The sequence below is a fragment of the Cnephaeus nilssonii genome (genome assembly GCF_951640355.1).
Source record: "Cnephaeus nilssonii genome assembly, chromosome: 1".
In the NCBI taxonomy this organism is placed as follows: domain Eukaryota; kingdom Metazoa; phylum Chordata; class Mammalia; order Chiroptera; family Vespertilionidae; genus Cnephaeus; species Cnephaeus nilssonii.
The window spans coordinates 106,258,609-107,273,315 of record NC_137072.1 but is presented as its reverse complement, the minus strand read 5'-3'; the positions used below and the strand labels follow the sequence as shown (position 1 = coordinate 107,273,315).

At 40.1% G+C, this 1,014,707-nt stretch overlaps 2 protein-coding genes and 3 pseudogenes across 17 annotated transcripts; 3 read left to right on the top strand and 2 right to left on the bottom strand.

The window, feature by feature from the left end:
* Nucleotides 1–41,384: 41,384 nt before the first annotated feature.
* PACRGL (parkin coregulated like) lies at nt 41,385–56,897 on the top strand. Of its 8 annotated transcripts, none has more exons than XM_079768593.1 (11): nt 41,385–41,848; nt 43,005–43,050; nt 43,874–43,940; nt 44,085–44,245; nt 46,290–46,357; nt 47,948–48,038; nt 49,130–49,264; nt 49,727–49,834; nt 52,376–52,456; nt 54,733–54,953; nt 55,563–56,897. In XM_079768593.1, exons 3-10 carry the CDS (start codon nt 43,889–43,891, stop codon nt 54,787–54,789), a joined length of 753 nt encoding a protein of 250 aa, XP_079624719.1. In that variant the 5' UTR covers nt 41,385–41,848; nt 43,005–43,050; nt 43,874–43,888; the 3' UTR covers nt 54,790–54,953; nt 55,563–56,897. The 8 variants fall into 8 exon arrangements, with proteins under 8 accessions (XP_079624719.1, XP_079624722.1, XP_079624721.1 ...); XM_079768599.1 differs by having other exon boundaries at nt 41,833–41,852; XM_079768596.1 differs by lacking the exon at nt 43,005–43,050 and having other exon boundaries at nt 41,385–41,695.
* A 632-nt stretch (nt 56,898–57,529) lies between these two features.
* Nucleotides 57,530–1,001,770, bottom strand: KCNIP4 (potassium voltage-gated channel interacting protein 4; the record flags this gene model as incomplete). Of its 6 annotated transcripts, none has more annotated exons than XM_079777238.1 (9): nt 57,530–57,577; nt 62,170–62,232; nt 63,094–63,198; nt 65,132–65,239; nt 89,962–90,032; nt 97,990–98,059; nt 145,272–145,392; nt 171,898–172,003; nt 1,001,710–1,001,770. In XM_079777238.1, 9 exons carry the CDS (start codon nt 1,001,768–1,001,770, stop codon nt 57,530–57,532), a joined length of 753 nt encoding a protein of 250 aa, XP_079633364.1. The 6 variants fall into 6 exon arrangements, with proteins under 6 accessions (XP_079633364.1, XP_079633363.1, XP_079633362.1 ...); XM_079777237.1 differs by lacking the exon at nt 1,001,710–1,001,770 and adding an exon at nt 242,532–242,643; XM_079777236.1 differs by lacking the exon at nt 171,898–172,003 and having other exon boundaries at nt 145,272–145,396.
* LOC307102306 (metallophosphoesterase 1-like) lies at nt 70,669–71,986 on the bottom strand (annotated as a pseudogene). The gene is made up of 2 exons: nt 71,144–71,986; nt 70,669–70,906 (listed from the first exon to the last, which is right to left on the bottom strand). The product of its transcript is annotated as a metallophosphoesterase 1-like (transcript).
* On the top strand, nt 184,185–184,802 carry LOC307098355 (high mobility group protein B1-like; annotated as a pseudogene). The gene has a single exon. The product of its transcript is annotated as a high mobility group protein B1-like (transcript).
* On the top strand, nt 270,832–271,549 carry LOC307102289 (small ribosomal subunit protein eS6-like; annotated as a pseudogene). Its single transcript has one exon. The product of its transcript is annotated as a small ribosomal subunit protein eS6-like (transcript).
* Nucleotides 1,001,771–1,014,707: the final 12,937 nt, after the last annotated feature.

Below are 1,014,707 nucleotides of genomic sequence, written 5' to 3'. Positions count from 1 at the left end.
TGTGTTTATGGGTATATAGCTACTGTTTTTTCTATGCCAGGCACTATGCCAAGGGCTTTCTCTGAGATACCTCATTGAACGCTCACTGCAAACCTCCGTATGGGGTTGTCATGCTCCCTACTTTACACAGGCATAAACAGCCAGAACAGAGAAGCTGCAATCCTGTGTCCATGTTCAAGAGATGCAGGCAGCAGCTCAGTAACTACAACCCTCCACTGAGGTTCTTTTAACCCTTTGAGCCTCATTTCCAAAGCTCAATTTTTCTCTCTCTTGATCATGTTGATTTAAGTAATCTAGATTAGAGACGTTGGTTTTGTTTTTGGTTTTTTTTAAAGGAAAAACAAGAGAAGTCTTAGTAGTTTCCAAATGGTATTCTTTCCTCTTTCCTGCCTATAAAAGCACAAAATAGAATTATGCTTGCCTGAGATTTGGGCTGAGTTAGCAAGTTTCCTAGGGGATTGTTTGCCCCATGATGGCACTACTTTCTCCACAGGAGCCCTTCTTTGAGAAAAGTCAATAGCCAAATAATTCCCAGCAAATGAGACAAATTAAGGGCAATTGTTCATAGGCTGGCTCCTCACTTTTAAAGCCTTGACCATAAGATTACTTTAAGAAGGAAACTAACTATTCTAGAGAATTCCCAGACTGCAATCATTAAAAAACATTTTGCATATTTCAGAATCAAAGCTACCACACAAAATAATGTACATTTGTAATTTGCAAAGATAGAGCGATTAAACATCTTTAATGTGTTTACTTTTAAATTCTCACACTAGTGAGGCACCATCAGGAAATGCCATGGATATTTGACATGTGTTCAATTTAAAATATGTTTATTAAATAACTATTTCAATCTTTTCAGATTTCCTGAAATTATTTCTAAGCAAGAATGGACTAACCCTGGTTTTAAAATTGCTCTGAGCATTTTTTTTTTTTTGAAGGCTTGCTTAGTTAGCAATTCTTTCTGGAGAAATGGTTGAAAGAATTTGAAATTGATTCAGGACTTAAAGGTTTTAAGCCTTACAGTATCATCTGCCTCGTAGTGTGACCATTATTTCAAAATGAATATTTGTGAAAATATATAGACTATAAAAAGTATATGAATCTTTATATAAAGTATATGAATCTATGTAAATTACATAAGCTATTTTCATCTTAATCATGTCTGTGTCCTCAAATTTCATTTAAAAACACATTTTTATTTTCTATCTTCGATCACATGCAAGAAACTATGCTAAACTTTGATACATAGTGTCAGATAAAGCACACCTCTTCTGCCATTTTATTTATTTTTTTGTTAATCCTCACCTGAGGATATTTTTCCATTGCTCTTCAGAGAGAATAGAAGGAAGGAAGGGAGGAAGAGAGGTGGGAGAGAAAACATTGATGTGAGAGAGGCATATTGACTGGTTGCCTCCCGCATGCACCCCAACCAGGGATGGCGAATGAAACCGCAATGGAGGTACACGCCCTTGACCTGGAATTGAACCCAAGACCCTTGGGTGCACAGGCTGATGCGCTAATCACTGAACAACGCTGGCCAGTGCTCTTCTGCCATTTTAGAGCAAACACTCTATGCAGGTGGAGTAGAGATTAGAGTAGGTAATAGATTTTATACAAATGACCATACTGATATTATTTTTAGATTAGGGCCTTCAAAGGAATTATGATATAGAACATAGTGTAACAGTGGATTCATATTGAGAGGTCAGGGACTGCCTCTGTGGAGAGGTGACATGTAAGCTGAGTCATAAAGAATAACGTAGGATCTAGGACGGAGGCGGATGGAAGTATATGTGGGGGCCAAGGGTGGGGTCCATGCAGAGAAAGCAGCCTGTGAGCAGGCCTGAGTGGCGAAAGAACTCTGCTGTGGTCCAGGAAACAAAAGAAGTAAGTCTGGCCAGGGTGAGGCAGATGTTTATTTCACGTGTGCAATACAGTGGCTACTTCCTGCCTTTATAAACTCACTCCATAGAGCCCACATTTTTCTTTTGAGCATCTGTTTGCAGTGAACTTTTAAAATGTCAACAAAAAATGGATTTCCATTTTAAAATAACAACTAGTTAGTTGTGTTTAATGAAGTTCCCCCAACTGCCAAATTAAATACCTCTGAAGATACAGAAAATATAAACGCTTACAATAGCACTAAAAAATAAGAATAATACATCTTGAGTTTAGAGGAATTTTCCCCAACTCAAAATGAAGCTGGGTTGAAATAAGTCACGGCTGGCCAACGCATGCTTTGAAACTGAAGTGCATTCCTTTCTCTGGATCCCAAGGCCAGAGGCTCAGGAAGTGCGTCAGAAGGAAAACATCAAATATCTGTGCATTAAGGTGTGACCGTGTGAGGATATTAGAAAGCTGTGCCTCCAACTGGCAAGGTAAAATCTTTCTCCATCTACTGGGATGTTCCAGTCTCATCAATGGTACCAAAACTGCAAGAAATACTAGGGAAGAGCAATAGTGTTTCTCTGAATCTCAAGAGATGTGGTCTATAAATAAACTATTGGAGATGTGGATTAAGCCTAGAAGAGCCATGATAGCAATGCATGCCTAGAATGATGGAAAGAGGGAAGTGCTTGGTCAATACAGAAAATCAAAGAACAATTGCAGCATATTGACTCCCTATTGAGCTAATGAAATGATTTAAGCAAAAGCATGTGGTGGAAATAATACAAGTTATATTTAGGGTGAGGGCTCAGTAGTGCAGAGTTCTTTGGTCGGCCTATAAGTCTACTAAGATTATCTGAGTAGGAGAATGGTTTCTCCAGACCTACAGTATGGAATTTTGAGATGGCTGCAGAATTTAAAATGAATTGATCAGGTGATTATTTCTTAAGTTTAAAAAAAGGTAAGGGCCAGGATTGAAAAGGGAAAAATATGGCAAATGAATTTGAAGTGACAACACAGACTGTACTGTGACAGTGGGAGAATTAGTAATTCACCATGACATTGAATATGTTTGGGAGGGAAGAAGAGGAAATCAAGTCTGACTCCTTGTTTTGAGCTTGACTATTTGCTTCTGCTTTTCTGATGCACAAGACTTGAAGATTTGGTTGCAGTATGGTGACTGCATAGGGCTGGAATCAGCTTGAGGACCAGAGTTCCTAACCAGGGAAGCCCAGCTTTCTGCCCTCAAGCCATCCTCCAACCAACTGTTGAATGAAAATGATAAATTCCACTAGATCATGTTTTTAATATCTTTACTTAAATATCTTCAATCAACTCTCTGTAGGATAAAAATTCAAACTCTTTAGTATGGTATTCCAAATCCCTCCTAATGCAACCTTCTCAAGCCTTCCATGTGTGCTGTTGGATTGACAAATAGTAGGAAAGACTATTTTAAAACAAATTGTGGGATGAGCTACCTAAAACCATAGATATAAGATTCACCCACATAGACGTGGTAGTTGAAGCCAAGAAAATGAGTGAGTTAATTTAAAGACACAATTGAATGGACATGATCAGAGGACTAGGACTCAACTTTAGTGGATGCTCACATTTCTGGAATGGAGTGATTCCAGAATGGAGCTGAAGAAAGAACAAGTTGAATAGAGTCATGAAGAAGTAGCTGGATAGTCATGGGTGAGGAGTAGAGGTTGTGAGAGAAAACGACCCTCTCCAAAAGTCTAAAAGCTAAGGAAGAGGAGAGTCAGGATGGCAACTGGAAGAGTTGGTGAGGTCTCTAGGCTCTCATTCAGTGAGTCAGTAAGAATTGGTTAACCCCCTATAAGTCACAGCCTTCAAAGGTATGGGGCAAACACTAGAGGTATGTCCTAGAAGGAATAGACGAATCTGGAAGAGCAAGACCAAACTGGGTCATCAATGACATGGGCTAGTGGAACAAAGGGAGACAAAATGTAGGGCCCAGACACAGTGAGGTTGAGGGAAGAGGATGCCGGAGAGTGAGAAGCCACCAGATCACCCCAATGAAGTGAAGAGAATAACATGTAGGCAAGAATTTTTTTCCAAGTGGATTTCTCTTTTGCCTTCCTCTTCCTCCCACAAAGGGGAAATGGAGGACCCTTATGAGTGCACACGGTGTGCAGAGATATAAAATTCAGCCGAGGGCAGCCATTGCCATCCTGCGTTTGGAAGTAGCTTTGTCTTTGTGTCAATATGCGGGTGGCTGAATTTGGATTCTAAAGAAAATCAAACACTGAAAAAAGCACACATACACACAACAGAGGGAGTGGGAGAAACTGCCACAGAGACAATTGTCTAAACGTCTTGCTACCATTAATCTTACTCTCCTTCCTTGAAGTGGCTGGAATTATTTTCAGTTTGTTCACACAGACTGTGGCAGAGAGATTAAGTGACTCGCCCAAGGTCACACAATCCAACTCCTCTACCTCCAACCTTAATGCAGTATTGATTTCACGGAATGGGTAGGCAGCGTCTGTGAAGGGCCGCATGCAGTGAATGCTAGAGAAATGTGTTTCTCAGGCGGAGTTATTTTGGCTTTGTAAGAAAAATGCCCATTAAGAGCACTCATTTTCCCAATAAAAACACATTAAAATCTTCTTTTATCTCTCATTTGGTGAAGGAAAATAAATAGCGCTTTTCGGTGGAATGTGCTTCCAGGAACTGAGACTAGAGAGGTGGGATGAGTTCTCTGAGGCTGCTGCAGGGTTCCAGCTCACCGTTCCGGTCAGGTGCGCCTCTTGGAGTGAGCGGACAGGAAGCAATTCATTCTTTTGCTGAGATAGTCACAAGGGCAGGATCAAACATGCCCTAGTTGCAAAGTCATTTCAGGTGTCATTGCATCCTTTGTAACAAAAACAAAAACATGGAATAAACTAAACTGAGAGTCCCTTTGAATGAGCATGCCCCATAACCTCTGTCCGCAATCTCAGAGGCGTGCATATCCCAGAAAGGGAAATATGCGTGTCTGTAAACTGCCTAATCTTGCAATTACTTGATCCTACTTGGTTTCTGCTCACAATATTACCATTCAATTACCTCGAACATCCGTTCTTACTTTCAATTACATCTCCACATTGATTTTCTCATTTCTATTATTCCTACATTAGCTGCCATTCTTCTCTTCTGATGCCTGTCAGCTCCTTTTTGGAGCTGTGAAATTAGCAGGAACACATTCCTGAATGACACGCACAATGCTCCGTTTGATTAGAAATGTCTCGTATCATTTGGCAGGAAAAGCATGGTGATCTTACAATGCAGGAAATGAAATAGAATCCCTATATCTCTGTCTCCTCGTTTAATCTTATTTGCCTTTCTTTCCCCTTTCTTCTAAAAGCCTCCATATTTTAGAGAATTAACATCCGATTGTACCAATAAAATAGTCTGAAAATGAAGGGCTGTCGTATAGCAATTCCCATCACAGCTGTGATCACAACACAGCACACACTATCACTCCTATAGCATTCAGAACAGGCTCAGCTCTGATTCAGCCTAGAAGGACACTACACAAGGGAATGAACACTAGGGGTGATGGTGACTGGGGCAATCTTGAAGCTTGACTTCCAGACACAGTGTCTACGACAAGAGTTAGTCATTTGCATGGGAGAATGCCAAAGGAAGTGCTGGCCAGCGAATAACTCTGGGCCAATCTCTAAAGTAAAGAAATCTACGTCTGATATCTTCCCTAAAACATAGAGCTCCAGACCATTACCACTTCACCCAAGTGCTTTTCTGGTTCTAAACTCTCAAATACTAGTCTTCCTGGTAGACCGTGTGCTACTTGATATCTATGGACCTTCGCATCCGAAAATGTAGTTGTTTAGTACATTTTGAATGATTGCACGTGCTAGGTGCTGGGTAGAAAATACTGAACAACAGAGAGGGGCCCTCTGTCCTGTGGGACTTATGCTCTAGTTGGGAAGCCAAGAAATCAACTAAACCAACAAATAATTATATAATTCAAAATTGTAATAAGTTTTGTGAGGGCTCTTGAAATAGAAAAGAACAGGAAGGAGCCTATTTTGATGTAAGGTGGTCAGAAAAGATTTCAGTGTGGAGGTGATCTTTGAGCGAGACCTCACATCGGATAAGGAGCTCCACCAATAAAGAGAAGCATCCTAGGAAGAAAGAGAATCAGCCCGCAGAGGCCTGTGGTGAGAAGTGTGTTGGAGAACCAGAAAGGATGGATGAAGCTATGGCACCCAGAGGGGAGATGTGACATTAACTGGCACTGGAAAGGGAAGCTAAGGCTACCTGCTTGGTCAAGAAGCACTTTGTAAGGGACAGAATTTAAAAATGTAGTCAGCGTCAGATATGAAGTCACTGAATATTCTTAAAAACATATTTGATATTAACTAAAAAGTGTAAGCTCTTCCCAAATACTCCATCTAAGAGAGACCATTGAACTCCTTTCCACTCCTCCCTCCCTCCCTCTTCAACAGCCTTGCTCTTCATGCCCCTTCCCTTCCACTCCCCTGTGCTTTCAGCTGTGTTTTCTCCCCTGGGCAGCTAGCATTCAGGGATGAGGCACAGTCTCCCTGCTCTTCTGGAATAACATGGAGATGGTGACAGAATGAAGCTAATCTTTCTCGGGAAAAAGAAGCCAGACCCGGGTCTTAGTACAGTGTTTCCTGTTCCTCAGGAGAGACCCCACTAATGCCACCAACTACAGGGCATCCAAAAGGTAAAGCTCATTCATCTCAATATTGTGAAGGATTTTTACCTCCTTTCTTCTCCAAGCCAAGACTTCTCCTGCCCCTGAAGTCAGTGCCAGCATAATTTGCTCAAAAAATGTCTATGTGCTAGATCAGGGGTCTGCGGATTTTTCCTGTAAATAGCAAGGTAGTAAATACTTTTAGCCTCGTGGCCATATGGTCTCTTTTGCAACCACTCAACTCTGCCACAGGTAATCTGTAAACTTCATTTATAGACACTGAATTTTATATTTTGTATAATTTTCATATTCATGTGTCATGAAATATTATTCTTCTTTTGATTTTTTTTTTCAAACATTTAAAAATGTCAAAGCCATTCTTAGCTCACAGGCCATAGAAAAATAGGCATCAAGCCAAATTAGGCCCACAGGCCATGGTTTGCTGACCCCTGTGCTAGATAATTGCAATACAATATAGGGAAGCTGTTATTCTCTGTTCTGGAAAAACTAATAGTCACATTCAAGACATGGTCACATGATCAAATAATTGCCCCATAAAGTGCTAAGTACCATAACCACAACATGGACAAAGAGCTGTGGAAGATTAAAGAAAGAATGACTGGGAAACCCATTGGGAAGGAGCTGGGTCGCTGAATGACCACATAGAGCAGAGCCAACCCAACCAGCCGGGACCCCTTGCCTCAGCACTAATTACAGGATAAATACGTTTCTGTGGCTTTCAAGTCATTATATTCTGGGGCCCTTTCTTTTTTTATATATATATTTTATTGATTTTTTACAGAGAGGAAGGGAAAGGGATAGAGAGTTAGAAACATCGATGAGAGAGAAACATCGACCAGCTGCCTCCTGCACACCCCCCACAGGGGATGTGCCCGCAACCAAGGTACATGCCCTTGACCGGAATCGAACCCGGGACCCTTCAGTCCGCAGACCGACGCTCTATCCACTGAGCCAAACCGGTTTCGGCTATTCTGGGGCCCTTTCTAACAGCACCTTTCTTTACCTTCACCAGTGCACCAGGGGGTCATTGTGGATAACAAATGAGACCATCCATGAAAAGTGCTTAGATCATTGTTTGACACCTGGTAAATAATAATTTATTATTATTATTATTCTTTCTAAGGTACAATCTTCTTGGCATGATCTGAAGCCCGCCACCCCCCCTCCAAAAAAAAATCAGAGATGTTGATATAAGAATTACAGGAATTGGATTCAATCATAAGAACTTGATTCTGGACAGATCAAAACACCAAATCATGGCATATAATAATGATAACAATGCTTACTATGATTGAGGGCCTACTGTGTGCCAGGCCCTGCACTAGGAGATTCATTCTTACAGCATTCTTTTGGATATGTATTCATATCTTGTTATTTTCCTGTTCAGAAACAAAGACCATGGAAATAACGGAACATTAATCTTAAAGGCAATCATCATTTGAGTCGAAGAAAAAAGCAACCCTACCTCAATCAAGATTCTCACTAAACTTTTAGATAGCTGGAAATGTAGCTGACATTTAGGAGGATATAACAAATGACCCACATGCAGGGAGTTTCTGAGCCATCTGAGGGAATGTTAAGTAACATGCAACGTTTTAATTCCATTTGTCTGGCTCCTCCAGAGCTCGCTCTTAAGGGACTCTAATCATTAATCACCCAAAGACTTTGTGTCTGCATTCAGGCTGCCTTTTCTGGGAAAATGATATATCTTGAATTTTAAAGTCACAGTCATGATCCCCAAACGAGGCCGGAGTACTAACTTTTACTATTACCCTCACCATCAGGGTCTCTAGACCTACAGGACAGTAGCAGTTTTCTCTCTGGGGTTATGACTTTGTATAAATATGCATGCAAATATAATAGTACTTTGTACGGGAAAAGTTTCTACAAATTACTGCACAGACTCTGTATTTTCATTAAGAAGATATTCTGGGACCATAAAAGCAGTTTTCGACTCTGTGGAGTAAATTCCCTGACATTTAGAACTCAGGAAGTGTTTTCCCAGAAAAAAAAAAAAAAAAAGAAGAAGAAAAGAAAAGAAAAAGAAAATTTACACCACATGAATAAATTCCCAGCTAATCCTCCCCTCTCCCCAGCCGCCATCAACCATCCCCAACCCCACTCTTCTTCTCCCTGGCCTTGGACCAGCCCAGGACAAACAGAGCAGCTGCCAAAGGAAGTGATCACTCCAGGTTGCAAACGTCTTAGTTTCCAAGACAGACAAAGGGATATGAAAAAGGAAAAAAAAAAGTCACAATCTCAGTTGTAGAGAAACAAGGGGAGTCCAGGGGCTACTTGAACCTCATGGGCAGTGGTTATGGCAAGGACTCCTTTCTTAGCCAAACTTTCATCAGGCTCCTTGGAGTCCTCTTCCTGACTAGGTCTTGTCCTTTGCCTGCTGAGCTCGGTTTTAGCAAAAAATCTTACTAAGTCAGTTTATCAAGAATCTTTCCCACACTGGATAGCCAATAGAGCTTCTCTAACCTCCTTCTTGGTCTTTAATTAAGTTCTTCTTATCCTCCCACTAGTTAATGCCTAACAAAGGTTTTCTTGGTAATTTTCCATCTAGTCCCTCACCCTGCCCACTGCCTGTAAATCACTACATTTTCTAATTGTATTCAGGGTTGAGTTCAATCTCACTCCCCTATTGCAGTAGTCTTGCGTAAAGACTTCCTTGCCATTTTTAGTAAGTGTCCAGGCACAATGTTTCTTTTACAACCATGAAACTAGGGCTGGAATTATCTATGTATTTTGTGTGACTATAGTGAGCTGTAGATTTTGTGTAGACTCTCAATATGTATCCTGCATAGACACTCTCATAACCAGGTTTTCAAACAAATTGATGGCATAACCTGAGCTTGCTTGTTATTTCTTATTGACCTTCTATTATCCTTTAGCAAGTTGTTTAACCTGGACAGGTGTTAATACTTCATTAAATTAACATTTGTTAAGTGGAACACAGGGTGGATGGTGAGCAGAATTTAACAATAGACCAAAGGGAAATTGAAATAAATAAGTTTTATTACTCATAGGTCCTGGAGGAAGTAAATGGTGTTCCTCAAGAGGTCAACGGGGAGGTCAAGGCCAGGGTTCAGGCTGAGAGAGAGGTAAGACCTGAGGCATATGCCTTTATTAGGGTTTTTGGGTAAAATGATTTGAGACTTCTGTGCTAAGTCTAGTTTAGACAATTCAAACCAAAAAGGACCTGGGAGACAGGGGAAACTGTTGCTCACAAAGACTGTTGGGGAAGTCATATCAGGAACTTGGCTATAACTATGCAGGCTGTTATTTAGCATATGCACTTACATGAGATGGCTAGTATCAATTTAAGGCCCCTGCAGGTTGTTTGGCCAAATAAAATGGATACTAAGACAGCAATACCATGGTATAGCCTAGATAGATTGTTGACAACAGGCTGTGATTTCTTCATCGGTTAGACTAGGTAAGAATAGCTGTTCCTCCCAAGTCAAAGAGGTTGTCCTGAAGTTCAGTGAGGAAACCAAGTAAGGATGTTAGTGGCAAAACAACACCAGACTGTTACCAGACCTTGGTTCAGCAATCCCAGTTCTTGAGTTTGGCTGAGAAAGAATTCAGAGACAAGGAAGTCAAATTACAGGAGAAAGTTTGTTTAGAAAGTCAGAGGTAGAAAAAGTGAGCCAGCTGGGCTGTGTGGGCTTAGGAAACTAGTTACAGAGGCAAAGAAGGCCCCTTGGAGCTTAGGACAAAGAGAGGCAGAGAGAATGTGTCTGGGGGAAGGAGAGGGGGAAAGGCATGGGCATGCTCCAGAGAGAGAAAGAATGCTCTGGGTCCTTCTTCCTAAGGGTTTTAAAGCCAGGGATTTTAGTAGAAGTCTTAGAGGAGGATCTCAATAGAATATTTATCAGCTTTCCAGGTGTGTCCACTCAGAGTTGTGGTCTCCATGGATTGGTCAGGGGGGCATTAGTCACTGCAGCTGGTCTAATAACTAATGACTAATGGCTTTGCCTCTTTTGCTGCTTTTCTGGGCCTGGAGCTGAAACACAACCGAGGCCTATGTATTATTGACCAAAACTCTGTCTCTGTGGTCAACAGACCCCATGCTTTGTTCCTAAGATTATTGATGCTGGTCAGAACCTCATTGTACTGAAGGCTTGATACTTAAGGGAGTAGACATGCAGGGGAGTCATATGAGGCTATTCCCTGGTCCCCTGTTCCTCCTTTAAAAGGGCCATGACTAATGTCATGCCAGGGGAGGAAAGGTGAGGGGAGGGTTGAGCTGCATGACCAGCGATATGCTAGGGGAGTAAAGATCACCCTGGAGTGAGGACCCACCCTACAATTGTCCCTTACCTGGCTTATAGCTCCTACTCTGCTCATGTCTGTCAACTGCCTACTATATTAAGGACGCTTTGTGAAAGGCCAAGATATATCAAGGGAAGCTGTCATGTTTACTCTGAGGGAGCAAATATTCAGATGATACTAATACATTTTCGGAAATGCTCACAACATATTAACTGAAAAAAGCAGGCAACAGAATAGCATAAGCAATATTCTCCTAATTGTGAACTACATCATGCAAATTGTTAAAGAGAAAACCACAAATGGTGTCACCTGTATTAAAGCCCATGATACCAAGCCTAGATTTAATTTTTGACCTAATTGCTATTTCAGCCTCTCCCAGAAATATAATCTTAATCAACCAGTCTGGAATTTTCTGGTCAACACCAAAGAGATATTGTGTCCTTGGGCCCTCTCCATTTCCCCATAGATAGAAGAGGCAATCTGCATGATAAAAACCTTTGTCCTTCCCTTCCCTCCAAAAAGATGTCCCAGCCTAAAAATAAACCTCTCTTTTCTATTGTTAATAGTGCCCTTGCTTCACCTTTTTTCCTATAAAACCCTTCTATTTTATACAGCCCTTGGGTGCATCCTTTTAGTTGTTGGATTGGATGCTGCCAGATTCAAGAATTGCTTAATAAACCAATTAGGTCTTCAAATTTGCTTATTTGAATTTTGTTCTTCAACAGAAAATTCAGATAAGAAGGAAAACAGTAAAATGTAAACAGTTGTGGGGTGTTTTTTTTTGTTTGTTTGTTTTTGTTTTTTTGTGTTTTTTTTTTGCTAATGGGCCTGTTTTATACCAGCACAAATTTTCCATGTGATTGAAAATTGGAGTGAGTAGGTGGTTGGAAAACCTGTTGAAGGGACACTTGGCAACAGATACTGAGGCTTCCCCAGGTTCACCAGGAAGTTACCTTATAGAACTGGCCTTTAGTTATCTCCCACACCCCTCCCCTAGGGTTTCTACCTTTTCTCTCTTCCTCTGCCTGGCCTCCCTCTCTCTCTCTTGCTCTCTTTCAAGAGGGGAACCAAATTGTTTCCTCCACACCCAGGCCCTTTGTCTGGCTCATCTTCTAAATGTCTCTTGCCTTCACAAAATGAAAACCAAGAGAGGAATTGTGTTGAATAAATTTTTCTCCATCCATCTCATTGTCTCTACCTCACTGTTATTATTTTGTATGTGAATATAAAATGGATACTGCAGCCCTAGCCAGTTTGGCTCAGTGGATAGAGCGTCGGCCTGCGGACTGAGGGTCCCAGGTTCTCTTCTGGCCAAGGGCACATGCCCGGGTTGCGGGCTAGATCCCCAGTGGGGGGGCCTGCAGGAGATAGCCAATCAATGATTCTCTCTCATCACTGATGTTTCTATCTCTCTCTACCTCTTCCTTCCTCTCTGAAATCAATAAAGAAACATATTTTATAATAAATAAATAAATAAAATGGATATTGCATGTAAAAACCCTATGAACTGCAGATCACTATGGATATAAAAATTGGCCATTTCTTATCATTCTTGGTTACTCTTATTGTAGTACTTGTGATACTGTTAGTTGAATTAGAACTGAAAGTGTGGTTGTCTTTCTCCTACTCCATACCACAAGTTCTGTGCAGGCAAGGGAATCTTCTCTGTGATATGCTCAATGCATGGCCTGTGATAGCTGTTAAACATATTTAGGGGATTGTATGAGTCAATATGTTTGATAAAAAATACAAATTTAATCAGAGGATTGGTTCCTTAGTAACAAATGAGATTGTGGAGCAGGGCAGAAGCTACCTAGCCAGGGTTTAAATCCCAGCTGTTAGTAGGAAGTTAGACATGAGTGGCTGGGGTGGGGCCTGTTTTGGGGTCCTGACAGGGGTCAGACCAACAATGCCTTCATACCGCCTCTCCATGGGCAGCCCAGCAGTCAACACAGCACACATGTGCAGATTTGGAACAAGCCAGTTCTTGGAGCAAGCTGAGAAAAAAATGACATGGCCCTGGAATAATTATGATAAAATTTGCATTGTGGTTTTGACACCCCACCCCACCCCAGCCCACCCCACTTCACCCCGCCCCCCACCTTGGGTTTTCTGTATGCATTATGAATAAGGGCACGCACGGAAGATGTATCCTATATAATAAAAGGGTAATATGCAAATCAACCCAAAGGCGAAACAACTGGTCGCTATGATGCGCACTGACCACCAGGGGGAAGATGCTCAGGAGCTGCCCCCTGGTGGTCAGTGCGCTCCCACAGGGGGCATGCTGCTCAGCCACAAGCCTGGCTGACGGCTGGCGAGCACAGCAGTGGTGGCGGCAGCACTAAGGTTGTCCGACTGTGGCTTAGGCCCACTCCCCCTGGGACATCCCCTGAGGGCTCCCAGACTGCTAAAGGGTGCAGGCCAGGCTGAGGGACACCCCCCTCCTCTGAGTGCACAAATGTCGTGCACCAGGCCTCTAGTAGTTATATGTAATCCTTTTCTGTCAATCATACCAGAATGCAAATGAAATTCTCTACCCAGAAAATCCTTCATTTAAACCATATAACCCAGGAGTTCCAGTCCATTATCTCTCTCAACTGGCCCACTCCTCACTGGGAATGTATCTTCAATAAGTCTCACTTTGCTTTACTTTCATTTTTGTTGACCTTAAAATCTATTCTGAGTCAATGAGAAGAACCAAGGTCTTAGCTGGTAACCCCAATTGGAAATGCATAAATTGTGACCTTGGCAAGTTATTTAAGCTCTCTGCACTTCATTTTTCTCATTTGCAAACTGAAGATCAAGATATCAGCTGCCATCCAAGTCCTTGTAAGGTTATTGATTAAAACACCTGAAGTACTTGAAACAGTTCCTGGGACCCAAATAAGTTTTTGTTAAGTGGTGGATTTTATTTTATGACTAGAGGCCCGGTGCACGAAATCCATGCATGGGGGTGTGTGTCCCTCAGCCCAGCCTGCACCTTCTCCAATCTGGCATCCATCTCACAATCCAGGACTGCTGGCTCCCAACTGCTTGCCTGCCTGCCTGCCTGATTACTCCTAACTGCTTCGGCCTGCCAGCCTGATCACCCCCTAACCACTCCCCTGACAGCCTGATCGATGCCTAAATGCTCCCCTACTGGCCCAATTGCCCCTAACTGCCCTCCCATGCAGGCATGGTTGCCCCCAACTGCCCTCCCCTGAAGGCCTGGTCCCCCCAACTGCCCTCCCCTACAAGCCTGGTCCCCCCCAACTGCCCACCCCTGCAGGCCTGGTCCCCCCCCAACTGCCCTCCCCTGCAGGCCTGGTACCCCCAACTGCCCTCCCCTGCAGGTCTGGTCCCCCCAATTGCCCTCCCCTGCAGGCCTGGTCCCCCCCAACTGCCCTCCCCTGCAGGCCTGGTCTCCTCCCCCCCCCCCAACTGCTCTCCCCTGCAGGCCTGGTCCCCCTAACTGCATTCCCCTGCAGGCCTAGTCTTCCCCCCCCAAATGCCCTCCCCTGCAGGCCTGGTACCCCCAACTGCCCTCCCCTGCAGGTCTGGTCCCCCCCAACTGCCCTCCCCTACAGGCCTGATACCCACCAACTGCCCTCCCCTGCAGGCCTGGTACCCCCAACTGCCCTCCCCTGCAGGCCTGGTACCCCCCAACTTCCCTCCCCTGCAGGCCTGATACCCACCAACTGCCCTCCCCTGCAGGCCTGCTTGCCCCTAACTGCCCTCCTCTGCAGGCCTGCTTGCCCCTAACTGCCCTCCTCTGCAGGCCTGATCCCCTGCAACTGCCCTCCCCTGCAGGCCTGGTCCCCCCCAACTGCCCTCCCCTGCAGGCCTGGTCCCCCCCAACTGCCCTCCCTTTCAGGCCTGGTCCCTCCCAACTGCCCTCCCCTGCTGGCCTGATCGCCCACAATTGCCCTCCCCTGCTGGCCATCTTGTGGCGGCCATCTTGTGTGTTGGAGTGACAGTCAATTTGCATATTACCCTTTTATTAGATGGGATTATATTTCAGATTGTGTTACTTTCCCATGTCAGAGACACAGAGACTCAGACATGTCCTTGTTATCAGTGCTGGGCCCTCTATATCCCCACCAGTGGAAGTGGGCAAGCAATGTCACGAGAAAAGGAATTTTCTGAGACTCACATGGGAGAATGAGTAGCATTTATTTGTATGGAATTAAACTCCTGAGTTTCCAAAGTCCCCTCTCCTTCCATCCCACTGTATCCAGCTGTGTCCTTAGCAGAGCTAGGATTAAAGCCATTGCCCAGAGATTCCATTCCATAGTTGCACTGTTCAATCCAGTAACAGGCTAGCTTAGTTTGCTCCCAACTGTAGTCCATTGCCTGTTGGAGTCCACATGGCATGGCCTCTAGGGCCACATGGCTATGGAGGGAACATGGACAAGTGCAAGGAAGCAGGAGCAAAACCAGAGGAACAGGAGAGCCAAGAATTTGTTGTTGCGACCCACAGGTTGAGAACCGCTAGCAGGGTCGCCTAAGGCCATTGGAAAACACAGATATTTACATTATGATTCATAACAGTAGCAAAATTACAGTTATGAAGTAGCAACGAAAATAATTTCATGGTTAGGGGTCACCACAACATGAGGAACTGTATTAAAGGGTCGTGGCATTAGAAAGGTTGAGAACCACTGTACTAGAGGATCAATGTTTATAAATATACAATGCACGGGAAGTCCCCTGAAACCCCCAAATATGTCTGGTACATAGGACAAGCTCAATAAATAGCAGGTCTTCTGATGTCACTTGCCTAATAAGATAAATGAATGAGATAAGGTGAAATGAGGCTTGACTACTAACAAGAGAGAGTCAAAACATTTACCATGTGACTATCTTAAAGCTTTGAGAAATGGAGAAGGGCTGGAGCATTAAAATCTGAGAAACTCGTGGCCAAAACAGTGAGAAACATGATCCCAGCCCATGTCCAGAACATGAGAATGGATCAGTTGTCTGGAGAAACACAGAGTTTACTGACACTGAAGCTAGAGACAAAGTTTAGGAAAGGGACAGTGGTTTAGGAAGTGAATCACATTCTCAACCAAGTCCTCAAATGAATAACAAATGTTCTAGAAGCATACCTTGTAATTTAATTCAGGGGCATTTTACCAAAACCAAATTTTGGGGGAAATACACCCAATTCTATAAGAATCAACAGAAGAAAATCTAAGTTAACAGCATTCTGATTATTTAACTTTAACAACATTCAAAGATTTACAGAAATGAATGAACATTTCCTTTATACCTTTGCTCTTCCAAAGAGGGTGGGGTTCACTCCAAGATGTGTGCAAAACAATCGAAGGGGCCAAGGGAGAAAATATTGCAACCTTCAGCTACATGCATTTTTATCCCATCCTATTCTGCTTCTATCTGTTTCAATGTATATACTTTTCCCAGTACTACAGAGGTACCATCCTATCTAATAAAAGAGTAATATGCAAATTAACCATCACTCTGCTACACCCACAAGCCATGCCCACAAGCCCATCAGGAGCGAATATGCAAATAAACCCAACCAAGATGGCTACGGCTACAGAGAGCAGGAGGGAGGCTTGGGTTTCCCCGGGAATGGAGGAAGCTAAGCTTTCCGCACACCCTGGCCGGCCTAGGCCTCCACTCAAGGCTACAAAGTTTCAATGATAGAATATACATAAATCCAACAAAAATGGCTGCCACCACGGAGCAAGCAGAAGGCTTGGCTCTGCTCCAAGCTACAAAGTTTCAATTGTAGAAGATAAATAAACCCCAGATACCAGGGCCTCCGCTTGGATCACCGGGGGGCATGGCCAGCTTGCAAACCACCACAGGCCCCTCACCCAGGCCGCCCCATGCCCCAAGGGAACCCCCACCCTGATCTGGGACATTCTTCAGGGCAAACCAGCCAGCCCCCACCCATGCACCAGGCCTCTATCCTATCTAATAAAAGAGTAATATGCAGATTGATCATCACTCCAACACACAAGTTGGCTGCCCCCATGTGGTCAAAGATCCTGCCCCCATGTGGACACAAGATGGCCACCACAAGATGGCCAGCAGGGGAGGGCAGTTGGGAGGGATCAAGCCTGCAGGGGAGGGCAGTTAGGGGCAGGGGAGTGGTTAGGGGGTGGTCAGGCTCCCAGGCTGGCAGGGGAGTGGTTAGGGGGTGGTCAGGCTGGCAGGCAGAAGCGGTTAGGGGCAATCAGGAAGGCAGGCAGGTGAGCAGTTGGGAGCCAGCAGTCCTGGATTGTGAGAGGGATGTCCGACTGCCCATTTAGGCCCGATCCCCTTGAGGGGTCCCAGATTGGAAAGGGTGCAGGCTGGGCTGAGGGACCCACCCCACCCCCCAGTGCACAAATTTCATGCACCGGGCCTCTAGTAATTGTATAAATTACAGCGTTTGTGTTCAAATACCACCAAGGTCAAATACAGCTGAGTTTCCACTAGAGGGAATGATTCTGCCATCCCATTCTTTTTGACTCAGGGAGTGGATGACATTTATATGAATGTCATTAGGGCCCTAACCTGGTACTTGATGCACAGTAGATGCTCAGGTAGGTTACCTACCTGTCCTTAGGGGCTCTCCTTAAGAGCTGGGCTGCTTTGTCCCCAAACACTTGGCTTCCAGTTTATTCACTCCTGGGGCAGCTTCTCCCCAAGGAGACCTAATGTTTGGTCAAATGCCCTTAAGATAATCAAATAATAGTAAGACTATGCTAACATATTTAAATTGAAAGTTTTAGAAAAAAATGGACACCAGTTAGAAATGAAATACTATGATAAGGGAATATTCAATTCCCTCCCTCACCCTGGAGTGAAATCCCCTTAACCCCCTGGAAGGAACACTGATTAAACAAGTGTCTGAATGCATCCTGCTCTCAAATGCACTGTAAGCCATCGTATCAAGCTGGCTAGCAGGTGACGTGAGGCCCCATGTCTGACTTTCAACCCCCAACTCCAGCATGTATCCACTGTATGACCTTGGGCTAGTCACTTTACTCCTCAGCACCTCAGTTTCCCCATCTGTAAATAGCACCTACCTTACAGGGTTGTTGTGAGGGTAAATGACATACTATATGGCATACTTAACAAAAGCACTTACTAAACATTCAATAAATAGTAGCTACTATTATCAGTGATGCTGTCTCATTCCCTATGTAGAGTGTTTATGCTGAAAAAGTGGAGTGGTTTTTGATTTTTGTTTTATTTTTTGTGATAGCTGCTCTATTTTCAGAAGGGAGATTCCAAACCCAGAACATGTGAGAGCATCCTCGTCCAGTGCTTTGGCTACTATATTGGAACCACCGCCACTCACTGGTTTCCTCCTGGATCGTAAATCTCAGCCACCCTCCTGTTTTGTAGAACATCTGGTCAGTTCAGTTGCCCTGTTGACCACATAGACATCTGCTTCTCTTAGTCCCCTCAATGCTTCTAGCCCTAGTCACTAACCACATATGCTCTTAGGGTGACTCAAGGCAGGGCGGCTCTTGCCCTATCCAACTCTCTGGACCACCATCCCCAGGACCCATAGCCATGCTCACTCTCTTCCTTCCCAAACTTTCCACTTAGCTTCCCACGATGATGGTGGCTCAGCTCTGCCCAGAGAGACTACTTATATTGCCAGTTTCTTGACTCTTCTTGGAATTGGACTGAAAACCCCTTTTCCTTTGCTCTTTTGTAATTTTTCCTTTGCTAAGTTTGACAGTAGTTAGAGCCAGTGATTTGAAAAAGCTTCTAAATAACCCTTTATCTTTCTCTATTGGGAACCGCAGCAGGACATACTTCCAATATGAGAGAAGAATGAAACTTAACAGCCCATTAAGGGAGTTGGTGCTGGCTTCACGGAGCTTCATGTGCTGGAAAGCCACTGGGTGTTCACCTCCAGGTCAAGGGCTCGACCAGCATGATTCAGTGAGTCTCTGCATCGTACAGAACTCTTCTGGAAGAACCTTTTAAGAATATCACTCTTTAATGCTGTAGTAGTAGTTCCTATATCAACACTTCCCCATCTGGATTCTCAACCAGTGTTCTGACAAGATAATTAGTCAAGTTCAAAAGCCATGTGAGAGGGACTTGACTTTCAAAATCTAGTTACTAGCAAAGAGAGACTAAGGAAGCCTTTCTCCTGATTGAGCCTGGGTTCTGTGTCTGTGGGTTGGGGAGAGTAATGTCTATTTCACATTTTAATCCTGGGAAGGATTAATGACAGGTGAGTGAGGTGCCCAGGACTGCAACTGGCATAGGAGAGGTGCTTAATAAAGAGTTATGATTAATTTCAATCGTTTAGAGCAGTGTAATTTATTTTCCTACGATGAGTCTGCACTTTCCTCTATTTTGTTTGGGAGTGTATGAGCGCAGGGTCCTAACACTGGTTAGCTCATGCTGACCAAACGCTATGATCAGCAGTTATAGATGTCTGAACTGGAAATCAAGGAAATAAATTATGTTGGGGCGTATGGTGGAACAAATCTTTCACATGATAGAGCCCTTGGGTGAAAAATTACACAAGTGAGTGATGGTAAGTGCCTGGTATTAAAGAACTGGGGTTCTGCAGCCTCTGTCTGATGCTGAGCAAGCCTTTGAACAGCTCAGAGACTTGGGTTCATCTTCTGAGAACGTGGATAGTCTATTGTGCCTTAGCAGGGTTATTGTGACGGTGAGTGTTGAGATAATACATCAAGTTCCCAGCACTGGCCCCAGACACAGTAGGCTTCCTACAAATGCTCATTTTCAACTCTTCCTTTAGTGGCAGGATGGTGGGAAGCATCGTTCTATTCCCGCCTCCACTCACCGACGCACACATGCCTGGGAAGGAGTTTTATTCCTGAGGATGACAGCATCGTAGATCACTAATAGCAGGCGATTAGGTTAGACTGCGATCCTGAGTCCAGGAGATGTACTGCCTGCTTTCGTAGATCTAATTAATCTCACGGTGATGTCCAGATTTCCGAAACAGGAGGCTACTCTCGGAATGCCTTCGGAGAGTGCCTTTTATTCTTTTCCTCCCACCCACAGTTTCAACTTTTAAGACGGACTTTGTTCCAGCTGCGTTTAGCCCGCCAGCTTCAGCTGGCCACCACTGCGCCTCTTATCCTGATGGGCTCCTTAAATCCCCAGGAAGCTTTCTTTGTGTCCATCAACATCCAATCCCCCCTCCCCCACTTTTTGTCCTTGAGAGAAAAGTGCTTCTAAGAGCTGGGGGAGGAGTGTGCTGGGGGAAAGCCTTAGAATGATTCTGGCTGAATATGGTATTTGCTTCCATCTTTGATCTCGGATGCAGTAAAGTGTCAGCCAGACCAAAGTCGTTTTATAGATAGGCCTGCATAAACGAAGTGGAGGGACTTCATGGTTAATTGATTAAATCGTTCCAAAGAAGGTGTGAGATCAAAGGGCTGCCTACTGGGTTTATGTTTTTCTGGGGTCCCACAGGCCATGGGGGTGACACTAATGACCTTGGGCGTGAGAGTATTCAAAGGCTGATGTTTGTTTGTTTTATTCCAAAATGCGATTTGTGTTTCCCAGGGCTGCCTGGTGACAGGTTGTATTGTGGGCTCCCCACGGCCCCAGTCTGTACTGGGAGGGGGGCACTCAATGGGAACAAGAACCGTGGGCAGGAGGGCATGACCCTGTCATGTTGCCACCAGCACCTCTTTCTGCCAAACCCCAAGGAAACAGACTCCATTATATTACTGGAAGGCAAAGACCACAGCTCTCCACTCTCTCGTTTTTTCTTACTTCCAGTAACAGTCAAGGAGAGGTTCACAAAGTGCAGGATCAGCCTCTGGAACCGAGACAAAAGGGAGACCAGAAAACTTGTCATTGTCCCCAACCGTCCTGATAACAGGGCAGGAATCTGCTGGGCCAGCACTTCGGTGAGGGTTCTCCAGTTACAGGAAACTTAGCAGGGAGGCTGTGGGAGAGGATGTGCCCTCTGAGAAGCATCATGGCTGTGCTGGTGACACTGAGCATGAGCAGTGGCGTAGCAGCTGCCATTTGTCAGCCAGCTGCTCTGTGCCAAGCACTGGCTCTAAGTGCAGCACCCCTCCCTTGCAAAGTCTCATTCATCCTCCTTCATAATGGACATAACTGAGGCCAGAGCGTGGAGGTGGCTCCCTGAGATCACGTGGTGGGAGCTGCGCTCTGAGCCCATGTTGGTCCGGCTCTGAAGTCCATACCTACCTCCTCCATCACCCTGTGATGGGCTGAATTGTGCCCACTCAGAATTCGTATGTTGAAGTCCTAACCCCCAATATTTCAGAATATGACTGTATTTGGGGATAGGGTCTTTAAAGAGGTAATTGCATTGAAATGAGGTCATTAGGGTGGGCCTTAGCCTGAGATAAATGGTGTCCTTATATAAAGGAGAAATTTGAACACAGACTGTTACAGAGCAAAGTCCATATGAAGGCAGGGGTAACCTTATGACGAAGGGGTAGGAGGAGAAATGTGCACAGTGAGTGAAGAAGCTCAATAAGAGGGAGTCCTGTCAAGAAAGAAGGATGCTCAGATTAGGGACTGGAGGAAGATGACATAAAAAAAAAATTAGAGCAGCAGATTGAATGGTTTCCCCTCCCCCCGAGTTTATGTGTACCTGGACCTCAGAGTGTGACCTAATTCAGAAATAGAGTCTTGGTAGACTGAATTAGTTCAGATGAGGTCATTAAGATGAAACCTTAATCTAACGAGTGGTGTCCTTATACAAAAAGGAGAGGACACACAGAGAGACACAGGGACATAGGCCATGTAGAGACTGAGGCAGCAATTGAGTGCTGGGTCGACAAGGCAAGGAAGGGTAAGGACTGCAGGGACCCGCCAAAATCGAGAAAGAGGCAAGGAAATATTCTTCCTTAGAGCCTTCAGAGTGAACATGGTCCCCTGACACTTTAATTCTAGCCTCCAGAACTTTGACAATAAATTCCTTTAGTCTTAAGCTACCAGTTTATGGTCATTTGTTAGAGCAACCCAAGAAACTAATCCAGTTAGATTAGCACCCATTAAGATTCTCACCGTGGAGTCAAGAATGCCAGTACAAGGGTTCTGGGGCTTCCTAGCTAGGAGCCTTTCAGCAGGACAATTTTATTTTTCCAAGTTTTATTTCTTAGCTATAATATGGTAAGGTAATAATACTACCACATATAATACAGACAATATAGACTGGCCAGTGTAGCTCAGTGGTTGACCTATGAACCAGGAGGTCACGGTTCCATTCCCTGTCAGGGCACATGCCTGGGTTTCGGGCTCCATCCCCAATAGGGGGCATGCAGGAGATGGCCAAACAATGGTTCTCTCTCATCATCAATGTTTCTATCTCTCTCCTTCTCCCTTCCTCTCTGAAATCAATTAAATATATATATATATATATATATATATATATATATATATATATATGTATATATATATATATATATATATATATGTGTGTGTGTGTATATATATATATATGTATATATGTATGTATATATGTATGTGTATATATATATATGTATATATATATATTTTTTTTTTTAAAATACAGACAATATAAAATTAAAAGGTATTTCTTACTCTTAAGCTACAGTCTTAGCTTAAGCTGCTAAAACAAAAATACTACAGATTTGGTAGCTTAAACAACAGACATTTATTTTTCACAGTTCTGGAGCCTGAAAATTCAAGATCAAGGTGCCAGCAGATTAGTCCCTGGTGAGGGCCTGTTTCCTGGTTTGTAGGTAGCCACCTTCTCACTGTGCACTCATAAGACCATTCCCTTGTGTGTGCATGTGGAAAGGGAGAAGGTGGGAAGGGGGAGAGGGAGAGATCTTTCTTCCTCTTCTTATAAGGCCACTAATTGCATTGTGAGGGCCCCATCCTCATGATCTCATTTAATCCTAATTACCTCACAAAGGCCTCATTTCCCAATACCACCACACTGTGGTCTAGGCTTCAGCATAGGAATTTGCAGGGGGGCACAAACATTCAGCCCATAATACTTACTAAAACTAAAAAGAGTTATATCATCCACACCTACACTGAGTTATACAGTGAAAACCTCAATCCACTGTTATCTATCGATCAGCAAATGTCTACAGACACATGAGAGACCTATTGTCTTGGAAAATGCAGGATTATTTGTCTATAAGACTAGTTACACTGGCAAAGCGACGGCAAGGGGACACGTAGCAACTCAGGTGAATAAAACACATGTCCGGCAGGCCAGCGCTACCCATACCGGCTTCTATTTTGATCTGTGTCCTGGGATAATTGTTCAACTCTTTCCAGACGGTGTCTCTTGTGGGTAAAGTCTTAAACTGAATGTTTTAACAAGTGGTTAAGAGGCTGAACTTTCAAATCTGTGAAGTCATTGCCTGTTCCCAACCGGGAGAGAATTGGAGGCAGCTCTCCCGTCAAAGTCTCACTGGTGAATTCCTCAGGGTTGATCTTACTGCTCTCAGAGCTATTCATCATTTTAGCGAGCATCCTTAGAGGGGGCCCCCGGTGATTTACATGCTCCAGATAAATTATGATGCCTCTTATGATGTTATCATCATTTCGGCTCACGGATTCAAACAATTTCTGGAAGAGACTTTTTTTTCACCCTTTCTAAAATGATGAACAACTCGCAGACAGATTATATTGTAGTTGTCAAGGAAAATGATATAGGTGTGTTTTCTTAAAGATAAACAACTCAGCCACCACAGCCAGTCTGCCGAGCAACCGGAAAAGATTGTCCACTGAGAGTTCACTGCGTCTCCCACCTGGAAAAGACCATCAAACTGGCTTGGTCTTTTATTCTTACTCTATTTAATAGTGAATTGTCTCCTCTAGTTTTACCAAGCTACTCCATCTTTGATAGGGGATAACCTAAATAAAACAAAAACGTCTTCTTCTCTATTCCAATAAATATACAAGGTCTCAATGCTCAGCATTGACCTCATCCGATGAGTGGAATGGGCCTGTCCTTCATGTTCTGGTCTTTTCCTCAAATCAAGCCTATCTTGTCAGACTCACGTGGCTTCTATGGGTGGTGCACCCTGTGAGAGTTTCTTGGTGCTGGACCATAAACTTCTAAAATGAGGGTGGCTGGCAGAATAATGCCTCCCCTGCGAAGTTGTCCAGGTCCTAATTCCTGGACCTGTGAATGTGCTGTTACATGGCAAGGTGACTTATGGTTGCAGACAGAAATGTTTGCTCATCAGCTGACCATGAGGTGGGAAGAATATCCTGTAATGCCCAAGTTGGCCACTGTAATCCAGGCATCCTTAAAAGTGGAAGAGGGAGATGGATTGTCTGTTCAGAATGATGTGATGTGAGAAAGATCTGACTGGACATTTTGCTGGCTTTGAAGAAGGACAAGGAGGCTACAAGCCAAGGAAAGCAGGTAGCTTCTGGAGCTGCAAATGGCAAGAAAACAAGCTTTTCCCTAAGACCCTTCAGAAGAGAATGCAGCCCAGCCAACACCTCAACTGTAGCCCAGTGAGATGCATTTGGACTTCTGATCTCCAAGACAGTGAGATAATAAATTTGTGTTGTTTTAAGTCACCACTTGTGGGAATTTGCTAAAGCAGCACTAGGAAAGTAATAAAAGGAGACACAGTCTTTTAATTGTCTTCCACTTTGAACATCCAGCCCAGTGCTCACATAACAGCTCCTTAATCAATGTTTGATGAATGAATGAATGCTGTCCATATGTCAGAAAGCAAGCTTCCTCTAGCCTTCAAATTCACTGATGCCTCTCTGTAGATGCTTCTACTTCTCTTTTCCCTTGAACAACAGTTGACTACCAGACCTTGAGTTCCCATGAGTCAATCTGCCCCCTTTGAAAGCCCCTAGATTTTCTTAGGTGACTCATCATTACTTCAAAGGGCATGCTAATGCCCTTCTCATTTTTGTAGCCTTATTCCTACTCTTCACTTCAAACTTGGTGTTCAAAGCTCCTAAAATGCCAGGAGTTCCCAAGCACACCGTTTCATACCATGCCCCCATGACACACGCTATTTCAGCGGGAGTTGGAGGGGGGTTTGTTTTTTGTGATGGATATATACTTGTTCTCTTGGTTTAGGTGACAAACTCATATTTGTTCTTCAAATCATACAGTGCTTTCAGGAGACTTCTTTGACTTCTTAGATATAAGTAATTATTCAAATCTTCCTATTGGCTCTACTTGTTAAATTTTATTGATTGATTGACTGATTTTAGAGAGAGAGAAAGAGAGAGAGAGAAACATCAATTTATTGTTTCACTTATTTATGTATTCATTGTTGATACTTTTATATGCCCTGATGGGGGTTCAAACCCGCAACCTTGCCATATCGGGGCGACACTCTAACCAACTGACCTACTCGGCCAGGGCAGCTCTACATGTAAAACTTCCTCACTGTAGCTTTTGACGCATTTGGTGCTCACTGTAAAACTTTGCTTCCTTTCCCTTCCCTCCCTCATATTAGTGTCTAGTAGCCAGGAACAGTATCTTTTATACAGCAGGCTTTCAAACACTATGTAATGAGCTCATAAATAAGTGGTATTTAGGAATCTGGTCTTTGAAAATTTAAAGTGAGAAGATATTTGCATCTATAGGAGGAACAGACATAATTTTCACCCAGGAGAGAAGAAACTTCTGTTATCATACCTGCAAATATAGGAAGGCAAACATGTAACTTCATTTTTTAATAGTATATTGTTTTCACTGATACAAATCACCAATATATTAGTAGAAGGAATTTTAACTATTTTGTGTTGCGAAGTTGGGACTGAATTAGTGTATGGTATTCAATTCAAAGTAGATGTTTTATGAAGTTAAGATTTCTTAGTGTGTGTTCTCATTTAAGTTAAAAGAATGTAAGAAGAAAAACAAAAAGATCCCTAATGCTAGTAAATTGTGTTTAATGGAATTAGTTAAAATTATTGGCTTTTTAGACAGCAGATTCTGAGAAAAACATTATCTCCCCAACTTTTTTTCCCCCCTCTCATATCTGTTGAAACCTCTTTGAAATGAGCATGGGTTGAGAGGAGGAGGTTAAGGTCAAGTTTACAGAACTGATTCAACCGAGTCGATGATTATTTTGTCTGTCCTCATGATTGATTTCTCTGTGTCATTCAGAATTAATCAGGAGAAAACTCAGGTAATCAAATCAGCTGAGCCCAAGTCTGGCTCGAGGACCATATGTGACATGGCTCAGGAGTTACTTTCTTCACATGCCATGTCCACTGATCATCAACCAAAAGGGGAGCCTTGGGTTTTCCCCATGGAACTGTGATTACGGGGGGTGAGGGGCACTGAGTTGTAGTCTCATTAGAGCATGAAGGAAGCAGCAACTATGCACTTTACAGATGGTCGATGTCACAGAGCCTGTTTTCAGGATATTGTGGGTCTATAATTAGAAACTAGAGTTTATGACTGCATTGTTTTCAGTGTCGTAAACGTACATATGGATTTTCATTATTTTGCAAGCAACTCTTCCTTTAAGAGAGAAGAGTCCCCAGATCCCAAAAAAAGAAAGTATGCTTACTAACATCACTTAAAATCAATTCTGCATTACAGGAGTTTACAAAAACAGCCCTGCCGGTGAGGCTCAGTGGTTGAGCATAGACACATGAACCAAGAGTTCATGGTTCCATTCCTAGTCAGGGCATATGCCTGGGGTTGGGGATTCAATCCCTAGTAGGGGGCATGCAGGAGGCAGCCGATCAATAATTCTTTCTCATCATTGATGTTTCTATCCCTTTCACCTCTCTTTTCCTTTCACTTAAATCAATAAAAACATTTTTAAAAATAGGTGTGAGCTCTTTGCATGATAGTCTAAGGCTCTTGTTGCCTTGTTCTGTTAAAAAAAAAATGAAGGCCCTTGGAAGACAGGCATTAGGATCATTGGATTTAACAAATAAAATACAAGGCATTTAGTTAAACTTGAATTTCAGATGAACAACAAAATATTTTTAGTACAATTATGTCCCACATATTACATGGGCAACACTTATGTCAAAAATAACTGTGATAGTGATATCAAGTACAGCATGGAAAATATAGTCAATAATATTGTCATAGCTATGGATGGTGGGTAAAAGAATTATCAGGGGGATCACTTTTTAAATTGTGTAATTGTCTAACCACTATGCTGTACACCTGAAACTAAATAAAATAATATTAAATGTGAACCTTAATTGAAAAATAAAATTAAAAAAATAAAAATACATCTGTTTTATAACCTTTGAAAATGAAAAAAGAAAGTATTGCTTATTTGATATTTAAGTTTAACTGAACATTTCTATTTGATCTGACAAATCTCACAGGTACCTTTTGGGATATGCAATTTTTAATGCCTTTGAACAACTGCATTTTAGCAGCAAGTATGTGAACCCAACTAAATGTCCTTTTAATGACCATCTTTAATTATCTGATTAGTGGAGTTATAATTTAAAGGATGATAAATAAGGATGAAGGTTCACATGGGTTTACTAAAAAGCTAGTAAGTACCGTTTGGGAAGAGGATGACACTAAGTAATGACTCTGGGAATTGTGCTGGAAAATTTATGACAGTCGCACAGTACTTTGTATTCCATTTGATATATGAAATGGGATTACTGCCATACACTTAGAAGAAAAATATATCTCTTGGATATTGTGGTGGCTAACATGATAGAGTGAACTTATTCAAGGAAGTGTGGGAGTAGAGGAAGAAGCTTGGGGTCGGAGTTCATCAGAATAGCAATTACCCAAGTGGGTCAATTTTTTTTTTTAAGAAAATAGATTTTGATAATTGAGGTCTAGGAGGAAACCACCTGGTTCATCCAAAAATGACCTTCAAAATGCAAATACCCAAGTGATTTATGTCATTTTTTAAACTTTGTATCTCTACTTAATGGCTATACTCTGGCTTATTTGGGAGGTGGGAAACAGCTGGCTCTTATAATTACTATTATGGGATTTGAATTGATAAAAAGAAGACACTCTGTTCTTTTAAACATTTCTTATGCACCTTCATAAACAACCTATTGCCCAGCCCCCGCCCCCACCCCCAGCCCTCCAGCTATTATATCACTGTGCTACTTTTAATTATGGGCTCTGTCTACATAACTCTAAAAAGAGTTCTGCCAAAGCCCAACATTCAGCCAGTCATCTGGATATTCTGTCTACAAGATTCCAAATAACAGTTTAAAGAAAAACACAAAAACATCTGGGTCTTTGGCCATGATCAAGCGAGCTGTATCTTTTTTTTCATTGAGAATGCTTGGCCTTCTACAGACAAAGAAGCAAATTTGCAGGACCAAAAGGTGCATCCCTTGCTTCTAAACAGGTTAATGTCTAAACCAGGGTTTTTAAATAATGACATTTGGACCAAATAATTGTCTTTTTTGGGGGGATGTCCTGCACATTGTTCAATGTTTAGCATTGTCCTTGGCCTCTACCCATTAAACGCCAGAAGGCTCTTCACCTCCCTGTCGTGACAACCTAAAAGGTCTCCAGACATTGTCACATGTCCCCTGGAGGGACATTGGAGGATCACTGACTAAACTATCCAATATTGATAGTTTTATCCCTGTATCAACTAGCATAGGAGGTGACAGTAAAAGCTAAGTTTAGGCTAGGGAAAGTAAAAGAGTGACAAGAATGGAAATAGGATAGGATAGTGGGGAGTAGAAAGAGAAGAGCAGTAGATCTGTAATAGCCCTAACTATTACATTCACTCACTCATTCATTCATTCAATCATCATTCTTTATTCATTCCTATGTTCATCCAACAAGTATGAGCTAAGGGCATACTAAGTAGAAGGAAGTGTTCCCAGAACTATGGACTCGGTAGGGAAGCAAACACCAATTCTCTGCCCTGAAGGAGCTTATGTTCAATAGAGTGTGGGAGACAATGAGTAAGAAGATAACTCATGCATCGGGTGTTAACAAATGCAATGAGGGAAGTGGCATAGGAGAAGGAGAGTGATGGGGAGGCTCTTAGTCAGGGTCTGGTTAGGAAAACAGAAAACATCAGCAATTTTTAACAGCTAGAATGTCATATAAAGAGTGGGTTGACAAGGTATTAGAAGATGGCGAAGCCTGCACAAGTGAGAAGAGGGCACTGCGGCCACCTGAGGTAGTAACTACAGGAAACTCCTGCTGCTAACACAAGGGCTGGGGAACACAGGGAGCAGGATAGAGTGAATAGAACCTGGAAACGTGGAAAGGGTCATTCCTGGAGGGAGGATCCAGACCACTGAGGAGGAGGTGGCCTTGCTGGCTGCTGTTGGGGCCTGTGGGGGTGGGATTAAGTTTGGGGAGACTTGGGGATGACTGGCCAAGTGGGGGTAGTGTCGCCTAGGGACCTGTTAAGGCTGCTTCTGAAAGATAGCACACGTCTGTCCATTGAAAGGAGCCGCTGAACTGGCCTGACACTGTCACTGTGGGGTACAGCAAGCCAACAGACATGGGCAAGTCTCCTCCCCACTTCGACTGCCTTCCAGTTTTCCTCTAGCGCCCCCTGTAGGAGAATTTAATAGGGAGCCCTCTGGCATCGGGAAATGTAGTCCAGTCCGCAGAGATGCAACCCTGGCAAGGCAAAGGAGAATGGAATGGGGAGAGGGGAGGGAGATGTTAATATTGAGAGACAGAGCCTCGGAAGCAGTGCATGGAGGTATTTTATACAGGAGGTCCTTGGGACCTACTCAGCCCTGCTTCAGAGATGTCTTGGTCATGGTTCTCTGTGCATGGCTGTGCTTCAGAATCATCCACTGCACTATAAACCCCTTCAAGGGACAGGCAGACTGTTACCTATCTGATCACAAAGTATTAAGTGAGTGAAAGAATGAAGGAATGAATGATCCCTTTAACATAATGCTGTTGTTATTTTCTTGAATTGCTTTATTTAATATTGAAATCTAGTTTTATATGGTTAAATTTAAAGTAGAACATAAATGTCCTGGAAATTAAGCAACCATAGCTGAAATATTGTTTGTCCACGCCTGATATAACTGTAGCATTCGTAACTTTTTTAGCTGTGTGTGTGTATACTTGTACAATATTCAGTCTGACTCAGTAAATATCAACGAGGCACCCACAGAAGCTACGTGCAACCTGAAAGAATTACACCCCATTCCCAAAGGACTCAGAATATTGATTTCTGTGTGTGCCATCTGGCGCACATGACTATTTTTAAAAGGCCTTTTCTTTGATTTATGGAGGTCTCTTGAATCCTATTCTCTTCTGTTTTTACAGATATTAACAATACCCATCAGCCCCCACCTCACTTCAGCCTCTCGCTTCACATCTTCAAAAAATAGATTTCCTCTCAGAAGTAACCCTTTTGTAGTAATTGTCTAAAGAGAGACATTAGCTCCTTCAGACTCCCAGGGCATCATTGCTAAGTATTCTGTAAAACTCTTTCCTAATTACTACCTGGAGAGGGATAGGGATGGGGCGTCTGGAAAATAGCATCCCACATGTATGCATTTATTCCCTCCATTGTTATCTCAACGGGGGACACGAGTTCATCACACTTAAGAGAAAGAAGCCTCACAGAAGCTTAGTCATGAGTCAGAACAGGATGAGGCTAAAGACTGGGGAGGATAGCCCCCCAACACATTTAGAAAGTTTGACTGCTTAACTAACCTGAGCATGGACTGGGCCACTGAAAGGAGGCGAGGGGGGGGGGAGGGGAAGGGGGAAGGCTGAGGGGTGGGGCCTGCCTGGGCTAGGGCTACTATGCCAGCTTTGGCTGTTCAAGGTGACCTTCCTTAAAGGTCTTCAAAACTACCTCAGATGCTGTTAAATGTAACCAGTGTCTTGTCTCTTTTCCTCCGGAGAAGCACATTACTACTTCCTTGCCCTGTTTCTTAAACATGTTTTTAGGGCCCATGAATACCTTGCTCAACAGTTAATGGTTTTTAATACTCCCTCACCTTGACTTTTAGGGAGGAATGCCTACAGTGTTTTTTGGATTGCTCCATTATTGAAATTCCCAAGATCTTCTCCTCTTATCAAAGATCCTGTTGCATTTTAACTTCAGAATTTTGCCTCTAAGAAGGATATTTAAAATAACGGCACCATATTATTCATGTCTCCCATGATTCCTAATTATAGCTCTACCTTGCAATCAGGCCATTGCTGAAAGACCATTATAGACCACACTGAATGTTTTATACAGGTTAGACAAGTTTCATGTTAAATAAATGTAACCCAAACTGACAACCCATGATAAAGTTTAAGTCCTGGGCCCCAAGCAAATTTTCTTACAGGGACCCTTTTTTCTTCACGTTTGGGTGAAAGTCTCCAGCAGAAAGCATTTCCCTTGGCATTTGCAAGCCCTATGAGTGTCCTTTGGTGCAGTAATCATGAAAATGCAAATGGTCTGTTATATGTGGTCAAAAACAATTTTTCAAAGTAGCTCAGCAGATGTGGTACGTTATAGTCATTCCCCTGCACTTATTATTTGATCAAGATAAACATTCCCAGTCAATGCTGATTGCATTTAGCCTGGCCATATCCTTTGTACATGTTTCAATGCTGATCTTATTTTCTGCTTTTAACGGTACAGATATATGACAATAAAAATAATAATTTTGCTAGCAATCGAATTACAAAATGTGTTTGGTTCTATATTAATAAAACCTCTGCGTTGTTCAACATCATCAGTAAATAGCCTTGGTATTTTTCCTCTCTTCAATTTGCCAGTTGACAATACAAAATATTAGCTGGGGTTGAAGGCTGAGAAGCAAAAAGAGAGATAGTGAGTCAGCGCCACCTAGTGGTCAATCCTTAACATTTGACTACAGTTTTGGGGTCTTTTTCTCTTACAGACTAGAGAAATAAATAACTGCTGGTGGTATCTTATCTATTTTGAAATGTTTTTATTTCTTTAAAATTTAAATGAAAATCCTAATATAAAATGATACGTTAAATTTATTTCATCTCCGCTATTCATATATCAACAATAATAAGTCAAGTAAGATGATCTGTGTGGAGTGAATAGTGAAAGCAAGAATTGACCATTGTCTGGTCATCTTTCCAGTAAAGATAGCTAATCAAGAATGTTTCATTCTAACTTTTTTGACATTAATTATAAACTATATAGACATCACTGATGAAGCTACCTTGAACATATACTTCCACTCTGCTCTTTAGACCTACTCAGTTTATTGCCAGCCCCCACTGATCTCTTTCTGTAACTCAATGTGGGAGCCAGAGACCAAATTCAGCCAGTGCCTTTCAACACAGAATACGTATTTGAGAAGTTCTGGGCTGAGATTTGGAAGCTGAGAACACAGATTATCCTTTTTATCAAGCTTTGATATGCCTTTTCAAATCTGCTCAGTGGGACAACTGGAATTGACTCCACAGCATGGAGGAATTGGGTGTATTACTTTCCAGAGAAACTAAACAATAGGATGTGTTAATATGTAGAAGTATTTATTTTAAGGAATTAGCTTATACAACTATGGAGGCTGGCAAGTCTAAAATCTGCAAAGTGGACCGGCAGCTGGAGACCCAGGGGAGAGCTGATATTGCCGTTCAAATCCAAAGGCTGTCTACTAAAGAATTTCCTCTGGATCAGGAGAAGTTATTCTTCCATTCTACTTGGAACTTCAACTGATCGGATGAGGCCCACCCACATTACAGAGGGCAATCTGCTTTACTCCAAGTCCACAATATAAATATTAATTTCATTCAAAAACTTCCTTACAGAAACATCTAGAATATTGTTTGGCCACATATCTAGACTTTGTGGTCCAGCCAAGTGGACACACATCAGGTGAAGTATGCAGAGGGAAAAATGAAGGATATGGGAGAATTTGGGAAAAGTTTTAAAACTGCTTATCATCCACCTCAATAGCTTGGTTGCTTTATGTCAGAGGTTCTAAACAGCATCTCTATGTGCCACTTCAGCACCATTGGAACTGCTGGCTCATATGGCCAAGGTGACAGAATGGCTTGCATGGCAGCCTGGACCTGTGCAGTGCCTTCTTTTGTTCTGGGCCCCACTTAAAACTAGAAGCTTTTCGGCTCACTCAGTCAATGGGTCAGAGTAACACACTCAAATGACAAAGATGTCGCCTTCAAAATCTAAAGACATCATAAGCATTGCGTCTTTTTTATTCATTGTAGGAGGGGTCAGATGCAACAACTTATCCTTCACCTTAGAAGTAGTAACTCAATATTCCCCACACCACTGAACCCCTGGACATTTCCCTGAGATGGAGGTGCAGATTTTGGTTAGATTTATTCCCCACAATCTGACAAACAAATGTCTTACCAGTAAGTCTCGAATAGTTGCTACTTCTTGTTCATTAGATCCAGTCAGCACAATGTCACCAATGTAATGGACCAGTATGATATCTTGTGGGAGGGAAAGGTGACTAAGGTCCTTATAGACTAAATCATGGCATGGGAATGAAGGCTTGATATACTTCTGTGATGTAGGACAGTGAAGGTGTATTTCTGGCTTTGCAAGAGCTTCAATAGGAGTCACCCCCTGTTCAGCACATGGTAATCCACTGTCATTCTCCAAGATCCATCTGTTTTCTGCGCAGGCCGAATAGGTGAACTGAATGAGGATGTGGTGGGAATCATTACCCCTACATAGCTTAAGTCTTTGATGGTGACAATAATCTTTGACATTCCTCCAAGAATGAGGTATTACTTTCGATTTACTATTTTTTTAGGTAAAGGCAGTTTCTACTGGCTCCTACGTGACCTTTTCTACTATAATAACCTTCACCCCACAGGCCAGGGAATCCATGCAGAAAATTTGCCAGTTGCTGAATGTGTCTATTCCAATTATGTATTCCAGAACTGGGGAAATAACCAACGATAGCTTTGGGGACTCCTGGGACCACCGTGGGACGTACTTGAGGTAAAAGAACATTGACCACCTGCTCTCCATTAGCCGCTCCTCTGATTGGTGGCCCCAGTGACCTGTGAATCTCCTGGAATCAGTGTCAGTTCAGAGCTTGTGTCTGAAAGTCTTTGGAAAGTAGTCTTTTTTTTTTTTTCACAATATATAGTCACCCTGAAAAAAGGTCATAGGTCTCTTTCAGGGACAACTTGGAGAACGAGTAACAGTTTAGATTTGGGGGAGTATGGAGGGGGTCCTTCTTCAAGAAAACTCATCCTTCCTTTCATTCAAGGGGTCCAGGGTCTGTAAACCGACTCAAGTCTGGGAATTGATTGAGGAGATGTTCCTCTTGGTATTGGTGATTCAAATTAGACTTCTGTTCACTTGACCTATAAACTCTTCCACTAAAAAAATATCAGGTAAAATTTAGTAAGCTGCCTATCTACTTCTCTGCTAGAGACATGATTATGATCAATGGTCAGTCACTACCATACGTCTCTGTGAGCCAGACTATTCTGATTATTGCTTTGACTCCACTGTCCAATTTGCTAACCACATCCACCTTGTGTTTGGTGATTAAGTGTGGCCATATGGTCCCTGCCACCCTGACATCCAATTATCCCCACTGTATTTAGGGATCCAAGTTTAGGGGCAGCAGTTTCCACTATAATTTCTGACGTATAAAGAATAACCACACAGCTCTTCAACGATGCTGGGGCTCCTTTTACACATTCATTTCTCCCAGTCATAGTGAAAAGCACATTCCACTTGGGCTAGTGGCTTTCATCACCCTCCCAGGCTGAGTATGTAGATCTCACATGATGAATCCACTCTAACATTCTGGTGTCCCTAAGTTGTTGGCTACCTTCTTGTACAGTGTAATAAGGCTGCTCTGGCATTTCAAGTGCCACCTTTTGGTTCTTGTTTCAACCAACCAACCAACCAGAGTCTTTTTTATCCCCTCAAGCTACAAGATTCAAGAAATAACTCCACAGTTAAGTGAGCGATGTTTTTATTTTCTTTCCCAATAAAACTATTAATTAGTTAGTAGAATAATCTTTTATTGGATAGTAAAATGAGTGCTTTGAATACACAGTCTTCTTTTAGGAAGAAATAGTAAAACCTAGTCTGTGCTTTCTGTGTATTTTGTATGAATAATAAGATTTTTATATCACATAACATTTTTACTCAGGATCCTGTTATCTTTGCACATTTTTTCATAATCTCTAATCTATTTCAGTAAAAGGATTATTTTTGAAATGTTTAGAGTTCTTAATAATTATTATTCGTTGCAGTGTTGATTTTAAATGCTATCACTCTGATCCAAGCCTACCATTAGTTTTTCTATTTATATTCTTCCTAGGGGCCCAGTGCATGAATTCGTGCACATTGAAAGGAACTGTGGGCCACAAGGCTGCAGTAGGCAATGTGGCGGGTCTCAGCCCATCCTCCAAGACCGCACCTGGCCTCTCCCACCATGGCCCCCAGTACCCTGTCTGCCAGCAGCACTGCTCTCGCCACCACCACCGCTCCCATGCGCTGACAGCGCCAGCCCTGCTCGCACCCACTGATGGCATGGAGCTATTGGAGCCAGCACCGGCAGCGGGTGTGAGCAGGGCCGGCAGCATCAGTGGGTGTGAGTGGCGGCTGCTGCCCTTATCGCTCCTCAGCAGCAGGTGGAGAAGCTCTCAGAGGCTATCAGGGCCGGAAGCTGCCGCTCTCACCCACTGATGGCGCCGAGCAATTGGGACTGGCTCCGGGCACTGGCAGCAGGTGCGAGTACCAGGCAGGACTGCAGCGTGTGGGAGCAAAGAATTTTCAGTAACCACCAGAGGCTCGCCCCCATGACAGCCACCGGTGCCCCATCTTGGTCTGGTGCCCCTGCTCACCTGCTCCACCATCCCACCACGGCCAACGTCCATCATGTTCTGCACACGCCCCCTGGTGGTCAGCGCACATCATAGCAACTGATTGTTCAGTTCGGTAGTTCTGTTGTTCCAGTTGTTCCGCCGTTCCGTCTATTTGCATATTAGCCTTTTATTATATAGGATAAATTTTGCTTGCATCTTGTTACTTTTTGGCAATTCTTTTTAACACTTCCCTTGCCAAGCTTAGGCCCTAGATTCACCATAATAAAACACTTGGTATGGATTTTGTACCTAACTATTTTGAGGGTTTTCTGGACTGCTCTGGGAAACACCAAATATTTGCTCCCTTAAGTTAATAAGGAAGAATGCTTGAAAAAGGAGCAACTCTAGATTTTTAATTAGCTTAATACTATAGTGAGAACTGCCTGCCCTTTTTATGAATCCCACCATATGAGAAAAATTAACAAAACAGGAGACTCTCAACTCCTCCTGGGTTACTCATGCACATGTAACTCCAAAATGTTGCCAATATGAGTATGTTTCAGCAATTGTGTGAGTCTAGGATCGCATTGAAACCTACTGAAGCTCATATGTCCAATTTTGTCAACAAACTGATTTGTTTTTTACCAAAGAAATATTTTGTTTCTAGGTTTAATATAACTTTTCAACAGATGACAATGACAGCACACATAATGGGAGGAATTAGGGGGCCCTGAAGGTTTTTCAGGGCTGTTATGTTAGCTTGGTAGGGCTGCCATGGCAAACTCGGGGGCTGATGCACGAGAAATGTATTGTCTCCTGATTCTGAGAGCTAGAAGTCTGAGATCATGGTGTGAGCAGTATTGGGTCCTTCTGAGCTGGAGAGAGAGTCTCTCCCGTGCCCCTTCCTTAGCTGTTGATGCATTGCTGGCCATCTTTGGTGTTCCTTGTCTTCTGCCTTCACCTTCACGTGGTGTTTCCCCGAGTGTGTTTCTGTGTCCAATTTTTCTCTTTTTTATAAGGCTAGCAGCCACCTCATCTTAACTACTTACACCCTCAATGACCCTATTTCCAAATAAGGTCACATTTTTAATTAATGCAGGTTAGGACTCCAATGTATGACTTTTGGGGAGATAAATTCAACCCAAAACAGCCCTCATGGTTATAATATATTCTTACTCTCAGTGTAATCATTGACTAAATTCCTATAAAAGTATTGTTTATGATACCTCAAGAGAAAATTACATTCACCTTCATTCTGATATGGTGACATTTTATAATAATTTAACAGGAAATGCTTACTGTTTATCATCCAGGGGTAGTCTCTGCTTCTCCCTCACAAATGCCTAAATGAGTGCCTCTCTGTGATGCACGTTTCCGCACGTGGAAGATCTTGGTAAAATGCAGAGTTGGGTTCAGTAGACCTGGTGTGCAGACTGAGACTCTGTATTTCTAACAAGCTCCCAGATGATGATGATGTCTGAGAACCACGTTATGAGTAGAATGACATAAAGGTTCCTGTATAAGCCATGGATCAGAAATAAAGCCATCTGGAAATACAAATTTAAAAAACAAATAAATGAAAACATTTCCACAGCAAAAGACTATACCTAGTACTCGTTAATATATATATATTTGATTTCAGAGAGGAAAGGAGAGGGAGAGAGAGACAGAAATATCAATGATGAGAGAGAATCATTGATCGGCTGCCTCCTGCATGCTCCACACTGGGGATCAAACCTGCAACTCAGGCCTGTGCTCTGACCGGGAATGGAACCTTGACCTCCTGGTGCATAGGTCGATGCTCAACCACTGAGCCACTCCGGCTGGGCATATACCTGGTACTTTTAACTGTTGCTGTTATTTATAGAGAATGAAATTATGTGACCAGGTTTTTCATTATAACCTGACAATATCACCATGGACAGCTGCCAGATGTACAGAGAAACAAAGTCAAGGCTTTCCATTTATTTTAGCCCTGTAGTAAATGACTTTGTGAAAGAGGACTCATTAGCCCAAGATCAGCAGAACAAGGATTAATTGTCTAGGACTTAATGAACTGTTTTAATTGTGGTTAATGTTCTACTTTCTAACAGACATATGAGAAACCCATTCCTTTGTTGTCTACCTTTAACCCTCAACTTAAAAGGTTATACTTGTACTACGTGAAATAAAACACTCTTTAAATAGTACATTATTTTAACAACTTAGACTTTAAAAAATCATATAAAAATACCTCCAAAGTTATAAACTAAATATACAACTATTTCTGTAAAAATAATATTTCCTGCACTTCTTCCAGCTGCACTATATTATGCTTATCGACTCAGAGCATATGTTACATTGTCATCATAAAGTATTGATAACTATAGAAAATTCTTGGCTTTGAAGTTTCAAAAGTCAACTTCAAGGAATAGTCGTTACTTGAAAGAATTGAAAGAATATACCATCTTTCAGAGTCCAGGGCCAGATCTGAATGCAAAGGGACAGTGTGCCCTGCCCTCCCCACCCTGCATCCTGATCCCAAGGCAATGTCCCAGAACTAATAAGGGTCTCTGAACCTAGCAGGGTGCAGGATCAGAAGAAATGCCCACATGGAGTGTCTAGGCAAAAGATTCAAAGACAGTCTTACAGGTTCCCATTATCTCCACAGTGTGTAACCCAACAGGTGGGCTTCTCTCACTTCAGATGGGAAGAATGGAATACTTCCTGAGAGTTTAAGGGAAGCTTAAAATTCACCACCAATGAGAATCTGTGATGAGGGACATGCATGAACAAGCTATATGGATCGAGGACACATGGATGAGGAGAACAAATGTCCAAGTGCATCTCAGCAGCTGACAGCAGAGGCAGGTGACAACAGAGGACCAGATTTCTCACCCCTCCAGGCTTCACCACCACTCCCTCCCCAACACATTTCCAAGGAGAAGAAGCTTAAGTTTCTTCATAGACCAGAAGGCAATTTGTAAAAGAAAGCAAATTCAACTATGAAACATAAAAGAAGTTATTACTTGCACTAAATCCATAGTCAGAGATTATAGCCAATTCATTTAATTAGTTTCCCTTTACATTTTGCATTGATCTCCCAACACCTAATGGCATGTTCCACATATAGTGTGTACTCTGTAACTATTTAACACAATACATTGATTCATGTGGTTTTATGTTTGTACAACTGTCTGAGGACATGTCTCTCTCTTCACACACTCCAGTGCTACTAGCCACACATGGCGGTTGAAGACATGAAATGTGGCTAGTCTGAATTGAGATGTGCTGTATAATGCACACATGAAATTTTGAGGACTTAGCATAATAACAAGAAAGTAAAATATCACACTGATATTTCTTTAATTATTGCACATTGATGGTATTTTAGACATATTGAGTTAAATAAAAGTATATTATTAAACTGCATTTTACTTGTTTCTTTTTACTTTTAAAAATGTGCCTACTAGGAAATTAAAATTTTCCAATGTGACTCACATTTTATTTCTATTGGACAATACTGCTCTCTATGCTCATTCATGTTGATCTCATTTACTTTTACCAGAGTAATCACCATCACTGCTTAATTTTTTCCATGTGGAAAATAATCAAAATTAGAATTTAATTTTTCCATTTGGACACTCAGTGATTATATGTCTAGCATTTCCTGACAGGGTGTACTGAAAATTACATAGAAAAAAAGAGATGTCTTACATCTCATTTCCTGATAATTGGGAATGATCAGTCAGTCTGTAATTTGTACAAAAAAGGAACAGATTTTCTTTTTAAAGTAATTAATACCTCTGATATTTACTTTAAAATGCTTGATGATTAATTGGATATAATTAAGGAATTTTCACAAGTGAAATCGGCATCATAACAATAAGAACAAAATTGATTTTTCAAATTTCACTAGATTTAATTATCTAGTTCATAACTTTATATATGTAGTGATATAAAAATAGAACAATTTTATTTGCCAAGGGGCTATTATTAAAGTATAAGGAAACTACAGGAACAGTGCATTAATCGAGGGTTAATATAGCACCTGAGATGCTACACTTTAGTCCTGAAGTTGGCCATTAACAAAGGAACTGTGACCTTCATTTTGATCAGTGTCAACTGGATGTCTCACAGGCTTCTCAAACTAGTATATCCAATAAAGTATCCAACAGTATCACATGCTGTCCAGACAAAGTCACAATGCCAAGAACCCGTTTATTTATTTTTAAAATGAAGATAAGCTAGGTGCTGCTAAGGCTGACATGGGTGATGCTAGGAGTGAGGAAGAGAAAGTAGATATAATAAATATCGAAGAAGCTGGACAAGAGGATAATAAGGTGAAAGTAGCTAAAAATAGGATCGTTTATTCTTTTCTTTTGGTTTTTAAAAAGCATTGTTAAGTTAAACATGCATTGTGCTAAATATTGGGGATAGAAAAGTGAAGGAAACAATTTCTGTCTGGTGGGGAAGATAGGTAATACATTATAATGAATTTTAAAAGTTAAGATAGCCCAGCAGGAGTGGCTCAGTGGTTTAGTGTCAACCTATGAACCAGGAGGTCACCGTCCCATTCCACGTCAGGGCACATGTCCTGGTTGCGGGCTCCATCAGTGGGGTGCCTGCAGGATGCAGCCAATCAATGATTCTCTCTCATCATTGATGTTTCTCTCTCTCTCTCTCTCTCTCTCTCTCTCTCTCTCTCTCCCTCCCTCCCTCCCTCCCTCTCTCTCCCTCTCCCCTTCCTCTCTGAAACCAATATATATATAACTTGTCACAGATAGATTTGTTGCAAGGTTCGCAGAACATTAGAGAAAATATAGAATCCTTTCATTTATTAAAGAGCATTTCTTGAGTCCTCACTACATTGTGCGAGAAGCATTCTAGTGAAGGTGCTTCTGGGGTAGAAATCCAGGTAGCAAGGATGGAGCTACCCGGGTGTTCAGAAAACGCCAGTTGTATAGTTAGCTGTTACCTGAGCAAAAAATTAAGGTTGGCTACAGCAGAGGACTCTAGAAAGAAATGCAGTGGACAGGTCAGGAAGGGCGTGGGCTCTTTACTATGACTCCCCCAATTGCTTTTGGTGGAATCGCAAGGGGAATGCAGCGTCAATTTTATTAAAATTATCTGTAGTACAAAACCACACGCTTTTCATTATTAAAATACTAGTAGCCCTGCACACGAATCCGTGCGCCAGTAGCTTGCTGCTGCCCTTCAGTAGCCCTCCAGGAGCTCTTCTCCCTCTGCCCCGCCCTCCTGTAGCCCCCCAGCAAGTCCCCTCGTCCCCCTTCCACCCCCCCCCCCCACCTCCATAGCTTGCTGCCCTGCACCCTCCTGTAGCTCTCCCCTGCCAGCTCGTAGCTCTCTGCCCCACCCTCCTGCTGATCCCTGATCCTGTCCTAACGCTTCACGGCGTAGGGACCATTTGCATAGTACATCTTTATTCTGCAGGATGGATGCATTGTGCAGTTGATGCAACAGCATATTAATTAGTAAGATACGACGAAACGGAATCCCACAGCTGGGCAGGGAGACGGCGTGGGCTTTCTCCCCAGAAGACGCTGGAGTTCATGGTCCTGGGCTCTCAGACGACCTAGGTCAAGGCACCTGGAGAACACGGACCATTTAAAGCTGCCAGAGGAGTGTGAGAGGTAAGTTCACGGACTGGGGGGAGGCTGCAATGCAGGGATCCGGGAGCCTGTGCTCGGTTCCGCTCCGGATCCCCCAAACACCCCCCAGCTGGCGCCTTGTCGGTCCACAGGCAGCGAGCGCCTCAAGCTCAGGAACTGCCCTTTCCACTTCCGGCGCCTAGCTGCCAGGCCGACCCTCTTCCGCCCGCGCGTCCGCGGCCTCCCTGCTATTGGCTGAGAGGGCGGAACGTGCGTCTGACGTCAATGCGCGGCGCCGCCGGACCCGGAGACCCCCCCCTCGAAGCCTCGTTTTCCGCACGCTCGGGCAGCGGGCCGCGGAAACCGTGGCTGTTGGCCGAGCGGGCGCGGGTCCAAAGCCCCAGCCGGGGCGGCGGCGGGTGTGCGGGTCGCAGCGGGAGAGACGTGCGGTAGGAACGAGTCCCCGGAGCCCGCGACGCCGCCCGTGCTCTCCGGGCCTAACCGGCTTCCTCGCTGGCCTGTTGCTAGGGCCGCCGGGCCGCGTTGCGAAGGACCCTGGCGACGCTGTGAGCCTGGAGCGCGCCCTGACTCTTCCGGGTCGGACTTTAGCCCGTAATAGCCTGCGTTCGTCTTACTGGAACGCTGCCTTGCCCTTCACCCCCCTTTCAAAAAATCTGTTTCTCTCCCCTCTTCTCCCCAACACACGTCTTCATTTTCCAACTGGGACGACACCCTGGCCCTGAATTGGTCGTAGGTATTAATAGATGTGTGGTATTGGAGGAGGAGAGGCTAAGAAATTGGGGGAAAGCGAATTTTAAGACCCTTAATACTGGCTCATTAGTTTACCTTGTGGTAAAAGGGGGTCGAGAAAGATGGAGATTGGGCTCTGTCGCTGTAGCGTGGAATTTAAGGAACCTCAGAGGTGGAACATGGCATCTTCTTTAGTTGGGGTGCCTATTACACTTTTGGGACTTTCTAAACATGAGGGAATAGGAAATAATGTGGCGTCTGCCCCTGAGAATTCAGCAAGCAGTTTCGTGCAGTGGTCTCAAAGCGGGGTGTCGAAGAAAGTGCATGTAGGGAAAGAGATAGGATTTATGAGCTGTCCCTAAACAATGGGGGGAAAGGTATGCTTTCCTTGCGTTGACACAGATGCCTGCAGCCTCTGGAAATCACCTGCAGCAGCTAAGGAAACCTAAGGGAAAAGTGAGGGTCCTACAGTGGAGCCCTAATTCTTTGATATTGTGACATAGTTTAGGTGTTCTGGTGAAGTGGATTTGTGGATTCTAGAATCTATTTAGAATCTTTATATTGTTTTATAAAAGAAAGAAGATCTTGCCCAGCCGGGTGTAGCTCAGCGCTTGAGCGTCGACCCAGGAATCAAGAGGTCACCCGTTCGATTCCTGGTCAGGGCATATGCCCAGGTTGCGGGCTCAATCCCCATTTGGGGGGGCGGGGGGAGCATGCAGGAGGCAGCTAATCAATGATTCTCTCTCATCATTGATGTTTCTACCCCTCCCTCTCCCTGTCTGAAATCAATAAAAATATATTTAAGAAAAAGAATGAAGATCTTGTACCATTTATAAAACAAAGCAATTATTTTTCACTTCCTTCCAATATTACTCCTTTACACCGCCCTCTTCATATTATTTAATGAAAAAGCACTCAAAAGGGTGGTTGAGCATAAGATGAATTAAGCATAATTGGAGAGTCATGCAAGGAAGGAGAGTAATCAAGTAGAAATAGGAAGGATCTTGAGATTCAAGCTGGGCCTAGAAATACTAGCAGGCAGTTGGGTATGAGTCGGTGTGTGTGGTGGAGGATTCCTTTGTAGAGATTTAAATTTAGAAATCATTTGATGAATCGGGAAATCATGGGCTATGAACTAGACATCTTTCATTAACAGAAAAGAAGGAAATACAGAAGAGAGAGAGGTGAACCACCCTTCGCTGGTGAGCAACTTGATATCTGATCATGTTTATTCAACAACAGCCTTGATCAGCTTGATTTGATTTTCCCTTTTAGGAGATTAGGAAACCAAGCTTAGGGAGGTTAAATACTCTGCCTGAATTCATAAACCTCATAATCGGTAGAGATGAGATGCAAACCGAGATCTGAGCCCAGAACTCTACCTCATTACACCATGTTGAACACATCTGTAGGGCTGAGTGTAGGAAGCAAAGGAAAACGAAGCAGCAACCATCTGAATTTTTCTGCCTGAAGGACCAGAAAACTGGTGGTACCTTGAATTAACAAGGGATTCATAGTTAAATGTGTGTGGTAACCTCTGGTTTGGTTATGTTCAGCATAAGGAGCTTGTGGTGCATTGAGTAGGAGAGTTCATTACGTCATTGGGAAAGTAGGACTTGATGTGCAGGTGTTGATATTTGGAACTTTGGAAATTTAGGAGCCAGAGAAGATGGAGACAGAGGGGATGTGCCAACCACTCCTTTCAAAAATCTAGCCCATGTTTTCTACATATAACTAGAAGATTGTGACTGAGTATCTAACAATGTATTCTGATAATTTGAATGAAAAAAACATGTTTGCTTTTATACATTATGTTTTATAGCTTGTTTTTAATTTGCTGTTATTGATATTATTGAAATTTATATAATATTTTTCTCATTAGTCTTTCCAGGCATTTTGCTCCTTACCATAACTTTTCTGTATGTCTTTTACTGTATTTTCTACTCTATTCTGCTTTAGTCTGTATATTGTGAGTGAATTTCCCTCCTTAAAAATTTGTGACATCAAGTTTCCTGTAACTTGCAGGAGTGACGGGAAGCAATGCAGAAATCAGAGTGCCATGGAGACACACAGTTGAGAAACAGAGTGACAGGTACCCAGCTTGGCTTTTTAAAGGAAGAGGTGAACTTTATATTAATTAATGACACATTCTGTTACACACAGGAATGTGGGGTGACCTTTACAGTTTTCACCTTTTGTTGTTGTTGTTGGTTTTCTGTTTTTTGTTTTTCTCTAGGTAATGATGATCAAAGGACATCCTCAAATCCACAGAGAAAGCCTAGGACTACAGTTCAACAAAGCAAATCTTCATCCTCATCGTCAGCCAGTTCTCCAGATGCTTCAATAAAAGTCCATCCTCGACCAAGTGATAAACTTAACCCTAAAACGATTAACCCAGTAAGTACAAAAGAAATTTCTGACTCAGTAAGTTTTTCTAAGTAGTATGTACTTAGCACACTATTGAACCATTTGAATTCTGTCTTAAGTCTCTTTTGTTAGTTTTGAGGAAGTGCTGAAGGAAGGGCATATGATAATGATGGTGAAGAATGGAGAGGATGTGGGAGTGGAGGTGAGAAGGTGTAAAGTTGTTATTAACCAGTTTTGGTCTCTTCTGTCATTCGTGGATGATTTTTTAGAATATAAACTAAATTGCTTTATTTTTCATTTGCTATGGTTATTTGACTTCCTAATGCCAATGAATAAACTTGTACTTAATTGCCACAGGATGAATTATATGCTTCCATAGTTGTGTAAAGGTCTCTAACCATTTTTCTGTGGTCTGTAAATTTGCTCCAGCAGAAATCCTAACTATAATACTAGCCTCCTTTTGCCTTTTCACAGCAATTTAACAAACATGAGATTTAGGCACATAAAAGTACATAATTGTGTATAGATTAATGAATTATCCAAAAATGAACACACCTGTGCAGCACCCCCAGGTGTTTGGCCCAACCTTGCATAGGGTACTCTGATGTGGTTTCAGCCCTTGAAAGGGATTATGAGGATAGCTGATACTCTGATTTTGACAGCAGGTAAAACATAGCAAATACCTAAGCAAGGATATAATGGAAGTATGCAAGGGCACAGGACATTATCTGACTTAGAAAAGAAAAACAAAAAATAGTTCGAGTATCTGTCTTCCTTTGCTTCTTTCTATAGCCTATACAGTGGCCCGGAAATTGAAACCCTGAAGAATTCTCTGATATCTTCTTGCTGTTGCTTCCTTTCCCCCATATTTAATTGAGGGAATTTGCAGCCCTAATTTGTCTTAATTTTTTTCCCAATGTAAGCAACATTTTTCCAGTTAATTTCCTTATCTGATATGATTCTTACTTGAAAACAATCTTTAAAACATATTTCTCTTAGCAGGAATTGTAACTTGATGAATGAAATATTATTATTGCTGTGAATTACTATACAGAATTACTACTATGGATTGAGCTTTGCAAATGAATCTTTTATTGTGACATTTTATTTTAATGAAATTTCATATATGTATTTTTACTGAAAACATGTTTTACTAGAGGGAAAAGGACTAATTCTAAACTTAAGCTTGTATATTTCTGAATTACTGCATATTATTAAAAATGTTTGTAGCTATTTATCTGTAATAAGTTTCTATTTTGTAATTTAAACAACTGTTTCTTTTGATTATAATGAAAGTACCGTATTGTAAAATATTTACTTTTGGTGCCTTTAAGTCTCTGATCAATTATATTGAAACTATGTTTGCTGTGATTGTTTAACTGTTATGAATGATCATCGCTTAAATTGCCTTTGCCAGTAGGTCCAGAATTAACCTATTCTTAAGATAATAATGTAGCAAAACTAAAAGTAATGAAGTTATATATCTAAGCATACATATCTGGTCCTATGTTTGTGAGAGTTTCGCTCAGTCTCCAGCTCTCACTCCTGTCCAATGGAAGCCTTTAATTTTTATGGATACATAAAGCCTGTTTGGGAAATGACAAGTTCTCTGACCATCCAGACCATGTATAATTAGCTGGAGGACAAGTAGGAAATGTGCTGAGGACTAAAAACAAATATACTTTCCCTCACTTAACACCTTCTCCATCTGCTTCTCATTTTAGACAGTTACAGTAGGGAGGGGATGGAAAGATGTTATCTTATTATATTTATGATATTTATATTTGTCTATGTTTTATTTATTATATGTATGGTTTCAGGAATCTTCATGCCTTCTGAAACAAGTTAGGGGTGAAAGAAAATACAGAAAGTGTGTTTGTGTGTTCAGTCCTGAGAACTGATAAATTTTCTCAGTTGTGCTGAGTAGAATGATGCACTGGAAAGTTGGAAGTGGCTTGAAAGTCAGGGTGTTCGTTTGCCTCTGACCTGAGCAGGATTAAAATTGATTAGATATCACAAAGTGGAGGTGATCATAATGTAATATTTACTGTGTTTGTGTCACATTTTATTTCAGTTTGGTGAACAGTCACGAGCCCCTTCTGCATTTGCAGCTGTTTATTCTAAAGGTGGTATTCCTTGCAGGTAAAATCAATACAGGTTATAACTCACCATGTTATTCCAAATAATTGAGTAAGATCAATACGGTATTCAGTTTAAATTTATTGCAAGTTTTATTTACAAGGGAGGTTGAACTAAAGGTGACTTATACTTTGGGGCTGTTGGATTGGTATCCTGGGACATTGTTGAAGAAAATAATTTTAATTCCAAAATAGAATTACCCATAGATATAATAGGTTTGAAGTCATGGTTTCCTACATATTATAAAATAATACTAATATGATTATATTCCAAAAAGAGTATGTATGTGTTAGATAATCACTGCTTATTATATAACTACTAGAGGCCCAGTGCATTAATTCTTGCATGGGTGGGGTTGGGCTGGGCTGGTCGGGGGAAGGGGACTCGGGAGGTCGGCCGGCCCTACCTCCCTGGTCGAACTCCCGGTGGAGGGGGAAATTTGCATATTAGGTTTATATATATACTAGAGGCCCGGTCCATGAAATTCGTGCACGGGGGTGTCTGTCCCTTAGCCCAGCCTGCACCCTCTCCAATCTGGGACCCCTTAATCGGGCCTAAACGGGCAGTCGGACTGCTGGCTCCCAACTGCTCGCCTGCCTGCCTTCCTGATTGCCCCTAACCACTTCTGCCTGCCAGCCTGATCACCCCTTAACGACTCCCATGCCAGCCTGATTGATGCCTAACTGCTCCCCTGCCAGCCTGATTGCCCCTAACTGCCCTCCCCTGCAGGCCTGGTCACCCCTAACTGCCCTCCCCTGCAGGCCTGGTCACCCCTAACTGCCCTCCCCTGCAGGACTGATCCCCCCCAAGTGCTCTCCCCTGCATGCCTGGGTCCCCCCCAACTGCTCTTCCCTGCAGGCCCGGTTGCTCCCAACTTCCCTCTTCTGCCGGCCTGGTCACCACTAACTGCCCTCCCCTACAGGCTTGATCGCCCCCAACTGCCCTCCCTTGCAGGCCTGGTCCCTCCCAGCTGCCCTCCCCTGCTGGCCTGATCGCCCACAACTGCCCTCCCTTACAGGCCTGGTCCCTCCCAACTGCCCTCCCCTGCTGGCCATCTTGTTGCAGCCATCTTGTGTCCACGTGGGGGCAGCCAACTTGTGTGTTGGAGTGATGGTCAATTTGCATATTACTCTTTTATTAGTTAGGATAGAGGCCTGGTGAACGGGTGGGGGCTGGCTGGTTTGCCCTGAAGGGTGTCCTGGATTAGGGTGGGGGTTCCCTTGGGGCATGGGGTGGCCTGGGCAAGGGGCCTGTGGTGGTTTGCAGGTCGGCCACGTCCCCCAGCAACCCAAGTGGAGGCCCTGGTATCTAGGATTTATTTATCTTCTATAATTGAAACTTTGTAGCCTTGAGTGGAGGCCAGGGCTGGCCAGGGTGGGCGGGAAGCTTGGCTTCCTCCATTGCTGGGGAAACCCAAGCCTCCTGCTCGCTCTGTGGCTGCAGCCATCTTGGTTGGGTTAATTTGCATACTCGCTCCTGAGTGGCTGGTGGGTGTGGCTTGTGGGCATAATGGAGGTAGTCAATTTGCATGTTTCTCTTTTATTAGTGTAGATAAATAGTGTTCTTGTTACATTCACTGGTTTTATATTTTAGGTTGGTCCATGGTTCAGTAAAACACAGATTACAGTGGGACTCTCCTCCTGAAAATCTTTCCTTTGATCCTCTTCTTATTACTTTAGCTGAGGTAAATCAATACTCCATCTCCTGAGTGTTTATGGGGGAAAATCTCTTACAATTGCAATAAAAGTTATTTTATAACTCATCAGTAAATCTCATTTTTTTACTTTTGAAATCAGAGCCAAACAATAACTAAATATAATTGGCATATGATTATTTGAAACTAATCAGATTTATAAACATGAGATTAGTCTACAGGGATTTGTAGGTAAGTGGTTGAAATATTCATACTTAACTCCAAGTATATAAATACTTAGAATCATAACGTGGAGGAAGATTTTTGTTGAATTAGTCAAATTAGGAGAACATCATCGGTTTAAAAATAACTACATCAGATAACAATGAATAGTTGGTCTCTTGTACAACCAGTCCTATTTTACACTGTATTTCTTAGGAAACTCATATTAACTACTTAATGTTAGTTGTAGAATTCTCCAGGATTTTGCCTACTTGTACATCTTAAGTAACACATCATGGAGATGTTTTTATAGATTTTCTAAAAAAAACTTCAGATAGGTTCCTTTATATTATTTAACATTTGTGTCCGGAAAACAAATTGTAAAATCACGGTAAAGGGTCCACTAATTATGCATTCATAGAGTGGTGTTTATAAATACACATTGTAGACTAACTCATGCTTTCAGGCAGTGTTTAGCAGTTTGTACAAAATGCCTTTAGAATCCTAGTCAGTTTTTCTCTTCCCTTTTTATTTATTTTTGTTTACATTTCCTCTCCCTCCCTGGCCCTTTTCTCTCTTTTCTCCCTGCCTTTCTTTCCTTTTTTAAAATTCCCTATATATATTTTTTGCCTCTTTTTTTCCCTTATTTTTCTTTTTTTCATTTTTTCTTATTGTTTTTCTTTTTCCCCCTTCCTCCCTCCCTTTCTTCTTTCCTGTAGATAAAGATCCTTTCTGTCTTATATATGTCTTTTATTCCACAATTTATCTGTTTAATTAAAAATACAATTACTGAAATTCTATATCATGATTAGGAAAACAATAATAATAAACTTGATTTTCATTTACATGAGTAAGGATTCAGTTTTTCTTATTAGCATAAATCATGTGGGTTTTTTGTTTGTTTGTTTTGTCTTTGGCAGGGTCTGAGAGAGACTAAACATCCATACACCTTTGTTTCAAAGGAGGGTTTTAGAGAATTACTCTTGGTCCGCGATGCTCCTGAAAAAGCTGTGCCTTTGCTTCCTAGACTGAGTCCTGTGCTAAAGGCGGCTCTGGTATGTGCTTTATAATTTGGACTTTCTCTGGTCCATTTAAGATATTTTATGTCTTCCAAATTATATGCAAATTAGCTTCTTACCTGTGATTTTGATGTGTATGCAGAATTAGGTCACTGTTCTTCAGGGACAGATGATTACTTACTTGCAAACACTGTTAAGAGGATGTACTAAAAGTAAAATGGGGCATTTTGAGTAATTAGAGACAGTAATGAACCTCAAAGCAGTCTTTCTGCAGGCTGCGATATATCTTAGTTAATGTTTCAGGCAAGCTGAAAATTTGTGTATTGCTTCTACAAGTCCTGCATTAAAGGCTATTTTTAAAATTCTGGGTTTGGTTGATTATCTTCTAATGCGAATATTCCCTCTCTTGTTTCTCCCCCGGCTTCTCCTTTCTCCTGATGTCTCCTTCCTTTTTCTCTTCTTTCCCTTTCTATCCCTATACTCCTGAACACTCCACAGGCCCATTCGGATGATGAAGTGTTTGAAAGAGGATTGAATGCTCTGGTGCAGTTGAGTGTCGTCGTGGGTCCTTCTCTAAATGACCACCTGAAACATCTGCTTACCAGTGTGAGTACTGAAAAGATTAGAGGGCAGCTGTGAATGTGTATCGTCCACTGTCTGTATCTCTTCATAATGTAATGGCATCAAATGATTCAAAACCTCAGAAAAAGAAAACCAAAAAACTCATCATCCTAACCAAAATCATTGTAGTGGTGCATAAAACATTTTACTAAGGAGAGTGTACTCTTTAAACATTTTCAGTGGAAAGCACCTACATAAGCAGAATTTAGGGATGCAATGCACCCAAATTAATGAGCAATGTAATGGGATCATGCCCATGTTGATCAGCTATGAAGTATAAGCAGAGTTTATCCACCCTCTTGTGTAAAATACAGGTTTTTTAACTTTTTGTTTTGTAAGCATTTTGGTGAGTATAGCACTCAGGATGAGACATTTTCCTGTTGCATGTAGTTCAGTTCTTACCACAGTTATACACTGGGACACTGTGCCGTTCAGGAAGCCCCAGGACCACCCTTAGGTTGAACAGTTTACAGATAGGACTCATGTTGCTCAGAAAATCTGTTACTCACTGTTAGTTTATTACTGAGAGGACACAGATTGACATCAACAAAGGGAGGAGCCGTGAAGAGCAGTGTCCAGGCCAGGCCGGGTGGAGCTTCCTCTCAGTGAAGTCGTGCAGACAGTGCTGACTATTTCAGCAAGGGCGAGTGGCAGCGCGCATGCAGTATGCCAGTTGGGAAAGCTCCCCTGAGCCTTGGCATCCAGGGTTCTCTTGGGGGTCTGTCCACAGGCATGGTGGACTCCCTGCGTGGGTGACCTTAGTCTCCAGTCTCTCCCTAATTTAAGCTGACGCCCTGTGGCCTACAGTCCTCACCCAGATCACATTGCATGCACAGACTCTCTGATGTGATAGTCTGTGCCTATGTCTTACCTGGCAGGACATTCCAAGGGCTTAGGGGTTACCATTCAGGAGCCAGGGCAAGGCCAAACCTTTCCTTAGGCAGGCAGTCCGTCACTGCATGCACTGATACAGAGATTCGAGTCCTGTCCGGGCTAACCCACAGCTAGGATGTCTGCGTGCATCTCTCTAGTTCAGAGCTGAGGCGTGCGTGTGGATTATGTTCCATTGTTTTTCCTTGGACCCACCTACCTGGGAGATCCTAGAATTCAGGTAAATTCAATACAGGTTATAACTCACTATGTTACTCAAAATAATTGACTAAAATCAATACAGTATTCAGTTGAAATGTATTGAAAATTTTATTTACTGGGGAGGTTGAAATAAAGGGTTCAGGCTCTGCATGAGTACTGCAGGCATTGTGGGGAGCACAGTTACAGGTTTGCATTGTGTGATTTCCCTCTTTGCTCTGTGATTCTCTCTCACTTGGACTCTCTCCTGTAGTCATTCCCACCTGCAGTCAGAGGCCCATTCTGGACACACCTAGGGACACATGCTCTTGTGGTTTCTAGTCTGACTGCCCTCTCATTGTTACACAGTTACTCATGTAGATGCTCTCTTTGTTGTTTCTTCCCATTTTTACTATTGGAAGCACATGTGTTTAGAGGCTTAGCTTTCCATCATAGTTCTCCAAATGCTCTTGCAAATTACCAAATGGAAAAATACGCAATTTCATAGAAAACTTACTCTGGATACCACATTGTAGCATATTTTGTAGTATTGATATTATTTGAAATAATTAAATGAATTGATTTATTGCCCCAGCAAATAGAGTGGCATCTATTTCAATGATATTTCCTGAAAGAAGCCTAAAACAAGTGGTGTTTGTATTGTTTGTACTTATTATACAACTAGAGGCCCGGTGCATGAAATTCATGCATGGTGGTGGGGAGGGGTGTCCCTCAGCCCGGCCTGCACCCTCTCCAATCTGGGACCCCTCGGGGGATGTCCGACTGCTGATTTAGGCCCGATCCCCTAAATCGGCAGTCGGACATCCCTCTTACAATCCGGGACCACTGGCTCCTAACCACTCGCCTGCCTGCCTGATCGCCCCTAACCACTCTGCCTGCTGGCCTTCTCGCTCCCAACTGCCCCCCCTTGCCAGCCTGATCTCCCCCAACTGTACCCCCCACCGGCCTGATCGCCCCCACCTGCCGCCCCCGCCAGCCTGCTCGCCCCCAACTGCCCCCCCTGCTGGCCTGCTCACCCCCAACTGCCCGTCCCCCCCGCCAGCCTGATCGCCCCCACCTGCTGCCCCCGCCAGCCTGCTCGCCCCCAACTGCCCCCCCTGCTGGCCTGCTCACCCCCAACTGCCCGCCCCCCCCGCCAGCCTGATCTCCCCCAACTGCCCCCCTCCCCCCACCAGCCTGATCACCCCCAACTGCCCTCCCATCCTGGCCTGATCGCCCCTGACCACCTCTGCCTTGGCCCCGCCACCATGGCTTTGTCCGGAAGGTCTCCTGGAAGGTCTCCCGGTCTAATTAGCATATTATCCTTTTATTAGTATAGATAAAGACTCAGTGACATTATTTCTAGTTGGCATACTATTTAGTGAAGCTTTACTTATGCTTAAGGTGAATATTACTACCTTTTAAAATCATTTCATTCCCCCAATCTTATTTTTAAAGCTATTCAAGAGACTAAGGGACAAGAGGTTCAAAGAGCCGATCACGAATGCATTGCAGAAGCTCGAGCAGCATGGTGGAAGTGTAAGTAGGACAGTCTTCCCTCAGTCCTGATTGTGTTCTTACCTTTAGTCATATTGCAAATTGGACTGTATAATGTATTACCTCTTCATTGGCAAGTAACCATGAGGAGCTGATAGTACTATCCATGTGAGGGCCCTGAGTTTCTGTCTTCCTGGGTCACAGGTTTCTGAGCACTAGGATTCCGCCCCGGGTTGTCTGAACACAGGGCCTGTATGCCTCCGCTGTGCTTACTGTGTGGCATTTGTGTGGGGCAGCTTTACAGCTTGTTTTCTTTATTTGGGGTGTTTTTGCTTTGACCATTTGAAAGTTGGATTAATGGAGAGAGCTCATTGAAGAAAGAGTACTTTTCCTTTCATTTGCCATCTTTTCTGTCTAAAAAAATTATAATTTGCCCATAAGCAAAGATTGAAATGAGATTTTCAGATTGCTCTGATATTATGTCTGCAAGCGCACGCTTGCTGGAACATGAGCACGTGTGTGCACAGCACACAGGGCTGACTTGGTTAATTATTTTAACTGGCAAGAAGGTGCGGAAATGTAGGGGATTTCATTATCTGTGTGCTATCAAATAACTAGTTTGAGTTTTCATCTTTTGAAAGAAGTGTTCAGATAATCTAGTCTTGGAAATATTTCCATAAAGCAGTGTTCCCATTTGATTTGGAGCTTACATTTAATCAGAGCTTAATGAATATAGTTGCATGTGATTATCTTAACATTGCACAACTTAGATTCATTCTAGGTATGTTCAAAAGAAATTATAAAGAAATTTGTCTGATCATATAGTTTAAAATGGCAGATGTTTTAGTTTAGCTTTGCCTAAATTACTCAATTTGACCAACTTCAGTGTCTTTTTAAATTGAAGATATTCTTTGCATGATGAATGCCTCAAATAAAGTTTGTGGGGAACACCTGGGGTGTAGTTGACCAATCCGGGTCTCAGAGATAGCTAGCAAGGGAGTAACTATTTTGCTACTCAGTCTCATTGTTTTGAATCATGCTAATACAGAATAAACAAAGATTTTGAAGTCATAATATCTTACATAATATTTTAACAGTAATTGATGTACTTGCAATGTCCTTTTACAATTCCATCAATTATTACATAGCATATGATCACATATCAAAGAGTGTCCCTGGACTTGATGACTGTTGTACTTGCTTCGGATACTTTGTAGTTCTTCATGAAAGTAATGAATGCTCTTCTTTCCCTTCTAAAACGTAAAGGTTTATTTTTCTTCCTCTTTATTTAAATATTTAGAGATGAGTCTTTAAAAAAGAATTTTCTCAGTATGGTAGTTTCTCACTTCTTAGAGCCTGCAAATATCACAATAATGGAAAGACTCAACTTCGGGGGGGGGGGGAAATAACAGCTACAGGTAGTCACAGTGTCATTTTCTTATAACTAATCCATTTACAACCCACCTTAAATGGAGATTGGTTCATTCTGAGCTTGATTTGTGTTTTTTTCTAGTTGATATGCACATTTGTCTTAGGTACATACTTCACACACACATCTATCTTTATTGAATACTAGTAGCCCATTTGCAGGAAAAATCCTCATTGCGGCCACCGCGCCTGCACCCACGCACCGCTGCCACCCGCCCCACTCCGCCCTGCCCCGCCCCGCCCGGGCTTTCCCTCTGGCAGCCATCTTGTTTTCCGCTTTTCCTCCATCTTCCTTCTAAGTTGTCTTCAGTCTTCATTCCTCCCTCCCTCAGCGTATGTAAATTAACCGCCATCTTTGTTGGGTAATTTGCATACTTGCCCTGATTGGCTGGTAGGCGTGGCTTTGGATGGTGGGTGTGGCTTGGGCGTAGCAAAGGTACGGTCAATTTGCATATTACTATTTTATTAGGTAGGCTGTGGGAACATATAACATGCCGGGTATTTTATTGAGTACTTTTTAGACATTAAAATCATTTAATCCTTACTACACCCCTCAGAGGAAGGTTTGGCTGTTATCCCCCTCAAAAGATCTAGAATCTGAGGCACAGAGATATAACTACCCCGGATTTGACAGGAAGTGATTGAATTCATGCTGGTGGTCTGATTCCTAACTACTATGGTTACATATTTTTTAAAAACAGTAAGAGATAACCTACAGTTTATTTAACTCAGAAAAAAAGTTTCACTTCTCATTTCATCATCCTATTCTTATCCCGTTTTGTTTGAGTTTTGGATACTTTTTGAGGCATGCTTTTGGAAATGTAATACTATTAGGGGGAGCCTACATGATACTAACGGGGCTTTTTTTTTTTTTTTTTTTCTGTTGACAGGGAAGCCTTATCATCATCAAAGCTAAAATTCCAACATACTGCTCCATATGTTGTTGAAGAAGAGAGCAACAGATCTTACTGCCTGGTGACAGGTGTTACACGCTGGCCGTGGGTACCTGTGGGGCCGTCTCAGTTCACTGCAGGCTCTTCTTTTGTAAATCACAGCCACCATTCATCATTTACTAGTTTCAGATGAATATGCACAATTCCACTGAATCACAGTAAGTTATTCCACAACAAAAAAGTATGTTTAATAATGGAAAGGGATTTAAAAGGTTCTATAATAGGACAGTTTTGTGGGGTTTATTTTTCATATTTGTATGGTTTGTGTCAACAACCATTATTGGGTTTATGGTATGAGCATTTGTATTTATTTTCTAGTGCCTTTTGTTTATAACAGCCCTTTTGCAATCAGTTTGTACCTATATATTTACTTCTAGACATTTTACCATTTCTGGATTTAATATTTATCAAGGCTATGGAAATTTAAAATAGTGGACATTTGTGAATTCACTATTAATTATTGTTTGTAAATATGTCTTTTATAATGTAGAATGCTTAGGAAAATTTCTTTCCAGAGTATTCTGGTTTAACAATTTTTTTTAATGTGTAAATTCTCTTACAAGTATGTTGTTTATTACAACTCATGAAAACTACCTAAACTTTAGGTGTCAATTGTATTTAAGCAAATGTTATTTTTGTATTTCATAGTCTGAATTCAGTACATGAAGAGATTCAGAAAGTAAAATGTTCAATTTATGTAGTCAGTGATTTTGTTGTGCTTGCTTATGTTGAATTAATTGAATTTAAAAGGCTTTTGAAATTTACAGGCGTCGTCCTGGGTGTTGATGTGGTAGAAGCTGACTCTGGATCATCTACGAGAGGAAGGAGTAGAAGAGAAATAGATCACGAGAGGAAGACCTTCCACCTCCAGGGCAAGAAGGGAGCCCGTAGAAAGGGGTCGTCGCACCAAATCCAAGGGACATGAGGGGTCACTCTTACATAGGGGCGGCGGCGAATCATATTCCAGAAGCATCAGAGGAAACCAATACCTGGAGTGACCTCTTTGCGTCTCACTTTAGTCTCCAGCTGTAACTGAAAAGGATGCAAATAATTTCTGAAGCATCATAGTTGCAGAAGTGCTCATCTTACTTCAGATCTTCCTGGGTCCCTGCCTGGTACACTCTTCCCTCAGGTCTCACTTGTCACATTCTCAGGTCATATTAGCTACAACATCTGCCTGCCCTGGTCTCTCTAACTCTCCCTCATTGCACTCAGCGCCACCCAAGCTAAAGATACCTGCAATCTAGAAAATACCATAAGCAAAAATATTGTTACTCTAGTAATTATAAAATTTGTTGGAATAAAGACCTTTGAGATACCGTAGAGTTATAAACATTTTATTTGCTTTATTTTTTCTTTTTGAAATACAAAATGTGCACATTGAGTTTACACAAACACGCGATGGCGAGTTTCAGTGTACATGTATTGTACTACTCTTAATTCTACACTGGTGATAGCAGGGCAGCTTTCCACATCCTATCTCTACACCAGAATAGATACCTGATTTATTGTTGCAAAGACAGTTGCAAGTTTCCTCCTACAGTAACCTCTTGGTCTTTGTGATATTTCTGCAAAACAGGGAAGGTGTGTATATCTTAATCATGTTATGGCAACTTTACAATTTTGGTTTGAGAGTGTTAAAAAGAATCTGAATTATTGGAGTTGTATGAGAAGCTAAATCATAACACCTTCCAGATGAGTTGCTTAGCACTTGATATTCATTTTCAACTTAAATTTTGGAATTGGAGTTCTGGCTATAATGGAATCACTGGTGCTTTCAAAGTGACTTCTGCTTGCTGTTTCTTCCTAGCACGCGTTGGAGTAGTCAGGTTTCTTTGCCCTGATGGCATGTGACATAAAGGTGCCATGAGGGAGTCCAGGGAGGAGATGCAATAGGCTTTTAGTGCTATTAAAATTACTCCTCATTAAGCATTACCGGGGACTGGAGGACAGATGTTCTGACCCTTCGCATGTACCTATAAACACCCTCACTGTGTCTCCCACCTTCTTGGGCTTTCACTTAGTGACAATAGAATAAACAGTCAACCTGTCAAATTGAACAAACCCAAAATTATAAACATCATATGGGCCTTGTCTTAATATGTATTTATGAAAAATTAAGAAATGCTTATTAAATAAGCTATTAGGCATATGTGGACATCTGGTGATCAACTAATTTGTTTCATATTATTTAGAAAATCGCCAGATAAATGAATGTCTTTAACAGAAGGCAGCCAATTCATAGGAACTGAGACTGTTGCTTTCTTAGTGTGGTAGTCTTGTTCACTTAAGTACATAGTGGAATTACAGCACACAAACATGAAAATTATTATCTGTAAATTAAATGCAGATGCCAACATTTTAGAAAACCATTTAAAATCCTGGGGTTGAATACATACAAAGGAGTAGCAGAAAACATTTTAAAGTCACTGATAATGTGAAAGCCTCAATAATCTCATGGCTAAAGTATCAGTAAAACTATATGCCAGATTCTATTACTTTTGAATATCCACAGGGTGTGAAATGACTTAGACCATCCCATGAAATTTGCATTATGAAAAGGATGCAAATTGAAAAGTGGAGAACTCAAATCTTTTGGGGACTGCTTCATATGAAAACAAAGCTGGTTTGCATAATATGCCTCAGTGTCAAGCTGAGCAGTCTATGCTAAAAGTGGCAGCTCCCACTTGTGTGGTAGGATCATTCACATTTGTCTGAGGATGTATTTGACAAGTTAAATCACATTTTCAAAGAGCTGCATGGAGCGCATTATGTTTTCATCCTGTAAGGGAGAAACAGCGGGATTAAATTCAGCATATTTGCAAGGCAAGTACAGCAAACCCTCGACATCACCGATAGCTCCTGTGACAAAGTGAAATGATGTACAGGAAACCAATTCTACCATGAGCTAATTGATATAAACGAGTTAAGTCCCTATGGCATATCAACATTATAACAAAATGAATGAACATGAACAACACTGTCTGAAATTATGTTATTTGAGGACCTGCTGCACACCATTTTCCCTCTAAGTACTGCCGTTTTCCAACTATCTGTGCTCCATATAGAAAACTGGAGAGCCCATTTTAGGTTTTGTTGAGTCTACCAGACTAAATAGTTCATTTAAATCACACTTGGTGTTGCCCTTGCCAGTTTGGCTCAGTGGGTAGAGTGTCAGCCTGCAGACGGAAGGGTCTTGGGTTCAAGTCCCGTCAAGGGCATGTACCTGGGTTGCAGGCTTCTGGCCCTGGTCAGGAGCATGTGGGAGGCAACCAACCAATGTGTCTCTCTCACATTGGTGTTTCTCTCTGTTTCTCCCTCTTCCTTCCACTCTCTAAAAAATCAATGGAAAAAATATCCTCGGGTGAGGATTAAATCACACTTGGTATTCATAGAGGATATTTCTCAAATCAGATGCCAGAATGAAGAGTCAGGGGGGTAAAAAAAAAAAGTAAAGAAATGCAAATTTTGTCATTCCAGGTGGATCACAGACTTCAACATATAGAAGGAAACAGGGTTTGTGTGAGTTAAGAGCCAACTTCGTGAGGACTGAAGGTTGAAGCTTTGGGATGTGTTTACACCTGTTTCTGGATGTGTTAGAGCTAATTCTGTGTGGCCTTTAGGAGCCTTTAAAAATGAATGGCCTTGCCCTGGCTGGTGTGGCTCAGTTGCTGGTTTGATTCCCAGTCAAGGGCACATACCTAGTTGTTAGGGGCCATGTGGGAGGCAGTCTATTGATGTTTCTCTCTATCCCTCTCTTCCTTCTCTAAAAAATCAACCAACTGGAGAAACCAAAATGGCGGCATAAGGTATACACCTGTATGTGCTGCCTCTCACAACCACACCAAAACTACAACTAAAAGACAGAATGACTATCATCCAGAACACGGGAAAGCTGGCTGAGGAGAAGTTCTACAACTAGAAGGAAAGAAAAAATTGCATAGAGACTGGGTAGGACCTGCAGAGGCGCGGAAAAGCAGAGGTACGAAGGCGTGCGAATCGGGCTGGCGACTGGGTGAGCTGTTTTTTTTCAATCAGGAAGGAGATACAAGCTCCCTACTGCTCTGAACTCCAGTTTCCGGTGAGACTCTGGGGACCCAGACTCATACGGGGAGAAGCTGGACTGTCTGTCATCGGGTCAGAAAGTGAGGGTGGCTTTCTTGCAGAGGTGTGCGCAGGAATCATTGTTAACTGTGCTGGGGCGTGGGATGCGGGGACGCGGAAATGCGGAGATGCAGAGACAGCTGACTGGCAGCCATTGCTGTTTGCCACGCCCTAGTGATTCCCTGAGACCCTGCCCCACCCAACTTACAAACCCACCCAAACTGTGCGCAGCGGCTTTTGCATATGAATGGCCTACCCTTTTGCAGCTTAGCCTAACAAACTGCAGCTGGGTCAGACAACTCCAAAACTTCCAAACCCCAAACAAAGAGGAGAAAAAGAGGAGAGATCTGCAGATCTCGCTATAGCTCTAGCTGGGTGGCCTCAGGCAGTAGCTGACTTGCACCATCTTGGAGATCCAGGAGCTAGTGTAACTAGTGGTCAGTATGAGACGATACCAGATTTCAACTCCTCACATCCATAAGTGACTCACTCAAGAGGCAGACTCAGTGAGCACCAAAGCCCCACTGAAGCAAGTTCTGCCCCATAAGGGTATCTCCAGCACAGCAGTTCTTCCATTATAGACACAGCGGGTCCTCATAGCCAATTGGCCTGGAGGTCAATTCCTCCCAGTGTGCCAACAGCAATCAAGGCTTAACTACAACAAGACTGTGCACCCAGCCCACAAAAGGGTACACCAAGAGTGTCCACCTCAGGTGATTGGGGAGGCTGATCCACTGGGCCATATAGATCACCTACCACACAAAGTCACTCCATCAACACAAGGAAGCAGCCAAAATGTGGAGACAAAGAAATGTCATGAATGAAAGAAATGGAGGAAAGCAAACTACTGGATATAGAGTTCAAAACCACAGTTACAAGATTACTCAAGAATCATCTAGAAACCTCTGAGGAACTTAGTGAGACCTTCAAGGATCTTAATGAGAATGCCAAAAATAAATGGAAAAGGACCAGTCAGAAATTAAGCATACACAGACTGAAATAAAGAATAATATACAGAAATCCAACATTAGAGGACCCCAAGAATCAAACCAAAGATTTGAAATATGAGAAGCAAAGAACACCCAACCAGAAAAACAAAAAGAAAAAAGAATCCAAAAATATGAAGATAGTGTATGGAGACTCTGGGATAACTTCAAGCGTAAGAACATCTGAATTATGGGGGTGCCACAAGAAGAGAGAGAGCAAAATATTGAAAACCTATTAGAAGCAATAATAACAGAAAACTTTCCCTACCTGGTGAAAGAAATAGACTTACAAGTCCAGGAAGCGCAGAGAACCCCAAACAAGAGGAATCCAAAGAGGACCACACCAAGACACATCATAATTAAAATGCCATGGGCAAAAGACAAAGAGAGAATCTTGAAAGCAGCAAGAGAAAAACAGTTAGTTACCTACAAGGGCATACCCATACGACTGTCAGCTGATTTCTCAACAGAAACTATGCAGGCCAGAAGGGAATGGCAAGAAATATTCAAAGTGATGAACAGCAAGAACCTACAACCAAGATTACCCAGCAAAGCTATCATTTAGAATTGAAGGTCAGATAAAGAGCTTCACAGACAAGAAAAAGCTAAAGGAGTTCATCACCGCCAAACCAGTATTATATGAAATGCTGAAGGATATTCTTTAAGAAGAGGAAGAAGAAGAAAAAGGTAAAGATGAAAATTATGAACAACAAATACATATCTATCAACAAGTGAATCTAAAAATCAAGTGAATAAAAAATCTGATGAACAGAATAAACTGTTGAATATAATAGAATCAAGGGCATAGAAAGGGAGTGGACTGACAATTCACGGGGAGAAGGGGGTGTGAGGGGTGTGGGAAGAGATTGGACAAAAATCTTACACCTATGGATGAGGACAGTGGCGGGGGGTAAGGGTATGGAGTGGGGGGGGGAATCGGGTGGAGGGGAGCTATGGGGAGAAAAAAAAGGAACATCTGTAATAATCTGAACAATAAATATTTATCTTTAAAAAAAGTAAAAAAATCAATCAACTGTTCTTTTTTTTTTTTTTTTTTTTTTTTTTTTTTTTTAATGGTCTCTCAACACCAGAGAAAGAATTGTTTGGGAAAAACCATTACCCGGTGGCTGTGTTTGGTTTAGCACCATGGTCGGCAAACTGTGGCTCACGAGCCACATGTGGCTCTGGCCCCTTGAGTGTGGCTCTTCCACAAAATACCACGGCCTGGGCGAGTCTATTTTGAAGAAGTGGTGTTAGAAGAAGTTTAAGTTTAAAAAATTTGGCTCTCAAAAGAAATTTCAATCGTACTGTTGATATTTGGCTCTGTTGACTAATGAGTTTGCTGACCACTGGTTTAGCATATTCCTTAGAAACTAAGGGTCAGACTTTGGGCATCACAGGGGCACTTGGAGACTGTATGTGAATGGTGGTCAGTGAGCTTGTTCTTGTAGGGTAAATGGTAGTTGAACTAATGCTGACTTGCACTCCTAGAAGCCAGGCCACAACAGCAGCACTAAGCAGGTCAGTTCTCCCCAAGTCCACCAGCTTAAATATGATTTTAGAAACAAGCAGGCACCAGGAAAGGGAAAGTATATCAATTCATAAATAGAAAAGCTAAAGCACTTTAAAGGTCTTTGTCTATATTTATTTTTTAAATTGTGAATTGTGGTTCTAGCCACACATGGAGCCAGAGGATGCTAGGTAAGCTGAAACTGGCCTCCCGCCAGGTGAGCTAGTCACCTGATTTTCCCTCTGAATTTACGGCTCTTTATTTTTTTGTGACTGAAGACCATTACTGCTTCAATCCAAAGCCATTTCTTCCCCACACATATTAACGCAATGATGTTTCTCTGAGAAACTGGCTGTAAGACTGGCCTGTGTTGAATACTTAGCTGTCCTGGAATTCTAAAGCTGTGGAAATATGATTGACAATATACATGCTATAGGCTAAGTCTAGGCAAAGAGCAATGTAAATCTCCCGTGTGTTTTATTCTCAATGATGAATACTCTCTAAAGTATTTAGGGAACAAAACTCAGTCTATGTGTGACTTTCACATCTCCAGGGCTTACCTACACAGCAGCTGTGGGCACTCTACAAATGCCGATCAATTCAACGTAGAAACTGGTGATTGTTTAGAGAGCGTGGGCTTACCTCAGCTGTAAAAGTCATAAACTTAGGCCTGTGATCTTTATATTTTTCTCACTTCATGGTGGCTAGTTGGCAATACTCAGTCTAGCTGTTACAAAAGCAAAAATGGATGGTTCCTTTACTACCATTACTTACTTTTTGGCAACTTTCGATGAACTCATCTATAGTAACAACTCCATCTTTATTTTTGTCCATTTTCTGTTCAGGAAGAAAAGAACAAAAAACTTTATTCAGACTTTCCCCATGATACCCTCACACCTTAACCAAATGAGCTGAAGCTGATAAACAACAAAAACAAGCCCTAGCTGGTTTGGCTCAGTGGATAGAGAGTTGGCCTATGAACTGAAGGGTCCCAGGTTCAATTCTGGTCAAGGGCACATGCCTGGGGTGTGGGCTTGACCCCCAGTAGGAGGCATGCAGGAGGCAGCTGGTCAATGATTCTCTCTCATCATTGATGTTTATCTCTCTCCTTCTCCCTTCCTCTCTGAAATCAATAACAATATATTAAACAACAACAACAACAACAACAAAAAACAAAACCCACTGTTTATTTATTGGGAGGAACTGCCTCAGAACAAACGAGTAATTTCCTAGCCATAGGAATCATCTGGCTGACTTCTTCTAGGCTCTTCTTTGTCAACAGAATATGGTGAAGATCTAGTCACTGACCTAGGTGAAACCCTGCCTTCCAGCCCTGCCAGAGCTCCGGCGATTTGCTGTAATTTTCAAAGTCTTAGTCTTCTCACCTGTCAAATGGGGCTAATAAGGATTTATAACCTCATAGGGTTCTCATGAGAACTGAACTAAGAAAAACAACATGTGAAACATGGCAATTGCTTAGTATTCTATCTAGGATATTGTGAATGTTCTGTAGTTATCAGTATTATAATTATTCAAAACCAAAATTATTAAATTGTTAGGATGGTAAATATCCTATCATTTTAACCCTTTCAGGAAACGCTCTTTTACTTTACATTCTTTTGAATCATCATGACACTTTGAAAACAGAAAATGTTTTCTTAATTTCTGTTTCTCTCTGGCTTCCATATGCATCCCTACCTGAAAAAATGTCTCCACATGTTGTCTGGGAGCGTCTTCTTTGAGGACAGGATATGTGCATTTACCCATCATGTCGTATATCGCCTTCATGATATCAAGCATCTCCTGAAAAGCCAAAGGCACGCTCATGAGGCTGCAAGCAATATGCGAGGAAACCACCCAGAAAGTCTAACAGGGTATTTCTACTCAATTTCAAATTTCCGATTCTTCTTTGATTCTTCATTAAATGCCTTTCAGTTGTGAGGAAAAGGCAACAGCTTTGTGCTTTAAAAGCAGCAGAATGAGAATGTAAGAATTATTTCTGACCTTGGTTTCAACATGAAGTAAATTCCGACATACCGAACATGATCAGCAAAACTCTGGCTTAGTGTTTGGGTCTCTGTAGACTTCACACAGACTACTTTCGTTTTATTGGGTTATTATAGATCTTATATATTTATTACCAATGTGTTAATTGAGAATAAAATATAACTCCACATCACGAGAATTATACTAAAAAAATCAAAGCTCATTAGGATTTCCGTTGTGTGTTTTTTTTTCTTTTCCTTCCACTATCGCTTTAACTGAGAAAATCACACACATAAATTAATCAAAATATTATGACTCTGGGACACATCTTAAAATATCATCATTATTTTTTAATAATTTTATTAAAAATTAGTTTTCAACTTATTTTCAATCTTAGTGAAAATAATATCTAATTATCTAGACATTCAGGTTTATTATTTAATGTTTCCTTCATATTGAATTTTTCACATAAAAGGATCTGGATTAGGGTGATATAACATTTACTTTTGAGAGTATTCCATTCTATTATAAATGATAAATAGTCTGTAGTTTATAAATCATAGGTGTAACTTTTAAAGGTATTCTGAGTTTAGAGAAGTAGTAAGAAGTTTGTTTGCCACAGGCAGAATTCATGAGATATGTCACGTATAAGGGGCAAGAACAGCATGTTTGTGTTAAACAAAAACAGGGATAGAAAGGGATTGGAGGACCAAGAGATACCTAATATTCCTGAGTCATTTGAGTACTAAATGCTTATTGGATACCAAATATACAAGAGGCACTAACTATCTAGGATATGCTCAGTATACACAAAAGATTAAATTTCGTGAGTTCTTAATTCAGCCACCCATTGATGAGAAACATTCTGGTTCCATGAGTCCTCTGCTCAAGAAACACAAATAAAAACTATGGCCACTGACCAGGCTAATTTTGTTGCTCTAAGTGTGGTCAGGTGCACTTGACCCTTTGTCTCTGGTAGAGCAAGTTCATGTCACTGACCCAGGACACCTTTTATTTGAGGGGCCTCTTGCTCAAATCTCACCTCTGGGGAAAAGCCAGTGAGCCAGAGAAAAAGACAGGGCATAAGAATATTGAGCCGTCCCAGGATTCAAGTAATGTGATCCTTCTAACTTACTTGCACCTTATCCTAAATTAGTTAACTTACCATTCCTTTTCTCTTGCTTCTCACTGTACTTTAAATTATTTTTAAATTCGAACCATTTGATTTGAATATCTTATTTGGTCTTTGGACCTGAAGAATTTGGGAGGTCCCACTATTCCATGAGGTCATTTACCACACCATAAAGGTCATCCAGGTCATCACACACACAATCTATGTGACTTGAAATTACACCTGTTTCCATGTGGAGCATATTATATGGGGGGTTGGAGGGGGGGGAGGACGGGTGGGAGAGAGGTAACCGGCCAAATATTCTAACATGATTTGGATACATTGTCTTCCTATCTGATTCCAACTAGAGTCTATATTTCATTCATAGTGTTTATTGAAATGCCATTAGGAAACAAGCAAATAATTCTTACATGTTTTAAATCTACTTTGCAGATTCACCATCAACTATTCCTATCCATTCCAGATTTTCTATTAGAATATTTCTCTACCACTACATGAAATATTTTAGATTTCCTGAAAGGGCTATTTTCAAATTAAAGATTGCAAATGTGTAATTAATATTTTGAAGTTAAAAATGAAAATATCCCAAAGGATAGCTGTTGGTGAGATATTTCTTACTTCTTTAGTAATGTAGCCATCTTTGTTTATGTCATACAAATTAAATGCCCAGTTGAGTTTTTCTTGTACTGTCCCCCGGAGCAAAATGGAAAGACCCCTGATGAAATCCTAAAAAGAAATAAAAAATGCAATTTGATATGACATTTCTAAAAAAGCCAAATACAAACTCATATACAATTCTCCCTTATATGATGGAAGCAAGGGTTACAACCCACTGGATTTTGAACCATTTATTTAGCAACATTATCTCTGTGTTCTTGGTTATTTCCTCTTTGTGAACATAATCCACTCCTTAGAGATAACATTCCCATCATCTAATTGAAAATTGTGAATTAAATCAATCTTGAAATTGAAAATTGTATCAGAACAGACATCCACAAACAGCAAGATACATGCTAGAAGTGGTATTGGCTTTTCCCTGCAAGGGCATTCAATTCTTTTACTGAACAAAACAAAACAAAACAAAACAAAACAAAACAAAACAAAACACTAATAACACTGTATGTTTCAAAATACAAACACGTGCATAACACCTTTCCCATGAAAAAGACCTGTTAACAAGATATGAGGACTGTCCTTAGGATGTGGGCCAATTGTAACCTGTATATAAAAATCAAGTTATAATGTACATGTGGGCAGTGGTTATGAGCATGGAGCCGGAAGCCAGACTGCCTGAATTCAAATGGCAGCTATGTCACTGGATAGCTTTGTGTTCTCAGACAATATCCTGTTGTCTCAATTTTCGTATCTGTAGAATGAAGATGATAGCATCTACCTCTTAAAGTTGGGGGTATATCTAGGGGTTGAGGCACATTTTCAGATCAACTTTGTCAGTTTTGTTATCAGGAAAGTTGGAGTTACTCTTTCCTACTAAGTGCTGGAGGTGAGGCCATACCCATTCTGGCCAATGACCTCTGCCCCCAGCTGTGACTGACAGACAAGTACCTTTGCTAGTTCCCCCAACTTTACTGGGCATGCATTTGTCTATCTCCCCTCCGTCAAACCCCTGGGGAGTGTAAAGCTTCAACTTCCTGGCAAAGCTGCCAAAATGACATGCCTATAATATTTGGCCTTCCTTTTGCTCCTTTGCTGTTATTAATAACTAGCTAATTATAATGGCATCAATTTGACAAGTACTTGAGATGAGCTCAAGCACTTACCTCAGGACTGTAAAATACCTTTCCCTTGTTCATGTCATTTTTGTCATTGAGACTGTTGGTTTCCTGTTGCTGCTGTAACAAACTACCACACTCAGTGGTATAAAATAATAGGTGTTTAATTCTCATACAGTACTGGAGGTCCAAAATCTAAAATGGGTTTCACTGGGCTGAAGTCCAGATGGAGGCAGAGCTACCTCCCTCCAGGGAATCTAAAGAGAGAATATGCCCCCTTACCTTCTTAGCTTCCAGAGGCTACCTACATTGATTAGCTGTGGCCCCTTCCTCCATATTTAAAGCACATACTCCAACCTCTGCTCCCGTTGTCATAGCTTCTCTTTCCTACCCTAATCTTTCTGTCTCCTTCTTATAAGGATCCTTGTCATTGCAGTGGGCCCATCCAGATCATCCGGAATGAACTCCCCATCTCAAGAACCTTAGTCAGACATGCAAACCTTCTTTTCCCATGTAAGGTAACATAGCCGCACGTTCCAGGAATAAGGATGTGGATGTCTTTGGTGGGCCATTATTCAGCACATCAAACTCTGGCATGATCTAGAGCTTTCTCTTTTTTTCCAAAGTGTTTGGTCATATTTCTTAATCATATTTATTTCTAGATACTTTAGTCCTGCTGCTGCTGTTATAAATGAGCTATTTTCTTTTATTATATATTCTAAAGTTTGTTTATACAGTATATGGGAAAGCTATTGATTTCTGTATAATAATTTTGCATGCTGCCAACTTAGTGTTCCTATTGTGTCTGATAGTTTTTCAATTGCTTCTCCTGGGTTTTTCATGTCTGCAATCATATTAACTACAAATAGAGTTATAATTTTACCTCTTCTTTCTAATTTTCATATTTTTAATTACTCTTTTGTAAATGTATTGAATAATACTTCCTGAACAACATTACATAATTGCAATCATAGTAGACATTCTTATTTAGTTACTGAATTTAATGAGGTTATTTCTAATGTTTTTACAATGAGCATGCTACTGACTTTTATTATGTTAAGGAAATATACAATTCTTACTTTATTAAAAAATTTATCAAGAAAGACCATTGACCTCTTTTGCAAAAATGGAAAAGCTGATCTTAAAATTCATATGGAATTGCAAAGGGCCCCAAATAGTCAAAACAATATTGAAAAAGAAAAACAATGTAGTGTGGCACTGACATAAAGATACATATACAAATCAATGCAATAAACTTAAAAATCCAGAATAAACTGACACATCTATGGCCATTGATTTTCACAAGGATACCAAGACCATGCAATGGGGAAAGAATGTATTTTCAACAAATGGTGCTTCAACAATTAGGTCACTATACCTCCTTTACTTCCCAATCTTTATTCTGTGTAAAATGGAGAGTCAGAGAAAAATAGGACTCAAGAAAAGGCCATGAAGAATTCCAATACTTAGTACGAAAAGAGGAGAAGCCAGCAAAGAATCTTGAAAAGAAGTGGGAGAAGAGAGAATTCCAGGAAGAAGGGATTATTTGTGTTGGTACAAGATTCTGCTGAGGAATGAGAAGAGTTCATTGGGTCAGCAACAGAGAGGTCACCAGTGGCCAATGGGAGAAGCTTTAGTGGAGTTGTGGGAGGGAAGAGCAATGACACCCTTTGGATTTGTGTAGTATACAACTTGCAAACTATAAGTTTTGTCTTTTTAAGAAGCTATAAAATAGTCATGGCAGAGCATGGGCAGGTAAGCTCATCAGAGAAAGATGGCTGGACCATTTGAAAAGCCAGCTGAGGTTGCTGGTTATCAATATAAACCAAAGCAGTTGCTTCAAATCACAAAGTATAGTGATATGTCCTTAGTCAAAAGGGGATGGTGCTGGATGCAAGGTCTTTGAAAACATGCCTATGGCATTGATTCTCAAAATTCAGTTTGCAACAGAATCACCTGGAGGGCTTGCTAAAATATAGATTGCTTGGTCCAACCCCAGAGTTCCTTTTTTGCAACAAATGTATTTTATTTCATTACTAGGGGTCCCTCAGCCCAGCCTGCCCCCTCTCACAGATTGGGGGCCCTCAGGGGATGTCCTACTGATGTCTCCTCTGTGGGAGGCGACCGGGCTGATCAGGGGAAGGCGCCAGCCCCATCACCCTGCTGCTGCAGCCACTGCCAGCCACTGCAGCCGCCAAGGTGTTTTTATCAACATGGACTCCAGTCTCTTCACCATGAAAAAGTGACAACTTTCTTTAGGCATTTTCAAGATGTGTCTTTCATGGATATGACATTTCTTTCTTTCTTTCTTTCTTTTTTTTTTTTATCCTCACCTGAGGATATGTTTCCATTGATTTTTAGAGAGTGTGGAAGAGAGAGGGAAAGACAGAGAGAAACATCAATGTGAGAGGGACATTTTGATTGGTTGCCTCCTGCATGAGCCCTGACCTGGGCCCTGGCCAGGGAGGAGCCTGCAACCTAGGTACATGCCCTTGATCTGAATCGAACCTGGACCTTGCGGTCGGCAGGCTGAGGCATTATCCACTAAGCCAAACCCGCTAGGGCAGGATATGACATTTCTTAGCCCTCCAGCAATGGACCTTCATTTATTCCTACAGGAGTGTGGTGGAAAAGCCCTAGATCACCTTTTTGGATTCTTATTACCCAAGTTACCAAGAACACTGCAAGTGGCAGTGTACAGGGAGCTTAGCCAATGAGCGGTCAGAAAAGGTGTTTCCTCTGCAGCCCCCAGCTCTGCTCTGGCCCTGCTCAAGAGTCTGCCATGGCTTGGGCATGGTCCCCGTCCCCGGGTCCGCTCAGGCCCTGCTCAAGCCTCCCCTGTGACTTGGGCAGGGTCCCCCGGCTCCAATCAAGCCTATGCCTCGGCTTGGGCAGGGTCCCCCCCAGCTCCGCTCCAGCCCTGCTCAAGCCTCTGCCGCCCTGCCCCCAGCCGCTCGGCGCCAAGGCCCATGGGCCAGGAATGGCTGGGGGCATTCTGGGACTCCGGCAGCTCAGGGCCTACATGCAGATCTACAGACTCAGAGCGGCCTGGGTCCCGAGGATGTTCCCGAGGATGTCCCAGGATGCTGGGCGCCTGTGTATGCAAATTAACCCACCATCTTTGCCGGGTTAATTTGCATACTCACTCATCAGTGGCTGGTGGGTGTTGCAGAGGTACGGTCAATTTGCATCTTTCTCTTTTATTAGTGTAGATAATTGAATTCCTGCTCCTCTCATCCTTAACTATTTGATAAAACTCTCAGTTGAGTTGAGACATATAAAGCAGAACTTATTTTCAGTTTTCATTGCAGTTTCAAAGTAAAGCATGAAGAAAAACTGATACACCCCCCCACACATTCACACACACACACACACACACACACACACACACACACACACACATAAAGTCTCATATTGTTACCTGCATTATTACTCAACCATTCTCTTATAACTAACTTTTAAAAGTTTGATTGAGGAAAAAACAAGTCTCTTAGAAAAATGACAAAAATAATATATTTTGTCTGGCTTAAAATGATCAGATATTTATTTTTAAAAACCAAAAGCCACTTCCTAGTTCATTTTTCATGTTTATCTTGATTGTTGACCAGTATTAAAGTCAGATTTAACAATGCAGTCTGCTGGAGAGAAAATTACACTTATCTAACAATCTGATTCCATTGGTATCACAGAAGTACAAAAGTCTGTGTAAACAATATATTCCTGCTGCAGCATCTGTACATTTATTTTCTGTGTACAGCTTTATAATATACAGGACTTTGAGAACAACTTGGTAGGAGGACAGAAGCAAACCCAATGTTTGGTTTGTGCACACCTTACCTCAAGTGTACTCCAGGGCTGCTGGCTCTGTCTCTGGGAAGGAAGGACTGTCCAGTGCATCCAAGTGGTGACATTAATAGCATTCACTTATTGTACAGATACAATCTTTGGTTATACATATATTTGATAAAATAAGAAAACAGACTTATGGTAGAGTACGCGTTCCATTTAAAAAATATATATATTTTTATTGATTTTAGAGAGGAAGGGAGAGGGAGAGAGAGATAGAAACATCCATGATGAGAGAGAATCATTGATTGGCTACCTCCTGGATGCCCCACTCTGGGGATCAAGCCCACAACCTAGGCATGTGCCCTGACCAGGAATCTAACTGTGAATCCAACCACGACCTCCTGGTTCATAGGTCAATACTGAACCACTGAGCCACGCCAAGCAGGCACACATTCCATTTTTATAGCATGAGCACAGCACAATCAACTATTTATTCTGTGGTCATTGGCATCGATGATGTAGAATTTCGGTGATGTGCATACAGTCTACTTGGGTCTCATCCCATATGAGTACTGCCTGAATTTCAGTGTCTTTGGCTTTGACATTTATTCCTAAATGCACAAAGTCTCCCCCTCTTCACACGATCTTCAGCTTTCCTAGCAGCTCACAAACAACACGAAAAGGTGAGGCTAGAAGTCCAAGGTGAGCTACTATGAGGACCACAAGGAACCAGCTGCTCGGCAGTACACGATCAGAACCATGTTCTCAAAGGGAAGGGTGCACTTGGCCAGGGCACAATCTGTGGGTGTCATGCTGCCCAGGATGAAACTGGGGTTGTTTCTGTTCCTCCGACTAAAAGAGGGCCCGCTGAGCCCTAGCTGGTTTGGCTCAGTGGATAGAGCCTCAGCCTGTGGACTGAAGGGTCCCAGGTTTGATTCTGGTCACAGGCATATGCCTAGGTTGTGGGCTCGATCCTAAGTGTGGGGCATGCAGGAAGCAGCTGATCAATGATTCTCTCTCATCATTGACGTTTCTATCTCTCTCTCCCTCTCCCTTCCTCTCTGAAATCAATAAAATATAAAAATAAATAAATAAATAAAAGAGGGCCCACTGAGCTCCGGGATTCCTGCCCCATGGAGCACCTCGCAGGTGCTGTGCCTGGGGCCCCACAGGACCAGGCAGGCTGGAGCCACCACAGCAGCTTCTGGGAGGCCTCCTGAGAAAGCACATCCCGTCTTTCCTTAAAGGGGATGCCCCTCTCTTCTGCAGGTGCGGTGTCCTCCCCAGAACAGTTAGCGTCACTTCTCAGGTAAAGTGGGAAATCCTGCAGGATGACTGGGTCTGAGGCCACATGGCTCCTGCTCTAGGGAGCAATTCAGTCAGTGAGCCACTTCGGTGAGTTTGGCTTCTGTGTTAGAGTGAATATTGCAGCCATCCCCTTCCAAAGCAACACCATTGACCGTCACAAAATTCATTCTTTTCCATGCAAACAGCCTTTCAAGGCTTGAACACTTTCTCAAGTCATTTTATTCTGTATGTGCTCATCTGACAGTGGAAGCCAATGTCATGGCTGCCAGCAACTGCCTGCAGCTGCATGTGACACAGGTGTATGAACATTTTCTGAAACTTTTGCACATCGTCTGCCCAGGTGTGGGTGGAGCTCCAAGTCCCCAAATGAAGACGACTTCCGGCTGCAGCAGCCACAGAGCCTGGAAGGCTGTCTCCATTTCCCATTTCCCATTCCCTTGGTAACTTGTCCAGCCAGTGACCTCTTCCTACCCCAAGCAAGTGCATATCAGCCAGAAACATGGCTCTCAGGACTGGGTCAGGAGCCTCTTATTTGCCATCACAGGCTGGAGTTTTCACCTCGGGCCAATTACACTAAGTAATAGATTAGAAATGCACAAAATAGAAGCATCGCAAAGTTAACACCTGTGAAACCCGGCTGGCGCATCTACCCATTAACCAGGAGGTCACAGTTAGATTCCCTATCAGGGCACATGCCCGGGTTGGGGCTCGGTCCCCAGTAGGGGGCATGTAGGAGGCAGCCGATCAATGATTCTCATCTTTGATGTTTCTATCTCCCTCTCCCTCTCCCTTCCTCTCTGAAATCAATAAAAAAATATATTTTTTAAAAAGATAACAGCTGTGAGTTTCAATGGGAAGAAGCGCCTCCTCTTTAACAGATGAAAATTCAGCCTTCCAAACCCAAATCTGAGGGCAGCATTTCCCCTGCCCAGGAGCTGCCAGCAACCAAGAGTCAGATCCATCAAGAATTCACCACCATGAGGAAACCCTAGAATCCTGGGTAAGGCATAGACGGTGTCCAGGTCATAGCCATGCACCTGTCCTCTGAGCCCTGGCCCAGCATCCTCAGCTTCTCTGGCTCCACCCCCCGACCACAGTCAGGCAGAGAAACCTTATTGGTCTGAGGGCCAACCCTGTCCCACAGGCTCCCAGGTTCTGGAATATGGGCTCAGGGGCGTGCAGGTGGGGGGCCCTAGCTGCACAGACAGAGCCTATGGGCCTGTGACCACAAAAAGAGACCCCCACACAGGGCTCCTTTGGCAACTCCAAACAACGGGTCCAAACACATAGATGAGGCTACATCATCCTCAACAACTCAGTCCTTTGGGCCATCCTAAAATGTCTTCTAGACTTTTCTACGTGCTTAAGTCCTGAGTACTGTTGCTCATCACAACCCCTGGGAAGTCACTGCAAAGGTGGGGGGTAAGGCCTGGAACAAGAACCCCAGAAAGGCAAGGGGAGCACATGGAAGAAAAGTCACTTGGACGCAGAAGGGCCCTTAGGATGTTAGCACGCAAGGTTGCCTCCCTCTGACTAGGCCAGGGGCTGCCAAGCATTTGGTTCCCAGCTGTCCCCCTCACCGCTCCTCCCCACTTCTTACAAGGCAGCAGCTGCACTGGCCTAAGAGGTCGTTTCTTTAATAATGCAGAGTTTCTGATTCATTAGGTCTGGGGTGGAGCCCAAGAATTTCCTTTTTTTATTTTACCCAGCAGTGGTATATATTTTTTTAAAAATATAAATATAATTTTATATTTTTAACTAGAGGCCCAGTGCACGAAATTCGTGCACTTGGGGGGGCGGTGTCCCTCAGCCTGGCCTATGCCCTCTCACAGTCTGGGAGCCCTCAGGGGATGTCCAACTGATGGCTTAGGCCCACTCACTGCGGGCCTATGCCATCAGTCAGACATTCTTAGCACTGCCGTGGAGGCAGGAGAGGCTCCTGCCACCCCCACTCCACTTGCCAGCCATAAACCTGGCTCAGGGCTTCTGGCTGAGCGGCGCTCCCCCTGTGAGAGCACACTGACCACCAGGGGGCAGCTCCTGCATTGAATGTCTGCCCCCCGATAGTCAGTGTGCTTCATAGTGACCAGTCATTCTGCCATTCGGTCGATTTGCATATTAAGCTTTTATTATATAGGATTTTCTTATGAATGGATTTTTTTCATATACAATACAGTTATTAACTATAGTTGTCATGCTTTACATTACATCCCCATACTTATTTAATTTATAACTGGAAGTTTGGCAAAAGGCATAAAGAATTTACATTTCTAACACATTACTGGTCCTGGAATCACATTTGGAGAACCACTGGCCTACAAGAATCAGCATCAGTACTGACCCTGTCACTAACCACAGCAGACCCCAGCAATGAGGAAAGATTTAAAGACAGCACTTTACATATATACATCTTACCTAGTAATAGAGAAACATGTAAATTGACCGTTCCTCTGCTATGCCCACAGCCAATCAGAGTGAGTATGCAAATTAACCCAACAAAGATGGAGGTTAATTTGCATACATACCTGGGTCCCGGGAACCTCCTCGGCACCCAGGTCACTCCCAGCCGGCCATCAGAGGGGCCGAGCCTGCGATTGGACAGGTGGGGTGGGGGCCCACTTCCCAAGCCTAAAGCCTGGGGCTTGGAAAAGGGCCAAGCCTGTGACCAAACACAGACCATCTGGAAGTCAGCACTGGGTTGCCCAGCTGCAGCCTGTTGACCCAACACTGACTGCACAGGTGGCTGAGACCCAGAAAGTGAGTCAGGGTCTGATCTGCAGCCTCAGTGGAAGCTGTTGATCAGTGTACTTACCTCTCTCTCTCCATCTCATCTTTCTTTCTGATCTTCACCAGCAGCCAGGCTTTTCTTTCTCTCTTGGCCTCTGCAGAAGCTGCTGTTAAGCCCTGCCTCTTTGATCAGGCCCAGAGATAGGCCTGGAGATGCTGACTGGCATAGGAACCAACCAATCAGAACTAAAGGTGGGTGCTGTGGGGAACCAATGGCTGCCTAGGAGGCGGAGCTTCTGACACTGACTAGCATAGGAACTGACCAATGAGAACCAAAGGTGGATGCTGTGGGGAGCCAATGGCTGCCTAGAAGGCTGAGCTTTGGACGCTGACTGGCATAGGAACTGAACAATGAGAACCAAATCTGGGTGCTGTGGGGCGCCAATGGCTGCCTAGGAGGTGAAGCTTTTGACGCTGGCATAGGAACTGACCAATCAGAACCAAATTGGCCAACAGAGGAGGGCAGTTGGGATGACATCAGGCCTGCAGGAGAAGGCAGTTAGGGGTGATCAGGCAGGCAGGCAGGTGAGCAGTTAGGAGCCAGTGGTCCTAGATTGTGAGAGGGATGTCTGACTGCCGGTTTAGGCCTGATCCCTGTGATCAGGCCTAAAATGTCAGTCAGACATCCTGGAAGGGGTCCCCAATTGGAGAGAGTGCAGGCTGAGTTGAGGGAATCCCCCCTCAGTGCACTAATTTCATGCACCAGGCCTCTAGTGTGTGTGTGTGTGTGTGTGTGTGTGTGTGTGTGTGTATTTGATTTCAGAGAGGAAGGGAAAGGGAGAGAGATAGGAACATCAATGATGAGAGAGAATAATTGACTGGCTGCCTCCTGCACACCACCCACAGGGGATTGAGCCTGTAACCCCAACTATGCATGTGTCCTGACTGGGAATCAAACTGTGCCCTCCTGGTTCATGGGTTTATGCTGAACCATTGAGCCACATTGGCTGAGCAAAGACAGTACTTTTAAAGTCACCTGTGGGTTTTTATTGTTTGCCTTCCTAATAGGTCCTTCATTTCCTCAACCAGTTCTGCAGAATCACTTTAATTTTGGCTCTAGTGATGGGTAAAGTCAGGAAGTGGTTTATCCATTTGGTCAAGGCACTTGGATCTGCACTTGGCATGTGGCTGACCCCAGTCCACATCTGAGTGGTTCTCAGGACTCCCGCTAGGAATGGTGGGATGGAGATGTGCCCCTTCTCTGCTCCACAGGAACAATCAAGGTGGGAGCCCAGGAACTGCTGGCATATTCTTGTAACCCTTAGGCTATAGCCAGAACTACCTTTGGACTTTTTGTCCCTGGGAGCCAATAGAGCCATCACACTGTTTTTGTTAGTGTATAGTTTTCTATTATTTGTGACCAAAGTATCCTGATTCATAAGCTGACTTCTAAATCACATCTTCTTAAATACTGTGTAATCAGAAACTACTACCATTAAAAAATAGCTATGGACCTTGAGTACTCCTCTCTCTTATAATGTGCCATCTTTCAGGATAATATCAATAATGATTATTTCAAAAAGGAATGATCCCTGATTTGTGATAAAGAAAATGAGAAAGTCAATGTGTCCTACATGGTTTTTGCTCCATGCTTTTCTGAATGATTGAAATCTGTCAAGGATGAGTTGCAAGATTAAACACACACACACACACACACACACACACACACACACACACCTCTCAAGAGTACTTTACACAATTATCCTACTTTTATCTGCGAAAAAAATGTTGCACCTATTCCCTAATGTATAAAAATGATAAGAGGATGGGTACTGAGTTCTGGTTTCTCTTCTCTTATGATCAAGCAAAAGAAAGAAAAGGGCATAGAGACTTACTTTATGATAACCTGGTCTTATTTAGTACAAACTCTATTGATCTATAAGCCTTTACGTGGTGCCTTAGTGCTGGTTACTATGCCAAGAATGTTAGTCCTCTTTTATCCCACCTGCATTTGTAGGCATTTGCCAGAAAAAGTCCTATTTACAGATGGAAAACAACATTAAATAACCTGCCCAAGGTTCAAAAGGTTAACTTAGCTAGGCAGAGGCAGACTCAATAGGGAGAGTTACACATGTGTTTAGTATATTCCTTTTTTTTATGCTTGTTTACATAGTTTCATAAACTACTTTAAGGTTGTTAATTTTCTCTGGTGTGACCTCCCTCTGTTTGGGGGTTGAACTTCCACAGTAATTGAGCTACTCTTTAAAGTATTTGAGATATACAATTTGGGGCACTACCTAAAGTTTCCATTTGTTTGGAACAAATAAAAGGCATCAGTGTGTCTAAAAAATAATAAGAAGTATATTTTCCAAGATTCGTAGCTTGATTTTATCACGTAAAAGACATAATGTACTTATCATGATTGATATGCAATACAGTCTATTGGGGTAATTTAGTGTCTTGATAAATGATTGTAGCCCTATTACAATTAAATTAAAAGAGAGTTCTTTGGTTTGATTTCACTGGAGGCCATTAAAATTAATGAGTTTTTAAACTAAATCATAAATACAAATGATAATAAATCTATATATCCCATCTAATAATAGAGTAGTATGCAAATTAACCATCACTCCGCGACAAAAATGGCGGCGCCCATAGACACAAGATGGCGGCGCCCAGGCCCGCAGGAGTCCCCCAGTCCCAGGGAAGGCTGCCGCTGAGAGAAGGCAGCCAGCAGCCCAGCCTGTTGGCCTAGGAGGCGGCTTTGCCCTCCAGCCAGATCCTCTTCTAGCCCTGAAACTGGCCGTGGGTCCGGGAGGCGCCCGCCCACGGCCGCCTCCATCGGCTGCCTTCCCGGACCCGGGCCGTGGGTCCGGGAGGAGCCCGCGCACGGCCGCCTCCATCGGCTGCCCTCCCGGACCCGGGCCGTGGGTCCTGGAGGAGCCCGCCCACGGCCGCCTCCATCGGCTGACCTCCCGGACCCGGGCCCTGGGTCTGGGAGGAGCCCGTGCACGGCCGCCAACATCGGATGCCCTCCGCGACCCGGGCCCTGGGTCTGGGAGGAGCCCGCCCACGGCCGCCTCGATCGGCTGCCTTCCCGGACCCGGGCCGTCGGTCCGGGAGGCGCCCGCCCACGGCCGCCTCCGTCGGCTGCCCTCCCGGACCCGGGCCGTGGGTCCGGGAGGAGCCCGCGCACGGCCGCCTCCGTCGGCTGCCCTCCCGGACCCGGGCCGTGGGTCCGGGAGGCGCCCGCGCACGGCCGCCTCCGCCGCCTCCATCGGCTGCCCTCCCGGACCCGGGCCGTGGGTCCGGGAGGCGCCCGCACACGGCCGCCTCGATCGGCTGCCCTCCCGGACCCGGGCCGTGGGTCCGGGAGGAGCCCGCCCACGGCCGCCTCCATTGGCTGCCCTCCCGGACCCGGGACCTGGGTCTGGGAGGAGCCCGTGCACGGCCGCCTCGATCGGCTGACCTCCGCGACCCGGGCCCTGGGTCCGGGAGGAGCCCGCGCACGGCCGCCTCCATAGGCTGCCCTCCGGGACCCGGGCCGTGGGTCTGGGAGGAGCCCGCGCACGGCCGCCTCCGTCGGCTGCCCTCCCGGACCCGGGCCGTGGGTCCGGGAGGCGCCCGCGCACGGCAGCCTCGATCGGCTGCCCTCCCGGACCCGGGCCCTGGGTCCGGGAGGCGCCCGCGCACGGCCGCCTCCGCCGCCTCCATCGGCTGCCTTCCCGGACACGGACCGTGGGTCCGGGAGGCGCCCGCCCATGGCCGCCTCGATCGGCTGACCTCCGCGACCCGGGCCGTGGGTCCGGGAGGCGCCCGCCCACGGCCGCCTCGATCGGCTGCCTTCCCGGACCCGAGACGTCGGTCCGGGAGGCGCCCGCCCACGGCCGCCTCCATCGGCTGCCTTCCCGGACCCGGGCCGTGGGTCCGGGAGGAGCCCGCGCACGGCCGCCTCCATCGGCTGCCCTCCCGGACCCGGGCCGTGGGTCCGGGAGGAGCCCGCCCACGGCCGCCTCCATCGGCTGACCTCCGCGACCCGGGCCGTGGGTCCGGGAGGAGCCCGCGCAAGGCCGCCTCCATCGGCTGCTCTCCCGGACCCGGGCCGTGGGTTCGGGAGGCGCCCGCCCACGGCCGCCTCGATCGGCTGCCTTCCCGGACCCGAGCCGTCGGTCCGGGAGGCGCCCGCCCACGGCCGCCTCCATCGGCTGACCTCCCGGACCCGGGCCGTGGGTCCGGGAGGAGCCCGCGCAAGGCCGCCTCGATCGGCTGACCTCCGCGACCCGGGCCGTGGGTCCGGGAGGCGCCCGCGCACGGCCGCCTCCATCGGCTGCCCTCCCGGACCCGGGCCGTGGGTCCGGGAGGAGCCCGCGCAGGGCTGCCTAGATCGGCTGACCTCCGCGACCCGGGCCCTGGGTCCGGGAGGAGCCCGCGCACGGCCGCCTCCATAGGCTGCCCTCCGGGACCCGGGCCGTGGGTCTGGGAGGAGCCCGCGCACGGCAGCCTCCATCAGCTGCCCTCTGAGACAGGCTGCCTGGATCAGCTGCCCTCCGTGACCCAGGCCGTGGGTCTGGGAGGCGCCCGCGCACGGCCGCCTCCATCGGCTGCCTGCCCAGACCTGGGCCGTGGGTCTGGTAGGCGCCTGCGCTGGGCCGCCTCCATAGGCTGCCCTCCGAGACCGGCTGCCTCCATCATCTGCCCTCTGAGACCAGCTGCCTTGATCAGCTGCCCTCCGCGACCCGGGCCGTGGGTCTGGGAGGCGACTGCACAAGGCCGGCGCCATCAGCTGCCCACAGTGGCCTGGGCATTGGGCCTGCGAGGTTCCAGTGCATGGCAGGAGCCGTCTGCTGCCTGTCCCAGCCTGGGCTGTGGGCCTGGGAGACCCAGGCTGCCTATACACCTCCCTCCCACCCCCCCACCCTGCCCCCTCTGAGATCAGCTCCCATCTGCAGCTGGGTGGTGTAGGCCTGGGAGGCAGCCGTGCCCCCCAGAGCTGTTCCCTCCAAGAGGCAGCCTGGGGTGTCAGGGTGCACCCCCATGGAGTGATCCCCCACACACACTATAGCCTTGGAACTTCCCTTGCCGCCAGCCGAGTGATTGGAGAGGGAGGGGGTTAGTAATCTGGGCGATGCTGCCCAGCAAACCTCTCCCATTGGGTAGAAAGTTCTGACCAGGTTAGGGAGGTAAATGGGTTTTGTGTAAAATCTTTAGGAACCACATGGAAATGTCTGAGATAGGGTTTCACATCAGAAGTAACTTACAACTAATTTCTGAAGGCAAACCTGGAGATTGCAGTTACATTACTGGAGAGTACCCCGAGGTCCGGAGGTTGGCTCTGCAGCGGCGGTGCAGAGTGCTCCCCACCCTGGTTCCTCAGCACCTTGGGCAGGGCTTGAGCCCACCCAGGAAGGCCTTTTCCCCTACAGTTTTCACCAAGGCAGGGAGGTTTTGTAGACATGAATAAGAAGTGCCCATGCACAAGTCCTGAAGATGCCGGGGCCGGCAGAAATGACAATCAAACCGGGAAAAGAGCAAAACCAGAAACACCACCGATCCCATCATAGATCATCTTTTTCTTCAGATGACTGTGTGTTTCCCTCTTCTTTGTCTTCTGGAAGCAAGACAGATTCAAGTACTGACAATTCTACCAACGGAAAAGTTAAGAGAAAGAGAGGACAGAAAAGGAATAAAAGGAAAAAAGAAAGAAAGGACAAAAGTTGAAACATCAAGAAAAAGAAAGAAAGAAAAAAGAAAGAAACAACCACATCATATCACCTTTCTAAGGTCTCATGAAATTCCTGTTTAAGTTTATTTTATGACACTTTTAGTTTGGGTTTACATTTTTTACTGGTTTGTGAAGACCACGGCAGGTACACAGTCCAATATGTTAAAGAAAAAATCCCTATCTACTAAAGAGGTAATAGGAGGGGAGAGCATTTGGGGGTGACCGGGCTGTCAGGGGAAGGCAGTTGGGGATGACTGGGCTGGCAGGGGAACAGTTAGGCATTGATCAGGCTGGCAGGAGAGTGGTTAGGGGGTGATCAGGCTGGCAGGCAGGCAAGCAGTTCGGAGCCAGCAATCCTGGATTGTGAGAGGGATGTCCGACTGCCCGCAGTCGGACATCCCTTGAGGGGTCCCAGATTGGAGAGGGTGCAGGCTGGGCTGAGGGACACCCCAACCCCATGCACGAATTTCGTGCACCGGGCCTCTAGTATATATATAAAAGCCTAAGTGACTGAATAACAGGAATGACTGGAACAACTGGTCGACCAGTCGCTATGATGTGCACTGACCACCAGGGGGCAAATGCTCAACACAGGAGCTGCACCCTGGTGGTCAGTGCACTCCCATAGCCAACCTCCCTCAGCCTCTCCCCCCACCCCAACTGGCCAACCTCCTGTGGTCCCTTCCCCTTGATCACTGGTCAGGCCGAGGGACCCCACCCATGCACAAATTCATGCACTGGGCTTCTAGTATATACATAAATATAATGATTGGCTTATGTAAAAAATACAGAAAACTGTACTAAAGAAAATTTCAATAACAAATAATTATATTAGCTATCACATTTAACATTTCCATTCTTTTTGATGTCTATCTTAGCATATATTTATAGTAATGGTCATACGGCATATATATAAAATTCTGTTTATTTCACTTATAATGGTAAGCATTTCCCTACTTCTCTGAAATTTTCTTTTGACATAATTTAAATAACTACATATTAGATTGAACCATATGAAGTTGCTGATCTTTTTTACCTTATTTGTCAAGAATAATAATTTCATATGGTTTAATCTAATAAAACTAGAGGCCCAGTGCATCACATTCATGCACTGGGGGTGGGGGGTTCCTCAGCCCGGCCTGTGCCCTCTTGCAGTCTGGGACCCCTGGGGGATGTCCGACTGCTGGCTTAGGCCTGCTCTCCTGATGGCTTAGGCCTGCTCCCTGAGGGGTCCTTAGTGCTGCCTCGGAGGCAGGAGATGCCGCTGCACTCGCCATCAGTGAGCCTGCCTTCTGACTGAGCGGCGCTCCTCCTGTGGGAGCGCACTGACCACCAGAGGGTAGCTCCTGCATTGAGCGTCTGCCCCTGGTGGTCAGTGCACGTCATAGTTACTGGTTGTTCTGCTGTTTGGTCAATTTGAATATTAGGGGTTTATTATATAGGATACTATCACAGTGGCTTTTGAACATTTGAACATTTTGGACCCAAAACCACACTAAGAATTACATTTAAATGGCAGCCTTGTATGAGTACACACACAGAGGTACATGCATTCAAAATTATACACCAGAAACTATAGTGATGATTCTATTTCCATTTTTCTTCTATTAATTTTTAAATATTCTTGTCATTCATCTCTACATTTATTTTGCCACCTACTAATGCTTGCAATCTGGAGTTTGAAAAATGTCTTTGTCATAAAATATATTGTAATTTATTTAACTACACTCCCTATTTCTGGATATGAAAATGAATTAAAAATTTTATTCATTATAAATGATGCTGTGAAAAACATTTTTCTCTATTTCCCATTATTTTGACTTACTTCTTTAGGAAAGAAGTGGAATTCTTGGGTTAAAGAGCCCTGGGAACTTGGAAATTTAACAGTAATAATGACTACAGTTTAGCAATGTGTGTGGGACCTATGCTAGGCAATTTCCATGTATTATTTCATGTCAGTCTCAGGCAACCATAGGGAACAGGCATTGGTGTCTTTATATTATAGATGGAGGCTCAGGGAAAATATGTGACTGAGCCAAGGGGTGTGGCCAGTGAGCAGGGGAACCAGAAACTGAACCCAGACCTCTGACTCAAAGCACATGCTCTGATTTTTGTGGATGGCATGGATTCCTGAGTAGTAAATGTAATGGTTGGTGATAACACTCGGTAAGTACATTATAGAAGTTTGCCTTAGACATCATTTGGCAAACATTATAGCTCAATCTCTCCCTTGTTAGTGGCGAGTTTGTTGTGTTGATTAAAATGGGGCTGTGAGCAGTGTGGTGGTTGCCAGAGGGAAGGGGTGGGGGGGAAGGGGGTTCTATAAAAGGGTATAGGAGAAGATTTGACTTAGGGTGGAGGGCCCGCAGTACAATATACAGATCTTGTAACATAGAAACCCACACATTAAACCTATTTGTTCATGTGAAGCAATGTCAACTCAATCAATTTAATAAAGAACATAAAATAAAAATAATAACAATTTAAAAAAGAATGGGGCTGTGAATCTATGGCCCTGGGGTCAAATATGTTTTTGTAAATAAAGTTTTATTGGGTCACAGCTATGACATTTACTTAGAATTTGTCTGTGGTTGCTTTTGTGCTACAACAGCAGAGTGGATTAGATAAAATAGAGAATGTATGTCTTGCAAAGTTAAAAATATTTACTATTTGGCCTTTTACAGAAATTTGCTGAGCCCTGGTTAGAACCATAGGATTTTAGGGACACAGGCAGAGCTGGGTTCAATCCTGGTTCTGCCATTTATTAACTGAATGGCTTTGAACAAGTCACTTTACCTCCCAAGCTTGGGATTCCTCATCAATAACATGTGGCTAGTAATACAGGCCCTTCACTTTCTATCTGCAATTTACCGCCGCCCTCTATAATTCTTTTACAAACTAAGAAAACCACAAAACCCCTACATTTTATTGTGAAGATAGAGGGAGGTGGTAAATTTTGGTACTAAACTTATTTGGTGTCAAAACCTGAAGTGAACAAACATGAAACTACTTCTTTAAAAAATATTTATTGATTTCAGAGAGGAAGGAAGAGGGAGAGAGAGATGGAAACATCAATGATGAGAAAGAATCATTGATTGCCTGCCACCTGCATGCCCCCTACTGGATATCAAGCCTGCAACCCTGGCATGTGCCCTGACCAGGAAATCGAACCATGACCTCCTGGTTCATAGGTCAACGTTCAACCACTGAGCCACGCCAGCCAGGCTAAAGGCTAAACTGTATCTCCCTATTATCGATCTTATTTTGTCTATCTATCTATCTATCTATCTATCTATCTATCTATCTATCTATCTATCATCTATCTGTAACCTATATTTATTGCCAATCAGAGAACATTAACAGTTATATCAATACTTGTAAATCTTCTTGGCTTAGCACAATATAAGCTTATTTGTCACTCATAAACAGTGCAACACGAGCGGGGAGGAGCTCTATTCCATGCAGTCAGAGATCCAGACTCCTCCTATTTTGTGGTGAGCCTAACTGAAATCTGGGACTTCACACTCACCACAGATGGAAAGAGACAGGGAGATGTGGTCACTTACACCCACAGCCCATGGGTTCAAACTTAATCATAGCATAGCTAACTGCAGGGCAGGCTGGGATTATGGCCTTGTCATGTGATCTCAAAGTGGAGCACATGGACATTGATGATCAGCAGCAGTCTCTGCCACATTTATCATTTGTCATATTTTTGCTGCACAAAGCTCACACGTCTGTAGCATGCTGCAGACCCTGCTGGAGACATTAAACATAGAGAGCATGTGCGCAGCTTTACCTTTCTGAATCCGCAAGACTGAATGTCAAAACTCAGCTGGCCCTGGGGATCTTGGATCAAGCTGGAGGTCCAGGTACACCTCACAGGCAGGATGCACAGGTACTAAGAGGTGCATTCTGGGGCCAGACTGCCCGAGTTTGAATCTTGGTTCTCTTACTAGCTGTGTGACCTTGAGCAGGTTGCTCAACCTCTCTGTGATTCATTTCCTAAAAAGTAGATGATAATAGTACCTATGAAGATTACTAAGTTAGTATATGTAATTCCCTCAGCACAAGGCCGGGCTCATAATTACTGCTGAAGAAGGGTCAGTTAGTATTATTGTGTGTGGCTGTTATTATTGTTAGTTATTTTTAAACACGTAGTATAGTGACTGGCACACAATAAATGCTTGTTATATGATTAGATGCAGAACTACCTTCTACAGCATCACAGACAGAGCAATCCCCTGGCTTTTGCTTGAATACATTCAATGATATGAGATTGCTGTTTAATAAGATCACCCATATCATTATTCACTGGCTTTGTTAGAAAAATCTCCCATGTAATAAGTGCTGTGTTTAATGTCTAAAAATATTGAGCACGTATTTTTACGTGCCCTTGGCGGACAGTCTTATTCGCTCATTCTTACATGCCTCTGTGAAGTAGCTTTGCCTGCTGACGGTTTACAGACCTGAATGCTGAGGCCCAGAGGGTTCACACACTCAGCCCGGGGTCTCACGGCCACTTGGGAGCAGAGTGGGGTTTCGATCCAGTCATATCTGGATCCAGGCCCCTCCTGTTTCATTCCCTCTGCCTTCAGGCTTTAAGTAAATGAAGCAGAAAAGTCCATTTCTCTTTACTATTGCTACTCAAAATATGTTCATTGCCTAATCACATCTGTTTTCTAGAGACCTTCCAGGATGCTATTGCTACTCAAAATATGTTCATTGACTAATCACATCTGTTTTCTTGAGACCTTCCAGGTAGCTAATCAATTTAGAAAAAGAACTATAAGAGCCTAGAGCTAAATTTGATTTTAATATAGCATTTATTAATCCAGCCATTCGGTTGCCTTCAAAAAAAAGGCATTTACCAGCATGCTTATAGTATATAGCCATTACAACTAATTTTCCAAGTAACAATCAACATTCATCATAATTACCGGAATTTTCCATAAATCTTACAGCAGCAGTGCTATGCATGGGCCCGTATCATTAACACCAGACTAAATTTACATGTGAAATTAGATACAATGTGCTATAGGTAATTGAGGTTTCATTTCTGACACAGAAGTCATTTCAAGGAAATGAAACTACTCGTAGTTTGTGCCTTACTCATTCTCTGTAAACTAGCTATGAATGATTCCATTAGGTCAGTGGTCGGCAAACTCATTGGTCAACAGAGCCAAATATCAACAGTACAAAGATTGAAATTTCTTTTGAGAGCCAAATTTTTTAAAATTAAACTTCTTCTAATGCCACTTCTTCAAAATAGACTCGCCCAGGCCATGGTATTTTGTGGAAGAGCCACACTCAAGGGGCCAAAGAGCCACATGTGGCTCGCAAGCTGCGGTTTGCTGACCACTGCATTAGGTGAACTGGAAACGTTGACTTCTATAGTAGAGCAACACTAAGGCTGTGCTGGAACTCATCTTGTAGGTTAAGTGCAGTAAACACTAATGCAAACGTTATCATGGGGTGATTGTAAGCTGCCATCAGTGGGGCCCTGGTACCTATGACACTCTCACATGTCCCCTCTGCCCCCCACCCCCACCCGGTACCTGCTGCTGCTGCCACATTCGAGATAAAGCCCACTGCCCTGGCCTTGATGCCTGCAGTCTTCTTAGTCCACACCTCCTACAGAGCCACTGCCAGCTTCTACTCTTCTCTTCTCCTCGGTATGATTGGTTAAGGTATGTGAGGGGACACGAAGTTCCTGGCCCAGATTCTTCATTTCAGCAGCATTCAATCTGCATGAGACCCTCGCACCTGTGAGGAGGCACTTGGCTATCCTGGTGCCTCTGCCCCCGCGGCCACTGACTGAGTGACATCTCAGAGGGCTGTGCCTTTCTCCTTTCACCCTGACCTCACAAAGCCCCCGCTTCCAGGCAGCTGGCCGGGAATGAATGAACTTCACCTCGCAAACATAAACCTCACCTCCCAAATATAATTCTACTAAGTTTCATGTCTCTTGATCTTGTCTCCTCCTTTTCATCTCCAGTGACCCCAATTGTAGTTCAGGTTTGCATCAGCTCTTGTCTGGACTCGGAATAAATAGTTGCTAAAGCAGTCCCCCCCTATCCATAACTTTTGCTTTCTTTGGTTTCAGTTACCCATGGTCAATCAACCACAGTCCAAAATTATTCAATGAAAATTTCCAGAAATAAACTATTTTTTAATTTCATAAAAATTAATTAAATACATTTCATAAAATTAAATACAAATCTTTTAATGTACACAATTTGAAAAGGGATTTGCTTGTAAAATTGTCAGGCCGGTGAATATAGCATTCTGTTATATTTCATTTCTTTCTTGTCTCCCCCACTTTCTGAGCCTTGGAAGGCAGGGTTTTGACTATAACTCCCCAGAGTTATAGACCCATAGTAGATGTTCTAAAGGTTAAATTGTTTGTCTTCTGGGGTTGTTGTCATGTAATTTGGAAAATGTACTTTTCTTGTACAAACAGATATATAATATTAGACAGCAAACTAAATGTGTGTTGTAATTTGCACTTCTTTTAAAAGATAAGGATAGTTTTGTGACAATACAATGATGGGAAGAATAAATTCTTGGGCTTTTGTGTGTGTGTGTGTGTGTGCTTAAAAATTATCAAGAAGTACTAGGAGGGAAGTTTATAGAAATAAATGCCAACATGAAAAAGGAAGATATATCTCAAATAAATAATATAACTGTACACTTCAAGGAGGTAGCCAAAGGATAAACTAAGCTTAAAATTAGCAGACGAAAGAAAATAAAGATCAGAGCAGAAATAAATGAAATAGACAATAGAAAAAAAAATCAATGAAACTTATTTTTACTTTATATTTTGAAAAGATAAACTAAATTGACAAACCCTTAGCTAGACTAAGAGGAAAAAAAAAGATTAAAGACTTGCCCGGCCAGTGTGGCTCAGTGGTTGAGCATTGACCCATGAACAAAGAGGTCACCAGTTTGATTCCAGGTCAGGGCATATGCCAGAATTGTGGGCTCCATCCCCAGTAGGGGGCGTGCAGGAGGCAGCCAATGAATGTTTCTCTCTCATTTATGTTTCTATCTCTCTATCCCTCTCCCCTTCTCTCTCTCTGAGATCAATAAAAACATAGTAAAAAAGACGATAGAATACTCAAATAAATAAATAAATCAGAAATGAAAGAGGAGACATTACAACTGATGCTGCAGAAATAAAAAGAATTATAAGAAACTACTAAAAACAACTCTATGCCAACAGACTGGAGAACTTAGAAAAATTAGGTAAATTTCTAGAGACATACAATGTACCAAGACTAAATTATGTAAGAAAAAAGGAAGTCTGCACAGACCTATAACGGGGAGATTGAATCAGTAATCCAAAACCTCCCAACAAAGAAAAGCCCAGGACCAGATGGCTGCACTGGTGATTTCTGCCAAACATTTAAAGCATCAACCTCTTCCAAAAAATTGATGAATAAGAAATACTTCCAAATTCATTTATGAGGCCAGCATTAACCTGACACTAAAGCCAGACAAAGACATCACAAGAAAAGAAGATGCAGGCCAATATGCCTGAAAATATAGATGCAAAATCTTCAACCAAATATAAGCAAATCAAACAATAGCACATTAAAAGGACCATATACAAAGACCAAGTATGATTAATCACTGGATGCAAAGATGGTTCAACATATGAAAATTAATAGACATGACATAACACACTAACAGAGTAAAGGATAAAAACCACCTGATCATGCCAATATATGCAGAAAAAGCTTTTGATAAAGTTCAACACACATCCATGATAAAAATTCACAACAAACTAGCAATAGAAGGAAATTATCTGAAGATCATAAAGACCATATATAAAAAGCCTACAGCTAAGATCATGCTGAATAATAATAAATTGAACACTTTCCCTCTAAGATCAGGAGCAAGACAAGGAAAGCCACTTTTGCCACTTCTTTTCAACATAGTACTGGGAGTCCTAGCCAGAGAAATTAGTGAGGAAAAAGAAATCAGATGACATAATCTTATATGCAGAAAATCATAGAGTCTACTGAAGAACTGCTAGAATTAATAAACAAATTCAGTAAAGCTGCAAATAAAATCAATACACAAAAAGTAGTTGCATTTCCATAACAATGAACTATCCAAAATGAAATTGCAATAGCACCAAAAATAAAAAAAAATAGAATAAAATACTTAGATATAAATGTAACTAAGGAGATGAAAGATTTGTATATCAAAAACTACAAAACATTGCTGAAAGAAATTAAATGGAGAGTTCATGGACTAAAAGGTTTAATACTGCTAAAATGTCCATACTATCTAAAGCTATCTGCAGATTAATGCAATGTCTATCAAAATCCCAATGGTGTTTTTGATAAAACACCATTCTACACTTCATATGGAGCCACAAAAGACCAAAAACATCCAATTAAATACTGAAAAAGGAAACAAAGTTGGAGGCATCACACTTCCTGATTTTAAAATGTATTACAAAGTTATAGTAATCAAAACAGTATGGTACTTGCGTAAAGACAGACATATAGGTCAATGGTACAGAATAGGAGTGCAGAAATATATCCTTGCATATACAGTCAACTGACCTTTGACAAGGGTGCCAACAATACACAATGGGGAAAAGAAAAGGATAGTCTCTTCAACAAATCATGTTAGAAAAAAGGGATACACACATCCAAAATAATAAAATTTGATCCTGACTTTATACTATGCACAATTATTACTTAAAATAGATTAAGACCTGAAACCATAAAATTCTAAGAAGTCAAGTTGAGGGAAAACTTCATGACAATGGTCTTGGCAATGATTTTATGGATAGGACACCAAAAGCACAGGTAACAACAACAATAAATAAATAAATTGAATTACATCAAACTAAAAAGGCTTCTGTACAGCAAAGGGCACAACAAAGTGAAAAGGGATCCTATAGAATAGGAGAAAATATTTATAAACCATATATCTGATAAGGGGTTATCTCTAAAATATATGAGAAATTCCTATAACTCAATATTAAAAAAAATTCTAGTAACCCAATTTTAAAAATGAGCTGAGGACGTGAACATTTATTTCTCTGAAGAAGATATACAAATGGCCAACAGGTATATTAAAAATATCCAGCATCGCTAATCATCAGTGAAATTCAAATCAAAACCACAATAATATATCACCTCACATGTATCAGGATGAAAAAACTGAAAGATGATGTGTTGAGGAGAACATGGAGGATTTGGAAAGTTTGCACACTGTTGATAGGAGTGCAAAATGGTGCAGCCACTATGGAAAATAGTATGAAGTTTCTTCAAAATAATTAAAAATAGAACTGCCATATGATTCAGCAATCCCACTTCCGAATATTTATCCAAAAGAATTGCAGCCAGGATCTCAAAGACAAATTAGCCCTCTCATGTTCATTGCAGCTCTAATCACATTAGCCAAGATAGAGAAACAACTAAATGGCCATGGATGGATGAACAGATAAAGAAAATGTGGCATATGCATACAATGGAAAACTATTCATCCTTAAAAAGAAAAAGCAAATTCTGCAATATACAACAATGGCAAAATGAAATAAGCCATCATAGAAATGGAAACACTGCACGAATCCACTTATATGAAGTATCTAAAACAGTCAAATTTATAGAATCAAAGAGTGGAATGATGCTGCCAGGGGCTGGGGGGAGGAGGAATGGGGAGTTTCTAGTCAACAGGCATAAAAAGTTTCAGTCAAGCAAGATCACTAAGCTCTAGAGATCTGCTGTACAACATTGTACTTGTAGTCAACAGTAATGTATTGCACACTTAAATATTTGTTAAAAGGGTGGACCTCATGTTGAGCATTCTTACCATAATAATAAAAAAAGAATAAAAGGGGTTGGTGAGTGGGAAGAGATCAACCAAAGAACTTGTATGCATATATTCATAACCCATGGACACCGACAATAGGGTGGTAGAGGCCTGGGGTTGGGGGAAAGGTGGATAATAAGGGGCCAATGGGAGAAAAAAGGGGACATATGTAATACTATCAACAATTGATAAAAAGATGAAGAAAAAAAAAACCCAGTGACTAAAAGGCTCAAAACAAAAAATTAAAAATCAAGCTCAAATTTTCCAACTATAAAGATTAAATCCCATTCAGTGTCTGAAGTCAAGTCACATTAAAGGAAAAGTCTAAGACTTACCTCAAAACTCACAGCTCCATTGTGGTCTGTGTCAAACGCATTGAACAGAAAATGTGCATACGTTGTAGAGTCTGAAATGTTGAAAAGGGAATATTATTAAGTCAGCGTTTCAATATCCGACGTAAGAATTATATAACATGCCAAAGTCCTAGTCCAAGTCAGGAAAATTTACTCGTCTCCTTTAACTGGTGCTTTCTTCCCAGTTGCCCACTTCCTTTCAGTAGAGGATTGTAATTTGAGATTCACAGGAGTGAGCTACCTACATAGAGGCCATGCATGGCAGACATCTCTGTAACTTTCTGGCTAGAAATGACCTAAACACTTGGGTGTCTTGGATGATGTTACTGGCTCCGGGAGGAGTCATAGTACCATAGGTGGGTGGGAGGATTAAGTGAGACCCATCTAGAAATTGCTTAGTGCTTGGCAGGGGCTATCTCTAAAAGTAAAAGAATAAAAATACTATTAATGAGACACAGACGAATTGCTATTATTAGTGTCGTTCCTCAATTTTACAATTTAGGTAAGCTATTGAGACTCAGAGGTTGAGAAACTTGCCCAAAGTCACACAGTCAATAAGGAGTAGAGTGGCACATAACTTGGATCTTTCTCACTAAAAATCCAGGCTAGCCCATAGCCAGTAAATTTGAGCCAGCAAGACTTGGCAAGTGTCTGTCCCCTTATTGGAAGGGGATTGTGTGGCCTTAAAGGTTCCCATGGCAAGCAGCAGGGAGTCCCTGCCCTGCCTGAGTCCTGGGTGGGATTTGGGGCTCTGAATCAGTTTTGGAAGGCTCTGTGTCCCCAATGTCTTATCACTCTGCCTAAAGACAATAAACTACTCTAAAATCCACCTCTTCTCCTTAGTAGGTTTTTTTCCCCCTGTAACCCTTCCTTTTTCTTCCATTTCTCCTTTGTCTCCCTAATCTCTGAGCTTTGTGCTTTTCTATTTTTAAAAGTACATACTTTTTCTTACTGTTTTCTTTTCTTAGTGCACAGTTTTCATTTTTAAGTGCTTGTGTGCTTGACTCTTGATCAAATCTACTTGATTATTTTAAATGTTTCATCTCATGGGTTTTAGCCTTTTACCTTAACCTTTTTTTATATTAACAAAACTTGTAACCTTTTAGCTCATTGGCTCTACCTTTCATCTTCCGTTAAAAATCCATTTCTGCTTTAGAACTTGTAACCTTTATTTTTATTGGGATTTTAACAAAACTTCTATTCCCCTTTTACTTTATGAATTGCTTTTCAAAGGTTGTCAAAACACTAAGTCATAGTAGCTGAAATGGATAATTGTCCTCCCCAAATAAGGGAGGTCAGAGGTCATGCAAACTTCCTTCCCTGCTCTCAAGTGCCCATGGCTACTTATGGATTATTTTTCCTGAATGTTTTACCCCAGTGGTTAACGATATTGAAGGCCATATATTTCATGAGGTGGATTGTACACTCAGTTTCTCAATATGAAGGTGGGATTTTCTTTCATCTCTGAGCTTTAAATATGATACAAGAAATTGCTTATTTTTAAACATGAATTAACGCTTTTCAATGAACTAAACAGTTACTATAATTGGGTCTAAATAATATGTAAAGACACCATATGTAGAGTGGATGTCCATAAGGTATGGATGGGTTGCAGGAAGAAATCTTTGAATATGGGACCAGGAGTTAATTCAACCAACTCAGTATAATTGTTGGGAAGTTCTGTTACAGAGTTATCGAGAACTGGCAGTCTTATTTTATTCGCAAAGTCGTTTTGGTCTCAACAGTACTCTTACACAGAATTCTGGAACAAATTAGTGCCCTGTGGAGATATGACAAGTCGTATATTTAATTTATTTTCAAGGATAAAAGAAAGATTTTGCATATTTTATAATGAGCTTTATTAAGCAGGTCTCTTGTTACCTTATTTATACAACCAGAGTGAATGCCTTTACCTTAGCCAGTGGAATTCACCATGAATAATGGCTCAGAACAAACGGTGCTGAAAATTTTTTAAATTTAGCAAACAGGGGCATAAATAATTGCCTTTCTTCTCAAATGCTCTAGCTTTAAAGTTTGACATGTGGGACATACACTCTCAAGGTCTGCCCTAATGTGGTCCAGGGGACTTCCTGTTCTTCTAAATGTACCTTTGCAATTCTCTGGGAAGTGAAGCCATTTAACAGCCTGGGCACACTGTGCAGAGAGCAGTTGTTAATAGTGCAGTGAAGTCAGACTGCCTGAACTTGAATCTCAGCTCTACCAAATAGTAACTGTGTGACCTTGGACAAGTTGTTTCATCTCTCTGTGACTCCATTTCCTGTAAAACTGTAACTATATGTACTTCATAGAGTCATTACGAAAAGATTAGATGAAATACTATATGCAAAGTGCTTAGAACAGTCCTAGGTATATATTAAATGTTCCATAAATATTAGGTATTCTTTCATAGACAAGACACTTTTATTTTAACTCCCTTAAAGACATGTGATCAATTATTTTTACAAATGTAATATATTTTCACCCAAAAAGCTTCCTATTTTTTTTTGGTAAACTCTGTTGTAAGTTTAAGTGACTGGCGTTCTAATTAGATACAACTTCATGCTCGATGGACTAGTAGATTTGTGTCTGGAAAGGCATTGAAGATTCAGGTGAACTCTGGACTGCTGGCTGGCCTTTGGAGATACTGCAAGCTTTTAAAGAAGGAGAGTGAAGCTACTTGCTTTGCCTGGGCAAGAGGAAGGAGCTGAGGCACTGAAGAATCTGGCTGGGCATAGAGGTGGGTGAAGAAAAGAAAAACTGTCCACAAAACTCCTGTGGTCTGGTTCCACCTGACTGCATTCTTCATGGATAGTAGTAAATATTTGCTATAATGGTGAATAAGTAGAATCCTAAGTTCTAGATTACAATACAGTTCAAGGCTCAAAAGATATGAGTAATCTCTGTTCCCCCATATCACCTGATAGTTCACATTTCCTTACATGTAACAAAAACAGCTACTGAATTTGATATGCCAAGATTGCGCCGAAACCGGTTTGGCTCAGTGGATAGAGCGTCAGCCTGCGGACTCAAGGGTCCCAGGTTCGATTCCGATCAAGGGCATGTACCTTGGTTGCGGGCACATCCCCAGTAGGGAGTGTGCAGGAGGCAGCTGATTGATGTTTCTAACTTTCTATCCCTCTCTCTTCCTCTCTGTAAAAAAAAAAAAAAAAAAAAAAAAAAAAAAGATTGCCTCAGTTTTTTATAATTTTACTTGGGAAATTGAAATCTTACAGGTGGGGGAAACTGTTTGGGTTCTTAGGATAGAAGGGGATCTTGGATATCACTTAACTATTTATGTATGTTTAACAATAAGTGCAGGTACTTTCAGTGGCTTAGCTAAGGTCACCTAGTTAGTTAATGGTAGAGTCAGTAATAAAATCAAGACATCTCAATACCAACTCTTAGAAATAAAGATTATTGGAGCAGAAAGAAAACTGAGGATACTTTGTTCCACATTTTATAGATATTATAAAAATGTTGTCCCCCATTTCACAGAGAAACAACCTGAGGCCCAGAGAAGTAAACCACTTGAGTAACACACCTTGGTGTTGGTATAGTCTAGCCACAAACTCACGACTCTTGACTTAGTCCAGTGACCTTAACCCAATTATTTCCAGACCACAATGATGATACATACCAATTAGCCCTTTCATTAAAAAACCATTGATACACATTCATTTCAGAATATTAGATTATCATGTTTCAGATCTGAGTATTGAAACCAATCTAGTTTATTTCTTTCTTCCCACCACAAATCCCTACTCCCTACCTGAATTGAAGCACAATGTATGGAATTGGCTTTTGAATATAGAGCATTTGAATAGAGAGTTCATGGCACCGATGCTATGGTAAGGCAGGTTCATATACATAAATAGTAGTTTCTGGTCAACAAGCCCTTTACAAATCACTCTGAGAATTTTTACAAATATCATCCTAGATATTCAGTGATAGAGTTATTTGAAAAATTAAAAGAAAAATCTTTATGTCCATCAAACCCATCTAAGTGCCTCAAGTGCCTTAAACACAGTGGCTGATCAATAAATGTTTGTTGACTTAGAATTTTGTAACTGTAGCTCATTCATTCATTCCTTCAATAGCTGTTTATCGGCTGCCCAGTATAGTCAAAGTAAGTGCAAAATTCTTACACCGTAAGCAGGAGTAGCCCAGGAAATGGCAACTTTATGATCTTTAAAAATGCTTAGTAGGCTCAGAGCATCGTGCTAAAGCTTCCACTGTATGTGAAGTTGAAAAAGTAATGATCTAGGTAAAGGCATCAATATACAGCATCCACGCGGCTTGTTTTACAGCAGGCAGACTCTATCCCTTGCAAATAAGAAGCTTCTGTTGAATCTAGCTGTGCTGACATCCAGAACACCAAACGAGCTGTGCGTGGTAAACCACCTCGCTAAGCAACAGAGAAAACGAAGAGCCTGACACAATACAAATTGCAGGAGGTTCTGTCGATGAGACAAGGCATCTTCCTGGCGGAAATGGTGAGACATTGTGATGGATGGAGACATCATTGTTACTGCTCAGAATGAGATAAGCCTGTTGCTTGCAGATCAGCAACTTAAGTAAATGGATTCACAGGAGCGTGAAGATGGCCAGAGTATGAATTTTCCTGCCATTGGAGATGCTGTTCTTCCTTAGGTCTTTTCCCTTTAGTAGGAGTGCTGCAAGATCCAATTTGCATGCATGATAGTAATTTTTTAAATGGCAAGTCATTATTCTTGAAAATATTTCATTTCCTTTATTTATGCCTGGTACTTTTAGATTTATGCATTCAATTAGCGTGAATAATCAAAGAATTTTTAAGAGTACAAAAGTAATTTTTCTCCAAATCCCTTCGGGTTTTGTAACAAGAATCCTTTGCAAAGAATTGTGCTTAAGTGAATGTTCTTTAATGCCAAAATGTTATTTTTCAAGTGAAAATTAATTTTTAATGTGGAAGTGTATCTAATTTTGTATCATGTAATAACTTTCACTGGAGATAATAAAAAAGAAAGATTTCCATTTGTGCTAGGTACTTTGATATTATTGCCTATCAATATGTTGGCAGACACTTAAATATATAGTAAGCATGATTTTTCTTTAAAAATTGCATGGTTTTTAATAATCTAGAAAAACAAGAGTTAATAAGATAATATTCCAAATTCTTTATTAATACTGACACTGGAACCATTACAATCTGGCAGTGGTCTCCATGACCAATCAGTACCTGTCTGTGGGCCTGTTAAGTCATGAGATGGGGGAGGGGAGTTGTCTCACATGGCACGTCTAAATTCCTATAATAATGGGCCACACTGTGTTTTCTCAGAATTGAATTCTAATTAACTTCTCTTGAAAGGCCATCTTAAATGAAAATTTCTATTTTGACAATCCATGTACGAAATCACTTTCAACCCACTGAAATTGCTAACACCAACTGTATTGAAATCTACAAGAGAATCTAATTTTTGTAGGAAATAACTAATATTTAGGTGCTGTAAACTTTCAAAATGCCTGTTATAGCAATGACTCCATTGTATGGCGATAGCCACCAGGCGAGGTGATGTCACTCAGTCATTCACCGGTTCACTCATGTAAGCTGGGAGTGCTTATCCAGTTCTGCTACTTGTCAGCCACTGTTCCACAACCTGGGGATACAGCAGTGAGCAAAACAGGCAAAACCCTCTGCTCCCCTGGAGGTGACATTCCAGTGGGGAAAGGGACAATAAACCATAACAAAAAGAGGTTAAATTGTATATAACATTAGGCGCTCTTGAGTTCTAAAAGCATAAAGCAGGGAACGGGGAAGGGGAATGTTTAAGGGTTGCAGTTTAAGGGAGGGTGGTATTTGAATAAAAGCAAAGGTGGTGAGATGCTGAATGGATATTTGAGAGAAGAGAGTTCCAGGCAGAAGGAACAGTAAGTTCAAAGGCCCCAGGAGCAGCAATATGATGGCCATGTTGGGGGAACGAAGGGTAAGGAGGCCAGTGTAACTGGAACTTAGTGAGTCCACAGGGAGAATGATGAAGGATGAGTCAGAGAGGGAGCAGGACACCAGTAAGCTCAACGTTAGGTCCTATGTAGGTTGTGGCCTCTGCCCTGATGGGACAAAGATAGAGCAGAGGGGTGACATGATCTGGCAGGATCACTCAGTTTGTGTTGAGAATTGATCATGATAGGTAAGCAGGGAGGACAGTCAGAATCAGGGAGATGAATTTAGAGATATTGAGTTATTTTGGCATGAGATGATAGTGAATTTTTTTCAGTGGACAGCAGTAAAAAAAAGTTATTGAAAAGGAAATGGATGAACCTCTCTGTACCTTAGTTTCTGCATTTATTAAAAAGGGAGAATCATTTCTAGGGTTGTTGGAAGGTGAAGGGTAATGCATGACAGAATCCGACACATGTCAGATGCCTGATAAATGGTGCTGATATCAGCCCAGATTAAATTTGTCTGGATGGCCTCGTTTTCATTTCCCCCCTTTCCTTCAGCTGCTCCAATTGTCCTACCTTATGCTTCCACAATGGTATTTTTTATCTCTCTATCCTCACACACTTTATTTTGACATGGCCCACCTGCTACAGTAGACTAGAACATTCTTTGGGGGCAGGTACCACATATCATTACTTTTACATTACCAGCACCTAACACATAGATGGCCACGCAGGAGACTGGTTGTGTGACAAATCTGAGCTGGGCATCCTGATGGGCGATTGAAGGACAAACAGAAAGGTCCAGTGGCCTTCATTCATCTCTAACACATATGCATTATCATTTTGCGCTCCTGTTTCCTTCCCAATTAAAATAATATCTAGAGTGGTATTCATTTTTCTCAGATAGGGGGAGGGTGGTCATAGTAGGGTCACCTAAAAATAGAAAAACAGCAGAAAGGACCCTAGGTGAGGCTTCAAAGGAATCTAGTTTCTAACCCAGATCTGCCACTTAATGGATGTGTGGCCCCCAGCAAGCCGTTTAATTTCTCTAAGCCCCAGATTTCACATCTGTAAATTGAGGATAATTACATTTGTCCTAATTTTGAGAGTTGGGAGAATCAAATGACACCGATAATGCATGGGAGAGCTTGGAGGCATGGGACCAGGCTGTCATAGTCAGAAAGTGCTGTGCAAAGGGGTCCATGGGGGGGCGGGGGGGGGAAAGGGGATATCTGTAATAATTTCAACAATAAAGATAAATTTAAAAAATAACAACAACAGCAAAAGTACTGTGCATTTGAGAGCCACAGTACTAGGCACCAATCATACCACTTGTGTTAAACTAAAGACAAAGCTCGTGGATAAATGCTAATTTGTAAGTAGTTTGTTTTTAGGATATAGTGAAACTCAAGTGCCCTTGCATGCTATATATTAATTTTTCTACATCATGATTAAAAATATAGTCATGCGCTGAAACCGGTTTGGCTCAGTGGATAGAGCATTGGCCTGCAGACTCAAGGGTCCCAGGTTTGATTCCGGTCAAGGGCATGTACCTTGGTTGCGGGCACATCCCCGGTAGGGGATGTGCAAGAGGCAGCTGATCGATACTTCTCTCTCATCGATGTTTCTAACTCTATCCCTCTCTCTTCCTCTCTGTAAAAAATCAATAAAACATGTTTAAAAAAAATGTAGTCATGCCGTGAAAGATGAACCAAACTAAAGATTGCAAGCATAAGTAGTCAGCAAGGGATTAGGATACAAGATCAACGCCCAAAGAGAATTGACCTCACCAAATGGCCATGTAGGTCAATGCCTGCTTCACTCCCCCTCACAGGAAGAACAATGAACAATTACTCATGAGCAAACACCACAGAGAAAGTTCTAGAACATGGGGTTGAAGCTGAAGCTCAGCCTGCCCCACAGAGACCAAGAAAGAGTGTGTACGAAGGGTCAGAGAGACAGCTACATGATTACCACATTGCCCCTCCCCAAGGCCAAAGCAGCACCAAGTGGAAAAAGAAAAAGAAAAAGTGATTGCAAGCATAATTCTAACCGACAGTACATTAACAAGTCCTCACTCGTACTCACCTCCCTGTGGAAAGAACTGTGAGTAAATCTCTTTGAAGGTTTCTTCGTTAACAACACCGCTGGGGCACTCCTGGAAAAAGTGGTAGAGAAGCAATATGAACAAAGTGTTCATAAAATTAATTTTTTGTGTGCATTTTTAAAAAACAGAGTTGTCTACCTTGGAAAGCTGCACCAAGAAAGCTAACCATCCAGCCATTATTACAACGAGAATAAAAGCACACTATAAAGTTTTCTTGTCTCAGTTCTCACAGGAAGACAAAAAGAATTGCAGATGTAAAAATTTTTGCATATAAAACTACACTGCTGCTTATAAGAATACATTCTTATTATCAAAGAAACAAGAGGAAATGACATTGCTTTTCATAAACCAAGCATATTGCAAGGTGCCTATGATATGGGATTTGCTAGATCTTGGTGCTGTGTTCTCTGAAGAGTTGCTGACCCAGAAAACCTTTAGTTCAATGAGAAAATGGGTGCTCCATTTGGGTCAAAGGTGGCCTGGCCTAAGAAGTTTCTACCGGGAGTCATTACTAATGTCTGTTAACAGTTTGTAACAGTTTGACCTTGAATGAGGCAGGACCACAGAATTTTTTTAATTTCTGGAGGAGAGGGTCTGAAAAGAAACAGGCCTGAAGTAAATAAATTTTCACCTTTGTCCCATGAGTAGAATTGTCTATGACTCATGAATATTGATCTTGGGAACTCCACTGATGTTGGACTATTGCCTGGTGGGAACCTGGGCTCCCTTGGGTCAGTTGTCACAGGACCTCCAAACTACCTGGCATTCCCCCAGGATTCACTGGCGAAAACTCAGGGGTGTGTTAACGTCCTTGAATTTAGGGTGGAATATTCTGTGTACTTTAACTTTGACACTGTTCCGGGGCTCTTCAATAATCATCTGTTGTGGTTTTCAAAGCTTCTTTACCTTAAAAATCATTGTTCACTCACTCTAAAGTTAATTTATTAATTTGGTCTCTCTTTATTCAAATAAGCCAGTTACTTATAACTAGTGTGCTTCACATGAAAAATTTTCTGTTTAATCATTCATTTGTTTGAAAGGTGGAAACTCTGATCCATAAACACAATTTTAAATAATTTCAACATATACTTGTGGTTAGAGGGCTTGTCAGTGTATTTTTCTCCCACTTAATTTTTACAATAAACCTATGACTTAGGTATCTCCATTCACACAGGCAGAAATGGAGGCTTTGTAGTAAAGCACCATTATTAGCTAGCCCCTGAGAGAGCTGGTGTGTGAGTTTGGGACATACCAGGTCACCACAAGTTTTGGATTAGATGAACCCTGTGGAAATAATGACCCCCAAGGACCAAAAATAAATAAATTATTTAATTTAAAAAATGAGCAAAAAAGCAAGCAAGCAAATTGTGAAGATTAATTTTATGTGCCAACTTAAAAATGGTACAAATGGACTACTCTCTACCTTTTATCATGGAGTGGTTCATCCACAAAAGTGGTATCTCCACCTCTTCATCAAGAATGAATTTGGCCAGGCCATGTATACAGCTAAGTGTACATGATAAACAATGTGGCTGTATTAGGTAGGTTATCTCTTGCTGCTACAAATAGGCCCTTCAATATGTAATAGATTAAACAGAATGTAGTCTATTTCTTGCTCATCTAACAGAGTTGGGTGGGTGTACAGATTAACTGATGGTTCTTCTCCTGAGAGTCATTAAGGGAGAGAGGCTAATAAAAGCTTGGCTACGTTCAACACGTGCCTTCTAAAGTCTCTATGATTGTCTTATCCAGACAGAGGAAAAGACTTTGAGAAATGTGCATGGAAGGTGTTTATGGGCCAGGTCTTGAAGTGGCACACATCATTTATATTCTCACTTTATGTTAGAAATCATTGAATATGTCCACCCCAAACAACAAAAGAAGTCTCATGTGTCCAAGACGAAGATAGAACACAGACTTGGTAAACTGTTCGCAATGTCTGTCTTCGAGGCTTATCTGAAATATACTTCAAATGTCTGGAATAGATCTCCCACTGATGCTTCAGTATCACCATCATGAAATCATTTAGCAGTATGAAGTCTTCTCCCCTGGTGTCATGTTACAGTTATGACATTTTCAAGCTAACATGTCCAATAAGACTTCAACATCTGAGGATATATTTTTTCATCAGGACTACTTCACTCTCACAGGAAGGACCCAAGAAGCAGTAGAGCTGCCAAATTTCGGGAAAGCGAGAAATCCTCACTCATCTTTACTTTGAGAAGATACTATCACTTTCTATAAGCCCCCATGATTTATATATTATATGTTCTAATGACATTTTGTCTGATTATTAACAAACTAGAGGCCCGGTGCACAGGTTTGTGCACCAGTGGGGTCCCTCAGCCCAGTCTCCGGGGATCTGGATGAAACTGGCTCTCTGTCATCCCCTGAGGGGTCCCGGATTGTGAGAGGATGCAGGCCAGGCAGAGGGACCCCACTGGTGCACTATTGGGGCTGGGGGGGGGGGGTGGGGGTGCGCAGGAGAGCTCCAGGGCGTGCCTGGCCCGTCTCACCCAATCCTGATCGGCTGGACTCCAGCAGCAAGCTAACCTACCAGTCAGAGCGTCTGCCCCCTGGTGGCCAGTGCATGTCATAGCGACTGGTCAAATGGTCAAACAATCGGAGGGACAATTAGCATATGAGGCTTTTATATATATATAGATGATTGTTCTGTGAAAAATATGCTGTCTACAGAAAAAAATTAAAGTAAATAAAAATTGCCCATAATTTTAATACTGTAAGATATTTTGGTCACATATATAAGTGTATATTAATATGCTTTATGAATAAAATTTGGAAAATACAAGAATATGGTATTGTATCTTATTAATTTTTAACTTTACAAAATATCCTGAACATTTCCATATCATGATTTTTAATGGCTGCATAATAATGTACCCATTGAATTTATCACACTGTTGGATATTAAGGGGATTGCAGCATTTTTTACTACATAGGAATAATGATGTCATTAATATTCTAGTGACTGCACCTGGGGTACATTCTTTCTGACTCATCCCAGTAGAAGAATCCTAACACCAAAGGGTTTAAGCTCTTCCTATGCACAGTCACATTGCTTCCTGCAAAGACTGTACCAATATATGCTACCTCCACTGGTTTGTGAGAAATTTTTACATCTAAAGGAGCTGCTGACCAGAATCCCATGGGGATTTGACACGCACCAAATCCCATGAGTAAACAGCAATAATTTGCTTCCCTCATGAATCTAATTGTCATTCTGAAAATTTCCAGAGGATATCAAGGCATTTGTACAGATCTCTCCACGGGATAAAGTGATGTTTTCATGAAGACAAGGATGCTTTGGGAGCAGTCTGTACAGCCATATTATCACATTAACAACTGTTAACTGAGCCCGTATTCGATGCCTGCTTATCAACATCATGTCTTTAGTCATTTTCTACTGACCTCAAAAGGTAGGACTTATTTAGAAATGAAAAAAATGAAGCTCAGAGAGATTAAAATTAAGTAAAATGTGGGATGACACAGAGCCATCCATTTATTCTTTCAACAAATAATTATTCAGTGACTTCCATGTATTAAACACTGTTCTGCTCATTCTTCTGCCTTCATTAATTGCAATGTTATCCAGTGTCTGGATTATCATCTGTTTTCCATTAAAACTGAAAAGGTGACCTCCTGGTAAACCATCAGTGGAAATACTTCCTTTGGAAAGACACAATGTTTGTTTGCTCCCAGAGCCAAATGAAACCATTTCAATTAAAACTGGGGATATTGATTAAAAAATACATATCTCATGAGTTGTAGTTTGAGAATTTGTGGAAAATGTTTTTAAATTTTTTTTTGGAGAAATTATTGTCTTTAGTCCAGCAAGGACCTCTGTACCTTCCTCCCTACTACATACACTTTAATTATGAATGGCTAGACACTAAAGTGCTATGGAAAAAGTGACACTTTTTAGGTCAGGTTAAAATGAACTACTCCATCAAATGGTAGAGTGTCTTGGGGCTTTGCCTGCTGGTACATTAATCTATTATGGCCAGAGAGTGATTTTTTTTATTGCTTCTTAAACACTTCACCATGATACGATCAGGATGCAATAAATGTGGAATGAGATTTTCTTGGCCCAAAGCTGCCACTCATCTGTCAGTTGCTGAAGAGACATTTGCCTTTTGGGGCCTTACAGAGGTGTTCCCTAATGATCCTTTTCGTTCCCTTCAGGTAGTGTCCTGACATCAAGTGAAGGTCAAAATCAGTTTTAAATGTACATTGAATACTTTGGTATTTATTACTAATGTCTGTATTAATAAAGTAGTGATTTTTATAATAATAACATGATGATGATGGTGATGATAATGATGATGATGACAAGCGGATACATAGGAGTACTTTCTATGTTGCAAGCATCGTTTTAATTGCTTTACATGGATTATGTCATGTGAATAAAGAGATGCTAGCCTTACCTCCACTTTACAGATGTGCAAACTGCCTTAGAGAGAAACTGCCCATGTTCTTATAATGAGAAAATGGCAGAGTGCTGTCTATTGATCACAAAATCAAGGAACTTGAGTGTTTAAGCAACTTTAGAGATAACTCTATTTAATGGCTTCATTTTCAAAGTGAAGAGATTGAGGTTGCGGTTAGAAGAATTGTCCATTAGCCACACGGTGGGTTGCTGAGCCTTATCTTGGGTCTGGGTTTCCGGGGGTTAGGCTGATGCGTGGATACCACAAATGCCTTCATGTCCGTGCAATAGCTGGTATGTTCTGCTAAGCAGCATTTACAGTAATGCAGTGGAATGCTTATGCTCCTGGGCTCTGGCATTAAGGAGAAGAACTGGCTTGAACCCCTGCTCTACCACTTAAAAGCTGTGTAGCTTCAGACTAATTGCTTAATATAAGAATCTAAGTCTCATTGTTTTCCCCTGTAACATGGAGATAACTATTGACATCAGAGGAATGTTACAAAAATTAATTAAGATAACGCATGTTATGTTATCTTAACCCTCTTGTTTGCACATCATATTGCTCATTAAATATTAGCTATTAGAGCCATAGTATTAACCAAGAATTTGGTAAGCAGAACTCCTTTATACAGAGTCATTATAACATCAATGTGGCTATACCAGGGTTAACTGGTATTCAGCAAAGCAGTTGAACCCGGTAGAGTGCAGGTCTGATATAATGCAATGAGCCTGTAAAGCAGATATGAGTTATGCCTCCTACTCTAGCATTATAAATTGAATTTACTCTATCGAATACTGTCAGAGCTTACCCTCAAAGGCACGGGAATACAGCAATTGTAAATGACATCTGAGAAGGATAAAGGCCACCACTGGAAATAAATGTCAGTAGAAACCCAGGAGTCTTTTATCCATTATTTTAAAGGAGAGTTTTCCCTAATAATGCTTAGATGAGTACATTCAAAATGCAGTAGTCCATATAAAGTGCTTTAAAGAGAGATCCATGTATCCATAGAAAATTGCTAAAGGTATTATTGTCTTGAGGTCTATCATGAATGCTTATCCTTCCACTACATAAGAAAGATTTTGAGCAGTAGGACTGGGATTTGAACCTGAGTTTGACTAAAAAGCCTTTACCATATAGCTTACTAAGTTCCCTCCAGAAAGGCAAATGTAACTATAGAAAAGAAATAATACACTGATGGAGAACTATTATCCCAGTATTTCTCAACCGCATTAAGTTCACCAAAAAAATTTACAGCGGAACCTCGATCCTGAACTTAATTCGTTTCAGAACACTGTTGGAGAAGTGATTTGTTAAAAAAGAAATCATTTTTTTTCCATTAGAAATAATATAAATTGAATTAATCCATTCCAGACCCACAAATGATTCCCTGCTTTAACCTTTCTTATATACAGTACATAAATAAATCTTAAATTTATCGAATCCCCTACTAGCCTTAAGCGAATCATTTTCAGGACTCATTCCAGGGCTATCTTTTAGGAGGTCAGTATGCAGCATCTTCACTTTTTCACATATCCCTGCCTCCGAATTGCTGTCACTGGCTCACTGCTTTCGTTTATCCAAATCCACAACAGTTTTTCTACCTCTTCAATTGCTTATGATAATTGTTTCTTTCACACCTGAGCAACATTAGCATCCTTGATGACCTCTTTATGTCTTACAATAGTGAAAGGGTTATCAGGTCAAACACTGAAGGTTTGTTCCACAATCGAGACATTGTTTCCATAAAAACTTGCTCGAGAACAGAATCTTTCGAGATGGGAGATGTTCGAGAACCGAGGTTTGACTGTGATTTATTCAACAAATATTCTTAGACCGACAAGTATGATACCCACCCATTTGGAGTTATAGTCTATGGGGGAGACAAACTTTATTTACATATTCACACAAATAAATGATCATAAGAAAGTCCATCAGGGCAAAATAGCATGGGAAATCTAACTACTTTTACAAATAATTCAAATGTCACAGGTGAGGAGATAAGGAGGGAAGAATCTCAACTCCTCAGGTTATTTGCTTTCCTAAGGAAGGTGCAGGGCAAGGTCAAATCCAGCTCTAACACATCTTATCACATATTCCTTTACTTCCGTTTTATTACCAATTCTGGGAAAAGAATACTTTGTCCCTCCCTCAGGTATTTGCCTCTCAGCAAACTACAATTTCAGGAGTAGCCCTGAGCCTCTGAAGCTTGGCTGTAAGTGGAAGGATTGTTTATTCTGTTTAATTAAATTCTGTTTGTTGCAAATACTTGAGAAGTCTCAGCCCTTTTTGCCTCAGAGCGATTCTTCAGAGGTTTTTCTCTAACTGGCAAGGGTCACAAAAGCTGCCCCAGAGGACAGCTGTGCGTGGACTCACAGTGCTTCCTGGCTTTTGCTCAAAAGGGCACCCTGAGCCTGGGCTGGGGGAGAGACTTCAAAGGGGTCTCTGGAGCTCAGAGGATGCACCCGTGTAAGGAATGAGGCAGCCTCCAACGTGCCGAGTGTTTTATTACAACATCGAGACACAAGGGGGCAGCAGTGCCCTCCATGAGAGCCAGAAGCTGGATTTCCAGTTCACACACCTGGGCAGTTCTTTCCCGAAGCTTTGTGCGAGTCCGACTAGATTTCCTTCCAGAAATCTATTTTCCCTTTATGAAAGGTGACTGTGAGCTCCTGCTCCCCAATTAGGTATATAGAAAAGTTAACCATTTCAGGGAAAGGAACCCAGATATTATTCTATCTTCTACCCTAGAAATTATAGTTGGAGTAAATCAGCCTAAAATTATAACCTCTCTTTTTTTGGCAGTTGGTAATTTTTGATCATTTTAGTTACCAAAAATCTGTAGATTGTATGTGTAAGGAAACAAGTAAATAAACAAGACAACAAAAACTGAAAAGTTTTAACCTAAGAGTCTTATAAATTTCTTCTTAAGTTCATGTGGGCTCTGGAGTCAAACTTCTTGGGTTTGCTTGACTATATTGCTGGGGAAAAATTTAAATCTTTAAAATAGGAATAATAATAATATCTAAGAGTTATTATGAGGTTTGAATAAAGACAACCCATATGCAATGTTTACTGCAATACCTGGCAGTAACTATGATGGGGGTTGCTTCTATAATGGTGGGGGCATCATTTTGAACCTGTTTAGTTTATTGTCATTTAAAGGAGGGTATTTTCCCTTGTTAAATGTCATCTGCTTATTTAAACTTAGAGGGCTTTTATAATCCTAAACCAACTTACTCCATACACAAGAATAAACTCAAAATGGATAAAAGACTTAAATGTAAGTCATAAAACCATAAAAATCTTAGAAGAAACCATAGGCAGGAAAATCTCAGACATCTCTTGTAGCAATATATTTGTGAACACATCTCCTAGGGCAAGGGAAACTAAGGAGAAAATAAACAAATGGAACTAAATCAAAATAAAAAAGTTTCTGCACAGTAAAAAGAACTAAAACAACCATCAACAAAATGAAAAGGGAGCCCACTGTATGGGAGAACATATTTGGCAATGATACATCTGATAAAGGGTTAATAGCCAAAATATATAAGGAACTCATACAACTTAACAAAAAGGAAGACAGACAATCTAATTTAAAAAAGGGCAATGGACCTAAATAGACATTTCTCCAAAGTGGACATACAGATGGCCAAGAGACCTATGAAAAAAGTGCTCAAACTCACTGATCATCAGAGAGATGCAAATTAAAACAACAATGAGATAACACATCTCATCTGTCAGAATGGCTATCATCACCAAATCAATAAATGACAAGTGCTGGCGAGGATGTGGAGAAAAGGGAATGTTGTTACACTGCTGGTAAGAATGCAGACTGGTGCAGCCATTATGAAAAAACAGTATGGAATTTCCTCAAAAAATTAAATATGGAACTGCCATTTGACCCAGTGATCCCATGTCTAGGAATATATCCTAAGAAATCCGAAACGCCAAGCAGAAAGAATATATGCACCTCTATGTTCATAGCAGCACAATTTACAATAGCTAAGATCTGGAACAGCCCAAGTGTCCATAAGTACATGAGTGGATAAAATAGCTGCAGTACATTTACGCCATGGAATACTATACTGCAACAACAACAACAATAATAATAATAATAATAATAATAATAAAAGGGTAGCTTACCCTTTGAGACAGCATGGAGGGAGCTGGAGAGTATTATGCTAAGTGTAATAAGCCAGTCACAGAAAGACAAGTAAAAACAGAACAAAACAAACAATCAAAAAAACCCACAAAGAAATAAGTGTAGACTTCTGTTTCTCTTGGTACATTTTAGTGCTCCAGGAGATAACAGATGGATGAGGGAGAGTTCATATTTTTCTTAGTTATTATTCCAAAATCTCACCCCCGGCCCAAGAAATGATATATTAGTTTATTTTATGAACTATATTTTCCCAAGCAAAGGCTTTGAGCTTTAGAAAGTTATTTCAAAGACCAGCAAGAACCTGAGATGATGCAAAAAAAAATACATATATAACAAAACAAATTAATCTGGAAGAACATTTGAAATTTCAATTTCACACTTCTTCTTATTTATTCAAATCAATTCTATTCAACAAATCTCTATTAAAACACTGGTATAAGCCAGGCAGATGTAAATGAATAAGATGGACAATTCAAATTGACAGTATTTTCTGCAGGTTTTCCCCTTTCCAATGGGGATATATATCATTAGAAAGAGAGATGTTTGGTAGAGAGGAAACACCATTGGATGACTTTTAACATTTGCTTCTCGACTGTAAGGCAGGGTTAGCAACCATCCCTCATCAAAAGAGGATTAGAATGGGGGAAGAGGTAGATGAATGAGTGAGGCTAGTCTCAGTTCATGAAGTTGGAGACTTTGGTAGGACCAACGCTTAGCTTTGTAAGTGCACATGGCTTCCTCTGCAGGTTAACCACTAACCGTTTCCTTCTTTGCTTTTTCTGATACGGTGCTTCTTTAACCACTGCTGCCAGTCTTGGGGATGGATTTCTGAGCCACGTGCTTCTCAAACAGCTATGTAATGCACTTAGGAAGCTATATTAGTGTCCCGGATGGAGGAGCAATCCTGTCCAAAACCAGCGATAAGGGATGATCTCTGCTGGTAGATCTGACAATGAACTCAGATCACTGAAAGTACATTTGATAGCATATACAATTCTCAAGACACCTTGGATGTAACTTGAGTGAGACAATTTCAGAACACAATGAAGGTAATATATTTTATTTATTTAATGTGACTTTTGGATGAGTTTGATAAAAATTTCAAGACTTTGACTGGTCTTTCAAAACCTATCATCAATAAAGAATAGCATGTAATTAGTGATTTTAAATTTTTTATTATAGTCTTCTATATTTTCCATCTTTCTGTAATAAACATAAATTAGTTTTGTAATTAGAAACAAATAAAAAATTTATTATAGAAAGAATAAAATCATTACCACCATCAACAAACTTGCCTTGGTCATTTTCCATCATGTTCCTTTATGAAAATTGCAAAAATAAAAATGACTATCTCTTGCTCATCTAAAACATACACTGTGGGTTTCTGATATGTCTGGTCACTGGCAATTTCTTATAAGTGTTTCCATCAGCCTGGCGGTGTAGTACGTAGGATGCAAGGAGAGGTACCATGCGGTGAAGAGGAACAACGTTTGGACTTGAAGTCACAGGACCTAGATTTATCTTTCTTTGTCTATTTTTAATGGCCTTGGACCACTCCTTTATAATTGTAGCATCTGTTTTCTCAATTGAGGTGGGCCTAATAATACATCCCTATCTACCAAACAGGGTCTCTGAAAAGAAGTATGAAATATTTTGCAAGCTGTAAGATGTTATAGCCATGTCAGTTACTTTAAAGGACAATTATAGTCATAAATCCTGCTCAGTGACTGAAGGTAAGGGGTCTTGTTTTAGAGATTTGTTTATTGTGCAATTGGGAAAGAGGCCCTTTTGAAATGTTAACATATAGATAAGCATTTGGACACATATAACTGGAAATAGTCAAATTGTAATAGCTATCTTTCCCCATGTTTTATATCCGGAAAGGCAGTTTTCATGTTTCATAATAAGAATGGTATTTACATCTATAAATTCCCTTTCAAATGCTCACATCTCCCAAATGATTTGCTACCAGCAATTTATTTTTTAGACAGTTTTATTCTGATGACAATGGTTTAGTTGAGCACTTTGGAGTTGCTGTCTGAGAATGATATAGAAGAGTATTAAACACTGTATTGTACTTCTGATGCTTTTTAAAGATTTTGTTTTCTGCCTGCAATTCAATTTTTCATTTTAGACATTTATTTCCTGCTCTTCTCATATTGATTGCATTTTGTAGCACCATTAAAGAAGTGTTCAATGGAAAGCCTTTTATATAATGAAAGTAGATAAGTATATATATATTTATACATCTATGCATTTTTTTTCCAGTGCACTTACTTTTAGTGTAAGGCAATTATATAATGATTAATTTGCGACTCAAATTGTAATTTCGGCTAAATCAATAGGCACATTTTATTGATTTTTGAGCATTTAGGTCATTAGTAGTTCCATGAATGTTAGCTATAATTCACCTTTAAGTTTATAATGTTAAAATTATTTAAATTTATTTTCCATATAATATTTATAATAGAAATTCTCACTTGGGATATTCTTTTTTCTTTTAAAAGCAACTTTGAGATAATTGTCTGGGTGTGCAATTACATTTTTGCACTGAAGAAGGTTTTAATGTCTGGCTATATCTTAAAATAGGTTACTTTGGTAAAAAGATACCTTCCCTCTTTATTTGTAGAAATTTTACTTCATATTTCCTTCCACTGCAGTATTTTATTCTTTCCTAAACACTCTTCACCTGGTATTGTGCTAGCTAATTTATATATATATATAAATATATATATTAGAGGCCCAGTGCACGAATTTGTGCACAGGTGGGATCCTTTTGCCTGCCCGGTGATCGAGGCCTATGAGGGGGCTGTCGGACATCTCTTGAGGGGTCCCAGATTGGAGAGGGTGCAGGCTGGGCTGAGGGATACCCTCCTCCCCAATGCATAAATTTCATGCACTGGGCCTCTAGTCTATATATATATATATATATATATATATATATATATATATATATATGTCTAACATGCAAAGTGTCCCCTCGGGAGTTCCACCGGAAGACCGGGAGTTCGATCGCTCACTATGATGTGTGCTGACCACCAGGGGGTGGCATGGAACATAGGAAGGCCCCAGCCGGCAGCTGGCAACCAGGGAAGGAAGGCCCCAGCTGGCAGCCTGAAGCTGGGGAAGGGAGGCCCTGGCCGGCATCCGGAAGGCCCTGATTGGCCCTGATCGTCGGCCAGGCCTAGGGACCCTACCTGTGCACACATTTCGTGCACTGGGCCTCTAGTAAACTATAAGAGACAAGGGAAGGAATGTACATATAAATACATGAAAATTTAATCCAAATGACTTTGCAAATGTTATGTTAAAAAATAAAACCCTGAAGTGCATTGGAGAAAATATTTGTAAATATTGTCCAGACCATGCCATGATTGCTGTTTTACTATGTAAGAAGGAACACCTTGATTCCCATTCAAAAACTAGTCTTTCCACTGAAAGTAGCAAAATTTAGCCCCTCCTGTCATGGTGGTGCGCAGAGAAAGAGACAGAGAACACATAGGGCTCAAGTCCTCTGAGGGAAACCCAGCTCCAAGAAAACAGACAGGGGAAGCAGCCCCCGCATGGTCCCAGTGAGGAGGCTGAAGGAGAGCAGAGCCTCCAAAATAGCATATTTATAGTCTCTGCTCACAGAGAATAAGTGCCTAAGCAAAGACAATGAATCACCCACAAATAGTTATAAGGCTCTGATTAAGTTTAAGAAAGGAATAGCCTAGTGTATTTATCAAGAAGAGGAGGAAGAAATACCCATAAGATAGTTCAGTAAGTAGTTGGTGAATTAAGAGCAAACAAATGGATAAACATACTTTTAGGGCATGCATTAACCCTTTGCACTCACTTGCTTTTTTCTCGATTCCTTTATTCTAATGCTAACCGTGTCTGTTGAGTCACACTCGACATCCGAGTGCAAAAGGTTAAGGCCTCCTTCCATATTTCCACAGTGTGTATTTAATCCTCCTTTAAAATAATCCATTCATGTGGAGAAGGTGGGGCAGGAGATGGGATTGAGGGGGAGCAAGCAAAGAGGAGGAAATGGGAGACATCTGTAATAGTGCAACAATAAAAAATACAAAAAATAAATAAAATGAGCATACAGCAAAATAATAAAAATAAACAATAAAATCATTCATTTTCATGTTAAATCCCCAAATTAAACAAGTAAATACAACTTCTACATGTGTTATTATAGTCCTTTATCTACACTAGGTAAACAGATCCTGTCCGTCTATTACAATTGGTCAAACATGATTCTAGATGTTTCTCAGAAGGTTTTTTAAAATGGAATTGCATTCAAGTCAGTAAACTTTGAGTAAAGCAGACTGCCTTCCATAATGTGAGAGAGGTTCATCCAATCAATTAAAGGTATTTAGAAAAAGACTGATTGCCCTTGAGAAAAAGGGCATTCTGCTAGCAAACTACCTTTGGACTTGAACTTGGGCTCTTTACCGGATCTCCACCCTGCAGCCTACCCTGCAGATTTTGGACTTGCCTCCACAGTTGTGGAAACCAATTCCTTGAAATAAATGTGTCTCTTTCTCTCTAACTAATATAACTAATAAGGAGAGAGAGAGAGAGAGAGAGAGAGAGAGAGAGAGAGAGAGAGAGAGAGAGAGGAGAAGAGATTAAAAATTACTAAATTAACACAAAAGAATCATAAAAAGAGAGTTCCTTTTATCTCTTGTGAAATGGGCATCAATAATTACTCATAGTGTGGCTATGAAAATCAAGTGGGTACAGATCTGCCAAAATATGATTAAACCCCTTAAGCACTAAATAATGGAACAGTTCTTAAAATTATTTTTTTCATTACTATTAGTAACTATGTTCTAGTTTCCATTCTATTTTTTAAATGTATTCATTTCCTATTATTACTCTCAGTAATATAGTCCTTCTCTGAGTCATAGCCATAATATTCTTGACAGAGTGACTCAAGACAGCATGTCTAATTTCTCAAACTTGAGAGAAGCTTTTGATACAGAGTAAACAAGAAACACGGAAATCAGTAAGAAATAAAAACACCAAGTTTTAGGGCCCCAAATAAAAAATGGTTTTAAGCGAATAGATATGAATGCATAAAACAGATACAGTGAATAGTAATACGTGGAAGTAATGTATGTTGCATTATAGGTTGTTTTTCCAAATATCAAACTTTTCAATAAATAGCTATTTTAATAACCTCTGTGTTCAAAGAATCCAGCGCCCTGTGAAATGAAAATTCTGAAATAAGCAACCATTCTATATTTTCTGTTTCTCTTGAGAACGTCATGAGCTGACGTCTGTTGCTCTAATGTAGAGGATATGAGGGCAGGCCCTCTCACCCCAGCCAGCTAGCTCTGTTGTGTAATGGATTCCCCCTTGGCCAACCCTTACAATGAATATAAAAACTCAATTTTAGTGCTACGAGCTAAAAAGGACTCTAGTGTCACTAGAGTTTTCTTTTTCCACAGAGCTTAGAATATATCTAAGGGGATATTTTCTGGTTTTGTCTGCATTTGTATTCTGCTCATTTAATGGAGCGAGGTAATAGGATTTTTCTATCTTCTATAGAAGCTGTTACAAAAGTACAAAAGATGCAAGGTTAAAAATATATTTAAAAAAAAAAAACACAAAAAGGGAAAACAAAATGGTCTATTGGTTTTTCACCCTAAGGACTTCCAACATAAAAATCAAGCATGCCTCGGAAGTTCAAATTGTGCCTTCAGAGAAGTGCAGTGGTGTGCCCTGGAGTTGACTGTGGCAGAGTCTCCCGTGGCAGAGTTGAACGATTTCTAGGATGGCCCCCAAATTTCCTGCCTCCTTGAGCACACACCCTGCATGAACTTGATGGACTGTACTCTGTGAGGCGGTAATGTTATATGGCATGGTTGACCAGTTAACTGTAAAATAGAAAGATTATATGGGTGGGCCTGGCCTGGTCACAGAAGCTCTTTAAAAACAGATGGCTTTCTCTGGCCGAATGAAGAAGGATAAGCCAGTAATGAGAAGCAGGGAAAGTTTGAATCATATTTTCTGGCAAAACAATGGAGGGGGCTAGATGGCAACGAAGGGATGTCATCTTCTAGTAGTGAGAGCAGCCCCTGCCTGTCAGGCAGCAAGGAGAGAGGAAACTCATTAAAATAGCCATGAACACCTGACATCTGCCAACAGCAAGACTGAGCTTGGAAGTCATTTTCCACAGAACCCCCAGAAAATTACTCAGCCTGGCTGATACCTGGATTTTGGCTTTGTGAGTCCCTCATTGGAGAAGCCAGACATACGGTGTTGGACTTCTAAGCCACACAACTGTCCCTTAATAGCTGTGTGTTGCTTTTAGCCCTTAAATCTGTGATGATTTGCTATGCAGTAATAGAAAAACTAATACACATGGCTTGGATCCCCCAAAAGAGTTTTTATTCCTTCTTTTACATACATTAATTCATGTGTGCACATATTCATTCATTTCGAATGCATTCACTAAATGTCTACTATGTGCCAGGTTTTAGGCTTTATCAGGAGTTTTTAACTTATAGGGTAATTTCATGGCCCAAATCCTGAAGACACTATGTCATTAGGATCCTAGAATGTAAATTGTCTACTCCCTCTGAATATTATCAAACACAGATAATGTAGACACTCTGCAATTTGGGAGACCTTAAAACAATTCAATATGTAGTTTTGTGGCTCATTTAGAAAGCATGGCGGGCCAGATGAAAAGCTGTAGGTATCTCCCATACTTGAAAATGAAGGCAGTAGATGACAGCATTTCAGCCTAATTGTTTTGGCTGTCTTACAGCCTTATTGAACTACCCTCTTAGTTTGCCATATATCAATGACTATCATGCCTGGAAATGTCAAATACAGTGTCCCAGGAAAATGTCATCAAATTTCCTTCTCAGAGGTGGGGAACAAACAGGAACCTGCCTAGGGGTTTGCTGTCAGATCATTCTCCTCAGGTGTGTGTGTGTGTGTGTGTGTGTGTGTGTGTGTGTGTGTGTGTGTGTGCGCGCTGATGTCCACCTGATCAGTTATACAAATCACATGTCTGGGAAAATGAAATCCATGATGTCCTCTGAATTTTGCTTATTAGACTGAGAGGCAGCAAATAAACACACAAAACGCAACATAATGTTATTCTTTAGCAAGAGAAAAAATCAGATGGCCCAAAGCCAGACATTTTATGGCACCTGCAGGTAGCTGATAGGACAAGATGTGAACTTATTCCTGCACAGATACATTAATCAGCCTTTACCCAGCTCTTCAGGGAAAGCTGGAAGGCCTCCTCTCTCTTTCCTTCTCTTTCTCCCTGTCCCCCTCTTCCCTTTCTCTCTTTTACATTCTTTCCTCTCTCCCTCCCTCCTTCCCTTTGTTAGTGGTACCTATAGTCCCATTCTGAGCTTTCATTTCTTCTAATTTTCACATTCTTTCTCTTACCCATCTGACTTTAGTCTCTTATGTAATAACTAGAAGCCTGGTGCACAAAATTTGTGCACAGGCAGGGTCCCTAGGCCTGGCTGGTGATCAAGGCCGATCTGGGCCTTCTGGCTGCCAGCTGGGGCCTCCCTTCCCCAGCCACTGGCTGCCAGATGGAACCTTCCTTCATTCCACGCCACACACTGGTCATCAGTGCATGTCATAGCAAGCAATTGAACTCACGGTCTCCCGGTCGAACTCCCGAGGGGACACTTTGCATATTAACCTTTTATATATATCTTATCTAATAAAAGAGTAATATGCAAATTGACAGTACCTCTGCTACACCCACAAGCCATGCCCACCAGCCAATCAGGAGCGATTATGCAAATTAACCCAATCAAGATGGCTGTGGCCACAGAGCGAACAGGAGGCTTGGGTTTCCCTGGCAATGGAGGAAGCCAAGCTTCCTGCACACCCTGGCCGGCCCAGGCCTCTGCTCAGGGCTACAAAGTTTCAATTATAGAAGATAAATAAATCCCAACAAAAATGGCTGCAGCCACAGAGCAAGCAGGAGGCTTGGGTTTACCCGGTGATGGAGGAAGCCAAGTTCCTGGCCTGTCCTGGCCTCCACTCAAGGCTACAAAGTTTCAATTATAGAAGATAAATAAATCCCAATACCAGGGCCTCTGCTTGGGTCGCCGGGGGGCGTGACCAGCCTGAAAACCACCACAGGCCCCTCGCCCAGGCTGCCCCATGCCCCAAGGGAACCCCCACCCTGATCCAGGACACACTTCAGGGCAAACCAGCTGGCCCCCACCCGTGTACCAGGCCTCTAGCCTATCTAATAAAAGAGTAATATGCAAATTGACCATCACTCCAACACACAAGATGGCTGTCCCCATGTGGTCAAAGATGGTTGCCCCCATGTGGACACAAGATGGCTGCCACAAAGATGGCCAGCAGGGGAGGGCAGTTGGGAGGGACCAGGCCTGCAAGGGAGGGCAGTTGTAGGCAATAAAGCCTGCACAGGAGGGCAGTTAGGGGTGACCAGGCCAGCAGAGGAGGGAAGATGGGGACAACCGGGCATGCAAGGAAGGGCAGTTGGGGGGGTGACCAGGCCTGCAGGGGAGGACAATTAGGGGCAATCAGGCTGGCAGGGGAGCAGTTAGGCATCAATCAGGCTGGCAGGGTAGTGGTTAAGGGGTGATCAGGCTGGCAGGCAGAAGTGGTTAGGGGCAATCAGGAAGGCAGGCAGGTGAGCAGTTGGGAGCCAGCAGTCCTGGATTGTGAGAGAGATCCAGATTGGAAAGGGTGCAGGCTGGGCTGAGGGACACCCCCCCACACACCCTTGTCCCCGTGTACGAATTTCGTGCACCGGGCCTCTAGTGTGTGTGTGTGTGTGTGTGTGTGTGTGTGTGTGTGTGTGTGTGTATAAAATATATATATATATTTGTCTTTAATTTTATGATAGTCTAGACAGCTCTTCTCACCTACAAACACAATTATCTGCCTTCCCTGGAATTCCCCCTTCATGCATCATAATCATCCCATAACCAACAGTTCCCAAGGCAGCATGACTTTGTCTTTGGCAAGCACTCCTCTTCCTTGGTTCCCTGACTCAGTTACTGTATGTTACAGGCAGATATGACACTCAGCACTGACTGCTCCCATTCCATTCATCTCCTCTTGCTTCATCTATTTGGCATCCAAACCTGCTTTTTGTTTTCTACCATTGCTCTAACCCAATGTGGCTCAAAGTGTGGTCCCTGGGTCAGTAGCATCCACATCCCCTGAAACTTTTTAGAAATACAAATCCTCAGGCTTCATACCAGATCCCAAGAGTCAGAAACTCTAGAGGTGGGGCTTGTGATTCATGGCCACATCATATATCATCACTTAGCACTCACATCCTGCAAAAGGCTCTAAACTGATCCCTCAGCCTCTGGAGTTTACCTTCTCCATTTGTAGTCCTAATTGTCTCATTCTCCTGCTGAAAATTCTATGTTGGCAGTCCAGTGTCTTTTGGATAAAATAAAAAAAAGCATAAATTCAAAATGACCAGGAATCTGTCTCTTGCCTCCTTCTCTGGCTTTATTGTATCTTGCCTTTGCTTTCTCCCACCCTTCGGAACACAAGCTCATTTAACACTTGGGCAGTAAGTAAAGATATGTCCTTCTGGAGTGCCTACACTCTCTTGAATCTCTGGGAGCCTTGTGGGAAATAATTCTCTATCTCTCCCCTTTCCTAGTCCCTACATCAAACTTGGGTTTCTTCTCAGCATTCTCTATCCCTCTGTGTCACTTCAATAATTGCTGCATTTTTAAATAACCCCATTTGTTTCTTGAAAGATGTAAGCAATTTTGAATGCAAAATATAGTATTTTTGCACTGGAGAAAAATGCAATGCTTTCTGGAAGCAATCACAAGAAAATATTCATAGTTGTTCTCTCTAGTGGGATTAGGATGGGAAGATCTATCTGCACTCTTGATTTGTTACCATAAGCATGCTTTATTTTTATTACCTAAAAGTAAATTTAAAAATGAAAACACACCAGTTACAGGGCATGTGGATGTGTGTGTAGGGAAAAGACAGAGATGTTAAAGGACCAAAAACTGTACAAAAATAAGAAAAACAAGGCTTGAAATAAATAAGAACTGGGAAAAGAAGATAAAATGCATACCTTTAGTTTTTACAAAACTACTCTAGTTTTTCTCAACCTTAAGAAATGTATGGAAGCCTTTTAAACATACAATTTTCTCTTGATCTCCTTCCTTAAATATGAATAAATGAACAAGGTGTATGAGGTGGTGACATGATCCAGTCTAATGAATCATATATAAATTTCATTAATCTTAAGTAACTTACTAGTACATGTGGGTACCTACATAGGGAATGGCAGAACTGGGTTTTGAACCAAGGAGTAGGGTTGCAGGATCTGCATTATTCTTACACAGCTAACAAGTTAAACATAAACACAATTACAAAGCCAACTGATTTCTAACTAACCCTAATCATGTAATACTAGAGGGCCGGTGCACAAATTCATGCACGAATGGGGTCTCTCAGCATGGCCTGTGGGGATTGGGCTGAAACCAGCAGTCCAATGCTGTCTGCCGCTCCTGCCCGACACTCCCGCTCACCCCGGCCTAGCTGCACCTGCCACAGGCTTGCGCCCAGTCAGTCCTGATCTGGAGAGGCTCGTGCATTCATTTAATATGACACATGTCAATGCTTTGCTGGAACAAAATTGCCTTTTACAATGTGAATACAGAACAGAACTCCACTCCATATGGAACAAACTCACATTAATGTGAGCTGGCTTGGTTCTGCCATGGCTGTGGGCTGTGGGCTGACTCCAATTCTCTCACCACCTTCTCAATGACTTGAAATCTTCATTTGTAGAGTTGTTTTAACACATTTGGCCTTCACGTAAATCAAAAATGTCATTTACAGTTAATGTTAGCCTTCTTTATTTTCTCACTACCTCATGTCAGTAGGACATAGCGCCAATACAAACAGTACAAACAGACCCTGCAATCACAGGACATTTTTCAAAAGAAGATGTCATCTAGTGATCCTCCAGTAGGGGTCAGTAATGATGGCCTGTGGGCCAAATCTGTTAGACACCTATTTTTAGAAGGTCCATACGTTAAAAATGTTTTTCACAATTTTAAATGGTTGAAAGAAAGTAAAAAGAATATGCGACAGAGATGTATGTGGCCCACAAACTCTAAAATATTTACTCTCTAGCCCTTTTATAAATAAAGTATACCAATTCCTGTCCTAGAATATACTTATATCATTTAAAAAATATGACCACGAAAAGAAAAGACAAAATGAAAAAGATCTTTTAGAAAGCTTCAGAACCCTTGGGGATGCATTTCCAGACAGCAGGAAGGAAAACACATTTCTAGCTACAGCAAAATGTGGTCCGTTACTCATCGTCCAATATTTGTGAAATAAAAGCACAAATAGACCATTGCCCAGGAGAAGCACAACCACTCTCGGTGCTAAGACAAGAAAGAAATTACTCCCAGTGTTGTCATAAAGAGGACACTACAGAATATAACACGTTCCTCTTTGGTTGGCATGCCAACAACAGATGTAAAACCAAGCCTCAGAAGCCTATGTACTAGTATAGTCTGATGACATCATACCAAACGTGATCCAGTAAAGGCAATGCTCAAAGGGTCTAGGGGTGTGGGTCAGGCATTTGGCTTTCTATTTATCTGGCTTGATGTAGATGTAAGAAGTCTGGGAGCCTGGAGGCCCTTTGGGCAAATCTCCCTCAATATCCTTCTCTTAGGGGAGCCGTCACATGAGTAATCATGTTGGCACACAATGGAAAATCAGCTCGTCCCTGTTGCCAGCTGAATTCATACCCATTTTATGTTATTACTATGCAAGAACATGGCATATAACTGGGAGCATTGCTATGCAAATGCAATAAGGTCAAATATATCAATACAACACTTAATGAGGCCATGAAAGCAATAGATCTGCTCCTTGAGATAGCTCCTCTAGTCACATAAAGCACACATGACAGATGACACATCAGAGAACTCTGCCAATAGGTGCTGAGATGATATATCTGCCTTGATTTTGTTAGAGGCAACTGTTGTGGCTTTCTCTCTCTCTCTCTCTCTCTCTCTCTCTCTCTCTCTCTCTCTCTGTCATCATAATTTTCATTAATCCTTATATTTTAAAAGAACATGATCACATTTATTTACAAACACAATTATTTATATTTTATTAGTGACCTGAATTGCCCAGCTTGTCACACTTTATGCTCCTTCAGCCCATCATGATGATATCAGAGTGTCCAGAGCCCAATTGCTCCTCTTGGAAAGTGTCCTGAGAAAGCAACACCCTTTTTTGTTAGAGGAGTAGCAGTTATAGATGCTGAACGGGTTTACGATTTTGCTGTTATCGACTAAACGTCAAATATAATCTGAGTTCTGTGTGTGTGGGTTTCCTGGAAATTATTCAGCTTAGATTTTAAAATCAGGTGTCAATGATTTATCTGCCATCAGCTGTTTCCTGCCTTGTTCTTTCTGACGCTCAGCAACACTGATGAGCTCTTTAGAGTCAGGGCTATTGTTTGTATTTCCATGCAGCCCAGAGTTGAGTGAAGAGGAATGTGTCACCCCACACTTTCTACACGTGCCACACCTTGAGCTAAAACTACTTATATCTCTATCATATGTATCAAAGCACCAAATCCTTGGGAGGTGGCAAAGGCACATTTCCTTTTTTGGTTATTTAATGTCTCCAATGACAGGAAGAAGCTATAGTCTGCAAATCACTGGGAACTGGGAACCACTTAGACAGACTGTGGTCAATGAGTTTTGTTAAGGAGAAGAAAACCAGAACCAGAAAACACATACATGACCTCCTTCATTCAGTGGGTGAATTGTGAGGTTAGAGGGACTAGGGTTGGGATGGGAAAACATTTGGAGTCTTCAAAGAATATGCTTTTGTTGTGTGGCCTACTAAAATCCCTTCTCACTCTGAAAGGCCACAGTACAAGTTATGAAGTGACAGGTTAACACTAGAAGAACTTGCATTCTGGAACTTCTCTGCTTAGATGTGAATTTCAGGCTCTCTCTCTCATTTCTCTCTCTCTCTCTCTCTCTCTCTCTCTCTCTCTCTCTCTCATCTCACTCCTAAAATAAACTCATAAATTCCCAGTGACCTGGATATATATTTTCTACCTTTCCTGGCCATCAATTGCATTATCAGGATGAGTTTCAATGGCTGTCATTCTGAAAGTCGTAGACTGCAATATCCTGCTTTCCTGTGATCAGGAATGTGAGATAAACTTACTCTCTTGCAATTTCATATGCAATTTTCTTTCAACGTTAGACATCAAAAGTGTGGGATTTTACAAATGTAGGGTTGCTCCATGGGGGTGGCATGCAGCTGCCGCTCATCTCAGGGGTCCTCTCCCGTACACACTCTTTGTTCTCACCTCCCTGCTCTGCAGCTGGCTGATACTCAGCCCTCACCCCTGAACAAGGTTCCCAGAGCCTGCTGCCTCTTGGAGATCTGACAAGCACGCTGTGCAGGGAAGATGCTCAGAAGCAAAGCTGGAGAAATCTGGTTTCTTCAGCCGTGCTCCTCTGGACATGAACCTGTGTGAACTTGGCCTGACTCACTTAAGTGAAGGTGCTTGGGTGTTTGACCAACTGCAGCACTCAAGAATATTCTCCCTGCCTGGGCAACTGCCTCTTTCTCACTCCTAGCAAGGACAGTTCATCACTTGAAGCAATTTTCCTCATTGCTGGTGTTATTGGAAAACAAAGACCTCGAGAGCAAACCATTGTTCAAGCTGGAAGTCATTTTGTGGAGAAAATGAGATGATTGGACCATTCACTTTGTTCTTTATTTTATCATCCCCTCTGGCATCCGCTTATGGATCTGATTTGATTTCTATTTTCATTTTGACTCTTTTTCTCTGTGACCTTGGGTCAGAGACAATATCAAAAGCAATGTGTGTTGGTGGGTTTATTTGTCTGAGTCAGTGAAAAAAGAGAGAAGTAACAGAAATGGAAGTGGGGCAAGGGAGGGGAGGAGGGAAGGCGAGAAAGTGGGAAGAAAGGAGGAAGAGAGCAAAACTATGCCTGTATGAAAAGGAAAACTCACTACAGTTGCAATGTATTGATCAGCTTCAATCTTTAATATGGCTACAGATATTGTGTCACAATCCAGCATTATTTAATCCCATACACGTGGTCATCAGGATGAATGGAAAAGGTTGGAGCTGGGAGCTGAGGATGGGGAGGCAGCCAGCAGCAACATAAACAAGATAGATTGTTTTTTGCTTTTGAAATAGAAAATTACCATACTAAAAATTTGAGACAGCAATTTTTTTTTTTGCAAAGCTTCTGGACTTGCCTTTTGCAAAACATCATAAAACTTTTAAATCCAATTTCAACTGGAACTTTTTCATTAAATGCAGATGTGTGCTCGTTAAGTCCTACAGCATTTGGTGTTTCCAGGCACATGGGAAGGCAGCAGGCTGGCACCCGCCATCGGCAAAGAAATGGGTGAAGAAAATGAACTTGGCACATCTGGGGAGTACACCAAGTAACCACTTGTGGCTGGTGTCACCAAGGATGTCACCAGGCAACTTGTGAGGATGGAACCTTCCCTTAATTTACAGAGAAAAAGTAAATCACAGGCCATACATTCTTCTCAAGGGTTAGGTACTCAAACATTATCATTTCCGAAATATCCAAGTGGGAAAGCAAATGATGCAGTGTGCTTTGTTTAGGGATAGTCAGAACTCTCCTTCTGATGAGTTGAGTTGTTAATAGGGAGACTTTTTAATAAGCTTGTTGGCCAGTTCTCAGCTTTACCTTAGAGACATCCTTATCACATCCCCACAGAGAAAAAAAAAAAGATGCAATTATTAAATGGATATAATAAGTGCTTAGGAAAAATTTTAAGTGGGGGTAGTCATACCTAACTGAATCAGTTTTTGCTTATTAAGTACGATATAAGGCCATGGCTTCAGACTCAATATGCATTTAGGATTGACTAGGATGCATATAAAAAATATACACCAACACAGGCCAAGCCTAATGATTCTGATTAAGGTGGTCTTGGGTGGTCTTGCTTAATTTTAAGCAAGTCTGCCAAGTGATTCTGATGAAGGTGGTGCATGGACCATTCTTTGAGGAGCAGTATCTTACAATATGTGCTTGGTGTGTGTGTGTGTGTGTGTGTGTGTGTGTGTGTGTGTTGTGTGTGTGTGTGTGTGTGTGTGTGTGTGTGTGTGTGTGTGTGTACCAAAAGTCAAAGGGATAGGGTATCCATGGGGGTGGAGGGCTGTGTGGAAATATTTCATGAAGGAGTCAAATCAGCATCAGACAGTGCTTGGTTACCTCATGTAATACATTTTGGCCTCAGTTTCATCATCTCGAAAATGATAAGAAAAACAGCACCTAGCTCTTAGGGTAGCATATTTTAAGCACCTGATAAATATGAGGTGGGAATTAGGCCTCGGGCTCCTGTCAGGAAGGAAAGCACCACACATCTTAGAAATATTGTCAGATAATGATTTCTATGTGCACTAGACTTATTTTTTTAATCAGCAAGATGTATCAAAATTCCATTCTCCAAAAAAAATTTTTTTTCCACTCACCACACATATTAGTAAGTTTTTCTAAAGTTGAATTAAGGAAAATTCTGGCACAACATAGTCTGTGTATCCTAATAAGACAAACTCCAAACACACTGGCTGCCAGCAACACTCACTGATTATTTGCCAACAATTCTTTAGCCAGCGCATGCTTTTTCTTTAGCGGGGCCAGCATGCCACCCAGCATGTGGGTGTAGTTACTCATCTTGTCACCGGACTGGGTGGAGATGCCACAGAGGAGTGAGCCTTCAAGGAACCAGCTCTCCATGCAGCCGTGGGTTAGGTTCAGGCAGCTGCAAATTTCTTGCTGCTTCAGTTTCCCTGGTTCTTTTCTCTAAAACCTCCTCCACATAGTGTAGTCCTGGGACAGGACCAACAGCTACAGCATCACTTGGGAATTTGCTAAACATTCTGACTTCCAGGCCCCATCCTAGGAGAACGGAAGCAGGAGCTGCCTTTTAATAAGACCTCCGGTGATTTGTGTGCACAATGGATGTCTGAGAAGCAATGATCTTAAGGACTTGTCTGAAGCCACCTCATGTCACAGGCAAAGAATCCTGTTTCCCCCAAAGGCCCTCTCACATCCTTGCCATCTTTTCATGAAGCTGGATGTGGGTGCTCAGCTGAGGCCCAGCTTCACAAAGTCCCTCACTATTGGGTCCCACTGAAGCCAAGGCTGAGTCTCCAGTGAGCACTGCTTTAGACCACTCTGACTGAAGAGCAGCAAAGGAAATAGTATGAACTTGGGGGCTAGACAGGCCTGGAAAAACCAGGCTCTGCCTCCTATTAGTTCATTGGCCTGGGACAAATGAACTCAACTCTGATTGTGCCTCCCTCACTCCAATTCACAAGCAAGAGACTCTGCAGCCCTATTTGTAATCATTAACTCTTTCCTGGTGGCCAAGGATGACTGGAATAGATGGGGTGCACTGGAGGGCATCAGGAGAGGACACCTAAAACAGATTGGCCACTTGCCTTTGCTCACTGGATTATCAAGATTGGGAAATCAGAGACACGAGTTGTCTCTTTCGGTGTTTGAACAAAGAGGAGCTGTAGGAACACCTGGGGAAATTATTTCTCAGCTATGGACTCAGAGATGCAGAAAAGCAAAGACATTATGGCTCTAGAAATATGAATATTAATTCCTGGTAGGTTTCCAATTTTGGATCCTAATCTCTACTCAAATTCATTTGTACTTTTTGCTTTTGGGTTCCTTCAAATATCTTTTATATAGTCAGTAATCAACAAACCAATATCTATCTATCTATGCTCTCTCTCTCTCTCCCTCTCTCTCTCTCTTTCCCTCCCCCCCACTCTCTCTATGCCTACACTAGCTTAAATACCTAAATCTACAGTCCTGACCAAAGAATAAATTTTAAATGAATGACAGTTACAATTATTATTGCTACTATTATATTATCAAATTTATTGTTTTGTAATATCATCTACATTAGCTTATGCTTTCATTCAAACTTGGTTATCATTAATCCTTAAAGCTATAAAAAAGCAAATTATCTGAATCATGAGGAAAAATAAGGAAATACTATATTCATATATGTTTATGTGTTCACTGATGGACTGATTTAAAAAAATAATGATGCCTACCATTACTGAGCATGATGGCAGCTGACGTTTAAGAGCAGGTTTTAATGTGTCAACCACTGGGCCAAGGAGGGAAGCGACGGTTTCAGCTCTCAGAACTGTAATGTGCCATATTATTGCTCAGATTTTACAGGAGCCCTAACTGAAGTCAGAAAGGTAAACTCGGTGACCTCGGTAACAAAATTAGAAAGTTATAAAATGATGGTGAGAATTCTAGGTCCCACTTGCTACCATGGTGCTCTTGTAATATAGTCTAGGTCCAAGCCTGCAGAGCCTCTCAGCTGGCCACCAACACCAGAAACTTAAATGTTACACTAACCTGAATCCCTTCCGGAGATACTGACATCTTGACAACCTCAAACTCTTCATTACAAGATTGACCATCAAATGTATAAAATGTTCTACATTGTCCAGCAGAAGATATGTACTATCATCAATGTTAATGACAAGGAATCATAACCAACGTTTGGATGGCAAGCTTTACCAAGCCCCTTTAAAAATTATATAATAGGCCCTGGCCAGTTTGGCTCAGTGGATAGAGCATCGGCCTGTGGACCCAAGGGTTCCAAGTTTGATTACGGTCAAGGGCATGTACTTTGGTTGCAGGCTCAATCCCTGGTCCTGGGATTGACACAACCATAGATATTTCTCTCTGTCTTCCCTTCCCTCTTCCTCTCTAAAAATCAATGGAAAAATATCCTCAGATGAGGATTAAAAAACAATATACATATATATATTTGAGTGAGGCATCATTTTCTGCATTTTAATATTGAGATGCATGAGGCTTTGAGAGGTGAAATAACTTTCCCAAGATTTCCAGCTCGCCTTCTAAAATCCCCAAATATAGATAGTTCTAATCAGTGAATACACTTGAAAATGCTCTTAGAAATCTTTGAGCAGAAGATTGAGCCTTTATCAAGATGCTGTCCAATGAAATTTCACATGCTCTTTTCTTAGAAGGTGGGAAGGACACTTTGGGGAGAAACTGCCTCTTCTTCAGAGCTATGGCAGGCAAAAGGGTGAAGGACACAGGGGACACTTCCCAACAAAGCAAGCTCCGTAAGAAGCAGATCCAGGGCAAGGGGAAAGACCTCTCCAGTTGCCATGGAATACTAAATCAGATTCCTCATCCCTGGCAGGTGCTGGGCGGCAAAGCTTACCTCAGCGTCATTATGCTTTTCTAGTACCTGGAGCTGGACAAAATGTTTTCAGAGGAGACAGACTAGTTCTCAGATAAAGAGTTAAAGGCCCTTTAGCAGTTATCTCATCTTGAGGACTTATTAACTTCGTACTCTTGTTCCCCAGGAAAGGAAGATTTGCCTTTTGAAAATAACTGGAGTTTTCTCTACTTGAAAGCTTTAGGCGAAACTGGAAGAACTCGGGAAGTTGTGTAAACCCTTGGATTTTTCACCAGTTGCATAGACTTACTAATAGGAACTCTAGAATGGACTTCCTATCTTCTTATGAAAAGGTCCTTACTGGGGCTCAGTTAGCCACTCTCTGTTTATTTTGGAAATTGAATTTGTGTTGGCTGGGGAGACTTAGACATTGGATTGTCTACATAATTCTATGCAGAAACAAAAATTCATGCCTTGACTTTCAGGCCAGTTTCACAGAGGGTAGTAATTTAGAGATACTCAAAACAGTTTTCGTGGACAAGGAAACAAGTCAATATTTTATTCATTCCAAACACGAACTGACACCATTAGGTAAGGAAATCTTTCTACAGAGAAAATTACATCTGGAAACTTCAACCAATCACTAGGAGAGAAAGGAGGGATCCTAGGAGACGACACAGCTTACATGTGTCGGTCAGAACTTTAACAGCTGTAATTCCTGGGCCACCAGCGTTGGGCCTGTGGAATTAGCCCTAGTCTTATCTTTGTATGAAGCATCTTTACCTCAAGCCAGTTTTCCAGGCAGATTTCAAATTTTGCCTTTAGTACAAATTCCTAAACTTTTATCCTGGATATCAATCCCGTCACATTCTGGCTCCAGTATCCTCCTCAGCTGCTCATCAAGCACTTTTCCCAGGAGCTCTGCACCTGATGCAGAGCCAGCTCCATGCTGCCCCCACTGTGCCATCCTGGTCACTCCAGTGGCTGCCATGCCCTCCCTCTAGGGGGAATATTCCATGACCTATTAAGTCCTGATTCCAATAGCACCTTCCTCAGGTCCCCCTTTCATCCTCTCAACCTTAAGCTTAATTATTCTCATGTCTCCCTTCTTCCTTTACTATTGCCTTGTCGTAATTCCTCATGGTTGCTCATTTTGACATTCCTCTCTTCCTCTCTGATAACAAGCTTTGTCTGGGCCTCTATGAGTCTGCCTGGCCTGTGTCCAGTATTTACTAAGTGCCCGCATAAGCATATCAATATGATAATGCAATTATTGAGGATTTTAAAATCTAAAACCAAATAATTAGATTTGCAATATAATCAGATATTTGAAAAGTGTTTTTTTTCCTCCAGCCAGTGGCTATTTTGAGGGTTGATGCCAGACAATTTGGAGGATGAGCAGTAATTAAAGGAATAGCTAGCTGAGTCCCCCAAATACTCAGAAAACCAATCATCTGAATTGTGAAAAACACCAAACCAAAAACAAATTATTCTTTAGATCTATGCATTCATGATGAGTGGATATTCATAAGATTAACTGAAAATTAATGACATTTATTGCTATTGAGCAGCATGGACCAGGCACAAATTATAAGATTTTTACTGTACAAGATGTGTTCTGAATGTGATTTCTAATGGTTGCAATGTGACACATAACTTGCCCAGTTTTAGAGATGGGAAATCTTAGGTTCAAAGCTGTCCAAATAATGTTTCTAATGTCAAATAGCTAAAGAAATGGTGAAACTAAAAGGGGGAGTGGTCCCTTAAAAAAATGGGTTGCCTATATCTTAGTCAGTTCAGCCTGCTAACACAGAATATCATAGACTGGGTGGCCTAAACATCAGAAATTTATTTCTCACAAATCTGGAGGCTGGGAAGTCTGAGATCAAGGTGCCAATAAACATGGTGTCTGGTAGGGACCTGCTTTCTGCTTTTCATGCAGTCTGCTTATCATAGCCTCAGCAGAAAGAGGAAGCAAATCTCATGTCACTTTTGATAAGGGCAGTGATCCCACCATGAGGGCTCCACCTCCATGACCTCATTACCTCTGAGAGACAGCACTACCTAATCTCATTGCATTGGAGGTTGGGGCTTCAATATATAAAATTTTTTTTGTGGGGGACACCAACATCCAATCCATAACATTCTATTAATAGTAATGTCAGAAGACTAGGCTGCTGGGCTAATAGACATAGTACGAATTCCAGTGTTTTCAACTGAATATGCAAGTCTATGAGAAAAAGGCAGCCAGACTAGTTTAGTACACAAATATGATGAAAGCCCCACTCCAAGTTATCAGAGGAAGTCCGGTCCTCTTCAGACGCAGCGAAGCTATCCTCTGCTGTGGCTTGTCAGTGGGTTGGCTCAGCTCTCCTGATTGTGCCATCCCTTGGAGGCACACTTCGTGGAGTCTCAAATCCTCTTGACATAAGTAGCCTAGTGAGAGCCCAGCTTTTCCGAGTGCTAAGGCCTGTGTTTTGAGTGTCGCCAGCCTACAGTTCGAGCAGAAGGACATCTGTAGTGCCGCAGGGAGGAACTAGCAGCTGCTCCCACTGGAAACACTCTACCGGTTTTTCTGCCAATTATAACGTTAATCCAACAGGCTTGAGTCCACTGATTGGGAAATTAAATCCAATGCACTATAAGTACAAAGTGGGGTGCAAATGTAGATCCAGAATAAAGAACGTACCACTATTCATGGAACTTTCATGAACACTATAATCCTACATAATAAAATGGTAATATGTAAATTACCATCACTCCGCTACGCCCACGATTGGGCCAGCAGGAGGCGCAGGGGGCGGGACTCAGGGTGGCCGGGGTAGCTGATTGGGCCAGAAGGACGCTGAGCTCGCGGCGCCTCTGGCGCCGCGAGCTCAGCGTCTGTACCATGGCTGCCGGAGGCTTTCGGAAGGCCTGGGGCGCCTGCGGACAGCCAGCCAGACAGGTCCCCCGCGATCAAAGGCCAAAGCGGGGGACCTGGCCGCCTGTCTGCTCCGGCGCAAGGCCTTTCGAAAGCCTCCGCAGCGCCGGAGGCTTTCGGAAGGCCTGGGGCGCCTGCGGACAGCCAGCCGGACAGGTCCCCCGCGATCAAAGGCCAAAGCGGGGGACCTGGCCGCCTGTCTGCTCCGGCGCAAGGCCTTTCGAAAGCCTCCGCAGCGCCGGAGGCTTTCGGAAGGCCTGGGGCGCCGGCGGACAGCCAGCCGGACAGGTCCCCCGCGATCAAAGGCCAAAGCGGGGGACCTGGCCGCCTGTCTGCTCCGGCGCAAGGCCTTTCGAAAGCCTCCGCAGCGCCGGAGGCTTTCGGAAGGCCTGGGGCGCCGGCGGACAGCCAGCCGGACAGGTCCCCCGCGATCAAAGGCCAAAGCGGGGGACCTGGCCGCCTGTCTGCTCCGGCGCAAGGCCTTTCGAAAGCCTCCGCAGCGCCGGAGGCTTTCGGAAGGCCTGGGGCGCCGGCGGACAGCCAGCCGGACAGGTCCCCCGCGATCAAAGGCCAAAGCGGGGGACCTGGCCGGCTCTCTGCTCCAGCGCAAGGCCTTTCGAAAGCCTCCGCAGCACCGGAGGCTTTCGGAAGGCCTGGGGCGCCGGCGGACAGCCAGCCGGACAGGTCCCCCGCGATCAAAGGCCAAAGCGGGGGACCTGGCCGCCTGTCTGCTCCGGCGCAAGGCCTTTCGAAAGCCTCCGCAGCGCCGGAGGCTTTCGGAAGGCCTGGGGCGCCGGCGGACAGCCAGCCGGACAGGTCCCCCGCGATCAAAGGCCAAAGCGGGGGACCTGGCCGCCTGTCTGCTCCGGCGCAAGGCCTTTCGAAAGCCTCCGCAGCGCCGGAGGCTTTCGGAAGGCCTGGGGCGCCTGCGGACAGCCAGCCGGACAGGTCCCCCGCGATCAAAGGCCAAAGCGGGGGACCTGGCCGCCTGTCTGCTCCGGCGCAAGGCCTTTCGAAAGCCTCCGCAGCGCCGGAGGCTTTCGGAAGGCCTGGGGCACCGGCGGACAGCCCGCTGGTGCACCAGGTGCATGATTAAATCATGCACTGGGCCTCTAGTGTTAAATAATCCAGAATAATAGTTGGAAAATAATTAATATTTTGGGGTGTTTAGCAGGTATCAGAAATTGTGCTAACCATTCTATCGGTCTATCTATCTATCTATCTATCATCTATCTATCTACCATCTATCTATCAATCTATCTATCTATATCTTCTACCTATCATCTATTGATCAGTAGATAAATAATCTCATTTGTTCTCACAAGGAGCTTATGATATACTAGAGGCCTGATGCATGAAATTCATGCAAGGGGCTTGGCCCTCTCAGCCCTGGCTTCGTCCAGAAGGTCATTCGGACAGTTGTTCTGCTGTTCGGCTTTCTGGTCTAATTAGCATATTATGCTTTTATTACTATAGAAGATGTAGGTGTTATCATTATCTCATTTTGCAGATGAGACAACAAAGTTACAAATAACTGACAGAGTTAGCATTCAAACTACACGATCATTTATCACTTTAAAGTCATTGAGGATTGAAGACCGCCCCCTCCCCCCCAACAAAAAGGAAGTTAGCACTTACACTCACAGTATGGTAGGGAAATGGGAAAATAAACTAACTACAGAGTATAACCATGTTGTAAGAGAGGTGCAAAGAATGATCTGGGAGGTTTGGGGAGGGCAGAGACTTGGAGTAATAAATGCAATGTCTGAGTTAGAAGACTTAAATTACAAAGTTGGCAAGAGAATGTATCACATGCTCTAGAAAGGATGGGTACCTAGTCCTGTAGGATTAGAACATAAAACATGAAGCAGAGAGTGACAGGAATTGAGGACAGAAATATGGGAAAAGACCAAACCTTGAAGGGCCTTGAATGTCATGCAAAGTAATTTAAATTTTATTTAAATACAAGTATAGAGAGTTATTGAAGAATTTAAGCAGAGTTGGTGCCAATAGATTTTTTATTTACAAAGCCCCTTTGACAAAAGAGTGGTGGGTGGGCTGGGGATGATGAGAGTAAAGTAAGGAAGTTAATTAAGATTTTGCAATAAAGCATTGAAATTGAGTAGGGGGAGTGGAAATGGGAATCAGGTAACAAATTTGAGAGTATAGAAAGCATGGCTAGTGGTTAAGAGCATCTATTCTGGGCTGACTTCTAAAACTTGAGTCCCAGCTCTGCCACTTCCTTACTTATATGTTCTTAGGCAACCTCATAATCTCTGTGCTTGAGTTTCCTCATCTATAAAATTGAAATAATAATGGTATGCATTTCACAGTGTTCTGTATATTAAAATAAACACTTTGTATTTAATATGACACATTATTGTTGAACATTATTGTGCAATATTATTGTAAAGTTGATGCAAAGTGCTTAAAACCATACCTAGTACAAAGAAAGAATTATGCTAGAGACATTTGGAAAGTGAAAACAATCCATATACACATTTTGATGATCCTCAAAATAGACACACACAGTTATTTTTTCCTTTTGTAAAATTGCATCATAAAGCAAATGTAATGTACTTGAAACAAAATTCAGACTAAGAAAGAATAATTAGCCTGGCTTAGAACTGAAAATCTATATAGAAAGTGAAAATGTGATACTTCAATATGTATATGTCTGTGTCCTTTTGAGGTCTTGTAGTTGCACGGTGTAAGGACTTTGGAGACAACGTGTTCTGCGATAGGTGGTATCAAAGGATTGTCATCTCTAAAACACTGGGAAATTTGTCTTTTCTGATTTGTTAAGATGAGAGTCCAGTCTTCCCTTGTGGGCCAGTGGCAGAAATTCCAAGAGACAAACTAATCTCTGCCTTCTTTGTTTTCACATCACAAAAATAAGAAGAGGGGCCTGGCCCTCATAGCATTTCTGCTATATTTTTAATGTATCTGGTATTGTATTCACTTTTTAAATTATAATTGCATTACATCATGATTCATTTTTGTTATTACCGTGGTTACTGCTGTTGTCTATCATCCTTGCTAATCAGGCTTGAGCTTGAACCAGTTGCAGGAGGTTTCAAGCTGGTCTAATAGCCTCCACTCTCATTCCTCTGACTCTGCTCTGTCAGAGTGAGATTTATAAACCATGAATCTGACCATAGCTGTGCTTATTCCCTTGATGATCTCATCTTGTCTCATGGAGATAAATATAATTTAGGTATGGAGGTCACCAGTATTTATTTCCCAGCTTGGATAGCTCCCCTTGAACTCTAGGCATAAGTATGCTACTACCAACTCCATAATTCTCCTTGGATGTCAACAAGGCATCCTAAATCCCCAAACAAGATGGGGCTTGTGATCTTCCTCTCCATATGTGGTCCTCCTTCAGTCTTTCAGAATGTCAATCCATTTCTCTGATTGCTTAGATGAGAAGGTCAGAGTCATCTTTGTACAGAAACTGAGATACAGAGAAGTGAAGTGGCATCTTCAAGTTTACAAGTAAGAAAGTCACAGAATCAGGATGTGAACCCAGGCAGTGTGACTCCAGAGTCTATGCCCTTTATCCTTATGTTAGGCTGCTTCTCTAACTTATAACCCCCTTTGTACATAATCTGGAACGTCATATGGCACCTGCATGACAAATATTAACTGTTCACCTCAGGGCAGGCATGCTACATCAAATTAGAACCATGAATTCTGGTTCTACCTAGTTGTCATATTAAAGAGCTAAAAACTCCATGTGTTTAGGACCAAGATTTTATTAAAATTTATTTTCATTGTTATTATTATTTTTGTAACATTCTGTGTGTTCTCATTGGAATACCAGACTGGGATTTTGAAATGGGAGCTTAGATGTATCTGTTATATTTATGTCACATCTACTAATTAGCTAAATGACCTTGAGAAGTTTCTAAACCTCTTGATGTTAAGATGACTCTGCCAAAAATAAATTGCCAATAAATGGTCCAGGTTTTATAATAATAATGTAGGAAAATAGATACCAAGTTATATGGTCCATTCTCTTCTTGAGGGCAGGACTCCCCTCTATCTGCTTGCTACCCATTTTCCAAGTGTTTATTGCATTTCCACATTCTGCACGAACTCAGTACATATGTGGGAATTGCTGATGAAGATTTCATGATTTGGTATGTGGGAGGGAAAAGGTGACTTAGAATTCCAGAGGCAGTTTGATATAAGAGAGAGAATCCTGAAGCAAGAGGCAGAAGACAGGGTCTGCAGGTAAAGAAGGCAGAGATTTCAAAATCTCATTGGCTATTTCATTGATTATTTGACTTTAGGACAAATAATCATCACATAGGTCAAGTCTTCAATATTTGTCTCTGCAAAATTTTGAGAAGGTGGCTTTCATTGTTCTCAAAGGTGTATTAACAGAGCTCTGAATGTATAATTTACCTTCACCACAAAACCCAAAGAGTGTCAGCACAGGCCATTTTTGTTTATGTTGGACCAATGAAATGTAAAGGCTCAGCAACTCCACAACAGTATCTGCCACATTAAGCCGCTCCACTCACTTACTGATTATTTCTTTAAGACTCCTCACCACTATTATTCCCACTACAAATAAGGAAGATGAGGTTAAGGGAGGTTTCCAGGGTAAAGTGACTAGTAAGTGTCAGAGTTGGGATTGGAATCCAGGATTAGGTGGGTCTCAACACTCCATCTATGCACTGAAACACACATCCTCCCTAAGTCAGAGGGAAGGCCGGGCAGGGTGGGTGGATGGGAAGAGATCAACCAAAGAACTTGTATGCATATATGCATAACCTATAGACACAGACAGTAGAGTGGTGAAGGCCTGGGGTCAGGGTGGAGGCGGGCTAGAAGAAGTCAATTGGGGGGCGGGGGGACATATGTAACACTTTAAACAATAAAGATTTAAAAAGTAAATAAATAAAATAAAATAAATGAATCTGCAGTACTAGTGATGCACAGAAGAGGGCAGTGCAAGGTGTTGCTGGAGATGGCCTCCCTTCAACACCCATTCATCGGACTCTAACAGAAAGCACTATGATCAACTGAAGAATATTCTAGTCACATAAAACACTAATTAAATAGAGAAAGCTGGTAATTAACTGCATGCTCCCATTCTGTTTTCAATAAATGTAATCTATCCAATAAATCAGTAGCACTTATTAATGATAATACAAAGTGTGTTCAGTAAAAGGCTTGCCTTCCATTAGGGAACTAATACTGGGTTTTATGTGGAGTTTCAGAAGAAACCGAGTAGGCATTATTAGCAGTCACTTCAATGCACAGATATATGGTGCCTTAATTCTGCTGCTGACAAGCAGTAATTGCTGAGTTGTGTATGGTATATTAAAACGTGTTTAATCTACTATTAGTTCCATGAAAAACTTACTCCCCACTCCACTTCCAATCACCATGGATAACAGGGGAAATCAGAGTCCTAAAATAATTACAGACCACAGGTTGTAACAATACACTGCAAAGGGACAAATCATGACTTTTCCTGGAATTTGGTTATTTCAAAGAAGTTTTACTTTTCACAAAGAACTCTGTATTAGACCACATTTCTGGTAGAAAGATTTAAGTTGGATTTTTAATGGCAGAAATTATGCTATATGCTTTCTTGGTGATAAGGCGCTATAATACTGGTTGGAATGTTTTTTGTTCTTCCTTTCTACACACATTTCTGCAAACATTTTAAAATAATCTCCTTTTGCAAGAAGAAATGGCATAATGTTTAGAAAGTTAGATAGACTAAATAACTAGCTAACTGCCTCATGATGAGTGACCTAACCAGGAACTATGCTGAGAGAACCTAAAAAGAAAAAAAGAGAGAGAGCATCATTGGTCCATTTATGCAAAACCAGTGCAAAAAACGCCTAAAAACAACAAAAACCAAGCTGAAAACTTGCCTTCTGAGAAGTTAAGGGCTAAATATGATGCCCAATAGCAGTAAGTTTCTTGGCCTACATTTTTGAAAAATTAAAATTTCTCCTTTCTTCACTGTTGTGGAAACTATAATGTATATTATATTGGTCATATTATATGTGTGTTTATGAAAGTTTCCTTCAGAATATTTTGAAGATCAATAGATGATATATTGAAAATAGAAATAAAGTTGTACATTGGCCTATGTACAGTGGTTGAAAATTCACATTGGAAAAAAATGGTTTGGCCCTGGCCAGTGTGACTCTATTGGTTGGAACCTGGATCCTTGAATGTCCATACACCAAAAGGTTGCTAGTTTGATTCTCAGGCAGGGCACATACCCAGATTGTGGGTTCAATTACTTGTTCAGGTGCATTCAGGAGGCAACCAATCAATGTTTCTCTCCCACATTGATGTTTCTCTCTCTCTAATATATATATTTTAAAAATGGTTTGGTTTATTACCTTATTGACCTGGAAACATTCTTATTTGAATGTTTATAAAATAACGTTCATCAGCCTGAAAGATTTGGTAGGTATAATATTTTAGCTCACTTTAAACATTTATTTTTGTTAACTAAGTTGTCTATGAACAACCAAAAGAAGCCTTTTAGAAGATAATGAAGCAACATCTACTCTATTGATATGGTCCTTTGAAGTTCCCCAATAGTTTTAAAGGCATTTTAAACAATTCTTTCTGGATTATATTGATTCAAGTTTTCTGCATGGTGAGTAGATATTGCTATGACAAAATAGAACTATACAAAGAGACAAAACTATGTCTGAGTTAACCCTTTCTTTCCTTTTTTACTAATTTCACACTTCCTACACTAGACTCTAATTAGTCTGTGAGTAGAAGACAATTCTCTTTTACTCATTAATGTGTGTTAATACTAGCAAAGTCCCTGACATGCAGTTAGCATTTAATAAAGGATTGGTTCATATTTGCTTGTGGAAAGGATTAACAACCAGGAGGAACTTAGGATAAGAAGTTTTGACTTAATCTAAATTCTACGGGAGTTGGGATGTCATATATTAAGCATAATTTATATGTTAGCATAATATGCATAAAGAAATTACTGATTCTATCTCATTTTCCTTTTACCTTTCTTTATATTTTCCCCAAATTAAATTAATCAACACAGATTTAAGATAATTTATAGTCTAACACACTCAACTCAAAAGTAATATTGAAAGACTTCTAAAGTTTTGGCAACTTACTTTATTGTAATTAAGATTTGAATCCCTGCCAGAATTAAAGGAGTAATTGCCAGTTAGGCTTATATTAATAAACCCATTTAAGTGGGAATTGTAAAAAAAAAGAAAAATAATCTGACTTTATGGGGTAGGTTCACTGCCAGCAGCTTGCAGTGATGAATGGTGTCCCAGATTTATTTTTGGTTTTAACCAAGTTTCATGTCAGGCTCGTTAAAAAATATGTGCTGAATTTGAAAAATTATTTATTGGGCTCCCAGTGATACATTTGTGTGAACCAATTAGTTCTTCCAAAAAGAATAAGAAGGAGTAATGCTGTTAAAATTGATGGGCATAGCAGTCTAACTACCTCCTGTGCTTGGGTTCTGTGCTGTGAAGACTGTGTTTGATATAACACAAATAGTACTAACAAACCCTCTTGGATAAAGCTGCTCTTTACTTGTTACGTACTATTTAGTTCTGATGTATAGTGCTAAGGGAAGCAGGAAACCTTGAAGCAGTCAGAAGACAGAAACTTACTATTATTATTTTAAAAGTCTTGATGCGTTAATGGCTATATGATTTTGAAGAATAAATGGACACCTTGCTTCCAAGACTTAAAAGAATTAAATTGTCTTAGGAGGATTAGCTGGACTGACTTAGGAAACCTTAAGTATATTCTCTAGAAAATTCAATAGAAGAGATGTTTATTGACTTTTGCAAAGTGCTAGTTGTTTCCCCAATCTAGTTTCTCCTTCTATCTAATCCACTGCTGTCTAGCTAGAGAATACATTTCCTAGCTTTCCCTGGAGCCCATTGGTCCATGTGACTAATGAATGCTTGGGATGTTAGTGAAAGTGATATATATAACATTTGTGTTATCTCTAAATTAAGGGAAGTTGCCTGCTGCTGTTCTACGGCTCTTTCACCTTTCCTCTAGATATGACCATGAAAATGACCTAGTTTACACAATGCAGATGGGGCAAGAAGCCCAGCCAAGGAGAGCAGGGAAATATATTATAAGGAACCTGGATCCCTGAATGTCCTACTGGAGTAGAACTTCCCCATTAGCTGGGACCAATTCACCTATGACTTGAGGAAGAAATAACACGTGAACTTCTTTACAGGATTGTTGTGGAAAAAATGAATAGAAATTTTGAAGATTTTAGAAATGCTACTAGTGAATAGTACAGTATATGATTGCTTCTATATATGTTGTGTGTTTTTTAAAAATGTCTGCATCTCTAGGTTGCATTATATGTTGAAAACATCACCAATTATGTTATCTGTTTTGAGTTTTACAAAATCCTTGTGAGGAGTCATTATGGAAAAGACTATTTCAGTTTCTCCAAGAAGTCAAAGGACAAAGTAAAATCAAATCAAATAAAGTGCAGTGTTTCCAAATTTGTCCTTAGGCAAGAGTGTGGAACAAAGACATTTTAAGAAAGAGCTTCTGGATAGTACACAATTCATAGAAGCAGCATGGTAACAATGGTGTTAATGATGATAATAATAATGATGATAAAAAGAAGAAGAATAGCTACATTTTGAGTGTTATAACGAGTCCGGTTTTGTATTCTGTGCTTTACATTCCCTATCTTTGCAAAGCATCTATGAGATGTTATTTCTCCAGTTTTGCAGGTGAGATAAGTGAAGCACAGAGAGGTCAAGTATATTGCCAAATGGAGCCAGAACTTGAATCTAATTGCATTATCATTTTTACTTCAAGATGACATCATGGAGTCTTTATGAAATTTAGTTATTTTTTTTACTTGGAAGAATCAGAGGAGGGAACTAAAGGGCTCTAATGTCTATTGACCATACTCAAAATAAAAGGGATCATACAAAACATTTCCCATCACCTCAGATAAATGGGTGTTGATATTCTGAATTTTCAAAGAAGAACTTAATATCCAAAGATGCTAAACGAACTGCCCAAGGTAGGAAATGGCAATGGAAAGGTTAAACCCAGGAGAGCACTTGGACTGAGCCAGTCCTTGGAAGCCAGAGAGGCAGCCACATTTATCTGCTCATACCTGTCAACAGCCTTCTCCTCAGAACAGAAAGCTCTGCTAGGGCCTAGGAAATAACATTTTAACTCTGTACTTATACTTTGACTCTGAAGTACATGAGTAATACTTTGCCCTAAAGGAAGATCTTTTATCTGAGTCCTTCAGGAGCTGAACAAAACTCATTATTACCCACCTCCCTTCTGATTGGAAAGGAAGATCTCTTAATCCCTAATTTGCTGACAGGGAGACAGAAGCTGCCAGGGAAGAAGTGATTTACTAAAGGTCACACAATGGTCTATGAAAGTCTTAAGGATGCCTCTGAGAGCTCATGACAAAAGAGTAATTGCCTTATACAATTAGCAGGTTAGTTCTCTATCCTAACCAACATATCCCACTCTTTCCCATTCAGGTGCTAAACTCTCCTTCACTCCCTCTCCACCATAAGTAAGATTTCACGCTTGTTATGTAAATGTACTTTGTCAAAAATGTGGATCCCTATAATTTCCCATCAGCTATTTTTAAAGATCTTAGTGCAATGAGTTCTCAAACACTTCCAGTGGGGTGAGAAATCCCATCAAAGAACTCTCATCTCCTGCTGGTTCCTTTGGCCACAGTATAATAACTCTTCCAGAAACCAAGGAGCCCTGGCTGGGTAGCTCAGCTGGTTAGAGTGTCCTGATATACCAAGGTTTTGGGTTTGATCCCTGGTCAGAATCAACCAATAAATTCATAAACAAGTGGAACAACAAATGGACCTCTCTCTCTCTCTCTCTCTCTCTCTCTCTCTCTCTCTCTCTCTCTCTCTCTCTCCTCCCTCTCTCTTTCAAATTAATTAATCAAGGAAAAGTTTGGTGCCACTTTTGGTAAATTCTCCAAGGAAATGTCTGAATGCAGGAACAATACTGAGCATGCGGATTAACTGAACTTGAATGTAACATCAGACCAAATTCAGCAGCTTCAATCCACAGGGGTTGCTGTCTCCTCACAAACACCACTGTGATGGACACCATAGGGTGACTCCCAATAAATCACACTCTTTTTAATCTCCTGGCCTTGAGTGATAGATTAGCAAAGGTGCTGGTCTGAGATGTCAGACCCATAGTTATGTTACATTATACAAGACTCTGCTTTAGTGGACTAGAAAGACTCTCTCTTGCTAGCTTTTTATTTATTTATTTATTAAATTTATTGGGGTGACATTGGTCAACATGATCATATAGGTTTCAGGTGTGAGTTTCTATGTCACAAGATCTGCATATCGCACCGTGTGCCCACTACCCAGAGTCAAATCTTCTCTTGTCACCATATATTAGGACATCCTTCTGCTCCTACCCACTTCCCTCTGGCAACCACCACACTGCTGTTTGTGTTTATGAGTTTCAGTTTTACATCCCACATATAAGTGGAATCATATGGTTCTTAGCTTTTTCTGATTGACTTATTCACTTAGCATAATATTCTAACAAGGTATATCACGTTGTTGCAAATGACAGTATTTCATCCTTTCTTATGCCTGAGTAGTATTCCATTGGATATATGTACCACATCTTCTTTATCCAGTCCTCTATCTCAGGACACTTTGGTTGTCTCCATGTCTTGGCCACCATGATTAATGCTGAAATGAACATAGGGGTGCATATAACTTTGTGGATACATGATTTTGAGTTTTTCAGGTAAATATCCAGGAAAGGGGTTGCTGGGTTGTATGCTACAGAGCTATGATGATCAAAACAGCATGATATTGGCAGAGAAACAGACACACAGATCAATGGAACAAAACAAAGAGCCAAGATATAACACCACATTCATATCGACAGATAATTTTTAACAAAGAAACACACAGTGGAGTGAAGATAGTATCCTCAATAAATGGTGCTGGGAAAACTGGAAAGTCACATGCAAATGAATGAAACTGGATAACAGTTTGTCTCCATATACAAAAATTAATTCAAAATAGATCAAAGACCTAAATATAAGACCTGAAACAATAAGTTAAATAGAAGGAAATATAGGTACCAAACTTATGGACCTTGGTCGTAGAGAACATTTTATGAACTTGACCCCAAAAGGAAGGAAATTAAAGGCAAAAATAAAATAATGACACTATATCAAACTAAAAAGCTTCTGCACAGCAAAAGAAACCAATAATAAAACAAAGAGGCAGCCAACTAGATGGGAGATGATATTTGCAAACAGTAGCTCCAACAAAGGTTTAATTTCCAAAATATATAAAGAACTCATAAAACTCAACATCAAACCAACAAATAGCCCAATCAAAAACTGGGCAGAGGACCTGAAAATACACCTCTCCCAAGAAGACATAGGAGCAGCCAATAGATATATGAAAAGATGTTTAACCTCACTGGCAATTAGGGAACTGCAAATCAAAACTACAATGAGATACCACTTCACACCTGTTAGAGTGGCCATAATCAATAAGACAAGCAATAGCAACTGTTGGAGAGGTTGTGGAAAAAAGGGAACCCTCATTCACTGCTGGGAATGTGGATTGGTACAACCACTATGAAAAGCAGTCTGGCAATTCCTCAAAAAATTAAGAGTGGAACTACCTTGCTAGTTTTGAAGACATGAGCTACTATGTCAGGAGAGAACTTGTGAGTGGTCCATTGGCAAGAGACTATGGGAAGCCTAGGAGCTCTGTTGTCCCCAGGTTGACACCCACAGTGGGGATCTTGGAAATACAACCACAATGAAATGTTTTTTTTTGCCAGCAACCATGAACCCCAGGATCCAGAAACTAATGCAGCCTAACCAATATTGTCATTGTAGCTTAGTGAGAGCCCAAGCAGAGAATCCAGCTAAATCACTGCTGGACTCCTGACCCTCAAGACTGTAAGGTAATAAATGGGTGTGCTTTTAAAGCCACTAATATGTGGCAATTTGTTATACACAATAGAAAACTAATGCAAACCTTTTTAGGTAAAAAAGATATTAACACTTAGCAGTTTTAGGGGAAAAGGACATTAATGGAAGGAACCAAAGTTTTGCCACCATGAAGCTGTCTTTTTGGGATATTGATTTTAAGCTGTTAATTAGAAAACAAGACTCAGAAAGAACCTTTGACCTTCTCCCTATCTGCCTAAGATATTCAGATGGAAAGGACATTTGGGGGATGTTGCCTTTAGTCTAATTAGAATTAAGTATGGTAAATAGAAGGGCTTTAGGCAGGGGCCTGTTAGATAGATAACCTCAGTGTCCCATTGCTTCTGAGTCTCCCAGCAAGGATTTTCCTGTTATGTGTGTTCTTCCTCAATTACCTGTAAATCACCCATTTTCACTTCTAAAATCTAAGACCCTGTTCCTGCCTTTGATATATATATATATATCTCCAATGTTGTCCCATTCTCTTTGGAATATTTCATGCTTATGTGAATTCCTCATGCACATGTATTATAATTTGATTTTTATCTTGTTAATCTGTCTCTGTTAATTTGATTATTAGACCGTCTGGAAGAACTTAGAAGGTGGGAGGAAAAGTATTAATTTTTTTAGCCCCCAAATTAACAAGTATTCAAGTGATGCCTTAAAGATATATTTGAATATTTAACCTAATGTAATTAAAAGTAGAGAAGGGAACTAAAACAGGCAAAGATTTGGGACAGAAAAGAGCCAGATGTCCAAAGCATATAGGTTTAACTACTGGGTGGGGCAAAACTAAGTTTATAGTTGTTTGTATGGAAAATAATACAATATATAATAATAAAAGCATAATATGCTAATTAGACCAGACGTCCTTCCAGATGAAGCCAGGGCTGTGAGAGAAGCCCGGATCCCGGGTACCAGAGGGAGGCTGGTGCTGGCAGCCAGGGGAAGGAAGGCCTACTCTTGCATGAAATTCATGCATTGGGTCTCTAATAATTAATAAATAATTAATAAATAATAATACAAAAACTCTGTGTTTTGTGTACTCACAACTGTAAACCTACTTTTGTCCCACTTTGCATTTGTGCCTGTCTTTCATCATGTGCCTTAAAAGATGGGAAGAATTTGCCACAAATTATTAATCAATGAGAGGAAAGATGCATAGTCGTATTACCAGTAAAACTGCATGCCCCAGTAGACCATTCACGATCACTTAAAATTGAACTAAACTTATGCTTGATTTTGAAAGGGAGCAGCAAAGCTAGTTTATGAATCATATATATCAATACCTGCATGACCTTCTGGGTCAGTGGTTCTCAAACATGGCCTTCTATTAGCTATGAAAATAAAATTTTATTTTATTAAGAAGTTTTTTTGTTTGTTTGTTTTTAAAAAGGATTCTTGAGCATCACCCCAGAGTTAACTGAATCAGAATCACTAGAGGTAAAACCTGTTACTCCCATGCCCCACACCTCTCACACACACCCAACTATCCCACCCACCAAGGACTTTATAAGGTTCCAACATAACCATTGGTATTTGACATTATAGGACTCATTACAATTAGATCCATTAGTGAGTGTGTGTGTGTGTGTGTGTGTATGATAGAATCACCTTACACCTTATATATCCAGTTCAATGCTTCACAGTCTAGGCTGAACATTATAATTACCTGGAGAGCTTTATAAATCTTGTTGCTCAAGCTTCTTATCAGAGCAATTACATCAGAATCACCAAGCATGATACCAACTATTTGTAATTTTTAAAGCTCCCCAATTGATTGCAGCATGCAGTTAAATTTGAGACTGTCAGTATATAGATAATACCTTATATTTTTCTGCATCCTTTCTAATACATAGTTACATAGCTCAAAACCCAGATCACTGCCTGGGAGGTATGTAGGCCAACCACAAATGCTCCCTTCGATGGAACACAAAAGTGAGGTTGACTATTTGGGGTCACCCTACAATAACTCTTTTTTGTTTTAACTCCTTGATTGCTATGCTTATATCTCAAAAACAAAAGATAAAAGAAACAAACATACCCAAATCTGTGCAATGTACATGTCATTATTCAAATTTGTAAAGACAAGATCATACAGGCCACTGATTCAGAAGGAGCTACCTAAACAAGTAACATGTGGAACCAAGTCTGAGTGACATCAGAGCTTATGATGTCTGCACTATACCAGTCATTCCCAGAGTGTGGTCCCCAGACCAGCAGCATCAGCAGACCTGAGAACTTACAAAAAGGGTAAATTCTCTGGCTCAGTCTCAGACCTACTAAATCATAATCTTTTGGGCTGGGACCCAGACATCTGTGCTTATCAAGTCCACCAGATGATTCAGAGTCACACTAATGGTTAAGAAAAAATGGTATTATATTCTCCATTTCTATCAGCTGCCTACTTTTGGAGGCCCAGTTCAGCCTATGGTAAGAGAAATAAAAATACGGGGGTGACTCAGTACATGAGATGGGTTGAGGAGCTGAGAAATCCTCCATCACTATTTTTCTTTTCTCCAAGACCCCATTTATATATCCTATATAATAAAAGGGTAATATGCAAATCAACCAAACAGCAGAATGACCGGAATGCTCGCTCCCCTTGCCCTGGCTGGCTCCACCCCCCAGGCAGGCCCTCCCCCCTGATCAAGGGAAGGGCCAATTGGCAAACTGCCTGTGGCTCCTCGTCTAGGCCAGCCATGCCCCCGATAGGCCCCATCGGGGCAGGCCGGCTGGATCCCACCAGTGCACGAATTTGTGCACTGGGCCTATATATATATATATATATATATATATATATATATATATATATATATAAATAATTGATTTCAGAGAGTAAGGTAGAGGGAGAGAGAGATAGAAGCATCAATGGTGAGATAGCATCACTGATTGGCACACCCCCACTGGGGATCGAGCCTGCAACCCGGGCATGTGCCATGACTGGGAATTGAACCGTGATCTCCTGGTTCATAGGTAGACACTCAACCACTGAGCCATGCTGGCCAGGCCCAGACCTCATTTATATTAATAATCTATGTTAGAGTTGAGGGAATGCTATAAGAGATGCAGTGCTGAAAAAAGACTGAAGAACCCTGGGGACCTTTACCCAAGGTGCCTTGCTGTGGTAAGCCATTTCCGTGTGACTATTTTAAGATGTTGATGACTAGTTTATCCTTTTAATCAAAATATGGAGAGTTTTAAAAGGTTTCATTAAAAGTGAATACCTTAATTGGTTACAGGAAATGATTTTTTTATCTTAAGGGCTTGAGATAATTAGTGTTCAGGAAACCAAGGGTAGGTGGTTTGCTTTCTGTGATGGCAAGCTGGTTCTGATGCTGCCATCCTGTAAAACATGAGTGCTGCTGATCTGCTTTAGTGCCTTTCTTCCTAGATTTTAGGGCTATTTTAAAATTAAGTTGTACATTTGACTAAGGGAAAATAAACAAACATTAAAAGAACACTCTCATTGAATTTATCAGAGATACCAGTTAATATTTTCTGAGCAAACTGTGAAATTGTTTGTTTTAAAGAAGTATGTAAAATATGCTTTAGGCATATAAAGGTCTGATGGAAATTTTCTCATGGGATGGGGGAGGGCAGAAAACAATGAAGAAAGAGAACAGGAAAAAATAGAGAAAAAGGAAGAGAAAGAGTAAAAGAAAGGAGACAAGAATTGACAAGAGGAAGAGACAACGGAAGGGGGGAAAAAGAAGAGAATGAAGAAACGAAGAAAGAGAAGAGATCTGAAGGGTAGGAAACGGGGGGGAAAAGTTGGGATAAGAGGTTGGGAGGGGAGAAAAGGAAAAACAGAGTGCAAGTAGGCAAAGAAAACATTAAAGAAATAAAAGAATACAGCCTTTGGAGCCTGGGAAATATTTTGTGAAGTGTGACTTGGATATGACTTGTGCAGACTTGGCTCCTGAGGTCAATGAAAGCAGTAATCATGATTCCAGTTTGCAACAAGTAGGGTGAAAGGCATCAGACCCCACATGGAGAGACCTACAGTGACAGCAGTGGGGTAATAATGTAGCAGCCATCAAGAATACAGGGATGCTGGGAGGCTGGATTACATTGTCCTTTATTCAGCAACCATTTTTTTTTTTAATCTGATGCACAATCCAATGTTAAAAAGAAATGTGTTTTCTTATTATAAGATCTGTGAACTAGAGCAGAGATACTTAGATATTCACAGGAATGCATTTGAAGTTCTAATCTATAATAATAAAAGTGTAATATGCAAATTGACTGAATGGCCGAACACCTGAACAACCATCCGGATATCCTTCTGGACAACCTTCTGGATGAAGCCAGGACTGCAGCTGCGGGATCAAGTCAGCCACAGTGGCTGTGAGGGAGGGATTGAGGCAGCCACTGTGGCTGAAAAGGCCTACTCTTGTGCAAATTTCATGCATTGGGCCTATAGTATATTATATTAGTTTGTCCTTAGGATTTACTTAGGGCCAGGACTTGGTCTTTCTCACCTCCTTTCTTTCCCCATCCTTGCCACTCACTCAGTGGTTTGCTGCGGCCAGTGGTCAGTGCAGCTGTTTCATTGTAAGTCTTACTCTCTCTGAAGTCTACATTCTAGCAGCATAGGCATAACTCTAAAGCTCCTTTCTCTTCATACATGTTTATGTATGTGTCATCTAGATACATTACACATCAAGACCCCTGTTAATGAGAGACCTGTATTTATGCAGTGAACAGATTTATTATAGCTCCTCCCTCACCACCCAGTGTACCCCAACAAAGGCTTGGGTGTTAGCAGAGAACCATGTTTTTGAAGAGTAACGCGGAAAAAAATTTCGAAAGTCCAAGCAAGGAGAGTGGTAAGGAGCAGACATGGGATAGTGACAGATGCCCTGGAGTCAGAGGGATGGTGGAAGGTTGTTTGTAATATGCATGAAGGAACCTAAAAATATATTCTGAAAGCTCAATTAGAGTTACCATAGTCACACCTGGATCACAGAGACTGGATGCAGGGGCTACCTACAGACACTTGTGGTCCAGTCAGTGGCATCATGGTCTTTTAGGAACTATTGAATTTAAGGTGACTTTTCCCCAGTGCAAGTGAGGCACTTCCTTGATGGGCCCGATTTATAGCCAAGTTTCAAGTCAAACACCAGACTATAGTTTAAAAATGAAGAGATAATTGGGGCTTATTGAAATTATGTTATTATAGCTGAAAAAGAAAAAAAACACACTAAGAATTGAATTGAGTAAACCTTTCTCCTTTGCTCATTCTTGCTTTATGTGTACCTACAATGTATGAGCATTGGTGTGCCCAAGTGAGTCATAGTCCAAATGGCTACAACAATGGTCACATCTAGGAAAGACTGGTATGAAATGTGCAGATGGGGGGGGGGAGCTCTCCCAGAACTGTATATTTCCCTCTTTCCCTCTCTCTTCTCTATGCTCCTCTGAGAAGGGGGTGAAGGTAAAATTGAAAAGGAAGTTCTTACATTCTTAAATCCTCGGTAAAGAATCTGGAGCTCCTTCTTGGTGAACTTGCTCTGGGCTTCCAGCAGCTCAAGGGCCTCAGGCCGATGCCTGACGGTGGCCATCTCCAGCTCATCCTCCACGCTGTCTGCGGAGGGAAACCAAGAAGAGTCTTAGAACAGCCACGGCTCCCCAATGCTTTTTCAGGAAAACAAAGGAGCGTTTACTAGATGCCTATTATTTTCCCAGAGGGATGATTCTCACACTGCCAATCAATATGCATATTTCCCAGAGTTTAGACTATGAAGCCAAGCTAATACTACATAATATGTTTTCACAGTTTCTAGTTATTAGACATTACATACTAACATTTCCCAGTACAGTTTGAAAAGTGAAAAAAAAATAATGGAAAACTTAAAACCTTAGATTTGTATATATATATAACAAGTACTAGTTATAAAAACAGGATTTTAGTTTAATAACAACATCACCTTTGTATCAATGAGTTAGGCCTTTGCTAATACTCAACAAGGATTCTTCTGAAATAAAGTATTTCTCCAGGGGCTGCAAATAAAGTAGTCAGATCAAGCGAGAAAAATCAGCGGCCAGTATGTCTGGCATAAACCCAGTCTCCATGGGTGCACGCTGGATGGACCGGGGCCTATGGGAACTTCTGGCCAAACCTTATTTTGCAGACAAGGAAATCCACAGCTACAGATAAATTATAGAATATCACACTTTACTTTGTGAATTATATATTTACTACATTTCTCTAAGGTGCTCTATGCAAACTAATTTTCAGTCTATATAAATATGGGAAATGTAAACATTTTCAGAGTTTGGGAGCAAAACACAGGACTATATGGTTTAGAGAGAACCTGCAGCAAATAATTCTGTTTAGCTTTGCTTAACCCAATTAACCCCAAAGGGTATTTGTCCATAGAACCCTTCTTCCCCACAAGTAACATCTGGTAAATCTGCATATTTGCATTAGGATCATTGGGAGGTGTTGGGATATAGTAGGATCTGGGTATTTGGGTCTCAAAAAGTACAACATCCTTAATGAGGTCCAGCTCTTTGCAATGGGGCCCAATGGAGGCCTAAGGAATTCTTCCTGCCATAGTTCAGCTCAAACATCAGCTAAGAAACTCATCAGGGACAGAAGCATCCAGGCCCAGTACTGAGACCATGGCTTCCCTCCATCATATTCCTTCCTCTTGGCTACAGATTCCCAACTCCAAGGGGTGAAGCTCAAGAAAATAGCTTCTTCTCATCAACTCTGGACTCAGGGCCACCAGTACTCCCAATTCCAAACACAGCAAGGCATGTGTCATTTGGAAATGTAGTCCTTGTTGATTACAAAAGTCACATCATGTTTTATACTTAGTAATGCTGCCTCTCTGGTGATTACCAGAGGGAGAGGGGTGGGGGGAGCTAGAAAAGGGTAAAGGAAGAAGACTTGACTTGGGGTGGTGGTGAAGACAAGTACAAATAAACAGATGATGTATCATAGAATTGTGCACCTGAAACATATGTAATTGTATTAACCAATGTCACCCCAATAAAATTAGCCAAAAAGAAATTATAATTCTGCCTTTCACTAACATGTGCACCTACTTACTGTCCTGTCTCACTGAAGTAGAGTTCCGGGCCAGAACTCTCACTTAGCAGGAACATGAAGGTCAGGGGAAGTCTGATCTCCACATGTCCTCATCACTACCCTCAAGGGGTTTACGAAAGACCAATAATGGCGATGAAACAAATATGAAACAAATACTCGGAATGGTTATGCTTGTCAACATGAAAAAGAGGATGTGAAAGCAAATATTTGCTTTGTACTTTTCGTATCAAAATAATTCATTTTGCAACAGTGATCTGGAAAAGCTGTAGAATAGTGATTGATGGGTAAGAATAAGAAGAGGGACATGAAAAAATGGCAGGACCAAGAGTCACTCTGAGCTGACAAGGATAAAATTGATGAGAATTTTGGTGGTTTGCCTCTAATGGATGTGAAAATAAAGTAGCCAATGAAAGGCAGCTAGGCATTAACAGCTTGACCTCAGGCTGGGCTTTATGAGGCAAGAAAAAAATGCCAGAATGGGCTCCTTCAATTTTCTCCGTTGTTCATTGGCGCGAATAAGTTGATTCTACTCCATGGGTGCTGAGCAGAGAGAATGAAGGAAGATGGTATTCCCTACGACTGCTGTGAATCCAATGACATGAGCTGCCTGGTAGTTATTGTCGGTGCCAATGGAGAAATAAGTTTCATAGAACGCATCAAATGTAAACAAACAATAACAAATAGGAAGACTCTGCTTTCTCTAAAAATGTCCTGGTATAAGCTCCTTATGAACCATTTAGAGTGTCATTTCCTCAGCTTAAAATATCCCTCTGTCCTTTTCTCACCTGGTGAAATGTGTGTATCTTTTATGACCAATTCTAATATTACTGCCTCCTCTCTAAAGCTTTCCCGATTGCTCCAGCATGCAGACTGGTGTCTCCCAGGTCAGAGGTCTACAACCTACCTCCCTCTCATCCAGCATGTAAAGCAAAACATTGTGATCAGTTTCTGCCTGTCTTCTCTATTGTGAGTTCCTTGAAGACAGAAGTAATGTCTTACAGATCTGAACGTCCTCTGGACTTGATATAGAGTTTCATATCCCATCGTGGCTCAAGAATTATTTGGTGAACGAATGAATGAGTCAATAAACAAATGATGTTGCTGCTAGAGTTTCCATTCCTCTGGAGTCCCTGGAACCTTAGCTGCCCTCCAGAAAATTATTTCTCAGACTGAGGTTTGTGGACCACTGGTGGCCCTTAAATGCCTTCTTTGGAATCACGGTGTTGACTGTGCATTGTTCTGAGAAACACAGCAAGGCAGAAGTCCAGGAAATTTTAATCAGATTTTCTGAGTAGCCTTTGAATCATAGCATAACCTCCTCTAGACCTAATGGCCCTTGCACTAGAAAGAAACAAAACAGCGCATTAACTTTTTGGCCTTTGTAACCACACAGCAGTCTGAACCACACACCCAACACAGTTGCTTCCACAGCTGTCGCAGACTTGCAGATGCCAAGACTGAGATGACAGACCCGGCGCCAGAGGTTAGTGCAATTGAGTTAACTGTGTGTGATAGGATGAGCAGCACATGCAATATTCAAAGCAGCACATGCAATATTCAAAGCAGCACATTTGAAGTGCCTGCCTGCAGGCTCTCTTGTTTTCCCGGCTCACTGGTACCTCACTTCGTAATGACTCCTACCTGCCAAAGGGCTGTTTCTATTTCCAGGAGGCTGACAGGCTCTAAACACACACCTGGAATCATCAGCAATCACCAGCTTATGATAAATTAAAAATGCAACACCATCTAACCCAATCCAAACTCTGATTCCCGGAGGCAAACTCTGTGGAGAGCACAGTGTGATTCTGCTGCGAAATACATGATGTGACGCAGCCACCACTGAAGTCATGCATTTGGGGGGGATTTTAATACAGTGCTTAGCATTTACTGAGCTCCCATTATATGTCAGGAGATGGGCTCTATTGATATTATGGTAGTCCTTGCAGTAACTCCAAGATGAGCTATAATTGTCCATTCTTTACACAGGTGAGTACTGAGTCTCATAGAAGTGGGGGGAAAAAATGAGTGGTGAGGTGTCACACAGGAGAAAAAAAGAGAGAAAAGATTTACATCCAAGTCTTTAATGACAAAACATGTTCTTCCTGCTTTGCCACTTGCTCTCTTAACAATGATAAAATCAATGACAACCTCTCTCCTTTCCTGCATTGTCAAATGTCTCAGAGAACTTGACTTTCTCCACTGGGTTCATGTCCTACTTCCTGCTTTCTCCTTAATCCACCGCTGTCTGATTTCTGGCCCTTCTGTGGGTTGAATTGTGTAATTTGAATGTTGAAGGTCTAACCCCTCAATATGCCTATATTTGAAGATATGCCCTTTAAGGAGGTAAAGTTAAATGAGGGCATAAAGCTAGGACCCTAGTCCAATGCAACTTGTGTCTTTATAAAGATGAGAGAGAGAGAAAGAGAGAGACCTGGGATACACACGCATAGGGAAAAGCCACGAAGACACAGCAAGAAGGCAGCCATCTGCAAGCCACTGGGAGAGGTCTCGGGAAAAGAAACCTGTGGGCTCCTTGATTTTGGACTTCATGTCGTCAGAACCATGAGAAAATAACTTTCTCTTGTTTAAGCCACCAGTCTATGGCATGTTGTTATGGCAGCCTGAGCAAACTCGGAACTGTATTCAAATGACACACGCTAAGAATAAAAGCAGGTCTTGTTATTCACCAAGTTTGCCCAGTGAGTGCTGGGCAATTTGTTAGTCAATCATATTATTTATTCTTTACCTTGACCATCAAAGAAGTGATTATCATCCCCAATCTATAGATGAGAAAACTGAGGCTTGGGGATTCTAAGTGGCTTGCTCAAGGTCAGGTGGCTGGTTAGTAATGAAGCAGACAAGGGTCTTTAGGAACCTAAAGCCCAACTTTCTAAGCACTTTGCTGAGATTGTTAATAAAAACCACCATCCTATGGAGAGCTTTTGCTCCAAGCCTGGCTGTATGTTATCTCATTCTGATACTGACAAAAATTCTGTGATTTGTTATTGCCCTTATTTTACAAAGAATAAACTGGGACGCAATGAACTTGAACAACTTACTCAAGGTCACACAGCTAGTAAGCGACAGAGCTGGGATTTAATCCCTGTTTTGTTTTGTTTTGGTTTGTTTTGACACCAAAGATTGTGAGTTTAGTCAACCTGCTATTTGAGATAGTAACAGTTATATATTTTGGTCTAAAAGCCTAGGGAATAAAAGAATCAAAACCATAAACCAGGTGGCCACTGAACCCCAACTCCTCAGGGGAAACATGCCCAGCCACCTGGAGGGGATCACTATGATGGTGGTCGATGATGTGCTGATCAGTAAAAGTGATGAAATCTCAGAACTGGAAAAAACCTGAAAGGTTGCTCTTCCTCATTTTATCACTGAGAAATGTTAAGTTCCAGGAGGCTGAGGGGTTTGTCTGGAATGAAAACTAGCACCATGTGGGACTCTGGTCTCTTGAATTATCTCCAGGCCTCGGTTAACACATACCTTAATGCATTGCTAATTCCAGTGCTGCCTTTGCATCCTGAGATAATCTGAATACAAATAGTATTTTAATTCATGCATCTTCTAAGAGATTTCATTTTAATCAGACAATAAATTCCCAAACCCAGACCTTGAGCTTCCTGGCTGTCTTTTTTTTATTCTTTGCACCTTAGATTAAAGTCTCTATGTCTGAGTCAACAGTTCTCTTAGGCCATGACACAGTTGGGCTAGAAATTGGAATTCAAATCACTTGGGAACAACATAATGAGTTTCAAAAATAGTAATCTTTCTCCCCTTTCTCACAACTTCTCTTAAAATAGAAAAGAAAAAAAAAATACAGTAGAATCTTATTACAGCCCAACTCATAATTATGCACACTTGTCTCTATCCGAGGTCAAGCCATTCCCTCCAGAACACAACCACAGATCACCTTTCTTTATAAACAAACATGAATGTGAGGCCTGTGGTCCTAATACACATGTTTATAAGCAAGGCCTGTAATGCTGAAATAAAACCATTTTATGAAAAAAAAATCACATTTTTAAAATGAAAGTGGTTCAGTACACAGGTCAGGCACACAGAATCGAGTCCTTGCCTTATCACGTCCTAACACTGTTAGGCCATTGCCTCCATGGCTTCTCCTAGGATCTGACAGACCACTGGCTCCACTGGTCCAACAGCATCTAAAAGTGCTCAATAAAAAACGTGAAACAAATGCATAACTATTTGAAGCACCACAACCAGGCCACTTGTATCTATAAGGAGGTCCATTTCTCAATAAAACATGACCCTTCTTAAAAACAATCTATTTTTCATTATAAAAAAGATTCTAGATAGTATAACTTTAAATTCTATTTGAGCTAAAATTGATTTGTCTGAGCCAAAGATTCAGCCAGCTTGACTTATATTGCTTTATCTCATTTATAAAAACATCCTCTGAGTCTTTACTCCTACTGTTGACCCTTTGTTAAATTTCTTTAATAGTGACTTGATAAGAATGACAATAACATCATGATGAGAACAATTACCTTCTAATGATGCATTACATGTTATTATTTAGAAGCGGGGTCTAGTGGCAGGTATTGGAGAAGAGTTTGACAAATTTCACTCCAGACTTTAGCTTCACACTAAACAATACTGTAGGATTCTTGATTACAGCACTGGAAACTACGCCTGAGAAATCCTATATAATAAAAGGGTAATATGCAAATTGACCGAATGGTAGAACGACTGGTCGATATGATGCACACTGACCACCAGGGGGCAGACACTCAATGCAGGAGCTGTCCCCTTGTGGTCAGTGCGCTCCCACAGGGGAGCGCCTCTCAGCCACAAGCCAGGCTCACGGCCGGTGAGCACAGTGGCAGTGGCAGGAGTCTCCCCCACCTCAATGGCAGCACTAAGGATGTCTGACTGCGGATGTCATGCACCAGGCCTCTAGTTCTGGAATAAGAAGATGTTTAATGTTCAGTATGACACATCAGGACAAGATGAAGTTGCCTGGAGGAAGATTTCCAAAGCAATTTTACATGACATGCAATTTCCCCCCTCCCTTTCTACATCAAAATCTTGTACAGCCATCCACTCAGAGTATCCCATTTCTTAGTCCCACCCCCAATGATGCTCAAATGGTTTGGCATTATAATCAATTGAGGAAAGAGATTTTTGAGGGTTAAATAATTTGCTCAAGTCTGCCCAACTATATAGCTGATAAGTGGGGGAGCTGGGATTGGACACAAACATGTCTTTCCTCTTCCTGTTCTTATATTTGACTTCTCTGGATGGAGAGTTTAGACCTGGGACAGGCTCTGGCATATGTGTGTGTGTGTGTGTGTGTGTGTGTGTGTGTGTGTGTGTGTGTGTGTGTTTATTGATTACAGACAGAGGAAGGGAGAGGGAGAGAGGTATAGGAACATCAATGATGAGCCATGCTGGCCATCATGGAAGCAACTTTTTAAACTTTGCCAACTTCAAATGTTTTACTATCAACTCTTCTTGTCTTCACAACCATTCACCTATCCACCCACCAGGAGCTATTTTCAGGCACATGGAAGGTGTACGAGCAGTTAACTCCAAGTTGTTTGTGCACAGATCACGAGTAGAAAGCAACCCATCCATCAAAACACTGTGGAGTCCTACCACTTCCCAGACCACCCAGACCAATTGGAACCCCTCCAATTTCTGTCACTTAATCATGTGTTTCTTCAACTCTGATCCTAAAGTATGTTAGGACCAAAAAAGCCCTTTATCATTGTACTTTATCCTATTTAATATTCATATATCACATGGAAAATGAAAAGTACTTTGAAAACAGCCAATTATTTTGAATGTGTTCTGTTAGAGGTGTTTGTTGGCAATGACATTGCAATTTCTATTCCAGGAGAACCTATTATTTTACAATTTTGTGATTTAATTCAATCAGTTATAAAATATAACTACTCAGAAGAAAATTGCTCACAGCACATATGAATGCATTGTCTCTACCTTATTTATAAACATTAATTACTATTTACACAGCTTAGATTTTAAAATATAATAACCTATTGGAATGCTTACTATTATCATTATCCATATTATTATTACAAGTCATGAAGGGTCCCTTATAAAAGAGATATTATTTTATAGGTGATAGGGTCCTATTCACTTTTTGGTAAGTGAGGGAAATAAACATTATTTTTGCCAGTCATTAAACACAGAGAGAAAATCTACAGTAAACATGCTGGGGTGAGGGCAGAAGGAAACTAGAAATGTGATTGAACTTGCACACAGAGGCAGACTAAAATGATTGATACTCTAAGATATTCTTGTTGTCGGGAAAGGCAGCAGCTATGAGGAACTATGATCAAAGAGAAAAATTTAGAAAGTAGTGAAACATGAAGCGAGGTAAAGAAAGATAGCCCATGATACTACACTAAAGGAACAATGCCCTAACAGTAGAGCTTCTCTTGAATTTTGATAGACTTTCTCCTGTTTGTCCTAAAAATGTAATATTAGTAAACCACTCTTCATAGCATTTGATCTGTATAAGCATTTTACATACATTTACTCATAAAATTCCCATGAGCACACTATTATGTTCTAAAGATGAAGACACTGGCACAGAGAGTGTAAGAAACCTGCCCATGTTCACACAGTACCACAGTCAGAGTCTAAAGTCTCGTTCCAGGGTTCACAGGCTTGTTCATGGCTGCAACCTCACCACTAAGATTAATGTCTCCCGTGTGGCAGGTATTGATAAAAATGTGTCAACTGAGCCCCAGCTGGTTTGCTCAATGGATAGAGCATCGGCCTGTGGACTGAAGGGTCCCAGGTTCTATTCTGGTCAAGGGCATATGCCCAGGTTGTGGGCTCGATCCCCAGTGGGGGGCATTCAGGAGGCAGGCAATCAATGATTCTCTCTCATCATTGATGTTTCTATCTCTCTCCCCTTCTCCCTTCTTCTCTGAAATCAATAAAAACATTAAAAAAAATAAAATAGAAGAAACCAAGATGGTGGCATAGGGAAGCACCTAAACTGCTTCCTCGCACAACAATTTCAAAACTACAACTAAAAGACAGAACGGACATCATCCAGAACCACAGGAAAGCTGGCTGAGTGGAAATTCTACAACTAGAAGGAAAGAAAAAAGCTCACGGAGAATCAGAGGAGCTGCAAAGGGCTGAGGTATGGAGACACACGTGCAGAGAGGAAGGGCGGCTGAGTACATGGCTGGCTTTCTCTGGCGGGAGGGGAAAGGAAGCCCCTGACTACACTGAACCCCAGTTCCTACTGCACTGAACCCCAGTTCCTGGAGAAACCCCGTGGACCCAGGCTCATACGGGGGTAGTCTGGACTGTCAGGCAGAGAGAAAGGCACATGGAGACTCAGATACTGGGGGGAGCCACGGCAGGCAGGGGTCTGGAGGCGCACGTGTGTGAGTGCGCGCAGAGAAGACTGACTGCGGAGGTTGCCGCAGTGTTTCCTTAGCAGAAGGGAGTTGGAAGCTCCTGACTGCACTGAACCCCAGTTCCGACTGCACTGAACCCCAGTTCCGGGCGAGCCCCTGAGGACTCACGCTCTTACAGGGGGAATCAGGACTGTCAGGCGGAAACTCAGGGGAGCCACGGAAGGCAGAGGTCTGGAGGCACACGCACAAGGGCAGGGCTGACAGGAAGCTAAGACTCTCTGCTTAGCCCTGAGACTCCACCCCATTCAAGCTGAGCACAGAGGCTTTTGAAATTTTGCAAGTCTGCAAGTCTGGTCCTATAAGGCTGTCTCCAGCACAGAAGGTCTCCCGGCGTAGACACAGCTGATACAGCCAATTGGCTTGGAGGTCAATTCCTCCCAGTGATACCAACAACAATCAAGCCTTAACTACAACAAGGCTGTACACACAGACCACAAAGGGGTGCACCAAGAGTGTCCATCTCAGGTAACTGGGGAGGCCGACCCACTGGGCCATATAGGTAACCTAGCACACAAAGCTACCCTATGAACTCAGGTAAGCAGCAAAAATGCGGAGACAAAGAAAGAGATTACAAACAAAAGAAATAGAAGAAAACAAATGCCTGGATATAGAATTCAAAACCACGGTTATAAGGTTTTTCAAGAATTTCCTAGAAAAGGCCAATAAATTTAGTGAGACCCTCAAGGATATGAAAAAGGCCAACTAGAAATTAAACATACACTGACTGAAATAAAAAATATTAAACAGAGACCCAACAGCAGACTAGAGGAACGCAAGAATCAAGTCAAAGATTTGAAATACAAAGAAGCAAAAAACACTCAACCTGAAAAGCAAAAAGAAAAAAAGGATCCAAAATGTTGAAGATAGTGTAAGAAGCCTCTGGGACAACTTCAAGCATACCAACATTTGAATTATGGGGGTGCCAGAAGAAGGGAGAGAGCAAGATACTGAAAACCTATTTGAAGAAATAGTGACTGAAAACTTCCCCCACCTGGTGAAAGAAATATACTTACAAGTACAGGAAGCTCACAGAACCCCAAACAAAAGGAATCCAAAGAGGACCACACCAAGACACATCATAATTAAAATACCAAGAGCAAAAGACAAAAAGAGAATATTAAAAGCAGCAAGAGAAAAGCAGTTAGTTACCTACAAGGGAGCACCCATACGATTGTCAGCTGATTTCTCAACCGAAACTATGCAGGCCAGACGGGAGTGGAAAGAAATATTCAAAGTGATGAATAGCAAGAACCTACAACCAAGATTACTCTACCCAGCAAAGTTATCATTCAGAATTGAAGGTCAGATAAAGAGCTTCACAGACAGAAAAAGCTAAAGGAGTTCATCACCACCAAACCAGTATTATATGAAATGCTGAAAGGTATTCTTTAAGAAAAGGAAGAAAAAAGGAAAGATAAAAATTATGAACAACAAATACATATCTTTCAACAAGTGAACCTAAAAATCAAGTGAATTAGAAATCTGAGGAACAGAATAAACTGGTGAATATAATAGAATCAGGGGCATAGAAAGGGAGTGGACTGATAATTATCAGGGGGAAAGGGGTATGGGGGTGCAGGAAAAGACTGGACAAAAATTGTACACCTATGGATGAGAACACTGGGGGGTAGATAAGGGCAGAGGGTGGGGTGGGAACCGGGTGGAGGGGAGCTATGGGGGGAAAAAGGAGAAACAATTGTAATAATCTGAACAATAAAGATTTATTAAATTAAAAAAAAAAGAACTGGAAAAAAAATAAATTTTAAAAAAATGTGTCAAATGACTAAATGACCTGGGCTTGAGTTTCAGCGCTACCACTTAGTAGCCTTATAATGTGGGACAAGTCACTTAAAACCTCAAATCTTTATACTCCTCAGTTGTTAAATGGTGATCATAATAGCACCTGAATAATTCTGAAGATTAAATAGAATCTGTATGTAAAGGATTTTGCATAGTGTATGGTGCACCATCGGAATCCATACTCATACCTTTTGCTATTATTATCGTGCTTTTGCCCCCTCTGCTCACCTAAAGCACTGATTGACTTTACCCTGTCACTGAGCTCAATTAAACATGGTTTTCATTACCTCCAGAACACTCACTGGAGAATTTGCCCACCTCTAAGCAGATTCAGAGAACACAAAATGTACTGTGGAGCTGTTTTTCTACCCAAAGTCTCCAATGAAAATGCTTTGCTAAAAGGTGAATAGGCTTTCTTCTGTCAGTTCATCTCCAGAGCTTGCTGTTTTGTTCTTTTTTTTTTTTTTTCTGAAAGTTTATAAGCAAAGATGGGCCTGTGTTCCCCGAAAGGGCTTCTGCCCATCACACTTGCAGCTCTAGATCTCCTGGCAGGAAAAGCAATTTGGAAGTAAGGAGGTTAAACTTTAACCCTGCAATCTAAGCGGACAACAGAGCAATTTTATAGACCTGGTGGGGTGTAAAATTGAGTCTGTTTAAAGTGTTAGGCTCCTATGTCAGTGTATAAAGGACACCAGCAGAAACTGGCATTGCTACTGTTAATGTTTAGCCCAAATATTACTCTTCAGGTCAATGCAAGTGGACAAGAGGTATTTATGACTCCTACTGGAAATTGCACAAGTGACCAATTATGAAATCATCAATAAAAGAGACAAAAAACAGAGAAAGCTTTTTAAATCTAAACTTCTAGCCCTAGCTGGTTTGGCCTGTGGACTGAAGGGTCCCAGGTTCAATTCTGGTCAAGAGTACATGCCCAGGTTGTGGGCTTGTTCCCCAGTAGGGGTCATGCAGGAGGCAGCCAATCAATGATTCTCATCATTGATATTTCTATCTCTCTCTTCCTCTCTCTTCCTCTCTGAAATCAATAAAAATATATTTTAAAAAACACACACTAATCTTCATTATGAAAAATAAAATAAAATAAATCTAAACCTCTATGTAGCTTTTTATAAGTAGTCATCACTCCATCCCTTTTGGTCCAAATTAGCAATTAAAACAAAACATAGTGAAAAAAATCAAGTGGGAAGAAAAAAGATTTCATCACACAGGTAACCTGAACAAAAAAGACACAACAATTGACAATAAAGCTTGCTTCTGGGAATGGCTTGTGCTCTTCAGACACTTTAAACCATGTCTAAAATCAAATGATCACCCCTTCTTAACTTTCATGGCCTTCTCTGTTCCTCGTCTTGCTGAATGCACCAGTATCCGTCTGGTGGAATCACTTTGTACGTTTTCCATCTTTCACTCAGTATTTCCAGTTGCACCTTCACCACGCATTTCAAGTCCTTCTTCTCCCTTCGATAACCACCTCCTTATATTGAGGCATTTGTCCTCTTCTCTAGACAGGGAAGTCTATGGTGAAGACCCAATGCTCTGGCATTACACTGAGGTGAAACCCCTCCTTCGACAGAGAGTAATTGTGAGGTCTTGGGTTAGTGATTTCATTTCATTGTTTATTTCTCTCACTTAAGTGGAGATTTTATGATTTATTATCGTGTCATGTTCTCATGCTGAGTTTCAGTTGGTTCCTTGATTCAGAAATCAATACCCAGCTAGGTTTTGCTGACAGTTTTGACACCCTGTTCATGTCTTGTATTAAACGTTACTCTTGATTCTTTGCTAGTCTTTTCTCTGACTTCAAGTTCACCATCAACTCTTCTAAGGTAGGACTTGTGTCCAGCTCCCTTGACTCTTGGCTAACTCTAGCCATCTCAAAACCCAAACAGAAAAGGATACATTCCCCATTTTGAACCAGTAATCAAACTTCTGGGCATACATATATTCAAAGGAAATAACAGTATATCAAAATGATATCTGCACTCCCTTGCTCATTGCAGAAATATTCACAAAAGCTAAGATATAGACATAACCTAAGTGTCCATCAACAGATTATGTGATAAAGAAAACTTGGTATAGATATACAATGGAATGTTATTCAGCGAGAGAAAGAAGGAAATCTGGCTGTTTGTGGCAATATACATGGAACTTGAGGGCATTATGCTAAGTTAAGTAAGACAGACAGAGAAATACAAATACTTTATGATATCACTTATATATGGAATTTTTAAAAATAAATAAACAAACAAACAAACAAATAAATAAATAAATAATAAAATAAAAAAGTCAAATTAATAGAAACAGAGAATGAAAAAGGGGTTTCCAAGGACTGGAGGTGGACGGAGGTGGGGGGAGGGAGGGAATAGGGCAAGATTGGACAAACTTTTAGCTATCCTAATATATAAAAGGCCAGGGTTGTAACAACCGATCACCACTGTAGGCTGACCAACCCAGAAGTCCTTCAGTCAGCGCTGGGTTGCTGTGGTGACCAAGCACTGACTGCCCCACTACAGTCTGGTGACCCAGCACTGACTGCCCAGGGGGCTGAGACCCAGAGAGAGAGGCAAAGTCTGATCTGCAGCCTCAGTGGCAGCTGTTGATCAGTACTTGCCTCTCTCTTTCTCTCCCTGTTTCTTTCTGAACTTCGCAGCAGCCTGACTTTTCTTTCTCTCCAGCCTCTGCAGGGGCTGCTGTTCAGCCCCGCCTCTCTGATCAGGCCCAGAGATAGGCCCGGAGATGCTGACTGGCATAGGAACTGACCAATCAGGACCAAATCTGGGTGCTGTGAATAACCAATGGCTGCCTAGGAGGCGGAGCTTCTGACACTGACTGGTATAGACACCGACCAATCAGAATCAAATCTGGGTGCTGTGGGGAGCCAATGACTGCCTAGGAGGTAGAGCTTTTGACGCTGACTGGCATAGACACCGACCAATCAGAACCAAATCTGGGTGCTGTGGGGAGCCAATGACTGTCTAGGAGGTAGAGCTTTTGACGCTGACTGGCATAGACACCGACCAATCAGAACCAAATCTGGGTGCTGTGGAGAGCCAATGGCTGCCTAGGAGGTGGAGCTTTTGACACTGGCATAGAAACTGACCAATCATAACCAAATTGGCCAGAAGAGGAGGGCAGTTGGGGGTGAGATCAGGCCAGCAGGGGAGGGCAGTTGGAGGCACCAGGCTGGGAGAGGAGGGAAGTTGGGGGCAAGATCAGGCTGGCAGGGGAGGGCAGTTAGGGGTGATCAGGCTGGCAGGCAGGTGAGCAGTTAGGAGCCAGCGGTCTCACAGGGATCAGGCCTAAACCGGCAGTCAGACATCCCCCACAGGTCCCCAATTGGAGAGGGTGCAGACTGGGCTAAGGGAACCGCCCCCTCTGTGCACGAATTTCATGTACCGGGCCTCTAGGAAGATAAGGGTTGAGGAGCTAATGTAGAACATGGTGACTGTATTTGATAATACTGTGTTGTATAATTGAAATTTTCTAAGATAGTAAAACTTAAATATCTTACCCCCTCTATAAAAAAAAAAAAACAACAAAAAACCTCACACTAAATAAACGTGAAGTGATGAATGTGTTAAGTAACTAAATGATAGGAATCTTTTCACAATGTATAAAGTATCACATCACCATGGTGTACATTTTTAATATCTTACAATTTTATATGCCAAATAACTCAATAAAGCTGAAATAGAAGTAAATAAGTACACGTGTTGGATAACTCCCCATTACCTCGGCCTTTACTGCAGAGAAAGGTCCAGACTGATGTTGGCACCAAGGACCTACAAATTCTGGTCCCAGAGCACCTTTTCAGCTTTCTCCCTATTTCTCATTCTTTCTATCTTAAGCTTTATCTTTTCAGGTACCTAGAATATTCCCCCTGCTTTTTCTGTCTCAAAGAGCACTGCTGAAATATTCTCTCTTTGTGAAATGCACTGAGGAGAGATTCAGTCTCACATCTATGGCTATAGGAGTCATGATCATCATAGGATAGAATAACAGCATTGGCAGCGAACATTTAGGGGCCACTTACTAGCCAGTCACTGTTGTAAACACTTCGCATGCTCATTTGAACTTTTGAGTGAACATATAATATTGCTACTATTATTTCCACTGTACACAGAAGGCAATTAAACTCAGAAAGGGTAAGAAACTTACCTGAGGTTTCTATAGCTAGTCACAGAACTGGGGTTTGAACCAAATAGGCTATTCCCAGCATTATCGCTCTTAACCTTGTAGCTCTTTACCTCTCTAGCATTGCCTCTCACAGCATTTTTCTTGAATTTGTTGTATCTGAGTGATCTTTATATATGTCTGTTTTTTTCAGTACCAGGTCAGCCTTCAGACGTCATGATCTACGTGTTCCCCTGTTCCGGGCACTATTACTTTTCCCATAGTTAGTGCTCCATAAATGTCTTCTTTATCTACGTGAAATCTACTAAACCTGCCAACAGGAAATGGCTGTCCTGGGGTTCCTGCCTCTGGCTTTCCTATACCAAGACTCATTCATGATATAATGAAGATTCCTGGTAGATACATGATAGTCCAGGAATTTAAAAAAAAAAAAGCCCATCTTCCTATTTGTCTCTAAACAGCTATGCAACTTTGAACAAGCCACTTAATCTCTCCATTTTTCAGTGTGTTAAAAGAAGGCTATAATTCCTGCGATGTGTTATTCTCCCAGAAGCTTTATGAGGATGATATAAGAGAATCAAGAGAGAGAATTTTAAAACCTGTAAAATCCCATACAAAGGGAAGGGGCAGTTATTCTAATTATTACAACACACAGTTTACAATAAGTAAGTGACAGGTTGGTTGGTATTAAAACGGGATTAAGTAGAGTTTCCAATTTTCCCACTTGCTGCCTTTCATGAGCAGTGAAGTACCAGGAACAAGAGAAATTAAATGCTAGCTTTGGAACATCCACTGCCCCAGCCAGAAATAAGTAATGCCATCTCAGTGTTCCTGCAAGGTTAGATCTAGGAGATGAGGCACAGTCTGCACTTTTCATTTGAACATGATCAGACTGAGGTCAGGAGAATACAATCTCTCTGGACAACATGGGCGTTGCAAAGGTGCCCTATGTTGAGTAGGTAAGTGGGAAAAAATATATATATATGTGTGTATATATATATGTGTGTGTGTGTGTGTGTGTGTGTGTGTGTGTGTGTGTGTGTATATATATATATATATATATATATATATATATATATATATATATTTTTTTTTTTTTTTTTTTGTAAAACTGACCAACACAGTGAATGTAACTAGAGAACTGGTAAAGTACACATACTCTGTCCCTGCCCCCACACCTCTTACTGATGAGGTGATTCAGGCAAGCAAATTAGCCTCTCATCCCTCAGTTGCCTATTTTGTAAAATGTGAATAATAAAGTGTCCATTTTATAGGACTGGTTTTAGGACAAAATAAATTAAACTGTGCAAAGCACTTCTTTTTTATTTAGTTTTTAAAGATTTTTGAAATTGATTTTTTTTTTTTTTAGAGAGAGAGAAGGGAGAGGGAGGGAGAGAGAAACATTGATAAGAGAGCAGAACATCCATCAGCTACCTCCTATACGTCTTCTATTGGGGATTGAGCCTTCCCTGACCAGGAATCAAACCAGCAACCTTTTGGTGCACCAGATGATGCCCAACCACTGAGCCACACTGTCCAGGGCATATGCAAAGCACTTAGAACTGTACCAACCACATAGTAAGTGTTAGGTGCTTATTAAATAAGTAAAAATAACATCTGAAAATTCTATCACAAAATTTTTTAGCTCATACAGATGATAAAGTTGAAGGACCTTGTTTCATATATGCAAATTAAGTTTACAAACCCTCAAGGGTTATGTTTCTGTTCCTCCAAAATTTTTCCTGACTATGCCCAGGTCAGAGCTTTTAGCTAAAGTCACCGAGGAGTTAGAATGAGATTAATTAATTGTCAGAAGGCTAAATATTTTTTTAAAAAACTTCCTGGAGATTACTGTTGTATTTTTAATTGGCAGCATGTTGGCAGTTCAAGTCATTTTTTTTGAAAATAAATCCAACAGCCACATGCTGATGGTTTCTCAGCCAAGAGAGGCATCTAAAACTTTCATGATCAATAAGCTGCCAGGAAACAAAACACTGAAATGTTATGCTGGGTTTGACACCAAAAACCTGAAGTAGAGTTAGGAAATTATGTTTTGCAATTATCCAAGGCAATTTGATGATGGTGGCTTATGGGTTATGAGTAGTCTAGCTTTATAATAACCTTGTTGCATTTGCTCTTCTGTGTCTGCTCAAATCAACAACAAAAACCCCTGGAATAAGGCTTTAATTTGGTGAATCAAGTATTTTGATTCAATGAGGGCACTGAGATTCTACTGGGTAAATCCTATATAATAAAAGCCTAATAGGCTAAGTGTCTGGTCGACCCATTGGCCATTCAATCAATCAAAGCATAATATGCGAATGATATGCTAAGGCTGCTCAACTGCTCACTATGATGCTCACTGACCACCAGGGCGCAGACGCTCCAACCGGTAGGTTAGCTTGCTGCTGGGGTCCCACCGATTGGTACTGAGTGAGATGGCCGGACACACCCTGGAGCCCTCCCATTGTCCCTTTCCACTGGCCAACCTACTGTGTCTCTCCCTGGCCCCGATCATGCACTGGAAGGGTCCCTTGGCCTGGCCTGCGCCCTCTCGCAATCTGGGACCCCTCAGGGGATGTCAGAGAACTGGTTTCGGCCCAATCCCCAAGCCAGGCTGAGGGACCCCACTGGTGCATGAATTTGTGTACCAGGCCTCTAGTGTTACTATAGAGCAAATTTAAATTAAAACACACACACACACACACACACACACACAAAATCAACTGTTTATTTTATTTTTTTGCATTTATTCCTTACCATTATCTAGTGAGTAACCTTTGGTCACCATCATGTCCTTTGGATAAATAGGGAAAGAACTAGGCATGGAGAAAAAAGTGAATTACTCAGTCAATGGGGAGATATAGCCACAGATTTGACAGCGCTTATTTTTAAAGAAAAAGCATTTGTGCTCACATAGAGAAGAGTAGCTAGGAATTTCTTGATTCTAAGCCATTCATGAAATAGCTAAATTCCTTAATCCTATATTTATCTACTCAATGTCAACATGTACGTGTGAGCCAGCTGTCAGCCTCCAAGATGTCATGAAATTGGGAACAAATCTTACAAGAAGAAGAGCAGTGTGACTGGCTCTGAGAATTGTCACTGGTCCTATAGATCCCCAACTTCTGGTTCATAAGACAACAGAATGTGATGCTGATCTCTATGGGTGTAACCTACATTCCTATCCATTGGGTTTGGCCAATGGGAAATACTAACAGAAGATCAAGAAGGAAGAAAATAAAGAGTTTGTGGTATTGATTCTTTGGGCTCCCTCCTTGGTGGCATGAGTTGATAGTAGCTATATTGCTCTTCCAAAGGCCAGAGTCCCTGTTGGGGAGAAGTCTATGATAGTTATAACTATAACTATGGTTTTCTTCATCTTCTGGTAAGTGACAGTCTAGAAATGATAACATTCACTTCAGCCAGTTGCAAATAATCCCTTCATTAATTTACCCTCCATTGCCCCAACTAAGTGTGCCTTATGCTTCCTGCCTGGACCCTGACTGATAGCAAATCATAGAATTTTAGTTTTGAAAAGTACTGGACTCGGAGTTCAATTTCTCATCCTAGATATTTTTATTATTTTATTTTGAGAATCTAAATCTGGGCACAGTGAAATCAGGAAGGGCTGAGGATAAAAGGAGCAACAGGAGAGACTAGGTGTGGCTGCTTTAAGTCACTGGTAAGTCAGAGAAAAGGGGGTCTTGGAGACAGGTTCAGAGTGTTAGCCTAAGAGGAATTGCCACTGCCCATTGCTCCCCTGGTTGCAAGCTGTGTGGGGTCCCTTAGAGTTTAGGAGATGTGTGCTTGTGAGGGAGGAAGAGCCTAGATTTTTTTTTTTAATAGCTCTGTGAATTTGAGCAAATTATTTCCCCTCTCTGGGTCTCCATTTTCTCATATATAAAATAGGCTATCCTATATAATAAAAGCCTAATATGCAAATTGTCCCTTTTGGTGGTGGTTCAACTGGGAGACTAGGAGTTTGACTGCTCGCTATGACATGCACTGACCAACAGGGGGCGGTGCGGAACATGGTGGGCATTGGTGACATGCTGCAATCTCTCACCTGCTACCTGGGGGCAGGGATAACGGGGACAGAGATGCCGTGAGAATGCAGGGTATCCACGGAGCTCACTCTCACTCCCCTTGTTACTCTCCCCCAAGACATCAGGGCTCGCGTGCTAGGAAAGCCCCTGCGCCCTGGTGCTGGGCGCCCATGAGGAGCCTCTTCCGCACCCACGCTCATCTTCTGGGTGAGCAGGGCTGCAGCCGCTGGGACAACAGGGGCCGTTTTGGCTCCCTGTGGGTTCACGCAGGAGCTGGTCTGCGAGGCCAACTGGGAGAGAGCACACTGCCTGCCTGGCTTCCGTGCAGTGCCACTGGGTGGCCCAGAGGCCCACGCTGCACCCCAGCCTGCGGCACCCATCTAGCTGTGCTCACTGCATCTCCATGTGGGGACTTGGGAGCTAGCTGTGAATCAGGTAGAGGCGGGTGGAGGGATGTGTGTGGGGGCCCAGGGGCCCAGGTGTTGCCAAGGGCCCAGAGGTCAGTTGGGACCTGCCCTTCCACACCAAATACTTGTGCTTTGATCTCTGGCCAGGCCTAGTGACCATACCTGTGCACGAATTTTGTGCACCGGGCCTCTAGTATTCTTTATAATAGGCTGTTATTGTTGTTGTTGTTATACTAGGAATGATACTCATAGCATGTAAAATATGATGACTTTTTGCTTAGAAGTATCTAATCCAATAGACCCCTCTAGGTGGCAACCCCATGAAACTGGCCTTCACTCTCTTTTGAAAATTTTTCAGTAAGGATTATTCTATTGATATGACAACCCCATATCTTGCAGCTTTTCAATAAGAGTATCTGTATCATAAGACTAAGGGGGCTTGTATGGGTTTTATTCCAATTTCTAGTTGTGTAATTCTGCACAAATCATTGCAGCATCTTGAGGCCAAAGTTACCTCACGTGTGAAATGGATGTAAGCCTTACCTTCCCTGAGGCAGAGGGCCAAACCTATGCTTTTCCACAATCCTTCCCAATGTGAAGATCTGTGATTCACATTATGAAAAAGAGCTACAATTAGATGTCCAAAGGTATATGTTGAGTAGATAAACATAAGATTAAGGATTTTAACTGGTTATTTCAGGAATGGTTTTATTACCAAGAAATCCCTAGCTACTCTACTCTCTGTGAGCACACAGACTTTTTCTTTAAAAAAATAAATGTTGTTAAGCCGTGTTAAGGCTATATCTCCTCACTGAATAACTGAGTAGCTCACTTTATCTTCCCATGCCCCAGCTCAGCCTGATAAAATGGTGCAGACAGCAGGCTCTGGTGTCAGAATCCCAGCTCTGATCATGGGAAAGTTGTCTGACTTATCTGTGCCTGTTTTCTGAGCTGTTGTGTGGGGAAGACAATATGCCTTCCTCAGGAGGGAATATCAATTTGACTGAGTCAAAACTTGTCGTATGTTCATACTCATGCTGTTTCATGTGCCAAATGCTTTGCATAAATGATCTTGTTCAGTCCCCACAATAACCCGTTTTTCTGATGACCACAATGGTCTTTCCTTCTGCACTGTGAATAAACTATGTGGCTTTCCTCCTTAGAAACTTGTCACTTGCTGTTTCCTCTTCCTTGGAACTCTCTCTCCAGACTCTCACATTACTGACCTCCTCTTGTTTTAGGGTCTCAAAAGTCACCCTATCAATGAGGCAAAGCAGTTCCTCTACCCACATTCAGTGCATTACCACAGGTTTACCTTTTTATAACATTCATCAACTCCTGGGGTTATCTTTATTTTCAATTTTATCATCTCTCTTTCCATAAAAGCTCCATGAGGACAGTGAACTGATATGTTCTATTCTCTGCTCAAAAGCCAGTGCCTACAATCATGCTTGCCACACATGGTCTCTCAAAATAATATTATGGGATGAATGATTCAGTCAGGAGAAACTATGGGGCCAGAGAATTTAACTAAGTAACTTCAGGCACTTTGTTTAGTAAGAGGCATGAGAGGAATTCAGATCATGCAGAGATCACACTAAAGCCCATGCTACCTCCATTTTTCTTCCTCCGTTTTTCTTTGCTCAGTACTTGTTAGAAGAGATAATGAGGGTCTGAGCAAGAGCCCTACCACAAGAGATGAAAAGAAGTTAATTTAAAAGATATTTCAGATAAAATTGACCCGAGTGTGGTGATGGTGGGTGGGTGAGCATAAAACAAAGGAAAGATGATTCTAATTTCAGCAACTATTAGCTTATGGTGCCAATGAATGATATAAGCAACCTGGGACTGGGACTGAGGGATGGTGATCAGGCTACTGCATCAGGCTGGTGCTCATGTTTGCATCCTGGCCTAGGGTTGCACAGAGCAGTGAGCAATTGGCTGCACAGGGGGCAGGGCCAAACACTTGAAGGAGCTAATCCTTCACTCATGGCCTAGGTGTTGTGTTGGCAGACTCAGTAGCTATCCTATTCCTATTCTTGTTGGCGGTTCTTAGTGTCAGAAGGAAGACATGCTAACACTCACATTAACTCAGCAGATCATATCCACCACTCCTGCTCCACTGGAGGCCATTGCAAAGAACTGTTAGCTCCTTCTCCAAGCCATGTCTGTTGTTCCTCAAACCTTTCCACAGCAGTTGGACTTCAGTTATTTGTCTGACTATCTTCGCAGACATGGAAGTCAAGATTTGTGGTTTAACAGGAATCTGGGCTTATCATTTCTTGCTGTTTGTTATAGATGAGTAATACATTTGATTTTCAAAAATTTAAGAATAGTCTATGGTTTTCATGCTAAAAATCATTGTCATGTGCTACTTCTTTTAATGCTTTCATTTGGGGTACAAACAGCAGTACTAATGTTTAAGTCTGTATTTAGCAAGTGACTATAAAATACATATAATTTCCAAATATTGAGCATATTAAGTCCATACAACAAAAAAGTTCAGGAGGCAATATGTATGTGTTTAAATATTTGAAAAGCCAACTAAAATTTTTTTTTCTTTTCTGATATACATTGGGAAACTTGTATTCACATAATTTATTTTTTTTCATCTAATAATTCAAATTTGGGAGTTAATAATCTAAAAGACATATATAGCTATATGTATATAGATATATGCACAGATACGTTTATCCCAGTGTTATTTATATTAGGGGAGGGGGAGGATTCAAAAGGGAAGAAAATCTAAATATTCCCAAACCAGGTAATATGGTCAAATATAATTTATAATAACTATACAATGTAATATTATGTTTGCCACTGAAAATGACTTTTCAGATTCTTTTAACAACAAGGCTAATATTGATGAAAGTATGCAATGTAATAAAGGATAAAAACTAGGTATAGCCTGGTCGGTGTGGCTCAGTGGTTGAGTATCGATCTATGAACCAGGAGGTCACAGTTTGATTTCCATTCAAGGCATATGCCTGGATTGCAGGCTGGATCCCCAATGTGGGGCATGCAGGAGGCAGCTGATCAATGATTCCCTCTCATCATTGGTGTTTCTATCTCTCTACTTCTCCCTTCCTCTCTGAAATCAATAAAAATATATTTTAAAAAAACAACTTGGTATAGATGAGATCTCATTAATACACACAGAAATGAAAAAGATGTTCATACTTATTTATTGATACTTCAAGGGAAAGGGGTATAGCAGGACTATGAGTGTGTTGTGTGCTGTGAGTGTGGTGTGTGTGTGTGTGTGTGTGTGTGTGTGTGTGTGTGATTTCTCATCTATTTTGTGCTTTCCAAATTTTCTGCCATGAACTTGAATAACTTTTGTAAATAAACCATTCATCTTCCCAACCCCCAAGGGGAAGGAGGAGGAGCGGGGAGAGGAGGAGGAGCGGGGAGAGGAGGAGGAAGACGATTCTATGGAAGAAAGTGTTGACATGAAGAATACTCTCAGGGGCCGGAGTATGGTGGAAGTGAGAAGGAAGGCTTATTTGAGTTCACTGTGAGGAAGGATGCCCCTTCAGGGTGGCTTCCTGAAGAAGCCAGGCTGCTCCCTGGTGAAGCAAGAATCTGTCTGGGAACTAAACATGGCTACATGTCTTTCCTATGCTTCCTCCAAACTCTCGGGTTCTTGATTGTGAGAATCTAAGTGCTCCATAGTTTAGGGGAGTGTAGGATTTTCTGCAGGAAATATTTGTTGTTGTTGTTGTTGTTATTTGCGTAATATTGACAAATCTCTCATTTCCTGCCAAGAGGAACGAGAGATCTTTTTTTCAATCTGCCTTCCTGGAATAAGAAAATGAAATTTAGGGTAAGTATTGGTCCTATATGAAACTCACTTTCAGCCCCTAGCTTTGAAGCTGCGTGGGATCTGGTTTAGAATATTTCCTCAGCCACCCTGCAGGTCATTCAAGCCTGGAACTAGTCCAGTCAGGCCTCCCCTCCCCTAGGGTTCTCTGTGTGTGGTCTAGCATGCAGACATGTGGGCCCATGCTGTTCCTCCTGCCACTCCGGTACCACCTGCCTTGTGCCTCATGTTCTCATGTCATCTTTTGAGTTTGTGTCCAATCTCTTAGGGCCCAGATCATAAATAGGGATCTAATGAAATCACTATTGTAAAGTAACATAACAATGGAATTCATGTGGTCTCTCTTCCAAATAACTTACTTCCACATGCTGGGGTTTTCTTGTGATGGGTAGCTAATGGGGAAAGTGGTGGCTACTGAAGGCAGGAGTTTTATATCTGCAGACCATTTGGAGTTCACACATTGGCGGCCATGTCTAGTGTTGGTTCACTATCAGCCAGTTTTATGAACTCCCATTTTTATAAAAATAGTTTTTGGAGTCCTTCTGCTCATTTTTTTTAGAATCTTTTTTTTTTTTCTTCAAGAAATGTTCTGACATCTTCCTCATATCTGCTTGGAAATTGCAGTGTACCCACTTATTTGTGTGCTTTACTAAATATTGGAACAGGAGGTATGCTCAAGAGGACTGGGCGATTTTGTTCTTCCCTAAGTAAATATAGCGATCCATTTGAAAGTTACATTTCACCTGCCTGCTTTGTACAAATGACCGTATTTTGGTAACTATCTGGTCCATTGGCAATTTTGACTCCAGCTTGAAAGGATAAAAGCAATGGCTCTAACAGCCCACATTTGCTGAAAATTGTGGCAAGAAAAAGTTCTGCAGCGTCAGTGTCATGCAGGACTAGGTTTCGGCGTAATTCTTCATGATGGCCCTCCAGGTTGTTGATGACATGTCATGTTTTGTTTTTGAGATGGTGTGCATGTGTTCAATGAAGGAAAAATGTCAAAGCAATGTTTCTCAACCATAGTTCTATTTTTTTTTGTCTATATGGTTATTACTCATAAAAGTAATTTTGCCCTGTCCCCTCTCTCCACAGAATGTCCTAACAGGACAGATCTTTTTCAAAGCTGTTTTATGTACTGTTCTCTCTCCCAGCACAAGGACAAGGCCTGGCATATAATAAATATATGTTGAATGACTAAGTGAATTAATTAAATCTTATTATTATGATATATTACCTTTGGTCAGTGCCACTGAAATGATTTACCATTTTTTCTAGGACTTTTGACTGGAACGTATTGGGTTGTTTGAAGTACTTTACATATTTTCTCCATTTTTGTTGTGGAGATTAGTGAAATTTCAGGGCATTTACATTTTCAAATCATGAATTGAGTCCATCAGTTCCTACAACACTGTGTGGCAGTATATAAAGAGAGTAGGCGAAGACATGGGTTATTCTCATTTTTAGGTTTTTCTTTTCAAATCTTTTCCTTATGTTGCATTAAAGATAATGATTAGCAAGTAAAAACAGAATCATGCAAGTAAATCTTTCGAATGACAAAAGTAAAATTTGATGGCTTTTTTAAACCTTAGAAAGAGAATAAAATAAATATCATTGCAAGAGTTAATTGATTAAAATTTCAATATTCAAACCAGAAATTTAGCCCCGCACCTACAATGTTTCTCCTAACTTCTTAGTTATTTGTTTCCTAACTGGGGAAGAACAACACATCTCTGTGTCTGACTCCCACTGTTCTTTGATGCTTGAAAAAAAATGTGTATGAAAGAATGTTTGTATACATAGAATATCTGTAAATGTTCATTATGTACAGCATTTTTAAATTTTATTTTAACTTTATTAATCCTCACCCAAGGATATTTTTTGCATTGATTTTTAGGGAGAATGGAAGAGAGAGGGAAAGACAGAGAGAAACACCGATGTGAGATAAACACATTGCTTGGTTGCCTCCTGCATGAGCCCCGACCAGGGCCCGGGCTGGGGAGGAGCCTGCAACCAAGGTACGTGCCTTTGGCCGGAATCGAACCTGGGACCCTTTGATACTCAGGCTGACACTCTATTCACTGAGCCAAACTGGCTAGGACTGTATAGCATCTTTTAAAAAAATAAAGGTTTTCCCTTTAGATCCTCATTTTCTGCTCCTTAAGAATGGCATGAAATTGGAGAAAGAGAAAATGGAGAGTATGCTGGTTAGTCTATGTGTCTCACATTGTTTAGGCCAGGGGTCCTCAAACTTTTTAAACAGGGGGCCAGTTCACTGTCCCTCAGACCGTTGGAGGGCCGGACTATAGTTTAAAAAAAAAACTATGAACAAATTCCTATGCACACTGCTAAGTCGGCTGCTAAGCAGGACAGGCAGCGGCGGCAAAAACACCCGGCGGGCCAGATAAATGTCCTCGGCGGGCCACATGTGGCCCACAGGCGGTAGTTTGAGGACCCCTGGTCTAGGCTATAGAACCCATTTATTTAATCAATACTAATCTAAGTGTTACTGTCTAGATATTTTGTGGATGTGATTAACATCTATAATCCATTGGCTTTCAGAAAATGAGAATACCCTGGATCATGTGGGTGGATCTCATCCAATCAGTTGGAAAGACTTAGGCAAAAACAGAAGTTTCCTGTAGAAGGAATTCTGTTCAAAGTTACAGCACCAAATCCTGTCTGAGTTTCCAGCCTGTCAGGCTGACCTATGAACTTCAGACATGCCTGGTCCTACAGTAGTGTGAACCAATCCCTAAAATAAATCTCTTTATATGTATGTACGTATATCAGTATATGTGTATATACATGTACTAGTATATGTATATGTAAATGTATATATATTCATATGTATGCATTGGTTCTGTTTTCTAGAGAACCCTGATTGATACAAGTAGAGAGTGGGCAAAGAAAAAAAAAAGTCACATCTGTGTAGTAAATGTTTTTCATTTTATAGTAGTTTTTTGAACCTAATCATATTTCTGAAGTTTGGCAGTATCTAAATTATAGCACCAAGTGCATGTAGAGGAGTCAAGACATTTACAAGGTAAATACACTTTAAAGGGTACATTGCTCTGAACCCAAGAGTTATCTGAGCCTCAGATCAAACAAAAACTTCCAAATGTTTTGAAGCCCAAACTCCTGTCACCAACACCAAGCTGTCCATCTGCCAATCAGGAAGCACCTTGAAATTGCACAAAAGTTCCCCTGGGTATTTAGGTAAACACGTGCACATCAATAGAGTTGGTCTTGCGGAATAAAATGTATTGATTCTCTTTAGAAGTAGAGAACTGCAATGCATGCAGACCTAAACAAACAACGCAAACATTTTTGGGGAAACAAACGAGAACAAACAAACTTGCTTTGAACAGCAGGAGACGATGTTTTGGCAGCTGAACAGGGCAAGAGCTTCATGAGCCGCTCTTTGATGCTGCGCTTGGTGCTGTTCTGAGCGTAGAGGAAACCTAGAAGATACCGACAGGTTCCGTTAACTCTGTCTTCCAAGGGAAACTAGGGCGGGCTGCATGGTTATCAGAGGAAGCCAGCAGGCAGGACCTATACTCAGCCAGCAGCTCAGGCAATCACAGGCAGTAGGTTGGGACTCCAGGAGGGAAAAAATAAATTCTTTCCCCTTTCTGTTATTCTTATGTTTTAGGTTTTTCTTTCCAAACCTTTTCCTTATGTTACATTAAACATAATGATTAGCAAGTGAAAACAGAATCATGAAAGCATATCTTCTGAGTGACAAGAATTTGGTGGCTTCTTTTTGACCTTAGATCGGAAATAACGCCAGTATCATTGAAAGAGTTAACTGGATTGAAATTTCAACATTCAAACCAGCATTAAGGGCCCCATGGCAGTTTTCTGTTCTCATTGCTCCTCATCTCTGATTACCAAGGAGAGAGATGCTTTGCATAAATCATTCACACTGCAATCACCCGTTAGTACCTTTGCCTTCCCTGAAAGTGAGAGAATAGATGTCCTTGATATGCAGCGTCATTAGCATAAGATGACAAGCCCAGAGGGAGACAGTCCTTTACGTGTCGACATTACTGGATGGAATTATTCAAGCAGAGTAACTCCAAAACAAGCAAGGTGTGTCTGAAACTGTTAACCAGGAATAGACGTAGGGTATCTGTGACTTCAGGAGATAGTTTGGGAGAACTCAAGAAAAATCATGAGTCATCCCGTGGGCAAGGTCCCCAACACTTGACTGTCCAACTCAGATTCAGCCTGCCTACTCTGCATGCCCAGAAGCCTGAATTTGCAGGTGGATAGATATATTACCTCCCCCATATCAGTTTGTAAAGTATTGAATATAAAGTGACAGCAAAAGAAGCTATTTAATTAAGGTTAGACCATCTTTATAATATGGGCCTTGCAAATGTATTGCTTGTTGCTTTTGTACTTTATAATAATTTTGATCTCATAAGAAGTTCTGACCAAAAGGCTACTGATCTCTTTCCCTTTGGGGCTGGTTCCCCCCCCACATTAGTGTCTATTGGCTACAAAACCTGATAGATCTCTTGAATGGGGCATGACAATAAATTAGTAGATTCATAAATCAAATCAGATCAGACTTCCTTCTTAAAAGCCCTTTAAAGCCTTCATGTTGTCCTTTGGAGAAAAACCTCACTTGCCACCATATACCCCTACCCCCTTCCTCTGACAGCATTTCTCACCACACTCCCCAGTGCTCCTAATGGGGCATCCATCAGCCATTGGCCACACCAAGTGTCTTGCCTTTGTTGGCCTCTCTGCTCTTGACACTAATTTGGTGTGAAATGTCTTATTCACTCAATATCCCAGGTGCTGGTTGAGGGTCTGGTACATAGGAGGAGATCAATAAATGTCTGGCAAACGAGTGAATAAATTCACTTTTGATAACAAAAGAAGACCTGATTTCATTTTCTAGATTAGTATCTAGGTAACCTTTTAAACTTGTAAAACAAAGTAAATCTGATTCACATATCACAGATTCTTTTTTTAAAACATTATATATATATATATATATATATATATATATATATATATATATAATTTTTTTTTTCCCAGAGAGGAAGGAAGAGGGAGAGAGAGATAGAGAACATCCACATCTGGGATTGAGCCCATGACCCGGGCATGTGCCCTGACTGGGAATTAAACCATGACCTCCTGGTTCATAGGTTGATGCTCAACCACTGAGCCACCCACCCGGGCTAACATGGACTCTTTAGTTGTTTTTTTTTTCTACTACATTTGTGCAGGGCACATCCATCTAAGAGCCACCTCCTTCTTAGGACATTGGGTTTTGCTTTACTCCCCAAGCATGATGCAGCTTCTTCCCTTCAGGTCACTGTAAGCTTCCATCCCACTGTATGGGGAATCTGGTGGGTCCTCCAATTACCAATTTCTAAATGCCAATGCAGACTTTCAAACTCAATTCAAATACACTTGCCTTTGGCAAGCTATCCCTATTGTTTCCTGACAACTTCCAGAGGAAAGAGAGACCTCCCTCCTCCTCTGCTCTACCTTCTCTATTGTTCCCCAATCATACCCTATTGTTCTGGATATCACACCCTATTGCAGAGTGAACCCTATTCTGACAAAGAATTAGACTGAAGATTCAGCCAGTGTATCAGGAGAGAGCCTTTAGGTTTTTTGTGTTTTTTTTTTTTACTCTTACCCAGCTCCTTTGCTTCAGGTTTGACAATCATCCCTGAGACTGGCACACGGCAGACACTCAAGAAATATTTGCCAGTTGTTTGATTTCCTCCTTTCCCCTCAAATTCTGATACCTGCCAAGCTTACTCTCTCTACAACCACTTCCTGGACCCCCAGACCTGGCTATGGGGAAGGAGCTTCCTACTTCCCTAGCACTGCTGGGTGTTAAGGTGACACTCCCTGCCAGCACCCCCTGCTGGGTAACTAAAGATGTTCTTCTCTGGAGGATCTTTTGAACTGCTCTTTTTGTGGGGAAGGGAGGGCCCTTAGAATTTAGGGAGAAAACCACCCCTATGAAAGAAAGGGGGAAGAAAGGTGGGTGTGCTCCAGAGGGAGCCCTCTGAACTGCCCTGGAGACTACCAGGTAGGCTGCTGTTTTTAATCACAATTTAGAAGTCCCGGATTTTGGTCCCTGTTTTTCTACCTCAAGCTGAGTGACCTTGGACAGGTTATTAAACTTCCTTGGTTCTCTGACTTTTCTTTATAAAACAAAAGGGTCTATTAATAGCAAAGGATCTTTGTTGCCAAAACACAATTTAAAGTCCATTTTAGGAGTACACAGGATGGGAAAAAAGAAGGTTTACTGTTGCTCATATGGAAAATAATACAATAATTAATAAGTAATAATACAAGAATAAACTGCTTCAAATACTCACAATTGTAACCCTATTTTTGCCCCACCCTGTATTTAAATAGAAATTGTATATGGTTACTACCTGATTTTTATAGTTTTTCTCTTCAGTGAGACCTTTAACTCCTGGAAGGCTAGATGTGAACATATATAATTTCCTCTCCCTCTCTCTCTCTGTGCTATCAGATTATTGTGTGTGTGTTTTTAAATTTGTTTGTTTTCCTTAAAGTGTAGTAGTTGAGTGTTCACGCACTGTAGTAAAACAACCTAGATTCAGTTCTCAGCACTTTATTACCTTAGGTAAGGTTATTTAATCTCTCTTAATCTTTCCTCATTAACAAAGTAAATTAGAAATAGTAGCTAAAGTTGTTAGAATGAGAGTCTAATGAGATAATATATAAAGCATGTTGGATGACAACTGTTCATAATACACTGTCAATAAGTGGTAGGTAATAGCTTTTTTCAGTTGCGTATATCACATTTCCTCTTACCTCATGCTATGACCTCTAACTGAAGTGTTGCTTTATCTCCATGTGACCTACTTCATCTTTGAGATGTCAGTTTGGTAGTCACTTTCTAAGGAAAACCTTACATGACAGGCCAAACTAGTTTATGAACAGCTCTAATGTATGCTTATAGTTTCCTCCATCTCTCCTTTATCACAAATCTAAATCTCCTTTATCTTTATTATCACAAATATAATTAAAACAATTAATAATACAATCATGGATTTGACATATGTCTTCCCTACTGCAATGTAAGATTGAAAATTTCTACTTGCAGACTTTAGAGAATTAATGTTACTAGATGTGCTATCCTGCTCTAGGCAACTGTATAATTGGACCAGCTATGTGAGAAAATTGTTTTCAAGCATTGAACAACAAAAAATTTATTCTTGCTTTAATTAATCTTACATTATAGTCAGGAAAGAAAAATAATAAACAAAAATCAATTGAAAAATATAAAGTTGGGTAGGAATGAGGTCTAGAAACTTCTGTTGGTGGATGGGTAGGGAGGTGTGGTGGGGAAGACTTGTAATTTTAAATATTGTGGCCAGGGAAGGTGTCATTGGAGTTATATTTGAGCAAAAATATCTAGTGAGATGAGAAAGCTCATTACCTTATTTTGATTATTAGCAAGCAGTACAGAGTATTACATATATTAGTGATAACATATATTTGTGGAATAATTAATGACTCCTTTATTAAGTTATTCAATTAACATTTTTGGTGCTTACCATGGACAAAGTAATACCGTAATTATTTGGCTATATAAACTACTGAGTTTAATAATCTATTCACAAATTTATTGCCTTAGAAATTAAAATGACATCAACTCCCTTATCTCTGCGTGTAGAAGTTAAACCAGTCTTCTAGTATACTAGCACTTCAAAAATCATGAAATAGAGCAATACAAAAAAAAAATAAAAAGAATAAAAAGTAAATGTGTCAATTAATAGGCCACTTTAAATTGTGATGGAAATGACTGAAAATTCAATCATTTTTTTCCACTGGGAAAGGTTTTATCTTACAAAGTCTGAGCTTACTGAAAACATATCAGCCATCAGTATCTCAGTGGCTCTATATTTCTGACCCTCTGCAACTCAATAGTGGTATTGCAAGGGGTCATTTTTCACTGACTGCTTTTCCTGTTACACACAAAAAAATGCTGGTTACATGTCAGTGTCAGGTTTCAGTGGTGGGTGATGGGCTATGAATTATGAATTCAAGAAGTAATGCCGATGGTGATAGACGTGGCAATTTCTCCATAACGAGAATCATGCTTATCTTCCTTCTTTTTTGCAGTAGAGCTGATAGCAAAACCAAATATTCTCTGTGGCTTTGCATGGGAATAAAGGCTCTGCTCCGTTATTCACAGCCCTGTTCAGCTTCTATCTTGTGCTTTTGAATTATGGACAATGTTTTGCTTCCTAGACCCTAAGCCTGTGGTGTAGGAAAATGGCTAGTAATGTTTCCATGTCCTTCCACGAATAAACAACTATGATAAAATCATTAGGAGTTTCAATGGCCCTGTGATCCCATCTGCGTCTCCTCTGGATCCCTGACAAGGTAATTCATGAGCAGTGACTTCATGCCTGGGCTGGGAAGTACATTCTTCATTGGTTGCAAATGTGAACTTATTTGCCAGCATGTCTGTTTTTTCAATGGGCTTACAGCTCATAAATATGCAGAGGAATTGAAGTGGAATACTGAAAATACTTAATTAGCCCCCAATTAGTCAGGGCAGAGGAATAGATAAGTAAAGAGAATACATAATAGGGTAGTAGACTTTGATGAAAACAGATCAGAGTTCATTTTGTATTTTCAAATTTATTCCTGAAGAAACAGGGTCCCATATAATTTGGAGTTCATACTCTGGGGATAATGCTTGCTGAAAATTGCTGCCACACTATACTGATTGTTATTGGACCCTGCAGTCACCCCTTTAAGAAAGATAGCAGCAGTGTTGGTCACTGGAAACCATGGGAAAATACTTAATTGTGTCACTATGAATTTTGGAGGCAGAACTCTGACCCTTGCTAATGGACCTGTTTCATTTTGCCTGATTATAAAATTACCTCTTCTTATCTATCAATTAATTAAGAAGGAGGAAACCGAAAGGTGCTTGAGTGCTTGAATTTGCTCCAAATGATCTACAAAATCTAAATGCAAATAGAGTAAATTCAACTCTTCTTACAACTGCCACTTGAAGACGTGTTTGTCATAAAATAAGTGCTGATCTGTCTGTCAGCCTCTCAGTCTTGCTCCTCTGTCTTTCTCTCTGTCTCTAGCTCTGTGCACCCCACTCCCTTCCTTAGTCTTTGTCATTTCCTCATCTCTCTGTCTCCCTTGCCCTCTCTCTGCATGCCTCTGTCTGTCTTTGTCCTTCTATGTGTCTGTGTGTCTCTCTCTTTCACCTTTCTCTGTCCTCTATCTTTGTCTGGCTGTCTGTCTCTGCCTCTGACTCAATCAAGGGTGGGTCCCATTTCATCTGCTTTACTTTTGTGTTGATTGCATGCCTCATGAAACATTTAGAGAGAGCCTTAGTCTGCTGAGGACAGGATGGTTATTAGCTGAACAACTGCATGACCAAAAGCCACAGTGCTTTCCAGATCAGGACTAAGTGCTTGCCATTGTCCACGAGATTGCCCCGCTCTATTGGTAGAACTAGCCAGAGAATACAGCAGAAAACAACAAGATAAAAGCATCAGTTTTCTTTGGGAACCTTTAAGAGCCATCATGGAAGCCCAATTTTCTTTTGTTCCTCTGCAAAAATTACCAAAAGTGCTTACTTATATGGTGACTAGAGGCCCAGTGCATGAATTCGTGCACCGGTGGGGTCCCTTGGCCTGGCTGGCAATCAGGGCCAATCAGGGTCCTCTCACCCAGTCCAGATCAGGGCCAATGGGGGCCAGCAGGCTAGGGAGGGACCAAGGGAGGGCTCCAGGGCATGTCCAGCTCTCTCGCCCAGTCCCGATTGACCAGACCCCAGCAGCAAGCTGACCTACTGGTCAAAGCGCCTGGCCCCTGGTGGTTAGTGCGCATCATAGCGACTGGTCGAGCAGTTGACTGAATGGTCGACTGATCGGTTGGACACTTAGCATATTACGCTTTTATTATATAGGATACCTTTTGTGTGGGACTTGGGAGATTGTCTGGAGGTCCCTTTAAGTATGGTGACAAGACCTCCCGGTTTGCCCAAGGAGAGTGCTGGTTTTTGATAGTTGTCCTTACATCCTATGTGTTAGCCCCACTTTGTGTGTTCAAAAACGTTCTGGTGTAGATGGTAAATTATATGGTCATGCTATATTAACAACCAGAGTGGTCTGCTCCCACTGAGGAACGTACATTCATTTACTAAATGCCAACTTCATCACACTATAAATAATGTAAATTGTGCAACATCATAACAATGGTATTTTAAAAATAGCTGTAATTAATAGGAAAGACACAATAGGAAGCCAATGTGTAAGCATTTGCATACAATTCAATATGATTTTAATATTTTTCAGCTTTAATAAAGAAGGACCTCCTAGGATATGTGTCAACCTGGGTGAACATTGAGGGCATTAGGCCAAGTCAAATAAGCCAGTCACTGAAGGATAAATACTGCACGATTCCACTTATACAAGGTATCTAAAATAACCAAAATCCACCCCGGCTGGTGTGGCTCAGTGATTGAGCATGGACCCATGAACCAAGAGTTCATTGGTTCGATTCCCAGTCAGAGCACATGCCCAAGTTTTGGGCTCGATCCCCAGTACAGGGCATGCAGGAGGCATCTAATAGATGTTTCTATTTCTCTATCCCTATCCTTTCCTGTCTAAAAAACCAAAAACAGAAACAAAAAACATACCATTAAAAAATAAAATAAGCAAATTTCTAGATGTAGAGATTAGAATGGTGGTTGCCTGGGGCTGGGCGCAGCGGGAAAGGGGAGATGTTGTTCGCTGGGTATAAATTTTCAGTTTTGCAGGATGAGTAAGTGCTAGAGATCTGCTCTACCATGTGGTGCCTGTAGTTAACCAAACTGCACTGTGCATTTAAAAATGTGTTGAGAATAGATCTCATGTTAAATATTCTTACAAGCATGAAACAATGTAAGTAATTTGGGGCACATTAATTGTGACATGTAGTGGAAAGACTTGCAGCTTTGTAGTCAGAAAAAAACACACACAAGAAAAAAACAAAAACTGGTTTGAATCTGAGCTCTGCCACTTTCTATGATACTTGTAAAAGTGACCTCACCTCACTGAGCCTCTTTGGCCTCGCCTGAATCACAGCATCACTAATAATGCCAGACCTGGCGGCTCCCAGGGTGGTTAGAAGGTTCAAACGAGGTTACCTATATGCAGCCTTGGCTAGTAATATTCTCTTCCCCTACACAGGAGATGCTGGGAGAAATGTATAAGGCTTGGCACCCAAAGCAAAGAGGAACATTTCCAAAGTGACAGCAGTACCTTTTATAATAGAGCAGCAATTAAAGCATCCCCCATACCCCAATGTCTATCTTGAGTGTTGCCTCTTTAATAATAATTTTTTATAAATATGAATTAAACCTAAACCCTACTGCACTATTTCTTGGCTACAAGCTAACACAAATAACCCATAATATGTAAAATTTAATTCCCAAAAGACTCATGTTCACTGATCTTTACATATACATATACAGTATATGCTCAAGCAATATAACTTCAAATTTTCCTTTGGGGTAAGTAAAAAATCAGAAAGCTAGGTAAATTTGAGTGGAGTTGACTCTTCTGATGACAGAAAACACAAATATAATTTGTGAATTGAGTTTTAAAATGATGTGGGATTATAAAATTCATTTTCTTATCCAATAGAGTGTTCCTTTATTATATTATGAACCTTTCTCCACTCCCCTCCCCCATCCACATTAATTTTCATATACCTTAGGCTACCCTGTTCATTTTATGATAGGCCAGTTACCTGATTTCTGCCCTTTGAAAACATGCTTAAAAGAATTTTTAAAATATTTGTTTTCTTTCATTCTATTCCGCTTCTTTTAGTATCAAAACCCTGAAGAGCCTCATAGTTCATTATAAGCACTTTGGCTTTTACTTAGAGTGAAATAGGGAGAAAATAAAGGACATTTGAGAATAGAAGTGCAGTAATCTAGCTTATGTTTTATTCAAGAAATATTCACGGTGCATTGGCAAAAATGAACCTCATCCCTGCTCCCATGAAACTTAGACTCTAATGGGGAAGATAAATTCAGCAGCAACACAAGAAAATCTTCTAAACTTCACTTGAACATGATCTTCCCCTAAGGAAAGACACAGATAAATAATGCTAAAATACAGTACTCTAGCCACAATCAGAAGATGAACTGTCCGTATGGCAAGTGTTTCACAAGCATTGTGTCACTTAACCTTCACAAGAACTCCATGTGGCAGAGAATATTATGATGGACAAGTAACAGGCGAGGAAGTTAAGGGTAGAGAGATGCTTGCAGCTTATAAGTGGCAGTGACAAGACATGATGAGCACATGTCCATTTGTCTAACTCCTGTATGATAGTCTGACATCTATATTACCCTATTATTACACTATAACAGCTCTAATAAATAATTAGACTATGTCACTTATTGGGTGTCCAACTGTGTAACCTTCAGCTACAGAATATGTTTTACTTTGTGCAGTGGTTTTTATTTCTGCCCCTCCACCCCAGTTAGGCTTCTTAAATCATTCTATCTTGAATATGGTACAAAATCTTGGTGACCTGTGCTCCTTTGCTAGAAATGCTGCCTCTAATTCCATTTTCTATAGGACATCCATCAAGTTCTTGGTGGTATTAAAAAATAATGCAATTGAAGAAAAAGCTGCGCTAAGAGATCCAATTTCTTCATCTGAAAAATGGGGGTAATAATATGTGACACTTACTAATCTCAAGGAAGTTAGGAGATGAATGAAGTAATTGTTTCTGCAAAATCCTTCAAATGCTAGAAGAAATAACACATCATCCATTATAACTTCCAATACGAAAAATACTTTCCTACCCTTTGGGGTTATTATATTCAATCCTTATCTTTCAACAATGTATTTATTCTGTAAATTGATTTGTTCATTAATTTACCCAATAAATATTTATTGAGTATATATGAGGTAGACACTGTGTCAGACACTTCGGATGAAAATCAAATAAGATGAGTGATAAAGCTCACATGCTTTCAATTTTGTGAATTCCAATTACTTGGCCCTGGCTGTTCATTTGAATCACCAGGTAGCTTTAAAGATAGCCATGCTGGTCACTCCGGACCAACTGAATTGAGTAAGTCAAATGTGAAACCAAACTCGAGCAACATTGTTCTGTTCTGGGCCAATCCATGTCAGGTAGATTTTCCTAAGAACTGCACCTTACAATTTTGATATTGCAAACTGACCTCTATTTGTTTTTACATAAACACTGGACTGAGTTGAATAGTCTCTCAAAAATCCAAGTTCACAATGAACCTCAGAATTGACTTATCTGGAAATAAGATGCAATTAGTTAGTTCAGATGAAGTCATGCTGGATTAGATGGGCCCTAAGTCCTTGTAAGAGAGAGGAGACACACACACACACACACACACACACACACACACACACACACACACGGAGAAGAAGTCCATGTGATGATGGAAGCAGATACTGGAGTAATGCAGCTACAAGCCAAGGAATGCCAGTGATTGCCAGCAACCACCAGAAACCAAGAGACAGGCATAAAACTGATTGTCCCTCAGAACCTGAAGAAGGAGCCATCCATTCTGTCACCCTAATTTCAGGCTTCTGGTCTCTTAAACTGTAAGAGAATAAATTTCTGTTGTTTTAAGCTATTCAATTTGCCACAACTTATTATAGAAGCCATAGGAAACTAACAGACATCAATTCACAGATTTTCAAGAACATCAGAAAAAGTCAAATTAGACCATGGGTAAATAGTTACCCTCTACTTTATACAGAACATTCTTTTATTTTTTAAATATATTTTTATTGATTTCAGAGAGGAAGGAAGAGGGGGAGAGAGATAGAAACATCAATGATAAGAGAGAATCATTGATTGGCTGCCTCCTGCACGCCCCCTACTGGGGATCGAGCCTGCAATCCAAACATGTGCCCTTGACCAGAATCAAACCTGGGACCTTCTAGCCCATAGTCCAACTCTCTATCCACTGAGCCAAACTAGCGAGGGCAGAACATTCTTTTAATATAGAGAGTCGGTGTTGTACTTATGGTAGCTTCTTAATAGAACTGGAAATTTTTTATAAATTGCTACCCAGTATATTCCTCCTGGGCAAATTAGTCACTATACACTACAACTGAGTGGATTTCTACCCCTGTAGAGTTACCATGTTCTATATTTGGCAGTAAATCTCTATTGAGTCAAAGCATTCACAAATAACAAAACCAGAAGTGAGGATCTTCCCATCTTGGTTTCAAATTAATGATTTAATGACTCCGATATTTATTGAACACCAATAAATTGACTTTTGGTGTTGACTTTTCATATTACTGAGGCTAACAGCCAAATTCCCTACAATGGCCCACAAAACGTGCACAATCCTCCCACCAACACTTATCTGTCTGTCTTACATTCTACTTCCACTTCTCATTCTGTCTTTGTCACCAGCTGGTCTCTGCCTGATATGTCTCCTAAGCAAGGAGAGAGGCCTCAGGGGAAACCAATCCTGAGGGCACCTTGATCTTGGACTTCCAGCCTCCAGAACTGTGAGAAAACGGACTGCGGTTGTCTAAGCCACCCAGCCTTTTGTTATAGTGGCCCTAGCAAATGAATACAGCGGATCACAAAATTTATTGCCCAACTTGGATCACCACTGACGATGAAAAAAGGCACTACTAATAATGACCGGGACAACTGGCATAAACTGTGACTTCCCAGGTACAGCGGGGTCTTTGGTAGTCCTACCCATAGTCCTGTCACTATTAAAGTGACGTGTACTTAATTTACTTTTATGATTATTGCCTGCTGGTCTGCACCAGATAGTACATTCTTTGAGGGGAAAGTATTTCTGTGTTTTCACTGCTCGATACCCAGTGCCTAAATGTCTGGCACACAGTAGCTTCTCCATAAAAATATGTGGCATAAATAAATGTGAACTGTGGGAGTGGCTCTTTATATAAAGATGTCAGTGTTCACTGGTCTTTATAAAAAAGCAGCTCTCTCAGTGTGACTACTGACTATTTTGCACCTGCTATATGCTAGGCAGAGGATAAGGCATTTTACATACGTTATCATTCATTCTTATAACTCTGCAAGCTGGGTATGATCCTTAGTTTACACTCACAGAACTGAAATATCTCAGAGGGTGTAAGGTCACGTCTCCTTTATCCCTCAGCAAGTACCTAAGGATTCAAACTCAGGTCTGCATCTCTGTTTGTAAAATTAAGTTAATTGGGGTGACATTGGATAATAAGATTACACAGGCTTCAAGTGTACATTTCTAGGATAGATGATCTATATATTGCATTGTGTGCCGACCATCCAAAGTCAGATCATCTTCCATCATCATCACCATATATTTGACCCCTTTGACCCTTTACTACCCCTCAACCCCCTTCCCTCTGGTAGTACCATACTGCTTTCTGTGTCTATGAGTTTCCGTTTGCTTGTTTTTGTTGTTTGTCCACTTGTTGCTTTGCATCTCTTAAAGCAGAAAAGATGTTTGCACAGACCTGCAGTACATTGAGCTCCATAGGGACAGTGCTGGGGCAAGTGTGAGCCGGCTGGGCACTGGGTGACTGTGTGCTTGCTGAGGGAAGGTAATTAAACACGGGCCAAGGCGCTCCTAAAAAGCCGAGAGGCAAAATGTCATCCTATGCCTTCTTTGTGCAAACTTGCCGGGAGGAGCACAAGGAGAAGCACCTGGATGCTGCAGTTACCTTCTCAGAGTTGCCTAAGAAGTGCTCAGACGTGGAAGACCATGTCTGCTAAAGAGAATGGAAAAACTGAAGACATGGCAAAGCTGGACTAGGCCCATTTATGAGAGAGAAATGAAAAATTATATCCCTCCTTAAGGGGAAACAAAAAAGAAATTCAAGGATCCCAATGCACCCAAGAGGCCTCCTTTGGCCTTTTTCTTGTTTTGTTCTGAGTATCGCCCAAACATCACAGGAGAATATCCCAGCCCATCCATGGGTGGGGATGTTGCAAAGAAGCTGGGAGAGATGTAAAATCACACTGCTGGTGACAGCAGCCTATGAAAAGAAGATGCTAAGCTGAAGGAGAAATACAAAAAGGATATTGCTACACACTGAATTAAGGAGAGCTGGTGAGGCCAACAAGGGAGTTGTCAGGGCTGAAAAAGCAAGAAAAAGAAGGAAGAGGAGGAAGATGACAAAGATAAAGAGGAGGAGGAAGAGGAGAAGGAGGAGGAGGAGGAAAGATGATGAAGAAGATAATGATGAATAAGTTGGTTCTAGTGCAGTTTTTTTTTCTTGTCTATAAAGTATATATCTCCCCTGTATACAACTCACTCCTTTTAAAGAAAAAAAAAATGAAATGTAAGGCTGTGTAAGGTTTGTTTGTAAACTGTACATTTTTATTTGTTTGTTTGTTTTTGTATAGTTAACACACTACCAAATGTATCTTTTGATAGCCCTGTCCTGGTGGTATTTTTAATAGCCACTAACTTTGCCTGGTACAATATGGGGGTTGTAAATTGGCATGGAAATTTAAAACAGGTTCATGTTGGTGCCCAGCACAAATTAGTTATATATGGGGATGGTATTTTTTTTTCATCTTCAGTTGTTCTAATGTAGCTTATACAAAATAATTGTTGTTCTATTAAATGAATACCACTCTGTAATTACAAAAAAAAAAGTTGCAGCTGTTTTGTTGACATTCTGAATGCTTCTAAGTAAATACAAATTTTTATTGGAAAAAAGATGTTTGCACATTCTCAGCAGTTAGAAAGGAACATAAATTCAGATTTACGACTCATTAAGTCCATCAAAATGATCAATAGTTACTAGTCACAATATTGTACATGTCGATGTACAAATGATATCCACAGATTATGTCAATGTGAGTTCAGAGTTAGTCAAATTCAATGAAACAGTGTAGGTGGAAAGATCCCTAATGCTTCAATCTTAAATTCTCCATCAGCTCAACAGAGAAATCAAGGACCACAAATCAATGTTCCTAAATGGGTCTGAGTAGCTCTTCCTTCTAATTTGATTTTTAGTAACTAATTTAGACTGACACCCAATGTGAAATATTGTCCTTGAAAACACAATATTTTTTCTGCTGCTTAACATTTTATTTATTAGAAACTGAGCCAGGAAAATCCATTGTGAAACTATATCACAGCTGCTGAGGGACTATGTCCTGAAGAAAAAAATTAATTTCAAGCCAATCAAGTAGACACTCTGTGATATCTTTTTATAAGTAACTAGTATCTTGACCACATCAAAACGTGCCTATGAAAATTCTTTGGAATTACATAAAGTGAAGTCACACTTTGCATGCAAAATTGAAATAGTGCCATGAAAATGGTAAAGTCTCACACTATGAGAAAATGTGCAAGTAGTGTGATCCTCACATTTTTGTCATATTTTTAAAGAAATTCATAACTTCAAAGCTGGCAGACTGACTAAATGGTGGTGACCTGCTTTGGATATTGCTTTAAGACAATCCACTGTCCCTTAAAGCTTGCAACAAAAATTCTGGCCATCCTTGTTAGCCTTATCAAAACCTTAAATTACTTGACATCAACATGAACACATTCTTCAAATAAAACACGACCTTTATAGTTCACACCTACCAGGCTTTATTTAAAACACAGTGGAACTAAAATTTTAATCCTGAAAATCCTAGCATCACTCAATTTAGTTATACAAATGTCTGTTGATTACATAGACTCATTAAATGATCCTTGATCAGTTCTATTCCCAGGGATCTTCATGCTTTCTTGAAAAGAAGGTGAATTTTTGAGACATAAAAGTGAAAACATGTAGAAAAAGATCACTTCACTCAGAGGCTAATTCTGTGTCCATCTCTATCAATCAGAACTCCCTCCACTGTATTGGATCTATCAGACTCTCTGGCTCCTCCAGATCATGACATGGGATAGAGGGTTGCTTATTGGTTAAGACTATAGATTCTGAAACCAAAAGCCATGCTTTAGAAATCTGCTATGACTAAACATTGTAAAAGGCACATTATAAATACAGGCATGCCTTGGGGATATTATGAGTTGGGTTCCAGACCATCACAATAAACTGGGTCGTGATCTTTTTGCGGTGGTGAGTCTTGCCTTCAATTTGTAAAAAGCACATTGTCCGTGAAGTGCCATAAAATGAAGCATAAAAAACTAGTTCTGCCTGCTCTGTCCTATAAGAATCATTTATCAAGGGAGACACTTAACTCAGGGATGCTTTAGTTTGCCTAAGATCAGATGTCTAAGAACTAATGGAATGTGTCTAGGAAGCTGGTCTGTCTGAACACTAAGGCCACACATACACTATTCATGTTTCATTCATCTCTGTCTCCCAGGATCATGCCTAGCCTAGCATTGACTGTTCAATGCACATTTGTTAAATGAATGAATCGATGTTGGTGGAATTCCAAAGCAGAAAGAGAGGCTCCTTTTATATGAATAAGTTATGACTTTTTCAAGGTTTCTAAAAACGATTAGCATTTCATGGGGACGATCTGAAATGCCAGACCCTAGCAAACCTATCTGTCACTCAAAAAGCTGAGCCTTGAAAGCTTGCAGAGCCAGCCCTTACTTGGTGGCCTTTAATGGTAGGCTCTGCTGGTTAGTGGAAGTCGGCAGGGCAGGGGAAAGGGTGGTAGTAGGGACCCCAGCATTGTCAACAAACTCTAATAGTCTGAGAAAACAGTACTGATAAAAAAAACTTAGATCATAATAAGGAACAGGCCAGAGTTATGAAATTGAGATAAGATATCCTTATTGAAAGAAAGCCAATATTGTGCTTTCAGTCTAAAATATCATGGGAAGCCTGTAAAAATGGCTTTCTGGGTAAGGAAAGTTATGGATCCTACCTTACTCTCTGGATATCTAAAGCCATTAAATTGAGTATGACCTCAGGATTGTGCATGCATAGAATCAAGCAGAACAATTTGTCTGACAAATATTTTTATAGGCAAGATAGATCTGAGGTTCATATACACTTTGGTGGGCTATTTCATTGAACAAATTTGAGCTTCATGCTAATGATGATAAGTAACAAATGCTATTTTTGTTTGAGCACTTTACAAAGCACTATCTAATTTGATAATCAAAACAGTCCCATGAGATAAGCATGTGTGGTATTACAGTCCCATATTTTATAAATGAGAAAATTTATGAAGCTTAGAAATGCACAGCTCAACTGTTGTCTAGCTGAAACTTTATTCCAGGTCTTTCCCTTTATTGAAAAAGGCACATTTTAAATACATGCATAAGGTGGAGATATTATGGGTTGGGCTCAAGACCATCACATTTCTTGCTACTCTTCACAAGGTGCTACTCAGACCATCAGCCTCAGCTGGGAGCTTGTTAGAAAGGCAGAATCTTTAGACTCACCCTTGAGCTACTGAATCTGAATTTGCATTTTTTAATATATTTTATTGAATTTTTACAGAGAGGAAGGGAGAGGGATAGTTAGAAACATTAATGAGAAACATCGATTCAGCTGCCTCCTACACACCCCCTACTGGGGATGTGCCTGCAACCAAGGTACATGCCCTTAACTGGAATCAAATCCGGGATCCTTGAGTCCACAGGCTGACGCTCTATCCACTGAGCTAAACTGGCTAGGGCTGAATTTGCATTTTGATAAAATCCTCAGGTAATCTGTATGCACATTACATTGTAGAAAGCTTCTTAGAGACCACAGCTGGACCAGTCACCTGGAAGGCCTCTGCTTTGGGAATCGTATCTCAATTCCCTGTGAATGATGGTAAGTAGAGGGCACTAAGTAAGAATAAGCTGCCAATTCACTAATCTTCTCAAAATATAATCAGATTTAAATGTTGATGGCACCAGTGATATCAGCATAGTATTGGTTAAGATTATAGACTCTGAATCCTGGCTTTCCCACATCCTGCGTGGCTTTGGGAGCACGCATTAACTCTTCAAACTTCAGTTCCTCATCTGCAAATGATAAGGATACCAACCACATGAGGTTGCTGTGAAGGTCAAATGAAATGAGGATTCAGAACTGGCATATGGTGAGTATGCAGTAATGCTCACTCTCTCAAGCATGATACTCAATGCAGATAACTAGCTGTCTACTAGTATTTCACCAAGAAAGAAAAGTAGAACTTTTAAAGAGGTTCTCTTGGTTCTTCATTAATTCCATCCTTTGAACACAATCTCTGAGACTCACTTCACATTAACACTGATCTATGGAGTTCTTCCAAGCAGTGCTAGCTCATTGTGTATTTCCACAGGGCAAATATTAACAGAGGCGACGAGTTTCATGGCTTAGATTTAAAACTGTTCTCCTCAGTAAATTATCCCAGAGCAAACCCTTGCTACATTTTTCTAGACTTTTCATCTCAGGTATTATTCATTTTTGTCCACACCCAGATTCTAAAGGCCAACATTTTTGGGAACTCTGGCCCTTCTAGGGTTCGATAAACTTTAAAAAAATTATTCTTAAAAGTCACAGAGCTACTGAGAAGAAGTTCAGATAACTTCTCTTCTCTTGAGAAGAGGATAGAGGAGGGTGTGCTGAGGTGCGGGAAGCCACAAGGAAGTTGTGGGTATTGAGTTCCAGGGAAAGGAACCAATCCCAGGAGGGTTAGCAGAAAATAAGCAACTGTGGGGTCCTCAATTCAGTCCCTTGGCCCCATCCTGCTGGTGCATTGGGTTATTTTTAAAAAAGGGATTGAGAATAAATTAACTGGCTGTGTTGTCTCTGGTATGTGCAGAGGCGGTATGAAGACTTGATTTTATCCTGAATGAGACAAGGAACATGAACAATGCTTTATTACAATGTGCTAACAAGGATGAGTTATTAGTAGTTAATGTTGTGCTCATTTCTTATATGGAAAGAATTTCTTAGCCTCAATATGTGCGGTGTGCAATTTTAAATAAGATATCATAAACCACTAGTGTAAAGGTATATGAGGCTAACACCAGTATGCTGCTCTCGATGCAGAATCATTATTCTTTACAGAGCTAGCAAACCCTTAAAAGCCAGGTTGAGGCTAAGGATCTGAAAACACTGCAAACTGTCAAAAGCATACAATGAACTTAACAATGCAAAATGAAATTTAAGTGGAGTATCTTAATTATTCTTCTTGCTTTTCTTACTAAATAGCAATCTAATATCTTTCTGTTGATCTTTATTTTGCACTGTTTGATTTGATAGTTTAATTGTCTGCTGTATTTCCACAGGGCAAATATTAACAGAGGTGATGAGTTTCATGGCTTAGATTTAAAACTGTTCTCCTCAGCCAGGTCCTCCTTCTACACTGCCCAGTGCCTCCCTCTTAACCTAAAAGCTCAGGCTTTAACTAGCCAAACAAAAGGAAGCAACCTTTTTTTTTCATTATGAATTTTAAAGATGCAAATCAAAAATTATAGGCCACAGATGTTTTCTAAGTCTCCCAAGATAAAATTTCTATTTTCAAGTGGAAAACAGTTATTTCTTACTAAGAAAATACTTTAATAATCATTAATAAAAAAGAACTCATACCATTTGCAACAGCATGGATGGACCTGGAGAGTATTATGCTGAGTGAAATAAACCAGTCAGAGATAGATAAGTATCACATGATCTCAGTCATATGTGGAATATAATGAACCAGATAAACTGATGATCAAAAAGAGACCCAGAGACAAAGAAGCATGAACAGACTATTGAACCTCAGAGGGAAGGCAGGGGAGGGTAGGTGGGAAGAGATCAACCAATGAACTTGTATGCATATATGCATAACCTGTGAACACAGACAATGGGGTGGTGAGGGCCTGGGGGTGTGTTGGGGGGAGATGGGAGTAGTCTGGAAGAGGTTAATGGGGGAAAACGTGCACCTATGTAATTGGTTCAACAATAAAGTTTAAAAAAATAAGTAATACTGGATCAATCTTTAAATATGATTTCATGTGTTTAAAGAGCTGAGAGTCATCTTTAAATTATGGTAAATTAATTGATGTATATTTTCACCTACCTGCTCTTTACTTGCTAATTCTTTCTTATATAACTTTTAAAATATCTGCTTCTGACATGAAGGAACCTGGACAGTATCATGCTAAGTGAAATAAATCAGTCAGAGAAAGACAAATATCACATGATCATATTCATTTGTGGAATCTAAGTAACAAAATAAATTATGAATGGAGTGGATCCAGAGACATGGAAGCATGGAAAAGAGTGTGGAATCTCAGAGGGAAGGCAGGGGCGGGCGGGTGGGTGAGAGGTAATCAACCAAAGACCTTGTATGCATATATGCATAACCCTGGGACACAGACAATAGGATTCTGAAGGCCTGGGGCAGGTGGGAGGGGGCTGGAGAGGGTCAATGGGGGAAAAGAGGGGACATATGTGATACTTTCAACAATAAAGAATTATAAAATAAAAAATATATATATCTGCCTCTGTTTCTTTTAATCTTTGAAAATTCATTTCTATCTTAAATCTCATTGAGATTTTATTTTTTGTGTTTTGTCTTTAGGTTGTTTACTTTTTACTGATAAATCACTGTGCTATTATATCATTCTGAGTTTTATTTTGTCCTTTTATTGCCTTAATTTGCATTGTGTTTCTCATAATTTTTTCAGCACATTTCATTGTATTTTTAAAGTTTTATCACATTCTTTTATTCTTTTCAGTTTTTATAGCTTTATATTTTATCATTATTTATCATTTATATTTACTCTTCCTGTCAAGACCAGGCTTTTAGCCACTTAAATTGCTCTCAGTTTAATTTAGATTTGGCTTGTTTCTTGTCTTAACTCAATTTTTTATTACCTTTGAAACACTTCTTAAGCTAATTTTGTTTTGTTGACTGTTTTTAAATTTACTTTTAACTCTTAATTTTTAATGGTTGGCAGAGAGAGTGGTCATAAAAGTGGTGCTTGGGAGTAGAAACTCAATCTAAGCAAGGGAACTGGTTCTGGGACCAGACTCCCTCTCCTTTTTGTGTCTTTCTTTTTCAAAATAAAAGCTCCATGAGAGCGGTGGCCCATGCCTGCTTTTGCTCTTGTATCTCTTGTCTGGCTCTTGTATCTCTGTTGTCTGGCTAATAATTTTATTAGGCACCTAATAAAATTGTTGAAGTGTAATAATGATGATGGATAAGGGTTCCTAGAGTTACATGAGTCTATTAACAATTTATTATCACCATGTGTTAGACATCCTTCTGAGGACTTTCCATGCAGTAACTAACTTAATCTTCACAACAACGCTATGCAGAAGGCATTACTATCACCCCCTCTAAACATGAGGACACTGAGACTCTGAGAGATATAAAGCAGCTTGTTGGGGTCACTCAGTAAGTAGCAGAGACAAGATTTGAACCCCAGTCATGTATCTCTGGGTTCAGGGCTCTTAATCACTTGTCCAGTATCCGCCATATCACATAATTAATAACTGATCAATAAGAGGCAGGTACTCTGAGGAAGCGATGCCTTTAAAGAGACCTTTATGAAATCACTACGTGAGACACCACAAAGATACATGGCCGCTCATATATCAATGTAGGCTTCCTACATAAGGAGCCTGTAACTTCATGATCAGCTATTCCTTCAACTGGCCGAGACTACTTTTTTTTTTTTAAATATATATTTTATTGATTTTTTACAGAGAGGAAGGGAGAGGGATAGAGAGCTAGAAACATCGATGAGAGAGAATCATCGACCAGCTGCCTCCTGCACACCCCCTACCAGGGATGTGCCCGCAGCCAATGTACATGCCCTTGACCGGAATCGAACCTGGGACCTTTCAGTCCGCAGACCGACGCTCTATCCACTGAGCCAAACCGGTTTCGGCTGAGCCTACTTCTTTGAGCAGACTTCCATCACCCCCTCTCTGCTCCGGGGCAGCCCTTGAAGTCCCGCTCTGTTAAATTATCAATTTTAAATCAAACATAGCAGGTGGTGCCTGGCTCTCCTAGGTGGGCACCTCCCAGTTGGCCAATGATTTATAAAAGCAGTATTTTTTAAAAATTGCATTTACCCAATGGGCTAATTTTCTTCTCAGTTTGAATTCCATCACTCTTTAGCCCAGGGAATAAAAAGTGAACGAACTGAATCCAATAAATATAGAGCTCTCCACATTTCTGTATGTGACATGTTACTCTTCTCCAGTAGAATAACTCTCTGCTCCCAGAGTCAAGCTGTTCATCCAGAGTTGAGATTCAAGAATCCAGAGAAAGTTTTTATATATGCATTTTCAAAAATAGGGTGTTACTGATTTAAGCATTGCTTTAAAATGACACAAAACTTAATTTACCCAGCAACGAGTTGTGACAATGTATTGAATTATTGTTATTAAAGGCAATATCTAAGGTTTCTATTGGGGGCAGGTCACATAGACACTCTCTGCCTAGGATGTACCAAGATTTCACACTCCCACAAGGAAGTCAGGAATCCACTATAAACCATATTTTCTGTACAAACAAGTTAGAAAAATGAGCCACTCTCATCAGTAGGGAATAATGTGAAGCCTCCCCAAATGCAAGTTCTCAAAAGCCAGACGAGGGTCAAACTTGCAGGCAGGACATACAGATAGTGGTCTCAGGCCTGTGTGATGTTTCCTACCCTATGCCTGAGGGCCTTTGGATGCGAAAGATTCCTGGCTTTTGAGGGGTCTTTGCAATGAATGCTTGACTGGAGGAAAGCTTGACAGGTGAGGGGTGCTGACAGTAAAGCAGGGATACAGTGGGGCTCTGTCTCCCCTTCCTCTTCTGGACAAAGGAGACAAAAGCTTGAACAATGTATGGATTGTTTATATAATCTGCTTATTTGCCTTTCTTTTTTTGATTCAAGATTATTTAAAATATATTAATATAGTAGGTAAGCAAAACAGATACCTTTGGAAGATAAGTGGAGGATCATGTGAATTCCCCATTAAAAATTATTTCTTAAAATGTACCTTTATTGTTGAAAGTATTATAGATGTTTTCTTCCTCCTCCTCCCCGCACTGATCTGGCTCCTTCCACTCTCATCCCCTTCCCAGGCCTTCACACCACTATTGTCTGTGTCCATGGGTTATGCATAGATGCATATAAGTTCTTTGTTTTATCTCTTCCCACCCACCCCCCATTCCCTCTGAGATCCTCAGTCTGTTGCATGCTTCCATGTCTCTGGATCTATTTTGTTTGTCAGTTTATTTTGTTCATTAGATGCTACATATAAGTGAGATCATGTGAAATAAGTTAGTCAGAGAAAGACAGGTATCACATGAGTTCAGTTATATGTGGAATCTTCTTTCTTTTTTATTTTACTGTTCATCACAGTATTCATCAGAAGCAACAGAGGTGATTTTAAACCTGTTGTACATCTCAAGGCAATGTGAGCTGCGTTCCTGAAAAGCACCTCACATAATGTGCTTCTGTGTTTTACAGGTATTAGAGCTAGAAATTTGAAGTCAACCTCTGCAGAGCCCTTTGGAAATGTGAGAAATCCATTCATAAAGCTCACTTCATAAGTCATTCATCCTGTAAATCGGAGTTCAGTATTCTGAGACTATGCCCCCCATTGTGGCGCACATGAAGTTTCCCTAGCAGAGTTTCTACAGGAATCCCCCCACATACTGATCTTCCTGGAAAGCACTGAACTCAGAAAAGCTTCTCTTGGATTTCTTGGTACCAGCTGGCATTTGTGCTATCAGCTGAGTTGCTCCTGATCAAATAATTGAGCTTTGGGGCACTGGGAATAATTACCAAGCCAAAAATAAATGGTTATACCCCTCTAAACAAAGCAAGAAATTATAAAATCAACCATTAGTATCAACATGCAGCCTTATTGTACCTCTAAAAAGATATTCTTGCTGGTTTTATTTTGGGACCATGGCTAGATGGCCTTTATCCAAGAAAGTAAGTAATTATTTTCATGAGCAGAAGAGGAGAAAGAAGTGTGTAGGGATAAAATATTTAAATTGCTGTTTTCTTTGAAGTTATACTAGTAATTGTAGCTTGTGGGTTCTCATTATTATGAATGTAATTTATCCCTATTTTAAACTATTTTGAGGACCATAATGTTTTTTTTTTGTTTGCAGTTCTTTGAAATATAATAAAAAATAAAAAGTTAAAAGGGTTGTCCTTGATGTAATATTAATCCTTTCGTGGAGTAACATTACTAAGGAAAGAAAAAAGAAGAAGGCAAAAATATTAATTTCCTGCTAGCATTTTCACTTCTGGAGGAGGATTTAAGGCTGAATTCTAGTTGTTTTCAGTATTTAGTATAGTTTAAACTGAAATGTGTGAGATTTAGTCATAATGTTCTAATACTATTAAGGTTATATACAACTGAGCAGTTTCAGTACCATAGAAAATACCACTTTTATCTATATTTTTAAAAGAGTGTTTTTAAAGCTATAAAATAACACCACAGCATATATTTTTTAAACTACTATTTGTCTAAGCAGTGCTATATTAAAATGTCTATTGTTCTAGGGCTTGTTAATAATTGAAGACAGGATTTATTTCTAGGGGACTAACTCAATTTTAAGAGGAACAATAGAAAGAAATACATTAGGACAAAACCTAAGAACTCTGTGTGTGTGTGTGTGTGTGTGTGTGTGTGTGTGCGTGTGTGTGTGTGAATGGCAAAATATGTTGAAAGTTAAAAAATGAATTTTTTGGTGTATGCTCTAATATGTGGCAGTTTGTTGTCACTTTTTAACTATGTAAAAGTATAGATTACATTATCTTATGATTAGAAAATATGGATTTTCTAAGATAGTTTTAATTTCATCACTTTTTTTTCTTTTCTGTTTTTTACTAAAGTCGACAAGATAAAGCATGCTGAAGTACAGATTTAATGTTCAGACTTTTACTAAGATTTTTATATGAATTAAAATTATTTTCTATGACATAAATATAAATTAAAAAATCAGAAGAAAATTGCCACAGGTATGTGTGTATGTGTGTGTGTGTGTGTGTGTATATATGTATATATATATATATATATATATATATATATATATATATACTAATTACATACTTATGCTATATATAATATGTATATTTATTACTTTTTAATTTTATTTTAAAATATTTTTTTATTGAGTTTTAAAGAGAGGGGAAGGGAAAGGGAGAGAGAGAAACATTGGTATGAAAGTGAAGCATGATGGGCTGCCTTTCACATGCCCCGCTACTGGGGATCGAGCTGCAACCCAGGCATGTGCCCCTACTAGCAACGGAACCAGCAACTAGTTAAATTATAATTTAACTCATAATTACCCACAATTCATGATATTTTAATAACAATTAAAGGTAATCAAGGTAAGATCTGGTGGACCCAACTTTAGTTAATGTTCCAAATGTTAACCCAAAGAACTGTTGCTTTAGACTAGAAGTATATTAATTTCAACTCACCAATCTTTTCTTTCCCCATAACTGTAGATACTATGTTGAGGTAAAAAGATAGAAAAACAGAAAGAAATTTAGCCAGCTCCTTAGTCCCAGGACAATTGAATGGTTGGTGTCCCTGATCATGGGTTCTTCCCAATCAATGGGAAAACATGTCAACCTTACTATTCCCATGTGTGCTGTGCATTGAGGTAGAAAAGATTTAGTAAAGTTCAATGTCATCTAAGGGATCAGAAACATACACTTGATTAAAATAAGTGTGGAAGACATACACAAAAAGAGACACTTCCTAAATAAATGCTGAAATTGTTAGAAGACAAATCTAAGAAGTTAAGATATAAATGTAGTAGAAATTGAAGCTGGAATCCTTAAGATAGAGCTACTTCTATGTAACTATTTTGTACATGGAATTTTAAATTTAATAAGAACCCGAATGAAGTATTTGATTTCCATATTACAAATTAGAACACAGGAATTTAAATTTCTTGCCTACAAGGTCCTTGATCAGACACAAGTTACAACCTTCTTACCAATTAATTGGTGTTAATCATTTTCACCTCATGGAACTGTCATTTTAAGGATTAACTTCACTTAAGAAGATATCTAGTACAGACACTGGATCCTAGTAGGTCTTCAAGCAATGATAATAATGATAACAAGGATAATCACATTGTATAACCTTCTGATAGAAGAGATAGAGGTGCTGAAGGGAAAAGTTCTGGCCCAGATAAAGTCAGTCCTGAGCCTATGACAGTATTTATTGAAGAGATGCTCTTTCATCCAGACAGGTATTTACCCCTTAGACTCTGGTAAGGTTATCTAACACAACCATAGTCTAGGAATAGATCTGGGGTAGGTTGTTCCAATCATTCATGCATTTAAAACTCATTCCTCCAGGATCTTTTATGTGCCAGATTCTGAGATTACATAGATTTAAAAAACAAAAATAAAAACAAAACTAACAACAAAGTAATGTTCTAAATATCTTATCATTCATCTATATAAATCTGATTATTTTCATTCCAAATAATATTTATGGAACACTTACTCCATGTCCAGAGCTCTAATACATATGAACAAAAATCCCAATGTTTTAGTCTGCAAGATCAAGATTTACAATATCTATTCCTAGACTCATTCAATATTCCCCATGTCCCACCTATATCTACTCATCTTTTTATTCTCCCATTTTTTTGCATATGTTTGTATCCTGAACTAGTCCATAAGCAATTGGAGGAAAATGTGTGCCTCTTGTTTATTTTTCAAACCCTCACCACTTCTCGCCCAGTGCAAACATAACAGTTAAAACAAAATTTAGCCCAAGGCTGGTACCTGAAAAATGGCTAGTAATAAAACCACAGTTATTAAAGACATAGTGCAAGTCACAAATATGCCTGGGAGCTTTCCCTGTAGCTCCTCCCGGACCTCAGCACTGTCTTAGGGTATGATCGCAGGCAGGCATATCAGTGGATGAATCTGTTGCCTAAAGGAAAATGACATATTTTCTTGGTGTCTGTTCTACCCTCCCCTAGAGCTTTGCTGCCATGAAAGAAGGTGGCAGGGAGCCTTCTGGGGGCAAAGGCTGGCTTGGTGCTGAAACACGAGCCTGGAGAGTGTAGCCACGTACATGACCACACATATTTCATGAAGCCAATCCAAGTTCTTCACTCCATGCTGGATCATTTCATAAGGACATGCCGAGTGCACTGGCAAAGGTGACTCCAAAGAGGTTTGAAAGATTTTGATATTTGAAATTGGAAAAAACAACCATAATGACAAACACATAATTATCATAGGAAAATCAGAATGCCTTTACTTTATCATTTAGAAGTGATTTTCAGTACAAATGGAGGAAATAGCAGAGCCTTTTTCATTTTTAGGACTTTAGAAAGTTTCGCATGGCCCCGACTTGGAGTAAATTTAGGATGTCTCTTGGATGAGGCTACTGCTACTCACACAGTGAGACTCTTGCCTGTTAGCAGTCTAGCTTCCAATCTGTCCAGGGTATTTTACAGATAAATATTTAGGTCACATTTATTTATGTAAATTAATAAAGGCAAGCCATAGGTTTAATCTCTCTTCAATTCACAGTCTTAACCATCATGATTTTTAAGATAAATAATTCTTTTTTATTCTCAAAGATATCACAGAAAGATTTTTAAAAAAGCTAGAATAGAATAGGTAACTGTATCCTGTTTACTGTTTTTCAATTTTAAAGCACAATAAAAGAAAAGCTAACCAAGCATGACTAGGCTTTCACATCTTTAAGTTCCAAAGAGACGGAGCTCGTGCAAATGTCTGCTGGAATGTTAAAGGGAATTTAAATGTGCTCACATCAAATCTTACCTAGCCCTGGCTTGTTTGGCTCAGTGGATAGAGCGTCAGCCTGTGGGCCAAAGGGTCCCAGGTTTGATTCCTGTCAAGGGCACATACCTGGGTTGCAGGCTCGGTCCAACGTGCAGGAGGCAACCAATCAATGATTCTCTCTCACCATTGATGTTTCTATCTCTCTCTTTCTCTCCCTTTCTCTCTGAAATAAATAAAAACATATAAAAAAAACTTACCTAGTTTTTTCTCATACGAAAGGTTTTACTGGTGCATTTTTTTTTTCAGTATCAGTTCACTGTTCAGCTAAAGGTTGGTGCTGAATCAGAAGAAACAATACAAGGAGGAGCCAGTGAAAGTGTTTACCTTTTCTATTGATGATTGGCACAGAGATTAGTCATATTTCATGAAGCCAATCCAACCTGGCCAGTGTTCCAATACTGTGTTTGTCACCACTTAATAACTGAGGAGTTATGAGAACTTTAATATCATAACTCTTGGCCCGAGATTTTTACTTTTGCAATTTCAACTGTGAGGCTGCTTTACAGTCTCATGACTCTGCTCCTTGGACCTGGAAACTGCCTGCAGAGAAAATAGTCTCTCTGTGCTGTTTGATTTTTATAGATCAGTAACCCTGAAGCTTTTGTTCTACAAGCCTGAACCAGAGCTAGGATGTTGACAAATGCCCAATCACACGTCACCCATTGTTCTCATCTCCTAACCCCACTTGCCAACCACTGAGTTAGTCAACTATTGAAAAGTCCAGTTGCCCCTACTAATCAGAAAATGAATGAGGTAAGTTTGTGATCTTGTTTTCCCAGCAACTGATAATCAGCTTTTGCCTTACAATTGTTGCCTTTAAAAACTTTGCTCCATTCCCTCCATTTTGAAAGGTGCCTTTGTTTCCTACCAGGGCTATGTAGGCCCTTGACTTGCAAATTGTATATGAATAAAATTCTCTTTTAATTTATTTTGGAATTTTGTTAACATTATGAAAGTCATCATGGATCCTTTTTACGTTTTATCCATCTTGGCCTTTGCCACTGTTCTGTGATGACTAGTGTCCTCAATCAGCTAAGGCACCAATATGATGAGGCTTTAGTTCCTCTTCCCTAGTGTCCCTGGTCACTAAGTACAACACTAGCCCCTCCCACTCTTTAATCCCACAATCCCTTCTAAACTCTAGTCCAGAATGAACTCCTTACAGTTTAATCAACTATTCCAAATTGCCTCCCCACCTATCCCTTTCCATTGAGATATCTAGGATCCATACTTTATCATAGGAACAAAATAAAACAAAGAAGCAAAATCCCCTTTCCATATTCCAGTTTTGTAGAACATTCTGTCTGTCTTTACTGAAACTTGGTTTAGTCCAGTCCCCCAAAAATAAAGGACACCATGCCTCTGATGAGCTGAAATTCAATCTCTTCCTAATCTTTATGTGAACATGTTTTGAAATATTGTTTTATGATTATTTCTCCAAAGTATCATTGCCCATTCACTATTTGATCTACTAGAAGCGAAATGCCCACTTACCCCTCTAGAAAAAATTCTTGACACACTCATTTACTATCACCTAATCTTCAAATTCAAGAAATCATTTTAAGATCATTTATTAAACTTTCCTGTTGCATTTGACACTGTGGAAAGTCTGAAATTTCTAAGGTTTTCTGGTAAATCACTCTAAATCTGTCACCATTCCTTCTTACCTTTCCTCATCCTACCTAATAATAGACAAATATGCAAATTGACCATACCTCTGACACACCCACAAGCCACACCCACCATCCAATCAGAGAGAGTATGCAAATTAACCCAACCAAGATGGCTACAGCCACAGAGAGCAAGGTTTCCTAGGTAACAGAGGAAGCCAAGCTTTCTGCCTGTCCTTGCCAGGCCTAAGCCTCCACTCAAGCTACAAAGTTTCAATTATAGAAGGTAAACAAATTCAAACAGAAATGGCAGCAGAATGGAGCTTGAGAGAGCAGGCCAGGGTTGCCCCAGCAACAGGGGAAACAAAGCTTTCCACACACCCTGGCCGGGCCCACCCGCTTAAGGCAACAAAGTTTCAATTATAACCCCAACACAAATGGCTGCCGGCCTCAGAGGGAGCCTCAGGCTTGGCTCCGCTCCACGCTACAAAGTTTCAATTGTAGAAGGAAAATAAATTCCAGATACCAGGGCCTCTGCTTGGGTTGCCAGGGGGCGTGGCCGGCCTGCAAACCACCACAAGCCCCTCGCTCAGGCCGCCCCACACCCCAAGGGAACCCCCACCTGATCCGGGACACCCTTCAGGGCAAACCAGCTGGCCCCCATCCCTGTACCAGGCCTCTATCCTATCTAATAAAAGAGTAATATGCAGATTGATCATCACTGCAACACACAATATAGCTGCCCCCATGTGATCAAAGATCCTGCCCCCATGTGGACACAAGATGGCCACCACAAGATGGCCAGCATAAGAGGGCAGTTGGGAGGCACCCGGCCTGCAAGGGAGGGCAGTTGAGAACGACCAGGCCGGCAAGGGAGGGCAGTTGGAGGTGATCAACCCTGCAGGAGAGGGCAGTTAGGGGTGACCAGGCTGGCAAAGGAGGGAAGTTGGGGGCAAACAGGCTGGCAGCAGAGTGGTTAGGGGGTGATCAGGCTGGCAGGCAGAAGCGGTTAGGGGCAATCAGGAAGGCAGGCAGGCAAGCAGTTGGGAGCCAGCAGACCTGGATTGTGAGATGGATGTCCGACTGCCCGTTTAGGCCCGAGCCCACCGGACATCCCTCGAGGGGTCCCAGATTGGAGAGGGTACAGGCTGGGCTGAGGGACAACCCTCCTCCGTACACGAATTTTGTGCACCGAGCCTCTAGTCCTTAAATATTGCTGTAATGTATTGTATTATTCTTGTCCTCACTCTATCTGTTTTCTTGAGAGATCACTTCTGTGAACAAACAAATGGTGCTGTAATAAATCATAATTCCTCACTGGCTACATCATGGTGGGTAGTCATACCCCAGACCTATAACTTCTTTAGTGAAAGGTTTTTAAGCAAGCCCTGTCCATTGTTTTGTGCATCTAGGTTAACACACTTTTGAAATGCTGGAAGTAACACCCTTTAAAGGCAAAACCACTCCCCAGAGAGCACGTAATCTTAACTATCCTGTAATCCAATTCCTGCCTTGTTTTCTCCTACCTCAATGTAATCTTCCTTATTTTCCCTTTTTAATTTCAAATGTATAAAAGAAATACACAATATTTTCTGGAGCATTTGAGATCTTGCTTCCTGGCAATTGTCATCAGTTTTGACTCAAATAAACTCATAAAAGTTCTCTACAGGTTTAGACGTTTCTTATGTTGACACTTCTAACCTCTGTCCTCATTTGCCATCTCCATGATAAGACTTGATCATCTAAGAGCCTGTGAGATAGATTCTCCTAGAATTCTCATACTTCCCACATTGCTAGGTATTAAAATTTAAAAACCTATAATCTCCATTAAACAGCACACATGGCTTTTCTTCTTATCTGAATTGAAGGTACCACCCTCTCAACCAGTCACCCTTACTGCAAATCTGGAGTCATCTTTGTCCATCCTCAACATCACTTTCAACTAACCACAAAATGATACTAATTTTAGCTCTGATATGTTTATAGAATCTATTGTTTACTCTTCCCATCTGTTCTTTACACCCCATGACTACTGCTCTGGTTCTGGCTATTATCAATGTTTGAACTCCTGCTCTAGCACCCTAACTTACCTCCTTACCCAGAGCTTTATTCTCTCCATATGTAAACCCTGAGCAATGCTCCGTGAAGATGCCAGTGTGAGTATGTCATTCCACTTCCAGACATTTCTTAAAATTGCCTGACTGGCACTTTATATAGATCCCTGCTTCCACCAAGTATTTCATGACTGTGTGTCTCTGGTTTTACAGTGTTCTTCCCTACCCGAGAAACCTCTAGTTCTGCTTCCAATCACCTGATTTTCACGTGTCCATTAAAACACAGCTCAGTAATCATTGCCTCTAGGAAGCCACCTTGTCCATCCCAGGTTGAATGTGATGGGTATCTCTGTAGTTCTATGGTGGCCAATTATTACAGTTATCACTTAACTATTTTGTATTTATCTGTTCTTATGACTGTCTCCGAACAGCCTGTGAGCTATTTGAAAAAAGTGGCCATATCTCATTTAGCTAGGTGCTCCCAGAAGCTTGTAAGGTGACAGCCACAAAATAGACATTTAAAACTTAAATCTACAATTGAGGGAGTGATTCACATTCCATTTCTTTTTCCCCATGAAGAGCAGAGAGAGCATGTGACTTACATGTTCAGAGACAGATGGAATTAATAGGATGAATACTTTCTCCAGACCTTTATTTTTAAGTATCCAGGTTATAGAACTCATGAAATAAATGTCTTATGTAGCCATTTCCTATCCAGGACAAACAGATTGTTGCTCATTTCTTAGGAAAATAAAATTCCTAGAAAATAACTTCTTCAAATGATCATCTAGAGGAGACATCCCTTTAACCAAGAATTTTATCCAGGCCAAAACTATTTATCCAGAGGGTTGTTCTAATGATTATTTCTTTCATCAGTCTTTATCCTACCTGTGCCTATACTGTTCTGCTAATACCCACGACTAATCATTGGAAGAGAACATGGACATTGACTGAGTCCCTGAAGAAGGAAAGGCAGGGCAGGATTGTGGAAAGAACATGGACTTAGCGAATAGACACTACATTCCACTGCCAACCATTTAACAACTACGTCGTATTGAGCAAATTTCTCAAACATTCTGGGACTCAATTCACATCTTTTTAAAAAAAGGAATAACAACACTATTATATAGGATTATTTTGCAATTACATGAGCTGATGCCTTAATAACACCTGGCCTAATAATGTGGTTTCCCCTTTCTCAATTTAAGAGTTGTTGTGTGAGGACTATATAGAAAAGCCTAGAAGAACTAAATAAGTATTTGTAAATTTGAATTGTTTGCATGTTCCCTAAATCATGTTGACATGCATAATGAAAACAGGGCTTCTTAAAGGTAAGAGCTTCAGTAAAATAAAATAAAAATATGATATGAAGTTTTGTTTTTCTGTCTTGGTAATGAACTTATTTCTGCTTTGCTTGACTGGTTGCAAAGCTTTATCCTTGACTATTTAAAAGTAGAAATTGGATAAACTTTTCTTAATTGGCAAGAAAAAATACAAACAAATAAATAAAATTACTTCAAAGCAAAACTAATAACAAATAGATATTAATAGAAAGCCTAGTACAGACAGAAAGTTGCAAATGAAACATTCTGGTGGCAAAGGAATAAAGAGAGAAGGACAAAAGAAGAGAAACTTGTAAACATAGAAATTCCCCCATTATAAAGATTGATGCTTTAAGCAAGGTTAGTTTTTGAGGCTTATGGACCTGCTATGTTTAAGATGACAAACAACAAAATGCTATTGCTAATTAGACATCCAATAAAATGTCACATGGAAAGGTTAACTCTCTTAAAGAATGGTAGGTATTCTTGTATTTAAAATGTCATTGTTATTAGTTTTGAAACAGAGCTCACTGATAAAACAGGAGCAAACATGTGTTCCAGAGAAGAAGGTAAGATTATTTCATCACTTAACGAGTATACAAAAATATGAGAGAAAAAATCTTAGTGAACTTTCCTTCTTCATTTGAAACATTGCTTTTGACCATTTCTATGGTGACACTGACCAATAATTATTTTGGTATATGCAGATTTGAAAACAACAACAAAATATACATATAGAATGCTAAACACTAGATGTTCTCTGTGTATTATCTCCTTTGGTCCCCACAATACCTCTTTGCAGGGTTATTATTATCCACAGTGCTCAGGTTGAAGCAACAATAACAAACAAACAAACAAAAAAAGGAAAAGAAAAGAAAACTGTGGATAGGGAGATTTAAATAACTTGTTCAAAGTGATGGTAGATCTATAATAAAAGCTAATGCCTGCTATTTCATTCTTTCTAAAAAGCTTATGTATTTTGCCTGAGGTTTTTTTATTTCAACCATAAATGGGTATATTGTATACACCCATGGAGAATATATAATATAGACATTGCATTTATTTTTGGATTCAACTTATAATTATTTATTCTATCATTTTATGCTGACATTTATTATTACAATTCCTTTAAAATAGAACCAACCACATATAATTGATGAGAAATATGATATGTTGAGGTTTCTGTTCTCCAGGAGGTAAGAATCTGCCAGGACCTTGGTTTGTGGAGCCTCAGCTACAAACACTCTTAGACAGCAGCCAACCAGGTCACATGCTATAATGCCTTAGCCTTTCTTTTGGGTGTTAAGTATCCTATATAATAAAAGGCTAATATGCAAATCGACCAAGTGGTGGAATGATCAGTCACTATGACATGCACTGACCACCAGGGGGCAGACACTCAACACAGGAGCTGCCCCCCTGGTGGTCAGTGCGCTCCTACAGAGGGAGTGCTGCTCAGCCAGAAGCCAGGCTCACGTCTGGCAAGCACAGCGGTGGTGGCGGGAGCCTCTCCCACCTCTGTGGCAGCGCTAAGGACCCCTCGGGGGATGTCCGACTGCCAGTCGGACATCCCCCGAGGGGTCCCAGACTGCGAGAGCGCAGGCCGGGCTGCAGGGACCCTCCCCCCCAACAGTGCACGAATGTCGTGCACCAGACCTCTAGTCTATTAATAGCCAAAGCTACCATTTGTGGCAGAGGCAATATTTTAGCAATTAAGAGCTGAGGTTCAAATCCCTGCTCTGCAATTTACTACAACTCGTTTGCAGCCTACTGCAGCTTCTCTGTTAAATGCTCATCGTGCTGCTGAATGCTCAATGTGGGCCAGGGACTATTCCACACACTTTACATTTAACCCCCCTAATAATCCCAAGTTGGATTATTAACCCAATTTAATGGAGGAGAAAACTGAGCTCAGAGAGGAAAAAATAAATTGATAATGTCCATACAATTAATAAGCTGCAAGGCTGGTGTCAGAACCCCACATGTCTCTAATTTAACAGCCCGTGTTTCCCTCAGTGCATGACACAGCAGGACTCAAGAGGGGGGACAATGGGAAAGAAACAGCATAAGCTTTGTAACAAGGGCTTGGCTTACAGAATCCATGCAAGCTCAACAAGGCACTTTTACCTCAGCTCTGGCAATTGATACGTTATTTTCATTAGGGCCCAGTCTAGGAGCAAATGTGCAAGGGACATATTCTTGGGAATGTTAGAAGAGTAGAGATGTCAGAGGATGGAAAAGTTGATTCTGAGAGCTGCAATAAGGAATCAAGTAGCAAGGTGAATATAACTAATCGCAGGATGCCTTGGCCAGTTGCTTCCCCTGAGACTATTCCCTCCCTGGTGCAGCCAACTCATTGGGTGATTACGATCAGATGTGTGAAAAAAGGCACCCAACTCCATTCCTGTGCACATAGATACTCACCATGCTCCCCAATGCAACCCTACATGCAACACTCTGTCCCTCTCAGGGGCAGCGGCCCTGCAGGGGGCTCTCTGGCCACCCTGTGCAATCTAGAGAAACAGTTCAATGTCTTTGTTGAGCATGACAGTCATCCAGGCTGTGGTCTTGCAGAGGCCAACAGACACACCTTGAACATGACTGCAGCTGCATTTCCATAGACCAAAGACAAGTCTGCCCTATGCATTTCACTCACTGTGATTAGTGGCCAATCAGAGAGGACTATACATTCCTCAATGACTGAGGATTCAGGTCCTGATAAGGCACAATGGAAAATCTGCTTGTGCTTCTCTAGATGATGAAAAGACTAAAACACAATGATTTATGTTCTCTTCATCAGCCCAGACATTTTCTTCTGAATTCAAATCCACAGAGGCTTGCCCATTGGGACAGTGCTTTGCACTTACCCTGGCAGAGACAAAGAAAGCTGTGGGTCAGTCTGGGCATTTATCCCAGGCTTTGCAAGGCTCCAGGAAATCCAGGAGCCTGTCTAAGCCTCAGGCTACTCATCTACAGCCAGATAATTCTTCCTCTAAACTTCATCCCAAGATAGAAGGTATGGGGACAATATTTAGTCACTTACTCCTATGTAAAAATGTTACTACATTTGGGGAACTCAACTTTCTGTTTTCAATGTCTTGCTTGCCAAATACCTCCTTTCTTATGAAACTTAAATTATATATCATTGCTCTCTGAGATATAATTAGATTTCCATGAACCAGCTCAATCAGACTAAGTGATTTCCCCAAATATCACAACTGTAGGTCATTAGAGCAGAGCTGCTCCAATTCTACCATGTGCCCGTGAACCCCAGGGATCTTTATCTATCATGTCCACTTAATTCTCATGCCTCACTCTTTGAAGTAGTTGGGCATCAGTGGGGAATTGTAAATAATCGTTTAAAATGCAGAGTAGTGAGCCCTATTCAGACCTACTGAATCATCACTGCAATTAATCAAGAACCCCAGATGATCTGTTGACCCATTGAAGTTTGAGAAGTACTGCCTTGGAGATCATTCAACTCCCTCATTTTCCAAAGAGGGACACTGAGGCTCAATCAAGTAGCTTTCCAGAACATCCCAAAACAGCAGAATTCAGTTTAGATTCCAGGATTCCAATTCAGTAACCTTTGACACTATCATAAACCTCCCTGGCCCTTCATTTCCACATCAGTAAAATGGGGATACTCCCAACTGCCTATGTGAAAATATCTGTGAAAGTATTTTATTAATGTCAAAGCTTTATGCAAACAAATGTGTGTGCCATTATTTCAAATCAAATAACCTGAATCCTCAAATACTGCATGGTTGTGTGTGCATGAGTCTAGGTACAGAACTGGGCCCTATGTGAAAAATTTTGCCCTACTTAATTTAGGTTGTAACCTAATTCTCAGACTAGTTGCCAAAAAAAGAATCCTCTCTCCTCTAAACCTCAGAAGGTCTCTTAAAATGGATGGGCTCTCTGGGACTCACTGACATGTTTCCACTGCCAGAGTCAAGATAGCCTGAGATCATGGGCCTTTATATCAGATGGTGTTAGATGGGGGTCATGAACTTAGGTAGAAGATGAAAGGGGAGAGCAGCTGGGCAACTTCTTTTTCTTTCTTTCTTTCTTTCTTTCTTTCTTTTTTTTCAAATTCCTGACAGCCACTGAAATAAAGTGTGGTTTAGAGAAAGAGATAGAAAAATAAAAATATTGGGGAAAGAAGAAGGTGAGAGGAGGCTTGATAGTACCTATCTATTAGTTTAACAAATATTTATTGAGACATTTTTATATTCAGGCACCAGTCTAGGTATTATGGACATAGCCATGAACAAGGTCAACAAGAATCTACCCTTAGGTGTCTTAGCATCCAGTGGTGCTGATAGAGAGGGAGACACATTAAAAAGCAAACTAAGACCAGAAAAATAGGGGTCGTTAAAAAGTGCTCTGAGGGACATAGTGACTGAGGGGTTCTGCTTTTGATTTGATCACTAGGATGGCTCCCCTAAGATGGAAATTCAATTTAGGACAAGGGAAAGGGTGTCCCAGGCAATGCCAGTTCTCGGAGGTGAAGGCGAACTTGGGAGTTTGGAGGAACAGAGAGAAGGGTGGTGAGTAGAGAAGGCAGGAGGTGAGGTAGGAAAGGCTGTTCTAACTTTTCATATAGGGCTTTGTGGGTCATGGTCAGGAGTGTGGATATCAGTCTGAATGCAGTAGAATACCACTGTCAGTCCAACTAGTGATCTACCTAAGAGTAGAAATTACAATCTTGGAATCGCAACACAGCGGCACAGGGTAGTAGACTTAAGGTGGGGAATACTTTTCTTTCTACCTGTCTTTCGTCCTTTTAGATGTTAGCTCACCTATTATATGTCAGCTACTATGTTTCTGTAAGCATACACATTTGACCAACCTTCTTAAGTTCATCTCTGTGAATTAGTACCAGATACCTAATCAGAAGCAATCAGTGGTCCCCCACTGCCAAGAGCAACTTCAGTTTGTTTTTACCAAAGAACTTGTTACATGTAAAACTAGGATTCCATCCAGCTGTACTGAATAAGAATTTTTAGAGGTGGGCCTGCCTGTGTCTATTTTTAGACACAAGTGATGCTGAGAGCACACAACCTCCTCTCTGAGCATCTTCCTAAAGTACCCAACATCTCTTCTGTGCTTCCCTAAGCTTCCCTAAGTCTTTAGGGATCAGTTCAAAGTCCCTATCTTCTGTTATCAAGTTTTCATGAACATCTCTAACTCATGCTACTGAGTGCTCCTCCTGGACATTAAGTCATCAATGGTCACCCCTTCCAGCTGGAAAATAGTGCCTTGAGAACTTAAGCTGATCCTTTATCATTTCATCCTCCCAGTACCTAGCCTCCCACTCCGTATGCAATAGAAACTCAAGACATGGTGATTGCTGAGGATAAAAATAACCTCAACACAGAGATGTCTCAATAGGCAAAGCTATCTTTTAACTTTATTCTGGTTCCCTCCGAGACGGGGAGAAATAATTACAACAACAATAATCAACCAATGACATTGATAATTGCTAGTTTGTGCTGAACACTTATTGCATGCCAGATACTAGGCCAACTACATGCAGCATCTCATAATCTAATTTGTTCCTTATCAAATCCTTCTTCTGAGTTTGATCCGTAAGGGGCTTAGCCCATGGGAAATGCTTTCAATTAACTTGGATCCCAGTTTCAACTCAAACAATGGTTAATAGAGTGGTCCTTTTCAATGTCCTTGAGCCTCAGTTTGAATATTTGAAAAAAAATGAGATGATAAACCCTTGATTTTTCTCTTTTCCACAGTTGTTGTGAGGATCAAAAAAGGAAACATAGTAAGCACCATGCAAACAGGTGTTAAAGAAGCACAGACATAAAGAAAAAAACATAACTCTCATCTGTGGGGCAACACCACAATTCCAAAAGTAGCAGGAAGTTCACTTCCCTGCTTCAGAATTGAACCTTATTTATTCTCAACATTGCCAGGTTACTGGTTAAATCACAACTTATTTCAGAAACAGGTCATACGTGAAAGAGTTGGACTCAATGTAATATTGGAAAGCTGAAAAGCTCAAGAAAGCAAAATTCAATAAATATTGACCAGGGTCCTTCATTTCTAGTTTGCTTTGACAATAATCTTTATTTTTTAATTAATTAAGTCAGTGTTTCCTTGAGTGAAATAAAAGACTGGACTTAGCAGGGCCCAGTGCCCAGGTATCTTATCACTGCCCTCCTCCATGCTTGTTCTGTTGAGCTCTTTTATTTTGCAGAGGGCACATTCCCTCCCAACACCCCACCCCCCACCCCCAGCTGGCTGAAGAATCTTCAAGGAAGGAAATTATAGTGGATGGGAAACACTGCTTAGACACACCATTCAGAATGTGGCTCTTCAGGAGCTAAGCCTAGGGTTCCCCCAAGGAGAAGTGGGTGCATATAATTTGAGTAGAGTCAGGAAAACACTTTTATTTCCTCCTCAACAACATCAGCATCATTGTTGTTTGAAATTCCATTATTGGAGATGATTCACTTTATTTTTTCCTGAGGGTTATTTTTTAAATAATGGTAATATTTCTGAAAATGCTAATATAAAGTAACTAGAGGCCCAGTGCATGAAATTCGTGCACGGAGGGGGGTTGTCCCTCAGCCCAGCTTGTACCCTCTCCAATATGGGACCCCTCAAGGGATGTCCGACTGCCCATTTAGGCCCGGGTGGGATCAGGCCTAAACGGGCAGTCTGACATCCCTCTCACAATCCAGGACTGCTGGCTCCCAACTGCTTGCCTGCCTGCCTTCCTGATTGCCTCTAACCACTTCTGCTTGCCAGCCTGATCACCCCCTAACCACTCCGCTGCCAGCCTGTTTGCCCCCAACTTCCCTCCTCTGCCAGCCTGGTCACCCCTAACTGCCCTCTCCTGCAGGGTTGATCACCTCCAACTGCCCTCCCTTGCAGGCCAGGTGCCTCCCAACTGTCCTCTCCTGCTGGCCATCTTGTGGTGGCCATCTTGTGTCCACATGGGGGCAGGATCTTTGACCACATGGGGGCAGCTATATTGTGTGTTGCAGTGATGATCAATCTGCATATTACTCTTTTATTAGATAGGATAGAGGCCTGGTGCACGGGTGGGGGCCAGCTGGTTTGCCCTGAAGGGTGTTCCAGATCAGGTGGGGGTTCCCTTGGGGCATGGGGCGGCCTGAGCGAGGGGCTTGTGGTGGTTTGCAGGCCGGCCACGCCCCCTGGCAACCCAAGCAGAGGCCCTGGTATCTGGAATTTATTTTCCTTCTACAATTGAAACTTTGTAGCTTGGAGTGGAGCCAAGCCTGAGGTTCCCTCCGAGGCCGGCAGCCATTTGTGTTGGGGTTATAATTGAAACTTTGTTGCCTTAAGCGGGTGGGCCAGGCCAGGGTGTGTGGAAAGCTTTGCTTCCCCTGTTGCCGGCGGCAACCCTGGCCTGCTCCCTCAAGCTCCATTCTGCCGCCATTTCTGTTTGAATTTGTTTACCTTCTATAATTGAAACTTTGTAGCTTGAGTGGAGGCTTAGGCCTGGCAAGGGCAGGCGGAAAGCTTGGCTTCCTCTGTTACCTAGGAAACCTTGCTCTCTGTGGCTGTAGCCATCTTGATTTGGGTTAATTTCCATGCTCGCTCTGATTGGACGGTGGGCTTGGCTTGTGGGCGTGGCTTGTGGGTGTGTCGGAGGTATGGTCAATTTGCATATTTGTCTATTATTAGGTAGGGTATGCCTTAGTGTCAATTTGTCTCTTGGATCCCTTTGCTAACAGGAATGAAGTTAAGGATCTTACAGAATATATTTCAGGCAACATGTAAGGCCCGTTAAGGGTATCGTGTTTTTGAATTCCCATAACACCTCTGTATGGTGAGAACTGAAGTTCAGAGGGCGAGAGTAACTCCCAAGAAGAACACAGTTGATAAGTGGCAGTGATGTTTTGAGCACATATATTTGTATAAGTATAGCCTTTTTCTACTATCCCATACAACCCTACTGAATAAAGGGTATGATTACACAAATTTTATGGAAAAGAGACAGGCTAAGATTTGGGTTACATTGGAGAAAAAATTCTTTGTGAATACTGAACACCAGTCACACTGCTTTTGTAGAACTTTAAAAGTCCAGAATGGGAAGTATTATATTTGTACTGGTTTAAAAAATTACATCCAATACCCCTCCATGCTATCTAACAGATTCTTTGTGGGAGAGCTGATTGGGGGTGGGGGATGGGGGGTGGGGAAGAGGGTCTTCCCTTTGCACTTCCTGCCCACGTGGATTTCCTCTGCCTCCAGTGGAAATACGCATGCTTTCTAAGGAGTTTTCAAGGGAAATAAATGCCCTCTTGATTTGGAAGATCTATAGCCATTAACTAAGTGTGATGCCCTATCATCTCAGCTCTTAGCTCTTCTTACCTTTTGACCTTTTTCATGACTTTGAGTTGAGATGTTGTGTGGAAAGTGAAAAACTTGTCAAAGGTCCCATTTGCTTCCACTGCTGTGGATATTTCATTCTGTCCATATTCCTTGGCTAGAATGAATAAGCCTGAGTTGCTTTTAATCTCCATTGCTATTCTTTGAAATTGGAAAAACATTCCACTCACAGCCATTCTGTAATCAAAACCTCCAAGCCACTGAGGAGAGATCTAACTAGATTCTTGGTGGCAATTTAATTCTAAGTTGATGCAATCAATACTCTGTACAGGCCAGTGTGATGCCATTAGAGGCTTTAACCCCTTTGTAGGCTCACAGATTTTGCTTTTCTAAGCAGTAAAGAGACATGTGATGTTGAAGCCAAGGAGATTATAGCCTCTGAATCAAATTCTGCAGTTATTAATGCAATCATAGTCCTTTTCTCTAGGAATCCTACAAAACCAACTTGACTTTCCCCAAACAATTTGACTCTGGAATGCACCAAGGAGAAAAATAACATTAAGTGCAGAATGCATGTTTTGGCTTTGGTGCTATTGTTTTGGCTCAGCTTCTTTTTCATTTTCCATTAAAAAAAAATCCTCACACTCTCTGTGGAATACAATTCTAAAGTAATATGGGGATCTATTTGCTATGGGCTGAATATCTGTATCCCCCCAAAGTCCTATGTTGAAGCTCTCTAACCCCAGTGTGACTGTATTTGGAGAGGGGGCCTCAAAGGAAGTAATTAAGGTTAAATGAGGTCATCAGAATGGGGCTCTGATCTGATAGGATTAGTGTCCTTATGAGAAGAGACACCAGCAAGCTCTCTCCCTTTCTCCTTGCATGCACAGAGAACATAGTGTGAAGGCAGCCATCTACAAGCCAGAAGAGAGACCTCACTAGAACCCGACCATACTGGCTCCCTGATCTTGGACGTTCATCCTCCAGAAATGTGAGAAACTAAACATCTGTTGTTTAATCCACCCAGTCTTTGGTATTTTGTTATAGTGGCTCAAGCTGACTAATAAATAATCTGGGAAAGTCTAAATATTTGAGTCAATTTGGTAGAAGTGTAAAATGACTTATTTTAAAATCCTTGCAAATGTGATTAGAATTAATAATGAGGAGAAAACTTTTGATCATCTAGAAATGATTAACCATATGATCTTTTTTAAAAATGTCAAATGAAAAAAAAAAAAAAAACAAAACCCAAGATGGTGGCATAAGGTATACACCTGTACATGCTGCCTCTCACAACCACACCAAAACTACAACTAAAAGACAAAACGACTATCACCCAGAACCATGGGAATGCTGACGGAGTAGAAGTTCTACAACTAGAAGGAAAGAAAGAAGCTCATTGAGCCTTTGTAGGCGATGCAGAGGCTTGAAAAGGCAGAGGTATGGAGGCACGTGCAAATCGGGCTGGCGACTGGGTGCGCTGTTTTTTTCAATCGGGAAGGAGGTACAAGCTCCCAACTGTTCTGAAATCCAGTTTCCGGCGAGACTCTGGGGGCCCAGACTCCTACGGGGAGAAACTGGACTGTCTGGCATCATCTGGCATCGGGTCGGAAAGTGAGGGTGGCTTTCTCACAGAGGTTTGCATAGGAATCGTTATTTACTGCGCTAGGGCGCAGGACACGGGGACACGGAAACGCAGAGACACAGAGACAGCTGACTGGCGGCCATAGTTGGTTGCCATGCCCTAGTGATTCCCTGAGACCCTGCCCCACCCAATTAACAAACCCGCCCAAACTGTGCAGCGGCTTTTGCATATGAATGGCCTTCCCTTTCATAGCTTAACCTAATAAATTGCAACTGGATCAGACAGCTCCAAAACTTCCAAACCCCAAGCAAAGAGGAGAAATCTGCAGATCTTGCTGTAGCTCCTGCCAGGTGGCCTCAGACAGTAGATGACTTGCAACTCCTTGGAGATCCAGGAACCAGTGTACCTAGAGGTCAGTGTGAGACGATACCAGATTTCAACTCCTCACATCCATAAGTGACACACTCAAGAGGCAGACTCAGTGAGCACCAAAGCCCCACTGAAGCAAGTCCTGCCCCATAAGGGTATCTCCAACACAGCAGTTCTTCCATTATAGACACAGTGGGTCCTCACAGCCATTGGCCTGGAGGTCAATTCCTCCCAGTGTACCAACAGCAATCAAGGCTTACCTACAACAAGACAGTGCACCCAGCCCACAAAGGGGTGGACCAAGAGTGTCCACCTCAGGTGATTGGGGAGGCTGAGCCACTGGGCCCCACAGGTCACCTACCACACAAAGCCACTCCATCAACACAGGGAAGCAGCCAAAATGCGGAGACAAAGAAACATGTCACAAATGAAAGAAATGGAGGAAAGCAAACTACTGGATATAGAGTTCAAAACCACAGGTTACTCAAGAATCTTCTAGAAACTGCAGAGAAACTTAGTGAGACCTCTGAGGAACTTAGGGAGACCTTCAAGGATCTTAATGAGAATGCCAAAAAAATGGAAAAAGACCAATCAGAAATTAAGCATACACTGACTGAAATAAAGAATAATATATAGAAATCCAATAGTAGTCTAGAGGATCCCAAGAATCAAACCAAATATTTGAAATATGAGGAAGCAAAAAACACCCAACCAGAAAAACAAAAAGGAAAAAGAATACAAAAATATCAAGATAGAGTAAGGAGCCTCTAGGACAACTTCAAGCATACCAACATCCAAATTATGGGGGTGCCAAAAGAAGAGAGAGAGCAAAATATTGAAAACCTATTAGAAGAAATAATGACAGAAAACTTTCCCTACCTGGTGAAAGAAATAGACTTACAAATCCAAGAAGCACAGAGAACCCCAAAACAAAAGGAATCCAAAGAGGACCACTCCAAGACACATCATAATTAAAAAGCCAAGGGCAAAAGACAAAGAGAGAATCTTGAAAGCAGCAAGGGAAAAACAGTTAGTTACCTACAAGGGAGTACCCATATGACTGTCAGCTGATTTCTCAACAGAAACTATGCAGGCCAGAAGGGAGTGGCAAGAAATATTCAAAGTGATGAACAGCAAGAACCTACAACCAAGATTACTCTACCCAGCAAAGCTATCATTTAGAATTGAAGGTCAGATAAAGAGCTTCACAGACAAGAAAAAGCTAAAGGAGTTCATCACCATCAAACCAGGATTATACGAAATGCTAAAGGGTATTCTTTAAGAAGAGGAAGAAGAAGAAAAAGGTAAAGATAAAAATTATGAACAACAAAGTGACAACAAATACATATCTATCAACATGTGAATCTAAAAATCAAGTGAATAAAAAATCTGATTAACAGAATACACTGGTGAATATAATAGAATCAGGGGCATAGAAAGGGAATGGACTGACAGTTCTCGGGGGTAAGGGGGGTGAGGGGTACGGGAAGAGATTGGACAAAAATCTTACACCTATGGATGAGGACAGTGGTAGGGGGTAAGGGCTTGGGGTGGGGGTGGGGGAATCAGGTGGAAAGGAGCTATGGGGGGGAATAAAGAGGAACATCTGTAATAATCTGAACAATATTTATTTAAAAAAATAAAAATAAAAATGTCAAATGATAAGTAGCAGCTTCTAGATATGTAGTTTCCTTCCTAATAGAAGATTAAATTCAAATTCCCACCTCTCTCCCTCCCCACCAAAACACTCATACATCTTTTTAAAAAAAGGCATCATCTATTTCTGCTTAACCCGACCAGACCTGAGGCCCTGAATCTAACTGTCCCCTATACCTGGGCTCCTGAGCATTAAAGAGAAAAAATCAACATGATATAGAAAAATGTCAGTTACATGCAAGTGGTTAGAATAAGATGGAACTTGGAGACATTGTACAAAATAGGTCTAGGCAAAGTACCGAAAATTAGGAGTCACCAGAGATTCGGAAATTACCGAAAAATCGGTACAGCAGTCTGGTAGGGTTAAAGGTAGTAAATTTTCAATATAATTGAGAGCAGACTAACAGTCTATTCTATTCATTTGAGTGCTGGGCCTGCAATACTGTGTTTTACTGAACCACTGAATTCATTTTTCTGATGGACGAAAGAAAAACTCTGGGCTTATATAGCAGTTGAAGATGATACAGTGAGTTTGGGAATGGAGCAGTCAACAAGCATTTGCTCTGAAGGTCCCAGATTTGTTCATTTCTTTCCTTCTTCTTAAAAAATACAGGGTGATGCAAAAGTGGTTCTACAGTTAGTTGTTTCTATGGAAAATAATACAGTAATTAATACTCACAACTGTAAACCTACTTTTGCACATCCTGTATAGAGTATTTTTGTTAAAAAGCAAACTTATCCCTCCTCCAGCTATAATAATAAACATATATTTTGTTTACAGTTATATCCCTCTAGGTGACATGGTGTCTGGTACATAGTGGGCACTTTCTAAATAGGTACAAATGAATGACTATTAATAATGTGCACCTAAAAACACATTTCCTAATAATAAGAAAGAAAAACTGTAACTTCTGCTTTTATTTTTATCTATGACAAACTTTATAGGAGAAGAGATTGAAATCATATTAAGTATTTCAGGCATAATCTATCTCTAGGTATTTTTTTCTGCAAAAAGTGACAGTGTTTTATTGCCATTGTTAAACTGTGTAGTGTGAATTTGAATCACTGTCTATTTGAGTCAACAGTCTTTGTTTTCAGCAGTGAAGCATGAGCTACCTTCTCCTCCTCTGTCATCCACCTCAAGGACTGAGTCTCTCCTCAGAGACGGTCATAATAGCTTGTGCAGAGTATCCACCTTTTCATAGTATCTCTCCCTTCATCCCCTAATAACCAGACACAGCTCCAGACTTCCATATCACAGGAACCTAGCACAGCATATAAGCACAGAAATAAGCCTATATAATAAAGATGTAATATGCAAATGGTCGTTAAACTGTGAAGTGTAAAGACTGACTGCATAACGACCAGATCACGGATCAGCAGGAGGGTCGGGCAGTGAGCTACAAGCAGGTGGCGGAGAGCTACAGGAGCGGGCAGCGCAGCAAGTCATGAGGGTTGAGGGGAGTTACAGGAGGGCAGGGCAGCGGGCAGAGAGCTTACTGGAGGATGGCAGGGAGCTACTGGCGAGATACTGGCTCACGGATTTGTGTACAGGGCTACTAGTATAATGTAAAAATAAATACACTGTGATCTACTGCAGGAATTGATGGTGTTAATGAGATCCATCTTTGTATTCCATAGCCACACATGCTCATTCTAACCTCACCAATGTTCCCCCAAATTGGTCTTCTCCAGGAAGAGTTATCAAAAGAGAGTCATTATCAATCACCAAAAAATGAGTCAGCTACAAAGGGATAATTATCAGAAGGGAGGGGGTGTTGGGTTGAGTGAATAGCAAAAAAGATATATTATTGACTATATTGTCAACAATATTGTGATAAGCTTATAAGATGACAGATGATTACTAGAATTAGTGGGGTGATCACATTATCTATAATAATAAAGGTGTAATATGCTAATTAGACCGGACGTCCTTCCAGATGACCTTCCAGACAAAGCCAGGGCTGCGAGAGAAGCCGGGGTCCCGGGTGCCTGCCAGCAGCCAGAGGGAAGCAGCCTGTGTCCCAGGTCCCAGAGGGAAGCTGGTGCCGGCAGCTGGGGGAAGGAAGGCCTACTCTTGCACAAATTTCATGCATTGGGCTTCTAGTAAGGTATAAAAGTGTTGAACCACTATATTATACACCTGAGACTAATATAAAAAATATAAGATTATATACCAACTATACTTAAATAAAAATTAATTTAAAAACAAATTGAAAGAATATACTTGAACTTTCAAAAACCTGGGTCAACTAGATTCTTCCTCTTCTCCAAGAAATGTAGTTAAGTCTGTACACTGAGAGTAGTCTAAACAGGTTAGCAAGTAGAGTCATGTGGAATACCTTTGTGTGTTTTCCTCAAGAAGTAGAGCTTCTTTGTGCAGGATGTAAGAAAAACTTTGTGCAGAAATCATAAATCAACATCCCCATTTCAAAGCTCTAAATGCATCCATTCTATGTGACGTATACCTGTTTCCCCTTATAGCAAAACTATTTTTACGAACAAAGTATCAGCTCAAGTGAGCACATGAGTTTAAGTGATGATGAGAACGTGAACACTGGATGGGCTCAAAGTAATACATTGAGTCTATGATCCATGAACAAGTACACCTTCTGAGTTGTTTCAAATGAACTGTTTAGGATTCTGTAAACAGGGACAAAATATGTTCTTTATGTTCTTTTTTAAAGGAGACTTAGGGAGATCCCTTAAAAACTAAGCCTGATACAATGCTATATGATAGCATTTTGTGCAAAGTGAACTTTTTTTGATGGAATGATTGAGACTTTAAAAATCAGATTAATATATATCAAGTACTACGCAGGGTGTAGAGATGATAAATTCATCAAATAAATTATAATTTGCTTTATCTGATAAAGAATAATCATCATGATAATGTGAAGAAGTCAATCAAGATGTAATTAAACAACATCAATATTCCACAAGGCATTATGAAAACGTCTGCCAACCAAGATGGTCAGGCAGCAACTGACTTGTGGGAAATAGTGGCATTTATACAACTCTGATCGCTTCATGCTCTTGCTTCTGGCAGACATCACTAATGAGTCCCTGGGCTTTATCCTGCTGGGCCCAGATGCATCTCTCAAATTTTCCTCAAGTCTCTGTTCTTGGAAGCCAATTAGCTAGAGCTGGCTGGCAAATTAGAACCTATTTGTTATCCTGTTTTATATTGTTCCTCATATGATGTGATTTGGGTCCCCTAACCCTACTACTTACCACTTTCTTGGATTCTTGGCTGATGGTCTCAATTGTCTCAATATCTATTTCAACCTCCTCCTTGAGCCACCCTTTGTTGTAGACTAGGAAATTAAACCCTGTCTTATCCAGACTCCCTTGCAGCTAGTGTTCCATATTTCACTTGAATTTGAAATGGAAGGAAGAGAGGCAAGTCTGGGGCAGAGGCAGCCTAGTTCTGTGATTGCAGCTTTGAATACAGTGTCTCATGTTGCAGGAGTCAGCTTTCTGATCATGGCAGAGGTGGGGTGAGTCTGGAGCTGGGAGTTGTTTCTACAAGTTTTCCCTAGAGCTTGTTTCTCCAGCCTTTGCAATTAGTTTGTTAAGCCACCTAACACCTGGTAATAAAAGCCTTTCTTTATAAATATGATAGAATGCTCTTGTTGCTGTAACTGAACTCTAATCTACACAGCCTTTCTTCCATAAACAGCTCTTGATACGAAGTCTGTGCAGCACCTAGAACAGAATACATTTCTACCACCCATTCATCTAGAAATTAGATTTCTGTGAATGGACACTGAAATCATGATAAGTATTAGGAGTCTTCAGCCACTAGCCCTGCAGCTAAGAGTCTAAGTTTGTACAATTCTCTCAATCCCTCTGAGGCTCAGGTTCCTCATCTGTAAAATGAGAGGATTGTCCTGATTCATGCCGGGGCTACTTCCATCTCTAGCATTCTTTACTCTTGATAAAATAATTTTCCAACATGTCCCTTTAAATAGCTAATTATACAAGACATTTGAAGAATCTACTTATCATCAATACTGTACTTTCTTGCATAAAGTGATTTAAAAAAATACAATGATCACTTCAGAGAGAGATGACTTGAAGCTACTTTGAGATAGGGATCCCAATTTCATATTACAGATATGGAAACTGAGATCCACTAAGGAGAAATTCCTTCTTAAATTCATACAACTACTGAGTGTCGCTCATTTCTTCTTATCCTAAATGCAATAACAGCCTCCTTTCATTTTTCCAATTGAATAAGAGAAAAACAGGGAAGAATAAGGTGTGAACTTGGGTGCTTATGATTTGACTGGAATAAAGAAGGTAAACTGTGGGTTCACATTTTTATTTCTCAGACTGATGTTACACAACCCATCTCTTTGTGTATTACTGATACTAAATCAACTTCTAACATCTAACACTTCATGTCTGTGCATGAATTTCTAAACTGGACTGTAAATCTTTTGTTAAGGATCTGCTTTTCCATTTTCAGTGAATCCCAGTATGTCTTGCTTTACATTGGCATTCAATAAATGCCTGCTATTATTTAATTAATTTATACTTATGAGCAAATAAACTTTTACTTCCATTAAAAGTGAGATGGATTGAAATTCAGAGTACTTTTTAAAAAAAGTTTTCTCTGACTTTATCATTATTATTATGTAGTCATTGTTTTGTTATTTTTTTCACCTCATTTGAGGTGGTGTTCAGAAATGTATATCCACTGCAGCAAAATAAGACAATAGATTAAAACGTAAGATGAGTGAAAAAATAAAATAAAGCCAGGTTAAAGGAATATGCTATACTGCTTTTAATAATCAATAAATTTGACACTGAGTTTTCTAGTAGCCAAAACAAGAAGTGAAACATAACCTTTCCCCCAAAAAACAAAAACAAACAAACAAACCCAGCACTATATATAAATGTATAAGGTGCTTGAAAGAACAGTTTTTGCTAGAACTGAGTAGAACGAATGATATGGTAAAAACCGCACTGAATGTAAGTCAGAATAACACAAATAATTACTAATATTTGCATAGCATGTAAAATATAGAGTATTAAAAATACATTGAAGTTCACCTAAGCCTTACAAGTCCAATTATGTTTATTAGCAATAGTCATGTTTCAAATTTAAAAGAAATATGAGAAAGAGAGAGAGAGGAAGAGAGAGAGAGAGAGAGAGAGAGAGAGAGAGAGAGAGAGAGAATGATTAGAATGATTAAGTTTGTCTAAATTCAAAATCCATGTCCTTCTGCTAGTCAGGCAGCCTCCGCCTCACTAACCAACAATATGACGTGGAACAGGTTGCTTACACCTATGTACTTCAGTGCCCATGAACTTCAGATATGGGATCTGTGCCTTTTCTAGCACAAAGGTTTATGGAGCAAATAATGAGATGCATGTGGCAGCTCTCTGGAGTACCAATACAGTCATTGTAAATACACTAATTGCCGGGTGTATTATATCATTATAATTTAACCAACAAACTGAGAAATTATAAAATTATATAAAAGTAATGGTTTAATTTGCATATGTTCTAGAAAATATTGATGGCTATTCTCAAACTTCCATGGTGTTCTCTGATTTCTGGCTTCAAATTCCTGCATAGGTGTAGCCCACACTAGATGAAAAAGCAAGGCAGGCAGGTGTCTGACCAGTGACCCTCTTTAAAGAACACTTGCAAAATGCGTGTCCGCTGCCTCTTCTGAGAAAATTAGAAGTCAAATCCTTGAGCCAGGCAAGGATTACATTTGCTCATTTTAACCTTAGCACAAATTGCTACTACCTGGGCCTCTGGTTTCCTTAGTAACCTTGGTCAATAAGCATTTGTGGGAAAGTGTCCTAATGTTAGTGTCATAGAATGCAAAATTCTCTGGACTGTGGCTTCACTTCTATGGTCCAGAAGATGTGGTAGCTTAGGTTCCTAATGGCCAATGAACTGCCTCTTCAGGAGAACACAGATCCAATGTGACATCTACAATACCAACGACTGTGCTAATTTCTTCAGCCAGAAAATAGGGAGCTTAATGGGGAATGCATGGGAAAGGAACACTTCCACTGAAGCCAAAGGGCAATAGAACCTTTGTACTTTCTAACACATTCACACTGTTGAGTAAGCCAGGAAAGTTCCTGATTACCCTGGAAGGCAAGAAAATGTACAGACTTTTCCCTTTCACTGTATAATAAAAACTGAGGAAAAGGAACACAGGGAGTGTAGTTTCTCCCTAGGCAGATTTCAATAGACGTGTTGTTATACAAAGAACGACCTTCAATTAAACTGAGAGAGAGTGAAAAACTGAACTCCCTACATGCCACTCATTTTGCAGAGCGACAGCATCTTTCTCAGAGGTGTAGTAAAGGACTTCTTCCATAGAGCTTGACTATTTGGGGGACATGCACACTTCTAAAAATAACCTATGCTAAAGTTGCAAATATATTTAGCTGACAAGAAGCATCCAAGTATTCCATCCTGCTCTGTGTCATGGACATCCTACAGTACCTGGAGGAGGTGTGTTGATTTTCACCAGCAAGAATACTAGCACTTACAGGTGCCCTCTTACTAGGGTAGGAAAGTGATGGACATGAAAAAAATTGACATTGCTGGCCAGTGCTGGGAATTAATCCTTCAGAGCTGTGGGATGCCAAGCAAAATTGAAATCCAACAGAACATGTTGAAATCAGTAGGTGTATGTAAATCTCTAAATGATTACTTCAGACAGGTGGGAAAAGGTTCTATTTACTGCTTGCTGGATGAAGTTTAGTGGATGACCTGAGGAGGGAAGAAATGTTTAAAATGAGGTATTTTTATGTGCATTAACATTGTTATCCAAAAATAGCATGTGAGAGGATAGTCACAGGTCCAAAAGAATGACATGGTCTAACTCTCAGCTCCTGACAATAGGTGGCCAAAATAAGTGACTGTCCTTTTAAATAATTAGTATGTGTTCACAGTCTTCTATGATTTCAAATGCTATCTTATCATGATATGCACATAGACAGCATTTCACATGTCATGGTTTCAGACAGTGGCCTACATGTTTATTTACAAATGAACACAAGTTAAAGTTTGGTTTCAAAATATTCAAACTATATGTGCAAGGAAGGAAGAGTGTGGGTGGGAATTACTGAAAACTAGTATAATAAGCTAATCATAAAGGCGACTGATTATGAAAATGCTCCCTACTTTTATCCTCAGTCTTTGTCCCCTTCCCCCACCTAGAAAACTGCTAATCATCCCTCAAAGCCCACTATATCACCTCTCTCTGAAGATTTCCCAGCTCCAGTAAACAGAGTTTGATGTCTTTTCTTTCTAACATACTACTTTCATCACATTTCATGACATTTATATATCTTTCTTCCCACCTGAGCCCTTTCAGAATGAAACTCTATCATTAATAGAGTTGGTATGTGTTTGTTAAAAATAAGATCTGCAACCAGACTACCAAACCCTGCTTCCAAGGCTGTGCAACCTTGGGTACAATCCTTAGTATCATCTGTAAAATGAGGAAAATGGAAATATCTACTTTTTAAGATATTGCAAAGATTAAATGATATCATAACAAAGTGCTTTGAATATCACCAGGCTTCAGTTAAGTGTTTGCCATTATGTCTTTTTTTTTAATTTACTTCAGAGAGAGATAGGAAGAAAGAAAGAGATAGAAATGAATGATGAGAGAAAATCATTAATGAGCTGCCTTCTGCACACCCCCTACTGGGGTTCGAGCCTGTAACCAGGGCATGTGCTGGGAATTGAACTGTCACCTCCTGGTTCATGGGTTGACACTCAATCACTGAGCCACACCAGCCAGGCCGTATATAATTTTTAATATCACCATTGTCTTCCTTAACATCAGGCATAGTGTAGACATACTAATATTGTGTACACAAAGGAGGGAGAAATTCCATAACAAATATGCACTTCTAAGGTGTTTCTTTATCAGTTCTCCAAACTATTACAATTGAACAAAGATCGTATATAATGAAAGTAGGTGTTCAGGGACTCAGCTTGAATGTCCCCTAATCCCAAATTATCCTCCACTTATTTCCAAAAATATTTTACAAGAAATCAAGAGTATTTGTAAACATACTTACACCCTGCAGAGTTCTAAAACAATTCAGGCAAGAATTGTGGATGTGGTTGGCCAGGTTTGTAGTGAATGACTTTCTTCAGAAACACTTTGACAAAATTAGGTACAACCCGTGAAGCAAGAGAGAATCTGTTCCTTCTCATTCAATGAAAACCTCATCAATGACCTCCTTGTGTTCAAGTCATGGACATGTGGTGCTTGCTCCTGCTCTGCCTCTTATGTGCACCTGCCGCAAATGCCTGAGGAAAGACACATGCACAGGGAGCAGGTACCCCAGTACATGTATAAGGAATGGGGTTCCCTCATACTGAGACAGATTCCAGGTAGCAGAGGCTATAATCCATTGAAATTCTAACAGAAATGCAGTCATTCATTCAACTAATATTGAAAAAAGCTATGAAGTTCCCATGCTATTTTAGGAGCTAGGAATCCAACAGTGAACCACCCAGAAGCAAACAACAACAACAAAACAACCAAAGCAGCCCTGCAACAAAATAAAGTCTATTAGGAGGTAATAATGTGCTATGGGGACAAAGGAAACAGGAAAGGTGCTCAGATGGTCCCAGAAGAAAGGGCAGGAGGTGTGCAGTTTTCAATGGGAGAATGAGACAATGGCCCATAGAGACTTCTGAGATTTTTGATCAAGTGTACAATAGACTGAATGTTTGTGTCCCTTCCAAATTCATACATTGAAACCCTAACCCCAATATGATGGTGTTTAGAGGTGTGGCCTTTGGGAAGTAATTTGGTCATGAGGGTGGAGCTCCCAGGAATGGGATTAGTGCCCTTGTAAGAATTGGCCACAGAGCTAGGTCTTTTCCCACCATGCAAGGATACAGTGAGAAGCTGACTGTCTGAAACCTGGAAGAGGGCTCTCACTAGAACCCCATGCTGGCACCTGATCTAAGACTTCTAGCCTCCACAACTATGAGAAATAAATGTCTGATGTTTATGCCACCCAATTTATGGTAATTTTTTTATAGCAGCTTGAATGGACTAAGACGATGTATGTGAAACACATGTATAAAAGTCTTTATATTTTTAAAAATAGATTTTGTTCTCCTTTTGTATAACTCATTTCATGGAAAGGAACTTTGAAACATTTGTCTATTGAAAACACTTTGAAAATCAAGAAATATTTTCCATTACTTTTCTACTTTATAAATAGACATGAAATCCTCTGACATAAAAGACTTCAAGAAAAATGTAAAATAGAACTTAAAAATTCACCAAAATTTAAGTGTATATTTATTAGCTTTTCAAGGATAATTCCCAACAAAAATTTAAAACATGTGAAATAACAAATTATTTTTATGTCTAGGACTATTGAATAAACAAAAGGGAATGTTTTGTTTTGTGGTGTTTTTTTTAATCTCTGGTAAGATTTCCTTCTTTAACCTATTTTGAGTTTACAGATGGCTGGACCTGGACAGTACTATGCTAAGTAATATAACCCAGTTAGAGAAAAAGAAGTACCATATGATGTCACTCATATGTGGACTTTAATGAACAAAATAAACTAACATACAAAATAGAAATAGACTCATAGATAGAGAGAACAGAATAACAGCTGTCAGATGGAAGGAGAACTGGGGGACTGGATGAAAAAAAATGAAGGGATTAAGCAAGGGAAAAAAAATCCTCATAGACACAGATAACAGTATGGTGATTATCAGAGTGAAAGGGGGGTGGGAGGAGGTAGAAGAGGGTAAAGGGGAATAAATGATGATGGGAGAAGACTTAAATTGGGTTGGTGAGCATATAATACAATATATAGATGATGTATTATAGAACTGAACCCCTGAAATCTATATAATTTTATTAACCAATGTCACACTAATAATTTAAAAAAAACCTCTGATAGCTCAAGTAAAGAAAACATCCTAAACTAAAAAGCTATTCAACTTCATCACTATCTCCATAGGCTATTACAGATTGCTCAAAGTCCGCTGTGTGAATAAAAAGGCCCAATTTAGGAGAGTTTGAAAGACACTAATGGTTTTGAGATATGAATATACTGATTTCTGATGAAAAAAGGAAGTCCCAAAACTCATCAGATGCAACAATTCAAACTATTACAGGAAATGAACAAATAGTATACATTTGGAACATAAAGAGTTTTTAAAAAATGAAAATTGGTTTCGATAACTCTGATTTCCATTATTGTTTCATAAACTTAAATTGCCTTACAATCACCTGGGTGTTTATTAAAAATGCCAAGTGCTGGTTCCAACCCCAAGATGTAAATTTGAAAATAGAAACAGGGAATATGCATGATAATCAAGTACCCTAGAGATTCAAGTCTCCGGGCTCCCCAGATAGCAAACTGTGGTCCCTAAAATGCAATGAAAACAAACAAATAAAAAATCCACTTCTATATAAGGAAACACTAATGCATTGCACACAAAATCTGTGAATATTTCCACACATTCGATTATAAGTGGCTTTTAAAATTAACAATCCATGTCTACTTTAACTCGTAAAACTAACACTTTTTATTTGTAGATTATTAACAGGTCAGTGTTAGGAAAGACACATCTTCCCCATCCTTTGGTTTCCATGACAACACATCTTCTCTAAACCATCCTGGCATCTTTTGACCCTCACTCCCTTCCTCCTTGTAGAGAAATGACTTATCTGATTGGTAAGATAAAGTTTCTGCCATGCTTAATTTCTCCATTTTGTCCTTCTGGGAGCCAAATGACCACACAGAGCAGGATTCTCCTTTGCTCCTCCAATCTTAGTCTCTCCTGAGCAGCACAGCTCTTCCCAGACTGTGGGCTGAGAGGTCCAATCCGGGCAGCATTGCCTGTAACTGAGGTCAGTCCACCTAATTCTAAATGCATCAGCAGGTCCACATGGCTCTCATACTGGGTTACAGCCTCTGACCTGGTTTCTATCATCAGCAGACCCCATTTTGTCTTTCATCTCCTTTGCCTTAGTTCTTATTCACTCAGAACAAGGTGCAGTAAAAGGCAATGCTGTTTATCTGGCTTCCTTCAAAACCCAGGTAGTCAGAACAAAGGCTATTGCCAGATACACATGCAGATATCAGAATAGCAAGGTTGGTCATCACTACTAACACTGAAACCAACAAGCTAAGTTTGTCCCCTTTTGTTTAAAAACAAGCCTAAAAGTTGTATTTCTTTTATTCATTCAATAGAAAACAAAAAAGGACGAAAAGTAAAAATTCATACTATCCAAATCACATGGTGAAATGCTGAAAATACATAAAGAAATATAGACAGCAATCATGATTTACAACTATCTTGCAATTTTAGCTTTAAGACACTTACTCAAACCTCTAAAATATCATTCAACTCATTCATTATCCATCTGATTTGGACTCATAATAAGGTATAAACATTTAGTAAGAATATTTTTGGCAGAACATTACTAGGAAGTCATTTATTTCTCTAACCTTCAGTTTATGTAACTATAAAATGGGTATACAAAATTATTTCTCTCCCTGTAAAGTTGGGGCAAAAATGAAATGGGAGTACATATCATAGTGATCTACACTAATAAAAGAGAAATATGCAAATTGACCACTTCATTATGCCCACCAGCCAATCAGGAGTGAGTATGCAAATTAACCCAACAAAGATGGCGGTGGCCCCACCCCCCAGCTGGTCCTGGCCTCTGGGCAGCACACATGCAGGCACGGAGTGGCCGGGTGGGGCACGACGCCTGCTATGACGGGGAGGGAGGGGGGTGGAGGGAGCTACAGGAGCAGTGCTCCAGCCGGAGTGAAGACTGAAGGCTCCAGCCCGAGTGAAGACTCCGGCCAAAGCGAAGACAGAAGATGGTGGCCAGAGCGAAGGCCTGGGTCCTGGGTGCCGGAGGAAAACCAGTGCCAGCAGCCAGGGGAAGGAAGGCCTATTGCACGAATCTTTGTGCAATGGGCTTCTAGTTTACACGTAATAAAATAATACACCATTATAAATTATTACTGCATTTATTTTATGAATTAGTATTTCCATTATGAAGGAAACTTTTTTTCACTCAGGAATCATATAACTATTATATATATATATATATCTTCAGATTAAATAATAATGATTTATTGATGAAATCCTACATGTACCAGGAACCTGCTAAATGTCCTATGGATGATAAAGAAATACTAGTGCATATCTCCTATGCTCAAGAAGCTTCTACTGAAGAGAAGAGATACAACAAACACAATGGGCCAAAAAGTAAAAGATGAATAGGACAGATGGTTTTGTGCAGTAAAAACCATTAGGAAAGAGGAGGTTAAGAAATATAAGCGGAATAGGCTTACTTCTAAAGAGAGTTTAGACCCAGATGGATGGAGGAGAGCAGGCAGGTAACATCAGGGGAGAAAAACACATGGACAGAATTAGACAGAAATGAGCATGGTGTGAATGCCGGATCGGGCAAGTTGATTTCCTGCCCTTGGGTCAACAGTTTACTAAGCATTGTTCTGTTTCTTCAAGGTAAAGAAGGGTGTATATGCTAATCTCTCAATTATATATGTTTTTAAATATATTTTTATTGATTTCAGAGAAGAAGGGAGAGGGAGAGAGAGACAGAAACATCAATGATGAGAAAGAATCATTAATTGGCTGCCTCCTGCACACCCACACTTGGGATCAAGCCTGCAACCTAGGCATATGCCCTGACCGGGAATCTAATGGGGACCTCCTGGTTCATAAGTCAACACTCAACCACAAGCCATGCTGGTCAGGCTCAATTATAGTTTTTGTTAAGAATGTGGCAAAGGTATGGTTTTAAAAAGTCTTTGTAAAAACATCTCTAGATTTTTTTAAAGCAATTTTCCAATTTGTTATACTTAGTCTAAAAATAGTTGAGTATGCATTATTGTACACTATACAGAATTGTCATTATATTAAAGTACATGTATATTACAGAGCCTTTCAGAACTAAGAGAAATTAATGTCTGTTTTTAAACCACCCAGTTTATGGTAATTATTTTTAGCAGCTTGAATAGACTAAGACAATGTATATTAAGCACATATATCAAAGAGGGTTTTTTTTTTTAAATTTTGAAAATAGATTCTACTCTTCTTTGGTATAACTTATTTTATGGAAAGGGAATATCCTTAAACATTTGCTCAATTAATAAATTTTGAATATAAAGGAATAATTTTACTTGAGTCTATGTTTTTGCATATATATATATATATATATATATATATATATATATATATATATACACACACACACACACACACATATCTATATATACATACACAAGGTCCTCAGCCTGTAAATTTTACAAGAACCCAATAACAGTCTGTTGTAACTTTATATGAGAAGTTTGAATCTTTGAAACTGAAACGATTTGTCCAAAATCACACAGCTTGTAGATGGCGCCATAAGAATTCAAACTTACTTCAACTTTCCACTCTTGACCACTATGCATAGTCTACCTCTGGCACACTGCCCATTGATGGGGTAAAAATTAGATTTTACTAGGAAGTTTAAGAAGTATATCCCAGCAATGGCTAAATATGTGATTCAAATATTTCATCATCTGATATCATCATCCTTTATAATGTATATAATCACTAGTGAAAATTTTACTGCTCTATCAACGTTCAAAGAAAGAACACTTCACACTGATTTTGAGCAAGGTCACCATTTCCTTCAACAATCATTAACTGAGTGCTCTGGTTTTCATCCCTTTTTTCTGGTAATTTCCTCCAGCTACTCAGGGTTCAGATTCTGTCACAAAAATTATCCTGAGCCATTTTGATGCTTATTACATTATTTCTCCATGAGTAGCAATGTTCTGAATATTAAGTGTACTTAAAGTGCTTATTTGATACCATAAAAATAAATATTTTTGCCTTATTCAAAATACCCAATTTTCCTAGCCTTTGAAGGAAAAACAGAGCTAATAGGGAGTGATTGGTGGTTAGACAGAATAGGGTCAAATCCAATGTCAAGGATCTTAATTCTCACAGAGTAAGACATTTATCATTATGTTAGAAAATGATTAGGGAAGATTATCTTAATTAGGAGGCACATTGCATAAATATTTCCTAGTAGAAGATAAATTAGGAAGGGAATGGAAATACCTTAATCTTTTACTTTATTTCAAGACAAAGTTTAAATAATTCTATTTAACCAAAGAGAAGGTGGAGAGAAGGAAAGTTAACTTTTAACCCTCTACTTGGGATTTGCCTCTGCTATTTCCCACTACAGATAAGTGTGAATCTAGTCAGCATTGTTCCATATTCAGGAGAAGGCATGTGAAGTAGCAAAACAATAAGAGGAAAGCCAGAGTTAGTAAATTGCTGACCTGTATTCCTGACTATTCCTGGGATTGGCCTCAGACCAATACTCTTGTTATCTCAGAATTTATAGTGTGCTTAATATATTAGCAGACTTTTGGTGGCTTACTATGAAACACATAAGCCAAGTCCAAGAGCGAAGAACATAGCACTACAAGGAAAAACCATGCCTGACACCAGTTATAATGAAATGAGTGAAAGAGGTGATCATAGTATAGATGTCCTGGCATAAGGTCTCAAGCTACCCATATCCACTTGAAAAACTCCCTTCCATTTCCAGCCTGAGAAAATTTATTTAAAGGAGCTGAGAGACTTTCCTTAAGTAATTATTCTAGAATTAAGCTGTTCTGTAAAGAACAGGCATATTCAGGTCCCCCCGGGAGTGTGGAGTGATGAAATTTGCCTTTGTAGAGAAGTTTCTCCACTCACCTTAGTCAGCCATTGGCAAGAATAGTTCCTATTACTGTAAAATGTACGTATATAAAATATATTAGCTAGGCAGATAAACTTTACAAAGATTTTGCAACTACAGAATTGCTTTGCTGCTCTTGCATTTCCCCCTCAAATACACCTATAAAATGCTAAGCTATATGTTAGTTTTATTGTTGATGCATTGTAGAAGAGTTATACAACAATATTGAGGCCAGCTTACTATTTTAAGCATTGTAATTTTAGTCTAAAACCTTGTTAGGGAACCAGAGCTATTGTGCAGATTTTTAATGAGGTACCTTTTCAAAAAGAGTTTTAGCTGTGCAACCTCTATTGTCATGAAGGAATGCATTTGACTAATTCCTTCTGCATCCCCTTGAACATTTGCAATGACAGGATGAAGCTAATCCTGCTTTCACTTCTCAGTCAATGCTTAGAAGCCTCCCCCAATTTCTTCTCCAATGCACCAGTGATATATAGGAATGGCTGAATGGAGTGAAGACAGATGTGGAATTTGGGTATTTGTTCAGGTGCCTTAGTCTTCCAATTATTTTATTATTATCCATTTTCCCCTTTGATTTGCTTTAATTTGGGATCATGTTGCCAATTTACCTCATTGCTGCCAGGTCTTCAATCTTCTGTTTATTCATTAGAGTGTTTCTGTGACGAGGTCATCAATAACCACAAGTTTACTGACATATAAAGTCACTCAGGTACTTTATTCTACTCAAATAGACTTGGGAAAAACTACTTCACCCCAAATGTACTATCTTGATTTTACTAACCCAGGGACCTTAGAGTATTTCTTCACCTATCATAGAAATTTAGGGGTAAAAATTAGCACTTACACTGAAGGTTAGAGTGGAAAAAAACACTCTAACCTTCTAAGTGGATGTAAACAATACTGAGGGACTACCTTAGATGTGGCAGAACACAACCTAGTCTCCGCTGCAATATAAAATATTCAGAATCAGGATAAAGAAAATTAAGTTTTTGGCAGCTTTGTTCACATAGATATGTAAGGAGAGATGAAACTGATGTCTTTTATTAGAAAATTTAAGTTACAATATGGTGTGTGCCTTGTCTTTAAATTATTCTATGTCTCAGTTTCACTCTACAAATTGGAAGAGCTATGAACCTCTATTAAGTTGGCATTATGATGATCTCCATCTTATGGGGGAGGAAATTGAGGTTCAGAGAGGTTTAGTGACTTGCAAGGACCCACAGCCAGCATGTTTCAGGGGAAGATTTGACATTTGTCTGTATACTCTCAAGGCTCAGTATCTCCTAACCTCAGTGTTGTTTTATCTCTACAGCCAAACTCTACCATTAATTAATGAAGGGACTTTAGGTAACTCATTCCTTAACATGACCTGTAATATGAGAGTTTGAGTAGATGGAGTTTTATATCTTCCTACTCAAAATATCTATAATTGTTGGTTCCAGCCTTTGTCACATGAGCAAAATACACCAGACTTTGACTTGATATGCACATGGACATGCCTCTAAAAAGAGCCATTACTCTCCCTTCCTGCTATTTCAATTCATCTAAGTAAAATGCATCTATTAGTAAGGCTCATGAAATATTTAAATATTTACAGAAATGGTTTTAGGCATGACAATTTCCTCCTAAATCCACAAAGACTCAGCAATTACTTCATCTAGTGCAAGACTATGTCATTGATTCTCTTTTAATAAATAATCCAATACCTACTAAGCATAATTCTCAATGGTTGAGATGGGCTTGATGATCGATAAAAGGTTGAGACCATTTGCTAACAGGGGTATGTCCTGATAGACAATCGCACAGAACAGAAAGAGCATATACAAACTATAATTTGAATTTCATGTGTGTGTAAATTAAGATTCCTAGTGTCTGTTTAAAAGACATTAGTAGTCCAGCCCTAACACATGATTTCTTAACATTGAGCTTGCTAACAAGGTCTTTAGTGTCGCTCTTCAAAATGTCGCCTAATAGCACATTGTGACAGTGCAATAAGCACAAACCACTGGACTCTCCTACCTTCCAGTGGGGCAGGCAAATGTGTGCAACCCCTGTGGAAAACAATATGATCTAACATATGTCAAGAGACTTGAAAGCATTAATTCTCATATTCCATTAATTATTTGTCTAAGACCCTGTCTTAAGAACATAATTCTAAATATATAAGCAACTTCACACACAGATTTTATTACAAAATTTTTCAAGTACTGAAAAAAAAATCAAATAACTTATATGCCCTAAAATCAGGATAACTAAATTTAGTACAAAATTTATTGAATTATATATAGTCACTAACATATTTATGAAGGATCTGAAATCTAATATAAAATACTTATTCTCTAATATTGAACTTAAAGCAAAATAAAATTTTATGATACAGATAGTATTATTAAGTTTAAAGGAACAAATCTGCATGTAGAAAGAAAACCTAAAAATATTTATTTAAGTAAAGATATTACCAGTGGTTATTCTTTGAATGGTGAAACTCGGGACACTTTCTGCATATTTATTTTTCTATATTTATAAACTTTCCAGGATTATTTATTACTTTTGTCAAAATATAAAAACAAAAAACATATCTATTCTCAACACTCAGTTTGGGTTTTTAATGATTTCCAATAAAGCTAGGTTGTTTTCACACTTAAATTTAATTTAAGGTTTTATGAATATATATATTCACATGAAAAGGCTTACAAATTGTATTTGACCACGCCTCAATATATTGGTTCTCAATGGGGGAGGGGGGTGTGATTTTGTCTGCTCTCCTACCCATTGGGATATTCAGCAGTGCCTAAAGACACTTTGGGTTGTCACAGTTTGGGTAAAAGTGCTACTGGCATTTAGTAGGTAAAATCCCAGGATACTGACAGTCACTCTATAATGCAGAGGACAGCATTCTCCAAAAACAATTATCTGACCCAATAGTACTGAGAAACTGCCATGGAAACTCTGAGAAGTTTACTACCAGGACCTCTTAATAGACTTGCCTATCAATTATCTATCCATCTATCCTCTTCCTCCAACAAGATACAGGAGATATCGAGATAAGTATTCTATGTGGTTCAGTGAAAGGAATAGACATAGAAATTAAGAATTTAATGTAGTTTGAAGTGCTAAGAGTGAGTGCTTTGGGATAACAGAAATGGGCACTTAATTCAAGGAGGCAGTTCAAGGGAGGCTTTCTGGAACAGATGGACCCTGAGCTGAGCTTAAAAGATAAGAAGGACTTAATCAGGTGAAGACCAATGGGACTGGTATTTTAGAAAAAGGGACATTCATAATACAAGTAAAGGCATGAGCATGAAAGAGCATGGAGTGCTTGGGAAAGGAGGAGTGTGATTGTGCTGGAGCATAAAATGGCACAAAAGAGCATGGGAGAAGAGGCAGAGAAGCCTTAGGGACAGAATATATTTTTCTGTGTGAGAAAGTCCAGAAATGCTTCTCAAAGAAAAAAATATAAGGTAATAGTTGACAGTTGAAAATACGTTTCCAGAAATATAAGGAGGGGAAGCAATTCTGGGAGAGAGAACAGTATGTGCAAAAGAATGGCAGTTGGATGCAGCAAGAGATGCTTAGGGACCTTCACTGGAGTTGGGCAGAGAACAAGGATGGAGTCGTGGCCAGAGATGAATTGGACAGGTAGGCACTGGTCTGATCTTCATCCCTGGTATCAAATGCAGAGACATGAAGGTTTCATTTTGTGGGTAATATAGAAGAAGATTAAGCATGAGTCAGTCCTTACATTCTAAAAAATTTCTCTTGTAACTGTATCCAGTCAGACTGGATGGGGATGGGATTAAAATGAGACACATACATTGATGCAAAGGGATAATCCATCAAAGATGCAGCTGACAAACCCATAAGTATTTGTTGAGCCTCTGTGATACACTTTTTTTCTGTTCTGGACACTGGAAAGACAAGGGAAACTTACTCAGTATGGAGGCAGAGAAGAAAATGAACACAAATGATTTGACTTGGGAAACAATCCATAAAGGTTTATTATTATCAAGTGTTATGTTATTGTACAACAAACATTAGGACTCGTTGAATTCAGATTAGAAAGGATAGATTATATTATATGAGGGTCGGTTTTGATCTGAGATCTGAGATGGAATGGGAACATATAGATGGCATTTGGTTAAGAAAAGATATTGTGGGAGAAAATAAAATAATGTGATCCAGGAGTTAGAAACTGGGATCTACATGATGTGTCCTTGAAAATGTGAAACTAGGTTTCATCAACCTTTAGTATTTCCCATGAATAGGTGATGCTGGGTGCTAAAAGTATCACTGAGATTCAGCTCAAAGGTCACCTCTATGAGTTTTTGTCTAATGCTCTCCCTGCTGCCCCAATAGAACTGGTCGGTCTCTGCTTTATGTCCCCTTAATCCTTGCACAGATATGAGATCAGGACAATTTACTAAACCGATTTGTTTGTATGTTAATTTGTATGTAAGCTCCTCTTAGCCAGAACTACGCATTTAAATTCTCAATTAGCAGCACAGAGCCTGCTACCCAGATCACAGTTAACAACATTTTTTCTTGAATGATTGAATGAATGAGCATGCTTAGTAATAGGTATAGATGTGAAAAACAAAGATAGCAATGAAACTAATTCGATTATAAGTAATTTCGAATATTTGTTGAACTTGTGAGCCAGCCACTATGCTAAGCATGATTTTAACAAACAGCATTTAATTTACTTCTCATAATAATCCTGAGGTAGACACTATTATTGTCCCCATTTTGCTTTTGAGAGAAATGAAGTTCAGGGTGGTTATATACTTTGCTCAAGACCATGTGGCCTGTAAAAAGCAGGACTGTTAACGTCAAAGGACATGAACTTCCCACTATTGATATAACTTTCATTTTTAGGAGAACCCAAAAGGTTCAGTGTAATACAACACTCTGAGGACCAGTTTACTTTGAAAAATTGACATGTGTCTTCAACACACCCACTAGATAAGAGTTTATAACCTCAATGAAAAAGGGATATGATGCCATCTTGTCTGAGAAGCAATGAAACCGAAAATGAAAATCAATAAGACAGGATGACCCAAATCATCCTGTCTAGCCCCAACATTACTCATTGTGTGACCAAATCATGTGGATGACTTAATTTATAGAACAACTCCAAATAGACCTAGAAATGTGGAAATAGGGGAAGGAAATAAATTTTATTGAACAAACTCAAATAACTTGCTGATTTGACAGATAATTTCATCGACCCCCCCAAAGAGGGCTAGACTCATATCTACCCAATGAGACCAAGGGCTCAAAAAATTCAGATAAGTTTCCCAAAAGTAATATCTCACCAACCTAAGGCCTCTTTTCAATGGGTTCCTTTATGGCCAACTCTAGCACAGGGGTTGGCAAATTATAGCAATAGGCCAAATCTAGCCTGCTACCTGGTTTTGAATTATCCTTGAGCTAAGCATTATTTTACATTTGCAATGCTTTAAAAAATAAAAATAAAATAATATTTTGTGACACATAAAAATTGTATGAGATTTACATTTAAGTGTCCATAAATAAAGTACTATCAGAACATAGACACACTTATTCATTTGTGTATCTATTGTGTCACAATAACAAAGTTGAGTAGTGAGAGACTGTATGGCCCACAAAGTCTAAAATATTTAGAACAGAACAAGCTGGATAATCGCTAGTCTAGATTAAAGCTCAGCAGGGGCCAAAGAACTCGGTGAGGAGCACACTGCAAACATCATGGGTTTGGCCTTTTGGATTTATTGCCTAACTTAATGGTTCTTAAAGGGTAGTCCCTGGACCAGCAGCATCAGCCTTAAAGTGGGAAATCACTAGAAATGAAAATTCTCAGAGCCTACCATAGATCTACTGAATCTGAAACTCTTAGGATGGAGCCCAGCAATCTGTGTTCTATCAAGTCTTCTAAGTGATGCTGATATAAGGTAAAGTGCAAGAACTCCTGATATAACTCAAAGAATTTGAACATATTATCCTATCTCAACATAATTATAAGAGATACATGTATTGGCTCCTATATATATTCCAAGCACTGAGCTAGATATTTCACTTATACATTTTTATTCCATTTAACAGTCTGGAATGGTTGGGCTTATTAGCCTCAATTCACAGAAAAAGGAACTCAAGCTCAGGAAGGTTAAGTAACTTGTTTAAAGTGACCGATTAGGATTTATACTCAGATCTGTCTGCTGTATAGCCTATATACCTGCCCCTCACCTCACTCTGCTCTCTTCCTCATCGTGCATGAGGACAAGGAGCTCCTGACATCCTGAGGGAGCTGCCTTGGTCTATCACCTAAGCCTTGGCATTCTCTTATTGAATATAAACAATTTCACAAAATATCAGCATCAGACCAGACTACTCTACTTGTGATTGATCAAGATAAAAAGAAGGTCGCAAACACATAAACTTTGTTTAAATCACAAAAATGACCAAATATCCCCCATCCTAGCAGATATAGTTAACTTCCTTGCCAATTACAGCTTCAGCCTCTGTCTAGTCTTCACTACTTGTAGATGTGATTTTAGATGCCCAATCATAGAATGTTCCTGGCTTCTTGACTTCATCTACTCCAGAGCAAAGCCCTGTTTCTTAAACTGTAATCCCTCAACACAAGCTCAATTTCCATAAATTCTTTTTAACACCCAGTTACTGAGATGCCCCGCAGTTCTCCGTGGTGTGTGTTCTCCCTCTCTGCAAAGAGTAACAGAGACAAATTGTTCAAACACAGGTGTGTCCCTGGTGATCTTTGGCTGGAGGTCATAGAAATGTACAGTCCATTGAAATATACAATCTCTCCTATCGGGGGTAGGGGGGGTGGGGGGGAAGGGGTGTGGTGGTGGTGGTGGGAATGGGTTCCCAAAGTAAGAAAAGCTAAAAAAATAACAGTCCCCAAACCAATCAGTACCAAACACATTGCCAGGTCAGAGCAGATACTTGGTATCTTAAAGGATTACTAGACTCTTTAGGATCAATCAGATTACACACAATGACTTCAAGAAACTGCTTTTTTTTAAAAATTACAGTTGAAATTCCTATTTTTAACTTTCAATCTACCTGTTAAAGTGTTTTGATCCTTCAACTCATCACATTTCCATTGTCACCATCTTTGTGCAACCTTTTCTGTCATCTTCCAACTTGATGGTGGGCTGGCCCTTTTCTTTGAGTGTTTTAAAGGTCTTGCTTCTTCTCACCAGACACTTTAAGTCTTGAATTAGTTATTTATGAGCTGTTTGGTCTCTAACCAATTTGAAACTTCCTAAGGACAGTAAAATACCCTCATGTCCACTATTCCCCTTCATATAGCAGGGGCATAATACATAGTAGTTCCGTTTCAGTTAGAAATCTAAGGTTCTTTTTTCTAGTTATGAAATTGAAAAGGCTACTTTTCCAGCCAAATCAGAGTGCATCTCAGCTGGGCGTTTTCATCTCACTGCTGGATGTCTCATTTGAAATGATTTTCCAGGGCTACGGGGTTCTAATGAACAGCAGCCCCTGATGCCTTTGGAGTGTGGGTATCTGTAATTTTGATGTGAAATCTTACTAGTAGAATAAAAAGAGTAAAAAAAAAATCATAATCAACTAAACAACAGTTCCTGGCCACTGGGGAGGCTTGAAGGAGGCCCAGGAGCCCCTCAATTATGGAGCTTCAGTAGAAGTGCACCTTCTCTCTTAGTGAATGAGAGTAAATGATGCTCATGCCATAATTTTTCTGAGTATCTTCTAAACACCATGCATTGTGCTAGACAACAGGGTTAACTGTTTAGTCAAGGGAAAGAAATAAAGCTTTGTCAATTCCCCTTTGCACTTTATTGGTTATTGTTCCTGGCATTCCACCTGGTGTGCCATGTCCCCATGTGGATCTTGTGCAATTGCCTTTCTGTCATCTGAATTTGATAAACTTCTCTTCATCCATAGAAACCCAGCCTAGAAGTCACCTCCTCCAGGGACTTATTTCTGATCCCTCTGATCTCTTCCTCCTGGACTTAATTACTTTTCATTGTTTCTTTTATATCTTAGACTGACTTGTATCGATCTATCTACCAAAATGCATTTTCTTGGTTTCTATTCCCATCTCCTTATACAACTGAGAGTTCCTTGAGAGTAGTTACTATCTTTAATTCATATCTATATCCTGGGCTACCAGAGTGCCTAGGATATTTTAGATAATAAAGAACTATTTTTAAATGCAAACCATTGATGAAACACAAATGGCAAAGTACTTGGGAATTACTGAAGCTGGATGTTGGGTACATGGAAGTTTATTACGCTCTTCTCTATACTTTTTGTGTATAAAATTTTCCAAAATAAAAAGTTCAGAATAATTGAAGACCTCGTAAGATGTGTGCTATATCCATCAGAATTTTAAAGTTCCCACCATAAATGGAGCTTCTATATTTATAGCTATGACCTCTGGGTGCCCCACATTTCTTTCTTTTCTCATAAGAAATATATGTAAAGTCACACAATGCTGCCCTGGCATAAAACACAGTTATGCCATTTTAGAACAGGTGCAGGCCAAGGATATTATGTTAAACATGAATTTCTGGGGGGACATGGAAACTGCCCCTTTACACTAAGTATTTTATTGAGGAGGGTAATCTATGCATGTTTGCCCTTGTCTCTCACCTGAATTGTCCTAGAAGCATAACTGGATATGCTTTCCACTCACGTACTCTGAACTGGTCTTCACATACTCCCAGGTGGACCCACCTAACACTGGTCTGCCACATTGCATCCTAAGTGAGCCATTCAGCCACATCTCCCATTTCAACAGTCCCATTCCCAGGTGCTACAAGCCACAGCCCTTATCCACAAAAACTCCGGGTCGCAACCCAAGCTCTTTGCTTAGCCTAGCATGCTCTCTCCTCACTGTCCAATTCAGGAAATCGTTCACACACCGTAATGTCCCATACAACTGTTTCTTCTCCATGAAGCTTTCCCTTGAGCCCCTCCCAGTGTGCACCACTCCATCTGTGCCTCTGCAGGCCATTTCTCTGACTTATGCCCAGCACTTACTCCTGTCTTATTTGGTAATTAGTATCCCTCATTAGCATGAAAGCTGATGTAGGGTACATTCCTTTAATATTCATCTTGCAACTCTCTCAGTCAATGCCTAACAGAGAACCCTGTGCATATTTAAAATTCAATAAGACATACAATACATGCTAAACTGTGAAATGAGATTAATCTTGTGAGTATTCTTCCTGTTTCCCTTATGAATACTCCGATATGTGTAAAACCTACAACCATTATACTAAAATCCCATTAGTCATTTTAATCCTTTTTATAAATTGCTTTTGCTTCTTAAACCTTGAATTTCATTTGAAGGAGAATTGTGTTTTAAACAGGGTCTTATCAAAATTGGAATCTAATTTAGGTAAGAGCAGAAATGCTTCTCTTAACTCCTTCTATCCATAGCTAATTCTCACTAGCCATTGCAAACGATAATACTAAGGCAACAGTGCTTCGTCCCAACACTAAGGTGGGCCCTCTCATTCATATAGACTCAGAAGTATTTTCTAAGTTAATCCATGCAAGGAGTCACACTGGGGAAAACACTCTATAGTATTACCAGTGAAAAAGTATTGCTTTCTAAGGAAATACAAGTTCAATGTTGTTTAAAAGAAGCTCAGGTTTCTGCTCTGGGCCACATCTTCTTCACTTCTCCACCGAAAGGAATGGCTGATTCCATGGTCTTATTCTGAGCTGTACTTTGTATGCAGTGTAGTCTCAGTGAAAAGTTGAGCAATCTACATCAAGATGGATCTTATTGGTCACTTTGTCTTTTATAGGTAGAAAGGATGAAGAACCTCATAATCTAATAGTTTGTGGTTTGCTCTTTATCTGCCCTTTTTCTTGTTCCTACACTTGGCTGGTGATCAAAAAGTCTAAGTTCTGTTTCTGATTGGATAAAACACAGACAGGGGCCCAGGCCAGAGTTCTCATATCTTATTAGTCTCATAACTGGATTCTACTTGGACTGGCCATTCATTGCCATTAAATATGAGTCACAGATGGTCAAAATATCAGTGTACTTTAGAGAAAAGGAGGTCAGGAGTCTACTGGCTTACTTTTGTTCTAATCCTCTCTCTGTGATAACAATTGGTGACCTGGTGATCTGGCTTAACTAGCTTACATGCCATGCTTGGCTCCCATACTTGGGTTAGGGTCAAAGATTTGTAGAAATCAAGTGGCTATTATGTGACCTTATTTCCTATGAATTCATTTCCTTCAAATATCTCATAGGGTGTCAGCGGGCAGTTCAGGAATTCAAGACTTCACTAATTTTTCATGTAAGCTCTCATGAATTATCTTTTCAATATTAGGGAAGAGGAATAAACGAAAAGTGTATTGTAGTAGGAAAAGCATATGGGGTTCAGGAGTCCTTGGTTTTGGTTCTGTCTCTGCTCCCAGTTAGTTTGCCTTCTGATAAATCGGTTAACCTGTCTAGGTTGCAATTATCTCCTATGTCAAATGAGAAAGTTGGACTAGACCACCATTTTCCAACATGTACTTCAGAACAAAAAAGTACTCATTTGTCAAGTAAATGTGGGTTATACCTCAAAATATTGTATAACCTGCATCCTTGTATTTTAGCATGATCAAGGCTTATACATTGAATCCAGTTTGCCTAGCTTTCTGGACATTTTACATAATATCTATAAATATGTATGTACATCTACATATATGTGTGTATATAGAACTATAGGTTCACACATGAATATGAATATTATTTAAATATGAATATGAATACCATCCCAATATGGGAAACCTACTTTTCAGATTGTTGGAACTCATACTAGAAGTTTTCATCTAAAAACCTTCAAGTTTAAGTGACATGAAACAGGACTTAAAGAAGAAAAGCTGAGTCAATGGTAGGGTTCTTAAACTTAGGACGTTCACCTTTAAGTTTCTACATCATCAACATTGGCAATGAAGAGCTGTGTGCTCCCCCAAAGTGCTATGAAATTTAACTTCCCCACGTAACTCCATGGTGCTATGGAAGTTACTTTCCTCACAGACCTCCATGGTGGTTCTCATGTCCAGCCCACCTCATCTAGCTCTGAATCCAAGCCACCCTGAGTATAATGCACTAAAGTTGGGGGCTATGCCTCAACGGAGTCCAGAGGACAAAAACTAATACAGTGATAAAGTTAAACAGAAGCAAATTATCCCACTTATAAAAATTAAAGTTATTGGATCTGTATTTTCTTCTGACACCAACATTAGTGCATTAAGGCAGAAATCTCAAAATAATGCAGATTATTGTTTAGCACTTGGATAAGTTAGCTATGCAGTGTTCTCCTTCCAGGGATCAAATAAAATTACTGTGCAATGTGAGTAAAGGAAGAAACTAACTTCGGAGCCTTTTTAAATCCCATTACAATATTATTCTCATGTATGCCTAAACAGAATCTGACAGAGAATTCTTAAAAAAAAAGGTATGAAAATTACATGAGAGCTTATTATATTCTTCTACTGGTCTAAACAGAACCTAATAAAACCACTTTGTAGAAAAAATAAAGGACTTTATGAAGATACATTGATCATTACTAACATATTATCAGAAACATGTGTACTGGATGTGGTTTCGGGATGATGTAATCTTAGAAAGACTATAGCACAGGCAGGCTTAAATACTGCCATCAACTTCCAGCATTACACACAATGTGAGAAGCGAATATTCATAAATAACTTGGCAATAAAAGATCATATCCTTGCTGGGAAGAAATATTAGGACATGTTTAAGAACTCCAATCTTTCACCTGAGAGAAAAGAGAATGTGGACGAAATTGACATCACATGATAGAAGTTGAAATGATTCAAAGTATATTATTTCAGTAGAAAATTATGTCATGTGTATTTCACACACACACTCAAATTGTTAAAGCAAAGTTAACCAACTTTTTTTTTATTTTCTCATCTTTGCATAATAAGGTTGATTTTGGTAGTAATATTAGGTGGATAAAATATTTATTGGTAGCAACAATGCTGTCCTGGGTGTTTTGTTCTCAGACACATAAGCAAAGTGGCTCACTGGGAAATGTTAAAGGAAACACTTTTGCAAATTAAGCATCCAAAACACGTTTTTGCCAGCACCAAGGAACTCAATTTTAATCCAAAAGCTTATGCATTTTATAGCATAATCAACAACCCAGCTCCACCCCCCACCTCCTAACTAATGAAGCACACACAGGTATTTCACTCACAAATCAGGGTATAGGATGGAATTACTAATGACATCAAGGAGTGGTAGCAAACGTGAACTTGACAACCAAAAGCACAACCTGTTTTATCATCCCCAAATAGAATCCTTACTTCTGTTATTTATATTTAACCCACAACATCACCCTAAACGCAAAGAGGTTGCAAAGAGAAAGATAATGGTACCAAACCCCTCCCCTCCCAGTGTCGAATATCTGGGTGAACAGCAATGAATTGCTCAAAGGCAAGCATGCATATTTTAAAACTTTCACACTGGTTATTCAGCCTCAACTTCTGCAGGGTCTGTATCCACTTCTGAACCAGACCTGACCAAGGGCACACACTGGGAGCGACCACTTTACCTTCCGAAAAATCAATCAGTCCCAGCAAATGGAGCAGCTTCAGAGATGCACATATAATCACAACAATACCCACTGTTTGCAGTCCTTCCGACTCCCACTCCAGGGTCAGCATCCTTTGAGAGGGCAGAGCATCCCAGCCTCCGGACGGACCCCTTTGGAGTGGAGGGAGTTAAAGCGAGAATCCCAGCAATGCCTGGCTTGGAACAAAGACTCCTGAGGGGGCAAAGTGAGCAGCTCTTCTCAGATGCACCGGGCCAGGCAGCGGGCCCCCGGGCTGAGCACCGACCTGGGCTGAAGACCAGCCTCTCATGCTGATGCTGGCATTTGCCTGCTGGGGTCCCCCAACCACAGCGCGCGCCGGACTCTGCGCTGCATCCAGCGTGTACTTGGACTTCAGAGCTGCCAAAGAGACATCTGTTGGAAAACGGGAGACTTGGCTGTGTGGGTGGAGAGGAGGGACACTCCCAGGAAACTTGCCCCGGAGAGCACAGCGAGGCCCCACGCTGAATAGCGCCGCGGGGCTGGGCAGGGCTGTCTGCGCTCTAGTTTGCTGCCTGGGAAGCTGGCGGATGTCCCCTTTCTGCCTTATAGCAGCTGCTCTCTCTTCCCAGAGCTCGCACGGCGAGAGAGCTCAGCCCACCTCTTGGGATGCTAGGGAAAATCAGTTTCAGGGGCTGGTGACTAGACCCTTTTCTGAAAGCCCCTGTGGAAGCCCGGAGGCAGTTTTCCTAGGGAGAAAAGTGCAGGAGCCAAAGCATCCAGGATTCAGTGGCTTTGTCAAAGGTGAGCATCCACGACGCCTCCCACCTGCGACTCCACTGGGACTGTTGTGGTCCTCGCTGACACACAGGGAAACTGACTTAGCCCTTGTACTTACACACATGCATGGATGGAGGGGGGTGGTGGGGGGGCGAGGGGAGCCCCGTGAGAACACTGGTGTTCAGTAACTGCCCCCTGGAGAGTGAGTACCACTAGCATCCTTTGAGGTCTTGTCTCCAAAGTTTCACCAACTTCCCCGATGATCAATATCACCGGGTGCTTGGTGAAGACACTGTTTTAGTCTGATGCAGAGGACCATGGAATTTGTGTTCTTAACCTGGAAACTAGGTGATTCTCAGGGAGGCGAGGGCTGTGCTGCCTCAAAGGACCCCACGGCATATTTGATTCCAAACCAGGCAAGCAGCTCAGGCGTGGTCATGGACTCTGGGCTGTGCCAGGACCATACTGGCTTCCTCAGGCTGCCCTGCGGTTCCCTCCACTCTGCTGACGCCCAGCCCCGTTGAAGAGAATCAACAGGGCATCCTGTGTGTGAAGGACTGTAGCCCCTGGAACCGACTGTGAAGCAAAGGGCGTATGAGGAATATCTTAGACCCGGAGGGGCATTGCCTGGTTTTGCTATTTTCTTGCTGTGTAACTTTCTGCAAGACACTTCCCTGAAAGCAGTTTTTTTAAAAATATATTTTATTGATTTTTTACAGAGAGGAAGGGAGAGGAAAGAGAGAGAGATAGAGAGTTAGAAACATCAATGAGAGAGAAATATTGATCAGCTGCCTCCTGCACGCCCCCCACTGGGGATGTGCCCACAACCAACGTACATGCCCTTGACTGGAATCGAACCTGGGACCTTTCAGTCTGCAGGCCGACGCTCTATCCACTGAGCCAAACCGGTTTTGGCTGAAAGCAGTTTTTATTCTGCAAAGTTGCAATTATAATGCGTTAATGTTTTATTTAAATTTCTCCATTTAAAGAGAATTATGGTAATTCAATATTCATAATAATAGTTAATATTTACTGAGCCTTAACTTTGTGCCCATCAATATTAGAACTAACAGCCCTCCAGCTCATTTTTTAAAATTAATTTTTAAAAAATATATTCTTATTGATTTCCAAGAGGTAGGAGAGTGAGATAGAAACATTAATGATGAATGAGAATCATTGATTGGCTGCCTCCTGCATGCCCCACACTGGGGACCGAGCCCACAACTGGGGCATATGCCCTGACTGGGAATTGAACTGTGACCTCCTGGTTCATAGGTCTATGCTCAACCACTGAGCCACACCAGCCAGGCCCCACAGCTCATTTTATAGGAGATATTAACTTACATGCCAAATTTGTGGGCACAGCACTTAGTAGACAATAGGCATGTATTCATTCATTCAGTTCTTCATTAACATTGTTAAGCTACTACTATGAGCTATGAATGGTACATGAATGACAGAATGGCAAATACTGCCCAAACCTATCCTTTGGGGACTTACAGGTTAATAGGGAAGGCAGGTATTCAATTGAATGTGCTCAATAAAGGCACCAGCATTTGAAGGCAAGGCTTTGCAGGGAATTCTGGAAGCACAAGAAGAGAGAACCAGATGCACCTGGAGAAAGGTGGGTGGGGGTAAGAAGGAAAATACTGTACGGAGGAGGCCACCATCACTAATGGTAACTTTTATCATTATTAGAAGTTGTACATCAGACACAAGCTTTGGGGTTCTGTCACTTTACCTAGTTCTGTCACTTGCTTGCTGTGTGAGTTTGGAGAAACCACTCCATTTCTGAGTCTCTGTTTTCTAAGTTCAAGATGAGAATGTGGCTGCCTCCTTCTCATGGTTGATGTGATAGTAACTAAGATGTGGAGAGCTGCGCCCAGCCCCTGGTGTCCGCTTGCTCAGCACATGGTAGTTGTGGGTTTTGTGACAGATTTGCTAGCTCTTTAGAGGCTTGGCTGGGCTGAGATGGATGAAGTGACTTTGCTCTTCCCTGGTCCTGACACTCCTCCCTGGCCCTAGGTCCAGTTCTTGTCTTCTCCCCATGAAGACTTCCCCATCAATCCAGTCTAAAGGCAACACCCCCCCCCCCCCCCCGTCTCCCCCGTCGCCCCTCCCCCCCACACACACACACCAGAAAAACACTTAGACCGCCATGTTGGCTCTTATAATGGTGCTTTTCATTTTGGGTAATTTACTAATGGGAGATATCTTTCTATCAATCTGCCCAACCCCCTGTCCATCTGAATATGTTGTTTACGGTTTAGGGTTATGTCCACAAGCCAGTGAGGCTTCGGGAAGCAGTTCTCAATAGTTGATGGGAAAATACATGTCTTAAGTAACCATTCTCTGAAATTCCTGCCCACATAAAGCTAGAGGAAGTCAAACTTTAATGAGAAAGTAACAGAAATTAATTAGGTCAAGTCAACTCTGTCTCTTTTAATCATACACAATACCACTTTCAAGTTGAAAAAACCCAAAAAACAAAGGTATGGAATTAAGTGACTTGACCAAGGTCACAGAGCTAGAAAGTAATTGTTCCTGAATTCAAACATTCCTTAGTCGGATTCCCGAATTTATTCTTCTTCCTTAATACCCCTCAACAGATTTCAATGACTATTTTTCAATTGATCTCTTGATTTACAGGGTTAGGCAAAGTATTTAAAAATTGCCACATCCATTTTCCAGGAGAGAAATTCTAACCATTCTTGAAACTCACATAAATACCTACAGATATGATTTTGTTGATTCTAGGCAGGACTTCCCTTCAGGACAATGGAATTAGTACAGGATCCACCAGCTGACAGTGTTGGTGCCTCATTCCTTCCCCACCTATTGACTTCCCTTTACCACTGCTTTTCTGAGCTCTTTCTGTTGCCTCCACTTACAGGATCTCCTGGCTCCCAAAGGACACCGCTGGCTCTTTCATATGCTGTCCCCAAAGCAGGATTTTGTAAGGCAATAGTACCCTCAAATAATTTCACACGTCATCTGAGAACTTGAGAGAAATGGCGGAGAACTGGACAGGAGTGTTTTTCTAGCGACATTTTGGGAAATAGTTGCCAGCATATTACTTAACAAAAATAATTTCAGATGGCAGCTTTATCACTTAGTTGCAATAATTTGCAAACTCCACCCTTATTTGTTGTATTAAAATATACCCTGGCTGTCCTCCTTCCCAAGATCACCCTTTTATTCCAAAGGAAAGGAATACCAAAGAGATAAACTAACATTTCCTTCCCATTTATCTCTAAGTCTATTCTGTACTTTCCTTGTATAAACTCATTCAGTCTTACCGCAAAACAGAGTTAGGTGTTATTATCCCTATTTCAAAGAAAAATAAAAACCAAGGATCACTGAGATTAAATTATTTCCACAAAGTCGCATTTAATAAGGGGCACAATCAAGATTTGTATCTGATTTACTCCAAAAATAATAGCTGCTAACATTTGGGGAGAACTTATAAATGCCAAGCACTATTCTAAAATCTTTACTTATATTTCTATATATAAAACCCTAATATGCAAATAGATGGAACGAAGGAAGACCAAACAACTGTCGCTATGATGTGCGCTGACCACCAGGGGGTGCGTGCTGAACATGGCGGGCGTCAGCAATAGGTGGCAGAGCATGGAACATGGCGGGTGTCCGCCATGGAAGGATGGTGGAGCAGGTGAGCGGGGCACCAGACCAAGGCGGGGCATCAGTCACTGTCACCGGGGTGAGCCTCTGGTGGTTACTGAAAATTCTTTGCTCCCACATGCTATGGCCCTGCCCAGAGCTCACACCCGCTGCTGGCCCTGATCGCTCCTGAGGGCTTCTCCACCTTCCCCTGCTCCTGAGGGACCATCAGGGCCAGCAGCCACCACTTGACCCCCTGCCGACAATGGCCCCGCTCACACCCGCTGCCAGTACCGGAGCTGCCACTTGCACCCACTGCCGGGACCCGGCACTGGTTCGATTGCTCGGTGTCGTCAGCAGGTGCGAGCAGTGGCTGCCTGCCCCGATCACCCCTGAGGGCTTCTCCACCTCCCTCTGCTCCTAAGGGGCAATCCCGCTGCTCGCACCCACTGCTGGTGCCGACCCCAATGGCTCCGTGCCATCAGCAGGTGTGAGTGGGTCCAGTGCTGTTAGCATGTGGAAGCGGACAGGGGATCGGGGCTCAGCGGGAGGGGCTGGGCGGGGATGCAGAGGATGCGCCGAGACCTGCCCCTGTGCCCACCGTAGTTTTGTGGCTCACCCTTCCTTTCAAGGTGCACGGATTCGTGCATTGGGCCCCTAGTTCACTAATAAAGTTAAGAGAAAACTGTTAAAGTTAGATAGATTTACCTATCTACATATTGTCTCTAAAAAATATAGATGGAACAACAATGCATGTAGAAACTAGTTAAGTCAAATTTATATTTAAGGTTATTAGTTTATATTTGTATAAATCTTTAGAGGTCATTTAAATATTAAATAATACAATTGTTTTATTTTACAGATGCTTAAAAGAGGTACAGAAAACTGATTTGTCAATCACAGGATTTGGAAAATGAACAATATTAGTTTAGTCCATAGTTCTTCATTGTTTTTGAAATATTAACTACAGGAGAAATCAGGATAACAAATTAAAAAGTTAAAAAATTATTTCTAAAAGAAACATTTTCTACTCTCAGTCACTAGGAGCTAAGAGAAGCAAGACATCAATGTGATTGGCATCATCTAGAAGGCCCCATTGAAAAGAGAAACCTAATCTAGGTTTTGAAAAATAACTGAGAAGAGGATAGAGCAAGTAATGTGGACAAGGTTGGCATGTGACCTTTGGTGTCTCTTCTAGTTTTAGGATTTTTTCGCCTTCTGGTGCCCTCTATTCTACCCCCAACCCTTTCTTGTAACCTAAAGGATAGCACGTCTCTTTACCTTAGGGTTTCTCAAATAATTGGAGAGATCTCTCAGTGTTCTTTTGACAAGCTTTCCACTCAAACACGACAGGATTCAAGCTGTCTCACTTAGCTTCAGGGCTCATTCTGAAAGATTAATAAATGCATCTGGAAAGGATTTCTTTAAAATATGAATATGGTTGCCCATTAAACAATTCAGCATTCACTTTCTGGTGTGAGTGGTCCAATTGAATCAACAATGTGATGGTGATAGTGATGGTGATGGTGGGAGAATGCCTTCCACTTTAGGAAACTTTCTGCAACACTGCACCTAATGTATCTTGAAAAGAGTTATCCTGTATTTTATGATCCAAGCATGTGCAGTATGTGATCTTAATATAAACAAACTAATAGATGATTTGGAAATACAGCTAGAAAATGTCATAAGAATATATTATTTCCCTATGGGTTAAGTTTTTTGTTTGTTTGTTTGTTTTCCTGCTCTAATTTCCTTTTCCTGGACCCTCATGCCTAAACTGAGTGGATTCTTGGGTTCCCCAATTTAATATGTCAGAACATCTGGGCTCACGTATCATGACCTTTTTCATGTGCCCTCTCTATGAAAAGTGTCTGTCACATACCACTCTAATGAGCTGGCCTTAGGGTGGTGATTACAAAATATAATCATAATTATTATTATCTTTATTATATTATAACTAGAGGCCCAGTGCACAAAATTTATGCATGGGGGTGTGTGTCCCTCAGCCCAGCCTGCACCCTCTCCAATCTAGGACCCCTTGAGGGATTTCGACTGCCAATTTAGGCCCGATCCTTTCGGGATCGGGCCTAAATGGGCAGTCAGACATCCCTCTCACAATCCAGGACCACTGGCTCGCAACTGCTCACCTGCCTGCCCTCCTGATTTCCCCTAACCGCTTCTTATTGGCAGCCTGATCACCCCCTAACCACTCACCTGCCAGCCTGATTGATGCCTAACTGCTCCCCTGTTTGCCTGATGTCCCTAACTGCCCGCCCCTGCAGGTCTGGTCACCCCAAACTGCCCTCCCCTGCAGGCCTGATCCCCCTCCCCCCCAACTGCCCTCCCCTGCAGGCCTGGTCACCCCCAACTTCCCTCCCCTGTTGGCCCAGTCACCCCTAACTGCCCTCCCTTGCCAGCCTGGTCCCCTCCCAACTGCCCTCCCCTGCAGGCCTGGTCCCAACGAACTGCCCTCCCCTGCAGGCCTGGGTACCCCCACAACCGTCCTCCCCTGCAGGCCTGGCTGCCCCCAACTGCCCTCCTCTGCTGGCCTGGTCACCGCTAACTGCCTTGTCCTGCTGGCCTGATAGCCCACAACTTCCTTCCCCTGCCGGCCATCTTGTGGCAGCCATCTTGTGTCCACATGGGGGCGGCCATCTTTGACCACATTGGGGCGGCCATCTTATGTGTTGGAGTGATGGTCAATTTGCATATTACCTCTTTATTATATAGGATGAGGATTGCAATAATTTTAAGTCATTACTATGTGATAGATGGTGTATAATATGCATCACATCAATGATGTCACTGAATCATCACAACATCCTGATAGGGTAGGCAGTATTTTTAACCCCCTTTTACAGATGAGGTCACTGAAATATAAAAACTTAAGCGCCTCACCCAACACTCTGAAAGGAAACAGAATAGAACAATCCAAAATATGCCATTTTGGCATAAGAATTGTGTTGAGCTAAAGGTGATTGAAAGTTTGCAGATGCAGGAAGAGTTCTCTGCCCTCTTTTTATCTAACTAAAAGCAGAGCACACATTTCCCTTTGTGAACCTGCCTCCCCACCCCCCACCCTGTGCCAGGAATCAGGGAACAGCTCCTATCACCAGAGATAGAGAGGCAGCACCAAGGTTAAGTCTGCATAAACAACCATAGCTAAAATAACCCTTATCTTCTATTAGTTTCCCCCACATATTTCCTAGTCACTTTTCCAAGTTATCATCCCTTGAAATTCAAACTCCCTTTCTTTGTTGTTAAAATGACATATAAGCTCCAGAGTTTGCTTCTTTGAATTTCACTTCTTTTCTTTGAACTTTCATGCACATAAGTATTAATCAAATTGTATATCTTTTCTCCTGTTCATCTGACTTTTGTTAGTATAAATTGCAGGTCCCAGTTACTGAACATAAGAGGATAGAGGAAAAGTTTTTCCTCCCAGACAATTGGTAGAAGTCAAAGAGTTGAAATTTAACCACAGAAATTCTCACTCAAGAGTTGTTGTTCTTACATCCCTGGGAGGTATTTGTAAAGATCAATATTTTTGTTTTGTTTTGTTTTTATTGTGGCCCCACTAAACAAAGAGAAACAAGATTTAAAATGCAAATGATATCCAGAAAGGTAGCAAGTGGTAGGGTCTTAACCTCTACTGAAATGTAAACGTTTAGTAGCAAGTTCTTTACTGGAGCAAGGTCAAGAAATGAGATGTGGGGAAGGAGGGACTCAGAAGAGAAGTGGGAGAAAGGAGGGAAGTTGAAGTAAAAAGAGAAGAGTGGAAGAAAAGGGGGAGAAAAAAATGAGAGGGAGAAGAGATAAGTGATTCTCTGTGCCAGCCACCTTGACAGATTCAAGCTGAATTTAGCCTGTTTTCTGCCTGTGGGATTCTCAGAAACTGCCAGGGAGAAGAGATCTAAAATATGATTTTAAAAGGCTATTGAAAAGAGATGAGCAAGGAATTATTTCTCCCTGAATTAGTCCCACCTCCTCGGTCCATAGTCTCTGGGTTTCTTTTAACTAGACATGCATAGTAGCTCATCAATTCCACTTTCTCAGCAGTAGCTCCCAATGACCTCAGAAATAGAGCAGGTTTAAAAGTGTGACCAATGGCATTTCCATGAATGTTGCACTAGCTCTAGCCAGGCCAAGGGCCCTGCCTTCAATGTCTGTTCCTAGGCTCTGGTGACTCCTTCCCGCTCACTTGGGGCAGGACCCTGCTGTCCCAGATCATCACTTCCTCAGCTTGTTCTCTCACTTCTTAGGCACAGGATTCCTATAGATTGACCTGGGCATTCTCAGAGTTTGTTGTAATTTTACACGTGTTTGCACTTTTGCAGACTTTGCCTCACTTATTCCCGGTATCAGTTTATTTTAAAAATGAGAGCATTGAGGTTATGAGAGTTTGCCTTATCCAAGGTCATGCCTCATTTCCTGTCACACAGCAGCACTTCAGAAAGAGAGCTCAACAGGTCTAGACTTAAATGCATTCCAGATCTCCAAAGACTCTGAATGATTATCTGGATCATGTCTGTATAAAGTGCTGTAAGGACTGTGGAAAAAAAATATTTGTCGAGTTCTCAAGATCCTTCTCTGAGAACACTTCTAAAGCCCCCTTATTTCTCTCTCTCTCTCTCTCTCTCTCTCTCTCTCTCTCTCTCTCTCTCTCTCTCTCTCTTTCTCAGACACCAAACTCTAGAATTTTGTTTTTTAAGTTTAAATGGTCCATGATTTAAGTATAAGCGCACGCGACACGCACACACAGTTATCACGAAGACCATTTCTTTGATCTCCAAAAAGAGAGCTAGAAAGGGAATGGTTTCTGAGAATTACATATTTCCCAGAACTTGCTGTCAATCAATGTTTTAGCTTGATTGACTCCTGCTAGAAATCACCAGTTTTCTTGAAACGCTATTATTTCAAGAAAATTACTGAAATGCTGTATTAGTTTTTTATTGCTGCTGTAACAAATTACAACAAAGTTGGTGATTAAAACAACACAAAATTTCTTATCTTACTGCTCTGGAGGTCAGAAGTCTGAAGTGGGTCTCTGAGGTGTTGGCAGGACTGTGCTCCATTAGGCGGCTTAGGAAGTAATCTGTTTTGTTTTTTCGCTTTTTGCAGTTCTAGAACCTGTCCACATTCCTTGGCTAGTGGCCACCTCCACCTCCAATGCCAGCAGTGGCCAATTGGGTCTTCCTCAGGCATTATTCTGAACCTGACCCTTGTGCCTCTTTCTTTCAAAGATCCTTGTGATTTATCGTGTCTGCCTGGATAATTCAGGATCATCTCCATATTTTAAGGTAAGCTGGTTGGCAACCTTAATTCCATCTGCAAGTTTAATTACCCTTTCCATGTAAACCAGCATTTCCACAGGTCAGGGGATTAGGACTTGGATGCCTTTGGTGGGGGGGAGGGGGAGCATTAGTCTGCCCTACACACGGTTATCCTATATAATAAAAGGCTAATATGCAAATCAACCAAACAGCAGAATGACTGGTCGCTATGACACGCACTGACCACCAGGGGGCAGACGCTCAGTATAGGAGCTGTCCCCTGGTGGTCAGTGCGCTCCCAGAGGGGGAGCGCCGCACAGCCAGAAGCCGGGCTCATGCCTGGCGAGCGCAGCAGCGATGGTGGGAGCCTCTCCTGCATCCGCAGCAGTGCTAAGGATGTCTGACTGCTGGCTTAGGGAGTGGGCCTAAGCCATCAGTCAGACATCCCCCGAGGGCTCCAAGACTGCAAGAGAGCACAGGCCGGGCTGCAGGACTCCCCCTCCCCGAGTGCACAAATTTTGTGCACTGGACCTCTAGTGACATACAATTTACTTGTAACAGTAGACACTCCTTTAGATAAAAAAAAAAAAAGGCTATTCTAAATTTAACCCAAAAGATAGAATCTAATTTATAGGAGCAAACCACTTGCAATGTATTTGCATGAGTGTAAACGTTTGTGTTTAATATAGGGAAAAAGGACTTTGTCTTTGAAAAGGAAAGGGCAACTTTAATTGGCCCTCTTAGCTCTGAACTTCCAATTTTTTCTAAGAAAGGACTCTGAAGACAGTACATTTTAAAATATTAAAAAGGAACATCAAACATTTTAGAAGATGTAGGCTAATGAGGAGACAGAGGGGCACTGTACTTTCATTTTAGCCGTCGGAAGCAGTTAGATACAGAAGGGGTTTCCTGAACCCAGCACTAAACTTAACAGAAAGTAGAACCCTGGAATGGATGGACTGCGATAATGTTGCTCTTTACAGAATTTCCGGGAGGGTCACAGAAATTAATGGAGCAGGAGGTGCTTCCTAAGCAGAGAAAAGACACTCACAGGCAACATTCTCAGTAGCTGGCCGAGACACTGCAGGATGGGTAAGATTAGGACTGAAGTAAGATCATCAGCTACCAAGGTTTTCATTTTTAGTTAAAGTTGTCAGTGCTCTGAACTGGAGAAAATCACAGATCATGTCTCAGAAAGACTGCTTCATGGCAGTAAAAAGACTGTGGAAAATGAGGGGCTTTCTCCTAAGAACACTGCCTTTAAATGGGCTGGTATCTTACATACTTGAGTTAAAAAAGCAACTCAAACACTTTCCAAATGCCTGCATTTATCCAGGATTTTGTTGTAATTTTACACGTGTTTGCACTTTTGCAGACTTTGCCTCACTTATTCCCTGTATCAGTTTATTTTAAAAATGAGAGCATTGAGGTTATGAGAGTCTGCCTTATCCAAGGTCATGAACAGCAGCAAAACTGGGTTTTAGGACCAGGTGTTCTGGCTCCATATCTGGATTTTTTTTTTCTTCCCTAGGACTTCACAGAATGCGTTTTCTGTGTCGGGTGCTGTGGTAAATGCTTTACATTGGCGATTTATAAAATGAGAATAATAAAAATGTGTACCTACTCTTATTGTCAGGAGCAATAAAGGGGTTAATACACAGTACAGCTAAAGCCTTCAGGGCATTGCAGAGTACAAAGTGAGTGCTTTCTTTGCAAGACTAATTATTATTATTTCTTCACCAGCCATCTCTGAACTATTTCTATTACTACACGCATTTGATAATGGAAGAAAGTGGAATTCAAAATGGTTAAGACACAACTGCTGTTCCTCAGACGTGACCATGAACCTGTCCTCATTCACAAAGCCAGCCTCACATTGTCTCACAGGGCTCAGTTCTTTGACACATAGCCACCCCCAGTCTCTCAATTAGTTCTGGTCTTCCAACCAAGACAGAGCCCAAACTAACGGAGCTGTGACATCATTCAATCTTTGTGGAAAGACCCTCAGACTTCAGATGCTGTAGCTCAGGAACCATTGCTTTATCTGAGGACTGTGACCTTCACATAATTTCCCTCTCACTTCACTCGTGCATTTCTTCATTCATTCTTCAAATGATTTGACACCGAGTATGTGCCATGCAAGATAGGCAAGGAGTGTGGGGGTTCCCTACCATGAAGAAGCTCACAGCCCAGAAGGGGAGTTAAGGAAGGAATGCCCATAAATCACTAAATCCAGGAAGAATACGAGTGTCCGTGAGGAAGTGTGTTTAAGGTGCAGTGGGCGCTCAGAGTAGTGAGAGGATCAGGGACGTAGGAGGGCTGAGGTCCATCAGAAATGCTTCACAGAGTCTGTGTTTGACCATGAGTAGTGGTTCAAGCATTCCTTCAATGAATCTATACCCATGTGTTAAGTGTCTACTATATGTTAAAATACGAGACCCCTCAATTCCATCCAATTCAATGGGCTTCACCTTGAAAATATCACCTCTCTCTGCATAATTCTCACTAACATTCATCTGAACTTCCTGGTTTCACTCTCACATCCCACGGTCTGTGTTGTTTTTTTTTTTTGCACAGCATTAGTCTTTATATTGATCTTCAATTCATTTATATTAATCTTTATAGATGAAAGAGTACATTTTTCATATAACTTCCCTGCTTCTAGATTTCCAGTAGTTGTTTCTTCCTTTGGGGGTAACTTTACCAAGTATTGGCCTTTCTTTGATCTTACTGAAATCAATTTCATCCTGTAACCCTCCTCTCCCCCTCCCCCCCACACAAAATGCCCTCCAAAATCACAGTTCTCTCACCACATGGTCTTTTAGTTTTTTGAATAAACCAAGATTATCCTGCCTAAACCCGTTGTGCTTCTTGATTCTTCCATGTGGAAGGCTCTCTCCCTCAAGGCTGTTTCCTTCTTATGTCTGGCTTACTCTCATCACTCAGTTTTAGGTTCAAATGCTGGCCTCAGAGAGGGCTTCCTTGGTCACCCATTCAGAAATATTCTGTCTCCTATCACCACTGCCCATAACTCTATCAAATTGCTCTTTTATTCTCTTCATAAGACTCACTCCTCTCCCTGAACTTATTTTTCTTTATATCTTTGTTATTGCATTAACTTGCTATTCTTTCCACTTGCATATAACACTTCTGTAAGGCCCATTATGAATCTTATTTGTCATATAATCTCAGCATCTAGAAGAGCGCTGGGCAATTAGAGGCTTTTAATAACTATTTGTTGAATGAATGAATGAATGAATGAATGGCATATGATAAGGTTCTTTTCTTGTGCAGGGATTTGAAATTATATGAATTGGCCCAGCAATGATCATAATCAGAGATTACTAAGTAACTTCAACTTCTAGTACAGTGGGCTCGAGAGAGAAATCATCAGACTGGGAATTGTGGGGAGGGCAGATAATGAAGAGGCACAAAGTATCTGTAAGAGAGTTGAATATAGAGGATCTAATAAGTGTTTCTGGGCAGTGGAGTGACATGATCATAGCAGTGTCCTGTTTGCTTCCTCTGGTAATAATAAGAGCAAAAGCACAATGAAAGAAAAAGGAAAGAGACCAGAGACAGGAAGACCAGTGAGTAGGCTGGTGCAGGAGTTTTTGCCAGAGGTCGTGTCAGTGGGCAGAAAGGGATGGGCACAGACAGTGGTAGAGATGCAGAGGTAAACCTGGCAGGAGAGTGTAAAGCAGAGACCAAGGATAGGAGGCATCCAAGGTGAGCTGATTGTGAAACCTGAGGCTTGATTTGTCAACATTTTACTGTCTCTGACTAGTGAAAAAATAAAAAAAAGTGGTAGGACTGTATTGAAAGGGTGAAAGGATAACGAATGACTTTGATGAACTGAATAATCAAGATGTCAGAAGGACCAGAAAGAAAGCTGCTCTGAGTGACCCACATAGTAGTGTGCGGACCTCTGCTGGAGAGGGCTGCCCTTGAGGTGACTCATCTCTAGGCACTCTTGAGCATGCCATCTATCTATCTGCAAAGTTCAAAATTCAAAAAATGCATTACTGCTTGGCCGGCCCACCTTGAGTCAGGCAAATACCTCTGTTATATCCACCAATTATAGCCAGGAGGCAGGTCACATAAAGAGCATTGGAGAGTCACTTAATGGTCTGTGGTCCTTTTAGGAGAAAGGAAACTCTTGAGGGTCCGGACAGCCACTCCATGTCACCCCTGGATGAAATTGGAAGTAGGAACATGCAGGGAGGTGCAGGTAACTGAACTTTTTATAGAGTTGTGTTTGAGTAACACAAGCAGGGAATGCACAAAGATGCTTAGTTCATGACTTAGAAATTATAAAGTTAGACCTTGGCTGAGAGGCCAGAGCTAGAGATACAAATATTAGATTTATCTAGATTAAGGTGATAGTTGAAGTGATGAAGTGAGTGAAATATTCAGGTAAGAGAATAATCAGAGAGAGAAACGGAGCAAGGAATTCTAGGAGCAAGAGGAGCTAAGTGTGCCAGAGCAAGTGTGATGAGAGATCTAAGGAGACTTTGGAGTGAATTAAAAGAAGAAAGGGCTACAAAGAGAGGATTACCATTGTGTTAAATGTAGAAATCCAGTAATTCTCCAAATTAACCCTAGCACAAATTAGTTTGGGGATATTGAAAGTACATATGTGTGCATATGTGTGTGTATTGTAGTGGTGAAAGGGGAAAGGTAATGCTTGAAGGGATTTTCAACTGTGATTCTATGCTTTTCCATTCAATCCAAGACAAATCTACAAGTATCACTGAGTGTCCAGTATGTGCCCAAAATTGGGGCACATATGTACAGGTGAGCTAGCTCCTGCTCTCTTGGAGCCCACAGTACAATGGAAACTGCAGAGAAGTAAGCAGGCAGTTATTAATTATTTCAGTGAAACCAATGCTGGTTCATCCTGTGGGCTCATTAGATTGGTGGATATTTAACTCACACTTAAATCTGTACAGGTTTGCTAGAAAAATCAATTATCATCTAAGCTGAGAACTTAGGGATGAGCAGGGTGAGACAAAGATGGGGAGAATATATCATTGGAAGAGAGAACAGTAAGTTCAACATCTGAAACATGGCCAAGAGCTCAGTGCCCTGAGGAGAAAGGGACAGGAACAGCATAGAGTGAATGGACTGAACGGCCAAAAATTGTGTTTCAAGATATGCGGCATTTCAGGTAAGTAGGACACAGATGACGCAGGCTCTTTAAACGTACTACAGGAGTTTGTTTAACCTTGAGAGGACTAGGGAACCTGGAAGGATGTAAATAGAACCACAAGAGCATCAAATGTGTTCTTTAGAAAGATCACTGTTATTACTGCGTAGAGAAGTGATTGGGAGGTGAGTGTGGCTGAACTACAGGGAAAGAGACAAATTGAGAGGCTGTTCCAGAAATCCAAGTGAGAGAGAAATTAGGAATGTGGCCTAATAGCTAAAGAGATTTGGAAGGATGTGAGAGATACAGAGGTAATGGAATCTCCACATACTTGGAACTGATTAACAGGAAAGCTAGAGAGGGAAAGAATCCTGGGTGATGTTCAAGCTTCCAGAAAACAAACAAATAGACAAACAAACAAACAAAACCGTTTATCCACTTTAGTTGAAACTTGAGATTATTTGTGAAATTAGTTATAAGAGATGAACAAATCGCTGCATGTACGTTTGCAACAAGAAGCACTAAGTTAAGTGACTGCACAGTACACTAGTCAGAGACAAGGTGGAAACATGGCAGGCACATCACAAGTTGAAATCTGCTAGAATGGGTGACTTAATATCCCCAGAACATTCATCTCTACCTTCAGGACACCCTCATTAGTAAGGAAGGCAGTAAAACAGAACTGAGTATCAGTGGCATGTGAACATTTGTTTATGGCAACGTAAAATCAAATGCTTTTGCTCAGCAGACTCTCCCCACCTCCACCTGACACAGAATGGCAAGTTCTCCAGGTGGGAATATGCCATCTATTCTATAATGCCAAGTGGGCGGCTCTCTCGTTACAGTACAAATCATAGCAAATCCATCTGGCTCTAAGGACTAACCAGAATTTGACCAGTTCTCAGCACATCACTACCACACTCTGATCCAAGCCACTATTGATTTCTCCTTCCTGAATTCTGTCTCTTAAACCATCTCCCAGTTTCTGCCCTCGCCTTCCCATTTTCTATTCTATAGAAAATACAGCCAGAGTAAACCTTTTCAAACATTGGCCCAATCATGTGATTTCTCTGCTTAAAATCTGCCAGCAGCTCTCATTTTTCCAAAAATAAAAAGTAAAAACCCATTTACAATGGGGTATGAGTTGTGTAGGATAAGTTTCTTATCTCATCTCTCATTACTCCTTGCTTACTCACTCGCTCTAGCCATAGCTGCCTGTCTTCTCAATGTGCCTTGATCATACCAGGCATGCTTCTGCCACAGGGCCTTTGCACTTGTGGTTTCCTCTACCTGGATCAGTCTTTACCCAGATTTCCACGTGGCTCACTCCTGTGACAATGTCCGTGTTTTATTATTCTGCCCTTATTGAGCCTGGAAGGCTGCCTTATCCAAAATTACCTTCTTCTACTCCTAATTCTCCCTTACCTCTTCTAAATCCTTTTTTTAATTCTTCTTAGCAATTACAACTATCCTGTAGTGTATATATTTTCTTCATTTATCTTGTTTTCCTCCAAATGCCATTTGGCAGGATTTTTGTCACCTTCATTCACTATCCCCAGCACTGAGGTGACATGAGTGCTGTTGAAATATCTACTTAAAGCAACAAACATTCTCATTCCTAAGCACACATGGTTCTCCCTTTAATTAACACTAATAAATATATACATCACCCTTAAATCTTTTGTATTTAAATGTAACACAATGTAAATAGATATAAAAATTCCAACTGTCCTCTAGGAGAAAGCACTATAAAATTGCTTCATAACTTGCTTATGAGGAAATTAAAAATGTAACAAGGAATTAAAGCTCAAAAACACTGTGAGTGATTAAAACAACGGTAATTAGTCTGCATTTCAAGGTAGGTGGGTCCTTAAATAAAGAGCTCTTAATTTTTTTTTTATTCTGAGATTGATTAGGATATATAAATTTTGGGTTTGAACTGGGAGAGCAGAATTGGACAACGGGATTTTAAAAATAAATTTAAATGATTTAATTTTTTTCAATTAGTTTACATTCAATATTATTTTGTATCCATTTCAGGTGTACAGCATAGTGGTTAGACAGTCATATATTTTACAAAATGTTCCCCCTGATATTTCCAGTATCTACCCGGCACAATACATAGTTATTAAAATATTATTGACTCTATTCCCTGTGCTGTACTCTACACCCTGTGAGTATTTTGTAACTACCAATCTGTACTTCTCAATCCCTTCACTTTTTTCACCAGGGAAAACCATGTGTGCTAAAGTGAAGAGATTGAAGTCAGAGAATTCATGCTCCTTAATAATCAACAACAGTCATTTACTGAGTATCTACTTTCATTCAAGATATGGTAGCAGCAAGTCTTCACATATTATCTCCTTGAACTGTTGCAAGGCCTCTGTGAGGTGTGTATTATCAGCTCTTAGCAGAAAAGGTAGCAGAGATTTAAAGTACTATTATGTTTTGCACATAATTTGTTGGCACTGAAATCAAACCTAATCTGCCACAAGAAACATAGTATTGCAGAGAGGTTTGTTCTTTGAACCACCCTTGCCTTCTAGCCACAAGATGAAGACATTTTTCATATGAAATTATTTTACACATATTAATTTGGTTTCCAGGTAAGTACATTAAAACCTTCTGTATTCCATAATGCAGATCAAAGAGCATGATTGTTTTTATGGGAATATGAGCCAGGAGTGCTAAGCTGCCTGCTTAACAAATGAACATTGAGAATATAATTCAGTTCCTTCTTCTCAGAGGAGATAAATTGGTGGCAAGGATCAATTCCTCAATGCATTTCCTGTGTCATCTTTCCAGCTAGCATTTGGTTGTGCTGTATTTTCTCCCACCACTGAAGTACAAAAGCTGCACAGAAGTAAATGAGGAGCCCAGAGCCAATTTCTCATCCCAGACACTGCAGATTTCAATGTACATCTGCAAGCTCCAAATACGACTATAAACACGCCAGCCAAAACAAACTGCAATTTTTATAAAATCAATCTGGGGAGTATATGTTCCTGAAACCTAATGCTTCTTGTCTAAGAGTGTGGTAGGAAAATGCAAGAATGGAAGGATAGCTCATACTCCATTCATGGATAGTGGTGTGTCCCATATGAAACTTGGTAGGGATAATCAAGCCTTATGGCCTCATCTTTCTCTCTTTGTCACTTCCTGAGAGTGAGATGTATAAGAAAGCCAAGAACTGCTCCTAGCCAATTAAAAACAGAGCAGTGCATCACAGGGCTACTCAAAGCACAGCTTCAGCATTACCTGGGAGAGTATTAAAAAAGCCAATTCTTGGGCATACCTCAGATATGCTAAATCAGAATCTCTGGGGTGGGGTGCAGTGACCTGTACTATATCTGGGTGGCTGTGATGCAAGCTAAAGTTTGAGAAGCACAAACTATAGGGTAGGGATTAAACTTTGATCCAGAGAATGGGGTTCAAGTCTCTGTAGTATCACTTGCTAGAGAATTATATTTAGATAAATCTTTTCACTTCTCTGGATTTTGTGTCCCTTATGTGTAAAAGAGTTGCATTATCCTGAGTTGCTTCTGAACCTAACATTAGAGCATTTTGTGGTTACTTGATGCTGATATAAATGTCCCCCACATAATGAAATATTTAAGTATCATTACCTGACTGATCACTGTCTCCTAGTTAGTGTGATGGTGATGGTGATGATAATGATGATGGTGATGATAACTGAGCACTTTCTCACTTTTCGGGAGTTTGACATGTGCTTGGACTATTGCTGTTCTCTAGTAGTAATTATTTTGAATTTAGTACTGAGGAAAACTAGACAGGTTATGTAACTTATTTAATATCATACACAAAGTAAGTTTTGAATTTGAATCCAGATTTGGCTTCAAAAATCCATGTTCTCTCCCCTCTGCTAAGGTCTGTCTTCCCAGACCAGGTGTCTTTCATCAAGGGAAGGAAAAACTAAAACTAAAACAAAACAAAACAAACAAAACAAACACCCCCGCTGTCCACAGATGGGGCTAGGCTGACCTAATGGTTTGATTCTCTTAAGTATGTAAAGCCGTTACTTTGAACACATTTAACACATATATCGACTTGACTTCGTATAAAAGCCACTTTACCTTAAGAGTGATCAATAAATAAGGCTTGTAGTTGTGCTAAGTGCTGATTTATTGACAACTCTGAGATGCTTTGTCCCTGGTGAAAAAACAATGCAGGAACTGAAAGCTGGAGAGAACTTTGGAAAGCTGCTAGCTTAACAAAGTCATTATAGGCACAAGAAAATTTAGAACAATGGCTTGTCCAAGGTCCCATAACTGGTTAGTAGCAGGGATGGGATCAGAATGTACCTTACTGCCTACTTGAGTTGGTGCTCTTGCCAATATTGTTTTATTACATCAAAGTGAATATTCCTTTTGTGGGAGCAGTTATATATCCATATATCCATGTTCAAGGAAAATTTATAAGAAAGATGTGGTATAACAGTCTTCAATAATAAGCAAGAATTACTCAAGCTAATAAAGTCAGGACAATAATTCTGGGCAGAGGCAACAGTCTAAGAAAAGATAAGGAGTTCTGGAACCAAATGCTATGTTGGGGGACTACCAGAAAATTAGTACTAAAAAGTAAAAAGTGCAGCCCTGGCCAGTGTGGTTCAGTTGGTTGGGTGTCATTCCATCCTGTGCATTGAGGTCTTGCAGGTTCAATTCCTGGTCAGGGCACCTGCCTGGGTTGAGGGCTCGATCCCTGGGGGTGGGGGCATGCAGGAGGCAGCCAATTGATGTTCTGCTCTCACATTGATGTCTCCCTTTCTCTCTACCTCTCCCTTCCTTTCTCCCTAAGAATTCAATAAAACATTTTTTTTAAAAGTCAAAAGTACAATTCAGGGAGCAGTTGGAAATAGAGTGGCCAGTTCATGGAGGGATGAATATGTCATTCCAAGGCATTGGAAATTCATAAAGAGCTGTAAAGAATTTAGGCAGGAGGATGACATGGTCAGATTTTCCTCTGGCTACAGTGTGGAGTATGAAACATCAATTTATGGGGTGGGGGGAAAAGGGAGGTTAGGGGAATCCAAGCCTGAAGATAGTGAGGCCAATTATGCTTAGAATATTCCTGACAAAAGAAGGTAAAGCCTGTTCTAGGTCAATTTTACTAGCAATAAAGTAGAGAGGGAAGAGTGAAATATTTTTGAGAGGTCAAATGACCAGGACTTAGTGATTAATTGAATAAGAAAGAAAAGGGTATAAGCGTAACTCCCCAATGTCTAGCTCAGGTAACTGATGGATAGTGATGAATCAGGGAGAATAAGGAGGAATGCATCTGGCCATGTGGAAATAGTAAACCTAGTATTGAGGTCAATGCAGGATTGGATCATCACTGTGGAAGCATCCTGGAGAGACAGTCAACACATTTGGCCTATAGCCCAAAATATTGTAATGTAGGAGGCTGCCCAAGGCAAGAGGGTAGCAGAGTCAAGCTGAGAGTCCAGGAGAACACAGTAGAAGAGGAAGAACCTCAACAATTGTTAGGAAGAGAAAACAGAGAAGTTGGAAGGGGAGAGGGAAAATCTTATGCCAAAAAGAAAAATGTGAGTGACAATTCCTTGTAAATGCATAGAGTCCCACTGAAGTAAAAACTAACTTCATTTTTGCAATGTGGGTGTAATTGGCTTGGAAGGGGAGGCAGTATGCATGGGAATCTCAAATATAGAAGAAGTGAGAACAAGAGTGTTTCTTTTTTTTTAAATATATTTTATTGATTTTTTACAGAGAGGAAGGAAGAGGGATAGAGAGTTAGAAACACTGATGAGAGAGAAACATCGATCAGCTGCCTCCTGCACACTTCCTACTGGGTATGTGTCCACAACCAAGGTACATGCCCTTGACCGGAATCGAACCTGGGACCCTTGAGTCCGCAGTCCGACGCTCTATCCAGTGAACCAAACCGGTTAGGGCACAAGAGTGTTTCTTACTTTAAGGGTTTAAAACATGTTAAAGAAGGGAGGGACATGGGAATGGAGTGATTTAAGCATAACACATAAACATAGTGAAGAGCCAACAGAGAAAAATAAGTCAAGGTAGAGAGATGGACCAATTAATGGCACATCTCTGAAGTAAAGCGATCAACATGATGTCATTGGCTCTGGCTAAGAAAAATCTCATTTACTGATGTAACTAACAAAGGTATAGACCTTTTCCTATTCAATATGTTACCTTTGTGGGAGTCAATTCTATATCACAGCTGTAGGTTCCTTGTAAAACACCAGAGGTTCCCAGATTAAAATGTGAGCTGCAGATCAGAAGTCCAGAAAGACTTCATGAGTTCCCTGACACCATCTGGTCTCATGGAGTGCTTCATTCATGTACAGGGACAAAGCAGCCACATGTTTTCTGTGATTGTCAAGCTCTCTGGCCATACAGGTATGGCAGATAAAATTAACCAGTAATCCTTGGACTCTTTCCACTTATTCCAAAACAAACATTATATATACCGTATGTGTGTGTGTGTGTGTGTGTGTGTGTGTATAAATGTTTTTCAACATATAACTTGTCTAAGAGCTCAGACCAAATGGGCTCCCAAATTATGCTGAACAGTGGGACAAGTTTGATGAATTTCAGTATGAATATGGTTTGGCACAATTTTATTTGAAAACGGAGTGATCAAATTTGAGGGAGCGGGTATCCAGCATTCTTGCGTGGTTTGAATATAGAGTGACTTTGGACTCAGTGAAAGAGAGAGAACAGATCCTTGCTAGGTGCCTCAGATACCTTCTTATTTAATCAGAGCAGCCAACCTGTCAGGGAAACATTATCCAATTATTGTGAATAATTATTGTCAATTAGTGTGATTCTAAAACATACTATTTCCCCTGACAATTTAATTTTTCTGGAATTTGCATTCAACTTTTGATTGATCTGCTCATTTAATAGAATTTTCCCTCCTTAAAAGTGGTTATATCAAGAGGATAGCAATAAAGAGCATTGGAATGGAGGAAATCAGGGCATAGAGAGGTTATGTATCTTGCTCAGGGATACAAACTGGAATTAATAGAGCCAAGATTTAAGACCAGGTCCCTCTGATTTGAAATCCGAGCAAGACAAATATTTATTTACCGTCTCCTATGTTGATGCAGAATCTATTCTAGGTCCAGTGTGTAAGAAGTGACAGGACAAGAGTGTCATGTGCTCTCAAGAAGTTTGCATTCCAGTCTGGCCAGTATGGGACAGTGGTTGAACATTGACCCATGAACCAGGAGGTCACCATTCGATTCCCAGTCACAGTTCGATTCAGGGCACATACCCGAGATGCAGGCTTAATCACTAGTGTGGGGCATGTAGGAGGAAACTGATAGATGATTTATTGATGTTTCTATCTTTCTTTCCCTCTCCCTTCCTCTCTCTGAAATCAATAAAAACATTTTTTTTAAAGAAGCTTGCATTCCAGAGGAGAGAGATGGACACTAAAGTAAACAAGAAGATAAAGGAAATTTAGATGCTCTATAAATACCAAAAAGAACATTAAGTAGGGCTAGGTGATAGAGACAGATTTGGGAGTTGCTTTTGGCAGGTCTTTCAGTAACACATGAAGGAAGAGCAACTGCAAAGGCCCTAAGACAGATAGTAGCTCGCTCTTGACCAACTTTCAATTCAGATACTCCCTATAGTGAGCCATAAGTGTCTCCCTTCAAGGGCCCATAATCTAATGGTGAAAACAGATATGTCAAGTGATAAATGATAGAGGTATATCAAGAGCTATGAGGGAGATGCAGTGATGATTCTACAGAACCATGGAAAAATGGAAGTGTGCTGTGAACAGAATCAGTGTGCCAGGGAGGGGGCAGCGGTCTCCAAGGAGAAGAAGGAATTTTCCTGGGATATGGGGCAGGTTGTGGGTGAGTGTGTGCTATGCCTGGGAAGGATAGCATGTGAAAATTCATGGAGGTGTGAAGGAGCACAGCATATTCAGTATATTCTCCTGGGTGTGCTAAGCTAGGGTCCAGAATGGGGAGAAGCAGAGGATAGAGGAACGAAAGGCAACACCTGGAAGCAATTGAGCTTGGCAAGGCCTCAAAACAAATTCTCTGTTTTTGAGGACAATGTCACTGAAAATGCTCCAAGTGAATTTCCCAGCAGTGACTGTCTGGCTTTCCAAACTCTCTTGATGTCTGTGGTTCTCAACTTCCATTAGAGTCATCAGAGGAATTTATAATAAACTAGAGGCCCAGTGCATAAAATTCGTGCATGGGGGGCGGTGTCCCTCAGCCCAGCCTGCACCCTCTCCAATCTGGGACCCCTTGAGGGATGTTGACTGCCCGTTAAGGGTTGATCCCACTGGGATCCCACATCCCTCTCACAATTCAGGACTGCTGGCTCCCAACCGCTCACTTCCTGCCTGCCTGATTGTCCCTAACTGCTTCTCCCTGCCAGCCTGATCACCCCCTAACTACTCCCCTGCCAACCTGATTGATGCCTAACTGCTCCCCTGCCGGCCTGATTACCCCTAACTGTCCTCCTCTGCCAGCATGATCACCCCTAACTGCCCTCCCCTGCCAGCCTGGTCACCCCTAACTGTCTTCTTCTGCAGTCCTGGTCGCCCCCAACTGCCCTCCTCTAGAGGCCTGGTCACTCCCAACTACCCTCCCCTGCAGGCCTGATCGCCCCTAACTGCCCTCCCTTTCAGGCCTGGTTCCTCCCAATTGCCCTCCCCTGCTGGCCTGATCGCCCACAACTGCCCTCACCTCCCAGCCATCTTATGGCGGCCATCTTGTGTCCACATGGGGGCGGCCATCTTTGGCCATATGAGGGCGGCTATCTTGTGTGTTGGAGTGATGGTCAATTTGCATATTACCACTTTATTATATAGGATATAAATTTTAAAAAATTCAATCCCACCATGACTTGTGTGGCTCAGTTGGTTGAGCGTCATCCCATGCACCGAAATATTGCTGGTTCGATTCCCAGTCAGGGCACATGTCTGGGTTGCAGGCTTGATCCTGATAGAGGGCTCGAAGGAGGCAGCTGATGAATGTTTTGCTCTCACATCAATGTTTCTCTCCCCTTTCCTCTTTCTAAAAATCAATAAGTATCCTACTTAATAAAAAGGTAATATGTAAATTACCATCACTCCGCTACGCTCACGATTGGGCCGGTGAGAGGCGCAGGGGGCGGGACTCCGGGTGGCCGGGGTAGCCGATTGGCCGGTGGGAGGCAAAGGCCGGGCAGCGGGGACGGAAGGTCCCCGCCCTTGCCTCCCTCCAGACCCAATTGGCGGAGGCAAACGGAGGAAAAGGCCGGGTGGTGGGGATGGAGGGTCCCGGCCCCCCGCCCTTGCCTCCCTCCGGACGCGATCGGGCCCCCGCGGCGCTGAGCGGTGGAGGCAAACGGAGGCAAAGGCCGGGCAGTGGGGACAGAGGGTCCTGGCCCCCCACCCTTGCCTCCCTCTGGACACAATCGCAGCGCCCCCCCCCCCCCCCCCCACCGCTAAGCGGCGAAGGCAAACGGAGGCAAAGGCCGGGCGTGGCCGAATGGGGCTGGCTGGATGCTGAGCTCGCATCGCCAGCTGGGGCACGAGCTCAGTGTCTGCGCCATGGCTGTGCTGGGGCACAGAAGGGGCCTCTGGGGCAGCGAGCCCATGCCCCCGTCCTGGCCAGCCTTGCGGTGGGAGTGAACGGGCCTGTGGGGCCCGGAGCTTAGCATCTGCGGGGCAGAGGAGGAACCAGAAAAATGAATCTTTCCAGTTCCTGATGCTGACAGCCCTATGGGTGCCGGGGTCCTCCACCTGCAGCCCCCAGTTGCAGCCCATCAGCCCAGGTCACAGACTGGAAGCCCCCTGCCAGCAGTCCAGCGGGACCAGTGTTGCGCTGCGGTAGTGGGTGTCAGTGGGCATGCTACAGACATCAAATCACTGCCACTGAGGCCACCCACCCACCCACACACACACACACACACACACACACTCTCGCAAGTAGTACGGTCCAAGGGGGTGACTCCTAAGGCAAGGCTCCCATGGCAGCTGATGCTCACCATGCCAGGTGAGGAAGCCAGACCTGAAAGCCCAAGCCCCCGGGTACCCGAACTGCAGGGCGTCGTGGGCCAGGGCCTTGAGGAGCCCCCAGGACAAGCATCTTCCCAGAGGCTGTGCAGAAGGAGGGGAGGTACCTCTAGCTATAGGCCAGGGTGAGGGATGCTGGTGTATTTGCAGACCAAGACAGGGCTGAGGGACCCCCTCCCCCACACCCCCATGCATGAATTTCGTGCACCGGGCCTCTAGTATTAAAAAAAAAAAAATAAGTCCCTGGACAATTAAAATCAAAAGAGCTGGGAGTTGAGTTTAGTAGTAGTTTTCTACTACTGAAGCAGCCAGTGTTGAGACTCATTCTTTCCAGAAGAATCAGCAGGGAAAGAGTTCTCTTGAAGGCCTGAGGACATCTTACACATGGCAGAGACCCCCCCTCCCCCCCTCCCCCCAGGGAAGAAGCCATCCCCCAAATGACTAGGAGCTGCCAAGGACTGATCCTGGGACTGACAGTATCTATGTTCCTGGGTTTAGCAAAAGTCATTTTGAAAGTAAAGCAAATGGAAGAAATGTAATCATTATGCAACCAGGCTCTGAAATCTAATGGAGAGATCTGAACTTAATGGTGCCCCAAAGGCTCCTCAGGAATTATCTCAGAAGAAAACAATGGTGCCAAAGGGAGGCCTGGATTCTAAAAGGTCCCAAGCTACCTCCTGGCTTTGCTTTTCCATAATGACACCTGAGGCAGGAGTGTTTGTTCTGTAAACCTTAGTTAAACAAAGTTAGCCTCCAAGACACCAGGGCTTTGGCAGAGAACTGTTAGTTTAATTGGAGCTCATCTGTTTTTGTTCCTAATGAGTCTCCAATTTCATAGCCTGCCCCTAGTTTGAAATAAAATGTCCCCCCTGCCTGGGATGATTAAAAACCTGTTTAAGCCTATAATATACGGTAGTTGCCGAAATGTTTCCACCAAACAATACTGCTCAGGACTGAAGCCAGCAGGCAGGATGGGAATAGAGAAAAACTGTTGCTCGCTGGAACTTTAAGAAAAAAAATCACATCCAATTATCCATGTTATACTTGGTTAAGGAAACCACCTTAGAATTGCACGTACTTCTCCAAGTTTGCTACAGTACTTGCTCCTAGCCCCCTTCCCTTAACACCTTTTTTAGTTTTCTAGGAGTTTTCTCATTTGTAGCATGTGATGAACAATTTTAGGGGTCCATAACATTAAGTCTTGTCAGAGTTTCTGGCTGAAATTAGGCTGTCTATCCTGATTGCCAGAGAGCTGCTCTATGCTAGAAAATGTCTTTGCTAAAAATAAACCTCTTATTGACAAAAGTACTAGTACTTGGGTCAGAATAAATGCAACTTCATCTGGTAACTATGGGCATTTTTCTCTGGGAAACTGCGAGGTGCTAATCACTAGGTGTTTCTTTAAGAGAAACAATGAAATAACATAAGTCCAAGCACCTCTGTTCTCAGACTTATACATCCCTTTCACCCTCCTCCAAAGTTTGGGATCTGAGGAGTTCAGCTGTCTGCCTTGTATATTCTGCAAACTAGTGCATCAGAAAAAAAAAGTTCACAAATAATAAAGGAGCAGATGTTTCCTGAATCACAATAATTAAACAGAGTAAGCTAATTTGCCCATTGACCTGTGGTTCTTAGCCTTTTGAAATATCTGATTAAAGGTGTGAAATTTGTTAGAAAAGGCAAACACACATGCCCTGTTACACCATAAACATATGCAGTGGGCTCCATGATGTGTACACACAATAACTGGCTTAGTGAATGGCACATGGTTGATACTCAATAAATATTTTTTTCACTGAGTGAATGCATAAATGAGTGAATGAAATTTCATGGTAAGTTTGGATGGCCATGAAGGATGATTTCAATAAACTCTGTCTTCAGAGCTTCCAGCATCAATGTGAAACATTATGAAATTGAATTCTCCCAATTTATTCTAGCTCTGGAGATGTTCTTCCCATTTCTGTGTTAAGGGTCGACCATCTCCTTTCCTCCCCACACAATTTATATCCAGAGAGGGCAAGCATATTTGATTAGGATTCCATGTAGAGAATTATAATCACTTCCAGCCTCTCTCACAGTGAAATATATATATATTTCAGAGAGGAGGAAGGGAGAGGGAGATAGAAACATCAATGATGAGAGAGACTCATTGATTGGCTGTTTCCTGCACACCCCACAACACTAGGGATCAAGCCCACAACCCAGACATGTGTCCTGACCAGGAATCCAACCGTGACCTTCTGGTTCACAGGTTGTGGCTCAACACTAAGCCACCATAGGTTGATGCTCAACCACTGAGCCATACTGGCTAAGCTAATCTAGATTTTTTGAATGAAATATTTGGTTGTTCCTAAACTCCTCTGTAACACAGTTAATTACCATCTCTTGATTTCTTCCCACATACCTATTGTAATGCACGTTAACTTATCTTCTTTCTCAGGAGACATCATCTGGTCCCTTTATTTCCAAGTCCCAAGGTCATCTTAGTCCATATCCTGCAAAGGCAGCTATAGAACACTGGCTCAGGTTCCTCTCTGTGGCTGACCTGGGCTGCCTGCTCTGAGCCTCTTCAGACATGTGCTCTGAAAAGATGCTTCCACAGGGTCTATTTACAGGAACATATTCTGTCCACTCCCCCATCCACTCAACTGTCCTAACTGTGTCTAAGCCATTTAAAAAAATCTTCTTTGCCTACATCTTAGTCTTCTGGGGCTGCCATACCAAAAACCATAGACTGGCTGGTTTAAGCAACAGAAATTTATTTTTCACAGTCGGCTGAGAAGTCCAAAATCAAGGTGCTGGCTTATCTGGCTCCTGGTGAGAGCTCTCTTCCTGGCTTACAGATGGCTAACTTCTCACTTTGTGCTCACACAGCCTTTAATCAGTATGTTCAGGAAGAGAAAGGGAGAGTGAGCTCTTCTTCTCCTTATAAAGCCACTAATCTCACATAAGGGCCCCACCCTCATGACCTAATCATAATTACCTCCAAAGACACAATCTCCAAATATCATCACATTGGGTTTAGGATGAAACATGTGAATTTTAGAGGGACACAAACATTCAGTCCACAATTCCTACTGACTGGGGAGAGAAACAGTGTTCAAAGAAGAGGAAACAGAAATTCTTTTGAGAGCCTTTTGTTCACCAGATACATCTCATGCATACTTTATTAAATCCTACCACTATGGGGTAGCCATGTAGACTCCTATTTTAGAATGAGGACTCAGAGGGTCAGAGAGGTTAAGTCACTTGTGCATGGTCATATAGTTAGGAAACAGTGACCCAGGGACCCTCACCTACGTCTCACTGCACTACCCTTTCATGGCTGCAAACACTGGTTGGAGGATTGAATGTGTTAGTCTTACTGATGGGGACCTTTAAATAACACCAACATCTAGACCCCACCCCCATTATAAAGATTCATCCAGCTCTTATTTATGGGGCCTCAGAGGTGGTCAGGAGCTTCATGATGAAGCTGAACATCTCTTTTCCAGCCACTGGCTGCCAGGAACTCATTGAAGTGGATGATGAGCGTGAACTTGGTACCTTTTATGAGAAGTGTATGGCCACAGAAGTTGCTGCTGAAGCTCTGGGTGAAGAAGGAAGGGTTATGTGGTATGAATCAGTGGTGGCAATGACACACAAGGATTTCCCCATGAAGCAGGATGTCTTCACCCAGAGCCTTGTACACGTGCTACTGAGTAAGGGATGTTCCTGTTACAGACCAAGGAGGACTGGAGAAACAAAGTGCAAATCTGTTTGGGGTTGCATTGTAAATGCCAATTTCAGTATTCTCAACTTGGTCATTGTAAAAAAGGGGGATAAAGATATTTCTGGTCTCTATGATACTACTGTGCCTCATCACCTGGGCCCCAAAGATCCAGCAGAATCCACAAACTTTTCGCTCTCTCTAGAGAAATGATGTCTGCTGATATGGTGTGGAAAATCCCCTCAATAAAGAGGGTAAGAAACCTCAGATTCAGCGTCTTGTCTTATTACTTCACCTGTTGCTTGGAAGAAACAATGTGCTAAGAAAAATAAAGAAGGGGCTACAGAATCTTCTAAACTTTTGGCTAAGAGAATGAAGGAGGCCACATGAAACACTCCAGGCACAGTTGCCAAAAAAATCTCATAGACTGTCCTCTCTGAGAGTTTCTGCCTCTAAGTCTGAGTCCAGTCAACAATGAGATTTTTCTAAGAGTAACAAATAAATAAGAACAGATATTTAGAGAGCGAGAGGGAGGGAGGGAGGGAGAGAGGAAGGGAGGGAGGGAGGGAGAGAGAGAGAGAGAGAGAGAGAGAGAGAGAGAGAGAGAGAGAGAGAGAGAGAGAGAGAGAGAGAAAGGATTCATGTAGACTGGGGATAAGGCTACCTCCACAGACAGGGGATTCTGACTTGTGACCTGTTTGGAAACCGCTGCATCTAACTCACTGCCTTCCCAAGATTAATAAATACTGAGGTTGCCTTTCAAGTGACAATGATCTCTGATGTGCTAAAACAGGAAAACATCATTTCAAGGCTCATCCCTGGCATCTTAGGAAGTGACAAGCATATACCAACTGTCGACTTTGTCTGAGAGGGGTAATTATACTCACATGCCTACTGCTTCTTAGACATTGATAGGTCACTTATTAAGGACAGAAGGTCTTGAAGATATTAGAAGACACAGGAGACACACACACAGACATCACTCCCAACAACAGCCACGAAAAAGCACCACCAGGCATTTTCTTCGACTCCTTCTGACAGGAATATGTCCACACCTTTTTCCCTTCCCCTGTTCACTAAAATAGTATTAGATGTTACTATAAAGTCATGGGTTTTGATTTTAAGATGAAAATAACAAAGGGACAAAAAGAAACCTTTGGAGGTGATGAATATATTTATTACTTTGATTGTGATGTTGGCAATATAAGTGTATACAAAGGTCCAAATTCACCAAATTGTATACATTAATTATGTGCAGTTTTTAAAATACCAATTACACCTCCCTAGAGCTGGAAATATTTGAAAACCAGCATTTAAACATCTAAATGAAATTTGGGGCCTTCCCAAGAAGCACTCTGGGGAGCCCGCACTGAATTTAATGGTGCTACTGAAGCTCCAGCGCTTGTTGAATTCCCCAGGCGAAATGCCTGCAGAGTTTGTGACACATTCTTTTGAATGTCTGCTGGAAAAATCCCTGACCTTTACATGATGGATGTGAGTTTTTGAAATAACAAAATTGTATTTGGAGACAAGTTCTACAGTTAAGCCAAGTGAACAAAACTAATAATGCCTTCACTACGGTCTTGCAAAACTTGTTTCAAGATCAATTACAATATAGAATTTTCCAAATGATTTTTAGCAATAATAGCATAGTATATTAAGGTCATAGATTAAGGTGAAAAATTTTTAGGATGAGATATATTTGAAAATGTAAGTTATGATTTTTTTTAAGGTTGTCTTTCTTGTATACTTGGGTTTTTGTTTGAAATGAGATCAATTTCAGATGATATTAGGTAATTTCATGCTACCAGGGCAAGGATTGATGAAACAAAACAGTTTCTTTCTTTCTTTTTCTTTTTTCATTAAATTTTTTTTTCCAGTTACGGTTGACAATCAATATTACACTAGGTTCAGGTGTATAGCATAGTGGTTAGATATTTATATAACTTACAAAGTGAATACCTCAATAAGTCTTGCACCCACCTGATACCACATAAAGTTATTACAATATTATTGACTATATCCCTTAGTCTGTAATTTACATCCCTGTGACTATTTTGTAACTGCCAATTTGTAATTCCTAATTCCTTTACATTTTCTACCTGCTCTTATCTGACAACCATCAGTCTGTTCTCTATGAGTCTGTTTCTGTTTTGCTTTTTAAATTTATTTTGTTTTATAGATTCCACATAAAAGTGAAATCATATGGTATTTGTCTTTCTCTGAGTTATTTCACTTAGCATAATACCCTCTAGGTTCATTTATGTTGTTACAAATTGTAAAATATCATTATTTTTTATGGCCAAGTAATATTCCATTGTATATTTGTATCGGTATTCTTTATCCATTTGTCTTTATTGGAGCATTTAACCCATTTACTTTTAAAGTAATTATTGATAGGTATGTACTTATTGCTATTTTATTAATCGTTTTCTGATTGTTTTTGTAGTTCTTCTCTGTTCCTTTCTTACTCTCTTGCTTTCTTGTATGTTGATGACTTTCTGTAGTGTCGTGTTTGGATTCCTTTCACTTTATTTCTTGTATAGCTCTCGTAGATTTTTGGATTTGGTTACCATGTGCTTCATATGTACAAAACTATGTTTATAGCAGTGTATTTTAAGTTGATGGTTGTTTAAGTTCAAACATTCTAAAATACCTACCATTTTTACTCATCCCTTCCATGTTTATTTTTTTTTCATTTTCTTTTACTTCTTTTGTGAGTATGTGTATCCCTTAATTTACTATTGTAAACATGATCTTCTTACTTTTGCCTTTTAACCTTTATACTAGCTTTAGTGTTGGTTGATTCACTGCTTTTATTATGTGTTTGCCTTTGTCAGTGAGAATTATTTTCTTTGTGATATTTTCTTATTCATTTTTTTATTTTTCTTCTTAAAGAGGTCTCTTTAACAGTGTTGTAATACTGGAAACCAAACAGTTTCAAAGGTTACTTTAGGTTGCATTGTCCTGTTCCAAGATCTACCTTTATAAAACATAATGTGCACATATACCTCATTTATTCTACTAAATGTCTCCAGATACTGTTGCAACAAGATATGCATAGTAAGGAAATAATTGGGCAACATATAAATAATAATATTGATAATAATTAGGGGAAGCAAGAGAGAAGAAGTAAAATGCATTCACTTAAAAATAACCTGAAAATAATTGGCATGTTTGCTTTTTTTGTGAAAGTCACTAAGCCAGCATCATGATCTGTCCTCATTAACATTACAAGTGCTGCTTCTACCATATTCACTTCCTGGTTGCATTATAGACCTGTTTGCATTCTGTGTGACTGATGAACTCAAGGCTTCATACAATCTTGGTTTCTGAAACATCTTCTCATCACTGACTGAGTCACAACCTGCCATTATTTTGAAAATCTTGTAAGGGTCTAGGATACTTGGACAAGGTTAATATTTCTCTTAGCACTTTTTCATCTTCTTGTGTGTGGTATTATTTACAGCCAACTTTGGAAAAAAAACAACTTTGCATACTTACATCGCACCTGCTTCTGCATTATACATGACTGTGATTTAGACTTATAGAAAATGTTCACAGTAACCAGATCTCTGGGCATGCATGTGCTTACTGAATAATTTATTTCTTAGTTTCCAACTAGAAAAACACATTTATAACGAAACTCTCTTTCTCACTTTGTCTCCATGTCAACAAGAATTAAGTCTCTTTGATATTGGCTGTACAGGCGAATCTCCCAACTTTGGCCTCAACGAAGCATAACCAATCCCATTAAAATCCTATTCCCAGAGTGCCTTTGAAAAAGTTCCTTGCTGTCACACTATCCCTAGATTCAACAGATATATTTTTGGATGTACTTAATGCTCGTGTTTATTTCTTTCAGAATCTAATTTTATCACTTAGCTTCTGTGGCATAATCGAGACAAGCTGAATGAGTTATCTCCTAACTAGATTATTTAAAAAAGACCCAAACTAGTTTCAAAATACTTTTGATGTTTGGAGTGTTTCAGAAGGAAGGAGGGAAAGAATGATAATCAAACAGAAGCATGATAAGAATGTAATAAGCTAATCTGTCCAGGAAGTAACTATGGCAAAATTGAATGGGGGTTTTGTAGAAACAATATGTTTTTATAATATTCTAACATTTCAATAGGACATGGGCTTATAGAGGGCAAAGATCAAGCCTTGTGGCTTTTGGTGTGCCCAGCACCTAGCATTATTGTGGCATATATATGGTAGGTACTCAATAAATATCTGTTGAATATAATATTATATATGCTTTCCTAGGGAGAAAAAAGTGGTTTGAAATTCAGGGTAAAGAATCTAATTGTTTGACTCTCCAAAAATGTATGTGTTTTGCATTTTCAGCATTTCATGCCATATAAAATGTTCAAGGAGCACCTGGTGAACCAGATTAGTATTATAAAGTAGGGGGCGTTATTTATGACATAGGAAGTAGGACTAAATTATTTCTACCTTCCAGATTGAAAATGAGTCAGTCTTCGAAAATACATCTGTTCTATATCCCTCAAGACCTTTCCTGATGGTGGGATAGTGACCAGCTTTGATACCTGCCATGATGTTAATAGGCAATGACAACTGAATGTGCTGGCCTTTCTAGGTAACACATTTAACTAGAAACCTAATGCTTTAATTCAAAGGTGTGACTCATTCTAAAGCTGTGAATTAAAGCAATTGAGGGGTAGAATATCATGGCCCAAGGCATGAGCACAGAGGAAACTTCTCACTGGGGAGCTGGGAATGAAGTGAGATGAGCAGTAATTGGATGCTTGCAGCCATTTAGTGAATTCAAGGTAGTAAGGTAAACTCCACCTAATTCTGGGCTAGAGCCAACAAGCAAGGGGTCTAAACACAGGATGTAGCACAAATATAGCAGAATCGGGACATACATCCCATTTCAACATCAGCAGAGCTGGGAGGAGGTAAATCTGAGATGATGTGACAGGCACTGGCATCAAATCCAGCCCTGGGGGGAGGGAGGAGGGAAGATTGCAGGAATTAGGTAATGAGGTCAGGACTTTCAGGGAAGGAGAGTGGAAACCAGAAGCCAGCTAGAGGGCTATTAACTATGCTGACCACATGCTGAAAACAGAGGGTCCAACTTGATGCTCATGAAGGTCCTCCAGGGCTACATTTCCTCCAATGAGCCAGTGACCTCCAGACATCAGGCATGGGGTTGGCCAGCTCTCTGAGTTTCCACTCAGTAGCAAAAAAGAAGTCCTGAAAATACTACATGGCCTTTGAGCTCAGAATGAACAATGCCAGAGACCACAGCAGCGCTTGAAACTGTGGAGCTTTTCAGTAATTCCAACCCGTGCCTCCTAGGGGGCGCCCTGTTCCTTTCACACCTGAGGTGACCTCTCTAGGTAGGATGTGTGTCGGTAAAGGGGAACATTGATAGGCCATTATAGTGAATATCAATGTCCATTTTGTGCCTAAAATTGGAATTTGGGTTTAGAACTTAAACAAAAATACAGGGAGTGAGTCAACGGACAGACTTATTTTCTTCGTTTTCATCATTTTATATTCCTTAGCTCCTTGAAGTATCTGGTGACTAAATACACTACTTGCTTCAGAGATGGTGCATATATGATATGCCTTTATAAAAGCAAAGCCGTTTCATAAAGTTGGGAAATTTGGAGGTGAGGTATCGACAGATTCGTCTCTTGACCAAATTTATTCAGGGTCTCCTGAAATTTTCAAGTAGGCCTTGAATTTGAACTCCTGTGTTCATCTCTGCATTGTCCCAGAATTTAGCAAGAATCCTGCTAAGTTGGTTTAGCCAGAATCCCCCATTTGCCATATCTGATCACTCTCTGTATCTAATTGGATATAGAAACTGATAGCTAAGAGGCAAATGTGGCCTGTAGACATGTGTCGTTTCCTTAGTGTGCTTTTAAAAATCAGAATAAACATGTCTTTAAGCACAGTGTGCCTCTCCAGCTTTCCATACATCCTCTTATACCCCCAGCACATGGCTGTGCTACACACGTACAATGCCTTAAAGGTTTTTGAGTTGGCAGACATTGAAGCTCAAACCACAGGCTCCAATGTGCTGCTTCTACTCCTTGATTAATCTCAGAAGAACATACTGTCTACTGTATTCCCTAAATTGACTGGAATTGCCTCTGCATATAGTCCTTTAGGAATGCTCCCATTCATCCAATATCCGTTAGTTCCTCCCGTCATTATCTAAGGGTGCTCCTCGTGTAAGTATTAATTCACAAAGTAAAAAATAGAGCAACCTGCCAGGACTTTTTATCCACATGATTCTTGATTTAAAACATGATGTGTTCCAGATGACAGTCCCTCTTCTGTCTGTAAGCAGGTAAATGCCCTCTGCACCCCAGATTTGCCAGACTGTTAATGACTGGCCCACCCAAAAGGGTGCATGATCTTCAGGCTGCACAGAGAAGTCTTTATCTAGTTACTTGATGGCATTGCCATTCTATCATCCTTCAGATAGATGAGCTTGCTTTAAAAAAGATTACTTCATATCTTGTATCCAAGAAAATTAAGCACTTTTCAAACTTGGAGAGCATTATTTTTATTACTATGACTAGACGGTAACTGAAAATTGAAAACTATTATCATGATTTATCCCTCCAGATGGTTATGAAAAGATGAATTGAATATAGTCAATTAAAAATTAATAAAATGACTAGTATGATGAAGTAGCAAAGCCAAAAAGATCTGGAAGAAAGAGTCCAACTTGTCTTTCTGAAGACTGAGTTATTTGAGTCTGTCAAGAATGGGGAATCACTATAGAAAAGAGCTACTAAGCCTTTTAAATATATTTAAGCTGCTTAATATAAATTGGTATTCCTGTTTTCTCAGTCATTCCACCTTTCCTCAGGACACCTCCAACCACTGGAGAATGGAACATGCTTGCTAAGATTGAACCATATGTGAACATAGCCTATGAACATTCAACCTGTGCAAGCATCTCAAAAATAAATAAACTCAAATCCAATTTTCATATTATGTAGCTTGTAGGCAAATCCAACTACTTCATTTGATGCTATTAAAATAATATTTTGGTTCATATATACGGAGAACAAATCGCTGATTGGCCGGTGGGAGGGGTATTGGGGAGATGGATGGAAAAGGTGAAGAGATTAAGAAGTAGAAATTGCCCAGCTGGTGTGGTTCAGTGGTTGAATGTCGACCTATGAACTTGGAGGTCATGGTTTGATTTCCGGTCAGGGCACATGCCCGGTTTGCAGGCTCAATCCCTAATGTGGGGCATGCTAGGAGGTGGCCGATCAATGATTCTCTCTCATCATTAATGTTTCTATCTTTCCATCCCTCTCCCTTCCTCTCTGAAATTAATAAATATATATATATATATATATATATATATATATATATATATATTATAAAGAAGTAGAAATTGGCCATTATAAAGATAATCACAGGGACATAAAATACAGCCTAGGAGTATTTAGTACCCTATTTAGTATGTATTTAGTCAATAGAATTATAATAACCCCAGAAAGGTACTAGACTTGGAGGGTGATTACCTTATAAGTTATAATAATATAAATATATAATCACTATGTTGTACACCTGCAATGAATATTGTATGTCAATTGCAATTGAAATTAAAAAAAAAAAAACACAGCAAAAACAATCTGTTGGCACAGAATTACAAAGCCATATGCAACTGGGAAAGGAAGTATAAGGGGGTTAATACTTAAAGTATTTTCAAGATAATTTTGGCTATTTTGACTATACATAAAGTGGTCCCTTTGCACTGACTTTAGCACCCCATGAGATGAAAATCCAGAGAAACTTAAACCTGGAATTAGATGACCTAGGTAAGAAAGTTTAATTTTTTTGTGATGCATATCAGAAATAGCACATATACAATAATTCAGTAAAAAACTCAAAAGGTATTTCTCTAATTCCTACTACAGTTATAACAAATGAATTCTAAAGGATTTTTCTTCCTTAAAAAAGTCACAAATTACTGGGTCCAAATGACCCCCACTAGTATTTAATGTTTTACTCTGCTATTCCATACTTTTTAAAAATCATATATTGACCCCCACAAAACGTGAATAAAAATGCATTCCACAGGAAGACAATACTAAAGCAATGGTTAAGATATTATAAAAATATCCAAAGACATAAAGGAAATCACAGTTATAGAAGTAAAGAAAGAAGTAAAGAAAACTATGATAAGAGTATCTCATCCAATGGAGAATATCAATAGAGATGTAGAAATCATTTATAAAAAACCACCAAATGGGAATGAATGCTTGAGTTGTAAAATACTACAACCAAAAGAAACAAAAGTCACTAGTAGAAAATGAAAAGACCACATATAGAATGGGAGAAAATATTTGTTAATCATATATCTGGCAATGAACACATATCTAGAATTTTTAAAAATTCTTACAACTCAACAATCAAAAGATAAATAACCCAATTTTAAAATAAGGAACAGATCCGAATAGACATTTCTTCAAAGAAGATATACAAATGACCAATAGCACATGAAAAGATGCCTAGCATTTTAAACCATTGGTGAGATGCAAATCAAAATCAGGAGAGACTGCCTCACACCCACCAGGATGGCTCTAATAAAAAAGGCAGATAAGAACAAGTGCTGGTGAGGATGTGCAGAAAGTGGAACCTCACACTGGGGGGAGGTAAAATGGTGCAGCCTTTCCGGAAAGCAGATGACAATTCCATCTTTAAACAGAGAGCTACCTCATGATCTAACAAGCAAGTGTGAATTGTACTATTTCATAATGTTTGTATCATGTCCACCTTTAATTCATTTATCTTACTGATAAATTTATTCTACTCATAAAAATCAGACCCTTTTCAATTTAATATGGTTTGGAATCAGGTAAATTAATGCTTTTCCTCTTGCAGCGTCATTAGATAATACAATGAGTTTTTTCGATACCACTTGGTACAACAGCACTTTCATCAACAGAGTCCTCTCTAACAGATTCTCTGGTTCCACTCTGGTTCAAGGTGATTACTGTTGATGAGGCTGACTTGGGAGTCTGGCTTGATTAGGAGGTTCCTTCTTAACTGCTAGTGAAACACTAAATTATACTTAATGCCATGTCTTATTAAGTCATCTTATTCTTGGAAAATTGGCAAATCTTGAATATTATTTATAGTTAGTCTCCAACAACTAAGTTAACTGATTAAGCCTGTCAGACAGTGGAGTTTACAGAAGGATTTTTAAAGCTTACATATTTATCTTCACATATTTCCAAAGAAATTCTTACATGTTAATACCTTTTCTAAAGTTGTCATTAAACACTAAGCAATAAATCCAATATCTGTACTAATTGGCTATATTTAGACTGAGTAGAAATGTTTCCTTAATGATTTCTTCAAAGTTTCAACCTTACCTGCTGGCATTTAGTGAATGCCAAAATACTTAATTCAGGACTGTACTTTTTGCTTTGTGCAATAATATTCTATTGTTACTAACTTTATCCCTGATAAAAAATTCTGTCTCCTATATTAGAAAATGTATTTTTAGATCAAGTAAGTATGTTTTTTTTTCTTTAAGTGCCCAATACTTCATAGAGCTTTTCAATTAAAAAATGTCTGCAAAATGTAAAAAAAAAAAAGAAAACTGACAACTTGAATGAGGATACAAGAGAGGACTAAGTAGAACCCAAGAGGAGAGTGGCTAAAAAAAGCTAAAAGAACTCTTGGGTAGAGTTCAGATTATAAACAATTTCTTAGGGAAAGAAAGGTATGAGAATTTAGGATGTTAAGGTCACATAGTCACCACAAATTAATCTGATGTCAATTGCCATAATTTATCCTTTCTCATATAGGATTTGATTTGTCTGATCCCCATATAGGTGAGGCAGGGAGAGAGAAGAGAGGAGGCAGGTCCCTCTCTGGAGCTTGCTTAAATGGTCAGAGCTTAGGAGGCAAACTAGAACTGGGTGTCTGGAGGACTTAGAAATCTTGTCCTAGGATGGAGCAATATCAAAGCAGATGGAGCTAAATTCTGTTCTTAAGTCCAAATGTTTAGCAAGGGACTTAGAAAGATCAAGACAAATTGCTGTTGAGTGGACACCAGTATGCTGCACAGAGTGAGAGCAACTGACGGAGAGAATACACAGACAACAGTTCGCTCATTGATTGATTTTCTTTCTTTCCAATATTTAATATCTATATATTTAGTGCCCTCACTTTGCTAGGCCTAGGGTAGGATTTGGTGATATAATTGTAAGAAAGGTCAGCACAATTTTTGACATCTCATGGGGTAGATTCTAAAAGAAAGAGAAATATTAATCTAAGAGTCCTGAAAATAAAAACAAATTACAATCCTGAAGCATGTTTATAAAGGAAAAAGTTGCCATGAGAACATATAATGAGGGGACCTGGCTCCTACACACTGCTTCTTTCAGGATCTCTTGCCTTCTGATTTCTGGTGGGATTCAACCTATGGGAGGCATCCACTCTAAAACAGTGGGAGGAGAGGGTCTGGATCTTTCTTCCTCTGTTTCTTGCCAACTTCTGATTTCTAGTTCTCAGAGTGGCTATGTATATTATCATCATCTGCAAGCACAGTTCCTGCCATGTGGTCCCTCCTCCATGGTTCCAGCTTTTGCTGTTGTTAGTTCCTGGGAGCCTCAACGTCCCTGCTGGGTCCATGGCCACCCCTTCATAAATTTCATTCCGAATCCCATTGTAGTATACCTTCCTTTTCCTGCAAAGACAGTGACTGATAAAGTCAATCAGGTCAAGCCTAGGGGAAGGCAGCCTAAGCGGATGAAACACCATGTATAAATGCTGTGAGGTGGGAGGGAGCATGGCCTGTGGGGTCAGTGTATCAGAGACACCGACCACAAACCATTTGGAAGAGGAAGGAGACTTACATAAAGACTGGATAATGTAAAACTTATTGGTCACATTGAGAATTTTGTCTTATAATAAGGACAATTCTGAAGGATGTAAGCCAGGGTGTGATGTAATTAGACTTCTATTTTTAAAAATTATTCCAACTGTCCTGAGAGGAATATATGGGGGAAGTTCAAAAGTGGATATGGGTAGACCAGTTTCTTTCAGTAGTTTGTGAGAGATGATGATAACCAATTAGAGAAAGAGCTGGCAATAGAGATAGACTGAGGAAACTGATTTGGAAGGTTAAATCAGAGGTCAACAAAGTATGGCCTGAGGGTTGGCTGTCTGTTATCCTCTCTAATAAAAGAGTAATATGCAAATTAACCATCACTCAGCTACACAAGCCACGCCCACCAGCCAAGCCACGCCTACCAGCCAATCAGGGCGAGTATGCAAATTAACCCCAGCCAAGATGGCTACCAGAGGGAGGCTTGGGTTTCCCGGGCAACAGAAGAAGCCAAGCTTTCCACACACACTGGCGGGCCCAGGCCTCCACTCAATGATACAAAGTTTCAATTATAGAAGGTAAACAAATCCAAACAGAAGCCACGGATTGAGCAGGAGGCTTGGCTCCGCTCCAGGCTACAAAGTTTCAATTGTAGAAGGTAAATAAATTCCAGATACCAGGGCCTCTGCTTGGGTCGCCAGGGGCATGGCTGGCCTGCAAACCACCACAGGCCCCTCGCCCAGGCCGCTCCACGCCCCAAGGGAACCCCACCCTGATCCAGGACACCCTTCAGGGAAAACCAGCTGGCCCCCACCCCTGCACCAGGCCTCTATCCTCCTATCTAATAAAAGAGTAATATGCAGATTGACCATCAATCCAACACACAAGATAACTGCCCCCATGTGGTCAAAGATCCTGCCCCCATGTGGACACAAGATGGCCACCACAAGATGGCCAGCAGGGGAGGGCAGTTGGAGGCAATCAACCCTGCAGGGGATGGCAGTTAGGGGTGACCAGGCCGGCAGAGGAGGGAAGTTGGCAAACAGGCTGGCAGGGGAGCAGTTAGACATCAATCAGGCTGGCATGGGAGTGGTTAGGGGGGTGATCAGGCTGGCAGGCAGAAGCGATTTAGGGGCAATCAGGAAGGCAGGAAGGCGAGCAGTTGGGAGCCAGCAGTCCTGGATTGTGAGAGGGATCTCAGATTGGAGAGGGTGCAGGCTGGGCTGAGGGACACACACCCCCCCTCCGTGCACGAATTTCGTGCACTGGGCCTCTAGTTATAAATAAAAGTTTAACTGGAACATGGACACACCTATTTATTACACACTAGAGCAGTGGTCAGCAAACTGCGGCTCGCGAGCCACATGCGGCTCTTTGGCCCCTTGAGTGTGGCTCTTCCACAAAATACCACAGCCTGGGCGAGTCTATTTTGAAGAAGTGGCATTAGAAGAAGTTTAAGTTTAAAAAATTTGGCTCTCAAAAGAAATTTCAATCATTGTACTGTTGATATTTGGCTCTGTTGACTAATGAGTTTGCTGACCACTGTACTAGAGGCCCGATGCATGAAATTCGTGCAAGAGTAAGCCCTTGCAGCCCTGGCTGTCTCAGCCCTCGCAGCCCTGGCTTTGTCCAGAAGGTCGTCCAGATGGTCGTCCAGACAGTCGTCCTGATGGTTGTTCTGCTGTTCAGCTGTTGGCTCGATTTGCATGTTATGCTTTTATTATTGTAGACTGTCTGTGGCTACAACAGCAGAGTTGAATAGTTGGGACAGAGATTGTGTGGCCCTCAAAGTTTAAAATATTTACTATCTTTTAAAAAAGTTTGCCATCCCCTAGGTTGCATTTGGCTTTGGATTAATATGGAAATGAAGGGAAGAAGGATGGGTTTTAAAGATGATACCTGGGTTTCTGGCTTATGCAAATGAACCCTGTTAAATGTATTTACTAAAATAGGAAATAAATGGTAGTCTTACAACAAAGACCAGATTTAAGACCAAACTCATGAGTTTAACATTAGATGTATTGTATTAGAGATGCCTTTTATATATCTAAACTGGCAAAAAGTAGATGTTTGAATACATGGGTTTGGTATTCAGAATTGACATTCAAGTGAAAGATAAAAATTTTGGGGTTGTTGTAGGTAGAATAATGATGCCCTATAAATGTCCATGTCTTGAAAGCTTAATCCTTTAAATATGTTACCTTATACAGCAAAGGAGATTTTGCAGATATGATTAAACTGAAGATTGTTATGAACTGAATTGTGTGCTCTACAAATTCATATGTTGAAGCCTTAATCCCCAAGATGACTATTTTTGGAGCTAGGGCCTTTAAAGAGGTAATTAAGTTTAACTGATATCTTATTTATTAATAACAATAGGAAGTTAATACAGCAGTTACTGGCTGGTGGAAGTAACAGGCACCAAGATAGCTTCCAGTAATGAGGATGGAATGCCAATGACCTACTTTTATTGGGATAGAGTTGGACTATAGGGTAGACTTTTATAAATGCTTATGTGTGACATAGTCACATTTACTCAGAGTTGGCTCTGCCAGTTATATTGCTCCTTCAGAAAGGATTCCTTTCAGACTCTGAGAGTGATATCAGTTTAGGTGCACCATTTTGAGCTATACTCTTCATGAATTTGTCATCAAATCATTCCAATGCTGAGTAAGATCTTTTCCAATGATCTTTTGTTTTAATTGCATATAAATATGAAAAATTGTAAAAAAAAACACACACACAAAAAAACCCTCCAGATTTTCCTTTGAAGAAAAACGTGGTAATAACTTGAATTCAAGAGGGAAAGGACCACTATTCTGATTTTTTGCAGTGTCTCAGAGCTCAGTCCTCTTGTTTATATATATTTACTCCTTTTTTATTTTATCCAACCTCATGGATTTAAATAACTTGTTTATCTCAACAACTCACAGCTTATATTTCTAGCCTGAACCTCTCAAACTTCAGATGCATAATTAATTGCCCACTCTGCATCCCCACTTTGATGTTTAATAGAAACCTCACAATCAACATGTGCTAAACTGAACTCCTGACCTCCCCATAGCCAGCTCTACCCATGGCTTCCTCATTTCCATTAATGAAAACACATCCTTCCTGTCATTCAAGTCACCACACTGGACTCCTCCTTCAGGAAACCTGATGCCCACCTTCAGAACACACCCAGAGTCCCACTGCTTCTCACCACCTCCATTCTCCCACCCTGATCAGAGATGCTGCTCCTCTAGCCTGAATTCCTGCAACAGCTTTGTAACAGTCTACTTGCACCTATCCTTGCTCCCCTACATTCTATTTCCAAAGTAGCATGGTAAGTCTTTTAACATGGAAGTCATATCATGCTACTTCTCTGTTCAAAACCCTGCAATAGTACATGATTTCATTTACTCAGGCAAAGTCCTTAAAATTGTCTCAAAGGTATTATATCATCTGGCTTCCACTTAGCCCTTTTACCCCATATGCTCCATTTACTCCATTGCAGCCGTAAGAGCCTCCTTGAATGAACATGTTCCTACTCCAGGTATACTGTAATCAGGAGGGAAAGTAAATGTGCTTCCCAGAGGTGGATTAGTGAGGTGGCTGGAGGTATCTTTTCTCCTTCTTCCTCCCTCCCTTTCTTCCTCCCTTCCTTCCTCCCTCCCTTCCTTCCTTCCTTCTTTCCTCCCTCCCTTCCTTCCTTCCTTCCTTCCTTCCTTCCTTCCTTCCTTCCTTCCTTCCTTCCTTCCTTCCTTCCTTCCTTCCTTCCTGCCATGATTCATTTGGCAAAAGATTTAGTACCTTCTAGTGTGTATTATGTAATTACTCCATGCCAGAGATAGGCAAATCAATAAAACACAAAGGCTCACAATTCAGTGGGGGAAACCAATATGTAAATGAACTGCTGCAAAACAATGTAATTAAGGCAGACTTAGAATGGGGGGATGTAATAAAAGAACACCATGTCAAAGTTGGAAACTGAGATCTTATACCATATAAGATCATCCCAACCAGTGAAGTCTGGAAGGACCCAGGTGTTCTAAGTTATCTAGTGACCTGCAGGTAACTCTACATAATAAGTGTATATCTGCAGAAACCATGCCTTGCTCTAGTGTGGAGCATGGCTTAACTACCAAATTATGTTCCTTATAACACAGCTCTAGAACATTATAAATTTCTTTCATTAGTTTTTCTTTTCCTGGGCTAGTGAAGATGCCTACCAGGGAGGTAAAGGCACTGGAGTGACCGTTGCCCAATAAGAGTACATTGTTATCTTGAAATGAGGCTGAGTCTACAAGTTGGAGAACACTTTTTCTAATCAACACCTCTCTAAAATGATTCACAGAGTAAAAGGTAACTTGGACCCCAACTGTAGTCAAAGCTTGGTGAATTTCTCTAACAAGACAGAAAATGAAATGCATATATCCAGCATATTCCTTCCACTTTAACTTAAGATGTTTTTAATCCTTGACATCCATGATGAAATAGTTAAACATTCTATCTTTACAAAAGATCTAGGTCTAATTTTCAGGCAGAAGAACCTGAACATTTTGTAAATGTCTTCTAAAATAGGCTTCAAACAAATTCTGTGGGTCTATGGTATATTTCAGAGAATATGTTCAAATACTCTTTGCAACAAAATTTATTCCTAAATTACTAGCTTTATATTTACTTCAGGATATTAACTAAGATTTGGTGCAGGCAGACACACAAATACAAAAGTAGACACTTTTGCCCTGGCCAGTGTGGATCTGTTGGTTGGGCATCATCCAGTATCCTCAAAGTTTGCCAGCTCAATTCTCCATCCAGGGCACATGCCTGATTTGTAGGTAGGGGCTGTGCAGGAGGCAGCCGATTGATGTTATACTCTCACATCCCCCCCCCCCCCTCTCTCTTTCCTCTCTCTCTCCATCTCTCTCATCTCTATCTAAAAAACAAACAAACAAAAACCAATGAAAACTATATAAAAACTAGAGGCCCAGTGCATGAAAATTCATGCACTGAAGGGGGGGTCCCTCAGCCTGGCTTGCTCCCTCTCACAGACTGGGAGTCCTCAGGGGCAGGAGGTGACCCAATGATCAGGGAAAGGTGACGCCCCATTACACCTCTGCTGCTGCCACTGCCAGCAGCACAAGTCTAGGCCTGCCCTGGTTACCTGAGCCTCGGGTGGCCCTGGGCAGCTGGGCAGCTGCCATCCAAGGCTTGCCTGTGCCTTGGGCTGGCCCTGGGCGACTGGGGGCTGAGGGGACTGGGGGACTCTGGAGGCAGGCACATGGGGCGGGCCCGGCCCTGCCGCGCACCTGCTGCCCCAGAGGGGCTGAGGGGACTGAGCGCCTCCATCTTGTGGCTGTGGGCGCTGCCATCTTTGAAGGCAGAGCAGTCAATTAGCATATTCCCTCTTTATTAGATAGGATAGATATTTTTATCATTATCAGTGTTACTTAGAATAACATCGGTAATTAGTTACCAAACTTTGATATGACAACCTCTCCAGAAGCTCAGTAAAGTGTATAGTTCATAATTGCTACTAGATTGAAATATCTGTTGATTAGAATTTGCAGAACTGGAACAAAAGTGACTACAGTATCATTTGTTTGGTATAGGAAACACAGTTGATATCTTAGCCATATTCCCATGACTTCCTTGGAAGTCATCTAAGACAGTTCCATTTACACCACTGCTGCCCAAATCCACCTGGGGGTGTTCCCTGAGCTCAGTGAAATGCCTACCAGGGAGGTAAAGGCACCGGAGTGACAGTTGCCCAATAAGAGACATGAATTGTCCCACAGTGACAATTTGAAGGCAGGTTCCACATGGTCTCTAAAAGGATCTCCATGGGACTGTGCCCATATTCCTTTGTTAACTTTCATTTCTTCTTGTCCCTCATTCCCACTCCTTCACACAGCTTCCTGGGATCACATCCAAACAAACTCCTTGCACCTACATCCTTGTCCTGGTATCAGATTTCCTCAGGGATGGGTTGGGCGGGGGGGGGGGGGGGGGGCAACCAAGGCATTTATTTGTTAATTCTTTATAGATATTTATTTAACTCTTACTCTGTACCATACACCTTTCATTCATTATGTCAGAATCCTCAGTAGTTTCTATTATTATAATACCCATTCTACAGATGATAAGTTGATGTTTAGAGAGATAAAAATAATTTATGAATTATAGAAGATGGCAAAGCCTGAAATTAATTTCTACTCCTCTATTGCTATCATATTACTACCCTTTGCCTTTATTCTGTGAATTCTGATTAATAAAATGAACATAAGACCAATGTTGCTACATGGTTACATTCTCTAAAATTCAAATTTGGGCATGGGTTTTGACCTCAAGCATACAAAGGTGTGTTTTTGCTGTGACACATGCAAAGATGTTACTCTTCACAGGACAATTTCCCATTGGTTCTACCACTCACCTGCTCCTGCTCTTGGCTTCAGTTTCCTCAAATAGAAAAAGTCTTGGCCTAAATGCTTAGGATCCATTGAAGAGCCATATACAAACGTGAGTTATTTGTAGTCTAGTCTATCTGGCCAATTCCATGTTGCTGGCCCTTTGTCCTATGTTGAATTATCTTTGAAACTACTTTTAAATCACAAGCCACACCCTGATAGGTTTGGCTCAGTGGATAGAGCGTTGGCCTGTGGACTGAAGAGTCCTAGGTTCGATTCTGGTCAAGGGCATGGACCTTGGTTGTGGGCACATCCCCAGTAGGGGGTGTGCAGGAGGTGGCTGATCAATGTTTCTCTCTCATCGATGTTTCTAACTCTCGATTCCTCTCTCTTCCTCTCTGTAAAAAATCAATAAAATATATTTTAAAAAATAAAGCACAAGCCATTTTGTTCATTAGATTCCACATATAAGAGAAATCATATGGCCCTTGTCTTTCAAGAAAAATAGAGACAGACTCATAGATAGAAAGCTTGCTAACAGCTGTCAGTGGGGTTGGGGTGCTGGGTGGAGGATGGGGGATTGAGCAAAAGAGAAAAAACTCATGGACACAAATAACAGTGTGGTAATTGCCAGTGGAAAGAGAGTGGGGAAGGTGGAGGAGGGTATATGGGGGATAAACGGTGATGGAAGGAGACTTGACTTGGGGTGGTGAACACACAATACAGTGTACAGATGATGTGTTGTGGAATTGTGCACCTGAAACCTGTATAATTTTGGTAACTGGTGTCACCCCAATAAATTCAACAAAAATGAAAAAAAAAAAGCACAGGCCAGCAAACTTTATCTGTAAAATGCCAGAAAGAAATAGTTTGGGCACTGTGCTCTGTAAGGCATTTGCCACAATTACTCAGGTCTGCCATTGTAGTTTGAAAGCAGTAAGGACAATACAGAGATGGATGAGCTTGGCTGTGCTCCAATGGACTATTTACAAAAACAGGTGGCAGAGCCACTGAGCATGCTCAGCACTGCATGCAGAGAGCAGTTCCCGAAGGCACTTGTGTCCTGCCTTAGCAGACGGAAGATGGCAGGAAAAAATCCACACAACGCTTTCATTTGTCTCACTGGCCCTGAAAATTTTGGAGATCTTTCTCCCAGAGCTCCTCAAAGAAACAAAGAAGAAAGCAAGCTTGTGTCTCTCTTATCTGAGCCCCTTTGAGTGGTTTCCCTTTGAAAGGGAGTGTTTTGTATTTGCATTTGTGCTGGGCTTAGAGGCTGAGATGAGTCAATACTTGATGGCCTTGTATCTGCAGAGCTGGAGAATATATAAACATTGCTTTGGCCATGAACTTTCCTTTTGAACCAAGTTTCTGAACAAGTTTGCTTGCTAAGGGTCTATAATTGGCATTTTCATTATAACCCCTCTAATACCGAGCTTTTTCAAAGGACTTAAGACTCAGAAAAACATCTTTTTGAGGTCGAATTTCCCATACTTGATGCTATTCAAGGGATACATTTCTTTGTAGAAACTGCATGTAAAACTCACTAAGCCTATTTCAGGGAAGCCTGCTACAAAAGGGTTTTTACCAAGAAACTGCTGCCTCATGCTTATGCTGGAATGTTTAGTGGGTTTTCCGAGTTGACAACAAATAAACATAGTGGAACCTTACTTCTGATCCCATTTGTATTGAAAATCTCCTGTACTGGTGATTTGTAATGAATGACAATGCAGGAAACCTATGTAAATATCGTAGAGCTGTGGAAAGATTAATAGGCTGCCTTGTGCAACAAGGAATTCCTTGTTATGAGATGTAATCAAAAGCAGAAGTTGAATAACAACCAATGATGCTGTTTAGAGACTTTGCATTAGCTGAGGGTTTGAGCAAATAGGCTCAATAGAGCCCCAGCTGCTCACTTATTGTCTGGACTACACACCCACCCTCTCTCCTTGGACTGTAGAAGCTCCAATTTTACATATTGGATATATAGGATGCTCTCCTTTGAAGAAAATTTTCCACTAGTAATAGTTTTTAAAAATAAAGAAAATGAATTTCAAACCGCTGGGCAACAGAGATTTCAATTTCTTCTAACTCTTGGATTGAAAATTTTCTACAAGTAGATTTTGACACATTCTACATGAGAATGCTTCCCTTTCCAACTCCCTCCCAGTGTCTTCTAGTCTCCACTTAGCAAGGAGGAAGCCTGTTTATTCTTAGTAATTTAAAAGCTGGCTTTCAATAGAAGAGTAAAAAATTCTCCACAGGTATTCAAATCACAAGGAATAGCCATCAGATTTAGGGTATAGGCCATAATCAATAAATAAACTTTTCAAAAGTCAAGTAAAGCTGTGTTTATTGAGAACTCAGCCCACTAGGAACAAAAGGAAATCTTTAGCTGATGTCTTTAACCTACTGCATCTTGGCCCCGGGAGCACATTCTGTGTGCTGTTTCCTTGTGTGACTTTTAGATTTTTCTTCATCTTTATAGCTGAGATCTCCAAAATAGAGTCAGAGAAAAGAATGACGAGCAGGAAGCAATTAGAATACAATACAGAAAAACTCAAAGGCATTAGCACCAAATATATACCAGGTATTGTAGGTATTCATAAAAATGTAGCGAATGAATAAATGATCGAGATCATTATTACAGACATTCTATACTGAATCCTTCTATAAAAAGAAAAACAATTTGTAGAAACTTCTTCTGATTTAAATATTGGGTCAATATGGATTTTAATAGTAACTTGGGAAAACTGTCTCATGGCAAACTTTAAAGCAATAAGCAGGCATTCTTCTTATGTGGAAACAACTAACAGTAGAAAACATTGATTTATATTTACCGTGTGAGCTCTGAAACTGCATATGGTTTCTCTGGGAAAAGCTAGTGAATTTATGTTAAAAAGAAATTTGCTTTGTACAGCAAGTGTCATAAACACATAATTACATGACAAACAAATAGAATTCCTTTTTTTTTCCCCAATATTTGCCGGCAAGGCTCTAGTCAAAGAAGAAATCTGTGTTTTCCATGTTAAACCAAACCAGTTGGCAGGCGAGACGGGGGAGACATTTGTCACTTCTTGTCATTAGGATTCAGTTCATACTAGTAAAGCAGTCCCTTCCCTGAACCCCGGGGTTCTGGCGTGGAAGAGAACCAAACCAAATTACAGAACCAAATCGAATTACTATCACCCCGAAGCTTCATCTACTTGTGTTTGTTTACTTCTCAGTGTTACAGAGAGACCCTCCTGGAGGCTTTCCTGTCCCAGAAGGAGGCAGTGTGCCTCTCTAATAACACAAGCTGTGCTGAGAGTGCTCTCTCTGGGCTCCAGATGCTGTGACTGCTTTGTTCCCACTTTCAAATGCAGAGTGAATCAGCTCAGAAAGGCCTTTCACTTCGCCCAGGTCTCTAAAGCCCTAGGATCAAGGGGCACCCTGGCCCTTTCCCTGGTGTTCCTGAGCACGGTGGCCGGTGATGCTTCCCGAAGACGAGTTCTGGGTGGCTAGGGAGACTGTCACAGTGACGGTTTCCCTCTGCCAGGCACGGTGGAGGGCCACATGGATTGTCAAGGCACAGTGTACACTCCATCTGTTATCCTAAGCGTTTGCGGAGATTATCTGCCAGACAAAAGAGTTACTGAATGAATTAAAAGTAAATGTCACTTCCTCTTCTTGAAACTCAGCTCAGTAAACAGAGCTTGGGGAAATATTGCCTTTCGCCAGAGGTACAGCTATTAGGGTCAGGCAACATGGTGCTTTCAGCCCTGGTTCACATTTGGAGGGCCTCACAGTGGCCCTGCCCCATATGGAGGGGATCACTGGACAGTTCTTTCTCTCCAGCAATTTGTAGATGTGGACAGTTATGGGAAATCCACAAACAGCATGTCACAGTCCAGCGTGATCAATAGGATGACACGATAATGGTCCAAAGCAATTCCCTTCTCGCATCCTTGGCTCTTGATTGCATTTGCTTTTAATGGACATGTGTCTGGGCTGGCATTTGCAATGTTTTGTGTGAGATCATTAAATTTAATTTCTTATCTAAGTTGCTAGTTGGTTCTTGTTCTCACCTATAATACACTTGCCTCTGTGATGTATTTGTCAGAACAGATAGTTTCCAACACACTGAATCATTTACCTTGCCCGCAAATGCCAAAGCTAATTTTAATATGTATCAAAAAATTTTGAGATTAGAGTATGGCATCTTACTAATGATCAAATAAAACAAGCACAGTGGTTGAGATTGCTCTGTGGCAAATACTAACAAGAGATGTGGCTCTGAGACATGCAGCAAACCAGAAATGCATAAGCTTCTTAGTTTCCTAAGTCACGACTCATGTTCCTGTTCCTGTGTGCACAGCAAATTCTCACAGATGGTCACATGCAGCCATTGGAAAGCCAGGAAGTATAGAATCTCTGATATCAAGACTTCACTGACTAGGAGGCTAGTGTGAATGATAGAAGTGGTGAGTGTTTAGGAAAACAAAGGGAAAGGAACTTCCATTTATTAAGACTTTATCGTGCATTGTTGAAGTGAACACCCTCCGTGCTCTGCCTGGATCCCCTTGTTGCCCAGTCACACCAGCTTCTATGTCTCTCACTGCTTCGGTAAGTGTTTGCTTCACCTAATGGCCTGCATTTGTGACTCAGTTTGGGATGATGGCTTTGGGGTTGCTGGAGCCCCTGTGTTCACTGTGGCAGAGAGTGGAAAGTGCCTCAGAGTTACCGGCCACACTGTATCCTGTAGCCAAATTGATAATGAGGGAGGAAGGAAGCCCTGCTCTCTTAAGTCTTGGCTCATTCTGAAGCGTGATTTGCACAACACAGCTCCTCTCTACAGAATCACACTGAAATCACACCCTCGCTTGGCTTCTCTCCTCTTTCCAGTCTTCCTTCCCCCATGCTTTCCCTCCTTTCTCCTGGAGGCACTTCTTTTTGTTGTTGTTTGTTTTTATTAATCCTTACCCGAGGATATTTTTCCATTGACTTTCTTTTCTTTCTTTCTTTCTTTCTTTCTTTCTTTCTTTCTTTCTTTCTTTCTTTCTTTCTTTCTTTCTTTCTTTCCTTCCTTCCTTCCTTCCTTCCTTCCTTCCTTCCTTCCTTCCTTCCTTTCCCTTCCTTTCCCTCCCTTCCTTCCTTCCTTCCTTCCTTCCTTCCTTCCTTCCTTCCTTCCTTCCTTCCTTCCTTCCTTCCTTCCTTCTTCTTCTTCTTCTTTTTCTTTTTCTTTTTTTTTTGGGGGGGGAGAGTGGAAGACAGAGGGAAAGACAGAGAGAAACATTGATGTGACAGAAACACATCAATTGGTTGGCTCCTGCACGCACCCTGACCAGGGTCCAGGCTGGGGAGGAGCCTGCAACCAAGGTACTTGCCCTTGACTGGAATTGAACCTGGGACTCTTTGGTCCACAGGCCAACACTCTATCCATTGAGCCAAACTGGCTAGGGCTGGAAGACTTCTTTAATAAGTCATTTGCCTAGGGATCCTCGTCCTAGTGTCTTCTTGGGACAAGCTGTGTGCTATGCCTCTTGCATATATTATATTACATGTGCCATGCCTTTTACATGGGCTGTATTACATATGATATGCCTTTCATCTATGCTGCATATTTATTCTGTACAACAATTCTAGGAATAAATCAAGGTTCAGAGATTTTAATTAACTTGCACAGTATCACAGAGGTATTAGTCGGTAGTGGTATGTGTCTATCGAATCCTAATCTTGTTCTTTTATTATATTTTATACTCAGCATAGGCAAGGGGTATGAAATGCATAAATTCTACTTTGGGAATAAATGCATTTGAAGATATATGACTTCTATAAACCAGGCCTCATGCAAACGCTAATTTCTTATCAAGAAGACATAATTTGAGAAGGAAAAGATAAGCACAGGTTTGTATTCTATGTTTGCTGAAAAAGTATCAGGCATAGCTTTAAAACAAGTCTTAGAAACTGCTACATGGATCATTTTATGCCTATTTTAAAAATAAAATGTGTTTGTTAGAAGTTACCTGATTCACTATAACATTGTCTTTTTTAGATACAAATCATTGCAAACACTAGATTGATAAAGTCATCCTTGCTGCCTACCAAGGAAGTAAAGAAGCATGGCAGAAAATGATGAAGGTCCTGCAAACTTTCAGCTTGGACTGCTTACAGCAAATTAGTTCAAATTCATGGTTTCAAATGAATAGAATTATAGTTGCATTTAGCTTGATCTTTCTCATTAATAACTTCCATGGTGTTTCTACCACATTTAGTTTTATAAGGTAGCTCTGAAAAACAAACAAAAAATGCTTTCCACAACTTCCACCATAAAACATTTCTCTTAGGTTGTCATTAAATTTACCCCAAAGATCTCATTATCTTTAGTTTTTTTTTCTTTATTGCCTTTAGCGCTCGGGGAACCCAGAAATGCTATAGCTGCAGGACTGTTTATGACTCATACAAGAAGCACTGACAACAGTCTCATGAATATATGACTTCAAGACTGGCCTCCTTCTCCGACTTTCCCAAAGCTTCCTGGTCAGACACACAAATACTGCCCACTTTGCCTGCTGTGGAAAGGCTTTGACTCCCTTGCCCAAATATAAAGTGGCAACAATGTGGGGGGGTAAAAGTGGTAAAGTTCAAGTCCTACCAAACGGTTGGAGGGATGACTTATAATAAATTCAACTTTCAGAAAACAGGATGCTAATCTCTAAACATTAGTTGCACATGTGCAGATTCAACTCATGCACATTAAATGTGAAGCATTTTATAAACATCAACGATGTGAAGAGAGTACTACTACATTCCTGCTTTACAGATGAGTCTGAGAGTCAGAGCAATTGATAATTCACTCCAGTAAGTGAATGAGATGAGATTCAAAGTCATGCTCAAGTTCGGTGCCCTAGTTCCTTTATGATGTATCCTTGGGCTCTGAAGTCCAAAATGGGAAAGCAGCATCATGGGGAGGCAAGCCATAGTGAATTCTCTAGGTCAGCATCCTCATGTCTGCATTGAGACAGTTTATACAATACAGTCACAATATAATCATCCTCTTTTATTGCAATGCCACTTTAGGCAGAACGGCCATAGAAGACTGAGAGGGAAGCTTGACATGATAGTCATAGAACCGATACAGCTGCACATATAAGCTTCAAGAGAGAGAAGCAGGGAACATCCTTTAGTCCTAGAGAGACTTACTAACTTAAGGGCCCTGTAAAAACCTAGTATTTCATTCTGTACTATATCTATTAAACACATTCCTATTGGGTACCTACTATGTGCCAGATCCCTGCCCTCAAAGAAATTATTTTATAGTAGAAGACACAAAATCAACTAGACCATTTCAGGTTATAACTGCTATTAAGAAAATAAAATGAGCCCTGGCCTCTGTGGCTCAGTTGGTTGGAGCATTGTCCCATGCCCCGAAGGGCCAGGGATTTGATTCCCGATAGGGCACATACCCAGGTTGTGAGTTTGATCCCCAGTCAGGGTGCATATGGGAGGCAACCAATCAATGTCTCTTCTCTCTCTCTCCCTTCATCTCTCTCTAAAATTAATAAAAACATATCCTAGGGTGAGAGAAAAAAAGAAAAGACAATGATACAATGAAGAGTGAAATTGTATTCCTTTTATTTATTCACTAGTGGCCCGGTGCATGAAATTCATGCATGGGGGGGTTCCCTCAGTCCAGCCTGCACCCTCTCCAATTGGGAACCCCTTGGGAGATGTCTGACTGCCGGTTTAGGCCCTAAAACAGGGATTGGGCCTAAACCGGCCACCGGACATTCCTCTCGAAATCTGGGACCATTGGCTCCTAACCATTCACCTGCCTACCTGCCTAATTGCCTCTAACTGCCCTCCCCTGCTGGCCTTATCTCGCCCTTAATGGCCTCTGCCTCAGCCCCCACCACCATGGCTTTGTCCAGAAGGAAGTTGGACATCCAGAAGATGGCTGGTCTACCCAGTCTAATTAGCATATTACCCTTTTAGTAGTATAGGTAGATTATATAGAATAGGATTGCTTAAATGGGGGGGGGGGGAGCCTTTTTCATCAGAAGGAGATGATCTTTGCAGACAAAAACACATAATCCCTATATCTGGACTGATAGCCAGCCATATGAACTATACTGCCAAACCGGTCTTTAAAAAATTGCACCATTTTCTTACATCTTACACCAAACAGCTGCTGCCCTTAAAACCCCTCCTCAGCCCCCACCTTAGGTTCTGCCTTCTCAGTTCACCCAGATTAGGTTCTGATTGGTTGGTTTCTATGCCAGTCAGTGTCAAAAGCTCTGCCTCCTAGGCAGCTATTGGCTCCTCACACTTCACCCAGATTTGGTTCTGATTGGTCGGTTTCTATGCAAGTCAGCATCTCCAAGCTTATCAATGGGCCTGCTGATCATTGAGGTGGGGCTGATCAGCAGCCCAAGTGGAGGCCCGAGAGAAAGAGAGGCGTGGCTGCTGGCCAGGCCCGGAGCGAAAGAGAGAGGCAAGTGCTGATCAACAGCTGCCATGGAGGCTACAGATCAGACCTGCTTCTCTCTCCCCAGGCCTCTCTCCAGGCCTGATCCCCAGTCCCCTTGGCAGTCAGTGCTGGTTGCCATGGCAACCCAGCACTGACTTCCGGTCGGTGGAGCCTTTGGTCATTTTGGATGTTATGGACCCTGGGTTTTTATATATTAGGATATGTCTACTTTCTCTAATAGACTGTAAGATCCTAGGAGTGATATATTTACTTTTATTTATCTTTACATGCCTAACATCTAGCATGGTTGTAGATATTCAAGCTACTCAACTGGCATTCATTTAATTAATTAATAGATTTGTGGACATAGGAAGCAGTTGTCAAGGAAGTGCTCTGAAGGGTTGCTAGTGGAGCGGAAATGAGGAGCTCAAAGAGAGGCCTACTTTCTCTATTGATACTGAAACCACACACTTTCAGACTTTCCCTCTTGGACACATTTGGTGTTCCCATAGCAGAAAGCAGACTGTTTATTCTGTCACATTATTCACTAGGGGCCACTTTCCACGAACACTTTAAAGGGAACAAGGTCGCAACCAGCTATTTTCTAGGAAGGATAAAAGATAATAAAAAAGGAAAATAAATTTAGGGCTTCAGGACTTTGGGGACCTGGGTTTCTTAGTTGGATTTAGAAGGCAAGTTCACTCACAATATTGCAGCCGATCCTCTTACAGAAGGGAAAATGGTCACATGTCAAAAGTGCATCTTGATTTTTAACTGCCGTTGCATTTCGTAAATTGTCTCCGACTAAATTCAAAGAACTTTCACAATATAATCATACTCTTCTTAATTGCAATGCTACTTTAGGCAGGATATATATGAAAATCAAGATTTTTTTTTAAAGAAACCATACAACTGACACTTTAGCTTAGCCTTGACTAGATCAATATTAGAAGTTACTAAGGAGTAGTGATGAGATTTCAGGCCCCTGAAGATACACAAACAGGATAGCAAGTGTGCAGATGAAAACAACAAGAGATACTTTCAAATGCCTTATCTAGAAACATATGGTGTTCTTTTTCAAGTAGAAAAAGAATTATTTCCCCTTTCACTTATATTTCGGTTAACTTTCTTCATGTGGTAAGATAAATGCATTTTTTAAAACTTTCAGTGGAACTCAATTTTGAAGAACATAAAAATTACCATATAAAACCAGACCAATCAATACTCTACAATCTTTATTTTCTCAGCTTTTTATCTCCTTTAACCCTAATACTCTTTTGTAGCAAGGATTGTTGATAATATAGATGAATATCTGCTGAGATAAAATAAGATTGATATTGTATAGTGATATAGGGATGATTTCTGATAATATATATGAACATCTGACACATTCTAGATACATCATTGACTCTCAGTGAAATTGAGCCATTTCTTTAGATTCCTCATTGGGCCTGTATATTTCATAAATATCTGGCCCCCTAGAATTATAAGTTATTATGTACACTGTCTCTATTTAATTGCTCTATGAAATATTATTTCAGAGGTTTCTCAGGCAGTCTCAAACTTAAAAATGTAGCTTCACATTAAAAAAAAAAAAAACTAACCATGTAAAGCGATTTCAAAATAACGTAATAGCATTTGGATTCTGGAGCAAGAAAGACAGAAGGAGGGCCTTCTCAAATACAGAATGGGGTCTCAGGTCCCAGAGATACACAAACAGGGTGAGAAGTGTGCAGATAGAAAAGAGATTTTCAAATGCCTTGTCCAGAAACATATGGAGTTCATATTTCAAAAACCCCACATCTGGGAAAGATACAAGTGAAAGCTCACATCCTGGGCTCTGTTTGGTGCTGACCACAATTGCAAGCAGATTGGAACTCATTCTAGGAAAATGCAAAGAAGCTCAAAATGACCTTCTGATGATGACAAAATCTAAGCTTTTCTGTCTGCAGAGTAACTACAGGAAAACAGCTATGGAGATATCATCAAAGCACAAGGAGACAGCACAACTGTAAATATCTGGAGGCAAATACTATTTATCTAAATAAAACATTCTGTGGATTTGGCCGCCGATAACTTCCATGACTGAATCAGCATGAAGTGAAGAAAGTAAGAACCAGAAGTGGGTTTCATGATAGCCCTGATACTTGCTACTATGCCCTTAGCTATAAAATACAGACTATGTTCCTAACCATTTTGGGGGGCTGGTGAAAGTATTGGATTAGATGACCCCTATGCAAATAGCAGGCACTGCTGGGTCAGGCGGGATGCTCACTCAACAGCATTCTCCCTTCCCTGCCTCCCTCCTTTGGACATATCTCATGAATGATCTCAACTAAATCCCATTATTGACCTTGATTAAATGAAGACTGATTCAGTAGGGCTTGGGTGGGGCCTAAGATTCTGCATTTCTAACTTCCAGATCCAGATGATGGGATGATGAAGTTCCATGGACCACACTTTGAGTAGCAAAATCTTAGAATATTTTAACCAGTTAACTGCCACACGTCCAAAACGGAAACCATCTCCACATGCCACGATATTTTGAATTTAAAAAGGTCCACCACTTGTGTCTATAGACGCATATACAAATGGTTAAATGACTCCTAATATTCATGATCTGCTTTGTGTCAAAGTATTTCCTTTCTTCAACTCTTCACTAACTCTGATTCCGCAAGTATAACAAGCCTCAAGCAGTTGAAAGAATCACAACCCCAAACTGCTGACAAGTCTCGGTTTTCTATGCTATTCTCCTCTGGATCCTACTGAGTATAGATTGTACAGAAGTTTAGCTGAAGGGCACATTTAAGAGCTGTCCTTAGATAATAATTTCCAACATGAAGTCATAGCTCGCAAGTGTATATTTTAATTGTTGGGTAAATGGAATCATGGAAAAATGCACAGAGAAACCTGAAGGGGAAAAGATGAATAAAGAATAAAAAACACGATTTGCCTTTCAAATGGAAATAATGTCTGTCATTTATAAAGTACTTGCCATGTGTCAGGCATATCATTTTATGAGTAATGAAATACTCCAGAAATGAGTGATTGATTATCTGAGTAATTTGATAAACTTAGCTATTGCCTTTGTTTGGTGCTATATTGCTAGATTTTCCCCCAGTGACTGTGAAGTGGTAGGCATTTAAATATGAGAACGGAACATTTTAATTTGATATGGTTGACAGGGTTATTTGATGGGGCTGTCACAATGACAGCACATTTCCAATGCATTTATTGGGATTACCTGTGCTGACTGAAATTCAAAAGGCAGTACAATGCAAATGAAAAGAGTGATATGACACAGTATTATCATGCTTTCTAGTGGGAAAACACTACTATTTGTGCTGAGGAATGTGGAAAATCATGAACAGGAGGTGACAGAGTATATTTAAAAAATCCTGAGTAGCCCGGCCGGCATGGCTCAGTGGTTGAGTGTCGACCTATGAACCGGAACGTCATGATTTGATGCCCAGTGAGGGCACATGCCTGGGTTGTGGGCTCCATCCCCAGTGTGGGGACATGTAGGAGGCAGGTGATCAATGACTCTCTCATCATTGATGTTTCTCTCACTCTCTTTCCATTCCTCTCTGAAACCAACAACAACAACAACAGAATATGTATACAGTAGACCAAGTAGAGCAAAGTCACAAAGCCATGGACACGAGCAGAAAGAAGGGCTGAACCACTGGAATATCTTGAGTGCTGGCTATTTTGCTGCAACATCTCATAAAATGTGGGTCATATTCCCTACCCACTTTTGGTCCTGGTCATGTGAAGATGTTAGATGCTTTGTCACTTCTGTTTTAAGCTTCAAAGTCAGAGAGAGAGTAGAAGCAGGGAGGATTTAGACTTGACATCAAGTCAGAAAATATTCTGTTTGAAAAGGAGAGGAAATATTCTGTTTGAAAAGGAGAGGGGGAGAGTAACTAATTTAGTAAAGATCAGTTTTATAGGTATTTTTACTGAAGCCTGTTTCAAGATGAGACCTGCTGCACCCTGTCTCTAGAAGAGGAGGAGCCCTACAGAACAAAACGTAAAAGGCACATTCTTATGACCGCCGCCTTCTCTATCTGTGAAAGTATCAGCATGAGTGAATCAACATGAAATATATAATCATATGTTTCAAACATTAATCACAGAAAGTTCCAATGGTTTTAAACTATATCACCTTCTCAATGACAAATACATATCGTCTCTATTATATTAAAATTTAGTGCATGTGCATCTCTTTTTCTAAGGCTTTTCTTGTCAGCATATTAATTTACCCCTTGATGATGATTTTTTCTTCTTATCATCCTAGCAAGACTTTGAGATAAGAATGAGGACCAAGTCATGGGATTCTTGGAATCACTGTGTCTACCATACAATGATTGGCATAATCTCATGAATGCTGGGAGTGGGAGAGAGAGGGAGGGAGGGAGGGAGGGAGGGAGGGAGGGAGGGAGGGAGAGAGAGAGAGAGAGAGAGAGAGAGAGAGAGAGAGAGAGAGAGAGAGAGAATGTCCAAACAACCGCCTCTCAGCACCTTTTAATTATCTCCACTGAGGTCACAGGCATATGGAAGAGAGACACATTATCCCTGCCCTAATCCTTGAATGACAAAACACAATTGATTCTTGAACAACACGGGTTTGAACTGTGTGGATCCACTTACATGCAAATTTTTTCAATAAATACTGTAAATGTATTTCTCTTCCTTATAATTTTCTTAACTTTTTTTTTTCTCCAGCATACCTTATATAATATATAAAACATACAAAATATGTGTTAATGGACAGTTTATGCTATCAGTAAGCCTTCTGGTCAACAGTAGACTATTAGTAGTTAAGGTCTGAGGGAGTCAAAACTTATACACATATTTTTGACTGTGTGGGGTGTTGGCATTCTAAACCCACTTCATGTTCAAGGGCAATTGTAATATGTAACGATGAATTGCTCTTTTAAGCTACTAAGTTTCTGGTTGATTTGCTATACAGCTATAGATAATTGGGCTACTCCTTCCTGGTGATTAACTCTTGCCTGTCTAACCTCATGTCTATAGACTTAGTCCTAATTCATACATTCTAGGGCACATTGTTTATCCCATGGATTGATGTGCAATGTGCACACTTTATTACTAAACTCCATTCATCTCAAAACTCATCTCTATATACCCACTTATTTAGTATCCAGAGGAGCTAGTAGGTGCTTTTATACATTTATTTGTTTAAAAGAATTTCTGTTCCCATTAGCTACAAAACCCTTTAGGACAGGTACACTGTGTGCTTTATCTCCAAATTGTAGTACCCACCTGAGGTAACCAGCAAATACTAATATGTTTACACAAAAGTAAATAAATGAAAATTAAATTGGCAATATCATATAAACCTGGATATAAATATTAAGGGAGGTGTTCTATATCTTCTTTTACTTTCAAACCATGTGAGGCTACTACACAATCACAATATAATACAAAATGACTGGATTATGGTGACATAGTTTTAGAATCTTCTTTTAATATAAGAAAATATTTGCAGCAGATGGCCATAATCAATTTAATTTAAATTAATATAAAATAATTGAGGAGAAAGTTTCTCCTCCTCATTCCAAAATAATGTCTCTTTGGCTACAAGGCAAACATATGTAAACATTTATCTAATACTAGTAGCCCTGCACAGGAATCCGTGCTCTAGTAGCTCTTTGCTGCCGTCCTGTAGCTCTCTGCCCGCTGCCCCACCCTCCTGTAGCTCTCCCCGCTCATAGCTTGCTACCCTGCCCCCTCCTGTAGCTCTCCGCCTCCTGCTTGCTTGCTGCCCTGCCCTCTCTTGTAGCTCTCCGCCGCCTGCTTGTAGTTCATTGCCCCACCCTCCTGCAGATCTGTGATCCAGTGGTTACCTGGTCGGTCGTTATGCCTCACTGAGTAATGGATAATTAGCATATTCCTCTCTTATTATATAGGATGTTAGAAACCAGCATATCTAAATAAATGTGGGGATATTAAATCAAAGCAAAGTCCTCATAGGAAAGGGCTGAAACAAAAATATCATATCAGGCAAGAAGCATGTATTTCCAGGAATGTTCTCAAAATAGAAATCTGTTTTTACAAACTAAATGAAACCTGCAGTTGTACACTTCCGTAATTCCTTTACAAAAACATGCATTATCACATTAAGAAAAATCTGGTAGTTTATCCAATCAAGTAAACACTGATTAAGAATTAAAAGTGTTCATAGCGATAACCAACATTTTTCTTTGGTTAATCACTCGGATTCAAAAAATACTAAACTTATCTCAAGACATTCTAATTATGCAAAGCTACTTGGTAAATTGAACAGTTGGAGATCAGAAGCATGCATCCAATTAAGAATGTCTTGGGCTGATTTTCTTTTTCTGACCTCTTCTGTTTTCTAGAATTTACTTCTCATGCCGTACCCCATTGAAGAGAGTTGTATCCAAACCCAGCTCATCTTTAAAAAGTTTTTGATCCCAAAACTTAATTTTGCATACAATCTTTAACTTATGAAAGTATTGAGCTTCTACTAAAACTTGACAGTGTGCAGTATGTTGTAAAAAAGGCTTTTTGCTCTTGACATAGTGTTATGATTTGAATGCTTGTGTCTTCCCCAAATTTTCATGTTGAGGCCCTAACTCCCAACATGATGATATGAGAACATGGGGCCTTTGGGATATAATCAGATTGAGAGGAGGGTAGGATCCTCATAATCGGGTTAGTGCCTTTTTAAAAAGAGACCACAGAACTTTCTCTCTCTATCTATCTCTCTCCTCCCCCTCACCCCCATGTAAAAGTACAAGAAGGTAGTCATCTGGAGGCAAGAAAAGGCCTCTCATCAGAGTTTGACCAGATTATTACCCTGATGTCAAACTTTCTGGTCTCTAGAATTATAAGAAATAAATGTTTATGGTTTAAGCTAGCCAGTCGGGGTGTTTGGTTGTACCAGCCCACGCTAAGACATACAATATCTAGAGAGTGGCTTATGCATGGTAGATTTTTAGAAGTACTTATTGTTTGGCTATTTATTTTTACATGTAATGCAATTAGTCATAAATTATTAACTGTATATTTCTGCATTTCACAGTATGGATGCTGCTGCTGTTGCCATTGGGTATCTGTGTGGGGAACCAATTAAGGACCAACAATACTTTGTACACTTTTTGTCTACATTGCCATCCTCCATGTAGAATGTCCTTAGCAATTCAAAAGGAGCCAGTTCTTCTTTGAGGTAGATTTTTCAATCACTTTTTTGTATTTATTTTTAAAAGCACTTGCAATACCTTTCGTAGCTCATCATTCATGAAGAAAGCCTTTGTTAGTGTAAAATGTAGCTGTAACAATTGTTTGCAAAAAAAAAATAAAACCACTCAACACAACACTTTTAAACCTTATTTGATTTCCTCATATTTTTTCCCCAAAGAGTGAATATGACTTAAATCCATTTTTCCTAAGAAAGGAATAATCATTGTTTTTCATAATCATACTCAGTAAGAGTTGAACAATAGCATCTCGGCTTGAAAGAGACTTTTACTACAAGGTTGAAATTAACTTTCACTTCTTTTTAAGTGGTTCCAAAATAACTCATAGCCTAGGGTTATCTTGGATGTGAGAATTATCTGTTTCATTAGCTCTGTTAGGCTATTTTTCACACGAAAATTCTCCTGACTTACTAATGCATTTCAATCCATTGTTTGGAAAGCACTGGATAAGAATTGCAATGATAACAGCTAAAGCATATGAAGACGCTGGAAACTGAAGTTCTCATTATTATAGCATGTTGGTTATCTGTATCTCATTCAATAGCATATTTTAAAAGTGTCACATTGACTTCCAAACAAGAGAAAATTAAAGAGTTTCAGGCAAAACATGCTATTTAAACTTATTGTGATAATATTTTATATTCAGAGATATTGAAAAGATAAGCTAAAGAATGGAAAAGAGATAAAAGTATGCATAAAGACTGTTAATGCTTGGTAGGCATGTGGCTTAGGGCACAATTTTATGATCTCAGGTATAAAGATAAAAACTGATCTAGACCCTCTGTCTTTCTTCTAGCTGACTAATCAGGGTTTAGCAAGGCAGTAAAGAGAAAAGATACAAACTTCTCACTGTTCAATCAGGAAACATGCCTTTGGGCAGTGTGTAATGAGTCTAAAGACTGGTGGTCCAGAATAACAGAGGAAAAGGAGACCTAACTGAACAAGAGGAAAATGTATGGGCATTGTTCCCAACTCCTTCTTTTGCAAGTGATGGACAGTGGGCTGAATCACCTGTGAATGTTCAGAAATTAAATGGGCAGCACAGCAGTGTCAATGGAGTCAAGCTCCAGAGTTGGGCACATATGGGTTCTACAGGTTATTATTTTTGTCCATGAGCATATCACTTACTCCTTTTAAACTTCAGTTTCTTCACTCACCTATAATTCTAAAAATAGTGGTACTGGCCTCATAACACTAAGGATATTAAATGCGATAATTGAAGAGTTGAACACCACAATGCCCAATGCCTGGCAGCTAGGTATTTACCAAGGCCTCATGGAGTCCAATCATCATGCTCAATTATATTAATTATACATACATATATATATATATATATATATATATATATTTGGTTGAAGCCTAGTTACCACACTGTGTGTGTGTGTATATGTGTGTGTGTGTATGTATGTGTGTATGTATGTATATATATATATGTATGTGTGTGTGTGTGTGTATATATATATATATATATATATATATATATATATATATATATATATATATACTAGAAGCCCGGTGCATGAAATTCGTGCACAGAGGGGGGTTGTCTCTCAGCCCAGCCTGTACCCTCTCCAATCTGGGACCCCTCGAGGGATGTCCGACTGCCCGTTTAGGCCCGATCCTGTTGGGATCGGGCCTAAACGGGCAGTCGGACATCCCTCTCACAATCCAGGACTGCTGGCTCCCAACTGCTTGCCTGCCTGCCTTCCTGATTGCCCCTAACCGCTTCTGCCTGCCAGCCTGATCACCCCCTAACCACTCTGCTGCCAGCCTGGTTGATGCTTAACTGCTCCCCTGCCAGCCTGTTTGCCCCCAACTTCCCTCCTCTGCCAGCCTGGTCAGCCCTAACTGCCCTCTCCTGCAGGGTTGATCACCTCCAACTGCCCTCCCTTGCAAGCCTGGTCCCTCGCAACTGCCCTCCCTTGCAAGCCTGGTCCCTCGCAACTGCCCTCCCTTGCAGGCCGGGTGCCTCCCAACTGCCCTCTCCTGCTGGCCATCTTGTGGTGGCCATCTTGTGTCCACATGGGGGCAGGATCTTTGACCACATGGGGGCAGCTATATTGTGTGTTGCAGTGATGATCAATCTGTATATTATTCTTTTATTAGATAGGATAGAGGCCTGGTGCATGGGTGGGGGCCAGCTGGTTTGCCCTGAAGGGTGTCACAGATAAGGGTGGGGGTTCCCTTGGGGTGTGGGGCGGCCTGAGCGAGGGGCCTGTGGTGGTTTGCAGGCCGGCCACACCCCCTGGCAACCCAAAGGGAGGCCCTGGTATCTGGAATTTATTTTCCTTCTACAATTGAAACTTTGTAGCCTGGAGCGGAGCCAAGCCTGGGGCTCCGGCAGCCATTTCTGTGGCAGTTAATTCACCTTCTACAATTGAAACTTTGTTGCCTTAAGCGGGTGGGCCCGGCCAGGGTGTGCGGAAAGCTTTGCTTCCCCTGTTGCCACCAGCAACCCTGGCCTGCTCTCTCAAGCTCCATTCTGCCGCCATTTGTTTGAATTTGTTTACCTTCTATAATTGAAACTTTGTAGCTTGAGTGGAGGCTTAGGCCTGCAACGGCTATGGAAAGCTTGGCTTCCTCTGTTACCTGGGAAACCTTGCTCTCTGTGGCTGTAGCCATATTGGATTGGGGTTAATTTGCATACTCGCCCTGATTGGCTGGTGGGCGTGGCTTGGCTGGTGGGCGTGGTTTATGTAGCGGAGTGATGGTTAATTTGCATATTACCATTTTATAGAGAGGATATATATATGTGTGTGTGTGTATATATATATATATATATATATATATATGTATATATATGTATATATACAGTATAGTAATCTCTGAACACATAGTAATCTGGCCACTCAGGAAATATATATATATATTAGAGGCCTGGTACATGAATTCGTGCATGGGTGGGATCCGGCCAGCCTGGCGGGGGAGGGGACATGGGCAGTTGGCCAGCTTGCCTGCTGGTTGAACTCCTGGTCGAGGAGACAATTTGCATATTAGCCTTTTATTATATAGGATATACACTGAGTGGCCAGATTATTATGTGTTCAGAGATCATAATAATCAGGCCACTCAGTGTATATATGGTGTGGGTGGCTTTATCAATCTTTTGAAAAGCTCAGTTAGCTAAATATTCTCCCCCGCGCCCCCTCCCCCCCCCAATAATAAGCTATTTCCTAACACTGGGTATTTGAATTCCAGTTTCTTAGCGTTCTGTTCAGGTATTATAGGTACATGCAAAAACTTTTACATTAATAAATGAGAACATTGACTGAATGTATTCCCAGAAGCTTTGGGTAACTATTCTAACAATTGGTTTACCCACAGATTTAAGCTGATTGATAACAGGCTTAGAAGAGTTAGATGCATAAAATATATCAACTGAATAATTGACTAAGAAAGATTTTTTAGTAGACAATATTTTGTGGCTCAACTCAGAATTATCTCTCTACACAAAATTAAGAACCCAATTTACTGTTTTATTTTTAGAGACGCCATGTGCATCTGACTGGATGCTGAGAAACAGCTCCAATAAGACAAACAAGGTCAGTGCATTGCTCAATTGAAGGGAATGTTTGTTGCACAGACAATTAGACTTCTACCAAACAAATTGTACTCTCCTGTATAGTGCAGAGTAAAGCTAAGAAGTGGCTGTCCAGTCAAGAACTTCATTGCCTGCACTTCTTACATATAAAAGGTCATGTGAATAGAATTTTCATGAGCATAAGTGGTTATAAAGCATGTAAGTCAGACAAAAGAGGACACAAGTTATATGAGTTTGCTTATATGTGGATTATAAAACAAAAAAAGTAATAAACAAATAAAACAAAAACAAACTCATACAGACACAGGGTAGTGGTTACCAGAGGGGAGTGGGGTGGGAGGAGGGAGAAAAGAGTAAAGGGAGTCAAATATATAGTGATAGATGGTGACTGGACTTTTGGTGGTGAGCACACTATAGAGTATACAGATACCAAGTTATACTGTTGTACACCAGAAATGTATGTAATGTTATTAACCAATGTTATCTGAATTAAAAAAAAATCCTACATAATAAAAGGGTAATATGCAAATTGACCAAATGGAGGAATGACCAGTCGCTATGACACACACTGACCCCCAGGGGGTAGGGTAGACGCTCAACGCAGGAGCTGCCCACAGCTCGCAGGCCCCAATTGCCTGATCAGGGCCTGCCAGCCAATCTCTTAGTCCCTTCCCCCGGTCGGCAGGCTCCAGGTGCCCTATGGGTAACAGGGAACTGAGGATGGGTGGCGGCAGGGGGTGGGGCCAGCAGCCAGGGAAGATGGCCCTGATTGCCAGGCCTAGGGACCATACCCATGCACATATTTTGTGCACCAGGCCTCTAGTAAAGTATAAGCATGGGGAATGTTTTCACTTTCTTTCTCCTCACATACAAAGATTAGTTAAAAACTGAATCCTGAGAGATGGCAAAGCAATAGATAAAAGGAGATTGAGCCCTTAAGCATGGCCTTGAAAGAAAACTGCTCATTAATCAGAAAGCTCTGCTCCGACTTTATAGGATTAAGAAATCTCCTCCTATTTGTATATTTATTTGTTACAGCACCTTAAGTTGGAGTTGAGGGTAAGAATTTCTTATGGAAAGGTGGATAAAAGTCAGTTAATTGTGTCCAATATAATCAGCTATCAAAAGATATACATATTTAAAAATAATTGAATAGAACTTAACATTTCCTCAGAAAGGCAGATTAAATTTATAAAAGATGATACTAGATCTTATGTTGTAAGTGGATGGATGAGTGATGGACACTGTAATTTTGATAATCTAAAAATACATTCAGAGTTTTAAACACATGTTGTGGGATTCTGTCAATAATTATTAAAGGAGAGAGCATCGTATTTATTCAATGTGTTTGAATAGTTCTGGATTCTCCCATTTGAAAAAAAACGGTGAACAAATATTTTATTGACATACTATGTATTCATAATTTTTCTTTTTTATGCTACAGCATTTTAAATATGTTTTTAATTGATTTCAGAAAGAGGAAGGGAGAGAGAGATTGAAACACCAATGATGAGAGAGAATAATTTATCGACTGCTTCTTGTACACCCCCTACCGGGGATCGAGCCTGCAACCCAGGCACATGCCCTGAACAGGAATTGAACTGTGACCTGGTTCAATGCTCAACTACTGAGCACACTGGCCAGGCATATGCCACAGTATTTTAAAAATATTATTATAACTAGAGGCCTGGTGCATGAAATTCATGCACTGGGAGGGGTGTCCCTCAGCTCAGCCTGCACCCTCTCCAATTTGGGACCCCTCAGGGGATGTCTGACTGCCGGTTTAGGCCCTATCCCTCAGGTAATAATTACTTAAAATGAAGTCATATTGGACTAAGGTGGGCCCCTAATCCGATACGAGTGAGTGGTGTCCTTATAAAAAGGAGATATTTGGACACAGAGACAAGCAAGCATAGAGAGAATGTTCCATGAAGACAGAGGGAGAACACCATGTATAAGGAATGCATGAGGCTAGCAGAAGCTGAGAGAGGCATGGAACAGATCCTCCCTCACAGCTCTCAGGAAGAACCAGCCTTCCTGACACCTTGCTATGGGACTTAGGACCTCCAGAGCTGTGAGAGAATACATTTCTGTTGCTTAAGGCACCAGTTTTTGAAACTTTGTTATGGCAGCTTTAGCAAACAAACACATCACCCATTCCACAATAGAGGTTAAATATTTTAAGTTCTGGAATCAGTAAACAAATCCCCTGTTTGATAGTTGGAGCTAGGGAAGTAAGCCACTGTCAATAATTACACTATTTATTTCCCTTTATCTACCATTCACCAATGTACCCCTTATTCTTTCAACCAATGCGTATTGAGTATTTCCATCCATATCTTTACATTATGCTATAGAGATTGTGATTAATACCACCGAGCAAGAGATGCCAATTTCAGATTTCAGTATGATGCAATTCTTAGAGAGACATGGAACAAGGACCTGAGGCTGATTTATTTCCCCAAATTTAAATTGCTTAAATCCCATCAGACAAAGTAGAATAAATTCTGAAGGTAATATCACCTTTAAATCACATTGAGGGAGAAGAAAACCAAAGAGGCCAGATAGGCTATGCTAACTTAAATCACAGAATTAAGCAACTATATCAGTGGGCCACTAGGATCCTCAGAAGAGAAGATTTATAAAGAAAATTCAACTCTTGGTTGAGTAGTGGTAGAATTGTCGAATAAAGTACATGATATTGTTCAGACCTAATTTTACCCCAAATCCAGGATTTTAAGAAAGAATACCTGATTCTGGGAAATAAAGTCTAGGCTACTTAAAAGAGGATGAACAATAAAAGGTTCATATATTTTTAAAAAATAACTTCTAAAACACATAATAATTTTTGGGAAAGGGAGGATAAAATAGCATTATTCATGTATGATGTTCTTAACCAAGTGACCCTTGAGTCTACAGTAATATGAAATATTTGTAATCTTTACAAACTGAACACCTGTATCCAAGTGTCAATATCAAGGCAACCGTTTGTGTTTAAAGTTCTACAAGTTTAAAGATTTATACTGACATAGTGTTAGAAAACTGTGATGTAATGAAAGCTTGGACATAGTTAATTCTTAAGCTGTATACTTCTTCACATTCCTTTACAAGGATTGTCAGTAAAATAGTAATTGTTTTCTCCTCTCGCTATCCAACCATTTCATACTGACAGCCCATCATCATGGGAATTTACTATCACATTTCTGCTTTGCACAGTTGAATACCAACCTTTCCAAGCTGCAATCAGATATGTTGACAGGAAATGTGGCTTTTAGTTAGTGATTTATGTCTCTGCTTTGGAAAAAGAAATGTTATTTTAAATATATTTCAATGACAAGTGACCTCCAGACTTTTTGTTGAGGCACTCAAGAGGGATGCTTTATGATTACTGATCAATAAAATAGTGCTTTGGCATTTTTATGTCCCTCCCTCACCCCAAAAATGCTACAATAGTAGGTTCTAATGATTAATAGCAGTCTGTATATTGGTGTACATATGCCTTAGATCTTCTGTTAACTAGTTCTGTGGATTAGGTAAGTGGTTTGCCTTCTTATGCTAGAGCTGTCTCAGCTACAAAATGGGATCATTAAGAGTATTTGCCTCTGAAGGTGTTTGGAAAACCTGAATAATAAAATCCATGGGATACTTCGATGGAGAGAACATCAAGTTAAGTACTCAATACTTTTATCTGATGTTGTTATAATGAGTACTTGTGGGGCACTACTCAGGCGACAGGCATTGGGGTGAGGACATAAAGATAAGTCACACCTCTCTCACACCTTCACAACCTGTGTTGGGAAGCAAAAAGGAGGTGGCGTAGGTGAAAGTACTTTGAAAGAATAAAAACCTCGATGTAAATAGCAGAGTGATTTGTTAAATAAGTAATTGCCTGTGTCCTCAGAAGTAATTTAATGTGAAAATGTGAGTCGGCATCACTCATTTGAATGTTGCAACTTTTATTTAAAAACTATACTGCCAGTATTTTAATCCTAAATACATTGGCACATAACAAATGTTTACAAGTGTCCACTCTGTCCTGGGAAATCACTTCCCAGATGTTGTAGCTGGCTAATATTTTGTTTCTGAAGCACATAGTTACACATAAATTATTAAGCTATTTATAAATATAAAATGTTATTGTCAGCGCCATAGTTATTACTCAAATAGTTCTGAGTATTCTCTTTTCCCAGCAAAAGGAAAAGCAACAAAAAAAACAACAATTTTTAGGAGAAAAATATCAGCAATCACAGTTGTAGGCTATGAAAACATATCTAATACATTTAAAAGAATATTTGTAAGGCTGTGTTATTATATACACAGGGCATAATAAAGAATTGCATGTAATTACATAAATCAGTTATGAGATTTCTTTTTCTGGAAACTTTCAAAATTTAATTTATTATCCAATGTAGTTTAGAGATACAACATGAAAAATAGAGTCAATTTTAGTTCCCATTTTATTTCAACATGGGACATCTATTCCTATCAGGCCAGTCCCCTAAATATAACCCATGCCTGTCATTCCCCTTCACTCCTCCTACCCATTTTTCAGGATCCTACCAATATTATCACCTCCCCCATGAATTTTCCCTGACAATTCCAGCCCACTCTATGCTCAACTTTTCTGAAATACCATTGCTCTTGTAAGAGCCTGTACCACAAAATTTGGCACTTAATTATATATTGCCTTGTATTGTTTTCTATTTGTGTCATGAATATCTTCTCTCCCATGCTATATTATAACTTCTCAGCAAAGGACCTATTCTCATGCCTTTCTGTTTCTCATTCAGCATTTAGAAAATATAGGCATATGATAGATACTCAATAATTCATTGACTAAATACTTTTCTAGGCTTGTTATAACCTTTAGCTCTATAATATTAAAAAGTTCAGAGAACAAGAAGACCAAAGATGCTTATATTAATTATCCCAAATGATGAAATCATTCAATATACCAGGACTCTGGTAGCTACTGAGATACCTTGATGACAAGGTAAACAGTAATGATGAATGAAAGGTCCATCCTAAATAGCTCACATACATTTTGAGTTTTGGAGTGTTATCACTACCTATGGAGTCTTTGGTTTGATTCCACCCTTTACTTGTGTTGATATCAACTCTTTGGTACCTATTGCCTCAAAGTAAACCAAGGTACTCTGAAACCTAAATTTGTGATAAAGCTTTATTCTGCTTCACACATGTATTGGTTACAGGCAGGGCTAGCATAAGAGACTTTTGTTAGAAAGGTTCTGATTCTTAGAAATTTTTACAAAGTTCTCTTATCTCAATTTAATAAAAAGCAAATATATTTGAGGAAGTTACCACTGGGATCTTGGAAATCATCTAGCCTAGCCTTCTCATCTACAGGCCAGTTATAGAAAAACTAGAGGCCTGGTGCACGCATTCCTGCACTGGTGGGGGGCATGGCCTGTGGGGATTGGCCCGCTGTGGGAGTGCTACTGACCCCAGTCAGCGGAGCGGCTGTGGACCGGTCCTCAGAGCGACTGCTGAATGAGGAAATTAGTCTGAGCTGATATTTCGGGGTGATGTCTTGGGTAAAGTCATGTTCTGTGTCCTGGAGGAACCTGGCAAAGAGCTTTGTACCCCAAAGCCTCTCGGTGAATGTCCTTGATGTGTGATGCCAGGTCAGTGATACCATCGGGGATGTTCAGGGCAGCTGTGCTCCAGGATCCTCAGCCATCAGGATAGCGTCCCCAGGGGGCCACAGTCATGTCCCCTCTTGCCATCCACCTATGCCAGCTCCCCACACTCTTTCTAGAACACACCTTAAAGGGCCTGCATCAGCTGGTGGGGTCTGGCCAGAGTCTGGGTTGTCTCAGGTGTTTGATAGGTGCAGAGACTCTGCCTCACCCTGGGACTGCTAGCGCCTGCTCCCACTATGGGAACCTCTGCTCATCCCAGTCAGCCAAGCGGCGCTCCCACTGTGGGAGCGCACTGACCAACAGGGGGCAGCTCCTGCACTGAGCACCTGCCCCTTGGTGGTCAGTGCACATCATAGCGACTGGTTGACTGGTTGTTCTGGTTGTTCTGCCATTCGGTCGCTGGGCTTATAGATATATAGATGGCTTACTATCACAAGAGTCTCTTTATCAGTTCATAAAATGGTCAAAATATAGTGGTTTTGCTTTTTTGTTGTTTGTTTTTATTACTTTAGTCCTTTATCTTCTAATATTTAGAAAAGCCTCCAAGCCCAAATTCATGTTTTATTGAAGCATCCTAAATTAAAACTCCAGATTTGTTGCTTATTAGTTATGTTCACATATTTAAAATCAGGTGGGAGAATAATTGTATTTCATTTCAAGATAGTTTTAGAGAGATTTAGAGATAATTATTGAACACTTCTTTGGTAATCCATGAAGTGCCCTATTTTCAATTTGGCCAAGCCAGATTGCTTTTCCCTTAATAAAGCCTTGTCTTTCTTCTCACTAAATCTGAACTCATGTTCTATGTGGTAAGCAGAATAATAGATCTCTAATGATGTCCAGGTAGCAGTTCCCAAACCAGTTCAAGTGTCACCTCTTCCATAAAAATGCTTACTTCCTCCCTGCCCTTTCTGGATTGTAAGATTTCTACTCCCTAAATCAACATAGGACCTTTTCTTTACAATTTCTTATTGCACTTAGCACTTAAATATTTATTTTATCACTTTCATCCATGTTGATAATGGTCTCTTCTAAATTATAAGATCTTGTAGAGTTACCATTAGGTGCTTTATTTGTTTCTTTTAATTATTTAATTTATTTTAATCTTATCATTCCTATAGTTTTTGGGTCAATGTTTTGTATATTATAGGTGCTCAATCAATATATTTTGAGTTACCAACGGTGTTTTCCACTTGTGCCAATTTCAAGAAACAAAGTCACCCACATTCAGCAAAGCAACAAACCTAGAAAATATTAACCAAAGCCTAAAGAGTGTCACTAAATTCATAGAAAATATTGTCTGCAAGTGTTCAGTGGGGTTCAGACATATTTTTTTCACTTTCAACTCCAATTTAAATTACCTGACATAGCAAGTATGGTTTGAAAAAATTATTAGTTCATAAAGTCTGTTTTCTACAAGACTCTGAAGGTTGTCTTTTTGATTAGGCAGCATGACACATTGTGGGGACTGAATTTTAAGTCTGTGCAAACACTTGACTAAAGTTTGCATGTCTGAATGTCTCAATTTATAGGACCTCTCCATTAAGATTATAATGTACTAGAGGCCCAGTGCATGAACTTGTGTATAGGTGGGTTCCCTCAGGGTGGCCTATAGGGATCAGGCTGAAACCTGCAGTCTAACGCTGCCTGTAGCTCCTACTTGCCATTCCTGCTCATCCTGGCCCCACTATGCCTGCCACTGGCTTGCGCCCAATCAGTCCCAATCCGAAAAGGCTCACACCACCATAGCAGTGCTCACCAGCTATGAGCCCTGCATGTGGTGCCTTCCCAAGGGGAGTGACCTGTGGGATCAGTACGAAACCGGCTCTCTGACATTCCCTGAGGGGTCCCAGATTGCAAGAGTGAAGGCCAGGCCGAGGGATCCCATCGGTGCACAATTGGTGCACAATCGGGGCTGGGAGGGACCACAGGAGGGGTCCAGGGCATGTGCGGCCCATCTCGCTCAGTCCTGATAGGCTGGACCCCAGCAACAAGCTAACCTACTGGTTGGAGTGTCAGTGCACGTCATAGCGACTGGTCGACTGGTTGACTGTATGCCCCCTGGTGGTCAGTGCATGTCATAGCGAGCAGTTGAGTGGCCTTAGAATATCATTAGCATATTATGCTTTGATTGGTTGAACAGTAGACTGGTCACTGGACAATTAGCATATTAGGCTTTTATTATAAAGGATGGCTATAAAGTTAATTTCACAGTGTTTTCTGATGACAATGGTCAGCTGATTAGTATTTCAGAAATAAAGTGAAAAAAAGTACAAATGTAATTACCATATAATCAATTTTTTTTTTAATTATTGATTAATTTTAGAGAAAGAGAGGAAGGGAAAGAGAAGGAAAGAGAGATGTTTTTTGTTTCACTTATTTATGCATTCATTGGTTGATTCCTGTATATGCTTTGATTGGAGATAGAATCTGTAACCTTGGTGTATTGGGATGACACTCTAACCCAGTGGTCGGCAAACTGCGGCTCGTGAGCCACATGCAGTTCGCGAGCCACGGTTTGCTGCTCTGTTTACTAATGAGTTTGCCGACCACTGGGATAGGGGCTTAATCACAAGGAACAACAACAGCCTGTAATTATTGGAATCGAGAGTCTAGGTCAGTGGTCAGCAAACTCATTAGTCAACAGAGCGGCAAACCGCGGCTCGCGAGCCGCATGTGGCTCACAAGCCGCAGTTTGCCGACCACTGCTCTAACCAATTGAGCTACCTGACCAGGGCCAGGAATCAATATTTTAAGTTCTAAAAATAATATCCTAATAAGGGGTTATGTGCATTTTTTTGGATACATCTGCTGTTAATCTCAAAATATTAATAATTGTTGTGGGTTTAGTATATCCTGGCATGGCAGAAGAAATGAAATCTTATTAAGGTAAACTGACATTAACCTTGGGAGTATTTTTTGAAATTGTTCCCAAATAGACCCAATTTTTGTTAAAATTATGGAAGAAAATTATCTGTATACTAGTATATAAGAGCCAAAGCGACCGGTTGACCAGACTACCAGATGACCGGACAACCGGCTGGTCGCTATGATGCACACTGACCACCAGGGGGCAGACACTCAATGCAGGAGCTGCCCCCTAGTGGTCAGTGTGCTCCCATAGTGGGAGCGCTGCTCAGTTGACCAACAGTTGGTGAGTGCAGCTGCAGCAGCATGAGCCTCTCCCACTTGCATGGCAGTGCTACGGAGCAGCAGCAGTGGTAGGCTCAGTAGGGCAGGCTGCCCCAGCCGCCTGCCACTTTGGGCACTACTATATTTCTTGGGGGATGTTGGAATGCTGGTTTCAGCCTGATCCCCGCAGGCGTGGCGGAAACTGGCAGTCCGACATCCCCCAAGGGGTCCCAGATTGCGAGAGGGCACAGGCAGGCCAGGCTGAGGGACCCCACTGGTGCACGAATCCATGCACTGGGCTTCTGGTTTATTATCAATAAAAGGGCAAGTTAAATCTTGTTTAAAAAGTATAAATTTTTATTTAGTGGCTCTAATAAGCATGTCAATTTACATGGTTTTGCTTATTTGTCATTACTTTGAAATTTCAATGTAATACTTGTAATTTAATTACATGATACAAAAACAAGTCTTTCCGGACCCCATAGGCATGCTAAACTGAGGGAAGAGCAATTGATTCTGCTGAACAATACACTACCTTTTCAGAAGATAATTAGGAAATTTTTTTTTTATGTAAAAACAGAATAACTCAATGGCTCATACATTAAAATGTTGAAGACTCTTTGAAAATAGCATTTTAATGAAGGATCATGTCTTCAAGCTTGCAAACTTTTCAAAGCACTATGTCAAATGAAGACATAAATCTACCCTTCTGATGTCACTAATCACACTGAAAAAGTAATTCTCCTTTGAAAAGCAGATGGCAGATGCTTTCATGGACAAGCAGCCTACTCTTCAGAAGTTGAGAATTGATATGTTAATGCAGAAACTGTCTTTCTCAGATTGGCTCAGCCTTTGGTGTGAGTGAGTTTTTAAAATTTCTTTTTCCTTGTCTTAGAGATAACTGTAATGGTTTTTTCTCATGCTGATTTTTAAGTATTTAAAGGAAAACAACAGTTGATAGCTCATCAAGGCCTCTGAGACGCCCCTAAGAGCTAACATTAGTAAAAAAACACTTCCATTTCCTGTGGAGGGTGTCATTAGGGGCACTTAAGCAATGAAAGCTACTAAGAGCTACAAACACTTGGGAGAATTTCTGTAAGGACTTCGATATACCCTTTGCCCCATACTTTTGAGTGATCTATCACTCAAAGAGCAATCTCATTAACATATCATTTGGGTTATCAAGAGTTTTGATGGACTCAAGCCTCTGTAATAGTCTAACCCAGTGGTCGGCAAACTCATTAGTCAACAGAGCCAAATATCAACAGTACAACGATTGAAATTTCTTTGGAGAGCCAAATTTTTTAAACCTAAACTTCTTCTAACGCCACTTCTTCAAAATAGACTCGCCCAGGCTGTGGTATTTTGTGGAAGAGCCACACTCAAGGGGCCAAAGAGCCGCATGTGGCTCTCAAGCCGCAGTTTGCCGACCACGGGTCTAACCCAACAACTTGCTTTATTATAGCAACAGCACAAACATCTGCCTCACAGAGTAGTCTAATTTCCCCTTCTCCTGTACCCCAGTGGAATTTTCAGTGTTGGGGGCAAAAGGCAGAAGAAATAAAGTCTTACAAGAAAGAAAAAATGTTACAGAAGGCCATTATCAGAAATAAACAAATGATGAGCAATGGGTTAAGCTAATCCTACTAATTCAATTAGAGCTGAAGAGGATGACTTACTTTGGTCTCCCCAGAACAAAAATGTGCTCAGAAGGAGAGGCAGAGAAGGCTGCAGAAGTAGATGTGGTTCAACCTAATATACAGAATACATAGATATAATGTTGTTATTATCTATTTATAAAATGTAGCTGTCATGTAATATAGATGGAACATATTTAATTATATATAATCTATATTTAATTCTGTGGGAGACAAAAAGCCAACAGTGATGAATTTTTCTCATTATTCTCTTCACGTACTCATGTGTTTTAGTAGAGGAGTTACTATTTGGATTGAATTTGCAGAAAGTTTATGTTCAGAATAAACTGCCAGGAACAATTCTATAGGAAGAGGGTTCTCTGGAGAGGCTATTTTGGACTAGAATCCAAACAGGGGCAGAACGTGGAGCCATAACACTGGCAATGGAAAGAAGGAATGTATGTTCTACAAAAAAAATAGATGAAATGAAATGATATTCAAATATTTGACAGCTGGTCCTTCCAGGCACTGACTAATCAGAATGGACATCAACTGAAAAAGCCCGAGAATGACAGAACTGGAGCATTCTGGCTGATTAGCAGCCCGGTGGGAAGGGCCAATACTGAGAACCACCCAATGTATTCTGAGATCTACTAAGACTTCTCCTGACATTCCATCTGACATGGGAGAATAGAATCCTAGTCTTGTGTAATGCCATTTAGAGTTCTGTGTTGCTTTCTTTCACATTTTAAGGATTTCTTGAAAATTCTATTTTTATATTTAAAAAAATGTCTGAATTCACCTTTGATGAAGAAGGCATGATTGACACTGTACCCTGAGAACTCTCCACATTCCCCATTTCATTTCTGACCAATCTATTCTTATCTGGGGGAGTCACATATAAAGTTAAAATCCTCAGGACTCATATTTCTGTCCTCAATATAATCTTACTAGTTCAGTTTTCCAAATGCGATGGCTTAGCTGGCCTCTTCAATCCACCAAGTCTTAAATGTCTATCACTGCACAGATCTTGCTACTGAGTTCCAGAAAGTTTTATTCAAATGTGCACTTAGTTGTCTCACTGGCAACGCAAATCCATAAGACATTGCCACACAAAAATTGGCCTCCAAGGATACAGAAAATGTATTATAATCTATTATATCATTGTCCAAGCACACACACACACACACACACACACACACACACACACACACACACACACACAAAATGGAGTCTTATATGCCTTCTTGTTCTCCCATCTACGATGACCAAACATCATGATTTTTCCTGCAACTGAAGAATTTCCTGGAATTTGGAATTTTCAACACTAAAATTGGAATGATTTTGGTCAAGTCAGGATAGCTGGTTGCCCTCATATATGGCACAAAGTCCTGTGGGCTCCATATCCCTTGTATCTGTCAATTATTTTCATTCTCAGGATTAATACTCTTGTCTCTCTATAGGGCTTGAGGAACCCATTCTCCTCCTCCATTTGCTACCGTCCAATTATTTCTGCACTCTGTGACCACAGACCTTAATGAAAAACAAGATTATTATGTAACCTTCTTCTATCCTTCCCATTGTCTGTAAGATAAGACCCAGGGATACCGGGTCCCACCTATCTCCCAGCCTTATCTTTCATTATTCTTTAATTCTGCCCTGTGTTTTAGCACTACTGACCCTTCTATTACTCAAATGTGTCAGGAAACAGGGTTGGAATGACTTCTATCTCCTACTTCTCCAGATTGAATCCTCATCTTTTAGGTCTCATATTTAATATCATTTCTTAAAGATATTTTTCCTTTTTCCTCAGACAAGACCAGGCACATATTTTCCTCCCATAGCAAGCTACACTCTTCACAGAACTCAACAGCATTTACTATTTGTCCAATATCCATCTTCCAAGAGATAGACATTCTTATTTTATTGCATATTCACCATCATATCTCCCTCAGTGCCTCAATACAATAAATATTTATGAGACAAATACATATTTGAAAATAGATTATTTATTTGTATTATGTGACGCCCTATTGTATGTTCAGATATCTCAGTTAAAAAATGAACCTATGTTAAGGAAAGTAATTAAGGCCATAATCTCTCATAAAATTTTAGAACATTCTACTATATTCCATTGAATCTAAGTAAGATAAAATTGACTGTAACATGTCATTATTTTAAGTACAACCAAAGATGAAAATGAAAATAAACCATAAAATTCTATTTACTAAAAGACACATCCAGTTTTTAGACATTAGAAAGTGAATAAATGGGGAAGGCTACAAGGCAAAAAATACCCCTAAGCATGCGTCAAATTTGCACACTTCTCTCCATACTCCCCACTCCCTCCTTGGTGCAGGGAGCCTCATTTATAGGCTATTGAAGCTGTAGTCTCCCAACTCATATCTTCCCTTATATTCTTGAATGCCCAGTTCATTCTCTACATTGCATCCAAAATGATCTACTTAAATTGTGAGCCTGATCACATCACCCAAACCCTGCATGACCTCATCCCTGCTAAATCTGTGTCACATCATGCACACACATACCCTCTAACTTTCTATCCTTCTGGCATGGTTTATAAAATATGCCTACCTCTTTCATTTACCTGAAATATTCTACAACTCACTGTCCTCACCTCAATCCTTCTCCAACTCATCATCATATACAGGTTAGTATAAAACGTCCCTTCTTTAGAAAGATGTTCTGTGATCCTGCCATTGTCAATTAGCAAACCCCTTCCCCTCATCCCTGCCATTGTTCTTTTTCCAAGACACATCCTGTCTTCTTGCTTCATGGTACTCAATTCAAATTTTCATTGTATTTACTGTGTATTTATGCATGCAAGGCATGTCTCTGTCACTGAACTTGGAGCTCCATAAGGGTAGCTATCAAGGTGATGTCAGTTGGCAACATATACCAGAAAGTGACACAAATTGAGGTGCTAAATGGTTATTTATTGAATGAATTGGGCAATGAAGCTTTACACATGTTGTTGAAACAGGGACAATAGGAAACCTGATGCCTAGTTCTGAGACATATGAATGCTGATAAAAAGCAGCAACATATATCCCCCAAAGTTAGGTAGGTGACAGAGAAAAACATGCTTTCCAAAGGGATTAAGGACAATGCACATGAAGTGAGCAAGTTCAGATATCTAGGACCTTCCACTTTAAAGAAGAAAAGTTGTTTGCTTATTTTTATTGATTTCAGAGAAGAAAGGAGAGAGAGAGAGGTAGAAACATCAATGATGTGAGAAAATCATTGATCAGCTGCCTCCCTCATGCTCGCCACTGGGGATCGAGCCCACAACCTGGGCATATGCCTCTGACCAGGAATTGAACCTTGACCTCTTGGTTCATAGGTCAACGCTCAACCACTGAGCCACTCTGGCCGGGCAGAAGAAAAGTTTTATTTATTGAGTTTTATTTTCCCCTGGTTATTTTCAAATTATTTTTAATCATAGATAGTTTTATAGCAATAACTTTATTTTTTCAATAAAACTATTTTTGAAACCTCAGAATAAATTTTTACATTTATAGACCTTAGTATCATTTGTTGTGTTTTGTGTTTTCATTTTGAAAAGTAACCAGGCTTGAAATAAAATGTGTATTACAAGGTGAAATCATTATAAATGACATTTTTTTCCCTCAATGATGTTTGGAAAAAATTGATAAATGACTAATAAGAAAATATTATTATGCTAAATTTATGAAAATTATAGAGCGAAAACAGACCAATTTTAATAGTCAGTGCCAATTACATCTCACGCTTCAATGCTAGTAAAAGCAAATTTGATTTTGACACTTGTAATTGTGTTAGGAGTAATTTCATGTAGAGAAAAATGCTATTCATCTTTAACATCCTTGGGGACATTTTGTTCAACCAACTTCCAATTTTCTAATGCCTGGGCATAGCTTATGTGAAATGAGGATAGTCAATGTTTCTCTGTCCTTGAATATTGTGAATACATACATCATTCTTACAGAAATACATGTTTCCACCTATGCATGCACTCATTCCTTTACTTACTCACCTTTTATTGAGCAAATTGTATGTCAGACATTGTGCGAGGCTCTATATGTGCAACCATGAACAACTCTGAGAGTTAAAATAGAAAAAAACTAATTAAAATATAATTACTTTTTAATTTGCATTCTGATAATTAGTGACATTGAGCATTTTTTTATATGTCTCTTGGCCTTCTGTATGTCCACTTTGGAGAAGTGTCTATTTAGGTTCTCTGCCCATTTTTTAATTGGATTGTTTGCCTTCCTTTTGTTAAATTGTATGAGTTGCTTATACATTTTTTACATTAACCCCATATTAGAGATATCATTGGCAAATATGTTCTCCCATACAGTGGGCTCCCTTTTCATTTTGCTGATGGTTTATTTTGCTCTGCAGAAGCTTTTTATTTTGATGTAATCCCATTTTTTGTTTTCTTCTTTGTTGCCCGTGCCCTAGAAGATGTATCAGCAAACATATTGTTATGAGAGATATCTGAGATTTTGCTGCCTATGGTTTCTTCTAGGATGTTTTATGGTTTCACAGCTTACATTTAACTCTTTTATCAATTTTGAGTTTATTCTTGTGTATGATATAAGTTGGTGGTCATTTCATTTTTTTTTGCATGTACCTGTCCAATTTTTCCAACACCATTTTTTGAAGAGACTGTCTTGACTCCATTGTATGCTCTTGCCTCCTTTGTCAAATATTAATTGAACATAGTGACCTGGGTTGATTTCTGGGTTCTCTGTTCTGTTCCATTGATCTATATGCCTGTTCTTGTGCCAATAGCAGGCTGTTTTGATTACAGTGGCTTTGTAGTATAACTTGATATCTGGTATTGTGATCTCTCACTTTGCTCTTTCTCAAGATTGCTGAGGCTATTCAGGGCATTTTTTAGTTGCATACAAATTTTTTGAGTGTTTCTTTTAGATCTTTGAAATATGCTGTTGGTATTTTAATAGGGGTTGCATTGAATCTAAATATTATTTTAGGTAGTATGGACATTTTAATGATGTTAATTCTACCAATCCATGAACACAGTATATTCGTCCACTTGTTTATATCTTCCTCTATCTCTTTTTTCAATGTCCTGTAGTTTTCTCAGTACAGATCTTTTACCTCCTTGGTTAAGTTTATTCCTACATATCTTAATTTTTTTTTGTTGCAATGGTAAAATATAAAATATAATTACTTTTTAAAAGATAAGTGCTAATAATAATGAAAAATGTAAGTGATAGAGTATACATATGCACAAATATTGATGCCATTTCACCTCACGAGGAGGCAATACACACTGAAGAGTAAGAAAATAAAGTGATTTCATGAAGATCTCACAGCTAGTAAATGGAAAGGCTGGTGCTGGAATTCAGGTCTCCCAATTCCTATAACAAGAAACTCCCTTTACTGAATGTTCTCAGGTACCTTGCCTTCTATTTTACTCATGGATGTACAATTTACATAAACCTCATTTAATCCCCATAGCCATGAAAAATAACAATTGTTATTCCCATTACACTGTTGAAGAAACTGAGACTCGCACAGTATGAGTAATTTCCCAAGTCACAGTGGTAGTAAACAACAGGGCCAGAATTCAGAATCAGTACCTACACTACCTACTATTCCCAGCTTCCTGTCTATTCCAGTTCACTCAATGGGATCCTTTAATTTAAATTATAAATAACTACCATTTATTGAGCACTTGTCATATACCAGGTACTCTTTAAAGGTATTTTTCATGAATCAACTTGTTTAATCCTCACAAAAACCACAGAAGGAACTACCGTCCCTAAAGCATAATGAACTCTATCTGCTCTCCTGCGGATGGAGAATTCAAGGTCTAATGTCTCTAGCAACCTCATCAGGGATCAGTCTAACAAGGGCAGTCATCTACTTAATTATCTACTGGCCAGAAAATACACCATATTGAAGCTATATACACAATCCATTACAAGTTCCAAACCCAGCAAAGTCAGTATTTCTTTTTTTATCTCCTCTACTTTGAAAAGGTATGTTATGGCTAAAGAATGAACTTGAGTATCTGGAATCAGAGTCATATGTGTCAATTATCAACTTCTGTTATGATTCCTCCCCTCCTCCAACCAACCTCGATCGCATGCAGAGATTTGCAATGCTTGTTGGTAGAAGGAGAGAGAATCAATGAGAAGCAAGCACTATGGTTCCCTTTGCCTCCTTGCAGCACTCCAGGTGGATTATGTAGTGGTAGGAAATATGGTTTCATAATAGAAATAAACAAAGAGGCTCCAGTGGTAATTAGCCAGGTCCCTGGAAACTTCATAAGTAAGTACCAACTTGCAACCTAGTCTAGAAACAATGGCACAAGTGACTAAATGTAATATGACAAAACATATTACAGACATATGGGCTGAAATAATCTGAAAATAACTTTTTATGCAGAAGGTAGAAGTTATAATACATCATTCAAAGACATGCAATCGCCCTGCCACTAGGAAACACCTCACAAATATAAAAGTTTTGAAACAATGTTGTAAGTAAAGATAAATAATGCAAAAGGCTCTAAGTACATATTCACAAAAGTGTGTCGCTGCACAAATAATTTGCTTTCCACCAGGAAGATTTCTTTTGATATTTTTCTCCAATAAAATTTTAAAGTTAAGCAGGCACCATTATTAAAAAATAAAAACACAATTCTGTGCTGTACATGGCACTTCATAAAAGTGCAGATCACTCTACATAATTAATGGGTGATACTATAGTGTCTCCAGATCCAGACATAACTGGCTTCAAGTTTGCAAGAAAATGAGTTACCTTGCTAATAGCCCTTAATTACAATCAGAATGTGACTTAACTTGTATTCCAATAACAAATGCTTTGATGCTCATTTTTTACCTGATTTGAAGGACAACGTAAGCTGAATGCAAAATGCCCTTCAAAATTAGAAAAGCAATTGAACGGATAGCAACACTGCACCCGGGATGACAAGTCAGAAATACCATCACAACTAAAACATCAGTGTATCCAGCAAGCCCCTTTGACTTCAAGATCTGTGGTCTCAGTGAGAGAGATATGGGAAAACAACAAACAAACAAACTAACAAACAACCCTGAACACTCAGTTATTTTGTCAAACTCAACCAAATGCATGTTTATAAACTATAGTTTTTATGTCTGAGGCACAGAATTGGTATGGGCTAATCATAAATAAAATGACAAAGCTTTTACAAAAGATAAGTAATATTCTATTTACACAAAATGGAGACCAGTGGACTTTATGAAATGAAAATAAGGTAGATCTCCCAAAAATTAAAAGAAAAGAAATTTATATAAATTAATGTAGAGCTATACCTCAGAGCAGATGCCAAAACAAATTCCAAATGAATTAAAATTATTTCAAAATAATAAATAATATTCTAGTCAAAAACAGAACTAAATATTATGACCTTGTAGAGGAATAGTACTGTTTCGCATGATAGAAGAAATTGCAACAAAAGTACTGATAGGTTTGACTACAGAAGATTAAAACTTCCTCATACAATGAAAATTCTTGCCTAAAGCAAAACTGCACAATCAGAGAAGATAGGGGCATCTAACATGACAAAAAGGTAATATCAGAATTGTATAAGAGGAGCATTAAAAATCGATAAGGAGATGCTCTGGAATGGCTGGCACTTTGGTGGAGATGTGAGAGATGCAAGCGAAAGCTCAAAGGGGAGCATAATACAAGTGAAAGCTCTGTGAATAAGAATTGTCGCTCGCCTCCAGGATGGCCTCAGGGAGCCTTGCCTCCTGGTCCACACACCCTGTGGGAGAGGTCCAACACTGTCCTGTGTTATCAAAGGGTTATTCCAGAAAGGAAGTTGTCTGACCTCTGAGGCTGGGTTGAAAAAGACCTTGCGGCTCCTGCCTTGTACTTTCTTGGGTCACTTGCTCTAGGGGAAGCCAGCTGCCAAAATGGGAGAAAACTCAAGCAGTCCTACAGGAGGTTCATGTAGAGAAGAGCTGAAACTTCCTGCCAACAGCCAGCATCACTCAGGGTACAGATGCAGAAACTAAGGCACAGATGATGACACACTTGCCCAAGCTTACACCACAAGGAAGTGCCAGGTCCAGGATTAGGAAGCCAGAGTCTGTGTCCTTAACTGCTACATGGGCATGTTCTTCTTGATGGAACAAACAGGATGGAAAAGTACTGGCAACTGTGTGGAACAGAACAACAGCAAAAATGCTAACATTCAGAAATTAATTAGAGGTGGGGGCATGAGGGAAGGCAAGGGGAAGATTAAAAATAGCTCTGCCCTGCCAGTGTAGCTCAGTAGTTGAGCATCAACCTATGAATCAGGAGATCACAGTTCGATTCCCGGTCAGGGCACATGCCCGGGTTGCAGGCTTGATCCTCAGTGGGGTGTGTGCAGGAGGCAGCTGATCAATGATTCTCTTTCACCATTGATGTTTCTATCTCTCTCTTGTCCCTCTCCCTTTCTCTCTGAAATCAATAAAAATATATTTTTAAAAATAGTTCTAATTTTTCAAATATATATAATAGGGAGGATGGTAGGTTTACCATCCTGGGGATCAGACATGAGCAGCTTAGGAAACAGTGTGTGTGTGTGTGTGTGTGTGTGTGTGTGTGTGTGAATGTGTACATGTGTGATCACTCACTGATGTCTAGACAGTAAATACACACACAGGGAACGTGAGGAATAGGCTAGTTTGGAAAACCCTTGATTTGAGTTTTCCCACTCAAGGAGAAACACAGAGGTTTTATTACAGTAACATATGGTTAAAAGATGGTTTCCCTCAGGGGCAGGGGGTGAGTTAATACTATCCTTTTTATGAAGATTAATAAAAGACTAAAATGTCCTTCACTTCACTTAACCTCTTTTTGACCACATCTTATCTTTAGCAGTCAGGTTAAGTGGGGGCTAATCTAAGATTAAAGGAAAATCTGATTCTTTAAAAACAAATATCAATTAAGTAAAAGTAATTAACTGTGTTGCTTTGCAATAATTGGAATACAAACTACTACTTTAAATATGTACCCTATGCATTGTTAGTGTACAAGAAAGATATTCTAGTTTGTTTTATCCATTTCCCCCCAAGTCTAACAACCATCGAGGTAAATGTTTGTTTTGTATCTTGTTTATTCCCTCACAAGTGTATGTGACTTCATTTCATTTTAATCTGTCACTTTGATAAATAAGATGCAGCCTCCGGGGAGCTAGGAGAGGCAGATGCCGCAGGTGTTATTTGTGAGGCGTTCTGTGCGCATGCACAGCTGCTTGGTTGTAATGCCCTGTTGCACGCCATGGCCAAGGAAATTTAGCGCAGATGCTAAAACAAAAATTCCCAAGAAGCCAGCCAGAGTGAAATTGGGTAACTCCTAATACATAATGTATACATGACAATTTCCTACCAAGTGTGTTTACAAATCTGAGCATGCCACTTGGCTTATCTTTGTGTTTTACTAATATAAAATTAACAACCCATGGACTCTCTGGAGAGATTTAACTTTACCATGCACAAAAATGCTCAAAGGAAGGCTACGTTGCTTTTATGATAAAGGGGCAAAATATACTAAACAATGACCAGGACAATGCAATTACCAAACTGTTGGTGATGAGTGGATACTCTTGTTCATCTATCCCCACTTGTTCTCGGCCCATCTCATGACTTACTCCGATTTCTTAGTGCCGTGCCTTTTTAATTTTTTTAATCTCACTTACATAGAAAAAAAATAAGATTCTAAAAATCAATATGTTGCCAAATCCTGAATTTATCTTGTTCAACTCTCAGCTGTCTACCTCTTCTATTTTTGAAAGGACCCTAATATTCACTATGTAGGTAATGGGCTATTTAAGGCTATACTCATTGTAGGCTCTTTCAGCTTTTACACTCTTTGCCACTCTGTGTTGTCTTTGTCACATATCGCCTCATTTGGACACCAAACATAATTAAATTATAGAAACCAACAAGTATAATGATCAAAAGCACTAAAGCTGGTTCTTTGAGAATTAATTTGAAAATAGTTCTTTTGAATGTTGATTGCCTTATATTCTATATTTTAGGTATTCAATATATACATTTGTAAATACCTATTTGGTTCTTTCTTGATATACACTTGTCTCACAATAATTTTAACTTAAAAAGAAGGTACCATTTCTAATGGTTTAATAAAGCCTCTTAGCATTTTCAGTTTGTGCAGTGAAACAAGTAGCTATGGAATCTGATAGAGAGATCTCATGAGCAGGAATGAATGCAAGTCCTGAAAGGATATTCTGCCTGCAGATCCTTTCAGAACTGAAAATATACGGCCAATTCAGAGCTGAATAAACAATGGGACTAAGTGACTCCTTTTCCACAAAGCTTTTGACAATTTCCATTCAGTCATGAAACTCCAAATGCCTCAAAATTAAAACAAAACAACAAGCAATTTTACCAACCCCCCCCCCAACAAATAGCATGTCTTAAAAACTTTAATTTTTTAATAAATGCAGACTTAACATTTATGATCCAACAATTCCACTCCTACGCATCATCCCAAAAGAAATGAAAATACATATCCACAACAAGACTTGTATACAAATCTTCATAGCAACTTTATTTATAATAGCCCCCAAAATGGAAACAACCCAATGCCTAGAAGGTGAATAAACAAAATGTGGTGTATCCATATGAGGAAACATTATTCAACCATAAAAATATAACTGAATTTTGATACATGCTGCAACATGGATGAACCTAAAAAAAATTATGATCAGTGAAAGAAGCCAAATAAACATAAAGATTCCATTCATTATGAAATGTCCAAAATAAGAGCTAATATATATATATATATATATATATATATATATATATATATATATATATATACAGAACATAGATTAATGGTTGCTTTGAGCTGGGAAGGTGAAGAAATAGGTAGCATCTAATTGCACATGAAATTTTCTTTGAAGGTGATAATTTTTCTATTATTAGTTTGTAGTAGATAACTAGGTAAATATGATAAACTAGTAGCCCGGTGCATGAAATTCATACACATTAAAAGGGAATTAATTAGAGGATATATTTTAACATTGCTATTTGCCCTTTCTCTATAATAGAAGTGTCAGAGATGAAAGAAAATGAGTAAAATGTATATAAAAACCTCCCTCCTGTCAGAGTCTGGGGCATGCCGCGGGACCCAGAGTCAAGTCCCCCACCTGTGCATGCTGAGAAATCACTTGAGACCCAGACCCGCCCAGCCCCACCCCCACTCGGCAAGACCCAGACCCTGCGGGCTGCACACCCGTCAAGCCACGTCCCCTCCCCCCTGGAGCATCACATCAGTGCTGGACGGGGATGCATGCAGGCAGTGTCACATCCCAGGCCGGGGACACACACAGGCAGCATCATTTCCCCGATCAGGGACGCAGGCAGGCAGCTTCACACCAGTGCTGGGCGGGGATGCATGCAGGCAACGTCACGTTAGTGCTGGGCAGGCCTATGTGAGCCTCCGTCAGGGGCAGCCTCTACTGGGGGCTGCCCTTGGGCTGGGTGGGGGCCAGGTCTCGAGGGGGCCCTCCTGGTGATAGCAGTCCCCTCCTACCCGCTCCTGTTGTGCATGCCGCCTGCTGAGCAGTGGTAACATGACTGTGTCCTGGATAATTTGCATATTGCTCTATTATTAGTATAGATTATTAGTATAGATTCCATTGAACTAAGTTGGGTAGAAAGATAGGGCCAAGAAAGAAGAGGCCAAGGTCTGGAGGCTCAAATGTACCAAAATCACAAGAGTGAGCCTGGTGATTCATTTGCCATCCATTGTCTTTGTACAACCTTGTGTATAGGAATTAGAGCAACTTCTTCAGGAGGGATGTTGACAGATGACAATGTAATATAATGTAGGTTGTTTGATGTTTGCTTTTTTACAAATAATATGCCCAGCATTCGTAAAATATTAGAAATTTCTACCTGTATATCATTACTGTATATGTTGCATTTGTTGAGGTAGAAATTTCTATCAGCTTTGCTGATTGGCATATAGATGTTCAATAAACGTGTGTTGAATAGAGGAATAAAAGAACTATTGTACTAATTATAAATTGCAATCTTAAATATTAACAATGTATTGTAATTCAAGGACAATGGAGCATGGGCTATGAGAGAAAATTTGGAGGGAAAGCAATATTGGGTATAGGTGGGAGATAATGAGATCAGTCTTAAACATACCTCACCCCATTGACTCAGGTGTCTAGCATGCATCTCAATATATGGTTCCGGATTGAGGATATAAATGTGAAAGTTTAGTGTAGTTTAACTCATGGGTATCTGTGACGTACAAATTGATAACAAATCAATTTCTTTTAAGTGATACACAACATTTTCTCAAGTAATCAGTTCTACTTTGGGCTCTGATTTTAAATCTGGACAAAAGGCTATTCAAGTCTTCAGACAGAATGCTCTTTCTTTGGGAGCAATAGTGGCTGTAAGCAGCACTGCCTTTGTTGGCTCAGAGAACATTGCTGTTCTCTCCGATTACCTTCAACCACACAATCTTCCAACTGAGACAGGGACTAGTCCTGTAGTTATGGACTTCTCTTCCTAGTCTCATTTTGTTACCTTTCTACATTATACTCATTTTGAGACATGCACAGTCTGAAATATGTGAGTAAATCCACAGATTAGATAGATTAAATGTTTATTCTTATTTAATATTAGTCTCCTCAGTCTTGCCGTGTAGTATTTGAATACTACAATTATCTGCAATTTTGCTTTCCACAGTTTTAGTCACCACAGTCCAAAAATATTAAATGGAAAATTCCAGAAAAAAAAACCCACAATTCAATTAACAGTTCATAAGATTTAAGTTGTGAGCCATTTTGAGTAGTGTGACGAAATCTCACGCATCCCGCTCCATCCTCCATAGCTCGTGAATCATCCCTTTGCCCAGCTTTCTTCTTGAAGCAGAAGCTCCCCACCCATTAGCCACTAGTAGCTGACTTGCTTATCAGATCAACTGTCCAGGGATCGTAATACTTGTGTTCCAATAACACTTATTTTACTGACTAATGGACCCAAAACTCAAGAGTAGTGAGGTCAGCAATTTGGACATGGCAAAAGAAACCATAAAGTGCTTCCTTTGAGTGAAAACATGAAAGTTATTCACTCAGTAAGGAAAAAGGATTGTATGCTGAGGTTACTAAGGTTTACAGTGAGGACAAACCTATCCATGAAATGGTGAAGATGGGAAAAGCAGTTTAAGCTAGTTTTGCTGTGGTCCCTCAAACTGTAAAAGTGACAGCCTCAGTGCATGATAAGTCCTTAGTTAAGACAAAAAAGGCTGATCATGTTAACCAATGTCACCCCAATACATTTAATAAAAAAAGAATGAACAGAAAACGTTTTCCAATTGATGACATGTTAGGCCATGTAGCATTGAACTATAGGAAGACTTCAGCAAGAGACCCCTGACCCATAAGACCTATATCCAAAGTCACATAACTTTTTAAAAGTATATTTTTATTGACTTCAGAGAGGAAGAGAGAGATAGAAACATCAGTGATGAGAAAGAATCATTGATCAGCTGCCTCCTGCATGGGAATTGAGCCCGAAACCCAGGCATGGGCCCTGACCAGGAATCGAACTGTGACCTCCTGGTTCATAGGTCGATGTTCAACCACTGAGTGGCACTGGCTAAATGTAATCACATAACTTTTGTTACAGTGTTCATTATAATTGTTCTATTTTATAACTAGTTATTATTGTTAATGTCTTACTGTGCCTAACTTGTAAATTACCTTTATCATAGGTATGTATATTTATAGAAAAGTACATAGTATATATAGAATTTAGTACTATCTTTGGTTTCAGGCATCCACTAAGGGTCTTGGATTGTATGTCCCATGGATGAGGGGGGAACACTATATTCATTTTATTAATAGGACTATTAAATTATTATGAATAGATAGCCTAATTTGAGGAGACAAAACCAGGATTCGACGTCAAGGGAACTTGGATTTAAGTAACATCTTTTTCATTGACTAGTTTTAAGAGCTTGGGTCAATTACAAAATTTCACTGAGATTTGGTTTCTTCATTCATAAAATTAAAATATATTATGTCTCCAGTAGGTCTTTAGTGAAAGTTACATGAGATAATACCATATATATATATATATATATGTGTGTATGTATATATATATATATATATATATATATATATATATATATATAACTAAGTAAATTGGTTGCTGACTTATCCTTATTAAATTATGGACAGGATAATCACGAGGATTTCTTTTAATCATACCATTGTTTTCTACATTGAATGAGATCTTATATCAGAGGAGACATTTTTAAATGTATTCCCACAAAACTTCAATGTAGCCAAAATTTTGGGGGCATCTTGACATGTGGGTTTTTTCTGTGATCTCCCTCTAGTCTTCCCTTCTTCTGATCTTAGCTGCTTTTCGAAACTCACTGCTTGCCTTCTTGAAACTACTCTCTTACAAAAAGTAAACACGAACTGACATTTTTAAAGGAAAAAAAATGTATAAGGAAAACGGATGTGGTGGGCAGAGGCTGGGTGGCTCAGAAAACAGATCTGAAAAGGTGTTGCAGGCAGGTTTGATTAGGAAACCAGAAGAGGGAAGCTTGTTTCCATACTCATTGGGCCCCTGGGGATCACTCTCAATGTCTTTCCTTTTCCTCTAACATCCTTAGAGAACATACAGTTTCATCCCACTGATAGCCACATAGCCTAGCCAATTTGCTACCGTTTTTTGAGATCTGATCACTTGCTTTCTAATTTTTCCCAGATTGTAAACCCTTGGGGAGAATGTCTTCTCTACTGAAGGTACTCCGTACATGCTACCGATACTTAAAACATGAAAATAAGAATTTTGACATGTTTGACAATTTCTATTCCAACAAGTTTAAATTCCAGGGAAATATCTGATACTGTACAGAGAAGCTGCAAATAGAAGGAAACTACGAGAAACTTTGCAAGTGGCACAGTATAGTTCTAGGTAGAACTCCCAAAGACACAGGTTCTTTCAGCAACAATGACAAAGAATATTTCATCAAGTTGGATTTCACACAGACATAGGTCTGTAATTCAGTGGGGCAAACAGCAGGGATCTTTCCTTTCGTTGTGTGCATCAATTGACAAAATGATTTCCCTCCTCTTGTTTATGCTTTGACTTTTCTCTTTTGCTTTTGAAGAATGAATGAAATATACTGGGGAGATTGTACCCATATGTGGGGAAAAGGAAAGATGTACTTCGTGGGTGAGTGTGGAAGAAACACTTCAGTTAGCCCCTCTTGGACCTAACCTAGGCTAAGGGATCCTAACATCACAATTTGCTCCACTACTGAAAGAGATTGTTCGCCATGTTTTGTTCAAGCACTGAAAACAGTTACACAGCCCCAATATGCAACTATTCTGGATTGAATTCAAACATGCATAAGAGACGAGGATTTTCACCAAAGACCAATATTTGAATAGGTAACAAGATTCAGTGGCTGATTTTTTTTTTTTAAGCAAAGAAGGAACCAAAACAAATTCAGCTTCTGAACTATACCAAGAAATAGTTCAGCTTAACTTTCATTTTTTTTTATATTTTATTGATTTTTTTACAGAGAGGAAAAGAGAGGGATAGAGAGTTAGAAACATCGATCAGCTGCCTCTTGCACAACCCCTACTGGGGATGTACCCGCAACCAAGGTACATGCCCTTGACCGGAATCGAACCTGGGACCTTCCAGTCCGCAGGCCAACGCTCTATCCACTGAGCCAAACCGGTTTCGGCCAGCTTAACCCTTTGCACTCGCTTACTTTTTTCTCAATTCCTTTATTCTACTCGGGATTTAATTTTTTAAATACCCCAGATTTTACAAAGCGCGGCAGTAGAATAAAAAACTGGAGTTTCTTTTCATACAAACTTATTTATTTGGATTTTTTTATATTTCAAATTATTGATACATTCAATAACCGTCACACTCGACATCTGAGTGCAAAAGGTTAACTTTCATGTGTCATGACTAGTCTCTTTCTCCATCAATTAATCAAAGTTAGTATATTTTGATCTAAATTTGGAATTGAGATTTTTTTCCTCTTTTCTTTCAGTTGGTCACAAGGATCAGGCTGAAAATGGAAAAGCCAGAGAAATGGATAAAGTCCAGACCCATCTGTAGCCTGTTTCCTATCCTTGATTCAATCTTATCAGAGCCCTTTCCATAACTCCACAGCTTCAGAAGATAATAAAGTATTTGGACAGAAGTGCTCATATCCAAAGCGGAGCCTCCTCCTTGGCCTCTCCCCACATGTATACTACTAAGCCCTGAGCGAATGCAATTATCCAAATGGCTCATTTTAAACAATCATAACTCATCAGTGTTTTCTTAGCAACCAAAAGTGAAAATTGAGACAAAAATGAATCTGCTAATTGTTTTAATTCATTTCCCCTTAATGTGAATACACAATGCACCCAAATCAATAGTATCACAAACTACTCTGCCTTATCCAGGGACTTAACTAGAATAACGTGACCCAAAAATACGCATATTGCTTTTACTGGTAATATTTTACTACATGCTCCATTTTATCTTTTTTTAAAATATTTTCATTTTGTCTTAAACTCAATATATTATAGAAACAAAAACAAAAAAAAATTCACTATTTTCCTGTTTGGGTAATGATCAACATTGAAATACTAACCACACTGGACTATGACTTTGGGAATTATGACAAAAGTTATTATACATTGAGTGTTTACTTTGTCCCCAGATGCCAATACTAAATATTTACTATTCATTACTTTATTAAAAATTCATAATATTACCATGAAACAAGGAAACATTAATACCATCATTTATTTACAGATGATGAAAGTCAGGTTTAAGAAGTTTAAGGAACTTATCCAAAGTTACACAACTGGTAACTTGCAGAGATATTAATCAAACACAAATCTCTTTGACTTGTAAATACAGAGCTATTAAACCCTTCGTAGAACAATAATTCCTTCACTCAAGAATTCTCAATGATTTCATGTCTTATTTCAGGGTAGTAAAAAAATCTTAAGATTTACAGCAACCCGGCTGCTTCTTGTTACCGTATTTTCCGGCGTATAAGACGACCTTTTAACCCAGGAAAATCTTCTCAAAAGTCGGGGGTCTTATACGCCGGAAAATGCAGTAACCCACCCATCATTTGGCAATAATTCACTTTAATTCTAAACTGTAAATAGCGTATTTTCCGGCGTATAAGACCCCCGACTTTTGAGAAGATTTTCCTGGGTTAAAAGGTCATCTTATACGCTGGAAAGTACGGTACTTTAATTCTTTATTTTCACCAGTCCTCTATATAGGTGCTCCCCACTACCAGGCCATTTGACTGAAAGCCCCTGCCATGGCTCAGCAGGCTTCTGTTGCTTTTCTTCACATGGTTTTCCCAACAGTGCTCTTCTCAACTGCATTCCTGCCTCTCCTTCCCAGGATCCCACTGTTACTCTGTTCTCACATTAACCTCCAGGTCATATCTCTAACCATGCACAACTTCATATAGCTGCAATCAGAGTTAGCATCCACACCTTAGCTACTATCTACATAATAAAAGAGTAACATGCTAATTGACCATACCTTCGCAATGTCCACCAGCCAATCAGGAGTATGCAAATTAACACAACAAAGATGGTGGGTTAATTTGCATATGCAGGCACCAAGCAACCAGGGGTGGGGCAGGAGGCTTGCGTCATCGCCATGGCAATGACACAGGCGTTCCGCACCGCCCCAGCAGCTCTGGGCCTCTGGGCAGCGTGGGAAGGTGGAAAGGCAGCTTCGGCCAGAGCAAAGGTGGTGCCGGCAGCCAGGGAAAGGAAGGCCCATTCTTGCATGAATATTCGTGCATCGGGCTTCTAGTAGGTAATAATAGCTGGTCTCATGTAGCCTATATTTATATTTTATTTAAAAGAAACCCTTATTCATTGCAATCCGGGACTATGGATTAATAACTTCTCTTTTTACCTCAAAGCAGAATATTGAGCTCATAGAAGACTCTGAATAAATTCTTACTCTTTAAGTGAATAAATGAGAACAAATTTTAAGCATAGTAAAATATTACCACATGAATTTTATAGACATTTTACATTGTTTTCAGTGACTTCAAAAGAGCAAGATGGATTAAACAGATATTTTTTCAATACATTAAAATGTTTGACAATTCAGCTTCAGTAGGAGTTTAATTATAAAACTAAAATAAGACCAAAAAAGTCAAATCCAAAAATATTTCTGCACTATACTGAAAGACGGGGCAATAATAATAAATTGAATTTTCAGCCTTTGGGAATAAGTGGGTCCCAAAAAGAAAAGAAAACCTTAGTAAATATTTTCTAGTGAGTGAACAGAACTATTTTACAATGAATATTATATATCATTAGGATGAAATAAGATGTATTAGAGCCTCAGCAAGAAAAACAAATGCTCAATGTCCAATAACAACTTTAACAAAAATAAACTTTTAAGGACACATATGTGACCAAAAGTCTTTGAAGAAGGCCCCATCCAATTGCTAAAGTCATAATGTCATTTAGTATGACTGTCAACAAATAACAAGAATTTCCAGTTTCTGCCAGGGTCAGGCCTAGGCAAACTGAAAAAGATGAGTTTGGAAATACTTCACTTTTCCTTTTCATTCTTCTCCCCTCCATTTCATACCAGATGCATCATGTGGCTAGTGAAGCTGAAGTTTTAGGGCTTCCTGTTTACTCAGCCTCAGCTAATTTTATATACTATTTATATATAACAAATAAGATCGTTTCAATTCCTTTTCTTTTTGTAAATATATTTTTATTGATTTTAAAGAGAAGAAGGGTGAAGAATAAACAGTTAGAAACATCGATTGACTACTTCCTGCATGCCCCCTACAGGGGATTGTGCCCTGACCAGAAATTGAATCATGACCTCCTGGTTCATGGGCCAAAGCTCAACCACTGAACCACACCGCGACTGGACTGGGTTAAATTCCTTTTTCTTTTTCTTTTTCTTTTTTTAATATTTTATTGATTTTTTACAGAGAGGAAGGGAGAAGGATAGAGAGGTAGAAACATGGATGAGAGAGAAGAGAGAGAAACATTGATCAGCCGCCTCCTACACACCTCTTACTGGGGATATGCCAGCAATACATGCCCTTGATCGGAATCAAACCTGGGACCTTTCAGTCTGCAGGCCGATGCTCTATCCACTGAGCTAAACCGATTAGAGCTAAATTCCTTTTCTTAAAGAGGCCCCTCCAAAGTTTAAACTTCATGTCCCACAAACCTTGGTTATACCTTAGATTACAAGCATGCACTCACTCCCTTAGAATCCATGAAACTTCTAAGATTCCATTTGGCAAAGATTTTCTTTGTTCTAGTTTTCTTAGGTTCATTCATGCAGTCATTCATTTAATCATCCAAGGAGTAGAGACCCATTCCTGCTGTCTCCTGTCATGTCGGGAGGAGAAACGACAGTTGAGGAAGCATGAAAATAAGCCAGTCAGTCTCAGGCAGTCAGACACCACGAGGCAATGGAACAGCTCTAGACTTTGCAGAGATCAGGACCTCGTTCTGTATTCAAAAGGGTAGCTGCAGGCATCAGGATGTTTCATCTCTTCTTTGGCAAGTTGAAATTATTGACTTTACATTGTTATGATGACTGTCATGTCCTGTCTCTTGTTCTACAGCTTCTGCCTCTAATAACTAACAACATCACACTTTCCTCTGGATATGTTTCCTCTACGTTATGGCCTCTGCTTTCACTTAACTTCTGCAACTTCATGCTCCCTCCATTCATCTTTCCATTCTTGCTACATGCTCTTACTTCATCCTACCTTCCGTTTGCCATTCCCAAGACAGACATGTGGTTGGTTGTAACTAAAGTTATTCTTGATGGGTGGCACACTTGGCAGACTATTTTGCAGACGTAGATTGGCTGCCACAGATAACATGCCCTGTCTTGGTCAAACAGATATCTGAACATGAAGATATATGAACAGAATCAAACTACCTGTGAGAAAATGCTATTGGCAATGACAATTACAACTTCCTTAGCAGGGACTATGGGCAAAATCCTTTAGAAAAGGAACCAGACATGGCAACCTTTGGCCTATCCAGTATCTCTTTTATCCCTATTTACCCAGGAAGATAGGTATACATGGACTTAACCAACTTTTATTTTCTCCTCTGGGATTTTGCCAAAGTGTGATATGTCCCAACGTTTAAATCTATCCTCCTCATCTGCCTCATTCATGCCCACCCCACCAAGAAAAAAATATTAACAAAATTAACAAACAAAACAAACTGAGCAGTTCTTTTGGTTTATTTAAAATAAGATTTTTAGCTAAATTATTAATAAATAAATTTTATTCTTCCTAGCTCAAATTAATAAAAGAAAATACTTGAGACCCAATTAAATTGTTCCTACTTCAGTGATGCCCTCCATAAATTTTCTTTTTCTCATAGCACCATCATTTTATTTGCATAGCTACACAAAATGTAATTCTTCCCAGTATTAAAATTAGTTAAATATTGCCTTATATTTTATTATTTCTTTATTTTTATAGGGAATTATAATATTACAATTGAATGAAATAATAATAAAACCAATATATAACTTACTATGTGTCAGGAACTCTACCAGCATTTTTATATATTATCTCCCCGAATCCTCCCCTAAAGTCCTTTGAGGTAGAGGCAATTCCCATCACCATTTTATAGATGAGGAAAATGAGGGTCAGAGAGGTTAAGTAACTTTCTCAGTTAATAAGCAGAGTTGGGATTTGAACCACGAGGCCTAAGTCTAGATCAGCAACCTTTAACTTTGGCTGGACATTGGACTCAACCTGAGGAGTTTTCAATGGAATGGGTTCATTTCCCAATATTTCTGAGTTATTACTCTGAGGTTCAGTTGGGGCAGGGGATTCTAATATGCAGCCAAGTGTAATAACCATTGCTCTCTAGACTAAGTTATTGACGATTAGGTAACAAATGAGTTAATGGACAATTTAATGCAATAATGTATCATCTTTTCATTTTCTATTTTTTAAAATAAGTAGGTACTAACATTTTAAAAATATGCTTTTATTGATTTTTAGAAAAAAAGGAAGGAGAGGGATCCTATCTAATAATAGAGTAATATGCAAATTAACCATCACTCCGCAACAAAATGGTGGCCCCATAGCCACAAGATGGCGGCACCCAGTCGGCTCAGCTCCACTGCTGGAGTGTCCAGCCTGTCGGCACGAGCAGCGAAACTGGATCCGCCTCTGGAGGGGTTTTTGATCCACCCCCAGACATGGCAGTCAGAGCCCGGACAGCAGGGCATGGCGGCTTCCGCAGCAGCGGGGAAGCCCCAGGCCCTGCAAACAGAGCCTGGACAGCAGGGCATGGCGGCTTCCACGGCAGCGAGGAAGCCCCAGGCCCCGCAAACAGAGCCCGGACAGCAGGGTATGGTGGCTTCAATGGCAGTGAGGAAGCTCCAGGCCCTGCAAACAGAGCCGGGCTGGGACAGCAGGGCATGGAGGTTTCCGCGGCAGTGGGGAAGCCCCAGGCCCTGCAAACAGAGCCTGGACAGCAGGGCATGGGGGCTTCCTTAGTGTGTCAGTGTCCTCAAAGCCCCTAGGCCTGGCAGACAGAGCACACTGCAGGGCATTGGGGCTTCCTTCGCATGGCGCATGGGGAGGCCGGCAGAAAGCGGAGAGCAGGGCATGGGGGCTTCATCTCCATGGCTACAGCGAAACCTCCAGGCCCGCAGAGAGCAGAGAACCATGGAGAGTGGGCCTAAGCCATCAGTAGGACATCCCCTGAGAGCTCCTGGATTGTAGAGGGTGCAGGTTGGGCTGAGGGACCCCCGTGCACAAATTTTGTGCACCGGGCCTCTAGTATATATATAGAGAGATAGAAACATCAATGAGAGAGAAACATTGATCGGCTGCCTCCTGCATGCCCTTTCCTGGGGACCAAGATCACAACCTAGGCATGTGCCCTGACTGGAAATTGAACCAGGACCTTCTGGTTTATAGGTCAACATTCAACCACTGAGGCACACCAGATGGGCAGTACTGACATTTTTATTTACATAAAACTAACAATAATTTTTAATTGGCCACTGAGAGAAACTAATGAAAAGAATTTTGTCAAAATTGATTTACCCTGACCATACCACTTGCCAAAGAGTGAATTTCCCAGAGAGAGGCAGCAACAGAATTCTGAGAATGCCCAATTCAGGCTAACTCACTTCATGATAATAGAGACTACATTGAGGAAGCCACAGAGTGCATCAAACTGCCTTAAGCTGCCCAGATGGGCTCCTTGGTCCATTTCTTTGTTTTATGCTCCCCAATTCCCTCACCCTATTATCCTTAATGTGTTGTTGCTGTCACAGTGCTTTAGGTGCTTAGCACGCGGAGTAGGCCAGGGAGCTTTATCTTCTACACTGAAGCCAGATCTTTCCTATTAGTCACAGTCAACCCAAAGACATAGATAAAAGAACCTAGACAAGACTATAAATGCTAATCAAGCACCGATTTGCAATGTGTTTGTGTGTGTGTCTATCGATGTGTGTAGTTCAATCTGGTCATGCCAAACTTTGAGAACCACTGCCTTATTCAACTAGTGTTACCTATTCTTCATAGAGCTGAGAGACACTATATAAATATTGTGGCCAAACCACATGTAACAATAAAACTCTGACCCACAAACACCTTACTAACCAGTTCAAACAGCCAATTCATAAACTCTGCAGCAATCAAATTAGAACAGGCAGGACTTGAAGAATGAATGCCAGCTTTCCTAACCTTTGTCCCTGCATCCAACTCAGAACCAACCAGAGAAAGCTCAATATGTTTCCCAAACCAATCACAGAAGGTGCCACGCCCCCAGCTTCCTGGGCCAACAACTGCCAACCAGAGCACACCTGAAGCCTTCCTTTTTAGTCACCATAAAGCTTTGCTACTCCTCTGTCTGCTTTTGAGTCTCTGACTCTTTTGCTACAGCAAACTCTGAATAAATATCCTTTATGTGTTCTCATTGAACAGTCTTTGTTCACTTCCATAAATCAAAGGAAGTCTACCCTCTCCTGGTAGCTGAGCCTTCTCATATATGTTTCCCTGAAATGTCCATATCTTCCGCCTTACCATACTTTCAGGGAGGCACTCCATGATCAGGCTCAGCATTAGTCTGAATGTTCCTATAATAGGCCAAGCTCGTTTTAATCTCCAGGCCTTTGCATCTGCTACTCTTTCTATCTAAAATATTCTATATTTGGATCTTCACAAGCCCAAGCCTTCCTCCTCATGCAGGTCTCAACTCAAGAGAATCCTCTCCAAGAGGTCTTCCCTCCACCTGATAGCTGCAAATGCCAGCCTCCTCCCCAGCCTGTCCTCAGTACCCAACTGATAGTCCCCACACAGGGCAACGGTTCTCAGCATCCCACTGCCAGACAGAGAGTGTTCTTTAGTCTCAGCTGGCTTTCTTCATTTTATTATCTCACTTCCCTACTCTCTTATCACACTCATTGAGGTCAACTCTCAAATAAATCACTGGCCTCCAATTCCTTGTCTCAAGGTCTGCTTTTGCATCAACCTCAACATAAAGACAAAGTCATATTTGACCATGTCCCTCATGACTATTTTTTTTCATAGCATTTCTTCCTATCTAACACTATCTTATTCATTAACTTGTACTTGTTTATCTCTACACTGTCATTCTGTCAGACCCCCATCCACCCTCCCTCATCCCCCACAAACCTTCTCCACCCCACCACATACCCCATAGAATATAATCATCATAGTGGCATGACTTTGCTTGTCCTGTTCAATTAAGTATCCCCATACTAGAATATCACCCAGGACATAGTAGCTGCTCAACAGATGTTTATTGAATAAACAAAATGAGTAAACAGAAATTCTGAGGGATCTTGTCAGCATCTATTTGTCAATGTAGAGGGATCTTGCTGAGCAAATCACATTTCTTTTTTAAAGAAATGTTTTTATAGATTTTTTTTAGAGAGAGGAAGGGAGAGGGAAAGACATCAATCAGCTGCCTCCTGCACACCCCCTACTGGGGATAGAACCCACAACCTGAGCATGTGCCCTGACTCCAAATGGAACCTGTGACTTCTTGTTGAGTGCACCGGAGGATGCTCATCCAACTGAGCCACACCGGCCAGGGCGCAAATCACACTCTTGAATGACTAAGTCAGTGGCATTCTCCTTTTGCTTTATTCCCATTTGGATGCTATCGTTCTCCTCTCTATGTTTGTAGCCTCTCCTTGATCAGTCACTATTTTTAAATATATTGTCCTGCACAATCAAAAGTTTACAAAAGTAAATAAAAACCAATCCAAGCTTCAGGGCCAACAACTTCATTATCTGCCTCAATCGATATTTATAAGAGTATATACTGAAGATGTCCCCAGACAGAAGTCTCTGTCCCTCTGGCTCCCATCACATTAGCCTTGCCTAACCATCTACGTTTATTAAAAGAATTCCTGGTCTGTTTCTGTTTAACACTGACCTCCAAGTGCTTGATTTAATAAGCTAGGGGATTCGAATAAATCATATTGGCTTGCTCAGTCATTGGTATTAAAAGGAGTGTCAAGGAGAAGCTAGAACATGAAAACACAGGAGGGCACAAACGAGCTTTCACAGGGATAAAGGGGGAACATCATCAGGGAAATAGCTCGTGCTCTCAGACACTCTCATGGCATGAAGAGAACAGCAACCCACGGCTTTCAAGATAATTTTCCCCTCATTAAAAAAACTTTGTCAAAGCAAAAATCAAAGGAGTGTTTGCTTCTAAAGTAGGTGACACTTCAAAACATGAGATGGAGGTTCTATGTCTACTAATAGTTTATTTAAATAAACAAATGCCACTCCACATAAAAGATCATCTGTAGCAGCCTTTATTCTCTCTCTTCCAAGCCACACAGGAGAGGAGGGTGAGGACACTACTCCCTGAAATCTTTTGCCTACATAAGAGACTAGTGAGTGTGAAGATTTGCCTGCGTTATTTGCCAACCTCTACGCATACACAGTGCCTGGGAAGGACCTGGCATAGAGTAGGTGCTCAACAAATACTTTGTGTAGCAACAGAAGGCATGATTACTTGCATTCTCACATTACAAAATTCTCATTTATAACATGCTCTAATAGGTATAGGCCTCTTGTTTGCTTATATTAGGATCAGTAAGATGCACTACGATTGTGTCTCTTTTTCATGTATCTTACTGCCACCCCAGAAACAGAGAAAATGCTATCTCTTGATATGTTTTGTGTGATAAATAAAAGATCAGGTTTGGAGTTGGTCACCTCTGTTCTAAACTTCCTTTCCCTGGTATGAAAATGGGGTTATCAATGCTAACTATTTCATAGCAATTCAGTCATTGGGGGATTAAATAAGGTTATACTTGTTAAAAGCATCTGTGCGATGCTTGGGATAGAATTTACACTCAATAAAACATTTGTTCCTCTGCCATTTTACAGATGAGACAACCTTGGTTCAGAAGGGCCAAATGACTGTCTCTAGGATCACCCCGCTGGGCATGGATAGAACTGGGGTTTCAGGAAACAGGAATGGAGGTCTGTGGCCACAGAAACCACTATTTTTCTCTACACTCTACTGCTTTTCCTGCAGGGGTATAGTTCAGGTATAGACATCTCTTATTTTCACTCGGGCTTCCCTTGCTCACACAGCAGCTGCTAGCATCCAAAATCCCCACCTCCGAAATGGTGAACTAGCTGGCTGTTGTTGACCTTGGGAATAGTGAATTTACAGAAGTTCTCAACATTGGGGAGTTTTTGTTGTTTTGTTTTTTCTTCACAGTATAGATATACACAGACCTGGGGTCATAATGAATTTAAACTATTTAGAAACAGATTTTCTAAGCTTGCTATTTAAATTGTTTTGTTTGGTATGAGTTGATATTCTTGGGACAAATGTGTCAAAAACTGCGAGATAATATATAACAGGTGTTGAAGCAGAAATGCTAATTAAACCAGTGTGAATGTAAAGGATGTTCTATACCAATGGGTGGCAAATTCATTAGTCAACAGAGCCAAATATCAACAGTACAACGATTGAAATTTCTTTTGAGAGCCAAATTTTTTAAACTTAAACTTCTTCTAATGCCAGTTCTTCAAAATAGACTCACCCAGGCTGAGGTATTTTGTGGAAGAGCCATACTCAAGGGGCCAAATAGCCACATGTGGCTTGCAAGCCGCAGTTTGCCGACCACGGTTCTATACATCCCTGCCTGGGAGACATCTTAAACACCACTCCCTACTTACTATTAACAATGTGTTCACTATATTATAAAAAGTGCCCATGTGATTTTTTAATTTGATGAATCATTCATTCATTCATTCATTCATTCACTAGAAGCCCAGTGCACGACATTCGTGCATCAGGGTGGCGGTTTCCCTCAGCCCAGCCTGCGCATTTTCACAGTCTGGGAGCCCTTGGGGGATGTCTGCCTGCCGGCTTAGGCCTTGGGGGGAGGAGGCCTAAGCCAGCAGGTGGACATCCCTAGCACTGCTGCAGAGGTGGGAGAGGACCCTGCTACTGCCGCTGCACCCACCAGCTGTGAGTCCAGCTTCTGGCTGAGCGGCACTGCTGCAGAGGTGGGAGAGGACCCTGCTACTGCCGCTGCACCCACCAGCTGTGAGTCCAGCTTCTGGCTGAGCGGCACTCCCGCTGTGGCAGCGCACTGACCACCAGGGGGCAGTTCCTGCATTGAGCATCTGCCCCCTGGTGGCCAGTGCGCATCATAGCAACCAGTCATTCTGCTGTACGGTCTATTTGCATATTACTCTTTTATAATATAGGATTTTAGAGAAAAGGAAAGGGGCTGTAGAAAGAGAGAGAGAGAGAGAGAGAGAGAGAGAGAGAGAGAGAGAGAGAGATTTATTGTTCCACTTAATTTTTGTTGTATTGTGATCAGGAATTGAACCCACAATCTTGCTGAATTAGGATGATGCTGTGCTACCTGGCCAGAGCCTTTTTTTTTTTTCTTTACCTGACAAAACCCTTTGACCAAGGTGGAAGCCCTGGATGGTCTGACTGTTAACCTTCCATTCTAGCATTTTTAAAAATTACTCTTTCCTCCCTCCTATCCTATGCATAAACCATATTGAACAATTCAGAGTTTTTAAATCTATTAAACTGGTGATTCTCAACCATGACCTTACTTTAGAATCACCTGGGAAGACTGTAATAATTACAGACACCTAGGTCTTATCTGCATTAATTGGTCATAATTAATAGTTCTGAGGTAGATATCAGATATTAGAACACATTTCTAAAATGTTCTACATGATTCTAATGGGCAGCTGGGTTTCAGAATGACTGCACTCCGTTAGCCTCTGAACTGCTAAACAAGCAAAAATTTCTCTCTATTCCTTTAGTCTGAGTGCAGTTCCTAGCCATTCTCCAAAATGCAATCAGAAGCACCAGTTCAAAGGAGCTACTCCACTGGGCAATGCTGGTCCTCCTCCTTTGCATTAACAATTTATTCTGTGCTCCATCCTAGTCCTCAGTAGATCCCACCCTACTGTAAAGTCCTTGAAAGTGGAGACATGAGGTGGAAGCTGTTAATTATTTATATCCACAATGCCTAGCACTGTTTGTGTAAGAGCTCCGTAAAAATATATTAAAAATGAATGCATGGGTGATAACACGATTATCAGAGTGGGGTTAACAGCTCTGGCTACTTGCCCTGGTTCTGCTATTTACATATTTGCAGTTTATAGAGTTGGGCAAAAGTAGGTTTACAGTTGTGAATATGCTAAATACAGAGTTTATTCTTGTATTATTACTTATTGTTTCATTTTCTATACAAATTTTTATATAACTGTAAACCTACTTTTGTCCCACCTTGTATATCTTGCTGTAAGTAGATTTGAAGTACTATAGTATAGAAAGCTGAACATATCATATGTTATGACCCAGTAATTGCACCCTATTTACATATCCAACATAAATGTACATGCATGTTCACCAAAAGGTATGTGGTAGGTTGTTCATAGCAGCACAGTTTTTAATAGCCACAAATCAGAAAAAACAAAAAAACAAAATTCTAACTAATAGTAAAATTATGGCTTTGTCATACATGAGATACCACACAGAAACATGAATCCTATAGACACATGCAACAGTGTGGATGACAGTGGTAAAGATGATTTTGAGCAAATGAAGCTAACAACAAAGGAGTACATACTCTATGTCATACATTTACACAGAGAACTGAAACCAAATAAGAAATCACAGAGGAAGGGCCTTGTGATTGGAAGGAATGTGAGGGTGGTTTCTAGATGCTGCTTATGTACTTGATCTGGGCAATGGTTATACAAGTGTGTCCGGTTTGTAAAAATTTATCATGATGTAAACTTAAGATATGTCTACTTTCCTGTATGCACATTATCCTATATAATAAAAGGCTAATATGCAAATAGACCAGATGGTGGAACAACTGAACAACGAAACAACCGGTCACTATGATATGCGCTGACCACCAGGGGGCCCACATGGACATGGTGGGTGTCAGTCATGGCAGGATGGTGGAGCACATGAGCAGGGGCGCCAGACCAAGGTGCCTGGGGCGTTGGTCGCTGTCATTGAGGAGAGCCTCTGGTGGTTACTGAAAATTCTTTGCTCCTGTGTGCCATGGTCCTGCCCAGTGCTTGCACCTGCTGCTGGCACCAAAACTGCCACTTGGACCCGATGCCGATGCCAATGCCGATTGCCAATGCCCAGTGCCAGCTCCAATTGCTCAGTGCTGTCAGTAGGTGCGAGCAGTGGCTGCTGGCCCCCATAGCCCCTCAGATCTTCTCCACCTCCACCTGCTCCTAAGGGGCAATTGGGGTAGCAGCTGCCACTCCCCCCCACTGACTGTGCCAGCCCCAATTGCTCTGTGCTGTCAAAGGGTGCGAGCAGGGCCAGTGCCATCAGCACATGGGAGCAGTGGGAGCGGAAAGGGTGCTGCGGCAGACAGGGGACCAGGAAGGCCTCGACAGGAAGGTCCAGGTGGGGGCAGGGAGGATGGGCCGAGACCCGCCACTGTGCCCACAGCAGCTCACAGTTCCTTTTAAGGTGCATGAATTCATGCACTGGGCCCCTGGTGTTTCAATAAAAATGTTAAAAGAACTTTGGTGTTTTTGTAAACAATATAACATACACTTTATCTAACATAATTTCAATCTAAACTTAGACAGAATCTGCCTTTCCAGATCTGGCTGCTCAGATGGAGTCCCTGGATTGGATGGTAGTTGAATACTATTGATTTCCTGATTTGGAAAATGGTTATGAGTCTTTGTAAAATGTCAAAAAACCTTTCCTAGGGAAGGGAATTCACTAATTGCCTCACTGGTGATTATCACATGATCCTACGAATTCTCTGTGGTGATGGCTGGGAGTGGGGCAGAGGAAAGTGTAGTTCAGATATTTCTATTTTAAATGTTTCTAGGTTTTTCCTATTTATTACAAAAGGTGCTTATTTCCTGGCATATTCAACTTTAATACTTTACTTTTAAAATAGCCTGGGTTTAGTAGTGATTACTAATTTATTTAGCAAATATGGGTTGACTATCATCTATGTGCCAACAACTAAAAAGAATCAAGGCCGATTGGGGAAGCAATTGGAAAATGAGGAGGACATCTCCAGTTCTCTGCATCCTGTATTCCTATGGAGACCTATGCAACTCCCACTTTCTCAAACTAGTCCCCAGTTCATCGTGCCCTGCCACTTTTTTTTTTTTGTCTTCTGTTTTGCCCAGATTCCAAGGTCAGACAATGCAACCAACCATCCCTTCCTTGGGTTCCTTGGTCTCCTTCATCTTCCACCATTCTAATCAATGCTACTCAGTAAATATTATGAGTCATTATCTTCTGAATACTGACAGTTTCAGACAATTAAGTAATATTACTACAATTTCTTCTGTTTCTACCACATACAGCACATAGCATGTTATATGATTTCAGCTAAAATCATGGAACTTTACAGCATTCCTTTCATTAAGTTGTATTTCATTTTCTATTTCTGCTCTCAGGCCATGAACACTGCAAATAACAAACACACATACACCAGAAAGTCAAGGCCTTCTGCTTTATTGAGCAGATTGGGGTCATTAATTTCTGTTCCACTGCAAAGTCTCTCTGTGTCATTATTCATACCTTTCTTATTCCATCCTGAATTGGAGCAAAAACTGTCTTTCCTTTTACCCAAGGTGATTTGACATCCACTTTCTTCTGTATACTTCTTTCTTACCCACTTCCCTCCAACCCATGTAATCTAACTGGAGTTCTCAAAATGAGACCAAAGTTGTTCTGAGATCCCCCCCAACCATCTATTTCCAAAGTCAATAACTTTCCCAAGTTCATTTTCATCGTCACCAAGGTGATTTAAAAATTGGACATCTTACTTTTGAAATTCTCTCTTCTTTGGATTCTCCTCACAGGTTCTTTCTTCTCCTTTTTTCTAGGTTCCTGTTCTCTCTCTTCTATCCCTGTTTTCTAAAAATACTTATCCCCCAAACTTATGTCCCCTGTCTACTTCTCTATCAATGTGATCCCTTCCACCATCCGAAAAGGTCCTTAATAGCCCTTTCCACAAGAAGGCCATATTGTGGGTCAACATACAATATCATGCAAGCTCCATGAAGCACCATAACCTATGTCCTTGAACACAACTGGGCAACGATGGCAGAAACCACCATGATGCAGTGGCACTTCTTGACCCAGACAACCGGCCCCTGCCGGCAGCACCAAGAGACAAAGCTGCCAGCTGGGTCCAACACTACCCATGGCACCAGCAGGATAAAAGGTGGGAAGAAGGCCCAGGCCAGCAGCAACAGCCTCATATGCTGATTTCCGGGATCTTTGAACAATGAGCCAGTTAAAGACTGGGGTCACTCAAAACAGAGTTAGTGTAGATCTCACAAAGTGGACCTTTTAGCAAAGTTCACTGGACTTACTCTTATAAAGTATATCATTGCTGCTCTCTGGTGGTCAAAGGCATATTCTCTTCAATCAAGATGTGGAATGGTTCAAAGAGGAAAGATAACAGTGCTTGCAAAGGGTATGTACTGATGCTAGATAATAGCAGTTGTTAAAGTGACTTCATAGGCTATGATAGATATTCTTATACAGAATGACTTATTTTAATGAGGATCTTTGGACCCCTAAAGCAAAGACATGCAATTAATGTGGTAAGAATACTTAACATGAGATTTACACTTTTCACAAATTTCAAGTGCATAACACAGCACTGTTAACTATAGGCACAACATTGTAGAGCAGACCTCTAGAAGTTATTCATCCTGTGTAATTAAAACATTATACCCACTGAAGAGCAGCTCTCCACCTCTCCCTCCCCTTAGTCTGCATTTCATTTCCAGGAATTGACTACCATGTCCTTCCTACGAGTTCTACGATTTTAGATACCTCAGGTAAGTGGAATCATGCATTATTTGCTCTTCTGTGACTACTTAATTTAACTAATTAATCCCCATATTTAAGACCTTTATGTAATAGGACCACTGGGCTGTAGCATATATTTCAGCAAGCAGTAAGTTAGTCATCAGTTTTTGGTGCAGAGTTTTCTATTGGCCATCGCGCTTGCAGTTTTGTAGGAAAACTGACAAATCCAATTGGGGATTATCACCTCGATATAAATCAAAAATTGTTATCAGAATCCTAAAAGAAAATTTAAATTTAATTATGTATATTTATGTGATTTTTTTAATCGAAAACTAACTTTAAATTATTATGTTTTCCAAAACAAAGTTATTTTATCATAGGTTTAAAATTCACTCTGCAGATACCTGGAGACAGTTGTTGTTAGAGCACAGCCCTCACACTGACACTAACTGTGTAATTTAAAATAATGTCTTAAATTTTCCAAGCCTCAAAATGTTTCTGGATGCTTGGCTTACCCTAAGGTCCCAACAAATCCCCATGTTTTTATTTTATTTACAACTGTTTAATGGCCTGTGGTACAAAGTGCTTTGTTTTCTGACCTTCTGTTCCCCACCTAATGACTTGCCTGAAGAATAAACAACCACTGGAGGAAGCTAGAAATCTTTTGGGAGAATTAGTGAAGGATAATTCTTATAAGGAACAATGGCATCAGCAATGTACACAGACACAACAATGCATTCTTCTTTACAAACATTACCCAACCGAAATGTGATTTGACTGTTGTTCCAAGTTTACTGGTTCAGTAAATATGGATTAGGTTGTCACTGGGTCTGTGAGCTGAAAGTTACAGTGTACTGAATGGAGAGGAAACTACCCAATTGGTAGAGATTAGTCCTAACCAGAATGTCCCAGACAGTTCCTCTCCTCTCTTCCACTTCTCCCTGAGAGGACATCTTGGGAGCCTAGACTGATTAAAACTTTAGAGAGATGCAGTTCAGAGACTTATATTATTTGAGACATGTTAGTGGGTTGTCTTTCAATCCAAGCCAACACATCAAGTTCAGCACCAATGCTGGAGGGCCCAACAGATATATTTTGTAGTGTTCAGTCAGACCCCTGAGTCCTGATAACCTCAAGGGAAGGATTGGTTCAGGTCACACTATCAGTGTAACAAAATGTCTTTAATGGTTACTGTCCCTTCTCTTTGAGAACCTTCTCCATTTGTTTATAACTATTCTTCCTGCAACAAGACCTCTCTTACCTTCATACTGTTGATGTTATTCAACCCCAGGTATGTTTGTGCTGTGCCCAGACCTGCTTCCTGAGCCTGCTCCCTGTGAACTTCTAGCCCCTTCTCAAAACTGCCCTCTGCATTCCATCCTTTGCTCACTCCTACTTACTGAGCTCATGATTACAACTGGCCAATGTCCCCTTACTCTGTCCTGACCCGCTGGTGAAATATTTCAACAATAAAGATCAGGGTGAATGTGGTGAAGGATCAACTTTCAAAATTAGTTTTCAAGTACAGAATGAGCTCAGAGGCCTCTCAGAATTTTGGTCCCTGACTACTCATTGGTCCACTAGAGGAGCTTCCCATCAAAGAGGCCTGCAAGTGGTATCTCTCAAATTAAAACAGTTGATTCCTCAAGCCTTTCTAATGCGATTCTTTCTCTCCCCCTCTCCTCCATTTTTTTTCTTTCTTTTTTTATGTATTTAAAATTTGAGTATGGCATATCTTTAGGGGGGAAAACAGGTTTCTTTTGATTATGGACTTTTATAAACTGGCAAACTATTTTAGCTTCTTGAATCTTATAAGAAAGTTGTTTTCAGAGAAATGTCTTAGATCTGCCTTGGTGTAATTTACAGTAATATTTTAATTTGTTGGAACCTCTGTTCCTTGTTTAGTGGGTAAAACAATTCCTAACTCAGCATTTACTACTGTGTTGGCACCTAAGAACTTGATAAAGGATAATTATGGTTAGATTATTTTCATGATAATGGGAAAAAAGTAGTGGAAAATTTAGTAATTAGGAAACTTTTTCTATAGTAATGGAAAACGTTGGATTTTAAGATGAGCATGTTTAGAAATAATGTTTAATGAAAAATTTATCTTTCTAAAATCCTTCTATCCACGAAGCCTCAAATTTGAATCTAGCAGAAACTTTTGATGACCATATGTCCAATATAGGCTTTGCATCCCCTAGGATGGAATCAAAATGAATATACTCAGTGACATCATCTCCATGATGTTGCAGTGGCTATTTCTGCCACCTGAATTCTCTTTCCTTTCAACTCTACTTCCTATAAATCTCATGTAAATTGTTTAAATAGTCTTACTGTCTTAAAACACAGTTCAGATGCCCCATTTTCCAGCTGATTCTCCCATCTAACTTTATCTTATTGTATTCATATCTTGCTTTGAATGACAAACTGTATATTCTTGTATTTCTCCCAACACAAATGTGCTTTCTCATGCTATAGAGTCTGTTCTCATTTTTATTTATCCTGGGAATTACCTAAAAGCTCAAATTCTGAACCCTTTATTCATACAGAGGGGAACTACTTTTCCTGTGTTCTCTCACAAGGGTTTTATATCCCTGTGGTCGGTGGAATATTGGCCTCCTAAAGATGTGCAAGCCCCAATTCCCAGGATCTGTGCACATGTTACCTACATGGAAAAGGGACTGCACATGTGGTTAAATTAAGAATCTCGATGGGAAGATTACCCTGGGTTATTTTGGTGGGTCCAATGCATTCCTTGGGGTCACAAATGAAACAGACAGGGAGGCAGGGGGGTTGGTGTCAGTGATGCGGCCTGAGAAAGACTTGATGCCCTTGCTGATTTGGAAGAGGAAAGGGGGCCATGCATCAAAGAGTGTGAGTGGCCTCAAGATGAAAATGACAAAAACAAAACACAGCATTCTCTCCTGGAGCCTCCAGAGAGGAACACGGCCCTGCCAACACATTAATATTAACGCTGTGAAACTCATTTTGGACTTCTGACCTCCAGAACTGTGATATAATAAGCCATTAAAATAACATGAATTACTTCAAGTGAAATGAAGTTTGTGGTCATTTGTTACAGTAACTATAGAAAACTAATAGAACTCCTGTACTCTAACGCTAACTATGTATTTGGGGACTTGAATTTGCAGTTTGCATTTGTTTCTGATTGTGCTTCAAATAATGTCCCATGTGACCCCAAGATTTGCATTTACTTATGGGTTTTCACTGGGGCAATAATTAGGAAATGGAAAACTGAGTCATGAGTTGATATAAACTCTGTTAGTTTGGTGGGGCTGCCATAATGACAACCACAGACTGGGTGGCTTAAACATTAGGAATTTATTTTACCACAATTCTAAGGGCTAGAAGTCCAAGATCATGGTGTCAGTGAATTTCCTTTCTTCTGAGGTCTCTCTCCCTGGCTTGCAAATGGCCACCTCATATAGTCTTTTCTATGTGGGAGCCCAACCCTGATGTCTGTTTGTGTGTCCAAATATTCTCTTCTTATAAGGACACCAATTGAATTGGATTACAACCCACCTTAACAGCTTAATTTAACTTAATCATCTGTTTAAAGATATTTTCCCCAAATACAGTTTCATTCTGAGTGACTATCCTTCAACATATGAATTTTGAAGGGGGCACAATTCAACCTATAGCAAATTCATTACTTGCTTCAATTACTTGCTTTATGCTCTGAAAAGAAGAAAATGAACAGAAAGAAAAATAAGAAAGAATATTTAAGAAAAGTAAATAAAAGTAACTTACTTTCAGTGTCATTGTACCAGTCAGAAGTATTTTAGGTAAAATAAGAAGAAAAACAATGATTTTTTGAGTACTTGCTTGGTAAAACTTTCATTAGAAAAACTATGAATTAGAATATACTGCCCAGACAGATGTCCCTTCAATGCAGGACATCTTCTCCAGCTTCTAAGAGTGCTGTTTGCAGACCACATGACCTGCCTTTCCCAGGGTCATCCACGTCCAATAGCACAGTAGCTTTCTATCTTGCCCCACCTTGGGACAAGTCTGACAGGCATTCTGGCTTCCGCTCTCCCACTGAGACTGCATCGCTGTTCAGTATCTTCCTCTGCCCACTGACTCCCCTCCCCTCCTTCCATGGGTGCTGATCCCAGGAACATTCCACAGTAAATATTCTGCACACTAAGCATCACTCAGGGCCTACTTCCCAGGGTCACCAAGTTATGACACTATTATTAGAGTGAAGAAACAGAAGTGCAGAAAGGTTCACTCATTTAAATTAGTTAGACAGCCTGTCTTGTTCCAGAGTCCATATACTTTCCAATACCCCATGCTTCTCATATGGGCTTTGTGTCTTTTGTAACAAAAGTTAAAGTCACAGAACAAATGTCTCCCAGAGAGTCAATTTGACTGAAGTACCAGAAATTTAAAACACTATTTTTAGATTTAAAATACCAGATTAGAGGGCAAAATGCAATGCGATTTGAAGTTAAAGCATGCCACTTTAAAATTAACCCCTTACTTAGAGCTGGCTGCTTTACCATAGGCCAAGCGCTGATGGATATTAGATACCTTGGTAGAAGATTGCCTTCTGGAGACCCAATCAGCTTCTGTACTATTTGCTCGGGGAATAGTTAGATCTTCAATGAAAAGAAGTTTGGGTCACATGCAAATCAACAGAGTGGTGATAAATTGGCTAGCTTTAGGAATGATTAGTAATGATTTTTACAACCTGGAAGATGTTAGTTACATATATTCCTGGCATATGGTGTGGTTTATTTCTTTGTTTGTTTGTTGTTGTTGTTTTTTTGGTTTTATCCACCCCATTGGAGACTCAGGAAGAAAGATGATGTCTAATCATCTGCTACTTGCTGCCTCAGAAATGCATTTTCAACCAATGTTCAGAGGGCCCTGCTGGCTCCTGGGTGTGCTAGCTGTACTTAATCAGGGATATCTAAGATCAATGGTGACTTCCTTCTTGTCCATCTCCAAGCCTTGCTTTCTAACATCCCTTTCTTTTGTCATGCTTTCTGAGCAGCTACTGACACAAATGGGATGTGTGGACTCTTTAGAAATGTTCACAGCTATTTAGAGTGGTAATAACCCTAATGCCATGTAATGACTTGAGGATGAAAGGATTACACTGTGAATATTATGGAGGACATAAATGTTTGGGTATTAACAATTGGTGCTATAAATGGAGACTAAAACTGTGGATGAGGAAAAAGCACCTATATGTTCTCACTATGTTTAGTTCACATTTGCCTAAAACACAAAGTGGATCCTAAAATTTAAACCACAGAGAGCAATTTCTTTTTCCTTTTTTTTTTTGGGGGGGGGGTGGTCAAAGGAAAAAGCTACTTATGCTTTTACAAAAAAAACAGAGCTATAGAATGTAAACACCATTTAGTCAGGTAGAACTATAAGGCATTTTTTGCTTCCTTTTCCTACGAGTAGGTAGTTTTATGGAACATTTTCTCATTTTCCTATAGTCTTCCATGTCCAAAGTTGAAGGCAGGCACACATATGTATTTATCTCAGAACTTATGTCTAAAAGAGAGCTGAACGTATACTTAAATTCTCATCAAATCACACCCACCTAAAGATTTCACTGAACCCTTAGCTAAGTGAGGCTAGGCATCAATGTCAGGACCACACCGCAAGTATGTCTATATATTATTTGCAATTGATTACTTATATCTTTGTGCTTAAATAAAAATGTTTAAGTCAGGATGGGCGATCCATTTTAAAGTATGCATTCTGTCGTTCTCAGTTATATGTTGGTTTTCTAAAGTCCATCATTAAAACAATTGTTTCAGATACTGAGAAATAGAAAATACCTTAAATGTGGAACACTGTGGTATGAAGAATTATGATTCTGTCAGCCACAGAGGGAGGATCTGTCACCAGCATTATATTTACACTAGGGGCCCAGTGCACAACATTCATGCACTGGTGGAGTGAGGGGGAGAGGGGGCGGGTCTCGCAATCTGAGGCTCTCACAGTCAGGACCCCTTGCTCCTTTCAGCCTGCCTGCAGTGGAAGCGGGAGAGGTTCCTGCCACTGCACTGTGCTCACCAGCCGTGAGGCTGGCTTCTGGCTGAGCGGCGCTCCCCCTGTGGGAGCACACTGACCATCAGGGGGCAGCTCCTGCATTGAGCATCTGACCCTGGTGGTCAGTGCTCATCACAGTGACTAGTCGTTCTGCCATTTGGTCAATTTGCATATTAGCCTTTTATTATATAGGATTCCCACTAATATGCCCACCCCAAATAAAATGTAGGTAGGAGTGCCTTCTGTATGTCTAAAATGATAAGAATCAATCTTTCTGTCACATTATATCACAGTCTTACAGATCCCAAATAACCACTCATAGATAGAGCCCTCAGCAAATTTCTTATCAGAGGTATATGTTTGCACATGGCGAATCTCTGAGAAATAAATCCAATTATATATATACTAGAGGCCCAGTGTATGACATTCTTGCACTGGGGGAGAGGGGTCCCTCAGCCAGGCCTGAGCCCTCTCGCAGTCTGGGACCCCTTGGGGGATGTCTGACTGATGGCTTAGTCCAGCGTGGGATTAAGCTGGCAGTTGGACATCCCCCTCGGGGTCCTTAGCACTGCCACAGAGGCAGGAGAAGCTCCTACCATCATGGCTGCGCTCACCAGCCCTGAGCCTGGCTTCTGGCTGAGCAGAGCTCCCCCTGTGGGAGCAAACTGATCACCAGGGGGCAGCTCCTGCATTGAGTGTCTGCCCCCTGGTGGTCAGTGCATGTCATAATGACTGTTCATTCCGCTGTTTGGTTGCTTTGCATATTAGCCTTTTACTATACAGGATATTCAGTGAAAATAATGTTTTACATTTTTATATTCAAAACATGCTGGTAATTGATTTAATAATAAGCACAATGAAGGCTGTTGTAAGTAAACATTTTTTGGTCCATTTGCTCCATAAGCATATCCTCCATGGTTTCTCTTGTTTACTGGGTGGTGCATCTCTGTCTGTCCCTCCACACACCTGCTCTCAGTCTTGGGAAGTAAATCAGAGTGTCAAAGACTCTCAAATCACTGGATTCCATTTGGGTTCAGCCCCTGGGTTGCCCTGGTCTGAGTTGAGAGGGAGGAGGAGAGAAAGATGGGATTTATAAAAGTCTTCCCTGAGGCCTGGCTGCAGTTGGGTGCACCCCTTGACCAAAGGTCACAGTTAATCTCTTAGCTCTCTATACATCCCCTACTCCCATCACCTGCCAGGCTCCAGCAGCTCCTCCTCCTTCCTTTCTTCAGGTTTCAGATTGCCCAATTGCCCTGGTTTGAGAGACTGTAGTATTCCTTATGGTTTCTCTATGCCCTTTATTAAACTCTTCTCAAATTACCCAATGTGTGTGTTCCATCTCCTCCCAACCTGGCCCCTGAATGATCTACCAATTGAATATTGCTACCACTGGTAAGTCTATTGATATATGGACTTCCCCAAAGTTGTTTAGCTTCTAATACAAACTTTATCTTACTTTATTATCAAAGTTTCTTAAACATGCACCTATTCCTCATTTGTTTCAAAAATAGACCTATAGCAAGATTTTTTTTTTTGAGGTTACAGATTAAACCATTAAAAGATGATAGGAAAAATCAAGCAATATATCCATATATTTTGGCATTTTAAGTGAGTTTATGCCTATACAAATTATTAGCAACTTTTTCTTCCAAATTATAGACTAAACAGTACTCAATTTGTCTGTTCATAGTATGAAAATCGGAAAAATGTTGGCTAATGACAACATTTTTGCTTTTTGCTGAGTAGATTAAACCTAGGACAATGTTTATGTTTGTTATATTGTATAGTCTATCTTTAGGCTATGAAATAACATGCTTTTAAACATTTATACTTGTTATAAAAGAATAATCTATCCAAAAATAACAACTTTCAAAGAGAAAAACTGAGTCAACAATTGCTAGGATGTTGGACAGGAAGATGAATAATGGAGTTAATAATGTAAAAATATGGAATGTTGACACTACCAAAGCCATATTTGGATGACTAAATGGTGTCACCAAACTGTATAACCTGTATGTATTCAATGATGTCAGTTGTGTTTATCTAATATCAAGGCATGCTTACACCATTCCATCATGTAATATTTTCACCAAATGCCAATTATTTTTCAAAGTTAAGCATCTATACATATAAAGAGGTAATATGCTAATTGTCCATTATGGTGTCCCAGTAACGACCAATTTGCATATTGACAGACCAGCAGGAGGCTGCGCCTGCAACAGGGGGCGGGCTCAGAGCCAAGTTCCTAGGGGTCTGAGGAGAGTGCTTGACAGGAGCCTGGACTGCAAAGAAGGAAGAGGAAGAGGTCACGGGGAGCTCTTCCAATCCCCCTGCACGGACAACCTACCCCAGCCCCCGCACCCCCTGAGGGTCGGGGAGGCTGACCAGACAGGGAGAAGACCCAGCCTCAGGGGTAGCTGCAGCCCACACCTCCGACTCCCAATCTCTTTCCCCGCCACTCCCACCAGGGGTACCCACAACAATAGCACGCCAGCGACCACCTGTCAGCACCCCTGAGGCACCCGGGGCCCACAGCCCTCCACTGCCGGGCCCCTCTGCTGGGGCCGGTCACGCCTCTCCTGCCTACAACTCCAGACCTGGGTGGAGGCAGGCCTGAGTGGCTCCCCAGGGTCAGACCCTTCCCCCGCCGCCAGCAGCAGTGCTATCTCCACAGCGGAAGCATGCTGAACTTCGCTGGGGGTGGGGCTAAACCCACCCTCCTAGCCCACCTGGCTCCAGGAGATTGGAGCCCTGCCCTGAGCAGGTACAGCTGCAAAAGAGCCATGTACAATTTAAAGAATGGCGCCAAGTGGGAAGGTTTGACAGTTACTCCCCCTTCAGCCTTGCTGCCCACAAAGTGCCCCCCTAATGCCCTGCTCCCCACCAGCACCTCCAGAGATGACCACCACTACAGGGCTGTTGGCCAGAGCCCGCCCCTCTGAGGCCTGCAGAACCCTCTGAAAAACTTCCATAGCAACAGTCCCAGGAAACAATCATGCCCTCCTCCCCTAATCAGCACCTGCTACCTGTGAGGGTACCCATGAGCTTAAAAATAACAATCCCTTCCCGTTTAGACATCACTTACTTGCTGAAACATTTCTAGGTTTATTAGCTCAGAACCTCCTCATGACAACCCAGTGAGGTAGGCGGAGAAGAGATTACAATTCCCATGGTATATGCGTTTATATTCAGAAATGAAACTCAGAGAGGAAAAGTTTCAAGCCCAGTGGTTCCCAAGGTGCAGCACACGCCCCATGGCGGGGCAGAGCGGGGGCAATTTGATTTTAAGTGGGGGCAATTCAAGAATGAGTTAACAGTGAATTTTTTGCATTTCTTCTGGTTCTAGGGGGCCTCATCTACAGTGCATCCTACATAATAAAAGGCTAATATGCAAATGACTGAGTGGTAGAATGACTGGTCATTATGATGCACGATGACCACCAGGGGGCAGACACTCAATGCAGGAGCTGGCCCCCTGGTGGTCAGTGTGCTCCCATAGGGAGAGGGCCGCTCAGCCAGAAGCCAGGCTCACGGCTGGTGAGCACAGTGGCAATGGTGGGAGCCTCTTCTGCCTCCTTGGCAATACTAAGGGTGTCCGACTGACGGCTTAGGCCCACTAAGCCGTCAGTTGGACATCCCCCCAGGGCTCTTGGACTACAAGAGGGCACAGGCTAGGCTGAGGGCCCCCCCCCCCTGCAAGTGCACAAATTTCGTGCGCTGGGCCTCTAGTAGTTAAATTAAAACAGTAATCTTCTGCTGTCAAGATGCATTATTATTGGGTTGTTTTTTTTTCAGTTCAAGCAGTGTTGTTCCTAAAAGAGAACTGAACTAAATTCAAAATGTGATACTCCAGAAGAAAAAAAAAAGAAGCAGCTGAAGTAAACAACATTAAGAAAGGCCAAGTAAAGTGAAGAATTATAGCAAATAACAGACCATTTATCCCTACTGAGAAAGACAGCACAATTCAATTTGCTAAATTATTTTATTTATTCTGAGTGGCAATGTGAATAATCTATCTGTTTTGATAAACACTCAAACTTTGCTGAACAGAAAATTGCACTACTTCTAACATGTCAAATTTGGATACAGTAAAAGAAGACGTGAATTAAATTGGCTTTGAGTATGCTGCATTAAAAGATGAATTGTTGGCTTAGAACTGTCTTTCCAGCAGCTTTATTTGAACCAAAATACTTTGCTTAAGAGGAATTACATAAGTGTGGAAACTAAAATCATAATTGATTATGTCTCACTCCCTGCATTTGAAATGTTCTAGAAACTCTAAATGCAGTAAAAGGCTGAGAAGATTATACAAAGAGACAGGTCTCCTTTGATCAAAGACATTGGCAGTGAATTAGAAAGGGTTTTATAGTTTTGGATTGAACAATTTAGCACAACTCTGAATTTCTGTCTCTTTCTTCCTTCATGCATTTATGCATTTTACTATTTCTTGAAATACTCTTATGTACAAACTTTGTCTTAGGAGGTGAGGATTTGATTTATAAACCTCGCTGTCTTCAAGAGAAATAAAGGGGATCAGAGTATTCCATCTGAGTCACCGGAATGACTACGTATATTTGAACGTGCTCTAAGTGGCTGCTCTAGAACCACAGAACTCTACCACGGAGTTATATTCTAGGTGAGACCTGAACGATGAAGAGGAATTATCCAGATGAACAGAGAAAACTCATAACTGAAGTGGATTCCAAGAAGAGGTAGCAACATTTTCAAAATTCTGTAGATGAGAGCACCCTGGGCCATTCCAGAAATCCCAAGTTAACTTTGGCAGAAACAAAGATGTGAAGTTTAGAAAGAGAACATTGTTGATATAAAGGAAGAAAGAATTTTTAGACTGTCAAATAATCTATATTTCATTAGTACTTGGCCCAAGAATCCCCATTAGGAGGGAAATAAGCTTTGTTTAGGAAAGCTGGTAGCAAGCAATGAAATCAAGAAAACAGAAAGCTAGCTGCTGCACTTTGAAAAGAAACTGGATTTTATGGTTTACTAAGGACACAAGAAAAACAATGAGAAGGAGCAGGAAGAAAAAAAGAGCAGGTATAGAAATATGAAGGGCAGGGGATGGGCAAAGAACTTCTGAGAAGATAGATTTTGTTTGTTCAGCTGTGTTGAAAATGCCCTTTATCACCCCATCCCCAAATATTCAGTATCATCTTTCCACACACACACACACAAAAAAAAAAAACCCCCACAAAAAAACCATACATTTTTAGTGTTTTGTTTTTCATTTGTAGAAATCAAAGCAAGTTCCATATCTGTTGTAACATCAGGACAGAGATGAACAGACAGAATTACCTGTTAGGATCCACAGGTGGAGTGAAAAGTAATTGAGTAGAGAGCAGGTTTAGGAGTGAGAGGTACTCTGGAACCTGCAGGGACCTTGGAGAGGGCATGAGACTCTTCACAGGGCAGCAAGCAGAAGGGGGCAAGGGGGGGCGGGAAGCAGGCCTCTAGATTCCAAGAAGTGGGAGCTCCATCCAACACCTAGGATATTAAAAACTCGGGGCAGCTTGGGATTGATTTAAAAATGATGAGGGTGTCCAGCCAGAGTGGCTCAGTGGTTGAGTGTCCACTTATGAACCAGGATGCCACAGTTCAATTCCAGGTCAGGGCACATGCCTGGGTTGTGGGCTCAGTCCCCAGTATGGGGCATGCAGGAGGCAGCCTATCAGTGATTCTCTCTCATCATTGATGCTTCTGTCTCTCTCTCCCTCTCCCTTCCTCTCTGAAATCAATAAAAATATATTAAAAAAATAAAACAAAATAAATGATGGGGGTGTCATTAAGCAGGATAGTGCTTGACCCCATTTGTGCTCTTGAGACACTGTGGAAACAAGTTTGGAGGAAAACAAGACTGAAGAGAGGGAGGCCAGTTAGGGAAGCATCTATGTTGGGTCACTTGCAAAACCACCCTAGACTTTGATGTTCTGGGAAAGCTTTTCTGACTATGATCTCAGTTAGCCTGGTCCCAAGCTGGGGACGAATACCAGGCTGAGACTGTGGTAAAAGACACTACCCTTGTCTTGGAGTGTGTGAGTGAATGTGGGTGTCAGAGAAGGGATGACTGCAAAGGGAGCCAGAAATAAGAGCATGATTCAAGTGGTTCTTATGCTAAGACACCTTGTGAGTATAAAATTGTGTGTGTGTGTTTACCCATTCAATAAGAAAATTACTGAAAGTTCAATTGAATCAAATCAGAAATTTATAAGCCCCGTATTGTGTAATACTACCCTGGTAGAAAAGTAGACCTAAATTTAGAGACTATCAGTCTTAATAAGTAGTTAATAAAGGAGTTTGAAAGAGAGGCAATCTGTTGACTCGGGTGGTTTGACAAGACAAGCTCCAAGCTAGCCATTACTTCTTGTTAATTGACACAGAAGCTAATGAATATAACATTTACATCCCTGTTACTAAAACATATCTCTACACTCATTCCCCATCTTGTCATCACAGAATTATGTTTCAATCTAAATTTTACTCGTGAGCAGGCAAAGAGAGCCTTTCTGTAATATTGAAGAATCTTTTTTAATGCTGCAAGAACTAAAAACTTAAGACTCATAATGTGTGTTAAAGAAAAGTACCTTTGCTAGAGCAATTGCATTGGAAACCTGTCTTCTACAAAAACTTAAATATTGCTAGCTACAGCAGGGTGATTTTAATTATGAATCCTAGTGGCACCGACACCATTGATCAAGCTCTAAGTAACTCAATCTCTGTAAAAGAATTATGAAGATTTCATTAAAATTAGAACTATAACTAATGACTTCCACAGGCTGATACAATCACATCTGGCCCTTAGCTCTCTGTCATATTAAACATTTTAAAGATGTGCAGTTTATTATATGTCAATATACCTTAATTTAAAAATTTAAAAATATAAAACAAAAAGAATTATCATTTAGGATTTTCCTGATTTAAAATATGTTTCAGATTCATTAAATTATTTGTTTCCCATCATTCACTCAAACATTTTCATAAGGGCTAGAGATAAGTTTGGCACGCACAAAAAACTAGTATCCCTCAAATACTATTACTAAAAATTTACCTTTTCTGTTGCTGTGTAGAAATAAAAAGATTATATTCTAAAAGCTTAATTGCTGATATTTTCTTCAACACTGAAATTCAAAGCATTATTGCCTCTTAAAGATTAGTCAATCACTTGTCATCAATAGTCACTTTAAAAAAATGTTTTTATTGATTTTTAGTGAAAGAAGAAGGGAAAGAGAGATAGAAACATCCATGAGAAACATTCATCAACTGTCTCCTACACGCCCCCTATTGGGGATTGAGCCCACACCCCAGGTATGAGCCCTGATTAGGAATTGAACCAGCATCCTCAACCACTGAGTCACACGAGCTGGGCAGTAGTCACTTTTATTTAATGCATATTTACAAAATTATATATTTTTCTCATGCCTAAGAAAAGTTCAAATTATCCCCAAAAGTGCAGAATGTAAAATGAAAGTCCTGCTCACCTACCACTTCTCAATACTTTTTTAAGATTTACAATGAGACTGAGGATCACAAAGCTGATGAACTGTCATTTCTAGTTATTACTGACAATTGCATTCCCATATTTTCTTTTGTGAACAGGAAAGTACATGGACAGAAATTATGCAGTGATTCATGGCCCTGGGGATGACTGCTGGTACTTTGATGAAGCCACCTCAATGTCCTCAAGAAATCAGTATCTTGTCACCCTGTAGCTAGTATCATAAGAAATTTGGACAGCTTTTAATCCACCTTGACTTCCTGGTAGCTAATTACATATATTTTTTTAATAAAGGGTGTTCCTAAAGGGATTCATTTGTCTACTTGCTTGATTAGAAGATCATTTTTCTCTTTAATATAAAAAAGAAAAAAAAGAAAGAGAAAGAAAAGGAAGGAAGGAAGAAAGGAAGGAAGGAGGGAAGGAAGGAAGGAAAAAAGAAGGAAGGAATAAAAAAAGGAGGGACAGGCAGTGGTCTCATTTTCTGTACTAGACCAACCCTATATTATTTTCTTTTAATCATTGCCTTTATCCCAGCCATGTTTGGTGATGGGATGGTACTGACTGGGGATCCTTTATCTCTGGGGGGCAATTTATGACAATACATCTGTTGCTTAGATATCAGCTGAAATACATCTTTATATGTAAAAAGTAAACTTCCCCTTTTACTGATATAAAGTTTGATTTGTCATTCTAATTATTCTTTAATTCCCTGTGTCAGATGTTTCCTATATCTATAACAGCTGCATTTAATCAACACTGGATTTGATTTTTAAGTGGAAAATGGGTTATGATTTAGGAACTTGCTTAATATGCCAACTATTTTGGTTTCCTTAGCTTTAACTCTTATTCTGAGAGATTGTGATACTTTTCAATTCAATTGCCATTAACACCTGAAGTATTGACTTACAAATAAATCTACATAAATGCTTTCATTTTCTCTATTGATTATTTTTGCCAACTTTTAAACATGCGTTCGGGTGGGTAAATGGCCAATCCAATTGCATCCATGGCAAAGTGAGTTTTATTTAAATTGTTGAGATAAAGAAGAAAATCCTATCCATTAAGAAATTGTCAACAATATTTTCCTAAAATAACTGTTAACAAGCTCCTAAACAAATGGTGACTATGTAGACTCAATAAAAGGAGATTCTTCAAAATGAAATGGTACCCTGTACTGATAGACAATTTCTTTTCTTTTTTAAGGATAGAGTACTAAAGCTGTCCTGCTTTTATTTTTATTACTTTTAAAATATCTGTTTTATTAATTTTAGAGAAAGAGGAAGGAGAGAGAGAGAGAGAGAGAGAGTTTGTTGTTCCACTTATTTGTGCATTCAACAGCTAATTCTTGTATGTGCCCTCACCGGGATCATACCCACAACCTTGGCATATCGAGATGATGCTCTAGCCAACTGAGCTACCTGGCCAGGTACAAGCTGTCCTGCTTTTAAATAACTATACACAAAGATGACTCTTCTTCCTTTACAGTTTCCAAACCATTACACTTTCTGAAATAATTGGAATTACCATGTTCCTATATACCACATAAGTGCCAAATGCATTTTTAGAAGGGTTGGGAAGATAAAATTCACTCAGAATCACTTGGTCAGGAGAATCCAAATCTCCCACAGAATTGAGGAGCAGGAATTAAGAACATGGATTTAGGGTCAGAGAGCCTGGATTCAAGTCCCGGCCCTTCTTTCTAGCTTGGGTCCTTGACCATGTCACTAAGCAATCTCTTATTTGTAGATCAGGAATAGTCATCATTAGCTCCATGTTTCCTGGGAGAAATGAATGGGATAATGGGTGTGCAAGGGAATTAGAGTTCTTGGATCTCAGTATGTGCTCGGTTCATGGTAGTTCTCACAAATTTCTAAGACACTGAGCCCTAGGTGACATTTCTACAAGGACATCACTCTACTCTTTGCGCAACTGGGAACTTGTGCTTTGTAAACTCTGATCATTTAATAATTCTATTGACACTTAGCTTAGTTATCTAACTTTCCTAAGAGCCAACATCTGATGAGCACTTACTATGTACCAGACTCTATTCTGAATGCTTCAATTGAATTAACTAATTTAATATTCACATGGCCATATAAGGTAAGAAAAAATATTATTTTAAATATTATTTTACAGAGAAGAATAACAGAGGTATAGGATTGCTATATATTGTAAACTTAGTGGGAGAGCTAAGGGCTTTAAAAGATGGGAATGGACTGCAGATAATCTAACACATGAGCTCAAGTTTATTGCTGCTCCTATTGAGATATAATGTCCTTAAGAGAAAGACAATTATTAATGTTTCTTTAATTCCCTCTAAGCATTGAACATGGGGCCTTGGTACACCATGCATAGTGTTCTTCAAGGAGCTCTCAATTTATTTGAGACCATTCAATGTGCAAAGATAGTAAAACACAATACCATTGTAAAGCCTGACTCTGTTCCATGTATTGGGTTCAGTGCACTACTGACCTTATTTAATCTTCAAACCATCTTTACATGATAGGTATGCTTATCCACATGTAACAGTCAGATATTCCAGTTTTAAATGCAGACCCCACTGTACTGAGTTTGGGCAAAAATAGGATTTATTAAAGAATATTAAGTAGCCCTGAGAATTTCTGAGAGAGCCGGAGAATTATTCTTGGGTTAGTCTTGGTCAGGCTCAATGACCAATCATGTCACTAGGACTATTGGTGTAAAACTTCCACAGCTAACGCTTAAAACCTAAATCCCTAACACTTCTCTGCTTGGAACCTGAGTGACTCTTCCTGTACTCTTGTGGACTCTTAATGGCACTTCCTCACCTTCAAATCAAGTGTTATGATGAGGCATCTGATGGGTGGAGGGTTGGGTCAGGTGTCTGAGGCCTAGCTGCAAGGTAGGATGGAAAAGTGAGTTTGTGGCTTAAATTTGGAGAGGAAGATTCCTAAAATGGGGAATTCTCCAATTATAGGAAAGGAATTTTACAAAGTTCTAGAAAAAAGAAAACACTTGCAAAATATCCACTATACCTCCATTTTATGGACAAGGAAACTGAGGCTCAGAGGGTGGAGCACTTATTCCATATCACACAAGTGGGAAGCAGCAGACTGAGCATATAGGTATAGATCTGCCGGTCTCTGGGTGTTTCCCACCACATCAGGCTGCCTCTCACACAAACAAAGAAGAGGGCAGTGTATCTGAGAGGCTCCAACAGTCAATGGGATGGGAGTTCAGAAAAGGAAGGCTCTCTTCTGGCTGGGGTAATTGCCAAAGTGTCTTGAGAAGAAACATCATTTAGACAGCTCCCTAGAATCCTAATTACAAGACTGTAAGAAACAAATTTTAGAAGTGATTTAGTTTACGTCTTTATATTGAGTAGGAAACTGAGGCTCAGAGGGAAAAAAATTGCTTTGTCCACAGTCATAGCCTCGTAGTGAAAGTAGCTTAACACCCAAGGCAGTTCAGTCCTCTGTGGAGAGCTGCTGACCTCAGCTAGGTGATTTCACCTCCTAAATCACATCTCCAGCAGAACTGTTGAATGGGCTTTCCTTGAATTGATAAGCAGCGGGAGAGAGGAAGTCACATGCTTCAGTCTAAACAAAGAAAAGCTATTATTTTGTAGGTGACTTCTCATAAAATCCTCCTTACCCTGCTGTGCCCAAGGAGGTTAAGTGCTCTTGCTTACAACAGAGAGCTTTTCTTGTCTCTACGCACTCTACTCCTTTCATGCTCACACCAAGTATAGAAGGCAAGGAATAAAAGGTCACCTGCCTGCCACCTAATGGGGCACAGATGTCCTTAAGTGCTCACATGGCCTGTTCCAGAAAATGTCAGATTGCACCCTTATAACTCCTAGTTGGCAGTTGAATAGCTTTATTGTCCAGTCAATGGGTCCACTCAATTTTTGCCACTCATTTCAACACCCACAAAAAACCCCAAAAAACACCAAAAACAACAACAACAAAAAAAAAACAAACCCTAAAATCTTGGGAACAAAACAACAAAAAAAGTTGACCTCTCAGCTTCCAGGACAGGTAACTATAGAGGTGTGTGTTTTCTGGCCTTGGGCAGGATACAATTTCTGATAAAAAGCTTGGCATTTTAGGGGGGGGGGAAAGGTTCGGAGGTTAGCCAGTCCTATGATTGAATCTACCCCTGCTGGTGTATGACCTTGAACCAAAAAAGACTTAACCTTTCTGAGAGTTTGTTTCCTTACAAAAGTAGAATAATTTGTAAGGGATTAGAAATAATGTAAGTACTTGACATTTATTAGGGAGTTGTAAAACATCAGGGATTATTAGTTTTACCCTTTATTTCACTTACTCTTTTTACCGAAGCTGGTTTCATCTGATGAGCTCTAATAGGCTCTTTGTATTTGATATTTCTACGATATAAAGTTCTTTATATAAAAATGCATTATAGCCCTAACTGGTTTGGCTCAGCGGATAGAGCGTCGGCCTGCAGACTGAAGGGTCCCAGGTTCGATTCCGGTCAAGGGCATGTACCTTGGTTGCGGGCACATCCCCAGTTAGAGGGTGTGCAGGAGGCAGCTGATGGATGTTTCTCTCTCATCGATGTTTCAACTCTATATTCTCTCCCTTCCTCTCTATAAAAAAATCACTAAAATAAAAATGCATTATAATATTAACCCATGTAATTTTCAAAAACTTCCTTAAGATATGGTTTTGTTACCTGCTCTTTACAAAGGAGGGCACTGAAATCCCCTCACCTTCACTAAACTTTAGACAAGTTTCTTATTGATGGTAGGCCCCTGACTTCCCTTTTCCTAGAACATTTATGTTAGAAAATGAAGTTATAATTCTTTCCCTGACCCTTTGAGATGTAAATCTTCTAAAACCAAGAAATGTCTTAACCTCCAGGATCTGATTACACACCCCCCTTTGAAATATTATCATCAACAAAGACAGGATCCCTATTTCAAGTTTCTGTGGGAGAGGAGGAGCCTACCTTGGATCAGCATCAATTAGAAAACACAGATGGGCTCGTAACATTGACCAACCAGCCCTGTAAGGCCCGCTAGTACTTTTCTATTAGTTCACCCCAACACTTAAAAATCCTCCCACTTTTTTTTTTTTTTTTTTTACAGAGGAGTTGAGTACAATCTCTCTCTATTGCAATAGAGACCCAGTTTTGCAATAGTCTTGCATAAAGCTTTTCTTGACTGTCTAACTTGTCCATTACAATTTTTTCTTTAACATTGGCCCAATGTAAACAAGACAATTAGGCAAAAACCTAGGATCAGTTGTGCTCCTTTCCTGTGGACGTGAATGGGATTTAAGACCAAGAGAATAGCTTAAATTCTTATCCTATCAAGGTCATTGTCCTGCAAAGGTAATCTAACTCACATGGCCTTGACTCGCTCTTCTGAAAAGTGAGGAAGCTGGAGTAGATTCCTGGTTTCACAGTTGGGTCTGGTGATTCCCCACAAGCTTCCATGGGCAAGGGGACCAAGAGGAGTCTAAGTGGGGGCTGCAAGATCTTCTACACTTAAATAACTGAAATAAATTGGGGTCCTGTTCTCAACCCATTTGAAAGAGGTAGGTACTACCACAGCTGAAAAAAAATCCTACTGAATTGTGACATTTAATGGGCTTTCTAGTTCTCATATTTTAAGGTTCTTTGCAAACCTCAAGCCCCCTCCTACTATATCAAAGTAAATCCAGCATTTCTCTCCTTCCCTTAGGGTCTATTTTCACAACTTCAGCTATCTCATCTATTAATCTAATCATGTGACTGAAAAACAGGCATCCAATGAGGAGATACCTCTCAAATAATACATATTTACATTTTAACAGGCTCTACTCTGAAGATAACTTCCAAATCCGCAACAAAATTTACTTCAGTGGTGAGAATTTCAGATCCCTGGGCCAGCAGGACTGGTGCAATTGGTTTATTTATTGAAATCACTGAGTACCTACTTGTCTACAGACACTGTTTCAGTATAGAGTACAAATAAAGTGAACCTTGACCCCATGGAGTATACAATCTGGTGGAAGATATTTGTTCTTCCTAAGCACTCTCTGAATTCTAAAATTTAAAAAGTAGAGTGGTTGTTTGGGTTCTTTGGAGTTCTAGTTCAAGAAGCATGTTTTAAGCATAAACTAGGTGTGTGATGTCTTATCAGACTGTGCATTATGGGGAACAGATCCCAAGGTCAGGGAAGTTTATGTTCATCATTATATTTCTTCTATCTGATCCTCTACCTTGCATGCACCCTGTACATATTCGAGGTTAAAACATAGCTATTAAATGAATATTTAAAAACTACTTCATGCATTAAAATTATAGCACATCTAAAAATAAAACTGTAAACTAAGTTTCCAATAATTTCCCCAAGCTATTATACGTTTTGAAATTAAATTCAGCATTCAACTGTTAACCGCAGCTTGAACAAGACCTATCTCTTAGCATGCCCCAGGCAGGTTTATCAGAAACATCTTTCCACTATTAAAGCCTCAACCTACTTCAGCTACAAAACCCTATGGACTTTCTTAGCATAAGACACTATCATTTCCATCTTTGTGACAACATATTCTAATTATCTGCTTTAGAAATAAGATCCTACCTCTTAATGAAAGTGTTTATCTGGGGGCTGCAAAGGCCACAAGGCATTTTCAAGGCTTACTTTTGACTATATTTGCAATTATAAGTTAGAAAATATGCTTGAAAGTCAGTGGGCTTCTTTTCTCTACTTCTTTCTCTAGTTGAAAAACATAAATATTAGTAAAAATGAAGATTTTATTGTTTCTTGTCCAGAACAGTGTTTCCCAGATTCGAGCATGGTGATTCCAGGTGCCACTTGATGTCAGTTCCATTGTTGCTAATGCCTTTAACATGATGGCAGTGACTGCACAGGTCTAGAATGATGCTCAGGTATAGTAACCATGTGCCTGTAGTAGTTACTCAAGTTCTATGAGCTTAAATTTCTCATTTGCATTCTTATTTTTCAGAGTTGGCAAAAAAAAATTACATGAAATAAACAACTAATATCCTGAGACTCATTCCTAGCATATGATTGGGAATCAAAAAAGTGTACGTTGGTATTTATGCCACTTTGCATACTTTCCCCTGCAGAAAATGGATTATTCCAAAACTTTACCTCCTCAAGTCCTCAACTGCATTCTTAACTTCCTTTTCATCAGGTGAATTTATTTCCTGTGGCAGTCAGAAGAGGGATTATCAGAAGAGAGCCCCTCTAGCATTCCCTTTCAACACCAAACATCTGTATTTTCTACCATGTTTTCTTTTTCCTTTCTATCTTTGAGGAAGTACATGCCGTATTCTTTTAAAGACTCATTTCTCAGGCTAGGCTATAGCGATTCCATTGACCTTCCACCAGACATGGCTCCATCCTTTACTCTGTTCTTTTGGTGAAGCTTCTAACTTTCTGCTCACTCAACCTTCAATATAGTGTACAGAGGAGGTCACCAAGGTTACAATAATGGTGGCAGTTGAGGAAACTGTTCAGGCAATAAATATTTTTTTTTCCATCAAGGGCTTGTAACAGGCTATTAAGAAACCAAGTACTCTTTCCACTGCATCTAATCACTCAGACACCAAGCCCACAAAATACACTAAAATGTTTATGATGACACCATTTAAAAATAAGTGCCTAAAAACACAATTACTCAAATTCTTATAAATCTGACATCTACATCCTTCCAAAATCCATAAACAAACACTTAAAATGCTGCTAAAGTAGTTCCAGATTAATTACATGAATCAGACTTCTGGTTCCAAAGCTTATGACTAGAATTCCAATAGTACTTTTTCATTTACATTGCATATAAATAAGAAAAAACTAGATTGATTTATAATAAACAGTAGAAATATCTATACATTTAGAGTTCTGCTTTAGAAATATTAATACATAATTTTTGATGAAAAGTAAGATATATATATATGTTTATTAGTGAAAATTTTGTAAAATAAAATAAAAAGCTAATAAAACAAAAAGCACAGATGGTTGAAGGTGAAATGAACTGGGAAGAACTGGAGGTAGATGCTCTAGACTGTGTTTTAAGTAGATGGATAGTTAAGGAAAAAAATAAATGAAGTGTATTGGGAACAGAACACAAGAACAAAACAAAATCATATATATATATCATATTAATATAAAGTAATCATTTTGGAGCATATATCATAGACCTACTTTTACAGATATATTCAAATTAAAATGTTTACTTATTTTTATTATGTAGATTCAATAGAAAGACAAAGAGCAATGCCGGCATGTTGTAATAGCTTTTCTCCTTCAAGTGCCCCCCATATCCCTCCCCCTCTGAATGCTTCTAGGCCAATATATAAAAGAATGACTATATTATATGTTCACATATACTGCCTATTAAAAATTCAGATTCTATCTATTATCTATCTATCTATCTATCTATCTATCTATCATTTTATTAGCTCATCCCAATATCCTGATTACAAGGATAAGGATAGATTTATAGGCTTATCCTAGAAGAAAAGGATCTGTCTCAAGTGTCAAAATCAGGCAGAGGGTGACTTCTCCCACTAAGAGGCGACATTCTTAATAATTTTAGTATATTCTTGCTTTTAAACACTGAGGGTATAGCTTGAAACAATATGACATGTACATATAAATGATGGTATATTTTTGTACAGTAGAGGCACCTGGGATGGGCCCTTAACTTGTCTTGGGGATCAGGAATATATTTCTGAGGGAAGTGACATAAGGACATCTAAACTAAGACCTATACCCAGTCTAGGAGAGGGTCAAGAAAGGATGACAAGTTTTGTCCTCAATTAATATCATTTGATTAAATATCCCTGACTTGCCTGGATTCACCCTTAGAAACAGGAGAGCTAGAAATCAGCTATTCTCTAGACATGAAAGCTTAACCTTCTCCTAAGACTGATTATCAATGATATTTTAGTTTCTGATCTCATGTTACATCACCTGGTTTAACCAACACCAAGGTTTCTTTATAAGCAGGAACATTACCTAGATGGCACTCTGACTCTCAAGACCTTTGAATTCTCTCTCTCTTTTTTTTTTTTTTCTTTTCATCCACCAATTCATCCATGCACCTATCCATCCACCCAACCATCCAAACAGCTATCCATCCACACATCCATCCATCCATCCATCCATCCATCCATCCATTCAAATATATACCTTATACATTACAAAATATTATGATTGTTGTTGTGTAATAAAAAAGTCAAACTTTGATGATGTCTAGGGAATTTTCAATCTAATAGGTAAACTTAAGTCAAGCACATGTGGTAGATACTGTGGAGACTAAGTTCGCAGACTCCGTGTATTTGAAGAGGCATGCTCCCTGCCTCCTTTATGACAACTAGGCAGCTTTCCTTCTGTCCTCACTGTGCCATTACTACAGATACTGTAATTCTTTCCTTTGGCCCTTTCACATTCACGGTGGGAATATTATTCATCAGATAGTTTTATTCAGTTTCAAGATGGTACTAACATAGAAGAGAATCATGACTAACACTGATACAATGGTGCCCTTGGGTCAAACATTTGCTTTACTAAATGCCAAACTGTCTCCAGTTTCTAGTGATAAAACATGATTTCATTTGCTTTCAGCACTTTTGAAATGCCTCTAGTGCAGCCCTTAATCAGAGAAGATGTATTTATGGCTGCACCTTCTCTGATAAGGATGCCGTATGCGGACATTCAGACCAATTAGAAAAAAAGGAATGTCTGGGAAAGAAAAGTCAAGAGAAAGAAGGCTTTCGCCCTTCCAATGAGAGAGCCAGCCATGGACATTTTGGATATTAGATGTAGGTCACCTATGTACCTAGGGAAATATCTTGAGAAGTACTACAGAAGCTGTGAATAGGGGAAAACATTTCAGCAGAAGCAATCTGAAGGATGGAAGGGATCCTATTTCCTTGCTCAAAGCCACCCAGTGATTTCTCATGGAAATTAGAATGGGTCTCTTCAGAGGGACTGGCAGAGTCAGACCACACGTTTTCTTACTCTTCACCTTCACATTTAAGGCTCTGCAGGATCAGGCCCTTGTTCTCTTTCCAACTTCATCTCCACATCCTTGCTCACAGCACTCCAAGGGCAGGAGCCATCTTTCTGCTCCCTGAACCTTCTTGCACATCCCCCTTGCCCTTGCACTTGCTGTTCCTTCTGCCAGGGAGGCTCTTCCCCATTGATCTTCACAGAATGGATTCTCTCTTATTGCTCAGATCCCAGCTCTAGTGTCTCTGGCCAGCCTGGATGGAGATGCCCCCTCTCTCCTCATATCTCTCTCCTCAGACCATGACTCTATCCCTATTATTATATTTGATTTTCCTGATGGCTCATTTGCTAATGTAAGTTATTTTACAAATTATTGTAAATTCTAAAGTAATTATTTGTTCTTGTAAATTACTGTAAATCTGTTTATTAATGTTCTTGTCTATTGTTTGCTTTCTTGTACACTGAAAGGCAGTAGAAAGCACTGGTTAAGAATAGATTCTGGAGTCATCTTGGCTTTGAATCTCATCTCTACCACTGATTGATTTGGTGAGTATGGGTGAGTTACTTGCTTACCTGTGCTCGGTTTCTTCATTAATAAAATTGGGATAAAAATAGTACCTACCTAATAGGGTTGTTGGGAAAATTAAATGAATCAATCAAAATAAATCACTTAGAACTAAGCCTGGCATGAGTAGCACTTATTATTATTATTATTATTAGTAGTAGTAGTAGTAGTAGTAGTAGTAGTAATAGTAGTAATAGAAGTAGTTTCTTCCATTAAAACTATGAGAATATGAATTGAACCCTCTGATTCAATGTTAAACCCCTAGTATCTAGCATTGCATTTGGCAATTGTGGATACTTAATATTGGTTGAATAAATATTTTATAGGGGAGTGCCTAGAGGAAAATAAGAAATTTCAAGGGACTAGATCTAAAAGAGCAATTTAAGCCAGTGATAAAAAGGAAGTCACTATTACATAATGATGGGGGAGAGACTGAAAGTGTTGTTAGCACAATTAGCTCTAACCTGATATTAACGAGGCCAAGGTGATAGGTTTGACACCTTTGTACGTTCCACCTAGGTTTGTTCTCTGCTGTCGTGGTTTACTTGGCATTCCTACCACCAGCCAACTGTCTTATGCATCTATATTTTGGATCCGGGAGGTAGAGAATGAAGAAATAAACTTCTATCAATTATGGCTAAAGAAAATTCACCTGAAAATGCATTCCTAATAAAAGCGGGGTCATTCTTGACATTGGCAACATGACCAGCGCTTGCAGTGGCAACTCTTTGCTGAGCTCAAACCACCTCACACACGTGGCCCCATCCCAATAATGTTTTCAGTGCTTAGCCTCTCCCTCCTGAGACTGCAGTTTGAATCTGAGAAACTGGGAATGTTGTCTTCTCCTTTCCTGAAATATTTTTAGCTGCCACCAGGTGGTACTAGGTAAGCACATCCAAATAGGAAAATGTAATTTTAATACACACACAATTCCAAGAGATATAAAAATAAAAGTTTTCCTTTAGTGTCATTTCTAGAAACACAAATATTGAGCAAGACAGAATGCACGTCACTCTTGGTTTGACTTCTAAAACAAAGCTGGGTTTTTTCTAAAACCCAATGTGCTCAGATTTGGAAGAAAGCTGTCTCTTCCTGTGCCTCAGACTTCAGTTCTCAGGAAGCTTTTGTTGTTCTAAGTCCTGCGGATCTCAGCCCTAGATCCAGAGAAGGTTTGTACGTTTTCCTTGCATATTTACCTGGCACTCTGCCAGGAGCTTTTCTTCTTCTACTTTTCCTCCCAGACTCATAGCTCCATGCTTTTGCCTGCCTCAGTTTGCTCATCTGTGAAATGGGGATAGAAAAGCATGTCTTACGAGTTTCTGCAAATGTGAAAGCAAAGCCTGTCCTGTCTCTGAGTGAAAGGTAACTAGTCCATGATCATCCTCATGGACCATTTCAACTAATCTTTAGGAGCAAATACTACTAGTTCATCCTCTTTTTTTAAAAAAAATATTTTATTGATTTTTTACAGAGAGGAAGGGAGAGGAAGAGAGAGTTAGACACATCGATGAGAGAGAAACATCAGTTAGCTGCCTCCTGCACAGTCACTACTGGGGATGTGCCAGCAACCAAGGTACATGCCCTTGGCCGGAATTGAACCTGGGACCCTTTAGTCTGCAGGCCGACGCTCTATCCACTGAGCCAAACCGGTTAGGGCCAGTTCATCTTCTTTATTTGAGAGGAATTTAACACCCTTTTCACTCATTTCCACAAACAGCAAATGGATCCACACCAGCCATCAGCCATGCCAGCAGACAGTTATGAGAAGCAATAACAGAAAGAAAACTAGCAATTTCCATTGGCTGAGCACAAGCTCTGTCACTTTTCTCCACGGCTACCTTCATTTCAGACCCTTTTACTAGACGAGTACGGCTTCCAGTGACGGCTTCAAACACCGACTCTCTCTTGTCTAGATTACCAAGAGATGCCTTCTGTCCTTGATTTCAACACCAATAGCCCCATTCTTATTTCCAGGTAACTGTGCACCTCTATTTGCTTTCCTGCCCACCTGTCCAAATTTTCAAGCATGTATCCTCAATACCCTTTAAAATATAGTTATGCCCTCTTTCTCTCTGCTATCCTCTTACTCTGAAAAAAAAAATTCTGCTCCAAACTTTTATTATCCTAGAGCAGGGATGGGGAACTTTTGTCTGCCAAGGGCCATTTGGATATTTATAACATCATTCCCGGGCCATACAAATTATCAACTTAAAACTTAGCGTGCTATATTTGGTCAAACATTTACTTAACTCATCTCTAATGCCTGGGCAGGGCCAGACCAAATGATTTCTCAGTACAGCCCAAGGGCCCGAGGTTCCCCACCCCTGTCCTAGAGATTACAACCAAATTGCTATAAGGCATCAATTATTTGATGAGAGACGTGTACACTTTTCTTAGCCTAAATCCCTTGCACTAGACAAGCCTAGAGACACATACAAATCCTTTCCAGCAGAGGCTCCTGCTATGGCCACAGAACTACTGCAAACGTCAGAGGATCTTCAACGTAAGTCCTCTTATTCTGGGGAAGTGTGTCGGGGGCCTCCAGTAGAGGTGGGAGAGGGGAGAGATGATGCTGATAAAATACATTCTTCTGAGTAGTACACATCAGCTTGTCAAGCATTTCTAAGTAAAACTGGTTCAAATTCCTAATCTTACTTAAAAATCCAATAATTAAAGGACTTGGATAATATTCAAACTAGCTCTACTTTATGCCCTTCAATAAAACATACAATGTACCTCCCTGTCCTTCTCAACCCATTTTTTCCCCAGTAGCCCCACTTAAGTTTTGGATTAAAGCAAACAAACAAACAAAAACAAACAAAAATGGCCACCAAACATCATATTTTAGGATAGCATGCGCTTCATATTTTATTTTTTTCTAGATTCCATATGTTTTGCTTAAAGCAATGCGAGTATGTCCTCATTTCATTTTCTTCTGGGAAATATGGCAATAAGTGTTTATTTTGTTAAACCTCTAAGGATAGCTCAGCCAATAAAAGTCAAAGTTATCATTTATATGGGTATATGGTCCATCTCTGACAATCCTCAAGATCATAGCATGATATTTATATTTTAATATAGTTAGCTTATATGTACACTTTAGTTTCTCATTCCACACAGAGCCAATATAAAATTCTAAAGAAGCTAACCATGTGTGACTGTAGACAGTAAAATTAAAATGATTTTTTAAATGGCTGAGGTATTAAATACACAGTCAGCTAATTGATATTTATTAAGGGTAAAGGAACATTTTAGAGACTATGGCAAGTTGCAAAGGGTATAATTTCTAAGGGTGAGACCTGCTCATTCATTCTGAGATGTCTTCTAGCTAATTTAAAAAATATATATATTTTAGAGAGAGGAAACAAGAGAGAGAGAGATTCATTTGTCATTCCACTTATTTATGCATTCATTGGTTGATTCTTGCATATGCCCTGACTGGGCATGGAACCCACAACCTTGGCATATTGGTATGACCCTCTAGTCAACTGAGCTACCCAGCCAGGGACGTCCATCTTGATGTTTTGAAATTCGCTTTTGTTTTGTTGTTTTAAGTATGCATGCCTATCCTATGCTAGGCACAGAGGAAACTTGGTGAGAAATTTAATAGGATTTTGATGATTCAAAAGAACAGAGGAGAACCACTGTCAGGAACACATTGCCTGGAGGTGCGTCTTTACCAGCAATTTGATGACTGGCATTAGGAGTTAGATCCTCCTGACTCATTCTCTAGCGTCTCCTTCCATCTGCAAGTTGTTGCTCTGCCTGCGGGTTGTGAACTTCTATGCTTAATGCGTCCTGACAACATACTGCTCCTGTCCTAATTGGCCTGATGCAGAATGACAACAAATACAGAATAGCCTCCCAGCGAGGGTGGGAGGAACACAGGCTCTGCAGCCCAATAGCCCTGGAACTAAAACCTGACCGTGTACTTTACAGGCCTGTGACTTTAGGAAATACACCCAACTTTTCTGAACCTCAATGTTCCCCTCTGTCAAATGGATCTAGTAATACCAACAACAGTAATTGGCACCAATTCCCAGTTCATCAGGTTGTTGTGACAGACAAATGAGGAAACTTTTACAAACCATGTAGCACCTGGCACATAGCTGGGTTGGAGAAAGGCTTGTCATATTTAATAATTTTGTTAAGCATTAATCTTCACCATGAGTTTTGAGTAGGGATCACATCACTCCAAAGCATTTTTATTGCAAATGCCTACCGATGCCCTTTTATTAAAGGGGGCAGTTTGCACTGAGTTGAAGAATGAGTCAGCAGAGGAAAAGCAAATCTTCAAAGCCAAAACCTCGACTCACCATATCCTGCTTTTACGCACTTAACCCGCTACATCTTCAATAGCAAGCAACCACAACCAGCCAGTCCAAATAAACTCTTGAATCAAATAAGACATTGAATCAAAGTAAGGCTTTTTCTCTCTTCTCGACTAGCATGAAAATATATCAGAAGTGGTAATTAACATTTCTTACATTATTTTTTTTCTAAAATATATGACTAGATTGTCTCCAGAGAATCACTAAGAAATTCAGTTTAGTCCTCAGCAAATTAAACATGCATTATGAAAAGAATATTTTGAATTGATGAATTTTTATATATATTTTTTATTGATTTCAGAGAAGAAGGGAGAGGGAGAGAGAGAGAGAAACATCAATGATGAGAGAGAATCAGAGAATCATTGATTGGCTGCCTCCTGCACGCCCCCTACTGGGGATTGAGCCTGCAACCCGGGCATGTGCCCTGACTGGAAATTGAACCATGACCTCCTTCCAGGTTCATAGGTAGACTCTCAACCACTGAGCCACCATGGTTTGGCTATAAATTAATATCTCAAAGGACAAAATTATAATGTGGCTAGCAGCAGCTTATGTCCATCAGCAATATAAAAATGCTTCTCATAAGACTGTGTGCAACCTACTTATGTTTTAAAAGCCCAATGACAGGACACTAAGGATGGTGCTTTCTTCAATACAAGGCTGTCCTCTGATAGCTATATCACATGATCTCACTCATCTAGGGGAAATAATGAACAACATCAACTGATGAACAAAAACAGACCCGGAGACAGGGAAGCATCGATCAGACTGTCAAACCTCAGAGGGAAGGTAGGGGAGGGTGGGGGTAAGGGGGAGATATCAACCAAAGGACTTGTATGCATGCATATAAGCCTAACCAGTGGTCACGGACAACAGGGGGGTGGGGGCATGCATGGGGAGGGGTTTGGGATGGGAATGGGGGGATGAGGACAAATATGTGATACCTTAATCAATAAAGAAATTTAAATAAATAAATAAAAAGAAAAACAAGACACACAAACACTTGCCATGTGAAATGAAAATGCCCCTCTGAAATACAATTAATTCAACTCCTCCATTCTCTTCGGTTAATTTTTTTTCCACTCAAGAGAGAAAAATTATGTCCATAGAAGTTGTGCTTTTAGTAATTATTCAGGTTTACAAAAACTTTATTCAAAAACCAGAGGCCTGGTAAACCATTACATTCAGGGATGATACTTTCCCCTTCACTTTAATTTTGAAATTTGCATTTCCTTTTTAATTTTATGCCTTTAGTTACACCAATAAGGATTCAAATATGTTTATCATCAGACCACGGATGCTCTGAAACTTGTAGTGCAAGCCCCTTCCTACGGTTAAACGTTGAAGAAAAAAAACCACTAATGTAATCTTTGTGAAGAAACACGATTCTTAATATGAGAAGAGCGTGGCAAAGAGGATTTTAAACTTCCTGTGCCTGTGTTAATGATTTTGACCAGTGCACACTTCCGAATACTAATTTTGTTCATTCTAATACTGCAATTCTCCCAGTAAGAGGACACAAGGGGGGAAGGGTTTGTGCCTTTTTTTTTTTTTTTTTACTATTTTTACATTTTTAGATATGTTTTTATTATTGATTTTAGAGAGAGGAAGGGAGAGGGAGAGACAGAAAGATCAATGTGAGAGGGTAGCATCAATCAACTGCCTTCTGCATGCCCCCTACTGGGGATCGAGCCCAAAACGGGCATGTGCCCTGACCAGGAATCAAACTAGTGACCTGTCAGTATGTGGGACAATGCTCAACGAACTGAGCCACACAGGCCAGGGCATTTTACTATTTTTAATAAGTGATATTGTTATTGTTTCCTTTACTAAGTGCTATTTACTAAATACTCTTGGGATATGCCAATCACAGACTCCCTGCCCTGACTTTGAACCAAGCAGAACACAGGAAGCCTCATCTCTCTCCAGCAGACCTGGGTAGCATGATTTCAGGTCTGGAGTAAGGTGGTGCTAAACAAGCACGCATGCGTGTACAGCTCCTCTAACCAGTTTGAACTTAGTGTCCTTTCTTCTGGTTTTTTTTTTTTTTTGGGGGGGGGAGGGCGGTGTAGGTGGGGGCTGGGCAGGCAACTCCTGTGTTCAGACATGGGATCAGGTGCTGGTGATCCAATGATAAACAGGGAAAGGTGAACAGTAACCAAAAGAGAAAGGTTAGCAAACAGTTATCCACCGATATCCTAAACTCCACAGGCTTTGAAAGTAAACATAGGGACACTGTACTTTACTTGCCATTCCTAAAATATAAAAATAAAATAAAAGACTAGAATAAAGAAACTAATGGTCAATAGAGTTTAAGAATCTATTTACCTATTGTTCCACCTACCCAGGTGCATGCAAATTAAATGTGTAATGACATTTCGATGGCACAGCTGCTCTGCTAGCTTTCCTCGCATTTATTTGTGAGTTTCAAAGGTTTCATTCGGAAACCTTGAAAGAAAGTAAATATTTGGAAAAGGAGTTACAATTTGTCAGCAGTAATCCTTCCCTAGATAGGGAAAGGAAGGCAAATCCTGGTAGATCCGAGAATTATGGCTTTCAGAAATATTAGCGTCACCCTGAGATTCAGCCTGCTAGGATTATGTTGCCAAGCAAACCCTCCATGTATTCCATGTCTGTGTCATTTATTACAGTAAAAGGCAAAATGGTCCAAATGAGAATTGTTTGCAGTAAGCACAGAGACATTCTGAACAAAGGTAGACCTCCATAGCATTCACAAGTGTGGGGCAGCAAATACCACATCGCTTAGCCGCCACTCTGTGTCACCTTCATCTGAGAGCTTTGTGTATTTGGTAGCAGAGGAAGAAGAGGTCATGTTTATTGAAATATATATATATATATATATATATATATATATATATATATATATATATATATATATATATATTTGAGAGAGGGAAAGACAGAGAGAAATATCAATGTAAGAGAAACACATGGATTGGTTGCCTCCTGCCTGCAACCAAGGTACCTGCCCTTGACCAGAATCGAACCCGGGACCCTTTGGTCTGCAGGTCGATGATCTATCCACTGAGTAAACCGGCTAGCGCTGGACATTATATTTTAAAGGAACATGAGACTAGAATCTTAAGCTGCCACATATGGAGCCTGGCAAGAATTCATAAACGACCAATTGCACGCAGCTTAATGATGGAAGGTGGTCTTCTGACGCTTTATACGCGCTGCAGGGAAAGCACTTACCGGGTGCTGCCCTAGGTCAGTTGGTTTCACTGGTGCCATACCATCCCCTCCTGAGCGTGTCAGGGCGGTGATCTCTAGTGCTGAAAGAGGGTGGTCACATGTGCAACAGCACGAGGCTAGTTAACTATGAAATGAGGACCAGGGACCCACTTATGCACCCAATAATGAAACACAGCTGTACCACTGTTGGAAGATGAGCAATCCCTCACAGATGAGGCAGTTTTCCACAGAGCAGTGTCAGCTCTTAAATGATGGATGGAACCAATTTAAGGGTGGCAAGGTTAGTCTCAAATAACTTGGCTTAAAATATTTCAAAGAAAACCAAGTTTTCATTCCTGATTTTTCAGTGTCATTATACCCTTCTCCTGAAATATCTGGGTTTGTGTAAAATCGAGAGTCCACAGCCTGGCACATAGTAGGCATACAATGCATGGTTTGAAATCCTTATTTGTGCTACTCTTCTGATTGTTTTCCTCACTAGAATGGCATGACCTCAACGCATGATTTATTTTTATGCTTCCGCATAGAGATCTTGGGTCATAATTCTCCCTAATAGTCATCCATTTCACATTGTTTTATATTATTCTTAAGGACATGAATTGATTTTGAATCTTTTTCTCTAGACGTATAACTTATAAGCAGCCATCCAATTATACCCAGAGGGCAAATTTATTAGAGTTCAAAAGAGGAATATAATCGTAGAGTATTTCACCAGAATGTAATGTCAGCATTTTGTTATAGGTAAATAGTTTCATTAAATTTTTATGCATCTTTAATTCTATGATGACATCAATTTGGTGGCACATCATGAGAAAAAAGTCCCAACTTTTTTCTCTCCTGAGAAAAACATTCCATTAAATGTATGGATTAATTATGAATCATACCCTGTTTTAGAAACATTCGAAGATAATAAACTCTACGTTTATTTTTACGTTGAGGAGATGGATAGTAACTGTGAACATAAAATAAGTGCACAGAATCTTGCACGCTTTTATGTTCTGTTAATGTGGATTTAAAATTATAATATCAAAAGAAAAAATGAACACAGAGCCTAATTACGCCCACTGTACTAATGCCAGTTCTCATCTCACTCAATTACCACTTCACTCTTGTCCTAGTTGCTCAGGCTACAGCAACAAAATGACATACACTGGGTGCCATAAACTACAAACATTTATTCCTCACACTTCTGGAGCCAGGAAGGTTGGGATCTTGGTGAAGGCCCTCTTCCTAGTTTATAGATGATCATTTTCTCATCTCCTCACATTGCAGAGAGAGAGAAAAGGCTAACTCTCTTCCTCTTCTTACGAGAACACTAATCTCATCATGGGGGCTGCTCCATCTTGACCTAATCACCTCCCCAAAGTTCCAGCTCTCCTGTCACATTAGGGCGTTAACATATGAATTTAGGAGAGGATACAAAAAATTGTACAGGATACCAACATTCAATCCATATCATTCTGGTGGAATTCTGTAGCTCAGATGTTTGTACATCCCCAGTCCCCCAAAACCCATGTCCTTCTCACATTCAAGATATATTCATTCCATTCCAACAACCTTCAAATCTTAACTTGTTCCAGCACCAACTCTAAAGTTTCATTTAAATGTTATCTAAATCAGGTATGGATGAATCTCGAAGTTCAGCTAATCTTAGGCAATCCTAGCTGTGAGCCTCTGCAACCAAACAAGTTATGTATTTCCAAAATGCAATAAGGGGAGAGGCGTAGGATAGAGATTCCCTTCCAAAAGAAAAAAATCAGAGAGAAGGAAGGAGGGACAAGTCCCAGGTAAGTCCAAAACTTTGTAAGGTAGATCCATGCAATGTTAAGGCTCGAGGCTCTACTTTCCAGACTCACTGGGATGGCAATATCACTCACAACCTAGCATGATGCTGTCCATGTTGTGGCTCTCTGCCTGATGGGGATTGTTCCCCTATGTATCTAAGTGGCCCTACCCCTATGGCTTCTGTTGGAGCCTAGGCCATGGCCTTGGAAATCTTTGAAATGCCTTCAGGATCCTTCTTCCCTTTTCTTGGAAGATAGCAGGCATTCCCAGCTTTCCTTTGGTAGGTCCCATCTCCTCCCCCTGAGTTCAAACTGGTGGTTTCCTGCAGGGGCGGCTGATTAGTTCTGTGCTTCACACCCACACTCACCTCCTCACCAACCAGTCTACACCTTTAGTGTTGTCTGCAAACAAAGTTTCTTATTTGTTGTAATGTGGACAGGCTGAGAATGCTCTTCAGTTCTGGTTCCTTTTTGCTTAACCATTGTCTTCAATTCATGTTATCATCTTGCATTTTAGGATAAGCAGTGAGGAGGGGCCAGCTGCTCCTTCAACACTTTGCTGAGAAAAGTCTGAGCTAAACACCTAATTCCATTCCTCCCCAGTTCTCCCCTCCACAAGGAGAGACTTCTGCTTCTCCATAAGCTGTTGTCTTGGACTCTGCACATTTTTTTCTGTAATTGTGAGAGTCTTGAGGGACATATAGGAGCCAAGTATCTCTGTTTCCAGCCTCTGTTTTTCTTCTTTTTCTTTTTTTTTTAATATTGTGGTAAAATATACATGGCATAGAATTTACCATGTTAATTATTTCTGAGTGTGCAATTCAGTGGCGTTAAGTACATTCACAAGAGTGTATAACCATCATCACTACTTTTAGAGACTTTTCATCATCCCAAATAACAATTATACTCATGAAGTAATAATCCCCTTCCTTCCCCTCCCTAGTCCCCAGTAACCACTATTCTACCCTCTGTCTCTGTGAACTTGACTACTCTGGCTCACATGAGAGGAATCATACAATATTTATCTTTTTTAAATGCTTATTTCACTTAGCATAATCTTTTCTAAGTTCATCCATGTTGTAGTATCAGAAGTTCACTCCTCTTTATGGCGGAATGATATCCCATCGTGTATACATCTCATTTTGTTTATCCATTTATCTATTGGAGGACATGGGTTTTTGTCTGCCACCCCCAACCCCGCCCCCCTTTCTGGGCTATTGTGAAGAATGTGTCTGTGAATGTTGGTGTAAAGTATCTGTTTGAGACTCTGCTTTCCATTCTTTTGATTATGACCGAGGAGTGGAATTACTGGATCATATGGTAATTGTATGTTCAACTTTTTGAGGAGCCATCAAACTGTTTTCCTCTCTGCTCCTCTTGGCACTTCCTTTTGGTCTCCATCTTCCTGACTCTTTACACAGCTCTGTCTTTTTCTGCCTTATCTTCTTTGTTTTTCCCCTATCCTGCTCCTTCTATTTCCAAGTAACAACTACAGTATGCAGATTTATCATATTTACATAGATTTATCCTATTACCACAGACTCACATGGAGCTGTTGTTCACTTAAAGGCAGATAAAAGTGAAAGTCCTTTATTAAAAAATGTAAATGTTCTTTTTGCAGTTGTTTTACTTTTTGTTTGTTTTGTGAATGTAGATGATTCTGAACTGATTTTATAGAAAGGTGATTTTACATTCTCAAGTGGTATGTGCTCTATCTCAGAGGTTGGCAAACTCAAAGATTTCACTTAAAATTCAAAGATTAAACAGGCTTTGCAGACCATACAGTCTGTATTGCAACTACTCAGCTCTGCCATTGCTTCATAAAAGTAGATACTGATATGACTAAAAAAGAATGGGCATAGTTATGTCTTTAATTACCAAAACAGTTGGGCTAGATTTGGCCTTTGGGTCACAGTTTATAAACCCCTTGCATTTGAGGGCAGAATAACAGTTTTTTTTTATTTAAACATCTTTGCCAAATAAATACGATTAGGCAAGAGGTAATTTTGGAAATATTCATTCATTAGTTATTCATTTATTCAACAAGTGCTTAGGAGGTATCAAGTGCTGTATTTTCTTTTCCCTTCTGGAATACAGTGGAAACCAAGAGAGACAGCAGTCTTGCCTGATGGAACTTCCATTTTAGAGACAGGAGACAGGAAGTGGAAGTGAAACAAATATAAATTTAAATAATAGTCAGGGCGATAAAATAAACTTAAGTCAATGGAGAGTGCCTGTTGGTAGTTAGTTGCGCTGCAGTGGCCAGAGAGGGCCTTTCTGAGGAAAGAGCATGTGAGTAAAGACCTAGAAGATTTACAGAACCATGTGGCTCTGTTGGAGAAGAGCAAAGCCTATGCAAAGGCTCTGAGGCAGAGATAAAAAGGGCATGTTCAACCGGGAAAGTGTGGCTCCAGAAGAGTGGGCTAGAGAGAGGGAGGTGATATAATCGCAGAAACAGGAGAATCCAGGTCACTAGGTGCTCCTTAGATCATGATATTTAATCCTACAATATCTAATTCCCCCATTTCCTTGAGCTCCTCTCTCCCTGTTCCCTCTTTTGGAACTAAAATTGCAGATGGTCTCCATTGTCTTACACAGTCCTGGGGGCCAACACCCAAGGCACTTGTGTCTGCAGGTAACACAGAGACCAAGTTATGCCGGGTTCTTGCTTTGTGCAGCTCTCACCTCAGAGGGAAGGGCAGCAGCGATCACAGGACAGTGCTATGATCAGGGCTGGCTTCATGGTCACACAGGATCCCATACTCAGAAAGGTTGGTTTAATGTCCTGGTATTGCTGTCTTGACATACTTAGTTTTTTAACACAGGCCCTGAATTTTCATGTTCACTGGGTCATTCAAATTATTCAGCTGGTCCTAACTGTGCAAGGCACACAGAGGGAAGCTATGGCAGCCCAGAACAAGTGTCTAAAGTTTCAGGCGTCCTCAAACTATGGCCCGCGGGCTACATGTGGGTGTTTTTGCTGTTTTGTTTTTTTTTACTTCAAAATAAGATATGTGCAGAGTGCAGAGGAATTTGTTCATAGTTTTTTTTTTTTAAACTATAGTCCGGCCCTCCAATGGTCTGAGGGACAGTGAACTGGCCCCCTGTTTAAAAAGTTTGAGGACCCCTAGAAACAGAGTCTTCAAAAGGCAGAAGAGATGATAAGGGAAGAGTTCCCCTAACACTTAATGGATAACCTGTTACCTGGCCTGGCAGGCGTGGGGAAAGGAACAGGTCCAGATAGATGGAGTGAGGAAAGGGACACAGGTGAGAGACAGCAACTGAAATAAGGTCAAATGTTCAAAGTACCAGTAAAAATTTGTGTCTTGCAAAATTATTTTGTCTGGTTATTTAATAGAGAAGAGTAAAAACGAAGACCCACAAATGATCATAGTCCAGGCTGCCCTACAAAATGGCTGCAATTATGCCGTTGATGTTGTATAAGCTACTCTTTAGGATCAATTAGTTAATTGCTTGTTCTTTTAATTATTCAAGCTCTTTTTAAAGCTTTCTTTATGTGTCACAGCTGAGCCAAGGAGAAAGGAAAGATTGCAGGACAGTTGTTCAAATGTGGATGTAAAGTAAGCTAATGGATTTATTTGCTGATCGGCACGGAGTTTAAACAGGGTCCTGCTCACATTTAGAAACATGTTTTATCAGCCACCCGGCTCCAAATTGTCAAAAATAAGGACAAATCTCACATTTCCCCATGCTTCAGGGATTTCTGGATCCACAAACCCCTCATTAGTAGTCATTCATTATTGATCACATCTTGCAATTTAAAAATGTATTTTAAAACTACAAAGAGGAATGTCAAAGTCATTACATGTTTCTTAACATCTTCCTTGGTGATTAATAAAGCTACTCAATCTCCTGGGTTTCTCAGTGAGTGAAAGGGAGGCTTATGTACAGTAATTTGAATGACTAGGCCTGGGACATCTACAAGCACAGAGCAAAATGCAATAATTGAACTGGAATTGCACTAAAGATACTTTTACAATTTATTTTATCAAGTGTTTTTTTTCCCCCGCAAGAAAAATATAGATTCCCTACTTTCAGACTTTTTCCCTAATTCTACCTGTTCTGTATTGATAAGCATTTAATCACCAATAAGCAATTACATTTTCTCCTTAAATGATTATCAACCATGTGAAATTCATAAAATTTGTCTATGTCACCTAATATTTCCGTTTAGAACCGTGTCCACCCTATTAAGCACCACAGAAAAATGTGGTTTATTGATTATTGACCTAGCACAATGTAGGGACCTGATGGATGTTCAAAGAATAAATGGACAAAGTGTGAAAAAATGAGTAGAGGAATGAGACTATATCTCAACTCAGCTACAAGTGAGGAACTATCTCGGATTCTAATGGTCTCAGTTATAATCTATAAAGTTTCTGGACTTGGAATTATTTCCTTAAAATTTTAATTCCTCCATAGGTTTGGCCATCCTTGATGTCCCTGTTCCTTAGACAGGAAGATTGACATATGTGTAGAAGAGTTATTTATATACCTTTTCCAGACTGGACTCGTAAAATCTCCCCACACTATCCCCATGCTCTTTTCCTTGCCCTTCTGCCTCTGGATTGTCAATGCACAAATGGCCATTGAAAGTCAAGCACTGACGTTGGTGGAACCTCAGTCAGCCAGGGTTTTTGAAAGACTGTGTGATGCCCCCTAATGCCATCTTTGCCTATGGAAGCAAGGGATAAACAGCTGCTGTGTGGGGTGCGGGGTCGAGGGAGTCAATAGGGAAGAAAAAGCGACATAGGTAATACTTTCAACAATAAAGATAAAGTTTAAAAAACAGCTATTGTGTGAAAGCACTGATATTTCAGGGTGTTTTGTTGTGACAGCAGCCACTTTTCTTTAGCATATTTTCCACCCACTGTTCTGATGCTGCCTTGTTAATTACTACACATCCTTTAAATTTCAGCACAAGTGTCTCTTCTTAAAGGGAAACCTCTCCTCCTGATTAATCATATTTTCTCAATATTCTTCTTGGCCTCATATGATTCTCCTCTTTTTTAAAAAAAATATTTTATTGATTTTTTTACAGAGAGGAATGGAAAGGGATAGTGAGTTAGAAACATTGATGAGAGAGAAACATCGATCAGCTGCCTCCTGCACATCCCCTACTGGGGATGTGCCCGCGACCAAGGTTCATGCCCTTGACCGGAATCGAACCTGGGACCCCTCAGTCAGCAGGCCAACGCTCTATCCCCTGAGCCAAACCGGCCAGGGCTGATTCTCCTCTTATCACTCATCCAAAGAATCTTCACTGCTATAGTGTCCCCTTTCATAAGGTCAGTGATGAGGGACAGATTTCAAAATGGCTTCAGGAGCTGTGACTGCCTCCCAGGAGGCCAGGCCAGCAGTGTGGGTGAGCACGTATGAAACACCCCTCAGCACATCCAGATATAATAAAGGAGATGATTGCCAAAGCAATGCAGGTCAGAATTAATTCAAATATTAATGCGAGTAAAGCCTCATTTAGGCCAGCAGCCTTCTGAAGCCTTGAAAAGTTCATGCTACCAATATTTGCTGAATAGAGAGGTACTGACAATATAGCCATCCAGTAAGAAGCTGAAAAATTTTACAGAAAGTCTCAAGGCTCACATTCATTTGTGAACCCGAGCAGCTCAGAGTCAGTGAACATTAATAGAGGGCTTGCTTTATGCCACTGGGTCTGCAAAAGGTCCTTATTGTTTGTAGTAGGAAACAGGCAGTGAAATCAATGGGAACATAAACTGCCCTTCAAGAACCCAAAGAAAGCAACCAATAACAAAGTTACTCTATTTTGTTTTGTTCTGTTTTGCTTTCTTCCCCGAGGTTGATAGTTATTCACCATCCACAGAAAAACTTCCTTCACTCAGATCCCAAGTGGGACCCACCAGGTTGCATTGCCTCATGAAGAACAATGTGACTTTCCCCCCTCCCAAGTAGACACTCATTTGTGTGTCAAACCCTCATCTCCCACTAGGGAGTCTGACTCTCTGAAAGGCAGGTGACTCCCAGATCACACCTGCTGGCTGATTCCTACTTTGTTGGGAGGAAGCATAGCTACTGCAGGCAACAAAGGCAGTGGAGCATCCCCTAGCCTCCCAGGCTCCCTTCGTAGTTCCCAGACTTTGTTCCCATGATCTCTTCATCTCACTCTCTGTGTCAAACACTTCACTCTACAGGCACGGATTTCTTAAAGGATTTTAGTCTATTTAATAACTCAAGTGACATGAAAACAGCATTACAAATTCTCAATCAGAAAAGTAAAAGTTATCACTGATCCATATGCTGCTCTACTCTAGCTTATTAACACTGTACCATTTCAATGTGTCTTTCCTGGCATGTGTTCACTTCATGTTTCCTTTCAATAGAACATATGTTGCTATTTATAACTCTCATGTAAATGTTTTCCTTTTTAATTAAGTAAATCTATCGAATCTTGGTTTTGTTATTTCCCATTATAAGTATGTAGCCTGTTGCCTTTTCAATACAGGGCCTTGGTCATCCAGATCAATAGGACATGACCTCTTTTACTCAAAATTATGCTTTCCTGGCAGAACCAGGAATTTTCGTCATACAGTTTACACCATGGAGATGCCCAGTCCTGGCAAGACTTTCTTACTTTTAAGGATATTTTCTGAGTTATCTCTGTGCAGGACTGGCCTCGTGGGTGTGCAACCTGTGTGGTCACACAGGGCCCAGTGCTTAGAATGTTCCCACACTTGGTCAAATGTTCTGCTGTTGCCATCATGAAATTCTTAATAGTATTTGAACAAGAAGCCTGTATTTTCATTTTACACTGGGCCCTATCTCTGCAAATACTAAGCAAAGCCAAGATCTAGGCCCAATTTCACACAATGCTCATTATTCAGAGAAATAGATATAGTCTTGTCTCTCTATTCAGTTTAATATTGAGATAGATAATAGACATATCCTACATGTACACGTTGACTAGTTTGTACACACACACACACACACACACACACACACACACACACACACAAACTTCAAGATACAGAATGTTTTTAACCATCCTATGACTTCCTCATATCCCTTCCGGTAAGTACCTGCCTATACCAGGTGTAAAATATTCTGACTTATCAGCAAAGATTAGTTTTGTCTGTTTTGGAAATTCATATAAATGGAATCATACTCAATGGGATTTTTAATGCCCATTTCTTTCTTCATTATACTATATGTGAGACTAATCCATGTCTAGCAGTAGACTGTGGTGTCTAATGTCATTTATTTTGCTGCATTGTTTCCCATTACATGACTGCATCACAATTTATCCATTCTACTGTACTGGTCTGTACTAGTTCTTGGGTTGTTTCCATTATTTGGTTAATATGACTAAGCTGTTGTGAACATTTTGCACATGTTGCAGTAGATGTATGCACTCTTCTTTCGGGCTTATACCTAGAATTGGAATTGCTGGTTCATAGGGTATATTACGTCTCTCTTTAGTAGATATCAGTACTGACTTATGAATTCCCATAGTGATAACTTTTTGTAGTGCTATATCCACGCCTTCATCATTTAACACTTATTTTGATTTCAATGCAATGTGTTGAATTCCTTCATATATTTTAGATCTTTAAATCTCACAACCTTTTGAGGTTGAAAAATCTCTTAATTTTCACAGATTTCTTTCCAAGTTGAGATCTAGAGAATATACTACCAAGGTCTCAGAGCTAATACATGGCATTGAATCTAGATCTGATACTTAGTTGCTATTAATATACAACCCAGCTATATTTATTGCTCTTATATATTAAAGAGCAGTTACAGAAGGAAAGTCAAAGAAAAAGCCAGTTCAGCACCAATCCAAATGCCTGGCACATATTACATGCTTATTAAATATTGCATAAACGGATACTGAGCTGTGATTCTTTAAAGTTAGAAACAAAAACTTATATGAACAGTCTATATTTTTCTGAACTTTCTCATTTAAGTTACTTATTTACAATTCTACACTGGGTCCCATCTCTAGTGTAGAATTGAATTAGATTAGAACCATCCTCCTAGGAGCACAGATATGCTGAGTGTTAATAATAAGTAAAGGAAACTAAAAAATTGCCTGGAATCTTAGAATGGGGAGTCACAACTTCAACAACTTAATTTAAGGAGTCAAGAAATTTTTTACAAAACATTTTTAAAAGGAGTATTAACAAATACAGAGTGTCCCCTAAAAAAAGTATACACACTTTAACAACTGATAGGTCAATTTTGAAAATCAAACGCATGTTAAAAACACTGCCTTTATAATTATTCAAACTGTGTGTATACATTTTTGGGGACACCCTGTATTTATGAAACTCTTTGAAGACCTTCTTGTCATTCATATATATATATATATTCAGATAATCCAGGTAAGGATACTAAGCCCCAAATTACTCCATAAAACAGACATTTGGCATTCCAAGTAAAAATTTCCAACCATATTTTCACTTGTCAAAATAACTCCAAATTAGTGTTTCATCAACTCCCCACCCCCGCCCCCGCGAGTCCTTCCTATGGTTAACATTTTCTGAAGGAATGCACCACTAAGAGTTTTGACCTAAAGAGCCATTGCTATCATAAGCCCTCCCTTCTGTCCATAACTGATAATCAGAACACAGAGAAATGACTTAATCAGGAGTATACAGGCACCTGGAATTGGAGAATGATTAAGATATACACTGAGTGGCCAGATTATTATGATCTCTGAATGCATAATCTGTCCACTCAGTATGTATGTATGTATGTATGTGTGTGTGTGTGTGTGTGTGTGTGTGTGTATATATATATATATATATATATATATATATATATATATATATATATTTTTTTTTTTAGAGGCCCGGTGCATGAATTTGTGCATGGGTGGGGTCCTGCCAGCCTGGCCAGGGGGAGGGGACATGGGTGGTTGGCCGGCCTGCCTACTGGTCGAACTCCTGGTTGAGGGGACAATTTGCATATTAGCCTTTTATTATATAAGATATACACTGAGTGGCCAGATTATTATGAATTCAGAGATCATAATAATCTGGCCACTCAGTGTATATGAATGTTTATTTATTTGGGGGACCAGTATTGAGAGCTTAGAGAGTCACTTAACCACTCTTTGAATCAGTTTGTTCTTTTGTGCGGTGGACACAATATACCACCTATTTTTCATAGATGTATTGTGAAGATTAATTGTGAAGACCTACTTCTCATATATATGGGCCATGACAAGAACATCCATGGAATCTCTTGGCCCATGGCCTGGTCTCATTTTCACCCCAAGTTAATTCCTGCACAATGTGTAGCTTTGTGTGCATACAAATGGACACTCCAGGCCTTAAGTCCAGGCTCACTTCAGACCCTCCACAAACCATCAGAACTTGGCTAATCTTCCAAGATCGAATTGCATGAACTTTTGTGCAACCCCCCATTCAGAAGTTGGACTCAGGAAAGTGGCTCAGGCAGTCCATGGAAGCAGACTTGAGCCACTTGGTAAGACATTCTGATAACAAGAGCACTCAGATTGGGAATAGAAGGCAGAGTTTAGTCTCCAGGTGGTCAGATCTTCCTGGCCCTATGGGGAGAGAGAGGCATGGCTGGAAGAAACTCAGAATAAACCCACAACATCATGGTGTCCGTGGGTCTTCAGAAAATGTTTATTGACTGGATGATGACAGGAAAGAGGAACATTACAATAAATGGGATTACTTCAGGAATCAAAGAAAAGAGCCATAATCATAGTTCTTATTTTAGTCCTCAGAGTTGTTAATTATTCATCCTCTACAAGACAACTTGTTTACTTTGATTCCAACTGAGAGCAGCCAAGTGGCAATGCCTCATTAAGATCGTTGTGACTCCTTTCTGCCTGGGCAGGCACACATCTTCTTGCTGAACCTGCATGCCCTAGAAAGAGCTGCTGGCCTGAAAGGCAGGGAACTGCCCTGTTCACACTCCTGCTGGCTCACACTCTGTGGGGAGCAGGCACTTCTGCAGGGAAGCAAGGTAAGTCAGCATGCTTCCTTCCAAGAACCTTATGTCAGACATTATATCTACGAAACTACCTCATATATATTTATTCTGAATTTCTTTACGCATTTTCACATGTTTTAATGATACAAGTGATATGAAGATAGCACAGAAGATGAGAGTGGTATATTAATTAAAATTTGGTAAGAAAAAATATCCAAAGTTCAATTCCCTGGAAGAGCTGCTTCTCTTTTTCCTGTGTTCCATCCCAAGATGGCCCCTAAGTAGAGGGAAATAGTATTTTCCTCATAAATTAAAAAAAGGGGGGGGGGAGTTGTTTTGTGCTCATCCTTGGGTTGGTTTCCATTGCAGAGCTCAGTTGTCCTTGCCCTCAGAATTGTCCAACTGAGATTTAAAGAGAGTACTGAGCAGGCAATCCTTTGTTGTTGTTGTTGTTAATCCTCACCAGAGGATGTTTATTTCTATTGATTTTAAGAGAAAGTGGAAGGGAGAGGAGAGGGGGAGCAAGAGAAAGAGAGGAGAGAGATTGATGTGAGAGAGATGCATCGATTGGTTGCCTACCGCACAAACCACAACCAAGGCCAGGGATCAAACCTGCAACCCAGGTACATGCCCTTGACTTGAAATCAAACCCACAACCCTCCCATCTGCGGGCTGATGCTCTATCTCAAGCATGTCAAACTCATGGCCAGCGAGTTTGGTTAGCCACACCGGCCAAGGCAGTAGGCAATCCTTTTGACTTTGACTATCAACACCTCCTTTGGATATATCTTTAGTTTGCATTTCCTCCACTCTTTTCATTTTTTAAAGATATCTCCATTTTTACATTCATTGGCTTAGTTTGGTCCAATGGATAGAAAAAAGATGAATTAAATCTGAAGACCTGAGTTCCCAGCTTTACTACTCCCCTGATACAGGATGTCCTTGGCTTTCTTTGAGACTTCCTCTCTTTCTGAACCAGAAGAGCATGTTTGTTCTTTCTACAGCATAGATTTTAGGATAAAAAAGCCACAGCTCTTTGTAGGTTGAAGGAGCTTTATACAGAGTAAAGTGTTTGCAGTGGGAATAAGAGTCAAGTGACCCAGCTTCAAGTCCATGCTGTGCTAATGATTGGTTTTGGATTCCCAATATGTAAAATCGCTAGACAATTTTCACTTTCCTTAAGGACTAATAATCCATGAAATCAAAATGTCAAGTATTAAGAAACAATCTAAATGTAACCCTTTAATTGGGAAATGAAACTTGATCTCTTTAGATTTCAAGATTTTAAATATAAGATATATATATATATATATATATATATATATATATATATATATATATATATATCTTTGATGTATAAGATTTATAAGACACATTCTCCAAAAGGGAAACATCATAGGAGATCTCTAATCATTTAATTGATTTGCTCAATAAACACTTGCTGAGCATCTTCTAGGGGCATAGGAATATCACATTTGTAGTCAGGAGATATAAATATGAGTAAGTTAGTAATCCTTTATCCCTTATCTCAAAGGACTTCCCATTCAGTAATAGAGCTAGGCTCAAGAATAAGTACAATAAATGAGGCTTTTCATTTTTACCAAAGAGCTGTTTTTAAAAGTTCCACTGGAATGTAAATAAAAAGTAGTATATTTACTCCATGGAAGATTTAACTATGGATTGTTGGAAGTTTCAGTGAAAAGCTGATGACCATCTGTCAAGGATGCAAGAAAGCATATTACTGTGTGGATTGAACCTCATCATTTTACAATTCTCTGAGCATAATTCCATGCATATCTTGTGTGTTTTAGTGGATGTCCATGTAATTATTTTCTGAAGGCATGTTCTAAGTTTGGGCATGAATGTGTCTGTGCTATATGTATATAGTATATTTTATCTGCAGTTCTATAACTTATTGCTCTTTTTACAAACATTAATGGAGAAAGCTTTGAGGTGGACCCCAAGAGAAACATGACAGAGCCTCTGATTCAGAGCTTCTGTTCTAGGTGGTGGAAAAAAAAACAAGATAATAATAATTTGACTGGTGTATGCCAGGTGCTGCGCATTCACAACTATATAAGCCAGGCACCGTGATAAGACCCATCAGACCCATCTCCCAGAAAAGTCTAAGGCTCAGTAACTCCTTTTGGCAATGAAACAAGGAAGTGGTGGGCCTAGAATGCAGGACTATATTTAACAAATACTGAATATTTAATACTTGCCATATGTTTTACAAATAGATACCCCTTTGCTTAATCTTCCTAACTTTTGCATGACTAAGTATTATCACCAATTTAGAGAAGAGCAAAGTCAGAGACAGAGATGCAGTGACTTGCCTGAGGTCACACAGTAAGTGGTATATAGCAGGTGTTTGGAGACAGGTGGTCTGGCTCCCAGTCCTTGCTTGTACCTAGTCTGCGAGGTGCTTCTCAAGTTCAGCCAGATCTGACTTCAAAGTCCTCACATTTAACCACTGCAGTGAATGCCTGCTTTCTCCTATGCTCCCTTCTGAAGACAAACAACTCTCATGTAAGTTGGTCACCCCAAGAGAGCTACTGATTCAATTGTCTGCATACAGGTTTTGCCTGTGTGCTCACCCAGCCTGCCTCCTTAAGGCACTGACAGCACCATTCTTCCTACCCTGACCTGCCCTTTGCCACTCTTTTCCCAAGGCTTTAATTAAATGTTAACATTCATTTGCCCTTTTCCATTGTGTTAAAGATAACCTTTGCTTCCTGCCGCATCTAGATAAGCCACACTCCCTGACAGGTACCAAACAGGTTCATCTTGATAAAAAGACTGGGGACTCTCTGATCCGCCCTGCTGACATATTTAAAAATGCCAGTTTGAATATTTGTTTTGTTCTAACTTCTTTTACGTAATGTCAGGATAATAAATTATTTCTGGAGATGGCAGGAGCTAAAAGGTTTAAGTCCAAATTAGTCATACTAAGTGGCTGTGACCCTTCCTGAATGTCAGACTATATTGAGAGGTGTTTTCTTTTTGGCTTTAAATAGTTGCAAATACATCATGGACAGATGTCCTGGTTGAGATCTAGAGTTCCACAGTTCATTAATTTGGGGAAATTTGACGGTTTCTGAACGTCTTCTTGCACGCTTTCCCCATCCATTGGTAAGGGAACGGCTTCTTGCTGCAGTGGGAAGAATATTGGGCTAAGAATCAAACCTTGATTCAAGCCTCCTCTTTGCCACTGATGCATCACATGCCCTTTGGTAAATCTCTTTTTTTCTCTGAAGCTCAGTTGCTTTATTGCTTTAAGGGTGATATTGCATCTTGATTCAAACAGAATTGAGAGATGGCATTGTGGCAGGCACTTAAAAATATCATCTGATTTACTCTTCAGAACAAACCCATGAGATGAATATTTGTATTCACATTTTCCAAAAGAGAACACACTGATCCTTACAGAGGTCAAGTTCACACCACAGCTGGTAAGGAAAGTGGAGACAGGACTCTCCCCCATTTCCCCCAAAGCTGTCCAATTGGGGATCTTGTGCCTTTAATGATTACAGAGCTCTTTTTGGTGTCCTTTGGCATTACAGGTCTATAACTGTACTCATTGTTCCTTTAGACTTTGGCATTTTTGGTGTTGCTACTTCTACCCATTCACCTCCTAAAAATGTGACATTGTCATTGTTGTAGGTAACCCATTGCAACTTGAGTGATTACTTCTCTGACAATATTTGCTTTCCTAAAACTGGAAATTAGACATATTCCTAGTTAGCCAGGTGTTCAATGACTGTGTCCGTAAAGGTCTCTTGAATTTTACAGAAAGTAGAGGGATTGACTTTATTTCCATACTGTGGGACTAGGAGATATATTATGATTTTATTTTTATAAGTTATGATGTATTCCAATAAGTGTATTTAAACATAACAGAGAAAACAAGAGTTAAAGATAAGCCAGGGCAAAGAGAGATGGCAGAAAAGAAATTACTCTCAGAAATGCTTCTTACAACAAGTAGATATGTATATGGATCTATAAGACAAAATATTCCAAAATGTTAACAATACTTCTTGTGGGTGGTAGGACTGCAGGATTTATCCTTAATTTTTTTTTAAACTTTGTAAACTTTCCACAATATTATGCATCATTAGTGTACTAACAATCAATACACATGCCCGTAACAAGCAAAGTACAAACCATCAAGCGGTCTTGAGCTAGCTAACAGCCAAGACAGCAAATTACTTTGTGATAAATTTCTAGACCAGGCCAACTCCCCAGGCAATGGCGGGCGGCATCAAAAAATATGTGTTCCTTTGTTAATATCTCTGGTGCCATCCATTATTTTCAGCCTCATTCCATACTAAATCATCAGTGTGACATCTTCCTAAAGTAATTTACCTCTTAAATAACTTTATGACAGGAAATCTTCAGAGAAAGAGCCTTTTCAACCAGTTTCCATTTTTTAAAAGTGTTTACTTTCCATCAATTGCAATGCATTAATTAAAATGCAATTTATGAAATGTATCCTCCTTTATACTTATTGTGTCCTCCATTCTGTGTGCCTGGACCTCTTGTCCCATTCCTAGATTATTACATAGTTTCCTAATGGTCCTCCCTCCTTCTCATGATGCTTAAACAAAGACCCTGTGGCATCATGCTGCTCTCTCTAAGAATCATAGGTTAGGCCAATGCAATTTGTGAGCATCTGGTAATGTCCCTATTACCTATAGATCCTTTCCAAAATAGTTACAAAATAATCTCTTCATAATTCTCTAACTTTTGCATCCACCACATTTCTCTTGGTTCTTAACATGAGTCAATCTTCCCAGCCTTTCTGGCCCATAGTCATGTCTTGCTCAGCCTCTGCTCTTGTGCTTTGATTCTTATTTTTTCTAGTCATGACAGTCCTTTTCTTCTGCTTATCCTTTTTTTACTGGGATCCTCTCCTAAAGCATTCTGCAATTATCATGCATACTGAACTCACTTTTTAAAAAAAATATATATCTATTTTTTATTGATTTCAGAAAGGAAGGGAGAGGGAGAGAAAGATAGAAACATCAATGATGAGAGAATCATTGATTGGCTGCCTCTTGCACGCCCCACACCGGGGATCGAGCCCACAACCTGGGCATGTGCCCCAACTAAGAATCAAACTATGACCTCCTGGTTCATAGGTCAGTGCTCAACCACTGAGCCACACCAGCTGAATTCACTCTTTTTACTTATCTTTCAGTAATGCAAATCCTTACCACATATTTTGTCATTTAATCAAATGAAATTTTATTTTTTTCTAGGAGATATATATATATATTTAGCTCCCCATTAGGAATGTAAGCTTTTGAAAGTCAGGGACGTAATCTGTGTAGTTCCTTTATATCCCTACTAGAGGCCCAATGCACAAAATTCATGCAAAAGTAGGCCTTCCTTCCCCTGGCTGCTGGTACTGGCTTCCCTCTGGCACCCGGGACCCAGGTTTCCCTCGCAGCCCTGGCTTCATCTGGAAGGTCGTCCTGAAGGACCTCTGGTCTAATTAGCATATTATGCTTTTACTAGAGGCCCAGCGCACGATTCAATCGTGCGGGTAGGGTCCCTAGGCCTAGCCTCCTGCGATCAGGGCCATCTTCTGCCTGTTCGCCAGTCCCCAGGCCCAATGCTGCCTCCGCCGCCGCCACTGAGCTGCCAGGCTGTTGGGATCACCAGCTCATCCCCAGCCGCTGCCACTGCTGCTGGGGCTTGAGGCGCTGACGAAGGGGAGCATGGCAGGGGATCCGGGTGCGGACAACCGGCTCCCCGCCTCCGATGGCAGCGGAGCTGGGTGTCCAGGGTGTCCGAGGCAGCCCCCCTCAGCGGCCGCCAATCCAGCCGTTGAGAGGCAGGGGGCGGGGCGGGAGTCCCCCGCCTCTCAATGGCCGGATATGCCACCCCGAGTCCTGCCCCCCAGCCTCCCACCGCCCAATCGTGGGCGTAGCGGAGTGATGGTTATTTGCATATTGCCTTTTTATTATGAAGGATTATTATAGATTAGTCCCTTGTTCAATGTTGGAAATGTAGTAGATGTTTGATAACATTTCACTATATTATATTTCGGTTCACGATAACTAATAAAATATAGTCCTCTAACAAATAAATACAATTCCATCATTTATAGATCAAATTTTAAGTACAGATTCTTCTAAGTAAGAAACTTTAATAATTAATGTTTAATCTATGTTATGCTTTTATCTATAAACAGAGCACTGTTCATGTCCACATTCTTAACCAGTTAAAATAAGCTCTTCTGACAATTTCTTGTCAAATGACTATTTCAAACTCTCCGGGGAATTGCTTTTGGAGACTGACACTTTGGTGATTTAATATGAAATGATGCCTAAATAACGGATGGCAGGAGAGCTATTAATAAAGAAACCTATACTGGGGCGCCCTCAAAGATTTCAGAATCATGGGAAAGTTATCTTAAGTCGACTAGCTAGCTGCCTGGTAGATTTTTGGCTCCTTAAGAATTGTTGCCTCTTTTCTTTTATTGCTCTAAATATTTCTGAGCAGTTTTGTTCTTAGCTGATGCTCTTATTAAACTGCCCAATCCAATATGAAAGGAGGGGCTGTGCTTTGGGGATTTAGTATTCTGTACAGCATTCTCCTGTGGTGATATTTTCTACCATCAAAATAGTGTAGAGAATTACAGTGCAGGTTAAAAGCAATCTTTGAGTGCCATTGAAAGCCAGGAGTCTATTATTTGCATAGATCCAGGCATAGAAAAGAAGACACTTTATATATAATAATTACCAGTTACATTCCAATTACCGCTGTCCTTTAAAATTAAATTATTTATTTTCTTTTAAATATTTATTGTTGAAAGAATTACATATATCCTCCTTTTTCCCTCCATTGGCCCCTTCTAGCCCACCCCCATCCCCTACCCTAGGCCTTTAGCACCCTATTGTCTGTGTCCATGGGTTATGCATATATGCATACAAGTTCTTTGGTTGATCTCTTTCCACCCAGCCTCGCCTTCCCTCTGAGATTCGACATTCTGTTCCATGCTTCTATATCTCTGGGCATTTGCAGAAAATGGCTAGAGGTAAACTTTATCTAATAAGTTAGGTGATAAAAAATCAGTATGATCATTATTGCTTAATAATGCATCATATGTGCAAAACTTTGTATCATTATGAAAAGTTTACTTCAGTATTCCTTTCTAGTACCTGTCAAAAGGTCTACAATTTTCAATCCTTCCACCTTAAGCCCATGAAAAGAGATACTATTTTCTCCAATCCTTCCTTAGATAAAAAATTGTTTAATTTCAAATATTATTCAAAGAACTAATAAGATCTCAGTGAAAGTTAGGGATAGAGATTCCCAATGTAACATGCATAAAATTTAATATTTACCAATGGAGAATTATTAAAATTGAAGGAAATTGAAGCCTATTTATAGATTTGCAAGAATTTTCGACAATTCACTAGATTTTATGCTTGAAAAGTGAGGATTTGCAGGTAATAATAAGCAACAGTGTAGTTTAGCTCTAGATTTAGAATCACTGAAATTGGAGTTCAAGCTACACAATCTCTTACTATGTGTCCTTGGGTTGGCCACATGATACCTGACATTTCTTATACTTTTTTCCCCTCTAAATATGTTTTTACTGATTTTAGAGAGAGGAAGGAGAGGGAGAGAGAAACATTGATCAACTGCCTCCTTCACACCCCCAATTGGGGATAGAGCTCAAAACCTGGGCATGTGCCCTGACCAGGAATTGAACCAGTCACCTTTTGTTACATGGGATGATGCTCAACTAACTGAGCCACACTGGCCCGGGCTAGCATTTCTTACACTTAAATGAGAATAATAATGCCATTTCTACATGTTTCACCAAGTAATATTGTAGAATATGAGTGTAAAATATTTTACATCTATGAAGTAAAATATTTCAAATGTATATTATAATTACCTTCATATGCATTGCTATAAAAAGTGTGCATTTCTTATCTTTTGTGTATATGGAACGATTGGTCTGCCAAGTATTAAATTCTTTCTGTGGTTACTCTGCCTCCTTGCTTCTGTCCTCTCAGACAAGAAAGCAAGTCAGCAGATGAAAAAATGCAGGATAGAGGCTGATCTCAAAAGGAACTATATCACTGTAACAAGAGAAAGTCATATTTTCTAAGTTCCTACTGTCTTTGCTTCTGGGTTATCTCAGTTAATCTGTTAATAAAACCTTCCTAGGTATTTATCTGATCACCATTTTTCATGGAAAAAAATTGTATGCAGGCAGGTGAGGTAACTTGTCTTGGAAGCTAGTTTGATTCCAAATTGTCTGTTTCCATAGTCCTCATTGTCTCTATTACAACAGAATGCAAATTAGGGGATAGGCATAGCATGGGGGCATTCATAATCCTTAAGGGATGTATCAGTTCCAAGGGGTGAAAATTAGTTCTTGGTGAAAGATCTTACTCTTTTTATGGACAAAGAACAGATTTGCATACAATACATGCATGGACATGCAACATATCTGGGGTATAATTTAATTGGTGTTGAATAAAAAAAATTCTAAAAAAGCTTCTTAGGAGAACAATAATGAAAAATGGTTGAGAAACATGGTTACAAGTTCAGAAATGTGTAACAATCATCATTTCCCAGCTGCTTCAGCGATGGAGGGTATCATCCTATATTATCCTAGAATTCATGGGGTAGAGTGGGGATGCTTTTCTGTCCTATGCTGGAGTGCTGAAATGCCATCTAATCCAATGGAAGTCTGGAAGAACCAGCAAGATTGAACCATTGTAATGCTAAACAATCAGAAAATCAGAAGGACTTGGCTCACACAAGAGCAAACCATGTCTCAGACATGCTCAGCTCTTCAGGCAAAATGCCCTACCATTACCCTCTGCCTTTTTGCCTTCCACCCATCTCCCAGGAGCCAGTCCTAGCTCTGGTCTTCCAAGAAATCTTTGACTTATCCAGTTTTCACCTTTCTTCTCCAGGAAGGTCTAATATCCCTATACAGGTATATTTTTCAATTACAACTCAGGCATTGGATTGACAAAGACCTGGATTTGAATCCTGACCTTGTAATATGTGATTGTACACAACTGATATCTCCCCTCCTTGTGCCTCAGTTTTTCCATCTGTATAATGGAAATACATATGTGCACTCACCTTGTAGCCATAAGGAGAAAATATGTAAAACATTTAGCACTGTGCCAGGCTGGTTGTAAGTTTTACTTGGTAAGAATATAATAATAATTTCAAATGCTAACTTATTCTCTCCTTGGACCTGGAACAATACATCATATGTGACCCATTTCTAATCACAAATCCCAGCTCAGATGTCATCTTGTTTGGCAAAATTCCACCTGTCTCTTGCTTCTCTCATTGTGCTGTTCACACTGTAAGCTCACTGAATACTTGCTCACCACCTTTACTATACTGACTTACTTGTGAACAAGGATTTTGTCATATAATTTTTTATTTTCAGTACCCAGAATAAAGATTACTTATGTTTTTGTTAAATGATGAATATAGTTTCTACATGTGTGATTACTTGTATTACATGAATATAGCTCATCATTCCATCATTTTAAAAAGATACATTAATCCCCATATCTTAAAGCTGAGATATACATAGATATACATCCTTACCTTTGTATACAAATTTATCTCCCATTAATTTAAATCTTGACTACCCTGCAAACCTTTATATACATATAAAGGCCAGATTATTATGATCTCTGAATGCATATATATATATTAGAGGCCCAGTACATGAATTCGTGCATGGGTGGGGTCCAGCCAGCCTGCCAGGGGAAGGGCACATGGGTGGTTGGCCAGCCTGCCTGCTGGTCGAACTCCTGGTCGAGGGGACAATTTTCATATTAGCCTTTTATTATATAGGACATTCAGAGATCATAATAATCTGGCCACTCAGTGTTTATATATATGTGCATATATGAATTGTACTGCAAAAATGAAATTCCGCCCTCAGCCCTTGTCTTCCAGTCTACACCTGTTGCGTTTTTTGCACTGTTTTCTCATTTATCATCAGACCTTTCCAGAGACTGTGCTGAACTCTGGGGATAGACAAGCAGGTGGTGATTCATTTACACAGACTTTCAAGGGCTGTGGGGCCAATTTTTAGCAAATGCCCTTGTTGAAGTTTTTGGAAAGATTTATAGTATTTATCTTATAACTTCCCATTATGAGTCCCAAGGGCATCCGCATCCAAATACCAGTGAGAAGAATATATACTGATATCCAAGCAGTGAGCACTGAGGGCCCTTCTCTACAGAACTGTACCTGCACTTAATCCTACAGGTACATACCAACAGCCATGGCATCTAATTACTCACGTTCACAAATTACCTGGGGTGATAACAGAATATATTCTCTTCACTCTGACACGATCTTGGAAGTCTTCAAAAGACCTATTTGATCATTTCAAGGATGAGCTTGAAACAATGGAACTCTGTAGAGTAACTTAAAAGGATCTGATTTATAAAGCTCAACCTTATAAGGTATCTTCATTCCATTGGTGTATAATTTTTTCCATTAATGAGCATACTTCAATTAACAAGTGCTGCGGCTTTTTTGTAATGAAAAATGCGAGCCTTTTCATGGTTAAGCTCAATAGCCAATGTTGTAACCTACATTTCTTTGAGATTTCACTAAAAGACACATGCACTGAAGCAAACAAATGAGGGTTCTTTTCATAGTAACACCGTCTTCTTCCTGTCTCTTGGAACAGGGCATGCATCACTTGTTCCGAAAGAATTCCTGGACTCCTCACCTACGTGGGAGGCTCCTTCCTGCTGCTCACCTGGAACTCCTCGCATGCCAGGGTATGATTATCCTTCATCATGATCATCTATATCCTCAGCTCCCTGAGGACCAAAGCCTGGTACCTGGCTCATGCTTCAGGCTAGGTGCTGTGTCAACCACTAGGGATAGAAGACGAATAAGAGGGGGGCAGGGCTCTCTTTGAGGGAATGACAGTTTTGTATTAAAATATGACAATGTAAACTAATAATTATAATTCAAAGTCTAAGTCTATGGTAGGTATCTTCAAAGTTCAAGGAATACAAAGACTAGTGAGAAATTATTTCACTGCAGAGAGGATTTCACTAAGATGAATTCTCCACACTAGCAGTTTATAAGAGATATTATAAGAGATCACCCCAGGGATAACTCTGATCTGCAGTTATTACATCATCATAAGAAGAAAACATCATAGCAACCATGCATATAGCTACTATCTTTATATCACAATGTGTCCTCACTGTTTATATTGTCAGTGCTATCTCTGGATGTAACAATAATTTAGTTTAATTTGATATATTCTAAGCACCAAATATTTGTAAGACAGTGTGAAAACTGCTATGAAGAATACAAGGCTGAGTAAATTTGTTCTCTTGAGGAGAATGTAAGAGGGTAACTTATTTTGAATTGGACCCTGCCTACGCGGCGGGCGCTGTATGATGTGCTATTCCTTTGCCAGCTTATTTAATTTTCCAGAACACACCAGAAGTCATTATTGTTGCCATTTTAGAGATAAGAAAACTGAGGATCAGAGAGGCTAGGAACTTGCTCAATGTCACACAGCTAAGAAGTGGCAAAGCCAGAATTAAAAATTGGGTCCTGTATCCCAAGCCTTGTTTCTTTCTATCCTAATACCTGGTCTCTCAAAGGAATTATGTACTATCTAATTTAGGAAGATGCAACACATATACAAATATCCCTATGATGTGAAGACTATCCTGGATCAGATATAAACAATAATAATGATATTTATGGAAGGAAAACCAATTAAAGGCTTCGTAAAGAAGGTGCAAAAAACCTGCAAAAATGTTTGGCACGCTCAAATGGGAATGAGACTATCTAACAGGGGAATAGTATGCAGTATCCATCCTTCAGGTAAGTCTCCCACAGAAATAGAGATAATAATTACTACTCTGATGACCTGTTGTGAATTTTAATAATGCTACTAACAATTAACTTTCACTGAGTGATTGCTGTATGCCAGGCAAGGCGAGAAACTACATTATCGTATCCACTCCTCGATAAAACCTACGAGATGGGTGTTGCTGTGTCTCTTTTATTTTAATTTAATTTTTATTTTTTTAGGGTGTTGTTGTGTCTGCTTGCCTATCAGGAAGCAGGTGGAGAATTTAAGTAACTGACCAAGGTTCTCGGTTAAATAGGTTGCAGAGCTGGCATTCAGAGCTCAAATTCTTAGCACTGTTATCAACCTGCCAATCATAATTGCAAAGTACTTAGCCCAGTGGCCCAATAAATGCTCAACAGTAATTATAACAGCTGCCATCACTTATCAGTCATATCACTGCCAAAGGCACAAAAGTGAGACCACAGAACACTTTCAGAGAAGTGCCCTGGCGGGGAGTGGGGCTCAGCTCTGGGAGTGGTTGGAGGTATGTGTGCAAAGGCAAGTTGGGGGCACACAGTGCAGAAACATTAAGGGCCAAAGGAACATAACCTTGGTTTGAGAAGCTATTATGAAACATAAAAGGCTTTTAGCGGTCCAGTCACCTAATTAGAAGCTAACTCTTAAAATGCACATTTAAAATTCACCTTTGGAAGTGAGAGATCATTGAGTGAGACTTGAAAAATGATGGATGTGCACTGGGAGGGGGAAAGAAAGAGTAAAAATGTATGTTTTGAGAAACTGAGCTTAAATGGGTGGAGTGAGGTTTGATGGTGGTCTACATACAAATAGCGCAAAAAGGAATAAAAATGGGCTGGGGCTGGGCTAAGTCAAAGGCATGGAGGGGTCAATGACACGAACATGTGAACCACATTTTGGGAAATCTTGATTTATTGGAGCCAATGTGACATTTACTTGATGATGTCCAGTAGGCTGTTAGAAATGTGTGTGACTGGGCATAGCCCATTAGAAAAAAAAGACAGGGTTAATAATGCAGACTTTGGAATGATCCAGAACTGTGCAATATGAGGTCATCTAATGTTTACTCACAGTATCCAAAGTAAGTTTTGGTTACTAACTCTTTGTATAGATATAAAAGCGAAATGGTTGCCTTGGCTGGTGTGGCTTAGGTGGTTGAGCATCATCGCATGCACCAGGAGATCATGGGTTAGAGTCCCAGTTAGGGAATGCGGGGGTTGCGGGCTTGATCCTGTGCAGGAGGCAACTGATGGATGCTTTGTTCTCACATTGCTCTCTCTCTCCCTCTCCTCTCTCTTTAAAAATCAATAAAAAATATTTAAAAACTAAATGATTGACTAATGGCAGAATTTTTAGTACCAGAAATTATGTATGCCATATACAGTTATCTTTTTTTTATTATCTGTATTCTTCATTCCATGATTATAGAAAATTGGCTCTCAACTTTTTTACTACTGTTTCTAGGTCCTAGCATAATGCTTGGCATATAGAAGGCATTTCGTTGCATATTTCTTATATGAATGAATGAGAAAATAAAGGAATGGGTCTCAGTTTTTACATCTGTAATGAAGGAAGAATTTGTTCTTTACCTCCCATAGGGCATTGACACTTGAAGGAAGATGAGAAAACCTATAAGCTATCTGCTTAGGAAAAGGCACACACACTACAATTTTTCATGTAATTATAGAGGATTCACAGAGGCCCTGAGGTTCATGGAGTAGTCTCCTAGAATGCAGGATAAAAATCTGTGGGTTCAGTGGAGGGTTTCTCTCACTACAAACGTTGAGAAGGACCTGCATTTAGGGTTTTTGTTATATTTTTATAACTAATTTTATAATGTCTCAATAAAATATTTTCTGTATATGTGTATGATAGTTAACTCTATACCCTGGGGGAGGTAATTGGTTGAAGTGCCCAAATTAGATTCCAGAGACGGTGACTACAAATCTTGACAATATTTTTAGGAATTTTGGAAATATTTTCTCATTGATAAGATAAATTAGTTTTTAAAACTGTATGCATTGTTCTACATCATTTCATGTAAGGGATTTGAGCATCTGTGGATTTTGGCATCTGAGGAGGGTTGTGGAACCAATTGGCCTTGGATACCGAGGAACGACTATAGTTTGAGTCTGGGGGAGTCAAAAGTCATAACTCCATGGAGGGTCGGTGCCCTAAATTCCATGTTGTTCAAGTGACAACTCTAGTTGTATTAAGAACACCAAATGCTGGTGAGAATGTGGAGCAACAGGACTTTTCATTCATAGTGGAATGCATCTATCAGATCATTCATTGATGGTGGGAATATAAAATTATGCAGCCACTTTGGAAGACTGGTGGTATCTTACAAAATTAAGTACTTTTTTATCATGTGACTCAGCAATCATGTTCCTTGGAATTTCTACTCACATGAATGCCTGCACACAGATTTTTATAGCAGCTTTATTCATAATTGCCAAAACTTGGAAGCAAGCAAGATGTCCTTCAGTAGGTGAATAAATATAGTGTGGAAAATCCAGATAATGAAATATTATTCAGTTCTGAGAAGAAATGAGCTAAATGGAAATAAGCCCTGCCCAGCTGGTGTGGCTCAGTGGTTGAGTGTTGACCTATGAACCAAGAAGTCAAGGTTTAATTCCAGGTCAGGGCACATGCTTGGGTTGCAGGCTTGATCCCCAGTGTGGGGTGTGCAGGAGGCAGCCGATCAATGATTCTCTCTCTTCATTGATGTTTCTATCTCTCTCTCCCTCTCCTTCCTCTCTGAAATCAATAAAAAATATATAAAATTTGTTTAAAAGAAAGAAGCTCTGAAAAGATATAGAGAGGACTTTAGCTTTAAAATTAGAGAGAACATGGGTCACTTTTAAGAAGAATAAATTCAGTAGAATGATAAAGTGGGCATTTTTAGAATAAGGAACGATAAAGTTTTTGAGTGCTTGTTCTGTACAAAATACAGTGACAGGTTTTGTTGAGAAAATACAATAGAGAAGACAGACTTTCTGAATTTAAAGAGCATTTGAGTTGGGGATTCCTTCTACAGCATAAGAAGATAACGTAAAAAACATTGTCCAGGAATAAAGAGGCTTAAAAACAAAACAAAACAAAAAAAACACACAAAAAACTGAGCCATGTGGCAGGGCAAAACCAAACAATACTTACTTGGTTTTTTAATTAATTCGTTATTTTATTATTTATTTTGCCATCCCGTTTAATTGTCCTTCCTTTGCTGAAATAGTACCAGTTCTCCCTCTAGGTAAGCACTATTCCCCCATATTTGCTATGCAGCTATAGCTGACACCACCACCAACTCTGGAGATAATCCTAAATTGGGTTAAGGCAATAGATATAATTATCCAATGATGACTGGTTCATAACTGGGACTGTGGCTCAATTCAGGGCAATGAGAATAAGGTTGAGGAACTGTGTTAGGCTCCTAGAAAACAGAATTTTTTTGCAATCAGTAGATGGATTTGGGGTCCAGGACTTCCCTTTTGGCCCTTCTTGAATACTCTAGAATAGCCAGGGGTCCTCAACATGGAAGGTATAGAAAAATGAAACCAGGACTCAGGTGTGATATTTAAGTTGCTGGATTAAGCCTCACCTGAAGCTTTACTTTTAGATAATTTCTAAAAGCTTAGAAGTAGTTCTGAACTTTTCAGGCATATCAGTTAATATATTCCCATCATCATTGAACAAACTGATGATTTGAATTTTCTTAAACGTGCCTTTAAAAAATGTCCTATTGGAGAAAATTCTTTAGCAGAATCTGAAAAAGACCAAGAGATGAAAGTTCATGAACCCCAAGAAATTGGCTAAATCTAGAAGGACTGAAACTAAACACAAAGGGCTCTCAGTAGTCTAATTAGCTAGAGGTTAGGCTTTTAAATAATTCATTGTTCATTACATGGTTGCATTAGATTCCAGTGGTCACTGATGTCATCCCATCCAGTGTTAGAACTTATTGTTCAAACATTTCTTTTTTCCTACTGGATTGCAAATGAAAACTCTTTGAGTTTTCTTGAGGGCAGAAACTATTTCTTACTCATGCTGAGAGACTCATGAACCCTAGCACAATGCCTGTCACACAATAACTAGTTGTAGCATTACATTGGCTTTTGGAGCAGGGAGGGATGTGGTGAGAACATCATTTTAGTGGGTTTCTCTGGCAGCAGTGGGTTAAAGACTAGGCCAGGATAGGGTGGACTGGGGAGAGAGGCTGATTAGGTATGCATTTCAGTATTCCAGGGGAGAATGGTTAAGAGCTCAGAGAAATAGATGAATAAAATGTGAAGATCTAAATCTAGGCAGCCAAATGGACATGACCACCTAGATAAATATTCATACATTATTTCTTTTCTCCATTCTCCTTTATTCATATCAAGTTCTTAAAACCATTGTCCATGGGAACATTCAGCGGAAAGCTGACCAGCATTAAGATGCATCTATCAGATCAAACATTGATGAAAGAGGCCTGTTTTTTTTTGTATGTGTGTGTGTGTGTGTGGTGTTTTGTTTTTTTTCTTTTTCTACTAAGCTAGTTCTAAATACAGACTGGATGGGTTTCTTAGAGCAATAGAAGTGACTAGAATTGGATTTCAGTTTAGGCAGTGTCCTTCCCATACACAAAATATAAACAAACTTGAAATTAAAATAGTATAATCAGAAAAAGCTAAATCTTTAAAATAACCCCAAATATTTTACAATTTTTGAGTGCTGACTTCATACTTTCTTTCATGGTAGCATGATATTGAGTATAAAGAGGAATGTAACATCTAAGGAAGCATTGGTTTTTAATGCATTTGAACAAGAAACAGTTTTGAAATAGGCCCAGTATTCACTTTCACGCATGACTGAGGAACTTTTCTACAGATTCTATCTTAAAGAACAACACACAATCCACCCCTTTCACAAAATAAAATTACTTTTATTTTTCTAATTTAAAGGGAATCACTATATAAATTTCAGAAAACTAAGGTTCACAAACCAGAAGATGGAATCATCCATGATTTCATCTCTTAATATAATTACTGTCAGTAAACTTTGTGGAAAAAAATCAGGTATTATTCATATGAAAATAACTGTAAACTTTGTATCGTTTGGATTTTTGCTTAAATTTCACTTCAATTTGAATTTGCAATGTTGTCCTTTCCTTGTCTTCAATATTCTTTTTTAAAATAAATATATTTTTATTGATATCAGAGAGAAATGGAGAGGGAGAGAGAGATAGAAACATCAATGATGACAGAGAATTATTGATTGGCTGCCTCCTGCATGCCCCCTAATGGGAATTGAGCCAACAACCAGAGCATGCGCCCTGACCTGAAATCGAACCGTGACCTCCTGGTTCATAGGTCAATGCTCAACTACTGAGCCACTCTGCCAGGCCATCCAGTATTCTTTTTAATAGCACACTCTTTTTTTGCTTTAAAAGTTAACACATTTTTAAACATTGATTATGTATTTTTTAATGCCAGCATTTCATATGAGAGTAGGCTTATGGTTATTTTCTTCAGTGTTGTGTATTCCACATGAGGCAAGTACATGGCATATAACACACATGAGATACATTATTTATTGAAAAATTTTCAGGCACTGTGTTGCACTGGCTTAAGGCAGCAGGTTCTGCAGCCAGAATTGGGCTTGGACACTGTTGTGGAAGACAGAGACAATATGTTACTTTACTTGACCTATGTAACCACATTAAGTATTTTGACATGAAGAAGTTATTCTATATTATTTAGTGCCCCAATAGAATCACAAAAGTCCTTATAAGAGGGAGGCAGGAGGGTCAAGGTCTTTCAAAGGTGATGACGTGTTAACAGAAGAAGAGGGAGAGGGAGCTTGGAATATGCTATGCTCTGGCTTTGAAGTTGGAGGATAAGACCATGAGCCAAGGAGGTTAGGTGGCCTCTAGAACGTCGAAAAGACTAGGAAACAATTTCTCACCTAGAGCTTCCATAAAGACCAACCCTGCCAACCCATTTTAGATTTCTGACCTCCAGAACAATATATAAAAGGATACATTTGTATTGCTGTAAGTTATTATGTTCCAGAAGGTATGTGAAATTAATCTGCCTGATTTACATATAAAAGGTATCATGGAAACCAAGGCATCATCTACATCACAGCATAGTTTGAATCTGTAAATACATACAAAGCATGTATAACAGTACTTGGCATGATCTATGGTCTCAATACATATTACCAGTTGGTAAAAAGACAAATTACCCAGCAAATGCAATGAGTGACAATGATTCCTTCCTTATTCTTCAATTTTCAAATGCACTATGTCGGTGATACTTTTTCCAAAATTATTTAGTTGACCAATATTGGTTATGAGTGTATGTCTTTCTTTGCATAACAGTCTTCAATTTGACTGGTTAGCATATCTGCTGAGAGGAAAGATAGTCCACATCATTCTTACTCTTTTGTTTACCTTTAGCTGCCCATGTCTACAATGAAGGTCATAGTTCACCCTATAAAATCTGCTGAGGCCACCTACTCACCAGTCAGGGGCTCTTCTCCAAGCAACCCAACAACACATTTAGGATAAAAACCAAGATAATTGTTTTTATTAGCTTATATCTGGATTCCCATTCATTCTCTCTCTCTCTCTCTCTCTCTCTCTCTCTCTCTCTCTCTCTCTCTCTCTCTCTCTCTCTTGCCTCTCACCTATTAATTGCCTTGTCCTCAGCTTTAAGGATCTCCCAACACTTCAAGATTGTGCCTTCATATTGTTATATTGTTCCTGTCTTAGTCAGTTTGGGCTGCTACCACAAAATATCAGACTAGGTGGAATAAACAGAATAATTTATTTATGACAGTTCTGGAGGCTGGGAGTCCAAGATCAAGGTGCCGGCAAATTTGGTGTCAGTTGAAGGCCCTTCTCCTGACTTAGAAAGCCAACTTGTTGCTGTGGCTCACTTGGTTTGTGCTTGGTGCATTTAGAAAGAGAGATAGAGAGATCTCACATCTCCTCATCTTTTCATGAATGCATTAATCCCATCATGAGGGTCTTTTCCTCACAACCTCATCTAAACCCATAAGCTCTACCTCCAAATACTATCACAATGGGGCCTAGGGCATCAACATATGAATCTGGCACAAACAACAGTCAGCCTTTAACAAACAATCCCCTTTATATACCAACTCCAGAGCCTATGGAAATCTTTTCTCCACTTTAGGTCATCAGATTTTCATATTAGTGTCCCAGTTTTCAATTGTATTGGGGCAGTGGTTCTTAGCCCAGTATAATAAAATTATAACAAGAAAGATTTTTTCTACATAATTATAATTAGACACAGGATGCTAGAAATTTTCCTGTGTTTGAATTCTACCACTACAACATTTTTTCATCTACAGGGATAATGATTATATACTCCACATTACATGAGATAGTCCCAATTCATAACTATTGATCCATCATGATCATTAATAGTGCCTCCTTTTACTCTCAAAAGTGTTCTAATTAATACAATAAATTATTTGATCACCCTATGTTGGACTTTGGGTGAATCACTTAATATATATTAGGATTTATTCCTCATCCATGGTCTGCAATGACATTACCCCCTCACAGGATGCTGATTAAGTGACGTGAGCAATGATCATGGTACACAAGATGCTCACTCTGGGTTTGTTTCCTTTGTTTTCAATAAATACCAAGAACTTGACAACCATGAAGAGAAATGCAACGATATTTGAGTCCATTGGTTAATTTGTTTTGGGAGAAGATATTTAAAAGCAGGACTTGGCTGGAGATAAAGACAAAGACTTAGTCAACTTGCCAATGAACTAAACCAGGAAGGACTGCAAGAGTCACAGCATCTCAAATGTAAAAGATACTACTCTATCAAGTCCAATCTCCTCCCTCAAGCAGAACCCCCCCCTGCAACATTCCTGACAGGTCCATCTCCTAATTATTAATACCAGTGGTTAACGTTTATAGAGTGCTTACCATGTCCTGGACATTGTGATAAACACTTGACATGAATTACTTTAAATCATCTTTATAAGAATCCAAGAAGATAGATACTATATGCACCTCACTATGAAGATGAGATGTGCAAGTTCACAGAGCCAGATTCCAGTATCTTGTTTTCTAATGAGCTTTTGGTGGCCACATAGGATTTTAATGAAACAATTAAAAACCTGAAATTTGCATGTGAGAAACAGTTCCAAATGCCCTCAAAACTTATAAATAATGTACAGTCATTTATTTATGGTAAAGTTGCGTTATTTGTATGGATTTTATTATGCAAATGTTAACTCCCATTTGTTTGTAGTACATATCTTAATCATGGAATGCTATAATATATTGAAACACAGAGAGGTCTCCTATAGTTATGAGGTAATGACAAAAATGACACATCAGAATTTTTTTCCAGAATAACCAACTTTTTTTGAGGTCTGGGAGAAGTTTTTTTTTTTTTTTTTTTTTTTTCCTTTCTTTCTGGGAGAAGTTTTTACCTATTGGGAAATCTACATTGCAATGACTGCAGAGTTAACCAAGAAGCATGGAAGTATAGTGGATAGTGTTCAGGGTTTTACAGACAGAAAAAAATCATTATTAATTATCTGAAATAGCTCATAATGTGAACTTCAATTACTTATTTTGCTATACTTAGTGTCTTAGTCACCCTTGGCTAGATTATCCCTAAAATCCTTTCAAGTTTTTCCAGATTTTGATTCTCTACAAAATGACCTAGATTCCTTGCAAATTGTCACTTTGGCAATAAAGCCCAGTGCTTACAAAGAGCTCAGGGCATTCAGAATATTTCAATGTTATATTTTCACAGATGGAAACTAATTAAAATTCTTTAGGTAGATCAAGTGTAACAACAAAAGCTTGCACAGGTTTGTAGCAGACCCTTAGTTCAGAACAGCTTCCATCTGTTAACGTACTGAACATGTTGGAGTAAATCAGTAATCATCTGTCTTTCTTAGGGAAAGTTATCTCCTGGAGCAGAGTTCTGTTGGGTCAAGGACACCAAGTTGCTTATTTTGAGATGGATCACACTCAGGGATCTTGGAAACTGGAAGCACTTTTTCAGTTCTGTGGTAATAGATGTTTAACTTAGTTAGGAACAGAAGCCAACATCCCAGAAGGGACATGTGTCCATCAATGAGACCTCACTGCCCTATGATTTTGAAGATTATTTCTGTTTTAGCCCCTCCTCTGTCCACACCTTGAACCTGTTCTCTAGGAGCTTCTTCTGCAAAGTTTGAAACATACAACTGGTCTATCTATTCTAACTCCTCTTCACTGCTCTTCTCTCTTTTATGGCATCTAATGTGGATTGTCTCTTGTCTGCTTGTGGGCATATGTTTGTGTTTATTCCTGCTTGTGTCTATCCCTAAATTCTGGATCTGTGACTTCTACCCCAAGTGGCCAATCTGAAACTGCTCTCATAACCATAAAAAATTACTGAGTTATCAGGGTCAATTCCATTTTAATTATTTCTTGATCCTGTGTTGTGCTCCCATTCTTGAAACTCCGTGTGCATAAAGATTCAAATACATCTCTCTACTTTCCACACAGAACTGATAAGCTACTAAAGAACTAGACAGATGAACTATACTTGAGTTCCATGATACTGAATGGTTTTACAGAACATATTTTTCAAACTGTCTACAGTGAAAGATAAATTTCATTTTTTTCTTCCCAATTCATTCTACACAGATACTTTTGCAAAGTTCAAAATAGCACTGATGGATGTGATGACAATAAGAAATTGCTGTCATAGCTTCTAAATGCTTATGAACAATTTAGTACTTTTGTCCTTGTGAATGAGTGGCCTGCAGTTTGCAAAACAGCCCCACTCCTGCAGACTACAATTTGAGTAGCGCTCTCTTACAACAACTTAAATCAAATGTTATTAGAACACAAATAAGTGCCCTATTCATCCTGGTTGAGGCACAAGAGGAGTCTCTCAGAGAAACATCAAAACCATTTTTAGTTCTTTTCTTCTCCATCCTGCTCCCTTGAAGGCCAGTAACTATCTCCATCTTACAAGACTGGTTTCCCACTGTTTCCATCAGATTGCACTAGATCTGTCACCTCCTCCTTTCTAATCACACTTCTGTTCTTTGCCTGGCCAGTGTTGCTCAGTGGTTGAGCATTGACCTATGAAACAGGATTCTGGGTTTGATTCCCAGTCAGGGCACATGTCTGCATTGCAGCTTGATCCCTAGTGTGGGGCATGCCGGAGGCAGCCAATCAATGATTCTGTCTCATCACTAATTTATCATCTCTCCCTCCCTCTCCACTTTTGCTTTTTCTCTAAAGTCAATAAAAATATATTTAAAAATAAAAATAGTAAAAAAATAAATAAGTCACCTTTTTATTCTTTTATTTTTTAATATATTTTATTGACTTTTTACAGAGGGGAAGGAAGAGGGAGTTAGAAACATCAATGAGAGAGAAATATCCATCAGCTGCCTCTGCACACCACCTACTGGGGATGTGCCCGCAACCAAGGTACATGTCCTTGACTGGAATCGAACTTGGGACCCTTCAGTCCACAGGCCGATGCTCTATCCACTGAGCCAAACTGGTTAGGGCTTGTTCTTATATTTATATCATTTTCTTTCCTCTTGTGCCTTATCCAGTCAGGGACTGTTCCTCAGCAGTGTGTTATCCTGATGCCCCACATTGACTCCCTGACACATAGAGCCTGTCCAGACTGGGCAGGCAGGGCTCACCATGTAAAGGCAGAGCTCCAAGCACACCTCTCCTCGGTCACACTCCTGTAACGATGTCTCTTTACACGGTCACTCAAGGCTTCTGTGATCTAATGCCCATCTAACTTCCTAGTTGTTTTCATCATAATGATCCAATTATGTCTGCAACCCTGCCTCAAAGCTGAATTAGTTACTATTTTTTTAATGAGTCCTAGACTTATATACCTTCATGCCTTCATGCTATACAGGCATGCTTTTTCTCTTTCTACCTTGAAGTTCTCCCCGATTCACAATTCCCCAGTGCCCCCACCTGCCCCACCAGCCCATCGCTGCCTAAAAAGCTATTTCTCAATGCTTAGCTTGAATGCCATTCTTGTCATAAAGTCACTAGAGGTCATACCACAGTTGGGATCATCACTGCCTCTGCTAATTTCCTAATGTGTTTTATTTTCTCTCTCTCTGGCACTAGAGGCTATGTCCCCAAACATGGTGAATTGTAGGCACATCACCTACCATCCATGCAAGCTCTATGAGATCAGAATCGATATGCTTTATCTTCTAGTAGATACCTAGCATTGGGCCTTCCTCTGACCCTCAATCAATTATTTACTTATTCATTTGCCTACACAGAGTTTTCTGGGTCTATTAAACTCTGGTCATACCTTCCCAGACTCCCAAAACCTTGCAGTCTATTGAGAGAAAGTGATACATTAGCAAGGAGTTATCTAGCTGTTTGGCAAGTGCAAAGGAGTGTTTTGCACTGAGAGATACAGGAGGTGAACAGGGGATACACAGCTCACAGTAGAGGAGGACACAGTGTCCAAGGGAGTCATTTTTTATTAGGTGCCTACTGAGCTGAGAATAAAAAGATAAGCAAGCCCAGGAGAGGCCTCCAGAAACAGGGCCAGAGGGAAGTGTCTAGGCTGAAGGGACTGCCTACACAGAGGCTCCAAAGCCAGACACAGCTGTGTGGTGTATGCGGGAGGTACAGGCTGGTCATATTGCTAGAGAATAAAGGGCACGATGAAACAGGGGTACTCAGGAAGGGGGGGGGGGATATAATTCAGCATGTGTAAAGAAGCAATACTTCTTGCAAACAAATAAAATAATTTCATAAGCAAAGGCAAACACTACATATGTTAAAAAGTAAATGATAAATGATATACAATGCTAATATTCAAAAGGCCAGGCTGACTCACTGGAATATTCCAGCTATCTGATTGCTTTTCCCACTTGATTTTTCTCCCTGGCATAGTCCTGAGACTCTCACTGTGGTTCCCTCTAGACTTCTTCCTATACTTTTAGGCAGCTGTCATCCACTTGTGTTAAGAATAATTTAACCAACCATTATATAAAATAAAGAGTCTTGCAACTGTACTGCATTGTTCCCTTGATGCACTAAAATTGGGTAAATCAACATCATTTTAGTATAAATAAATTTGAGTTTCATCACATTTTTCAAGTACAGAACTTTTACACTCTTTCTATAGATGTATCTTCCTTATATAAAGTAGTTCCAGGTTCCATGCACATTTGTTAAATTTTATCTGAGGTGCTATTTTCCAAATTACAATGCTTCATTCATAAAAAAAATAGTTGCTTCTGTGAAGGAAAGGTGTAATCTATGAATATGTACAGGATGTATTTTAATTGTGTATATTATTTGATAAAGATGAAGTTTCTAAGATTCCAATACTTCTTGGAACTGTGCTTCAATACTGAGCTGACTCTAGTGAAAAACAAATTGTTATTACTCCTCTTTCTGGTAATAATCAGCAGTCATTAAGTTCTGCTCAATGGGTGGACTATGAGTATTTACAGGAAGATTTGAGATGATTACACATCTCTGTAGATGTCACTGCCCACTCTTGAGAATATCACGTTAGCATTCTTTTTTTTCATTTGATAAAGATGGGAAACCATTTGTCAGAAGGTGCCACAGAGAATGGTGTGGCACTTGGAACAGCAATAACATTGATAATTTGTGGAAGTTCAGGTCTGTTTATCTCCTGTGTTCAAACCTTATGATACAGATGACTGACTTTTCCAACTGTAGTCAATGGCAAGACCAGACAAGTACATGCACTCAATCAGAGGAAGAGAGAAAGCTGCCTGATAGCCAAGGGCACACGTAAATAATCTGAGCAGGTTAGTGCTGCTTTCTTTAGTGAGATGAAATCACCTTTTCTTTACCTCAATGCTTGTATTTGACAAAGGTGTCTTGAATCACCATTGCTGATAAATTGCTGGGTGGGAATGCATGCCTCTGTGTTCAAACCCTGCCATCTGTTGGAGATATTGCTTTTGTTCCTTCCCTGTTAAGCACAGGTACAAATACCCTAGTAAAGACTTCAACTTTAGTGGTATCAAGTATCAGTGTCACTTGGAAGAATTAGGCCCTGTGTAGTACACATGGGAGAGAAATATAATTGACCTGTTGAATTACAAAAATGGACTTACATATAATGTTTTAATTAAGACAATATTTTAATCTATTTATCAAGTTCTTTATCAATGACCATATTATAGGTAAAGAAGGAAGAATTTAATAAAAGCAATGTGGAGCAATCAGTTATAACAATTGGCTACTTCAAGTGTGTCTTATAGGAAAAATTTATCCAAATTTCGGAATTATTTCTTATGTATCATTCAATAGTTTTTACTTTTTGAATAAAACATAACTAATTGAATAAATTATTATTGAGAACTATCTTTGTTTTAGGCACTGCCCTAGATCTGGGGTTTAATTCATTGTTGAATTTATAGAAGAATTTAATTCATTCATTCACTCAAAACCATTCTTGGAGCACACATGCTGTGCAATGCATTATTTTAAGAGTTATTTCTTGATTTCAAGGAAATTTCCCAATCTAATACAGAAATTCCCCAATCTAATAAAACATTGATTAGTTAAAATGAAATATTTTATATATATATATATATATATATATATATATATATATATATATATATATATATAATACATGAGGTTTGGTGATAGAGAATGAGGTGAATAGCTATGGAGGAGTGTAACAATAAGTAAAAGGGGCAGGGAAGTTAGAGAGAGGCAACACTAAACCTGGAGTTTGAAAGATGATCAGAAATGTTCTAAAAGAACATCCAAGATTGAAGATGTTCCAGTGATGTGTACAGTGAAAAAGAAAAAGGAAATAGAAAATTGGGTAACTAAGTAGTTTGATATCACTGATAGGAAGGTATGAGCTGAAGAGTTGTGAAAAATAAAAATAAAAGAGATAGGCAAAGATCAAATAAGATCTTTATTTACCCTGCTTTATGTCTCTTTGCAATTTTCATTTACACAGAATTCTATCATAGCTTTAATTGCTTATTTGGTTAATGAATCTGTTAGAAAGCAAGTTCTTTGAGGCAGGGATTTTTTGTTTGTTTGTTTAACAACATCACAGTGACGGGTAAATAGCAAGTGATCAGTTAATATTTATAGACACAGAGCATTTTAACAGTCTATGGTAGGGGCTTAGATGCAGGGCATAGCCAATGTCTGGGGCCTTAGAGAGGAGAAACAGCTCCTAGGAGGATGTTTTGTCTGGGGACAGTCTTGATGTCATCAGACACTGAGAAAAAAGAAGATGAAACACTGTAGTTGGAAATATATTTAGCCTCCAATCTAGATAGTCTACAGTCATGTTTAATGAAAATAAATGGCTTCTTTAGTCATACCCTAATGGTCTTGATTTTGCATTTTCTTTCTACTCTCTAAGCTCTGCATTAATTAAAGATTTTTTAAGAAGCAACTCAAGTAGGCATATATAAATAACACTGATAGCAATGTGAATATGAAATGTAAGAATTCAGAAAGATGAGTTCCATTAACAAAGAACTGGGCAGGTAGGACTAGCAGAGCATTTGTATTGATATAATCACATTACTTTCATATGGTAAATTTGATTTATTTTTTTCCATTTAAATATATTACAACCATTTAAATCCATCAATAGGGAAATGTAACATTTGAGTCTTAACCTACAAATCATTGATTCCATTGACTTTCTTCCTCATTCAAATGGTTTTTCTCCTCATTCAAATTCTTGTATTGACCGCACTTGAGATAAGCATGGTTTTACCCTGATTGAAAGAGTGTTTCTCAATAAAATTTCAGTAAGTCTTATCTCAGAATGCCAGATCCAGAAAGTTAGGTCTGGTGCTAAAATCAGAAATTGACATAATTTTAATTACTTTATTTTCCGGCGTATAAGACGACTTTTTAACTCAGGAAAATCTTCTATATGCCCAGTCGTCTTATATGCCGGAAAATACGGTAGTCTCCAGTTAGTGAACGAATATTTAATAAATAGCCATTAAATTTGCCCTTTAAGATATGCATTTGGTTGGTCGGTGCAATTTTTTCCTCTACATTATGTCTCTCTGTCCTTCAGGAGAAAGCCATAAAACTGTGTAGATGTATATACAAAGAAGATACCCGATGCCATATACAAAACAAAAAAAAAATCTATCAGTACTTAATTTATTACATACCGAAAATGTTGACATTCAAGGGGTCAGAGAAATATAACAATTCTTTCATTCTTTTATCCCAACAATATTATCTGAAATCAAAACATGCTGTATGCTGTGTTAGCAGATGGAGATATAAAGAGAACAAGTTAGGCAATGTACCTATCCCATGAGTTTACCTTCTAACAAGAGAGTAGATAGAGAAAAAGCACATAAATAAATGAAATCAGATATTTACAAGTGTTGCGAAGACAATAAAGTACATTAAAGTAGGACTTAAACAACATAGATCTTCAAAGTCCCTTAGAGTATAAGCAATCTAATTCAATTCCTGGTCTTACCAAGCCCTCATACTTCAAAGTAGCTTCCTGCAAAGAGAATTCTTACATTCCTTCACACATTCAGGCCACTGCAGCAGACAAGCGATCTTATGGAGCATAGTGACTTATTACAGTAAGTCACTCATTACAATAAAATTCTTCACCAGCAGGATTTCTCCTGTCATTTATGCCTTTTTATCTGTTGATATTGCTTCCCAGTTCCTAGCCTCAAACCCTGTTGATTTGTCTGAGAAACCCAAGGTGTAGTACGGGGTATGGTCCCCTAGGAAAGACTTTCTGGCTTCCATGTAAGTCTGGAAGGTGATGGTAGATTAAACTAGAGAATGGGGACAGTGGGAAAAAAAGAGAAACTGGGGAATCAGAGGCAAGAGAGTGAATGAAAAATTACCTCCCAACAGGGTAACCACCTTAAAAATACCTTATCCAATATTCCTCACAGTTTAAGACTGCCATACTATGGAAAATTGTTGAGACACTTTTCCCATAACCATGCACGTTTGCTGTAACAAGTAATTTTTCTTGTCAAAGTCTACAATAAGGAAATAAGAAGAGATGCAATCACATATTTATCCATAAGGATATCCATAGCATTGTTATTTATAGTATTGACAACTTGACAATAAGACTCTAAATAGGTCAAAATAAGGCACTGGTTAAATAAATTAACGTATGTCCTTATATGCTTATCTCTGTGACATTCTACAGAGCTATTACAGTGATGGTGCAGAAGAATAGTTAATGACAGGAGAGTGCATTGATGGTATATAGCATATTGTCAGGTAAAAAAAGCAGTTTACTTACAGTGTGTGCAGTGCACTACAAGCAGTGTGTATGTTCACAGAAATAGTACTATGTTGTTCACAGAAATGTGTAATACCGAAAGTTAATAGTGGTAAATAGGGTAGCTTGAAAGAAAACTTTTTATTCATGCTTTTCTAAAGACTTCTCAAAATTTTCTAAAGCCAACATGAATTACCTTTTATAACCAGGAAAATAAGTTATTTATAAAAGCTTGTCCTTTTGAGTGGTGAGCGCTTCCATCCTTTGACATTTAGGTAGGGGTTAGAGTCAAGTCATAGGCTTGTGGATGAGTCGTCAGATTAAAAAAAAAAAAGTAGACTAAAGAAATATAGAATGGAGTGCCTAACAAACTCTGGTCATTGGGGAGGAATAAGCCAGATGGGGTGCAAGGGGCTGTGAAGAGATGCCATGAATAAATCAGAGAGGCCTTGGGGCTTTTATTTATATTCTGAGGAAATTCCTTTGCCGTTCTTTGTCAAGATTTGTCATTCTCTGGAGAACGCTGGGGTTTTGTGTTTGTTCTGTATTGTCTTGTTTTGTTTAAAGCTCCACAGTTGGTGCCTTCTAGGTACAAAACAGAAATCCAAACACTAGGCTTCTTACCATGGTGCAGAGCACTTAGCCCCCAAAACTACAGGATGCTCATCTCCATTATGGACATAGAAATAGTCTCTCTATCTTCCTCATCAATCAGGGTTGTTGAAAGGGCAAAGACATGGGAAGTGAAACAATGAACAAAACAATCTTGTGTAAGAAAAAGGTTTGCAATCTGTAAACACTACACGTATGTTAGACCTTGAGCAAATACTATACTGTTTTGGGACTCTGCATCTGGGATATCTGTTAAATGGGCATAATAATAGTCACCATCTCACAGATTGTTACAATGACTGAAAGTGTCTGTGTACATAGAACACAGAGTAGAGTGTCCTGCACCACTAACACTAAAATCAGGCTACCAATGACTAAAGATCAAAGCCACCCCTAAAAGAGCTTTCTTATAAATCATTCCATAATTTGAATACTTTTTTCTTTTTGGATAGATAAATGTTTACTAGCCATGACACAATATCACACTGACAGAGAGTCTACATTTACACAACTAGAAAGAAGTAATTTTGGAAGAAGCCATTTACAACTGGCTATGGATCTATTCTATTTATAATACTGAATATAAACACACTAAATATCCCACAGAGAGGAAAATGTCTTTCCAGTTGAATTCTCTTTCAAACTGAGACTTAGCATGTTCATTCTGTGCCAATGTTGATGAGTTCTGATTCTAAAAATATTTCTTTTAATGCATCACAAAATACTTAAGTTTGAGGTTAGTTGAAACTATTAGAATATTTTCAACTTTTAGAACAAATGCTTTATTAAAGTGCACATTTAAATGAGAGGCATCTCTGAGGCCTGATTCTTTAAGTTGCTAAGTCCTCCAAAACAATAATTAAAGCTTCCATCTCATTACTAATAAAATGACAAATTGAATATTGTTTATGTACTACTGAAGTTCAAATTTACTCAAAAAAATTCTCAAATGCTATTGAATCAAAGTCAACAAAGATAGATAATTTGCCCAAATCCATTACACGGAAGTTATATTTCTAAATTAAGGATAAAATAAAAAGAGAAATACATTTCTTTGTATTACATATGAATAACAATCTGGAGCATTGATATTATTGGGATGAAGATCTGGGCTCAAATCTCACATTTATGACTTACAAACTATTTCATCTGTAACTGTTTAATTGACCTCAGTGTTTTTTTTTAAATAAATTTGGTCACTTATATAGTACCTTATTAGATTTCTGTGATGTTGAAATGAGAAAATAGATGTCATTCCCTTGCCCTTTCTAGGCAATATGGAATAAACTGGCTTTCTGAAGGATCACTCTGCCAGGCCTTTACCATGCCCCTGACTATATTACATGCCTCCATTGCACACACTTTATAGCACTTGGATGAATTACAACTGCTCATTTGTTTATATTCATTTTTAATTAGGGTAAGCAGATAGGTATCCCCTATTCATGGAGTTTTGAGTGTAAGCTCCATGAATAAAGTATTTTGCTTTGTTTTTGCCTCGGTTGATTATTTTTGCATATTCCATTTTTAATAATTTTCATATACTAGGCAATTAATAAACACTGGTTCTGTGAAAAAACATGCAAAATCCCTATAGACCAAGTGTGATAAGATTTTAAGGGAGAAATCATGTCTAAAACTGAAAACAGGGGTCAGAGGAGAAGGAGAAGTAGAATATGTCAGACATGGAACTGGGAATTCAAGAGAAGCAATAGGGCCCACACCAAGAAAGAGAGGACCTGAAGGAAACATGGGGCAGGCAGATGCTACAGGTGGCCCTTCATGACCCTCACCTGATGAAAGTTGTGCAACTCTCTTTTCTGAGTTTGGGTGAGATCTGTGACTTGATTCAAACTAAGAGAATATGCAGTGTGCATGATTGCATTATATAAGGCTGTCGTGTCTGTATTGCTAGAGTCTCTCTCTCTCCCTCATTCTCTCTCTCCTCCTCCCTCCTCCTCCCTCCTCCTCCTCCTCCTCCTCCTCCTCCTCCTCCTCCTCCTCCTCCACCTCCTCCTCCTCCTCCTCCTCCTCCTCCTCCTTCTTCTTCTTCTTCTTCTTCTTCTTCTTCTTCTTCTTCTTCTTCTTCTTCCCATCTCTCCCTCTTATTGGGTTTGAAGAAACAAGCTGCTATTAATTCTACAAGTAATTGAATGTGGCCAACAACCATATGACCAGTGAAACATATCCATTCCCAATCAAATCTCCAAATGAGAACTATTGGCTAATATCCAGGGATGTGCAACCACAGAGCATCAGCAAATTCCTTCCCTACACACAGGTGGCATACAGGTCTAGCCTTGGGTTGCTGGAAGTTCTCTTCTTTCAAACATACCCTGAAACGCCCAGAAGACAAACTGCCTGGCAGCCTTGATCTCATCTGCCGCCTCCTTAGTCCAATATGAAAGATACCAACACACCCCTCCAAACACTTCCAAGCCATAAGCCAGTTTTGTTAACAAAAACTTAGTTTTAGAGCAATTGTTATGTGAGGTATCCCGCAAAATACCTATGAGTGATAAAGCAAAACCTTTGAAGACATGGCGTCTGAAATCACTGGAAATCCCTCATCAGTCTAAACCACACAGTTGCCATGGGATATTTACTATTGAAGCTATTCTTGCTTTTCTTCCTTCACTAAAGCAGTAGGCAGCTTCAAAGTGCCTACCCCTTCCCAGGCACTGTGTTGGCCCTTGGGAGATTGAGCGGGAGAAGCATTATTGCAAACCCTTAATTCTCATGAAGAGTGCAGGACCAAAAGATTGATTTCAACAGATACACTGGGTTATAAAGGATTTTATAATGAAAGTTGAAAATAATAAAAAAGGAAAATTACTTCTTCAGGGGAAAAGAAATGTAAAATTAGAACTAATATTTTTTTACAAGCACTAAATAGCCAAAGTTCTGTTCATAAGTGAAACATAGACTCACAACTATTACCATTTAAAATGCAATTCTGAAAATATAGTAAGTAATTTTCCATTTCTTTTCGTATTTCATCTGTCTCACATTATTTATTAATTAGTTCTTGCAGAGATCGCAAGAGATAAGGATTATATTACTAATATCCTGGTTGTGGAGAAAGCTTATCCCAAGTCAGTGAAGTTGAGCTTAAAATAGAAATAAAATGAACAAGGGAAATTAGGCATTTCACTAGCTCCAAGAATTTTAGAGTTGGAAGAGACTTTGTACATCACCTAAGCAAACCTTTACATAATAAATACCATATGGCCTAGAGGATATATGACACGCTTAAAAGTCACACAGCTACACGTCAACAGGTCAAATTTCTAAACCACCCCAAATTCTGTTATATATATGATTCCTTTGGTTAGTTGTTCCATACAAATTATGACCTGACTATTTAAACAATATCGAAATGGAAGTGCAATGACTTATGGAAGCTAAAATAGAGGTGTGATTCTGGTATCATTCTCTAGGAACCAGTCCCAGCATGCATGGATGGGAGAGGTGTGGCCAAAGGGTATTTACAGCAAGATTATATATACATGTACAGCAATCTTAATATACATAAGATTTAAGGTGGCTCAAACACTTGAATGCTTATGGGGGGTGAGCAGGTCATGTAAAAGTGAGTCCTGCTTGGTATGAGCGCACGTGCAGTGTTGTGAGGGGTGAGGACTGTGGTCACCAGAGACTGCACGCCCCATTTAAAATGGGGTGGTCGGACTCAGGCCCACCTCAATATTCATGTGTGTGTGTGTGTGTGAGCCCAGTGCTTCAGATCTTTTTTTCTGTTTTTCCAAGGACACCGACAATGTAGATTTTGTAAACATTTCCTGAAGCTCTTCACTTGGCTGCTGGCCTCAAAGGAGCAGAGCAAGAATAAGTTAAGTCCAGCCAATTAGCCAACACACAATATACAAAGATCATCTTGAAAATGATTTGTGCTTAAGTTCACTTCTTTCCCCAGGGATCTTTGCGTAGACTTGTTAATTGGGTTTCTCTGAATATCCATTTGTTCACTAGTGATCACCTAGACAGCCCACAGCCCCGATAATGGGAGAATTTCTAAATGCTGCATTTTTCAGCCAGGCAAATTGCATGGTAATAATATACATAAACTTATGTCTTTTTCCTTTTATAGAAGTGCCTAAGTATCTAATTTATCTCCTGGGATTAATCTACTCCCATTATAGGTGTTAATGGAGCCCAGTTCCATAAATGGGTGCTCAGCAGTTTTTGACGCCATGTACCATTTTGAAAGGCTTAATGTGGGCCAAGCAGAGTACAAGGGCTTTCCAGACATAATCTCATTTATCCAAATATTCATTCCAGGGAATAGATACTACTATTGTTCAAATTGATATGGAAAATTGAGACTCAAGAGGATAAATAACTCTCAAAGTCAAACATTCATGAAGTGGTTGAGTATGATTGGAACCAGAATATACTAAATTTAAAGTCAAGCTTTTGCTATTATGTCTTTCTATCATGACAACGTAAGTGATTTGCGAGTGAAAAATTTAGCAAGTACCACATGCTTCCTCTGTATAGCAGTGAATAATCTACTGGATAAATTTATCTTCAGTTTAGACTAGACAATCATATTTTCTGTTAAGTCTACAGTAGAGATGGATAGATTATCTGGCATAGATCAATGCCAACTCAATAGAATGAAGGAAGCTGAAATGCTTATTCCTTGGAAGCCAATGATGCTATTATATTGGGTGTCCCTCCAACATGGTAATATACATATTTAAGTAAAGGAGACTTGGGAAACAGAAAGTGACAGGTATAAAAACCTATACTTTGAAAAAAAGTGCCAAAGTTCAAAACTGCCATTCCTTTCATTATGCATTAGTGATGGTATTGAAGATGACATGTGTTGAAGAAGATGAAGCCAATGGTATATATCTCAGTACTGAGTCTTAGTCCTTCCAATCTTGCAGTCAGACTGACTAAGTTTAAATATTTCCTTCAAACCCTGCTAACTTTGTGCATTTTGACAAGTAATAACCGTTTAAGCTTATTTTCTTGACCTTGTAAGAATAGTGAAAAGATTAAATGAAATACTGTACCTAGAAGAGTGGTTTTATCATTTTTTATTTTTTAAAATTCTCATCCAAGGATACTTTTTTATTGATTTTTAGAGAGAGTGGAAGAGAGAGGGAAAGACAGAGAGAAATATCGATGTGAGAGAAACACATCAATTGGTTGCCTCTTGCATGATCTCTGACCAGGGCCTGGACTGAGGAGGAGCCTGCAACCGAGGTATATGCCCTTGACCAGAATTGAACCTGGGACCCTTTAGTCCACAGGCCAACGCTCTATCCACTGAGCCAAAATGGCTAGGGATAGAAGAGTGTTTAGGACAGCATATCCACCCATAAATATTACTTCTTATATCACTTCTTCCCCTTCCTTTTCCCTTTATTCTCTTGTCACAAATGATTTCCAAAGCATGGGGACTGGGAATAGTTATCTGAGGGATAACTAACCACAATGTCCCCAGAGATATGTCCAATTGTTGAGAATGATAATGAATGCTTCCTCTGTATTAGACACTGTGCCAAGTACTTGCATGTCCAATAATAATTAACTGTCTCAGCAACTTGTGAAATAACTGCTACAATTTTAATCATTTCATAGACAATAAAGTTTACAGATATATTACATGTCCAAGATTAACTTGTCTAATAAATTGTGGCATTTGAACATGAACTTGGTTCTCTGCTGGGAGACCTAAACCTGGGCACAGTAGAAGAGAACAACAGTAGCTCGCTGTTTGACGTTAGTCATGGTAACTACAGGCACCCTGAAATTCTTAAATTTGTGTCCTCACTCTTAACAGTAAAATACAAAATAATCTAGAATTTCTTCTCAGGCGACAGCAACTTTCCCCTTCGCACCAATGTACGCCTCCCCACTCCAAACATTTTGTTTTTCTCTGAAATATGTGTACTAATATGATAGAATTATTTGAAAGCGTTCCTTTAGACTATTCACAAATATTTCTATTTAAATTTCATCACTTTTCAAATCAGCATGGTGCTCCACAGTGTAGCAATATTTTGGTAATGAAAAACTGAATATGCCAATAACATTGATTATGTTCAGACTTGTACAATACTTTTTATGAGGTAATTTTCCCCTTGAAATATTCAAAAAGTTCATAGCCAGTGACTTAATTATTCTATGCAAGCACAATAGCTTCCTGATAACCAAAAGCACTGCCTTGTGACAAAGCTGGTGTCTGTGTACTTTTTAATAAGGAAGGGTTCAGAGTGGTGATTTCTTGATATCCCATAAGCCTTTTGAGTTGAGATCTTATCCAAGAAATACATTTTGTTAAAGGAGAAAGGGAGCCGTAAACTATTCAGGAAGGCTGAAGCATCCCTTTTCTTTCTTACATTTTTATTTTCCAAGATTGGTTCTTTGCAAAACCACATATGGTCAAAAAGCACCAAGACAACTATAGTCTTGCTCAAAACCTCAGTACTAATATTAAAGATATTAATATCTGCACAAAATCACTATTCATCATAATGAGAATTAGAAAAAAAATTCTACATACTTGGAAAGTTCTGTGTAGAACAAAACTTCCTCCCTAGAGTTACAGCTCAGTTCTTTGCATTTTCAGCTCGAAACTGCCATATGCAATAATGACGAGGATTCTGCATGAGTGGATGCCTGATACTTCTGACAAGTCACTAAAACTAGTGACTAAGCACTGTCTGTCCCATGAAGCAGAAACCTACTATTTTGCTGAATTTTATTGCTGGTTCTAGGAGCAACATGCAGGACAAACCATTTGATAATGACATCAGTACTATATCAAGAGTAATGTTTATATAAAAATTGATCTGTCTATATGATTTTAAGTTATATTTTTATACAGAATAGAAACTTTGAACAGATGTTTCTGTTTTTTGGCTGGAGATCCAATGGAATGGAGGATGTAAGTGAGCTGTGATTCATAATTAATTGCTTGGCTTAAAAAAAAAGTAATATTTAGCAAACACCCTAGAAGATTCTGATCCAGCAGGTACTTTATGCTGGGCTTTGAAAGGTTATAATTTTTGTTTTAAATCTCCTCAGGAAAAAGTTATAGCAAATATCTAGATTATGTAAAATTATATAACTATATCACATATATAAATATATATTATACTCACATATATCTGTATATATTATAAATATGAATATATTTTAAAATATATCATATTTTTCCATGTATAAGATACCCCCATGTATAAGATGCCCCTCAATTTTCCAACCCAAAATTTATAAATCAATATTTTAAACATTTTGCTGGTTTTCTTCTTAAGGCCTTCTTCTTTTTTTGGCATCTTAAGGAGTTGTTCTTCCTGTTTTCTCCACTGTCTGTTCACACATTCAGTGGAAGGAAGTCCAAATTGTCTCTCTGCAGCTCTATTTCCATGCTCTTTTGCATAGCTGGTTACATTCAGTTTGAATTTTGCAGAGTAAGATAATCAATTACCGGTATTTATCTTTTAATTTTTTGACAGCTTTATGAGCTCAGAATGCGCTGGTCCCTGTTGTATCTGCACACTCTCCACCTCCACCTACAATTACAGCATCAGCTGACCAGTAACAATAAGGCTCATGTTTGGAGGAAGCCTTTTTGACAAGGTATGGGCAGCTATGCACCCATGCTGCTCCCTTCTTGGCTGACTTCCGTGTATAAGACTCCCCTTGATTTTCAGTCTAATGATTTTAGAAAATAATAGCGTCTTATATATGGAAAAATACAGTACATATATAATCTATAGGTATACTTTATTCTAGAAATTCCTTATCTATAACTGTATCCTCTATTTTGATACATAAAATCGAATATACCAGGCTGCTTATTCATTACAGCTATTTTTAATTATTGAAGAACTGCAGGCAACTTAAATTTCCACATCGGGGATTTAATTAAATAAATTATTATATAGCCAAACAATGTTGTGCCTTGTAAGTAAGAAAAAACAAAATTTTAGGTTTATATAGTTGAAATTAATTAAAGAAAAGTTATCCAAGAGATATTGTTAGACTATGATAGATTGTAGCATAGTGCAGAAAATTTTAGGAAAGTGATAGAGAGAAGAAAGTGTTTCCTTTTCATCTTAAATTCTTCTCTATGGGCTCAAATTTATTATTTGGATTTTGCTAGCAGTCATCCCTTTTATAATGTAACAGATAAAATAAATGATAAATACACAACAGTAATTCAGATATTTTGATATTGATCCTATACTCAGAGCACTGTGGGCCTCATATGATGTTGGGGTGCTAAAATAAGGTTTAATGACTAGAGAACTATTCAATCAAACCAACAGTATTAATTAAAAGTTTCATCCAGGGCTGCCTGGTGTGGCTCAGTGGTTGAGCATTGACCCATGCACCAGGAGGTCATGCTTGATTCCCGGTCAGGGCACATGCACGGTTTGCAGCTTGATCCCCAGTCGGGAGCATGTAGGAGGCAGCCAATCGATGTTGATTCTCTCCCATTGATGTCTCTCTCTCTCTCTCTCTCTCTCTCTCTCTCTCTCTCTCTCTCTCTCTTTGTCTCTCTCTCTCTCTCTCTCTCTCTCTCTCTCTCTCTTTCTTTCCTTTCTTCTCTCTCTAAAGTCAATAAAAACATATTATTTTTTAAAAAATTTCATCTAGGGAAAAATGTATTTATCTTGTGCTAAAAAATAATCATACCTCAGTTACCTTTTAAAAGTAGACTATGTGCTCAAGGTTGCTTTATAATACCCTTTCTGTGACAATGAAATTGCATGCATATGAAAGAGTACCATTCCATCCCACCCGCTTAGGATGGCACCTTATGAACAGCTCATCAAATACTGACAATGTTAACACAACTGTGAAATCCAACCAAAATAATAAAAATTAATGTGCAAAAGTCCCCCATGTGGTGAATCAATAATGACATTGTGACCCCGATAGAAAACTCAATTCAGGCAGTTACTAAACTGGAAATATCCATCTTCCATGTCGGCAGATATTTTTTAGTAACTATTATATGTTATTCTTGTGATGAAAGGGCAGGGAGGTGACAGGGCCAACAGTGAGGGCCCTGGGAACCAGGAGCCTTGGATCCTATTCTAAAAGACAGAAAGATAAGCCTTGAACACACTACTTAACCTCCCTGCATTTCTGCTTCCTATCATCTTTGAGATGAGAAGATCACTAACCAGACATCCCACAAAGGGGTTGAAAGAGCTTATGAGCAAAGTCCCTGGAAAATACTTTTAACTCCCCCGAAGCAAGCTTTTACAGAAGTACAAAGCCTCCCATCAAAGGACCTCTATGAGACATCAATGAGTAGTTTGTGGAGAAGATATTGTCTAGGCCTGACACTGAAGGGTCCTTTTCATTAAAATAATTGCCTAGCAATTTCTTTTCTTTTTTCCTGGATCATATGCATCCTGAACAAACCCTGAGCCCCTTCTCAGATCACTGTGAGGCTCATTTTGGGCTCATTCAGCTGCGCTATTCAGCCAACAGGGATAAAATGTTTCCCCCACTGCCTCTGGCTTCAGGCATTGCTAGAAAGCATTCTTATGGGGAGAGAAAAGTAGAATATGTTCAGTAGGTTATTTATGACCTCATGGTCTCTGGCCACATGGGAGGCAGGACTGAGCTAATTCACTCACACCAATTGTTCAACCTGTTCTAGAATCTCAGCTTGTTCTCCAGTTCCCAGCCTGCATTACTGCGTACCACCTGAGCATGGAGCCCCATGGAGAAATGCTCCATCAGTCTCAGAAAAGAATGCCCAACAATCAATGTATGGCTAAACAAAATGTGGTATAAGCATACATTAAATATTATCCTGTATAATAAAAGACTAATATGCAAATTTTCCCCTTGCGAGTTCAACGGCTCACTATGATGTGCGCTGACCACCAGGGGGCGGCACACAATGAAGGAAGCCAGGGAAAGAAAGGCCCCGATCAGCCCTTATCTCCAGCCAGGCCTAGGGACACTACCCATGCATGAATTTCATGCACTGGACCTCTAGTTCAGATATAAATGGGAATGAGTGAAGTATTGATGCATGCTACAACATGGATGAATCTCAAAGACATTATGCAAGACATTGTGCTAAGTGAAAGAAATTAGACACAAAATTTCTTATACTACATGATTCCATTTATATAAAATATCCAGAATATGTAAATGCATAGAGACAGAATGTAGATTGGTTGTTGTTAGGATCAGGGGAGAATGGGAAATGGAAAGCAACTGCTTAGTGGGTACAGGTTTTGGGTGAGGAAAATGTTTTGAAACTAGATAGAAGTAGGGGATATACAACATTGTGAATATAAATGAAAGAACCAATGAATGAACAAATGAATAGTTTTCCAGGTATTTACTGAGTAAGAACCCTGCTCTAGAGGATCAAGCATGGCTATTAGACCATTACCATTGTAACTATAGAGTGCTGGCTCCATACTATGCAACTCCATTAATCACTGCTCCATTTCTCATGGCTCCTCTCACTGTGACTCATCCGCTTAAGAGCATCATTAGAATGTTATCTTACTACAAATGCATATCCCCAGGCCCCACTGCAGACCTACAGACTCAGAATCCCATAGAGGGAGACAGTGCTGGGTTATGCATTTTCCCAAGTGATTCCTACATATTAAATTTTAAAATGATGCCAGAGCGGTGGAAGAACCTCTCTGGACCTTGCTTTACTCTGACTAATCTATTATTTTTCTGAGCTTTTCTCTTTGCTCCAGCTCCTCTGCTAAGTGTTGAGTACACATTCTCTCTTTTAATCTTGACAAATAATAGGAGAGGAAATTACGTGGAGAGGGAGGCAATAACTTGCTCAAGAGTACATATTTAGAAATGGGTGAAACCAGTAACCAAACCCAGGTTTCCTTTTTCTCAAATTTAACACTTTCCTCCCAACACTCACCGTATTCCATTTAGTAATTATCAGGTCCTGGCCCCTCATGGTCGTTCTCTCTATCTTCTAATATGATCCATACTCACCAGATAATCACCTTCACTCATTCCTGACTCATCCATAAATGAGCCACTATTTTCAATGATTTTCTCTTGAAGTTTCCAGGGCTTTCTGACTTCAGGGGAAGCTGACTCCTTACCTGTGCCCCATCACTTCTTCTCAAGTCCAAGTTCAGGTGGATGAGTTCTTCTAATTCTACCCTGTCTACTGCATCATATCCTTGCACCTGCCTATGTCCATCATTCCCACACCTTTGGAAGCAGTGGACACTTTTCCTTAACTTCTAGCCTCTTCTCACTGACTGGGCCACTTTCACTCCCAAACTCACACCCCCATCCTGGACTCTCCTTCTCCACTAGCTCTAATCTTACCTTTGTTTAAATATGTTTAAATTCTATACTGCATTTCCAAGTAATAATAATATCTGACTTTGAAGTGGTTTGTCTTTATGTTCTTAATCTCTCTGATATCTATTCTCTTTATTTTCTCATCACCTCTTCCTGCTTTAACTCCACTCTCCTCCTGATTCAGCTCTCTTCAAATTTATCAAAATCTGTCTTGAGGACAAATCCATTTGTCAATGTTCAGCTTCTCCTCAACATCTGCTCACTGACATTTTATCCTCCTAAACTCTCTGCTCCTCAGCCTCTGGGATGTTCAATCTTCAACCTTTGTTTTTTTTTGTGTTGTTGTTTTTCTTTTTCTTTGTCTTTTTTCTTGTTCTTTGCAAGCTCCTCAAACTTTTTCAACCCTCAGAATCTTTACCTCTAAAAAAGAAAAACTAATATATAATTTAGGATGTTGTCACAGAGGTGTAAGGAAGTGGAATGCTTGTTTTACTTATTTACTCACGTAGAACACATTTGCTGAGCATCAGCTGTATGCAGAGCACTGGGCTAAATGCTGGGTATAAAGATGAAATAAACATGGTCACTGACATTGGGAAACTTCACAGCGACTTGAAGAGACACCTTGACAGTCATAGTGCTTTACTCATCCATTTATTTATTGGGTTAATTTCAAATGGGTGTGTATGCTAAGTTAGGCACTTATCTATGCACTGGAGAGAGAACAATGAACAAGTCTGAGTAAGTCAGTGTCCTCATGAAGCTTACAGTTTACTGGTAATAGTCATATATCCATCTAAATAGTATCAGAGAGCAGCAAATTGCTATGAAGGAAAAAAACAAGTAATAAAACACTGAGTTGGGGCAGTGAAGTGTGTTAGAAATGGGGTCAGAAGCTACTTCTCTGTGGAGGTGACATTTGGTCTAAGACCTAAATGATAACAAGGAAAATCAGATGCTCAGAAAAGAGTGTTACATTAAGGTGGGATAGCAAGTGCAAAGGCCCTGAGGTTTAAATGAATTTAGCATGTCAAAGGGGCAGAAAGAAATCCATAGGAGCTTATCAATGGCAAAGGGATTAAGTAAGACAGTTTGGAGAGGTCTTAGATGCCATGCTAATTAAGGAGACTGGATTAAATACTAAATGCAAAAGAAAGTGACCAAGAGATTTTAGTAGGAGAATGCCGTAATCTGATAAATACTTTTAAGGGTCCTTTGAAAGCTGGATTACTGATTAAATCAGGGAACAGTGGAAGCAGGAGGACGCATTACGAATCCATTTCAGTAGACCAGGCAAGAGATGATGCTGGAATTGGGTGGCAATGGTGATGGCATGAAATGCTCGTATTTTGATTATAGTATATGGTATATGCTATATACTTATTGATTTACTTAGTGTTTTATACTTTATATACAAAAGTTAAGTTCTTTGAGCACTTGGACTTCATTTTGGTCATTTCTCTATCTCCCAGGATCTAGAACAGTTACTGATATACAGTAGGTGCTAAATAATTAAACATTTGCTAAATAAATGGACAAATAGCTTGGGAATTGGTGCTGAGACAAACCCCTAAGTTTTTAATTTGATTATTTGGGTTGAGAGTGTGTTATCAACCCAAGTGGGAAAGACTAGAGGATGAACCAGCTTGTGTACAGAAGGAAGGCAAGAGTTCCATTTTGGCGTGTTAGATTTGCTATGCCTCAGAGAGTCGACACTGACACACTGTGTCTGGAGCTTAAGGCTAGAATGCTTTTTTCATCTATTTCAACTTTGTCTCCTCATTTGCTTTGCAAGCTCGGCAAGAGCAGGGGCTCCCTTAACTTCTCTAAGCATGTTCCCCAGACTTGCGGTATCAGCTTACCCTGAAACTTGTTAGAAATGCCCCACCCCAAACCAACTGAAGGAGAAACTCCAGTGGAGGGTCTAGTCATCTGTGTTTTAACAACTCATGATTCAACACCTCATGATTCTGGTGCACACTAAAGTTGGAAAATAACTGGTCTCAAACACGGTTAGGGTCATCAGAAAGAGGAGAGCAGTAAATGGATGGTTTGGGTGACTTCAAACTCTCAAATTATTCTGATCTTTTTCTTGCCTCTCATCAAATCTCCTTACATCCATTAGCTTTCCTCAGCTGCTTTAATTAGTTTGTCCAAAGAATCAGATTTATTTCTATTATTTTAAATTGCATAGCAATGGTAACAACAGAAGTTTCCAAAAATAGTCTTAGTGTTTCAAAACACTTTCTCACCTGTCATTTAATTTTAGCTCCGGAGCAGCTATGAGAGAGTAGAGATGGGAGTTCTAGCCTCACATCACATATGAACATATTTAGGCAAAGTTCCATTAAGTGGTTTATTTATTGGTAATCACATGAAAATTTAGGCAGGACTGACACAAAAATAATTGTTGGTAAATATGGGATAAATAACTCTCAACCTCAAGTATTTCTCATAAAACTCTGATGTTATCCAATATGTAATAGATGCTCAAATATTGATTTACTAATTCCTGAAATAGGCATTACAGGATCCAAGAATATGCAGACTCACCTTAGCAAGGAAAAGAGAGAAAGACGGAGAAACAGAGAGAGACAAAGACAGAGGGATATAACCCAGCTAATCAGCTGTTCACATCAGGCAACACTACCGAGACCCTCTTGCCAGCAACACGAGGATTTCTTGGGAGGAGATATACATTATAATCCAAAGTTATTAACTATCGGTTTCTTCATCTCTTTAAGAGTGTAATTGATATAATTCTTGATGCCTTGACTATTCTCAATTAATTGCATGCATTTATAAGTGTTACAGTGTTCCTGTATGTTGACTTCTGTTTTGAATTACCTGAACAATGCAAAGAAAAAAATGAAAAATAAAACACTGCAACAAAAAAACTGACAACATCTTCCTTACTCTGAGATTGCCTCTTGCCAATGTTATCTGCCTCACTTATTTAAAACCTAAATAATATCCCTTCCCCTACTGGAATGCTTTTAGGCTATCAGATGCATGATGATAATGAAACATTCCTAGATTTGCATGAAGATGTGGCTTAGTTTAGGAAGTCCTAGACACAGTTGTTTGGTTTTTATCCAAATGGACAGTATAACCTAAGAGGGGCATTATTTTGTTCTGTAGTTAGAGACTGAAACACTAATGACACTGATCATGATAATAATAGCAAGCATATTTTGAGGGCCTACTCTGTTCCCACCACTCAGCTATGATTTCACATGGATGGTACCATTTAACCATCCCATGAGTTAGGTTGGATTTTTTCTGTCCTTATGGTACAGATGGTCCAACTATAGCTCAAAGAGTTAAATAGTCTCCCAAATGACACTCATAGCTAGTAGTAAAACTGGGACTTGAACTCTGAACTGTCAAACTCCCAAACCTGTATATGAACTACTTTTACCATCTTGCCTCTTTCGAACAATTACTCCCTGAATGCCTGTCAGAAGACTTAATGGTTCAGACAATAAGTAAATCCCAACTCCCTTCCATGGCCCCCAAGTTTTTGGATCCTGCATACTTTCTCAGCCTTACAACATTTTCCCTCTCACTTATAATGTTCCCAACATACAGACCCCTTCAGTTCCTTAACCACATGATGCTCTTTCCCATCTCAATGCTTTGCACACAGTTCCTCCTTCTGGAAAACGTCTCCCTGTCCTTCACAAGGCTGAATCCTTCCAGTCTCTCAGGTCCTGGTTTTAACGTCAGCTCACCAGATGACACCCCTATAGCAGCTGCTGTCAGCACTCTGTCCGCATCACCTTGGGTCTCCCTTTCATCTTCCTGAACATGAACTCCCAGTGCCGTTTCACTTCCAAATGCCAGAAAATGTGTCTCTCTGCTCAAGGATGACTTTCAGACAGATGGCTTTGGTTATACATTGAGAGTTGAAGGTGCGTATGGATTTATATCCCCGTCCATCCCAGGGTGCAGCCTTAACCAGTCCCTGATGGATGAAGGGTACGAATGTTTCAACATCCTGGATTCACGATGGGCTCAACTCTGCATTGGAATTCTAATTCCCTGGCAGCTCTCCTGCAGGACTGACCAGTGTTGCCCTCTGAGTCCCTGATTAATACTGCACTCTTGTGTGTCCTCCTTCCTTTCCTGCCCCCCTTCCCCCTTCCCTACCATCTTTCCCTGGGAACACCGTCTAATAAATCACATTGACACAAAATCTTATCTCAGGATCTGCTTCTGGGAAGGCAAGCTAAGCGTACACTCCAACTTTTACCCATTATTCCACAGCAACACACACCGTTTATTGTTTTTTCTAGCATGGGTCAAAGCTGTTATTATTCATTAGGTTGCTTGTTCACTTATTTATTGCCTACATCACCAGGACTGTGAAGAAATTGAGGGCAGGGATTGAATCTTTCTTTTTTGAACCATCCCCAGCATCTAGTAGAGTATTTGGGCAATACTAGTTGCCTAATTAATATTTACTTAAAGAATGATTAAATAACTAGCAAAACATTTCCCAATGTGCCTCTTCATCCAGGCTAAATTACCTGTGCCTTCTCTGGTTTCCAGGGCATCCATCTGTTACAGTAGGCAGCTAGTTAGGTAATAACAAAAGAGAGGGGAGATGGCTGGCTAAGCCTGATTAACTAGGAAGGGGCAGCTTTACAGACACTCCAGGGGACAGACCCATTGCCCTGCCAAGAGGGTTAACATTCCTCCAGACTCTCTTTCCAATGGCAAGCAAAGCAGCCCCTCCCATAAATTAAACAGGTTATGGAGGGGTGGGGGACAGGAGGGCAGTAAAAGGGAAATTCCTATGCCAATGTTTGCACAGTAGAAGCTAAAATAGTGACCAAAAAGGGGAGGAGTCGAGCCTGGGAAAATTTGAGAAAGGGGATTGTTTATGGAGAGAGCCCATCATAAGCCTATGAAAGAGACTGGATAGTTTGAAAGAAAGCTTCCTCCTTCCCAAACCCAAGATAATATAATCAAAGCTGAACAAAGGCCCAAGACGTTCATGTGTTCTCAGTAGCAGCCACATGGGTCTAGATGTGTCAGCTAATCCCAATCTGGGCACCACTGGGCCACGGAGGCAGATGTCCAGATGGGGAAATGAGACACAGAGAAGTTCTGCCAGGTTGCAACCCCAGAGGCTGGTCTTCTTCTGCAGGGAGAGGAAGCTGAGCCACTTAGTGATGGATGAGACATCAGGTACCTGGTTGCATCCTTTGTTTTCACCCCAATAAACCTTTCCACTATTGCTCATATCCTCCTATGCATGAGTTCCCAAGATGTTTTTCTTGCGACTCTGTGGAAGAATTCTACTTCCACCAGCAACACATCAAGTGGCTTCTGATTGGGATCCAGGTTTTCATGGGAGCTTGACTATAAGGATAGCCTATTTGGTCATGTGTACGCTGTCCATGTGACAATTGTACTTGTTACAAAATGTCATTATCCTTTGAGAGTTTACTATGTGCCATGTAGTACTAAGATTGAAATACAATATTTTATTAAATTCCAGAATATATCTTTATGAGGAAATGCATTATCCATGTTTTTGAAAGAAGCAAAATATGATTCTGATTTAAAGAATGTGCCCAAGGTCACTCAGCTTGTACATGGTGAAGACTCTACTAGAACCCAAGTCTGACCACAAAACTCGCATCATGCTGCCTCTGTACTCTGTGAGGTGTGCTTAGCTCGAATCATTCTCTGGGAAATTAATCAAGTGAAAAGAGTAAACTTATGGGTCTTCAAAGCAGACAACGGAGTCCTACAATGCCCTGACTTATTTGAGCCACTACCCAGCTCCAGCTGGTCATGATGTTCAAAATGCCATCACCGCTTTCTGCTCTGGGAAGTCAGTCCTGTAACACAACCTTGTCTGACCCCAAAATCGTAGCTCATGTTCTGCCACGTATAAGGAGTGCTGAGGATCAGGGAATTTCTTTGCTTTCTGTGCCCCAAGAACAATAGTGGAGATGCTTTGATAGGGGCTTAGTACGGGTGGAAGGAAGTTTTAAAAGAGCTCTTCTGTTGCCCAGTGTTTTACAAAATAAATTTTGGTCCAGAAGGCATGAAAAGCCAAGGGAAGGATTTAGAGATCACACTGAATTTTTAATATATTAAACTACTTACATGTAGCCAACATCCACATATAGCAAGTATGCACTTGAGATGAGATAGACACACCAAAATAAGAACCGGAAAATGTCCTTCCAACACCAGTGTGGGGGCAGGGATGGTTTGCATAGTGGTTAAGAACACAGTGTTGAAGTTTTGCTCAGCATCCTCCCTGCTGATTTGGAGTGCTGGCTCAACCTCTTACTTACTAACTGTGTCACTGGATCTCTCTGTGCCTGAGTCTCTTCAGGTATAAAATGATAGTAAAAATACCACACCCAACTCCGAGAGTTGTCCAGAAGATTAATGAGTTATTATTTGTAAAATGCTAAGACAGTGTCTAAAACAGAATGAGAAGTTTGTTCAATAAATAAAAGAGATTGGAGCTAGAATAAAATGGACACAAGATATTACAGGCATGTAGAAAAGGAAGAGTTAATTCAATCTGGTATCAGACTGCGAGGACCAGGAAAAGGATCACAGGAATGTAACATTTGAGGTGAGTCTCCAGAGATGATTTGGACTCCACCCAAGAAGGAAATAAAGGGAAGAAAAAGAGGGAGCTGGGCAGAAGCAAGAGAACAGGCAGAAGCAGGGAGATGAGAAGCTGTTTGTTACATGCCTGGGTATATTTGTAGAAGGAGTGAAAAGAGAACTGGTGAGATAGAAGGCCTTCGGTTAACAGGAGTCAGGCTGTGAGGGGTTTTGTAGGGTAAAAATAAATTCTTACTTTATGTTATCCATGAAGTACGTTTAGAGAATGTCAAGACAGAAAAAATTTCATGACTAGATTTGCAATCTACAGAGATCACTCTAATCACAAGGTAGAGAATGGATTTTATTGAGTGCAGTTGAAAACATGGAAACTACTTACTGCTGCAGGAGTGAGTCAGGCAAGAGGGCAAGAGCCTGAAAGAATGAACTATTACGAGAAAGGAGATTCTGGGAAATAATAGCAGCACACAAACCAATTTTGTTTGGAATGGTCAGATTTGTAGTAGCTTATTTTGAGTGAAAGTATTGACCTCTGCGGCAGAGAGATAGAAGCACAATCAAAAATAACCTTCACAATCAGAAATCCTTGCTCTAAATTGAAAGCCATCAGTCGTCCCTCATTTGATGAGTGGAAGAGCAAATAAATACACACTATTTATTTTTGTCGTTTGAACACATGGAATAATCAATTTTTATGTAGCCTGGGACTGAAGAAACAATAAAATATTAAAGGCCTAAGGAACTGTGTAAATTACCTCTAAATAAAATATTTATTGGGGAATTAACTCAGGAAGATTGTAGTAATAATTAGTTAAAATTTCTTGAGCATTGCTCATTTCTAATATGCTAGCAATTTGTGGGTGTTATCTCATTTAGTCCTCTCAGTAAACCAATGCTTGTCCCATTTCACAGCTGAAAAAATAGGCATTTACAGAGATTTACATACTCATTTCAAGTCACAGGAATATTAAGTGACAGAACAAGAATTCAAGTCTTTCCAAATGTTAGGGAACCCATACTAATTATGCCTGTGGTGTTAGCTCTAATCACATAAGTGTTTGAAGTTAGGCATAATTTTTAGGGAAATAAACATGCCACTTCTCAGAGCTTGCTGTGGACAATAAAGACATTGGTTTTACTAGTCCAGTTTATGTCTAATTATCTGTGGGTTTTTATAGAATGCTGTCTTTATTGAGACCATCATGTGACTTAAACTAACAAAATATTACTTAAAAGCAGAATTCCAAGCAAGCAAAAAGAACAAAACAAACAGTGAGGACAACTGATACCATCTGAGGACAGTTCCTGGATAACAGAAAGGGGTATAATGCAGAGGGGATAACTTGGATGATCTGGTGTCAGTCAGGATGGAATTTGAATCCCAGGTCTGTCACTTACTACTAGTGAGATATTGGGCAAATCACATAACCCCTCCAAGCCTCAATTTCCTTATCTATACAATAGAGACAATAGCTACCATAATATAGGCTACTGATGAGATTAAACGAGATGGTACAGACCAAGTGTCAAATTCAGCTATCACCACTGTAGGATAATCTGGTGATGACAAAAATGATGGATATTGGCGCAAGTTTAGATATATTTTTTCCAAATAGGACTGACTCAAAAAATTTTCTTATTGAATGTGCCTACCTAGGATACTATTCATAATGACAGTTTCCTACTGTTTTAGGTGTACTTTTAATTGAATTTGATTTTCATTGAAGAGTGCATTAAGCTGCTTTTTAATTCTCTCAGGAGGATAATGTCACAGCCCCTATGTTTGAGTAATCTCAGGCCCTGAATAGGAAAGGTAGATATTAAAAATCTCTCTCAGAGTTATTTTTATACCATCTCTCCTGTGTACAACATAACAATCCTGCAGCTAAGTTTTAAAACATATTTTAAAAGGTCACTTTTAATGAGTCGGGCTTCTCACATATCAATCTTTTACATTTACATTTTCTGAGATTTCAACAACAGAGCTTTCTTTAACTGAATAAATATTCAAGTCGCAGAGTGTATTTTGAAAACGACTATTTGCATAATAATGTTTTTGGATGAAAACAAAGTCTCCGACTGCACATAAACAGGTTTTACTGATCTTTAATGGGACCAAGTGAAATACAGAGGCCTTTACCATCCAACACAGTGCTCTCAACATTCAGGAACGTTTGTATAGGGCTGCATTTTCCATTCTAATGTTTTCTTACAGTAACACTAATAGGACATGTTTTCTTTCACTAATTAGCCACTAATGTTCTATAAAATTAATTTGGAAGACAGATCACTGGCAGAGCTCTAATTAATCACTGGCAGAGCTTGACTTTGTCTTGAAGGTGGCAGGAGGGAACAGGGAGTTACAGATGTGTATTGTCTTCTGCTTAAGTCAAGGGGAAGATTTCTTTTGCATGTGGTCTTTGAACCTGAGGGATATTTGATCTAAGGAGCAATTCATTCACCAATGCTTTCTAAACATCTATTTTATGTTAAGCAGTATTTTAGGGATGGAGTGGGGATGGATAGGCAAGAGGTAACAGAATGCCCAAATATAATAGTTCAAGGGCTCAGTAGTCTGGTTGGGGAGTTTGAATAGGAAATAGGTGATTAAAGTCTACTGTGCTAAGGATTGTGATGGAGACAGTTTGAGGTGCCTTAGTTCAAATATCTCACAGGCTCGGGGCATTTGATTTGATATTGAGGAGGATACCCAAGATTCGAAAACTGGGGGAAAGGATGATGCAGGGTGTCTATCAGGCAGGAGGACTAGCATGGCAAATGTCCAAGTACTGGCAGATGTTCTCTTGATCAGGGACCAACAAGTACTTCGGTATGAATGGGAGGCAGAGTTTCAAGAAGATAGGTTAAGAAGTTAAGACTAAACAATGAGCAGGGGCCCATCCACCCTGTTAAAGAGCCTGGCTTAGTTTCATAGGGGAGAGTGGTATAATCATAATTTAGCTATAGTGAGGAAGAAGGGCTAGAGCTGCTAGGAAGATGATGTATTGGATCAGAAGATAATTGGGGTATTTAATAGACAGGGTTTGGTGACTGACTGAGTATATCAAGTAATGGCCATTGGGACTTACTCTATGGGGGCAAATCCAAGAAATCCATCTGGAGGTTTTTCCCTTCCTAATGTATGCTCATTCCGTGTTTAGAGTGGCCTGGGTGAATACTGCAATCAATGACAGGACTCACATCAACTAAATCAGAAATTTGCAAGGAGGGAAGAGAAACCAAATGGCTCAATAGATGAATAGAAAAACAATGAAGACTGCATGGAAAGAACAGGGATTCTGGCAGTCGAAGCTCAACTTAAGGCACCACCTGTAACAGCTGCATGATTTTCAGAATTGTTCTCGGTTGTGTATGTGACCCCCCAAAAACAGATTAAGAATAGATCCTAAATGAAGTGCACCTTAGATTTTCCCTGTATTACTCTTCTGGTTTTGAGCAAAGCTCATTTGTGTTTATCCTGTGGGGCATCTTAATACTTAAATCAGATGAGTTGGGGTGGAATGTAGGTGGTAGATGATAGCTTTTCATACTCCATTTAAATAGATTGGTCACCAGAGAGTCTCAGAATCTCACAGACTCTTCAAGCTTTGAGTGATCTTAAACACTAGGACAGCCCAGACAGTGTGGATCAATGGTTGAGCTTTGACCCATGAACCAAGAGTTTATCAGTTCCATTCCCGGTCAGGGCACATGTTCAATAGTGGACGCGTGGGAGGCAGCCCCCAATCTATGTTTCTCTCTCATCTGATATGTCTATGTCTCTATCCCTGTCCCTTCTTCTTTCTCTAAAATCAATAAAGACATATTAAAAAAACAACAACACTAAGAGAGTGGTTCTCAACCTTTTCTAGTAATTGGCTTTTTTGATCAAATTAGCACTTATGAAAGCCAAAATGCCAAAATGAAAAGGATAAACGTGGAGCTGCTTTGGTTGAAGAAAGCATGAGGCCCCATTAGACCCATTCTCATCTCACAAGGAATAGCAATTCTGCAGAAACCACCTTGCTAATGTGCACACGTACTCGTACTCACAGGCCTGAGAGGTGACTTTTGCTAAGGGGACGACAGCAACTCAAAAATGTTCAGATGACCAAGTATCTAGTAACCATGCTATCGGTAGCATAACAGTTTGAAATAGCTATAGATTTAATTCTACCAAATGGACTAAGGTCAATTCAAATTACAGAAAGTAAGAATATTTTACATGTAATAATTATCTGTACATATTAAGAAATGCAAAGCCATCAAAATATGATCTACTACTCTTTCTTGGTTTTCCTGTCAATAGATAAATATTTGCTATTTGCTCATTCAAGTTATTGCCTTCCAGAATTTTCCAGCAGACAATAATTTAATGTTAGATTATAGAAGAAAACTTGAAATTGCAAAAGCGCTATTTACAATTTTTCCCCTGCAAAAGGAGAAATGCTGCATTATTCAGTTTGGGATAGAGAGAAGCATGCTGGTTCAACTTGAAATACTAGTACTTCTTAATTTTATGGTTTAAGAACGAGTGTTTTATTTCTGGTCAACTGATTTTAATATATAAAATCTGATGCATATAGGAAGTCCTTCTACAAGATCATTAACCAAAATTTTATTTATTATTTATTTAGCAGTTTATTTTTTCTTCAACTTGGTCAGACTCCAAGGACATAGTTTTTAGTCTAGAAGATTCATGGCATAACTCTTACTTCTTGCTTTGATAGATAAGATGAATCAGAAACATAGTGTTGATCTTCCACTTTACTCTAGTTTTGTCTTTCCTGGTGGAATGAAGGCAATCAGATAGAAAAGAATTGCTTCTCATTTCTAAATACTGAGTTTGCCCTCTAGACACAGCAAAAGCTATTGGTAGTCAGTCAAAACAACTGATTCATGCTTTGATACATATAATTTTAGGGAATGTGGCATTACTTATGCAACTTGTGTTCATCTGCATTCTTAACATGTGTTATTTGTGATTCTCAGGGTGTCAGTGCTTATAAATAGTTCTTGGATGTAATTATACTAACGGTGTCCAAAGGATTGATGAAGCCAGAAGGAGAGGCCTACTGGGGGACTTCCAGTCTTTGATCACGAGGGTGGGGGGAGGAGGTATAAACCTGGGGGTGGTCTTGGCCTCATAAACACTTCCTGGTGCTTTTGAGCAGCCTGTCTAGAAGGCTGGGATCCATGGAAGAATTAAAATCTTTCTATAACAGGCAGCAGACTGCTCAAAAGCTCACAGTGAAAGAAAATAGGACAGAAACTCTTGATGAAACAGGCAAGGAAAAGAATTCACAAGTGGTTTGGCAGTAATTTATCAAGAATGGGAAAGCAAATAATTAGTAATCAAAAAAAGGCTCTTGGAGTAGGGCAAGGCAGAGAGGTAAACCTAGGAGAGCTCTCACAAAGTGTAGCACCCATACATATTACTTATTGACTATTTTTTTTAAAGAACCATCATTATCTTGAAACTATAATGTGATCAATGTCTCTTCTTAGTCCAATAGCATTATTATTTGTGGTGACTACATTACTAGCAATGTATCTTGAAGGATTTATCATATAGTGATCAGGCCCAGAGTCAGACTGCTGGATTCCACTCCCCGCTTGATATGTTTTTTTGGATGTTTTTCTTAACCTTTCTGTGCCTTTGTTCATCATCTATTAACAGCAATACCCGTCACATAGGGTTGTTGGAAAAGTAAGTGAGCTACTATATGAAAATCACTGAGGTTAGTATCTGGCATATCATAAATACTACACTGGAATTGGCTATGATTTATTCATATGTAAAAACAACACTAAATTATGACAAAGTTAATATTTATTGAGTGCTTTCTGTGAGCATTCTGTGTGCAAATATATTGTCATGGCAACCTATTCGATGGAATTTTTACTATCTCCATTTTACAGATTAAGACACTGAGCAGCAAAACCCAGGCCAGAAGCTCTTTATCACCATTTTTTACCACCTCCTGAATATGAATTTTTAAATCCCTTTTCCAGTAATTTAAGTATTTTCTTCATCCTATAGAGCAATTAAAGAAATGAATGAACTTTTTAAAAGGCTAAACTGAGTAAAGAAGACTTAAGGCAGGTTATTTATATATAATTCACTCAACAATTCTCACCTCCATAAGCCATGACACCGCTCTCATTGTATTTCTCATTTCTCACATTAATGTCATTATTTTACTAGGTAAGTTATACATATAAATATTTTATACAGACACTTCTTTTTTGCCATTAGGATGATGAAACGTGTATATACTAATGGAATTCTAAGGTCTTCTGATTTTTTCCTTTAGAGCCAATTATCCATTATCTCCAGCACAGTTATAAGACTAAGCAAATCTTGGAATCCACATTTACATAACAATATCACTTTTACTTAGATGAAGCATTTAGTGGCAATAGCTTTATGATTAACGTGGCTGGATTACATATAGTGTCTCATTTCATTGTGTCATTGCCAAAGACAATACAGGCAAATTCTTAAGGTGCTGCTTTGTCAACAATACAGTTACCACTACTTTTTGTTACTCATTATAAATAGTACATCGAAAGTCAAAAAGGATATTGAATAAATATTTTCCATATTAATTTGACCTCTTCTAAGAAGCACATCAATGTAATGTTTACCCACTACACCCCAAGTACCTGCTGAATCAGTCCACTTATAGACCCTCTACTTCTAGAGAAGTTTCTTTCTATTGTGGATTGTTACTAATAAAAGATATGCTGGGTGAAGGCGACATGGTGCAATGGAGAGATTGCTGCTGAGTCATCTCTGGTGGAAAGCCTGACTTCCTACCTATATGACCCAATCTCCATTCCTTCCTTTATTACCCCATCTCAGTGAAAGCCATTTCCACCTAAGCAGTCACTCAACCAGGAATTTCAGCTTTATCTTTCCACAGTGACAGTGAGAAAGAATGCCTACTGGCATCCTCTTCTTTGTATTCTGTGATATTAGGGCAATTAACAGTTCCTTGATTTTACATAAATTTTGTTATAACGTATGTAAGACAAATAATGTAACACCAATTTCTATCCAAATTGCAGAGCTTCTAAGCTCCACATACACTGAATTCTGACACTGTTATGGATACGCCCATATTCCACCCAAACCCTATGGGAATTGATCACATCTTTCTGTATTATACAGCTGGACCTTGTAGATGGTTCTATTGCATTCTCTACACTCTATGTATGCTGCATATGTGTATGTGTGTGTGCATGTGTGTGTGATAAACTGGAGCTCCCCATGAGCAAGGTCTTGTTTGTATCTGAATGTTAAGTGTATAGCACTGTTTCTGGTATGCGATAGGATAGGGTGCACTCCATAAATTCCTACAGAATAAACTGATGATGATTAAACTGAACAAAGGCTTTGTTTACAGGACTATATGACCTTGGAAAAAATCACCTAAGTTCTTTCTGCATAAATTTAATATTTTATTAAAACAAAATTATATATGCCCTATGAAGCAGATGTGTTGTGAAAACCAAACTAGAGAATATAAATAAAAACCTATATGTTGTGAAGCACCATGCCTATGTGTGAAAGATTAAAATATTGTGGAACAAATCAAGGAGGAACAAGGAAAGAAAATTTATCCTTGAAGGCTTTCTCAGGATGAGTGCTTTTTGGACACCACGTCTCAGTTAACAATCAACAATTTAAGGAAGAATTTAAGAATTTAATCACAAAGAGAGAATTGATTTTTCCCTTTGGGATATGACATTTAACAAATTTATTTAGAGTCCTTTAAGACCAACAGAGCTAAAAGGAAATTGAGAACACTTGTAATAATCACGTCCAACTTCAATGTAGAAGGTCATATATCTAAAAGGTTATACAATGGAAAATTTCAATTACAGGGGCTCCTAGTTGGCTTTACTTAAAATAGCACAGGACTATAGTTGATTTTCAATTCCAATGAAAATCACTGTGTTTCCTCAAATATGGTGAATTATTTGGTAAATATATCTATTCATTCTAAGCATAGGTTCCCAACATGGAGGCCAAAGGGCAAATATTCAAACATTGAAGCAAGTTTTAAATTTATTGGCCCTCCCCCCAAATATTCTCTCAGCTGGCATTTGTGTATTTGGTTGTCCCATTTCTGTTTGATTTCTAGAAAAGAAGGGGATAATCTTTCTTCAAAATCACTATAAATATTGTTAATTTGATTTATTTCCTCCCATTAACAAAGGATTATTTTAAAAAATTAAATGTGACAATCTTGATCCAAATAATGCCAAAATTTTTTAAAAATTGATTACTGAATCTCATCAAAACTGGGAAAATTCCTAAAAGATGACTAGTCGGGGCCCTACTGTTAATATTCAGCCTTATTGGTCTAAAACTATATTTAATGGGCACTCACTGATTTTTATATGCTCTCTCATGGATCTGCATTTTGGTCTACAGGTTTCTAATTCAGTATTTTCACTACATACTAGAGGCCCAGTGCACGAAATTCATGCACGGGGGTGGGGTGTGTGTGTGTCCCTCAGCCCAGCCTGCACCCTCTCCAATCTGGGACCCCTTGAGGGATGTTCGACTGCCTGTTTAGGCCCTCTCATAATCCAGAACTGCTGACTCCCAACTGCTTGCCTGCCTGCCCGATTGCCCCTAACTGCCCTCCCCTGCTGGCCTGGTAACTCCTAACTGCCCTCCCTTGCCAGCCTGGTCACCCCCAACTGCCCTCCCCTACAGGCCTAGTCCCCCACCAACTGCTCTCCCCTGCAGGCCTGGTTACCCCCAACTGCCCTCCCCTGCAAGCCTGGTCCCCTTCAACTGCCCTCCCCTGCAGGCCCGGTCACCCCTAACTGCCCTCCCCTTCTAGCCTGATCACCCACAACTGTCCTCCCCTGCAGGCCATCTTGTGGTGGCCATCTTGTATCCACATGGGGGCAGCCATCTTTGACCACATGGGGTAGCCATCTTGTGTGTTGGAGTGATGGTTAATTTGAATATTACCCTTTTATTAGATAGGATATGACAATATTTGCGATCCTTAGAGGAAAAATGTTTTTCCTAGACCCCATGGACTCTCAAAGCTCGCTCATGGCAAAGCCCATGATCATAACCCAAGTCTTCTAACTTCTAGTCCAAGGTTCCTTATGAGATACTGCATTCTAGAAGTTCACAAATCTGGGCATCCATGTTCAACATATACTTTTCTAAGCTCATACTAAATGCAATTGGTCACATTAGATCACAGTGATAAGTAGATGGATAAAAATATAAAATAAGGAACCTGAACTCACAGAATGCAGCCTAGTGTTTTGAGATAAGCACTCAAAGCATGCAAGAGTTGTGAAGTTGTTAACACGACTCCCATTATTAATAATCTTGATGCAGGCCAGGTCTAAATGAAACACAGGGATCCATGCAATCCTCCCAGCAACCCTATGATAAGTCTCTGTATGGTAAACATTAAGAAGAATTCTCCCTCCTCCCTAAAAGCTTCAGGGGAGCCGGTGTTTGTCACTGATCTTTTCTGTCACTTATGGATAATTTTTGAAGACCATGGTGAGCTCTATGTCTGGGTCAGTGAGGTACAGTGCAGTCCACAATGGCCTGGGGTCAGAGGAGCCAGGAGAGCAAAAGTCACAAGGAGTCCACTGGCATCATCTGAGGCTAGGTTTACCAAAGCCAGGAGAGCAATCCCATCTACCTCCCAAAGGCCACTAAGGCACCAGCTGAAGCCTGGCTTGCATATAGTTTTGGTAAACATATTAGCTATGGCCTCATCTAAGTCATGCTTGTTAAACTACTCAGCAATGCCATATTTAATGTGTTTATTCAAATACTTACCAAACACCTACTCTTTGTCAAGCAATATATTAGAGGCTAAATTTACAATGATGAATACATTTCAGCCACTGCACTTAAGGTAATTACAGTTTAGTTATAGAAGAGTTTGCTAACTCTACAGAGAGCTAGGGAGCACGGTGGAACACCTAACAGAGTTTTTCCTGGATAATGCTACTAATAATAATGCTAGTAATAAATGCTAGTAATAATCCTACTATTAGAGCAGGCACATAAATACACTGATGTCCTTTAAGTCAGATTCTTTGTTTTAATTACATTTATTGGGGTGACACTGGTCAATATAATGATATAAGTTTTTAAGTGCACAACTTCACAACACATCATCTGCACATCACACCCTGTGATGACCTCCCAAAGCCAAATTTTCATTCATCATTTGATCCTAAGATAATAATAGTGCAGCCCAACTGGGTGGCTCAGTTGGTTGAGCATTGTCCTGTGCACCAGGAAGGCTATGGGTTTGAATCCCTGTCAGGGAGCATATGGGAAGCAGCCAATCCATGTTTCTCCTGCACGTTATTCTTGATCTCTCTCTCTCTCTCTCTCTCTCTCTCTCTCTCTCTCTCTCTCTCTCTATCTATCTCTGTCTCTGTCTCTGTCTCTGTCTCTATCTCTCATCAATGGAAATATCACTGGGTGAGGATAAGAAAAACAAAAGATAACAATAGTGCACACAATATATTATTTTTGAATCTTTTCAACTCAGCCTTTGGATGATGTGTGTATCTGTTTTATTTCATGTAGCCGGCACTGCTAGCTTTTCTATTCCATATTTTCCCTCTTCTTCCCTTCTTCCTTTCTAATAGAAGCCTGATTTTGTTCAGGTTAACAGTGGCCCAGCTATCAACCCAACTTCTCAGATGCCCTTGCAACTAGAAATAGTTTAATGAAATTGTAAGTTTGCTACAGATTTATGGGATGTTTATTCCTTCATTTATTGTAATATGGGCGCTACCCTTTCCTGCTTCAAGATTCTCCTTCCTGTCTGGAACCTAGACATGAGGTTGGAGGTTGGGGCAACCATATTGACACTGTGAGTGACAAATGTGGGTGTGAAAGCCATATGCTAAGTGTGCTGGTGGATAAAGATGCAACTTGTGCACAACTCCAGCCTTTTTAATGAGAGAGGAGACAACCTGATATGTTGGAGCAACTAAAGTTAGATTCCTATTTCATACAGCCTAATCCAATTTCCACCTGATAAGTGATAGGAAATCAGCTCTGGCCCCAGAGAAAAGACCCAGAGATGGGAGCATTTCAGGACTTTTAATTAAATGGCTGGATTTTTAACTGAGCAGACAAAAAAATAAAAGCCACTAATAAACATGGTCTGCTCAGTCACACAGGTGATGCAATCAGCATGTTATTATCTCACTCTGAAATATTCATGGAGAGCCCAGGATGAAAAGTCAAAGACCAAAATAAGTAATAAAAGGGATTCAGAGGAAATATTCAGTACAGGAAGAAAAAAATAACTAAATTTTTTAAATATATATGAAAGCTTCAGATAAAATTTTTAAAATCTCACAAGAACAAGTAGCCATTATAAGAAAAGAAACAGGGTAATAAGAAACCTTGTAAAATCAGAAAATGTGTTAGCAGACATAAAAAGGAATTCATTTAAAAAGATAGAAAATAAATTTAAGAGATTCTTGTATAAAGAAACATGCTAGGGAATAGGAGAGAAACGGTTAGAAAATTACCAGATCAATGTAGAATGCCCAATATCTGACTAATTGAAGTTACAGAAAGAAAACAGTACAATCAATAGTGGAGAAATAGATTTCAAACAAATAAAGCAAAAATATTTCCCAGAATTAAAGGGTTAAGTTTTCAAATTGCAAAGGCCTACAAAAGGCACAAACAAAAAGGCAAGAACCCCACATTGGCATGTGATTTGGAATTTCAGACCACAGGGAAAATGATAAAGGGAAAACACTAACAGCTTCCAGAGGGGAATAAAGAAACAGTTTAGATTAAAACAATGACAATGGAGTCTTAAACAAGATCCTGGGACACTGAAAAAGCAAAACTTTCAAAATTCTGAGGGAAACTGTCCACCAGCTTGTAATTCCAACACCAACTATAGGTCACATGTAATGACAATTGTTTTTAAATTGAAAATGAAAATCTTAGAAAAAATAACCTTTTGTTCTTAGGAAGTAATGGAAGACAACAATCCATTAATTGCATGGACTAGCAACTGAGAAGGGGCCACGGGATGCTGCCCAAGAGAGAGGCCAAGGGAATTGTAAGAAGGGCCTGGAGGAGGCTTATGCAGCAGAACAACATCTGGCCCTGGGACCACAGGAGAGTGTCAAGGGGGGTTCCCAAGGGGAATAATGGATTGTGGGGATTTTAGGATATGCCCCTCTGCACTGAGAGGAGAATTACAGTCTGAGATTGAGACTGGGATTGGGAAATCATACACGCATAGAAAATTTAGCAAACTAAAGCGAAAAACACCATTATTAATTCAAGGGACAAGAAACTAATCATTGTACACAATCTTAAAGAGCTTTGAACAATATTATGTGTTTGTAATACTGTAAGCTCTTGAATGTTAAGTGAAATATTGTAGGGGACTTGGGTATACAGAAAAGGGTCTTATAAGAGAATGCAATCCTCATTTTCTATACCAAGACAATAGCTAATATCTGAAATTAAAATGTCAAGAACTATAAATAAGGGCACATCTATACTAATAAAAGGGTAATATGCTAATTAGACTGGGAGACCTTCCAGGAGACAATCCAGACATTCTTCAGACAAAGCTATGGTGGCAGGGCCGAGGCAGAGGTGGTTAGGGGCAATCAGACCAGTGTGGGGGGGGCAGTTGGGGGCGAGCAGGCTGGCGGGGGGTGCAGTTGGGTGTGAGAAGGCCAGTGGGGGGCAGTTCGGGGCAAGCAGGCAGGCAGGGAGTGGTTAGGGGTGATCAGGAGGCAGGTAGGCAAGTGAGTGGTTAGGTGACAGCAGTCCCGGGTTGTAGGAGGGATATCCGACTGCCGGTTTAGGTCCGATCCCTGTTGGGATCTCGAGGGATCCCAGATTGGAGAGGGTGCAGACCGGCCTGAGGGGACCCCCCCTTCATGCACGGATTCCGTGCACCAGGCCAGTAGTTTATTATAAAAGTCTATAATAGAAGAAACTGTCTAAAGTTTCAAAAAAAGTTGCATCTGGTTAGAAAAATTTAGAAATAGAGTATCTCAAGTGGCTGTTCTTAATTTCATTTTATTTGTTTTTCTTCTAAGAGGATGTGCTCTAGCTGGTTTGGCTAGTGGGTAGAACGTTGGCATGTGGACTGAAGGGTCCAAGGTTCAATTCCGGTCGAGGTCACATGCTTGGGTTGTGGGTTCAATCCCAAGTAGGGGGCATGCAGTAGCCAGCCAATCAATGATTCTCTCTCATCGTTGATGTTGCTATATCTCTCTCCCTCTCCCTTCCGCTCTGAAATCAATAAAAATATATTTTTTAAAATGTTCTGTGCTAAAGAAAGCATCTCACAAAGCAGCATTGTGCTATTCAAAAAGTTGATTTCACAATTATTTCTAGCACTCACAAATGAGTGAGTAGGGATAAAGCCATCAATAGCAAAAATCTATCACCACATTTCTCCTTAGTGCTATCAGGCAGATTGCCGAATTTTGTATCTAGTCACTCATTTTTTTCTGAATATTGTATAGCTTTTTGATGTTGTTATTAGCAGAACATGCATTTCATGTCCATTCCAGATTTTTCTTTGCCTATGTTTAAAAAATCTAATAAAACTATTAAAAATCAAAACGCATTCAACTGCATAAGATGCAAATGAATGTTTCTGCTGAACACAGCAGCAATATAATACACCCATTCCCTTTGATACTCAGACTATTCTGTAAATATGCAGAGACAAATCTTTTTTTTTTAATTACTGGAAGGTAAAGAGTTTGGGACACACATAATAGGGTGGTGAAGGCCTTGAGTAGCAGGATAGAAGAAGTCAATGGGGGAAAGAGAGGGACATATGTAGTATTTTGAACAATAAAGGTTTAAAATAAAAAAATATATATATAATAATATGAAAGGCAAAAACAGAGTTTGGAAAGCATGGAGGTATAAGTCAGACAGGAATGTGGTATCCTATACTTAGTAAACCCTATATTGGAAGCAGAAATATATAAGGCTGGTTGCAAAGTACAAAACAAGCACCTGTGACCTCTACAACCTCGGTTTATGCCATCACTACTTTTTACCTTGGTAACCACCAAAACCTCCATGCTGGTTTGCCTGCTTCTGCTTTGTCCCCTACCCCATGAAGAAAGACAGAAGCTACTGTGACTCATTGAAAATATAAACGATATCAATACTCTGCCCCAAACGTCCACTGCTTTCTCCAAATGGCCAAACTCTCTGCAATAACCTATAAGAAGTATTTGTTGAATGAAAATCAATTCGTCTATCAAACAGCAATGAGACTTGGGTCATACAATCCTTGCCCTCAATGACTTAAAACTGAAATGAAAAGCAATCTGAACATTGGAAAACCATCTATTCCTGGGACCCAGGACAAATGGTGTGAATAAGGATTTTTGGGGAAGTTAGAAGGAGAAGTTCATGTGGATCATGTGGTTTGGAACCTTCTGTAGCAGAGACTTAAACATAAATACCCTGATAAGTATGTTGTTACCTAGTTTACCACAAGAGAGAAAACACAGCATGGGCATCTATAATCCTAAACTCTTGGCCATTATTTCCCTGATCCTATAAGATAAATTTATACTCTCTCCAGTGGCTTAAACTATCTTTTAAAACATACCAGTTACTTCTGCTGATGTAGTAACTATAGTTACAGTACCCTGATGCAGACATACATTTAGGAGATACACAAAAGATTGAAGTGAGATACTAATGTGCCAAATTTAAAACAGGGACAGGCTCATCTTGAAAGTGGTAGGCACATTTGAGTTGAAGTAAACTTTTATCTGGCATCCAAGATATTGCAAGTGAAGTGGTATCATGGCACATATATGGTATAAATCCAATTTATATTCTCAGTAGTGTTCGATACCCTGAATTTAATTGTGATCAAACAAGGAAATATTAAATCATATACACAACACCAGGAGAATGTGGAGTCTATTTTTATTGCATTCTAATCATTTGAAAATTGGTAGTCTGTGTACAAGTGGCAACTTCTCATTGATGTGAATATTGGATTAAGTGAGACACATAAGTATTTTCATGAGTTAGTTGCATCCTATGAAATAGAGATGTGGAAACTTCTATGTGCCTTCCATCAAAGGCAAAGAAAGAAGAAAAGCATATTTGATCTAAGAGTGGTTTCCAGCCATGCCTCCCCTTTCACCAGCAAACCTTCAGTTCTAGACCATCACATATTGTTTGCTTGGCTATCTTCAAAAATAGACTGGCTGATTCCCAGGCAACAGAATATAATAACCAAAGATACATGAAACGATTCAATTATTTTAATATCAGAGAAGTTCTCATAAATAAAAGACATATCAGCTTAGGTAAAACTTATAATTGTATTTCCAAAATTTCAAATATTCAAAACCATCTTTAATATCTCTATTAAAATCCATGTGTTTAATTCATTTGATTTATAATGAAAGGTGTTATTTTTAAAGGGAATATTTTATCACTCTCTAATTGCAAATAAGTATAATTTGCCATCAAGATGTAACTACAGATTTAAATACAATGAAACAACCTTGTTTTCAAGGTTTAGGTCTGAGCTCAGAACTGTCCTCTTTTCAAAGGAGAGACATAAAATACTGGTTTGATGTGTTACTGACTGGCACCAAGAATAGACAGTCATTTCCATAATCAAAGGATTGAACTAGGATTAGAAAGATTATAAATTACCTCCCTATAATACGATTTGTTTCTTTATAATTCCTATCTTGGAATTCTAGCATGTAACTGTTTCATGCGCATTAACTTAAGTGTGTTCATAGAACACTAGATTCATGAAATATTAATATTTTAGTAAGCAAAAACCATTTCCATGGTTAATTTCTATGTAAGTGAAATGCCAGGTTAATCAAAATCTAGATAAGTTTGAAAATATGTTTTAAAAATTAATATCTTTCCTACAGGATTTTTCAGAACCTTTAAAATGCTAATGAGCATTGATATTCCCCAGAAAGACATATATGATCCAGCGTTTTACAAAAGGTTCTGAATGTGAAATATTTTCTAGGTAGAACATTTGGAAATTTATATTTATCTTAATGTTTATGGACAAATTGTGTTGTTGATTTCATTGTTTCCCATATTTCTCCATGCCTCTCCAATGCTATTTGCTTCTGCTAAATGATAGCCACTTCTTCTTGACCACAACACAAACTTTTCATCTCCATTCCTTACTCATTTCCTTCACTGGCAGCTTATATGCAACGGTTAAAATAGATCTATCCTCCACAAAAAAAATTGCCCACAAAAAAAAAGAAAAAAAGAAACAATCCAAATGTCCCTCAACAAGTGAATGGTTAAAGAAAATGCAGTATATCCATATAATGGACTACTACTCAGCAATAAAAAAAATGTTATTGATATCAGCTGTATCAATGGATCTCAAGTGTTAAATAAAAGTCACATATTGTCTGAACACATTTGTATAAATTTCCCAGAAAAGGAAAACCTATAAAGACAGAGAGTAGATTAGTAATTGCCTGGAGCTATGGGTGGAAGTGGAGATGAACTGAAAATGGGCAGGTGAGAACCCACTGGATAATGGAAATGTTCTAATACTAGATGGGTATGATGTGACTTTATTAAAATTCACTGAATCATACACTTCAGTCTGTAAATTTTGGGAATATAAATTATTCAATAAAGTTATTAAATACTCCAGCCAAGAGGCCAGCTGGCCATACACTCATTTACCCATTCTTCCTTTCTTTACACGTTTTTCTATCATGACTCAATCTGAAGGCAGGCTTTCCTTATCTTGAAATAACACACCATTTCAGTTTTCCATATCTTAGACCCTTGTCATTTGCCTTCTGATCCTTTCTTGTATTATATTCAAGTATTTGTGAAATATCCTTACTAAACTATAAGTTTTCACAGACACAAACTACTCTGGACTATTCCATGTAAAAATAAGTATTGTTGAACTAAGCACAGGGAATAAATTCTGTTTAATAAAGGTTAACCCTAATAAAAACTCTTGTGAAAGTTCCCAGAAATGAGTATCCTTCAATTGGCTGCTCTGAAATTTACCCATTTTTATTTAACTTGTAAATATAGTTTAAGACTTCAAGACATCAGCCACAAATTCAAGGAGTCATAATTGCATCCACAGCAAACGCAGCAACATTTGGAGCAATAACCTTTACTGAACGCTTACTTGGGCTGCTGATGGTGCTGGGTGCCTCTCATTCTGTGGACGCTATTCCTGAAAAAATAACTTGACACAGTGAAATTAAGCCGCTTGTTTTAGGCCAGGTGCCCTGGAGGCAGAGCTTTGGTAGGTTTGCTGTGCACGGGGCTTATGGAGGGAATGCTTTCAAGAGAAACCAGAAACTGGAAATGAGGTGGAGGAAACAAGAATGGGAAAGAGAAGGAGAGAGGAAGTTTCTAGCTTTAGTCTAATCTAGGGTAAGCTCTGGATGATAAATAGGAGAGCAGAGTGTGTTCCAGTCTTGAGGTAAGAGAGTGAGGCTAAAAAATACCTACTGTCCCAGGCAGTGTGTGTGTGTGTGTGTGTGTGTGTGTGTGTGTGTGTGTGTGTGACATCACCCAAGGGTAATCCTTCCCAGGAGGTCACAAGTGTGAGCCATTATCAAGAGCCCATCTGTGGGGAGGAGTGGACACACCCATCAGAAAAAACATTTCCAAGAGACGCGGGCAAACACCAGTGGTTTCTCCTACAGCTCTTGATCCAAGTCACATCCTGAGTAAAAAGAATACCTCAGATTCAAACACCAATGATCTGATCTCTACATTAGTGCTTTTACTCCCTATCTTTTTATTTTGTAATGCTTACCTATGGATATTTTTTTTCCCATTGATTTTTTAGAGATAGTAGAGGTGAGAGAGAAGGTAGGGAGATAGAGAAATATCAAGTGAGAGAGACACAGTGATTGGTTGCCTCCCGCACAAGTACCTTACGGGGCCCTTGACCATGTCTCCAATGGAATGGAGGTATGTGCCCTTAGCTGTGACCCTTCCTTTCTTGGGATGATACTCTAACCAGTGAGCAAAACTGGCAAAGCTTATTTTTATTTTTTTAAATATGTTTTTGTTAATTTTAGAGAGAGAGGAAGGGATAGAGAGAGAGAGACATCCATCAATCAGCTGCCTCCTGCACACTCCCTACTGGGGATCGAGCCTGCAAACCAGGCATGTGCCCTGACCAGGAAATGAATTGGTAACCTCTTTCTTGCTTCATGAGTCAGAGCTCAACCACTGAGCCACCCCAGCTGGGATATCCTATCTTTTTTCTTCAGCATCACATTTTGTTATGTTTTGCCCTTAAAACACATAGGAACACACACAGACACACACAAATGCATACAGAGGCCCTGTGATGGCCTAGGTTGATCCATTAGCATCTATTTTAAAAATAAATATTAATTCAAACTAGGATAACAAAGTCAAGCCTATTTGACACCCTCCTTTAATCTTTCTTTTAATGAATAGATAAAAATAAGTTGTAATTACATGCATTATTTAAACAGCATCTGAGAAATGTGCAGGTTGCTTGAAAACAGTTGACTTTTCCCAGCATTTAAAATATTCCCCTCCCCAATCTCCTTCAGAATAACCCATTTACATTCTCCATGAATAAAGATTTGCTCAGAGCCTCGGTGCAAGCAGTGACCCAATCACTTACACGTTGCAAATGAGTCGGTCTGAATCTCAGAGAAATTACTGTGTATCTTTAACTTCCTTTGTATCAGAGACAAAATCACACAGACAATTGGAATTTCATGTTAGAAACTACAATTTAAAGAAACATAAACAAAGCCTGCCACCCGGCACAGCACAGCGGAGCTGGCTCCTTGCCACGGTGGCTGACTTACCGTGATGATACAAAGGACCATTTATAACAAATGACAAATGCTAAATGAAAACCGCCTGGGCCCCTTGGAGCCTAGCTTTATCCTTGTCAGACCTCCCCCCAAATTCAGCATCCTTTCCATTTAAATGGAGACACACAGGGGGATTTCTGAGCCCTCCACTTATCTTGCAAACCTCCCTTTCCCTCTTATCTCCCTCATTGTACCTAGTTTGAATGCCAGCCTCAGAGCTTTCAACTTTAGAATAAGTAGCCAAGAGGTCACCATATCGGGAGGAAATAGGACGTGGGATTGGATGGCATTGTGTGTGCATGTCACGTAGACAATAAAATGCTGCCCTGGATGCCTGCCTGTGATAAGGCCACCATGCCCCGTACAGTGACACAATAATTGGTTGAGCAGGTGAAAATTAGCATGGCTGAGCATGTGGTGTGATAAATGGCACCCAGGATTGGCTACAGTTTAAGCCCTGGAAGTCACAAACCGGGGAGATAAGGTTTATTGCTTTAAGGTAAAGGAAGTGTGAAGCAGAGACAAGTCTCTGGATGTATTTCTCTGAAAAGGGACCCTCAGAGAGTGAGGCATCTTATATCCCATTTTAAACCATAGCCAGGAATATTTCTGTTCAATGTGCAATTTGCAGGACACTTCCCTAGGGATTCCTGATGTCTGCCAGAAACCCCTCTGTAAGCTCCCTTCTATTCATCGCAGAGAAGGCAAGGGACATAATGTTTGTGACCTATGCTTATGTTTTCCATCGGTGAATTTTCCCAAAGGGCCACTGAGGATAAAATATCCATATGTTGCTGACAAGAAAACAGACAAAGATGGCTTGGTTGCTCAGTTGGTGGGCGTATCATCCAGTACACCAAACACAAGGCTGTGGGTTCAGTTCCCAGTCAGGGCACATACCTAGGTTGCAGGTTCATCCCCAGTTGGGGAGCAAATGGGAGGCAACTGATCAATGTTTTTCTCTCACATTGATGTTTCTCCCTCTCTCTCTCTCTAAAATCAATAAACATATCCTCAGGTAAGGACTTAAAAAAAAGAAAAGAAAACAGACAAAGGAGTTAAACAATACAAAAAGAAAAGAAAAATCATAGCACAGACTCATTAAGGACAGAGCTTGCATTCAAATCCAGACTTTTTGACCCAGATGTGCAGGCTCTTTCCACACGCTCCTGCTGCCGGTAACACGGCGTTTCCCAAATGTGTTCTGCTGGGTGTTAACGGGAGGCAAGTGTTTAGGTTTCAGCCAAAGTAGGCCAGTTTGTCTCATTGCCTGAAATTTTATGAGCCTCCATTAATTTGGGAAGGAAAAACCAAAGTATCATTTATATGACTCAAGATAGCGCTATTACAATAATACTAATAATAACTACATATATTCACTTTTGAATGTGTCTATAAAAATATGAAAATATGTATTAAACAAAGTTCTTATTTTTTATAATCACGATGTAAAGGCGAATAATAATATATTCATGTAATGCCTGATAAGTACTGTAATAATAAAACCAGAAACAGTTATGCAAGGCTGGGCACTGTTCTTAGTGCCTGGTATATATTAATTCAGTTAAGCATCTTAACAACCCTTGAGACAGATATTATTATTTTAAACTTATTTTTCATTAATTTCAGAGAGAGGAAGGTAGAGGGAGAGAGAGATGGAAACATCAATGATGAGAGAGAATCATTGTTCGGCTGCCTCCCGCACCACCCCACCCTGGGGATTGAGCCCACAACCCGGGCATGTGCCCTGACTAGGAATCCAACCGTGACCTCCTGGTTCATAGGTTGACGCTCAACCACTGAGCCATGCTGGCCAGGGGAGATAGGTATTATTACCTTTATGTGACCGATGAGGAACCTGGGGTCCAGGTAAATTAAATTTACATCTGTAAAGTCTTACTGGTGATTTTCCCAAGCATGTGTATGGCAGAACCTGGTACCGAATGGTTTTCCAATAATTCCATACTGCTGATGACCCTCATTTAAACCTATTTTGCAAAACAGTCTAGGTATCTTCGGAGGGTTTCTGTAACCTATAAAGATTAACAAGGGCTCCTGCTATGACATTTCCCTTCCTACCTTTCTACCAGTGTTTGTACTGTGGTTACTGGGAAATCTACTGATTTACTATCAAGAAGGAGCCCTTCAAATTAAATATATCTAGTTAATCTCAAAAGAAGATTTTAGTTATGAATCGCGTAAAATTTGATTTTGCTATATAAAAGTAAAACTTTATAGTCATTTGTCTGGCTCCCTTACGCATGCCCATTTGAGCATCTACTAAGAACGGCTGCAGGGGACGTATGCATAAGCTAGAAACTCTTTCTGCCTGAAATAGATGCTTGGATTTCCTGGGGAGGAAAGGTGTTGGATTGCCAGGGGCTGGGTCTGTTCCATCCGTGGCAGGATCTGTGCTGACTCACACCCAGCTTCTCAGGAGGCCGTCTTTGTTACCCGAGGCACAAGCACATCTATGTGAAGACTGGCCCGGGGGGAGCTGCGAACTTGGCACTGGCTTCTCCCCAAGATGCTGACTGAACCTGTAACCGGCCTGCCTTCCCATGAAGCTTTTACTATGCACAGGTGTGAGCTTAGGCTATAGGCAAAACACATGCAAAATGAAAGAAACAAGCTGAACTAGAAGCCACTATTAGGAAGCATGCTTTTTTATTTGTTATTACTATTATTTTAAAATATATTTTTATTGATTTCAGAGAGGAAGGGAGAGTGAGAGAGATAGAAACATCAATGACGAGAGAGAATCATTGATCGGCTGCCTCCTGCATGCCCCACACTGGGAATCCAGCCCACAACCCGGGCATGTGCCTGGACTGGGAATCGGACCATGACCTCCTGGTTCATAGGTCAATACTCAACCACTGAGCCACCACGCCCAGGCAGGAAACATGCTTATTTTTAAAAGAAAAAGAAAATATAGACTAACCACTTAGACCAGATTTTCAAAAAGATGCTACAATTATTTTAAAAAGTAAGAAGAAATGTTTTCAGAGACCTGACCTTGGGCCAGGCACTGCTGGTGCTTTCTTATCTTAACTCATCCTCAAAACCCTAGGATCAATGCCATGATTATCTTCCTTTTACCAATGAGGACACTGAGGCACCGGGTGGATAAGCAGTTCGTCCAATATTACAAAGCAGGCAATCGCCCAGGCGAGGGTTTAAAGCCAGGCCGCCAGACTCCAGCGTGTGTGTTCTTGGCACTGTGAAGCCACCTGTCATAGTACAACGCGTATCAAGTATTGGTTGAGAGCCTCCTCTCAGCTGGCTGCTGCACTTGACATTGTACATGTATTAGCTCATTATTCTTCACGAGAATTCTGCAACGTGGGTCTCATACCCACGGGTTGGAAAAGGAAAACCAAGATCAGATCCTTGGACAGTGACCGAGTCTGGATGAACCCAAGGCTGTGTTCTTTCCATGATGCGAACATCCTGGGGGAGTTGTTTTAAGAACTGAGTCCTGGCAAAGTGCAGATCATATCTTACTTGGTTTCCCAGATCACAGTCTACAGTCTTAACCTAGGGATTTTCCCTCCCCCAAATTTTTCCACATTCATTATTCAAGAAAAAGAAACAACAATCTAGGAATAAATAAAGGAAAATTATAGGATCATCCCTATAGCCACGTTTTATAAAGTACTTTTAAAGGAAAAAAAAAGTAAGAGAGATATTTAGAATTCCTGGCTAGAGAGCCATTTAATGGACTCTTTGCCTTGGCCTTAAATGCCTTCATACTTCCTGAAGCTTCATCCTATCACTCCATTCCCTTTAATCGGTTTCCCATATAAATAATTCTTACCTAGGTTTTCGCATGAATGGTGCTCACTGGACGCAGCAAGCTGCTGTTCTAGAAAGAAAATGACTGAAGCTCAGAAGTGAGGGAAGCTGAGAATTGCAAAGAAAGCAAACTTCCCCCAGCACTCTCCTCCCCATCCGCCTTGCTCACATACCGCACACCCAGCTCCATTTCCCTTTCAGAGGAAGAGAAGCAAAGCACATCAATGGAGTGAAATGGGTTTTTTCCTAAGAGTCATAAAACTACAGTCCCTCCTAAACCATGCAGAAAATGAGCTCCTCTTTTAGGTGAGTGAGGCTCTTAAGCAAATATCAATATCCTGAGTCTTTAATAACTTCCTTGTCATAGGAATAGTGATAGAGACAGCTCATTTATCAGCCATTGCAGAAGCTGACTTGAAGTTAAAAAATGGCTTCAAGGTATAAAAACTTGTCCCTAGTTCCAGCGTGTTTCTTCTGAATTATCTTAGTTTTAAAGATAAAAGCAAACAGAGACTGCCTCCATTTTAAGGGTGTGTTTTTTTCTAAACAAATAAAGCTTTTCAGTCCTGGCTGGGTAGTTCAGTTGGTTAGAGTAGCTACCCTATGCTCCAAGGTTTGTGTTTGATCCCTGGTGGGGACACATACATGAAGCAACCAATGAATGCATAAAATAGGCGGAACAGTAAATTGATGTTTCTCTCTAAAAGCAATAACAAGTTTTTCATTTTAAATTAATAAATGACTATGTTCCAATTATCACTGAGTTTTTTCAATTAAAAAAACCCCACAATGTGTATTCCATATTGATATTCTTTTCCTTTTAAAAGTATCCTCTAAAAAGTTATATATATGCATGCCAGAATGGACAAGTTAGAAAAGAAATAAAAAATTCCAGTGTTCATTCTCTCCCCTCCTATCTCGTGTGTATTTTTTGAATGGGATCACTATTCTGCATACGGCTTTGAAATGTGTTCTTTTAATTTAAGAAATATATTCTGAACATTTTTTTTTTCAGCACAGTGATACTTGCCGGTCTCATGTGACATATGTTAGGTAAGTGGGGTAATTTATCAACATGCAATTTATCTATAGGGCTCTTGTCCAAACTGAATGAATTCAGAATTGAGGCATGGCCAAGGGAGATGGCAGTGATCAGGTGAGGGAGGGACCGAGCTTAGCCAGGGCATCTGGTTGGGACCGAGAGGAGGCAGCCAGGAAACCACAGGAGACAGCCTTTCCAAACTCAAGGAGGCTCAGGACCTGGTGAGCAAGAACCAGGCAGAGATCAGACCACTTGCCTGGGCACTTACAAGGGACCAGAACTATTATTCTAAGCACTGGGATTCTGTTAAATATGATTCTTTTCTGACATTAGTCTGTGGCAAGATCCAGTGGAGGATCCGGAAGGTTAAATAACTTGCCTAAGATCACACAGCTAGTTAGAGATTGCAGTCAGGGCTTTTTTGTTCCACTTCAACCCAGAGTTATACTTCATTCTCTCTCCAGTGCTCATTGTCTAAGCCCCTCTTCTTTTTTGTACTTGGACATATGATTAAATGCAAATGTATCTCCCAAGCAAGCTTCATAGGTCATGGTACAAAAGAATCAAGAATCAGGTTCTTCAATGGCTTATATCTTATTAACTGACAAACTTCATGGCTTATGATCTCGAAATATGTATGTGTGTGTGTGATATGTGCAGGTGTGCACACCCATGAGTCTAGTAATGTTTACACAAACATATGTTTGTGCACAAGTGTGTATGTGTATATGAACATACAAGATTACATACCTCACTGATTTTGGTAACCGTTGAAAACACATTTTTGAAGGCAGGACATTGGATCTATGACTACTAGATACTATTGAACTTTCTAAAACCTAGTAAGAGACTAGTTTCTAAAAGCTGCAGACATGAGAAACGTACAAATGAGTTGTTTTTAAAAATATATCATGAGTAAGGCTCTATTTTTGAAATTCAAAATTTAAGCCGAAAGTTCCTCTCCGTGTATTTGAAGTCGACTCTATTTATGAAGGCACAGTGCAACACAACTTTAAAGAATTCTTCTGTTGTTTGAAAGAGCAGCCTGAGAGTATTTCCTCAAGTACTGTCACCACGAAGTAATATTTATGGTGACACCACAAACTAGTATTTGTAAACACTTGGTTGGATCCCTCCCTAAGCATTTTTACTAGTTAGTTTGATTTATAGTACAGCATTATGGCCACCCAACACAGAAGAGAAATGTTCAATCACTGGCCTCTGCCTTGTCATGCAATTGGAGGCCACAGTTCCCAGCTGGTTCAATTTTAAGTCTTCTGTAGTTGAGCCTCCAGTCGGAGCCACTATCATTGCATATTTGGATGCTGTAGTAAATACATTCCCTCTAATTTCCTGCTTTTTTTATTCTTCTAGTCTCCCAGCGGTACTCAATTCTGCCCTCCTGTTTGACTATGTCTGGAAAAATGATCTTACAGTAATGTACTTAAGAAAGTGCTCACTTTGTCTGAGTCAGGGAGAGTCCCCTTTTAAAATTACGACCACACATCTCAAATGGGTACTAAGCGCTGCCCGGCAATCTTCTCACATTTGTTCTGTAAATTCACTTCTATGGACTCTGAAAAGACTACACTATACTTTCTCTCTCCTTAAAATATCCATTGCTCCCTTCCCACAAATGCTTTTCACCTCACCCCACTTCATATTAACAGGAGAAGAAAGCAATCAGACAAAGTGTCTCTCAACTTCCCATTATGGATGTACCAATATCTATGCTCATATTCTCTCCCTTCCCTAGCATATAATACAGGGAAGGAGAGTCTATGCTACAAGCAAGGCCAACTCCTCTACAATAGCAAGGACTTCAGTGTTTTTGTCCCTGTTATGTCCGAATCCCCTAGAACACCATCCCCTAGGAGCTTGCTAAATATAGAATGAATGAATGAATGAAAAAAAATGAATACTTATGAATATGAAAGGGTTCATCTGTCCTAAATGAAGAGGACAGTACAAACACAAAGATTTATAGGATGGCATTCCAAATATGTAGCATATAGCTAGATGATTATAAATGAAACAAATACGTTTGCCCTTTTTGTCCTACCTGACTTTTACTAGTACACTGTTTATAACAATTAATGGTCACATTTATAGAGCACATTTACCTCTAGTCATCATAACAATGACTAAGTTATATATGATGAAAGTGAGGCTCATAGAGATTAGGTAAGTTGTCCAAGATCAACTAACAAATGAAGGAGCTAAAATTCAAATCCACATCTGTCTGGTGTGAAAGACCATGCTCTCCCTGGGAGCTTACTGCAGGTCCAAACTCAACTAGTTCCTGAGTCAGTTCTTTGGGGAACAGGACCACATTCCTTTTACAATCAGTAAGAACTGGAAACATTATGTGCCCAAATCATCTCAGCCTCACTTTGTCATTCATGAAGTCTGGGTAGCCATGGAGCTGGGCAAGAGACAAAGGGAACCCCTATTGGGAACTTCATATCCAGTTTCCTGTCTTAGAGGATGGATGTTGCTTTCCATATCTCAAGCCATGAACTTTAATCTTTAACTTTAAAGAAAGCAAGATGTTATAGGTTCTCAAAAGAGACAAATCTTGGTTTTGTGGGGCCTGAATCTTACATAATTTAGAGAAGAGTCTCTAAGAAAATAGTAAGAAATATCACATATACAAAGTTTGGTATGGAAGTTACTATTTATTTAGACTAGAGATAGAAAGGGGCCCACAGACTTGAGGGCCTCCGTAGCTTAAGCTTAATTTACTTCAATGTAATTCTGTCTCTGACCTTGACCTAACCTTCCTGAGAGGCAGGTACATGATGGCGTGAAGGCTGAAGACTCATAATCTCTAAACTGACAGGATGAAATTGAAACCAGCTAAACCACTCCTAGGTGTATGATCTTATGCAAGTGATTGGAACTTTCACAGTATGTACTTTCTCAGTTGTTAAATCTTTGATTATATAACCAGTATATAAAAATTATTGTCAACATGAATAATGCATATAAAGTACCTGGCATATGATATGATCAACAAAGTGCTCATTCAGGTATTATTGGTATTTTTGGCATCTGATGCCACCTTCCTGCTCACCCTCTCTGGGACCATCCTACTATATTCATTCATTTGGTGGCTGCCTGAATGCCTGAGCAGCAGGCATTTGGATTTGACCCTGTGTCTTCACCACTGTGGGTCACACTTTGGCACACCACACAGTTTCCTCAGGAGCTTAGTTTCTGCTTTCACACCAGGAATCCCCCACCCCCCACTTTCCTGGGCATAAACGAATAAAACTAGAAAATAGCAATGTGAGGGGAAAAGGTTCATAATATATCCTTAACTAAATACAGAACCAGAATTCTTATAATTATGGCTAATAAGATTATTCTTACACGGTTTTATTTTGGATACCATAAATATGTAAAATTATTAGCACCTCGCCTAGGATTTATCACTCTACCGTAGATGATGTAATTATTATGTATCTAATGCTACCACTTAGTTTTGTCACTTCTAATAAGTCAATTAACCTCCTTCGGCCTCAATTTACTCATAAAATGAGGAAGTTAGACTACAGTCTCTATGATTCTTGATAGTTCCAAAAAAATGTAATAGTATAAGTATCTTGACTGTAAAGGTATTATTCTCATCTCAATTTGGAATATATCCAATTTGAATATTTATCTTTGAAGCTAATATGTGGGGAAGGAGGTTACTCAGAGGAAAACAACATGATTTTCCTTTTCGTGAAATTTGCTTTTTGTCTCCACTGTCATCATACTCTTTCTATAGCAAGTGTTCAAGGAATATTATTTGGTTTTTTAAAATGCCTACCCAATAAAGACCAATTTAAATTGATCCTACAGATGCAATGACAGGATCTTGAAGAAGTCTGGTAAGGAGATGAAGACTAGACCTGCTCACCCCATAGGACAGGTGAAAAGGCAAAATCTAGCTTAACAAAGAGAAATGAATGTATTATCCTGAACATATGCTCAAGATTGGGCATGAGAATTACAGGCAGTTTTTTTAGACAATGGAGGTCTGACAAAACAGATCCAGAGACATAGAAGCATGGAGCAGATTGTTGAATCTCAGAGGGAAGGCAGGTAGGTGGGAAGAAATTAACCCAAGAACTTGTATGTACATATGCATAACCCATGGACACAGACAACAGTGTGGTGAAGGCCAGGGGTGGGGGAAGGCTAGAAGGAGTCAATGCGGAAAAAAAGGAGACATATGTAATACTTTCAACAATAAAGTTTAAAAATAAAATAAATGAGAGGAAAAAATACAATGAATCAATATCCTGGGAGGTGTCTGGGGCAGAACAAAGAAATGCCTAGAAGTAGACCCCATGATGAGATTGTGGTAGGCAGATACCATGTGAAAACTGATATCATGGCCTATAAAAAAAAGTTGGAATTAAGGACTTACAGAGACTTTCTATCTTAATTTTTCAATGGTTTCCCATTGAAACCATAAACAAAGAATAAAACCCAGTCTTTGCAATGGCCCTGCATGCTGTGACCTTGGCCAATCCTCCACTGCTCCTCTACTACCCTCACTAGCTCACTGCTGCAGTTCCACTAGCCTTCCTGTGCAACTTGGACACAGAAACACACTTTGTGCCAAAAGCTCTTGTACTTGGTTGTCCCTTTGCCTGGAAGACTCTTGTTCCAGACTTTACTGTCTTCCACATTCATTTCTTTCAATTATTGGCAGAAAAATCAGTTCTTCAGACAGGTCTTTTCTTACCAGTCTATTATACATAATACCCCAGTTTCTGTCTCCTTACTATAATTTATGCTTGTCTCTATTAGATATCAGATTGAATATTCCTTTGTTTATCTTTTTATCTTCCCCAATAGTATACATTCTGCATGGACTTGAGTTGTGTTCATTATTGTGCAAAGAACAATGTGTGGAGCACACTAGAGGTACACATAATTACCGAATGAATGCATGAATTAATTCTACTATAACTATCTGTCTCCTGTACATTTTTTGTAGCATTTATAGCTGTATCTCAAAATTTAGCGGATCAATCTGCAAGAACAGACGTTTCTTCTCTGCTGTCAGCTGCCTCCCCAGTGTCTAGAACAGTGGCTGGCACATGAATAAGCTTAAATATTATTCACCAGGAAAATAAAAAAAAGTCCCTGCTCTATAGTTGCAAGAAAGGAAATGAATGATTGTTCTTTGATTATAGCAACAGGTAACACCAGAACCTATTTTAAACCCAACCCAATCAAACAATGGCAACTTTCCATTAATAGTAAGCACACTTTGGAAGGCCCCTATACACACTTGAACAATACATTCTACAAGTACTGCTCTCACTTGCTTAGCAGGCAAATAATTCAGCTTTTGGTTTCAGATATTGAGTGGTGGCCTCCTTTCTTTGGAAAAAAAAAAAGATGATGGTGCTTGGACATAATGGCAAAATATACAAAGCATTTATTATATCCTAGACAGATACTAACTCATATTACCCAAGGCCATACAACTAATATATATTAGAGGTAGCATTTAATTATTATTAAATATAATTATTATGGTTTGAGTCTGTGTTCTCAGCATCTATAGTCTATGGTCGTTGTAAGAAAACGGAAACACACTATTGGTATTGGTTTAGTAGTACGGTTCATCTTGATGATGAGCCTTCTGACCTGCGCAAACGCTTTTCAAAGAGTTGCCTCTGACAGCCTTGGGGTGACTTTCGAGCAGAGATATCAGGTTAGGCCTCTCTGAAATGGTGCAAGTGGTGAGGCTCATGAGAGACTTGCCTTCTTGATTTTAATAATCAGAGTGATGAGCAATTAGAATAGCTGCCCTTGTGATTTATCTATGCATTTATTGAGTACTGAACCTGGGTTTTCTAGAAATTCATCCACTGGGCTCCTGAATGGCTGTCAGGTAGTAATGACTCTCTATTACTAACTTATTCAGACAAGTCATTGAGATGGAAAATACCATGATTTATGCACAAGTATTCTTTGTAGTAACGCCTGTCTCTAAAGATAAAGATAAGCCAGAAAGCATAAAACTTACCATCACCCAAGTCTTAGAATCCTTAGACTTTAGAGTGACTGGTCCACTAGCAGAATAACTAAGGAAAGCTAAAGTTTGGATATATTTTTAATGGAAATTAGATTATGTTTGACGTTTATTTTCTGATGAGACTATTTCATCAGATTTTTTTTTCTTTTTCATAGAAGAGTTCTGTCAAAACAAGTCATTTCATCTTTCTGGGGCTCAGTTTACTTTTCTGTAAAATGGTCAGTTGGGGACCGGTAATGTCTAAAGGATGTTACATTCCACAAAGACTTGATAAATCAGAAATCCAATTATGTTAATTATAGATGTAACTTTTTCTTTTTTCTTCTTCCTCATTTTTTTGGGGACTCATTATCATAGCTGTATTTTTATGTAGACCACCTCTACACATAACTAGAAGTAAAACACAACAGTCAAATTAAAACATATATATATTTTTATAGAGATAGTCTGTAGGAAATGTTTATATTAGACAAAGCTTTTCTTTACTGTGTACACTTTATCCTATTTTTGAATACTTATCTTCTGAATGCCATTTGGATCAGTGCCACTATGAAGATACTAGAACTACTCCAGATTCCTTCACTTATGTCTTCTTGTGATCTTGAGCAAGTTATTAATCTCTCTGAACCTCCCGTTTATCATCTATAAAACTGAAGTGACACCTCTAGTCGTGCATAGCTGATACGATCATTCCAGGGCATGGCACATGCAACACTCCTTTTACCCCATTGGTTCTATAGTAGATTCTCAACTAAGGTAAGTTCTCCTCTCTTTCTGGTGCTCTGTGTCCTTTCTTGCTCTATACCCACTAAAAAGACTGGAGGAAGTATTTTCTGGTGATGACCATCCTGATTAAGCCTAACATCCCATTGAGGCTTCTGTTATGCTTTAAATCAATGCTGAATACTCTTACTCCACAATCCTAATCTAACATTGATCATCGTATTACCTTTGTTCATCCATACTGTAATCAATCATCCCCATTAATCTCAAACCCTTTCACAGTTAAGGTCTTTCCTGGATTCAGCATCTCATCTTCACTCGGTAGTATCTTATGTAGATTTTTTTATTTTTTCCCAAATCACCAGCCCTTCTCTGTCCCATCTATTTCCAGAAGTTCTACCTGTCATCCAGAAGCAAACCAGATACAAACGGGGTACAGTCTTAGTCTACTTTCTTCTCAGTTTTAACCCCGGAGCTCAACTAAAGACTATACTTGATTTGATAAGACTATATTGCAGACTCATTTAGTTTACAAGATTTGCCTATTTACAAGAAGATAGAGGTTTTATGATTTTTATGATGTATTTAGAATAGTACCATTAGTATGTCAGTATGAGCATTTATGCTTATTAAACAACTAGAGGCCCCGTGCATGACATTCATCACTGGGGTGGGGGGTCCCTCAGCCTAGCCTGTGCCCTCTTGCAGTCTGGGACCCCTCAGGGGATGTCAGCCTGTCGGAGTGCCACTCAGCCAGAAGCTGAGCTCGCTGCTCCTTAGCACTGCCTTGGAGGCCGGAAAGGCTCCCGCCACCACCTCTGAGCCCGCTGGTGAGCCCAGCTTCTGGCAGAGAGGTGCTCCCCCTGTGGGAGTGCACTGACCACCAGGGGGCAGCTCCTGCATTGAGCGTCTGCCCCCTGGTGGTCAGTGCGTGTCATAGCGACCAGTCGTTCAGCAGTTCGGTCAATTTGCATATTAACCTTTTATTATATAGGATGTCAGTGATTGAGAGTGTTTCACATATAGAATGTGTCCAGAAAGGATTGTAGAAAGAGTTAATGGAAAATTGACCTAAAACTTTCTCCCCTTTACCAAATTATTTTCTATAGCCACTGTGCTGTTAGGTATAGAAAATTAAAATTACAGGAGAGAATACAAGGTCTGATGGCCTGAGTTTGAATTTAAGCTTTATGATTTACTGGTTGAGTAACTGTGAGCCAAGTTACTTAGCCTGCATAGGTCTAAGCTTTCTCATCTCTAAACTCAGAATGATAGTACCTACTCCAGAGAACCATGAAGGTTAAATAAGATATGGCTATACTAATACTAATGCTGCACTATGTTTAACACTTTAACAGACAGTGTAATAATATACTGTGCTTAATACACCTTATGTAAGGGTTATCTTCAATAAAGCAATACATTAATATTATTTCTTATTATTTCATTTTATGAATTTAAAAATAAGGATTATATAGGCCAAGTATAGCTCCAAATCACATGATTATTAAGAGACAAAGCTGTAATTAGAATCTAAGCAAAATAACTGGATTCTCTGAGTATAATCTCTGAACATAGTAAACCCACTTCTTTCAATAGTCCCTTTGTCCCATTTTAGGCATTAATGTTCTTGAAAGAAAGGAAATGTTAACTATAGAAAACACTAAAGAAATGCAAATCATATAAATATTCTCTTTATTCCATTTCTAGACAATGTAAAAGACAATATACGTACATTTTCTAATAACATAATTATTTTTATATTTCTTAAGCATTACAGTTTAGAAAGACTTTTCAGATGGTTAAATACACATCATATTTCTCATCCCATTGTATTTGGGACAGCAGGGTTATGGGAGAATTAAAAGAGAGTCTACTTCATTAATTTCAGTAAAGCTTTTTGAGATCATATAACAGCTCCCTTCTAGTCATCTCCAGTCCCATAGTACTCCTTAAACATCATGGAATAGGCCTGACTGGTATGGCTCAGTTGGCTGGGTATCACCCCATGCACCAAGAGGTCATAGGTTAGATTCCCTGTCAGGGCACACGCTCAGGTTGCAGGCTCAATCCCCTGTAGGGGTTGTGCAGGAGGCAGCAGATCTATGTTTTTCATTCATCAATGTTTCTATCTCTCTCTCTCTCTTCCCCTCTTTTCCCTCTATCTGTAAAATCAATAAAAACATTTAAAAAATTAAAAATAAGCGTAATGGAATGGACACAGTACTGTTTTCCAGTTGGCCCAATTTATTTACAGACTCAACATGTCCACCTTTATGTCAATGGTACAGGAGAATTAAGAAATTGGGTTCCAAAATCCATCTCTGTGTATATGGATGATACCTTATTTAGAATGCTCCAGGAAGCTTGCATTATAGTATTATAAGATATCGTCTAAATAAAGTGAGCTAAATAAATACAAAGTAACTGTAATGCATAATGTATAAAGGACTTAGATTATCAGTTGATTTTATTTTGTCTTTTTTTATCAAAAGCAAATACCAATAAAAGTGATTATTTTTCAAGTCACATGTATTATTGTACTTTTGTAAATTTTTGCCTTTTACCAAGATTAGTAGTAAGGAGAAGGATGGTTCTTTCTTAATTGAGTAACTATTTCAGCATGATTTAAACCATATTTGGATGAAAAGTAGATATTTTCACAGCCCAGTGTTGCATATAGAAATAATGAAATAGCTTTGCTATTAAAATTTTCATTCAATTTCTCCCTGGAATGCGTTAACCAAACACCACTTTCATTTTTATAGCTGGAAAAGCAGCAATTTACTGTTGCGAGGTTTTAGTATTCCAAACCAGCACAACTCTGAAGCTTCCTACACCCCTCACTAGGCAGAAGGAGCCTGGGAATTCAAAACACAGGCATCACGCATCACCCTCAACACTTTGCTCAAGTTCAAACTGTTATTTGCATTCATATTGACCTGCTAAGATTACTTTTCTTAAAAAGAAAACAGATTGAAGTTTAACTAAATTACAACAAAAATAAACACAAAAAACAACCAAAGAATAAACCACCAAAAATCCAAAACAACTGAACTTTGAAATGTTATTAAACTATAACATGATGTGTTTATTTATTATTGGAGCCCCATTTAAGTTTTGACACACTATAGCACAAGGATGCCTCAAATAGCAGTCCCAAATGTCAAATCCTAGAGCTGTAGGAAAGGACATTTTTCTATTCTCTTGAAATACAATGAAAATCTCTCCAAGATATGATGAATTATCATCCCACAATGGGATAGGAGGAGAGATTAGTCCAATAGCTGCACTGCATATCAATTCCAAAATAGGCCATTGATACCTATTTCATAAGAAAGGGTATGTGTTATGTAAGTCATCAAGCTTTCATTGTCTGATTATTCCTAGACTCTCTTTAAATGGAAAGTTCCATGGAGATTATCAAGTCCAGTTTTCTCATTGTAGACTCTAAAGAAGTACAGTGGTTTACTGAGCTTAGAAAGTAAGAGAGAGGCAGCAGGGAGGTAAGAATCTGTACTCCTACTACTGTTTTTATTTTCTCATGTTTAAGAATGCTCCTTTTTGTTTAGACAGATACGCCACGGATCTGTGTGTAGCATTATGTGTTTAGATCAGACCTAGTCTAGAACTAAAGGAACCTGGACACCCAGGACCCCCTTCTCAGTTTTCTGCCAAGAACGGGAGTTCAGACCTAGCTGGTTTGGCTCAGTGCATTGAGCATTAGCCTGCAGACTGAAGGGTCCCGGGTTTGATTCTGGCCAAGAGCACATACCTCGGTTGCAGACTCTACCCCTGGCCCTGGTGGGGGTGCATGCAGGAGGCAACCAATCAACGTGTCTCTCTCACATCAATGTTCCTCTCTCTCTGTCTCTCCCGTTCCCTTCCACTCTCTCTAAAAATCAATGGAAAAATATCCTTGAGTGAGGATTAATAACAACAACAACAACAACAAAAAGCATGGGAGCTCAAAGTACTCAAAGATAAGCAAACAAAAATCCCAGACTTTAAAGCTATTAATTTATTTTGAAGTGCATTTATTCTATACATGTTTAGATAATAACTACATTTTATAAACATAGTGTTATACATTCGGAATGATAACTACACTGCAAAACCTTTTTAAGTTTAGATGCAAAATGTTTAATTGTTTAAAAAAATTCAAAACCATCCTTATAGGGCTTTAATCTAGGTCCAAATTTTCCTACTTAATAACCAAATTTCTCTACTAGGACACATGGGCAGACAAATAAGTAAGCTGGAAGAAATTATTATTCCCAACTTAGGTATGTACGATGGTGGGGGAGGAAGGGAACGCCTATGGGCAAAGAAATCTGAATAGAATGAGCATCGGAGTTTGTTTTTAAGAAAAGCTTCAGAAAATCTATGAGGCTGCTATTTTGATAGTAAATGTTTATCCTTTTCATTAATTACAATCAGGCCACAACTTGTAGTTGTGCGCATTCTCATTTACAGATTCAAACTATGCACAATGAACTATAACAATTTAGTCTGTTCCTTTGCTTTGTATCCCCAGTAAGCAAAGCACGTGGCCAACTTTAATCTAGTTTGGAAGGTTTTCTGACGCTAGCGTTCACTTTGGAAATGAGTCTTACACAAACTTCAAGACGGAAAGCACTTTGCTCCCTGTCTCTATCACCATTTACACGTTAAACATCATTTCTCCTTAAATTGATTATCAACGTTTTATCCTATAAAAACACTTTCTAAAACACTGGAAATCAGCTATGCATTGATGTTGAAGTCTCTAAGAGAGAACATGCATTATCCCCATAGGATTATTAGTACGGCATTGGCCTGGAAATTGCTGATGTAGTAAACTATAAAACACAAGATAGAAACTGTTCATACAAATGAGTACAGTTTGAAGTACAAGTAATAAGAAAAAGGAAAAAAAAAACATCATAAAGGTTAGTAGCCCTTAGAGGAGAGAAACCTACACACTCTCATTTGGGAGAGTAAATCTTTTAGCTCCTGAAACAAAACCAATACTAGAGTAGATTTCCTCACAAAACCCAGGATAAAAGCCCTCACAAAAGAGTTTAAAGGATGACCACCCGTCATCCATGAAATTAGGTAAATCAACTCCCTCAACATAGCTGGGAAAACTGACTCGACTCCATGTACCTGTCATCTCAGCAAATAAACCCCGGCACATTGACACGGGAGGTCCCACTCCCGTCTGCCAGGTAAAATAACACACACGGATCAACAGACGCCAAACCAAGTTTCAGGTGTCATGACAATGCACGAGATAACATTTTTAAAGAGCAGTCACCACTCCCAGAATTTTTTTTTCTGCTCTTTAGAACTACAAATTATTTTCATCTAACAGGGCTATCAAAAGCATTCTGCAAACTTAGCACTACTTTAACCAACCCTGCCTCCCACCAGCCCTCCCCACAGTGAGCGACAGAGGTAGGTTCCTGCTAACCTACATCGGAGTGGCACACTTACTATAATTTGCCGTTTGCTATGTGTAAATGCAGTCTTATTCACGCCCCATGTGGCAGTCCTCCTCTGCGGGGCTGGATTAGTTGTGGATGTAAAACATTTATAACATATGCATTTGCATTTTTACTCAAGTTTCACATTTAAAGCAAGAAGAATAGGAAAGCATCAGGCCGCCAAACATCACCTAGGGGTGCGTTTAAAAATCGCTCTGACAACTTCAGAGAAACAATCACTGGCTGTATGCAGACGCACTCCCGAGCGTGTTCGGAGCAGTCACAAAGCAAGAATCTAAATTTACTCCGATTTTCCAAGAAGCCTTTAATTCAGGAGCAGATACAGGCAAGCACACATCGTGTGTTTTTAAAGCAAAAGATGATTGTTAAGGAGAAAAAGAGAACGAGCCTGTGACAAACATAAACAGCAACACTAGAAAAACAATTTGCTATTTGGATTCTATGCTAAGGTCAGTCAAATGAGTTGGGGACTCTGCCCCATAAACTCTCCGTGGGGATGTAACGGAGGTAACATTATAAGTACGTCTCAAGACAACCGTATACAAAGCTTGTCATTCTTAGGCTCCGATCTTAAACCACAAGACATTATAATAAATGTATAACCATTTCCATTTGATGAATGCATTTGCATAGCAACAAACAGATGAACCTCAGCATATCCACGCAAAATGTGCTGATACAATAAAGCGGGGGGAGGGGGGGGAATAAAATAATCTAACATCAGTCTGAATTAAATGCCCTCCATATAAGCAGACATACCAGTTAAAAACCTTTCATTTCCTCAGTTTTGGTTCTAACATTTCGATATAAAGTGTTGCTTATAGTTTTAACATTCTTTTGCTGTGAAAACATTGAAACTTACAAAAAGTTTATCTTATTCATCGTTTCTACAATGAACAACTTGCGTCTCTTTAGTCTATCCCAGAGTTACATTTCTCGGATTTCCTTTCAGGTGCCTTAAGAAATTTTTATTGCAAAACAGAAAATGTTTAGAAGTCACTAAAAAGCGCTCCCTTACCTTCTAAACCTGCTTCAATCAGCCCAAATTGTTCCAATAATTTAACAAAAAGCACAATGACGATCAGAACTGCTATCATTTCAAGCCCTTCCAAGTTCATGGTCAGCTAGGTCATGGTCCGATAGCAGCCAGTGAGAAGTGCCTGTCTGCCTGGCTTTCTTTGTAAAGCCATTAAACTACATTAAGAGGCTACTGCCAGAGGAATAGGGGAGGAGGAGAGCCGGAGAGCAGAGAGAGAGCGGAGAGAGAGGAGAGAGAGAGAGAGAGAGAGAGAGAGAGAGAGAGAGAGAGAGAGAGAGAGAGAGAGAGAGAGAGAGAGAGGGAGAAGAGGTGATGAGATGGAGAGGTTGAGAGAAAAGGCGTGAATGAGAGAAAATGCATTCATCCTGTCTACAGTAGCAGAGGCCAGAAGTAGCAGCCGGATAGTCAGCCTGTCGGAATTATTTGCTTGCTGGGGGTTGTCACTCTCACAAAGAGAGACAGCCACGCATGAAGTAACACGCAGATCACCCGAAGACCCGGAGGTCACCAGAAGGTCTCCAGGAAGCATGACGTGTGGCAGTGATGGCTAGGTGGCCCCGGGTCCAGCGAGCCGAGCCCCCTGCCCGTGCTGCTGGTGGCTTTGTTGGGCTGCTCAGTTGCCTTGGAAACGGAAACTAACCAAGGCTGGACTCCTGCTGCAGACAGGGACCAGAGCATGGGTCTTGAAATAAACCTGAAAACGCCGAGGGGCGGAGTATCAGCTTGAATTCAGCTGCTTCAGAAACACTGGTTACTAGTCAGGAAAAGTGAACCTTGTATTTTGTCCCCACTAGGTGAGCACAGAGAGAAATAAATAGGCTTAAGGGAGTCGTGCATACTGACCTTTTTCTTTTCAATGAGTTGCCTTATCCTAGGGCACAGTCATTGCGAACTAATATTCTGGTTTGAAGAGTGACTATCAAACAGTTTCAAAGGACAGATATAATAAACTAGTAAGGATTCATAATATTTGTAAAACTTAGCAGCTACCTTATGCATTAGTTCATTTCCATTCCATACACCAAAATATATACTTTCTTTTTATAGTGTGTACCTCCTATGATTTTTTAAAAAATAATGTTTAAGTAAATTTGGAGCCACAGAAATTTTTGAAGGAAAAAAATAATCAGAAACAAAACTTTGTTAGGAGTTTCTGTCTCTATCTTGCACAATCATTCACTCCTCCACCCCACCCCCCACCCCATTACTGCCCAAATAGATCAGGCCCACCTTAAAATACAGATTTTTTTTTAAAAGTCTTATAAAGCACCTCAGAAAGCCAATTCAAGTGTCTAATTTCATTGATGAGCAAAGCAAGAACCAAGAAAGGGAGAAAAACCAGGCAAAGGCAGCGCAGGCTACAATACAGGCATCCCTAATGTCTGTCTGCTTGGCTTTCGAGATAGGGCAGTGTAATGGTTCTGAGTATGACTCCAGCACTAGGATGCCTGGATTCAGGTCTAGGACTTCTTAGGAGCTGTTTGACCTTGGGAAAGTTACTCATCATCTCCATGCCTGAATGTCCTCATCTGTAAAAGGGGTATGATAATAGCACTTAGCTCATTGGACTGTTGAGGTAATTGAGTAATACTTTCAGAACAGAATGAGTGCTCACTAATAGCTTTTTTTTTCTTCACCTGAGGATATGTTTTATCTATTTTTAAAAATATATATTTTATTGATTTTTTTACAGAGAGGAAGGGAGAGGGATAGAGAGTTAGAAACATCGATGAGAGAGAAACATCGATCAGATGCCTCCTGCACACTCCCTACTGGGGATGTGCCTGCAACCAAGGTACTTGCCCTTGACCGGAATCGAACCTGGGACCCTTCAGTCTGCAGACCGATGCTCTATCCACTGAGCCACACTGGTTAGGGGGTATGTGCCCTGACCAGGAATCAAACCACAACCTTTTGGTATATGAGACGACGCTCCAACCAAGCACCCCGGCCAGGTCTAGCTGTTGTTTTTCTACAAGTCTCTCTGTGCTGTATTGATTCCACACAGGGTTACCAGAGTAATATTCTGAGATGCAGCTCTCATATCATCATTCTCTTAATCAAAAACTTTCCATGGCTCCCTATTTCCCTACTGAATAAAATCAAAGCTCCTTTCAGCAACTATCCTAGTTTCTCCCTCAGCTGATGTCAGCTTGAGGGCTGTGCCTCATCAGCCCTACCTCTGTCCATCCACTCTATCTGACAGCTCAGCTTCCTTTCCACAAACTCATTCTGAGCTTGTGCATCTCCAGGCATTGTTCAACGCACTGTATCTACTTGAAAAATCCTTTCCACACCAAACCTGCCGCATAAGTTTCTAAAAGGTGTCCATGAAACGTCTCCAAGCAGAATTGGAGAAAAATCTCCCCTTTTTTAAAATAGTAATTTTTCCTCTTATGATATATTATGTTAAAACTACTTGGGTGTAATTATTCACACTTAAGGATACTATTCTAGAAGGCAGAAATCATGCCTTCCTTTCTTTTATGTTCCCCACTTGCCTCCATGGAGGGCACATTATACTTCGCAGATCTATGGTATACACACTTGTTGAATAACAAGTCAACGTTAATTAAATAATTACCACATACCAGATGTTTTGCTTTTCCTGTTAGCCTCTCTGAAAGTAGGTATAATTAGGTAAGATTTACAGGGAAACACTAAGCCTCAGAGAGTTTAACAAGTAACCTCAAGGTCCTGCTGCTGGTGAGTGAGTGATGGGATCAAGAATCAAACACTGATCTGTTCAACTCAAAACCCATTCTTCTTCCCATTATTCCACACAGCTTAAATGAAATTAAATCTCCAAACACTGGCATAAATATTTATCAGTCCAGGAATGAAGTTTATGACCAAAATGATCCTCCCAAACTGCTTTGTAACATTCTAATTAATCCATTAACCCCTGTAACTTTGCAACATGAGAAAATTCCAAACTAGTAGTTAATTAAATTCATGGATCTTCCTGTCCACTTATTCACAAGATTATTAATGCTTAAATGCACATCAACCTCTAGTTTCCAGAAGGGATTCTTTTTGTTTTTCTACTCCAAGGGAGTCCTTGAACTTGCCCCATAAATGAAAGTCAATGATCAGGTCCTTTGTATTCACATTTAAAGTTGATGTCATAGCAACCAAAGCAAAAATAAACAAGTTGGACTACATCAAACTAAAAAGCTTCTGCTCAGCTAAGGAAACAGTCAACAAAATAAAACTGCAGTCTATAGAATGAGATAAAATATTTTCAAATCATATGTCTGATTAGAGGTTAATATGCAAAATATATAAGGAACTTATACAAGTCCATAGCACAGAATCAAGTAACTTGATTTAAAAATGGTCAAAGGTCATGAATAAACTTTATTCCAAGATGACAGAAAAAAGGCCAACATGTATATAAAAAGTTGTTCAACATCATTAAACATCAGAGAAATGCAAATCAAAACTACAATGAGATATCGCCTCACACCTATTGGAATTGCTACATGACAGAAGATTATTTGACTTTGGGTGGTGGGCACACAATACAATATGAAGATCATACATCATAGAATTGTATACTTGAATCCTACATAATCTTATTAACCAATGTCATCCCAAAAATTTAATAAAAAAGATAAAAGATAAATGTTGGGGAGATGGTAGATGAGAGGAAACTTTTATGAACTGTCAGTGAGAATCTAAATTAGTGCCATCATTATGGAAACAATGTGAAGTTTCCTCAAAAATTTTTAAGTAGAATTACCTCATAATTCAGCAAACCCTCTTCTGGGTATATATCCAAAAAGGACATGAAATCAGTACTTCGTAGAGATACGTGCCCTTTTATGTTTATTACATCATTACTCACAATAGTAAAGATATGAAAACAACCTGTCGATGGGTGAATGTACACACACACACACACACACACACACACACACACACACACGCACACACACACACTGGAATATTATTCAGCCTTTAAAAAGAAGGTGATCCTGCCCTACCTAGTTTGGCTCAGTGGATATAACATCAGCCTGCAGACTGAAGGGTTTGATTCCAGTCAAGGATACATGCCTGGGTTGTAAGCTCGATCCCCAGTGGGCGGGGGGGGGGGGGGGAGCATGTAGGAGGCAGCTGATCAATGATTCTCTCTCATCATTGATGTTTCTATCTCATTCTCCCTCTCTCTTCCTCTCTGAAATCAATAAAAATACATTTTTTTAAAAAGAAGGTGATCCTGCTACTTGTGACAATATGGATGAACCTGCAGGGCATAATGCTAAGGGAAATAAGCCAGACACAAAAAGAAAAATACTGCATGATCTCACTTATATGTCAAATCTAAAATAAGTTAAATTCATAGATGCAGAGAGTAGAATGGTGGTTACAAAGGGCAGAAAGGTAGAATAAATGGAGAAATTTTGGTCAAAGTCTGCAAAGCTGTGGTTATGTAGGATGAATAAGTTCTAGAGATTTAAAGTAGAGCATGCTGACTGTAGTTAATAATATGATAGCGTATGCTCAAAATTTGCTAAGATAGATTTCTGGTGCTCTCATGACCAAAAAAAAAGGTTAACTATGTGATGCGATGGATATGTTAATTAGCTTGTCTATAGTAAACACTTCACTATGTAAATACAAATAAAATATATTGTGCACCCTAAAATACATAAAATTTTTATTAAAATAAAGTTGATGATGCTGTTTTGAGAACTGGATGTAGGCATGTTGCTAGTGAAAAGCCTAGAGTGAGGTCTTTCCACTGCGTCTGGATGTTACACTATGGGTTCCCTTGGAGCTGAACAGTCCTTCCCAGGGCCTGAGGGGCTTCCTTTCTGATGGTTTACCTACTAAGCTTAGGCCTTTCCCTCATCTTCCCTTTATTGGAAGGCTTATTTCCAGATCACTCCATCAATAAGCGATTTTAGATCAGTCTTGGCTCCAAAATCCCCATTACAGCAAGGCCGTTGCTCACTGCACTGTGTAGAACACCATGGCTTCCCAGGACCCTGGAGTCACCACCCCTCCGAGCAAGTGCCACTCTCCTCCAAAGCACTGTCACCACCAAGCATGTATAATTATTTACTCATTTGCCTGATATCTTCTCCTGTTAGAATATAACCCCCTGCCTGTGAAAACAGAGATGTTTATCTATATTGTTCACTGGGATAGCCTCGAACTTAGAATAGTGCCTGGCACACAAAACGCAGTGACTAGCTGTTACATGGAAGTGAAACTGATACTGTCACCTAGCCTACAAAGCCACCTGCTCTCACTCATCTGCCAGGACCTCGCTCCTTGTTATCTAGAGTGCCAGGTCTGCCTGTGGACCCGGGGATGTCTCGGCCCCCTTTCTTAGGAGGCCCAGGCTGAGGAAGCCAGCACAGCAGCACAAGTGATCCTGACACCTCTCTTTAAGGTGAGCCATGAGCACTCCCCACTGGAATGTGGTGGTCGTATTCTTCTCTTGGAGTTTAATGTGAGTGTAATTTGTAATTGCTGATGATGCCACCAAGAAAAGCAACATAAGGAAGGCATGGGGGGAGGGGGGTGTCTCCCTGTCCAAAATACCTGAACACCACTGGTGAGGAGGATGAGAAGGACCATGGAGAACACCCACACCTATCCTTTGGTTTTCATCGGAAAGACCATTACAGTCTAAATAGGCAGAGTGGCTTTGTCAATAACTCTCAGCTTTCAGCCATAGCTTAGAATAAAAATAAAGCATTAATCTGATGTTTTTCTGTCCTATAGAGCCTGGCATTCCCTTTTAAAAGACAAATACCAGAGTGACTGATAGAAAGAAGAGACCAGATCTTTGACCTCCTTCAGGTTACTTGAACTTCCTAAACCTCAGTTTGCTGGTCTTCAAAATGGGGCCAATATACCTTCCTGAGAGTGTTGTGAGGATTATGTGCTATATATTTGTAAATGATTCCTCGGCTTCCCAAAGTACATACTTTGCCAAGCATTGAGCTAAGGACACCAGCTGTCCTATCATCACAGCCATTCTTTGAAGAAGGTAAAGATCTTCATTCTCATTTTACAGATGAAGAAACAGGGGCTTGGGAAGAGTTAGTAAATTACCCATGTCCCAAAGCATCAGGAGCCAGTTGCTGCACACTGACTGCCAGGAGAATTCCCATGTGAAGGACTTAACAGTGGCCAGATTGCCAGGTGTTACTGTTTAAAAGATGGTCCAGCCTGGCCAGTGTGGCTCAGTGATTGAGCATCCACCTATAAACCAGGAGGTCACAGTTTGATTCCCAGTCTGGACAAATGCCTGAGTTGCAGGCTTGGTTCCCAGTAGAGTGTGTGCAAAAGGCAGCCTATCAATTATTCTCTCTCATCATTGATGTTTCTATCCCTCTCTCCCTCTCCCTTTCTCTCTGAAATTAATCTATACGTATAAAAAAGCCTAAGCAACCGACCGACCATTCTGACTGGCCTACCAGCCAACTGTCCGGTAGCTATGATGCCACTGACCACTAGGGGGCAGACACTCAACACAGGAGCAGAAAACACAGGCATGGAAACAGACTGAAGAATCTCAGAGGGAAGTGGGGGAGGGGGGCAAGCCAGAAGACATTAACCAAAGATCTTATATGCATACTAGAAGCCCATTCCACGGATTCTTGTACGGGTGGGGTCCCTCGGCCTGGCCTGAAGGGATTGGGCTGAAACTGGCTCTTGGCATCCTCTGAGGGGTCCCAGATTGCAAAAAGCCGCAGGCCAGGCCGAAGGACCCCACTGATGCACGAATGCATGCACCGGGCCTCTAGTAAAAATATATATAAAATATAAAATAAAATTAATTAAAGAAGGTCCAACCAAGTAACTTTGGGAATCACCCAGGCTCTGCAGCCACATGAAGTCTTGGCCTGTCTCCAGAAAAATGAACATACCCAATTACAGACACTCTTACTCTTGCACTTCAGAGCTTATTGCTAAAGTGAAAGTTATTCAAAATCACCAGTTACTGGAAGGAGTAAACCCATTTATACTTTGTTTTCAGCATTATGGCTTTTGGAAGAAAAAAACAATGTTTTCTTCTAAAATGAGAGGTGAGGCTGCCCTTTGATGAGCTGAGACGGGGTACAAAGAGATTCTAGTTATTCATGTCTTTTTGATTCCAGATTGGTGATGGCATTAAAGGGGGTGAGGAAGGTAAAGGGGATGGGCTAAAGAGCTCTCTCCTCCGTCAGTCTCAGAGCCTTAATTAGCTGGTCCGGTCTAAAATGAAACCAACTAAAATTTCATTTATTTATTTCTGATTATTTTTCATTTATTCCTTTGTTAAATTTATGGTCCAGGTTCTATACAGTTGGTATGGGTGATAAAAATCCTATCTCAAGTCTTTACAAAGCTTAAAATCTATTAAAACAACATTTTGATGATAACAGCTAATATTTGTAGGATAATTACTGGTTGACAGATTAGTGAACTAAGCACTTTATTTATATTCTTTTATTGCATTCTTCCATAAGCTCTATGAGACAGGCACCATTATCAGTCTCATCAGCCACCTATGTATTGACCAAGGGGAAATTGAAGAACTGAGGGTTAGTGGACTGACTACACCAGAAAATATCCAACCCAAGATGTAAACTTAGGGCTGACTCCATAGGTCTTGATCAGATATTGCTTTAGATATAATTGCAAACCACTACTATCCACAGCAGCATCTGCCAAAAAAGCCTTTGAGGGAGTATGGAAAGTACCATGAGAATGGGAGACCCCACTTGGGCTGAGTGGCAGTGGGAAATATGAGAATGGAACCATACAGGTATTTGGTGGCATTTTTTTTAATAGCAACAGCAGTCTGCATTACATGACCAGTGGAAAATAAGACTAGACTAGACATAGAATTTTCCCAGCACCTGGAAAACACTCAAATCCAGCCATATCACTTGCCCCAAAGCCCCCATGAAGTCTCTTCCCTCCATCTCTCATTCTGACACAAAATGAGCATCAGGTGCTTGCCTCTAACTCATTCCCCTCTTTTGGCAGCCACTCAATCCAAGTAGAAGCCTGGCTACATCCTTTGATTGAGAGAATAGGGAGGATATTTTGGCCCTTCAAAATGAATTTCAAAATAAAACCAAGCAGTAAGGCATCCAGTGAAAAATGTGTTTCGATAATAATGGGAAGAAATAAGGGCCCACATTTATTATGCAAATGGCAGACAATGAAGAGGCTAGGAGCATGCTTGGGTTCAAATCTTCAGTCTTCTATTTCAGAGCTTCATGATTTTGAGCGAATTGCTGAGATGATTCATGCAAAGCACTTAGAACAGAGGCTGTCACATTGTAAATGCTCAATAAATGGTACCTATTATTGTTATTACTTATCGAGCCCTTGCTACACATCACACACTGTTCTAATTGCTTTACATAAATTATATAGCTAAATCTCTGGAACTAGTCCATTAGCTAAATACTACTATTATTCCCAGCCACCTCATGGATAGGAAGGAGTAGGGTATCTTCAATTACATTGGGAATCTGAAGGAAACACATTGCTCACATCCACAAAGTTTACCACCATCTTCACCACAAAGAATATAAGAAAATTCATTCACTTTAATGACTTAATTTTAAATTGCTCTTCTTATGAAAAATGCAGATCTAGGTATCCCTGTTTCAAAGGAAAGAATTTTAAATACCATTGAAATAACTTTCCTGGGCATTGGTTTTGGAGAACATCTTAGTCACATTCCATTCTGGAACATTCACAGGGTAGGCAGACACAATGAGGTGTCAGTGTAGCTTCAGACTATAGACTCTACTTAGGTTCAACTGGTTTTCAGAGTCTCACGTTTAAGGACATATTCCATTGCTCCATCAGTCTCATCAGCCACAACTGAATCACACTCAACCTTCCTTGAGTAGAGTATCCCCTATGGTAAGAAACCAACACTATACCAGGCTTCACCAGGCAACCTTGTCCTCAGGATGAATAGCAAAGGCAGCCTGCTCGGTGGGTAAAGGGAGTAAATGGAGGAACAGTAGACAGCGACTCAGAAACACTTTGAAGCTACTTCAGTGCATCCTTACAGGATTAAAGATAAATAAAAGCAATATCATCCAGCACTGGCAAGAAAGAACAGAGAACTCGAACTTTTTTACATAAATACATATGTAAAATAAGTACATATGTCTTTCCTAGTGGTGTTGAAAATTTAGTGTGCATTAGACTTACCTAGATATTTGAGAAATTAATATTTAGATCTTCCCCAAAGATTCTGATTTAGTAGGTCTTGAGAAGGGCCCATGAAACTCCATTTTTATCAAATATTCCATTGCAGGACCTCTCTGGACCACACCACGAGAAACACTGCATTAATCCGCTCACACACTCTCACCCAGCAGGTAACACAGCCTCCAGGGAGACATGTCCCCAGCTTATTAAAAACTAGCTGAGAGTCTCACATTTTCTAAACTCGACATGGTTAAGACAGACAGGAGCTCCATCCGTTTCTCCAACTTTTCTAGAAAGTTTTTCTTCTCCAAGAAGTAGGATATTTTTTAATTGCTGGTGAATAGATACACGTTTCCATTCTATGTTTTCAAAGTAGTTTGTTTTTTCCTTTTAATTTATTGGGGTGTCACTGGTTAACAAAAATATACAGATTCTAGGCGTATAGCTCTGCAACACATCATCTGTACACTGTATTGTGTTCATCACCCCAAGTCTCCATCCATCACTATTCATACCCACTATGCCCTCCATTTTCCCCCTAGCAATTACCACAGTGTTTTCCATGTCTGTGTTTTTCTTTCTATTTTTTATTTTTTGTTCAATCACTCCACCTCCTCTCCCAGCCCCCACAACAGCTGTCATCCTGTCTCTATTTTGCTTGTTAGTTAATTTCGTTCATTAGAGTCCTCATATAAGTGAGATCCTTTGGTACTTTTCTTTAACTGGCTTATTTCACTTAGCATGATGTTCTCCCGATCCATCTAGGCTGTTGTAAAAGGTAAAATTTCCTTCTTTTTTACAGCTGAGTAGTATTCCATTATGCAAATGTACCACACCATTTTTATCCATTCACCTACTGATGGACACTTGGGTTGCTTCCAAATCTTGGTTATTGTAAATAATGCTGCAGTGAACATAGGGATACACATATTTTTTTGAATTCATGTTTCAGTTTTCTTTGGATAAATTTCCAGAAGAGGAATCACTTGGTCTTAAAGCCATTCCATTTTTAATTTTTTGAAGTAACTCTATACTGCTTTCCACAGTGGCTGCACCAATCTGTATTCTTACGAACAGTACATGTCAAAGTGTTTTCTGATGATTCATTTTTAAATGGAGATAGGACTATGAACATTTCTGCACTTCTCTGCATTGCTCCATGTCCTAGCTCCCACCTTGAATCTATCCCTGGAACATCCTATTTTTGGCTCCAGATGTAATCACTTAGGTGAGGGACAACACTGATACACAGCTATCTTAATAACCAAGCAAAGTAAAATAAATAGCAAATGATGGATGCCAATGTTCAGATGTGTGAAGCTGATTTAGATAAAGTAGATATTTCAGTTTGAGATTCAATAAAAAAAAACAAACAAACAGTGGCCACATGGAGCTCTTTCCCATTAGTCTTCCAGAGATAATCTTTACCTAAATCGATACTATACAAGTAACAGAAGATACAAAGTTGTCTGATGCATAATTCATTTATTATAAAATCATGTTAGGTGATTATTATACCAGGGCAATTTCTAAAGATTTTAGTCCTGCTTAATAGAATTCTTAGTTGCAGATGTATATATTTAACCATATTTATTTCAAATATTTTCCTTCCAACAAATTATACCTCATTACAGTTGACATGTTATACTTCCTCATATACTTCCTCATTATAATAGAGTATAATTTTTTATTTTGTTTTACAAAAGAAATACAAACTATGTAAAGTTATACAGAACAATCTACTTGACAATTATTCATGATACTTATATGTTGTAGCTTAATGACTAACAACTCTAACTTAATCACTTTTTAATAACCTTGCTTTCAAAAGGACTATTTCAAATAGAATGCTATAATATTTATGTCATGCTAGAACCAAATTTTGCATTATAATTAAGCTTATGTTTTATGTGAAACACACACATAAGACTTGCTGCTAAAAGGACCACACTGAAAAGAAAAATTATAATCAACACAATGGAAATGCAACTCATTAAATAACACAAAATGGCCTCAGACAGTTAAAGCTTAACTTTTATAGATAATTGAAGGCATAGTGTATTAAATTTATATAGAGAGTCATGAACAGATCAAAACTATTTTGAAGGGTCTTCAAAATGAGCCAGTTAAGCATGACCTGCTGTGTTTTTTTTTGTTTGTTGTTATTGTTGTTTTTATTGATTTCAGAGAGGAAGCAAGAGGGAGAGAGAGATAGAAACATCAATGAAGAAAGAGAATCATTGATCAGCTGCTTCCTGCACAACCGCTACTGGGGATCAAACCCACAACCCAGGCATATGCCCTTGACTGGAATCAAACCTGAGACCCTTCAGTCTGCAGGCCAGCGTTCTATCTGCTGAGCCAAACTGGCCAGGGCACCTGCTGTTTTGATTACAGAGAATGGCACCTCCCTGGATTGTGGCATTAGTATACATAGTGGTTTTCTACCACTGCATAGCAAACTGAGTAACTTAGAACAACACAAACATAATACTACACACTTTCCATGGATGAAGAGTCTGGTTATAGGTTAGCTGAGTCCTCTACTCAGGCTAAAGTGAAAGTGTAGGATGTGACTATGATCATATCTGAAGTTCTGTGCCCTCTTCCAAAATCTTTGGTTGTTCACAGAACTTATCTTTGTGGTTGTATGACTGCGGTCCCTGTTCTCTTGTTAAATGTTGGACAGGGATCACTCTTATTATCTAGAAGTTGCTCCTAGTGCCTTGCCTTCTGTACAACATGGCACCTTGCTCCTTCAATGTCTGTAGGAAAATCTCTCCTATTTTCCAAGTCTCTGTAAGCTCTTTGCAGGGAGTACATGGTTAAGTCAGTTTCACTTAAATAGTCTCCCTTATGATGAACTCAGTCAGCTGATTAGGGACCTTAATTACAGCTGTAAAATCACTTTTGCCATATATAGTATAGCACCATAATTATAGTAGTTATATCCTATCATAGTTACAAGTTTTACTTATACTCAAAGGAAAGGGGATTTACAGGGTGTATACACCAGGGCATGGAATCTTGGGGCCATCTAAGAATTCGGCCTACCACAACATATTTCTACTTTAACTGCTAAGTAACACAGCAGGTGTCCTCTGATTATAGAATGCTGAAGAACGATTTTATTTTATGATTTCTTTTTGTCAAACTAAGTTTGGGACCTATTAGGCTTCTGAATGCACAAGAGCCAACACACAGATTTGAAGTCCTGGAATGGAATCTGTCCACCAGCCACTTGTAGTATCAAGAGGAAAAAAAACTGGCAAGAAAAAGGCATGCTTGTCAACTCGGCACTTGATTGTACATTGACCAGCTGGCTTCACCCATTAAGTATATAAGGCAGAGAGAACGATCTTACAAAGGATGAAGAGTTGCATGTCTAGGGCACTGACACAAGAGCTTTCAGATTCCAATCATTCTAGCGCAGATTCTCCCTATATATATTTTTTTCTATTTCTTGTAGTTATAGCAACTGTTCTGTTCTCACTAAGGTTGTGACTGACTTAGAAATCTTTTTACTCCTATCATAATAGGTCATAGTGGAATCATCACTTGGGCACAAATACTAATGTGATACTTCACTGGCTATAGAGCTTTGGGAAGATACCATCTCTTAGCCTTATTTACCTCTCCTATAAAACACACACACACACACACACACACACACACACATAATAATAACACCTCGGAGTTATTATTTAAGTTGACTTAAAATAAGTGACGCACCAAGATCAGTACCAAGTGAAAACATGAATCATTCTCATTATTGCTCCCAAGGTGTAGCCAGAATCTAGTGCCGTGTCTGCCCTATAATATCCACTCAATATGTGGCTGCTAAAACACAAAGCCTCTTGTCCTCTCTGACCTACCCTCAGTCTACATTGTTGTCCGAGTGATAGGAACATATTTTCCAGCTTCAGTGTATCTCACTGAAGACAGAATGAATTCCCAAACCATGGCAAGGCAAGGGTCCCTCCCAAAACTCCGAGAAGTTTTCTGGCCTCATCTCCCAATAATCCATCTTCACACCCTTGGTTCCAGTCATGCTGAACTACTGCTATAGTTAATATGCCAGACCGATTTATCTAACTGCTTCTTTTTTCCTTCTGAGGAATTCTTATACATCAGCTTAAATGTTTCACTTGGGTGGGGTCTTCACAAGCCTCTATCTCCAACCAGACAAGACTAACCCCCTTTGTTCTACTTTTTACTTACTTATCTCACCTCTAATTCCTGTGAGATTTATGAGCTAGTTGAGATAACTTCCTTCTTTATGGAACTATGAATTATTGAGAGGAGGGATCATATCTTATTTATCTTTCTGGCCTCAGTATTTATACATGTGCCTGGAATACACTAGTTGATCAGTAAATGTTGCAATAATGAAGAAGGGATGAAAGGCAAGAAGTAAAAAGGGAAGAAACTAATGGTGTGTTATCTATAGGGCACAAAGAGGATTTAAGCCTAATGCATAACTCCCCAACAAAGAATCACCAAGCCTACCATCCCACCATTAATGACTTAATTTTCCACATTAAGCTTTCCAAGTGTCCCAAAAATAACTTAAAGAAAACATTAATCACTAACACCCTGGTATGAAAGAGTTTGTTCATCACTTTTGTGCAAAAAAAAAAAAAAGTGAGACATTGCTAACCTGGTAACTTGATACCTGATGGCACTGATGCATGAAGAAAAAAATATTTGAAGAGTCAGTTTCTTGGGAAGTACAGAAGCTTATCCAATAGAATAGCTAGTTGAACTGGAAAGTCCAGAGTGATTCAAAAGCAATGAGAACATCTAAAATAATCCAGAGGTTATAAGGCAATCACTAATCTGCAATATTGGGACCTCCTTTCTGTTTTCTATTAATTTCTCTCTGTATTAAACATTCAAATTTACTCTATTAAAATAACTTACTACCCACCATACTGATGGATGCAGCCTCCCAAATTATTAAACCAACTTTACAGAAGTTGGCTTCTATGTTGGGAACAACTGGCTCAGGGTTTCATGTATTGCCCTTCTTTAGGGACACAAACTGCCTGGCATAGTATTCTCAAAGGTAACATAAATTTGTTCTTATGAGCTGCTCTGGCCCTCACACTCCTTGGATGGTCAATCATTCAAGAGACACTGGACAGGTGGTTCTGTGTTCTTTTCAAATGCTTGTCATTAACAAGAGAAGAAAACTTGGCATCTGGTCAGGGATATTGAATATTTCATATTGTTTTTACAGTATCTTGGATTTGATCAAACTCTCAATTCACATGCCACCTGTCTCATTCTTAATTTTTAAAGTCTGATGAGTTTAACATAGAAGTAATCAACACATTTTGATTAATGAACATAGAAATCATTTTAATGAATTAACATAAAATTATAAAAATGTATTTGTTATTCAGAGTTCCAAAAACACTATGTCATTTTTTATGACTCATTTTACTTTGGGGAAAAAAATTCTATATATATAAAAGCCTAAGCAATGCTATGACACACACTGACCACCAGGGGGAAGACGCTCAATGCAGGTGCTGTCCCCTGGTGGTCAGTGCAGTCCCATAGCCAACCTCCTGGGTCAGCCAACTTCCCGCGGTCACCCCACCACTCCCCGCTCTGGGCGGCCAGCACTAATCACCCTGATCAGCTCTGATCACCAGCCAGGCTGAGGGACCCCACCCATGCACGGATTCATGCACCGGGCCTCTAGTAGCTCAATAAAATTCATGGAGGAAATCAAATAAGCAAATATGTATTTACATCAACCTTTTTAAAAAATACAAGTAGGTAGTACCAGAAACCTGATAAATAAACAATATGCATCCCTATTGATACCATTGTATTTAGCTAGTTATTAATAATAGGAAGGAGCAAGGGGAAGGCCAGACTTTGGGCAGCTTCACCAGGAAGTTGTAATTCACACTCCCTAGGGAACCTCCAACCCAGTCCCTGTAGAATCACCGGGGGGAGGGGTCCAACAAAGAGGAGAAAAAGGCATGCACAGTGCAGTTGGGGTGATATAGGGAAGCTATTGCCTGTCACTCAAACCTTGGAACAGATCATTGTCCAGAATAGGTGGAGCCAATGCAAGCCTACACAAATTTGGTGATACATACATAATTCCCCAAACCAAGGCATTTTCTCTCTGTGACTCTTGTGATTCTTGGTTCATGGGGCTCTCTTGTTCCTACTTCCTTACATTCAGCTGTGTTTCCTTCATAGCTATGTGGCCCTGAGGACCCCACATGCAATGGACTGAACTGCAACTGGGAACACAAGCTAAGCTAGCCTGATGCTGGACTGGACTCTGCTCCAACATGTAATGGAAACTATGGACACTGGCTCTGATGCTAGCTCTGCTGAAGCCAAAGCTACACTTCTTTCTTGGCAGGACAAGGGGAAATGGGACCTTGGAGACTCAGAGGTATAATTCTACAGAAATAAAGCTTTTTTACAATATTTCATTCCTCTCATCTGAATCTCAGAAAATTCCTTTTTTCAGGATATCACAAGAAGCCCACTCATTCTACCAACAAAGGGAGACAAAGACTTCTCTTCACCTGCAACACTTATACACACACACACACACACACACACACACACACACACACATACATAGTGACAGGGTATGAGTATAAAGAACAGAAAGAAAGTGCATGTATGTGTGACTATTTACTGCCATAACTTGAGCATCCAAATGGCTCTTCTACTCTTCAGTCAAGCAGAATCAAAAAGTTATGCAGTGGTCCCAATGATGCTGTTCTCGCTCAAACATTTTAGAGCTCCCGTTTTGGGAATTCTCTTTAAATTCTTGCTGCCATCATGCTCAAAACTTCTGTTCTTATGCACTAGTGAGAAAGGTAGCAAATGGTATTTTAAAAGCCAAATCCTTATTGGTAAGCTTTTCTGAGAACGGTGGTTGGCTCCAATGGTGGAGGCTCTGTGAACCCTGGAGATGTCATGAGCACTTTGGCAGCTGCCAGAGCTTCACATGGTAGCTTCTCTCTCTCACCTCCCCGGGCATGTCATAGATGGCTAACCAACAACTGTAGGCTCCTGAGGCATGGAGTAAATTGGCCACCACCTGCAGGTTGTTTCCATGTGTATAAAATCATTATAGCCTGGCGTCTACCTGAAGTCCATGTGTCCTCACTGCCATTAGAATAAAAACCAACTCAAATTTTATCCAACTCACAGGAAAGGCCTAGCCCCTTTTCATCATATTTTGAATATGTTATGTCTGATAAACAGCATCACACACAAAGAGAGAGAGAGATGCAAGGGAGTGAGGTAAAATGATGCACAAGAGACTTGACTATTTTTCTTTGGCTTATTTAGTAAAGGTTCGCTAGGGAAAGAGGTTGAAATCCATGGTTAGAATTAGCCTTTTGCATTATCATTGAATTTCAGTTATGTACTATCCTTGCTTATATTATCTGGGATAATCAGAAGTTCACAGTATTATTGTAAGTCAAAGAAATCCTAAACATTTCCTGTTACCCAGGGTAGAAACAAATCTCTACAAATCCACTTGGGAAAGGCATCTTAGATTCACCATTCATTTAAGCTCCTGACTTTGGAAGTTTGAAATGGGATTTTGAAAAGGTCATTTTTCTACATATTTTATCAGTTATTTACTTTCATATTTTTGAGACTTATGCATTGTGTAGCAAAGTACTTTGTTACTGTTGTACCACAAAATAGTGGAAGATAAAATTGTACTCAATTCTGTGTTTTTAAATTTTATTTCTAAAACCCTTTGTCTTTCTAGTGCTCTGTGATATATATTCTTAGTAATTGCAAGTTTATACATGCACTTGAGTTTCATATTGTTACAGAGCCTGGACACAAAGAGAAGTTTCTTTTTCTCTTCATGGACTTTATCCTGTGACTTTACAAAGTTAGTAAAATCCTCCCAGAGCTTTTATTTTTTTCTGGACATAAGAAACACAAGAGTCAGTCAGAAATTATTTACAACAGAACTATAATTAAGTCATCAATAAGCTATGAAGGAAACCCAATATAATTCCTCCTGCTAACAATGAAGTCTGGAATATTACTAATTTGATAATGGCGGTCCGCACCTGGAAAGGATAAAGTATAACTCAAAGCAAATGCCATACCAGGGCAATTTAAAGAGAGATCTTATGAAATAAGTCAGAAAACTGTACACTAAAATTCAGGGAGGTATACATCCTAATGTGGTACTCAGAACTTGCTGTATTCACAAGAGAAGAAGAAGAAGGAGAAGGAGAAGGAGAAGGAGAAGGAGAAGGAGAAGGAGAAGGAGAAGGAGAAGGAGAAGGAGAAGGAGAAGGAGAAGAAGAAGGAGAAGAAGGAGAAGAAGAAGAAGAAGAAGAAGAAGAAGAAGAAGAAGAAGAAGAAGAAGAAGAAGAAGAAGAAGAAGAAGAAGAAGAAGAAGAAGAAATAGAAGAAGAAGAATTAGAAGACGAATTAGAAGAAGAAAAATGCCAAAGGTAAGTCTATCGGCAGCAGAGTCCTGTCAGCTTTCCAAGATCTACCACGTACTGCTCATGCTTTGCACTTCAGACTGATTTTGTTTGCAACTATGATTATCTGGTTGCATCTGTATGTAATTGGGTCAATTGTCTTAAGTAAGAACAGACTTAAGAATCAACAAATCAACAGATGCATGATACACTATGGATGAACCTTTCCTGCAGTTCTACTGTGATCTTAGGATACAGTTCTCTTAAAAATATATTTGTATAATTGATTTTAGAGGGTAAGGGAGAGGGAGAGAGAGATAGAAACATGAATGATGAGAGAGAATAATTGATTGGCTGCCTCCTGCACTTCCCACACCAGGGAGTGAGCTCACAACCCTGGGCATGTGCCCAGACTAAAATTGAACCATGACCTCCTGGTTCATAGGTCAACTCTCAACTAAGCAATGTGGCCTGTCTTAGAATCCAGTTTTTAACTAGTTATTCCCTTATATCTAAATCAATAATTACCTCTAGTACCTGCCTCTCAATTACCAGGATTTTTCTTTTTCTTATGCTGGATGCCCCCCCTGGGTCTCTGAAGACTGCCTTCTTCTCAGTGTCCCACTGTGGGAAACCAGCTATCCACACAATATGAGCCCCACTACCTTGTACAGAATTCTCCAGTTCCTTGGACTGTGTGGTAACCTGCTAAATGCCAGTGCACGCAAGACAGTAATGTCCCCATCAAGGTGGATGCCCTTTATAACTGGTGAAGTCAGTCCAGCATTTTCTTCTATCACCTTACACAGGCATATACAAATATGTACACAAATATGTACACAAGCATCAGTTAAAAATCTGTTCACAGCAGCCAACAAGGTTTCAGCCACGGATCCCTGCATTGAGGATGAGGCACATTCATTTCAAAGAGATGTAGATAAATTGGAAACCATTTAGGAAATGATAAAAAAAAGTGATTAGAGGAAAAAGTCGGTTTGATTTATGAGGCCAGATTAAAGGAGACAAATGCTTATTACTTGGCTAAGTGACAACCGGGGGATCTGATAAAAATCTACAAATATCAGGAGGGTGGAAATATGGGTAATCCATAAGACCTCTAAATGGGCTGTAGGACAGAACTAGCAGGGATGCAATGGGCTAAAATGGGAAACTGTAGATGACAATAAGAGGATAAGGGGATCCATTAAGCTCAGCAGGACAATCAACAAAGTAAATAAAACATAGAAGGAGGAGGACAAAAAGAGAAGAAAGAGCAAGGAGGAAAGAAGGGAAGAAGAATAAAAAGAGCAGAAGTATGAGGAAGAAGAAAAGAGAAAGGAAAATGGAATGGAAGAAAAAGAAATGAGGGAGAAGAAAGGAGAGGGAAGAAGGCAGGAAGGGAGAGTAGAAGGAAGGATGAAAGAAAATTTCAATCCCCTCTTCCCCTGGCATATATTTCTCTATAAAATACACCAGCAAGATTTTGCTTTCTGGATATTTTTTCCAAAATATAAAATATATAACTCATCATTATATTTTAGTAAATAAATGTTCATGAGTGACTTAATAAAAATAGAATCCACAGAATGTAAGGAATGCTTCTATAAAGTGACTCTGGTGACTGAAATTGCAAAAAAAAAAAAAAAAAAAAAGAAGAAGAAGAAGAAAAGGAAATAGGGAACTGTATCATGTTGTACTGGGCCCAACACAGGAATAGAAGAAACAGATTCCTGGCAGTCCTCCGGAAAAATGAAAGTCTCCTCCAGGAACCTGAGCCAGTCACTGAGATGGCATCATCACCCTACCTCTGGGAGGAAGGCTGCCACTAAATCACCAGACGACAGTAATGAGGAGCTGAAGTAGCCATTAATGGTATTAAATCTAAGGCCTGGGCACAAGGTACCTGCCAACCTTTGGCTCGCCTGCTGCACGTAACAGTTACTGTAATTGAAACCGAATTATAAGACTCCAACACATAATAATGCTATTAAAGTAAAGACATCTGGAAACAACCTATAGTCCCATTATCTCTTTGCCGCTGGCACCTGCCTTCTGAAGAGGTCCTTCATGGGTCCTGCCTCTACTATAAATGGTGAAGTGACAGAAAAGATGCTCCTTGTGGTGAATAACAAGGTTATCATTTGTTGAGCACCAACTAGATACAAACACTGTGCCAGCCCTGTCTCCTTTAAAACCTCCCTTGAGGTGAAGATTCATATCCTTCATTTCACACATTAAAAGTCTGAGGTCAAAGAAGAAATTTTTCCTCAAATCCTTTTAGATAGTAAGACAATGAGCCAGGAATGAAGATAATTCCAGTCTGTTTATCTTCAATGTTTTTCCATTTACCTATCACTCAGGAAGTTGCCCAGCTCCTAACACACAGCAAACAATTGATATATGCTAAAGTCCATTGAATGGGGTTGATGGTGTAACTGAGATCTAAAAATAATCTCCAATAACTTTGGCCATGAGTTGAGGTGTTGCTCAATTTTCACCAACTGCTAAATTATGCATAAGCCAGTTATGGCTATATCTATAAAATAGCATCTCTTAAAGACAAAGTACCTTTTGCCTTTTTTGGCATTTATTTTCCCCATAACTATATACTAGATTTCTTTGGTCTCCTATAAACAGAAAATAGAGCTAGTATCTGGATTATTTCAATAAATGATAACTGTATAAAACACACAAATGCTTCATATCATGTATGATGTTATGCTGTTGAGAAAAAAAAGACTGACAAATAGCCCAGCCAGCATGGCTTAGTGTTTGAATGACAATCTATGAACCAGAAGGTCAGGGTTCAATTCCTGGTCAGGGTACATGCCTGGGTTTCAGGATCAATCCCTGGTGTGGGGCATGCAGGAGGCAGCCAATCAATTATTCTCTCTCATCATTGATGTTTCTATTTCTCTCTCCCCCTTCCTGTCTGAAATAAATAAAAATGTTTAAAAAAAGACTGATAATTAATATACATTACTAGTACTTGATTATCTACGATATAAAAAAAAATGCTGTTATGTGCTCCCAAGAAATACAGAGAAATAGGATAGCCAGTCCCTGTATTTACATAGATTGCAATTCCATTGGGAGGCAAGATATCAATGCACAAGAAAGCAAATAAATCAAAGTTTAAATAGCCATTTGAGATTTTCTTTCCAATACATTTCATCCCTCTAATATTTATGTATTGCCTACTCTGACCTGGAGTAATGTTAGGCATTGACATTCAAAAAAATAAAATAAAGTAAGATGAGATCACTGCTTTCTAGAGTCACAGTCTAGTGCAGTGGTTCTCAACCTTTCTAATGCCGCAACCCTTTAATACAGTTCCTCATGTTGTGGTGACCCCCAACCATAAAATTATTTTTGTTGCTACATCGTAACTGTAATTTTGCTACTGTCATGAATTGTAATGTAAATATCTGTGTTTTCCAATGGTCTTAGGCTCTATAGCAGTGGTTCTCAACCTGTGGGTCATAACCCACAGGTTGAGAATCACTAGCAGGGTCGCCTAAGACTATCGGAAAACACAGACATTTACATTACGATTCATAACAGTAGCAAAATTACAGTTATGAAGTAGCAACGGAAATAATTTTATGGTTGGGGTCACCACAGCATGAGGAACTGTATTAAAGGGTTGCGGCATTAGAAAGGTTGAGAACCACTGGTCTAGTGGAAGAGAAAATTTGTCAACACACAATTCCCAAACAACATGATTTGTACTTTAGAGAAAGGCATATGGTTCTATGAACTGCCGATGAGGAAAGGTTTAGTTCTGCTGACAGTGGGCCTGAAGATTTTGTCAAGAAAGACTTCCAAAAAAAGGTGGGTCTTGAAGAATGAGTAGGGGTTGTCCAGGCCAACAAAGAAGAGCACTCCAAGAAGAGGAAATATTATGTTTCAGACCACACAGGTATAAACAAACAGAAGAGTGTAGAAGAAAGTACTTGCAAAATTACTAATATTTGATTGGGAGGATGATATCAATACCTAAAATATCTCAATTCCAGATTTTTTTTTCAGGTCTACAAGATGTCCATAAACACTGAGATGAGTTTAAGATCATCTCAAGTAGGATCTTCATCCCAACCAACATATGGACAAATTTTCTTTCTTCACTATCATTGAAAGCAATAATTAAAAGCAATAATTAAAAGCAATATATTTAGACTATACAAGCTAAAGCATACCTGCCTGTTTAGGTTAGTACAGTAAATATGTGAGGACCATTATCAATATTTTGTAAATCATTATATAATTTAAATGTTCAATAATGTTCACAAGCATATCTACTTTTGGGAAATCAATCATAATGCAGCAGAAGTATCATGAATATCTGATATATAAAACTAAGACTAATATAAATATAAATATGAAACTAAGACATGAGCATCATTCTGTTTAAATATGTAATTGTAATTACAAGAGTACATTGAGTAATTATAAGAGTACAAGAGTAAATTGATCAGCATGGATGCATTACAGAAATTTCTCATTCAATGTAAGTCTTAGAATCACAGGAATACTGCTGCAAAATATTCTTTTGAAGCAATAAAGTTAAGGAACACAGTGGAATCAAAGTTATGAGAACTACAGACAATGACATTTATGGTTACAGAATTCTGATTATATAAATTACTAGAGGCCCGATGCATGAAATTCATGTAAGAGTGGCCTTCCTTCCCCCGGCTGCCAGCACCAGCTTCCCTCTGGCACCCAGGACCCGGGCTTCCCTCACAGCCCCCGCTTCATTCAGAAGGTCGTCCGGAAGGATGTCGGGTCTAATTACATATTATGCTTTCATTATTATAGATAGGAATTAAACAGTTGCATTATCCAATTTAACACAAAAATAAATGAAAACACTGAGTGATGGCATTCATTCTGCCATTTTATAATGTTAGAGAACGCTTTTTGTATTCATTCTCTTAAAGTAAAAACAAGGAATAATTTCACATTTAATCCTGTACAAATATAATTGAAACCTCATTAAATATTCTCCATGAATGGTTTTCAACAAAAATGTGATGTCCTTAAAAAATAACGAGCTCTATAGCTTCCTCTTCAAACATAATCAGTATTATCACTGAACTTGATCACTCCTATCTCAGTGAATAATTACCTTTTGCAAATGAATTCTAGCAGAATCTGCCCACTCCATCCTCAGCAATGTCTTATGTCTCCCCTTCTCTTTTGCTGCTTTTTGAAAAGAGCCCATCTTTTTCTTAGCCATTTCTTGTCCATCACTTCCAGCAATACTCAATTACACCTTTAAGACACTGAGGCGCTGGTTCCAAAAGCTAAGACTTGTACTTCAAAGTCAAACCTGAGTCAGGCACTAAGATTAAATTGGATTAACTCCAAAATTGCTCTGTCCTTATTTTCCTACTGACTTCTCTGTTTCCCTCCACTCCTGATTGTCTAGCTTTGTCCCTCTGTAAAACTGTATCCTGCTTCCCTTGGTTGATGGAGTCTCTCATTTTGACTCCCTATTACTAACTTTGACTATAGTCTATTTCTTGCTTCTTTGGATAAAACCAATATTCAGGTGTGTGTTTTGCCTTCCTGAGTCCAATAGTTCATAGTTTGTACTTCACAGTTTATAACCAAGTGTCATTTTATTGCAATTTTTTTAATGCTCATTTCCCTTCAAGATGCTTTTAAAAATTATTTTTCACTCTCCTTTCCTTCCTTTCTCTCTTTTCCTTCCTTGATCTCTGGCTCTCTCCAAACTCGCAATCATATACACTTTACCACCCTATCAAATAACTGTTTATAATGCCTGTAGGAATTTCATATGCAACTATATGGTTTATATCTCATGCAACTATATAGTTTATATCTCATGCTAATACAGACAATCTATACACATGAAGTCCTTCTCCTATTTCCTTTGCCCAGAAATTGGAGCTCAGAAAATTGAACTGCATATGCAAAATGATTGGGCTCATTCATTCATTCATTCACCAGATATTTACTGAGTAATATGTGATAACCCTACTACGTACCACACTCACTATTTGATTTAGCCACACGATGTCTTTCCCTCTGTGTTTCACCTTCTCTATCTTATTCATACCTGCTTCTTGGAGTACTCTCTCCTATCTTGTCTTCCTAAAAATCTCCATTCATCCTTCATGGTTCAACTTAAATGCCAGGTTTTCTCATAAAATATTTTCTACCTGTTAGAAGTTTATTGATCCCTTGTCTTTACTATCACCCCAGAATATGACATTTAATCCATTTTGTAATAATGATTTGCTCACATGTGTGTCTTCTCCTAGTTCAACTTGCTCTGTGGGAACGGACATGATCTCAGCCTCCTCATACTTGTAACAATGTATGGCACTTAGTAGGTCCTCAATCAGTAATAAAGATGACAGTAAGTGCACTTACTTGTACAGGATATACTATAAAAACAACATCCTGCAGTGTAGTAGTCTTATCCACAAGCAATCCCAAATCAAGTGATTCATTGATCTCTAAACATTTTAAAGCCATATAGTATTAACCCAGAACAGTTTATTTAAATAAAATAATAATTAATACATTTGATTGTCTATTTCCAAAAATGCAAAACCCATTAGGAATTTATATTTCTATACACGGGTACTATAAGCTAATTAATATGATATACTATATGGAGCTGAATCCAAGGAATCTGATTGGTTATTGTTAGAAGAATGGAGCTTTCTTCACCATTTAACTACAGGCATTCAATATTATCACGTTATAGCAATGGCTCCTGCTTTTTATCTCCATCTCCAAAGTTCCTGTATTCTACATTTCTTTTCTATCTCAGTATGAATCATCTCCATTGGAATTTCTCAGAGACATCTCAAACCTGATATGTCCGAAAGAGAACTCTCAAGTCAACCCTCAGTGCCCTGCATCATTGAAAATGGCACCATCCAATATCTCCAGTCAGAAACCCAGCCACAGTAACCTCGATGTGGTCTTGGCTTTGCCTTTTCTCTCTCCACTCTCAACCATCCCTTAACATGCCCTGCTGAGAACTCATCACAATGAACCAAACCCTTCTTTCTATCTCCTGTAATGTATTGCATTAAGAAAGATTCCCTCCAGCTGGTCTGGCTCAGTGGCTGAGTGTTAACTTATGACCAGAAAGTCCTGGTTCAATTCCTGTTTAAGGTACCATGCCTGAGTTGTGGGCTTGATCTCCAGTGGGGGAGGGGGATATGCAGGACTCAGCTGATCAATGATTCTCTCTCATCATTGATGTTTCTCTCTCTCTCTCTCTCTCTCTCTCTCTCTCTCTCTCTCTCCCTCCCTCCCTCCCTCCCTCCCTCCCTCCCTCCCTCCCTCTCTCTGAAATAAAAAACATAAAAAAGATCCCCATTAATTATTTGGTACCAAAACAATTTCCTACCTGTCCTCCTTATTCCTTCTTTTACTCCTTTCAATTCAAAGTGGTTTCTTAAAATATATATTGGGTCACCCTAACCCTTATAGCCATTCAGTGGCTTCACATTTTTATAGAAAAAAACTCCAACTCCTTTTGATGACCTCTCATGTATTGCCTCCCTCTCCAATAGATCCTACAATGTTCCAGCCTTAGTGATCTTTGAGTTCCTGCAACACAAGTTCCTCCCCTGCTCAGAGCCTTTGCACATGTTGTTCCTTCTTCCTGAATGCTCTTCCCCCTTCATCTTTGCATGGTTAGTTCCTTCTTGGCATTCTGGTCTCAGTTCAAATAATATTTCCTCAGAGAGACCTTCCTTGACCACACTATTTAAATACCTGTGCTCTCAACCTGGCAGTAATACATAATTTTTCAGTTTTCTCATCATCTTATTTGATTGATTCCAAACTCTGAACACAATTGGTAACTTTTCTTTAATAACACTTCTCTTTATTTGGATCTTATTTTTCTTCCCTCCTAGATTATAAACATTTTTAGGCAAAGAAGAGTCTCACATGCCATTTTATCCCCAGGGACCAATAAGGAGCAAAGCATTTAAAGCAATATGTATTGAACAACTAATACAATAGAATAATTAAAATAAATAAACTGGACAGGCCCTAATTGAGTTTATATATCCACACATTCATATACTTTTCATATTCACACTAGCACTCTAAAGTGTATAGTATTAATTTCTATTGAAAAGATGAGGAAAGTAAGTTTCTCAAACTGTTAATATCATTTTCAGATTTTAACTTACATTTCTGAATCTAACAATCCCAGTGTTTTACTGTTTTTCCATTCTACATTATCAAAACAATTCTTTAAACTTAGTTTCTACCTCTTGCTGGCATTTCATCATGAGTTTTAAAATCAGGGAATTTTAAAAATAAATATGTCAAGGAAAAACAAACAAACATGACAACACAATGGCATTCTGTCTTTGAAAATAACCAAAAAATGTAATTAATAAAAATCTCTTACATAAACCTGCCAGAGTAAGTTAAAAATGTGTTAGAAAGAATGAATCCTTCTGGCAGTAAGACTAAGTATTTTATGGCTCTGGCCAAAGGGAAAGCACTTGCTTATTCTTTAATAATTCAGTCCAAAAATCCTGAGGTTTTTTTATACCACTACTTTATCATATCACTTTAAAATAATTTCAGGAAATAATAAAAGCTAAATGTACTAAACCTTTGACAAAAAGAGTTCATAATACAAATGGCAAATGTCTGTTGCAAAGCCAGTTCCAGAAGGCAGCCCCCAAAACTCCTCTTCTTTCATCAACAGCCACTCATAGCCATTCATAGAGCACCGGGTAGACAAGCAGTGGCCTGTGGTTGAAACTCAGGATCTGGAAATCAAGGTTCAAGACTCGACTTTGTTCAAGTTTTGCGACATTAAGCAAATCACTGTTTCCTCATCACTAAAATAGGGCGAACAAAGTGTCTAGCTCATACAGTTGTGGTGAGGAATAAAGAGGCAAAATAAACAAAATGCCCACTATGTAGTAAGATATTAAAAAACCAAGTTAGTTTTGCCATAGAATAATGTGTCTGAAGAGATGTAAATTTAAGATATCCTGAGGTTTAAGAATATAAGTTCTGAGGAAGGATAACAGGGTAGCTGCTGGAGTTAATGGAGGCAAATAACCTTAGGTCTTTTAAGAATATACTCTGTCCCTTCCTCATTTTTTAAAACAGCTTTATTAAGGTATAATTTGCAACCAGTTTACATGCATGACTGAATGACGTTTAGCAAACTGACACGGTTGCACAACCATCACTGAAACCCAACATTAGAACATTTTCATCACCCTGAAAAGATCCCTTATGCCCCTGTGCCCCACACAGCCACAGTCTACTTTTTGTCTCTATAGATTTATGTTTCCCATACATTTCATATAAATGAGATTATACAATAGGTTGTCTTTTTGTCTGGCTTCTTTCCCATCATATAATGTGGAGGTCCATCCCTGTGGAAGCATGAATCAGTACTACTTCGTTCCTTTTTATTGCTAAATAGGATTCCATTCCATCAACCTACTATATGTTATTCTTCTACTCACCAGTTGACAGGCATATGAGTCACTATTACAAATAAAGCTGCTGTAAATATTTGCTTGCAAGTCCTTTTCTAGACTCATGTTTCATTTCTTTTGGGGAGATTCCCAACACTCTCCTTTTCTCACTTTAAGGGAGGATCTGCCCCTCACAGACTCTAGTGCAGTGGTTCTCAACCTTTCTAATGCCGTGACCCTTTAATACAGTTCCTCATGTTGTGGTGACCCCCAACCATAAAATTATTTTTGTTGCTACTTCATAACTGTAATTTTGCTACTGTTATGAATTGTAACGTAAATATCTGTGTTTTCCGATGGTCTTAGGCGACCCTGCTAGTGGTTCTCAACGCGAACCACAGGTTGAGAACTGCTGCTGTAAAGCATAAGACCATAGTGCAACTGGATGAAGAGAGAAGTTGAATTCTAATCCAGCTCACCGGTACCTACTAGCAGTCAGCTCATATAATAAAGTGGAAAAATGCACATCAGATTTTGTTTCCACCCCCTTTTTCCCTAAATTTCTTTGTGACCTTGAGAGAAAACTGTACCTCTCAGCACCTAGGTATCTTCATTTGTGAACCAAACACTAGATGTTCTCTGGGGTCCTTTACCTTTAAAATCTCACAATACTTTGAGTTACTAAAGAATTTCAAAACAAAACCAAAAACTCACTCAGTGAATCATCTCCCTTGCCTCAGGCACTCTCTGGGCCTGGGCCTGCGTGGGAGGCTAGTACTAGATACGAGAGAATGACACACACAGTGAATGACACAGGGAATATTTGTACACTCCCCCACCACATAAGGAATCCAAGATATACAAGCTGGCACTCTAAATATGTGTCTTTTGCTTCTGAGATTCTTCTTGCATGTCACAATATTTCTCTGACCATATTTTGCTAAAGCAGTCATTTTATTCAGAGTTAACTGGGCATAAAACGAACATCACTACAACAGAATAGGGTGGTGTTTTGTTGTTGTTGTTTGATTTTAGAGAGAGACAGAGAAAGAGAGAAACATCAATTTATTGTTCTACTTATTCATACATTCATTGGTATATTCTTGTAGGTGCCCTGAATAGGGACCCACCCCCAACCTGGGTGTATCAGGATGATGCTCTAGCCCCGTGGTCAGCAAACTGCGGCTCGCGAGCCACATGTAGCTCTTTGGCCCCTTGAGTGTGGCTCTTCCACAAAATACCACGGCCTGGGTGAGTCTATTTTGAAGAAGTGGCATTAGAAGAAGTTTAAGTTTAAAAAATTTGGCTCTCAAAAGAAATTTCAATCGTTGTACTGTTGATATTTGGCTCTGTTGACTAATGAGTTTGCTGACCACTGCTCTAGCCAATAGAGCTACCCGGCTGAAAGGAATTTTAGAGATACAACAGGTAGGTTTAGGGAGTCTTAGGGAATAAAGGGGGTCCATGGGGGAGGAATGCATATGTGAAGGACAAAGGTATCTCTAGCCTGAGCAATTAAAGCAATTATAAGGTAGATCAAAAGCAGTACCGACCAGAGCAGCTTGGAGACTCCAAAATGCTTACCTTACTTGTACAAAGGATAAAGAAATGCCACAGGATAAGGGAGATAAAGAAAAATCAGAGGATGATGGGGAAAAGGAAACATCTTTTCACAGAGAATAGAGGAACGTTTCATGACAAAGGGAGAGAAAAGGTGGGGAGGCACCATGTGGGCTTTGGCCTTTGAAGCTGATATTCTGCAAAAAGAGTGACCAATTAGAAGAACATAGGATCATACAGTGGGGAAGGGGTCCAATTAGAATGGAGCATAAAGAAACAAAGAACTGCAGCATATATAAACTGGAGGAAAAAGGGACACGAGGCAGGATTTTTTAATTTTTCCAGAGAGAGAGAGAGAGAGAGAGAGAGCAGGCTTTTCCCATTTGGGGCCCCTCCCTAAGGGGTCCCTTTTGGGGACACTTCTGCCCGATGGAGTTTGTATATGCTTCCAATAAACTTCTACATTTTTATTAAAGAAATCTGTTAGTCCACAAATTTATTCTTCATCTTTGTCGGACAAACACGCATGAGAAGAAGTCTGTACCCTACACCCCACGTTTCACAGCTAGGGCAGAATAAGGTGTTTGTTCTTTTATTTTCTTAATCAAACATTCCAAAAGTATAAATCCAAATAGCAACCATCACCTTCAAAATGCCCATCTTAGTGACTGCACTTTTTTTGCCTTTACTCCAAAATTGCTCAGTCCATACCAGGATATTTTAGAGTCTAGTCTGCTCTGTCACCTTATATTTGACCCTCTTAACCCTTTTCACACACCCACCCCCCTTCTCTCTGATAACCCACTCTTCTGTGGTCTGTGTATATGAGTTCATTTATTTATTGTGTTTGTTCTTTTGTTGCCTTTTATTTTATATTCCACATATGAGTGCAATCATATCATTCTTGTCCTTTTCCGTCTGACTTATTTCATTGAGCAAGATCCTCCTGAAATCCTCCATGTTGAAAGCAGGCGAGTGGAGGGAGCTGAGGTAAGAGGTGGGTGTGGCTAGAGTACCAGGAGTGAGGCAAGTTCTGGCGCATGAGGCCAGGAACATTGTGTTTTCCATTATGTCAAAGTGTTCATCATTTTGTGGATGATTTGATTTTTAAATCATCCCCAAAGCAATTTGGGATCAAATCTATAACTAAGACAGATGGTCATTTTATTTTCACTTTAAAATGAAGCAATAAAGCTCGTTTCTGTGGGGCTCATCAACTTGACTAGATAGACGCTTCTCAAATAGCATTGCCCAGGGGGTTGAAAATTGAGAGGAAGCGCTGTTGAAATAAGAATGTAGCCTTCAAAGGTGACTACCTCCCAGGAACATTCTCTTCTGGATTTTTGAATTCTGGTAGGTGGGTTTCAAAGAGTTTATTGTTTTAGTCATACTTGGTATATAGAAATCTCTCAGAACCTGATGGAATCTTAGTCTTCCCAGTCCAATATATATATATATATATATATATATATATATATATATATATATATATATATATATATATATTGATTTCAGAGAGGAGGGAAGAGAGAGAGAGAGAGACATCAATGATGAGAGAGAATCATTGATTGGCTGCCTCCCACACGACCCCCACTGGGGATCGAGCCCACAACCCTGGCATGTGCCCTTGACCAGAATTGAACCTGGGACCCTTCAGTCAGCAGGCCGATGCTCTATCCACCGAGCCTAATCAGCTAGGGCAAGTCCAATATTTTTAGTACAAAAATAAATTTTATTCCTAGGAGGAAAACAAATGCCTTCTAAGAAGCCCCATCATTTTATGCAAGAATAGCTAAGAATTTTGCTTTGAAAAATAGTCTGTCAAATTTTGAATATATTAAATTATTATGGGTTAAAAGCATGGACCTAGCAAGCAAAATACAGAGGTTCAAATCTTGAGTATTCTATTGTCTGGATGTACCACATACTAGGGGACATACCTTCTTGTTGCTTTCAAGTTATGGCAGCTATGAATAAACTTGTTAAAAACATATGTGGAAAGGTATGTAGGTGGACATAAGTTTTTATCTCCTTTGGGTAAATATAAGGAGCTCAATTGCTGGATTGTATGGTAAAAGTAGGTTTAGTTTTATAAGAAACTAGAGGCCCAGTGCATGAATTCATGTACAGGGGTTCCCCAGGGGGTTGGGGCTGGAGGGCTGGGATGTGATCAACCCTCCAGGGGATCTGGATCCATCCCACTGATATTCGCACTGGTTGTCGGGAGCCACCTGATGGCCGCTTTTATATTGTTTCTCCCTTGAGGAGCGTCTAGGGAGGGGAAGTGGCCCTGGTACCTGAGGCCGAATTCCAGGAGGCTGGCAGCACTGTCAGAATCCTGCTCGGTGCTGGTATGTCAGGGCCTGGCCCGTTCTCTGGAGATCAGACCTGCAGGATTACTGAGGGAGTGAGTGGCTGCTGCAGGGATGGGTTAGCTGAGCAGCATTCCCACTGTGGGAGCACACTGACCACCAGGGGGCAGCTCCTGTGTTGAGCGTCTGCCACTGGTGGTCAGTGCGTGTCATAGCGACCCATTGTTCAGGTAGTTCTGGTTGTTCTGGTTGTTCCGTTGTTCAGTCTTTATATATATATATATATATATATATATATATATATATATATATATATATATATATATATATAGATTGCCAACTTTTCTTCCAAAGGGGCTAAACTATTTTGCACTCCCACCAGCAATGTGTAAGAGTTCCTATTATTCCAATATTTGGTATTGTCAGTGTTCCAGATTTTGGCAGTCCAATAGGTGTATAATGGTTGTTTTAATATTCATTTTCCTGATGACATATGAGGTGGACATTCTTTTAAAATTCTTGTTTGCTATCTGTATATCTCCTATTTTTGTGTGTGTGAAAATAAGTTATAGTCTCTTAGCAAATTTCAATTATACAATACAGTATATCAACTATAGTCACTATGTTATATATTAGATCTTCAGACTTCAGTCATCTTTTAATACAAGTTTGTAGCCTTTCATCAACCTTTCCCCACTTCCCTATCACCTGGCAACCACCATTCCATGCTCAATTTCTATGCATTCAACTTTATTTGTTTTAGATTTTATATAAAAGTGATACCAAGCAGTATTTGTTTTTCTCTATATGGCTTATTTTACTTAACATAATGCTCTCTAGGTTTATCCATGTTGTTGCAAAAAGCAGCATTTCCTCTAAGGCTGGATAGTATTTTCTTGTATACCACATTTTCTTTATCCATTCATTTATGTACGTTGGCTATTTTGAATAATGCTACAATGAAAATGGGAGCACAGATATCTCTTTAAGATAATAATTTTTTTATGTATACCCAGAAGTAAGCTTTCTAGATAATATGGCAGTCTTATTTTTAATTTATTGAGGACCCTCTGTACTACTTTCCATAATGGTTGTACCAATTTACATTCCTACCAACATTATACAAGAGTTGTCTTTTCTTTACATCCTCACAGAATTTCTCTTGTCTTTTTTTATGCAGACATCCTGACAGGTGTGAGGTGATAGCTCATTGTGATTTTTATTTACAGTTCCCTCATATTCAGTGATGTTAAATGCCTTTTCATGTACCTATTGGCCATTTGTATGTCTCTTTTTGAAAAAAAAATGTCTATAGCAAATAAATAAGTTTGACTATATCAAACTAAAATGCTTCTTCAGAGTAAAGGAAATCATCACAATAAAAGAATAGATAAAATATTTGTAAAGTACATATCCAATTTGTAAAGTACATATCCAATTCAAAATATACACAGTACAAAGAACTCATTAGGAAAACAAACAAAAAAATGAACAAACAAACTAATTAAAAATGGACAAAGAGCCCTAACTGGTTTGGCTCAGTGGATAGAGTGTCAGCCTGCAAACTCAAGGGTCCCAGGTTCGATTCTGGTCAAGGGCAAATACCCAGTGGGGAGTTTGTATGAGGCAGCTGATCGATGTATCTCTCTCATCTATGTTTCTAATATCCCTCTCCCTTCCTCTCTGTAAAAAATCAATAAAATATATTTTTAAAAAATAAATAAAATAAAAATGAGCAAAGAATTTGAGGGAACACTTTCTACCACTCTTTATATGTATTTTCTGTCCTTGGTTTTAAAATAGCTCTTTATCACTAAACATTGTTTCTGAGTTGATGCAGAAACAAGGAAGAAGAGGTCAAAATAATTCCCTTTGTAGGACTGTGTTTTTATTCAGAAGGAAACTCTGGCCAAAACCTAAAAAAGATGGTGATACTTTGTTGTATGGTAAACTGAAAGATCAAATATTTTTGCTGAGTACATTGTTACCCCACACAAAATCAGGTTCTCTTCACAAGGGAGATGCCAACATAAAAATTTGATAGGTAATTTAGAGTGCCTGCTATATATCATCATTAAAGAGTTACTTTGAAAGTTAAACACAAAATAAATGTAGTAACCATTGAATAACTCTTATTCCAAAATAATTATATTAATATATGATTAATAGTGTTATAGCTATTCCCTCAAGGACATGTTAACCCTTCATGGCCCTGATTAAAAAACACATCTACTAAGATATTTTTCTAATTCTGCTGCTCACATATTTTTTCATTATACTCAATGAAACAAATTAATCTGACAAATAAGCAGAGTTTTGGAGGATACAGAATTATCAAATGAGAAGAGAGCTAGGAAGCTAGCCTTGGTAAAGTGCAGGAACCTAAGGAAGCTTTATGGGAATAAATGCCACCATGGGTGTGTTTTGTGCTGCCTGAGTTACCATAGCCCACGAAGACCCACAAGGACTGTCTATAAAGAGATGAAGTCCTGTCCTAGCTGGTTTGGCTCAGTGGATAGAGTGTTGGCACATGGACTAAAGGGTCTCAGGTTTGATTCAGGTCAAGGGCAGGTACCTCAGTTGCAGGCTCCATCCCTGGCACTGCTTGGAGCTTGTGTGGGAGGCAATCAATTGATGTGTCCTCTCACATCAATGTTTCTCTCTCTCTGTCTCTCCCTCTCCCTTCACTCTCTCCAAAAGCAATGGAAAAATATCCTCTGGTGATGTTGTTTTGCTAGATAATATGGCAGTCTTATTTTTAATTTATTTATTTAATTTAAAACAAAACAAAAGAGGCAAAGTGTTTTGCAGCTAGGTAGATAAAACATGATCATAAGTAGTTGACTTTGGCTAAGTGACAGTATGATAGCTTAGTGTTATCCAATTACAGAAATAGCTATTTCTTCATCTTATACTGATGAGTATCTACAGAAAGAATGAGAGAAACATTATTCCAGAGTAAATGGTGGGAATCAACATAGAAGCAGTACTGCATCGTTGTAATTCATAGAATGACAGGTAGAATGCTTTAGTTAGAATATAGAATATGAAAAGGCAATTACTGGAAGATTAAAAAGCAGAAAACTAAGCAATACAATCAATGAATGGGATTTATTTAAATAGTATCACAACAAAGGCAGAATCATGCTTGTGGAGACTTCATCTGGAATGTTGAATGAAGAGGAAAGCAGAAACAACAATTTCCTGAGTGTGAGTGATAGATCTAAATATGGGCTCTGAAATGGAGATGGAAAGCATGGCAATAGGTGAGAGAATTTGAAAGGCATAGTAAAGAGGAAATGCCAATTGAAGATCTATTTTTAGGAAACAAGGATGGAAGTATTCATGATCCTCTGTGATTTTTGACCTTGGCTATTGCTGCCATGAATGAGATCACGAGGCAACGAGATCACAAAACATAAGATGTTGGATTTTACATATGTTGAGTAGGATATGCCAACGGAATGTCTCTTAGAATATATACAGAATTTGGAATTGCATAACTGGTGCCTAAGAGAGAACAGAACCGATTGTATAGAAAATCCTTTGTCATTTTTATAATATTTCATATTTCCTCTAGTACTTCCATATGCTCATCTTCATCAACTACTCAATTACTTTGCATATGTCTAATTCTGTGAAGTTGTAACATCCTTTTGTATAATGATCTTTCACATGACCTCCTCTAACCAGTAATCACTGTACACTGCAGGCAGTATCTTTCTCATTTTAAAAAGAAAATTGAGTCTAAGGGAGAACTTAAGATCATTCCCTATATTTTTTCTTTACTGATGATTCAAAAGTAAATATTAATCACCTTTTTTTTCTTTCTATTCAGTGAGCTATGGATAATATTTTGGACCTATGAAAAATCATCAAAATTTTTAACTGTAATTTTTCTTTACAGATTTATGACCTGCTAAACCCTTCAAGGTCTAGTATCTCACCTTTTGGCTATTTTTTTAAATGAATTTCTTCTCATTTAAAAACAGTACACTTGCATTTCAAAAATCTTATCATTATTAACCAGATTATTCCTTCTAATTATTCTTGTAGGTCTGATCTCAGAAAACTATTTAAAGCCATCTGTTAGTTAAATTAAAATGTGCTGCACATGAAAGAGCAGAATTTGATTTATATTATCTCTGGTTAGTTCTAGAATGTATACAATAAAACTTGGCAGGCTTTCATAACAACAGCTGTAGGTTGGTTCAAGTCTATGGAGTAACGGCCATTAACATTCATGATCACTCATATCTACAAGGGCATCTAAAGGATACAAACATTTCAGAATTCTGTTTCTAATCAGTACATACCTTGCTGCTTATATGCAACCAGAAAAATATTCTAGTCCAAAATTTTGCATCTCTGTTTTTCATGTGATGTCTCAAATACACAGTGAAGGGTCCAGCTCTGCCCGAGATTCAACAGCCCAGTTTGTGAGACCTGAAGCTTCAGTAGAAAGAAGCATTAATTATATTCATTGGGTTTGACTCAACAGGGCCAGCTCCATATAGCACATTGCCTTCATTATATGCAAATAAATCACATGAAAGTCTATATATTAAGTTGAATAGTATTCCCCAAAGTTCATGTCTATCAGAAACCTAAGAATGTGACCTTATTTGAAAATAGGGTGTTTTCACATCATTAGTTGAGATAAAGATGAAGTTATACTGGATTAGAGAGGGTCCAAAATGACTGGTCCCCAATGACTGGCATCCTTATAAGAAGATCATATGAAGACACACAGGGGAAATCTGACCATATGACAATAGAGCCAAGTTTGGAACAATGTAGCTACAAGACAATGAATGCCATGTATTGCTAGAGGCAAGTAGAAGCTAGGAAGAGGGAAAAATTCTTCCCTAGAGCCATCAGAGAGAACATGATCATGCAAACACCTTAATTTCAGATTTCTAGCCTCCAGAACTGTGGGAGAAGAAATTTCCATTGTTTTAAGCCAATCAATTTGTCAGGGCAATCTGGGAAAGAAAATACAGGCTCTTAATGACACATTGACAACTCTAACTCCATTGGCTTCCCTTAGATAAGCACACACTCTGAGTGGCATCACCTCCAGATTGACTCTCCTCTGATATACTTGAAACTAGCTGTGCAAACACATGCATTTTGATAACTTTAGACAAAAGTGTTTTCAAATAAAAAATAATCTAAGAAAAATGCTAATCAAGTTAAGTTTAAAGTGCCGTTTTTAATGTTTTTTTTAAATTAATGATTCTTATTACACCACGCCCCCCAGATGTGAAATTTATTTGCACTCAGGGGAACAATAAGATTAAGAAGGCATTGTGATTGACAATATTTCCCTTTTGAAATGCTTAATTTAGTTATAATAACGATAATCTTGTGCTTATTGGGAGGAGGTAGAAGGGGAGAGTCAGGGAAGTGACTCATCACATAGTAATGAATACATTGAGAGCTTTACATTTTTATATATAGGGGCAACTATTATTTCAGAATATACAAAACTGTCTTCATATCACTTAATTTAATACTGAACTCAACATGACAAGTAATAATAAGTGTTGGAGAAGTTGTGGAGAAAAAGGAACCCTCATTCATTGCTGATAGGAATGTAACTGGTGCAGCCACTATGGAAAACAGTATGAAGGCTCCTCAAGAAATTAAGAATAGAGTTACCATATGACCCAACAATCCATCTTTTGGGTATCTACCCCCAAAATTTGAAAACATTTATTTGTAAAGATATATGTACAAAGAAGATGTGGTCTATCTATCTATCTATCATCTATCTATCTAAAACCCTAATATGCAAATAGACCGAACAATAGAACAACCAAACAACTGAACAACCAGTTGGTATGATGTGTGCTGACCACCAGAGAGTGCGCGCAGAACATGGCGGGCATTGGTAGCAGGTAGGATGGTGGAGCAGGTGAGTGGTGGTACCAGACCAAGGCAGGGTGCAGGTCGCTGTCATCAGGGCGAGCCTCTGGTGGTTACTGAAAATTCTTTGCTCCTGTGTGCCATGGTCCCATCTGGTGCTCACACCTGCTGCCGGCACTGGCCCCACTCGCACCCGCTACCAGCTCTGGAGCCACTGCTCACACCCACTGCTGACGCAGGCCCCAGTCACTCCACACTGTAAGTGCATGGGAGCGGTGGTGGTGGGAGCGGGGCTGCTGGCAGAGAAAGGACTGGGGGCCATGGTGGGAGGGGCCGGGTGGGGGTGCTGAGGATGGGCAGAGACCCGCCCCTATGCCTACTGCAGCCTCCAGGCCCACAGTTCCTTTCAAGGTGCACGAATTCATGCACTGGGGCCCTAGTATTCATATAAATATGAATATACTCAACCATAAGAAAAGATGAAATAATGCCATTTAGGACAACATGGATGGATCTTAAGAATACCATGCTAAGTGAAATAATTCAAACAGAAAAAGTCAAGAACCATATGATTTCACTCATGAGTGGAATATAAAACTGAAAGCAACAAATTAACAAATAAGAAAAGCAAATGATCAAAACTCATAGACACAGACAACTCTATGGTAGTTACCAAGGTGAAGTAAATGACAAAGGGGGTCAAATATATGGTGATGGAAATATTTGACTTTGGGTGGTGGGCACACAATGCAATAATGCAGATTATGTATCATAGAATTGTAGACTTAAAACATACATATTTTTATTAACCAATGTCACCCCAATAAATTTAATTTAAAAAAAAAAACCACAACCCATGAATAATGTATTGCCACTATTCCTCATTTGAGGTACTTGAAAGCTTAAATAACATGGGCAAGGACGCATACCGCCTGTCAGTGTTAGAACTAAAAACAAATTTCCTCTTATGATAAATCCATTGTTCTCTTTCCAATTTACTCTTGCATATGATCCTTGATTTATTTATTTTTTCTGCCTTCAGAGCACTTGGTGAGCAAAATTAAATATGCCTTACCTAACCTTTCAAATACCTTTTTAATATGATCTAAACATTCTGTTTTCCCTATTCCCTATTAATTTCAAGTACGAAACATCTAATCTTATTGTTAGGGCTCATTTTGCTATGTTCCTTGCAGAACAAAATAAATCCTGGCACATGGTGCATGTATACTTTTGTTTCTCCCTCTGGAATATTCCATGTGTAGTCTAAGTTCTCCCTAATGTCAAGTTTCAAACACATCAGCCTCTGTTCATCTGGGTAGAGCGGAACTATGTCTAGGAAAAGCCTCAAACCAATAAGTGATAGGTGGCATCATAAACTCTAAGTAAAAAAAAAATGTTCATCTTTTCTGAGTCTTAACTTTTTCTCTCCAGGTCTACTTCTTGCCGTCCACCTCCATAAGGCGATGCTTTAGCCTGCTTAGAATCAGCAATAGGTGAATAGAGAAAAACAGGGTTTGTGAAAAATGGACCCAATTATAGCAGTCTGCATTTTCTTATAATACTGGCGGCAGCAAGGAAGTTGAGAAGCTGCTTTTAAGTCTATGACATATAGACTTAAAAGAAAGAGTTCTGCAGGTCCAAAGTCAATAAAAATGTAATGTTCTTGGAGCTAAAGTGGTAAATGAGGTCACAAATGCAGTGAAAGCCAAAGTATTTAAAAAAAATCAAAGGTACATTTAGGTAGATACTCCTAAAAAATAGTGGAAAGAGAGGACAGAGGAAATGCAGATAGAAAAAAATCCATGCATTTGGTAAACCTCTACTTTGGACAGCAAAGGCAGCTCCTTGGAGAGTTGTACATCCCTTCTTCCAAGTGTATTATCTCCCTTCAGTCAGTAAAATAGCTTGTATCATGATGAGCCTATTCTTTATTGTCCCAGGAACAACTAAACCCAGAGAATAAAAAGGCTATTTGTCTATGTGAATCTCTTTGCCAGGACCCAGGAACCCAAGGCATTTTCCTAAAAGCAACAATTCTCAGATTTTATTGTCCATGAGAATCACCCAGGAAGCACAAAATGCACAATATCTAACTCCACCCCTAGAGATTTTTATAGGAGGAGCTTTATACATACCCATTCGAAAAGCCTCCCTCCCCCCCATGCTAATTTTGATTCAGGCCAGTCCTCCATGCCAACCTGAAACTCACTGGAAGAAAAAAAGCTGTTGTTTTTAACTTATTAAATTTTCATAACACTTTGAGGTGAGGTTACGAATTCTATTTTACCAACAGGAATCCTGGTAAAAGTCACAGTTGGTAAGTGACCAGGATTCAGGTCTCTGGCCCATCTATCCCATTGCCCTGTCCTTTCCACTTTCTCACATGGGAGTATGGCTGCCTGAGGAAATAGGTTAGTAAAAGAGGCAAAGAACTGAGGAAATATGCAAATATTTGAGAGTACATATACTGACAGAAGATCAGAAGTTCAGTCAATAAGAATAAGGAGAAAACTTTCCTGTAATCATAGAACCTGATAAGTCTGCAGACAAACCTATAAAGGCAAGTTGGGTGTTAGGAGAGGGATCTAATTATTAGAAGCCATCTAACATGGACTATGAAAGGGACATTAAGTAACCAAAGAGTACAAGGGCTTGATGTGGCTTGTTCACTCTGGAAAATGAAAGGTTAAGGAACTGTGTCAGAGAATAAGGAGCAAATAAGCTCTGGGACCTTCTGTGGATGGAGTATTAGATCCATAAGCACATTGCTTAGTAGGATTTTCATTAATCTAAGGTCTTGGAGACCAAATTGTGGAGATTAGGAGAGGGTTTTTTGGGTTTTTGTTTGTTTGTTTTTGAACAGTGGGATTGTAAAACTATGGAGATAATCATATACACACATCAGTGGATGCCAAGGGAGGAGTGTATGAAACAATAGGCACAGCATAAAGGATGCTTATGGCAGTGAGGAATACTCTGTATGACATCATAACAATGGATATATGTCATTATACATTTCTCCAAAGCCATAGAATGTACAACACCAAGAGTGAATCCTAAGGCAAACAATGGACTTTGGGGGATTACCATGTGTCCACGTAGGTTCATTCTTGGTAACAAATGCAAACTGCATTATGCATGTGTGGGGGTAGGTGACCAATGGGAAATCTCTATATTTTCTTCTTAATTTTGTTAGGAAGCTTAAATTATCCTAAAAGAAATAGAGTCTTTGGGAAAAAAAGAGAGAGAGAGAGAGAGAAAACAAGTATGGGAGAGAGAAGTTTTATTTTTTAAACCTAAAAGGAGTAGCCACTAATCCAAAGGAGAAAACAGTAAATTTACAAAGTGCCTCTAATCTGGACATAGGTAGTTATGATGTAAGAAATAGAGAAGATGGAGTAAACCAACCCCTGCAGTGGTGCTGGCCTGGCATATTTTAAAGTGTTTTCATATCTATTGTCCCATTAGAACCTCACAAATTTTTTTGTTATTTAGGCAGAAAAGGCATCAATATTCCTAATTTTTAGAAAAGGAAATAAAAATATCTCCCTCAACTACAAAAAAAATAGGTAATTCTTAAGGTCATATTGCTAGTAAATGCAAGATCTAGAAGTAGTAACAGGTGTCCTGATTCCTACAGAAGGTCAGTGCTCTTGCCAATACTGACAAACACAGAAGAACAAACACACAAAAAAAAATTTATTCTGAAGGAATTTCTGGTGTCACTACATGCACTTATTATGTAGATGTGTTGGTTTTAAAGATATGTCCACACATTTTTTTAATATCTCCCTCCTTAGGAGGTGGAGCTTAATTCTACTCCCCTTGAATAACTAATATAGTAGGAAACCAATCAAATTTTTACATTACAGGTAATCCTGATTATAAGCATACCATATAGTCAAATCTTTGCCCTGTGCCAGTGGAACCACTGCAGAAAAAAAAGAAAAGAAAAGAAAAGAAAAGAAAAGAAAAGAAAAGAAAAGAAAAGAAAAGAAAAGAAAAGAAAAGAAAAGAAAAGGAAAGGAAAGAAAGAAGGAAGGAAGAAAGGAAGGAAGACAACAAAGTTCCAGAAAAGCAGTTGTGGTGACCTCCAGGGTATGTTCTTGGGGAAAGCTGGCATCCTCACCAAGTCACCTGTGCTCTGCATTGTTGCTTGTTCCCCATTCCATTTATTCCACTGGGTAAAATTCCACAGATTTAATTGAGCTAACAACCACCTCATTATAAATACAAAAATTCTTCCAAGGGTATTTGAATTGCTAGTTATCTACTCATTAGTTTGAATTAAAGGTCATTCCTTCTATAATAACTCCTTGCTAAAATGACAGATGCTGAGAAATGCAGGATTTGGTGACAGCAGCATGGTGTTAGCTCATTTGGGAGCACTTTGGGGAGAGTGGGCCTGAAGAAGAGTCCCCATGGGCTGACACTTGGGAATGGTGAAGTGGCAGGGAGACTCCCTGGGTGGCGTAGCATGATGCCAATTTAACTCTGGGTATGCAAAAAATAGTAATAAGTGCCTAGAACAGGCTTTGTATCTAAGAAAAGAGATCTTTCTTCTACTTTGAAATAATCCTCATACTCATTATACTATGATTTAACCTAAGTTCTAATGGGCTAGTCTGTAAACCTAATCGAGATCCATAACATGATTTTTACTTGGAAATGAGTTTCAAAATTACACTAACAAATAGAATTTGGAAATGACTCATTTGTAAGCTGGGGTAAAGTCAGAAACATAGTGGCTGTTAAATTTGGAACAACATAGACTTAAAACAACTTTTATAATGGTGTTATCCTTTAAATCTTAATGATGTTTTTGCTTTATTCTTTACTCAAATCACATTCTTTTAGCACAGTGTTTCTCCAAGTTCACTGTGTAAACAAATCACCTGAGGAGCTTGTTAAAATGCAGACTGTCCTGAGACCAGGGCTTCTGCATTTCTAAAAAGCTCCCAGGTGATATGAATTCTGTTAGAATTCAGCACTTTGAAGAGCAAAAATTTAACCTGCACAATTTAAGAAAGTGATCGTGGCTTGATGTGAAAGATGACTCAACTCTGCACCTCATGGCTTCAGGGTTTAGCTACAAACTCCATCAAATCAAGATAATATTTATTAGTAAAATCTGCAATCTAGTCATAAAGCTAATTATTATTTTTTAAAAATTTAAGTTACAGGTGATAAATATCATGATTAATAACATAGGTTTGAAGCTTGGAACACATTGATTAGAATTCTAATTTTGCAAAACTCTGTGTGACCTGGAGCATATGAATAAGGTGAGCTCAGTAAAACAACAACAAACAAACACACAAACAAAGAGATTTAATATAGAAGATTTGTTACCCAGGCAATGTTAATGTTTAGAAGCCAAGCTAAACAGTGACCATACCAATAGCTAGGTGGAGAAAGCCCAGATCTCCCCTATGGCTAGAGGGGAAAAAGGAGGAGGCAATGTTACAGTAGGCTGGTAGCAGCTGGCCTGCAGGAAATGGGACTATCCAAGGGACCTGAAGCCACAAGAGAAGATGCCAGACACACTGCTAAGGTCAGAGGGGGATATACTCAGTCTATTCCCTCCTACCTTCTACTTCCCTCCAGTATATTCCAATGCACAGGGTGAACTTAGCCATAGGGCTCTCAGCAAAAGAGACTAAGATGTAGTCCCTTGTGATATAGCTCAGAGCAAGGGAAGAACAGGAAATGAGTCTGAGAACACATGGCAAAGGACCAGCACAGCAAGTTACAGGCACTCTCTAATGCTCAAACACACATCTGTAAAATGGGTGTGATGTTATTTAAACAAGATGCGTTCCATATAAAATCCCGAATAGGGACTTGGTACATGATTTTTATTGTCATCATCACCATTTTCAGCATCTCTTTGTGGTCTGGCAACAAATTCTCTTCACCTCTTTCTCTCCTTTCACCCACTTTTCTGTTGGTATGTGGAGTCTTAGGGAGATTAGAAACAGAATATTAACATAATAAGACATAAAATTATGCTGTGAGAAATTGTTCAAGTGGGAAAATATCTGTTTTATCTACCCGAGAGACAAAAAAAAAAAATCTTAAACTAGGTACATCATAAGACCCCCTGATTATAATAAAGAGATATTTGACTTGAGGTGGTGAACACACAATACAATGTACAGGTGATGTATCATAGAATAAAACAATGAGGTGGACTCAGGTGTGATGCTAGAAGCTGGAGACCTTTTGAGGACCATATTTTTGGATTGTGCTCAATATATGAAGCATGAGGTTGGGGGGAAAGAAGGAGAGAGAGGGAGACAAAAGAGGAAAGGTATTCTCTTCTACTCAAGGCAGTCAACTGTGTGCAGCTGTGGGGTAACCAATGGAATGTGCAGATATAAATGTTATCCTCGTCTAGATTTCATGAGTGTGGATATTGACTAGTAATTTGATCATTTTCTCTCTTGACTTGGACCACACCTGATGCCTCTGCAAGTGTTGTGGCCATAACTGAGAAGTTATGTTATTGTTGAGGCACTAACTCTCCTCAATGAGGAAAAGAACAGTTTTCCTCAGTAGGCTTGTTCCCCAAGTAATATTATGAAATGCTTACAGAGTAGACACAGCTGTCTCCACTAGGCTATGCTGCAAAGAGCTCAGAGTGCCAATATATCGCTCCTCTGTGGGAGAAAACATAACTAAGCCCATTCTGGTCCCACCCTGGTTCATCTTGTTTGGGAGTCAGCAAGCAAAGCCCATAGTGAGCACAGCAGCCTCTCCCTGCAAATGACTTAGCGAATTCATTCCAGCCTTAAACCAGTTCATCGGAATATAGATGTGTTTAAGCAGCAAAGACTGTATGGATAAGAGCATCAAGGCAAATGTAAATGAGGAACTAAAATGAATAGTTCTGGGATAGTTCTGAGCTGCACTGTAATATATTATTTATCCATTACACATTTACTGAGTTAAAAATAATACAGCCCTGGCTGGTTTGGCTTGGTGGCTAGAGTGTTGGCCTGCGGACTGAAGGGTCCCGTGTTTGATACCAGACAAGGGCACATGCCTGGTTTGCATGCTTGATCCCCAGTGTGGGGTGTGTGGGAGGCAGCCGATCAATGATTCTCTTTCATCATTGATGTTTCCATCTCTCTCCCTTTCCCTTCCTCTCTGAAATCAATAAAATATATATTTAAAAATAAAAAAAATACAAACCAAATAATCCTAAGGACTTTACTATCTGGCATATGCAATATTCTTGAATTGTAATTCAATTCAATATTCTTGAATTGGTCAAGAAAATGAGTGTTGTGAGTTCTAGAGCGTGCTAGTTAGCTGTGGGCTGGAGAGAATTAGAGATATTTTCATGGAAGGGTGGAAGCAAAGTTGGGTTTAATAGGCTGTTGGAGCTGGCCATATGGAATGCCTGGAATGGTGTTTCCTGTTGAGGAACGGTTTCAACAAAAGTGTTGTGGTGGGAATGGAGGAGTTGGCAGAGCACCAGGAGTGTAAGTACACATCAGTGTTTGAGATCCTGGCTTAGACACTTCATAACTTAATAAGTAATATTGGCCAACTCACTTAAACTGTTTCCTAAAGTGCAAAATTGAAATAATACTAGAACCTGACTCATGGGCTTATTGCAAATATATATGAAGCAGAAAAACTCAGCCAATACTTAGCTACTATTATTTTATCCTTGAAAGGCAGAGTGCATTTATTGCTCCAATAAACACTTACTGAGTTCCTGCTATATGGAAAGCAGAAGAGTAAACTGAGTCAAAATATGAAATGCTTTGATTGTAGGCCAAGGTCCAGATTCTCCAGCTAAAACAGGGGATTCACTGGAGGCACTGGGGTTGGGCAGGGACATAATGAAGGATAAGGGATATTTTTTAAGGATTAAGGGAGCACAGGGCAGTGCATGCAATGTGTCATTCAGAAACTTTTATAAACCTTTAATGAAGCAGTAGGGAAAACAGATGAAGATCTCTTGGCATCAGAAAATGCATTTAATTACCCAGCAGTAACTCTGGGGGCCCTTACAAGTAATTGAGACTCTCACTGGTGACTGACGGGACCTCATGGAATGGATGGACAGCTACCATGACCATCCACCAGTGTCCTGGGGACTCCTGGGCTCTTATGAGTGCCGGGGCAGGTTACCCACAATGCTCCGCTGACTCAAACTGGGGGGACAACAAATTGCAATGACAAGTAGTTGATGTCACAGGAAATGTTCCTATCAGCTCTCCTGGATCATAGTAAAGTATGAGGGAAACAAACACCAGATAATTTTTAGAGACATTAACCTTGAACTGACAAGCTGGAGCAGCAGTTCTAAAGCTCCTGTTTCTGTGATTTCCATAATGAAAGGGTTTGGAGTATAGGAAATGCTCCCACGGGTATACCAAGCTCATGCGCAATCCCTGGCCAGCTGCCTGTAACTCCACCTCCTTATCTCTCTGCCAATTACATTTATCAAGATGAAAGTGTACAATAGTTAGAGGAACAACTACTCTTTTTAATAGGGTAAATTATTCATCAATTTTGGTACTTTATTATTAGTAAAAACTTATTTGGGAAACCTGAGAAAACAAATATGGAGGCACAAGGTTATCACAAACATTTTAACTAAAAATTGTAAGTGTAGACTCCTTGAGGCATCCTCTATCATTTCCTCTCACTGATCTGCACTTTATTTCTTCCAGACTTGCCCCATGCTCCCAGCTAGTTGTTCATCTGGTAAAAGTGAGAGTAATGAAGCAGACTTTTGAACTCTGCATTCCTTGAACCCTATGAATATAAATGGTGAATGTAATTTAATGTGCCAGGAAAATTCAGAGAATGATTATTTTAACCAGCATACTGATAGATGAGAAAGCTCTAACTTAGTGGTGGAGGCGCAGCATCGCCAGCAGCCTGTAGGACATGCTTGGTCAATTACCTTTCCTGGATGAAGGGATTGACCTCCTGCTCAGGCACCACCAGCCACCATCACACTGAGTTAACGCTCATCTCTAAATGAATTTGCTCTTTGTCAATCTCACTTCCCATATGCCTTTAAGAGTGACAGTATAATACCATATTTTGTATATGTCTAATGTTTAATAATATGCATTTCATACAACATAACCCCACTGAAGAAATGGTGGTATCTTTCAATGGAAGAAAATTTGGCTGTGGTTGAGTTACTAAGAAACAGTATATCTACACTATGTGCTATGGGCGATTTTAAGGGTTTTTTAAAGGTTAATTTCACTATAGGTAAAATAACAATATAATTTATTATATAAATTGGAATGCTTTTCAGTAAGATAGATGATTAATTAAAATTAATGATAATTACACTGAGACAACAGGTATAAATGGAGACTCTTCTGAAAAATCAAAATATAGTGTCATCTTAACTGTTATGGGCTGAATTTTGTCCTTCTCAAATTCATATGATGAAGTTCTGACTCCTAGTACCACTGAATGTAATTATTTAGATATGGGGGTTTTTAAAGTGGTGATTTTTCCTTTATTAAATTAGGTCATATGAGTTGACTTGAGTCCAATATGACTGATATATTTATAAGAAGAACAAATTAGGACAATTGTATCCACAGAGGAAAAAACCATGGGAAGAGACATCAAGAAGGTGGTTGTCTTCAAGCCAAGGAGAGAGGCCTCAGGAGAAACCAAACCTGCCGACACCTTGAGTTTAACTGTCTAGCCTCCAGAATTTTAATAAAATAAAATTATTTAAGCCACCTAGATTACATTTTGTTATGTCAACCCTAGCAAACTAATACACTAGCTATAGTGATTTTCATGTAAACAGCAGCCTTGAACTTAATCCCCTTATACAATGAGGTTCTGTGGTAGGTCAGGAGGCTGCTTGATTGAAGAGTGGACAAACTGTAATAACCCCACCCCTGCACCACAGGGCATAGATATTTTTTTTATCACCTTTTGTTTAGTAGCCCAACTGCAGATAATACAAAGGCCCCCCACACAAAATTAAGACAGGTTTAAGTCCTGTCTCTAACACTTGTTCGTTAAGCTTGTGCTTAATCATGCTTAATCAAATTAATCCTCTGTGCTTGCTTTGATTCATGAATACCAACCATAGAGTAATACTTAGCTTGCTCCACTCAGACAGTTAACTGTGAACATCAAACATGGTCAAAACAGTGACATGCAAAACTGCAAAGCAGTCCATGCTGATAGGTATTATTTTATTAAAAGTAGGCTGCAAGAGGGAAGTCATTCAAATAACTATGTGTCTGAATAAACTGTAGAAGCAAAGTGACATCCTACATAGCACCTTCTGTGATCATCAAGAAAAGTTACTCTTGCTCTCACACATTCATTCATTCTCAACTTCATTATTATTGCTTTGGAGCATTTCTAGAGACATATGCACAACCTTTATATCAACAGCACCTTGATTCAACGATTTAGTTTCAAATAACTCTACTAGGTATTGATTTGGGTTGTTCAACATGATTAACAAATTTTAATATTATTAAAATGGAGCTCAAACTAGAAAAATGTTGTATTCCTTTAATATTCAAGTAAGTTCTACCATATTCAAAGTGAGGCCTAAGCTATTCTCCATTTTGATGGAAAAAGTATTTCATCTAAAATCAAGAGCATGCACTTGACATCAGTTCTCTAATTCCAGGTAATATTCTTACATATGGTGTATAAACTTCTTAAATAGCCTAATTGTTGAAGCCATGCTCTTTCTGGCTTGGTTTCTGTAGCATGTGGGTACCACATATCTAGTGAGGGTTATATTTTGCACAGGGGTGGGGGTGGGTGGGAGGGTTACTCAGCCCAACCTGCACCCTCTTTCAATCTGGAAACCCTCAGGGGGTGTCCGACTGCTGGACTGCTGATAGTTGGACATCCCTCTCACAATCGGGGACCGCTGGCTCCTAACTGCTCACCTGCCTGCCTTCCTGATTGCCCCTAACTCCTCTGCCTGCCTGCCTGATCACCCCTAACTGCTCACCTGCCTGCCTGATGGCTCCTAACCGCCTCTGCCCCAGCCCCCGCCATGGCAGCTTCATCTGGAAACGTGTCCGGAAGGTCGTTCGGCTGTCCAGTCTAATTAGCATATTATGCTTTTATTATTATGGATCATAAATGTTTATTTGTGTGTGTGTGTGCACATGTGTACTTTAAAATATAGTGTATGGTATGCACCTTCTCTGATGGAAGCTAGTAATTGAGATTCTTTTTTCAACTAAAAAATGTCCTCCACATCTCAAACTGACTGATGATGGTACAAGATGACATTTTTCATTTGTGGGAAGGTTACATACCAGACAGGTTTCCATTAATATCCAAGTATAAGAACACACATTTTCCTTCCTTTTCACAATGAGGAAAACCACAGGTAACTTTGCTTTTTTATTTGTTTTAACACATATTTGAGTGTATACTCTACACTGGGCATTATTTTAGGCATTGGAAGCAGAATAGCAAATCAATTTATGAAAAGCCCTGCCCATGTGAGTACATTCTATAAAAGTAGGGTAGGGTGGCCTGGATTTGAATCTTGGCCCCACTACTCACTATTTATTTGATCCCTCTAAACTCCACATTTCTCATTTGTTGAAATGGAGATGACACATACCTCTCTAGGTGGTCAAAGAACTGAGGAAGGTAACATGTAAATGCGGGGCATACAAGAGACACTTTTTTTTCTGTAAAATCCCGAGATATTTCCCTTTTAAGATTGTAATGAGTTGAAATGTGTCATCCCCCAAAAAAAGATAAGTTAGAGTCCTAAACTCTAGTACCCCATAATGTGACCTTATTTGGAGACAGAATCTTAACAGAAATCATCAAGTTAAAATGAGGTCATTAGGGTGAGCTCTAACCCAATATGCCAAAGGTGTCCTTATGGCATCCTTTTAAAACGCCCCCCCCCCCCACATACACATAACACACACAAACAGAGCACCATGTGAAATGAAGGCAGAAATCAGGGTAATGCTTCTGTGAGATACAGAATGCCAAAGATTGCCAGCGATCCACCAGAAGCTAGATCAGAGTCATGAACAGATTCTCCTTCACAGCCCTCAGAAGGAACCACCCCTGCTGACACCTTGATCTTGGACTTCAAGCCTCCAAAAGTGTGAAATAATGAAGTCATAATAAGTGACCCATTTTGTATGACTCTGTTATGGCAGCACTAACAAACTAAAACAAATGGTTTCACCTGGAAGCCTGAGTCTGAAACATATCTTTTATACTATTTTCTCAAAGTTGAGCACACCATTTTCTTAATCACTATATACAATGCACCAAATAAGAATCAGAAAGACTATAAATATTTATAAACATTACAGGATAATTATCACTCTAAACAATATGCCCGGATTCTCTCTTTGGATGTTAAAAATGACCCAAGGAAGCATATGAATAACAATGTAAACATTGAAGACCATTTGAAGTGCTTTCATTGTCTTGAAGGAGATTCACCTTTGAAACACCTGCAGTGACCATGTCCAGTGGTGTGTGTTCCTTGTTGTGACTTTTCACCACTTCATCAGCTTATGACACACCTGTAAACACACTATGAAATAGTGTTCTTGGTGATCAAACTGGGCTAGGGGTCCAAACATTTCCTGAACAGTAGTATGAAAAATCAGATGGGTGAGTCATTTCTATTCCATATTTATTGCAATTTACATTAGATAAAGAGATAAAATTTTAAAAATTTCTCATTCTTCTGCCAATCACCAACAAAATGAAGGAAATGCAATTTATATCTGAAAAGAAGATTGCATACAGAAACACATATTTGAAATAGTTTGCATTTTAGATCAATTCACTCACTCCCTCATTCATTTAAAAATATTTATTGGGCCCAACCCTGGGGAATCTGTGCCTTAAAATTTAAACTGTTTTTTTCCCCCTCAGAATTTAGAATGAAAAGATATCTAATCTCTTAGTGACTAGTGGACATAACCCTACATTTATTTCCATCAACTAGAAAAATGCTAATCAAGATCATCAGGAGTCATCATGAATCACTGGATACACTTACTTGAACAAGAAAAATGATTCTGATAAATTATCCATTACATTCTATTAAAAAATGAAAACAATTTCATAATAAATTTTGTTTACATGTCACCTTGTTACAAAAATAGAATAGGAAGAGACTTGCTAATCTATTCAAGTAAAAGTCATTCAGAGCTTTCAAAGAGAAATTGATTTTGGTTTTTGGATTCTTGATGCCTTCTTTATGAAGAAATGACATGCTGTGAAGAAACCATTTTTATATTTAATTGGTTTTTTTGTTGTTTTGGGGAGGTTTGAATCCATGAAGTATTCCTAGCCAGTGAGTCATTATTTTCAAAAGTACATGAATACAATGTAAATTAATGGATTTCTTTAAACTCACAATGAACCTTCTCCATGTACCTTATTGTGTTTTTGTAACAGTCTTTGAAGAAGAGGATATTGGGTTTCTAAAAATTTCTTATGGTGTGCCACCATTTCTTTGTATGCTAAAAATATATTAAAAAATAATGTTAATTATAAAAATGTAGGTGAAGCAGTCAAAAAAATAAATCAAATTTTTTGGATTGAAATTGTAAGTTTCTACCTATAAGGTCAGGTTTAGATAGAAGAACAATTATCCTCAAATTCTCTTGAGTCAGGAGCCAAGTTCCAATATTCTCAAGAATAACCTAAAGATTCAAGTCCATAAGTTTGTTTAATTTAGCTTTAAATTAGCATGTGTTGCTGGACACCAGCAGCCCTGGGTGGAAACTGGCCCCAAATTGTGTTTTTCTTGGCCAGCAGATATTCCTTCTCTTTCTCCTTTTTCTCCTCCTCCTCCTTCCCCTCTTCCTCCTCTTCCTCCTTCTTCTTCTCCTACCCCTCCATCATCATCATCATCATCATCATCATCATCATCATCATCATCGTGGCCATCACTACCATCATCATCATCATTTTATTGACAAGCTTTAGGTAGATAAATACTCCCCAGTTTCTTCATCCCAAAGTACTTATTACTGTCTTACTTGCGGATACTTTCTACAGTTAGAAGAGCATAATGCTCAGTCTGAAGACACGCGGTCAGATGTCTTAGTTTGTAACCTTGTTCCATCACTTGTTAGCTATTTGATTCACTCTTCAATGCTTCAGTTTCTCCATCTGTGAAATTAGTATAATCATCCTGGCTTCAATTTCATGTAATGAGGACTAAATTCAATACTACTAAAAAGTGCCTCAAACATTATCTGGCACATAGAAAATGCTCAAGAAATGTTAGCCATTGTTGTCTGCTCCCCAAAATGTGCATGTAGGACCCCTGCCACAGTGACTTTACCTAGAGAAGGACATTTTCTGACACAGCTAATACTTCAAAAAATGTAACTGTTATTGTGGTCTGGCTCCTAAAATAACTTGGGTTGCAATTGTTACTGGAAAGGGGAACTGGCCCTGAGCAGGTTTGCTTAGGGTCAGCCGCTGTGTGTGGGTTCTTGACTTCATGCAGGAAAGATTTACAGAATGAGCTTGGGTTATTTTTAGAGGATATTTACTAAAGTTAGGGTCACTGAAACAAGGAAGGGCCTAGGATAACAGCTGAGGGACTAGGTGGGGAAATGAGCCTGGGCTGGGCTGCTTTGGCTCACTAAGGAGTCAGAGAAAAGGGGGCTTTGGGGACAGGTTCAGGGGGTTTGCCTGGGACAAACTGCCACTCCTCATTGCTGCCCTGGTTGTAAGCTTCATGGAGTCCCTTACAGTTTAGGAAATGTATGGCTATAGAGAAAGAAGGGGAGCGGGGCAGGGGGGGAGTGAAAAGACACAGGCATGCTCCCAGGGGAGAGACAGCACATGCTGGGACCTTCATTTTATGGGGTGGAAAGGCTAGAAATTTAGGGGAGATCTTAGGGGATGATCTCAACAGAATATTCATTGGGTTTATGCTGTTGTGTCAAAATAAGATTTATTCCTTTAACTTCATCTTCCTTGGGTGTGGTTGGAAAATGGCACTAATTGGATTTCTGTTATCTATCTCCCTGAGTAAGGTGATTTAAGCTACTTAACTTGTTTGGGCAGAAGTGCAAACCATGTGCTCTTAAGTGTCCTTGGTTTAGGAAGACAGGATTTACTAGATGGCTGAAAACTTCTTGTTTCATTAGCTGTCTCAGTTTCCTTATTCCATTTGCCCAGGAATGTTCCTAGCATCTTACTATCCTGGGAGTTTACCTCACCTGCTGAATAAAGAATTCAGGAGTGTTGGGAATTGCCAAGATAAAACTGGCAGATGTCCTCATGAATTCTGGGAAAGGCCACACAATGTAAAAGGGAGACCTTGAAATCTAGTCTGTTGCCCAAAATATCCTGCAGTGGAACCTTGAAACCTATAGAGGAGAAAAGTATAAAATCCTTGTACCCCCACCAGGCAGGGCACTCAGACTGAGTTGCCCACTTGTGTTTTATGCCAAATATATTCCTAATAAATTTGCTTGCTTTGCTTCAACACTGCTTTCTCACAAGTGTGACAAGAGCCGAGGGGAGAGCCCCCTCCAACTCTGGAAGTTCTTTGGTAACATAATGAGAGAGGAAGCAGCAGAACAGCCAAGGGCTGGCTCAATAGAGACACATCTCATAGTTGAGAAACTAATGAACTTCCTGCCCTCACTCAAAAATTGCAATTCTGGCAACTGCTATTGATAAGAATTAAAGACAAGAAGGGAAAAATATATATATGTTATTTTGCAAAACCAGTGGTATCAGAAGAAGCATGGGCTTAGGAGCCCAACATATGGTATTTGAATTCTGGGTCTGCCAGTTCTGAGCTAGGTGATCCTGGGTAGGTTACTTCATACCTAAGCCTCAGTTTTGCTCTCTGGAAAATAAGATTATTAATATCCACTTTTTAGGATTGAGATAAGTATTATGTAAACAAAAAAATAATTTCAACCCAAAGTAATACAGATTCAGTTTTATTATCATCCACAGCCTCTACCCTTTCCCTCAAAAAGTGATCAACTGCCTCTTGAGCAAAATTTGGTAGACAAGCAGTTCCCTGTGTGGAAGCAATGTAGATGTCCCCATTGCAGGTGAACAGGAAGGCCTGTTCTAATAAATCACTTTACTGATGGGTGTCAAGGGTAGTAAAACGGGCTACCCTCAAATATGCAACTTTGGCATAAGGACTGTTTTGAGCTGAAGGCAACTGAATAGAAGAAACAGATTCAGGGAAGTTTTCTGCCCTCCCCCAATTTGCCAAAAAGCAGGAAATAAAATTTAAAGATGCCCACACTTTTCCCTCCTTACCAGGAAGGACAGGAGTTAATCACTGGAGATAACTCTAAACCCTTATCAGTTCAGACACTAAACCAGAGGCATCTATGTAACTAACCTTGCTAAACTAGCCCTTATATGCCATTAAGTTTCCCCATAGAATTGCCTGCTGGCAATTTGCCACACCTATGAGCTCGAAGTCCCTTTCCTTTGTCTTGCCATTTCTCTATAAAGTTGTTGTTCTTTTATTAAAATGTTATATAAGCCCAAGTCCTGGCCAACCACCCCTTTGAGTTACTCCTCTCTGAGTATTTCCATATGTATGCACATGTTAATAAACATCCGTTCGTTTTTCTCTTGTTAATCTGTCTTTTGCCAGTCTGATTTACAGGGCCCAGCTAATAAACGTAAGATGGGTAGACAAGGAAAAAAAAAGTTTTTTTCTCTTAGGCAGGTGACATTCAAGTTAAAAACCATAGACTAGGTTGATCTTATCCAGTCCTTTATTTGGTTCCCACCTGTCAATGGAATGCATCTTAGGGAACAAATAAAAGATATAAGAAAGTATAAGAAAGAATTTGCCATTCTTATATATGTTACTCAGCCAGATCTCCAGCTAATTTATTTTATTGTAATTAATGACAATAAAATAAGAACATTTATTTAGCTAAAGTGCTAAACACTTTATACATGAAATCTCACTGAATATTCACAGTTGCTTTTTGATGTAGGTTCACTTTTTTACCTTTGTGTAAATAAAGAAACAAAAGCTCAGAGAGTGTAAGTAACTTGCTCAAGACCACAGTAGCCAGTGAAAATTGCTCAAGACCACAGAGCAGCTAGCGGGTGGTGAAGCCATGACTCAGATGCTTGTTCATCTGATTCCGTGTTCTCTCTTCTTGTCCTCATTTTCCAGTCCCTCTGATCCTTGGGTGTTACACTCTGATGACAGTCGCATCCCTCCAGCCCTCCTTCATCCAATTACCCGGTTGGATATGCTTCTCAAATTGTAGCTCCGAGCCCTTCTCTTGAGCATTATTCCAGGCTTGCTTTCTGGTTCCAAGTCCCCACAACTGTGGATAAAAGATGTTTCTCAAACCTCGCCCTAGTCCTGCAGGGCTGACCTTTTAGCATAGATGTACCTTCATTACACAGTGAGCCAGGAATGTCTTCCGAGCTGGGTTTTTTTTGTTTTTTTCCAACTGCACCAATATTAAGAAAATCATCCAGTGCCTACATTTTCCTTTTGTAAAATATTGCATTGATCTGTGGTGTGCTCACAAGTTATATAGCTCTTCTAGAAATGAGAAAGTGATCTTTTCAAATACTTGGGTACAAGCTATGCTGTAAAAATCATTACTGATTTTTCAATATGTATTCTCTGGTCTTTGCAATTTTGACTATCATCACCATCTTTGTGGTAGGAGCACACACAGAGGCCTAAGCTGGGAGTAGTTCCTTTTCTTACCTTAGCACTGAGGTAAAATGTCTTTGGGATTTGAAGAGCATATTTAGGAGTTACCTCCATTTTTAAAAAATTTATTGATTGATTTTCAAGAGAGAGAGGAAGAGAGAGGAGAGAGATAGAGATCAATGTGTTGTTCCACTTGTTTATGCATTTATTGGTTGCTTTTTTTATGAGCCCTGACCTGAGCTCAAACCCACAACCTTGGCATAGCAGGAGGACACTCTAACCAACTGAGCAATGAAGGGTGAACCTCCATTCTTTAACACTTAGGAGCCTGTACATATTTAGACACTAACACTTAGAGCCTGTAAATGCTGGTACACTAATATCCCAAATCAGAAAATACTCATGGTACAGAAAGAGCTCTCCTATTGGCTACTATTTTGAGTCCAGAGACTAAATACCTGATAAAATGGGAGTGTTTCTGGCTGGGAGAACGAAGTGTATCTAAGCTCATAGGGCAAGAGTTACTCATCTTTAGACCAAGAGAACGTGAGCCCCATTAGATGTCCACATCTTAATGATCCTTCTTTTGTAATTCCCAGTGTTAACAATTAATTTAAGTAATATTATAAGCATCATACCCTCAATTGAATTTTTTGCCTCCAAATGCAGTATGCCTACAGCAACCATGTTAAATTTTTTTCTAAATTCATTCATTTTTTCCACCTACCAATTCATCCAACCACAAATGTTTATTGAACAGACATTTATTGAGGGCCTATTGAATATTAGGCACTGAGAGTACAAAACTGAATGGCATGGTTTCTGCCAAGCAGGATGTACTAGAAATTTATGGAAGGCAGAATACTATTATATAATGTGATGAGTTATAATAGTGCTGTATAGACATTGTGCTGAGAAAAGAGATTTGGGCAGAGTACTCATATATAGGAGTCATCAATAATGTGTGCTGGATGAAGGAACATGTAATCCACAGGTTGTAGACAGAAGGATCTTAGTATATATGTTGCCAAAGCAAGCACAGGATGGGTCTTAATTAAGATAGTACCTCAGTATAAAGTACTGTTTTCACCAACAGCATTCAAGTCTTATATATTTGAGGGTGCACTTTATCATTAAGAGATATAGTGAGTGAATTTAACTCCTAGGCCTCAATATTTTTGATGTAAGTGTTTGATTATATCAGAAGAATATATATTTACTAGTGGCCCGGTGCACGAAATTCGTGCCCGGGGGGTCCATCAGCCCAACCTGCACCCTCTACAATCCATATCCTACTGATGGCTTAGGCCTACTCCCCATGGTTCTCTGCTCTCTGCGGGGCCTGGAGGTTTCCCTGCAGCCATGGAGATGAAGCCTGCATGCCCTGCTGTCGCTCTCTGCCTGCTGCCGCCATGCGCCATGTGAAGGAATCCCCAATGCCCTGCAGTGTGCTCTGTCTGCCGGGCCTGGGGGCTTCCTAGACATGGACACACTAAGGAAGCCCCCATGCCCTGTTGTCCAGGCTCTGTCTGCAGGGCCTGGGGGTGTTCCCACCGCCACTGCCCACTAAGGAAGCCCCCAAGCCCTGCTGTCTGGGCTCTGTCTGCCATGTCTGGAGACTTCCCTGCCACTGCCCCACTAAGGAAGCCGCCATGCCCGGCTTTGCAGGGCCTGGCAGCTTCCCGGCTGCAGAGATCAAGAAGCCACCATGCCCTGCTCTGCTGGCACTGGAGTCTTCCCGATCACCTCAGTGACAATCGGGAAGACGCCATGCCCTGCTCCTCCACCGGCTCTGTGTGTGCAGGGCCTGGCATCTTCCCGATCGCCTCGGTGACCATCGGGAAGACGCCATGCCCTGCTCCTCCACTGGCTCCGTGTGCGCAGGGCCTGGCGTCTTCCCAATCGCCGCGGCGACCATCGGGAAGATGCCATGCTCTGCTCCTCTGCCGGCTCTGTGTGGGCAGGGTCTGGCAGCTTCCCACTGCTGCAGCACTAAGGAAGCAACCATGCCCTGCTCTCAGTGCTCTGTTTGCTGGTGGGACAGGCCAGACACTCCAGCAGCGGGGCTGAGGGGACTGGGCGCCGCCATCTTGTGGGTTTGGGGGTCGCCATTTTTGTCGCGGAGTGATACCTAATTTGCATATTACTCTATTATTAGATAGGATGATAGTATTTCAAGCAACCTTTAAGAACATAAACATGGTTAGTTATTTTACAACAGATGAATACCTATTGACATGTAATTTATACAATAGGAATGAATTAATACATGAATGACAAGCAAGTACATCTATGTTATAGAAAGGGTACACAGAGAAAGTTCAAAAGAATTTCAAGAACCATATAAACAAGTGAATCATGAGCAGACACAAACCAAATTAACTGTAATAAAAAATAACATAAGATGAAACAATGAGAAATATATAAATAAAAGGTAGGATGATTTTATAGTATAAAGAATATTATTGGTCAGAGATATCTATCTTGGAAGAAAAAGTATGTAAGTTGGACTTTGAAGAGTGGACAATTTGAAAAGACACAAAGTCAGGAGAGGACATTGCAAGTAAATGGTGAGGAAGGAAAGAAGGTGGGGAATTATGGGATGGAGTCAATTTGGTAGGAGTGCCAGGATGGGAGGGGAGGCTAAAAGGTAGATTTGTACCAAAGGAAAGACATCTTCTCCTAAGGGTTTGGATTTTATGGTGGGCAACAGAAAGATGTTACAGTGGTTCAGGCCAAGGACTACCATGGCTATCTCTAAACTTCAAATATGCAGTTAAGTTCTGTTTTTATATTCCACATTATATTTTAAAAAATTCAAATATGTTTCCATGCTTAAAGCAGTTGTATTTTTTCCATTATATTTTGGTGTGATTGATTTGAAACCACCTGCACTTTGTTTCTTACTCAATTTTATTTTCTCACCCAATAGCTATTTATTCTGTTTCTGTTGTTATTAACCTTGGAAAAGACATTTTCTAACAATATCTTCAGAATGGAAATTATTCACATTAGCAATAATTTGAAGACTGAAATCGGGATGATCTATTTGTGTCCATTAAGAAAACCTTTTTACCTCAGTTGTAACTAGCTCATAGCCATCAACCAAGCTTGAGAATACTCATATTCTGAAATATCTAAAATTACAAATGTTAATTTTTATGCAGATTATTCTATTGTTTTTTTTACATATATGACCACTTGGACTAAGCCTAGATTATAAATAGGTGGTCATCTGTTGTAAAATAACGAACCATGTTTATGTTCTTAAAGTTTGCTTGAAATCCTATCATAAGTAGACATTCTTTTGATATAAGCTTTTTATTTGAGGCCTAGGAGTTAAATGTACTCACTATTTCTCTTCATAATAAAGTGCACCCTCAAATATACAAGACTTGAATGCTGTTGGTGAAAACAGTAAGTTCATCCAGCTAACCCAGGGGTAACAAATAAATAACTATTACAGATGCTCCTGAACTTATGATGGGGTTACATCCTGATAAATCCATCAGAAATTGAAAATGTCACAATTCAAAAATGTATTCAATACACCTAACCTACAATACCTCATAGCGTAGCCTCACCTACCTTAAACATGCTCAGAACACTTATGTTGGCCTACACCTGGGTAAAATAATGGAACACAAAGAAGACCATTGAGAGTATGGGTTGTCCATCCTCCCAATCATGAGGCCAACTGGCTCACGGTCAGGAGAGATTATCCTCATGCATATTGCTAGCCCAGAGGCAGATAAAGATTTGAATAAAGGTTTCTCCTGAATGAGTATCACTTCCACACAATTGTGAAGTCGAAAACTGTAAGTCGAAAACTGTAAGCCGAACCATCCTAAGTCGGGGAACTTTGGTGGAAAAAGAGCCGCCTCTTTTTAATCATTTGAAAACAGTCTAGCCCACAACCTGCCAGGGAAACTGCATTGCAATGCAGGTGTCATGAATCCTCCCAAATTTCCAGCCACTCTAGCAATGTGATTGTGTCTCCCTCATTTGGAATTCCCTCTAGCAGCCTCGTCTACAGAAGAAATAGCAAAGCCAGAGGGGAAGCAAGAAGGCAATTCCTGAGTTTGGGGAGCTCAGGATTCTTGCTTTGGTGCTTCCAGGGCTGCTGCTGGTTAGAAAAGGCAGGGTACTAAGGATGAGGGCACACCAAGAGCTCAAAACATGACCACAGGCATGGCTCACAAGCTTGCCCTGCAGCTGGGACAGGCAGCTTCTGTCTTAAGGTTCAGTAGAAACCCCCTGTCACCCTCCAATATCTCTATGCCTTAGGATTAGGATAGGAGCGGGGTAAATCAGTCTGACCCCGTGGCCTCTGGTCTTTACCCAGTAAAACAAGAATAAAACAATGAGAAAGAAAGAAAGAGAAAGAGGGAGAGACAGAGACAGAGAGATCTCCAGTTTAATGTACCTCAATCACACCTCAAACAAACAAACAAATGTCTTATTTTGGCCATGTTGCTCTAAAGAAAACTGGGAAAGCAGATTCATCATCTGGTTCCTTGTATCTGTTTTGTCTTTCTGGCACCTTCTATCCCCGCTCTATCCTATCCTATCTTGTTTTATTTCACCTGCTTTGTTTATTTGCCTACCTTTGCTTCCTTCTCTTTGTCAGGGCCTTAGCCAAACACTGTTCTGCATGGCAGAGATCCTGCCAAATTGGACTGAGTTATTGCCGTTCAAGACATCAAAAGGTAGCTGTGATCAAAACCAAGCCTGAGCCAGGATGTTCATTCCTGGCAAAGTCACACATTTTATTCTTGGAAGCATTTTAAAACTCGGGGAAAATTTACCATTTCAAAAAGGATGTGATAAGCATCTCTCCCAACCAGTGCAGCTGTGTCAAAACCCAGACACATGGTGGAAGTGCATGGCGCTATGGGGAGCTTGAGGAGTGCGGATGCATCTGTGTAGAAATTCCTATTAAAAGAAGACACACGGCTACATTTTACCTGTCAGGGAATGTTTAAGTCTACATATGCAAAGAAAAGGCTGGTACTAGCTTGTCAACACAGAGTCCACCGGGAGGGAGCGTTCACAATCTGCCATCTTTTCATGTCTGCTGCATTTGATCGGAGGCAGCAAGAATGCAAGCAATTCCCCAGACTCCCTCTACAAGAAGGCTTGGTGCTATTGTTTGTAACTGTCAGATTCTGAAATAAAGCGCACGTATTTTTAACCGTCAGCACCTCCTGCTAGGCTGAGATAAAAATGCCATTTCAAGCAGGTCAGCTTGGGGTTGAGGAAGGAAGGCCAAATTTGGATTCAGATGTATGTGAGTTTGAATCCACACTCCATCACCATCTGGATCCTAGTCCTTAAGGTGCACTTTGACACCTGCAGAGCTTGGTGTGATGCACGGAAACAATGCATAAGAGACCAAAAATCAAACCACTAACCTTTTGGTGCACAGGATGAAACCCAACCAATTGAGCCACCACTGGGCAATAGGGCAGGTTTTTTATTTTTGTTGTTGTTTGATTTTCTTTTCTTTTGGTTTGTTTTGCTTTAATACTAAAGATATGGGGCCACAAAACAGACTGAAATTCCTGCTCATGTGGAGCATGAAGATATTGGAGGGTGACATGATGTTTCTACTGAACCTAAGGACAGAAGCTGCCTGTCCCTGCTGACGGGCGAGCTTGTGAGCCATGCCTGGACTTTATTTATTCTCTTTGAAAAAAGACACCCAAAGTAAAATAAACAAACACACTCACATTCAGGTAAAATAAGAAGTCCTTCGAAAAGTAAAATATAAAATCATTCAGTAAAATATACAACCTATGGTCTAAGCTCTAATGAGAAAAAATGAAGCAAGAAAGAGGTCAGAGTATGTTGAGAAATGAGAAATTTTCTGTTTTAAAATAGACAGTCAGGGAAGGCTTAGCCAAGCAGATGGTATAGGAATCAAGCTCTGAAAGAGGGTGCGAGTGAGCCATTTGAGATATCGTGGGGAAACACTTGCCAGGTAGAGGAGACAGCATCTGCAAAGCCCTGAGAAGGAAGTATGACTCATGACTGAGGAGGAGACCGGAGGTCATTGGATTAAGTGACATGGAGGCCAAGGTGACCTTGATAGCATCACATTAAGGAGATTCATCTGAGCAAAATCCTGATCAGAGAGAGCTCAAGAGAAATACTGGAAAGAAAAACTGGAGACCAGGTACTCAGGTTTACACTTTGGAGGAAGGAGGGAAATAGGGCAGTCAAGTGAGGTTAAGAAAACCTTTTCCAGTTGAACATTAGAAAATAACCTTGGCGATGCAGGGGAGAGAGGGGAGAATTCCAGAGCAGCATCCTTGAGTAGTGGGCGGGGCAGGGATCTAGCTCACCAGTATGGTTGGAGAATCAAATGTGTGCAGGTGGCTTGGTGGGGAGAGTGATGAAGGCCCAATAGGGCCATTCAGCCTCAGGTGCGATTAGAGTTTTGTAGGGACCAAATCATAAAGGGTCTTCCATTCCAGGCTCAGATGTTTGGACTTTGTCCTTTTGTAAATGGGGTCTTTTAGGGTTTTAAGCACAAGAATGAAATGTTCCAGTATCTTCACCAGGAAGGTGAGAGTTGTGCTGAGCTTATAGGCGTTTATGAGATTTGAGTAAATGAGAAGATAAGAAGGAGAGAACATTCTAAGCAAGAAGATCAACAACAGTGATGATCCAGAGTGAGAATGAGTTTGGCATGTGGGGAATCAGTAACAAGCAAGCCCTTCTGACAGAAAGGATACCTCTGGGAAATGAGAATTATATCTGGAAGGTTCTGGAGTTACTCAGCTTACTGGTCTAATCCACCACATACTATTGCTATAATCTTGGGCATGGTACCAAATTTCTTTCTTTTTTTTTTTTTTTGTAATCCTCACCTGATGATATTTTTCCATTGATTTCATAGAGAAATTGGAAGAGAGAGGGAAAGACAAAGAGATATATTGATGTGAGAGAAACACATCAATTGGTTGCATACTACACGTGTTCTAACCAGGGCCCAGGCCAGGGAGGAGTCTGCAGCTGAGGTACATGCCCTTGACTGGAATCGAACCCAGGATCCTTTGGTTCTCAGGCCAATGCTCTATCCATTGAGCCAAACTGGCTAGGGCAGTACCTGATTTCTTTTTATCTAATTTCTCTCTATGAAAAAGAGGGATAGTAATAGTACCTCCCTCATCAAGATAATTAAAATAAATAATGTAGGTAAGGTATTAACTTTGCACCTGGCAGATAGTAAATTCTCATGAAATGTTAGTTGTTATTAGGTGAATTATCTTGGAAGCTGGCAGAGTATATGAGAGATTGACCTCAGGTTTATGGACTGTATTAGAAGGAAACATGATTGAAAGCACTGTGATTTCAGGAGACTACATTATATAAATCTAAATATTAAACCCTAATATCTAAATGAATAATTTAAAATGCCAAGTCTGATAACAGAATTCATCTAGACTAACCCTTGAGATAATACAAAGGTTTCTTAAAATTTCATAATTAGGACTTTTGAGTTCTGGAAATGGAAAGATATTTATGACTAGCTTTTAATACTTGAAAAAAAAAGGTGTCATTTTAAATAAACACAATGCTTATCTCCCTACTGTTGCCAATTTTTCATATTTTATAAATTCAAATGGGCTAGGAACTAAATTCAGCGCTTCAAAAAAGGTATTATGAATGGTCATTTCTCTGTAATGAAAGTTATCTGAATGTGACAGCTGGCATCCACATATTGGAGAATTCAGAAAGAGGAACATAGCGTTACACATTAGCCTATTTCAGAAAGGGTCTTTATATTTACCAAAAACGCATATTATAAATAGAAATTTATTTCACCTATCACAAGAATACATGGCTGCTGTTTCTTAATTTTATCTTAAAATTAATTTTCTTTAATATAGGCTCAATGAATCAAATTGGGTAGAGGGTTCTTTTTCAAGTTTTCTACTTTAAATATATCATGTCCAGGGTTATCATTCAGTTCTATTTCATGCATTAAAAACAACAGCAAGTACTTTTTAAAAATCTATACTAATAATAGAGGAATATGCAAATTGTCTGGGGCACCATCACAGTAACAGTAACAACCGAACAGCATGCTGCATTGGGTCACCAGGCTGGCAGGGGTCAGTTGGGGGTGACCAGGCCAGCTGGGGGGGCAGTTGGGGCTGACCAGGTTGGCAGGCAGAGGTGGTTAGGGGTGATCAGGCTGGCAGGAAGGGGCAGTTAGGAGAGATCAGGCAGGCAGGCAGGTGAGCAGTTAGGAGCCAGCGGTGGATTGTGAGGGGGATGTCCGGGCCTAAACTGGCCTAAACTGGCAGTCGGACATCGGATTGAAGAAGTTGCAGGCTGGGCTGAGGGTACCCCCTGCTCCCTGTGCCTGAATTTCATGCACCACGCCTCTAGTGTAATTATAATGTCCTGCTCTTTGGGCAGGGGAGGGCTACTCAGCTAATATCTATAATGGGAAAAGACACTGATTGGTTTTTTTGATAATATATTTAACTCAGAATTCAAAGCTTTTGTCAAAGGGGTGTTGAATTATATCCAGTAAATTCATGAAATGTAGATCAAGAACTACAAGGAATATGAGCAACAAAAATTAAAAGAGTTCCATCAAAACAACTAGATACTTATCAGGCAGAGACTTTGTGTTCAATTCTCAAAATACAAAACTCCCAAAATTTTAAGGAGTGAACACAGTAATGTTAATCAAGTTTGCAAGACAAATGTCATTCCCAAGTTGACAGGTTCTTGGGTAAAAATGAAACTTAATTTCTGAAAATGTACTTCATACTGTTGAGTCGATAGAATTTGAGTTAAGTGAATGCAACCTACCAGATTATTGGGCAGAAAATATAATTTAAATATAATTTATCCATTAATTGGTGTTAATGGGTTGGATAAAATGGCTCATTAAATAGATTATATTCGAGATCAAGTTTTCTAGTGGCAAATAAGTCTATGAGAACATCCTTAAAGTGCAAAGATGTGATATAAGAATTTTTTGGTGAGAATTTAGAAATTAGAAAGATTAGCCCATTTAATAGAACTGACACTTAAAATGATCTGAGGGACCAAGGGTGTTTACATGATGGACATATAGTGTTTGGTTCTTCTCAGCATCTATTTTCTTTTCTTTTGGTAATAGAACTGGGTTTTCCTTTGGGAAACTACCCTTCCCCCTTTCATATTGTCAGGTTATCTTGGTATCAGTGTGACATAAGAGGAAGATGAAGGGACATAAGGCGACACAAGGCAAGAAGACTGAAGTTCATGGCCAGGTTCTGGCCCAGTGTAACACTGGGCAAGTCATATAGCCACTATGAAGATATGGCTTCTGGTTTTTAGAATAAAACCAATTTTAGTACTAATACAAATGAGACACAAATACAAATACCTTGCAGGGTGATTTTTGAGGATTATGTGAGTAACGTGTGAGAAAGATTTGCTATACAAATGTGAAGAACACGTAGGGAATGCTCGCTAACGCAGACCATCATGACCGGCCGTGAAAGACAAGCTTCATTACAAGTTACAAAAAATGTTGGCAATGATCAGTGGATTGTGTGGTATGTGCATGAGACCTCAACAAATTGTTTTAAAAGATGATGGTACTTCATTTTCACCAGTGGGCGGTCTTTTCATTATTGACATGAGGATAATAAATGTAAATCATATAAAATGAGGGATCAGTTTGGTGCCCATGAACCAGGCAATTAGGGAGACATTGGAAACCCCAGGTATACTGGCCTTGGCTTCCTGGGAGAGGAAGGCAGCCTGGTGAGGGGTTCGGGTGAAGAGCCCAGGGCTGCTCACCATTCAGTGAGCCCTGCCATGGGACACATTTCTTGGAGGTATTTATATCATCAAAACTAATTTTGTTTTCTTTTTTGTAAATGAGACAAGACCACCTGCCCAAAGCATGTTTCTCTCAGGATGGTGCAATGCCCTTATGACAGAAGAAATGTAGCTTATTTTATATTTGTATTTTTTAATCACACACACAGCAGAATAGTACAGAATCTGGAAGTAATGGGGGGCGGGATACTTAGTGTGTTGATTTAAGCAGTATGTGTAAACTTCGTGCAGATTTAAATTTCCCAACAGCTTGCAAATGAGTTACTCAAGTTTTCAAAGCAGAAGTTTCTGGAGATACATTAGTCATAAAGACCATAGAACATAGCTTTTTATGTTTATTGTTTTGTTTTGTTTTATTTTTACATTCTGTCCAACCCTGAGCCATGGAGTCTAACAGGGTGATACAGTACATTCTACTACCCCTAGCAATGTCTGTGGAGGCCGGGTCCCTCCACAGTGGAGTAATAATAATGGCTTTGAATTAAAAACAGCCTGAGTTCAAACACCAAGGTCCCCTCTTCTCATGGTGGCCCATTGATCTTGAACCATTTACTACTATTTTCTGAGCCTCAGTTTCTTCATCTGTAAACTTAGGCAGCAAACTCACAGTGAACACTGGGAATGTATGTAAAATGCTTAGGTCCAGTGTAGTGCATTTTATTAAGAGTGGATGAAATAATTACAATTGTTACCAGCCCTTTCAACCAAGTATGGGGGAGTGAAAAAGTCCCATGTTGAAAGGTTCAAAGAGATACCTGCCACGTCATGATCTCCTCCTGAAAAAGCAGATTACACAAGCAAAGCCATCAGCCAGGTGTCTGATCGGAAATCAGTCTATCCCTTGGCCTCTTGCTTCTAGTTAGGACTTTCTTAAGCCCTAGGTAGCATTTTTATTCTCCCTGAAAGAAAAGTGCAGCTATCCTTTCTGCCCAAGTTATTATTGTGGAGCTTATTATTTTTCTCTTGAAACCTTTGTTGCAGATAAAAACTTGAAGTTAAAAGGAATGTAAAATAATAGCATGAACAAAAACTTGCCAGTTGACAATATTGCTGAAACCAGTATACCCTTTCCCACATGCAGCATGTTATTTTTCCTTACAGCAGAAATGTTTCCCAACCACTGCCTTCAAAATAAAGCTGAGAATCTGAGGACAGAACGCAAGTTCTTTCATGATCTGCCTCCAACTTTGGATGCTAGACCCTGCAAAGCATTTCTCCAGGCCTGACAGCCTATTTGCAGTCTCTCAAACACACACTGGTCTTTCAGCAGTCCGTGTCTTTTCCAAAACCTCTCTCTTCATATGCCATTTGTCCTTCCTATACCTCCTCAAGCTAGCCAGCTACTGCTATCCTTCCAATTTCATCTCAAGGACGCCCTGCTCTGGGAAGTGTGTCCTAGATGTCCCCCAGCAACCCTGGTCTTGCCAAGTTCCTGGCTCTTTGTCTCCTCAATGAAAGCATTTCCTGTGGCCCTAAACAATGAAGTTTACTCGCTGTCAGACTTGCCTCTTTGCCTGTTTGGTTAGATTGTTTTGACTTTTACCTGTGATCACGTCTGTGCTTCTCAGGGGTACCTGTCTCCCCAGTTCATCTGTGCATGCCTTGAGAACAAAATGTGTGTCTTCATCTCCCTTCAGGGGCATGCGCAGAGTGATGACACAGTCATTATTCCTGTTTGGTCCTGTGGATTGTGCCCAATATGAAGTTGTTGTAGGCCACATTAATGCTAAGAGATGCTGGAGTGCCTGAATAAATGTATATATAGCAGATTATTATATCCACAGCAGAAGAGGTTATTTTAAGAACCACCGCTTATTTTGTGTCTGAGTAAAGATGCATTATCAAACGTAATTTCTTTACAATCAAAGGAAGCTTACTTCCAAGATAGGAGGCCCACTTTTTTTTTTTCTTCTTCAAATTAGGAATTAAATTAGGGGAAGCATTTGCATTTTCCCATTCGTCTTCTTTGAATATGCATGGCTGGTTGAATTCTGTCTGACACCTTCACAGAGCTTGCTCAAGTAGGCTTTCCATTACTAAATAAAATACATCCATTCTAATTAAAGACACACAGAGAATACTGTCTGGACAGGAGAAGTAAGGTGGGGAGAAGTAAAGAGCTAGAGCTTCCATGGTAACCCTGCCAGGAAGAATGTAACGGATTCACAAGGTCCCCGCCGCTACGTTTTGATTCCATGCCAACAAGCCTTGAAAACTGTCCATCACTCCACAGAGCTATTTTTAGACCAAGTCCAGCTGTGACAAAGAAATGGCAATGGGACACACAGTGACAATTACTGAGGAGAATAATAAAAGAGACACCTTCTTTATAGTTCGCTTGGCCGTTGGTGATCACATTTTAAATAACTGTACGGTAAACTTATGGGTCATTAACTGAAATAAAATATTCATAAGAGATCTTTTAGTACAAAGGATCCACCGAGGGAGAAATGAATTAAAAACTCAAGTGTCGTGTTACAGGCACCGCATCACGGCACAATATCGGTTCCCTCATTCTGCCTCACTGCTGGTTGTTAGCATCCACGTCTATCAGGCAGTTTGTCAGAATATTAAGCACACATAAAAGAAGGAGATAAATTAATGCCACATGGAAATAAAGATCCGGAAACTGAGACGAAGCTTGGGTAGCACGCTCATTTTTCATGCCCCTTAGAGCGTATTACAACCCCTCCAGCTGGGATACTGGTGAGATAGAGAAGTAAGCTGCACACCCATCCTTTGATTTCTGTAAACCGGACTTGTGAATTGTGGTCCCTCAGAGTCCTGACGTTCAGCTTGATTGCTGAATTTATTAGCAGCATCCACTGCTGACCAGGTGGCTCGCTGGGGGATGTATGTTTGTATGTGGTGGCAGTGATGGTGTTTGCTATTTAGGCAGGAGGCCGTCGCACTAAGCCAATTGCATCAACATCCTGGTTTAACCAGCTTGTCCAAACAACTACTTCACTTCAAGTAATTCACACGCTTTAAATTTGCTCCTGAACTGCTGTCTAGGTTAATTAGATGATTACCAAGTTATCAGGAAATTCTTTTTTTTTTTAATATATTTTATTGATTTTTTACAGAGAGGAAGGGAGAGGGATAGAGAGTTAGAAACATCGATGAGAGAGAATCATTGATTGGCTGCCTCCTGAATGCCCCTTATTGGGGATCGAGCCAGCAACCCAAGCATGTGCCCTTGGTGGGAATTGAACCTGGGGCCCTTCAGTCCACAGGCTGACGCTCTATCCATTGAGCCAAACCAGCTAGGGCTGAGGGATTTTTTATGGTTATTGATAGATTGGCTTCTAGGAATAAATCAATGAAATTCTGAGAAACATAGAACATCTTAAAATTTATTCCAACCCAGGGCCTGTGAGTGAAGAAAGCCAGAGACTTTCAACTTGAATCAATATTCATATTTTGAGGTGTAGATTAACTACTGATTGTTTGCCATATTGGACACATTAGTTAGTTTCATTCATACAATCTCTCACACTCATTTTCCTCTGTGTTTCAATACCTTTCCCCACCACTCATCTACATACGATATTTCTTTCCATCAGTGTCATTCATGCATATATACATTGATTAACTTCAGGGGCATCCCGCTGATTTTCATGACATGGAAGGAGCATGTGGTAAACTTGGTGAAAGGTGCATGTGCTCAGTTAAGCCTGGTAAGCCTGGGATGCAAGGCCCAGTTTGTTTGATTTTTTGCTTTGTAAATCTGAAGGGTCAAAGCCATCATTTACTGCTGGTGAAAGGCAGCTGGGGTGAGATCGGCAATGTCAGTGTCTGCAGATTTGGCAATGGGTTTAAGCAAACAAACATGAGGTGCTCTGAACCTTCATTAATAACGAAATGTCAGCTTGAGGGAAGGTACAAGATGTCATTTCTCCCAGTTCTTTATTGAAAACTCAGCTTTAAACAATAGTTCTGTGCTTTGTCTCTGTCACCCAATTAAGCTTGAAGGTTTATTTTACTTTTTCAAGATTGCTGTCTCTCTCCAGGGGGAAAGTCACATGAAATGGACAGTTTGCACAGCATGGCTGGCAGACTGCACATCTGTAATGATTAGCAATGACACCTGCTATCTGGGGGACTAGGTTTATCATTTATATGCATTTACCCTCCAAGTAGCATTTTTACTTCGCTTTTTAATATACTTGGCATATTTGGGCGATGCAAATACATAGAAATTTAGCATTATTCCCACTAACATCTTTTTAAGTTATGTTGAGTGTTACTGAAATCAATGAAACTGAAAATTTTAATTCCATTCATTTTTTTTTCCTCTCTCCAAGATAAAGAGGTAAAATGTGAACTTTGGGGAAAATCATGTGTCCTATGTAGTAATACAGCTCTATCACAGAATTAATTAGCAAGGGTAAATTTACATTTGAATTCCCCATGATTGATTTATTTTTAGTTTTACAATCTAACTTTGGTTTCATATTCTCTCAAAGATTATCTATTTATAACCATGTCAGAGTGTGCAATGGAATTGGGAGCTTGGGCATTCTATCTCCTCACCACTTTCGAATGACCAACCAGTAAATTAATGTTTCTGTGACTGCCAGCTTTATTTCCTGTCAACAGCTTTTCACTGAGCAACAACTAAGTGTTAAAATAAATACACCCTGGAGGTATACAGCAGTGCTCAAAAGGGGACTCAACTCCCACATGGTGCTGGCAGTAGAGGCATACATTAGTCAAACACATGCACATTTAAGTAAATAATTGAAAGCATCCAAGAGCTGTGAAGGAGGCAGGAGAATCAACAGGAGCTAAGGCAGCCCAGACCAAATGCAACATATCTACCTGTTTGAGGAAAAGGGAAACACCTTAAAATGTTGTCCTAAGGAAATGTTGTGGAACCTTAGCTGAATGTAGGATGAGAAAGGATGGGAGGACAGATTCTTCTACAGAGATGACAGCATATGCTGAGTCTACAACACTTGGGATGATCAAGGGACAGAGAAAAGTTTGCCAAGGCCAGAGTTTATAGGAAGAAAGGGGATGGCAGGCATGAGCCCAATAAGGTAAACAGAGGATGCTGGGTGTCTGACACTGTGGTGAGGACTATAGCTTTCATTCTAAGAGCATAGATGAGTGTTAAGGAGGGCAGTGATCTGACCAGGTTTATGTTAAAAAAAGGTCAGTCAACTGAAAAGTTAGGATAATTAAATCTTGCATTGACAGCTTCAAAGGGTCACTGTAATGTTCTAAGGAGACATAAAAATTTGAAGTATATTAAAATCCCTAAGTATCCAGTTGAGTTAATAAAGGCACTCTTAGGGTATGACTTTAACTATGAGACTATCTGGTTCAATCCATTATCCAAAAACACACACCAATACTCAACCTTTAAAATCCTGCTCTAAAAATGTGGCTTTGCCCAGCCAGCATGGCTCAGTGGTTGAGTGTCAACCTATGAACCAGGAGTTCATGGTTGGATTCCCAGTCAGGGCACATGCCTGGGTTGCAGCCTAGATCCTCAGTGTGGGTGTACAGAAGCAGCTGATCAATGATTCTCTCTCATCATTGATGTTTCTATCTCTCTCTCCCTCTTTCTTCCTCTCTGAAGTCAATAAAAAATATATTTAAATGTGGCATTAATGGAAGATTCCAAGATTGGGTAACATCTTCACTAGCAGTAACATTTTAAACTTGGTAATAAAGAAGCCTTTTGCCATTTAATTGTTTTAATGACACTTAAGGAAGCTAACCCCAAGGCTCAAACCTGGATCATTGAGAAATCAAAATACCTGGAGATATAAATGAAACATCACCACACACCCTTCGATATAATTGTTAAGATAATAATTATGGAAGATAACATTTATCAGCACATACTTACTGAATGCCTACAGTGTTCCAGATACTGCCCATAAAACAGTGACTATTATGGGCTGAATTGTATCTTCCAAAACTCATTACTGAAACCCTAACCCCCAGTATCTCAAAATGTGACTTAATTTGGAGACAGGGCCTTTACAAAATTAATGAATGTAAAATGAGGTTATATGGCTGGACCTTAATCCAACATAACTGATGCCCTTATAAGAGAATGTTCGGGCACACAAAGAGGCACTAGGAATGTATGTGACAGAGGGAAGACCATATGCGGATACAGAGAGAAGGCTGCCACCTGCAAGCCAAGGAGAGAGACCTCAGAGAAAACCAAACCTGCTGACACCTTGATCTGAGACTTCTAGCCTCCAGAACTGTGATGAAATAAATTTCTGTTGTTTAAAATCACATGGTGATCTGTGGTATCTTGTTAGGACAGCAGTAGCCAAGCAATACAGTGACATGGCTATAGATCTTTCTTTCAGCAGTTTGCCATCTAACGGGGAGCAAAAATAAGCAACATGACAAAAAGAGAGAAAATAAGTTTCATGATAACGGGAATGTAGGGTGCAACAACAGCATAACTAATTTTAAATTGGGGCTCAGGAAGGCTCTCTGGAGAAACGAATATCTAAGTTAAAGGTTAAGTAGGAACTGCAAGGCAAAAAAGAGGGTGGAATATTTCGGAGAAAGAATACATGCAAGTATGTCTGCAAAAGCCCAAAGGACAATGTGTCATGTGGGGACCTGGCACAGAGGAATCACTCAGTGCTGATTCTTCTGTAGGCTTATCTAGTATACTGTGGTTAAAATGGCCTCAGATGTCATCTGGATTGATGCAAGTGTCTACATATAGGTTTCTCTGCTTCCATTCTTGCTTTGTACCTCCCTATCTTGTCACAACATCCAGAAAAGTCTTTGAAAAACCTGAACTAGATAATGTCACTATTCTTCTTAAAGAGCCTTGGAAATTTCTCTCACATTACTTTCAAATAAACAAATAAATATATTAATTAATAAATAAATTACCCCTGCAAATCTCAATGTGATCTAACATGCAGACCAAATGTAACATATCTACCTGTTTGAGGAAAAGGGAAACACCTTAAAATGTTGTCCTAAGGGAATGTTGTGGAACCTTAGCTGAATGTAGGATGATAAAGAATGGGAGGACAGATTTTTCTACAGAGATGACAGCATATGCTGAGTCTACAACACTTGGAATGATCAAGGGACAGAGAAAAGTTTGCCAAGGCCAGAGTTTATAGGAAGAAAGGGGATGGCAGGCATGAGCCCAATAAGGTAAATGGAGGATGCATCCCCAGCCACATCACCCCATCCCCAGCCACACTGGCTTCTTGCCACTCCAAAAGAACATGCCAACCTCAGTCCTGCCACAGGGCCTTTGCACTCACTCTTCCCTCTGTCTAGAATACTCTTTTATCAAGTGTTTGCATGTCTATCTCCTTATTGAAATTTCATGTTTCATGTGAGGCATCGCCTCCTCTCTCACTTATCTATCTAAATGTATCTTCCCTCTCCTATGTGGTAATATCTATCATATCACCCTAGTTGTTGTTTTTTTTCTTAGCACTTATTCTAATTTAAACCTTATAATTTAGTTATGCAATTCCCCTCCCCCTATCATCCCTCTTTTTCTCCACACTATAATTTAAGCTCTATGGAAATAGAGGCTCATCTCTTTTCTGCTGCCTTCCCCATCACAGAGATGAGCACAGTATAGATACTAAATACATTATGTGCTGAATGAATAATGCTAGTTATCCAAGCTGACTTTGATTTTAAATTCACATCATCCTTTAACATGAAACAGTGAACAGTAGGATGATTTTGGACCATTCCTGTAGAGAAATATTTAACACTGTAGTACACAAAGGCAAAAGCAGCAGTAAAAGCCCATCCCAGATTGATGTGGAATAACATGTGATGTGTCAAGACTATGCCTATTAGAATGCATTGAACATTTCCTGAGTGTCCATAAATCAAAGTGAATCAAAAGGGGGCAGAAACAATCCAAAGGATTTGCCAACTGGCCTTGTCATTTGACTCTAAGAAAGACACTTAGCCATATGAACTTCTGTGAATTATGGATGACAATCCTGGGCATGTCTCTGCCACCTAGAAATAGTTTGGGAGGTAATGGGATTTTTGTTTTAAGTAGCTGAATTCCCTGGTGTGGCGGGGAGGGGGGGAGGTTGGGAAGGGAGACAAAATAAAATGCAGCCAAACATCACTAACTCTATATTTTTCATGATGTACTGAGTTATTCTTGGCATAGGAGGGGTGCTTTGGCTCCTTCCTGAAGACAATATCCATCCATATATCTTCTATGCTGTAAGGAGTTTCCTGGAACTTCATCAATATATAGACTTTTAAGGTTGAAAGATAGTACTAGGAGCAACTGGATAGAGGTGGGGTAGGAGTTAAGTAGGGAGTGTTACACACAAGTGTCTAGTTCTCCAAAGGGTACTAGGCCCAGCAGGAAATAAGAGCATCAGAATAAAGAGCATATAGTGCAGTGGTTAGGAGTGTGGGCTTCTGTACCAGAATGCCTGCATTTGAATTTTAATTTCCTAGTGGGATGATCTCAAGCAATTGACTGTACTTCTTTGGGACTCAGTTTCTTCATCTCCATTCAGGGCTAACACAGAAAACTATAGGGTGATTGTGAGGATTAAATAGGTCTGATATTTAAAGCATCTAGACAGGCTTCAGCCACAAAATAAGTGCTCAATAAATGTTGGTTTTCAGCAGCACCAGCAGCAGCAGCATTATCACCATTACCATCATCAAAGCTTTGGTCTGACATTGTGAAGCTTAGAGTGGGTGGTTAGATGGGTCACTAGCTAGATGGAGACAAGAAGAAATGTTTCATATCAGATGCCACAACATTTACTTGGGGACTGTCAGACTTATAAACCCACTGGAGAATTTATTTCATCCCAAGTGCCACTAAAGAACCATGCCTAGTTTCCTCATAATTTTGTTGACCAAGTCAAAACTGGCTCAAACAAAGGGAGAGTAGATATGGCTTTGGGAAAAGTGGAACAAATCATGCCATGGGAACTCAATGACCTAATACTAATCAACCAAGGGAAGAATAGCACTGTAATCTCTTTCTAAGACTACATTTGATAGTATAATGAATGGTATGAATTCTGGGAAATGACCTTTTAATAGTAGGTACTCTAGAAACAATTTTAAAAAGTTGACTATTACTTTTTAAAACCTGGTGGTTTATATGAATTACATCTTTCTTTATGTTCTTGTATCTTTGCTCTTTCCTGAAGCTGAAGTGACCCACTCTTAGAGGATAATAGGAAATCAGACAACTGCTGAGACATTGAATTTCCCCCAAGAATAGACGTGAAGCTCCTCAAAGATTTCATGAGATAGATGATCTCTGTTCCCTTGTGTTTGCTCTCAGTCACTTGGCCCCTAAACTTATCTGCTACAATTTAAGTGCTATTCATATTCCAAATAGACATGCATAGATTTATGAGAGATTGTCTTAAAGAATTAGGGAAAGTACTCCCCATATTCTCTATGCCTTCTTTTGGCAAACCACACAATGTCCCCTTGGTGAGATACACCTTCACAAAGACACATTAATTCATTTCTTAATTCATAAAATATTTGTAAGCATTACTATTAGTTTCATACTCTTAGGCTGCCATGAATAGAAATATTTAGTCCCTACCTTCATGAATCCTACTTTTTTTTTTTTTTTTTTGTAGCTTCAGAGCACTGAGTCCCATACGCTTCATCTTTCATCCCTCAGGTGAGGAAGGGAAGATTATCAATTTTTCAGTGGATACTGTGCCAGGCACCATGCTGGATACTCTTCATGAAATCTTTGGAGGGGTAGCTCATCTTTTGACAGGTGCACCCAGGCAACCAGCTCCCCACCATACCTGCCTATCTGGTCTCATTATCTTTAAAAAAGTAATTTCCACAAACTTTAAAAGGAACAGAATGTACCGAAAGCTCATTATCCCCTCTTCTTGCACAGACTAAAGTTTGAATTCTCATTTTAGTGGACAACCTCAAAGAAAAATAACTTTCTCTTGGTATGAGACATAGGAGGTAAAGATGCAAAAGGCATTTTGGAGGCAAGAGCCTGACAATAGATAAATGTCACGCCAAGACTCAGATTATGTTACCTTTAAGCAGAGGAGGCAGAAGAGGAAGGGCAGGAAGGAAATAACATTTGAGGCCACAGCTTTCAAAGTCCGTTATGGACAGCTCAGTAGGAACTAAGTAATTGGTAATGGCTGTGGTGTTTTTCTGTATCACTAAACCAGAAATGAGTGTTCATGGAAATGTCACTCTATAGCCAAGAGAAAAATAGAGAAAAATGATTGGTTTGATATTTTAAATAGAAGACATGTTTCTCTTTGGCTCAATATAAAAGTTTCTATGCAACATGTAATTATATTTTACACCAGATTTCAGGTGTTCTTGATTACTGTATCAATTCTTTTGTTGATGTCTCCTAAATCACATTTGGTTACTATTCTGAGAATGACTTTAGCTTCTCTTCATGATGCTTGGTGATCCAATTAAGAAATAACAATATGTCATCAAAAATAACTTGCAAAATGGGGCAAGAATTAGAAATTATACTTAAAAAATTTATAATTTTGTTCAAACAGTGTACACTGTAAAATTCCTGTTTCAGAAGGTGAGTCAATTTAATCATCTCCTAAAGATGATCAACCATTTCGGTTTGCCTGGGACTAAGGGGGTTCTGGGAACATGGGACTTTCAGTGCTAAAGTGAGAAAGTCCCCAGAAAACCAGGATGAATTGGTCATCTCATTTCTCCCTTTGTAGGTTTGCTGTGATGATTGAATAAAGTAATACTTATTAAAGACATCTCATAGTAATATTTGGTACTTACAAGCATTCAAAAAGCGTCAGCTATTGTTAAAGTCCTTAGTAACAATAGGGACAGGTGTTGTGCTAAGCAGTCATTTTTGCATGAGGCCCCTCTGCTCCGGAGTATCTCAGCTTGCATAACTGATATCAGCTTAAAAGATGGGAAGAGGGTGGACAGCCAGTGGGGGGCATTTACACTGAAAACTGCAATAGCAGGGAAGCTAGAAGGGCCTACTTGCTGCCTGAAAATAGGTTTCTGAGCAAAAATTAGCTACAGATAAATAAACTATCCTTATTATTTTAAAGTATATCATAATAGTATATTATATAAACTGTATATATGATGTTATAGTATGTAAACATGTATCATAAAACTATATTAATATGTACTATAATGTAATGTAGGCTATATGTGATGTTAATATAAGCTGTATGATATATTATAAAATCTTAGTATGTAATATATTAACACTATATTAATATATAGCATATATGATATTGATATATAACATGTGATGTTATAAATATACTAATATTTATCCTATCTAATAAAAGAGAAACATGCAAATTGACCATCACTCCACTACACCCACCAGCCAATCAGAGCAAGTATGCAAATTAACCCAACTAAGATGGTGGTGGCCACAGAGCTGGAGCAAGCAGGAGGCTTGGGTTGTCCCCGGCAATGGAGGAAGCCAAGCTTCCCACCTGCCCTGGCTGGCCCTGGCCTTCACTCAAGGCTACAAAGTTTCAATTATACAAGATAAATAAATCCCAACAAAGATGGCGGCGGCCACAGAGCTACAGGGAGCAGGAGGCTTGGGTTGCCCCGGCGATGGAGGAAGCCAAGCTTCCCACCTGCCCTGGCCTGCCTTGGCCTCTGCTCAAGGAGAGGCTGGGAGCTTGGGTTGTCTGGGGCAATCCAGGCTACCAGCCAGCCCTGGCCTCCACTCAAGGCTAGAAAGTTTCAATTATAGAAGATAAATAAATCCCAGATACCTGCTTCCAGCCAACCCCTACCCATGCACCAGGCCTCTATCTACACTAATAAAAGAGGAAGATGCAAATTGACCATATCTTCATGGCACCCACCATCCAATCAGGAGTATGCAAATTAACCCAACAAAGATGGCAGGTTAATTTGCATACACAGGTGCCAAGTGGCCAGGGGCGGGGCATGATGCTTGCATCGCCATGGCAACAATGCAGGCGTTCCGCACTGCCCCAGCAGCTTCGGGCCTCTGGGCAGTGTGAGAAGGCAGAAAGGAGGCTCCAGACGGAGCAAAGGCAGTGCCAGCAGCCAGGGAAAGGAAGGCCCATTCTTGCACAAATCTTCATGCATTGGGCCTCTAGTATAATATAAATAATAGTTATATGACATGTGATATATATTATATACATCACATATCATAATATGCGATAGAAAATAAATACATATCTGGTGATACATATTTGATTTATACAATACAATTGATAAAACCCCAACTATCCCACTCACTAACTGTACCTCTAAGTCTTGGTTTTCTTGCCTATAAAATGGTGTTAAAAATTTATTAGAGTGGGCTGGAAGAGGTTAATGGGGGAAAAAGGAGGACCTATGTAATACTTTCAACAGTAAAGATTTTAAAAAATTTCCCACTTCAAAGGGAGGGTCGCTTCAATTACTAAATAAGAGCATGTATGAACATCACTTCATATGTTAAGTACTAAATGTATATAACAGTGCTTACCTTTTTACTAGTTTATAACAGCTTTATTAAACTATAGTTTATATACCATACAACTCTCCCTTTAAAGTGAATTGTATCCAGTGAATTCAATGGTGTTTGGTGTATTTACAGTTATTCAATAGTCACCACAGTCAATATTAGATCATCTTCTCTGCACCCCTCCCAAATAATCCTTGTATACTTAGCAGTCACCCTCCATTTCTTCTCAACACCCAGGCCTAGGCATTCACTCTGTAGAATTGCCTATTCTGAATATTTCATATAAATTCCATATGAGTAATATCACACAATATGTGGTCTCTTGTGACTAGCTTAATCACTTAGCATACTATTATTAAGGTTCCTCTATGTTGTAGTAGCGATCAGTAATTCATTTCTCTTTTATTGCTAAATGATGTACTAGCACATTTTATCTATCTATTCACCAGGGCACTTGGATAGTTTTCACACTTTGGCTATTATAAGTAATGTTGCCATAAACATTCTTGTGCAATTTCTGTGTGGACATATGTTTTCATATTCCCAGGAGTGGAATTGTCGGGTCATATGGGAACTCTGTTTCATCTTTTGGAACTGCCAGACATTTTTTCCAAAGTGAATGCACCAATTTTACATTCTTGCAGCAGTCCGGGAGGCTTCTAATTTCTCCACTTCCTTGTAAACATTTGTTTTTGTCTGTGTTTTCTATTATAGCTACCCTAGTGGGTGTGAAGTGGCATCTAAAAGTGGTTTTGATTTTCATTTTTCTGACAGCTAGTGACATTGAGCGTCTTTTCATGTGCATATTGGCCATTGCTATTATTTTTGTTGGAGAAATGTCTATTCAGATCCTTTGCAGTTTTTTCATTAGATTGAATATAAAATATTATTAACATGAATTTATTTCCATAATGTCTCATTATTTAAAGAGCATGTGCTATGTCCCAAGTGTTTTATGTTTATAATTTCTAACATTTAACAAAATAACTCTTCAAATTAGTATTATAATTCCCACTTTTTAGGTAAGGATACTCAAGACCAGAAAATGTAGTCATTTATCTAGCTAAAAAAATGTAGCAGACTTAGATTTAGCTAATCCTGAAGCCTAAAAGACATTTTTTTTTTCTGGTACTAGGTGGTCACCTTAGCAGATTGGAGTACATGAGCTGTTCTTCTGTTCTGCTACCTTTTCTGATTCTTCTACTTTCATCAGGAATGTGCCCTGAATGCACATTTTCTTTATTGTTTAAAGTATTACAAATAGTAACACATATGTCTCCTTTTTTTTCCAAATGACCTTCCCCCAGCCTCCCCTACCCCCAGCACATGCCCTCACCCCCCTCCCAGTGTCTTGCGCCCATTGGTTATGCTTATATGCTTGCATACAAGTCCTTGAATGCACATATTTGATGGATCCTCCAACACAGAGAATAACATTCAAATTCCTCAGACTGCCACTCAAAGCCTTCCAATTCTTGGCACACCCACTGTCCCAGCCTCACCAAATGCCATCCTCTATCCCTGCATATCACACATCTGGGGGGAAAACAAGTTTCTCAGTTTCCTAAAGAGGTTTGCATCTCTGTCACCTGGAAAAATTCTACTGATGCTATGGGCATCCTCTCAAAAGCCATCATTCCCATTGCCTCCTCCAGTCACATTCCTTTCCTTCCTCTGTGCATATACCTCTTCTTACTTCAACCAGCACTGCTTATGCAACTATTATGTTCGTAGTGTGTGCAAAGCACTGGAGACAGAATAGTGAACGTGGTGTAGTCCCTGAAGCTGAAGGGCTTAAATAACTCTAGTCAGTGTCTGTTTTCAAAAGTATCCTGTCATCTAGCTGAGCCCAGTGATTCTATTATTAATCTCACCACCAACATGGTCCCTGGGAAAAAAAGCTGGAATTAAAGAAAAGCAATTCTGATATTTTATAGGAACTACCAATCCTCTTATATTCAATCAGAAGGTAGACTCTTGCTAATAACAATAAAGGGGAAGAGACCCCAGCAATATACTGCTGAAATGGCACATCAGCACTTCCAAGCTGTTTTAGATATGAGTTTTAGGAAAAAAACAATGTAACCCAAAATTTGAAGATGTAAGTAGATAGTGAATATGCAAAGCTGTAAACCAAGTAATCATTTTGTCTTGATTGTGTGAACTATTAAGAAGATTATAATTGAGAGCAGTTCTTATAGTACCAATAAGCATTTTAATCAACCGCATTAACTCCAGTTACCATTAGTTAACTCTGAGGATTCTGTTTGAAATTGCAAGGAGTCATGAATTCATGATGTCAGGTTGGGAGCAAACGTTGGCAGGACCTTACCCTTTTCCTGTGCAGTCACTTAAGGTATGGAGGGGGGCTGTACTGAGACAGAAGTAGTGATGGACTATATGAAAAACTACTCAATTTCACAAATGGCATTTGTACTCAGATGTGAAATACAAAAATTATCCTTAAGAATTTTTAGTAATTATTTGATTGATGAATTTTACTTTATAGCTTTAAAAATAATTTAACTGAATGAATAGACTAAGAAACTCAAAATAAAGACTGGTAAACAGTCCTTTGGAACTCTCTCATTATTAACTTACTTTGCATAAATCTGAGCAAAGATGGATGGCTTTAAATGACTGTCACTAATTAAGAGACTGAAACAAACAAAAGACTAATAAAACATTATGTACAAAGACAGGCACATTAGCATATTCTATCTCAGATCTCCATTGCAATGACATGAAGATAAATATTCCTGATTACACCTGAAGCAATAATGTAACAAAGGCAATAAATCACTTGAAGAAACCTAAGGGGGATTCTTTTTTTATTGAATTTATTGGGGTGACATTAGTTAATAAAAATATTGATTTAGGTATTAGGCCTGTCATTGAAATATAAACAGAAGACGAAATCAAATTTGTTGTGATGATGGATTGTTCAAAGATTTGTCTCTTTCCTAGAAAAATTTAATCAGTAGGTGGACATGTGCCTGTATCCAAGATGAATTTGTTAAAGACTGTCAGATTGTTATTAGAAAACCTTTCAAATGTCCACCATAATAGATAATTTACTGTTAGCAGGGAATATCACAAGATCTAAAGTCAAGTAAAAAGTAGTGATTTCTTTGTTTTGTTTTTGTTAATCCTCACCTGAGGATATTTTTTCCATTGCTTTTTCAGAGAGAGTAGAAAGAAGGGAGGGTAGAAGAGTGAGGGGGAGAGAGAGAGAGATAGATATCACTGTGACAGAGACACATCAACTGATTACCTCCTGCATGCGCACTGACAAGGGGTGGAGAGCAAACCCGCAACCCAGTTCTGTGCCTTTGACAGAGAATCGAATGTGAGACCCTTTGGTGCACAGACCAATGCTCTAACCACTGAAAGACACTGGCCAGGGCAAGTAAAAATTAGTTTTGATACCACTGTAATTAGATAGTTAGTCAAAATAGGAAATGAGCAAAGCAAACAGTAGAGGCACATTCCCTGCAAAACATGGGGAGGGATCCAACAAAGGGGAGATAGACACATGCCCAGTAAAGTTGGGATGACATAAGGAAGATACCTGCCTGTCAATCACACCTGGGGACAGAAGTGGTTGGCCAGAATGTGCATGGCCACTGCAAGGGCACAAAGATTTGGGATATATAATCCCCTGAACAAAGAAGTTCACCCTCTTGGTTCCTCTTGGCATGCTTGGCTCATGGTTTACACTTGGCTTCCTGGAATTCTCCCATTGGCACAAGGCCATGTGGATCCCCTCACACATGGACTAATGGACTGCAGCTAGTCTACTGCTGCTGTATTGGACCCAGCTCCAACGTGGCATGGAAACTCTGGACACCGGCTCTGATTGTAGCTCTACTGAAACCCCAGCTACACTTCTTCTACGATTGGACTAAGGCAGTGGTCGGCAAACTCATTAGTCAACAGAGCCAAATATCAACAGGACAACGATTGAAATTTCCTTTGAGAGCCACATTTTTTAAACTTAAACTTCTTCTAATACCACTTCTTCAAAATAGACTCGCCCAGGCCGTGATATTTTGTGGAAGAGCCACATTCAAGGGGCCAAAGAGCTGCATGTGGCTCGCGAGCCGCAGTTTGCCGACCACTGGACTAAGGGAAATGGGACTTTGGAAATGCATGGGGTGTCATTCCATGGGAGTGAAGCTCTCTATCATATCGCATCCTCCCATGGAAGTCTCAGAAAATTCCTTTTCTAAGGATGTCGCAAGGACTCCACTCCCACTAGCAATGGGGGAAGACGAGGCACGTTTTTCACCAGTAACAGTTTAATGCGTGGGTGTTGGACTTTTCCCTTTCTTTTCTTTTCACATTAAATAAAGATCTAAATGTATTTTCTCAGTTATTTTAACTCTAAATTTTTATGTTTAAGATGTGTAACAAAATTTACATTATGGAAGAAAATTATACTATGACATAGGTGGGGAACCTTTTTCTGCCAAGGACCATTTGGATATTTATAACATCATTTGAGGGCCATAAAAAACTATCAACTTAAAAATTAGCCTGCTATATTTGGTCAAACATTTAATTAACTCATCCCTAATGCCTTGCCAGGGCCAGACCAAATGATTTTGCGCGCTTTATATGGCCCATAGACTGGATGTTCCCCACCCCTGCTATAACTGAAATATAATCTTAGCCGACACTTCTCCTTTAATGTTGTTGAATAAGTTAGTTTGCATACTTTGACATGCTTTTATTAAGTTTACATTTATTAAACATCTACTATATGCCAAGCATTAGGCTCACACACACACACAAAAAAAGCCACATTCCTTATATTTGGGAAGTTCTTACTCTATGTAAAATTTCCACATAAATTAATAACCATGATAAAACTTTTATATTCTATTGAAACTATATACAGTACTGGTATGTGCTCTGTGAACATGGAAAATTCTTTATATTTTTAGTCTGTGAATATGAGAGAAATTGTCTATAAAGAAAATGTCTGTAGATAGTCATATACACATATATTAACATCATCATCACTATCAACTCATCAAAGCACTTCCTCTTAAATGACATGGGGGAAAATTCCCCTTCAAAGGAACTATCATGAATCTTAACTTGACACTTTAAGTCACTTCAAAGTTCTAAACCATCTATTTGGTCTAAATGAAATTTATTTATTTCCACAAACTTTCACTTCAGTTCCATTTTATCCAAGAACCCGTCACAATGGAAACGTGGTTTTTCATTTTGGTATGTTGTTTTACATGGATGGTTGATACATACATCCCACATTCCCTATGTGGAAAGAATTGGTACTAAAGACCACTTATATGTGATCTTTAGTACCAATTTAATTCTTCCCCATACCATACTAGGTACTTATTATTATCCAAATATTACGAATGAGGATTCTGACAATTAGAGTTGATTAAGTAAACTATCAAAAGTTATGTAGACAGTAATGGTTGGAACTAGGTCTTGTCAAAGTCACTGATATCTGTATGGATTATCTCAATGGGCCCAAGATTATCACACTGATTCTTAGAAGAGGAGGGAAGGCAGGTAAAGGTCAGAGCAGGAGCTGGAATGGAGAAAGAAGGTGTGGATTAATGAGGGGCATGTGCTAAGGAATGTGGAGGTCTTTAGAAAGGCAAGGTAACAGATTCTCCCCTGGAGATCACAGAAGGAACTTGATTTTAGCCCAGTAAAACAAATTTGAACTTCTGATGCACAGAACTGTAAAGAATAAATTTGTATTATTTTCTGCTACTCAGTTTGTGGTAATTTATTACTGCTCCTATAGGAAGCTAATACACCTTCACATGTTTTCCTAGGGAAGGAAATAAAATGCAGTATCTACATGGTATCTACCTCTGCCTCTGGGGGTGTTCCCTCAGACCCTTTAGCCAAGGCAAAACTACTTTTTTTGGAAGACAATGCCACATATTCATGTTTAGGCTTCTTAAAAATTAAATATGAAACAAAACGAATTTACAAGTGTTAATAAATTATGTCCAAATAGCTAGGGGACAACTTCTGGAAGACATCAGCCTATTTGGCTCTGCAATACCTGTTTCAATTATAACAAAGGCTCTTGGGAACATCTGGAGTGAAACACTGAGATGCATATCTTTGTCCATGAAATCATGTCACCTTCATCAATAACATCTTAAATCCCAGTTTTTCAACATTATCCCTCAAACCAAGATATTTTAGAGATTTCATAACCAATATTATTAATGAATACTTTAAATATGTTTGAAATAGAACATTGCCTCTGCCTTACCCAATGATCTGGAATTAGCTTAATGAATTTGATGACCTTGTCAAACAGCTAGCTATGGCAGTAGATCAATGATCAGTTCAGCTCTGAAAGAATGGAGGCTGGGTGTTCAAATGGAAGTGTGCTCCTGATTTAATAGCTCTCTGCCCTTGGGCATGTCATTCTTTCCTAAAAGGGGGGAGTGCTTCACACCTATAAATTGAAGAGGGGGATGGACCCCATGATTATCAGTCATAAAAATGGCATGTTATTCTAAGATGGCTGGGTACAGAAAACTCTGTCAGCTTTCACTTAACAGTATTTTCCAAAAAAATTGAAAGCAAACACACCATGGGGTCTGGTCCTGCAGGGATGATTGGGGGAGTTAGCTGGAGGAGGTTGAAAAGCCAGACCTTATGAGTTTATGCAGGCAGCTACGATTTTAACTGATGTCTAGGCCTGTCCTTGTCAACTCAATTTTTTTTTTTTTTGGTCTTTTTTGTCAAGGTTAAGTTTGGCCAAGTCATTTCAGGTCTGTTTTCTCAGAGTTTAAGCCAAAATGATGAAAACTGCCTTTGAACATGAAGTCTCCATGGTAAGAGAACAAACTAAAAGACATCTGAAGGGGAGAAGAAGGGAAATTGACTTTGTTCTTCATTTGAATGTTCAGCACAACCAGTAATTAGATTTGTTATTTAAAAATCTAACTGATTTCCTTTAATCTGGACATTTCAAAGGGCTTTCAAAAGCTCACAAATTACTGTTAATCCCATGGCACAAATAAAATCTGTCATTTTGATGGTATGAAATGTTGAAATAAAAATCATAAGAGTTGGATCAGTCCTCTGAGACTTCGGTTTCTTTTTCTCCTCTAATAAATTAATCTGGAGAGAAAAATCAACTTGGTGTCAGTGACTGAGCAGTAAATTTTAATGCACACACATGTGCAAATCTGCATAGACCAAGTTAAATTTAGCTTTTAAAATAGCCACAAGGAGCCCACAAAAGCAGAGAACAAACTATCAGAGTGAATAGTTAGTATTAATAAAATGCATATTCCATTTATAGTGAGACTATCCTTCTAACAGCAACACTTTGATCCAAAGCACATAAGATGCACTGAATTCCTCTCTCTGTTTCTCCCTGTTACTCATAATCTCCCCCTGCTACCACTCAAAGGACTGGGAAACATTAGACTAGAAAGGGCTTTAGACAGCACCGATTACTTCGCTCTTCCTTTACCCATGTGGAAATTGATGTACAAAGGTAAAGCAATCAGAACAGCTTTGTAGAATAACTATACCCAGAGCTCAATTGCCATCTCTTCTTCCTAAATCTCTTCAAAAATTAACTGGGACTCTTAGAATGTGGCCTTTGCCTAATTTGAATAAAGTATAGTAAATGAGAGGGCTTCAGGCAGGTGCCTGATAGCTAGACATTCCTGTGGGCCCCATTGTTTCTGAGATGCTGAGCAAGGATTTGCCTATCATGTGTATTCCCCTCCTCCTCAACTACCAGGATATTGGTCATTCTCACTTCTGGAGTCTAATATCCCATCACCCCCTTTATCCTTTGTCCAAAATGTCTTATAGACCCAATGTTGCCTCGAGGCCTTTGAAATGTTCATGCCTATGTGAATTCCCCATGTACCTGTATCAAAACTTGGATTTTCTCCTATTAAAAAATAAATTCAATCAACAAACAAACAAAGAGATAAATAAATAAATGTGATATAAGAATCTATAGGAAATGTGGTCAGTGGGTTTTGTTTGTTTGTTTTTCTTTTGCTTCAGTTACCTAGAATCTGTTTTCCTTCTAAGAAAACTGAGGCTCCCCTATTTAATTAGGGAGGAACTACTGCTCTCCGGCCATCAGCCCAGGCACCTCCAGAGGGGTGAAAGGCTGGGGCACTTGGCTCAGGTCTGACCAATCAGAGCATGTGTTGCCCTTGCCAGCGTTCAGGTTCAGCTTGAGCCATGTGGCCTCGAGCAGGCATGAAGCAGCTTCTGTTGATGCTGCCCGCTGGGGAGGAGGTAGGTGCTCTCACCCATTGGGATTGACCCGATCAGGATGTGAGGCAGGTATTGTCTGAAATCACCTGGCACACTGGGAAGCCAGAAGAAAAAGCCATTAGGGTAGAAGCCAGCGCTGAGGGATTAAATGGATTCCTATGGCTACACTAAATTACGTCCCACCTGAAGCCCAGAATGACCACGTGGGCCATTCTTGTTGCTTTTGATTTTGTTGATGTTGTTGTGGTTGAAGCCAATCTGAGCTGAGTCCTATCTAGTGCTGCTAGATAAAACACAAGATGTCTGGTTAAATTTGAATTTCAGATGAACAGCAAATAACTCTTCACTAGAAGTGTGTCCCACTCAATATTGGGGAAGCCTGAGGACTCTAACCCCAAGTCCTATACGAAGCGATTTTTAGATTCAAGCAAGGCCAGTGGAGAAAGGAAATAGACCTGGGAGCACAGCACAGAGACAAGCAAGCAATACCCTGGGAGGTAGTGAGGTGTTTTATTAGTTAGCACACACACTGGAGGAAAGAAAAGGCAAGGTATCCATCAAGCTGATGTCCCAAGTCCATATTCTACATGGGTTTCACACACAAGGTCCTGAAATTCATTTTGAAAAAGATGGAAGTTAACAGTGTCTCTGTTAAGCATGACTTCCTAGGAGATCAGTTTAACTCATTGTATTTCACTGAGCACCTAGGGAAGAGTGTCTATGCCTCACATGATATGAGAGGTAATGCAGAGCATTATGAGCATGGATAAGAAGGTCCCAGTTGCTCCATTTTAAAGGCCTCAATCTGTCTAGGGACAAATATAGGCAGAATCAAGAGAACTATAATGCCTGTGGCATTGATACAGACAAGGAACAAAAGTGCTAGTCCCAGAGAACAGGGCATTTGAGCTGGGCCTTGATGGAGTGGTACCGTTTGTGGGGTGGGCCGCAATCCTCATTAAAAATGCCTTCTTCCCATTCCTTCTCTTTCCCCTTTGCCCATCCATTCTTCCTTCTTCCTCCCTCCTGATTTTCTAATAATGATGATGCTGTTTAGCAAGCTAGCACTGACAAGGTGGGAGTGGCCTCGAGTGGGATTAGTGGTGCTGGCTCATTGGACTCCAGCTCTATTAAATCTGCATTCTGCAAATGTGTAGACATTTTGAGCTGGGAAAGACCCTTACCAACCCCCTGATTTGAAAAGTGACAGAACAAATGGGTGGTCAGGTAACTGATGATCATTGCAGATCTGGGACTAGAACTCAGTGAGGCCGACTCTAGAACTCACGCTCACTCTGCCTTACTTGAGGGCACTGATCCTGCAGGCTATTTATTGCCCAATTCTGTTCCCTCTCAAAGACAACCAGGTGGAAATGTACAGCTGGGTTTTATTTTTATTCTACTTCCCATCAGTCTAGAATGACTTCATTTGGACCTATCACAAATAAAGAAAACATGGACTTTCTCTTTAAGGAATGAAATGGGTGAGGTCTGTCCCATTTTACAAATCTCTTATGCCTGTGCTCAAAGGGAAACCCAAGGGGCTCCCCAAACGCTTCCATTTGTCTTTTTCTGGGGCAGACCTATTCAGGTCTCTACAAAACCTCAGCAGCAAGTGAACTTGCCCGCTGTGGATGTGGGTCTGTCGAACTCGAGGCGAATTGACTTTTCCTATTTTAGATGTGAATGTAGCAAAAGGAATCGCTTTCAGCTTCCTGAAAAACTTGGACTAACGTGCTTAAGGAAGGCTGGCCACAGAGAATTACGGAGCACTGGCTCCCGTCTGCTTTTCCCCGCGGCAATGAGATGCACACTGTAAAATCAGGTTACCAGTGAAAATGAGTCTGATGTGCTAATTCATAGCTCATTCTCTATACTTATGTCATGGCCACATTATATAATTTAGCGAGATTCTGGGGCCTTTCTCCAGGGAGGGCAAGTTCTAGAAAACAGAGGTGCTAGACAACCATGAGAATAGCTCTTTGATAAAGGGAGAATGCAGGTCTCTACTTTTCAGAATCCCATGCTGATTATACCTGGTATTTTCTAATGAAAAAGAGGTGTTGATTTTTACTTTCCCCAGAACTACACACTTCTACATGCATGGAAAGAATTCTTCAGCATGCCATGGATGAAAAGCAAGTAATGCCCTGTTCATTTAAAATGAGACATGAAAGGGTCTTTGATGTGATTTATTTTTTTAAAGCCTGTACCTTATCTACCAGGTGACTTACACTGGACACCTCCTTAGCTGCTTTGAAATGCAGAGTGAGAAAAAAATTATTCTATCTTCTTCAGATTCACAGGGTAAATGGATTCTCTGGACTTACTTCAATTTCCCCAGATCTGAATGCTACATTTTGAAGACAGTCATTCACAAAGATAGACTTCTCATGTTTGCAAATTCAAATTTATTCCATAGACACAAAAATGGCCATTTCTTCCTTGAAGAATTCATGAATCAAATAAAATTTCCATCGACTTGACTGTCTCTTCACATTATCATAATCATGAATATGATATAGTCACAATGAATAGGAACATCCCATCACAGAATTCTGTTCACAGAGAAAGACAAAGTGTTAAGTGGTGATGGGCCTGGTCATTCCCCCAGCGCCTCCTTGTTTGTGATTATGACTCTATCCTTATGCTGGTTTTGGTAAAAAGGGTAGTTGCAGGCATAGACAGAAGTCTTTCCCCCTTCTCCACACCCTGTACTGCTGTTTCTACAAGACCTTCAGAATGGAACACCCACACAGTCCCACCTGCAAAATCTCTCACCTACACCTGCTTACACAGGTGGCTCCCTCCGGTTACAGATGCACAGCCAGGCTCGGATCCTAGGTCTACTCTTCTATTCATCCCTAGGTCCCATTTCCTCTCAAAGGTGTACCTATTATCTCTTAAATCACCATTTTTTTATTCTTCATTGGGTTATTAGCATAAGAGCATTCTATAATAAATTCTACTTTTCATAAAGCCTTTGTTGGGCCTCTCATCTCTCTCTGAACAGAGATTCCCTGTGTCCCTTTTAATTAAACTCCTCTGCTTTGACATCCCCTCTTACTCATTCACAAACTCATACATCCACTACAGTCAGAAATAGTCTATACCAGTCCATTGTCATGGTCATCGATGACACCTCCTTGTAAAACACAGTGGTCTTTTCTGAGTATCTTCTTACTGAACTGATAGCATTTGATACAGTTGGTAACTTTCTCCTCCTTGAAACATTTTCTTCCCTTGGTTTCTGTAAGATGCCCTTGGCTCTCTTTCTACCTCCAGGCTGTTCTTTCTCAGTCTCTATTTTTTATTAACTATCAATTTATCAATATTTATATAGTAGAAAGCTCCAGGGTGCTGTCCTGAAATCCTTGTTATTATTCATCTACACTCACACCAGATTTATTTTGGCTCTGCCTTCAAAGTATTTCCAGAAACTGACTATGAGTCAAGATTTCCACTGCTATCATTTTAGTCTATAGCATCAGCATCATCATTCTCATCCTCATCATCCTCATCATCATCTCACCTATGTACAACTGCAATGACCTTCTAAGAATGACCTTGCTGCAACTTTCACCACCTACTCTGCTCTCCACCCAGTGGTCCCAGCAGCCTGTGCCATCCTTTTAAAATAGAAGTCGAATCATGTCACTCATCTGCTCAAAATGAAAGTTCACTTCTTCACTTTTCATTGGGGAAAAAAATCTTTAAATGTCAGCATGATCCCCTATGTGCCTCATTTCTCTGACCTGATGGAATGATTGCCCTGTCCTTCAATTATGCTCCAGCAGCCACACGGGGCTTCTTACTGTCCCTGAAAGCAACAAGAACACTCCTATATGTGGGCCTTGCTCTTACTAGTACCTATTCTTCTGTTTGATGAGCATTCTCAGCAGTTATCTGTGTGGCTGGCTACTCAGATATCACCCAATAAGTTGGTTCTCCCATCCCCATCACTCTCTATTCCCTTCAACTAGCTCTATTTTCAAAAGTTATTGAAACAGTTTTTTTATTATTCTATGCATAAAGAGAATATAAGATCCATGATAGCAAGGATTGTTTTATTCTCTTCTGTTCCCCAGAGTCTAGTACAGTGCTAGTCACTTAGCAGACACTCAGTAAATACCTATGGTTCAGTGGATCTCTATCTCTGCTATATCACATCTATATCTATCTGACTTATAACCCAAATATACCTCTGAATGTCATGGAGGTTCTGAGTACTTTTTCTATTTCCAAGTACCCTAACCTTATACATACATACTCACATGCATACAAATGTTGGTTTACACACACATATATATGTATACATACATATACATACATAAAATATTAACAATTTTTAAATAAAAACAATATCCACTATGAAAAAGTATTATTTTATAGTATTTTAGATATATTCTGAGAATGCTAGCATAATTTCTAGTTATTGTGCATGAACCAAACTATAAGTAAATTATATAGATTGTTTTAATGAGAATAATTCTAGATTGAGGGTAAAATATTATGATGGGACAGATGACAGTAATTATAGATGATTTATCACACATCAAAGAGACCCCTGGTAACTAAACTATGACATAGCTGTACAATGTCTAAATCTTTTGTAATGATTTCATAACTAAAATAAAAACATCTGACAATATACCCTCTAAATTAAAACCTTTTAAAATATTTTTATTGATTTCAGAGAGGAAGGGAGAGGGAGAGAGAGAGAAACATCAATGATGAGATAGAATCACTGATTGGCTGTCTCCAGCATGCCCCACACTGGGGATCATTGAGCCCACAACCAGGGCATGTATGTCTTCCTGGTTCAGAGATCGATGCTCAACCACTGAACCACACCGGCCAGGCTAAATTAGAACCTTTTAATAAGACACCCAGCAGATACTTCTTTTCTACCATTGGAGCCCAGTATAGTAGGCAAGGGAGTGCTGAGGGTGGTCCAGTGAAGAGCTGTCTCTGAAGTTGCCCACATGTGAATTTGAAACTTGACCCTGCCACCTACAGCTCACACCTTGCAGACCCTTCCTGTGCTTCTAGAGAATGAAATGAAGTAATTTATGTCAAGCACCAAGCACCTAACACATGAAAGGACCCAATAAATGTCAGCCATTAGCACTATTCAGTATCAGCTACAAATACGTAAACTGTTCAGTTTGTTGGGCCAGCATAAGATCATTTCATCTCATCATCAGGGACCTCTCAGTCCATCACAGCTAGTGGCCTATGACCCTTTAAATTTAAAGACAGAGGCCTTGCTCTCCAGGTAAAAGTCAGTATTTCTAAAACTCTCTTGCAGATAAAGGTCTAGTGAACTTTTAAAGTCTCACTGAGGACATGGTAATTTAGAGAAATTTTAAAAAAAAATTTTTTTGGATGGGGGGGGTTCTTTAAAAATATCACTGAGATCCTCTCCTGCCTTTTCCTCTCAATCTGATAGTTCTGAGAACATAAATATTAGCATCAACAAAATAGGCAGAAATGGTTTCTTAATTGTTCTAAATGTCATTTGCTTTTATCAGTGGGTTGATATCACACTGATAGTACAAAATCAGAGGTGAGTGAAACAGGTAGCATCTTAGCTGTGCCATCATGTAGCCACTGTGTTCTTCACCATCACACAGTGGCAGAAAACATGTAGTACAGATTTGGATAAAATAAATGTAGTTAATGAGCGATACATTTGCTAATTTTATTAAGTCTCAACTCTTGAGCACACATCTTATTAATATTCTCTGTGACAAAATAGAAGGCATATAGAAGGTACTTTCAATGTCTACACAATTATGACATTTGTCTCAAGAAATGGCACTTGTGTAATTGTTTGAGTTGTCAGCTGAACTAGTCACATTTTTCAAGGACCAATATTTTTAGTGAGAGTACAACCGACAAAATATAATTATTCAGACTTGCATTTTTGACAGACATTTTCTTGATAAAAAACAATGAGCCTGTTCCTTCAAGAAAATAGCTGACAGCATTTGTAGCTAATGATAAAATGGGAGCTTTCGAACATGAATTAGAATTTTGGAAAACTATCTGCCATCATGAGCCTAGCACTTTGCAATACTTCCAGTCCTTTCTGATGAGAGCAATGGTGATATTAATGTCTGTGATTTTTTGATGCTGTACAATAAATTGTGACATTCAGAAAACATGCCTTGGTGATCAACAAAATAGGCGGAAATGGTTTCTTAATTATACTAAATGTCATTTGCTTTCATCACTGGATTGATATCACACTGATAGTACAAAATCAGAGGTGAGTGAAACAGGTAGCCATTGGAACTATTCAGTATCAGCTACAAATACGTAAACTGTTCAAAGTTTGTTGGGCCAGCATAAGATCATTTCATCTCATCATCAGGGACCTCTCAGTATTTCCCAGATGACCAATTCATGACATTACAATATCATGCATGAGTCACAGATCCATGACTCAAGATGGAGTCAACAGACTTTGAGTAACAGCAATTCTGCATGCTTGTGACAAGTCTCTCCTTTCACCTTCTCATTATTCACTGGCTTCCAACAAGATGGAATTCTTATGTTTTGCTTTGTTTTGGTTAACATGCCTGTGGGCTCTGCTCATGGTATTTCCTCATGGAGAAGAGAGGGTCACACAGTATACTCCCAACTTCATTCAAATCTCTCCACAAATTCCCACTTCATAAAGAAACTCTCTCTCTGAGAGCCCGAACCAAGCAGCTTCCCTCCATATCTTCAGGTTTCCTCTTCAGATTTATAGTTATTGGTCATTCCTTAACAAATTCATTAAGTATTGCTATTCTTCACCAAATGGATGTCCTAAGTTCCATGAAGTAGGGAATTAGTTTATTTTGTCTCCTTTGTTCATGGGTGTTTACCAAAGCCTTGAAGGTACATTATGTACTCAATAAATGTTTGCTGAAAGAAACAAACATTTTAAATTGTAGGAAAATCAGGTTCAGAGGAGTTAAATACCTTGAAAAGACTTACACAGGTCTTTGCTGGCCCAACAAACTTTGAACAGTTCACTTATTTGTAGCTGATACTGAATAGTTCTAATGGCTACCTGTTTCACTCACCTCTGATTTTGTACTATCAGTGTGATATCAATCCAGTGATGAAAGCAAATGACATTTAGTATAATTAAGAAACCATTTCCACCTATTTTGTTGATCACCAAGGCATGTTTTCTGAATATCACAATTTATTGTACAACATCAAAGCTAGAACTGATATCAGGTTAATGCCAGAACCCAAACTCTTCACTAATACATTCTTCTACATGTTGAACTCTCTAAAGTTTTACAAGTACTTATTTACCTGTTTCCCATACCAGCCTTTATTTTAGGCCATATATTATCACTTAATTTAAAACGACTTGTTTATTTTGTTAGACAAATTATTCCTTCTCCATTCCAAATACTTTAAGGAGAAAGACTTTCGGACTACATCAATGTAGGCCGTCAGGAAGCTGTCATAAATTTGTTCAATTGATGCAAATTTGGTCAATATTCACAGGGCAAAAGACAATGAACTTCATAGAACAAAATTTTGAGTTTCATGTATAATTATAGAGTTGTAAATAGCTAAAAAGACACAGACCCCATAGAATCAGAAAACCAAGAGGATTCCTGTAGTCATTGAAGATACATAGTAATCCTTTTGGTTCATTTCAAAATCTTATACAATTTTTAATACAGACTTTTTTAACCAAAGGGCAATGAGAATATTTCAGTCCTAAGAAGAACACAGTTAAGATTTAGTTTACATACTAATATGATAGTATAAAATCATCGGCATTCAGAGACTTCCAAATCCTTTGTCTTAAATTCCCCTCCCACCCCAGAATTCAGAATTGATCTACTTAGGTTTTGGGGGAAAATGTGTGAAGAGACACATTACAAGAATTACATTGCGATTGACTTATAATATAAGCCTTCTGGAGGAAGGGAACAGAGAGAGGAAGGAGGAGTCAGAGGAGTAGAGGCTGAGAAAACAAAGAGGAGGATTTGGGTGAGCTTGCAGAGTATTTGGAGGGTGTTTTACTGTGTTTATTGCAATGTAATTGTTTTGGGCACAACTGTTTCAATTCAGTTGTTTTAATGCAATGCAATTTAATCCTTTAGACCCTTTTTGAGAAATGTTATTAAAGCCAGATTACTTTCTATGCTAGTTTGCACTTTTAATTATATTTATTTTCTTTTAGATATGACGACCAAAGTGTGGATCCCTGCCATATGGAGGCCCAGTATGAATCTTGTTACAGTGATTTGCTAACAACATTTTATTTGTACAGTATTGGTATATGCTATATTTCCACTTTCTCACTTCTAAGCGTTGCTTTTGGTAAAGAGTAGTTTCCAATCCAATGATATCCCACATTTGTTTCTCCTGTGATTTTAGAGTTGTGCTCTCCTATATGGTAGTCACAGGTCCAAAATTGTGATTGAGCATTTTAAATGTGACTGCTAAGATTGCGAAACTTAAGTTTTATGTTATTTCATATCAATTTAAAAATGAATACTCAATGTAGTTATTGGAGAACTTCAAAGTACTTTTGCAATAATATGTATGTGAATATGCATTTTTGAGTTATACATTTTTTGACATGTAAATATCAATAAGTACTGCTGATAAAAAATTAGCATATGAATTAAGATATAGAAAAGATACACCAGATTTTGATAACTTAGTACAAAAAGAATGTAAAGTACATAATAAATAATTTTTATATTGATTATTTGTTGAAATGATAATACTTTGGATAAAGTATTTTAATCTATATTCATTCATTTATTCAACAAATATTTAATGAGTATTTGCTATGAACAGGTATCGTTATATAAATCAAGATGCATAAAATTGTGCTGAACTGAATACAATTAGGTTAAAAAATTAAAATAAAGGGTATGAGTAGTCAGAACCATGCATGGCAAATATATGAATCAACTCTTAATGGAAAGGTGAGGCTTGAACCTGCCTTTCACTGGGTCCAGTGATTAAAAGGCAGAGCAGAAGGAGGAGGAATGGTCAATGAGCACACAAGCACTGGATGAGTGAGGAGACCTGCCTGGCTGAATTGGAATAATTTTCAGAGAGGGAAAAAATAAATGAACAGTTTGTAATAAACACAGTTGGTGCAACTCCTTCTAAAGGAGTATGATAAATATATTACAAAGTATTCAAAAAGCCTGTAACACAGGGAAAATAATATAATTGCTTTGCTTTGTTCAAATTAACAGTGGGGCCTATTTCTTTAAATTAAGAGGTATGTTACCTTAAAAAGGTGCTGAAGATTGAAAAATGTTGCATTAAGCATATTCCTAGAAAATGTAATTAAGGTTATAGTGGTTTTAAAGTAGATTTGCAAATTCTTTGACAGCTCTCCCTTCCAAAGGCCATGGTTAATTTCTCTCCCCAGGAATGTAGGTTGGACTTTATGATTCCTGTCTGGACATAAAATGTAGCAGAAGTGACTTACTGTGTGACTTGCAAGGTCACCAAAAGGACAGAGCTACTGCCTGGCTCTCTCTCCCTCTAGCATCCATCTCTCTCTGGGGGAAGCCAGAGTTCATGTTGTGAAGACACTCAAGCAACCCCACTGAGAGGAACGGAAGCACCTGACAAAAGCCAGCACCACCCTACCAGCTGTTAAGTGAAGCATCTTCAAAGTGGATTACCCAGTGATATTTAAGCCTACAGGTGACAGGGGTCTAGAACAACAATTTTTTTAAAGATATTTTTTTTACTGATTTCAGAGAGGAAGGGAGATGGAGAGAGAGAAAAAAACTTCAATGACGAGAGAGAATCATTGATCGGCTGCCTCCTGCACGCCCCCCACTGGGGATCAAGCACACAACCTGGACATGTGCCCTGACCAGAAATCAAACTGTGACCGCCTGGTTCATAGGTCAATGCTCAACCACTGAACCACACCTACCTGGCTGGAACAATAGTGTGACTGCAACCCCAAGAAAGACTAAGCTAGAACCACCCAACCAAGCTGCTTCTGAACTCTGGACCCACAGAAAATTGTGAATTATACCTAATGTTGATCATTTTAAACTAATGATTTATGTATACAGCAATAAATACCGAATGCAAACATACCATTTAAAAATAAGTGTGTATCCTATACTTGGCCTTTCGGAAACTCTATAGGTATTTGAAATGGGGAATGCCATGATGATGCTGCCACCTTGGCAGTACCAGTATGGCAACATTGACAAAGGGATCAGATGGCTAAGGGACAGACAACACTGAATAGACTGGGTCTATTTTAGTCTCCCAGAATAGAGTGACCTGGAAAAGGGCAATGGCAGAGGAGATAGAGACACAAAAGACAGACACCTATCAGTGTCAGGAATTATTCACTTAAAGATGACAAAACATTTTTGAACTAGAGTATCTTAGTGGTTGATGCTGCCTTAGGTAAAAATCTTCAGATGCCTAGGAGGAGATGTTCAGTGTTGGATAGAGTAAAATGTAAGATAAAAAACGGGTTGAGACTGGAAAAGAGGTAGAGTCGATGTTAGTGAAAAAGTAAACTTTAATGTACTTATTATTTTTTTAACTAAAATAGTAAGGAAGTTAACTTTTGGATAGTGGGGGAAATTTATCAATATTTGGCCAATTATATGGTTCACATATGATACATTAAGATCCATGATGATGGAATATATATCAATGAGCCTTTGGCTCATTATTCTTAACAATTTTACAAACAGTTTATGAAGATTAATATCACTAGTCTTACAATGTACAATTTAGGTGCTATCAAAAAAAAAAAGTCTTTCCTGACTTCTTGTTAATATGAAGTCGAAATATCTTGCCAATTTTTTATTCTTTCTCTGTTTTGTTCTTATTGAGTAATTAAAATCTGGCCTTCTCTTCATTCAGCATCATCATGATTTCTTCCTTCTTATTCTCATCAGAAGAGGAAGGGGAGGAACTAAATGTATCAGTCACAAACTCTCCTATTATGGGGCATTTCACATATTCAAATCTCTTAGCTCTTTAGTGCACTACTGTGTAATAAGTAGATGCTTGTCCTCGTGTACAAATGAGAAAAGTGAGTAGAGGATAAATAATTGAATTATCCATAGCTTGGAATGAAAACACTAAAATCTTTGGTCTTACCATTTGTAGCTCCTTGATGGCTGCTCATTACAGGATTGGCTGCAAAAGTAGGTTTACAGTTGCATTGTGACATTCTTTTGCGTTAATACAGCTATTGTAATCATCATAACCTGTGTGTCTTTTTCCAGATGAACAATTGTAAAACTCCTTTTGCCCTCCCAGGTATATACACACTGAACAGCCACTGTCTTCGCTCCTGTTCATACAATGTTATTATTTAACCTTCTGCTTGAACACATGCCTCTCATGAAGAATGTCTTCTGCTCTTTTCTATTTCTTCCACATGGATTCATCTTTCAATGTTTGTCCAGGTGCCTGCCTCTTCTCAGAAGCTTTTATCTACCTACTGGTTTTCACAGAACTTTATCCGACTTCTAAATTAGACTTAGTGATACATGGCTTGACAATGAAGCACTATGGATTGCTGCTTCCTGATCGTCTCCAGAGCTTTTGGAGAACAGGAACCATAACTTCTGTTTCTGCGAGTTCCTTCATACCTTGCTGATCATTGGCAATCAATTGATTTTATAGGTTTATTTGATTGAAACAGATCCAAAAGTTTAAGTTATTCTAAAAATCATCCTATTTCCTTCTATGATATAGAGAAATAATTTCAAATCGTCTATAGTCACATTGTGCATTTATTTCCAAACAGTCCATCTGCCCCCATGTCCAGAAAAATTTTCCCACAACGATGCATTTATATTTCCATGAATTTTCATATGGTGCTCATTCTACCTCTAAAACTACATTTTTCTGTCATCTCTGTGGAAAGTTCTCACTCACCCTTGAAGATTGTAGGGCTATTAAAGTTGCTATGCCAGCATTTCTCTGTTCATTTGACATTTGTGTAGCTCTTCTGTGGTTGGGAAGGAGTGACTGCCACACATTGATTCAGAGATGGACCTTTATTGCTATAAGCCTGAGAACCTAGTTTCACTCCCCTTGCTCCAATGGTGAGTGTAGGGACAGGCAAGTAACCCAGATGTATACCAGCCAACCCACATTATTTCCTGGTCACAAGAACTGTTTAAAGATTATACAATGGCCTTATTGAGTAATCTCCACCTCCTTTATCCTTTCTTTATTCCATGTGGCCTTAGGTGGTCGAGCTAGATTAACCAATTGCATTTTTATTCAGTAGTTGGGGGAAAACCAACTCTAGATGTGGGTGGTCTGGCAGTAGGGTAGACAGATATGAGATGCGGTACTGATGGAGCCTTTTCCAAGATCTGAGAAACTGGCCTGAGGATGAAGCCACCACACAGAAAAGCCCAGACCTGAGAAACTCACAGAGGGTTTTGATCCCTAGCTCTTAAGTCCTCTCTACCTCTGGGTGTTTTCAGCTCCTCGAGCCAATACATTTCCTTAATTGCTTAAGCCTAATTGAGTTGAGTTTTCCATTACTTATCATTGAAAGTGTCTTAAACAAAAATCCAGATAAAATTTAACTGCCTTTGTAATGCCTTCCCAAAACCCTACAGGCAGGTCAGCTTACTGGCCCTCCTTTTCTTCCCCAGAACTTTGCTTTTGCAGCACACATACCGCTGAAAGTGTTGAATTGGAATGAACTGTTTTATTATCTGTTTTCCCAGCACTCTAGGAGTTTAGTAAGAGTAGAGACTAGATCCTATTTAGTATTATATCCCTCAAGCATTGCACATTGCCCGGTTCCCTTAGAAACCATCAATATATGAATGAATTAATCTCTGGCTCCTTTACTGTGTTCCTTATTTCATCCTCTGACAAGAACCAATATGTTCAATAGCTGAAGAAAGCTAAAGCCAAGTGTTTGGATTAGTATAATTCTGTCTGCAGTGCTTCAACCTATTCACCACATGGTTATTAGTCTCTTTCCCAAGTAACCTTTATACTCAATTTATTTTAAAATTACCCACTTACAGCTTCTGCAGAACACACTACTTTCACATTCATTCATTCATTTATTCAGAAAATATTTATTGTATGTCTACCATGTCTTGGTCACTGGTCGGGGGATGCAACATTAAACAAAACTATTTCCCTTTCAGCCCAGCCAGTGTGGCTCAGTGGTTGTGTGCCACCCTATGAACCAGGAGGCCATGGATTGATTCCAGGTCAGGGCACATGCCTAGGTTGCAGGCTTGATCCCAAGTAGGGGGTGTGCAGGAGGCAGCTGATCAACGATTCTCTCTCATCATTGGTGTTTTTATCTCTCTTTCCCTAGCCCTTCCTCTCTGAAATCAATATAATATATTTTAAAACAAACAAACAATATATTTTTAAAACAAACAAACAATATTTCATTCTAGCAGGGGGAGTCTAACTACAAATATGATGGTTAAGTAAGATGTAGAGACTGTTAGATGATGATAAGTTATATGGAAGGAGATGATGATAAGTTATATGGAAGGAGATGATGATAAGTTATATGGAAGGAGATAGGTCCATGTCTTAGAGAAAAGTGTGCCTGGTTGGGGGAGGGTGGAGGTTATTAAATGCAAAGATTCTTAGGTGGGAGCACCTCATGTGTGAGAGGGAAAAACCAGGAGGCCAGGGAGACTGGAGCCCAGTGACTGATAAGGAGATGAGCAAGGAGGGTCAGTGATGTTAATATGGGAGAAATAACACAGAAAAGTAAGCCATGGCCTTTGTTGTCTGACTTTGGCTTTTTAATCAAAGTAAACTGGGGAGCTTCTGGAAGGACTTAACAGACAACAGGAGTGGCAGTCTCACCATGAAAAGGCAGGACCTCATAGCCACATGCATTATTCCAGGCTAAGAGAAGTATCTGCTTAGTTCCACATAGGGAAGCTTTATTTCATTAGTATTTGAATTTCATAGTAAGAAGCTCTTGTAATGAAGTTCAATGTATTTAATTCTTATTAAATATTTTGGCTAACTTGCCAGTCAAACACTTTTTAATACAAGGTGGCATCATATATGTGGAAATGGGATATATACTGTTTCAAAGTATGTGCAACTTGGCCGAGGGATTAGAAGACATCTTGTAAGGATATGAGTATCTACTGTTTCACTCTGTTTTCCTGAGAGGCCTGTGCAATAGAACCAACTTTTTTATTTTCTCCTCTTGCAGGCCTGCTGCCTGTGATTGATGGCTGTTAAATTAGTTTTTACCTCCCCAGTTTGGTCTAGATTAAATACATTTATAGCACAGCAAGCCACTGAGAGACAAAGGAACAAGTGCAATTTTTTTGTCTATTTTGTCTTCGTTTTAGTTAACCATCACTTAACCATGCAAAAGAAAGTGTTTGGAAGACAGAGAAAAAGAAAAGGAAAATAAGTGCACTGAGAATTAAACACATTTAAAGTCCTCACACCCAATTTACAAATATAAGCTTAGTGCACACATATAGTTTTGATTACAATAACAGATGTGAGAGAGGAATCCTATGGAATATATAAGTCCATTGAGTGATTACTCATGTAGTTCTATTTCCCTCCATGTCAGGGGAATTTATGTCAATTGTATTTGGGAAGAATTGATTTGGGAAACATTTTACTGTCCAGTCCACTCAGACAGAGGACAGAGCACATACATGTTCCTTAAACAGTGATGCCAAAGTTATTACTTTAAAATGAGTAGGGTAAAAATCATGCTAATAGGAAGATTATTTCCCCATGTGAAATAGTGTTACCTTTAGGGGGAAAAAAGAATCATACTTGCTGTAAAAAAATATATTTGCTTTAGTGGTGGTCTCCACTCTTTGGAGGTCTGAACTTGAACAGTAGCACCCATCCTCATTGTCTCCCTCAAGAGATTAGGCTCCCCACTTTCTCTCTCCCTGTGGAGCCAGCAAAGCCTAGACACAGCAAACCCATGGTTAACATGCTGCCTAAACATCAGGGAAGAGCTTTCAAAGCACAAGAAAGGGGAGATTGAAGGCCTGCATTTCCATGTCATGTTAAGAGTTTCTTGATAGGTAGCATGAGGAGGGGACACCAGACTAGAGGCTTGAAAAGGGATTGTGGGGAGATAAAAGAAAAATGGGAAAAAGAGAAACTCCATGTGGGATTCTCTCTAAGTATCTAAAATATGTGATTTTCTTCCCTGCTTTGAGGTATGAAAGATGACATTCCCAAGTCCTTCTCCTCTGTTCTGTTTTGAAAAAGAGGACAGAGAGGAGCTCATGATGTCCTCACAGACTCAATCAGAGCTGTATCAGGTTGGAAGGTCCACGGGCTCATCCCCTGTGACCTACCAATGGGTCTGAACACTCCAGAACAGCAAAATCCTTCTGAAATTTTCTGGGAAGAAAATAGGTTCTTACTACATCTTTACAGACAATAGCAGGGCATTCAGAACAATAAATAATTTCACTTTTACAGTAGATCCTGGGCTATCAGTTAGAGTTGGAGCCATTGGACCAGGGAATATACTTCTGAGCTTTTTTCTCCTTCCCAGAAATATGTTTCTCCATGTGACTTAGGTTAGACATTATAGCAGTTGAATGGAAGTGAGTATTTAAACAGATGGTAGAGACAGTAACTAATACTCTGTAATGGTAGACTCATCTTTTGGGTCTCCATACAGAAACTCAAAGAACAGTAGAACAAAAGAATTACTCTAGAAAGCAGTCATGAGAACATGCTTCTTTATGTGGATAACTGTTGTTTGGAAATGTGAAGGGTATGTAATGTTTTTATCTATATCTACATATATGCACAAGTACACACACACCACACACACACACGCGCGCACACACACACACACACACACACACACACACGGACATAGACTTCCAAATCAGAGATCCAGAAAAGCATTTGCTCACAGAGCAGTTTGCTCAAATGCAGAGAGCCTGACATGCCCTGTGCATACACTGGAGTTTGCACCACAGGAAGGAAACCCTAGAATTATGAAGCTTGGAGCTTGTATAAGATGGTTTTCCCATCTATCTCTCTGCCCCTGTGGAGAATAAAAGGGACTTTTTCCCTGCAATGTAAATCTCATATTTGGGGAGGGAAGAGGATAGGTTTCTACTCCCACATCCTGGGTTATCATCACATATCCCTAGGGGAGCGATCAGAATTTATATCATTCAGGAGCTCTCTGCCTTGAGGGTTACTAGCCAAACCTCCTTTAAGCCAGGTGCCAATGTGCTTTGCTCAGAAACCCCCAATTGTGCAGAAACATGGACATATTCACAGAGAGTTATTTTCCCATAAGATCAGGGATGATAAGAATCCTTTCCTCCAGAATAGGGTTTGAAGCTAGAATGGGATTACTCACAGGTGGAGATGAGAAGGGAACACAAGGGCAAGCCAGAAAGAGGAAGTTGGTGTGCACTCCCATTAGCTCCTAAGGGGGAGAAGCCATGCCCACGTGGGCCTTCCACTTGGATTTTTCACCTGTGATCTGTAACACAGATTCCTGGAATGGAAATTAAGCCTAATGCATCCTTCTGCTTCAGGTGCCAGTATGCTATGTAACTTTTTTAGTATATACATTATGAGACATAAACTTATTCATAATGGTATTCCCAGCTCTAGCAACCAGCACAGATCTGGAAGGTAAAATATGTTGAAAAATTAATTATCTGAAGCATTATCCCTTTCCATCCCAAGCAATAGCTTCTGAGATCATTTCCAGAACGTAGTTCTGATTTTCAGGTTGTGATATATACACTAAGTTGATGGTGATGATGGTGGTGGTGTTGGTGGTGGTGGTGATGATGATGATGATTTTGGTGGAAGAGAATGGAGAGTGTAAGTGTATAACCTCATGGTCATATTGAGTCATAAAGGACTAAGTTTAATACAACCCCCATCATTATATTATTTTATTTTAGAAATTTTTGTTCACCTATATAGTAGAAATAATGATGATACTAATTACCATAATATCTATTATATCTATTAAATAATATCTATTTTGGAATACATAAATAAAATTATGTATGCACTGTAGTTAGGAGGACTCAAAAGTAGTCTTTGTTAGTTATCATTTGATTAAAAAAAAAGATGGTAAAGTATAGGAGAACGAGCAGGCAAAGAAAGGAACAACTTGAGGTTTTGATTTTATTCTATTTGGTTTTACTTCAAGTCAAGCCATTGTCATAACCAATCCACAGAGAGATCGGCCCTGCAGAAGAGATTGAGGGAAAAATCATAGGACTCGATCCTCCAAATGAATTTCAGTCCACGCCGAAATTGCACTGCCTGCAGCTGTTAGAGTTGGGCAGAGATGGATGGATAATTACAAATGAGGGATAACTTAGATCTTCCTTCTGAATTTGCAGAGGGCTCATTCTGACGTCAAAAAGAATTACAAGCAAAGAGATTTCAGTTGTAGCTTTGACATTGCAAGAAGTTGGGTCAGGCCTCTCACAACTGCCATAGTCTCACTTTTCTCCATTTGCAAAAGCTGCCCATTGGCCTCATGGATTAGACAGACACTGTACACCTCATTGTCAATACTGGTGAAGTGCCCCAAGTTCTGCCGAAGGAACCATGCTAATTATTTTCATAATTGGGAATGTGTTACACTAGATATCTGGGGTTTTATTTTTTTAACTCCACTATAAAATATCAAAATTAAAAGGACAAAATATATCTCATTTAAATATCTCTTGTTTCCTACATTTCTCCCCTCCCCCACTGCTATCACTCATCCTTTTTGCAGTAATGGCTGCCCAAGGATTTTCCTAGACTGTCTTCTATTCCTTGCCTCTGGTCACTGTTCTCCAAAACTTTCTGTGTGATATATACATCAGAGTAAGTCAATTTCTGCTGAAAATCCTTAAAATATTCTCCAATGAAGAGGGTCCAAACTCCCTATGACTGCTTATGAGATCTTCTAGTTCCTGGCATGGTTTCTGTCCAGTGTCCTTTTTTGCCCCTGACACTCTACCCTGCAACTATTCTACATACTTTTTATTCTACATCTTCCCCCCCCCCACACACAAGAATATGTAATTTTCTCTAAATAGAATTACTACTACTCAACTTTAAGAATTTAGCTTAAAGCTTAAGATGCTTTTTTCTCTGAGAGACATTCTTTATTTGAAAGAATGTATGACATCCCCAAACTGTCATCCCTCAGATGGAACCTACATGTCCTCCTCATATCACTCTTTATATTTCATTATTTTATGCAGTGTCTGTCTCTGATTGACTGTGTAACAATATCAACTCTTTGTAGTTAACCTCCCCCCAGTTTAATAACATAATTGCCACCTTTTGCTGCATAAAGTGAGAAGAAATGAAAGGAAAAAGGAACTATGTTTAGTGCTTGCCTTTATAAACACTAACTTGAATCTCAGTACCTGAACACAATCACAAAAGCCAAAGTATTGAAATTATAGGAAGGGATGTTTTGAATGATACAATTTTCCAGTCTATCTTTATAATTGTGTTTTATTATAAGCCTTGGGCTGGAGGTAATTGACAGAATTTATGTAAGGGAAGGTCCTATAGAAAAAAAAGAAGAATTGGAGAGATTTTTGCTATTGAAAGACAACGATAAGTGGAAGAGACACAGGAGGTCAGATGTTCACATTTCCCTCTTGTGTGGTTGATGCTTTAAGGGAGAACAATGTAAGCTCATTTCATTGAAATTGAGTTTCCACATTTTCATCTTGTTCTACTTACAGAACCTGTGTCCCCATGGCTCATTGTTGCATGTGTAGCCTGTGCTTTGTAAACTCTTGTTGAAAGACAAAATAAATGAGTAATGCTAATTTTTGAAAGAGAGAAATTAAGAGATGAATTTCTAACATATCCTTAACTGCTTCCAGTAATCACTATTTCTGCACTCCCTTCAATCCGCGAACTCTATAGTCCATGTTGCATTGCTTAACCTAATTGATTTCTATAATTTTGCAGAATTTTTGATACCAAAGGTAATGTGTTTTCACTAAAATCCATGGAGCGAAATTCACACTACTTGTATTTGCACTTCATTTGAACTTCTGGCATCCTGTAGTGGAACCATGTGATTTATGAGGACTGTGTTTTTTTCCATTCAGTGGATCCTTGCTTTGCCATAGATCCGTGGTCGGCAAACTGCGGCTCGCGAGCCACATGCGGCTCTTTGGCCCCTTGAGTGTGGCTCTTCCACAAAATACCATGGCCTGGGCGAATCTATTTTGAAGAAGTGGCGTTAGAAGAAGTTTAAGTTTAAAAAATTTGGCTCTCAAAAGAAATTTCAATTGTTGTATTGTTGATATTTGGCTCTGTTGACTAATGAGTTTGCGGACCACTGCCATAGATGAATGAAAGGCAGGTAAAGATGCATTAAAACATACATACCTTTTGCATCAGTAAAAGGACAAGGTCTCTACATTTGGATTATATAATCTATTACAATATATATTTAGTAAAAGTAGTGAAGGAAATTTCCTTTCTTTAGACCCATCTCACATAATTCCTAATAAATATTTACCCAAGATTCCTAAAAATCTAAAAGACTGGCAAACTCAGGCATTTTTAAAAAAGGAACTTTAGGAGATTACAGAAATTTCTCCCCTATTGTATCATCTTAATTAGTAAATATTAATCAAATGTCTCCCAGCAGACATGCACAGTGCTATATCCTGAGAGATACCAAAGCTGGGTAGAACAGAACCTGCCCCCCCCCAAAAAAAAGTGCATTGGCTGTTTAATTTATTTTTATTTTCCAACCACTTTCCATATATCCCTTGTTCCTCACCACAAAGAAGAAGAAGGAAACATAAAGAAGAAATTTATCCAGGACTGAAATGAGCATATGCAAAATAAAAAATGGAGGAAGAGATATTGGAGAAGAGAGAAATGAAAACTCAGAGAAGATGAAATCATAGAAGGATCCTCAACAATCCTGTTCTGCTTGACCTTTGAAGGACTCTGGTTATATCTGGTCTTTTCTCTATCTTGCTCTGACCCTTTTAAATTATTGATAAAATAGAATGAATAGGCATAAAATGCTAACTTTCTCAACCATAACTTGTTTATTATAGACTTAACAAATAGCCAGTTATCCTACATATAATCTTATCTCAATTAAGCACTTTACATTACATATATCAATTTGTCAAGACAATTAAAACTGTAAATAATAACACTACAGTTTTTTTCTTGATATGAGTCAGTAAAACATTATGTAACCCCTCCTTACCTTTCTACACTTCATATTCGAAGTGAAATATTAAGTATGTATATATGTATATGAATAAAAATGTAAGTAATAACTTAAAAATGAATTATAAATAAAATAAAAAAAAGTCCGAAATACTTCTATATATTCAGATTATATATATATATATATATATATATACACACACACACATATATACACATACATATATATACACACATATATATATGATTATATATCATTAACCTATCAAAAATAAATCTTTCAGAAGTTATGGTTACACAAATTATTAAAAACAAAAGACTCATTGGAGTTTTAAACATGTTTGCCTTTAATATTGCATTGCCTACTAACGTATATGAAATGTGTAGAAATATTATTCATCATGAAAAAGGAACTAACATGCTCCAACATAGATGGACCACAAAAACAGCATGCTAAGTAAAATAAACAAGAACAAAAGGCCATATAATGTGATTAAATTTACGTGAAATCTCTCAAAGGACAAATGCCTAGAGATAAAGTATATTAGTGGTTGCCAGGGTCCGGGAGTGTAAACAGAGAGGCCGCGGATGAGCACTGGGGATCTTTTGGGTGTGATGGAAACATTCTAAAATCAGATAGTTGTAATGGTTGCATGCCTCTGGAAACTTAATGAGAATTTGTTGAATTGTATACTTCAAATGACTTAATTTTATGGCATGTAAATCACACCTTAATAACACTATTACAAAAATCAAACATTTAGACTACGCAGAAAACAAAAGTGTATAACAACGGTCTTTGGAAATCTGGACACTCCTTTGGAACTGCTATGATTTTAGAACACACCCTTTTTCACTTGTTTGCCTGAATTTCCTGTGAGTACTTTAAACATGCAATCCCCCTTGGTTAACAAGTAGAAAAACATATATATCCCTTGATAAAGGGAATAAATCATCATTATAGACTAGAGGCCCAGTGCATGATTTAATCATGCACCTGGTGCACCAGCGGGCTGGCTGTCCGCCGGTGCCCCAGGCCTTCCGAAAGCCTCCGGCTGCTGCGGAGGCTTTCGAAAGGCCTTGCGCCGGAGCAGACAGCCGGCCAGGTCCCCCGCTTTGACCTTTGATCGCGGGGGACCTGGCTGGCTGTCCGCCGGTGCCCCAGGCCTTCCGAAAGCCTCCGGCTGCTGCGGAGGCTTTCGAAAGGCCTTGCGCCGGAGCAGACAGCCCGCCAGGTCCCCCGCTTTGGCCTTTGATCGCGGGGGACCTGGCCGGCTGTCCGCTGGTGCCCCAGGCCTTCCGAAAGCCTCCGGCTGCTGCGGAGGCTTTCGAAAGGCCTTGCGCCGGAGCAGACAGCCGGCCAGGTCCCCCGCTTTGGCCTTTGATTGCGGGGGACCTGGCCGGCTGTCCGCCGGTGTCCCAGGCCTTCCGAAAGCCTCCGGGGCAGCCATGGCACAGACGCTGAGCTTGTGGCGCCAGTGGCGCCGCGAGCTCAGCGTCCTGCTGGCCCAATCAGCTACCCCGGCCACCCTGAGTCCCGCCCCCTGCGCCTCCTGCTGGCCCAATCGTGGGCGTAGTGGAGTGATGGTAATTTACATATTACCATTTTATTATGTAGGATGGCTAAGACATAGATTAGCTTTTTTTTTTCTATAAAATTCAAACTCTTTAAAAAAAGAAACCTTTTAATTAAGCATTTAAATCCCATTTTTGTTTCTTTTTTGCTCAAGATACTTTATATAAAATTATGCCCTCAGTACCTTTCATGTCATATTATCTTCCTCTTCTCACAAATGCATGCTAATTCTATCTGAGGGCAAGACTAACTCTTCTTGTGCGGGAGGAAGTGTTTTTCTAAAGTGAGGTTGACATTTCCAATAGGTGACTAAGACAATGTTCCTAGGAGGAGCCTGAACCAAAAAAAGTGGGACTCACTATAGAAAATTTAGGCTAGGAAATGGGTACATCCATGAAGATAATTTTAGGTAAAGTATATATATATATGTATTTTTTTCCTTAGCACTTGTTTATTTAATGGGTGTTCATTGGGCATCTACTATGGGCTAGGCACTGTTTTAAGTACTAGGGATAAAACCATGAAAAAAAATCAAAATTTAAAGTTTTCATCTTCAACCTATTATTTCCAAACCTTGAGTAAAGCAACGTGGCATGGCTTTTTTAATTGTAGTGGGTACTCACAGCTGTTAGAGGGGCCATTATCATCAAGACAAGCAATAACAAGTATTGGAGAGGTTGAGGGGGAAAGGAACCCTCTTTCATTGCTGGTGGGAATGTAGACTGGTACAACACTATGGAAAGCAGTCTGGCAATTCCTCAAAAAATTAACAATAGAGCTATCTTACAACCCAACAATCTCCCTCCTGGGTATATACTTGAAAAACACGAAATCATGTATTCACAAAGCTATACGCACCCCTATGTTCATTGCAGCATTATTCACTGTGGCCAAGACATGGAAACAACCAAAGTGTCCTGTGATAGAACTGGATAAAGAAGATGTGGTACATATACACAGTGGAATACTGTTCAGCCATAAGAAAGGATAAAATAGTGCCATTTGCAATAACCTGGATATGCTAAGTAAAATAAGTCAATCAGAAAAAGCTAAGAACCATGTGATTTCACTCATATGTGGGATATAAAACTGAAACTCATGAACACAAACAGCAGTGTGGTGGTTTCCAGAGAGAAGTGGGTGGGGGCAGAGTCCTAGTATATGGTAACAGGAGAAGATTTGACTTTGGGTGGTGGGCATACGGTGCAATATAAAGATTTTATAATGCAGAAATCCACACCTGGAACCTATATGATCATGTCAACTAATGTCATACCAATCAATTTAATTTAAAAAAAAATATTGTTGGTAAGTCACAAAGGACTGGTACCCATGCCTGGGAAAAAGGCTAATGAGGCAAAACACAGCCTTCCCTGCATGTGTCTCCTCTATGGTGAACTGAGAAGGAGAAGAGCCTATTAAGTCAGTATGTTGGTCAAGATTTCTAGAGTACTGCTTGCAGGACAATAGGCTTAGTCTTTTCCTGAGTGGTCTGATTGAGGAACAATCTCATATCTCACATCTGAGACACACTGAAATAAAGATTCACAATCCTGAGGCCATGTAGCTGGAGAAATGTTATTTTTGGATTTACCAGGAACTAAGGGAAGGTAAATTCTCTAGGAATGGATGGGGCTAAGTGTTGCTATTGTATGGATAAGAACTATACAGATAGGTCAATCACAGGAGAGGCTTTTTCTGCAAAGAGTTAGCCTATTCTTTTCTTTTTTAAAAATATATTTTTTTATTTATTTCAAAAAGGGAGGGAGAGGGAGAGAGAATCAATGATGAGAGAGAATCATTGATTGGCTGCCTCCTGCATACCCCACACTGGGGATAGAGCCCACAACCCGGGCATGTGCCCTGACCGGGAATTGAACTGAGACCTCCTGGATTTATAGGTCAATGCTCAACCACTGAGCCATGTTGGCTGGGTTAGCCTGTTCTTTCTTAAGGAAACTTACTGCCAGACACTAACTATAGCCAACATGAATTCTTCTTTTAATACAAGCATAGAAAAAACTAAGGCATGAGAAATGATTTACTGTTTTCTTTGTTTTTAGGGAAAATTGGATGACATGCTTGAACAGTAATGGGTATGGTCAACAGGAGGGAGGAGCTGGTCCTGGGACATGTTTGGGGGCTTGCATATGGGTGAGACTCAAGCAGCGATGGCAAACACTATCATTATTATAAGCAAAGGGCCATCTCTTTTGTTTTCTCAAGCTGTTATTGCTAAATGAGAGCATTATATTGTCATTTTTAAAGAAGACACACTGAAGGGTTCCAATTTTAGTGGCATGTATTCCTTTTTAAATGTAATATCCTGTTTTACTAGCAACACAATTGTCCAGTAGGGACATCAGGCCTCTGTCACACAGATAGGAGGCCACCGTAAAAGGCAGTATAAAAGTCACTGAAATAAAAGTTGATCTTTTTCCATAAAAAGAATTCATATAAATTATGCCCACTTTGGTCAGTATTAAGATCAGCCAACAGACTCAAAAACACCAGTGCTGACATGAGCAGATAAAGCCTATATTTATACTTACTGGTAAAAAGGTAGCTATCATGGAATCCATTTTATTTTTTAAGACAATTTACAATTGGTATCCACATAGAAATAATTAAAATAGACAATGTTTCAGTGTCATTTAAGGTAATAGGCTTTCTGCCCAATTGGGCAAGAAAGGTGTGATACCTGTAGTAGAAATGGCAGGAATTAAGGCACATATTTTCTAGTATGAATTTAATCTCAGTTAAGTCTTTAAAATTAGAACAACAGCCTAAAATCATCTTTTTTTTTTGCCATGTATAACTCTTTAAATGTATTTGCTTAATCCCAAAACTTAAAAGTAAAATATTTTTACAAGCCATATTTCTTATTATTTGATCATCCATTCTTAACAAAATAATGTTTGTAACTTTTCTTCCAATCAGGTTACATCCACAGTAACACTAATTAAGCCTTTTCAGTTCCAGTCATCCCTTCATTCAATCCCACATGCACCAAGCACTCATTCTTTATCAGTCACAGTGAGGATTAAGAAAGGAACTTCCATTTCAAGAAGATTCCCCACCAACAAAAATCATTCACAACCTGAAATACTATGGTAGCACTGACAAAACTAAACCAGTATCTTGAAGAATATGTTCTCAGTATTAGAATTAACTTTTCTTTTTTGTTTTTCTCCTTTTCTATAAGCCTTTTTTATTTTTTGTTAATCCTCACCCAAGGATATTTTTTCCATTGATTTTTAGAGAGTAGAAGGGAAGGGGAGAGACAAAGAGAAAAACATCTATGTGAGAGAGACACATGGATTGCTTGCCTCCCACACACGCCACAAGACCGGAACTGGTGATTGAGCCTACAACCACGGTACGTGCCCTTGACCAGAATAGAATCCACAACCCTTCAGTCTGTGGGCTTACACTTTAACCCCTGATCAAAACCAGCTATGGCTAAGCCTTTAAAAAATGCTAGTACAAGTATTTCCCTATTGAAAAATCTTTTATGCTACCAAAAGAAAAGAAAATTGCCTAGTAGTTTACTCCTTCAACATATTACATGCTTACTAGCATATATTTAATGGTTTACACAAATATTTCAAAGTGGCAAAGTTCCTCATGAATGACTTTTCTTTGAAAGTAAATGAAGAGCTTGAGAGGGGAAAGGTTACCAGCAATATTTTATTATGAATATGGAAGAAATCAGCACAATATGCAGGAAGTCATGCAATGACCTTCTGGTAAGCGTGCCTTACACCCATTATCAAGACAGAAAATGTTGCTAAAGAGAGTGAAGGAGCCTCAATGAAATCACTTTATGCCAGAGTCATTCTATGAGTGATAGATCAAAAATACTTACTGAATATTTCTAAAGTAAATGTCAGTGCCATTTTGCCATCATTAATGAAGCATATGCTAAGGATCATATATTTTTCTTTATCTAGCCTCAATATAGCTTGTGAGGGAAACAAAAGACTAATAGCTGAGGGATCTGAAGCTCTGAGAGGTTCCATAACTTCCCCAAGGAAATAAAAGGTAGGTAACTGGCTGACCTAGGATTTTAAAACATTGGGCTACATAAATCCAGCTCTTTCCACTTTACTATACTGCTTCTAAATTGGATCATGAAATGTAAGTGTGGAGCCAAAGATAAAAATAGTCACATTATTCCAAATAGATTCAAAGACCTTCAAAAGAGCAGCACTGATTTAAGACGTTATTTACAAAAGAAAATCAAACAAAGCATCAAAGCAGTGGGAAAAAAATAGAATAAAATGTGCTTTTGAGTGCATTTCTTACAAGAACAACCTCATCAGATAGAAGGAAATATGAGGGGTGAGGCAGATTGCTGTCAACCCTCCATGAGCACTTCTTCAACAAAATATATTGAATTAAAGAATGGAGGAGAAGGACCAGGATACCCAATAAATTCAAAGAAAGAAAGGATAAAGTATATAGAACTGTGTGTAAGATGATATAAAAGAATATCAAAGAGGACCTTGAAATTTCAGGAAAATGTTAAGAGTCTGCAGAACTAAAGGAAATGCTAAATAAATGTAAGAAAGTTCTAGTTCAGAACAATTACAATCAGAAAAAAGTGACACCAGGAACACATAATCAGTATTAAAGGGGCATAAACAAAACACTGATTTTTATTACCCAACTAGAGACCTGATGCATGAAATTTGTGCAAGAGTAGGCCTTCCTTCCCCTGGCTGCCGGCACTGGCTTCCCTCTGGCACCCAGGACCCTGGCTTCCCTCCGGCACCCGAAACCCGGGCTTCCCTCGCACCCCTGGCTTCCTCCGGAAGGACATCTGGTCTAATTAGCATATTACACTTTTATTATTATAGATAATACCAACCACAGTTCTTTGGTTTGCTTTGTCTTTGATTTTTCCCAGACAGAATGCTATGAATATATGAATACATACAACAATAATAAAATGTATTCAAAGAATGTCAGTAAATGATGTTCAAACATGTAAAAATTCAAAAGTGATCCCCAAAGGTAATTTTGTAATAGATGATATGCTGTATGTATCTCAGATACCATCCAGATAAGAGTGATATATCACCAGAGTTATACATATAGAACAGGAATTAACACTAAGATGATGCAAACTAGAAATGTACAAGAAGCTATAGGGGATGCCTCAAATGGGGAACAAATGTCAAGATAGTTAAATACATTGTATGAACATACAGTCATTTGATTAAAATGGATTAAAGACTGAACTATAAGCTTGCAGGTCAGATTTGTGCCCACCAATCACTATATCTCAGATGTAATGAAAACAGGGAAACCTGTACACACAAAAAAAATGTGATTTATGCTTGAAGTCTTGATCATAATGTTTGATATGGTGCACCCAAAGCCACAACCCTTCATCATTTAATTACATCTTATTGATAAACATGTCAGCTACTGGGTATGTACATAAATACCTGCCATATTGTTCCTGTAGCTGCCATATTGTTCTCATAGTCTCATTTTGGAACAGAGATATAAGAATATTCATAATGCATTGAAAATGCTACCATGCAAGCATGGATAAATAATCTCACAGGAGCACAGACCTCAGGAGGCAGGGCGTGTTCTCAACTGGAGTAAGCTGCATTCAGAAGGCTTTATACTAGGTAGACTGCCTAATTCTAAGTTAGGAAACTAGAGTTAGGTTCAAGCAGCTCAATGAATGATCACAGTGATTTCTCCCAAGAGCCTGCACAAGTTCCCAATAAAACCTAGTCTAATGCTTCTCATGCTTTGACCATAAGAAGGCATCTCAACTTAGCAAAGCATAATGACAACTGAAAAGCACTTAAATCAGAATTGACTCCACACCTTGATTTTGGGGAAGATGTGTACTGCAAATGTGTAACAGAAGTTACAGCCCTAAAGAGTGCATCTATTCATGAACACAAAACAAGGAAATGCAATCTTACTGAATCTCACTATCATGATTCAAATTAGTCAGCTGGCACAAAGCCCAGTGCCAATGGTGGCACAACTGATTTTTCTTTAATTGCTTACAAGTGTTGTTTAAGAAATAGAACATAAAACGTTAGACATGAAATTCCTGCAGAAATAAAATTAAGAAGGTAAATGCATGTGTAATCAATAGCTCCATCAATGTGTACCAGCAACCTTGATAAAGGCTCAGCATTTAAGGAGGGCATGTCACAAATAGGTTACGTGGACCAGGTCAAATAATTGAACCACAATCATAATCAGACAGCCTTGTTCTTTTACCAATGCAATTTTCATCTCATTGTCAGAATTGATATATCTCAACCCAAGCCTAAGCTTCAGGTCTAAATTCTACAGTAAGTCCGGGCCCTCTGTAAAGGAGGCAGAAGAATCTCTAGATCAATAGCTAAAAGGTTCTACAATTTGACTGTCACCTCAATTTTAACCTTCATGTGGTAGATTAATTCATTGATCCCAATTCTTCATTCCCCTGTAACACATATTATGTCAATAATAATGTCTGATGATGCGTGGAGTGTAAGTCACTATATGAAGCCATATGATGTGCTTTGGATAACAGGATATCAGAGACCTGATGCAAGCTGAAGCTTGGAATGTGCATGTACAGGGTGGGGCAAAAGTAGGTTTACAGTTGTTTGTATGGAAAATAATAAACTCTGTCTTACATACTCACAACGGTAAAACTACTTTGGCCTCACCATGTGTAATTGAGCTTTCTCTGTTATGACTCGGTGTCTAGAGGCTGGGATCCAGAACAAAAATCTATGGAATTGATCTAAACTGAACCTCCAGCCTTTAGCTAAGTGTAGCTGATCCACAGCCTAAGAAACATAGCTGAGCCCATCTTAGATCAGGCAGAACTATGAAAATCAGCACTCTTGTAGGCACTGTATTTTAGAGCTGTTTTTTTTTTCTTGGCATTATTGTGGTAATAGCTGACTGATACACATGCTTCTGACTGTTAATGATTGCTAGGTTAATTACCTTGCTCTTTTCAATCAAGCCTAGCCTTCTACTCTGTCTTCAAGAACCAGGTTAGTGCTCTACTATACCCAGTTTCCTTTCTGAGTCCCTTGGGTTGGGTTTTTGCTATTGGCTGTCACACTGTCCTCATATCCTGCCTAGTTGAAACCTACCATCTACCTGCTTCCCATATATAAAACTCACCAGATGCTTTACATATGGTGCAATATAAATAAGTACCAACCATTAATACTAGCATTAAAGAAAAAAAAGCTATAAACCAGGAACACTTAAATATATAGTTCAATTTATTCTGAAAATTTCAAAAGATATTGCAAGGCACATTTTATTATCACCATCTTCTGGGTTTAACATATCTATTCTTTATCTCCATCTATATTGCAGATCCTCAGTTCAGAAAAGATAACTTATCTACTCGAGATATCCCTGGCTTTAAATGCTAGAAGCAGGATCTAAACCCAACTATTGTTTTCTAGGCTCTTCCATATTACATATTTAAAATGGATAGAACATAAAATTTTGAAGTAATAAGATAAATGTCCTTGTTATAATTAAATAGTTTCCAAGGAATGAACATTGTTTTCTGTGTAGACCTAGGAATGATGGTAACATTTCTTGGCTCATTTATGTACCATGTCACTTGGCAAGTCTGGTCAGAAAAGAAAAGATGGGTTGGATATAGTGATGCAATTCTCATTAAAAAGTAATATCATTAATTGCAACCATTCTAAGAAAAATTAATGATAATGTTTTGGTGCTTAGACATTTCCTGACTGGGAGATTGTTTTGAATCTGTTCTTAAGTATTTAGAGTTCAGATCTGGGACCATGTGGGACTAAGTTCAAATACTCTAACTTTTTCTAGCTTGATCAATTACTTATATTCTGAAACCCCAGTTTTTGCATCTAACATGGGACTAACAGAAATAACTACCTCCTAGAGTTGTTGAGGGAATTACATGAAAAGTATCTTATGAAATAATGCAGCACAGTATCCAGGATGGATATATTGCTGCTGCCTGAAAATATATGCACTGAACGTCTATAACACCATGGAGACTGGGAATCATTTTCAAAGGTGAATGAACTTTTCTGAGGGCAGAGAAGGGCAAGGGAACATGCACATAGAAGAGGTGGAGGGCAGAGGGAGTGCAGGGAATTTAAACTGTTTGGGTAGCTGGTGTGGAAAAATGTAAACCACAGCATGATGGAGAGAGAATACGTGCACAAGCAAATCTATGTATGAGGGGCACAGAGGGTGAATGAAGGTCTTTGAAAGGTATGCCCATGGATTACATTTCACAGAAGCAACCAGATGCTATTATAGTCAGCGGGACCAGGAAATGCCATTGTTTAAAGGTGAATAGAAACAATTTAAAATGCAGCTACTTCCATTTTGTACTCATGAAATTAATCCATGTTTTGAGCTGCTGTTTTCACCTCTTCATTGTTTATCTGGTTTGAGTCTAAATGGGCTTGATTAGAATTGTGGGAAGCCACTAATTAAAATGATTAACATTATCAATAACAGCAAAGGAACTAGAAAAAGAAGCCTCTTATTTTTAGTGGGCTGAACACCCATTCTGGCTGGCTGAATGAATAGAAGTTAATTGAGGACTGACACTGGATAGCAAATTTCTAAATTTGTTTTCATCCTCTTAATAAGAGGCATATTTTTTTAGAAGCTGGGAGCTGTACCAAAATCACAAACACAGACAAGATTTGTTTTTCTGCTCTACTAGCTCAATTAAAAGCAGTTACTAACCTTAGATGTTTGCAGGCACCTCGTTACTAACTATATCTTTTAGAAATGCTGTGCTTAAAACTGGCTACACTTCAGCTTTGCCATTGACCTGAAAGTTTCTCTAATTTGCCTTTGTTTACAATTAGGTTTGGTAAACAGATGGGCTTTGTTTCTACAGATAGGCTTTAGATAAACACAATAACAGGACCCAATCCAGCCTCAAGCAGAGAAGGGAAAGGCATACGCTTTGAGCATGGCTTTGCATTTATATAATGACAATACCAGTGTGGTGTATTTATGGAATACAAGTGAAATCATTTGATGGTATATGTTCCACTTAAAATGTTTACCCTCTAGCTCAAAGGGGGTTGGTTCATCGCTTCAATCCTGATACCCAACTCCAATTCTTCCTTGGAGCTGATGAACTCAAGGTCATGAAAATAATGTGTCTACATCTGGATCATCCCACTGGCTGCTGAGTATGCAATATACCTAGTGAGAACCTAGGAAATATCTGGTCCTTACTTTCCTTCCAACTCTTATTGAATCCAGAGAGACTCGGAAGGAAAGCACAGGACTATTTTTATAAAGTATTACTATATTCTAGAATCTGGAAGTAATTCCTCTTGACAACTGTTGATGTAAGAAATGTGCAAACCTGTAGAGAATTTTTATGAGTTTATTTGAGCCCAACTGACAACAATTGCCAGGAAGAAAAATCTCAATGGATTGAGAAAATGCTCCAGAGAATGGCAGCTTTACACTTTCCTTTATACATTACAATAAAAGGAGGAGGCCGAAAGGGTTACATGAAGTCCATTGGTAATAGATTAGAGAGGCAGGAGAAAGCAAAGTGAAGTGGGGAAGTCTCTGGGATTGGATTAAGAATAAAAGGAATAGACACGTACTTCTTTTTCACTGGTGAATATAGGATAGTTAACAAGTAACAGGACAATGACAATGACAATGAGGAGTTTTGTGGTCTTCTGCTCTGGTGGGAGATTGTGCCCTGAGGGGTCTGGAAAAAGGAAATTACCCTGACATTCAAAGATATGATGTCTTATGTGCAGAGACAATAGACAGGCTCCTTAAGGTAAAGATTGATCTTTGCCAGGGAAGATACTGACCTAAGACATGACTACTCCCCATGAAAGGCTTTCAGTTAGAAAATTTTAATTTCAAACCATCCTATGTTATTACTTTAGGTCTCTGAGTTTGTAAGGTCCACATGTAGGCCCCCCCTGAGCTTCTCAGGTTTAGTAAGTGTCCCCTTCTACTTGCACACAACTCTATATTTTATTTACATCTTTACATGTTTTTGGACATTTTTCAATTCTGATTTATTTATCTTTCTTTGGTTTAACAATAACTAATTATGGTTCACAGAACACCATTGTCTCTAAAATCCAGTCACAAAACCTCTGCATATTTCCTTCTTGCCATACTCCTCGATTCAGGGGCCTCAATAAATGGTTTAGAGCACAGATTCTGAAATTCTGAGAGTTCAGCTCAGAGACATCTCTGCACTGTCCAGCTATGTGAATTGGGGCAAGTAATTTAACTGACCTGTGCCACAATTCCATACCAATAAAATAGGAACATACATAGTACATACTAATTGGGTTTCTCATGAAGATTAAAATAAAAAAAAAAAATTTTAAAGTACTTAGAACACTGAGTGGCCTGGAAAAATTACCTGATAAATGTTGGCTGGCTTAGTATTCAAATCAGAACCACTATTCTGTGGGTTTTCAGATCCCGGCAGCAGATCACATTGATGAGTGTGGATCCTAGTGCCTGGCGCATAGCAGGTGCTTTACAAGGGACTGTGCTGCCTCTACAAACTGGCAAGTCAATGCTCTGAGAGGACAGTGACGGTGGCCTTCGATCTTTCAGATGGAGTCAGGAAAGGGGAAAAAATCTCATTTGAGTGCAGTGCTCTTCCTACCATAGCTATTTCTCCCCATAAGTTTCTTGCTTTATCTCATCCCCTGAACCTATTCGAGTGCCAGGCAATGGGTTGAATTTTTTTCTTTTGGGTTCGGTCTTTTTGTGTTGCAAAATAAAGCAGTGAAACTACTGTTCCACTATGTCTCTTTACAACACTCTTTCCTTCCTCCCTCCTTCCTTCCCTTCCTTCTTCATTCCTTTCTTCTTTCCTTCCTATTTCTGTCTGTCATTCTTTTTCTTTTTTCATATATCTGTATTCTTGTAACACAATTGTTTTCAACAATAAAAAAACAAAACCTTAAAACAAGACATACTTTCTTCAAACAAACTCTTTTATAGAAGCCAAATGATTTAACAAATAAAAACCAGTTTGAGGATATCTCTAGGGATTTACAAAGCAGAAAGCCTGGAGCCTTCAAGGTACCAGGCAGTAGCTCCTGCCTGTTTTCCACGTCCTTCTCCTAAATCTCCAAGACAGTTTGGCTGAACTTTTAGGATTTCAGGGAATACTATTTTAAATCCGCTGCCTTGGGCCCAATAATTCTGGATGCCCCAAATTCCATTAACCTTACTTCAATCTATTGGTAGAACTGCTTCCAATTTTCAAGGACGATAAGTGGAAATATATAAATAAGGTACTATGGATTTTCCAAATGGCATCAGTAAATACTCAGTAATGGGGTTGCCAAGCAAAATAGCAAAGAAACCCTAAATCCTTTCTTACAAAAAGGGCTGATAAAGCTTTCATTACTTTTAATCTTCTTTTAATTAAAGCTGCCATGGCTGAAGTGATTAGTCAACATGTAGTTAAGGGGACTTAAGCTTTTATGTATTTTTATTTTACAAATGGTTCTGTGGGGTGGGGGTGCGATGTTTGATTGGTTATTGGTCTGTAGAAGAGCTCTAATTTAATTTTATGCTCTTGTTATTTTAGTTTATACTTGTTAATTCAGCTCTCCAGCAATGAAATTTCCTGAGTCTTGTGATGATAAACTATTTTGCTCTTAGAATTATTAGACAGTGCTCCTTGCCAGATATTTTCTAAGTAACACCATTGTAAATAGCTAGTTATTAATAACTAGAGGCCTGGTGCACGAAATTCATGCATGAGGCGGGGGGGGGGTCCCCTCAGCCCAGCCTGCACCCTCTCCAATCCAGAACCCCTCGGGGGATGTCCAACTACAGGTTTAGGCCCTATCTCACAATCCAGGACCGCTGGCTTCTAACTGCTTACCTGCCTGCCTGCCTGGTCACCCCCAACTGTGTCCCCTGCTGGCCTGGTCACCCCCAACTGCCCCCCTCTGCTGGCCTGGTCACCCCTATACCCCCCCCCGCTGACCTGGTCGCACCTTACTGCCCCCCCCCCGCCAGCCTGGTCACCCCCAACTCCCCACTCTACTGGCCTGGTTGCCCCTAACAGCCTCCCCCTCGCCAGCCTGGTTGCCCCCAACTGCCCCCCTTCCGCCAGCCTGGTCTCCCCTGTTTCTCCCACCGGGCTGGTCACCCCTTACTGCCCCCCAGCCTGCCTGGTTGTCTCCAACTGCCCCCCTCTACTGTCCTGGTCACCCCAACTGCCCCCCTGCTGGCCTGGTCGCCCCCAACTGCTCCCTGCTGGCCTGGTCACCCCCAATTGCCCTGCCGGCCTTGTTTCCGCAACTGACCCCCCTGCCAGCCTGGTTGCCCCATGCAGCCTGCTGTTCAGTTGTTTGGTCGTCCCTCACTAACCCCCCTGCCGGCCTGGTCCCCCCACGCAGTCTGCTGTTCAGACATTACTGTTACTGTGATGGCATCCTGGACAATTTGCATATTCCTCTATTATTAGTATAGATAGGAAAGGAGCAAAGGGAAGGCCAAACACTATAGGCATGTCACTTGGGCAGCTTCACCAAGAAGCTGCAACTTTGCACTCCCTAGGGAGAGAAGGCTTCCAACAAAGAGAGTGTAAACACATGACCAGTAAAGTTGGGGTGACATCAGAAAAGTATTTGTTTGTCAGTCACACCTGGGACAGAGATGGTTGGCCAGAATAGGGATAGTCACTGCAAGGCATGAACATTTGGAAATACATAATCCCCTAAACAAAAACTTCACTCTCTTGTGATCTTGAGACTTTTGTTGCTCAGGGCATGCTCTCTTGGTTCTCTTGCATTTGTTTGTATGGCCCACAGCCATGTGGACCCCACATGCAGTGGACTAATGGACTGCAGTTAGCCTGATGCTGGACAGGATCCTGCTCCTACATGGAAATAAAACTCTGGACACTGCCTTTGCTTCTAGCTCTATTAAAACCCCAGCTATACTTCTATGACTGGAATAAGGGAAATGGGACTTTGGAAACCCAGAAATTTAATTCCACATAAATAAAAATCATCCATGCAAGTCTCAGAAAATTCCCATTTTCAGGATATTGCAAGAATACCATGACCAGCAGCAACTGGGGGAGATGAGCCTCAATCCCGTCCATTAATGGAAGTATGTGTTTAGCTAAAACCAAAGTTTCTCAATTTTACACATCTGTTCAGTCCTCTAATTAAAGACATCCTTCCAATAATAGTTTGCTCACACCTCAAAGTTCAAATGAGGCCCAGGAAGGAGACATGATAAGGCCATTTTGGTTTGGTGAAGGTAATATTTCTTTCTAGAGCTCAAGTTCTGTGAGGATTCTAAATGCAATTTTATGCAATTTGCTGCTGCTTAATAAATGTATATAGAGTTAGACAGCTTTATGCAGCATGTTGTGTAGAGATATATTATCCTTTTAAAACTTACCTCAAGACAGAATTGTTGTCATTTCTATAAAACATTTAGTGTAAGAAAAACATATTATAAAAATAATGACTTTTTCTGTGCAAAATATGACTCACATCCTTTTTTGAAGTTATTTTTCTAGAATGGCTAGTTGTCATAAATGCAAGTGAGCTGGTAAATGTACAGTTGTTTTTACTGAAAATACCAGAAGGGGATTTTCATAAAGAACCTAGCTGATTATATGAAAAACATTAGAGAGGTAATCATCATGAACTATTATTGTGGACATATAAATAAATTCAAGATAAAGTTCATTTATATAGTAATCTTATTAATCACAGATGTTTCACGTTTATGCTAACTTAAATATGCATTGAAAACCATTTCTTAGAGACCATTGCTTTAAAAAAATCATGGTTTTAGACAAATTCCAAGGATACAGCTAAGTTGTATTAAATAATACTAGAAATGATCAAAAAGTAGAGAAAGAAGCCAATAAGAGGAAAGTCTGTACCCTGACCTGACCTCAATTTACTGATGCCTCTTGTAATTTGTGGGAGCATATGTGACTATTTCAAGGCCATGTACATATATATTCAATAAAACACTATTCCTGAATATCTGTGTTAGTAAATCCCTTCCCAATTATTAGTGGAATCTTAAACAGAATTACCTATAGCTAAATAAATGAAACCCTGAGTATGGAAACTCTTCCATATCATTTGTTAATTATATGGATGGCTGACTAATAATTGTCATTCTCAACCTCTCTTCCTTGTTTGCCTCCACCAGGAAGACTGTAAAACTACCCATCATCCCAGACTCCCTTGGAAGTTGGAATGGTCATGTGATACAGTCCTGACCAATAAGATATACACAAAAGTCTACCTAATTATGGACAGAGGAAGTGATTTGTGGTCAATGGGAATGACATTCTCAGAGATAACTTTCCCCTCTACCTTCTTCTTGCCTTGAGTATGGGTGTCACACCTGGGATTGAGGCTGCCATTGTATGACCTGAGTGAAAGGCTTACAACAGATGCCAAGCCAGGGCTCTATGATGGTTAACCCACCAAACTGAAATAAGTAATCATCTACTTCCAAACTTCTGAGTATGTGATGAACTTAGAGCTCTACTTATTTAAGGTAATGTTAACTTTGTTTTCTGTAACAGAGGGAGCACTTATCTAATAAACTTGGTGTCAGAGAATTTATTTCATGTTATAAGCAAGTATTTGTGAATACATCTAACTCTAGCATGCCTGACCTTAGAAAGTCATAATCTATGCACAGGTTTCTCAAATACCCAGGTTGGAAAATTCAATGAACTTTCTTATTGCCTAACCCAGTTACAAAGAAAAACGAAAGTATAAAATTCAGAACCCTAGCCAAGAGAACCAGAGTGAAAGAAGAAAATAAAGTATCCAGATTCACTAACATCCAGCATAAAATCATTGCAATAATGTTAATTAGCACAAATAATGCAAGTTCAGATATGGGTAATGCATTTAGACCATAAATGTGAAATACTAACATATGCATATTTTCCAGAACAGCCTTTTATGCATTCACCCTAATGAGAATAACCTTTTCTCAGGTAACCTACAGAATAGAAGTGCAGATCAATACTCTGAATGTAGAAACTATTTCAGGAACTATCAGAAGCTATCAATTGTCAACTAATTGGGAGACTGTTTTCCTAAGTGAATGGCTTTCAAATTCCAACTATTCAAATCACTGTAATCATTTTATTTGCCCTAGTCTCTAGAGAGATTTAAAACAAAGCCTGCAGTGATTGCTTGGTTATTTCAGCTCTGCCTAGTAATTTTCCAGTGTATTAAAAGACATTCAGTGTTGACTGGTAGGAGAAAAATTGGGCATCTGCCTGATGGAACTGCTCATTTTCAATCAACATAATTACTCTGTATTAACACATCTGCTAGTTAAACAGTATCACATATTCATTTTTTTGGCTAATAATTAACTTGACGGGATCATCGCTATTCAACTTGAATAAATATCAGAATCACTTCCATATTGTGAAAATCGTGCTAAGGCGAAATAAATGATTGGGTTGGAACTACTATTTATGTCCGCTGTGTAACTCAATTGTATGATCTCCTGAAATAAAGCAAAACAAATAAGTTGAATTCCTAGAATGTACAGAAATTTATATAATACTGAAAATATACAAATAAAATCAAGGGATATAAAATATTTTTCCCAAGACCTCCAACACTATTTTCTATTATGAACTATCCAATCAGTACCAAAGGGTTTCAAAATAATCTTCCTTGCTCATAGTTTTGACCACATTCTTTTCTTTCTCAAACCTCCAGGGCTGCCTGTCATCTTCTGTGTCCAATTTAAATTATCCTCACTGCTCCAGGGGCTGCCATCTGCCCTTGTTTACAATGCCTTGTTCAATGTCCTTTTCCCCATTGTCCATTCACTAGTTCATACTGCAGTATAATTGATTGGAAGAATGATACACTGAGTCAGAAAGCACAGACCTTGAGCAAATTATATAACCTCCTTGAATTTCTGTTTCTCCCTGCCCCATAGAAAAATAATTAAGGGCTAATAAAATATTTTTTCACCACTGTATCTTTCTGTTATAACCTCTCATCCTTTGATTACTTTCAAACCTACTGTACATGTCTCTTCATTCCCAGTACTTAGTCAGATATACTAGAGACAGTGAATCTGAGAGAGAATGGGAAGGTAGGTTTGGAGGTTATGAAGGAAAAATCTTTTTTAAAAAATATATTTTATTGATTTTTTACAGAGAGGAAGGGAGAGAGATAGAGTTAGAAACATCGATGAGAGAAACATTGATCAGCTGCCTCCTGCACACTCCCTACTGGGTATGTGCCCACAACCAAGGTACATGCCCTTGACCAGAATCAAACCTAGGACCATTGAGTCCACAGGCTGATGCTCTATCCACTGAGCCAAACCAGTCAGGGCGGAAAAATCTTTATTAAACATCCAATCTGACAACTTTACTTAATTCTTTCATTTAAGAAATGCCTACAAATATCTACTGAAGAAGGTAGGATACTCAAGACTCATCCTATTTCTACTGCTTATCAACTTAGATTATATTTTTGTTTTCTTTTGTATTGTATTTTCCCCTTGTTTTTCAACTTTACTCTCCCTTGTTTTATTTTTATATTGTTGGAATTATTGCTGAGATGAGGAAATTGCTCTCAATAATATTGTCTTCCACTCCAGGCCAGACCAGTGAGAGATGATAAATGGAGTTAGAGGCCACACTGGACAACCTCTTCTCTAGAGCCTACAGAGATCGCCAGATGGAAAAAGACTAAGACCCTTAATGATTCTCCCTCCCAGGCACTTGTGGTTTATAATGTCAGCATTGATTCCTGATTGATTTTACCCATGGAGAACATAAAAACCAGTTATGCTTCATATAAAGAGAGAAAGGACCCTCGGTCCCCAGCCTTTGCTTTTCAATAGAGTTGTTTACATTTGTTGTGTCCATTTCCTCTCCTCTTGTTCTCTTTTCACTTTATTCCAATTCAAAGAAGCTTCTTTTAACACGCTCTATAATGACTGCAATATTGTTAGATATTAGAGGTAGTTTTCAGTCCTTTTCTTACTTGGAATATCAGGAATGATGGATCCAGTTGACAACCTCCTTTCCTTAGAAATCTTTGTTTCCTTATTATTCAGGACACAATCACCTAATTTCTTCCATTCTAACAGATAACTTCCATACTACTTCTCCCCCCCCGCCCCCCCGCTCAATTTAACTTATTTTGTTGTACCTCTTTAAGATTTATAAATATAGCTGACAAAAATATTATTTTACTTTCAGTTGTACAAGATAGGGATTGGACATACACAGTTCTTATTATTCTTCTTAGCTGGTTCTTTGTCATTTTCCATCTCTGAATATTGGAGTGCCTCAGTTCAGTTCATATAGCATTCTTTTTCTATCTTTACTTGCCCTCTTGATGACCTCAGCCAGGATTGCAGCCTTAAATCCATCTATATATTAACAACTCCCAACTTAATTTCCATGTCCTAGACATCTCAGGGTTCATATCAAACTACTCTGAAAAATCTACTAGGGTCCCTGCAACTTAACATGACCATTGCCAAATTCTTGATTTTTCCTGTAAATCACTTTCCATTTGATCGTTCCAATCCGATACTTTATTAGGTCAATGGATTTGGATAGTTCCATGGACTTCCTCATATCTGTGCTACCACTTTTAATTTATAAAATGAGTTTAATAATAATATTCCCCTTGCTTACATATAGGAATATTATAAGGATCAACTAAAAGACCGTGAAGACTTTGAAAATTGTAATTGCTTTATAAATTTAAGTTATTTTTCATAAAGTTATCTCACTGAGGTTATACTTTGTGTCAATAACTATTTTTGATTACTTTAAAGTCACAGATAATCTGGTATTTCCAAAAATGAGAGGGAATTCAGGGCATAAAGATGTGTGTGTGTGTGTGTGTGTGTGTGTGTGTGTGTGTGTGTGTGTGTTCTGCTTACAGAGATGAGAACAAATGGGTAGTTTTAAACACAAAGCAAAAATGATATGACATAATAATGAATATTTTTGGAAAATGGAAATTCAGTTTCCTAATCACATGTCATGGGGGAATTTTCTTAGAACTGTGATAAGAGCAACTGGTTCTTTGTTATCTGAAGCTAGTTTTCATTCCATAGTTATTTCTTTTCCTTAGTAATGAGTAACAATAGCGCTTTCCCATCTGGCACTTTGTGGCTGAGAATAGCAGTAGCATAAGGTGAAATGTCAATGGTAAGAAACAGTGATTTAAGCCATTTGTAAAACATGGTCACTGTCTCAAACCTTCATGGTGGCATAATTTCTCAGAAAATATAATGCAAGTGAATTCAACTCCATGGTGCAGTGAAAGAATTTAAAGTCAGAAAAATGGTTTTGAGTCCTGGTTCTGTAAGACCCCCAAAAGGAGACCCTTACTCTGTCCCCCGAATTGACGGCAACCCCAATCAACTGCAGGAGGCGTCACTTGATGCAAACCGCAAGAGGTTTTTATTCCAGCGCGCTGGGGCTCAACTCCTAACTCACGCAGGAGCAGAGGGGTTGAACAGCCCAGTGGGAAATTTTACAAGCTTATATAGGCAAAAACTACACGTTGGGAGGGGTCACACACGGGTGGGAGGAAAAGGGGACCAAAAGCTGCTGGGAAATTCCAAAGGGGAGCTGTTAGTTACATATTAATCTTATATTCTATGTTTCTTTCTCTGTCCGAACAACACCGCTCTGTTTATTCTTTGAGCCGAGACAAGACACACAGCTTGTTCCCATCACTGGGAGAGGGACCTTGAGGAGTCGAGACAAAACACACTCTCAGCCTTACCAGCACAGGGGGAGAGACCCAGGGGGGGCTTTGAGACAAAACAGCTTTTAAAAAAAACTCTTCACTATTCCTTTACTCTCTTCTGGGAACTGAGCCATGCCCGCTCAATCCCAACTATTCCTGCCTCCCAGAACAGCCTCCGGGGCGCCAGCTCTGAGAGTGCACTCCTTCAGTTCCACCATAGACATATGTCACTCAAACCACTTGGTTCTTTATTTTCCTTATTTATATTAAACTAGTGGCCCCGTGCACAAATTTCGTGCATGGGGGAGAGGGTGTTCCTCAGCCTGGCCTGCACCCTCTCTAATCTGGGCCCCTTGCAGGATATCCTACTGCTGGTTTACAGGAATCGGGCCTAAACCAGCAGTCAGACATCCCTCTCACAATCCAGGACTGCTGGCTCCAGCCACTTACCTGCCTGCCTGCCTGCCTGATTGCCCCTAACCACTCCGCCTGCTGGCCTGGTTGCCCCCCAAGGCCCCCCGCTAGCCAGATCACCCCCAACTGCTCCCACTGCTGGCCTGTTCGACCCCACCTTCTCTCCCCACTGGCCTGCTCATCCCCAACTGCCCCCCTTCTGGCCTGCTCACTCCAAACTGCCCCCCCGCTGTCCTGATCACCCCCAACTGCCCCCCTGCTGGGCCTGCTCACCCCCACCATCCCTCCCTACTGGCCTCCTTACCTCCAACTGCTCCCCTGCTGGCCTGCTCACTCCAAACTGCCCCCCCGCTATCCTGATCACCTCAAACTGAGCCCCACTGATGGCCTGCTCACCCCCAACTGGCCCCCCTGCTGGTCTGCTTACCCACAATGGCCCAATCCATCCCATCCTGGCCTGATCACCCTCTGGCGACCCAAGATCCCAGCCCCTCCTTTTTTTCTTTTTCTTTTTTTTCAGCGCCTCCTTGAGTGGAGGCCAGTGCTGGCTGGAAGCAAGTATCTAGGATTTATTTATCTTCTATAATTGAAACTTTGTAGTCTTTTTTTTAAATATATTTTATTGATTTTTTACAGAGAGAAATGGAAAGGGATAGAGAGTTAGAAACATCGATGAAAGAGAAGCATCGATCAGCTGCCTCCTGCACATTCCCTACTGGGTATGTGCCTGCAACCAAGGTACATGCCCTTGACCGGAATCAAACCTGGGACCCTTGAGTCTGCAGGCTGATGCTCTATCCACTGAGCCAAACCGGTCAGGGCAGAAACTTTGTAGTCTTGAGTGGAGGCCAGGGCCAGCCAGGGCGGGAAGACTGGCTTCCTCTATCGCCGGGGGCAACCCAAGCCTCCTGCTCAGCTCCAGCTCCATGGCTGCCACCATTTTTGTTGGGATTTATTTACCTTCTATAATTGAAACTTTGTAGCCTTGAGCAGAGGCCAGGGCCAGCCAGGGTGGGGGAAGTTTGAATTCCTCCATCACCCGGGGCAACCCAAGCCTCCTGCTTGCTCCAACTCTGTGGCCTGCTGCCATCTTGGTTAGGTTAATTTGCATACTTGCTCCTGATTGGCTGATTGGCATGGCTTGTGGGTGTAGCAGAGTTATGGTTAATTTGCATGTTTCTCTTTTATTAGTGTAGATAGAAACAATAATAACTCCTATTTTGTACAGTTTGGAGAATCAAAAGCATGTGAAAGCCCTTTACGTTTTAGTAAGCTACCCAGAAGTTAGTGGTTACTGCTATTTTGTAGCAGGGAAGATAACTAAAAATATCATTTTTCCCTCAATGACAAATGAAAAATTCCTAAGTCACATTGCACAGTCACCAGTGTTATCAAAAATATCAGCGGTGTGGTAACAGTAATGAAGATGATCTTAAGGTCATCTTGGTAATTTTCACCAAAGAACAGGTGAGAAAACATTGTGAAAACAACTTTGCTGGTAAAATGTACTAAATAGGTTTTAAGTCCATTTTTAGGCTCAAAATCAAGTGAGGACTGAAGAAAAAAGAAACTGTACATGAGCAATTCTTTGGGCATCAGAACCTAAACATTCAGGATGGTGGAGGATTATTATTCACCTAAAAGAAAGATAACTATTTCTTATAGAAACGAGTCCAACAGAATAAGAAATTAATATGTTGACAGCTAAATACAAAAGAAGAAGGAGGAGGAGGAGGGGGAGGAGGAGAAGGAGGAGTTAACAAGGAGAATTTGTTCTTTCTACTGGGTTTAACCCATTGGGGAATTAGGCATTGATAGAATCTGTGATCATTGCACATGTTGGAAATAAGCCAGAGAATTTCAAATTTTAACATTTTAAAAGAAGAAAATAAAAAAAGCAGAGTTTTACCAAACAATGGCAGTACATTGAAGAAAATTCTACATTGTAATTCTCTGGTAAGCAGCTAAGAATCCTTATATCCAACATTAGACTACATGGAAGGGAAAGAAGGAAGTTAGAAGCTATCAGGAGAGAATCCTGGTGAGTAAAGGAGTGAAAATACCTGGAAAGGAATGTGTCTTTCTTACCTGAGTTGGACTGCTCTGTGGTTGGGTGTGGGCTCTGTTATCACACTGTCTAGATTCCCATCCTGGCTTCCACATTTACCAACTAAATGGACTTGGGCGACTCACTAAACATAAATGGGGATACTAATACCTCCCTCACATGGTGGTTTTGACAAATACCTGAAGCAATAAAATGCTCAAAACAGCACCTAGCACAACATAAGCACATGATAAATTCCAGTTATCATTACTGTAACTACTACCATGATGTCAACTACTATAATAATTATCACCATTGTCATCATTACTGCTGTTATTGGTCTTACATGTGGAATTTTGTTTCTTTGGAGGAAGGATAAGCAAGGGTAGAAAGCCAAAGCTTCTGCTATCTCTAAAAAAGAAGAAAGAAAAAAATCCATTTTGTAAAGTCTTTTAAAGTAGTTAAGACCATGAGTGTACTAATTCCAGTGTTAAGAGACACTGTGTTCCTCAACAAAGGGAATATACACTTTCATTACATTAATTAATATTAATAAACTAATATCCCTTGGGATATATGTGCTTATTCTAGAGGGAAAAAATCATTTTCATAGATGAGATACTTGGAGATACCCATAGTAACTTTCAACCATCAAAAAATTTTCTACTGCCTTGGGGCAGTCATTTAAGAACTAGATTCAAAGAGGAAAGTCCTCTTGTTACAGGAGGCTGAGGCTCATTTCATGGTAATAATGTGAGTCAACTGTCCTAATAGAATATGCGGGTTGAGGGTGTGACAAGTGGGAGAAAAATGTACAACTTCTAAGATCCTTTCCAATGCTGAGACATCATAATTATTTGAAATAGTATAATGGCTTAAAATTTGGGGTGAAAATGATTCTGATAGGAAAATATAAGTAGTAATCATTTATTGAATCCTTTATATGGAATAGTAGATGGCTTGCTACCTAATAAACATAATCTCATTTAATTACTCCAGCAATCCTAGAAGATGTGTTTAATTCCCCTCACTTTATAGGTGAGGGAACTGAGGCATAATTTGGTGACATCTGTACAGAGGACTCAATGATTAGAAGAAATGAGAGTCCCAGCCAGGCTTCTCAAACTCCAAAGTCCTCACTTAGTCCACGTTGTGACACTTCCTTGAGTCTCTCATCCAGCCAGCCTTGCTCTTGTCCTTGCCCTTTGTCTCAGGCAGCTCATCCAAGCTCCACATCACCACCAAATGTCATAGGGGAGGCTGAAGCCACACAGGATCTCCAGAAAGCATATTTTGCATTCATTATCAGCAACACAAGAAAGGATGCCTTATAGTTTTTGATTTTCGGGGCATGAGGACTGTCTTCCCTAAGTTACTGACTGAATGTGGCTCTCATCTCCTTTTAGTTGGCAAAACTTCTGTTTGCCAAGGAAGCAGTCGCAGTAGCATGTAGGGTGCAGTCAGACCACCCGCCTTTGAAGCAAGACCAAGGGCTCAGTTGCTGGTGAATTTGGGAACTTTCTTTTTTGGAGCCTCCATGACCATATCTGAAAACAATGACCCCTAAGTGTTGACTCATGAAGATTAACTGAGTTAAGTCATGGTAAAGTATTAAAATAATGCCTGGGCCATAATAAGCACTCATGAATATTAACTATTGCTATTGTTATTGTTGACCCAGAATATGCTATTATATGTTTTCCCAACATGTGGTTCTTAGACCACTGTCTCAGAATTTCCCAGGGCAGCCCACCTCAAACATGCTAAATGTGCTAAAAAGCACATTCTGATTTAGTAGTTCTAGGGTGGGGCCTGAGATCTTACTTCTCTTACAAGCTCTTGGTGATACAGATGCTGATATTTTGAGTAGCAAGGATCTAAGGTACTTTATTAACTGCAGATTCTGGGTCCCTGCCTCAGACTCCAGGAAGAAGGCCCAAGAGACTGAATGTTTAACTGGCTCTCAAAGAGATTTGAAAGCACACTAATGCTGGAGAAGGCCGTGAGCGAGGCTTCAGTTGGTTCTATTAACATCATTTGACAGCGCAATTCACTGGAGACACAGCCTGATCGAATTCCTGGTTCATCATCATGACTTCAGGGTAAAACGCTTTTGATACTAAGACACCCTCACCCCTTTCTGTAACAGTGGTAATGAGTCAATTTCCCAAACAGAGTAAGTAGATAATCTTTCTCAATTTACTAACATAATTCACTAAATATTAAGGAGCATTAGAAGAGACATTCTTTTTGCAAGCTCAAATAAGCAGTAGATTTCTAGCACAAACAATTAGGGACAAATACAGAATTTCATTCAAGGGTGACAGCTTGCATTTATTTCTGTTTTATATTGATGTCTTCCCAGTTTCTTCAGTATTTTTTTACACATAGCACTACATTTTTTAAAGTTTCTTTTGGTTTAATTCTGGATAGTTTAAGCTTTAAAACGCAGTTTATTAAAAGATACCAGGATGGGAATCCAAGGGAGACGTGAATAATCAGTCTTTGTGTAGGATAGTGACCAGGGCAGCTCATAGGGTGACCAAATACCCAAGTTTATCCAAGGTTGTCCCAGTTTAGCACTGAGATTCCCAAATTCTGGGGAAGGCCCTCAGTCCCAGGCAAACAGATGCCATTGATTGCCTAGCGGAGACCTTGAAGTAGACTTTCTATCTAGCAATTAATGTGAGTCGATTCAATACTTCCTATACTTTGTCTTTCTCCAAATTGAGTTGGTGCAGGTTAGATGTGTCTACTGCTGTCCCAATCAACTCTAGGCAAAGGACGAATTACACCCCTCAACCCCCAGCTGTTGAGGGCCCACCCCTGTGAAACAAAGACCAATTCCCAGAGAATACAGAATACAGGCAATGACCTGTATCTATTACAATCTCTCAGAAATTGTCTCTGATTATCTTGTAAACTCAATTTTCCTTTGCTTTGCTTTTCTAAATGCACCAGGGAGTCACAATCCACTAAAATCAGCTATGCCTCATTAGATCACAGCAGAGAGCTTGGTTGTGATAGAAAATTATGAAAATGTAACTGACATTCATTAATACTTACTCTATGCAACGGATAGACAGACAGATAGACTGACATTAAAAAATCCCACTGATGTAGCTTTTATTGCATATATATATATATATATATATATATATATATATATATATATATATCCCTCACTTGAGTATATGTTTCCATTGTTCTAGAGTGTAAGGGAGGTGGAGGGAGAAAGAGAGAGAAACATTGATGTGAGAGCAACACATCTAATGGTTGCCTCCCGCTTGTACCCCCACAAGGCATGGGATTGAGCCTACAACACATTGGTGCCTGGCCTGATGCATTAGCCACTGAACCAAACCAGCCAGGGCAGCATCATTTTACAGATAAGGTAACTAAAGCTTCCCTCAAGTTTAAAGACTAGAAATTTAATCAAGATTTTCTGGCTCTAAGCCAACTATCTTTCTTCAATATTCTTTCTTGCTTTTCCTCCCATCATCCCTTTTTCTTTCATTCGCCCTCTGCACTTCTCGCTATATATGGTCATATGTATGTGATAGTCTTTTAGATACTACCTTGTATATATTTACATAATATATTACTATAGTGGTAATTGAGCACTCTTACCATAGGGTTTTCCATATTATGCTAAGAGAGAATAAATTAATTGGCTAAATTACACATTTAGTAAGCAAAAAAATGTTTGACACTATAGATCAAACCTTCAAAATTTGATTCTACATCTTGTCCTGTTTTCCACCCATATCACTCTGTCATATTTTTGAGTGCTTCATTATCTGTTGGCTAACACAAAGAGAAGAACACTGACCTTGGTTTTATATCTGCAGTAATAGTGATAGAATTTCTTCAGAGCCTTCTCTGAGCAAAATGTTTGCTAAGCATTTTCTGCATTACTCTCAAATAAAGAAACTTAGTCACAGGGACACCAAGTAGCTCCCCTAAAGCCATTCATCAAAAAAAAAAAAAAAAAAAAAGAAAGAAAGAAAGAAAGGAAAAAAAAAAAAAAAAAGGTGGGGCCAGAGCCAGCAGTTGAATCTAGATCCATCTTCCCCTAAACACTTTTATCTTCCCAGTTTGAGAAATTACTTCTTTGCAGTTGAATCAGGATTTGCTTACAAATTCCATTAATCTAGGCATGTTTAAACACTGGCATAATATTTCTCCATACTGAGATAACTTTTCTTTGTTATGCTGTTATTCATATTTATGGGTACAATTATAACATTGGCTAAATTTTTTTATCATATCAATCTACTACCTACCTTGATAGTTTTTTTCAACTTTATGTTTCTTTAATCAATTAATTCTTTAAAATTAAGCCATGCCCTAGTAATAATATCTATGAAATCATAGATGTGAGGCACTTGTTACATAATTTCTAAAACACCTTAAAACAAATTTATAAATATTTGAGAATTTTGCTTACTACTAATGGCAAGGTCCAGATAGCCAAACGTTATACAAAAGGATAACTTTTGCATTACAGATTTTCTTTGTCAATTTTGTTAAGGGTAGATTTCTGTTTTTTTTTTTTTTTTTCTAAACTATCATTCTGTACATTCACATAATTTAAAGGAGTTTAGTAGACTCCTGGTATAGGGAAACACTACATTTGATGCTTTCATTTTTTACTCACTCTTTGCATATGTTTGAATCTATTTCCAGAAGAAGCAGATAAAGTCAGTAAACTTTTTTATGGGGTCAGATTCAGCCTCTACAGCTCCTTGTAGATTTGCTACTTTTTGATTATTACCAGGGAGCCCTTATGCCCACATAGCTGGAGTGGTTGTTCTGTGTAGTTGAAAGTAGTTCATTTCATGTGATACATTATACAGTATGATGCTATTCATAAATTTGCTGATTCCCAAAGAGCTCAAGATGGGTTGTTTATGAACTCCAAGGACTACCTCTTCATATTACACTCTTTGCTCACCCAGGGGGCATCCAGGCTGAGCTTTATCCATATCTTGTCTTCTGATGGAACATTTCAAATTAGCAAATTCTGAATGTGGTAATCTCTTGTGGCCTTTGTCCTTGTCCACTTCAGTTGTGCAAAATAGTGTCATGTCAATTATATGTAACTTTACCATTCTCACTCTCTTTCCATTTACCAAGTCTGCTTTATAAAAATCTTTTTTTTTTTCCAGTGGAGTCTAGGCTTCTTCCTTTGCTTCCGTTTTCAATTCCCCCCGAATGAATCAGGTCTCAGCTTGTGATCATTTGTTATTGGCTGCCGCTTCCTGTGGACTGCCCCTCGCAGCCTGCCAGAGCTCTGGGCTGTATTGCATGATCTCTTTTAATTCCTTGGTGGAGGCTTGCTGGCCCTTTCTCTTTACCTTCCTGCCAGGTTTAATGCCTTTTAGCCTGCCAGCTATGTTTTCTGAAGTTTTCCAAAACAAGATAAAAAATCAAATCTCCAGCTCCCAGTTCTCAGTGAGTAATCTTTTCAGATAATCCTTCACCATCATTTACTATCTGAAGTCCTCTTCTTCCAAGCTGCTCCCTCCATAAAAATGAACTCCATAAAACAATCAGAAATGTCTTCATCTTAATAAGAAAGCTCTCCTGGTATCGAAGAGTGATGGGGATAGAAAACAGTGGAATATTAACCACGCAAGACTAGTTCATTCATACAAATAAAAATCACACTAGCTGGCCAACATCCATTTTTCCTGCAAACCAGCCTCTGTAGAGGGTAGAGGAAGACGGGAGATGCTGGAGTATGCAGAGTTGGCATATGGCAGTTCCAGAAAAAGTTTCATCAAAAGCAAATGCCAAAAACATCTGATATAGAGGACTGCTAGTGATGTCCTCCTTTACTCTCTTTCTCTAGGAAAAAGAGAATAACTTCTCAAAATATGACATTCTCTGAGTTACACACACACACACACACACACACACACACACACACACACACACACACACATAAAATAATCTCCACTTATTTACATTGGTTCTTGCCTGACTCACTCAGTAGCCTATTACCTAAGTTCTTGCCCTCCATCTCATTCCCTATGAATCCATCTTACATGTGGATGTCACAGTGACCCTCTTATTCTGTAAATTTGACCATATCGATGTTCTGCCTGAACTCTTCCACCTGTGACCTGGAGCAGTGAGTACTTCTCAAAAAGTTTCAGCTGATTGGAAATAGTGCTGCATGAAAATGGGGAGTGGGCATAAATCGCACAGTCATGTTGACAGGAAGTTCATGATCACTAACCTAAGACAGTCCTCGATACTGCTGGGCCATCAGACCACATTACTACAGGCAACACTCCTAGTCAACTGGTTCATGTCATCTCTCATCTTGGATTAATGATACCTGTTTCATCCTCCATATAAGCTTAAAATCTCATGAGATAAAATAAAAGCAATCAAAAAAGAAATTTCTCTATCTTCCATAACTATAGTACTCACCCAGTTTCATCTATGCTCACATACCTCCCTCTCTTCTAGACCCACTCCTACATAAAATAAATGCCTTCACCACATCCTCTCATTTGCTCAGAGGCTGGTTCCCTCTACATCACAACTTTTTTAAAAAAAATCAAACTCAGGAACATGCAGCTATTATCTTTTCACAACTACCATCATTGTCATCACTACCACCATCATCAAAACCTCACTCTGTGGTAACCTAATCCCAAAATGGATGCCCCTCTCTTAAATCATTTTCTTTACCACAAACATGCACTGACTACCTGGGGTGTGTGAGGATCTATGGTCTCTCTGGTACATATACATCAATATAAATTCTTGTCCATGGAAGTTAACTCTCTAGCAAACACAACATCACCTACTAACTCATTATTCAGAATTTATTTTCTAACAGATTGAGTTATAATTAATGTATTATACAATTAGTTATATAGTACAATTCAATGTTTTTAATGTATTCACACAGTTCTGCAACCATCACCATAATCAGTGTTAGAGAAGTTTCATTATCCCTCCAAGCCCCACCGCTGGGAAACCACCGATCTATTTTCTGTCTCTGTAGATTTGCCAGTTCTGAACATTCCTATAAATCAAAGCCAAAACTGTGGACCTGTTCTTCCAACCTGTTCAACACCTGAAAACAATGGACGGTCTTTTGGGGGTGAGGATAGCTGAGGGTAGAGTGTCCCCTCTTCCTAGTTCTCAGGCTGTCCCTTGGAATTCTGCTGTGGATGAATTGCCACCTGGTCCCACACTGTTGCTAGACATTGCACTCTGCTTCTACAACACAAGCTCACCATGCTCCTTTATATTCTATCCACTCCCCATACTCCCAGCAGGTACTGCTCCCTGAGACCAGGATCAATATTCTGCCAAGTTCTGTTGCTTCCACATGTTTCCATCTCTTCATCATTATCCCCAAACCTCTTAAAACTCAGCCCAAAATATACACAGCCAACACTTAGCTATAGGGTCCTATCCACAGTGCTATTAATATGCAATGGATACATCTGACCTGCATTGAGGCACTTCAGAGGACTTAGAGTGACTCAATGCTGACCCAGACAGTCCCTTAATCTAGGCCAGATGGCAAATTGATCATTAAGCTCATTCTGATGTACTTGTTTTTTTCTAAAATTCACTATTGTAATTAATTATCTGCTCTTTGGCATTTTATAAATAAATACCATCCATTAACTAACATTTTCACTGCCATCTCAATGATAATTAATTATCACAGTGGTAACCTGTGGCACTAAAATATTCTGAGATCATTTCAGAAAACAGAGTGAGAGAAAGTGAGAATGAGAGAATGAGAGACAGTAAAATAGGTCAAATCATGCCCAGCAGAGTTAAGGCATTTAAGGTCTAAACATCATTTCTGCTATCTCCTGGCAACCCCATTCCACATACAGAAATACCCCATATAAACTCCTACTGGGGCTCCCACAGAACATCAAGTAAATCAACATACTTTAGAGTTGTCTGGATTTTTCCAAAAAGCAGGCCCCTATCCCCATCCTAAAGTCATAATGTGGCCCATCCTGGACATTGCTCAGTAGAGGTAGAGCCAACCCATCTAATCCTCCAACAACTAACACATCAGTCACCATCGTCCTATTTACCATCGTGCACTAGAAAAAGAAACAACATCCCTTTTCCTGACCTAAGGCTTTTCAGAATAATTGGAAATCTTTTCTGAAATATATCACGGCAGAGACCTAAATGGGGGGAAAAATTAAAGCAAACATGATCCAATAACCTTTTTTTGGGTTTGACATTACTTTTACTTTTACTATCACTTTTATCACAGGTTATTAATTCCACAGCAGGTTAGTGCCCTATTGGGTTCATGGTAGGCATTCAAGGCATTCTGGCTTGACTAAGAAGCTAAGTGAAGACATGTGATCATGCCTGAATGAAATGTCTTTCCAATTAGAAAACATTCCCCTGCCTTTCTCTGGATTTAGATTTGCTGTGGGAGTTTTATACAGCCTGCTTCTTTTTTTTTAAAATATATTTTATTGATTTTTCACAGAGAGGAAGGGAGAGGGATAGAGAGCTAGAAACATCGATGAGAGAGAGACATCGACCAGCTGCCTCCTGCACACCCCCCACCGGGGGATGTGCCCGCAGCCAATGTACATGCCCTTGACCGGAATCGAACCTGGGACCTTCCAGTCCGCAGACCGACGCTCTATCCACTGAGCCAAACCGATTTCGGCTACAGCCTGCTTCTTTGGTCCTAGGTACTAGGTCTCAATATATGTGGTTTCAGCTGGGAACTGGCACCTCCTTCATAGTGAAGATGAAACCACTGGAGAGTTACTGCTCAGAAAGAAGGGGTTGGTTTCAAAACCAAGGCCATCTCCCTCCCCAAAATCAGAAATGGAGAGGAACAACAAAAAGTGGATCTCTTAGGGACCACACACTTAGGTAGAGCACCTCATAGAATTCACAGGAGACATGCCCAAGAAGGATATATAAATACATAATAAGAAGTTTGCAGCTGGGGATTTGAGACTCCCAGAATCCTGCTATGTCATGTTAAGTGAAACCTAACTCCTAAAAAAGTAAGTCCCATTTTGCCTTTTTGTGTGTGTGCGTTTTTAAATTCTTAAAATATTTTCCTCACTTTGGAAATTTGTATTTTTATACAAGTTTGCTGCCTCAAATTACTCAACATCATTAACTATTTACACACAGCCACAGTCCTCCACAACTATTGTGCTTCTAAATGTATATTGTAAAACGCATGCAAAGAGAATAAAGCATTCTTAAAATAAAATTAACATTAATTTATTATAGCCAAATTCTTTTTTAAAAAATTATTTCGGATTTTTTTCACAAGTTAAAAATCAGTATAAGATAAGTATTTTTACAGAGGAAACAATGCCCTTTATGTATGAAATGTACTAGGAGGTAATATCTTTATTTATATATAAAAAGGCTATTGCACATATCTTTTAAAATAGAATCCTTACTTTCTTTTCAAAGAAAAAGCTTTGTAGAAATAATTTGAGAAAGAAAAATTATTTTCCTGGTCAAGTTGGGATTTTTAGACAGCTCCTCTACTGCCCTCTAAAGGTCAAGAACAACATAACAACTCTACCTTGAAGACAGCAATGTAAGCAATTGAGATACTAGAATGATCCAGATCCCCAAAGAGATCAGACTCATTAGTTCCTGCTATCAATGCAGCTGTGGCCAGGCACATTTGCTTACCTGTAATGTCCACATTTAAGACATGACTCAATACAGAATAAAGAACTTAGAAGGTAGGCGATCGTATCCCCAATGCCAGACTAATTAAATAGGTCCCTATTATTCACATTTTAACACATGATCTTAATCACATGTATTAAACTTTATAGTTTTTAAAATAATCAGTTCTTTTGGAATGTTCATAAGTGGTGGTTTTATGTTACCTATGTCATAATTATGATAGAAATATATTACAAGGAAAAAGTGGAGGACAGTATAGGTAATATTGGGAATGACTATTAAGAAATAGTACAGAAAACTATGTTTCGGAAGCAGTATGTGTTGCTTCATAAGCTCATTTTAATGATGCACACTGGAACAGAGTGAGAACTGGGGGCCTTACATGCAGTCAGGGTTTTAGACCCTGAGGAGGGAGAGAGCTGCTTCAGAGCAGGAAAGCAGATATGGACTGAAAGGAGGTCTTGAGGAACCATCTGGTAGAGGTGGAAAATGGGGAGAGATTCTCTCTCAATTGCTCTCTACATTGGGGTGGGGTAGGGAGTATAGAAAAAATGAAAAAATGAAGGCAGAAAAATGGGAAAGCAAGAAATCAGGGAAGAAGATAAAATACCGAGCATTAACTACGCTCCTACTTTACACCAAGTATTTTCATTTGTTCACATAAACGTTTAAGTGTTATCTCTATTTTAACAGATGAGCAAACTGAACTTCAGAAAAAAAATACATACTTTGGTCTAGTCATATAGGTGGTAAGTAGCACAACCACATGCAGGAAGGAAAGGCAACTGTATCAGATGTTGACCCAGCACCTCCCCTCCCTGTCCCCACCTCCCCCCCCAACACACACACCCATTAAGAATCTCTCGGGGGCAGGACCCAGAAATCTGCCTCTTAGCAAGCTCTGCAGGGGATTCAGCTGCCTGCTCAAGTTTGAGAACTAAGTTTGGCTAAGTCCTTTAATTTGTCTGTTTAGTACACTTTCACTGTCAGATGCATTTCATAAGCCCTGCTTTAAGTATTAGGAGGATGTTTTACCATAGATCCACTTTTTATAAAGTTATTTTCCTCTGTAGCAAGATATAGCAGTTCATATTGATTGACATCTGCCGTACAATTCTTAATGTCTTAGTAGGTTTTATTCCCTAACTCTGGGTGGAATAAGGGAATGGGGCAAGTTAGAGAAGGTAGAGAATTCAGGAGGAATAATGAGCACATTACTAATGATCCTTATTTCTACACTAGAAGCCCGGTGCATGAAAATTTATGCACTGGAGGGAGGGGGTCCCTCAGCCCAGCCTGCCCCCTCTCGCAGTCTGGGAGCCCTCAGGGGTGGGAGGCGACCCAGCAATCAGGGGAAGGTGATGCCACCATCACACCTCTGCTGCTGCCACTGCTGGCAGCACAAGCCTTGGCCGGCCCTGGTTACCTGAGCTTCAGACTGGCCCTTGGCAGCTGGGCAGCCGCCATCCGAGGCTTGCCTACACCTCAGCCGGCTCTGCTTGCCTGAGCCTCAGTCAGTGGGGGGTGCAGGAGGACCCGAGGCCCCTGGCGGTGCTGAGGGGACTCTGGCAGCAGGCACGCGGAGCGGCCAGCCCTGCCTGAGGAATGGAGGATACTCTCAATGACATGGATTATAACTTCCAATTTGTTGGACACCACAGTCAGGCTTCAGCTTCGGGGGAGGGAGGAAGAGAGGGATGGGCAGCTCATTGGAGGAGCCTGGGTGAGCTGTCAGTCAGTAGAGAGTGCAGGAGGACCCGAGGCCTCCGACGGGCCTGAGGGGACTCCGGCGGCAGGTGCGTGGAGCAGCCGGCCCCGCCCTGGCTGTGGGTGCTGCCATCTTGTGATGGTGTGATGGTCAATTTGCATATTACCTCTTTATAATATAGGATTTCCATTCTAGAAGGTGAGCATTTTATATTTTGTCATGATTATATAAATGGAGCTGGATGACTTGCCTTAAATTTTCATCTTGTTCTCAAAAGCCAGACTCAGCCACTATTTGTATGGACTACTAGTTCCTATGGGTTGTAGAAGGAGGAGTAAGACAGTAACATTCAGGCCACCAAACTTGCTTTTCTCACAAGGGCTTTATAACCACCATTTAACTTCCATCCCACATAATATTCTTAAAAAAATTATTTCCATTTCACAGATGAGGACATAGGGTTCTTCAGGTAATTGCTCAGCAGTGAATGTGATTCAAACAGAATTCCTTCTGTCCCTGGATTTAACATTCAAATGGGAGAAGCCCATGGTAAACTTATGATGGCAAACATGTATCATACTTAATTTTATATCCCTAACAATACTAGTAAAGAGTCAGGAAGATCATTTAATAGATTTATTTAGTAAACATGTTGTATTTAATTCTCTTTGCTGAATTTGGAGAAAGGACACAAGAAATAAACATTTCATGAACCAAAATGTATTCACATTTCTTTTGTATGCATCTACTTTATACTTGCATCATCATAAAAATGACAATGTCCTATGTGACAGAGGTGCCTCTAAGTTCACCAAAACTTCATGAACCCTCTTCCAAAATATAGAGTTGCTGCAAGCGGTGACTTCCCAGTGAGGGACTTCACTTGCCAGCCATCCTTCCTTGCACACAGGGTCTTATGACTAGTTCTTGCTAATGGAATGAGATTAGAAGTGATTAGTGTCATGTCTGAGGTGAGGTAAATTATAAGAAAGTATGCTTTCTTCACCTTCTATTTGCCCATCTACTGAATTCAGAGGACTCTGAGATCCTAGGAGATGCTAAAGCAACAAGGTGGATGGAACCTGGGTTTCTGAACCATGAGAGAGAGAAAAGTCTCCAGTCCACCAGGAATGATCACGTTAGAGAGTTACATGAGTGAGAAAACCAATTGAAATTTGGAATTTTGTATATTACTGCAACTATCAATAGCCAAATAAAAGTATTTTATTTCCTCTCTTAGGTGATAACTTATTGAAAAAAATTTCTGTTTGGAAAACTTTGGATTATTGAGTTTCATGAGCTGTGTTCTTTGCATATACATTTTGAGGAGCCTTCTGGGTCTTTCCTCCCTCTTTGTTTCTCTACAAAGAGAATATTAATTACAGTGAGTGCATATTTGAGTACACAGCTCAGACAGGTCTGGATCTAATCATAGGCTCTCCCATTACTAGATGGGTGATTATAGGCAAACTGTTGACTTTTCTCCACTTCTGCAAAATAAGCATTAAAAAACCTTGTAGTCACCCTAGACGGTTTGGCTCAGTGGATAGAGCATCAGCCTGCAGACTGAAGGGTCCAAGGTTCTATTCTGGTCGAGGGCACATGCCTGGGTTGTGGGCTCAATCCCCAGTTGGGGGCATGCAGGAGGCAGCCAATCAGTGATTCTCTGTCATTATTGATGTTTCTATCTCTCTCCCTTTTCCTTTTCTGAAATCAATAAAAATATATTTTAAAAATAAAATAAGTAAATAAAAACACCTTGTAGTCTAGGTTCATCATGAGAATCAGAATTCATATGCTAATGCCCTTTATAGGTTAGCAGTTGGTAGTAGATTTTCAACAATATTCACTGCAACTTCTCAGGGGAGAATTCCACTTTACTGCCCCTTATCATTGGGACTTGCTCTGTTCAATGATGTGTAAGTGGAAAGATGTGTCACTTGTGAGTTAAAGTCTGATCTCTTTTCTTTCTGGCATGATGACTGGCAATATTCCAACTAGAAGTTGCTTCATACCTGCGGATCCTGAAATGAAGATGACATACAGCAAAGCCACAGATGTACCACAATGAAACAAAGGACAAACTTTTGTTGCTGTAAGAAGCAGGGATTTGGGTCCATTTGTTACTGCAGCATAACCCAGCTTTTATGACAAATGCATCAAGTATATATTTCTCAATCAGAGAATACAGGAAATTAAATTGTCTGACTCTCCACCAAGAATTGGAATGTCTAGCCCTTTCTTTTCCTGTCCCTAGCCTCCTGTGAAGGACCACTAATAGAAATCCTGTAGGTCTACCCCACTCCATTTTCAGAAGAGATTGTGAGATTTACAGAGGATGAAGTATTGAAAACAGTTAAAAAAACAAAAATCTGAAGGTGAGATCTGATTTCCATGCTGTCCTCTGGAAGTTCACATTTAATAAACAGAAATCAGGGCTTTACAGAAATTCAATTGACACCATTTTATTAGACTATCTAACTTTGGTGAGCACAAACAAAAGTTTGGATAAGAGCTTCTTACTTTATAGTGAGGCAGAGTCAGTATCTGGAGAGGTCATATAGGGAATAATACAGAAAACTCAGATTCTTAATGAGGCTGTGGAGTAACAGAACTTGATAGAAAGCTGACATCTCTGTAGAATAATTCCAAATTCCTCAGACAATTGTCAGAAGCCTGGGTAAAAACACTGCCTTTAATTACCTTCATTCATGAATTATATTGATAAGAAATATTTAGCTGAATTTCTACTTAAAAGCAGGCAAGATGATAAAAAGTAAGGGATTAAGAATTTTGTCAGTCAATCACTCTCACTTTCCCATTATCATTATTTTTGTGGTGGGGGAGGGGAACAATGTGCTGCCCCACACTCCTATTAACTCTGTCTGTAGATGGAAAAACTAGTGTGTTCATGCTGATTTCACTATAATCACAGTGAAAGAATACAAATTCATTGAACTCCGCGTATGCGGGGCAATGCATGCTGCAGGCTATGTCCTTACTTTACTGGACATTCTTTGTAAAACCAAAGAGTTATTTTAAAACTATATGTTGTGTAATTCCCTCTATCCTCCCCCCCACCATTTCTAAGATTCCTTAAAAAGAATGCCTTTTCTCAATAGCATCATCTACAATGACTATACCTGGGTCAGGTCAGGGTGAAGAAAGGGGCCGGGCAGGAAAGGGGCCAGAGCATTTGTGTGAGCAGGAAGGAAGCTGCCTTCCTTTATTTTCAGTTTTCCTTTCACACTGTATCGCAACATTTTTATTAGAGGCTTAACTGACACCATACCAATCTATTTTATCTAAAAATATCATTAAAGTTCACGCTCTAGAGAAGGCATACATTTCTATTTTTATTTAATGTGCTTCATAATTTGCTAAGTGTGTACACATTAGAACTGTATGTAGCCCTCAAGCAACCCTGCATTCATTTGATCCTTACCCTCATCTTTCAGATGAAAGGAAGCTTAGAGAAGACAGTGCAGAAATGATGTGAAACTCAGCCATGGCGCCCACATGGAAAATGCTGTCATCTACCTATGGAACCAACGCTGAGAGCTCCAGTTTCAACACCATTAACTGCCGATTCCTAACAAACGCAAGGTACAGGGTACAGGTCAAAGTGGGGCTCAAAACCTCGATTTCACTAATTTTCCAACAACCAAGCATCTATTTAATACTGACCACGTTTGGTACATTTTTCAAAGACACTTTTTTGGTGATGTAAAACAAGATCTTAGTTCTAGGGCTTACAAATACTCTGGGACCTTCCTTGAGATACAAATACAACTATATTGCAGCCGCATAGATGAAAGCTTTGTGAAATTCTGATAGCACAGCTAAGGAACTATTCATCACCATTTCACTGGGGATTTCTGATTATGGCACGTAAAAATTATGGTCATATCTTTACTCACTTGTGGAAGGTTAAAAATCTAGGTGGTGCAGCCATGCTATTTCATTTTTAATTTCCACAAACCTCACTTTAAAAATCTATAAACCATTGTATCATGAAAAATCATCTTTCCTGTCAATGCTATGCTATTCAATTCTCATTCCTGAAGAGCTTTCTCACAGACTAGGTTTCTGTAAAAGAAAAACACATATTCTCAGTACTTTTCACATGAAGGGTCCTGCCTTCCAGATTAAAGGAGTTTGGTCCAAATTGGGTACTTAGTAAATAAATATCTCCAGCCCAATAGCAAAAGGAAGGGTATACTTCAGATATTTCTCTCCTCATTTGAGAGTCAACTACATACCATATTTTTTCCAGGTATAAGACACCCCCCACTTTTCCAACCCCAAACTAAGAAGTCAATATTTTAAACATTTTGCTGGTTTTCCTCTTAAGGCCTTCTTCTTTTTTGGCATTTTAAGGAGCTGTTGTTCCTTTTCCCTCTACTGTCTGATTTTACACTCAGTGGGAGGAGGTCCAAATTGTCTCTCTTCAGCTCTAGTTCCATGCTTTTTTGCATAGCTGATTACATTCAGTTTGAATTTTGCAGAGTAAGACAATCGCTTACAGGTATTTATCTTTTAATTTTTTGACAGCTTTATGGGCTCAGAATGCTCAGATCCCTGTTGCATCTGTGCATTCTCCACCTCCACCTCCAATTAGGACATCAGCTGATGTCAGTAACAATAAAGCATGTGATTGAAGGAAGCCTGTTTGACAAGGTATGGCAGCTATGCACCCACGTGGCTCCCTCCTCAGCTGACTTCTGTGTATAAGGCGCCCCTCGATTTTCAGTCTAATGATTTTAGACAAAAAATGGTGTCTTATACATGGAAAAATATGGTACATTCTGTATTTTACAGAAGTAAAGCCAGAAGAAAAGTATTACTTGTTATCCAACCATTCATCCATCCATCCATTATGTATCATCAATCTATCATCTTTCTGAGTTTTTATAACATTATTGAAAGTAGAATTTATTAGTTTTATGTTAAAGAATAAGATTGAAACACAGAGACAAGTTTGTATTTCTTATGTGCTAGAACCTGAAAAGCCTGCAGGTCAAGCTTAAGTTGTCAACCCGACACTCTGATATTCCCGTGTTTTCCACTAGGCCCCAGCGCCTAGTACGTGTGTTTGCCCCACTCTCTGAGTGGGATCTGTCCCTAGAGTGAAGGGCTTTGTCTTATTCCTCCTGGTGCTCTTCCCCACACCCCAACACCCCTCAACAAAGCACTCTGCAGCAGGCACTGCTCGGGGTTCTGAGGGAGCAACAGCGACTGTACCCGGGCCCTGACTCCCAGGGGTGTCCCAGCCCTGTTTCTTATTGGAAAAGTATTAGTTGCATACATTTTATTTATTTTTTAATATTTTTATTGATTTCAGAAGGGAAGGGAGAGGTAGAGAGAGATAGAAACATCAATGCTGAGAGAGAATCATTGATTGGTTGCCTCCTGCATGTCCCCCACTGGGGATCCAGCCCACAACCCAGGCATGTGATCTTGACCGGAATCGAACCTGGGACCCTTTGGTCTGCAGGTCGACACTCTATCCACTGAGCCAAACCGGCTAGGGCTGTTGCATGAATTAAAAGAAAAATAAAACCCACTGCTTCAGCTCTGATCCATGGGCAAGATATAATGAAGGAGAGTCCTATACTTTATTTTGACCATTTTTCTAGAGCCAATTATTCTTCAGTTTGACTATTTGGGTTCTTTTTCTTTTCCAGGCAATTATCTTAACTAAACTTTCTCTGGCTCCCTAGAGTAACTTTGCATTGCCAAGCCATTTCTCAGGATGCTGCCTGACACCCCTAGTGTCTAAAGCAAACCTAATGAGCTCATTTTACAGTCTCTCCTCTAGGTCTTGATGAAAATATTAAATCCAGCCACCAAGACTGAATCCCACTGACTTTTCTTACATTCTGAAGTTAAAAATAGCCACTCTCTGAGTAGAACATTCCAGTCGACAGTATTCCAACCAATCCTTGTATTCCGAGGACTGTGATTCCACAGGTGACTGACACATGTCACAAGACAAGCCAGCAGCATTGCTGTGGACTAACGTGAGCACTTATATGGCTTTCTTTGACACTCAAAACCTGCTCACTTATGCTAAGAAGAAGAGGCTGTGCTATTTGAAAAGTCATTCTATTAGTTCTCACCAGCTTCTATAAAACATATTAGTAAATGCATGTTGTACTTAATTTCCTATACTATGGTGTGTATGAAACGTGTGTACACCCCACTGGGGACTCATTTTCCCGACTCCAAGCCAGTCACACATGTTCCCCCAGTGTCACAATAACAGTGAAAAATTTTAGCCCAAAGAATACAAAACTGGAGGTATTTTCCTGTGCAATTCATTATAATCTTCATTCACATTTTCTTTCCTTACCTTTCCCTTTTGGGAATGTTATTCTAAAACAAACCCATTAAACCAAACATGTCCTTGATGTTCCTTGCCTTTTGGAATAAATCTGACAACTTATCCGCATACCTTTCAACACAAATCCTATTATTATTTCTTAGAAAAACCTTTGCACTCTCCTTTTTTTGTAAGTGGAGTTTGATTTCTTTTTTTCTTTTATTGTTACTTTTTGACGTGTCTTGTTTCTTTCATCCAGTAATCTGGTTAACTTTTTATTTTTGAAACATTTTAAATTAACAGTGGCAGACTCAGGGTCCTAGGTTGTTTTCATTGTTTATTTATTTGGTCTTTTGTTATTGTTGATGGAACACTTGTCTCAGTGGAGAGTCTATGTCCTCTTTCTACCTAGGACTTGACCTTCTGAAATCTGCAAGGATGTTCTCTTCTTGATGTGTCTCAATCTGGCACATATCACTTTGCTTAACCATCCCAGCTAAAATCTGAATAACTACATCCTGTTTGCAGCTACATAATAAATCAGGGGATGAAGGCAGTTTCTCTTGTGCCTAAAAGCACACTTTCTCAGAAAATAGTGCTTTTTAGAATAGAGAATCTTCTGTTTTATTACCACAAAATCTATATTGCATAGAAAAACAATTATCTATAAGATAGTAAGGTTCTCCTTAATGGGGGAAAGTAACAAAGCAAAACACAACAAAACCATGTCCAAGATTTAGCAAGAAAATAATATTTTCCAAGTGTTTGAAGGAGTGAGCATAAAAATCAGGTGGCTCTCCAAATGGCTACCCTTCTGATTGCAAATGCCACAGTTATTTTGGCCCCCATGGACACTGCTTTCCTCTTAAAATCTTGACATGGGAAATAACCTTTAATTTGGTCATCTCTCATTCCCTCTTAGGATAGTAATGACCAAGGGAAAGCAAGACAGTTAATTATATAACTAATTATGTAACACACTTATACTATATCGATAGGTGGGTCTACCATGGAAAGCTGTATAGGTTGTACACTGCGCAGCCTCACTGGGGCGTGGGTTAGGGAGGGGCAGTCATCTACTGACCCTCCAGCATGGTACCACACATAAGCTGTACAATTGTACTCAGTGCTTCTAGAGTTCCTAAACTCATTAAATCTTCCCCACCTGAAGAGCTAACATACAACAGACCCTACAGAAATGCCCTCCCCCATCTACCTCATGAACATGGGGTTAGCACTGAAGATTAATTTCAACCGCCACTTTCTCTTAAAGGTTTTTGCTGACCCAATTCTGGCACATACAACCGAGTAAAACTGACCTCTTCCTTCTCCACCCTCCCATTATTCCTTCTACAAACTGCTCTCAGCACAACTGTGACTCTTCACCCTGCTGATTCGTTTACTCACCTGGTCCCTCCTCCCGCCTGCAACCTGCTTATGGACAAGAACTTTTCGGATTCATTTTTGCATAAATAGTTCCCGCATAGGGTCTGGCACAGACTAAGTAAGGATTTAATAAATATTTCATGAATATATAAATAATAAGGTGCAGAGAGATTTTCTACTGGGTGGCAAACTGCAAGATTTACCGATATTATCAAACATTTACTTCAGGGCAAGTAAAGAAGAATTGAAGGCAGTCTTCCTTGTCTTAGCACACAGTAATTAGCAAGGAGGCAGTTCTCAGCTATAAAATCTTTACAGTTAGCAAAACACCCCCATCAGCAATGACGCTTAAACATTATAGACAAATACTGCAACATTAAGCTTTGTGGCAGAACAAATAAAAGTGTTCACAAGTAAAATAATTACACCATTGTGTTTTTTAAAATGATTAGACACTCACTCTTACTTCCTTTAAACCATTGTTACTCCTCACTGCCTAATGTTCAACATTCTTTTTAAAAAAATATATTTTTATTGATTTCAGACAGAAAGGGAGAGGGAGAGAGATTAATGATAAGAGAATCATTGTTCCGCTGCCTCCTGCATGCCCCCTATCGGGGATCGAGCCTACAACCTGGACAAGTGCCTTGACGGGGAATGAACCATGACCTCCTGGTTCATAGGTCAATGCTCAACCACTAAACCATACTGGCTGGGCTAATGTCCAACATTCCTAATAAGGCCCAGAATGCTACCCATAGGCTGGCTCTAGTCTAAGTTTATCTCCTTCCAGGACCTCCCACACCCTACTCCCAAGTATGTCACACCATACAGGTTTCCTATATTCACACACTTAGCATCTTGAAATTGCAACTTGCAATTGCCCAATGCAATTCCTTACATCAGCTCTCAACTTTATGCTCTGGTAGATTCTGTTACCTCAGCCAAGAGTGTCCTTTCTACTCTTGTAGGACATTGAGCTGTTACTTGTCATTTTAAGCTCAGTGTAAAAGGCACATCAGGTCCTCCGTGAAACCCTTTCTCCCAACCTCAGCAGAATCATGGGCTCCTTGCCATCAGCTTTTGTAGCCCTTGCTGCAAAACCCTATGGTGTCCATCATAATCTTTAATGCCTCATTTTCCATATATCTTTCACCTCTTTGAAAGCAAAGGTTGAGTCTTAATTATTCCTAAATCCCCAGTATCCAAGACAAATAGTGATGGCAGTCACATAATAGCCACTTAACCACTGCGTGATGAGGAAGAAATGAAGGGTAAGTCTGGTTCAGGCCTGCTCCCAACCCCTAGTTTTTTTTGTTGTTGGTTTTAAATATATTTTTATAGATCTCAGAGAGGAAGGGAGAGAGACAGAAACATCAATGATGAGAGAGAGTAATTGATCGGCTGCCTCCTGCATGCCCCCCACTGGGGATGGAGCCTGCAACCCAGGCATGTCCCCTGACCAGAATCCAAATCACGACACTTCAGTCCACAGGCCAATGCTCTATCCACTGAGCCAAAACAGCTAGGGCCCAACACCTAGTTTTGTGAAAAGTTCCCCTTGGAGAAAGCCCACTGCTGCCTTACACAGCTGGGGCAGGCTGGGGGGAGGTTTTCACCTCATTAATTTTTCCTTGTGATACAGGGAGGAAACTCATGGAAAGAACTGCAGGAAAATCAGCCTATTTTCCCCAAGCCTGTGCCTCACAGTCAGCCATCACAGGGCTGCTTTCTGGAAATGGAGCAGCAGAAGCGAGCTACAGCTATTGACTTTTCTTTAGTTTAAATGAGCTTTCAGGCTTCTTGGCCATTACTAAGAATCTACTGGACATTTCAGCAGTGGGAGGACCTCGTGTGCGCCTTCTCTTTTTTATGGTGAATTATTCAGCTCCTCACAATGGTGGCTGAGGGCTACAGGCAGTGTGGAGGCCTGGGAGTATGCTTCAGGCATGAAAGAGGACACAAACTTAATAATTCCACAATTCAAAAGAAACTTCAAAAATAAAAGCTGAATAGCTACATTGAGAGATGCTCAGAACACAGACAATAAGACGTAAGGAATGTATTTTAAGAGTTTTTAGTTTTTTATCTCTCTATCCCTCAAGATAAAAAAAAATAGAATTCATCACAAAATCATATTTGTATTTTGTGTAATTCTAGCTCTACCTAATTTATTAACTGAGTACTAAAAAATTTGAAGACTAATTAGAAAAATGTTTTCTTAAAAACTCTACTTTGCTTTGACAAATACTTCTCAAAGTATCTAAAGAATAAAGGCATTACTTCTCAATTATGTCAGCCAAACTCTCATTCTAGATATTCACCTTAACTTTACTTTCCTCTCATTGTTTTCTATCCACTGTATTATTTATATGTTTTTTTTTCTATCTGGAAACAATTGTATTATTTTTTCATTTTTTTAAATATATTTTTATTGAATTCAGAGAGGAAGGGAGAGGGAGAGAGAGATAGAAATATCAATGATGAGAGAGAATCCTTGATTGGCTGCCTCCTGCATGCCCCCTGCTGGGGATCAAGCCTGCAACCTGGGCACATGCCCTGACCAGAATGGAACCCAGGACCTTTCAGTCCATAGGCCGACACTCTCTCTAATGATCCAAACTGGCTAGGGCTATTTTTCTTTTTTCTTTTTAAAGTTCTTTTCATGTTAGAATAGCTTTATAGTTATATAAAATTGTAAAGATAGTAGTTATAAAAATTCCCATATTCCCCCTTACAATTTACCCTATTATTATTAACACCTTCCTTGGTTTCAAGAATAATACATATCTATTAACTAAAGTCAACACTTGATAAAATCTTTACTTCTTCTGTGAAGTCCTTTCCATTCCAGTGCTCCATACAGGACACCAATTAGATTTTGTTGTCATGTCTATAAAGTTCCTCCTGGCGGTGACTGTTCCTCAGATTTTCCTTTATTTTGGTACCTTTCTGTTTTGAGAAGTTGGAGACAGGTATTTTATACAATGTCTCTTAACTGGGATTTGTTATATATATTTTTTTCTTGAATAGACAGGGGGTCATATAGTTTCCTTTGGAGGAGCACCGCAGAGGTAAAATGCAATTTTTTATCTCATCTAGGATAATAAAAGAATAATATGCTAATTAGACCAGATGTCCTTCCAGACATCCTTCCGGACGACCTACCAGACAAACCCAGGGCTGTGAGGGAAGCCCGGGTCCCAGGTGCCAGAGGGAAGCTGGTGCCAGCAGCTGGAGGAAGGAAGGCCTACTCTTGCACAAATTTCGTGCATAGAGCCTCTAGTATAATATAAAGGGCACATGGTGTATCAACGTGATGTATCTCTGTTGGTGCTAACCTTGATCACCTAGCTGAGGTAGAGTTTGTTAGGTTTCTTCATTGTAATTTTACTCTTTCCCACCCTTTTCATACCGTGCTGTGTGGAAGGAAGCCACCATGTACAGCCCACACTTAAGGAATGAGGGCTATGGTCCATCTCTGTGAGGACAGAGAATCTACAAAAATTTTTTGAAAATTTTCTGCATAAAGATGTGTCTAATTTTTATTAACTTATTCAATCACTTATTTAATTTAGCGTGGAGTTATGGATATGTATTTTATAAGTCCTTGGCTGGTTTGGCTCAGTGGATAGAGCATTGGCCTGTAGCCTGAAGGGTCATGTGTTTGATTCCGTTAAAGGGGAGGTACCTCGGTGCAGGCTTGATCCCATTAGGGCACGTGTGGGAGACAACCAATGGATGTATATATACCACATCCACATCAATGTTTCTCTCTGTCTCTCTCCTTCCCTTTCACTCTCTCTAAAAATCAATGGGAAAATTCCTTGGATGACCATTCACAACAACAAAAAATAGCAAATTATTTTGTTGCTCAAATTATTTCCAGTTTGGCCATTGGAAGATAATTCAGTTGGCTTCTGTGTCTCTGTGGCATCATCTTTGGTATTTTGTTTTTAATTTTGCTTACTTTCTAGCATAAGATGATCCAGGCTCACATTGTATATGTTCTGCCTCTGTCTTAGAATTAACCATTCCTTAAAAGAGCTCTGGTTGCTTTTATTGAAAAATGATATAATAACCAAAATCTAGGAGTACTTGTTGCTACACATGTAACATTAACTTTAGACTGTCTCAGCTCACAAAGCAAAGGATTATGTGCCTATATATTAACCTGTGTATATCCATATTTACAGATATTTCTATATGTGCTTACCTCTACCTGTATTAAGTTGAACAGAAGTTCATACTGATATAGCTGACTCTGATCCATTATCATATGGATTTATCTACCTTCCTCCCTTTGCTTATCTATAACCTCCCACTCAAAAGTGAGAACATTGCTCTTCTATCCACCATCTACTTATGCAATTACTCAATTTCATATGTATATATAGGGATATCAGAACCATTACCCCACACCACCATGAGAAACAGCCCATTTATTTTTCAACTACATTTCATTGCCAACTTTGGATTTTCTTGAACCTGGAAGAAATTGTGTGAGGAAAGAGGAGAGATGAATGTGACTGTTAAGACAAGTTAGATGAGGCAAAATGATAAAGAAACTCTATTAAAGGCAAGTGTAGACCCAAGAAATCTTATAGAAAACATGGAAGATTGTATTTTAACTAATGCTATTTTGATAAGATATATTTTAAGAGTAAAATAAAACCAATAAATCAGCCACAGAGAATCAGGGATTAGGAAATATGCAATGAGCATGAATATTGGTAGTGGGCAAATTAACTCATACCAGGAGAATACACATTCCAGATAGCAGAGAAAAGAAGAAGAAAAAAAAACAAAACAAAAAACCCAATGACCAGCTAAACAGAGGCTAGGAGACACACTAAAAATAAAGATGTAAAGCCAAAGTGTTGGGATCTCAGGATCCAAGAAAAGAATTAATAATATTGGGGCACAGGGTTTGATCAGTACTTTAGCTCAGGAATTTTATGTAAATCCTGTGAGAAGGAATCTAAGTATGAATGAATTAAGAAATTAAATTAAACATTGGGTGGTAGGCACATGGTACAATATACAGATTTTGTAACATAGAAACCTACACCTGAAACCTATATTTTCGTGTTGAACAAAATCACCCATTAAATTTAATTTATAAAAAGAAAAGAAATCAAGAGCATTTGGCTAAATTTAAGCATGGAATAATGTCCTTCAGCATCCACCCCACAGCTGTCTTCCCCAAGAAGCTGTCAGAGGCTCCTAGATAGGAGTTCCTCATCTATAGCTCACAATAGATGTTCATACTCTTAGAGTTCTCATCAAATATTGTAATTATCCTATATAATAATAGACAAATATGCAAATTGACCATACCTCCACTACACCAAGCCACGCCCACCAGCCCAAGCCACGCCCACCAGCCAATCAGGGCGAGTATGCAAATAAACCGAACCAAGATGGCTACAGCCACCGAGAGCAAGGTTTCCTAGGCAACAGAGGGAAACAAGCTTTCCACCTGCCCTTGACAGGCCTAAGCCTCCACTCAAGCTACAAAGTTTCAATTATAGAAGGTAAACAAATTCAAACAGAATGGCGGCAGCCATGGAGCTGGAGAGACCAGGCCAGGGTTGCCCGCGATAACGGAGAAAGCAAAGCTTTCCGCACACCCTGGCCGGGCTCAGGCCTCTGCTTAAGGCTACAAAGTTTTAATTATAGAAGGTGAATTAACTCAAACAGAAATGGCTGCTGGTGGAGCATGCAGGAGGCTTGGCTCCGCTCCAGGCTACAAAGTTTCAATTGTAGAAGGAAAATAAATTCCAGATACCAGTGCCTCCGCTTGGGTTGCCAGGGGGCGTGGCCGGCCTGCAAACCACCACAGGCCCCTTGCTCAGGCTGCCCCATGCCCCAAGGGAACCCCCACCTGATCCGGGACACCCTTCAGGGCAAACCAGCTGGCCCCCACTCCTGCACCAGGCCTCTAACCTATCTAATAAAAGAGTAATATGCAGATTGACCATCAATCCAACACACAATATGTCTGCCCCCATGTGGTCAAAGATCCTGCCCCCATGTGGACACAAGATGGCCACCACAAGATGGCCAGCAGGGGAGGGCAGTTGGGAGGCACCCGGCCTGCAAGGGAGGGAAGTTGGAGGCGATCAACCCTGCAGGGGAGGGCAGTTAGGGGTGACCGGCCGGCAGAGGAGGGAAGTTGGGGGCAAACAGGCTGGCAGGGGAGCAATTAGGCATCAATCAGGCTGGCAGCAGAGTGGTTAGGGGGTGATCAGGCTGGCAGGCAGAAGCGGTTAGGGGCAATCAGGAAGGCAGGCAGGCAAGCAGTTGGGAGCCAACAGTCCTGGATTTTGAGAGGGATAACCAACTGCCCATTTAGGCCCGATCCCAGTGGGATCGGGCCTAAATGGGCAGTCGGACATCCCTCGAGGGGTCCCAGATTGGAGAGGGTACAGGCTGGGCTGAGGGACACCCCCCCCTCCGTGCACGAATTTCGTGCACCGGGCCTCTAGTTTGCTTATAAGTTTGTGAGCTAGAGCATGAATTCTGTACGGCCAAGAACCATGTCTAGGTTCCTTTTGATCATCAGCACTTGGCACTGTGCTTGGCAACAAGCGTTAACTAGGTACATGTTGAATAAACAGAACAAAGAGAAGGAGACAATGCCAGACACTGAGGGGTTATGAAGAGAGATAAAAAAACAACTCTCCCTCCAGCACTAAATCAATGCCTTTCCAGTTGATTAAGAAGGTAGGCCCTTGGCATGTTGATTTTTTCCAATGACTTTTTAAAAAACCGTTATTGCTGCAATCATAGGTAATTCAGTAGCACATTTGCAATGACTAAAATCCAGGATGAAAATAAATCATATTATGGCATTTCATTAATCCTATTATTCCACAGTCCTATTAACTAGTAGCTCACTAGCATCTTACATCTTCATTTTTCAGGAGGGTATAGCTAGGGAATTATATTATTAAGCATTTCAATTGCACTCTAATTTCTCTGTGCATCCCTAATACATTTAACTGCATTACCCTTTTCTGCAGACAATTTCATCTTTGGGAATTGCTTTTGGTGATGCAAAGGAGTGGAGGGTAAATATTTCGAGGTTGTCCTCTAAAGATGTCACTAGATTTCTGTACTCAGAACATGAGCCACTTTTGTCACTGTGAGCTTGAATTCCCAAACTGTCCATAGAATAAGCTGAACTGTATAAACACTGAGATTTTGACACAGCCTTCCAGACTAATTGGGAAAAAAAGTGAACTTCGATAGGTTTAGTGAGACTTTCCATTTCTTGGATCACTACAGTTTATTTTTCAAATACTTAATTTAACTTTTGCATAATCCTATGTGAAATATTAGAGGGTATAAAATACATGGAAATGTTTTTGTTTTGTTTTTAAAAGATATTTTTAGATATATTTTTATTGATTTCAGAGAGGAAGGGAGAGAGCTAAAGAGATAGAAACATCAATGATGAGAGAGAATCATTGATTGGCTGCCTCCTGCACATCCCCTACTGGGGGGGTGGGGGTGGGATCAAGCCCACAACCCAGGCATGTGCCTTTGGCCAGAATCAAACCTGGGACCCTTTAGTCCGCAGGCCAACGCTCTATCCACTGAGCCAAACCGGCTAGGGCTGAAAGATATTTTTAATTTTATTTACGTAGGTAATGCTCTTAACAGAGAACTTTTGAAGTATATTCATTCTGATGAACTTACAGGTTTGGTTTGTAACACTGGGAAAGTCATTACCTCCCTGGGCTTCTGCCAGCTTATTTGTAAGAGGTGCGTAGCATTAACTTGACTGTATTCCTTACTTGATGAAATAAAGATTGAATAGCAGCAGAGATTTCTTCCAGAATGGGAATTTGGTAGGAGAGAAATCAGCTAATGCATCATATTTATTTACTCTGCCTTGACTTTTCCAAACAAATCTGAGCCCCGGGTATTTACTGGAATCTTTATGCTGTCTTCAGATGTCCTTGCTTAAAGGACACTGCAGACGCATGTGTCTTCTCAAGGATGCTTACCCTACTGATAGTATCTAATCGTTAATTTTAGTTCAAGCTGTTGTTACAATAAAAGCCTAAGGAGGCAGGTGAACGGGGCTGTCTGGTTCCTTTAGCCAGGCAGTCCCTCAGCCCTCTCTTTCACAGAAACGTGTGTCAGAGTAATCATTCATCCGTCCCTTGGGGTCTGCTGGTCAGCCCGGGATTTAGGAACTAGAATTTCTAACAAATAAATTCATTTGAAAAGTCATTCTGAAAAACAATAAGAATTCAACAGGAGCCTATTTTATGAAAAGCTCCTTGTAAGAAGATGTTTTTACTTAACCTAAAACATATTTTTAGCATAAATGTCAGCTTACCCTTATAAGCTAATGGAAGAAACTAGCCTTTATTGAGCTTGCCATGTTCTTTAAGCTTTACATATACATTTAGAATGAAGAAAAATTAGGGTGTGTGTTAGTATGTGTCTTAATGGGTGAGGAGTTTGCTCAACTTGGAATTTTAAGAACACGCCTCTGTGAAGAGGTGCCAATTGAGTAGAGACCTAAGGTTACCCAGGAAAATGATTCAAAGCAGAAGAAGAGCAGGTACAAAAGCCTAGAAGTGGGGAGGGGGAATCTTCTTATCACCCTAAGCCCCAATTTAAAGCAGAGTGAGGCTTATAAGAGAAAAGCATGATCATAGGCAGGACAGTTCAAATGCAGATGGCATATGCCAAGTGCGGCAGAGATTGGCAAGCTCTGGACCAATCATCTCTGTTCTTCCTCCTGGGCACACATCAAGACAAGACAACACATCTCAGGGACCCTTGCAGTCAGGTGAGGCCTTGTGAATAAATGGCGACTGTGGACGCTGGTGGAAGTGGCGGAAGCCAGGTCTGGACCATGAAAACTCGCCGGCGTGATGCTCCATGACTTTTCTCCTTTGGTGACTACTTTGCCGAGCCACAGCAGGAAGGAAACTGTACGGACACATAAAAACTCTTCTGGCGCAGCAATCACAGCCTTTATGTCTCCAGGGCCTACTATAATGAGGCACACGGAAGCATCTCAGCAAATAATTCTTGAATTACCACAACCTTTCAGAAAATCCTGGCTTCAAAACTTGAGAGGGAAGGGGACTACCGAGATTTACCGATTTAAAAGTTTAGCAGGAAAGTGAGATTTTGCAGAAAAAATTCACCAGGAATTCACATCAGTAGAAACAATTTTCAACTCTGCAGTTGAAGGTATAGGCCAGTGGTCGGCAAACTCATTAGTCAACAGAGCGGCAAACCGCAGCTCGCAAGCCACATGTGGCTCGCGAGCCGCAGTTTGCCGACCACTGGACGACAGGAGGACGACATGAAGTTAATATCAAAGAATATTCCTTGGATTAAATTTTAGGAATACCTTGTGTTATCCCCAAGGAATTACTACTATTTTTTTTTTTCCTATTGGGCTATGCCTTTGTCTTTGGCTAGCACATATACCGGAGCAAAATGTACACCTCTGCCCTTAGAACAGCTCAAGGACTCGCACTGTGCTGCACACACTGTCACTGTCCTTTTTTTTTGGGGGGGGTGGGGGGGGCGGGTTGGTTAATCCGTACCCAAGGATATTTTCTACTGATTTTTAGAGAGAGGGGAACGGAGGAGGAGAGACACAGAGAGAGAAACATCTATGTGAGAGAGACACATCAATTGATTGCCTCTTGCATGCTCCCTACTGGGGCCAGGGGTCGAGTCTGCATCTGAGATATGTGTCCTTGACAGGAATTGAAACTACAACCCTTCAGTCCACAGGCCGAACCGCTGAGCAAACTGGCTAGACCCGTGGTCGGCAAACTCATTAGTCAACAGAGCCAAATATCAACAGTACGACGATTGAAATTTCTTTTGAGAGCCAAATTTTTTAAACTTAAACTTCTTCTAACGCCACTTCTTCAAAATAGACTCGCCCAGGCCGTGGTATTTTGTGGAAGAGCCACACTCAAGGGGCCAAAGAGCCGCATGTGGCTCGTGAGCCGCAGTGTGCTGACCACGGGGCTAGGCTGTACACACTTTTCTGTTAGTGTTACTTCCCTTTCGAATATTCTCTTGTCCCCCTTTTTCAGGTTATGTTTTATTATAACTTACATTTTTTTCTCATAATTTATCTGACATTTCTATTGAACCAGATATATAAATAACTACATCATTTAAATAAGCAACCAAATAAACCAATGGATTTGTGGATAAATAGGCAAGGTCATGATCAGCAGTGGGATACCCTGATACATTTAACTGATTCATCGGGGGTAACTAGTAAACAGAAAGACAACTGGGCGAGATGTAAATTGATAAGCCCCTGGATGGACTCTATATTTTTCCACTTCTTAGTCTCTTGTTACAACCATTTGAAGGCACAGCCTATGGGCACCAAATCCAGGTGTTGGGAGTTAGCTTCTCAGAAAAACAACGGTGCCGATGAGCAATGGCAGACTTGAATGGTGGGTGTGCTAGGAAAGTAGAGACAGCTCTACCTCACACAATGATGCGCAGGTGTGTCCTGCAATCCATTTTCTTTGCTGCTCGAGCAATAAAATCACTGTGCCCATTGGGGACTGGCTCACTTATAAGGCCACAGGATATTATAATCTTCTTTATTACAATATCATCGCCATATATCATTCCAAAGTTAAAATATTATAGAAGCATTGATAATGATTCACAACTAATGGAACTATGTGATAACATCAATAATATACTCTAAAAAATCAAATCACTGGCCAAAAAACTCGAATAAAATCCATTTTCTCTTCATAGACATTTCAGAATTATATTTGTTTGACAAGTATATGAGATATAAATTTTTTATAGAGTAAGAAATACTTCAGATGAAATAGAAAGACTCATATCTTTGAGGACAAAGAGGGATTCTACAAACATACATACAAAGTAATGGAGCCATTTCATTTCCAGAAATCTTCTCACAACGACGAAAATAGTTATTTTGACATTGAACATTATAATGTATGCAAAGACACTTTGATTTCAGAGTTGATCAATGTAACTATTACTTTAAAAAGCTGATTTATCTCCCAAGTGATATGTTAGCCTGTTTCTCAACTTTTCTCTCTTGTTCTCTTGCTCTCTCTCTCTCCAATGAATATTCACAAAACAGGCTTTTTCCTCAAAAATTTTGTGAAAAAAAAGTATCCAGAAACACAAACAGTAAAATTTACAACTTGGTACAATTTGAGATAATCAGAAATTCAAGTTCATATACAATGTCCCAAATATTGGATTCTTTCATAAACACCAACACAAAGGAAGCAAACCAAAGAGCTACAGCAACTACAACAGCAAATATAACCAACTAAACTGTTCTTAAGCATCAATCACGACGCCACCAACGTTTCTAAAGCGGTTTATGTCTTTGTGTTTATCTTGGAAACATATGCTTCTATGAGACCATCGGAAACTATCGGGGCACAATTTCACTTAACTTTTATCACCTTAACTTTAGGTATGAATGGGTGAAAGAACTGGTCTGGGAGTCAAAAGACCTGGTTGTTCGTTTCTGAAATCTACCATTCATTAGCTTGACATCCAGCAACTTCATCTTAAAAAACCTCCCCAAGCCTTAGTTACTTAGTTATTTTAAAAGAGAGACACACATACCTCCTGAAAGTGGTTCGCCTTGCTGGAGAGTCGGCTCCTTCATGGAATTACTTCTGCTGGGCAGCCTGGACACAGACACAGTTCTTGGTATGCCCTCTAAGTCCCGTGGTTTAAGATATTCAACCCGAACAGCAAAAAGGACCTTCTACCATGGAGGAGTGATGAAGGCCAACACCCCTTCCGTGGCTCAAAGGCAGAGTAGCGCCTGCAGAAATCAATTTAACCAGGAGGCTGCCTTGCAGCTAGTTCTCCAGGAACAAGTCCTCCAGGATCATCAAGACTCACCTGTTGCTAATCTGACCTGAGCTCCTATACATGTTCAAGAAGCTGCCAGAATTTAAAGGCGAAAGGCAACCAGCTCAGTGCACAAAGGGGCTATGAACTGGGATATGATTTACTCATTTTTTGCCAAACTCCCATGATCCTGCAAACTTGTAGTGTAATGTGCAGTTTCAACATGTAAAAGGCAATGAACTCCACATTAAGTATTCACTACACACACACACACACACACACACACACACACACACCACATTAACAAAGATTTTTGCTCCAGAAGGATTACATTTGACAAAACATATGGATTGGATATGAAATCTAATCAATACTTTTTGGTTATTAAAAAAGTATATGCAAGTATAATTGATTGATTTATCTGAGATTTATAAATTTACAATATTTGTAAATCCTGGTTTAATGTTTAGAAAATAAATCTAGAAAATGAAGAGTATATTAATGTTTCTTTTATTTCAAACTCAAATTCTTATAACAAATCCTATGTAAAAGACTTATATGTCTTCATCTGAGCTGATTATTTAGGCTTAAAATTTCACTTGAGATCTTGTCTAATGAAAACCTGTTAAAATCATGGAACCCAGATTAAAACTGTTGACTGTGCAGAGTTCAAATTATATCATGACAGTGACACTGTCATACCTTTTAAATCATTCTCAGTGTGGACCATGATATTTTTTTCACATCTTTTTAACGCTTGTGTTCAAAGTTTTCTTACTACAGATCCAAGCAAGAAAGACAGAAGGAATAATAGCATAAAACTTAGGTAAGACCTCTATCTCCAACTCCTGAAATTCTTATAATTTAATGTATTTTTGCCTTCTTTCATTCTTGCCACACAACCTCATATTCTCTTGCTTTCCCAGGATCTTAGCATTCTATAGTTAATCATGGGACTTTGGCTGCATCAGTGACAATATTTAAACATGAGAAATATTTAGTTTGACAATTGCCTTACTGCCTGAAATCCATTATCAGTGGACTAACTATAGAATATATTCTTAGATCCCTCTCATTTTAGCGTTCTCTCTCTCTCTCTCTCTCTCTCTCTCTCTCTCTCTCTCTCTCTCTCACACACACACACACATACACACACACACACACATTGTCCTAACTTTAGCACAACTTACAGTTTAAAAAATCTTCTAACAAATAACTTTGAATGACTTTGCACATGTCAGAAAAAAGGTTTATAAATCACATTTGGAAAAGAAAATAGTACTATACCCTTACATTTAACTGTCTCTTTAGTTTTATTTGAGTGAAAACAGTCAACATCACATCCACCATCTCATCATTCATGAACTTTATATGCTAATTCCCACTAAATTGCCCATTTAGGAAACAAAGGGGGGTGGGGGGACACAGTTTGCTGAAATGAGCAGGATGGTTTTGGTCCTCTCGAAGGCCTCCAGCAATCTTTCCAGTCCTGGATGGCAACGACCTTCAACTCTGCTTCAATTAAGTGCTGTGATCTTTAAATTCCACATTTCAGAAATGCACGAATGTGTTTTCTAGATGAGGCAGTCTATATACAATAGCATGTCGACCTATTGTCTATAAACATGTAGATTAAATAAGCTTAAATATTGCTTAGCATTTGACATGTGCCTCCTTTCTTATGTTAGGTTCAAATTTTCCCTTGCTGAAAATTTAAAAATAACTGTCTCTCTGTCTCTGTTCCTCTGTCTCTCTAGAATAGATATACAGATAGATGAGAAAGAGGAATTATATATCTACCTATACCAATACCCTTATTTATGTAAATCTATCTGTATAATGTCACATACACACACTGTAGCCTAAGGCAGATGGCTTGCTGAAATTTGTTATCTACCCAATTATCCCTGGATTCCCCAGACTAATGTTTAAAATTATGAGAACATAAAGGAGACATTTTATTTGTGAAAATTATAACATCTGAGTAGCCCAAATCCCTTTACTATCAAAATGAAGCTGAAAACAGGGCACAGTCATCTCTATTTCAGGGTCACGTACATGCTCAAAATGGAAATAGAAAACTGGAAATTAGCATGTTCTCCTAATTAACGGCCTGGTCTAGAATGACAAATTAGAGTGAGGGGGAGTTCTCTTCTTTTATTAAAAAATTAGTAAACCAGACACAAAATAGTTTAGATCTTACCTAAATGAATTAAAACTGCATAATTATCACAAAAATTATCAAATACATTTTTGCCATTGTCAGTATTTTTTGTAAGAATATACATATACCAGGATCTCCAGTGTGAGTGGGAAGATTTTTTTTCCTCAAAATTTACAACTGTTTTTTCTCAGATCGTCTGTTTAACTAAGACCACCTCTTAAATATTCCCGAGTCCACAATACTCCTTCCTTCCTCCAAAACTTGGTCTATGATGTCTTTCTCTGAAATGCCATCACTTCTTTTCTCCAATGTTGTCTCTTTCAGGAATCAATTATAAATTGCAAAATGTGAGTTTTACCTTTAATAAGGTAATTCATTTTCCTACTAAACAGCTTTGAAAGCTGGAATAATTAAACTAAAAGGTAAAAATCCCATTACATTTTGCACATAATGCAGGACTAACTGTAACCATTATTTTCCAAAAATTAGTATGCATTATCAACTATGGAGACCCAAAGAAATCCTGAGCATTCTAATATTTTGTAGGTACTGTACATCCATAGTGAAGGAATCTATATTTAACAGTTCTTCTGGATAAATCACTTCCTTATTGAAAGTGATCTGACAATCCCATATATCAGTTGTCTCATTCTTAGGCATGAAATTAATGTGATCAGAACTGGGTGATAAAATCCCAGCCCACTTAACTTAAATTTGGATTAAGTTGACATTTTTTAAAAAAGTGTACTGCTTCTATATTTCATTTCGTTAAAGAATATTTTATTTGATGGGAAAGAAAATTAAGGCAAAATATAAACTATGCTATAACTTTATACCCATCATTTTATTCAAGAAGTAGCCTTGTCCAGTATTTCCTTGTCTCAAATATGGCTCTTGTACCCATATTCTCCTTAATGTTCCTTTCTCCAAGTATAGAGCAGTCAAACCAGTTAGCTATTGGGGTGTGCATTGGAGGATGGTGACAGTCATTCAAAACAAACACATACCTCATATAAACTACTAGAGGCCCGGTGCACGAAATTCGCGCATGGGGGGGGGTGTCCCTCAGCCCAGCCTGCACCCTTTCCAATCTGGGACGCCTTGAGGGATGTCCAACTGCCCGTTTAGGCCTGATCCTGATAGAATCGGGCCTAAACGGGCAGTCGGACATCCCTCTCACAATCCAGGACTGCTGGCTCCCAACTGCTCACCTGCCTGCCCTCCTGATTGCCCCTAACTGCTTCTGCCAGCCTGATCACCCCCTAACCACTCCCCTGCCAGCCTGATTGATGCCTAACTGCTCCCCTGCCAGTCTGTTTGCCCCTAACTACCCTCCCCTGCAGGCCTGATCACCCCTAACTGCCCTCCCCTGCAGGCCTGGTCCCCCCCAAACAGCTCTTTCCTGCAGGCCCAGTCACCCCCAACTGCCCTCCTCTGCTGGCCTGGTCACCCCTAACTGCCCTCCCCTGCAGGCTTGATTGCCCTCACCTGCCCATCCTTGCAGGCCTGGTCCCTCCCAACTACCCTCCCTTGCTGGCCTGATTGCCCACAACTGCCCTCCCTTGCAGACCTGGTCTCTCCCAACTGCCCTCCCCTGCTGGCCATCTTGTGTCGGCCATCTTGTGTCCACATGGGGGCAGTCATCTTTGACCACATGGGGGCAGCCATCTTGTGTGTTGGAGTGATGGTCATTTTGCATATTATTCTTTTATTAGATAGGATTAGATAGGATAGAGGTCTGGTGGATGGGTGGGGGCCGGCTGGTTTGTCCTGAAGGGTGTCCCGGATCAGGGTGGGCATTCCCTTGGGGTGTGTGGTGACCTGGGTGAGGGGCCTATGGTGGTTTGCAGGCTGGCCACAACCCCTGGCGACCCAAGCAGAGGCCCTGGTATCTGGGATTTATTTATCTTCTGTAATTGAAACTTTGTAGCCTTCAGCAGAACCAAGCCTCCTGCTAGCTCCATGGCTGTAGCCATTTTTGTTGGGATTTATTTATCTTCTATAATTGAAACTTTGTAGCGTTAAGTGGAGGCCAAGGCAGGCCAGGGCAGGCAGAAAGCCTGGCTTCCTCCATTGCTGGGGAAACCCAAGCCTCCTGCTCTCTCCATGGCTGCAGCCATCTTGGTTGGATTAATTTGCATATTCACTCCTGATTGGCTGGTGGGCATGGCCGTGGGTGTAGTGAAGGTACTGTCAATTTGCATATTACTCTTTTATTAGATAGGATAGTTCCTTGAGATAAATATGCAAATAAAACTATAACCATACTCCTCAATCATCCCAATAAATAATAAATTATATAATAGCAATTATATTATAATATGAAACTTAATTTATTTTATCTTATATTAAAAATATAAGGCATGAATAATGGATCCATCTACTTACTGGTCAATCTGAAAGCTTAGATTAGTTATTAGTTATAAATTGTGTATTAAAATTGTTATTTTTTCTTTCAAAAATTGTGATAAATGACAAGAATTTCTCCATGGCAGAACAGAAAGACTTTTCTTCTTCTTCTTCTTCTTTTTTTTATTGAGATACTAGAGGCCCGGTGCATAAAAGGCATGCATGGGGTGGGGGGGCTCAGCCCAGCGTGAACCCCCTCCAATCTGGGACCCCTTGGGGGATGTCCGACTTCTGGTCTAGACCAGCAGTCAGACATCCATCTCATAATCCTGGGCCACTGGCTCCTAATTGCCCACCTGCCCACCTGCCTGGTCACCCTTAACTACCCCCCCTGCCAGGCTGATCGCCCTCAATGCCTCTGTGTGCTGCCATGATCGCCCCTAAATGCCCCCCCACCAGTCTGGTCACGCCCAGCTGCCCCCCACTGCCAGCCAGGTCGCCCCCAACTGTCCCCTCCCTGCCGGCCTGGAAACTCCTAACTGCCTGTTTGTTCAGTCATTTGGTCGTCTCTCACTAACCCCCCTGCCAGCCTGGTCGCTCCACGCAGCCTGCTTGTTCAGTCATTTGGTTGTCCCTCGGGCTGGCCCTCGGTGGCTAGTCAGCCGACATCCGAGGTTTGCCTGCACCTCGGGCCAGCGCTGGGCAGCTGGGGTCCTGAGGCCACTGTGTGCCACCATCTTAGTGAGGGTGTGAGGGTCAATTAGCATATTCCCTCTTTATTAGATAGGATAATTGACATAACTTTTTAAAATTTCAGATATATAATCTAATAGTTCAATGCATGGATGTCTTGTAAAATTATCACCAAGATATGCCTAATTAACATCCATCACCACACTTAGAGGTTTTTTTTTTCTTGTGATGAGAACTTTTATAGTTAATAGTAAGTTCTACTCTCAGCGCATTTTTTTTTTTTTCCTTTTCTTTGTGTCAGGAGTGTGAATGATGCCAGGATTTGTCAGGATGGTCATGGAGCAAGTCATCAGGGAAATGGTCAGGCTGTAATTCCCCAGAGTGCTGAGCTAAGATGAAATCAGCCTGAATAAACAGACCTGACCAAGCTGTGCTTCAAATTTCATGCTGGCTGAGTCTTAGTGTTTGCTAAGGCAGAAGGTATATTAGCAACAGCTCTCAGCTCTTGATTTTTAGAAAAAGTAGTCAGTGAGAATTCCATAGAACAGCGACTGACCCTTCATCACACTATCTATAAGCCAGAATCTGATCCTGAGCCTCTTAAGCTTTAGAATGCATTACAACCATCCAGTGCATTTGCTAAAAACACCAATTTCCATGCCCCAAGCTCTAAGACTCTCACGATCTGGTTCTTCCCGCTCAAAGATATGCAATTAAAACTCACTGGGTGAGTGATCTACCCAGCAACACACATTGCACCAACAGAATTGGAAGACAGAATTGGGGACCTGTCTCTGAGTTGCTGTCTAAATTAGGGGCCTTTCTTTAGGGAGGTTAATTTTTTTATTATTTTTTTTCTTTATTGATTAAGGTATTACATATGTGTCCTTATTCCCTCATTGCCTCCCCACCCCCATTTTTTAAATATATTTAGAGAGGAAGGGAGAGGAGAGAGAGATAGAAACATCAGTGATGAGAATTATTGATAGGCTGCCTCCTACACACCCCCAACTGGGGATTGAGCCCACAACCCGAGCATGTGCCCTGACCTGGAATCGAACCATGATCTCCTGGTTCAGAAGTCAATGCTCAACCACTGAGCAACACCAGCCCAGCAAGAGAAATTAATTTGCCTATAATTCACTTTGAGAGAAAGTTGAGATTAAAATGACTGGGGAGTCCCACATAGGACATTGTTAAGTGATATTTGTAACACTTATTAAGGTCCTTTTAAAAAGTAATAAACAACAGACCAAACTTGATTATTTTTCAATTAGTCTCAGTCTGGGAACAAATATATGCATTTTAATCATTTGACTACTTTTCCTGTTCATGTTCATCAAAATCAATGCACCCTTGTAATAATACAACCAATTCACCATCTTTAAATGTTTACTAAAGTACCAACTAATAAATAAGGCTATCCAAAAGTTTCATTTTAAAAATAGTTGTGCTCCAGACCTTTAAACGACCTGTTTGATTCGGCTACAAGGTGACGATAATGGTAAAACTGACATCCACACGGCACTGGGCTGTTTTCAAAGCGGTGTCATATCATGAATTCATTTGATCTTCATGTGGCCTGCAGAGCACTCAAAGTTTGGAGACACATGTTCTTGAACTATTTCTGTGACTGTTCTTTCATAGATGTCTTTCTCTCAGTCATTCATCTCATCCCACAAAATCACAATACTAAAGCAAAAAAAGGAGGTCAAACCAAGCTCAGAACTGTCATCTCCCGTCCAGATCATTTTCTCTCCCTCAGGGTGGCAGGCTGGCACATTTCCGAGTTCATTCTGGGTAAGAGACCTTTGTGACCACCCCAATAGATTAGTGCCTCTACCTCTCCCCACAACTTGAAACTCAATATTGAATTGTTTCTAGTTTGCTGCATGTGTCATTATTATTATTGACACTATTATTATTATTATTATTATAGTAATAATATCCATTATTCAATCCTCACAGCTGTTTCATGATTATGTCACTTTGCCTAGGGTCCCCTCTGCAGAGGACTTCTGGATTCCTTCTCTTTTCTGCCTGAAAAATCCTACTTTTCCACTTAAATTCTGCTTAAATGCCATATGCCCTTGGGGCCTTCCTTCTGCATACTTCAGCGATATTATTTGTTTATTGATCCAATTTATCCAACTCTGAGTGCCCAGAAGGCAAATCATGTGCCTTACTCACCTTAGGATCTTCATGGTGTCTCCTAATTGCACTGGATGCTAAATAACCAATGGACATTTTGAAACATAGTATTTTACAATGACTATATTACTAACTAAACCTATTTGAATTTTATTGATAAGAATGCAATAGTCCAGCCATGGTGGTGGCTTAGTGGTTGAGCATCGACTTATGAACGGGAGGTCATGGTTCAATTCCCAGTCAGGGCACATGCCCGGGTTGCAGACTGCATTCCCAGGGGGGAGTGTGTAGGAGGCAGCCAATCAATGATTTTTCCTCATCATTGATGTTTCTATCTTTCCCTCTTCCTTCCTCTCTGATATATACTAGTATATATATATATATAATTTTTTAAGAATGCAACAAAAATTTTGTTAACAATTTGTGACTACTTCCTAACATTGGGGTAAATGTTCTTAAAGTGGTTTTCCTATGGCCAGGGTGGCTATTTTTGGCCACATTCTCTCTTCAGTAAGCAGAGAGCAGAGCAGTTAGACAGACAGACAGAGCCAGCATGTCTTCAAATTCTGACTCTATCTCTTCTAGCCATGGGACCTTGGACAGGGCATTGAGCTCTCTGGACCTGTTGTGTGTAAAATTAGGAAAATAACAGTACTTTCTAACAGAATTTTTGTGGGGATTAAGTGAACAAATGCATGTAGAGTTTTTAAAACAATGTCTGCCACCTAGTGAGTTCTTATTACAGGCAATTTAATGGTAAATAAATCTTCTAAAAGTATTAATTTCCTGTGATCAGTGGTATGCATACAAAGGAAACCTGGATATAGTTATCCCTGTATCCTCTACCCATGATCCAATGTGTTCTTTTAGATAGATTCAAAATTTGCACCAGCTTCTTTACCTCCATACTTTTACCAAATGCCCTACCCAGACAAAAATACCTAATTAAGCTTTCAAGTTAGCATTGTCTCATAGCAATATAAATCAAAGTTCACTCACAAATTTTAATATTCTAATTGCCACATTAAAAATGACAAACATATACAGGTGAAATTAATTTTAATAATATAATTCTCTAACCAAATATAATTAAATAATATTTTCACATGCATTTGATATAAAAATTATCAGTGACATCAGTGTGTATTACGCTGTCAGCAAATCTGAACTAGGATTAATCACGTTTCAAGCACACACTAGCTGCACATAGCCAATGACCTGTGCATCAGACAAAGTCTTCTTATGTCTATGGTGCCAGCCCATCTCTTAACATGCAGTTTTTAGATTTGTCACTGGGTGGTGCTAAAGCCAAATCCTGTTCTTGACTGAAGTAAAAGTTTTTAAAATTGTGCAGTTGAGTCTTAGAGTATAGTGTTCCTATGCTATGCTAATTCCAAATTCTATAAAGATAGTTATGATTAACAAATGGGATAGAAATCATCACAAGAAACCAGCAGTATTAAAAATGGAGCAAATCCCAATTCTCCTCCAATACTAGATGTGCTGAAGTTTGCCAGGCCCGTTTTATGTGCGAGGCCAGGAGGTTTTAAAGTTTCTGAGGAACTACTTTCTATATTATGTTTAATTTCATCAAATAGGTTATACCTAATGGAATCTCTTTGTATCCCTATAAGCTCATGGTGTTTAAATCACCTGTTTAGTGTGACAGTTTCTTGAGCCACATTTCTTTTTCAGTTATAATCTTGAATGACACAACAGCCTCTGAACTCTATGATGGCTATCCTGGGTAGATGACATTCATTTTACTGGTTAAAAACTTGGATTAGGAACAATGCTATATTTTCACTTAAGGATGTAGCCCTTGAAAATTACATGTGTTATTTTTTTAATCAATTACAGGATAAACAGTTTACAAGGAAACTGTTCCTTGAAGCAAATTTCTCACTCTATTCCTTTAACTAATTAAAAATTCTCTAAATCTCCATCTATTCTACTATGCTCTTTGCCTCTCAGCCTGAAGATACATAACTTAAGGTTCTAAGCTCACTGGAAATGGCATCATGCTTATGATATTACAGAGTCCCACACCTTTAATCAGGAATGGCCCCCTCTCCACCAGCCTTGAGGACTACACTGTGACAGGCACTGCTACGGTCTTTCATTCCATAGTCCTTGTTCATACAACTCACATGCCTAATTACATATTCATTTTCCCAGTGTCCATTGCAGCCAGGAATAGCCATCTGACATACTCTAGTCTTTGAGAAATATTAGAAGGTCTGCCTGGGGATTCTGGGAAACCTTTTTCCTCTCTTTCTGAACAAAAGATCGGGTTGGTACCATTCTTTTTCCCTTCCCCCCCACCCCACTTTGAACACAATAATAGAGCAGATGCAGCTGTGTGCCCACATGAGGCAGCATGCATGGGGAGTAGAAACTATGAGCAGAGAAATAGACATTTTAGTTCTTTTCTTTTTTTTATATTTTATTGATTTTTTACAGAGAGGAAGAGAGAGGGATAGAGAGTTAGAAACATCAATGAGAGAGAAACATCGATCAGCTGCCTCTTGTACACCCCCTACCGGGAATGTGCCTGCAACCAAGTTACATGCCCTTGACCGGAATCGAACCTGGGACCCTTGAGTCCACAGGCCGACGCTCTATCCACTGAGCCAAACCAGTTTCGGTGACATTTTAGTCCTTGAGTAACATTGTCAAAACAAGTAAACTGGCCTGTCCACGGTGGCTCAGTGTTGAGCATCGACCTATGAACCAGTAGGTCATGGTTCAATTTCCAGTCAGGGCACATGCCTGGGTTGAGGGCTCCATTCTGATCATGCAGCCAATTAATAATTCCCTCTTGTCATTGATATTTCTATCTCTCTCTCTTTTCCTTTCCTCTCTGAAATCAATAAAGATATATTTAAAATAGGCAAACACACAAGTAAACCACCTTCCTCTAAGTCTGTTATATAAGAAAACATGAGCTCATTAACTTAAGTCACTGTTAGTTGAATGAACACTACTACTTGTAGCTAATAGATTCCTGCTATAAGACCTTCCTCACTTCTGTCTCCTCACCCTCATTTTCCTTCCCTCCAATCATCCTGAACTTGCATGTCCTCCCATCAGAGCCCCATGCTATCAGCTGGCTGACCTCAGAGATTTTCCCATATAGCTCAGTTTTCTGAAGTAGAGTTAGAAAAGCAAATTCCTGCTAATGGGCATGTTATTGCTATATTACTAGGATTATATTACCATCAATCTGACCCATGAATGAATTTAAAGATGGAACTTTTATGAAACCGAGGAAGGCATGGAGATAGATAATGGTGACAACCACATCTGAGTAGCTCCTTACATTTCACAAAGGCATTTCACAGACGCTCTTTCATTTGACCCCCAGGACAACTGTGCACAGTAGGTGTGAATCGCCTTTCCCCTTTTCAGGTACAGAAAGGGAACCTTAGCACGTTTAAGCTACTCTCCAAGGTCACACACCCATTATGCTACAAAGCTGCCCCTAGAGGCCTGGTATTGCAATGCCACAGCTGGTGCCAAGTCTCCTTTATCTCACTGCCTATAGGGATGATCATGCAGATTACCATCTATCAAGCAGGTATTATGTGCTAAAGGCCTTCTCAGAAGCAAGAGCATTATGTACATTATTCAATCCTCACAGCTAGCTCGTGGCCTGGGGTCATTATTAGGACTATTGCAGGTGAGGAAGTGAGGTTCTATCCAGGGACAATCCACCAGCCCTGCCCTCTCACCAGGCTGGCCCCACCTCAACAACCTGTATGGCATATGCCCACCTGTGCTCCCAGCAGGCTGGATGTTTGTCTTAAACCTAAACCAGGCTGCTCAATCAGACTCTCCTGCCTTCTTTGTGTTTGTTTCTCCTTTAATGCTGGGCTGTAAACCTCACTTGTACTTAAGGATGGCAGCGAACTGCCTCACATTATGGCAAGATTCGGCATTAAACAGTTTGATTTGATTTTCCCACTGAATTTAATGTTAATGAATCTGGGCTTTGAGAACCTGTACTTCACAAGAACTGGTGGGTTTCCTGACTTTTAAATTAGCTTACACTTTCCTTCCTTCCATCTCCAAGAAGGCTTCACATAAAATGCACTCAATAAAGAAAAAAAAAGTGCAATTCAAAGATAAGCAAATCCATTTTCAGATGGTTTAAAACAAGTGCTTCCTACTTACCCTCCTGATATCATCAATACCCTATAACTCTTAAGAAATCAACTTGGGCAGATTTAGATAATTCACAGTTTCACTTGGATGTGGATATTTAAAAGCTTCCTTTTGGTTCTGGAATTAAAGGTTGTGGCTCTGTGTTTACGCAAACCATTTTGAAACCTTGAACAAGTTGCTTATACTCTCCAAACCTCAGTTTGCTCATCTCTGAAATGGACCTAATACATTGCTCTCCCATTTTTTGGAAATGTTTAAATAAATTAATGGATAAGAATTGTCTGACAGATCCCTGTGCATAATAGGCACTCAATATTAATTCACATTCTTCCCTCCTTTATTCTCCTCTACTCACAGGTATTTTAATTTTGATTCCCAGGTTTGTTAAGCTTTGAAATATATATGGGCATTTCTAGGCTCTTGATACTAGAAAGGAATATATTTTAAAAAAAACACAATAAATAAAAGTCACTTTCAGGAGATAATACCACTTTTGTGACTTATAGGAATAGTACAGGTTGAATATTATACTGGCATCGTATATGCTAGTTGAAGAAAGACTTTATTTACATTCTGTTTTTCAATCCTGGTGGATATCCTTATTCTGAGGTGTTGCTTCTTAGAGATGCTTGAAGATAGATAAATACCAACATCACATAGATGATGAAATGTGTGTACACAAAAAAAGTATATTTCCAAAGAAAGTTGAAAAGATATCTACCTTTCTGGCTAAAGTGCTTTCCATTCATTGGAAATGCATTGATTAAATTATATAGAAAGAGGCTGCTTGATAATATCTTTCCTCAATCCCTGTACGTTCCAACTGCCTTCAACCAAAGATGACAAACAGTTGCTCCATTGTCAGGAGGGTAACAGGAGCTCATGACATTTGCAGAGATTATCTGCCAAGTCACCGGAGGATGCGATTTCTGACTCTCAGAAAAGAAGGTATCAGAACTTGCTGCAAATAATTGAAACTGGCTTTGGAAGTTGTTCTTTAAAGTCCAATGTTATTTTGTGCATAACTCTCTCAGGCCTGCTTTATATTCACATTTTCATTTATCTACCTTTTTTTAAATCACTAGAGCATTCTTGTAGAGATTCAGGGGCATAGGCTACTTTTATTTGGATTTAATAACATTCAGCATAATGTCTAACAAAGGGTAGTAGAGCCTCAAAAAAAAAAAATAGTGAAACAATGAAAGGAAAAAAAAAAGGATGGGAAGAAGAAAAATATCAAGGAAAGGAGGAAGGAAGTCTGTCTCCTCCACACAATGAGAACCAAAAGGGTATATTTGTTTCGCTACACCAGCTGCCTTCCTTAAAGTGACCACATTTTGAACTGAGCTCATTACCCCAGTCAATAAAGCAACTCAATTAATAAGAGTACCTTCGCTCTCTCAATTTGTAGTGACTTCACTTAACATCCTCCTGAGAGCTTTTTACTTAAATGTTATGTGTTTTTAATTGAATTTGAGGCATTGTAAATGACAATTGCTCATTGGTAAAAAGATGATCCAAAAAAAAAAAAAAATCTAAGAAGCCAATGTTTTATTTTATATTTCTCCACAGTGTGGCAGCAGAGGCTTAAATGTTGAAAATGCCATCAGTGCAGGAGGTGAGGGTCTGATTCAGGGAGACCCACACCAGAGATGATCTCACAGGGGTGTGCAAGGGGATCGTATGGCAATCGATATTTCTGTGCTTAAAACTCTGACAACAGAAAATATTGGTTGTTAAGTTTTCCATGTTTACTGTAAGATGCCCACTGACTATGGCAGGCTAAAGTTTCCTCTTAGCTTTTAATAAGCAGGTCAGTTGAAAATGGTCATATTTGAGTAGAAATGAATAAAGGTACACACAGTGGATTTCCATGATATAAATCTATTGAAAGAATGCCCACTTAATTGCAACAATCCTTTATTAAACAATAAAAATTATCTAATGACAGTTCTGAGGAATGAAAATATAAGCAATCTCATACGGTCGTCACAAAGCGTAGATGAGAGAGTTCACTGGGAAGCATGTAGTGGGTGATCTGGCCAGTGGAAAGTGAGCCATAGGAAAAAGCTATTAACATATCACCATTCATTCCACTGCTCCCATCATTGTCCGACCTCCACTATTGTACAGAAGGCAGGCAAAACACTGGAAACAGACCTGAGCTAGCTGTAGATCCTCTCAAAAAAAAGGGGCTTCATAAATCCCAGCAGGTAATAACCCCCCTGAGAGAAAAAATGAAGATAGTAGCCTTGTGTTGTCACCCCAAATTCTAATGTGGGACTGTCAGACCTGTAAAGTCAGAAGAATCTTAACTGTAAGAAGTATCCTGACCCTTTAGAGACAATGTCCTTTCCAAGATACACCCCTAGGAACAAGCCATTGAGTGATTTACATGTACTGACATTGCTTCTAAGTTGTGTTTATGCCTGGCACATGTAATGTCTCCAGTTATATGCCCCAAGGTAAGAACATTTTCAGTTCAGCAGAGAAAAACATGTTGTCCTTAATTCCATGCAGTGGGATCTCCACAAGCCTAATGTTTTTGTACATGGCACACGGAGGAAAAGCGCAGATATTTTAGAAAAGACATCATGGGATTGTTGTTATCCACAGTAAAATAGAAGCACTCTGAGCAGAGTGTGTGTTTCCACCGAGAATGTTGCGCCTACAAAAACAGCCCTAATGGGAAAAACAGTAACTAAATGACTATGGCATTTCTTTCCTCCAAAGAACTAAAATCACATTTATTAATAAGCAAACCCAACCAGCGTACAGTCATTGGAGGGTTAGAGAAGGGATGAGGCACAAAGAAAGAGATAAAGAAATGCCCTGGCCCATGTGGCTCAGTTGGTTGGAGCATCATCCCATGCAGCAAAGGGTCGTGGGTTCAATTCCCAGTCAGAGAACATTCCCAGGTTGTAGGTTTGATCCTGGTCAGGGCACATAGGGAGGCAACCAATCAATGTTTCTCTCTCACATTGATGTTTCTTTCTCTCTTCCCCTCTCCCTTCCTCTCAAACATAAATTTAAAAACCCCACATATCCTCAGGTAAGGGTTTTTAAAAAAGGTTCAGAAAGAGATAAATACCAAAGTAAAAAGAGAGATCAAAATAGAAAGAGACCATTAAATTATAGCTGAGAAAACCCAAGTGAAGGAAAGGGTATCTCCCCATCAGAGCCTTTTCATTTATTTAATCCCAAGTGTCCACCCTCACATCCCACATGGAGAATAGTAGAGAATGTAGGCCGATCATTCCTTCCCACTAGGAGTATCACTGCCTTAGCCGGGCCTATCCATCATACTTTCCAGAGAGACTTGTGCCTAAAAGAAGATTGTTTATTCATTTTCACCTTTTTTCTCTCCCTCCCTCCCTCCCTCCCTCCCTCCCTCCCTCCCTCCCTCCCTCCCTCCCTCCCTTCCTCCCTTTCCTATCTCAAACACACATGCTATTCACTATCTCAGGCACCATCCTCTCTTGTCTGGACTGCTGAAAGGCCTACTAAGTGCTCTCTCCACTTGAATCCTTAACCACCGTCTACCTTTCTCTTCATAGCAGCCAGAGTAATCTCTACTCATGACATGGATGGAAACTGTTTCAAAATGTCTTTTTCAGAAGTTCCAAACAATCTGAAAGCATGTGTGAATTACAAAAATACAAAAAACATATGTGTGGTGAACATTAGAGTAAAACACCGTGGGCAATTTAAATAGCTCTTAGAACCTGCTGACTTTCAAGACACTGAGTCAACACATCTACCTTCTCTAGGGGATGATGGGGAAATGTTGCACAACTTTGAGAGACATTTTAAACACTAATTACTTCAACCTGTATCTGTCATAGCTAATGCTGCACTAATAGAGGCAAATGAGTTGACAGGTGCTTGCAAAACAAAAGACTATTTTAATATAATAAGCATCAGGATATTTTACTTCAGTCTACACATTAACATGCCCCAAACCAAGTAACTGAGGAGTTGCATTTAACTCATTAGAGACTCCTAGAAAGAAATAACAGAAGGTATTGCATTTTTTAAAATCCTCACTTGAGGATATTTTTTCCATTGATTTGTAGAGAGAGTGGAAGGTGGGGAGGACAGAGAGAGAGAGACAGCACTGTGAGAGAGACACACTGATTGGTTGCCTCCCACATGTGCCCTGACCTGACCAGGGATAGAACCTGCAACCCAGGCATATGCCCTTGACAGAGAATCGAACAAGCGTCCCTTCAATCCACAGGCCGACACTCTAACCACTGAACAAACCAGACAGGGCAGGATATTGCATTTTTAAACTTCTATATGGTGCTTTCTAAAATAATATTTTGATACAATGTTTTTAAGCAATTATGTATCAGCAAGATATATTTTCACCTGTCACAGTATATTCTGTTATGACTAGTTCTACCCAAAGCAGTGAAACAAAATGTAAGATGAAAAAAATGCAAACAAGGCCCTAAATTGCCCCACCCCACCCATTTCATGGGCAGCAGAGTGGTAAAACCAAATCCTATCTCTACTAATTATTTCCTGTTTGAATTTAGGCTAAACTCTCTAATCTAATGTTTGAGGTCATGGTAAAGTGAGCATGAAAAAATCGTAATTCCCACTTCATCGGGTTACTAAGGGCATTGAATGAGTTAATATTTTTATTTTAATATATTTTTATTGATTTCAGAGAGGAAGAGAGAGGGAGAGAGAGATAGAAACATCAATGATGAGAGAGAATCATTGATCGGCTGCCTCCTGCAGGCTTCCTACTGGGGTCCAAGCCCTCAACTCAGGCTTGTGCCCTGACAAGGAATAGAATCATGACCTCCTGGTTCATAGGTCAATGCTCAACCATTGAGCAACACTAGCTAGGCATGAGTTAATATTTTTAAATTGCCTAGGACATTGTCTAGCACATAGTAAAAGGTGTTTGCTTTTAATCTTTATTTCAGTGGTCTTTCTTTTTTTTTAAATGTCAATGCTTCTGTGCTAGATTGACTAATGATATAATCCTATAGTTTCCACCATCAAATGCTATATGAAATATGAAATTACATTGATGATTTAGCCCAAAATAATAGTTATGATCTTTCTGTTTTAGATACCTTTCTGTTGTGCCCTTAAAGTGTTCTTTTAACAATATATATTTGAACATCTAAATCTTCCTTAAAACCTTAAAGTAGATTTAGAACAACATCTGAATTGTATAATATTCCTGCCATGTTTCTTTGCCACCATGGCACCTCCTTCCTGTGAAGGACTCAGGTTGGGTGTGAGCCTAGGCCTCCCCTGTTCCTTAATTTGCTCCACCCTGGAGAAGGTGGTGAGACATATGTCTGGCTAGTGTGGTAAGAACCAGTTGGCATTCTGTGCTGTGCTTGGTCCTCATTTGACCAGTTCCTCTGAGACAGGCCTGCCTTAGTCCAGTCCTTGTTATGAACAAGTTGTCTATCATTTTTGGGTTCGGGCGTGGGGCTATTTGACTCTTACACTATGCAGATGTTTTGGCTTCCAGATTTATCCTAGCATTTGTTCACTTTGTCCAGATTCAGGTAGAGATGGGGTGCTATTTATTGAGTAACCCCATGGAGACCCAACAAAAGATGTTTGCATGACTGTAAAATACATCCCGCACCTGACTTTTCCTCAAACTTTGTCTTATGCTCCTGACTTATAGCTACTATGACTTTTTTTTCTTCTTACTCCAAGTCTTTGAACACATCAAGTTCTTTTCCATTCCTGGCTTCTACACCTGCTAGTCTTCTGTCTTCCAATTCTTTACATAGTTCATACATTTTTCATTTTAAATATTAAATCTTCAGAGAAACCTTCTCAGTAACATCTCATGTTTTTATCTCACTTATTGAACTATCTGCTGTCTGTCCCCATCACTGGATTGCAAGCTCAATGAATGCAAAGATTTTGTTGGTTTGCTTGACCACTGATTTTTGGCACCATGGCACAGTGCCTGAGACATAAAGAAGTCAACAGATACTCGTTGAATACATGAATAACTTCTATCTTAATTGAACTAAATAACCATGAATTCATCATGTATTAAATGCAGAGAAGGCACTTTGCTAACTTAGTTATGTGTCCTTGCCCTATGTAAGTTGTACTCCAACACAGCAGGGGCTGTCCAGCTTGAAACTCAGAGATAACCATCTTCTCTTATTAATAGCTTTTTGAATCTCTATGCCCCATTTGACAAATGCCAACCAGCAAAGAGGTTATTAATTCAGAACTACTGTAATGCTATCAACAATTAACTCCAAATGCCTCAGAATAAAACTTCTATGCCGGATTTTTATAATCACATGAAAATTACACAAAGTATATGGAAAAAACTCTCATGCTATTATATTAATTTGTTCTCTGTATCTTGTCTTCCCAAATAATATAGAAAAATTCTGGGAGACAAAAGTAAAAATTTATTTGAAATTCTCGGTAATAGTTGGCTACTTTATAGGTATTCCATAAATATATGCTGAATTAACTGTTTTTACATTATGTATAACATTATCTTAGATACAGGATATAATATAAATAAAGTAAAATATGTGTGTTCTACTATGATGAACTCAGTTGTGAAAGAAGGAGAGACTTAGGTTTCTAATTTCCAGGAAAATACCCAACCACTTCCCAAACCCCCATGAAAATAGAAAAATGAAAGATGCCTCTCAAAATAACAAATATGCAAGAGATACCTAATTTCTCAGAACCAGGAAAATGTTTCCCTTTCAACGATAATAATACAACAGTGTTCATGATATCAAACGATAATAATTATTGTTAAAGTGTGCTCCTATGCTGTGAGTTCCCTACATCAGGGATTTAGAAATATAGCAAGGAATCATAGAACATGATTCTGTGCTTCTTAAGTGAAGAATTAATTAGTTAACAGCAATTCAATCCTCAAATTATTGCAACGTATTTTAATAAACCAGCGTAATTATTTCCTGTCTAATCCTTATAATCATTACTAATCAGGAAAGATTTTTAAAAAAATATATTAAGCTTATAAATGATATTGCTACAAAAATAAAGCAATTTCATATTACTAAATCAAGAAATTAGGCAATTTTTTTTTCATTGCCAGGTTTCTTGGATGGATGGCTGTATGGGTAGATATATGGATGCTTAGAAGGATGGATACATATATGTAAATAAGTATCTAAGAACATTCTAAGTTTTTCCATTTTCCTTGATGTGAACATATCATTTTGGTTCATTTTAACAATCATAAATTGCCTATTATTCCAGGCATCATGCCACATGGGACACAAAGATGACGAAGATTTCTATAGGGTTTAGAGGCTCAAATTCTAGTATAATGAAGGTCATATCTACAGATAGTAAGCTTTCAGCCTGATTTTGAATTCTAGGGTTCTTCACAGATAAAAAGACATTAACGATTTCCAACAGAATATTATTAAAGGATGCAAGGAGGATTCCCAGCTGCCTACAGAATGTTCTATTTATGTTTGCTGCTCCCCGAGGTATCCCCCCTGGTCCAGGTCCCATCAACAGTGGACAACACATTAGCTAAATAAAAACTTTTTCTTAAATTTCTCAAAGAAACTGCTATGGCATCAGCCCTAAATAACACTTAATTTTAATACATTATCATCAAGCACTAACGCTTAATTTTTATACATGATTAATGAATGGCATTCTCTGCTGTCTCCAGCTATTACAGGTCATGGTTGTCTTCCAGAGCAGTGGATCTTTAAACAGTCAACTCTGCCTTTCTGAATTGTTTTAATTCATATCTTCACTTAGAAGTGCATCAGTGACTCAAATATAATAATTTAGATGTGTGTGTGTGTGCACGCACACATGTGTATGTGTGTTTGGAATGATTAAACAGTCCTTGCTAACTACTCAGAATTCATGTTTACTTTCCACCATAGAAACCAAAGCTCAATTTTGGGATGTGGCAAAGATGTCAGTTATATTACATGTTTATCCCAACTCTCCTTGAAAGTGGTCATGACAGTAGTGCTCTGGCCAATGAGAAGAAGAAACTTTCTTAGATTTCTGTACAAGGTGTGCTATCTTTCCACAGGCTTTGCCCTTTCCTCCTGCCTAGAATGTGGAGGGAAGGGACCAGAGCAGAAGCTATCTTAGGATTGTGAGGATGAAAAATGAAGAAGTTGACACAGGATGAAGACTGATTCAGGGGTCCAACTCTTTGTTTGCTGACCACTACTCTAGACCAAGCATGTCAAACATGCGGCCCACAATGAATATTCTTGTGGCCCAGCCAATATAAGAGCGTGCAAGAAACATTTTAATAAAAATTTCATAACTTAAGTTTTACAATATCCTGTTATACATAATAATTAATAACGAACTACAATGTTTGTTAAAATCTGATTACTATAATCGTGTTGCATTCATTTCCCTTATGTGTGTTAAGCTCGGGCGCACCATTTCTTTCCACTAATACTACAGCAAATATTTTAGTCGCCGATTGCCACATCATTAATCTTGTACTGACTTGTTTGGTGTGTGCCACAGGAAATATTTTGCTTTTGGAGAACCAGAAAAATAGGTTTATTTGCGTTACCCTTATTAATTTTTGCAGTTATTCAGTGTCTGGTAAGTTAATGTTTAAGAAAAAATATTAATTTTTATTAAAATGTTCTATTATTTTATGTTAATGATTACTCATTTATTTCAGCCCTTTGTATTCAGCATGTCTCTATCGAAATAAACCTACCTTTCTATGAAAATTGAAGCTTTTTTTTTTTTTTCAGCCCATATAAACTTAAACCTTGTTTATTTGGCCCATGTTAGCCTTTGAATTTGACATGCTTGCTCTAGACAAATGGGCATAATAGTGATCTTGGAATGAGAAGAGAAATGATTATCAAAAACTGTATAAGCACAGTAGAGGGGAAAACGGGGAAACACCCTAAAGCTTTTGAGACCTCCAGTGCCCACAGCTCCCCGAGATGGGCAATAGAGCATCAAGAATGTTTATCAGTTTGAGACAGTGGTTGAGGCACACTTTCTCAAGTGAAGATTAATTCAGGAACGGCAGATGTCTACATCATAGCTGAGAGAGCTCAGTTTTGAGATGAAGTACTGACTAAAAGCCAGAACTAATGGGATGTGCTACATAATTTTACAGGAATCAATATTCCTGGTCTTTTCATCTCCTATTTTCTCTCAGAGAAGGTTTATTACAGTGAAATATTCTCATCTCTCCTTCCAGGCTTGTTACATTCTTTAATGTCACCCTGGGCAGTAGTAAATCCTTAGATTGCTTTGCGGAGTGCTAAATGGAAAGAGTTGGGAACAACTGTCAAGAGAGACATTATCATCAACAGTACAGTCTCTGATGCATGATCCCAGGTGTTTTGAGATAAAAGACAAGAGTGCTATTCCTCTGTGAATCTAAACAATAAATGCACTGTGGCATGTCCTGGAAACTTACCCTTTTATCATGTTCAGTGAGCAGAGATGATGGAGCTTTTGCTCAACTAATCAGTTGCACTTCATGACTGGCAGAAGTCCTTTGTTCTAGCCATCACTGAACTATGCAATAGTTAATAGCTGGCACACATCCATCAATTGCTAGGGATCAGACAGTGTGCAATGCACTCTCTACAGTGGAGCTCAGTTATTGCTCCGAACTCTAATACCAGGTGTCATGACCATCTTCATCTTTCAGACAAACAGAATCTTATGGGGCAGAGGACAAGTTGCTTAACCTCTCCAAGACTCAGTTTGAATGAGGCCCCAATAAATATCTAAGAATATTCTGGAGCTAGCATTTTTCTCACTGTAGTATTTGGTAGAAAAAAAAAATCTGCTGGCAGATGTACAACATACCTTGACCTGAGGTCATGCAGTCTATGTGCATATCTGAGACCTACACAAACCTGAAACTGAAAGTAGGTAAATGTCACAAGTACAGTTACATTATTCTTTAAAATGTTTCATCTACAACTCAGTTTTGATTAGCGACTATTTAAAAAATTTATATTCTTTAGATATATTTTTATTTATATCTGAGATATATTACTATCTTGGGTTAGGTAACTACAGTCTGGATAGATATAGTACAACATCTAAATAATATTTTAAGATATTTAATAATATTTAATGATACTTAAATATCATTATATATTGTTAAATATTACCACATTTGTGACAATGTGGTAAAATAAGTAATAGTATAATAAACATAGGGGAGGGAGTACATGGACCATGAGATTTCTCATCTCATAAATTCATAGGAGCCACATAGGACTTGTGTAGACTAATTCTGGATCATTGAATAAAGTGGTATCAAAAGTATCTAAGGTAATTAAAGTATCAAAATAAAATGAGTAGGTTAATTTTTATTCATTTATTAAATATTTATTGATAATGTTCAAGGACAAGGTTAAACAAGACAGAAACCGATGCTCTGCTTTCTTGGCACCTGCATGTCAGCTGACAGTTGTGTTCATGTTCTGCAAATTAAAGATGGCATATAGGTCGTCAGAGGTAGGCAAACGCAGAAGCTACACTCCCAAGGCGTATTTGGGCTGGGTATAAGCAAAGAACCCAGATACAGTTTCCCAGAGGCTGCAAGGTAGGTGGTACATTCCCTTAGAACTGAAATACTTACAACTATGATTTGAGGACCCATCATTTTAGGGCATACCACTTTCCTTGACAATAAGAGCCATGACTCCTGGTGGAAGAAAAAGGCTGGTCATAGGGTTTGAATGGAATCTGGAGCCTCACTCTGCTCTCTCAGCTTGTTATCTGAGGCTTCCAAGTAAACACCAACCTGCTTATCTTGCCTCATCTACAAATAGAGGGTCAGGTTTGAAAACTGCGGTTCCTTTAATTTGTGATTACTATAAGCTCAGCAGAGGGCAGGAGTCTTGCATTCGAAAACAATGATGACAATGGGCATTTAAAACATAAGAAGACAGTTATTGTGTGGGGTGGGATCTGTGTCTGTGTCATACTATTTTCTAAATGTTGTATTTTTAAAAACATTATTTATAATATATTATTTATTCTATTTTAGATGGAAATGCATAAAGTAGTTAATGGTCAGTAACAATGTATAATAAAAGTACAAGAAATTTCTATTTTTCCAAACCTTGATGTGGAACATGAATACATAAGGTAGGAAACAACATGGATAGGAAATAGCATTGCTATTCTCAGCAACCCTTTCAGTGTTTAGTGTATGATAACTATTTTCTGAATATTTTCAAAAATTTATTTCTAATGGGTGCATATACTTTGAGTCCTGGCACATTCAACCACAATATGAAATCACTGTGATATAGAAATAGAAACAAGCGTATATAAATATCCTATATAATAAAAGCCTAATATGCAAATCAACCAAACACAGAATGACTCGTTGCTATGACATGCACTGACCATCAGGGGGCAGATGCTCAACACAGGAGCTGCCCCTGGTGGTCAATGCGCTCCCACATGGGGAGTGCCACTCAGCCAGAAGCCAGGCTCATGACTGGCGAGCACAGCAGCAGTGGCGGGAGCAGCAAGCAGGAAGGTATCAAGGAGCAAGGGCTCCCAGACTGTGAGAGGGATGTCCACCTGCCAGCTTAGGCCCCCTCCCCCTGGGGAGCGGGCCTAAGCTGGCAGGCAGATATCCCCCAAAGGGTCCCGACTGTGTGAGGGTGCAGGGAGGGCTGAAGGACCCCCCTCCCCCAGTGCATGAATTTTGTTCACCAGGCCTCTAGTAGAGATATAAAGAAATAGATGGACATTTAGAGAAAAATTCAAGTTTTGCACCCTGTAAAATTTTTTGAGTCTAAAATTATTATATAAGACCAATGGCCCAAATATACTTATTTGTTGTAATCACAAAAGTACAAGGTTGTTTTCAACACAATGGTGCTTTCAAAACAAATCCATGTACATAATCACCTAATTTTGTGGTGAGGTTCACAACCATTGATAAATATATGAGCTTATTTCCATAATTAAAGTTCACATACTTCCATTATAATGTTATTTTAATAAAAACACTAAGTTATTTTGAAATGAATGCACTCCTTTGTTGTGAATGCTAAAAGATGAGTGTGGAAGCACACAGGGTGGAGGAGAATATTAGGAATATAAAGTAGATATCAGCAACACTCCATCTGCCAAGTCAGCAGATATTTTTCTCCACTGAAAGCTTATTCCAATACTATATATATATATATATATATATATATATATATATATATATATATAAATTTGAGGATGTTAAAATCAATCTATGTGTATCAGCTTGCTGATGAGTTAACTGAACACTGCATTTACATTTTTATGTGTTTTTTTCCCAGTTGATGGTGGGCAATTAGCAATTTTAAGCCTGCTGACTAATTGAAACATTTCTAAATTATATAGATCTCTGGAGAAGATGCATTCTACTTAACCTTGGCATTTGTTTTAAATTACAGGAATCTACCATATTATATTATCCAAGGTTTAAAAGTCAGCTTTCTTCTCTAATTTGTATCTCAAGGTTTTTAGATTCCCGTTGAAAGTGAATAGGTAGAAGAAGAAGAAATGTATTCTCCTTTACACATTCCAGCTGAAACTAAGAGTTTTCTGTGTAACTATATAGTACCTTCTTCCAAAGGAGTTCAGCTTCCACGGTAGATGACCAATCATTCACATTTAACGTGTCTGTAATCAGGGAGGGGGCAAGGCATCTAAGAATCAAAACTGATGCCATGAAGAGGTGGCGTATTGTAAATGTTGGTTCCCTCCCTTAACCTGACTGCTAGAAGCCCTTTCAGAAGAATTCTGAGCAGCTGCAGCCTACACTGGTGGTGCCAGCTCAGATCCCCTTAGCAGGCTGGTGCACCCACTTTCTCGTGCAGTGCTTCTCTAAACAGTGCACAGCTGAGCCCCTCTTCTAAAAGCTGCCCTTGGTTAGAAATGCCCAATCAGGGTGGCCTGCAGCCTATGGCTGAATGATGTGAGGTACAAATGGCCAGCCCCCTTGTCCCAAAGTGGGGCAACTCTGTGGTACCATTCATAAGCCAGAATTTTCTGTTGGATCAGGCTGAGGCTAAACTTCAGCTGGACCGATATCTTTGCCTAGTCCTATCCTACTCTGCCTTCCTCATTCCTTCATAACCTTACCTGAGCACCTCCACAATAATCCACCTGCACAAGAACCCCCCACTCTGGCTCTGACTCTGTAGAACTTAACCTTAAACCGAGGTAAGTGAAAGCACAAGCTAGACTCACAGGGAAGAACCTGGGGTATTTGAGGTGGGTATAAGCAAAGACCCCAGATAATTCCCATGACCAAAGTCATTAATATAATTGCTTCCAAGCCCAGTTTACAGGCATGTCACATTACCACGACATTAACTCCTCACAACTGTTTTATACGCTCATCAACTGTCCCTGTTTGTCTGTGACTAGAGATTTCCTGGAATGTTAAGACTTTCTGTGTAAAACAAAGTTCCAAGCAAACCAGTCCTCCATGCCTCCCCTCCTCCCTTTCTGGTTAACCAAAGCAAGCAAATGTGGATAACTTGTGCAAAGTCTTAAAACAGCCAAGGAGAGATCCAGGATATCGATCCAAATGTGCCTGACTCCAAAGATTATATACACCAGTGGCTGCCTAATGCCCTGTTTGCTGTTCCAGGTCTTCCTCTTTTATTAAAGTACTACTAATAAGACTAAAAGGAAATTGCTTGGTTTCTTGATGGATTGATTGATTTATAAAAGACTAAACGAGGCAAGTAGAGGATGACATCAAAATGTGGTCCAGGTCCAATGGCCTGTGTAGCCTGCTCACTGGCTAAATGGCTATCTTACTTTAGAACATTTGCTCAGTTAGTTCTAAGCAAAAGTTTAATATCTAATGGGAAGACATCATGATCAATAACGACTTTCCAGAGAAGAACCATGTTGATTTTAAATTCAATAATATTGATTTGGGGTTTAGTAGAGATGGATAATAAAGAAAAGGCAGAATATATGCCTAATATGAACTGTGACGGCTAGATTTTTCTTTTACTTCTTCTCAGTGAATCCTATACAACCCACTTATTAAGAAACTGAGGCTGAACAGGCAGAAGTGATGTAAAAGAAATGAAAGCTAGAGAAATTTCTGCAATGTGTTAGGAAGTTACACGAAAGGAAAATGACGCACAGTAAAACACATGCTCTGAAAAGTCATGGAAGCAGATGTATCCGACACAGGATAGATGGCTTCTAGAGAAAACTTTTTGGAAAAAACAAACAGAAAAAGCCTAAAACTCCTTAAATGATAGCAAATGGTACAGAATAATAGTTGAGTATGATAACTGTGTCAGTACTGCTGACTTGAAACTATGGCTTTACCACACACTAAATATGTGACTCATCTATAAAATGAAAAGGAAATAGGACCTACTGCATAGCATCTATGAAAATGTAATGACAACTAGCATATAAAGCACTTAGCATAGCACTGTGCCTATAGCAATCTTAATATATAAAGAGGTAATATGAAAATTAGTCCGGGACGCCGTAACAGGATGACTGGACAGGAGGAGGTTGCTCGCACAGGTGAGGCTTGGAGCGGAGATGGAGACAGAGACAGGGGCCTGCCTGAGCCGGCGTTTCAGCTCCTGGTGGCCCGGAGTGGACACAGGCAGGGGGTGGGGGGGCCTGGGATGGAAGTCAGGGTCCCAGCCGCCCGCAGCGCCAGTCAGCCCTGGGTCCCGGCCGCCCACAGCAGTGGTCTGGCCTGACTCCCACAGTGGCCCGCGGGGTGCCTCCTCCCACGGTGGGAGGTGGGGCGCAAATCACGCGTGATTTCAATCGCGCACCAGGCCTCAAGTCATGTATAAAATGTTAGATCTAATTATGTGAAGACAAACACATTGATTGCGATTTTGTAATGCAAAGACATATGCAGAGTTCTACTTTGTCTTTAGAATCACCAAAGTACATTGGAATGTCATCTAATTAATATTTTGTCCTCTGAAGAATTACTCACCTTAATTTAGCATTTATCATGAACAGGCTTTACATGGGATTTTATTTTTATTTAATTTTAATGCTATTTTGGTGTAGGTACTTTTATTCCCATTTTGCAGGTAAAGAAATAAAGGAACAGTGAATTTTAACAATTTGCCTGAGTTCACACCCATAGTGTTAGAACCTAAATTGAAAACCAGATTAAGTGATGTTAAGTCCACACTCCTGACAATGACACTTATCAGAAATAATGTGAGAGAGGTACAGAACGGTGACAACTGTAACCACAGCTACGCTTTCCGTTTCTAGCTCTTACAGTGCTTCCTAAAGTGCCCTGACTGAAGCGACTGATTATGACTGCCAGTAGGTGGATCATTTCAGAGCACAGATGAGGAGAACCTTGGGGCCAACTGAGCAGCTCCCCTTCTCAAACCTCAGACACAGCCCAGCACCAGCAGGGATAGTGCTGCAGCTGCAGGTAGGGCTGCAGAAAAATGAGGAAGTCAGGACCCCATCTTTATGGTCCTCAAACATGATGCCATCAATCCATCCAGAGTTGGTCAAAGTCAAAACTCTGACACTTCCAATACTTTGCCTTTCTACTCACTCCACTCCATTCCATTCCATTCCACTCATTTCATCCCTTTTTATTCCACCTACTCTTTTACTTATTTAAATTTAACCCAAGGATATTTTTAATTGATTTTTAGAGAGCGAGGGAGGGAGAAAGAGAGAGAAACATCGATGTGAGAGAGAAACATCAGTTGGTTGATTGCCTCCCCTACATTCCCTGACCAGGGATGCAACCTATTACCTAGGTATATGTGCCATGACCGAAATTGAGCCCACAACCTTTTGGTGCAGGGGACAATGATCCAATCAGCTGAACCACCAGGCCAGAGCTTTATTCCATTCTTCTATATTCCAGTACCTTCCACTTAGTTCATTTCATTCCATTCCCCTCCATATCCCATCCATCCCATCCCTTTCTGTTCGATTCTATTCTCCCATTCCATCCACTCAACTCTACATCAGTCCAATCCATTGATTAATTATCCAAAGGCAGTCTCTGGAAAATAAGCAGTTGATGCTACAAAGATGAAAGTAATTTAGTTTTGCTCCTGAAAAGCTCTCAGGCTGACCAAGCTTCATTCAATAGATAGGTATACAAAGTCAAAAACGAACTCAGTAATTTACAGCATAACTTAAGTTGTAAAATAAAATGCATTATATAATAATTTCAAAATTCCTGGCTCTGAAACCAAATTTGGTCATAATATTCTTCCTATTACGAGACAAGGCTACTCAGAAGATTTCATCCTTGGGAAATTTATATGTGAAGATAAAGTAGGAAATTTCCAAGGTATATTTCCAATGAACCATGAAAACTAGAAAGATATTTTTTCCATACTGGGGAAACTTCAAATTAAGACCAGGGTCTGCAATATCAAATCAGAATGTGTTTTCCCTCTAAAGGTGCTAGATTTTAAAAAAATGGATGATGTTTTTCTATAATTTTTTATAATTCCTTTTCTTCAAAGTACCATGACCTCAGCTAGGACAAATAGAGTGCAAACATCATCATTTTATTTGTAAGCATTCTAGATTCTGTTTTTATGACATGTCCTGTTTAATTTCTGTGGGATCTGAAAAAAACCCTGGTTTCATTACCTCTGCATTTAAAAAACATACTTCCATATGAATTGACATGAGAGACATTTTATGCTGTTACTTTGGGTAGTGTATAGCAATCTTCAAGTTCCTCACCCACTGACCATATTATTTTTCCTAGTGTTCCAGAGTTTTTCAAAGATAGGTCTGTGCATTATATAAATTAGCACTCCCTGGGTGTTTCCTAATTGTCTATTCCTGGATTCTACTTCATCCCTAAGAATTTGAATCTTTGGAGCCCGTACAACAAAGTCTCCAAATAATCTCCCCCAGTAATGCTTACCCTCTATCCTTTGCAATCCACTGGGACAGCGATTAGGTCCAGTGACGGTGCATGGGCTTTCCTGAACCTGCCTGACAGTGATTCCTGGGCACACTCACCCACTACAGCTGTCACACAGATTAGGCTCTGTGAGAGCAAGGAGGGCTCAGATGAGGAGATTCATTGTGTCGTGGATGCTTCATTTAACCTCAAAAAGGCAGAAAGAGACAACCAAGCCAACAGAGCACACATGCTATGTGCCCAGGCGGTGCCTTGCTTAGTCCGGGTATTTGAGATTTTACAGGGTAGGCAATACTGTAAATTCACATGCTATACAGATTCTCATGCCAGGAAGGGAAATTGCCATTCATTGTTCTAGAGCTGCATTTGCTAATTCTCTTTTCTGAGTATTGTTTTATTTGTCCTTGCATTTTAAGTGTCATTTCAGCAAATAACAAGTAACCAAGAGGTGAAAGAGAGGAACACTCTCTATGCATCTCTGTTTACATGTATGACCTCACTTATTCTGTGCCCTGAGAAGAGAATATCGTTATCTCTAGATTAAAAATAAAGCAAACAAAACAAAAAGATAAGTAGTTCATTCAAAGTTAGTGAATATCAGCCCTATATGTTGAGCCCCTTTACACCTATGCAAAAATCTGTATTTCTTGTGCCACACCATATTATTTCCACTTCTTGCCCTCCAATAGTTGTTGTAGGTGTGAGGTCCCTATTTCTAAGTCTCCTCCTGGCTGCTCTCTTCTCTCAGAAGCTCTCATGCATTCCTTCATACAAGGTCTCTCCATTTTCAAACACATAGTCTAGTCTTCCTACCTTAAGATCAACTCTGACAAGTAATATAATATAATATAATATAATATAATATAATATAATATAATATAAATCATAGGAAAGATAACTCATCATATACAAATAATCTACCCACATTCAAAGAGGAAGGGATTATACAAGGTGAAGGATCACTGAGGGCCATTCTACCACAGACAGTCCATTAGGGTTATATAATTTCATATTGCATGTGTACTCTTTGTCAAGGGAAGGCAAAGTTAACTCTTCCTCAGGGAGCTTGAACCCTGGCCCATATAAAGAAGGGAATAAGACAAAGAGATATAATCCAATAGACCAGCCGACAGAAATAGAGAATAAGACTTTCCAAAATACTGAGAATATAATTTTTCTTCTCTTATTTGCTAACATATGCTTTCTAGGAGACATAAAGCATTCTAAAATATTTTGTTTCTCTCAAAAGTTTTTAGCATCTTCTAATTGGTATATCATTTCATAATTACTCACTTCTATTAAAGCAGAAGTTTTGAGTCATTCTTAAGTTTTCCTTCTCTGCTAAGTTGTTTATGTTGTAGAATGTCTGAGTCTATAATTAAATTATTGTCTCAAACAAATTAGCCAATCCATGCATACATTAACATATCATTATAAGTGTGGAAAACATAGATGCATGCCATAGATTTTAAAGCTGTGTAGTGCTGCACAGGTCTAGGCTTGCTTTCCTGATAACTGGCCTCAAGTCTGAGTATGGGAAGAAACAGAGAAATTAATTCTAAGAAAAAGGGCAAATTTACCATTATCTGAAATAAGGGAAAAGTGTGGTAGTTGGAAATATTGTCATACAAATAGTTACTCCAATAATCTTTTCTTGCTCACTATGGGGAAAATATACTTCCTCAGTCCACTGACATATGTCTTGCTTTGGCCAATAGAATGTCCATGAATGCTATGTGAAAAGTGGCCTTAAGTATATTTGTGAGGTTGAACTTAACTCATATACTCTGGTGATCCACTGTGATAAAATGAAGCCCCTTCAAACTGCAGTCTAGGACACACAACTATGAAGCCAAACCAACAAAACTGGCAGTTCAGCTGAGCATCCCAGGTAAACCCTGTCTAGATCAGCTGCAGACCTGGGAGTTTGAAGATAAACACTTGCTGCTGCAAGCCCATTGCATTTGGCAGTTTGTTACACAGCACTCTCACTGTGATAACTGACTAATACAACACCTGGAGATATCAGTACAGTCTGAGGTTTAAATCTGATTCTGCTAAGTAGATACATCCTGGCATACCCTGCTTCCAGACTACTGCACTAAAGTGAGTAACATAATAAAGGGAGTTGTAGTCTTTTTTTGCTGGGGGAGGGCCTTGCCTTCAATTTGTAAAAAAACTCAACATCTATGAATCACAATAAAGTGAAGCGCAGTAAAACAAGGTATGCCTGCACTAAGATCTATTTATTTATACAGCATGTATACATATATGCTGCATTTTAAATGTCATATATAATAGCGCTTGCATTTGTATATGGGTAGTGTTTTCTTAGTGTATCACATAAAATCGGTGTTTTTGGTAGACAGTGTCATGCTAACATTTAAGGAAGTCCTTATATGATAAAATTATTCATAATGAAATGTAGCAGCAGTGAAGCTAGAAGTGTTATTTCTCCTTGTAGGGCTTTCTGCTTCCGTGGCCTCCTGGTTATTCACAATTGTAAAGGGATCTGATAACTCTATAAACAGTCCCATGCAGTAAACTGCTTTTTGAGAAGGCGATAACATTTTAAATGTATTTATTGCATCTCATTTTATGAGATTTTATGTTTCATTTTTATAAATATTAGGAAAATAGTTGCAGATTACATCAAGGTCACAACTGTCCTCTTACATCAATGCAGCATCAAGAGAGAAAGGAACACCGGGGCAGGGAGAAATTTGTGAAGCACTGCTGAAATAAATGAAAATGGTTGCAAAAGCTGTCTTCAATTTCAACAGTTGTAAGAGCACATCCCTGTCTAAAAATACTTCTGACCGTAAGATTTCTTTTCCTCGTCAATATGAAACAAAAAAGAGTGAGTAGCAACACTCCATAATCCAAATGAATACTCAATACCTCTTAGATAGACTGCTAAAATGTATACTTTCTTACAAACATTTATGTTGAACTTAAACGGCTTAACATTGCTGAGATCATAACAATCAGTTGCTGGGGCAGAGTCAGGGCTTGAAGTTGGACTGAGTAAGTAAACCTTACATATGGCCCTAACAAGCAGTATCAGCACAAATACAGTGACAGGATTGAAACTAGGAAACTCTCTCCCATCTATAATTTATTTTAGTATCTTTATTTTTCTTGTCAAAACTCGGTTTTAATTCATATCCTAGGTTCAATACACTATTTTGTTTTGTTTTTCAACCTAGAACAGGGCTTCTCAACCTCAGCACTACGGACATTTTGGGCTGGATAATTCTTTGTTGTGGGAGGCTGAACTGTTTGCTTAAAGACATTCAGGAGCATCCCTCGCTTCTACCCCTTAGGTGCCAGAAGCACCCTCTACTCTGGAGCTGTGACAGCCAACAATGTCTCTATGCCTGGCCAAATGCCCCTTGGGGGCAAAATCACTCCCATAGAGAACCTATGATCTAGAGCAGTGGTTGGCAAACTGCGGCTCGCGAGCCACATGCGGCTCTTTGGCCCCTTGAGTGTGGCTCTTCCACAAAATACCACGGCCTGGGCGAGTCTATTTTGAAGAAGTGGTGTTAGAAGAAGTTTAAGTTTAAAAAAATTGGCTCTCAAAAGAAATTTCAATCGTTGTACTGTTGATATTTGGCTCTGTTGACTAATGAGTTTGCCGACCACTGTTCTAGAGAAATACAATACTATACAATATGCTCTTTATTCTAATACTAGTTGCTAACCATAAGCACCAAAATAGCCACATTTATATGTGTTTATTTGTCAGACACATAATTCATTTTATTCCTCACAAAAGTTAAATGACTTGTGTATTATTATTATCTACTAGGAGCCCGTTGCACGAAGTTTCGTGCAATAGACTTTTCCTTCACCTAGAGCACCTCCCGCCAGCAGGATCGGCCACCTCGAGAGGAACTCCAGCCAGAGGAAAACTGCTGCTGGTGGAAAACTGGTGCTAGCAGCCACACAATCGGCCACCAGCGTCTTCCGCAGAGCAGGCCTCGACCCCAGCTCCTACCGCCAGCCAATCGACCACCCTGAGTCCCGCCCCCCGCGCCTCCAGCCGGCCCAATCGTGGGCGTAGTGGAGTGATGGTAATTTGCATATTACCATTTTATTAGGTATAATTATTAATGAGAAACTGAAGCATAGAGAAGTTAAGTGGCTTGCTCAGCTAGTAAGGAGAAGCTGGATTTGAGCACAGGGCAGTGGGGCTTATGAGGAGGAAGTCCAAAATTAAATGGTCTGCAGGATGTCAGGATTCCAGCGGGACCTTAGACACATGAGCAGTATCCCCTAGAACAGGGGTGGGGAACCTTTTTTCGGCCAAGGGCCATTTGGATATTTATAACATCATTCTCGGGCCATACAAAATTATCAACTTAAAAATTAATCTACTATATTTGGTCAAACATTTAAGTAACTCACCCCTAATGCCTTGGCAGGCCAGACCAAATGATCCCACAGGCTTTATATGGCCTGTGGGCCAGACGTTCCCCATCCCTGCCCTAAGACCCCTCTTTGCTCATCTGTTCAATCTGAGAACTAAACTAGATGGCCTCAGGGATGACCCTTCCACTGCTATCAATCTGTGTGTTCTAAATTATAGTCAAATTTATTTGGCTGGATTTATGTCAATAAGGGCAAGGTGACCACACATCAGATAATGGTCAACTACAGTAGTCCAGTTCCCAGAGGCAGCCATTCATCTTCATTGAATTAGATTCATGTTGTTTTAGTGTATATATTCCCTTAAACCTGACAGCTATGAGTAAATTCTGCAGGGAAGAGATGACATCACAAAACTGTCTTGCAAATTTCTCCATGAATCTCACCACCAGCTCTTCAAAAATCACGCTTAAATGCAGACAAGGTTAGAGAGGATACACATAACTTCCCCCCTCTGGCAAAGCCAATGGGAGAAAGCAGTTAACTGCTGGCCAGATGACCCTAAAAATTAATTTTAAAGTAAGTGCCAGAAAACTTGATCAGCCAAAGAGGGTTAATTCAATTAATAATGAACACTGGAAGTAGGAGCTTGTTTCCTCACCTAAGGTGACTACTGTGACCCCCTAGGCTCATAACAAATTAGAAGATTCCGGTTAGTGAGAATATGCTAAACTCCATTCCATAATCTCATCGAAAATTTCTCTTTGCCAGGTTATCTATCTCTAGCCTTTCTCTCAATAAATCTATCTACTCAGCGACTGCTAAAACCAGCTTTCTGTTATAGTTACTGCTCACTTCACACAGTTTCTTAAAGCTCATAACCACATTTTGACCACTTAACCTCCCTATCCATAGACATGATCCCAGAAATGTATTCTTACAAATTCCAATAGAAAAATAAAGCTGTACCGAGTTTCCTACACGTAGACTACCTTTTCCATAATACAAGATTCTAGGAGAACTATGTCTAGTATTTATTGATTATGATTTTTGACAGATAAATTTTATAAAAGTATACCATAAACACATTTCTTTTAAAAGTTTAAGGTAAAATACAGTTCTCAATTTTTCTGAGCCTACCAAAGCCAGGAACCTCATCACACACTATGGCTAAGAGCAAAGATTCTTCCCTTTGTCACCTTCTACCCACAGAGTCATTGCCATATTTTCAAAGGCTTTAGAGGCTCACTTATGGTTGCTCACTCATATTCATTTAGTTTTGTAACCCAAGAATATTCTTGAATATTAAAAAAAACAGAAACAAAAAAATCATGCAAACATGAGCCATTGTTTTTATCATGTATATGATATATACACACAAATATATGTATTTATGAGTAAACTTCTGCATATAAAATATATCCATTAACTATTATACAAAATTGAAAATAAATGATTTTTTTTATTTTAAACTCTGAACATTTTTATAAGGGCATGATTATATATGGAAAAACATATCAACACACTTAGATTATTCAAGAGGAATATATTGAATTAGAAGAAAATGATGACTTAAGTCTAATTGGAACTCTTTGGTTCTTCCAGCTTTTGTTGATAAAATTTTCCCAGATTGAATAATTGTAATTTCTACCTGTACCAAATCCATAGCCAGTCTCATATCTCACTGCCATTAGGCTACTCACCACTTCCCCTACTGAATTATTAAATGATATTTGGAGTTGGCCGCAGTTCATAGAAATGCGACAGTCCAATGCATGGGAGCGCTGTCAACTGTTAAGAAAAGACTAAATGACCTTGACAGCTGATAAAAATTTCATTATTATCCTTTCCTTGGAAAGGATGCAACTCAGCCCAAAGCTGTTAAGTATGGAGCTTTCAGAGTTCTCAATTTCTCTCCTGGAGAGGGCACACTAGACTTTTTCACGGGGATTAAATGGCATATACAAAATATGCAGCCTGACCAGGCACACTCTGGGTCCTTATCCTTTCGTCCTTTCATTGGCCCTACAGTTTGTTTGTTTTCCTTACCTCCCTACATGCTAATTCGGCCTTAAAGAACAGAGTCAGAAGTGCAAAATGAAAGAATGGAAGAAATGCTAGATCTTGAGAGAAGATACCAGTTAAGAGATACTGACTTCGGATACAGTTAAGATATTCAGATACTCCAGGCAACTTCTTTCCTCAGCTGGGCCTCTGTGTTAAGGGGGTTGAATCCTTCCCAGTTCTATCTGTTCATTGGGTTATTGTGAAGATTAAAAAAATAGGCTAGAGCTACTTTTTAAAGCCCATATATTACAAAATATAAGTACTCTTATTTTTACAGTTAGGAGGTATGTGATAAAATTATATTAGTAAGTTGTGTGATTAGACTGGATCAATTCAATGTTTGGTTACCCAAATTATATTTACTTGTAGAAATACAAATTATAATCTTATTATTTAGTGATAACTACTTCAAACTACAAACACCAGATCCGAACAGTGAAAGTTCTGATTAAGCAAATCAGTAGGATATTACTGGATACAATAGAAATACAGATAAAGGGCTAATTTGCAAATTAATTAATTAATTAATTAATTAAAGAAATTAGTCTTTTTCCTTTAAAATTAACTTAGTGGATTGAAGTAGTTTTCCTACCTTGCATTAGAGGAACTATATGAAGAATCTAAAACTTAATCATCTGAAGTGCAGAGTGAAATTTGCTATTTTCTCCTGTTATGACAAAGCATAAGAAATCCTGACTGAGAGAATATTTCTTGTCCATACTCTTGATCAGAAATAATTCCAGAGTTTGAAAGTCTCCAGGACTGAGAATACTTTTTAATTTTAAAGGGGGTAGAGATTGAGAATGATGTGCAGTACAGGGTGTTATCTGTACTTGCCACAGCAAAGCATATTTTTAAATACCTAGTTTTATAGGCTTCTCTTGGCAGCCTGACCTTTCTTTACAGGAGCTTATCTTGCTGTGGAGTGCTATTCCCAGGTCTCCTGGGGTTCAGCGAGCTATGAAGAAGCAGAGTCAGAAAATAAAGGGGACGTGGGAATCAAATATACAAGCAACATAAAGTTTCTGCTACGTTAGAAGAACTACTGGGACTCCAAACGTGGTTTTACAACTTCCTAGTTCACATCCTACTCAGCTGTTCTGAGAAAAGGAACCATGGAGAAGCTCAGCCTCCTGGGGACAGAAGGGAAAAAATAAAATCTTTCCTATAAGGGCAGAGGTGGAAAAGGCCAGCTAATACAGTATAGTTGCAGAATTCTAGGAGAAAACACCAAAATGCTCAAAATGGGGGCCTAAAAGAGTTGGAGTAGCTTGCAAGCCCAGATGTGCATAGTCTAAAAGTGATTTATTGTGAGAAGATCAGGAACTTTCAAGTCAACCACAGTGGGCTTCAACATGCCACCCATCTCACCCCAGCTTTGTGTTAAATTCCATTTTCATATCTATAAAGTGGACCCAAAGATAGCTACTTTGTAGAGTGTGAAGAGGATTGAATAAGATAATGTGTAAAAAATACCTGCTGCGGTATTTGCATGGCTTACACCCCTGATGGAGGTTTCTTTTTTCCTCTGTTATGATTGCCAATGCTAGAAGGCACAGCTCTCCATGGGGCATGGAGAATGAGCTGGGCCTCACCAGTCTGGAGGCCTTCCACCTGAGACCCATATTCTGCTTGGGATCTCAGGGCATGTCACTGAGATTTTTCTGAGCTTCAATTTAGTCAATGTGAAATTGTGTCATAATAATCCACCATCTCATGTGTTTGTTAGGAGCATTAAAGGAGAAAATGAAAGCAATTTTGTGTGTTAATATTATTCCCATCATCATCATTAGTATAAGGCAAGAGAGTCAAGAAATTTATCTTCTCCCATTCCCTCCTCTTATAAAGACACTCATTATTAGATGTAGGGCCCACCCTAACTCCAGGACGATTTTATCCCAAGACACTAACTTAATTGGGTCTGCAAAGACCACTTTTCCAAATAAGGCCACATTCATCAGTTCCCTGGGGTTAGGAAAGGGTCTATCTTTGGGGGGATCACAATTCAACCTACTACAGGAAGTCAGATGTTAAGAATATAAATTGACATATTATGCAATGGCAAGTAGTGATGATGCTCTAAAGAATAAGGGGAGGGGGTTAAGGGGATGCCTTTTGGAGAGAGCAGTCAGTACAGGTCTTCTGAAGGTGACATGTCAGCCAATAAAGAAATGACACCATGAGAGAGTAAGGCATGCGCATAATTGAGGGAGCAGCAAATGCAAAGGCCTGAAACAGGAAAATCAAGAAAAGTCGGGGTGTCTGGAAACACCGTGAGGGTGCAGGGTGAATGCAGGATAGACATGAGGGGGTGGTTATGGATTAAATGTCTGTGTCCCCTTAAAATTCATATGTTGAAATCCTAACCCCCAAAATAGTAGGGGTGGGACATTGGAAGATAATCAGGTCATGAGGGTAGACCCCTCAGGAATGGGACTATTGTCTCTCTAAGAACAGATATGAGAGCCTCCTCCCTGTCCCTGCTCTCAGCATTGGCAGGCCACAGTGAGAAGCTCATCTGCAACCCAGCAGAGGAACCCACCAGAACCCGCATTGCTGGCACCCAGAGCTGAAACTTCCAGAACTATGGGAAATACATTTCTGTCATTGCAAGACCCCAGACTATGGTATTTGGGACAGCAGCCTGAGAAAGATGGGGCTGCATGGACACCGGGAGGGGGAGGGTTTGAATTTTATTCTTCGTTTGATGAGAAGCCAAGGCAAGCAGAGTTGTCTGCACCTTTAAGGAGGACACTTTATTTTAAACCAAACCCTAAACACATATTCTTTTCTCACATAATTAGCTCTAATAATGTGACACAGCTCCAGGAGCAGTTCTTTGCCCATATTAGACACAAACTCAGCGTTTCCTACCATTTCTGTTCATCGTCTTGTGCTCCACTGAACACATCATGCATCTGCATAAATGATTCCTTCTGCCTGCATGCGTTCCCTGTGTGCATCCTTCCTCCGCTGGCGTCAGTCCCCTGTTTGTGTCACCTCCCAGAAAAGGCCGCTCACCCTTCCTCCCTCCTTGCTCCTGGGCACCTATTGCCCTGAGCACATGCTACCCTGCACGGCCACCGTCTGTGTATAACCCCGCCTCCCCCACTCCACTGCACAGTCTTGTATGGTCACATCTACATCTTTTCATCTTTGTAATCCCAGAAACTAGCCCAGTGCACAATAGGAGTGGAATAACTGTTTGTTAAATGTGTGAGTGAATCTTGGTCTCATTCAGCTTGATTTTGCCTGGGCTTATTTATCCCATCCCACTACTTCGTGAGACATAGACTCTCTTCTGGTATTCAGTGAATCTGTAGAAGGTAAGTGCCAAGTCACACTCTAAACCAGTGGTCGCCAACTGGTGGTCTGTGGACCACTGGTGGTCCATGAGGTCCGAAAGGTTGGCGACCGCTGCTCTACACATTTTTCTTACAGTTTATTACAATCACATTCAAGTACTGGCCTATTGCTCTTGGTTTGCAAATACCCCAAGAAGCAGATGAGTGGCAGCTCTTTTCTCTACAGTGAGTTTGGGATAACTGGAGCAATGGAGCTGCATTAACCTGTCAGGGGCCACACACCAATCCCTGCAACCAAGGAGCCAAATCTGTGATTCAGGTTGTTGTTTTCTTCTGCCCCTGCTGTGCACTGAGCTCATAGAGCCGTGCTGTATTTGTCATGCACCTGAGTTCCGAAAAATCAATAAAATCTGTGAACCACAACACAGTACACACACACACACACACACACACACACACACACACACACACACACACAGTGAAAAGAGACTGTCCCCTTTAATTATAGCAGCATGAATGGATCCAACCGCTATGGCCTTCAGGGACACTCCCAGGACAATGGGGTGTGGAAAATTATTATTTTTTTTGTATAAAATTCTCCTCGTTAGACTTTCTCTAATGGAAAACCCAAAGCTGAGTATGTGTCATTGTGTTAAAGCATTACGATTGTGTGTGGGAAGAAGAACACACCAAAAAAAGATACCTGACCATTTCAGACAACATATGTTCTCAAATATTGGTGGGAATAAGAAACATTTCAGGTGGGCTTCTTTTAAGTAAATACTGAATATGTCCAGTGAGCTCAAGAATCTAAACAGAGAGGCTTCTATTACACATCTAGACAAAAATAGGATCGCTGTGACCAATGTCCCGGGTAGTTCCCACAGTTGTCAGAGTTCATATCTCAACTCCAGATTCAGGTCCAGCTAGCTGGTCTATGGGAGGCTGGGAGCATGCTGAGCCAGGTGTGTTGTGGACACAGCTGCATGCTGTGAAAATGCATGCTCAATGAACCTTGGAATAATTTTTCAGATTCCAAATACTGAGAGAAAGTGTCTTCTGGCTTGCTGTGTCTCAATGTACTATTGAGGTAAATGAATTTTGCTTGGTTAGTTTCTAAAGCCAATGATTTTTTTTAAAAAAGGATGAGGTATAAAAATGGATTTGAGAGCATGAGAAAATATTATAGATCATTGGCTGTAAAGTTGGAGAACCTTAAAAAAATTATTATAAGGATAATGATATAATGGCAATATTTTTTTTTTTACTTAGTTCTTTCATTATTTGAAGTGTTTTGTCAATAAATATGTTAGGGACATGGCTCAGCTATTACTATATCCAATTCATGGGTCAGAACAATCTAGCCTGGAGCAGAGAAATGACTTGCCCCAGTCCTTACAGCTCTGGATGTTACATATAAGACATGGAAATGGACTCAAGTCTCTTGTCTACTGGTTCACATGAGAATAAAAAGTTAAACCTCCTGAGATTGGTTAACATCCCCAAGGATGGGATGTTGTGTTTTCTTTCTTCTAGGCTATTTCAGAAATTTTTTGCCATAACTATTTTTCAAAGTGCCAGTTACCTTGAAATAACTCTAAAGGACAGTTCATTTCCAAGGATCTTCTATGAAACACTAATTCCAAAATATGTCAGCAGACATTACTTAAAACAATGCAAACAAGTTGTCAAAGAAAATGCTGGGTTAAGGTTTGTGAAACATTTCTTTACTGTAGTGCTTATTGCCAGCTTAAATAAAAATATGCAGCCTTTGGCCTGTGTGGTTCAGTTGGTTGAGCATCTTCCTGTGTACCAAGAGGTCATTGGTTCGATTCCTGGTCAGGGCGCATGCCTGGGTTGTAGGCTTGATCCCCAGTAGGGGGCATGTAGGAGGCAGCTAAGAGACAGAGAAACCTATTAAAATATAAAAATGTGCATTCCATTATCTTCCAGTAGTGGGTAGAATACATAGAAATTCCTGAATATGTTGCTAATGGCACTGTTTTTATTATTTTTCACCTAGAAAAATATTTAGAAAAGCTTTGCCAATGGAAATCTTAGTGCTCTATAGTAATGAACCTTCCTAGATTAAATATACTCTCCAGTTAAAGTACACACACAGTAAATTATATTGTGACAACACTTTTGTAATTATCTCAGCTAGTTTCACCATGAATATGACCACAATCACAGTCTTTCACACTCATTAAGGTGGCAGGAAAGCTCAGAAGAGTAAAATACTGTATTGGGGAAAAATAGAAATAATAATGAAAATCGCCTCCAAATATATTTATTCTTTAAAATGGTTATAGAATAATCCTACCTAATAATAGACAAATATGCAAATTGACCGCACCTTCGCCACGCCCAATCCACGCCCACCAGACAAGCCACGCCCACCAACCAATCAGGGCGAGTATGCAAATTACCCCAACAAAGATAGCGGCTAATTTGCATATCAAGACAGCGTAGAAAGAAGCCAAGAGCTGCAGAAGGGAGCAAAGCTGCGGAGAAGCAAGCAAGCCGGGGGGAGGAGATGGGAGGAGCGGAGGCGGGGCCGGGGGAGAAGGAAGGAGAGCGGGGCGGGCTGGTGGAGAAGGCTGGCCAGGGGACAAAGGAGGAGCAGAGGCGGGGCCGGGGGAGAAGGAAGGAGAGCGGGGCGGGCTGGTGGAGAAGGCTGGCCAGGGGACAAGGGAGGAGCGGAGGCGGGGCCGGGGGAGAGTGCAGCAAGAAACCCTATTGCAGGATTTTTCCTGCAACAGGAACGCTAGTATCCTATATAAAGATAAAACTTATGACTCCATTAATATTCCAGTGGTGATTTTATGAAAATCTCTCCTCTTTTGAGCTCCCGGATAATCAAGATTTTTCAGAGAACACTGTGCCCTGGAATGGAGAGTAGGGAACAGGTTGGAAGGGAGCTCAAATCCACCTCTCAGATCCCTTCAGCATCACTCCCTGGTCCCTAGTGCTACTTGGCAATGTTTTGGGGACACCTTGAGATAGTGCAGCATTCTAGGCATCTTCCTTCTATTTTCCAAATTTGAAATCAAAGTCAAACGTTTCCCCAGTGACTTAAATTGACACATTCAGGCCATAGTGAGTCCAGTTTCCTTCTCCTGGGGATGTCATGTACAGCATAGTATATATAGTTAACACTCCTGCATTGTGCTTGAAGGTTGCTAAGACAGTCTTCAAAGTTCTCAAAACAAGAAAGAAAGAACTGTATAACTATGGGAGGGATGGACGTTAACTGAGCTTCTGGTGGCAATCATTTTGCAGTGTATACTTACGTCAAATTATGATGTTGTACACCTTAACTAATACAATGTTATATGTCAATTAACCTATATAATAAAGAGAAAATATGCAAATTGACCATACCTCCACCACAAAGCTGGCTGCGCCCACAGTGGAGGCAGGGTTTCTGTAACACAAGATGGCTGCATCCGCAGTGGAGGCAGAGTTCCTTAACAAGCAATCACCAGGGACCTGAGGCTGTGCCCCCCACCCAGCAGGGCTCAACGGGGGACTTCAGGCCATGCCCCCCACCCAGCGGGGCTTGACAGGGGACCTGAGGCTGCAGCCCCCCTGGCGCTGCGCCAGGGGACCTGAAGCTGTGCCCCCTTCCTGGAGGGGCTTGACAAGGGTGGGACCGGCTGGGTCTGGATCTAGCCCAAAGGGGCAGCCGGGTCTGGGTCTCGTGCAATTTTGAGGCACACGTAGGTGGGCAGGGACTTGACTCTGAGTCCTGTGGTGTGCCCCAGACTCTGACAGGAGGAAAATTTTCATACACATTTTACTAATTTTCTTTCATCTCTGACACTTCTATTATAGAGGAAGGGCAAATAGCAATATTAAAATATTTCCTCTAATTAATCCCCTTTTAATGTGCATGAATTTCGTGCAGTGGGCACTAGTATCTCAATAAAACTGTGGGCTTGGAGGGAAAAATAAGGTATCCGGGAAGGAGTGGGGATTCTTTGATCAGAGGTGGTCAGGGGTGGACCAGCAATGGAGAAATGCACACGGGACATAGGAAGGAGGGCAAAGAGTGCTGATGCTAATGCTGAGTTGCTGGCTGAGAGTCTGAATAGAAGCCCCTAGTGAGGGGGAGGTATTTCTGATTTTAAAAGGTAGGTAGAGAGGCATGCTTGGGTCGGCAGTGTCTGCAGCCAGAAACTGCCCATAAACCAGAGTGCACTGCATCCAAGGGCTGGGCTCCAAATGAGCTTAACTGTGGACATGTGCAGGTAGTGTGTGCCTTTTACCTGAAATAAGATGCAGTCTGCATTTTCCAGAGTTTAAATTTACCAAAGTAACACAAACCATACCTTGCTAGCTTCTAAAAAAGTTCTGTCTTACCATGTGGCATTAGAAAGTCATAGCTAGGTACAAAGACTAAGTATATCAACAACATGTAATTAGATATCAAAGCAAAAACAAAGTGATCTCTTGGTTGCTTATATCCATGCTATCATAATAAATTAATAAGAACGTGAAGCAAACGTTATATAGATCATCAAAAAGTAGCAGTTTTTAAGTGGTATAAGCAGTTCTCACTTGGCCATTTATTCTTTGATGGTGTGACTTCCTAAACCTTTGTCATTTCTGTACAATGTATTTCAGTGAGTCAACACAATTACTTTGAACCCACGTGCATAAGAGGTTCTTTCTCTAAAGAGTTCTTAAATTATTGGTTGAGAACATGGGCTTGGGTATCAGGAGGACTTTAATTTACATTAAGCTCTGCCATCTGCTTTGAGCAAGACAATCACATTTTCTAAGCCTCTGTTTTCTCATCCGTAAAAAGTGGTGATAATAAAAGCTACTTAAATAGGCCTATTTATGGGTAAATGTGATGAATATAAAGCTTTAGAACAGGATGTAGTACATAACCATTATCAAATAAATGGTGAAAAATAATCATAATAATCACTCACTTTTAAGGGTGATAGAAGGGAACTCAAAATTCATTCAATACAAATCTTTCACAATTCGAGTAAAGACTTTGAATTGCTTAGTTCTAAACAGTTTCAAAGTACTTCCTACAATTTATTTGACCATGTATTACAGACCCAGCATTTGTCAAGCCCTGAGCAAGCAATGACAATTCAAAGCATTAACATTCTCTGTGAATGTATATATAATAATTGTTAAAACCCAGATATATTTAAGAAAGCACCTATAAGAGCTGCCCCTTGACTTCAGGATGTACAGTGGGGAAACAACACAGGATGTGTCCTGTGACTTGATGGAGGTCTCAATAAGGTTTATGGGAGAACAGAAGGAACAATGACTCGGTCATGAAAGTCACTTCACAGTAAAGGTGGTGAAGGAAGAGATGGAGCAGGTGGACATGTCCTTCGAGGTCAGCAGAGGAACATAAGCAACATGTCAACCAATGATGAAACCAAGAGGGTGTTGTGCTAAGTGAAACAAGTCAGACAGAGAAAGACAAATGCCAGATGATTTCACTTATATGCAGAATCTAAAAACAAAACAGAAACACATTCATAAGAGCTACAGAGAACCTGTTGATGGTTGCCAGATGGGAGAGAGATTAGTGGGGGGATGAATGAAAAGGGAAATAAATTAAGAAATACAAATTGGTACTTACAGAATAGTCCAGGGGATGTAAAGTACAGCATAAGGAATATAGGCAATAATATTGTGATAACTGTGTAGGGTATCAAATGGGTACTAGATTTATTAGGGTGATCATTTCCTAAATTACATAAATGTTGTACACTTGAAATTAATATAATAGTGTACGTTGACTCTGATTGGAAACTAAAAATAATTATTTAAAAAATAGTTATATCACACACACACAGAGAGAGAGAGAGAGAGAGAGAGAGAGAGAGAGAGAGAGAGAGAATCAAGAACCTGAAAAAATATATCAATTGTTCCTAGTCCCATAGCATATTAGGGGCAGAGTTAGAAATAAAATTAGGTCCCATGAGCCAGCTCTACTAATATTCTATTCTTTAAGTTCCAATATGTTTCTCATTATTCCAAACAAATAATATCTAAGTTTGCAGAAAGAAATGATTTCAGAACTTTAGTTCCCCTGGGGATAACTTTTTACTAATTTTTTTTTTTTTTGTCATGGAATTTGTTTTCTTTTTCTTGATTTAAGCCTTTACTTGCTCTATTTAATTTTACTTTGACTTTTCCTTTTTTTTAAAAATCTCCTTTGAGCATATTTCATTCTCTCTTTATACACAGCAATTTATTTCCCACCCCGAGAACTAATTTATGTATGTTTTAAAATATGCAAATAATGTAAATGTAAATAGGCCCCCAATGACACTTTATGGGATTCTAAATTGAAACTTGTTTCACTTGGTGTTGCCTGATACACAATGTCCTGACCTTCAGGTCATGTCCCATTGGGCTACTCTAACTGTAAAATGAACTCTGTATCTGCTAATCAGATTATTGGATCTTCAAGTTTACCATCACTCTGATTAAAGGCTCTTACAGCAAATGGACTATGGCTACTTCTCAACCGAGCCTTATTAAAATTTAAAGTGTATCCATAAATACGTAAGTGTCTATTATAGATCAAAGTTCTGAAACTTAAATATTCACAATATACAGCTCATTTTACAAAACCACAGATTCAAAATTCCTGAGAGCCAAAGAACCTGACTAGTTAGTACCAAATAATCTATTATTTCTGCAGTGAGTATACTGTGCTCCTGTGAAGGAACTTCTTTTGTAGCCTGAGAACACATTTGATTTTATATGGGGAATTCAGGAAATATATCTTCCTTCACGGAGCACTGTTGTTATGTTAATGTCTAAACAATGGTAAGGCCTCATGTAATATTACAGTATTTAATGCATCAGCAAGGGAATCATTAGGGGCTTACCAATTGACGTGATTCTGGCCCTTTGAAGAGGTTAATAAATTGGGGCATATTACTTATTATGATTGTTCACAGAGTTTAGAAAGCTGTAATTCTATAACACCCCAGGAAGGTTTAGATTGATGCCTCCACAATGACCAAGGAGGCCTGTTCTCACAGATACTGAATAGTCTAGACTACATGATTCAGAGAGCAAAAATCAATGCCGCAAAAAAGGAAACAAGTGATATGATTAGAACTACATTTTGATTTGTTGATTTGTGCTAGAAGCATTTTTTTTGGTATTAAAGTTACTGGTCTATTAAACCCCATGGGGAAAAATAATGGAACTCATTACATGGAGTGTTCCACTTTGCCACATCTGGAGTCTGAATTGCACACTTATTAGTTATGTGCACTGAAGCAAGTTAAGGAAACAGAGATTTGTAATAAAATAACCTTTCCCATCAGGGGAGTTTCAATATCCTCGGGACCTTTTGGAAGTATTAGTAGGTATACAAAGAACAGTGAAGTGTCTGTTTGTCACCCACTGTCCAAAGTGGACAATAAGCACTAGAAAAATATGGGTTTTGTTTCAGCATCATTCCCTGATAGGAAGGAAAGAAAGACAGAGTTAATAGGAGAATCCATTCAAGACTAAAAATAAAGGGCAAAGAACCACAATTTTCTTAGACAACATAGAGACAGGAAAGTCTGTTTAATCATTTCCTGAGACCAAAGACTAAATTGAAATTCAGAAATTTGTTTAATCTCCTCCTATCCCAAAAAACTGATGCCACAAACAACTCACAGGACATGTGATTTTAATTTGGGTCATTTACACTCTGATGAACAGCAACGGTTCTTCCGGTTTCCTCGTTTTGGGGAGTGAGCCAGTTTGAAGTACATGATGTCTTACATCAGAAACACCAGGCCAATTACATTAAAGAAGCAAATGTTTACGCAATTTTATCATTTACTATCATTAATAAGGAAAGGATTATAATAGATGCCATTAATTGAGCATTTACTATGTTCCAGGAGCGGTATGAAGTATTTCACACATTATGTCATTAATCCTTAACATTGGCCTGCCTCAAATCACTACTTTTTATTACAGAACCCATCTTTGCTTTCTGACTTATCACATGGCCCTCCACACTGTTCATTTATGAGAAAGAACCCATCCCTTGACTGGAAGAGTGATCATCTGACCCTAGGCTGGTTAATGAGAACTCTATGGCAATAATTAGTTTAGGAGTGAACATGCAATTACAGCCTGGCCAGTGTGATAGAATCCTGGGATTTTCCTGAAACGATTTAATTAGGTGAAAATTCATCTCATCATCTACTGTGGACATATGACTAAAAAAGTATTTTCCTTTCTATCTCCCTAGATGCCCTTTTCTGACCTTCTTAATAATACTAGTAGCCAGCTCATTCACCATAAAAACAACTGTGGAGGAGTCACTTTTGTATGCAAAGGAAATAAACTGAGGCTTTAATATACTTAGTTCGAAAGTGGCTGAGCCCTGGAATAGAAGACTGTCAAAGTATTATTGAAGCATATCAGCAATTTTGGAGGAGTCAGAATGAATGATTAGAGTTTAAGTGGTTGTCGTTAACATTTAATTAAGAGGTGGATAAGCCATTTACTACTGATATTAAAGAGCCATTACTGGCATGAATGTATCTGAATGGCTCCTCCACCACTCCTTGGATAGTTTGTAGAAACCCCTTCTAATTAAAGTGCTCATTCTTTACCTCCAGTAAACATTCATACTTAAATTCTTCCAATCAAATGAAATGGAGTATTTGGAGATTTAATAATGACTTGTTGACTTTTAATATCAATACCAAATAATAAAATCATGTTTATTATGTATCAAATATAACCAATACAAAGAGAAAGTAAAAGAAAAAAAATCATGTTGTGAACTTTGTATTTTACATAAAGCCAACAATATCAACCCCCTGCTTAATCAGTAATGTGTTTTAAAATTTGAGAATGTATGCACATTCAGATAAGATTACATCAACAAATTTCAGGTTTTAACTCAGCATGAAAAAATGTTTTGGTCTAAAAATTATTCAGGCTCAAGATACCAAAATGAACAAAAATACTTTCACATTTATATTCCACCTCTCAACACACGCAAATACACAGAACCCAAAATATCTTTTGCAATTATTTTAATTACTGTTACCTTTGATTTATCTTACAAGGGTAGTGCATTTGAAATTGTAATTTCTCGTTAATGTCAGCTACACTTTACTGGATTTTAAAACCTTATTTCTTTGTTGGTGAGTCTGATATTTGATCCAATGAATAGAAATAAATAACCAGTTTTAACCTCAAAGGATCAGTTTTTGTGAGGCCATGACTTTGTAATGCTAATGATTATATATATATATATATATATACATATATATATATATATATATATATATATATATATATATATATATATATTTAAATACAGATGCGTTTTCCCACAAGTATGTTAGTATATATTGGTAGAGGAATAAATATATTGAATTTTGATGCAAACAAGATATAACTTCCGTAACTTAATGTTTTGTACTTTTAAGTGTTTAAATTATTTCTCCAGTTAGGACAGGTAGAATAATGGAATGTGCATGAGAAAGAGAAACTGGGAAATCTCATTTATATTTAAGGTCTGTGGATAACTTGCTGTGTGAATTCTGTCATATTGCTTAGCCTCTGTACCTTACCATGTCCAACTTGAGATTCTTTTACTTACATTTCAGATCTCCCCACAGTTACCATAAGAACCAATTGGGCTAATAAATAAAGATAATGAAAACTACAAAATGTTAAATTAAGGATGGCCTTGTCCATCAGTTACTACAGAGAACAGGAAAAATGATTTTGACTAGAAGAGAGGGATAAGAAGAGAGGAACAAAGCGATACTGCTTGAAATGGGTCCTGGGAAATACTGGACCAGGATCTCAGATGAGAAGACGTGGCAGGTGAGGAAGAGCTCATGAATTGAAAGGGACAGGATTATGTATGGCCTATTTTGATCACCCAACATTTATGTCATCTCTTTATTCAACTTAGGGGATCCCCTAAAGCTTTTGAAAAATGAGAAGGAAGGGAAGGAGAAAAATAAGAAATAGAATAATCAAATACCCTTTAGTATAAAGGATAGTAAACTAAGTGTTTCTTTATCTAGTTCCTCAATTTTGTAATATAAATGTAATTGTCACTTTATTCATTTATAGATTAAAAACTAAAAAGTACATCAAGGATTACCTGAATGCAAAACCATGCCTCACCACTACATCCTACCCTCATTATACTCTTTTGCAAGTAGATTGTGGTTCATTTAATTTTCGTGTCTTAAAACATATTTACATAGATGATTTATGTGGCCAGTTTATGAGAGCAGAGATGAGGTTCTTGGTCCTAAATGAGATGTAGCAAGCTGAGCAGAGTGAATTCCCCAGTAGATTATTCAGAAAGCAGGGCTCAGAAATGAGGACTCACCCCTTCATGAAATATTCCTCAAAAGACTTAATATTTAACTTAGATGGAAAAATACTCCCATCTTGGAGGAAGAGGAGCATATGACTCCCCTTCCATGTCCCCTTAGAATCAAAGGTATTGGGGGAGTCCCCCATCTGTTCTTCTCACTCAGGTTCCTGCTCTTTTCCACAATTGGTATCAGAGTGAATTCATTAAGAGCATGAGTTTTAATTCTGACAAATATAGAGGCAAGTCATATTCTACTTACTGGCTTGTGTGACCTAAGGCACATTCTATAAAATGGAGATTAAAAACAATATGGAATAGTTTAGAGCTTTCATAAATATGAATATGTGAACTGCTTAGCCTTCAGCCTGGCATATAAGTGCTCCAAAATGGCAACTATGTGTGTGACATGGCTCTTCATGTTTCCTGTCCATAACAGCATCATCTGCAATAATAAAAGGGTAATATGCTATTAGACTGGACATCTTCTAGATGTCATTCTGAATGTCTTTCCTGATGAAGCCGGGGCTGGAGGGAAGCCAGCCCAGTCCCAGGTGCCTGCGGGTGGCCAGAGGAGGGAAGCCCAGGTCCTGGGTGCTGGAGGAAAGGAAGGAAAGCCTGCTCTTGCACAAATTTCCGTGCATTGGGCCTCTAGTATATATATAAAAGCCTAAGCAACTGGTCGCTATGACATGCACTGACCACCAGGAACAGATGCTCAATGCAGGAGCTACCCCCTGGTGGTCAGTGCACTCCCACAGCCAACCTCCTGCAGCCAGCCAACCTCCCACGGTCCCTTCCCTGGATGGCTGGCCAACCTCCCAAGGTCTCTCCCCCAAGCTGTCAGGCCTCGATCAGCCCTGATTGCCGGCCAGGCCGAGGAACCCCACCATGCACGAATTCGTGCACTGGGCCTCTTGTTTCTTATAATATGTACCTACTGCATTTATTTGTATAACAATAACATTCATTATGGCTTCATAGCTATTCAGTAGTCATTTATAGAGTACCTATGTATTAAGTACTGTATTCGGTACTAGAGAGGAGAAAGGGCATAAAAAGATAAGTAAGATAAAGTTCCTACCCTTGAGAAGCTCACGGGACAGTCAGGAGTGGACAGAACTCTAAAGAAAGTATTGGATACAAAATGGGATAAGAACATGAGGAAACCTTGTGACAAACTCTGAGCAAATTAATGAAAGCTTAAAAAAGGAGTGACATGCCAAGGGAATCTGGATATCTAAGTAATATTGCCCTACCAGCTAGCACAAAGGGGTCAGGATACTCTAGTTAGAGAATAGTACTCAATAAGCAAGGATATGGTAGCAAGCACATAATTTTAAGGACACTAAAAGGCATTAGGAATCATTGAAGTAGCAGCCACATGGAGGGAAGAGTAAAGATATGAGAAGATAGATATAGTTGATCTCTGGGCTGTGAGAGGCCTCTTGTTCCACAATATATAATATAGGCTGGGGGTAGGGAGAAGGGAGGGAGAAGAAATATTTTTAAGTTAATGTTGGCAATGGTGTGAAGGATGGATTGGTCTGAGGATAGACTGGCAGCAAGGAGACCAGTTAGGACACCAATGCCATAGTCTCTGGACAAAAGATGATGGATGTATTGATCCAAGACAGTGGCAGTAAGGAGAAAAAGGAAACACTAAGAGACATTTGGGAATAGAATCAATACGTGTTGGGAACTGGATGTGAGACAAGTAAAGAAACAAATGTCAACATTTCTAGTCTTAGAAAGGGGGCATATGATGAAATTGGGATGGAAACAAGAAATATAAAGAGGAGCTGTTACTATGTCATTATTTGGAGTAGATTAGCCTTCTTTCTACCTTTTTCTGGCCCCTAATCCAGTGGATATTAGTTAAAAATCCTATATAATAAAAGGGTAATATGCAAATTGACCCTAACTGTGGATCAAGGAATGACCAGTCACTATGATGAGCACTGACTACCAGGGGACAGATGCTCAACGCAGGAGCTGCCCCCTGGTGGTCAAAGTACATCCACAGGGGGAGTGCCACTCAGCCAGAAGCTCACTCACAGCTGGCCAGTGCAGTGGTGGTGGCAGGAGCCTCTCCCGCCTCCGTAGCAGCACTAAGGATGTCCGACTAATGGCTTAGGCCCATTCCCTGGGCTGACAGAGGGCTCCCGGGCTGCCAAAGGGGTGTTTGACTGCCAGATTAGGCCCGATTCCCCAGAGAGTAGGCCTAAGCCAGCAGATGGACATCCCCCGAGGGGTCCCAGACTGTGAGAGGGCACAGGACGAGCTGAGGGACAGCCCCCCCACCCCAAAGTGCACAAATTTTTGTGCACTGGGTCTCTAGTAAATAAATAGAAACTCAATTTTTGTTATGAATTTCTTAAATATAAATTATGCCTGTCTGACTGAAACTTGTAGAAATTTAAGTCATGTTAAGATTTAATGTTCCAAAATTAAATAAGTGATAGCTCTTACTATTCAGAACCACATTTAACTAGGCATCCAATTATACTGGTATTAAGCCATGTTTAGCAAGATCTGTATAATATAACTTGTGCAATAATAATCTTGAATAATTGTTTTTCTAATCCTCCAAATAAACCAGAAAGCTGGATAACTAGACTGAGATACCCTATTTTTAGGTAGATTAAGAGATTTAGGTCTGCTTAGAAAACTGGCATATATTGGTTGCTGGGAGAGAATCAGATTTTCTGACTGAAACATCAAGGAGTCCACAAATGCAGCCTTACAGACATATAGAACATGAAGAAAAAATTTAAAATATAATGCATCAAATTATCTCCATATAATGAGACAAGGGGGACAAGGGAGGGAAGCAGGCAGGGCAGGGTAGAGTGCAGGAGGAAACCCTATTGCAGGATTTTTCCTGCAACGGGAACACTAGTATAATGATAAATTTGCACAAATCAACAAGGAACTGCCAGGCTCAACTCCAACTATTTCCTTAATACCATGAGGACTATCAGTATAGATAACTGGCATTCCCTATTATAACTTTTAGAAATAAAATTTTAAAAATTCAATTATAGACAACAAACATGTATTAATGATCTCCTATAGTCACCATGACAGTAGTAGCTAGTTACTTACCCAATATCTATTCTTCCTTCCACTTTAAGAACAGAACTCTGATTTTATTAAGATTAGCAAGGTGCCCAGTCTTTTCCTATTTTCTAATGAAACTATGAATGACCAATGAAATATAAATGAAAGTCATTGGCCGAAACCGGTTTGGCTCAGTGGATAGAGCGTTGGTCTGCAGACTGAAGGGTCCCAGGTTCGATTCCAGTCAAGGGCATGTACATTGGTTGCAGGCACATCCCCGGTAGGGGGTGTGCAGGAGGCAGCTGGTCGATGTTTCTCTCTCATCGATGTTTCTAGCTCTCTATCCCTCTCCCTTCCTCTCTGTAAAAAAATCAATAAAATAAATAAATAAATAAATAAATAAATAAAAGTCATTGGACATCTGGGGAGAATCTGCAAAGGGGTTTTGACCTATGTGGAAGGGGAACCCTTTTTCCCTCCCACTATTTCTGCTTCTTTTATTGAACAGTATCTTTACGGGCCAAAACTCAAGAATAGAAATATGCATTAATCCTTGCAGAGCAAAAAGAAAGGAACTCTGTGTTACCTTGATTCAGCCTATTGCTGATCTTCATATTAGGCTCTACAGCAGCAGTTCTCAACCTGTGAGTCGCGACCCACAGGTTGAGAACTGCTAGCAGGGTTTGGAAAACACAGATATTTACATTACGATTCATAACAGTAGCAAAATTACAGTTATGAAGTAGCAACGAAAATAATTTTATGATTGGGGGTCACCGCAACATGAGGAACTGTATTAAAGGGTCGCGGCATTAGAAAGGTTGAGAACCAATGCTCTAGTCAATACAACTGGTGTCATTGTACAAAGAGAAAATTTACACACACACACACACACACACACACACACACACTAACACACTAACACATACCACACACAGAGATAGAGGTCTGGGTGACACTCTACATGCCATGAAATGTCAAAGATTGCAAGCAAAACACCGGATCTAAGGAAGAGGCATGAACAGATTCTTCCTACAGTCCCCAGAAGGAACAAATCTGCTGACAATTTGATTTTAGACTTCTAGTCTCCAAAACTATGAGGAGACTCAATTCTGTTATTTAGCCCCTCCCTCGCGCCCCCCCCCCCCCCCACACACACACATTGTGGTACTTTGTCATAGCAGTCTTAGCAAACTAGGGCAAACTTCAGTGAAATTTATTAAGTTTCTCAAGACACATTTCTGAGTCCCATGTGATGAGAAAACTGATGTTTAACTGATGAATAAGCCCACTTTGTGTCGGGTATTTCAACACAATGACACCTGAGAGAAATTGGAAAAGAAACTTCACTTTTTAAAGAGGAACTAGCCCTCTTCAAAAATTGCTTTCAATGAGTGCTAGTAAAGAAATTGAGTAGAAAGTATAAGAGTTTTTATAAATAGTATGGTATTATGAATTTGAGAATTAATGTAATTCTGAGGATACATTTTCCCAAACTGAGAAAGCTATTCTGTACAAAGCACAGGGGAACAAGTTCAGTAAGTGATGTAAAAACGGGCACTACTGGAGGTTCAATGAATGGAGTCCAGCTTGGAGTCAGGGAGGGAGGTGGCATTTGAAAAGAATTCCTAAAGGTGTTCTATCAACTGGGGTCCAGTCAGGAAAACAGAAACCATGACAAGTATTCTGGGCAGAGGGGGTTTAACACTGGGCACTGGACACTCAGGTGCTGAGAGACTAAAGAAGGCCATTAGGTCTTCTACTCCATGAAGATGTAACCAAGAGGTCAGCAGCTTTAGGAAGCAGCTACCATCCCCCAGGCTGAAAAAATAAAAGAATTTCGAATGGGTGGCTCCCTGCAGTAGGAGGTCCAACGACTCAGAGGAGAGGGGCCAGGGCCATGCAGGTACTGAAGCCGCCCTGAGGGCGTGGCCAGGTGTTGGAGGAACTACACTGAAGCTGCCTTGTGCTCCTACCTCAGATGGTGTGAAGCCGGGACTGGAAGTTTCCACAGAATTTGGTGGCTGGAGCCATAGTGGTTTGTCTCCAATGGAGAGCGAGGCCCAACCTGGAAGCCACAAGAGTCCTTCTCCTCATCTGTCTCTTTCCAATATCCTGCCAGGAACTCCCATGGGGGAAAAATCAACCCAGAAATTTCCTGGCGATGGGGTCTAGGAAATGTAATTTTTGGAGTCTTAATCCCAGCATCTCAGAAAAGAGTAGATAAGTAGGTAACAGATGAAGGGATGTGAAGGTTTTACTTACAGTAAATAGTGTAAAAGATGTAAGTTGAAATGCCTGGGGACAGTCAAAGAGGCTAGAATAGATGGGAAGGTCAGTCAATGATTTTGATTCCCTGATTATGTGTCAGGAATGGGTCTAGGTGCTGGAGACAGTAAAGTGAGCAAACTAGGTAATACTTACTTGTGAAATACTTAATTTATCTTGAGCTGCATTGGGGAACAATAGGAAATGACACTAAAAAGAGAGGACAGAAGTCCAGAATTGTATTCCAGATAGCTTGTGTCACCAGTAAGAGGGAAATGCAAATAACCCAACAACACATGGGTAATCCTCAGTGGTTCTTGACAATGAATGTCTGCATATCTATCAGTGGATTAGCAGTGTTAATATAGAGAACTTCATCCCTAGCCAGTTTGGCTCAGTGGATAGAGCATCAGCCTGCAGACTGAAGGGTCCCAGGTTCGATTTCAGCCAAGGGCACATGCCTGGGTTGCAGGCACATCCCCAGTAGGGGGTGTGCAGGAGACAGCCCGTCAATGATTCTCTCTCATCATTGATGTTTCTATCTCTCTTTCCTTCTCCTTCCCTCTTTGAAATCAATAAAGAAATAAATTAAAAAAAAAGATTTGTGGTCTTTAAAAAATATATAGAGAGAACTTCATAGAACAGATTTACTAATAGTCAAACTTACTATTTTATTACTAGAGGCCGAGTGCATGCATTTGTGCACCAGTGGGATCCCTCGGCCTGACCTGCACCCTATCGCAATCTGGGATCCCTTGGGGGATGTCAAACTGCCAGTTTCGGCCGGATCGCTGCAGGCCAGGCATAAAGACCCGACCAGTAAATGAATCCATGCAGTGGGCTTTCAGTATGCATATAAGATATTTTATTAATCTCTTCCCGCCCTCCACCCTTCCCTTTGAGATTCATCAGTCTGTTCCATGTTTCCATGCCTGTGGATTGAGCATTTGCCCCCTGGTGGTCAGTGCGGGTCATAGCTACCAGTTGGGAGGTCGAATGGTCGCTTAAGCTTTTATATATACTAGTGCCCCGGTGCACGAAATTCGTGCACAGGAGGGGTGTTCCTCAGCCTGGCCTACACCCTCTCCAATCTGGGACCCCTTGAAGGATGTCCTACTGTCGGTTTACAGGGATCAGGCCTAAACTGGCAGCCGGACATCCCTATTACAATCCGGGATTGCTGGCTCCAGCCGCTCACCTGCCTGCCTGCCTGCCTGCCTGATTGCCCCTAACCACTCTGCCTGCCAGCCTGCTCGCCCCCAACTGCCCCCTGCTGGCCTGCTCACTCAAAACTTACACCCCCGCCGCTGTCCTGATCACCTCCAACCGACCCCCACTGACGGCCTGCTCACCCACTGGCCCCGCTGCTGGTCTGCTTACCCCCAATGGCCCCTGTGGTCCCATCCTGGCTTGATCACCCCTTGGCGACCCAAGGTCCCAGCCCCTCCTTTTTTTCTTCTTCTTCTTCTTCTTTTTTTTTTTTTTTTCAGCACCTCCTTGAGTGGAGGCCAGTGCTGGCTGGAAGAAAGTATCTAGGATTTATTTATCTTCTATAATTGAAACTTTGTAGCCTCGAGTGGAGGCCAGGGCCGGCCAGGGCAGGTGGGAAGCTTGGCTTACTCCATCACCGGGGGCAACCCAAGCCTCCTGCTTGCTCCAGCTCCATGGCCGCCACCATTTTTGTTGAGATTTATTTATCTTCTATAATTGAAACTTTGTAGCCTCGAGTGGAGGCCAGGGCCGGCCAGGGCAGGTGGGAAGCTTGGCTTACTCCATCACCGGGGGCAACCCAAGCCTCCTGTTTGCTCCAGCTCTGTGGCTGACCACCATCTTGGTTGGGTTAATTTGCATACTTGCTCCTGTTTGGCTGGTGGGCATGGCTTGGCATAGCAGAGTGATGGCTAATTTGCATGTTTCTCTTTTATTAGTGTGGATTATTAACATCACTATGAACATCACCATCATCATCATCACCACTGTAATATTTTTTTATCCAGCACTATTATGTGGCAGGAATTGAGCACTTCCCTTATATCAGTCAAACCCTCTAGACAATGCTATGGAGTAGTTATTAGGACCCCTATTTTATATGGGAAGAAAATAAAGATCAGAGATGATAAATTATTTGGTCAAGTTCATGTTGATTATAAGTGTCTGAACCTGAATTCAAACCCAAGTCTAACTCTAAATACCTTTCTCTTAAACATTACTCTCTACTACATGTCAGTAAAGTCATCCAGACTCACATGTTCTTTCAAAATATTCTAGACAGCGAGACCATTTCAAGCCTCAAGTACAACCTGGCAATTTGAGGCATCTTTCCCAGTTAGGAGCTCAGATCATGTATAATCCCTTCTGTGTATTTCCTCCTCTCCTTCTCCCTGTTAAGGTCTGTCACAGCCCTCTGAGATGACAGGCTGAAGGATGGTGATGAGAAGGTGGAGACAGAAAGTTCACAGACAGGAGAAGCTGCCAGGAGTGGACAAGAAGAGGGTCACAGAGGTCACATCTGGGAGATGACAGCCCAGCTGTTTCAGCATATGTGCAACCGGTGTGCCTGCACACCCATGCAGATTGACCCAGTCGCTTAGAAAAAGGAACAGTCTCACTCAGGGATGCAGAAGGATGGGCTGTAGTTGCTCCATATCCTAAGCCTTAATATTTGGCTCTCTCTCATACACATAAATGCAGTAGACAAAACCTCCACATAAACAAGCAGCAGGTGCACTGGAATTTTCTGGCCAAGATATTAATGCAACTATTAAACCTAGCTGATCAGCAGAAGCACATATCCCCTGGTTTCCCTGCAGAATGTGGGAGGAGGAAGGGAGAGTCGAGCAGGCAGGTTAAATTAAAACTCATCTGCCGTACAGAGGGCACTTACTGCCCTGAGTAGGAAGGTGCCTAGGGACACAAGAGTTTTAATTGTGTGGAAGTAAAATCCAGAGCTTGTAAACTCTGGGATGTGTAAGATTTAATCAAAGTGCCCACACAAATGCAAAAGGATTTAGAAAAAGGGAAGCAATTATAACAACCCTGATAACATGTAGCTAGTGCTATGCTGAGTGTTTTGCTTATGTTGATACCTCATTATTACATCAAACTTATAGGATCCTAGAGGCCCGGTGCACGGAATTTGTGCACTGGAGGGGGGTGTCCCTCAGCTCAGCCTGTACCCTCTCCAATCTGGGACCGCTTGGGGGATGTCTGACTGCCGGTTTAGGGGGATTGGGTCTAAACCAGCAGTCGGACATCCCTCTAACAATCCAGGACTGCTGGCTTCCAACTGCTCGCCTGCCTACCTGCCTGCCTGATTGCCCCTAACCGCTTCTGCCTGCCAGCCTAATCACCCCCTAACCACTCCCCTGCAAGTCTGATCAATGCCTATCTTTTCCCCTGCCAGCCCGATCGCCCCCAACTGCCCTCCCCTGCCAGCCCGGTTGCCCCTAACTGTCCTCCTCTTCAGGCCTGGTCCCCCCCAACTTCCCTCCCTCCCCTGCAGGCTGGGTCGCCCCCAACTGCCCTCCCCTGCCAGCCATCTTGTGGTGGCCATCTTGTGACCACATGGGGTGGCCATCTTGTGCCAGGGTGTGATGGTCAATTTGCATATAACCTCTTTATTATATAGGATACTAGATATATGGTGTGCAGAAACTGAGTTTTAGAGAGGTAGAGTAACTTTCCTAAAATGTAAATATTTTAGAGCTATACAAATAAACATACACATATATTATAGATATAGAAAATAAGGTTTAGAAAGAGAATTGGAACCTAGAACTGTCAAAATTAGTAATTACTATCACAAACTGCCATACCTTACATCTTAATTGCTGGAGATGTTTCTATAAGAAATAATCAGATTACTTAAAAGCATATACTTGTATGCTAAAGAAACTCCATCTATTTACAAAAGAGTTTGCTACTTGTCAATAATTCTGGCAAATATGTGTTTTGGCAGTGTGATATGTTATTACTAGTATGAATTTCTTATTTTAACAGAATCTGTTTTTTTGTGTGTGTGTTTTGTTTTGTTTTTTGCTAGATACGTCAGCAAACCTTGATTTGTTCTTGCATTATTTTTCATATTACAGCTTTACAATTGTAAAACTACTTTTGCCCACCCTTATATATATTAATGCTAATACATCAAAGTCTCGTGGGTTAGCATGTACTATCTACACTTCACAACTGAGGGAAAATTAATTTCTTCTTTATCAATGGCTATTTCTCCCTACCTATCATTTCTTATTTTCTGTCTTCATGCTGCCCGCTCTTTTCTCCCCGAAGAATTATCTTCTGCATTTATGTTAGTACTACTGCTTTTATGATTTCTAAGAATTGATTTTTGTTTATTTTTTATATTCAATCCCATTCTTCTCCTTTTCTTATGTTTACTTTCTTTCTTTTTTTTTTCTTTTAATAGTTTGAGCCTAGGTGCTTAATTCATTTAATTTTTCACACTTTATTAATTGAAGTATTTAAGCCCATGAATTTTCCTGCAAGCAATGCCTTATTCGGATCCTGAACTATCTGAATCCATATTTCATTAATTCTCAGGCACAAATATGTACATAGGTCATTTTGTAACACAACTTAAGAGTCCATAGATGCCTTCATCAAAGGGCAGGCATACGCATGTGCTCATTCATTCGTATCTCTTCAATTAGATAACAATGGTTGCCAGGAAGGCTGAAGTCCAGACCTGCTGTCACCTTGGGAGCCTGCACGGCCTCAGCCACGCTGGCCCCACTGCCATCACTAAGGGGGAGTGTGAGCATGATTGATACTACAAGAGCTCAGTTTAGCTGCTGTTTCAAACACTTTCACTTTGTCAATGCAGTTTTCTATGTAAACTTTCTGAGGAGATCAAGAAAGTACCCATCAAAACTTTCAAAATGGGTATCAGTGGCTTAGAATAAACTTCTGGAGATAATAATGGGGCCCATCTCTTATGTAATGTACATCCTAATGCACTTGGTGGCAAGGTGGATGAAAATTCTAAGGAATAATAAAAAGAGCTGAATTTCATATTTTATTGGCAGAAATGTTCCTCTTAATGAATACAAAATATCCATGCATCTCACAACTGATGTTTTCTTAGACTTGGTGAAAAGGTACATTTCGTATCTTTAAAATTATGATTTACTGGAAATGAACAATTGTGTTTTTCTTTCCATTTTGATCTATGCATCTTTAGGAAAGGATATTTTAAAACATCCAGGTTTTACTGGCTTTTCACTTTCCAGATTTGTTTTTAATGTTAAGCTTTATTGTATGAAGATAAAAAAAAAAATGTTGTCTTAGCCGTAGCCAGTTCAGTGGCTGACCTGCAGACTGAAGGGTCTCGGGTTCGATTCTGGTCAAGGGCACGTACCTCAGTTGCAGGCTCAATTCCTGGCCTTGGTCGATGTGTCTCTCTCACATCAATGTTTTTCTCTGTGTGTCTCTCCCCTTTCCTTCCACTCTCCCAATTAAAAAAAACATTGTCTACATTATTTATATATTTAAATAATCTACTGAAGTTTTCCTGTGGTTCTCAAACTGGCCGGTCTTGGCAATGTTTCATGGACATTTGAAAAGATGATGATTTTCCTCTTCTGAATCCTTATGCACATTAAAGAGACTCCTGGTAGCCTTTAATTTAAGTGGGACTATAAATAAGATAAAATTCTGTCATCCTAGCAGGGCTTGAATAATTAGAGGAAGAAGAAAAATATTTGAAGAACACTGTCTTTAGTTGTTGAAGGTGAGACTCACCAGGAGTCTAAGGCAGAATGTGCACTTGAGGGACTGGAGGAAATAAATGGAGAGTTAAACACATGAGATTGTGGAGGAAATCGGAGAGAAGTGTCTCCAAAATAGAATGCGGCCCTAGGTCCTGTCTATCCCTTCTCCTGTTCCTAGGTTTGCCTTACTTCAACAGTTCCAATATTTCTGCCTTCATGTTTGGCTATTTCTGAAAACCTGAGTATTATTTTTACTATTATTAACCCAACCACTTTCTTTAAACATATTTTATATCAATCCACTCTTTACATAGCACTGCTTCAAGGAACAAGAGCCACAAACTAATGGAACAATACAATGGGAGTATGCCATTAAGTATGACTACTAAAAGAAGTTTGTCTGTGTATCTTCTAGAATAGTCTAAAGTATCCTTTGTGCACAACACTTTGGTCAACACTGCATCATCAGGAAACACTTCACACGTAGTCTGGCAACTGCCGTAGAGTTAGTATTGCCCTCAGCTCACTGCGAGAAAGTGGGTCATGGAGTGACAGTTTGGCAGCCATAAGGCTTGAATTAGGAGCCACCAGAAATGTGTACAAATAAGAATGTGAGAAGCTAGGGATACAACACTTGCTGGAGTAGAAGCCCGAGATGATTTTGAAGTTTCAGATAGTTAAGGTTAGTACAAAAATCACTTATTCTGTTTTGAATGAAAATGAATACTTTCTATACTAGGGTCACATTTTCAAGAACATAAGGAGATAAATATATCTCCCTGTAGCTTCTTATACCTAAGGAACAATCTGGCTTTTAAAAGAGAATAATGTCTAATACCTTGTCCCACCCCTTTTTTTTCTGTAGTTCACTAAGCAGTTATCCAGGCACAAGTTTTCCATTGTGTACACAATTTAATTATAATTCCACAGGAACTGCATTCAAAGGACTTCTGGACTTACTGTCCTTGCCTGGTACTCACTGTCAAACATTGAATGCACATTTTATTACAGTTTTTATGTCATAACTTATTACAATCCACATTTACTTCATTAATTAATTATAGCATAGGTACATACACTTTTGATAGCATGAAATATATCACAAATTATACTATTGTAAAGTAAAAAAATAAGTTCTAGATGTCATTGAATATTGAATATGTTCCAGGAAACATGGAAAATAAATATGAATAGTCTAAATTCATCAATAAAAATAGTAAAACTTAGATACTTATTTAATATACACAGTAGGACACAACTAGTCAACAGCAGAGCTGGGGCTGTGGATCAGGAATGTTGGGCTGTCGAACCCATGCTGATACTAAACCTCTGATAGACCTCAAACTGGGTTCTTGTTTTTAAATGTTAAAATAACATTCACAAAACAGGTTCTAGGACTGTTGCCTACATTGTAAGTTTGCAGTGGAAATTAAATAAAGACTTGTCAGCAAACGTGCCTATCAGCCCCACCTGGCACCTGTGGGCTCCATGTACTTCCTCAGAATGAGGAGCTGTTGATGGGAACTGGAGACGGGAGCCCTTTCAGCACCCCTGCCTTTGCTTCCTTCTGTGCCTGGAGCTAGAGTGCACTTACCAGATTTCCGGGAGTGGCCGTGACTGAATTCTGGCCAAGGAATGTGAGTGCCTATGACCTGTGCTGCTTTCAGACAGGCTGGTGAAGTTTCCTCCATGCAACCTTCCAATGCAAATGACCTCTAGAATGGTCTTGATGGTCACTTATAGAATACTAGAGGCCAAATGCATGAAAATTCATGCACTGGAGGGGGGTCCCTCAGCCCGGCATGCCCCCTCTCAGTCCGGGAGCCCTCAGGGGTGGGAGGCAATCTGGCAATCAGGGGAAGGCGACACCCTCATCACACCTCTGCTGCTGCCACTGCTGGCAGCACAAGCCTCAGGTGGCCCTGATTACCTGAGCCTCAGGCAGCTCTGGGCGGCTGGGCAGCCGCCATCCGAGGCTTGCCTGTGCCTCGTGCCTCAGGCTGGCTCTGGACAACTGGGGGCAGAGGGCTTTGCCACATGCCTGCCACCCCAGCAGGGCTGAGGGTTCTGGGTGCCGCCATCTTGTGGATGTGGGCACAGCAATTATTGAAGAAATGGCAGTCAATTAGCATATTCCCTCCTTATTGGCTGTGGGTCACTATCTTTGCAACAGCATGAGGGTCATTTAGCATATTCCCTCTTTATTAGATAGGATGGTGGAGCCATAAGATAGAAGGAGTGTGTGTACTTGAGCCATCACTTGGAGGAGGGCTACTTAACTGGGTATAATGGTACTCTTGTCCTATAGACAAGCAAGAGAATAAATTTTTATTTAGTTAATCCACTAAAATTGTAGAGTTTGTCTCTCACAGAAACTGGCCTATTGTGTTAGTTAATAATCCAAAATACTCCAAGAATTTGGATACCAAAGTTGAAACATTAGACCTGGTTTGCACCTTGACTAAAAACCAAAGTCCTCCAATTGCTTAATGCAGACAGAATTATTTGAAATGATGCCCAAGGCTGTTTCTGGAAATATGTCTTAAAAGTGAAGACATTATAAGTCTCTGATTAGTAAGTTATCAAAATTTTAAAAATTTTAGAGGAATTCAAAGTTATTTCATTTTAATTATTCATTTTACCAAATTATTACTTTATAATACATTTATCTAACCCTTGAATTCATAACATTTCAAATGCTATGATGATAATTATCTTACATTACTATGCTAATTTCTTGAGAGATTATACTCAATCGAAACACTTAAGGTTTTAACAGTGTAGACTTAATTAGGTCAATTGAAATTCTATTGTATTTTCTTTTTACTTTACAATTGTTCCATTTTCATTCAATGATTTGGTAATGCAATAACATTTATTGTTTATGGGGACACTTTTTTTCCTAAAATATTAGTTTTATGGTTAAATTCATTAAAAAGTCAATCAGCCGAACAACCACTGAGGTTTTCCCTATTTTTTCTTTAGTTTAATAAATTCTACCCTATAAATCAATGCAACTTTTCTAGTCATAACATGCATTACATACTAACAAACCTCTTTGGCTAAAGGGAGTTTAAGGAGTTTACTTGTGCTTTGCTGGACGTTCCTCTGGGACTTCGTTAGGCCCAAGCAATTTGCCATGTTGGGAAAACGCTCTGACTGTAACAAGGAGAGTGAAAGTAATCTCTCTCAAATGCCAATCTAAAGAATGTGCACATTTAAAAACCCTTTACTATATAATGTTGCTTAACTCCTCTGCCTCCTATTGCCTGAGAATTGTACTTCCATAAATGACCTCTCTTCCCTGGCGTCTCATACCTTTGCACACACTTCTTCCTCTGCTACAGCTGCCATTCTTTGCCTTGACCGTCTATTTAGTCCCTCAGCCCAGCCTGCACCCTCTTGCAGTCCGGGAGCACTTGGGGATGTGAGGAGCAGGCCTAAGCCATCAGTCAGACATGCGCTTGCCAGCCGTGAGTGAGCCTGGCTTCTGGCTGAGCGGTGCTCCCCCTGTAGGAGTGCACTGACCACCAAGGGGTAGCTCCTGTGTTGAGCGTCTGACCCCTGGTAATCAGTGCACGTCAGAGCAAGCAGTTGAACTGCTTAGCATATCATTAGCATATTACACTTTGATTGGTTGAACGGACTACCGGACGACCGGACACTTAACATATTAGGCTTTTATTATATAGGATTGTTGATAGTATTACAGATGTCTCCCATTTATGCCTCCTTTACTCCCTTCCACTCAGCCCCTACCCCCTACCTGGTCTTCACCACCCTATTGCCTGTGTTCATGAGCTATGAATAGCTATCTATATAAAAGCCTAAGTGACCATCCAACCGTCCGACTGGTAGCTATGATGCGCACTGGCCACCAGGGGGCAGACGCTCAATGCAGGAGCTGCCATGATGCACACTGGCCATTTAAAAAGAAATGGCACCATGGACCTGGCACTGACAAACCAACACCCAGCTTCCCCCAAGTGGGACACAGGCCCTGCCACCACCCCAGAGCGCCAGCCAACCAAATTGCAGCCAATGCTGCTATGACCCCATGTCACAAAATGCTGCCCACAGTCCAGCCTAGCCCAGAAACGGTGGCTGTGGGCACCAGGTAATGATGTCACATAGCAACGCCTGGTTTCCTCTCCCTAGTGACTAGCATCTTGGAGTTCTTCAGCCCAGGAACCCGACTTACTCTATAGCCAGGTGCAAACATGTTACATTTTGTCTGTGAAGCGTTTTCCCATGACTCATCTCATTGGATCCTCATAGAAGTCCTGGATTAGGTAGATAGGAGACTCGGTAGAATCCTATTTTATTTTTATTAGCCGGAAAATGGAGATTTAGAAAGTTTAGAAACTTGACCCAACTGAAAAGAAGTAAGAAATGGTGGAACTTGAAAATGACTTCAGGTTTTTTCACTGCACAGAATATAGTCAAACACTGCTAAAGTTAAATATTTTTTCCTTTGTTTTTCCCTGCATGATCTACAATAATAATCTGCTTCGTGTTGATATTTACTGCTGTGTTGTTGACAATTACCTGAAAGAGAAGTTGGGGTGCTTCACTGGGCTGGAAAAAGTTTAGCTAAATCAGAAAGCAGGTCTAATTAAGCAAGTTTATTCTATATCTATAAAAGGCTAAGTTGACTCACGCATGTGCGATACATATAAAGCTCTCGCTGGTGCCAATCACACGCATGTGTTTTGATCTGTCATTGTCGATCATGAATTTGGTTGACATTTCTATTATAAAGAAAGGGCGAATAGCGATATTAAAATATTTCTAATTAATTTCCTTTCAATGAGCATGAATCTGTGCACAGGGACACTAGTAGGTATATAAGTTCTTTGGTTTATCTCTTCTCATCCCCCCACCCCCACATCAAGGAATGTCAGTCTGTTCCATGCCTCCATGCTTTGGGTCTTAGTGCATCGGTCAATTGATTTTGCTGCCTCTTCTTAATTAATTAATATCTGTAGAATGACTGAATTACTATGTAAATGCTACTGCGCATCAACATTTGTTTCTGCTCATAGATGTATACACTTTTAAGTGTTTCTTCCTTCTCCAACTTAAACAGTTCTGCATTAGAGATTCTAAAGGATCAAATGATTTAAGGCTGCTGCATATAAAGTATTGTTTATGAAGTGGAAACTGAAGAAGCACAAAAATTCAGTGGGTTTTTGTTGTTGTTGTTGCCTATGATGGCTTCCCTAGGCACCAATCCAAAACAGTGTCTTCTATTTTCTGATAATTCAGAAAAACATACTTAAAGCTACAGTGCTGTCTGAATATAACCCAAGTAAAAGATGAGCCTGCTAATGTGTCTCAAAGAAGGAAAATTACTTTGGAGAAAAGTTGACACATTAAATTTTTTTCATGCAAGAAGACTATGTTAAGAATATCATTTGCATCCTTTCTAAGTCTTACTCCCATTCATATTCCTTTGTGCCATGTTAAATATTGATTTAATCTCATTAACTTGTTTCTTACTTGTAAACTGCTTGCCATGCAGCCTATTAATTGTTTCAATTGAATTTAATTAAGTAGAGTAATACTCATTCATGTGTTTGTTCATCCTTCCATTGATTATTTTTTATCACAACTCCACATTCATAATTCTGGATGTAGTTACCTACCAGGATCAACTCCCATTAGCCACCCCACTTTTCATTGCTGAAAACCTTTGAACTATATTAAGGGCAAACTCTATTGATCTCAAAGTCAATGGATAATTCAATACATGTTGAATACAAAGACATTCTAGTTATTATTCTCCATAAACCACCTTTCAGCATAGAGATAAAAACTTAATTTAACTAAATGTTTCCATCTATCCTGACTCATGTAGCAGAACAAGAATATATAGCACAGCGAAAATTACTTTTGAAAAATAAATTTTGTAGCTAAAGTTGGACACCATCCAATAGAGCTCACGGTTTTTGATACAAGAACTCTTACATAAGTTGAGATCCATTATGTTTTACAACAAGAATTATTAACCACTTCAACTACAACTAAATGTTTCATTTCCAATTAGAATAACAATTGCCTAAATCTATGCTGTAATAAAATATCTTTATGCATGCTGTAAAGTGGTAATATTTATTTACCACTGAATTTTACTGGGTAACTTTGACAATACAGGAGTTCTCAATAGATGGGTTCACAATGTTTGGAAAAAACACACAGAAATAAACCATTCCTAAGCCTTGAGCTTGGTCCAGGAACTCTTTTAGGCTCTATTATCTGATTTAATAGCCACAGTACTGTCTTTAAGTATTACTTCCCTATGGCTCAGAAAGTTTAAACACCTCACCCAAGGTTACATCATTAACTGGTGACAGAATTACATTTAACTCTTGAGATGTCTTATTCTAAATCCAGCCTTTTTTAAATAAGAAAATTTTGCTCCAGATTAAAATAGTGTCTTATGAGACGAAGAGTTAAACCTCCATGAGACTGTTTAATATTATCTGGAAACTATTTTTAAAGGTAAACTAGTACATATTATTGAATAAAAACGACTTATACCCTGGGGTGGCATGGAATAGACACTCTCCTCTAAGTGATTATGCAAAATGGTTCATGCAGAGTAAACAAATTCTTCAAAGCAATCATGCTCAGGGTTCTCCCAAACTCATCATCTTACAGTTGCCAAGTCCACATTTAAAGAACATGTTACATTAAGGATGGTGAACTCCCAACCTGCCTTTCCTTTTCTCTTGAAAATCAAGTTGGCTTTTGTGTCGACAAGAACTTTGTACACTGTCAGGAGGAGCGATTAAATATGTGGTACAGAAATCAAATGTCCTTTTCTGGGCATCCCAGCAACGAATGAGAGAGAAGGGCAAGCTGGAAACATCTGTGCTTTTGTCAGGACATGTCAGCCCACTCAGAGAGCAAACGACCAAGTTCAATGTGTGTGCTGAGTGTGTCCATGAGAACTGACACTCAGCCTGAGCTATATTTATAAGCTGTCCTGCACATTCAATTTATTGTGTCTTCCACATCTCCCTCTGTCAGCCTGCACGATGACCTTAAGTATAGACCTACAGCAATAATAATATCTATCTCTGAAATGTTTGCATGAAACACCATTATACTTCTAAACAAACGAAAAAAAAAATAACCACCTTGGTAGCAAAATGGAATAATAATAGAGCTGCAGGAGGTTTATCTTATGATTTTCAAGGGAATTGACAACTTGAGTAATTCAGAATTCTAAATTTAAAATGTCTCTTATGCTAGAAAATTTCCAAGGGCCACTCTCCTGAGAAATCTGGAAGAGACAGCAGACATTTCCTTGGATGTACGTTATTGACTATAACAAACTGTACTGACCTTTGCACAATAAAAGTCATCAATATTTCTGAAAGGAAAAAGTGATGGGAATGGACTGAATGAGAACTTGGGCTCTTGTCGTATAAATCTGGCTTCAAATTCTGGCTTTGCCAATTACAAGCTATATAAACTTGGATAAAGTGTTTCAAAGCCTCCACTCTATATCTCTAAAACAAGGATAATAAATAAGGATAATAAATAATGTCTATGACATGCGTAAAGTTGTTAAAAGCCTAGATGATTAGAATAGACTTGACACTAAGTTTTTCATAGGGTATTCAAAAAGAAAGTTTTCACTAAATGTTGATTCTCATGATTTGTACTAGTTAGTTCAGAGCTTCATTATCTCTCTCAGGGAGCTGCCACCTTCAGTCTGGTCATCCTAAACTTTTGGCCAAACATGTGTGATTGCTTAATTCTCCTTTTTATTCACCTACTAGAGGCCTGGTGCATGAAAATTCGTATACTGGGGGGGGGGCCCTCAGCCCACCCTGCCCCCTCTTGCAGTCTGGGAGCCCTCAGGGGATGTCCTACAGAGGACTTAGGCTGCAGTCTGGCCTCCCTCTGTGGGAGGTGACTGGCCGATCAGGGGAAGGCACCACTCCCATCACCCCGCTGCTGCTGCCATTTCTGGCCGCCTCGGCTGCGAGGCCTGAGCCTCAGGCCTCACAGCCACTGGGGCTCACGGTTGCCTAAGCCCACAGCTGCCTGAGCCCACAGCTGCCTGAGCCCACGGCTGCCTGAGACCCGGGCCTCACAGCCACCACCATGGCTGCCTGCCTTCGGCCCTCACAGCCACTGTAGCTTTGTCGGGAAGAAAGTCTGGAAGGACGTTCAGAAAACATTTGCTCTAATTAGCATATTACCCTTTTATTAGTATAGATTACAATTACCCACTATTTCCACAAAGTGTTTCTCAAACTCTAGGTCATGACCCACGAAGGGGACATCAAACCAATTTAGTAATGAGTCTGGATAAGACTTAAGGAAAGACAAATAGATTGAAATGGAATCAAATTAGAATTAAAATGGCGTTAAATGGAATAGGAAGGAATGGAATAGACCAGGCTATCACATCACATCATATAGCGTAAGGGTAAACATTATTTTTGAAAACTCTTATGACAGTTACTGTGTGAGGGGTTGGGATGGGGAGAGGAAGTGGGGTGGAGGGTGTGCATGCTAGATTGTAATGTAAAATACAAAATCATTTGAGAAGCACTGGGCAGGATGACACCCACATTTTGGAACTCTACTACCCACATGGCCACTAGGCTAGGTCCCTCTATGTTGATGATCCAGTGAATGGGAAGTAAACACCATGCATTTTGCCTCCCTTTTACTTTGGAAGTAGAATAAGTAATTTAGTGTTATGGCAACTGGAGTATAATAAGACTCTGATTGTATAAGTTGGTGAATTTATGACCTAAACTTACTGGTTCATTAATGGACATGTATGTAATTTAGACTTCAAATGGTAAGAGTACCATATCATGCCCCATCCCATACCCAACCCCACCAAAATCAATGAATACATACATACATAAATACTTTAATCATTGCTGAGTACATTATCCACCAGGAATAGCACAAAAATGGTAGCTTAAAAATGTTTGTTGCCTGGAATTTTTCATAAATATTTAGAATAATGATATTGCATTCTTTGGATGAAAATGTTTCTCTATAAAGATGCATTTTCAAAGGAAGACATTTCTAACACAAATCCATACATCCACCTTGTAAATAAAACAGGAACTCATGATACAAAGAATGTAAACAGGGCATCTGGTATAAAAATACAACCTCCCTGAGGAAACTGAGAAATCTCTATTTTAGTTTTAGATAACCATGGTGAGAGGGGTCTTTAGGGAAGGAGGAGAAGAATGAGGATCAAATATGTTAAAATTCATGTGCATGTCCCTCCCCACATCACAGTCTTCTTGGTTTCAAAGATCCTCATTGTCTTTCCTTCTCTGTAATTTCAGAGAAATTGGAGTAGCTTTGAGGATTATTCATAATACAAATTGTCCTAAATCAGGCCCTTAACTAAAAATTGGTAACTGCCTTAATTCTGATTATTAGGAGAGAACTCAGCTGCAAAATCAGACTCACGTAAATGTTTGCAATATTTTCTTTTCCCCTTTGAAGAAAAACTGCACTCAAAACAACAAAAAGTGAATTTGAATGCTTATCCATCACCTTTAAACCTGAGTTTACAAATCAAGTTTACAATCGATAAGCATGTTTATTATAACACTGTACAGCAGTTAAGAGCCAATGATATTAGAAGTAGATATATCTGAAGCCATAAGTCTGAGTTAAATGCCAACTCAACTCTTTTCTTACTTTGTGAGTCTGGGGTATTAGTTAGGCTTTTTGTGCCTCAGTGTCCTCATGGGGAAAATTAGAAAAACAGTATCTACTTTATAGGCTAGAAGTTATGCTTAAATAAGGTAATGTATGTAGAACAGTTATGCTTGAATCTAACATATAATAAGTGTGCAATAATGGGTATCTATTAAGGATGAGAATAGCCATAAACAAGTCCTGGAAACTAGCATGTTGGTAAAATGCCAGGATTATATACTTGGACTTCCATAAAACAAATTATATTAAGGAAACCATTTAAACATTAACATTTAAAATTATAATGTATAATTTTAATGCAATTCCAATATGAGCTTATGTGTAGAGGATAATAATTCATGGCTAAATACTGAACTGAGTCCATTATAAAAATGCTTTTATTTTGCCCATCTCTTCTGAGTTCCAAGTAGGGAAAAAATGAGGAAGAAATAGAATGGGTAGGTAATTTGATTTTATAAATGAGAGAGAGAGAGATTGTGCTATTATGACAATGAAGAGTTTCTTACACAGAAAGAAATAAAACTAGTTCATTGTGTCCTGGTTGGTGTATGTAAGTGTTTAGAACATAGGTCAGCACAACAAAGGGTCCTGTGTTTGATTCCCAGTTAAGGGCATATACCTGGATTAGAGATTTGATCCCTGGACCTGGTCAGGGTATGTGCAGGGGGCAACCAATTGATGTCTCTCTCATATCAATGTTTCTCTCTCGCTCTCTCTCTCTTTCTTCCTCTGTCCCTCCCTCCCCTCCATTCTCTCTAAAAATCAATGGAAAAAAAGATCCTTAACAACAACAACAAGAAAACATACCAAAACAAAAAGTAACCACAAAACAAAACATACAAACAAACAAACAAACAAAAAACAGTTTGTTGAAAAATCCATATTCATATTTCAAGATTATTTTTGTGGGGTTAAATTTCTGTTCTTTTCCTACAACTGTCTATTTACAAACCCAAAATATGTCTCATCATCTCTTTATCGCCAGGGTCTCCATGCAGCCTGGCGGAGGCTGGCACGCATTGCACTTATGATAAATGATATTGATATAGGATTTACACACAAAAATTAAACAAGAGTTTACTGTGTAGCGATCTGCATACCTCATGGTTAGTGAGCAACTAATGGGTAAATTATTGCTCTCATTTTTATTTTATTTCCCCCAATTACCACTTAGACTTTAGTGAGAATAAAGTTTAAATGAGTATGTTTTTCTCCTATCCTGTTTAAATCTTTGACCTAAAAGCCTTTTTACACCTTTAAAAAATAAAATCAATTTTGAAAGATGTAATCAAGTTTTAAATTTTGTTTATTTCATAGAGGGCTACTCATGTCAAACTGAATTATACCATGCATTTAGCAAAACTTATTCTTGTCATGAAAAATTTACATGCAATAATAGAATCTCTCTTCACAAAACTTAAAATCCCAATCAACATACACATAACAAGAAATTTTAGTAAAATGACAAGGTAGAATATGATCAAGTGCCAATTTGGATAATTTAGCTAGCAGATTGCCTTAATTAATAATGAATACTATTTATTAAGCACCTACCATTATTACTGATCCTTAAAATAACCAATTAGCAGACTTCTCCCCAAGTTAGAGAGAGCAGACTCAGGCTCAGAGACTGGGCTTTTAACTTACTTCAGGTCACATAACTAGTGAGAGGCAAATTCTAGATGCAATCCTAGGTTTGTCAGCCTACAAAGCTTGATTTCTTTCTACTACACTACTGGAATGAACTTGAAAAAATAAAGATTGATATTGAAGAGATAGATATAAGTAGGGATTGGTGGGAAAAATAAAGTCATGAATTGAAGGGGTTTGGACTTTTGTAGAAGTCCAAAATACATTACCTTCTCCAAGCAAGCCTGACCATTTCCTATGACTGACTGAGTTTCATTTTATTTCATTTTTAAGAAGAAAAGAAACCAGGCTGGAGAAGATAAATGACCCAAGTGCAGAACTAGCCATCGAACAAAAGCTTAACACAGTGCATCTTTACACTTGGTACAAGACTTGGCACATGTAGGCACTTCATAAACATTCCTGGAATACACAACAGTAGTAACACATACGTTGACACATACTATGTACCAGGCACTGGCTAAATATTCTGCATGTTATTAACTGACAGTTTCTCATGAGAGGCCGATACTGTTTCCATCTCCGTTCTCCCTGAGAGAGGAGGAAGTTGATACTCAGCAGGTGCACGCTGCATGTTCATGTCCCAAGTTCATAGGGAACCTGGCCTGACCCAGGAATTCTAGCTTCAGACCCCCAGATCCTGCTCACGAGGCTTCATTGAAGGAATGGAATAAACAGGGCTTCCTTAACTTATTCCAATTACAGTTGACTTTGGTAGATAGGGGTAATGAACCTCATAGGGATAATACATGAATAACCTATGTCTGCCCTCTTGCATACACGGATTCCCAACCGTGAATTGCAAACACAGTTGGCCCTTGAACAACATCAGTTTGAACTTTGCAAATTCACTTATACATGGATTCCTCTCCCCAGCCAATACGTTAGAAAACTTTTTGGAGGTTTGCAACAATGGGAAACAACTGGTAGATGAACCGTGTAGCCTGGACACATTAAAGCAGAAGAGGCAGCTTCCGCCAGCCAAGAGGCAGCAGATGAGGTCCCAGACCCCGCTCAGCAAATCATTGAGGGGGAAGGACATCTGCCTGAACAGGTGTCTAATCCAGATGAGAGTTCCTAATCTGGAAAGAAAAAGGTAGCAATGTCACGGTGCATAAAACATATGTAGATACTATTGTATCACTTACTTGCATATGGTATGCACCAATCTATTATTAAAAAGTGAAAATTTATCAAAACTGATGCCCACAAACCCTTTCAGATCACACACATTGCCGTTCCCAGTCCAGATAAATGTAAGCAAATGTAAAGATGCAGCATTAAGTCATCAGAGCCTAAAATGACCCGTAGTACATCCTGAGCGAAGTAATTTCGTAGCCACCTCCCATTGCTATTACAGTGAGCTCAAGTGCAGCGACTATCTGCTTAAAATGCCATGCCATGCTAAATATCTCCCCGTGAGCAGTTGCCTTTCTACTAAATCGTGTAGCACAGTAAAAAGTGACTTCACCTGCTTTTAGTGGATTTTTTCACTGTGTCTTATGCAATACCATCAACTGCACATAACACCAGGGGACCCACATAGAGTGCCACTGGGGATGTTGAGGTGCTCCAAGAAGCAGAGGAAAGTCATGGCATGGCAAGACAATGTGGAACTACTTGTTATGTGCAATAGACTGAGGTCAGCAGCTGCAGTCGCCCACCTGATCCAGGTACATGAATGCAGCGGAAGGACCACCTTAAGCAGAGGAAAAGGGAAGCCATGGAGCCCCTGCTGCAGCCACGCCAGCAGGTATGCTAACCTGCACTCGTTGTGAAACACGTTTTCATCTCAGACTGAACGTGCAGCTTTTGTGTGGTTGCAGGATTGCTCTAAGAAAGGCATACCTTTAGACTCTAATGTGATGAGAGAAGAAAAAAAAAAAAAAGCAAAGTCATTGTGTGACAACTTAAAGCCAAAGGAAGGTGAAGGGTCTAAAGCTGGAGAATTTAATGCCAGCAAAAGACGGTTTGATAATTTTAGAAAGAGTTTTGCCTTAAAAAGTGTCAAGATAACAGGAAAAGTAGCCCCGGCCATCCAAGAGGCAGCAGACGAGTTCCCAGACACCATTGAGAAAATCATCGAGGAGAAAATACATCTGCCTGAACAGGCTTTTAATGCAGGCAAAAGTGTTCTGTTCTAGAAAAAAAAAAAAGAGCCACAAAGAACATTTCTTAAAAAGAGAAGCCAGCACCAGGATTTAAGGCTGAAAGGGCCACAGTATTGCTACAGTTTTACGCAAATGCAAGTGGGTTTATGATCAGGACTGCCCTCATCTATGAAGTTGCTAACCCCCAGCCCTGAAGGCAAAAGATAAACACCAGCTGGCAGTCTTCTGACTGTATAACAAAAAGGCCTGGGCCACTGAACCCTTCTTCTGGGTTGGTTCCATCATTGCTTTGTCCCTGATGTCAGGCAGTAGCTTGCCTGTAAGGGACTCCCTTTTAAAATTCTTCTGATACTGGACCATGACCTGGCCAGGTTATCTACTTGCCCCCAAACACAATGTCTCTAAGTCAGCCTCTAGATCAGGCGGTCACAGGAACCTTTAAGGCTCAATACTCAGTGTATCTGTGGAAAGAAACGTCAACACTGTGGAAGAGAATCCCCACAGAGAGAAAGCCATAGAAGTCGGGAAGGATGACACTACTGAAGATGCCATGCCATCATTGTTGTAGAAAAGGCCAGTAAACAATACCTGTCTTCTGGAGAAAATTGTGTCCAGGTGTTGTGCAGAGCCAAGCAAAGACACGGTAAAAGAGATGGTGAATATGGCAAAAAATAAATAAAATAAATGGTGGAGTAAAGGGTTTTAAGGTATGGAACTTGGATAAATTCAGGAGCTAATAGATACCACACCAGAAGAATTTGATGAAGAGTGTTCCCAAACAAGGGCAAATGAAGAGCAAGATGACGTTGAAGAAGCAGAGCCAGAACACAAATCAACATGGGACAATCCGGCAGAAGGGTTCCGGTTACTCCAGACTGCTGTGGACTTCTCTTAGGACATAACCCCTTCCATGATACTGGCACAGAAACTAAAGCAAATGCAGGAAGGAGGACTGGTACTGTGAAGAAACATTTTTAGAGAAAAGAAAAGCCAGACGAAATTACAGTGTCTTTTGTAAAGTTACATTGAGTATGCCTGCCTCTCCTGCCCCCTTCCACGGCTCAACCTCCTCCCTGAGACAGCAAGACCAGTCCTTCCCCTCTCTTCCTCCTCAGCCTGCTCAATGTGAACATGAGGATGAGACTTTTATGATGATCCACTTCCCCTTAATGAATAGTAAAGAATCACCACACTGTAATAAACTTATCTGTTACGTATGTGTGTGTCTTCACCTGAAAATCTAATAACTGTGTGGCAAGAACTGGATGAGACATTTTTGTGTTATCACCACTACTACCACCACCACCACCATCATCATCATCATCATCATCACCATCACGTAAGTATTCATCGTGTAGAACATCATGTGGAAGTGGATGGCCTATCCTCACATAGGTATAGAGTGGGTAATATTTAACATAAAATTATTAATGTGTTCAATTTCTAACTACTTTATAACTTTGTTTTCAAAGAATGACATTGCAGAATGCCTCTCTGTCTCTCCTAATTGGAGAAACTGCTTACCAGTTTATCATCACTGATTAGTATTTTTTAATATAACAATGTTTCAATACACTAGTATGAATATGACTGTAATACTGCCTGCCTTAAAATTACATAATGATTTATTCATTAGTGTGTAGGATAAGCAATTATACCTATTACATTTGGTCAACCTAAAGCAATATATTTCTGTTTCTTAACTTTAATAATGTGTGAATCATTATACCTGTAAATAAAAATAAATTTCATTTCCACCTTAACTTTTCACCTTTGATCTCTAGTGCTAGCAATACATATAACAGATAGTGTTGTAAATAATAGAAGACAATATTGACATAAATACTGACAGACAGACAAGTCATTTTGTAAACAGACAGTGTAATCTCAGTGTCAACAAACACAACACAGTGCTGCAAGTGTATTTTCAGTTCCTTATTATTTTCCTAATGACACTGCCTTTTCTTTAGCTTACTTTTTTTTTAATTTTTAAAATATATTTTTATTGATTTTAGAGAGGGAGAGGGGGAGAGAGAGAGAGAGAGAGAGAGAGAGAGAGAAACATCAATGATGAGAGAGAATCATTGATTGGCTGCCTCCTGCACACCCCTAAGTGGGGATCAAGCCCGCAACCCAGGCATGTGCCCTCGACCGGAATCAAACCTCGGACCCTTCAGTCCACAGTCCGATACTCTATCCACTAAGCCAAACCAGCTGGGGCTCTTTAGCTTACTTTTTATTGTAACAATACAGTATGTGATACATAGAACATTCAAAATAAGTGTTAGTCAACTGTTTATGTTATCAGTAACACTTCTGATCAATAGCAGGCTATCTATAATAATAAAAGTATAATATGCAAATCGACCAAAAGACCAAACAGCAGAATGGCCGTCCAGACAATCTTCCAGATGACCATGCTATGACACCAACTGGTGCCAGGCCAGCCAATGCGGGTGCATTGCAATTGGTCGGGGGCCAGGCCATCGGCCATGATCACCCTGCAGAGGAAGGCCCAGGCCACCGACTGGTGGAGCGGTCAATCAAATGGGGGGCTCCATGATCACCCCAAAGAGGGAGGCCCAGGCCACCGACCAGTGGGCTCTCGTGGGTGGATGGGGCCTCCTCTGCAGGGGCGATCCATCATGGAGCCCAGGCTGGGTGGGAAGGGCCTACCTCTTTGGCGTGATCAACTGTGGGGCTCCCAGACTGTGAGAGGGCACAGCCAGGCTGAGGGAACCCCTCTCCCCCGCAAGTGCATGAATTTCATGCACCGAGCCTCTAGTTAGTAAAAAGTGTTTTGAGAGTCAAACGTTACACCTGGCTTTTTTACTGTGCTGGGTGTCAGTACCCTTATGTCCACATTTTTCAAGAGTCAACTGTACTTATATGACAAATTTTTGCTTTTAAAAATTTATTATCAAGACATAAATGAAGTGGAAACAAAGAAAAGGATTTGACTGAATCATAAGAATGAGAACCACGGATCCTGGCAGACCTGAAGGTTCCTCTTTGCTCTTTAAGCACCATGCTGGGAGGCTGTTAGGAAAAGTGGGAAATAGGCTTCACTCATCAGCACACACATATTACAGGAAGCCTTTCCCATAAAAACAGCTGTGCTGGAACATATAATAAAAATATTACTGTGTAAAGTCCATTTTTCCAGAAATCATAAAAGTGACTTCCAAGAAGCTTAATTTATTGACAGTTATTATTATGTAATGAGGGTGTGAAAGGGAAAGCAAAACTTTGAGTTAATGGAATAGAGACATAAGAAAGAAATACAGGTAACGAGAATCATATCAAAAGAATCCAATGGCCCGAATTATAATTAAATGAAATGATGACCAATTAAATACTCATTAACAAAATTAAGATCTACCTTAAAAGAGGGTCTCCAGTATTTTGGTGAAGAAGACAAACTGCTTTTTAATTTATGAACAATAATATAATTGATTAAATAATAGCATTTGTGACACTGTACTAAGCATTTGTTCACACTGTGTCATTTAATTTTATCAGTTTTGAGGTATCAATGTGTGCATTGTATAAACAATGGGACTAACATAAGGAAATGAAGAATTTGACCTATTCCAGCAGCATCCTATAGTTTTCATTTGTAGTACTTTTCTAATCATTAAGATTTATTTGCATAATTATTTGTTTAAAGTCTTTATTCATTTTTATACTATATGTTCCATGGGAAGAGGACAGGTGAATTTTATTTCTCTCTATATAAACAGTGTCTGGATTATTAGGGTGCTCAGAAAATAGGTATTGATTCACTAAATGAATAAAAGAGGTGAAGCAGGAGTTCCAAAATCTGTAAGCATAAAACATTCAGTAGAACTAAAGCACAAAGGTGATTTATCTCTGACTCTATCTCTATCTTTATCTCTATCTCTATATCACCTCATTTAGGGTTGGGAGGATAAGGAAGTTAGGCAAAGATTGGAGAGACTATAATAGCTGAGCTGAGTCCTGACGGACAAAATAAAATTCATATGAGGTATAGTCTAGACCACAATCTAACTAAGGAAGCAAGAAATAAAATATTAATAAAAAAGGTTGATTTGGATAGCAGACTGTAAATACTGTAAGCGGGCGGGGGGGGGGGGGCGATAAATAACACAAAGCTACTTGTAAGAAGTAGCCTTTCATCTGGGTTTTGAACTATGTATGAGGTTTGACTAGACAGAGGACAGAGGCAAATGATGTTCTCTTTAATTATCTCCTGTAATTCCAATCATCTTCTTTCACCATGCTCTCAATAAGTACATAATTACACATTAAATATCTCTACACCCTCCTGCACTTTAAATGAATGAGAAAAGGGGCCAAGTATGTTTTATTGTCATTCGCATTGTTGCTGTTACCCACATAGCCCTTGTCAAAGTGTGCATGCTTAGTAAATACTTGTGAAATAGTTGAAAGATTACATTAATGAATTGATTTGCTAAAGATGGTAGAAATATAACATGTTTTATAACATACTCATGGTTGGGTGATGTGATAATACTATATAGGTTAAAATAAAATGTGGGGGAGCAGCAGGAATTAAGAAAGGATTAATGAGAAGGGGAGATCAGATTACTGTTTTCAGATGAGGCTAACTTTAGATATTGTTGAGAATTTTTTAGTATGAAAGTGATGTGATTTTTTTTTATAGTTGTATAAAGGGTTTAGTCAGGTCCCTTGCCAAAGGAATGAAAGACGTGAATGTCTTTTTTTTTTTTTAAATATATTCTTGTTGATTTCAGAGAGGAAGGGGGAGGGAAAGAGAGATAGAAGCATCAATAATGAGAGAGAACCACTGATTTGGCTGCCTCCTGCACTCCCCACACTGGGGAATGAGCCAGCAACCTGGGCATGCACCATGATCAGGAATCAAACTGTGACCCCCTGGTTCATAGGTCGATGCTCAACCACTGAGCCATGACTGCGGGCCTGTGAAAGATCTTGATGGCTGTTGTCTCCCTCAGCAGAACTGGAAAGGGAGGAAGCCTATTCTACAGTGTTTGCAGTGAGGGTGGGGAGGGAGGAAAGGAAAGGCTCTCAAGGATCCAACTGTTTGTGAACTGGGTGGCACAGATATGGTTCAGTAAGCAGAGATTGCCGGAACCCTTGTTTAAAAAATATATTAATCATTTCAAGATAGTGTCAGCAGAACATTAAAATAAGTGTGTTCCTTTCTAAGCTTGGGCACGGCTGCCACTCAGGAAGCTGATTCTATTGGCAAATATCCCATGTTAAGGAAAATGGAAAGAAGAAATAAAGGAACAGAGAGAGAGAGAGAGAGAGAGAGAGAGAGAAAGACAAGGTTTAGAGATTTTATTTGACCATATACTCAAATTGTGTGACAAAGATACACATAAATTCAGATTAATTTATGTGATCTGTCATACCTTTCAAGTTCCACTAATACATAATGCTAAGAGGTTAGTTCTGTCTTCTACACACATTAGTTTGTTGTTCTGTTGAGAAGGGAGCTATACAACATGTTTGCACTATTGTATCAGAAGGCTACCTCTATAGCGGCAACTGGCCTCCTTTCTCACTATTGAATATTGCCCAGCTGAGAACCACAGTGGCCATGTATTTAGATATAAAACTGAAAGCAACAAATAACAAGAAAAACAAACTAACAAAAACTCAGAGACACAGAGGACAGTATGGTGGTTACCAGAGGAAACGGGGTCCAGGGGATTGTAACATGTAAAGGGGGTCAAATATATGGTGAGGGAAGGAGATTTGACTTTGGGTGGTAAACACACAATGCAATATACATACAGAACACACAGCAGAGAAGTAAGACATATAATTTCATTAGCCAATGTCACCCCAATAAATTTTATCTTTTAAAGAATTAAAAAAATATTTTAAAACTTACTTACTTGCCTTTAAATTTTCATTTTATCTTAATGATTGATTCATTGATTGATTGAAATTTTAAAAGGCCCAGAAAGAGTTGTTAGGGTTGATAATCACTATTAGGCAAAAAAAGAACTTGGGTATTTTGGCTTATTTTAAATGGAGCTCAATAATTTAGTTCATGGTTGTTTGTATTCTAGGAATTCATAAAGCCAATCTCATCCTTGAATTCAACCTCATTATAAGGCATATGTTTATAAAAAAGCAGCATTTCCAATCTTCCATCTCAATGAAAAAGTAATAATTATAATTCTTCTAGCAAAGCAAGCATTCAGGCCCAATTAATAATTTTTATTTCTGTTCAGGAATTCAGCAAGAAATAAATTATTTAAAGAGCTGGCTAGCACGAAAGAGAGAAATGTTGGTGTTCTGGATGGGATGGAAGAAATAACAATTCATGGTTAGGGAGCCTCTTAGTTTCTCTTCAAAGGGACAATGTCATGGTTGTGTGGGACATCCACTGACATGGGATGGAAAGGAAGGAAGACACATGAGTTTATTGAAATCATCTATACATATAAAAGGCTAAGTGACCGGCCGACCAGCCGGTAGGTATGATGTGCACTGGCCAAGGGACAGCAACTTCACAGAGTGCCCTCTCGAACTCTGGGACCCCTCAGGGGATGTTGGACTGCCAGTTTCGGCCTGATCCCCGCAGGCCAGGCTGAGGGACCCCACCTGCCAGAGGGACCTCGCTCACTCCACCAACGCCCTTTGAGCCCAGCACCACCCCAGGTGTGGCCAGCTGGGGAGGGACAGTGGGAGTTTGGCTCGAGGGTGTGTCCGGCCCATCGCACGCAGTCCTTTCTAATTAATTTCCTTTCAATGTATATGAATACGTGCAATAGGCCTCTAGTCTATATATAAAAAGCCTAAGCGACTGTTACGACACAACAACCAGCACAACCAGAATGCCTGGAATGACTGGTCGCTATGACATGCACTGACCACCAGGGGGCAGACTCTCAGCGCAGGAGATTTCCTCAGCCCGCAGGCCCCAGTACTCGATGGAGCCTGCCAGCCAACGTCCCGGTCCCTCCCCTCGGCCCGCAGGCCTTGATCGCCTGATCAGGGCTCAGCCTCAGGGCTGGGACAGGAACCAGGGGTGGGTGGCGGCAGACACAGGCAGCAAAGGAAGGGGGAGGCGGGGAGGCAGGACACCATGTGGTGGTGGCGCGCAGGTGGCAAGAAAAGGAGGAGATGGGGAGGCAGGGAACCTGATAGGCCCTGATAGCTGGCCAGGCCTAGGGATCCCACCCATGCACCAATTTCGTGCACCAGGCCTCTAGTCATATTATAACCTCCCAGGAGTCCTGAGCCCTAATGTCCAATCACTTTCCAACTCCTTTTGCCCCCCTCAGATGTCTCATGGCATATGCAATTTAAATAAGGTTTGCTGTTTTTAGAAAGTAAAGAAAAAAAAAAAAGTCCTGCTATGCCACAGGCACTGAGGCAAGGAATATGGTGAGTGTTTGTGTAAACATATCTGAACTATAAAATCAAAGATTTTTACTTTCGCTGCAACTACTGGGCAGACTGCCCACTTTGCCCTAAAATTGCAGGAATTAAAAAATGTGATGGATTTACTATCAAAGGGCTAAAACAGAGAGGGAGTCTCTGGTGGTTTTGTGGTCTGGGCACTGGGCTTGTGTGCTGACAACCTGTCAGTGCCCCATTCCTTTCTCAACCTTAATTAGAATTCTCAATGCAGAGGCTGTTGTCTGTGCCACTCTTCATGCTATAGCCTCCAGACCTGGAGAAAACGTGGCTAACAGCATCCTCATGAAATGACTCATTACACCTCCCTGCTGTTAGCTATCAGCACGGCAGTATTCGCACCCATCTCCACGCCAGGTCATATTTCCCACTCTCCCCACTGTCCCACGACACATTGAACCAGATGGTGCAAGTGCCCAAACCTTGCTAAAGAGAACATTTTCTTGACACATCAAGACAGACGCATGCCCTTAAGTGGGACTGTTACGGGATCATAAAGAGCTAGTAGAACTCCAGGGCAGGAGGAATAGGGAAACTGAGACAAGAAAATTAAACAAGGCCAAGCATGCAGCCAGCTTGCTGCAAAGCTTATCTTAAGAACAAATGGCTCTGCTCACTAACCAAAGAAGGCAGGAAAGAAAGGGGAGTTTTGATGCCTCTTCTCCCTAACCAGAGAACACACGCATAGCGTAAGTCACCCTGGAACTGCCAAGGCAGGAAGGGAGTTGGAAAAAGGGACAGTTTCCATCTCACTGTTTAAACAGGAAAGCCAGCAGTCTAGGGGCTTGTCAAGGTAAAGTCGCCGGGTACTTCTCATAAATTCCAGGAAAGCCATAACAAAGTAAAAGGAAGACCTTTAGAGTTAATCTGTTCCCAGATAGTCAGCAGAGGGATTCTGAACCTGTAGACAGAAGGGTGTGTAACCCCTTGAACCCCCACCGCACTCACTTCTCAGGCTAGCCTGGAAGCCCATATGTGCTCTAGGCCGGATGTAGTTGAACAGATTTGCTAGCCTTGATTTAGCACATTTACTTCCTTTACTTTTTAACAATTTTTTTTTTTTTACTACATTGCAATGGTCCAAGTCACTCATTTGGATTCCTTCCCATAAGACCGAGAACCGAAAGGACAGTCCTGTCCCTTCAACTCAGGGGTCTGTCCGAGAACAACCTTTCTGGTGTTTGAGGTGCCTGTAATAGAACTATGCCAAGGCCTGAATCAAGGCGATTTGTTCAGTTCTCCTAGTCCAATTCTCCTAGTGCTGGAGGTTTTGAAAAACCTTGTCCCATAGGAACACTAATGCCATGTCAACAAAAAGAAAGACAGCAAGAAATGTCACTGGCTGAGCCTCTCCTGAGTGTTCTTCCTAGTTAGAGTCTTTGTTTCTAGTGGCCTCAGGGTAAAACAGGGAACACCTGAATTCAAAGTAACTTGAAAATTTACCACCCAACCATTCACTTGGGGCTCATATGTGCTTGCTCTTTTTGAGGACAGAAAATGTGGCTTGGGGACCAGCTGGAAGGGAAACTATACAAGTAACTTAAAAGACTTGATACCAAGCTTCCTACAATCTAAAGTAACTCAACAGGAACAATGTGAAGAAAGGCAGTTGTGTTTGTTCTGAGAATGCATCCATGTTCTGAGCTCCGGGGATACTGCTTCCTGGAATTCTCAGAGCCACATCACGTGTTAGGATGTTATGATACTATTTGAGACATCTGAAAATAAACTATTTACTATCTTTAAATGAGCTATTAGTCAAGGTTGCAAGAAAGCAAATAACAAACAAGGTCCTATAACAAATAACAAACAAGGCAGGCTAGCGTGTGAGGTATGAGCCAAGGCTTTGGGTTGGATAACATATTGTTAATGACTTCATGAGCTTGAGGAAAGGCTTAACCTTTATGAGGACAATCATAATATCAATCTTCAGAGTTGGTGGGTAGACAATATAACATGCACAATGCTTAGGGCAATACCTGCCACAGAATAAGGCTTCTGTAAGTGCAAAGCAGCATTAAATATGATCATGTAAGGGCAGGGGAATGGAGAGAGAGGAGAAAGAGGAAGGGTAAATGCAATAAATAAATAAGGAAATAAATAAAATCAAAGCAGAACAAAATATAGGTGGATATTTAATTGACCTCAGGAAGGAAAAAACAAAAACACTGCCTAAGCTTTAAAATAATGAAAGAAATCACAAAAGACTTTTTAAAAAATAATCAACAGAAGTATCTGTGTAAAAATAAAAAATAATGTCTGCATGTAAAAACAAACCATATACAGAATTAAAAGGCCAATTTCAATTATTGGTACCAATTATTTGGAGAAGAATAAGGGAAAGTGATCAGAACCAGAGAGTGTCCTATTTCTTTTTGTCATGCTCCTTTGCATTTGTTTGGAAATTGGAACCACAGTCATGAAAAATAATTTGCAATTACAGTACAGCATTAATAGGTGCAAATATTGGAGGGAATTAATTATGTATGTAAACCTGACTGGATATTGGTAAAGAATAACAACACCACACCGGGTAGGACAGCGCTGGGTGGTTTCCTAGAGCTAAATGCATCCCATTATGGCATCCAGTAAAGTGGCAGGACTTCTGTAGGTTCTTTGCTGGTTCTTGTAAGTTCTTAATCCATATACACTGCACTCAATTTCTTGTTTGTCCCACCTGACTGGGTTTTATGAAGTCATATCAAGGTCTTATATTTGGAGTTCTTTCTCCTCTCTTTTATTCAGACGTTGATTGCCACTTTCCGAATGTTAGGAAGACAGCCTTACATTTTATGAAGATTGGAGCTTGAAAATGCCTAAGGTCCCAGTCCTATGTTTACACTTGCTCTCTTTTTATCTCACTTAGAGGCTGTAGTGCATTAGAACACAAATGCGCAATCCCACATGTCTCTAGGGCAAATCAATATTTTTTTTACAAGTGGACTGCTTTCATTAATACACTTCAAAAATGCCCCAATGCCTAATCTATCCTTTGTGCTTTTTAAACTAAGTTTCTCAATTTATAGTTTGGTCTACCTGACAGTTCCTCATATATGGTAAATAATAGTCTTTGGGGTCCCTCCTGGAATTATATTAATATTTTGATACTCATGACTTTCCTCTTGCCTAGCTTTGAATTATAAAGCAAGTGCTCATATTTGGACAGATTTTATATTTTTAAAAATATATATCAATGTCTCAGCTTAATGAAGGGAATTTGTTGTTAATCACAGTCAGACTTTGCATTCTGCAGACTGTGAGCTATATGGTTTCCATGGCAGCATTCCTCCCAGTGTGTATACTACAAATACAGTTTCATGACAGGGATGTGCATGATCATGAACCTGCCCTGTGACTGATGTACTTGCTTGAGCTCAGCCTGCGAATGAAGAGACATCATCTTAATCTTGAATTGAAAGCATTAATTATAGTTATAAGATGTTGTCCATAACATAAGGATTGCACTGATAACAAAAAAATTAGAAATTGGAACTACAGTCATGAAAAATTGATAAAACTAATAGTAATGCTTAAAAATCTGGACTAGTGTACAGGTAGATTAGTGGTGTTCAATGTTGGATGCCACTAGCATTTCCTGGGGAATTTTTAAAAATAATACCGATGTCCTGGTTGTATAGAAATTCTAATAGGTGGCTAGTATTGAGAATCATTAACCTGGCATATGAAAGGAAAAGGGACAGTTTAACAAGGTACATGCTGTAGATCCTTCACACTCCGACTGAATCACCACGTACAAAGGGCTATGGCATGAATCATGTGGCAAAACCCATGAAATTATTTTTGACTGAAAGGAAATTACAATGGAAATGGTGAATTTGTTTCTTTGGGAACTGGATGAATTCTGGATCCAAATGGAATACTGGAAAAATCTTTCTATACAGCATTGCCTTGATCACCGTATCAACACTTCATTCCCTGCTGAGCATCCCATATACTCGGAACACGTTTTTCCTCTTAAGAATGAAGGAGCTCACTCTTAACTTCTCTTCAATTTACCTGGCAACAGATTATGGAATCTTTGGGGAACTCAAATTGGTACAGGTTGAGTTTTAGGGAAGATCAAAAGATGCTTCTTGGCTTTCTTCTTCCTCAAAGTAACAATAAATGCTCTCACCTAAAAGTTCTTTCCCTACTCAATTCCTCCCCGGGGTATCTTATCACTGGAACCTCATTGACTCAGAATAATTTGCTATGACATGTTGTGTAATGAGTTGGCCGTTAAGATGATAACCAGGGCATAAATACCTAATGAAATGAGAGCTGACTGTCTCCTTCATCCCCAGCCAGGCTTGTTGCCTCTCAGCCAAGAGAATATCCTAGAGAAAATGTCTTCTTCAAGAGTCCATGTTAATAAAGTTTTAAACTAAGAACTTCTTTTTTCATAGTCTCAAGAATTATGGCAACAGCAAGAATGCTGGTTTTTGTTTGTTGGTTGTTCTCGTGTTCTACCAATGAAATACTCCTTAGCTATTTCCTTCAGGACTTGGCACTCTTAAGACTATCTCTCAAATTGGGCAACTGAAATAACATCAAAGTTTAAATTCAGATAACTATCTATATAGCACATCCCGACAACCGAAAGTGAGGCTTCTCTCAGAAAGCTGAGGAAAGGGCAATGTCAACAAACCCACCATCAAAGAGCACTTCTCTTCCAGCCAGAAACTTTATCAAAGAATAAAAAAGACTTGTCTATTGATTGGTCCCTTTATTATTATTCACACCTCACTTGGGGTCTGTCTGGGTCTGCTGTCTTCATCCAATTAGAGCTGCCTTTCCCCTGGCAGATTGGGGGTGACCAAAAAGAAAAGATTGAGGGAATTTACTTTTAAAAGTATGATCTTGTGCTACTTCTATGCTTCAACAGTAAGGCACCCAGGCATCAGAGGCTTTTATGATACAGTGTCTTTCAGAAGAAAGTGAATAAATTAGGCTCCCTGTGGTTAATGGAAAAATAAAAAGAGGACTTATTTGATTTCTAGGAAAATAAACAATGACCTAAAAAGGAAAGTCAAAGAAGTTTTGTGTGTGTGTGTGTGTTTTTTTTTTTAAAGAAAAAAGAATGCATTTGATTCAGGAGTCATAACTGATTATAAACCATTGGTTCAGTTGGAAAAGTCAATTATTTCTGTACATGTGAACATTTAGAGAGCTGTAAACTCGCCAGTTAGCATGTCACTGACTACTCTAGATTAAGTGGCACCTGCTACTGATTGCTAAAAGGAGAAGAGGAAGAATGATACGCTGTATTTTATCCATGAACCATATTCCATGCACAACAGCTAGACCAGTGGTCGGCAAACTCATTAGTCAACAGAGCCAAATATCAACAGTACAACGATTGAAATTTCTTTTAAGAGCCAAATTTTTTAAACTTAAACTATATAGGTAGGTGCATTGTTCTTAACTTAATTAGGGTACTCCTTCAATCACACTGTATGTGCACGCTCGCACGTGGTATTTTGTGGAAGAGCCACACTCAAGGGGCCAAAGAGCCGCATGTGGCTCATGAGCCTCGGTTGGCCGACCACTGAGCAAGACTGTTTGAGGATTTTGTAAGATTGTTCTCATATGTCTATTTTAGCATGGGGGAAATTGAGTCTCAGGGAGATGAATCAGCTTGCCCATGGTACATTTCCTGAACTCTTACTGTATGCCAGACTGGATACAGGATCCGGGTCAGAGAACTTCTATTATAAAGTGCCAGGGAGTCAACATTTTAAGTTTTGCAAACCATACTGTCTCTGTTCCAACTACTCAACTTCACAGTTATGCTGTAAAAGCAGTCACAGGCAATATGTAAAACAATGAGCATGGTCTTGTGCCAATAAAACTTTATTTACAAAAGCAGGCATCAGGCTGGATTGGCCCTGGGATTTATCAATCCCTGTACTAGGTGATGGGAATGGAATGTTGAAAAAGTCACCTCATTAATATGTCAAAGAGCCTCTCTAATTCTAAAGGGGTTGGTTTTCCTTTATCTGTTTTGGTTAGTCAATGCTTCCTCTCCACCTATTCCCCAAAAAGACAGATCTGAGATTTTTTTTTTAAGTTTTAACTGAGCAAATTAAATATTTGTAAGATCTATCCATTTGCACCCTGGTTTTTAATTCATGCACCAATGGGATCTGTAACTCATCCAATTTATGCCTTTTCACTTTGTTTCTTCCCACAGTTTCTGAATCCAAGAGCAAACATTCTCCTAGCTGATTTTCTATTAAACAGAGCCACATTATTGCTCCTGGAAGGCACATTAGGTTGGGTTTATTAGACTTCTCTTCAGGGGACGGCGATCTCAGAACACACCAGAATTCATGAAGCTGATGTATTTGATTAACTAAATCATCCCTGCAACCCTTTGCCTGGATTATCATTTCACTGTCAACATTCTTCCAATCTTGATTTCAGCATTCTTGTATTTTAATTGCCCCCCTTTTCACTAAGGGACCCTTTGCAGAATATTCTGGTATCTCCTGGGATCTTCTTTGAATATTCATCCCTACTTCACATATTAAAACCAATAATTCATTATGAAACGAATTCACTTTTTTTAAAAAAAAACACGTATGTTTTGGTTCAGTGCAATATTTTATTTATACTTTCTTAAAAAGGGAATAAATAACCCAAAGGGATTTTAAAATATAGTTTCTATTAATAACTATGATTTGTTATTTGTATAATACTTTAATTTCAGAAATAACTTAAAGAAATAGTTTTCTAATTTCACAACTTTCCCTGATAAAAAAAAATTGCACATAATAACAATTAGAAGAAAGAAGAAATGATGTAGCTACCAGGTAGTAAGGACTTAGGTGCCACTGGTGATATTTAGAACCATAAATGTATTGATTTTTTAAATATACAAACAAGAGAGGAAAACTCATGAGCAAAATACAATCACAGGTATCAGCTTGGATGCAGAGCTGTGAGGAGGCACAGAACTGATTGTCTGATAACCTCCCTCCCTCACTTGCTTCTTCTATAAAACTAGAGGCCCGGTGCACAAATTTGTGCATGGGTGGGGTCCCTATGGGTAGCCTGGGATTGGGCCGAAACCTGCAGTCCAATGCTGCCTGCAGCTCCTACCAGCCACTCCCGCTCATCCTGGCCCCACCGTGCCTGCTGCGGCTTGCACCCAATCAGTCCTGATCGGGAGAGGTGTGCACTGCATGAGCCCTGCATCTGGCGCCCTCCCAAGGGAGTGGCCTTCGGGATGGAGCTGAAACTGGCTCTCCAATATCCCCCGAAGTGTCCCGGATTGCGAGAGGGTGCAGGCCAGGCTGAGGGACCCCACCAGTGCACAATCGGGCTGGGGAGGGACTGTGGGAAGGCTCCAGGGCATGTCTGGCCCATCTATTATATAGGATGATATCTAGAATGTGGCTTTCAATAGTAAATCTCTGTATGTGTGTTTTTTTTAATATATATGTTTTTATTGATTTCAGAAAGAAAGGGAGAGGAAGAGATAAAAAAAAAAACATCAATGAGGAGAGAGAATCATTGATCGGCTGCCTTCTGCATGCCCCCACCAGGAATCAAGCCCCCTGATGTGATAAAACCAAATGCCCTTGATCGGAACCGAACCCAGGACTTTTCAGTCCACAGGCTGACACTCTATTCACTGGGCCACACCAGCTAGGGCTATTACTGTTTTTGAAGTTTGAGTTCAGGAATTGTTTTGAGCAGACTTGCTCTGACCAAACTGACTACGGTGTTAACTTACCTTGTTTACCTATCAAAGGTGAATTGTTCCAGGTGCCAAGAGACTTGAAGAAATCAGGATTTTGAGCTAACCTATAAAAATTGGGGGCAAATTCAAAGGAAGTTCGAGAGAGTACTAAATAGATAAAAAGGAGTGATATCCCCATTCTCAGAAATTTTGATTAAATAGATCTTGGTAGGATTCAGAAATACTCATTTTTTAAGCAGAAATTCCTAGTGATTCTGTGTTAAGTGGTCCTGAGAAAACACTTAAAAATATTGATAGAAATGTTGAAACTATATTCATTCCTTTACTCCCTCTGCTAACCAGCTCCTCCCACACAGTCCACTGGGAGGGGCTGGCCTGGGCATGCTCAGATGTTGCTGCCTCCAAAAGCAGCTACACAATACAAAACCTTTCAGGCTGAGCCAAGGTGTGGACTCAATATTAACTTACAATAACCTTTTGTGTTTTGAACCTAGATTCATGATCTAGAACAAGCTAAGTTTTGAGCAATGCTGCCCAAATTTTCTGTGTGGTTGACTTTTAAGGTTTATCTTGTTTTTCAGCCTGGCCTAAATTCTTGATCAAGTACTAGAAAAACACTTAGGCAGTGCATGTCCTTATAATACCTATTTTTACATGGTTGGAAGCTATTCTTCGATTTTTGGCACCTGGATAGACTTCCTCCAGACTACCACATGCTCCATTCTGTTTCTACCATGAGTACTTGTTTCCAGGTTCCTTCTCACATCTATAAATATCCTGTATCCCCGGCCTTGTTTTATGTCTCTTTGCTCATCTACTGACTACGGGATATCTCCCCTTGGAAATTCCACAGAGATCCCAAACTCAGTATATCATCACCTCAAATCTGACCCCCTTTTTCATTTTTTAAATCTAATTTAATTGTGCCATCACTCATCCAAACATTAATGTTAAACAAACAAAAAAGAACCAGAAACTAAGTACCATTGTGGATTCTCTATTTTTCTCTATTATTTTTCCTATATATATCCTATATTATTCTTGACATCCAATCATCCACCAATCTATGTCAATTCTATATTATTTTAGAGTCATCCTTTCCACTTTATGCTTACCAAATGTCCCTTAGAAACTCTCAACATTTCTCATAGGCACCTGTCTAGTGTCATAGGGCTCTGTCTAGCCTCCCTGGATTTAATCTCATTCCTCTCAATTCCTTTTCCACAGTGTAGCCTGAATGATGTGATAAAACCAAAATCTAATCATGCTGTACTTTCTCTCCTTAAGATGCTTTAATGTCTTCATATTGCCAAGAGAATACATTTTAATATCCATCCCATTAAAAAATCATTTATAACCTAAATCCTGCCAACTTTTTCAAACTAATATCCATTCACTTCTCTCTCACTTCTCTCTCTCTCTCTCTCTCTCTCTCTATATATATATATATATATATATATATATATATATATATATATATATATACAAAAATCCAGCTCAAATAAGTATGTATTGTGCCATAAATGAGCTGTTCCACTTTTGGCCTCTACCACTACAACTCAACTCAAACTGTCATTGGTTTTATGGTCCTCTGTAAGATGCTCTTTTTTCCCTTCTTCATCCTCTTTTCTTCCTTTTCATCTCCTAAACATATTCTCCAGCCAATCCCAAAAGTGAATTTTAAAAATACAATTACATCATGCCAGTCCTCTGCTTGGCTTCACATGGAACAAAGATTAAAATCCATACTCCATCCCTTGGACTACTGGTCCAATATGACCGGACTCCTACCTACTCTTTCCCCTAATCTTTATATTCTTCCACTCGTTCAAATCACTCCAACCAAAATGACCTCCTTTGTGATCCTCCAATGAGCCAAGCTGCCATTAGCTATACCACAGTGTAGATAAAACTCTATGACAACTGTGATGGTCAGAGTAATATAGTCCTAAGACTAATAAATAAGCTGAATTTAAAGTCTCTCTTTACTCTCAATATATAGAGGAATACAAACACATGGATAATTCTCAAGTACAGGCAGAGATCATGTATAATTGATCCTTATTACATTATTTAGAATATATATTTTAAATATATTTGATCATTTACTGTTGATTCTTCTATTAATTGTAGCTATAGACACTTATTAATTTTAAAATGCACATATGTTTCTAAATTGATAGGTTTAGGATGAAGTAGGAAGAATAAGAATCAATAAATTATAATACTTAGTCCATAGGATGTGCTTTAAAATGCTTTCTAATTGAATAAACAAATGAAGAGATTTTAAAGGGAACTAATCATTGGATTTGAATTCATCCATTTAAAATTTTATGAATCAAATTAGTAGATAAGAAATAATGTCCATGTTTATATGCATTCCTATAAATGTTAAATGTATGCTTGTATCTGCATATCTATTCTTTCACAAATATATTTTCCTTTTGGTAGTTGCTTTCAGTATATTTATTTTCAGGAATAAACAACTTTAATACTCCTTAAGAGACTCATGATCATATCTCTTCTCTCATGGTACTGCCAAAGGGCTTTAAAACATTCTTTATCACTCCCTCATTACATGGAAGAACAAGCCAATTTGCACATTTATTTACTAACTTATGCAGTTTCTCTAGTTTTCTAAATTCTGTGTTTTTAATCACTCCGCTGTGTCAGCAAAATAACGTTGGAGTGGAATTTATTCAAAAGTTAGATAAAGCCATAGAGGTAAAGAAAATTTATTCAGATATTATTTTGAGTATCTGTAAGAATGTATGATAGAAAGAAAAAAAGAAAGGAAGGGAGGTAGGAAGAAAAATGCACGCGATCAAATACATAGAAAGAAGGCCATGCAAAATCCAATAAAATAATTTACCTGGCTGGGAGCTGAGAACAGAAGGGGAATTACATCATGTGAACTAAGAGGCCAGCTCTGCTTTTAAATTTTGAAGTCCATAATATCTGCAGCTCCTTGCCAGCTGAGCAAAAATCAGTGGGTACAACCTAAGTTACTTAGAAAGGTAATTCGCTGAGAAGACACTCATTGTCCAATCTCCCCCTCCCCACCAAAATAATTAGAAGTAGCAATGACTGAAAATAGTGGAATAACAGGAATGGTAATGGTCTCCCAGAGAAGATATAAAATCAGGAGTAAAAATATTCCACAAAATCAAAATTATAGTATTTAAAACTACAGAAATTATTTCTCGAATGTTAATGGTTTCCCCAGAGAAGATATAAAATCAGGAGTAAAAATATTCCACAAAATCAAAATTACAGTATTTAAAACTACAGAAATGATTTCTCATCTCTAAGAATTTGCACACTTAGGCAATTTGTGTTCCTGAAATGCTGAAAAGAATTGGGTTCATTGGAGCAATAGGCTTATAATTTAAAACGTGAAAGTAAGGAATTGTAGATTTGTGATTTTAGGCTGGAGTTTTAGTAGACCTATGTGCAGTCATAGAAGATGTAAGGGCATTTTTTGTTCATTGATTGTAAATATATAACTTTTTTGTTTTACAATAATTATTTAGTGTACAGGAAAGTTTGGTTAAGACAAATACCTACAAATGAAGTAAAATATATTTCTTTTATCATTTTACTAGAGGCCCAGCGCACAATTAAATTGTGTGTGTGTAGGGTTCCCTAGGCTTAACCTGCCATCAGGGCCATGTCCACCACCCTGCAAAGCCTCACACACTTCATGGACACTGCCAGCGGCCCAGGAAGCTCCAGAAGTCCCACCCGCTGCGGCCTCTGAGGGACCCATCAATGCACCTCCTGGTGAGTCCAGCAGTTGGTCAGGATGCCATGACGGTGTCATGACCACAGGCCTTTGATGATATAGATATATCTTACTAGAGGCCTGGTGCACAACATTCTTGCACTGGGGAGGGTCCCTCAGCCTGGCCTGCACCCTCGCGCAGTCCAGGATTCCTCGGGGGATGTCCGCCTGCCAGGTTAGGCCCACTTCCCGGGTAGCCGTGAATCTGGCTTCTGGCTGAGCGGCACTCCCCCTGTGGGAGTGCACTGACCACCAGGGGGCAGCTCCTGTGTTGAGTGTCTGCCCTGTGGTGGTCAGTGTGCGTCATAGTGACCCATCTTTCAGCTGTTTGGTCAATTTGCATATTAGGGTATTATTATATAGGACAAGAGGCCCAGTGCATGAAATTCATGCACTGGAGGAGGCGGTCTCTCAGTCCAGTAGACCTTAGGGGGATGTCCATAGGCCTAAGTTGGCAGTTGGGCATCCCTCTCGCAGTCTGGGACCCCTCGCTCCTTACCACCTGCCTGCCCGCTGCTCCTTACTGCTTGGCTTGCTGCTCCTTAGTGCTGCTGCAGAGGTGGGAGAGGCTGCTGCCACCACCGCTGCATTCACCAGCCATGATCCTGGCTTTTGGCTGAGTGGCGCTCCCCCTGTGGGAGTGTGCTGACCACCAGGGGGCAGCTCCTGCATTGAACATCTGCCCCCTGGTGGTCAATGCACATCATAGCGACCGGTCATTCTGCCATACCAGTCACTTAGGCTTTATAAATGAAACTTTAGCAAATCAAATTAAATCATAGGTCTATTTGCTATTGGACTTTTGTTTTAAGATTAATGACTCTCATTAACCTTTTTATTTCAATACGGGTTTTTAGATGCTGGCTATATTTAAACTAAACCCAACTTTCACATGGGCTACTTCTGAAAAAGAGAAACTTGGTGCTATTTTGTCTCAAGAAATTAAGGTGGGTTTTGTGATCCCTTTTAAAGCACTGAATTTAGACAAATTCCAGCAATTCCTTTGAAAGTCACTGTGGGGCAGGGATTGAAAGACAAACTCAGAAAAGTAAAGGAGCTGAGTGGAAACAGCTGTCACTTGGATCAATTATTTCAAAAGCCTCCAAGTGGTCAAATTACTTCGCTTTAGATCTCCAATTGTATCCGAACATTTGCAGTGAAATGGATTTTGTAATTGGTTAGCTTAGGCTAAGTGTTGGCCTTTAGCATTCCCTAAAATTTAAAGGACACAAGCATGTTTATGGAGGCAGAATAGCAAGCCTTCTGTGGTGAGCTTTCAGGGGGGGCCAATAATTGGAAGGGAAATGCAGTCCTGATTGAAATGAGGAAGAACTGTCTGCCTAGAGCTCAGAGGATAGAGAGAGAGAGACCAGGCATGTCACAAGCAAGAACACTACCCCTCTAGGAACACCGCCCTCTGGCCGGCTGTAGAAGCATTTGTCAGACAGAGCAGATTTCCTGAGGCGCCCCCTTGCTCCTTTGGTCTGAGCTATTTAAAGTGGCTAATTGGGAGAGGCTAGCTTTCCTTGGAAGCCCCAGGCTCTTCCAAGACTAAATGAGTGCAATGCAGTAAATGAGGGAAGTGAACTTTAGAACTGAGTCCTGATTGAGGATTGCTACATGATTCAGTCCTGTGCCCTCTGCCATGGGCCATGGCAAAAGCTTCCAGGATGTAATCAATAAGTTTGGTCTCAAAACATTCTATTTTTTTTTAATTTTGTTGTTGTTGTTGTTCTTAATCCTCACCCAAGATTTGTTTTCCATTGATTTTTTTTTTTTTTTTTTGCAGAGAGATAGTGGAAGGGAGGAAGGAAAGAGGGGTGCAGAGAGAGAAAGAGAAAGAGAGAGAGAGAGAGAGAGAGAGAGAGAGAGAGAGAGAGAAACATCCATCTGAGAAAGACACATCGATTGGTTGCCTCCTGAACACACCCCAACTAGGGCTGGGGATCAAACCGAACCTGTAACCCAAGTACATGCCCTTGACCAGGAATCGAACCCACAACCCTTCGTTGCACAGACCAAGGCAAAAATATTCTATTTTTAATACTCCCTTATTTTATTGACTTGAAAAACCCATACAAATTAGTTTTCACACAAAAACCAAGATAGTTACCCACTTCCCCCACCAACAAAGCAAGAACTCTGTTTTTGTATATAAACAAAGATCACATTGCAAATACAAGGATGGTAGAAGTATGTGAGACAAAGATTGGTGAAAGCTGTTTGCACAAGGAGGGAAATACATTTGAAGAATGTATGACACCCATTAGAGGCCTTGTCTGAGAGAGTACAGATACTAAAGCACAGTATATTTGTTTGCTTGGGCTGCGGTAACAAAGTACCGAAAATGGAGTGACTTCACCAATAGAAATGTATTTTCTCACAGTTCTTCAGACTAGAATTTCAGGGTCAAGTTGTCAGTAGGGTTAGTTCCTGCTGAGAGCCATGAAAAAGGATTTGTTCTAGGCCTGCCCCTCCTTGGCTTGTAGAAAACCATCATCTCCCCATGTCTTCACATGATCTTCCCTCTGTACATGTCTATGTCGAAATGTCTTCTTCTTATAAGGACATGGATGATATTGGATGAGGGCCAACCCTAATAACCTAATTTTAACGTAATGATCTCTGTGAAAATTAAGTCCAAATATAGTCACATTCTACAGTATTGAGGGTTAGGACTTTAATATACAAGTTTGGGAGGGCACAATTCAACCTATGGCATACAGGGGAAATAATCATGAAATCAAATATATATATATATATATATATATATATATATATATATATATATATATATATTAGGGGTTTTATCTCTATGAAATAATATATATTTCATATATATTATTTCATATATATTATTTCAATAATATATATATATATATACACACACACATACATACATATATATCAGGATATATAAAAATACCAATAGAATATGAAGTCATTTATTTAAATGAACAATCAAGGAATTAAAGGTCCTATTGTGGCCTATTCACATTATTGATAGACAAATACATAGCCACAAATATCAACTCTGTATCTTCATTTGGCTTAAGCTTTTTTTTTAAATCCTCATTCAAGGTTATTTTTCCATTGATTTTTAGAGAAAGTGGAAGAGAGGGGGAAACACAGAGAGAAATATCAATGTGAGAGAAACACATTGATTGGATGCCTCCTGCACAAGCCCTGACCAGGGCCCGGGCCATGGAGGAGCCTGCAACCAAGTTACATGCCCTTGACCGGAATTGAACCAAGGACCCTTTGGTCAGCAGGCCAAACCTCTATCCACTGAGCCAAACCAGCTAGGGCCTGGCTTAAGCTTGTTTTCCTTCTTTCATATCAAGAGGTACTCTACTCATTCTGTAACCACCAAGAACAGCTTTATAGATGTACCAAATATTTTGCGTGGGAGATAATAGTCTTCGATGTTACTTTGGCTTTTATTGGGCTAATTTATGCTCAGTAGTATAGTGAAGAAGAGGAGGATATAACAATGGAAGAATCTAATGCCTCCAACATCACACTTAAGATAAAGATCAGGATTGCTGTTTGCTTTCTTAAAAAAATAAACATAGACAAAACTGCCTGTTTTGCCTTTTCTCAATACTTAACCTTTCCTTGGTCATTGGATAGTTTTTAAAACAGCCAATCATGTATTAGACTGGTGACCTTATTGCTTTTTTAATAACAACTCTTTAAGCCTGTCAACACAGTTAGAAGTGAACATTCCACTTTAATTCTCTTTTTAATGAAAGAAAAGAGATTGCATCTTTTAAAAATAGCATGTTTTCCTTCTTTGTTTTGTTTTAGACTGAAATTGGTTGTCAGGATTGAGCTTAGTTAAAATAGTATGTGCACTGAACAAATAGAACTGGCTTGTACTCCATAGCATGTGAAAACAAAACAACACATTTCTGAACATAAAACTAGCATGCTGACAATCATCCAATGATATAGGCTGAAGCCTCCGAGTCACTGAAACAGAATTTCAAAGCTGGAGGCTGATTTTTGGGGTTGTCTACGGTGGACACTTACATTAAAGAGATAAAATGTATTCAATGGAAATAGCCTGTATTGACATATTTTAGATTGACATCTCCCACACTATGGCCATTTAATGAAAAGTTTAGTATTAAGTTTGACAAATCAATTATTCATTATATACCCGGGGCAGAAAGAGACGTGCAAGCTGATGAACTCAGCAGAGTTCCATAATGCTGTCATTTGCTATGAAAGCTAAGGGCCTCCAGGCGAGTGGTTAGACAGAGAGAAGAGCCATCACAATACAAATCATAATAAATAGTAAGTACAAAGCATAAGATGTACTATATAGAGAGTGTTATGAACAACAGATGTGTTATATCTTCCTTGGTATTATCACAAAAGTCTTTCTCCTAATAGGAGTAATATTATTCTTAGTTTAGTAGATGTCAAGCAAAAACCAAATAAATAGATTGTTTAAAGATACTTTGAAAAAAAAGTGACAATGAAGGTCCATTTTAATATCCCAAATCATTTTCTCAATCTAATTGTGGGGTCCTGTCTGCTCAAGCACAACTCCACCAGGTTGTAAGACTTAATTAATATTTCTCCCTCGATCCAGCATAGCCTTCTCTGTTGTGTATCTGCATCAGTCTTGACCCCCAGTGAGTTGGCCTCCATGTGCCCATGGCTTTGGCTGGCCTCTGCCACACTGAACAGAACTGATGTGTGCAAACCAAAAATATATGCTAGAAATGCATGTGTGGCATAAAAGGCTAGGTCATCCAAGACACTGCAGCTTCTTTACTTGGATCACTCTCTGTGGGTGAAGCCACCCAGCATGCCTGAGGATCTTTGCTGCGAAGAGCTCCACATGGCAACAAAGTGAGGCCTCCTGCCAACAGCCAGCACCACCTCACTGGCTGCATGAATGGTTACTTTGATAGAGGATGCTTCAGACTTTGTCAGGCCTTGAGAGCCCAGGCCAGAAGAATACTGCAAAGCTGCTGGATTCCCAAACAATGAATGCCTTGTTTCATTTTCTTTTCTTTCTTTCTTTCTTTCTTTCTTTCTTTCTTTCTTTCTTTCTTTCTTTCTTTCTTTCTTTCTGCCACTATTTTTAAAAATATGTTTTTACTAGAGGCCCAGTGCATGAAATTTGTGCACGGGAAGGGGGTCTCCTCAGCCCAGCCTGCATCCTCTCCAATCCAGGACCCCTCAGGAGATATCCCACTGCCAGTTTAGGCCCAATCCCAGGGATCTGGCCTAAACTGGCAGTTGGACATCCCTCTCACAATCCAGTATTGCTGGCTCCTAACCGCTCACCTGCCTGCCTGCCTGATCACCCCCACCTGCCCCCCCCCCCCACTGCTGACCTGGTCACTGCCAACTGCCCCCCCTGCCAGCCTGGTCTCCCCTCACTGCCCCCCTGTCAGTCTGGTCACCCCAACTGCCCTCCACTGGCCTGGTCTCCCCCAATTGCCCCACTGCCAGCCTGGCCGTCTCCATCTATCACCCCCGCCCTGCTGGCCTGGTCTCCCCATGCAGCCTGCTGTTCACTAATTTGGTCATCCCTCACTAACCCGCCTGCCAGCCTTGTCACCCCATGGAGCCTGTGTTGGTCGTCCATCCGGTTGTTTCAGTTGTGGTGGCCCCTGGCTTTTTATATATTAGGATTAATTTCAGAGAGGAAAGGAGAGGAAGAGAGAGATAGAAACATCAATGATGAGAAACATAGATCGGCTGCTTCCTGCACACCCTCTACTGAGAATTGAGCCCACAACATGTGCATGTGCCCTTGAATGGAATTGAACTCAGTACTTTTCAGTCCACAGGCCAACCCTCTATTCACTGAGCCAAAATGGCTAGGACTGAGCCACTAAATTTTGAGGTCACTTATAATGTGGTAATAAAAATACTAATAGACTGGTACAATCTACCTTTGAAATAGTCTCCTAAATCCCTCAACATTGCTCAAGTAGGGACATTAAATAAGATATGGGTATTCATAAATGTATGTGGTGAGGATTATTCCATGCATGGATTTAAATTTGTCTCTGGAAGAACATCCATTTTTCAATGGATCAAAGTAGGTTCCATCAACACTTTTATTTCTCCTGCTGTTCAGAGAAAATTAATTCAGCCTCGAGCTGAATAGAATAAATGCAAACTGAAAAGATTATTAGAGTGTGACTTTGTATTCTTGCAGACAACAGTCTCATTGACATAGGGATGCAAGTGGTAAGATATAAGATATGCAACCTACCAGGATATAAAACAGAAAAACACATTCTGGTCAAGCAAGCTCAGCAGATTAAGCTCAGCAACTCTTCTACAGCTGACAGAAAATGAATGGACTCCTGATTTTATTAGTGACTATTTTCTCCTTCCAGCTAGATAGATAAAGAAAAAGAAAAACAAAACAAAACTGGAATATGTGAAATCTAAATGCCTTACAGATATGCACTATTTTTTATTGTTGATACTATTATAGATATAGCCCATTTCCTCCCCCTTAACCTCTCTTTTCCCAGCCCCTACCTCCCCAGGTCTTCACTAAACTATTGCCTGTGTCCATGGGCTATGCTTCTACTATATAATAAAAAGACTAATATGCAAATAGACGGAATGGCAGAACAACTGAACAAACGGTGGCTATGACGTGTGCTGACCACCAGGAACATGGTGGGCATTGGCAGCAGGCGGCAGAGCGTTAAACATGGCAGGAGTCAGATGCAGCAGGATGTTGAAGCAGGTGAGTGGGGTGCCAGTAGCTGTCATCAGGGAGAGCCTCTGGTGGTTACCGAAAATTCTTTGCTCCTGTGCACCGTGGTCCTGCAGGGTGCTCACACCTGCTGCTGGCGCTGACCCCACTCGCACCCGCTGCTGGCGCCACAGCCACTGCTTGCACCCGTGGTCAGTGCCCAGCACCAGCCCCAATTGCTCAGCACCATCAGTAGGTACGAGCAGTGACTGCCAGCCCCGATCGCCCCTCCAGCTTCTCCACCTCCCCCTGCTCTGAGGGGGGATCTGGGCTGGCAGCTGTCACTTGCACTTGCTGCCAGCAATGGCCCCACTTGCACCCACTGCCAGCACCAGAGCTGCCACTTGCACCCACTGTCAGCACTGGTCCTGCTCGCACCCACAGCTGGTGCTGGAGCCACGCTCACACCCACTGCCGGCACCTGGCACCGGTCCCAATCACTTGGTGCCTCCCTGATTGCCCCTGAGTGCTTTTCCATCTCCCTGTGCTCCTGAGGGGCGATCAGTGCAGCAACTGCTGCGCGCACCCGCTGACAGCGCCCACTTCGCTTGCACCCACTGCTGGCACTGGCCCCAATCGCTCTGTGCCATCAGCAGGTGCAAGGGGGGCCAGTGCCATCAGTGCGTGGGAGTGGCATTAGTGGGAGCAGGGCTGCTGGCAGACAGGGGACCAGGAGCCGCAGTGGGAGGGGCCGGGCAGGGGCATGGAGGATGGGCCGAGAACCACCCTTGTGCTCACTGCAGCCTCGTGGCCCACAGTTCCTTTCAAGGTGCACAAATTCATGCACTGGAGCCATAGTCTATATATGTTAAAGCCTAAGCAGCCAGTCACTATGATGCGCACTGACCACCAGGGGAAGACATTCAATGCAGCTTCCCCCTGGTGGTCAGTGCGCTCCCACAGCAGGAGTGCAGCTCAGCTGCCATATGGGTGCCAGACACAGGGCTCATGGCTGGCCGCCACAGCCCAGAGACCAGAGTATAGTGGCAGCAAGCCTACAGAGCGGCAGCAGCAGCAGGCACAGCAGGGCCAGGGTGAGCAGCAGTGGCATGCAGGAGCGGGAGGCGGTGTTGGACTGTGGGTTTCAGCCCGATCCCCACAGGCCATGCTGAGGGACCCCACTGGTGCACGAATTCGTGCACTGGGTCTCTAGTAAGTATATAAGTTCTTTGGTTTATCTCTTCTCGTCCCCCCAACCCCACATCAAGGTATATTAGTCTGTTCCATGCCTCCATGCTTTGGATCTTATTTTGTTGGTCAATTCATTTTGTTCATTAGATTTCACAAATAAGTGAGATCATTTGATATTTGTCTTTCTCAGATTGGCTTATTTCACTTAGCATAATATTTTCCAAGTCCATCTGTGCTGTCCCAAAGGGTAAGAGATCCCTCTTTTTTACAGCTGCATAATATTCCATAGTGTAAATGTCCCACAGCTTTTTTTCCATTCATCTAATAATGCAATCACACCTAATTAATTGGTTAATCTTTTTAATTAATGACCTTATTTTCATACAAAATCACATTTTGAGGTACTGACCATCAGAATGTCAACATATCTTTTTGGGGGGCAAAATTTATCCCATAACAGCACCCCCAAAATCTTTTTTAAATGAATCAATGGAAGTTTGAAAATGACACAGGTACTTAGAAACATTCCTTGGCTGAGGATGATGTTGGAGGTCCCATCCTTAGTTTAATTACAGTTGAATGAATAGACCTGTTAAAAAAGCAAATGTAGATGCCTTGACAGTTATATTTTAGTTTATACCCGTGTATTTTTTAACCACATAATCTTTTTGGATTAACACAAAAAGGTTGCGTACATTCCTTCTTTTCATATGGATTTACATTACAAAACTGAAATAGTGATTTTTAAATATACCCTTCAATTACAATACTGATTATACTTTTACAAATCACACACCACCCTGCATTCCCTATGCTGTGAAAATTACAATGAAGTGGGTCTTGGTTTCAGAAGAAATTTAAGATGACAACAAAAACCATATGTCAGTGAGAAAGCACCAACATGGTATTGTAAATATGGCAATTATTGCTGTATTTTTCATTGGTAGAAATATATTTTCCTTTAATTTCCCTAATGGGCTATAGCTGTATTTCTAAGACACATGATACCATAACGTCTTTTTGGAATTTTAAATAACAGATCACTCTTGTATCAAAAATAAAGAAACTATAGAATAATTATGCTTCTGCAAAGCTCATAATCATTTTCCTGCTTTTCACTTTAATGACTACAATTCCTCCTTAATTCAATATTTATATTTATGACAGGCACCAGTTTTCAGTAAAAAGCAAAGCTTTGTGAAGAGGAGGATGAGGTTAGGGAATATCTCATTCCACCTGCCATAGTCTGAATAAAGGTGTTCAGAAATTGACCTCCTCCTTCTACTGGATCTGGGCTGCTCCCAACCCCTCCAGGGAGGATCTCTCTCTCTCTCTCTCTCTCTCTCTCTCTCTCTCTCTCTCTCTCTCTCTTTCTCTCTCTTTCCTATAACCTTTAACCTTTTTGACGTTAGCAAAGTCACATTGTGAATCCAAAAGTTTCTTTCTTCCTTCAGGCTTCTGTGAGTTTAAATTACCTGAAAACTAATAGGAAGGTACTTCTTCAGAAGGGATAACGTGGCTAGAATTTTCCAAATTGTGATGGATTAGGTGTCACTCATAGCACATAGGATGCTTTTAGGTAGCAATACACTGTTTCAAAGTTGATTTTCATAAGCCTGCATTCATTTTACAGGCAGAATAATTCCTTTTTCTGAGGTAAGTAAATACTCATAATCTGTAGTGCTCCTAGTTTGGATAGGGAATGTCACCAAATTCAATGTGGATGTGTTAGAAGGAGCTCTTTCAGCCAGTGATTTCACACATGCTACTGCTTAAGGGAATGTAACATCAAAAAGAAAAAAAAGTTTATTGATTTAATGTCTATTGGAAGGAATCAGTACTTAGACCTATCATATATTTGAAGATAGTGCCATAAATTAGTGAAGTTTGGGAAGCACTGATTTAGCAGGAGAGCGAACTAGAGAAAGAGGTAAAGCAACTCTTCAACCCAAGTGTTAACTCTCTGGTTGGAGAGTCAATCATTCTTTTTCCTTGATTCTTCCTTTCACTTTTCCATCTCTCCTTATCCCTCTTTCTGTAAACATGTATTTCTATGTTTTCTATATTATTTCCATTTATTTACTTCCTTCCTCTGCTAATCTGTGAGCTACTTGATGATCCTAGTCATGACACCACTTCATTTATCCTGTGGAACCACTAACTGATATGATACCCAGTGGGTGGCAGTGGCTCGATAGATGTTTGTTGAATGACTAAATGACAGATGAGATGAGGCTCAGTCTTCAAGATAGGATTTGCACTTGGAACATTTGAATAGAGACTATTTATAAAACTGCATAATTCTCTATTTTTATTATTTTTTAAGATACCAGTCAAAGCTTCAATAGGAGGCATCAAGTTTAAAAATAGTTTGAAAGTAATTTGTGCCCAGGAAAGAGTGAATATCCCCACTAGAGACTCACTAAGTTATACTGAAATTGCCAGGGCAGGTTCAATTTAGAAAATTCAAATCAATTTCTGAATGTGATTTGTATTTTTTATTTCTGCTGTCATTTTTTTCAGAACTTAATACCTGAGAAAAGTTTCAAATACAATAAAGCTCTCAAATCATTTATATTTTGTACAATATTCAATGACAGGCCTTATACCATGATTTAAGTGGCATTAAGGACGTTTAACCAAATAAAATATTAGGAGTAAATGATTCTTTATGTTCTTTGCCAATACATTTCAGCTCTGTTTGTCCATTGACCATTGAACACACATAATTATAAGCATTTTAAATTATATAGTATTAGTCTCAAGATTTGGATAACATGTTTAGAAATTCTGAGTGGCTCATTGATGAATGAATTATATCACACAGCAAGTCAAGTGTGACAAACAACTACGAACTGGTCAGAGAGTAAATAGCATTATTCTACCTGCCAGGAAAGGTATTGAACATAAGACACATATTACATACAAGAGATTATATCTTGAGTATCAAAATGACCAAAAAAAAAAGTCCAATTTGTCTTTCATATGTGTATCTGACAAAGCACAGCTCTATATATCACACATGGTAAGTACTCCACAGTGTTGAATGGAATGCACTTTAAATTGCTTCTCTAATACAATTCATCTCTCTCTCTCTCTCTCTCTCTCTCTCTCTCTCTCTCTCATTCTCTTGGTCATTCGTGTTTTGTTTTGTTTTGTTTTTATTGATTTCAGAGGAAGGGAGAGGGGGAGAGAAATAGAAACATCAATGATGAGAGAGATCAAGCCCACAACCTGGGTATATGCCCTTGGCTGGAATTGAACCCAGGACCCTTCAATCCACAGACCGATGCTCTATCCACTGAGCCAAACCAGCTAGGGCTCATGTTTGTTTTTTTAACCTGTGAAAGAATGGTTCTCAAACTTTAGCTTTTAGGGTTTTTTAAGCCTCATCCAAAAGTTTAATTTCTACCACCCTATACTCTCAAAATGCTTTTCAATTGCAGCCTATAAACCACATTTGAGAAATGCTGCCTTAGGAGTTACCAACAGTTCTTTGTTGTGGGAGCAAGGTTCAGAACCACCCAGTATGTATTATTTATTGAGTCAGTGTCATTTCAAAAAGAGCCCTCCTTTCTGTGCCATCCCATTGAGGTAGTGGAAGGGATGATTACTTACACCTCCACAGTGTGGCTCCTGGTTCCCTCACTCCAGGCAGCAATCAACCCTTTCTTTTTCCCCCAAAGAGGAGATGCACTGTGGTAGGTAAGACCCTGGCCATTGGCTCAGCCAGATCGAAGGAACATGAAAGCCTACCTCTAACACTTAACAAAAGTGAATTTGGGCAAGTGACTTAAACTCTCAAGTCAGTTTCCTAAGATATAAAACAAGGACATTAATAACTGGCTCATAGGGTTTTTATGAGAATGGAGTAACTTATTTTTCATAATGCCTTTTCATAGCAATGCTTCAGATGTGTAACTATTATTTCTTCTCCATTTACAGACCCTATGTTAAAAAAACACACACAATTGCTATATTATTATTTTTTAATTTGTTTTTATTGATTTTTAGAGAAGACAAGATAGAGATAGAGAGATAGAAACATCAATGAGAGAGAAACATCATCAATAGGCTGCCACCTGCATGCCCCCTATTGGGGATTGAGCCAGCAACCTAGGCTTGTGCCCTGACCAAGAATCAAACCCAGGACCTCTTGGTTCATGGATTGATGCTCAACCACTGAGCACACTGCCAGGCCAAATACTGTATTATTAACCACATCTATGTGTACCTTAGGGGAAAATGTTACTGTGACTCCAAAAAATAAGTATCAAATAGATGACCTTTGACATTTATTCTTAACCTGGGATTTGAAGATTCCATGCTTCACATTGATTTATTTACTGCCATAGATTGAATGTTGGTGTTCCTCCGAAATGTATATGTTGGAACATAACCCCTAATGTGATAGCATGAGGAGGTGGGGCTTTGAAAGATGATTAGGTCATGAGAGTGGGTTAATCCTCATGAATGGAGTAATGCTTTCACTGACATGGTACACAGGGCAAGGGGCCTCTTGTTTATCCTTTCAAAGAACCAGCTCTTGGTTTTGTTGATCTTTTGTATTGTTTCTTTGGTCTCTATGCCGTTTATCTCCACTCTGATCTTTATTATTTCCTTCCTTCTGCTTACACTGGGCTTTTCCTGTTGCTCTATTTCTAACTCTTTGAGTTGAAGGGTTAGGTAATTTATTACCATTGTTTCTTTCTTTTTTTTTTTTTCTTTTTTTTTTGCAGTAGGCTTGTAGAGCTATGAACTTCCCTCTATGGGTTCTCTACAGAGGCCCCTTGCCCTGTGTACCATGTCAGGACACAGTGAGAATTCAGCCCTCTATGTACCAAGAAGCGGTCCCTCAATGCCCACTGAACCTTCTAGTGGTCGTCGACTTCCCAGCCCCTAGAGCTGTGAGAAAGGAATGTTGGTTGTTTAAGCCACTCAGGCTATAGCATTTTTGTTACAACAACTCAAATGAACTAAGACATTTACCTATCAGTACTTTGCTATAGGATTTTGCTAAACATTGGCAATTGAATATAAATCATTATTAATGACCAAAGTTACATTTCAACTTTTAAAAGATTTAAAATTTGATTCTAAAAATGTCAGTACCAAAATCTTTGGAAATGCCATTCATTTTTTATTAGAATCTTAGAAAATAATGAATAGCTTTTTCCCTTTTTACACATAAAAGAGAAAGTATAGAAACCAAAAACAAGCATTATGTTTCAACAGTTGAAGAGAAATACTAAAGTAGAAAAATCTTTGACATTGTAAATTAAATTATTCAACTTATATTCTTCCCACCGTCCCACTCAATATACTCTGCTTTAGGTTTTGAGTGACTCTAACATGCCAATGATTTCATATAAAAATGAATATATTGAAATTCACTAAGATAGAGTTTCTCTTGTGCTTGCTCCCAAGTTGCCTAACTTTGTAGCCAAGTGACTGACAGAATGTGGCAATTAAACCATGCTCACATTAGACTGGGCTCATTATAACTTTCTTAACCAAAATGATTTGAGGTCCTAAATTATTAAGCAGCAGATCAACAGTTTTCTAGGACAAATTGATTTTTTTTTAAATAAATGAGCATGGCTTTGTTGGTTCTCTTTTGCTAAGCACTAAAATAATGATATGATGATGATATGATGATGATGACATAAAATAATTTATATTAAACAATCTCTATGAACCTGCAATACTACTTAACTGCTTTATAACTCTAATTCTACATCTGTACCATTCAGATAATAACAGCACCAATCTCCACAATGTGTGTTGGTGTTAAGTAAGTTAGTAAATCTGCTGAGCATGGCACATAGTAGGTACTCTCAGATTACTATCATAGACAATCTGATTAATAAAATCTAAGGTAGTGGGTGAGCTGCTAGCCCAGCTGGGGAGTTGTGGAAGCTGAAGCATGGCAAGGTGAATAACTCTTCCAAGTCAATGCAGAAAGACATCCTGGAATTTGAATGTAAATCACAGTCCACCAACCTCATGTGCTCTTACCCTAACTCAGAGCCTTCTCTGGGGAAAATGAAAGAAGTGTGCTGAGCCACCTGCAGCATGAATGACCAGTGACCCTGACAGAGAGGTCCTGAACAATGGCTTGGTCTGCTACTCTCCTTAAGTCCGCTTAAGTGCAGGAGAGAGAATAAATTTTGACATGCCTTTCTGTTAACTGTAATTTTAAAAAAAGCCCTAAGACTAAATGAGAGAGGAAACAATGGGCATCATCAATAGTCACTACTTGAAACTGAAAAATGACTCCCTCAGTGACACAGCAAATCATGACAATAACCATTTCATAAATCCAAAGTGATGTGTTCATTTGTTGGTGAGGCCAGCCAAAGCCTTTGACCCACAAATGAGGGACTAGACTCACCAGATTTAGCAAACAAAAATATAGGCTGCCCTGTTAAATTTTAATTTTAGATAATTAGCAAACACCTTTTCAGTATAAGTATGTTCCCAATGTTGTATGGGGCATATTTATACTAAAGCATTATGTGCTATTTACCTGATACTTAAATGTAATTGGGTGACCTGGATTTTACCTGGCAACCCTCCCAGGGGTGCGCTTTAAGAAGTTCCTTTATTGGATTGAATACTTAAGGAAGGAGGTTGTTATTGTGATCCCCCCCCCTCAAATTCATATGTGGAAACTCTTCCGTCCCCCTATATGATGGTATTTGAGGATGAAGCCTTTGGGAGATAATTTGCATTAGGTGAGGTCTTGAGGGTGAGCAATGCATCATGGGATTCATGTCCTTAAGAGGAGAGACACCAAGCATTCACTCTCTTTCTGCAGACACAAAGAGCAGGTCCTGTAACCAGCCTATAAAATGGTATATCATTCCACAAGCAAAGAGAAGAGGATTCAAGGACCTTGTTGGTACCTTAATCTTGAATGGCCAGGCTTCCAGAACTGTGAGAAAAAAGTTTGTTTTCTAAGCCACTCAGTCTATGGTAACTTGTTAAGACAGCCTGAGCAGATGAAGACAGAAGTACCAAGTACTTTGACTTGAGGCAGCATCAATCCTTTTCTCCTTTTAAGCTTTCACCCATGGTGGCACCAAGCTGTGAGCATATCCCTTCTCTGCCTACATTTCTCGGGTCCCCTGAAGGGCCCACTCTTGGGTATCTGTGTAAAGGAAGTCATAGGAATTCCCCTTCCTGTCTCACTTCAAACAGTCTTTCTCCACAGTGGGTTGCCCTCAGCTTCCACGTTTGCTGTGCATTTCCAAAACTGAGTTGCATTTTACTCTTCCCTGCATTACATCCTCCCAGATCCTAGACATGTTGAACAGAGTCTCACTTACCGTCTTCACTTTCAATGGACAGAAATTTCTAACACAAGCCCACCAATAATGGATTTAGATATAGAGAGCCCTTGCCTATCCACTTTCAGCCTTTCTCAGCTGCCCCTTGAGTGCTGTTTTTATGTGACAGGGGTTTAGTGGTTCGGGCAAGACTGAAAGCAATTATCCCTGGCGTGTGATTTAATGCTGAATTCTAATTCTCCTTTCCACTTCCACAAAGGTCTGTTATACAACTGTTAAAAACTCCACCTAGACTTCCATATTCTTCTACAACTTTTGTGTTCAGTCTCCAAAATCTATCTTGTTAAATAAACATTTTCAGTCACTTTAGCATACCTTTTTGATCCAGCCCTCTTTAAGATATCTACACTGCAATCACCACTAGTCCTTTTAGCTCTTGATTATGAACTAAAGTCTCTTTTTTTCTTCTTTCATTCCAGATATGTTTTTCCCCAAAACAAACTCTCTCTGTCTCCCTCTTCCCCTTCCTCATTTTCTTTCTCAAACACATGCGCGCGTACGCGTGCACACCCCCCCCCCCCACACACACACAGAGTTACTGTTAACTCATTGATTTTTCCTTCATTAAGCTTAATTAGAACAGTGCACATCAGCTTTTGGCTGTTTTCTGAAAACATGAACCTGAGTTATGCTCAATTATTTCTGATTTGTGAAATTACTATTGAGTTTTACCTTCTTTTTAACTTTAGAGAAAGATTTTGCTTGGAAGAAATAAAATGACTCTAGAAATTTCTTATAAAAATTGCAAAAACAGCCCTAGCCGGTTTGGCTCCATGGATAGAGCGTCGGCCTGCAGACTGAAGGGTTCCGGGTTCAATTCCTATCAAGGGCACATGCCCGGGTTGTGGAATTGATCCCCACTGAGGGGGTGTACAGAAGGCAGTCAATCAATGATTCTCTCTCATCATTGATGTTTCTATTTCTCTCTCCCTTTTCCTTTCTCTCTGAAATCAATAAAATATATTTAAAAAATAAAAAATTGCAAAAACATAGCATAAAAAGCAGTATGCTTTATGAAGTTTACTTTAGGGCTTCTATTTGTTGATCTTTTCTCTCCAAGGCTGATTTCGTTTTAGCCCTCAGCTTGTAAGCACGGGATAATTTGCTTGCTTGGATCGTCTGTTGAGTCTAATAAGTGCTGGTCGTTAACAAAACCTTTTCAGAACATGATAATGGCTTTGGAAAAGTACATTTATATAGTGAAACTTAAGAGGAAATGATTCTTAAGAGAAAAGGCTTTCAGAATTATGCAAGAACTGAAATTTACTCAACTTTTAAGGATCCAATGGGAGAAAATATGTATGCAGTTATTCTTGTTTAACAGATTTGGGTTGTACTTTTCCACCCAAAATAGATATATTTTACATAAGAATGGTATATATTGGTTCATTATAAGTTACAGGAGCCTGCTTTCCTCTGGTAAGTGCTGCTTACTTTACTTCATTTCAAATTCATTATTGACTTTATGGCTCCTTTGAACTTTTTTAGAATGAGATATTTCCCCAATAGATGCATTTTACTTGCTTTCAGTCTGCGTCTTCCCCTCCTCCAAAATTCTAAATTCTGCCTATCAAACATGATTTAATGAGCTGAGAGTAGGTGTGTTCCCATCAGCGATTACTCAATACCCTGTGCATATCTCTCTCCCTCCGAGTTTAAATCATCACCCTTCAAGGCCTGGTTGGTACTTCTCAATGTGTGAGAGTCCTAGCAGTTGGCTTGACCCTTTATATGTCTCATATGCAAACAAACAGATAAACAGAGGCTTCCCAATGAGCAGATGACCCAAGCATTCCAAATGCTAGAGGCAGTATAGCAAAGTGGCTGAGAGCAATACAATCTCTATAGACAGGGTTCTTGGGCTTAAGTTCCCAGAGAAAACATTGCATTCATCTAAATGAATATCACCTTGAAAAGTTCCAATATCTTCTGGCAGCTCGATATCCTCTTATTCTAACCATAGTTATATTTATCCTTTTTAGTAATAGCCACTGTGCTCCGATGTTTAAGGTAATTTCTATGACAACAGAAACGAATCTCTCTCTACCAATATAATGAGTGACACAGAGTAACACTTTCACGTAAATAGAAAATCCTCCTCTATTATCCAATCACCATTGAACTTGATACTATAATAATTACCCTCTTATATTTGATTAGCACTTGCAAGTTCACAGTGTCTTTTTAATATAAACGGTCTTGCATAAAATGTCACATAGTTGAATTATGAATACAACACACACACACACACACACACACACACACACACACACACACACATATATATATATATTAAATGTCTGAAATATAGAATTATATAAAGTAAGGAGTTAAACTAAACTCACAACTGACCTGAGGTCATAAAATTTCATTTTTCTCAATGCCTCCCCAAGGTGTTATGTGGGTTACAGGTCAGAAAACTATAAGCAAGTGGAGAGAGCTCACTGATGCCACAGAGATTTATCAGTGGGGTTGATCCTCAGAGTGGTGTGGAAGAGAAGCATGGGCTAGAAATAGAGCAATTATTTTGAAGGAAAACATCGTCTGTCAATAGTTATCACAATGAGACATGAGAGTTTAGGCATCCCCAAAGAATAGCACACCAATTATTAGTTCCATCAGATGTTAACTGATTGTATTGGATCACTAATGCTAATATACAAGAAAATTATCTGGGGGAATTAACTAGCCTAATTCCATGGCTCCTTAAAAACACAATAATACTAACTCCTCTCAAAGCAACAAGAAGGCTGTCATCTGTAAGACACTCCAATGTGAAATGTCCTCATTTGATGTCCTACTAGAGTGCAACTGGCCACTAGTGTTCTCAGAGAATGCTAAGATGTGCTCTTATGAGACATTAAAACTGAATGTGAGTGATGACATCATGAGTAACTTTTTGAAAAATTATATTTTTATTGATTTCAGAGAGGCATGGAGATAGAGAGAAAATCATCTATTGGCTGCCTCCTGCACATTTCCTACTGGGGATCAAGCCTGCAACCTGGGCATGTGCCCTGACCAGGAATCAAACTGTGACCTCCTGGTTCATAGGTCGACACTCAACCACAGAGTCACACCGGCCGGGTATGAGTAACTTTTTTAAAGAAATCCTACTTTAAATTTAGAAACAACTGGATACCTAGACAATATTTAGAGGATGTTTCTGCTCCTGGTTCTTTCTGGCACAGCACATATATTATACTCCTGGACAGTTCCTACATGAGAGTTACTAAAGATTTGATGTCAGCAAAATATATTTTAAATAATGTTCAAGCTCACCTCCTCATCTCTATCACCACCATATCCATCCTCATATCACCCAAATCTTCATAACTTACACTAATCTCTAACTCTGAACCCAGCACTGGACTTATACTCATTTCTAACTCTGTTGGGTTAGCTTCAAATCAAGTGTCGGTTTATTGCAATCATTTCCTTATTGCTCCCACAAACCTCCCTCTTCATTGCAGACACAATAATTAAAAAACAAATAAACACAACTGTGAAACTTTTCTTTTTAACCTTCTTTAATTATGCTCTCTTCATTCATCCAATAAACATTTCATACTTAGTAGGCTCCGTGTACCTGCAAAAAAGAACCCAAACTTCTTGGCATGACATGAAGGGTGTTTCTAGGTTTTACCTGATAGATTGAGTATCATCTTCTGCTGTTGTTCTCACATCTACCTTTCAGAAATAATAAATCCCATGATGCCCTGAACACAGCATGCTACTTCACACCCCATGTCCTTTCGCATGAAGCCTACCCATTATGAAACATCTTCAGTCTTTAGTTTTATACTACCTTGTGAAGCCTCCCTGGCTACCTTCAAGCAGGTGAATGTACTACTTCTGTATCTTATTAATTCTTCTCTTAGTGTTCACATCCAAAGCTATGTATTCATTTGTCACGTATGTATTTCCCCCACCAAAACATGGAACTTTCTAAGGCATGATCTCCATCATAGTTCTCTTCATATCTTAAACATCTGGTATAAAACAACCTCATGATAAACACTCTTTAAGCATTTGTAGATTGGATAAATGTACTTGAGTAAAAGCTTAACAATTCAAATATAAGCCATGTTTTTAATTGGATTACTGATGTGGTTGCTCCCCCCACCCCTTATATGAGATTTTGCTTTCTAAGGGTTCCGTTACCAACAGTCAACCGTGGTCTAACAATATTAAGTGGAAAATTCCAGAAATAAACAATCCATAAGTTTTAAATTGTGAACTGCTCTTAGTAGCATGACAAAAACCCACGCTGTCCTGCCCCATCTGTTCAGGACATGAATCAGCTTTTGTCCAGTCTCCATGCTGTGTACACTCACTGCCCTTTAGTCACTTAGTAGCTCTTTAAATGGTCAGATTTACAGGGTATCATAGAGCTTGTTTTCAAGTAAGTCTTATTTTACTTAATAATGACTTCAAAGCAAAAAATAATGATGCTTGTGATTTGGATATGCCAGAGAGAGTGTTTCCTTAAAGTGAAAAGTTTTGGAAAAAAAATATCGTAAATACAGTGTTTGGTACTACCTGCAGTTTAAGCATCCACTGGGGGTCTTAGAACGTGTTCCCCATGAATAAAACTACTGTATTTATTAAGAATGACAAAATGCCACAGGCATGCTTGATCATTCTATATCCATAGGATTTTATAATACTCTTCAATTTTATAAAGTAGAACCTCCTAATTCAGTTTGATTGCACTTCTGAGAATTATATGCCTAAGTCTCTGTTTATTTGAATAGCAAAATTTTACTAAAAATAGAAGACTAGTTATGTAAAAATTAACTTAAGATGACCTATTGAACAGGCACTTTGCAAAGAAATTATTTTCTCCTTAGATTCAAAAGATAAATCAAAATAGTAAGTTAGCGCTGAAGTGCAAACTTGGACATGCCCACACCATCATACCAGTATTCCAGTTGGAAAACTGGATGTAGTTACTCCTATAAGTACTTCATAAGCTGATTTTTTCTACACCCTTAAATTTGATATCTTTTTTAAACAGTATCCACAATTCCACTACTATGCAAAACCCCTAGCTATTTCCTCTCATAATACCTCAACCCAAGTCAGCTCAAGTCCATTCAATTCTATTTCTATGGACCCATCTTCTGGACTAACTGAGTTACATGCCTTTCATGCTTCATTTGGAATAAAGACAACTAAAGTTTCTAACTTTTGATCACTCATTCCTTCAATTTGCTCACCCTAAGTGAAAATTATTTTCCTCTGAAATAATTTGCCTTAAGGGCCAAGTAATAAAATAGATTGAAAGGTAATACTCCATCATTTATACATCTACCCATCATCTGTTCATTTAACAAATATTTGAAATGCCACTTTCAAGCTATAATTCCATCACAATTTCTCAATAAATTCAGATCCTTTAAGATTGATTCCATCTTACATCAGCCTCTTTCCATTTCTGTTTTGTCCCTAGAAACTCCCTCAACAGTTAATGATATTCTACATATATCATTTTCCCTATCTTTCCCATTCTTTCTTACATCCATGGTTAGTTATATGAAATTTTACAGTGATGACTCTTTTAACACGTGGATTCCATGGTCCTTGATATCTTGTATGATTGCTATGCTTTAGTTATCTACTAACCTATACTTAAGCTTCACAATGCTCTTTTATCACAAACTCTTAACTTCCAACCATGTTAAAGACCTTTTTGTCTTATTTCAAACAATTTCTCTTATTGAAGCTAAGTGTGATCCATTCAAAAAATATCTACCCAAGGGCTAACCATGGGCCAGGCATCATCCTAGATTCAAGATACACAAGAAACCTGTTCTCACAGAATAGGAGCTAAAAGCTAATGAGGGTGGCAGATGAGAAAATTTAGCATTGCAGGAAGGTCAGATAAGTGCCAAGCAGAGTATCTAGAGGAAGTGATGACATTCCAAAACAAAGAAATATCAATTAGCTATTTTGGGAACATCCTTCAAGAACTTCCAACTCAAGATATTCCATTAAAGCACAAACTAAAAATTGACCCATCCTTCTGGGTGCCCCCAAATATTTACATAACCTTTGTTAATCATATCACACATAATCTTATTGTTATTACAAGTTTTATATCTATTTATTTCTTTTTTTAATGTATTTTTATTGATTTCAGAGAAGAAGGGAGAGGAGAGAGAGATAGAAACATCAATGATGAGAGAGAATCATTGTTTGGCCACCTCCTGCATGCCCCCTACTGGGGATCAAGCCCACAACTCAGGCATGTGCCCTGACAGGGAACTGAACTGTGACTTCCTGGTTCATAGGTTGATGCTCAACCACTGAGCAACACCTGCCGGACTATATTTTTTAATGTTAAATTATTTTGGAAGACTGATTTAACATTCTTTGGGTTACAGACCTTTAAAAAATCCTACTAATTTTATACATATTCATTTTTAAGCACATTTGCACAAGCACCCTTTAAATTCCTTCTAAAGTTCAAAGTTTATTATGGTAACATGTTCCCATTTCTACTCCTCTGAGACCCTTCCCTTTTCCAGGTGACTGGGATATCACTACTTTCTTGGACACATTTGAAAATCAAGTGTTGAAGATGGCAAAGCCACATACACCATTAGCTTGGGTCCCTGAATTCCTGTGTTAGTGAGTTACCCTGTGAACCTGAAGAGAGAGATACCAATCTGTTTGTGCAAAATTAATAAGATGGCAGACTCTGTTTACCACTACAGATTAACCTAACTTAATGAGGCAGTAGGTCAGCATTTCTTAAAAATTTTAGTCTTGGGAACCCTTGACACTGAAAAATTATTGAGGACTTAAAAAACCATCCAATCCAATAAAGAGGAAATATGCAAATTGACCGTCACCCTGTCACAAAGATGGCAGCTCCCACAGTGGAAGCAGGGGTTTCCATAACACAAGATAGCTTCGCCCACAGCGGAGGTCGAGTTCCCTTAATGAGCCTTAATGAGCAATCAGCAGGGGACCTGAGGCAGTGCCCCCCACCCAGCAAAGCTTGACAGGGGACCTCAGGCCGCGCCCCCTGCCCTGGTGGGGCTTGATGGGGGACCTCAGGCTTCACCCCTTGCCCCAGTGCTGGGCCAGGGGACCTGAGGCTGTGCCCCCACCCAGCGCAGCTTGACAAGGGTGGGGCTGGCTGGGGCTGGATCTTGCGCGATTTTGAGGTTCCACGGGTGGGTGGGGACTTGACTCTGGGTCCCACAGCATGCCCCACACTCTGACAGGAGGAAGATTTTCATATACATTTTACTAATTTTCTTTCATCTCTGACATTTCTATTATAGAGAAAGGGCAAATAGCAATATTAAAATATTTCTTCTAATTAAACCCCTTTTAATGTGCTCAAATTTTGTGCACCGGGCCACTAGTGTATACATAAGGGCTTTCTCTGTTGATATTTAGCACATTGGAATTTAAACTAAGATTTAAATATATATTTACTTGTTGTAAAATAACATTAATAAATTTTGCTACATATTCAAATAAATATATTTTGGTAAAATAATTATATCTTCCAAAACAAACCAAATAATTCATGAGAAGAGTTATATTATTTCGTATTTTTGGAAGTAGTTTTATGTTTAGCTTAATAGAAGATAACTGGATTCTTATATTTATGATGCATTTGATCTGTTATGATATTACACAGCATGGAGCTTCTGGAAAAATGTACTGTGCATTCATTAGTGAGAGGAAATGAAAAGAAAATATGTCATCTTAGTTTTACTAGGAAAATAGATTTCACTTCTTGAACCACCTGCAAGCATCTCAGGGGACTCCTCCCCTTCACTAATTACAGCTTAAGTCCCTGTACTAGATTCCTGACAGAAGTCTACAATTTTATTCATTATGTAGTATTCAAATTTTGATGAAAGCTATGCATTTTCCTCCAAAAAATGAACATAAAATGTGTAACTATCTTACCCACAATTTCAGTGGTTTCATGAATCCCGTGTGCTATAGGCTGAATGTTCGTGTCCCCCAAAGTTAATATGTTGAAACCTATTTCCCCAATGTGATAGTGCTGGGAGATGAGTCTTTAGGAGTTGATTAGTCCATGCAAGTAGAGCCCTCATGGGTGGGATCAGTGACCTTATTAAAGAGACCCTCAGCTGAAACCGGTTTGGCTCAGTGGATAGAGCGTCGGTCTGCGGACTGGAGGGTCCCAGGTTCGATTCCGGTCAAGTGTATGTACATTGGTTGCGGGCACATCCCCCGGTGGGGGGGGTGCAGGAGGCAGCTGGTTGATGTCTCTCTCTTATCGATGTTTCTAGCTCTCTATCCCTCTCCCTTCCTCTCTCTGAAAAATCAATAAAATATAAAAAAAATAAAATAAAATAAAGAGAAGCCCCTCAATCCTTCATCAAGTGAGGACACAGGGAGAAGATAGCTGTCCATGAACCAGGAAGTGGATCTCACCAGGTCCAGAATCTCCCAGCACCTTGGTCTTAGATTTTCAGCCTCCAGAACTATAAGAAATGCATATCTGTTGTTTATAAACCATCCAGTCTATGATGTTTTGTTATAGTAACCTGACTGAACTAAGATGCCCAAGTCTCACTCAATGGAAGTTAAGACCTCTCTTTAGGGAAGATGCCATATCTTTTTCACATGTAACTCCTACAACACTGAAAACTACACATCTTATACCTTATATGATGTTAATAGATATATACTAGTAACAGAAAACTTTAGAACTAGAAGGATCCTAAGGTACAATAGTGTTCAAGTTTCTCATTGTTAAATTTAGATTAAACAAACCTGAGGAAGGTAGGTGACTCCATTAAGACCACAATGAGTATCTTACCTTATAATAGACAAATATGCAAATTGACCGCACCTTCGCTACGCCCAAGCCACGCCCACCAACCGAGCCACGCTACCAACCACGCCCACCAGGAAACCGTTGCAGGGACATTGGGGTGTGGCGGAGCCCAAGGCCGGGAAAGCCTCGGGGCGGAGGCTTTCCCGGCCTTGGGCACCAGCAGGGAGCCTGCACCGATCACAGGAAACCACTGGGGGTGGGCTCCTGAGATCAGTAGCAGGGACGCTGGGTGCGGTGAGCCCAAGGCCAGGAAGCCTGGGGCGGAGGCTTTCCCGGCCTTGGGCACCAGCGGGCAGCCTGCACGGATCGCAGGAAACCACTGGGGTTCGGCTCCTGCGATCAGTAGCAGGGATGTTGGGTGCCGCCGAGCCCAAGGCCACCGCCCGGGGCCAAGCCCCGACCTTGAAAAAGGCAGAAGGCGGTGGCCACATCCAAGGCCTGGGTCCCTGGTGCTGGCAGAAAACTGGTGCAGGCAGCCAGGTGAATGAAGGTCTATTGCACGAATCTTCGTGCAAACGGGCTACTAGTGATAAATAAACAGTGAGGCAAAAAAAATTATAGTCTGAAAGGTTATCACACATCCTTCATTTATGTGGTAGCTATTTAAAAGTTTAAGTAATATCAAGCTACACCGTCAAAGAGACACAATAAGAGCTGTGTGTATAATTTTAGAACTGGAGGAGTCATAGAGGTCATCCACCTAGATTATCTCATTTGTATGAAAAAGTATAGGGTCTCAGAGGAATAAAATTACGTTTCTAAAGTTACAAAATGGTAAAGACCTGGTTTGCCAACACTGAATCAACTATTATCACCAGGTATCATTTTGCCTTTGAAATAGCTCACATTTTTGTAGTAGATTAATAATTCTCATTTCAAAGCAGTTTAGGGAGAGTAGCAATTAGTGTGCTATATCCAAAAACAAAAGCAAAAGCAGAATATATCACTCTAAGTCAGGTTACAAATTTTATTCACTTTTATTCAGCTTCTACAAGCTTAATACCTAAGAGAGCTGAGGCTGGGAAAATTAGTAATCTAAAATTCCATCTTCTTTTGTCCAAACAATATAACACAATATAAAAAGTTATTTTAAAATAAATTGTTCTGATAAATTGGTACCTTGACCCACGAAGGAGGTCAGGAAATTCAGTGCCTCTCCATGCTTTATAAAAAACTTATTCAAATCACTGTAATAGATTTTCTGCTCTTGGGAAATGAGCAAATAAATGGCAGCATCCTTTCTAATGGCAATTCTCGACATTCTCATTAAAGTCCTGTGTTAAGTGCCCAGATACACTGAATCAACCCATTGTTTTCCAGCCCCACTGGCAGCCCAGAGTCTGAAGAATGGAAGCTTCAAGGAAATCAGTCATCAGAATGTGCTTCTTCTAACACCTCATGCTGTTGGCTAATTGGGTTTTTAAATAATCTGATATAAATTTGAAATTGAATTCAAAGTCTTTGACAGAAATATTGCCAAGCAATGAGAAAGTCATATTTTCCAAAAACTATTACTTGAAAATCTTGAAAGAAATAACTTATCCATAGGATTTAATGCTTTTCCTATTTGAAAAGCAGCAAGGACTGAGGCAGCACTTAGAAAATGAATCCTTTATGTTGTATGTTGTACTTAGCTACGTAGTGTGAGATCCACATTTTTTTTCCCTGCTGAGCTGCAGACAATGAGAAGTAATATTAACATTCTCTTTGAAATCCTCCAGGGTCTATGAAAGAACTCCCCCTGTAGAGGTAGAAAGTTCACCTAAGAACACCCAAAAGACATCTAACATCAGTCAAGCGTTCAGATTAGGTGTCACTTTTTCTCTTTGCCACCCAGCAGAGAGAAAATAATTGATGTCTTCATGATGGGTCAATGAGAAAGAATATAATGGAAAAGACATGACCACATGGGTCCAAAGCAAAAGATACAAATTACTGACACAAAGCAATAGCAGCCCAGAAATCTGACACATGTGAATTCATGCCACTGATGCATGGCGTCATTTCACTTCAAAACTATGGTGGGTGACTGTCTTTTACGTAATATATGGTGTCTGTCCCTTGCAAAGCATTTAATAATAGTTGCTGCTATTGTTATTTTGTTGTTACTGGAAATGGCAGTGTAAAGAGAGCAAACCAGTATTATGTAATGATCAAATACTAAATGTCAGAAACTGGGCACTTTATGGGAATTTTCATTTCAATAGTTCTCCAGGTTGGGAGTCATTATCTTCATTTCAAAGATGAGCAAACAAGTGTGAGAGAGTAGTTATTGCTAGAACTGGGATTCTAACAGCACAAATAATTGCTCACATAACAAGCACTGTGTTGAGCAACTTACATGGATGGTCTCATTAAATTTGCCCCATGACTACATAATTGGTCTTGATATTTTACTCATTTAAAACACGAGAAACCAAAAATGTGAAGTAGTTTAGGAACTTGCCTTATTACACAGTAAGTGGTTGAATGATGATTTAAATCTAGACTGATGCCAGAGACCCATGCTTGTAACTATGTTCCATAGACTCTAATTTTAATGTCCATCCTCTGTCCCCTACACAAATCAGGGGGGGGAAAAAACAACATTAAAGTTCATACTTTTCATTTTCTTCTCTACCTCTCAATCAGTTCCCCAAATAGTGAGACTATATAACACACCGATGCCTTCAAAAGTTTGGATGTTAATGATAATTTAGAGGAACTAAAAGAGCCATTTCAATTGCTGAAGGAGATGTTTTCTAGGAGAATAAAAGAGCTTATTGAGAGTGGAACTGCATCCATCTTGATGGATACTCCTGTAATAAATTCCCCAATCAGGATCAAATCAAGACCAATGATAATTCATCAACGACCCAAGAGACAGCATGGAGTCAAAGGCAATTTAAAAGTGACTCCACGTGTCTTCTGGGTTTGGGTCTGTTTCAGATGGCATTCTATGCACAGCCAGGGCTCAAAGATTTTTTCTTCTTCTCGCTGTACTCGGTGCAGGCTGTTCAGTCTATTTTTTATTTTTTTTTAGGCATCCTTTTGAAACATGACCTACAATTGTGTAACCATGAGAAAGAATGCAGCAGCATCCTGCCATTTCTAATGTTCCCTTATTTTTATGACAATAAGTGAAAGCTCAACCTTTACAAGGAAAACGGTAGCATGATCTGGGCAACAGCTCCTGCAAAACAAGCACAGTCCCCCCAAAATGACATTCCCTGCGCACCAAAGATTTCAATTTCCGCACTCTGGTTTTTGGAAACTCTTTCTAGCTTGTTGTAATCGAGGTTCTGACAGCCAAGCAAATCTGCTACAAGGAATGATGCACATTTCATAAAAATACTCTGTCTAAACACACACATTCCCCTGTGAAAGCCCAGGCTGTCTGATTGTGTGAACATGTGAGACAAACAGAGAATTGCGTAAGTCTTCAAAGAATAATCCTCGAGTGATGGTCTTTTGGGCACAAGGAAAATAAGTCACCTGGTAATGTGAAAAGCTAGAGTTTATAAGGAATGCCAAGTATATTCTGATAACATTTTAAAAAAACCTAAAGTCACTGATGTGCTGGTTAATTGTGAGTGAAGAATTATCTTTAATAAAAATAATTATATGAGATTTGTCAGGACACAAATATATATTATTGTGCTGATTAGTTGGGTTTAAAAAGTATGTGATATAAATCTGAATATGGAATTAAAGTCCTTGACCAGAACTACTGCCAGGAAAAGAGAAAGTAAAAAGACTAAGATGCTCAAGATTTTCCAGGACATGAAATGATTGTTTGAATTCTTTCATCAACTGCATTTCCTTCCATTTCTCTACATTGGCAATCATAAGAAGGCTGCAGGAAATGCAATCCATTAGACTTAATCGCATTAAGTTCAAATTACATTTATCTATGCAATTGAAGGAAAATACCAGCAGCACAAATTACAGAGTTGCAAAATAGCAATGGAAAAATTGAAGCACAACAATAGGACAGAAAACTCCTAAGAAAGTAAGAATCAAAAATATATGTAATTGTCAGTGAAAAGAGAAAATCTGTGTCGTTAAGTCATTTTGAGGAAAACTAATTATCTTCCATCAAATGTTTTTATATTGTATCTCAAAACCCTAGATTTCTCCTTCATTAAATTGATAGAACTTTCAATGATGATGTATCAATCTGACAAGAATATTGACAAATTGAAAATAAAAGTTCTTCTTGGTTCAACGGTAACATATGAAAATTTTAGGACATTTTATAACAAATTTGAAAATTAAAAATACTTTAAATATTGTATACCCCATTGTACAAAGATAAAAACATGACTCTCATTCTTTAGATTTTTTGGTTCTTTGAGAGCTAAACAGAGTATCTTACTCAAGGTTGAAAAGTCTGCCAATTGCTAAGCATGTCTATTCCAATTATGAATCTCAGGCCTGGGGGAATAACCACAGGCTGTTTCTGGAACCCACAGGACCCACTGTGAGATGTACCTGAGCAAACACTCTAGTATCCGACCTCCATAGGCCTGTATGCTGTCACAAGGGCCACAGTGACATTTTTCTGGAGTTAGTGCCAGGTCAGTTCAGAGACAGTGTCCAGCAATCTCAATAAGATATAGTCATTCATTTTCCTCAGTTCACAGTCATCATGTTAAAGGCCAGAGATCACTTTGGGAAAGGATGGGAGAAAGAAATGCCTTGGTAGTATAGCAAGGTCCTGTCTCAAGAGGATCCAGCCTCTCTTCATTCAAGGGAACCTGGGTCTGGAAACTGGCTCAAGTCTGAAAGTGACTGAAGGGCCTAGACTAGACTCTCTCTTTTTATGGTTCAAGTTAGACTTTTGTTCACTTGACTGAGAACTCTTCCACTTACACAGATAAAATAAGAACTTAGTAGGCTTCCTTTTTTTTTTTTTTTTTAACTGCTAGGAACAGCACTATGATGAACCATCCATAGGTTTCTGTGAGTTAGACTATTCTGATTGCTGCTTTAACTGAGTTCCATTATGGTAACCACACCCGCCTTGCTTGGGCAATGCTACCACAGGCCTGGCTTCTGTCACTCAGGGATCTGATCACCACCATTGCATCTGATTTCCCATTTCAAAGGCAGTAGTTACCATCGTATTTTCCGGCCTGCAGAGAAAAGTGATCAGAGCCCACCAAGATTAGTGGTGCTCCCCTCACAAATTTTGTTCTAGGTCCTCTCAACCTTCCTAGGGTGAGTAAGCAGATGTTAAATGACAAATCCACTCTAGCATTTTAATATTCCTAAACTTTTGAATTCCTTCCCCTACAGAACACCAGAGAAGGTCTAGCATTTTAAGTTAATTTACTATGGGCTGTCTTTTCCTCCATATTTCAGTCAACCAAACAAACAAACTGTTAGAGCCCTTTCTAAATACCTGAGCTGAAACATTAAATCTAGAGTCTCTGCCTAGCACAGATATGCAACCCTGTGCCCAGCAACACAATAGATATAACACAAGGCAATATGATATGTGACATATTATCCATCCACTTCACTCTCTGTGTTCCCTCCGGCACTATATAGGAAGTTACTTTCACAAGTCACTGATCGTAACTATTATAAATAAATGATCATTCTATTACCTATTGCATAAAACATGAACAACTGTATTCTTTCATCAAATAGCAAACCAGGGAATCATTCTTTAAAAGGCACAGTCTTACATAAAAAGGAAAAGGTTAGATCTACAGTTTTACTTTCTGCCAACATCTTCCCATTTCTATTTGTTGAGAATCAAAAGAGCTAGGAAATTTGGAGGAAAAATAGAACAAAATAAAAAAGAAGGGTGACTTTAAAGATGCTCTAGAATTGTAAAGTATATTCTCACACCAAAAATATATTTCTTTTTTAAATATTCATTTAATAGTAAATCTAAATCTCAATCTCTTTCATTTTTAGCTACTTATTTCATATCTTAAGTATAGATCTTAATCATTATACCATATTTATTAGCCTTAGCAGAATGCATAATATACACACATTGTTTTTTGAAGAACAATAATATACAAACATTTCCAGAATTCTCCAGGTAAACTTTTCCATAATTTACCATTCTAAGAATAAAATTCTCTTAACTTTGAAAACATTTAGTCAGTTTCTCCTATCTTGAACCAAGTATGAAACCAATATGTAAGCATGATTAGGAGGGGTGAGGGTGGACACCTTCCATGGACTTTTACTCCATGCTGACCTTAGACCCCAATCTTCATTTTACTCTACTTCCCCAAAAAGCTCTAATCTTAAAGAAGTGGACAGTGGACTAAACACTGATGAAGAGAGGGACATTGAGTTCACTTTACACATTAAAGATAAAAGGACAGTTAAATTTCTCTTTGAGATCTCAGTTCTAGTGCTCAGTGTCCCTCCTTTTTCTCTAGCACTTCATCTCGATTCCACCTCCCCCTTCGCAGGGTGTACAATAAAAATATCTCTGTTGTTCTCAACATTTAAGCTCTGGCCCTGGATTTGTTTATCCTACTCAGCCAACCAAGATTCACAGAAAAAAGTCACTATTGTTCCTCAAGCCCATCCTTTAGGTAGTATCCTACCACACTAAAATATACTTTCAAGTAAGAGATGAATACATTAATCTCTATCCTCTATCCCTGCAAAATTAAATAAAATAAAACACATAAAAATCACACCAAAGGAGTCATTCTTCAAGCAATTCCTATTTTAAGTCTATTAGGCTGTAATGTCACATTTCTCCAATGCATCAAGTGTCATCATTGGTTATGTAAAATTACAATTTAAATATGCAAAATGGTAAGATCTCATAAGAATATGCTACCTTTCAGAGAGTCAAGTTTATGACACTAAGCGGAGCTCTGTAGAAACAGTCTAGTAATTCCTCTACTGTTGTAAATTAAAGTAAAATATGCTGTACAGCCTGGTTATTCCTTATCTGAAGTGGAAAAACTACCAGGTACACCTTCCATATCCCAGGCTCTGAGACATATGTTCAGCCAGCATTTCACATTGATCTCAAACATGAAGGGCAGCAATGAGAGACAATTCAACTGAAAATAAACACCAGCTGAATAACTGTCAACATATTGGTTTACATGAAGTTTATTTCTTAAATGAAATCATGGTAGCCATGCATTGTCCTAACTCTGCAGTATCAAAGTAAGGTCGTTTAGATGGGGGAGCTCTGTCATATTTATCACATTTATTTTCCATCTATATTAGCGAGGACAGGCCCTGAGTATCACAGAATAGCAAAGATTTATTAGTTTATTATGATGTGATTTTAAAATCCCTTGTGTTTTCTCAATGACAGATACCTCCTCCCTCCTGATTAAACACTTTATAGAACATTACTTTAGTTGTAATTAATATACTGAGGCTTGTGTTCATTATTGACTCGATAATGATTTAACATTTTCAATCAATGTAAGTGGAAGATAAAGGACAGAAGGTTGAAGGCGCTCCTAGCTTTACAGCTTACATTTAAGGCTAAAGCAGGTCTACTTTTAGGTGCCTTAAATCACGTTTATTCCTGATTGGCCATCAGGTGAAATGGAGAAATAATTGTCAAACTATGTATATTGAAATGGCCTGGAGGAAAAGCATCAGAAGAGTAAGATCATACAAAGAATAGTCATATCTAAGCCATGTATATAGGGCTAATTTTTTTTACTATCATAGTTATAGTCATGTGAATAAGTAGGCAGTATCTAGAATTTCCATTATTGGAGTCAAGATTTCACTGAAATTTACATTCAACAAAAATATCCTAAGTGCCTACAGACAGTCAATGTACTATATACTACATACTGAGGATACAAGGAAGAGATGAAGGTCAGAAAGAACTACCACAGAGAATGACAATTGCAATATAATAGTTCATGCTCAAAGTAAGCATCATTCTCTTGGGTGGTAAAGGGATCATGGGAAGAATGAATCTCTTACAGGCTACTTAGTTCCATATCCCAGATGTTTACAAGCAAATGCTGTAAGACTGTTTCTTGATAGTGTGCAAGGGAGTTCCTATATTGTGTAGAAATTAACAAGTCCCTTCTAGGTTAAGAATTTATGATCATATATTGGCACTTTATATATATTTCTTTTTGACAGCGCCTTCTGCAAATGTGTATGTTTCTCTGTGGGTAAGATAAAGTTAGCCCTTTTTTTAAAAAAATATTTTTATTGATTTCAGAGAGGAAGGGAGGGAGAGGGAGAAAGAGATAGAAACATCAATGATGAGAATCATTGATTGGCTGCCTCCTGCATGCCCCACACTGGGGATCAAGCCTGAAATCCGGGTATGTGTCCTTGGCCAGAATCGAACCTGGGACCCTACAGTCCGCAGGTCAATTCTGTATCCACTGAGCCAAACTGGCTAGGGCAAGTTAGTCCTTTTTATGTATACCCTTGTAACATTACATTTTTCTCCAACTGCCCTTTGCAATGTTTGTACCACTCTGAACTATAGAGCTGAATCAATGGCAAGGAATGTGCTGAACCTACATCCATAAAGAGAAACAAGATTAATGAGTTCTAAATGTGAATGAGCAAAAACAATTTACAAGTATGAGTAGGGATCATATTTTATCACAGTTCAGGTGCCCTATTCCAACTTTGCAAACAGTTACCAAAAATGCACAAATTTCTAGCCTTTCCAGCCCCATGAGAAACCACGTGTGTTCTGGACAAATTATGCCTACAATGTGTTAACCCTGAACTCAATCTTCATATGTTAATGAAGGCTGAAATAGATTGCTAGCGTGCTCTTTGAAGCAGAAACCAATGGAAAAAGCACTTTTCTTCCCAAACCACTCCACAGGGTCTGTACTTCACCCAGCAAGATAAGGAGCATCAAATTGTGTTTCTCACTATGTGGAAAACCCTTAGTACATGCTCTACTAATTTCGTATATTTTAAATTTGCTTTCACCTTGGACTTTGTCCTTGTTCCACTGATCTGTGACTTCTAATCAGCGTATTCTATAGGATTTGTTTTTATCTCTTTGGTAATCACAGTAGGGGGTTTTATAAGGCATATGATATGGAAAGACATTGGTAAAATCTTTTTAATACAAATCATAAAATAATAAAAATAAAAACACTATCCCTGATATTGGGTCCCTATTCTTAGCCTTGATGGAATACCTTTAGCATATGTTGGGCCAAGCCCATGCTAGTTCTAACTAAATGATCTAGGTAAAAATGCGTATTTGAGGTGAGGACAGAAGAGTTAGATCAAAGCCAAGGTGTATTATCTATTTATTGCTGCACAACAAACTATCTAAAGCTAGTAGCTTATAAAACCATGATTTTATTATCGCTCAGTTTCTGTGGATCAGGACCCAGGCACAGAATAGTCTCACAGGGCCAAAAGTACAGTGCCAAGCCAGGCTCTCTTTCTATCTATAACTTGGAGACCTTACGCAAGTTCATGTGGTTGGAGCAGAATGTAATTCTTAAGGTTGTAAGACTGAGGTCTCTAATTCTTTGCTGGCTGTCAGCATGGAGCCATCCAGCTCCTTGAGACCATCCACAGTTCCTTGCCATGTGCCCCTTCATAGTCAAAGCCAGCAAAGAAGAATTTCCCTTCCACTGAATCCCTCTCACATTTAAAATCTCTGTTACTAGGAAGAACCTTGCCTCTTTAAGGGCTAGCTTGATTAGGTCAGACCCACTGAACATAATCTCCTTTCTTAAAGTTAACTGTGCCAAATACAAAAACTTAATTACAGGAGTGATATTGTGCTATCACATCATCATCCCAGGTCCCACTCACAGCCGAGCGGAGGCTATTATACAAGGACATGGGTCTTGGGGGATCATCTTAGAATTGTCTACCACATAAGGTATTGAAGGGAGCATCATAAAATCAAGGCCCAAGCCAAAGCAAGTAAGTTTTTACCTCCAGCAGGTCAATCCAGAAAAGGTAGAGAGAGAGCATCTCAGGAAATATGGAGTGATACTGAATCTTAGTTGAGATCAAACGAAGGACTTGTATGCATGCATATAAGCATAAACAATGGACGCAAAACTCTGGGGGGTGAGGGCATGTGTGGGTGTGGGGTGGGGGGGTAATGGTAAGATATGTACACATATAATACCTCAATAAAAAAAAAAAGAATTTAAACAGGGTCTTTTGACCAAGAAATGATATATTAGAAGTATGCTATTTCAAAAAAGTGAATCATTACAACGTAATCATTCCCTAACTGAAATGATTTCAGCACAGTGTCCTTCAATGCAATTGTGCGGCCAAGCTGAAGCCTGTCCATCCTGGGTAAGGCCGACTGATGAAATGTGATATGCTGACTGGGTCAAATAGTTCTATACCCAAAGAAACTACTGGATTTTTTTTTTCAAAACAAAAGAGAATAACCAAACAGCCAAATGGAACTTCCTAAGATTGTCTAGGTTGTTTGATGCCCAGCTCTCTACATTAATAGGTATTAGATCTTGGGAAAGGTATTCACTCCAATTGCCTCACATAACTTGGCTGTAAATTGGGGAATAAAAAGATATCAGATTGAAGATATATTTACACACACATATATATAAATTTTAAATGTATGACATAGTTAATATGCAATGAAATTATTATTACCTCTAGTTGGTCATATTTCTCTTAATATGACCGAGAACTAATGTTTGTATATCTTGGCCCTAGAACTGATATCTCAAAGCTCCATTGGATATGCCTATATTATAGCATTCTGTAGTTATTTGCTTATCCATTCATAATTTTCTGGGTGGTAAGTTTTCTTATGCAAACAGAGTCATGCTCCTCATTGATCTGTACTTATAGGCTATGGTAGACTCTTTATAAATAAGTATGAGTTGCCTGAATGCCACATCTGCCCTAGCAGGCAATCATCATTGCAGTATGAGTTTTCAGTTACAGCTGGCACTGCCTCCTGCCCAATTTTCATTTAGGCTTCTCAATAACAGAATCTGAATTTTGTTTTGGGGGAGTCATGTGCCAGGCTCATTGATCCACTGCTCCTTTTGAAAAGGTGTAGGGGAAACTACCTGGCATTTCCCTACCTGGAATGGGGACGTGAGGTAGGAGGTGGAACAGCCATTTTGTGACTTTGAGGCATAAACTAGAAGGGAAAAGACACAAACTAAGGATGCCTGTGCAGAAAGACATAAGGGGCTTAGGACATTGAGGACTTGAGAATCTGCTGCACTAATATCAGACAGGCTATCCCTGAACTTCCTGGTATATGAGGAAAATAAGTGCCTATTTGGTTGAACTACAATATTTAGATTTCTGCTAAGTGCAGCCACACACAAGATTTAACTGATGCACTAGTTTATTCAGCACTGAAGACCAAAGATCACCAAAGAGCTTGCGAATACAGTTAATCCATATCAATGGCGTCCTCCTGTCACTCAATGGTATGTGATTGGATATGGAGCCATTGTACAGTAACTGCAGTGGAGGTGAGAGGGGTGAACGAGTAGAATGAAGCCTAAGGATATGCTTAAGTGTAACTTCAAGCAATGTGGAGCAATCATCCATTGCTGGGCAACAGAGAGAGGTTTCAATTTGGCCTCTCATTTTGCATATGATGTGCCCTATAATTCAATCAGTCTGCTAAGGAAAAGGGACCCACAAACAGAAAAGTTTAAGTGTGGCTGCAGACCTCAAAGAAGAGATATTTACACAGTCATCATGCATTAGCTCTTTTTTAGGCAGTTACATACACACACACATACAAACACACATACACACACACACTCGTGTACTGCAATGTGTATGTGTTTGTATGTATATATTAACCTGTTTATCATTGAAATTCAGAATATTCTAGCTGTTACAAACACAGAGCTAAAGCAGACTGCCTCGGTGGAAATTCCACCTCTGCAACTTACTAGCTGTTCATTCTCATCCTGTCTTCAGTTTTCTGATCTACAAAATGCTTATAATAGAATCTGCCCACAGGATTATTATTAGATTGCTACGAGTTACTTAATCTGAAATACATAGGGTAAGGCTTGCACAGTCATATATGTGTTAGCCAATATTATTTTTACAATGCCACAGAAGTAAACATGCTCTCAATTTGCATATGTGCAGAATATGGTCTTTATAAACACATCTATTTCTATATAGCTAAATGGGAAACCTGTTGTTCTGATATTTGTAATGCAAGTTTACATGTTGAAGATCTTATGAATTCTAACAAGGGCCAGCAGCTATCAAGGACAAAAGCTATCACATATGGAATACTAACTACAGTGCTGGGGCTGTGCTTAATTAACACTTTATGTGCAGTTTCACCTTTAATCCTCACAATGCACAAATAACGTAGTAGTATTATGAGCCCTCTAAAGGATTACTAACTTGCCCATGGTAACAAAACAAGTAGGCAGAGGAATAAAAATTAGTGTCCAAATCCAATTCTCTCAATCTCAGAGCCTACCTTTTTATACTTGGCTCTGTTATTTTGATCTTTGCACTGTTTATTAAGTTAGATGACATGCCATACATTAAAGAAAGACCTCCTTTAGGAGACTCAAGTAAGTGTCTATGAACACAGGAAAATACTATAAAGCTAATATTTACAAATAAAAATCCTATTTGTCATTAATCTCTTTTATTTGTACCCGAGGACAACAATGTTTGGAAAAAAATCTTAGAACAAAAAATAGCAAGTTTTGAAATGTAAAACCTGAGGTATTTGGTCAATCGAATGCTGGATAAACAACTACTTTCTGCCTGTTCACATAAGAAACAGCCAATTTATAGTTAGAGGGTATAGAACAAAATTTAATAATCTTCAGTATACATATGTCCCCCTCAAGGCCAAGCAACCCTCAGAGCATTATATATAGTTAGCCACTGTTGTCTGCTGAGCATGCTTTTCACTAGTTGTCAATTTAACTGCCTTAATCATGTGCCTTGTCCAAGGGCACTTCATTAAGAGGGTGCAATCTGAAATCCATTCCCCACTCCAGTCATGATGGCGGGTGTCCTGGGACCAAGCTGCACTAGCCCAGAGAACAAGGTGTATTTTTTTAAGTCAATGTTATGATGTCATCTAACAAACACCTTTATGTTCAGGTCTGTGCCATCCTATTCACCATCACCCAAGTACCTGGGGAGACAGCTGGCACACAGTAGGTGCTAGGAATTGTTCAATAAAAAACTGAGCCCTAGTCGGTTTGGCTCAGTGGATAGAGAGTCAGCCTGTGGACTGAAGGGTCCCAGGTTCGATTCCTGTCAAGGCCACATGCCTGGGTTGCAGGCTTGATTTTCAGTTGGGGGCATACAGGAGGCAGCCAATCAATGATTCTCTCTCATCATTGATGTTTCTATCTCTTTCTCCCTCTACCTTCCTCACTGAAATCAATAAAAATATATGTATTTTAAAAAACAACAACAACACTAATTGGTCTGCAGAGGAGAAAGGGAAAAGGACTCCTCACCCTGCCTCCTTTCCTGTATTATGCACAGTTCAGGGCTGACGCTACCTCCTAGGATGTCCTCACTCAGAATATCTATGCAATGTCATAAAATGAAAGGCCCAGGGCCTAATGTGCTATTCCATCCAGAATGCACAAGCAGACGTGGGCAGCATAACAAATAACAAGATTAGACCCCGTGTGAGCTCTCTTTTGCATAATAAGATCCCACGTGTTAAAATGCAGATTTATTTTAAGCCCTGGAAGTGCTGACCATATGCCTCAGTGGCTGAGAAGATGGCTACTTAATAGATAATCTGCAATGCAAGCCAAAGAACTAATCATGGCCATCTGATCATCATGCCCCATTGAAAGCCAGAAATGAAGAGCGAGGGAACAGAGCCAGAAACTGCCAACACATTGTACAGGCAGGGAGAGACCAGGAGCCTACAGGGATGGGATGATAACATCAACATCTTCCCAAAATAACAACAACAATAATAATACATCTCCATTATAGTGTACTTGCTATGAAGCATGAAATCACCAAACATGTTTCCAATGTAATCTTATTTAATCCCCCATCACTGGGGAAGTTGATGAGGACATTGATACCTCAACAGGCCAGAATCTTTTCTGAAGTCTCTTAAAATGTGGGCTTTTAGTCTTAGTTCTGTTGACAGTGCAAGCTTTTCGACTACCCCATAGGACATGGCACATCATAGATGCTAAATATTTATTGAATAACCATAGGACACAGTGAAATCAATTGTTTGCTATTGAGTTTGATAGATCATGGTCCAGAATGTCTACCCCACAATGTGTTCTTTAATATCGTGATCATTACAAATGAAATAGCTCTAAGTTTCTGGGGCATTTCTCTACCATGTCACTGGTTGTTAGAGGATCGTTTGTCCTTTATCAATGACTGAGAGTCATGAGCCTAGTTACTCTCATGTTACCGATCTGTAACATGAGAATAACTAGACCCTGTTAGTTTGCTAGGGTTACCGTGGAGTGGCTTCAACAACAGAAATTTATAGTTTCAAAGTTCTGGAGGCTAGAAGTCCAAGATTAAGGCATCAATAGCACTGATTACTTCTGAGGTCTATGAGGGAGAATCTGTCCCATGCTTCTCCCTTAGCTTCAGTGGTTGACTGGCAATCTTTAGTGTTCCTTGGCTTGTGGATGCATCATCCCTATCTCTGCCTTCATCTTCCCATGGCACACACATCTTCTCCTGGTGTATCTGAATCCAAAGATCCCATTTCTAAAAGCACACCAGTCATATAAGATTAGGGGCCTACGCTACTTAGCAGGACCTCCTCGTAACGAATTACATCTGCAACAACCCTATTTACAAATAAGGTCACATTCAGAGGTACCAGGGGTTATGACTTCAACATAAAAACTTTTATGGGGGGACACAATTCAACCCATAACAGTATCCCATATCTGTGCCTTTGTACAAACTGTTTTCCACACTTACGTCCCACCCCTACCCACCCTGCCACTACCGTCTTCCTGTCTCCCATGCATTTTTCCATTGGTAATTAATCATTCAGGTCACCATTAATATTTCCCTTCCTTCAGGAAGCCTTCCCTGACCCAGCTCAATCAATGCCAGAAAATATTATGAATAATAATGTGAATAATAATGGTGAACAGAAATCACACTGCGCAGTCACAGAGCAATGACAGAAAGCACTGCTGAGTGTTTTCAGCATTCCCCTGAGATGATTTGCTTCTTAGTTCTCCTACAATAGTTGTATCTTTTTCTTTTCTAAATTAAAAATAATTGAGGCTGTTCCATTGTTGTCCCTGTTGGTGCATTCTTTCCTGGAGCATACTTTGTTGTGATAACAGATCTGCAGGTCCAGTGTCAAACCCTTTCCACAATCTAGACTTGGTGAGTGATCTCAGGCAAGGCAAAGCATATCTCACATCATCTCCTCAACTCTGAATCAGAGTACAATTCTCTGGCTGTAGAGTTGATGTGAGGATGAGAGATACACCTGGGATAGTATGTGATTCAGGGCAGGTTGTCAGGTAGTCCTTATTTAAAATGATTATCATTAGGATTATCATTATTGTGTAAAATGAGTATTATTATTGTTTATTTTAGCCTGAAATGCTCCTCTCAGTCTACAGCACCAAAAGTAGGAAAACATATCTGTTAGACAGACCGATCTGTAACATGAGAATAACTAAATTGAATGAGGCTCTTTGAGTCAATATGTGAGCTTTCGTGCACAAGCCTGTGAAATCTACTGAGGTCCTTTGGAAACACTTCAGGCTTGGCTTTGCTCATAATTTGATATTTGATGAAACTGCAACACAGTGTTATTCATGTATCATCAAATACCTTTAAACATAATTTTATGTAAGATACATAGGCACACAAATAAACACTGGAAATTTAAAAAATTCCTAGAACTAGGAAATAAACTTTCTTGAAGCAGATATTCAAGGATCTCATTAAACATGTTGTCATTTTATTTCTTTGGGAAGTAAGCTGACTGCTTATTTAACTGGAAGAATCTACCACTTTATCATAAGTAATGTGACCTGTGCTACAGATTATACGTGAAGACATATTAAAGCTACAGTCCATGCAGAGTATCACATAATATAGATTCTTTCATACAGCATGCTTTGGTCTTGGGGTGGGGACAGCAGTGTCAGGGGGATACATTGATGGTACAGGGCACCAATTCCCTCACTGTATTGTCCCATGACCTCTGTCTTTCTTATGAAATGAGAATTGTCTAAATCTTCTCTTCAGCTTTTGGAAGTTAATGATTCTACCATGTTCTCCAATAAAAGACTGGTAATATCATAGAATTCCACCACTCAGTCTGCATATGTATCCTACTGACTACACTGAATTACTAAATCAGTTCAAAGTCTCTCAAAATAACATGTATAATTTCTATGCAGTTTACAAAGCAGTCCATTGATTGTTAGATTGACCTCACAAATTTCACCTGAAAATTTATTTGAGAAAATTTAAATCTAGCTGCTTGGCAGTCAATTGGGTAGTTTAATATAATGAATAGTGGGTATAGGGAAAGAAAACTACATAGCTAATCTCTTCATTTTCAGGGGAAAACTAAGATATAAAAATGTCTTGGATGCCATATTTTGATATAAATATAAGTTTAAAAGAAATTAATGAGCTAGACATTTTCACTGCTGACATAGAGAGCATTTTACATCTTAAAATAGTTTTAAAAGGCTGGGATTTAAAATTCTTTGAAGCTTAAACATTTATTTCATCAGTATGTTACACTAGAAGCTTATTATAACATTTGAGATAGATAAAAATGTTATTTTTTTAAAATCCATCACTGGGTTTTTCATGAATGCATTTAATTACTTTAGTAACTAAAGAAATATAAATTGCTGGAAAGCATTATGCTAAGCGAAATAAGTCAGTCAGAGAAAGATAAGTATGACATGATCTCACTCATTTGTGGATTATAATGAACAACATAAACTGATGAACAAAAACAGATCCAGAGACAGAGAAACATCAATCAGATGCTCAAACCTCAGAGGGAAAGGAGGGGGTAAGAGAGAGAGATCAACCAAAGGACTTGTATGCATGCATATAAGCATAACCAAAGGACACAGACACCAGGGGGGTGAGGGTATGAATGGGAGTGTGGGGAGGGGGGCAATGGGAGGTTAAGGGCACATATGTAATACCTTAATCAATAAAGGAAAAAAAGAAATATAAATAGGAGTTGTCTAAACTATAATTACAATGAATATGAAAGATAATGACACATTTATGTTCCAAGGTATGATGATAACTCATCTTTGTAAGCTGAAAATACCATGGAGAACAGAACATGGCTATTCTGCAAATGATGATCACTGATTGATTGATGGACTGACTCATTCACTCATTGACTTACCGTATTTTCCAGTGTATAAGAAGACTGGGCATATAGAAGATTTTCCTGGGTTAAAAAGTCGTCTTATATGCCGGAAAATATGGTATTCAACTAACAACTTTTATTGAGATGCTACTATGTCCTGACATAAAGAAGCAGATATCATCAGTCAAGCTTCTGGGAAGGCTGTGATGTCATACCCATAGGAGGGCAGGTATCTTATCACACTTTATACTCAGCAGAGCAATGTGCATGGAATTGGCACTCAAAAACTTGTTATGGAGAAAATAACATACTATATTTTATTTAAAAACCGGTAATCTGTGTATGAGTAGCATTTAAGTGCACATATTTAACCATGTGAGAATATAAAACTAGGTTGTATTTTAATTTAGAACTATGAAAACCTGAATCCTGGAGGCAATTTAGTCCCAAACACTTTCAACCCATCCCTTTTTATTCAAATTTTTAAATGAAAACTTTCAAAGAGTAATTTTAGGTACACAACAAAATTGAGGGGGAAGTACATAATAACATTCAACCAGTGGCAAAAGGCAAAGGAAAAATACCAATTTTGGTGTAAGAAATTAGTGTGAGCCTTCATCTCTCAAGGAAAAAAGAAGAATGCTTTAGGTCTGAACGGAGTAAGGACAGCTTTCTGGCTGCAAAGGAGACTTGTCAGCTGCAGGTACGGGATGTTAATACAACCAAGGAGCCTGCAGGCACTTGAAGAAGGGGGCAGAGAGTCCAGCGCTCCTTTGCAGAAGTGTGTTGGGCTTCCTCTCACCACTTGGCTCGATGGCTATTAGCCTGAGTGTGACTGTTTCCACTATTGCAAACACCCTGTCACCTTCTTCCTGAAGTTAAAAAGGACAAAAAGCAGAGTTTGGAATGCCCTGGAAAAAAAATCTGACTTTCCAGACCTGTAGAGTTTGAGAGATATTGTCATTTGAGTTATTTTGGGAAAAACTTTTCCAATAATGGAAAATAGAGCTTCTCTTTATTTCTACATAATCACATATCTATCTATCTATCTATCTATCTATCTATCTATCTATCTATCTATCTATCTAATTACCTATCTATCTACCTATCTATCTACCTACCTACCTACCTACCTATTTACCTATTTATTTATTTATTTTGGGTCCAAAACAGTTTCTTTCCCAGTTACATAGCTTACTTTCAGAGTACATGTTTCTCTTGTCACAATCCACAAAGGGTACTCTTCCCTGCCCAGCAACACCATCGCATAAAATGAAGATTGCCTGCTGGCCGAAAAGATAGAATACCATAACATCTGCCTGCAAATTGATTCGCTAAACAGCATTGGGAACTTGCCTCCCATTATTAATGCAGCATTATGTAATCCACCCAGAATAATGATAATAGCACACAAAAGCATCTTTAATTAGGCCCCTACTTCATTCTACGTAGGCCTCCTACGTTTAACATTGTCTTCATGTAATTTTGGTTTGTGGTCTAAAATAATTGTGTCTATATAAAAATGATTGTAACAGCTTTGCAGTTATATGTATGCACTCTCAAAAACCACAAATCCCATACTCAGAACTCAGAGAAGGACCAAGGTAAAGATGCAGGCTGGTATTACACATAGAAATGTTACATCTGAGAAAAAGGAGGAGAAATAGGAGAAAGGTTATACTAACATCCTTCAGGCCATGTCTATTTTCCAATAGGAAACTTAAACAGTAGCTCTAATTATTTGGTTCAAAAAAGAAAATCAAACACAAAGTAGATATATTTTACACTGATAATTTAAACTACACAAAAAATAAATATTGACTATTTTTTAAATGTTGCTATAATAACTACCTACCCAGAAATTGTTCCATAAACGATCCTATTTGGGGCAGGCAAAGGGAGGGGGGATTCAGACCCCCAGAGTGAGGGTGATTTTAAAAAGATCAGGGAAAAAGTAAAAGCAGTTCTTTTTAATAAGACTTATAAAATAATTTTTAAATCAGTTTTTAAACAGTTAATATAGTCCTTGTCAGTACTGCTTTCTAACTTACTTTCCTTCTTGAGAAAAGATGCATACATAGATGACGTTAAAATGCATATCAAGGTGACTGTCACCTTGCTTTTTAATCCTTCTTCACAAAGTATATAGATGGAGTTTGATGATGGTCTCCTGACTATAAAAATCTGACCCCAACCCACAATGGGGGAGTGAAGAAGGGGAGTTGTGAGAGTTGGGGAGCATTATGATGGCAGATGCCCCTATCTGTTCAGAGGCCAGCTGGGATTAAATAGAGGCTATTTTACCTTCAATGGCCTAGGATTGGTTTTATAACTAGCTTCTGGGTGTTGCTAATTGACCCATAAAGGCCTGGAACCTGTGATCCTGACCTCGCTTGTGCTAAGGCCTAATGCCTTTGAGGTGAGGCTAACACTGAGTAATTCTGAATGGTCCCTTAGGACCCACTAACCTCCTTTCAGGTACTTCTGCATATTCCCTGGGACCTCCTCTGACCGAATTCATTCCAGAGAAGGTTGACATCTAATAAGCCGAAGTCCCTGTGTTAGAAACATGCACATAGCTTCTGAGCTCTCATTCTCAGGACCCAGCTATTCTGTAGGTATGGAATCCAAGGCACAGAACATCAGAGCTAGCATTCAAACCCAGGTCTTCCGAGGTCACATTCACACTAATTGTAATGTCATCCATAGTAAAATGTAGATAAAAATGAATGTATCAAACTTTATGCAGAAAAGTATACTAGTAGATGTATCAATGTCCAAGCCACCCTGTGGTTCTGTGCACGAGTTACATTCAAAATATCCTGTTATTCTCTTCAGTAGTTATATCTGTCAACAAAAAACAAAGGCAACCAAAAGAAATACCCTCCACTACCTAGTACTTGAATAGGGGCAAGACGGTAGGAAACTGAGACTTACTACCCTGTGTCTAAGTTGCTTCCCAAGATACATACCAGACAAAAAAGAAATGGAATTCATAATGCTAATATAAGTCCTGTTCCTCTACCTAGCCTATATCTATAACACACTATGAATTAATCTTTTATTGACTTTTAGAGAGAGAGAGGAAGAGGGGAGTGAGAGAGAGAGAGCTAGAGAGGGAGAGAGAGAGATATCTATGTGAAAGAGAAACATTGATTGGTTGCCTCCAGTATGCACTCCAACCAGGGAATCGAACCCACAACCTGGGTATGTGCCCTGATCAGGAAACAAACCGGCAAACTTTCTGTGCATACGGCAACACTTAACCAACTGAGCCACACGAGTCAGCGCTACTATAGACTAATTTTTTAAATATACATACTGTGAAGATTTTGTTCATTAGACTACTTTATTGCATTGTTTTTATGTTAAAAATTTTTGTTATATAATATGTTAAATTATCATAATAATTTTGTGTCCTTATTTGGTATTTCTTTGAGTTTTAATATTCCAAGAGCCTGAAAAAAAAGGACATGCCTTAGCCTTGAAGACCTTGGAAGGCCTGACTTGTTTACTAATGCTTCATTTTCTCATCCATATCATGAGCTGGCTACTAACGGCTATCATATAGTATTTTTTGGTAGAGATGAAATAAAATAGCATATAGAAAGGACCAGCACAAGTGGATTCCCAATCAATTACTACTGTTATTTTTCAGAAGAAAAAAATCAATCCTTTTAAGATTTACTGGTCCTCTGATTCACCGGTGTAGCCCCAAAGTTCAGGAGAGGGATGATAAGTGAACGTTTTATCAACTTCTGTAGCACTCTCAACAGTCCAGAGCTGCTCTGGGTAAGATGAAGGATGATTTGTTCTTATTCTTCTCCTCGATAGCTAGGGAGAGTGGGAAGAGGAGCCATAAAAGACAAGAACAGGTGTTTAAAAACAAAATGTGTGTTGCCCTAACCAGTTTGGCTCAGTGGATAGTGCGTTGGCCTGCAGAATCAAGGGTCCCAGGTTCGATTCCAGTCAAGGGCATCTACCTAGGTTGCGGGCACATCCCCAGTAGGGGGTGTGCAGGAGGCAGCTGATTGATGTTTCTCTCTCATCGATGTTTCTAACTGTCTCTCCCTCTCCCTTCCTCTCTGTGAAAAAATCAATAAAATATATTTTAAAAAATAAATAAATAAAAACAAAATATGTAGATTAAAAATACTGTAGCAGGAAGGGACTTGTAAAGACACAATATGTATATGGAAAGCACTGTAGTAAATGGAGCATAGTTACAAACCTAACTCTTAAGTACAACTAAGAACACGGGAAGAAGTCAGGAAAGGTCATCACTGCTTTCTTCATCCATCCTCTGCCCCCATGTCTTAAATGAACATACACACATTCTTCCTAGAAGCTTATAGACATGAATTCCAGCAACATAAGTCATGGATCTAAGAAGGTTTGCAGATGAAAATTTACACTGGAGCCTCCACGTGACAAGCAGGCACACAGCTAGACGGCCCTTCGAACAATGGGATTTCTTATAGTAGCATCATGCAATGCTGTCTGCAATGGGCACGAAGGTGAACCATAAAGGCATGTCAGCCAAACTCTGCTAGAGGCAGAAGACCCTCGAGGCCCAGGTCTTTGTTCCCCACTTGCAGGCTCAGCTATAGCTGGCTGCTTATATTCCTAGACATCTCCTTCATCCTTCCCGTGCCCTTTTATGGAGTGCCTTTTGGTCTTTGGGCATTTTCAATTATAGATCGAGGAGAGCAAAAGATAATTTTAATATGACCCATAGTAAAACAGAGATAAAAATAAATGTGTCAAACTTTATGCAGAAAATCACAGACTTATTAATGTCCCCAAAAATCACTGACTAACAAAGCCTCGTCATTTCTTCTGGCTGCCATCTTGTTCCAAGCATCTCTCTGTTGTACACCCTGCTGTTGCTTCCATCCATAGAAGACTATTACATTTCCTTCCAACATTTTAGTGGTGCCAAAATAAGAAACTACCTCTGAAGGGGAATGCATAACGATAAAATTGGAATGTTTCAGCTTTGATTCTTCTTTAAAGATGAGAGCATAATGCACTTATTGAGGTAACACTGACTCTCTGCTTAAGAAGAGCAGTTTTATGATGAAATATATGGTAGTTTGACTATAATAACTTGTTTTGTTTTGTTTTTGTCCATAACAATTCTTTGTTTCTGTATGTCATCAATTGAGCTGGATCTTTACCTCATTAGAGCCTTTCCGAACACATCATTGCAATAGATCATCTCTCCACATTAGTGTATCCATTATCTATAGAGCAAGTTCATCTCATTTCCCCAGCACTTTATGAGAGAAAACAAAAAAGACCCACTTTCCCATATATTAGCGTGATTTATGCCGATGTTAGAGCCCAAGTATTTGTATTTTCTCCGGCTCTTCTATTTGCCTAACATATGAAGTAGCAAAGTTAATATTCTTCTGAAAAACTCTGCTCTGGTCTCTACTGATTTGAACATAAAGTTCAAAAGGAGATGATATCTTATAAAGACTCTAAGCTTAGTGCATTAAATTAACTATACTAATCTCTGTGTTTCACATGGTACTTACTCGGAGCAGTTTTATAGACGTTAAGTGAAAATGCCAAAGCTGTCTTTTAGATAAAAAGCAATAATGAAAACTCCTTTAGACATCCCTTCTGGTCTTTTTAGAGGATATACTTAAGCTGGTGGTGATGAATAAGGAGGAGAAATGAGAGCCCCACAATAGGCCTTCCTCCTCTCTTTACACTTTCTCAACTCCACAACTTTATAGAACCCATTGACCTAGGGGAAATAAACAGAGAACATGATCAAAGAAGGGAGGGAAATGGACAACCATTTTGTGAAAAACAACAACAAAATGGTCATCTCAGGAATTTTTGGAGGAAAATAAGACAACTACATCTTTAGAAGAGAAAAGGACAAAGCCAACCTCAGGTCCAAACAATTCTACACATGGAATTGGAGAGGGTGGGATATGAAAGGGAAAAGCTACAGAAAGCTTTAATAATTCTATAGATCTGCCTTAGTCCATTTAGACTGCTGTCACAAAATACCACAGACTGGGTGGCTTATAAGCAAGAAACATCTCTTTCCGATAGTGCTGGAGGTTGGGAAGTCCAAGATCATGGTGCCTGCAGATTCTGTGTGGTGGCTAGTGAGGGCTCACATCCTGGCTCCTGGACAATGCCTCACATGAAAGGGGCTAGGGAGCTCTATGAGGTCTCTAAGAGCATTAATCCCATTTATGAGGGCTCCACCCTCATGGCCCAAACACCACCCAAAGGCCCCACCTCAAGACAATCACAATGAGTATCAGCATTTCAACAAGAGTATGTCAGTGAGGGTGGGGCACAAAAACTCAGACCAGCCCTGGCCGGTTTGGCTCAGTGGATAAAGCATAGGCCTGCAGACTGAAGGGTCCCAGGTTTGATTCCGGTCAAGGGCATGTACCTTGGTTGGGGGCACATCCCCAGTAGGGGGTGTGCAAGAGGCAGCTGATTGATGTTTCTCTCTCATCGATGTTTCTAACTCTCTATCCCTCTCCTTTCCTCTCTGTAAAAAAAAAAAAAAAAAAAATCAATAAAATATATATTTTCAAAAAGACTCAGACCATAGAAAGACCTTAATAAAATTCCAGCTCACCTCACTTTAGCTTTCCAATTCTCCTTTCTCTCACTTGTCAATGGGGATATTATATATTTCTTGGCAGGCCCAACCACCTCTATTCTTAGTCTCATATGTTTAATGATTTAAAACCACCTATTGAAAAGTCTACTCTATGCTCTTCCAGGATTGAAGCATTGTCCATAAACAGTGTAATCAGTAACTTTACTGGGCTCCTGGTCTTGGGGTTCGGGTGCATCTGGGAGGACACTGGAGAAATAGGTACAGAGAGAATATCACACAGATAGAATAGCACTAAGATGAGAATTTGCACGGGGTACTGCTGTGTGATTCACTCAATAACAACATGCTCAGACACGATTTCATGTTTTGCATGGAATTTCAAATCCATGATGATTGCCTATGTGCAAAAAGATGAGACAACAATTACCACTTCCTTATTCTACAAATTGGTCATCTCCATAGTGGGTATGGGACAAGGTGTGGAAAGAAAAAGTATAAAATGTTATGACTAATGCTTCCATTCATTTTTAAGAGAGAATTATGTTGCTCTAACTCTTAATGAGCATATTGATTGTATGTCTCTAATGCACAGCCATATCCGATGGAAGGAAAGTTCTGCCCTTGCACAGGCTGTACCTGAGGGACCATTACACAGCAGTTCACACGGTTGTTGAGAATGGTTCACACTCAACACACCACTACATACATCTTCTAGTTTGTGTGTACCTGGTTAGGTAGGTTTGTGGACCACACTACTTAGCATTATTCCACTCTAGCTCACTCTCACTAAAGAGACAACAGAAGTAAATGATTTGTAAAACAAAAACAAAAACACTTGCATTATAAAGAACCCTTGTACTTCATGCCCAGGACAAAAATATGGCAGAGGTGATTCTTCTGCTCCTTGATAGGACCTCGGTTTCAAGTCAGATGGCGGGTAAATGAAGGGATGATATATTCAGATCAAATGTGATTGGGCCCTAATAATTTGAAATTATCCAGCTGCTTTCAGATATCAAAGTTACGTCCTGTAGCTGAAAAATGAACTGCACTCTAAATGTATCATGGATGAGAAAGAAAATACATATTGTGTTTGAGTAAGCAGAAGGTATAATATGCTTCTTTCAATTTGGTATACATGTGTATGTGATAACATTTTCAACCATTAAAAGCCAATAAAAATATACTGAACTTAGAAGTATGAAACTGAAGTAGTACAGAAAAAAATAAATCAAGGTAAAACTATGATTTAAAAAAAGAATTAAGAAGGTACAACCATATTATTCTCACTAAAGTTATAAATATTATGTTAATATTACATACATGAAGAAATAACAATTCAATGTTATTCTAACATTTTAATAAGAGCATAAAGGTTTGTTTAGTTAATTAATAAAACTATTTAAGTATATCTATCCTAATGCTTTACATTTTAATATTTGTATATTTTATCATATGCACAATATCTCAGTAAAGTAGTTATGTGTAAATTCTATCTATCTATCTATCTATCTATCTATCTATCTATCTATCTATCTATCTAAAAGCCAAGCGACCGAACGATGGAATGACCAGAATGATGCACACGGTGACGGCAAACTGGCCTGATCAGGGGCGGGGCTGGCCAGCCAACTGCCAGGGGCCCCTCCCCCTGCCGGCCCTACCTCTCATCGACCCCCACCCCAATCACTGAAGTGTGACCTTCAGTGATTCTAAGTAAGCAAAGCTCTCCAGCCTTAATAGACCAGGAACCTGAATGATGAGTGATCAAGAGGAAAACTGCTCACGGTTTGGACCATCAGTCAGGTGTCCAGGAGAGGTGCCCAGCACAACCACCATCTTCCAGTGTTCTCTTTCCACTGCTTACTACCAAAGAGGGCAGTCAAATCACACCACAACCTCTCTTTAGAGGGTTTGTCAACAGGGAACTAAATTGCATTACCTGTCTAAGGAGAGGCTTAAAAACAGAAGCTGTAAGTGTCCCTGACACTAAAACGCCTTTGAAGCTTCAACTCATCCAAAAGCCAACAGCAAACGTGTATACACCCTGCAAAGATCTTTGACACTAATAATTCCCCCTGGCCGGCCCCGCCCCCCCCAACTTACTCCTCCTCAATTGGGGGCGGAGCCAGCCGGCCAGGGAGAGGGGCCACAGGTGGTGGCTGGCTGGTCCCGCTCCCGATCACCCCCCCACACCCTGATGGGGGTAGGCAGCTGGACCCCACCTGTGCACAAATTTGTGCACTGGGCCTCTAGTTCATAAATAAATAAACAGATATTAAGGAGTACCAGCTATCTATCCATATCTATTTTTCTGTATTTTTTTTTTATTTGTAAGGCAGATAATCAACAGTATGATGACCCCTGTCATTGTCCATAGTTAACCACTCCCAACGGAAGTCAATGCTTATTCTACTGTTTCCATATGGGATAAGAAGAATGAGCCTGGGAAAATATTGTCGTAAATAATCTCTTTGTAAAATACCAGATGGTTTTTCAGTCATCTTGTCAATACATACATAAAGTTAACCAAATGACAATACAACTAAAGAAGATAGTACATTTCAAGCTAAATAGTGCTAGTTCTAAAATATTAAGTACAAGTATGATCTAAAAAACATTAACCTTATCTGAGGAATCTGTCTCAGCTGACTATTATCTAACAGCTGAAAAAGAACTTGTTTGTCTGACTAATACAGCAATCATGAAGGGGGGTTATAAGTCTGTTAATCAGGTTTGACCTAGGAGTTGACATCAAGTCTAGAACTAATGAACTTTTTTTAAACACACACACACACCTACACACCTCTCTCTCTCTCTCTCTCTCTCTCTCTCTCTCTCTCTCTCTCTCCCTCCCTCCCTCCCTCCCTCCCTCTCTCTGTACATACATGTTATTTTCTGTATTAATCATTTAATTCTTATAATAGCACTATGGAATAATGGATAGAGAGATTAAATATCCAAGTTATATAAATATTGGTTACAAAACCAGGTTTTGAATTTAGCAGTCTAGTCCAGGGTCCATATTCTTGCTTATTAAGTTGTTTATTAAGGGATAAACCAAGGCTCAGAGAGGCCAACTTTCATATGTATTCATACCACTTGACTAGTATTTGTCTATATTGATATACTTGTTAGTTTTCTATATTTAATATGCATAATTGATAAGGTTTTAGTTTTTATTGGTAGAAAAATTATTTCTACCAAGTTGAACAAGGCATACATCTGAAAAGGGATGAGAATGCCATCAAGCATGTCATTTAATGATGAAGTATAACATTTCCATTAAATTTGGAGAATAAAACCAATCACATTTAGCTTAAATTGTGTGCCTTGTCCCTAACTTATAAGGTGATAAGTGGACAGAGTTTTATGAATGAACAGTTTTAAAAACTTTTAGTAGCTTGCAATGTTTCCCACTGGTTTAATTGTGTGTTTTTTTTATTTTAATGAAATGAAATAAAAATGCATTACTCAATATCATTTTGTTTCTACTTTGTTTCTTGCAGGTCATATTGAGAGTTGACTAAGCAACGTACGCGTTCAACAGACTGATTTTATTTTTATCGCATGCCTCACAAAACAGATTTAGAAATGTAAATATGTGTCACAAAAATATTAAATTATGAGCAGTCAGAGTTTATTGAATTCCAAAATCTAACAAGAGCGGTTGGCTGTAAAAGTAAAGGAATAGTCTTCCAATGTAGTCAGCCACATTCAAGAAATTCTTATAGTAATCTAGAAGATTCTGAACTGCCATGATTATAGATACCATGTCAATTTTTCAGAAGCCAGTTTTTGGAAGACTCCTTCTTCTGAATGGGTCTCCATATAATTCCCATCACAAAGTGATTTGGATTGACTTTAGAATTGTAATGAGACTGAGTAAGTTTGGAGAACATCTCCATCATTGGCACATGTAGAGATATGTTCTACGTGGACATCATTCCTACATTATCTATGCCTCACAGAACCTTCATCACCTTTCAGCTGTCAGCAGAATCTAGTTTCACTCTTGTCTCTACTTCATCATTTTCTCTTGCTATTAATGGATCTATGTGATGTGTGGATCCCCTCCTGCTACCATCACTCAGAAGCAGGGTGTTAGGATGCTTTGAGCTGTATACCCGAATGCCAACCTGTGCTATAACGCATATGTTGGTGGGAAGAGGGGAACAAAACCCCAATGGCTTACAAGGATAATAATTCATTTTAAAGGTCTCATGATTCCCAGCAAAAAATGTTCGATGCCTAAAAAATGGAATTATACTCCAGCAATGCCCCTCTTACTCAAAGCCAGACTTCAAGCAAACACATTCCCCTGCAGCTTGAGTCCTGAGACTCAAGGTAAATGACAAAAATTCTCCTGGATGTACTAAGGCCCCTGCAGTAAAGCTGGGTACTTTATAGACCTTCTCTTGGAGACTCATTGATGCTTGCTTAACATGCAAACAGGGAAACGGCAGATCTGATGTAAGACACTAGCTCTGTAACACATCTGCTCTGTGCTCGCTCCTTACCCTCTGCCAATTTGCCTTTCCTCCTTTGAGAAGGGGGATAATTACACCTATACCTAGAGTTGCTGGGGACTCTAATTGGCAAAAGAATCTTTTGGTCAAAAGGAACTTACACTTGGGGGGAAAATCAGCATTTTAAATATGTATGTTGTTTTCATCAGTGTAAATATATTTGTTGACAAGTATTTTTTTTTAATCTACTTCTGGCTAGTTTAGATGCCATGAAAGCATCCTAATAAGGGATAGAGGGAGGGGCAGATGACTTTTGGGATAATAACAATATCCTGCTTAACTATTGCTGTGTAATAAATTACCCTCAAATTTAGTAAATTAAAACAGCACACATGTATCCCAGTCTGTTGGGTTAGGATTTTGGAAGTGGATTAGCTGGGAGGCCCTGGTTCACAGTTTTTCATGAGGTGGCAGTCAAGACATAGGGCAAGGCTGCAGCTTTGGAAGGTTTGACAGGACTTCTGAGATGGGGCACTCATATGACCTCATCACACAGCCACTGGCTTCTCTAGAGTGTTTCAATAGAGACTGAGGTAACTACAGTGAAGGCCACAGTATCCTTGATGACCTAATCTTGGGAGTAACATTCCAGTATGTCCTCTGTATTCTAATTCTCGAACTGATCCACCCTGGTACCTGTGAGAGGGCACTTCCCAAGGGTGTGAATACTAGAAGGTCGGGATCATTGGAGGCCAGGAGCTTTTCACAAATAAAACAACATTATGAAGAAAGAAGATAGTACAAATGACTTTCCTAGGGTCACAATTATTATGAAACTGTACTCAAAATGGTAACTGATAAATGCGTGTGATTTCACAATATTTTCTTTACATCCTCTTGGTTCTCTTAGTTGATTAAGATATAATAATTCTATTCTGGCGTTAACCAATTTAAACTTGAGTAAATTAAAACAATTATAGTACTAATTTTTTATAAAAATATAAACAAAATGCAATGCTTAAATACGATGACAGAAAGTTAATTTAAATAGATTATAACAAAGAGAAATTTTATTTAAAAATAGAAGATAAAAAGGTAGAAATTTTATTTAGTGTAACAAATTGGACCATTTTCCAAGTTCTATATTCTAAATATTCAACTCATACCTCTGGCAAAATTTTACAAAATAAATACAAAAACAAGTAGGAGAGAAGTGTTATTTAATTTACTATCTATAAAACTATCATTCAAATCCTGAGTCAGCAATTAGCCTAATACTAATATATCGTGCAGTCTGAACAAGATAATGATAATGGGTAATGAACTATACTCCTAAGTTATTATAAGTGAATAGCAGCTTTAAACAGTTTTTTTAAACAGCTGATTTCAGCATAAGTATTAAGCACTATTTGGTCAATCGTTTCTACTTGACTGAGTTGTAGTCAATGTTACTGAAGAACTAATTAAATTTTACATGGAAGTTAACCAACAAAATATTTTACACATGATTTTTTTATACAAGGTTTTAAAAATCCCAACTCATTTTAAGATTCAAAGGCATTGGCACATCTTATGCCTTGCAGGGAGCATTTGAAAACAGGAATGAAGATAAAACTATGTCATATCAGCAAACTCAATCATGTAAACACATTAGCATTAAAAATTCTAAAAACAAATCGGATTTAGACTGGGGAATATTAATGACTGTGAGCAGAATTAAAATAATACAGCATTTTTCTATATTTACTGACTTAGATCCTCATCTAAATTTGTTCTTAGGCTAGTACCCAGAAACTTTGCCCCAACAGACATCAAAGTTGACAGATCAGGTGAGATTGTGTGTCTGTATACATATGTGTGTGCACACATGCATAACCTTGAACTGTTTTACTTCTACAGGATCATGGATGTGAGTGTTCTCTACATCTAATTCAAATAAATGTTCTGGAGGGTTAAACTGATCTTTATACTTCTGAGGAAAAGTAACCCTTTTACATTTGGGAATATGATGATCATGGTGCAATTTAGTCCTAGTGGTTATAATGAATGGGTCATGTTTCTTAATTTTTTTGAATATGATATTTTGAAGACAGTGTTTTATCACTTATCTTAGAATGCAGAACTGCAGTATGCTTAGATGTTTCCAATTGTAATCTCCCTCATGTACCTTCGAAAAATGAAACTAGGGTTGAGTTTCCTTACCCAACAAATCAAGAACTAGAACTTTCTTTTTGCTCTTATTCCAGGGATTTTCACCCTACACTGTACCACTAGGATGACAGTCCTAGCTGTGCCTACAGAAGTGTCTGAAGCTCATTCAATTGTGGACTCCACTCATGGTGGTGCAGTATCTGTATTCCATGTAGAACCTCCTCCATGAGTTTTACTGTATCTGTGTAACCTCTGCAGTAATGTGTGTGTTTTTTAATTAATTAATTTAGCTAAATAAATGTACACTATGATAAAATAAACATTTCATTCTCATAAAATTACTTTTCTATAAATTGAAATACATGCAAAATAACTTCTAAACAAAATGTGGGTATGTTTTCAAAAGACTTATATTATTTCCTTGCTGAAAACTGAGCTCAGATCTGCTCTCTTGTTAAATATGGAAAGTCCCAGGTTTTTGAGTGGTGACAAAGATATATTTGCAATACCTCATGATATCCACTGAGGCTATCAAAAGACTGAAATCAACCATGAAAAGGGACTTTCTTGTTATGTGATCCAACTCAATGCCAAGTGTGTCATGTAAAATCAGCTTCCTTCTACCAATGTCAGCATCATATACTAAGAAGACTTGGAGTCTAGACTCTAGCAGAAAGAGAAAGAGTTTCTTAGCCAAAGAATAGGGGTCTAACTCGAGCATGGCCCCTAAATCACTAGGTAAATTTGGTCCTGCATCTACACTGAAACAACTATGCCAAGAATCATAGCACTCGATGAACTTGGCCTTCTCTGCAAACTGGTGGGAGTAGATTGAAGAACCACTGCCTTTCATTTCTGACCTCTGGAAGTCCCTGTCTTCACCAGCTCTTTTCATTACCAACATTTGTGACACTTTTGTCTTTTACTTCTCAGAGTTGGGTGACTTTTGAGCCCTAATAAGAACCTCCCTTTTAACAAAGATAAAACAACATATGAAATGAATTTTTTTTATCATCTTCCTAACTCAATTACCTGACAATAAACTTAAGAGTGACATTTCCAAAGTTAAACTATGACCTGGATAAGTCTTCCTCAAATCTTGTCTAGAAACAACTCCTCCCTTGGAAATCCTGGTGAGGATACTCACTGGCCTGATTTTGGTAAAGATTGATTATTTTTAGATGGACAGAAGATCTAATGTACTCTCCTCATGTTAGCAGAGATAGCTCCTGCTTCTTTTAATTATTCCAAATTCAGAATGTAACCATGTCTAAAATACTCTGTTAACAGAAATATATTTATTCAAGGAACATCGTACTCCGTCATAAATGAAAAAATCAGCCTTGGGATTGAGGTCTACTTTATGCTATGCAATTCTTTGTTTCTTAAAAAAGATGTATGAGATTTTTTAGCCCACTCTTTTCTTCTTATATATGGAGTGTTTGTGTTTTAGCCTTATTTATCATCACTTGCCTTTGGAAAGATGGAAATCAATAAAGTTGAAAAATATATGTTATGAAGCAAACTTGCATAACTCTGGATATCACATATGAAATACTATTTCCTTAAATATATCAGCTAAGATGACATAATTTATGTAGCATTCTCACTTTATAACAACAACAGAGGGTTATTTTTAAGGAAGAAGGAGCTTTCTTGTGAAATATATGATTGAGATTATTTAAGGAACACATAAAACTGAATTAAATGTATTTTTACCCATTAATCTTCCAAAATACATATTGGGAGAAAAATGACTCAAATATCTTTGCAAAGATAATGGGTATCTGTAGAAGTACTTTAAAACTAAGGTTGAAGATACAGATTATGAAAATAGCTCATAGAATAAAACAGAGATGTAAAGTTAAAGATTTTTGCTTTTAGCCAACAAATGCACATGAAAATGGCCTAAATTGTAAAAGGTATCCAGCCTGATTTGCTTTGAAGAACTCTATTTTAACTCAAAGGGTATATAATTAGAATACTCGTATTCTAGCACTTCAGGATATTTTTAAAGCTGTTTGAAAACTGCTATATTATCACAGAAGGTGCCTCACAGGCACGGCAAATGGAGAGGCTGCTCAACCTGTTCAGGGTGCTCTTGAATCTACCTTTTCATTGTCCTTGTCTCTCCACGTCCAGGCCATTAGTGCCTCCTGACTTTAGCATTGCAGTCAGTCCGCTGGAGCCATCTGCTGCCATCTGGGCTTCTGAAGACATTGCTACAGTGGTGGCAGCTTGTCCCTGCTCTAAGGCCTGCAGGATAGCCTGTTTCACTGCAATGTACTCACACCCCACCACTTCCCCCAATCCACCATCAATCAGTTCTCCCAAACACTGGGCTTTGCTGGCACTGAGGTCCAACTCACACTACGGCCTCCTGTGGAAGCACACTGACCACCAGAGAGCAGCTCCTGCATTGAGTGACTTCCCCCTGGTGGTTAGTGCGCATCATAGTAACCAGTCGTTCTGCAGTTTGGTCAATTTGCATATTAGCCTTTTATTATATAGGATGTTCCCTTTGTTTCTCTGCTCTACCTGGAAAGTCCAAGCACCAGCTCAGCACCTCCACACCCATAGCTGCTAAAACCCAACTCAAATGCTTCCACCATTAAGAATGTGGCTCGCCGAAACTGGTTTGGCCCAGTGGATAGAGCGTCGGCCTGCAGACTGAAAGGTCCCAGGCTCGATTCCAGTTAAGGGCATGTACCTTGGTTATGGGCACATCCCCAGTAGGGGGTGTGCAGGAGGCAGCTGGTCGATGTTTCTCTCTCATCGATGTTTCTAGATCTCTATCCCTCTCCCTTCCTCTCTGTAAAAAATCAATAAAATATATTTAATAAAAAAAAAAAAAAGAATGTGGCTCTTGCCACCAACATAAAGTGGACTCCCTATGAATTCTACTAATACACTCTCCATACATCTCACCTGGCACATAACACATTCAAGTCTAGTCAGGTTTTTAATATATTTTTAACTCATTTATTAAATGTTAAGCTTCTTTAGGAAGCAGCTGGTGTTTCATGCACCTTGAACATACCCTCTGAGCGTGCCAGAAAAACTATCACAATAAACACTCGAACTTATGAACTTATAAAACATCTTTTACTGGATAAGTGCATTGTCTTACAATGAGACCTTAAATCTTCCCATTATTTGCATGATTCGCAAAAATCTTTATATGGGTGACACTGTCATCATCCCCTTTTATGAGGTCAGTGAGCCTAAGAGAGGTAAAGTAACTGTCCATACTGCTAATGATTGGTGAAGCCGTCTATCAAGCACAGGTATATCATTTTACAGGGGTCATGGCATGGAGTATAAAGTCTCACAAGTAAAAAGAAAAATAATGCTTAATTTTAAATAAAAATTTTAGTATCATGCTAAATGGAACAAAAACAAAAGAAATAATATCATTCACCTAAATTCTTAGAGGCTTGAAGGGGCCAAATTCACATGATCAACAACTGCTTCTCTTGTCCAGAACTCTGAGAGTATATTACTGTGTATTCTTCAAAGTTATACATTAATTCTAAATTAATTATACATTAATTTTTTGAAATTCATATATTTCATAAAATAATTCTCCAGCATGACCTGATTTTATTGGTAATAACTGGTCTTAAAACATATATTAATAAATTATATCAATTAAACTTGGCTTTGCTAATGATATGATTTTAATATCTATGAATACCTCCCATCTCCTTATATTTCATAAAGAATTTAAGAAATCAAGAGGGCCATTCTAATTTTTAATTTTCATTGTTGTGTTTCTTAATATAGTTATTAGTCTTGCTTTTTAATGGAGAAAATATTTATTTAATTACTGATTTGTTAAATGCAAGAACTTTAGACTCACAAATTTTTAGCAAAAATATGTTGCACAAGATATAATATAGAAATTATCTGGCATTTTTAGGTCAGAGAGGATTTTTGATAAGAGTATTAAAGTAAAATCCTTCAAGTATATAGGCTTGAGATTTTATCTGTTTTGAAGGCCTTTGAGCCAGATATTCTATTTCTATTTGAAAGTTTTAAATTGGTATAAATTGAGTATATGTTGACCTTTTCTGAGGACTCCAAAACAACTGGATGGTGTTAGTTCCTGGACCTGGCATTGATTTACTGGTGTCTAAAACCGGGCTTAAGACTGCTTGAATGAGTACTGATCCCAACTACCATCCTTAAAAATGCTGGTTTTAAAAAGTACCTGGTGGCAGCTTAAATTGAGATCACTTAATTTTTCTGATGAGGAAACAGGTATCATAGGGAGAATGTACATTGGCCTAAGGTCATCTGTTAAGATGAAATGGGGTCAAGATTTCAGTTCAGGTCTTCTTGGCTGCCAAGATCAGGTACTGCTATCACCCCAAGCCACCGGCATAGGCACTTATCCCAATGTAAGCTTGTGAGAACGTTGCGCTTCTGGAATGGTGATGTACTGAACCAGTAACCGATCTAGCTCTCAGTGGTTCATAAAACCACTTGAGTAACTCAGGCCCCAATATTCTCTTCGGAAAATAAAGAGTTCAGACCAAATGAGTTTTATGGTCCATTGAGATTTTATATACCTACTAGCGTTCCCGTTGCAGAAAAAATCCTGCAATAGGGTTTCCTGCTGCACTCTACCCCACCCTGCCTGCTCTCCTCCCTTGTCCCCCGCCCCGCAATCTCTGCCAGCCCCCCTGCTTTTCTAACTTCTCCGCCAGCCTGCTCTCCTTCCTTCTTCCCTGGCCCCACCTCCGCTCCTCCCTTCTCCCCCGGCCCGCCTTCTCTGCCAGCCCGGCTGCTTTTCCCTTCTCCCCCGGCCCCGCCTCCGCTCCTCCCTTCTCCCCTGGCCCCGCCTTCGCTCCTCCCTTCTCCCCCAGCCCCGCCTCCGCTATTCCCTTCTCCCCTGGCCCCGCCTCCGCTCCTCCCTTCTCCCCCGGCCCGCCTTCTCTGCCAGCCCGCCTGTTTTTCCCTTCTCCCCCGGCCCGCCTCCTCTCTTCCCTTCTCCCCCGGCCCCGCCTCCACTCTTCCCTTCTCCCCCGGCCCCGCCTCCGCTCCTCCCTTCTCCTCCCCCCCGGCTTGCTTGCTTCTCTGCAGCTTTGCTCCCTTCTGCAGCTCTTGGCTTATTTCTAAGCTGTCGCGATATGCAAATTAGCCGCCATCTTTGTTTTGATAATTTGCATATTCGTCCTGATTGGTTGGTGGGCGTGGTTTGGCTGGTGGGCGTGGCTTGGGCATAGCGAAGGTGCGGTCAATTTGCATATTTGTCTATTATTAGATTAGATAATCTAATAATATATCCCAACTCAACTATTTACGTAAGTACCATGATATACATAATTTTGTCTTTGTTATTGCCACTGTGTTGTGAACTTTCGCTTATTTGAGTTTGGACAAGCTTCTTAACCTTCAGAGATTCCAAACTATGCTTTTTCTGGGAGATTGGCTGGGAGGGCATCGCTGGAAGGCACATTTGCATGTATTTGGGTACATGCCTAGAAGTTGACTCTATAGTTTCCCCCAGGGAACTTTAGTAGACAGAACATAAAACTCATCTTTAAAGTTCTAAAAGCCTTTTATAGAACTAGCTTCATAGCTCTTTGAAGCCTTTTGACTTTTGATTGGCTCGGGGAATTATTTTATGTATAACCCATAATAACACAGGCTCTAGGTGTCTAAATGATGTATTATAAAAGAGGAACATGACTGATTTGCCAGGCTTTAAGGCCCTTAACCTAACCTGGTCATCCTGCAAGATGGAAATCTTTCCATTGTAAAGGTGATACTGAGCAAGGGGGACTTAGAATTTAGTCAAAATTATAAGCAAACTGGAGAAGGAAAATGCAGATGGAAAACAGATTAACTGAAATCCAAATAATATGTATTTTTGATAATTCCTCTAAAACTGCGGTACATCCAAAGTGCTATATTTTTGTTACACCCGAATCTGTTGAATAATACAGGGTTGATGAGTAATTAAATGCAGAACAATAAGGAATTGACAACTCATACTATGAGTGCTCAAAAAAAGAAAAGCAATGAACATCAGAGGGTGAAGACAGGTTCAAGGGGGAAGAAATGAGATCTGAACAGATTTGCTATAGTTAAAGATTGGAAGAATGTACGTATTTCTATTCTATTATTTTAAAACATTAATGTACAATCATTATACACATATATGTTAATTATAGAAAATGTGAAAATACAAATGCATAGACATTTATACACAAATCAACTATAGCATATATGACTTTTGAAACAAATAAGCCAGTATACAGAAGCTACCCCTATTTAAAAATGTGCAGGTGCATCTTCTCTGTGTACAATTCGAGAGAACTCAGACTTCCAGGGCTCTGGATTATCCACAACAGTTTCTATTATGGGAAGAAGTACTGGGTAGAGATAAGAAAGCTGCAGAACCAGAGCAGAGATTAGAATGAGTAGCTGCTGTGGCCAAGATCAGAAGTGATAGAGGCAAACAATCACAGTCCTAGCACTCTGGGAAGGCATATAGAGAAACAGAGGATGGAGATGCTGCAGGCTTGTCCTTTATAAAGCACCGGTGTGCAGCTTAGTCGTAATTCCAAGTATGCAGTAGGCACGGTCTAGGTACTAGATTACAATAATGAAGAAAATAAGCATGATCCTTACAAGGAGTTTACACTCCAGTGTTATAGACACTTGTAAAATAATCTAAATTATTTTAGAAAGTGGTACTTTCTACTGAGAGGATGACCATCTGTCTGGGACAGTCTTGGTTGATGCCTATATTCCTGCTGTGATTATTAAGATTGCCTCATTTAACTCTCATAAATGCCCCAATTTTGGTGAACCCATCTGTAAGAGAAATGTCCCAAAGGTGATGTAAAGAAAAGTGATTATGGGAGGGGCTATTTTGGATTGGATGGTCAGGAAATGGCTAAGATGATATTTGAGTTGAGAACTGAAGCCATCACACAGTTCTTCAAAATAAGTCTGAGTTTGAGGAGGGAGAACTGCATAGTCAAACAAAGATACAGTTTGGATTCTGAGAAATACCCAGTCTGAAAACATGCTTCAGAAAGGAATGCATTAAATTATATAAAGAAAGAAACAGATTCCTTTGTATGATATCCTGCAAATCTATATTTCTGAGCAGCTACTATATACAGTAAACACTGTGATAGGGTAGAGCTGGAGCATTAAATGTTCTTTATGTTCTTTATAAGATCCAGATCTATTTGAGATAGGACTCTAACACCTGAATCTGTTAAATAACACAGGGTTGATGAGTAATTAAATGCAGAACAATAAGGGATAGACAACTCGCACTATGAGTGCTCAAAAAAAAAAAAAAAAGAAAGAAAAGAAAAGAAAAAGGGAAAGCAATAAGCAACAGAGGGTGAAGACAGGTTCAATGGGGGGAAAAATGGGATCTGAGCATGTTGCCTTCACTACCTGATCACTCACTAAGCCACAGAAGTATTTCTCTGGACAAGAAATAGAACCTTCTGGAGGGCTTTGCTGGTAGTTTCTGCAGCAATCTGATAGTCTGGGCTATTGAGCTTTTCAGCAAAACTTCCTCCTCCTAAAATTAATCCCACAGATCCTTTGTTCCAGCTGCTTTCTCACCTTTCCCTTGTGGCTCCCTTTTTCCAGGCTCTCTCCCTCTAATTTTGTCAGAGGAACATATTTTAAAGGTGTATTGCCTCACCTAGGTTACCCACTGTCTTTGCCTCTCCTTGACAAAAAACACAAGAGACGGGTCTGCTCTGCATTTGGAAACCTTAGCGCATGTTGGTGAGTTAACTGTTCCACATTTATTTGCTCTGCTGACAGAGTAACGTGGGGCAAGTGGAGATAGTAAAGGGAAAGGGGTAGCTTCATAAAACCACGGGCTCAGCCCTTAAAAGCGCTTAATAAATCTTAGCTGAATGAATAAAAGGCAATGATAGTTATTGAAAACTAATAAAATGACAAAAGAGTTTCACATTGAAGTCATTTATATAGGTTACTTTCTGTTTATTCCCGGTACCAGGCAGCATAATAATGATTAGATTCCAATTACCTTTGGAGAAGATTTCATTTGAATAATAACAAAAACAGAGCATCCTATAAATACCAGCTCAGTAATAATGACAAAAGTTAGCATTTGTTGAATGTCTGCCAGCAACAGAAATACGAGTAGGAATATCCCCATTGTACAGATGAGTTGCCCCAGCTCAGAGCAGATGGATGACTCTCCCAGTTGTAGGGCTGGGGAGGGAGTTGGCTTTCGGACAGGAGGCTAGCCCCTCAGCCTCCATTTGTGTGGGCTGCTACCTTTGGAAACCTAACTAGGGATTGAACAGAGAACAGCTCTCCCAGGACACATTCTCCGAATTCCTTTTTTGTTTTTAAAGTAATCTTCTTATGTTATGGTCATTAAGATAGTGATGAAAAGGCATTAAGAGGAAGCAAAACAGAGCCAGATGTGAGACACATAAGAAAGCTGTCAAATGACAGAATGCTGTTCATGAGTTGACTCCTCCAACGCGGACTTGGCTAAGTTCTCATCTTCCCACCCCGTCACCATTCAGTTTTTCTCTCTGACTCACCCTCCCTGAAACAATGATTGACTGGCTCTCCTCAGTCATTATTGAATGTTGATCTGGTGCAGAGTCCTACGCATTCCCCTTTAACAGAGTAAAGTGAACTTTTATCCCAAATATGGAACATCTTGAGACAATCTGATGTGACTGCAGTAGCATCAGGAGAAATGGACAGTGTCAAGCATGAAGCCACACTTTGTAGTACTTGAGAAAAACTAATTTGTTTGTCAAATTGTTTGGCATATACTGCACAAAATATATCGATGCTGATTTCTATTATGGCCAGTTGGACTTTGCTTTTTTCTGTAATGAAGGGAAGCTTTTCAGATGGTAGCTCCTCCCCTCCCAACCCACAAATGTATCCCAGTGCTGGCAAAAGGGGCTTGAAGAGCAAATATACTTTACCAAAGAAAAGCCATCATCATACCCAGCAAGCACAAGCCATGACCATATCATACTCAGTTGGAATACCATCTTCCTATAGGACAAACGTTCCGTCTTCATGTGTCATTTAATTAGGCTAATTACAGTGAAATTCCCTCAGAAAACAGAGTCAATTTGTTTGAAGGTGTAGGCTTATTTTACCCATAAAGTTTAAGGAATGTGCAGAGAAATTTTGGACAAAAGTTATGTGGTCAAAGTAAAAGATACACAATGACAGTGGAAGATAAGGTACAATGACCGGAACCTGACACATCACCCAGGGATATGATTAGCTCCCTCATGCCACTTTCCATATGTTTTGAAGGAAGTGTATGTCACCAATGTTAGTAATTTTAAAGGAAGAAATCCTGGTCAGTGGTAACTGTTATGGGTGAATCTAAAATCATAAATATGGCCATGAGAATATTACTACTTATATAAATACTAGAGGACTGGTGCATGAAATTCATGCACAGGTGTGGTCCCTAGGCCTGGCCAGCAATGGAAGCGTGAGCGTCTGGCATGGAAGGGCAGGTTCCAGATGACCTCTGGGCCCTGGGCAGCACCTGTGCCCCTGGACCCCCGTGCGCACACCTCCATTTGAGTCATCAAGATCTGCCTGGCTCCCTCAGTGCCTGGGAGCTGGGTGGCAGCCCCGCCCCCTGCTGCAGCGGCTGGTTGCTGTCTGTCGGGCGATTAGCAGGGCAATTGGGCCCCACTCACACCTGCCTTGGCCTGGCACTGCCCGTTCACCTGCTCCACCATCCCGCCATGGTCCCACTCTCATCAGGGCCCATCAGGGCCAGCAGCCCCTCCACTGCCACCTGCTGCCAGTGCTGCGTTGCAGATGCCTGCCATGTTCCGCACTGGCCCCTGGTGGTCAGCACATATGATAGCGAGCGATCGAACTCCAGTTGAACTCCCAGTCGAGGGGACAATTTGCATATTAGGCTTTTATTAGATAGGATAATATAATATAATATAATATAATATAATATAATATAATATGATATAATATAATATGATATGATATAACTAGAGGCCCAGTGCACAAAATTCGTGCATGGGGTGGTGTCCCTCAGCCCAACCTGCACTGTCTCCAATCTGGGACTCCCCAAGGGATGTCTGACTGCCCGTTCAGGCCCGATCCCGGTAGGATCGGGCCTAAACGGGCAGTCAGACATCCCTCTCACAATCCAGGACTGCTGGCTCCCAACTGCTCACCTGCCTGCCTTCCTGATTGGCCCTAACTGCTTCTGCCTACCAGCCTGATCACCCCCTAACCACACCCATGCCAGCCTGATTGATGCCTAACTGCTCCCCTGCCAGCCAGTTTGCCCCTAACTGCACTCCCCTGCCAGCCTGGTCACCCCTAACTGCCCTCCCCTGCAGGCCTGGTCACTCCTAACTTCCCTCCCCTACAGGCCTGGTCCCTCCTAACTGCCCTTCCCTTCAGGCCTGGTTTCCCCCAAATTCCCTCCTCTGCTGGCCTGATCACCCCTAACTGCCCTCCCCTGCAGGCTTGATCACCCCCAACTGCCTCCCTTGCAGGCCTGGTCCCTTCCCACTGCCCTCCCATGCAGGCCATCTTGTGGTGGCCATCTTGTGTCCACATGGGGGCAGCCATCTTTGAACACATAGGGGTAGCCATTTTGTGTGTTGGAGTGATGGTCAATTTGCATATTACTCTTTTATTAGACAGGATAAAGGCCTGGTGCATGGGTGGGGGCCAGCTGGTTTGCCCTGAAGGATGTCCTGGATCAGGGTGGGCTTCCCTTGGGACATGGGGCAGCCTGGGTGAGGGGCCTGTGGTGGTTTGCAGGCTGGCCACACCCCCGGCAACCCAAGCAGAGGCCCTTGTATCGGGATTTATTTATCTTCTATAATTGAAACTTTGTAGCTTTGAACGGAGGCTAGGGCAGGCCAAGGCAGGTGGAAAGCTTGGCTTCCTCCATTGCCAAGGAAACCCAAGCCTCCTGCTCGCTCAGTGGCCACAGCCATTTTTGTTGGGATTTATTTATCTTCTATAATTGAAACTTCGTAGCCTTGAGCGGAGGCCTGGGCCAGCCAGGGTGTGCAGGAAGCTAGGCTTCCTCCATTACTGGGAAATCCAAGCCTCCTGTTCACTCCGTGGCCACAGCCATTTTTGTTGGGATTTATCTTCTATTTATCTTCTATAATTGAAACACTATAGCCTTGCGTGGAGTCCAGGGCCAGCCAGCGTGTGCAGGAAGCTTGGCTTCCTCCATTGCCAGGAAAACCCAAGCTTCCTGTTCGCACCATGGCCACAGCCATCTTGGTTGGGTTAATTTGCATACTTGCTCCTGATTGGCTGGTGGGCATGGCTTGTGGGTATAGCAGAGGTAAGGTCAATTTGCATATAACTCTTTTATTAGATAGTATCTACACTAATAAAAGAGAAACATGCAAATTGACCATCATTCCACTATGCCCACCAGCCAATCAGGAGGGAATATGCAAATTAGATGGACAAAGATGGTGGCTGCCCAGCTGCTCCAGCTGTTGAGTGTCCAAGCGGGGCAGGGCACCTGCTATGAGAGGGAGGGCAGGGGGCAAAGGGATCTACAGGAGCAGCACTCAGGCTGCAGCAAAGATGATGATGGCAGACTCCGGCCTGAGTCTGCATTGAAGATGGCAGACTCCAGCTGGAGTCTGCGGCATAGACGAAGGCAGCAAACTCTGGCCAGTGCCTGCAGCAAAGGCGAAGAAGGCAGACTCCAGCCGGAGCGAAGGTCTGGGTCCTGGGTGCTGGAGGAAAACCGGTGCTGGAAGCCAAGGGAAGGAAGACTTATTGCACGAATCTCTTCATGCAATGGGCCTCTAGTATAATATAATATAATTAAAATAATAATATAATATAATATAATATAATATAATATAATAAATATGGCCATTAGAATATTACTGCCCTAACTATTACTACTCATATTTAGAGTAGTTTTCCCACTGGCTTTCTAGAATGGAGTCAGCCAATAGGCAAACAGCAAAATCTCTGAGGGTAGGAGGAAGGTGGGACAGCATTTTTTTTCCAAAGCTCTTTTCCAATCAGGTCTCCATGAGTTGGCCGTGTCCCTGGACTAAACCAGCACCCTGCATAGAGGTTCCCTCTCCAGGCTTCACAAAGGGTTTCCCCCCCTGCCCCTCCAGGGGTCTGCTCTTACTAGCTTCAGAGTATACATGCCTCCTGTTAATTTCCTTAAACCCTGACCACATGCATGGCCCCTTAATTACGTTATTTTCCTGAGTGTGAGCTCTCTTTCCTGTCAGGAATATAACTGATACATATCACAGTCAATCTATAATAGCCTCACTCTTTGCCCTGTATTGTGAAACTTGAATATTTCTTCTTCAAATATGGAAATAAAGCACTGATGTATAATTGCTGAGATTTTCAGAAAGAAAACTCGAATTATTTTAACCCATAGGGGCAAAGCAGCTCTTTCTCTGAATATTAGCCCTTCCCTTTAGACTACATGTAATATATTGAGTAATTTGGTCAATCAGCTTACAAATGAGTTTTAAGAGTTGGATATGTCAAAGACTGTGAGATCAGGTGACTTACTACTTTGAAGTTCACACAATGATAAAAAATAAAAAAATAAAAAACTAGGCTTCTCTCTGGAAGAGGTTTTTAAGCCCTAAAAATTTATCTAATATACCACTTACGGGGTAAAGAATATAAAATATAAGGCTACTAACATGCAAATTTCCTTCTGAAGTGTAGGCAACTCGTAATTAGCATAGATAGGTGTTTTATCCATTAAACTCAGGAACCCTTAAACCTAATTTGGCAGCAATTGGGAGACCTTGAGATGATTAGGCAAAATGTTGAGTCCCTCAGAATATACCTTTACTCCTAATTGAAAAGTTAAACTCATTAATAGAAGACAAAATAATTCTTATGATAAAGTTTAAAATGTAAACTCTGCTGGGAGAAGAAAAGCATGCAATGACATATATTCTTTGGTAATTAAGTATACAGGACATCAACCTTCTTTGCTTTCTTCTTACCTGAGGGCAGGTTTCAGTAGAAGAAGCACAAGACTGAGTATAAATGGTGGCATTTTATGTGCATTTCAATAATGCAAATTTTACATAGTGCCGTAAGAAATCTAATTTCACTTTATCAGCAATATATGAATACATTTTTAAAAATTAATCAAGCCTAGCATGATTTCAGAGCTGATACGCCAAGGGACTATAAACTGCTTATTCAACTGTTGCATGTCAGGGCCATAGGAACTGGGAAACAGAAACACCTGTCATCGTTTCCCTGGATTGAACTTGAGTTGTGTAAATTTTTAATTATTTGAGGCCTTCAGAAACACCCTTTTCCTGAGATGCACCTGTCCTGTGTTCAAATGTGGCAGAGAGGGGAGACGGAAGAGGAGGTCACAGGGGCCTGCAAAGGTGATCCTGTGACTTGTAACCTGGAGGGAAAGAAGGGAACAGAAAGGGGAACTGTGACTAGAGACAGGCTTTTTTAGTTACCTGATTTTGCTAAGGGTCACTATTTTCTCTTCACACTTAAAAATGCAAATTAGCCCTGGACAGTGTTGCTCAGTGGTGAGTGTGTGTGCTCCAGGAGGTCTCTGGTTCCATGCCAGGTCAGGGACATATGCTCAGGTTACCAGCTGGATCTCCAGTAGGGGGCGTGGGAGGCAGCCAATTGGTGTTCCTCTCTCATTGATGTTTCTATCTCTCTCTCCCTCTCCCTTCCTCTCTCTGAAATCAATAAAAACACAATTTAAAAATGTATTTTTTAAAAATGCAACAGAGCCCTGGCTGGTGTGGCTCATTTGGTTAAGCGTCAACCCATGCACTGAAAGGTTGCTAGTCAAATTCCCGGTCAGGGTACATGCCTGGGTTGCAGGCTTTATCCACATCCACGAGAGGGGGCATGCAGGAGGCAGCTGACACATGTTTTGCTCTCACATCAATAATTCTCTCTCTCTCTCCCTCCCTTCCTCTCTATCTCTAAAATTCAATTAAAAATCTTTTAATCAACAACTATGTATATATAAATTTAAAAATGCAACACGAACATATCTAAATATTTGTATCATTTCTTTTGTGACTGTCCTGATCCACAGAACAAACCACTCAATGCAAATGTGTGAAACAAATGCTCTCGGGTAAAGAACCCCAGAATCGGTCTCCCTCCTATCTGGTTCCGGGTGCGTCACCTGAGAACCACAGCTGCCAAGTCACCTCAGCTCGGCAGCTCTGGTGTTGAGGGTTTGACCCCTGGTGGTCAGTGCACGTCATATCTACTGGCTGGTGGGCAGGTGGGCAGGTGTTCAGGAAACAATTAGCTCTCTCTTTCAATCTCAAGTTCTCTACTAGATGAAATGATGTACGCTTACCACATGCTTTTAATAGTATAATTACTTTAAATGTGAAATCGTTTAGCTCACTAGTTAAACAGCAACTTAATATTTTGATTAAATTGCTTTTGTTTCACTTAGGAGTTAAACTTCGCCACACCTGATGATCGCAGTCTTGAAGCCAGAAACAGAGCTCCAGGCAGTATCCACCTCAGAACTGCGTTTGGGAACACTTGCCAACAGGAAAATGTGTTCAGGTGTTGATTTTTCATGAAAACGATACATAGAGAACTGATAAATGTCCAAACAACCTCCAAATAAGTACCACAAAACATTCCATTACTAAATTGCACACATAAAGAAGGAAGTCAAAATGTGATATCTGTAATAGCATTCATCCTTTCCTCATGGGTCAGCTTTTAAATTATAAAACATTCTGTGGGTTCTGAAGGTACACAAACTGCCCATTAACAGAATAAGTTTCATATTACTAGCGTCATATTACAATCCTCATAGATTATCTCCACTTATTTAAATGTACAAGAATATACTGGTTACCAGGAATACCACCTAGAACTGAATATAATATGGTACGCGGAACTGCAGGTCTCATTTAGAGAAGGGATTGGGATAACTGATTTCTGTATTGCACCTCACTACACTGAACATGATAGCCATCTATATATATAAAAGCCTAAGTGACCAGGACACCAGCCCAGCTGCCCACCTGCCCACCTGCCCACCAGCCAGTAGCTATGACGTGCACTGACCACCAGGGGTCAGATCCTCAACACAGGAGCTGCAGAGCTGAGGTGACTTGGCAGCTGTGGTTCTCAGGTGACACTCCCTGAACCAGATAGGAGGGAGACCGATTCTGGGATTCGTTACCCGAGAACCACCCTCTCGCAATCTGGGACCCCTTGGGGGATGTCAGAGAGCCAGTTTCAACCCAATACTTGCAGGCCAGGGCGAGGGACCCCACTGGTGCATGAATCCGTGCACTGGGCTTCTAGTTAACTTATATTTGCAAAAGGACTTCTGATATGTATTATCTATAACAAAGGGTCTTAACAATGCTCATATTTTCATGATAAATACAACAAATATATGTGTTTGTAAAACCCACTCTGAAAAGTGCTTTGCCATGGTACACATATGTAAAATGTTTCTGGTAAAATGAAAGTATCTTATTTTATCTGGAAAATCTTTACCATTGAATTATGACTCTCTAGCATAACGATTATTTGGGGGGGGGGGAATCACCAATTAAATTACTGATTGATATGCAATCCTAGTTATTGCCAAAAGTTACATGACAAGCTCTCAGAAAACTGTTTTCCCCTAACTTGTGATAACCTTAATAAGACATATCAAAGGCGATTTTGTGTCCATAAACATTTCTTTGCACTTCAAATTTGTATGTAAAGGCATGGGCATTTGGTATGAAATGAAAGGCAACTGCCAACAATACAGATTATGTATTTCAGAATCAACCTGTTTTCCAATGGAAAACAAAATAAATCACTATTTCCTCGGATCACATCTTTAATTGGAAAAGTGAGGATAAAGGGCTTCTTCATAAAATGAAAAATAAAGTTATCCAAGGCGTATTCATATTGCTTTAAATTTTTGATAACTACAAGACATTTGTTGATTGTTCAGGATACAATTAGCAACTGCCTGCATATCCAACCTTAAAGCAAATTTTTACAACTAATTCAACTCTGCTTCCTACTTTTTCATTAATTACTAGCTAAGGGACCTGAAAGCTCCCTAATGCATTTTACATTAGATTTTGCGATATGAACAGTGCATATTATCACTGCTTCTAGTAAATACATAATTGGCTTTTCCAAGTTGCATTTTGAGAAGTTGTAAAGATTCTGGCTGGATTGTAACAACATTTGGCATTAGAAACGTGGCCGAAAAGAATTTTCACAAAACACAAGTTGCTGTAATCACATTTCCCAGGTTAAAAAATTAACCTTACTACTTTATTATAATCTATCTGTTCTATTTCTCAGAGTTCTTACATTTTTCCTACTGCGGCTCAAAAAGCAGAGAAGGAATCCCATCTTTATTGATTTTTAAATATGCATTCCATAAGGCTTAAAATATTGCTGCCTTACTAGCTTTCTATAAACTTCATCTTCTATATAACTATCCAGTCACTTGACAACCACTTTACTTTGGATTCGATACTTATCGTCTATGACTTCACAACCATTTACGGTCTTCATAAAATTATTTTAAGTCGGGAGTTTAAGAAAACTATACACAGACTGAGCAAAAGAGGCACAGCCCTGCACCTAAATCTAATCAGACTCAGGTAGAAGCTTGACTTGGCTGATCAAAGAGCAAAACACAGACTGCCATGGAAACCTCATGGACAGCTTTCTTTATAAAATATTTCTCTAATTTCATAGCGAGAGAAAAGGTCACATACTGAGTATCGCCCAATGAAACACGACATCACAAATGGCACACCACCCTGAACGGAACACTCAAAGCAAATACCACATGGATATTATTGATCACATTGATACTATAAGCAGAGTCACATGGACGGAAGTTTGTGCAATAGAAATGTAAAGACATTTACATTTGAAAAATACAACTGAGCTCCAAGTTGACAAAAGTCAGGTCCAGACTCTCAATGATTACCCCAAAAGCATCAAAACGCACCTCAATTTGCACTGCTTAAAGATTAGCATCTGATAACAACCCTTTTATATTTATTAATACTTAATAATGCTCTCAGAAATCATTTGATTTTCACAGTTACTGCCTCAAAATTGTTTTTCCTGCTCAGGTTGTCAGTATAATCAGATATGCAATTCTGTTATTAAGCAGAGAGTTTATTTCCTAGAGAAAATGTTGCTCTCATTTGCCTTGCCTGACAGTGTATAGGATTTGTTTCAAACTCTTCCCCATTACTTAAAGAAAACAGATATAAGTTGAAAACATACAATAGTTCTTCCTGAGGAGAATCAAATCAAAATGCAACACATTAGCCAAGCTTTGCCTGTCAGAAGTTTGGTGGTCTATGAAATATATCTATTTCTGTAATAGATTCCAAGTAGTTTTGGTCCCACCTGTCACTATGTTAGTGATGGCATTGCCTAGAAATATCCTCGGCACCAAAACTGGCGCCTATGAGATTAGACTCACGATTTTTGGAACATCTTAAAAATATTTTCTTGCTATAAAAACTTAGATTTAGGTAAGAGTTTCTATTTCAACTATGCAAAATTTTAAACACTGAAATCCCCTGCAATGAAACAAATATCAAACCTCTCTCATGGACCATTTACTCTTCAGCTGTTTTCACATTTTGCTCACATTTTGCAAACCCAAGAGAAACGTCCTCGACTCTCTCACTGCCATGCTCTATGACCAAATACTAGAAATAATCTACGGATTAGAGTGATCAAAGAATTTGAGAATTTCTAAGTACCTGCAGAATTGCTAAATACCTGCAGAATCACCAAACACAGCTATGCGATTCCCCAGTGAACTGCAGCAAGCAGGAGAGAGGGAAAAAACCCCTCACCCAATCAAGCATTTTAAAAAATTTCCCTTCCACACTGAAGACACTGCCTCCTTAGACTGAGGCACATTCAACGGCAGCCCTGCCAGAAACATGAAAAATGCATCCAGAGAATCCAGATCTACACTCACTGAGAGCTGCGCCGCACACATTGCCAGAAACGTGCATCTCAGCAAACACCCACCAACTGTATGTTATTGACAACATTCAGAATACACACAACACAGAAACAGTGAGCCTTTCCTATTCCATTTCAACTTCGTTATCAAGCTCTCCCGGCCTCGATTGAAAAAAAAAAGAGAAAAAGTCATTACCTGTATGAAGAGAACCTGTTAATAGTCTGAGAAGGTACTGGGCAAATTTCAATATTTCACGTTTACACCGTTTTCTACAGCCACTCATCTTAAGCAACAAGGTATTCCTCTGAGGAGAGCCAGAAGTCTTTGCCAATAAAAAAGAGACAGCCTCTGAGGGGAAACTTCTGTCTCAGTTTGTGTCACAGGCTGCCTCACAACTCCTGTGGAATTAGCTGTTAGTGCCTCAGTCGGAAATTCCTGTAAAAAGCTAGAGAAGCCGAGACAGACAGAAGAGTAACGGGGTGCTGAGAAAAGGCTGCTTCTCAGAATGGTCCCCAAGTTCTTCTGTGGCACAGACAGGCTGCCCTTCACACTTGTAGGGACCCACTGTGGCTCAGCTCAGCATCCCCCCTCCTGGAGCAATCACAACCTCACAGACCACTCCGAGGGAGGCGGGGCCTGGATGCCAGCTCATCAATGAATCAGCATGGAAGCCAGGGAGGGGACAGATGACAGGTCACTGGGGCTGCAACCCTTTGGATACTCATAAAAGGAGCCAGCTAATGCAATCAAGCCCGCTGGGGGGTGAATCTGAGGGTCCGAGGCTGTGCAAAATGTTTCCAAAAATAAAAGGGAAGTAGGGAAGCGTGCTGCTCAAGGTCAGACACCAGACAGTTCCCTGACACAGTGTTAATCAGATTCAGAAAGCCTAATTGGGGGGACGGCTTACTGGAGGCGCTGACCCTGACTCTAAAAAGCAGAGTAGAAGGTTTACCTCCCAATGGAGATGAAGCTGTTCAGTCACAGAGAAATACCCTCCACTTCAGAGGCACAGAGGTGGAAAATTAGCTGTTAAATTCGGCTGCTTTCTACACTGTCCAGGCTCAGGTATTTGGAAATCAGGAAAAATCATTATATGCTTTAAAATACAGTAGCCTGGAAACCACAACTTTTAAGCCCCTATGCTTGCCTCCAGGTGACTGAGCTCCGAAACTAATTTGCTGTGTTAGCCTCAGAGGAGAGCCTTCCTCAGTTACTTCATATTTCTAAAAGGCAAAATGTAACTTGCTAGCTCCCCACCAAAGGACTTTTTTGTTTTTTAAAATATACAGTTTTATTGATGCCAGAGAGGCAGGGAGAGGGAGAGAGAGATAGAAACATCAATGATAAGAGAGAATCATTGATTGGCTGCCTCCTGCACGCCCCCTACTGTGGATTGAGCCCCACAACCCGGGCATATGCCCTTGACCGGAATCCAACCCGGGACCCCTCAGTCTGCAGGCCAATGCTCTATGCACTGAGCCAAACTGGCCAGGGCCCAATGGACTTATTTTATTAGTGAGCACCATTGGGAGAGTCTCCAATTTTCACCAAGTACTTTTCTATTAAAAGGCAATGTTACTGAGGCAGGCAGTTGCTTTGAAAGCCTGAGGGCTATAGGCTTGCCTTAGTTAAAGGCAAAGGGGTTTTGTTGGGGTTTTGTTTTTCTTCTCATTCTTAAGTGCCTTGGGCAGGCTGTAGGATTTCTCTACATTCTAATTTATACTCCAGGGATTTGCTCTGTTTATTTTGTTTTTTGCTTGTTTTGTATAAATGTAAGTATTAAAGAGATTTAGTACATATGGATATGCATCCTCCATCTTTTAAATATCCATACAGGCTCTTTTCTTTTTCTTGACAGTTGTGACAATTCTAGTTGGAACTAATATTTCCCAACAATACCATGCATGAAATGGTGTTCTTTTACAATAAAGAAAGAAGCACTCTTAAAATCCTAGAATTAAACAGATTTAACAGTAACTCCTTGTCTTCTATAACCCTTCCCATTCCCACCAGACTCTGTGGAATAATTACTTAAATGAAATCACGAAGCCTGCTCTCCAGAAATTTTCAGAACTTTTGTTGAAAGTGTCTCAGCTAGGAATAGATCTATACACACAGGTTAGCAACATACTTATTGAAATTCTTGCTCTCATACATTTTCCATAAGGGATGGTGTCCCTAGTTTGAAATAGGCAGAAAACATACACTACTGTGGTTATATGTAATTTGTTTGTTGGAGAGTGAACTAGGATAAGATACTAAGCAGAGCACTTTCATGCATTGATGCAGAAATTGTGTATTGAGCCCTTGTTATGTTTCATGTATGGTTCTAGGTGCTAGAGCTAGAACAGTCAGGAAGAAACAGAAGCCCCTGCATCCAAGGAGCTTGCACGTCAGTATAATAAACAACAATTAAACAAGGAGTAAATAAGAAAATATCACTTATGAATAAGTGCCACAGAGACTATTAAAACCAGGCTGGTAAAATAGAAAGTCAATAGGTTGAGTTGTCAGGGAAGACATCTTTTAATTACTCTGGAATATAAATCACAAGGAGGAGCCAACCATCAGCCATGAGATGTTTGGGGGAAAGAGCATGTTAACAGAGGGAGGTAAAAGCTTGTGCAAAGATTGCAAGCAGTGAAGGGGCCAGTCATCCTAAAGGAACAGAAAGAAGGATGCAGCTGGGGAAGCATACCTCCTGAGCCAGGAGGCACTGGCAGATGATTGCATGGAGGAAGACAGGGGCTCTAGTCAGAGCACACTAGTGTGTAGGGCCTTATAGCCAGGGTAAGGAATTTGGATTTCAGTCTTTGTGTGCTGGGATATCGCTCCAAGAACTAGGGAAATTCTGTGATCTGTCTGCTATGAAAATGGTACATCTTAGGAAGCAGGAGTGGAAGAATGAACACCTCGGAGGGCATAACAGTAGTTCAGGTGAGAAATGCTGGTGGCCTGGCCTGGAGTGGAAATGAGAGGAGGTTGGTTGCTAGATATATATTGCTTTCTGGACATATTTTCAAACAATAAATAGGGTTGGGAATAAGGGAAAGAGTTAAATTAAAGATGACTTACTTTGGAGCTTGAAACATTAGATGGATATATTTAATGAGTTGATGAAATAGACACACTGCAGGTAGACTACAGGAGTTAAGAAAATGAAAAATTCTGCTTTAAGGTATCTTAATGTACTCATAATTTAAGATGTATTTTTACAGACATTATTTAACAACTTATGTAAAATGGACCCATTTTTCAAAAAAATTAAAATAATCTACCAATGAAATAATTTGAACAGCCTTATAATTGTTAAGTAAATTTAATTTACATTTTAAAAATTCATCAAAAAATAAAACTTCAGGTCACATGATTTTCCTACCAAATGTGAAGAAGAATTAACACCAATTCTTGACTATCTCTTCCAGAAAATAGAACTTATTTTATGAACTTAGTATTATCCTGATACCAAAATCATAACAGAAAACTATACACAAAAGATCTCTTACTAATATAGATTTAAAAATCCTTAACAAAACATTATCAAAGAGAATTCAGGAATATATAAAAAGTAGTACATATAATAGCCAGGTGGGTTTCATTCGAGAGATATAGGACTAGCTCATTATTGGAAAAAAAAGTAACTCACCATGTTTACAGGCTAAAGAAAAACATAATCATACCAACTGATTTTTTTTAAAAAAGCATATGACAAAATTTGACACCCACTCATGATATTATAAATCTCAGAGAAATAGAGGGCAGCTTCCTCAACTTGATAAGAGCAAATACAAAAACCTATAGGTAACATCCTACTTAATATTGAGCAGAGGAACTGAATGCTTTCACCCTAAGATCAGGAACAAGGCAGGCATAAAAGTCTGCTTCAACCAGTTTTATTCAACATAGTGTTGGAAGTACTAGTCAGAGCAATAAGGTTACAAAAGCAATTAAAGCAAGAAATAAAATTATCTTATTTGCAGAGGACATAATTAACCATGTAACATTTCTCAAGGAATCTACAAAAAAAACAAACAAACCAAAAAAACAAAACACAAAACAAAAAGAACAGAATTAACTAGTGAGTTCAGCCAGGTCACAGAATACTAGCTAAACATTCAGTTGTTTTACTGAGGAATCAACTGTTGTGCTAGCAAGGAACATGTAGACACTAAAATTTAAAATCTGTTTTGTAAAATTTCATTAAGTTCAATTCTTACATTTCTAATTTCTTACAATTACCTCAAAATAAAAAGTTACCTTAAAATTAAATAAAGACAATTTTTAAAATACCTTTTTAGCTCTTCCTATACTTTAAGGTTATAGGTCTGAATATACTAGTACACAAGTGAACCAAACAGACAAATCTAGTGGTTCATGAAGCTTATATTACAACTAGGGGCCCAGTGCACGAATTTGTGCACCTTGAAAGGAACTGTGGGCTGCGAGGCTGCGGTGGGCACAGGGGCAGGTCTTGGCCCATCCTCTGCGCCCCCGCCCAGCCCCTCCCACCACAGCCCCTGGTCTCCTCTCTGCCTGCAGCCTGCTCCCATTGCTGCGGCTCCCACATGCTGACTGTGCCAGCCCTGCTTGCTTGCACTCACTGACAGTGCGGAGTGATTGGGGCTGGCGCCAGCAGCAGGTGAGAGCAGGGCCTGCGTTGGCAGCAGGTGCGAGCGCAGGGCAGGACCACAGCACACGGGAGCAAATAACTTCTAGTAACCACCAGAGGCTTGCCCCAATGACAGCGATTGGTGCCCCGCCTTGGTCTAGAGCCCCTTCTCACCTGCTCCACCATCCCGCCACGGCCAATGCTTACCATGTTCCATGCATTCCCACTGGTGGTCAGTACATGTCATAGCAACCGGTTGTTCAGTTGTTCCCCTGTTCGGTCTATTTGCATACTTTTATTATATAGGATGGTGAAAAAGAGACAACAGAATGAGTCAAGGAGAACTGAATATGCTAAGCAGTGATGCAAGTGACATGGAGTGATCAGAGAAGTCTTCATTGAAATGACAGTTGAGCAAAGAGTTGAAGGAGGAGCAAGAGTGGGCCAGGGGACACATGCAGGAGCAAGAGTGGGCCAGGGGACACTCTGCATCTGCATCTTTCCACAGCCTCTGACAGGCAGTCAATACAAATAATTCTGTTGGGGAACTTTCCTGAAATCAGCTCTCTGTAAAGGCTCATGCTTGATGTCAAAACCCAGAGTAACAATATGGTCAATCTTTTCTCTGGGAAAGCAATTACAAATCACCAGTTTTGTTAGAGAACCCTCTTGCCTGCATCTATTTATTGTTGGAAATTGTTAGGGAAAATATTGTTGCTTAATGTTATCCTGTGGAAAGCACCAAACATAATTAGTAAGATAAATATAAAATGTCAGAGCATTAGAAAATTTAAAAAATGCTCCTTTAATGATCAGCTAATGTGGATTAATATAAACATTATATCCAAAAAGTATCAATAATCAAGGTTGCATGCTCAAAAATAAGAGATGTCTTTAATGTTTCAGAACTGCTTCAGCAAAGCGGCTGTCATCACAGAAAAATGTAAGTGAATTTTACAGGTCACGAGGGCTCAAGGGTTTTCTTGATGAACAAACTAGTTAGCATCTTCAGCATAAGGTACAGAATCTAGTAAAGTTTCTTGCAGTAAATTTATAGCTAAGTTTAATTTAAAGGCAAACTGTAAGGTAAGAACTAAGGCCCTATGATGAGGGATGATTCCACTCATCTTATGTAAGTTACCGAGGAATTTGAAAGTGTGGGCTCATTCCATTTGTATTCTCATTGCATTATGGAGAAATTTATTTTCGATTTATTTTCTGACCAGTTCTTTTTGAGAAGACTAAGTTCCAAGGAAAGTAGACTTTAAATACACTAGGATCATCCTCTGTGCTCCTTACAATGGTCAAAATCAATGTGATTGGCTGATTAAGGGAAGACCGTTTTCCTTTAAGAAAGAAAGAACCCACTGATTCCCAAGAACACCCATGCCAGAGTGGAGTTTTCCCCCAAACCCTGCTAGTGTCAGTGCATCTTGGTGTATTCTGTGTATCTCAGTGGGAATAGACATTGTTATGCTTTTCAAATTGTCACACGTTGCAAAATTAAACATGTGCAGCTTAAAAATAGCTCACCATGGGGCTGCAGAGAGCAGCAGAGCCTGGAGGCAAAGGCACAGGTTTTGAAAATGGGTCTTGATAAAATATCAAACTAGCTCCTGTCCATTAGAGAGGAATGCCCCAATGCCAGGTCCATTATTATTCCAAGAATATCACTGTTCTCTTACTTTAGTGAATAAAGAGTGTGCCAACATTCTAATAATTTTTGCATCAACTTTGGAACCAGCTTTGTGAATACCAGGAAAGTCAAAATCAAACCTTCTGTCTTGAGAAGTTCTTTCTTGGGCCTGTGTCAAAATCAATCCAAACGCATCTAATCATTATTCTAGGTAATACCTAGATGATGCTATCATTCACGTTTCCTATCATCATTTAATATCCTACAAGGAGACCAAAACTACTGATATGAGAATTATGAATCACATTGGCACTAAGGAACTGAGATAATGCAAATAATTGCATGTAAATAGATCCATGTAAGTATCTATTTAATACAAATTACGAGACTGAAAGAAAAAAAACTAAAGGGCTAAAGGAGTACATTTTTTTTCCCATAAGATAAAGTTTTAGCTGCTGTTTTGCTTTATTTTGTTCTCAAGAGGGAGAGCCTCAGATTTTTATTCATGATTATTCAGGGGTTAAAAAGTGTGTGTGATATAACCATTTATTTTAGGGACACAGTCCGTCAGAAAAATGTGTTCCCTAGAGCTGAAGGCTCCTTCAATAAGATTCCACCCATCCTGAGCCCTATCTAAAAGCCTTATTATCATGGAGAAGGGAGCTGGGAAGAGATGCATTTCCCTGATGGAGACCCCGGGGAGTCAAAGTCAGGTGCACGTGCTGTGCTTAAAAGTAAATACTCATTGGAGTGTCCTGACAAGCAGAGATGTGGCTAAGATGGTGGGGGCAGGGCATGGAAACAGGTTTCCACATTGGCATGCAGAACTTCAAAGGAGGGTAGGCTGAAGGCCAGCAGCAGGAAGGTTGTGGCCTCCCAGTCTCATACTTACTCTCAGACTGCAAAAGAGAGGAGCCGACTTGTCCCAAGGCCCATTCTTCCTCAATATAAGGCTGAAAACTATGTCCTGAAAATTATGATGTCAGCTTATTCTGTCTGTGATAGATCCCCCCCTTTCAGATGGGCCTTGTACAGAACTGAGGTTGCAATTTAGCACTGGAATGAACATCAAGCTATTTGCCTTTATGAGGATTCATTTCACTCAGCTATTCAGCAGGCTTATAATCTCCTGTCTTAAAACAAAACAAAACAAAAAAAAACACACTGGTGGTATTAAAGCAATAGTCTACTACTATATAGTAATTTTAACATGTTGATATATAAATATATTTCGATTTATTGAGATCCCTGGAACACATCCACTTCCATATTATCTGCACTCTTGCTTAGTGTTTCTCAAAGTGTGGATTTTGACATATGTATCTTAGAACTGTCCAGAATGCCAATTTAAAATGCAGCTTTCTTGGGTCCTACCTTCAACATACAGACTCAGAAGCTCTGAATATGGGCCAGGGAATCCAACAAATGTATCATCTCCTGAGTTCTCCAAAACACAGAACTTTGGTAATCTAGGCAACCTAAGCCAACTACCATCTTGGAATGAAAGGTCAAAGGAAAGCTAAATTGCAATCTGAAGATGATGAAACTATGGTTCTATGTAAGTTCTATGCATGCTTCAAGAATCTGTCAGATATTCCAGCCAAAAGCCACCTAAGCTGGCTGAGAGGTTGGGATGCCGTCTGGGAAATGCATCCCCGGCTTTCCACTTCCAAACAGATCACAAGTGAGCCAAGGAAGCTTCACTTTCCATTATATCAAAGGCAATACATGGGCAGCTTTAAAGCAATTGGGTTGCTCTTTTGGCTTCAACAAAAGTCATCAACCACAGGCAGTCCTGTGGTGTCTATTCAAATTTAAGGGGCACACATAGGCTTAGCGGCACACATAGGCTTAGTGGCAATGCATTTTGTAAAGCATTCAATTTTTTAAGTGGAGGGAAGGTAACTAGTATAAAGTTTTGTTGTGTCATGAATAGGCATGGCCTTTGGAATCAAAGAATGGTATTTGGTTCCTAGCTATAACTCTTTTTTATTGATTTTTGTTTTTAGAGAGAGAGAAAGATCAGTGTGAGAGAGAAATATTAATCAGTTGTCTCACACACACACCCCAAGTGGGCATTGAACCCATAACCTGGGTAGGTGCCCAAATCTGGAATCGAAGCCACCAACTTTTGGTGTATGGAATGATGCTCCAACTAACTGAGCCAACAGGCCAGGGTGACAATGCATTTTTATAATATTTTTATTAGAACAGCACATATGTTTAGAAACAATTACACCACATGCATGATTTAAACATTAATACCCAACAAGCTAATTCTCTTCCCTTTATTATATTTTCCAAAGATTAGTCATGCTTTTTAAATTTACCTGTTATGTCTGATTTTTCAAGCAATTGTGAGCAAGCTGAATTCCAACCAATGTTTCTTTGACTTTGCTTGTTTTGTTAAAGAGAGACTCAGGACTTTCCACCTCTTCCTCTTGTGAAGTGAGGTTTCAGAAAAGAAAAATTTTGAGTCTGGGGTAACTGTGAAGAGCAGTTTATAATAAAAAATTTGAAAAAAGAAATAAATTAGTTGGTCTCCCTCTTACTCTACCTTAACATATACCCATGAAAAGACGATTTAGGCCATTTTTATTGAGTTTCTACTATTTATCAGGCAGAAGTCAAGAATTAAGTTTTAGATCAGGCGTCCTCAAATTATGGCCCGCGGGCCACATGCAGGTGTTTTTGCCGTTTTGTTTTTTTACTTCAAAATAAGATATGTGCAGTGTGCATAGGAATTTGTTATAGTTATTTTTTAAACTATAGTCCGGCCCTCCAACGGTCTGAGGGAAAGTGAACTGGCCCCCTGTTTAAAAAGTTTGAGGACCCCTGTTTTAGATGATGTTAAGGCATTTAGCAAACATTTGAAAATGCTGATCTAACATTCAGAATAAATGTCAAAATTAAAGGTCACATGTAGAAGTCATCCATGTAGAAGTGACAGTTAAACTGAGTATGGCTGGAATTCCTGAAGAAGCCAGAGGTGACCTACAAGGCTGGTCACATACTCTTAGTTTTAAATGGCCGCGCCCTATTTTTCATTCAAGATAGACCTGCCTTACACTATTTAGTTATCATAAAGCAGATTTTTAAGAAGATACAAATTTTAATAAAAAATTAAAGAGCTTAAAATACAAACCAAGGAAATAAAAAATTGTCTGAAGATTATGCAAAGTACGTGTAATATTGAAATTGAAATATTCTCGATTTTTTCAACAAGGAGGTATTTTTGTACTTCTGTAAATACCTAGAAATATTTGAATCAATGGCATTAGATATTCAAAGAAACATATTTACCCCCTAATATCAGATACCAGGTTATGATTCTCTTTAGTGTGAGTGATCCTTTTTGAAAAGTTTCTGCTCAAGTTCCCATCGATGCTTTTATAACATTAATGCCATGGGCCAAATGCTAATAAAATAAAGTAAGATAAGCTCACACATCCTCATCTTGCCTTTAATAAGTGCCCACATCATGTTATGATAACCATGGGGGCTGCCAGTATATGCAACTTTCAGATGAAACTGGACGGGAGAGCACACACCGGCCTGTCACTATGGAAAACAAAACAATAAAATGACAACACACAACTCCTGCCATCTCCCCAAACTAGGAATCCTTGTTGGACTTCCTTAAAGCAAAATGATGCTGAAAATAAGGATGACTCTGAGACCCCGTGTCACAACTCTACATTCCACTGTGACAAGCTGAAGACAAAGAGTGCCTCCAAACCCCCCGTGTCTTCTGAATGTCCTTGAGTGTGCCCGAAAGGAGTCACTTCCCCCAGCTGTCAGGCCCCTGAACTTGCTGCCAGAGCCCTTCTCATCAGAGCAGCGAGATTAAATATTCAGGAGTCTGCCAGGGCGGTGCAGAGCGCAGTAATGCAGGGCTCTGACCTTCCCCAGGAAATTCAGTCAGGGGACAAATGTGTGACAGCGGGTGACACTGTGCTGTCATGGAAAACCCCTAATGCAGTTTGCATGTTATACACTCTCCAGGACGGCAAATGCACTATTGAACGCTCACTGCACAAGCTTTGCTAAAAGCCTTTTTAATGCATGCTGCCAACTCATATTCAGATCCAGCCACAGCTGACCCTCCGCTCCAGGTGAACTTCGGGGCCCGGGTGCCAGGAGTACGAGGCTGAGAAATGAGAGAGCGCTGCACTGAGCCTGGGGCTTGCATTCAGGATCCCTAAAAGGACCAAAGGTTAGGCAAGCGGCTTTGGATCTCCATTGCCTGGCCTGTCACACGAGGACATTGAATTAAATAACTCTTGCTTTGTTTTCCAACTAAAAAACCATGTCTACACAAGGAGCTCCAGATGTATGTGTTTTAAACAGCCACACGCAATGTTCCATAATGTGAATGTCCTTCGGTCTATCAACCACACTCCCACTGACAATATCCGGCGGTTTTCAGTTGTTCTGCTACCACAAACAACACTGCAGTAAGTTACCTTCCACACACAGCCCTGTGCTATGGAGCTTTTCTTTCCAGAGGTTTGTGACATTTACTTAGACACTTGCCTACTACGTATTATTAAGTGAGAAAAATGTTACAAAAACATCTATAGAATATGCTTCTATTTTTTGTGAACTAAAACTACATTCTCTACACGTGTGCATCTCATTTGCAAAGAATGACAACCTACTTTGTTGGGGGAAAAACAGGTGATATAAAAAAGTGGGGACTGCAACAAGATGGAAGCTCTCATTATATATGCTGACATTTAGAATACAAAACTATAAAGTTTATGAAAATATGAAAAATTAACATCTACATAATAAGGGTATACAGATGGAAGGAAAACATTAATTTCATTAAATGATAAATTGAGACCATTTTTTACTTGAATTCCTTCTGTTACGTTTATATTGTTGTTGTTGTTTTTTGCAGAAAAGTAACGTACACAGAAGGGAAAATAATGAGTCTGTGATATGAAATTCCCTTAGAAGACCTATGCCTGCAAAATACCAATGATATCTATTTATTGAACATTATTTATGGGCAGGGCACTGAGGTGAAAATATTTGCTGAGTTATCTAATCTTTGCAAGAGACATCTGAGGTAGTTCTTATTATCCCCCAAAAAGGATGGAGGGGCTGAGGCTGAGAAATTCTTTGTGGTATCAACTATCACATCTTAAATTTGTTCCACTCTGCCTGACCCCAAAAACCTATGCTCTAAAACATTACAGAATTTCATAGTCCAACTCTCTGCTTCCTGTGAAACCTAAGAAAAACCACATAAATCATTTATAGGGTTACAGTATTAGATCCCCCCCCCTTTTTTTTTTACTATATAACTATTAAAATTATAACAGATAAACCATGTGTTTTAGAAGTACTCAAAGCAAAAGTTAATATGATTGCTTGTAAAAATAATGACAAATATTGACTAATACCATATTTACCATTCTTGAATATTTTAACCCTTGGCACTCGCTTGCTTTTTTTCTCGATTCCTTTATTCTAATGCTAACCGTGTCGAGTCACACTCGACATCCGAGTGCAAAAGGTTAATGGATACAACAATTTTATATAGGGCCCTGGATATGCTAATGCATTTAAGGAATTTTACAAGCTAGAACTTAGCAAACTTAGTGGGGTTTATTTTCAATTGAGTTAAGTCTGCTATTGTTGATCCAATAGAGTAACTCCATGTATGTCAGTAAAACAGGATGCGGGGCGACATTTCTCCTCCAATCTTTCATCTGTTTGAGAAGTACATTTTCCACGTTTTTATAATTTTTCCTTTAGCAAAGCAGTTTATCTCATGGGCATTTTGGCACATTTTGAAGACTCACCCATGGTTATGAGAAGAGATGGATTTTTCTTACATTATGCTTGCTTAGACCTCTCTTATGCAGTCTTCTCTCTAGGTAAACTCTCTCCATCCCTTTCTCCTGATATGAGGCTAAATTCTCCATTTTATTTTGCTGCTGAAACACAGATTCATTTCTGCAAATGTCTGCTCCAGCACTCCCACCATAGACCAATGCCATGGCCAGCTGCTATTGTGTGGGATGTAAGGGCAATTTTTCTATTTAGAGATCTGAGAAAATCTGGACATAGCAGCAATTAGCCAATTTAGTCCCAATTCTTATTTTCTTTTATTGCTTAGCATTATTTATTCAGGAGGAAATTTGCATGGACATTCACTCTGACATTGGACATCTTAGAAAGAGCAAGGACTAAGGACTTGGGCCATCTGCACTTCCTATACCAATCCTTTTACTTACCGTCCATGATTTTTGCCAGATAACTTAAAAATGTCAAAGCCTCAATTAAATCATATGTGAAGCTAACTGATAATGCCTACCTAATAGAGTCAATAAACACCTTATGAGAATTAAATCAGATGCTATATGTAAAACACATTAGAAAATATAGCTGGTATACCAGAGATGATTCATCTATGGATGCTGCCACTGTTATTGTTATTACCTGTGTTATTATTATTAACTAGAGGTCTGGTGCATGAAAATTCATGCACTTGCACTGGAGGGGGTGTCGCTCAGCCCGGCCTGCCCCCTTTCACAGTCCGGGAGCCCTCAGGGGCGGGAGGTGACCTGGCGATCAGGGGAAGGCAACGCCCCATCACCCCTCTGCTGTTGCCACCACCGGCAGTGCAAGCCTCAGCTGGCCCTGGTTACCTGAGCCTCGGGCGGCCCTGGTCAGCAGGGCAGCCACCATCAGAGGCTTGCCTGCACCTCGTGCCAGCCCTGGGTGGCAGGGAGGCTGAGAGGACTGGGGGACTCCAGAGGCAGGCGAGGTTGAGGGGACTGGGCACTGCCATCTTGTGGCTGTGGGTGCCGCCATCTTTGGGGGCGGGGCAGTCAATTAGAATATTCCCTATTTATTGGCTGTGGGCACTGCCATCTTTGAGGGCGGGGCAGTCAATTAGCATGTCCCCTCCTTATTGGCTTTTGGCACTGCCATCTTTGAGGGCAGGACAGTCAATTAGCATATTCCCTTCTTATTGGCTGTGGGCGGCATCATCTTTGCAACAGTGTGAGGGACAATTAGCATACTCCCTATTTATTAGATAGGATGTGATCTGCTTTATTCAAAACTGAGAAGGAAACCTTTCTAAAACAAATAGTTTCTGGGGGAACCATCTAAAGTCCCTCTAAGTAGAGGAATCTTCTTGAATACTTTTAATTATTATTTGAATAGAAGTTAAAGCTATTTATAAACAAACATAAAATATTATCTGCCTTCTTTCTTTTATTATGTATACACTAGAGGCCCAGTTCATGCACTGGGGAGGGGGTCCCTCAGCTTGGCCTGCACCCTCTCACAGTCTGGGAGCCCTCAGGGAATGTCCTACTGATGGCTTAGGCCCGCTTCCCCTAAGCCACAGTCTGGCCTCCCTCTGTGGGAGGTGACCAGGTGGCCTGATCAGGGGATGGCGTCAGCCGGCGCGGCCCCATCCCGTCCCCCCATTGCCCCTCCACTGCCACTGGTTGCTGCTGCCTCTTCTCCCCCCATTGCTGTCCTCCCCCTCTGCCCACTGGCATGCACCTTGGCTGGCCTGGCGCTGCATGCTCCCTGGCCTGGCCCCTTGTCGACTGGTCATTCTGCTGTTCAGTCAATTTGCATATTATGGTTTTCCTATATAATAAAAGATTAATATGCAAATTGACCGTCACTCCAACACACAAGATGGCCACCCCCATGTGGTCAAAGATGGCTGCCCCCATGTGGACACAAGATGGCTACCATAAAATGCCTGCAGGGGATGGCAGTTGTGGGTAATCAGGCCAGCAGGGGAGGGCAGTTGGGAGGGACCAGGCCTGCAAGGGAGGGCAGTTTGGGGGCAATCAAGCCTGCAGGGGAGGGCAGTTAGGGGTGACAGGGCCAGCAGAGGTGGGCAGTTGGGGGAGACCAGGCCTGCAACAGAGGGCAGTTGGGGGTGATCAAGCCTGTAGTGGAGGGAAGTTAGGGGTGACTGGCCCCGCAGAGGAGGGCAGTTGGGGGTGATCAGGCCTGTAGGGGAGGACAGTGAGGGGTGACCAGGCCAGCAGCAGAGGGCATTTAGGGCCAATCGGGCTGGCAGGGGAGCAATTAGGCGTTGATCAGGCTGGCAGGGGAGTGGTTAGGGGGTGATCAGGCTGGCAAGCAGAAGCAGTTAGGGGCAATCAGGCAGGCAGGCAGGCGAATGGTTGGGAGCCATCAGTCCTGGATTGTGAGAGGAATGTCCGACTGCCCATTTAGGCCCGATCCCAGTGGGATCGGGCCTAAATGGGCAGTTGGACATCCCTTGAGGGGTCCCAGATTGGAGAGGGTGCAGGCTGGGCTGAGGGACACACACCTCGCCCCTGCCCCCTTTGCACGAATTTCATGCACCGGGCCTCTAGTATTATATAAGATTTGCTATCCAGTCAATGGGGAAAATTACTACAGTGATTGAACTTCATAGTATAAGAGCATGGAGAGACCCAGGGTGGGCTTCAAAAGATTATGAAATCATATGAAAACAGTATGAGCATGTATGCATTTTTTGACAAAAGAGTTCAGAGCTTTCATCTGATTTTGAAAATTTTCTAATAACTTAGAAATAATACCTTATAATACACTAGATATATTGGGGTAAACAATTTATGTCATCAACTTTTTCTCCTCTAGAAACCTAAAGAATACATCAAACTTATTGCCCTAAAAAATATATTCTAGTGAAGTGTTTTGTCATCTTTTTGAATTGTGTCCCCTTTGATAAATGTACTAAAATTATAAACTTTCTCTTAAGATTGAAAGGGTGTAGTTGCCCTAGCTGGTTTGGTTCAGTGGATAGAGTATTGGACTGCAGACCAAAGGGTCCTAGGTTTGATTCCTGTCAAGGGTATGTACCTCGGCTGCAGGTTCCTCCCAGGCCTGGGCCCTGGTTAGGGTGCATGCAGGGGCAACCAATAGATGTGTTTCTCTCATATCAATATTTATCTCTGTCTTTCCCTCTCTCTTCTACTCTCTCTCTTAAAAAAAAAAAAAGGAAAAATATCCTTTGGTGAGGATTTAAAAAAAATAAAATAAAAGACTATAGTCAATAATGGCTGGACCATCAGTGGTTCCTGGTGGTGATCTCTGGACCATAGAAGCTGAGAGTGGCCAGCCCATCTCTCTCTTTCTGGGCATATGAACCACTTTACAATCTCCACTGGCATTTATCTGTCACACAGTCTCCATTGTCCTTGGTGAAAAGGTCCCAGAAATGAGCCCTTTGTTACTATTGGTCATCTGGGACATGGAAAAGGAAGGAAAGAGAACAGGAAAGGGAGAAAAGGAGGATAGCAGAGAGAGATAACAGAGTCATATACAAGGATGGAAAAGAGAGAGGGAGGAGTGAAGGAGGGAAGAGGGGAGAGGAAAGAGGAAATAGAAAAGAGGGAAGAAGAAAATAAAATAAAAAAGGAAAGGAAAAAGATGGGAGGAAAAAAAGGGGAGGGAGGAAAAGAGGAAGAGAGGGAAAGGGAAGAGAGATTATAACTAGGTACTTCTGGCATGTTGATAGGTAGATTTCTGAGAGAGATCTCTCCCAAACACCTCAACTTGCTTACCCACTCAGCACATTTTCTCTGAGATATCAGGGAGGCAATTGAGGGCATTTGATACACGGCTTTTAAAATTTCCTATAAATTTTATATTCAAAAATCCAAAGAACAATCTTTTAATAATCTGCCTCTTCTATGTTATATTTTTTATCACTATATGCCATATAGCAACGTGTGCTGCTTCTTTACCTATTGCCAAACTATTTTTTGGAGAATGGATGAGAGGACGGCATTCTCCTTAATGAACTGGAACAAAATTCTTGCTCTTCCATATTTGCTCTTCTCTCCTGATTCAGCTTTAGATGGTGTATCTTTGCCATTTCTGCTGCAAGATAAAGTGTTTTCAATTCACTTTAACAAATGTGGGTTGGGTGTCATATGAGTTTCCTTATATCAGGTGCAAGAAGTAGGAGAATTATATCTGCTCTAGAAATTTTACAGTCCTATAAATATCAGGGGTGAGCTGCATCAGTCATAAAAGTACTAATGGGAAAAAGTGATTTTATAAAAATTAATATGCTTCCCTCTTGAAAAGATCTACAGTTTTCGCATTATAGTTTTCAGTTTTTTTTCTCTGTGTTTCTGGTACCATAATTGCAGAATATTTCATTTGACTCTTACATTATTCATTCCCTCCTTCATGGAAACATTTATTAAAGGCACTGTAAAATCAGGTTACTTTGATAAAACTTTGAATTCCTTAAGATCAGCATTAAAGTGGAGACACCAGGGATCTATCTCACTGGAGGGAATTAGAATACAACATTTATTAATATAGCCACATGAAAGCCTCTTCTATCATGATGTCAATTTTAGGGGAAGCAGCAAAGGCCAAGAATAAGCCAAACCATTCTTAGTCAGCTCTGATGGTCAGATAGTTGTCTAGGACACCCCAACGCTATTAAACACAGTGATTCAGTTCACAAATGGGGGAAATACAGAACAGAGTTGAGATTCTGAAGGAGGCAGAAACTTTTGGTCTCTTGAATTCCTATAATAAGGAGTCATGTTAGATAAAATTAGAGAACTTAATTGTAAGATGGTCTGAAGCAATGTTTATCTCAATAAGTGAGTCAGTTGGGGTCACATCCTCTGCCTCCTAGTCTGATGAACCCATTCCAATGTCCTCACCTCCAACGCTGGTCCTGACTCATCCCCGTCATCCCCAAATGGCTTTGTTGATGGGAGCAAAGGGCTGCAATCAGAAATTGCTGTCACTCAATTACTATAGTCATTCCACCTTCTGGGGTGACTGACAATTAAGAGCTCAGTGTAAGTAATTTAGAAACATATTCTAAGAAGCCACATCTCTCCAAATGCAGGTAAATCGAATGAAGCAAGTTATTTTGCTGAGTCAAATAGTCTACTGTCCTTCCAAAGGTGAAACTGCACACTGGAGCTACTTAGTTTCTATCAGCAATAAGTCTTACAGGCCTCAAAGGATGCTTGCACATCCCACTTCCCTCTCTTTTAATCACAGTTTTCCTAACCCTGTGTTTCTCAGTCTTGACACTGATAGTTCTTTGTGGCCAGGGGGCTGCCTTGCACACTGTGGGATCATCCCTGGTCTCTACCTAGTAAATGTCAGAAGTACTCCCCCAGTGTGACAACCAAAAATGTCCCCAGACATTCCCTAATGTCTCCTGGGGAAATCATTACCACCCAGCCCACTGCTGTTTAAGACCATGAACTTGATAAATGAGATCTCTGTGGACTCTTGCTTATAGCTCCAGTGATTCACATTTCACCTGTGGTTTCCACAATGTTCATTACATAATTCATTATATTAACTACACAGCTCCCTAAAATCCAAAGGATTATAAGCAGTGAATCAAATACACTGAGCACTGCACGAACCTCTGTAAGAGCTGAGCTTTTGTATGGATTTGCACGAATTACGCTATGGGAGACCAATGGGACTGTGTTTTCAATTCGCCATGCAAGCCTTTGGGCACCTACACCCAATCAGAGAAGCCTAAGACTGGAACGAAGAGCAACCAATAGCAGTCCCCAATTTTATTTTTGCTAGCTTGCTTGTTTTTCTTAACTGGGTTGAACTGATCAGAATTTGTACATATTAACTCATTAACCTGATTTTTTACTTCCTTTGTTTTCTGACTTTGAGACCATTGATCACTGGTCACCCAAATGAAGTTTCACAACACAAGGGCTAACCAATAAGTGATCAAGAAAGAATAAAGTCATTTGGTGATGGAAGAAGATTTAACTTTGGACGTGGGTACACAGTGCAATATACAGATGATGTATCATAGACTTGTACACTTGAAACACAGGCAATGTTATTAATCAATATCATCCCAATAAATTTATTTGAAGAAAAAAAAGGGGGACCTAAGAAAAAAAGATAAAGTCATCTTTGCTGCAGAAAAAACTTCACTGTTGCCAACCATTGATGGTACCTGACGTTGGAAATAAATGCGATACACATCTTCAGTACATGGGATGGAATATAAGAAAGTCAGAGAGGAGCGGAAAAGGGAGAGAGAGGGAAACCTAATTAGAGTAGATACCCAGGAACTCTGAAATGAGCTCCATTCATCTCAGAGGAACATAAAGAAATATAAGGGAGTCGATTTAAATTTATCATCTGCCTGCTGCGGCTCCAGCTGCTTTTCACAGAAGTTCCACAGGGAACCTGCAGGGAGAAGAGCAGCCTTGTATGTTCTCCTTGTTTGAACCTGGGGTGACAGTATTGAGAATGAATGTAAATGTGAAGATACGGTACTTCATCATGGCCAAGGTTTGTGTTACCAACTCACTGGAGCTAGGGAGAGCACAAGTTCAAGAAACATTTTTTGAACAATTAACTGAATGAGTCTATTTCTAAACCATCTAGAAACCCTCGGGGAGATAGAAAAGAACTGTTTGTGTCAGGTGAAAGAAGAAACAATAGTGGGAGGGCCAGTCACTTGATAACTTTTCTACATTTGTCAATACCAGTCAATCCACCAACTGGTGATGGGAGTTCCTTTGGAATCTACATGTCTCCATGTAAACGGGACTCCTTTTTTCTTTTATGCTCAAGGAATGTGCATCAGGCCAGCTGCATGTAATATCACAGAAAGTATATTCCATAGTAATTACAGTACATAGTTTTTCGATTTTTCAACTTAGAGAAAAAGAATTAACAGAATAAGAGATAAATATGAACTTCCTAAGATAAATGTAATCTTCCTAAGATTATAGCTGATAGAGGTCAAGAAAATTTAAGCTAGACTCTGCCGTCTTGATTTTCACACCCAAATGCTTCCTTTCTTTCTTTCTTTCTCTCTTTCTTTCTTTCTTTCTTTCTTTCTTTCTTTCTTTCTTTCTTTCTTTCTTTCTTTCTTTCTTTCTTCCTCTTCCTCTTCCTCTTCCTCTTCCTCTTCCTCTTCCTCTCTCCCTCCCATTTTCCCTTCCTCTCTCTCTCAATCTCTCTCTCTTTCTTTTTGTTTGGAGAATCTATCCATGATTACAAAGCTGTCTCCACAGATGAATGGACCATGCTTTACAGTAACAGGGAGTGATTCAAAGTTGTTATATAACTTTAGGACCATGATTCAAAGTTTTGTTAAACTGTTTAGTGAGCTAACTCCAATGTTTAGGTATAAAATAATATTTCAGTGAAGGCAGAGAACTGATTTAAAGTACAGATGCCTAGGTTTGCAGCCTATCTCTATCTTTATAGCTGTGTATCACTGGCCAAGTTATTTACCTTCTCTGCACCAAAAGGTTATATACAATTATTTCTGCACTGGGGTTTGGGTCTATGGTAATTTATACTTTTCTCTTTATGTTTTTGTTTCTCAGTTTTATTTTAATATTCCAATAATGACCACGTTTTTAAAAAGAAAGACTCTAAGTGTTGACAAGGCATCAAGTATAAAAGCAATCATTAGGCTAGGTACAGCCTTTACTGTCATGCTATACAAAATTCAATGTCAGTTATAATCAATATAGTTTCCATCTTTTAATCAGTTAATGGAGAATATAAACCACTTTCCATTTTTAAAATGGAAATAAGTTATTTCTGGGGGTAAGTACATTAGTTCTTAATTAAAACTATCTCATAAAAATTCACCCACCCTCTCATTATCAAACACTTTTTTGTTTCTCATCATTATGATGTTGACCTCTTACCTAAACCTAATACTGTAATACATCCAATGACATTTTCGCTCCCACATCAATAAAGCATGGTTGTAAACTCAGCACTTACTATTCACATGGTCTTTCTTTCTTCCATAATAACAAACGAACATAAAGTCACCCTCATGACCATATTAAAGCTAATTTCCTCTAAATTACATGTCATATTTATAAGACATGACTTTGCATTTAGACAGTGCTTATCCTTTAAGGGCTCTAATCACTGCCTCTGTGTTTTACTTAGCAAATACATCATTGGTGGAAACAGAAAAAGAAACAGATTATTCTCTTTCAGAGGTATCCATTTTCTGATTTTCACTGAAAACTTTGAGTCCTTAAGATCATAAATGTCAAATGCAGTCAAATTACTATTCCACTAAGCTCATTAATCTGTGTTTCACCAGGAAAAATAAACCCAGAGTTGTTTAATGAAATACCATTCATTCATTAAATCTCTGGCTAGATGCTAAAGAAAGCTGTCTAAAGGATTCTAAGCCAGCCCTGAATTTGGGGCTCTCATAGCCCCTTTGGAAAGAGATATGAAACCAGTGCATCCCAGGGCATGTGATGGGGGGCCGAGGAGAGGAGGAAAAATGTGTTCAGGGTAGGCATTCCTGAAAAGATCTTGCAGTGAGTTTTAGGAAATGAGTAGGTGTTTTGCAAGTGGCTAGGGGAGAGTGGCCCCTGAGCAACACAGAGGCTTGAAGTGGCATGCAGAGGGAAGGACAAGTGCTTCCCCAGGCCAAACTTTCTCATGTGTATTTTGCATATGCAGATTTAATTCCACAATACCATTTGGGCACCCACAGGAATGTTCAATTGATTCTAGAGAAATCACAAGGCCATTTGAATTATAAGAGCCAACTTGGCAAGATGGCAGGGCTGCTGGCTTGCTGGGCCCCTGACTGGAAAGAACATAGATGTCTGGCTCTCCTGCTGTGTGCTCCCCATGCAGCCTGTGAAGTCTCATAAAACGGGGTGTTGTTGTCCTTACACATACTACATTTTGCTATTTCCACACACTATGGTGATATGTTTGTGCCACTCTGATTAAACAGAATTGTAATTATTGTGACTGCATATACACATTGGCAGGCAGTGTGGCTGTGAAAGGATACCCAATCTGAGCAACATAGTAAGAAAAGTGATATCTTCAGACAAAAAGAACAGATGTTCATTCCATAAGGATTATTACTATCCACACAGCTAGTTATCTATCTACCCACCCACCTACCCAACCACCTACTTACCTACCTATTCATTTGACATACATTTCATGGAATTAAGCTAAACACCATAGACACATCTACTGGATCACTTGCTGCCTTAGCCCCCATTGCCATTTATTGTCCATAGGACAAGATTTCACATCGATGGTATAACTCTTCCAAGCATGGTGACTCAGGCCCCCTTTTTAAAAAAACATACAATAAGAAAAAATTGTGAATCTTTCTGTGCTGCTCAAATTAACCTCTTATCCAAATCTAAAGACCCTCCTCTGAGGTGATAAGATCTCCAGTATCCAAACAAGGGCATGAGTGGCTGGAGGCAGTTGTACTAATGACCTTGGCTACTTCTCTGTTTCTGTGGAGTGACCTCACTTAGGATAAGTTTTCAAACCCATTGCTGGTTAAATTGGAGGTTAGGCTTTCACCTGGTGTACATAGGCACCATCTCTTCCCAGTAATGCATAGCTGACAAGCTGTAGAGAAGAAATATTGAGGTTGGCATAGCTAAAGGAGAAATATTAGGGAATGAAAGAGATGAGGTTAACAAAGCAAAGAACTTACAACAAATGGCTCAGGTGCCACAGGGAGATCCATCACACATGGCTAGAGATACACATGTAAACGTTTGACCAGACATGTAACCCATCCTCTCGGGTCATTAAAGTCTTCCCTAAGATGTAGAAATGAAAGAGTGGGTTTCAGAGTCATGTAAGCTGGGGTTTGAATTACATCTTCCCAATTTACTGATTATTCACTCTCAGAATATTTTCTTGGCTTTTCTCAATATCAGGATCACCGATATATCCCAAAAGTATTGTGAAAAGAGTTATAAATAATTCATGGGAGATATTTGGCACTTGCTTGACATTCAACATGTCTGAATTACCATTGCATAGACAGCATGTAAGAATTTGGGTGAGTTTTAAAGACAAGGTGAAGTGCTGTTTAGTATTTTTGCATTTAGCTGGTGGAGCATCTCATCACTGGATACTGCCTTCTCTACATACATTCATATGTCTTCAGTTACCTTCAAACCTTTAAAGTTCTAGGAAAAACTATCATATCTTCTGTTGGCCTAAGAGCTACTATTGGATTTTGCATATAGGTATATGTTCATTTAGTTAATATATGCAATATATATATTGCATATATATATATATATATATATATATATATATATATATATTGCATATATATATATGCAATATATAATATATGTATATATATTATATACACATATGCAATATATATAATACACACACAGAGACACACACACACACACACACTTTTAGAGTGAGAGGGATGGAGAGGGAGTGAGAGAAACATTGATGTGAGAGTAAAGCATCAATTGTCTGCCTCCTGTGTTCCCCCTACTGGGGATTGAGCCCACAACCTAGGCATATGCCTTGACTGTGAATCAAACTGGTGACCTCTTGGTGTATGGGACCACACTTGACCCACTGAGTCACACTGGCCAGGACCCCATACACATAATTTTTCACAGTATTTTCACTCCAGAGTAAAGAGATGATGGAGATGCTCAATGAAGTAGAGAAGGGCATGCAAGCCTAGTTTAAGAGATCCAAGGAGCCTATGAAATAGCCTTCTCTGGAAGAGACCTCAGCATTCAGGTGGAATGGCAACCACATGGGAACCAGAAGACGGAGGAAGATTTTTGGCCTCATGTTTCTTTCTTACAAAAGATAACTTTTGAGCTTCCTCTACTCACTCCCCATTTCTTCCTTTTGGGGGTTGCTTTGTAAACATTTTAGCCTTGTAGATGTTCCTACAAGATGTCAAAATATTCCCAATCTGTATTTACTCAGCCTGAGATGGTGTTTAAACCTGGTAAATCTTGGGTATCATTTGTTTGACAACTCTGCCTCCCCTATCCTATGATTCCTAATATTATTGTTAAGGACTCACAGGTTTCTTCACAGTCAATAAATCTCCATCAACACACGAAGCCAGAAAATCAGACTTCTTAGTAAATATTTCATAACTGTATTTTTTTAAAAAGGCCTGGCTCTCTTTTTTTCGTAGACTCCCTGTCACAACATTTGCACCCTTAATGAATAATGGCCTGGTGCTGGGTTTCGGCGTATGGCTGAAAAACAGGACACCCCAGATTCACACTGTGAAACCATCCATAAAATGCTCAATGTAAAAAGGTAAGAAAAAAATCCAATACAAAGCTGGTGATCAGGCAAGGACCAGCAGACCCCATGAAGAGAAAGGAGAGATTCCAAGGCACAGCTGCGACCTCTGCCATGTCTCCCTGTGGCAGAGCGACAGACACCAGCCCTCCACCTACTGAGAGGTGTGGAGGCTTACCACTTTGGAAGAGTAATCTTGCGCTATCAGAAGTAAATACACTAAACGTACATCTGAAACAAACAACCTTAATATTTTATCTCACCTTCTCTGTAAATAAAACAAGTTTTTTAGAATATTTATCTTCTTCATAAGGGTCTATTTCTCCTTTAAAACTATTCAATTACACGTCATTAAAGTCAGACAAAGATGGTGTGTTTCCTAACTTGTTGATTTCCAGTTACTAGCAAAGCGCCAGGCATGTAACAGGTACATAATGAATCCTATGACATTGATTTACTAGTGAATTAATGAATCAGGGTTCCTCTGGACTAAAAGGAAGATCGCACTTTAAAGGGAAGAAAATGAATTCTAATTTGAACATTTCTGGAAAGAATAACATGAAAGAAAATCTATCATCCATTTGTAATGCTTTGGCTCTCATAATCTAGAGCAAGCCCATGCTATAGGTAGGTTAGGAGTACAACATGTGAAAATAGCTTTATCCCTATCAAGTCCATTTGCATAAAATCTCCAAACTATACATAGGAAGCCTGTAGATAACAATGTTATGTCTCATAACTTCATTAATTTCAATGCTTACTTCCAAAGCAGATATGTCATCATATACCATTAGCGTGGATGTGTCCATTTCCTTCAAGACTCATCATGCTATGTAACAGAGTGGTGCCACTCAGATGACTTGCTTCTGTGGTTGTCTCCTCAGTAGCCAGACCCAACAGCCCTTACATTCTATCAAAGAAGCATGTCTTTTGCTTAGGAGCAAACTGTATTTTAAGAAACTAAAAAAGCAGCATGTGAAACACTAAACATAGAGGTGTCTAGGTATAAAGATGACTCTCGTGTAGTATAAGACATTGGGTAATATTTTTTGTCAGACTCTGAAATAGCCTAGACCTGTGCTTGGCAAACTGCGGCTCACGAGCCACATGCGGCTCTTTGGCCCCTTGAGTGTGGCTCTTCCACAAAATACCACGGCCTGGGCAAGTCTATTTTGAAGAAGTGGCATTAGAAGAAGTTTCAGTTTAAAAAATTTGGCTCTCAAATGAAATTTCAATCGTTGTACTGTTGATATTTGGCTCTGTTGACTAATGAGTTTGCCGACCACTGGCCTAGACCACAAATTATGAAAATCATCATGGGACAGTAATTCAGAAACCAGGAACATGTGTGCAAACTCCCTGGGAAATTCTGACATTAAATGCCAGTGTCTGAGCCCTGCTGCTGGGCTAAGTTTTTTCTTAGATTTTAAGATTCAATTCCATGTCCCTGATATGAACACCCTTAGTTCCCTTTGCTTTCTCAGATAATTCACATATCACACTGAACTGTGACTGCTGGTCCAATTGTCTTTCTCCTTCCCCAAATGCATTTTCACTGAGAAATTATCCGGTCCACCATTGTTCATATGGTGGCACGCACAGTCCCTGACACAATGCAGAAAATGAATGCATATTCATTCAATCGATGAGAGACTCAGTCCTGATTTGCCTCAATCATACCTTAGAATACTGCTACTAAATTCTAAGTTCCCTTCTGTAAGTTTGGGGAAGGTCCATTCTTTCTTTACCTGGAAGTAAAATTTAATTCCTTCAAGCCATCAGTCTCAATCGGTGTAGGGAAGGGGATCTATAGATTATGTTTGGGGCTACTTGGTGTACAGCAGTACAAACTTGTGGCCTGCAGGCAGCATGCGGCCCACAACAAATATTTTTGCAGCCCAGCCAATATAACAGTATGTAAGAAACATTTTAATAAAAATTTTGTAACTTAATTTTTACAATATCCTGTTATACATAATTATTAATAATGAACTACAATGTTCGCTAATGACTGATTACTATAATCGTGTTGCATTCATTTCCCTTATGCACCTTACACACAGGTGCACCGTTTCTCTCCACTAATACTAGCAGCTAATATTTTAGCAGCCGATGGCCACGTCATTAGTCTTGGATTGACTTGTTTGGTGTGCATCAGGAAAAATAGGTTTATTTGTGTTATACTTATTAATTTGTGCAGTTAGTCAGTATCTGGTAAGTTAATGTTAAAGAAAAATATTTTTATTAAAATGTTCTATTATTTTATGTTAACAATTACTCATTTATTTCAGCCCTTTGTATTCGGCATACCTCTACTGAAATAAGCTTTGAAAGTTGAAGCTTTTGTTTTTTTGCGGCCCACATAAACTTAAAACTTGTTTATTTGGCCCATGTTAGCCTTTGAGTTTGACATACTTAGTGTACAGATTATGGAGAGCTGATGACTGTTATTTCTCAAATTTGTTGTCAGTCATTACCCTCTAATATTGAGCACATACAAATGAGTCATAAGCTATATTAGAAGACGGCCATTTCTCTTTGTTCAGTGTGCTCTGCAGGACACCTGAACCCAACCACATCCTGGAACATGAGGAATGAAGAGCCCAGGATTCCCTTCCCTCGTATTCACACACTGTCTATGATGCTACCTTCTGCTGGGTTTGCTCCTACTCAATGGCCACACGTGCTCTCAGTCTCCTGGGTTCTTGTCCTTCAAAACTCAAATCAGATCTCCAGTTCTATATCTACGCTCACTTTCCAGGTAATGTCATTCCCGGGCAAGGCTGCAAATATAAATTCTAGCCTGAGTCTCTTCCCTGAACTCTACTCATATATCAAATAGCTAACCGGACGTGATAGGCATCTCAAAAGTAACCAAAACCGAATTCCAAATCTCCTCTTCCCTCAAAGCTGTTCACAGGAACCTTTCCCATCCCTGCAAACAGCAACATCATTATCCCAGGTGCTCAGAGTAAAACAAAACAAAACAAAACAAAACTCCTTCCCTCTACTCCACATCTCATCCATCAGCAAATGATGCTGGTTCAATGTTCAAAGTGGAAGAACTTCCTACCACTGCCACCCCTACAACCCAAGTCCAAGCTGCTGTGATTTATTGCCATTTATTGCAATAGCCTCTTAACTGGTGTCCCTGCATCTGCCCTTGACACCTACAGTCTATTCTTAACCCACTAACCAGAGTGACCCTATTAAAACAAAATCCAGATCATGCCACACCTCTGCTCAAGCTTCTCTAACGACTATCCATCGCATTCAGAGTAAATACAAAATCCTAAAACCCTATATATAATTTATTTCTAGTTCCTCTCTGACTCCATCTGGCCTGCGCCCTCTGCTCCCTGCGCTTCACACAGGGGTGATGCTCCTGTAAAAGAGCTAGCTGCCTTGCCTCAAGGATGTTGCCCTTGTTGTTCCCTCTACCTCAAATCTCTTCTTAAGGGCATGTCATTGTCTTCCCTGCCTCAGATCTCTGCTCAGGAGTCAACATTACGAAGCTTTCCCAAACTATTCTCTTAGAAATGAAATGACTCACACTAGACACTTTCTACCCCCTTTGTTGCTTTACTTTATTCTATGATTTATTGCAATATGACAACCCCAACCCCCAACACACACACACACACACACACACACACACACACACACACACACACATTTCTTGCATTTATTTGTTTGTTATCTGTCTCTCCTTCCGAGAACCTAAGCTCTGTGAATTCACAGAGCTATAGACTGAGCATCTCATACAGGGCCTGAACCATATCAGGCCCTCAAGAAATACATAAAAACAAACAAACTTTTAGGTAGATTTCTGTATAGGAATTATTTAGGGCATTGGTTGCCTTTTGCTTGGTCACCTACTTTCAATCAACAACAGAATTTCAAAAAACGCACAATCTTTTTTATTTCATTATTAGATACACTTCAGCATTTAATTCGCCAGGCTTAATCTAAATTAAAAAGGAACAAGGAATACACCAATGACTACTTAGAAGAGATGCAGCTATAAATCTTTTGATCCCAGTACTAATCTAAGGAATGTCAGTTCTTATAGGTAAAATGCCAGTGATAAGAATTTTACAATGCCCCTCACAGCAATGCAGGAAATATTTTTGTTTTGCTCCATGAAGCCACAGTTTAGCTTTATATTAATTATTTAATGAATTATTTCAGTTAATGAATGAACTACATAAATATTAGTACTGCTGTGAATGAAGATAATTAATGGAAATAGTTTTAAAGCAAAGTATGGCTATAGCCCCTTCCCCTGAAAATTGCTTGAAAGTATACAGAGAAATCAGGAGGATTTGCAAACACCAAATTTATGCTTGAATCTTCCAAATGTGGGGGCCATTACTGCTGAGGGAGCCTGTCCCATTGTTAGACATTATTGTAATAAATATTTCTAGTTTAACCCAGCTTCTCCACATATGAAAAAAATGTACACACACACACACACACACACACACACACACACACACAAACACACGAGATTCCACAGACCTCTGTATGTTTAGACATATAGAAATATGCTGTCAACATGTTGGAGGATGTGCGAAGAGGTATAGAAAGGGGATTTAAAAGAGTTGAAAGTAAAATGTTGATATAAAGAATAACTTATTGCTAACCACATTGTATTCAGAAAGGCTAAAGAGTTTAAAGAATATATAACATAAATAATGTGCCACAAATGCCAGGTTCATTCTCATTTCCATGTTATTCTTGAGTCAATACATTTTTGATTACCATCCCAGTCCTTCATCCCTGACATCCTAAAAGCTAGAATGCTTAAAATTTCACTGCTACTCAAAATCCGAAGATGTGCACTATTAGGCCTTTATGGGAACAAGTCTCTACTAGCAACACTTGGCATAATATTATCATATCTAGATCATAAATCATTAATATAATTATTCAACTACCTATATTATACATTATCCTATCAAAAAATGAACATATTATTTTTACAGTCTCCAAAGGTGTTGAAAGAAAATCTTGCTAAATAGATATGATTCTCCATAAAAATAAAAATAGTCCTGTACCAAGACACTTCAGAAGCAGGGCAGACCCTGGAATTCAGTAAGAAACTTCAGAATTAGGAGCTGACCAGTATTCCTTATTTCTTGTACTAGGGGCCTAGTGCATGAATTCGTGAACCTTGAAAGGAACTGTGGACCGCAAGACTGCAGTGGGCACAGGGGTGGGTCTCAGCCCATCCTCTGCGCCCCAACCTGGCCCCTCCAGCCGTGGTCCCCGGACCCCTGTCTGACAGCAACCCCGCTCCTGCCACTGCTGCTCCCATGTGCTGATGGTGCCGGCCCTGCTCACACCCTCTGACAATGCTGAGCAATTGGGGCCAGCGCCAGCAGCAGGTGCGAGCAAGGGCCAGCACTGTCAGCAAGTGTGAGCAGAGTCTGCTGCCCTGATCACCCCTCAGGAGCAGGGGGAGGTGGAGAAGCCCTCAGGGGTAATCAGGGCCAGCACCAGCAGCGGGTGTGAGCAGCGGCTCAGGTGCCGTCAGTGGGTGTGAGCGGGGTCGGTGCCATCTTCTGCCTCCGTGCCCCTCCTTTCACTCAAAGATCTGGGCCTTGAGTTCTTGCCTCAGCAATCACTACCTCAATCGATCCACCTCTGAAGGTAGAGGCAGGGCAAGAAGTGATATTGGAAACTGATAGCTTGTCCATTGGTGACTGCTCAGACTCTGAGGATCAGGGTCTAAATGAGTGACATTAAACGGGAGAAATGGTATGAAAACAAAAAGGTGTAAACCTACTCCTGTCTCAAAATACTGTTCTACATCTATTCTATTTCTATACAATTCCACTTAACCAAAAATACTAAAAAAGTATCTTGACATAAGAGATAACATGATTTAAAAGAAAAATATTAAAAGCTAAAAACAATTGCTGGCATGTTACTTTCAACACCTTGCCCTCTCAGATGAGATCATGATCTCAGTGTTGGGAGGGCAGTCGAGGCTCTCCTGGGGCGCTCTCCACCCTAGGGCTATGTTCCTTGTAGCTTTCTGTATTTCTGTGCCAATCTGATTTTTACTTCCATCCTATTACAAATAATTCTTTAGAGTAAACTTCCCTATTCAAATGGTTTCTGCCTCCTGAGTGGACCCTGAGTGATACACATAGTGAACTGAATTTGGGAAATGGTAGACAATAAGCACACACACACACACACACACACACACACACACACACACACACCATACCCTCCCCACACACAGAGGCATATTTTCACTGGAGGATTTCTCAGAGGCCCTAAAGAGTATTAATAGGTACTACAAATTTCAAACAATTATAAATTATATAGAGAATTTCACAAACTTGTAAATGATAATGAAATTCCTCCCCATCTTACAGGCATAGAACAAGATTAGTGCTCTGTGGGGCATCTATGGGGACCGCTATTTTATTTGATAATACAGCTGAATTCTCCCTGGTAGGAATGTGAAAACAATGCATGTGCATGGGGAATACCAGTACAATCTCTGCAGATCAGTACTTTTTTTCTTTTTATCACTTTAATAAAAGGAGCTATGGGACCATGTTTCCAACATTTTCCCGTCCTTAAGTATAACACCCACTATGAGCAGCCATGGTTTTCAATGCCAGGGAGAGCAGGAATCCTCACTTGAGAGGCGAGAGAACAACTCTCTTAGGGGCTGTGGTAGTATCTTGAGAGAAGGAGGAAAGTGGAAAAGTGTCCCTCCCTAAAAGAGATTCTCTTTCATACTCTCCATTTGATAATTCCCAATCCAGAACATTGGGGCGTTCCCATCAACGTGTATGACATGCATGGGAAGTTGCAGACATAAGCGGATGTTTGACTCTGCAGGTTAAGACAGTATCATCTGGGAAAAGACTTGGCAGGGGCCTCTGCTTTTAGAAATATATGACTTAAGTCAGAAGTGTCAGACACTATCAGAGTCTGGGGCTGTGACACGCTGCAGGACAGAGCACTGGTAGAAGCTATTATTACCTTTTATGAACATTCACCGAAATATTGTCAAGGAAATGTAATTACCAGTGGGGAGGTTCATTTATCCACATTATTCCTGGCTACCAAAGAAACCTGACATGTAAACAATTTAGATAAGGACTCTAATAATCTCGCCATGCCAAGTACCTGCAATTTGTCACGCGGTGCGCCCTTATCCTTACCTGGAACAGTGGGTTGTCCTTGTGCTATTCCAGCTGACTGCACATTGAGAAGACAACGTTAAGTCAGCGTCAAGACACTGAGTTAATCATGCTAAAAAAAAACAACAAAACAGAACAACAGAATCCAATGAGATTTTCACCTACTGGTTCAAGGTAGAATGCAGTGGCATGCCTATAAAAAGATCCAGCCTAACTCATTAAAATGAACAACAGAGAAGATGGATGGGGAGTTTCAGAAAATAGTCTTGGATCTACTTTACCTAGTATTCAAGGTAGAAGTAAAACAGTCAAATCTTAAATGCTTTGATATGACTCAGTGTGCGTTAGATAAAAGGGACATGAATAAAGCATAAGGTACAATTGCTGTCTTGAATAGCAGTGCATTTGGGTGATAAAAAAAATTAAAGTGGGTATATTTAGATTACCTCCATAATAAAATGTAATGATAAAACTCCAAAAGAACAACAGAATTCTCTAATCTAAAATCTAAGCCTTGAATATAATTTACCTGGAAATATTTTCTAGAGAAACTGGCTGACACCCAAGGAGCACAGCTAGGCTCTGGGATATTTTTAAAAAACAGCTGAGTATTTGCAGGTAGGGAGAGTTTAACATAAAAGCAATTGTGTGGAGTGGGCCTTTCTTAATGAAATGGAAGGACTAGGTTCCTCAAAATAAAGATCAATGGAAAGAGAAACCACTAATTTGCTAATATTAGGTCACTTTTTTAATGAGATGAGTTTAGTTTTTTAATATATATTTTTATTGATTTCAGAGAGGAATGGAGAGAGAGAGAGATAGAAACATCAATGAGAGAGAATCACTGATCGGCTGCTTCCTACACACCTCACACTGGACATGGAGCCCACAACCATTGCATATGGCCTGACCAGGAATCGAACTATGACCTCCTGATTCAAAGGTTGATGCTCAACCACTGAACCACGCTGACCGGCCTTCCTAGGTTATTTTTTCAGCCAGTATCTGCTGACTCTCATTGTGCCCCAAGCACTATGGTGAGCACTGAAGCCCTCAGGAGTAAGACAGGGCCCTTTTCCTTGAAGAGTTCATTGTCCAGTAGACAAGATAGATGAGTAAATGAATATTTAAAATAACGTTGATAAAAGCAATCACAGGAACAGGTACAGAGTGTCGTGGGAGTGCAGAGAAAAAGAAGACATGGTGATGTGTGGAGACAGCCTGTAGGAGCCTTTGAAAACTAAATTTCCATGAATTTTGGAAGCCAGTCACTGAATATAGCCATTCTTAAAAAATAAATGAGGCAAAGTTTCAATTAAACAAATTAGATTTAAAACAAAGCTTACAAATGCTTGAAACTCCATCATTTCCTAATTATTGTATTATGTTTTGCTATTATCTATGCACTTGAGGTTATTCAGTTCTGTTGTACATGTATTGTGAACATGTCATGTAAGGGTGTACCATTGTGCGTCTATTACTGACTTTGGCGGCATCACATTGGTAGCTGGATTGGCATGGTGAGGATATTTACACAGACTGTTCAACAAGTGGTACCAAACAGTTGTTGTTTTGTCATGTTTTTTTCACAGACAGCCAGTTGATAAACATATATCAGCATACAACTGAGAAGACCTAACCAAGGAGAGCTTCCTGGAAGAAGAGAAAATAGGGTTAAGTAAAAATTTTTGACAAAGAATGAGAACTGGCCTTCATAAATACAAGTCTAGGCTACAGATATCTAGGCTACAGGTGTCCTAACATCTCTCATTCAGTCTCCTTCACATTCAATTGTTTGCTATCATAGTGATCAGAGCTGTTCACCAATATTCTCAGTTTCACCTTCAGAGCCCACAGGACTGCATTTTGCAGTTCCCTTGAAGTTGAGGCCAAATGACTTGATGTTGCCAATGCAATGTTGCAGAAACGAAATGGGTCATTTCCTAGTTGATGCTTTGAAAGACAGAGTGTGATTTACCCTGTACATTTAACCCTACTGTGGTGACTGGGGAAGCAGTCAACCTAAGTCCCTAAATGACTCTGATGAGAAAAAATTGTCCTCCTAAATTCTTACTTTGGGAAGGTTATATACACTGAGTGGCCAGATCATTATGATCTCTGAACGTATAATAATCTGGCCACTCAGTGTATATATATATAAATATTAGAGGCCCGGTGCATGAATTCATGCATGGGTGGGGTCCAGCCAGCCTGGCCAGGAGGAGGCGTCATGAGCGGTTGGCCGGCCTGCCTGCCTGCTGGTCGAACTCCTGGTGGAGGGCACAATTTGCATATTAGCCTTTTATTATATAGAATATATACTGAGTGGCCAGATTATTATGCATTCAGAGATCATAATAACCTGGCCACTCAGTGTATATTGAGTGAGAAATAAGCCACTAATATTTGGGGGTCATTCATAATTTCAGCATGATCCAAACCATCCTGACTCATCCACTTGCCAAGTATTACAGATTCTTAAAACAGGTTTTGTCTCAGTTCACACCGCTATGGACCTCTCACCTGAACTGCTCCGATAGCCACCTAATTTCCCTTCCTGCTGACAGTCTCACTCCCTTCAATTGGTCCTGTACAGGGTAGAGAGAGTTAGGTGCCTCAAAACCTCTCCTATTTAAACGCCTTAAATTATTCCCATTATCTGCAAGGTAAATCTAAATAACTTAAAATGGTACATTCATTCAATGTTAGGACCTGGATCCTGGATCCTAACATTCATGTTCTAATCACACAGAATAGTGAGTTTCCCAAACACGCTTCCAGACATCAGTACACTCAAACCTTGGGCCTTTATGTTCTCATCCCAATTCCTCCTCAAGCTCAGAGATCAAGCACCTGTTGTTATGCCACTTTACAGGCGAACCCTCAAGCAGCATTGGCGCCTTCTTCCCTTTTCTGTATTTTTCAAAGGCAGGTTGCTCACCTTTCTATGAGAGTAATGATCCCATGACCTACACTTAGTGTTTTGGGATCTATTTTTGAATCCACGGGGCTTGACACATAGTACAGCTCATTAAAAGCCTGCACTAAAAATATCTGAGGACTAATCTGTGATTTACTAAACACGTTAGAGCAGAACTTTCCCTCTGGTTTTATTGATGCTGATTTTAATTAACTCTGTATCTTCGACTTCTGCCAGAGATAGAAAAAAAAAGCTTTAAGCAGTCACTCCAATCCCTTTATCTCAGGGACAGAAATCAAGGTCCACGGATGCATGATTTGTTGCCCATTTAACAACTGAGTCAGATAAAACCCCAGATCCCTTTACCCCCAGGCACTGCAATTTACCTATCTTGAGTGTTATATTATAGTAACCATGTTATCCTAGTGTGTACTCATCAAAAGTTCACATTTTCATCACTCACTCCAAACCATGCCCAATAAAAATAGTATTTTTTCTCTAGTATTTTTCATTTTATTTCAGAAGCTATGTTTAAATACATTGATCTTAACTTTCACATACTCTTTCAATTTTCTTGATTCGCTAAAATGGTTCCTTAAGTGGTCACCCAGTGAAAAGGTAAAACAATTGGAGGAAAAATTTTAAAATTTCTGAACTGGAAGTGACCAGAAATTATCATTCAGTGCAAATTTTAATTTGATAGATTTTTAAAATAAGATCTTAAATGTAACATGATTTAACCAAGATTACATAGCTACACGGTAGCCAATGTAAGAATACACTCAGTGTTCTCAATTCCCAGACAAGGGTTCTTTTCACAAATTACAGGTTTTTATTTTGCTATTTATCTTGGCCATTGTTGCCTTCCAACTTAGGTTCCCAATTTCTGTAGCTTAAGTTAAATAATACAAGTGACATAAGTGAAGTTCCTCATATACTTTTTATGTATAAATACACATAAAGAGGAAGAAAACAACGGAAAAATACTGCATAAACTCTAAGTACTGAAGTTAATGAAACATAAAAAATCAGGTTTAAAAGTGAAATCAAACACATGTATTAATATTTTGGAAGGCATATGTGTTTTAATAAAAGGCAATTAAAGGAATATAAAAAGAAGAGAGGGGAAAACATGTTGTGCTACTTGAAATATGTTTGTGTTTTTATTTCTCCTTCTTTAGCCTACTTGTAGGAATTTAAAAGAAAACCTCACACTATTAAGATCATTAAAGGTGATCAATTCAGAGGAAACATGAGAGACAAAGGAATTTAAGCAAGCTACACGAAATGGATCTACCTAATCATCCACTCCAGGCAACTAGGGAAGGAATTAGAGTAGAGTAGTAGAATTTTACACTTAGTTCCATATTAGACATAAATGAAAAACTCCTGATTTAATAATTTTAGTCAAACCCAAACAAATATCAGTCTTAAAGAATCCCTCAAACAAAATATTTTAATTGCTGAAAAGCACACTGTATGGATTTAGTAACCTTGCTGTGGATTGGTGCTATATTAATATGTGAGCAATTGAGAATGTATTTGTCCTGATGTCCACAGTATCTCTGGACAAAATAAGGTAAGCTTTTACTATAATACCTCTGAAATTTCTTTTTCTAACACCACCCCTTCTTTTTTCAATTGTGTTTTTGTAGACACTCTTCATTATATCAAGAAAATGCTCTTCTGTTATGACTTTGTTACATTTTTTTTAATTCTTACTTTATTGGGGTAAGAAGACAACTGAGATCTACCCTCTTAGCATATTTTATGTGTACAATTCAGTATCATTAACTATAGGCACAATGGTGTATAGTAGATGTCTAGAACTTCATCTAGTGTAATTGAAACTTGAGACCCATTGATTATACCTGTTTTCCTTCCCTGTTTTTCTGAGTTTGACTATTGTAATATCTCATGTAAGTGGAATCATGAGGTGACTGGCTTCTTTCACTCAGTGTAGTTATGTCCCCCTGCTTCATCCATGTTGTCACATCTTGCAATAAAAAAAAAAGAATTAAGGTCTCGATTGCACATTTCTTCAAAGAGGACATACAAATAATCAACAGGTGTATGAAAAGATACTTGATGTCACTAAGGATATATTAATTCACATCTATTAGAATGTCTATTAGCAAAAAATAAAAGACAATGGAACTCTTGTCCTTTCATTCTTTACTAGTGTCCAGGTACACAGATTCATGCACATTGAAATGAAATTAATTAGAAAAAATATTTTAATATCACTATTTGCTCTTTCTCTATAATAGAAGGGTCAACCAAATTCACCATCAACAATGACAGATCAAAACACACGCGAGCAATTGGCGCCAGCAAGAGCTTTATATGTATCGCGCATGCGCAAATCAACTTAGCCTTTGAATATATATATATATATAACTATATAATAAACTTGCTTAATTAGACCTGCTTTCTGATTTAGCTAAACTTTTTCCAGCCCAGTGAAGCACCCCAACTTCTCTTTCAGGTAATTTTCAGCAACACAGCAGTAAATATCAATATGAAGCAGATTATTATTGTAGATCACGCAGGGAGAACAAAGGGTAAAATATTTAACTGCAGCAGCGTTTGACTGTATTCTGCGCAGTGAGAAAATCTGAAGTCATTTTCAAAGTCCACCATTTCTTACTTCTTATCAGTGGGGTCAAGTTTCTAAACTTTCTAAATCACCGTTTTCCAGCTAATAAAAATAAAATAGGATTCTACTGAGTCTCCTATCTACCTTCTCCAGGACTTCTGTAAGGATCAAATGAGATGAGGCATGTGAAAACGCTTCACAGACATTTGCTTAAATTGTAAAATGTTTGCACCTGGCAATAAAGCAAACCAGGTTACTGGGCTAAAGAAACTCCAAGAAGGCTATTTGCTAGGGAGAAGCCAGGCATTGCTACATGATGTAATTACCCAGGGGCCCACAGCAACTGTTTCTGGGCTGGGCTGGGCTGTGGGCTGCATTTTGCACTATGGGGTCTTGGCAGTGTTGGCTGCGATTTGGTGGGGTGTCACTCCAGGGTGGTGGTGGGGCCTCTGTCCCATTTGTGGGAAGCCAGGTCCGTGGTGCCATTTATTTTTAAACTAGAGGCCCGGTGCACAAAATTCATGCAATGGGGTGTTCCCTCAGCCCGGCCTGCACCCTCTCGCAATCCGGGACCACTGGCTCCTAACCGCTTGCCTGCCTGCCTGCCTGCCTGATCGGCCCTAACCACTCTGCCTGCCTGCCTCATCAACCCTAACTGCCTCTGCCTGCCTGCCTGATTACCCCTAACCACTCACCTGCCTGCCTGATCACCCCTAACTGCTCGCCTGCCTGCCTGATCACCCATAACCACTTGCCTGCCTTTCTCATCACCCCTAACTGTTTGTCTGCTTGTCTGATCACCCATAACCACTCGCCTGCCTGCCTCATAACCCCTAACTACTCACCTGCCTGCCTGATTGCCCCTAACCACCTCACCCTTGGCCCCCGCTGAGGCGGCTTCATCTGAAAGGACATCCGCAATGACGTCCAGAAGGTCATTTGGCTGTCTGGTCTAATTAGCATATTACACTTTTATTATTACAGATGGCTAGTGTGCGTCATGGCAGCTCCTGCGTTGTCAGCCCCCTGGTGGTCAGTGCGCATCACTGCTACCGGACGGACTCTTAGCCTTTATATATATGTAGATGGCAAGTCAAAGCCAATACAACTGTCACAACACTTCCGTAAATATCTAGGCTCCCCATTTAGTCTGTTGATTCTCCCTGTCTTCCTGTCTTCCTTCTCAATTTCCACAAAGTTGTAATGCATTCTAAAATTTAAAATATATATCATAATAAAAAATTTATGCATCTGCCTTTAAAGTAAAATATAAACTAGAAGTGATATTCAAGGTTTGAAAATTAAATTGATGTTTCGAAAAGAGCAATTTTTCAAGCTTTCAGCTCTGAGAATGCTTCATCTCTGTTTTTCTCAAAGCAATTTAGGCAGAATTATTTACAGAATAGTTGCAAAATGACTGGTTTTCAAACAAGTATCAAGAACTTTCAAATGAAAAAATATGCTTGCCAAAGACATATGTGACAGCTCATAATTGTTTCAAATGGGTTTCTATGTCATAAAAGAACTATTGTTTTCATAAAATAAATGAATTACATCTGCATAGAAAATCCCCAATGCTACTCATATCATTATGTTCTTGGGGGGGGAAATTACACTTGTTAAAATATAGTTGTGTCCAAAATATTTTCCTGAGTGCTGTGAATAGTTATGTTGAAGTTGATCCTTAATGTCAAAACCAATTTTCTGTATCTCTCATTAAAATCTAACTAACATTACAGCAAAGAAGAAAAAAATGAATAAAAATGCTCAAATAAAGGTATCCAATGGTTGATTCATAGAAAAACAAAAAATGCTATCTACAAGAAAGCAAACATTTGATTTAATTTGCTTTATATTTCTTCAATCATTAATGCAAAGTGTTTTAATATCTGCATGTAGGCTTATTCAAAAATATTTCAAAAATATGGATGACCCCTAAAAACCACAAAACACCAATCAGAAAGAATATATGCACTCCTATGTTCATAGCAGAGTTATTTATAATAGCTAAAGTTTGGAAACAGCCAAAGTGCCCATCAGTAGATGAATGGATAAAAAAGCTGTGGGAGATTTACACTATGAAATACTAAGCAGTTGTAAAAAAGAGGGTTCTCTTACCCTTTGAGACAGCATGAATGGACCTGGAAAATATTATGCTAAGTGAAATAAGCCAATCTGAGAAAGACAAATATCATGTTCTCACTTATTTGTGGAATCTAATGAACAAAATGAAATGACCAACAAAATAAAACTAAAAGCATGGAGGCATGGAACAGACTGACATACCTCAATGTGGGGTTGGGGGAACGAGAAGAGATAAACCAAAGCATACGGAGTGATGCTTTTCAATATTTACATGTATAAAAAAGCCAGTATACAAATTTATTATATTTTATAGAAGACATGACTGAGCTACTTGAAGCAAAGCAGTATTTTAATAAATCTACCATTCTTCCTTCTTTCCTCCTTTCTTCCTTCCCTATCATCTTCCCTCATTCTTTTTTTTTTCCATTTCTTCCTTTTTGTTTCTAAAAAACAGTATTACAATATCACATCTGCTGGAAACTGGTAATCTTAAAAGGTCCAAAGGTAAATAATTACAGGACCCTACCTGCATGGAGCATTAATTTACTTCATGTAAGTTCTGGAAGATGAAAATCATAGGTTATTAAATCAGATGGGCCTTTCTCAGCTGGCGTGGCTCACTGGCTGAGCATCCAGCTATGAACCAGGAGGTCATGGTGGTCATGTTCGATTCCTGGTCAAGGGCACATACCCTGGTAGAATCTGACATATAGTGAATGCGCAATAAATGCTACATATCCACTCTCCACACACACATTCAAATAGCAATTTACTGTTCAATCTGAGCGTCCCTGTTGCAGGTTTGCAGATAGTCAAGAAAAGAACATATGCTCGGTTTTACATTGCTCTAAAATAAAAATTTTACTCAGAAGAAGTGCTTTATAAACACTGATTGAATAATAGGTTACCTATCGTCAGAAAGACAGAGAGAAAAATTTGAGAGGCAATAATACAGAGAGACAGTGTAGGAAAACAAATAAGCCCCCAGGCTGTCAATACAGCAGGTTACAAGGTGACTGGTACATCCTTTCTTGTTCACACAAATAGCATCAGTTTGTAACTCTGAGTAACACTTTCAATCCCAGCTTTACTTTCTCCACTTTTATATAGGAGGGGCAATATTCACTGGGAAAGCAGCTGGGACAGGTAGTCCTCCAACCAAGGTGGGCACTATTCTCTGTTTCCATGAAAGAAGTTGCTACATGGAAAGACAGGGGAGCAGCAGAGGGAAGCAGGACAGCTGCATGCTCACAACGTTATCCTATATAATAAAAGCCTAATATGCAAATTGTCCCCTCCACCGGGAGTTCTGCTGGTAGTTTGACCACTTGCTATGACATGTGCTGACCACCAGGGGGTGGCGCGGAACATGGCGGGCGTTGGTGATGCAGCACTGGCAGCAGGCGGCAGTGGAGGTGCTGCAGGCCTTGATGGGCCCTGAGGAGAGCAGGACCAGGTCAGGATGGTAGAGCAGGTGAGTGGGTGGTGCCAGGCCAAGACCGGTGTGAGCCACTGGTTGCTGGGCAGGGGCCTGATCACCCCGCTGATCGAACTGCACCAGCTGAGCTCCCAGCTGCTGAGGGAGCAGGGCAGGGGCCGATGTCCTGCCTATCCGATCATAGGGCAACCAGCCGCTATGGCAAGGGAGGTGGGGGGGGGGGGGGAATGGGCGGGGCCATCAACTGGCTCCCTAAGTGCCTGGGAGCCAGGTAGGGCAATCAGAGATCAGCGATCAGAGGGTCAGTTGGGCACCTAAAGGCAGCAACCAGCCAGGGCGGCGGGGGGCAGGGCCGCTGCCGAGCTCCCAGGCACTGAGGGAGAAAGGGAGAAAGGGCAAATAGCAATATTAAAATATTTCTCCTAATTATTTTCCTTTCAATGTGCACGAATCCATGCACCAGGCCACTAGTATGAAACATAAAACTCAATTTAAAAAGTGAGGCATAGATGTTCTTCACCTCTTCAGAGAAGGCCACTCAAATCTTTACAGTAATTTTGCAGGTGATATTTTTTACTACTGAGCATTTACATAAGAGACATTGCAGCATAGTGAGATAATTGTATCTCACAAGGAAAAACAGTTTTATATTTTGAAATGAATGACAAATGGTGTCTGCTAGGGATAACCACTTTAATGGACCTGAGAGCAAAACTAAATAAAGTAAGCATAGTGCTATAGAAAGAGATTTCAAAATAAGTTCTAGAAAGATCTTCAAAGGAAAAAAAAATTTAGGAACTTTGGATAATGTGGTTCTTAAAAGAAGACTTTAAATTATTTCTTAGCAAAGGGATCACAAGTGGAAATAAAGAAAAACAGAGGGGGGAGTTCCTTTCATCTTGTAAGACTACATGTACTTCACTTCAAATAAGAGCCCAGTAGAATTTCAAAGACATTTAGCAGACTTCAGGGAGCCCCAGCTATCCTCTACCTTCCGGTTCTTTGTATTTATAACTGTTGATATTAACGAAGTTGAATATTTTAAAAAATGAGGCTATTGTTCCATTTTGACAAAGCGTATTTCAAAAATGAAGTAACAGCCACTGAAAATAACTTAACTTAAATGGGTCGCTGCAAATAAAGATGACTGGGTATTGATCAGGGCATAAAATTCTTAAAGAAAACTTTGCTCTGTAAATTTGAAGTTCACTTACTTTTGCAAGTCTGCATTTTTTTTCAAACATGGAGAATAGTTGTATTATACAGGTCAACATCAAACCACGGAAAAACTAATAAAAAATAGAACTGACAATGTGTCAAATCTCTTAAGGGAAAAGGAGTTTCTAAGCTTTGAAGTGCTGGGGGCGGGGGGGGAAGCACAAAGGCAAAGATGAATAACTGTGGAAAAATAGTATATACACATACACGTAATTAAGAAAATACAAAAATGGCTAGTAATCATGTCGCAACAAAGCACAAAGGAAACTGTTTAACATTTCCTTGTTTGTACAATTTACTAAGACAAGCTTTAAGACCTTAATAAATAAATTGGTAAGGAACACTGCATTATTTTTCTAGAGCTACCATAACAAAATACCACTGACTGCTGGCTTACAGTTCTCTTCCAGTTCCTCGCCGTTCCGAAAGCTCGAAGTCCAAGATCAAGGTGGTGGCAGGTTCGTGTTTTTCTGAGGCTCTCTCCTTTGCTTGCTGATGGCCACCATCTCAGTGTGTCCTCACACGGCTGTCTCTAGGTCTCTGTGCTGTCTCTGTCCTAATCTTCTCTTCTTATAAATTGTACTGGATTAGGGCCTGTTCATACGACCTCATTTTACCTTTTTATCTTCTTAAGCCCTATCACCAAATACAGTCACATTCTGAAGTATTGGGGCTTAGGACATATGAATTCTGGGAAAACACAAGTCAGCCCATAATAGACATAAGCAATTTAAAAATCAAATTGCCTTCAGATACATTAAAATGTCACCAGGCTGGTGTGTCTCATGATTGAGCCTCCACCCATGAAACAGGAGGTTGAGGTTCGATTCCTGGTCAGGGCACATGCCCAAGTTGTAGGGTCAATTCTCTCTCATCATTGACATTTCTGTCTCTCCCTCTCCCTTCCTCTCTCTGAAATCAATTTTAAATAAAAGGAGAATAAATCTCATTTTAAAAACACATACAAATGTTATCTTTGCATTTAAGTAAAATGATGATAATGAAAAGTATTGACCGATTAATGATTTAAAAAACATTTTAATGCTGTTAGCATTTTCATGCTAGCAAAGATTCGGTTCAATGAGTAAACTAAATTCTACCGACAGGAATATAAACTGGCAAGCCATTCTGGAAAGCAAAGTAGCAATACCGATCAGCACTATAAAAAAATATCAAACTCTTAATATAGAGAAATATATTTTTAAAAAGTTAATAAGAACATATCTAGACATAAGGATATTTGCTTCTGGGAGAGATCTTTACTGAAATATTATGCATCTGAGTATTATTTATAATAACAAATATATTTGAAACAATTGAAATGCCCCAATGGGAAAACTCTACTGCAAACTCTACTTTTGATGAGCTGTTATGTAGTCACCAAAATATTTGTAAAGATGATGAAAAACAAAATATCTACAATGTCATTTTTTAAATGAAGCAGGATGCAAAGCTATATGTTAAAAAATAAATAGAATAAAAGAAAGTAGGATATAAAGCTTCAGTCATTAATTTAAAATAATAAAACTGAAGATTTGCTTATTTCTGCTTTCTGGTATTACATATTTTCACTTTATAAAAAGCAGCAGATATTAGTTTTACATTATATTTACTAGTTATATTAGCAATATATATATACAAATATATGTTATATAGAGAGTGGAGCAAAAGTAGGTTTTACAGATATTTGTATAGATAAGCATACAATAAATAATAAGTAATAATGCAACATAAACTCTGTGTTTTGCATACTCACAACTATAAACCTACCTTTGCTCCACCCTGTATATATTAATTTTATGTGAAGTAATTATTTCAACTTAAGTTAACTAGATTGAAACAGCAAGTATTGGTTTTATATTATATTTATTTATAATTATGTTTGTAATATATAGGGTGTCCCCAAAAATGTATACACATATTCTGAATAATAATTATAAAGGCAGTATTTATTAAAATACATTTTCATTTTCAAAATTGAGCTATCAGATTTAAAGTTTCTGTACATTTTTTGAGATACCCTGTATATACTAATATATATTATATTCGTTTTATATAAGACAATTATTTAACTTAAGTAAAATTTAAGTTGCAAAGTTCAGTTTCAATTGTATTAAGCTTAGGTTAACATGTCGGTTGCTGACGTAAATGCTTTGCTTTCATCCTACCCTACCAACTATAATGTTGACATGAGTGATATCTTCACTCAAGACCCAATGCCAACCACACCTTCATTCTGCCCCAGTCACTGCAGACAAAATAAAAATGAAAAGAGATCATTCTACAGGATTCCTAAGATAAGGGTTTGAGAATCAATAGTTGTTCAGCTCACCTCCCAGGTAGCCCTGATGAAATCACTCCTTATTCAGCCTGTCTACCTAAGAATACTCATTGCAGAGGCCTGAAGGCCAGAGCCATGCTTCACAATCCTGGACATCTCAACAACAGGAAACACTAGGTGTCTCCTGTCTTTCTCCATGATCATGAGGAAAATATACAGCAAGTTATCACAAGTGCCAACATACGGGTACCAATTCTTAGTAACTGCAGGCTATAAAATCCCACAGCATCAGAACTGGTGAAATCGTATATCCTCTCTTTGGTAAAATGCAGAGATTTGAAAATCACACAATCCTGGAGTTCATGAAGAGACTCCAATTGTAAATGCTGGGCAATCAATTGCCCATTAAAAATGTCAGGACTCAAACCACATTCATTAATTTGATAGTAATGCTAACCCGCATTCTACTTTTCCTGTTAGAGTAGACATAAGAAAGAAAATTGTAATAGGTTGAATTGTGTCTCCCCAAAATACATGAGAAAATGACCTTATTCGGAAATAGGGTCTTAGCAGATGTAATTAAGGCAAGGATGCAGGTGAGATCATCCTGGTTTAGAGTGGGTCCTAAGTCCAATGGGAGTTCCTTAAAAGAGACAAGAAAGGACAGATAGACTTAGGGAAGAAGCCGTGTGAAGACAGAGGCCGAGATTAGAGTTATGTGACCACAAACCAAAGGAATACAGGAACCCCTAGAAGTAGGAAGAGACAAGAAAGGATTCTCCCTTAGAGCCTTCAGGGGCACCTGAACCCTACGGTCACCTTGATTCTGGACTTCTGGCCCACAGAACTGAAAGAGAATATATTTCTTAGTCACCTAGTTTGTAGTAATTTGTGACGAAAGCCCTGAAAAACTAATTCAGTATAGTTGTTTACAGAAAGAATAAGGCCATGTTTCACAAAAAACAAACAAACAAACAAAAAACAAAAACAAAAAGAAAACACCATATCTTCAAATATTGGAGGTAGAATGGAAAGACAGAAAGATCTGTGGTCAAAGGTTGCTGACACCACTCTGTATCTTTTCCATTGGGAAATCCAGCTGGCCTCTCAAAATATCCATGCAACCATTTCTAGAAGACAGTCCTGAGAACTATAGAAGTCACACAAGATTGTCGACAAGATTAAATGAGATGACATGTATAATAAGCATTTGATAAGCTGTAAAGTGGACAGAATTATTATTTTTATTGTCAATGGTGCAGAATAAATGTAAACATTGCACTAGATATCTATTTCTGAAATATAAAAATTGAAAATATGATGAATCTCAAAGGGAAGGTGGGAGAGGGCAGGAAGAGATTAACTAAAGAACTTATGTGCATTGCCCATAGATATAGAAAATGGGGTGGTGAAGGCCTGCGTCAGGGTGGGAACAGGATGGGGGCAGGCAATGGGAGAAAAAAAAGGAGAACATCTATAATATTCTCAACAATAGAGATTTAAAAAAAGAAAATATGAAAGAAATTGACACAAGTACATGTGCGGTATTCCTTTTAGTTCTTTCTCTATTATAGAATGTTTTTGCCCAAAAGGGAGAAGGTTATATCCTGAAGACTGACATTGACCCTTATATGAATCATTTATAACACAGACAGGTGAATTATTAGAGATGTCTCAGAAGGGGAGTAACCCAGGGATCAGTTATTTTTAGAGTTGTATTGTCATTAATAATCATTTGTTGTCATTTCGGTCATCTGAAATGGGATAGGGAAATAAATAGCTGACCCTGACCATGGTAAGACAGTGTTGCTGATTGAAAAAATAAAAAGTTAGGGACGAAGAAGCTGCTGCTACTGTCCTGGGGTTTTAGGGCATTCTCCTTGTTTGAGAAGAGCAGCAGATGGATAGTATCAAAGGCATAAAAACTGATTGTAGTATTTCAGTAATAACCACAGTTCAATATTGCTTTTAGAAAAGTTTAATAATGTAATAACTCTTAGAATAAATTACTCAATTCTTAAAGTAGCAACTTAGGTGTACCATTCAGAAGATTAAATTTATAACTCTTGATTGTAAATCTCTTTATGCAATAAAAATGTTATCCAGGCAAATGATTTCAAACAGTCTCTCAGAATTAATGTCACCCAAGCATGTTTTCAAAATGAAATGGAAGATATGGTCAAGGCTCCCGGTGTTCCTGTTTTCATTCCTATCAGAGCAAAAAGCAGGACTCACCCCCGTGTGCTCATTCTCAATGTGAAGTTGATGGTAAACCTAATTGATGATGGCAAATCATTGGCATTCCTGTCAAAATAATCAGACAGAAGACAATTTTTCCAAAGTCCAACTCCTCAAAAAACATTTTTTTTTCAAGATTGGAGCCTTAGCCCTGGTCACCATTTCTGTCTTTCTGTGGAAGCACAGCTTGATGGCTGACACTGCTCTCCAGTTCGAGCTTCAAATGAAGGACCAACATGACAAGTGCTAATTCCTCCCTGTCCTAACCTCACTGCCCTTTGCCCACTTCACACCACCCCCAGGCTTGCAAGCAGTAAGTGTGATGAAAAAGAACTTGACCACCCACACAATTAGTTCATCCATCCCTACCCATCAACTCAGACCTTCACCCACTCTTGGATAGGTCATTGCAATATTCACCTAATGAGGGTCCTTCATCAGCTGACCTCTGTTGACCTCTTCATCAACACCTTTGAGTAGAGAGACTAGAAGAGCATGCCTGCTTGGAGCACACGTGGCCTAGATCCTACCGCTCATCACTTCACATTTCAGACTTACACTCTAAGTTTCCCGAGGCTGGGAGTACATCTTCCGCCCTGATAACCACATCTAACATAAAATCAGCACCAAGTCTCTGAAATCGTTTTTATAACTAATGAAATTAAAACCTGAGTTAATTTCCTATCCCTTACCATTCAACAAATTGCTTAAATTATCCATGCTTCAATGTTTATTGGGTGTAAAATTGTTTTTTCAAACAATTGTTTAAGAATTAAATTATATACCAAATGTGAATCCATTTCATAAACTCTAAAGTATCTTATAAATAGAAGGATTAAGATAATCGTTTCCATTTAAAGAAATTCTATAGACTCACCATTGTACAACCGATTTATTGATAGTATATGGAAGTGAACACAGAAAACACCTCACAGGGTGTGCTTTATAAAATGTTGAGGCCTCATACATGTTCCAGTGCTACAGGATCCAATCTCACCAAGGAAACGAGGAAAAGAAGTAGAAATGAAGAGGAATTTTGTTAAAGTGAAGGACTCTTTTCAGAATGATTTCAGAGCCCAAGGATTTTCATCACCATGCCCAGAAATACCTGCATTTCTGGTTCTTTAGGGTGTCCCTCCTTAACTCTGGGTCTGAGAGCTAAGCTGTGCTGGAATCTGTGCAGTGGTTGAGCGAAACGATGGTTTACTATCAAGTGAGATTCTAGCATCTTTTATACTAAAAGGCTAATATGCAAATTTTCCCCTGGACCAGGAGTTCGACCTGGAGTTCGACCAGGGCATGGGGCTGGCCAGCCAACCACCGAGGCCCCTCCCCGCAGCCAACTCTGCCCAATCGGCCCCAATCGGGGTGGGCTGGCTAGAACCCACTAGTGCATGAATTCATGTACAGGGCCTCTAGTCCTTTGAGAAAAAAGGCTAATTATAAACACATTTTAAAAACAAATACTATTAATTATTCAGCATTTCCTAGGACCGTATATGAATAAAGCTATATGTGATATATTCATTGTTCTCACCAAATCTTTTATATCTGTGGGTGCAAGATTGTGGTTACTCTGAGAAGGCTAATAATCTACTACCCTTTCAAACGATATTTTCCAAATGTCCATCACTGATTTACAGTTGAGACTGTTGGCTATACAACAGATGATACAGAAGGCAGCCTGTTGATGGTAGCATGCCATGTCTCCTCTGTGGCCTTAAACAATTCAGCCCTGGCCTCAGATTTCCATGTCATTTAGGCAAATGGCCTCAGTTAAGTGGAGTCAGCCCACCTCCTAGTTACATAAGACTTCAGTCCTCTATTGTAGACCAAGACAGCCCCTTTGAAGAGAGTAGGGGTTCCTGGCCTCCACCTCTACTATTTACTGTGGTAGTTTACAGAGAGCATTTTCCTGGAGGGCAGTTCAGGGGATACACTTGATTGCATTTCCTGACATCTCTATTGCTGCTTGGTTGACTACCCAGGCCTTGCAGAATGAATAGAACCTGACCTAATCAGGCTTGCAGAGGGAGCAGGAGAAACAGAGGGGATGTGAGAGGAGACACCATGAGGAAGCCCTTAGCCAAACCCAAGGTGCAACACATTATACAGAACAAAAGTCTGTTTTCTCAAACAAACCAGTGACCTCAATAAAAAGGAAGGGGAGTGTTACACATTAAAATAAATTTGGAGAACACAACAGCCAAATGCAACCAAAGGACTTGGACTCATATAATCCTATATAATAAAAGCCTAATATGCTAGGTGTTCAGTCGTCTGGTTGGCCGTTCAACCAATCAAAGCATAATATGCTAATGATATGCTAAGGCCACTCAACCACTCGCCATGACGTGTACTGACCACCAGAGGGCAGATGCTCCAACAGGTAGGTTAGCTTGCTGCTGGTGTCTGGCTGATAGGGACTGAGGGAGATGGACTGGACATGCCCTGGAACCCTCCTGAAGTCCCTCCCTGGCTGGCCAACCTTCTGCGCCCCTCCCTGGCCCCGAATGTATACCAGTGGGGTCCCTCAGCCTGGCCTGTACCTTCTTGCAATATGGGACCCCTCAGGGGATATCAGAGAGCTGGTTTCAGCCTAATCCCGCAGGCCAGGCCTAGGGAACCCACTGGTGCATGGATTCGTGCACCAGGCCTCTAGTAAACACTATAAAAAGAATTCTTGAGAAAACTGAGGAAATATGAATATGGAAATATAGACCAAATATTAAATTTTTAAAATAATGATTGTCTCAAGCATGATAATGGTATGAGGTTTATGCATAAATGTGTTCTTATCTGTTGGAGATGTGCACATAAAAATTGCAAGAGGTAAGTATTCTGCCTAACATTTATGTTAAAATATGCCCCCCAATAAATTGATAAATAATACAAAGATTTTTAAGATTGACAAACTGTTGATATTGTTGGAGCTAGGTAAACAGTATACAAGGTTTATTATACTATTCACTTTCTTTTGCTTATGTTTGAAATTTTCATAATAAAATGTTCTTTTAAAAGTAAATAAATTGATTTTTTTTATCTCAAAAAGGGACTTTGCACCTGCCAGATAAAAGGCCAAGTTTTATCAATGTAACTGTAATGCCCAGATTCCTTTAATTCATCTGAAATCATAATTGGGTTGAGCATTTGGACAGAGAAAAACAAATAGAGCCATAAGGATGAAGAGCCCGAGGGAGGAGTATTAACATAACATCAGATGGAACCATCAATAATTATGTGCACAGCCACAAGATGAAAGACGTTAATGAACTCAAGGTGAGAGAAGTTCAAGAAAAGGTGGCAATACTCCTAGTAGAAAACAACTCTCTGGTGGTGAAATCCCCCTCTTCCTTCAAGACCATCTCAAAAGTTACAGCCAGCTCCACAAGGCTGTTAGCTGTCTCCTCATCTAAGATTTCACAAAACTTTATTCAACTTTTCTGTTCTTTTCCCACTAAATCAAAATGAAAGACATATTGACTATCCCAAGCCTTAGACTGTGGTACATGCATATGCTTAGAAAATGTTTGAAGAAGGGATGAATGGATAGATGGATGGATGGATGGATGGATGGATGGGTAGATGGATAGGTAATGGAGAAGGAAGGAAGAAAGGGGAGGAGAGAAGAAAAAAAGTAATATTCTTTCCTGGGAAGAAAAGTTGGGACTTTTCATTTAGACAATCCCAAACCAATCAGAATCAGATACATAACATTCCCCAGTAGTCTCCTACAAGGAATATGTTGTGTTTTATTTTAATTTACTAAATTGACATTCTCTTTGTACAAGCAATTTATCAAAACTCCAAGCTGGAAACAGCTGAGATTTTTTTTCCATCTTTTGATGAGAAAAGAAACTTTGCATTGAGCTATCACATGCAGTTATTTTTATTTGAGTCTCAGTGGAAACACCCCCGCTGCATAGTGTATTGAATACTTTATTGACCATAAAATATCCTGCTGCAAGTAGAGGCTTTTATTTTTTCCAAACATTTTGCCTTTCTGGAGGCATTTGGAGACTCATCTCTGTTTATCAGTTTTTCGAGGATGTTTGCAGTTCAGCAAAAGGGAATCGGAAATTTCGTGTCTGACATCTTTGAATGAGTGCTTCCAAGTTCTGCAATTAAACACTGCAGAGGAAAGCGTGGTGAGGTCCCTCATACCTACACAATCTACAAATGTCTTTCTCACAAGCCAAAATTCTTAAAGAGAAATGTGGACAATGTGTATATCAGAAGCATATCCACTTAAGGGATCGCATCAATAAATCACTCAGCTTTCTTCTAATAGTCTCTGGGTACACAAGGTGCTAGCTATCATCAAGTTATTTAAGAGACAACCACTTTTATTTGGTATCACCAAAGAAAACAGCTCAGACCTGGTGGCAGACATCATAGTTAAACAGCATGAACTTTCAGACCTCATGCCTTAGACACAGCTTTTGGAACTAGGAAATGAGGACACTAAACACTCTAATTTTGCAAGTCAAAGGGCTGGACCCATGAGTTGGTAATAATAATGGACCCAGTAAATAGTAACTGAATGAATAAAAGGAAGGAGGATCCTGTCTCATCTCCAAGGAATATGCCTTTGCTATTTCCAGCAAGCTAACAGCAAAGCAGAATGAAATGCTCGAGTCAGGACAGGAATGAAGCTATGCCTTTTAAATCCCCCACTATAGCCCTGGATGGTATTGCTTAGTAGTTAGAGTGTTGGCCCATGCACCAAAGGGTCGTGGGTTTGATTCCTGGTCAGGGGCACATACCTGGTTTGCAGGTTCAATACCAGGCCTGGTCAGGGTACATGTAGGAGGCAACCAATTAATGTGTCTCACATCGATGTTTCTCTCTCTCTCTCTCCTCGCTCCTTCTCCCCTTCCTTCCACTCTCTCTGACAAAATTAAAGAAAGAGATATCCTTGGGTGAGGATTAACAACAACAGCTAAAATCCCCCATTGTACATTTCATCCTATGTCCCCGACCCAGTGAATAAGGAAGCTGGGACTTGTCTTCAGGTCTCAGGACCTAACCTGTGCTGTTTTCTGTAGATGACATAGTTGCTTTTAAGGAAACTCCTTATTGAACCATCTTGTCTTTGCTGAATCGAGAGTCAAGCTCATGCTCCAAAGCCTCCCCGGACTTCGACATCTCTAATGGCATTTTCCTGGGGTGGAGTGGGTAACTGCTACTGCAGAGCTTCCTAACCCACTCTCAGCCTGTCCCTGCCTCTTTTACCCCCCATCCTGCCACAGTGCTCAGGAAACAGGCAGAGAGCTGCAGCTGGGTTGTCCTGAAAACCTCTCCAGGCCTAGTGCGTACTGGTGGTGCAGCGATGAACAAAACAGAAATGTCCTCTCTTCTCAGGGAGCTCTTATTCCAGTGACTTAAAATGAGCACCAGTTGATATTAAATTTCAGTTCTGCAAGATGAATAAGCTGTAGAAATCTCCTATACAACACAGTGCCTAGAGTTAACAATACTGTGTTGGACACTCAAAATTTATGAAACGGGTAGATCTCGTATTGTGTTCTTATCACAATAAATGGAATGGAATGGAATGGAATGGAATGGAATGGAATGGAATGGAATGGAATAGAATAGAATAGAATAGAATAGAATAGAATAGAATAGAATAGAATAGAATAGAATAGAATAGAATAGAATAGAATAGAATAGATCGAGTAATGAGAGCTTGCATCTTTCTGCAGCAGGCACGTTGCAGATCACTGTAGATGCAAGGTTTTTGTTTTTCTAAATTTCCTCAATAACATTTCTTTCAGGTCTCTGCTCAACTGTCCCATTGGAAGGGAATGCTTCAGTCACCTTATAGAGAGCATTCCTCCTGCCTCACCATTCTTCCACTCCGCCTCCACCCTGCTTTTTCTACGGAGCCCGTACCACTGCCCAACACAAGCTTCTTTATTTATTAGTTTATTCCCTGTTCTCCCTCACTAGAACATAAACTGTTGCAGGGCAGGCAACTTGGTTAACTCACTACTTAGTATCTAACACATTACAAGGACTCAATAAATGTTTGTTGAATGAATGACCATGAGCAGTAGGTAGGGCATTGTCCCAGGTTTACACAGAGGGAAACTGACAGGGATGGATGATCAGAAGTTTGCTCAACATCACCCAGGGCTCAGACCAGGACTCAGAGAACAGAGAATCTATCCTTAAAAGGGCTCTGTTTCACACCATCATTTCCATATCAGGCCCAATAATTGAAGCTTCACAAGCCCTCAGTTTCTTAAGGTGAATGAAAACACTAAGGAGAAGAAAGGCCACTAAACAACATATAGGGGCAATAACAGAACTGAAAATGTAATCCCAAGAAACTTCTGAATAAAGCTGGACAGCCACCTTGTGCTGAGTTAACATGAAAATAAGTTCTGTTGAGGAAAAGTGGAAAAATTTCAGCTTTAAGAGTCAAGGGTGGACATTATTCAAGTCTCTGCCGCTCACTGTCTGTTCACTTTCTCAACCTTGGTTTTCATATCTATAAAGTGGGGATGATGCCCACCTCCCCTCCACTTCCGGGTTATTGGCAGAAGGAGATGAGAGGATGGATGTGGAGTTTCTGGCACAAATTTAAGTACAATGAGGAACTCACTAGTCATGTTAGCCTAATAAATCTTGAGCACATAGACTGAAATGCAATTTGGTTCCAGTTATTCATTTCTTAATGCATCACATACAATGGCAGAGAAGAGCACTGAGCATCTCAGAGGAATGGAGAGCCTTTCTCTGAGCACATGAAACTGAAGGACAAGAACTCATGGCAATCACAGCAGTGCTTCCTAATCCCGTGGAAGTGCTCCCAACTTCAATGTATTTGCTGCTGCTCAGGTGGATCAATTGATCAGGCTGGGGGAGGTGGTATAGCAGCATCCAAATATTTATTTAGATGTAACTCATACACTTCCCAAGCCTGGTTAGGGAAACCACCTAATCACTTACTCGTCAAATATCTGGTTGAAAAATTGGAGTTAATGAATGATCCTTAATAAAAGTATTGGTAACATTCAGTACATGTTCACCAGAAACTTTGCATTTGAATTTCTAAGTAATATAATTCTCAGAAAAACAACAACTTACTCTAGTTTGTTCTGACATGGTCTTAGAAATTTGGCTTCTCACAATTCCTGTAGTTGCTGATAGCAGAGTAATAATGATCTTGTTATGGTTGAATGGATACAGTGCATTGCAGTTTCTTCCTTAGATTGTATTGGAAGCTATAAATGGCTATCTCACTTCTAAAACAGCCTCGGGAATGCAACACATTTTTAATTGCATGGCCTGTCTCCCTTTTTAGAATCAGAATATTTAATTGACAACCTAAAAATTCCAGTCTACCTCAAAGGAATATCAATGGGCAAATATCAACTACAGCTAAAAACATGGATTTTCATTTCTCCTTTTCTTTCCCAATTCCTAGGGAAATGAAGAAACATTCCTCCTTTTTCTAATTAGTTGTTTTGGAATCTTGGACTTACTGATTTTAGTTCATTGTGTGAGATTTTTTTTTTCCTGTTTACTTCTTCTACATGGGTAACATCCTATATAATAAAAGCCTAATATGCAAATAGACTGAACAGCCAAACAACTGCTCGCTATGACATGCACCGACCACCAGGGGGCAGACGCTCAATGCAGGAGCTGCTCCCAGCCCACAGGCCCCAGGTCAGCCAAGGCAGGTGTCAGTGGGGTCCCCCAATCAGCCCACTATTCACCCCACAGATCAGTCCTGATAGCCAGCCAAGGCTAGGGACCCTACCTGTGCACAAATTTCGTGCACCAGGCCTCTAGTCTGAAATAATTGAGCTAAGTATTATAAGGGATATCTTTCAACTACAGCCTTCCCACCCCCCCCAACCCCCCGCTTCATGGGAGAAGTCCAAGGGCATGTCCATTAATTTTCAAACTATCTGATGACTCACAGAGGGGCACAGATCTGCTTTGACATTTCTAAATCACTCCTCAAATTATCCTTTAGACTAAAAACAAATCAATGAGAGGGCCCCAGAAAGGTGTCAACTGCCTGTTAGGGATACTGAAAGGCAAATGTAAAACTGACATTCTGAGAAAGGGAATTACAAAGAGAACCCTCCAAAAATTCTCTTTGTGCAGGTTAGGTCTCTGACAAAAAAGAAAATCGATGCATGTATGGATTTGGATTAAATAACTATCAAGAGTCCCTGTTATCTGCCCCAAGAGAGACTTTAGGATGAAGTCACCATATGGACCAAGACATAACTCTTCCTCTCAATACACCGTTTGAAAATGATGGTAAGGAAATGCATGGCTGGCGATGCCATTTCTCTTTAGTACAAGAGACTCAGCTTTTTTAAAACAGAAAAGCAGGGGACCTGGTATCAGCTACCCTGGGTTTGTATTGTGGCTTCACCCGTTGTTACCAAATCAATATCACATCCCTGAATTTCCCTTTCTTCCTTTGTAAAGATGAATGATGTGTGCCACAAAATCTATGGGTGTGTTCAATAAATTTTAGTTGAATTTAAATTGTATCTACTAAGTTAGTAATGAAAACACATAAATTACTTCTTGGGAGTCATTTAACAGGGAGTAGCTCACATGGTTCAGGACGTTGTTGTCACAGGTGAGGTCAGTATTGAATGGTCTGGCCTCTCTGGGTTGGCTGTTGGCTCTTAATCACTAGATATGTGTGTCCTTTTGCTAGTAATTTGACCTCATATGCCTTAGTTTGCTCATCTGCAAAGCAAGGCTAATAGGACCAACTCCCTAATTTTACTGTTAGAAATAAATTCAGAAAATGTGTACTCAACACAAAACGAGGCACATAGGGAACCAGCCAATAAAAATTTGCTACTATTGATACAAAATTCATTCAATTATATTTTTAGGCTGCTCTTTGTGTCCTATATACATCCTAGGTACTAGTGATACCATTGTAAACAAAACCAGAAGTTCTCTGCTCCCATGTAACTATTTCTTGGTAAAGAACAGATAGGACAAGATCAATAGTGACAAATGATCTGAAGATAATAAAACAAAATAATGTGAACAGAGTCACTGTGTGTGTGGTTGTGTGGGTGAGTGTACACTTTTGAGGTACTTTAAAAATACAACATAGCCCTATCCGGTTTGCTTCAGTGGATAGAGCGTCAGCCTGAGGACTGAAAGGTCCCAGTTTCAATTCTGGTCATGGGCACATGCCTGGGTTGCAGACTTGATCCCCAGTAGGGGGCGTGCAGGAAGGAGCCAATCCATGATTCCATGATTCTCTCTCATCATTAATGCTTCTATGTCTCTCTCCCTCTCCCTTCCTCTCTGAAATCAATAATATAACACAACATAAGGGTGATCACAGAATGTCTCTCTGAAGAAGGCAGGTTTGAACTTGGACCTAAATGATGATTATGAGCAGCTGTATATTGTACAAACACCTGCAGGACTTTGGCACATACCTATCTGCCATGCAATGTATTGTTTCTGTAAATCTGTAGTACTAAGGGTGATCCAAATTCAATATGTCCTTTGTTCACTTTGCTTTAACAAAAGGAAATCCGTGGTTGCATTACAATCTCCGGTAGGGAGGCCTTTAAAGTGGTGACCCATTCTTGTTCTTTGGAATGAGAGGTTCCTACCTATGAGACTTATTCTCTGGGTGACCATGGACTCATTACTGAAGCAACCCGAGCTTCAGTAATCTCATCTATAAAACAGGCCTGAAATAAGATCATGTAAGGGGTGCTTCTGGCAAAGAGCCTGGTGCAGAGTAGACACTCAAATGAGAATCATTATTACTATCAGGTTAAGAGCTCTGCTGCCTACTGGCAATGTGACCTTGGGTAAGTGGTGTAACTTTTCTGTGCCTCAGTTCCCTAATTTCTAAGATAAGCCTGATTAATAAATGACCTGTATTGTGTAAAGCACTTAGTATGGGTCCTAGCACAGAGGAAAACTCATTAAGGCATTATTAGTATTAGACTTCGACATCTGCCATGATAGAATATAATCAGAGGCTCCTAAACTCCTGGGAAAGAAAGGACAGTTGACTTAGAAAATATAACGGACTAAGCTGTCCTCATGCAAAACTTCCCTAAAACAATGAACTTGTGCTATCTTTGCATCTTAATTCTAGAGATTTTGAAATATCAATTAAATTTGTCAACACAACAACGTAGACACTGAGTAAGAACCCTTTGCTTTGATTCATGTTGCCTTTTTGGTTGGAATTACACATTTCCCTAAGACTGTGTCCTAGTATCACCACACAGCTCTTCAATCAACACTGGCTGGGTTTTATGTGCTGTCTACCAAGCACACAAGTCATTTTAATACCTTAACTATTTTTTAAAAATGAGTGTTCAACTGAATCATCTTACATTTAGGTGCGAAGGACACATACAAATCCTCTGCAGTCAAATACTTAAAGCATGCTCGATTCAGAAGATCGTCTGAGATGGTTTTGTGGAAGGAGGGTAATCCTGCTACTTTTCCTAAACATTAGTACTTGATCGGGGTCACTTTTTATCCCTGATCCGACACTGAACACGGCTTTAAACCAAGTTGTTGAAGAGACTTATTAACCATCCCTGACCTGGGCTTAGCCTCTCAAGTTAGTGTTGGTTTCTGAGAGGTCTACAGTCTTCCGAGGTGATTGTAACGTTCCTGAGGTCAGGAATGACAACCTAAATGTCCAGAATCCTCATCTCCATGTTCTTGCTACCACTCCTCATGCTTGCCTGAACAAGGTTGTGCACCTGGGAGGGATGGAAGGAAACACAGATCCAAATCCTCACACCTCATCTCTGCTTGAGTGGAATACACTGCTCCTCAGATTCCCCACTCTTGATCTCTTTGCCCTCCCAGCTGTTTTCACACACGTAAACATCCCGTTACATCTAACCCAAACAGAAATAACTACAGGCTGCACACTAACCTATTCAGCTGCACTCAGACCTGAGAAGAGCATCCTACTAACAGCAATCTTAAATATAAATATGAATGATGATGTCCTCACCCATAACCCTGCTTGCTATCTCAATTACTCCTGGTTGTCCCTGCTGAGAATTTAGCTCACTTGCTCCCCTGCCCGAAGCCCCTTCCTTAATATTTCACTTCCACAGCCCAAACTTCACCACAGTCAGGGACTAGAGTCCAGTGGTTCAGCGGAAGATTGTTCAGTGCTCTACGGATGCTCATAGTAAAGCATGACAGCACCAGAAAAATCCTGGTAGCAACCGTGTTGTTCAAATGGGCAGAAAACCTCATTCATACCAACTCACACACTAATGCTAAAAATGATCAACCATGGAAAAACCAGCTCAAGATCAAGCTTCAATCAAATACATGTCATTATTACATTATATTCTAAATTCATTAAATAGGAAAATAGTGGGCTTTTGGAGATTGACTTTATTAATATATAGCATTCTGGGGGAAGCATGGCAAAATAAAAGAAGAGAACCAGGAGGCATTGGGCCTACTTATTTTAACTGTAAAGACACCCCTATAGCTTTTCAACAATATCACTTCTAAGTGGAAGCATGTGGTCACTAGGATGTGATAAAGTTATTCTTTGTCTACTTTTCCTTAAATGTCCACCGGAGACTTGTTCAGTGAACACATGGAAATCATGTAAAATTTGGAGGGAAAAAGATTCATTATGTGCAATTGTTCAAAATTGGATTCAATGTATAAAGCCAATAGCTGAGGGAAATATTATATTGCATAACCATTACAATGATATTGTTCTCTTTTGATTTATACAATTACATAAGAAAGTGGAAAACATAAAATTATTCTGTTCAAAGAAGAATGGAAATTCAAATTTTGTAAAACAATAAACCAAAACAGCAAAAAATGAACATCTGAAAGGAAGTACACCACAACAGTAAAAGTAAATGTTTCCTGTAATGAGACTATATAAAATTTGATTACTTCTTCTAGACTTATATTTTTCAAATGTACTCCTAGGAGGGGAGAGGGAAAGAGAGGTGGTAATAGTTAAAAGTAAATTCATTTAAAAAATATTTCTTTTTTTTATATTTTATTGATTTTTTTACAGAGAGGAAGGGAAAGGGATAGAGAGTTAGAAACATCAATGAGAGAGAAACATCAATCAGCTGCCTCCTGCACACCTCCTACTGGGGATGTGCTCGTAACCAAGGTACATGCCCTTGACCGGAATCGAACCTGGGACCCTTCAGTCCGCAGGCTGACGCTCTATCCACTGAGCCAAACCAGTTACGGCTAAAAAATATTTCTTACTTTGCCAATTGGAAGTGACCTACTTGGCTGAATGAGAGCAGAACAACTACTGAGGTTATGCACACACTGGCTGTTCATAAGACATATTTTTATGAAGCTATTCAATAGTCATGGTTTGAGAAAAATATTTATGATATCATCTTAAATGTAAACAATGGATTAGAAATATCTATATACAATTATCCCCAAAATGACTGATGGAAATACACGAGAACCACGCTAACAGAGGTATAATAGGCGCCACACAGGGAATTTTCACTCTTCTACGAGACATATTTTGAAAGATAAGAAACAGGTGAAATTAATTTTAATAATGTATTTTATTTAATGCAATGTACCCAGAATATCCTTTTATTATATAATCAATGCCAAACAACTATCAGTGAGCTATTTTACCATTTTTGTATTAAGACTTTGAAATCGGTGTGTACATTTTACATTTACAGCACATCTCAATTCAGACCAATGACATGTCAAGTGCACATTAGCCCCATGGACCCTCCTGGACAGCACCTGATGAGAGTGATGCAGAGATCAGAATTTGTTATCTTTCCTCTTTAAGTTTTCTCCATGGCTCATGCTTTGCCTTTCCTCAAACTCTCATCCATTTTCTCAGTAAGAAACACGCAAATCTTTATCTAAACTAAATTCATACTTACATTTTCTATATTATATAACTATATTGCTTATGTTTTCGATTACCACATGGCCTTGTAATCAGTTGCCCATTTTATATTCACTGTGTTCCTTGTCTTGGTCTCCCCAGACCCTGTTACAGTAAATCTGTATCGGCGTCAATTTATATAATACGAAGTAAAATCAATTTTGAACAGAAATTGGTAAGATGAGCCTCAGAGCAAAGCCAAGTAAACTAGTTTTCAACCACCAAAATAGAACAAGCAAGCAAGGAAACCATCATTTTATTTTACTTTGAAGTGTTAAAGCCTACTACATTTAACAGTTTATTATACCTAAAGATGACATCCATGGGCCAACATTTAAATGTTTTATCCATGGGCAATAACATTCTTTCACCAGTAATCGAACTTTCTCTCAGTGATATAGGAAGGGAGACCTCAGAATATTGGAAGGGGATGTCAAGAGAGATATAATTGGAATGGGAAGATTCCTGTGAGGATTTGAGTATTCCCATGTTCAATGACTATCATCCCTAGATCATAGACTGGGTATAAGTTCTCCCATCTAGAACAGTGCTTAGTACACAGTGAATGCTTAATAATTGCTTCTAGAATGAGTCGATGGCTGCACCATTGATCTAACTGCTTATTTGTCAGGACACTGAGGAATGCATCCCTGACAAGCACAGGTTTTCGAGATAACAATCCCAGCATTATGGTTGAGTTCACACCACTGAAATGAGAACATTGCCCCGATTATCTATCTTTCCCAGTGTCATTTTAACTATTGTTGTTGACTGTGTGTCTTAATAATCAAAGCCCAGGGCTGTGTAGTTCTCTTACATAACAGCCTACGCCATCCGGTGTTTATTATACACAAGTTGCTGCCAATTATGGCTGCACTTAGAGACAAAAAGGACTTCTAGGTCAGCCTTGTTATAACTAACCAATACACCTGGCTTCACTCTCTTCCAACAATGAAGGTTCATCATTCTTTTTTCTCTTTTACTGAATAAAAATAATTGTTTTACATTTTGAACTCCCAGCCATTGAACATTATTCCGTTCAGAATAAGAGCCCATTCAGAAGTGAGAAGCAAAAGTCGTAGCTGGTCTAAAAAGTAAACTCACCACCTTTGAGTGTCTTCTGGGAGCCAGGCATTAGTTGGCAGTGGTAGGTCCAGAGGGCTTGGGTCTGTGCCCTGAGCTGATTAATCTCGGGCAAGTATTTCTTTTCTCCAAGTCTCATTTCTTCTAAGCAGAAGGGGATAATAAAAGCTAACCTTGCACAGTTGGTGATTCTGAAGGTTAAAGAACACAAATAGAGTGTTTTTTCTACATTAGATGCCAAATTTTTTTGTTTCAGCTTCTGTACATACATCCTTCTTTTCATTGAAAATTGAAGGTGGCAAGATGAAGAAAAACAATCTTTGATGTGTCTCAAATTGTAAAAACTCCCAGGTTTGCTTTTTATGGTTTGAAGAAAGAAGCTTGAGCCAGCATTCAGAATTTGGAAGCAGCCTGTGAGTTATAATAGGTTTGCTAGGAAATGGCTCGAGTGCCAGGAACTCCAGCTCAGAAGAATACTTATGCAACTAGATCACTTGGTCTCAATATGATTATACGGTTTAGTAATGAACAGCCTGATTGTTCAGGTACAGCCAGGATGATAGGGAGAAAACAGTAAGAGGAGATTCAATTTATTACAGAAGTTTTACAGACCTGCAGGAATGAAAGGCCTTTATGGATGATAAGCACGCATTTTCCACAGTGGCTGGAGATAACAAGTGCATTATTTCAGACAATTGTGTGGAGAAAAGAGAGGGGGGCAGACTGGCAATTCTAGGAAAGACTATAATGCCATCCAGGGAGACAAACTCCGAAGTTTAGGATTAAAAGCAAAGGATAAAGGTGGCAACACAGAGTAAGTACCCATTAATGAGCTGAGTTGGCAACTGAAAGAGAAAAAGAAAAGTCCAATGAGAAAGTTCATAAATGAGCTAATCTGATTTGGAGAGAAAGTGGAAGAAGGAAGAGCCTCAGGCTATTTAATGACACTAGGGCCTTAATTTTCGGTGATTTTTTTTTTAATATAAAAGTGAAATAAAGTGTGTTGTATGTGTAACCATAGTATGTGGTGATTAATCATGTCTGGCCAGGATCAGAACCGTGAATATATAAACCACTGTCAACCAAGGCCCTGGCTCCCAGAAGACACTGGGAGATGGTGAATTGGCTCCTGAAGATGAGCTGAGGCTTCTGCTCGACCTGGGCCCCACGGGATCCTCCTCAGGCTCAGAACAGAGGAAGATGAGCAACCTGCTGCCCTGCCTTCTTTTGTCTTGCCCAGGCCTCCCCTGAAGAGGAGATGTGGAGAGCATAGGCATTGAAGAGAGTCATTTGTGAGCCTCTGAGAAGGAGAGCTTGTCCTGGAGGTTCAATTTATTTCCCTTGCGTTCCTCTCATTAAAAGCTCTGTATTAAAGCAGTGACGCTCTGAGACCCACATCACAGCCGTGCCTACTTGTGGCAGCGTCTCCCCACAAAATTACAAGTTGAGCTATTATCGGTGACTAATCTGTCACTGTGACAGTTAAACTAGTAACAATATTAATAGCAATTTAGGATGGGCAGGTTGTTGTTTCTCTAGTCATTTTACTATCAAGAGAATCTAATCTTTTTTGTCTTATAAGGTCACTTGAGTGGCCTTATTAATTATGCAAAAGAATGTGCACAGCTCTGGGAGAAGGTAATGATAAAAGATACGCGAGTGTGCACGCACATACACGCTTGTGTTTAGCAAAAGCGATTTCCTCGCCTCCTTATGCAGAGTTGGTTGCTGTGGGGAAGGTGGGCAATTCTGAGTCAGGGACTGCTTGGCAGAGAGGAATTACTTCCAGGAGATGAGTCAGGAGGGGAAGCCTAGCTCAGCGTGGACCTCAGGGGTCATGGAGGAGGGCTCATTCTTCAGCACCAGCTTGTGGTGGATGCTGGAGTACCTCAGGAGCCCCCCAGGGACCTCAGCACCAGGCTGTGGGTAAATGAAGATGAGCCTGTGGGGACAGAGCAGACACCCCAGAGTGTAAGCTGCGCAGTGAACTGCAGGGAGCCGGTTAGGAAAGAAACAAAGTAAAACAGTGGCTGTTTTTATTAGGCCATCTGCAACAGCGACACCATGTGGCGAAAACATGTAATAGAGGCAGTGGAGGAGGATTGTAGTTCTCCACTTGGCTTTGACGTGGAACTAACTCTCTGTGGGTACAGGTTCTGGGATTATACAGGAATGAGAGGAGGAGTGGAATGACGGGACACTCGGGTGTCCTCCTGTCGATATCGCAGGTGGTGATCTGAACAACACATTTTGTAAAAATGAGAGAATGTGATCACTGGGTTCTACAGGGTTTATCCCAGGCCGTCCCACTTGCAATAACACTAAAGCCCTGTGCCTGACAAGCACCAACCTCACTTACCATCTCCACAATAACCCTCGAGGCAGCTTCAGATGCACCACTTTACACAAAGATAACTGAGACCCAGAGCGTCCGAATATTGCCCCAAACCACTTCCGTTGCAAGAAATTGAGCAAAGACTTGCATGCAAGTTCACGTGTCTTCAAAATCCTGGGCTCCCAGATGCACTGTCTCACCCTCCCTCAAGTCTGAAAATAAATGTCCCAGGCTCTCCTTTACTGCCATCTCTGCCCTTCTAAAGCAAACGTGCCCAATGCGTGAACCTAAAATCATCAGATAACAATGACTGTTTTGCTCCATTTCTCACAAGTTAGAGAGATTTTATGAAAATACTAGTGGCACCGTGCACAAAATTCATGCACGGAGTGGGGGTTCCCTCAGCCCAGCCTGCCCCCTCTCTAATCGGGGACCCCTTGGGGGATGTCCGACTGCTGATTTAGATCCAATCCCCATGGGTCTAAACCTGCAGTCGGACATCCCTCTCACAATCTGGGACCACTGGCTCCTAACCGCTCACCTGCCTGACTGTCTGATTGCCCCTAACCCCTCTGACTACCTGCCTGATCGCCTGATATTGCCTTCCCCTGCCGGCCTAATTTCGCCCCCAACTGCCCTCCCCTGCCAGCCTGGTTGCCCCCAACTGCCCTTCGCTGCTGGCCTGATCTGGCCTCCAACTGCTCTCCCCTGCTGGTCTGGTTGCCCCCAACTGCCCTTTTCTGCCAGCCTGGTTGCCCCCAACTGCTCTCCCGTGCCAGCCTAATCTCACCCCCAACGGCCCTCCCCTGCCGGCCTGATCACCCCTAACTGCCTCTGCCTGCCTGATCGCCCCCAATTACCCACCCCAGACAGTCTGATCTCGCCCCCAATGGCCCTCTCTGCCTCAGTCACAACCACCATGTCTCTGTCTGGAAGGAAGTCAGACGTCTGGAAGATGGCTGGTTGACCAGGTCTAATTAGCATATTACCCTTTTATTAGTATAGATCTTCTATTTTGCTCTTTCTACAACTTAATAAAGTAGATAAAGTAAAGGTTATGATGGTCTCATTTACAGAGATTGAGAGAAAAGCAAACAGCTAGCAAGGGCACCAAGTAATGTACCCATTCCCGAGGCTGGCATCACCAAGCAAAGGTCCTAACCCTCACTCCTGGGAAAATGGTCCCATGGAGTAGTGGGCAGGGAGTCAGAAAGGCCGGTTTTCTTTATTCATTCACCCGTTTATGTAAATAAAACTTTACTGAGCATCCACCGCCTACTGGCCATTATTCTAGGCCAAGCATGTCAAAATTGTGGTCCGTGGGCTACATGCCTTGTTTATTTGGCCTATGTTAGCCTTCGAGTTTGACGTGCTTGTTCTAGGCACTTTTATTCCAGGAGGATAGGAAGCCCTGGGAGAGTTGCCTGCAGGCCTCGGGCAGAGCTGGTTTACATTTAAAGCAGAGCACAGGCTCCCTGGGATTAGAGGAGAGCAGTGGGGTTGGAAGAATTTGGGGCCTGAGAGAAATCCAGGAGTTGGGGTGAGGGAGCAGTTCAGGTGAGAGGTTGATGGCTGGGATGAGAGTGGTCACTGCAGCTGGTTTTACTTCCAGTTACAATACTTATAAATTCTGTGACCCAACATGCAATGAGCCCCCTCAGTCTCAGTTTATTTTCTACTGTAAAATACAGTTATTAAAAAAGCTCTCAAGTCTGGGCGGAGAGCAGATTTACAAAATAAAATGATATGCCTTGAAATATATAAAACAGCCATCATTGTTCTCCTGCTCTAGAGAAAATAGATACGGTGGGAGCTTAATAAACAGGATTTGATTCAGAAATTGATCTGAAAAATACTCATGATGTAACAAAAGGATACACCAATGTGTGACAAGTACCAAGGCAAGCCAATTTATCACAAACTTACCTAGTTGAGTACAGAGCTCTAAGTTCAAGTTAAGAAAATCAAAAGTGATCACTGGAAACTTCCATAAATTTGCTCTTGTTGTATGCATCCTTCCTTAAAGGGAACTGAGAGACATAGTGTATTCTAGGAAAATCAGTCTTAGCTATACCACCAGTCACTGCAAACAAACCTCAAAGCAAGAAACCTTCCATTGTCCCCTTCATAAATGCATAATTATTCACCAGATTTGAAATGCAGTATAAAATAATAGTAATTTTACACCAAACTCTGTGTGTGTGTGTTTAGGCCTGGGTTTAAAAAATTATTATGGCCCTAGCCGGTTTGGCTCAGTAGATAGAGTGTCAGCCTGCAGACTGAAGGGTCCCCGGTTCGATTCCGGCCAACAGCACATGTCTGGGTTGTGAGCTTGATTCCCAGTAAGGGGCGTGCAGGGGGCAGCTGATGGATGATTCTCATCATTGATGTTTCTATCTCTCCCTTCTTCTCTGAAATCAATAAAGAAATATATTTCTAAAAAATTATTATGAACTTCTAAATTTAATGATTTTTTTTGAAGCATGTAAAATATAGATTCTGCTTTCCCTCTTAATAGTACTAGAAATCACTCCAAGGGTGTTTTGTTTGACTCTTGATCTCTGAGTATATTTATATTTAAAAATTAATTATGATTTAAACACACGAATGATTACAAACCAAAAGACATCGCCCTGCTGTTATGGTTATGATTCCACATAAGTAGGAAGAAGGTGAGACTTCCAAGTCCGGCGCCTCATTCCTAAAGCACTGCTTGTTTACTACTGCCACCTGCTGGTCAACACCAAAATTTACTTTTATAAAAGGAATCTATACACACCCACTCATTTCCTTCGTTTATTTTATACTAGAGTCCCATGGGTTTTAGGAAAGTTTAGTGCATGTTTGAAATTATTAAGTAATACTTTATCATTATAACAATGTGCATGTAGTCATTAAAATATTAAAAAACATGGATCAGGACTTAATTCCCTGCATTTCCACTTCCCACAATGTTGTAATGTATTTTTTCACCTAAAACATATCCTCAAATTTCATGTCATTTAATACTCTTATAATTGACTACATTACATTTAATCATATGACATGTTATTTTTGAACATTTGAGTTTCTTTAATTTTCATTATGTTAATTTGGCAGGTATAGCAATATCCTGGTTCTAAAAACTGTGGACTCAGCTCTGATTTTTTAATTTAAAAGATTACGAGATATATAGCTTCTTAGTCAAAGATATAAAGGTATCTCATATATTTGGCCAAGGTCACCTCCCAAAGCCTATACCAATTGATACTCCTGTAACAGTACATACTCCTCAACACTTCATTGTATTTACTTTGAAAAGCTACAATCAGAAAATGGGATGCTGTTATTATTTATATTAATGAGTAAAGAACATTTTCTTTTCATATGTCTACTGGCCATTTCTATATCTGCCTTTCTAAAATGCCCTGGGCTTCTATGCCGGGTTTTCTATTTTAGTGTCTGCATCATAATAAAAATGAAATTAAGAAAACTAACACCTTTTTATTTGTCGTAAATATTTGCCCCTGTCCTGTATTATTTCATTTTATCCATGGAATTCTTTATTATGTAGGCATTTAAAAAGTTGTTTAAAACATATTTGTCTATTGATTTCAGAGAGGAAGGGAGAGGGAGAGAGATAGAAACCTCAATGATGAGAATCATTGACTGGCTGCCTCCTGCACGCCCCCCACTGGGGATCGAGCCTGCAACCCAGGCTTGTGCCCTGACCAGGAACCAAACCATGACCTCCTAGTTCATAGGTCAATGCTCAACCACTGAGACATTCTGGCCTGGCCATTTTAAATTTTGATTTAGTCATATATATCAGTCTTCTTCATGTTTTTAGCCCTGTGGTTTAATGCGTAGAAATTACTTCCCTGCTCTTGGTATTAATCATTATGTTGCTATAAGAAAAATTGTTCACATCTCCTTTTCTATGCAAGAAGATTTTGCCTGGAGTTTTTCCCAGGGAAGTTCATGAAGTTACTTGGTGGAGAAGGAAGGTTAATCTATAAATCATTACCCCATCATGCTACCTGTCTTCTCTGTACCTGTCTGAATTATGACACTAGGTGCAAATTATTTTGAGGGCATTATAGGGAATCTCATTATTAATGGGTTAGCTCAGTTCCATGGCATGTCCATATTCCTGCTCATCAACACTGTTCAATTGTCAACATAAAGTAAAAATCATATTTTATATCAAATAGAAACGTATCATAAAATTTTACCAGAAACAAAGGCAGGGTTCTATTGTTGTGAGGTCAATGCAATGCGAAGGGGCGCAAGGCTACTGGCTGGCAGTTGCCAGTAACTTCATACCAAAATTTGATTTGCTTTCACGTGCATTTTGTATTATGAGGTGTGCCTGTGTTCATAACCCAGTAGAAAGTGTAGTGAACAACAACAACAAAAATCACAAAGGGAGCCTCTAGCAACATTGTGGCCTACAGAAAACCATCTAATTTGTTCCTACTTTTGTCTCCTTTTCTTCTGATATACAATAAAGTAATTCAAGTTAACGAGCTCAAAGATGTCTTCAATTTTTAACTCACCATGACTTTATATTTCTCAGACACACTTGGATACTACCTTGTCCAACTCAGTAACAATAATCAATATTAAAATAATCACTGTAATAATTTTGAGGAAACAGAATCAAAAATCAGAAATGTTTATACTAGGTGTAATAGCACATGAATATAATCTACTATTTCTACAGTAAGACCCAATGGTGGACATTCACCTGTATGTAGACACTCATGACCTTACATATATTAAGGTTCATATTATGAACTCTTCCCCTAGAAAATGGCTAATAATTTTCAGGCAAGGGTATATATATATATATATATATATATATATATATATATACTCTGTCACTCAGCTCTCTTAGTGAGCACATTACACACTTAGAACTTTATATTACAGATTGACTCTGCAGTTCAAGTTAAATAATGATATCACATATACTTTTTTGATTATTCCCTTCCATATAGACTGAATGTTCACATCCCTTCAAAATTTACATGTTGAAATCCTCCCCCCAGTATGATGGTATTTGAAGGTAAGACCTTTGGGAGGTGATTAGGTCACAAGGATGGAGCCCTCATGAACTGGGTGAGTGTTCTTATAAGTGAGACCCCAGAGAACTCCCTGTCCCCTCCTACATGTGAGGACCCAGCAAGAAGACAGCCACCTGTGAACCAGGAAGTGGGCTCTCACCAGACACTGAACTTGCTGGTGCCTTGAACTTGGATTTCCAGCCTCCAGAACTGTTAGAAATGAATTGGTATTGTTTATAAGTCACCTAGTCTATGGTGTTTTATTATGGCAGTGTAAATGAACTAAGATACATATAAAACCTGAAATTTTACAAGTGCCCAAACCAGAGGATGATTTGCCTATAAAATTATAGACTGTGATCATGGTTAGACTATATACTCTCAGCCAGGGAAGTAAAAAAGTAGTTTCATTATTTGGAATCACTAGGAAAGGACATAGTCCTTCAAAGATACAGAACATGCCCTGGCTTCCCCAGGTGCCCAGGGGCAACTGTCTGTCCTCCTGAGACTGAGCTGCAGGGGAAAACATAATAATAATAATCCTATATAATAAAAGCCCAGCGACTGATGGTGGAATGACCAGTCGATCAATTGCTATGATGTGCACTGACCTTCAGGGGGCAGATGCTCAACGCAGGAGATGCCCCTGGTGGTCAGTGCGCTACCATAGTGGGAGTGCCACTTGGCTGACCTGGATGAGCGGCTGCTCCCACTGCGAACCCCAGGCCAACAGGCAGAAACCCGGGCTGTGATCCTCACCTCCTCACCCCAGGCTCCTCCTCCTCGCTCCCTGCCATCTCCTCTGGATGCCCGCAGGATACACAGTGCTACCACCAGGCTTGCAGAGCTGACCCCGGAGGCTGGGAGGCAGGTTCGTGGCCACCAAGGGACTGAGGCCTATTCCACCACCTCTCAGTGCTATTGTCCCTGGGCCTGGACCCAACCGGGTCCCCTGGAGAGGCAAGTGCTCCAGCTTCACGGAAGATACCGGACCAGGGAGCAGCTGCTCAGAGGGCAGGTTCACAGCCACTCAGCAGACTGGGAGGAGTGGTGCTCCCACAGTGGGCCAATCCCCGCAGGCCATGCCCCCCACCAGTGCACTAATCCTGTGCACTGGGCCTCTAGTAATGATAATAAAGCACATTCACAACACTTGTGATCAAAATGGAGACCACAAAGCAATTTCTCCAAGGGAGTATATTTCTATTTTACTTTGTATTTGTTTGTCTTCTTTGAACCTAAAGTCTAAAAACAAAAAGTTATGTTCTTGAGTTTCTTTACTAAGGAAATTCTGCAGACTTTAACAAAAAATATTGCAAAAAATCACTTTTTTAGAGCAGATGTAGAAGCACATTACATATCACTCTTATCCTTTGATAAAAATGAAGGTATAATGGCCCTGGCTGTGTGGCCTAATAGGATGACGCATTGTCCTAGACACTGAAAGGTTGCAGGTTTGATTGCCAGTCAGGGTACATACTCAGATTTCGAGTTCAATCCCCAGTTGAGGCGAGCATGAGAGACAAATGATCAATGTTTCTCTCTCACGTTCATGTTTCTCTCTCCCTTTCTCTTTCTCTAAAATCAATAAACATGTCTTCAGGTGAGGATTAAAAAGAAAATGAAGGCATAATATAAAAATAATACAATTTTTGATGGAGCTCAGCCAATATGATCCAAATGTATCTAATGTAATTTTTTAAAGTTATATTTTTACAATGTCAAACAACAATATTGATAATAATATCAACTACATGTATTTAGCCCTGTCTCTGTGCCAGGCTACCATATGCGCTTCCAGTTACGTCATTGACTTGTTATGTGACCTTGGGCCCACTCATGAGCTCTCTCTGACTGGGTTTTCTCATTTGTAAAATCAATAGAATCCTACTACTCTCCCACTTTTAATACTCACTAAAGTATGTGTGTGTGCATTGTGTATGGTGTGTGTGTGTGTGTGTGTGTGTGTGTGTGTGTATGTGTGTGTGAATAGAACCTGCTCTTATTATACAACTAGAGGCCCGGTGCATGAAATTTGTGCATTGGAGGGAGGGTGTCCCTCAGCCCAGGCTGTGCTCTCTCGCAATCCGGGTCCTCTTGGGTAGGGTCCCTATGCCTGGCCATCAATAAGGGCCTATCAGCGCTTTCCTTCCCCCAGCTGCCGGCAGCTGGCCCTGCCCCTGCCCCTGCCACTGCTTGCCATCTGTGCAGCGCTGCACCCACCTCCCTGGCCACTGATTGCCTCCCTCTACAGGCGACAGGCATGGGGTTCAATTGCTTGGCTGACCTGGGCCTCCCTCTGTGGGGCGATCGCTGGCTGGCCCCACACACCCACCACACCATCACTGGCCAGTGGCCTGGGCCTCCCTCTTTGGGGCCATCGATTATGGGGCTCAGCAGAGGGAGGGCCCACCCACCCAGCCCCACCCACCCAGCCCCACCCACCCAGCTGTGGCTCCTCCCTCTGTGAGGCAATAGTGGGGCAATGGCGAGGCCCCCTGACTATTTGCATCACACCCGCCTTGGCTGGCCTGGCACCAGTGCGTGACATAGTGTGGTCGTCCAGACGGTCATTCTGCTGTTTGGTCAGTTGGTTGATTTGCATATTACACTTTTATTATTATAGATTGATACTTTTACAAACCCATCTATTTTCAAGCCCATCATTTTCTCCACAATAATGGTTTCCACCAGAATGACAAACAAACTGCATTGTTCTCACAGGAAGATATTGAAATATACTCAAGCATTCTGTTTCCGTCTTCATTTTTATGGTATTTTGAGGACATTATAAACTTGGAGTGGTGATTTGATGTATACTGTCTATCTGGAATCACAAAACACAGCAAACAGAGGTAGTAACTCAATTAGCATTTGAAAAGAATAAAAATATTTTTGAGCACAGATTTTCCTGCTACAGTAACTGTAAAGCCTGAAGTTAAGAACAGATATAAGCCCAGCCAGTGTGGCTCAGTGATTGAGTATTGACCTATGAACCAGGAGGTCACACACACACACACATACACACACACACATATACATATATATACATATATGTGTATATACATATATATATGTATATAAATGTATGTTTTTTTAAGAATATATATGAAAAAGAAAGGGTAGAAATGAAAAGTGAAATCTGAAGAAGTTGGCAAGAAAGGGGCTGCGACATGTGCTAGAAGATACTGTCATTTCACAAGAAACACAGATGCTTAGTCCATAGGGTGAAAACCTATCTGTGGCTCTAGTTAAAGGTAGTGCACCAAACACATAATTCCTTCCCTAAGAAACACTGAAATGAAAACACAGACATTTTATAAAGGTCTGAGCAGGGAATGACATAGAGTAGGAGCAAAGAATGTGAGGATGTATGGAATCTGATTCTTGTCACCTGAGAAATGGGACCCTAAGCAGACAGATTCTACATCCACTCCTGACAGCAGGGCAACCCATCGTCTCCACCACCCTCATCGGCCAAAGATTGGAGACTTCTATTTTAGAAAAGGTGAAACTGAGGGCTTTCGGACTAGATGAAGCCACACGCATCTGAGGTGAGGGTACCATGATAAATATGGGGGGTGCAGAGAAAGGGTTTGTACTGAATACTAAGACTCTAGCCACCTCAGCTTCAGTTCACAGAAGGCTGGCAGCCAGGCTGGTCATTTGCATGACTGGAAGATGCTTCACTCAGAAACACACACCCTGTCATTTCCCAGGGCTGCTGGAACAAATGACCACCCACGGGGTGGGTTAGAACAACAGAGATTTATTATCTCAGGCTCCTGGAAGCCAGAAGTCCAAAGTCAAGAAATGAGTAGATGAGTTGGTCCCTTCAGAAGGGTCTGAGAGAGAATCCACCCCATGCCTCTCTCCCAGCTTCTGGCTGCTGCTCACACTCCTCAGAGTTTAAAGATAAATTAATTTTTAAAAACCCCACATAAAACTAAAGCAAACACACAAACAAAACAAAAAAAGGAGCTATCATCACCAGGGAAAGAAAAAGACAAAACAAAGGAAATATGATAATTACATGGATCTTCAAATATTAGTGTTTATTAAAGCCATCTATATACTGTATGTACTAGTATACTGTATAAAAAGCCAGCAACTGGAACACCAGAATGACGGGAATGCCAGAATGACCGGAACAACTGGTCACCTTGACATCCACTGTGGCCAGTGAAATGGCCCGATGGGGGGTGGAGCCAGCCAGCCAACCTCCTATGACCCCTCCCCCCCACCGACCCCACCCCTGATTGCCTCCCTACCCCAACTGGGGTGCGGCCAGCCAGCCAACCTCCTGAAGCCCCTCCCCATGCCCAGCCCCACCCCAGATCAACCCCCGCACCTTGATCAGGGGCAGGGATGGCTGGCCAACCACCTGAGGGCCCTCCCCCGAGGCAGCTCCACCCCTGATCGCCCCCCACCCCAATAGGGGGTGGGGCCCACTGGCCAATCACCCTCAGCTCCTCCCCCCAGCCAGCCCAGACCTGATTGGGCCCCGATCAGGGGCCAGGCTGGCCGGGCCCCACTCATGCACAAATTTGTGCACTGGGCCACTAGTAACAATATAAACATGGAAGATTTATATCTACAAAATGATCACATAATTATCGTAGGAAGATGAGACTATTTTAAATGTACGTATTAGAGTTGTGGGTAAAGAGACCTTTCCCTGTCTTCTAAGGTGGTAAGTCTGGAGATAACGCCCAACACAGAAAAGTAGGAAGTAGCAGCATAACTATATTATTGGACCAAGGAAATGGTAAATAGAGTTGAAAGAATTGAGAGAAGGGGCTGATATGTCTCCATAATAAGCTTTGTAGAAATATTTGTCTAGCTGAAACCGGTTTGGCTCAGTGGATAGAGTGTCGGTCTGCGGACTGAAGGGTTCCAGGTTCGATTCTGGTCAAGGGCATGTACCTTGGTTGCGGGCACATCCTCGGTAGGGGGTGTGCAGGAGGCAGCTGGTCAATGTTTCTCTCTCATCGATGTTTCTGGCTCTCTATACCTCTCCCTTCCTCTCTGTGAAAAAATCAATAAAATATATTTAAAAAAAAAAAGAAAAGAAATATTTGTCTAATCAAAGCTATATTTGCATATCTATACTAATAATAGCCTAGGTGGTCCTCACACCCTCACACTGTGATGCCCTCATGCTATCACAATCCCACAATATATCACCAGGAGGCTGCATGCGCAGCGGGCACACACAGGTAGGCAGGGACTTGACATTGCATGCATGGTGCAGAGGCGGGGCCCGGCAGCCGCTTCACATGGCCAGGCCTGGGGGTCCCACGGCCCCACACACCATGGAGAAGGCTGGGCAGGCAGCTCACCAAGTTGTGAAGCCTGGTGCTGCACAGAGGCAGGACTCCCGGTTCCAGCCTACCTTTTTGCGGCAATCCATCGAGGAGCCCTGGATGGGTGGGCAGGGCCTACCTCTTTGGGGCAATTGATCGCGGAGCTCCTACACTGTGAGAGGGCACAGGCCAGGCTGGGGGACCCCTCCTACCCGAGTGCATGAATTTCGTGCACCAGGCCTCTAGTATCAATATAAACATACTAGGACTCCAACAACTTCTGTACCCTACCACTCTGTGAAACAGCAACTTAACAGTCTTTCAAATGACCAAAAACTTTCATGCCCAAGGAAAGAATTCTTAAACCTAGAGAATATAATTTCTCATGTTGAAAAGTAATAGTTTATATTTAAAATAAAAACTTGGAGTATTAAAAATGCTATGGAAGTTAGTAGTTTTATCTTTGGATTATTCATATTCTAAGATATCAACCTGCCAAACACACAAACATGTGCACAAAGATGTCTTCTCAAAATCAGATATAATGATATATTTTGAATGTGAAAACATTATATCAGGGCGCAGGTGGGAGGCAACCAATTAATGTTTCTCTCTCACATAGATGTTTCTCTATCTCCCCGCCCCCCCACTCAAATCAATAAAAAAACATATCCTTGGGTGATGATTCAAAAAAAACTGTTAAAAATTATAAGTAGATGTAAAAAAATCTCAAGAGTGTAACTGTAAAACCAAACACCATATCCCCAAACATATATTTTCATGTGGAACAATCTGATGAAAACCCATTTATGTCAAGTAAATGCGGAATTTATCATCAATGAGTACAACTTCTCGCTCCCTCTCGTGGCATTGCCATTTATCTTACCATGATCATGTCCTAAATTTAGTTTCTTTCTACTCTTTACCAGAGTAAATTTGGTCAACTATCTTTGAGTCAATGCTGAGTTGACATTAACTTAATATTCTCAAAACCTTCATGACCAGTGTTATTTCTTGCATCCAGGTGGTCTTTTAAGCAAAGTCGGGTGATGTAAAACAGGAATGAAATTGTTCATGAGCTATGAAGATAGATTATTGACTGCCCCTACCCACATCCCACCCCTCCCAACCAGCTGGTCTCTTAATGTGTAAGACAGGAGAGATGGGTTAGTTTGGTCCATCTACACTAGTAGTTTTAAACAATTACTGTGACTCAGAATTGCCTGGGGAGCTTTAAAAAAGCCACAGGTGCTCAAGACCCCACCCCCACCATTATTTTGTAACAGCTGTATTGGAATATAATTCACATGCTAGGCAATTTGCTCATTTAAAGTGGTCAATTTAAATCATATTATTATATGCATAGGGCTATGCAGCTATCACCACAATCAATTTTAGATCATTTCTATCACTCAAAACAACCCCCATACCCATTAGCTACCATCCCCAAACCCCTTCAGGAAGTCCCAAGTCAGTACTAATCTGCTTTCTGCCTCTACAGATTTGCCTATTCTGAACATTTCATACAGATGGAAGTATACCGCTTTTATGTAGCATTTGTTTCATCCATGCTGTAGCATGAATCAGTACTTCATTTATTTTTATTGCCAAAGAACATTCAATTTTATGCATTTCACTTGTCCATTCATCAGTTGATGAACATTCGGGTTGTTTCCACTTTGGGCTATCACCCCATATGTCACCTACCTGGCCACAGTCAATGTACAAAGGATGGGTATTGCACCCGAGCCAGACAGGCGAGTATCCTTCCTTAATCTACAGCTACCCAGGACAGTCTGGGTTATGTTATGATAACAACCAGCCAGAAAATCTGAGCACCCCAAAACAGCAAAGTATAGATACACTTTCATCATGAGAAAACAGAGATACTGCTCATTACAGTCCCTCCGAACCCTGATCTGCATATGCTTCCCTAATCCCAGAGATGGGGAGGGGGGAACATGATGAACCACACACTGGCTCTTAAATTTACCTCCCAGTTGCTGAAACCTGGGAGGTTTGGCTCAGTGGATAGAGCGTCGGCCTGCGGACTCAAGGGTCCCAGGTTCGATTCTGGTCAAGGGCATGTACCTTGGTTGCGGGCACATCCCCAGTAGGGGGTGTGCAAGAGGCAGCTGATCGATGTTTCTCTCTCATCGATGTTTCTAACTCTCTATCCCTCTCTCTTCCTCTCTGTAAAAAATCAATAAAATATATTTTTAAAAAAATTTACCTCCCGGTAGAGAAAACTTACCTCTTGGGTCCAAGAAAGTCATGTTCTGGGGCAGAGTTAGAAAGGGAGACTATACATTTCTCTTGCAGGGAGAGGCACCCATTTTTTTTTGGGGGGGGTGAGGTGGGGACTCTCATTTTCCTTTCAACTTGCTAAATTAAGATGATGCAAGCTTAGAGCTATCGGGACCTATGTTCTTCTTCCACTTCTCTCATAAAGGAACCCGTGTGCAGAATGAGGCCAAACTAAAAGGAAAAGCTGAGCGGTGATGTTCAGGGATGCCTCTGAGGTCAGCTATACCCCTGGACTCTCTTGTTGTATGAGACAATAATGTCAATATCTCGTTTTATTCTTCAACTGGTTATAAATGGGCTTCTATTGCTTGTAACCAACAGTGCTCAGACTAAATCATTCTGGGAGGTCAGGACAAGACATACTGTGTGAGCTGAGGTGTCAAAAGATGACAGCAAATACCAAGTGTCTCTGAGCGTGTCCGACTTAATCATTCTAACTTCCACATCTAAGGTAAAGGATATGGCATGTACTTCATACGTTCTTATGAGAATGGAAGGAGTTCATGCATTAAGCAATCTGAGTCATCATCTGTACCCAGCAGGTGTTCATTGAAACCTGTCTCTCTCTTACTCCATTCTTCCCCTCATCCCTTCCTCCTGCCTTCCTCCAGGCTAAAAACTATGCAGTATTTCATCTTCATGTTGTTATCATCCAATAATGTTTACTATTTTAATAAACAGAATGAATAGATGGGGGTGATTAGGACAAGGAGTGGGCTGAGAGCAGAAATATTCTAAGCACAGGGAAAATCCAAATAATGTGAAATCTTGACTTTGACCCCAGAGCTCAGAGCCATAAGCACTGAGGGCCCATCACACAGGGCCTTTCAGCATTCGCCAATGGAGAGTAAGGCACTCCTCTGCTGCGCTTCAGCTGCACCCCAACTCACTGACCACAACAACAGACCCTGGATAAGTTCCTCTCTCTGCAAATACGTCCCCTTCTGTACAGGGCATTACACCACTCAGGCCAAAGCTAGAACATAGCATGGTTTAGGGAATCTAGTGTCAACCTCAGTGTATCACTTTTTAAAAAAAAAACAAAACTATAAATTAACTGGCACATACAGGGTGGGCCAACAGTGGACACAGTTGTTCATTATGAAAAATAAAACAATAAATGACAATACAAGAATAAGCTCTGTGTTTTGCATACTCACAACTGTAAACCTACTTTTGCCACACCCTGCATACAACTCAATTCAACGTAGAAGCTGCACCAGTCGGGACCGCATCCGCCCTTAGTGCCCTGAGATGACGCATCGCCAGGGAAAAGTCACAAGGAACAAAGCACTTGGCCAGCATTTATAACATAAACCAAGAGAACACCCATGTGATTACTTCCTCGACAAAAACAGGTTGAATCTCGCTTCTAAAAGCGTGTAGATGTAAACCGTTACATCCGTTTTGAATCTTCTCGTCGATTCGTAAACTTATTCCCCACTAATTTCAAAAAGGCCACATTCATGGTATGCCTTTTGCCCATCTCAAAGCTAAAGCAAAGAAGGGAGCCCCTTTTATGCATTTGCTTACTTGGTGATTTATTCATGTAGTGAAAGGTAATAGGAGAAATAAGGAATAGGCTTGTTCTATAATACATGTATTTTACGAATATTGCATTGGCTTACGCACTGGCCAGGACTGAATAATAGCTTAATGAATGACCGTATTTCATAATGCTTTGCAAATTTAGAAAGCATTTGTACACAAGCGCTTTATATCCTGTAGAAAGCTTCTGAAGAGGACAGAGCAGGTAAAGTCAATAATTTACAAACGAGGAAACCAAGACCTGGATTGGCAAACAACTTGCAACTTGCCCAGTAACTGTCTAGAACAAGCTTATCAAATTCACAGCCTGTGGGTCTCATAAGGCATGCGGCCCGAAGGCTGCGAGTTTGACATGCTTGGTCTAGAACATACCCCTGCTGAGACTGGTGCTGGGCCACACGTGGTCATCCAGACCCTGCAGACTGCAAAGCCAGCCTGGGCTGCAGTCTCAGCCCCACCTCTCACTGGTCACATGACGTGGCCAGCCCTCTGCTTCCAGCTCCTCCCTCATCTGTGAAGTGAGGAAAGTTAGAGGGTCGCTCAGTGAGCATCCAATGAGCATCTGAACATGGCGAGCTCTGAATCCCTAGTCGCTTTTATACCCACCCAGAACTCTTTTCACTATACCCTACTACTTCATGAGCAAGATGACTTCTTTTCACTTTTTTGTAGGTTCAATAAACAGATAAACCTGGATTTGAATTTTCTCCCAGATGCTTATTACCCTGAGTCGGGGCAGGTCACATAAGCTTCCTGAAGTCCCTGCCGCATCACTAAAACAGAAATAATAGTTGTCACTCCAGATAAATGTTACCTGTATTCAGTAAGGTAATGCCATAAATCATTTAGTAGGTGCTCAGCGTGGTGGAAGCCATTATACATGGGAGGTATTACCTCTCTCATCACAATCATTCCGCAGCTGGAGTTCTCATCTGCTGTTGCAGGGCCTCATGGAATGTCAGCCTCAATGATGCCTGCAAATCCCAAGGGTGATGAATACAAGCTCCCTTATCAACCCCATGGCCTCCGTCTCAGTCTCTCTTCTTCCCCAGTGGTAGGCATTATGGGTAGGAAATGAGCATGGTGATAGACTCACCCCTGGAGGGACAGGGGACAGAGATATTTTACTGGACACTTGGTGGGTCCAACTGACCATGACCATAAGACTCTAAAGAAGGAAAGAAACCTAAGATGATGCCTAACAATGTGACTACAAATATGAATCCTACCACGGAAAACTAACATGACACTAAGAACATCTATTGAGTGACCACTGGTGCCAAGTCCTGTTCTCAGGGAATGAGAACTTTAGATAGCAGGTGAGCAGCTCATTTGCATGAAAGGAGGGACGGGGAGGCCAAGTAGCTTGTGCAAACTGCAGGGAAGCAACGTTAGAAATCAAACCTAGAAAACGTAGTCCTAGTAATAGCAAACTTCCTCACTAACAGCCCTTTCTGCACAACAGCTGACGCTTACATTCTCAACTTCTTTAACAGAATTCCTTAGGCAAGGTGAAAGCTGCATAGGTGTCTGAAACGTAAGCCGCTTATCTCCTGTATGTTTGCAGTGTCTCATATTCCAAAACATGCACAACAGAAACACAAGTCAAAAATACCAAAGGCAGGACTCTCAGAGTTCCGAGCATCCATCTCCCGTAGAATCTGGAAGGAACCAGAGGTAAACCTGAGAGGCCCTAGGGGACTCTGAAGAATGTGCCTTTTAAAGTGACAGAAATGGAATGAGTAATGACAGGTGTCACTGAGGAACAATGTCTCTGCCACCAACACACATGCTGGGTTTCTGCGGGGCCGCCATCATCTACACAAGCTCTAACCATTTTGTATTTAATTTTAGAATAAATAAATGAGCCACTGCAAAAGATAGCGAGGGACTCACCCATCACTGTGCCATGGGAACCTCCTCCAAATCATGTCTCTTTGCTCCAGGCGGGACAGGAAATGAACAAAATAGAAAAAATCAAAACCTGATAATATTTTAAAAATATCTCTTTATTGATTTCAGAGAAGTTGAAGAGGGAGAGAGGGACAAAAATATCAATGATGGGAGCGAATCATCGATTGGCTGCCTCCCACAAGCTCCCTACCAGGGATAGAGCTCATAGTCAACTTTAACCAAGGAGTTGACATTTTATGGGAAATGGAGAATGAAAAAGCACATGAGACCGCTGTCTCATGTACGTTTAAACTGAGACGTCCTTAACTAGCTGCATGACATCAATACTTAGCTGAGTGACGAAGTGGGCAGCTCACAATTTCTAGCACATCAATCAAATATGCCTCACTCATGTGCTGACCAGCTACTCTCAACTCTGTGCTAAGAATTTCAAAGAAGTGCCATCCCAGCCTCTAACCGCAGGAAACCACAGGCTCTAAGGCAAGATGGCAGGAAGTGCCTGCATTCTGCACACACTGACCCCGGGCCAGGCATGTGGCTAGTCTTCTAGGATGCAAGGATGGCTAAGGCAGCTTCTTCCCTCAAGGACTTCACAGCTGACTTGGAGAAGAATCCCTACAAATACTGATGTGGTTTTTGTTGTTGTTGTTTTTAATATATTTTATTGATTTTTTTTACAGAGAAGAAGGGAGAGAGATAGAGAGTTAGAAACATCGATGAGAGAGAAACACTGATCAGCTGCCTCCTGCACACCCCCTACTGGGGATGTGCCCGCAACCAAGGTACATGCCCTTGACCAGAATCGGACCGGAATCGAACCTGGGACCCTTCAGTCCACAGGCCGACGCTCTATCCACTGAGCCAAACCGGCCAGGGCAAAATACTGATGTTTTAGTTCTTTAATAGAGAGACGTGTTCATAAATCCATCTTGGCTTATATAAACTTTCATTTATTTATTTTTAGTGAATTAAGCTTTTAAACTCTCATTTAAAAATAAATTCTATTAGCAATATTTCATCTCAGCTAGCAATTTAGCTGAGAGTTAATGGAAGGAGTTAGTTACTTCTAACTGGATAGTGGAAACATTGTTTTGCTCTTGTCTCCTGAATATGACCACAAGATGGCGACAGTTGCACATTCATTCTGAGGGCAGTCTGCAAATAGTGGCCATTTCAGCAATTTGCATCACAAAAAGTACCTCTTTTAGAAAATCTAACTTTCCACATTATTAGTAGTTACACCAACTGGGTCGCAGAGATATGGTTGTTTAAGACGAGGCAATGTCTTTGCTGTATCCGTGTTAAGATCTGTATGTGCTTTGTGTAGACAGTTCACTTCTTCGCAACTTAAAAAGTTTTATATATACCGTTTCCTAAAATCCCCATAAATAAAAAGATTTAGCTCTCTGTGTGTATGTAACTCCTTTGATGCACAAAAAAAGGCATGGTATGAGTGCTCACTTCTTTTATAAATCAGGTGTGAGGTGGAATCAACTTTATGCTATTCTTATTTAAATAAATATCATTTCTCAGGGAATCTGCCCCAATTGGGCTTTTCAACAATTACTTGTGGAAATGAACATCAGGTTCCATTTGGATTCGGTTTAAATTGATTTGAATGTGGGCCCAGAACTGAAATTTGGTTTCTGCACAATTTCGATATCCATTTGACACTAGAAAAAGCATGGAGATGTTATTGTGGTTATGAACCTGCCATGAGAAGCCGCTCCGCATGCCACTTACCGGAAAGGGCTCCAGGCAAAGCATGATGTTCTGGGGCAAACGAAAGGAGCCGGGAAGAAACCACAGACAGCCTGGTGCGTACTGGGTTTCAGTCACGAGAAGCGAGGATGAGAGGCCAGAACGCAGGATGAAAAGGATCCCAAGTAGAGGGCCTGCTCATTTTCATAAGAAATAACACAGGTCGCCACCCAACCATGTCCTAAGAGCATTCCACCCTGGAAACACTTTCAAAATGATGAGTGGATTAAAAACAGATCTCACCAACGCTGGAAATACTTATAAGCAACAACTATAAAAATGAGATACTCTGTGTGCTCCCACTTTACCCTGTTTTTAGAGCAGATTGCAGACTATGCTCACATTTCAGAGAGGAATTTAGGAGATTTTAGGAGAAAAGTTTTCTCTACCAAAACCTCACACCTTGGTAACTGATGTTCCACTGCTCAGCTTAATATTTTTAAAATCTGATTTCCAGACTAGCTTTGTATATTTCTGTTTAAATATATAATTACTTTTCTTAAAAAAAGTACTTATAGTTGCCAGAAGAGGGCTCTATCCTCAAACCTAAAAATCACACACTCCACTGATAAAGTACCTTGCTATCCTGAATGATACTCCAATGCAATCCAGTGTAATCATTGCATCAGAGTCTCTAAGAGAATCTACCCGTGGTTGGCAAACTCATTAGTCAACAGAGCGACAAACCACGAGCATGTGGCTCACGAGCCGCAGTTTGCCGACCACTGATCAACCGAATCTTTTTTTTTAAAATATATTTTTATTGATTTCAGAGAGGGAAAGAAAGAGAGAGATAGAAACATCAATAATGAGAGAGAATCATTGATCCACTGCCTCTGCACATCCCACACAGGGGATCCAGCCTGCAACCCGGGTATGTGCCCTGACCAGAATCAAACCCTGACCTCCTGGTTCATAGGTTGATGCTCAACCACTGAGCCATGCCGGCCAGGCCTAACTGAATCTTTAAAGGAATGACTGCTTTGCAGGATGTCATCATTTATGTTACTAAGCGTAGCTATTCACATAAGTTCAGGAAAACAGAAGCTAAAAGGACAGCATTGTACAGCATCATAATCTTAATACTTCATAACGTTAATACTCAGTTCTTGCATTCACCCAACAGAAATGTCTGATTCCTTTATCGGCTTGCATATTGCACAGAAATCTCTATTTTAGAATACATCATTTTATGAGAACTGCTATTTTTCTTGGTTAACTGGAAAACAGGCAAGAGAGTAAAAAAGGCAAAAGAATGCAGAGGGTTACAAGTACTTCTTTTAGAAATGTTGGCTTATTTCAGAAAAGGAGACTGTCTTCTGTGCCCCCTTTGGTCTTTTTGATGATGATTCCACTTCTGTAAGAATCTAGGGAACATCTTGAAAATAAAATTTAGCTTAAGGTTTTTGGAAATATACAGTTAGTATAAACGTGAACTTCTAAGCTGTGGGAGGGTTGGATTATGGTTACAGATTCCAAAGGGGAATTTCATTTTTCCCTCTAACCAATGACACGTTTTGAGACAAATACGTTTTCTTGCTGCTCATTCTCTGTACTCCTTGAGGTCCCAGACTTATGCAGGGCCAGGAGGTTTATTTTCATATTCCCTACCTGGCATGGGTTCCAAGCTTTGTTCCCCTTCCTTCACGCCCCTATTGAAATCCAAACAGAAGTTCACAGAGATCCTTGATCAGAAGTCATTGCGGGACAGTTAGTAACTCTAGTACTGTTTTCTTTAATCTCTGGATTTTGGCTTCCTTTTCACTTTTGGCCTCTGAGAATTTCTTACATTTTTACATTCTTGTCATCTCAGCAATGCATTTGAAAAGATGCTTACATATGTTATCCGATTTTTTTGGGAGGGGGGGTTGATGTATGGTAGAAAGTTCTTTATGAAATGTAGTCTATCCTGGTCTTTTCTCCACTCAACTTGAACAAAAATTGTCCTTAAAGATAATCTTATAGAGAGTATAAATTTTTGACAGCTGAACTTATAGAAAACTCCTGAACTTTCTTCAACCTTCTGAATAGAAATGAGGTCCTTCCCCCCAAAATGTTCATTCTATCATTTTGTTAACAAAATTACATCATCGGTGATTAGGGTATTTGAATCAGGAAGGTTACTGTGCTAATTAGTGACCACTAGAAATTTTGACTATGCTATGAAGCTCTGTAAATGGCAGTTTTCATTGTTGGCTATATTGTTTTCAATGAAAATCATGAGAGATGCTGAAGATTTGCTGAAATTCATTACTTATATATAATCTTCATTTTGCCATAATTAGATTTGGTTTAACAATGTTTAGCAAAAGGCCTTTACTACCATTTTCTTTTCTTCTTTGGCCAAAGCAAAAATTACAAAGTGAACCAGATCAGTCAGGTCAATTAATAGCGTAAAGGTATCATCATTTCTAAAGAAAACACACACACACACACACACACACACACACACACACGTTACTCCCAAGGAACAATACTTTAAAATAAAATGAAAGTTGAACAATTAAAAGAAGCAAATGAATTATTTGCCCTGACACAACAACCCACTCCCCAAACATCAGCATTCTCTGTTTTCAATGAATGGTTACTGGGGAAAAAAATGAGTAAGCCAAAAAATAATAAAACAGGGCCTAGAGGAATGGAAGGAAAAATCCAATACTGCTTACTTTAATATAGAACTCCTCATTGAAAAGCCTTCCAAAAATAAATTGCAGATATAGCAGAAGACAATATATTCCCAAACATAGCATGCAGTAGTTGATGAAGAACATAAAACATCCCTAATGCCTCAGGTAATTAATATACGATGGCTTCTACAAGGAATTTTAGCAGTAGCTTTTACCAACAAATCTCTTCTGCTTTGTTTTCTTTTGTTTGTTTGTTGTTTTGTCAACCTGGGTAAGCACTTTTGTTATATTCATTCTCTAAATCAAGAACTTTGCAAAGCACTGTGTAATATTCTTTCCAGGAACCCTCTCATTGATTTCTCAGAAAAATCCAGTGAAGTGTTCTGTCCCATGTCCAGGGAGCTCAGGTTCAGAGAATTTTACTTATCTTCCTCAGACGGATTAACAAGTATGTGAAAGAGATTATAGTCTAACAGATTTTCACAGCTTCCTGTCCAAGGAACTTTCACCATTATGTCACTAATAGACGGTAGTTGACACGTAACTTTTATTAATTTATGAGAAAATAAATATCTTTTCTAAAAAAAAGAAAACCTCTAAAATAGGTAGATAAATGTGAGTGGTAGGTAAATCATAGGTAAGTAATAGGTAATGAGTCTGTAAGACCAGTGGTTTTATGTGAACTGAACAAGGAGAGTAGTGACCACCTAAACTATTCCCCAAAAGAGTTTGTTTTCTATTTTGTACCTGGGGTACTAGAGGGAAGGGACATGGCATTAGATAAGTGGTTATGGAAATTGAGCCATGGAATGGCTTAGGGGCCACTATGAAGAAATGTGTGGCCAAAGCAATAGTAGTTTGGGATATCTGCTGGAACAGTGTTTGGAAATTAGGGACCATTGCCCCCATGAAGGGGATTCTTTGCAGCTGAGTGAGTCCAGGGTATAGATCCCGGGACAATCTTCATCCTAAATCTGATAACCTACACATCTCCACAAAAATTAGACTTACTTAACCTTGTATGTTGGTATGTGGCCAGCTGATATATGCATCCATGAGAAGGATGAGGGGTTGCTGAGTCCAAGGCAGCTTGCCACACAGATCAATAAATCATATTAAGGTCACCTGTTTAGTTAATAGATGTTAAGAGTTACTAATCAATTCACTGACAACTTATTCTTGCAAGTTCTAAAAATGTCTAGGAAATTCCCAGAAAATATGCTAATATGACATGGCTCCAGGTAATGAGAACATTAAAGAATGTGTGACCTCTTTACGATATTTGTTCCATTGCTTCTCCTTTGGCCAATTGGGTTAAAAGTTCATTATTCAATGGTCCACTTAATGGGACAAATTTTCTGACCTTTCTAACACTCATTACACATACAACTAATTGGCTCCTGGTGCCCCCTCAATCAATAACAAATATAACAAATTGATGCCTTGCCTCAACATTGCTTCTGCAACATTGCTTCTGCAGAACTTTCCATAAAATTTAGGAATAAAACTAGAAAGATAAACTATTACATTTCCCTGAAAGCCAGGTTCACATTGAATAGGATTGACCAAAGTGTTTTCATAATGTAAAAAATAAAAATTGTAATACAGTTCACTTATATGTACACATTTAATCACAATAAAAATTATCCCACCCATAATGTATATTTTCAGCATCTATATATCATGGGGTAGAGTATGGTGATCACTAGTTTCATTGTCAAGGATACAGTTTCGACTTGCCTTCATCACTTATCTTCCTTAGGCATAGACAGTTAATATATGAAATGGATGGCTAGTCTTATTGATATATGAGGTTCATTTTAACAAATTTTGGAATTCCTTATAGATATGGCCTCCTTCGTTTCTCTTTTATGAACATGATCCCATGAGCTCCACATCTGTAATTTGGGGGATGGGCCGCTGGCCTGATCTACTGGCTACCCTAGAGGAGTAGAGGAGCCACAAAGCCCTACTAGAACTTCTCCCAGGGAAGAGCTGCTCTTAGGAGAAGCTCTTTCTCTAGAACAGAGAACTCCTGACCCACCCCTCTGGGCTGAACCACCCACAGATTTCAAGAAATATGTTTCCTCAATGGAAACAAATCCCTCTGGGTAAGAAAGCATGGACTCACCTAACATATTTTGAGTTTAGCTTTCTGAACTTCCCCAGCCTCACCGTGCATTCCTGGGCTTTCACTAGTGTATCATACTAGTAGATACAAGAAACTCATGGTGTAATGTTATATCTCTCTGATAGGGTGATAGTGTCTACAGTTTAGTTACATAATTAAACCACCAGAAGTGTTCCTTCCTGCTTATTTTACTTTACATCCTAAGCATTACTCTGAATGCTACTTTAATAATCTGTGTCTGCCATCATGAGTTTACGTAATTTGTAGAGAATCCCTAATGGGTCAAACATTGTATTAGGCTTTTGGGATTTGAAAAGGAATCAATAATGAGACTCGGGCCCTACCTGTTTAGGGCTGGCATCCCAGAGAGAAGTGGGGCATTAATCAAAGCATCATGCAGCATGGAACTGCTCGCTGTGCTTATACCTGGTGTCTAAGCACAGGAGACATGGGAACAAAAGTAAGACAGAAGGTGAGAACTTGGAGATTCCATAATGAAAGCAACAGATTTCAGATTTATAATATTTTAAAAACCTAAGCTTTCATGTGCCATTTAATCCTACATCGAGAAGCTGCCTTAGAGATAGGGAAAGAGAAATAAGAGTGAAACCTAGCATTTGATCATTGCACGAATCCTCCCATCCACTATTCACCATGGGATATATGGTAATCAGTAAGCATTTGGATGGAAGAGAGAAGAAACTTTGTAAGACTTTAATTAAGTCACAGTTCATGTCTTAAAACTTCTAAACTAATGAATAAAGTAATAATAATATGTTATCTAGGTGTTTTTAATAAAAACCTTTCCCTGCATGATCCTGCTTCTGAACTGGTGTAAGCATACCTCTAGCAAACACGGGGGAAGAAGGTAGATTTCACAGGGCATTTCACTATGTGGGAGGGAAGCTACTGCTATCTGCCCAACAAATTCCACAAAGAAAAGCTGCAGAAAGAAGAGCTCAAACAGCCTTCTGAGGGACACAGGCCTAAGTGGTATTCCCACCCCCCCCCCTTTTTTTTCATCCTCTAAGACTGACTAAATGCGGTATGCACGCTTTGACCCAGAAAAGGAGTGTGTGGCATGGCCAGATAAGGATAGAACCAGCATGATGCTCAGAGGAATTTTGAATATGCACATTCAAGGGTATACAAGACAACAGCAGAAGGTGTCTCAGCCAACACAGGCAAGGCCTCAGGGGGAGCCCTTTTCATGCTTGCAAATGAGACTGAATGGCAATCAAATAGTGGAGATTGTCCAGAAACTCTTAATATCCACAAATAGTTTTTGTGTTTCTTATACCAATTTTCCAGTTAAGTAATCATCATAGAACAAAGTTAGGTTGAAATGCTTGCAATGGTGTGCTGGATAAGTGTACAATGATTGGTTCAATAAACTAAAGATCCCTAAGTATCCCATATGACAAATCAGTATTCTTATAACAAAAAATTTGGGGCCTTCTTGGTAGCTATGCTTAGCATAAATGTGGGGCATCTATCCCTATTCAAAATCATTCTTATCCCTTCTTTTCGTTGGGGGAGGGTGGGATGTAAATGCATCTAGCTCTGGAGAAAAAAAACTACTTAATTTTAGATTATTCCCATTCTTAGTTTCTTAAATTTTCCCTTCAAGATGAGTGCTGGTAACTGGTCAGAGTCTTCTGGTTATCCTAGAAAATAAGCATTATATCAATTATGAATATTACTTTTTTCTAATACTATCCAGAACAAGTATAATGGTGAGACTCAAGCATAGATATCTAAAATAATATCTCAGATATTATAGATGCTGCATAGAAATAAATACAAGGTCACTGTACTCACGTCCTTGCTAAAAAAATCAAGACAAACAATAAAAAAAATTAAACTACACTGTAAGACAACACCATGAGTTGTTAGCTGTCAAATGAGTAGGCTTGCTATTCACACAGAACCCATAAGAGTTGTTTAGGTAAACAATGTATTTGGCCACATAAGAAACTGAAGTGAAATTAATCTCAGTCCATAAATTCAATTGCAAAAAATGTCAATGTCTTTATTTTCTTAAATCAGTGGTCGGCAAACCACGGCTCGCGAGCCACGTGCGGCTCTTTGGCCCCTTGAGTGTGGCTCTTCCACAAAATACCACGTGTGGGCGCACACGTACAGTGCGATTAAAACTTCATGGCCCATGCGCAAAAGTCAGTTTTCGGCCTGGGTGAGTCTATTTTGAAGAAGTGGCATTAGAACACTCAAGGGGCCAAAGAGCCGCATGTGGCTCGCAAGCCTCTGTTTGCCGACCACTGTTTTAAATCGATACAAATCCAACACTGCTAAAATCACATCTTGTGCTGGAAAATCAACCACCAGATCACACAAAGATTTCAGGCCCTTACATAATGCTCAAGACCTAAGTACCCTCACTCTTTAGTAAGGCCACTGGTCACATCATTGGGTCATTCTTTGTCTCAGCCAACATAATCCCCTTTCTCAGCTGCAAGCTCTGATGCTTCTGTGTCATGCTTGGGATGCAGGGTTCCTACACCTGGGTCCAGGCACTTGCACCAAACTTGAAAATTGTGCCTGGGTCCAGCCTACAGAGATGCCCCAAGAGGTGACATCATCCAATGTTTTACCACCTCTCCAGATGCTTCCATAATCACAAAGGTTACTGATAATGCAGAACCATAAAACACATCTGAATTATTCCAATCTGGAATGACAAAAAAGTTCCTTCACTTCTCTCTCTCTCTTACATGTTTAGAACAACTCAAATTACAACCACAACCAATCAAAGTCTCTACAGAAAAAAAGCAAGTGTGTCCACCTTCAAGCAGATTTCTTTTCTGCCCTGCCAAACCTCCAAAGTGAGAACCCAGTTACCTGGTTGAAATGGGGAAGAAGACACAGTAGGAAAAACAAATATTGTTAAAAACACAAATTAAAAATTACCATAGCCCTGGCTGGGTTGCTCAGTAGTTGGAGCATCTTCCCATATACCTAAAGGTTGTGGGTTCAATTCCCCTTCAGGGCACATACCTAGTTTGAGAGTTCCATCTCCTATCAGGGTACATTTGGGAGGCAACCAATCGATGTTTCTCACATCGATGTTTCTCTCTCTCTCTCTCTCTCTCTCTTTCTAAAAATCAATAAAAATATATCTGCAGGTGAGGATTCAAAAAATCACTATAGATTTCCTGCTACAAAATAAATATTAACACAGAAATATTATTTATTAATATTAATTTTTACAAGACCTAGAGAAATATAGATCTAAGATAGAATCACTTCTCTCTCAGTAAGAAATCAGTATCATCTGTCTTAGGACAGGCACTATCATAAAATACATAAAATACCATAGCATAAATAACTGATATTTTTCACATACTCCAGGGAGAAAGTCAAATATCAAAGAGCCGGGAGATCCATCTGTTAGTGAAATCATTGCCACCACCTCAAACATCATCACCAGTACCACCATCACTAGAGATCACTAAAGACCTAATAGTGAGGGTCTCAGAGCTCTCAAATAGACCACCATCACTAGAGATCACTAAAGACCTTTAAGTGAGGGTCTCAGAGCTCTCAAATCAAATAAAATGGAAAAGGTGTTTTTTGCATATACATCAGATACACAATGATGAGTGTGAGGAAAACCCCCTTGCCTTGTCACTTCCTAAAATCAACAGGGTGAGTTTACTTACCTTTTCTTTTTCTTTTCTTTTTTGTTAAATTTCTTTATTGATTAAGATGTTACATATGTGTCCTTTCAAAGCATGGCACAGAGCACCCAGAAGGGGAGCTCAGGGCCAGGAGACAGCATGGATGTTTAAAACAAAAAAAGGTGTGGGGGATCCGATCTCCAGCTGTAACATATAGCCTAGTTATGTGAACATGTGTGCATTGAGACAGTGAACAAAACTGCTATTTTATCACTGGATAAAAGCTGGATGCAAATGATCATGTTTCTAAAGCTAGACTCCATTCTCATGAAATTACTGCTTTTGGAAATATTATCACAGAATATATTTTATATGGAAAACAGAGTTCATGAAGTCTCTAATTCAGATCTGTCCGAGCCAATACATTGTTCTCCCCCCATTAAAGAGTCTTGGCCATCTGCCCCATCTAGATGACCAGCTGGTATGATCTCCAGAAATATCTCCTCAGTTGTAGGTACTAATTAGGTTTTTCCATATGAAAAAAATTGTAGATTAACTGTGTTTACAAAACAAACAAAAAAATTAAATCCAGTTCACCTTGTGGCAAGTGACTTGATTTCAGTAATGAAGATGAGTCTCACAGGCAGGTCCTTTGGCTCTTTCTATTAAAGGTATTTGTGGTGGGAATAATGGGGTATTCTTGTTCTCATCCAAAATCAAATGTAGAATTATGATCTCATTTAAAAAAGCAATTGTAGCCCCACCAGCATGGCTCAGTGGTTGAGAGTTGACCTATGAACCAGGAGGTCAGGGTTCAATTCCCGGTCAGGGCATATACCTAGGTTGCTGGCTTCATTGGATCATGCAGGAGGCAGCTGATCAATGATTCTCTCTCATCATTGATGTTTCTAACTCTCTGTCCCTTTTCCTTCCTCTCTGAAATATATATATATATATATATATATATATTAATAAAAGGAATTGTAATGGAAACTAACTGGGATTCACAAGAAGTTACAGTGAAATCACCTGATGAATGGACACTATAAAGATGAACCATAACATTGTGTGTATGATGATGTTATACAAAACACATAGCCTCTCCACCTTACAATTTATTATTTCTAGTTAGTATTGAACAGAACTGAATATGCATGGACATTTGACCAAACCTCAGATATTCAGCAACTAAATGATAACACAACTCATCAATGTAAAGGAAACTGTCAAAAAGAAAAGGAATTTGGAAACTGAAAATGTCAAAGGACCACATCCCATTAAAATCAATGTCTATTTGAAAAAGACTGAGGACAGAGAGAATGTTCAAAACCCAACTCAAAGAGCTTTAGACTTTTATAGTCTACTGACCATATCTCCTCCATGACACGCTCCCTACGCTATCTCCCAATACACCATGTCTTCTTTATTCTCCCTTCACCCCTCTCCCCGGAAGTCCCTTCTCATTTTCTCATCCTCCTGCCTTCCTCTCAGTGTGGGATTTCCCATGAGGACCTGCATCTGCCTGTCTTCTCTCCACATCCTATCCCGTCAGTTATTACTTGACCCCATCAGGAGCCCTCTGTGACTGATGCCCAACTTTCCCGAGTTCACATCTTAGCTCTGTCCCAACCGGTTTGACCTCCTCATCCCGTTTTCTTACATATAAATTGAGGATAATGACAATGACATTTAACCTTAGAAAACTGCTGTGAGAATTCATTAAGATATGCATGTAAAACTCTTTAAAAATGCCTCCTCGTAAGCACTTACTAGATGGTGGTGATGATGAATCCATGTCTCTAATGCTGACCCTTTGCTCTCCTCTCCTAATGGCACCTTCACTCATAGTGCCCTTCATTCCAACTCCACATGCTAACAGCCTTGCCCATCCTTCGAAACCCAGGATCACTGCCATCCTTTCATCATCTGCCTCTCAGTTTCTCACCCAAAACTATCAGTCTCTCTTCTGAAACCCCTACTGGTTAACCCAGACTCTGCCATGTGCGTCTCACTTTCTAATAATAACATATTTCAGAGATGTGTATGTATTTTTTTATAATTCAATATTTGTTTGTTAACCTGTCTATTGTCTGTCTCCTGCAATAGGCATTAAGTATGGTGAATGCCAGGGTGACATTGTTTTATTTCTCACTATTTATCTAGAATCTCATGTTGTGACAGCTAGATACGTAACAACTATTTATCACATAAAGGAAAGAACAGTCTCAGATTCTATTTAAATATGTTGAAGGAGACAATGTGATGATTTTACTTTAAATAAAATAATTTAAACGAACCTATTTTTGTGATTGTCTTTATGTATGAGAGACAGGTTTAAATAAAAAAATATCATATAAAATTACAAAATCTTTGTTCAAACATCTCAGGTCTGAGAGATGCTTATAATTAGAGAGGAATTATGAGGTAGTCATTGTTGATGAGCAATATCAGAACTGGTTACTTTTGTGAACACTGTGAACTAGGATTTAATCTTTAATGCTCATTATATTTAGTGGCTTAAAATACTGAAGCAACTTCCAGATGGAAGGTGGCAAGATAATTAAGTGACATAGCTAACTAAATGCCCCTTGAATAATAAAAAAAGAAGGCTTTCTATTACAAGTAATGAATTCTTTCATTCTATTGGTCTGGGTGGATTAAAAAGTTAAAAAAATAAAATAAGAAGGCAGATATGCTAAGAAAATATCAGATGATCAGAAAAATTAGACACCCCTTTGGACTTAGTTTTTCTCTTGAGCAGTTTACCTCAGATGTCTGTAGAATAAATAATGTACGGTACAAGAAGTCATTTAAAATGTCACTAAATTGTAAGACATGCATATATACACAGCATTGTAACCTTGATTTTCCTATACATGTTGACCCACACACAGAAGTGGTTGATCTATAGCCAGACAACAGGTTTTGAAAATGAGCTACTTGGGTCTATACACATTGAAAGAAGCATTGAGGCCATATAAAATCATCAGAATATGGGCTTAAATTCCACTGATAAGAGAAACAAATCACTAACAGAAAGACAACTAATTCTACTATCTTTCTCTTTCACTGTAATTCATCAAGTTGTGACCTTTATCTAACACAATTTCAGAAGTGGAGTGCACTGTGGGAAGTTTCAGATGCTTTGTTTATTTGGCTGTGCTAATCATTTCTCATTCGCATCATAATTGGATTTCCCTAAATTCACTGACATTTCAGTTGATTTCAGTAATCATTAAAGGCTTTTGTTCTTTCATCTAAATTTGGCTTATGCTCTAGGGCTGCTCATAGGCAAACAAACCCATCAGAAAACGGCTGATTTCCATGTGATAGAGCCAATCTATTTTGAGACACCCAAGTTGCAAATTCGTTGTCACTGTTAGCTGAATATCACTGGCATCACTGATGAGTGAATGTAAGGTATATCCACTGTGAGAAAAGACACTGGAATATATTTTCAGCTGTATTATGTGATTCATACTAAGAACCATGTTGCCATTTGAAGAAAAACAGCTTTTATATCTCCTAGTCAGAAAATGTAGGTGCAAGTGTTAGCCATTACTAGTGTGCGAAATCCCTTACTCTTAATTTTGGTGTAGCATGATGGGAAGTCACTATAATTCAGTTGGCCAGATAGCCCAGGTAGATGACCTGGCCTTTTGCAATTGTCTCGTGTGTCCAGACCCACCAGTGAAGCACAAGTTCAAGACAATATTTTTCGAGGCCCATTTCAGCTCTAATCTCTGATTATAAGAAAGATATTAGGATCCTCCTGCAGGTACCATGGAAGCCTAAATAACTCCCATGAACTATATTTTAAAGGTCACTGAATTTTCTACCAGATAATATTAAAGGTGATATGTTTCCAGGGGGAAATAGAAGCCAGAGAAATTCCATTTACAAGGAAATAAAACCTTTTAAAATATTTTTTCCGGATAGCTGAATTGAGCAGGATAATTTTAAAACATTAAATAGTGGATGAAACCTACTATGAAATGGGATTTTGAAATTATGTAGAGAAATTAGCAAACAGGAGGATCAACATTATAAAAAGATTTCAATGGTCTGAATAAACTCTTAAATGTAGAGTGGAAAATGTCATCATTTCAGGATTTCTTGTGATTCATAATAGCCCCACTATTACCTAGCACATAATAGGTTTTCAATAATGATGAGGTGGATGAATGAATGCATGAGTGAATAGGTACTTAAAGTCTCAGCAGTAACTCACATTGCTTTATATTATAGACTAGAGGCCCAGTGCACAAAATTCGTGCACTCAGGGGTGTCCCCCAGCCTGCGCCCTCTCCCAGTCCAGGACCCCTCGGGGGATGTCCAACGAACAGATTGGGGAGTGGGCCTAAGCCATTAGTCGGACATTCCTAGCACTGCCACAGAGGCAGGAAAGGATCCCGCCACTGGGCTGGCCAGCCATGAGCCAGCTTCTGGCTAAGCAGTGCTCCCCCTGTGGAAGCACACTGACCACCAGGAGGCAGCTCCTGTGTTGACCATCTGCCCCCTGATGGTCAGTGCATGTCATAGTGACCTGTCGTTCCTGGTTGTTCTGAAGTTAGGGTCAATTTGCATATTACCCTTTTGTTATATAAGTATAATATATAAGGCAATTAATTTTAAACCATATTTATTAAACCTCTTATTTTAAAATGTCACAATGAGAGAATTTTATTTAAATAGGGATGACTGGTATTTTTTACTTGGACTCAGAATTACCTCTTAGCTAACAAATAAGAAAAGTGCTTAATCACATCTTTCATTCATATCTTTACAATGATTATCCTGAAGGAAAGAGAGCACAGTTGACATAAGCATTTAGAAATTTAAAGTAGCTCAAGATGCACCTCTAAGAAACAATACTTATAGAATATAACCTAAGGGAAAAGAAGAAGTAAAATCTATAATCAGTGAAATAAAGTAGGCATTAACTTTGAATCAGGATTACAAATGAGTTCATGAAATTTCTACCTGGCATCTAAGCACATGATTTACCAAGAGATACATGGCACATTGATATTGTCTCCATAGGACATAGGTAAAACAAATAACACATTTTTCATTATGCTTTCAGAAACAGAAATGGCAAACAGCATGCTGGGAATCTTTTATTAGGTGATAATAAAACTATTTAATTAATCAGTCTCCAGAGACCGAATTATTCTCCAGATGACTTCAACTTACATATAATTTTCCTGATTTATTATTTATAAATAGCACATATACCTGTTGGGGAAAATATCTAATTTGCGATTTTCCTATTTCAGCTGTTCCCTTTTATTAAATGTACAATATTCAAAATCAATGAGAAATATCTTTGTAGATAAACATTTCATATAAGAGCTGGATTCAGCAAGGTGTGTTGTCAATTATTAACAACATTCTGCACTTCTATAATATATACTTTAATAATCTTTTTCATATTATTTAACTTTATTTTCACAAAGGAACATATCATATGGGTAAAGGGAAATTTAACTTATTGAAGTTGAACCTGAGTTTTTGCTAGAGGTCAAAGAAAACTGTATTGTAAGATTCATTTTATTCAGATAAAACATGAATTTCAAAGAAATAAAAACTTTCAACAAATTGCCTCATATTTCTTGTGTAGACATACACATGCATATCATTTCCTATTCTGTATTCAGAAAAATACAGTCCTTTAGCTCTCCTACATCACTGTACATTGGTAGGTTAACAAAAATAAGGGCCCCACCCTAAACAGACTGAATCAGAAAAGGGGAGAGGAAGGATGCTAGAAGCTGCATATCAATGGACATATAAAACCTTCCTACACACATCAAAATGTGAGAACTACTACTTAGCTGGGAATTCTTCTAAGTTAGAAAAGCACTTACTCAGTGATTAACTTTAAAATGTCTTTCCTACCTGAGCTTTTTATTCTAAAAGACGAACCCATTCTAGTAAATCACAAAAAATGACCACGTTCCTCCAATTCCTATATGTACACCCTTCAAAAATACGACCTGTAGAGGTGGGATGTATAGTTCTACCTCTTGGTATCTGGTCTTGGCCCTGTGACAGACCAGCCAATAAGACGTTAGCAAACATGACAGAAGCAGAGACTTGATGAGTGCTTGGGCAAGGGGGCTTTGCCTGTCTTGCGGTTACCACGTGAAGAAGCCTGGGCTAGTCTGCTGGATGCTGGAGATACATGGCACAGTTGCCCCCATCCCTGCCATGATCAGCCAAACATGTGAAGGAGTCCATCCAGTACCAACCTTCCCAACCAATCTGCTAGCTGACTGCAGCTATGAAAGTGAGTCCAGGACATACCTGGAGAAGAATAGCCCAACTGGGTCCAGCCATATGGTCAACTCACAGTATTGCAAGCTAACAAATGATGGTGGATGGAAGCCACTAAGTGGGTGGCTTATTATATAGAAAAATCTAAGTGATAAACCCCTTCTGATAAAAAGAAAAACTAATAGAAGAGGAAGTTTTTGAAGTCAATTTTGGTAATGCTCAAACTTGACCACACTTGGATTATTTTTACATTTTTCATGTCAGGGCATATGTGGTAAAGATATCCATAGAGGGCCAACTTGATTCGAGAAGTTTTGTCCCCGCTAATCAAGTGCCACTGAAAGATGTAACACGTTCAGGAAGAAAAAAATTAAAAATAATCGAAATATTTTATATTTTATTGAAATAAACATGAAAAACAAACATGCAACTGGAAAAAAAAAGCCATGACATTTAGTTTAGACTTTTAGTAAGGAATTTTACTTGCATTATTGAAAAATCTAAGTTTACCATGGTAACTGCTTCTTCACACTTCACTTTTTTTTTGAATCCTCACCTGAGTATATATTTTTTCCCATTTATTTTAGGGATAGTGGAATAGAGGGAGGGCAGGGTGAGAGAGGAGAGAGAGAGAGAGAGAAGAGAGAGAGAGAGAGAGAGAGAGAGAGAGAGAGAGAGAGAGAGAGAGAGAGAGAAGCATTAATGTGAGAGAGATACATTCATTGGTTGCCTCCTGGGGCCGGGGGTCAAACCTTCAAACCAGGTATGTGCCCTTGAGAGGGAATTGAACCATGACACATGACACTTTGGTCCAAGGGTTGGAACAACAGCAGACAGGGCCACACTTCACTTTGATTCCCAATGAAGGTATTTGTAGAGGATGAAACAATCTATACTGAAAATGCAATTTCTCTTCATAATGTTAGTGCATGATAAAGTTTTGTATCATCCAGCTGCTTTTATATAAACATTTCTTTAGTACACTTATGATAATTCAAATTATTCCCACATGACTGAAGATGACATAAAGTTTGTGAATATACTTTAAAAACTAAGACTATAAAACATTATACATCATTTTTCTAAAAACAATAATATTACATTGAAGAGAATTCCATTATCTAGACTCATGTATTTAACGTAAGTGTGCAGACTATGTGCAGGCTTATAGTCAAGTACTAGGGATTCTAAAGCTGTTAAGATAGACAATGCTCTCTGCTCTTATGGAAACTACATTTTAGCAGGAAGAATAAGATCATTTCCAGTATTTACCGGTTCTGTGAATAAAACAAAGCAGGTAAAGTTGAACCATCATGGCAGATAAATGAGAAGTGGGGAATCTGGGATCTTTAAGATGAGATTTGATCAAAAAGAAGAAACCTGTCATGCAACTATTAAATTGGAAATAAAATTGGCATTTTCAGATTAGAAAAGATGGCTAGCATAGCTATTACCTAGTGAGCCAAAAGGTAAGATTAGAAAGGTCTAGAGTGGGCAGAATAGAGTCTCATAAACCATTAGAATTTATTCAAATTTTATCCTGAATGTGTACATGTAGCTGAAAACTATATAGATCATTGTTGCCAATAGAACTATTTGACTTTGAAAATCCACCATACGCATACAAGAAGTGTGTACTGTTAAGTAAAGCAACACAGTGATTCCATGATGACTAATAAATGAGTAAGACTATAGAAATGTTTAGAAAGGCAGAATATTTTCATAAAAGGTTTACCATCCTATTTAAAATATTTTAATATTTCCTAGACTCTTCTACCCCAGCAATCTTGGTCTTAGCATATTCATGTACTAACAACAAAAAGTACAGAACTTATCAATGGAGAGTTTTTTTTTTGTTGTTTTTTTTAAAGAACTTAGACTTGCCTAGGAGAAAAGCTACAGTACTTATTGAAATGAACAGAATGGTCACTGAAAGAGGACTGTTTTAGCAATTGGTGTTCAGGCATATTAGAATGAATAAAAAGTTGTAAGTAATCTAAGGCCCAATGATTCTACAGAAAACCAAGTAATTGTAAATTGGAGGAAACTCTTTGCTATAAATAATGAAATAATTTATTTCTTCTAAACTAGTTACATGTTATATCACTTCCATACGATGAAAACTGAGTAAACAAGGAGAAATTGTTGAAAAAAGTTAACTTGTTTGATATTTAAATACTGAAAACTAAAAGTGACAACAGAAGGCTTAAAAGAATTTTTGAGTCTGTTTGCTCAATAGAAAAAAAAGTGTTTCAAATATACAGAACTGAACAATATAGAACATAAATGTGAATAAACTAGTTTGTAGCATTATTGCTAGTTTACATGGAATATTTTGATGATGTAATGGGTTCTCTCATAAAGTAAACTTAGGGCTATATTTCAAAATAATAACCAAATTGGTCAATAACATGAATGTCTATAAGCAATACAATTTAAAAACATAAAATAAGTTCCACTTGTGTTTAAATATTTCACACTAAATAGGTGTTGAATAAAATCTTCAGTGTGCTATAAAAAAAATAAAATGGTTACAATTTGTGCATCTGAAATTCCTTTCTAGAAAAAATAATAAACTACAGTTAACTCACATAACCAACTAGTCTAGTGAGAAAAACAAAAATAAGAAGAAAGCAACATAGGAGGCAAGAACAAAGCAAAGAAAATAGTCCTTGTGGGACCTTATGTCTAACAGTATACAAAAAAAATCATAATGCATAATAAAATATTGAAAAAATTATAATGCACAGATGAGTTTAAACAAAGAAATAATTTCAAAGAGGTCACAAAGTTAACGCAAACATTAGTATATAATCAAGCACCAAAGTTTTCTTTCCCACAGAAGATTCTGAAAATTTTGTTTCAAGGTTCTTCTTTGAAAGATGACCAGAGTACAGAGGACGAGAAAATATCTGCATAGAAGGAAAAAACCCAACAAGTTGAAGGAGAAATAATCCTGCCACACAAAAATAGATAATAAGAAAACTTGCCTGTTCTAAATTTGTCCCTGAGTTGCAGGAAAATAAATAAATAGGCTCTCCTGAGAATACATGACCACAAGCTGGACCTCATGGGTTCGCAGTCTAAATTTACACTGTTGTGTCATAAAGCACAGCCAGCCAGAGGTTTAATTTAAAGTGTTCCAAGTGCGGTGGTGCTCCCTGATATCCGAAATAAATGAAAGCTCTCTCTAGAGGAACACTCCTGCCACCCAGGCTCGAAATGATTCCCATGTATAGTTTTAAATAAAATGAGCCTCTCTAAGTTAAAAACAAAGAAAAAGCACAATTAATGAGAGTCAGGGAAAAACAAAACAGTAGAATCAAATCCCAAAAGATTTCACTTATTCGAACTACCCCACAGCATGCTAAATGCATACATTAATACTGCCAAAAATAAAATATTGAAAATATGGCTTAGGAGTGGATAGCTCTGGCCAGGTGGCTCCCTTGGTGGGAGTGTCGTCCAGGGTGGAGTGTCCTCCCATACACTGAAAGTTTAGGGGTTCAATTCCCAGTCAGGGCACATAGCTAGATTGTGGATTAGATCCCCAATAGGGGCATGTACAAAAGGCAATTAATCCATGTTTCTCTCTCACATCGATGTTTCTCTTTCTCCTTTCCGCTCTCTCTAAAAAAATAAAATAAAATACATCAATGAAAAACATATTCTCGTGTGAGGATTAAAAAGTAATAATAATAACTAGGTATATTTTAAAATCTAATGGAATTTCTATAAATAATATATGATAATTAAAATCAATGCTCAATGAAATGAATAAAGAGATTACACACAGAATATCAGAATTGGTAAACTGGGAAGCAGTTTCAAATAATTAATTCTAATTAAAATACAGAAAAATGCAATATAAGAAAAACAGTTAATATATAGCAAGGAAGCCTAACATCTAACACACACATAAATGCATTTCCAGAAGGTAATAGTGAGAATGGGAAACAGCAATATTCAAAGAGATAAAAGAAATTTCCAAAATTGATGAAAGGCATGAATTCATAAAATATATAAATTAAGAATAATATACATTTTAAAACATTCTTTTCCAGATACATATAATAAGCCTATGGAATACTGAAAACAATGATAAAATCTTAAAGCAGAAAATAAAAGATAAAACAAAAAGATCACTTAGGCTTGTATAGAAATTAGAATGATGACTGCCTTCTAAATAACAATGAAGGTAGAGAAAAAAATAGATAAAAATATAACTATATACTCAATTCTATTGTCCAAAACTAACAGTGAGTCAATGAAATTTCAGACAAAAACCAAAACAGTGTTTACCACAAATATATACTATCTAAAATAATCATAGATAGAGTTAAGACTGAAGGAAACTGATACTAGATGGGGTCATAAGAAATGATGAGAAATATGTTGGTTAATATTTTGTTAGCTTTGCAAGATGGAATGAAAATAGAAGAAAACATAGCTCTGCCATTGCCAAGGGGTGATAGCCATTAAAGTATCCTTCTACCCTTATGTAGGTCAATAAGATGGGTACATATATTGATTAATCTTAGATTTTATTAATTAGGAATGGTAAAGCGTAAAACTAACTAATAGAAAAATAGAAATTGAGCGTGAAACTTCCAAGTAACCTGAAGGAAAAAGTAAAATATATATTAAAAAAAGAAAGAAATTCTTAAAGAAAGCAATAAAGGAAAGAAATATGAATAAAAGACTAATAAATAAATAAATACAAATATTTCAGCAAAATCAATGAAAATGGATAAAAATTTTAAAAAAGCCCAGCTATATGCTGCTTATACCAGACACACCTAAACTATATCACTGAATGGTTGAAAGTAAAGATTTGGGGGAAAATATATTAAGCAAAACACATCCCATAAGAATAAACAAAATAGACTTTAAGGGGTGGAAATTACTATTAGAAATAAAGAGGACAGTGTAATAATGAAATTTTCCATTAACCTGGAAAATAGAACAATTTTGAACATGCATATATACTCATAATATATAAAGCAAAAATTAATGGAATTACATGGTAACACTGAAAAAAGTCCACGGTGCCCCAGAGATATCAAGCAGACAGGAATTACTAAAGCTTTGGAAAATTTAAAAAATACAAGAAAAAGCTTGCTGAAATATATGTAGACTAGAGGCCCAGTGCATGAAAATTCATGCACTGGAGGAGGGGGGGGGGTCCCTCAGCCCGGCCTACCCCCTCTCACAGTCCAGGAGCCCTCAGGGGTGGGAGGCAACCCAGTGATCAGGGGAAGGTGACGCCCCCATCACACCTCTGCTGCTGCCACTGCTGGCAGTGCAAGCCTCGGCCAACCCTGGTTACCTGAGCCTCGGGCGGCCCTAGGCAGTTGGGCAGCTGCCATCCGAGGCTTGTCTGTGCCTGGGGCCAGCCCTAGGTGGCTTGGGGGCTGAGGGGACTGGGGGACTCCGGAGGCAGGTGCAAGGAGCAGCCAGATCCTCTTGGGGGCAGACCCGGATGTGCTGCAGGCCTGCCGCCCTGGTGGGACAGAAGGAACTGGGCACTGCCATCTTGTGGCTGTGGGCACTGCCATCTTTGAGGGCATGACAGTCAATTAGCATATTCCTTCTTTATTAGATAGGATTGAACAACACATTTAATAGTAAGAGATTATATTTCACATGAAACATGACATGTACACAAACATACAATATTCTCAAGTTTTGAAGTATTGGTATCATAGAGTATATACCATCCTACATAATAAAGGGCTAATATGCAAATAGACCACACAGTGGCACAACCAGAACAACCACACAACCAGTCGCTATGACATGCGCTGACCACCAGGGGGCATGTGTGGAACATGGTGGGCGTTGGCCATGGCAGCAGGTGAGCAGGGGCATCAGAACAAGGTGGGGTGCTGGTCGCTGCCATCGGGGCAAGCCTCTAGTTGTTACTGAAAATTCTTTGTTCCCACGCACCGTGGTTCCTCCTGGCACTTGCACCTGCTGCTGGCTCTGGTCCCGCTCGCAATCGCAGCCAGTGTTGGAGCCACCGCTCGCACCCGCTGCCAGCCCTGATCGCCCCTGAGGGCTTCTCCACCTCCTCCTGCTCCTGAGGGGTGATTGGGGCAGTAGTTGCCGCTTGCACCCGCTGATGGCACTGGCCCCACTCGCAACCGCTGCTGGCACTGGACCCAATCGCTCCACGCCATCAGTGGGTGCAAGTGGAGCTGGCACCATCAAACAGGGGACTATGGACTGCAGCGGGAGGGGCTGCACAGGAGCATGGAGGATGGGCCGAGACCAGCTCCTATGTCTACCGCAGCCTCGTAGCCCACAGTTCCTTTTTCAAGGTGCACAAATTCGTGCAGTGGGCCCCTAGTATTCTATAATCACAAAATAATAACTAAAAATTACATCATTTATGTGTTATATATATTTGGAAAATTTTAAACACTAGCAAATCACTCATTGGTCAAAGAAAACATTAAGGAATTTAGATTACATCGAAAACTTAACATTTGATATCAAAACATGGTAGAAGCAACTAAAATGGGATATAGAAAAGTTTGGGGAAAGTTCAAAATTAATGAGTTAAACATCAATTTATTAGAAAACTAGGGGCCCAATGCATGAATCCGTGCACCTTGAAAGGAACTGTGGGCCACAACGCTGAGGTGGGCACAGGGGCGGGTCTTGGCCCATCCTCCATGCCCCCACCTAGCCCCTTCCACCGCTGCCCCCAGTCCCCTGTCTGCTGGCAGCCCTGCTCCCTCCACCATTGCTCCCATGTGCTGATAGCACCGGCCCCACTCACACCCGCTGACAGCGCAGAGCGATTGGGGCCGGCACCAGTAGTGGGTACAAGTGGGGCCGGAGCTGCCCCAATTGCCCCTCAGGAACAGGGAATGTGAAGAAGCCCTCAGGGGTGATCCAGGCCAGCAGCCGCCGCTCACACCCACTGATGGCGCTGAGCAATCGGGACTGGCTGTGGGTGCAAGCTGGGCAGGTGCCGGCAGTGGGTGTGAGTGGGGCTATCATCAACAGCAGGTGCGAGAGGCTGCTGCTGGCCCCGATGGCCCCTCAGGAGCAGGAGGAGGTAGAGAAGCCCTGAAGGACCATCAGGGCTGGCAGCTGCTGCTCGTACCCACTGACAGCGCCGAGCAATCGAGGCCAGCACCAGGCGCTGGCAGCGGGTGTGAGCAGGGCTGGCACCGGCAGCAGGTGCAAGCACTGAGTGGGACTGCGGCACACGGAGCAGAGAATGTTCAGTAACCACCAGAGGCTCATCCTGATGACAGCAACTTGTGCCCCACCTTGGTCTGGCGCCCCCACTCACCTGCTCCACCATCCTGCCACAGCCGACGCCCACCATGTTCCATGCTCTGCCACCTGCTGCTGACGCCTGCCATGCTCTGCACACACCCCCTGGTGGTCAGCGCACGTTATAGTGACTGGTTGTTATGCCATTTGGTGTATTTGCTTATTAGGGTTTTATATAGATAGATAGGACAACAGACTATGCATAAAGAAAGCAGAAGGTAGGAAAGAGAAGGAAAGAATGAAGAGGAGAAATAAAAAAAAAATGGAAACACACCACTGAGAAGATCAAAGAAGCAGCAAAATGTCTTAGCAGACTAAAAATAGAAGCAGCTTTTTTTCCTACATGTCTTTTCCCCCCAGCTTTATTGAGAAATAACTGACAAATAAACTTGTATGTATGTATGTAAAGCATATAACATGATAAGTTGATATACATAGTATTACAGATGAATTTTAACATTCTCTAAAGAAACCAGGAACTCTTCTGTAAAGAAATGTTTACACATGTGCATCAGAGAACATGCATGAGAATGATCTTTACTGTTTATATAAAAAAAAAAAAAAGGCCTGAGGCAAATCAAGTTTTAACCAAAAATTGAATAGATAAAAGAATAAAGGAAAGGGACATGCTGAATGAGAAGGAAAAACGGGAAGTTCCTTGTCACTTTCTTAGAAAAACACAAAGCTTCTTCCAAGAAGAAACTAAAACATGTTATCTGGGTTGACTAGTTCCAAGACCCTGAAAACAAGCCTGTGGTCAGAGCCTGGGGTGTGCTGGTGACTCGAATCCAGAGCTGAGTAGATTCACCTTTGCCCAAAATGCAGAGGTTTTGTGGGGAAAATTTGGAAGGTCAAACACAAGCAAGAGGAAGAGGCAAAGATACCAAATAGATTTTAAAAAGTAACAATCATCCACTTTGATGGTTTCCATTGTTTTTTCCCTTCCTCCCCCGCAGCTCACAGGCATAATGAAATAATTAAATTATGATACGTCCATAGAAGTTGTTCAAAATTAGTTTGCTCCCAAAACTCACATTCTTTTTATTGAGATGGCACTGAGACAGGAAGAAAATTTTATAAATTGGATTTCTGGACCTTGAATAACCCAAAGTTGATTATCTGCCATTGCTAGCGAGTAGGCTTTTCTTAGAAATTCCATCATTATTTCTACCAAAAGAATGTCTCAAATTTTGGGGGGCAGCACTGGGCCAATTATCTCCAAGCACAGTTTTCTCCCTATGCCTGTCATTTTGTGGAATTACATTAAATTTTGTTAAAAGCACTCCATTAATAATGAATTAGGATGGAAACAATTCATTAATCACTTAAGTACCATAAAATATTACATACAAACTTTAAGGATGAAAAAGCAATTTCTAATTCATATACTTTTCACCAAATAATAAAGCCTGCATTGTTTGCTGGACTGTGGGAAAGGAAATGTTCCACCTGATTATCTCCTTTGGGCTCCAAAGGGCAGAAAGAGGAGGGGAAATTCTTTTATTCTCAACTCCACTGGACCGGCAGTAACTAATAGGAACCCATGAAAGGGACATGAAGAAATGAGGAGACCGGGGTGCCATACCCACACCGCCAACCCCTACCCCATGAGGAAGTTCATGTTGGCTATAGCTCTCTGCAGAATCCTACATTCTGCATCAGTGGGGCTCCTCTGTTTCTTCTTTTCACTGCCATTTATAGTCCTCTCTGTACCTCAGTTTTCTCATCTGTAAGTGAAGATAGTCATGGCACCAACTTTGTTGGGTTGTTGTGAAAATTTAATTCACTGTCAAGTACTTAGAACAGGCCCTGGCATGGAATTAGTGCTCAATAAAAATTAATGTTTCATATCCATGTCTGAAGAGTAAGAAAAAAAATTTTACCCCAAAATATAATTTTTTTTTATTCCTAAGTGGATATTAGTAGAATCTTCAAAAAGGAAGCTAAATGCCCCTAATTTCTACAAAATAAGTTATTATATTTTGCACAAGTGACTCTGAATTTCCAAATGCCTTTCATCTTCTACACAGAACAATGTGTCGCCTTCATATTGTGCCGTGTTCTTCCAGAGCATGCATTTTAAAGAGGGAGGGAGGTGATGAGGAGGCTGAAAGGGGTTAAAAATTTATGTCTGGAACCAAAGTGGCTCATTATGGTGCACAGCCATGTTTTCCCCTGTCCAGGTTATTTTTCTCATAATGGCACCTCAGTTTTGCTTTGAGAAGCTATCCCCCATACCCCTGCTACTGAATATTATGTTTGTAGGATTGCTAATCAAGTTTTTCTTTTCCAGGCCAAGGAGTGAGCATACAACCCAACCTAGGCTTCGAAATTATATTATTTTAACACCTTTTCACCAGAATTTGAATATTGGTCAGTGACACAAAGTATTAGTTCCTTTTTAAATATATATTGATTTCAGAGAGGGAGAGAAAGAGATAAAAACATCAGTGATGAGAGAGAATTACTGATAGGCTGTCTTCTGCATGCTCCCTATTGGGGATCAAGCCCGCAACCCCGGTATGTGCCCAGACCTGACTGGGAATCAAACCAGGACCTCCTGGTTCATAGGTGGAAGCTCAACCACTGCACCACACCTACTGGATAGTTCTTGATGCTTTGATCTTCATAGAGGCTCTGGTTCGTACCTTTCAAGAGCCAGTGTCTCAGAATTTTTTTCAATTCAGTGAACTACCATGTCTCATCAATAAATTCTTCTATTATTTGTGGCATGCACCACCAGTTTCTATCCCATACAACCAAATCACACTAATATCATTGAGATATTTGCCTGATAGAGATCTATTTGCTCTTAAATTAATTGTTACTCCCTGATATGTAAAAGAAATTACTATAAATGATCTTTTACTCACCTTCCAAATACTTGTTTTATAAAATTTACTTTTAAAATAATGACAAGTATTTTTTTCTGCTTAAGCTACCCTCAAAAACTTTTATAGAGAGCTCTGAGGTATGTTCTTTACTTCTTATAATGTTCATGAACTAAGGCAGCTATCCTCAATCCTCAATATTTTTAAAGTTGGAACAATCCATCACTCTACTTTCTTAGATCATTGCATTTAAAGGGTTCATACAGATCATTTAACCTAAACTCAGCAAACCAAAAGAAATTACTTCCATGCCATTTTTAACAGATGGTCAATTGGTCTCTTTTAATGCACTCATTAATTTCTTTAATCAACCCATTCCAATTTTATGGGACCTTATCATGAGAACATTCTTCCTTATATTGAGACAGAATTTGATTTGTCCCCTTATTCCTCCTCCCATGTCTTTCTCCCTTCACACACATCGAGAAATTTCTGCCTATAGATTGTATTTCTGCCTGAGCTGTGACTTCCATCTGGTCATTCTTCAATGATTTCAAGATGGCTATCCAATTTTATGGAACATATCCCTGGGCTTCTAAAAGCATTCTGCGCTCACAACTGAACCATCTGAAATCTATAGGTCAAACTGTTGTTTTGAAATATTCTGAAAAGTCCTTAAAATAAATGGATATCCTCATTGTCAAAAGTACAGGACTGAGATTTTTAAAACTAAGCACTAAGGTAAATAAGATTGTATATCAAATTATGGTGGTTTCCATTTAAAAGGAGTCCATTGCTATTGTGCTTAAGATAATCTGTAAACAAAGTATTGTTATAACTTCTGGCTGCTAAAAAAGTTATTCTTTTCATCCAGCAGTAGATTAAAGATGGCTCCTTTCAACAGCAAAATGTGTGTGGTTGGAGAGTGTTGGCATTTTCCTCCTTTTTAGGAATTTCTCTCTTGGGAGTTGCCAGTGATCACAATAAACCAAATACACTGGCAGAATCAGTATATACTGAAAAAGTTAAAAGCTTTGAAAACTTGCTGGGATAAATTATTCATCAAAAAAATCACTTACTCAATCATTCAGAACCCAAATATTTTTTCATGTCTTGAAAGCTTTTAAAAAATAACAATAATATGTAGTATTCTAATTCAGAGTTAACTAAGAATTTCTAAAATGCCTACCAGTATATGTGCTGACAAAAATTTTCTCATACATTATCTCGATACAAATTTTAAGTATATTTTAAAAGTACACACGCATTTATATCAGATTTTTGGAGTCCCAGGGAAATGTTTTTACTTTTTATAAACACTCTATGTTGTAATTTCCATCTGCATATATTTTCACCTAATACAGATTTCTGACAAGTAATATTTGCCTCTAAATAGGACTTGTTCTCCAAATATAACTCTCCCTAATATCAAAGTGGCATTAGATGATAGTAAGTGCAGGGTTAAGAGTAAAAAGGCATGGGCTTCTACACAGGCTCTGCCATTTCTAGTCCTCTCTGTACCTCAATTTTCTCATCTGTGAATGAAGACGGTCAGGGTAACAACTTTGCTGGGTTTTTGTGGAGATTTAGAGTTAATTGACTATAAAGTACTTAGAACAACCCTAGCACATAAGTAGTGCTCAATAAAAAGTAGTCTTTCAGCCCAGCCAGCATGGCTCAGTGGTTGAGCATAGACCTATGAACCAGGAGGTCACAGTTCAGTTCCCAGGCAGGACAGCACATAAGTCTGGGTGGTGAGCTCGATCCCCAGTGTGGGATGTGCAGGAGGCAGCTGATCAACGATTCTCTCTCATCATTGATGTTTCTAGCTCTCTCTCCCTCTCCCTTCTTCTCTGAAGTCAATAAAAATATATTTTAAAAAATTAGTGTTTTATATTCATATCTCAATATTAAGAAACACTTTGTATCTAAAAAGAATGAATTTTTGTTTTTATATTATTTCAAAGTGGACGTAAATTCAAATCCTCATAAAAGGAAGTTAAAAGCCCCCAAATTGTACAAAATATGGTCTTTCTTATCTCATAATTCATACAATCAGGCCAATTAATTGTATAAAATATTAGAGGCCCGGTTCATGAAATTTGTGCAAGAGTAGGCCTTCCTTCCCCTGTCTGTCGGCAATGGCATCCCTCTGGCACCGGGGACCGGGGCTGGCTTCCCTCCAGCCATAGGCAGGCACCCAGGACCCAGGCTTCGTCCAGAAGGATGTCTGGTCTAATTAGCATAGTATGTTTTTATTATTATAGATTATTCACCTTATCAATTAGCATCTTTTAAAAAATACATCACCACTTTATATTTATTATGCAAATGGGAAAAATAACCTACTGCTAATATTAACTACTACTTCTTAAACACCTTCTATATAGGTTTAACAGTTTAGTTCCTTTAATCTTTCCATACATTATGAGACTGATATTCCTATTTTACAGATGAGGAAGCCAAGGGTTAAAAAACACAACTAAGAAGCAACACAGCCAGGACTTGAACCTGATCTATGTAATGTTAAAATCCATGTTCTATAACTAAAAGGTATAAATCCAAACTATACAATAATCTGAACTTCATTATAGAGGCACCAATGTGTTTTGATGACATTAATCTACCAATAAACTATCTTCAAAATTATCTTCCAAATAATACATTCTCCATATCAAATGCGTAATTATGCACACTACTTGTTTAACTGAACTATTTACATATTACCTTCAGTTTAAGTGGACTGGCTCCCCAATGAATTTTGTGTACATATTATGTCTGGTAATACCTAATATCCTAATACCTAGATCCTTCAGAATCACTTTTCATTTTTCTAAAAACCTAATTTCTACTTAGTTCTGCATTCAAAATTACTTAGGTTCAAGTGAGAACTTCAAGAAGCTGCTTCACATCATAGGTAAAGTGGTTTATGATGAAACATTTGATGGAAATGTTTTTTTTCAGCAGGACAAGGTCATTTATAACTGAATCAATCCTTACGTTTTCTGTACTCAGTCATTTATTTGGTCTTGAAAATAACATGTTCTTGAGTAACAATCTAATGGTAAAGATAGCATAACACAATAATATTTATATTCCAGCCATATTTCCTGTTTAGAACAAATAGAAACTAGAACTTAAAATATTAGCCTCTTAAACGAGCACTGGCAAAAGATCAGTAGAGATGAGCAGGTCAAATATTCATGGTTTGAAGTGAACTGCCACTTTGGGAGGAAAGGTATTATCGCCGGCTGGTAAAGCCAAAGCAATAAGTGTAGAAGTGTCATAAGAAGGACAGGGGAAAGATTTTTTATAGTTGGGGAGAGTAGAGTAGAAAAAAAAGACAAGACCAGCCTACAGCTAAGGCACCTACAGACATGAGCTGTAGGGATACTTTCAAACATGTACTGAGAACAGCGAAATGAAGACCAACTTGACATGACTAACAGAAAGAGCTCAAAGGAGAAAGAACATGACAATTCTTAATAAATGGAGAAGGTAGCCATGAACATCTTAATAAGCTTACAGGTTCCTACTATATTATATCTTTGGCCAAATGTACCAACAATTTATCACACAGCATAGCACCTGTGCACAGACATTCAGAGATGCACCTGAATGGAACAGCAGGACTTTTCACTCAATCCAATCCATCATTTGTTTATTGCCTAATCTAGGCCCCTAAGTCTAGTAACTATAAGAAACAGAAATAAAACATTTATTTCCCCAGAGAGCTTGCAGTACATTCATTTCTCCTTTCTACATGCCTTTTTAAAATACATACTTTGTTGAAGGTAATGTCCTTTATCTTATGGGGCAGCAAAGAAGAATAAGTCAAGGATGCTGCCTGGAAGAAACTCGGTATTTCAGAGGAATACAGGACACATAAACACCAGCTGTTATAATAGAAGAGAGAAAAAGTACTGCCTAAGACCACAGAGGAAAAAGTGACAGAGGTAATAGGTGGGTGCACAGAGAAATTTATTATCATTCTTCAAACTGCACAGCTAGATACACATTTTATTTATATTGTATGCTTCAAATATTATTAAAGAAATAAAATGTTTTAAAGAAATAAAGCACACAGGTAGAAATTACAAATACAGGGATAAGAAAAACGAGCTGGTTAGTAATTATGGACAAACAGCAGAAGCATAATAATTTCTGGCAACTAACTCCAAGTGTGGACTTATTGAGCCTTTTTGCTTGTTCTTTTCCTTGTTTATCATGGGTCTATACCATCCTAACTGTGATTTCTATATTGCAATACCACAAACCCAGGAATCATAACCTTTCTGCTGGCTAATATGCCTTATTTATCCTACTTCCCTTACCAAAGCCATTGATAAGGTGAAAGAAACCCAAGACTTAATCATTTCACAAATTAACTTAGGCATTTTAAGAAAATCTCATTCCCAGACTCAAATGTGTTCTTTCTTTATATTCAAGAGACTACAGATTTCAACAGGACACAGTTTCCTAAAGTCCTTCTAGCTATATAATAGAAACCTAAGCGACCGTTACAGCGGAAGGACCAGTCGCTATGATGCACACTGACCACCAGGGGTTAGACGCTCAACACAGGAGCTGCTCCCTGGTGGTCAGTGCACTCCCACAGGGGAAGCGCCCCTCAGCCAGAAGCTGGGCTCATGGCTGGCGAGCACAGCGTTGTTGGTGGGAGCCTCTCCGACCTCTGCGGCAGCTCTAAGGAGTAGCGAGCTGAGCGATAAGGAGTAGTGAGCAGGCAGGCAGTAAGGAGCGAAGGGTCCCGGACTGCGGGAGGGCGCAGGCCAGGCTGAGGGACTCCCCTGTGCACAAATTTCATGCACTGGGCCTCTGGTTTTAAATAAAATATGAGTGTTTATATTATAATGAAATTGATAGCCACTGCATTGCTTATCAGAGGATTGTATAAAATTGTCACACCAAAAAATTTCTGAAAAGACATTGCATATTTTGATTCAACCATGATTTATGATTTTAATCCAAGAAGTAATAAAATGACAGGCAGGATGGTTAAATCACTCACACACATACACATTTATTTTTTTATTTATTGGTTTGTTTGTTCATTTGTAGGCACTAACTCTGCTTTCTTAAGCATTTCAAGTGCTTCCCAGTATCACTGCTTTATTATCCTAAGACAGGGTGAACAAACTGGGTAAAGGGGAGATAGTAAGCATTTTAGGCTTTGCAGGCCCTCCGATCTCCATCACAATTACTCCACTCTGCTAACATACACACAAAAAATGGAGACAGTATGTAACATAATGATTGCAGCTGTATTCCAATACACTATATTTATGGACCAAAACTGGAATTTTTGTGAGTCCCTGAATATTCTTCTTTTGATTTTTCAACCATTTAAAAATATTAAAAAAAACATTCTCAATATACCAGCTATATAAGAACAGGTGGGGGCAGGATTTGGCCCATTGCCAGCCCCTGTACTAACAGACAACCATGATTCAAAGACAATCATTTTCTAAAAGCCGAAAAAATTTTAAAACACTGTTTGCCTATATTTTTGAATTTGTTTACATGATACAAATAGGAAGTTGTAGGAACTCAAAGTGTTCTAAAATAACAAAATTAAATTTTTTGTGGTAGCCTGTAACAGAGGCACCTGGTGACAGAGTTAACCCTTTCAATTTTGCATACATCTTGGCACGGGATTCACTGACTATAACTTAGACTTGGGAATCCCTGCAACATAGACTCAGGTTTATCTACTTGTAGGAGGCCTGGGACTTGATGGTGGTTTGAGATTTTTTTTTAATATCTGGATAAACTGTTCCATAGTTTCCCTAAATCAGCAGTTGTCCCCTATCTTTATGACACCATCGTTAATTTTTCAATGTTCTGGTACTTGGCTTGGTTAATATGCCAGCTCACAAATATTTTAACTTTCATTAAGTATCTCTTCAGAGAGTCCTCCCCACTGTGATTGGTCCCTCAATGATAATCATATAAGATGTACTCCAGGGCCTACACCTGAAAAACATTTGACAGGTAGCTAGCTGCTCTTTCAGAGACTCGATGTCATATAATGTGGATGCTTCAGTATTACACTCATTCATTTTAATGTTCCTATTTAGACCCCTTAAAAACACTCATAGACCTATAGTTTATTTTTCAGTTCTAGTAGTCATTTCTGTTCTTATCCATGACACTTGGATAAAATTTAAGAGACTCATTTCCATGCACATAACCAACATTAATCTCTTAGCTTGTAAAATTCATCCCATTCTTATTGAAAATTTTCACATTACAGAGAGGTAAAGTGTATATATAAAGATAAAGTGCATATGTGTACATATGTATGTAAACATACACACATACAAACACACACATACAGACAAAAACAGAGACTGAGACCCAGAGAATGAATAGAGTTCACGGAATACAACTAGAATGCCTGGGTTCAAATCCTGCCTCTGCCTCTTCCTATTCCTGTGATGAGAGGGCAAGATGTCTAACCTCTCTTGGCCTTAGTTTCTTCATCTGTAGCATGGAAATAACGAAGGTGTATACTTCATAGGGTGTTGTGAGGATTAAATGAGTAATGCTTGAAAATTCTTAGAAGAATGCCTCACAGTATAGCACGCCTCAGTAAGTATTGGCTATTATCACTATGCACCATCCACCTGTATTTGTATGTAACTGATTTACAACCTGGCCACATCTCAGCTCACTTATTTTTTACCTCAAGTGGGAAGTTCAAGGATGCAGCTGATTCAATCTTCTGGAGGCTCAGAGAGTGGGGCTGGGAGCTCTGACTGCTCTGAGCTTTCTGTCAGCCCCTTCTATGAGGTGGATAATACAGCAGCCACTCCAAACCCACACCCGCCTGATCAATGCCTGTGCAAAGCGAGTCTTTTATACCTCCTCTGGCATAAAGTGACTAAGTCAGGCAATAACCGGCCCAGGGAGAGGCATATACCAGTGGCTGTTGCTTGAGGGTGGAGAAGGGGTGACAGGTCTGTTCCACCTCATGTCTTCAGAACAGGCAGATGGAGAGCTAAGGAGATCCTGGCTTAATAGGAAGGACAGATGACCACTGCAGTTCACACTCCTTTTATAAATGCTGCGGGCGGGGTTGGTTTGGCCACCTGCTTCTATTGCAAAGGCCACTGGCCCCCGAGCTTTTGGCTCATCGCCCTCTATGACCACCCAAGTTGAACAGGAGCGTGACCTGTGACACATCTGACCTCTATTCTATTATAAATACACCCTGACTAGCTCTGGTTAGTACTATGCAACAGGTGAAATATGCTCGGTACTCTCATCTTTACATACCTTTGTACCCTGAGACTATTTTAAATTAAGCCCAGACTAGCCTAGTAACTAAATGTCCCAACCATATCGGGCAAATCCATCCTATGATTCATGTACTTTCAACATTATACAATGATGCCCAGCAGCCCATCATGAACGTGAACTCGACGGGGCCAGAACATACATTCTTGTTTCAGCTCCGGCACTTATTCAAGAAGGCAGACATGTCCCCTAGCCTCTCAGACACCAGGTTTCCACATTTCTAAAGCAGAAATGGGAGCATCCACTAAACCTACTGCACAAAACTGTTGTGAGGATTAAAAGAAATAGCATATGTGGAAGTGATTAGTAAATATAATAAAAGGAGTTCAAACGTTATCTTTAAAAATTAGATTGTTCTTTGCACCGTAATTCTTCTTTTAAACACAGAAATGACTTTTCCCCCTGAGTTTTAGATTTCTTTTCTGCTCTCAGAATAGCTGATACTTGACACCCAGTTGTCACTCCTTATACAGAGTACTTGACCTTCTCTTATCTTTTCTGACCCAGCCATCCACTTATCTTCTCTGCTATTTGTCATGCCCCCTCCATCTTTTTTTCTCTCTGAATTTTCTGCTTTCCTTTGTCTTTCTCTGTTCATTTTTTTAAACTTGGTCATTATCCCTTCACTGGAGATAAAAGCCCACCTTTCCCTTTTACCTGCAGTAGAATCATGGCAGCCTGCTGGTTGGAATGCTCAGAGCCTGACTTCATCTTCGTTATTTTACTTGATTCTGTCTAATCACAACCACCACACAGAAGCTTTCTTTTTGTGTCCAACTCTGAGGTTGGCACAACCCGAAGGTTTAACATTGTGGGAAGTCTCACTCCAGATAATTTACGTGCTTAAAAAAAAAAAAATCTTGAACTGTCCCAGTAGCCAGGTATTTGAGCAGACTCTAAAATTCCACTTACTGGATTAATTCTCTGTGATTCTTGAAACATAAGGCACACCCTGAATAAAAGCCCATGGTGCCACCTGACTCCAGTGCAAGGATTCACAGGGCTGGGTGTTTGGAAAACTTGAGGGATTGACATTGGAACCGGAAATAATTGGTGGCAGCACAAAGCCCAGAAAACAAAGGTAATTAGATAGTGCCCAGTGCACTCTGTGGCTCCCCCACTTACCAGCCATGTGACCTCCAGCAAGTTATTCCTTGTTCTTTGGTCAGTTCACTCTTTCATAAAACGAGCATATTAACTCCTTTTTTCACTGAAATTTGTGAAGACAGTGACTACTCCACAAGCAGATTAAATCACAGTCCTTGTTGTCATTTATTACTAGCAAAAAACTCTTAAAATTGCTCTAAAGTACCCAGTAGGACTTGAGTCCTCCAACTGAGGTACCTGAAAATTGGTGAAGTTAAATGCCATGTGTTGGATCTCAGAAGGTATCCACCACAGGAGTGCCCTTACTGGACTCAGCTGGACCAGGGATTGAAGCTGCAACCAAGGTACATGCCCTCGATTGGGAATCTAACCTTCAACCCTTCAGTGCATGGGCTAACTCTCTAACCACTGAGCAACACCAAACAGGGCCCTTTGTTGAGTTTTTACCATCCGTTGGAATCAGCCCTTCTGGAAGAAACAAAGAAGCAGTTCAAGCTGCTGGGGGGACCTATAACCTGATAGACAGAGCACCTGAATTAATCTGAAAAATAATCATATTATTTTAAATCTTAGGACACATATACTTATGTGAATGGGGGGTTAAGTTTTGCTTAAGTTTCCTTTTCAAGGCCTGTGGGAAGGGATTGAGGAGGTGACTCAGCTGTGAATCCAGCAGGCAGAACCGATAAGCATGGTCAGGCCAACCCACCAGGAGTCAAAACATCATCTCATCGCCTGATGACTAAAGACAATAGTGGACCCTAGGGCTGCACCGAGCACCCTATCCCCTTCCCCTATATAGTCCTGTCCCCTGCACCTTGCTGGAAGATGGAATTTGATACTTGTAAGCACCCTGTCTTCTTGGTTGGCTAGCCTTTTCAATAAATACCTAATATGATTCAACCCTGTCTTTGTTATTGGACACATGGACAGGCATCCCGAGCCCAACTGGGTTTTCCTGGTAACGAGCCTACCTACCTATCTCAATGAATGAAATATTTTATGAAATTGAACAGGATTAATTCTGTTGTACAATTGTAGGCCTATATTCTGCATTCTAATCTGCCCCGCTGTCTTAGCTGTGCAAAAAAAAAAAAAAATGCTTACAGAAATATCAATTACTCACATCTTAAAAAGGGTGCATTGTTAAGAGAGAACACATTGTTAGCACATACTTCCTGCTGTAATTTTTTTTCCTAATCTAACTATATTTCTTTCTTTTATTTTGAAGAGTGTACATATCTTCAAATTCTATCTGCAAATCAATTTGGATGCACATCAAAACGTAACAATTATTGAAATTGCGCTTCATAGTCTGATCAGCAATAAACATCAGCATCATCCCAGGAGGAAAAATCAATCAGAGACATTGATCACCATGTTTTATTTTGCTGTCAGAGACAAATTAATCAACATCACACATAACGGTACTTATCGAAAATGAAAGCAATGCTTACTTACCTAAATTTATATGCATTTAGATCATTAATAAATTATTTTAACAGTATAGTAAAGGATATTAGATGTGAAAAGTGCCAAGAAGGTAGATTGTACGCTTCTATAATTTTTATGAACAACAAGCAAAATTCAATATCCCCAAAGTACCGAATCAATCATATATTATCACATTTATGATAATGTGTGTGTGTGCTTGTGCATGTGTTTTGGAAGAAGTTATGATTAGACAAGGTTCTGTGCTCACTACATAAGTTAAACTTAAGTTCAGAGAGGATAAGCATGTTAGCTACAATGACAAATCTCATTGGTTCTGAAAACCCATCTATTCTGAATCCTAACCCAGTACACCTACACCTCATTGAAAATGGCAAAATAGGAAATCCAAGACAGAGCCACTAACATAGTGTCAGTTTGTGAGATAAACAGCAAAACCGAAAAACCTCAAGTATCTTTTAAACCAAATTTAAAAATTATCTTAAAGGTATTTTGGAAATTGTTGTATTTGGCTGCTATTGAATGTAGCTCTTTAGGACTTACAAAATAATATCTCCCCAACCAACAATAACAAACTCCAAAGTCTCAGGCAGAGTCCTCTTACCCTAGCAACTCAGAGAACACTATTGAAAATTCTTAAATTGATTACTAACCTGGGTGATATAAGGCCTTGTTGTAAGGTTCATTTAATTTCAACTCTATGGTTTTTCCATTATAAACTTTAAAAATAAGATTGTTTCATTTCAGTTTGATCCAGATAAGACAATCTTGAAACTGAGGGTGGTCTCATTCACCTCAGCTTATAGACTCCAAAGTCAGGCATTCTCTGGCTCTCATGATTTTTAGCCCAAACATTACATATTTCTTCATTAATAGTGCACTCAACATCTGTGCAAGATTCATCACTGATTGTTACACATGCATGAATTAGGGAGATAAAACCTCCCGTCATCATGAAGCTTATAGTCTTGTGAAGTTTATAGCCTCAGAGGGAAAACTAACACCTATACTAATAAAAGGTTAATATGCAAATGGCCGGGACGCCCTCATGCGTAATGACCAATCAGCAGGCTGTGTGCACAGCAGGCATGGGTGGGCGGGGACTTGCAGCGTAGGGGACTTACATCACACCGTCACAATCCATCACCAGGTGGCCTGGGGCCTGGTGGAGGCCTCCATGTGTCCACGCTGGGGGTCCAGAGGCCTATGTGTGGCCCGGCCCATGGACGGGGCCCGGTGGAGGCCTCCACATGCCTGTGCCGGGGGACCGGAGGCCTCTGCATGGCCCAGCCTGGGGGTGCAGCCCGGCTTGGGGGCAGGGCCCGGTGGAGGCCTCCGGGAAGCCTGGCAGAGGCCTCTGTGCAGTGAGACCTGGGGGTCCCTCAGCTCCGCATGGTGAGGCCTGGGGGTCCTGCGGCTCCACACACACACACACACACACACACACACACACACACACACACACAGGAGTGCTGTCAAAGTAAAGAACAGGGTAACCTAGCGTTGGTGAAAGGAGGACCAATGGAAACCCACATTTAGAGAATAAAAAAGCAAGAAGGTAGAAATTAGTGTGAAACGTGCTGATTTTTTTAACTTCTGATCCTTCCGGAAGAGGGCGGCTTAGGCTCTACAGCAGCGGTTCTCAACCTATCAGTTGCGTCCCACAGGTTGAGAACCGCTAACAGGGTCGCCTAAGACCATCAGAAAACACAGATATTTACATTATGATTCATAACAGTAGCAAAATTACAGTTATGAAGTAGCAACGAAAATAATTTTACGGTTGGGGGTCACCACAACATGAGGAACTATATTAAAGGGTCACGGCATTAGAAAGGTTGAGAACCACTGGGCTAGACATTTAAAAAAAAAACAGTTCTACATTTCAATGAATACACTAGACTTGGTTTGTGCACGTGTGTGTGTGTGTGTGTGTGTGTGTGTGTGTGTGTTAAATAGACTTCTGCAAAGTATATTGACTTTGGAAATTTCACTGAGAACATGGCCCTCCTGAGTTTCTATTGCAACCAACAGACCCATGTATGTACTTTGATTGCTTTATCTGCCATGATGATATCATGTATTATTACAGCCTGGGAGATTGGCCTTGTTTTCCTTTTAAAATGAGAGTCTTACTTTAAGAAATACTTTGTTCTAAAGATGCAAAATAAATTTTTATGTATTCAACTAATACCCTGTCCAAGGTCAGGCTGGAAAATACTACTAGGAAACGAAATGAATCTATTTACATATATTTTCTTTAATAAACAAACATGTACTCAGTTCTTAAAGGCTGGTGGAAGCAAGAAAGAAGTTAACTCACAATTCAAGTGTGACAAGTGTGATAGTAAAGACACCTTGAAACACAAGGGGGCACCTCTCAGTTAGTTACAGATGCTTCCTTCAACACCAGGATGAGGCTGATGATAGTAATATTAGTCCTTGCTAACTGCTGTTCTCCACTTGCTATGGGCTGCAGACTGTTTTAAATGTTTTGCATGCATTATTTATTTAAGCGGAAAGGAAGTATGGAATAGCAGTTAAGATGCCAGGCCTGGGAGTAATCCTTCCTATATGCAAATCCTGCAAGGAAGCCTTCCATCTGGCTAAGGAAGCCCAGAGAGTCCCTGCCAGGATTTCAAACTATAAGGCACTGCTTTAGTCAGCTGGGCATTACTGGTTCCCAACATAAGCCTCACCCCTATTACAAAGCATAATCCCTGCCTTCGATTACGCAACTCACAATCCCAATGAGCAGCAAGAGAAGAGCTGCTGGGCTACAATCGAGGGAAGATTCTGGAAGAACTGGAAAGTGTTTGCCTCTTCTCACATTTAATTTAATCAGAAAGAGTCTCAATCGAACTTCAACAGAGCAAAGCAACAAAACAACCCAGGAAACTTTATTTGCTAATTGAGTTGATTTAGGTCAATGTTTTCTAGCACAGTAAACATAAGCCTAAAAGCTCCCTAATTAGAAAGAGTGTAAAGCTGGCAGGAAATGCCAAGTTCCCCTTGAAGTCCTGTGGGGACTGCACTGCGATGCCCTCCAAGGAGTCACATCAGTAATTCAGCATCACACCTGGGGCGTGCAGGCTCATTCTGTATGCAGTCAATTTGTAGACTTTCCTTTTCTGCATTTTTCTGTTTATATCTTTAATTAGAATTCGGAAAGCTTTATCATATACCACTGCCTTAACCCTCTCAGTACACGATTCAAAATTTTTCACCTTTCTAGCTAAAATAAGGAAGAGCCACAATTTCCTTGGTGTAAGCATTCCCTACAAGACTAAAAGTAAATCAGGATGGTGTTACTTGGGTGGAAAGTAACTTGGAGAAAGCTGTTTAACATAAAATCTCAAGTCCTTCCTTGGGAACATCTTTGTTAACAGAGCTTTGCCTTCCTGGATAACAAAAATTAATATATATATATATATATATATATATATATATATATATATATATATATCTTTTGAGGGAAGTATGAAAATTGAACAGGTTTTCTTTTGTTCTCAGCATTTGAGGAAGTTGAACCACTTCGATCCCAAGTGTCTTAAATTCTGGGTTTTGATTCCATAATTTGTAAGAGTCCAGCCACTGAGCCAGCTTCATGCGTTGTAGCAGAGCAATTAGAAAACTACAAGAAAAAGTATAAATCATTATAATGTCACTTTACACTTGAGGCCAATAATATTTTGCAGTGGAGTGTAGTAGGTCTGGTCTGAAAAGCCTTAGGAGAATTGTGTTTTAGTTTGGATTTATCCTTAACTAGATGATGACCTTAAAACAAGTCTTTAATGCTTTCTGAGTTTCATTCTTCCTATTTATGAGAGGACCTGACTATAAGTCTCTAAAGATAAGAATTAGCTTTCTGATAATCAAGTGTTATTTCAATTAACATTTGCTGAGCATCTAACCTACTCAACACCGTATTAGTCACTGTGGATCAGCGATAAAAAAGGCAGAAACAAATGACATGAAATCTAATCAAGGAGTCAAGACAACATTATTAATCAACAAGGCAATAAGCCCATGGCCATACCTGAGAAAGGATACCAGCCTGGAAGATCAGTAAGAAAAGAAGATTAGTCATGAAAAGAACAGACCTGCTAGGTAGAACTAGCTGTGTTGCACATGCAAGTCACATTACCTCTCTGCACCTCAGTTGCCTCATTTATAAAATGAAGAGTTTGGGGTCACATAATGACATCTATAGTCCTTTCAATGGCATCCCATGCAATCACAGAATGCTACGCTGTGCAAGGCCTAGAGGAGCTAAAAGAACCATATCGTCCATTTGGGAAAGTAAGTCTGGTGATCACACAGCTCAGGACAATCCCCAATTGTGCCTGTTGTATCTCAGTGATTATTAATAGCACCAATAGCACTCTTTCCCAGTTTCACTCCTCAAGGGCTCCAGTTTTATAACCATCATCCTAGAAATCAGGCATATACACATCACTGAGAAGGCAAGATTGTAAGAGTACATTTCTGGGAAGGAACAGACATACTGGTAAGCTTTCTAGGCCCTCAGAAGTGGAAGAATTAACAACCAGTTTGCCTGATTTGCTAAGGCTCCATGGAGACATGCAAACAGGATTTAAACCTGGAAAGTGAGATGGCAGAGGGGAGGGGGTTCAACGCAATCTATTTACTTATGCTGAACTGCTGATTGTTTCTCAGGTCATCCCCCATTTAAATGACAGAGCAATGTCTGGACCTCCTTTGACCTCAATATCATATTTAATGCACTAGTCATCCCCAAATCTATATTGGCCTTCTCTTCTTTCAAAGGTCTATGAACCCAGTTGCTTATCTGCCCTCAATGTACAGGTCTGTTAATCAAAGGTATTGCCTGTCCTGGGTGGATCTAGTAAATCCCTTCCAGAATGTTTCTCTGGGCTCTACTCTTAGCACACCATTCTTTTTGCTTTACGCTTTCTCTTTGGAAGATGTCAGTCCTAACCTTTGCTAGACTTGACTCCCAAGCCACATTTTGAGCCATGACAACTCTTTTGGAAATCAAGTCCTTCTTTCTAGAAGCTGAATATTGACACCTGGATCTCTATCCGTGGACACTGAAGCTCAATCTCTCTAAAAGAGTCAATACAATATTTGTTCTATTCTATTGGTATCTGGTCTACTAAATGTTATTTAAATAGTTATCTCCCTTGAGAGCTTACTGGTAGACTACACCTTAATCAATATTGGATCATCAGGTCCTTGTCTTCTACTTGATAGTACCCAATAAATACAGCTGAACTGACATTGCTGTTGCTTTTTATTCCCTATTCTAACATATGCCCCCACCTACTCTTCTTATTTTTGTCTCTGAATAGAGATGATAGATACCTCTAGGATTTCAAAGATAATTTAAACTTGTCTTCATGCAATAGACAGAGCACTCACGCTACAGAGCACTCAACAGCGAACCAACCATTTTTCAATTTTCAGTATCCAGCTAACTGAGAATGGGGAAATTCACAGCTGTGCGCCCCTTTCCTGTGTTACTAGCATCATAGTCTAGATGACAGATTTTAGTTCCTGACTTTGCCTCTCCTGCTTCTCACCCACCAGTGACTGTGGAGTGACCTCCATTCACTCTGCCCCATCTGTTTTATGAAATCATTCTGCTTCTATTTTCATCTTTGCTTTCCAGCATCTAAAACACGGAAGCCATGACCTTTTGAGCAAATGCAGCACTGATATCGGCGCATCCTCTGATTGAAAAATCAAAGCTGGGCTCATACATGGCATAATTACTGTGTGTGCAGGAGTGGTGTCTGCACTGGCAGAAGACAGATAATTGGATTTCAGATGACTGATAAAAAACGTCACATTCCACCTGAGCCCCAGCGGATTTTTCGTTGTTGTTTCCCGCCCTGCCCACTCCCCGCAAGGTCTCAGAGAAACTTGAAACTCCAATCCTTCTGAGGCTCTTATGCCCACCCAGTTGGCTTCTAGGTCCTGCCTATTCCACCTGCTGAAGGTCTCCAGCCCACCTCTTTATGTTCTCTCCAGAGCTCCTTGCACTGCTCCAATACTGGCCACCATTTTCATTCATCTGGCCCCTTGGCCCTTAAACACTTTCCTGCCTCCAAACTTGCCCTCTTCCCTCCATCTCTCACACCGTTATGAGTTACCATCAAACTAGTCAGATTTTATCCTCAACATTCTCAATGAGGTTTCCTAGCTCAAATAAATGAGTGGCCAACATTAAAAAAAACTCATTTCCAGGAAAATGAGATTTCTGTCTTAACAGATCTGGCAACACATTTCCATGTGTCCCCAATCTGTGGATTCATAGCAGTGGCTGCCCCATTAGGAAAGGAGAGCATCTGTTTTATGTGCCACAGTCTTCTCCATTCATGACTGATGTCACCTGAGGTGGGGCTATTTGTTGTGTGCTGATATAGCTCAAGAGATACTTCATTCATTGACACTGCCTGGCTGATTCTTGATTCCTGGGGACAGTGGTCATTTGCACTTTCCATACTGATTCTCACCAAATGTAGGGATGCCAGGATAATAATTCACATATACTTGGAGTTACATTTTAAGGGGTGATCCCAAACAGGGCTTAGATTCACTCAGGGATTCTTTATAAAGGATATAAAGTTATGAGAGGCAATCTTTACAAACATTTTAGTTAAATCTTATCATGATTTATTATCATGGTGTCACATCTATAACTGGATATTTAGAGTGTAAAGGCAAAACAAAAAATAAAAATGGCTGGGAAAAAGTTTAATTTCTTGATAACTCTGAGGAGTACTTTTCTGGTCATTTTTCTGTACTGATCACTAGCACGAGGGGGAAAAATGATAGTGTCTCAGATTTCTCTGAAATGGAATTTAACTTAAAACTCTAGTGGCTCAGTTTCTGCCTCGTTTCATTCTCTAACTCTCAAAGTCACATAATGCAGAAGAAAGATTCTGGAATTCATTGCTCCTAGAAAAGGGTACCTTATCAAGCATCTGATAAAAAAAATGTGTGAGTAACAAACTCTATACAAACATAAATAACCTTCTGACAAATAGCTTCTGAAATTGGCATCCCCATGCATATTTGGCAAAGGAGGGGAATTTTCTCTCTTTTCTGGGCAAGCAGGCCAATTGGTCAAGAGGGAGGATGATCAGTGCCCTGCCATTATTTTTGATGTCTAGATGAGGAGGGAGACTGTCACTTTTTCTCTGAACCAGGAAGAAAGGAATGAGATATACTTAAGAGGGTTAAATTCATTTACTCAGAATGTAGATGGGACAAGGTCATTCCCAAAGCAAAGTCACAGCATGCAGGGATGAGAGCAAGGAAAATGAAAGGGAGAGAAGGACAGGACAAGGGGAAAAGGAGAGAAAAGAACCCTCACAATTTTGTTTGAGCTGCTAGACCCAGCCATACCTGAAAGTTTACCCACATTTCCACTTGTTGAAGGTGAAATTGGTCTCAGAGATTTGGGACTAAAGCAGGCCTTTACAAGACAAAGGACTTATCTATTCCCTGTCTTAGTTTTGCTTATTAAATATTTTTTTTAAATTAGAATTATTTTGTGCTTTAAACACAAAAGCAATCAATCTTTGATCTTGCTATAATGTACTTAAAGTAGTATATAATTTTTCCACAGTTAGAAATGTGATAATTATTTTTGTCTTTGACTAAGTGAGCTTGTTACATAATTCACATCCGATGAATATTTACATACTAGAGGCCTGGTGCACAAATTCCTGCATGGGTGGGGTCCGGCCGGCCCACCCCAATCAGGGTGGATCAGGCAGGGCTGGCTGTGGGGAGGGGATGCAGGAGGTTGGCCGGCCAGCCCCACCCCCTGTTCGAACTCCTGGTCAAACTCCCAGTAGAGGGGACAATTTGCATACTAGCCTTTTATTATATAGGATTCCCATGGATTGTCATCTTCAGCACACTTCCTCACTAAAGTATGGCTAAGCTGGTTGGAGCCCATTTATACTGCTTCTGATTTAGGTTTCAGGCATAATACTGCAATCAATCCTACACAAAACCAAAATGCTCTCATATGTTTGTAATCAAGGCACACAGAATATATAATTAAATTATTTTATTTATTATCAAGAATATTCAACATGATGATTCCATTTTATATCTGGCACCTAGTGATGCAAATCTGCTTTTCCCTAATCACATTTTCTAGGGAAATCTTATTTTTCAATGTGTGCTTTAAGAAAGAGTACCAGGATCATGATAATGCTCTATGAACAAGCAATGAGGAAATTTTCATTTCTGTGTCCTGTATCCACACTGGCAGAGTGGAAATCCAGAATTTCTTCAGTAACTGACACTTGTCACACATGCTCATGGCTGGGTTGAGAAAATAGAAGTATTAGAAACAGAGGTATGTATTTCAGTAGGTGAGTGACTAGGAAGCTTCCTTCCCACTCTTATATATTTACTTTTATCCACATATATGATTATTGGGCAATGAAAGTCATGCCTAGACTTCAGATTTATCAAAGGGAAGGAGCTTCTAGAATTGCTCAGGCTGAGCACCAAGTCCTTACAGCCTTGATCCCAAACCCCAAGAAGTAAGTTCACAAAGCAACGTAATTGATCTGGTAAGAGGAAACAGAGGAAGAAGGCTGGTTAGTGGACATAAATTCAGACTTTCATGTCCCTACTAGATGCATGCAGGTGCCATGAGCATCTCAGTTTAACACATCCCACACGCTGTTGGTTTGGACTTGGACAAAGTGATGCAGAAGGAAACTGGATGATTGACATAAAGTTTTAAAAAATCTGCACGGGGTGATGGAACCACATGTGTTATCCATGGAGCTATAAATGAAAATCACCTCTCTCTTTTTTTTTTCTGAAGCCTATATTTTAACAGTTTAAGTCATACATGAAAGAAGAAGTACTCATTCCTGAGAAGAGGAAAACATCTTAAATAAATAATAAATTTGTTTTCAGGATGATGATTCACTGTTGGACTTCCAAAAGGTGGATCCTCACAGGAACAATGAATGATTCAATTATGTATTAACCTATGAGACACAATCACTCACTATTCTTGTTGGCTTCTGTTGTCAACAAAAATGAAGGGGGGGGCTGGCAAGAAGGGGGGGAGAAGAACCCCAAGATAAAAGAGATGAACCTCAAACTTGTAACTTGATGCATGGATTTCTGCATTTCACATCAAAATATGACAAATGAGACTATTAAAGCTACCAGAAAGGTTTCAATCACACACTCACCCAAAAAGCCATTACTAAGCATCTATCTGTAAAGTGAATTTGACTAACTTAATAAAAAATGAATTCCAATATAAAAAGAAATTCCAGGAGACTAGAAGAATTGTTTCAGAAATTATTACCACAGCTGTGTTGTGGTTAAATAAAGCTTGCAGAGTTACATTCCGGAGGCTTAGTAATTGAAATAATTTGCTTTTCTACATGTATAAATACATACTGTTAATCAGCAGCTTAAAATGAAATTGGTACAAATACCATGAACTGAGACTTTGTTTGCAAATCATCTCTGGATCCAGGCAATTCACAGCAAGTCTTCTCCATTAGCACCACTAATTGAAATTTGTTATGTACAGTTGCCTCCTCCCGAATCCCCTCTGGAGGACCAGGGTCAAGCCATATGCTGTGTGTTTGTTCAGGGGAAGAAGCAGCAAGCAGTTCCACTACCATAAACAGGACTGTTGTCCTTTGTCATCATGTGGGTGTGGAGCTGCTGCTCCCATCCAAGCACAGACATCCCCAGTTGGAGGCATGTCTTGTCCACGGGAGGCCAAAGGTGCTAAGGAAGCTATTAACCTCCTCTGTTTTACAGGCCCAACATTAAAGAGTAAGAATGACTATATACATAATACATACAGGATACCTAAAAGGAAGGCTCAGAGAAATGGAAAAGGAAAATAAGGTATAGGATATGCTATCTTTATCCATGTGTAACAACAATCACAACAAAAGTACATTATCTAGAAATACAGGCCAAACAGTATTTCTGTTTCAGAAAATTAGTAAATCTAATTCCACCACCATCTGTAGCTCAGCCTGGAATCCTTTATTATAGTTTTGACCTGTATTAGAATTATTTTCATATGTTTCTTTCTTCCCAATTAGATGATATTAAAAAACCATAAAATACAGTCTGCCATAATATAGTGCAAACAATAAAGATATACTGAATTACTGAATTAAGTAATGAATTTAATGCCACATATTAGGAAAGAGGATCATTAACTCAACCAATGTGGAAGCAGATATGGGTCTCACCTTCTTAACGATCTTTTCTACCAGGAGTGGGGATGGTAGAGAGCAGGCCTACTACTACCTTTGACCTCATAAATGCTTGATATAAATCACTAGAATCAGAGCTAATGTGCAAATTACCTACCACCATTTTCTCTAGAATCCTAAATGTGCACATTAGGGCCATACAGCTTCTATAGAAGACCAACACTGCTCCTCCAATCGCTCCGGCAGACCATGCCACTGCGTCCGGACGGGCCACTCCAGGGCAATGATGCTGATGAAGCCAGCAGCTGAACTTGCTTCAGACAGAGAAACCAAGAGTGCTTAAGGATCCATTCTGCACATGCCACGTGCAAGCCAAGGTGGCCCACATTGAAAAACGGCACTCACCACATCAACTGAATAAGTGAAAATTCCCCAAACAGCAGAAACCATAGTTTTAGGAACCACTCCAATGTGATGACACTGTCATTTTTTTTAAAAAAAAATTGATTTTAGAGAGGGAGAGAGAGATAGAAACGTCAATGATGAGAAAGAGTCATTGACTGGCTGTCTCCTGCATGCCCCACACTGGGGATGGAGCCCGCAATATGGGCATATGCCCTGGCCGGGAATCGAATCATGACCTCTTGGTTCATAGGTTGATGCTCAACCACTGAGCCATGCCAGCTGGGCTGACACAATCATTCCAAAATGAATCTTCTCACCCAAATTAATACTCTTATTTTTTAGAGCCGTGTTTTGGAAAGGAGTTTTAGGGATAAAATAGGCAGCTTTAGGGAGATTTAGGAATAAAGAGGGTCCACGGGGGAGGAAGGCATAGGTGAGGGCTTGGAGCTGCCAAAGGCATACATTCACAGAGCGAGGAAAAGTGCCATAGGATAAGGGGAGAGGAAGACATCCATTCACAGAAGACAGGGAAAAGCCACAGGGTATGGGGAGGAAAGGAAACAAACTTTCCAGAGGATAGAGAAATGCCAACAAATAGGAGAAAGAGGAAAACAGATTTTCATAGGAGACAGAGAATTCTACCACTGAAGGTAGAGAGAAAGAGGGGAAGCACCACATGGGGTTTGGGCTTTGAAACTGATATTCTACATAAGAGTGACCAATAAGAAGGGAGCATCGAGAAACAAAGAACTGCAGCCTTTATACCTTAGGCAAAAAGGAGCTTGGTGGGTTACCCCTTGGGCCCCCTACCTACGTGGGAGTCCATAATTGCTTCCAATAAATGTCCACCCTTTTCATCCACCACCTTATGTTCGTGGATTCATTCTTCGAATCCGTCTGGACAAGGACCAGGAAAGAAATCACCTTTGCATCCTGCTCAGGAAAATACCCCAACTCATTTTCTTCACCATGAGTGAAGGAAAGAAAAGCATTGGTACCTTCTAATTGACACAGATGATCAATGGTTTTAAGCGTCCAAATGATCTTTAGGAATCCTTCTAGGGCCATACTCCTTAATAGTTCACCAAAAATTGCCTTCCTATATTTTTTGTCTGTTACCTTAGTTTTTAAGTCATCTTTTACCCTTAGTAGAAAATAAGCATGAGAATCCAGCATCTAGCCAAAAAAAAGAATAAAGAGCTTTTCTACTTTGACGCTTAGGATTGCTCTAGGGATAATCTAGGGGGAAGGAAGAGTGAACTTTTCCAGACCTCAAATTCCTTTATATAATTTATACTCATGCGTATTTAGCAACTTAATTTCCAAAAAGGCTGACATTTGAACGCATTCATTCTTGACTGCCACCTGGCAGACTAGCAAGCTTTCTTAACAGTGTAGGGGTTGAGATCAATAAAGAGGATTATCAAAACTGTACTATTTTTATGAAGCAAAATACATTTTATCAAGAGACTGTGTAGGCTTGGAGTGCCATCTGATTGCCTGAGTTTATGTCCTGCATCTGCCACTGACCACTACTAAGATGCCCTGGTCCAATGAATTCACAGCTAACACCCCTCTGTTGATCTTAGGGTTCTTGAGAAGATTTGATAGGTAACTACCAAGGCACTTGGAACTATATCTTGCTCACAGGCACCCAGTAAGTGCTAACCGTTATTACTGATTTCCTCAAAGAAGCAAAAATGTTCTGGCAGTTGATTGGAAAATAATGAGCTAGCCTGGTTTGAAATATACCTTCAAAAGCAAAGTGGTATAGAGCACAAGGTGATCCCATATCTTGCCCAGAGAACACAGTGCCATAAAGAAGAATGATCAAAGCCTATTGAAATCGATCTTTCTTTGTCTAGACATTTATACAATAGGCTGACAGTGAAAGCAATATTTGTTAAAATGTTCTTACTGAGGGAACAAGCCAGGGTTCCAAAGACATCTGAAGAGAAGCAACCGTCCACTTCCTCAAAGCCCCAAGCCCCAAAACCCGGTGAAAGAAGAGCCCCATATATTCTAGTCCCAGCAGCTGAGGTCAGGACTTTTTTTTAATATCTAAGCAACAGGACTTCAGTCCCTCTCCTGTTTGCTTGTGGAAGTCCATAGTACTGCTGTTATTTCTGAGTGTCCCTGGGGGAGGTAGCTTACATTTGCTTGTCACTGCTAACCCCAGATTTCTTCTCCCAGCTAGATCCTCACTGACTGACCCTGTCCATCATCCTCTGTCCTGTGGCCACTCAGCTTAGTCCAGCACGGAGGTTCCTCTTCATCCTCCACTGCACATCACACCTCCAGCAGTCCCAGGAAAGCTGGCACAACTGGGGTAAACCCAAATCAAAGAACGTATATACTTATTTGCATAGCCCATGGACACGGGTAATAGGGTAGTGAAAACATGGGGGATGGGAGTAAGACCTGGGAGGAGGGGGGAAAGAGGGGGGAAATAGGAGAAGTCTGTACTACTATCAACAATAGAAATATATTAAAAAATAAAAATACAATGGAAATTGTATTCTTTGACATTCATGTTTTTAGACCTTCCATCCTCTGAAGAATCTTCTCTGACTGCTTATTTTCTTCCTTAAATAGCAGCTTGCTGCCTTGGGCCATTAAACTGCTAAGGATCCTCAGATCTTCTATTCCCTCCCTGATTCCAGATCCTGAACTTTTCTTGAACTGCCTGCCAGAGGTCAGTCTAAATCGATGCTCACTTTATGATGCAAATCAATTCAGCTCCTTCCCTCTTATCCCCCTTAGACTAGCCCTTGGGATTTACCTTTGTATAATCTGAGGGTCCTTGAAGACATTTCACAAACAAATGGGGGTTGAGATCAATAAAGAGGATTATCAAAAGCAAAGAACAGTTCTCTCCAGGAACAAATGATGTTTTCTTGTAAGGCAGGAGGAACCACAAACTCAAAGGCCTATGAGTTCAATGTGGGCATTTCTCGCTCTCTAAATAGAAATATAGATATACTCATTGATATAGATCACAGATCACACACACACACTCGTGATACTTGGTTTGAAACAATAGGGATTTTTCCAGAGAGAACCAGGTAGTCTAAAGGTGTTTATATTTAAAAAGATAACATGCCTAAATATACCATCATCATAAGTATGTAGACTTTTTCCATGCACCAGCTGTGTGTCTTTGGACAAGTCAAGATATTTTGAACCTTTCTAGAACTCATTTCCTTGTCTGTAAGGGAGGTAAGTAACCACATTTCAAAACTGTTGGCAGGAATAAATGAGATGATGCATATAAAGCAGTTAGTATACTGCATGGTTCTGAGTAAGCATTAGAAAAATAAAAATATTAGCTAACCAAGTAAAACAATAAAAGGGGAAAATGAACAAACAACAAAACACATGGAAAGGAAAAAAGCAGTGAGAAATGGTGATGCCTTATCCTTTAGCTGCAACACCCTCACCTGGGAATCTCTATGGCCCTCAGAGAAAGGGACAGCCAGCAGGGCCCAGTAGTATCCATAAGGTCATAGCAGAGGTTAAAATATGTCTGATCTGCTTCACAACCACTGCCTAGACACCAAGAATGAAATGCTAATTAGTCTACCTACTTTGTTCTTCCCTTGGGATCCTTGAGACCTGCCTGTAATTCTGTAACTAAAGGTGAATGCCTGACATTCATGCTCTGGGCTTCTGAGCCCCGACTCCAGTCAGCTCTGTGAGTCAGAATCTATTCTAGCAGGCTGCTGCCTTTACCCTGAAGTTTGTGGAATACTTGATTAGTCTCCCTAAAGGCAGGAGTGACCCACAGGTTAGAATCAGCAGGTGTCTCCACCATTGAAGGTATAAATATTCTCTGGCTTTAATCCAGGTTAAGGTATAGAAGAGAGGAGCAAAGGCTAGAGATCCAGAAATGAGATGGTGAGTCATTTTTATGCCTTAGAATTCTTAAAGAAGGGAGGGGGGAAAGGAGGAAGCTAAACAGAAAAATTCAGAAACAATTTCATGGAAATTTCCTTAAGAAGGAACAAAGAATGGATTCAATTACTATGATTCATCCACTAGTTCTACCTTTTCTCACTGAATATGCATAAAATAATGACACCCAATGATTTAATTTATTTCACCAAGATGGTCACTCCTGAGGAGATGTATTGAGAAACATCTTTCAAGAATCATTAAAATTGTTTTAAAAATTGTAAAATTTCACTATTTCTAACTATGGCTCAACTGGACCATCAACTTTTTCTTTGAAGCCAGTATAGAACATCCATGTGACTGTCACAGACAGAAAATGGAACGTTAATCTTCACTTTACAATTGCATTTCAGATTCAACTTGCCAGCACTCTGGAGCTTAAAATTCAGTCATTTGTGATTTGAAATATGCTCCATTAGCCCCAACAGTCATATATAGATTCATAGCTATCATGAGTGAAAATCTTAAGACTAGGAACCACAGAAAGGCATCCACCATTTTCTATGTAAATTTGCAATGCCACTTTTCAAAATATAACAGGAATAGGAAGGAGAGAGGAAAAAGAAAACATGCATTTTCCTCAAAAATGGTTAATTCCTATGAGTACTTAAACCCTTATATTAATTTATTCAGCAAATATTTTGAAAGCCATCTGTATGTGAGGTCATTGGCACTTGAAGTAAATTTGTCTCTTATTACAAGTTCTGCTCTTTCCAAAAAGAGATGGCACTAAACCTGAAAGCTGCAATGGGCCAACCGGGTGAGCAGACCACAGAATTGAAAGTGGTCACATGTAGAGAGCAAGAGCAGAGTGGACTTCTTGGAAACCTTTGACAATCCAGTATGGAGTCACTGTAGCCATTACAGTTACATCAAGTGCTATGCCAAGACTGAGGTAATGGGTATCATAGGAAAACCTCTAGGCGGGGCCTGGGATGCCCAAAACCACAAGTCGGGACACTTGGATAAGGGCTCCATTGGGACATGGATATGAGTGGGAGCTCCACCCCTGGTAGGCACAAGAACTCAGAGCTCCACCCCCTCCTACCTCCCCACTGTTCCAGCCTTGCTGTACCATGGGTCATGCTCCGAGCCCTGCTAGACTTCCCCTCCACCAGATGCATGCCCCCACTGCAGCTCCTGGCTTGAGACCAATGTCACCTTGAGATGACAAGCCCCCTCCCTGCTTACACCACCATAAACACACCTCTGGCTTCTGTAATCTCACTTGCTCCTTGCATCAGCCAACCGCCCAAACTGCAATGGGTGTGGAAAGCCCACGAAATACCCAGAAGCTTAGCATGCAGCATAGAAAGAATGTCTAGAATGTGTGTGTATGCCATATATGGGAGACAAGGAACCTAGGGTTATATAAGGCCAAACCCTGCTGTGTTCGGAGCTCAGCCTCTGGAGGTAACTCTGCTGAGCTACCACCGATGCGAATAAACAGTCCTTTTCTGAACCTCCGAATGCATATGGTTTGCTGCTTGCTGCCAGTTGAATTTCTGGTATAAAACAGCTGCTCTAACTTCAGATGCACCTGTGACCAGGACTTTATCCTGGACTTTCACTCGTTTCAATTGCATATGCCCCCTTCTCAGTGTATAACCTAGGTGTGACTCTATTGGCTTATTGGGGAGTCTCCTCTAATAAACATGGCATTGTGGGAAGACACAAACTTCTCTGAGTGATGCTCCCTTACTTACTACATCCTGCCTCACATCCATGCCTGTCACAGACAGTGCTCATCAATTACAGAACTCTTTCTTGCTGAGTCCAGCTAGGCCTGAGAATCTATCTCAGAGAACAACACAAAGACAGTACTATTAGGCTGTTAGGATTCAAAGAAATGAAAACGATGTCCCCTCTTAGAGCTAGCTAATGCATCTCCAATAACTACCACAGTTCCTAGCACACAATAGGCACCAAGCAAATGTTCAGTGAGTGAATGTTCACTGAAGGGCTGCTGAATGTCTGAATTCTTCCATTGCACAAAATGATAAGACCAAGCACTGGGGACAATCTCTTTAAACATACAAACAGCCTTTCCAACCACAACAACATTATATAAATAAGACTCAAAGTAAACCCTTGCTGAAAGCATTCCTGTCACAAAAATAAGTCCTGGAGTGAATTCTGTAAACAGATCAATAGAAAGTTTCAAATGAATAGGTCTTGTAGGAGCGATCAATGGCAGCTGAGTGAAAGATTCAGCAGGCTCCATTACAACAGAGGGCATTTATCTTTGAACAGATTACCTGGCTACTTACTAGTAAGACAGGGAATAACAAGGCTGTGACCTATCTTAAGGTTAGTGGAAATTTCTACCTCCCCAGGCATTAGTTCAGTCTGTGAACACAGCTAATTTGTCTGTTAGATTCTACTTTTCCCAAAGGCTTGCAAGGCAAAAAAAAAAAAAAAAAAAGCAACAACACAGCTTTGTGACTACTCTAATCCTTATGGCACCCTCCTCTGATTTCACAAATTCTTTTTACAGTATTTTGCTGACTAACTTCTGTTGGGCCCTCAGATTCACTCTCTGTTCTTCTCATCATGCTCTGAGAGGCTGTCTGTGCAGACTGCTTTCCCTAGGTTGCTGCATACTCTGGCTTTTGGCCAGTTTCTGGCTTGGTGAAGACTGAGGTTAGAATATATATATATATATATATATATATATATATATATATATATATATATATATATATATATATTTCCCCAGGCCTCCCTCCCATGGAGCAATTGGGGAAAGAACGTTCTCCTCTACATAAGGCTAGAACTCAGCACACACTCTCCTACAGCAACAGCCCGGCTCTTACCAGGTTAGCTGATGGCTTCCTGCCCTCCCTGGTTTATGGGGTAGTGATGGCCCATGTTTGCTACTCCTTGGGTGCCACATGATTCTGTGTTGGTTCTCTTAATCTTACCCACACATTTGTAAGTTGTCATGTCATTAAAATCTCTTCTGTTTTTTTTTTGCCAGGATTCTAATCAATATAATTATATAGCAAACATTTAGTATTTTTTTACTGTCTTTTAGAGTCCTTCATTTGATTCTAACATATGTATAATTTCTATTTGCATTTCCTTGAGACAAGGGGCAAGAGGAATCTGAGGCTCACATGTAATTTCAACAAGGTCATACAACTAGGAAGTAGTAGAGCCAGGATGCAGACTTGGATCCATGTGACACCTCAGTTCAGGCCCTCTTAGCATGATTTGAAATCAACTCTCACAATGGAAGGGGGAGAACCCTGTTTTAACTAACCAATCACTGTTTGCTTCTTCTTTAGAGTCACCAACAGCCACCAGAAACAGGATTTGATTAATTATGGAATTCAATCTAGAGCAATAAATATGAAAGATATGAAAAAATTTATGTTTTCTCACACAGTGCTTTTCACCCTTAAAATATTCTGTGGTGATTTGGGCATGTGGCCTTTAGTACTCTCTATCCATGTGTATTGTATTCAACATTCATTTGCCAATAAAAGTGATTATTGTTTTCACAATGCCTAGTATATTGTAAGCACTTAATAAATATTTCAATGAATTATGTTGTTGTAGAAGCATTTTTGTTACAGAGAACCAATGCCTATATTCAGCATTTGGACAAAGAACATCTCATCATTAATGGCCAAATAAGAGTTTTAATTATTTGGTGCTGAAAAGGGAAACAGCAAATTCTCAGATAAGTGTGATTGCACTATGGTAATCACACAGGTATTATTTCATTATAGTAAACTAGTGGCCTAGTGCACGAATTCATGCACATTGAAAGGAAATTAATTAGAATAAATATTTTAATATTGCTATTTTCCCATTCTCTATAATAGAAGTGTCAACCAAATTCACAATTGACAATAACAGATTGAAACCACACGTGTGCAATTGGCACCAGTGAGAGCTTTATATGTATCGCACATGTGCGAGTCAACTTAGCCTTTTATAGATATAGAATAAACTTGCTTAATTAGACCTGCTTTCTAACATAGCTAAACTTTTCCCAGCCCAGTGAAGCACCCCAACTTCTCTTTCAGGTAATTGTCAGCAATACAGCAGTAAATATCAACATGAAGCAGATTATTATTGTAGATCACACAGGGCAAACAAAGGGTAAAATATTTAACTGCAGCAGTGATTGACTATATTCGGCACAGTGAGAAATCCTGAAGTCATTTTCAAAGTCCACCATTTCTTACTTCTTTTCAGTCGGGTCAAGTTGCTAAACTTCTAAATCTCCGTTTTCCAGCTAATGAAAAGAAAATAGGATTCCACCTACTCCAGGACTTCTGTGAGTATCAAATGAGATGAGGCATGGGAAAATGCTTCATGGACATTTGGTTAAAGTGTGAAACGTTTGCACCTGGCTATAAAGCAAGTCGTGTTCCTGGGCTGAAGAAACTGCAAGGAGGCTAGTCGCTAGGGAGAGGAAGCCAGGCATTGCTACATGATGTCATTACCCGGACAGACACTTAGCATATTAGCCATATACATACACACACACACACACATATATGTGTATATATATATGTGTGTGTGTGTGTGTGTGTATATATATATATATATATATATATATATATATATATATATATATATGCTAATTTAATTTAATATCTGATTCACTTTTCTAACTGGCACTAAAAGTTATATTACCTCACATGCAAGAAGAAAACATTATATCACAGGATTTTGTAAGGAAATACAAGTTTTCTGAGTTAGGGACATTTCAGGATAAGTACAGAACATGCAGACTATGCTTTGCACAGAAAAAGTAGACTTCAGAAAAGCCAATTTAAGTTCTTAACAGTTTTGAACCGTGGACCCCTTTTGCAGTTTTATGAAGCATGTGAACCCCCTTCTAAGAACAATGCTGTAAAATGAATGAAAGAAATATATAGGATTATATAGGGAACTAATCATATTGGGAAAAGCTAGCAAAATGTTACAAGAATAATTTTGTGATATGACAATATACTTCACTATAAAAATATTAACTAATGTTTATTAATAAATAAATATGAACTTGCAACAGGGTCTAATGACTGCTGTAATTTGTAACCATATTGTGACAACTGAAATGTAATATGATTAGAATTATATCTATGATTGCATTGTTGATGGAGCTGCATGTAATTTCTGTGGTTTGTTGAAGAACTTGTTCTTTTCAGTTAGCTTGACATCAGTGAAATGAGTATGTGATTTGTATTCCTATATAAGTTTAAGGAACCCCTGAATTCTGTTGGTGGATCAGATGAAGAAACACTGACACAGGAGAAGCACTTTAAATAGAATATTAAAAGAGGAAAGACAGTAACCCGACAAAGAGGAAAAGCCTTCCTTTCTTTAAGGTTGAGTAAAAAGAAAATGAGAGCTGTCCAAGTGGAATTAATTTTAGAGCCAAACACAAATTTTTCCTCAGAACAAAATTAATTGCTACATTTTTAAAGTTAAAATAGATGTTAAAATAGATTCTAAGCAGTGTGGCTCATTAAATCTCTGAAAAAGGAATACACTGGATTTTTAAGTGACTGACAGCATGGAGCCTCTTTTGAAATTGCTGATATATCATTATAAAAAGTGAGTGAAAGTTCCCAGGGAAAACATGGTAGGAGTACTCATCTATTCAAGACATATGACAAAAGCAAATATGTTCTGTCTACTTGGAGCCTGAATCTAGATTATTAGCATTAACACACTCTCAAATCTGTAGTGATTTTAATAGTCCATGGGCAGACGGGTCTGTCTGTTAGAGGCTAGCCCATCTCAAAAGGCACCACTCAATTGCTTGAATTTGAACCCAAGATTAGATTAGAGATCAGCAAAAAGACATTGACTAAGATCAAAATCGGCAGATTAAAAAGAAGCTCCATTAAAACCAAATACTGAGTTGCTGTTCTCATCTATAATAATAAAATCGTAATATGCTAATTAGGCTGGATGTCCTTCCAGATGACCTTCTGGACGAAGCCACAGGGGCGGGGGCCGAGCCCCTTGCATGAATTTCGTGCATCGGGCCTCTAGTTAAATATATAACCCAAATCTGTCATATGGGGTTACCTTAGGATTGATTGATCAGAGGGATCAATTACATAGAGGATATACAAAAGGTATTTCCTAACAGAAATAGATGGTTACAGTTAAAAAAGAAAATCAAAATAAGGAAGGAAGGAAGGAAGGAAGGAAGGAAGGAAGGAAGGAAGGAAGGAAGGAAGGAAGGAAGGAAGGAAGGGAAAGAGGGAGGGAGGGAGAGAGGGAGGGAGGGAGGACAACAGACCAAAAATGGAGTCACTTAATTCTAAACCCCAAATCACTAAACCAAGACTTAATTTCCACTCCCCAAGAAATGAAATCTTAAACCAGTCAGGTCAGGAATCACCTGATCAAACCAGGTAGGTAATCTGCCTGATGACCCCTGTCATCCCCTAAAGGGAAGTTACCTTGCAGTTACCAAACCATTGTTTGCCTGGTATAATTTTCTTGCTCCCACTCTCTCTGCCTATAAAGATATTTTATTTATACAGCTCCTCAGAGCTCCAATCCCATTGCAAACGGGGTCTCCAGATGTTCTCTAGTTTAGGTTCTATTTCTGGACCTTCTCCTTTTACTAGCAAGAAATATTGGCCCAACAAAGAGATGGAAGTTCTACAGATGAATTTCCAAGCCATTCAATCTCAGAGTAGACACTAAGGGATGTTCTAGGGTTGCAGACAAAGTGCCAGACCTCAGAACAATTAGAACAAGCTGGAAGAATATAGAGAAACTCTCTGAGTGTGGGAGGCTAGGCACCCCTCAGCAGCCCAAGTATGGGCACATGAGATCCATGGAAGCTTGTATCTTTGTCTGGCAGGTTGCTGTGCTTTCTGCTCAAAGATCCCTAAATTCAGATTAATTACTGCATCTTCTGCTATATTAATTAAGTTTGCATCATTTCCCATGATTGGGTGCCATCCTTTTTTATCTATTACCTTCACCCTTTTAAGAATCATATACCTTTTCCGTAGGTTTGGGTTCCAGGTCCTTCATAGCTAATCCTAGCAATGTCTAAGATAACAATGAGCAATGCTGTCAAAAGCTTTATTTAACATTGCCCTAACCAGTTTGGCTCAGTGGATAGAGTGTTGGCCTTCAGACTGAAAGGTCCCAGGTTCAATTCCGGTCAAGTACATGTACCTTGGTTGCGGGCACATCCCCAGTAGGAGGTGTGCAGGAGGCAGCTGATCGATGTTTCTCTCTCATCGATGTTTCTAACTCTCTATCCCTCTCTCTTCCTCTCTGTAAAAAAAAAAAATCAATAAAATATATATATTTTGAAAAGTTTTATTTAACAAATTTACTAATTTAAAGCTTAGGTCATTCCTAAGACAATTCCTATATTTAAATAAATTATTCAGTTTTCTTTTTTTTTTTCTGGACAACATGAAAACAAACATGCGAACTCATAGGCAATTCAACAAAATCTGGTCAGAAAAGCTCGATGTTCCTCCTGAACCACCTGGGCCTCAGTGCCCTCATTCCTACAACTGGAATAGTGAGTATTATCAGAATGAAGGGAAGTGATTATAAAGAAGTTAGCCTGATAACAGTTAATGGAATTCCTGGACCCACGCTGCCCCACTATAATGCTTTCATATGTCTATGACAAAATTAAGAGAAAATATTATGAGGTTTTCAGAAGACAAACTCTGTCCAGTTGAAATGTTATCTTTTATTCTCAGATTATTATGTGCTGCCTGCATTTTTTCAGCACAACTCTTCTATAAAATCACTAGGATTATAGATAGTAGTTCCCCACCCCTACTGATGTACTTTGTATTGCTAAATGAAAATATGATCCTATGCCATACTATGTCTCCCCACTTTTTGAAAAATTGCATACCTCTAAGAAGTAGAGACATCTGAAAAGCCCATCCCTGAGTCGTGAGGTACAATGGTTTCTGAGTACAGCTGAACTCTGAGTTTCTTCAGAGCCAGAGAGACCATGGTGAAGGCCAGCAAACCCTAGATATCAGAAAAGTGTGTTAGATCTGCTCTTCCCTTCCCCTCTCAGCCCCTCGCCGGCTGGCAGAGGCCTCCGACTTGAGCTGCTCCACTATGGCCAGGAGCTGATCTGACCAGCACAGCCTTGGCCTTCCGGTGAGCTTGGCTGTGGACCAAAGGGTTCCAGGACCTCCTAATGGCCTCTTGACCATCTTTCTTCAGCTCAATGCATTGGCTTTGTTTCTTTCTTTTTTTTTTTTTTTTGAACATGACATTATTCCATGCACATTGTAAAAAATTTAGAAAACACAGAAGAGTAAAAATAAAGAAAATTAAACTTACCAAAATCCCACCATTCAAAGACATCTAGTGTTGCCCTTTGAGTCTTATTTTCCTGCCTGTGAAAATTCATATATTCTTTATTTACATAATTTGGATCATATTCTATGTATAGCTGACTGCTTGCTTTTATTAAAAGACATGGCTTTGACAGACTTTTTTCAGGCTATTAAACAATCTCCTAACTCATTGTTTTATGACCATAAAATGTTTCACCATACAATATTTTTCTATTATTTATAAACAGCCTAGCAGAAAACTTTGTTTATAACTGTTAAAAAACTACAAAAATCTCAGTAAGCAAATTAGCAGAATTACTAAATCAAAAGGTATAAAGTAGTAAGATAATCCATGTAGCCAAATTACTTTGGTTTTTCAAATTTATACTCTTTTTTAAATATATTTTTATTGATTTCAGAGAGAGGAAGGGAGAGGGAGATCAAATTTATACTCTTACTATCAAGGTAAGAATGCCTGTATCTCCAATATTGGTCCCTATGCTTAACCATAGTTAACATGAAAATCAAAAGTTAACATCTAGTTACTTTTTATTTTTTTATCTTAAAAACCACCGAGATTACACATTTTTGTCATTTAATAACATGGCCTATGGTAATGGTTTCATAGTTGATTTAAGTTTTCTCAACAAAATGTTATTTTTATGTGCATTTCTAAAGAAAAATGAGAGGGTGGTAAACTAAAATTAATTAATAACTTATTTTATGGCATATTTAACAGTTTAGCCCAATCTTGTAGTAGGTCCTATGATTATAGGATAATCATCTAGATTAATCATATAGGATAATCATATAGGGCAACATCTAGGTTAGCCAGTAAATAAGACATTCTAGAACCCACTCAAGTGTGTGTATCTCCAAAATCTTGACTTTTTCAATGTAATATACTTCCAGGGACCCTGTCAATGTGGGCAGCCCAATGATGCTGTGCTTTAAACACTTGCTCTTTGGTTGGATTAGCCAAAGACCAAAGTAAGCCACAAGTGGCAAAGAAAGAAGGTAAAACCATTACTAACTAGTAGGTTCTCACTCCTTTTCACTGGATACCTGCTTATTTGTGTGGGCAACTGTAAAATTATATTCTTTTAGGAATGTGGTTAACTTTTAACCATTTTGGTGGCTAATGTCATTTTAAAAAACCATAAAGTTCTTAATTTTGTAGTTTTCTTCTATAAGGAATTTATTTCACTTTTAGAGAAATCCTGCTGCCCTATTTTGACAAATATTTTCCTTCAAGATATGTTAGCTATTTTCTTTCCATGGAAGAGATTATTCAAAGAAAAATTAACTTATTCTATCAAAATATTGCAAATGAATAAAAGTGTTGTCATAATTGGGTCAATATAGAACAGCCAACTATTTTTCTGGCATTAATGTGTTTAATTTTAGTAAGGTGTAGGAGCTGAATATTAGGGCAATTAAAAAATGTTACTACTTGCAAAAATAGTGAATATTATTTTCAAATAATAAAATAATTAAGAGGATTTAAAACATTAATTTTAAATCCACTTAAGAAAATATCCTAGTATAATTATGTCACTATCCTTGGGTTTGAAAGGGTTCTGAGTTGATCTAATGGTTCTTATCTATAATAATAAAAGGGTAATATGCTCATTAGACTGGATGTCATTCCGGACGTCCTTCCTGACAAAGCCAGGATGGAAGGAAGCCAGCCTGGGTCCCGGGTGCCGGAGGGAAGCCTGTGCCAGCCAGCTGGGAGAAAGAAAGGCTACTCTTGCAGGAATTTTCATGTATCGGGCCTCTAGTGCTATAAATAATATTAAATAATCAGATTAATGTATAATATGTAAAAGTTAAGAAGTAGTGCAATTTCTGGGTCTGTGTAAGCTGCCTGAACAGAAGTAAAAATTTAAGCTCATATACTGTATATATATATTTAGAAAATTATATATATATATATATATATATATATATATATATATATATATATATAATTTTCAAGTGAGTTTCAGGTAGTTCACTGTTAATGACAATTTCAACTTTAAAACCTGTGAGGGGGTTTTAAATTAAAACCTTAAATTGCCTTGGCTCAATATTGGTTCAAGATTTTTCTGTCATTTCATACAGAATAAACAATAGCAAGTTCTCATATAGATCACAGAACTTCCCAGTTCATTCATTACCAACCCATACCCCATGAACATACAGGGCTATATGCAAAGCATGGGAAAGCCCTTTCCAATGATTCGCATACTAATTGAAATGATCTATGCTGATTCCCATTAAACATATTTGAAGCTACTAATATACTACCATTTATTAAGCAGAAATTGTATCGACCACTTTTATAGCTATCTGCCCTTGTTCATATGATGATAGTTAGTGCTATTAAGTATAGCACGTACCTGCGATGCGACCTTCTCTTTCCAAAATGACTGCATAATGAATAGACATCAAGGGGTGAGGGGCTAAGAAGGGAAGATCTGTGCCAAATAGTTAAACAACATTGGCTTATTTCATGCTCAACTGCCCCATGAAGTGGTTGTTGTTGTCTTGCCTTTGTGAGTCAGAAACTGAGGCTCAGGGAGAGGAATTCACTTGCCTAACGTCCTATACACACACAGAGCACTCAGACCCTGAGCGCAGGACTTGAGCAGCCTCTGAAAAAGATGCCAAGGAGCAGGAGACAATGAAAGGACTGGTTTTACAAACACAGGAACAGGATTGCCAATGCTATGTTCTGAGTCGTATTTGGTCTTGAACCTCTCAGAGCTAGATTCAGCAGTTGAGGAACGTGGGCATTTCAAGGAGAAGAGGAGGAGAGCTTTTCGAACAGGGATATGAAGACACTCGTGGATGGGCAGAGGAAAAGCCTGCGGGGGAAGAAAGGGAATCGTGTAGGAGACAAGGCAGGATGAAAATAGAAACTGAGAAGTTGCACCCCAAGGCAGCCTAGAGCGATCCCTTTCAAATCCCCGAGCTCCTGCCTTCTATGGGAAAGAGCAAAGGAGATGGGAACTAGCATAAACCTCAGTGCAGGGAGAACTCAGAGCAAGGAGGGGAAGTTCCTGAAGAAGGGTCTCACAGCTTCTCACCAGGAAGAACCAGACACTGCCCATGTGAGTGTCAGGGGTGCTACACTTCACAGTGCACTAAAACCCAGTATGAAATAGCTTAACAAACCTTAGTAGTACTGAATGTTGTTTTCTGAAATTCATTTATATCCAACGCAGTTATTTAGAATCTTGAGATACAATGAAAATACACTCATCCTAGACCTTGACTTCTATGCTATCCAGGTCTAAGGAGTCACATTTTAAGGGCACTAAGTGGGCATCAAAGACAGGGATGTAAGCTCTATAAAAGTAAGGAATTTTAAAGAGACAAAACTACAAACCATATGTGAAAGGTGAGTGGAGTTGGATTAGACTGACAAAGGTATAGTAATATAAAAAATTCTTTAAAAATCCTAGATACACAAAGCCACATTTGATGGACCATTATTCTTATATCCCATTCTTCCTAAAAGCACTCACTTTTCTCTGACCACCACTCTGGCCGACAAATGATCCTAATTAACTCTGTACATATTTTCATTACAGCAATTGTTGTTCTATAATATCATTAACTGCCTACAGGTTGTATCTTGATTTGGGACTATAAGTTTATTGAAAAAGAAGTGAAAATGTTTTCGTGATGTTTTCCCCTTTCCATCCCTGGCTAACCTAGTGCCTGGCATCTAGTAAGCACTCAATACCTACTTGATTAAAAAAATACTGATTAATTCAATAACCTTCCAATTGATCAATTAATGAAGTGGATGGCGACTGGATGGGTAACCAAATAAATGGCTAAATGGAAACTCCTTTGTTTGGAATAAGCTACACAAGATCAAATATTTCTCTTGTCAGATTGGGAAGGGTGGGTCACATCCCCCTTTGCTGGGAATATAGCAGAAGGAACTCAAACAGGAGGTAAGTGCAATGCTAAGCTTGCATTGCTTTTAGGCTTGTGCCAAGCTGAGAGCTCCTCTTTCTAACTGCTATTCATGGCACAAAAGGACACAGCTGATCTGTGGGAGGTGCAGAGAGATACATGTTAGGGTGACAAAATGACCCACAGCAATAACAGGCATTTTTCCCCCTAAGCACAAATACAGCTTCGCATCCCACCATTTCTATTGCTGACAGCACGCTGGCCAGGGCTTGGGGGCAGGTTGCTCTGCAACATCATACTCCATCTCAAAAGATGGCAGGTAAATAGCAGGTGCAGAAAGTATGGACTCACAGGGCCGCTTGGTTTTGAATGCTGCCCCCCAAGCCTGGCCCATGTCCTTTACAGAACTCAGAAGGGAACAATGTGATTTTTAAAAATATATTTTTATTGATTTCAGAGAGGAAGGGAGAGTGAAATAGAAACATCAATGATGAGAGGGAATCATTGATCAGCTGCCTCCTGCACGCCCCCTACTGGGGATCGAGCCCACAAACCGGGCATGTGCCCTTGTCCAAAATTGAACCCGGGACCCTTCAGTCCATAGGCCAATGCTCTGTTTACTGAGTCAAACTGGCTAGGGCAGATTTATTTTTTAATAATTCCCTAATAGAATGTCCACCTAGGGCACCAAATTTTGCTATTTGAACAGGCAAGTAAGAAAAGAGGGTCGGGGGAGGGGAAGGGAGGGAAGAAAGAAGAGAAGGAAGGTGGGAAAGACAGAAAGAAATTCCCTTTGTCTTCTCCAGATTCAACAAAGAAGCAAGAGTGGGTTCTATCACTTCCACACATGACCTAGTGCCGTAGTCGGCAAACTGCGGCTCGCGAGCCACATGCGGCTCTTTGGCCCCTTGAGTGTGGCTCTTCCACAAAATACCACGGCCTGGGCGAGTCTATTTTGAAGAAGTGGCATTAGAAGAAGTTTAAGTTTAAAAAATTTGGCTCTCAAAAGAAATTTCAATCGTTGTACTGTTGATATTTGGCTCTGTTGACTAATGAGTTTGCCAACCACTGACCTAGTGGATCTGGAATTTCATGAAACATCTGTCTTGACAAATTTACCTCCCTTCCCATATATTAATTATTGACTTTGTAATACTTTGTTCACATATCCAATTGGAACTTAAGAGCAAGCAGCATGATTAGTACCCTGACCAACATCAAAAGTATAAATGGTGGCCCAGCCTATGTTGCTCAGTGGTTGGGCATCAAACTATGAACCAGGAGGTCACCGTTCGATTCCCGGTCAGAGTTGTGGGCTCAATCCACAGTGTGGGGCCTGCGGGACGGCAGCTGATCAATGATTCTCTCTCATCATGATATTTCTATTGCTCTCTCTCTCCCTTCCTCTCTGAAAATCAATATATATATATATATATATATATATATATATATATATATATATATATATATATATATATATTTGTTAAAAGTACAAATGATTTATATTTTCGACCTAGAGGCAAAGCTACTTTTTGAAGGCTCAGACAAAAATAAATGGTGAGATACTTCTGAATTCTACCCTTGTAGACAACAAAACACTTCAGCAATGAATGAAGTGGGAACAGTTCCTAGGAAAGCAGTTCTCTGTACAGCTGTCCACTAGCTGGTGTATGAGTCTGAATGCTGGAGCATGAGTCCTGGGCCTCGCACTCCCACACTCTTACCTCGGGTCACTTTCACTCTCTAAGCCTGCACGGCCTCCTCTGTAAATGGATATAAAGATAATATCCACTCTGTGGGGTTCTGCGCATTAAGTGAAGTAATTCCTGTAAAAGGGCCCAGCCTAATACCTGCCACCTAGGACCCGCTCAATAAATTATATCACTGTCATTAGTAGCAAATCTTCACTTTCTGAGGTTCTCCATGATGCCTGTCTCAGTGAATCACATGTCAGAATACTCTCTGCAGTCAGAATGACTCCACGGGCTACTCCAGAACTAATTACAAGGCCAGGGTATTACAGGTCCTTGAAGTCTGCCAGGTTTTCTCACTTGGAGGTGTCATTCAGCAGCACTTTGAGAGATGTCACTTATAGTTCCTTTCCTCGTTTTGTTCAGATCTTGGTTTAAATGTCACCTTCTCAAGGACACCTCAACTGACCCTCTCTGCCAACGGTCTACCACATTCCTGCTTTAATTCTCTGCAGGGCACTCTCCATTTGCTTCTTTATCATCTGCCCGTCCCCGCCTCCTCCTACCCAGACCTTGTGTGTCTTCTTGTCTGCTCTTTTTCTAGTGCCTAAATCAGGACTTGGCCTTGGTAAGTCCTAGAAAAATACCTGTCAGCTGAACAAATAGGTGCTTCTACAGGTGCATGGTGAGCGTGGGCCTCGGGTTTGTTTGGTAGCAATGATGGGTAGCAATATCGTAATGGCCTAGTCAAAAACCCACCCAGCAGGGGAGCTAAGGTGGGTGACCTATGACAAGGGCTTAAATCACTGTCTTTAGGATTTATTTCTAGGGCCAACTAGAAGAAAAGAAATATCATTGCCCCTTTTCTCACTACTTTCTAACCACCCCGCCTCTCTTCTAGACTCTGAAAAGGAAAAGATGTTACCCCCTGCCCCATAGCCACTGCCATTCCCTCTTCCTGGAACTCTCGCCCACCAAACCTTCAGAGGCTGTTGACTCCAGCCCATCACTCAGGTAGCCATCACAGAGGTGCTCTGCCAACCGACTATAGAGCCATATCCTCCCTATCATGGACTTTATTTTCCAACTGACGTCCTTGATTGGGTCCTCCGTAACACTTTTCACAATTTGCAATTACTTAATCTATTTACTCTTTTTCTTTATATTTTGCCCATTACAATGTAAGCTCCATGAGACCAAGCCCAATTTTCTATGGATTGCATCCTTGATAGGGGCAGAAATAGAATGTTTGGGAACCAGCTAGAATTGTAAGAACTATTAATCATGCTCTGTTAACCATGATTGTTTTTTTTTCTGGTTAAAGAAGGCACATTCTAACTTGGTGGCAGCTGCATTCAGGACCTGGGAGCTCACATGGAAGTGCAACCCTTGCTCTCCATTTGGAACTGTCTATTATCGTGGAAAGATGAACAACTTTATTGCAGAAACCAGAGCCAGAAATCAGAATCGCCAGCCCTTTAAAGACCATTGGGCTTTGCATATCACTAAGCCCTTTGAAGATCCCCAGCCCTCTACATTTGCCCTTTTGCCTACTTCCCCACGTAATCTTTGTACTTCTACCAATATAAGCAACCAGCTTATGGTGGGGTGCAGAGCAGATTTTTGTGGATGACCTGCTGTTCTCCCAGACTGCTGGCAGTATTGGAATAAACGCTCACATATGATTCAAACCTGTCTCTGCTTAATTGGCATAAGTAGTGACAGGCAGCTCGGACCCATTGTTTGTCTGGTTACATCCTTAGCATCTTATGTAATTCCTGGCACATAACTGGAGTTTGATAAATAAATATAAAAGGAAGAGAGAAGTAAGAGATCCAGGAGCAGAGAAAAGAGATACTTGGAGCAATCCTTTTTTTTTTTTTTTCTTTTTCATTAAGTTGCCCTAATTCCATTCAATACTCATTTACTGAGCAGCTATTTTTGTGGACAGGAAGAGAGGTCAATTAATTCTGTAGACCTGAGCACCATTCTCTCTATGAGAAAGACTCGGAAAAATATAGGTACCATATTTAGTAAATGCTTAGCATTGTGCTTCATTGTTATTGCAAAATCCTGAGAGAAACAGCAACAGCTTCATACCTTGACCCACAACCCACAACTCCATATCCTTCTGCGTGGTAACGACAGGAAATGACAATGAGTCACCTTCCCTCTAACTTCAATTTCTCATTTTCTTGCCACTGGCTCTCTTCACCCACTCCACAAGCCCAAAGTCAATCAAACGTTTATAAGCAAATCTTCTTAACAAAGCGAAACTCACTTCCCACCAAACAACCCTAATTTAGCACCAACTTCAAATTGCAAAGGAATTCTGAACGTGCTCTGCTTTAAATGTCAGGACTGGATATTCAGATGGAATAATTAAGAGGGAGGAAACATTTCCTTCCAAAAACAGTTTGTTAGTTTGTGCAAAGTATTTAAGGATATTACCCTTTATATGTGCCTACCTGTGTAGACTCCTGACAGCATCTGATTTGCAGAAAGCAGGCCTCTTTGTCATGATGGCCAGGAAGGGGAGCACATGGGAAATTCAAAAGACAGACCTCACCTCTGAAAGGGACAACCATTACCTTGTGCCACCTACTATGCCTGCAGTTTCCAGTTATGTCTACTCACTTCCACAGTAATCTAGAATCCCTGTCCCCAGTGCTTAGGGCCAGTGGATTTGTTCATTTCCTACTATTATCTAAGTAAGCAGATTCTCAGTGCACATGATTCTGTATTGTTGAGGAATAAATAAACTTGAGTCCGTTTTATAAACAGTGTTTTGTTTTTTTGTTTGTTTGTTTTTATCAAAGTTTGGAAATTCTGCTAAAGCCTATTGGGATTTTCCAGGTTTAGTGTTGAGAATCTGGTCATTATGACTGTGAAAAGCTGTGTTATACATTAAAGTATACAGTATAATCTTCCCATTTATTGGATAGAAGTTAAGCCCTAAAGATGCCAGAAAACAAAACAAAACAAAAAAGCAGATATTCAGAAAGTATTGGTTCGCAACACAAAAATTTTCACACAACACCCCATTTTCTCCCCAAGCCCATTTCCGGAAAGTCCTTCAATTGCTCTCATTATATCAGGGAAGACTTCTCAGTGAGTTTCTAAAATGTACTTAACTTCCCTCTTCATCGATTATTCCTCATGTGTTCTTACAAAGGGAGCAAGCTATGGGTTTTCGCCAGTCAGAGAGACATAACCAGCCCCTCCAGGGTGGGAGACAATGTCTAACTCTAGCTTAGGTCAAAACTGTGTATCCTAAATTCATGAATCCAAAGGTTGCCCACATTGAAAAATTGTATAACAGTTTTTGTGTCTTATCAGGAGACATGGTGTTGCTTAATTTCAAATATCTCTAAAGACTTATTGCAAGACCAGTGATATTCAAAGTGAAGTGACTGTACCCAAAACATGTGGCAGTCAATTAGGGCATAACAAAGAAAGGTTTTGCTTAGCTATTTCTTCTTATCCTTTAATTTTTCATTCTTTCATAGTTATCATGTTCATTATGTGAGGAAAGTAAGATATATGCTTTTGCTTTGTAGGTTGAGTGCGGAAATGACTACAGCTTGGAGCAGCACAATCAGAGAAAGTCTGAGGACACGGGAAAGACTGAAGGAAGTCACACAACCAGGACAATATGCTGCAAGCCCAGTTCTTCATCAGAGATGTCCCAGGTAGCAAGCTGATGACGTGACTGTCCATTTCAGGACAAATATTTTTTTTTTAAAGATTACTGACTTTCCTGTGTCAAAATATAGTCTCCAGAGACAAAATACATAGGAGATGCTGTTTTTAAGGGTAGATGAGACTTGCCTGGCGAGCCTTTGAGAATTTGAATTTTCAAAGATGTGGCAAAGATATTTTAAATGGTGAATTGCTCCCTCCCCCATGAACCTTGCTAAATTGTTTCAGCCATATGGATTTATGAGACAAAATGAATATTCTATTTGAGTGATTACCATGCTTAAGGAAATTATGCTAATTCATTTACATGCTGATGATTCAGCCCTTTGAATAATGATTTCCTCAACTAAAGCAGTTATTATTATAGGTGAGGTTATATAATAGAAAAGCTTAAAAGAGGCTGTAACCACCCTTGATATAGTCTAACTCAGTGGTCAGCAAACTGCAGCTCGCGAGCCGCGGTTTGCCGCTCTGTTGACTAATGAGTTTGCGGACCACTGGTCTAACTCATCCAGAAAACATTGTGGATATTTGATCTGGTTGATTTTTCAGACTACCACTATTTGCTGAGCTTATTGAAGAGTCTTTGCTATTACTTTTTACTATCAAATGTAAATTTTGTCAAATTACAAAAATATGTTACAACTCTCTATCCAGTGTTTTGTTATTACTTGTCCAATTGGGACACTTCATATTTACATAGCATTTATTATGTATTATTATTATGCTTTTGTTCTAACTGATCTATGTTCATTGTTTTATTTTATTACCATAACAACTCTATGGTTTCTGTAATAGTTACGTAGGAAGAGTTTTGGTGGAATTTTATGCACACCGCCTTTTTACAAAACAATGACAAAAGTAGAAATGTTTACAAATTCTTACTCCCCTTGCCCAGACTCAGAGGAGTTAGTTGCAATAAAAATAAGTGAAAATTTCAAGTCCATAATTCCATAACATTGACCCAAAGCTTGTGACCCCAAGGAGGGGAAGTACATAAAAGGAAATTAGAAAGACTCATGAGATTCTCTGAAAGGGCGATGGAGAATAATGGCAATTCAGAGCCACTCTCGTCAATAACTTTTATTTTCACACTCAGGTACAGTCATGCCACAAGTAATTACCTACCCTCTCCTTTGCTACTTTAATATTCCTATGCTCTGTTCCATTGCACTAACCACAGCATTACAACTACCTGCCCGGCACGTTCTAAAGGCCCTCTGCTCCAAGCTCGGCACTGGCCCGGACTCTCCTCTCTGTGGCTCATGTATCTCCAGGCTTTGCCTCCCAATTTCCTAGCTGAAATTTCTCTCTCTCTCTCTTGTGAGTCCTTCTAGTCTCCCGGGCTTTGGTTTCATATCTATTTTGGCTCTTTATTTTCAGTCAAATGGATCACCTGTCTAGTTTCATCCAACAGTACTACTACTAATAGTACCTGCAAGCACTTGCTAGGCACTCAACAGTCATTCATTTTTAAAGCTGATCAATGTTGCCAGGTAAGAACTATTATCCATACTGTCCTAATGGAGAGGGAGGCCATAGAAAGTGTATCGTGGGAAGTGACATTTAAGCTAAAAGCTTAAGTGTAAGAAGGGTTTCAACTTGTGAAGATGAGAGACAAAACTACTCCAGGCAGAGGGTTCAGTGTAAGCAAACATTTTTAATTAGGTAAAGTCCTGGTACTCAGAACAATCTAGTGTGAGTGGAGAAAACTGTGTGAGGGGCAGGGTGGCAGGTGTCTCCAGATGAAGGGTAGGTGGGTCACCGTAGACCAGGCAGGATTGAACAAGGCTGCCTTGCTGCATATCCTCCACTAAACTGTGGACTCAGTAAAGTCAGGGACCGTGTTTCATTCACGTGGGCTCCCAGGGCCTGGAACACCTGTTGACCCTTAGTGTCAGTTGGAATAGCAGTTTTGCAATTGCTGGTGGTACTAGAATTGTTGGTGATAAAATTCTTGGTAGTATGATGGCACAATTAGTGGTGATATCCAGGGTAGACCTGTTGGTACTTTTTGTGGAGGAACTGCGGGTGGTATTGGTGGTGGTATTCGTATTCACTGTAGTAGAAGCAGTGTATGTCTAGAGATGATCACTTTCTTACTGAATTTCTGCATCCATGTGCCATATTTGACAGTCCATACCTTTGAGAGGCGAATTAATAGCTAACATTGAAGCCTAGACTTGGAGGTGAAAAGCAATTAAAATAGGTCAGCTAGTTTTATTAACATGCTTGACCAGAGGGAGACCTGAGGATTCAGACAAAGCTAAATTTAAATAATTTACATTCCTTAATGATTACATCCTCAGCATCATTCTTTCTGTGCTTAGAAAATGTGCTCTGACTCTGGTGCCAATACGGTCTAATCCTACCTGACTCCCCTAGATGTGATGCTGTCACCTGGGAATGCTCCCTCTGTCGGGAACAGATTTGGAGAGCTTAAAAACAGAATCTATAGTTTTGGTAGTAATTCAGATTTAATCCAGAGGGCATAGGGGCCAGGGGAAGAAAGGTAGCTTCCTCTTTCATAAGAATGTTACTCACCAGCCAGCAGGACTTCAATAAATTACAGGTTCCCTTAAAAATTTACCAGTGCAGTTCTATGAGATACTGTTATGGAGATGAATAAGCCATAGCCCCCGACCTTTAGCAGCCTTTAATGATACCACTTATTCAGTGCCAGACACTTGTATTAGGCTCATAATATCTCTTACATTATTTAATCTAATGAAAATATGATTATACCAATTTTATACTTGAGAAAACTAAGGGAAACCCCTACACTTGGCCATTAATTAGTGTTCCCTCCCTTCTTGCTCTTGGATAAAGACACCATAAAGTATTTACTATGTCTTAGTGATATCAGGGAACCTTAAAGTTAAGATCTAGGGGTCCCTGGAGAGAAGTCCATAGGAAAGGCCCATTATATCCTTAGGATCCAACCTTAGGAAAGGACTCAGAGGCACTGTCCCAAAGGATGGACACTGATGATACACCCTGAGGTTGTATGACTGCATCTCCAAGCAGGTCCACATACTCTGACCAGTGTTACCTGACAGAATGGGGCTGGGATATAGAGGGGTCAGCCACCTTAAAGATTCATGGTCAAATAATGGTTTCTCTGTGAGTAGCCAATCATTATTTAATAATTTTGTGTTTACTCATAACATTTTGCCCAAATGAACTTAAAATCAAACTCTATTTCAAAATAAGAGAAAATCATTTGCTCTGCCTATAATTCTCTCATGCCCTGAAATTCCACAATCAGAAAGTGATCCCTTCATTTTATTTTTTTCAAGAGGACATTAAATCGTTTCTTCATTACACATGATAATGGATGATTCCCATCTGTCATTTTATCTGGCACCATAACTCAATTTAGATATATTGCATAGGAGTGCCAACAATCATTAATAACTAAATAAACTCCATGACTCTGCTTGGGTGACCCTTTTAATGGTGAACTTCAGGTCACGACACAGGGTCTGTCAATTCAACTACACTAAGGTTTCCGAAGACAATGGCTTCTGTGCCCAAGAAGGTTGTAAATACATTTCAATGAAACCTGGCATCACCCTAAAGGAATTCTGACTTCACACTGTTGAAGTAATTTACCAAGATGGCTTCTGAGCAGACTAATTTTATACAGCACACTTATTCTACATCATGATCAGAATATTACATTTAACAATCAACAGCGTGGGTGAAAAAAATATATATATGTGTGTGTATATATGTATGTACATGTATATATGTATATATACATATATTTGTACACTAGAGGCCTGGTGCACAAAAATTCATGCACTGGGGGAAGGGGTCCCACAGCCCGGCCTGCCCCCTCTTACAGTCTAGGAGCCCTCAGGGGATGTCCTACTGATGGTTTAGGCCAGTGATGGGCAACCTTTTGAGCTTGGTGTGTCAAACTTCGCCAAAAAACTGAGCATAACTCGGGTAGTGTGTCACTTTGAGGAAAAAACTAACTCCAAGACTCTAGTCGCAAATGTTTCATCCTCAGGAGCAGCAAATGTTTCATCCTCGGCATGCGGTCGCGTGTCATCAGAAATAGCTACGCGTGTCAGTGCTGACAGGCGTGTCATAGGTTTGCCATCACTGGTTTAGGCCCACGTCCCATGAGGAGCGGGCCTAAGTCACAGTCTGGCCTCCCTCTGAGGGAGGCAACCAGGCTGATTGGGGAAGGCGGCACCCCCATCACCCCACTGCTGCTGCTACTGCCAGCCATGGCGGCTGCGAGGTCTGAGCCCCGGGCCTCGCAGCTGCCGGGCCACGGCTGCCTGAGCCTCAGGCCTCGCGGCTGCCTGAGCCTCAGGCCTCGCAGCTGCCAGGGCTCATGGCTGCCTGAGCCCATGGCTGCCGTGAGCCCCAGGCCTCACAGCCGCTGTGGCTTTGTCCAAATGGACGTGCAGATGGAAGTTTGGAAGAAGGTCCTCCCTAATTAGCATATTACCCTTTTATTAGTATGGATATACATGTTTATATACATATTAAAACCAAAATAAACTCTTATACAATTAGTCACAAATAAAGTCCTTGAATTTTTTGCACCTTCACAGAAGTATTATCTAACACAAGTCTTCTTAGTATCTGCTAGGGCCCTACCCCCACTGAGCTTGGCTGGGTTCACACATCTGTTGTAACCTGTAGCTTCCCTGACACTTGTCTGGCTCTCCCCTCCTGCTAAGCATTGTTTCCTGGAGGTAATTCAAACCTCCTGCCACTGCCATCGCTAATGCTTCTGCTGGAATGACCATAGCCACCTTGGGAAGTTATCCCTTTAAATTAAGATATTATCCTTTGAAACAAATTAGGAATTACTAGACATGGGTTACCTTAGAGTAAAGTAATTTGCCTTTTCCTTCTGTCAGGGAGGCTATGATTAATAAAGTTGGGAGTGGTGGTAGAATTATAATAAACTAGAGGCCCGGAGCATGAAATTCGTGCATGGGGGGGTGTCCCTCAGCCCAGCCTGCACCCTCTCCAATCTGGGACCCCTCGAGGGATGTCCAACTGCCCGATGTCCTACCGGGATCGGGCCTAAACGGGCAGTCGGACATCCCTCTCATAATCCAGGACTGCTGGCTCCCAACTGCTCGCCTGCCTGCCTTCCTGATTGCCTCTAACCGCTTCTGCCTGCCAGCCTGATCACCCCCTAACTACTCCCCTGCCAGCCTGATTGATGCCTAACTGCTCCCCTCCCAGCCTGTTTGCCCCTAACTGCCCTCCCCTTCAGGCCTGGTCACCCCTAACTGCCCTCCCCTGCAGGCCTGGTCCCCCCCAACTGCTTCCCCCTGCAGGCCTGAGTCCCCCCCAACTGCCCTTCCCTGCAGGCCCGGTCACCCCCAACTTCCCTCCTCTGCCAGCCTGGTCACCCCTAACTGCCCTCCCCTGCAGGCTTGATCGCCCCCAACTGCCCTCCCTTGCAGGGCTGGTCCCTCCCAACTGCCCTCCCCTGCTGGCCATCTTGTGGTGGCCATCTTGTGTACACATGGGGGCAGGATCTTTGACCACATGGGGGCAGCCATCTTGTGTGTTGGAGTGATGGTCAATTTGCATATTACTCTTTTATTAGATAGGATAAAGAAGAGAAAGGTTCGAAAGAGAAAGGTGAGTGCCGTCAACTTAAAAATTATAATTTTAAAAGTTCAGGATTTACCTATGTATATACCCAGTAGACACATGTACACATTCACTAAAGATGTGTACTAGAATGTTGAGAGAGTTCTGCGAACAGTTAGCAAAAACTGGAATGGTCGAAATTCCCACCAATACTAGAATGGATAAACTAACTTTTGTATTTTCACACAAATAAACACTATAATCCACAAGGATAAATTAACTATCGCTGCACAAAACAACATGGATGAATCTTACAAATGTGAAAACTAGTGAAAGAAGCCATACACAACAGTTCATATTGGGTGGTTCTAGTAACCAAATACAAAAAACAGGTGAATTTAAATGGTGCTGGTAGAGGTCAGGCTAGCGATTGCTCTCTCACGGGGGCGGAGTGAGTGGAGGGCTCCACAGGAGGGCATTTGTGCTGCTGCTTAAAGGGGAGTGTTCAGTTTATGAGAAATCACTGGACTGTGCATTAATGACATGACCATTTTTCTGTATGTATATTATGCCTCTCCCCCCCCCAAAAAAAAAAAAAAGAGAAAGCAAGAAAAACAAAGATTTTGCATCCAATGTCTAGAATTAAAGTTAGTTCCCCTATAGGATATGTAGTCACTTAACCTCTCTTAAGTCCTGAGTTCTTTGTTTATAAAAGAGGAATGAACACGAGATAAAATGAGATTAAATTTTGTGACATGCTTTAGTAAATATTAAGTTCTGGTCACCTGTTAATTATGTAGTCTAGTGGTTTGCCATCCTAGCTATGAGTGAGAGTCACCTAAGGAGATTATAATGACAACTAAATAGAACCCTTAGACCCACCACCCTAGAGATTTTGATTCACCAGGTATGGAGAGAAGTCAATATACCTCTAATTTCAGAAGCTCCGCAGGTAGCAGTCATGGTTTGGAATCACTGATTTTAAAAATATCTCATTTTATTTTATTTTACTTTTTAAAAATTCTTTCAATTACAGTTTTCACTCCATATTATTTTGTATTAGTTTCAGGTGTACAACATAGTGGTTAGACAATCATATTTCCAGGACCCACCTGGCACCATGCACCGTTATCATACATATCTCCTTAATTTCAAATGCCTTTTCAGGCTCATTTCTGGGACCTGTGCTCTTCATCTCCATTTGGCAATCACAAGTCACACAGACACAATGCCTTTTCAGAAAGTCCAGTGCAGCCAGAGTAACATATGCCTGACGAGTGAGCAAGGGCTCTGAGGAGCAAACAGGCCTCTCATCTGAAGCCAGGCTCCTAAAAGCAGAAGGTCTTTTTCTTGGTGGGAAACTCACGAGTGAACTGTAAGTGTAGAACATCTTCACGGCCGTATCCGAAGCCCAAGTGTCTGCCATCGCGTGTCTACGCCAGGAACCATGATCCAATTCATGCTTTGGTTGTGTTTCTCCTCCACTTAGGAAACAAACACCAGCTGTCAGAACAGTTTTTTATAATATTTCTTTTGACATCTTTTTGTGCTTTTACTAGCATGTTGTTTCAACACCAGACCTCTTTACAACATATAAAATCGCTAGACTCCAAGGACAACCATCCCCATCAGTAAATAAAGCGCATGAAGTCAGAATGCTTTGAGGTTTCCCTTTGAATCCATATGACATTCAAACTGCTTCATTTCTCTTCCTGTAATTTCTCATTTCCTCCTCAGATAGTTTCATTACACTCAAGAAAGGGTTCATTGCAAGCCAAGGCAACATTTGCATGTTGCCCCAACAGTAAATACTGAAGAAAAAAAAAACAGCTGCTGAATTTAATCGGTTAGTCATTTTGAGACTAGATTGCTTTCTACAGCCAAAGATAAGACTATAGATTTTATATGGTCGAGTTGTTAAAATGCACTTAAAACAAATAACTCTTCCTTGAACCTATGAAGCTGTATTTGTGTGTGACTTTTATAGCCAATATGTGGTGTTATATTGGATTATATCTGAATTGAATTTGGAATTTTGCTCTGTGCCTTTATTTCCTGTTTTAGGATCCTGGTTATCAATTCATAGCCTGAAAGGAATCTATTCTAGTAGCATCCTATACCTCTGTCATATATATGGCTGGAAAAATTAATCTATTTAAGACTATTCAAATTAATTAACAAAATAAAACAATGGAAAGCTACTTATTAGTTTGAGAACTTGCTTACATTTAATTAGGTATAGTTCCTAAATTCACAGCTTTCTTAAAAATATAAACCACAGAAATAGTAGGTACCTCCTTTGTGACTAAGACCATCTGAAGAAAACGAAATTACAAAGAAGTAACTTAGAAATAATAGCGGGACAACACAGACTTTTTGTTTTGTTTTGTTTTCAGCACATCCTGTCGTCTGAGACACAGTGCAGAAGATTATAGAATACCTACCAGCAAACATTAAAAATTCATTTTCGAATTAGTGTTATTTTGTCACATAAATAATTTAAGTGAAAGTTTGGTAGTGCCTTGTTATTTGACATTGTTAAGGTATGAGCTCTTCCAACAATGTCTTTTGTTTGTCTTGTTTTTTTCCAAATTAAACATTAACTTTTTCCTCTTACACAGTAGAGTTGAAATCATTTTGCAATGCACTGCAGAGGACATGCTGAGTTAAACCCCCTGGACCCTGAGCACCCATTCTCTTCCCTTCTTCCGTACCTGTTGCTCCTTGAAGTCAGGCCTGTGGACCCCCTGCCAGTGGTGCCTCCACCCTCCTCGCACGCTGTGGCTTATTCCACAGCTGCCTCTCACTCTCTCACTGTCCTCTATGCCTCTCTCTAATCCATGTTTTCTTATCTCTCCTGGCTGCTGCTTCTTCCCTGATGTTCTCTTCTTGTTTTCCATGTGGGTAGAGGATCAATTCATAGCCTGAAAGGAATCTATGGGACTAATGCCTTTTCCCCCCAATTATGAACTATGGGTGGGTTGGAGAAGTTAGTGAACCACCCTTGATATGGATGTCTTGCTAAGATTAATAGTCACCTCCCTTTTGTTTTGGTGAATGATTAATCTTAATTGAGCATAGATGGATGAAGATGAGGTTACTTTTGGTCAAATTTGGACAGACAACTGATTTTAAGATTTCTTTTTCTCCAGGTCTGTGATAAGGAAAGGATAAGACCCTGAAATGGCAGTTGGAATATAGACAACAGTGCTGTGAACAACAGTTGCCTTTGACCCACTCTATCAGCACAATGCAGTGGTGAATGTAGGAGACACTAAGAGTTACAGTTTTTTAATTCAAACCCAGCTCTACCATTTATTAGCTGTGTCGTAAGGGCAATCTCTCTGTGTCTTGGTATTAAGAATGACAGCATCCTATCTTTTAGGATTATGTAAGTTCATACATCTAAGACACTTAGAATACGGTCCAGCATAACATAAGTTCTCAAATATTAAATGATTGTTCATACCTTTTGGATTTCATTACACTAGTGAGAGTCAGAGGGTGATAGAGTCATGAAAGTGAAAATCATGATGAGAAGAAAGTGATCCCAGTAACTATTTGTCTCGTGAACAAAAAGCAGCTACTTAAAAAATGGCCCGTCACATCTTCCTTCAGATCAGGAATGGGAAAAGACCCTTGTTCTGTCCTCCTCCAATGGTAGTCACCTGACAACTTTCAATAATGTTCAGATTGACTGATTGATTGATTAATATACTAGTATATCGCCCATCTTTTTTCAACAGTGTCTTCACTTTGCTGAATGATAAATTCAGTGGTGCCCTCTCTGAATCACCCAGCATCCCTAGAGAAATGAGAGAAAGGTAGGTGGGGAGGAAGACTGTCCAATCTATACTGGTGAAGCCTTGCCAACTCCACCAACAATCCAGGGATCTGGTGTCTTAAAACAAGTGTGCTTGCTACACTAAGCCTTTCAGATATCCTACTCATTCCCTCCTTAAAACTGTCCTATGCAACAGAGTTCATAATTTTCCCCATTTTACATATGAGCATGTACTATTTGCCTGGCATTTTAAATTGCAGGTAAAAAAAAATGACCCAGACAGGCATAATCATGACCCATCTAGAATTTACATCCTCGTAAAGAGGATAGACATTTAACTCTATTAACAAAATGATTCCTTTAAAGTAGTGATTCATACTTGAACGAACAGTTATGAGATGCTATGAGTTCATATCTCAGTGGGATCTGGTTCTAGGAACCAGACAAAAACAAGTATATGCATACATATGGGTGATGGTCAGGCCTCAGTGGGTGGGTCCAGAAAAAAGAACTTGAGTTTTCAATGAACCTGGGGTAGGATGCAGCATGGCCTATTCTAAAGCATGGCTTGCTTGGAGTCAGAGAGAGGGAAGGGGGATAGTAGGAGAGGTTAATGTGAGTGAGGCCAGTGGGGCTTAATAATGCAGGCTCTGTGACCATGTCAAATATTTTTAGCTGCATTCAAAACATAATGGAGAACCATTGAAATAGTTTAATCATGGAAATGACATGTCCATAGTTGTTTATACCCTGGCTGCAATATATAGATTGGGTATCTCTTTCTCCTTTGCCTTCCTTTGCCTTCCTTTGCCTTCCTTTGCCTTCCTTTGCCTTCCTTTGCCTTCCTTTGCCTTGCCTTCCTTTGCCTTGCCTTCCTTTGCCTTGCCTTCCTTTGCCTTGCCTTCCTTTGCCTTGCCTTCCTTTGCCTTGCCTCGCCTTGCCTCGCCTCGCCTCGCCTCGCCTCGCCTCCCCTCCCCTCCCCTCCCCTCCCCTCCCCTCCCCTCCCCTCCCCTCCCCTCCCCTCCCCTTCCCTTCCCTTCCCTTCCCTTCCCTTCCCTTCCCTTCCCTTCCCTTCCCTTCCCTTCCCTTGCCTTCCCTTGCCTTCCCTTCCCTTCCCTTCTCTCTCTCTCTCTCTTGCTCTCGCTCTCTCATTTTTTAACTCTTCAAACTATCTTTTGTGATATTTTGGTATAAAGCTATACATAAAACATTTATTTTAAAAATTCATGCTTTACTTTTTAAATAATGGAACAATGTGCCTTTTGGGACATTTCATTTTGAAGAGGAGATTTACAATCCTCAGGAAAGACAGTAAAGCTATTGACTACAAAAAAAGGAATTTGAGAATAATAAGAAAAATTTTCCTGTTTGCCAACATTTTAGTATTTCAGGAATATTGATAAGGTAGTAAGAGAATAGTATGCCTTTAAAAGCAAGGTTCTAATTTACATACAAACTTAATTGGCCATGAGATCTTTAATGTCACTTTCTTCAGCCCAAGTGTCAAAGTTTTTTTTCCTTGTTCTAAAAATCCCTAAGAGTAAATAGATTTATATAACACAGAGAAGTTTTTAAAACTTTATCCAAGTCATAATTCAGTGTTATTTTAACTCATTTATAAATAAGTTCTAAGCAACACACTGCAGTGTGAAATATGAAAGTGAAAAATACACATTTTCTATGTTTTAGAGTTTGAAGGGCAAGAAATTTTTAAACCAAAAAAAGAGAGAGAGCGAGAAGGAAATAAACTGTGAAAACTCCTTAGAATGGAAATGACTTAGCAAAATCAAGCTAAAATACCTAGAATTCTTTTGAGATGACAAACATATATTTCATCATTATTTTGTCCCACAAGCTACAATGTAGGTAGTAAATCAATAGTTCATTCTCGATCCTTTGTTTTTCTAATAGCAACTATTTTTATAAATGGTGGGAAAATATAAATCTGATTTTTAAAAAGCAGAAATATATCAATAATTTTTTATCATTTCTGAAAATTTGGGATCAAAAGTTAACAATAAGGGGACTTGCTGATGACTCATGCAGATAAGTCAAAATGGTAAATAATTAGAAAAATTGGAGGCATCTCAATTACCCAAAAAATACAATAGTGTGAATAGAAAACCAGAGCATCCTAGCAACTAAACTAGTACATCACACCTACTAAGTGCAGAGCTAGCTGGGTTGGCTGACATCACCTTTCCCTTCACGTTAGCCAGGTAGATGCCTTTACACCTGGTACAGGAGAAAGCAGTGCCAATCATAAATCTAGAGTGCATGTGGCACCTTACCCTAAAACTTAGCTTTTGTGAATAGAGTCATACAGGCCATCAAGAGACTGAGAACTTTGTACATTTTACTCACTAACTATAATTTCTTACTTCTAAGTCATTCTTCAAATGTTTTCATAACTATAGTTTCCATATACTTATCTGTAAAAATTGTATCTAAAGTCTTGATCATATGTTTAGTCCCTCAAAATATTGAAAATGCTATTATTCTAGTAATAACCCGCACCTTCCTGGTACAGTCTTGGGTCTTTTAATGACAGGCATATGTTCAAAGAAATAAGACGTTAGGCGATTTCCACATCATGTGAATATCACAGAGGGCACGTATAGCCTCCTACAACCTAGGCTAGATGGTCTAGCCCAGTGGTCGGCAAACTCATTAGTCAACAGAGCCAAATATCAACAGTACAACGATTGAAATTTCTTTTGAGAGCCAAATTTTTTTAAACTTAAACTTCTTCTAATGCCACTTCCTCAAAATAGACTTGCCCAGGCCATGGTATTTTGTGGAAGAGCCACACTCAAGGAGCCAGTTTGCTGACCACTGGTCTAGCCTATTTTTCCTAAGCTACAAACCTATAGAGAACTTCACTGTGCAAAAGAAGATGAAATCAAGCCCAAGAGAAAATGATGCAATCAAGAGACGTGGTAAACACAGATGCATGAGGCCGCTTCCGGCAGGACTTGCCATACTGTTTTACAGCAAACTTTTTATTAATAAATAGAAAGGTACACTGTAGCCCTAGCCGGTTTGGCTCAGTGGATGGAGCGTCAACCTGTGGACTGAAGGGTCCCGGGTTCGATTCCAGTCAAGGGCATGTACCTTGGTTGGGGGCACATCCCCAGTGGGGGGTGTGCAGGAGGCAGCTGGTCAATGTTTCTCTCTCATCGATGTTTCTGGCTCTCTATCCCTCTCTCTTCCTCTCTGTAAAAAATCAATAAAATATTTTTTTTAAAAAAAGAAAGGTACACTGTAAAATAACAATAAAATGTCTAGTGTAGTAAATACGTAAACCAGTAATACAGTCATGTATTATCGTCAGTATTACGCACTTTGCATCATTGTGTGTGCAATGCTTTCAGATGACAGGCAGCACAGGTTAGTGTGCACCAGCACCACCAGAGACACATGAGTACATGCACTGTGCTGTGGCCTTATGATGGCTACAAGGTCACAAGGCAATAGAAAATTTTTAGCTCCATATGATCTTGTGGGACCACTGTCATATACACTGAGTGGCCAGATTATTATGATCTCTGAATGCATAATAATCTGGCCACTCAGTGTATATCCTATATAATAAAAGGCTAATACGCAAATTGTCCCCTCAACCAGGAGTTCGACCAGCAGGCAGGTTAGCCAACTGCCCATGTCCCCTCCCCCTGGCCAAGCTGGCCGGACCCCACCCATGTACAAATTCATGCACTGGGCCTCTAATGTGTGTGTATACACACACACACACACACACACACACACACACACACACACACTGAGTGGCCAGATTATTATGTGTACCGAGATCATAATAATCTGGCCACTCAGTGTATGTGGTCTGTTGTTAAACAAAACATTGTTATAGGGCACATGACTGTACTCCAGTATTGCTCTTCTCAGTGAAACCGTACTTTTTTTTTCTGCCATGTTCCTTTTTATGTGCTCTCCATTGCACATATTTCTGATCAGTTACTAGATGCTCCACATTCACATCCACTTAAAAAACCCTGTGTATTCGGTGCACCATTAAAAAGCCTGCACAAAAGCCATTTCATTGTCTGAATAATAGTCCATTTTATGAGTCTACCATGATGAAGTAGCTTATTTCTCCAGTTTTCAACATTTAAGCTATGTCTGTGCTTTTGCTATAAATGATGCTGTGGTGAAAATCATTTCTCATAAACGTTCATCTGCATTTCATGCTACTTTTCAGGTAGAATCCCAGAAGAGAAATTCAAAGATCAGGTTTATGCTCAAGGTTATTGGGATATATCGCCAAGTGATTTCACCAGAAGTTATAAACGTTTTCTGTTGAAACTGCTTATAATAAAGCGTCATTTAAATGCTTGGGATAAAATCTAGCATACGGTTTGCTCTTTGCCTTTGGGGTACCCAGGTGGAGGTGCAGGAAGGGCTCAGCTGGGAAAAGACTGTTTTATCACTGTCCTTATTTAGAATTGTCCTGAACATGGTGAAAGTAAGAAGCAGGTCCATTTTAGTCGGTTTCATTAGTATTATTATTGAACTCTCAACTGACAATGCAATACCCCCTTATGCCTACATCTTCGGCAGGACACTGCTCTTAGTTATGTACACTTATACACATAAAGACAGAGAAATATATCAGTTTGTTGACATGGGCAATGAACAGGTTATTTATTCAACAATGTTTATGGTGCATTTGTCACATGTCCACATTCCATTAAGAAATAGCGATAGAATGTTGAGCAAGGTTCATGCTTTTAAGCAATAAAGTGGAGGCTGACATGAGGGATAATTTTTTATTCTCTTCTACATAGTGGCAATGCCCAAATTTGTAAAAATAGAACAAATTACTTTTGTCATCAGTGATAAATATGTTTATTACTAAAAGTTAAAACTGGTAAAAAGCAATCTAGTAGTAATCATGCTTTAATTTCATAAACTTGATCCAATGCTTCATCAACAAACTTTCATTTTTATAAAAGGGACCCTTAGAAGGGCTCTGAGAGAGACTATAAAAAATACAAATTGAAGAATGTGGGTTGACAAATCCTGGGAAGTTTCTATGCTCAAAATAAGGCCTCCTCTTCCTTCTTCACTTCCTTGAACCCACTGATCTGCCCAAAGACACACCCCAGAAAGCCTCATGGAATGCCTCAGACACAATGAACCACAGAGGCCTTACAAACTTTATAGAACCACAACTGCCACAGGCTTTGGGGCCATTACACTGTATCATTGCTAAGACACCAGGTACATTAAGTGACACTCTTGAAATGCTTAAAGAGCATGTGCCCTCACAGGAGCCAGGGCACAAGGCTGAGATGAAGATTCCCTGGGAAATCTAAGCAAAGAGGGGAAAATCTAGAAAAATGATGACAGCTCAGGTGATGTCATGAAGATCTGGGCTGAGCCTTCATGACACAGAGCATTCATCAGACACAAGATACCATCAACCACTTATTTCACTGATACTTTCCGTGCCCTCAGCTGAGTTATAGACAGAGAGTGATATTGGGTACATACTAGTACAAGTGAGTGAAACTGACAAACTTTTTCCCTCATGGCCCTTAATAGTTTAACAAAATCCAATACAACAAGGAAACAAAGTAAAAAATTATATATTTTCAAGTAAGTCTACTGTATAAAAAAAGAACAGAGTGATTTGAGATTGAATAGGGGACCCTATGTAAGGTGGGATATGTATAGAAAGCCTCTCTGGGAAGGTGACATTCCAGCTGAATCCAAGAGAATAAGGAGTTGGACACTACAGAGCAGAAGAAAGGGATCCCAGGGCCAGGAAATGGCAAGTAAGAGGCCATGAAGCAGGATACATGGCACGTGAAGGCCCTAGAGACAAGTTGGGAACAAGTGGGACAATGGTGCCAGATGGATTTGGAAAGGGGGGCAGGGACCAAGTGAAGAGCTCTCCGGAGACCAGCAGACAGAATCATATGGTTGATGTGTGGAAGGACTTGGGACAGGTTAGACTGGAAGAGACATAAAGAAGTGGCGCTGCTGTGAATTCAGCCACATCTGGGAAGTCACCAGATCTCCTTTGGAGAGAAGAGACACACAAAAAATGTCACACAAAACCCATAACATCACTGCTTTAATGCATCCTCCCAACATGTCTGGTACCAGGAATTGGGGGCAGAGTACCAGCTGGACGCCCTGTTATTACTACATATAATGGCCAAACAAAAGGCAGAGCATGGTTACCATGTAAACCAGAGTGATCATTTCATGCCGGTCCTACACTATCCCAGAGTTACTGGTGCCAGCACCTGATACTCTCCAGGGAAGAAGGAAGTAAAATTAAATTCAGCGTTTCTATTCTCTGATTATGTCTATAACATGCACAGTATGTTTAAATGTGACAGAACTACAGAATGATGGTTCATTTCTTTATTCCTTTGGAAGTCGTCTCTCAACTTATAAGAAGGTTATTTTTTAAATATATTTTTATTGATTTCAGAGAGGAAGTCAGAGGGAGAGAGAGATAGAAATATCAATGATAAGAGAGAATCAATGATCAGCTGCCTCCTGCACACCCCCAGCTGGGGATCAAGCCCACAACCCGGCAAATGTGCCCTGACTGGGAATCGAACCTGATCTCCTGGTTCATAGGTTGACTCTCAACCACTGAGCCATGCCAGTTGGGCATAAGAAGGTTATTTTGATACGAGTAAGTAGGTCATAGAAAGAATACTCATGCCCCCTTTTGAATAGACTAGGTCTAGGAATAATAAATAACTACAATTCAAGCCCATCTTAAGAAAGTATAATGAAATGTAACTGATCATATGGAATAATTGCCTTTGTTACTAGACTAATTCTTCTACTGCTAAGATTAGAATGGAAAGGATTGAATGTTGGCACTTCAATATTAATTGGTCTTTCAAAGCTCAAACAGAACTGGCTATTTAGGATCAATTTGGGAAGACTGCCGGCACAATTTTTTTTAAATCATCCAATGGAAAGGAAAAAAAAAAAAGTGCTAAGAGGCTTAAGAACATTATTAAACTCATTTATTCTTTTTTAATATAGGGTAAATTATATAAATCTTACCAAATCAACAGAGGGAAAGATAATAGGCCATAATAAAATATGCAATTTATTTTTAAAATGAGAAAAGAGCTATTGAATGATAAATGGCAGACCCATTAGGAAGTTATATAAACGTTTCCCTTTCAAGTACTATAAATTCCTTATCACCCTAATGTCTATGCCCCAACAGTTTTATTCATTACCATAAATTCCAGAAGTCTCATTCTTTCACAATACATTTCAAACAGAGATTTTATTTTCATTTTAACAATTAAACAATTTTATAGTCTGGTCTCTTCAAAATACATTCTGCATTTTGTTCAAATAAATGTGACTCGCTTAGTGGTTAACAAAATAGAGGTTAAGTTTCCTCTGAACTTTGCTGTCACTGCTATTGTGGACCTTAAGGAATTACCCTGTACGGGGCTGGAAAAAGGAAAGCCATGAATGTCCCACAAGCTCAGACAGCTTGTGTACTTCTGGAAATAATCTTGTCATTAGAACTTTTCACTATAAGGAAACAGAACCAAAAAAAAAAAAGAAAGAAGAAACCCTCAATCCCTTTCCTAGCTTTAGATCTAACCAAGAGAACAGACTCACACCCTAATAAGCCTTTGGGTTTTAGAGTCACACATATCTGGGGCCAAACTCTTGCTCCTCCATTACCCACAGTATGCACTTGAATGAGTCATTAAACAATTTCTGTGCCTTGGCTTTCTACTCTGGAAAATGGACAAAATGAGACCCTACCAGAACCATTTTCTACCTAACAGAACCTAGAACCATGGTTCACATAAGTTAGATGTTTTATAAATATTGATTTTGCTTTTCTTAGAAGTCAGTTGGCACTCGTTTTCAAAATCTGGATCCCTGAACTTGTGTCTCACCAAATATCTTTTCAAAGACAAACAGGCTTAGTCCACGTGGGCTGCTATAATCACAGAATTTATTTCTCACACTTCTGGAGGCTGGGAAGTCCAAGATCGGGGTGCCAGCAGGTCAGTGTTCAGTGTTTCTATTTCCCCAATCCTCACCAATACTTGACATGCACAGGATTTTAAATACTTGCTGGTGTTATGCCTATGAAGCAAGCCTTTTCTCTCTAGTGTAATAAAGCTCTCCTTAGACAACAATAATGGTTTTTAATGTAACTCCCTTATAGTCACAGTAGAAATAATGGAATACTTCTGTCATGATAGAAACAAAGATAAAAATAATGAAAAAGAAAATCCTTTCTGAAATATAAATCTGGTTTAAAATTTATCTAGTATATGTGTGGAGTGTTGGCAAAAATACTGGGTTAGCTGTGTGTGGGCTTCAGTGTCATTTCAACTCCAGAGAAAAAGTTGTCTTGCCCATTAAATGGGCGATTAAATTATACTCTCCGTGGCTCTTGCCTACTCTAAAAGTCTTTCATCGTAATAAGAAGTAAAAAGAACCCAAAGCAAGATGAGCAACTCTGTTCCATTAATGCCTTGTTGCTACAGGACGGACGAAAGCCTGCACAAACAGTGTTGCATCCCTGGGGTGACTTTCTGCTGCACCCCCTATAACATCTCCATAAAGTAGGCACTAGTCCATGCTTCCACATGCCCCAGCTCCACTGTCCCTGCCCCTTTCACTTTCTCCTGTCACAGGGCTTCCTCATGCTGTTCCCTCTGATTTGGGCCTGGCTAATGCTCACCCTCCTCTGGTCTCACCTCACCTCTTTAAGGAGTCTGTCCCGAGTACCCCAACAAGATCACATTCCTCTGGAATGGCTTCCCAGGCAACATGCCTATACTTTAGTACAGTCAAGTCTCCATCATCACACACTAAGTGAGAGTCAACATTCAAGCGTATAAAGTGTGGGATCACCTTATATAAAGTTAGTGGAATAAATAATACTTTATAATTCCTCCCTACAACCACAGGTTGCAGAGAAATAAACAGTGAATGGTACATAGTATGAAATGGACTGAACTGGGGGTCCCAATGTTCATGATATGGTCACATCCTAATCATGTTCCCTCTGAGATATCAAGAACTGAGCACTGAGAATGGGGAATGAAGACTGGGTCAGGCATGAAAATCAACTGTTTTATACAAACTCCATGTTATTTCTAAGTTTGAGTATTGTGGGGTACCTGTTCTTGAGTTTTATTCCACATAAACTGGTTTACATGAAATTAGCTTGACGTCCATCTCCCTACCTGGACCTTCAAACTCCTGAGGGCAGAATTCTGTGTCATACAGGGCAAACTCTCAGTAATTATTTGTTGAAAAGAAATGAAAAGGAAAAAAGAACCATAAATGTATTTTATGACTAGGAAAGAAAAAGAGATTAGGACAGTACAAAGGTGAAAAAACTTCTTTATATATTTAGAATAAGCTCCAAAGTCCTTGCTGAGCCCTGAAAAGCACTGTATTCGTTACCCCTCAACAACCTCATATTTCCCTACCCCTTTCTCTAAGTTTCTAAGGCCCACCAAACTTCTCCTTTTGCCTAGAATTCTCCTTAGGTCTCCACTTGACTGGCTCCTTCTCATCTCTCTCACCTCGGCTTTAACTTCATCATCACCTGAGAGAAACCCCATCAGAACATCCTATCTATAGCAATCCCACCTCCTCGCATCCTGTTACTTCCTGATTGTTTATTTTATAGTCATCATTCCATGCTGAGAATGTGCTATTTGTAATTTGCTTTGTGTTTATTCATGGACTGAGTGTTTTCTCTATGGAAGCTGCATGAAGGCCTACCTCATTGTATTCCCAGCCCCTATTACAATATCTGTCCCAGAACAGGTACTCAGTAAATATTTGGCGAACAGGGAAATGAAGACTACTCTACTGTGAAAGTAAAGAGCAGGGGCAGGAGGAGCACAGAGCCTGTAGGGAAACTCAGAGGAACAACAAAGTCCCACTCTGATCTGCCCCTTATACCCTGATCCATCCCAGAAGGAGGTGAGGGTGAGATGTGGGGTCTGATCTTCTCTTCCAAACAGCAGGGTAGGCAGCTCTAATCTTCAATATCAAGCCAATGTGTAGTCTGTAAGGTCTACCTGACATCGATTTACTATCAAACAAAAAACAACTTTTATTTTTTATTCTTTTAGAGGAAGGGAGATGGAGGGAGAAACATTGATGTGAGACTGAAACATTGATGTGCCCCGACTGGAAATCGAACTAGCGACATTTCAGTGCGTGGGATAATGCCCAATTAACTGAGCCACTCTGACCAGTGCAAAAAAAAACACAACTTTTAAAGAGCCGCATACATGAAAGTGTCTTATTTCACCCTACATTCATGAAAGTGTTTTATGTCAAGCTTCATACATGAAAGTGTTTTATTTCAAGATGTATATAAGGTGTTTTATTTCAAGTGGCTTAAATGATTTCTCACAAAAATGTGGAACTCTTAAAGACCATCCAAAAATAAAGCCAAAGCAGAATGAATGCTTCTACAGATAATTCTCATCAGAGAATTAAATCTGTCTTGTGTAGGAGCAGTCTCTGTAGCCCCCGAGATTCCTCCAAAAAGTCATTCTAAAATTACACATTTGATTTCTAAAGACAACCATGATTAAGCATGACATCTACAGATGCCTGCTCTTCAGTAAAGCTGCAATTTGGGAAAAATCAAAGCCATAAGGAACTACTAGTAAATTATGTAAGGGAGGCTTTTCATTACTCTTTAATCTACTCACTCGGAGTTAAGAGGCAAATGAAATTTGATTATTCGGCCAGTTCCATTACAGCTTCTGTGTTTAATTTACTTTTCCTCAGAAGATTATAAAAGTCATATGAACTATTATTACTTGAACAGTTGAACTTGACTTGTTTTTTTAAGCTCATTCATTAAGTGATTAGTGTTTTTTAGAGAGCAGAAGCTCTTCATGTGCTGATTTATTCTAACTCTGCCAATAAAATGCCTTAATTAAAGACTAGCTGAAATCTGCTCTCCATTTTTTTAAAAAAAGTTATTCAAAATAAAAGTAAAAAGCAACTTTATTTATTGACTGTTTAGAGTATTCCTGGTGCATGTAATGAGTTGACAACCTCAACTAAAAAGAAGAAGAACAGATATTTTTTAAAAGAATCAATTTGGATTTCTTCACATTGAAAGGACTTCTTTTTAAAAGTAGCTCAAAATATAGTCTCTGCTAAGGTGTTGATGCTTCTTAAATTAAGACTTAAAATAAGGCAGGTTTATAAAAAGATAACTAGCTCCTAACATCTATTGCAAATGCTTCAGTACTTTTCAGTACAGTTAGGAAAGATGTGGGTTTTCTGTACAAAGGGTGGCATCTATTTATACAATCCACAAAAAGTCTTAATGGCTTAATGGAGAAAAAGAAAGTTGGCAATAATCATGTTCTATCATTTTAACTGACTACTACTTCCTAACATTTTGACCTGTGCCATAAAACTATCTGAGCTTTAAAGTAAACTGAAAGAGAGGATGGTAATTTTTATAGCTCCAATGCTGATATGCACCTAGTTGACTTTTTGAGATGTGCTTTCTACACATATTCCTAAGTCCTGAAAGCCACTAAAAGTTCGTATTCTCTCTCTCTCTCTCTCTCTCTCTCTCTCTCTCTCTCTCTCTCTCTCTCACACTCACACACACACACACACACACACACACACACACACACACACACACCGTGAGTCTGGGAAGTACAGCACACTGTACCTGCCAGAATCCTACCTAAACCATAAGCAATGCTGGTGTCTCTTAGCATATGGGGCTGGGTTCCATCTTTTAATTCAACTGTTAGCATCTGCATGGTTCCCAACTCAGTGACAGCCCTCGAGAGAGTCATAGTTCTCCTGCATCATTGCCGGTTTCTGCTTTAGATTAATCCAATAAAAGATATGGTGACATATACTTGAAACATAAAAGGAACAAATCTTTATCAAGACTCTATTATTATTGCCAGGCTTTGTGCAAGATGCTTTACATACAGATCTCACCCAATCTTTATTACAATCAGGTTAGATTAGCATCGTCACACCAATTTTACAATAATTCAGAGTTCTAAGAGAATTTACTTGTGCAGGTCACACTGTTAAGGAGTCAGGATTTAAGTCTGACTCTCCACCTCCTTGTTTATCATTTATTCTTTTACTGATTTTCCTCTTATAGCCACAAACTACTTTCCTACCCTTTTTTGGAAAGAGATATAAACATCTTATGCATTATACACACACACACACACACACACACACACACACACACACACATTGATTTCAATTCCACAAACACTGGATACATGTGAGAGGGGCCAGTTTCCAAACTGATAGACCATCTTTGTCTATAATTTGTCTACAGTGCAGCTTGTTAATTTCAGATACTGAATTCCGAAGCCTACCATTTGGCACCTCCTACAGTATGTCCTCTTTAATTTTGCTGGAATTGCTAATGGTGCTTTCCACCACACTAATGATGCCTTTCCCATGGTCCTGTCTGCCCTCTGTAAACAACCACAGGTGCAGGTTTTGTTCAGTCTGTGCGCAAGGCCTGCTGCTGTCTGTCTCCCTGCTGAGAAGTCCCCCCACTAGACCGCTGCCCACAATTGGCTGTTGTTCTATTCTGCAGATTCCCAGCCACTCAGCTCCCCTGATTCAGACGCTGTGGTTCTCTGGGTCCTGGAAGTATTGTTTCCATAGGCTTGGGATAAACACCCTCCCGTGTTTTTAGATAGTTTCAAGAGTAAACATGTGAATATATATACCACCTGAATCTAATTTTGAAAATAGCTGCTTCTCCCTGCCAGGGTCCTGTGGAACTTACAGTTTAGTCCATAAATATCACCTGCATTTCTTACCTAGTTATAGAAATTAGATCTCAGAAAAATGCTACACTTGTGCTTTTGTTTTTCAGTTACTTTCTATGCAAGAACAATAACATTGGAGAAAAATGTTTGAGGGGAAAAAAAAAAAGTCTTGCTGTCCTAGTAATATCAAACTGCTTTTCCGAGTAACCACTGCCTTCATTTATTTAGCAGCCTATACCCATCCAGTTTAGGGTGTGGGTTCATTTAGCAGAGATTCCCAATGATTATGTTTCCCTAACTCATTACAAGTTAAACACAATCAATAGTTCACATCATCTGTGCACTGTCCATCAACATCCTATTCTACCTATGTAAAGAAAAAGCCACATGGAATATTTAGTCTCTTATTTTTCAGAGTCACCATCTTTTAGCTTTTAGCATGGATCACAGAGTTAGAAATCAAAGTGAATATTTTCTAGGGAAAAGCTGGGCTTTGAGAATTCATGAATGATACCCCAAGTGACATATTTGTTACCCAGCTTGTCTGGGACAGAGTTCTACCTGGAGCAGAACTGGGACCAACCAGGAGTCAGGATTCCCCTCACATTATCAATAGCAAAGACCCCCCCCCCATTTCAACTTCTGAGTCAAAACTGTCAACTAACTGTATTTAGTAGGAAAGATTCTTTTACCTACATCCTAAAGTATTCTTACATCATCTCCCCCTCCACCTCTCTCTGCTATCAACTGAGGCCTCTGATAATTTATCAACTATATGGGTACAACAGGCTCTCTTAATATGGCTTGTTTCCTTCAGGTTTGCTCCCATGAGGCCCATCCCCTACATGCTTATGGAGTGATCAAGCTATTAATAATAGTAATAAGTACTATTTTTGGTACCTTATATGTATTATTCATTGAAATCAAACAGATACACATACATGTAGATACACACACCCCAACCTGTATCACTCCTATTTTCCATATGAGGAAACCAAGACTTAGTAAAGTTAAGAATTTGACCAAACCCATAGAGTACTAAGGTAGAACTAGGATTCAAACCCAGGATTCCCTAACCCGCATGTGATCTGGTTTTGTCATTCTACTCAAAATTCCTTTTCATAGATGCCCAACTGATTGGTATAGTTTGGTCAGATGCCACCATTTGCCAGGGAACATACATTATGAGGGACAATTTATTAACACTACATCCAATAGGAGAGGTATAGACCATAGTAAAAGCAGGTTGCAATTACAAGGAGAATATGTGGGTACTGGGTTGGAAAAACAAGGGGCCTCTGATAGCTTCTTTTCTTAACAGCCAGGCATTATTCCTTGCAGGTGAAAATATCACTAACTGATAAATAACTGGGTTCATAGACAAAATGTACTACACGTACAAACAATAAATATGGATTCACTGAATGGAGTCAGTTGGCTGAAGAACAGGGGAGAGGCAGGTGGGCCAGGCTAGGACATTTGGTACCTTAACCAGGTAGTGGCACAATGTTCGGCCAAACTGTCACCTGATTTAGCTTGTTTACAAACCTTATGTCCACTGAGGTGGTAGTGTTAGGGAAAAGTAAGTATTCTTGCTACATCTCACAGCCTTCTGTAATGTCCTGTATGGAAAATGAACCCACATCAGGTAACTAAAAATCAAGGAAATATGCCCAGGATAAAAGAATCACTTTGAGCACTGGGGCTCCCATAATTTGGAGTCTTGCTGGATTGGAAAAGTATATTTTTATACCTCATGTTAAGTGAGAGATTTAGGGAAACTGGAGCTTAGCAAAAGACAGGACTGATAAAATTTGGGAACTAGTCCTGGCCAATGCACTTCAGGTTAAGATGCTCTGCCAGCAAAGATAGACATGATGGTGGTGCTCTTCATTTAGAGCAAGTTTCATATTCCTAGGGTACAGGCCATTAAGCTAAAAGTGAAGGAAACTTTCACTTTAAGACCATTCCAGACTAGATAATTGACTGTATAATTAAAGTGTGAAATTTTCAGGAAAAATAATAGACTGAAAGCCTGCTAAATATTTGAGGGAAAGACATTGCCAAGGAAACCTATCCATCTCTAAGCCAATCCTGTGATCTTGCAACTCCATTTCCTGGGGCCTATATTTTTACATCTATGCAGTCCCATGAAGGGCATCCTCGCCTATAATTTCCCTCAGTTGGGACCATGGGGAAATACAAACAAACAAAAAAACATCCTATAAGGCAGAACCAGGGTCAAAGGGATAATGGACAAAAGAAATCCTTCTAGAGCACACATCACCTAAGCTGCCCAATGGCTGATGAAAGAACTTAGTCCAATATCACAATAGAGAGTTTTGTTTAATAAGTCTACCCTTGTCCAGCAAGATGTGTATAGTGTCAACTAAAGACTATTGATTCTTCCCATTCTCTTCTTTTCTGAGTGAGAGTCTAATTACAGTTCACAATTGTATTCAGGATATTGGGGGACCTATTAACTTTTAACTTGGTTGCTCATTGTGAAGAACCATATCCAGAAGTGACTGAGGTGACCATCAATCACCCAGAGATCTTGGCGGATGGATAACTGCATGGGACTTGGGGTGGTCACTCTCTCTCAAAGAGAGGGGGAGAACATTCCCTGTAGCTTGAGCAATCTTAAATCTGTTTGGAAAGAACTTTTGATATGAATGTGGGATAGCCATATGGAAGAACCATGGCTTTCATCATTAGCAGCCTACCCAATAGCCATTTCTCCTTTCCATAATCATAATGGAAATGTGATTATGTTTAAGATGTCAATGTGCCTAGCTCCTGGAATACACCATTATCGATCTATCTGGATAAATCCTATAACCAACCCTCGGCCAATCATCCTTGCATCTTCAGTTAGCCAAATGAGAGTTTTATACTTTGATTAAATTTTTTTCTTTCTTTTCCACTTGAAAAAATATAAAAGTACTAATTTTGTGACCATGAAGCAATGAATTCAAGGATTAAAAAAAAACATGCTGGGATGGTAGAAGAGAAGAATGGGAGAAGCTAGGATCACTTTCTTGTTATATAAGCAAATAAATAAACTTTATAATTGATGTAACAGTTGAGATCTCCATTACAGTTAAAACATGACTAATACACAAATGATCATATACTATGTGTAAAACATGAGAGAAGGACACATATTTGAAGAATAGAAAGAAATGATGAAGTTAAATTCTCTATGAATTTTTACTTCTTTGAAAATTTTATCTATCCTTCTTGAACGTGTTATTTTAACAAGTATTATCTTTCCTTTAAATTGATTCTCAATTTTTGTAATGTGTAGAACTATTAATGAATATACAAGTGTCCAAAAATAGGCAAACACTATAATGATACTAAATATAGTTTACTATTTACTGAACAGTTATTAGTGGACTGTAAATACACTGAAATGCCAACAACAACAACAACAAAGATTTGAAAATCTTCTAAGCAGTTTACCACACCTTTTCTTTTGTTCCCTTAAAAGCAGCGTCCTAGAATCGGTCTAATTCTACCCATGTTAATGTCATATCCTACAGAGATTTATAATTTTAGAGTGCATCTTGATGTGCGTTTTCTCTCCAATCAGTCATCTTCTAATTTTAAGGCCAGCTTTAGAAGACCTTTTCCTTTTAGTGTTTTAGCATTGCTTGTTTAGCTTCTCTGCTATTATTTCATTCATTTTTAATTCCATGCTCTTTCATTTTTTATTCATTCAAATTCTATTCAACAGGTTGTTACTCTCTGTATAATTCCAAGTGTCAGTAGCATTTGACTTGGCTGAAGATTCCCTCCTTCTTGGCTTTTGTGATATCACACTTTCCCGATTTGTCTCTTCCCTCTCTGACTTCTTACTTTTGGTGTTGTTTGCTGAGTCTTTCCTAGCTCTACCTCTGAATGTTAAGCAGTCCCAGAATACAGTCCTCACTTCCTGTGTATGATTTTGCTATGAATGATCCCTTTTGATTGCAATTTTACTAAAATGTATATTACAAGACTGAAACATTTATATCTTCACCCCTAACCTTTACCCTAAAGTCTTTATCTTAATACTCAACTGTTCACTTGAAATATCCACTTTGCTGTCTAACATATATCTTAATCTTATGTATCCCAAACTGAACTGATTTCTTAGTCCATTCCCCATCTTCTCCTCCCTCAGTTTCCCCCCACTACCACCCATGCAGTACCTCAAGCCAAATGCCTGAAAGTATCCTTGCTTCCTCTCTGTTCTTTAGTACCACATCCAACTCATAGCAAGTATGGTCAACTCTGCTTGTGTAGTAGGGCTTAAATCCATCCATGTCTCTCCATTGATATTCCAAACCTAATACACTTCATGCCTAGGATACCACTATAACTTCCAAACTCATCTCCCTGCCATTCATTCTCTCTACCTCACCATTCATTTCCAATAAATCAGCCAGTGGGTCCTTTTATAAAATACTAGAGGCCCGGTGCATGAAATTTGTGCATGGGGAGAGGGGTGTCCCTCAGCCCAGCCTGCATCCTCTCCAATCTGGGACCCCTCGAGGGATGTCCGACTGCCCGTTTAGGCCTGATCCCAGCAGGATCAGGCCTAAACGGGCAGTCGGACATCCCTCTCACAATTCAGGACTGCTGGCTCCCAACTGCTCGCCTGCCTGCCTTCCTGATTGCCCCTAACCACTTCTGCCTGCCAGCCTGATCACCCCCTAACCACTACCCTGCCAGCCTGATTGATGCCTAACTGCTCCCCTGCCAGCCTGTTTGCCCCTAACTGCCCTCCCCTGCAGGCCTGGTCCCCCCCAAATGCCCTCCCCTGCAGGCCTGGGTCCCCCCAACTGCCCTTCCCTGCAGGCCCGATCGCCCCCAACTTCCTTCCTCTGCCGGCCTAGTCACCCCTAACTGCCCTCCCCTGCAGGCGTGATCACACCCAAATGCCCTCCCTTGCAGGCCTGGTCCCTCCCAACTGCCCTCCCCTGCTGGCCTGATCGCCCACAACTGCCCTCCCTTGCAGGCCTGGTCCCTCCCAACTGCCCTCCCCTGCTGGCCATCTTGTGGTGGCCATCTTGTGTCCACATGGGGGCAGCCATCTTTGACCACATGGGGGCAGCCATCTTGTGTGTTGGAGTGATGGTCAATTTGCATATTACTCTTTTATTAGATAGGACTAGTAGCCCTGCGCACAAATCCGTACGCCAGTAGCTCGCTGCCACCCACCAGTAGCTCTCTGCCCACTGCCCGCCCTCCTGTAGATCCTCCCTCCCCCTCGCTCCTTCCATAGCTTGCTGCCCTGCCCCCTCCTATAGCTCTTTGCTGCCCACTTGGAGCTCGCTTCCCCTCCCTCCTCCTGATCTATGATCCCGTCATTACACGGTCAGTCGTTACACTTCATGGCGTACCGAGCATTTGCATATTACATCTTTATTATATAGGACAAATTATACCCTGTCATTTCTCTGCACAAAGACCTCACAGCAATGTCCTATCACAGGTAGAGTCAAATCCAAATGCCTTCATCTAGAGTCCCAGCATGATTGGACTCCTACCTACCTCTCTCACCCATCTCAAATCTCTCCACCTTACTCTCTACATTCCAACTTCCCTGTCCTCCTTGCTGATCTTTCTACTACCCAGCTTTCTTATGCTTTGGTCTTTACAAGAGCTGTGTCTTCTCTCTGGAAAGCTTTTTTCCCAGACAGTTACACAAATGACTATTTCTTATGATCCAAGCCTCTGCTCATAGCTCGCCTTTTCTAAGAAGCTTTCCCTAGTCATAAGCCTCAAGTAGCCACCCTATATGCTGTTTTCCTTCCTTCACAGCAAGTATTTCTATCTTATCTTTTCTTGCCCATTTAGTACCTGTCTTCCACCCAAAAAAACTACACTCCTTGAGATCAGTGATCTTGCAAGAGTTTCTCATTGCTGTGTCCCAATTTCCTAGACAGTCCACAGATGCTCAATAAATATTTGTTGAATTGGTGAAGAAGTTTATTGGGTTCCTAGCACTAGGGAAACTCTTCCTAATGTTCCATTTAGCTCCTCTGCACTTACAAAGGTATTTTCTGTTACATATTTCAAGATTTTATGATTAATCAGGAAATACATTTTCAACCCCATTCTCCTTTCATTCAATCAAGAAATAATTACTGTGCCACACATTTTGCTCTACAAAAAAAAATAATAATAATAAGACAGTAGACCCATTATCTAGTGGTGTAAAATGACATAAAAATGAATAAGTATAATATAAATTGAGATCAATCAAACTACTAAGAAATCTACTCTTGTTGCCTTGTGCAAAAGAGGTCAGAGCGAAAAGAAACAAAATCAGTGATCAGTACAGAGGGAAGATCACATTTGCTATATACCAATGAGTCAGAGGTAGGGATCTATAAAGAGGAAAATATTGCATCTGTTTCATTTCTCAATCCCATATAATAATGTCTCCCAATAAGACAATGACAGAAGGAGGGATTTTTGCATGTCATAAAGTTATTTCAACCTGAAAGTCAAGTTTTACTAATTCAAGTATACTACATCCAAATGCCTTACACGATTCAATCATGCACAATTCTATTATATCATCATGCAAGGTGAAGATTAAGTCATACTGTAATGAAATAAAAGCTCTCCCAATTTTCCCTCCCTCTCACAGCTGCCACCCTGTTCTCTGCCAGTCTCCACTTCACCCCCTCCATCACCACCCACTGCCTGTAGCCCATGACTTCCGATTACCCTCTGGTCTCTGATACACAGGAAACCTTACTATTCTTCTACCATTAGACTGGCCTGCTCAGTGGCCTTCAAATATCCCTTACTCAATACTACCCTACCCATTTGAAATGCCTTTCCCTCTTGCTTCCACTATCCAAATGCTACCAATTCTCAAACTCAAAAAGCCCATCTCCTCCATGAAGCCTCCCTCTCCAGCCACCCTAGCCCATTGTGATTTCATCCTTCTCTGCTTACCTACAGCATTCACTACCTTCACTGACTATTTGGCACTCTACTACCTAGAATTACTGTTTAACCTTTCATGTATCTGAGTCTTAAGAACTTGCTAACTAGATTATTAAAGATTTTTAAACAGTGGGTCTGTCTTCCATTTCTTGACTCACCCACATCCATAGATAACAATGGCATTGCCAGAGAAAATGGCCAGTTCCACATCTCCAGCATTTTGCCTGCAAGCAAACATTTATTCCCACTGTGCCACAGGATAAATCTAGGCATAGGTTACACTGATGGTCAGGTCCTTTACTGGTGAAAACTGATTCTTCAACATAATTTAGACCAACAGCTTTTGATGTCAGTATGTCTCATTATCAAGAAACTCCATAGGTATACATATTCTTGAAGATAACTCAGTTTTTCTGTAATGAGTAGAGAAAAAGAAAACTCTTATAACTAAATAGTTGTATATCTTCAAATGGTTTGGTAGACCAGAAGCACAATTTCTATTTATTACGGTAATAACTAGTGACCCAGTGCACGGATTTGTACGCATTGAAAGGAAATTAATTACAAGGTGGCCAGCGGGGTGGGACTAGGCCAGACAGGCCAGACACACCCTGGAGCCAACCTCCCACTGGTTGCACCTGGGGTGGTGGCATGGCTCAAAGGGCGTCTGTGGAGTGAGCAGGGGTCCCTCCGGCAGGTGGGGTCACTTGGCCTGGTCGATGGGGATCGGGCCAAAACCAGCTCTCCGACATCCCGCAATGGGTCCTTAGTGTGAGAGAGTACTCTGCAAAGTTGCTGTCATACTGGGTGTGGGACGCAAATGCAAGTGTGCAGTAAACGAGATTTGGGGCCAACAGTGCCCAGCAACAACATAACCCACAGCCAAAGGTGGAATCGCATGGCCCCTCGAGGACTCCGGCTTCCTCCTCTCTGGTTTCTGGGTGAGTCACCCGAGAACCGCAGCTGCAAAGTCACTGCAGCTCTGCAGCTCCTGCATTGAACATCTGCCCCCTGGTGGTCAGTGCACATCATAGCTACCAGTTGGATGAACACTTAGCATATTAGCCTTTTGTATATATAGACTAGAGGCCTGATGCACGAAATTTGTGCAAGGGCCTTGGCCCAGGCCCATGCCCGCTGCCGCCATGGCCGGGGGCCTCTGCCACCTCTGTGGCAGCCCCCGCCTGCTGCAGCTTTGTCAAGAAGGAAGGACATCTGGAAGGTCATCTGGTCTAATTAGCATATTATACTTTTATTATTAAACGTCTATACCATTTAGCCAAGCAGTCCTTGGACAGAGCCTCTGAATTAGAAAAGACAAGTTTTTCTTCTTTCTGCAGAAAGCAGTCTGTTACCCTCTATATTATATTCATAATAATGTTAACTCCACAGGTTTAGATATGGGGTAGATCACCTATAATTGCAAACAACTTCCTCCACACTCACAATGCAAAGTGTTCTTCAGGATATTGGTCCAGGGTCCCTATTCTATTCCTCTACCCCATTCCTCTTTCCTCCACTATTGCTTCTCCATAATCGAATTAAAATATGTATGCTTTTAATCCTCACCTGAGGATATGTTTTTATTGATTTGAGAGAGATAGGAGTGTGGTGGTGGTAGGGAGAGAGAGAAACATTGCTGTGAGAGAGAAACATTAATTGGTGGTCTACCTTATGCTCCCTGACAGGGGATTGAACCCGCAACCTAGGTATATGCCCTGATCAAAAATCAAACCCACAACCTTTTGGTGCATGGGATGATGCTCCAATCAACCAAGCCACCAAGCCCGGGCTATTTTTTCCTTTTTTATTGAATTTATTCAGGTGATATTGGGTTAATAAAATTATATAGGCTTCAGGTGTACAATTGTATAATACATCATTTGTATATTGTATTGTGTGTTCACCACCCCAATTCAAGTTCTTTTTCATCACCATTTATGCCCCTTACACCCTTTTCTGCCTCCCCTCCCCCCTATCTCCCCCTTTTGGCAGTTATATTTTTAACTGTGAATCTGATCCTACTACTCCACTGGTAGTTCCTGCAAATGTCTTGGGTCCTTAAGATGGTGGTTATTCATCTGTAGTGTGCATTTTTCTAATTTCTCTTGAGTTGTCTCTCACCTATCTCCCCATTACTCCACTGCAGCCATACTGGATTTCTTTCAACTTAAAGACTTTATTTCATTTCTACCTCCAGACTTTCTCTCCTGGGAGATTCCTACCACATGGAATTCCTTTTTCCCATCCTCTATAGCCTTCCTAACTCTTACTTCTCCTTCTAATTAAATATTATTTCTTTAGAAAGAACCATCTGGAAAGGTTTCATTTCCCCTGATATCGTCTCTAATGACAGTCATCAACTTCATTGTGTAATAATCATGAAAATAATTGGTTTTAATATCAAGAGGCCAGTTGTATTTAAAGACCTTGGGGCCCTAGCTGATTTGGCTCAGTGGATAGAGCGTTGGCCTGCAGACTAAAGGGTCCTGGGTTGCGAGCTCCATCCCAGTAGGGGGTGTGTAGGAGGCAGCCAATCAATGATTCTCTCTCATCGTTGATGTTTCTATCTATCTCTTCCTCTCCCTTCCTCTCTGAAATCAATAAAAATATCCCAAAAAAATTAAAAAGACCTCAAGATAAGAGAGACTTGTTTTAGTGATTGTTGCATGCCAACAAATTGCCTAGTATCTCAGCACATAGTTTGTGCTCAAGAAGTATCCTACCTAATAATAGACAAATATGCAAATTGACCGTGCCTTCGCTATGCCCGCGATTGGCCAGGAGGCGTGGGGGGGTGGGACTTGGGGTGGCCGGGGTGGCCGATTGGGCCGGTGGGACGCTAAGCTCGCGTCGCCAGCGGCGGCTCGAGCTCAGCATCTGCGCCATGGCTGTGCTGCGGCACAGAAGGGGCCTCTGGGGCAGCGAGCTCACGTCCCACCGAGGACCATCAAAAGCGGGGGAGCTGGGTGCCTGTCCGCTCAGGCACCAGGCCTTTCAGAAGCCTCCAGCGGGGCGGAGGCTTCTGAAAGGCCTGGTACACCAGCGGACAGGCACCCAGCTTCCCCGCGATCGAAAGCAAAAGTGTGGGAGCTGAGTGCCTGTCCACTCAGGCACCAGGCCTTTCGGACAGGCACCCAGCTCCCCCGTGATCGAAAGCGAAAGCGTGTAGGGGACCCTACACGTGCATGATTCAATCATGTACTGGGCCTCTAGTGTTGAATTAATAAATGAGAATAAGAGTATTGGAATTAGAAGGCTTGGTTAGAGTCCATTTCCACTTACTGTGACCTTGAGAAGATCAATTCAGTTCACTGATCCTCAATTTCCCAATCCTTTAAAAGGGTATTATCACCAACCACAACTAGGATATTTAAAGAGCCAGATGATATATGCTCATCCAAAGAGATTATAAATTATAAAAGGTTTATATAAATTACTATGTTTGGTTGAGTTATAAAGTTCCTTAAGATATATAGCCAATACTTCCTTGGTAATTGCTATAGCTAAAAGCTTACATATATTATACCATATAATTCTTATCTATACAATTTCCTAGGAGGTCCATATTATTATTAACTCACTTACCAGGTAAGGACAATGGATTCACAAAGTAATAAGTGATGGAACTGGAATTCAACTTAATGCAGTCTCACTCCAAGACTTGAGTGTGACTACCAGACAAGCCTGCTGGCCATTACTGTATATTTCACCTCTATTTCTCAGAATAAGAGAGTTTAGCTTTCATGGGAGACAAATTATATCTCTTTTTAGGAATCCACTTGTTGATGCTAATAAACCAGGTGGTTTTCCACTCAAATCATTAAGAGGATTCCAACACTTTTAGAACACCTTCCTCATCACTATGACTATTTGTTAAACAACCAATGTGTGCAGGATAAACACCTCACAGTTATCAATCTTAAACTCCTTATAACCCTCATGACACTAGGTGTCAGTAGGGCTGGATTCCTTTCTGGAGGCTCTAAGGATGAATCTGTTTGCCTTTCCAGCTACGGGAGGCCACCCACATTCCGTGGCAAGTGGTTCCCTTCATCCATCTTCAAAGCAACAAGTTTGCATCTCTCTGACCATTAGTGACATCTTCATTAGTGGCATCCCTCTGGCTACAACTAGGAAAGGATCTCCACCTTTATTACCCAGTAAGTATTGGCTGTACATCTCACGAGCTTAAATTGTACCCGCTCTATAATCCAGGATACTCTTCTCATATTAAGATCCTTAAACACATCTGCAAAATTCCTATCTCCATATAGTAAAGTAACAGCCACATTAAGTAGCAGCCACAGGTTCCAGAGATTAAAACATGAACATGTGGAACAGCCTATTATCCTATCTACTACAAAGTAATAGATCTACTAGAGGCTCACTCCCCCTCACCTCCTAAAGCTCTCTGGGAAGTGGAGGAATACTCAATACCTCTCAAAGAGCAAGGACTGAATGGAACCACCAAAACAGAGGAGAGGGGGATGGCCTAGGAGTTAGGAAGAGAGAAAATACAGGAGCAACCTGTACCCCAAATCCAGGCCTCAGTAACACCATACTCAGCTAAAAGCCAGGGTACCCCAACAATATTTCAAGACAGTGTGTTTACACTTGTATAGTTAGTGAATTTATTTTTTATTATTTTCATGTTGAATATTCAACTCACATGACTCTGTTTCTAACTAATATAGCAAAAATATTAGTCTTCTATATAAATTTGGAAAATAGCTGTGAAGAGTAGAAATAACAAAGGCTTTGAAATCCATGGAATTAAATCTGAAATGTGTGACCTCAAGCAGGTTGCTTAACCTTTCTGACCTTCAATCCTTGTATCTGTAGAATTCTACTTACAGGATGTGGAAGTGAGGATTTAACTCAGTTATACATTTAAATTCTAACAGAGGCCCTGATCCTATTGGGGCAAAATAAACATCAAGCCCTATCCAATGTAGGTTGCAAGTATAATAAACAGTAGCAAGAATATGGTCTTCAGTTTTGGATTATTTTCTTATTTGTCCGCTAAGCCTCTGGAAAACTGCATAGTCCAGAGCAGACATCACATACATATTAGTTGAACCATATTAAAGTTTTCCCTTTGGATCCAGAGAAAAATACCTTTAGATCAGTAATGAATTATACAGTCATGTTGGCATAGGAAAACCAAATTCCCTGAAACAGCCTCTAGAGCCCTAGTGCTAGTCTTGGGGGCCTTCACGATAGATACTCATACACAGACTGAAACTTACAGTCTTGCATCTAAACCAGGATGCTATAATTAACATGCAAAATAGATTAAACTACATAAAACAGCCCAATCCATCACATCCAGCATAAAAATATTCTCAATAAGAATTCAAGGGACAACCAAATGAAGCCTTTCTAGAAACCTTGGCACTGATTTAATCACAAAAGATTCTGTAGTCAAAGAACAAGCCACAACTCCCCCCCCCCCCCTCAGTGTTAAAGGAACATATAAATTAGGAAAGAAGAATTTAGGCAAACAAGTCAATATTTCAGAAGCTGGTGGGTGTCTTCCAGTTGTGATCAATTACAAACCCAAAACAAAGTGAGTCTAATTGTATGGTTCTTGTAGAAATAGTAACTATCCTATATAATCCTATATAATAAAAGGCTAATATGCAAATCGACCAAATGGCAGAATGACTGGTCGTTATGATGCTCACTGACCACCAGGGGGCAGACACTCAACGCAGGAGCTGCCCCCTAGTGGTCAGTGCACTTCCGCAGGGGGAGCACTGTTCAGCCAGAAGCTGGGCTCATGGCTGGCGAGTGCAGTGACGGTGGTGGGAGCCTCTTTCACCTCAGCGGCAGCGCTAAGGATGTTCAACTGCCAGCTTAGGCCTGCTCCCCACAGGCCTAAGCCATCAATTGGACATCTCCCAAGGGCTCCCAGACTGCGAGAGAGCACAGGCTGGGCTAAGGAATCCCCCCCCCCCCCCCGCTGGACCCCCCGCCCCCTGAGTGCAGGAATTTCGTGCACTGGGCCTCTAATTTGGGATAATCTCCCTTCAATTAAGCTAAAGGTTATAAATACATACCACACTTCTTAAACCCTTATCCCCACCCTCTTCTCAGAAAATTGAATTTCCTTTTGCTTCACAGCAAATAGAACCTGTCAAGCATGAAGTCCTCCCCAAACCCAACTTCTTCCTGGTGTCTCAAGGAAAAGCCTCGCTGGCTCATACTCCTTCCCAAGCCACACACATCTATTGTCTATTTATTCATTTAGTCAATAAATATTGAGGCACTGTGGATACAAATATAAACAAAACACATCCCTGGCCCAGAACGACTGTCTCTTAAGTAAGCAGACATAGCAATAAAATATTGCACAAATAATAATCCGCTCTCAGGAAGAGTAGACTACATATATCCGAATGCAGCTAGACCTCCAAGACATAAATGTTTTTTTTTTGTTTTTTTTAAATATATTTTTATTGATTTCAGAGAGGAAGGGAGAGGTAGAGAGAGATAGAGACATCAATGATGACAGAGAATCATTGATTGTCTGCCTCCTCAACTTCCCCTACTGGGGAACGAGCCCACAACCTGGGATGTGCCCTTGACCAGAATCAAACCTGGACCCTCCAGTCCACAGGCCAATGCTCCATCCACTGAGCCAAACCTGAGCCATGGCGACATGATGTTTTTTTTTAAAAAGCCTATTTGTGTAAATTCAAAAACACACACATTGCTATGATCTGAATGCCTGTGTTCCCCCCAAAATCATATGTGAACCCAAATTCATAGCCACCAAAGATGATGGTATTAGTAGGTGGGGCCTTTGTGGGTGGAATCCTCATGAATGGCATTAGTACCCTTATAAAAGAGGCCCCAGAGAATCCCTAGCCCCTTCCACCATGTGAAGATATGGGAAATCTGTGACCTGGAAGGAGGCCCTCACCTGGCCATGTTGCCACCCTAACCTCAGACTTCTATTCTCCAGAACTATAATCTTGCAGCTCAAAAGAACTCGGGCACACACGAAACATATGCCACACTGCACAGGCATACCTATAAGTACAGATGAAAGGACATTAAAGTGAATGGGAAGGATACACACCAAATTCATGGTAGCCTGGGTAATGCAGGGGAAGGGGGATAAGAAAGGGACCATGGAAGATGGCAAATGCATGCCAACTTTATTGTTAACCTTTTATTGCTTTTATGTAAAGGAGCCTGGCAGCAAATATTCTGTAAAATTGTTCACTATCCATTTTTGGTAAGAAATCCTCAGGTGACTATCATTCTATAAAATGTCCTGTATTTTTATAAGTAGTGAAGACATAAATAGAGCATTTTATTGCAGCACAGTGAGGGCTCTCCAAGGTATAATGGTGATAGAATAGAGGAATGATTCTCTCTATTGTGTTTTTAGCCCATTGCTCTCCACTGCCCAGCCACTGCCCTTCCAAGGTTAATGCCTACAAACATGCCCAAATTTCTCCTGTTCAATAAAACAGATCTTCCAGCACTTATTCCTTCAAGCTACTGCTCCATCTACCCGCTGTCCTTCACAGCTAAACTTCTCCAAAGAGATGCCCACATTTGCTCTCCTTCATTTCCTCACTCACACCCACACCATTGCAATCTGGCTTCTCCACTGAAATTGCTTCAACCCAATCCTTTCAGTTCTCATTTCACTTTACCATGCAAAGCACTTAAAATAATTGACCAAGCACTGGAAAAGCTTCCTTCTCTGGCATCCACAGTACTACTCTTGGCTGTCATTCCTTTTACTTCCTTTTATGATCCATCACTGACTCCTTTGCTGCTACCTACTCCCTGGTGCAGCCACTTAATTTGAACCAGCCTCTTACTATTCCATTCTGAGCTCTGTTCTCTTCCTAAGTGACCTCCTCTTTTCTCATGGTTTTATCTGCAGTCAATTGGCTCCTAAATCTGTATCTCTAACCCCTTCTGAGATCTAGGTACATATCATCAGCTGCAAACTGGCTGTCTCTTACATTCTCTAGAAATATCTCAACCTCAGTAAATCCCAAAGCAGCTATATCCTCAAGATTTCTCACTGAAGCCTGGCCGGTGTATCTCAGAGGTGAGCATCAACCTGTGAACCAAGTGGTCATGATTCAATTCCTGGTCAGGACACATGCCAGGATTGTGGGCTTGATCCCAGTAGGGGCATGCAGGAGGCAGCCTTTCAATCTCTCTCTCTCTCATCATTGATGTTTCTGTCTCTCTCTAACTCTCTCTTCCTCTCTGAAATATATATATATTACAGCTAAACACATGGACATCTTCTCAACTTTTGCTTTTCTTATCCTCATTCCAATGCTTGTTAGCACATTGATTCTAACTGCTACAGCTCTGAAATCTACCACCCCTCTTCTGCCTGCCACACTGCTTTCATTCAGGTCTCCTGCCTACATTGTCTGCACTACTTTTCCAACTAGTGCCCTTGACTTCTACAAAGCTACCTTCATCATTTCTTTCTACAACACAATTATCGTCATCCCCTTGATTAACACCCTTCAATAGCTCTCACTGCTTGCGGATTTTAATTCAAACCCTCAGTCATAAATACAAGGGTATGAAACGATCTATCACCATCTACCCTTCCAGTCTCAATTTGAATACATTTCCCTCCATTGCCAATATATAGGACATGTGGACTTTCTCACCATTCCCTGAATGTGGCTTGAATTCTCACACAAATCTGAACGTTGGCACAGGATGTTCTTATTTACTTAGAAATCCCTTTCTCTCTCCTCCACGGATGAACCTCAAGACATATTTGAGATGCCCTTTTCCTCTGCAAGGCTTCCTTTACTTCCCTAGGCAGGTAGTTATTGTCACAACTTTGCTCCCAACAGGACTTTGCACGTGCCTCTATTTTATTACTTGAGTCACAATGGTCTAAGAGTTCCTTATCCTAGTGTTTCTCTCTCCCAATGAAAAAGCAACGCATAGGAGCATGGTTTTTGTGATAGTTTATTCATTCAATAAATATTTGAAATCCTACTATTGGCAGGCCCTGTTCAAGGCCTGTGGGACATAGAGCAAACAAAGCCAATATCTGCACACAAGGAATCTAAATTCCAGAGGCTTCAATTGCAATCAGTAAACCCGAGGCATGATTTGAAGATGTTTGCTTACATCATTAGAAAGGTCATAATGAAATTAGTGTTAACACATATTACTATTGTGGGGCTTTTGATGTCATCACTCGCTCAGCATCTCCAACTAGATTTCACCTTTCACTTCTTTGCAACACCACCAACCTCAGGCACACAAATGTGCATGTAACCCGGGATCTTTAAAAGGTTACTGCTCAGCATTTTTTGATAAAAACTATCACTTCCTGCAAGGCCTGTAGGAAATTTTCTACTAGAGGTTACCCAGTGTAAATGGGTAGATAATCTTGGCTCAGGTCCCCCACAAATCAGCAGGTGTCAGACCCACACTGCATGGATTCATGAAATAGAAATAACAGATGCCCTCTCTGTGGTTGACTCAGAAAATGCCCATATGTTAGTGGCAGTAACCTATATTAGACCTGTTTTAATTTACTGGGCACTAGCTCATGTGTGTCTCATGGACTCTTTGGATACTTACAGACAGAGCGATGACAGCTTCTCTGGAATTGGTACCTCCATCATGCATGAAACAGAAAAACTCAGAAAGAGGACAGAGTATGGCAGAAACCAATCAGGACAAAGCAGATTCTGCACAATGCAGAAAGGTTCTGAGCTGGGATGGGGCAGCTGCCACTGGCCTGAAGCCTTTAGGACGAGTACATCTTTCATAACAGCATTGCAAGGTAACATTACCTTTGTAAAACTTGATATTTAAGTGCTCACATAAATATATATGGAAGTTCACTGTTGATGAAACTGCACATTGTTGGTAGTTCTTTGTCACTACTTTTTCTAGGCTATAAAGTCTAGTATATCAGACTTTTCTCTTTACAATGGTCAAGGATAAATACAAATGCCTTCAGATGAGCTTACTGGGATCTTACCTTTTGAATTTGCTATTACTATTTCCATCATGTGTATTATTATCTACAAAAAGAAAGAACTTATGCTTTGTTAATAACTAATGTATACTCTGTGTAGAATTTATGATGAAATATATCCTTTACTCTCCAAAGCACTTTGGAGACTGCTGACCTAGGCATTAAAGGTCAGGCAATGAGTTCTTAATAACAGACCAAAGCCAGATTTCTGAGGTAAGGCAAAGCAGATGAGAAAAGGTAAATAGAAAAGAAAAGAAAAGAAAAAAAAAAGATGAGAAAATGATTACAGCTCCCACCAGAACATGATCAACAGTTTTCCGGTCATTGGGATAACTGCTTCATGCTTTTCCAAGTGTAGGGACCCCGGCCAGAAGATGAGATGTGGCTATTGGGTTATTGCATTTCCTGCTTAAAACCTCCTATCACTTCTCATTGCCCTTGAGATAAAGTGTAAATACTTAATAATAATAAAACTCCAACACTGGACCATCTGTCATTGTATCTACCTTTTCAGATTTCTCTCTCTCTCCTTTGGGCTCTCTTCAGTCATTCAAGTATGTTCCTTACTCTGTTATTATCTTATCTCTCAGTGTCAATCATATGTCAACTTAATTCCTACTTCCTTTAGGAATTAATTTCTAACCCCTAAATAACATTAACATTTCCCATATGTTCCTATAGCATCCTTTGCTCACTGCTCTGAAATTCTCAGCATGCTGCTATTGCACTGTGGAAGGTATTTCTTCCTTGCTAGCCATCTGTGAGGATAGAGGAGGAGATATTTGCATCCCCCAAGCACCCAGCAGAATGTTTGATTTATAAAATGTGCTAAATAAATGAATTGATTGGAGCGAAGTGAAGTTGAAATGTGTCCTGAGACCCAGAGAGTGAGAGAGAACATTTCTTTGAGCTCCCTAAGTGCTTGCTCGTTGCATTTCATGGTGGCAGAATTATGAGGCTTACCTAATAGTTATGACAATATCTGACTGCTTTATTATCAGGTCATTTAAAAGCACTTCATTATCCATTGTTCAACAAATATTTGAGTGCCCCTGTAGGTCCTGGAAGTGTGCACAGTCTCTTTACTCCAGGTTGGCAGATACCAAACAATTAATTAAAACTGTATTCATTAAGAAACAGTATTCACAGAGTTCATGACTTATTCTGGCAGGATGGAGCATGGCTGGAGTTCTTGGCTTGCAGTAATGCTATATATTTTCAGTTAGTTAGTTTTCAGTTAGTTAGTAATGCTATATATTTTCAGTTAGTTAGTTTCAAGATTGTCTGCGCCCAATGTCTATAGGGTGGGTTGGAGAAACAAATGCAGGATGAAGCAGTGGAGGGAGGGGAAGGTGGGCAGCTATGAAAGTGGAATCCTCTCTGAATGAAAGCCATGTATGTGCCTGTGACAACATCCTTCAAAAGTGCCCCGTGCAACACCCTTTCAATGCCCCATCTGCCCCACACTCTTACCCACATTAACCACCCCATCAGCCCTTCAACTCAGGCTCAGGGAGGTGCTGCAGGTTACTTCATTGTTATTCTAACCCCTCAGGTATTAATGGTTCTTTTCCAACCCACAAGGCTGGGTATCAAGGCTCTTTCTCCCATGCAGGATCCAAGTGACTGGGCACTGGCTTTGGATATACACTTACTTTGGATGTGATCCAGATATCCAGGTCCCTTGCCCTTTAACCCACTAACCACCAAACTGGGCATTAGCACTGTCTCCACTGAGCTGAGCCCCTCCCTCCCAGAACAAGATCAGGCCTGCTCAGAATACCACTCTATTTTTTTAATTCTTTATTGTTGAAAGTATTACATAAGTCCTCCTTTTCCCCTCATTGACCCCCTCCAGCCTGCCCCCACATCCCACTCCAGGCCTTCACCACCCTAGGCCTTCACCACCCTATTGTCTATGTCCATGGGTTATGGGTATATGCATATAAGTTCTTTGGTTGATTACAGGCTGCCATTCTTCAGTCTTCCCCACCTCTCCCTGTCCAGGCAGGAGAATGGGCAAATGCCTTAACCCCTTTATGCCTCAATTTACTTATCAATAAATAACTATCTAGTGTCCCTCTTACCAGGTACCCCTCTAGTACAACAAATAAAATGTTGAATTCCATTTTTATGACCCTACACACATACACCCAGTCATATAATTTCCTTCTTCTGTATTCTGGATAATAACTTCCCGTTACCAGGAGCAAAGGCCTTCACTTGGTCACCAAAGTTTGAGGGCAGAGACTGCTTTATAGCATGTACCTGACTCTGCTCCTCCTTGATCTCCCACTTAGCTCCACACTCACCTTCAATCAGTACAAAGGCCATCCACAATGCACCCTCTGTGCCCGAGTTATTTTCTTCCCCATGGGCACCCTCTAGCCTGGCCATGCCCACCTAGAGTCAGGACAGGTGCAGTGTCTTCTCAACCACCCTCTGCACCTGAACACCGCCCCCCCCCCACCATCACATCTTTCCTTTGCAGCAGGACAAGGCAATCTTCCTATGGGTCACTGTGACTATGCATCATCTGTCTCAGAAATCTTAAATTCTTGCCCAAATTCAAATCCACATTCCTTAGCCTCTGCCCCATCTTGTTTCTCAGCCTCAATCCCTCTCAGACAACCATCTACTCTAGTCAAACTGCTGCCCCCCAAAATTCCTTCATACCACCTACTAAAATGCTGCCTCACTAACCCTCTAAACACAACTGGTGGCTCACAGCCCAGTTCCTCCACAGGAGTCTCCCCAATTGGTTACCCTGGGTGGCCTCCTCTTCCATTCAGGACAAGAGTTACCCCTTCCAGGGGCAAATGCCCTTCTTCACAACTCTCTCCCTCCATCACCCCAAGAGGCTCCCCTCCTCACCACCCTCCTGACTTCCCATCCTCAGGATTAAAGTACTTTTTCTCCCCCCTTCCCCCCCAAATAATAGAAATTACCACAATTTACATTTATCAGGCCCTATCTATTAGGCACGGTTCAAGCACTTTATATACATTAGTTTGGTTAATCATTAATGTCATCTGTGAAAATGAGTCCTCTTCTTTGATTTACTAATTCAGCACACAATGAGTAAATTTTAAGAGGATAGTAAAAGTAAATAAACAGAAAATAAAGATATGTGTGTATTAATAGTGCATAGTATATACATGAATAGTATTCTAACATACATAAATATTATAGGATAGTAGTACAGTATATATATAAATATTTTTTTGTTCAGGGGAGTATATGAAATCTATCAAGGAGAGTAAAGTAGGATAAGGGACAGAGACACAAGAGGGATTTATATTAGATGAAGTCATCAGAGATGTACTGTTGTAATAGAGACCCGAATAAAGGGGGAAGCAAGCCAATGGGCAAGAATGCTACAGGCAAAGACCATTCATAAAGAAACTAAGCTACAGAGAGGTCACATGGCTTAGTCACACAGTAGTAGACGCAATATCTGAACCCTAATTCTGACTCCAGCGTCTAATCCTGAGGCTCCATTCTTCATCCACCATTAATGCTCTGTAGCAATTCACTGTTAACCAGCTCTGGCTTTTGAAACTCTTATTCTCCAGTACTTGACACGCATGATCATCATGGGCCAGGCACCAATCTCAATACCATTCTCCTCTCAGATTTCTTCCCCCACCATCACATGTTTCCCTGGTTTTACACCCAGTTCCCACCAGCAGCTGCTGAGTTCTTGCATCAAGAACATATACCAAGATCCAATGAAGGTATTTAGCAGGTGCCTTTGAAAGGGCGGTAAGCTAACATGCTCCACTTAATCAATACATAATTCAAGCCAAAGTAGAATTCTGGGATGGGGAAGTCAAATATGATTTAAAATCTTAATTCCTATACCCTAAACAACTAACATGCCTTTTTATATTCTGAAATAATTGCTAGCATTATCTCTCCTATAGTAGGTAATTGATTAATGTGATTTGAATAGATAACTATTGAATAATGTCCTCAAAACTATTTCTAAAACTACCAGAACACAGATTACATTAAAATTGAAAATATAATTGTCACTGCTTGCGATCTGAAATTCTATTCTAATGATATTTATGAAAAGCTACAATCTCATATTCAGGGATCCCAGGATAAACATAACTATTTTAAATTTCAATGTATCTAACACATTATTTCACAGTTCAATCTTCCCACTGTAGTGTTTGTAGATTTTGCATTGTCAGTATTTATCCTGACAGATTAACAATAATTCTGAAGGTATTTTTAAGTGTCTATAAGAAATCCACTTTTTTTATTGTTTAATGTATTACATAAGTCTCCTTCCTCCCCCCCCCATTGAACTCTCTCCAGCCGCCTCCAACCCACAGCACATGCCTTCACCACCTCCCTCCAATCTGTGTTCATTGTTATGCTCATATGAATGCATATAAGTCCTTTGGTTGATCTCTTACCCCCTCACCCTCCACCTTCCCTCATAGGTTGGACAGTCTATTTGAGACATTATGCTGAAGGTATTTTTAATGACTAACTTTCATTTGGAATCTACATCCACAAATTAACTAGGGGGGGGGGTATAGGACTTAGCTGTAAATCTGGTACTTTTTTAAAAAAATTTCTTTATTGATTACGTTATTACATATGTGTCCTTATTCCCCCCTTACCCCCCGTCCCCCCCACTCATGCCCTCACCCCCCTGTTAAATCACATCAGAGTAACCAGTATTTATTACCTTCTAGCTTTGCTAGCTTAGATGTGTTGCCTTTTTTAAAAAAAAATATCTTACAATGACTCCAACAAATAATTGGTTTATTCTATAAACACAGGGTGGGAACATTTATTCAGTCTCTGTCCCTGCATACTGCTGTATTTCACAATTTCCACCTTCCTTTTTCCCATGTTTCTCAATATCTGTTTCCAAACTCGCATTGTTTTATTCTCGCTGCCCAAGATCTTTCTCTCCTCCACCTTCACATTAATGCACCTGTGTTTCAGAGCCTGTGTCAGCTCCCTCCGAGGTCACAACTTCAGCAGGAAACTGATGAAACCGGACCACAAGAGGAAAGGGAACGGGGAACAGATTGCGGTAATACTGTGCATCTCAGTAGGAAGAGAGTCAGCCTCAAATTAAAAGGAGTTTGGGAAAACAGATGACATGGAACCTGATTTAAGAACTCTTGGGAAAGATGTGAGAAAGGTTTAGGCGAATCTGATTTTCACAAGTGGCCCCAATATTAGATCAGGTATGATACTATTCCTAGGAGAAATGATTGATTCTGCAAAATTAAAATTAAAAATTAGAGTGATACTTGATTTCATTTTACAAGTCCTACACTAATTGGAAATGCTACTGCCTTTACTGGTACATTTATCCAACTGACATTAAGAGAACTGGGCACTTTAAATTCCTTTAAGACTAGCTTTAAACAGAAGTGATTACTCATGTTGTACTCTCCAAGATTCAAAATTATATTTGTTTTATGAAAAGAGTGCCTGTCTTCATAGACTGCCAGAATCATAAGTTTTAAATATCTTTAAAGTGGCTTTAGATAATGTCACAGTGTCTCTAAGTGGTAGACAGATAAATCCATATTACAGATGGAAAAATTGAGTGAAGGCAAAAAGAACAAATACGGAATTTCAAGAGACCCCAAAGAAAGAAAGGTAAAGTTCAATATCATTGTATCTGCTCTATAAGAATGGCACTGAAAGTAATTTTGCCTTTCAACATCCAGATCACCTTATCCTTACAGTGAATGTTTTATAATATACTTTAGAGGCCCAGTGCATGAAAATTTATGTACTGGAGAGGAGGGGGTCCCTCAGCTCAGCCTGCCCCCTCTCACAGTCCAGGAGCCCTCAGGGGCAGGAGGTGACCCTGTGATCAGGGGAAGGCGATGCCCCCATCACACCTCTGCTGCTGCCACAGCCGGCAGCACAAGCCTCAGCCGGTCCTGGTTACCTGAGCCTCGGGCAGCCCTGGGCGGCTGGGCAGCCGCCATCTGAGGCTTGCCTGCGCCTTGGGCCAGCCCTGGGTGGCTGAAGGGCTGAGGGAACTGGGAGACTCCGGAGGCAGGCACCCCAGCAGGGCTAAGGGGACTGGGCACCACCATCTTGTGGCTGTGGGCACTGCCATCTTTGAGGGTGTGGCAGTCAATTAGGATATTCCCTGCTTATTGGCTGTGGGCACCGCCATTTTTATGAGGGTGTGATGGTCAATTAGCATATTCCTTCTTTATTAGATAAGCTGTTGAGTTATTTCTTTTCTCCTCTACTCTACATAAACACAGCAAGCCCTCAAATAATGACATTTCCTTTAATGCTATCCTATATAATAAAAGCCTAGGTGGTGTCACACCCTTGTGCAATGTCCTTGCACAACGCCCTCATGCGACGTGGTCACAAGATGGCTGCCACAAGATGGCCATGTGCACAGCAAAGGCGGGGCCCATCAGCCACTCCGTGGTGAGGTCTGGGGGTCCCGCGGCTCTACGTGGTGTGGAGGAGGCCAGTCCCGGCAGAGGAGGGGGTCACAGCAGGGCAGAGCAGTTGTGGGCCATCAGGTGGGCAGGGGAGGGCAGTTGTGGGCAATCAGGTTGGCAGGGTATGGCAGTTGGGGGTGATCAAGCCATTAGGGGAGGGCAGTTGGGGGCAATCAGGCAAGCAGGAGAGCAGTTAGGTGTCAATCAGACTGGCAGGGGAGTGGTTAGGGGGCAATCAGGCTGGCAGGCAGGTGAGCGGTTACGAGCCAGCAGTCCCGGATTGTGAGAGGGATGTCCAACTGCCCACAGGGATTGGGCCTAAACTGGCAGTCGGACATCCCCCAAGGGGTCCCAGATTGGAGAGGGTGCAGGCCAAGCTGAGGAACACTCCCCCCCCCCCCCCCCCGTGCATGAATTTTGTACACCAGGCCTCTAGTTGTATAATAACATCAGTGAGAAGAAAATGTAATGGATTCCCCATCAGGGCACTGTCTGTGAAGTTTGTATGTTCTCCCCACGTCTGCCTGGGTTTTCTCCAGGTCCTCCAGTTTCCTCCCACATCATAAAGATGTTCATGTGGGATGATCTGGCGTGTCTAAACTGTCCCAGTCTGAGTAAGTGTGGGTGTGTGACTGGCCCTATGATGGAAGGCCATGCTGTCCACCCTGGGCTCCCGCCTTGCACCCTGCATTGCCCAGATAGACTCCAGACACCTATGACCCTCAACTGGAATCAGCAGATTGGAAAATCTTTATCTGACTTGCTTTTATTACTCTTCCTTAAATGGATATGTATAGCTAACATTTACATCAATGTCTAATATTAAAAGTGTTTTGGGTCCATATTTAGAAGTTTGGTGATTTTTTATGACCTGAAATATTCCATAGAAATTTAACTCTTGTTTATATAAATTAGCCTATGGTAAAACTAGTTTTGTTATATGTTGTTTTGCTTAAAATCACAGTTTCCAAAAATCTATTGACTTCAGTGAGGACTTACTGTATCTGGTGCATCCTCAGTAAATATTTATTGAATAAACAGTAAGTTCTCTGGAGGAAAACTCTACATGCCACTCAACCTAGCACCAAGTAGTTTCTCTGTAAATATTTGCTAAGTGAATCTTATCATTACAGAATCCATCCATCTACAAGTGGACACCATGGTAAACATTTTATAGAAGAAAGAGAAACAGCAACACAGTGCTCAATGGCCATTCTCCATGTCCTCAACTCTCTAAATTAAATAAATTTCTCTAAATTAAACCTCTCTCCAAATTAAACTTTTTCTCACAGTGGGTTTGACAGATCTATTTTTGAAATGTCTGTTTGCTATTTCTATAATATTGTTGAGTTGAGTTTGTTTCTCATATTCAGTGCAGACACAACAAGATGATGACCTAAGTAAGGACCAATCACTTTGCACAGTGATGGGATGGGTTAGACCACAAGAGTGCATTCCCACCTTTAGGGTACATAACCGTAGTATAAAATATGAAAATGTTATATGAAAATCTATTCAACACATCTCTGGAGTACTTACCATACATGAAATATGGCTAAAAGGTATGGGCTATGCCAACATTTTATAAGTTTTTTCTTATGCTAGTCTAATGAAAATTCATTAAATTACCAAAAGTTACAACCCCAAATGAGTCCCCTGGCAGAATATCCATTCTGAGATGCAGAGTATCTTAATAGTTAGATGAGCTATTTTCACCCAATTTTATTATGAAATTCATGAAGATATTTGGAACTCATGTCTTCTCTTTAACAATCCCTCACTTGGGGGAGATCCCTTGGACTATGCATCCTGGAAGTAATCGGTCTGAAAGGATGAGGTGAATCATATTTGGGGACATTCTGGGGGATACCTTAGCATCTGTAAACACAATGTGCAGATGGTATTATAATGAAGATGAGGGTGGGAGGGAGGGAGAGAGAGAGGGGGCAAGAGAAAGAGAGAGGAGAAGGTAGCAAGCATAGTCATTAGATTGCAGTAGTTACTATATCAGTCCAATCTGATTTTGATTCCCATTTGGGCTGTAGATAATGTCATTTCATAAATAAACTGTTTCACTCAAAGGATCCTTCAAAATATTAAGAAGTGTTGACATCTGGAGATGAAAGTCTATTTTTCCTCCAAAACCTTTTTAAAGTTAAAGGCCTATAAAAATGTCAGTTCGAATTCCACAAAGACATTTTATTTACTATTCATGAGCAGATGCTGCCTGAATACACAGGGGGACATTTCCCTGAGCCAATCCAAATTTCAGGTAACCAAAAAGCTATAAACTGTTGTTGTGAAATGGGTTGACTACTCATTTTCCCCTAAATAAGTGGGGTAGAATATGGAGGAGGGAGAACTTCCTAAAATGTCAGTAATATATCCACAGGGTATTGAAACTGACAACACATTTCCAATGGGAGAGCCATTCAACCACTCTGGCTGTGTCCATTCAGGAGGAAAAATCAGCCCTAAGATGGGCATCAAAGCCAACTGCTCATCACAAATTGTATATTTATATCCCTGCTTAAATCATCCCTTAGATTGCCAGAGTGAATGGAGAATATGATATTTAAACATCGAGAATCTCTCCTTTTTGAGACTTTCTAATGCCATGTGCTGATGCATGCACATAGAGCAGCCAATTGTGAAGAGACTGGGCCACAGTGGGGACAGTGATAGGGCTGAACCTCATCTCATGTCACACCTGCCACAGTTTTCCCTTCCCTCCTGCTTCCCTCGCAACTCAGCCTGACTCTGTCTGTGAAGTCTGATAGGAAAGAAAATGTCCCTAATGAAATGGGATGTGTATACATTGAGTGATGTCCCAGATTTTTAATGTTTCCATTCCTTTCCATGGCCACTGCTACAGTGAAAGGATTTACCATCAGCTGAGGATAATGATGAAGATGTACTAATGATGGGAGACAACGTGGTGTGGCCATGTAGGCTCTGCGTTGGGAACTGTTAGGGAGGTCCACTCTCTGTAACTTGAACTCAGACGAGTGTGAACAATCAACATCATGATGCAGAAGGAGTACGCAACTAATCTTCCCACTCTTTTACTTGCAGGAAAATCAGGAGAGGTGACAATCCCTCACTTGGGGGAGATCCCTTGGACTATGCATCCTGGAAGTCATCGGTCTGAAAGGATGAGGGTGAATCATAGTTTCATTCCAAAGACAACTGACTACTGCTGTAAATACACAGAAAACACTGGGCACTTGCAAACTGTACTCAAAAATATTGTAAACTCTCATAGCCATGCATGACAGATGCAATAGCATGCTCAGTTCAGAGGAGCGCTGTCGTATTACTTTACTCACTAACCTGAATGGAAAAGACAGGAAACCAAAAAGGAATGTCACTTCTGGTACATGATTTAACAAGCCATCAAATATGAATTGTAACCCTAGCTGGTCTGGCTCAGTGGATAGGGCATCGGCCTGCGGACCAAAGGGTCCCAGGTTCGATTCCGGTCAAGGGCACGTACCTGGGTTGTAGGCTCCTCTCCAGCCCGGGCCCTGGTCAGGGCTTGTGCAGGAGGCAACCAATCAATGTGTTTCTCTCACTTTGCTGTTTCTCTCTCTCTTTCCCTCTTTCTTCTACTCTCTCTAAAAATCAATGGAAAACTATCCTCGGGTGAGGATTAACAAAAAAATAAAAAATAAATTAAAAATATGAATTGTAATTTGGGGTCTTTGATGGGTCTACCACTGGGCAGTTATTTAAATTCAATTAACTATGTTCTAAGCACCTACTATTTTGTGAAGCATTTTTCCAGTCAATAGGATGGGGTACAAAAATGAGTAATTCATGTATGGTGTTTGCCGTCATGGAGTTACAACTTAAAAATGCAAATGAGACAAATATTCATAGTTTATTCTGCCTTGTCATTCAGATATAGGTCAAAATAAAAGGAAAATGGCCTATGAAAATTCTGAGCATAATTCTTTGGGGAGGAGGCAAGGAGAAATCAGTAAGTCTACATGAAAAAGACCATGCAGTTGAAATGAGTCTTCAAGGATGCGTTCGATATTGAACACTCAACTATGTTCAGTGGGTAACTTTGGGGCAGGATGTTCATTCTAAGCAGTAGGCACAGCATAGGGTATGTCTGGGGACTAGGAAAGAGTTTAGCAGGAAAAGGTACAGACCTGGAAGAGTCATAGAAGATAATATTGGAATAGAGGATTTTTGCCATACTGTGGGAGCCTTAACTACAAGCTAAGAAAATAGTGCTTTTAGTTCTATAAGTAATGGGAAGGTATTACTAATTTTTGCACCGGAGATCAATCTAATTCAAACCAGGTTTTAGTAAATTTATTTGATTGTGAGTGAGGAGTGGCACTTCATGCAAATAGGAGATAGCCAGGATGGCCTGGTAAGTGATAAGCATATAACCTTGAGTAATACCAGTACAATAGGAACTGGAGAAGGAGCTAGACATAAAAGCTAGAAGAGAATCTGTAAGGTGTGGTGCCTGATTCCACATGGAATGGGCATAAATGACGAAGGTGGGAAGTACCATGGGGAAAGAAACAATTTTGCTTTATTTTTTAACTGCATGCCTCAAGAATAACAGCACCATTAACCCAATTTGGACAATAACGTGTTCTTAAAAGAGACAACATGCCTTTTCTGACATCCTGACTCTGAGGCGCAGATAAAACTTGCTGATGGATCTGACCGACAGGGCATGGAAATGTCCATCTGGTATTTTGGAAAGGGCCTGGGCCAGAGCTCCAGACTCAAGAGACCTCAGCATCAAGGTAACATGCATCAAAACTACAGCTTGATTAGAGAGAGAGTTCAGAAAGAGAAGAAAAATAAGACAGAACTTGGTAAAAAGTTGCATATGCTGGACCAAGAAAGAAAGAAGGGTCAGGAAAGAGATCTGAGATGAATAGGAGGAAATAGAATAAGCCAGTCACAGAACACAAGTGAGGAGATTTCACTCATTCAACAAATATCTGTTGTTGAGCAAATGATACGTGTCAGACTTGATCTAGATGCCGGGATGCAGTAGTGAGCAAAGCACAAGTGAGCAAAGCTCTGCTCTCAGAGTTCACAGTCTGCCAAGGAGGGTTGATAAACAGCATGAAGCATTGCGTGCGTTCAGGCAATGTGAATTGAGGAAAGACCATCAGGATGTTTAACCAAATAAAACATGTTTTAAAAAAAGAAGTAGGTGCCGAAACCAGTTTGGCTCAGTGGATAGAGCGTCGGCCTGTGGACTCAAGGGTCCCAGGTTCGATTCCGATCAAGGGCATGTACCTTGGTTGCGGGCGCATCCCCAGTAAGGGGTGTGCAAGAGGCAGCTGATCGATGTTTCTCTCTCATCGATGTTTCTAACTCTCTATCCCTCTCTCTTCCTCTCTGTAAAAAATCAATAAAATATATTTTAAAAAATAAATAAATAAAAAATAAAAAAAGAAGTAGGTGAATCATGGACCAGGGGTGAATAAACTTGTAATGACAGGTGAAGTTATATAACCTTAAAACATTGTTAAGGATGGTGAAGGCCCATTGAACAAATTAAACACTCATTCTTCCTGCTTCAAGCTCCCCGCCCGCTCCCCCCCCCCAAAAAAAAAAGAAAAAAACAACACTTTAATCTGCTTGAAATAGTACCTAAGAAGGGAGGCTAGTCAGTAAGCAAGCATACTCTGCTATGAAATATTGAAAAGCAATATTATCCACATGTTCCAGAAAACCAGTGGGGATAAGGAAAGCAAATAAAAGGACAAAAAAAAAAAAAGAGCAAGAGGGACCATATAGTTTAAGGCCAGAAATATATCCTCAAAAGATTCAACCACTCTCTGGTCCACAATTCCACTGAAATCTCACACACATATTTTATATCACGTGGCTCATTAATTTCAAAACCACCCATAGCCTTATTTTTTGAAACTCTGCATTAGCATTCCCTCCTCCCCCCAAAAAAAGTATAGCAAGGAGAGAATTACTGAATTTTAACACTTCATCATATCATTTTTTCAGTACCTTCTCACATTAAACCACAGAAAGAGGGTAATGCCTTGTGCAATAAAACACTTCTCCTGGGTTCGGAGTAAGCAGACTTTTTCACTGCTACCTTTGTGGAATTACTAGTTTCAGTTTGCCTTATCCTTAATAAACACAAAACATAAGCCAGGGCCACGAGACATCCAGCAAACAACAATTCAAAATTGAAGGGTCCTTTTGCTCAATTGTTGGTTCCCCAACACAGGAGCTTCCCAGGTGAAATCTGAAACTGGTCCCCATACAAGGAGGGCAAGGAGAGAGTGAGGAGAAGTGCAGACCACCCAGACTTTAGGTGGCAGGTTTAAGATGCAAGAAGGCTTGTCTTGGGTGGCCACAAGACAAGTAGACCTCTGACCCCACCCACCAGAATCTTCCCTGGGTTCAGTCACGTATACCATCCAAATGGTCTCAATGCCTATTGCTCTCTCAAGGCTGGGCCCTTAAAAATGGTTCTGGCTGTGGGACTGTTGGGTGGAGCACACAATTCCAACGACAGGGGAGGGGGTGATGGCAATCCAGCAGGCACATCCTTCAATGACCTCCTCGGACGACTACTGAAACACACATCTCCCTCCCCACTCTTACTTGTAGATGACATCACAGGGCATCTGCCATCCCTAAGTTAGATGGCACAAATTAAGGACACCGGTGACTAATTCTGTAGGTTTTTTCCTCTGACCTTATTTCTGATTCTCTTTTAAATATACTGTTGAATTATCATTTCCCTCCGTCTCTCCAATGGTAGCTGTCTTAAGTTTGATTCTATTGCAGGGGAGCAAAATAATGGGAATAAACAATGTCATGAAAAATATATTCTGGGCAGGATTTGGGGTTAATTTGGAAGCTGATGAGAGGCCAGGGAAAATTGAGCACTGCAATTCCTAAGAAACCCTTTCTACTTGTATGTACTTATTTACAAGGTGTCCATCTTCAGTATGCTATAGCATGTACAATTTTTCAACTACAGTGACTTAGAAGTGGTGTTGATCAGTTAGGCTACTAAATGTACTTCCTGTTGAAAAGAGAGCACTTTTTAAAGCTATATTATTATAAAATGTTAGCAAGTCAACTCAACCCTGTGCCCATTTTTCCTTCATTTCTCCCTTTACTTTCCTTCTCTTGTGATTTTCTCCTTTGTCTACCAACAAATCATTTTCACAGTATTCTGCCTTTAGAGTCAGGTCATAAAATACACATATGTTCAAGGGCACCCACATGGACATGTGTATACATGCATAGATACACCCACTTCTCCAATTCCTAATTTCTGTTTCATCCTCATACATTCCTCTCATTCTGATCCTCCAGCTAAATTTTGTTTAAATTCCAATTAAGTCATTTTATAAAACACCACCAAAGAGAGAGATATTCAAGGCAAAACTATTTTGGTCATGATGGAAGTTATGGAAATGTTCCATTTATTTGAAAGAAACAAAAGATCAAGAGTTATTGTTTTAAAACAAGAACTGAAAATAGAGTACAAACCTTTATAAATGGCCATCTTTTCTTATTATCCAGACTTAGTAAAGACCACCCTATCTCTAAGCACAAATAACCAAAGTACTAAAGCGTATGTTTGATGAAAATAATATAGAGTACATATTCGGGGATCATTCTCTAATGTTAATCTTGAAACAATAATAATAATAAGATGCTCCAAGCTACTTTTTTCATTATTCTTCTAATATAACAATGAATTCTAAAATCATGTGAATACAATTAAAGAAACAGGTGTCAAATCAATTCAAGCCAGAAAACTCCTCCGTTTGGGTCTCACATTGGCCAAGATATATACCAACATCTTTCCATTCTCCAAGTGAACAATGAACAAATACTGATTCTACAGATGTACTAAAAGTATTTCTAATGGGTCATGCTCCCCACATGAGTTTCATTTTTCTCATTTTATCTAACAACTAGAGAATATGGCCACCTGTGGCCCTGTGAATGGACTGGGCATGCTGATTCAATCTCCATCTGGCCAACTGAGGGCTGGGCCCTTCCAAAGAGCTGTTATCACCAAGCAGCTGGACAGCGCAAGCCACCCATTGTACCCTGACTTACATTCACCTGTCTTAGAGTTTCCAATCTTTGCCTGGGACATGAGTGCAGTTCCTAAAAGGACAGCTAGCTCTTTATCCTATTCTTAACCAAAGGAACTGCAAAGACAGAGACCCTGTGAATTAAACAACTGCTCAGCCCTCTACACTTATGCCATTCTGGAAAAATTCAGTCTCTTAAGAATTATGAGCATTCCTCATAAGATCTATCCTGGACATATTTGGTTTACAATGAGTGGGGCCTATTGGTGTGAATGAAACCAGAACTAAACATCAGTACGAGTTATATATGGGGCTTTAAAGGTGGTGGTCATAAATTTCTTTTTCAGGATCGAGGGTCAAGACTCTTCTCTTTAAAATGTGGCCCTCAAAGAGGAATAGTGTCCTCCCAGTTACAGTGACCTTAACTATTGGAGGGGAGGGGAGGGAGGGAACGTGTCCATTTCTCAATGTCTGAATTAGAGTGATAGACGCAAATTTGTTGACGTGACTCCATTTCCCTGAACAATAACCGGGGGTAGAATGTGGACATACCCCTTCCCTTGCAACTCTACATTCCCCACATTCAAGTTTTTCATCCTGTAAATCCAAACTAGCAGTAGCCATGTGTGTGACCCCCCCCCCCCCCCCCATCTTACATAATCTGGGACACATCCAGCCCTTTGTTACTCTCCTGCTCCCTACAACAACCTTCACTCTGTGGCTCTTCTAAAAACTGCATGCATCAAAGCCCCCTAACAACAACCTGATTTAACCCAAGGCACTCTGTTGGGGGACTAGGAGTTTCCCCCCTATTTTACTATGGATCTCACTGAACTCCTCACAGAGCGTCCTGTTCCTGCTTTCACAGAATGCAGGAGACTCCGAAGGCCCAGCGCCCCGCACCTGAGTGCCCAGGTCCTCCTCAAAGCTGAGCTGGATGTCAATTATCTCCAGGTGTCACTGAGGACCATTTTCTCTGAACACTCGAAACTGTATCTGGCAATCAAACAAGACACGCGCTCCCTCAAGAATCTGACCCAAGTAGCATCCGCCTGTCTATTACCAGGGGAGAAAACAGTTTTAATGAAACGTTTGGGGGCATGATGGAAAGGTGGAGGGAGAGGATTTCAGCTCATTTATCCCCATGTTGTTAGGGGATAGCACTGTGTGGTCTGAAGTCGCCTGGCAGATGCATACACAACGCGGGGAATTTTCAGAGAAGGCAAAAGTAGGTACAGGATGGCCGGGGACTCCGCCACCGGCGAGTTTCACACACACTTCAAACATCTCTTCTTCCTGGACCTGGACCATGCGTGCACCCCGTCTCCCGCGCACCCCCGCTCCCTCTGCGCCCGCCTCCCCTTCCCAGTCCCGCTCAGGTGACTCTCATGCAGCAAAGGCACAAAGCGTCCCCATCTAGGAAGGGGTCCTGGTCTCAGGTAGCCCGGGAGGGAGGAAGGAAGCGGGGCGCCCGTTCGCTTGCTCAGCGCATCCTACCGCCTGTGGAGCACGCCTCCTCCAGCTGAGCCGAGATGCTCTCCACCCTCCGCACGTTCATCTTTGGGGTCGCTGGGTGAAGGAGCGGGACGCGAGGGTCACCGGGCTCCGGGGCGTCTACCAACGGGTCTGGCACCGGAGCGCACTCGCTGCGCAGCCCAGGGGCGTCCGTTGCGCTGGAGCTAGAGCGGCGGCGGCGGCGGCGGCGGGCAGGGAGCGCAGAACGGGCTGCAGGTGCGGCAGCGGCCGGCGGGGGGCGCTGTGGGCGCTGCGCGGTGATGGGCGGCGGGGACGCGCGGGCGGGGGCTGGGGGCGGAGGGCGGCGGAGGCGGAAAGCGGATGCCTGGCTCCCACAGCCCGAGAGCGAGGAGCCCCCTCCCCTCGCCCGCTCGGGCGCCACCCCTGCCACCTGCTGCCCAGGCTCCTGGATGAGGGGCTGGCGCGGTGGCTTTGGCGACGGAGCACCCAGACCCTAAAGGGACTGAAGGCGACTTAGGGCCGAGCAGGGACCCCTCTGAGAGTTGCCAGCGGGTTACCAGCGACGCCTCTGGGACCCCTACCTGCTGTGCAGAGCGCCTGGCTCTGGAGGCCGTGAGGTCCCTGGCCCTGGGCCTCAGCAAAGGGCGCGCTACCGGATCCCCTTGGGGACTCAAATTCCAACAAGGGGTCTGAGATGTGGCTCCACAAAGTTGGGGTGCGTGCGGAGGACACCAGAAGGCACGCGCAAGGAGATGCCCTTCTCTGGAAGCGGGCAGGGCGCCAGGAACTCCTAGACAGGAAACTTTCCCCACAGAACCAGTCATGCCACTTGGCTAGGTATTGGGAAGCGCTGGAGGTGCGCAGGGCAAGGCCCAGGCCAGAAGGCCGCCTTGCAGAGTGGGGGTGCAGGAGATGGGGAGGTGTCAGGACAGGCATCCATGGGGAAGGTTTCCTTTGAGGTCTCTCTGGCAGCCAAGATGGGCATTCCTCACACTGTGCCATTTCCCCTCTTAAGCAAACCGAGGCCAGGGGTGTTTGGGGAAGATTGGAACAAACCAATAAACCACTTGTGGCCATGGTTACTACTTGGGAAAACCAAACTAAAATGCCAGCTTCTGTATTCACACGAGTTAAGTGCAGGAAGCCTCTTCTGAGAAAGGAGGTCAGGTTGACCAGTTCTCAGGCAACCGAAATAAAACCCCTTCCCACTCAAATTTGTTTAGTTGATTGGCCATTATTTGGTTTGAAGCCACTTCTAAGTGTTTGCAAAATCATCCACTCTCCTGTGCTGACACCCTCTCCCACCACCACACACACACTTGGCAGCAGCTGAAACCTCGCCCCTCACTCCCAGGTCTCAGCTGTCACTTTCTTGCCCTTTTCCCCATCCCCAGTTCCACCAGGGACTCACTTGGCCTCCTGAGGGCTCTGACTTTCCTTTTAGTTCATGGTTAAGGCTGACAGCAACTCTGCCTAGGTTCAAATCCTAGTTCCGATACTTAACTAATTTTGTGACTTGGTGAGAATTATTTACATCAGTTGAAACAATGGAATAATAATGGAGTCCATTATATTGGTTTGCTGTGAGGATTTCAGGAAGTTGCTAGATGTAAAGGGCTTAGGGCCATGCCTGACACACAGGAATATCTAATTCTACAGCAATTTTTTCAAGAAACCACTCTCGTAACTTTTAGTCCGTAGGTAATCACTAACACCTGCCCAGCTCTAAATCCCATTATTTCTATCCAGTGATTTCTGTAACTAGCTTTCTGTGTTGATTTGAGTCCTGCAGCCTGGTCAGAATCCCAATTCCAGCTGTTACTAGTTGTGTGTCCAAGGACTAATAATTTAACTTCCCCTTTTTCATCTCTAAAGTTGAGAAAATAGTGTCTACTTCAATTAACAGTTGGAAAAGATGAAATGAAGCAACATACGTAAATTGTTGAGAGTGGTTGTTGACACATAGTAAGAACCCATTAAGAGCGTGCATGGTTATCAACAACCTTATATTTTATCCTGGTGCCTCAGAGAAGAAAGAGCATCTCGGAATCCAGGACAGGTCTGCCCATCCTTCCGTCATAATCTGGGAAGTAACACACAACCGCTCTTCCACCTACACAATACCCAGAACATTTTGTTGGGCCAATCTAGTTCTTAAATCTTCTCCAATGTGTCTCTGTCTAATTTGATCCTTCTACATGTCTATCCTTGGAATTAGTTGGAAAGAAGGCAACAAAATTAAGTCAAGTGGATACTGTGCTTAAAGAAGTTTGCAGCATTGTATATTATTTCCAGAATACTTGTGTGGCATCTTGGCTACCATGAAATACATCCCCAGAACCTCTTTATTCAGATATTTAGTCATTGCCAAATATCATGGGAAAAATATATATATTTCTGTTGCCACTTTTACTGTCGGTTCTGATATTTGGGACTGAGTGGTAAGGGTAACTCTGCCTTGTTTGTCCCACCTCCTTACTGGAGCTTCAGAGAACTCACATGGTTATAGAGGATAAATTCATATGTCACAGCATGTTGTGCCAGCCCATTGCTCCTCCTTAGAAGCTGTAGCAGTCCTAGCCCTCTCCCCCTACTCCAGTCAACCCCTCAAAAAACTATTCACAATGGCTCCCACATCTTTCATGATTAACCTCAGGTTGCTTATTGTGTAACATGGATGCACAGCGTTCCCTGAAGGAACTGTACTTAAAAATGCGGGCAGGATTAGTAAACTCACCATGTGCCAGCCACTAATCTCCGATTTTATGAACATTATTTTGTTTAGTCTTTGCAAGACACTACAAAGTAATCATGGTTATTATCATCCCTATTTAACAATTGGAGAAATTAAGACTTAAGAGAGGTAATAAACAGTGCCTCTCGGATTTGAATCCACCCCTCTGACTCAAGAGCTGCTTAATTACTACACTGTACCACCACCCTGGACTAGGATTTAGACTCCCTGGATTCTGACACTTCCCCGCTGTGTCATTCAGAAAGGCACTGACCATCTCTAAGCTTCTGTTCCTCATTTGTGAAGAGGAGAATTTCTGCTTCTCAAGGTCATTTTGAGGATCAAGTCAAGGAATGAAAGTGAAAGCTCTATATAATCCTTGGAATGTTGTAGAAGCACCATGATTACTTTTATTATTGTCCTGATCTTTTATGGCCCATTACTTTTATTGCCTGTTCTTTTCTGAAGGTCCGTCACATTTTAGCATGATTCTCTCTTGCTCCCCAGGACTTGTTATGCACTAACAATAATAGTAGAAATTCCAGTATTTAATAGTTACTGAGAGCTTACCATGCATGTTCTGCGTTTAAAAACTCAACATCGTTATGTCACTTTAGAGAACTATTTTTGCCCTGATTTTAAAATGAGACGCTCTGAGAGGGTAAATAGGTAAGTAGCCCAAGATCAGCCAGCTGTGAAGCAGTACAGCTGTTTTGAACCCACATTCGTCTGATTACAATGCTGAGCCTTCAATTTCTACCTGCTACCTCTCAAACCTTAGCAAATGTAAGAATCACATACAAGGTTGGTTTGAAAGCACCTGTGCTCGAGCCTCTGTGATGGACTCACCAGATTTGGGAGAGAGGTGTTGAAATCTAATTTTTGCTTAATTAATAGACTACATTTTAGTGCAGTTTTAAGTTTACAGAAAAATTAATTAGAAAATACAGAGTTCCCATTTACACTCTCTTCACTTCTCCTCTCCCCCTGCTAAATTTTCCTACTATTAACAAACTTAGTCTTAGACTTTGCATTCCCCAGGACTGTAAGAACATAAATTTCCTTTGTCCAAACCACACAATCTGTATTATTTTGTTATGGCAGCCCAGGCCAACTAATACAGACTCAGGAGCAGGCATTGAGATAGCACCACACTATGGGAAAGGTGACCCAGATGTGGTCTGCAGCCCAACAGCACCTGCAGCATCTGGGATCTTGTCAGAGATTCGGAATCTGGAGCCTTGCCCCGACATCCTGAATCAGTATCCTCATTTTAACAACATCCTCAAGTGGCTCCAGGTGAAAGAAGTTAGCTTGAAATGCAAGCAGACAGGGATCCAGTAGAAAACAAAGGCAGGTGGAACACAGGCAGGGGCAGACAGGGCAGTCTGAGCAAGCCTAATCACAGAAACCAACCATCTATACCACTGGTCGGCAAACTCATTAGTCAACAGAGCCAAATATCAACAGTACAACGATTGAAATTTCTTTTGAGAGCCAAAATTTTTAAACTTAAACTTCTTCTAATGCCACTTCTTCAAAATAGACTCGCCCAGGCTGTGGTATTTTGTGGAAGAGCCACACTCAAGGGGCCTAAGAGACGCATGTGGCTCATGAGCCGCAGTTTGCCGACCATGGATCTATACTAACAAAAGGGTAATATGCTAATTAGACTGGGTCAACCGACCATCTTCCGGACATCCAACTTCCTTCCAGACAAAGTCATGGTGGTGGGGGCCAAGGAAGAGGCAGTTAGGGACAATCAGGCTGGCATGGGAGGGCAGTTGGGGGGCAAGATCAGGCTGGTAGGGGAGGGCAGTTAGGGGCAATTAGGCAGGCAGGCAGAGGCAGTTAGGGGCAATCAGGTGAGTGGTTAGGAGCTGGTGGTCCCAGATTGTGAGAGAGATGTCTGACTGCCGGTTTAGGCCCTATCTCATATCTGGCCTAAACCAGTGGTCGGATATCCCCCAAAGGGTCCCCGATTGGAGAGGGTGCAGGCTGGGCTGAGGGAACCCTCCCCCCCCCCATGCACAAATTTCATGCACCAGGTCACTGGTGCTGAAATAATAGAATGGCTTTGGACACAGAGTGGGAGGCATGTGAAACCAAGGGAGGGCCTGCAGCAACAAGGTGTACTGATGCCTAGGAACAGGGAAAGTTCAGGTCCAGTGCTGGGTAAGAACAAAGAGGGAATCAATCAGGTGGTGATATAGGTAGATTATAGAACAGGCTTGTAGCACATATATACCCCTAGACCTACTAGCTTCACTGGAAACTCATTATTGGATCCTCCCCATTGGGGAGTCTGAATCTGCTTATAATATTCCATATTTTAGCTTAAATCTTCTGGACCATGGAACTCATTCTTGGGAAGAGGAGGGCACAGCGAAGGGGAGGGTCCTCGTTCCAGTTATCACAGATATAGAGATCACCTTGTGAGAAGGGCTGCTCATCAAGACACAGGCAGTCAGGGCTTATTTGGCACAAGGGGAGGCCGGTGTTATAATCACAGCCAATTCACTGCATCTCTTCCCCCCTCCAACCACCCCTCCACCCCCGCCAGGGAGATGCACCTGTTTCACCTTTTGCACCAGTCCCTCCTCACATGGCTAGAATTGTTTATTGCCTCATTAGATTTCAAGCAGCCAATATCTACAACCTGGGTCATCTGACTCCAGCTGAAAATTGCTTTGTGCTACTTGATCTCTCATGATTATTATAATAAACAGGGGAAATAATCTATGTAGAGATCCTGACATTAACGGGAATCTTCATATGCCATAATGAGACCAAAAAATAAATGTGGTAACCATTTTAGGGCAGGAAGGTTAATTCCGACATTCTTATAGGATTTCTATATTCAGTAGCTGATTTGGTCTTTACAACGCAAAGAGGTAGACAGGTCAGATTCTATTATTCCCACTTTGCAGATGAAGAAACTAAAGTGCATGGAGAGCAAGCGAGTTACTCGAATTTTTCACCAGGAACATAGGATGCAGCCAGGACCCAAGCCTTCATCATCTGACGTCCTTCAGCACTTGATGCTGTATGCCTTGCCAACTTTATATAAGCTGGGGTATTGCCAACTGAACTGCGATTCTCTGGGCACCAAAGTGCAGGTGTGCCTTGCAACCTCATCTTGCAGGATAAGTCGATGTTATACATATAACATTTTATATCTCTTAGCTGCATTTCCAGACTTGGCAACTTCAGGAAATCTGCTGGCTGCATTCTCTATAGGGCAGAAGACGTGACTAGGGGATTTTCTCTGGAGCAGAGATTTACTTAAACCAGCTACTTAAAGTTAATGTCCTTAACGAAGTTTATGCTGAAGAGGAACCTAAAGTCCAGCTCTATGTTCTATATTTGAACTCTATGTTCTAATGGGGGGATAGGTTCATTAAATTCCAAGCCACTTCATACCTTTTATCCTTCTGTTGTCTTTAATTGCTCTTTGTACTGCATTTAGACTACAAATCGGTCCTTGGGGAGTAAGGATCTGTTCGCTTACCTGTGAGCACTTTGAAAATGTCCAAAAATGATCTCCATGTAACTGCATGATCTTGTTTCTAGAGTGTTCTTCGTAATCAAAAGGTGGACATAGCTGCAAACAGAATTCCGTTCTAAATCACTAGTTTTATTCAAATATCTGATTCAAACAGATCAAGTCCTTACAAAACAAAGGCGATATATATGCATTGCTTTGTTTATGTGTGTGGGGTTCAAAGCACTGTACTATCTTGCTGATAAAGAAGTTACTTTCTGCATTTAAGATTTTTTCAATAAATTAACATCTGGGGGAATATGTTTAATTTGTGTTTTAAGGTATTGATAAAAGTAAAGTTCTTTATATAAATAAGAAATGTTGTAGGGAAAACAAGAATCTATATTTTCAGTTAAGGTTAAAAATAATTGCCCCAGTTCTGAGCCTGGATAATTCAAACCTGGGTTTGACAATCTGTCAGGATTGAGGAATAAAGCTGCCACATATACTCTTGTCAACATAGATGAAGTATCTCATGCTCAGGTTCAGGTGAGCTACTGAACAACCTGTCGACAAATGGAAAAAAAATATGACTGAGACCTTCAAAGTTTCCATGCCATTAGGTTTTCAGAAGCTCAGAATTCTTTAGATGGGTGACGTTAACGAATGGTCATTTATATTTTATTTCCTGTATTGATTTTGGCAAGTACCTGAATTTTACCCATTTTTGACAGCTATCAAAATGCTCTCTTCCACTCATTCACATGCAACCAAAGTTTCGTAAAACAAAATGCATGAATTATTTGAAAGATCTTTTTTTTTCTCCTCTTAGCAAAAGCAATATTTGATGAGTAAAACAGCATGACTGCATAGTAGCAATAAGATTGTGTTGGGAAAATGTTGGTAGCAGATTAACTTTGATATCAACTCAAAAAAATGTAGTAGATAAATGTGTAGTATAATAAAAATTATTTAACAAGTATAAGACTCAGAATAATCCTGTGAGCTAATACTGTTAGTATACCCATTTCACAGATGAGGACATTAAGGCACCCAGTTACAAGTCGTTAGAGCCAGCATTCAAAGCTCCTGCTGCTAATGGTGAAGTTACACTGCTCCTTTATGCAGAATGAGGAAAGATTCTAGTGCATCTTCCTGAGCAATACGAGTACTGTTAATCCTGGCTTAACATGATGAACAAAGTGCAAAAATCCAGCCTTGAAGACTGTAAGTTAGTAATAAATGCAGGGTTGTGCCATTGTGAGGTAGAGGGGGAAAATATGTCTTATTCATTATGCACAATCTCAAGAAAAAAAGCACATTACAAAGATAGCGGAAATTATATCAACTGATCATCCATTAAACAGAAACATTCTCCCCCCAAAATCACAAGGCACAGGGTAGAAGAGGGAGCATTTTCTAATTCCGTCTCATCCCACCCGTCACTCCTCCTGTAAAAGGTACAAGCATGTTAGTCTGCCCCACTGAAGATCTGGGACTAGGCACAGGATGGAGCCCATTATCAGATGCGTTTTATCCATTCTGGCCAGCCCTGTGCCATGGAAACCAAGAAAAGAGAATTTTCCAAGAAGACAGTGCCTACAGTAACAGGTTGGCAAGTACACAAAGGCCTGAAGTAACTTCTCCATCATATTTAGGAGCAAGGAGACCATTAGTGACCTTCTTACAAGGATTAACAAGCAACTCCTTCATATATTTAAGATTCTCTTTGAAAATTAACATAGTTTTATTTTGTAGCCTCAAGATATGCATAATTGGTATTTCTGGATAAGAAGAGCTACCATTTTTGAGTACCTATCCTATGCCAAGTTCTGTAATTGGCACTTGTTATTGTCTGACTACTACTCACAGGGTAGCAAATTTCCTTTCCATGTGACAAGTGAGGATATCCAGGGTTAGAGCTATGAGCTGAGATCATGGGCAAAGCCAACAGGAATAGTCCAAATTCCCCAAGGTCACAGACCCTGCTTTATTGTCACTCCACTGTACAGTTCCTGTTGTGTTCCCATGACAAAAGGCAGTAGGAACACTATAAATTTTATCAGCCGATTCAAGGATCTCCTTTAATCACTTGTTCCAATTTTGTCTGCCTTCACAATTTTGACTGACATTTCTATTTGAACTCTGTAGCAATTCAAGAATCCTCTGGCTTCGCTTGTGGAGATGTTTTAATAACTGGAGACAGAATCATAGATAGAGAGCAAGCAGGCAGCTGTGGTGGAAGGGGGTTGCATGGGGTGGAGGAATTAAGCAAAAAAGAAAAAAAGAGAGAACTTAGGCACAACAGTGCGGAGATTGTGTGGAGAGTTGGAATAGGACATAGAGGCGATAAATAGTGATGAAAATTAAAATAAATAAAATAATAAAATAAATAAAGAAAACATGATTAAAAGGGTCAGAAGCTGAATGCAGGATGAAGAGAAAGAAAGAGTATTAATGTCTAAGTTTTTTAAAGGTGGGGCTAGATGGAGGGTGGGCAGATGATAATCCAGAACCACTAGCTAAGAGAATAACTAAAAACGAGTCCAATAAGAAAAACTAAAAAAAAACACTGGACATTGTTAATATAATACATCAAGGGAAGAATAACCAAATGTGAAAGAGAAGGTGCTGGGCTAGCAAATAAACCTGCACAGACAGGTAGCATTGAACTCTGGGGAAACAGGGAGACCTGCCCTGACTCCATAGTCACAGGAGTTGAGTTCTACATTGGCTGGTTATATTTGCATAACTTAGAGTTTCGCTTTTTTTTAACCATTAGTTTCTTCATCTGTAAGAAGGGAGTAGCTGTTCTTCGCAGTAGAATGAGGTTAAGTGTGATAGTGTGTGAAAATGACCTTAGTCATTTGCATGGTTTTACATGTTAGAGCTTAGACCAATTTGGAATGATCCATCTGTCCATTGAATGAAAGGCCCAGGATGGCTTACGGTAAGGTCACCAGAAGAATACTGTTAGTGAAACAATTGGTGATGCTAGGTGAGCCTGAGAACATTATTTTCTTAATAGAAATTTAGCTAATGGCACATTATCATGGGTCGATAACTAAGCAGACGGCAAATGTAAAACATAATCATAGCTTTTGGTATCCAACCCGAATGCAGTGGTTTCAGATGGTTAGAAATGGGTGCAAACCATGCTTGGGATTAGAGGTCATTTTCTGATCACGAACAGCAGTGCACAAAATTATACAGAGCCGAACATCCTGGTGTGAGCATTCCAACAGCCAAAGGTGCCTTATGAGTGCAAAGTTCCTGATGGTCCAGCGTCAGCTTACACAGCCCACCTGCCCCCTGATCCCACTTCTTCGCTTTCAAAGCACTCTTTTCCTTTCTTACCCAGCACTTACCACAAATTATAAATAAGTATTTATTGTGTATTTAAGTGTTTAATGACCATCTCTCAAGACATATATATGTGCGTGCACACACACACACACACACACACACACAACTGTAGACTCCTTGAAGACTGGAATCATCTTTGGTTTCTGGACAAATGGGGGGAAATGGGCACTCAATACAAGATCTTTTGAATAAAAGGATGATCATTCCAAATTGTTTTAAGCTCTAACATATAAAACCATGCAAATGACTAAGGTGATTTTCACACACTATCACATTTAACCTCATTTTACTGCGAAGAAGAACAGCTACTCCCTTCTTACAGATGAGGAAATGAATGGTTAAAAAAAGTGAAACTCTTAAATTATGCAAATATAACCAGCCAATGTAAGTCTTACCTGGAGCATCATTGAGGCTGATGTGCATACTACCTGTGTGTGTAGGGGGTGGGTCTGCATACTAACTCAAGGTAGGTGTAAGGAAGGGGTGTATTGGGGGTGCTGACCTCCCAGAGCTACACAGGAAAGAGAGAGTGTCCAAACCCCAGCCCCCATTGAAGCATGTGCAGTTCAACCTCTCAGTGCCGGTGAGTCTCCCCAACACCCCACTGAGCTTCAGGTTCCCCTTTGGTCTGACTGTTGTTTTGTGAACAGTGCAGACTGTCCTCTCCGAGCAGCCCTTGAGGGCCCCTCTTTCTCCTGAGGTGGTACTTAGTTGGTTTCGACACAGACAGTAAAAGTCCCAATCACAAGCCCAGATGGATGAAGGACAGGAATTCTGGTTGATGTTCAGAAGTGGAATCTGGCCCTGACCGGTTTGGCTCAGTGGATAAGCATCAGCCTGCGGACTGAAGGGTCCCAGGTTCAATTCCAGTCAAGGGCATGTACCTTGGTTGCGGGCACATCCCCAGTGGCAGGGAGGGGGGGGTACAAGAGGCAGCTGATCGACGTTTCTCTCTCATCGATGTTTCTAACTCTCTGTCCCTCTCCCTTCCTCTCTGTAAAAAATCAATAAAATATATTTTTTAAAAAGTTGAATCTGGCCTTGAACTCATAAGCAGTGCCCCCAACACCTGCCTCTCAGTTCACCTGACCTATGCTAGTATTTGGTGCTTCCTTCAGACCACTTTCCACAACCCTGGAAACTCCAATGCTCCCTCTATACTATTTTCTCCAGGTCCTGACCCAGGATATACCTTAAATCACTGCCCTTATCATCTTCTCATCTCTAACAATGAAACTTGATAGATAGGGAACTTCTGAGCATAGCAGGCTCAAATTATCAGCAGCAGGAAAATAGATCCCTGTTCCTTAAGAGAAGAAATGGTTTTCTGTCTCTGACACACAATTATGTTCTCAGCATACTATGAAATTGGATGATAATGAAAATGTTTGCATGATCTACCGGGGAAGGTCAGTGTCCCCATTTTCATCTCAATGGGCCAAATGACTCCAAGATGCACCAAAGAATAAGCTAACTGCAAATTCTAACACGCTTCTCATATTTCCATCTACCTCTCAGACCAGGGAATAATCACTAGAACTATCACCAAAATGTATGAAAAGGTCAGAGTATCCTTAGGACTGAACGCAACTCTAAATTTCTTGCGGGGAAAGGCTTGTCTCGGGAATACTTGGAAAAGAGAAGAAGTGAACAATTAACATCCAAGCTGTGATTTACCAAATCTTATGCTTTTCCTGGCATTGTGTATCAATTCACTCTGAAGACTCTTACTGACTCAAGGCCCAGGTCCCTGTGTCCCATTAGACATCATCATGGGGATATTCTAACACCTTCTGCGGGGACCAGAGCTGAAGCTCTGTCGCCTGAGGCACAAACATGCCACATTCCAGCTTTCCTTCCTTCTTAGCCAGGTCTACACTTACTGTAGACAAGTTCAAATGAGTTGTGACAACTGCTTTTACAGCCTAGGAAGATATCATCCCAAAACCCAGAGCTCTCCGTCTGGATGATGACATTTTGATAGGTCAGAATCTAGTGAGAACTTCAAAATAGCAACGTGAAGCCTTTGTAATTTTATAGTCCAAGCAATCTTGCCCTGGCCAAGTGGCTGGAGCACTGTGCCATACACCAAAAGGTTTCGAGTTCAGTCTTGGATTGGGTGCACACGAGAGGCAACCGACTGATGTTTCTCCCCACACCCCTTTCCTTGCTCTCTAAAATCAATAAATACCCATGGGTAACAATAAAAAAAAAGCAATCTCATTGTTTTATACACACATAAAGACTGTATATAGTCATTAATATATATTTTCTCTGATATTTATATCACAAATACTTTTAATTATACTCAAAATACATTTTTCCACCATGGAAGAATTTGTAATTAAGGAATTATAAGAAGAAGAAATTGTACAGTTCACCGAATAAAACTGTCCAAGAAAAGCAACTAGGAACTAAGAGTTTAGACATTATCCCTGAAGGGCTGTGGCTCATCTTCTGTCGCCTCGTATCCATTTAACAAGAGTGTTCTATGGTTTGGTGATGAAAACACAAGTGAAGACTCTACAGAAATGATATCCTCAATTTCCCCACCCCTGGTGATCATTTTCAAACCAGTAGCATGAACAGAGTTTCTATTTAAATCGTTGCCTCAAACAAAAGTTAGCCAACAGAGGCAGACAAAAGTGTTCCCTCCTGCCACATGATGGCTGGAATAAAAATAGTGCAACCAAATGGGAATGTCAAAGATTGACTTTACACCCTGGCATTTCTATCTGAGTAATCTTAGCTAAATGCTCCCTCTTTCTGTCAAGGAACACACTCTCTAGGCATTTTGGTTAGCAGTCTTTCCACCCACCATCCAGATTCTCTATTTCTGATAAATGTTTAGGTGTTGGAGTGGATCACATGGCTTTCTCCAGAAATCATCCTCAGCCAAATTTAGTTATTTAAATCGTTTACCAACAGCAGACACTGCAGAAAACCTTCAGAGTGTGTTAAGTCTGCACTGACCGGTTCTTCCAACTCTGCACCTTTCCCACTCTATACACATGATCAGGGATGGGATGCTGAGCACCCCAGTGGCCAAGCATGTGTAGAAAAGCCATCCCCACATTTTCCCACATTTCATGACATCTAGCCTGTGTAGGAAGGGTAAGAAGTCAGAAGAAGCATCTTTTTTAAATTTTTTTTCTTTATTGATTAAGGTATTACATATGTGTCCTTAACCCCCATTGCCAACCTCACCCCCCGAGTCATGCCCTCACCCCCCTAGTGTCTGTGTCCATTGGTTAGGCTTATATGCATGCATATAAGTCCTTTGGTTGATCTCTCCTCCTTCCCCCCACCCTCCCCTACCTTTCCTCTGAGGTTTGACGGTCTGATCGATGCTTCTCTGTCTCTGGATCTGTTTTTGTTCATCAGTTTATGTTGTTCATTACATTCCAAAAATTAGTGAGATCATGTGATATTTAT

Bases quoted from the DNA above. Each gene is read 5' to 3' on its own strand.
- PACRGL (XM_079768596.1), top strand. From the start codon at position 43,889: ATGCAGAAATCAGAGTGCCATGGAGACACACAGTTGAGAAACAGAGTG. The intron at 49,265-49,726 runs GTATGTGCTTTA...AACACTCCACAG, and splicing joins CTGTGCTAAAGGCGGCTCTG to GCCCATTCGGATGATGAAGT. The intron at 52,457-54,732 runs GTAAGTAGGACA...TTCTGTTGACAG, and splicing joins TCGAGCAGCATGGTGGAAGT to GGAAGCCTTATCATCATCAA.